The sequence below is a fragment of the Monodelphis domestica genome, chromosome 8 (assembly GCF_027887165.1).
Source record: "Monodelphis domestica isolate mMonDom1 chromosome 8, mMonDom1.pri, whole genome shotgun sequence".
Classification (NCBI taxonomy): Eukaryota; Metazoa; Chordata; class Mammalia; order Didelphimorphia; family Didelphidae; genus Monodelphis; species Monodelphis domestica.
The window spans coordinates 166,965,828-168,119,260 of record NC_077234.1 but is presented as its reverse complement, the minus strand read 5'-3'; the positions used below and the strand labels follow the sequence as shown (position 1 = coordinate 168,119,260).

The 1,153,433-nt window shown below is 35.4% G+C and overlaps 3 protein-coding genes and 1 non-coding gene across 7 annotated transcripts in view; 3 read left to right on the top strand and 1 right to left on the bottom strand.

The window, feature by feature from the left end:
* Positions 1-156,240, top strand: part of FGF14 (fibroblast growth factor 14) — an 861,172-nt gene extending 704,932 nt beyond the window's left edge. For all 3 annotated transcript variants that reach the window (XM_016425353.2, XM_016425355.2, XM_001365887.4), the window contains exons 4-5: positions 148,182-148,380; positions 153,088-156,240. In XM_016425353.2, coding sequence (XP_016280839.1) covers positions 148,182-148,380; positions 153,088-153,224 — 336 coding nt within the window. In that variant the 3' untranslated portion in view covers positions 153,225-156,240. The remainder of the gene's footprint in view (positions 1-148,181; positions 148,381-153,087) is intronic.
* A 3,758-nt stretch (positions 156,241-159,998) lies between these two features.
* Positions 159,999-570,065, bottom strand: ITGBL1 (integrin subunit beta like 1). Of its 2 annotated transcripts, none has more exons than XM_003341810.4 (11): positions 569,621-570,065; positions 568,212-568,429; positions 409,873-410,019; positions 406,411-406,533; positions 402,694-402,834; positions 398,027-398,167; positions 376,866-377,012; positions 200,782-200,898; positions 173,737-173,883; positions 161,883-161,996; positions 159,999-160,693 (listed from the first exon to the last, which is right to left on the bottom strand). In XM_003341810.4, the coding sequence occupies exons 1-11, from the start codon at positions 569,716-569,718 to the stop codon at positions 160,602-160,604; spliced, it is 1,485 nt and encodes a 494-aa protein (XP_003341858.2). In that variant the 5' UTR covers positions 569,719-570,065; the 3' UTR covers positions 159,999-160,601. The 2 variants fall into 2 exon arrangements, with proteins under 2 accessions (XP_003341858.2, XP_007501394.2); XM_007501332.3 differs by lacking the exon at positions 569,621-570,065 and adding an exon at positions 568,542-568,631.
* A 54,566-nt stretch (positions 570,066-624,631) lies between these two features.
* NALCN (sodium leak channel, non-selective) lies at positions 624,632-1,138,831 on the top strand. Its single transcript, XM_007501336.2, has 44 exons — positions 624,632-624,817; positions 656,722-656,868; positions 667,142-667,324; positions 694,732-694,815; positions 697,239-697,378; positions 697,477-697,605; positions 758,403-758,557; positions 842,093-842,235; positions 842,373-842,477; positions 851,500-851,586; positions 893,477-893,608; positions 905,011-905,178; positions 924,054-924,245; positions 951,550-951,687; positions 971,024-971,098; positions 1,014,116-1,014,252; positions 1,016,100-1,016,241; positions 1,055,755-1,055,828; positions 1,075,846-1,075,947; positions 1,076,373-1,076,442; positions 1,080,250-1,080,341; positions 1,080,447-1,080,569; positions 1,082,849-1,082,905; positions 1,083,143-1,083,263; positions 1,083,367-1,083,498; positions 1,087,063-1,087,230; positions 1,090,208-1,090,312; positions 1,091,915-1,092,021; positions 1,098,695-1,098,815; positions 1,098,901-1,098,999; positions 1,112,661-1,112,754; positions 1,113,252-1,113,358; positions 1,113,563-1,113,637; positions 1,114,804-1,114,923; positions 1,116,973-1,117,041; positions 1,118,582-1,118,730; positions 1,123,893-1,123,986; positions 1,124,504-1,124,636; positions 1,125,334-1,125,449; positions 1,127,563-1,127,720; positions 1,129,836-1,129,986; positions 1,132,031-1,132,180; positions 1,134,303-1,134,420; positions 1,137,170-1,138,831. The coding sequence occupies exons 2-44, from the start codon at positions 656,761-656,763 to the stop codon at positions 1,137,361-1,137,363; spliced, it is 5,217 nt and encodes a 1,738-aa protein (XP_007501398.1). The 5' UTR covers positions 624,632-624,817; positions 656,722-656,760; the 3' UTR covers positions 1,137,364-1,138,831.
* LOC130456018 (U6atac minor spliceosomal RNA) lies at positions 679,753-679,874 on the top strand. Its single transcript, XR_008914300.1, has one exon. It is a non-coding gene; the product is annotated as a U6atac minor spliceosomal RNA (small nuclear RNA).
* Positions 1,138,832-1,153,433: the final 14,602 nt, after the last annotated feature.

Below are 1,153,433 nucleotides of genomic sequence, written 5' to 3'. Positions count from 1 at the left end.
TCATAAGTTACCAGGTCAAAGAAAAATAGTGCAAGAAGCTACAAAAAAAAAAATAATTCAAATACCAAGAAGCTTCAGTAAAGTTCACACATGATTTAGTAGCCAAGGAGAGGAGAGTTTGGGCTATGATATTCTAGAGGGCAAAAAAAAAAATTAGACTAACTTACTCATCAAAACAGTATATAATCCTCCAGAAGAAAAATTGGTTTTAATGAAATAGAACACTCCCAAGTTTTCCTGATGAAAAGTCCCTAGCTGTGTTGAAATTTTGAAGTTCAAATACAAGGGATAAGATAAAACAAGGAAAAATTGCTGAGTTCTAATGTGGGGGAGGCATGTCCCCTTTGAACTGTATGACCACTAGAGGTGATAGAGGGAGCTTTATTAGACAAAGATCCTTGGAGTAATTATATCTTACTAATTTATAAAAAAGAATGGAAAAGAAAGGGAAAATGAATATCCTAGTGCTTTCCACATTATTTACTCAATTGCCAAAGCTCTGATGTCTTACCCTTTTTTGAGCCATACCATTTTGGAAAATCCCTCATGACTCGAGTTTTTCTAATTTTTAATGTGTGTGTGTGTGTGTGTGTGTGTGTGTGTGTGTGTGTGTGTGTGTGTTTCTGTAAGAGAGAAAGACAGTGGGAAAGGGTGAGAGAGAGGCAATATCTCTTTCGGTTTTTCTTCCCATTATCTTTCTGTTTTGACCAGAAAATAAAAGGGCACCAGAAATGCTAAGGACAATGATCTGATAACTAAAATAAATTTCACTGTTGAAATATAACCAATTTCTCATTCAGCAGGAGACTTAGGTAGTGAATTAGGGAATCTGTGTTAGAAATGTGTGTTGAAATCTATCTGCACCTTCCTACCATTCTCTTGTCAATTTCTGCTGCCATTGTGTGTGGGGAGGGATTCGACTCTTAAGAGTGAATATAGAGCTGGAGAGATAGAGTTCCAGGTAAAGAAAGTTAACTGTAAGGGTTAGACTTCTTTTCTGGTGAATGAATAGATTTATGTAGGTGGAAATGTCTACTTTTCAGGAGCACTTAGTAACCTGACATATGACTGAAGAATTCATCACTAGGTCTACTTTTTAAGCCTTTTTACAGTTTAGTTATCTGATGAGTTTTAAAGGGAGATGAAAGAACCTTTCTTTTATATTTTTCCAATTAGCAGAATAACAAGCTTCAGGGGAAAATCTCTGGAGAATTTTAGTCAAAATCTATTTTTTAAAAAAATAGTTCATTGCTCTTTCCCTTTATCTCTTTGTAGAAAAGAAAATTTCATTTGGCATTTCATGACCTACTGTTTTTTAAAGGTTTCTAACCCAATTCACTTCATTGTAGAACTGCAGGGGTTTCTTTATCTCACACCTACAATTGTTAGTACTGTCTTTCTGTTAATGTCAAATCCATATCACTATGTCATTGGAATGACCTGGAAAACAATCCATTGGGAGTCACCATTAAAATATCAATTCTATTTTTGGTGTTTTGGTTTTTTTTTAAATCTGATTTAACTAAGTGGCTGTACAAATGTTGATTTATTATTCTATTGAGATTTTTTGGTTCCTTGGTAAATTTTTTTTTAATATATAAGATATAATTTAACATGTCTAAAATTTTACAAGGGCAATCAATGTATTTTCCTGGAAATATAATGACAAGAGTTTGGCTTTACTGCCTCTAGACCTAAGGTGTTTTCTCTTCATCATTTATACTCAATTGAAATACTAGGCATGATCTAAAATATATCTTAAGTACCATATTTTCTGTGAAGCCTTTCTTTATTCCCTCAATTGGAAATCATCTTTCTTGGATAATCCTCAAATAACACTCAGGACCTCTCAGAGGCATTTTCTTTTTTTTTTTTTTTAATTTTATAGTATTTTATTTGTTCATTTCCATGCATTTTTCATTAAAGACAAAGATCATTTTCTTTTCCTCCCTCCCACCCCCCCCCCCCGTGGCCGACGCGTGATTCCACTGGTATCATATGTGTTCTTGACTTGAACCCATTGCCATGTTGTTAGTATTTGCGTCAGAGTGTTCGCTCCGAGTCTTTCCTCTGTCATGTCCCCTCAGCCATTGTAGTCAGGCAGTTGCTTTTCCTCCGTGTTTCTATTCCCTCAGTTTGTCCTCTGCTTTTGGATGGTGTTTTTTTCTCCTTGATCCCTGCAGATTGTGCAGGGACATTACACCACCACTAATGGAGAAGTCCATTATATTCGATTATACCACAGTGTGTTTGTCTCTGTGTACAATGTTCTCCTGGTTCTGCTCCTCTCGCTCTGCATCACTTCCTGGAGGTTGTTTCAGTTCACATGGAAATCCTCCACTTTATTATTCCTTTGAGCACAATAGTATTCCATCACCAACATATACCACAGTTTGTTCAGCCATTCCCCAATTGATGGGCATCCCCTCATTTTCCAATTTTTGGCCACCACAAAGAGCGCAGCTATCTCAGAGGCATTTTCATGATTCATTGCCTACTAATGCTCTCTGTGTATACACACCCATCTTAATATACTGTAAGAAGTACAAGGTGGTCACTATGTCTCAGTTATCTTTGAATCCAGAGTACCTTGGATAGTATTTTTCATGCAATACGGACTTAATTTTTAAACTTTTAGTCTTGGGTCTGTTGTTTTCATAAATTTCATGAATGTTGTTTTCATGAATTAAGGAGGCTATACTGTTACAAGACAATGCAATCAGCACAATTTCATCTGCAAAAGGAATAGGTGGACAATTTCATAAATTTTTATTCTGCTTTACATCCATGCTTCTTGACTATAATTTACATTTTCTGGGCCCTTGTTTGTAATTGCACCATTGTTCATAAAGTTCTTCAAATCACTTCTCTGGCATTAGGAAAAAAGAAAAAAAAATCTTTGGAGTAATTATAAAATTATAGATAATTCACTCCATGGTATATTATTCAGAAATAGCCACTCACACTTTGGTTGAACACCTTCAGAGATAGCCCACTACTTCCTGAAGCAGTACATTCCACAAAGAGCCCTTTATAAAGAAATTATATTCCTCACCACCACTCCCTCATTCCAAGACAAAATTTGCCTCCCATCTGCCTAGATGATATTCATGGAGACTTCTCATATAAGTATGTTTAGTTATTCCATATCTTATTTTCCATTTTTAAGGAAAGCCCAGTATACCCTCTTGAACTTTTCCTATCTTTTGGTTTTCATGTTCAGCCAACCAATCCCAATATGAGAAACAAATGAAATGACCTCCAGTGAAAAAAGAAGCATGACACTTTTGTAGGATAGTAACTATTCAATGTGAACTTATTTGTCACTTTTAAGGATTTTTCATTGCCTTGGGTTTCCTAGAAGTAATATTGGATGAAGAATTTAGAGAAATAACGTTGACACATACAATGTCATTTATTTATTTATTTATTCATTCATTTAATTTTTTTATTTATTCATTACCAACAATATCTTAATTTCATTTTTTTAAATATTTTTTCCATTTTTACATGTTTCATTTTCTTTCCCTCTGCCCTTACTCCCCTCTCCCAGAGCTGACAAGCAATTCCACTGGGTTGTACAAATGTTGTCACTTGTTACCTATTTCCATATTACTCATTTTTGCTATTGAGCAATTGTTTTAAGTCCTAAACCCCAAATCACATACCCACATACTATATATATATGTGTGTGTGTGTGTGTGTATGTATATATATATGATAAGTTATGTCATATGTTTTCCTTTTGCATTTCTACTGCTATAATTCTTTCTCTCAATGCGGATAGCATTCTTTTACATAATTCTGTCTGGAGTGTCCTGGCTTGTTTCATTGTTACTAGTAGCGAAGTCCATTACATTGGATTTTTCTACAATGTTTTACTTTCTGTGTACAATGTTCTTCTGCTTCTCATTTCACTCTGCATGAATTCATTGATATGCTCCCAATTCATACAGAAAGCCTCCAGATCATCAATCCTTACAGCAAAATAATATTCCATCACTATCAGATACCATAATTTGTTCAGCCAGTCCCCAATCGAGAGACACCCCTTCATTTTCCAATTTTTTGCCACCACAAAAGGATGATAATGTATATTTTTGACCAAGTATTTTTCCTTATTATCTCATTGGGATACAAACCCAACAGTGATGTATGGCTGGATCAAAGGGTAGCCAGTCTTTTAAAGCCCTTTGCAAAAAATTCCAAATTGCCTTCCAGAATGGCTGGATAAATTCACAACTCTACCAGCAATTCATTACTGTCCCAATTTTGCCACCTTCCTTCCAACATTGATTATTTTCCATTACTGTCATATCAACCAATCTACTAGGTGTGAGCATTGTTTTGATTTGAGTTTCTCTAATTAGGAGAGATTTAGAACACTTTTTCCTGTACTTATTGATAGTTTTATTTCTTTATCTGAAAACCGCCTATTCATGCCCCTTGACCACTTCTCAGTGGCTTGATTTTTTGTATAATTCATTTAGCTCCTTATAAATTTGAGAAGTGAGATCTTTGTCAGACTTTTTTTGTTATAAATTTTTTCTCAATTTGTTGTTTCCCTTCTAATTTTGATTGCATTGTTTTTGTTTGTACTAAATTTTTTTTTTATTTCATGTAATCAAAATTATTCATTTTATATTTTGTAGTATTCACTCCTGCTTGGTCTTAAATTCTTTCCTTTCCCATTGATCTGACAGATATACTGTTCTATGTTCACCTAATTTGTTTATGGTTTCCCTCTTTATATTTAAATCATTTACCCACTTTGAGTTAATCTTGGTATAGGGTATAAGATGATGATCTAAGCCTAATTTCTCCCATACTGTTTTTCATTTCTCCCAGCAGTTTTTGTCTGATATTGGGTTCTTGTCCCAAAAGCTGGGATTTGGGGTTTTATCAAACACTATCTTGCTACTGTCATTTACCTCAAATCTATTCCATTGATACACCCTTCTATCTCTAAGTCAGTACCCAATAGTTTTAATGATTACTGCTTTATAGTGTAGTTTGGGATCTAAAATAGTTAGGCCTCCATCTTTCATGTTTATTTTTTCATTATTTCCCTTGATAATCTTGATCTTCTGTTCTTCCAAACGAACTTTGTAATCATCTTTTCCAATTCTATAAAAATGTTTTGGTAATTTGATAGGTATAGCACTGGATAAGTAAATTAATTTAGGTAGGATTGTCATTTTTTTTATTATATTAGCTAATCCTACCCATGAGCAATTGATTTTGTTCCAATTATTTAGATCTAGTTTTATTTGTATGAAGTTTTTGTAGTTTGTTTTGTAGTTGTTTTGTATTTTGTATTTTTTGTTGTATTTATTGTAAATAAAATAAAAATAAATTATTTTATTTACAAAAATAGTATTGTATTTGTATTTGTATATAATTTTGTAGTTATGTTCATATAAATCCTGAATTTGTCTTGGCAAGTAGATTCCTTAACACATACAATCTCATTTAATCTTAACAAAATCTCACCCTTCCTAGTGATCTTTTCTATGCCATTGTTCAAAAGAGAAAACTGAGAGGTCAAGAGATTTTCTTAAGGCCAAATAGCTAGTAAGTGGAGGAGCTGAGATTGAAAAGCACTCATCTTTTGACATTTAGTCTAGTATTTTTTTAACCCCACCACAATGAGAAAGCCTGTTTGCCTATAGAATGTTATTCTAGCAATTGAGGAAATCATAGACTTCTGGCTCAAGATTCTTTTTTGTGCTAAGAAATTTTAGCAAAACTGTGTTAACCAGAGCTTTTCTATGGCATGAATTTGGTTACACCACATGTTCAATCCTTTTTCTGAAATGTAGGAGTGTATCAAGGAGCACTAGAACAATGAAGACCTATAATACATGATGTTCCTCTTGTGTCCCAGAAACTTTTAATGAGGATCTGCTGCATTATGACATCATTTAGCATACAGAGGTTTAAGAATCTCAAAGTAGTTCTAGAGACCAGATATATAGCTATTTTGAAGTGGACAGGCAAGATCTGTGGATACAAATTTTACTTACCTTTATTTTCCTCTTTTCTTTGTACTTTATCATAATAATGAGATTTGACTTTTTAAATAAATTCTATGTTCAATTTCCCCCTTATTATTCCTCCTTTTTAGCATTTGTTTTACAAAGTGTTAAATATGTTACTATGTTTTCTTTTTCCTTTATTGGAAAAGATTTTTTTTAATTCTCTCTCTTCTTCTCCCTCATAATTCTGATGGAATTGGGATCCTAGGAGAACTGTGAGGTACCGCTTCTTAACTTTCTCTACAATTCTTTGGCTGAGACTAGGACTAGAATCAGGAAGTAAATGGGAACTTTGAATTTCAGTCTGTAGACCAGGCTCTGAGATACCTCATCTAAATAATATTTAAACAATGTAAGGGTAGAGCTCTTTTATCTAACCAATAAGGTGATATTATGATGCTTGTTACTGCAACCCAGAGAATAAGCCTTTCATGCTACTCATTCAGACTAGATCTCCTAAAATTGTTAGGATAAATAAAGGACTGTAAACAAAATTCTTTGAGGGTACTGAAAACCAAGTCTAACAAAAGCTAGTGAACCCTCATCCTGGACCCAATTTAAAAGGTACACCCCCCAAAAAACCCTGAGTTCTAGAACCCACAAGTTTAAGGGGAAGGAAGAAGGAAGGTCCCTGGACCCCTCCCCTACCTACAATGCTGAGCTTCCAGTGGTGGCTGGAATTTCTGGGCCAGCAAGGGCACTAGTCCGAAGGGAGTACCTTGCCAGCAGAGCTCTGGACATAGTACACAGGCAGCGTAGAGGCAACTGGAGGAGAAGCTCAGAGAAAGTTGCAGCCAAGACACACTATCTTGCCACACCCCCCTTTCTTGAGGTTTTGGCCTCAGGGTACAGCCAGCTTTGTAGATCAACTCCTCCACCCTGGCTCAATTTCATCAATAGGGAAGATAAGATGGAAACTCAAGTTCCAACACCCTTCCCCCACAGACTGATCTGAGAGCCTTGCTGACTAAGCTCCAAGGGAAAAAGCTGCAACAAACTACAGGCAACAACCTTGACAACCAGGCAGGAAGCCTAGCTCCTTTTTAGCTTCTGCTGTCAGCCCAGGGAAGACCTGATTAACCTGATCAATCAGCAAAACAGAGAAGAATCCCCTTCAGGAGAGAACAGTCCAAAACCATAGATCCAGCACATAATAAGAGGAGCAAGACTACAGGCAACTAGAGGGGGGAAATAAATGGGAAATATGAGTAAACAACAGAAAAAGAAAAAATAAATTACAATTGACAGAATCGATCCAGGCAATGAACAAAAAGTAAATGGAAAAGAGGAGGGTCAAGGAACACTAAGCAAAAACACAGAAACTCCAGCAAATTAGACACAAGTTTGGAAGACCTCAAAATAAAGTTCAAATAACAATTAATAGAGGCTGAAGAAAACTGGGAACCGAACTTAAAATGCAAAATAAATCATCTGGAAACAGAAAATAGTGTCTTGAAAGCCAAAATTAATCATCATGAAAATGAGGTAGATGAGAGGAAAGATGAGGCCAAGAAGATGAAAATGACCTCCAAAGAAAATCATAACAGGAGGAGGAGGATGAGCAAAAAACCAGGGATTCAGTCTTTAAAAACTAGAATCCAATAATTAGAAGCAAACAAATTCACAAAGGAACAGGAAACTATAAAACAAAATCAAAAGAATGAAAAATTTGAAGAAAATATGAAATACTTTATTCCTCAAAATGGAAGATTTAGAAAACAGGTCCAAGAGAGACAACTTAAGAATTATTGGTCGACAGTAGGAAGACCATGACAAATGAAAAAAGCCTGAGCATATTCCTACAGGAAATTATCCAAGAAAACTTCCCTGACATTCTAGAGCAAGGGGGAAAAGTGGAAACTGAAAGAATCCACAGATCACCTCCTGTACTTAATCCCTAACTGACAACACCCAGAAATGTTATAGCCAAATTCAAGAACTATCAGAGCAAGGAAAAAATATTACAAGCTGCTAAGAAGTCATTCAGATACCATGGAACTACAGATAGGATAACACAGGATCCAACTGCATCTACCCTGAAGGACTGAAAATCATGGAATATGATATTCCAGAAAGCAAGGGAACTAGATCTATAACCAAGAATCAACTACCCAGCAAACCTGACTATATTCTTGCAGGGGGAAGTATGGTCATTTAATAAAATAGAAGACATCCAAGCATTTGTTAAAAAAAAAAAAAAAGACTGGACTTGAACAGAAAATTGATGCCCAAACACAGAACTCAAGAGAATCACCAAAAGGTAATTAAGAAAGGGGGGAAAACAAAAAAGCAAAAAAAAAAAAAGAAAACCTTTTTAAAAAGGGACCCAATGAGTTAAAATGATATGTATCCCTAAATGAAAACAGGATATTGGTAACTCTTAAAAATTGTTAATATCACATGGGTAGCTAGAAGAAGTATACTTAGAAGGAAGAGTGACCAACTGTATGGATGAAATGCCAAGACATATATGTGTATGCATATATATTTATTTGTGCCCTATAGAGAAATAAAAGGGTAATAAACGAACTGGTGGGGAGAGGAGCAATACAAGGGAGGGAGAAGGTGGGGGGGTAGTTTAAAACTACCATAAAGAAAATAAGAGGGAAACGAGGAGGAAGGAAGGGTAGAAAGGGAAGTAAAATAAGGGTGGGAATACATTGATTAAAAACAAAACACCCATGTAGAAGGAGATAGTGAAAGAAGAAAGGGTGGGACTAGGAGTGGAAATCAAAATGTTGGGAAATACACAGTTGGTAATCATAACTCTGAATGTGAATGGAATGAACTCACCCATAAAATGCAAACAAATAGCAGAGTGGATTAGAAACCAAAATCCTTATGTTGTCTACAAGAAACACACATGAGGAAGGTAGATACACATAGGGTAAAGGTAAGCAAATGGAGCAAAATCTATTGGACGTACATTGAGAAAAAGAAGGCAGGAGTTGAAATCATGATATCTGACAAATCTAAAGTAAAAATAAATCTAGTTAAAAGCGATAAGGAAGGTAATTACATCCTGCTAAAAGGCTGTATAGACAATGAGGAAATATCAGTACTCAACATGTATGCAACATATGGCATAGTATCCAAATTTCAAAAGGAGAAACTAGTGGAGCTCAAAGATGAAATAGATTAAAAAAAAAAAACTATACTAGTGGGAGACCTGAACCTTCTTCTATAAGAACTAGATATATCAAACCAAAAAATAAATAAGAAAGAGGTAAGAGAAGTGAATGAAATCTTAGAAAAATTAGAGTTAGTAGATATGTGGAGAAAAAATAAATAGGGACAAAAAGGAATACACCTTCTTTTCAGCAGCACATGGTACATTCACAAAGATTGACCATGTACTAGGGCATAAAAACATTGCAAACAAGTGCAAAAGCCACAAATAATAAATGCAGCCTTCTCAGATCACAATACAATGAAAATAATTATTAGTAAGGGTACATGGAGAGGCAAATAAAAAAATTAATTGGAAATTAAACAATATGATTCTCCAAAACCAGCTAGTTAAAGAACAAATCGTAGAAACAATTAATAACTTCATTGAAGAAAATGACAATGGTGAGACATCCTTTCAAAATCTATGGGATGCAGCCAAAGCAGTACTTGGGGGAAATTTATATACTTGAGTTCATATATTAACAAATTAGGGATGGCAGAGGTCAGTGAATTGGGCATACAAATTAAAAAACTAGAAATTGAACAAATTAAAAATTCTCATATGAAAACTATATTAGAGATCCTAAAATTTAAAGGAAAATTAATGAAATCAAAAGTCAAAGAACAAGGAAGCTTGCCTCCTAGCAGTACCAGATCTCAAACTATATTATAAAGCAGTGGTCTTCAAAAAAATATGGTACTTGCTAAGAGACAGAAAGGAGGATCAGTGGAATAGACTTGTGGTTAGTGACCTCAGCAAGACAGTCTATATTAAACCCAAAGATCACAGCTTTGGGGACCAAAATCTGCTATTTGATAAAAACTGTTGGGAAAATTGGAAGACAGTATGGGAGAGATTGGTTTGGATCAACATCTCACACCCTATACCAAGATAAACTCAGAATGGGTAAAAGACTTGAATATAAAGAAGGAAACTATAAGTAAATTAGTCAAACACAGAATAGCATACATGTAAGATCTTTGGGAAAGAAAAGATTTTAAGGCCCAGCAATAGTTAAAAAAATTACTAAATGTAAAATAAATAATTTTGTTTACATTAAATTTAAAAGCATTAGTACAAACAAAACCAATGCAACCAAAATTAGAAGGGAAGCTACAAATTGGGAAAAAATCTTCATAACAAATACCTCTGACAAAGGTCTAATTACACAAATTTAAAAAGAGCTAAATCAATTGTACAAAAAATCAAACCATTCCCCAATTGATAAATTGGCAAAGGGCATTAATAGGCAATTTTCAGATAAAGAAATCAAAACTATTAATAAACACATGAAAAAAATGTTCTAAATCTCTCATAATCAGAGAGAAGCAAATCAAAACAACTCTGAGGTATCACCTCACACCTAGCAGATTGGCTAACATTATAGCAAAGGAAAGTAATGAATGTTTGAGGGGAGATGGCAAAGTTGGGGCATTAATGCATTGCTGGTAGAATTGTGAATTGATCCAACCATTCTGGAGGGCAATTTGAAACTATGCCCAAAGGGTGCTAAAAGTCTGTCTTCCCTTATGATCCAGCCATAACACTGCTTGGTTTGTACCCCAAAGTGATAATAAGGGAAAAGACTTTTACAAGAATATTCATAGCCTTGCTCTTTGTGTTGGCAAAAAATTAGAAAATGAGGGGATGCCCTCCAATTTGGGAATGACTGAACAAATTGTGGTATATGTTGGTGATGGAATACTACTGTGCTCTAAGGAATAATGAACTGGAGGAATTCCATGGGGACTGGAATGACCTCCAGGAATTGATGCAGAGTGAGAGGAGCAGAACCAGGAGAACATTATATACAGAGACTTCTACATTGTGGTACAATAGAATGGAATGGACTTCTCCATTAGTGGCAATGCAGTGATTCAGAGCAACTCGGAAGGATTTACAACAATTCCACTGGGTTATACATATGTCATTGTTCAAAATCTATTTATATATTATTAGTATTTGCAGTAGAGTGATCTTTTAAAGTCAAAACTTCAATCATATACCCATCAAACCACATGATCGATGATATGATTTTCTTCTGCATTTCTACTGCTACAGCCCTTTCTCTGAATGTGAAAAGCATTCTTTCTCATAAGTTTCTCAGTGTGGCATTGCCACTAGTAGAAAAAGTCTGCTACATTTGATTGTGCCATAGTATTTCAGTTTCTGTGATCAATGTTCTCCTGACTCTACTCATTTTGCTCTGCATCAGTATCTGGATGTCTTTCCAATTTACATAGAAACCATCTAATTCATCATTCATTTCAACATAATAGTATTGGGCCTTCATTTTTAGAAATAATATAATTTGGAATAAATTCATTATTGAAAAGAAACAAATTATATTCCTTAAATAGTTGGAGTTGTTATTTTCCTGAGTCTCTTTTTCACATGGTTGAGAAATAATTCTCTGCTCTTGCTTTAGCATATTCTAAAAGAGTGAAAAATATTTGTTGGATTATTATGTTACCAGGTTAACTTAAATGTGATATTATAAATATATACCATCCATGACATTCCAAAATTAGTTTATAAGACATAACTTAATTGACCATTTAATCATTGTGCAAGGATATTTCTCAAGGCACTTGTTCCTTGGACACTGATTTTGGGACCATTTTAAACAAATTCAAATAAATGTTTACTTTTCATTTAGGAATTGTAGAATGACATATTGTAGACTCAGAGACTGGAGCAATTTCATAGACTTGGTGAGAAATCAAGAATTCAGTATAGTGCTTTATAAATATTACAACATAATTACTAGCAGGAATAATTCTTTTATTTATATTCCCTGAAATTCAGATGTGTTTTTATCATCTATTTTATTCGTTTTTTTTTCTATTCTCATATGCTTTCTACTGATCCTTCATCATTGATAATCATTCTCCTTGTTTCCTTTTCTCTTCTCTGGTTTTCATCTCTATCTCTATCTAATATTCCTCTTTTCAGTGAAACTTCCCTCTCTTTCCATTTTCTTATTACCTACATAGAACTTTCGAGTTAGATTCTCAAATTCTAAATCATTATTTCTTGTTCTTTTCCTATCTCCTTATTATAATATTTTTTAATATCCAGCTATTTTAGTGAAATGGATGTATATTCCCTAAATACCATCTCCTTAATTCTCTGTACTAAGTTATAGCTGTGCTTTGGCCATAGAAGTTCTATGTAGGTATTAAAAAAAAGTAACCACAGATCTTTTACGACCATAAAATGGAATGTTCCTTTCATTTCTAATATAAACACCTTTATGATATGACACTATTAATGACTACTACATGAGACTAGTTTTCATATTTTAAGTCAAATATGTGAAGAATGCAACTTTATTTAATATATTTTACTTCTATAAGTGAAGGACAAATGAATTAGTTACTGGTGTCATAATAACTGTTTTTAGAGCTCTTAGGATCGTTCAAAATGTTTTCTAAGTCCAAAATGGTGATCTTTAATGTTTGATTGGTTTTTAACTTGGTAAATGGCCTCTTTTTCATTCTTTTGTCTGTCATCATCATTACCTTTATTAAGAAATATTTATGAATCTTCAAGTAGGTGCATCTGCTGAGTGAAACATTAATCAAAGAAGGGTTTAGCATGCCAGATTTCTTATCTTTCAATTCATTGCTGAGATGTGGAGTAGTTCCTATGTATGTCCTTGTAGAAGAAGTTCACAAGAAAGAGTTGCTACTTCCAGTACACTAAAAAGTCTCTGCAGGGGCAATTCCTAAAGTATCAGTACTTTTATTTCATAGCATTCCTCATTTTCCTCCAGATCTTGGGCCAATTCTGTCACAGTGAATGTAGGAGTGCCCATGAGTTTTCATCTTGAATAGACTTGGCCTTCTTAAGTAAAAACCTAACAACCTGGCCACATGCACTGTTTATTATCCACCAAGACTAGGTTATAGCAAGGATAAAACCACTAGAAAATTATGTGGTGAAACTGTGTTATCTAAAAGCTGAGCTTTAATATAATTGCTCTTTTCATATAGCTCTAATATGTACAAGTATATTTTTACAAAAATCAGTGATTCTAATTTGTCTTTGGGAAACAAAGAATCTTTAAAATTCAACAAATTCTCTAATACATATTTCAGCTGGAGCTGAGAGAGACACTACCTCCTGTCTAAGGGAAATAACTGACTTTCTGTGAAAGCTGTTAGATTCTGCCTCTGTGATTCCGCTTTTCCATTCATTTGATCTATACTGAGAGATTTATCTACCAGAGATCATCTATTCCTGACACCTGTATTCCTGATTTCCAGAGTCTTAAATATATCAAATTTATTGACAAGAGCCAACCTGAGTGAGAAGCTAAGATCTGATTGTCATCAAACTGAAGCTTGCAGCCTCTTGGCTGGAACCCGGGGGAAACTTTGCCAGTTCCTCCATCCTATCTGAGTTACCTGAACAATATTTCCTCTACAAAATATTATTGGGGGGGGGGGGCAATAGACAGGATAGCTAGATAGATTTGGGTTTCAGAGATAGAGTAGTTTTAAGGACCTTCAAGTACTAGAAGAGGACCCTGTGAAGGGCTATAGTTTGGGAGTTTGGGGATATATATCTACATCTACATCTATATCTATATCTATATCTATATCTATATCTATATCTATATCTATATCTATATCTATATCTATATATGCATATATATATATATATATATATATATAGAGAGAGAGAGAGAGAGAGAGAGAGAGAGAGAGAAAGAGACAGAAAGAGAGAGAGAGAGAATGAATGAATGCATTACCTTAGGGAAATTCCCTTTGGTCCTCCTTCACTTTCCCTAAGTCAGTTTTTTTCCCCAAATAAAACCCTTTTGTTCATAAGGAAAAGCAGTCAGATTGCTTTTTTCACTGGGTAAGACCTGGGATCTGCTAGTTCGGTCTACCAGACTGACTCAGAGATACTAGAGTTGTCAAATTAATATCTTAAATATTGGAAAAACTCACATTTTTTCAATATAAATTGTCTTGCTTATTTCTTTCTCTGGAGGTAGACACACAATTTATTCTTCAAACAATATTTCTGTTGCTATATATAATATTCTCTTGGCTCTGCTCATCTCACTCTCCAAAAGTTCATATAGAGCTTTCCCTGTTTGTTTTTCCAAATTTAACCTGGTCTTTCTTTATGGTGCAGTAGTCTTCCATCATATCATATACCACAACTTGTTTAGACATTCCCCAATTGATAGGCATCATATTTCCTTCATCAAGTTTTCCAATGTAACCAATATGTGTTTCCTTTTTCAAAATGATGAACCTGAAAATAATATAATAGTACATGAACCACCTATATCATATTACCGATCATCTTAGGGAAGGAGTGTGGGAAGGAGGGAAAGAACATGAATAAAAGAATATCAGAAAATAATTATTGAAAATTGGACTGACATTTAATCTGGAGTAAAAAAAAAACTTTAAAAGTTTAATGAAGATTCAGAAAACAATTATAAATTTTGGCAGCTATCTTGAATATGATAATTTCACTGGAGAAGTACTTTACAATTAGATTGAATGAGTAGAGTAAATATAGCACTTTGAGGGGAGCAAGTCTATGCTTGGACAATGTGAATAAATTAAGAGAAAGGAAAGATCTGGGCACATATTCCTGCTTCTAATGCTTGTTATTTATGTGATAATAGACAGATCACTTAATCTATAAATGAACCTCCATTTACTCTTCTGTTAAATGTAAATAGCAGTATTTACCTCTGAGTCATTGTAAGGTTTGATTGATGGACAATATATGAAGGGCCGTCAAAAGTTCAAATTCATAGATAGGTAAGTAGATAGATTGGCAGATAGGTGTTCCACAGGCCAGACAGTGCCTCTCTCAGCTCCAGACATTCTCCCTAGCTGTCCCTATTCTGGAAATGCTTTCCTTCTTCTGCCCCAACTACTGGCATCTCCAGTTTCATTTAAGTCCAAATTAAAATCTTACTTTTTAAAAGAAGCTTTCCCCATATCTCTTTTTTAAAACAAAACTCTTACCTTCCATCTTAGACTGGCTACTGTGTGTATTGGTTCTAAGGCAGAAGAGCAGCAAGGGCTAGGCAATGGGGCTGAAGTGGCTTGTCTTCTTCTGTATATTTCTGCATGTGAGCACTATTCATGGTATTTCTCAAGTTTTGTTGATTTTGATCCTGGCTTCTAATAGTTGAATGAAATGATAACGTAGAAGTCTCATTGACCCTGTCTATATTGAATTTGATAGTCTTTGAGGTCTCTTTTTATCCCAAAATGTTTCTTTGGCAATTCTTGTTCATAGGAAACATGGAGGGAAAAGGAAGGGAAAGGAAGGTAGCCCTGGGCCCCCCTTTGCTCCAGTAGTGAAATTGACCAGGCTTTTCTTTTCTTGTATAATTATGGCTGGAGAATTAAATTAAATCAAACCAGAATCTAAGGATAGTTAGGTTTATTTGGGCTTGGAAAATAAAGGTTTGGGTAAGCTAAAGAAAATTTGATCTCCAGCCCAGGGATAAAAGGGTCTCAGGACAAAAGGCTCTTCTCCAGAAAAGGCACCAAAAGCCACGCTTCTCTCTTCTTTTATACTTTTTCAGACACCTCCCTCAAAGGAAGTGGGATATTTCTCAGGAAGTTGGGATAGAGTCCTGGGAGATGTAGTCTCCCAGGGTTCAGAGCCATTTTAAAATGCATATTCTATAACTTGTATAGTATCATACAAGTGTCAGTTGTGGGTTTCATACTTATTTCTTCAGACCCCTGAAATTAATGATCTTTTCACTGTCTTTATGATGGAAGAGAATTTTGGATTTGGGATGGGACAAATAACTCCTTTTTAGGATGCTAAGTGTGCTGGAGCAGATACCATGATGGGAGCCTATAAAGTTAAGTTTGGGATACTCAGAGCGAAGCATGAGGATACTTTGCTTCCTGTACAGTTAAGAAGGCATGTCAGAATGACTAATACAAATTTTACTGACTTCCCAGTTTTGTCAATCTGACCCTTCTCCACCCTTTCTTCCTTCTCCCAAAGGTTCAAAAGAATCTGCCTTTTAATTGTTCTTACCTTATTTCAAGTACTATATCCTGCCCCCTGACCTTATTGGAAAGATACAGATTGTCTTTTAGGAAATTCAGTGTTAAGACTATATACAGAATTTTTTCAAGTATGCCAACAACTCTGAGATATCATCATATAACTTTAAGATTGGCTAAAATAGTCACTTCATGAACCCCCATTGTCTAGCCCTTACCACTCTTCTACCTTGAAGCCAATACACAATATTGACTCCAAGACGGAAGGTAAGGGTTATTAAAAAAAAATTGGCTAAAATGATAAAAGGTCAAAGTAACAAGTGTTGAAGGGGATGGGGGAAAATGGGGGCACTAATATACTACTAATGGAACTGTGAACCAATACAAACATTTTATAGAAGAATCATCTGGAATTATGACCCCAGAGTTAGAAAACTATATACCTTTTGATCCAGAAATACTATTATTAGTTTTATTTCCTAAAATCAGGAAAACAAGAAAAGAACCTATATGTTCTAAAATATTTATAGTAGCTCTCTACGTGGAGACGAAGAACTGGAATTGAAGTCATATCCATCAATTGGGGAATAGATAAACAAATTTTAGCATATTATTCTGATTGAATACTACTACATTATAAGAAATGACAAAGCAGTTTAATTTAAAAAAAAACATGGAAAGATTTATATGAAAGGATGAAAAGTAAAATGAGAACTCAAGAGATTTGTCATAAGGTAGATACATATATCTTCCTATCAAAGTATGCCTTCTCTCAGAGGGAGGAGAAAAGGGAGTGAGTGAGTTAAGTGGGTATTTTAATGTAACAAATAAGTAAATAAATTGAAATAAAATGAAAAGTATGGACCCAGGTTGTTTGGTTAACAGCAAAAAGAAAGTGTAAACTTTAATTTTATTCCATGATGAGTTACAAAGGATCACAATTTATCAATATATGCTGTAGGAATAGCATTTCCAGTCTTTTTGGCATCTGTTTGCCAAATTTACTCTTATGTAATCTTCTCCTTTCATTTAGCTGTATTTTTTTTAAAACCTTCTAAAGAACAAAAGTTATGTCTTAATGACATTTTTCAAACTCCACAGAAATTAATTATGGAGTTTTGGGATGCTGTCAATTATGTTTGAAGAATTAAATCCTTTAATAATATAGTTTTAACTTTTATAAGTCAGTGAGTAACTTACCTACAGTTTACATCTAAAAAATTCCCCAATTCTTATATTTAATGATTTGTTTGATGGAAGTAGATGTTGGAGAAGAATGAATTTTAAATCAGTTAACTTTTAGAATGGAAAAGTGGAATAAGGCATAGTTACAGTGCATATCCACTTATTTGCTTAGTTTTTGAAGGAGTGGTAGTCGTTTTCTATAGAAAACCCTTGGTTTCTTGGCAAGGATGTTTATGTATCACTTTGTATATGATAGGAAATTGTCTCATGTATGCAACTGTCACTACTATCTCTATCAGTTTTTTTAGGCAGCATAATCTTAGAATTTAAAAAGACACCAAAGTGACAAAACTAGACATGCTATGTAAGTGATACTTTTTCATCTGCTTTTATTTTATGCCACTGTATCTTTAACAAAAAAAAATTAAAAGACATATATATATATATAGATAATAATTTGTGGATGCATCAAGTGAAATTTTTCTGTGCATTTGTGTATTGTGTTCCCTTGACCTCAAGTCAGCCAGTCTTAATATTTATTAAGATCCTGTTATATTTGTCCCATTGTCCCAAGAACTGAGGAAAAAAAGATGTGAGAAATAAAGTCAATCCCTGCCTTCAAGGAGCTTGTAATTCAGTGGGGGAAGACAAAACACAAAAAAGCTGAAATGTTAGGTAAAGGAGAAAAGCACCAGACCAACAGGACATGATAAAATCCAGACCAAAGGAGGGTAGGTGAATGGGAAATAAAGAGACCACTGGCCTAGCTCTTTAAATATAGGTTTTAAGAAAAATTCTTTGATCCTCTCTCTAACCCTCCAATCAGAGGGAGAGAGAGTACTGAGGTTACTGATGAGATATGAGAATTAGAACTGAGGAAATGATGATGAATTTCCTGATGATGAAAGGATGGTATTTCCTGATGATGAAATACTTGCAAGCATGATGGAGTCTGGTCCAAGAGTACAACCAGGTAGAAATGACCTACATATTATGATACTGAAGTCAAATTCTTTTATTCCATTAAGTTTGGAACATTAAAATTCAGAACTACATTTTATTGGTCCAATTGTGTCTGACCATTTCAGTTGTGAGCTTGAAGGAGCTAACTCCTCAAATGAGACATTGTCCCCCTCAAAAAGCATAACTTCTCTGATAATAATCACCATTTTCTTCTTTTGTTGTTCAAAGAATTGTCATTGAAATGTAAAAACCAATTTCTTATTTTCCTCTGGCTCACCAAAATTATAATAGCTTACACTTTTATAGTATTATTATACTTACAAAATATACTCACATTTATGGTCTCATTGGATCCTTGCAAGAGCTATATAAGAACAGATACTGCAAGTACACAGTGTCCCAAAAGTCTTTGGGCTTTACTAAGCTTGAAATTACACTAAAGCTTCTGGGACAAGCAGTATTATTACTCTCATTTTACTATTGAGAAAACTAAACTTAGAGATATTAAATAGTTTTATATTTTACAGTGACAAAACCAGACCTTAAACTTATTTTTATTACTCAGAATTTCTTTTTTATTATATATCCTAGATTGTTTAAACAGCTAGGGATAGGACATTGAATGAGTTGCTTGAAGATCATTTATTGAAAGGCATAAGCTTTATGACATGTAAAACAACCTGTGCATTTTAAAAGCTATTTGAAACAGTATGCTTAACTAATTGAAATTCATTTGGCTAATGTAAGCTCTTAAAGGCAAAGTTCTTGTTGTCATATGTCAATACTATTCTTGTAGAATTTATAAATTTTCAACTTGTAATGTCAGATCTATATAAGGGAGACAGTTATAGCACTTCAAGATAAGCTGATAAATATCTCATGTCATTTTCAAAACATTTTTTTAAATTGTGAGAGAAACTTTTTTTAGCAAACCAACAATAAATGGAGTTTGTCATTGGTAATAGAATAAGATATAAAAAAATAAATGTCATGTTTTTTTATAAAAGTAGAAAAATAGAAAGTACAAATCCTGCTTTAATCTTTATATTTTGGTGGATAGACCCAAATTCAAAGGTGATCATGTACACTGACACTGTCCTTATCCAAATTATTAACCTCTGTCTCCATTTTCTTAATGGCAAAACGGGAATAATAGCAGCAACTCTATTTCAGGGCTATTGGATAAAATGAAATATTTATAGAACACTTCTTATATTTCTTGGCACATAGTAGTTACTTTATTGCCTGTTCTTCCCCTTGTTTCCTAGTCAACTGTTTGTTTTTTCTCTCTTATCTTGGTATCCTTAGGAAGATAAATATTTTTAAATCAAAGATGAAACTATGAGAAATATATCTTTCCCTGCAAATATGTTTTTTTATATATACTAAGGCCTTTTGTCATGAAACTCTTGGAATTAGTCTTGTTTAAATATATATATATATATATATACACACACACCAGTTTATAACAGTGTGCTTTAATGATGTTTCTCCTTATTCATTGTGTTGTTATCCTTCTTCCATGACAATGGAAAATATCCCCAAATGATGCCATTGTTAGTGAAAATATTAATGCACTTTAAAGAAAATATTCTTTTTTATAGTTGAAATTATTTATTATGTTGAAATTATACTGAATCCTCTTGTATCTTGAATTGGAAAAATATTGATTTTGTTTTGAGAGGATCACATATTTTGCTATATACATTATATAACAATAAGAAAACATTGAAATTATATGGAGCAAAAACAAAAATTCAGAATGAAACATATGTATACACATGCATATGGACACACATATATGATATCTAGATCAATAGTAGTAGAAAACCAAACAATTTTCTAGATGACTCAAGGACCCAACCAAATGTATTACTGGAGATACTTGAGAAATTAAATGGAAACAGGTATATTTTCAACTGAATTACTCAGTTGCTCACAGTTTGTTATTTTATCCTAGATCTAGTTAGATCTTCAAAACATGTATCATGAAAAAACTACATAAATTTGGTAATGTTCTCCGTAGAAAGATGTTAATTTTTTTGATATGTCCACCTAAATTTTAAATTTTGACTAATTTTTACCTACTTGTCTTCCTCATTACATCATCAGCTTCTTAAGGGCAAGGATTGTCTTTCACCTCTTTTTGTAGCATCATTTAGCATAGTGTCTGGTACATAGTAGGTGCTTAATAAATATTTATTTATTGCTTAATTGATTAATTCTAAGATTCTTAAAGTTATCAAAATCATTTTATTGATATTATATCATCTCTCCCAGATCTTTATCTCAACCTTCAAAACACATATTAAGTATAATATTCAATCCTCCACAATCACTACTAGCATTTCCTCTTTTTTACCTTAGGAATAAATCTTCTTTCCTTGCAAACTACTCCCCATTATATTGGTAATTTAATTTTTAGGTTAAAAATTTTCTAGTAGCTATTTCTGAGTAAAATTTACAAACAAAATAACAGCCTATAATCTTAATTTTTATAATTCTGTGATTGGAAATAATTAATTCCTGATCATGTCAGGAACATTACTGCTGACATGTAGGAATTTTCAGGTGAGAACATTATTAAATATCCATAAGTAGACCAGTTTATTAGAAACAAAGAATTCATAATGTATGGAGGAGAATAATTTATCAAACCAAATTGCAACATGCTTTACATGCCAGTTAATTGAATTTGTATTTGATCCTAAAGGCAAGGAGAACAACTGAAAGTTTTTCAGCAGAAGTGGCAGAGTTAGACATGCTTTAGAAGAATCCATTTGGCCTCTATATGGAGATTTGTAGATGCAAGAATCAGGGAGCTCATAGGAGCCTACTTCAGCAGTCCAAAGCACAAGGGAATAGTGAGTATTAGCTTGTAAATGGAGAGAAAGGACAGCTCTTAAGACAGATGAGTTAACTTAAGACCATGCACTTATTTTGTAAGTAAAAGGACAAGAACTCTCAACCAGCTGTCCAGACCCACCTTATACTGGCTCATCTGTCGCGTTATTTTATATTCTAATGCATTTCCTTTACATAAATTCTCTACTCATTAAGTAACTTATCTTTAAAAATATACATTTTAAGCTTAACCTTTTTTAGAACAGTTAATAAATGCTCATTAGCATGCAAATTCTTGTGATTTTTCAGCACAAGTTTTAGTTGAATAGCTAGAGTAGAGCAGTGCAAAAAAGTCTTAAAATTGAATTAGTTACCCAAACTTGGTGTCCTGATTGTCAAGTCCTGGTTTTTTAAGAAGTTAATTTAGTTACCTTACCATTTTTGAGACTCATATTTCCCATCTATAAAATGGGATAATAATGCCTTTGTCTCAACAGGTTAGACTAGAAGGAACCTGTTGTATGTGAAAACACTCTCAATTATGTAAAATAAAAGGTTATAAAATTACAAGGTGTAATTTTTATTTTAGAGAGATTTGTTCAGTGATTTTGAAAGGTGCTATCATCTTGGCAGGTCATAAATAAATTACCATGAAAACTTCATGTCTGGTATTTTGTTTGCAAAGTGATTTGCTTTTAGCTAAGGCACTTCAAGGACTTTGTGCTACCCATCTATGGTGCAGCATCAAGGACTCTCCTATTCAGTGCCAAGCTTAAGGCTAGATGTGGTAAAGCTATTCCATGAATAGTTTGAACACTGAAGAAGGATGAAGAGGTTTCTGGTCAGTTGAAAAACAAACATAGCAAAATACTCCAAAGAAGTTCCCGAAAGGGGTTATTAAAACATCTACTAAAGAGTCTGAGTCTTGGTATATCCAATTTTGGAGGGAGGCTATTGATCAATAACCCCCAACCAAATTATCTGTAAGTCTTCACTGAAAGTTTCCATGTAATATACTGATTCCTTAGAGGTAACTAAACATATCCAGAATGACGTTTGTCATGTAAATAGAATGTAAATTTGCTACAGGTAAAATGTAGTAGATGTAGTTGAAGCTTTCATTACTTTAAACAAGAATGTTTCCATCATTATCAAATAAAAATAAAGAAATAAAATGATATACTTTAAATTATAGAGTATCTTTCTGAAGGAAAAAGCAGAAGAAAATCATAACTTAAGTTTGGGTTAAAATCACATAATGTCAAAATACAATATTTGAATAGCTTCAAGAGTGTTTCTTTGAAGTAATGATCTTTTTGAGGTTGCTAAGTATAATGGCCAAAAACTTATTTTTCATATTTTTCCCCTCCAAGCAATGGTATTTTCTTTCTAAGTCAAACTCTCTCAAGAATAACTATGTGTGTCTTGCAATTTTGAACAGAATATAATATTTCATGGAAGTTTATCTTTAGATTAAATTAAAAAAATCAATCGAGTTAAATTTAAAGTTCCCAAATAATATTTTGAAAGACCAGTGACAAAAGTTTAAAAAGTTCAAAGAATTCTCTTGACTTAAAGAAAAAATTAATCCCTGACTTAAAGACCTGTTTTCAATTCCTGACTGTGATACACCTTGTTTTTTGTGATTCTGAGCAGGTTTTTTTAACTCCCTCCTATAACAATAGTTCAGTTAAGGCTCTTCTGTTCAGATGAAAAGCAGATGTTGCTCTGCATTAGTAAAAGGGGTTCTTCATCATCAGGACCTCCTTACAATGAAAAAATCACTAGACCAGCTACAGAAAGAACATATTGGAGTTTTAAACTATTATTTCATTTTCCTTCTCTTTCTCCTTTTTGTCTTTTTTCTCACCCTATTCCTTCTCCTCTTTCCATCTTTGCTTCCACAGAAAGCATTAGGCACAGTGCAAAAAGTATTAGCTTCACAAATTAAAGAAAGAGATTGTTTCACGGCCCACCTCTTACTTCCTATTTTCCATTATGGGCCTCAGTTTCCTCAAATGTAAAATGAAAAGACTAGTCTAGATGACTTCTGACATCCCTTCCAGCTGAAGTTATAATCTTATCATTTTCTTTCTTCTGTTCTTCCTTTACTTCTTATATTCCTCTAAAGAATCCCTATTTGTTATGCTTTACCATTCCTGCTTTAGTTTGTAGTCAGATTCATTATGAATTTGTTATACCTCAGCCTTTCCTCCACTCATCAAGAAGACGAGCAATGTGATACCCGTTATACATATAAAGTCCTGCCAAGCATATTTGCATATTATCTATAATGAAAAAAGCAAGAAAAATAAAATGAAAAAGTATGCTTCAATCTATATTCAAAGTTCTCTAGTTTTCTCTTTGGAGGTGGATAGCATTTTTGTTTATGAGTGGAGGAGGAAAGGAAAATATTCGTTAATAGAGTTGTGAAGTGGTCCAACCATTCTAGATAACAACTTGGAACCTTTCCCAAAGGGCTGCAAAATTGTGCTAAAATATCACTACTATGTCTTTATCCCAAAGAGATCAAAGAAAACAGGAAAAGATCTATCTGTACAAAAATACTTATAGCTGCTCTTTTTATGATGACAAAGAGTTGGAAACTAAGAAGGTGACTAAACAAATTGTGGTATATGATTGTTTTGTTATACTATTATGCTAAAAGAAATGATGTGGGTGGAGAGGATGTGGTTTCAGAAAAACCTGGGAAGATATATGTAATGATCGATAGATAGAACCAGGAAATCGTCATACACTGGAAAAGAGATATTATAATGGTGATCAGTTGTGAAAGATTTAGCAGCTCTGGTCAGTACAATGATTTAACACAATTCCAAGGGACTCATGATTAAAAATGCTATCTACTTCCAAAGAGAAAATTGATAAACTTTGAATGAAGTATACTTTTTCACTTTATTTTTCGTGTTCTTTTTTTTCAGCATGGATAATATGGAAATGTTTTGTATGACTTCAAATGTATAATGGGTATCATGCTGTTTGCCTTTTCAGTGCATGGAGGAGGGGTTTGAGGAAGGAAAAGAATTTGGATATTATAAATTAAATGAATATTAAAATAAGAAATAGAAAAAAACTACAGAAAAAGGGATTGTGTGATATATTGGAGACACAAAGACAAAGCAGTGGTCACAAGAATGTCTTAAAGACAACTTATTTCCCCATCGATGTTTTACATTATTTATATTCTTCCTCTTTAAATAGTTCATTTTTTAAAAAGCCTCTATTATAGTATGGGTCCTACTTATTAGGATAAACATGAAGGCTGAGTGAGGCTAGCCACAAAACAGTGCAGTGTAGGATCTCCTAAGAATCTGGGTTTTCATAAAACCTACTCAGTTCACTGGTACCCAGTATCTTTTTGGAATGAAATTTGAAACAGACTTAGATAAAACAATTTCACTATTATTATACCTCAGCAGAAATGGGCTATATTATAGGTTCTCCACATGGGTGATACTATTTTACTATTCAACATTGGATAAGTCATAAAATTCTAGGGAGGAGGAAAGGAGCAGGAGTTGCATCTTAACTGGCATAGGGAACTCCCAGATAAAGAAATTTATCTTACTAATATGGGCCAGTACCTTCTCTAAAACTTTAGAGCATTTTGATGTTAATTGACCTGTCCAGAATCACTGAGCCACTATATATATACAAAATGATACTTGAACACAACCCATCCTGGCTGTGAGGACAGCTCTCAGTCTACTTTAACATTCTTTGGTGGATGCATCTGGTTAATACATCCATTTCATGCCCCCCTCCCCAGACAATCTTAAACATATGTAAAAAAAAGACATGGGGATATATGATAAATCTTTATTTTTGCCTTAAAATATGTTACTTAGCAAAGACAAAATAATGCTTCCTTAGGGAAATAATAATCCTCCTCAACATTCTCAGGCTATGAAAGTTCCTTTAGATAACTTACAGGGGGGATGGTTTTTGTTTTTTTAACCCTTACCTTCCATCTTAGAATCAATACTGTGTATTGGTTCAAAGGCAAAAGAGTAGTAAGGGCTAGGCAATGGGTTTAAGTGACTTGCCCAGGGTCACAGAGCTAAGAAGTATCAGAGGCTAGATTTGAACCAAGGACCTCCCATCTCTGGGTCTGGCTCTCAATCCACTTAGCCACCCAGCTGCCCCCTCCATGGTAATGTTTTGATACGGTTTTGAAAAAAAAAATTTTTTTGGTGAGAATTAACCTTTGACTTCTCTTATAAGTTAAAAATTTAGGTCAGATTGAAGAGAGAAAAATATTGGACCTTCTTTTTCATTATCTCTGTGATCTTAGAATATAAAGGACAATGATCAATTTCTGATCTACAGACAATTCTTCCAAATTAAAAGAGTATTTTTAATCTTTTTCCTTAGAAATATCTTTTTCTCTCCTTTGGTTTTAATTTTACTTGCCAGAATATTGTATAAATGCTTAATCCAAATTTTATTTATTGTCTCAATAGCTAACATTCATATAGTACTTCCAATTTTATAAGTTTTGGAATCTTTAAGAACATATCAAGCCCAAGTATACTACCCATCCTTAAAAAGTCATACAAAGAATTCTATGTCTTCTCACTTTTTTCAATGTATTCAATGTCTCCATTTTATTAAAAATAATTTCCTATATGAGATGGCTCTTTGGCAGAGATGAGGAAGAAGAATAGAGGGAGCAATTTAAGGGATGTAAAAATGAAAAATATGAGTGAAAATTCACTTAAAAATAAAAATTTCATTGCTTTTACCATATATCCTAAAACAATTTTGAAAGATATGCCAAAATATCCCCTCCAAATCATGCCTGGTAGATTTCCAAGCTGTTTTTGCCACTTCCTCTCTCCCTCTTTTTAACTTGGCAAGGTCTTCAGTAAAGAGGAGAATAGAGCCAGAAGAAACTCTTATCCCCCAGTCCCCCCACCATGGCTCATTTACTTGGCTGTCAATATCTGCACTCTCTTCCATGATTGCCAAAGTTTAAGAATATAAAAAAGCATCTTCTTGGGCTATATCTTAAACCTTTGGAGAAAACAAAATTAACACATATCACCTTATACATAAACATTCAGGAGCAACTAGAATTTCATTTCACAGATAAGAAAGCTAAGGCACATAGTGATAGTAACTTGCCACAAGTCACAGAATATCAGGAATGGAACCAAGAATGGAACTTAATCTCATACTCATTAGTGTTTAAACTATTATATCATCCCATCCTTATTGTGGGTCCTTTTTAGTGAAGTATTTCTCCAAATGATAGCTAGATTCTTGCACATTTCATTCTGCTCTCTCAGTTGCCAAAGTCTGTTTTGCTGAAATACTACTTGACAGGGTATGGGCAATGTATTGACAGGATAGTGGTATATATGTATATGTGTGTCCATGCTGTATGGTACATATATGTATATATAAGATCACATGCGTGTATATGCATATATATCACCTCATATATAAATTTTTTAAACTTTTACCTTTGTTTTAGAATTGATCAATTCTTCTAAGACAGATGGTAAGGGTTAGGTAATAGAGGTTTAGTGGCTTGTCCAGGGTCACAAAGCTAGGAAGTGTCTGAGACCAGATTTGAACCCTAGAACTCCCAACTCAAGGCATGGATCTCTATCCACTTAGCCACCCAGTTGTCACTATAAATGTTTATATATCTAGAGGTGTATAAATGTTTACATGTCTAGAGATATATAAATGTCCATGGATAAATATATAAATATCTATTTTATGTATATGTATATGCATGCATGTTATAAATATATATATATATACATATATATATATATATAATACACACATGTGTGTTTTTTCCCCTTCTGAAAAATGAGATTGGACTAGATGGTCTCCATAGCCTTTAAAGTTATTCTCAACTACTGAAGTTCAGATCCCCTGATACTCTGATATTGAAGCCATGTTATTTTTTTAATTTTCAACCATATCTTTTATTTAAATATTTACTTTTACAATTAATGGGAATTAATTTTCCCTACCTCCAATTTTAAAGAAAATGTAAAACAAAACCCCTATAACAAATATACATACAAACCTAATCAGCATGTCCACAAGGACTTCAGATCACATAATGACAAGATGGCCTTTATAGTAGCACTTTTGGAGTCCATGGCTACCATCATGATGCAATGTGTTGCATTTATCTGGGGACTATTAGATTCATTTGTTTTCTCTTCTATTCCAAGCCTTGAGGTGAAGAAGATATTTGGGAGCATATGATTGATAGCTGTCTCTAAGTATTTGAAGGGTTGTTATTTGGAAGTGGAATTATATTTTAGTACACCTGTCAACATTGATTGCAACTCCTACTTCAAAATGCATATAAACCCTTTGAGTTGCTAGTCCTGAGCATAGGTTTATATTTTCCTAATGAGATCTAAAGAATTCTTATTTCTATTAATGTTGATAGTGCCTGTGTTTTTGAGAAGCACTATAGTTTATTAGTAGAAAAGAGTTAGATGTGGAAAAAAAAAGTCTAGGGATCTCTTAATTTCTGCAATTAATTAGCCATGTGATTTTAATCAAGATATTTAAATTCTCTAGACCTTCATTTCATAATCTGTGTATCTCTTGCCTCTAAAGTCATTTTTATGGGACTCTCCTTATTGGTGGAGACTGATTATTCAATGAACTATGCCTATGTGAGGGGTAGTGTAGATGAGAGCTTGTGAGAGAAGAGATTCTGGTCTTTTAGCTTCAGGCTTTAAGAGAAAAGACATTTATTTCCCTACCCTATTCAGATCCCTGAGAGGAAATAGAGACCCCACCCCAGGAAAAAGCATCTCTTAGATCTCTCCAAACTTAAAATTTTAAAATTCAGATCTTCATCTATTTTATCATGAAAATATGTTTTTCTGATAAGAGTTCTTTCTGAGATTCCTTAGTTGCAAAGTGACCTGTATACCTTTTGATTGGGTTGAAGTATGCATATGTGCATGAAAAATATCTCCATCTCAGTACATAATTGAAGTTGTGTTTCAAGATGAATCACTGTGCCTGAAGCAACAGCTTTGTTAGGCATGGAACTTATCCCCAGGAATAGTACATGACTGCCAAGGGATTTAATCTCTGGTCTACCGGTAGAGAATAAAAAAAAATAATAATATTAAAACAACTCCTGAAAGTTTTTAGAAGCATCAGTATCTTCAATCTTTTAGAATCTGAGAATCCTGAGACACCTGAGAATCAGGTGATAAGATTTAATTCTTGTTAAGGGCATTCATTTAAAGAAAATTGAATGTTATTTTTGAATTTACCAAAAATTTCTGAAACTTAGTAGGTTTTGACTAGAAGTTCATCATATTATATATTTAGAGTTAGAAGGGAGCTCTCATCATAATCTAGTTAAACCTCCTTATTATATAAATGAAACTGAAAGGTTAATTCACTTGTCCATTGGTCACAGAGCTAGTATATAAGTGAACTAGGATTAGATCCCATGTATCCAGGTACTAAAACTCAGAGTACTTTTCATGATACCTGGCTTCCTCTCCACCTCAGATTGGACTTTGATAATTCAGTTGGCTCTATCAAAAGATTTTTGCTTTTAGATGACCTAAATGTTTTTATTAATGGAATATTAACATTCTGGACAAGGGACAATAACCCCAGAATCCTGTGCTGATAAAACCATAACTAGACAACTGGGTTCAATCTAGAGAACTTTATGGGATGTACAGGAAGGACCAGAAACTGGTGTGAGGGCTTGCAAAGCCCTTTTCAGGGTTCTTTATTCACCTTTGGTATTTGCCTTTCATCCATCTCTCACCAGTGGCTCCATGAAGCTGTAGTATGTACAGTGGCCACACTTCCTTAAACCATTTCAGCTGATGGGGGTAACTGGCAGGCTACCAGCCCATCAGTGAGTTTGAGCCATGTCTACACTAAGCATGTGAAGACTTCCTCTGGGAGGATATGCAGATAAGAACATTTGTTTCAATAGCCATAAAGGCAAGTGAAGCAAGGACTATGGAGTATCTAGAACTTGGTCAGAGACCAAGACACGAAGTTATCTGTTGCATCCTGGGCCATAGCCTAGTTCTGACTTTTGTCTTGCCACTGGATTTCAGTGACCTTGGAAAAGAGACTGGAACTGATCACATGGTGCAGTTCTGCTTCGCTTAAATCCATTTCATTCACAAGTCAAGACATCACTCAGTCTTGTCCTCTTTGAAAATAAAAGATGAACAACCACCAACACTACCACGACACATTAAGAATGTCTACGAAATAGATAATATTCAAAATAGAATTATCGGCATGTTTAGTGGATTTGAGGCTTATAATAGGAACAACAAACTTGAAAAGTTTGTGGAAAAGAAAGCTCGGGAGTATTTGAAGAACAGTTGTTATTCAGAATTTTCAAACCTACCAGTTAGTAGACAAGTTTTTGTGCTTAGCTGTAGAGGACATGACTGGAACCAATGAAGAAGAAATCTCTGAGAGGAAAATTCTGGCCCTAAATAGTTACCTTTGCAGTTGTTATCATACATAAGCATCATCTCTTAGTGCCTGAGTAGGAGGTATTCCTACATAAGGTTGGGAACTGGAGGAGATAATCTCTCAAGATCCTTCAAACTCTAACCTTCAATTGTGTATTAAAGGAAAATGTATACTATTCCATGAGCTTGGCCTGATTGTACCCCCAAATCAGCTTCAGGAGGTTCTGTGCACAACAGTTTATTAGTTTTTGTTTGTACACTCTGTATAGTGCTTACCCACCTTATTTTGATGGTAGTCACTAATCAGACCCAACTGAAATGATATTTGTGATGTTAAGATTTTTTTGATTCGGTACTTCAAAGACTTATAATTAAATCATTGAGGGTGTTCCCTCATCTGACACAGACTATGATCCCTATATAAATTAAGAGATGTCTTTTAGAGGTGCCATTGTTGAGATATTTATCACCCTGCTCCCATTTTGCAACTACCTGCTGCTCTTTTAACTAGGTTAGCCCTTGGGCATCTTGTACTTCACCAAACACGTACTCACAGTGTTTTCAGTTTTACAAAACCTCCTGGAAAATCATTGGAGGACTTTGAGAACCAAATGTCATCCACATATCACAGTGAGGAATCAGAGTAGAACTCCAGGTTAGAGCCTTATGTTTTAAATGTGCTTTAAAGCAGTGGTATAGGGTATAGCATGCTGAACCTACAATCAGAGAGATCTGAGTTCTAATCTAAGTCAACCACTTACTGTGGCCCTACATGAGTCACTTAAAATCTCTCATTTATGACAGAGGAAAGGAAGAAATTTAAAAACAGACTTGTGATTAGAAACATCCATGTCTCTAAACACGTCTGTTTTTCTTTCTTAAGATCAAGATATATATGTTTGGTTTTGTTTTTTACCTTTTTTTAGTCTTTCAGTGTTTGGGGAAATCTTTAAACTTGATCTTTTAAACTACATTATCTGTACAAGTAATGGAGTGTGAATAATTATTTAAAGGATGTTTTAAAAGCACTTGGTGATCTCTATAGAAGAGGCACTGAATTTTTTTCTTCTTAAAGAATTTGTTTCCTATGGAAAACTCCCTCCATTGATACAGGTCACAGTTTGCCTCCTAGGTAGTCTCTTAATAGATAATGTTGGGTGTTGTAAAAATACAAAAAATTTTTTCAATAAATTTTATCCTATAATTACTAATTTTTAAAATTCAAATATATTTTATTTTCCCAATTACATGTAATAACAATTTTCAAAATATGTTTTCCAAAATTATATGGTTCAAATTGTCTTCTTCCCTTCCTCCCCTTACCCCATCTTGAAGACAGGAAGTAATTTTATCTGGATTATATATGTATGATCATGCAAAACATACTTCTATATTGGTCATTGTTGAAAGAGAATATTCATATAAAACCAAAACCCCAAAATAAACCCATATATAAACAAATGTGATAGATATTATGCTTTGATCTGTTACGATTAAAATTTAGTTTCTAGTAATAAAAGTATTATATTTTTATGAGGTTTATTAAAGATTAGGAAATAAAGAAAATACAAATATAGAAAGCACGTGGCTAGGAGGGCTGAAAAGCCCATTCAATTTCACTCACTACATCTTGGGAGACACTAGAAACAAAAGCCGAGAGCCCTAAAGTAAGTGGAGAGTCGGTTTAAATACAATTTCTGTTCTCGGCCCAGGTGGGAATTCAAGTGAGGTTACAAAGCATTCTGGGAAGTGGCCAAGGACTTCTGGGAATTGAAGTCCGGGGTTCAAATCTCCATTTTTACAGATCTCCATCTGATTCCAGCAATTTTTTTTCCCCTCTGGACGTGAATAGCTTTCTTTGTCATAAGTCGTTCAGAATTGGCCCAGATCATTGTATTACTAGGTCTCTTACAGTTGATCATCAGGCAATACTGCTATTACAGCATAGAGTATTCTCTTGGTTTTGTTTATTTTGCCTGCATCAGTTCATGAAGATCTTTCTACCTTTTTCTGAAGTCATCCTGCTTATCATTTCTTATAGCACAGTAGTATTACATCACCAACACATACAACATGTACCTTATTATTGAACATACTCTCACTCTCTAATTCTTTGCCACCACAAAAATAACTGCTATCAATATTTTTGTACAAGTAGGTCCTTTCCACTTTTTTAAGATCTCTTTGATATACAGACCCAGTAGTGGTATTACAGGATCAAAGGGTATGCACAGTTCTATAGCCCTTTGGGCATAGTATCACAAATTTTCTGGTAATGAACTTTTCTAAACTAGTGTAGGCTGGTCCTTGGTTGGCAGCATATAATTCATCATTTCTCTTTAAGTTGAGGCCTTTTCATCTAATTAGGACCTCCCAGACCATGATTTGTACTGGAATAGCCTTCAAAAACATAGGTTACCTCCACATTACAGTGGTTTATTAGAATAGGATTTGAGAGGGAGAGAGAGAGAGTGGTGAAAGAGAGAGAAAGAGAGAGAGAGAGACAGAGAGAGAGAGAGAGACAGAGAGAGAGAGACAGAGAGAGAGAGAGACAGAGAGAGTCTTATACAGATGTTAATGTTGGAAAGAAAAAAGATGAAATAACTATATAGTTTTGTAATTTTCAAAATTATAGAGAATAAGCATGCCCCCAAAGAAGAACTAGGAGAAGACAATTTTCTTAAGTCTTTTTCAAGGGTTGGAGAGCCATAAGTGTGAAATATTGCATATATTTTCAATTTTTAAGTATGTAGATCAGTTTCAATTATTTTCTTCCTCTTACTTTTTTCTTTTAAAAATTTTTATTATATGGAAGAGTATTCTGGGAACATGGCAAAGAAATAAGGAAATTTGGGTGATATAAAAACAATTACAAAATGCATTTTAAAATATTTTTGGAAAGTTATTATTTTAATGATAAAATATGTTAATTATTTAAAATTCTCCTAAGGAATTAACATGCTAGTGAATTTTTTAAAAGTGTGAAGTTGATGCGGACTATAAGAATATAAATCATATCAATTCTGTATTTTTTTCCTTGAAGAACACTGAAGCATGGGGTGTTCTTTAAGTGACTTTACAGATATGACTAAATTAACTTTAAGTGCAAATGGTGTTTTATATATTACAACATTTTGGCTTTTGTATTTTGTTTTTACTGATCATGTGTGGCAGCAAATATTTTTTATCAGTAAACAAATTGAAAGAATGGTAAAATTGTGCTTCATGGGATTTAGAGGATGTCTTAACTTTTCATATTTAAGAGATGAACCATAAAAACCAGATCTATTATCATGAAAAAATGTTGTATGCAATTATCAAAATATTTCCCAACATTTTCATCATAGTAGTTACCTAAGAACTTTTTTTACCATAAAAATCTGATGTAGCTGATCCATAGTCAGCATTTATTGTTTCATCGGTCAATAATTAGTTGCAAGTTATAGAACTGATCATTTTTTGTGATTATAAACATCTGGATTCAATAGTAATATATATTCCAGAAACCATAGATTAATTATACTTCTCAGAAATATTATTCTTTTACTCTGCTACATCTATCTATTTATTATGTTTGGAGCAGCACCAAGGTGGCACCATAACGTTTCTTTGCTCCAGTTTCCTCATTTGTAAAATGGGGAATATAATGGCAACTTCCTCTCAGGTTTCTATAATTATCAAGTGACATGATATTTGTAAAGTATTTTGTAGATCTCTAAGAACTCATAAATGCTAACCATCATAATCATTATCATTTTATTTATATTATTTGGACAATATTAGTATATCACCATGGAATTTTTTTTCTGAAGTGAAAGAAGTTGCAATAGAATGAGAAGTGGGCTTTCATTCTTGGAAATATAGGTTAGGGGTCATCCAAATAAAGACAGATGATATTGGATGTTATGAGAGTATAGGAATTTATATGAATACAATAATGAAAACCTAGCAGAAATCTTTTGGGACTCAAGAGGTAATTGAGCTAGGTTCAGCTTGTGGGGAGGAAGAAAAACTGGAAAATTCAACAGAGGCAATTGCCAGAAGAGAAATGCTCTAATCCAAGGAAGTATATTATTGCCTTGAAAGTCAAAGGTCATAAATGAAAAAAAATATGTCCAATCCAATCTTTGTCTTCAGGTCCAAATACTCCCAAGGGAAGGTGGTATATTTGGAGGGGAGGAGAGAAGAGGAGAAACAAGAATCATGAGGAATATAATATCATTATCAGTGCTATTCAAAGTTTGTTATGTTGTTACTTTATATTTTGAAGAATGGCATTAATCACAGCCAACAGCCCCATAGTTTCTATGAAAATTAGGTTTAACTAATACCTTATTGTTCCATTGGATTTAGAGTCAAAGAATTTTCCTGGATTAGTTGTTTATTTCTTTTATGATGTTGGATATCTTTTTCCATATCAATAAAATGATTATTGCATACCAGCTAATATTTCTCCTAAAACTGAATCCTTTGACCTTGCCAGCCCTTGGGCAAATAAAGGATATTATAGCTCTTGGAAAAGTGACACCCACATTTATTGATAAGAAATATCATTGAAGCCTTAAGGGATTTCTATAGCCCTCAAATCACTTCTAGAGAATGGGAGATTAGGAAAATGTCACACACACGTATGACACATAAGAGTTCAGATTCTGATCCATGACCCTAAATGATTGTCATAAAGGATAGTTTTAAGGAAGGAAATCTCTCTGCTGTGGTATTGCATTGCTAGAAGTATAGCTCTGAATCACAGAATGTCAGTACTAGAAGGGATCACAGAGACCACTCATTTTGGAATTCTAGATTTAAGACCCAAAGAATGACTTGTTTTGCTCATGGTTATGTAGAAGGTTAATTTTTGTAGCTAGTTAAATGAGAGAATTCTAATCTTTCATCATCAAGGATTTCCCTTGCTACTCTCCAGATTCTCATAGAATGTTAGAGCTAGAAGAGATATTAGTTGTTGTACGCTGTCTGGAGGGGTTTTCAGGTGCTCTAAATATTTGGGAAAAGATAGCTCAGCAAAAAGAGAGAAATCTAATAATAGTTATAATTACGGTGTGTGTGTGTGTGTGTGTGTGTGTGTGTGTGTGTGTGTGTGTGTGTGTGTGTGTGTGTGAATAGAGTAATGAAGAAATGCAGTTCCAGTGAAAAATGAGCATTTGGTTTATCATATAATGAACGCAAAATAATTGGCCTATAAAAAACATTTTGAAAGCTACATCACATCACTTTACTCACTAAAAATATCATTGCCTACCGCAGTACATTAATATGCGGAAATACTTTGTATAATATTATTATCTTGAAGGTAGTACATGAAGTACACATTTTATCACAAATTCTGTAAAGCTGAATTCTTATTCATCACAGTTTGCAATCTTATCTCCATTGCCTACTAAACTGCCATCCTAATTAAGCTTTGACTTCATCAGTTATACAGCCCAATGCTCTGGGAAGACAGTGTGGTCTAGGTGCTTTGTGAATATTCCTAATATTCACCAGAAGCATGCCAGTGAAATTCACTAAATGGTGATGAATTAAGCTCATTATAGAAGAGCTAAGAGCACCTCTTAGGCCTGGAATATCAATGTTACATATCTAAGACCCCAATTTATTGCAGTAAATAAGATATCTTCCTTCAGAGGGCAAGGGGCCAGAGTTTTTGACATCAGGCCATTGTCCTTGTAAGAAAATAAAATTCTATTTGTTTATGTGGGGTTTTTTTTAACCATTTAAAAATTTTTTCAGTCAACCAACAAATATTCATTAAGCATCTACAATATTCCAGGCACTAGCCTAGGTCCTGAAGATATACAATCAAAGACTCACACAATCCCTACTCATAAGGAAGTTGTCTATACATACTTTCCTCTTCCTTTATTCACCACCTGGTTGAGGAATTAGGGATCTATTCCCAGTGCTAGCACTGGCCTATATGAATTTATCCTGAATAGTTCCTAGTGCCCTTCTGACTGCTATTATGTTAGGAGTAAGAATACACACCTCCCTCTTGGCACAAAAGACTCCTTGTTTAAAAAAATGACATCTTCATATATAAACCATTGAATAAATTCATAAGCAGATCTTTGGATGGTAGGGATAAGAGGAGAAATGGTCATTCTTCCTGTATGGATGAATCTTTGGAGCCTTCTATTTTATTCTCATTGAAGATCCCCATATTGGTGGTTGCACTATTTCCTGTTATTGGGGTTACTAAAAAGCAATACTGGTTATCTTGATGCTGGAATGAAAAAGGAGTGCCATAAACTCATAGATTTGAAGCTAGAATGGATATTCAGATCCAGTCTAGGCTAACCCATTCCTTTTGTAATTAAACTACAGAGGTTAAGTGACCATTACGAAGTCATCCGGGTAGTAAATGGAAGAGCTATGATTATAAGCCAGAGCCTTTGTCTCCAAAAACTCTTTTCATTCCTCTGCTCCACACCAATTCCCTCAGTCTAAAGTTCTTGAACTCTATGACTCAGAAAACAAGATCAGATTTTAGTATCATTTGAACTAAATCAAGAAAATGATATAGTTGGTAGATAATATAATATTAAAAGTGTATATAACAAGTAAATGACAAAGGATAAAATGTGCTAGAAATAATTTTGTATATTCTCTTAGTTCTTGGTTTATATCCACGTTCTCATGCTTTTCACTTGGAAGTAATTGTGTGTTCACTTGGGATTACACTACTATTGATTTGGGAAATTAAACAGCAATAGTATTCCTGATGAACGGAGTTGGAGATGAATTAGAAGCACACACTGCTATTAGTACAGTGCATTCCATTAAATTTTCTGGATTCATGTCAAGATATAATAAAGCACATTCATCAGCTTTGGAGGTTTTCTGGCAGCACCAGGTACAGTACACTCAGGAGAAGTTTAGTTAACCCAAGTCTTCAATTAAACAACAAGACAATAGGCTATGCATTTTAATGGCTTCTGGCAGGAGGCTCTGCTATAATTACATCTTGGAGGTGATCAATTTCCTACAGATTCAAAATGTCTACAGACTAGCCAACCTACAGAGAAGTCTTTGACAGGGTACAATCTCTTTCCTTGGAACACCAAATATTAATTTGTAAGAAGCATAATCCACTGCTTCTTCTTTCATATTCAGGCATCAGGTGTCCATTACAGAGCTGAGAGGAAATTGCCTTTTAAATAGTTCATGGGCCTTTGGGTCAGAAACACACACACACACACACACACACACACACACACACACACACACACACACATCCCTCCCTCCTGCCTTCTCCCTGCTCTCCCTCTCTCCTCCCTTCCTCTCTTTCTCTGTTTCTCCCTCTCTCTCTCTGTCCCTCTCTCTCTTTTTCTCTGTTTCTCTCTCTCTCTCTCTGTCCCTCTCTCTCTCTTTCTCTGTTTCTCCCTCTCTCTCTCTGCCCCTCTCTCTCTCTCTCTCTCTGTCCCTCTCTCTCTCTTTCTCTGTTTCTCCTCTCTCTCTCTGTCCCTCTCTCTCTCTTTCTCTGTTTCTCCCTCTCTCTCTCTTTCTCTGTTTCTCTCTCTCTCTCTCTCTGTTCCTCTCTCTCTCTCTCTCTCTCTCTCTCTCTCTGTCTGTCTCTGTCTCTCTGTCTCTCTCTGTCTCTCTCTGTCTCTCTCTGTCTCTCTCCTCTCTCTCTCTCTCTCTCTCTCTCTCTCTCTCTCTCTGTTCCTCTCTCTCTCTCTCTCTCTCTCTCTCTCTCTCTCTCTCTCTCTCTGTTCCTCTCTCTCTCTCTCTCTCTCTCTCTCTCTGTCTGTCTCTGTCTCTCTGTCTCTCTCTGTCTCTCTCCTCTCTCTCTCTCTCTCTCTCTCTCTCTCTCTCTCTCTCTCTCTCTCTCTCTCTCTCTCTCTCTGTTCCTCTCTCTCTCTCTCTCTCTCTCTCTCTCTCTCTCTCTCTCTCTGTCTGTCTCTGTCTCTCTGTCTCTCTCTGTCTCTCTCCTCTCTCTCTCTCTCTCTCTCTCTCTCTCTCTCTCTCTCTCTCTCTCTCTCTCTCTCTCTCTCTCTCTCTCTCTCTCTCTCTCTCTCTCTCTCTCTCTCCCCCTCTCCCCCTCTCCCCCCTCTCCCTTCCCTGCCCCAACATGATGGACAGATAGAGCACTGAGCCTGAACTTAAGGAGATCAGATTTCAAATCCAGCCTACGTGTAGGAACTCAGGTAAGTCACTTAACTTTAGTTTGCCCCCATTTCCTTATCATCAAAATAGAGATAATAACAGCACCCAACTCTGGAGCAGGATCCACTGAGATAACTGTAAAGCATTTAGCATAGGCTACTGTATACCATTTAGTATACACTAAATAAGTGTTCATTGTTATCTGTCCCTATTCCTATCCCTATATGTCTTATCTCTGTTTCTCTCTCTTTTCCTTTTATTTCTGCATATAGCTATAGCTATAACTATAGATGTAGATAGATATAGGTATAGATGTTGAGATTATCTATAGACTTATATAGAGAGAAATGTAGTTATACATATAGATAGACTTACATTAACCCTTGTCAGCTCTCCAGAGGAATTAGCAGCCCCCAGTGAGAAGCAAAGAAGAATCATTCACAGTAAAATAAGTTGCTAGTGGTTTCAAGGCCACGGCCATGCCATAGCTCTCGAGGACACTGTCCTTTTCACAAGATTGAATGGTTTTAAGATATAAATTATCTCTCATGTTAAGACAGACACAAAGTGGTCTGAAAATACGCTAGTGTGCCCTGTTGTTAAGGTGTTTATAGAACATCAGTAGTACCTCACCATTGTAAGTTTCCCAGAATCTTCTCCCTGGTATTATAGGATCATGCCTTTCAAGTCAAGTGGATCTTGGAGATCATGTAGGCAAACATCCCCATTTTACAGATGAGGAAACTGAGATGTTGTATGAGTAGGTAAGTTGTCAAGATTACACAGGTAGTAAATATTGGACATATAGTAGATTTTATGTCCTTTTATTTGAAATCCTTGAATCTCTGGAAGAGAATTTTAAGAACCAATTTAATTAAACTGTTACTCTCTGACACCAACAAATAGTTTTATCAGATCATGCCATTGATAGAAAAAGGGAAAAACAATGCTCTCCTGCTCCATTTCCAATTTTCATATGGTTACATATATATTTTGTCTGTAACAATCATTCCTTGGACTTTACTAGTCTAAAATTCCATCATAAGCCCTGTGAGAGCAACAAACCGTACACAAGAAGAAATTCCTTCATTAACTACTCTTCTAATGAAATACAGTAACTACCACTTTCCTCGTGATGCTTTTACTGTACTATCATTTGATTTAGCAATATATAATGGATGACAGGAGGAACTTTAATCTAAAAATAACATAGTCCCTGGAGAGAGGAAAGGTAACATATGGGAGGTTTTAATACTCAACTAGATTTCCTACCAATTTCCTCCCTCTAAACTGGAAAATACAGTGATTGTAGAGACCCATTGAGGACTTGCTAAATTTATTTTTTGTTTGATTTTGTTTTGCATAGTGCTGTTTTTATTTTTAAAGTGGTTTTTAAAATGCCATTTCTATGCATATTGCCAATATCTGAATTCATTGAAGTATTCTACTAGTACTATTATTTATCTTTATGGTTCCTGTATAGCAAAATAAAAATGTTTTAAGATAAGAGTTTCCAGAACATTTTCCTGTCATAGTACCTCTTACTTTTCTTGAGGGCAAAGGGATAGAGAAGAGATAAATGGTAATGTGGCCTTTCTTGATACATACTTCTAAATATGTCCTTGCATGTTCACTCATTGCACATCTGAAAAAATGAAAGTTTGAGTTTATCTTTTTGAGATGATTCCATTACCTCTTATAAGAGCTTCTTTTGAAATATTGTTTGGCTAGTTTATGTGAAGCGCTGTTCAACAGTACAAAGGTATAACCTCTTTTTAGAATTTTCCACTGTTATCTCCCTTGCCCTCTAATGTTAACTGATCCTTTCAGATGCAGTTTGGGAACAGAGAGAAGTTGTAGTTGACTTTCATTTCTCTGACCACTCAATTTATGCCTGGATATTCTTCCCCATGCCTTGCTTCTTAGGAGGCTCATCATGAAAGCTAATCAGTGTTGACTTTGGAATCAGGGAGACTTGAGTTCAAATTTTGCCTCATATTTACTAGCTCTATGATATAAGACATTTGACCTTTCTCAGCTGAGGTTTGCTCATTTGTAAAATGGGGATAATGAAAGTACATAAATCATATAATTATGTATATAAAATTCTTTGAAAATTTTAAAGTACTTAGATGAAAGCTAATTATTATCATCATTTTTTATGGGGATTTGGTCTAGTAGTAAATCTAATAAATGGTGAACGATATTAGCTGAATTAAGGAATGAATTCCCTTTTTACAGAAAAATCCAAAGCAGTTTTCCTCATTACTGTGAAGTTTGAGTAATATCAATGGTAAGTTTGTAGACTTGGTATATCAATTGGAAAATTTTACTCAATTCCTTAGTAGGTTCAAGAATCAAAGCCTTTCCTAGATTTATGGATCTAATCCAGACCCATATTCTAGTGTTACAGAAATATGAGGATAGTACAGGAACTAAACTGATTTCCCATAAGTTTCTGATCCAGAACAAGTTGGCCTTCCTTAATAGCTTCTACTTTGGATTGGAATTCTTTGCTGCTTGATGGATTGACATTCATTTTTCTAGCATTAGGAAAGAGCAAACACAAAAATGTATGGGAGAAATATGCTTGACTTTTCAAGTAGATGTATTTTATCTGCCATATGCCCATTGTCTCAGAGTGGCTGTGGTATAGAAGAGGTTAAACCACCTTCTCCATCACACCATCCAGAGGAAACAGCTCAAAATGTTCATTTAACTAGAATGGAAGAAAACCTTAAGAGTGAGGTTCTTCCCTTTGAAAAATTCTCTGAGTCATTGATTTTTCCAGCTTATCAGTTAATAAGGAATGGATCAGGAACATGTGGTAGGTGAGAAACAAGAATATTATCTTTGTATATAGGCTGTATTATTCCAGAACCACTGAAAGAACATCTGGATTCAGATGTGCCAATAACTACTCTACAGGTCTCAGATCTCAAATCTTAAAGTCAGAGAGTAAATCTAAGAATGTAATTGACAATTGCAAAGTTTATATAGTCCTCAGTTTGACTGTCTCTTTCTTTTTTGGTCCAGAAATTCATGAGAAACCAGATTTGCTCCTAGACTACCCCAGCCTTTACAGAGTTTCTAATGAAAATATGGGAAAGACCTGAGAGAACTGGAGTGGAACACTAATCATTATTGTCACTTTCCATTTCTTGGCTCATAATGGGAGTTAAGATTCCAAAGGAAAATGAATAGAGATTAGCATAAAAATTCACTTTTTTCCTTCCAAAGGTAGAAGTGTGTCTACACATTTAGTTTAATTTTAGTATGGCAATCATAACTGGAATAAAATTAAGAACAGGTGAGGAATTAACCTAATCCAGAAGATTAAGGCCATCAGCTCATAGAGCAAGTTGTAGAATGCTTTTTATGGAGCCAATCTAAAAATCAATGTTAGCTTTGTGTACATATAGAAATCAATGTTCTGTAAAGTATGATTAGGAAAAGGGAAACTACTTTCCCTTCTTAATTTGGAAACTTGACAATAACATTGATTACTAGGTCAACTCAAAAACAGGATATATGATAAACTCTCTTTTCTCTCTTAGCCCAAGAGAGTCTATTTTAATTTTGAAGCCTATCACATAGCTCCAAGAATCATTTAATGATGAATGAGAGTTTTACAGTTGTAAAAAGTTACCAAGATGAGTATGTTTATTTCAGATAGATGAAGACAGAATCCACAGCTTAGTCCACAGTGAACAAATTTTCCAAGTCAGTATTTTAGAGATGATTTATTATGGTTTTACTGAAATGGTAATATAATGATAATGATGATAATAACAATAGCTAGCATTCACATAGAACTTTAATGTTTGCAAAAACTATCTCCTTTGATCATCACAACAATCCAGTGAAATTGGTATTATTATCCTCATTTTACAGATGAGGAAATTGAGCATCACAGAGGTTAAGCCTAGTGTCCTATATTCAGTAACTGTGAGAAGATTCAAACTCAGGCCATTGTGATTTCAAGTCTATTCTTTATTCACTGTACCTAGTACTGCATAGAAGTCAAGGTATAATTAGGTGTAAAAAAATGTATATACATGGACACCAGAGATATACTATATAATTCAACATTTAAATGTTTTATGCTTTTTTTCTCAGCATTAGTTAAGAAATTTTCATTAGCAATATAAAAATATGTAAGCAATTAAATTAATCCTCTAAATTAGACCCATCCATTTTGGAGCAGAGTTTTAATGAAATAGACAAAGTCATGGGAATTGGGGCAGGAGTTATTTATTGACAAGCCATTGTATAAGCCTGAAATTTAGCTGACCCACACATGAACAAGTCAGGAAGGAATGGCACAGTTGTTTCTATTTTGTTTTGCTTTGTTGAAAAATATCTACAATCCAAGTTTAAAACTAATATCTAATTGTTACAATGTAAGGTCCTCATTAAATTTTATTCCCTATGATATCATTTCTAATAGAAAATGCCACACTAGTCAGAAACTGTAATGATCCATTCAGTGTCCCCTGTAATGATCTAAATTTACATCCAGTCTAACCTCAATCCATTTAGACGAACTTAGATTTATTTCTTTAAGCCATTGGAAATGGTCTATTGTATTAAAGCTTTGTGATGGGGCATTACTTCAGCCACATTAGAGAGCAAATGATGAGGACTAATTTTGTATGCAGTAGTTATTTGTTCCTTCCATGAATATATTTAATATATGAAACCACTTAAATCCATTTTCATCAAAATAAAGTAAAATTAAAATAAGTAAAAGGCATGGCTCCTATAGTCATTAGATCTTCCTATCACTGAAAACTTAAGCAGCATCTATCTATAAATATTTATGGTACTATTGTCTTTCAAAGCCCCTAAACACACTTTCCACTCCCATTGTTAAAACAGTTGACTGCTATTATTTTCAAAAAAGACTATGTTTATCTTATGGCCAAATTTAGTTCTCCCTTTTCCATTTCTTAAAACTTCTCAGCCTCATTGCTGACTTTCTTATTTCCTTCCAGTCACTGAAAAAGTATCATCCCAACTTTTCTTGAATATTAATGTCTACATTCACCCTTAATGCCCTTCCTTTCTATCTCTTCTAAGAACTTGATCCAACAATCAGCTGTCTTCTTTCACATGGGTCTTCAATCTCTCCCTTTTCACCAGTGGCTCTTCTTTCCTATCCTAACTACAAACAAACTCAGATTGCCCATATTCTCTAAAAAGTGAGATGGGGATGGGGGAGTGGGCAGGGCAGGGCAGGCGGATGATATCTTCCTCTGAGTCAGCTTTCTACTTTTCTTTCTATCTGAATTTCAGTAACAAATAATCTACACATGATATCCTTCATGACTGATTATTTTCTTGCATGGGTTTCTTCCCATGCCATTTTACGAATTGTTTTTTTCATTTAGTACTCCTAATTATCAAATCAAATGCCCATTTTCAACCCTTATTCTCCTTGATTTCTTTGGTTTCTGATTTTATTTAGTGTTAGAATTTTAGTTTTTTTGTTATCTTCTTTCCTGTCAACATGTTTTTTTCTCTTAACTCCTGTTTCTTTAAAGTGACTGTTTCCCAAGTCTTCATCTCCCTTCTCTGAATTTTCTACTTACCTGCAAGGTTGACAATCTCTTTCACCCTGATTTTCATATAGTCATAGGAAATTTGCACCTGAATGGTCTATTGGCACTGGCAAAATCAATGTGTCCAAAAGCAAACTATGATTCCACTTGCGTAAAGAAGTCTTAGATAGGAAATTTTCTTTATCAATGAAAGTCCATAACTGTTCTGGAGCTTACAAGCTTAGGGAGTTATTTGGGGTTACTAAGAGGTTATAACTTGCCCAAGAAATAACTGACTGTGTCACAGAGAGGATTTAAATACAGTTCTGTCTGACCTAAAACCAGACGATCTACCATATTACTCTGCTCTGTGTGTATGTGTGTGTGTTTATGCATGCTGCATATGTGTGGTGGGAGGGTGTGGGTTGATTGAAAAATTTAGGGCTCAATTTTATTACCATCATTTACTTAAAGATGATTAGGTCATATAATAGCGAATGTCTGTAAAATCAAGCTGACTTATCAACTATAGGTCTAGTTTTAACTGGTTAGTTCCTGCTCTCTGTAAATTTATAGCTTGAAGTATCAGCTATAGTTCTGATGTTTACTAGCTAGTTTCCTGCTTTACATGATAAAGACTTTCTCCTTCTACCTTGTTTTTTAAGGCTGTAAATCATTATTTTCCCTTGTTTACTCTTTGATATCCTACTTATATAACTAAAAGCTATATAAGTTTGCTGTAAGTCATGATAGCTGAGCACTTACTGATTTTTGTATTCAGTGAGTCTCTGAGATGATAAGCTAGTTTTTTCTATAGCTCTGCCTTGATGATGTATATTTGGCAGTAGTTACCTACCAACTGATCTTTGAACAATTTTTGGTTTTGTTTTGGTTGTGAGTGTATGAGTTTGTATGTATGAGTGAAAGAGAGACAGAGAGGCAGATTGAGTGAACTTGTGTACAACTTTCTTATTTCATAGAAACTGACACCTAGAGATGTTAAATAAATGAACGTAGGTCTACTTAGAGTCAATTAGGTAGAAGAGACAAAATTTGAACTTAAGTTTAATAACTCTGAATCTTTTCCTAATAGTAAGAAATTTAATTAAGTTTGAGTAAAAGGGAAAAATAAGGTTATAAAGTAGGTAAGTTGAGGCCATAAGCTTTGAATTAAACCCTAAAACAGTGATGGTGAACCATTTAGAGACCCTATGACATTCCCCACCTCCATACCTAATTCTGTGTCCCTACACCTCTTACCCCAGACAGGGGAGGGAGAAAGCACTTCCACTGGGCTCCTGGGCAGAGAGGCCTTGAAGTGAAAAAATGTTCTCAGGCAGTGTGGAAAGGGTAAGGGGGAAACTCCACCCAAGTCCCTCAGCCTTTCTGGTAATTAACTCTAGGACAACAAATGTTCCCTCAGAGAGGGCTCTGCATACCCTCTTTGGCACAGGTACCATAGGTTTGTCACCAAGGCCCTAAAGAATCTGAATTTAATTCCATTAGGCAAAAAAGGAATCATTGATAGATTTTCAAGGAAGACTCTTAGTGATAATCAAAGATAGGACTTAAGTCTGTTTGTAAAGGTGTAGTTAGTAAATGATCAATTTTACTCTTTTAAGTTAAGGATAACTTGAAGAAAGCTGTTAAATTTGAAAGAGGTCTTAGATTGTGGAGGTGGTGGATGAATCTAAGTACATTGAATAATTTTATAAGGAGAATCAAATCTCTTTTTGATGTGCAAAATTATCTTCCCTTTAGCATTTTAAATGATTACCTAAGGGCAAAGAATTTAGGGCTCTTGATCTCTTCATTTCAAAGGAATTGAATGGGTCTAATTTGCAATGTTAAAGACCTGTTGGTATTCTCTGACCCTAGTCCAGCTAATGAGACTCATAGACCTTACACATAGAGGGGGAAATGTTGAGTTCAGTTTTATTTTCAGATTTGAGCTCAAGCTACTGCTGCCTAAGGATGCTGCTGAATACAATCTAGCTGGATTTGTAGGGTGACTGGTCAGTCATTTTGCCCTTTGGCTATCTTATTGGATATGCAGATCAAAAAGATTAACATCACAAAAATCATAAATTGTTAACTCCAAAGGATTTAGGTGACTATTTAGTCTAACCCTTTCTTTTTGTCTATAGGGAAAAATACTAAATGTCAGAGGCAGGGTTTAGAAGGCTCCTTCCTTTCTTCAAATATGCTGCTACCACTCAGAATGGTATAACATTTGGCCCAAGCTTACACAGTTATTAAGTAGAAAAATGTAGAAACTATAATTTTTTGTTATGATTTATTTTAAAAAAACCACTTCAGAGAAATACTTAAATACTGTCTTTTGGGAAAACGTCAACTTATTTATTTCTGTCCCTTCTCAGGAATGGATGGTTCCCATCACAAATTAAAATGGATTTTATTTTATGTTTTGTAATAAATGTTCTTTTTATTATCAACTGAAACATCAAAAAGCATGACTATTCCAATGGACAAAAAAAAAAAAGAGGAAGGGGCTGAGCTAAGTGCCTATTTGTAGTTTATCTTGAAATTCAGTAAGAAATGAGATTAGATCTATATCTAATTTCTGCTGGACTGCCTTCTAGTTCTCCCAGAAGTTTTTGTTCATATCCCAATAACTGAAAAATTTGGATTTATCAAATACTATACTATTATGTTTGTTTTTTATATCTGGATTTTGTGAACCTAATTTGTTCTATGGCAGAATCTTCTTACCTGATATTTTCTATGTACCCAAAATAGGTTATCCCTCAACTTACCTTTAGAATACACTGTGCCACTTGCCAGGATCTCTTCTCAGCTATTTTATTATAGCTTCTGTGGGTATATAATAAATCTTGACAATATTGAACCCTTGCCCCTAGTTCAGGACTCACACTTAGGATTATAGTAAATTCTTCTAGACAAGAACATGGAGTAATGAGTATTATCTAAAATTCAGGTAAGGTCATAGTTGAATGAATATTTGTGTTTTTCTTGTTTTCTTTCTCTCTTACCAGAAAATAAATTTGAATAAGCAGGGTGAAAATTTTAAATGTTTTGCTTAGGAACTAGATATTATAATAAAGCTAATTAATTTTAAATTTCAGATCATGGATTGGATCTATGTGAAAGATATTTTAGGTAGTAGCATAGACTATACATTGCTATCTCATTTAAAGGGCTTTTATTAGGTTACTCATTTGTGCTGGACACTGTGTTTTTGATATACAAAGAAAATACAAGTACCCCTTCCACATTGCGGGGGTTAGAGGTGAGGAACCTCTGTGATCTGGAAGATTGGAGTAAAATTTTTTTGGCCTTCCCTTCACACTAGAGAAGAATTTTAAATTTTGTTTTCTTTTATGGGTATTTACAGTACCTTATTGTAAAATTTGGGTTAAGTATTTGGTTATAGGCTATACTGTTTCTAAACATTTTTGTGTTATCTGCTGACCTTCCTTGTCATTTGCAGATTCTACAAAACTCCTCAAAAATTCTCATTTAATTTCTTATGCCAAACCTGTGATATATCAAAACCGTGATGGATAACATCATGATATGGAAGAGATACCTGTAGGCCTCTATCCTCAAGAGGTTTACATTCTATTGAGTAAACAATAAAACTTAAGTGGATGAAATTCTGTAGTTGAAAACCATCAAATATTGGATGAAATCTGGCTTTGTTCTTTGTGAAATTAGGTTTCATGTCATGATATTTTATTTGCTATGCCAAAAGTTAAATTTTCTTCCTTTCTCCTCTTCCTTCCCTTTCTGTTCTACCTTCTACATTTCTTCCTTTCTTTTCTTTCCTCTCCTCACCTTTGTTTTCACTTTTTCTCTTTCTCTTTGTTCTCCCTTATTTTTGCTTTGAATATCTTCCCTTTCCATCTTTTCTTGTTCACTTTTTTCCCATTTGTTTTTTTTTTACTTTCACCTTGGATTGCTTTGTTTTCATTACATTATTTAATTTTTAAAATTAATTCATCCCTTGAATTCACAACAGCAGTGATAAAATATCAGCCTGATCTATTCACTGTCAAATTTAAACATAAAGAAACCATGTTTCTCTAATAAATCTGCTTTAAAAAGTGATGGTCCATTTCCTCTTCTTTGTGATCTTCCTACAGAATTCACCATCTCTTATTGGTGGCATAATAGGTTGTATCAAGCATCAGAAACATTAGGTTCTCTGATATATTGCATAGGAGCAATTCTCATAGGCATATCCCTTGGTAGCTTTGTTTCAGCGCAATTAATTCTCATCCTAATCTTTTCACATGCTTCCAGCATAGAAAAAACTAGGAGAAACAGGTATGCCAAAGGCCTAAGTAGAAGCTAGGTGGCAGAAATGATGAGGAAAGGAGCTAAGACTCAAGCAGTAACCTTATTTCTAATTGTAATAGGCCATAAACATCACTACAGGAACTGTCTGTGCCCTGCAACAAACTGTCAGTCAGATAAATCAGAGGAGACCTTAAACATCCGAGTGAGAGATGCATGTCTGTTCCAAAGCAAGACAATTTTGTGTGCCCTTCTATGAAGTTCATTTGCACTGATGACTTGATATCAGTGATTAAGATAATTCTATGGAGTGTCAGGAGAGAAGCAGGAGCCTGGTTTCCTGTTTCCACCATGTCCCTTTTAATGTCTTCACAAATACGCCAAGATAATGATGAGGTAGAACTGAGGAGGAGGAGAGAATGGGAAGGACATTCATTTTACCTGTGACAGATAAAATATTATCAGGTAATTGAGTCAGTGGTAATAATTTGAAATTCTCAATTTCACCTCCAGTGTCTTAAGTCTTACATTAGCTGCCAAAATTATCTTATATTTCTTATTTTTCTATTGTTGACACTTTCATAGTTAATGACAGAGAAAAGAAGCTATGTTTGTGTTTCTTCTTCTTCTCTGTATACCCCTTTTTATTTCTTTCTCACAATAAAATCTACCCCCACATCAATATACTCCCCACATTCTGTAAGTTGGATAATCATCTAGGTCCATCTTATCTTAGTTCAGTCTCTCAGTTAAGTCAACTTTTGAATATTCAAAGACATATTAAGTTTGAATATTGGATATATAGCTCTCCGGCACAGTTTTTGGAACCATTTCTCTGTGTTAATATCTTTAGAGAGGCATCATGGCATACTGAGTTGAGTACTGGCCTTGCAATCAGAAAGGACCGCATTTGACCTTGCCCAGACATATTGGCTGTGTGACCCTGAGAAAGTAATTTAAACTCTTGGTTCTCTAATTCAGAGGTGTCATACATGCTGGGGGATGGATTGGGTGGGCAGGAATCAGATTCAACTGTAATTGGGAAATAATTAACAAAATAAATAAAAATACAGTAGAATATAATGTCAATATGTGGCCTATGGTTTGCCACCACCATTCCAAGCAACTTCCTAAGGCTATAAATTGCAGACAAGGACACAAACTCCATTAATAAGGGAAGCTTTTTATACTAATGTGATTATAAATCCCATCCAATTCTTAGAATTAGCAGAAGATGCAGAGAAATGAAACTCAGCTCAATGCATGCACTTGTTAATATGCACCTCCTGTACTAAAATTATTTTTTATACATTTTACATTTCCTTATCTGTGTTCATATTATTTCCTTTCCCACTTTTTGGTGGAATATAAGGTCCATAAGGGCAGGAACTGTTTTGGTTTTGTCTTTGTATTTCCACAGTGCCTCTCACATAGCATATATCTGTAAATATTGAATGAATAAGCAAATTTGTTTGAATATGGTAAAGCTTTGATATAAATTAATCATTGAGTCACCCACTATCTTCACATTTCTTCCTCCAAGGAATATCATGTGCCCCCAATTCTTTGGTTCTGAACCTCATTACCACTTACAATATTAAGATGCCTAGTCATAAAAACAAACCAAACAATATTAAGTTCTAACTTTGATGAAAAATACATGCTTCCTTTGAGACCAGCTAGCACCATCTCCCAGCATTTCTGAGATTGGAGATGGTCAAGGAAGATTTTAATTTTGAAACCATAAGGTAGAGGAGATGCAAATAAGAAAGAAAAAGAAAATCTAAATCTGACAGATGGTTGCTGAACATTCTTTATGGATTTAAGCTTCAATGAGCTTTTGAATGTTTCAAGTGCCATTCATTTCAGATGTGGTTTTTTTGGGGGGGGTTGTTGTTGTTGATGTTCCTAGACAAAGACCTTGCTCATTAGTTGGGAACCACAAAGATTCCTTCATAGTTTAGTTTAACTCTTAGCCCAGAACTTTGCTGAATGCTCTCCCTTAGAACAAGCTAGATTATGGCCTTATAATTCTCTGAGAGAACTATAGGCAGGGAGGTTCTTTATGTTTCTCTTTTCTCTCCATTAGTCTTGCTCTTCTCCGTCTCCTCTTACTGGCAGGTGAGCATACAGTTGTCAAATCAAGTAGCTACCCTTGATGCCCATCAAATAGAAACAAGGAGATTGAGTGTATTCCTGTAGATCGATATGTTTACACTACTGACAGTGACTAGCTGAGTATCATTTTAGTATCATTTAACCTCTTTGTTCTTCCATTTTTATTCCAGTCAATCAAAAAGAATAGTTCCACCTACCTCAGGGAGATGGCAGATAGAAGACTTTACATACCTTCTCCAGGGTGGTATCATAAAAAGTATTATTTTTTGTGGTGATAGACTTCTATATTTAGACCAGAAGCTCCCTGAAGGGATACAGTGCCATATTGGAAGTGTAATGGCATCATGTACATAGTTATTTTTCCTCAATATCTTCATTTATATGGATACCAAAAATAGTAGTAGATTTTTTTACTATTAACCTTTCCTGGAGAAAAGTGAATGATGAAAACATAATTTTGTTATGAGATATTTTTATCCTTTATAAGTGAAAAAATTATATCAAGTCTTCAAATTATATGTTTCTTTAAGAATGATGGGGGAAAACACCCTTGTAGGCAAAAAGAATAACATATAGTTAGAGAATGCTTCAAAAACAGAATAAATGAATATATTAATCAGTTAAGTGATGAAATTCGTTTTCCGTTTTTCTACCAACACAACTTGGTTAATTTACAATTGCATTTTCCTGTCTTAGCCTCAAGTTCTTTATTGTTCATCTATATAATGGAGTGACATGTACTTATTCATGAGGGTATAATAAGGTTAATGAAGAACAAAAATAGCATATTTTTCAAAATTAAAATATGCAGAAATCATGCTAAGATTAACTGAATATTTTGGACCATTCAAAATAAAGTGCTATTTATTCTATACATATGTTTTGTTTTTATTTTAAGTTTCATCAGATTCTTGCAAACTTGGAAACTTTTTATGTAGGCTATCATAAAGTATCTTAGCTCATAGCTTTTACTCAAGTAAATAATTTTCAGAAATTGTCATTTTAAATCAATTATATGATTTTACTGCTCTGTAGACACCAAAGGTCTTTCCTCCCTCTCGCTAACCAAGTCAGAGATTTATGTAACTGATACTTTAAAATGTTAAAGGTCAAAGAAAACAAATCTCAAGTCCCTTCTTAAAGCAAGGCTCTTTTATAAGTAATTGAAAGAATAATTCATTTAAAACCAAGTATTTAAATTCTTTTGGTTGAATACAACTGAATTTTTGCTCCCAATTCAAACCATGACAGTTGGGCACTCACTTGAGGTTGTTCCACACAGACTTACTCTGCCCACTTCAATGTCTGCTCAGTTCTACCTTATAATGGAGAATCTGTTCATCACAATTCATACTCAAGATAAGTGGGGAGAAAGCACCTAGAAACATGTGCTGAATTCAAGTAGCCTGGCCTCTATGAACTACATTCTCAAATCCTAAAAGACTTGGGAGATGGTTTATATAAGTCACTGTCAGTGGCTGATGAAAGATGGTGAGAAATGGAATCAGTAACACAGATGTTAGGGAAGACCATAGCTGAGCTTTAGAAAGATTCTTTGGTCCCAAAGGAGCTAATTTCACATGAAAGTTCCCTTGTTAGGAGTACTTTGTTTTAAGTTGGATGACTTTGAAATTGTTGAAGAGTCTAGAATAAAGAGCTTTGAAGAAGCAACTGCATGATTGAAAGTACTTAGGGATGATTTTAACTTTAAATGCTCATCTTCCAAGAAAAGCTTTTGGGAGCTTGTCTCAGTTTGAACGGCCATTCTTTCTTCCCCAAAGGGTACCATATAGACTTACATCACACAACCTCAAGCCATAAACATTTCATAATAGGTCATGCTACATCTTAAGAATATCTTGTAAGTAAAATTGTTTTCCACTTCTGAATTCAACCAGAAAAAGTCATGTGCTGGTAATGGATTTCTTCTTATTACCTGATTTTGCAGTAAGAGGTCTCAGACCTCTTTACAAATTAAAGGAAAGATAAGGTATATATTGAATTTGACAATGAAATTGCAAAGAAGGGAAGAAGTCTACAGGCAAGAAATTTAAGAAAATATACTCTATACTTTTTGCATGGATTTAAGTAAAGTATAATCTAATGCCTATTGTAAACACTGGGAATTGCTCTCAGACATAGGAGTAAGGTAGAGGCCATCCTGAAGAAAGGACCTAGGTTTGGGTGTTTGCCTGGGAAAAAAATCAGCTAATAAGAATCTCAAGTATGGATTTTAATTGAGGCCTTTGTTATTCCGGGCCCAGCACTCTATCCAAAGCACCACCTGGCTGCCTCTAGAGTTAAGGGGTAATGCATATACAGAGTAATTAAAAAAATCTTAGGAAGTAATAAATAACTTAAAAGAGGTACAAGCAAAGTGCTTTCAGAATTGAGTGGAAAGGGAAGGAAGGTGATTATTTCTTTATAGGAGGATGAGTCAGAGCATCATGAAGAAAGAGGTGGTTTTTGAGCCATTTTAAAATAGACTATATTTGAGAAAGGTAGAAGTAACTGGAGACAGTTTTAGGTAAAGGAAACAGCATTAACAAAGTTCTGAAGCTCTAGAAGAATGGGATTTATTATGGGGGAAAAGGGTAATTATTGATTTGCTTGTAGAGTCCATAAAGGAAAATAATGCAAGATAAGTCTGGAAAGAAACATCAAGGCTAAAGCATAAAGAGTTTTGACTGCCTAGAAATATAGTTTCAACTTAACTTAATAGATAATGAGGGACATTAAAATATCGTTATGAGGGCTGCTAGATGGCTCAGTGGATTGAAAGGTAGTGCTAGAGATAGGAGGTCCTTAGTTTCTGGGAAAGTTACTTAATACCCCAGTTTTCCTAGTCCTAAACACTCCTTTGCCTCTGTTTTGGACCCCAAAACATAGTATTGATTGTAAGATGGAAAGTATTATGTTTTTTTTTTCTTTTAAAGATCACAATGGGAACTGAGCTTTAGGAAGATTAGGTGATACTAGGATATGGGAGAGTCTTTAAGAGAAGGGAGAGATTGGATTTAAGGAGATACATTTAAGCAACTATTGTGTTGATCCAGATATGAATTTATAAAGACCTGAATTGGAGTGTTTGGAAATAGGGTTATTTAGAAAGGACAGATATCTATAATATTTGGGTAACAGAGCAGAATGACTTCATGATTCATCAGATATGGGAGTCAGGAAAGAGGAAAAATTAAAAGATGACTACTGTCTTCAAATTTTCCCAGCAGTTTTTATCAAATAATGAATTTTGGTGCCAAAAGCTGGGACCTTTGCATTTGTCATAGACTGTCTTGCTGAGGTCACTTACCCCAAGTCTATTCCACTGATCCTACTTTCTATCTCTTAGGCAGTACCATATTGTTTTCATGACCACTGCTTTGTAATATAGTTTGAGATCTGGGACTGCAAGGCTAACTTCCTTCGCATTTTTTTTTCATTATTTCCCTTGATAGCCTTGATCCTTTATTCTTCCAAATGAACTTTGTTATGTTTTTTCTAATCCAGTAAAAAAAGTTTTTTAGTAGTTCGATGGGTATGGCACTAAATGAGTAAATAAGTTTGAGTAGGATGGTCATTTTTATTATGTTAGCTCATCCTACCCATGAGCAGTTCATGTTTTTCCAGTTGTTTAGATCTAGTTTCAATTGTGTCGAAAGTTTTTTGTAGTTGTGTTCATATAGTTCCTGTGTTTGTCTCAGCAGATAGATTCTTAAGTATTTTAGATTGGAGAGGGTTATTTTAAATGGAATTTTACTTTCTAATTCTTGCTGCTGAAATGTGTTGGAGATATATAGAAATGCTGATGAGTTATGCGGGTTTCTTTTGTATCCTGCAACTTTGCTAAAGTTATTGATTATTTCCACTAGCTTTTTAGTGGATTCTCTAGGATTCTTTAAGTAGAACATCATATCATCCGCAAAGAGTGATAACTTGGTCTCTTCTTTTTCTTTTTCTTCTCTAATTGCTACTGCTAGTGTTTCTAGTACAATGTTAAATAATAGCGGTGATAATGAGCATCCTTGTTTCACTCCTGATCTTATTGCGAATGCATCTAGTTCATCCCCATTGCAGATGATGTTGACTGATGGTATTAGATAAATACTGTTTATTAGTTTTAGGAAAGACCCTTCTATTCCTATACTTTCTAGTGTTTTCAATAGGAATGAGTGTTGTATTTTGTCAAAGGCTTTTTATGTGTCTATTGAGATAATTATGTGATTTTTGTTGGTTTACTTCTTAATATGGTCAATTATGTGGATGGTTTTTCTAATATTGAACTATCCTTGCATTCCTGGTATAAATCTCACCTTATCATAGTGAATAACCCTCATGATGATTTGCTGGAGTCTTTTTGCTAATATCATATTTAAGATTTTTGCATCTATGTTCAATAAGGAGATTGGTCTATGATTTTCTTTGTCTGTTTTTGTCCTGCCTGGCTTTGGAATCAATCCCATACTTGTGTCATGAAAGGAATTCAGTAGAACTCCCTCTTTGTTTATTATGTCAAATAGTTTGTATAGTATTGAGAGTAGCTTTTCTTTGAATGTTTGATAGAATTCACTTGTGAATACATCTGGACCTGGGGATTTTTTCTTAGGGAGTTCTTTGATGGCTTGTTCAAGATTTTATTTCTTCTTCTGTTAACCTAGGCAATTTATATTTTTGTAAATATTCCTCCATATCACCTGGATTGGCATATTTATTGCCATGTAATTGGGCAAAATAGTTTTTAATGATTGCCTTAATTTCTTCTTCATTGGAGGTGTGGTTTCCCTTTTCATCTATGATACTGTTAATTTGGTTTTCTTCTTTCCTTTTTAAAATTAGATTGACTAATACTTTGTCTATTTTGTTTGTTTTTTTCAAAATACCAACTTCTAATCTTATTTATTAGTTCAATTGTTCTTTCACTTTTGATTTTACTAATTTCTCCCTTAATTTTTAGTATCTCTAATTTAGTTTTCTTCTGGGGATTTTTAATTTGTTCGCTTTCAAGTTTTTTTGATTTGCATGTCGAATTCATTGACCTCTGCCCTCCCTAATTTGTTAATATATAAACTGAAGGATATAAATTCTCCCCTGAGGACTGCTTTGGTTGCATCCAATAGATTTTGAATGGATGTATCATCATTGTCATTTTCTTCAATGAAATTATTAATTGGTTCTATAATTTGTTCTCATACAGATTTTGGAGAAACATATTATTTAATTTCCAATTAATTTTTTATTTGGCTCTCCATGTACCCTTACTGATCATTATTTTTATTGCGTTATGATCTGAAAAGGTTGCATTTATTATTTCTGCTTTTCTACATTTGTTTGCCATGTTTTTATGACTGGATACATGGTCAGTCTTTCTGAATGTACCATGTGCTGCTAAGATGTGTGTTCCTTTTTGTCCCTATTTATTTTTCTCCATATATCTATTAACTCTAATTTTTCATTCACATATCTTACCTGTTATTTATTTTTTTATTTGATTTATCTAAATTTGATAGTGGTAGGGTCAGGTCTCCTACAATATAGTTTTACTCTCTATTTCCTCCTTCAATTCCACTAGTTTCTGCTTTAGAAATTTGGATGCTATACTGTTTGTTGCTGTTGTTGTAGAGGGTGTTCTATGAACTCTTTCAATGTCTATTTTGCTCCCTTGTTCAAGAACATCAGTGCAGTTTTCTTGTATGATTTCTTATAGTATGATGTCAATATTTCTGTTTATTTCTGGCATTTCAGGTAGATCAGTGATTCTCATATTGTCTCTCCTTTCTCTGTTTTCCTGATCTGTCATCTTCTCAGTGAGATATTTTATGTTTTCTTCAATTTTGTCTGTCTTTTGACTTTGCTTTATTAATTCTTGCTGTTTTTCAAGATCATTGTCTTCCAGTTGCCTAATTCTGGATTTTAAAGACTGGTTTTCCATTTCAGTTTGATCTATCCTGCTTTTCATGGATTCCAGCTGTTTCTCCAATTGGGAGTTCTTGTCCTTTAAACTATCATTTTCTCTTTGAACTATTTCCCACTTTTCTTACCAGAAGGCTTCCATCTTTTTTATAAACTCCAATTTAAATTCTTCAAGAGCTTGTGGACAACTTCCATTTTTTGGAAGGTTTTTGTGCATTTATTTGAATTTCCTCTTTAATTTCCTCTATACCTTGGGTTTTTCCTCCTTAAAAATGTTCCAGGGTCAATTCCTTCTTCTTGTTTTTCTTGGAGGGAGGTTGTTATTCCATTGCCATCACTGTGGAGGTTTTTCCTTCCCTTTTTAGTCAGAAATCTAAGTGAGATGGGCAGGCTCTCTGTGTATGGAGTTAAGGAGCTAGGATTTTGCCTGAGGCAAGCTCTCAAATCTCCTCAGCTTCTGCTATTTGCTGCCCTTCTCTGTGCTATCTTACCGCGAGAGCCTACAGGCTGCCCTCTTCAGCCTGCTGGGGTTTCAGGTGTAGCTGCTCTCAGAGGTAGGTCTTTGGTGGTCTTAGTCAGCTCCCAAGGACCTAGAGGTGCCCCTCACTTACTCTAGAGGTTCCCCTTGCTCACTCACTGATTCTGACATGCTCTGGCTCTGACTGTGGTTTGGTAGATGGGGAGGAGGAGGGTAGATCAGATTGCGTTCCAGTGGGAGCTTTTTCACTCCCTTGTAGTGTAGAAATGACCAAATCCCACATACCTTCAATTCTACACCCTACGGTAGAGTCACTTCATTCTTATGAATTTGGTTTTTTTGGTCTTTTAAGGTAGTCTATATTGGTGGGTGCTGAGGAGAGGAAGAGTCCTGTGTCTAGACTGCCCCCATGTTTACCTGGAAGTCATAACACAATCTTTTTAATTAAAAATGTTAGTGTTTGAAAAATGTAAAAACATTTTAAGTGGTCATTAGTGAGAGACACTCAGTCATCTATCATTTGAAATCGTTTCCTATGATAAAGCAGAATGATGTGGCAGAAAGAGTAATTGATTTGGCATTCTAGAATATCAGAATCCTTTTAGTCTAAATGATACCTGAACAGAAATTTTCCCAGTCTTAGCTACACTTGCATAACAAGAATAAAATATCTCCAATAAGTCATGGAATCTTCATTTGTACAGTTCTAGTGAAATAGAACTCAGTACCTCCTGAGGGATTTCATTCCATATTAGAATAGAAATTATTTGTTAGAAATTTCTTCTTAATATGGAACTAAATGTTTCTCTATGCCAACTTTTTGGAGTCAGGAGCCCAGTGTATAATTATAAATTCTGAATTTTCTAGCTGTGAAAAATTGGACAAGTTGGATAAATGTTCAGAGCCTCAGTTTTCTTATCTTAAAAATGAAGATCATGCTATTTCAACTATCTCATTGGGTAAAATTGAGAAAAATGCTTTGTTTACCTTTATGCATTTTTTCTTATCATTATATCCATCTAAGAATAACCATGATATTCATGCCACCTTCAGAACTGAATTGAGAAAGAGATGTTGATTCATAATCCCTTTCTTTTTATGTTCACATTTAATGATATTTCTCATCAAATTAAGCCATCAGCAGGCTTTACTTCTGTAACTACTGATGAGATTGTCTTGTCTTGTATTGCCCTTACCCATACCAATGCCCAGTGGAATAGACTCTCATATAGAAACTGGCCTATTCTTTTGGCATTTGCTTGTTTCAGTGATCACCATTAATTATTCTTCTGCTCCTCAATCATACTTAGTCTATATTCTGAATCAGTAACCAAGAACTAAATAGCAATAGAATCAGCCATGCAAGAGTTGGTGTAATTCAGAATTATGCAGCTTCATGAGGCCAGATTTTAAAACAAACTATTTTATAGACTTTTTCTTATGCCATGATATTGTGGTTTCTTGCCTCGCCTTTCAGGGCTGTTCCCATTGGTATGAGTGAGATTAGATATCTATTTGTTTTTACTTAATAATTGTATATATAGGTAAAAAAAAAAGTAATACTTGCTTTAACTATTATGAGCTTTGTTGATATTTGATTTCATGATAAGATAAATTGTGCACTAAATTTCACCTGTGACATCAAGTAGTAGACTTCTCTAGATATGATAGGAGGATATTGAGTGATATGGCTGTGGAGGATTATGAAAGTATAACATGATTTGAATTCCTTAGACAATATCTTTTTTGAAAGTGAAAGAATACTTGTAAACTAAAATTAATTTTCCCTATGATATACACTGCCATTCAAAAACATATTTTGTATCTTTCCAATATAATACTAAATTATATAACACAACAATATATATTATATAATATATAACAACAATTTATCATATTTTAGCATAAATAGGTAGTTTTCCAAAGAAGAATTGCAAGTTATCAACCTATATGAAAATTAAAATAGGCTTAAAAATGTTCCATACAATTAATAATAAAAGAAATGCAAATAACATCACTGACGTTCTTTCTCATACCCATCAGATTATTGAAAATGACAAAGAAAGAAAATAATTATTGAAAGGACTCTGGGAAGACAGGCAATCCCACATATTATTGGTAGAGGAGTGCATTAATGGTACAGTAGTTCTGGAAAGCAATTCATAGGTATACTTTCAAAGCCACTAATGTCACATTATATTTTTTCTAGTGAAATATGAACATAAGACATTTAAAATAATGCCACTATCTTTATGTTTGATTTTATTTTGATATATTTTTCTATTTACATAAATCTTAGGGACTACCTCTCTTTGCTTGACCTAACTTCCTAGCCACAGCTGCACAGGGTCCTTATGGTCCCTTGCATGCGACTGTTCCCCCACTAATGGAACTCAAAATCCCTTTTCTCTTTTTGCCCAGTGCTTCCTACTATCCTCCCATCACAATATAATTTCTTCACCTTCTATTGATCCTTATTTGACTTCTATGCCCTATGTATAAAATGTTCTTAGTATTGTTCTTTTGTTATTGTTTTGTTTTTTATTGTTATTGTTATTGTTTTGTTTTGTTATTGTTCAGTCTTTTCAGTGATCTCTGATTCCTCATGACCCCATTTGGAATTTTCTTGGCAAAGATCATGGAATGGTTTGCCATTTCCTTCTCCAGTTGATTTTAGACAGGAGGAAACTGAATCAAATGGGGTTAAGTGACTTGTCCAGGGTCACACAGGGTAAGTGTCTGAGGCCAAATGTAAATTCACAAAGATGAATCCTCCCAGTTGGAGCTCTGAGTCTCTATCTACTAGCTCTCATAACAGCAGCTAGCATTTGAATAGCACTATCAAATTTCTAAAGAACTTTACATAAATTAACTCATTGGACTCTCACGACAATCCTGTGAGGTAGGTACTATCCCATTTTATTGATGAAGAAACGGAGATGCCGAGATTAAATTACTCAGCTATAGAGAGTACCTAAAGCAGAACTCAAATTCAGATCTTCCTAACTCTAAGCCCTGTGCTTTTTCTACTTGGCTAACCCTTTCTCCCTACAGCCAATATATAGTGTTTTATAGATCCAAAAATGCTTATTCTTTATACATTTTCTCATTTAATTTATACATACCTCCTGAGATTATCTAAGGATGCCATAAATGTGGCCCCCTTTTTTTTAATGGCTTTTCTTCCATTGTCTATATCCCCTCTTCTCATCAAAGTTTTTTTTAAGTGCTTAGTTTGTATGGGACCCAACACAATAGAACACACATCTATCGGCATTTTAGTAAGGATTTTTAGAAAAAGAGTGACAACTACAACCCCTACTTGTTAGGGAGCCTTAGGGTGATCCTATAGATATTAGACTGGGCTCAGAGGAGATCTTGGAGAAAAAGAGAAAGATGACTGCCAGTCTGATTGCTTGGGTGACTGCTTTTCTGAACACTTTATTAGTATCAAACTGTTTCTTCATTACGATCAAGTTGATTCTGAATTACAAAAAGTTTTCTCATTTTTCATTGAGGTAATCGTGTTGCTTTATCAGGGTTTTGCTTTTAAGGAGGACATCGATGATTAATGATCCCTGCCTAATGAGCAGAAATAACTGTGTTAAAGGACTCTAAAGTCTACCAGTGGTCCTAGTAAAATAGAAAGATATTCTATTTAAGCAGCATTAGCATACTGGGGACTTTTATCAGTTTGTGTGATTACTTTTTTTCCCCAAGACCCATCATTCATATAGCTCCAGCTAACGTGAATCATTTCATTTAAATCAAATTTGAATTTCAGAGTAGTTGTTGCCCCATCAATTGATAAAACATATTTTTATTAGACATTTTAGATAGAGGTATACTATTCCTAATATATATCTTCATTCTTATCTTTCTATATTTAATCTGAATATTTGTTGAATCCCTACCTGTCCTTTCAAATGAAACACCAGCTCCTACATGAAGTCTTTCCTAATCTCTCCCAGTGCTAACAACATGTCCCTCTTTGGATTGCATGAATCATTTTGACTTTCATCGTTTAAACTAGTGCATTTGTCTTGGATGTATTTTATGTTACCATTACTTGTGAAGTATTCCTGTCCTGGATCAACAAGTCCATAAGGATAGAGATTATATCTCAAATAATTGTATACTGCCTGAGCCACCTTGTGCAGTAATCTGCATATCATCACTGAATTCAGTAACATTTATTAGGTCCCTACTATGCTTCAAGTGGATAAAAAGACAAATGAGATACCATGTGCTCTTAGTGACCTTACACTCAATTTGGGGAAATTGCATATATATCTCCACATATATGTATGTATACATGTGTGTCAATATAAATAAAAGCATATACAAAGTATTTTCAAAAGGGAAAGAGTGATATTAACTGAGGTGCAGGAAGGATAAGGAAAGGGTTTATGTAGGAGGTTATTCTTTAGGTTTACTTTCAAAAAGGCTAAAGATTCTAAAAGCAGAAGATAAGAAGAGAGCACCTTTCACAAGATAGGGGGAGAAATGGCACTTCTACAAAGGCACAAAGATGGGAGATGGAATGCTATTTGTGCAGGCAATAGCTAGTGAATCATTTTTCCTGCAATGGAAACTAGAATTAGACCTCCCTCTTCTCTTTCCTTTTTCTCTTTATTATTTATTTTTTCATCTATCAGTCTTCACTATTCTTTTGCCGATCTTTATTTCCTTCACTTTTCAACTCTTTGGAATCCTCTATCCCAGGTCTGGTTCAAAAAACAAAATTTTGTTCTGAGCATAAGGTCACTTTATCAAGGGTAAAGTGGAATTTCTCTTGAGAACATCAGAGAGATCTTATGGTTAGGACTAAAATCTTGTTCCTTTGAAGTATATAGAGACATTGCTAATGTGATTTCATTTCATGGTTCTTTTCAGGAAAGTAATTTTTGAACTAAGCACAATGTCATAAAATGAGAAAGGGAAAATGACTTGTCTGACCTGGGTTTGGCCAGTTTTAAATTGGAAAATTATTTACAGGAGCTAAATATATATTTGTGGGCATGACATGATATTTGAAATATAATTGGATAGTGATCCTTCCTAAAGGCGACTAACATTGCTTTCAAGATTTCAGAGTTGATCTGAATGATAATAAAAGTGAGTGTTAAGACTATTAACTCCTTGAGCAATATGGAATTATGTATTACATGAAAGTACTGATATGAATTATATCACACTATATGCTGTCTGAATCCTAAAGTGTCAGAAAACAATTGTCAAAAATTATTTCTTCATTAAATTTAATTTAAAAATTGAATTTAAGAAATTAATTTAAAAAGTTAATTTGTCTTTCTTCTTTGTCATTCAACAGTGCCTTTGATATTTGTCATTTAGGTTCTTAAGAATCATTCTTCCCCTTATTAAATTTTGAATGTTGCCAAGTAATATGTGTATTTCAGAAATCCTTAATCTGTTTCTATATTAAGAAGTGTGTATACAGATATATAAGTATGTGTGTGATATACCTGTATGCATATGCACATATATGACAGGCATATGTGTACAATGCACTATTTCATGGTACATACACACATATAAGCATATATATAATACTTTTGAAAAATATTTTAAATATAAAACCTATATATTCTTTTTATATCCATCCATTAAAAATCATTGTTTTCTGACAATTTGCAGTCCATAGTTTCTTTCTTCATTTCTTTCCTCCCTTTCCTTGAGATAACAAGTAATAAGATGCAGATTAGACATTTCTTTGCTTGTCACGTTGTCAAAAGTCAAGATATTCTTGATTTTTTCCAATGAGATAACATGTACAATGCCTTCATACACACTGAGCTAATTCAGAATTTGTGGTTTGAAGTCTACCTTTAATAAATGTGTAATCTCAAGAACCAATAACTGATTTAATCAATTATAGGGAAGTCCTTTTACCTACTTAATATTGAAATTTCTGTAGTGCTCTGTGGTTGTAATGTACTTTACATACATGACTTCTTGTGATCCTCAAATCAACCTTATGTTATAGGTAAGTCCATGAGCATTATCAGTATCTACATGATGAGGAAACTGATCCTCAGAGAGTTGCAATCATTTGCCCACGGTGACACAGATAGTAGTAGACATGAGAATATAAAGATATCAGTATTGGGAACACCGACATGGGAAAACTCCCTGTAGCACTGCAGATCAGTCTTAAGTAGATTCCTCACCAGTACTATAGTATGTGTCAAAGACATGATTGGAAACCAGGCCTTCCTGATTTGAAGCTCTTTGTCATCTAAACCACTTCTGTCTCCTCAAGGAAAGGGACAAAAAAGTGAGACAAATGGGACTTGAACTTTGTTAACCTGTTTGAAAATCCACTAATCTTTCCAGAACCTTTTAAGGAATGACAAATTCAAACAGTCAATATGCTGATTCCCAGTAACCATTACATAAAAAGACTTTTCTGTCAAAAAATTTACTAGCACTTACTATAAGTGATAAGTTCTGCTAGACATTATTAGACTGACAGCAGTATTTGATTATGTTTCTCCTAATTGTTCTGAACAATCAGTAATACCAGTTTCATTATAGGATTAGAAGCCCATTTGGAAATCCTGCCTGGATAACATGTTCAACATTTATCCTGATGCCTTCTTCTTGTGTACCAAATTACTTTAAAGTCAGTCAAGTCCCAAAATTCCAGTGGAACAAACTGAAATGTAACAAATATGAAACAGCAGTTGAGTTCAATAGAGATCTTACTTCACGACAAAGTTAAGATTGGAGAATGAAGTATGATTTACTAGTAGTTGAATCTAGCCAATCTCTCATCTTTAATTCTTTTAAACCCATCTTAGAATCAACACTGTGTATTGGTCTTAAGGCAGAACATCAGTTAAGGGCTAGGCAATGCTGATTAAGTGACTTGAACCAAGGTCACATAGCTAGGAAGCTTCTGAGGCCAGGCTTGAACCCAGCACTTTGTCTTTAGGTCTAGCTCTCAATCCATGGAGCCACTTAAATACCCTTTCCAGTCTTTAATTTTTAACTTAGGGTAATATTATGGAAGCTATTGGGTTTCAGGGCAAGTTGTTTTATTGTTGTTGTTATTGTTTTCCTTAATGAGGTTGGAGGTTAGTGTCTTCATGTTCACTATTTTAAAATTAGCTCTTTATATAATGCCAAGCTATTTGGAAAAATGCAGTCTCCTAAGGTTTAAAATCTATCTTGAAGGAATTTTTCAATGTACTCTATTTTACTATAAATATGTATTTCATACATAGTTTAATAAAATGATGTGTTTTATCTGTTTTATTTTTTATTCACACACCTGCATACACACATACATATATGGAGAGAAAGAGAGAGAGAGAAAGAGAAAGAGAGAGAGAAAGAAAGAGAGAGAGAGAGAAAGAAAGAGAGAGAGAGAGAGAGAGAGAGAGAGAGAGAGAGAGAGAGAGAGAGAGAGAGAGAGAGAGAGAGACATATAAAGACATGCACATATAAATTCCTGGTGAGAGGCAGTATAGATAAAGGACCAGCAGCCTAGGAATCCAGAATACTTAGGTTTAAGTCCTGCCTTTGGCAGTACCATTTGTGTGTCCCTGGGGAAATCTTTTAACTATTCAGTGCTCTAAGCAGTTCTTGAAGTGGCAAAAAATATATTGGTCAACATTGGCCAATCATATGTCATCCAGGAGTTTTCTATATAAATGAAATCAGAGGTCTTCCTTAGCCATATCCTTTTTCTAACATATCTCTCTACTCTCCTCTACTCAGAACATCATTTGTAGCAGAAAACAAAAAAAGAAGAGAAAAATTTCAGCATTTTCCAAAATTAACCAACATACCATCTGTCTACCTCATTAGGGTGCTCTGTGATGAACTTAAATTATAAATGTGATCATAGTAAATCTCTAAGTATGGCAGTCATTATTGTTTTATTTCTATACTAGGTCAGTTCAGGTAAGTTTATTTTATAATCCGCAAAATTACTTTTCAGCATTAGTTAGTGGGAGTGATCTTCACCTGTGCTTTCTTTCGTGTGAGGAACAAATTATGCTGAACAATACTGAAGTGGACTAAGAGTCTACTTTTGACAGATTTGCATTTTCTCTTAAATTGTATATTCTTTTCCAAACATCTTATGACTCAAGTATATATTTTATCTTTCACAAATAATATTTGGTTTAGTCTACCATCATAGCAATTTGCTAAATGATATTGATATAATATTCATTTTTAAAAACATTTGTAACACCATTTCATATTAATAAAGCCAAGCCAACTTGTTTAATAACTAGTTATAATGAAGTTAACTTCAGCACATTGAGCAATCATAACATCTTTTCAGTCATTCCTTCTAAGTCCCAATCAGGATTCTTTGTCCAATTATTTTAAACCTACTGAAATTGACTCTGAATTTGTCTTCTTTGGTGAGCAGAGTCTCTCTTGAGGGCAGTGAGGTGGGAAAGTGGATAGATTGCCTTGCTTAAAGTCAGGAAACACCTCTATGAGTTCAAATTTGGCTTTAGACACTTACTAGCTGTGTGACCTGGGCAAATCACTTACTGCTGCATTACTATAGGTCACTTTTTAAAATGGCAACCCACATTTCTAGAGAGTTTCCTGATTACGTGTGTGTGTGTGTGTGTGTGTGTGTGTGTGTGTGTGTGTGTGATTTTTACCAGTGAAATCAGAGGTTCAGACTTTACCACATCCCTTAAGAAATTCAAAGCAGTATAACTATCAGTCATTATTTATTCCAAAACGTGTGAGACTAAATGATAGTTTTTCTTTCCTTGTTATGTTGAGTAAAATGTTCACAATTCAATTGAGACTGTTTTCACAACATATTTTGAAGTAGATGACAGAGTACTGACATGAAATCAGATGACCTGAATTTAAATGTCTTCTTGGATATTTATTAACTCAGTGACCCTTGGCAAATCATTCATTAGGAGCTTCAGCTTTCTCATCATTTTGCACATGAAGTAACTGAAACTCAAACTATATAAATGATAATGCTTATAGTTATATATGTCATAGGTGATGGATCCACACGCCACCAGAAGTCTCTTGACTCCCAATCTAAATTTCTTTTTATATTTTCTTCTAAATTTTCTAATTTAAATTATAATCTAAAATCTTCTAAATCTATAATTCTTCTAAAATTTCTTTTAATAATTAATTAATTTGTTTGATACATTCAAGTTCCCAGGTATTTCCCTCCCTCCCCCTTCTTGCACCAGAGAAGGCATCATTTAACACAAAAACATCTATATACATGTAAAACAATATTTTGGTTGTTTCTGTTTATCAGTCCTTTCTCTGGAGGTAGACGTGCACAAGTTATTCTTTGAATAATATTTCTTTGGCTATGTATGTAATGTTCTCTTGGTATTATTCATTTTGCTCTTCAAAATGTTTTATAGGTCTTTCCCTGGTTTTTAAAACAATCTGCTTGGTGCAATTCCATCACAATTGTATACCACAGCTTATTTAGCCATTCCCCAATTTCCAGTGTATTATAGAGAATGAATATTATAGGATGGCACTAATAAAAAACAAGTTATTTGATTTTTAGGCAATTGTTTATTGTTTCCATCTGTAAAACAGATTATTCAGCGTAACCCGAGGTCATTTTTTTATCTGAATTATTTTCTTACATATAAACTATAAACAAAAAAAAAATGAACATATTAACTATAAACAGTATGAAAACATATCTTTACTCAGATATCTCTTTGGCCAGGCTTTTCCCTTCCCTGAGCCTTCTTATGGGCACTCTTTTCCTTATCAAGAAAGCTACTGAGCCAGGAATGGGGAATAAGTGTGCTTAGGGAACATCTCATCATTGTCACTTGAAGGCATTGATGTGACTGTTCTGTCCTTGGGGCCCAAACATTCACTGCAGACTTAGCCGATGCACAAATCACAGTGAGGAACATGAATCTGGAATGAGTAAGATCCAACAGAAACATCATCTGCTTTTCTCTCTCAGAGTGGATTTTAATGTCCAAGAAAGATCCAGGGTGAGTATTGTAAAAAGATTAAGTGTTCCATAAAAGGACGTATAGACCACTATTTGGCTCCATTTTATGAGAGGCCTTTCAAAATTAGAGTTTCTTTAACTTTATTTATAGATGACTGGGCGTTTGGTCCCCCACTTTTCTATCTCTCCCTTACCAGAAGCAGCCCTACCCAGGATGCGCAGAGGTCCATACCTGTCTTTCTAAATACCCTGGGTACTTTGGCAGAATTGTATCGAGAGTCCCATCTTCAGGCAGACACAGAAATTAACACCCGGCTCTCACACAGTGCTCTAAAATTGTTTGCTGCTAGCAATGCAGGGAAGATTTTTTTTAATCTAATGTTATCACTCCACCTTCCGCCCAGCTTGTCATAGGCAAATGAACATACTCTAATTTGACCTGCCAATTGTTTGAGCTCCTGGGAAGTCAGAAAATGCTAATTTTCTGTCTATATTACCATAAGACTTGATTTAATATGGTGCCATGCCAATGACATAATGTAACTCCAACCAACTGTTTTATGAATAAACATTAACAAATTGTTCTTCTTAAAAACTATCCCATTAATACTGTATTTTTAGAATTAATAAATAAAAATGCAAAAACCTATATATTTTCTTTAGCATTTAGGGTGATATTTTAAATCATAAGAGTGTAACTCGGAAGTCTTTATTTCTAAAGATGAGAAACATCTTTATTGAATTAAATTGACCATATTAAATTGCTAGACAAAACATACATATATTCTGTATAGCACAGTGCCTGGCACATAGGTACTAAATGAATGTTTATTGATCGATTCATGTATATGCTTAGAATTTATTTAGCGACTCTCCCTACCAAACCCCCGAGAGAAATATAGACAATGTAGAAAAGGATATTGTCCCCATCCTCAGAGAAAATCGTCCTTGAGTGTCAGCTTTCTTACATAGCAATACATAGAGCTGCTTGCCAATCATCTCTTTTTTAAAAATGTTATCATTGGTGACAGGAAATAAAAGAGGAAAACATTTCACAACAGAGCTAATCTGAGTAGGTGGAAATGCCTTCACTACTACTTTCAGAATTGCACAATCTGGCCATTGTTTCTTAATCTTCACCCTAGTACTGGCTCCCTTTCTTCTTGTTGCTGTCATAGAAGAAAAAGTTGTATTTCTGAGATGGCCTCATGACTAGGTGCAGAAAATATTTAGTTGTCTGATTCCTTTTGTTTGCTTTTTGCTAGGCATAACATCTTGGCTCCCTCTTTTTACTGAATTTAAAGCCATTTGTGGCAGTCATTCTTTACTCCAGGAGCTCATGAGCCAGCCTAGTTTTGCCAGAAGACAAATAAAACAAAGAGAAATGGAATCAAAGATGTGAATCACAGCTTGTCTTCCTAGAAAATGTTGCAGTCATCAGAGCATAGTATATTGGGCCAAAGGCTCAAATTTGAGCTGAGACCCTGTAGGCTAATGTGATTCATTCTTCCTTAATTGATTCACTGCCAATAAATACTTTTTTCAGTTTAATACAATTTTGGCATCTGTTCCAATTTTTGTCTTTAGTGGAGATTGACCCGAGGCTTCACCAATTTTCGTCTGGTATTACACTCAACGCGAAGTACATTTGTAGCAATGAATTCAGCGACTCTGTAATGCCTCTGAGATAAAGAATAAAGCCCTCTGTTTGATATCTCAGGCTCTTCACAATCTGGCTACAGTCAAACCTTCTAGCTTAATGTACCTGATTCTCTTTCATATGCATTATCATCTGGTCAAAACTGCCCATTTTTGTCTTTGGAGCCCGCCTTACATCTCTCACCACTTTGCCTTTGTATATTCAGTGTTTAGAAAGCAGCCCCTCCCCATCTCTGTCCCTTAGAAACCCTGGCTTCCTGCAAAGCTCATTCTAAAGGAATCCTAACTACCCCGATTCTCTCCCTCTCCCCCATCCTACTTCCCTACCCCAGTTCACATTGTATTCTCTTCATATATATTTTTATTCATTATTTACATCTTCCACGAAATAGACTAGAAGTTCTTTGAGGGTAGGGCCCGGATTGCTGCATCTTTGTTCCAGTGGTATCAGGGATTAGCATTAATGGGCAGCTGATAAATGCTTGTTTAATATTGATGAATGCAAACTAATTCAAGTCTGTAGAAAATGGACTATTACTTTTTGTTGATTTTAATGCAAAGCGATATGTCACATTTATTAATCTTCAGGTAGTACTAATAGAAACTGCCTCCTGCCAAGGTGACTGCTTATAGCCAATTTCACCGCCAGTTTGTGTGTTGTAAATCAGCATGGTTTGAAAGGCAAAAATTGAAAATAAACATTCCAGAAAATTGTGTTTATGTTTTAGTATTACTTTTAAACATACTAAAGACATATCTATAATTGCCTTTTATTAAGGGCTTTGTTGTGGTTTACTTGTTTCAATTGTGTCTTACTTTTTGTGACCTCATCTGGAGTTTTCTTGGCAAAGGTACTATGGTGATTTGCCATTCTCCTCCTCTAGTTCATTTTACATATGAGGAAACTGAGGCAAATAGCATTAAGTGACTTGCCCAGCATCACACCAATAATAAGTGTCTGAGGCCAGACTTGAATTCAGTAAGATGAGTCTTCCTGACTCTAAGTGTGTCACTCTTTTCTCAGTCGCCCATTTAGATGTTTACCTTTATTTTTTAAAAAAGTCAGTTCATTTATTGGATGAAGGATTTATTTTCTAACAGACATCTTTGGGGAGAATATCATGAATTTAGAAACATTTTTAGATATAAAATGTTAAAAGCTATTGCATATAAACTAACCATTTGATTTTTTAAGGAACACATGTACTTAGTACTTACTGGATACATTCAGATTCAAATGAAAAGTGTTCAAAAGTCTACTGTTAAATATAGTGTCTGGTGTGCAAACATAAAATAATGCCCATTATCAACATTTTTGGCAGGTTGTTTAGTATTCTTCTATAGGTCTAGTATCTCTAACCTTACTTTCTTGGGATGTTTTGTTATCTTACTTTCATCCTATCATCCTTCCCTTTGATGTCTGCCCTTTTTTCTGGCTTTGAACTTTTTACTTTTTCCTCTGTTCTCAGTAAACAAATCTCACAACTAAAAAAAAAAAGGAAAGAATTGCTTTGTTCCTCTGCTTCAGGTCAGAGTGAGGAAATGAGGGTGTCATCTAATCATTAAAGTGATTGTAAAAATCTGTCAGGATAACTACCCAGAATCTCAAAATGCATAGCTCAGAGTTAGAAGGGACCTCATGGGACATCTAAACTAAACTATACCCCAGACTTCAATGCTACAACATAATGCTAATCCATTTTTATGAAGACCTCCAGGGAAGAGAAATGTATCACATCTAAATCAACTTTTGAATAGTCAAAATTATAAAAATTCATTCTTTACATGAATTGAAGGTTTTCTCTACAACTTTCAATCCTTTTTTCCTCTAGTATAACTAGGAATAAATTCTGATATAAAGGAAACACATTTCCAGCAAAATAGAAACTTCTTGAGGACAAAAACTGTTTCTTTGTTTATTATCTTCCCAGTACCTAACAATGTTTATATATATATATATATATATATATATATATATATATATATATATATATATATAGGGGACACTAACTGCATTTTTTAAAAATTGAAATCAAATCCTTCTTTAATATGAAAGGTTTTTTCTGATGTTCAAATTTCACTATCATTGTGTTCTATAAATCTTCTCTCCCCAGAATTAAATCTATCCAATTTATCCAAATAATTTTCATATGACATGATGTGGAGACCCTGTACCCTTTGGGAAAGGGTCCTACTTTGGCTGCTTGCCCAATCAATAATTCATCTCATTTCACCAAATATTCAGTAAATACCCTGTCTACGCAGTACTAAACAGAAGTGACTTAGAAAGAAAACAATGAAGCTATAACCTCCTTTTCTTTGGAAATTGTGTCTTACCAAGGGTCACACAGTTAGTGTCTCATGCCACATATGAAAAGGAAGATGGGTCTTCCTTACTCCAGATTCCACTTCACTACCCAGGTGCCCAAAATTTTAAAACCGGTCTGGACACATTCTCCACAAATGCAAATTCTAATTGTTAACTCTCTTGTAGTTTGCTCACTTTTATTTTCTACAATTTTCCATAATGATCTACCCAGGGGGCTGGCATTTTTGCATTCATATCTCCTTGACACTATCACTGATATCTCCATATCCATTATCTCATTGAAATCCTACTGAGATTATCAATGTGCCCTTTATAAACTGGCATTCTATGTTTTTCTATGACTCTATATATACATATATATGTAGATGATGGCATGTCTCTTTTTGTGGTCATGAATAGCCTTGAAAATAGTTTTAGGATCAAAGGTATAGATCTGCAAGAAACTTCATAAAGAGATCTAGTCCAACCTCTCAGTTTATAAATAAGGAAACTGAGGCTCGTGAAACTCATTAGAAAGGGCTTACAAAGTTACCCCTAGTCCCAACAATAGCCCTGTGAGGTAGGAAGTAAAGTATTATTATCATTCCCAGTTTAAAGATGAAGAAACTAAGACAAGATTTAAGTATTTTGCCTAAGGGCACACAAATGGAATATGTCAAAACAGAAATCAAACTCCCAACATCTCCCAACTCAATCCACAGTGCTTTTCAATATGAAATTCTTATTTGTGCTTGTCATTCTTATTAATGTACTCATATAGACCATGTGTCTTTCAATTGTCTTCTGGTTATTCTATAATTTGTTTATTTTGAGACTCTAGTGTTCCATGATTCATAGCCATATATATATATATATATATATATATATATATATATATATATATATAGCATCACCAGAAAAATATCATGTTAAAGATACTATTTTATGGCAATTAACAGTTTGATATCATTGGAAATACTAAATAGGTCTCCAAATGCAATCAACACTGTATTTTCTTTTTTTCTGGCCTGAATTAATTGTTTATATATGCAGATTGATATTATGCTCATATGACAGACTCCGCATTTTTCATCCACTCTGTTTTTCCATTATGAATTGTTAGAATGATCTATTAAGTGCCATTAATACTGGTATAATATATTTTTTCCTATAAAATATGTGATTTTAAAATATTTTCCATATTATTAAAGTATATTCATTGATTTCAAGACTATATTTTTGAAATTATAATGTAATCAGTAACATGATTTTACTCATTGACATGGAACTTAATAGGATTATTAAATTGTTGTGAAATTGATTTGCACCATTTAGGTGAAAACACATTTTTAAGAATGAAAATGATTATGGCAATTTATAATCTTCTTGATGATAGGCAATGAAATCAGCTATTGCCTATCTAAGTAAATTTTCACTGATTATAATCTGTTTTCAGAAAAACCTTCTGTTTTATGTTGCCATGCCCTATCCAACAATTTCAATACTTTAATGTAGATCGAATTCCATGTTAACAAATGATATTATAGCTCAAAAAGTATATATAACAAGGCAATCGCTATATTCCCCACTATTAAATAGCTACAATTGAAAGAGAATTAAGGCTTCCTTTTTTCCCCTAGGCAAACTGCCTCAAGAAAGTAATCCTAGGCAACAAGGAGCACACAGACTGCTAATGGATCAATAAAATATTGTGGATTATTTTGTGAAGTATGACATTGAAATTTAGAGGAAGGAATAATAGAAGAAAGCTCTGGATTTGATATTGGATGGCTTAGATGATATGTTTCTCCTGGGTGATGATCTAGAAGTTTCTGTATAATTTGTACCTACTGAAAAATGAAGAAATATTCTTTGCTGTAAAGAATATGTATGTATGTACACACATATATTCACATATATACATGTCATATGTGTATACCTTCACACATGTATATTAATGTGTATATATATTTCAACATACATCTATATTGTGTGTTTATGCTTTTGAGTATATATAAACATATAGATAAGTATACATATGTGTATATACATGTAGATATAGTTGTATTTTTACCCAGTGTGATATTTTTGGAAGTAAAGCAATTTTCCCTTTCTTCCCTAAATTGATGAATGCCTTTTTTTGTTCTTACCTTACAGAACTTAGCCTTTTTCTGTCAATATTGACCCATCAGAATTTATTCTAGGTTGAAAACTTAAGTCTTTTTAAGTTGTCCCCTCTGCCTTCAAGTTCTTGCAGTATCTATTAGAGAAAGTTGCCAGTTTTCCTTTTTATGGAGAGATTTTTTCAAAAACAGTCTTTCTAATAGAATGACCTTGATTCTGGTTTCATTATATAAAGATCATATTTTACTACATTATAGATTTTCATTTTGCCTGAAACTACCCTACCCTGTCTCCTACTAGCCATAGGTGGTTGGTGATGAATTGTGACATGTGACATTATCATTTTGCACCAGGAAGTTCTGCTTTTTTTATGTCATGGTTTCTCATATTTTCATACTCCAACATGACCATGTAGGCCTTGTGTACATTTAGCTACTGTTTATCTCTTCTGAGGCTTACCATTGTGCAATGACAATGTAAAAAGGAGGCTTTTATTTACTGCAACTGATGATCTTTATGTCAACTTAGGTGAATACCTCCTTCTTTCTTCTCCCATATTTTGCCCAGATTTTTCTTATGCTTCACACTGCAGCATAGATTTTCCCACATTGTAACCACATGTTCTCTTGGGGTTTTTTCTTTTAATCTTTGCTCATTTTATATTCACAGTTTTAATTTACAGTTTCTTTCCATTTCTTGTGGGAGACAGAAGAATAAGAATTCACCATATCTTTTCCTGTCGTGTAAAGAACACTGGACATTGAAACAATGAAATCTGGATTCATCTTTTGACTCAAATTCTTGCTAAATGCACCATATTAAGCAAGTCACTGAGCCTTTATTCACCTCAAATTCCTAATCGCTGTAATAATAGCATGATAACACTTGTACTAAAACATCATATTTGTAAAGCACTTAGCACTGTGCCTGGAGCATAGTAGTTGCTCTGCAAATGCTCTCTTGGGTAATTTATCAGCTTCTTGAGGGGTTATTCTTCATGCCACTTGGATCTGAAGTCAGAAGATTAAAAAATGGTCAATTAAGCTAAACATCAGAAAAATAAAAGTGATGTGTCTCTGCAATTGCCAGGTCATTCCTTCTTCATTGCTTTAACTACTGTCCAAGAATGCCAGGGATTGTTTTGGACCTGGAGACCTGTTGATTTCATACTAAATGAATACAAGAAGTGAAAAAAAATCATTCATCATAGCCATTGAGCATTCAAAATAAAAAATGCCATGGTCTTTGTCCTCTAGACGATAACAATCTAATAAAAGGATATGATATGTCCATTTTTCCAATTAATAATCAAGTGACCTGAGTCATAAAGCTCCAAATAGTGTTCAGTTTATTGGTAAGTCTAGCAATTACCAATAAAAGGAGTCCCTAGGCTTCTTAGCAAACCAAAGATGGCAAATGAGGGAGGAAAGATTCAGACTAGACTGCAGCATCATAGATGGTACAAAACATTGCAGTAGATTACAGATTCTTATAGCCTAAGGAATCTAGATGTGAGGAACAATATGATTCCTGGAAATTGAGAATGAAGGGCTAGAAACAACCCCTCCTTCAATTCCTGTTGCTAAGTAATGTTCATAGTTTGAGTCAACCTGCAAGGACATTTTAGCAATAGTAGACCAGACTTCCTTGGATAGACTAGACTCGTTGGTGTCCACCTACATACATCTTTCAAGGATAACAGATTTCCTTGAGGCAAGAATAGAGTGGTGATAAGCAAGAGAATTGAACTTCTAAACTTAACTCAAAGATAATGAGTGATTTACAGGAAAGCTAAATTTCCAAACTTAACTCTGAGACAAATGAAACATGACTTAGTTACAAAAATGTCAGTAGTGATACAGAAATGAAATCAATAACAAGATAGAATCAATTTGATTTTCCCAATTTTCACCACAAATAAACTTTTAAAAGACAATAGAAAGCAGTGTGATAGTGATATTGAGACAAATTGCTTTAAGAAAATTTAGAGTGATCACTTTATGAAAATGATACGAGGGGAGTTTTTATGAAGAAATAACTCTGGAGCTGAATTCCAAAGGAAGAGATTTGAATAAGAATAGAAAAAAAACAAAAATGAGTGATAGATCTATATCCAGAGAAGGAGAAAAGGATAACTAGTAGTTTGTCTGACTTAAAAAAGACTATAAACTAGATTTAATGAGAGAAAAGGGCATTTATGTAAAGGTGATACACTTGGCAGAAGATCTAAATTCAGGATCAGGAGTTTGTATTTCATATGAAAGACTTTTAGTAATCTTTGAAGGGCTTTTAAGCAAGTAATAGGATGGCATAAATTATGATTGTGGAAGATGAATCTTGTTTCTATGTGAAAGATAGAGTATAGTACAGATCATGGAAGTCAAAATATGGCAAGAAGGTTGTTGGTATACACTTCAAAGCATAATACTTGTTACTGTGGGGATGAAGATAATCAAGAACAAACAACAAATTTTGAGGATGGATTGAATATGGTGAGCAAAGAGGAAAATTATAGCTTTTAAATTACATGTTTAGAGAATCTTTAGGTTAGCATGGTTGATGATAAGTGAAAAAGTAATGTATGTCAGTTGTTCAGATGAAGGCATAAGAGCCCAATTTTACAAATATTATCTTTTTTCAGTAATTGCTGAGACAAAGATCTCTTAGCACATGTATGAAACCTTTTTGGGAGAATGAAAATCATAATTGAAGACAGAGAATCCTTTTTTGTTGTTGTTCTAATAAGAGAGCTGATTTGAATGACATCCTTCCAGAGAAAGGACTTCTGGTTGCCAAGATGGTGAGAGGTAAGAAACCCTTGGAACTCAACAATCACCCTCTGAACAATCATGGACGAGCAAAACCACATCAAAATAAATCCTGGATTGGAAGAACCAACAGAAGAAAGAATGAATGATATTCTTCCAAAAAATGATATTGGAGAGAGAGAACAATCCAAAGCAAATGAAGAAAGAAGGAAAATAGAATGGGGAAGAAGAGGAACCTATAAATAAGACAAGGAGAGAATGGTCATAGCAATACTAGAATCAATGTCAGTACATATGAGGTCAACATTACCTGATACACCATGAAGAGTAATAAGAAAATAGCAATCTTGAATACAATTCCACATGGTGTGTAAAAACTATAAACACATGGAATCAACTGTCAGTTGTTTCAGATTGTCTAAAGAAGAGCATCTGTGCTGAAGAAGAAAAGGATATTTGTTGCTTACGGTAAAAAAAAAAAAGGACTGAAATGCTTTCAGGAATCTCAATTTGCGGTGTAGTGGGGAAAATTTTAAATTCATTCTTTCCTTTAGCTAGTATTTATGAGGCATCTATAAAATAATCAGCTGGTCATCAGAGGAGACGCAGAGAAACTACAAAACTAGCTAGCTGCCCTCCAGAAGCTTAATAGTAAAGTTTAAAATAACAAAACCCATTCAGTCAATCAACAAGTATTTATTAAGCTCTTATATTCTAGATCCCATGCTATATGCTAGGGGTATAAAAAAAGGGGGGGAATGATCCCTGTCCTCAAAGAACTTACTTATTGTGAGATAACATATATGTAAATAAATAAAATGTGCATATATTAGTTACATAAAATGCTTTTGTTATATTACATTCTATTATTTTAACAGGCACGAGAAACTTTCAACTTTGGTGAGCTGGCTGTCCTCCATGCTTTCTCTCAATTTGCTGAATTCTGGTTTGCTTCAAGTTTCACCTAAAATTCTGTTTTCTACATGAAGCCTTTCCCAATTCTTCTTAAATCTAGTGCCTTTCCTAGGTTGATTTATCTTATATAGAGCTTGTATTTACACAATTGTTTGCACATCATGTCCCTGCAATCAACTGTGAGTCCCTGGAGGGCAGAGATAGTCCTTTGCCTATCTTTGTATTCCTAGAACTTAGCACAGTGCCTGACACACAGTAGCCACTTACTAAATGCATATTGAGCATGATTTTATATTTTTTGTTATAACATACATTATGTTATATTTATGGTCTATACACAATATACATATTATTTATATATGTACATATATGTAACATGTGGTAGATTTGGAGATTGAGGGCTCTAGTAATTGGAAGGAATCAGGAAAGATGGATCCCTCAGTAAGTGAGAAAATGTAGTAAATATAATGGAGATGTTCTGGTAAAATTATGAAAAAAACTGAGGCAGGAGAGATTGCTTTTAACACATTAAGTACAAATGACTTGGGTGTTAAGAGCGCAACCATTTCTAGTAGGAAAATGGCAGAGATTTTCCTCTGCTAATGACCTGTATGAAAAGAAGTAAGGATTTTAAGGGAGTTTACTTTCATTTTCAGCACCTTCAAATATCACTCTGTTTAATTATTCTCCAGTTAAATCATTGTTAATCACAGTCAGAAAGCCAAAGGTCAGTATGGTTTTGAAAAGTAAACCATTCTGTTTTCCCAGATGCCCTTCAGTGTTTTGTGACTGAGAAAATCACAGAGGTGGGAATGAGAGCAGTATAAGAAATATTGACTTTGCCCCTTTTCCACTATCCATTCAGAAGACAAGAGGACAATTTAGGTTACCACAACTCATCACCTCTGCCCTATTAATGGATTACAAATGCACTTAACATGTGCAAATGCTTTCATAATTGTATACAACAGAGTTCAGATTCATTGCCCATCCCAATGCTTAAGTATTTAGGGGGCCAATTACAAGTCATTTGCTCATGGAGAGTGGGTCTGTTCTTTCTGGTGTAGAGTAAGAGTGACATCCAGTGGCTGGTTACTTCAGCTGGGCACATGAATAATTCCCAGATGATACCATATGGTGGAGAAGGGGATAAGGATCCCTAAATTACTTTTTACATAGTGAACTTCTGAAGTAAATAACTAGGGCCTTCCTTTGCTGATTAGTTCCCAAGGTATTCTGTAGATATCTTTTTTTTTTTTGCTCAGTTGTTTCCAAGTTGGGTCTCCCCAAATTAGATTTTGAGCTCCCTGAGATCAGGGAATTGCCTTTGCTTTTCTTTGAATCCTCAGGGCTTAAAAGCATGTCTGGCCCCTAGGAAACACTTAATAAATGTTTATCAACTGACAGACTAATAAAAATTTAAGTAGCTCTATGGGCCCACATCAGCAGATTCATTTGCATGTCTGTAGTATCTAGAAATAAAATATTAGGACCTGCATATAGTCTTCCTGATGGTAAATTAACTCATCATATAAACTGATGATAGATATATTGGTGTTTACCTCTTTGACTCATTATGTTTGATTCTCTTTGTAACATACAAGAGATTGGGTACACATTTATCAAAGGAAGAGAAAAAAAAACATTCCATTCTGAAGAAATGTTGAATAGCTCAGTATATAACATAATAATGAGAATAGCATTAGAAAAAAATAAGAAACATTGCTATATATTTATTAATATAGAAAAAAGTGGAAAATGACATTTAAAGCTACAAACTAAGCTAAACAAATCCTCAAACAATCAAAAATAGAATTTTGTTTTATCTGTCTGAATGGGAATTTTCTTCTTTTTTCTTTTCATTTAACAGGTAAGACAAAGATTTGTTTACAACTGTAGAATAAGTAATTACAATATGTGACCATTGGTTATTTTATTGAATTTATTTCATCAGCACCACAACAAATGGTCCTCTTAATAAAATCAGTGGCAGAGAGATGTAGAGGGCTTAAATTACAAAAGGGTATATTTTTATCTTTCAGGAGTTGACACTTCTAAGTGAGGTAAATATCTTTTTATTAGCCAGAAAATTAGATCTAAATCCCACATACAGATGTGAATTTAGAGGTTCTTTTTTTTGACTATGGACTCTCTGGTTGCATTCCTCTCTTCCAGAGGTCAAGAATCTTTATGTTCCTGGTGAAAAATAAAGAATAAAGCTTTGCCAGATAGGGAAAACAAGGCTCACTACCAGTAGAGAATAGTATAAGAGTAAAGAAATCTCATAGCTAAGATGAAGAGAAACAAATGTAGAACACAGTCTGATAGGTGAAGAAGGATTATCTGTTTGTGGACCACATGAGACAAGAAGGTAGGCCATAGTGGGAAAAGAAAACAAACAGAGAGAGTTCAAGAAAAGACTAAGGGAAATAAGGTGGAAAAGCTTTTAAAAAGTAAATGTTAGAGATTTTAAAGATTAGAGAATTGTGATCAGTGTCATATGAAATATTTAATAGACGCATTTATATTTGACTGACATAAAATCAAGGATGTCAGTTAAAAAGCTATATTTATTCAATGAGTATTTACTTGTTCTCTGCTGGTTATCTGAGGATACCAAGAAAATTACTATCCATTACTTGGCCTCTTTTTCCTACTTCAATTTCAAATGAATTAGAGTTAGTATTACCTACTAACTCTAGAACCTAAGCTGGACTTTCAAGGAAGAGAAGAATTCTTCAAGGCACAAAAGATAGAGACCTTGAAGCAATTAAAGAAATTCAACAAGGAAAAAAAAAGTTTACAGAGTCCATTCTAGGCATGGTGGAAATTGTTGGAGAAAAAAAGAGGGTAATACAAACTCAGGGAATAGTAAATCCACATGGGTTAGTATGTTGAGGTCAGAAAAATAACTTAAATTAGGGGAAATAAAGCAAAAATTAAAAAAAAATAAGAGTAGACCCCCATGGTAGGAGATGAATGTCAAACCTAAGAATGGAGAATTTATTTGATAGGCAGTAGAAAGGCAATGAAGATTTTTTGAATAAATATGCATCATGCAAAAAGAATAAGGCAGGGAAAGCTTGGTGGCAAAAAGAACCAATAAGAGTTCATGTTTGGATAAAAGGTGATCGGGATCTATAATTGAGTGGTAGCAACAAGAGTATACAGACTGTAGTATCTATAGAACTTAATTAAGTGATTGGTTATGGACATGAAGGAGAAGGAAGAACCCAAGATGACTTTAAGATTTTGAGTTTGGGTTAGTTCTTCCAGGAAAACAAAGACGTATAATCCTTCAACAGTGTGTCATTTAAGATCCAGTCTTCTCTACTCCTTCCATAAAGAAAAAATGAAATTGTCACATCTCAGGCCATAACAAGGATGATTATAAGTAATTCTGAGCTTCTTTCTATGTTATTGTTAGAAGCAAAAAGGCAAAAAATACTTTCGGTGTAGATAAAGACATCTGCCTAATGAAATAATCCTAATGCAAGGGTTGTGAGAATTTCAGAGAAAAAAGTAATGTTTGTGGCATATGGTGCTTCCCAAGTGTCTGTTGAAAAACTGCAAAATCTGCTGCATAATTTCTGGCTGTTTAAGTGCTGTGAATGACAACCACTGAAAAAATTGGGGGGAAGGGAGGAGAAGGGTAACACCATTGCTTCTAAGGCTGACAGTCTGTAAGTTGGTACTTTCCCACTTGAGCTGTCTTTTATCTAGTCATGATCTCCTTGCCAAAGAAACCATGCAAATTGTTTCAGGTTACCTAAGCCTAAAAATGTAAACATCATCATGTGCAGGACAACTAGAAATCAGCGACTGATTGAGATCTTAAGATTATCCTGTATTCTACCCAAATTTAATGGCAAATTCCTCATATAAATAGTGGATCACAGATCAGATAAAAGGAAAACTACGATGGAAATAACATGGTCTCTGGAGTCAGAGAACTGGATGTACTACTTGTGTGACCTTAAGCAATTTAGCCAAAGTCTCTGGGCCTTAGTTTCCTCATCTATAAAATGAGGCCTGCTTTAGACTAGGTAGCCTGTGAGGACTATTTAAGTTCCGCATCTCTAATCCTGTAGACTGTATCATGTAGACATGGTAAGACATTAATGGCAGATGCATATGCAATCAGGAATTGTACAGGTATGAGTTCTCCGCCACTAGAGTCACAGATCTCTGCCTCATTCCCCATTGGTAGCCTTGGCATCTTTCATTGCTAGACCCCCAAAAATCCATTCTATACTGGGCAATTCCTGGATGCAGCTCTCTATAGACGTGGCCTTGGACCAAAGTCATATATCTCATGGCTAGACCCTTACTGGAAGTCTTTCCAGATGAGGAAGGATTTGAATTTTGCTGGCTAAGGTTCGAAGCTTTCAAGTGTCACATTTTTGCCATAATGAGGCATCAGAGTAGGACTTGAATGGCTAATATGTAGAAATCCGGATCAGAAAGTGAAGCCAAAGGGGTTTATAGTATCAGGCGAGCTAGTCCTTAAGAGATTCAGATGGTGCACAAGTGGTGTAAAGGCACTTTGCTAAGTGCTTTAGAGCTTGCATACCTTGAATATTCCTCTTCTCCTGGAGCACCCAATCTAGAATGGTGAGAAGACTAGTAGGGAAATAACTATCATACCAAGTAGACTGTGATAAATAGTAGAAAAAGGATACAGATGCTGGTGCTGGTGATAATAATAACTAACATTTATATTAACTACTATGTGCTAGACTCTGTGCCAAGTGCTTTACAAATGCTATCTCATTTAATCCTCACAACAATCTTGGAAGTTAGATGCTAATTTTATCCCCATTTTACAGATAAAGAAACTGCGACATTATAGAAATTAATTGATTTGCACAGAGTTATACTAGTTAGTATGTGACTGAGAGTGAATTTGAATTCAGACCTTCCTGATTTCAGGACTAGTGCTTCATTCGCTGTAGCACCTATTACTGTAGCACCAAATTTCATATACTGACATTTGGAGGAGGAAGAATTTCTCCATGGCTGGAAGAAATAGGGCTTGCTTGGGGGAAGCAGGAATATTTGATAGGCCTTGAATAATGCCCAGGATTCTAGCAAGTGAGAAATGAGAATAAAGGACAATTCAGGTGGAGCTAAAAGAGTGAATGAAAGAATCAAGTGAGAAAGAATCAAGTGATAAAAAGAGGGAATGTTTGGGAAAGAAAAGTAGTTCCCAGTTTGGCTGATTTGGGGGGACATAATATTGGAAAGATTGTTTAGATGTAGATATATACATTTCCTTTTCACTACTGTAATTAGGACAGTCTGAGAAAAAAAAATTGATTTCTAACTTAGTCTTAAAATTCCATCCTTTCAAATATTAAATACCTACTAAATATTTTAGTCACTGAAATGTCCCTTGCTCCTTGGATATTTGTCCTGCTGTTCTACTTATGTTCAGTAAGGCCTCTGATTTTGTATTGGGAAGTATGTTTTTAATAACACTTTATATCAAGGAATCTCCACTGAAACTATTACTTGTCTGCCTGACCATTGGCCCCAATTGCCTTTGCTGACCATTAAAAAATAATATCTTACCCTTACATTCAGAGAAAAAACATAGACCAATAAATGCCTATAGTCATCGAGGATTGTGTCTCTGAAGGTAGGAAGTGTGGTAGGATGGTTTCTGTCATCCTCCTGTAACTTTTTTTATATTTCTTTTCACCTTTTGATAGATCTGTCTAGAAAAGTAGTGAAATAATATATTTTGGGAAAGCCAGAGATAACCATCATACTCGAAGGAGAAGGGAAATTAGCATACTAAGTTGTATTCATTATTCCATTATGCCCCTTCGGACACAAAGAAGTATAACAAACTTATTTTTAAGAGCTTATGATGAGGGGCAGCTAGATGGCTCATTAGATAGAAAGCTAGGCCTGGAGATGGGAGATCCTGGATTCAAATTTGACCTCAGATACTTTCTAGTTGTGTGACCCTGGACAAATATTTTGCCTTGGAACTGACACTTAGTATCAGTATGATAGAGGATAAGGATTTTTTTTAAAATAAAAATTTACTAAGAGTTGTGCCATTATATGGAACATCAGAAAGAGATAACTAGGAGTAGTGAACAGAGGGCATTCTTGAAGATAGGAAGAACTGGGTTCAAATTCTGCATCTCAGGACTTGAATACATTTTAGCTATTATTAATGTGGTCAAATTGCTTAATCTCTCTGAATTTCAGGAATTTCTCTAAAATTCCCTGGCACAAAAAAGTTGCTGATCTGCATTGATAGAAGCATCCACCCCAAAATAGTTCCCAGCAGTAAAGAAATCAAAAATTTAGTCCACTCTCCTGAAAAAAAAATAGCAGGAAACAATTATTACTTTTTTAATTCGTGAAAGAGATAGAGAACTATAAAATGGAATTTGTAGTTCCTTGCCAAAACACTCTATAGGGCAGCTCAGTGGATCTGGAGTCAGGAAGATGTGAGTTCAACTCTGACCCTTAGACATTTACTAACTCTGTCAGCCCCAGTTTTCTCATCTGTAAAATCAGCTGAAGAAGTAAATAGCTAACACCACTTCAATACCTTTGCCAAGAAAACCCCAGACTGGGCACATGAAGAGTAGGATATGACTGGAAAATGACTGAATGACAAAAAATATATCTGATTCAAGGATAACTGAGCAAATTCATGGAAATGACTTTCTGATAGGCATCTGTGGCAGGCAGCCCACTTCCTATGATGTTTATCACTAGCCAGTCTCTCCTTTGCTTTCGGGCACTGTGCTATGTAAATGATCACTGTGGTCAGAGTAGGTGGCTTCTGACATGCAGTTGATCATCGATTCACTGGAGTATGTGTACAGAATTTTGTCTCAGTGGGAATTCAGAAAGAAGCTTGGGGTCAGGGTGCAGGGTGAAAATCCATTTCATTAACCTTGAAATCTGACTTTAATAGGAGTTCACAGTCAAAACTCTCTGCTGCCCATAGCAGATAATTAGTATAATTGAAAGGGATTTGAATCCCAGATATTTACTCCTTGGTAATCCCTAAGGCTCCCTTTGAGGCAGTCAATTCAGTTACTGGAAGACTGACAGAATAACGGCAAACTCAAGCCAAATACGTAAATGTCAGTTAAATTCAGATGTCAAATCTTGCTGTTAGTGACAAGCACCCTTGAGTTGTGCCTGCTTAGGCAAGAGATTCCAAATCGGTTTCTAAATTTTGCCAATTATGGTTTTACAAACACTGCATAACAAAGCATGACAGCTTAACAAACTACCAGTGTTAATTCTCATTTTCACCCTCGCTTCTCAGTGGAAGACCAAATCCTGTTTTAAGGAAACTACGTTGAACTGTGTCTAATCTGGAGTGGCCATAGCACATGAGACTTGGTGCATGTATTTCACAGAAGGGTTGGGATGGGGTTCATCATTACGATAAATTAGAGCAACAGGAAGATAGTAGTAGAGCATAAGTAGGAGAGATGACTTAGTAAATGGAGACTGGAGTTGACTGGAATTATATTTAATTCTAAATCTGCCACTAATTGATGGTTTAGGGGATACATTTAATTTCCCTGAACCACTACAATCAAGCTTATCAGTAACCACTAAACTCCATTCAAACCACGGATACTTAATAAATGATCAAGTATAAACATCTACCTAAACATCTAAGATCAGTTGGGATAGAAAGCTTCAAAGTTTATTTTGCCTTTGTTATCTCTTTTGAACAACCCTAGGAAGTAGTTCTTCCAGTTGTCATTATCCTCATTTTACCCTTGAGAGAGTAAGAATATACCACTGAACCAAAATCCTATCAAACCCTTAATATAAATAAAAGAAACAATGAAGTATTACTTGAACTCTTCCTAGTCTGATTGGCTTCTAGTCCTCAATCATGATATCTAGTGCTCAATTTCCTTTCTGACTCAGAGAATTAGTTCAAATTTACACACAACGTTTGATAAATGTGGAAAGAAATCCATGACAACCTTTGCTAAGATCCCATTTCTTCATTTTTGTTCTTCTGACAGAGTATCACTGCATCTCTACTAACTCTCTCTAGTGGCACATTCTTCCTTTTCTTCTGTTGGCTTTAATCCACACACAGTTCCTTTCCTTTACCCCAGAAATATGAGAGCTTCTTTTCCTTTAGTTTCACAATTTGCTATTCAAAGAGCTTCAGGTAGGGCTTGAGTCTCTCACTAGACAAGGAGGCAATGTACTAGGACATTGAGAGGCATAAAAAGTAATATAAAATGAATTTCCTGATGCTGGGCCTTAAGTCAGGAATACATAACTTTGTGTAGCACCCCAGGCCACATGTATAATTAAGATGCAAGGATTGTGTGTGGGCACATGGCCATTCTTGCGCATGGCAATGAACTCAGATCCCAGCATTGCTAGGGTTAAGGCACAGAAACTTAGGTCCCTTTGTCTTATCCAGGCTGGGATAAAACCCCACCTTTACCTTGATTTACAATAAACCAATGGCAATACACTATGTAATTCATCAATATGTATTGAGTAAATTTGCGTATCAAAGACATTAAAAGGAGAGCCTGCAGTCACCTTGATCTCTGAGATCTCAGGGTTGCCCAACACTGTCTTTTCTCTTTTTCTCTCCTCTCTCTATCTCACCTGGGACCTGGCCTTTGGCCAGGTGCCTTTCTTTCCCAATGCTAATACTCAGCTCTTTCTAATTCATCCTATCATACTCTGTTTATTCTCTCAGCTAAGCTATATCATCCTCTGACCGGTGTACTGTTAAATTTGGATCACTGGATGGATTCTGCCTTTGGGTTGTCCAGAGATCGGAGTTGGCTGCGGCTCCATTGAAATCAATACGGCCTGGTTTCTGACTCATTTCTTCCATCTCTTACCTGGCTCCATCACGCCCCCTGTGGAATTCCAAACTACTATCCTTTCTCTCTCTTTCTTGTCTTGTGGCTCTCGCAGGCAAGGCCGCACTTTGTGATTTCAAATCTGATTTCACATACTAGTTACGTGAGTCTTGGCAACTCACTTAAACCTGTTTGCCTCAGTTTTCTCATTTGCAAAACAAGTGAGAGAAGGAAATGGCAAGCAACTCTAATATCTTTACCAAAAAACTTCAAATGGGGTTACAAAGAGCCAAACATGATTGACAAACACTAAACAATTGCAAATGTGAGGAAATGAGACTTATTCACTTAAAGAAAGATAATTGTTGGCACCATATTTGTCAATAAGTGAGTTCTATAACAACAAGAAACACTTCAAGTGCAAAGCACAGAGGGTCATAGAACCAAAGATTTCAAGATGATACATTCCAACCCTCATTTTAAAGGTGAGGTAACTGGGGCACAGAAGACGGAGAGATCGGTTATGAAGAGTCTGACAAAACTGAAATAATTAAACTACAATGAAAATTTATTTTCTCCGTTTTAAGGGCGCAGAAACCCAGACCCTCAGAGACTTTGTAACCAAAGTCACAATGCTAATAAGCATCTGGGGTTGGACTTCAGTCTAGGACTTTTGACTTTCAATCTAGTTCTCATTACTCTACATATAGGTCCTAGGCTAGACCAGATTAACCCACAGAAGCATCTTCTTACTCTTGCCTGATCTTCTCTCATAGTTTGGAAACCTTATTTGTAAGAACTCACTTGTTGATCCAGAATGAATTTCAGTAGCTTGAGCCTTGAATGATGCCTGGCGAGTCCTCTGTGAGTGCTGTTTGGTAAGTAGATTTTGTTGCTTGGCTTCTCTGAGAGCTCAAGATTCCCCCTGGTGTAGCATTGCACTCTTACTTTGTGTAGAGCATGAATTACCAGTTGGACCCAGAAGCCCCGCTTTGAGAACATGTTGATTATGACAGGGATTCCACATGGGAATGTGCTTTTGAAGCAGGGCTGGTTTTGTTCTGTGGGCTGACATCCCCTTCCTCTTTGTCTGGTTTAAATGACTAGATCAGGAACTGCAGACAGTTCTAACTCTGAAAGGGTCAGCTTGAAAGCTGGCTCTTGCCAACCGAGATCTGACAGTGATTGTATAAATTGGAAGGGGATTTACTCTATCATTGCTGAACTGAGATTGGAGTCCCTGAATAGCAAGATTCAGAAGAAAATAAACTCCTCTTAGGCTCCATTTGCTTTCCTGGTTCAAACGCCAGTAGTTATCCTACTTGTTTAAATACCTCTTGAGGATCGGATCCTAATAATCCTGGCTGCAAGGGAAGATGGTCGCGGTAATCACAGGCTATTTTCATTTTGGTGTTTCGCAGTTAGAACAAGTGCCCTTCCCAAGCACAATCCTAATTTTAATATTCCAGTGTTCTGGTTGATTGCCCAACAAATGGTATTAAATAACCAGCTTTCACTCTGAAAGAGATGAGGCAGAAAGAAAATTGCCCTTTGTGATTGCCCCACTCATAATAATGGGAAATGGTTGAAGGTCTGAACCATCTTCTCTCGGTGCCCATTTGTAATTTCCGTCTCTATTAATGGAAGTGAGAAATGTGTCATTTGAATGGGGAAATTGGGACTGTAGGAGGGAGGGAGTCCCTATTGACTGGAACACTTTTTAATTTCAATAGCATATACAGTGTTCTCATAGATTTCCCATCATTACAGAAAAATATTGTTATATTTGATGTGTCATAATTACTCAGAATGGTGAAATGCTTCCTGCTGAGAAGTCTTGGTATGAGCCTGAGAATTCTAGGTTGTATAGAAAATTGGTGGCAATGCGTGACTATAGAGGGTAAGAATTGTATACACACCCCTACCCCTACCCCTGCACTCTTGCTCAGCTCCATTAATACACATTGAAAGCATGTCCTGGCATCACTGAAAGCAGGACTCCTATGCCTTTCCAATTGCCTTTAAGTTCACCTCTCCACCTTGGAGCAGTCTGTCTGCAATATCACACTATCATGTTAGTGCCTTCTGAACAATTAAGTCTTTCTGCAAGGAAGGCAAAATAGATCAGTATTCCTTCTTAAAATAACGCTATTTCAAAGTAAGAGAAGACTATTTGGCAAAGATCATTTGTAAAGCCAGCCTGCTCAGTGCAGCTTTCAGAAAATACCCATCTCTCCCAAACTCCGAGTTTCTCAGCTCTATGTATGTGTGTATACCTCCTTATGGAGATTTTGGACATAGTTCCATTGGTAAAAATAGAAGCTATTTAAATGGGAAAATCTTCCCCTTATGCCATCTTGGAGCCAATTTTTTTTTCTCCAAACACACACATCCTATATCTCCAAGCAGAGAATATTCTAAATGCATTCAGTAATCATGAAGTTTTTAAAAGCCTTCTAAGTGTTAATGCAGAACTCACAGCAGCTCATCTAACTTACTTCCACATTTTAAGGACATGTGATTTGTTTAGGATGAATGCCAAAATGCCCCCATTAGGAATAATTACATCTTTATAACTTAGCAACCAACCAATCAATTAACAAATACTTTTTAACCACATCAAAAGTATCAGTGTTGTCAATATCAATAAATGAATCTTATTAAACTTAATCAATAAGTATAAAGAAAGGCAAAGACCCTCTAGGACCATGTTGTAGAACCTATGGCATGTATACTGGCGCATGCCTGGAGGGGGCTGCTCCCTTCCCCCTCTCCACATTTGAGGACATTTCTCACATGACGAGAGGCTATTTCTCACATGACCCACCCCTCTGCCCAGCAGCCAGGCCAGTGTGGCAGGGAGAGTTGGGTGGGGTGTCTCACATGCAGTGAGGGTGTTGCAGTTTGGGCACTCGGTCTCTAAGAACTCTAAAAGGTTTTTCATCACTGCTCTAGGAGCTAACAACAATGGAGAGCAAACAACTCCATGCAGTCTATGATAAATAAAGTAAATTAGATAATTAGGATAAATTAGAGATCTTCTCAGAAGGAAGGCATTGGCATAAAGGAGAACTGGAAAGGTTCCTTACCATGGGTGAGAGTTCAGCTGAGACTTCAAGGAATCCAGGAAAGGAAAGAGATCAAGAGGGAGAGAATTCTAGGCATGGGGGACAGCCAGTGAAAAGGCATCAATACACTAAACACTAAGGATATAGATGCAAAGAATGAAACCAGTGCTACTCTTGAGGAGATTACATTCTAACATTCTGAATCAGCTAGGTCCTGATTAGTGAATATAATGAAATTCATGTTTTAGAATTCATATACTTAGAGTTATATAAAATAGGATACTTTTTTCCCAGCCCTGTGGAAATATGCAGCACATATTCTGTGGAAGGGTTCCTCATTCACACACATCAGAACCAGAGGTAGATGGCTTTTAACAAACTGACATAGAAGAAAAAGTCATTACCATGCAGCTAAACTAACTCTTTGTGTAGTGGGTAGAATAGCTGACCCGGAGTCATGAAGACCCATCTTCCTAAATTCAAACCTGGCCTCAGAGCCTAACTAGCTGTGGGACATAGACAGGTCACTCAACTTGGTTTACATCAGTTTTCTCATCTCTAAAATGTGCTGGAGGGTTAAATGGGAAACTACTCAAGGATCTTTGCCAAGAAAACCCCAAATGGGGTCATGAAAAGTCAGGCACAACTGAAACAGCTGAACAATGACAGAAACAAAAACTAACTCAGCTGAGCCTCTAAACTTAGCATGATTGATGCTAGAACAATTGATAATAATAATAGTTAACAATTATATAGCACTTTGAGATTTGAAAAAGGGTTTATTATCATAAAACATTGTACCATGTTGTAAAGAAAGGCAACAATGATGCAGAGTTTAAAAGTGTATGAATTTCATTGCATTTGATGCTTGCAAGAATACCTTGAGATAGATATTGCTTTTATCCCCATCTTAAAGATGAAGAAACTGAGATTGAGACATTACATAATTTGCTCAATGGAGAATTTTATGTGTGAAGCATAGTCTTCCATTTTAACTCTTTTATTCTTGCCTTTTCTTACAATATTTGGCAATATCATGGTTCTCAGATACTTATGAGCTGTGTGATTTTGGACAAATCACTCATCCTCAATTTCCTCATCTGCAAAATCTGTTAGAGAAGAAAATGGCAAACCACTGCAGTATCTTTGCCAAGAAAACCCTGAATGAGGTCATGAAGAGTTGAACACTATGACTGAAAAAAAATCTAACAGAAACAATGATATCATGTGAAGGAAAGGTATAGGAGTACAAGGGAAACAAACAAAATAGGAAAAAGAGAAAAGCAGTTGTCTGTGTTAAAAGTAAGATATTTCTGGTTTATCTGCTTGTTTATTAGAGAATGAAGTTATGACAAGAGGTACTTGAATGTCCTCCATCTGCCCATCCTCTCTAAAACACTCCATCACTTTAACTTTCTCTAGACTATGACCTATCTTTACACTTTGAATGCTGTAGGTTGTGCTCTGACATGTTCATAATTCACCAGTTTCCATTTCCCCTCCCATTTCTTAACCAATAAAGAAGAAGAAGAATTTTAGGGAAATCAAATGTTATCCTCCCCAAAACTTGAATTTTTCCATCTTTGAGTAACTTTCTTAGATTAGATTGAAAGGAACTGAATAAATCATGTAGTTCAACTTTTTACTCATTCTCAGGAGTCCCTCAAAAAGTCTATGATACATGGATCCACCTGACTTTCTGCTTGAGCACTTGTAACAGTTGTGTGAGGTTGGTCCAATCCATTTTTCAATAGTTCTCATCTTTAGGAAACTCTTCCCCATTTGAATGAAAATCTGATTATCTGTACCTTCCCTCTGGAGGATCTAGTTCTGCTTTGTGGACCTAGAAAGAAAAATACTACTACAGTTACTACAAGCCAGTCTTTCACATTATTTTAGATGATTATTATGCAATATATATATATATATATACACACATACATACACACACACACACACACACACACACACACACACACACATATATATGAGAAACTTTACTCAACAATTTTGCACTTTCCAAACCATTCACCATCTTGGTCACTCTCTTCAATTAAATATTTAGTAAATACTTTTCCATGTGCCTTATATTGTGCTACATCCTGGGTCTACAAAGACAAATTCATCTCTAATGGATTCACATTTGGTGGATATATTCTCTACTTTTTCATTCTCTCATAAAATATTCCCCAAATGTATGCATTCCTCTCGACATGATCTCATCAGTGCAGAGTATATAGTATGTACTCTACTATGATACACTTTTTTTTTTAAAGTTGTTTTTTTTTGTTAACATCCCAATATTGGCTCACTTCGAGACAGCAAACAAAAACAATAAAAATCTTTTACATAAAGAAAAATGTTTCCATATTCAATAATCATGAATTTGAGGGTTTTTTGAACCTACATTATGGATTTTATCTTTTATCACATGAAAAATGAGGGTGCTGTACTAGCATGTTCCTAAAGGCCTTTTTAACTAAATCTCTTATTTTAGCATATGATCTGCATTAAATTTTGTTACATTTCCCAGCATCTTTCCCCCTTCCTTAGACATTAGAAGCACCAAATAATTGTAAACAGATTAGGATTAAATGTTGCGTGGCCCTTTTGAATAATGATTCTCTATTACTTTTTCCTCCCAAGCTTATAATTACCCAATTTTTACATAAACATACCTTCTTGTTTTCATTCAAATGATTGCTTAAAATATTAGCCAGGACAAAATACTCTGAAGAGAACTTCTCCCAAATTGTCTTTGACAGTCTTAATACATGAATTGTCATCAAAGAAGACAGGGCTGAAAGTCAGGACATCTGCATTTCTCATGCCTTCCTGTGGTAACTAGTAACATGACTTTTGATGAATCATGTAAGCTTTATAGTTATTCATTTACTCACCCAAAATAATCTCTGAAATCATTGTTCTTTGCAATTTAGTGACCTATGGTCTAAGACTTGTAAAAAAGTGATATTGCACTTTTCTTACACTCTTTTTTCTTCTGCCATGAATGTATACTCACCTGAACTGTCTAGAATCAATCTCAGCCTTGAGTTGACTATTGACTCTGGTGGAATCAGAATGTCATGGCCATCTATCAGCTGGAGACTATTCTAACTGAGTACTGGGGTGAGGGTGGGAGAAGTATTTGCCAAATCTGTGTTTCACTGAAGATCAGCTTTCAGGTTATTTGTGTGGTTGCTTCATCTGCAACAAAATCTAAGTTTATATCTCTTGCTATAGCCTCTCCAAATGACTTCTTCACTTTCCCATTCAAAAACTTTTATAACTAGATTGATTATTCTTTTCTTTATTTGATTTGCCTCTCAGTGTACTAGGTTTGAAGATATGTGTGTTCATCCCTTTTTTCCTCCTCCACAAATTATAAGGCAGTCATTTTAAATAGGTCTGTTTCAGTTTGGAAAAATTAGTATGGACCAGCTTAGTTTAACACTGATATTTCAAGGAAATATTAGCTATTATAGCCCTCAAAACTACATATATATATTCTAGAAAAAAATATATATATATATTTATTAATACTTAAAATAATGGGTCAGCTAAGTGGCACAGTTCATAGAGTCTGTGCCTAGAGTCAGAAAGACCTGAGTTCAAATCCAACCACAGATACTTAATAGCTATATGACTCTAGGCAAGTGACTTAATGTCTGTTTGCTTCAGTTTCTTCTTCAACAAAAAGGGGATAATAATAACATCCTCATCTTAGGATGGATCAAGTGAGACAACAATTGTGAAGAGCTTAGTATAGTGTCAAACTTAGTACCTAGTAAATGCTATATAAATGTTAGCTATCCTCCTCATTATCATTATGGTAGTGTTATTAATGGTGATGATGACAGCTCACAGCTGTGCATATGAAACAAAATTATATATATATATATATATATATGTATATATTCTACATAAGTAATTTGATTCTCTCTACACCCCTAGAACCTACGTGAAGAAACTGAGCCTCAAAGAATTTAAGACTGTGTGCCCAGGATCACCCAATAAAGGTCTAAGACACTATTGTAACACATATTTTAAACTCCAATTCAGCACATTATTATATTGCATTACTTCTTTTAAAAAAATTAACAGTATTTTATTTTTCCCCAGTTCCACATAAAAGTATTTTAAACTTTCATTTAAAAAAAGGTGAGTTCCAAATTCTCTTGTTCCCTCTAGCCCTTTTTACCCTTCCTCTTTTTATATCCATCCATCCCTGCTCCCTGAGACAGTAAGCAATTTGATGGATTTTACATGTGCTGCTATGCACGACACAGCTTCTTGAACTAGATTCTCACATTGAGAGATGAAGCACAAAAAGGTAGTAATCAACACTTACACAAAGTAACTCTTTTCATTCTCCCAATAATCCTATCATGAAGGAAGAATCATTATCCTCATTAAAAAAATCTTTTTAAAACCCTTACCTTCTGACTTGGAATTGTAATATTTATAGGGAAAGATGAGTGGATAATGAAGAACAGGGGATATGGGAGGTTTGAAGCAGGGAATGGGGGAGTTGAAGGGAGAGAGGGAATATGGCTGCTGGTGAGGCAAAGGGAGAGATGCCCCCTGCCAAGAGGCTATTGTTGAACAAAATGGGGTGTCCAAGAAATGAGCCACTTATGATAGCTTGTGGGGATGTCTTCTCTATGGATTGATGCTGAAGATGCCCCAGAGCAGGTAAACAGGGACCCTCCTGAAGGACAAGCCTTTCCCAAGACTTTGGTCACCCAGCAGGGGTCCAATAAGGACCGTTTGCAGTTGAATGAGTGAACTGAGGTTCAACTCCCTCCATGCCCCAGAAAAGATAGTCCACTTATCTAACTGCGATATTCATATAAGATAAATTTTAATAACCACTTCGGATTAGAGAGGTATCAGAGAAAAGGGAAGAGGGATTGTCCCTAAATAAGGTTGGAGGCTTTCTCAGCTTTGGAGCTAAGGCCAGGCCTCACAGGCTGGTGGAGGGTTTTTGCTATTCCTGTCTATGCTAATCTATGCTAGTTTTCTTATTTTCAAAATCTTAGCAGTAGACAGCAAGAAACAAGAAAAGTTCTGACTTTCAGAGCTGGTTGGGCCTGTCTCTTTAGACTGAAGAAAGCAGAGGCACTTCAATCTAGAGACTGGGAAGCCTGCCCCTCCTACTTCCCCTGCAAGGAAGTAAGTACTAGTCACAAAACCAACTGCTACTCCCAGTTGCCCCTTCCCCCACCAACTGTCAGTCTTGTCAATTTCTTCTCTCTAATATTCCCACTGTTGCTTGTTCCAACATGGTGCCAGAAAGTCCAGAACTTGTTCTAGTTATATTTCCACAGAATCAATACTGTGTATTGGTTCCAAGGCAGAGTGTTAAGGGCTAGCCAATGGGGGTCAAGTAACTTGCCCAGGGTCACACAGTTGGGAGGTGTCTGAGGCCAGATTTTAACCTAGGACCTCCCATCTCTAGGCCTGACTCTCAACCCACTGAGCCACCCAGCCACCCCCCCATTATCCTCATTTTATAGGATGGGGAAACTGAGGCTCCTTGGAGTTGTCAGGCAATCTAAGTCAGCTAGGTGGTATTCTAGATATAGTACTGGACCTGGAGTCAAGAAAAACCCCATTCAAATGCAATCTCCCTTACTTTGACTATGGGCAAATCACCATCTTTCTCTGTTTCTTCATCTACAAAATGAAGATAAAAACATTTACTTGCCAGAGTTTTGAAGATTAAATGAGATCTTATTTGTAAAACATTCATAGACTACTCACAGATATATATTTGGCAATAAATGTGTGTTTCTTTCCTCTTTTTTCCTTATATGATACTTCCTGTGAGTTATCTGATAAGGAATTGAACTCAGATCTTCCTTCAAGTCTATAATTCTGACTATTAGGCTATCCTCTCTACTAAAAATTCATAAAAGTGCTTTACTATCTTTGGAAATGGGCATGTTAATACTCATTTTCACAATAATATTCTCCTGTCTTTGGTAGTATTCTATTTTTACCAATTACACATAGAAATGATTTTTGCCATTTGTTTTCTGACATTTTGCAATCTAAATCTATATTTACCTCCTTCCCCTATCCTGACCCTAAGATGGCAAGTAGACAGTTATATTCTTTCATGGTAAGAAGAAATCATTTATATGAAAGTTTTCTAGTTCCTTAGAAAGGTAATCTATATGTCCAATGTATGTTTAACTTGTCCAGCCTTTTTTTTTTTAAACCCTTACCTTCCATCTTGGAGTCAATACTATGTATTGGCTCCAAGGCAGAAGAGTGGTAAAGGCTAGGCAATGGGGGTCAAGTGACTTGCCCAGGGTCACACAGCTGGGAAGTGTCTGAGGCCAGATTTGAACCTAGGACCTCCCATCTCTAGGCCTGGCTCTCAATCCACTGAGCCACCCAGCTGCCCCCCTTGTCCAGCCTTTTGCGGTGTGGGGAAGGGGGAATTTAAGCATAACTTTTAAAATATTGTCTTCTAAAAACATTAAAAAAATAGCCAACTTTAATGGATAGAAGAATGAGCTTGGAATTAAGAAATTTGGGGCTCAGATCCTTTCTTGAATACTTATTTTTTGTATGGGAATATGCAAATAATTAGTGTCTTTTGTGCCTCAGTTTCCTTGTGCAAAATGAAGGTTAGACCCTGTGGGCCCCAATGTCCCTTTTTACTCTAAATCTAATCCTATGACATGCTTTTAGAACCTATCTGTTTTATTCTTTGGAAAAATTTAAAATTCTCACATTGATTTTTTTAAATGTATGAGTATTGGTGGTTTTTTATTCTCGAAAATTATTCTGACTATACAATTTCCTCTTATTCTTGGTCTCCAGTGATTTCATCCCAATATGCTATACTGCTTCAGTTAGTTATATAATTTATCCCCATTTTGCATGCTTATTTTTGTTGTAATATATTCTAGTTGATAGTCCTGCCTTTCTTTTGAGCTTACTAATTATTTTGGGGGAATTCCAATTCAATTAATAATTAATTTCACTGACTTTCAATAAGCAGCAAATGCAAAATTGATGATAGGAAGCAGAGCTATCTGCCATTCACTCTGATAGGAGAGGAGGAGAAGAAAAGGTCCCCATCCACAAATCTTCTGAATGGACTCAAGTTAATAGGGAATATTTTGCTCTGGTTATCCATCCTAATAGGAAGATTAGAGGATGCAGAAGGTCTCACTGTGTCAGAGCTGGATTCAAGTTAATTTATTTCTACATGCAGATATAACTCTCATTTAGTTAAAAGAAAGTGTCTTAATTTGTGGAAGACCTGGTGATTTTTTATTATAGGTAAGATTTCCCCAAAGCTTTCAGGCAAATTTTAAGGCTTCCCACATTCCCTCCTGGTTGTTTGTTTGCTCTCTGGCCTGTGCACAGGTTTCCTTGGCAACAAAATCCAAGCTTCCACACCCTCTAACCCAGGAGCTCTTGCCTTTGAATCTGCCTCACCTGAAATTTGAATGGCAACTGCTTGTGATCTTTTGATTACATCATTTTAGCATGTTTAAATCACTTTCTTTCATTTAAATATACAAAAGGAGCAGGATTTGTTAGTCTCCATTTATATTTTCCATGTGCAGAAACAAAGCTAGAAGAGGGTCAAGTTGGTTTTCCTATCATCACAGGGCAAAAAATGGGCTTAGGCAGAGTTGGTTGAAAATCTCTCGTCTCTCCTTTTCTAGTCTTGCCCACTATCAACTGAGATCTATAAATTTGTGCTGTGACATATACATACATATTCATAAGGTGTGAACTCGGTTTTAGGCGAACTCAACACACAAATTCAACGAGATGCAATTGAGAAGTAAAGAAATAACGGCAGAAAAATACAGAAAATAAACATTTTAATTACACGCTAAATCCTTGCCACTTTCCCAAGTGACATCAAACCTCACAGCCACGCGCCCTGTCGTGTTCATTGTTGCTGAGATACCTTAGTGTGAGTCATTATGTCTTTGTCTCAATTACTGTCACAAGTTGTGTTTGAGTCAGAGCAGTGGCTTCTCTTTGTTTCATTAAGCCCATTTAGTTATTAATAATGGTTTCAAAGTACAACATTAATTATTCTGGTGGCTCTGATACAGAATCTAAAAATCATTAGAAAGTACTGAGTATATTTATATAAGAGATGCTTATTAAATAATGAGGTTTGCTATTATTCCTGATTTTCCACTTAACAGGAAAGGTATTGGATTGCTAATATAAAGTGAGATCAAACTGGATATATAACATACATATTCTGGCTGCCAGGCAGCTCAGTGGCTAGAGCACCGGTTGAGGAGTCAAGAAGACTCATATCCTGAGTTCAAGATATGTGTTCACCAATGTGTGTTCAAGGGAAGCTTTCAGATGTTTACATTTGTTGTTATTTCCTGGTTTTCAGTTCTGTCTGACTCTTCATTGACTCCATTTGGGATTTTTTTAGCAAAGATACTGGAGTAGTTTGCCATTTTCTTCTTCAGCTCCTTTTACTGCTGAGGAACTGAAACTTGTCCAGGGTCTGGGGCCAGATTTGAACTCACAAAGATGAGTCTTTCTGATTTGGAGTCTGGCACTCTATCCACTGTGCCACCGAGCTACTCTAAATGTGTCAGTCCCCTAGAGGAAAGTGTCTAGTGTCCTATAGAACTGAGATTTTTTTTTTTTTAAACGAAAGCTCCCTACATCTTAGTGAGTCATATGGCATCAGGAGAGAATTTAAAAAGTTAATGAAGTTTCCAAGAATAGTGATGCAAATCTGAAAGTTTGCTGTAAAATCGCAAAATCACTCAGTGATTCAGACACTAGTTCACCAGTTCCCTCAAGGATTTGGTGAACTAAGTCCAATTCTCCTGTGGAAATTCACACCCCAGCGTATGGGGGATGACCTTTTGTGCATTGCCTTCCAGAACTTCCCCAAGGATGTCACTGTTCATCTTTTCATGCTCACTGCTTTTGACAAGAGAATCTTGCAAAAAAAGATTCTCAGGCGAGAAGGAATAGCAATAACTCATTTATGGTAGATAGTTGACTGTCTGTCCTTTAATGATATGTTTTTAAAGGAGAAATGTATTTAGTTGTTCATATTTAAATTAATTAAACATTTACTAATGTGCAAGACACTAAACAAGTTGTACCATAATGAGAAGAAAAATGAAACAATGCCTCCTTTCGAAGAGCTTAGATGTGTAACATATTTTTTAAAAAGAGAATATTGTTAAGCATATGAAAAAGACTAGGATATATTTGAAGAAAACAGGTCACTAGTGTGGTGAGTGGGAAGAGTAATTGAGTAAGTCCTCATTGATAAGCTTCAAAAGAAATGTTTAAATATGACAAATGTGGAAATGTTTTGCATGATAGCACATGTTTACCCAGTATGAAAATGCTTACTGTCTTTGGGAGACGAAGGGGAAGGAGAGAGGGAGAGAATTTAGAACTCAAAATGTTAGAAAATAATCATTTAAAAATATTTTATATATAACTGGGAAAATACAGTATTACTGAACTAAAAAAAAGATATAGGTAAAAATGTTATGCCCAATTGGGTGAGTATATAAGTGTTAACTGCTAGAGGGCTACTAATTTGGAGGGTCCCTTCTATGCGAATAAGATACTTGACACAAGAGGAAGACTTAAAGTTGTAAAAATGTGGCTATATGTGGGACAATGTACCAGGCATGGCAACAGAGCAGGGAGAGGCAGAACAAAATGAAGTTCAGTTGGTTGCCAACATAAAATCTGTGAAGGGAAATAATGTGAATAAGAAGAAGAAGCAGGAAGGCTAATTCATCCCAGCCTCTAAGTACCTAATTAAGGCACCCTTGCCATCTTTGGGTCTCCAGTGCCTAGTCCATTGCCTTGCACATAGTAATTTCTTAATAAATGTTCAGTTGAAAAAGATCAGAGAATGACAGACATCAAATGGTTGAGCCCTTGGAAGTTAATTGAACCTAATCCTTCATTGTTGCAAATGAAGAAATTGGAAGATGCTACTGAGTTGACCAGGATTATGGAGATAATAAGTACTTGAATGAAGATTTGAAACCAGGTCTTCTAGAAGTCATTATATGGCTCTCACTATTATTGCATGGTGCTTCCATTTTAAGTTAAAGAATTTTATTCATGATTGTACTTGCCTTGATAAACATATCATTCCATTTAGCTTCCCTGTTTCCCCTTTTAGTGAATCTGGTTTATCTTACTTATGAGCTTCTCTTTTCTCATCTGATCCATATATTTACTTCTATAGTGCTTTTTCTCCTTCAACTATCTACTGTGGGAGAGGAGCTTATGAGGCAAGTTGTTCATGGCTTCTGGGCTCCCATGAATCTTGTGGGAGTTCTCTCGCAGAGAATGTAATTTATGTGCTGTAGGGATACATGTTTGCACAACCCTGTTGAATCTTTTATCCTCTCCTGAACCTATAGAAATCTTTAATAGAAGAACTCTAATCTCTCAACCCATTGATCAAAGAATTAACTTTTTTCATCATATGACAAAAGATAAGTATACCTTAAAAACAAGCAAAATCAAAAACCTACTTTTATGCTAGGAACATCATTCCCTAACTATAAAATTCTTATTCTGCATAATTCCTCAGCAAAAATCTGTACCCCTGATTAAGAGTTGTCAATTTTTTGTGGCATGAAGACACGAATTCAGACCACAGAAATTAAGGCTACACCAGAATGTTTTTTATCTTGATTTTAAACTTAGCCTTAGTGAAAGAAACAGCACTAATTCTAATACCTAAAAAAGTCTAGCAGTACTTGGGCTAAGTAATTAGAACCTGAACTGTTCCCAATTAACCTCACAGAACATGCAAACTCAGTCCCCTAAGGCCTTCTAAAGCCCTCTTTGTGAATTAAAGCCATGGTTTTGTAACACTATTGATAAACTATTCACTCACAATCAAAACATTTGCTTGAAAAGATTTTGTTAAAGAAAGGAATTGTCCAGGAAGTCTGTAAATATCTCTTTCAGTCTTTTTTTTTTTTTGGAAGCCTATTAAGTTGGAAGGTCCCATGTGTTTTCATCAAAACATCTGACATGATAGCTACCCTAAAAGATGTTTACATTTTGATACACTGTACAATTTTACTTTAGATTATCTCAATATGACCTTTGATATATGGCCTTTCCCTCTGCTTTCCTTTGCTATTGATTAAAAATTACCAATTTTTTTAAGTGCAGGTCCCTTTACATCCTCACTAACCACTTCAATACTTAGAGCCTAAATCCTTAGCACAAGGCTACACATCTTTGAATATATCATCATCATCCCAATCACCCACACTCTTAACCTTAGTATCATATTCAGTTCCATTCTGTACTCAGGCAATGCATCAATTTATTGCCCGATCTTGCCCCTTCTACCTTCACAACATCTCTCCTGCCCATTCCATTTTTTTTACTCATAGCCACCACTGGTGTACATAGGCTCTTATCTCATCAAATATGGTCTTTTGTAATAACCTTCTGGTTGGTCTATCTGCCTGAAGTCTTTACCCTGTTACATGCAATCTACTCTCCATTAACAAATAAATTTCCTAAGAGAACATCTGATCATGTCAGTAGTTTACTCTCCTTGCCTGTTCCTCATGCCCACCTCCCAATTTAGTAAACTCCAGTGATTTCAGGACCAAATATAAAACCTCTGGTATCTAAAGCTCTTCAAAAGGCGGCCTCTTCCTATCTTTCCAATCTTTATGCATTTTAATCCCCCTACTCACTCTAAATGAACACTGACATGATAATACATCCCCCAACTACCAGTCTTCTAAACCTATAACTTTTCACTAGTTAGCTCTCATTTCTGAACTGTTGACCCTTCTCAAATCCTCCTATTTATTTATCAGACTGCTTTCAAATTGATACTCAGACTCCACTCTCTTTTGGAAAAATGTTCTGTGTCTTACCACTTGAACTGTTTATTTGATATCTCACATTCTTTATATATTTCAAGCTGATTCACACATTGTCAGGTGATCTATTCCTATTCACCATACACTTTCTCATCTTGTCCTGGGTTGTTTGTCATTTTTATTATATACCATGATTTATTATATACTATTATATCCCATGATTTTTTAGCCTTATAGCACCACTGGAAAAAAAATTGTTTATTTTCAGAAAACATTTTTGGCAGCAGCAAGTCATTCTGATTCAATATAAAATTTGCAAAATTTAACAATATTCCATCTTTAATTCTGAGTTTTATTTATTGTCCACCTGCAACATGAGACCTAGAATGGATTGATGGATGGATAGAAGGCTGGGTTAATGAATGGATAGATAGAGAATAGATAGAAAGATAAAATGATAGATCATCCAACATTTTGATGGATGATCTATCTTGACAGGTACTGACTGCCTATTATAATCTGAGCAATATAAATTTTTCATCCACTTTGTCTTTTTATTGTGGATGCTACATCAATCACTTTTATGCTACACTGGATTTTAGTAAGTTGTATCATATTACAGAATTCAGTGCAATTAGTAGAATGTCTTCTGCAGATAGAAGCATTTGGAGAATCATTAGCAGTGACATATTGTTCTTTTGTCCACCTTTACAGATAATAGTCCTTGTGAAGAAAAAAAAATCTATTCAAATTGGTCCCCTATCTACTTTCACTAGAAAAGTTCAATATATAAGAATAGAACACTAACACAGCATACAGGAAAGGATATGCATGTTATTTCATTCCTTTAAGCTTGAGTTCCCTTATTTATGAAATAGGGACAAAAATACAAGTAGTACCTTAATAACTATTTCACAGGGTTTTGGTAAGGCTAAAATTAGATGAAGTATAGGAAATCCTTTTCAAATCTGAAGGTGCTAAATGTATCTCTTGTCATTAGTAACAACCCATTGATGCATGGAAATCCCAAATAAGTGCAAAAGCTTGCATATAAGCAGACCTCTGAGATAGATTCCATGTATCTCCCCAAGGGACATGAAATAAGGCCAATTTCATACAGCTTTTCACCCTGGTGACTCTTGATCAGTTGTGGACTACTATAGTCATCAAATGATAAGTGAATGAATGGAAAGCATTTGTGATGTGCTCATTATATGCCAAGAACCAAGGAAGATATAAAAACAAAACTGTTTAACTTTTGAGAATCAATGAATGAAAAAGGCACTTATTTCATCCATTAATTCTTGTATTTAAGGACATTATTTTCTAATTAGGAAGACAATGTAGCTATGGGGTACCCAGGGAATGGTGTTTTCAGCTAAAAGCTCATAGGTATAGTGAGTAGAGCCAGTAAGTGGAGAAGTCAGCTGCCATACATTTTTCTAATCAATCAATCAATCAACTGTTTTTAAACCTTTTATCTTGGAATGGATACAAGTATTGAATCCAAGGCAGAAATGTGATAAGGGCTAGGCAATTGGGGTTTTACTTGCCCATAGTCACACAGCTAGGAAGGGGCTGAGGCCATATTTAAATTCTGTGAACATGTGTTAATTGCCTACTATGTGCTAGGTATTCTGTTTAGCAGTTAAGATAAAAAAAAAAGGTGGGGGGGGGAGACAGTTCCTGCCCCTCAAGGAGTTTATAATCTAATGCAGTGAGGGAGAACATTTTTGAAATGGAATGCCAGTCCTGGCTCCTACCCCACCCCCTCCCTGAGAACCTGTGTCATGCCCCTCTTCCCCCCTCCCCCCTCTCCCACAGAGTGCTGGGTGTGCCCTGCTCCTTTACCCCACACAGGGGAGGGAGAAAAGCCTCCCATTAGGCTACTGGGCACAGAGGTGGGTGAAGTGAGGAATGTCCTCTCATTGAGTGTAGAGAGAGGGAGAGGAGGGGAGTGGCCCAAGAACTCTGCTCCCTCCAGCTCTGCTTCCTGTGAGCTGCCCATCTTTTACCCCCATCAGCTCCCATTGGCTGCTGGGCAGAGGGGGTGCAGATGTGAAAAAATGTCATCAGACACAGTGGAGAGGGGGAAGGGAGCAGTTCTGCCTGAGTTCCCTGGCCTTTCTAGTAATGAACTGAGGGGGAGGAAGGAGGGAAGCCAAATGCCCACAGAGAGCCCTCTGCACACCATCTTTGGCACCATCCCTGATCTAATAGGAGACAAGATGAAGACAAGTATATCTATAGCCAAGCATATATAGAATAAAAAATATTTAAAATAAAGGGAAGGCATTGGGATTAAAAAGTGTCAGGCAAGACTTCCTGTAGACGATGGTATTTAAATTGTGACATAAAATAAACCAGAGAAGTGAGTTGTCAGAGTGGAAAAAGGAGAGTGTTCCAGGCATGAGGTAGCAAAAGTAGTAGTGTTCTACTGAAAGCTCCCAGAGCAAGAGCAGACAGGTGAGAGGGATGTACTTAAACACAGCAAAAAGCCAAATGGGAAGAAATGGGGGGAAATATAGATAGATAGAGATAGAGATAGAGATAGAGATAGATAGTGATATATATGACTAGGCTTGGGGTCTGAGATTCCATAATGTAGTAGATCAATGTATCAGAACAATTCATTCCCAGGGCAGGAGTATCTGCCTTGACCCTGGAGAGTTTTCCAAGATTGATGTGGGAAAGAATAGTTACATATCACTACGAAAAATCTACCAACTTTTCTTGTTTTTTCAGAAGCTTCTTCTCTGTCATAGCTTAAGAGAGAGGGAGGGCCCATCATTTCAGGCATTCTCCCATTTAGGGAGTCGTGGCCCCTGTGCCCTGATCCAATGTTTTCAAGTGTCTGGACATATTTCAGCTGGAGCTTGCATGGGCTGGCAGCTCCAGCTCTGTGAATCTCTGCATATAATTGGCATATGCAGGCTGTTTTCAAATTTAAATCTGACCAAGTCTACCACAATAGTGCTTCCCCCTTTTTACATATCCCTTCTTCTCTGCCTACCATTATTAACTATTATTACCTCTGAAAGTAGAGGAGAGAGACTCACAAAACCAGCAGAAATAAAAGCGGAGGAGGATGCTACAGGTCATCAAAAACCTCTGTGCAGCTACCAGTGCCCTATGGTCCATTATTTAGAAATTCCTGTTTGAAATAGTACCTCTAAAATGTCTTCAGATCCCAGCCACAGAAGGCCTACCGAATGAAAACAAGTGGGGAAGAGAGTGCCATTGGCCACAAAATGGAAGCTTCCTGTTGTCTGAACAAACAAAATAGCCATGACCACAGAGAAATGGGATATGAAGAATTGAGGCACAAGAGGGTTTGCAGAACTGCATTCCAGACCCAGTTTTGGAGGGGTGGTTTTTCTCCTTAGTACAATGTTAACATGATTCAAACTCAAGCGAATATATAAAGAAAAAATAACCAGCTGAGAAGTCTAAGGAATGCAGAGCTTTTATTTCCCTCATGCAGTCAAATCTTGATTATTTAGGGGATGATTATGTTCTTCAGGAATTATTCATGCTTCTTTTTCCTTTTCCTTTAGGCTCCCTCCCTTTTCCTCATTAAGGTCTTCAGCAGAAGAGGGTGAATAGCAAAATGTAGCAGCCAAAATACAAACTGATCAGTTTTGATACCATGAAGTATTCATCTCTATTATAAAGGGAACCAATAGAATAGAAGGAATTTTAGACTAGTAAAAAAATGAGATTCTTTGATGCTTTGTAAATTTTATTTATCCATGCTATTCTATTAATATGTGAAATATACAACCAATAGATAATATCTAATTAACAAATACAATTCAGTACCAAAATTCAGCTATTATAAACATTCAGGACAACAATAGCTAAGCACTTAAAATAGTCATGCAGTCCAATTAAGAATTACCCTTATGTTGAATATAATAAAGAACCATCAAGAGGACATAAAACAATGGATATAAATTATTAGGAACACCTAAGGTATAATTCTAATTCAGACCCATTTCCTACTTGTGTTTCATACCTACTTCTAGTGGTTGTTGTGAGGATTAAATGATATAGCAAGTTGTTTTTCAAAAACTAAAATGCCCCGTAAATGTTAGCTATTTTTATTAATTATGCCAATGTGTACTCTCAGTTATACTCAGAAACATTTCTTTCCACAATGAATGAACTTACATCACTAGGCACTGTATTCTATTGTATTGTATTTATTGTACATTACTGTTGACACTATTATTCACTGCTGGAAACCACTAATAACCTAGAAACTACTTCTGATTTTTCACATTAAATATTACGTAGTAATGAAAACGATCATTTCTTAAGTGCTCTTCTTCCTGACTCCTGTCACATCTCTTTACATCCCCATGATCTCCACCCAAACACATTCATCATCCTCAGTCTAGGTCTCATCTTTCTAGTCTCAAGCACAATTATCTCTTTCTTTGTGATGGAAAAGATAAATGCAAGCTGGTGGTTGGAAAAAAGGTCTTAGACCAGCATTGGTGAATGTTTGTGAGATCATGTGGCCAAACTGCAACTTCAAGCTGCCTCTGAGCCCTGGCATTACCTTAGACAGTAGAGGGAGGATGTGCTCACATGGGGTGACTTTACAGAGGGGAGGGACATGCAAAAAATGTCCTCAGACACTGTGAAGAAGGGGAAGGGAGCAGCCCCTTCCCTGACACCCAAATGACAACTTTGCCATCAGGCCCTAGACACAATTGAAATGAAAGCTAAAGATTAAAGTCAGGATATGCATTTGTTGCCATATTAAAAGGTATTCTCTAAAGCTTTATGGGCAATCTATCATATTATGACTCATTGACTGGGATGGAGATGGTCCTCAGGGATATTATGACAAGAAGAAAAAATAGAAAATGGCGTGATGCAGATTTAGGTGAATGAAATGTGACATTCACGATTACCACAGTTCAGTGAAAATGGTATCATTCAGGTCACCAAATAGGTATTTAACAGTGACACAAGGAAGAATGTGACACGTGAAAAATAATATTCTCTGCATTGTGGTTTTTAGTATGCAAGGACCCAGAAAGTTGTGTAGTGAAGAGTCACAGAGCACATGTTTCAGTTCAATCAATTTGTGTAGTGACTCTCCTCCCCTATCCATAAAGCAAAGCCCTGTTTGACTGAGCAGAAAAGTGGGAAGGGGAAACAACAGATAACAGGAACTTGTTTTCCTTGAATACAGTGCCTTCCATACAAGATGTGGATCTCCAAAAGTGGAATGAATGCCTTGTCTGGGAATTCAAAAGACAGTCTCTTTAACAATCAGGTTAAAATAGTTACTGAAGAAATTATCCTACTGCAACCAAATTTAACCTATTGAGTATCTAGGGAGCAGTATTTCAAACATTGCATAATTGGGAGGATGTTAGTGCTCTGTAACTGCACCATCTGTCAAGCAGAATTCTATTTTATAGAGGCTCAGCCCCTTTAAAACAGTTTCAAAGCCTAATAAATTTGCTTTTGTACACTAAGAGCTAGATCTGCTGAAAAGCATCTTTTTACTTATAGTCATTTAAGTCTAGATGCTGTGATACAGTGGGGGAAAAAAAACCACAGTGGTTTTAGAATCGAAGGATATGAGTTCAAATTCTACGGAATATATACTATTTGGATGATCTTGGAAAAGTTCTTTACCCTCCCGGAGACTCAATTTCCCCCAAAATGAAGAGGTTTTTTTTTTCCTAAATGACTCATAAGGCCACTCCTGGCTCTAAACACTAGCAATTATAAGTCTCTGATATTCATCCTATTCAGGCCAAAAATAAGTTCATTTTATTCTTCTTCATAATTCTGCAGTCATATAGAGAGAGAAAGTTTTCTGTTTTATTCATCTGTGCACTTGACTGATTGATGCCATCTTGTTACTGTAACCAGCCAAAGTATCTGGCCTTGTTCTCCACATAAAGTTACTTTTTTATGATGAGGTTCAAAATTAAAGTGACCTGAAATTAGCAGCATTGTTTAACCAAACTGATTCCACTTACCCAAGCCCCAGAACAATTTCTCAAACCCCATGAAATTACTAGGCTCCCTGGCTTTAATACATAGAATAACAGTGGGTTGTCCCAGGGACCTTCCTATTGAGTCTTCTATTGATTAAAATCTCTGGGGACAGAGATTTTCTATTTTGGTTCCATGCCATTGAACAATGCACTGATTACTTGCAGGGCAAAGCTCTCCCAGCTGCTGTCAGTGAGGAAGAGAGGGGGCTTTCATTCCTTTGAAAATATCAGAAGACCCAAAATAAGCATCTGCCTGCAATGTGGGTGACTCAGAAGGGTTCCCCATCACCAGGGATTCTTGTTTGAGGGAATTCCACACTTTGATCCCTTCACTGGCAGTCCCAGTTACATAAATTAGTCACTGTGGTCTTGAATCTTTAAAAACCACTAAAGCACAATGTGAATTATTGCTATGAATTTGTCTTCATAAAATCTCAGAATTTATCTGAGCTCTGAGATAAGGATTTTTTTTGTAATTTTTTTATCTTTGGTAGAACAATGATTTTTAAACATGCTTTCTCCTGACCCCCAAATATGCCTTGATTTATTTACAAATTCAGGAATGTGTTCTTTGGATTTGTAGATCCTTGGTGATAGAAATTAGCTAGAAAGGCATGGCTTTGTTTTTGTTTTTAATCTCTTAGTATAAATACTGTAATCCTGACTACCTACTTTTTCATCTTTGTTAAATTAAGCAAATGAATAGCCATAAGTCAGACAGATAAATAGAAAGAAGGAAGGAAAGAGGGAAAAGAACACTTCTTTTCTTAATTTATAACTAATGCCTAAACATTGCTTTCAGAATACAAATTTTTCAGATAAAAGGATATTGTGATTTCTTTGTTTCATAGGAGTGATATAATTTTATGCTTCATCTAAGCCAAAAGGCCAGGAAGTGATATGAGAGTGATATATTTTTACAAAACATGAAATGTGTGGAAGTGAGAGCACTATAGTACACACCAAGAAATGTAGTGTACTTCAGAAAGGACTCTAAAACCTTGGGAAGAAGAAAGACAGGTATTTAATGGCAATTTTATTTTCTTCCTCTCTACATCTTCCCTACTTGAGAAGACAATTTGATGTAGATTTTAGATGTGAAGCCATGTAAAACATATCTCCATATTAGTTGTATTGCAAAGGAAAACGCATTAAAAATTAAGAAAAAAGGAAATAAAGAAAAGTTACAATTCACATTCAGATTCTATCAGTCATTTTTCTCCAGATGAATAATATTTTTCATTATAAGCCCTTTAAAATCATCAAGGATCATTGTATTGTGGGAATAGCTAAGCCACTGATTTTGTACAATATTGATTTTGGTCAAATATGCATAACTCTTGCAATGCTATCTGAATTAGAAAATAAGTTTGGTAATGTTGGAAACATTTTGAACCATTGAGTGGAAGTTATTTCTGTCTGCCTCTTTTTAGTTTAATATTTTTCAGGAAAGTAGCAATATGGCAAGTAGGAGTTGCATAGCTAAATGCTCTCTAAATAAGGTTAAGTATGATACACAGAAATTCCATTGCTATTGCTAGCATTACTTAATATATATTTTAGATATTCTAGATATGTGAGATACTAGACTATATATTCAATATAAGCAAAGGCAAAAAAATTGATAAATTTTTGAAAAGCAATAATAGCAGTGATATTAAAATTTATTTAACTTGTTAATATTTTCAAAGTGTTTGCATACATTAACTCATTTGGTACTCTTAACCTTCTTAGATAGATACTAAAAGTGGGATTATCCTCTCTCTATACTGGAGAAATGTGGGATTCAGTGACAGTGTGATTCCTTTGGGCTCACATAACTGGTAAATGACAGGGCTTTAGTTTTCAAAGGACTTCTGTTTTATTACTTCCCTGTAAATGCTAAGAAAAGAAATGTTTACAATACATTTTTATTTTTGTGCATATTACTGTTTTATATTAGCTCATCTAGAAATCATCTTTCCTTAAAGGTATTCATAGAAGTTAGATGCAATTATTTGCTATCAGAGTTATTTTTAGAATGGACTAAGGAGGACCAGGCAAGTGTTTAAGCATTTTTGGAAGCTGGAGAAAAGAGAGGTTAAATGATTTGCTCTAGGTCATGCAGAACTTATTCTCTCCTCAGTGGGAATGATCACTATTTCTTTGTGCCCTTGATGCATTTAATGATTTTTTTTAAGTCACCACTAACTTAATATAAATTTAATTGTTTACTTTCTGAACTTTAGATGCTACAATGGAGCATTCTTGTGAAGACCACTTCCTTTGTGGGCCAAAGTTGTCTATTAATAAATGACATTTGAAAAAAGGTCCCTGATATGCTGAATATTTGCAAATTTGGAGCTTGGGAAATGTGGATTCTAGAAAGTTTTTCCTATTAATAGAGTGAGAAAGATGTGTTTATCCTCCAGGCTCCAGGGAATGGAAAGATCCTAGAGAATTCTATAAGGGTGATTGAATTTTTCATCTTTAGTTCACTGGTTGATGTTTCACTCTTTTCTAGCTGTGAAAAGTAGTTTCATCTGAGATTTAGTTAGTAGCTCTGATTGATGAGACCTTCTCCTCACTTTCCAGTGCTATCTACTTCAAGAAAAGAACCATTGTAGTTGTCCCCATTACTGGTACACTGAAAAAAGAGGTATTGGATGAATAGGCTTGAAGCTTTCTGAGTCCTCTGGGAAATTCTTCATCCTTTTTGGTTCTCATCATGCCACATTACTACACTTAACTTTAGCTGTTAAGGGGAAATGCAATCTAGGACTTTCATCCCTTTCATTTCCTCAAGAACCATTTTTCTAGCTACCAAAAAGGAGATGCTGGTAGCATTCACCTCTTTTATATATTATGCCATATATCATGTTATGATATTAATTCATCAAATCATAATATTATGTTCCATTGCTTTGTTTGCTATAGGTATAGGCAGGTAGACTTATGGATCAGATTTATTGACTAATCATTCAGTTGGATATCTTCAAGGCAACATATTTTAACTCCTGATATATATATATATATGTATGTAACATATATATAATGCATATGTAATATCATACATAAATTATGTATATTATGTATTAAAACTTTTTTCATCTTTGGCATATGAGTATTTTTATATGTTTATGTGTATTATATATTGACAGGTGAAACAGGTCTCTTCAATTTCTACTTATTGTAACTTGTTCTGTCCTCTGGGAGCAAGTAAAACAAGTTTATCTAATAGCTATGCAGATATTTGAAGGCAGCTATCACATTTGTTTTTGCTTTTCCAGGATAAACCTCCCCAGTTTCTTCAACTCATTTTCATGTGATATGCTCTAAAGAGCCTCCAGTATCCTAATCTTCTCCCTCTCAATGCTCTCTACCTTATTTTTGCTGTTACCCATATGCTGTACCCAGAATCTAACATATTTTTCTAGCTGTGGCAGAACATAGAACAATATATCCTCCATAAAATCCTGGATACTGGATCTCTTTTAATGCTGCCTGAGCTTTGTCTATTTTTTTATATCTCTGTCACCCTATGGAATTATATTTGATGATAGGGCACTGAAATCACCAAATGATTTTCTGATGAACTGCTAGTATGCCTTTTCCTCCATCTCATAATTCTGAATTTTTTTCTTTGAACATGTCTAAAATAATACACACATCTCTATTAAATTTTATCTAAATAGATTTGTCCCCATGTCCTAGACTGCCATGCTCTTTTTAGATCATGACTGTTATCTACCATATAAACTATCAGCTCAAAATCACCTGCAAAATTTATAAATAAGCTATCAGTACAAACATTAAACATCATAAGCCCAAGCACTGATTCCTGGGATTCCTGAGGACCTTTGGAGGAAGCCTTCCAATTTGGCATCCACTCATTCATTAATGAGGTCTTTTGGGGTTCAGCAATTTAAATAGTTTGCAGGCAGCCCAACTCTAATATTGTATGACCCATATCTTTCTTCCCCTCCCCCCTCAAGTACATGGCAATATACTATCATATGTCTTGCTAAATTCTATTTAAAGTATATCTGAAAATTTCTCCTTATTGACTTGTCTACCCTCGGAAACTAAAAAGAAGTTCATCAAATAGCTTCTCAGACACTTGAATGCAACTATCACATCTACCCAAGTTTTCTCTTATTTATTCTAACCAATAGCAGTCTACATGTAAAAAAAAGGAAATGAGGTTAGTTTGAGATGTTCTGTTCCTCATAGCATCCCCCCAACTATTTTCTGGGTAAAATCTTAACCCATGAATCCTATCCACATTTTCTTTGAACACTTTTGAAATCTTCCTTCCCAAACTTTCCTCTTCTCATTTATTAGGAATTTGTAGTTTGTGTGGTCACTGCCTCTGAAAGCTCAAGTCATTTATCCATTGCCCCTTGCCTTTTCCTCAGAATCATTTCTGAAACCAAAGCTTCCTCTACCTTCTGAAGGAAGGAATCATCAACGAAAGCAAGATTTCCTGAGCCACTTTTCTTTTAAGAGACAGATGGATACTTTTAGCCAGTATCCCAATACTTGAAATCCCTTATCTTTACTTTCTCCTGAAGAACACAGTGTATTCTTACAGATGAGAGAACTGAGACATAGTTTCACTAAGTCACTAAATGAACAGCAACTCTGTCTGCAGGCAATGACTATTCACTAATACAAAGATGATTTTTTTTCCATGCCAAAAGAAGCCCAGTCAGAATGGTGCTAGCATTTCGAAGTTTGGGCACAGTCTGCCAAATGTCTAGAGGGCCAAGCCCCTTGACTGTCTTTTCCTAACCTCTATCCAATTAGGAATAGGATTAAAGAGGTCAAGGCAATAGTGAGAATGAATGCTGGCCATGGGGGGGAAAAGGCTACATGAGGAGCTAGAGGGGTTGATCTTCATGATTTTCTTTTAGTATTACAATTTTGTGCTTCTTATGAAAAGATTATCTGAAAGAAAAAAAAACAGAATTTGGAGCTTTCAGCATTGAACAGGACACATTTTAGTTGTTTTATTTTTTTAGAGACATTTTTAGTTTAATGTCAAGCCAGTCTAAAGACTTTGTAACAGCTATATGACATATATAGCTAAAAATCATGTAAGAAATGAATTTAGATGACAAGATCATAGAAGCAATTCAAATGAGGTATAAACATGGGTTTACCAAGAAATTTTATTTTTTTCCCATTTTAAAAATCTGGACTAGTTGGTATACTGATTATTCTTTTTTTGGAAGGGAGAGGAGTTGGGGCTCTCCTTGTGATCATCAGAGTGATCATCTTGGAAGACCAAGATGAGGAAATTCCTTTGCTAAAGCTGATTGCCATACATTTTACAAAATTATTGTCTTAAAAGTTGTTTAAGTGGTTTAATGATGCTATGTTGGCCATATGAGTCAGTGAGAGGCAGAATTTGAGCCCAGGTCTTCCTTTTTTCAAGTTTAACTGCCTATCTACCAAGTCATCTAGTCTCTCTAAGACCATAATGGTTAGTTTTAAAACATGTATAGACTGAATATGTCATTACAATACATAGACTAAAACTGGACGGCATTTCATAGATTATCTGTCCTTGTCTCACTCAATATAGTTAAGGAACGTGAGACCTGGGAAGGGTAGATAACTTGGTCAAGATGCTGGAAACAATAACATCAGGTTTTGGATCTCAGTCTTCTGTCTCCAGAAGTTTTAATAATGGTTATAATGAGTACCCTGGAGTTAGGCAAGTCCATTGTTGACCCTCTTCCCGCCATCGCAAATCCATGAAATTTGCACTTAATCTTCAAAAGCACAGCACACTTAAGGATGAATCTAGAATATCACATAAAATCAGCTTGAAACCTGAAATACTTTACGATCCCACTAGAGGGTGACCTTTATCTAAATCATATTTCAGATGAGCTCAGAGAGTCCTTACCATGGGTAATGTCCCTTAACTTATTCAGAACTACTATCATTTGGGGAAGAAGGGGTAAGAAATTGTTATGTGACCACAGTCAAAGAGCTATGAGCTGAAGAATTTCCTTTCCCTGATATCCTGCTAGGGAACTTTAATCCAAGTTGCTTCTAATTCTTAGACTACAATAAGGCACTATCTTATCACCATTTAAAGACATTTGCTTTTCCATATTACTCATCTGTTATGATTCAAATTTTAAAATATTGAAATAAAACAGAACATATGAGAAAGCAGAATCTTGTCTTGGGGCGGGCAGGCAACTGCAATTTTTTTCTTCCCATTTTGTGTTTTTAAAATAAGACTAAAAATCTCTAGATACCATATGAGCCATGTGGCAGTAGTTAAAATGAAGAGATCCTGACAGCCGAAAAATCAAGATGTTCAGACAATGAACAGAGATCTCAGTTTAGCTGCAGTTTCAAATTAATGTTGAACACCAGATTTAGTTCCTTTTTTTGTATTCTGTATTAAAGCAATTCAACATTTGTAAAGGTTGCTATGTTAATTCAGTTTAAAAAAACACAATTTACAAAGATATTAACCACTCTTAAAAATGATCTCAGCAAATATTCTTTAGTAACATTTAAAAATTAAATCGACCTTTTACAACTGTATTAATGTGAAGCAGTATTTATCTGCTCAAGTTGTGTTTTTTTTGCATTTCTTTTTTAAAGAAAGCTTTTTCTTTGTTAAAAATGTTAGAGAATTTTTTCTTCCATAAAATTGTCTCTTTTTTAAATCACGTGTAAGAAAAGAAGAGTGAATATAATAGTTTAAATGGGCAGAAATGTGTGTGTTTTCTCCTTTTCCTTAGAATATTGTGAAGACAATAAACAGAACAGAGCTGTACAGTGACCAGGAGCACATAGGGGACCCCACAGCCCCATCAGCAGGAAACTTAATTAACATCTTATGAACAATTTAATGGTAATAGAGCTGTAGTTCCCAGAGTAAATTTCCTTTACTTTTTTCATCAGTCCTTGCAAATGAGAAAAGTAAAATCTAATTTAACTGAATCTGAAAGGTTTTTAAAATCTAGTTTGGGATTAGGTGACATGAAGCAATTTAAGCTGTTTTTCCATTTATTCTCATTTTGTGAGGCAAGATCCTAGTAAAATGGAGAACAATTTTTTCCAACACATTCACCTCTGTAAAAAGATGGACATTTTTTAAAAATGCTCTGTTGTTGAGTGCAAGCTCATTGGGAGCTAGGGATTGTTTGTTTTTCCCCTTTGAGTCTTCTTTATTTAGCTTGTGCCTTAGACATAACAGGAACTTTAAAAAGTTTACCATTGCCTATCATACTTATGTTTCCAATGCTTTGTGACCTCATTTGGGGTTTTCTTCGCGAAGATACTAAAGTGCTTTCCCATTTCCACGTCTAGCTCATTTTATAGATTAGGAAACTGAAGCCGACAGTTAAGTGATTTGCCTGGTTCACGACTAGTCAGTGTCTCAAGCCAGATTTGAACTCAGAAAGATGAGTCTTCCCAACTCCAAGCCCAATAATATATCCACCTTGCCATTTGGCTGCTACACATACTAAGCACATGCTAAATGTTTATTGCTGAGCAGAGTATGCTAGATTGGAAACATTTCTTGTGATGTGACTCTAATCCTTTCAAATCTATTGACTTTTTGTACAAATTGATTCAATCAATAAGTATTTGGTCAGCATACGCTTTAGTACATGCAGGGCAATAGGTTGCATGGTATAAATTTACATATGATTACACTTTCGAAATATAAATAATAACAAAACAAAGCAACTGTTTTCCAAAAGTTTATATTCTGTCCAAGATGACTGTATATATACATATACATATATATATGCAGATACATATATGGGCACATATTATATATATGCAGATATATTATATTATATATATATATGTGCAGATACACATAGAGGCACATATAATATACAGATATATATATATAATATGTGCCCATATGTGTATCTGCATATATATATCCACCCACATATGTGTGTCTACAGTATGTGTGTGTTTCTGTGTCTGTATATATATATATGTATACATGTCTGTCTCTAAATACACACATATTTGTGTATATTCATACACACAGAGAGACACAAACACACACTCATATTTATTATATATAGTTACTATGGAGATATCTCCATGGTAAATATATATAGCCATATACATGTAGTCATTTTGTGTGTGTGAGTGTATATGTGGGTGTAAAATATATACATACATATTTATGTATGTGAAGACTTTGGGGACATCTTGTATACAAAAAAAGCAAAGTGTTGGGGGTTTTTGTGAGGGGACAGATGGTACGAGATTCTGGAGGATTCAGGAAATGCTTTGCTTAGTTGCCAACTGAGCAGAGTTTTGAATAAAACAAGAAATCCTTAGTCAGTGCTAAGGTAGGGATGGATTCCAGGCACAGAGTCCCAACGCAAAAGTGAGGAGGTTGTCGATGAAGTGTGTCCTGTAAGGAATAACAAGAAGCACAGTTTAGCTGTATTGTAGAGAATGGCAAGGACAGAGACCCATAGAAAAGGTGGAAAAGTAGGATGGAGTCAACTTGGGAAAAGCCTAGAAAGTTCAGAGAGCAGCTTGTGTTTAATCTAGAGGGTTGGCATCTTTCCAGTGCAGTAGTGACATTGTCAGAAAAATGGAGACCAATGAAGAGGGCACTGTAAGAGTCTGGATGAGAAGGGGTGAAGAGCTGACTTAAGGAAGTGGTTCTATGAATACAAAAAAAGATATCTATAGCTATCTATCAACATAAATACATACTGGAAAGAGCACAGTATTTGGAGTCAGAAGATTTCCATTTTAATTAAGTCTCTTAAAAAAATTTACTACCTCTGAATAGGTTGATGAAATACTTAATATCCCCATGTCTCTATTCCATCAAATATGAAGCTGGAACTGTATATGATTATGTCTAAAGTAAATCTTATTCATAATAACACTCCTACCTAATATTTAAAGTTTCATAATTTTCATTTCTTTGAGCTCTTTGAAAAAGTCATCTTCCAATATTTAATTATTTTTCACTTACTTGCTTGTTCATTAATTTAGTTTCTCAGTTTCCTCCAGGTAAGCTTTGAAGTAATTCTAAAATGTATGTCTGACCATATCACCTCCTCCCTCTCCATAAACTCACCCAATAGTAGCACTCTATTTGCTCTTGGATAAATATAAACTTCTGTTTGGTATTAAAGTAATTCACATCCTTGCCCCAACCGACTTCTCTTGCCTTTCTTATAGATTGACTCCCATCAACATACACTATCTTCTAGCCATGCTATCCTTGCTGCTGTTCATATATGATACTATAATACCCCTTTGTTGTGTCCCTTTGCCCTGACTGTACCCTCTCTCACCTCTATCTCCTGGAATCTTTGACTTCTTGAAGTCTCTTTTGAAGACTCTTTTCAAGTTCTTCTATTAGAAGAATTTCTTGATCCTATCCTTCCACCTATACCCCCATGGTCAAGGATTTTTCCCCATGAGTTGAAGCTACCTCTTATAGCTGCTTTATATGTATTTTGTATTTACTCATTCGTGACTTTTATAAGTGCCTATTTATTTATCTTTTTTCCTCCATTGGAATGTAATCTGTTTGGGTAAAGACTGCTTTTGTCATTGTATCTTTAACATTTACTGGAAGGCATAACATATAGTTTAGTGCTTAATAAATGATCAATTGTTCTATTTTGTCAGCATATTTGATTCTTAATAGATCATACCTAGCATTTATCTAGGATTAGATTTTGCAAAGGTCTTCACAAATATTAATTTTTGGATCCTTTCATAACTCTGTGAGGGAGATAATATTATCACCATTTATAGAAAAAGAAACTAAATCTGAGAGATTTTCTCAGTGACTTACATACATAGTTCCACATAGCTAGAAAGGCAGTGTCTGAAGCAATATTCATACTCAAGGCATCCTGATTCCAAGTCCCGTTCTCCTTTCACAGTGTTACATAACTGCATCTTAAGCTGACATTTATTTGAATGCAAAACTCAAAGGGGATTTTGGATGCTGAATGGTTATAGTGTTGGGGGCATAAGTTGTAGCAAAAAAAAAAAAACTATCATTATTCTCAATTTACTCTTATTCTATGAGTTCAAGATTCATAAAATAAATTCTTCACAACCCCAAATACTATTAAAAGTTATCTAATCTGTTTTAATGGGATTTAATTTCAAATCAGATAAGAAAGGATATTCTTATAAACTTTATGTAGGTAGGTATGTGTAATTATATATTATATATGAGAATGTTGAAAGATCTGATAATCAGATCTGTTGTCTTCTTTGACAATAGTAACTTTTCCATATATACTCTTCTACTTTGACACCTTTGACTTGTTACTCTCCAATTTTAAATATTAAGCCATGAAATATTTCCCCTCCTTCCTCTTACATCTTTTATTTAGATTTTTTTTTAAAAAGCCCATCACTTTTTTTTTTTACCATCACTGGATGAGGTAGGTATGAAAAGTATTCTTCCACATTAGTCAGACAAAGAAACTTAGACTCATTAGGATTAAGCCAAAGTCATACAACAAACAACTCAAGAAGGAAGCTCAGAGGTGTGACTCAAATCCAATTCTCATTGAGCTTCACTGTACTGTGGTTGAACACAATACAGTGTATGTTGATAAGGAATGAAGAACAGCATTGCAATTTGACATTATAAATGTCATATCATTTCCTCTTTATAATATATACAAGAAAACTTTCTCTACCTTCTTAAATTTATGGATATTGCCTCTAACATTCCGAATTTAAATATGAACTTGAATAGTTTAAATATTATTATTCCTATTTACTGCATATCCAAGTTGATATTGAAGTAATCTCACCAATGCACAGAATATTCTTGTAAATTGTGAAATCTTTCTTATCCTTATATTAAAATTAAGATCTTTCTCCCTGCACTTCACACATGAACACCAACATTAGTTTATTTAGCTTATTTCTAATAAGATGATTAGAATATTGAGTGTCATAGCAAGATTAAATCACTATTATGTTGCTCATTGAATGATATATAACTGATATAACTGATCTCATAAACATCAATATTCCTTCCATCTATATAGAAATTATCCTATTCATACCTGTGTGATTCTTGTCAGTGTTCTAACAGAATGGTCAAGCATGTTGGATCCCTTCCCCTTTTGTCTTTTTACATTTAGAGTGTTCCAATACATCTCTGGAATTGTCCTTCTATTATTCCTTACTATAACTGCATAACTGACTTTCCTTGTTTTCCAATTATACATTTCTTCAAAAATATTGATATCCCTATTTATTGAACATAGGTGACAGTTGGATATATGTTACAGTTGAATGAAAGATGATTCATTAATTAATATTTATAGACTCTGTCTATAAATAGAGGTGCTACAGGAGGGATGTTCAATAACCATAGTAATTCCTTTTCTTTATTCTGACATCCAAGATACATAGAATCACAAAAAAACTGAAACAAGAGACCGGAAATCACAGCACCAAGGAAATTGATTCATTGTCAACTAGCTAATGTTCACCATGTTCAGGAAATTGGTAGATTGTGCCTGTGTTTATATTTCAATATTCAACTAATCATTTGTTTGTTTAACTAATGACAACTGCCTTCATCATGGGCTATCAGATATCAAAATGCTGTATGTCTGAGCCTGGCAAAGTTAAATAGGTTCTACTTGTATTTATTCTTTTATTTTCATGTTAATGCTTAAGCATTTTAATAACTTTTTGATATGCTAATATCTCCCATCCTGAAAACCTAAATAAATAGATGATTTAGTTGTAAAATAATATGAGAATAAGTAGAAACTATCAATATTTCTGTATTGAAATCATAGCTATTATATGACCCAGCAATACCTGGGTCTGTATCCTAAAGAGATAAATGGTAGAGATAAAGGACTTTTTTGTATAAAATATTTATGTAGTTCTTTTTGTGAGAGAACTAGAACCTAAAAGGGATGTCCATGAATTGGGGAATAGCTGAAAAATTCATGGTATAGAATTGCAGTGGAATACTATTATATTGGAACTTGGAAAATCTTTTATGAAATGATGCAAAGTAAAGTAAGCAGAAACATAATAATGTTTTACACTGAACGGCAGTAAATATAGTGACCAACTGTGAATTACTTACCTGTTAGCAATGCAAGGATCCAGTTCAACTCTAAGAGACTCATGATGGATAAAGGCTATCCACTGCTTTAGAAGGAACTCATAAAATCTGACTACAGATTGAAACATGCCATTCCTCACTCTATTTCCTCCATGAATTTTTCTGTGTAAGCACTATATGTCTTTATTACAATATGATGATTTTTGAAATATGTGTTACATAATAACAGATAGTACATATATTACCTAATGTCTTAGGGGAAAGTAGGGATTGGAGGAAGGGAGAGAACATGGATTGCAAAATGTTGGAACAGTTATTGAAAATCATACCATCATGTAATCTGGAAAAAATTAAACTTTAAAAATGGGTATTCTAAAAATGCTTATTATGCACCTAAATTTTTAATAAATTCTGGGAAGGATCCATATTGTGTACCCAAAGATGGAGTTGATGTGAGTTGATAGAACTGAGTATATTGGACTCAGGGCAAATTAATGTTATCAGTACTAATACTCTGGCCACGTCTCAGTTGGTCAGTGTTCCTTTTAAAATGTGAAATCCAGAAGTTTGAGGGAATTCTAGGAGTGTCGTGACCGGCTTAGATTTAATTGAGTCTAAAATATCTTGTTTGTTCTTCAGCCAACATATTCTAAAATTATATGAATTTATTTTCTTGGTGGCACCCTCATACATTGAATATGTGACCACCAAAAACATGTAGGCCTTTTATTTCATATGAATAACCATTGTGCTATGTATCTCTCTCTTTTTATTTGGGCAACTTTTTTTAAACAATGCAATAAATTACATTTATCTTAATTAAATTTAAATAATATGTTTACTCTGAAAAGTAGGAAATGTATGAAAGAAAATATATAAATTCTGAAAATTGCCAGTTTTAGACACTTAAAGTATTCAAACCAAACCAATTACCACAGTGAAGAGGTCAAAAGTTTTCAGAAATCACCCAACTAAGCAAATACTTTTATCTCTACTTTATATTTTTCCAAGGAAAGCTGATAGCTAAAAACAATATTAATTTGGCATATAAACTCACTTGAAAAAATGGAATAGAAAAGCCACCATGATGTGGTAGATGATTGATTTTAGAGTGAGGAAAACCTGGTTGCAAATCCTATTTTTAACACATTTAGTTGTATGAGCACTGGAAAAAACAGTTCATCTTGATTTGTAGAAGAATATAGATATATTCAAGTTTTATGTCAGCCATATATTCATAAGTATGTCATCTATTTCTTGTTCCAAAGTCACTGATTAAAATGTTCATGGGAACAGAACTCTAGCATGTTACAGACAATTCATTTTAGAGGCAGCTAGGTGCTGCAGTGGATAGAGTTCCAAGCCTGGAGTTAGGGAGTTCAGATCTTACCTCAGACATTAGCTGTGTGACCCTAGACAAGTCACTTATACCTAATTTCCTAGCCTTTCTCACTCTTCTGCTTTAAAATTGGTGCTGAGAGAAGGTAAGGATTTTAAATTTTTTTTAGAGCAAATTTTTGTAAAATTCTTAGTAAAGTGCCTGGTACATAGCAGGCACTAAACAAACATTTGTTTTCTATTCTTCCCCCTTTGTCTTGGTCTTTTTCTCCTAATAATGAGAAGATAGATATTTCTAGCTAGCATTATTATGTCCCAGGCACTATACTAGAAACCTTATTTGATTTCTACCATGGAAAGTATGTGCTGTTATTATCCCCATTTTACAGATGAAGAGCCTGAAGTAAACAGGAGATAATTTCCTTACTGCAAGTCATACAACTGTGAAGTGTTTGAGGCCAAATTTGAACTTGGGTCTTCCTGATTCCAACCCCAAGGCTCTACCCACCATGCCAGTCAGTACTAATTTTTAGACTGATTCTGCTTTTTATACCCAAGATATATTTACATCAGCTTCTTTCCGATTTATAAAAGCAAATATTGCAAATCACTTACCCTTAGCATCAGAATAAATCTCCTTTGTATAGGTGCAACCTCTCCTTTAGGGAGGTTAGTTTATCTAGAAATTTCCAAATGCGAAATATATCTGCATGATGTCTTCATCATGAACATAGCTATTTTCATTTACTGAATTGTATTTCATAAGCAGTTAGTGAGCAGATAGAAGTAGTTCTGGCTTCCGTTTTATAATATAAAACTACATATGTCTCCTTTGTAGAAATAGGACTTAGTATTTTAGAAAATATCCCAGAATCCCAGAATTTCAAGCTGGACATAACTTCAGATGTCATCCCCTCTAACCCATACCTTAACAAGAATCCACTCTACAACCTCTTCAACAAGTAGTGTTCTCGACTTTACTTAATGACCTCTTGGGGCCTCCAGAGACAGCCTATTCCACTTTGGGTCAGTTATTCTTGCTGGCAGGGTGTCTCTCTTTTCATGGAGCCCCAGTGTGATGCATTCCAATTTCTACCCTTACTCTCCCTTCTGTCCTCTGGGCCTATGCAGAACAAGTCCAATCCATTTTCCACCGATTACTTGAAGAGGATCACATGAGATAATATTTGTAAAGCACTTAATAGAGTGCCTAGCGCATATCAAGTACTTACAAGTTATTTCGTTCCATTCTAGTTATAAAGAGGTGGGCCTTTGGCAAAATTTAGAGGGCATAAAGGGGACTTGTGCTCCAAAAGAGGACTTAACTGGAATAATGAGTTAATAATCAGTTTGTTGGATGTGTTGGTAAGTTTTGCTAAACTTGTTTTTCCTCTTTCTCATTCTTACTCTTTGTTACAAGGGCCTCTATGGAGCCACTGGGAGGAGGTGGATATATTTGGAAATTAATGTACACTAGAAGCAGATGATAGTATTAAAATTTCATTTTATTTTTAAAATAGAAAAAATAACAATTTATTAAATTAGAAAGCTACAAATGGTATGTATCATCTCCCCACTGGCTTTACTCTTATGACACCCTCCTTGGTCTATAACTAATCTCTCAGAAGAGTTTGCTTCAGTGTATTTCAATATAATTCAGTGTTTTTTCAACATATTTCAATGTGTTTCTCTCCCTCCGCCATTGGATAATATCTGAAGTTCTCAATGCTTGTAGGACATTATGTCCTGAAGTCTGATTTCTCTTCCTGGGGCATCTTCCTTGTGTATTTTGCTTTGGCAGCTAATAACATCGAGTTATGTTTCTAAGAAATATCACCTTTAGAATCACTGCCTGAAGAAGAAAAAAAATCATGTTAAATCTTATTTGCAAGCAGAAGACTAACTGTGAATAAAACATGCTTGAAAACAAAATGATAGATTTAGAGTTGGAAAGGTAGGGATCAAATATAAGAATAAGTATTAGTACTGACATTTATATACCCTTATATTTATTCATAGTAGTTCAAAAGGGAAAAATAATTTTTCCAATATAGTTTGCTTAGAATTTTGAAGCATTCCTTTATCACATTTTAAATGTTTAAAGCTGTGCCTGATGTAAGGAGTTATGTAGTAGATATTCTGTATGTAATTATGTAAAAGTTTATCCTTATATGTAGGTTTTAACACTGTGAAGATGAAAACATAATTGATGATTTACTCATAGAACAGAATTCTCCAAAATGTTGCAGACTCTCTTTCCCAAGTTAGGTTTATTAAACAAAAAATTAATATTGTTGACATTATCATCATTTTCCTTTTATGTTCAAGAATGTGCACTTAAAAAAATAAATTGCTACTTTTTTGTCCCAGAATTCAACCAATTCAATTCAATTGCTTTGAACAGCAATAAAATTAGTATTTAATAGTTCCCTGTTAACCAAATTTATGTTTATAAATTTCTTATGTGTCTGGGCAACAGTTTGCATTCTGACTACAAAATAAATGGTATAATATAAATCTGTTCTTTGGAGAGAACAAGCAATATTTTAATTATAATGTTCATTCCAAAGTCAGCTGTAACAGATTGGATTAGCCAATAAAAAGCCAACCACTTAATGTTATATGGTGCCATGTAACCTATTGAATCTCTTCATTTTTTTTCATGATTTTTCTTTACTTACCATCATGTCTATATCTACTAGTCTAATTCTAAAGTGTCAAGTGGAGAAAAGAGGGCAAATTTTTCAAAAGAACTAAATATATATTATTTTTTCTTTCAATCTCTTTCAATCAAAAGTGTTTTCTTTTAGATTTTGCCATGAATTAAAATGTTTATCCAAAGACTCATAATTTGCCTCTAAAATCAATGGAAATGAGTAAAGGGAAATGAGGATTCATTCTCAAAAAAATATTTCCTAGTCAAATCTCCAGAATACATCTTTGCCCTCATCAACTCTGTCCTGATAGACTTTTCCTTTAAAGGAAAGACCCTCCAGAAATGAGTTTCATCTCTAAATTCCCTTTTAACATGCACATATTTCAGATTTGTATATAGGATAGTAACAAAATTGTAGAAATAATTTCTGAATATTCCAAAGAGTTACTGTAGTGCATCTATGTACTAGGAGAAAAATACTGTTGTGTGAAATCTAAAGACTTCTGATTTTTGTGCTTGTTGTTTTATTGTTGTGCTTTGAGAAACATAAGGGTCCAGGTAGATTAGGTGGTTTAGTGCTGGAACACTCTGCAAAAGCTTCTTCTTCTAATGTATGAGAAAGGAGGTCATCAAACTCTTCTAGTGATGAGAAACATGATTCTTCACATGACAATATATAACATTTTCGATCAACCTGAATTTTTATGAAACTCTTTTATTGGTCTGAAATAAATTTTCTTATGACTTTCATCCATTATACATCATTTTCCCCTCTAGAACTTTTCTTTGTCTTTCTTCATATCATAGGTCTTCAAAGATATGAAGACTTCCATCATTCCTCCAATTCCATCAAGATGCCAAGTCATGATTTCCACATAATTTTTAATACTTCTTCATGAGTTTGAAACTCTTTAGACATTTTATTCATTTTCTATATACCCACAATAGTAACTAGACATCACTGTTATAGTAAGTAAAATAGTGACAATATTCAATATGAGTTCCTTTAATTATTTTTCAATAGATAATGGTAAAAATTTCAATAAGAAGCTCCAAGGGACCCTTTCTTTTCAAAGGTCATTGCATAGTGGTGACATTTTCAACATAGTCTAGTTATAAGAGGAAGATAATACAAAAGCAACAATAAAAGTACATTTTAAAAAAATGTCGGTTTTAGTTCAGTTGATGGTAATGCATGTGTATCTTAATAGTTTTTAATAAACAATATTGGAAAAATAAGATGTTTTCTACAAGCTCATTTAAACACATTTCAGTGCATTTTGGTATTTGCCTATGGTACAGGTCAAATAATGTCCCTTCAAATATAGCTAAAACTGTAGAGGGAAAAAAAGACAGAATCCATAATGTGTGTGGTGTTTTTTCTCTTTTCTGTCTTGGAATCAGTGCTAAATAGTTTCAGTTCTAAGCACTAGATTGGTAAAACCTAGGCATTTGGGTTTAAGTGACTTGTGCAGTGTTACAAAGCCAAAAAGTGAGTCAAGGTAGATTTGAAACCAAGTCCTCCCAACTTCAAGTCTGAAACTCTGTCCACTGAGCTGCTTAGCTGCCCCTAGGGTTTATAATGTGTTGGTCTTTCCCCCCAACATGAAACTTCAAAAAGGATCCAGTTTACCAAACATAAGAATTTATTAAGTGGAAAGATTAGGTATAGGAGATGCCCAATAAATATGTGTTAAATAGCTTGTTGAGATGAATGAGTAAATTAATAATTGAATGAATAAATGAGCAGGTAGAACTACTTGTTCCTTCATATTGCCAAATGATTGCCACATTGGCAGGATTTTGCCTCTTTCTGAATAGCCTTATGCTACTACTTGTTCATCCCAAAGAGTCTAGGAGTTGAAAGAACTTGTATTGAGCTATTTCCCACCTGCTCACCAGTCTGCTTCTGTGTAAATTGCCATCACCAGCAGCCAGTTTCTACATTTTTTTTCTTTCTTCAGACACTTGTCCTCTTTCTCTATCCTTGTTCAATCAGTTCACTTTATTGTCAAGTAAGAATTTCCTGGGGCTCTCAAGGTCTTTCTGAACACAGCTTTGAAGCTGGTAAGGGCTTGTTTTGATTTTTGTTGTTGTTTGGGGCTTTTTTTAATATTATCTTGCAGCCAAGATAGTGCTTACATATATTGTTGTTGATCAGTCAGTTCAGTTGTTAAAGAATCTTCATAACCCATTTGGGTTTGTTTTTTTTTTTAGCAAAGATCCTTTACAGAAGAGTGAATATTTGAATTCAGGCTTTATTTTTAAATGCATTCATGATGACTAGTTGTAAAAATTTCCAGAATAATAGGATCTCAGATTTCAAAGGGACCTCAGAAGTCATCCGGTTCAATCTTTGCTGTATCTCCTCTTTAACATCACTGGTAAATAAGTGTCTTTTCTTTTCTTTAAGACCTCCAATAATGGAGAACTTGATCCTCCCCTAGTAAATTTTACTCCACTTTTGGACAGGTTTTATTGTTAGGAAATATTTCTCTTCAAGGTGAAATTTACCTTTCTCCAACTTTCCCAGCCTCTGGTTCTAGTTCTCTATTCTGTGACTGAGCAAAATAAGTCTAATTCCTTTCCCATGGGATAGCCTTTGATATTAGTTCTAATAATACCAGAAGTCTTCTCTTCCCCAGTTTTAAACATTCTTAGTCATTTCAAATAAAATCCCTCAGTCCCTTTCTCTGACTTGATTTTAAATACTTTCATGATTCAGGTTACCCTCTTCAGAAATTATACCAATTTGTCAATGTCTTTTCTAAAATATAATAAACATACTCCTTCAGACGTGGTTTAATCATTGTAGAAGACAATGGGATGGTAGCTATCCTTATTTTTGACACCAAGCATCTATTAATTCAGCTTAGGATCAGATTTTTTTACTTGCCATGTTTCACTGTTAATTCATATTGAATCAACCTAATCTTTTTTTTTCTGTAAACTGCTATCTAAACACATCTCTCTTCCAACCCATCCCTTTACAGTTGTTTTTTTTTTTAAATCAAGTACTTAACTTTATATTTATTCTTATTAACTTTCCTCTTATTAACTTCACTTTATTGTAATGGTCTGTTGATATTCTTAGGACACTGTCCATTTAATGTATTATATATCTCTCTCAACTTTTTGTTACCTACAAATTTATCCTACACGTAAAAGGGCCTTTAATCAAAATTTATTCAATTGCATGAAATCTATGCCTTCTTTCAAGTCAGTTTTAATAACTGTTTAACATTTTTTCTTGTATTTTTCCTAAGTGAGGGATTGTCACCTTTCATCTGTCTTTTCATTCCTCTTATGATGACAGACTGACAGTCTGTCTACTCAATTTTGGATTATGAATCATGAAATCAAACTAGTATCAGATTTACCCAGAAGGCACAGTGTCATTTTCTAGTTTCCTATACCATATATATTAATCTGTCTAGAGTAGTGGCAGCCCTAACATAATATATCCAAAAGCATTTCTCATGTTCTTAGCTTCTTGGACCATGTATCAACAAAAAAACCTGTTTCTTATCCTGACTTCCTTATCTCCTTCAATGAGACTACCAACTTACCAGTCACCTAGAGTGGAGACTTCAGTCACTTTTGCCTCTTGCTCCCACCCTCTCAAATCATTTAGTCTTTTCAGTTCGATCTCTGCACTCTCTCGTAGACATATATTTTATCTTTCTAAATCTACTGCTAAAACTCTGCCTCACTGAACCCCTCAAATACCCTCATTCTCCTGTTGCCCACATAATAAAGCACACACATATATATTAACTTAACAGTCATTACTTTCTGCAAATAGGTTCTTAATCTTCATGTTTAGACAACTTTATATACTTACCTCACTTCTTTTCTCCATCAAATAGATTTACTTGTTGTCCCTAGAATATACTGTGTGCTTTTTTAGAACAGTGCCTAGAGCATAATGCCTACTTAATAAATGCTTTTTGAATTGAAGTTCCCATATTTATAGTTTTGCCCCTACCTTAAACGCCATTCTTTCCTAATGGCTTAATAGAGCTCATTGTTTAATGTGATCATTTACATCTTTGGAAATTGGATGTATGGTTTTATTGATTAGAAAACTTCAGAGAGTGCCATAACTACTACAATCCCTTGTCTTGGAGGGCATTTCCTAAACATTTACCAATACATTCATATTCCAGAGCTTTTTTAGTCATATTAACTTGAATATTTTTGAAAATTGTTAGATGATTTGTATTATTTACTTGCTATTTAATCAAGTATTCTATAGAAGATAAAGGCTTATACTTAGCATCAAGGACCCAGTTTTGAATCCTGTTGCAAACATTTGTCTAAGATTATAGGGCCATTTAGTGGAAAAGCTAGGTCTATATTTAGGCATCCTAAATCCCTGTCTCATACTCCCACCATTCTACCAAATGTGATCCATCCATATGAATAAATATGAGATTAATCCTTATGAATAAATCCCTAGTAGATTCATCTTCAGGTAGAATTATACATATTCCCATTATGAATTTTAATACCACATTAAATGTGCAGACTTTTCAAATATGTAATGAATTATTATCCATTTTAGTAGGTAGCATTTATTTACATACTTGTTCCCATTTTTCAATTTTTTTAAATTTCTCTACTAGAATTATATATATTCTTTCAGGCTCTGGTTGACATAGATAAAATTGATTTCTTATTCTTTGAAAAATGTGCTGTATATTTGAAAGCAAAATTAAGAATAAATATTTTTTTAAAAATGCAATTTTTAAAAAAGTTATTTTATAAAAAACTGAAAAAGATAATATTTTAGTATGTTTCTAATGATCTAATAATAGAAATAATAATCATAATTTGGGGAGTTTTACCAGGAATTTTCCATTGTTTGGGGTTTTTTACTTTAGTCCCTACCTTAAAAGCACATAGTTTGTACTGTTGAGTCAAACTCATGTTCCTTCTATGAGACCAATGAAAATTTGTTAATGAAGGACAAACCTCTGTTGGCCACAGGTATTGTTAATCACCTATAAAAACAATAGAATTGAAATATTTGGTCTTTAAGGCCTCTTCTAGCTTTAGAGCTATTATCAGCTAATCCTTGAAAGATAAGTCAGGTAGGTGGTGCTGGAGTGAAAAGAGCACTGGTTCTAATGTAAGGAAGAACTGATTTCAATTTCAACCTAAGACACTTTCTAGCTATGTGATCACAGGCAAGTCACTTAACCTTCATTTGCCTCAGATTCCTCAACTATAAAATAGGGATAATAATAGCACCAACCCAGGAGAGTTGTTGTGGGGATTAGATGAAACACTATTTGGGAAGTACTTAGTGCTGTGCCTGACAAATAGTAGGCATATTCCCTTTCCCCTTTAGGTTCTTTCTGTCTTACCACCTTCATACTTTTACACATTCACATTTCCTTGATCATATTATTTTTTCTTCTTTAATTCTCCCAATTCCTTTTACGAGTAGTAACCAGTAGAAATGAAGTTCATTAAGGACATTTTTTCTGGGGGATGAGTCTTAAAATCCCCAGGTAGGTGGCACAGTGAATATTGGGACAGGCCTGAAATTTATACAATTCATCTTCCTGAGTTCCAGTCTGACATCAGGCAGTTACTAGTGGTGTGACTGTGGGTGTCACAACCCTCTTTGCCTCAGTTTCCTCATTTAAAAAATGAGCTACAGAAAGAAATGGCAAACCACTCCAGTATCTTTGCCAAGAAAGCCCCAAATGGGGTCACAAAGAGTTGAACATGACTAAAATGCCTGAACATCTCTAGTGCCCAATAAAAAGTCTTATATTTTGTACTTTAATAAATATTTGTTGATTGAATTGAACAAGACCTATTCACTAGGTTAAAAGTTTAAGTGTCATCATAACTTTGTGCCAGACTCAGATAATTTGTTTTTACTTTATATCTAATATTTTTCTTTGTGATGCCCAGAATATTGTGAACCTTTGGGGGCCTGAAACAGCATATATCACTGAATGAAGGAAATGGGGACACCGGTAGGTTGGAGCTCTAACTTGTAAAATTTGATGCCGGAGGCCAGCAGCAGGAAATGTTGCTTCAAATGTATATTGTAGCTCAGAATGTAAAAATAATACAAGACATAATTAAAATGAATTCAGTTGAGTGGGAGAAGAAGTCACTAGAGTGGCTCAAGTGTATTATTAATTATGAAATCTGCAAGCTTTCCAGTTTAACGAATTATTCTTAAGTAGGCACAAAGCTCAGTTGTTTCTGAAGGAATTTGTGTCGCATTTTTGTCCCTCTAAAATCAAAATGCCCTGGGGCAAAGCCACAACATCCTGCCCTAATTACAGCTGTGGGGACTGTCATATGAGGTTAAATCTAAGAGTCCATCTAGGAAGCTTAACATTGATAAGGGAGATATATAAATATTGAAAGAAGCCAAAGGAACACAGATACTATAAGTTAAAGAAACATCAAGTTATATAAGCAATATGGGATGAAAATAAAGAGGATTTTTAAAAAAGTTTTAGATGTATTAATTTGTAAATTACTCAATAAGCATTTATTATTGTTAGGAGATACCCCCAAAAAGCAGAAAAGTCTATGGACTAAAAGAATTTATATTATAGTGAGAGAGACAATATGTTAAATATTAAGCCATATAAGACACAAAGTAGATGGCAAAGGACCTGAGTCAAGAAGACTCCCATGGATAAGTAATCAATAATGGTTATTAAGTGCTTCAAGACTTTGGCACACACCTATAACCTTCTGTGTCTGACAAGAAAGGTTCCCAAGCTCCTCAGCCTATCAAGCAAGCAAATTTCTAATTTTGGGTTTCATAAGAAAAAAAAAATCCCACGTCTCACAGAATTTTGTTGTTTGACAGAGACTGACTACAGAACTACTGTTCTGTAAATGAAAGGTCATATAATACTTCTCACTTTCTTTTGTGGCTAATGAGAGTGTTTCAAGTTGACATTTTACAAAGATCATTATGGGGGCTTTTTATTCCTCTCAGTAGTACCTTGAGGAAAAAAATACATAGGGATAAGAACGTGCCAAATGAGTTTGAGGGCATCTTATAATATCTAAAGGTGGGAGATTAGAGACTTGAAGGGGAAGAGAATGAGAAAATGCTAGCCAACTTGGCTGGAAATGGATTTCAGAGGGCTTTATTTTCCTAGACCTTTGACCAGGTTATGGAGGAAAAGGAACAGTTTTTTGGTTCTATCCAAACTCCCACAGGGTTAATTGGAAAGAGTTATACTTATTTTCATACTTAAATGTGTTAATATGAGTTAATTCCTACCTATATAGAAAGCACTTTTTTCTGAGTCATTTTAAGCCCTCACTTAATGTTAAATATCCGGGAGATACAATAGTAGAGGCTGAACTTTCAGGACCATGGAAAGCTATCTCCTTAAACATGGTGATTTAAATTGAGAATGAATAGAAATGATTTTTACTTGTTTACAACAGTAGACTATTCCACATGGAGATATAATATTTGGGACTGGAAAGATCAACAACATTCAGGGATGATAGCTTTCACAATTAGAATGTATATGTGTGTGTGCATGTGTGTATCAAATTGTCACTCATTTCAATGCAATAAATGTCACTCATTACTCTAACAACCTTAAAATGGAGAGAATATAATATAAAAATGCTCAAAAATGGAGACAGGACATGATAAAGTATTTGGTATTGATTTAGAAGGACTAAAGTCACATAAGAAATAATGAGCTTTAATGACTTCGACATTGCCTCGTTAGAATTCTTCAACCAATAGGTGGCTGGATGACATGTCTTTCTCTTTAGAAGTTCATTTCCCCTGAAGGTATCCCCTCTCTTTTCTTTCTTTCAGTGTCTGTACTAGATGTTCAGTTTCTGTCCTTTTCTGTTGACCTTTGGAAGTTTTGAACGTGGTGTTCCTGAGAGACTGGGGAAACATCATTTATGTATTTATACCTGTAAGCAACAAGGGGAAAAATCCTTTCCTAATTTCAGCTCCCTCTCCTTTCCATGTGCATACACCATTTATTAATGATTCATATGAAAGGCAAAACTCTCTTTAAATAAATGTTTTCTTTTAATCTAGTAAGATAATTAGATGACACCATAGGAAAATGTATAGTAATATACTCATTTGGTTGTTTTAATAATTAGCATTGTCCAAAATATTATTGAATAGGAATTTGGCATAATGAAACATTCACTGAATTCATAGTTTAAGGTATGGCCTGACTTTTCTTTGGCCAAATAACACATAGGATAACACTTCATGACTCTGCGAGTTAGCTTCCTCATCTATCAAATGCTCTTTTCCTACCTCTTCCCATTCCTGGAATACAACCTCTTCTTTACCTCACCCTCTTAAAATACTTCATTTTCTTCAAAACTCCATTCAAGAGCTACCACCTTCATAAGACTATTCTTAAAACCTGCAGCTGCCAGTACCTACCATCTCTCAAATCACTTTGTATTTGTCCACATACGTGTATACACAAAAACTCTCCTCTGAGAGAATATAAGGACCCTAAGCACAATGACTATATCTAGAGGGAGACAGAATTTTATAAGGGATAAAGAGCTAGCTGGCCTCAAAGCTAGGAAGGCTTTTTGGCATGCCAGCATTGCAACCTTGAACAAATTTCTCCCAGTGAACATAGGTCCAACCTAACAAATGCTTATTAATTGACAAATAATACCTAGCCTGATATTTTTCAAGGTTGCTATGAGCATCAAATGAGTTAATATATGTGAAAGTCTTTTGGAAACAGTAAATAACTCTTTTTATTCATTGAACAAACTAATTTGACAATTTGTGTGTGTGTGTGTACTTATACATAATGTACTAATCAGGGTAATAGGATTAGAGATGGAAGTAGGCATATTAAGATAATTACAAGATTCCTATATCTATGAAGCTTAACAACTAACAAAGATGTGAAGACATGCATAAATAATTCTAACAATAAAACAGTGTGAAAATGTAATAAAGGGTTGTGGACAAAGTCCCCTGTACATCCAGAGGAAGGAAAGATTATTTCTTGATGGAGAAATGAATGCTGGTTTCATGGGGTGGGGGTGATGTTTGAACTCAAATTTGAAAGAAAAGTTGGAATTGGACCACTGCAATTATAGGACAGCATCCTCTAGAATCTGGAGAAATAGATTGAGAGGCATAGAGATGGAAGCTAGAGAACTAGCTTCTAATCAGGAATTCCTGGGTTCAAATCCCACCGCAGATAATAGCTATGTGACAATGATTAAATGACTTTACCTTTTTTGTCCTCAGTTTACTAAATAGTAAAGTGGGGATTATAATAATTGTATTCTCTATAGCCCAGGGCTGTGATATGACTCAGATGAAAATTCCATTGCAAATTTTAAAGAACTACATAAATATCAGTTGTGTTTTTTTTTTTTACATAATTCAATTATTAATCCAAAAAAAAGGAGGGCTATAGCTAGGTGGCTCAGCAGATAGAGTGCCAGGCCTGGAGTCAGGAAGACACATATTCTTAAATTCAAATCTGACATTAGACATTTACTAGCTATGTTACCCTGCATAAGTCACTTAAACTGCCTACCTCAGTTTCCTCACCTATAAAATTAACTGGAAAAGGAAATGACAAACTACTCCAGTATCTTTGACAAGAAAACACCAAATGAATCAGGAGAACATTTTTTTATAGAGACGGATACACTGTGGCACAATCGAATGTAATAGACTTCTGTTCTAGCAGCAATATAATGACCCAAGACAACCTGAGGGACTTAGGAGAAAGAACACTATCTACATCCAGAAAAAGAACTGTGGGGGTAGAAATGCAGAGGAAAAACATGTGATTGAACACCTGATTTGATGGGGATATGATTGGGGGTTTGACTTTAAAAGATCACTCTACTGCAAATATTAATAACATGGAAATAGGTTTCAAACAATGATACATGTATGACCCAGTGGAATTGCTTGTCAGCATGGGGAGGAGGGAGAGAGGAGGGGAGGAGAAGAACATGAATCTTGTAACCATGGAAAAATATTCTATGTAAATTAAAAAAAAAAAAGAAAACACCAAATGGGGTCAATGAGGAGTCACAAATGACTGAAAAATGACTGAACAACAACAACAACAAAAAAACAAAAATGAAAAGACTTATTTGAAGTAGACATTGAAAAATGTGCATGATTCAGTCTAGACTTGGAGAGGTGAAAAGGAAGGTGAACTCAGGTAAAGGGCCTATTTTACCCATAGCACAATTAGAGGAAAGCATTGTATATATCCTAGAAAGACTTTGTATTCTGATTTGGCTTTTGAGTAGCTATATACATAAAGCTATCCATGAATAAAAATGTTCACATAATGTGAAATACATAAGGCACTGAATACTCAGTTCCTGCCAGAGTCAGCTAGTTTAAAGGTTGGACAAATAAAAACATTTATTTTGTCTGGTTCATTTCTTTTCTAAAAATGAGAGAATATCTCCTGGTTAGGGATAAAATAGGTGGGAATCTGTAACCCCTTCTGTTAAATTAGAGGAACTTTTATGGAAAAGAGACAATGTGAAATAGATTTTAAATCAACTCATCAGGAAGAAATTCCTATTCAAGTTGAGGTTGTCTCCTGATTTTCTGCCCCTCTAAGTTTCTACATTTCTGGGGAAGAAGTTTGAGAAATATTGAGTAGAGGCAGCAGAAATGGAAGTTCAACATGGCACCTGTAAATAACAGACAGGAAAGCAGGAAAAGGTATATTTACCTGAATCTAACAGTAGGCTGGGGAATCCCATGTGAAAGAAGAAACTATTTACTAAGGGACGTCTCACAGTCAAATTTTGCTTTTTATTAGGAGATTTCAAAACACAAATATTCCTCAATCCTTATATGGATGTAGTCCAGGAAAAGTTGGCTTACTAATAAATTTTAATGATCAAACTTCATTTTCTTTCTAACATTAGAAAATTTTCCAATATACTTAGACTGAGCTGAAAATATTTTCTGAGGAAGCTGTCAGTATTCGTGGTCAGGGACATTGCCATACTTAATGTTACAATGCTGATTTAAAAAAAAAATTCTATGATTCTTTCCCTGCTCTGGGGAAGAGCCCTTTTGCCATTTCCCTACTTTCCTAAATGTCTTCCTCTCTTCCAAGCTTTCCCTAAAGCAGGGTTTCTTAACCTTTTTTGTGTAAGAACGTTAATATTTTAGTGTAGTACCTCTTTGGTACTCCCATGAAATTTACTTGGCCCATTCTCATAATAATATTTTTAAAGGTAATAAATAAAAATACATAGGATTATAAAAAGACTAATGAACATAAAGATGTAATGTGTTTGTTTTCCTTCTAATTTCATGGACCAGCTGAAATCTGTCCATGTACTACTTAGAAGCTCCAGCTTAAGAACACCTTTCCTTACACAACAGAAACTTTTCCTCATACCTGAAAATCTGAATTCACATCTTCCAGAGTTTAACTCCCTTCCTTTAATATTGCTTGAGATTTTGCCCTGTCTAATGGAACTTGGTTGAAACATTCAATTTCATTATTTAAGACACCACCTTAATACATGTTATGACCCAAACTGAATACTCTTGAAGATTTTTGGGACTTGTGAATAACTTAGTGACCTATATTATAAGAGATCTGTGGAAGTATAGGCAATGAGATAACCGTTATTTATTTCTTGTACTCATTTGTTTTTCAGTCATATATGACTCTTAGTTACACCATTTGGAATTTTCACAGTAAAAATACTGGAGTAGTTTGCCTCTTCCTTATCCAACTCATTTTACAAATGAAGAAACTGAGGCAAACATGGTTAAGTGTCTTGCTCAAGATTACACTACTAGTAAGTATCTGAGGCCAGATCTGAACTCAGGAATATGAGACTTCCTGACTCCTGGCCCAACACTCTATCCAGTGTGTCACCTAGTCGCCTTCTTGTACTCATAAAAGGAGAATTAATCAAATATTCTAGTATAGTTAAAGGACAGTTATTTTTGTTTATCTATTTAGTTATTTTTGAACTTTACTCTTTCCTTGTGTTTTGACATCTTTCTGGTTTAACTCAATAATCTCACAATTTACATGGTTATTTAAGGAGGTTGGTTTTCAAAGTGTCACGTGCTTCTATGGCGATATTGACATCCTTGTGTGTCATAATCAGAAATTGAACTGTATTTTTTAGAGCTTCATCCCTTGTCTCCCTGGCTCTCCATCACCACCACAGACAAAGTCCCAACATGGAGTCATGTCTTTACTATGTTATTTTCCTTAGGCACAAACTGTCTTCAGTCCTCAATCAGGCTGTGATGTTGTCATGGAGCTGCTTAAATTCAGCTTAAAAAGAATATATCCAAAATATAAGTCATTAACAGTGTGTAAAGAAGCCTTGCATTGGAGGACTAGGGCTGTGTAGATGATTTGATTCAGAGATATCATCAGCTTCTTGTTGGAAATAGCCTCTGGGCATTTGTGAGGAAAAAAGACTGCTTCCAGACTCACTGCATGCACTTTGTCCATCTGCTGTCTGGTGACATGTTTGCCTGAGTGGTCTGGGAGCATTTAAAGACTTAAGGCAGCATTTTCCTTGCCTGAGTAATGAGTCATGCATTTATTTCACTTCCTTTTACTCAAAATACTAGAGGTCTTATGTTTTATCCTTTTTCAATCCTTCCCTGCAAATGTATACACAGTCTATGTGGAACAAGTTATCACCCTGTTAAGGTTGGGGAGATATATCATTGGGATGCTGGGCAAAGAAAACATTTAATTTGATGGATCATTTTGCATTGTTTATCATCCCTCCTTCCATAATACTCTCATCTCATCCCAACATTCACCATGATGGCAGGTGAGAACAGAGGACGTTTTCCCACTAACGTTGTAGCTGGCTGACTGCTAGGATGTCAGTTATAGTCATCAACATTCTATTTCTTCCAATATGTCTTCAGTTGATGAGTAGACAATAGAGAAGTGGGAGAGGGGAAGAGAGGAGAGTTCACTTTTGCTTACTATGCCTTCACTCCTCTCCTAATTCTCTGCGAATATGCATATGTTTTCACTTTTCGGTGCTTCCTTCTTAGAGAACTATTAACTGCAATATAGCAACATACATCACATTGGAAAAATAATTTTATGGGTGGTTTTTCCTCTGTTGTTCAGTAGACAAAGAATGTGAGGGAAGTTTTTGTTATGTTCAAATTAAATCAAGGCCTCTCTAAATAATTAAACCTGAAGTTGAATATGGTATTAGGGCAGACATATTTATTTTGACATGTTAACGATGAAACTTACTTTCTTTAAGTTGGACCAGCCTCTGTTGAACAAGGTCAAATACAGGAGGCTAATTTCTGATTCTGTGTTGTACCGATAGATTTCGTTTTTATTTGAGATTCATTGCCAACTTTTATATAGTCTTGGAACCATCTGTTCTTATAAGCAGTGTTATTTTAAGAATTGATAAATGTCTATATTCTAAAAAATATATTTAACAATAGTAACCATCAAACATGCTTCATTTGTAATCTTAGCTGTTCCCACTTCTAGATGTGTTATAAATATTTCAGCTCTTATAATCTTAGCTACATTTCCCTAGAGTAAAAAAGACAGATATATTTATTTTGAGAAAATGGGGAAAGCAGTATACATTATACTAATTGAATATATTTTGAATATCTTACATTCATTTGAATTCAACAAACATTTATTAAACACTAGGTATACACAATGTACCGTGCTTGGAGCTGTAGTATAATAACAGTAAAATAAAATAAAGTAAACTCACAGATTTTTTTTTTAGTTTTGAAATGAGACTTTAGCTGATGTATGGTGTTAAGTCAGAAGCAGAGCTGGCAGGGGAATGCAGATTGGCTGATCTGACCCTCTCCCCAAAATGGAGGCCCCAGAAAGACCTTAACAATGAAAGAAGGTGATGGGAGGCATGGCAGAGAATTGTTCCAGCTTGAGAAGGATTCAGACATTGAGAGGAGGTCCAGGAGGAAAATTATAGAAGATGGCAAAGTCCGGAAAGTTAGAATCAGAACTGGGAGAGGAATAAATGAAGTTATGGATTCCAAGGGGAGGAAATAAAGAGAAAGCATGAAACTTTATGCTTTGCATGGTTTGGGTGATTTCTGTGTATCTGAAGAGATTGTTTTGTCAAATCTAAACAAATTAAATCTAATTTAAACTTCCTTGATCAAATTTATAAAATTTGGAGCTACAAACTAATTCCTGGGTTAGTGGATTTTTAAAGGTGTTTAAAGTAATCATCTCTCTCCTCTATTTTACCTGTTGGTTTTTTCCCTCAAAATAGGAAAAAAGAGATGAGATAAAGTTATTACTTTATTTTTATCTCAGTCCACATTTTTATCTCAGTCCAAATATATTGTTAAACAAATTCAGATTGAGCAACACATGATTCTACTTTTTAAAAGTTCTTTGTAGATTCAGAAAGCAATATTGCTGCTAACAAAATGTATATATTTGGGAGCATTGAGGTGGTTCAGAGGATTGGGAGCCATGCCTAGAGATGGTACTGGGTTCAAATGTAGACTCAGATACTCTGTAGTTGTGTGACCCTGGACAAGTCACTTCACCTCCATCACTTAGCTTTTACTGCTCTTCTGTCTTGGAACCAATACACAGTATTGACTCTAAGATGCTGGATAAGGGTTTTTAAAAAAAGAAAAAGCATACATTCAGCCGAAGGCTTTGCCTACAAATTACCTTCTTACCCCTTAACAAAGTATATTAAAGCAAACATTGATAAACTCAAAGTTATACTTAGGTCAGTGGGCTATTTAATGTAGTTAGGTGATAGTAGAAAGATCACTGAGCCTGGAGTCAGGATCTGAGTTCAAATCTGTCCTCAGACATTAACTATCTGTGTGACCCTAAGCAAGTCACTTCACCTCTATTTGCCTTAGTCCACCAGAGAAGGAAATGGCAAACCACTGTGGTATCTTTGCCCAAAGAACTCTATGGACAGTATAGGTTTGCCATGGCTCGTGGGCTCATAAAGATCAGATATGACTGAATAACAAGTCATTACCGGAAAGATTTTTCATACTTTTTTTAAAAAAGGAAGGCTTTGTACTTGTTTTACTTAGGTTTACCATGGGAAGGTGCATGGGGCAGTACAAAGTCAGCTGGATTTGGCTTTCAAGAACTTGGATTCAATTCCTATCTCTGTCATTCAACTGTGTAAACCCAAACAAGCCATCTGATCTTAACAAGCCTCTGTTTTCTCGTGTCTTATATGAAAAAGACAAACTATGTGGTTGTTGAGGGCTTTTCTTATATTTATTGCTTGTATTTTGGAATAATAAAAGGCTTTATAATTAAGACAAGACACATAATAAATAATTCTGATGTTTTCCATATGAATAAGATACTTCAGTTCTTAAAATAAAATTGAATCCCTTCTTTACAGTCTTTTGTCCCCATTTTTCCTAATCTTTTCATTTTCAATTATGTAGAAAAACAATTTTAACATTAACTTTTAAACCCTTGACTTCCATCTTGAAATTAATATTAAATATTATTTCTAAGGCAGAAGAGCAGTAAGTATTGAGGCTCAAGTAACTTGCCCAAGGTCCCACAGCTAGGAAGTGTCTAGGGTCAGATTTGAACCAATGTCCTCCTAATTCTAGGTCTACCACACAATCCACTGAACCACCTCGCTGAATCAACATTATTTTTTTTTATTTCGAATTCCCTCTTTCCCTACCTTTTCCCCTATACTCTTCCCCCTTTACTCCTCATTGAGAAATTAAGCAATTTGACATAGGGTATGCATTTTAATTCATGCAAAATAATGTTTTCATGTTAGGTCATAAAGGAAGACAGAACAAAAAAAAATACCCAAGAAAAATAAAGTTTAAAAAACTCAACCACCTTAGGAAATAAACCTAATACAGTATTGTTGAGTCAAAAGATTTGTAGTTTTATAATACTTTGAGCATAATTGCAAATTGCTCTCCTTAAAGGTTGGATCAATTCTCAGTTCTACCAACAGTGTATTAGTGTCCCTATCACATCCTTTCCAACATTTATCATTTTGTCCTTTTAGCATTTTAGCTGACTTAATTGCTGAGGTGAAATCTGTTTTGTTTTGAATTACATTTCTCTAATCAATAATAATTTAGAATATTTTTCATCTTGTTATATATAGCTTTGATTTCTTTATCCAAAAACTCATCTTTTTCTCATTTATCAGTTGTAGAAGGCTTCATATTTGTATATATTTACCAAAGTGATCTATATATTTTAAATATGACATATCTATTGCAGAAAATATCTATAAAATTTTTCCATCTTACTGCTTTCTTTCTAATCTTGGCTATATTAGTTTTATTTTTATGAAGCTTTTTAAATTAAAGTATTCAAAAGTATATATTTTTATCTCATAATGCTATATCTTATTTATTCATAAATTATTCTCCCATCCATAAATCTAATAGGTAGTATGTTCACTATTCTTTTAATTTGCTTATGATATCTCCTTTCATGCCTGGGTCATGTATCCAGTCTGAGCTTAATCTTGATAAATGGCTTAAGATAGTGTTCTACTATGCCCAAAGGGTGATAAAAGACTGTCTGCCCTTTGATCCAGCCATAGCACTGCTGGGTTTGTACCCCAAAGAGATAATGGACAAAAAGACTTGTACAAGAATATTCAGAGCTGTGCTGTTTGTGGTGGCCAAAAACTGGAAAATGAGGGGATGCCCATCAATTGGGGAATGGCTGAACAAATTGTTGTATATGTTGGTGATGGAATACTATTGTGCTAGAAGGAATAATAAAGTGGAGGAATTCCATGGAAACTGGAACAACCTTGAGGAATTGATTCAGAGAGAGAGGAACAGAACCAGGAAAACATTGTACACAGAGACTGATACACTGTGGTACAATCGAAGGTGATGGACTTCTCCATTAGTATCAATGCAATGTCCCTGAACAATCTGCAGGGGTCTAAAAAAAATACTACCCACAAGCAGAGGATAAACTGTGGGAGTAAAAACACCGATGAAAAGCAACTGCTTGACTACAGGGGTTGAGGGGATAAGACTGAGGAGAGACTCTAAATGAACACTATAATGCAAATTCCAACAACAGGGAAATGGGTTCGAGTCAAGAACACATGTGATAACCAGTGGGATCGTGCGTCGGCTATGGGAGAGGGAAAGGGGGGGTTGGAAAAGAAAATGATTTTTGTTTCCAGTGAATAATGTATGGAAACGACCAAATAAAATAATGTTTAAAAATTTAAAAAAAAGAAGAAAAAAAAGATATTGTTCTATATCTAGTTTCTGTCAGACTGCTTTCTAATTTCCCAACATTTTTAACCAAAAAAGAAGATTCAAAGCTCCTTCCTTTACATTTTTTCATTAATTCCTTTGTTATTCTTGACTTTTTGTTTTTCTAAATGATTTTTTTTAGTTTAATAAATTTTGGGGAGTAATTGGCTTAGAATGATATTGAGACTAAATGTAGATCAGCAATTTTCTTCTATTATAGCAGACTAAGGACTAGAACAAAGTCACCTGGATCTTGGAACATGTTCTTGTGAATAGTGCTAGGTGATATTTATTACAGAAAGGGAACTTACTATTCAAATTCTTCTCAAGTCTTCTGATTTCTTAAAGTTATAGGGTAGTTTGAAACATGCACCATTCCTGTTATTTCATTGGTACCAAGAAATCCTGGGTCAGCACTTTCTTTGCAGCTTAGAGTCTTAGAATGACCTTCATCAATAAAACATTAAATGACTTCTCCAGGGTCCAATGGATAGATCTGTGAGGAGTGGGACTTGAACCAGGGTCTTCAATATCTCTCTATCTACAATAACTCATGACCTCTTTAATAAATTATTTTTATTCATGAAGGGATAGTTTCAAAGATATTTGAAAAGACTTTCATGAACTGATGAAAAATGAAATAAGCAGAACCAGGGGAACACTTTTTACAGTAGAAGCCACATTAAAAAGACATTTTGAAAAATTATTGGATTCTGAATACTGTTATGATAATCAAAGATTTTAAAGGGCAAAGAAGTGACAGGCTTAAAATGCAGAATGTGCCACATTTTGGAACATAGTCAAGGTGTGAAATTGTTTTGCTTGATTCTTCAGATATGTTGCAAGGATTTTGTTCTTTTCTATTTTTCAAATACAGGAGTAGGAGGAAATAAATTATTTTAATAGAAAAAATTAAAATAGAAATGTATAGAATTTTTGAATTATTGTTCAGATCATTTACATAAAGAAAAGTAATTGATGATGTCCACATACAATCAACCCATCTCAATTTTTATATGTCCCTTTTCAAAGCAACCAAATCCTGTGCATTACACTTCTGTTATAGCCTTCAATTTCACGTCCTTTCCATTACAACTACTCCCACACTATCATATGTGCCCATTATGACCTTCCTGCATTCTATCTGATTTCGAAACCTATTGGCCCCCTGCTTCCTCCTATCAGTTAAAAAACCCTACTTTTGTCTTAGAATTGCTGGGTTCCCTGGCAGAAGAGCAGTAAGGTCTAGCTAGGCAATTGGGGTCAAGTCATTTGTCCAGGGCCACCTTTGAACTCAGAACCTCTCCTTTCCAGATGTGGCTCTCCACCCTCTGAGCCACCTAGCTGTCCCCTATTCATTCTTTATGTTTGTAACAGGATAAACTTCCTTATATGTTACTCCTCTGCTTAAAACTTTTCAGTGACTCCCAGGGGCAACCTAAATATAAACCCTTAACCTTATGTAATTCAAGATCTAAACAACACAGGACTTTTCTACATTTCCTCCTTGATCCGCTGTTATTTCCCTCGATGTGAGCCAGACTTCAGCATGCTGTCCTTGTATGCATCCAACACTTTTTCACTTGTGTATGTTTGTTCATGCTCTGCTCAATAACTCTCCCCAGTACCTGATTTTTGAAATTCTACTCATCTCGAAAGGATCAAATTAAATGTCACCTCCTCTAGGAAGTCATCCCTAATTCCCTCAGAAATCATCTTTCTTATTTTCTAACCCTTCAAAACTTTCTCATCTATCTTATGTTCTAATTGGATTCCAATCTCTGATGTCATTTTGTAGCACAGAATATTTGGGTATGAAGCAAATATTTAAATATTCATAAATACACACTCTACATTGCAAATTCAATGATGTCAGGAAGTATAGCACAGCAAAGCATGAGATGTTCTGCTATGCCAATAACCATTAAGACTTCCATTCTAGTAATAGCTCTTAAACTGGGCAAGTTTTTAATCATTGTCAGTTTTAGTTTCTAGATCTGTAAAATGATTGATTGATACCTGAATTATTCATCTCATAGTGTTGTTGTGGAGAATATGCCTTTTTAAAAACCCTTCTTAGAGATACTGCATATTGGTTCCAAGTCAGAAAAGCAGTAAGGACTAAGTAACGGGGGTTTAGTGACTAACCTAGGGTCACACAGCTAGGGCATGTCTGAACACAGGATCTCCTGTCTTTAGGTCTGCCTCTCAATCCATCGAGTCACATAGCTGCCCAGAGTTTTGTAAACATTAAAACAGGATTTAAATAAGAGCTATTAAGTATATCCACTTCTCCAGAGCCAAACACAATTTTTAATAAATACCTGTTTTTTAAACACATGCAAATTTAAATTTTTAGATTTAGAAGCCATAAGCTATGCAAAGCCTAGAGGCAATCTAGACCTTTTGTTTACCAAAGTTTTAGAAGCATTAAGGAAATTAGATCTGTGAAAAATATGTTTGTAGATTTTAGTAGAATAATTTAATCTATAGAAAAAAGTATTGCAAATGATTTGATAACTGTTCTCAGTAGCACAAAGCACTATTACGAACTATCAGAACATAGTGTTTTATTTTTCATTTCTATGAAGGTTGGAACCAAGTGTAATAGACTGAAATTGTGAGAGACACAAAGGAGAACCCAATGTACAGTATCACTCACTTGCACATCTGCCAAAGGGGATTGTAGAATTGCCTTCTGCAGAGACCTTTAATAACATGACACATATCATTTTTCTGAGATGGCTGAGTTCCAGAATTGCTAGAAGAAAAAGGCCAAGATTAAATGGACTGTTAGCTATAAGAGATTCTGATTTCCTATTATACCTAGGCTTCTCATGAAGGGAAGCATTGTGACTCCCTTGGTAAGGGCATTGCTTACCACACAGTGAGCACTTAATACAAGCTTATTGTTGATCGCCTGAATCATAGCCAGGAAGAAATAGGGTTAACTCTCACCTCGGATGCATTTTGGAGAAGTCAACCTCTCAGGAATCTTGGCAACTCTCTACGAATATGTTACAGAGAAGACGTGTACCTGCCTTGATAGAGGGAGTTTTCTCACTGCAATGTCCCTTTCACCACTGAAGTGGTGGGCTCAATGGTTATCCCCATCATTCATAAATGAGAAAAAGACAACTAATGGAGTCCCAGTTTGCTGAACCCTTTTCGTTTCTCTGCATGGCAGCTATAAACCTCCAGCACTCTAGGGGTAACGGTTTATAAACCTTGGGCCAGTGGAGAATTGATGGATAAATGAATAAATGAATGAAAAAGCATTTACTAAGTACTTACTATGTACAAAGCATTGTCCTAAATGCTAGGGATATCAGTAGAAAAGCAGAGACAGTCTTCAAGGAGATCACATAAAATTTAGGAAGAAAACACATAAAGGTTTCATCTCCAACGCAAATGGAAAGGTCTTGTGGTCCTTTCAGGACAGCAACAAAGCAGATGGTAGCACATCTTCTTTAATTTCATTTCCACTGATAAAATCATAAGAGTTTCTGATAGTGTTAATGATCATGGAAATAAGAATTTTCCTTTAGGATAAAATCAGTAGCTGTGTCAGCAGCTCCCATCATATCTCCATGGATTCAAGGGGTTAGACTAGAAAGCAAGACCACGGTTCTGCAGATCCCGTCTCTTATCTGCCTGTTGGTCAACAGCCTATTCCAAAACACAGAAATAGTCAGTAGCTTCTTTTATCTTTTTTTGAGTAATTCTCTGTCAGCTTTTATAGCTTTCTCTTCTTTGTTGCTTTTGTGTCATCTTTTAAACAGTGAAGAATAGATTTGGGCACTATGGACTGTGTTAAAAAAGACAAATAGTTATGTCAGCTTCTAATCTGCTTGTCCTGGAAGGTATAGTTCAGCCAATACATTCTATGTTTTAGTCTCCTGGGGCTGTCAGATTTATAGCATTCCATTTACTTATCCTGATTAAAAATGTATCTACTGGCATCATTTTATCAGGTTTCCTCTAAAGCATGGAATGGGAGTAGACTGAGGGATACTATGATGGAATAGTCAAGGAATTAAAAGAATTATGTTTTGAAAAAAGAAAACTAAGAAAGGCCAAAATATTTGCTTGTATGGGAACAATATTCTAAATTATGGGGCTTTAAGGCAGAGAAGAAGAGACCTAGCTAAAATCTACTTCAAATATTAACTGTTCTTCCTTTTGAAATTTTCCTTTGTATCTCAAGGAATCAGTGGGACTGGCCAGATCATCATTTCTCTCTCTCTCTCTGTGTCTCTCTCTCTCTCTCTCTCTCTCTCTCTCTCTCTGTGTGTGTGTGTGTCTCTCTCTCTCTCTGTGTCTCTCTGTCTCTCTCTCTCTGTCTGTCTCTCTCTCTCTGTCTCTCTCTCTCTCTCTCTCTCTCTCTCTCTCTCTCTCTCTCTCTCTCTCTCTTCACATAGGGAATTCATTAATGAAAACTCCCTCACCCCTCTTGGAAAGTTACCAGTCCCCTGCCCACAGGGGAAAAGGCTACATCTCTTTGATACTTTAGATGAGACCTCAACCTTTTAAGCATTCATTATTTCATTACTGTGCATCTTCTATAGATTATGGCCATTCTTTGCTTTAGGGAGATGGTTCTACAGAATTCTGATGGCCAAAAAAATAAAACCATTGGGGGGGAAGCATTCTGATGCTAATGCTCCTCTCTGAACTCAAGTAGGATGATCCTCTAATGGCAGCCAAAACTTCTCCTACTTTGTAGGACCTGTCCAAGCTTTCCTTCTATTGTCATAGCTGCTCAAGGAGAGTCGTTATATTATAAAGCAATCCAAGGTTGTAGCACTCACAAACACACACATACCCACATGTGCTCATACTTCATATGGTTAAAAACTATTTTGAACTTGTGATATCCTATCCATTATAATTAAAGATGACTAATTGGTAAAGGAGATCCAAGACTGAAAGTTCTCTACACACGTCCTCTACATGTACAAAATAAATTGTCACAATGGGACATTGTTCCATTTAAGGATAGCTAGGTCCCATCTAGATGCCATGTCTCCTCTCCCTCTGTTCCCATGCTTACTATAATACTTACATTTTTGTGTACTTCATAACTCATCATGGAACCCGCTCATTATTCCAAACGTAGGTCTGGCCATAAACTCCAATGACTCACTATTACTTCCAGGATCAAATTATAAAAGCCCTTGTTTGATGTTTAACGCCTTTCTTAAACTAGACTCTCCCTGCCTTTCCAATCTTCTTAAATCTAGAATGCTTTTCCTCCTTAACTTTACCTTTAAACTTCACTTAAAATCCCATTTTTTGCAAAAAGAAATATATGACATTCCTTAAAAACCAACCAACAAAACCTTTTATCTTCTGTCTCATAATCAAGTTTTCAAGATAGAAAAAGTGGTAAGGGCTTGGTACGTAGGGTTAAGTGTTTTGCCCAGGGTCACATAGCTAGGAAGTGTCTGAGGTCAAATTTGAACCCAGGACCTCCTTTCTCTATCCACTGATTCACCTAGCTGCCTCTGTAATTCTTAATATCAATATTTTTGCTCTGTAATTATCTCTAATTTGTCATATATATATACATATATATAATTTTTGGCATATTATCTATTCCCATTAGTTTGTGACAAACATAAACATTTGTTAATTTTTCCCTATTGAAAAGGAAAACAAAAGCTAATGTTGGTTTCTCAAAATGCAACTCCTTTGGAATTTAAATATAGTCTAAAAGCCTTACTAGAATATCAGCTGCCTAGGAGTATCAACCAGGGCCTATTTATCTTATAATGTAATGAAAGATTTGCCACATGCCAAATATATACAGAGTAATGGGAAGAAAAAGAGCAAAGAGACTTTCTCTGTTGTCACAAAGTTCTGCAAACCTTGGGAACTAATGGCAGAGGAAACAGTCTTCGTCCAAAGAAGAGTAGGAAGGCGGCTTTGGACCCAAGGACCAAAAGGGAGGGGGCCTTATTTTCAGCAGAGATGTAGAGGAATGAGCATTCAGACAAGAGTGGTCCTCCAGTACCTGACAGGAACGAGGCAATGGTGACTGGCCCAGGGTGGCGTGAGGGTGGTGTCTACTCCTTCTCATACTCATTTCACCCTGAGAATAGCTGATGCCTATCCTTCTTCTTCCAGATTATGACATCCATTTAAGTTACCCGGTATTAAAGTACATTTGTTGTTATTTAGTCGTTTTATAGTCATGTCTGACTCTTCATGAACCCATTTTTTTGGCTTTTTTTTTTTGGTCAAAGGTAATGGAATGGTTCGCCATTTCTTTTTCCAGCTAATTTTTCACATGAGGAAACTGAGGCAAACAGGGTTAAGTGACTGGCTGAGGTTTACACAGCTAGTAAGTGAAGTTGGATTTAAACTCAAGGAGTCTTCCTGACTCCAAGTCCGGCCCTCTAACCACCTTGCTGTCCCAGTAAAGCGCATGGAGGAGGTTTAATGTTTAAAAATAATTTTATGTTTAGTATGTATTATGGTATCAATAATATATTTATAGGACTGTAGACATAGTTTATATATAGTGTCATAAGAAGAGACAACAAGCAACATGGTATAATGGACAGAGAAAGCTTGCCCCCAAGTCTGGAAGCCCTGAAACATCCTGGTTCTGTGACTGGGGACACGACTTACCTTCTCAGTGCCCAGGCTCCACGTTGAGACTAAATTATGGAGGGTTGCTAATCTGCATTGTCCCAAGGAGTTTCATCACTGGCAGCGCCAAAAACCCTGGACTACAAAATGATGCATAAATATAAGGGGGAGACGGAGGGCATGGCAGGCAGTCAAACAAAAAAAAATATGCTATTATTTCCTTTGTTCAAGGATCCTGTCAGAAACCTAGCGAAGGGCAATTTGTCTAAGGGATCAGATTTTAAATCAAGAGCATCAAGGAAGTGAGGAAACCAGGAAGAAACCCTCAAGCCCATTCCATAATCTCTGCTCCTTTCTTGCAAATCCTTTAGTTTTTATGAGAATCTGAGTTTAAGGTCAATAAAGGGTTATAGGTCGTTCTTTTCTCATAAACTGCCGTTATGAGTGGCATAACTCAACAGGAAGACGTCTGATGAATTGCACGGTGGAAACTGCAAACGACGAATCCTCTACTGCTCCCCGACTGACCACAGAGCCTCGGACCCTAGAACCACTGTTTTTGTTGTGTTTTTTTTTTCACTCTACTGTACATCCTCCCAAGGGAATTCTATTTCCCCAGCTAATTTTCTATATTATGAATCCATCTCACCGCCCACACACACCTACACACCCAAAGGGATATGTATGAAATCTACAAACACACACACACACAAACACACACACACACACACACACACACACACACACACACACACACACCCCACTTCCTTATAACACTACTTTCCCTGTAGTCACTGTTAGTGGTCGTAGAAGCAATAGCAGCGGCAATCACCCTCTCGGCCGCAGCTAGTCTATCCGTCGTATTTTATGATTTGCAAAGAGCTTGACAAATATGATTCCATTTTACCCTCATAAACACTTTGGGAAGCAGATGCTCATATTATCGCCATTTTACAGATGAGTAACTGAGGCTTGTCCGGAGTCTCATGGATAATAAGTGCCCAAGTCTAGATTGTCATTCACTTGGGTCCTCCCCCGATTCCAAGTCCGGTGCTGTGGCCACTGAGCCCAACAAAGACCGCATTATTTATGGAGGGAAATGATTCTAGTAGATGCATTATTTCATATTGGCTACATATTCCTATTTATACGCTTGTCCTTACTTTGAAGGAAACATGAAAGCTCTGAATTCAGCAGTACCCAGGCAACGTTGTCAGTTTTCTTAGTACAAATACTGATGCAGGAGTGCATGATGGGGTCTTAAATATATTTTTTGGCTTTTGTAGAGAGTCCTATGAAATTTGTGAAGCGCACTAAATGGGTTACCCCATTTGAACCTCACGAGGAAAACTCTCAGATTAATACACGAGAAACGTGCCTTGGGTCTGACCATTCAAGTTGGTAGATATTTAGCCTGTATTTTTGTGGACCATTTCAGACAGGAAAAACCCAGGATCCTCCTCACACGAATGGCTACACACCAGCTTTTCCAAAGAATCGGCTTTTATGGAGAAGAGTGACATGAAGTCATGTCCTTGATATCGATGACTCTTCTGACAAATGTTATACATGCATATATTTTTAATTAAAATTTCCCAAGTACTTTAATAAACTTATGCTTATTTCAACATGGGGAATGGAAAGATGATTGACTTAGGTGGCGTTCTTCAGTGGAGATTCTGGAAGAAGCTCTATATCTTCTAACTACCTACAATCAGAGGGAAGAGTACGGGAGCTGAGAGTCCTGAAAAGACATTACCAAGGCTTAAGTGACTTTCCAGGAAGAAGAGCTACATGGATTTATCTATCCCATAATAAATCATGAAAATAAACTACAGGGAGGAAATCCCCATCGAAGTATTCCCAGCCATTCTTAATTCTGGTGTCTTCCCTCTGATAATGATTTCCTATTTGTCTTGCATATCTTGTTTTTAATATATTTGTTTGCATATTGTCTCCCCCTTTAGATTATAAGCTCTTTGAGGGCAGGAGCTATCTTTTACCTCTTTTTGTATTTCAGTCACTCAGCACTGAGCTTGGCACACAGTAGGTACTTAATAAATATTTACTAATTTGTAGGGATACAAATATAATCCTGTCAAAAAGACATTTACCATGTAGTGTCCATAGAGAGGATACAGCTATTTCTCTCTTTGTGTTTGATTGCAGCAAAGAACATAAGAATATATTGCGAATAAAAGAGCTTCTTCATTTCTTTTCCTTTTGGTATAAGGTCTGATGCTTTTAAAAATAGTTTTCTCTTTTACTTTTAACTTTTTTAAATTATAAAACTCTAAACCTAATTTCAATACTTATGCTTCTCTATCTATATATTGTTGTTATTCATTCTCCAGTTGAATGACCTCAGCTCATCCTATGTACGATAAGACAACTTTCTGATCTGATTTCCAGATTTCTGAAAATGTTGGCTATATTAGCACCAAAGCAGCCTGGGACCTTTTAGGTTGTCTTTGATGGCAAAATAATCAAAACTAAAATTAAAATTAAAAAACACAATCATTGCTTGCTCTAATTTTGTCCTTTCCTCCCTTATCTACAGGAACTTTTTACACCTGAATGCAAGTTTAAAGAATCTGTTTTTGAAAACTATTATGTAATCTACTCATCCATGCTGTACAGACAACAGGAATCTGGTAGGGCCTGGTTCTTGGGTCTTAATAAGGAAGGCCAAGTCATGAAGGGAAACAGAGTGAAGAAAACAAAACCAGCAGCTCATTTTCTACCGAAGCCATTGGAAGGTAAAAGTTTCTTGTTTATAACATTACTTTCAGATTTGGGCTAAAATGATTTTTTAAAAAAGTTAACACTTAAGTATTTGTTATATAAGCTTTAGTTTCTCCACCTCCCAAACCTTCTAAATTTGATGTTTCACAACACTCTCTGATAGAAGATCCTCATCTCAGGAGTTCACAAATTCTGTGGCTCCTGCCAGAGATGTACCTCTATAGGATTTACTCAAAAACTATGAAACCTTCATTGGTAGGGTTAAAATATTACTTTATTCATTGCATTTTGGACTATATTTGTTTTCAGTACTCCATTAACCTAAGGGATTCTCTGTGCCTCGTTGCCAAAAGCTATTCCACTGTGATAATGGCTTGGTGATTTAAAAAACAAAACAAAACAACATAAAAGACTACATTATCAAAAAGGTTTTAAGAAACTCTGTGTATCAAGGAGGGCAGAGTTTTTGTTGTTATTTTCTGCTTATGAAGATGCTAATCTAGATTTACTTTTCACACATGGCAAAGATTAGAGTACACATTTTGACATTATAGAATCAAGTGACATCATAGATTTCAAAATGTGTTAATTTCCAGGCTTCATATAAAATTGTCAAAATGTCTTATTTTGCTGAAGTTGTTTTAGCAGAGGCTGTTTTTCATTTCTCATGTTAAACGTCACATGTTGTCTTTGATCATATTTCAGCACAGCTGTCCTAAAAGGAGCCTTGTTAACTAATCAGAAAACATTTATTCCTTTTCCAGTGACAATTCCATCAGAAGTGCCATTTGCTTCTTTCCATGTTGTTCTTGTTCTGAGAACTACAAGTTTAAAATTGATTTAAAGGGATTTCAAATCTGTGGGTTGTTGCCAAGATTTGTGTTTCTATTATGCAGAAAATTAACTCTGTAGAATGAGGATAAAAATGTTATTCAAACTAGTACAGATAGTTCTACTCTGCTCTTTTCCTTAAATGAAAAGTTGTCCCTTCCTTTGAAGTTTTCTTTACATTTTAAACCCATCTTAAGATTGCAGATTTTCAGAGTTGGAGAGTTCATAAGTAACAATCAAGTCCAACTTATTCAAATAGGGTTTCCAAAAACTCATTTGACAAATGAGCATCCAGCCTTTGCTTGAAGACCTCTAGTGGTGGAGGATGAGAGCACTGTTTTTGCAAGGCAGTTTATTCCACTTTTGGTTGCCTTAATTTCCTCTTCATTAGAGATGAGGTCTCCCTTTTCATCTTGGATACTGTCAATTTGGTTTGCTTCTTTCCTTTTTTTAATTAGACTGACCAGTACTTTGTCTATTTTATTTATTTTTCAAAGTACCAGTATTCCACTTTTGGAAAAGTCTAGTTGTTCAGAAATTTTTCTCTTTATTGAGTCTGGTTTTGTGTCTGAAATTTATAACCAGTTGCTTCTAATGCTACTCTCTGACAAAAGAGAAAACATCTAATATTTTTTTCTAAGTGAAAGTTTTTCATATACATGAAGACAGTTTTTTTGTCTCCTCTAAATTCTTCTTTAGAGTAAACATCCCCAATTCCTCCAAATGATTTAATCTTGAGAGCTTCCATTACCTTAGTTGCCTTCTTCTCAGTGTTGTAAAGTCAATCAATATCCTTCCTAAAATGTGGCTTCTAGAATTAACATAATTTTTCAAATGTATTTCAGAAAAGAGCAGAGAAGAACTATTTCTTTCTTAATGCCACTAAGATCACATCAACTCTCCTGGTTGTCACAACATAATGTTGAATTATTTTGAGAGTGAAATCTATCTACAAAAATTCTTAGAATTTATTAACTTTTTCTAACCCTGTCTTTTCTTCTTTATTATTATAAGAATAATTACATGTGTTGGATTAGAACCTAGGAGAGGAATATTGCATATGCTGTGTATTTTCACCAGAAAAGGCAAATCCAAGCAAGATCTAAGGACTGGGCTTTCACTCAATACACTTTTTTTTGTTGTTGTTGTTACCTAGATATTTTGACTCAGTGGTTAAGATCTTATAGTCTGCTTAGTTGGAGAATTGTTGATGTCTCGATTTCTTTTATTTACTTTGTCTTATAGAAAAGCTCTGTGAAATCCAAATATTTAAGAACCTCTCTTGACCCAGTAAAGATCAGAGGAAGGATGAATATTTCCTCAATGTAAGAAATAAGCAAAATGTAATGAGGCTGAGAAAAGCAGATAATAAGGGCCGAAGGGGAAAACAAGATAATTTTCTCACTTTTCCCAGGTCAAATTTTGATGGCAACATGTCAGTACTTTACTTGAAGGGAATTCTAAAAATATAAACTACACTAATATTAACACTTCCCTGGGCCTTGATGCATATCATATGTTTTCTTCTTTCCTACAGTAGAAATAATAATCCATCCATATATGTTTGTCTTATTCCCATGTCTTTCCAGGAATCATCCTCACAGGGTCCATGATCTGTAGCCAGGTAACATCAGAAGATATTAGGTTTCACTAGACCAATCTCTATTTCAGAGAGAAGCCCAAGTAGTGTTGAAAGCATATATGCTCTTTCTCTTGTCCCATTCTGAACCCATCTGTAATACCTGTCCCAAACCTGTGCACTGATGGACCTTCTAAATTCTTTAATTACATACCATCATTTTCCTGAGGCATTTTTCATCCTCTTAGATTTTCTTATTATTGCTAAACTTTGTAGTGTTCTAGGATTTGATGAGGTTAGTCCAATGCCATCTACAAACAGGTTCATCAAGAGGAGTTTACCAACATTCATCATATTTTCCAATAATTAGAAAATGGAAATGCTGTGCAAACAATTATACTGAAGGGCGATAATGGCAAATGTCCCTAATACATGTATTCAGGAAAGGTCAATTCATTTCAAACTTCCAAAGTTAAGGACAAGATTTAAATTATGTTACTGGAAGTGTTAAAGATAAATTAAGTACTTATTTGGTTAAAGATGTATAGGTTTTTCATATTTCTTCTACAACTTCTCTGCATAGAAAAGCAAGGTCAGTCCTTTGAGGCTTCTGCCTCCCAATCTATTGAGTCAAGGGAGGAGGGGATCCTAACCCCATTCAGTAGAACAAAGTGTCCTTTAAACCCCTGGGTGAGGAATAATCCTCTGGACTGCTTTGACGTCTCTGTTAACACAGCTTTGATCTCTCTAAATGTTGTAAAATTCAGTGAAATATTACCTGGTACAGTGAAGTAGAAAAGAGGATTCTGCCACATCCATCAACCAGGCCACTTTAATGCTCTAGCTTCCTAACTGAATTTCCAAAAAAGATTTAAAATACATGAAAGCCCCAGAAGCCCCATTGGTCTAGTTGTTTCACATGAATTTCTGCTGGCAGATGATTTCTTATATTTCACTGTTCTTCCACACATTGGTCACTGTAAAATGTGCCTTCCTAGTATTTCCTGGAATTTCATCCTAAGAGGCAGATACTGTTTCATCTATTGTGATTAAGTACATCATCACCAAGCTCATTGTGAACATTTCTCAGAGCTGAGTCAAATGTCAGCTTCCCGCTCACTTGCTTTTCACACTGTGCTTTCTGCTTTGTATAGAATGAGACAAAAAAGAAAGGAAAAAAGTGCTTTTAAAAAAAACAGATGAGGAGTGACAATGAATGCCATGCAGGTGATAAAAAATGGTTCAAGTATAATTAACAAGGCAGGGACAGAAGGGGGAATTTTAAGTGATGCTCACTGGAAAGCGTTGCCATAATTAAGGTCAGATTCTTCCATTATAATTTTGGATTACTCTGCTTTTTCACACTATTGTGAATGTGACGGCCTTGAAACACTGAAAAGAAAAAGAATATAATGAATGGTCTGCACCAAGAAATGAACAAGACCTGCAAATTTAATTTTTAAAAACCTGGCATTTAATTACTTCAGAATCATAAATTTCACTAATGTAGATGTGAATTATTTTTTGGCCTCTATTAATAAGTTCATTTCTAATATCTTCCTCCACTAAAACACCAAATCTCTGCAAAAACAAGTGCCTCCTGGATGTATGTTTCTTGGGACATATAGATGGAAGGAACCTTAGATGGTAGGCTCAGTAGGTATTGTCTTTCAAAAGAGGTCCACCTGGTATGGAGGAAATAAAAGACTGGAACCATGGCTAAACAGTCTTCATGCCTTCAGGACTCCATGGTGGTGTTTGTTGTTCAGCCCCCTCCCACTCTTGATGATCCCATATAGGGTTTTCTTGGTAAAGATGCTGGAGTGGTTTGCCATTTTGTTCTCCAGTTCATTGTACAGACAAGGAACTGGGGCAAACAGAGTTTAGTGATTCGCTGAGGGTCACACAGCCAGTAAGTGTCTGAGGCCAGATTGGAACTCGGGGAGATGAGGCTTCCTGACTGCTGGCCCCAAGCTGTAGCCACTGAGCCCCCTCACTATCCTAACATGCAGTTATTATCTTTTAAACAGTTTCAGACAGCACCCTGCCTGCAGCACAGAGCATGCTGGTTTTAAAATCAGAGCAGTTGGAATTAAAAATAAACAAACCTGGCTATCTTACTTGCCACTTGGGTGACCTTGAGAAAATAGATTCGTTATCTCTAGACCTCAGTTTCCTCCTCTGAAAATAAAGGGACTCTCCAAAGGCCCCCGATCCGTGCAAGTAGAAAGGGAGAAAATGTCTGTTTGCTTGCCCATCACGGATGCTTATCTGAGCCAACGAATGTTCTTTTTTGTCTCTTAAACACTAGTTGCCATGTACAGAGAACCATCTTTGCACGATGTTGGAGAAACAGTGCCAAAGGCCGGGGTGACTCCAAGTAAAAGCACAAGTGCGTCTGCAATAATGAATGGAGGCAAACCAGTGAACAAGAGTAAGACCACATAGCCAGATCCTCACAGGTGTTGTGACTCGCGCATCCCAGGCAGAGTTGAGCTGCTTATCCTTGCCAGACATTCGGGCTCTGGGATCTATGGAGCAGCGGGAAGCAAGTGAAGGCTTGCTCTTTGCTGCTTCTGAACAGACGTGCTGCCCATGGATAAAGCTCAACGTGTCGCCCCCTCATCCCCTCCCCTGCTCTCCCCACTCCAAGAGGACACCTGGATAACCAGCTAAACTCAGACCATGGAATGCCCTACCAGATATGGAATGCCTTTTTACTATCTTTTCTGTGACTGTGACACTTCATGTGAATGACATACTTCACAAGTACACTTGATACCTTGCCTGCTGACAGTTACCCATAATCCCTTTCTGAGTCCAGTTTCAGCAACATCCATGTGTTTAAGTTCAATTTTGTAGCACACCAATAATATTGAGTACTTTCTAGTTAGACGCTGTAATCCTGTGCTATTATGGATTTCTCTTCTCCCCTTTTTTACCAGGCTGCTTGCTCCACTGTCTGTGACCTTTTGCCAGGATTGTGTTTTCTCTAAAAACTTCAATGTTGCAGGTAGCTGAGTTTGGAAAGCCATCAGGGAATCAGGAAGCCTTCTAGACCTATCACTATAAATTGCATCTCTAAAGAATAAGGTTGATGTTGTTGACTCACACAATGATTAAATTATGAATATGCTCTACTCTCAGACACGTGCTCCCGAGGTCAGCATCACTGGGGAGGGAGCCGTGTCAAACACGACCCGTGGAAAGCTTTCTAAGACAAGTGTTTGACATCCCCCTATAGTTTCTTTCTGTGTGTGTGTGTGTTTTATACATATCACGAGCTTACTGGTAATGGTAACATTTGCCTTGCCCAGCGAGCAAGACCCACTGGTTTTTGAGAAAGTGGGTCCAAAGAACTCTGTAGGCCTTGTAGGCCTGAATTAAGGCTCATTTTTCATCTACTAATCTTCATTATTTGAAAAAAAACAATAATTATGACTAACAAGAATTGCGCTACCTAAATCCATTTCAAATATAATCTTTTCCAGTTTTTAATGAACTGAACTTAATATCATCCCAATTTTTGGCTGCGTTCCACTCATACTCAGCAGAGCATGGGCAAGGCGGCTGTTGTGTTCTTTTCTGAAGCAGCAATGCAAAGGTTAGTTATAAATTAGACTTTAATATTTTTGGTGTTTAATGACAAGTTTTTAAACTGGACATATTAGGGGGAAAAAGTATTTTTTTTAGCTCAGCATGCCAAGTCCAGTACTGTGTATCTCACCAGTACATACCTCTAACCTAGCTCTTTGGGGTTCGCCCACAAATGGCTGGGTTACAGGTGCCTTGCCTTGATCTCAGAATACAGTCTGTTGAATTGTTATAGACAAAAACAAAGGAAAACAAACCCACTAGAAGATCAGCTTTCAGCTTCATCTCTTTTTTATTCTTTTCTTTTTTCTCCTTTTTTCGTTTGTGGGAGGGGGGCACATTATTGTTGATGACCCTTAGTGCTGTTCACTGGGCTCAGTGTGGCCGACTCAAGACAGAGGCCGTAACTGTGGGCTCGAGGATAACAATGCCATATAAACATGTCAGCTATTCAAGGTGAAAAATGTCAAAATATTTAGTGCTTCACTTGTCAACGATTTAATAGATAATGAAATATGTATGCTTAGGAAAACTACATTTTGGTTCTCAGAAGAGGTAATTATGAATAATCTGTACCTTTAGCCCCGGAAAACTCAATGTGGGATCGATGTCCTGGCCTTTGGATAGTGTGCTTGCAGAGATGGATGGCATCGTCACCATTTCTCCTGCCTGCACTGTAGTTACTGGGTCCTTCATTTGTCACTGCTTCACACTAAGCATCAAAAGAGCCCCTATTTGTTGCTGAACACTTTTGGCTTGCTTAGCTGATGAATAATTTGGTATAAATTAACTGTTTATGCTTCTGAAATTTTCATAATGGATTCAATTTTAATAAATAAAAGTTAGTATAATGTTTGAGTAGAGTATCCTGGATGACACTAAATGGCAACTAGACAAAATGGTTCTTTTACCTGTTCTTCATCTGTTTGATTCCAATTTAAATGCAGGGTTAGCCTCTTTGGCTTTCACCATGGAAGGTGAAGAACATTTTGTGAAGTTCATTTTCCTGTGACACAGGTGGGGAGGGGAAAACACGATCTCCTTCAGGGCTGGGTCAGAGTGAGCACCGTGAGAGATGGGATGTTGTCTCAGTCCCACATTCCCTATCCCCATGAGCAGACCCATTGTTCTCAATTAAACTCTTCTTGCCCTGCAAATCCCATTGACTGGTTAAAATTATAGCTGAATCTGTAAATGAGTAGAACGTTCTGTAATTGTACACCTTTGCTTTTTGTTTGTCTGTTTGTTTCTATGGGTTGTCCAGAAGGGTGTTTATTCCTATGAATGGATCTCTTAAAACAGTTTCTTCTAAAATATGTTTCAACATAGAGCAGAGGGTCTTTGTCATTTGTGCTTTGGTTATTAGGCCTTTAATTTTGTGTCTGGTCTCATCCGTTGCATGGGAAGAGGATGGCAATGGTGAACTGCATGTAGTAGGCCCTGTGTATCAAGATCTGTTGGTATGTATTACTCAATTTACATACATATATGCAAAGAGTTTGTCTGCATTGTACAGTTTCTGTGTTTATTATCATTTGTTGTATACACAGATGCAACATATTGAATAAAATATTTATACAAAGGCATATTGAAAAACATCAAACAACTTTATGTAAGAACTAGAATGTGCAAAAGTGACATTGCACCACCCACAAATATAGAGACACGTCATGTAAATAGGTTGGTAAACTCAATTTTCCCCTTTGCCATGCCAAAGAAAATTTTAGCTCCGTGAGAATACCTCTCTTGCTGTTTTTCAGGATAAGATTTCACCATTCTGTTTCCCCAAATTAAGTTTGCTATTATCAAGTGAAAAATGTTACTGCCGCACTACTGTATAGTAAACCTGATGGAATCGATTGTACTTACAGATTGTGTGTCTGGTACCTCTATGTACATATCCATTCCTTCTGCATCAAGTTTCTATAGCTGCCCCTTCCCTTGGCCAGTGCTTCTCGCGGGAGCTTTGATTTCTATCGGTTTCGTATCTGACTGCTTTGCACGGTTCCCCAGCTGAGAGACTATTATCAGTCCCCCTGCTTCCATAAAGACCATCACGAATAGCCCAGCACTAGCTTTGTTTTCCAACCAGACCGCTTTTTATACCGTTTTTGGCCGCCGTAGAAACGGGAAAAATTTGCAGAGATGTGATCCAATCCATTCGGTTCTGTCTGTCTCAGGAGGCAGAAATGAAGCAGGAGCGCTGGTCCCACCATTCCAAACATGCCCCCCTTTTGTCCACGGTTCACTCTCCCCTGAAACACCCGTATGGACATTCTCGTAGGGTACCCCATCAACACAGAGCAGAGGAGAAATGGGAGTGTCCATTTTCCGATGTGAATCTCTCACATTGTACAAAGCTGAGGCCAGAGCTGGCCTACACAAAAGATAGGAGGGGAACCAGCACGGATGCACTCTTCAACCTCAGGCCAAGGGTGAAAGTTCAGATGGAGCTGGGTCACGTGTCCTCTGTGGTCGTTTGCAACTGAAGAGTCTATGAAACTGGCAGGAACATCTCTGCTCGATCCTGCAACCAAACGCAACACTTCCCACTCCCTCTCCTCGTAGCTTCTTCCCCTATAAAAGCATGCCCGGCCCAAATAGGAAATATCATTTCTTTGGAAATACTCATTCCATTCATCATCTAAATGGTTTTTTTGTCTGATAGTCCCTAGGAATTCTATAACTGCATTATGTCAACTTTAAAGCAATAAGAGAACCATCATTTTGAGAAGAATGAAAGAAGACCTCCCAAATGCACTGGTATGTATAGTCAAGTTCCCTGAGGCCTTCTGCTGCTGCTTACCATTCCAGCAGAAATGAAAGGCAAAATGAGGTTACCGTGTTTCACCATGAACACCCCCCGGAGCACTTGGTGGCAGTTGCTTACTTCATTTCTAAATCCCCAATACATGGTATTTTTCATCATGACTAATACTAGTGTTGGGATTTAATTCTTTTAAGTGTAACAAACTCTTTGTTCCACTTTGCAGTCACAGACATACTGCATCCAGTTTCTCTCCCAACCAACACAATGCCATTTAGATTTCTCAGCAAATGCCTGCCTAGGAAGGAGGAGGAGCACCCAGCGAGGGTCGTGAGCAAACAATATTGTTAGTAAATATGCTTTAGAGAGAGCCATGTGCCAGAGATATAATGTGTAAGGATACATGTTCAACATTATGGAACTTTGGTTTTTAGCTGGAATGGAGGTGGGAATAGTGTTTCCTTCTGACTTTCTAGTTACAACTCACCAAACAGACTTAACTAGACAGTAGGGTCTTTTGTTTGTTTTGTTTTGTTTTCAGAAGGTAAGCACTGAAATTGGGTTGGTTTTCCCCATTTAAGTCACCTTTACATACTCATTGGCCAAATAAGTTTTTACCTTTCATGGTAGGCCTGCTTCCTGTCAGCATGTAGCCTCACTCTAAATTTGGCTTTGAGAAAGACATGAGCATCCTTTTCTTTTCCACCAGTATCCCATCTATTATGATTTGGCACACTAGCTCAAATTCATTGAAGCCATCTCTGCCTAATCACATGCCCTCCTCTGTTAACATGATTCACTGGACTCAGATATTAAGGCAGATTCCCTATATTATGCCACAATGTAAGTGCTGTTGTTACATGCACATGGGGTTGTGTAGTTTTCCCCTGTTATTTTTATTTGGTAAACCTTTTGGTCATAAAGATGAAAAAGGTTATTAAAAATAATGACTTTTCCTCATTCAACCTCAATTTTCTTAATTACATTTTATCTAATGACATAAATAATTTTCAGTTTTACATTATATAATTTTAGTTAACCCACACTGTAGCTGACAAACCAAACAAAAAGAACACTCTGCTCCCTCGTTAAAATGTCCAGGGAAAACATGGCCTGACCTTTAAAGCTAAAATCATCTAGTCACTAGCTAGCTAGCTATATGTGGGTGTATAGATGTATGAGTGTTGATGTGGGTATGTACACACACTCGTACATCTATACACATGTATAAATATATATATGTATAAATACACACATACACATATGTGCTGCATACACATGCATGCATATACACATGTGCATATATACATACATTCAATACTTTCCTTGTGCAAAATACTAATATAACTATTTTTGATTTTGTTTTACAATGGGATAGAATGAATATAAAGAATCACATATAAAACTAAGTATATTTATTACTGACAAGAAAAATACACTTTCCAGGAGAATTATGAACACAGGGCTCAGTGAAGAAAGCTTCATAATTATTGGAACTAGTCGTACACAAATGTTATTCCCATATTTGTATTTCCCATTAAATAGAATATGAACAAGATCTGCAATTTCATTGGCATAGAAGACTCCCTCCACCTATACAGATAGGCACCTCATGACAACTTATAGTCTTAGCTGAGTTAATTAAATGACTTACCCAGGGTCTCAGATCCAGGATATATCAGAGGAATGACTTCAGCTCAGGTCTTCTTGGCTCTGAGGCCAACTCTCTGCCCATTGCTTCCCCTGCTGCATCTCATCCCCACTTTCATTGAAATACCAGTTAGCATATTCACTGAAGCTTGTTTGAGAGTATAACATCATGACAGAAAAGAGGGAAAATGGAGGCATAAATCTTTCCTTGGATCCTGACTTCACGTCCTGCCTTTAAGAAAAAGCAGCTATCACAGCTGGCTCGCACAAAGATATGGCAACAACTGACAAATTTCTTTTGAACCATTTCACATCCACAATAGTGAACTAATGGACATCAATGTATAGGATACATTTGCAACAAACTGAAAAATTCCCCTTGTAATACAGACCTCCAAAGAACTTATTTAGGTGATTTTTTTCAATAGTTCTACTTGTTCATTTTAGAGGGTTCCTAAGTTATAGTGATATTACTTGTAAAGCCCAGATCATGACTCTAAAATGTTTATAATTCTCATAATAGAATTTTCAACTTAAATGACCATCTTTCAAAACACTAATTTTCCTTAAATTGTACCAAAATTCCACAAATATAAATTATTTCAATCTAGCTACCAAATTTAAGGTCATTTAAACAAAACATATATAATAACATGACTGCTCTTAAACTTTAAAAGTTTGCCAATATGTACATAATTAGATTTCATGATAAATAAATTAGGGAAGTTGCAGTAATTGTGGATTTTCATAATTCAATGGGGAAATTCATACTGACATTTCATCGTTGAGAAGAAATAAACATTTTGTTCATACCATTACAAATATAAGTATTTATATTTGCCATTCCACCTATCTTAGTCCTTTATCAAAGCTTGAGAGGTTGATAAAACTGGATTATGATATATCTCTGAGTTAAATTTCCCAATGATTCTATTTCTCCAGTAAATAAATACTGGTCCTCAAAGGCATACAGTAAATCATTTAAACCTCAAAGATATCTAATCAGAGTCCTCTAAATGGCTTAACTAAGGTAAAGAAACTTACATATTAAGAAAATCCATCTCTACACATTTTTGTCCATTTCCAAAGCACTTTCGAATCCTTAAAGTGCTACATAAATATTAGCTATTGATCGCAAACCTCCAATTTAGCAGTATATATTTCATTTCCTTTGTTTTTTATGATCAACGGATACATACATATTCACAGAGTACCATGACATCATGACATTATTTATTAAAATTTGAAATTGTACATTTTTCTTCATTGCTTTCTGCATCTTAAGGGTTTCTTCTTTATAACAATTTTGAGTTCTGTAATGTGAAAATTAAACAAAAAGCTTAATGGTTCTTTAATGTGGAAAGTGGCCAATTTTTAAAAGGGATTGACTGCATTCTATAGTCACTGTGTACACTTGCTGCAGTTCCATGTTCCATGGCATTGACTTTTCTATCATACACATGTAGAGATTCAGACTGAGACACAATATTGTCTGTGATCAGTATCTTTGCAGTTTCATAGCTGAGGTCTCTGCCTTATTAGGCTTAATGTGGTTTTCATTGTGTAAAGATGTACAGAGGTGGCAACCATGGAAATTACGTAAGAAATCCCTTTCTTGTGCTGTTTCCATCACAAACTGCTTTGACTCATTTTAATGGGTACCCAGATTTTACTCAGGCATTCAGAAATAGAAAACAAAAAACATACAATAGTCTGCTTGAGTAGCCCTAGTGGTGATTATATACTGTTTGCTGTGCATTTATGTGTTCTAATGGCCTAAAAAAATAAGAAGTTGGTCCTTTGTCATGTAATTGTTAAGGATATTCTGCCCCAAGCCAGATTTCACAAGCATTGCCATTCCATCCATCCCAGCATTCACAGTTTCCACAGCTACATATTCCATTGCCTAGAACAAAATGAACAGGGGAATCATTATCATAATTGAAATGTATTACATTAAAATGTGTTGTTATAAAACGTAACAAGCCATAATAAAAACCATTCCTTTGGCCCTTTAGAGATTGTCTTATTGTGTAGAGTGCTTTACATGTGACTGAGCAGCTAAAAGAAACTGGCTCTTTGAAACAATTAATGGCATCTCTCCAGCATAGTCATCAGCCAAAGAGTAACTATTGTAATTATTCCATCAGGTTTCATACCCAGCTGGGCTTCCATTGCCATCTTTTGGTCCTCTTCTCTCAACAAAGTGGCAAGGTAAAAAGCTACCACAGGATTGCCTTTAATATTGATAGAATGTACAAATAGAATTGATTAGTACAGTAAGAGACAAGCTAGCACAATAGGTGGCGGAGGAGCAATGTCGAATTACTTTGGACAGGAGAGTAGGTCCCACATTAAAGATTCCTCTGTAGAAAGATACCTGCTATAGTTGTTATCAAGGGAGTAGTTGAAAGACTGGGTATATTAGCTAGCAAATACCATTTGAAAATGCTCTCTGAGCTCCCTTCCCCATTAGAGAGCTTTTATCCTTTTGTTAGGAGAAGGTGAAGGAAAGTGGAAATGGCCCCATTTCTCCTTGCATCTGCCATTAAGGCTCTCAAAACGAAGACAGCAATTCTAAAAACCCTCTCATTTCAATACACATTGCACCATTAACGTGATAACTTTCTCCACCTGCTCTCCCCTATTACTCCTACTTCTGTGGGGGAAACAGCAACATCTTCCTAGGTGGAAGTTATGAAAAATATGAGACACCCTGTATACAGGGGTCAAAGTATGAGGATCTTCAGTAGAATTATTTCTATCTGCCACACGTTAACATGTTTCATGTTAAAATGTTTTGAAATGCTTTGAAATATGCCTCATATGATTCTCATCAATGATTTGCTCACACTTTATGCCTTTCCATTTGTCGATCCTGTCATTTCTTTAGAAATCAATCACACTCCTTTCTGTTATGTCTCTTCCTCTCCATAATGTCGCTTTCATATCAATAGGTAAATTTAACATCTTGTCTTCTATGTATGGAAGGAGACAGACACTGCCTGGGATGAACTTGTTGTTTAACATTTTCATCTACCGGTTTTACAGCCTGCAGCTCAGGACAAGGGAAGGGGTGATCTGGACCTACATACCTGTGCAAATGAGGCCATCATGCTTGTCGCAGTCTCTGTCGTCACATTCACAGAATTCCCCTGAAATGTACCATTCCTGGGAAGAACAGATGCATTTTCCACAGTGACAAGAGCCTGTAATCACAAAGATCATTGTTTGTTCGCATGGCCCAAACATGCTTTTCAGGCTGGAATAGACCAGTAGACCAGTGCTAACAAACACTAGCCACTACAGTCAAAGATTCAATTGTTTTTAGGCAGAAAATCAAGATGAAAAACTTCTCGAATCACAAAATTCCTTAAAGGAGAGCTTTAACAGCACATTTGCTTCTACTAAAAACTATATTTTGTCATATTACTTCAAAAAGTTTTCCAATAAAGACATCTTTTTGGGGTTCCAATAAACATATTTGTCATTGAACCAAATTAGAGAGATTCTTTATGAAAATCTCAGCCTTCAGGTCCCATGACAGGTCCTTATCCATTTGCTTATCCCAAATGGATTCGTTGTGTCGAAATTGAGGTCATGAAAATTAAATCATGTTTGAAATGCCTGATAGGAGCTTATAATTTAAGGAAATCCAGTAATGAATTTGGAAAAGTTCTTTTTGTAGTGAAAATAATTATTCCCCAGTCAGTTTATAAACTGGGGCTTTCCTTAAAAAATGTTTCCTTAATTCTTAACAGGCACAATGGAACTTATTATGAGACATTATACTAGATCTTATAACAATAAAAGTCTCAAAGCAGTAATCCTGAGTACTAGTAAGGCTCAAAAGTATGCCAGAAACAGAAATCTTTAAAATAAAAGGAGGGAGAAGACTCTTCCTATTACTTACTGGGTTAGAAATTGTATTTTTCTGAAAAATTAGGAAAGTCAATTTCTCGTTGTTAGCATTAGAAATATACTCTTCCATTGTCAATCCAGAAAGGATCTTTTGGGAAATGGTCCCAATTCAAATGCAGCAATCAAAAATTTCCTAATAGTAGTCAATTCACTTAACTCAATCAAACAAGCATTTATTAAGCATTTATTGTGTTCAAGGGAACAAACTAGGCTCTGGGATAGAGAATCAAAAATGAAAGTTGCTATCTTCAGTAATACAAAGCACCCTACAATAAGAAGAAATGCAAAGCACTCTTCAACAAACATTTTTGCCTAAATTTTGAAAATCCTCACTATAAGGTGCTGGGGATAAGAAGACAAACCCAAGAACAGTCTCTGCCCTCAAGATGCTTCTTTCTGAATATCTTTACTGCATTTAGGCTTACTTTTTCTACCAAGATTCTTATAATACTTCAGACAGGTTCTTCTTTAAAGTGGTAGATGTTACTGAGAAAATAGTATTTTCTTAGCTATTATTTATATCCACAGATAAATATGTCTTAGCAAGGAACCATTCTTTTTTTACATTTGTCCAGAAGGGATTGGGGAAAAATGGATAGATAACATTAGAAAGGGCTGTGGAATCTGTCTAGTCCAACCCTCAATCAAAGCCCAAAGAGATTATTTGATTTGGCCTGAATCACATAGTTAATTTTGTGATTGATCTATAAATTGATCCCAGGTCTCATGAACCCTACTTCAGTGTTCCTTAAGCTTATCTTTCACCTACAATATATTGCCTTGAGTTGGCTATTTCAAAATGTCATGTATTATTAAACAATAGATTCAATAACCAGAGTTCAGAAGTTCTAAATAGCCCTAAGCATATTTTATTAGGAAACCTTTGAATTTGGAATGCTATTGAAATAGTCCGTGAAATTTCAACAAAGACTCATTTAAAACATGTTTGGAAACTGGGTCTTTACTGTCTCCAGCAAGCACATTTACTACAAAAATGAATATTCATTTGTGTGATTAATGAAAAGCTGTTTGAATGGGAAAAAAAAGACTGGGAAAAAAGAATATAATTTAAAAGAGAGGGAGACAGACAGAGAGAAAGAGAAAGAGAGAGAGAGAGAGAGAGAGAGATAGAGAGAGAGAGAGAGAGAGAGAGAGAGAGAGAGAGAGAGAGAGAGAGAGAGAGAGAGAGAGAGAGAGAGAGAGAGAGAGAAGGAGGGAGGTGTATATACAAAATTGGAGTTGGTTCACTGTTATTGGAACCTATTCTAAATTGACAACTAGTCAGTTCCTTCTACATAATTTTTTATTATGTTCCCTTTTGTCATTGTACAGCATTTCTAAAGCATCCATATATTGCAACAGGCCAAATGTACTATCTATACAGCAACAAGAAGATATTTGGGAAAAGATCAAACATGTTTGATGCTTGAAAACATCAATCAGAACATCACAAATGTTCTTAAAAAGAAATTTCCAAATAAAATTTAAACTCCTTGTCCCATCCCCACCAGACTACTTCCTTACATATTAAATGTTCAGCAGTCCATGTAATCCTTTCCATTGTTCCCCATGCCATATTGCCATTGTTCTGCCAGCATTAACAAACTGAGGAAAAGTCACAGTGGAAAACTCATGGATTTCAATTACATTATTATTCATCATTAACTCATTGACAGTCTTATTCCTTTTGTATTTGACCCATTTTTCTACCTGTGGGCCAGTGCTAATTTGCATGTCTTCCTTAAAGAAGGGCAGGATTTCCTCAGTTCTTACTACACTGGTTGTAATAAACAGATGATTATGGGCTTTGTTCCAGTAACAAGTAATAGACCTTTCTCCTTTCTCAACTCTTTCAAGCATAGGTCTTCCTCCTCCTTCTAGATCTCATTTGCCTCCTCTTTCAAACATGTTTTCCATCTAGTCATGGAAGTATGCCACACTGGAGCCAATAGATAAATAAATAGATTGACAGACATATTTTCAAAGGAAAAAACAAAATGTCAGCAAGAAACACTCTAAATTTCCTTAATTGTCACAAAACTTACTTTAGAAGACGCTATGCTATCTTTTATTTTCATGGCCGAATAAAAGTCAATTCTTTGTTAAATAGTGTCATTTTGGGACTTTCTCAAATGGCTTCTAATAAAAGGAGCAAAATAGTTTTTAAAAGCTCAGCTAATTATCACAAATAGCAGCCAATTGATTTCCCAATAGCACTTCCATGAATCATAAAGCTTCTAAGGTCGCTTTTTCCTGTGTGACAATATATGGTCCAAGTATCTTTATCCACTTCTAAGCTATTACATTGTTAACCTCATTCATTTTCACTACTTTTGGGCAGTTCTTCCTGTTGTTAAATCTAAAATCCTTCTTGCCTAATGACATGACTTATGTCATGGCCATCTCCATGTTGTGCTCAAAAAAATAAGTCTTAACAGATACAGTGGAGCTTATTATGGGACATTATACTAGATCTTTGAACAATAAAAGTCTCAAACCGGCAACTCTGAGTACTACTAGTAAGTCTCAGAAGTGTGCCAGAAACAGAAATCTTTAAAATGAAAGCAGGGAGAAGATGCCATGAAACAGTGACTGTTCCTCCCCACTGAGCTCTTAAACTTCTATTTATTAAAGCTCATTGCCTCCTAGAGAAGGGAAACTCTTCCTATTACTGGGTTAGAAATTGTTTAACCTATGTTCATAATAATATGGTATAACATAATAGGAGACCCTAAGGCACTTTTCCTTCCAAGAGCTCCAGTTGCTTTCACAAATAATGGGGTCTGCTCCCACCTCCTACCAGAGGAGGTCATAGGGGAGAAGTTGCCCATCAGCCATACTTAGGCTGCATACCTTTCAGGAAAGAGGCAACTGCATCTTACCTGGAAGTTGAACATAACCATAGCCTTGGTGAGGAGCAGGCTGGAATTATGACAGAACAATAATATTCGAAACATCCCTTCCCTGGTTCATTCTCGCTCAGGACTAGAACACTTAGGGATGCTCACAGACTTCATGTTGCCTCCAGTACTTTGGAAATCAAGCATATAGGTGTTCAAAGCATATCTTCAGAGATAAGTAGATAGATATTCTGATTGCATGGATGAGGTAATAGAAGCAAAGCAGAGATACAGTGAGTTAAGATTCAAAGTAAGCCTCCAGAATAGGAACTGGACCAGTTTCCACTCTTCCCCTATCTCATCTGTGCTGCCTTTCAAAGTCAAATTTCTTTCATGTCATTTTAGTGGTGGGTACATTTAATTCTTAGAAATTGGATTGGAGAACTTAATTGGGGACAACAGCTCTGTCATAAGGCAAGGGCAATTCCCACTGGACCTGCCCTATCCCTTATGTAATAAAGGTATACATTGCATTTGCTTGGGGAATCTGAAATTCAAAAGTGCCCTAATTCTCTTTCCCAGCCAACTTGTAATGGAGAAGTAGTTTGACATCTCAAGTTTGTATCCATTCTCTCATGACAGATTCATTAAAGAAGGTAGATGATTACTTGGAATTATGTTGAAATGATGATGGACAAAGCCAGCCTGGGTGCTCTAGGATCCAAATACAACACAGAGAAACTCAATATCAAAATCACAAAATCCCTTATCATTGTGCTCAGATCTCTGCAAAGGTAACTGACTCCATGAAAAACAATCCAGACTGTGATATTAGGGGAGACCTGGACTCTAAAATGATTTTCTCTTCTCTTGGTTGTCCATATAGACCTTTGAAGTCCAACAGCAAGGCATCATTCTTAGTTACCTACATTCATACAGTTGGAATTCACTTTATTTTGTCGTGCCTGGCAAAATGCTGCAATCTGACATCACAACAGGCGGCTCACTCTTGTACTAACCTTTCCATCCATTCTGAATGGTCATAGACACTGTATCCGTTTTAAATTTTTTCTATGGAGTGATTTATTGTCTTGGCTACAAATTTGTAAAGAAATAAAACGCTATTTCTTCACTGTCTCCTGTTATGAGGTGTCAGCTTTGTTCAATAACAATTTTTAAAAGGAACAAATGAGAACTATGTAGCCTAAGGGCATATCTTTAGCACACTTTCCTCATCAGGATCATTTTCATGTCTTTCCCATACCCAAAAACTGAACACAGGATTTTTCTCTCTGTGGTAATTAGGAGTAAAGTGTTCTCTGGAAAAGTTTACTGCTAAAGTAGCAAATTTTTATCAAATCATGATGTGCTCAACCAGTTTCAAGCATACCTAACTCTTCCCTGCCACCACACTAATAATATTCATCATATGACAATGATAGAACCTCAGAGCTAAGAGAAACCACAGAATAGATTACCACTTAGCCCAAACCCTCAGTTTTACAGGTTTACCTTTTCATGGTCAGCCTAGTGTCAGCAGCATGTAAGCCTAGACAGAAAGATGAGGGCGATGATCTATGACTGGTATTCCCATAGATTAACAGGAATTCAGGGTCTCAGCCGAGAGGCATTTTCCCCTAATGATAGCAGTAGACAGCGCTGATCTTTTCCTTTGCTCCTTTTGTCTTCCTCATCAAGGAAAGGACTTGGGTACAAATGTAGAACAGCAGAGAGAATACTACCTCTGAAGTATGAGGTCGAGATGTGAATCCCACCTCTAATATTTTGCTAACTGTGGGGTCTTGGGCAAATCACATAACCTTTTTTCGCTTCTACTTACTCATTTTTTTACTGTATTTCCTGAGGGCACTAGTCTATGATTTTATGATTGAGTCCAAACTTCTCATTTTAATGGATAAAGAGATGGAATCCTGCATAGGAGAAACAACTTGCTCAAGATTAGCAAAGAAGTTGATAAATAGAGCCAAGACTCATTTCCAAGAAAGAAATACATATTTTTTCAAGTGCCTGTTGAGTACCAGGCGTAGTTGCACCGTACAAATATTATCTCATTTGATCCTCACAACAATGTGGGAAGGTTGAGGTAGGAGCTATTATTATCTCTATTTTACACCTGGGGAAACGGGCAAATAGAGGTTTCTTTCTTTTTAGTGATTTGTCTAGGAATACTCGGCTAGCAAGTGTTTGAGGCAATATTTGAACTTAGATCTTCATGACTCCAGCCCCAGAACTCTTTGCACTGGGCCACCTTGTTGCCTCTGCAGATAATTCCCAGGCCAATTGCTTTTCCCTTTACCTACAAGCATTGAACTAAAGACCTTGCAGGCAACTAGGACCCTCTGCTTTGAAAGCTTAGTTCTTCCTGACAATATCCATAGCAGAATAGATGAACAGTAATGATCTATGGTTGTGCCTCATAAACTCAACTACTAATACTTGGAAGGGGCTTTCAAGGTCGTCTAGCCTAACCCCCATTTTACGGATGGGCATATGAGGTCCAGGGAGGTTCAAGTGTTGTCCAACATTACAAAGTACTAAGAGGTGGAGACATTTACACTTGTGTCTTCTGAATCCAAATCCAACCCATTCGATTGCACCAAGCTGCTTTGTCAAAGAAAACCAGCAAATCACGACAGTGGTTAATCATTTCTCAAATTTTTCCTTAATAAGTTTTGTGGGCTACTCGACTGCAAAATGAACCTTAATGGGCTAGATAAAGATCCTCATGATGCCTTGTTTTGAATATCTTCTTTACCATTATGTAGATAACATGGCAGGGCATTAAGAGATATTTAAGGGCTGAGAAAAGGGAAGGGTTAGGTAATAGCAAAATGAAAATATTGAGGACTGAGTAATTCAGCAGCATATAGAAATATTATCATCATGCAAACAAAAAGCTTAGGATAATTCCTTCATAGGGCAAACTAATAAAAGAGGACTCAACAGCTGAATTCTGAAAGTTATTATTTAAATACTCATTTAGTTAACTACCTCCCCTTTTCCCCTGCAAATAACCCATCTCATGCTTCTTCAGTTGCCATATAAACAACTTAGCAGTAAAGGTCTATATACACATATGTATAAAATAGATCCATATATGCATATTTGTATTACATGTATATTAATAGATATATAGATATCTGTGTATACACATACAGAGTAGCGAACTATATATATGATATATCGTATATAGATACATACATACATACACAGTGGTGAATTATATATATATATGTATATATATATATATATATATAGAGAGAGAGAGAGAGGGAGGGAGAGAGAGAGAGAGAGAGAGACAGAGAGAGGGAGGGAGAGAGAGAGAGAGAGAGGGAGGGAGAAAGAATTATATATAAAGGAAGTTCCATCTATTGATTGCACTAAATGACCTCCAAGGTTGCTTCTAACTCTTCTATTCAGAGTCCAAGTTTTAGGTTAATTTGTTCCATTCCAGCATGGACTCTCTCCATTAGTGATTATCCATGAGGCTTTATTTTAAGATAGCTTTAATGTTGATATATTGGGATTGGGGGGGGGGCAGGACTAATGCTTTATTCTCTGTGGTAAGATTATCTGTACCATATCTTGATCTTTCATTCTTATCAACAAACAGCAGTGTTGGTAGGAAAGCCCTTTGTCAACATTATTCACTTGATTACTATTTATTCCCCTGAAACCCAAATCTAGGTGAGCCTTTTAAATCTGTAAATATTGGCTCCAGCCCAGGGAAGGCAGGGATTAGGAGTTCATCATGTTTAGACCACAAGAGAGAAGAGCTCAGTTTAAGGTAATTTATTGTATCAGCTGTACATGTTATAGAGTAAACAGTAATACTTCATTTATTTATGCATGTATTTTTGAACTAGGCTTGTGATTACACTGATGTAGGATACTCTAGGACAGGAAACTCCCTCTACCAAAGCAAATTATTATCTTCTCTGTAAATTATAGTCTTAGAGTTATTTAGGAAACTGAGAGACTTGGTGTCTCAATCAAGGTAATGCCTGTTTGCATTAGGGATGGGACTTAAAACTAGGTCTTATTGACTCTGATGTCAGCTTTCTATCTGAAAGGTAATGATGCCTCCCAGCACGACTTTCTAAGGCTTCTTAAATTAGGTCATCATTGTGCTTCATTATTTTGTGATCAGCTTCATTTCTCCACTGGAAACAGACACACTCCTATGCACTGAGTAATTCCTGCTCAATAAGTTAACTGGAAAAGTCAAGAAATGAAATTAAATGTATATTAACTGGGAGATGAGAGGTAGCAAGGCCAGAAGGTTAGTTGGCCTTAAAGAATATACACGTTCAAGTCCTGTCTCTTGCACAAATTGTATTCCATGTGTGACTGTAAGCAAGTTGTTTAACTTCTCTGTAACTCCCTAAACATTTCCCTAAGATTACAGGTTTAAGACAAGTTGCTGATCTATACCAGTGAAGGGAAGTTCTATACTCCAAATTTCCTGAGTGAGATCTCCAAGTTACTAAGAATTAAGTAGGGATTACCATAAATATGCTACTCAAATATAAAGTACTAATTTTTACAGAACACAGTAAAATGAGTATCAATAACACTAAGCAGAATTAATTTAGCCTGTTTCAAAATTCAAGAGGTCCTATAGCCATGTTGGCAAACCCATGGCACATGTGCCAGAGGGGACTTCCCTTCTCTTCTCCACCTTGCCTGAAAACAGTTTTCACTTCACCTGCCCAGAAACCAAATGGGAGTGATTCCTTTCTCCCTTGTATGGGCTAAGGGTGAAGCTCATAGGTGACATGATGGCACAGTTTGAGCACTCAGTCTCTAAAAGTTTCACCATCATTGTCCTAGAGGATTATAAACCCAGAGTCTTCATTATCCTAATAAAATAGTATCATTCTTTAGATGGGGGAGCAGAAAACTCTGCCTCACCATAGAATGTACTTCCTATGAATAGTGGTCAAAAACAGCCTCTAAGTAATTAATAGGAATATACCTTAAATATGAATCTTTGAGTCAAGAAGACTCTCAGAAGTCATTTAGTACACTCCATACCTACAAAATTGTCCTCTCTATAACATCCCCACCAAGGGTTCATTTAGCTTCTTTTTCAAGTCTTCCAATTTGTTAGAATCTGTTCTCTCCTCTGATACTTTTGGATTGCTCCTAATTGTCCCAAAGTTTTCCAGTCATCAGCCTAAATGTGTCCCTCTGCAATGCCAATTTATTGTTCTCAATTCTTCCCCAAGGGCCTAACTAAAACCCTAGTCTTCTCTTCTTAGCAACAGGGACTGGACTTGTATCAACTGCCACCTTTTCTACAACTTCTTGTCTAAGAGACCTACCCAGAGCTTAGCCAAGAGATTAACTGACTTTTCCAGAAGCACATATTCAGTAAGAGTCATAGGTAGTTCTCAAACACAATCCTGGAGCTCTATCCACTATCCCATCCTGCTTTATATTCTATAGGTTAAATATTTCTAATATTTTCAATTTAAGATCATATGCTATGATTTGAAATCTCATCAGGTTAATCAGTCTCTTTCCAACTTCCCCCAGTTTATGTTTATCCTAAAATGAGACACACAGAATTGAATACTCTAAACATGGCCACACAATCCAAATATGAATCTTTAAAAAAATAATCATGACTCTCCAGAAATTCAGATAGCCAAATGCTGATTCCATAGATATACACATGTGTATTGTGTGTGTATTTGCACATGTTACTCCCTCTGGAAAAGGAAAAGCTTTTCTTTGTGCAGGATTCGTGTCTATCTCTGCTTCCTAGGTTAAAAAAAACATAATTTAGCCATAAAGAATAAAATACATGGATCTTTAGGTACTGAGGACCTCTACTCTTCAGGAATTTTTATGATAGTTTGGGGTAAGTAATATAAATATGTCTTGCCCTGGAGGTAGAAATCACTTAATGCTTCTCAAACTCATTCTGGATTTTAAACAGACTTATAGGTGATTTTTTTTGTCAGGCTTACAAGCCAGGCTTACAAAATTTTTTATTAACTTCATAGAAAGCATGGATCCTTGAAGTACCATGTATTCATCTACAATTTATAGACAAATGAGTTAGCTAGGTGATATAAAAGTCCGGAAGATCCAAGTTAATATTTTGCTTCAGGAATAAGTTGTACAATCCAAAGCAAGCCACTCTGTCTGCCTCAGTTTCCTTGTCTTTTACTGAGAATAAAAATAGTACATACTTCCAAATGTTGTTATGAGGAAAAAAAGGAGCTATTTTTAAAGCACTGTGCAATCCTTAAAGCACAATGTAAATGCTTTTATTATTATATAGCTATGCAGTTATCTGGAAGTCTTATTCTCCTAATTAACTCTAAGTGCCATGAAGGTAGAGACTTTAACTTATTTCATCATTACTTCTTTCCCAGTGTGTAGCAAGATATTTTGCACAGAGTCAATACTGAATAAAAGTTACTGGAATTGAATTAAATATAATTAAATTGACATCTGTCAAAAGAGCTTGAAACATTTGAAACAAAGTCTCTGACTCCAAGAGAAAAACTATAAATTCAATGAAATTATTGAAAAAGAGAAGTCACATTAAATCCACATACAAATTAGTCCCATAATTCTTATTTGACTACCATTATTTGGTCTCTTATAAACTGAAGCAATTGAAATAAATGTATGAAAAATGCAAATATATGTAGCTTTTCTATGAAACAAAAAAGAAAAGAAAAAAGAAGGGTTGACATGATTTATTTGGACTTCTAATATTTTGTCTGATTTCTTAAACACCTACCTTTGTGAGGACAAGCACAAGTGAATTTAACACGATCTTGCTTTTCCCACTATTGAAGACTTTAAAGCACTGGGAACAAGAAAGTGTTATAAGATACTCCCTCCTTTCAGTAAGATTATGGTTTAACAGACAAATTGACGCTGATATTGTTTTAATATTCAGTACTTCAAAGATCTCTGATACTCCCTGTACCAACACAACTTAATCCCTCCATGTGTCTTAAAAGACTTCCTTTTAAATTGTTGTGGTCAAAAAAAGTGATCATCCTATCTCAATTTATGGGTGAGACTCTCCAAATTTAGCATTGATGGAAATGTCATGAAACATATCTATGGGAACTCTCTGAACATGTGTCCCATACTTTCACTAACAAGGGTCACCTACCAGACTCTTAATCTTGGTTCACACTAGGCCACCATGTTGCACTAGAGTTGGATTAGGTAGGATATAATTTAATATTCTGTCATGAGTACTTAGGTAAAAGCACGTGCCTATTGGAAGCAAATTTCTCTCTCCATTATGTCACCTTTTTTAATGACATCTCTCAGTGACCTGGAGGTCAAAGACCACTAAGTAAATTCAGGTATAGATAAACCCTCAGAAAAATTCAGTTAAAGAACCAAGGAAACAAGAAAACAGGAAGCTTATTGCACAGGTACTGCCTCACTGGGCAGCCCAGGCAAATTAAGAAACTATGATTGGTTCCTGATATGTGATGTGTGAGAGTTAGTGGGTGGAGAAAAGAGCTTATGAGGTCAGACCAGGAACCCATCTGGGTCTTCTTGTCAGAGTTTAGCTATAGGCGCATCATGGAGGCCAATAGATTAGAAAGTTAAGTATCTTTCTATCTCTTTCCTACCTTTCCCTCTCTTTACTACTACTACCTTGACTTAATAAAGTGATTAAACTACTATCAGCCTCATAATTTGAATTATTTCATGCCTAAGTACCAAAAACTTGATGAATTTCTGAGGCAATAATGTTTCTAATCCCTATACTTGTCCTTTTATTCTTTCATTCTCATTTAATATATTGTCTCCTTTTCTATAATTTTCCTACATCAAGGCTAAAAGGCATCTGATTGCCAGTCTTGTGTCTTGTATCTCCCCATGTACCTGCATGCTAACATTTCAAAAGTTAAATCAAGTCACCCTTTGTCTTATGTGTTCCTATATATGTCATAGCGGGTAGTGTTGCTGTAGTACGTGCTGTGGTCCCATGGCTCTATTGGGACTGGGATTCCCTGGGTGCTAACCCCCTCTTCTGAGTCCCATTTACCCAGGTTTATATGTTTAATCTTCAGGCATAAAATATGCTCCATGGATGGGGCATTTGGCTTTCACTTCATAGAAAACCTCAGAAGAACAGTATTTTGGCTCACTGTTCATTCAGCTGAATACTCACCCTTCCCTGAGCACAATATGCCATCTGCTGATTCACACAAACTCTTACTTTCTTCCTCAGTCATGTTGCATTTTCTTGAATATTGGCAGAGTTTTCCAAACCACCCTTTGTCACAGATGCAGCGACCACAGGAACATTTTCCATGGCCTGAAAAGGAAAGAATAGAGAAAGCCAAAACTCGTTAAATATTCAGCAGTTCTACCTGAGCTTTCAGAGAGAAATAAACAATGGCCATCATTATTCTTCTTATCAGTAATATTTCTATAGTACTTTTACAAAATGCTTCCTCACATCAACCTTGTGAGGTAGGTAATAGAAGCAATATTATCCTCATTTTACAAATAAAGGAACTGAGGCCTATACAAGTAACTTGCTCAGGCGTAGTTAGAAAGTGGGAAGTAATATTGTGGAGAGGGAAAGAGAACTGGATTTTGAGTCAGAACACTTTTTAGGGGGCAGCTATGTGGTTCAGTGGATTGAGCTCTAGTCCTGGGTTCAAAACTAGTCTTAGATAATTCCTGGCTGTGTGACCCCAAGGAAGTCATTTAACCTCCATTGCCTAGACTTTACCTGTCTTCTGCTTTGCTGCCAATACATAGTATTGATTCAAAGATGAAAGGTTAGCATTTAAAAACAAAAACCATAAACATAAACATGATTTTAAATTCTAGTAGTCCTGGGTTCAAATCTAGTCTCAGATAATTCCTGGCTGTCTGATCCTGATCATTTAACCTCCTTTGTCTAGATCTTACCAGTCTTCTGCTTTGCTGCCAATACATGGTATTGATACAAGGATGGCAGGGTAGAGTTTAAAAACAAAAACACTTGATTTTAAATTCTATGTGTTCTATTTTTCTTTGATCTGTGACTTTGGAGAAGTCATTAAACGTTTGTAGGCCTCAGTTTCCCCATTAGCAAAATGAGGATGCTAATTTCTGACACCCCTTCCTACTCCAAATCTGTGATCCTGTGAAATGTCAGAGAAGAAATTCAAATAACAGGTCCTTTGACTCCAAGTCAACAGTTAATATCAATATCAGCAGTTAATATCAATAATTATTAGTTGTTGGTGGTGTTCAATCATTTCAGTTGTGTATGACACTTTGTGACCACATTTGTACTTTTCTTGGCAAAGATACTGGAGAGGTTTGCCATTTCCTTCTACAGCTCATTTTACAGATGAGGAAATCGAGGCAAACAAGGCTAAGTGACTTACCCAGGGTCACACAGATAGTAAGTGTCTGGGCAGTAGATTTGAACTCAGGCAGAGGAGTCTTCCTCATGGCAGGCTCAGCACTCTATCCACTATGCTACCTGGCTAGGCCAACATTTCTTAGGTGCCTCCTAAGCACTGTGCTTCGTGCTGGGAATATCAATAAGAAAAAGAAAGACAGTCCCTGCCCTCCCCGAGCCTATAACTTAATGAGGGAAGAAAAAAACCACAAGCAAATTACAAGTCCTTCCCTGGTGCAAGCAGGTTGCCTCAAATCAAACCAGTATCAAACTTCCTATCTGAGGAAAAGACTGCTCTGCTTTTTTCTGCATTAGTCAGCTCAAACCATAATTGCCAGATGAACTCTCCAGACAGTGCTCAAGCCTAATGTGATAAATCTAGAGCTCGACTCAGAGGAGGGCCCAAGAGGCAAGCCAACTTTGAAGTTATTTAAAGTGGAATTCCTCTAGCCTCTATTGATAACAGCATAGGTCCCCATTTGCATTTTTATCAGTAAAAAAAACCTTCCAGCTGATCCTCATCATGGACAACATGACATCTGCAGCAATTTGGAAAGCTGGTCACGTTTCAAATACTTGCAACAATTATCGATTGCATTTCCTACTTCCTCCAAAGAGGTTTTAAAAAGTTAACTGTTTGCTACCAACAGCATCGAGCTTTGTATTGCTTAGCAACAACCATGTCTGTGGAACAACAACAATAAGTCCTCATACATTACAATGATGTTTGCAAATACTTTATTATATTTTTATCTCATCAAATCCTCAGAGCCCATGTGCTAGATGGGTGCTCTTATTATACCCATTTTATTGATGAAGAAACTGAGACAGGGAAACTGTCGTTTGCCCAGAGTCACACAGCTAATCAGTGTCTGAGGAAGGATTTCAATTCAGGTGTTCTTGACTCCAACTGTGATGATCCATACAAGATGCCACCTAGCTGACTCAAGTCTTCCTAATAATCTAGATATACTTATTAAAGTTTATACAGCAACTTGGTCTGTTTTACTGATGCACATAATATCGAATATACCAATTATATTTGGACTAATGTTAAACTAATGAAATTTTCATTGAAGGTCTTAGGGGAAGTCATATACATCTATATTTTATGCATATTAGAAAGAATGACAGATAGATGAATAGAGAAGTAAATAGATAGATTGATAGATTATATAGACAGATAGAGAGACAGACAGATGGACAGACAGACAGATGGACAGAGAGGTAGATAGATAGCTAGATAGACAGACATAGACTGACAGACAGACATATGAACAGACAGGTAGATGGATAGATAGACCGATAGATTGATAGATGATAGATGATAGATAGATAGATAGATAGATAGATAGATAGATAGATAGATAGAAAGATAGATGGATAGATGGATAGATGGATAGATGGATAGATGGATAGATGGATGGATGGATAGATGGATAGATGGATAGATGGATAGATGGATGGATGGATGGATGGATGGATGGATGGGATGATGGATGGATGGATACATAGATAGATACATATATAGATAGATGATAGATAGATAGATAGATAGATAGATAGATAGATAGATAGATAGATAGATGGATGGATGGATGGATGGATGGATGGATGGATGGATGGATACATAGATACATACATAGATAGATAGATGGACAGGTGGACAGATAGATAGATGTCTTGTCGTTAGCTTTACAACCTGGGACATTCTTTGGTCATATGGAGAATATTTTTATCTCTCAATCTTAGGCTAGAGAATATTATATAGAGAAGGTAAATGTTATATGTGTGTGTGCATTATGTATTTCAAATCATAAATCTAGAACTAGAAGGATGTCCCAAGGCTATCTAATGCAAACCTTTCGTTTTATAGGTGAAGAAACAGAGACCCAGGCAGTTTAAATCCATTCCTCAAAGCAACACAGATAAATTTCAGAATTATGATGTAAAACTAAATCTTTTGGTTGTTGACTATTGCATTTGTTATCCTTAAAAAAGATACATTGATGTACACAGACCTACATACTTGTTCAATCACTTGCCAGTGACTCCCTTTTGACATATCCATGACTGACTCATCCTTAGGAAGAACCCACTATGTGCCTGCCACTGGGCTAAGTACCAGGGACACCGAGGTGAAAGCAAGATTGTCCTTGAACTCAAGAGCTAGGGAACACAGCAGGCACATTTAAAATATATACTCAGTAACCTTAAGGAAGAAAACCCTAAGAGAAGGAAAAATTGGGGGCACCAGGAAAGGCCTCCCTGCAGAAGGTGGTCTATGAAATAAGTCTTAAAACAACAAACAAAAACAAGGAATAAAGGAGGTGAAGGTGAGGAGGAAGGACATTTTAGGCCCAGGGATCAATATAATAGAGAGAGCCAACCCAGGAGTCAAGAAATCAGGGTTTAAGTCTTGCCTCAGACTTGGATTAGCTGTGTTATCATGAGAAAAAATCACTTTATCTCTCAGGAACCTTTGCAATTCATTAATTTTGTAACTTACAGTGAAGTTGTTGATCATTTTCTAGAGAAGGTTTCTTCCCTCAGAGTTTCATTGTACCAAAGAACTCACAAGACTGTCCTTCTCACACTTTCCTCTCCAGAAAATAAGTACCCAGAATAGACATTCACCATTTATTGAATTGAATGGAATATTGAACATTCACCATTTATTGAATCAAAGATCTCCTCTCCAGAGCAGTTTGAGTTTTGGTATGGCCTGGCCTTCAGTAATAAGGTACTTTGCAGGCTTCTTTCTCATTCTTCCTAATAGTGTCTCCTTAGCAGGAAGCTCATCTTCTAATAGCTGTGTAATCTCCTAAGGCTTTACCTTTGGACCTCTGGCTTTTTCCTCTTACACTGGGACCTATGTAATATTATACACAACAAACACTACCGTGAAAGGTGCTCGTTTTCATGCTATTTAGAGGATTCCAGCCTAAACTAAAAGGCTTTTGCTTCCACTATTCTTTCTCCCTTTCCTCATCCAGTAAGTTCAGTAAGTGGCAGACAGTATTTTGCAGAAATTAGTGCCACAGAGTCTGTCTGTCTGGTCAGGAAATACTGTCATGAATAATGAATCTAATAAGGACAGGCTGATAAAAATGAAGTTTTTGCCTCCTGACTGTCCTCTGAATAAAGCATGCCTAGTTTCAGCTCTGCCCTTTGATGGAGGGAGTTCCTTCGAAGTGGCATAATTCTTTTCCTCTATTTCCAGGGAACTGGTCCTTATTCTTTAGGATCCATCTCAAGTCCCATATCCTTCACAAAGATTTTCCCACATTGTCCCACAGTTAGCTCCTTTTGTTTACAGCATTAACAATGTATGCTATTTATTTTTGATGAAGCAGACATACAGAGAAGAATAGAAAGTAATAGAGTGAGGATATGGAGAATGAAAGTGAATAAAGGAAATAAGTCTGGAGCAGAAGCTTATATGCCAGGGTCTGGAAGTGAGCAAATTAGGACCAATATCCTTTGGATTTATAATCAAAGGTTGAAAAATCAGTAAGAGTAACAGTTCACATTGACATAGGCCTTGAAGATAGCCAAAATTCTTCTATCACAAATATTCTATGAAATAGGTAGGATAAAATAGGATTACTATCTCAATTTTAGAAGTTGAGAAAACTGAACTCGGAGTGTTATAATGACTCAACCTCGAGAGACAGAATCTCTTGATTCTAAGCCCAGTGCTCCTTTTCTCAGAACAGTCTGCCTCTTATTCATACTATCTCAGTTAGAGATAGTCTGATGGCTCCTTCTCTACCATAACTCCCATCACCAGAGGATATTTAAGATAGAAAAGAAAGGACGTAGCAAAGACATAATAGATGTTTATCTTGTGGGCTGTTCACCAAGATGAGCTCTAGCTGCAAGGTATCAGTTTTAAGCTTGATATAAGCAAAACCTTGTTGATAATGAGAGCTATTTCAAAGTGGCGTGGACTAACTTGAAAGAAAATGGGTTCTCCAATAGTGGATGTCATCAAAGGTTAGGTAACCTCTTGCTAGCAGATTATTATAATATTCATGTAAAGAATGGAAATGAAACAATTTAATAGATCAAATCCACCAACAAATATTTATTGAGTGACCTCTTTATATAAAGCATTTTTACTACAAGGCATGATTGTTCAGATAAGTATGAAAAAATTCCCTCGTCTCAAGGTAATCTAGATGATCTTATAGACATGACATTTTTGGATAGATCTAATACTAGAATTCATTTTACTTTCCTATCCCTATTTTACAAAAGTTTCATTCCACATTCTCTTCTCCATGCAGGAAAGGGGGGAAATAGATCCTTGACAACTGAGAAAGCAATTTTGAAAAGACATAATTAAAATCACCAATATTAGTATAGTACTTACTACATGTAAGACACTGTGCTAAATGTTTCACAATTATTATCTCATTTTGTCCTCACAACAACCCTGGGAAGTAGATGATATTATTATCCCTATTTTATAGATAAGGAGTGGAGACAAAAGAGGTTTAAGTGATTGCCAAGATTCACAAAGCTAGTGGGTGTTCAAAATCAGATTTGAATTCCAGACCTGGAATCCTATCTATCATACCACTTAGCTGCCCCAATATAATATATGTATGGGAGAACTTAAAGCATTACACCAAAAAAAAAAAGTCATGAATGAAAGAGATATGTTAGGCTAGTAGGTGGCTAGTTGGCATATGAAGGGTAGAGATGGTAGGTGTTATAACTTGATGAAGGTTAGATCAGAAGAAGGAATGGCAACATGGAGAAGGTAAAACTCAAGTTGGACCTCTAAAAAGAAGTAAAATTTGAATAGGTGCAGAGAAGAAAAGGAATTTTAGCAAGTTAGAATAACTAAGCCAAGCTGTTAAGGTAAACTGGTACAAGGGATACTTTAGGACAATGACCAACAATAATTTTCCTTCACTTCCTATATAGACATCTACTGGATGGTACTACTTAGGTGCCAGGATATTGGGACAAAGTCCCAAGGGTTCCTTCAGTGCTCTCTTCAGTACTGCCAGTGCTGTCTGAGCAGCTTCCTCTTTCATCCACTTCTAGAGCAGAGCAATAATGAGAGAAGGCAGTGTGAAAGCAAGAAAACAAACCTCGGTAATGAGAAAGCAAAAGAGCATGCACCATATTGAAGTTGAATGCATCTAGACCAGCCAGCAGAGACAATGCATTTAAAGAAGATATCTAGAATGAGACCTTTGCTCAGCTGAAGGAAAAAAAATGACTCAGTCATGTAGCAGAACATTAGACCGTCCTTTGTGTGCTTCTGTCTATCAGCTCTTCTTTCTACTCTGCATCTGAACCCAAAAGAAAGGCTTCTGACTCATACCTGTTAATGAATAGCTAAAGATAGACTTCTGGATCTGTTCCAAACACACCTCATTTGTCATTTATGGTTTTTGTATATTCAAAGTTCATTGATTCCCAGAAAAATGTATCACTCATTCTATTAGTGGGGACACAATAAATAGTAACTAGTAGGGAGAGAACATGTAAACTATTTTCCATGGCACAAATGGTGGTAATAAAATGCTTATATTATCATGTCATCCCCCAGTTTAAAAATTTTCCATACCTCCTCATTCAATTCAGTTTGATATTTAAAGTTGGCATTACCCAATCTAACTCCCTCAAAAAAAAAGAACTTAAATCACACTATTCTCCCATCAGGAAGCCAGTGGTTAGTGCAGAAATTATCTACTCAATGTGTTCACTGATGCTTTTCCTTCAAACTAGTATTGTTTTCTTTCTCCTGTGCCCGGAGGAAATGATACGATCCATTCTTCAGGGTACCCACATCCTCCACAAAATTTTTCCCTGACTGAGATCATGAGTTGTTATAGCACTTAATATACATATACTAATTATTTAGGTAAATTTCCAGTCTATTGTTTTCTTAATTATTCATTGTGGATATCTTATTACTTCAAACAGCCTGTAAGCTAATGGAGAAAGAGGGCATTTCCCTAATACTTTCACATCTACATAAATACATATATAATGTGTGTGTATATATATATACATATATATACACACACACATTTCCACATATATGATGTGTTTGCAGTATACTGGTACTGTTGTTCATTTGTTTCAGTCATATCTGGTTCTTTGGGCCTCATTCAGAGTTTTCTTGGCAAAGATTCTAGAGTAGTTTGCCATTTCCTTCTCCTGCCCATTTTACAGATGAGGAAACTGAGGCACACAGATTTATGTGAATTGACCAAGGTCACACAGCTTATAACTGAGGCCAGATTTGAACTCAAGAAGAGGAATCTTCCTGACTCCAAAGCAAGCATTCTATCCACAGTACCACCTAGCTAGCTTCCCATGCAATACATAAGCATATGTATGTAAGTATATGTATGTGTGTGCCCACTATGTATATACATATATACATACATATACAAATAAATAAATAGCTACTTATAGGAATAATTGCATTATTATTTTAATAATTATTTTAATTTTTCAAGAAAACTAGAACCTTTAAAAAATCATTCTTCCCTTTCATTTTTGAGAAGAAGCATGGCACTATGGAATATGTGGTGGTACCAAGTCAAGGCCTTGGAATCTGATACCAGTTCAAATTCTAACTGCCTGTGTGACCTTGGTTCAGAATCTTGATCTCTATACACCTCAGTTTCCCCATCTGTAAAATGAGAGGGTGAAGTAGATGACCACAGATATCATTTCTAGTTTTGAGTCTCTGCTTCTAATTCCAACATAAATCTATTTGTTTCTCTGTTTTGTAGGCAGAATCTCAAAGGCATAATGAACATACTTAAACTTTTCAAAGAAAATCTTAAGAATTAATGACAAAAAACACTTAGTGCTAAAAAAAATAAAGATCAACTTGGGCATTGTTCATACTTGGATTCAACTTGCTAAGATCTGTTGCTTCCTTTCAAAATAGGAGCTTGTATCAATCATCATAAAAATTTGAAAGAATAGGTGGGTCGAATAGCATTATTATATATCCAAACAGTCTAACATGAATCTGACAAGAAATTTCTGTGGATTACATGTTAGGTTTTAATGCAAAGGCTTTTCCAGGAAAGCATCCTTTTTTCTGACTAATAGTATCCCAGTGAACAGCTGTCTCCTCAGTAGCAAGTGACTCATTATAAACATTCAGATGCAAAGCAATAAGGTTTTTTTTTTTTATCACTTACTACTTCGTTTATTACATCCTTTCCCAGTAGCTCCATAGGCATCTGGTCTGGACGGCATATGATTGATAATGCATTGCAGGTCAGAAAAGACTAAGGGTGAAAATTTTGTATTCAAGTCATTTGGTTTGCCACTCACATCTCCCTTTAAAAGATTGAAACTGGTTTACAAGATGATGGCAGAGTTAGATCAGGACAGTAGGCTTGGCTTCCTTTTTATAACCCTCACCATCAATAAGAAAGGCACACAACAGCATAATATGAATAACAAGAAGGGAACAAGGAATTGTTTTGCCCATCATATAATTGTTAGATATACAGATACATGATAGACAGACAGATATAAAATAAATAATGGAAGGTCACCTTATGCTAGCCACTTCTACTGCTATTATTTTAAAATCTGTTATGCTGCTTCATATATTGAACTCTGCAGTGTCAGAGATCAGATTTAGGATTCCCTACATGGCAATGTCATAACCAGAGAACAGCTTCATCCCTTAGCTGATATAGGTCAATGAATCTTAGTAGCCCTAGGAGTTGACTAGGAAGAAAAGTGATAGTGTAAGAGGCAGGATCCCAGAACTGTTGCATTTATTAGGACAATACACAGTGTGCATCACAAAATGAACACAACTCCCTCATCTTGTTTAAGCATTAACTCACCAATTAAAGACCTTGCCATGTTCCCCACTCCAGTGACCCCTCCATAAGAAAATCTTGGGTGATAACATCTCTCCTTGGAGACTTCAAAGGTTCCCTGATTTCAGGAATCAGTTTGATCATTCTGGTCAAGGTTTCTTATCAAATGAACTAGCCATTGCAATATCCCCTCCCAATAGTTGCCTAAAGTCTTCCTCTTGCTTTTTAGTTTAATTTCATATAAGCCCCATGCAATCTCACTTTGTGGAATTTCTGCCCACGAGGGTGGGGCTCCCTTGCTGACAAATTCAATAAGCTCCAAGAATAATTTGATGCTCTGGGGTCCTGCTACTCCTATATCACACATACTGCTTACTGAAGGGTCATTCTAGCAGAACATTAAGTGAATATTAAGAGTATAGATTTGGTTAAAAAGTCCTCTCATTGATTTTTGCTTTCAAAATTCCTGCCACTGAAGGAATAGGATCTATAAACCAGGAGATTGAGAGTGAAGACGGTCAACATGTATGAAGAAAGGGTCAGGAATGTTGGAGATTATTGGAATGTTATGTAGTATAGTAGACTATACCCTAGGCTTCCTATTGGAACCTTAAAGAAAGGAAGAAAATATTCCCTTTGGTAAAAATCAGTTGGCATATTCCTTTGAGAGAGACTAAGGTAATTATACTTTGATAGTAAGAGTCACATATTTGTAGAGAACAAACTCAGTGATTTGTAGAGAACAGGTATGAGATTTAAAATAGTGAAGCCCATAAACTGTAGTGAGTTAAAATGGTGGAAGATATAAATTGTGATAGATATAAGAGAGGGTGAGTAAATTTGACCTCAGAAATATGTTTCACTACAGTGTCTTGGGTTTTAAAATCAAATATAAGGTGGTTGCCAGGGAAATATTCCCAATTATTCAAATACCCAAGTCAATTGGGTTTTATAGAGATTTTAATTAACAATACAATGAGTAATCAAAGAAAGAGAGAGAGAGTAAGAAAGGAATAAGTATGAAGGGCCTCAAGCCAATATGGCCTAGACCTGAGTCTTAAAAGAGAAATCAGTCAGTTTTTTTTTAACACTCACCACAAGGTCTGACTAAACAAGGATACTAGTGAGACCAGGCCAGCGTCCTTCCTCAAAGAGTCTTCCAGCCAGAGATTGTTTCAAAGGGCCTCTCTCTCAAGAGCCTCCAGAGCTCCTACCCCAGAGGGACAGAGCCCCTCAGAGGAGTTCCTCAAGGAGCTCTCCTTCAGAATGAGATTTCCTCCAAGAGCACTTCTCCTCAAAGAGATCTATCTCCAAGGAAAGAGACCTCAAGCATCAGTCCTCAAGGAAATGAGTCTCTCAGAATGAGATCCCCCAGAATGCGAATCAGAAATCGAGATCTTTTTCCTCTTCTCTGAGCTCTTATTTTTAAGGGCAAAATCTCCTCTGTCACCTCCCCTAAGTCCTTACATCTACCAATCACTGTAGATGTTTCTAAAGGACCTCCCATTTTGAATTCACAGCTGAGTAGTTTTAATCTCTTTAGTAAGTCAGGAAAAAATGCTGCTGTGTCGACAAATTTCATTAAGAAAAAACCTCTGAATAAGTTATCACCCTTTTAGGTTTAAGTAGTTTACAAGTTGCCCCACCTTTATAGGTACTTAGTATCCCATTGTATCAATTCTAAAACAGTCATGACTCAAAGAACTTCCTGTCCCTTCCATAAGCATGGATCAAAGTACTTTCATTGTTTAGCAAACAGTTTTCTGTCCTTAAGCAGTCTTAAGTAGGGTAGAGCAGGGACACTCCCATAGCTAGGAGCCCCCACACTCAAGTAGAATTCTCACCATCTGCTAGGGAATTTTTTTAAGTAGAAAATTCTCCAATGGGGGAAACCCCTAACATTCATAAGTCTGAGAAATTTTGAGGTTTACAATCCCCCCTGATGATCATGGGAGACTAGTCTCCCCATTGATCAATTAACATAATCAATTTTGTAATTCAAAATGCACTTCTAACTATAGATATACATGATATTCAATTTTCTAAGAGAAATTAGAATAGTGAGAGAGGAAATAGAAAAGAAAAGAAAAGAAAAGAAAAGAAAAGAAAAGAAAAGAAAAGAAAAGAAAAGAAAAGAAAAGAGAAGAAAAGAAAAGAAAAGAAAAGAAAGGAAAAGAAAGGAAAAGAAAAGAAAAGAAAGGAAAAGAAAGGAAAAGAAAGGAAAAGAAAGGAAAGGAAAAGAAAAGAAAAGAAAAGAAAAGAAAAGAAAAGAAAAGAGAAAAGAAAAGAAAAGAAAAGAAAAGAAAAGAAAAGAAAAGAAAAGAAAAGAAAGGAGAAGAAAGGAAAAGAAAAGAAAAGAAAAGAAAAGAAAAGAAAAGAAAAGAAAAGAAAAGAAAAGAAAAGAAAAGAAAAGAAAAGAAAAGAAAAGAAAAGAAAGCAAAACCAGTGTTTTGCTAGGTTCATTGACAGAAAGCCAATTTAGGGGCAGTCCCTTTTGGCATAAATGTGTACATTTACAATAAATGTTCAATCAAAGTTCAGTTCAATCAATCATATACAAAGTTCATTCTTGATCTTCTTGATGAAGTGTAAGTTTTCCGGCATCTTTCTGCAACAGTTCATTCTCTGGATATAAAAGTTTCAAGCTTCTTTCTTGAAGATCTTTTGTCGAACAAAATCAAATCTTGAATTTTTATAAAAGTACAATCTTAAACAAAAAATCAAAATTCTTGGATTTTTATAAAAATACAATCTCAAACAAAAAATTCAAAAATTCTTATATTTTAAATTAAAATACAATCCCCCCTGAAGTAGGTGTTAAAAAACATTCAGTTCAACTCAGAATGCAATGTTGAGTTATGGGGGTGTATGAGTCAATTATCAAAAGAAGAGAAAAAACAATAAAAAACATAAGGGAAAATTCAAAATAGGCCATTGTATAGGTCCAATATAAAGTAATTTCTATCCCACAAGTCTGTAGAACAGAATGCAGTAATATGTCATTTAGCCCTTTGCAGCCAAGACTACAGGAAGTTGCCATAATATAAAAAGAAAAGAATTAGAATTCTATTTTGATAGGGAAGCGTCATTCCCTCGTCTGATTTTTTTTGTCATTCTCAGGGATATAGGGAGCCAGCATGATAGTCAAACTTTGTACTTGTATGAGTACTTTGTAAAGAGAGTAGATACAAGGAAGTCCTATGACTTAACATATGTCAAGCATCGCAACCTCGAGTCTCACATCAGTATTTCATGTGTGCTCTTTTTGGCACTATTCAGGTTAAGTCTGTGCTCCTTGTTTTTTTATCCCTTTTTCTGGAATCATACATAAACATTAATCACAGTCCTATAATATTTTATCAATAAATGGCAGGTTCCCATAGTTTAAAGTTTTTAGGTATATATTGATATTATAGCAAGAATATATATTAACTTCTATTACTGCAGGAAAAAATATTAATATTAATTATGTGTACCTTCAGTACAAAAATGAGAAAAAATCAAATATTCTAATCAAAATAAAGAAAATAAATAATAAAAATAAGGAAAAAATCAGTAATTCAATGTGTTCTTGAAAAACAGCATCCATTTGTGTATGGATTATTATCTGCAATTCATATGATAGGTTTTAGTCAATCAGTCTCAGCAGAAGATGCTTTCTTCACATGTGAGCAGTGAATCCAAGAGTCCTTTTCTCCAATCTTTATGGATGTTGGAGTAGTTAATAATATTTGGAATGGTCCTTCCCACGAAGGCCGAGTTGCTCCAGTATGCTTGAAATTCTTAATATAAACTTTATCTCCTGGATTCAGGTCATGCAGAGAAAAGTCTAATGGTCCAGCTTGTACTGCAGCTCCGGATTCATGAAGTTCACATAGTTTGTGCTGTAACTCTTGTATATAGGAAGCAATAGTAAAATCTCCCCCTAATAGTGAGGTATATGATGGGGAGAAAGGTTTAGCCTGTATAGGCAGATGTCCAAAAAGCATCTCAAATGGTGAAATATGTAAGTCTCCTATAGGCCTGCTTCTAAGATAAAATAGGGCCAGAGGGAGAATTTCAGGCCATTTTAAATGGGTCTCAGTGCATAATTTGCCAATCATAGTTTTAAGTTCTTTGTTCATCCTCTCTACTTGGCCTGAGCTCTGGGGATGATATGGAACATGAAATTTGGGAGCTATTCACAAGCAAGAATATATCTGATTTAGAACAGAATCAGTAAAATGACTCCCCCTATCGGAATCAATATGTGCTGGTGGGCCAAAACGAGGAATAATTTCCTTTAAAAGTATCTTTGCAACAAAATCCGCCGTGGCTTGGGTCACAGGAAATGCTTCCGGCCATCTGGTTAGTTGATCTATAGTTACTAGACAAAATTTATAATGTCCAGCCTTTGGCATCATTATGAAATCTATCTGTAGATGTTCAAAAGGTGTGTAAGCCAGAGGACGTCCACCAAAGGCTTTTCCACGAAATGCATGTTGGTTATATGCCTGGCAAGTAGAGCAGGCTGAACACACTTTAGAGGCTATGGTAGTTATACAGGGGCTATCCATACTCTCTTAACAGAGTCCACGATGCCCTGGGTGCCAAAATGACCATTTTGATGAATAGATTGGCAAATTTGGTTATAGAAACTTCTAGGGAGCAGGGGTTTTCCTTCAGATGACACCCACACTCCAGTAGAGTTCTCACCATCTGCTAGGGAATTTTTTAAAGTAGAAGTTCCCCAATGGGGGAAACCCCTAACATTCATAAGTCTGAGAAATTTTGAGGTTTACACAGGCATTGGAGCATATTTTTGAGGAGTTTGTTTCAATGCTCCTATACCAAAGGGAAATGATTGCCGGTAAGAAATCTAATACTAAAAAGGGCACCATAGGAAAATGAATAAAGGGAAAGAAAGATGGACAAAGGAAGAAATATATTGTCTAGAAAATAATCTAATACAGCAAATGAATACATTTGTTGAAAACTTTTAGTTAAATACTTCTGAGGAAACAGAAAGTATTATAATAAAAAGAAACAATTGAAAAAACATGTAGATAACAAAAACAATAAATTTTAAGAAGCAGAAATTGGAGCTCTCAAGGAAGAAACCCTTAAGATAAACAAGACAGTAAAAATGTACTCATGAATGAGAAATTATTCAAGATAATAAATTATCTTAAAAAGGAGAAAAGAAATAGTATACAAAACAACAAAAATAGAAGGGAAACTGAACAAAATTAAAAGACCAATGATCTGAATGCCTGAGAACACCATAAAACAAATAATAGATTTGAATATATGATGTTCAAACACAATTGAAGGAATGCAGAGCTTCCATAAAGACATGGTTCAGAAATAGAAACTCAAGTACCATGCTTCCAATATTCAGGCATCACACATGAAAATTTTGCAGAAGTGTTGGGGGGGAAAGCACAAATAACAGATTTAAAGAAGTACCAGAACAACAATAGAGACAGACCAAAAGTTTAAAATACCAAGACATTCTGGACAAATCAGAAAGGCGATGCCAAGCAACAAATACAGCACATCAGAGAAGGAAATCAAAACAATGCCAGATATTCCCTCTTCAAAAGAAATCAAGGGGGAGGGATTGGAAAGGGATAATCAGAAAAGTAGAACCTGTCAGATTTTGTCTCTCAATATCATTCTGTAAAAGAGTTAAATAATCAATTTGCACTTTTAGCAAAATGAATTGGAGCCATGTCTTCCAAAGAAACCAGAGGTAACCTAGTCAATCTAATTGAAAACTTATAAAACAAAATAAATGAAAACAGATTGTGAGAGCAAGAACATAATAATAATAATAGCAACAACAAGAGATCTTAAAAACAGAAGGATGAATGAGAAAAGTCTCAAAGAAAGACTGCATACATTGAATAAATATATCATGAAAGAAAATAAAACAATATTACTTGATAAAAATTCAAGTTCCTAAGGAGTCTTCCTATAAATCATGGGACAATAAGTAATTCCAGAATCATTTAAAAAAAGAAAAATATAACATGACACTATATATATATATACGTATGCATATAGGTATTTAGATTACAAGTTAAAATTCTCAGTGAAGAATAAAAACAATACTACTAGAAGGGAAAGAACATTTGCCTACATGTTGGAGAATCTCTTCTAAAAATTAAAAACTTTCTGAGGAAGAAAAATTGGTATGAAAGTCACAAAACAATAGACTGGGTGAAAACACCAAAAAAAAAAACACCTTTAAAGGACACATCAATTCTACACAAGATGAAATGAGTAAACAATGTTGGAATGCAGGTATGCAATGTAAAGATCTCCTTCTAGAATGTGAAAAAAAAAAACCTGATGCTAGAAATCATCCAAATAATCCAACTATCCAGCATTTCTAATATTGAGAGAGAGAGACAGAGATAGAGAAAAAGAGAAAGAGACAGAGAGAGACAGAGACAGAGATAGACACACACAGAGAGAAGCTGCAGCTCTTCACAAGAATACAATCTACGCACTTCAAACTTAAGATATATTGTATTTGATACAATTTCAATAACAAGCAATAAACTAACTAAAATGGATGTGCCCTTGACACAAAGAGCCAACTTCCAGAGCTATTACTGCAATGAAATAAAAGATGGGAGGATTTTTTATACAAAAAAAAATTTATAGCAGCACTTTGGGGCGGGTGTAACAAAGAAATTGGAAACAGAATAGATGCTCAAGAGTCAGGGAATGGATAAATGAATTTTGTTACATAAATATGATTATATTTTACTACACTTTAAAAGGAATAAAAAGAAAACTATGGAAAGGCACATGAATTTATGTGAAGTGAAACTAATAGAACCAGGAAGCAGTATATATCATGACAATAAGGCAAAGGGAAAGAATTACAAATAATTGAAGTAAAATGATGGAAAATTATCATCACCAATCTTGAAAGAATTATAAAAATCCTCTTCCATACATGTTCTTCAGTGAAGAGGTAGGGGACTTTGAATTTAGAACATTTACATACTGTTGGATTTGACTGTTGCATAAGTTAATTTTAATTAACTGCTTTTTTTTTCCTTTTTCTTCAATTACTTTTTTAGAACAAAAAATTTTCTAGGTGGAGAAGTGGGGAAAAATACAATGCGACATGAAGATGAAGTGAAATAATGCTACTGTAAATTGCAAAAGTCTAATAAAAGTCATATATTGTTGTTAATCTGATAAAATGTAAATGAGATAATCCAATTATCAAAATAAAAAAATTAATAGTTTGAATCTACAATTAAATAATGAGAAATAAAACAAAAATTTAATATAGATAATTGTATTCCAGCAAAACTGGAAATTGATGATTATCTATTAAATTTATATTTAATAAAATTAAAAATTAAAAATTAATTGAGATTATTAAACACAATTGAGTCTCCATAAGAAAAATTGTAAAGCCACAAACAGTGTATTAAAAGGAAAAAAGAAACACCACAGGATTCTAACAAATGTTTAAAAAGCAATTGATAGCTATACCACAAAAATATTCAATGATAAACTTTCATGTAATTAATAACTTCAAAGAAGTAGTATAATGCAAAGGAAACCCACAAATCAGAATTTTAAAGCATAATGCAGTAAGAAAAGACGGGATGAGAAATCTTAATTAAAAGAAGTATAATGTTAATAATATATAAAATTATCTAATGAATTTATTGAAGCTATCTTTAAAAGTACATAAATGAAAATAAAGAATAATCTTTACATAAATTAAGGAAGCTATAAACATCTGGAAGATATTCAACTTACACTTTTATTTTATATCAATATTAAAAAACCCTCACAGTCTATATATGTATGGCCATATGAATCAAATTATCAAGTAGTTACTTTATAAAACTAAACAAAATAATTGCAAAATTGGCTTAGAAAAGTAAAAGTCTAGAATCTGAAGTAAGATAATAAAAAGAACAAAAATAAAGGAGGAATGGCATTTCCAAACCTTAAGTTATATTATAAACTCATCATAAATACAAAACTATTTAGAACAGTACTGGTTTAAAAAAAAAAACTATGAGAAATGTAGATCAGTGGAATAAACAAAACAAGCATGACTGAAGGCAATTGAACACAGCATAAATTCAAGAATAAGAAATAATTGGAAGAAAGTCTCTATTTTATAGAAATTACTAGGAAAACTGGAAAGAAGTTTTATAGCTAATTAGGGTAAGCCAGCCTCATACATGTTATATCACAATAAACTACAAAAAGCTAGTTATAAAGAACAGCAAAAAAATAAATAAGACATTATCTGTCACAATTTATGAGAAGGCAAATTCTGTATAAAAATTAAAGACAATTTTAATTATATGTGAGTAAGAACTGCACAAATAATAATAAAAACAATGAGGTATTAAAATGTTCATATAAAGCCATATATGAGATTTCACATCTATGTATGTATGTAATATGTATAATTTCACATATATATATGAATTCCCTATAAAAGGCAATCATTCCCCAACATATAAGCAAAAATGTTTAAAATAATTAATATTATATGAAAATTACTCCAACTAATCTTTCAAATGCAAATTTCAAATTTTGAGTTTTCATCATATTCCATTGTATTAACAAAAATGAAAAAAAGGTAAGGCTATTTCATCTTTGGAGGGGCAGAAGAAAGATTGACACACTAAGGCACAACTGTTGGAACTATGAATTTGTGCAGTCATTCTGGAAAATGTTTAGCATTAAGCTAGAAAATCTGCTAAATTATTCATCCAATTAACCCATTCCTGAGAACATTTACAAAGGATATCATTGAGAGGGGGAAAAAAGAGCCCACACATACCAAAATACTCATAATAGCACTTTTGTCATAGCAAAAACAACAACAACAAATTGGAAACAAAATGTCTATCCACTAGGAATTGAATAAACAGAATATCATATGAAAGTAATTAATAATTAATGTGCTGTTAAGAAAAGACAAATTCAGAGTTCTTAGATACATAAACTGATGCAGAGTAAAGGTATGCAGAACTAAGTTAATTTTTATGTAGACTTAAAAGAAAAATAAAAAGAAAGTGAATTCTGACTAAATGTGATGACCAATACTAATTTCGGGAGGGAAAAATGTGGAAATCTATCTCTATTTTTTTGATAGACTAAGGATGAAGAATATAATACATATAGCCAGGTACAATGGCTGAGTAGGTTGCTTTTGCTAAACTATTTTTCTTTCTTTTTTTAACAATGGAAGATTGAATTGGGGATATAGCCAGTCGTTTCTTATTACTCTTTGAATCAAATTAATTTAAAAAATCCTTTATTTTAAAAGGCTTTCCAAAACTGACCTCAATCAATCTTTCCAGCCTCACTGGGCAAAATTAACCCTTCCACACACTCTGATCCAGTGAAACTGCACTTTATTCAACTCCTTGTACATGCATTATATCCTCTTTCGGTACCTTTGAGCTGGTCACCATTCCTGGAATGCGTTCCAGCTTCACCTCTTTCTCAACAAAATCCTTTTCTTCCTAGCACTACCTTCTCTACAAAGTCTTTCCTGGTCCCCTCAACTTTTAGTTCTTCCTACCCTAACTACCTTGCAAACGTCTACATTGTATTTATTTATATTTATTCTCTTTAGATTTATTTTACATATTGTAAATAGTTTCACTCACTGTATTTATGAGCTCAGTGTTTGGTACAATGCCTGGCATGGGAGGCACATCAATATTAGCCGATATATCAGTAGATGATTGATTCCCAACCCCATCCACTCCAGATTATTGGATTTCCTTTCATGAATATAACTCATAAGTATACAACAGTACTTTCCACCCGTTTGTACCAATTGTGTGTGTGTGTGTGTGTGTGTGTGTTTGTGTGTGTGTGAATAATGTATATCCTTTCTGAAATGAAACCCCAGGTCCATGTCTCATGCCATCAAGATTCAGTGACAAATTTGCCTCCCTTGTTAGAATCACTAGTTCAAATTTCTTCTAACCCATATTTCAAGCATGTGTGTGTAGATATCTTAGACCAGAGGTTTTAGTTGAGATTTTACTTCATTTCCAGTGAATTTCTGGGTTTCTCATTGACCACTCTTGCTAATTCTTAGTTCCTCTTAAAGCAATCTAACTTGGTTAATACACAGAGATATATTTTTTCTTTCACCTTCCTTTTTTTAGTTTGAAACTTAAAAAAAACCACTACATATTTAAGAATTTTGCCTATTAAAAAAAAACAACCTATCCTATTAGGTACACTCTGACCCTACAATACCAGGATTTTGTAATTACTACATTTGAAGGTCCAGATTTCAGAATTCTCCATCTTCAGTCTAAAGGCATCAACTTCTGAACTCAATACTACCTTGCTAAATCTGCTCTTCTCTTCTAAAGCCTTCTCCCAAAATATACATGCAATCTCTCCCGGACTTCACTGTAAACTGACGAATTCCTACAAGTGTAAATAGTTTGCTAAGTAACTGAGAGAAGAATATTATTTTTCCTTTCCTTTCCCTTAATATGGGTTTAGTGGAGAAACTATTCCAAAGAATAAAATGAAAAGATTAAATAAAACATTTTTCCCTGTTGTGAAAGGTCATAGTGCATTTATAAGGATCACGCTGATTTATCATGTTCTATAATTGCACTTCTGTTTAAAAATTGACTAAATCAAAATAGCTGTTTTTATTTGAATTGAAATTATACTGAGTTCAAATTAATAGTTTGAAATTCAAACTATGTCTTTACCACAAAATAAAATGGAAAATGAAATCAGTTGTGCAAATAATTCAGGTAATTAGAACATTCAGATAATTGAAGTATATTTATACTTTTGCTTGAAATTAAGAAAATGATCTTCCTCAGGCAGTCCAAAAGCTAATAGTTATCCCTTACTTTTGATGCAGAGATAGAGAAACACTATAACAAAATGCACAGGTCATGAATTATTCACTTTTCCAAAGCCTAATGACTTTAAAAATCAAACATCAATAGGCACATATAGTACATAGGCCACTTTGTCATAATCGGCAGGCATTTCAGCAGAAGAAAAAGAGTTTTAAAATTTAAAATTAACAATAAATTCTCAGAACCACAAAAACTTTGAACACAATAATATCAATAATGTGCTATAATAATAATAGAATAATAATCAACTGTGAATGAGAGCTATCATCAACAATACAAAGATCCAGGACAACTCCAAAAGGTTCATGATGACTATCCAGTGCCATAAAAGGAAGTAATGGAGTCTGAATGCAGATTGAATCATACCATTCTTCATTTTATTTCCCCCATTAATTTTTCTCTAATGTAATCGATACTGGTCTTTCTTCACAACATAACAAAATGCAAATATATATTACCATCTTGGAGAGAAATAAAGGTGGAAAAGTGAGAGAAAACATGGAACACAAAATGTCAGAAAATGATTTTATTAAAAATTGTATCAATATGTAATCTGGGAAAAAGTTTTAAAGAGTTACCAAGTAGTCCTCTGTAGAAAATAATAACAGTAAATTCTACCCAGAGCTTTTAAAACAACTAAGAAGAATGCAACGGTCAAAGATCCCCAAAGAGGAAAATTTTGATTGTTAAAATTTTGATGACATATAAATAAATAGGTTCCGAAATGATATCATCAATCGATTGATAAGCAACTATGTGCAGGCCACTGAACTGAACACTAATACAACAAAGACAAAAGTGAGACCAATCTCTCTTATCTCTCCTCCTATTCATCTGAGGGCTTCCTCTCAGTGTCCTTGTTGGACCTACATCTAAGTCATGTCCTCTAGCTGTCGGCATCCTCACAGTTCTCTTTTCTTCTCCATCTATACTACTTCATTTGGTGACCTCATCAGTTCCCATGGATTTAATTCTCATCTCTGTGCAGATGATTCTCAAATTTACTTTCCTACACCAACCTCTCTGCTGACCTCCAACCTCACAACTCCAATGTCCTCTTAAGATGTCCAGTAGATCATTTAAACTCAACATGACCAAAAATAAACTCATTTCCTTTTTCCTTTAATCTATTTCCCCATGCCTAACTCCTCTGTTACACACAGGGCAACAGCATCTTCCCAATCCTTCAGACTCACAACCTAGGCTTCATACTGGCATTGTCTCTCAAGTACCATATCTACTCTGCTGCCAAGGTTTGTAAATTCATCTTTGCAACTTTTCTTGAATATGCTCCTTTCTCTACTCTGATATAGTCATCACCCTAGGACTATTGCAATACCCAACTGGTGGCTTAGCCTGCCACAACTCTCTCCCTACTTCCATCCAATCCCCAATGAATGTCCAAAATGACTTTTTAAAGTGTATTTTTCAATTCACTGTTCAGTGACTCTCTATTGCCCTCTGGATCAAATACAGAATCTTTTGTTTGGCATTCAAAGCTATTTTCTAACCTAACCATGCTTCCTTGTTATTTCTTAGAAAAGACACTCTGGGTGTTTTCTCTTGCAATGCCCCAGGCCTGGAATTCTCTCTCTCTTCATCTCCACTTGTTGAGTTCCCTGAATGCTTTTAAGTCAAAACTAAAATCTCATCTTCCACCTGAAGCTTTTCCCAACCCCTATTCAATCTAATGCGGATCCGTTGTTGATTATATCCTATTCATCTTGTGCACAGTTTTGTAATATATTTTTGCTTGTTGGCTTCATTCACTAGATTATTAATTCTTTTAAGGAAAGGGTTTTCTTTTGCCATTTAGTATCTCCAATGGTTAAAATAGTACTTAGAATTGTTGGAAATACGGTTGGTATTTAGCAAATGTTTATTGACTATAGAGCCTATGCTGAAGGAGTTTTTCAGAGAACCAATACCTAGAAATAAAAGAACAGATATTTATAAAATAATTATGAAGGCTTCCAACAAATTCTGTAGTAAAAAAGTATGCAAATATAATCTATGAAAAATGTGGGTTTTTAGGTATTCACAGAAATTTGAAATATATTGAGAAAATTAAATATTTTAATGATATATTAATACACTGTGATGTGAAGAAATTCAAGTGATTTGACCCAGTTTACTATATATATATACATATATATATATATATATATACATATATATATATATATATATTATAAGAGGACTGGACTGTCTGATAGGAAGATTCTCCAAGAAAAGACTATAGTTACGGAATCTCTGTTTAAAATTATTCTGAAAAGATGGATTTGAGAATTTTAGGCCAAGGATAAAGAGGGTATTAAGAGCCACAGTAAGAGACAGAAACAAAGATATTATCTTTTGCAGAACAAAATAATTTCCCCTTCATAGATGAAAGACCAGCCATTCAAAGTGCTAAAGAAGGGTACTATAATTATAAAGGAATTTATAGGAAGGTACAGATGCAGCTGTGCTATACCCCATAATATTCATGCTGATCTATAACAGAAAATCTTACATTTTCTGGGACAGAACAACAACTCTGAAGTTGTCCATTACAATAAGAAAAAAATACAGGCCTGAGGATTCATCTTTACAATTGGCCTGCCTTGTCAGGTATTTTAATTCTCTTCCTCTCATCCTTTGGGGAAAATAATTCAATGTTTATTTTCCTGTGCTCATCTCTTGTACTCTCTTTACAGGAAACAGTTTAGACATAAAGAAAAACCAAGATTTCTTCTGATAATAGTCTGGGTTTATATAATGCCATGTTCTAAAGTAGTCTTTAGAAAATTGGTACATAAGTCCAAAAGCCATTCTCTAACAGGTATGTGGCCAAGTGACAAGTTCTCAAAGGAACTGAGAACCATTAACAATATGAAGGATTGCACCAAGTCATTAAAAAATGCACATCAAAAGAACTGAGAGGTTCCAACTCATATCTACCAAATTAACATAGCTCACCCAAGTAGAGAATGCTCAATGAAGGCTCATGAAAAGATGAACACACTAATACATTATTGGTGGAGATGAGAATTGGCCCAAGTATTTTGGAAAACATGTTTGAATTATAAAAACAAAGTGAATAAAATGCCCACTCTTAAAAAAGTAACCAAGAAATAGTCACTCCTAAAGAAAGCCTGTTTTTTACAGTGGAAAGAGTTGCTGGGAAGCAAAGTTAATGCCTAGAGACTGTAGATTAGGTAAATGAATTGTAGTACATGAATAATGGAATACTATTTGTGCAGTGAAAAATGACAAATATAGTGATTGCAGAGAAGCATAGGAAGCCTTCCATGAAGTAGTGCAAAGTAAAGCAAGTAGAAGCAGAAAAATAATATTCACAATGACTACAATGTGAAAAGAACAGCTGCCAACTGAATGCTGTGATATCATAGTAACTAAGTTTGGTCCCAAAGAAGAAATATGTAGAAGCTCTCCCCTCAACTTTCTTTGCAGAGATGGAGAATGATGGGAAGTAGGGAGCACTGCAGATCACACACTTTTTTGTGTTTGTTTTGGTGAACTTGTTTTTTTTTTTCAGTTCTTTACCAAAAGAAATATCTTTCGGGGAAGGGACGGATACATTATGAAAGATAGGAGATACAAAATGAAACATATCAATATGAATTTACTTTAAAAAATCAAATTAATAGACCAAATGTTCTGTTTCTCAGCTTCTCTAAGGGGCTGATCTTTCCTCCTAGCCAGGACATTACCCAAAATGTTCTTTCAAAGAAAGTAGTTTCTCAATACACCTATTTCCCTCAAATGAAATCCATTCATCATCATTATCATCTTCATCTCTCATCACCAGCATATATCTCTTTCCCTAGTTGAAGGCTCTTCAGTGAGACTGCACTTTGTTCCTCTGCTTTCATGGGCACAGTTTTACTCTCCCCACACTGCCACAAGCCTCATTCTCTAGCAACATCTCTTATTAAGAAAGCCAAGGATTCATAATCCCTTTGCTATTCTCCCATGGACATGCTAACGGTCCATCTACTATTCCATGGCATCCTCTATCTCTTCTCTTCCCCTTTATGCTCTGCAATCTTATTACATTGTCCCATTTGCCCAGTTATTAATGACCAACCCTTTCCCAAAAACATTGGTTAACTTTTGGGGACATAGAAGTGTTGCTTCAACCTCTCTTACCAGCCTGGTAACTAATTAGGGACAAACTAATCTATACTACACTGCATTTCCAACTCCAACCCTTTATATAAACTGTTTTCTGTTCCCAAATCCCCTTAATGTCCTTCCCTTCACTCTTGCCATTGGAAACATTTAATTCCCTTCAAAACTCATCATCTGCGACCTCCTTCAAGAGGTCTTTCCTGATCCTCCAGTAGTTAATGTCTCCATACAGTTATTTTGTATTTATTTTATATATATTCTATATTTTTTATCTATGAACCTATTATATTTCCCCCTCTGCCCCAGTAAAATAATCTTCTTAAGGGAAGGAATTGTCTAATTTTTGCATTCATACCCCACCATAGCATATGACAAATAGTAAGCATAGAATGCTAGGACTGAAACTAATCTTCCTGCATTCAGATATTGCCTCAGAAAATTTACTAATTGTGTGAGCAAGTCCGTCAATCCTGTTCATCATCAGTAAAATGAGTTGGAGAAGGAAATGGCAAACCACTCCAGTATCTTTGGCAAGAAAACTCTAAATGGCGTCATGAAGTGTCAGACAGAACTAACCAACAACAAACAAGATAAAAAAAAAAAGCAAATGCTCCTTACTTCCTTCATACAGGCCTTTCTAAATCCCAGTCACTGTCTGTTCTTTTTCCCTTCTCATTCTCAGTATTATTATCTTCATGACTATTCCACCAAAAATAGAGCTGTTTTTATGCCTTGTACTAACATTGCACATGTGATGACTAGCCCTGCTATCTCGTTTATTTAATCATTATGAAGAAAATACCTTGACACACTAAAATGTCTAAATAAATAAAATGAAATTGAAAAAGAATAAGGAACAAAAGTTCTACACTAAGATCATAGTAAATCAAAGGCATAAGGTTAGGAGAAAGGCAACACAACTAGATTATATTTCAGGTGACAACAATCTAGGGATTTTACTGGACAGCAAACCCAATACCAGTTAATAATATGCTACAACAGCCAAAGAAGCTAAAATGGTTTGAGATATAGTGATAGATACCTGGTATCCAAAATGTTTTAAAGGTCTTTTTTTACCCTTTTTTAGACCTGGACACCATATTTTAGGAATAATATTATACATCCACTGAAGGATGATCCTGACTGTGGGAGACCTAGATTATTAAAATTATATCTACATGTAATCTGAGGGGGGAAATTCAATAAAAAATAAAATGAGTATAGGACCACCAAAAGAAAGAGTAAGATCTGACTTAATGACTGAAAAACAGCAAAAATCTCAAATTGCACTTATTATTGAAACTATACAGGCTTATTTCCAAATAAATTTATTTCCACATTCCAATGTGACAGAAAGAGTTCACAGGGAGATGGATGGGTGAGGCAAAATGGTTTTACTTAGAGTATGGAGTAATATTGGAATGAGGTCAAGTAAAAATAATAATATTTAAATAATGCATTTGAGTTTGCAAAGAACTTTACAAATATTACCTGAAATAACTTTCAAACAAGCTTGGGAAATATTTATTATCTCCATTTTACAGATGAGGAAATGGTTAAATGGCTGGTCCAAAGTCACAAATTAAATGCTATATTTGAATTCTATATTACTGGCTCCCAGTTCAACACTCTACTACAATAGATTGGTCAATATGACTTTAAAGGAAAATAATAAATATTGGAGTGGATGCGGCAAAATTGGAACATTAATGCATTGCTGGTGGAGTTGTGAATTGATCCAACCATTCTGGAAGGCAATTTGGAATTATGTCCAAAGGGTGATAAAAGACTGTCTGCCCTTTGATCCAGTCATAGCACTGCTGGATTTGTTCCCCAAAGAGATAATAAGGAAAAAGACTTTTACAAAAAAATATTTATATCCACATTCTTTGTGGTGGCAAAAAACTAGAAAATGAGGGTGTGTCCATTGATTGTGGGATAGCTGAACAAATTGTGGTATCTATTGGTGGTGCAATGCTATTGTGCTGAAAGGAATGATAAACTGGAGGAATTCCATGTGAACTGAAACAACCTCTAGGAATTGATGCAGAGTTAAAGGAGCAGAACCAGAAGAACATTGTACACAGAGACGGATACATTATGGCACAATCTAATGTATAGACTTTTCTACCAGGAGCAATGCAATGATCCAGGACAATCCAGAAGAATTTATGGGAAAGTATGCTATTCACATCCAGAGAAAGAACTGTGGGAGTAGAAACACAGAGGAAAAACATATGATTGATCATGTAGTTCAATAGGGATATGATTAAGGTTTTGATGTTAAAGAATCACTATTGCAAATATGAATAACATGGAAATAGGTTTTGAACAATCATACATGTATAATTCAGTGAAATTGCTTGTCAGCTCTGGGAGAGGGGATGAAAGGAGGGGGAATTATGAATCATGTAAGCATGGAGAAATATTCTAAATAAAATTTTTAAAAAACATTCTACTTCACCATCTAGCTCCATCTATTTCAAGGAGCAATAGATTTTTTTTCCTTTTTCTTGAAACAGGAATGTTTTAAAATAACATCCCTTAAAAACCTATTATAGTATATTGGTGTTTAGAGCTCAAACTTTTTTGTATAAAGTAATGCCTTCCAGTTTAAATGAAGATTCAAGCTCGTTTTCATGATGCCAGTTACAGGGCAAAGATACGGGATGATAATAATGCCATCAACCAAGTAATAACTTAGCTAACATTTATATAGAGCTTACTCTGTACCAGGGACTGTCCTAAATACTTTACAATTTTTATCCTCACAACCTCCCTGGGAGGTAGAGAGTGTTGTTATTATCTGCATTTGCAGGTGAGGAAATTTCAGCCAAAAAAAAATGGCCCAGGGTCGTTCTGGTCCTGGTGCTCTTTCCATGGTACCACCCAGCCATTCCAAGTAATACACAAAAGACAAAATAACCATTTGCCTTTGGGGGCTAGATAATACACACCTCCACAGACAGTCCCATCTAGGTTTTCACACTTCCGATCATCACATTCACAAGTCTTGCCATAAACTCTGCTATCTCCTGGAGGGTAGCAGGTACATTGGCCACACTCACATTTCCCTGGGGAGACAAAATGAAGGAAAAATAAGGCATAATTAGCTTCACAGCATCATAACAACTTGAGGGTGTTGAGAAAAGGAAGGGGAAAATCCAAACAAAGCAACCTGGATCAATTCTATTTCTACCAATACTTCAGTATCTATTCTGTCTGTGTCCTCGCTAAAGATAAAGTTCAAGCATAAGCTCTAAAGAGAACAGAGACAGAAGTTGTATGATATTTCTGATGGACTACTCACCCCAGAGAGACATCTACCATTATCTCTTTTCATTGAACATTCACTTACCAAGATAATTCAGTTGAGTCAGACATCTCTTGTCACAGACTTAATTAAATAGAGCAAGTAAGGTCATAGTTTCAACTCAATAGTGTGACATTTCACATCTGGCAATAAATTTCAAAGGAGTTGATGGATTTTTATTGAGCAGTGCAACACTAAAGGATATCCTGATGAGCCCAGAATTTGATTTGTGAGTCAGCCTGCCACCTTAAAATTCATTATGGTAAATAACATTTTCAAATTAATATCTCTTCTGTGATTACTTCTACAGTTCAAAGACCTACTAGTTAGAGCAAAAAAAAAATAGCATGTCTCATAACATGTTCTTAACAATTAAGCTCTAAAAAGAAGAGGTTGTAATTTATTATTGATATAAATTAGAGCAGCTAGGTGGCACAGTGGACAGAGCAAAAGGCATGAATAAGAAGATTAGCTTCCTGAATTTAAATTTGGCTTCAGATGCTTTTTAGCTAGGTGACTCTGGGCAAGTCATTTAACCCTGTTTGCCTCAGTTTCCTCACCTGTAAAATTAGATAGAGAGCCAAGGCTAAAGTTGGAAAGACTCATCTTTCTGAGTTTAAATTGGCTTTGGATACTTACTAGCTTTGTGGACTCTGGGCAAGTCACTTAAATTGTTTGCCTCAGTTTTCTCACTCATAAAATAAGCTGTAGAAAGAAATGCAAGCCACTCTAGTATCTCTGCTAAGAAAACCCCAAATGGAGTTATGAAGTCAGACAGAGCTGAAAATGACTGAACAACAAAAATGAAATGCTACCTCCTTGAGAAGAGGGATTATTTCATTCTAAATACTATTCATATAGTTCTATATACTATTTGTGTCTATGTGGCAGCTAGCACAGTGTCTTTCAAATAGTGGGTGCATAATAAGTGCTCGTTAAATTTAAAGGAATCCGAGAAAGTGGCACTGAGTTCCCTAAAACAACTGTGGTTTGAAGAGCTCTCATAGTCTGTTATTAGATCAACAACCACAATTGCAGGAAGTCCACCAAAATTATCCTGGGCTCCTTCATGATTATTTCTACCATGTTTTGTCCATTAGTAAGAGAGGAGAGTCCCTCTCCATTCTCCTCTTTTACACAATCTCCTCATGTTCATGAAACCTTATGAAAGGCCCTCAGTTCAGTAGGATGTTGAGAGAAATTAAACATCATTTTAAATAACTGTACCTTAACAATAAAAAATAAAGCTATCTTACGATCCGATAATCAGAGTTGAAGCAATGACAAAGTTAATTAAATGGGTTAACTGACAAACAAATAGATTTGAAAAGAATATTATAATAAAACACTAATTTTGTTTGACAAATATGTATGTGAAATGAAATTATTAATATATATTAAATTATTATCCATATGTAAAATATAACTTAGTGATGTAAATAAGTCATGGATATTGTCTTCAGCCAGGTTACATACCTAATACATAGCCATGGCAGTCTGGCAATGCAAACAGGGAGAGAGATGGAATGGTGGAATTCAGCACAAATTAGAGACTACTCAGTAGTTCAACAGAATACAGATCCTGGAGTAAGGAAGTCTGAGTTCAGACTAGCTTCATATGCTCACAAGCTCTGTAACCCTTTGTAAGTCACTTAACCTCTGATTGCCTCAGTTTCCTCAGTTATAAAATATGAATAATCATATGCATTGCTATGAGAATCAAATAAGCTTATATTTGCATGGCACTTAACACAGTGCCTGACAGAACGAAAACTTAACAAATGTGGGTATGCACACAGACACACAGAGATCAGCTCTCTCACCCTGAATACGTCACTTATCGCCTCTTACCCTCACATTGTTCATCTTTAAAATTAGGGATAATAATAGCTCCCACAGGTATCTTCCTCCCTTCCTCCAAACCCTCCATGAGAAAAGGCATCATTTCACAAATATAAAAGTAGGTCTTGCTTGTTTCCATTTATTAATTTTTATGGAGGTGGATACATACAAGTTATTCTTTAAACAATATTTCTTTTCCTGTATATAATGTTCTTCTAGTTTTGCTCTCTTCACTCTTCAAAATCCATAAAATATGAGAAAGATGGCACAGTATTGTTCCATCATAATCATATGCCACAAACTGTTTAGCCATTCCCAATTGATGAACATCCCCTCAATTTCCAATCTTTTGCCATTACAAGAGAAGTACTACAAATATTTTAGAACATAAAGGTTATTCTTTTTTCCCTGATCACCTTAGGAAACAAACCTAATAATGGTATTATTGGATCAAATGGTAGACACATTTTTATAACTCTTTAAACATACTCCAAATTGCTCCCAAAAATTGTTGGATCAATTCACAGTGCTGATATTCTTTCTCAAGTCTCTTCTCTCCAATTCATTCTGACACAGGTAGCAATTTTATATCGCTTAAGAATGGGGTTAAAGGGCAGAGTAAAGATGGCAGCTTAGAAGCAGCAAAAGTTCAGACCTCTGAAAACCCTTCCTTACCAATCACAAACTGACTGCTCCTAGGAGACTGAAAATCAAACCTAACAACAAAAAAGAGCTAAGGAACCCTCCTGCTGTACTCAATATAAAAGGTACACCCCCCCCAAATCCAAGAGCACTTGGGTTTAAGGGGAAGGCAGAAGAAAGATCCTAGGAACCCTCCCACCCCCACCTAGAGCTCTAAGCCTCCAGCGGCAGTGGGAACCTCTGGGCAGGCAAAGGCACTGGTCTAGAGGGTGTATCTCACGGGCAAGGCTGTGCCAGGCTCAGAGCATTGAACACAGGTGGCAGGGAAAAAGCTGGAGAGGGAGCACAGAGTGGGCAGCCTGCACACTTATGAAGATCCTCCATATTTCTCTAGACTTCCAGGAGGTTTTGGCCTCAGGGCACAACCAGCCCAACCCAGCTGAACTTAATCCCATCAAAAGTATTCAGAGGTCAGGGTAGCCCAAACTCCAACAACCCTCACTCACAGATTTCAGGACTTTAATTTAATCCAATCTAAAGCCAATAGAAGACAGGGAAGCTCTAACTGCAACACCCCTCCACCACAGACTGCAGGGAGATACCTTCTGTCAAAGCTCCAAGAGGGGAGACTGAAAGGAACCCCCAAAACCAAAAAAATGACAGGAACAAGAGCACAAACAAATACAGGGAGCAAAGAAGAGGGTAAATATGAGCAAACATCAGGAAAAGAAGAAAGAAATTACAATAGACAGCTTACAGGTACAGGTAACAAGGAAAGAGTGAATGAAACACGGGGGGGGGGGGATAAGCAAAGGAAAAATATGAAATCCCAGTGAATTGGATAAAAGGTTTGGAAGAACTCAAAATGCAATTCAAAACACAATTAACAGAGGCTGAAGACAATTGGGAAAAGAACTTGAAACTAAGATAAGTCATCTGGAAACAGAAAATAGTGTCTTCAAAGCCAAAATAAACCAGCTTGAAAATGAGGCAAAGGAGATGAAAGATGAGGCAAATAGGATGAAAGATGACCTCCAAAGGAAATCAGACCAGAAGGACAAGAATGACCAAAAAACCAGAGATGAAATCCACTCTTTAAGAACCAGAATAAAACAACTAGAATTAAGCTACCTCACAAGGCAGCAGGACACTATAAAACAAAACCAAAAGAATGAAAAAATTGAGGAAAATATGAAACATCTCGTTCCCAAAACAGAAGATTTAGAAAATCATTCGAGGAGAGACAGTTCAAGAATCATTGGTCTACCAGAATACTATGACAAAAGAAAAAGCCTGGACATAATACTACAGGAAATTATTCAAGAAAACTGCCCTGATATTCTAGAACAAGAGGGAAAAGTGGAGATTGAAAAAATCCACAGATCACCTCCTGTACTTAATCCCCAACTGAAAACACCCAGGAATGTTATAGCCAAATTCAAGAACTATCAGACCAAAGAAAAAATATTAGAAGCTGCCAAGAAAAAGTCATTCAGATACCATGGAACCACAGGGAGGGTAACACAGGATCTGGCTGCATCTACACTGAAGGACTGAAAGGCATGGGATATGATATTCTGGAAAGCAAGGGAACTAGGTCTACAACCAAGAATCAACTACCCATAAAAACTGACTATATTCTTAAAGGGGAAAGTATGGTCATTCAACAAAATAGAAGAATTCCAAGATTTTGTAAAGAAAAGAGCAGACCCAAACAGAAAATCTGATGTCCAAGCACAGAACTCAAGAGAATCATCAAAAGGTAATTTACAAAGAGGGAAAAAAGAAAAACAAAATAAACCAAAACAAAAAAAAACTTTTTTTAAGAAACTCAATAAGTTAAAATTATATCTATCTCTATGAGAAAAAAGGTCATTGGTAACTCTGAAAAACTGTTGTTATCACCTGGGCAGCTAGAAGAATTACACTTAGAGGGAACAATGACATAAGGTATAGGATGAAATAACAAGACAAAAATAGGTATATAGATATATGTATACATAAATACATATAAATGTGTATATACACACACAACTAGAGCTAAAAAAAAGAGGTTAATATTAAAAGAAATGGGAAAAGAAACAAAAGAGGGTAAATTTATATGTCACAAAGAAGCTCATAGCGGGAGAGGGGAGAACATCAATATACTGGAAGGGTAAAGAGATTGGAGACAGGAAATACTCAACTCTTACATGTTTTGAAATTGACCCAAAGAGGGGAAAACAATCCATTTAGGCAGAGAATAAATTTGCGCCCTATAGGGGAATTGAAGGGTAACAAATGGACTGGTGGGGAGGTAAGCAGTACAAGGGAGTGAAAAGGTGGGGAGGGTAGTTTTAAAAAGACTGCAAAGAAAATAAGGAAGGAATAAGAAAAGAGGGGGGTAGAAAGGGAAGTAAAATAAGAGAGGGAACGAGGGGGACTGATTAAAAACAAACATTGGTGTAGAAGGAAATAGTGAAAGATGAAATGGCAGGACCAGGAGTAGAAATCAAAATGCTGGGAAATACACAGTTGGTAATCATAACTCTGAATGTGAATGGAATGAACTCACCCATAAAATGCAAGCGAATAGCAGAGTGGATTTGAATCCAAAACCCTACCATATGCTGTCTGCAAGAAACACACATGAGGAAGTTAGATACACATAGGGTGAAAGTAAGAGGATGGAGCCAAATCTATTGGGCATCACTTGATAAAAAGAAGGCAGGAGTCACAATCATGATATCTGACAAAGACAAAGTAAAAATAAATCTAGTTAAAAGAGATAGGGAAGGCAATTATATCCTGATAAAAAGCAGTATAGACAATGAGGAAATATCAGTACTCAACATGTATGCACCAAATGCCATAGCATTGAAATTTCTAAAGAAGAAACTAGTGGAGCTCAAGGATGAAATAGATAGAAAAACTATACTAGTGGAAGACCTGAACCTTCTTCTTTGTGAACTAGTTTAATCAAACCAAAAAATAAATGGGAAAGAGGTAAGAGAAGTGAATGAAATCTTAGAAAAATTAGTTAGTAGATATGTGGAGAAAAATAAATAGGGACAAAAAGAAATACACCTTTTCAGCAGCACATTGTACATTCACAAAGATTGACCATGTATTAGGGCATAAAATCATTGCAAACATGTGCAAAAGAGCAGAGATAATAAAAGCAACCTTCTCAGATCACAATGCAATGAAAATAATAATTAATAAGCGTACATGGAGAGGTAAATAAAAAATTAATTGGAAATTAAACAATACAATTCTCCAAAATTGGTTAGTGAAAGAACAAATCATAGAAACAATTAATAATTTCATTAAAGAAAATGATAATGATGAGACATCCTTTCAAAACCTATGGGATGCAGACAAAGCAGTACTCAGGGGAAATTTATATCCTTGAATTCATATATTAACAAATAAGGGAGAGCAGAGGTCAATGAATTGGACATGCAAATTAAAAAACTAGAAAGTGAACAAATTAAAAATCCTCAGGTGAAGACTAAGTTAGAGATCCTAACAATCAATGGAGAAATTAATAAAATTGAAAGTCAAAGAACTATTGATTTATTAAATAAAACTAGAAGCTGGTACTTTGAAAAAACAAATAAGATGGAGAAAATACTGGTTAATCTAAGTTTAAAAAGGAAAGAAGAAAATCAAATTGACAGTATCCAAGATGAAAAGGGAAACCTTACCTCCAATGAAGAGGAAATTAAGGCAATCATTAAAAACTATTATGCCCAATTATATGGCAACAAATATGGCAATCTAGGTGTTATGGATGAATACTTACAAAAATATAAATTGCCTAGACTAACAGAGGAAGAAATAGATTACCTAAACATCCCCATATCAGAAAAAGAAATTGAACAAGCCATCAAAGAACTCCCTAAGAAAAAATCCCCGGGTCCAGATGGATTCATAAATGAATTCTATCAAACATTCAAAGAACAACAAACCCCAATATTATACAAACTATTTGACCGAATAAGCAAAAAATGAGTTCTACCAAATTCAATTTATGACAAAAATATGGTACTGATCCCAAAACCAGGCAGGTCAAAAACACAAAAAGAAAACTATAGACCAATCTTCCCTAATGAACATAGATGCAAAAATCTTAAATAGGATACTAACAAAAAGACTCCAGCAAGTTGTCATGAGGGTAATTTACTATGACCAGGTTAGATTCATACCAGGAATGCAAGGCTAGTTCAATATTAGGAAAACTATCTACATAATTGACCATATTAACAAGCAAACTGACAAAAATCACGATTGTCTCAATAGATGCAGAAAAAGCCTTTGATAAAATACAACACCCATTCCTATTAAAAACACTAGAAAGTATAGAAAGAGAAGGAACTTTCCTAAAATAATAAACAGTATATATCTAAAACCATCAGCAAACATGATCTGCAATGGGGATAAACTAGAAGCCTTCCCAATAAGATCAGGAGAGAAACAAGGATGCCCATTATCATGTCTGTTATTTAACATTGTAATAGAAACATTAGCAGTGGCAATTAGAGAAGAAAAAGAAATTGAAGGTATTACAATTGGCAATGAGGAGACCAACCTGTCAATCTTTGTGGATTATATGAGGGTCTACTTAAAGAATCCTAGAGAATCAACCAAAAAGCTAGTCGAAATAATCAACAACAAAGTCGCAGGATACAAAATAAACCCACATAAGTCATCAGCATTTGTATATATCTACAACCCATTTCAGCAGCAAGAATTAGAAAGAGAAATTCCATTTAAAATCACCCTAGACAATATAAAATACTTAGGAATCTATCTGCCGAGACAAACACAGGAAATATATGAACACAACTACAAAACACTCTCCACACAATTAAAACTAGATCTAAACAATTGGAAAAACATTGATTGCTCGTGGATAGGACGAGCTAACATAATAAAAATGACAATCCTGCCCAAATTAATTTACTTATTTAATGCCATACCTATTGAACTACCAAAAAAACATTTTTTTTTACTGAATTCAAAAAGCCATAACAAATTCCATTTGGGAGAACAAAAGATCAAATATATCCAAGGAAATCATGAAAAAAAATGCAAAGGAAGGAGGCCTTGCAGTGCCATATCTCAGACTATACTATAAAGCAGTGGTCATCAAAACAATTTGGTACTGGCTAAGAGATAGAAAGGAGGATCAGTGGAATAGACTAGGGGTAAATGACCTCAGCAAGATAGTCTATGATAAGCCCAAACATCCTAGTTTTGGGGACCAAAACCCACTATTTGATAAAAACTGCTGGGAAAATTGGAAGACAGTATGGGAGAGATTAGGTTTGGGTCAACATCTCACACCCTACACCAAGATAAACTCAGAATGGATGAATGACTTGAATATTAAGAAGGAAACCATAAGCAGATTAGGTGAACACAGAATAGTATACTTGTCAGATCTTTGGGAAAAGAAAAACTTTAAAACCAAGCAAGAGCTAGGAAAAAAATCACAAAATGTAAAATCAACAATTGATTACATCAAATTAAAAAGGTTTTGCACAAACAAAACTAATGCATCCAAAATTAGAAGGGAAGCAATAAATTAGGAAATAATCTTCATTACAAAACGTCTGACAAAGATCTAATTACTCAAATTTATAAAGAACTCAGGCAATTGTACAAAAAATTCAAGTCATTCTTCAATTGATAAATGGGCAAGGGACATGAATAGACAATTTTCAGTTAAAGAAATCAAAAGTATTAATAAGCACTTGAAAAAGTGCTCTAAATCTCTAGTAATCAGAGAAATGCAAATCAAAACAATTCTGAGGTATCACCTCACACCTAGCAGATTGGCTAACATGACAGCAAAGGAAAGTAATGAATGCTGGAGGGTATGTGGCAAAGTTGGGACATTAATGCATTGCTGGTGGAGTTGTGAATTGATCCAACCATTCTGGAGGGCAATTTGGAACTATGCCCAAAGGGCAATAAAAGACTGTCTGCCCTTTGATCCAGCCATAGCACTGCTGGGTTTGTACCCCAAAGAGATAATAAGGAAAAGGACATGTACAAGAATATTCTTAGCTGCACTCTTTGTGGTGGCAAAAAAAAATTGGAAAATGAGGGGATGCCTTTTAATTGGGGAATGGCTGAACAAATTGTGGTATATGTTGGTGATGGAATACTAATGTGCTCAATGGAATAATAAAGTGGAGGAATTTCATGTGGACTGGAACAACCCCCAGGAATTGATGCAGAGTGAGAGGAGCAGAATCAGGAAAACATTGTACACAGAGACTGATACACTGTGGTACAATCGAATTTAATGGACTTCTCCATTAGTGGCAATGCAGTGATCCTGAACAACTTGGAGGAACCTACAGGCAAAACAACTATCCACATTCAGAGGAAACACTGTGGGAGTAAAAACACTGAAGATAAACAACTGTTTGAATACATGGGTTGAAGGGATATGGCTGTGGATGTAGACTAAATGAACATCCTAGTGCAAACAACAACATGGAAATAGGTTCTGATTAAGGACACAAGTAATACCCAATGAAATTATGCATCGGCTGTGAGAAAGGTGGGTGGAGGGGAGGGAGGGAAATAAAGTGAATATTGTAACCCCCCCAAAAAAAATTAAATAAAATAATTTAAAAAATAAAATAGTTAAAAGTAAAAAAAAGAATGTGTTTTAGCCCATAAATCCACTGCTCAAGAGACTTCAAAAGGCTCCCGTTCACCTCTAAAAATATACAAATGCTCTGTTTAACATGGCATCAATCTATATTTCTATATTCTCCACTGCATACTCTTCACACCAGCCAAACTCCTCTGCTTGCTAATCATGTTATGCAATATTCAATCTCCTTCCCATGCCTTTAGCACCGTTGATATCCATGGCCTTTTCTAAGCTCTTCGGTTGTTAGTGCTCTCCCACTCCTCAAAATGACTTGCATTTACTTTGCAAAAAAAAATTGTATTTATTTATTAACACCTTTCCCCAACCCTCAGTGGAACAGAACCTATTCACTGTTAAGATGCTTTGTTTTCTTGGTGCTTGGTGCTTAACTTGGTGCTTAACACTAAGACTTGCTAATAGTAAGAAATTCTTACTAAATGAATTAACTCTGATGAGCCCTCCAACATGGAGAAAAGATTCACTTTTGAGCTCATAGAAAGGCATGAACAAGAAAATTATTATTTCTTTCACTCAGGATGGATAAGGAGTTTCTATCCCATCAAAGACTTGTAAAAGCCTCATAATTTACAGTACTACTGTGCTGATATTCATAGCATAAGGAAAGGATTCCTGGTTTGCTCTTTCACATTGGGCAGGTTCCATGTGCCATTACTCTTTTTCATCTCATAGATCCTTCACCACATGAGAACAGTCCCCCTTTATGGCAGATTTCATAAGTCATATCTCCCTGCATCTGTGTCCCAGATGCTCCATCACTTCCCTGCCTCTCCTGTTTCTGCTTCTCACTGCATTTTATCTCTTCCTCCAAGGGATGGTGCCAGTTTTCAGACAGTGGAAGTATTCCAATATGCACTGACTTTTATGTTCGAGGCTCAGTGCTTCTTAAAATGTGTTTTGTTTTATATCCAGTAGTCACCTTTACCTCCTTCCTAGACACCTAGACACTCAAAGTCTCCCTCTGGCAGTGGGGGTAAACACTCTATCACTCACTTATAGAATCCAGCCTTGATTGTCTTTTCTCTCTAAATCAGTTGATGATGCTTCTGCTTCATTTACTTCTTCAGAATCACAATTTATGGATGCTGTATCCTTTATTCTTTTATACTTACTTGTGAATTTTGGGGGAGATTTATAAAGAAGTACTCTCTTTACATTTGCCTTCATGCCTCCCACAAATAAGTCTTCCCAGTATCTAATATTCAGTAGGTTTTTATTAAAGTTTATTGAATTGATGTTGCTAGCAACTATTGGGGAGTATACAAATTAGCCTGAGTTGCTTCTTCTGCCTGATCAAAGAAAAAGGGAGAGCCAAAGAAAAAAGCAGAACTAGCTTCATACTCATCCATTGCTCTGAAAGAAAGATACTTAAATAACCAACTATATTTGCCATTGCTGGAGATCAGCAAATCTTGGTAGATGTAAATACATACAAATACACATGCATATTATGGAAAGAAAAACTGAATCAGCCTCTGGATTTCTGACACTCAGGTGGAGCAGACAGCAATTGGAATGTTGGAGTGAAGATATTGACAAAAATGACAGTTGGAGGGTGGAGGTGGACTTGGAGAGTGACAGTTGCTCTCGAAGTCTCTCTTTCCTGGCCCTTGGACTGGAAGGGGTGCTCTGTCCCTGTCTCAGGATAAAAGTACCTCTATTCCTGGATTTTTACCTATTGTGTGCTATACCTGGATTCCTGTGATTGTGTCATCAAACAAAAGGATTTAAGGGGAGCGGTTTGAACTTAACACTGGTCTTTAGAGCATTAGCCCAAAGAGGCAGGCCCAACCAACTCTGAAATTCAGATCCTTTTCTTCCTCTTGCTATCTTCTGCTAAGGTCTTTGAACTTAAGAAAGCTAGCATCGGTTAGCATAGACAGGAATAAAAGAAACCCTTCACCAGCCTGTGAGGCCTAGCCTCACTCAAAAACTGAGAGAGACTCAATCCTGATCTGGGGAAAAGTATAGGGCAATCCTTATTTCCCTCAACCCTGATACCCTCCCAATCCAAACTTGTTATTAAATTCATCTTGAGTTAAATAACCTGCAGGTAGATAAGAGAAGAATTATCATTTCAGGGGGACATAGAGGGAGCAAAATCTAAGGACAGCTAATCAATCATAAATGATCCTCATCAGACCCCTGCTGTGCGACCTTGGTTTTAGGGGAGACTTGTCCCTCAGGAGGATCTGTATTTACCTTCCCCAGGCTATCTTCAACATAAATCAACAGAGAAGACATCCCCTCAGGTTATCATAGTTGGCCCATTTCTCAGGAACCCCATTTTTCTAAGACAGTCTCTTAGCAGGGAGTATCTCTCTCCTTTTACCTCACCAGCATCCATATTCCCTCTATCCCTTCAACTCCTCCATTCCCTGTTACAAAACTTGTCTTATCCCCTGTACCTCTTCAATCCTCAACAATTCTGTAACTATTACAGTTATGACAAGCCAGCTAGGAACTGAACCCAGAATCTTCTGATCCGCAGTCTTGTGTAATCGTATTGGACATTTTGTTAGGTGCTGGGGGCCATCATACCCTGACTGGCTGACAATGTCACAGTCTAAGGAAATGGGGTATGCAAAGCAGCCCCCATAACTTGAGGGCCCCACTGATCACCCTCTATGACTTCTCTCCTCAATTTCACCTACTAATGGACTTGTTATAATTATTATTCTCTCCCCAATATAGTAGAAATCATGAGAACAAATACTTATAGGATCAATAAATATATACCCCACTTTAATCCCCCTAGATTAGTACCTCCAAAAGACTACAATTACAGAATCAAAGCCCAAAGATTATTGCACATAAGCCCTCCTTTCTCAAGCACAAGACACAGTATAAGGCCTTACAATAAACACTGGCCAAAAGCTTGAGCACTATAATAAATATTTCCTTACAGTTATTACACTCCAATGAATTTGTTGATGAACAGAAGCCGAGCATCATTGCTAGTAACACAAGTTAAAACAAAGTAACAAGAAAAACAGAACTTGTAAATTGATGAAAACACCAAAACTGGTCTGCTTTAAGTCCTCACACCCAGATAGGAAGATGTTTTCTTGTTCATCTTCCAAGGAATTATAATTGATAGTGAAATCAAAAGCACAATGATTCTCTCAATAGGTCAAGGGGTAATAACCTACAAATGGCTTTATTCACATTAATCATATCTATCACAGAGTGTTGTAGAAACCTTGTAAGTGATCACAGAATTCTTTGTTGTAGTAACATCCCAAAAGTGTTATTTGGTGATTTGATAATTTCCAATCAAAATGTAGAATGTCACATACATAGATGGTATGTCAAAGAAGCATGTTTCAAAAAACCTGTATAATAAACAAACCATGGTATTATGGCAGAACACTGTGTGTGATGCCTGCATGTGTGGGTTGAATGCCCAGGGTTTCTCATCTCCTTATTCCTACCAGGTCATCACATCTGGACAGAGAGACCTTGGATCCTCAGAGAGGCCGTGGGATGGACCTCACTAGTTAGGAAATATGGGTTCAGAGGGCAATTTTCCAGACAATTAAATAGGAATAGTGAATAGACAGAATAATTATAATAATCGCAATAATAATATTTGGAACAATAATTATCAAAAGAGAAATAATGTGAACACTTGCCAAAATGCTTGCTGTCAGGGAGCTCAAGCACCTGATTTGAACACTATGCAAGAGTGGGTTAAATAAGGAGCAAGACCCAAATACAGTCAAGTAGTGAATGGGTATAAGGGTGATCAGAACAAAGGGGCGTGTTCATTATGAAGGTGTACCCAGAGTTCCTCTGTATTTGAACAATCAAAGGAAAATGGAGATAAGGTTAATGAAGTTATAAATAATATGACTGAAGCAAAGGTAATTAGTGTTAATAATTGTGAGGGAAAAGAAAGATTTAATGTAAAATTAGTGGAAAATTATAATGATTGTGAAATAATGGAAAATAGTGAAGAATGTAAATTGGATAAAGATAATGTGATTGTAAATGAGAACAATGATACCAAGGTAGAGATTATAAATACCAATGAGAGTAGTGAAAAAGCTGATGATGGTGTTAAAGATGTGAAATCCGAGAAATATCATGCAATTCAAACAGATATAAATTTGGATGGACAGGAAATGACTGAGCTTTGTACTGATATTACTATGCTTGCACCAGTGTTGGAAACATTTTAACCACCTAATAGTAAATAGCCATATGTGTCTGTAACTATTGGAGATCAGATTTATGATCTTCTGGTTGATACTGTAGCCAGTAAATCAGTTTTGTAAAGTTTTCCTAAGAATTGTAGAGCTGTTGGTACAATGGAAGTAATAGGTACTACTGGTAAACCACAGAAAGTAACAAAATTACAACCAAAAATGATTACTTTAGGTCCATTATCTATGGAACATACATTTCTGTGTATGCCAGACTTTAATCCAATGCACTGATACTGGTGATATCTCATTGCATCTACCAGAAGAATCTCATATATACACACATGCATACATACATATACACACACACACACACACACACACACACACATACTCACACACTCCTGACCCCAACTGTTAAAATTAAAGCCCTCTTGTTCAGATTTTTAAAATTTCTAGTCAATGTATTACTGACCCAGAAGAATTCCAACACTGGCTTAAAACCCATCATTCATCTGCCTTAAGCTTTGGTTCAGAAAGTTTAAACCTCATTCTCAGGTAAAATAATTCTCATCTGCTTTTCACTTATTAAGTTCTATTTCTTTAAGTATTTGCTGACTTGATCTTCTTGCAGTCCAAAGTCTTGATCTCAAAAGTGTTCTCTAGCACCACAACTCAAAAACATTAATTCTTTGGCATTAACTTTTCTTTTAATCTAGCTCTCAAATCCATACATTACTACTAAGAAAACCATAACTTTAAATACATGGACCTTTATTGGCATGGTGATGTCTCTGCTTTTTAGAATGCTGCCTGGATTTGTCATAGTTTTCCTTCCAAAAAGCAGCCATCTCTTCATTTCAAAAATATTTTGTTGCTATGATTGTAGTATTTTTTTTAATGCTAAAACTTTCAAGATGGCCTTTACATTCTCCTCAAGAGACCTTAATTTTTCTTCATTTTCTGCCATCAGAGTGATATCATCTGTTTATCTGAGATTGTTGACATTTTTCTAGGCATTTTGGCTTTTGATTAATCCTGCCTGGTATGTTTCATGATGACTGCATGTAAGCTAAATAAATATAGTCTTGTCAGATTCCTTTCCCTATCTTAAACCAATCAGATGTCAGTTCTAACTATTGCTCCGCAACCACCATATAGGTTCCTCGGGACACAAGGAATATGATCTGGTACTCCCATTTTTTAGACTTGCCACATTTTCTTGTGGTTCACAGTCAAAGGTATAAGTGTTATCAATGAAGCAGAAGTAATTTTTCCCCCAGGAACTCCCCTGTATTATTACATTATTCAGCAAGTGTTAGCAATTTGGTCTCTAATTCCTCTGCCTCTTTGAAAATCAGCCTGGACTTTTGCTAAATTTCAGTTCACATACTACTCAAAGCTAGCATTTATATAGTGCTTAAACTTTTACAAAGTTCTTTACATGTGTTACTTCATTTAAATTTAAAAGCCTTATATTTAATTAGCATGTATCAAGTGAGCTATATTCATAAGGTATAAAAATATCCTATGTGCCTATACTGCCCTTGATTTCATGTCCAGGATGTTTTAATTCTTCTAAATGCTTTCTAAGTTCCACCTAGTGAAACTATCCTCACTTCACCCTTACAAGAGTCACTTGGAGTTGGTAGTGATCACTGATAATTCATATCGCCTGTAATATGTACCAGTAAGAAAATATGATGATCTACTGTCAACGCTAACATGGAGCTAATTAAGTACTCTACTGTTTTTTTTTTCGTAAATTGTCTACTCCCAAGTGGCATCTGTAGATATTGTGTATCATTCTTTGGAGTATGACAAGCAGCTTCCCCTCATTCTCTTTGAGAACAATCTCTTGCTTATTACAAATCATCAAAGGCTCATTGATCCCATTCTTTCTTTGCTTCATATTTTTCTACCCTCAAACTTCTTCACACTATTTAGGAATCCTTTTAAAGAGTTCACTTCGGCTTCCGGTCAAGATGGCGGAGTAGAAGCAGCGAAACTTCAGACCTTGGAAACCCTTCCTTACTGATCACAAACAGAGTGCTCCTAGGCCACCGAAATTCAAGGTGAACAACAGGATAGACCTGGGGAAACCTCCTCCTGGACCTGGATCAAAAGGTACTCCACCCCAAAAGCCAGAACCCTAGATCACTCGGATCTAAGGGGTAGACAGAAAGAAGGTCCCAGGACCCATCCCCCCAACCCAGAGTGCTGAGCCCACGGCAGCAGCGGGCACCTCAGGGCTCTGAGGACTCACCTTGAAAGCAACCTGAGCCAGTCTTTGGGGCGCCCAACACAGACAGCAAGGAAACATAGAGAGAAGGGGGAAGACTGTAGCCCCCTGGCTGGGTTCTTCCATCTGAGTCTCAAGGGAGGTCCCAGCTTTAGGGCACCAGCTGAACCCAATCCCATCAGGAGCCCTCAGAGCTACTGAAAGGACAGAAAACTCAGGGCTGGCAAAGGGGTTGCTCCAAAGAGCTTACCTTGAAGGTAACCTGGGCCAGTTTCCGGGCATTTAACATAGACTGTGGAAGAGGAGGTTGTTGCTTTTTTTTTTCTTCCTTTTTTTGGCTCCTGGATCTTTCGGCCCACACCACCTGAACCTAATCCCATCGGGAGCCCTGAGAGTCCAGGCAAGCCATGACCCCTCCCCTCTTAGAGAGCAGGGTCTTCTGAAAAAACAGAAACCTAGAGGCGAAGTCAAGATGGCAGCCTAGAAGGAGCATAGACCTGGCAGCCTGGCCAGAACTTTAGAGATCCTCCATATATGCTCCAGCCATCCAGGAAGTTTAAAACTCAGAGTAAACGCAGCCCAACTAAGTTGAACTCAATCCCATCAAAAGTCTCCAAAACACAGGGAAGCCCAGGCTCCCCATCCATCCTCATTGACTGCTAGACTTTAAGCCAATCAAAAGCCTCCAGAGGACAGGAAAGCTCAAACCCCCAACAACCCTCCCTCAGAGATTACACCAAGAGATCCTCTGTTAAAGCTCCAAGAGGGGAGACTGATAGAAGTCCCAAAAAAACAAAAAAATGAGAGGAACAAGAGCACAGACAAATATGGGGAGGAAAGAAGGGGTGAATTTGAACAAACAACAGAAACAGAAGAAAGAAACTACAATAGACAGCTACTACTCACCAAATGGAACAGAGGGGGAGAGATCAGCAAACGATAAACCAGAAATCCCAGCGAATTGGATACAGGCTGTGGAAGAACTCAAAACACAACTAAGAGAGGCTGAAGACAATTGGGAAAAGAACTTAAAAAATAAGATAAGTCATCTGGAAACAGAGGCACTTGAACTAAAACAAGAAAATAGTGTCCTGAAAGCCAAAATCATCCAGCTGGAAAATGAGGCAAAGGAGATGAAAGACGAGATAAAGAGGATGAAAGACGAGATAAAGAGGATGAAAAACAATCTTCAAAGAAACTCAGACCAGAAGGAAAAAGACGACCAAAAAGCCAAAGATGAAATCCAATCTTTAAGAACCAGAGTAAAACAACTAGAATCAAGTGACCTCACAAGGCAGCAGGACACTATAAAACAAAACCAAAAGAATGAAAAAATTGAGGAAAATGTGAAGCATCTCATTCACAAAACAGACGATTTAGAAAATCATTCAAGAAGAGACAATATAAGAATAATTGGACTACCAGAAGACCACGACAAAAGAAAAAGCCTGGACATAATACAAGAGGAAATTATCCAGGAAAATTGTCCCGAAATCCTAGAACAAGAGGGGAAAGTGGAGATTGAAAGAATCCACAGATCACCCCTTGTATTTAATCCCCAACGGACAACACCAAGAAATGTTATAGCCAAATTCAAAAACAATCAGATGAAAGAACAGGTATTACAAGCTGCCAAGAAGAAACCATTCAGATACCATGGAAACATGGTGAGGATAACACAGGATCTGTCTGCATCCACACTGAAGGACCGAAAGGCATGGAATACGATATTCTGGAAAGCAAGGGAACTAGGCCTACAGCCAAGAATAAAATACCCATCAAAACTGACTATATTCTTACAGGGGAAAGTATGGTCATTCAACAAAATAAAAGAATTCCAAGAATTCGTAAAGAAAAGACCAGACCTAAACAGAAAATTTGATGTCCAAGCACAGAACTCAAGAGAATCATCAAAAGGTAATTAAAAAAGAGGGAAAAAAACAACAACAAAAAGGTTTTTTTAAAGAGACTCAATGAGTTAAAATGATATGTATCCCTATAAGAAAAGAGGTCATTGGCAACTCTTAAAAACTGTTGCTATCACCTAAGCAGCTAGAAGAACTACACTCAGAGGGAACAGTGACAAACTGTATAGGATGAAAGGACAAAACATAAATAGGTTTATAGATATATGCATGCATAAAATATATGCACGCATAAATACATATACATGTGTATGTATGTATATATATATATATATATACATGACTAAAGCTAAAAAAGAAAAGAGGTTATGACTAAAAGAAATGGGAAAAGAAACAAATGGGGGTAATTTATATGTCACAAAGTAGCTCATAGCGGGAAGGGGGAGAACATCGATACACTGGAAGGGTAAAGAGGTTGGAGATAGGAAATACTCAACTCTTACGTACTTTGAAACTGACCCAAAGAGGGAAGAACAATCCAATCCATTGGGGAAGAGAATAGATTTGCGCCCTATAGGGGAGTAGAAGGGCAAAAAACAGACTGGTGGGGAGGGAAGCGGTACAAAGGAGGGAGAGGGTGGGGGGGGATTTTAAAAAGACTACAGGGGAAAATAAGGGAGGGAATAAGAAGGGAGGGGGGTAGAAAGGGAAATACAAGGGGGGGTTGATTTAAAGTAAATCACTGGACTAAAAGGTAGAGCTGAAGAAGAAAGGTTAGAATTAGGGAAGGATATCAAAATGCCAGGGAGTCCACAAGTGACAGTCATAACATTGAACGTGAATGGGATGATCTCACCCATAAAACGTAGACGAATACAAGAATGGATTAGAATCCAAAACCCTACCATATGTTGTCTCCAAGAAACACACATGAGGCGGGTAGATACCCACAAGGTCAGAATTAAAGGATGGAGTAAGACCTTCTGGGCCTCAACTGACAGAAAGAAGGCAGGAGTGGCAATTATGATATCTGATAAAGCCAAAGCAAAAATAGACCTAATCAAAAGGGATAGGGAAGGTAATTATATTTTATTAAAAGGGAGTTTAGATAATGAGGAAATATCACTAATCAACATGTATGCACCAAATAATATAGCACCCAAATTTCTAATGGAGAAACTAGGAGAATTGAAGGAAGAAATAGACAGTAAAACCATATTAGTGGGAGACTTGAACCAACCACTATCAAATTTAGATAAATTAAATCAAAAAATAAATAAGAAAGAGGTAAAAGAAGTGAATGAAATCTTAGAAAAATTAGAATTAATAGACATATGGAGAAAAATAAATAGGGATAAAAAGGAATATACCTTCTTCTCAGCACCACATGGCACATTCACAAAGATTGACCATACATTAGGTCACAGAAACATGTCACACAAATGCAGAAAAGCAGAAATAATAAATGCAGCCTTTTCAGACCACAAGGCAATAAAAATAACGATCAGTAATGGTACATGGAAAACCAAATCAAAAACTAACTGGAAACTAAATAATATGATACTCCAAAACCGTTTAGTTAGAGAAGAAATCATAGAAACAATTAATAATTTCATCGAGGAAAATGACAATGGCGAGACATCCTTTCAAACCTTTTGGGATGCAGCCAAAGCGGTAATCAGAGGTAAATTCATATCCCTGAGTGCATATATTAACAAACTAGGGAGAGCAGAGATCAATCAATTGGAAATGCAAATAAAAAAACTCACAAGTGACCAAATTAAAAACCCCCAGCAGAAAACCAAACTAGAAATCCTAAAAATTAAGGGAGAAATTAATAAAATTGAAAGTGATAGAACTATTGATTTAATAAATACGACTGCTGGGAAAATTGGAAGACAGTGTGGGAGAGATTAGGAATTGATCAACACCTGACACCCTACACCAAGATAAATTAAAAATGGGTGAAGGACTTAAACATAAAGAAGGAAACCATAAGTAAATTGGGTAAACACAGAATAGTATACGTCAGACCTTTGGGAGGGGAAAGACTTTAAAACCAAGCAAGACATAGAAAGAATCACAAAATGTAAAATAAATATCGACTACATCAAATTAAAAGGCTTTTGTACAAACAAAACCAATGTAACTAAAATCACAAGGAAAACAACAAATTGGGAAAAAAATCTTCATAAAAACCTCTGACAAAGGTTTAATTACTCAAATTTATAAAGAGCTAAATCAATTGTACAAAAAATCAGGCCATTCCCCAATTGATAAATGGCCAAGGGACATGGATAGGCAGTTTTCAGATAAAGAAATCAAAACTATTAATAAGCACATGAAGAAGTATTCTAAATCTCTTATAATCAGAGAGATGCAAATCAAAACAACTCTGAGGTATCACCTCACACCTAGCAGATTGGCTAACATAACAGCAAAGGAAAGTAATGAATGCTGGAGGGGATGTGGCAAAGTAGGGACATTAATTCATTGCTGGTGGAGTTGTGAACTGATCCAACCATTCTGGAGGGCAATTTGGAACTATGCCCAAAGAGTGATAAAAGAATGTCTACCCTTTGATCCAGCCATAGCACTGCTGGGTCTGTACCCCAAAGAGATAATGGACAAAAAGACTTGTACAAAAATATTCATAGCTGCGCTCTTTGTGGTGGCCAAAAATTGGAAAATGAAGGGATGCCCATCAATTGGGGAATGGCTGAACAAATTGTGGTATATGTTGGTGATGGAATACTATTGTGCTAAAAGGAATAATAAAGTGGAGGAGTTCCATGGAGACTGGAACGACCTTCAGGGAGTGATGCAGAGCAGGAGGAGCAGAACCAGGAGAACATTGTACACAGAGACAAACACACTGTGGTATAATAGAAGGTAATGGACTTCTCCATTAGTGGCAGTGTAATGTCCCTGAACAATCTGCAGGGATCTAGGAGAAAAAACACTATCCATAAGCAGAGGACAAACTGTGGGAGTAGAAACACCGAGGAAAAGCAACTACCTGAATACATCGGTTGAGAGGACATGACGGAGGAGAGACTCTAAACAAACACTCTAATGCAAATATTAACAACATGGCAATGGGTTCGAATCAAGAACACATGTGATACCCAGTGGAATCATGAGTTGGCTATGGGGGGTGGGAGGGAGGAAAAGAAAATGATCTTTGTCTTTAATGAATAATGCATGGAAATGATCAAATAAAATACTATAAAATAAAAAAAATCTGAAAAAAAAGAGTCCACTTCATAGCACATTTCATGCTATAAATTCTCTACATGGAATATTATTGCCTCCATCTCTGTTCCACTGATGACCTGGACTTTCATAAGTGGATGTTTACAGCTTATGTCTCCAAAGACTATACCATACCACTTCCCTATCCTTTCTCTGTGTTCAGTACCCCTACTTAGTCCTTTCTCGCTCTCCTTTATGTGTTGTCTTTCTCCATTAAAAATGTCAGCTCCTGAAGGTCATGGAATGTCTTTACCATTTGTGTTTCAGTACCCATCCTTCCAAACTATTTATTAGTGAACTGTGCTTTTTTAAAAAACTAATGTTTGAAAAGGACATACACAGATACACATTCTTCTAAACTTCCTCTTTATTTTACAGATTTTTTTTTGGCAAATAAGTATCCCAAATATTCTTTGGATTAATCTTAGCCTTTTGATCTGAAAAGAGCTTTTCAATTTTTGTTACAAATTCAATATTCAAGATATTTATAGCTAAGTGACATCAAACTTATAGTTTGAGTCAAAAAATTATTAGAGATCTTTCAATATGATCAAGGCACTATGCTAGTCACTAAGCATATAAAGACAATAAAAAGGCCCTAAATTCAAGAAGATGACATTCTATTGGAGAGGGAGAAAGGGAATACAATCTGGAATTTTAATTTAAACAAAATATATACAAATAATTTCAACAGGAGAAGGCCAACAACTGGAAGGATCCTGAAAGACTGCTTTTTTCTCAATTAGATAAATTTTTTTCAAACATTCTTTTTTCTTTAATTTTGAGTTTCAAATTCTTTCCCTCTTTACCTCTCCTTATCCCTCCAAGAGACAGCAAGCAATTTGATAAAAAATTACATGGGCAGTGATGCAAAATATATATTAATATTAACCATGTTGTAAAAGGAAATATAGGACATTAAAAAAAAACAAGAAAAATAGAGTAAAAATGTATGCTTTCATCTGCATTCAGATTTCATCAGCTAATTCAATGGATATGAATAGCATTTTTTTCATCATAATCCTTCAGAATTCTTTTGGGTCATTGAATTGCTGAGAATAGTTAAGGCTTTCACAGTTGATTATCATACCATATTGCTGTTATTCTGTACAACTTTCTCCTTGTTTTGCTCCACTTCACTTTGTGTCAGTTCACATATATCTTGCCAAATTTTCCTGAAGCCATCCTAGTTAGTCATTTTTTATAGCAAACTAGTATTTCGTCAAAATCACATACCATAGGCTGTTCAACCATTTCCCAGTTGATGGGCATCCCCTCAATTTTCAATTCTTTGCCATCACAAACCAGTTTTTATGAATATTTTTGTACAAATAGGCACTTTTCCTTTTCCTTTGATTTCTATAGGATATAGAACTACTATAGGTTTGGGTAGTATAAGGGTATGCATGATTTTATAGCCCTTTGGGCATAGTTCCAAATTGTTCTCCACAATCATTAGATCATTTTACAAGTCTACCAACAGTGCATTAGTGTCTCAAATCTCCTCCAACATTTGTCATTTTCATTTTCTACAATATTGGCCAAGCTAATGTGAGAAGGTACCTCAAATTTATTTTAATTTTAATTCCTGTAACCAACTGGAAAGATAGGGGTAACTCACATTATAAAGGGTTTTGAACATCATTCAGAGGATTTTGGATTTGATTCTGGAGGCACTGGATCATTAGAGTTTATTTTGGTAACATAATCAGACATGAATTAAAGAAACTCAATTTAAAAAAGTTGAGTCAAGAATGAACTGGTGTGATAACACATGAGGCAGGGTAAACAATCACCAGACCATTGCAATATTCCAAATCTGAAGTGATAAAAGACACCATAGTGGTCACAGTGTCAAAGGAATGCAGTACATGAGAAATGTTACCAAAGTAAAAATGCTAGTACTTGGCAACTGAATGGATATGAAAAGCAGTAGAAGAGTATGGGGAGCTCAGGATGATGCCTAGTTTGTGACCCTTGGTGACTTGGGCAGGGGAGTTTCTCTGAAAAGTAATAGGAAAGTTAGGGGAAAACAAGGTCAAGAAAGATGAATGAGTTTAGTTTTTTTTTTTTTTTGCCATTTTGAGTTTAAGTTGCCTGCAAGATTTGCATTTAGAGATATAGTATCTTATAGGGAGTAAGAGTTATATATCCAGAAGTTAAGAGAAATGTTATACCTGGATATATACCTAGATATACCTAGAGCTTAGAATCATCATCATCGTGATAGATGATAACTGAATCAATGGGAACTAGAGTCTTCAGGGCTCCCTTCATCACTCCACCCAAGTGGGCTTGACTTTCATGGAGATCCAGTATGGAAGAATGATAAGGGGGGATCAGAAAGTGAGGAGGAAAATGATCAAAGTGATATCAGGGAAGAGCATCAAGGACAAAAGTATGGTTGACCAATATCAAAGCCTGTAGAAAGGACAAAAATCACGAGATTTGATAAAAAAAAAAAGACCATTATATTCAGCAGTTAGGCATTACTGGTCTCCTGGGAGAGAGCTAGGTTTCAATTGAATGATGAGACCAGAAGCAAAACTATAGATTTAAGAAGAGAATGAGAAGGAAAAGAAGTTAAGTCATCAGTTGTAACTGTCCTTCTTAAGGAGCTTAGTTAGCAAACCGGAGAAGAGATATAATAATGGATAGAAAGGAAAGATAGATTAAGTGCCTTAAAAAAAAAATTAAACCTTTACCTTCTGTCCTAAAATTAATACTATGCATTGGTTCCAAGGCAAAAGAGCAGTAAGGCCTAAGCAATGGGGGTTACATGACTTGCCCAGGGTCACACAGCTAGAAAGTATCTGAGCAGGGGCAGCTGAGTGGCTCAGCTGCTTGAGAGACAGGCCTAGAGACGGGAGGTCCTAGGTTCAAATCTGGCCTTAGACACTTCCCAGCTGTGTGAACCTGGGCAAGTCACTTAACCCCCCATTGCCTAGCCCTTACCACTCTTCTGCCTTGAAGCCAATACATGGTATTGACTCCAAGATGGAAGGTAAGGGTTAAAAAAAAAAGAAGTATCTGAGGTCAGATTTTAATCCAGGACCTCCTGTCTCTAGGCCTGGCTCTCAATCCACTGAGCCACCCAGCTGCCCTCCTACTTTTTTTCTTTTGGAAGATCACATCACTTATTTTTTTTAAGATGAGGGAGATATAAATGCATCTATATGTGTATATATAAGCAGTAAGGACATAGCCCATATATACATACATACAAATATACATGTGTTTTCAAATATAGGTAATAGAGGTATAGACAGGGAGAGACTAAATATGGAGTTAAGTGGGGATGATAGAGGGACAATCTTCTAGAGAAACAGGATAACTTGGGCATTTAGGGAGGTTTGCTTTAGTAAAAAGAATAAACATCACCTCTTCATGTGATACAGGCATCAGGGAGGAGAGAGAGAATGACAAAAGATATCTTAGTGATGTGAGATTAGGAAAATGGGGTGTAGAAACAATGATTCAGAAAAGCAGGGAATAAACCTAACAAAACAAGACAAATATACAAATTAAATTTCATTTATGGATTTCTGTAGAAGGCATTAATTATAATGACAGAGAATACCAGGACAATGTCCTTGATGCTTCTATATGGTTGTAACTATTTATGGAATTGAAGTCACAATATGCAAATCTGAATCTTGCCTCAGTCACTTACTATCTTTGTGCCCTCACGGAATCACTGAGTCTCATCCTCCATGTTCTTATCTTATTCTCCATTATCTGTAAAATGAGGAAAATAGGACCCACTTGACGGAGTAATGAGGTATGTGTAAAGTTATTAACAAAACTTAAAGGGCTACAGACTGCAACTGTTATCTATTACATTATTGTTACTGTTATAATTATCATTATTGAGCTGCCATGGAAAAGGGTTCCAATGTCTGTTGCCATGTTTTTGCTCTTATATCGTTTGGTGGTTTGGAGGCACCATGGCCAAAAAAGTAATGAATAGTGACCCAGTTCCTGGAGAGAAACATCTTGTTTAGCTAGCCTGCTTCTCATCCAGAAGACTCGGTCTGCTACTGGGCTGGTGCTCTAAGCTCTAACATCAACCTTCTGAACTTGCTCACCTCTAGTACAAAGGGAAACACCAGAGTGGGAGTGGATGGATGACTAAACATGGTAATACAGACATTCCTCATGGGTGCAGTTCAACTGCAGCATAGTGAATTAACAACCTATTGTCAAAGAGTAGCATAAGGGAAATACATGGGACCCTAAGAATTCTTGGAGCAATTTTAAACTATGAAAAATTAAAACTGATTAAAGCTTAAAATGGCACTAAGACTTTTGGGACGCAATGGTTAAAACTAGAAAAATATAATTAAAAAACAACAACAACAAGTGAACATGATAGATAGCTCCACTGGTATCTGTAGAAAGTGAATGTCCCAGACAGTGGCCTCTATAATGTTAGATGAAACCTTGGGAGTGAAAGGTTGTCTATGGAAGAATATGGACAAAAAATGGATGAATAAACTGTTTCTATCCTGGAGAGAATGCCTGAATTACAGTGAATTTCTGAAAAAGTCTTTTAATCACCTTGGAGAACTAAAACAGAGTATGGGGTACAAGTAAATCTTCACATTTACTTCTTGGATTAAGTAATTGATTGGGAGTTCTCAATAGCTCTTTAAAAATACATAGAAAAAAGCCCAGTGAATTATAAATATAAAATATATAATTATAAGCAGTTCTTAATGAGTCCTATTTGCAAATTTTCATATGCTTCCAAAGTGAACAGAAATAATAAAATAATAAAGGTTCCATTAAAAGAAAGAGATTTCACATAATCACCATAATTACTTCCAAGTTTAAAGATACTAAAATTTACTCTGTAAGAAATGGCTGTTTGATGTTGTCAACAGTATCTTTCAAGTAATTATAAACAAAATTCCATTATTTCAATGAAAACAAGAGATAGTCCCTCTGTGAATGCACATTTTCTATTATAGGACAAAACAGTACAACTGAATTATAGGATGAAATGAAAAGAAGTAGCTCTGGGAGCCATCTAAGACTTTCATCAAATGAAGATTATATGGACTATGTTTTTAGAAACTGAAAGGTCAAAACTTTATTATACTGGCTCGTTAGTTTTCACCTCTTATCGACAGTTCTCAACTGCTTCCTGTATAAGATCTAATTTAACTCCTTCATAACATCTGCTCTCACAGGATTTTAAATTAAAAGAAGAATCTATATTAGTACAGCAATTCTCCATTTTAAATCTACCAGCATTGATTCTAAAACTTTGAATGATGCCTACTACATCCAACTGGGAAGATATCCAAAAGCAGTTTCAAAGGCCATAAATTAATTGCCTACAAAAACCACCAAGATATTGAAGACTATTTCCTAAAACCCAAAGAAAATATTATTTCACTTCATTATTATAATCAATAGGACCTTTCCCAGACAAAAGAATGTAATAAGAAAGACGGTTTTCTTCTCTCCTCATTACCTTTTGGTATATTATCACATCCTCTTGATTCCTAAGATATCCAACTCTTAAATACCTGGAAAGCTTTCTCTTTCAAACTCTATGCATTTCTTTCTGCTTTGCCCTGTCTCTTCAAAATGTTTTACAACCCTTATCAGCTTAAACCAATATTTAGGAAAGTGTTAATAGTCTAATGTCATATTTGTCTCCTTATAAGTCTCTTTCCCCCTAAAAAAACTTTTTAAAAATATTTTAAGTTAATTTGCATTATCATTCAACTCATATTTATTAAGCCTTCAGTATGTATCAGGCATTGTATTAAATACTAAGGACATAAAAAGAAAAAATAGAGCCATAGTTTCCACCATCTAGAAACAAATAAAATAGATAAAGTACTAGTCAATCTAATAAAAAAGAAAGAAGAAAATCAAATTAATGGTAACAAAGATGGAAAAGACAATCTCACCTCTAATTAAGAGGAAATTAAGGCAATTATTAATAACTATTTTGCTCAATTACATGGCAACAAATATGACAATCTAGGTGAAATGGGTGAATATTTACAAAAATATAAATTGCCCAGAATAACAAAAGAGGAAATCAAATTCTTAAACAATCCCATCTGAAAAAAAGAAATTGAACAAACCGTCAAGGAACTTTCTAGAAAAAATCACCAGAACCAGATGGATTAACAAGTGAATTCTATCAAACATTTTAAAGAACAACTAATCCCAATATTATACAAATTATTTGACAAAACAAATAAAGAAGTTTTACCAAATTCTTTTTATGACACAAATATGGTACTGACTCCAAAGCCAGGCAGACCAAAAACCAAGAAAGAAAACTACAGACCAATCTCTTTAATGAATATAGACACAAAAATATTAAATAGAATACTAGCAAAAAGACTCCAGCAAGTAATCACAAGGATTATTCACTATTACCAAGTGGGATTTATATCAGGAATGCAAGGATGGTTTAATATTAGGAAAAACCACCCACATAAGACCATATCAATAATCAAATCAACAGAAATCACTTGATTATCTCAATAGATGCAAAAAAAAGCCTTTGACAAAATACAACACCCATTCCTATTGAAAACACTAGAAAGTATAGGAATAGAACGGTCATTCCTTAAAATAATAAACAGTATATATGTAAAACCATCAGTAAGTATCATCTGCAATGGAGAAAAATTAGAAGCCTTCCCAATAAGATCAGGAGTGAAACAAGGATGCTCATTATCACCTCTTTTATTCAATATTGTACTAGAAATGCTAGCAGTAGCCATTAGAGGGGAAAAAAAGAAATTGACGGCATTAAATTAGGCAGTGAGGAGACTAAACTATCAATCTCTGCAGATCATATGATGGTATACTTAAAGAACTCCAGAAAATCAACTACAAGTCTAGTGGAAATAATTCATAACTTTAGTAAAGTTGCAGGATATGAAATAAACCCACATAAATCATCAGCATTTCTTTATATTTCCAACAAAACTCAGCAGCAGGAGTTAGAAGGAGAAACTCCATTTAAAATCACTTTATGCAATATGAAATATTTAGGAATCTATTTGGAATTATATGAGAACAACTACAAAACACTTCCCACACAATTAAAACTAGATCAAAACAATTGGAAAAAACATTAACTACTCCTTGATAGGATAATTTAATATAATAAAAATGATAATCCTACCCAAATTAATCTACTTATTCAGTGCCATACCTATCAAACTACGAAGAAGCTTTTTTTATAGAATTAGAAAAAATTATAACAAAGTTCATATGGAAGAACAAAAGATCAAGGAAATAATAAAAAAAAATGTGAAGGATGGGGCATAGCAGTACCAGATCTTAAACTGTACTATAAAGCAGTGGTCATCAAAACAATATGGTACTGGCTAAGAGACATAATGTGGATCAATGGAATAGACTAGAGGTAAATGACCTCAATAAACTAGTGTTTGATAAACACAAAGACCCCTGCTTTTGGAACAAGATCTCATTATTTCACAAAAACTGCTGGGAAAATTGGAAAATAGTATGGAAGAGATTAGGTTTAGATGAACATCTTACCCCCTATCCCATGATGGGGAACCTATGATACATGTCAGCACTGACACGTGTAGCCATTTTCAATGATGCAGCCACATGTGGGCTCGGTGCGGCTCAGGGCCTGGGAGCTGCTTGGGGAGCCACACACCTGCAGCCTGGGCTGTGGCCATGCCCTGGCCAGTCCAGGAGAGAAGGGAGGAGGAAAGGGCTGCTCCATGCACTGGCCAAGGGGGTGGACAGCAAGTGGCTGGCATGGGGCACCAGGCAGCTGGGGCATGTGTGGTTCCTGAGGGGGTGGGGAGGAGAAGCTCATGTGGATAGAAGGGACACCAGCTGGCAGGCTGGTAGGCAGCAGCCACTGCTCTCACAACACCCCCTGGCACTACACCTCCCCCACCCCTCAGCCTGCTGGGGAGGGATGGGATGGGGCCGGGTCAGTGGAAGACTCAGTGGGGCTCCAGCCCACTTGCAACTGAGGAGTGCCTGGAACTGATACTCAGACACTTTTAGCACCCTGAAAAATATAGCAATGGCTTTACTCACAATTTTTCCCTCTCCATACTTTTGTGAGACCTTATTCTCAGTGTTAATAATATCAAAACCAACAAAAGAAACAGATTGACAGATGAAGCTAGTAGCACTTGTTTGGGCTTGAAATGTACAAAATGCTAACCTTTAATTGAAGATTTAGCCAGTGAAATTCAGCAACAAAAAAGTCACAAATAGGCAGATTAGTTAAAGAATTCTCCCTCCCCCTCAATTATCTTAGTTCAACACAAGTTAGTTTAACACAAGTTAAATAATATAAAGACCAACAAAAGAAACTGACTGACAGATGAACAAAGAAGTCACTAAGCAGGTAAGTTAAATAATTAGTTTTTGGTTTGTTAAATACAGTTATATATTATAATTATATATTTTTGTTATTTAAACTATAAATATCATGAAATTATGGATTTTTTTCTCGAAGTGACACACCACTAGACTTATGCTTGCTTTTTTTAGTGAATTTTGATAAACCAAGCTCAAAGTATTTCCCATCACTGCCCTATATCAAGATAAATACAAAATGGGTAAACAACTTAAATATGAAGAGTGAAATCATAAATAAATTAGGTGAATATAGATTAGTATATCTGTCAGATCTGTGGGAAAGAAAGGAATTTAAGTCTTAGCAAGAGATAGAGAACATTGCAAATATAAAATAAATGAATTGATTATATCAAATTAAAAAGGTTTTATACAAACAAAACCAATGCAACCAAAATTGGAAGGAAAGCAACAAACAGGGAGAACATTTTTATAACAAAAATCTCTGACAAAGGTTTATTTTCCCAAATATATATAAGGAATTAAGATCTACAAAAAATCAAACTATTCCCCAATTGACATGAATAAGCAGTTTTCAAAGGATGAAAGTAAAACCATCAATAAACACATGAAAAGGTGTTCTAAATCCCTCCTGATTAAAGAAATGCAAATTAAAACAACTCTGAGGTACTACCTCACACCTAGCAGATTGGCCAGTATGACAACAAAGGAAAATGATAAATGTTGGAGAGGATGTGGCAAAATTGGGACACTAATACAATGCTTGGTGGAATTGTGAATTGGTCCGACCATTCCTCTGGAGGGCAATTTGAAACTATGCCCAAAGGGATTTAAATGAAGGCCTTTTCTTTGATCCAGCCATAGCACTGCTGGGTTTATACCCCCAAAGAGATAATAAGGAAAAGGACTTTTACAAAAATATTCATAGCTGTACTCTTTGTGGTGGTAAGAAGTTGGAAAATGATGGGGTGCCCATTGATTGGGGAATGGCTGAATAAATTGTGGTATATGATAGTGATAGAATACTATTGTGCTGAAAGGAATAATGAACTGGAGGAATTCCATGTGATCTGGAACAACCTCCAGGAATTGATGCAGAGTAAAAGGAGCAAAACCAGAACATTGTACACAGACTGATATACTGTGGCACAATCGAATGTAACGGACTTCTCTACCAGTAGCAATGCAATGACCCAGGACAATCCAGAGAAACTTAGGAGAAAGAACACTATCCACATTCAGAGAAAGAATTATGGAACCAGAAATGCATTAGAAATACATATGATCAACTACATTGTGAGATAGAGATGTGATTAGGATTTTGATATTAAAGGATCACTCTACTGCAAATATGAATAACATGGAAATGGGTTTTGAACAATGATATTTGTATAACCCAGTAGAACTACTTGTCAGCTTTGGGAGGGAGAAGGAGAAAGCAGGGGGTAGAACATGAATCATGAAACCATGGAAGAATATTCTAAGTAAAAATTAAAACAGTTTTTAAAGAGTATACCTAAAAAAAAAAAGAAAGAAAACATCACTTGCAACCAAGACACCTAGAACTTCATAAAAGATTATGACTTTCAATATCTCAATGCAAAGGACTGCATAATATGTACACTTGAAATATTGTGCCAAGCAGGGTAGGTATGAGGTACATGTAGAATAATGAGCTTGTCTCAACAAAGTGCAGTATCTCATCATTTCTGGAGCAAGGAAAGATGTTAAAACTGATCTCATTCCAATTCCTCATTGTCATGTTGAAAAGACAGGCCCAGAGAGAAGTGATTTTCCCAAGGTCACAGATACAGTGAGTCTCAGAATGTTAGGCAGATCTTAAAGGCAGAATAAAGTAGTATTAAGATCTCAGGATTCAGTGTCAATGGGTTGGTCCTCATGTTAATTCTGTCAATTGCTGATTCTGTGACATTAACCAAATTAACTGATGTCACTGGATTTGTTTTTTTACCTGTAAAAAGTGGTTAGACTAGGTGACCCTTAAGGTCCTTTCTAGTTTTAAGCCAATTACCTTAAGCCTTCTTCTTCCAAATCTAAGGTTCCTTCCAAACAATAAAAAAAATTCTTACTACTAAATTAATATTTTGTATTGTTATTTTTGAAAGGGCCCTTGAGGCCATGTAAAATAACTACATTTTGTAGGGTGGGAAACTAACTTGATAGTCACATGTTAAATATTTGAGCTGCAAGAGGGTACAAGGAAAGGTGTTTCATACTCTATCAAAAAAAGTGATGAGAGAGAGAGAGAGAGAGAGAGAGAGAGAGAGAGAGAGAGAGAGAGAGAGAGAGAGAGAGAGAGAGAGAGAGAGAGCGAGCGAGCATTTGGAGGTATGGGAAGGAGCTGGGTGAGTGCGTGAGTGTGCTTGTTCTTAGGATTAACCTCAGAGGTATCTGGGGTTTCAGAGACTTGGAAAGTGTTGTTTGGTAATAGGAAGAGCTTAAATGTGGAGGCCCAAGATGTGGGTTTGAATTCCACCCAGCTATTGCTTCCTGCCTGTGTAACCCCAGGCAAATCATTCAAATTCTCTGGGTATTAGATTCCTTATCTGTAAATGAAAGAATGAATGAGATGATTTCTTCCTTCCTCATCCTGGGAAGGGACCCCAATGGAGTATGGACCTGGGGATCCCCATAGGACAGCTGGAGATCTGAGGATCTTCCTTGCAGCTGAATGGTCTACAAACATTTTATTTCATTCCAATCCTGATCCCAAACTATCATATTGAAATGAGTCAGGCAGGGCCCCAAACCACAGTTCTGGCATCAAGATTCTGGCTTTCATATAAAAGAACTGATTAGGAGAAAGATGTTATAGTGACATCTGGGCTCCTGAAAGCTAGATCTAAAAAAGATGTGACCATCAACTTTGCCTATAAGGAATGGGGGCTGTTGGAACCTCTTCAAAAGGACCTTTTCAGGATGCTGGAGAACTAATAAGAATTTTGTATTCCTTCCAGTTTCCAAACCAGCTCTGATCTCCTGTCTAGAGAGAAGCACCAAAAATATATACCTTGATTCCAATCTTCAGAGAAACAGGTGTGAAATCAAGATTTCAACCCCAAAAACAAGTATCTCAAAGGGAGCATCATCAAAGGAGAGAATCACAAAAGACTGTCCCTGGAATTCCAAACTGGAAGAAGCCTGGTTGATCTTCTCAAGTCAAAGAGATAGAAGGACAGCAAAGAAAAGCTGTACAAAAAATAAACAGTTATTCACAAAATAATTACTAATATATTAAGTATTCATGAATGTGATGTTTCAGAAGAAAGAAATATAACTGGCAGCTGAATCCTCATTTTTCAATAAGGAGTTGGTACAAGAATAATATTTCCATAAATATATTTGGGAAAAAAAAACTTCAATTTCCAGGATTAAACAAATAAAATCTTTTTGGGAAACAAACTTTGTTAAGTGTAACATTTTTTAAAAGATCTTTACTTACCATTGTTAAGGGTAAAAATTAGGGTTGCTGACTGAATATATTATACTAGTGGTCGCCAGGGATTAAAATTCAATCCCAATAAAATATTCAAGTCAGTTTCGGATTTTATGGTAGTTTAATTACAACAGAGGGAAGAAATTAAGAAGAGAGAGAGAAACGGGAATTGGATTGCTCTGGCAAGCCAGATAGGAGTTGGAGGTCAAGGAAAGGAGGAAAATCATTCACCACACTGCCAAGCCACAAATGCCAAAACCCTCCAAGATGCCAAGGACACCACCACAAGCTCCCAAAGCAGAAAAAAAATCCCAACATCTCAGAGAGAGAGAGAGAGAGAGAGAGAGAGAGAGAGAGAGAGAGAGAGAGAGAGAGAGAACAAGTCCAAAGAGAGGAAGTGATACAAAACATATAGACAGTTCTTTACATCACTTCCTCCATCTCACATGTACCAATGGTAGCTTAAGCTTAACTTAGGACAGCGCCCGGGGGTCTGTCAGTTGTTTCTTATTTGTCACTTGCTAGCACATGTTGGTCATAGGCCATCCTCCTCAACACTTAATCCATAAGTAGAGGTGTATACATTCCTGGTTGCTGGAATTCTAAAGACTAAGCAGGATGGAGTCAATCTAAAATTCACACCATCCAATCCTTATTCATTGTCTTAGTCTATGTCTTAACGGAATACATTCTCCATGTAAATGTGGCAAGTCTCTACCATCATCACATTCTTTGTAGTACAATAACATAATTGAGAGATCTTCCTTCAATAAATTTAATGAATGTGGGAAAGCCTTCAGCAGTAAACAATACCTACTTGAACATCAAACATATCACACTGAATAGATACTTCATAAATGTAATGAATGTGAAATTTGAGAAAGTCTTCAGACAGACGTCATCATTTAGGTGACAGCAACAATTCATGATGGAAACTCTACACATATAAAGAGAATGTGGGAGAGTCTTCAGGCAGAAAGAATACCTTCAAATGTATAATTTCATGCAATACATTCATACATATCAGAAACTCTTTGAATGTCATGAATGTGAGAAAATCTTTAGCATCAGGAAATTAATAATGGAAAGAAACATTAATTTGAGTTTGGAAAGTCCTCTCCATTACTGACCTCTTTCAAACACATAATGAACTAATTCTTCATGAAGAGAAACACGGAATGTAATGAATGTAGGAAAAGCTTCAGGTATAGCTCCTATATTAAGAGACATCAAGACCCATAAAGGAAGAAATCAATAGAATGGTACTTAAAGGAGAAAAGGCTTTAAGCAGCTCAAATAACATGAGAGCATTCATACTGAGAAATGAAACCTTGTGTTTTCATCACATCAAATGTGATGAATGTAGGAAAAACCTAAATGGAAGTTTTAATATACATAAAATAATCCATATTGGGGAGAAACCTTACATCTGAAATAAATGGGGGTGAATATTTCAGGCTTTTCTGCTTGTGTGGATTTCCTGTGACCTATCTTCTATTCTCTATGTGTATTCTTCTTTTTCATTATTGGACTTATCCTTTTAATTATATTGTATTTTTCTTTTCCAGATTACGTGTAGATCAATTTTAATAACAATTTTGACATGTAATCTATGTTCTCTCACCTGTCCTCTCCTCCCCACCTCCCCAAGATAGTAGGTAATATGAAATAGGTTATACATGTGCTATCTTTGCTATCATGAAATACATATCTCCATGTTCATTACACTGTAAAAGAAGACATCTGTTGTTTATACACGAAAAAGACTCATGAGGGAAATAAAGTGAAAAATGATATGCTTCAATATGCATTCAGACTCCATCAGTTGCTTCTATGGAGATAGATAGCCTTTTTTCATCATGTCTCTCAGAATTATTTTGGATGTGTGCATTATTTCAAAGTTTCACTGATGCTTCTGTATTCCTTTTATTCTTTGGGGAGGGTGTAGGGAGAGAAGGGCATTAATCACTCTATCAGTGCCTTTTCCATGCTACCATTAAATAAAGTTCATGTTAAATGTTGAAAAAAGTGGTTATCAATGCCAAATGTGAGTATGGCTGATTTTGCTCATGAACGATTTAGCAGGCATTTCCAAAATGCACAGCATTGCCCTAGGCACTGGCAGGTAATATTAATTCCATCTTATCCCATTTCCACCCGCTTATGTCCTCTATTTAAAAAATAAAGTATTTACAGGACCCAGAATGAGCTCACTTAGGAAGAGCATTATATTATCAAATGCATCTGCCATTGAAATAATAGCAGGCATACTTTCTATGACCTTATTCTTTCACTTTTTATTGTGATAACCACACTTGCAGTACAAATTCAATAGTTAAGGAGTAATTAGAGGCTCACATAAAACAGAAAAAAAAGAGATTCACACTTTACTAAAGATGCTCCTTCTTTGCCTGGAATAATTGGTTTACCATAGCAACTATATTATGCTAGAAAAACTCCTACAAAGGCATTTTAAATTTCTTTGAACATTTTGGGATCACACAGTAGGAATGAAATACCTGAGATCTCTAATATTCAAGAAATTTTCCCCAAATTTCTAAAAAATAAAAATTACTCACTGTATCATATGAGTATAGGAGGGCTCTCCTCTAGACCTTGGAGATGGAGAATGATCCTTTTGCCATCCCCTTCAAATTTGGGTGGTGCAACTTTTTTAAATGCATGTAATCTACAATGTCATTACAGATTAATTGTTGGTGATGGAAGAGAAACTGGTGCCTCCTCTTAATGAGGCTAAATGTCTGGGAAGCTACTTGTGGTTTTAAGACACATAAGCATGAATACAACTATTTAAGCACTTAAGCATTTAAGACCAGTAAAGGCTGTTCAGACTATAATTTTGTCTTGATTGCCATAGGTGGCTGGATTTGAGAAACAAATTAAGACTAAAAGACCTCACTGTTCTTTAAGGGTTCCCCACCCCCATGATTTAGGGTGAAAGGGCCACAAAATGAGGTAATTCTATCTCAAAATAGGATGCCATGAATGCTTATGGGAAGTGTAATGAAAAGAAATTCTTGTGATGAATCTAATTTGTTTTTATAGTGTCTCTCTTCTATTAGAACTAACTATATATAATTGATGGAATCAACCATTCTGAGCAAGCTCATGCCTCTCTGAGGGATTTGGGAGGGAGAAAGATGATTTGCTTTCCCTCTATAATTTCTCTTTTGTCTCAAGGATATATCTCTAATATTAAGTATTTAATGAACTATCTTCATTGTACATTTACTAGATTTACATCATTATCCTTATTACTACTACATGCAAGGCACTGCCAAAAATTGATAACCTGAGCCACCAAAGCAACATGGCCTGGGAGACAAAGATGACTGAGTTTGAATCCTGGATTCATCTCTTTTCGATTTGTGCCAACTCTCATCATATCACTGGCCTTCATCTTCCTTACCTCTAAAATTTGAAAGGGTCTCAAATTCCCTATAGATCGAACATTCCATAATTCTATATTCTCTGATTCCTTCCAGCAAGGGGTTTCTAATCTATGGGGATAAATGAGAAATAAAAGATCACTAGCAAATCTAGGGTACCTCAGTGGTACAGTGGATATGTTACTACTGTATTACTGATTACTGCTACAACTACTAATGATTATTGTCATCACTATTAGAATAAGGTCCTCAGTTTCCTTCTCTATAAAGTGAAGGGATTAGTCTAGATGACCTCTAATGGCTCTTCTGGTCTATGATTCTATGTTCCTACTGGATTTCAATGTTTTGTTTTGTTTTTCCCATAGTTAGAGAACAGTTTCAATATAAACAATATATTTATTACATCAGCAAATTTATATCTCTTCTTCCATGGTTATCGTTTTCTCCCTTACACAAGAATTGAACTTTTTATTCTGTTATACTATTTAATTGAGAATTATTAGGAACTAGGATTTGACAACTCATTTCAGGGAAAATCACAGGAGAGAGGGGAACCATTCTGGCTAGTCAATGTCAAAGGCAGGATTTGAAGCCACATCTTCCTGTCCCAAGGTCTAACACAAATAATAATGACATTGTATCTTTCATGCCAAATGGGTATTATTTATAAGTTAATTCCAGACAACTACAGAGAAGGGAGAGAGATTAGTGAACGACAGTAAACAATGGAGTTTTAAAAGAGTTCTTAAAATATGTATTGAAATTGGATAATTGCAGAGAAGAAGGTTGGGAAAATAACTAGTTCCTCTAGTTTACTTTTATCTTCCTTTTGTTTGTCATTTTTCAATATACCAGAAAAAGTCATCAGAATGATCTAGTATGAAGAGAACTACAACTTAGCATGAGAAAACTCAAATTTCATTCTCTGTCATGTGATCTCTGGCAAAGTTCAACTGTCTCCTCTGTTAAAATGAGACCATGAGACCAGATGATTTTGTGTGATCTTTGGTTGAGTAAGTCACTTTTAGTGTCTTGATTACACAAAAATGAGGTGTTTAGACTAGATGGTCTTTAACGTCTTCCAACTCTGTCTATGATCTCAAATTTCCCTTCCAGATCTAAATCCTGTATTCATATATATGTTAATGCACAGTTTGTAGTACATACAACAGGAGGATTAGCTAGGCTTATTTAAAACAAACATTAGCTGTTTGACCATTTCCAAGGGGGAGAAAACAGATATATTGACCATTCCAAGGTACTATCAAAGGGATTCTAACAAATGTTAGGCAAATATAAAATGTAAATAGAAATATGCATGTATGTATATGTGTTTATAGGTGAATGCATAATTCTGATCAGGGCAGCAAGGTGGCACTGTGCATAGAGTGCTGGACTTTGAATCAGGAAGATTCATTTTCCTTAATTTAAATCTGGCCTAAGACACTAACTAGTTATGAGACCCTGAGAAAGTCATTTACCCTGTTTGCCTCAGTTTCCTCTTCTGAAATATGAGCTAGAGAAGGAAGTGACAAATCACTCCAATATCTTTGCCCCAAAAACCCCAAATGCAGTCTCAAAGAATTGGAACTTTTTACCACCTGGTGCCTTCCTCCTTTTCCAGCAGTACTTGCTCTGCCTCCCACACAATATTCTATCTCCCATCCCTTTGTTTTTTTCACTCACTGTCCCCAATTCCTGGAATGCTCTCTCTCCTTCCTTCTTAGAATCCTGGCTTCCTTTATAACTCAGCTGCCATACCACCTTATGCTAGAGGTCTTTCTAGGGTTTCAGCTGCTAAAGTCTCACCACCATGATTATTCCCCATGAATGACTCCTCATCTTTGCTTATATGCTTGAGAAATCAGCTACCTAGTAGGAGAAATGGATAGAATGCTGTACTTTGACTCAGGAAAGTCTGGATCTAAAGCCTGTCTCTGACACTTACTTGTCTGTGTGACCATGGGCAAGTCATTTGACCCTTAAACCTTAATTTTCTGCACAATAGGGACTCACAGAGTTGTTATGAGGATTATAATAATAAGATAATATATTTGATTATTCAAAACGAGGAGATTAAACTAGATGGTCTCTAAGGACTCTTCCAACCCTATCTTTGAGATAAGGCATTTAAAATGTTTTACAAAACTTAAAGTGATATGCAAATAGCATTTTTAGCATTCTTTCTCTTCTCTTCCTTTGGGCTTCCTTCCCTGGTTTCCTTTAAAACTCAGGTAAGATCTCACCTTCTGTCTAAGGCCTTTGCTGTCCTACCAGATACTAGTTCCTTCCATTTGAAATTATCTTCTAATTACACTGTATATTTAAAGTATAATATTTGCATGTTTTCTTTCCCATTAAAATGTGTGAGTTTTTTTGAGGGAAGGAACTATTCCCTCCTTTCTTAGTATCTCATTGCTCAGGAGAGTGACTGGCATAAAGCAAATGTGGATGAGGGGATGTTTATATATAATATTTGTAGATTGGTTAAAGATACGTATGGGGGCAGCTGGGTAGCTCAGTGGATTGAGAACCAGCCCTAGAGACAGGAGGTCCTAGGTTCAAATCTGACCTCAGCCACTTCCTAGCTGTGTGGCCCTGGGCAAGTCACTTGACCCCCATTGCCTAGCCCTTACCACTCTTCTGCCTTGGAGCCAATACACAGTATTGACTCCAAGAAGGAAGGTAAGGGTTTAAAAAAAATAAATTAAAAAAGATACCTATGTTTATATAAATATATTTTATATGATGTATAACCTATTTGCATCTATAAACACTTGCATACACATCGTTATAGGTGTAACTGATTGATTTCTCTAGGTATATAAACCCTCCTTGGGAATTTCTAATTTCTGAAATCATGCATGTTAGATTTTGAACAACACCAGGAGGTGGCCAAACTTTCTTGACCACAATGTAAGTTTGAAATTTTAAGGCACGGTTCTTTTATAATACATGTTTCCTTGCTAATAAAGAATATTTCTTGTCAGAGAGAGTATTCTTGGACCTGGGGATGTTAATTATATTTAAATGAAGCCACACTTATAGGTAGTTTGCTTCTGCCAGGAGAAAGAAGTCTAAAATTCCAAGGATTTAATGGTATTTAAGGATAGATTTGGAAGCATCCAAGTGACATTTTCATCTTATCCTTGCCAAGGGCAGAAAGGTAAAGGAAAGGAATAACCTGATCCACAGAGATTCCAATCCTTAGCAAATTATATGGAAAAAAAATTTTTCCCCCATCCAGGAACAAGAGTGCTGAGTTTGCTTTACTGGCACCCAAGGATCAAAGCATGAAATCATTTATAATGGTGCCAGCTTCTCGGTAGCCTGAAAATGTCTCCTCATTTTTTAGTCATTTGATATCACAGAATGGTTGCCCTCTCTCCTACATTTCCCCTGAAATGAGTTATGAGTTCCGAGTTCAAAATAATTCTCAACCAAATGTTATAACAGAGTAAGGGGTTTAATTCCTGAGTCAGGGAGAAAACTATAACCACGGAAGAAGAGATAAATTTGCTTATGTAATAGATTTATTGGTTATACCAAAATTGTTCTCTTACTCTAAGGAAAAAAAAGTTGAAATACAGTAGGGCCATAGAATCCTAGACTGGAAGAGACATTAAATTTCATCTAGTCCAACCCCCTCACTCTAAAAAGGAGGAAACTGAGGTCCTGATTATGATACTGATGACAATAATATTTAGTAGCAGTAGTAATAAATTTTATGGGGCACCAGAAAAATGTAGGAACATATTCACAACATATATATAGATACATATATTTCAATATATGTATAAATACATATTTAGCCTACATATATGTATAATATAAATATATGTGTGTCTTTTTAAACATGTACACACAAATATATGAAATTATATACATCTAAACATGCACATATATTCTCATACATCTCCCATGATCCTCTGAACAGCTCTGTGAAGAAGGTGCCTATTATTACCACCATTTTACAGATTAAAAAAAACTGAATCTGAGAGGTTGAATGACTTCCCTAAAGTCACAGCTAGTAAGTATTTAAACAGAATTGGAACTCATGTCCACTTTGCCAGTCTACCTTAAGATTTTAATGCAGTTTCCCAATAAGAGTCTAATAGGGTTGATAGTATAAAAAGGAATTCTTTATTCTTTTTTTTTAATTTAACAGGGGACCTAGAGGTCCTCTTACCATAGAGATGTGTAGGGATAAACCAGTCCACAGTGACAGGAAGTTGGAACCAGGGAGATTCCTGCTGGGCCAGCCACATTTTGTCAATCAATCAGTTACTGATAGTTAGGGCTGGTAGTTACTGACAGTTGGGGCTGGCAGTTGCAGGAAGTTGGCTGCTGGGTGTGAGTTAGTTATTGGTTGCTGGTAGTGTGGGTTGGCAATTAGTTGGTGGTTGGCATTTAGTTGCTGGAATATAAAGGCAGGCCTGAGATTACTGAGAGGGCTTTTGTCTTTAGCCTTTAGAGGATCTTTTGCCATTTGGGTTTTTGGCATTTGGTTTGAGTTGTTAGGTATTTTCCCTTCCTTGAACTTTTTGGAAAGTAGCTAGTCTTCATTGATAGATCTAATTGGGGTTGGATTAAACACTGATTGGGGTGGTTTTGATTGGGCTGGATTGGGTTAGAACTTTGTGGGGTGATTGTTATTAGTGGTAGTTATAGGTAGTTATAGGTAAATATAGGCAGTTTTAGGTAGTAATTATAAGCAGTTATAGTTAGTTATAGGATAACTAGTATAGACATTAGGAAATTTCTTTCTCTACCTCTTTCCTATATTTCCTTCCTTTAGTATACTCATTTTATTATATTCTTTACTATCTCTCTATTTTAATTAAACTAAATTGTTAATTGTTAAAAGCTGCTAGAAGTTTTCTCTGGCTCAAAGGGATAATATTAATTTACAACTTTACTATATTCTTATTAAAACTTGTTTTTAAAAACTTTCTTATTTTTTCAAAACACCTCATTTCACCCTTATAATTGTTTAGATATAATTATTACTAATATTCCATTATCTTGATCTTCAAATTAGCAACACATTCAGAATTCATTCTAACTTTTTATTCAACTGTACCATACCAACAAAATCAAAAGTTAAAACAACTCAGGAGAAAAGGTAAGGGAGGAATTTTTGAGATGAATTTTATAGATAAATCATGAATTATCTGGCCTTTTTCTCAATTCCTTCATTATACTCTACTCTTCAAAAGTTATATAGAAAGAGAATGGAAATACTATTTACACTTTATTTGAAGGAAGGATTTATCATAACATGTCTTTATAACTGGAAGAGACCTTAAATATCATCTGATACCTTGTTTTATGAAGATAAAGACTAAGGGTTATTCAGAAATATTTAAAGGCCTTTTTATCCTTACAGCATCCTTTGGATCCAAATCTAGCACTCTTACCACTTTTCCTTTAGTAATATAATTTCCTCTAAACAAAGAAAAAAATTTCTACATTGAAGCATATTTTGGCCTACCTCAAATCATATACAAAGCACTCATATCTCAATATATTGATTTGCTAGTTCCCAGACAACCTATAAAATGTCAACAGTTTAATGAGCTATATTAAAAATATGCATTAAGAGTAATTCCATTATATTCCTCATTAAAGAATGCCACTGAGGTACTATTGATGCATATTAGTCTTATGATTCCCTTTTAATGCATTGCTCAATTTTATAGAGGCTATTACATCTTTTCTTTAGGATTTTTTTTTATTTAAATTTGCTTTACTCTCATTTTTAATATCAAAGCTTCAGCTTTCTCCTCTGCAAAATGAAGTGACTGATGCAAACAACCTCTAAAGTTCCTTCAAAGGTTAACATCTCATAAATATAATAACCGAATATGATGAATTCTGTTTTGTATTATTTTTCAAGTTGGGAACAGGCTAAAGCAGGATTATAGTATTTAACCCAACATTTAATAGATAAATGTTTGAATGCAATAGTCCAGAATAGGCTATTTTGCTAAGAATTATATTTATATTTGAGGCTTCATTTAGAACAATAAACAAGCTACTACTGTATTTTTTCTGTTTTCTTACTCAGACCTTAGCCGACATATAAAACCTATAAAGGTAAAAAGAAGAAAACAAAAAACTATATTTTAAATATAAGATAATTAAAACCAGCAGTAATTCATATTGATTTAGAGCTTTCCCTCATACTTTCCTTTCCTCATAATAAAATATAGACATTTCAAGTGTTATTAAGTTGATTTTTTTTGGTGAGGACACTGAGAATAAGGGTTTGCTTGAGGACACAAAACAGTGTTCAATGGAGCAGTTCAATTGGGATGAAGTTACCCCAACTTCATGAAGAGAGCACTTTCATCAGACTATTTAGTCATTAATTAAATTCCTGTTTCAAAAACAAATATATCTCAGGTTCACTAAATATTCTCACTAAGCATTACCCAAAAATTATTATTTCCCATTGGTATCTCATCCACAGTACTTTATAGAAAATGTGAATGAAAATCAACAATTCTAAGAAATATTTGACTGATGACATGTAAACTAGGCATTTGGACTCAGTGGCATACAAACATTGAAATGATAATTCGTTATTATCTGGAGCAGTCTCTCATGCCAGTTGCCAAATGTTTCATGTAAAATAGTTCTGTTGCTCTTCCTGCAACTGTCTTTGTAGATTTTCTTTCATACAATCTTTTAAAGCACCATTTGGTAAAGATCTGATACTGAGTTATTAGTTTATTTTTTATGCTGCTAATTTTTTCATGGCTTGATCACTCTCAAAGCTGTATATATTTTCCATCTGCTTGTTCTCACAGTAGCATTTTGAGCTTATACTCCATGAAGACACCAAATCTGTTGTTGTCCAGTAAACAGAACATTTTCCTCATGACTGTGCTTTCTTATTCTTTCTCTGGAGTTAGAACTTCAACTGTAATGAGAGGATTCTTTCAACTAATTGCTGTTCAGAAAATAAAAGCCTTTTTTAAATTGTGCTTAGATTGTAATCCAAATGAAATTGCAAAATCACATTTTTATATATAAAAGGTATGGGCCACATTTACTTATTCATTTAACAAAAGTTTATTACAATACATGAAAAGGTCATGTAAAAGATAAAAAAATGAATTGATTATTCTGTGAAATGATCTTAGAATGCTAGAATCACAGATTTATCTTGAAAACTCTAAAAGGATCTTGAAGGTTACCAAATCTATTTTTTTTTAATTTTACATGTGAGGAAACTTGGGAGACTGAGGCTCTGAGAAGTTAAATGATGCCCTAAGATAGCAAGTGGTAGAGAGATTATAGTCCAAATGAGGTTTTGAATATGAAAATTATAATTCAGAACAATTTTGAAACTTTAAAAAATCTGGTTAAAAACATTTTATGAGAGTCAAATAGAAAAGAATGTTGATTTTATTCACTTCATGTTATCTAACACTTTACAAAGATCTTTGAAATAAGATTGGAAGTAGTTGGTCTTTTTTCCTCCAAGAATTTTTCTCTTATGTAAACAATGCATCTTATTTTACAATATGATGCATGAAATATATATTATATGATAACATTTGTTCTGCTTATATTATATCACCCACCTTCTTGGGGGGGGGGGAAGGAGAAGTGGGACAGAAGGAAAGGGCATATATTGCAAAGTATCAGAAAATTATTATTAAACATTTTATTGATGTGTATGAAAAAATAAAAATGAAGAGACAAAAGATAGCTGAAATCTAATACAAAAATTAATGAACCATAACAATAGGATCCAATCTTGTGGTAAAAGCTTAAGTCAATAAAAAATATTTTTAGCTAAACTGCAAGCAAGAAGAAGGGAAAGGAATAAATACTAATTGATTAATGTAGATGGAAAGGTGATAATGAGGCATGGAGGCAAGACAGGACTACTGAACTTTAATTTGGCTGCTGTTTTACCTGGAAAGGAGATATATCTTAATAAAGAGATAGAACAAACATAGTTAAGCTGGAATTAAAATTTAATGTAAGTGAGTTGATTGAATGAGAGTACCAAAAATGTAATTACCCTGTGACTTTATGTAACCTGGGCCAGATAATTTGTATTCAGACTATCACAGAAAAAGAAAAATTTAAAGAAAAAATAAATGAGCTCATTTTGCTTCCTTTAGAGGCCTTTTAGGAATCAGAGTGAATGAGAGAACTGCCTTTAGGAATTAAAAAGGCGAATTCTTGACTTTTAAAAAATCAGTAAATAATTTCAACGACAAGCCAATGAGCTTGACAATAATTCCTGGGAAATTTTTAGAACCTATGATTAAAAGAATTGTTCATGAGGAGTTAAATTCACTTAAACAACCATTTATTAAATGCCCATTATATGGAAGGCATTGTGCTAAGGATCTTGGTATACAATGATGAAGCAATTCACAGTCTCCTCTTTCCTCGAGTTTTCATTTTTAATGAGAAGATATAATATGGTTTTTTTAAGTACAACACAAAAGAGAATTTGGCAATGGTGAAGAAGAGATCTAGGTGCTAACCTGGGACTTATCCAAAACAGAACATTCAGGATAATAAGGGGATTGCAGACCAATATAGAAGCTAATCAATTGAAAGAACTTGGATTATTTAGCTCAGATGTTTTGGGCCCACAATTAAAATTTCAAATATTTGAAGGGTTATCACAGGATTAAAGCAGTTCTATTTGGCAACAGAGTATAGAACTAGAACCAATGGATATGATATGGGTAGACGAATTCCAATTTAACATGAGGAAATGCTTTCTAAAATATTCAACGTTATAAAAACTGAGTTATTTTGAAAATAGTGAGATAGAATATGGTATTGTCTCTTCAGTGGTATTTCCTTTTGGTTTAGAGTGGCAGTTTTTGGATAGGCCTCTTCATTCCTCTCTGAGTTCCACTCCTGATTCTCTAACCTTTCTCCCCCGAATTCTTGTAGTCTCATAATTCTGGAAGTTCATTCTACTTCTAGCCTTTTCACCCTAGAAATGTATTCCACCATTGTATCCCCTTCCTCTCACTGTTTGGTTTCTCCCAAAACAATTTTAAGGGAAACTGTCTAAGACAATTATATCTTCATTCCTCTATGGGTTCCTCACTGCCTGTCCATAAATTGTCCCTTTCTTCCATTGCCCCCATGTAATTACCTTATCCCTCATCCCATCCTTCCACCTGGCAGGTCTACTTTTTTTTTTCTATTTCTGTTGTATTTTCCCATAGTAATGTAAACTCTTCTGGAGGACCCTAGATGGCTCAGTGGATTGAGAGTGAAGCCAACAGACAAGTCTCTGGATTCAAATCCAACCTCAGGTATTTCCTAGCTGTGTGATCTTGGGCAATTTAGCATCACTTGCCTGGCCCTCACTTCATTTCTGCTTAGAAACCAATAGACAATATTGATGCTAAAACCAAAGGTAATGGCTTAAAAAAAAAAAGAAGAATGTAAGCTCCTTTAAGCAACTTGACCTAAAGTCATATCTTGCTAGTAAGTGCTGAACCCTAGATTTGTGTCTCTCTTGACCCTAAATCTACTATTCTTCCTATTATACTTTATTGATCCTATAAGTGTGCTATAGACAAATAAGGTTTCTCTCTATTCTTTTAGAAATGCTAAGATGAAAAGTATAGTTTTTAAGTAAGGTTAACAGGATAGCAATGGGGGCTGGTTACATGATTTCATTAGTATATGGAAACCACTGGGGTAAAGAAATCGTTTCTATCAAAGCAGGCAGAAATCTCTGCAATTTATAAATTTAGGGAGTAGCAAAGAACATTGTATGGGTAAATGACTTACTCAGTCATACAGTCATTCTATAACAGAGGCAGGATTAATCCTAAATCTTCCAGTTTTCAAGGCTAACTATCCATTCCAATATAAGGATGTAAGAAACCAAACCAAAACAAAAAAATACAGTTATACTTCTAGAAAGGAAGAAAGGAGAAAGTCCCTTATAAGAATGTCTTTTATTCTCAGTTTATAGTAAACAGTGGTAGAATATAAATAAAAATGTAATTATGTAGCTCACACCCAAAAGTCTTCAAAAAAAATCTACCCAGGTTCTAAGATTCTTTGTATGTCCATAAACCATAACTCACAAGCCCCTATTGATGTTTTTACTTTTAACAGACAGGCAAAGAACATAATTAGTTAAGAATAAAGGCATTTAATAAAATAGCAAAGTAAAAAAAAGGATTAAAACCTGGGAGCATACTTCTCCCATAAAACTGGGAGCACACTTTCTCCAAAATACACACATGATTTGTGTATGAAATATGGTACTGCATACACATAGGAACACATGTAGCTGATGATGAACATGTATATAAGTACCCAAGTAGGGAGTATGAGTGGCCAGAACATGTCTGGAACACAACTTACACCTCTAATCCTGGACCAGCCATTAATGTATTCTTGGAAATGTTATCTTAGTAATATCCTTGCTCAGTGAATGGATCCTGATACCTGCTTGAAGCATGTAGTCTTTGTCAGATATGTATCCTCTGACACATACGGGGACATAGCATAAGCCTTTGCTAAGTTCTTCCTGTTATGCTTCTGTGACTGCTGCTAGATAGACTCTGAGGCTCCTGTGGTTTTTATCTCTGCTATTCTCAAAGTTGCTAAACTTTTCTTGACTATAAGCTTCTGTTTTCATTTCTTCTTGTCACCTAATGACAACTTTAACTCCTAATGAATTCAATGAATAAAAAGCTTTTCCATAATAAGGGCAGCCTGATTCTCTGCACATAACAAATATACACACATATATGTATGTATATACACACACACAAAATTTTTTCTATCAATCACCTAAAGTGAGGTTCACTATTTTCACTCTGGAAGTCAGGAGTAGTGACTGAAGAGACTTGACACCCAAAGAAGACTTGAAGCTTCACCAGTCAATTCCAAATTGGACTGGTCCTGAAGAATACTGAAGAGGGATTGGAAAAACACCTTTCCTCAACTGTATCCCACCCATCACACAAGACAGGGCATTCATCTACTACATCTACACCAATAAGGAGTCACATACAAAAGGGCTTTTGGATGGAGGTTAACCCTTTAATCACAGTTAATTGGGGTGGCTGAGGTTTGCATGACTGTTGAGGTAGAGGGGTTCTGCGATGCAATGAACTATTCTGCTTGGAGTACCTTGCAGGCAAAGCTGTGCCAGGCTCAGGGCTCCAAACATGGCTGGCTAGAAGGCAGCTCAAGTTGAAGTACAGAGGAGGCAGCCCAATCACACCTGAGACATTCCATATTCCCTGCCCCTTTATGAGGTTTTGGCCTCAGGGCACATCCAGCTCTCCAAGTTCAACTCCACTGGGTTTATTCTTACCAAACCTTCAAGAGGGCAGGGAATCTCAAGCTCTAACACCCTTCCCCCACAGATTGTTCTGAGTGCCTTGTTAAGCTCCAAGGGTGAAGGTTGACAGAAAAGCTGAAACCCACAGATCCAGGACATAATGAGAGGAGCAAGACTACAGGGAGAAACTACAGGGAGAAAAGAAGGGGCAAATCTGGCCAAACAACAGAAAGAGAAAAAAGGAATTCCAATTGACAGTTTCTATACAGGCAATGAGCAAAGAGCAAATATAATAGAGGAAGATTAAAGAACATCAAGCAAAAACACAGAAACTCCAGAGAATTGGACTCAGACTTTAGAAGAACTCAAAATATAACTCAAAACACAATTAAGAGAAGCTGAAGACAACTGGAAAAAAACTTAAAACACAAGATAAGTTGTCTGGAAATAGAGGCACTTGAAGTAAAATGAGAAAATCGTGTCTTGAAAGCCAGAATTAATCAGCTTGAAAATGAATCAAAGGAGATGAAAGATGAGGCAAAGGAGATGAAAGATGAGACAAAAAAGATGAAAGAATACCTCCAAAGAAAATCAGACCAGAAGGAGAAGGATAACCAAAATGCCAGGGACGAGATTCAGTCTTTAAAAACCAGAATACAACAATTAGAATTAAGTGACCTCACAAGGCAGCAGGAAACTATAAAACAAAATCAAAAGAATGAAAAATTTGAGGAAAACATGAAACACCTCATTCACAAAACAGAAGATTTAGAAAATCATTCCAGGAGAGACAACTTAAGAATCATTGGTTTACCAGAAGACCATTACCCCCAAAAAAAAAATCCTGGACATCATACTACAGGAAATTATTCAAGAAAACTGCCCTGATATTTCAGAACAAGAGGGGAAAATGGAGATTGAAAGAATCCACAGATCACTTCCTGTACTTAATCTCCAACTGACAACACCCAGGAATGGTATAGCCAAATTCAAGAACTACCAGGCCAAGGAAAACATATTAGAAGTTGCTAAGAAGTCATTCAGATACCATGGAACTAGTGAGGATAACACAGGATCTGGCTGCATCTACACTGAAGGACCAAAAGGAATGGAATATGATAATCTGAGAAGCAAGGGAACTAGGTCTACAACCAAGAACCAACTACCAAACAAAAGTGTCTATATTCTTACAGGGGAAAGTATGGTCATTTAATAAAATAGAGCAATTCCAAGAGTTTGTAAAGAAAAGACCAAGCCTGAACAGAAAATTTGGTGCCCAAAAACAGAACTCAAGAGAATTATCAAAAGGTAGTTAAGAAAGGGGGTGGGGGGAGGACACAAAAAACAGAAAACAAACTTTTCTTAAGGGACCCAGTAAGTTCAAATGATATGTATCCCTATAAGAAAAGAGGATATTGGTAACTCTTAAAAATGGTTATTATCACCTGGGTAGCTAGAAGAATTATACTTAGAGGTAACAGTGACAAACTGTATAGGATGAAATGCCAGGAAATAATTCTGTATATAGATATATGTATGCATAAACATATATATGCATATATATATACAACTAGAATTAAAGAGGTTAATATTAAGAGCAATGGGAAAAAACAAAAGGGGGAAAATAAATAAGAAAGAAGTAAGAATTGAATGAAATCTTATAAAAATTAGAGTTAGATATGTGAAGAAAAATAAATAGGGACAAAAAGGAATACACCTTTTCAGCAGCACATGGTACATTCACAAAGACTGACCACGTATTAGGGCATAAAAACATTGCAAACAAGTGCAAAGTAGCAGAGATAATAAATGCAACCTTCTCAGATCACAATGCAATGAAAATAATACTTATAGGGTAGATGGAAAGGCAAATCAAAAATTAATTGGAAATTAAACAATACAATTCTTCAGAAATGAAATTGACACTATCCAAGATGAAAAGGGAGACCTCACCTCTAATGAAGAGGAAATTAAAGCAATCATTAAAAATTATTATGCCCTATTATGTGGCAATAAATATGGCAATCTAGGTGATATGGATGGATATTTACAAAAATATAAATTGCTTAAACTAACAGAGGAAGAAATAGACTACCTAAATAACCCCATATCAGAAAAAGAAATTGAACAAACCATCAAAGAACTCCCAAGAAAAAATCCCCAGGACCAGATGGATTCACAAATGAATTCTATCAAACATTCAAAGAACAACACACCCCAATACTATACAAACTATTTGACAGAATAAACAAAGAAGAAGTTCTACCAAATTCCTTTTACAACACAAATATGGTACTGATCCCAAAGCCAGGCAGGTAAAAAACAGAGAAAGAAAACTACAGACTATTCTCCTTAATGAACATAGATGTAAAAATATTAAATAGGATACTAGCAAAAAGACTCCAGCAAGTGATCACAAGAGTTATTCATTATGACCAGGTAGGATTTTGCAAACATGGTTCAATATTAGGAAAAACCATCCACATATTTGACCATATTAACAAGCAAACCAACAAAAATCAAAATTATCTCAATAGATGCAGAAAATGCATTTGACAAAATACAACACTCATTACTATTGAAAACACTAGAAAGCACAGGAATAGAGGAAGGGCCTTTCCTAAAAATAATAAACAGTATATATCTAAAACCATCAGCAAACATCATCTGCAATAGGGATAAACTAGAAGCCTTCCCAATAAGATCAGGAGTGAAACAAGGATGTCCATTATCACCTCAATTATTTAACATTGTACTAGAAAAACTAGCAGTAGCAATTAGAGAAGAAAAAGAAATTGAAGGTATTTCAATTGGCAATGAGGAGACCAAGCTATCACTCTTTGTGGATGATAGGATAGTCTACTTAAAGAATCCTAGAGAATCAACCAAAAAGCTAGTCGAAATAATCAACAACTTTTGCAAAGTTGCAGGATACAAAGTAAATGCGCACAAGTCATCAGCATTTCTATGTATCTCCCACCCATTTCAGCAGCAAGAATTAGAAAGAGAAATGCCATTTAAAATCACCCTAGATAATAAAAAATACTTGGGAATCTATCTGCCAAGACAAACACAGGGACTACATGAACACAACTACAAAACACTTCCCACACAATTAAAACTAGAACTAAATAATTGGAAAAAAACATCATCTACTCATGGGTAGGATAGGCTAATACAATAAAAATGACCACCCTACCCAAATTAATTTATTTATTTAGTCCCATAACCATTGAAATACCAAGAAAACTTTTTTCCTGAATTAGAAAAAAAGCATAACAAAGTTCATTTGGAAGAACAAAAGATCAAGGATATCCAGGGAAATAATGGGGAAAAAATGCAAAGGATGGTGGCCTTGCAGTACCAGATATCAAACTATACTATAAAGCAGTGATCATCAAAACCATATGGTACTTGCTAAGAGACAGAAAGGAGGATCAGTGGATTAGACTTGGGGTAAGTGACCTCTGCAAGACAGTCTATGACAAGCCCAAAGATCCCAGTTTTGGGGACCAAAATCCACTATTTTATAAAAACTGCTGGGAAAATTGGAAGACAGTGTGGGAGAGATTAGGTTTGGATCAACATCTTGCACCCTACACCAAGATAAACTCAGAATGGGTGAATGACATGAATATAAAGAAGGAAATTATAAGTAAATTAGGTGAACTCAGAATAGTATACATGTCAGATCTTTGGAAAAGGGAAGATTTTAAAGCCAGCAAGAGTTAGAAAAAATCACAAAATGCAAAATAAATAATTTTGATTACATTAAATTAAAAATGTTTTGTAGAACAAAACCAATGGAACCAAAATTAGAAGGGAAGCAACAAATTGGGAAACAATCTTCATAATAAAGACCTCTGACAAAGATCTAATTACTTAAACTTATGGAGGGCTAAACCAATTGTACAAAAAACAAGCCATTCTCCAATTGATAAATGGGCAAGGGACATGAACAGGCAATTTTCAGCCAAAGCAATGAAAACTATTAATAAGCACATTAAAAAGTGGCCTAAGTCTTTTATAATCAGAGAGATGCAAATCAAAACAACTCTGAGGTATCACCTCAGATTGCCAAACAGATTGCCTAACATGACAGCAAAGGAAAGTAATGAATGCTGGAGGGGATGTGGCAAAGTCAGGACATTAATGCATTGCTGGTGGAGTTGTGAACTGATCCAACCATTCTGGAGGGCAATTTGGAACTATGCCCAAAGGGTGCTAAAAGACTGTCTGCCCTTTGATCCAGCCGTAGCACTGCTGGGTTTGTAGCCCAAAGAGATAATAAGGAGAAAGACTTGTACAAGAATATTCATAGCTGCACTCTTTGTGGTGGCAAAAAGTTGGAAAATGAGGGGATGCCCTTCAATTGGGGAATGGCTGAACAAATTGTGGTATATGTTTTTGATGGAATGCTATTGTGCTCAAAGGAATAATAAAGTGGAGGAATTCCATGGGGATTGGAACAACCTCCAGGAAGTGATGCGGAGTGAGAGGAGCAGAACCAGGAGAACATTGTACACTGAGACTGATACACTGTGGTACAATCGAAGGTAATGGACTTCTCCATTTGTGGCAATGCAAAGACCCTGAACAACCTGGAGGCATCTGTGAGAAAGAACACTATTCAGAGGAAAAACTGTGCAAGTAGAAACAGAAGAAAAACAACTGCTTGAATACATGGGTGGGGAGGGGGGGGATATGGTTGGGGATGTAGACTCTAAAGGAACATCCTAATGTAAACACCAACAACATGGAAATAGGTTCTGATGAAGGACACATGTATTACCCAGTGGAATTGTGTGTTGGCTGTGGGGAAGGGTAGGGAGGGAAAGAATATGTTTCTTGTAACCAAGGAATGATGTTCTAAAATTGACTAAAGAAAAATTAAAAAAAAATAAAGGCAGATGGAATTGGGAGCAACTAGGTGGCTCAGTGGATTGAGGGTTAGGCCCAGAGATGGGAGGTCCTGGATTCCAATCTGACCTCAGACACTTCCTAGCTGTGTGAACCCAAGCAAATCACTTAACCCCCATTGCCTAGCCCTTATAGCTCTTCTGCCTTGGAACAAATATACTGTATTGATTGTAAGAAAGAAGGTAAGGGTTTAATATGAATTTTACTGCTGACCATGAAGAATCTGTTCTTAAAAGCAACTGTTCAAGTTGCTTATCTTAATGTAATACCATTTTAAAGCAATTTAAAAATAAGTACCCATTAGTACCCCCTCCAATGTGCTGAAGAGTAACTTAAGAAGTCAGACTGATGATGATAGTATCTGTTGCCATGGTATCTGAACATATCTTCAAGTAAGGTTGGTAGTTGAGGAAACCTTATGTTGTGTGTTTCTCAGCTTTAACATTTGTCAAGGAATGATATTCCAAAAGGAAGAACTTTGATCAAGTGAAAAATAAATAGCATATCATCTCCTTTCTTAAGTGAAACATAAAAAGTTAGAGATTCAATTCCTCTGAACAGCCAAATATAGCAAGAAGAGGTTAACATTTTGATAATTAAATGTCTCATGAAGGAATTGACATTTTGTGGCAGAGTAAATTAATATCAAATTAAGACTCCCATTAGAACTAATAATATGACTCATTACATAGCAGATCATGTAAAAAAAAAAAACAAGCAAGACATCAAGTCTCTGGATGATAAGGCAATGATCAGGTGTATTAACCAAAGATCAAATGAGACAAAAAGTAATCACAGCTCTTCTGACAATGCTCTTTTGTGTAATGTCTGGCTTATCATTATGTAAAACATGTAATCACTTAGCCTCTATTGTGTCATCTTCTTCTATTCTTTCCCTTGCTTGGAAAGGCTCTTGGGTCGATTATATTCACTGTTGTCTGTTGGACTAATGAAATAGTCTAGGAATATTTGTTTGGGTAGCAATTAGCTGAAACAAAAGGTCATTTCAATTCTTATTTTGTGGATACTTTCTGTTGCCTTATAAATGGTTTCAAATAAGGCCTCTTTATAATTAGTCTTTCCTTAGGGTAGGCTTAATGATTCCTTTTGCTTCTACTGTAATATAGGCTGTGGAAAATTCTTAATATACACTATAAGGCATAATTTTGCTCAAAAGAAATGTAGACTACAAAAAAGTTCTTAGATCACCCTGGATTGGGACTCAGGACCTTGGATTAGATGTAGCTAGGTAGCACAATGCCTAAAATACTGGTCTTTGAAAAATTTGCATTCAAATTTATCCTCAGACAACTAAGCTATGTGAACCCTAAACAAATTGCTTAAGTTCTCCTCAACCTCACCTTCCTCACTTGTAAAGTGGAGATCAAAATAGTACCTACCTTACAAGATTGTTGTGAGGATCAAACAAGATAATGTAAAGTGCTTTGCAAATCCTGAAGGGCTATATAAATACTATTCATCATCATTATTATTATTATTATTATTATTGATATTCCTCACTTGCATGATCTTTAAAAAGACATTTCTCCTCCCTCATTTTTCTCATTTGCCAAATGAGAAGATTGAACAAGATAATCTCTCAAGATGATCTCTTTTATTTATTTTTAAGTATTTTTCCATGGTTACAGGATTCATGTTCTTTCCCTCCCCTTTTCCTTCCTGCCTCCTGGAGCCAACAAGCAATTCCACTGGGTTATACATGTATTATCACTCAATACCTATTTTCATATTATTAATTTTCTGTAATAGAGGAATATTTTTAAAACCAAAACCCCAAATCCTATGCCAATATTAACAAGTGATAAATCATAGGTTTTTCTTCTGTGTTTCTACTCCCGTCAAAGAGTTTAAGCATTTTGATAATTAAATATCTCACAGAGATTCTCTCGATGTAGATAGCATTCTTTCTCATTGCATTGCTATTAGAAGCAAAGTCAATTATATTTGATCATCCCATAATGTTTCTCTTTCTGTGTACAATATTCTTCTGGTTCTGCTCATTATCCTCCAACATTGATTGCTTATGGGTAGTGCAATCTAATATAATAAAAATGACAATCCTATCAAAACTAAAATTACTTATTCTGTTCCATTTCATAGAATTAGAAAAAATGTATTACAAAGTCCTTCTAGAAGAACAAAATGTCAAGTCTCTTTCAATGTTAACTCCTTGGATTTTACATACTATTAGGTCATACACTTGATCTGTCTCATCATTTTATTTCTACCATGCTTCCCATTACCTAGAATAACACCGTGAATGCTCAATCCTCATGAAACCATATCTTTAATTCCTGAGTAAGCTGTCGCTTTTCTCTGGAATTCTCACACTGGTGCTAAAGTATCTGGATGGGTGATGGAATGCAAACTTGCCTTGCCTATTATATCTAACTGACTATTTTCATTTCCCCGTGGCACGTGTGAAGACTCCCTTTGGGATTCTTCAGTCCCAGTCCCCTTTGGAATAGGTCAAACTTCAAGTTGTTGAGCATTGAGTCTCTTCAGGAACGTCAAGAAAGAAGACTGAAGAGGCCAAACCCATTATAGGTTACTAAATGAAAAAAAAAAACTAAAACACCATGGGAAAGCATCAGAGGAGCTGGTAATATCCATCATGTCTTTTCCACAGATAGCTATAGTATACACTTCAGGGAGTTTCCCCTTGATTGAGATGCAGAACTTTCTCTTGTTTTGAGTTGAGTTATCTTGCTCCCAATAGTTGAGCTTTTTCATTATGTATTTCCGATGTTACCATATTTTCCTATGTATACCTTTTGAAATTTTGCTATTATTTGGATAAATAACTTTCTTTGCTATTCTCTATGTATGTAAACTGAAGAAGCATTAGCAGGGGGAAAAGGTCAAGCTTTAGATATAGAGCTTGAGTTCCTCCTTTTCCCCTATCCTTGTAAAATGAAAAGGCAATCAGAATTTAACTCAATCTCAATCATATCCCTTATAAAAACAATATTTGAGTGATCAGTGGATATAATTAACCTGGTATAATAGCTATTTTAGCCTGGTACCCCCTCTCTCTAGGGAGAAGAAAGGGGCCTTATGCTCCGTTTCCTATTTCTCTTCCTAGCAAGAATGGAAAAGGGCAGGAGGAAGAATATACTAGAGATATCTATTCTGCTTGCCTTCAAACAACACAATGACAGCCCCTTGACACCTGTAAGGCCTGTGTCTCACTTCATTATACTAGCTTAAACCAAGAAACACAATAGGCTTCTCAAGGTTATTGTAGCAGATCAGCATCAACTACCATTAATTTACTTGTTCTGCCCCTAATAAAATTTAAAAAAAATTATTTAGTGTACAAAAAAAAAGTTTTCTTCTTTATATGGAAGAGGAAAAAAGGGAGGACATAAAGATTCAGAGAAAGGGTAACAATGAAAGAACTATGTTTAATTTAAAATATATTTTCAAAGTAAAGCAAGTTATACTTAACAGAATTTCATAGAGTTCACACAGTTTCTGTTTTAATGTGTACATGAAATGTTTCTTAAAGAAAAATATTATGGTCTTTTATTTTTACATTACATCTATCTGTCCTTAAACCCTATCCGCCATTTCTGGTAAAATGGGCCTGACAATTTTAGTTAAAAGTCTGTTGGATATGAAGCAAAGAACAAAGCCTGTTTCTGAGACATGATTGCCCAAGAAGATAGAGAAATAAGAAAGACACCTATATAGCATGCACAGGGTCCACCTTCAGGAGGCTTGATGTCAATTCAGTTTCTCACAAATATCTATATGAGGCCCTAGAGGGCAACACTAGGGAACAAAGTCAAGTCCTAACTAGTACCTGTGCACTGAGAGAGAAATGAGTTATTTGCCTGAAAACTCAACCAAATGGCTCTCTAGGAAACCTTAAACCAGTACAAACTTCAAAATTCAGTTGAGATCTGTCAGTTCTATACCAAGGATAGAAGTCGCCTTCTTTGTAAAGAGAAATAAACAGAAGCAGAAAAGAGGACCATAACTCAGGGACTCTATCTAGAGGTATGGCAGGGCAGAAGTAATGGTATCTAGACCGCATTAGGAATAAGCTCCTGATCTAGCTACTTCATCTAAGGAAGTAGCAAAGGCTGGCCTGTCACAAAGTCCCAGTATGGGAAGGGAAATGATGGTGGAGACATAAGCAAAACAAAAGCAAGAGATAATACAATGAAGCAATTCTCTAAAAGAAACCACAGAGATAAATTTTAAAAAATAAGCAACTTCCCTAGGCACCTACTAGAAGAACCTCCAGATTGAAAATACCTAGAAATGTGATAGTCAAAATCCAATGATTACCAGTCATTTGAGTGGAGGATAGATCAGAGTATGGGAAGGCTTGAGGGTGGGAAACCAATCATTGTTTCAATAGAGGCAGAGGTGATGAGGGTCTATCTAGAATAGTGATTATAAATAGAAAGAAAGGTTTGCAGGAAGAGATGCTATCAATGTAGGAACTACTAGATTTGGCAACAGATTACATATGTGAAGAGAGTGCAATTCACAATTTAGGAGTCAAGAATAACATCAATACTATAAACCAGGTGACTGAAAGAATGTATGCTTGACTATAGCAGAAGAGTTAAGAAGAGGAAAACTCATGGGGTTCAAAGTAATAAACATCAGAGTTATGATATGAACATGAATTCTGTGACTTAAATCTGGCACAGTATATAAGCATATGGAAAATTAATTAACGGTTAAAAAGAATGTTTAAATCTAGGTTTTAGAGAACTCAATGTTTATCTCATTGGAAACAGTGACATTGTTGGGAAATTGTATCCACTGTGATCATACTAAGGAGCCATTTCCAGTTTGTCCTGATATTACTAAATTATTGGATGCAATAAACCCCTAAGTGCAAATAAGGTACAATAGGTTTGAGGTCCTTCAGAGGACAGCTCAAGTCATGTTACATGAGTTCATTCCAATCCATTTATTTTACAAATGAGCTTAAAAGCTTATTTAATCACTTCTGCAGATTCCACTGAGTGTTACATTTAGTTGATTTTTTCAGTAAGGGTCTAATCCTCTTGACTGTAGTGTTCACAAAGAGGTCAAACTGAAAAATTGTCCAGCATGACTTCTCATTTATACCTAGCATTTTTTCCAGCTCATTATGGCCATCCCATAGCCAGAGACACCTATTTAATTACAACATGTACATTATCTGAATATACAAGAAGCTGAAATCTTTTGCACAGTTTCTCCCCTATTGAAGCAAATGACTTGCTTGTCAACTCTACTTCTTTCCATTTTTAATATTAAAAATAATTTATATCATGCTGAAAAAGGTTCCTTTTAATTAAATTCCTCCTTCCAGAGTGATGATTGCAAGTCACCTTTTCTATCAGTGTGAGATGAACTTTGGCTTACTCACAATATTTTTTTTAAAGAACAGCTACATTTGGAGTCAGCCAAAGTCTCCTAACTCTTTCTATAGACAATTGGACTTAATCTACTGACAGAGTTTTAGCTTTAGATGAATTTTCCTCAGTCTGAATAGTAGCTCATTTTCTCCCCATGGGGAGGACAGTGATTCAATCATGACAAGTATTCGGCCATCTCTCTGTGAACAAATTAATCTTTCCAAAGTCTACTTTTGACATTGCATGTAAGCTTTTATAGATGAGTCACTTTTTCTTGCCAGTTTTTACAGAAGAAAGGGGTGTGTGTGTGTGTGTGTGTGTGTGTGTGTGTGTGTGTGCGCGCGCGCTTGTGTGCTGGGGGATGGGGCAAGGATGATAACACAAAGGAGTGGCAAAGCTTTGCTTTGTTGCATTTATTATATATTTACAGAATTATCACATTTGGAACTGGGCCATGTAGGTTCTTGTACATCATTTGTAGAAACAAACATTAATATTCATTGAAAGGATAGATAGAACATAGAGATCAATAGCCTAAAATCTAATACAAATACAGGGAACCATTAAGAGATAAGGCCACAAAGAAATGACAGTTTTCCCTAGAGCCTTGTGCCCTATACAGTAGTCTTCAAAATTATACACTGGTTTAATGATACCAATGATTCTATATTATTTGACAAAGTAGTTATATATTTTAAAGTATATTTCAAAAGAAGAAAAAAACAGAAAAAAGCTGCCAGTATTCACTGCCAAAAAGAAATTCTTCTATCAGATGTGCCTTTTACCAATAGAATTATAGATTTGTGGTTTTTTTTTTAAATTCTTTCTTCATAGAATGATGTTCTAATGGTCAGAGAATTTGCCACTTTCCCTGAATCACACAACTAGCAAGTACTGCAGAAAGAATTTCAATTCATGTCTTCAGGTCTACTACCTTCTTTCCCTTCCCCCCCCCCCATCTCACTTTGTCTGTCTCCCTGTTTCTCTCTCCCCACTTTCTTTCTCTCCCTTTCTCCCCCTTTTCTCTCTTCTCTCTCTCCCTTTGTCCCTCTCTCCTCTTCTTTCCTTCCATCTCTCTCTCCTTTTCTCTTTCTCTTTCCCTCCTTCCCTTTCTCTCTCTCTGCCTCTCTTTCTCTGTGCCTCTCTCCCTTCTTCCCTTCCATCATCTAGTTTTGTATTAGAAGGGAAACACAAATTTAGTCCTTAAACATGAAAAACCTACTATGTTTACAACAATGCTATCTCTCAATCTAAATAGACATATACATATAAATATCTTATTTTTACTTATCTATATGTGTATATAAAAACCCTATGCTAAACACTTAAATTTGCAGAAATTCTTTTATAAATGTATGTGACATAACTTATTACAAATGTATATGCACACATGCACATGTCTACATTCATGTTTAAACAGGATACACATATTCAATATAGTAATGTTGCTCTAAAATGTAATGTGTATTCAACATATGCATATATGATTTGTTAATATGTTTATGAATGTATATTTACCTATCCATGAACATAGAACCAAAGTCTTCCTGGATTTAAGGCCTCTTTTAAAAATTCTTACCTTCTGTCTTAGAATTGATACAAAGGCAGAAGAGTCATAAGGACTAGTTAATTGGGCTGAAGTGACTAGGGGTCACCTAGCTAGACTCCAGGTCTGGTGAAGGCCAATTCTTTATCCTGTCTATCATGCTGCCTCTCTGAGCTTTTAACATTTTCTGATTAAATTTATATGTATTTAAAACCTATATAAGAAAGGTATGTAAGAAAGAACATTTTATATGAAGTACGAGTATCCACTATGGAATTTACTAGATTTGTGACACTCAAAAAATCATGAACCTTGTGGCTCAATATGTTCATCTATACAATCATGATAGAAAGATGTAAACATCAAACCTCATAAAGTTTTGGGGAGTAGAGTGCTTTGCAAACAACCTATGGAAATATGTCATTCTTTAATTATAACTGAAAAGAAAGAAGATGATCCAAATGAATAAGGGAATTTTGTATTTCGTGACAAATAATTGTTGTGTCCAAGTTAATTACAGGAAACTACAGAGAAAGGAGAGAAATTAATGGACTGGGGTTAATGAGGCAATTGTGAGTAAGTTAAAGGGTGTAGTGTTGGCCAAAGGTCAAATGGAACTATGAGATTGCAATAAGGAAATTAAAAAGTAAGAGATGTTAGACCAGTGATGGTGAACCTTTTAGAGATTGAGTGTTACACTCTACCACTAGCCCCCCCACCCAGTGTCATGCCCTGCCCAACCAAGAGACAAAGTGCTGCTCCCTCCCCACCCCCACCTCATCCTGTGGCTCCCCTCTTACCCCAGACAGGAGAGGGAGGAAGCACTCCTATTGGGCTGCTGGGCAAAGGGGTGGGTTAAGTGAGGAATATCATCAGGAACATAGTGAGGGGGAGAACAGCTCTTCCCCAAGTCCTTCTGGCCTTTTAGTAACAAATTCTAGAGGGTGACTATAGGCATGCCCACAAGAGGGCTCTGGGTGCCCTTTTTGACATGAGTGCAATAGATTTGCCATCAGGGTATTAGACTGAAAAATATGGCTATATCAGAGTAAAAGGTATACCTTTTTTTTTTTTTCAAAAATATAATCCCCAAAGTCAGTGATTTTTAACAAAGTGACATATCATGCTGCACTTTTTTTTTTTTGCCTGTCAACTATGATTTGTTCAACAAGTGTTGGAACCAGCGTGGAAAGTGATGGAAGTGAACAATTTGTACTCTACTTAAAATCACACTGGATGCCAGAAGATTTCCAGGTGCTAAATAAGACAACTGTGAGGTCAATGAAATATAAGAAACTATTATCTGTATATCTATCTACTTATCTATCATTTCCCTACCTACTATTTTGATATAGAGTGCTATTTCTCTTTTCTATGTGACTTCACAGAGGTTGTTCCCACAATGTTCATCCTCTATACCTCTATCTATGAGAATCTTTGATTTCCTTAAAACCTCAAATTAAGTACATTCTTTTTTTAACCCAACATCTACTAGTGTCTTCTCTCTAAAAACTACCCAGTATACTTTTGCATATATCTCATATATAGACCTATAAATGCATCTTCTGTTAAAATGTTAGTTCCTTGAGGGCAAGAACTACTTCAATCTTATTTGCATATCTGAAGCTCTTAGCAGTCCTGGCACAAAGTGGGCACTTACTGAATACTAAATGAATACCTCTCATGTTTATATATACATAGGCTTATGTACATATAGAAATATATACATATGCATCTATATAAATGAGAGAAAAAAAGAGAACAGTAGGCAATAAATGCATGTATACCTGTATGTTTTTAAGTGTGTGCAATTTGGAAAGATGCATAAGACAGAAAAATAAAAAGCCCAAATTGTTTTTTCTCTTTGTAACTTGATATTTCTGGTAGCTACCATTTTAAACATTCTCTTAAAGGTTTGGCTTGCTATATATAGGCTCAATAAGTGTTCCAATTATATTTTGAAGAATAGAAAAAACTGCAAAGAAAGATATGCAAATTCTGAAAATAAATTATTACTATTAAATTATGTTGTCTACCAACTCTCTTCTCACTTCCTTTAAATATGTATGTCTAGCAACTACATTTCCACATGTGTGACTATACTTAATAAGGAAAAAGAAAACAGACATGCTGATCCCATAACCTTAAAAATATCATTTTTGTGTTTATCTTACATTCTGCCTTTATTGTTGTGTCTATTTTTCTCCATTTCTCTTTTACCAAATTTTCCTCATCATTGATTATAGAATTCTACCTTAATTACTCAAGAAAAGTTGTTTGTTAAAATCAATAAAATATTTACAAAGTTACTCTACATGATTTCTCCTCCTTTCTTCAACTTTTACCACTTTAACCAGTTTCCTTTTCATCATTTTCTTTCTAATCATGACTTTACGCATAACACTCATCTTTTCTTCCACTTTTGTATAGGCTTTTGCCTATATTTATCTACCCATTCCCTGTGATCTTTCCCTTGGTGCATCCTTCATGGTCTCTCAAACCATTCACTAGCCATGATGGACAGAATGTCAGAGTTGATGTCAAGGCCTTACTAATGTTCATGTCTTTCAATAGCAGCAACTCAAGTCCCAAGTACGCCTCCCTTAGTTTTCAGAGGGAAGAGAAAGTGGAGATACAATGTTTACAACAATGTAGTATACAATATTACATTCTCATACCACCATCTGACACAGGGGAAGATAAGATTCAGATTAAAAAATGTTTTAGTTTTAAAGGATTTTATTTGCTGTATGGTATTCAATGTACTATTGATTTCATGTGTTATAAAAAGTGACTGTTGTCTGAAATCAATGAGGATTTTATTGATATATTAACACAAAAGGAATTCTAGGGAATTACTAGTATAATTTTATTTTGTGTATTCCATTTTATGGGTAACTTCATTGTTACTGTGTTAAGCAAAGTAATGTTATCAGAATAAGGTTTTGTTACAAAAAAAGTTTATGCAGAAAAGTGTGTTTTTAGCAATCTTTAACCAAATATTAGTTTTGGGGGTTGTACCCAGCAATCTATTTCCCATAGGTTTAGTGTAGCAACATTGGAGTTTTTTAAATTTGTGTCATTTTTGAGGAATGTTACCCTGACAAAATTTGAGGATTTACCAAATAATATAGTGCAGGATTCTTAGTGTGGGGACTCAACTTTTTTTTAGCATAATTTAATGACTTGTTTCACTATAACTATTTTCCTTTATAAGCTTATGCATTATATTTCATGCATTTAAAAATATTCTATTCTGAACAGTCCACAGGCTTCATTGGGCTGCCAAAAAGATCCACTATATAAAGGAAAAAAAAGTTAAGAAGCACCTACATAGAGGGTGAGGGCAGCAAAAGAGAGATTCAGAAAGGTCCTTCAGAAAAAATTGAGTAAGTACAGAACACTTTTCCAAGAAATCAGGGAAGATTTTGTGGAAGAAGTGACCTGAGCTGAACCTGAAGGAAGACAAAGTTTTAAAACCCAAGATTTGCAAGCAAAGAGGAACCATTACAGTGATGAGGGAGAATTGGCTGGTTTAGGAAATAGCTACTACTTTGATTTTAAAGAACAAAAGGTTCATGAAGAGGATTAATATGAAGTAATTCTAGAAAGGAAGGTCAGAGACACATTGCAGACTGTCAGGTCATGAAATATGTATTTTATCCTACAGACAAAAAGAAACCACTGGGATTTTTTTTTATTATTATAATAGTCTGAGTGATTACAAGGGCTTGAACTAGGAATATATGCAAAAGATGTTGCTGAAGGGGGTAGCTGGGTAGCTCAGTGTATTGTGAGCTAGGCCTAGAGACAGGAGGTCCTAGGCAACTGGCTAGATTTGGGGCAGTGATGGTGAACCTTTTAGAGACATCATGCCCAAACTTCTGCATGTAACCCCACCACAACCACCTTACCCTAGACAGGGGAGGGAGGAAGTGTTCCCATTAGGCTGCTGGACAGAGAGGCAGGCCATGTGAAAAATGTCCTCAGGTGCACATGGAGAGGGAGATGGGAGCAACCCCCTCCAACATGTGTGCCATGGGTTTGTCAACATGGATCTAGGGGAAGATGGAGAGGAAAGGTCAAAGAAATCTGAGGTTTGGAAATTTCTACTTTCTCTTGCACATTTATTTGTGCATTTTGTGACATTTTGCATCCTCTGCTCTTCTTTCTCTGAAAGACTGTCTACTCAGTTGAGATCAATTATCACCTCAAGATTATTTAAAAGATTTATCTTCAACTTGAATATACATTTTCTTGATCAAATCTAAGTTACTGTCTATTAGACAATTAAATAGTGCAGTGGATAGAGTACTAGGCATGAAATCAGGAAAACACATCTTTAGGGGTTCAAATCTAACCTCAGATACCAGTCATATGATTCTGGGCAAGTTTTTTTTAACCTTCATTTGCCTCAGTTTATTGTATTGTGAAATGTGCTGGAAAAGGAAACAGTAAATTACTTTAGTATCTTTGCCAAAAATATCCGCACCCAGATGAGGTCATGAACAATCAGATAAAACTGAAATGACTCAACAACAAAATTAGACAAGTCATTTGGTGCTCCTGAATGTGTGTACTGTGAAGTTGCCATTAAAAAAAAAGTTGCTTAGGGACAGCTAGGTGACTCATGAGATGGAAGACCAAGTCTAGAGACTGGAGGTCCTGGGGTCCTAGCTTTATGACTCTAGGTAAACTACTTAAGCCCCATTCCCTAGCCCTTATCACTATGTTTCCTCAGAAGTAATTTATAGTATTGAATCTAAGATGGAAGGTTTAAAAAAATTTAAAAAAATTGCTCATGAGAGGGAAAGGTAGAACAAAGATTATTTAGACAATATATAATCATAATTATTATGATTGTTCTAGTGCTTTTTCTGATTTCTGACATTCTTTTTTTTTCAAATAGAAAATAAAATATGTGAATATCTTGTATGGAAGACTAGACTGGTCAATGCATAAAGTAGGAAGAACAGCTATGCTAGGAAACAATGAGATGGAGACAGTTGGCAGTTGTGAGGGTAGTGAGAATGTTGGCAAAAAAAATGCTCATTTATTTTCTACTAAGGGGCAAACTAATTAATGCTCTCATATTCTAAATGATAAGAGAAAATGCCATGAAATATGGCATTCAATATTGTTTACTTTAGTGAAAATATTAATGTACTCTCCTTCAGTTGCAATACTTCAGAGCAGATGCCAAAACTAAGTGATTAGTATAATCAATTAGCACACATTTGGCATACTTCTGTGTAGAGATGGGGTAAAGAGTCAAGAAGTCAACAATTACTACAAAATCAAAAGAGATGCTATGTGGGGAAATGTACTGTATGAGACCCCACATATAACTGTCATCAATTATATACAAAAGCATTTTATTTGCAGGAGTTTGGGCATCATTCACATTGTTCACTTAAAAAGGAAACTTTTTTGTCTATTTTTTAGAGGAGCAAAAGAAAGTAAGATACCATTAGCTTCAGGAGATATCTATGAAAGTGAAAACCATAGGGCTTACATGTATCAAATGTACACAAAACAAATCACTTGGCTATGGAAAGTTTTGAAGAGGAATTTGAGATCTAGAGTAATACTGTACTCAAAAATAAAAAAGTATAGTCTGATACTTTGATATTTGGGTGGTGCTCCTTCCTCCAATTCAGATCATAAGTTCTCCATGAATTCATTCTGTTTGATGCCTTACTGTTACCAAAGGGTAGATATAAAGAATCTATACAAGATTCTGGAGACCATCTTCTTGGTCTTCTTGTATCTTGATGGCATGTCAAACTGTTTCAAAGGATCATAAATCTACAGTTGAAAAGGAACTCAAAGACCATATAACCCATCATCTTTAGTTAACAGATGAAGAACCTGAGACCACCAAGAAGTAATTTTCCCAAAGTCACATAATTAGTAAGGATTAGAGATAAAATTTAAACTTGAATCCTTTGACTCAAGTGTCAAAGCACCTTGCAAAGAAATACATACTATTCTCCCAAGCAAGCTACTCATTTTTTCCAACTAGAAAATAAAAATACAAGCACTAATAACATTTTTTATGAATTAAACATGGATCATAAAGAGTATAATAGTTTATGTTGGTTAAAAAATACAAATAAGGTAGTAAAATTATTTCCATACAATTGTGTCTAAGGCTTGCCTCATTCTGTTTGTACAGTCAAGGTTTTCCTGTATCATAAAGCTTATGTTTCCACATGTTTCTTTTGTTTGTTCAGTGACTAGCCATTTTAATTGGAAATTCTAGGTAAGAAACATACACAATTTCAACAGAATAGAATGTATTCCTATATTTCCCTTTTCTGGTCTTCAACATTACTATTTTCACTCAAGTGACCATTAAAATAAAAATATTTAATAACAACTAATAGCACTTACATGGAATTCTAAAATTATAAAATATATACTTTAAAATATTATTGCCTTTGCTTCTTGTGACAACTCCGTGAGGTAGATATTATTTTCTCCATATTATAGATGAGGAAATTGAAAACCAAAAAGATTAACTGACTTTGTCCAGAACCACACAGTTAGTAAGTTTTCAAAGCAAGATTATGAACTTAGTTTTCCCTCACTCCATGCCTCGCAATTTTGTCCACTATGCCACCTATCTGTCCCTAGGTTAGATTATAGTCTTTTCATATCCACTTTTCATTTTCACATTGCTATTGCTATTTGTGGTTCAAATTCTTTACAAGTATTTAGTACCATAATTCAGGCCTTTATAACATTATTTTTATATAATTGGCGATAACGTAGTAGACATTTTCCGTGTCATGAAGTTATAGCTCATCAAAAGCAACTAACTCAATTCAGTCCTGTCTCAAGCCTTGGCTACCCAGCTCTCTTATACACCATTTGTCAATGATACAAATTTCAATGGACTATATACCACTGGGTGGTTCACTGGGCTATAGTATATTTTGGTATATGCAATAGGCAGTTTTCTTCAACTTTCTTTCCCAGAGAGGTGGTTTAAGGGTCTCTTAAATTATTCTGAATTATATCAGGGCTCAATGAAAATATCACAATGCCATAAGTCCAAAAGAATATCAGGAGAATTGGGTAATCATTAGAAATACCTTTCCTTGGGACTTTATTTGCTAGACATCTTCCACAACAATGACCAGTACCTTGGTGAACATCAATCTCTCAGATGAACATCTCATAAAACAGTGGAGCACCAAACCAAGTAATTAATCTCTGTAGACACATCCATCATCAAGCCTTGTATACTTCTGAATCAGTAATGCCACACATTTTATTGAAAAGAATATTTTATGGTTACATTTTGCTCATTAGAGCCAACTCTTTGTTTTAATTTGAAGAAACAACAAATGAAATGGGAGTATTGTCATCTAAACTTCTGAATTATATAATTGACTCTAAAGATATGTTCTTCTGTTGACAAAGAAATGTATAAAGTCTGTTTTCTTTTCATGTTTTCAGTGATGATGAATATTGAGAAAGAATGATTTGACTTCATTCAGGAGAGGAAATAAATAGTCAGTGACCACACCCATAGGAGAAACCTAGCAGGTCTCTTGGGATTTTCACTATGCCTTCAGGAACTAAGAATCTCTCTCATACAATGATGAGATATCAGAGTAGGACTGAAAGCACATTGAGATCTCTCACAAAGAAAACATTTAAACCACTAGAAGAATCACTAAAATAAAAAAAAAACTGATTCAGCTATATCTGACTTTAAAATCCACATATAAATAAATCAATTGTTTCAAGTCACTAGTGTCAGATCTTTATTTTTAGTTTTAAATAATTATAAATTTGCCTTCTCACAAATTATCTTCACCTTACCTGGATCATCCCTTCCAGATCAGTCCTTTTATTCATTCCATAACATACCACCCCCAACCAGCAATGCCTTTTTCTAAATCACCTTTATTTCCTCAAGTCACCTATACTGCCTCCTCACTACTCTCATATTTTACCAAGAAAAGCAAGCCATCTATCAGGAATTCTCTCTTCTGCCTACTCCTTTACTTAAAATTACCTCATCATTATTATCTATTCTTCCCTTCCTTGATCTAGGCTTGGAGGAAAAGGATATCCTTCTCTTTGTCAAGATTAACTCTTCTTTTTCAGATAAATAATCCTCATTAAGAAGAATAATTTGGTCCTAATTGCAAGGTTGGTTGTTCTTTAAAACTTTAAATGGAAATAAGTTCTTTTTGGATTGTTATTTATGGACCCTCTTGGTATAGCTAGTCTACCATTATGAATTTACCTCCTTTATTTCTTCATCATTTATTGAGTTTTCCAGGCAAATTGTTATTCCTTGAACCCATCATTCCACCTCCCTTCATAAATATATTTATGTAATTTTATTCTATATATCCAAAATTCCTTCCTTATCTCTGCCTCTCAGAATCCTTAGCATCTTTAAAGGCAGAGCATGGTTATGACCTACTCTAAGAGGCCTTTCTTGGTACTTTAGTTGGTAGGTCACTCTAACCTCAAATTATATGGTATTTATTTGTCTGTGTAACTACTGTATTCTTCCAGTGGAATGTAAGCTCCTTAAGGAGAAGGGGTTATTGTTTTTGTCAGTAAATCCCAGAACCCAATACCTCTTTGTGGAAATTCTGATTCAAAGGATATTATCATAGATTTGTAGAAAGAAAAATAACTGAACCAGGAGACCTAGGTTCAAGTTGTAGTTCTGCTGCTCACCAGGTAGCAATAGAACTCTCCTCTTATAAAATCACAATGACTTCTCTCATAGGATTGTTGTGAGCAGAAAATGAGAACATGCCTGATTGTTTATTTTCAGACTATGAAGTGGTAGATAAACATAAGGCATTTTTATTGAATGATGGTGGTATATATCATAGTAATAAAACAGTTATTCCTTTTTTTCCTTTTAATCTTTACTCAGTTTTCTCTTAAAGTGTCACCAATTATCATATTCAAACTGCCTTCATCAAGAATCCTTGTGCAGGGAGCCAAATAGGTAGGGAATTTGGTCACTACAAGATATCTCATGTTTTATTTGGTATGATCATAAGATCACAGATTCTGAAATTGTTAATTAGAACCAATCTATTCTCAACTCCTCAGTGTTTTAGAGATCAGGAAATTAAAGTACAAGGAGTTTAAGTGACTTAATCCAATTCTTAAAGTTAATGTCATAAGTAAGACTTGAACCCAAGTCTCTGACTCCATAGACAGTGCTCTATCCATTATAGAAAACTGCCCTTCAAAATGATAAATTGTTTTAACATAAACACTATTGTGGTTACAGAGAAGCAACTGTGGTTTAGAGCCAGAGGAAACACATTAATCTAACATTCAGAAGAATTAATAGACATATTCTTTACTCCAAACACGTACTCTACTTCCAGTTAGCATTAATTAGTGTTTACTGATGAGCTCAAGGGAAGAATAACATTCTACTGTTCTTTCTGTAAAATAAGACTACTGCTTCTGTGGTCATAAAGAAATGAAGTTTGGGTGAAGAACAGAGTAAAATCTAACACTAACCACAAACTTTTCTGAGATGTTTTTAATCCAAGATGCACCTAACAGTCAAAATTTGTCCACATGTGCCCCAGGAAAAAGGATAGATGATTGGGAATTATGAGTTTCAGGACCTGAAATACAGGCTAAGCTTTAAATGCAGCATAGCTCCTTTAGTTTCATCTAGAAGCAGATCTCTCTTTGGTGAAAAGGATGGCTAAGGTGATCAAGTATTCAGGTTTTCTGTACCTTATACCTTGCAAACAATGTCTCAATCTAATAAAATGGGAGATTAAAGTATATTCTCAGCACTTTAACCAAAGTTCACTCACTGTTAGGCTGAAAAATGTAAATATATTTGACATGGTTCATTTCAAACAGAAGAGTTTTAAATATTTTTGATAAGTATACATTCAGCCAGTTCTAATGCCTCATTATAAGGTAGAGGTTATTATATCCTCAGAGACTCAATGAAATACATTCTCTGGTAAGCAATCTAATAAATGGCACATATAGAACTCATTTATTTCTTCAATCTAACCAAGCAGTTTGAAGCATTCACTCAAAACAATTTTATTTCTTCCTCCTTTGACCCACACAGATGTGTTCTCCACCCTGCTTACTGTTAGGACTCATGGATTTTCAGAAAACTTCATGTCATATTCATAGAAGATGCTATTCTGCTGTTCCTTCTAATCTAATCAATCCCTTTTGCTATCTGAGTCATGACTTATCTTACAAAGCCTCGGTGACAAATAGCTACAAAACGTGATTTCTTTTTTTCTTGAATTAAGATCTCTAGAAAGCATGGCATAGTGGAAAAAAAGATTGCATTTGAGTCAAACAACTTGTTTCCAATTCTGACTGTGCTACTTACTCTCTGTGGATCATGAGAATATAATCTCTGAATTGGGCTTCCACATTTGGAAAATGAGCACGGTTGGACTAAATGTGTCTAATGTCCTTTCTAGCTCTAAATGTTATGATGTGATGAGTATCGTATCCATGCAACTTCTTTATTATTGCCTCATCTAAATGACTAGGGACCTCTTCCACTCCCTTTTGAAGTCACGCCTCCTGCTTTCCACATTATCTAAGTCATCAGATATGCCTTCATTCACCACCTTCATTCTTAGTTTAATGCTTTCTTTATAAAACTGGCAAGCCTCATAGACATACATGGATGGTACTTCTCCCAATAATTTAAGGTCGCAAAAGAAAATGTTTCTTGTCAGGTTGGAGGAGTATTTTGTTCAGAAACTTTGAAGCAACACAATATTTCCCTCAGTCATTCAGACAAATAATGGATAGGCCTATACTTTGAAGTTATTGCTATGGTGGTCACATTGGGGATATAAAAAACTGAGTGATTACTATCTGATTGAGAGAGCACATGAAAAAATTAGGGGAGAATGAAAAAATGGCATTTGAACAAATGCAACATAATATGTGGTTTGGTGCAAAGGACTTGTTGATGGGCAGACAAAGTAGAGTGAGAGACATAAAGAGGTTGAACTCATCCTTCCCATTTTTCACTAAATTCCATTAGCCAGAATCCTGAAGAAAATGTGTACTCTAATAGAAACTAATGTGTATCTACATCATGGCTGAGTTTTCTATTAAATTTAAACCAAAAATCATTATATAATTGCTATTTTCAGATTGGCATTACCCACTTTCAACTTTTATGTATAAAAATTAGACATAACTGAGCAAGAATATCTTCTATAAACACATGTCATACATATTTAATTTTTAAAATATAAGAAATAATTCAACTAAACCAAGGCTATGTTTCTTGGAAAGGAAAACTTTTAATTTCAGCAAAAGCATTCACGTAAGGTAATATTTAAAAGGTTGTGGTCTTTATGTTGTTTGATTTTTTAAAAAGCCCTATGCCATGTGGTAGCTTATAAAATAATCTTTCTCTTCCATAAATATGAACAGGAGAGATTATAAGTTGTCAAGTATTTCAAGAGCTTCTGTCCATGGCAGAATGATAGTTCCTAAAGTTGTATTCAAAGCACAGCTGAATAGATAAAAATAGTGTTTAACTTTGATAGTCATTTTGAGCCACAGTAATTTATTGAACCCTTCAATCAGCAAAGGAAACAAAAGACGGGAAATGGGTGAATGACTCATTCCTTTGATGTTATGTACATACTGATATTCTGATAATTGGATGATCTGAAAGCAAAATAAAATTGCACTAATGCATTTTAGAGATAAAGCAAACAAAAAAATACTCCAAAAATGAAAACAAAATGCTGGAATAGGCTAGAGGAGACCAGTTAATACTTGCCATCTAATTACAAATGTATAAGAGGAATGCTTAAAAGGTAGAATTATGAAAATGTTTGAATTAAACAAAGGTAAAAATAATTTAAAATCAACAAGTCCTTCTTTCTTTAAGCCTAACAGATACAGTTTCTAATGATGAGAAAACAAAATTAAGAGTATTTGTTTCATAACATATGTACATATATTACACACTTCCAAATATATACATGTTAGCTTATACTTTATCTTAAGGATGTTTTGAAAAATGAGCACTTCCCAGAAAAATAAATGATCATCATTTAAATTATAGATTTGGTCACTTTTCCTAAAAGATAACTACTTGGATGCTCCACTTTCCAGAGGACAATAAAAATATTTATATTCTAACTTTACATAAACCATTCATCAACCCTCCCAACAGCTTGCACATTTTAATTCTAAGTCACGACTGTGTTATAGTTCCTCATTAATCCAATGGCATATTGGGGAAAAGATGGGTTATGGAGAAAGCCTACCATCAAATGTCTCTCATAGATAATCTCCCACACCAGGCAGTCAGAGAACTTTCTGAATTTGAAAAGAGAAAAAGACAAAGGGGCAAAGGAAAAAGAGTTTCTCTTCTCCCTCCATCCATCAAAGTTTTACCAAACAGTCAGCAGTAAGCTTTTGTCTACATGTCTTTCCCAAATATACTGTTAAATGCAAGGAAATGAGTGTGATAGCAAACATCTGTAGATGTATCTATTTTTAGGGTAGAACAATCACTTTCTCTCAGTGTGTAAAACACGACTTCAACAACATGCCATTCATGCCCATGTCACTTGTACAGCATGAAATAGCTCCATCTGACAAGTCTCATTTTCAATTTTTGTTTTATATACTCCTCTGACATTAAATACAATAGCCATTAAAGATGGGAAGATGAAATTCTACAATAGAACATAACTAGTACTGCTGTGTAATATGAAACAACAAAATTAGATATTTGAAGAACATTTGCATTTATATGGAATTAAACTGTGTGGCCTCTATAACCATTAAAATTTCTGATGAAATAATGCCAGATTGTCATTGCATTCAACAATTATTTATTATGCAATTGTTTTGTGCAAAGTACTCTGCTAGATGTTATAAATAACATTTTTTAAACCCTTACCTTCTACTTTAGAATCAATACTGTGTAATGGTTCCAAGGCAGAAGAGCAGTATGGGCTAGGCAATGGTAGTTAAATGACTTGCCCAGGGTCACACCGCTGGGAAGTGTCTGAGGCCAGGTTTGAACCTAGGACCTCCCATCTCTAGGCCTGGCTCTCAATCCACTGAGCTACCCAGCTTCCCCCACTATATATAACATTTAGATAAACTGTGAAACTTGTTCTCATAGGACATCAGTGTAAAGAAATGAAATAAAAATACTAGTTCATATTTCTATAGCACCTTCAGTCTTACAAAATACTTTTTACAGCAATCATGTAAAACAGGCAACATAAATATTAAATAGCAATATAAATATTATATATGTAATATTATATAGGTAGCAAAATATAAACAGTACCAAAAAAATCTCCCCATTTTATGCATATGAAAACTAAGACTTAGACTGTATCAATGGCAGTTCATTAGGTATCCAAATATTCAATGTGGAAGCTTGGTCTTCCAAGTCCCATGCTATTTTATTTCACAATATTGATTTTTTTTATTAGCTTTAATTTCACTTATCCAGTTTTATTCAGTATACAAAATTATCAGATAACTAACATAATATTTTTCCCAAAACAACAAATACAAACCTGACTACATCAACTCCTCACTTAATCGATAATCTCCTGAAACTATTATCTTTAGGACCAAATATAAAATGCTGTGTTTGGTTTTTAAGTACTTTCACAACCTTCCAGCTTTTATAGTAGTCTTACATTTTAATGAACTGTAGCTATTCTACAATACAGTGACTGCCTTTTTTGCTCTTCCTCTCATAAAACACTCCTCCTAACTCCAGGCTTTTTAATTGGCTCTTCTCCATTCTTTGAATGTTCTCCTTCCCCTCTTTGCTTCTTCCCTAGCTTCAAGGTTCAGCTAAAAGTCTATTTTCTGGAATAGTCCTTTTCTAGTACTCTCCCTCTTCTCCACTGCTTTCTTCTGAGATTACCTCCTATTTATACTGTATGTGTCTTTTATGTACATACTTCTCTGCTTCCCTTTTTAAAATGAGTTCCTTGAATGTAAGCAGTTTTTTTTTTTTAATTTTCTTTGTAGTACCAACATTTAACAATCCCTGGCACATAGGAAGTTGGTGGTGTTGGTCATCCTTATTTTTTAGAAGAAAAACAATGGCATCACAAAGTTGAGGTCAGAATAAAGAAATGAATAATAGGAGATCTCTTGACTTGTCTATGAATTGGATTTAAGTTAGGCAATGTTGCACAAAGTCATCACCCTTACTCATCCAGAGTCATGGAAGACCAGAGGCAAATAAAAAATCAGGGCAATTGGCCTATAATCCAGCATGTAGCAGATGAACTTGGCTTCTTCCATTTCTGGCCAAGCTGCACAGCTAAGGCTTCAGTCACCTTCACATCTATGACAACAAGACTGTTCTCTTCAACTCCTTCTACTCAGAAGTCTTTCCATGATTGTGCAGCCATTCCCTAACTCATCAATGGGTTAGAGTCTCATGAGCTACCCGAATTCTGGTATGGCCTGTCTCCTAAAAAGGTTTTAGCACATTGTGGCAGTTGTGTATTTTTACAATTAACTCAGGCCATACATGAGAGTTACATTACAACTTGACACCCAAGGTAGGTCAGAAGCCCTGAAAAGGATTCAGCAATCCTCCCATAAGAGATACTGGTACATCCTGAGGATCCATATGTTCCTAATAAATGCTTGATATTTGACATGGTCCACTTTGTAGAAATGCTTTGTATATTAATTCAGGTGTATATTTCAAAAACTTGCTAATCCAGAGCATATTAAAAGTTATATTTAATATATTTATTTTTAAAATATTTTATATTTAATAGCATATCTGAGATATCCTACCACTGAGACAATCCATATAATTTCTTCTACTCCTCATTCAGACCATTGTACCAACTTATATATGGATCTTTTTTTTTGAGAGGATGGAGGAAGGAAATTATTAACATGCTAAGTCCAGCAGTCAGACTCACATAACACCTTAAATTTTTAAATCATTAGCAAAGGTTTGCCTAGAATATTTTTCACCTAATTCTCTCACATTCTTCATTTTACTTATGTTAAGATCTTATTAATCATCTTGTGAAATACTGAGATGTTTTTCTTCAAAAAGTTATCCAGAGGCAGAGACAAGATGGTGACATAGAAGCAGCAAAAGTTCAGACCTCAGAAAACCTTTCCTTACCGATCACAAACTGAATGCTCGTAAGCAACTAAAAATCAAACCTAACAACAAGACAGAGCCACGTAACTCTCCTGCTGGACTAAATCCAAAAGGTATGCCCCCCCCCCCAAAGCCAGAATCTGAGAAAACTCTGGTTTAAGGGGAAGGAAGAAGGATCCCTCCACCCCCACCTAGAGTGCTAAGACTGGAGTGGCAGCGGGAAACTCTGGGTGGGCAAAGGCACTGGTCTGGAGGTACCTTGTTGGCAGGGCTGTGCCAGGCTCATAGCATTGAACACAAGTAGCAGGGAAGGAGCTGGAGAGGGAGCTCAGAGTGGGAAGCCTAGTCAGAGCAGCAGCGACCCTTCATATTGCTCCAGCCTTCCAGGAGGTTTTGGTCTCAGAGCACATCCAGCCAAACACAGCTGAACTTAATCCCATCAAAAGTCTTCAGAGGTGGGGGAAGCCCAAGCTACAATACCCCTCCCTCAAAGACTGCTGGACTTTAACCCAATCAAAAGCCTCCAGAGGACAGGGAAGCTTAAACTCCAACACTGCTCCCCCACAGACTGCACTGAAAGATCTTCTGTCAAAGCTCTCATAGGGGAGACTGACAGAAAGCCCCAAATCCAAAAAAAGAGAGGAGCAAGAACACAAATACAGGGAGTAAAGAAGGGGTAAATATGAGCAAGCAACGGAAAAATTAGAAAGAAATTATAATAGACAGCTTCTGTACAGGCAATGAACCAAGACCAAATGGAACAGAGGAGGAAACAATCAATAAAACAGAAATCCCAGCGAATTGGATACAGGCTTTGGAAGAACTCAAAATGCAATTCAAAACACAATTAAGGGAGGCTGAAGCAAAATTGACTATGGGGAAAGAGTTTAAAAACTAAAATGTCATCTGGAAACAGAAAATAGTGTCTTCAAAGTCAAAATCAACCAGCTTGAAAATGAAGCAAAGGAGATGAAAGATGAAACAAAGAAGATGAAAGATGAGGCAAAGGAGAAGAGAGCTGAGGTAAAGAGAATGAAAGATGACCTCCAAAGAAAATCAGACCAGAAGGAGAAGGATGACCAAAAAGCCAGAGATGAAATCCAGTCTTTAAGAAACAGAATAAAACAACTAGAATTAAGCGACCTCACAAGGCAGCAGGACACTATAAAACAAAACCAAAAGAATGAAAAAATTGAGGAAAATATGAAGCATCTCATTCACAAAACAGAGGATTTAGAAAATCATTCAAGGAGAGACAATTTAAGAATCATTGGTCTACCGGAAGACTATGACAAAAGAAAAAGCCTGGACATAATACTACAGGAAATTATGCAGGGAAACTGCCCTGATATTCTAGAAGAAGAGGGAAAAGTGGAGATTGAAAAAAGCGACAGATCGCCTCCTGTACTTAATCCCCAACTGACAACATCCAGGAATGTTATAGCCAAATTCAAGAACTATCAGACCAAAGAAAGGATATTAAAAGCTGCCAAGAAAAAGTCATTCAGATACCATGGAACCACAGTGAGAATAAAGCAGGATCTGGGTGCATCGACACTGAAGGATCAAAAGGCTTGGAATATGATATTCTGAAAAGCAAGGGAACTAGGTCTACAACCAAAAATCAACTATGCAGCAAAACTGACTATATTCTTACAGAGAAAGGTATGGTCATTTAACAAAATAGAAGAATTTCAAGAATTTGTAAAGAAAAGACCAGACCTGAACATAAAATTTGATGCCCAAGCACAGAACTCAAGAGAATCATCAAAAGGTAATTAAAAAAGAGGGAAAAAAGAAAAACAAAACCAAAAAAAACTTTTTAAAGAGACTCAATAAGTTAAAATGATATGTATCCCTATAAGAAAAAGGTCATTGGTAACTCGTAAAAATTGTTGTCATCACCTGGGCAGCTAGAAGAATTACACTTAGAGGGAACAGTGACAAACTGTATAGGATGAAATGACAAGACATAAATAGATATATAGATATATGTATGCATAAATGCATATAGATGTTTATATAAATACAACTAGAGATAAAAAAGAGGTTAATACTAAAAGAAATGGGAAAAGAAAGAAATGGGGGTTAAATTTATATGTCAAAGAAGCTCATGGCAGGAGTGGGGAGAACATCAATACACTGGAAGGGTAAAGAGGTTGGAGAAAGGAAATACTGAACTCTTACGTGCATTGAAATTGACCCAAAGAGGGAAGAACAATCCAATCCATTTGGGGCAGAGAATAGATTTTCGTCCTATAGGAGAGTAAAAGGGTAACAAACAGACTGGTGAGGAGGGAAGCAGTACAAGGGAGGGAGAGGGTGGGGGGTAATTTTAGAAAGACTACAGGGAAAATAAGGGGGGGGATAAAAAGGGAAGGGAGTAGAAAGGGAAATAAAATAGGGGTGGGAACTAGGGGGACTGATTAAAAACAAACAATAGTGTAGAAAGAAATAGTGAAAGAAGAAAAGGCAGGACCAAAAGTAGAAATCAAAATGCTGGGAAATACATTGCAAGTAATCATAACTCTGAATGTGAATGGAATGAACTCACCCATAAAACGCAAGTAAATAGCAGAGTGGGTTGGAATCCAAAACCCTACCATATGCTCTCTGCAAGAAACACACATGAGGAAGGTAGGTACACATAGGGTGAAAGTAGGAGGATGGAGCCAAATCTATTGGGCATCAACTGAAAAAAAGAAGGCAGGAGTCGCAATCATGATATCTGACAAAGCCAAACTAACACCAAATCTAGTTAAAAGAGATAGGGGAAGTAGTTACATCCTGATAAAAGGTGGTATAGACAATGAGGAAATATCAGTACTCAACATGTATGCACCAAATGGCATAGCATTCAAAACTCTAAAGGAGAAACTAGTGGAGTTCAAGGATGAAATAGATAGAAAAACTATACTAGTGGGAGACCTGAACCTTCTTCTATAAGAACTAGATATATCAAACCAAAAAATAAATAAGAAAGAGATAAGAGAAGTGAATGAAATCTCAGAAAAATTAGAGTTAGTAGATATGTGGAGAAAACTAAATAGGGACCAAAAAAAGTATATGCTTTCTTTTTAGCAGCACATGGTATATTCACAAAAATTGACCACATATTAGGGCATAAAATCATTGCAAAGAGGAACAAAAAAGAGCAGAAATAATAAATGCAACCTTCTCAGATCACAATGTAATGAAAATAATAATAATTATAAGGGTACATGGAGAGGTAAATAAAAAATTAACTGGAAATTAAACAATATGATTCTCCAAAACCGGTTAAAGAACAAATAATATAAATAATAACTTCATTGAAGAAAATGACAATGATGAGACATCTTTTCAAAACCTATGAGATGCAGCCAAAGCACTACTCAGGGGGAAATTTATATCCTTGAGTTGCTATATTAACAAATTAGGGAGGGCAGTGGTAAATGAATTGGACATGAAAATTAAAAAAGTAGAAAGTGAACAAATTAAAAGTCCTCAGATGAAGACTAAATTAGAGATAAAAAAAACCAAAGGAGTAATTAATAAAGTTGAAAGTCAAAGAACTATTGATTTAATAAATAAGACTAGAAGCTGGTACTTTGGAAAAAAAACAAATGAAATAGAAAAAGTACTGGTCAATCTAATTAAAAAAGGAAAAAAGAAAACCAAATTGACAGTATCCAAGATGAAAAGGGAGACCTCACCTCTAATGAAGAGAAAATTAAGGGAATCATTAAAAACTATTATCCCAATATGGCAATCTAGGTGATATGGATGAATACCTACAAAAATATAAATTGCCTAGACTAACAGAGGAAGAGATAGATTACCTAAACCATGCCATATTCGAAAAAGAAATTGAACAAACCAAAGAACTCTCCAGATGGATTCACAAATTAATTCTATCAAACATTCAAACTAACTGCAATATTACACAAACTATTTGACACAATAAGCAAAGAGGGAATTCTACCAAATTCCTTTTATGACACAAACATGGTACTGATTCCAAAACCAGGCAGGTCAAAAATGGAGAAAGAAAACTATAGACCAATCTCCCTAATGAATATAGATGCAAAAATCTTATATAGGATACTAGCAAAAAGACTCCAGCAAGTGATCAGGAGGGTCATTCACTATGATCAAGTAGGATTTATACCAGGAATGAAGGGATGGTTCAATATTAGGAAAACCATCCACATAATTGACCATATCAATAAGCAAACTAACAAAAATCACACGATTATCTCAATAGATGCAGAAAAAGCCTTTGATAAAATACAACACCCATTCCTATTAAAACACTAGAAAGCATAGGAATAGAAGGGTCATTCCTAAAAATAATAAACAGTATATATCCAAAACCATTAGCTAACATCATCTGCAATGGGAATAAACTAGATGCATTCTCAATAAGATCAGGAGTGAAACTAGGATGCCCATTATCACCTCTATTATTTGACATTGTACTAGAAACACTAGCAGTAGCAATTAAGAGAAGAAAAAGAAATTGAAGGCATTAAAATAGGCAAGGAAGAGACCAGGTTATCACTCTTTGCAGATGGTATGATGGTCTACTTAAAGAATCCTAGAGGTATCCACCAAAAAGCTACTCAAATAAATCAATAACTTTAGCAAAGTTGCAGTTTAGAAAATAAACCTGCATAAGTCATCAGCATTTCTATATATTTCCAGCACAGCTCAGCAGCAAGAATTAGAAAGAGAAATCCCATTCAAAATCACCTTAGACAAAATAAAATACTTATGAATCTATCTCCCGAGACAAAACACAGGAACTATATGAACACAACTACAAAACACTATCCACACAACTAAAACGAGACTTGTGCAATTGGAAAAACATTAACTGCTCATGGGTAGGATGAGCCAATATAATAAAAATGACTATCCTACCCAAACTTATTTATCTATTTAGTGCTATACCCATTGAACTTCCAAATTTTTTTTTACTGATTTATAAAAAACCATAACAAAGTACATTTGGAAGAACAAAGGATCAAGGATATCCAGGGAAATAATGAAAAAAAAAATACAAAGGAAGGTGGCCTTGTAGTCCCAGATCTCAAACTCTATTATAAAGCAATGGTCATCAAAACAATTTGGTACTGGCTACGAGACAGAAAGGAGGATCAGTGGAATAGACTTGGGGTAAGTGACCACAGCAAGACAATATATGACAAACCCAAAGACCCCACCTTCTGGGACAAAAACCCAGTATTTGACAAAAACTGCTGGGAAAACTGGAAGACAGTGTGGGAGAGATTAGGTTTGGATCAACACCTCACACCCTATACCAAGATAAACTCAGAATGGGTGAATGATTGAACATAAAGAAGGAAACTATAAGTAAATTAGGTGAACACAGAATAGTATACATGTCAGACCTATGGGAAGGGAAAGATTTTAAAACCAAGCATGACTTAGAAACAGTCACAAAATGTAAAATAAACAATTCTGATTACATCAAATTAAAAAGTTTTTGGACAAACAAAACCAATGTAACCAAAATGTGAAGGGAAGCAACAAATTGGGAAACAATCTTCATATCAAAAACCTCTGAAAAGGTCTAATTACTCAAACTTATAAAGAGCTAAATCAATTGTACAAAAAATCAAGCCATTCTCTAATTGCTAAATGGGCAGGGTATATGAAGAGGCAGTTTTCAGCCAAAGAAATCAAAATTATTAATAAGCACATGAAAAAGTGCTGTAAGTCTCTTATAATCAGAGAGATGAAAATCAAAACAACTCTGAGGTATCACCTCACACCTAGCAGATTGGCTAACATGACAGCAAAGGAATGTAATGAATGCTGGAGGGGATGTGGCAAAGTTGGGACAGTAATTCATTGCTGGTGGAGTTGTGAATTGATCCAACCATTCTGGAGGGCAATTTGGAACTATGCCCAAAGGGCAATAAAAGACTGTCTGCCTTTTGATCCAGCCATAGCACTGCTGGGTCTGTACCCCAAAGAGATAATAAGGAAAAAGAATTGTACAAGAATATTCATAGCTGCGCTCTTTGTGGTGGCCAAAAATTGGAAAATGAGGAGATGCCCTTCAGTTGGGGAATGGCTGAACAAATTGTGGTATATGTTGGTGATGGAATACTATTCCATCATTATACACATAGAAAAATATATATGTTTATACACACATGGAAGGTGAATACAAGAGACTTAATTAGAATATAGGACAAATATAATCATTTAACCTTAGTCCAGCTGACCAAGAATAGTTGACAAATATGTGATGATATATTGAAATAAAAGTTGGAACCTAAAAATTCTTGTGTTTTGACTATATATTAAAGTATATTTTTATTTATCAAAGCAATATACATTGTAACTATAATAATATATAGAATATATAGAAAATATCTTTCTTCATTAGTTATAAAAATGAACAATTAGTGATATTATCTTTTGAGAAATATTGCATACTCCTCACCAGAATTCTCACATTAATACTACTATTTATCTTTAATAATAATTATCACATTAATGCACATCTTAAATATTAGACCTGAAGTCACATTTGGCACAAGGGAATTCTACTTAAGGAAATGTTCTCCATAAAAGTTAGTAGGCAAGTGCTCTGCCAAATATGATCTTAGAGATTTGTCTCTGAGAGAAATAAAATAATTGACTTTATCAGTGTCACATGGGGGTAAAGTAAGGGTGAAGGAATATCTGACTCAGCAATATGAGTCACAATCAGGATTTGAACCCAGGCTTTCTTTACTTTGAAGCTGGCTCTCTCAGTATACTCTTTGTCACACCAACACTCAAAAGTTATTATGCTCATAAGCTCTAAATGTGAATTTTGTTAGTGACTTTAACACACCGAATAGCTTTATGTTACATTACTTTATAATGTGTTGTTTAAAACTGCATATTAAATGTTTTACTTTATTGAATGTCATCATCTAAGATAATTACTTGCTTTGATTGTTTTATCATAAATGAGAGGCACCATTTTTTACTGAAAAAGATTAATCATTATATAATCATGAAAAAGCACTAATTTCGTCCAATGCTTTCATTTTATTCTTGAGAAAAATTGAGGCCTGAAGAAGAGGAGTAAATATTCCAAAGTACAATAACAAGCTAGTGAGTGACAGAGATTAAGTTCACGTCTGAGTCTAATTCCAAAGTTCTTAGCTTGGGGGTCATGAATGTTCATAATTTTACTTTGGTAACTGCATTTGAATATAATTAATGCCTTTATAATCCCATGTATTTTATTTTATGACCAAAAAAAGAGTAAGACCTCCTACATTAAAGAAGTTTGAAACCAGAAATGAAATGACAAGATTTATGTAAAAAACAAACAAAAACAGTGCCCGTAAGTTGGGTGCAGGATAGATGGGTAAGGGGAAATAATCGGGAGTAAAAAGTTCTGTCAGGAGGGGCTACTGCAGTTGTCCAGGTTGGTGGACACAAGGCAGACTAATAACAAGGTGGAAGAGAGAAAATCAGAGGTCCAAGAGACCATTATACTTATAAGACCATCCCTGGCATTTAGATAACATTTCTCAATAAATATTCTTAAACAATATCATGATACTCTTCATGCCACAAGGAAAGATTAATAAAGCATCTTAACTGGTACCATATCATCATGAATTTGTAACCTTTGAAATGACTGCATAATTTTCTATTTGCTATCCAATCTGGCCAAGATTCTGTTCTACACTAGCTCACTGCCTACCTGCAGCAACTGTCTAAGATGTACATCAGCCTATGTTTAAAGGTCTTTTATCCTTTATAGAATCAGAAACAACATGTGGCATTTATCCAAACGAGTCTCTGGATTCATGAGTTGGGAAATCTCTCCACTTTTCTGGTTAGAGTCCATACAGATATTTTCTCAGCATGTCCCAGATTGAGGAAGAAGAGATTCCTTTCTCTTTCTTCCTTCTCTTTCCTCCCTTTCCCTACCCAACCTCCCCACCTCCATTCTTTCTCTCTCATAGTGACCAGAATTTTTTTCTTTCTTTTCTCTCATTTGCTCTCTCTTTTGTATTCAGAAATGTTTATGAACTCAAGTTCAGACACAGCCTCTGGGACTCTAACAATGATCCAGTTTTAATTCTTTGCCATCCTCCTTTCAGACATAATTATAGATCTTAGAGTTTTAGAATCCTTGCTAAGAATTTCCTTTTTATCATAATTATGTTTCATAGATTTTTATGTTTATACTGAGCTGAGTTGTACTTGATAATCAAGCATTATTATAATTACTATAACACCAATATAATAAATAACTAGTCATACTAGGTATCAGGTACAGATCTTAGCTTGATCCATCTCAATTCCTGAAAAACTAATAATTTCCACCATTTTCCATGTTCTAAATACTCTCCATTAAGTATCTCTTTCCCTTGAGCAAAAATTTGACATTTGCAGGGATTCAGTTTTCAGATGCTATCATACCTAGACTTGGTTTCTAAATATTTGGAGTATAAGAAGATTTGAAAAAGTGAAAGAAGAGTCCAGAAATACCTTCCCAAAGCAGGTTTCTTTCCTCGCTGCTTAATTATACCTTGTCATTCAGTTGTTTCATAGGCTAGTTAATATCCGTTTTTCTTACCCTGTTTTTCCAGTATGCATGCTTAGGTCTATTTCTTTCAAGTGAATATGATCATAGCAGGTTCTAGTTTAATAAAATTTCATTTTTTTTCTCTTTCCTCCCTTATCTCACCACTGGAAAAAATGAAATAAATTTGATAAAATCAAAAATAATAAAATTGTAACAAATATGTAGAATTAAGCAAAGCAATTTCTCAAAATAACCTTGTTTTATTTATACATGTATATATGGATACACATGAATGTGTATATGTACACGTGTATATTTAAAATTGGCTTTGGAAAGTTTATTTTTCTAACATCAATATGATCCTAGTGGGGCTATATAACTTTAAATCATGGAACACAATGCTTTCTGAAGAATCAAATCTACAGCTGCCTAATATCAAGGTGAAGAAAAAAATTGCTGAGTACAAGTAGGCTACCATATATTACTGATGACTTACACATAAATATTGGCATAAATGGCATCACAAAGAATACACAAGGCCAAAACAGGAGTGGGACCCAATAAAGAAGAGTGATTGCAGATGGACAGGTCTAATATTGCAGTGGCACTGATATAATACATAAACAAAATAAAGCAGAGGAAAGCCTCAAGCTTTCTGAGTGGACCCTCCATGGAAGATATGGGTAAGAATAAGAAAGCAAGGAGACACTGAGCTCTCTATCTATGGAAGGATGAACTAGAATTGAGGTGATCAGACATCCATTAAATGTTTCAAAATATACTTATTTGGGGTATTTTCACTTCAAGAAATAGCATTATAAAATGTATAAATATGATACCAGAAAAACTGCCAATAAAAATCATAATTCCTACTTTATTACACATTGAGATTAAGGAATATTTATCTGCTACTCCCCCTCCCTGTCTTAGAAAATCATAAGCTGAAGCTATTTTTAAACTGTTCACTAAACTTACGTAAATTTTCAGCTATGTTAGGATTCAGTGTTTTTTAAGAAAGCCACTAAGTAAGGCCCAATTAACTTTTGGAAATATTCTATTTATCTTTTTTAACAGTCTAAAGAGAGTAGGGGGGGCATATAATTTGGGGAGAATATAATTTGGAAATTTACAGCCTGCAAAATTACACAGTGAATCATTCTCTAATTCAATATATTGATTTCATTAAATGTCAAATTCTCATCCAATCCATTCAGTTTGACAATGAGTTTCAAGCCAAAAATGTAACAAATAAAGATAATTTCTTAAACCTCAACCCCCAAAAAATCATAGATCAGATCATAATTTCACTTTAAAAGAAAGCATATTTGCTAGTCTCTTGTTATCATTCAATCATTCAGGTGTTCAACTCTTTATATCCCTGGGAACCATTTAACATCAATACTAACCAGGGGTATTTCTTGGCAAAGATATTGGAATGGTTTTTCATCTCCTTCTCCAGTGGATTAAGGCAAACAAAGGCTAAATGAATTGTCCAGAGTCAAATAGTTATTAAGTATTCAAGGTTTGAATTCAGGTCTTCCCAACTCATGACCCATTCATTGCTCTATCTACTAAGCCATACTTTGTCCCCTACTAGTCTGTTAGGGACTGTTAAATTAGGTAGTAAGTTTGTCACCATCACCACCCAACATTGCCATTAAAAGGTAAAAGGTTGCTGATACCTCAAAAGAAATTTCTAGAATTCAATGCTAGTAAGAATTGTAGTAATGAGATGAAAAGAGGAAACCTTTGTGAAAGAATTGAAACTTTGACTTTTAAATAAAAGTAAATATAGGTTTCTTTCAAAAAAGAAAAAGATTTACAGTAAATGGTATAATTTTTTATGTTCTAATATTCATAGTTTCCATTTTTCTACAATCTTCAAAATCCAAAGTGTGTTAAGAAAAAAAATGAAAACTTATAACTTTATTAATAGGGTAAAATATAATTCTCTTGGTTCCTTGTGGCGAGGTTGTGACCAGAAGTTGGAGTATATGAACTAGAAGAGTGATATACTAAACTATTATATTGTATGACCTGCTGAGAAATCAATACTCTTTGGTTCCTGCTGAGAATCAATAGCTTTTGTGAGGTCAATTTTATATTTTTACAAAGTCTTCATATGTTTATTATTAATAATTACCTAAAGGAGTCAGAGCCAAGATGGCTAAGTAAAGGCAGCAGCTCATATACAATGCCCCCAACATTCCTCTACAAGCAACGTTAAATAATTCCTCAAATCAAATTTTGGAGTGGCATAGACAATAACAGGTTAAAGTGAGACATTTTTTTTCCACTTAAGATAACTTAGCAAATTTTCAGGAGAAATTCCTGACCAGAGGTGGAAGATAGCCCAGAGTTTGGCAGCAGTACCTGAGATAGGTTTTGAAGGTAGCTGTGACAGTGGCTAATGGAGTTCTCGGGACAGATATTATAAGGGAGTTAGGCTACTGGTCAGAAAGAGTATAGGAACCCTTTGTTGGCACTGGGTTTAACTGGCATAGACTGGAAACTCTATTGCTCATAGGTAGTTCTGAATCACAGTTCCACAATGGAAAAATACGCTTGTAATCAGAAACAAAGAAGCAGGGACCCTTTGTAGGTAAAGATCAGAATACTGAGCAACAGAGCAGGGACCATAACTTTCTGTCGATCATATCATCTTTGAAGCATGAAAAAAAAAACAAAACTTCAACCCTCATAACTAATTCTGTTAAGAGTAGCACAGAAAAATCTTAAAGCTTGGGACAATGCCTCTTTATCCTTATTCCTCAGGGGAATAAGAATCAACTTTAATATAAAATTCAAAGTCAAGACATAGTCTAGGAAGTTTTACAAACAATATAATAATAAAGAGACTAAAACATAAAAACAGAAGACAATAATGTGAAAATAACTATAATTAAAGCATCAAAGAAAATGTTAATTGGACCCAAAACCAATAAGAATTCCCAGAAGAGTTGAAGAAAAGAGTGATAGAGGGAAAATTGGGAACAGAAATGATAGTGATGCAATAAAATGATGAAAAGAAAATTAACAGCTTGATAAAAGAAGCAAAAAGAAGAAAAATATATCTTAAAAAAAGCAGAAATAGTGGGGCAGCTGGGTAGCTCAGTGGATTGAGAGCCAGGCCTAGAGATGGGAGGTCCTAGGTTCAGTCCTAGCCTCAGACACTTCCCAGCTCTGTGACCCTGGACAAGTCACTTGACCCCCATTGCCTACCCTTACCACTCTTCTGCCTTGTAGACAATACACAGTATTGACTCCAAGATGGAAGGTAAGGGTTTAAAAAAAAAAAAAGCAGAAATGGTCTAATGCTAAAAGAAGCACAAAAATTGACAGAAGAAAAGAACTTAAAAAGCAAAATTGGCCAAATTGGGGGGGAGGGGGGAAGAGTCATTGAAGTTCACTGAAAAAAGGAATTTCTTAAAAATTAGAATTGGAAAAATGAAAACTGCTGCATTGGATATCAAGAAACACTTTAGCTTTGTTATAGCATCCAAAGAAATAGGTTTTTATTTCTCAAGAAACACTTATTCTTGCCCCTTTGAGTAAAAAAGTAGCCATTTGTTTAAATATCCTTTTTAACTTGCAAATATGACTGTATCTGTATTTTGCATCTTGAATGAGTAATTACTTGTCTTTATTTTTGATGGGACTTAAATCCTGAAGATTGGTGTGCTAGAACTCTCCCTAGTCTGGAGAATGATTGAGCTCAAGGAGTCATGAGAATATTTAAACACATGGTTATGGTGATATTTTCCATTAAATAAGGAAGTAAAAGTGGTTTAAAAGAAAAATATAATTTTCATCTTGGTTTGATTTGTCTCAATTTTATATCTTTAAAAATGTCTCTAAATTTATTATGTGAATGAATTTTTTTGGATATTCATAAAAATAGGGCTCTCAAAATTGATTATGTAATGTGTTTATAATTGAAAGTATGATATAAAGGCCATCCATAGTCCAAACCAAATAGAACTTCATCAGAGTATGGTACTCCCAAGATGGATTCTCCCTCTGCCAGTGGAGATCAGGACTCACTTTTTAATCACCTTTTTGTGTGTGAGTGTGTATGTGAAAAAGTAAAATATCTTGACTGTAGTCATATATTCAGTATGTACTAAAAGCAGAATCTGAAACTGGTTCTTACAGTTTCCAAGGGGAAGCCATGATGCTCCTTCCCTTCAATTACTTATGAAGATCAACAGAAGCTAAATTTCATTTCAAAGGAATGGAATTGCCATTCATTCTGAGAAGTTGATTAGTATTTTGTTTGTGAGCTTGGTTTTCTTGACATAGCATACCTATTGAATGTAAACTCCTGAAGGGCAGTTATTATTTTGTTTTAATACATCATAAACTACTAAGAAATGTTTGGTAAATTGAAGTGGCTAGAATCTTTTTTAGCCTATAAACATGTTATACATCCTGAGATTTGAGAAGAAAGTTATATTTCATTCCCTATTCTCTGGGAACTTCTTTGGTTTTAGTTACTTTGTATTTGGCTTGCCTAGAGTAAATTTTTTCCCCTTACATTGTTCCAACTGAGGTTATTATTTCATTCTACTCATGGAAAAATAAAAGAATGCTTTTTAAAATCCCTACTTCAAAACTAAGTTCAAAAACTAAATTTTACATGAATCATTATTCACTCACTCTTTTCTTGTGCTAAATAACTTGCACCTGCCCACATCGACATACTTTGATTTGTATATGCTACATATTCAGCAGGTATTTCCTATTAGAATATCAGCTCTTTGAGGATAGAACCTACTTTGCTCTTATCTTAGAATTGCCAGAACTTGAAATAGTTTCTAGCAAATAGTAGGTACTTACATAAGGAATAGGGTAGTTAGGAGGTTTAGTTTATGATTTCAGTTTTGGACATATTGAGTTTCAAATTTCAATGAGAACATCTAGGTAGAGCTGTTCAATATGTATCTGACAATATAGGAATGGAATTAAGAGAAAAAATTGATCTAGGCATATAGATTTGACATTTGAGCTACAAAAGAGACCATTTATTAAGAAAGAAAAAGGGAACCAAGGATGCTCTAGAGTTGTAGGGAATACCCATACTTGGGGATAGAAGGAAAATGATTCAGGAGGCTATACATGAATATTCATACAAGTTGGACAACAGAGGAATGTTATTAGAAAACAAAGAAATGGTGGGTATCCAGAAAGGGGAACAAGGAAACTGACCAAAACTTCAGACATCAAGGATGAGAAATTAGGAAAGTTTATTGGATTTGGTCTCTCTAATTCTTTTTCCTTTAACAATTTCTCTTCCAGAGGTTTATGAGGAAATCACCACCAACTATGATGACTTTTAGTCTACTTAATCTCTAGTTAATAGAATGTGTGGAAGAATCATTTGGAGCAAAAGGGTCTTCTTTAGAGTCTATTTTACACTCATACAAACACACACAGAGAATGGTAAAGGGCAGAAACTTTAAAAGACTGCTAGATCTTATGCTGGGTTGTAAGATCCTGCACACATTGCCTTCTGTGTCCTATTTATACAACAATAAATTTACATTAAATCAATGTATGAATGAACTTTGCCAAGCTGGGCCCTATGTCTCTCCAGAAGTGGTAATTTATATTCATTAAAGCACTTGCCCACTGAAGATTAATTACCTCTTTGAAGGAGCTGATTGGTTGTCCTCCAAGACACAGCATATACCTCAAGGAGTTCCAAGTTCCAAGAGGTAACCTATTTCCTCTCCACATGGTATTACATAAATGGGCTCAGATCTTTGGTGAGATGGAAAACAAACAGGCTGCTCTAACACATCTAGGAGAGGAGCGAGGTGACAGAAATGCCCTTCATTGGCACATAACTTTCCAGTTCTTTCAAGAGCTCTTGGGGGAATCGTTGACTGGATGAGAAATACAGTTTAGGGGAATACAGTTATGTTTGTAATTTCAACAGAAGTCAAACCTTGGAGAAGGAATTGTTTAAAAAGAACCACAATTGGTCGTGAAAGGAATGCCCTGCTCAGATGATGGAAATGGTGAACAGTTCTGTTTTTGCTGTAGCTACAGTCTGGCTGCCTGCACAATAATTAAGACAGCAGGCCTGAAACTTACTTTGTTGTGAAAACAAAAACCTCCATCTGTAGAATAAAGAGAAAATAAGCAGAGCTAGTCTCCTCCTTTTAGCACGTTCCTTGCCAACAGCTCAACATTTCAAACCTTCTCAGAGATTTTTTCCCCCTCTTTCATTCTCAACTACAATAAATATTTCGTGAACATCCTCTGGGTATAAGAGTTGTAAGGGATATAAAAATGTATACTAAGGAGCTTATGGCGCAATTTGTCATCTCATTAGCAATCACTTTTTAGCTCAAGATGACATATAAACAATTTGGAGTAAAGACATTCTTTTTCCTTACAAAATTACCTTGCAAGGTTTAACAGGCTCAACTGAAATGGAGAGGTACTTAAATAGATAGGGTAACATTACTGAGGCTTAAAGGAGACTTGAGTTCTCTTGAGGCTTTCACTACTTTCCAACTGACTGATTTCACAAGCATCCTTGCCAGTGCCCAAAGGTGGGGACAAGCTGGAATGGCAACTCTAACTCTTCAAAGAAGACACCTCCAGCCTATGCACAAGGTGACCCTTCACAGCCAAGCCTCAAGGTTCACAGGGCTCCTAAGCTGGAAGCTTGATCCTAAGATAACATGGCATCAGATAACCTCTGGGTTTTTACTCTTCTCCTAAACTTATTCACATTTAAAAGGGGCAACTTGAAGACTGTAGTTTTATGAAAAAGACAGTCATCTCTCTGCAGGTAAGCTTCATTTTTTAGCAGAATCACAGAAGCTCAGGGCTAAAAGGCAATCTTGGAAGTCATCAGGCCCAACCTGCAATGGAACAAAAATCCCCCCTGAAACATCCCCAACAAGTAGTCATCTAGATTTTGTTTAAACCAACACAACCAGTATTTTTCTAAGTGGCTGCTATGTTTATGGCACTATGCTAATGAAGGGATACAAAGACAAAAATGAAAAATAAGAACTCGTGCTCAGAGAACTTGAGTTCCAATGGAGATGCAATATGTAAATAGATGAACAAATATAAGACAACTTGAAGAGATAGGGAAGGCTAATAGCTGGATGATGGATGGGAAGGAAAAGTCAACAAATAATTCCAGTGACATTACTTACTACCTACCAAGAAAATCCATTTGTGCTTTTGTGCAAAATCCATTTGTGATTTTTTTGTGGCTCTAAGTATTAATGTATTTTTTTTTAAATCAAGTCTCCCTGCTACTTCTCTCTTTTCCCCTTCCTTTATTTGTGTCTTTTAGACTTTGTTTCTATTTCTGCCTCCCTCTCAGTCCTCCCCCAGGAACAAGACAGAATTAAGCTCAAACCTTGTTCATCTTTTAAATACTTGAGGATAGTTATCTTATCCCTGCTATTCTCTTCCCAACTCTAAACATCTTGATTTTCTTCCACTGAATCTCAAGATTTCAAGGCCTTTGTCTATCCTGGTTATTCTCCTGTATACACTCTATAAAGAACCAAAAAAATATTTTCTAAAATATATAACAATATATATTTTAATTTAAATATACATAATAAGTACAAGAATAATTCTCTAAAATGCAGCACTCAAAACAGAACTTCATACTCCCTAGATAATTAATTTCTGAATTCTAAGCCTTTTTTTCCCCCTATTCTTTTAATTCTCCAAAGGATTTAAAACTGAGCCCTATCCATAAGAGATGTCCAATAAGTATTTTTGATTGAATGAGCTTATGAATGAACAAAATGAAGAAAATAAATATCTAATGGTAAAGTCTATCTTATTTTAAGTAATTGGATAACTACATTAAAGCTGGCACACTTCCTTTAAATCATAGTGCAAACAGTCACAGTCATTGGGTGAGACAATGTGCATTTATTTAGAGTTGCAATGCCCAAGCCCTGGGCAAGGTATTGAGGATATAAAGAAAAGGAAAACCTGCCCTTGCCCTTGCCCTTGGGGGAGCTTGCATTATTGTAAAGAAGACACATAAATAAATAGATACATCAAAGACATATACAGAATCCACAGAAGGCAAGTCTATCTCCGACTTTAAAAACAAACTCGGTTGTCTCTGGATTTTTAAATATTTTTCACAGTGTGAAAAGTCCTCCCTTAACCCTCCCAATTTCTATCTAGTACTTGGTAATCTGCCTCAAGCAAGCATCTCGGACAGATAGACTTTAGATTTCATCTTGTTGCTGCCTATTAGGGAAGCTGGAGTGGCTCAAGCTAGCCCTCACACTTTCACACCACTAATTACTTGCTATGAGGAGCCAGGAGGAGGAGGCTCAGGGGAGGATTGAGTTCTCTTTGCCGACCCAGGGGGACTCAGCTGGGTCTCCAAAGCCTTTGGCAAAGGTTTCTCCATTCCCCAGGGCACTGCTTTACTGACTGCCTATTGCTCAGTGCCAGCAACTGTTATCTGCTTTCACCTTGATGGAAATTGTTTTTACTCCCACATGGGTTGTTTTTACCTGGGATTTAGCGGGGTTTATTTTTACTGAAATAATGGTGTATTGGAATCCTTAGGCACTGAGTGAGCCATTGAACCAAATGTGGAAACATAACCTAAATCCTCTTGTTCAAAACTATTCCACCTTTAAATTGCAAAACTTGAACATTTCTCTGGCCATAACCTTGAGTTCTCTCCTTCCCTCCAACCTGCATGCCCTTCCCAAGATGGCGGGCGATGTGATACAGGCTATCAAAGGCTGTTATCAAAGAAAACAGATTTCCATGTTCACTATGTTGGGAAAGAAAACAGATTTAGCTTAGAGAAAAATTCATGGAGGAAATAAAGTGAAGAATAGTATGCTTCGAGCTGCATTCAGACTGTTTCCTCTAGGGTGCTGGCTATTATTCATCATGAATCCCCCGAAATTGTTCAGGATTCTTGTGAATCTGCTCTTCATCCATCCTAGTGACCGTTGGACCCTTGGTTCTTCCTATTCTCCAAGTCCAACATCCTGGCTCTGACTTCAGTTCTCTCACTTTAAAGTTTCTGTCCTAATTAGGGTCTATTATTTCAGTGATGTAGTTTACTTCACTTCTGAATACTATGACTTCAGCTGCCTCCTAATTCTGGATAACCTCCATACATTAAGGGAAGAATTAAAAAAGCTTTAGGTTGTAGCAGCTGGGTGGCTCAGTAGTAAAGGCCAGACCTGCAGATAGAAGTTCCTAGGTTCAAATCTGGCCTCAGACACTTCCTAGCTGTGTGACCCTGGGCAAGTCACTTAACCCCTATTGCCTAGCCCTAATTGCTCTTCTGCCTTGGAACTAATGCTCAAAAGCAATTCCAAGCCAGAAGGAAAGGATTATAATAATGATAATAATAATAACAATAACAATACTGCTTTTACTTTCTCTTATTTGAAAATCAAAGTGCAAAGCCTGGGAGCTGCAAAGATAAGTACTTAAGGAAGATAAGGGGAAATTTTAGTTCAGTTTAAAAAATATTTGTTATAGCCAAGACACTGTTCACATAGACAGAGTCATTACTTTGAAGGAAGGATGATACTAGGGAGAGACAGAGAAAGTTGAGACATGGAAACTCTGGTAAAGAAACTCCTCTTCCAGGTTAGCACCATTGATAGAATTTAGAATCTTAGACTACTGCCTTCAGTGACTTTCCCAGAGTCACAATGACAGTGTGTCAGGTAGGTCTTGAACCAAAGCAGTCCTGGTTTTCATGCCGCAGCACTACATTGCCCCTAACGAAGGCCACACTATAATGTGCCATTGGGGAGCAGGGGAAGGTGTAGACAGATACATTATTATCTAAAATAAAAAGCTATGAAAAGCGTTAGGGAATATTCAAAATCGCCCTGAGAAATATGAGGAGGGAGCAATTGCTTTCACCTGAAGGTAATCACAAAAATTCTTAAATAAAGGATTGACATAATTTGGTCTGTGCATTCCAAAGCTTCGAGAAGCAGAGAAAAACTGGTGGAAGAGGGCCAACAGTGGAGTCAAGGATCCTAGATTGAAGGCTTTTTTCAGTAGTTTAGGCAAAGGTAAGAAGGGCCTGAACTTGGATGATTTCAGTGGGAGGAGAAAGAAGTCAACAGATGCAAACTGGAATTGACATGATTCAGCAAAAAAACTTGCTGTAGAAAGTGAGCTCAGAGCCTGAGGTGACCACCTTGTCTTGGTCCTTTCAAATTCTTTGCAGCTAATCCCAACTGGGTCTTCCTTCTTGGCAGGAAGCAGAATACTTTCTCTAGATGCTGCCCTGAGGCAAGAGGGTAGGTGAACTCTTCCCTAGAGGTATATGCTTCCTGCTTCTTCCCAAGCCATCCAAAGAGTTCCCTAGGAAGAGTTCTTTCTTTCTTTAGGGCAGTGTCATCTTCCATCTGCCAGTGTCACCTGCTCTAAGCCTATAGGTATCTTAATCTGCATCTATATAGAGGTATGCACATACATGCATAGAGAACAAATAGAGATAAATATTTATTTCTAGGCATAAATGTGTATATATGTACATGTATATGTATGTGTGTGTGTGTTGTCATCCCCATGAGATTTAAGAATCTTAAGCTGAAGAACAGTTTCTGCTTCTTCTTTGTACTAAAAGTTGGTACAGTGTCTGGCAGATAGCAAGTGAGTATTTGATGAATGTGTGTTACTTGGTTGGCTGATGACTGATGCAGTCCATGTTAGGATTCAAATGTGGGAATGAGAAAAGGTGCCACAAGTACTAGAAAGGGTAGCCAAAGCATTTTCTGGATGAACAGAGAGGAAAGAGGAGGAGAAAGATTTCTATCAATACAGAAAGTTGAAAGGAGCTAGAGATTGAGACAGACTTAGACTAAGTCTAAGACAGAGAGATGATAAATAAGAATACTGAATTTCCGATACAAATGAAAAGATACAGCAAAGATGGATGAGTAAATTTCCAGTCATTTGAGAAGGATGAGGCTAGAGTAGGTGAGGATGAGCCAAGGTGAGCCAAGAATAGTACCAAAGGAATCCAGGAAGCCTACATATCTAGGAATTCTGCATCAGGGGATTAGGGGATAATGAAGTGGAAACTGGTTAGCCACTCTGATTCCATTTTTTTTCTTTTACTTTAGGAGACACAATTTGTAGTCAAATAAAAAGCACTGGACTAAGAAATGGTATAATTCTAGCCTTGATCCTTTCACTAACCTCATTGTTCTCTTTGAACTCTCATTCTTCATTTCTATAATAAAAAGGCTGAATTTCTAGCTCTAAGTCACATTGATCTTTTTTCTTCTTTAGACAAATAGAATATAGCATCTTTTAAAGTTTGTCTTTCAAATTCTCATTATTTATAAAAGCTTACTTATAAATATAGACGATTACCAGAAAAGTAAATAAACCATAAACATTTCAGGCAAGAAGCTTTCTATTAAGTGCCATGTGTACTCCTCTAGAAGCTAACAAAATCCTGTGCAAATAGCAGTTGTTAAATAAATACTTGTTGAATGAATGACTGGCAACTCCATTGTCTGCATTCAATCCAATCTCCTGATTCCTTATCCAACTTGCCCTTTCATTTTTTATAGGCTCTGACTCAGCCATCTGTTCAAATTCTGGATGGCAATTAAACCACAGTGGGTCTTCTCTGTGACATCCAAAGAACAAACCACAAGCCTTTTGTAATGTCTTTGCAATGAAAATATTAGGATAAATACAGATTGTGTATTGATATAAAACTATAACTCAAATCCACAAATATTTATTAAGCATTACACTATTTAGATGGTACTATACTATCACTGATCTTAAAGCTATAGGACCTATTTTCTCCTCTAAAGGGGCTTGTAGTGAAATGAGGTGGGGACAAGGACAAGTTCAAAAATCAAGGGCATCCTTGATGAAGGTTTGGGAAGGGAATTGGCAGGCTTTCACAACAATCTTGTGGCAGGCTACATCATTACAATTACTCATTTGACTGAAATACAAAAACACATAGTGTTAATCATTGACTATTAAAAAATGACAACCTTTTATTTAGTAGGGTAAAAAACCCCTGCATCCTTAAAGTCTCTCTTCTAACAAGATGTCGCCCATATTCACAACAAAACTATTTTAAGATCTTTTGAAAGATGTAATAACACTGACTTCATTTGATGACCATGATTGCTAATCTCAAATGAAGCAAAGTGTGCTTACCAAACTCCAGCATAGAGACAAAAATGGAAAAAGAAGGGTAGCCTAGGTTGTCTTTAGGAAATTTTTGGTGCTCTTAATGACTTTGATTTTCTCCTTGAAACAAAGGCTAAGCTTTATAGGAATGCTCTTTAAGGGTTACTGTAGGACTGTGAGTCATAGAATACCAGAGGATATGAAGAAGCAGAACTGGAAGTCACCCAAAGCATAACAGAAAAGTCTAGGTTTCAATAGACTAGAGCATAATTCCAAAACAAACAAACAAACAAACAAAAAACCCTATACAGAATCTCCATAAAGAATATCATCAAAAAGGAGTAACAAACTGTAGGAATTCCATGTTAACTGGAACAATCTCCACGAATTGATGCAGAGTAAAAGGAGCAGAACCAGAACAATATACACAGAGACTGGCACACTGTGGTATAATTGAATTTAAATGTAATGGACTTCTACTAGTAGCAATGCAAAGATCCAGAACTATTCAAAGGGTCTTAAGAGAAAGAAAGTCATCCACATCCAGAAAAAAAACTGTGGGAGTAGAAACACAGAAGAAAAACAACTACTTGATCACATGGGTCTAAGGGGGATATGATTGGGAATGTAGATTTTAAATGATCATCCTACTGCAAATATCAATAACATGGAAATAGGTCTTGATCAATGAGTTATGTAAAACCTAGTGGAATTACTCACTGGCTACAGGAGGAGGGTGGGAGGAGGGAAGGGAAATAACATGAATCATGTAACCGTGGAAAATATTCTAAATAAATTAATTATTTAAAATTTGCCAAATTAAAAAATATATCATCAGAGAAATATGTTACCAGAATTGGAGATGGGAAGGTCACAAAGTCAGAGATAGGAATTACTGATAGAGAAACAATGTCATCCATTGGTATGCACATAGTATTAAGAGATAGACAGGAAAGTACCTCAAAGTTGGGGAAGCTCCCAATGGAATATATATATATATATATATATATATATATATATATATATATATAAGGACATGATAAGAGTGTTACAGTACAAGGAATTATGATTGTCTTACGATCTGAGCTGCTGAAGAAAGGATAATACTACTAAATTTTGTGCAGTTTATACAATATCTGGAAAACTGTCTTTTGGTTCTAAATTTTAGAAAGGACTTTTCTAAATTCGATCATGTCTGCAGTTGAGCAAGGAGAGACCACTACATAAGGGGCCAGTCATAGAAGGTCTGAGAAGATTTAGCTTGGAGAAGAGGAAACTAGGGAAGGGATATCAGTATTCACAAGTATTTGATGAGCTGTCAAATGTTCTACTTTTGCCCTAGTGCCAAAACTAGCTGTTGTGGGTGAAATTGTAAGAGAAAAACATTGAATTCAGTTTGGTTGGGGAAGAGGGAGCTGCTCCTAAAAAAATAGAGCTATCCAAAAGTGTAATGGACTACCTTAGAGAGAATGTTTACTGTGACTAAAGTTCTTCAAGTAAAAGCTTCTTAATGGCTACTTTGCCAGGTTTTTACAAAGGAAATTTTACATTGAGATACAGATTTGACTTCATGGCCTCCAAATCCAAATGCTCATTAGCATTCTGTAATTCTGGAGGCTAGAATACCAATAAGAAGGATATAATAATATTCTTGACAGAAAAAGCCAAAGAACTAGGTTAAGTCAGAGTAAAGAAAAATGACTAACAGGAGCTTTAAAATGTTTATTGATTGATAAATGGAGGTAAGAACAAGAGGACTCAGTGATGATTGTTCTCTGAACTGAGAATGAAAAGGAAGTTAGAAATTTTTGATCTGATTGATTCTTTTGCCTTCAGCCTCTCTATGAACAAATGTCACTTTAAATCAAGAGTTCTTAATATTTTGGGGGTCACTGATTCACTGGCAGTCTATTGAAACCTCTAAACCCCTGCTTAGAAGCTTTTAAGTATTCAAAATAGAATGCATGGAATTACAAAGAAAATTAATTATAAAATTAATTATATTATAGTATGTTATAATTAATTATAGTGAAATACACTAATTTAAAAAAATTGTAGTTCATGGTCCTAGGTTAATTCTCTCCTTTAAATTAGGAATTGAACTAAATAAACATAGTTGGGTAAATAATGAGCCTTATAGGAGTTTCCTAAAGGAACTCTAAATAAATAAATGCTGAATGTTAATTTAACATATGGTATTCAATCTTCAAAAGAATTTAAATGGTACCAGTAGCTTCCAATGAAAGAAAGTGAAATCACATAAGCTCTACTTTTCAGTTAAAAAAGTGTTTTTTAAAATCCTGAGATAGGCTACTTTTACATCTTGTGGCATCATATCACAACATTTCAAGTAGAGCTAGAAGACAGAAGAATCTGCACAATGAATTTTATTTACCTAAATTTCTTGTAGAGGAATCTTTTTTAAAAAACTGCCTACAAAAATCTTATTTAATGTCACAGCATCTAATTTAATGATGTCAAGCAACAATGCTTAAAATATATTTATGTTTTCTTTTAATAAAAGGGAATTAACTTGGAAACTCTTGTGTCTCTGTCATTTACAGCTCAGAGATTCTAACTTTTTTTTTTAGTTGTGGGACAAATTGAGTTTTAAAATACATATATCATTATGGCTAATTGTGATATCTGGTGATTTCCCAGTTATTGGATTATTATTTAATGAGTTTTCCAAGGTATGCCAAGAAATGAATGATATTGCAGGAAGAAACCCAGGGAAGAAAAACCAAATAGAAGAATTCTCTAGGCTTCTGGAGCTACATGAACTAATACCTTTGCTTGAGATTGAATTCTTTGTATATGAACTATAGACACACAGATATCACTAATAATATTTTATTTTATTGCTATGATTTAAAGAAATGAAATGCAGAGCTGAGAAAAATGTTTAATTGGCTTATAAGGATAATGCATTTTCAGTAAAACAAAATGTGAACTCAAATGAATTACTGTTTCTAAACCTCCCTTCCCTCTCATCTATTTTATATTCATCCTATATATTAATGTATGTACTTGTCTTCTCAATTAGCTCTGTTAGCAGAAATTGTGTTTTTTCTTTGCATCCTCAAAATATGTCTGGCATAGATTAACCACTGAAATAGAGACAGGGGGGAGGGGAAGGGAAGACAGAAACAGAGAGACAGAGAGGAAGAGAGACACAGAGAGTTATATCTATTGTCTAACTTATTATTGACTAATTCCCCAATCAAAATAAGTACTGCTACATTCCCTTTCAGCAGTAACATTCTTTGATTCTGTGTTTCCAGTCAGACATTATTATTGATTTCTTGATTGTAAATGAATACAAAAAGGTGGGTGGTACCAAGAGAGATTGTAGAGTCCAATTTCACTAAAATAAAAAATATAGAATCCCAATCAACTATTTTGAATAGATTCTTTTTAGAGTATAGAGTTCCTGATCTGAATTTCAAATGAAAATGTATTTAAATGAGTGAAAACTTGCTTTGAAAATCTTTAGGAGCAATAGTCAAATGGGTCATCCAAATAAGTCCCTCAATGGAGAGAGAGACAGGTCTGAGAAGGAAGTTCTGAGTTCAAATCTGCCATCAGACATTTCCTAGCTGATCACTTAACCCCCACTGCCTAGCCCTTCCCACCCTCAGCCTTGGAACCAATTCTTAGTATCAATTCTAAGACAGAAAGTAATAGTTTGGTGGGGAAAAAAGAAGATTTTTTTTTTCCTGTGAAGAACAGTGCAATATTTTGTGGATCAGGATTGTACAAGTTTTCCTATCTAAAAGAAATTTCAAGAATGCCTTAAGTAATGAAAAATTTATTTATGAAGTGCTTGTCTAATTTCAATGATATTCTTAAAATCTAGATGGATTTTAAATATATATATTGTGTGTATGTAGATTTATATGGGAATCATTTAAATCATTGCCTATTTTTATCTTTCTCCCTATATTAGGAATATGTGTCTTTCTGGGTATCTCTCTGTTGTGTCCAACTGTCTTTTTTTTCTTGCTATGGGAGGTGGTGGGGAGGAGAACAGATATGGTGGAACATTATTTTGGAATCAGAGGCTTAACTACTTTCAATGCTAGTGTCTATTGTTTATGTGATTTTGGACAAATCATATTTCCTCTGGACCTCTATTTATTTGTATGTAAAGTTAAGTAGTTGGACACCTTCTATAAGGATGATGACAACCATAATTACTACTACTATAACTAGTTAGGTAACATTTATGAAGTACTGAATTATGTGAATTATCTCATTTGATTCTCACAAGAATCCTAGAAGGTAGATGCTCTTATAATTACACAACAACTCTGTGAGCAAAAAGCTTTTTGTTTACCTAGCTGTGAGGCAGATAGTACAGCTATTAATAATACCTAATAATTAATATAATTTTGTAGTTAAGGAAACTGAAACCTGGTTTAAGTGACTTGACCAGGGTCACAGAGTTATATATGAAGCCAAATTTGAACTTGTCTTCCTGACTCCAAACCCAATATTCTATCCCCCAGGCATCCAACTGCCCACTTCTGGAATAAGTATTAAGGTACCTATCAGTTCTAAAATCTATGATCTTGGGAATTTATAATGTCCATATGAATCTAATCTCTACAACTTCATTAGGAATATAATTTTGGTAAACCATTTCTCTAAGGCTAAGTTTCTTCAGTTGTAGAACTATAATAAAACAAATAGCAATGGTAATTTTAATAATAAAAGTAATCATATCCTTACTACCTACCTCACAAGATAAGTAAACAATAAGCTTTAGCTCAAGGGGCTGTTGTGAATAACCTTTTCCCCCCAATGTCATAAAGGGTTAATTAAAGTGAGATGTCTATAACAGGGTCTTTTCTTTCTCTTATCTTCCCATTCTCCCCTCCTTTTTTATTCCTAGTTTTATTACATTTTGTTTCATTTTTAAATAGATTTTACTGTTTCTTTTTCATATTTTGAAAACTAGACTAGGGAAATATTTATCCCTCTCTTTTAAAAAAAAATAAGCACAAAAACCCACACCTGAATTAAAACCTAAATTATTTATGAGATCCTGAACTGGTTTTTCCATGAGCCACAATCCTTAAAGAGAGACAAGATTCTTTATCACTGCTTCAAATTTTAATCTGTTTAGAAACACTAGAATGATCTAGATCATTTTTGAGATAATATCCAACTCCATTATTAATAACCAACCTGAACATCCTAAAATTCAATTCATAACCTGTAATTAGATGAAATACAGTCATTGTAATCATGCCCTAGTTGGAGAAAGAATGTAAGATACTGGCTTTTGCAAAGCATAGTCTGGCCATGAGGTGAGGGAGGGTGGCTAAACTACCCTTGGAAGGCTGGAAATGAAAAAATTATAGTGGCAACTAAGAGATCAGGAAGGTGAGGAAGGGCTGGGAAGAAGCATTCACTCCAGTGCTAATCAATGGTAGAGAGGAAATCATCTCCAATACCAAAATTGTACTCTAGGAAGAATAAGGTGGGATAAGTCCTGACCCAAAAGTTGGGGGCCAGGAGGGCTAGAAAGGAGTTAGAAATAATAACAAAGGGCATCACCAGAAAAAAAAATAGGTCGGTGATTAAAAAAAAAAAAGCTGTTCATTTCTCAGTTTTGCTTCAAGCCTGCTAGCATCTGAGCAGCCATTGGCTACGTGTTGATGTCAGAGGTGAACCATCGACTGGGTGGTGAATCCACTAAAAGCCAGGTCTGATTTCCCATTTCTGCTTTAAAATAGTCACAAGCTCCCAGTCCTTTCAGACTGCCTTGCAATAGCCACCACCCAGGTTTTTGTTCAGCTGACTTTAATTGACAAGGCAAAAACTGATTAAGCCTTAACCATCTGTAGTGTGACATTCAAAAAAGTAGAGACTACTTGACCACCAATCTGTTCATGTAGAGATGATTATTCCTTCATTGGCTAACGCTCATGGACGCCTATTTTCTAAGCCAATCTGAGAACAGTAGGCTTATAATCACCGGGAAAGCTCTTGTCGCTTCACTGCATTAGCCATCCATCAGACGCGATGATTAAATCTACAACATTCATTTGGTAAAACAGGAAAAGTAATTGCAAGAGCTGCATTTGTGTCACGGGGGGAAAAAATGTCTCCCGATTTAAAAAATAAACATAGTGACTTTGCCTGCGCATTTATCTCTCAGCAGGGGACCATTATCCTGTGACAACATTCTGTTCCAGGAGCATTATCTCTGAATAATTACCTGCCTCTTCCCACTGTATGCAGCTCACCAGCAGAATCTCTTTTAATTGGGGAGATGACAGAATTCACACACTGCATTGCTGTACCACAAAAATACCTTTTTTTCTCCTTTGGAAATGAGGGTCAAATGTGAGATCCTCCGTGAACTGTCCTATATTTCAGTTCTTTTGCAGTCGGCTGCGGAACTAGGGCTTCCCTCACCTTTCTGAACCACTTATCAACAAAGGGAATCTGTGGGTGGTTCCAGCTGGCTGCCTCAGCAAATCTGGCTGCAATCACCAGAATGAGAATGGTGAGGAAAATCCTTGGCTTTCCTGCCTGACACTCAATAAGGTTCTGCTCTTCCCAGGTAGGGACTGCTGAAAAGCTAATGGCAAAGAGGGACTAGAGGAGACAGGGCAAGCAGAATTTCCTGATAATTCTACTTTATGCCATAGCAGATTTCCTTCTGCTTCCTATCCACTCACCCCATAGGTATTTCGGACCTTGTAAAAGAACCTTATTTCTCAGTCGTCCCTCCTTCGCCGAGTAGTTGTTTAATCCCTACATTTTCACAGTAGTCCAATTTCATTATTTAGAGTCCATCCATAGGAATAGGATCTCTTTATTTTTTTTTAGTTTTATCTTCATTTTATTCTTAAAAAACAAAACTAAACCTTTACCTTCCTTCAATGGGGATATGATTGGGGATGTAGACTAAGTGAACACTCTATTGCAAATATTAATAATATGGAAATAGGTTTTGATCAATGATACATGTAAAACCTAGTGGAATTGCTCATTGGCTACAGAAGGGGAGAGGAACAAGGGAGGGAAAGAACATGAATCATGTAACCATGGAAAAATATTCTAAGTTAATTAATTAATTTTCAAAAAAATAAAATACAATTTTTACTACTTAAAAAAACAACAACAACAACAACCCTTACCTTCCATCTTAGAATCAATGTTGTGTATTTGTTCCAAGGCAGAAGAGTGGTAAGGGCTAGGCAATGGGGGTTAAGTGACTTGCCCAGGGTCACACAGCTAGGAAGTGTCTGAGGTCAGATTTGAACCTATGACCTCCCATCTCTAGGCCTTGCTCTCAATCCACACAACTACTGATATACTCCCTATTTTATTCTAATAAATTTACACATGAGTTTTCCACATTTATATGATTCATGTTGTCTCCCTCTTCTCTTCCCTCCTCCCTCTCAGAGTTGACAAGCAAGTCAATTTGGGCTTTACGTGTATTATAATTCAAATCATATCTCCATATTATTCATTTTTATAAGTGAATAATCTTATAAAATCAAAACCCCAAATCATATACCCAAATAAACAAGAGATAAATCATATTTTTTTTCATTTGCATTTATACTCTAATATTTCCTTCTTTAGAGGTGGGTAGCACTTATTTATAAGTTAGGGTCTCCTTTTTTAAAAGTACTTTAATTCGAGCAAGTAAAAGCTCAGATTGTAAATTTTTTAAGTGAATTTTTCCTTCAAAATATGAGGTTGTATTATCCTTAGCAAGTCATTTGACCTCAATATCTCCAGATTAACTCTTTAAGATCACAAATTGAGAAATTCTACCAGAAGGGGGGGAAAAGAGTTTAGAGAAATAGAGATGGGGTAAATTAAGAGGGAGGGTAAATTAAGGGAGGCAGTACTCACAATTAAAATAGACTCATGAGGAGGGGATAGTATTAAAAAATGAAGGATAAGCATAAGAAAACAGAGTATAAGAAAATACACAGCAGTCATAATGATTAATGTTAATGGAGTGAACTCATCCATAAAACAGAAGATAATGGAATGGATTAGAAATTAGACCATCACAAGATATGATTTATGAGAAACATATATGAAAAAGGAGAGTAAAATGAGAAGCTGGAGCAGAATCTATTGTGCTTCAACTAAATTAAAAAAAAAAGGTTGTAATCATGATCTTGAACAAAACAAAAGCAAAAGTAGACCTAATTAAAAGAGATAAACAAGGAAACTACATTTTGTATAAATTGCCAGAGATAATGAATCAATATCAATATTAAGGATATTGGCACCAAATGGTATAGAATCCAAACCCTTAAAGGAAAATTTAAAAATCATTCAAGAAAAAAGCAAAATAATATTAGAGGGGAAACCTCAATTTATCTTTCTCAGACCTAGATAAATCTAACCATAAAATAAATAAGAAGGAAGCTAAGGAGAGGTATGGAATTTTAGAAAACAAGAAATCTTCTTAGAGTTGCTATCTAGTTCAAAAATTGTGGAAAGCATTTTGAAACTATTCTTAGAAGACTCTGGACCAGCATTACTGTCATTAGAGCTATACTCTAAGCAGATCAAAGGAAGAGCAACAGAATCTACATGTACAAAATAATCTAGAGTAGTTCTATTGGTAGTAGTAAGATATTAGAGACTGAGTGAATATACATTAATTGGGAAATGGTGGAACAAGATGTAGTATATGTTTGTGATTAGAATAATCAACTTTATTTAACACATTTTTCTGCACTGTACCATGTTTCCTTGATTTAAAGGTGAAGGGGAATTTAGAGATCATCTTATTTGATCCTCCTATTTTACAGATGAGAAATCAGTCTCCAAGTGGCGAAGTGACTTCAATACTATAAGGTAATAAGTAATGGAGATAGGATTTGACCTCATGTCTCTAATTCTACTAGAGTAGCTTGCCTGACAGAGCAGAGATTTAAGAATGAAGACAAGGGAAAGGAGGAAGAGAGGGGAAAGAGAAGAGGAAGAAAAAAGGTAAAGCATAAGTCAGAGATTATTTCATCAGATAATTAAACCATTTTCAAGTAATAATGAGGAGTGAATCAGGAATCAGGTAAGATTTCAGTGGGACTTTACATTCAAGGGCAGATTCTTTGTTGTTTAGTTTCTTTTTTATAGAGGGTTTTGTTTAGTTGTTGTTTTACAGCAGAATGTCCAGCATGTTATAAGGATAGGTATAGGATCTTTGATATCATTAATAGAGAGACTTCCTGGCTAAGAAAATTCATCTCCATGAAGACAAATTAGCAAAGATGAAAGACATAAGTGGATGAGAACTAATTAGTAAGAGATTCAATGACTGCAATCACACAGACAGTATGTGACAGAAGTGTGATTTAGACCAGTTTTTTTATGGCTTTGAGGCTAACTTTATATCCACCAAACAATAATTGCAAATATTTGTGTTTTTTTCAAAATAGGATATTTAATGCTCAAGTGCAAATAGGAAATAAAATTTTAAAAAGAAATTCTTGAACACAAATTTATGGACCTACGCGCAAGCATTTAAATCATATCTAGCATTTATATGGTACTTTAAAATTTGCAAAACATTTTAGAATTCATTGGCTCATTTGATTCTTAACAATAACCTTGTGCCATTATTATTTCCATTTTGCATATGAGTAAAATGAGACTGAGAACATTTAAGTGACCTCTTCAAAGCCATATATCTAGTAAGTATCTGAGGTCTTCCTGACTTCAAGTCCAGTGCTCTTAAATTTACATTACCACCAATCTAACCTAATTTAGGTGATCTAAGTCAATCTTCCTTGAGCCCACAATAACTGTAATTATTTTCCCCAAGTCAATAGAATCAATATACTGTAATTGATTAATTGAGTCTTATTATCTGAATAATGGACCATAATAAATGAAATCTTTTTTCTAAGAATTTTTTAACTTATCTGAAAACTTAACCTAGCCTAAACACACACACACACACACACACACACACAAGAGAAATTTCATAATGGCCCAAAACAGTAATTGTGGCTGAGTATTGCAAATGATCTATAGTTACTTTTTTCATTTTAATTAGAATGCACATAATTGCTTTCTTTAATTCAGTATATAGGACAAGCCCCAAAGCTACATTCATGCCTTTAAAAACAATGGATATAGGACAGTTAGAGAATGCATTGCAACCTTTGTATTATGCAATCTTCCATCTGACATCAATCATCCAACTGATATTATAACTAGTTGTCTAATGTCTGTTTTAAATCTGTCAACTATATATGCTCAATTTCCTTAAGGTGCCCTAAAGCAGTATGTGGTTCCGTGACTTAAATGGCTTTAGTTAAAAGATGATTGAAGTTTCAGAATGTTTTGGTGTTACCAAGATCTATGATCTCATTGATAAAGGTGATCCCCCTAACAGAGTCAGTCATAAAACATCAACACATTCTCATCCTATGAATTATGTGCCTTTCCAAAATTCCTCCCTTGAGAAATGATTCAATATTTTAGAGGACTTCTCACTGATTTGTTAAATACTTCTTGCATACCAGTGCCTCCAATATGGGTTTCTCCACTGTGTTTTAAATAATTGAAAATTTCATTTCTTCAGAGAATATGGTATTCTATAATTGATCCACAAATATCTTTTGGAGAATATTGGTGTTGAAAGAATGGACGACAGTGTCATAAGATCTTAGAAACAGTTAAAGTATTGTACATTTTCCCAAAAGCAACTCATTCATCTTTCTTCTTTCTAATGAACTGTTATCCTGGCTCATTGTTTTAGTATTTTCCTAGATATATGCACTTAAAATTTTTCTTAGTCTATACACGAGAACTTTTCCATCTATTTTTTTTTCTGTGTAGATTGCTACACGAATCTCTTTTTAGTAGACATGGATAATTTTGAGGAGATATTTTAATGTTCTAATAAATGATCTTATCTGTAAAAAATGAGCATAATAAATATAGTTCACTATTTATTAGGAACCCCTTATATTTTTGGACTTTAAAAAACATTTCCATATTGCTGACAACTACCTCTGACAAGCATATTGCTACATATTTTATGCACTACTTGATAAAAAAAAATCAAGGCATCCTTATGCAAAGCTAATTCTATGGTTCACTCTATCAAGAAGTTTATATTATTATAATATATATTTTCAGAGTAGGAATAAGATAAAATAAACCAACTTGATAAGAATATCAGACAATGGTCTTTCAAACGTTAACAGCTGGGTGGATAAAAGGGAGAAAGAGCTTTTATTACTAAAATCCTATAAAATATGTTGTAAGAAATGCAGTTTTCAGAGGCACAAAATGTTGATGGTACTAATTGAACTAAGAAAAAGCTAAAACTGAAGGATATTGAAGTTCCTCAGCTCATTTGTATGTAACTTTTTAATATTTAGGAAGCTAAAAATAAATATATATGTATATATATATATATTACTGAAATGATTGGAGGCTGTGGGATAATTAAATAAGAATGTAGCCTTTTGAACTAACAAAAATAAGTTATCTGGTGTCTGTGTGTATATGACTTTTTACTCTCACAAAACGAATCACGAAGTACAAGACAACTTATTTGAATTTTATTTTGAGATTTATTGAGAAACTGAAGATGCTAGCTATAATGGTCAAGAATCATGGTCAAGAATAAATAGCAGAGATGAACTTAGAGAGTGCAAGTTTAAAAGTGTGTGGAAAAGCCAGTTCTTCTGGAGATGTGTGAAAATTACAATTAAAATGGCAGCATGACAGAAACTTGATAAGAAGGCTTTAGATTCTACTCTCTGATTGGCTGGGTAGACATCTGAATGGTTCTTGACTGTCATTGATAGTGGGAGAGAGGTAAAGTCTCTTAAAAATTCCATTAGCTGTCTTTATCCTTCTCTGATTTGAAAAGAAAAAGGAGAAAGTGGAAAGCTGAGATTTGGATCTGATAAGCTAGTGAGATGACAGCTGACTGGAAGAGGAAGAATCCTGATGAGTAAAGATCTTGCTTACTTTGTCTACATCACTCAGAATTAGTTCCAACCTAATGAGCTTTGTAGTCTCCTTGCTTAAAGGAAATTACTAATTAATACAACATTGTTAATACTTTTTCAGTGTTCTATGAAGGGTAATTTTGAGTTAAAAGAGTCTGGCCCTGCTTCCTAAATTCATGAGGATAGAAAAACAGGACTTGACAAGTAGGAAAACTATATGGACTAGAAGAACATTTAGCAGAAAGATATCTGTATGGTACTGATGTTATTAAATTGACTGATGGTATCAAAGTCTGTAATCTAAAAAATCACTCTGCGTGCATAGATTTGCCTCACTTGTATATTCTCATGCAAAGGATCTATAACTGTGTTCCTGCTTTCCTCCACAGATACTGGGAACACTGGTGGGAGAGCATGATCTAGGTTTATATGTGGAATATAATATATTTATTATTTTTTTCTAAAGTTGACTTATAATAACTGCCTATGACATATTAGTTATTACTTTTGCATTATTAGGTAAATTATTATGTTTAGCACCTGTGGAAATATTCCTGAAACTATCAAATATGTTTTCTATGAGCTACTTTGTTATTTACAGATACACTGGATACTGCAAAAGCCCATTTGTCAAAAGAGGCAGTCAGGAACTTGCAGTGAGTCAAAAGTCTTGTACATTACCCAGATGTCTGCTAAAGTCTTATCCTCCCAGATGCCTTCACAGTGTTCACTGGCTGACCTTCCCAAGCTATCCATCACAAATTCTATCTCAAGCAGCCTAAGTCAACTTAAAGAAGCCTTGTGATTAGCACTACTACCAAACATCCTGAAATAGCCTGCTTCTGTATTCTGCCTGTTCCTGAAAGAGACTTACCCCCTCTCTACTCTGAACTCCTTCCAAAACTTTCCTTTTGTAGTTTGGAAGTATGAATTGATCCTACCCGTCTTAGGCAAGCGGCTCCACTCTGGATTCCCTTGGCATATATGTCTAAATTCTTTCCTTCTTAATAAATCTCTTTTGTTATGTGAACTAGGACTCCTCTACATTTGAGGGATGGGTTTCTTGGTTGGCACATCCAATGCTGTAATTATTTTGAGTGGCTAGGAGAGGAAGTGATCTATTTAGGGCTCAAGAACTAGAGTGGTGAATAGAACCCAGAGCCAATGCCAATGAGTTTTGCAGTCCCCTCGCTTAATAAAGAGAAATACAAATACACCAATGTAACATTATTTCTTCCTATCAATATATTCTTCCATATAGTATATTTCTATATACCAAGGAAACCCATAGGACCCTGAATTTACATATAATGTGGTAGTCATGATCATTCTCTTAGAACTCGGACCTAACAGCACAAAAATGAGTAGAAAGCCCATGGCCCATGAAGAGAATGGAATTGGGGAAGCCATGCCAGCCATACTATACACCACTTACACATGCATGGAAGAAAACTTTTCAGTAAATTAGCTTTAAGGCTTGTTTTATTCAAAGAATCAGTAAACAATAAACACTGAGGTTTTGTACAATGTGTACGGTCAAAACTGTGAGCTTGGATACATATTTGCTATATATGTATATACAAAAATATTTTACTTTTTCATATATATATATATCAGTGGTAGCCTGGAAAAGGGTATTCAGAACAATACTACAGGACTCTGTAATGTGCACTGTGGTGTTCAGCATTTTTGAGACTGATATGACTGACAATTATGATTGTCAAATATGTAGCTGGCACAAAGCAACAAGGAGACAAGGCTGAGATCTACAGATATCTCCCCAGGCTGGAATAAAATTTAATAAGGAAAATGAAAGTCTTACACTAGAATTCATAATGTCAACTTTGCAACTAAGTGTTAATATGACTAAAAAAATCACGAGGAGGAAAACAGTTCATTTGTTTGTTTTCCTATTTATGAAGGCAAAATTACCAGAGTGTGATGTGACAGCCTTTTGCTTTCTCCTTCCAAACAAGCCATAGTGATCACTGGATATAGTATGAAAACTATATTTTATACAATAAGGCGAGCAATTATTTCTTATAGTTTATTCTAATCAGATTATATCTAGAGTATTGCAATATGGTGTGATGGGAAAAGCAATAAATTGGGACTCAAAACATTTTGATTCATTGCTATTTCTGCCACTTCCAATCTTTGTGATCTTAGACACAAATATCTTGTTCTCATATCTAGTCTTAGCTCCCTAATCATGAAAATTATTAGATTGGACCAAATCTCAAACTGTACTTTTGGGGATGGCAAAAAATCAGAATATGAGAGGATGTCCCTTTATTGGGGACTGGCTGAACCAACTCTACTATATGATGGTGATGGAATTCTACTGTGCAAGGAATGATTAGCTTGATTTCTATAAGAACTAGAAAGACCTCCATGAACTGATGTGGAATGAAATAAGCAGAACAAGAAGAACATCATACACAGAGACTGTAACATTGTGTGGGAAGATCAAATATAATTGATTTTGCTATTGAATTCAATGCAAAGATCTAGGACAACTCTGAGAGACTTATAAGAAAGAATGATATCCACACCTAAAGAAAGAACTGTGGGAGCAGAAATTCAGAAGAAAACTTATCATTTCTCACTTGTTTATATGGATATTTGATTTGGGGTTTGGGTTTTAAAAGATTATTCCAAAATGAATAATATGGAAATGGGATTTGAGTGCTAATAAATGTAAAACCCAGGGAAATTGCCTGTCTGCTATTTCTTTAATGATTTGGGGAAGGGGTTTGGAAAGTGTTATAAGGAAGAAAGGGGTGAGAGAAAGAAAGGGGTGCTAGGGAAGACCAGAGTCAGAGCCCCAGAAGGCTGCCTCCTAGAGTGGGATCCACCCATTTATGCACAAACCCAAGGTAGGACATAAGAAAAGGGAACCTTGGGAAGAGCAGGGAATGCTGGGGAATATAGTCCCCAGGTATAATTGTTTTAAAAACACACAGCTCGGGGAGTTCTATAATTATTATTATTTTAAATTGCAAAGTTTAAATTCCTTGAGAGAGAAATTTTAGGTTAAGAAACATGCTACCTCTCTGACTCCAGAAACTGAACTGTTTGGAGAAGACACCATGAAGATGCCTCCACAGACTACAAGCTGTGCACAAGAAGATCAAGAATGAACTTTGGGTGTGGTTGATTGAACATTTATTTGTATGTATACTTTCATGCCAAAGGAGACTGCCCGCTAACTGGTTTTTTGTCAATGCGTCTAGCAATTATTGGTCTTGTTCTCTTTTCCTCTTATCCTCAATTTATTGTAATTTCAAAGTTGGTATGTTTACAAGACCCAGAAGAGAGACTAGTCTTCCTTGGGCCTCAGGGGGTTAAAGTAAAATGGAGATTTGAACCCTAGACTTAACTCCCCAGAAGTCCTTGGTATTTCCCAAAATTCCCTATAATCTCACCTGAGTCTCCACCTGGGTGAGATCACAATGAGTATTTAACTGGCTCTCTGCCTCACATTCGGTCTCTCTGTCTCTCTTCCATTGCAATGATGTAGTGGGTAAGCTAAGCCCAGGGGTTTTGAATGGGCTAATCAGCCCTAGGCAAGTGGTTTTTCTATTTTGTATTTTCTTTATTCCTTGATATTTAATAATCTTTAATAAACCTCTTAAAATATATATTTTCTATATATTTCTATTTATTATTTATTATATATTATTTTATTATATATTATATATTATATATTATATATATTATATATATATATATTTCTATTCTAAATATTTCTATTACTAGAGACTAATTTAATTTTTACAGAGTGGGGAGTGAGGAGGGGAGGTAGACAAGATCCATGTAACTATGGGGAAAATGTTAAATAATTTTAAATAAAGGACTGATCATCAGATCAAAGATTTTGAGCAGGAAAGAAACTCAGAGGCTACTTCATCAACTCCCTCATTTTAAAAATTAGAAAACAGAAGTACAGAAAGTTCCAATCCCCTTTTCCAGAGCCAAGAGCTAGAGATTTCTCAGAGATGGGTTTTGAGCCCAGTTATTCCCTTCTTGACCTGTGTCCCATTCATGTTGCATAGTTGTTTCTGGGAACAATAGGGAGAATGAAAGTGAAAGAGGCTAGGGTTTGGGAAGTCAGGAGCATCAAGCTTGTCTCAGAGTATAGCAGAGAAAAACACTTTTTTAAACCTTTAGAATCAGAGAATGGTAGATAGAATTTAGAGAACATCAGTGAGCACAGTGGATAGAATGCTATATTTGGAACCAGAAAAATAATTAAATTAATTAAAAATAAATTAAAAACAACTGGACAACTGGTAATGTTTAAATGGAGAAGAGAAGATTTAGCAACGTCATGATAGCTCTCAATGATTTGAAAAGTCTATCTACACAAAAAAAGAATGAATATCAGATCTTAGATTTTTCACTGATCAAAGGCTCTGGGTTTCAGACCTTGGGTAAGTCATTTCCTAGCTGAATTTTGGATTACTTTTTGGTAAAATAGAAGATGGGATGCTTACAATCCTTTAAATTAAAAAAAATTTAAAAAGGCTATAATTAAAATTAAATACATAATAACTGAAGAGGTACTGAACAAAAATGTTGTTAGAGTAATCATTAGAAGTGAACTTTGAACCAGATCAAATATAACTTAGGAAAGGAGAATAAGATAAATATATTCCAAGTAGAGGAAATGACACATACTTTAAATAGTGACAAGTTCAGAAACACATTTTAAGAGATAGAATAAGCAAACTGTAGGCAAGGGATAAGAAACAGATTAATTTGGTTTCAATAGACTAAAGGAATAAAAATAAATTAGGCTTTTGAGATTCAGGGGACCACAAAATAGTCCTTTGGTTTAGTACCCTGAAAATATTAATTTCTCTCCCCAAGTGTTCAATTTACTACCTGGGAAAGCTCTAAGTACCAAGGAGAATTTGGCTTAATAAAAAATAATTTCCCATTAGTCATGGCGAAGTGGCTCACCAAATGATTGAAAGATATGTTGAATTCCTGGCTAAAGGTAATTTTGTAACTCATGCATAGCAAAACTACAGATGACAGTTGACTGAATTCAGTGCTGAAGGGTCTTATAAGCACATAATTCCTTTCTGTTCAAGAAGCATTTACAAAGCACCTATTATGTCCTCAGGCACACACATGAAAATTAAGACAGCACCTCCCCTTGAGGAGAATATATTATATATGCTTAGGAGGAAACAATTTGTAAAGAGCTAAATCAGTGAAAATATAAACAAAATACAAAGTAATTTTGGAGAGAGAGATATACAAACAACTGGGGGGGGGCTGGTAAAGGCGTGCAGTAGGGGGTGGCAGTGAGGTGAAACTTCAATAGAATCAGGATTCTAAGAGGTAGTAGTGGGGATTGGAGGGAGGTATTTGATGAATACGAGAGATATATCATTTGCTATTGTTCAGTCATTTCAGTTGTGCCCAACTCTTCAGGACCTCATTTGTGGCTTTCTTGACAAAGATACTAGCGAGGTTTTCATTTCCTTCTCGAGCTTATTTTACAAATGAGGAAATTGAAGCAGAATTAAGTGACTTGCTGAGGATCACAGAGCTAGGAAGAATTGAAACCTAGTTTTGAACTCAGAAAAATAAACCTTCCTAACTCCGAGAGCAGCACTCTATCCACTGTGTTACCTGCATGTCCATGTTATGCAAAGGTACACAGATGGGAGACAGAATTTCACATGGGAAGAAAGAGGTAGATTTAGTTGATTGGAGCACATTAGGCATGAGAAATAGTAATGTGAAATAGTCATGGAATGAGTCTGGAAATGACATCAGGAAGAGTGTGCATATTATTCTAGGGAAAGTAGGAAGCCACAGAAGCTTCTTAACAAACAGTCAAATCTGGGTTATGGGGATTATCACTTTGGTAGCTGGGTGGAAGAGATTGGAGAGGGGAGACAATAGAATAAGGGAGGCAACATTGAAGAGAAGTGCCCAGTGCCTGAACAGGGGTCGTATCCATGAGATTGAAGAGAAGGGGACATATTGTAGGAGTCTTAATAATAATCCAGAAAAACTCATGTCTGGTAACTGCCCCTCATATTTGCTTAAGCCAAGGCCATTGTTCATTTTGCCCTATGGTTGATATATTTTCTACCCAATGTGTCAACATGGAATCTAGGAACCCCAAACTTGTAGCCTAGTAAGATCTGATGAACCCCAAGTTTTAGGACTAGCTTGTAAATGGGAGACTTCAAAGCTTCTCCTGGTTCCCTTTTCCCAAAAGAATCCACCCTGAAGGAAATCCCAGGCTAACCCTTTCAGACTGAGTGGGGGACCCTCAGGGGAATGGCAATCCTACTTGGGTGGGATTAGGCATATGTTAGGGACCCTCTTTGTCTTAGGTAGTCTCCCCCATTGTATCAGAGACCCTTTCCCAAGAAGATCCACACCTGGGCTTGAACCATCCTTTAGTATTCTTGGTAAGCAGTCCCTTCTCTTACACCCTAGTCTCTAGCTATGATTCTTTTCCCAAGCTTGATTGTAACCTGTTAGTGTAGTTTGAACACTCCCATTTTCTTTGTAGCTATAGTGATGCCAATCATCTATCCCTGCCCCTGAATTCCCCCAAATGGTATATAAGATCCCCAAATTCTTTTGTTCCTTGGAGTCCTCATTTATCTTGGTGCCACTCCCAGGGGTCAGTGTCCAGAGCAGCCAGAGTTCAATCCTTGGACTCTGTGCAGTCCTGTGTGGTGAGCGGCTCTGTGTCAAGGCCTACTATTACACTGAACCCCTTTTTTCCCTTGATTAAAGAGTGATTTTAACTATTTAATAGTTCTGTGTTTTTTCCCAGTCAACAAATGTTAGATCTCTTTCCCAAGAGTTTTCCTAACTGCATTGCACAGAATCTTACACACCTCTGTTGCTTCTGGGGAACTTCACTGTCTAACTTGAGTTTTTAGGATAATCTGTTAGACCTTTTACTTCCTCAGGCTTCTTTCAAAGCTTTAATTTTTCTGCCAACACTTCTGTTCCCTTTGACTATGATAAAAGCCCACCATTCCCCAAAGGCACAACCAAAATGGAAAATCCTTCCTTTTTCTATTATCTTCCTATCAATGCATTAAGACTCTGAAATTCTTCTGTCTAGCACATCCTATAAAGAGATAGCCAGGAATATTTCCCAAAGCTACTGTAAAGACCCTAGAGTATAGGAACCTGTCTAAATGAATATATAGATCTGATCCAGAGCTTATGATCAGTCTGAGGGTGGATAAGTTTTTTTATCCCTTTTTAAGTGGGGGAAAAAAGGCAAGGACTGTCTCTGAATTGTTATGACCACAAATCTGCCTTTTGAAGGAATAGGAGAGTATGGGCAGGATTTATAATGGGGCAGAGCATTTAAAAGCCCAATTTTAAAATTTCCATTCATAATATTTTTATAGTATCAACAAGAAGGCTATTAGGTGAGATTGGAGATTCTAGAAAAGATGTCTAGAAGCTTTTATTCAGTTAATAATTATCATGGAGAAATATATAAAGTTTATTTTCTTGTCAATGCCTTGCTCAATAAATCTTCTATAGACCTCACACACAGGCACACTTTGCTGTATTTATATCTTTAAATACAATTACATAAGTGTATATATGTGTGTGTGTGTGTGTGTGTGTATGCATGTATGTATGCATTATATAGCTATGTTTAATCTGCATATCAGTGTATACACAGGTATGCATAGTTGCATAGATAGTTGTATGACAGGGCATGAGCTTGTACTTCCCAAACTACAACATCACTTCACAGTCAAAATGGTATTGACTAGATGAAAGAGAATGAGTTACTTTGAAGAGCATAAAACAACTAACACAAAAATAAACATTGTAAGGTTACAAAAAATAATTATGACTCCAAAGAAGCTGTATGGAAAAAAAAAGAGATCTGTTGCTTTGCAAAAGTAGTGTGTTCAGACGTGAGTAAAGTATATGTTTTCAGATTTTTTTCAATTAATTGATTGGTTTTGGGTGACTTTTTTCTTCTAAAAAAGTTCATTATTTGGAATGGTTCTCTGGGAAAAGGCAGGGGACGAATTCAGAGGGAATTTTTTTAAAAAGGCATTTATAAAATTTATTTTGAAAGAACACAATTTATCAGCTCAATTATCTAAATGTCCAAATTATGGGTTAGAAACAAAATCTGTTCTGTCTTTAGCATATGTGTGGTTGTAATTTGACTCTTAAAGTTGTAATTCGATTCTTAAAGTTGTAATTCGACTCTTAAAGTTGTAATTCGACTCTTATAATCTTTAAAAATTACTAGCAACAGGGGCAGATTCAAGATGGTGGAGAAGATAAAGGAACCCATCTGATTTCTACTAAATTACCCCCCAAAACAATAATATAAAGCCTCAAAATGATTTATGGAGCAATATAATCCAAAAAAATACAAGGTGAAGTAAATTTTTAACCAGAAACAAATTAGGATTCTGGCTTCATCCAAAGCCTTCATGAAAAATAGGAATTGCTTTCAAGCCTCAAAAAAATTAATGGAGGAGTTCAAAAAGGATTTTTAAATTTAAATAAGAGAGGTAGAAGAAAAATTGAGAAGACAAGTTAGAATGATACAGGAAAAGCATAAAAAAAAAGAGTCAATCACTTGGTAAAGAGGAAACCAAAAATATTAAAGAACGTAATATCTTAAAAGAAATAGAATAGGTCTTTTGATAATAGGGGCACAAAAATCCAAAGAAGAGAAAAACTACTAAAAAATCAGAATTGGTCAAATTGAAAAAAAGATACAAAAATTCACTGTAGAGAAAAACTTCTTGAATAAATGAATTGTTTTTTTGGGAAAAGAGATACAAAAATTCACTAAGGAAAAGAACTCTTTACAAAGTAGAAGTGATCAAATGGAAAAGGAGGTTCAAAATCTCACTCAAGAAAATCATGTCTTGAAAATTAGAATTGGGCCAGTGGAAGCTAATGACTTGATGAGACATCAAGAAACAGTCAAAGTCAAAAGAATGAAAAAATAGAAGGAAATGTGAAATATCTCATGGGAAAAACAATTTACCTGGAAAATAAATCCAGGAGAGATAATTTAAGAATTATTGGACTTCTTGAAAGCTAGGATAGGGAAAAAAAAAAGCTTAGACATTACCTTTCAAGAAATCATCAAGGAAAACTGCCCAGATATTCTAAAACCAGAGGACAAAATATAAATTTAAAAAAAATTGTAAGAGTCTATTAAACATTTCTTAATTGCAGTCAGATCTTTCTTTAGTTTATTATCTGGAGCTAAGGGAAGATAATTTGCTGAAGCTATAGATCAACCTTAGCAGAGTGTTAATCCAAACTCCTCCCTTGCTGAGTCAAGGGACTTGGGGAAGTTTGTCTTGCTGATCTCTTCGTGCCAGGGAATTTGGGGATATCCATCATTTCACCTGATAAGGGAGATCTTCCTTCAACTTTCCATCACCCTCACCTAATGGGGAGTCCCCTATTTCCTGTGCAGCACCCCTTGATAGCTTCTCCTAAGAGGTATGAGGGAGAGCAGGAGTCTATCCATCAAGGCTCCTTTCTCACAACACTGTGCTGCCTTCACAATAAGCTCCCTTTAGGCCATATCTAACCATCATTATAACACCAAAAGTATAGTTAATATACAATTATTACAGAATCTAACAATTATCTCTTGAAGAAGGTTCCAAAAGAATAACTCCCAGGATTATGACAGCAAAATTCCCAAACTCCCAATTCAAGGAGAAAATATTGCAAGCAGCCCAAAAGAAATAATTCAAATATCCATGGAGCCAAAGGCAGGATAAAACAAAACTTAGCAACTCCTGTATTAAAGGTTCAGAGGGCCTGGAATATGATATTTCAAAGGGAATCACTTACCCAGCAAGACTGAGTATAATCCTTCAGGAGAAAATGGGTATTCCATGAAATTGAAAATTTTCCCACCACTGCTAAGTAAAAGGCAAGAACTGAATGGAAAAAATTGGCTTTCAAATACAAGACTCAAGAGAATCATAAAAAGGGAAACAAAAAAGAAAAATCAAAAGACATTCAGCAAGGTTAAACTGTAACACCAAAGTACTTTGGGGAAGGGAAAAATTGAATAAGATAAATTATTGCACATAAAAAAGGCATGAAAGAATATTCACAGTGGAGGGTAAGATGGGGAAGACAGAGAAGGTGGGGAAGAGAACATGTGAACCTATTCTCCTCAGAATTGGCTCAATTAGGGAAGAACACACATAATCATTTGGTTATAAAAAACGGTAATTTACTCAACATGAAAGTAGGATGTAAGGGGCATGAGAGAAGGGGGACTGATAGAAAAGAGGGAAAATTTAGGGAGGTAGAGGTTAGAAACTAAATGGGTAAATAGAATGGAAAGTAACAGAAATAATGGCACATTTTTTTTACAAGCCTCTCTAATTAAGGCTTCATTTCTTAAATACATAGATAAATGAGTTGAATATATAAGAATACATGTCATTGCCCAATTGATAAATGGTCAAAGGATATGAACAAGTAATTCTCAAACAAAATAAAACTTTCTATAGTCATGAAAAAATGCTCTAAATCAGTATTAATTAGAGAAAAGAAAACTAAAGCAATTCTACCCATCCTTATCAAATTTGTTATCACAATAGAAAAAGAAAAGAACAAAGGGATGTGGGAAAGCAGGGCAGGAAAGCATTGTTGGGGGGAGTTGTTAACTGATTCAATCATTCATGAGCAATTTGGACCTATCCCCAAAGGACAATAAAATAGTACATAATCTTTGCCCAACAATACTATTAATTGGTTTGTATCCCAAAGAGCTTTTTAAAAAGTGTGTGTGTGTGTTGGGGGGACTTATATATACAAACATATTTAAGGCAGAAATGTTTAGTGGTCAAAGATTTGCTAAGTGAGGGAGTACCCATAAATTGGAGAATGGCTAAGTTACAGTACATGATTGTAATGGAATACAATTGTGTTTTAAGCAATGACAAGTAGGAGGAGCTCAGAAAAACCTGGAAAAACTTACACAAACTGAAGCAGAGTGAAATAAGCAGAATAAGGAGAACATCACACAGTGTTAGGAATAATTACAATGAATAACAAGCTATTCTCAGCAACATAGTGATTCAAAACTATCCCAAAGGATTCATAATAAAAAATGCCATCTTCTCCCAGAGAAAAATAACAGTCTGAACCCAGACCAAAGCAAACTTTTTTCACTTTTCTAATTTTTTTCTATTTAGTTTCTTTCCACCATGGCGTTAATATGGAAAGATGTTTTATATTATTGCAAATGTAAATTATAAATGAGATTGCTTATCATCTCAAGGGCAGTGCAGTTTTGAGGGGAGAGAAGGAAGGAGAGAATTCAAGACTCAATATTCTTTGAAAAAATAAGAAATTGTTTTACATATAATTGGGGGAGAAAATAAAGTTAAAATTAAAAAAATACTGCTAACAGTATTTATACTATTTCACAACTATGCACTATGGACAAAATCTTGCTTGTGGTACTTCTCAATCTAAAGCTAGACAGTTTTATGGGAGGTATGCCTCATTTTTTAGTTCAAGTGGTACGTAAGTACTATTAAAATAGTTCTACCACAACATAGAAATCATAGAAGTAAAAAAATGGGTTTTACTAGGGTTAAGTACAGATTCAAGAGTGTGGTAAAAATGTATTAGTTGAGACAACAAAATATAAAACAAAGTTTCCAAGTCAAAAAGAAATTGTTTTTTGAGAGTGGACCAGTTTCACAATAAAGCCAGACTCTGGTTAGCAACTAAAGACCTTGAGCAGCCTCCTTTTATAGCACAGTTGAGCTAGAGAAACAGTAGTGATATCAGAAATACATTGAGATTTAACATAAATAACTTGATCATTATCATTCACTTGGCCCATGCCATGGCCATTGTTACTTGGGCCCATACCACTGAGGTAAGTAAATCCTATACCTAATGCCATTGATGAAAATAGGTTCTTTGACCATCACAGTCAGCATGTATATTCAACATGCAGTGGTGACTTAGCAGAGGGTATTGGACACCTGCAGGGATTCTTAGACCAATTACAACATTAGAACAATTACAAAAGCATTACTAAACTCAATGTTCTGTGGTCTTTGGCTGAGCATCATATATAGAGTGCTTGACCAGTATAATGCACCAACCCAGTCCCTCCTGACTCCAGCCTCAATCTAGTTCTGGATCAAAAGATATTAGCCCTGTATATTTACTCAGGGTAAAGCCTGGACAGAGCAAAATGAGGAGGTACAGCTTAGTCAATCAGAAATGAATAAAGTCAAAAATTTGTATTGTGGGAGGAACAGGTAGATATTAGAAGCTGAATATATGTATATAAAGTCAAAATGTATAAAATATTAGAGAATTGTGAGGGGTATGGGATTCCCTTCTCTGATCCAAAGAAAAATGTCATCACTATTGTGACTACTATTCCTTGTTATGCCACTTGTTTTTCAGTCTTTCATTTGTGGGCTGCCTTCTATTCTATCCCTATCAGTCTTCAATCCCAATATCTGTTTGCATTTACCTGCCTAAACCATCAGTATGTGAACGAGACTTCCACAAGTTTCATGAACACTCCAACAATAATCTTTCAAATTCTGTAGTGTTCCCCCTCACAACTCTGAGTTAGAGGAGGAAAAGAGAATTATAGGAGCTGTGATGGTTTTGTGATTAGCCTTGATTCCACCCAATCTAAGTGCTGAGGCAGCTCAACTCATTGCTCTAACATCCAAAGAAAAAAAGACTAATAAAAAGAGTTGATTCAGCCTAAAAGATAGCAGCTAAAAAAAGGCTCTGCCTATGTAATGACACTCTAAGCTGCTGATACTTAAAGTACTGCAGATGAGGATGTTAATGCTGGAAACAACCAAAATAAATGGTCAGTCATCACCTAAGAAGACGCCTATGAAGATAGGGAAGTTTAGACTTGGATACAAGGAATAATGCAAAACAGATATCAGGGGTCTGGGTAAGTGAAGAACGCAAGTCTTTTCCTTCTTAAAAAAAATGTTATCACCATACCTGCCTGACAGTTCATGCAAGAGGTCATTATGGTGCATAGGCAATAGCAGACACAATAAGAAGAGCATGGGTGGCTCCTAGAATCACTTCAGTGACTTTTCAGATAATATCATTGTGTGCTGAATGTATGTCTTTAATCAACATGCTTCTTAAAGGGTTGCATACTATGGTCATCCTCTAGGATATCTTTCATTTGAGTCTACAAATTGATTTTATACAAATCAGTATTATAAGTTTATCTCAAAAGTTGGGTACTTGAAATATTGTTTGGTTATTATTGATAAATTGACAAGAGGTTTGAAGCTCTTCCTACTTTAAAAGTTGACTAGAAAGACTTGAAGAAATAAAAGAAGTTAAAAACTTAAAGCTAAAATGTGTTTGGGTAAAAGGCCTGGAAGATAAAGTAAATTTGAGACTAGATACTAAGTAGAAGAGGGTAAGAGAAATGTTGGAACAGAATCAGAATCACATTGAAAAGGGCTTTTAAAGCAACTGAGAAGAGAAAGAGACTGATAAGAAAATTTAAAAGCTAGAGTGCCAATAGGAAGTTTGAATGTAAAAGAAAATTTTCAAGTATGTTTGATCCAGTTATTGCGCTTGGGACTATTCATATTTTGGTTTAAGTTTATGACATAACAACATATCCCTAAGAGGAGGGGAAATATAGTACATAGAAATAAAAAAAAATTGGCCCGAAATTTAACTTTGAAAATTTACCTGGAAACTCAACTTTAAATGTCCAAATTTTTAAAAGCCTGAAATCTTAATCAATCCTAGCAAATACCTTCTTTCAGTGTTAAGACATGGTAGAACATCATTTTCCATATGGATTTTCACATTAATTATGTTAAATGATAGAGTACCAATAGATTTGTTTGAACTCCTTACTTTAAAAGAGAACATTATTGTGAACTATAGATAATTGATAGGAAACAAAGAACCTACTAACCCCATTCTAGGTTTCTTAATTCAAACATATTAATTTTAAGTCCAGGACTCCTTCTCTGAGTGTTTTGCATTCACTGCCAAATTTCACTAACCCTTGAAAGCAATGTGAGTTCTTATATTTGTGCTGTCACCAAAACCTCATTTCAAGAAAATAATTCTACTATTGCTTTTTGCTACTATTATATACAATATGACAAAACCTATTCAAGCACTTGGCATTTATGTAGTAGTTTATTTGATCCCACCTATGATCATAAAAAGATCATACAAAGGGCTTGGTTAGTGTCAGGGTTGGGACACTTATTACTGACCTAGGGATCTACAGTACTGATAGATTCTGTAAAGAATATCTTCTGAAATTGAGGATTGGCTCAGAATATATCAGCCACTATTTTACATACATCTATGAATGTCAGGCTGAACTTGACTGTTACTCAGATAGTTAAGGAAAACAGACTTGGGTTAGACCTTTTCACAGTTGCCCAAGGAGCAGCCTATGCTATAATTAATCAATAATGCTGTTCATACATAAACTGTTCAGATGATATCATCAGTAATATTAAAGAATTACAAAAATTTTCTCATCTAACCATCAGAATGTCTGTGTGGGGCAAGAAATCTCTACCAAGTTAATGTCCTCAGAATGTTTAGGTAGTAATATGGGAGTACAGGCTTCTCATAGACACCCCAAAACCCAAGAAAATGTCCCAGGTGTGGAGGAGAGAAATTTTAAGGCATGCAAAAGGACAAGAAGCTTAGAAAAGAAGCTGGAGATTGATCAGCTGTCAATCAAAGGAAAATTCCATGTGGAATGTGACCAGGAAACAGTTGGAGGCAAGAGCCAACTGCTGACTGTTTTGAGGGCTTCTGATTGATGGTGGTGACTTTGAAGGAAGAAACTGGGTTTATCTTTGGGCTTGGGATAATCAAGTTGGAGGTGGCCCTGGCTGATTTGGGGCAGAAGAAGAAGGACAATAGTCCATATATCTCTTTCTGACTTGCTCAGTTTCATGGTAGTGACTGAATTGCCATTTCTCTCACTATCCTCCAACCTAAGACTCACTGTAGATAACAGGGAAAACCCCAACTCTCTTACCTTCATTATCTTTCCTGTTTTCCCCAATAAATCCTTATTTGAGATAAAGAAGAGAAAGGAGTATTTCCTCTGAAACATCATAGTTCACCTTGAGTGACTTAGAAGAAGGGAAGAAGAAGGAAGGGAGATTGGAAGAGGGAGGAAGAGAGGTATAGTGGGAGAAGGGTAGGCAAAAGAAGATAACTACCTGATCCATTAGTTATCAATTATCCATCAAATATACCCCTTCACATATCATCTATTACACAGGTCAGAGAGTACATAAAGAATTCATTTCCCCTTGCATTCCTGCAGTGCTAAGGGAAGGTGAATTTGAGCTGAGAGGAATATGCCCTCTGGTCTCTCCCCTCATTCTGGATAAATACAAATAGGCACCTTCCAATTTGCTGCTTTTGATAAGCTTCTCTTTGTTATATCCCAAATATCTGATTGCCCCTTAAACTGAACAGTCGACCCCCTCTTAATTTTGAGACATATGACATAATCACATGACCTATCTTAGGTTCCAGAGACCCAATATCATGCCATCATTATCCCATCTCTAGTCCCATAGGCTCTATTGTCTAAAGGGTCTAAATATTCCAAAATCCATCTCCTCTTAGAGGCAGCGTTCCACCTGCACACACTGTCTCTCTAGGCCATTCCATTTGACTTACATTCAAATTCATACATCTCTTTTATTTTTTAAGCTAGCTATTGGAGTCCATCATTTTTGACAAAAGGCACCTGTCCAGATCCAGGCTTTTACTTCAAAGTTTTCTCACATCAGTGGGACCAGAGGTCTAAAATAGGGGAGGCCTCCCTTTCACTTAGAATGAGCAATTACTTTGCTGCCTCCATTTCTTTGATCTCTGAGGCTCTTTTTAAATGTTGGAATGGAAAGAGAAGATGATTCCCTCAAATTCCCAGAACACAAGTTTTGCCCATTTCCAACAAAGTTCTTCCTGGTTTCTCTCTTCTATGCATTTTCCTAGCATCATATACCGTGTACCTAATTATCATTTTGTATATTGTATTAGTTGTAATACTGGATTATAAATTCCCTGATAGGAGAAATTATTACTAATATTAGCTAAATGCTGTCTCCATTGGCTAACAATAGAGTGCCTACTACATAATAATTAACAAATGTTTATTGATTTGAATAAGCTGATGATTTAGAAATAGAATCCTTTGACTTCAATAAATATTTTTCCAAATGAGTGAATAAAATAATTTTTAAATGATTATGGAAAGGACTTTGAGACAACAATGATCTATATATTGAGACCTATATATATTTCATTAATTAACAAAATGGGACTGCCTTACTGCCCAATTTTAAGTTTTATCTTCCAATTTTAATGATTTTCCCTTCTCATGAAGACAAAATGTAACATTCTTCACTTTTCTGAGAAGGTAGAAACTGGATTCTTTTCTCTTGTGAAAAGTGAGAGGGCGTGTTTATGATTTCAAGTTTTAGTTATTTTTTAAATTCACACAACTATGAAGTCATTACCAAATGTTTCTAGAATTTTATATTTTTTTAAGAATTTTATATTTTTTGAAAGAGAAGAAATGTTAGTATATCAGTTAAAATTTTATAGCTCAAGAGTCACTCAAATAAAAAATGTTGTATTTTTGCAACCATAGAGCTCTATGATTGATTTTTGTTATGCTAAAAGTGAATTCTATGTGAAAATATACTTTGTTCAGGTTATTGTGCCTTAGGGCTATTCTTTGAAAAGAAAATTGTGTCTAGGAGTAAGGGACAATATGTTTTGTCACCTTATCTCAATTTGTTTTCACACTTCTTTAAGACAAAATGCTTATCAATGCCTTAGAATTTAATAGGTGTGAATTCTAAACTGATAGTTATAAATAGCTATCCTTAGCATTTCAAAAAGGCATCAAAGTGGCTACAAAAGGTGTTTATTTGCTCACAATTTGTTCTGGGGGATTTTGGGGAACAGATTTTAGCCTTGTCTTATTTCTGTCTGAGCCCACTGTAGTACTTGTGTCTTCTGGAGAAGTCATTTTGAAAAGAATATTGATTCAAAGTGATCTATCATGTAAAGATTAAAATTGGGAGCTCTGGCCATAGCTTTTTTTTTTTTTTTAATAAACCCTTACCTTCAATCTTGGAGTCAATACTGTGTATTGGCTCCAAGACAGAAGAGTGGTAGGCAATGGGGGTTAAGTTGAAGAACCAGCTCCTATGCCCTTCCCTGACCCCCTCTCCCCTAAGCCCCCTGCAGGCAAGTCACCACAACCTGTATACCCCTTCACTGACCCACCAGAGCCCCTGTAGTCAAGTTACTGAAGAACCAGTGACCACCCCCAGGAATGTGCTAGGAACTGATAAGGACCCCAGCTCCAGGAGTTCCTGGTCATTCCCTCTAGGAATTCCTTTGCACTTCCCCTAACACAAAAGTATATAAAAAGCCTGCAAACCCCAGTATCAGGGTCAGCCAATTTTTAGAGCTGAGCCCCAAATTGCAGTTTGGTTAGTAAAACTCCCTTCTGTGTGTTACATTGTTGGTTATTGTTTCATCTTTGGGATCATAATCATGCACTTCATATGGGGGCTTGTTCCGGGATCCCATGAAGGAAACGGAGTATGATCAACAGAGGGAAGACCCCTGTCACTGGGACAACTCAAAACAATGGGATCCAGAGCATGCCACATCTCGGTGGAGGATGGTAGGGTCTTGTGAGTAGCCTCTGGAGGTGTTGAATGAATGAGCGAGAATGTTGTGTGAGAGTGTGGGGGTAAGGGCTCCTGAGTCATCAACATATGGCTAAATGGCTGACCACTGATCACCGGCCTGGGGCTTATTCAGGACGGCCTATTGCCAAGTAGGACTAATCCAGGAGAACTACCCCCCTATTTCTGAGTGTGGACTGGGAGAGTATGCACTTCCTCTTTCCCCCAAGGGGATAGGTCAGAGTGGATGAAGACTGTGTCACCCCTCTTGGATTCACTTAAGGATCTGTGACTCCCTCTCCTTTGGATGGGCCATGGAAAGGATCTGTTGGACTCAACTCCCTTAAGCAGGGTATTCTGGCCAGTTGATTTTGGTCGACTTTATTTGGGGTGGTTAGAGGACCCCCAGTATTAGTGGGGTTAGAGTCCCCAACTGTAGGGGTTAGAGGCCCTTGCCCAGGGTTAGTCCCCAGTTCAGGATGGTTAGAGAACCCAGTTGGAATTCAGGGTGGTTAGATGCCCCTTGGTTGGAACTTGGGGGTGGTTAGAGGCCCCCCATTGGAAGTAGGAAACCCAGGAGATGCACTGGAGGAAGGGAGTGTGGCCCGGGGGTAAACCTGGCCATACCACTTTGTTTTGGGACCACTCACCTGTAGCCCCCATAGGGTGTGTAGAGGAGCACATCCAGCCCAATGTTCATATTTTTAGTGTCTGTCTTGGCTGTCCAGTCCATCATGTATTGCCCTGTCTGGTTTCGTTTTGGGAAAAATTGGCTCTAAATAGCTTGAAAAAAACTAATTTCTTTTTATGTTGAATGACTATGTTACACCTATAAGCAAGAGGCATGGCCTATCCATGGCACCTTAAAATTGTAATGCCATCTTCTACTTGGGTGGTGGCTGTACTGGACTTCTCCCTTTTTCAGTCTGGAAAGCCTCAGGCGTGGAGTGGCTACCAAGTCTGAAGTCTGAGCCGGATAGGGACTAGCCAACCCAATTAAGACAAAGGGAAGTTTCCTCACAGGCCCCTCCTATTGGGAAGAGATTAAATCTAAGCAGCTGGAGCAAAAATTCATTGGGTGTTTTGTTTGTTTGTTCATCTATTTTCTCTCTTGTTAAATAGCTGAGCAACATCAAGGAAAAAAAATGAGGAAATTGACTTTTTGATACCCTAAATTCTAACACCAGGTGGTAATTAACCTGTTTCTGGGTAAACAGGGATAGATAAGAAGTCCTGATAAATCTCCTTTCCAGGTCTGCTAGCCAGAAGGAAGTAATACTTAAATCTCTATTAGAGGTATTTATTGGTATTTTATCTCAAAATTTTGATCACGTATATATGTGGGCTTAGAAAATAACATCCTCATTTTAATTTCATTGGACAGTGAAATTTCAGTCTGCATAGAAAAGCCATGGATAAGTTTTGTAAAACAGGGTTTTTTTTTAAACAGTATAGCCTCAAGAAGACTGAGTTCCATCCTTGTCTATCTTTCCATGATAAGAGGTAAAAAGGAAAAAAAAAACTGGGTTTAAGTGTTTAAACTTACCAAAATTGGGTTTTTGTTTAAAATTATCAAATGGTTTTCATCTCAATGGTTTTCATCCAGTGTATTAAAGTTGGACTAACTTTATGATTACATTTACCTTCTTAGTCTCTAAAATAGATAATCATCCTACTTATCAAAAGTCTTGCTTTAAGGTTTATGGTCCTCAAACCTTAAAATATTTCAAATCTCTAAATTTAAAACAGATCCCATAATACTAAATGCTTTATGAAATTTTTTTGAAATATGTTATGTGAGTTGCTGCTAAAACATGTATTTCAAGTATTGTTTGGATGTAAACAAAAGCTCCTTGTAAATCTGACTGTACCATAGATTTTGTTCAATACTCAGTGCTTACCTCAGTTTACCAATTTGTACTATGAATTGAAATTTGTAATTCATGAGCACTATGCTAAAGATGCTTAATGATGTAATCCTTTAAATCAGAATTATTTTGGGTTACTGATTAGCAATTGAAGTGATACCAACAGTATTTTTGTTTGACTTAAGCAAGTCAGAGAAGGTGGGAAGGTATGAAGAAAGGGACTTTGATCTAAAGTCCATAAAACTTGAGTATGCAGTTTTGTAAAGAAAGAATGGAAGTTGTTTTCTGCTTTTTAAGCAGAAGGTTTTGAAGGAGAAAAGAGGGAGAGAGAGAGAGAGAACAGATAAATGTTCTGTTCTCATAAATGGATCTTTAACTTAGATCTTTAACTAGAATTGATGTATGTGGTTTTGGAAAATCACAAATAATTCTGGAATTTTTCTGAAATTCTTAGAGAGATTCCTGACTGATCTTGTCTTAGTTCCTTCAGATAACCTAAGGCCAGGATTTGATCTAGCCCTGATTGGCATTTACTGTAGACCTAATGAATTCAACATTCCTGTTCAGGTTTTGTGACTTAATTGTGATAAATTATTGCCAAAATATGTAAAACATTATTATAATGTAGACTCAGGCTTCAAGGAATCATTAGAGAGAGTAAATGATCAGAAAAGCTTGTTTGAGGTATATGGAAATTCTTATTTGCTGATAAGCAGAATTTCTCTCAGCTGAAATGGGTGAGACTTGTCTTTTAAGGAAAAAGAAGGCTTCTGGGATCTAATGGTGACAGAGTACACAAAGGACACAGAACATCCTGGGATGGTTACAGAGGCATATTCTGGGCTCATCTGAGAATGGACCTTTTCTGACCATCTAGGCTGTTAATCCTTGAGTGATACAATGATGTCAGAGCCAGTGATAGCTTTGGCCTGTACGTGAAGCCCTCACTATGTGTCCCTTGGGACATGAGGAAATGCTTTCCCTGTCTGCCTTCTCTTTTGTGACAAATTCCCATAATCAGCACATAATGCAAATTGTAAAATTAAGGTTTTCATCTCCTCAAACCACCTATTAGGTTAATAATTGAACATTCTTAAATTGTTAGGCAACATACTTTGAAAAGTATGTGAAGTTTATTAATAGATGGCTTGTATTTGTAGCCTTAATTTACCACAGCTGAAGTTTGGATCTTGAGCTTGAATATAGCTCAAAGCTTTCTTGAATTTCCCCCAGAATCTGGGGTAAAGGAATTCATCTGTAAAATATTGTTACTCAAGTGTTTATAGATGCTTATAGTTAATATGTACTTTGCAAAAGGATATTCTTTCAACTCAGGAATCTGACTTCTTAAAGGGATCTATTCCTGTCAGAAGATGATTTATGAAGAAGTCTATTGGCTAAGATTCCCAAATGCAAATGTGTAATGCCAATTGCTGTATTAATTTTCTCTGTTTCTATTTGGTGTTCTAGTTTTTGCCCCAGTCTTGGTTTTTACACTTCTATCTTAGGGGTTGACTCTCCTCCTTATGACCTGTCTGCCAATCAGGGGAAGTAGTCGCTGGACTTCCTTCAGATCTCCAAGCAGGTCCCCACCTACCTAGGACCAAGGCATTCACTGAGGGCATAGCCCTAAAGACCCTGTGTCCACAGCCTTTTCCTCTCTGTTCAAGTTTTGGCTACTCCCCTGTGGGATATGTGAAACTTTGTCAGTTCTCTAGTTGCTTCTGGGGTAGAAGCACTCATGAGAGTCACCCAGATGCCCCTGTAACCTCAACAACCTCAACCTCCAGCCTGAAGCCCTGGACATTGCCTATAGTCAATACCACTTTCCTAATAATAGACAGAGACAGTGCTACAAACATTCTCAGCTCTGAAGCAGCTACAGAAGACTGAGACCACTGCCCCTTTCCCCTGGATATTTGGAGAGGAGAGATGACATGGGCATTGCACCTTTGATCTTCCTTTAGATTTAAGATGGACAGAGAGATGTATCTCCAGGCTACAACTTGATTCTATCAGGCTACATCTCAGCCCTAAAACTAAGGAATCTTTTATGAGGGTCATCCCTATGTCTCCAGGCAGACCCCAGCCAGAGGACCAAACCCCAGATCAAATCCCTGAGGGTTTATTACTCTATGTATAGGAAAGGACCTTATGTTGTTCTTTGCTTTTATGTTGCTCTTAAGGGGCTAGTTAAGGAATCTATGCTCCATGCATTCTTAATCACCTTGTAGCCTTCATCAAGGATCACATTAATACTGTCCAGCTGATGGTTCTTCTCCAGCATTATCAAACCCTGACACCTACTGAATTCCCTTACAATGATATGGTTGCATGAGGAAGATTACTCATGTACAGCAAAAGAAGTGGGGAATGAAGAAGCAGCTCCTATGCCCTTCCCTGACCCCCTCTCCCCTAAGCTCCCTGCAGGTAAGTCACCACACCCTGTATACCACTTCCCTGAACCCCTAGAGTCCCTGCAGTCAAGTTACTGAAGAACCATTGACCATACCGTGGAATGTGCTAGGAACTGATAAGGACCCCAGCTCCAGGAGTTCCTGGTCACTCCCCCTAGCACAGGAATTCCTCTGCACTCCCTCTACCACAAAAGTGTATAAAAAGTCTGCAAACCCCAGACTCAAGACCAGCCAAATTTTAGGGCTGAGCCCCAAATTGCAGTTTGGTTAATAAAACTCCCTTCTGTGTGTTACATTTCATCTTTGGGATCATAACTGGGCACTTCAAAGTGACTTTCCCAGGGTCACACAGCTGGGAAGTGTCTGGGGCCAGATTTGAACCTAGGACCTCCCATCTCTGGGTCTGACTCTCAATCTTCTGAGCCACCCAGCTGCCCCCTGGCCATAGCTTTAATGATTCATTTATTCTGAAGGCTAAAGTGAAAAAGGTGAGTGGGGGAGAGAGCAGAGGCAGCTGGATTTTAGAGAAAGTTTACCCTAATCTAACTTCTCCATTAGCTAGCAGCAGAGCAGGCTCCTATTCAGTTCAGAGGCCACAATCAGGCAATCTGATCGGACCTCAATTTATCTAACTTTCACTTCCTCTTTTGCCCATGCACCTGAGGGATCTTCCAGGGACCATTGGCTGACCTCCTGCCTCATTGTCCCCTACCCTCATTGATTTCTTTCCTACTGATTATAGGGGGCACCGGAGTTTTGATTCTATCCTCATGATCAGAGTCTCCTCAATAAATTCCTTCATATAAACAAGAAATTAAAGATGAGTAGTTAGTATACAATTTGTGAAATAAAATTTTCTCTCACTGACAAGAATATAAAATACTAGTGAAATTTTGTTTTAAACAAAGTATTTAAGTCAAGAACAGAATTGCAAACATACTAAATTAATGTTTGATAAAATTTGTTGCCTTCATGCATTTAGAAATTCTGGACCAAATTTGTGGTTTAAGCTTTGGATCAGTATAAAATATGGGTCATATATAGAAATCTGCTGTCAACTTGAAATCTGGAGACCCCAATCCTGTCCCTGTCCCCAGAGAATTCATCCCAGGGAAGTCTCAGGCTCACCAGTTTCAGACTGAACAATAGACCTTAAAGTACTTGATAACCCCAGTTTAGGTGGGGGCTAGCTGATCTAAGCAAATGCTAAGTACCCTTTTAGTCTTAGAAGTTTCCCCTGTTGTATCAGAGATCCATTCCCAAGAAGACCAACACCTAAGCAGGAGCCATCTTTTTAGTTCACACAGTAAGTAGACCATCCTCTGATACCCCAACCTCTGGCTACAGTTTCTTTCCCAAGCCAGTTTGCATCCTGTAAGTGTAGTTTGAACTTCTTATTTCTTTGTAACCACGCTAATGCCAATCAATCACACTTCCCTGTCCCTGGTTCCCCAAATGGTATATAAGTTCCTCAAATTCTATTGTTCTTCAGAGAAATCATCCTGCTTGGTGCATTCTCCCAGGGATATGCTTGGATCTGGGCTCTATGATAAGAGCTGATTACTGGACCTATCCCTTTCCTGATTAAAGATTTGTTTTTTTTTTCTGATGGCTTTAATAGTTCTGTGTTTTATTCAAGGTTAGCACTGCCAATTTGCAGATGCATCTGGAAATTAATAAAAACCATTCATTAAAATTCATAATATGGGGAAAAGTCATATGGTAAACAGAATACAGCAAAAAAATGAAAAATTGTACATTGTAGAACATGAATTTTCATCTAGTTCTTGCTTAGAACTATTGGTAGTATCGTGTGAAAGTTATTTGATTTCTCTAGTAACTAAGATTTATTCACATGCAAAATGTACATTTTGGACGAGGTCTCTAAAACTCCTTCCAGATCTAAATCTTATGATCCTATGATCTATTTCAAACATTAACCTTATAATGTTAACATAAGTGATGTGGCAGATGTCAGCACCAGCTGGTTAAACATACAACTCTGTACTTGCCAAACACATGTTGAGGATTAGCCAAACAATGAATTTATCTGAACATTAACCTGCTAATGTCTAAATTATAGATGAATTTAGGCAAACAACATAAACCCCAAATAACAAAAATATCCCTGAATTCAGAGTAGAAATATGATTTTGGGCTGGATAAACCTTCATTTAAAGACATGATAGCTTTGCATGGTAGCAATTAGGCACCAATGTGCCTTGCTTAAAAAAAAATGTTTTTATACCTAGTGAGATGGGTCTCTTTGCAGCAGTTCAAACAAAAACTCAATTAGCATACAAATGAAATTCCCTTTGGTTCTTGTTCTTTTGGTATTTTTGGAATGCCTTATTGCACTCTTATGAGCTATCCAATGCTACAAGCATTTCTTGAATAAAATAGCTTCCCCCAACAGAAATTGAGCCCTGAAACCTTACTGGTTAAGAGCCACTCCCTTCCAAGGGAAATATTTTGCATAGAAGTTTTCTCTTTTATAAACTATTATCCCATTTAAATACCCTGTGCTTCTGAAGGCCCTGATAAAAATCATCATTATTGAGGCTAACCCACACTCTTTGTCTCAATCTATACTCACCGAACTACATAATAAAAGGCAGAATCCCAAATCAAAGACAGGCAGGAACCTAATTTTAAAAATATTTTAGGGTGTCAAAATATTCTTATGGTATCAGAATATAAATGGTCATATGTATACAATGTTGGACTTTAGCTAAAATCTAATGTACCATGAACTGATACATATAACCTGAAATCAGAAGAGGACTGAGTACATATTCTGCCTTTTGAATTTGGTGGTTGTATGATCCTGGGCAAGCCACTTAATATCTATGATCATCAGCTCCTTTATTTATAAAATTGGAATGATACCACCAATAGTATCTACCTACCTTACAGTGCTTTTATAAAATGAGATATTATTAAAATAAATAAAGAGCACTGAGTACAGTAACTGGCAAATAGTAGGCACAATATAAATGTTTAATCCCCTCCCTTCTCTTGTTTCACTCAAAAGAAACAATATATGTATACATAAAGCAATTTCCATGTTGTAAAGTTATATAAATGAATGTCAATATTATATATTCTTGACTACTAAATTTATGGATATAAAAATATCATTTTAAAAATGAGTAGTTGAATTTAGATGATTAACAATGATGATTTTGACTAAGCATTTATATAGTGCCTACTATATTCCAAGCTATGGCACTGTGCTAAGTGCTATACAATTATTATCTCATTTAACCATCACAATAGTAGTAAGTGTTGTGATTATCTCCATTTTAGAGTTGAGGAAACTGAGGCAAATGGAGGTTAAGTAACTTGCCTAAGGTCACACACCTAGCAAATATTTGAGACTGGATTTGCAGTTGAGGTCTTCCTTGACTCTAGATGTAATGCTCTATCCACTGCCACCTACCTGCATTTCAAAGGCAGACAAAAAAAACCTATAAAGTGTTGAAACAAAAAGCCAATTGTACATGCAGGGCTGTCTCTAAAAGTAGTTGAAATCGAGTCTTGACTAATGAATGATTTGAAAGATTTTTGGAATATTCTCATGACAAAAACACTCTCCCCTGATGGATTCATATGGTGCTGGAACTTCATACTATTGAGGATTAATTCAATTGAACCAATACATTTTACTTATTTAAAACAATTTTATTGTGGTTTTCTATTTTTTACAGCACCATAATATCCTAAATGCCTCATGCCCAAGAGCTATTCCATATGACACAAAGTATTATTTTAAGAGAAAGAGTAAAAAAGTCAGCACAACTGATTAATTGGTACATTGAGAAAACATAAAAACATGTACAATTTTTAACCCCTGTGAAGCTTTTACCTTTAGAAAAGCTTAGGTTTGAAGAATCTCCTCAGATCTCTTGTATGTCTTTTTTCCCCATTTACATTGTTGAAATTACTATATAATTGTTTTCATGACTTAGTTATTTCACTCTGTATCAATTCACATAAATCTTTCCATATTTATATGTATTCTTCATAATTATCATTTCTTACAATGCAGTAGTTTTCCATTATATTGATGGGCCACAATTTCCTTAACTATGCCCCCTCCCCAGTCAATGAACATCTACTTGTTTCCAATTTTTAGCTATCACAAAAAATAATGACGAATATTTTGAAGTATATAGGGACTTTTTTGTTATTGATGGTTTCTTTGGGGTATAAAGTTCAGTAATGGAATTTCTTACTCAAAAGTTAGGGACATTATAGTCAATTTATTTGCAAAATTCTGGATTGCTATCCAAAATAGTTGTACTATTACACAACTCCACCAACAATGTAATAGTATTCCCATTTTCCCACAATTCCTCCAACATTGATTTTTGCTATTTTTTTGTCATTTTGCCCATTTGTAAGATGTGAGGTAAAACGACACCATTCTTTTTATTTATATTTCTCTTAGTGATTTGGGATATTTATAAAAGGACAGCTGTAAATACTTTGCAATTCTCAGAACTTTGTCTTCATGGATATGTGTGTGTATCAGAGAAATTTTATGTAAAGGTTTTATGTTTTTCCCCTCCATTGAATCACTTCCTTTCTTATCCTAGATGCATGAATGTCTGTGAAGAAACTTTTTAATTTCATATGTCAACCTTGTAAGAATAACCAAATAAAAATATTTCCATGAAAGTTATGTTTATTTCCTCAAAGAGAGAGAGAATTCACATATATCTAAGTGGGAACTCAGATTAAAATAGCTTGCTAAACAGACAGAAACTTTAAGTTTATATAGTAAACTAGAGACAGGAGAGGCTCAGTGTCCATTTAGAATGCTATATAGGCAATTTTAATTGTTTATAAGGACTCAGAACTTAATCCTGATAAGATAACATGAAACTCCGGGTAAACATGGCTGCAATCTAGACACGACTCTCTTCCCCTCCCTGGCACCAAACAAAATAGACTACCTCAAAAGAGCATGAAAATCACCTTTGGAAGAACAGAGGGACTCTCCAGAACTCCACAGAAACGAAGGTATGTGGGGTTTGAATATTTCCACACTATAAGGAGGAGGAAAAGCTTGCACAAAAACGTGAACTGAGCTGCCCCTCTCCCCCAAAACCAGAGTAAGCTATCAGAGCTCTCACTGGGACAGCGAGTGAGTGAGGAGCGTCTCTGTCTGGGGGGGCACACCAGGGTCCTTGGGATCTAAAGACTGCAAGGAAATGACCTCTCAGGGTGGTTTCATGGGAGAATCCTGTGCTGAGCACAGGGGGCTGCAGAACTGAACTCTGGGGTGGTTTCACTGAGCACCTGGGCGGAGCTGAACACCTGGGTGGGCTGCACTGATCGCCTGGGCGGTTGGGCTGAACACAGGAGCCTGCTCTCTAAGAAACCTCGGAGGCTGGGAAGAACTAGTCTGAGGCAACCTAAATTCACAGAAAACCCGCCCATATCACCCAGAACCCAGACCAAAAAAAGAAAGTGGAATAAAACCACCAAAGGGATGGCTCACATGTCCCAAAATCAAGCCTCCAAGAAGAAAGGGGGGGAAAAGTGACTATTAAAAACTTTTATGGAGGGAGTACCCAAGGAAAAGAAGAGAATGAGGATGGAATCCAAACAAAATCAGAACATGCCTCCCAAAATGGAAACTATCCACAAGCACTGGAAGATCTCAAACTGAAGCTAAAAGATGGAAACCTTTTCGAAAAAAAAATGGGAGAAAGATCAGCAGTCTGATAGACAAGACTTCACAATTGGAGAAGGAGCTGGAAACATCTAATAGAAGGGCAGACAAAGCTGAAAAGCAAAACCAGTCACTAACGACCAGAATTAAGCATCTGGAAGACAGCGAGATTACAAAACAGCAAGAATCAATAAAGCAAACCCAAAAAATTAATGAATTAGAAGAAAACATGAAATATCTCACTGAAAACGTCACAGACTTGGAAAATAGAGGAAGAAGAGACAACCTCAGAATTATTGGTCTCCCCGAAAAACAGGAGATAAACAAAAACCTCGATGCTTTTCTACAGGAGATTAAAGAAGAAAATTGCCCACATGTTCTGGAGCAAGGGGACAAAAATAGAAATAGAAAGGGTTCATAGAACACCCTCTATACTAAATCCCTAAAAGACAACCCCCAGGAATGTAATTGCCAAATTCAAGAGCTTCCAAGAAAAGGAGAAAATCCTACAAGAAGCCAAGAAGAGGAGCTTCAGATATAGAGGGGCTCCCATAAGGATCACACAGGACTTAGCGGCTAACACATTAAGAGACCTCAAAGCATGGAACACAATATTTAGAAAGGCAAGAGAGCTGGGTCTCCAACCAAGAATCAACTACCCAGCAAAACTGACTATATACTTCCAGGGGAAAGTATGGGCATTCAACAAAATAGAAGATTTCCAAGCATTTGCTAAAAAAAGACCAGAACTTAGTGGAAAATTTGACATCCAATCACAGAAAGCAAGAGAAACATGAAAAGGTAAATATGAAAGAAAGGGAAAAGGAGATAAATCTTATCTTTTTCTTTAAGTCAAACTCTCTTCTATAAGGACTACATTTATATCAAATTATATATATTAATATGTGGGGAAAATGTATTGTGTAACTCTCAAAAATTGTATGCATCATAAGAGTAATTAGAAGAATCATGCATAGGGAAAGTTTGGGGCATCAAGAAGATTTGGTGAAAGGGGGGGCAAAGAAAGAAAAAGGGAGGGGGGAATTGTCAATAAGACTAACATTTACTTCAAGAAATGGGGGGGGGACTAAATAGAATAATCTTTTCCATACAAAGATACACATGGGAAGGGGAGGGGAAGAACTCTCATATGAGAAGGAGAGGAAGAGAGCGTGATGTAGAATTACTTAAACCTTATTCTCAGTGAAATCAAATCTGAGAGGGAAGAACATCTAGATCCAGTGGGATCCTGAATTCTATCTTATCCAACAGGGTAAGAAAGAAAGGAAAATCAATGAGGGGGAGGAGGGAGGGAGTATAAAAAGGGAGGGAAGGAGGGGAGGGAGGAGAAGGGAGCATAAAAAGGGAGGGGCTAGAAAGGGAAGCATATGACGGGAGGGGACTAGGTAGATGGACCTAAAGTAAATCACTAGTCCAAAGGATATAGCTAAAGAAGAAAGGTCAGATCTAGGGGAAGATATCAAAATGCCAGGGAATCCACAAGTGACAATCATAACTTTGAACGTGAATTGGATGAACTCACCCATAAAACGTAGACAAATAGCAGATTGGATTAGAACCCAAAACCCTACCATTTGTTGTCTTCAAGAAACACATATGAGGCAGGTTGATACTCACAAGGTTAGAATTAAAGGATGGAGTAAGACCTTTTGGGCCTCAACTAATAGAAAGAAGGCAGGAGTTGCAATCATGATATCTAACAAAGTCAAAGCAAAAATAGATCTTATCAAAAGGGATAGGGAACATAAATACATTCTGTTAAAAGGAAGTATAGACAATGAGGAAATATCACTAATCAACATGTATGCACCAAATGGTATAGCATCCAAATTTTTAATAGAGAAACTAGAAGAATTGAAGGAGGAAATAGACAGTAAAACTATATTAGTCGAAGACTTGAACCAACCAATTTAGATAAATCAAATCAAAAAAATAAACAAGAAAGAGGTAAAAGAGGTGAATGAAATCTTAGAAAAATTAGAGTTAATAGACATATGGAGAAAAATAAATAGGGACAAAAATGAATACACCTTCTTCTCAGCACTACATGGCACATTCACAAAAATAGATCATACACTAGGTCACAGAAACATGGCACTCAAATACAGAAAAGCAGAAGTAATAAATGCAACTTTTTCAGATCATAAAGCAATAAAAATATTGATCAGAAAGGGTACATGGAGAGCCAAATCAAAAATTAATTGGAAATTAAATAATATGATACTCCAGAATCGGTTAGTTAGAGAAGAAATCATAGAAACAATTAATAATTTCATTGAGGAAAATGACAATGGTGAGACATCCTTTCAAACCTTATGGGATGCAGCCAAAGGAGTACTTAGAGGAAAATTCATATCCCTGAGTGCATATATTAACAAATTAGGGAGGGCAGAAGTCAATGAATTGGAAATGCAAATCAAAAACTTGAGAACGAACAAATTAAAAACCGCCAGAAGAAAACCAAACTAGAGATCCTAAAAATTAAGGGAGAAATTAATAAAATCGAAAGTGATAGAACTATTGAGCTAATAAACAAGACTAGAAGCTAGTACTTTGAAAAAAACAGACAAAATAGACACAGTACTGGTCAATCTAATTAAAAAAAGGAAAGAAGAAACGCAAATTAACAGCATCAAGGATGAAAAGGGGGGCCTCACCTCCAACGAAGAGGAAATTAAGGCAATCATTAAAAACTACTTTGCACAATTATATAGCAATAAATATACCAACCTAGGTGTTATGGATGAATATCTACAAAAATATAAATTGCCTAGACTAACAGAAGAAGAAATAGATTTCTTAAATAATCCCATATCAGAAACTGAAATCCAACAGTCCATCAAAGAACTTCCTAAGAAAAAATCCCCAGGGCCTGATGGATTCACCAGTGAATTCTGGCAAACATTTAAAGAACAACTAACCCCAATACAATACAAACTATTTGACATAATAAGCAAAGAGGGAGTTCTACCAAATTCCTTTTATGGCACAAACATGGTACTAATTCCAAAGCCAGGTAGGCCAAAAACAGAGAAAGAAAATTATAGACCAATCTCCCTAATGAATATAGATGCAAAAATCTTAAATAGGATACTAGCAAAAACACTCCAGTAGTGATCAGAAGAGTCATTCACCATGATCAAGTAGGATTTATCCCAGGGATGCAGGGCTGGTTCAATATTAGGAAAACCATCCACATAATTGACCACATCAACAAGCAAACCAACAAAAATCACATGATTATTTCAATAGACGCAGAAAGAGCCTTTGATAAAATATAACACCCATTCCTATTAAAAACACTAGAAAGCATAGGAATAGAAGGGTCATTCCTAAAAATAATAAACAGTATACATCTAAAACCATCAACTAATATCATTTGCAATGGGGATAAACTAGATGCATTCCCATTAAGATCAGGAGTGAAACAAGGATGCCCATTATCACCTCTATTATTTGACATTGTACTAGAAACACTAGCAGTAGCAATTAGAGAAGAAAAAGAAATTGAAGGCATTAAAATTAGACCAAGTTATCACTCTTTGTGGATGACATGATGGTCTACTTAAAGAATCCTAGAGATTCAACCAAAAAGCTAATCGAAATAATAAACAACTTTAGCAAAGTTGCAGGATACAAAATAAACCTACATAAGTCATCAGCATTTCTATATATTTCCAACACAGCTCAGCAGCAGGAATTAGAAAGAGAAATCCCATTCAAAATTACCTTAGACAAAATAAAATACTTAGGATTCTATCTCCCGAGACAAACAAAGGAACTTTATGACACAACTACAAAACACTCTCCACATAACTAAAACTAGACTTGAACAATTGGAAAAACATTAACTGCTCATGGGTAGGACCAGCCAATATAATAAAAATGACCGTCCTACCCAAACTCATCTATCTATTTAGTGCCATATCCATGGAACTTCCAAAACAATTTTTTACTGATCTAGAAAAAAACATATTTCATTTGGAAGAACAAAGGATCAAGGATATCCAGAGAAATAATGAAAAAAAAAAATACAAAGGAAGGGGGCCTTGCAGTCCCAGATCTCAGACTATATTATAAAGTAGCGGTCATCAAAACAATTTGGTACTGGCTAAGAGACAGAAAGGAGGATTAATGGAATAGACTCGGGGTAAGTGACCTCAGCAAGACAGTATATGACAAACCCAAAGATCCCAGCTTTTGGGACAAAAAATCCATTATTTCATAAAAACTTCTGGGAAAATTGGAGGACGGTGTGGGAAAGATTAGGTTTAGATCAATACCTCACACCCTATACCCAGATAAATTCAAAATTGGTGAATGACTTGAACATAAAGAAGGAAACTATAAGAAAATTAGGCGAACACAGAATAGTATACATGTCAGACCTTTGGGAAGGGAGAGGCTTTAAAACCAAGCAAGACGTAGAAAGAGTCCCAAAATGCAAAATAAATAATCTGGAATACATCAAATTAAAAAGGTTTTGTACAAACAAAACCAATGTAACTAAAATCAGAAGGGAAGCAACAAATTGGGAAACAATCTTCATAAAAACCTCTGACAAAGGTTTAATTACTCAAATTTACAAAGAGCTAAATCAATTGTACAAAAAATCAAGCCATTCTCCAATTGATAAATGGGCAAGGGACATGAACAGGCAGTTCTCAGCCAAAGAAATCAAAACTATTAATAAGGACATGAAAAAGTGTTCTACACCTCTTATAATCAGAGAGATGCAAATCAAAACAACCCTGAGGTATCACCTCACTTCTAGCAGATTGGCTAACATGACAGCAAAGGAAAAGAATGAATGCTGGAGGGGATGTGGCAAAGTAGGGACATTAATTCATTGCTGGTGGAGTTGTGAATTGATCCAACCATTCTGGAGGGCAATTTGGAACTATGCCCAAAGGGTGATAAATGATGGTCTGCCCTTTGATCCAGCCATAGCACTGCTGGGTTTGTACCCCAAAGAGACAATAAGTAAAAAGACTTGTACAAGAATATTCATAGCTGCACTCTTTGTGGTGGCCAAAAATTGGAAAATGAGGGGATGCCCTTCAATTGGGGAATGGCTGAACAAATTGTGGTATATGTTGGTGATAGAATAGTATTGTGCTAAAAGGAATAATAAAGTGGAGGAATTCCATGGAGACTGGAATGACCTCCAAGAAGTGATGCAGAGCGAAAGGAGCAGAACCCGGAAAACATTATACACAGAGACTGATACATTGTGGTACAATCGAAGGTGATGGACTTCTCCATTAGTGGCAATGCAATGTCCCTGAACAATCTGCAGGGATCTAAAAATCATTATCCACAAGCAGAGGATAAACTATGGGAGTAAAAACACCAAGGAAAAGCAACTGCTTGACTACAGGGGTGGAGGGGATATGACTGAGGAGAGCCTCTAAATGAACACTCTAATACACATACCAACAACATGGAAATGGGTTTGAACCAAGAACACATGTGATACCCAGTGGAATCGTGCGTCGGCTATGGCAGAGGTGGTGGGAAGGGGGGGAGGGAGGAAAAGAAAGTGATCTTTGTTTCCAATGAATAATGTTTGGAAATGACCAAATAAAATAATGTTTAAAATGAAAAAATAAATAAATTAATTAATTTTTAAAAAAGATAACACGAAACAACCTTGGAGTCAATTGTAAGATTTAGGGGTGTCTTTCAGGGCTAAGGTCATCTTTATTCTTATGAAGTATTTATGCCCATGAAGGATGCCTCAGGTTTTATAATCAAGATGGACACATCTGTCTTATCTTTAAGTCTCTTCCTCAGTCAGTTTAGTGGGGAAATTCTGATAATGCAGGGCTATTTGTTATTGGATCACTTGAAGATATTTGGAAAATGTATCCTGAGAGATTCAATCCCATATTCACTCATGTTATTTCCACACATAAATTCAAAGTTTCTTTATTTTTATTTTTTGTATTTTTACTAATTGCCTCTATCTTTGGTTAAATTAAGAATGCATCCCTTACTCATAGTTGAAAGAGATACATTATATGCTTCTGTTCAAAATTTTTTTAGTATTATGATTTTAAAAATTAAGGTCATGTATCCATTTAAAATGTATTGTAGAGTGTGGTATAAAATGTTGGTCTAAGGCTCATTACTGCTAGACTGTTTTCCAGTTTTCCCAGTAGTGTTTTCAAATAAGGAATTTTTTCCTAAGTAAATTATGTTTTCCACTTTATCCAACACTTGTTCTTTGGCTTCTTTCATTTCTGAATCTCCTTTGCCTCATCATTTCTTTGTTCTCCTACTCTATTTCTTTTTTCAAAATGAATTCCAGATGGTTTTAATGGCTGCTGCTTTGTAATATAGTTTGAGGTGTGGAAATCTATTCTCTATTTTTTCATGATTTTCCTTGATATTCTAGATCTCTTTTTTCCCCAAAATAATTTTCTTAGTATTTTTTCAGTCTCTAAGAAATATCTCTTGGTAATTTTATTAGCATAGAATTTAAAGTGTAAATTAATTGTTTGTTATTTTTATTATTGACATAGCCTAGCATAGCATACCATAGCCTTGCCATAAGTACTGAATTTTCCTTCAGTTTTGTAGACTATTCTGCAATTCTTTAAGGAGTGCTTTGTAATTGAAACTATGAAATCTTCAGTAAACTTTGGGAAGTTGAGCCACAGATATTTTTATGTATTTTGTAATTATTTGCCATGAGGCTTACTTTTCTGTAATATTCTTGTTTTGTTATCATATATAAATTCTTATGATTTTTGAGGATTTATTTTGTAGACTGCAACTTTGCTGATGCTATTATTAAATTATCAATTAGTATTTTTGCTGATTACCTGAGGTTTTCAAGTAAACCATCATATCAGCAAAAAATATTTTTCTCTTTATCAATATTTCTTTAATTCTTTTCACATTATTATTATTATTAGCATTTCCAGAAATATGCCAGATAATAGTGAGGAGAGCAGGTTTCCTTGGGTTTTCTCCTATATTTATTGGGAAAAGTTTGTTTATATTCACATTTTATAGGATACTTATTTTTGATTTTAGAAAGATGCTTTTTATATTTAAAAGAAGTACCTCTTTCTATACTTGGGTAGGGTTTTTATCCTGATAGTGTTTCACTTTGTCAATACTATTTTTTCTTTGTTTTGCTGTGCTCATTTACTATTTTAATGATTTGATTTTCTGTCTTTTTTTAATACGACTTGTTCATGGTTTGACATTTCTGTTAGTCTTTTCAAAAATAACTTTCAGTTTTACTTTTCATTTCAATGATTTTTTTCCCTTTCTAATATATATAATTCCTCTCTAATTTTTAAGATTTCCTCTTTTGGTGTTTTAGGTTTTTAATGATTCTGTATTTTTAAATGCATATTTAATTCATTGATGATCTTTTTCTAGCATGATTGTAAAGATGTTTTCCCCATGAGGACTACAAAAGCTATATCCAAAGAATTCTGGTGTGTTGTTTCATGATTAACATTTTCATTTACATAGTTTGTTTCCATGACATGTTCTTTGACCTGCTCATTCTTTAAGATTTGAGTGTCACATATCCATTTAGGTCTATACTTTTTGTTTGTGGTCCCTGAACCAATTTCCATTTTTATCTTATTATGGGCTATAAAGTATAATTATTTCTGCCTTTTTTCAGTTGTTTGTAATATCTCTGTGCTCTACCACCTGGTCGGTTTTTGTACAAGTTCAATGAGTTGTTGAGACATATTTATATCCTCTTACTGTCAGATTTAAAAGATATCTTTTAATTCTAGTTTCTCCAGAAATTTGTCCAGTTCTGTATTTTCCCTTTCATTTATCTTTCTCTTAGACTTATCCAAAAGTCCTTTTTTAGTATTGTTACTTTCTGTATCTTCTTGACACAGATAATTTTTCCTTTGTGAATTTAGATATTTTGTTCATATAAGTTTATTACTCACATTGGTTTGTTGTCTATGATTCTATTCAGCATAATATAGCTACTTTGTTTCCTTCTTATTTTTTTAAATGCTTGCTTTTGCTTTGTCTGATAGCATGATGGCAACTATTGCTTTTCTGGATTCATTTGTTGCATCGTTTTATTTTGTGCATGTCTAGTTTTTAAAATGTATTTCTTATAATCAATAGATAGTATTCTTATCCAATCTGTTATTCTTTTTTCATTTTATTAGATTGTTTAATGCATCATAGTTAATATTTTGAGTTAAAGTTTATATTTTCTATCAAACTGTTTTATTCATGTTATGATTTTCCCCATTTTCTTCTATAAACATGGTATTGTGTTTCTTCAATTACTTTACCATTTTTTTTAACAAAGCCCTGTTCCTATTGACACTCTTCCTTTATTCCCTGATTTCCTCTTCTCATTTCTTACCTCACCCTTTAGGGTTTTATAAGTTCCTATCTCCTGCTTTTATCTGATTATTTATTTCTACCCCTTTTTTTCCTCTGGTAATCAGGTAGATTTCCCCATTCTTTTCTCCCTTTTAGATAAACCTATTCATTAGGGTTTTTTTTTTCATTTCATTTTGTGCTCCTTTCAAAAAAGGAATTTCTTTCATTCTTTTTATTATCCAGCTTCTCTTTTTGTTTACCTTAGACCCTCCTTCTCTGATTCATTATCCCTAAGTCATTTGGACTCTTTTTTTCCTCTGCATTCTGCATATAAACAGTTTAATTTAGCAATAGTGATCCATGCATGTTCCACCAATATTTTTACTTTAAGTCCTCCAATGCTTTACTGACATCTCTTATAGAGATCTACCTTGACCCCTGTGTCCTTGCATACATTTAGCTACAAGTTTCTTACTGTATTTATAATTATATATATATATATATGTGTGTGTGTGTGTGTGTATATTATATATTATCACTCTGTTGTTGTTGCTGTCCACATTCATTCACTCCTGACTTCCTTTTGGTTTATAGCAATAGCAATCACTATTACTAAATTAAACTGATTGTCATAATCTGGGCAGCATCTGTTTTCATCTATATCATTTTTTCTAGCATGAATGATTCATTTCTTTTACAATGTTATGGATCTCATTCAATTTACTGTGTAGTCGATCCTAACGTGTAAAAAAGAAAAAAAAACACTCGGAAGACATTAAAGCAAGTCCAATCTTCTTTTTTTTAATAATCATCTGACATCTTCCATTATGCTTATGAAAAGCACTGATATCTCCTTTTAAAGATCTCATTTGACATTCCTCCAGTAGATCTCATTTGACAATCCTTCAGTAGCATCTACCATGGAGTCATATATGATTTCCTTGTACTTATAGAAGAGGAAAGCATTCAATTCTTCATTTTCCCATTTCATCAAATTCTTTCTTACAATCAAAAAAATAGAATCATTTTACATTTTCTACAGTCCAGGTGGCTTTGTGATCATGAATCTATAAAGGTCACTTAGAAAATTATCAGAAAAAAGACTATTCTCTTCTCAAATTTTCACTTAGAGTACTAAATGTATTCATGGATCATATTCTTAAAGAATTCCTAGAAAAGAGAGAACAGGCAACTCAGTACAAAGAGGGTGACATCAGGCTGCTGAGCTTTATGGTTTTTGTAAAAAAATAATCTGTGCTCCTTTTCATTTTCTTGAATTGCTTCCCCTCCCTCTTTCAAATGCCTTGACACTTGATCCCTTAACACTTAAAATTGTGTTTCTTTAGCAAGGTCCTACTCTGTATAACCTCAGTTTAGTGCAGTTGTTCTTCCTGACCTTGTTATCTTTGATATCATTTCCATTACCTTATGCTCAAGAGAAGCAAAGCTCTAGAAACCCAACTCAAGGATTAAATCATTGAAGACAGGGGCAGCTGGGAAAAAGTTTTGTTGGGGAGTTGATATCTAAGCTAGAGGAAGGTATCTTGCTCCCACTTGTGTTTACCATAGTTCTATAAATGCTATAGTAAGATAAAAGAAATAATCAGTAAAAAAATGAAGCTATCTATATTTGCAGATGACAAGATGATTTCCTCTTAGTAAGCCCCAGATACTCAGCAAAGAAATTAACTGATAATAATTAATGGCCTCATTAAAGTAACAGAACATGAAATAAATCCAGAAACCCTGTTTCCATCTCAATATAACAAAAACCCAGTGGAAATTATAGAAACATCCCATTTGAAATAAGTACAAAGTACAAAAAAAAAAAAACACTTTAAAACAGTGCTATACAAATCAATGTATTATGAGGTTATCTTATAGATGTAGATTAAATAATAAAATTCTTTTGGAGAATCTAGAATCTCAAGAGAATTAATTTTCTTCATTAGTAAGATTATAGGACTATGGAAATAGAATCTTGCATATGTTCTCAGATATATTAAGGTGTTGGTTGGTTGTGATCAATGTTTTTTTTTTCTTTTTAAACCTCTTAGAAGTAAAAACTCACAGCATGAGAAAATAAGAGTTATATTTGGAAATAAATATGCAAGGAGTATACAAACAAAAGGTAACAATTTAAATTCTTTTTTCAAAAAGTAAAAGTTAAATTTAGACATGTGGAGAGAAAGGAAGGGGGACATCCAAATGGGGTCAGCAATGAAAACAAAGATGAACTGGAAATAGCATAATAATAGGCTAAATTTATTTCATTCTTTATGGATTCCAAATTATTTTCATATATATTGAGTTCAGGACTTACATTAATAGAACCTGGGTTCAAATATATATATATCATATAACTATGGCACTTAATCCTTCCCCTGCTTTCTAAGATAAAGCATCTATCACTTATAGAAGTCCATCATATCATCATCACCACAAACACTAGTATTTATATAGCACTTTGAGGTTTGCAAAGCACATTGCATATAGTTTTTCTCATTAGAGTTTTATTATAACCCTGTAGAATAAGTACTAGAATTATCTCCTTTTTATAGACAAGAAAACTAAAGTTGATGACAATCAAGTTCCTTTCTGGGGTCACGAGTGTCTGAGGAAGAATTTGAACTCAGATACTGATAACTCAGGGATTGATACAAAGCCAAATATAGTTCTAATAATGGTGTTATCTGTCAAAGTACACTTCCCCTTACATGAATATTATTAGGGACTAAGTTGGGAGGTTATTACCTGAAGACAGTGGTTAAGCATCCCCACTGTGTCATGACTCATGAATGTACTTTGCCTTTACATGGGAGCTTCCCTATAATACTTTTCTCACTTTGCCCCCAAGGGGCATAAACTGTTTACCATACATTCTACAGACCATTTAGTGCTCCCAGGAAAGATCCAAGAATTGCTCAAAATTTGTGAATCTCCAGGATCCCCTTTGGCCTTGATAATGAGGAATCTGGGAAGAAGAGAATATGTGGCTATTAGGACTACCATCCAGGACCCATAGTATTTGCAGTCCCTATCAAAGGACTGCTAGTTACCACCTGGTCCTGTGTATTTAATGTACAGTAAACCTCAATGCACTTAGCAAGCTTAAATCCCTCATGTAAGTCAGTTCTTATACCTCTTGATTTGAATTTTAGCAATGATTATGAAATAAACTACAACATTTGGACAGGTGAGTGCTATGGTCCTTCCTTGGCTATAGAGCTTCATATTATCTCATTCAAATCATCCTCTCCAGATTTCACATCTTGAAATCCTCTCCATCCTTCAAGCTCAAATGCCAACTTCTTTCTGAGGCTTTCCATAATCCCTCTAGGTAGAATGAGATTTTCTTCCTTAAGTCTCATATAAGACTGCTCCTTTACCTCATATATCCCCTTCTCACATCCTGCTTGGTATTATAGATTTTTTCATGCATGTTGTATCCCTTATATGACATTTAAAGCTATTTGAGGACTTCTTTATCTCTCCTGGAACTTAGTAGAGTGGTAACTCACAGTAACCTTTAATAAGTATTTCCTCAATTTGGGATTTATATAGCTACTTTGTGAAATAGGAAAAATGGGAATTATTATCCTCATTTTATAAATACAGACCCTGAAGTCCAGGGAAGTTCAATAACTTGGCCAAAGTCATTTGGCAATTAAGTGGTAACAGCAAGTTGCCACTGGAGGGTTTTGATTGGAGGATTATTGGTATAGAGGAACAACTAGGGATAAGGATGAAGAGGTTGGCAGGGAACTATTAAATGTAATATTTCTCATAATTTCATAGGAAATGAGATGTTGAGTTTTGTTAGTCTTTTATTCATTCAATCTCATTTTCAGATACACTTTATTATACATTGCATAGGACTGTTTTGAAAATTACAGTTGGGAAAAGAAATAGCAGTTCTTTAAAGGTAAAATTTTTTCTTGTAAAACAGATCCAGAATAACCAAGACAAAACTAGCTATGCCCTCTTCGTGCTAACATTAAGGATTCTGGGAAAAAAAGGTTACATCTCTGGGCATACTACTAGCCAACAGACAATGATCCTCCCTAAGCTACTCTGCCCCAGACTGTCATCTGGTAAAACTCCTCAGTGGAAGAAATCTAGTAGGACTGGCTTCAAACCACATACCCTATTCATCATTCAGTCAATAAACATTAAGTTCCTAATACTTACAAATACTTTCCTAAACACTAAGATACAAAGAAAGGTAAATAGTCCCAATTCTTCAGCAGCTCACAAATCTAATAGAAAAGACAACAGACAAACAACTGGACAAATAACATATGTGTGTATGTGTATGATAAATTGGAGTTAATCTCAAAGAGAAAACATAAGTATTAAGGGAGATTTTAGGATTTCCAAGGATTCCACATGTGAAGGTGGAATTTTAGATGGGATTTGAAGGAAACCAGGAAGAGTAGAAAATGAAAAAGGGGAAAAAGGGAATTCTGGGCATGGAAATGAAAAATTGGAATAGGTAGATTGAATATCTATAAAATTAAAAACTGCAACTTACATATTCACGGGTCATAAAGAAATCCTAGAGGAAAAGGGTGAAATAATAAAAGACCTTAAAACCAAGCTCAAAGAGGCAAATGGCACAATTAAAAATAAAGAAATTGAAGAAATAAATATTCAAGTCACTCTGCAGTCATACAAAACCATAAGAAATTACATACAAAACAATCAAATGGGAAATGTACCAAAATGTTTCCTATGTGGAAAATGGGTCACATGATTCGTGACTGTTATTCAAAGGCACAATTAATCCAAGCTAACAACAAAAAGAGGTGCTGGAAAAGCAACATAAAGTATAGCAGCAAAAATACACAAACAAATACAAAATGTTGTAATTGTAATTGCAAGAATTCATTGCAAGCACCAAATTTAGAAACCATAGAGAGATACATCCAACACGGAGAAAACCCATGTTATTTACAAGTAGTTTCAGTTGCTGCCAAACAATGTCAGTTATGAAGCCAGGTGCATTGGGTCACCTCAAAAAGGAAAAATAAGAAAGGAAATTGGGGAGATGAAAAGGAAGAAGACTGCCTGCAAAGAGAATTTGGGGGCCCAAAAGCACAAAATAAAACTAAAGAGCAGATAGAAAAAAAGATATCCAATTAGATAATGATGTAACAGATATTAGGGAGAACATTTTTGGAACAGTAGAACAAGATACGAAGAAAGGGGAAGGAATAAATTTGATAAAAGTCTGTAAAACACAAGCCTTAAACTTATTAAGACATTATAACTTTAAAAGCAAAGAACACAAAAGATTAGATCCAAGCAAAAGTGAATTGCAACATGTCTCAGCACAAAAGTAACTTAGCAGAAAGGAGAGAGTGTATTTTAGAAATAGAAAGTACAGAACAAATACTAATAGCAAAAGCAAGAGCAGAACCATATGGGACACAAATAGTAGAAGTTTCTAAAGATTCTAAACAAAATGCAACTGAATTAACTGAAGCATAAGAGCAAACAACAGAATGGTCCAATGGGGAGGAAAACGCAACAACAGAGAACATTCAAATTAGCAGACCTCCTTGAGACAATGATACTGAAAGCAGGGATGATATTACAAAAGAACATACCAATGACATAATACAAAAGTCAACCTTAAATCCTTATGTCAAAAAATTCCAATTAATAGCAACTGCACAAGAAAAATCAAACACAAACATTATCACACCATCCTTAAGTCTCCATGATAATGCAATTCTATTGCAAACTGATGATGGATTACAAAATGAATGTTTAAAGCAACAAGAGAAGTCTGTAGCTAAAGACCAAAACTGGGATATTGTGGAGAAGAGATGAAAACAACAGTGAGATTGGCAAGCAAATGCAAGGAAATGGAAGCTTGATGGATCTATCAATTAAGGACAAAAGGAAAGAAGATTCTATAGATGAACCTGGCCAGGGAGATAGTTAAGAAAGTCATCATCTGAAACTTCACTTCTCTCTTGAACTGTGAAGAAGGAGCTAGCAGGCCACTGCTCTGGATTCCTGGCTAGTGACTCAACATTGAAAAGATTGAAGCATTAGCTCTGAAGATCCTTTTCAATCTATCAACAATATCCCCTCGGAGACAAATCAACTTTACTTCTTTGTATTGAATTTCATAATAGATTAGGGAGACCATAAATGCCCTCTTCCCTATCCCAACTCCCTAACCCTCTTCTTTAAAATAAAATCCCTTTTAGAAAGTACTATAGTGTGAAATTAGTATATTGAAAGCTGCTGTTAACTTAACATCTGAGAAGAGCTGTTAGGAACAACTGAGAGACAGGAATTGGTGGGAGGAACGAGTGAGAATCCCAGCTTCTCCTTTAACCTATTTCTTAGTGTCACCACTCCAGCACTTCTCTTACCTTAAATATCCTAGTGAGGAGCATCTATTACAATATGAAGAAAACAGAAATTCAAGCACCTATGGTACAAGTATGCCAACAAAATGAGAACACAGAACCAAGGGTCATGATTAAAGTGGGTAATGAAATCTACCCAGCCCTTATTGATACAGGGGCAACTAAATCTGTTTTAAAAACATTCCTGAAGACAGACAAATCACAAGTTATGTACAAATAATGGGGGCAACAGGGAAAAACAGAGAGTATCAAAACTAAAATCAAAGATGGTACCTCTAGGACCCCTAACAACAGAACACACATTCTTGTTAATCCCAGAATTCCCAATTAACCTTTTTGGGAGAGATTTTTTGTGTAAAGTTGAAGCAACTATTCGATGTGATAAATCAGGGAAAATCTTTCTACATCTACCCAAAGAGTCTTTAAAACATTATCCATTGCTGTTCATGGGGCAAGTGGATGATGTATGAAATCAGAATGAAGGTACAATATTTGAAATACCAACTGATATACCAGAAGGGCTTTGGGCTACACATCCTACAGATGAAAGGATTCTAAAGTCAGCAACACCAGTAAAAGTAGAAGTTAAAGAAGGGACACCACCAAAGATACCACAATACAAAATAAGTAAAGAAGCCATTGATGGAATCAACCTGATTATCCAAAGCTTGTTAGATCAGAAAATTTTATTCCCAGCAATTTCAGAGTACAACACACCAATCATCCCCATAAAGAAAGCAAAATGTAACTCTAAAGGAAAAGTTCAATGGAGACTGGTACAAGAGTTAAGAGCAGTAAACAACTTTGTAAAAAAAGTCCCATGCAGTCATTCCAAGCACATCTAAAATCATTTCAGAAAATGCAAGTAAATCTAGATATTATACCTTGTTGATCTGTGTAGTACTTATTTCAGCATTCCAATTGCAAAGGAAAGCCAAAAAATCTTTGCTTTCACTTGGAATGGGACTCAGATGACATGGGAAAGATTACCAATGGGATTCTGTGATAGCCCAACAGTATTTTGCCAAATCTTGCAACAAGATTTAAAGAATATCCAATTCAAAAAAGCAAAATCATGCACTATGTGGATGACATTCTTCTTGCATCCCCATCTGCTAATGTTTGTTACCAGGACATTAAAAAACTCCTCCTAGAACTATATAAGGCCACAAAGTTTCCAAATCAAAGCTACAATGGGTCATACCTAGAATTTATCTTGGAAAAGGGGAGGAGAAAGGTTTCCAAGAAAAGAGTAGAGGACATACAAAAGTTCAGCATGCCAAAGACTAAGAAACAACAGAGAGTCTTTTTAGGAGTAACAGGTTTCTGTAGACAATGGATCCCAGGCTATAGACAAATAACAAAATGCCTCATGGACTTAACCAAAAACACAGTCACAAAGCCTTTGAAACTAATAAAAAAAAAAAGTATCTCCAAGCCTTGGCACAGCTCAAAGAAGTAATGATAACAGCTCCAACCATAAGTATTCAGACTACAACAAAGAATTCCATCTCTTTGTACATGAAGCAAGAGGCATAGCTTCTGGAGTGTTAGTCCAAACTTTAGGACCTAATTTTAGGCCAGTAGCATATTATAATACACAGCTGGATATAATTGAGAAAGGAATGATTCCCTGTTTGAGAGCAATCACAGCCACAGCAACCATAATTCAAAAGTCATCTGACTTGGCATTAGGATCAAAACTTAATGTCTACCCTTCACACCAAATAGAATCCATATTGAAGAAATGTCATTTATAAGCTTGCACACAGCAAAGACTTTCTCAATATGAAATTCTGTTACTAAGCAATGAAAAGATCACTTTAAAAAGTTGCCAACTACTGAATCTGGCAACCTTGATTGCAGATCTGCCATTTGAAGGGGAACCCATACATAATTGCCAGGAAACAATATCATTAGTAGAAAAACCAGGAAATGATTTAGAAGACACTCCCTTGAGACAACCCAACATCGAAATATATACAGATGATTTGAGCATGATAGCTAATGGGGAAAGGTACACTGGGGTGGCAGTAGTAACACAAACAAAGACATTATGGTATGTATCCTTACCAAAGCATGTGAGCACTCAAGGGGCAGATCTAGTTATTTTTTTTTATTAAAAGTTTTGCAAATTGGGAAATATAAACAGGTGAATATTTCAAAGATTCCTGGTATGCATTCTCAGTAATTCATGCCACAGCAGAAATTTGGAAACATAGAGGATTTTTGACAAGTGCAGGCAAAGAGATCATATATGCCAAAGTCATAATGCAACTTCTTGAGACTTTACAACTACCCAAGGATGTGGCAAAAATCCACTGCAGATCACACACAGGGGCTAAAGATTATGTGTCCTTAGGAAACCATAAAGCTGACAGTACAGAAAATTTGGAGCTAAAGAAGGACCTCTACATGTATTGAATTTCTCAATAGTTGAACAGGACAACCTAACTAACACCTACAATGAATGGGAAATTCAATCATGGATAAAGATCTTAGGGTCAAAACAAATAAGGGGCATATGGTTTTCACAACTAGGCAAGCCCATCCTGCCTAGAATGTTATTCTATCAAGTGTGCAATGCAATACATGCACAAGGACTCAATGGAACCCAAGCCATGATTGATTCAGTGAGTCAATTTTGGAAAGCACCAGGAATATTCTCATATGCCATAAGAGTCTATCAAAACTGTAGAATTTGTATGCAGTTCAATCAGGGAGTTTATAAGATCAAAGGGTTAGGAGGTCATCCCTTAGCATATGCTCCATTTGAATGCATACAGATAGATTTTACCAATATGCCAACAGACAAAGGGTTTAAATATTGCATTGTCATCATAGATAGACTGACTAGATGACCAGAAGTTTATCTTGCCAAAAAACAAAAACAAAAACAACACAGCATTTGTGGTTAAAATCCTATTAAAAGAAATAATAAGTAGATTTGGGATTCCCACAAAATTGGACTCAGACTGTGGGAGTCACTTTACTCAATCAATATTAAATGAAATTTGTAAAAATCTAGGAATACAAGCAACATACCACACACTGTATCATCCCCAAAGTTCAGGAAAAGTGGAGAGATTAAATAAAGACATCAAAACATTGATAGGAAAATTTTGTGCAGAAACATACAAAAAATGGACACACATTCTACCATTAGTTCTGTTCTATTTTAGAACAAGACCCAGGAGAGAACTGCACATCTCTCCATTTGAGATGCTATATGGACATGCAATTTGGCAAGGAAGGATTTGTAACCAGCTTACATTGCAATGATAGGTGGAGATTTTCAATTAACCAAATATATACAAGCTTTATAAACAAGAATAGCAGAATTGCATGAAATGGGCTTAATACAACACACAGTACCCCTGAATTACAATTTGCACAACATCAAACCAGGAGACAAAGTATACTTAAAAAATTTTCAATAGAAAATTGGCTACAGACATAAAATGGACTATACCACACAAAGTATTGTTTACTATCCCGACAGCTATAAAAATTGTAGGGAAAGACTCATGACTCCTCTGTTCTCACATAAAACCAGAAAAATCCACCATTTCACCATAACAGACATAGAAGATGAAGATAGCTACACAAAAGATAGTGTTCCAAAATGAAAACAAGAAATGAAAACAAAAACTGATTAACATAAAAAATACACCAGAAAGAAACAATAGTGACACATAATGTTCTAGACAACTAGATTACAGTAGTTAAAATATGACCACAACAAGAAGAAGACAATTTTCCAGCCCAGAGGGAAATATTTTAAAGCATCCCAGAGGAAAAACATCAAGAAAAACTGTTAGAGAGAAGAAACAGAGAAAAGGCTGAAATGGACAGCTAAGACTTTGAACTTTGTAAATTTGTTTATATAAGAAGAGGTCAGACAGAAAACAGGTCTTATATGTAACACCAAGTGTGGCAAAATCATAAAACAAAATTAATTTCACATATTAGGGAAATAGCATGCAACACTACATAACTTGGAAGAAAGAAGAGATCCATCAGTCAATATGAGAAGTGGAAATCTGAAGGAACTTGACAAGTATTCATTCAACATTAGACATTTATTAGACATAAAACACAAAATCATAAACTGACATATATTGGGAGAACTTATATAAATAATGAGTGTCTGAAATTGTATTTATGCAAAATGTAAATATGTATATAGTTACTTCCATAAGGTCTTAGGCAAATAGAAAGATCAACAGATATTTCTATTTGACTGACATCAGGATGGAGGAACAATGTATATTATTGTATTATATGTAAATAATCTCTATAAATAATGTATATACTATAATTAGGTTAGTAACATAGTGATGGGGTCTGTAAATATGTAGCATAGCATGTATATATGTTGTACATAAGATTAGGTTATAGATTAGACTAGTAACTTAGAAAATAGTTATAATAAGTAGAGAATAGATTAGGAGTAAGTTAAGTTAAACATAGCATAGACAGTTAATTATACTTAGAAATAAACTTAAGCTGCATTTGCAGATAGTAAGGTTTTGTTTATTGTAAGCTGATGCTGAAATTGTGATTAATAGAAATATATAGAAATAAAATAGTTTGCAAATAATTATAGATATATAAAATAGGAAAATGTTTGTATTAGTTTAACTTAGCAAGAGTAAGTAGTGTTAGCACTAAGATTCAAATTTTCTTGTAATGGTTTTGTTCAAACATTTATTGTGCTGAGTTTATTGTAAAACCCTAAAAGTACCCTTACCGGAACTTTTCTGCATAGAATTCCTTAGAGTACTATGTACTCTACTACTACCTGGATTGTAGAAAATGTTTCCAGAATTCTAAGGGAGGGAGAGAGTTTCTTTTCCTGAAGGACAGTTGAAGCTGGAGGCTGTTGGTCTCAACTCCTTGGGTGGATCTTGTGAGTTGGACTAGTCTCCTCTTGTGACTGTATTCCTGATCCAACTGCATGTTCCTGTGATCCTGTGTGTGTATCCTGTTGCTGAGAGAATGATTTCCAAAAGAGCTGCTCAAGACATCCAAGAGTCAACTGTCAGTGAGACCTCTTTCCTTTTGTCCTGATCTGCTTACCTTCAATCCTTACTACCTTTATACATCATCTAAGTGGGGTAATTTAGTTATAGGATTTGAGACTTTAGTTAAGAGAGTTTTCAGATAGTGCAGATACTAACTGTCATAAGATAACAACTTGATTTGGGGTGTGATAAAGGAAGAAAAAATTTGCAATTTGCAAAACTGTTGCAAAAAAAAACTGAGAAATGCAAACTTTAGGAATGATTGAAAGTGGCATGTGACCAAGGGTCACATGGGAGCCAAAGCCTGGGGATATGGGAAGATTCTATGACCAACAGTTGGTCTTCTTAGTGTGTCTGCTCTCCTTGAATGATCTAGTCTGCTCTCCTAAAGACATTAAGAGAAGTTTGCCTGTGATCAACAGAGGAAGGAGTTTTTCCTGGTTCTGGATGCTGGCAGCATCAGTCTGGATTTATTTGAACATCTAACAGCAAAAGATCCTGGCTCTTTTTGATTTGAGCTCCTGTTGTAAGATTGGGATACTTGGGAAGTTAAGGTTTTAGTTTAGTAACATAGTTAATATAGTTTAGTTAGTTTTAAAATAAGAATAAGTATATCCCTAAACCCTTATTCCTTTCCCTTCCCAAACAATAAAGCAGATTTATTTATATGTTTTCTTATTGTTTCTCCCTTACCTACCCTAACAGGGGGGGAGTTATTAGTATTATTATTATTAAGATAGATTATCCTAATTCCCTTCCCTTCCTTTACTTGAATTAAATAAAGTTACTCTTTGAAAGCCTATCCAACCCTGAGATCTTCTGGCAACTGGCCGAAATATCTTTAACCCCTATATAACCTTATATATCTTAACACACACACACACATATATATTATATTTACTTTGATTTTATTTCAGTATAGACCAATTATCTTACACTGTACACCAGGAGAAGGTGAAAATTGATATATTATTTAGATATAAAGAGTGGTACCATGACTAAATTTGAGGAATACAGAATAGTTTACCTAGAAGATTTTGGAGAAGGGAAGAATCTATAACCAAACAAGAGACAGAGAGTATTATAAGACATAATATGAACAATTTTTATTATATTAAATTAATACTTTTGTACAAACAGAACTCATCTTACCATGATTAGTAGGAAAACAACAAACTGGAGGAACTTTTTTATCACGTGTCTGTGATAAAGTTTTAATTTCTCAGATTTATAGAGAACTAAGTCAAATTCATAAGAATACAAGCCAGCACCCAATTGACAAACTGTCAAAGGTTATGAAAAAGCAATTTTCAGATGAAGAAATTAAAGCCAACAATAATCATGAAAAAATGTTCTAAATCACTTGATTAGAGAAATACACATTAAAACAATTGTGAAGTATTACCTCCTCACTCCTATCTGATTACCCAATATGGCCATAAGAAAAGTGATAAATGTAGGAGGGTATGTGGCAAAATTGGGGCACTAATGCATTGTTGGTGGAGCTGTGAACTGATCCAAGCATTCCTGAGGGAAATTTGGAGCTATACATAAAGGGCTATAAAACTGTGCATATCCTTTGATCTGGTATACCACCATTGGGTCTGCATCCCAAAGAAATAATTAAAAAGGGGAAAGACCTTCTTGTTAAAAACTATTTATAGCAGTTCTTTTTGTAGCAGCAAAGATTTGGAAATTGAGGATATGTCCAGTAATTGGAGAATGGCTGAACAAATTGTGGCATATGATAGTGATGGAATACAATTGAGCTATAAAAATAATGAGCAGAATTATTCAGAAAGAGCTGGGATCTGCAGGGACTGATGCAGAGGGAAATCAGCAGAGCTAGGAGAATATTATATACAATGACAGCAATATTAGATGATGATACTCTGTGAAATCATGGCTATTCTCAGCAATGCAATGATCTGGGACAATCCTGAAAAACTTGGGACAGGAATGCTACCCACCTCCAGGGAAAGAACTGTTGTGCATTTATAATTTTATTTTGGGGTTTTGGTTATATATAACTTTGCTCTTACAACAATGACCAATAAGGAAGTGTGTGTTGCATGACAATAAAAATAATTGTTTTTAAAAAGAATGAAGAAATGTAAGCTATCAAATGCTTTATGAAAAAATGTATCTAATAAGTATAATGTAAAATAAAATAATTTTAAGTTTCAAAAAACAAAGTCTCTAATGTTTCACTATGGTGGGAAGATAATCCTGATTTATTTAATATAGCATGTATATATATAACATATATAATAATGTGATATATTAATAAAAGCCTGGGAATTGCAGGAGCTGGTGGTTTCTGCCATACTGGAAAGGATTCCAACATATTTTCAGAAAAAAAAAATCCTGCATTTTTTTTCAAGGACTGGATTAGTGGCTTAGTCCTTTAGAGAGCAGCATTATTAGTGGGATGGCCACCTGGGTATGAAATGTTATATGCCATGGAAACCGATAAAACAAAGGCAAATTATAGATTTCCTTTGTCCTGTAAAGTTTTCTTTTGTTTCTACAGTGAAAGGAGCATATTGACAGGAAAGGGACAACGGTCAATCAGAATAACCCTCAGTATTGAAATCATCAGCAACCTTTTGGAACTGTTGGTACTCTAAATGGAAGATCCTTGTCCAGTGATGACTAAATTAACACAATTCTGGGAAAAATAAATCCTTATTGACAGAAGGACTGCCTCAAACATCCTAACTTCCCAGTTCTTCTACATCCTAATTCCCATGACCCACTCCTCTACTGTACCTCAAATGCAGAGTTGGCCATACCCTTACTCTTGCCATCACCCTTGAATGTTACCACTTTTATGTTCATGAACTCTGAAATTTCCTTGTTTGATCATAAACTGTTGTTTGTTTGCTTTTCTATGCTCCCATTGCCAATAGCAAACCCTATTGTACATTCTGCCCGTGATCTCTAATCCCCCAGCCTCTGAGTCCTTTACCAGACCCACACCCCTGTATTAGTCTCCTCTTCCCTGTCTTGACCACCAGTTGAAATAGTTGAACTCAATAATGTTTTATTCAGCTGAGTCTCTTGCTCCTTTGCTCAAAACTTAAGTGTCATCCTGAAATCCTCATTTTCTCTAGCTTCCCATATACAATCCCTTAATAAAATCTCTCACATGATTCCCCTTGTCTCTTCTGACACTGCTACCATCTTGGTGCAAGATTATCTCTTCATGTCTGGATTATTATAATACCCCATACTTTTTGCCTCAAAACTCTTCAATCCAGACTATTCTCCACTTAACTAGGAATTTTCTCTTTTTGAAACATAGGTCTGATGGCATCACCTCACTGGTCAATAAACCCCTGGTGGTTCCTATCACCTCCAGGATCAAATATATAATTCCACGTTTAACAGTGCAAGCCCTTCCTAACTTGATTCCCCTTCTGTCTTTCCAGTCTTCTTGCATCTTATCCCCAGCCATGAACTCTGAGATCCAGCGTCTCTGGTCTCTTTGCTGTTCTTTAAATAAGAAATTCCATCCCCTGAATTTCCAGCATTTACACTGGCAGTACTCCATGCCTGGCATGCTTTCCCTCCTTTTCCCTTCCTTCTGGCTAATCTGGCTTCTTTCAGCTCTCAACTAAAATCTCACTTTCTACCATAAGCCTTTCCTGATCCCTCTTAACAGTAGTACCTTCTCTCTAAGATCATGCCCGATTTGCATTGGCTGTACTTGGTATTTAGTTGTTTACATGTTGCCTCTCTCATTAGATTTTATATGTCTTAGGGGAAGAGGCTATTTTTGCTTTTCCTTGTATCCCCATGGTTATCACAGTACCTGGTACACAGAATGCCTTAATAAAATGATTGATTACTAACTTATTAGCTCTGGATGTGGAATAATACTTAAATTTCATTTTGTCATAGAACTCAATGTACTCACTCCCTAGTTAACGAGATAAATCATAAGGCACATTTTACGTTATGAAAGGCTTTAAATAGATGACAACCCATGGGCCTTCTAGGGCTAATATTTTATTATGCTATGATTCTGAAACCTATAAATAAGGTGGTAGCTCTTTTCTGCAACAAATTTCAAGACCTGCCTTCCAAAGTGTAGAAGAATTTTTATCTGAAAGAACAGAGGGAATATCTAAGAATTCCATTTTATTAATCAAACATTCATTTGGCACCTGATAAGTAGCAAGCTCAGCCTACAGTATGACCCTAACCAAGTCATTTAGTCTCCATGTGCTAGGTAACTCTCTTAGCAATATAAATGTCTTTTTTTTAAAACCTTTACCTTCCATCTTTAGAATCAATACTATGTATTGGCTCCAAGGCAGAAGAGTGGTAAGGGCTAGGCAATAGGGGTTGAGTGACTTGCCCAGGGTCACACAGCTGGGAAGTGTCTGAGGCCAGATTTGAACCCAGGACCTCCCATCTCTAGACCTGGCTCTCAATCCACTGAGCTACCCAGATGCTTTCCAAAAGCTCTTTTCACTTCAACAATAAAATATAAAATCCTATGTTTAACTTCCAAAGCCCTTCATAACGTGACCCCCCCTCCTATCTTTCCAGTCTTCTTAAATCTGATCCCCAGCCATGTACTCTGAGATGGAGTGACTGGCCTTTTGGCTGTTTTTTAAACAAGACAATTCTATCATCTCATTGGACATCAAATGGGGTCACAAAGTGAGACAAGACTAAAAAATGACTGAACAATAAATCATAGGTAGGACTTAAATCAAGGTCCTCCTGATTTCAAGGACAGCTCTTTGTTCACCAAGCTATGGTGTCTCCCTTTGTTTACTCACATATACAAAGGAAACATAGTCAAACTATAAAGAAGTTCTTGTAAGATTTTAGCCAATAAGTAGAGGAATTTGCCAAATTAAAATGAGATTTCTCTTTTCAGCCTGAACTATCTGATTTGACTCTTTCTATTGACTAGGATTAGACAGGCAGTTGCCACATCTCCACATTGAAATCTGCATTGTATAGGCATAGATCCAATGTAACTATGCCATTGTAGTAAAGGCAATGCCACACTTGTCACAAATTCAGTTTCATGCCTCTGTAAAGGAGCTGTAATTGAAGGCTTATCCAAATTTCTATGTTCACTTCAAATAGGCTTTGACAATATTTATTCTAATTTGGACTAGAATGTTTTCTTTCATAGCCAAAGAATTTTGCTTGGTTTATATCCCATTTCCTATATAAGATATAACAGCCAAAACATATCAAAATATCTTTCATCCCACTGCACTGACTACAACTTATGAATATAAATTGTACTATTTAGGAAAGAAGGAAGGAGAAGGCAAAATGGAGTCAACTCTAAATTTTCAGAAGTATGACAAGTGAACACCCCATATAATTTAAAATTCTCTTTTTGGCTATCATTTTCATTCTGCTCTTCCACTAATCCTCCTAAAGTGCTCAAATGTTATTTGTATATACTTGCCCTTTTATTCTTCCTTTTCTTTCTCCTTCATCAAAAAATAAAAGAGAGAGAAAATATTCCAACAGAAGCAAAGGATACTAATTGGATAATAGAAAAAGTAGATATTTAATCATAATGTTTATATCCCTGTACCTATATAGCAATGATCTTAATTCTTCACTGTCATATTCTTAAGGGATTGAAAATTCTATTTATCCTTCAGTACTTTTTGTATCTTTCATTCACAGTTTTAACATATCATTATAGGGCCACTCAATCAGTCATGGTCCAACTGAATTCATTGCAAGCATTGTTTCTTGAGCACTTAAAATGCTATTTTTAAGTCCCTCTGCCAGGAAATACAATGAAGAGGACAAAAAAAGTTCCAGACCTGAGCATCTTTTGTGCTTCATCATTTTCCTTATTTTAATTAAAGAAGATTGATTGTCATAACCAAGTGGAGTATTTACCAAAAGGGAAACAGACACCAAACAGCCAGTTTCCTAATGGTATCCAACATGTCAATAGGACTACTACTTCTAAATTCCTGGTTCTACATGCAATAGTATAAAAAATTAAAATACTAATGGACTAATAATGTATCTACCTCATCCAGCACCCATATTACTACAATAGATGATTTAAGCTTTCTGACATTTCATTACTTTTATTGTTATTATAATGGTCTTTATATTTTTATCGCATGTAGTACAATGTTGTGATTGAATGGAAGATCCTGACCCAGTAAAATACAAGCTCTTTGTGGGCAGGGCCTTTTAAAATTTTGTTTTGTTTTGTCTTTGTGTATCCCTGGTACCTAACACGGTACTTTGTATAATTATGGGCTTAATCAAAGCTTATTGAATGAGACGGGATTAGATTTGCTAGAAAAGGGATTGAATCAACCCTTATCCTTCTGAAATCTTCTGAAATAAATGAGAAAAATAAATTCTTTACTGTCATGAAATAATGTGAAGTAGGAATTTTAGATAGAAGATTGTTATTAATAGAGAATAGTTATTGCGGATTCCTGTGGTCCTTTCCAGTTCAATGAACCGCTGAGATGTAAGCAAGTAATCTTATGGATGCATCATTATAGGACAATAAAAAGTGACTTAGTGATGATTAAAACTGAAAAATCTCCAGATGCTGGAAATTTTGTGTCATTTCTCTTTGAAAGAATAATATATCTCATAGTACCCATTAATTAAAGCACAATAGCTGATTAAAATGGAGCTATAACTCCCATTTTCTATGATATCATAAACACTAAATTTTTCCTTGAAGATTAATCCTGAATCCTAATTTCCATTCTCTTCCTATAAAATATTCTGTAGTCTCTTATTTTTCCATGTGCATATGCCAGAAAAAATGAAAATATATGTAATAGTATATACAAAACAAGGATAATGAGAGCAGGTCAAACTATCAGATGATATAAAGAGCAGAGAGAAAGACAAATATGTGATACAAAGATTGAAAAGATGTCTCAGGTAGAAAGGCAAATGAACATCAAAATGACAATTATCTTTAAATTGGATGTATAAGTGAAATGATGACACAATTCTACAAACTCTACTGTACTCTCTTTCCATTTGTGGGATCTTTTGTTGCCATAGTGAGGATGAAATTATGGAATGTAAAAGGTTTAGACTAACATGAGATGATTGTCAGATATCACACTATTCTGCATTCTGATGGGACTTTTAAAAGATGAAATGAATCATTTTCATCTCCCTCATCTTTCTGTGATTTCATATAGTAGCAGGACATCTTCAAAAGTTATTATTAAATTGAATGAATAAAATTAGGCAATGAGGAAGCCAGACTTTCACTCTTTGCAGATGATATGATGAAACACTTAGAAGATAATAGATAATCACTTAAAATCTATTTGAAATAATCAATAACTTTAGCAGAATTGCCTGATACAAAATAAATCCACATAAATCATCAGCATCTGAATATAACTACCAAAGTCTAGTAGCAAGAAATAGAAAGAGAAATTCCATTTAAAATAACTCTAGACAGCTTAAAATACCTGGGAATGTATTTGCCAAGACAAACACAGGAACTATACGAATGTAATTACAAAACACTTTTCACACAAAGTCAGATCTAAACAAGTGGAAAAATTTTAATTGGTCCTGGGTAGGCCAAGCTAATATAATAAAAATGACAATTCTGCCTAAATTAATTTACTTATTTGGTGCCATACCAATCAAACTACCAAAAATTATTTTATAAAACAATAAAAAATTAAAATAAAATTCATATGGAAGAAGAAAGGTCAAAGGAGCTAATGAATGAAAAATGTGAAGGAAGTTGGCTTAGCAGTACCAGATCTTGAACTGTGCTATAAAACACTAATTATCCAAAAATCTAGGACTAGGTAAGGAATAGAATGCTGGACCAGTGTAATAGATTAGATATACAATACACTGGGATAAATGCCTTAGCAACTTAATTTTGGCAAACCCCAAAAGATATCTGCTTTTGGGATAAGAATTCACCATTTAGCAAAAACTGCTTTGAAAACTGGAAAATAGTATGGCAGAAACTAGGTAGAGTTCACGATCTCAACCCTTTACTAACATACAGTCAAAATAGGATTTAGACACAAAGAGTGATATCATGAACACATTTGGGGAGCATATGATAGTTTACCCATCAGATTTATGGAGAAGGGAAGAACTTATGACCCAACAAGTAATAGGGAATATTATAAGATGTGAAATAAATAATTTTGATTATATTGAGATTTTTTGTATAATCAAAGCCAATGTAACCCAGATTCGAAGGGAAGCAACAAACTGGGAAAATTTTACAACAAATTTCTCTGATAAAGGTCTCATTTCTCAACTATATAGAGAACTGAGTCAAATTTATGACACAAGTCTTTTCCAACTGTCAAATTGTGCAAAAGATATGAACAAACAACTTTCAGAAGAGGAGATCAAAGCTATCAATAATCATATGAAAAAATGTCCTAAATCACTCAAGGAGAGAAATATAAATTAAAATAGTTCTGAGGTACTACCTCACACCTATAAGTTTAGTCAACATGACAGTAAAAGAAAATGATAAATGTTGGAGGGAATATGGCAAAATTGGGACACTAATGCATTGTTGGTGGACTTGTGAATGGAACCAATCATTCTTGAGGGAAATTTGAAGCTATGTCCAAAGGAAGAGTTATAAAATTGTGCATACCCTTTTTTCAGTAATAACATACTATGTATGTATCCAAAAGATATTTTTAAAAAGTGGGACGGGAAAGAACCTATTTGTACAAAAATAGTGATAGCTGCAATTCTTGTGGCACCAAAGATTTGGAAATTGGGGGGGATGCCCATCAAGTGGGGAATAGCTGAACAAATTGTGACATATGATGCGAATACAATGGTACTATTAAAATGATGAGTAGGATGATTTCAGAAAAAAGCTAGAAAGACCTACATTAACTGATACAGAGTGAAGTGAGCGGACCAGAACAGTATGCCCAGTAACAGCAATATTGTATGATGATTAACTGTGAAAGACTAAAGTATTTTCAACAATACAATAATAAAAAACAAACATGAAGGACTAATGGCAAAGAATGCTATCCACCTCCAAAGAACTATTAGAGTCAGAATGTAGATCAAAGCATACCATTTTTTAAAACTTTAATTTAGTTGTGTTTTTATTTGGGGTCCTTGGTTTTTATGAATATTTTATTTCAACAAAATATGGAAAATGGCAGAATTAGTCAATTCTATCAAACACAGTCTCAGACAGTAGCACCCAGTAAACTTTTTAAAAAGTATCTAAATATAGAAGTATGCTTTGCATAAAAATACATCTATAAACCAGATCAAATTGATTACCACCTCCAGGATGGGGAAGGAAAGGAAGGGAGGGAGGCAGACAACTGGTATTCTATAATTTTGTAAATTAAATTCTAGGTTAAAAATTGCTTTAGATATAATTGGGAAAACAATTTTTTGTTTATTCTTCCTTTTTGAGAAATTAAGGATGGAGAGGCAGAGTCAATATGGCGGCATAGCAGCAGTGAAAGTTAAGACCTTTGAAAACCCTTCCTTACTGATTATAAACTAAATGCTCCTAGGGGACTGAAAAACAAACATAACAACAATACAGAGGCAAGGAACCCTCCTGCTGGACTCAACTTGAATGGTATACCCCCAAAAGCCTGAATTTGCGAACACTCAGGTTTAAGGGGAAGGAAGAAGGAAGGTCCCAGGACCCCTCCCCAATCCAGAGCACTAAGCCTCCAGTGGCAGCTGGAACCTCTGGGTGGGCAAGGGTGCTGGTCTGGAGGGAGTATCTTACGGGCAAAGCTGTGCCAGGCTCAGAGCAGTGAATACAGGTAGTGGGGAAGCAGTTGGAGAAGAAGCTCAGAGCATAGAGTGTGCAGCCTAGTTGCAGCAGTGGAGACACTCCATATAGTCCTCCCCCTCACTTCCCAAGGTTTTGGCCTCAGGATACATCCAGCTCAACACAGCTGGATTTAAACCCATCAAAGCTCTCAGAGGGCAGGGAAGCTCAAGCTCCAACAACTCTCCCCCACAAACTGCTCTGAGAGATTTTCTGACAAAGCTCCAAGGGTGAAGGCTGACATAAAAGCCCAAAACCAAAAAAAAAAATGAGAGGATCAAGAGTGCAGGTAACTGCAGGGAGTAAAGAAGGAGTACAGATGATCAAACAAGAGAAAAAGAAAAAAGAAATTACAATCGACAGCTTCTATATAGGCAATTAACAAAGAGCAAAAGGAACAGAGAAGGATGAGGGAACACCAAGCAAAAAACAAAAACAAAAAAAAAAACAAAAAAAAACCAAAAAAACAGAAAACCCAGTAAATTGGATACAGGCTTTGGAAGAACTCAAAATACAATTCAAAACACAATTAAGAGAGGCTGAAGACAATTGGGAAAAGAACTTAAAAAGTAAGATAAGCCAGCTGGAAATGGAGGCACTTGAACTAAAATGAGAAAATAGTGTCTTAAAAGCCAAAATTAACCAGCTTGAAAATGAGGCAAAGGAGATGAGAAAATGAAACCAGAAGTAGAAGGATTACCAACAATCCAGGGATGAAATACAGTTTTTAAAAACCAGAATACAACAACTAGAAGCAAGCAACATCACAAGGCAGCAGGATACTATAAAACAAAATCAAAAGATTGAAAAAATTGAGGAAAATATGAAAAACCTCATTCACAAAACAGAAGATTTAGAAAATCATTCCAGGAGAGACAACTTTAGAATCATTGGTCTATCAGAAAACCATGACAAAAGAAAAATCCTGGACATCATACTACAGGAAATTATCCAAGAAAACTGCCCTGATATTCTAGAATAAGAGGGAAAAGTAGAGATTGAAAGAATCCACAGATCACCTCCTGTACTTAATCCCCAACTGACAACACCCAGGAATGTTATAGCCAAATTCAAGAACTATTGGACCAAGGAAAAAATATCATGAGCTGCTAAGAAGTCATTCAGATGCCATAGAACCACAGGGAGGATAACACAGGATCTGGCTGCATCTACACTGAAGGACCAAAAGGCATGGAATACGATATTCTGGAAAGCAAATGAACTAGATGTACAACCAAGAATCAATTACCCAGCAAAACTGACTATATTCTTACAGGGGAAAGTATGGTCATTTAACAAAATAGAAGAATTCCAAGCATTTGTAAAGAAAAGACCAGACCTGACCAGAAAATTTGATGCCCAAGCACAGAATTCAAGAGAATCATGAAAAGGTAATTAAGAAAGAGGAAAAAAAGAAAAACAAAACAAAATAAAAACATATTTTTTTTAGAGACCCAATAAGTTAAAATAACATGTATCCCTATAAGAAAAGAGGTCATTGGTAACTCTTAAAAATGGTTATTATCACCTGGGAAGCTAGAAGAATTACACTCAGAGGGAATAGTGACAAACTGTATAGGATGAAATGCCAAGACATAAAAATGTATATAGATATATGTATGCATAAATAATATATGTGTGTGTGTGTATAAATACATATATATACAACTAGAGCTAAAAAAGAGATTAATATTAAAAGAAATGCGAAAATAAACAAAAGGGGGTGAATTTATATGTCACAGAGAAGCTAATAATGGGAGGAAGGAGAACATCAATACATTGGAAGGGTAAAGAGGTTGGAGATAGGAATTACTCAACTCTTATGTGCATTGGAATTGCCTCAAAGAGGAAGAACAATCAAATACATTGAGGCAGAGAATTGATTTGTGCACTATAGGGAAGTAGAAGGGTAATAAACAGACTGGTGGGGAAGGAAGCAGTACAAGGCAGGGAGTGGGTGGAGGGAAGTTTAAAAATACTGTAAGGAAAATAAGAGGGGAATAAGAAGGGAGGGTGGTAGAAAGGAAGCCAAAATAAGGGTGGGAATTAGGGGGACTGATTAAAAACATTGGTTTAGAAGGAAATAATGAAAGAAGAAAAGGCAGGCTTGGAGTAGAAATAAAAATGCAGGGAAATACACAGCTGGTAATCATAACTCTGAATGGGAATGGAATGAACTCACTCATTAAACACAGGCAAATAGCAGAGTGGATTAGGAACCAAAACCCTACCATATTTTGCCTACAAGAAACACACATGAGGAAGGTAGAGAAAGAGGTAAGAGAAGTGAATGAAATTTTAGAAATATTATAGTTAGTAGATATGTGGAGAAAAATAAATAGGGACAAAAAGGAATACACATTCTTTTCAGCAGCACATGGTACATTCACAAAGATTGACGATGTACTAGGGCATAAAAACATTGAAAACAAGTGCAAAAGAGTAGAAATAATAAATGCAACCTTCTCACATCACAATACAATGAAAATAATAATTATTAAGGGTACATGGACAGGCAAATCAAAAATTAATTGGAAATTAAACAATATGATTATCCAAAATCAGTTATTTAAAGAACAAATCATAGAATAATTAATAATTTCATTGACAAAAATGACAATGATGAGACATCCTTTCAAAATCTATGGGATGCAGCCAAAGCTGTACTGAGGGGGAAATTTATATCCTTGAGTTCATATATAAACAAGTTAAGAAGGGCAGAGATCAATGAATTGGGCATGCAAATTAAAAAACTAGAAAGTGAACAAATTAAAAATCTCCAGATGAAGGCTAAATTATAGATCCTAAAAATCAAAGGAGAAATTAGGAAATTTGAAAGTCAAAGAACTATTGATTTAATAAATAAGACTATAAGCTGGTATTTATAAAAAACCAAAAATATAGTAAAAGTACTGGTCAATCTAATAAAAAAAAGGAAAGAAGAAAACCAAATTGACAGTATCCAAGATGAAAAGGGAGACCTCACCTCTAATGAAGAGGAAATTATGGCAATCATTAAAAACTACTATGCCCAACTATATGGTAATAAATCTAGGTGATATGGATGAATATTTACAAAAATATAAATTGCCTAGACTAAAAGAAGAAGAAATAAATTACCTAAACAACCCCATATCAGAAAAAGAAATTGAACAAGCCATCAAAGAACTCCCTAAGAAAAAATCCCCAGGTCCAGACTGATTCACAAATGAATTTTATCAAACATTCAAAGAACAGCTAACCCCAATACTATACAAACTATTTGATAGAATAAGCAAAGAAGGAGTTCCACAAAATTCCTTTTACAACACAAATATTGTACTTATCCTAAAGCCAAGCAAGTCAAAATCAGAGAAAGAAAACTATATGCCAATCCCCTTAATGAACATAGATGCAAAAATCTTAAATAGGATACTAGTAAAAAGACTCCAGCAAGTGATCAAGAGGGTTATTCACTATGATCATGTATGATTCATATCAGGAATGCAAGGATGGTTCAATATTAGGAAAACCATCCACATAATTGACCACACTAACAAGCAAACTAACAAAAATCACATGATTATCTCAATAGATGCAGAAAAGGAATTTGACAAAATTCAACACTCATTCTGATTGAAAACACTAGAAAGCATAGGAGGCACTTTCCTAAAAAATAATAAACAGTATATATATATCTAAAACCATCAGCAAACATCATCTGCAATGGGGATAAACTAGAAGCCTTCCCAATAATATCAGGAGTGAAATAAGGATTCCCATTATCACTTCTATTATTTAACATTGTACTAGAAACACTAGCAGTAGCAATTAAAGAAGAAAAAGAAATTGAAGGTATTAAAATAAGCAATGAGGAGACCAAGTTATTACTCTTTGCAGATGATATGATGGTCTACTTAAAGAATCCTATAGAATAAACCAAAAAGCTAGTCAAAATAATCAACAACTTTAGCAAAGTTGCCAGATACAAAATAAACACACCTAAGTCATCAGCATTTCTATATCTCTCCAACACATTTCAGCAGCAAGAATTAGAAAGAGAAATTCCATTTAAAATCACCCTAGACAATATAAAATACTCAGGGATCTATCTGCCAAGACAAACACAGGAACTATATGAACACAACTACAAAACACTCTCCCCACAATTTAAACTAGATCTGAACAATTAGAAAACCTTTGATTGCTCATGGGAAGGACTAGCTAACATAATAAAAATGACAATCCTACCCAAATTAATTTACTTATTAGTGCCATACCCATTGAACTTCCAAAAAAAAATTACTGAATTAGAAAAAAAAACATAAAGTTTATTTGGAAAAACAAAAGATCAAGGATATCCAGGGAAATCATGAAAAAAAATGCAAAGGAAGGAAGTATTACAGTCCCAGATCTCAAAATATACTATAATGCAGTGGTCATCAAAACAATTTGGTACTGGCTAAAAGACAGAAAGCAGGATCAGTGGAATAGACTTGGGGTAAGTGACCTCAGCAAGACAATCTATGATAAGTTCAAAGATTCCAGTTTTGGGGACAAAAATCCACTTTTTAATAAAAAAAATTGTTGGGAAAATTGGAAGCTAGTATGGGAGAGATTAGGTTTGGATCAACATCTCACACCCTACACCATATAAGGGGAAAACAGAATAGTATGTATGTCAGATCTTTGGAAAAGGAAAGACTTTAAAATCAAGCAAGAACTAGAAAAAAATAACAAAATGTACAATCAATAATTTTAATTACATCAAATTAAAAAGGTTTTGTACAAACAAAACCAATACAACCAAAATTAGAGGAGAAGGAACAAATTGGGAAACAATCTTCATAATAAAAACCTCTGTCTAATACTCAAATTTTTAAAGAGCTAAACCAACCATACAAAAAATCAAGCCATTCTTCAATTGATAAATGGCAAGGGACATGAATAAGCAATTTCAGTTAAAGAAATCAAAACTATTAATAAGCACATGAAAAAGTATTCTATATCTGTTCTAATCAGAGAGATGCAAATCAAAAAAACTCTGAGGTACCACCTCACACCTACCAGATTGGCTAACATGACACCTACAGAAAATAACGAATACTGGAGGGGATGTGGCAAAGTTGGGTCATTAATGCACTGCTGACAGAGTTGTGAATTGATCCAACCATTTTTTATGGCAATTTGGAACTATACCTAAAGGGCGCTGAAAGACTGTCTGCCCTTTGATCCAGCCATAGCATTGCTGGGTTTGTACCCCAAAGAGATAATAAGGGAAAAGACTTGTACAAGAATATTCAATGAGGGGATGCCCTTCAATTGGGGAATGGCTGAACAAATTGTGGTATATGTTGGTGATGGAATAATATTATGCTCAAAGTAATGATAAATTGGAGGAATTCTATGTGAATTGGAATGACCTCCAGGAAGTGATGCAGAGAGAAAGGAGCAGAACCAGAAGAACAATGTACACAGAGACTGAGACACTGTGGTACAATCAAACATAATGGACTTCTCCATTAGTGTTAATGCAGTGATCCAGAACAACTTGGAGGTATCTAAGAGAAAGAAAAAACATTATCCACATTCAGAGGAAAAACTTGAGGGAGTAGAAACACAGAAGAAAAACAACTGCTTGATTACATGGGTAGAGGGGATATGATTGGGGATGTAGATTCTAAATGAACATCCTAATGCAAACACCAACAACATGGAAATAGGTTTTGGTCAAGGACACATGTGATACACAGTGAACTTGTGTGTGAAGGGTGGGCAGAGGGGAGGCAGGGAAATAATATGATTCTTGTAACCAAGGAATAATGTTCTAAATTGACTAAATTAATTAATATAAATTAAAAAAAGAAATAAAGGATATATAGTACAATCATGGGAGAAGGCACCGAAACAAAAACTGTTATTCTTGAAGGTATTGTTGTTATTGTTGTTCAGTCATTTCAGTGGTGTTTGACTCTTTTTGACCCATTTGGAGCATTCTTGGCAAAGATGCAACAGTGGTTTACTGTTCCTTCTCCAGCCCATTTTACAAATGAAGAACTGAACAAAACAGGGTTATGTGACTTGCTTAGGGACAAATAGCTAGTAATTGTCTGAGATCAGTTTTGAACCGAGTCAGGCTGTTACCTATAACTGTTGTTACCTGTCCTTGAAGGCATTAAAGCTTGAGAAAACAAGAAGATGGTGGTTCTATTTTTTTTTTAGATGAAGAATGGATCAATTTGTAGCTCCAAACTGAGAAGACCCTGGGATGGTTAGATATTTTCTGTGCAGCTGAAGAGAATACTATATAGGTGTTCATACAAATATAACATCAAAAATATATATTCCAATTATATCCCTTAGAAACATTATCTCTTTGGGGCATTAACTTTGCAGGTTGGGAGGGAAAGTGTTTCACGAATAGAAAAACTCAGGGAAAAGTTGGAGAGTATTTGTTTCATTAAAAAACATTTAGAAAATCTGACCAAAGGATACTCTTCTTTGGATATATTCCCTAATGCATTCAACATTATGGAAAATTACAATATTGATTAATTCTGGAAAACCCAGTCTTAGACTGGAGTACCCAATAAGCCTTCTTTTCATAGCTAAATGAGACTGAAGGGCAGTTAGAGAATATCACTGTCATACACACCCAAACTTAATATTTTAAGGTCTTTTCCAAAATAATGAGCATGATTAGCCTAACTGACCAATAGAATCCTTTTGAGTTCTAAATATTTGTTCGTATGACCCTCTAAAAAATTAATAGATCAGGGAGAAAGGAAAAGTACCTATATGTTCTAAAATATTTAGAGCAGCTCTCTTTGTAGTGGCATAGAATTGGAAATTGAGTGGATAGCCATCAATTGGGAAAATAGCTAAAAAAGTTGTCATAAGACAACTGGGTCATAAGAAATTATAAGGAGATTAAGTTTTACAGAACATGGAAAGACACATGAAATTATAAAATAAAACGTAGACTCAAGAGAACATCATGTACAACAAAAGAAATATTATTTGAAGAATGACTTGTGTGTGTGCACTTACAAAGAAACAATAAATAGAAACAAGCAAGACAATTCTATATAGAGATATTTTTTGACAAATGAAGCCTTCTGTAGTGCAGGGGAGGGAAGAGAGGGTTTTTTAATGTTACATATGAAATTTATCACAAATACTTTTTTTAAGCCTTCATCTTCTGTCTGAGAATTGCTATTAAGTAGCCAATAGGTTTAGTGATTTACCCAGGGTCACACAGCTAGGAAGTGTTTGAGGCAAGATTTAAACCCAGGACCTCAAATATACAGGCCTATCTTTATTCACTGAGCCATTTAGCTTCCCCTACATATATTTTTTTTAATAAAACAAACTACTCAAAATAAAGATTTTTGGTCTTGGGTACAAAAATAATAAGCAATAGATCAATATGGACTAGAAGAAGTTTTTGTGGATGAAGTTATGCTTGAGTTGATACCTAAAGGATGAATAGGTTTTAATTGAATTATGAGGAGCAAGAAGAACATTTCAGATGGTGGGAACAGCATAAGCAAAACCACCTAACTAGGAAGAGTTGGACTGCCTCTATCTAAATGAAAAGTACATTTTGAAGAAGGCTTAGGGGAAATATTGAATGAATAAAGTGGAGGCAGACTTTAAAGATCCTTATAAATCCTAGCCTAAAGCAGATTCGATACAATATTAATTGTATATTTGGGGGTAGTGGAAAGAGAGATTTAGAAAGATTCTTTTTTTCTTGAATGTAGTTAAAATAGTAAAAAAAAAATCTACCAAAGGAATCAAGAGTATATTCAATAATAGGATCAATAGAAGAATTGGGAAGTTGGTTAATTATGCCTCTTACTTTCAGGTTATAGAAACCAGATCTATGCCAAAGGTAATTCCAATTCAATTAAAAAAGAATTTGTAAGCATCTATTAAGTGACAGTTGCCTTACTAGATATAAAAAGACCTAAAAATGAAATGTTCCATGTCCTCAAGAGACTTCCATTCTACACAGTGAAATCCTATTTAAATGACAAATTTAAAGTAGACTTGTATTAGACCAGAACGATTATCTAGAACAATTTTACAGGTAGGAAAATTGAATGCCAAAGAGGTTCAATAACTTTTTCAAGATGACACAAGTAGTGAATAGTAGAGCTTGATCTCCTGATTCCAAATCTAATGATTCTGACACTTTATCACAACCACCTTCTGGGCAGAAACAGATAATCTAGAATTCCATTTCTTCTGTAGCATTACCTGAATAATTCCAGAATCACTATACACAACTCTACCAAGAGAAGAATTCTTCCTTGACCCCCAGCTGGTATACAGATGAGGCTCTGAAGCATGAGAATTGATGGGCCTTGTAATTGCTTTTTTCGCTAGTGTAACTGCAGCTGCCTTTTTCATTCATAAACGGTAAATCTAATCCCTTAAAAAAATTTCCAATTTAGCCATTTGCTTCAAAAAATACCCTGTGCCAAGGAGTTTTGCAGGTGTACTGATGTGTCACAAAGAAAGGACCAATATCCATGGGTCTGAGGCCTGAACTGGCTATTATAAGTCCTTGATTTTCATTCTTGAATTTGTTTCAATTTGTTATGGTACCTTGGCCAATCACTTAACTTCTCTATGCCTCAATTTCCCAGCCAGAAAAAAGGAATAAAGTTATTATTTGCTTGTAAAATCCTTCCTGTGGTGAGGATGAAAGGAGCTATAAAAATGCAAAGCAATATTGGTATGTACTCAGTCCTAACATTTTTATAATAAAATATAGTGATGCATATCTTAAGAATAATAGCAAAATAAGTTACTGGCACCATTAGAAAGATGTGCAAAGAATATTTCTTTGACAGAAATAAAGGAATGCTTATCTTTTTCTATGCAAAAATTGGTGAAAGGCTATATGAAGTCTCTAACATGTTATCACATGTTATCATACATGAAAATTCCAATTATTATCTCTATTTAGAAAACAACAACAACCTTACTTATGCCTTAGTATCAAAACTGTGTATTGGTACTAAGATGAACTGTAAGGGATAGGCAATGGGGGACAAGTGACTTTCCCAGGGTCACTCAGCTAGGAATTGTCTATAGTCAGGTTCAAACCCAATGCTTCTCATCTCCCCACATGGTTCTCAATCAATTGACTGAGCCACCTAACTGTCCCCTCAATAATTAAGTGTTAAAGAGAAGTGAATCATCTCTATAAATTTAAAACAAAACAAAATTCCCTGTGAGGAATTCCTCTGAGAATTTCTTACATTCTACTATTCCTCTTTTTTATGAAACTTATCTAAAATAACATAACAAGGTTTCAAAAACAATATTTTTAAAAAGAAGTTATCCCAATATCCTAGTGGCTCTATGATATCATGGATATTGGTATTCCCTCCAGTGCTTGACATCATTGCCCAACCATGCCTACCTATCACTTCAAATTCTTCATATCTGTTCCTAAATCTGTCACAAACAATCCAACAATGTTTTTAATCTTCTTCATATTCTCTTCTGGTTTTGAATGAAACAAAACAGAATTTCTGTCTTTTCAGCTTGAAATATCATTTGAAGGTTCTAGTGTTGTGCATTTCTTCCTATGTCCCATCACTAACATGTGATGTCACAAATTAGTTATCACACAGAGCAGATCTGAAGACAGTAGACTATTCTTTCCTTTCAAGTCTTTTGTACTCAGATCATGTCGAATTAGAGGTCTAAAATGGTGTTATTACTTTGAAAGTCATCTCCAATAAGGGAGACCTAAACCCAGTCATAGCCATCCTTCTCATTTTGTGGGATTTTATTCAAATCTTCCCATAAATTCACCATATGGAGGTCTACTCTACATGCTCCAAGTATTCCTCCCTTTCTTGACATCTCAACAATACCAGTAGAACATATTTGCTCTCATCTCTCACCCTCACCCAATTAGAGGTCATTGTTTCCAAATTCTTCTGCTACTATATGGAAAAGTAACATTTGGAGAAGAGAATTTTGATGGGAACCAATTATCATCTGAAAAAGTGAGTTATTTTCACCTCCCCGTAACTTCTCAAATCATAATATAGTGGTTCCAAATACTATTAAAGGAACAAGCTTTCTATTAGACATCCATTCTGTCACTGACAAACAAGTTTTGACTTTACAAATAGGAGCTTAACCAGAGAATCCAATGAGATTGCAATTGAAAAATAAAGGTAAAACAGTAGATTGATTAAAATCTAGATTTACTTCTTTGTTTCTGTCAAAGAATGCTAATTTTATGTGGATGGAAAAAATACTGTGGTTAATGCTTTTGGTATAAATTTGAGGATGGTAAAGTGATGGTGAGACTATTAAGCACAGAAAGAATATTGAGTTTTTGATGCATTCTAGCATAAATAATATTAATAAAGAAACCCAATTCAAAATGAAATGAAATTGAAGGTCATACACAGAGGTAAAGAACAGCTTTCCACCTTTCCCTATCAACAAGTTCAGTGGGTAGAATTTGTAATAACCTCAATTACTCATCTCCACAAAAGTCCATTTCACATTTACTTTTCTATTCTCATCTGAGCGATGAAACTACATTTCATATTTTGATAAATCAAAAAGAATGGAACCAGTTTTCTTCCTGGATGGATTTTTCTCTGGTCTCCAATTTGTGTTTATCCAGTGCCAGTAACACACCTGAGACTGCATGCTCTCCCCAACAGCAGATGCCAATTCATAAATATCTGTTTTAGACAAAGCTTTTTGCCAAAGACAATAAGCTCCACAAGCAATGTTCTAAGATCTCAGAAATGGCACCAGGACAATTAGGAGCTGTCATTCATGTGCCCTGGCTGGAGAGCACACATATATCAATATCAAAATTGATCTTCTATGAACTTTAAAAATCTTTCACACAGTCATCTAGCACAAAAGTGAATGCAATACAGCAGAAACCCAGGTAAGAATGGGCCCCAGAGACAGCAACAGGAGAGAGTGGATTGGGAAACAGAAAAAGGAGAGAGGGTCAAAGACTAGTTGATGAGTGTGTTTTTTTTTCCCCTCATGTATTCTCACTCATGTAAATGTAACCCTTTATTAGTTCTAAAAATGCTAATCCCATTTTAGGTAGAGCCCTTTCACCCAGCTATACCACTCTTTGATTATGCCCAGAAATAGACAAAGAAAGAAGAGATTTTTATGCAAAAATATTTAGAACTTCTTTTTGTGGTGGCAAACTGGAAACTAAGAAGATATCTAAAAGTTGAAGTTTGTTTGAATAAATTGTGGTATATGAAGGTGGTTGAATATTATTATATAATAAATCAACACAGCAGATCATCTGCTCTTGTAAGAAGCAATTTAGAAAAATATATATTTTTCTATAGAGAGAGATATAGGTGTATGTGATATGAATGCTTGTGTGTATATATTATATATAAGTATATGTGGAGAGAGAGAGAGAGAGAGAGAGAGAGAGAGAGAGAGAGAGAGAGAGAGAGAGAGAGAGAGAGAGAGAGAGAGAGAGAGAGAGAGAGAGACAGAATGAATATGTATAGAGAAGGAATGGGGAAAGTTCAATAACTTTACTGACCTCTTCCAGAGCAGGGAAGATTGGCACTTCCTTGGCACTTTTTGATGCTATCCTCAGCAGACAATGGGCAGGAAAGGGGATGCTCACATTTTTTCCCAGACCAACCTACTTTGCAGTCACATCTTCCACAGTTACACTGGCCATGACCTTTAAAATAAATTTGTTTCAATCAGAAATAGTTTCTATTAAAATAATAATTTTCCTCTAAATCAAGATCTTAACTTGGATAGTATGTAAAAAAGAAACAGAGGTAAAATGCACTTTGTTTAATGTTTAATTTCTTTTAAAATATTTTTTATTAAATCATGACGATGAAGGAATGTGATCATGCTAGATAAAAATCTTTTGCTAGACAAATTCTGAATCTGTCAGTATGAGAGAAATCCAGTTGCATGTCATTTAATTAGCTCCCTTTGGGCTAAAAAAATAATGTACATGATGGCTGTGGTTTGGAATTTGATTATCTTAGGGAATGCATCTCTCCCTTTATGTCCTCATTGACACTAGTTCTACTGAGAATGACATTAGGAAATAGAAGACAAATTGTGTTGCTGTCTATATCTACATTTTCTGAGCCCCACTCATCATTTGGTTGAGATGCTCAGGAAACAGATTAAACTAAAGCTGCAGAGAATTCAAAGTCTTAACAGAATAACTGTCCTAGGGTTAGGAAAGAGTTAAAACCTCTTTCAATATGAAATGTTGATAAGATCAATTTTTTAAAAACCTGGAAAATGGGATGTTCCCTTCTTCTAAGGAGCTAATGTGCTTGAAAGGAGTTGGCATCACAAAAGAAATGAAAATGATCACAACTGGAAATTCCTTAATTACCATTAAGACCTTCATATTTACTCCTGGGGAAGCTAAGTAAGTTGGACTTTGATTTGGGGCTTTGAGTTACACCACAGACATTAAAGGCAGAGGTGTTGGTTTTCTTTTAGCACTACAGGCATGATTCTAGACAGATTCTGTCCACTGCCTGCATTTAGCCTTTGGCATTACCATGTAGTCCAATGGATGAATTCTTCATTTGGATGGATATTTTCCCATTCCACTCAATAAAGCATCATGCATTCTTATCCACTGTCTAAAACGTTTTCTGAGATTAAATAAAAGTAGAGAAGCCTTCACAAAGGGAAGAGAAATTTTGAAATTATCTCCTGTTTCCCTGAATGACTACTGAAATCCTTAGCCTAGCTTTATTCCCCCCCCAAATAGATTATTAATTTTTTCTAGCCTTATGTTAATTTCCTTTATATATTTTACATTTCAAATTGAATCTCTCAGTCTAGGGAACTTTCTTCACTCCATTCCCTACCTTTGAAAGGCCCTGTTCCTTTATCATTGTCTACTAACTTTCTATCCTTCTGTGAAGGTTCAACTCCCTGTCATACGCTACATCCAGGTCCTTTGCTTTCTCAAACTATGTAATTAAACTGTGACAAAAGTTTCCTAAAAACTGCCAAACCTGTTTGTCACTACTCCTGGCAATAGTGGTAGTCTCTCAGTGACCGAGAATGACAATGCCAGTGGTCACCTCCACCTGTTGCGTTGCCACTCCCCCATCACCGCAGGTCTTGAAGAGGGTGGACAGGGTTAGGATAGATGAGTGTGCACAAAGACACTTGTGCATGAAGATTTAAGTGTAAGAGTCGATGCACAGAGACAGTCCCACTCTCTCGGCGTTGGAAGCCTGGGTTCATTGGCACGAAAAGTCGTTACACCTGGAGACTTCCTCAGCTGCATTGGATGGCCATGTTGTCTTTTGTGCTCCAACACGCCCTGAGCACTCCACAGTGCTTTGCTGTGTCGCCCTCTCAGCCGTTGAACCTTCTTGTTGGTTTCTTCCGCCTGTTCCGCCGAAGCAGTCTTCACATGCTGGGTGAGCAAAGCCCTGGTTCACCAGGGGTCGACAACCCGATGGCTACCCTCACAAGGTTTGGCTGGCCTGTTGAAGCCATTGCCCGGGGTGTGGCTGCTGCCGCATGCTAGCAGCTACTGGGAGCCACAAGTGAGAGCTGGGTGTCAGGTGAGAGTCAGAGGCTGGAGAGCTGCCCTAGGAGGGCACGACAAGCCCTCCATACCAGAGATATTACCCCTCCCTGAGTACCCCATACACCCCTGACAATAAATGTGGAGACAAATAATATCACCACAATGAATCTCTAAAACAAAGAAAGAAGCATGATATAGCAGAAATAGTACACTTTCTGTAATCAAAAGACCTACACTAAAACCTACCTCTGATCCTTACCCTCTATGTAAACTTCCCCAAGTCATTGCAAATCTTTAGTGGCATCTAGGTGCCACAGTGAGTACCTCCCCTAGAGTCAGGAAGATTTGAATTCAAACATGATCTCAGACATATAGGCAGTATGACTCTGGAAAAGTCACTTAACCTCTGCTTCAGTTTCCTCATTTGTAAAATGGGAATAATTATAATGTCTGCCTAGTGTAGTTGTTGTAAAGTTCAATTGAGATAATGTTTATGAAGCACTTAAAACAGCACAGAGTAGGTGTGATACAAAAGTTATTACTATAGTATTTATAGTAACAAATTTTACTATCATTTGTTATTGTTATTATTATATTCTTAAGTCATAGATTCTTTGTTCCTAAATTAAAGGGGCTCAGATTTTAATAAGGACCTTATGAATTCTAGCTCTATATCTATGATCTTATTAAGCAACTGTATTTATTAAGTTCATACTATGTAGAAGAGAAAAAAAAACACAAAGTTAAATAGTTCCTACCCAAAAGTAACTTAAATGGAAATAAATCACTATATACAGAATATATATAAAATGAATACGAGGGAATTTTAGGATAGGTCACAGCTAATGATGAATAAGAAAAAAGTAACACATGAACATGAGACTTGAAGGAAACCAAAAATCCCAAGTGGATGTGAGGAGGACGTGGGGAAGAGTAGCCAGGATAAAAGGGCAGAGAGAGGGGCAGAAGGGAAGCATGTAGTGAACAACAAATAGGCCAGTGTGACTGGAACACAGAATTCATAGAGGGGAGTAAGATGTAAGAAAACTGGAGATGTCTGAAGGCGCCAAGAAATGAAGAGTTTTCAGTAACAGAGTGAGGAATTTCTCTTTACTCTTAGAGGGAGCCACATAGTCAGATCTGGACCTCAGGAAAAGCATTTTGACCTTGTGTAGAGAATAGCTTTGAAGGAAGAAAGACTCGAAACACAAAGTTCGATTAGAAAACTATTGGGATAATTCAGGCAAGAGATGATAAAAGACCTAAAAAACAAGGTAGTTGCTTTATAAGTGGAGTTTTATATATATATGATATATATATATATATATATATATATACACAGTTTTCTTAAGAATGAGATCATGATACATTGTAGCAATTATGAAGGAAGTGACGTTTTAAACAATGAGTAGATATTGAGATCCTCAACAGTCAAAAGTAACTATTCAAAGGGATGGGTTGAAGGGAGAGATAGTAAGCTCAGTTCTGGACATTCATTTTGAATCACACTTAGATTATTCAATTTGAAATATGAAATAGGTGTTTTGCCTCATGGGAGTAACTAACTGGAGGTTAGAAGAGACTAGGGATCAATGAACCGAATAGAACTTGTGTGGAAACTATGTGAAAGAGTGTAAAAAGATGAAGCATGAGAATCCAGAAGCAAATCTTTAGGTTAGGGATAGGTAGTATGCTTGACTTGGATACTGATTAAGCCAAAGAAACCAAAGAGTAAAAGGAAGAGACCATTAGAAGAAATTTCACAAAAACTCAGAGAAGAGAGGATATTCAGGAAGATGGCCAACTATCTCAGATGATGCTGAGAGGTCCAGAAGCCTGGGAATTCAGGAGATATCATTCGATTGGGCAATTCAGAGATCATTAGCAACTGTGGAGGGAATAGTTTTAGTTGAGTGATACCACTGGTAGCCAGACTACAAAAGACTTGGAGGATGGTAGGAGAGAGGAAATGGAGGTAACACATTTAATCAACTTTTAGGAGGTATTTGGCTAAGCAAAGAATGGTAAAAGGAGGACACTAGCAGGTGGGAACCTGGGGGTTCTAGTAAGGATTTTTTAAGGAGGGCATGTCACAAAATTAGTTAATTAGAAGGATGTTGATAACCTCAGCAGTAACTGGTATTTGGAAAAGCAATGGTTTGAGGAGAAAGAAAATACAAAGAGGTCCATATTATATACATAAAACCATTAATGCCTACTCATTCTCTCTGACTAACTTTATGCCACTTAAAATGAATAGACAAGACCATGAATATTTATGCTTGAAGCATAAAGGCTGCCCTGTGGGTATTTTCTGTCACAGCTATGAAGTGATTTGGGAGATAGGAGTGAGGAAATTTTTCAAGAGAATGTGTGCAGCTACAGGTAGATTAGAATTATCCAGGGAACCCCAAAAGAACAAGGGAGCTGAAAAGTGAAAGAATATTCAACGAATGTATTGTAGGCAAGTTTCCTCACTCTTCAACATCATTCTCCTTCAAAAACTTGAAGTCCATTCATCTCTTCTCCAGATCAAATATTCCTAATTCTCCAACCTGTCTCTATGAAGCATGGTCCCTTTCTCATCATCCTTTTCATGTTCTCTAAATGCACTCAATTTAATTAGTGTCTTAAAATATAGCATTCAGAATGGAATATAATACTCCAGTTGTTAAATGACCATATAGTAGCCTTCTGCTTTTATTTGGGGCTTTAAGTTACACCATAGACCTTAAAGGCAGAGGTGTTGGTTTTCTGCATATTGCACCTTCCTTAGAGTAGCCTAAATTCACATTATCTTTTCTGGTTGCCATGAAATACTGATTACTCATACTGCATTTCATGCCCAGTAAAATTCTCAGATCTCTTATTTTAATTAAATGAAAAGCAGAATGGTTCAGTGTTGGGGAGTTTATTAGATTTGGAACTGGAGGATCTGAATTTTCAATAATGGCTCTGTCACTGTTTGACCTTGGACAAGTCATTTCACATCACTAAGGTCAAGTACCTGATTCTGTAAAATGAAGGGGATGGGCTAGATTGTTTACAGGGTCCCTTTCAGCTTTATTTTCAAAGATGTCAGAAGAAGTATCTTATTTTACATAAAAGATTTAATATTTAAGCATTCATCTCCAGAAAATGAAGTTATTTAAAGATTGAATTCTACTGGAAAAATATCTTAGAATAATCAGTTCTGAGATTAATAAATCCATTCTAGAGAAAATTTTTTCATGATATAACTTTTTTCTCCACAAATTTTATTAAGATATCCACATTTATAACATTCCCATCTCTAATTGGATTAAGTAAATCAAGGAATCTAGTCCCAGAAGGGACTTTGTAGTTAGCTATAGAGTATGTTGGTTAGAACATTTGTCACATAAGTGAGAGAACTAGGATTCTAAGCCCAGTCCTATGACTCTAGTTATCTTCTAGTTCTCTAAATTGCCCAGAAATCCTACCATATTGTTTTGGGGGAAATAAGGATGAATAAAGTGTGTGTGTGTGTGTGTGTGTCTGTGTCTGTGTCTGTGTGTGTCTGTGTGTGTGTGTGAGAGAGAGAGACAGACAGACAGACAGACAAATGGATGGGTGAACAGATAGAAAAGGAGACAGAGAGGGAGAGAGAAAGAAAGAGAAAGAGAGAGAGAGAGAGACAGACAGACAGACAGACTTTTAAGGTATCAAGGACTTCATTGACTTCTAAGGTCCAGTGGCCTCATGCTTGGAGGTTTCATTTTGAGAACATTGAGACCTGCTGTCAGGAAGTTGGACAAAGAAAGAACATGCTGTCTTTTCTGGGAAGTCTAACACATTCGCAATTAAATTAAATAATAGACCTTCAATCTGGATATCAGAAAGACAACTTTACTCTCAAATAAGGGAGAGATTTAAGCAGAAATTTATAATTACATCAGGAAAGAAAAAAATGTTTGGTTTTAAATGGTTTCATAGTGGTTATAGTGGCATACATACATCTGTAAGGTTTTTTATTGATCATGGGAATATCCAGACAATTGTTAATGAAGAAGAGTAGCAGTGTCAATTGCCATTCTTTTAAAGAGTGGAAGCATCAAAAAGTACCTACTTTTGTAGTATACCTAAATTCACACTTAATGGTAAACAATTGTTCTCTGATGTTCATAACCAACCCTACTCCTTACTCTTGTATGAAGCAAAAGAAACAGTGTGGCAGTTAGTTAAGAGGGGAAATAAACTGAGTGGTTGTTAAAAGGACATGTGTAAAACCAAATTAAATATTATATGTTGTATTCTGAGCAAATTTATCTTCTTTGCTGTGAATCATTAATGGTAGCATCTTTGGACCAACCAATTTGTAATGTTGGTGGGAGATGGGTAGGGGTTGGCTTGGATGTTTAATTTCCTTCTTCTAAGGAACTTTTAACATAAAGATGTCCTCTCTTGAGTATGTCATCAAATGCTCTGCAATTCAAAATTTTAGAGTTTATAAAACTCGCTAAGATGTTAAATCATTTGATCATGATCATAGAGTTAGGATATGTTATATATATATATATATACATATATATATATATATATATGTACAGAATATATATAAAATGAATACAAGAGAATTTTAAGATAGGTCACAGCAAATGATGAATAAGAAAAAAGTAACACATGAACATGAGACTTGAAGGAAACCAAAAACCCCTAGTGTAAAAATGGAGATTTTGAACCCTAGACTTCAATCCCCAGAAGTCCTTTGTATTTCCCAGAATTCCCTATAATCTCACCTGAGTCTCCATGTTGGCGAGATCACAATTGGTATTTAACTGGCAGTAACGCCTCCCACACTCTCTGCTCTTCCATTGCAATGATGTAGGAAGTTAGTGGTAAGCTAAGTGCGGGGATTTTGAATGGGTTAATCAGCCATGGGCACGTGGTTTTTAATTTGTATCTTCTTTATTCCTTGATTTGTAATAATCCTTAGTAAACCTCATAAAATATAATATTTTTATTATTAGAGATATAATTTAAATGTTATACTAGTGGATGTGAGGAGGGCACAAAACATTTAGTATTCTGAGAGGAGAGGTAGAGCAGGGAGTCTAATTACCTATACAATGTAGATTCAGATAGAAGTAGGGAAATTTTTTTAATCCAAGAAGATTGTCAGAAGTTATTTTAAATGCAATGTATGTGAAGAACAAAGACATATTAAGGGACTTGATGAGACTTGTGAACAAGATAAAGGCTGATTCATTTCCTCTGATCTCCATGACCTCTCAAACCTCTCCAAAACAGAAATTATACAATAAATATCAAATGCAATGTCACTTTATGGAGAGGGCACTAGACTTTAAGTTAGGAGACCTGGATTCCAATCACATCTCACTCATTTACTAGCTGTGAGGTATTAAGCAAGTCACTTAATCTCTTAGAGTTTCTGTTTACCACTTTATAAAAGAGGTCTAATAATATCTGCCTTACCTATCTCACAGGAATATTGAGCACATTAAATTAGATAAGGTACATGAAAGCAGCAGTTGAACTAAAGCAATCCTTCCACTTCATTCATTTTAACTACCTTCTATTTGTGGGCTCAGTGGTAAGAAATGGTGATTTTTAGAAAAAATAATAAAAGGAAAGCAATAGCTCCCTATCTCAGAGTTTACATTCTACTAAGAGGAACAAGATACATCTCTACAAAACACATCTAGTAGGGGGGGAAAGTTATTGATGAGGGTTGAGGAGAAGAGGACACAAAGATGTGGAGGGATCAGTAAAGGCTGGAGATAAAGACACCTGAACTCTGCTTTAAAGGAAAAGTTAAGGACAGAGCATTCTAGTTGTGAGGAACTGCATAGGCAAGAAACAGAATGTTGCATATGAAGAATAATAAGTAGGTTAGTTTGGCTCGAACATAGAGTGTATAAGAAGGATTAATTGGGTGATCAGTCTAGAATGGTTGAAACAAGGAAGAGAAGGGCTTTCAATGCCAGAGGGAGAAATTTATTTTTTATTCTAGAGGCAATAGAAAGCTATTGAAAGCTTCTTGAGCAATTCCGTGACACCATTCTGATTATAACTTAAGCTTCTATTACCTTTTCCCTGGACAATTATAATAGCTCCTTAAATAGTTTCTCTGTCTCCCATTTCTTTACTTTTCAATCAATCCTACAAAGTAATCTTCCTAATGCACAGGTTTATGGGCACTGTCTTGTTGAAAGACTTTTTTTAGTGACTGTTTCCTAATGAATAAAATAGAAACACTTAGGTTGGCTTTCAAGAAAATTCACTGGCTAATTCTAGTCAAAGTTCAACAGTTATTTCATGGTACTTCTCTCAATGCAATATGAACCTCTCACTTCCATTTTGCCCTCATTTCTACCTATACCACATGAAGTCATCCCCATAACTTGAGGCATTTCCCTCTCATTGCCTTGGAAATCTTACTCCTTTAAGGAAAACCTGGCTACTGTCTTCTCCATATTGCCTCCTGTATAGTTGGAAATTCTTGAACCCCTAAAAATTATATTACCAAAAATTCCTTTCTTATTACCTAGAATCCTTTTCCCTTTTCCTGTGTCCTCACATTTCAGTGATTGTATTTAAGTTTGCTATGACTCCTCCCTCTGTCTCTTCTTCCTGGTGGTCTAGTTAGGCAGGTTTTACTCTGTTTTTTTTTCATTTTAATAAATCTTATAAATATAATACTTGAGTTATTGTATATTAATTTTAATACCCACACTTCCTTGTTTCTACAATTTAGAAATGATCCCTACATCTTGGAGTTCTTCATTACCTTCTTTTATATGTGTTATCTTTTTCTAACTTAGATTATAGCTAAGAAACTGTAAGACCCTTGAAGACAGGGATTGTTTTGTCTTTGAATTCACAGAGCCTAGCAAGATTTTTTTTTACATAATAAACATCTAATAAACATTTGTTGAATTGAATTGCCAGTAGCTCAATTTCCTCACAAATAGGATACAGATGCCCAACAAAAAGCCAATAAATTCAGATGTACTTTACTAAAGCTATGTCCTGTATACAGCTAGAACCAGCAGGAGATTTCTGTCAAGCATGAAGACTCACATTGTGTACACACATGACTCTAGTTAGTCCTTAGGGAAAGTTACATTTGAAAATTAAGGTAAGCTGAGAGACAATGATCTGAGTCTGATCAGTCAATTAGGCTTTCAGAAACCAATAAATTGGAACAATGGCCTCTTTCAATCACTAAGACATGTCTCACCAGCCTTAAAATAAATGTTGGGGAGGACAGAGTTGCGTAGGTGAAGAAGACAACATGATTGGTTACTAATTAGGCAGAATTGCCAAATTGAGCACAACATAATTGGTTAAAGAAAACTGTCTATTACAGCCATGTGGGGCTAGTGAGCACCTCTCTAAGACAAGAATTATTCATTTTTTATGGCTCCCATTAGCACCTCGTAAATTTTGTTAGTAGCCCTGAGCTTGCAAAGTTCCTGGCACATAGAGGGTTTATTAGGGAAATAAGGCCTTAAGGATAGGCAGTGATGGACAAATATCTCTTGGAGAAGCTAAAAAATTAACTTGTAGATTTAAACTAACTCAGAGGAAAAGGTGGCCCAATTATAAAATTATTACAGCATGAAATCAGTTAAACTCATATGGTAGAAACAAAGACATAATATTCTCTTTGATATTTTCAGGCAGCACACTTAAGACATCTTATCAGTCTCTCATCTTATCAGTCTCTCATCCTATTGTAAACAATTATTATTGGAAAAAAATATCAGAATTTTAGCCTTTAAGACTCCCTTGATTCCTTCAAAGCTTGTCTTAAATGCTAACTTCTTCATGAGGTCTTTCCTGATCCACACACTCTAAAATTACTTCACTTTCACTTTGTATGTATTATGTATTTTTAGAACAATTTTATCTTTCAGCTGAAGAAATGGAGTTCCAAATAAGATAAGTGACCAAAGGTCATATAGATAGTAAGGAATATAATCAATATTTGATCTCAGTGCCTTTGAATTCAAAAACTAGTTTTCTTTCCAGGAAACTCCACTACAGTAAAGATTCAGACATTTATACCCCTTAGGTGGGAACAATTATTAGGTTTATTCCCTAACATGATCCAAGATCAAGGGAAAGAAATTTTATATTCAAAAATATTTATAGCAGCTATTTTGGTGGTGGTGAAAAACTGGAAAGTAAATGGATGTCCCTCAATTGGCGATTGACTAAACAAATTGTGGTATATGATTATAATAGAATAATACTATTGTGCCATAAGAAATGACAGACACAATCACAAAAACCCTGGAAAGACTTATAGGAAGTGATGCAAGGTGAAATGAGCAAAATGAGGAGAAAATTGTACACAGTAGCAATAATAATGCATGATGATCAACTGTGAATGACAACTATTATCAACAAGTCAAGGATCCATGATAACTCCACAACAAGGGATTCATGATGAAAAAGGATATCAACTTTCATAAAGATAACAGAGTCCACATGCAGATTGAAAGAAACATAGCATTCTTCATTTTATTTCTTATATGAATTTTTCTCTGGTGTGAGCAATATGTGTCTTGTTTCAACCTACATCATATTACCTGCCTTGTTGGCAAGGAAAGGAAAAATAAGACATATTTTTAGACAGCAGTAATGTGAGAATTTGTTACTCTTGGATAGTATATTTATTATAAATTATGATACATATTATATTGTTATGCATTAAAAATAAATAACTAAAAAAAGGTTTAAGTACCGATAAATTAAAAACAGTAAAATAGGAAAGGCACTATACTGGGATTCATAGGTGTGGCTCCATGGTTTCTGGAACCAGGCAGATCAGTGACAGAAGCAATTGGTTCTGCAACTATATGATCATAGGCAAAGTGTTTGATCTCTATATTTAGTTTTTTCCCTAATGTAAAGGTAGAAGTAGATAATCACTAAGAAGTGATATGTTATAGTGGAAAGATTTTTGTACTAAAAAAAGACAAGGGACCTACCTTCAAATACATTCAGAGATGCTTACTAGTTGTGTAACCTAGGTAAGGCACTTAAATTCTCTTTTCCTCACTTTCCTCATCAACAAAATAGAAGGTTTGGACTCAAAGCTTCCAAATCTAAATCTACTTCAATCACTTCAAAGTCTAAAGCTCTATGTATTAAAGAATGGATCAGCCATTTTTGTTTCATGAACCTCTTTGGCACTCTGGTGAAGAATATGGTCCTCTTCTAAGGATACTGCTATACGTGTTCACTTTACTTCCAACTCAATTCACTTTCCAGCTACTCCATATTAGCAACAACTGTATTACTCACCTTCAGATGGAAGGTTTTTTCTTTTTTTTTGCTGGAATGCACAAAATGTTATCCATAGGTATTGTGTACCCTTTCTGCTAGGTTCCTGGTGGAGCCTGAAATCTGCTTCTCTTCATTGTGCATTTTGTCCACACTTCCTGATACAGACTCTGCCCCTAGCCACTGCTGTCCTGGTCACGCTTCTAGGACACTGATGAAAAAAGTCCAAATCCTTTTCCCCACCAAAATTCACAAAGTGTTCCTTGAGTGAAAAGCAGATTGTGGGATGGGAGCAGAGAAAGGAAACCAGGGTGGAGCTTTAGCTCATATTTATGATTGATTGATTGATTGATTCAACTGATATGATTCATCTGACAAAGGTATCAGAGAGTACTAACTTGTCAGTTATTTTAAGAGGGTGAGGTGGGGTGATTTTATTGATTGGCTAAAAAAAGTCCCTAAACTTTAGAACTTTATTTATTGAATTAACTTGACCTAGGGAAATAAGAAAGATTCCCCATAGAAGTAGTGCCTGAATTAAACCTTGAAGGAAGCTAAAGATTCAAAGAGGCAGAGGTGAGAAATGAAGTTATGCTCTATTTGCATAGATTTAGTATCTAAAAGTTGTCTCCATAGCATGAAGAGACATTCAAGGCATTTCACTGAAGATAAGAAATAGTACTAAACCAAACTTACAAAATGATATTTTACCCATGTAAATAATGGATTGACTTTCCATAGGAGCTAGATAGTACAGTAGATGAAATGCTGGCCCTGGAGTCAGGAAGACTGATCTTCTCGAGTTCAAATCTGACCTCAGACACTTAGTAGCTGTGTGATCTGGGGAAAATCATTTAACCCTGTTTGCCTCAGTTTCCTCATCTGTAAATGAGATGGAGAAGGATATGGCAAGCCACTTCAGTATCTTTGCCAAGAAAACCCCAAATGAGGTCACAAAAAATTGGATATGTCTGAAAAATAACTGAACCAATCTCTGATTAAATTTCCTTGATAATTTTTCAGAAAAAAAATTATTTGGTTGGATATGGGCTAATTCTTGGAAACACCTTTAGTAGTTGGTTGACTTCTTAATCAAATTCTATTGTAAACTGTGACATTCATTTAAAGTCATCCCTGATGGACTTCATAATTCCACTGGAATGCTGTCAATAACATAACATATTATTATAAAATCATTTACATAAATATAAAGTCAGGAAGTGACTTTAAACATGGAGTCTGTGAATATGTATTTTTAAAATTTTTACATCTGATATCCATTTCAATATAGATGGATAAAGCACAGATAAAACATTTACAAAGCCCTTTTTATATATGCCAGGCTAGATAATAAGTGCTGAGATAAGATACAAGAAAACAATATTAGTCCCTACTCTCAAGAACCTTACTCTTTAATAGAAGATCAGACATAAGATAGCCAGAAAGTCAGAGGTGGGGAAGATGCAAGGGAGGAAGTACAGAAAAGGTACCTATGTGGAGAGATGAACCAGTCCAGAAAAAGTAAGTTGAGCTGGAAGGGAAGTAAGCACCATGGTTGTGCTTCTCATGAAATAGGGGGTTATGAGATCAACACTCAACAGAGAAGAACTTGTTTTATTGAAACAGGGATGAGGGAGAGGAAAAGAGCACCTTGGCCTTTGGGTATGTCTTTATCTACTTTTTCACCCCCATATTCTCCCCTCCCCCCAGTTTCTCTTGACCATTAAGATCACCTTGTGGACTTGGAAAGGTGAGAGGATTTGAACATTTTATCTGTAACCAACAATGGGCAGCAATGACTAGAGGCAGTGAGGTAGTGTCTTTACCAGGAGGTAAGGACAAACTGGACAAGATCAAGATAGGCATATTTAAGGCTCCATGAGGAATCTAGCATAAAGGGTACACCATATCTAGGGGCGACATCTTGATAGCTCCAGCAAGAGGATGCTCAGAAGTTAAGAGTAACCTCTTTGCCACATGTACTCTAAGGCTGAGCTTACCTTCTCTTAGGTTCTGTATTTACAGAATAAGGGTCCAATAAGGGGAAAAGGGTCCAAGACTTTTAAGGAGATGATTTTGTACCAAATATACTCTCATAATAAATATTCATTTCTAAGGGCCAATTTAGTCTAGCTGACTAATTGATATAAACTGATAGGAATGGGGAGAAACACACCATTGAGCCTCCAGGGACCCTGAAAAAATGAAATAGCCATCTTTTGCTCAGCCTGTCCATTTTCACTGGAGTTTAGGAGATTTGCTCTAGAGCTTGTGCTATATGAAAAAGCATTTACTAAGTGTCCACCAAGTGCTAGGAACTGTGCCAGATGTTGAGAATAACGATAAAAATGAAAGTTTTTCCTCTCAAAGACCTTGCAATTTTTTGAGTGAAAAGACTACAGAGTCAGTATAAGTATATACAAAATATATTTAAGAAAATGTTGAGTAATTTCAGAACAGGTAGTAAAGCACTAAGAATTAAGGAAATTAGGAAAGGCCTCTCTTGAGGCAGGAAAATGAATCTCTAATTTGAAGAAAACTAGAGATTCCAGAAAATGGGGATAAAGAGTGAGAGCATTTTGGAATAGGTGATGCTTCATATAAAAGAAGAAGCAAGAAATGTTTTATTATGTATAAGGAACTAGTAAGCCTGTTTGGTTGGAATTATGGAAAATAAAGGAAAATCAAGACTCCAGTGGGTGTCTTAATGTCAATCAATGAACTTATAATTGGTCTCCTTATTAATCCTATGCATAATTTTTATTCTGAAAAGGAGTCCATAGAGTTTACTAAATTGGTCAAGAGATCCATAACACAAAAATAGAAGAAGAACCCTTGGCTTAGAAATATAAACTGAAATCTAAAGATGAGAGGCTTTAAATGTCAAAAAGTAGATTTGCATTTTACTTTTATTTGAACATACTGTATCACCCATCCCCCTAGAATAAAAGCTCCTGGAGGGCAGGAAATTGAGGGGGGGGGGCTTTTTACATGTTTGAATGTCCAGTATGGTTTGTTTTATTTATTGAGCCCACTATTCACTGAATAAATGAATACTATTAGAAGAACTAGGACAAAAATATTCTCATCACATAAGGTATGTAAATTACAACATATTATATAGTTTTCAAAGGAGAGATAAGAATAATCTGTAAGATAGAGAATTATTCTCATATAGGAAAAACCTAGATTAAGGGTCTGCCTCAGAAAATCACTCCTAGTTTCTCCAGTACTCCAAAAGGAATCCTCAGTATAACATCCCTGAAAAAGTGATCATCAGACCTTTTCTAGAAGACCTTCAATGAACTACCCCTAGAGATAGGCCATCCTGCATTTGAATAGCTCTAAATGTTGGGAAGCTTTTTCTAATTATTTTATAATAACAATTCCTAAAAAATTCCTAGGCATACTCACTGGGATCAGGTAGAACAAGTCTAATTTCTCTTCCACATGACTGTTCTTTAAATACTTGAAGAAAATTTTTATATAGACCATGGCATGGCTATCATTTTGAGGGTGAGACCTGAGTGGAAGGCAGCATAGCACAGTGGAAATGGCATTGGTAATAGAGTTAAAGGTCCTGGGTTCAAATCCCATCTCTGCCAAATATTACCAATGTAACCTTGGATAAACTCTTAGTCTCCATGGACCTCAGTTTCCTCATCTATAAAATAAAACAACTGGATGAGAGAGCCTCTAAAGTCCCTTCTGACTCTATGATCCTGTGTATTCTTTTCCTCCAGCCCTGACATCCCAAGTTCCTTCAAATGATCTTTAAATAGCATGAACACCAACTGGATGGCCTCCTCTTAATGCTTTCCAGATTAACAGCCTTTTAAAAGTGTGGTGCCCAGAACTAAAAACAAAACTCCAGATTTGACCCAACTAAGGCATGATATGGAAGTTTCCATCTCTGACACATACCAAATGTGTGACTTTGGCCAATTAACTTACCTTCTTAAGACTCTAGACAATTCACTGAGAGTATAAGCTGCAAAATGGTTACAAATATTTATTAGAAGAGAATGTTTCCTCACTGAAAATTCTCTACACCAATAAGAGGAGGAATCAGAAAGGGGAGAGATTTAGTGCCAGAGAGAGGGGGAGAAGTGAAGAAGGGTTGGGGAGACAGAGGGAAGGAGAGGGAGGGAGAGGGAGAGAGGGAGACAGAGAGAGAGGGAGACAGAAAGAGAGAGAGGGAGACAGACAGAGAGAGAGGGAGACAGACAGACAGAGAGGGAGACAGACAGACAGAGAGAGAGGGAGACAGACAGAGAGAGAGAGAGAAAGAGAGAGAGAGAGAGAGAATGAGAATGTAAATAAAAGAGAATGATAATGAAGTGTTTTGGAAACCAGAAGGTGGAATGATTGCCTGATCACAGCTACTTTCTTGTTCTCTACTAAAGCAGAAATCCCTTCCTTCCTTGGAGACTAGGACTGGGGCACTTCAGATCTATCTGTTAATCCATGCTAGTCATACTTTGGATCCTCGTGACCCAGGTTAAACTCTTTTAAAAAGATGTGTGCTTGTCCAGGTCATAGAGATTTTGTTGTTTGTCATTTTTCAGTTATGTACAGCTCTTCATGGTCCCCTTGAGGATTTTCTTCCAGAAGATACTAGAGTAGTTTACCATTTCCTTTCAGTTCATTTTATTGAGGCAAACAGGGTTAAGTGACATACCCAGAGTCACACAGCTAGTAAGTGCCTGAGAGTAGTAAGTGAACTTATCAGGAAGATGAGTCTTCCTGACTCCAAGCCTGGAACTCTATCCACTATTCCATCAAGCTGCCCTGCCATTAAGATTAAAAGATTCAAATCTGGAAGGGATATCATTTGTCCAAACCTATCATTTTACAAATGAGGACTTGATAGCTTAAGTAATTTGTGTGAAGTCACACAAATAGTTGTAAATAGCAAAAATGAGATTCAAAACCATGACCACTAATTCCAAAGCTGTCCTTTTTTTCCAATAAATCATATTACTTTCTCATTGTGATCATGGGTCACATTATCACAATAATAGAATTATAGAAGCAGTTTTTAACATTCTCCAGTAGAATCTAGGCATTTGTTGACAAAATAAAGTGGAAAAATGAACAATCTTACTTGAATAATTAAGGCAAAAATATTTGTGCTTTAGATGGTTGAAGTAATTATCTCCAAAGAGACACCTTAATCTTCTGATTGCCTAAATCTATCTGTACAGACTAGATAACTGAATATTTTGCCCAGAATCATTTATCCATATAATTACAGAATACCAAAGTTTAAAGGGACCTCAGAAAATAGTTATAGTTGTGCAGATCAAGAAAATCTTGTACACTGATTGCCCCCAACAAGTCATCATCCGGGTTGTATTTGAAGGTCTCCAGTTCCTTATGGCCCCCCATCTCACTAGGGCGTCTCTCTAATAGATAGGATAGATTTCCTATACCAATATGAATTCTGCCTCTGAAACTTCCCCAATGACAAGTACATATGCCCTCTGTACAAAGAGTAGCTCATTCCTCTTCCTCATAAAAAAGCCCCTCAAAGACAACTATAAAATTTCCCCTAAGTTCTATCAACCAGTCTTTAATTAAACAAGGCCTGCATTCCCTTTACCATCCTGGACATACTTCTATGAAAGACTTCCATCATGTCAATCTCCTTCCTAAAAATGTGAATGAAGAAAGATTTAGTTGACCAAAGTGAACTATATCAGAGTCCTTGCCTTGCTCATTTGGGGCACTAAGTCTCCCTGAATTCACTCTTAGATCAAACATTTTTTGACTACTAGATCCATGAAGTTAATTCATATTAAGCTTTTGGTCCACAAAATTAAAAGTCAGATCTCTTACATGTAAGCAACAACACTTCATTGGGAAAATGCTAGAATGAAAGTAACAAAGGTATACTATTGTTCATTTCACTTTTTGCTTTTTATTCTAAGTGGGTTAAGGTAAGGAGAAAAAAGAAGAATAGTAAAATATGTGACTGGTTACATGGCTTATGTTTTCAGAATTACTGTTGCCTTAGTTATAAACTTCCAACTCATGATGGCATTTTCTTTATACTGAAGGGTTAAACAAGCAAATTTCCAATGCTATATCCTCATAGGGAAGAAGTTTTTTTTTATTTATTTTTGTCACATTTGTTCAAAGCTATTTTATTTTGTGTATGTATAAAATAGATTTCAAGCTTTGATCTCACATAGAATATTAATATAAGTATTTTATAAAGTCATATTAAATCTTAGTTCAGGTCTCACCCTCATCAATGAGGCAAACTTAGGGAATAAAAGTTTAAAAGATTTTATTTAGTATACCAATGTGACAGGTTGGTTGGGTTCCAGGAGCCCAGAAATTGGAATTTAATCTTCAGGATATTAAGATTAAATTCTTTAGAGACTGTATATTAATTTATAATTATTTATTAAATGGTAAAAGCAGACTGGAGAGAGAAAAGGCACATGATCACATGGCCAGTTGCCACTGAGCTTGTAGCTCACCATATGTCCCATTCACTCCTGCAGCTTCTTTGATCCATAATTTATAACCCAAGTGCTTCCTCAATTCATGACTTATACCCCCAGTGATGTCATTTTTTTGGTTCTCCCTGGTTGGACAGACTTGACCTCAGTCCAGGTCATGGATGCCAAGTCTTCAGGATGCCAAGGAGCCATGAAGCATCTTCTTTAAGCTGATAAAACCAGCTTTGTTCTTAACCCAATCAAAGGGTGGGGAGTGAGGCTGAAATTGATTTTCAAAACTTTCTTTTTAAAAAGGAAAGAGAATACAGATTTATGTTAAATTCACACAAGGGGACTCCTTGTATTGACAGGAATAGACAAACTTCCATATAAGGGCAAAATGATAGTGATTGGTACCCACTTTCAACAAGGAGATGGGGTTAGTCCTGGCTGGGTTCTCCTTACAGTGTTACAGGAAGATGGGATTAGTGCAAATGCCTGAGGATATTTTCCAGAACCTACAGGCTAATTGTTCAGGTACCCAAAGTCTAAAGGCATGCAGTCACTCACTGCACCTTTGCACAGTAACTATCAATTTTTTAAATTTATTTTATTGATTTCTTTTGTTTTAATATCATACGTATTTCTCAATGTAACACTCTTCTCTTAGAGCTCTCCCCTTACAACAAAGAATAAAAAGGAGAAAAAAAATCATTGATTCAATAACCCTTCCATAAGAACATCTGGTGTGATAGCATCTGTTCAGGTATACCACAAGGGTTGCTAGATTTCAGAAATCAGCTTGGTCAGACAAGTCTAGATATCTTATCTAATGGCCAGCTCTTGTAACATTTCCTCCCAATGTCCTTTTCCTGAAGTTTTTCTTTCTCCTTTGTGGTTTAAGCATATATAAGCATCACGTACATTCTCTTTGGGCTGCTGGATGGCACAGTAGATAGAAAGCAGGTCCTATAAATAGGAGGACCTGAGGTCAACTCTAGCTCCAGACAATTGCTATCTGTGTGACTCCAGGCAAGTCACTTCATCCTATTTGCCTCAGTTTCTTCATCAGCAAAATAAGCTGAAGAAGAAAATGGCAATCACTCAACTGTCTTTGCCAAAAAAAGCTCAAATGGGTTGGACCCAAGTGAAAATGACAGAACAACAGCAAAACTCACTTTGGGGAGTCTTTGCCCAGCTGGTGAGAGTCCCTTGCTAGTGAAATCAATAAACTAGTGAAAATCCTAGTGAAATCCAAAAGAAATTTGATATGTCAGGGTTTCTAAAGTATTCCTGAGCTATTCACAGTATCCACATTTTAGTCACTTCCTTTGCATAAGTACAAATTGCTTCCAGAACAGCTGGACCAATTCACAGTTCTACCAATAATGCAGTAGTGTCTATCTTTCCAGAATGTTCCAATAATTGTCTATTCTCATCTTTTGTAATCTTTGGCAATTTCCTGGGTATAAGGCAGACATTCAGAGTTGTTCTGATTTGTTTTATGCTTATTTTTAGTGATTTGGAATAATCTTCCACATAGTTCTTGATAGTGTACAACTCTGCTTTTCAAAAATTTAGCTAATAGGTTAATTCTTAAACAAATGATAGAAGTGATAATGAAAGATGAAGAGATCATTATAACTATATGAAGTGGCATTCTTATAGAGTGTTCTTTATTTAAAAAAAAGTCCACTAAAAACTGGAATGATTAAAAAGGGAAATGTTGAAACATTATTTAGTTACCCATTGAATGGAAGAACAATCTTTAAAAAGTTATTCACTTAGCATGGGAAGTTCAGACAGTGACTAGGAAATGTCCACAAAGCATTGTGAATTCTCTAAAGGAAAGACCCTTCTGTGATGGGAAGTCTGAAGCAGCAGGGTCTCCAATGGGGATCCTATAAAGTCTTTGAAGATGGATATTTACATTTAAATAAGGCAAGTCTTTAATCTTTCTCTGCTGGTACTCTTTCAAAGGGACAAATGGAATTTCCTAACTACCCCTCAGCTGGTCAAAGAGACTTATGCAATGACTCAGCTGAAAACAGAACTGGACAGAAAATTCTCCATTGCATTTTACTAATCAATATATCTTTCAGAAAACATAGCATCACTTGTGTTTTGTGGCCAACTTGAGTCCTTGTGTTGTAAACTCTCTTTCTTATGGCCATCCTCAGCAGACAGGCAATTCTTAGTTTGCAAAACTTAATCAGATTTTTAAATTCTAGAAAGGATGTCTTTAACATAGAATTTGTAGTCTGCTAACACATTACACGATTCATGGTAGGACTTCTGACATTATACCCATGACTCCCATATTTTAAGCCTTCTAGTTATGAGATTCTGTTAGCAAAATGAGAGGCAACAAAGGAATAATAAAGAACTTGTCTGACTTGGAGTCAAGAAGAGGTGAGTATATACTTGACCTCTCACATATAATAGCATATTACCTAATTTTCAATGCATCCAACCATTACTATAAAAGTACAAAGTAATTGCCCATTCAGATCAGTGGAGGAAGTTTCCATACTGGGAGTCTACCATATACATGAAATTAAAGGAACAGACCAAAATAAGTAAATGCAAATATTAGAACAAGAAATCTCTTCTGTTAAGAAGAAAAATCTTTGGAGACTATGACTTAATTTATAATTATTTATTAAATACATTAGAAGAGCTGGTCAGAGAAAGAAAGGGCACCAGCCACGTGCAGCCAGCTATTCCCTTTGCACATCTCCTCCCCTAGCCAACCAAAGCTGGAGCCCACCTAGTCACCTGTGCTCACTGTTATTCCATGGCCAGAAAGAGGCCCCTCTTTCCCTGACCTGCATCATATCTTCCATGAGGTCCCTTTTCGGAGTCTGTCTGATTAGCTAGACTTGACTTCAGTCTGGATCAGATGCTGGTCTTCTGGATGCCAGGAGTCATGTGCGACCAGAGGCAAGCATCTATCTTCTGGGTGCCAGGGAGTCCTGAGGCTTCTGGTGTCCTCCCAGAGTATGCATGAATGCCCCTTCTACAGATAAGCCTCAGGCACTGTTATTAACTCATTAGAAGATGGGGTTGAATTGCAATCTCAAAAGAACAGGGGTTCAGAAGGTAAATTCTCACAGTTCTCCTCAACAAGGTATTGGAGTCATGTTCTGATCTAGAAGTGACCTTGGCCATCACCTAGTACAATCCCTATGTTCTACGGGGGAGAAAATGAAAATTCAGCAACTTTAGGGGACTTCTCAAAGAGCAAACTAACTTTGATAGCTTAAGCTCATTTCCTTAGGAGGCACTGCAAAGCATCTGAAGAAAAGGCTACAGAAGAAACTATTTCTGCCACCTACTTCCAGCGAGAATCCAGAACATCACGAGTGAGTAAATATAGTACCATTATTTTTTTTAAATAGGAACATGTTCTAATCATTAATTAGAACTGGCTCTTACCTGAACAGAAGTCATCAGAATATCTATCATAGACTGATCTACAATTTCTTTCATCACATTCACAGGTATCCCCATGAATGTCTCCCCAGTCTCCTGTTGGGTCCACATCATGGCAAGAGCATTCCCCGCATACACATGTTCCTGTAGGAGAAAAACATGGTATATATCTATAAAAAACAAACAAATAAATAAATAAATAAATAAATGAATGAATAAATACATTGGTCTATGGAAGAACTCCACTTAAAACTAGCAAAATGAGGGGGCAGCTGGGTGGCTCAGTAGATTGAAAGCTAGGCATAGAGACAGAAGGTCCTAGGTTCAAATCTGACCTCAGATTCTTCCTAGCTTCAAATCTAGCCTCAGACACTTCCTAACTACATGACCGTGGGCAAGTCACTTAACCCCAGTTGCCCAGCCCTTACTGCTCTTCTGTCTTGGAACCAATACACAGTATTGATTCTAAGATGGGAGGTAACAGTTTAAGGGGGGAAAAAAACTAACAAAAGGAAACAATTGATTTTTTAAAAAGTTGATTGTTTTATATATATGGAGGGAAAAGTCGAGTTGTCTTAAGAAATTGATGTGGATGCTCAGAGAACTCACTATCTATTTAAGGAATTAAAAATAATAAACATAAAATATAGAAGTCATGATAGCAAAGAAAGGATTCCATCACCATCACATACCAGAATTTGTTCAGCCATTCATCAGTTGAGAGATATACCTTTACTTTCCAGTTCTTTGCCCCCAATAAAAGAGCATCTATAAATATTTTTTGTATAGGTATGTCTTTATTCATTTTTATATATTCCAAGATACAGATCTAGTATTGGTATTACTGCATCAAAGTGTATGCAGTTTTATAGCCCTTTGGGCATAATTCCAAATTGCCCTCCAGAATGGTTGAATCAGTTCACAACTCTATGAACAGTGCATTAGTGTCCCAGTTTTGCCACATCTCCCCCAACATTTGTCACTTTTCTTTACTGTCATATTGGCCAATGTAATTGGTATGAGGTGGTGACTCAAGAGTTGTTTTGATTTAATCAAGAGGGACACAGAACATTTTTCATATGATTAATGTTAGTTTTGATTTTTTCATCTTAAAACTGCTTATTCATATCATTTGATCATTGTCAATTTTGGAATGTCTTGTAGTCTTATAAAATCTACTCAGTTCTCTTTATATTTGAGAAATGAGACCTTTATTAGAGAAATTCATTGTTTTTTTTTTCCTTTTAATCTTGGTTACACTGGTTTTGTAGGTACAAAAACTGCTAAATTTTATGTAATAAGAACTATTCATTTTACATCTTGTAATGTTCTCTATCTCTTGTTTGCTCACAAATTCTTTCCTTCTCCATTGATCTGACAGGTAAACTATTCTATGTTCCACCAATTTAATTATAGTATCATCCTTTATGTCTAAATCATAGACCCATTTTGACTTTATTTTGATATAGGGTATGCAATATTGTTCTATATCTAGTTTCTGCCACATTGTTTTCTGGTTTTCCTAGCAGTTTTTGTCAAATAGTGAGTTCTTATCCCAAAAGCTAGGATACTTAGGTTTATTAAATACTTTATTGCTAAGGTCATTTATCCTTACTCTATTCCACTGATCCACCATTCTATTTCTCAGCCAAAACTAAATTGTTTTGATGATTACTGCTTTATAGGACAGTTTGAAACATGGCACAGATAGGCCAATATCTTTCCTTTTTTTTTCATTAATTCCCTTGATATTCTCTATCTTTTAGGCATACTAGTTTGAAATATGCTCAATAAAACAAAGAACTCTTGAAACACCAAAAAAAAAAAGTTGAGGTCTTTTTATTTGTTTTTCTTTTTTTCTTTTTTAAAAGTTCTATTATGGAAAAGAAGAGGATCAAAGATGTCAGAGGCCTGATGTTCAGGATGGATAAGACAAATCATCTAGCACAGACAGACCTCGTATATCAAAAGAAACCTTGGATACTGAAAGAATTGGTGGATGTTATTCATGAGCTCTCACTATGATATTTGAAAGACCATGGGGCTCAGAAGTATCTTAAGACTAGAGAAGATAAATATTCCATTTTTTAAAGAATAGAAACAAACCCAAGAGCAAGCACTGTCTATAGTGTGGGGTAAACCAGAAATCTTTCCAGTGATTGGGGTAAATCAAGGATGTCTATTATCACCATTATTTTACAGTACTGTACTATAGCTAGAAATGCTAGCTATAGTGATTAGATTAGAAAAAGAAAGGGAAAGAAAAAGCACAAGCAGTGAGGAAATAAAGCTATCGCTCACTGCAAATGATATGAAGGTATACTTGCTTGGAGAACTCTACAGAGTCAACTAAAAAACTAGTCAAAACCATTAACAACTTTAGTAACATTTCAGGATTAAAAAAAACTCATAAATTAATAGACTTTCTATATATTACCAATAAAACCAAATTGGAAGAGATAGAAAGTAAACTACATTTAAAATGACTAGAGACATTATAAAATATTTGGGAATCTACTTGCTAAGATACACACAGGAACTATAAGAACACAATTATTATCAAATACTCTCAATACAAATAAAGACAAGTCTAAAGTTTAGAAAAATATTCATTGCTTATGGGTTAGCCAAGCCAATATAATAAAAAGGACAAAACAACCTACATTAATTTACTTGTGAAGTGTCATATCTATTATACTCTGAAGATATAACTTTATAGGACAAGAAGGAAATAATAAAATCTAGAAGAAGAAACAGTCACAAACATCAAGGGAATCATTTTTTTTAATATAAAGGAATGGGCCCTGGAAATTCGAGATCTCAAACTATATTACAAAGAAGTCATCATCAAAATAATTTTGTACGAGATAAAATATAGAGTGATATCAGTGGATGGTAGTAGGTACACAATATTCAGAAGAAAATCACACAGAGACTTAGAGTTTGATCAGTTCAAAGATCCCAAGTCAAATTGGGGCAAGAGCTCACTATAAGATAAGAACTGGTGGGAAAGTTAGAAAGTAGTCTGACAATGTAAGCATAGACCAACATCTCAAATCACACGCCAAGAAAAGTTCAAAATATGTATGTGATTGAGACATAAAGAGTGATACTATCATTCACAAATTTGGGGAGCATGGAAGAAATTGCCTGTCATGTCAATGGATGGGGACATTTTTATGACCAAACAAAAGCAAGACATACCCAGGAAAAGGTAGGTACCTTGTTTGTTGGACTCAGGCGCTCTGTTATTCCAGCCTTGTAAGTTTCAAGATAATAGTGAGGATAAGATGTTGTATAGCTTAAGAAAATAGAGGCAGGAAAAATGTCTTATTTTAGTAATAGAAACAAAAGGTGACTTCTCTCATAGGGGAAACCCTCCAAAAGAAAAAAATTCTACATAGTACTGAATGGAACCCTGTGCATGTATGTGTATGTGTGTGTGTGTGTGTGTGTGTGTGTGTGTGTGTGTGTGTGTGGTTTATTCTAAGTTCATGACTTGTGTACATATCATTTTTGCTGTAGAGAATGTTATCCTTGCTCTTCTAAATCTACATACCATGACAGAATCCAGAACTCTGGGCTCTTGCCATTTACCCTGAAAACGCACCCTGGACTTTTCTGCCTAGCTTGCAGCCACTGCTTTTTATTGTGTTGTCTCTGATTAGATGGGGAAGTCCTTGAGCACAAAGACCACTTCACTTGTTCGAGCTGGGTTCACTTATTCTAGCAGAGGGCTTAGCAATGCTATGGTTAATAAATACTTTTTGTACTGCTCTGCTTCAATGTGTAACATGCCGAATTTATCCACTTACATATTCCTAATGTATATAAGTGGATGTTTCCTGCTCCATTGTCTTTCTTAACTGCAAAAAAGAAATCACCATTTTATTGATGACAAAATGAAGGAAAAGAAATGAAAAGTGTGTCGAGCCTCCCCAGGTACATGGCAGGCAGTGGAATGAATGATATGATAGTGGCAATAGGCAAAGATGATTCCAAATGTTCTATTCAATACCCTATAGAAATCTGTATCTAGCCGAGTATCACCTACCATAATATACCTTTCCTTTCTAATAATATGTAAAGAAATATTTCTTGCCTCAGGACTTTCTACCTTCATTTGGTAAAATATCATGGGAACCCAATACTTAATTTGACAGGCTATGTTTCTCTCTATACATTTATGCCATGTTTAGGGACTCATTTTCACTACCCCAAATCTAGAAATGAATTGAGCCTACATCCATTCTGGATATGAGTCAAGCTTTCAATTTCTCCATAATTAAGACGAGAGCATTTTCTAAATGCTCTCAGGATAATTAGATGCTCATGCTATAGACTTTGTTAGTCAAGCAACATTTAAACAGAAGTAGCTCAGTAAATTGCCTCTGAGTTGTACTGAGCTAGTTCTGGACACTGGCCAAAGAATTATTGTCCCTGTTAACTGTTTGTTCGATGAAGCTAAGATAATGAAAGGAAGTTTCTTATCTCTGTGTTGTTTTTATCAAATTGAAAAAAAAGGAAAATTATGTATAAAGTATATGTTGATTTTACTACATATAAATAACTCATGAAAGGATATGGCGGGGAAGGAGGAAGAGACAAGTATCAGTAGCAATTATTGGCTTTGTTTTTAATCTCTGTAGTAGAGTACATGAATGACACACCTCTGTTACTGCAGATTTTGCCATCTGGAGATGTACATCTTCTCTTGCTCTCCCAGGGGGTGATGTCACACTGGAATTCACATTTATCTCCATGCCAACCAGCCTCACAGTAACAGTTTCCACAGTAACACTTTCCATGGCCTTTACCCAAAATGAATTTTATACAGTGAGGAGGAGAAAAAAAAAAGAAAGCGACTTTAAAAAGCAGAATTAATAGCCTAGTTATTTGTAATATGTGCATATCATTATAAAACAGGATCTATAGCTTCCCAGTTAAGGCAATTTATTTCTTGACAATGGCACATGTGCTAATACATCAGAGTCTCATCGATAGCCCCCAAATCAAATGGAGACGGGCAGTCATATATGGAGATGGTTCTAACCAAAAACCCTTTGCACTTCATATATTCAGATAACTGAGGTCCATATATATATATATATATGTGTGTGTGTGTAACAGAAATATAATAGAGAAATGTACAAATTATTCTATCTTTAAACTTACAATTAATACACCAAATTCAATGATTCTGGAAGCATTTTCATACCTAACATTTCTTGAACTGACCCTTGAAACAAGTGTCTACCAGCAATGGTTTTGGAACCAACTAAAATGGTTCAAATTGTACTCTTAATTACCAGACCAGTCCTAGCTGGTGAGGATTTTACTTAGACAGTCAAGACAATGTTCCACAATATAGGAAAAGTTTAATGCTCATTCAAACCATTTTTTTTCTTTATTTTTTCTTCATTTCTTTTTTTTTAAACCTTATCTTCTGCCTTAGAACCAATACGAGGTATAGATTCCAAAGCAGAAAAAGTGCTAAGGGCTAGGCAACTGGGGTTAAGTAATTTGCCCTGGGTCACACAGCTTGGAAGTATCTGAAGCCACAACTGAACCTAGATCCTGGCCTGATCCTCTTCCACTGCACTATCTAGCTGTTCCTAGTTCATGTTTTCTTTTATTCCTACCTACCCTTATTATACTAAAGGGAAGATTAATTAGTGACAAAAGATGCCACATAATTAGGTCCATCTCCAATCACTCTTCCAAACTCAGTATGTTATGATACAATGAAAAGGACACTGGATTGGAAGACAGAGGTCTTGGTTTGAATCCTGGATCTCTCGAGCTGCATAACTTCCTGAAATTTCTCTCTCCACTACTATTTTTTTATCTGTACAATTAAGAAATAGAAACAATTCCTAGTGATTGACAAGACCCCCTTCCAATTCGATGTCCATAATTCTATGAACTTCAACCTCACTTCTAACTTCTGTTCAACTTCCTCCAAACCTCTACCTCCCCAAGCAACCTTTCACTAATTTTCCCTTTTGTTCTTCCATGATTAATTTTCTGCTTCTAACTCCCCCAATGAAGACTTGTCCATTGCCACTAGACTTTTTTTTCTACTAAATGAGGCAGGCAAACATCTACTCTTCCCTTGGATTTATTAGAATAATTAGTACAATTCTGCTTATAGAATTTGAATTATTGCTCTTATAAATGTGATGACAATTATTGTCTGTCGACCCTACTCTAACTGTTCTATCTCGTTTAGTCTACATTTTCTAAAAGTTGTTTACATGTGGTCTCTATCCTTCCTGTCCCTCCTTCTCCCTTCCATCAATCCTTCCATAAAACCCACAAAGCTCCATGCTGAGAGAAGTCTACTTGTAATAGTATTTTAAATTCTGTATTATAACAGCTTGGACAGGTGGTGGGAGAGCAGATGGAGAATGTGGAGGTTGGGTAGGAAGTGGGAGATAGGGCAGGGTTGGTGTCCAGGACATCCCTGTCGGCAAGACTCCTATTAATCAGACAGCATGCCTGCCAATGGGAGGGGAAGGCCAGGCAAACACAACATTTTGTCAGTGTACATGAGCACTAATCATGAGTTGGCTGCAATTTAGGGCTGTGAACATATATAACAAAACTGCTTATCAGGTGGAAACACTGAACAGGTGGACAGATCTCATCATTTAACTATAAGAGTCAAGATGAAGGCTGCAATGATAGGATAGCAATGAGCAATATGCAAATCAAAGCCTTCATTTGTGACCCTGAAAAAGTTATACACAACTTATAATAATACAATTTAAGTATGCATACTATATTTAAATTAATTCACAATATAAATACATAACTTGTAATAATATGCAATAAGGCCTTTTTATATTATAATTTATAATATGAGCCAATTGCTAAATAATTACAGATGGTACAAACCAGGAGGAAATTATCTATTTACATGTAAAAATGAGCATCTATATTTCACCAGGTATAAAGGAGACAGAATCAAGGATAAGTAGATTGCTATTGTCCCCCCAAGCCCCCACATCTTTGTTCCCTTTCTCCCCTCTGTCTGCATGGACTGTAATGAAACAGAAAGACTGCAAATACATGATTCGTGTGGGTGAATTTGTTGAACTGTTCAAAGGATTTAGACTAGGTCCTTGAACAGGAATGCCTGGGTTACAGCCAGCTTAGGTCACTAGCTTGAAAATCGAACAGAAGGACTTTTCCTAGGGGGAGGGAGAGACCAAGGAGAAAGGAGGAAACAGATGTACAGGAAGAGCATCTGGTTCACCACAGGAATTAAACTTGAAAAAAAGCTGAGGAAACCAGGGCATGTATTACTAATGTTGGTGATACTTGTTCTAATGTGAAGTCACCTCCTCTGACTCCTCTGCCCTTTTGAGTTCAGTCACCTATTCAACAGTATCTTCCATATAGTGGTTAGAGTCCAGAACTACTCAGAAACAACTGAAAACTCTCTCTCTCTCTCTCTCTCTCTCTCTCTCTCTCTCTCTCTCTCTCTCTCTCTCTCTCTCTCTCTCTCTCCCCCCTAACTCTCTCTCTCTCCCCCCCTTTCTCTGTCCATATATGTCTGTCCCTCTGGTTGTCTTCTGTCTCTCCTCTCCCTCTCTCACATTCACAAACTATCATCATGTTCAAATACTATCCCAAGAGAAACATACGCTTGTTTGACTGAAAGGAAAAATTAGTCTAATAGACGTAAATAGCGAAGCCATGTTCAGATAATTTACTTCTATACCTGCCCTAGTTCTCCACTTAACTTATGGGCTAGTCAAGGATTAATATATTCTGTAGCTATAAGAAGCTTTAGATTAGAAGAAAAACAGTCCACTAAATCTCGGCAACCAGCTCCCCAAGAAAAGTCAAATAAATCAGTGAAAACAACACAGCCATGAGTAGTGTACAGCCTAGTTCATATAGCATATTTACTTGAAATACTGTGCAAAGTTCAAATTAAGCAGACACTTTAGTCCTGAGTTCTACAGAGCTAAAAAATTCCAACCATTAGGTAACACTGCCTGGATTAAGGGACAGGAAGAATGAAGGACAGGGGAAGAAAAGAAGGGAAGATACAGAATGAAGAGGAAACAAATAGAAAAATGGGAAGATAAAGACAAATTTATTTGATTTGACAGTTGTTTCAATGACCAACTCATGTAGGCTGTCTTGTACATCTTGATGCTAATGGCAACTTGCATCTCTCATTCACCTTTACTGAAATGCTCTAGCTTGTCCTTCCCTCAACTGCAATGTGGCTCATATAAAAACATAAGTACACACATGATTAATGTCACAGACTTACAAAAAAGAACCTTACTGCAAGTTATGAGAACTACTTAATACACAGACTAAAGGAGAAGACTTAAGCAGTTTTGAATGCTTTTATATGTACATACCTCCACACATTTCTTCTGTTTCATCATCAATGCATTCTCGGTCATCACACTCACAAAATTTACCATAAACTAGACCATTTCCTTTTGAATTATCACACTTACACCTGCCGCAGTGACATATACCTGAAAACATTAAGGCAAAGGAGAAATAAATGCTTAGTATTTGTCAATTTTGAGGTGTAATCTTTCATTTTCCTCCTCTCCAGAAAATATAAAATCCAAATATCCCAGCTACAAATGTCCATGTCTTTCTATCTAGTCAACCATTCATCAAGTAAATAAATACTATATTTGATAGATGAATTCTCAGAGTGAATAACAAAGTGAATAGAAAGGGTAGAATAGCATTACAAAAAAACCAGGACAATATAGACATGCCTTAGTATAGGTTTAACAGGGGAGAATCATATGTAATGCTGACAATATGCTAACTGACAAAAAAATCAGTATTGTGGAAGGACAACTTATGTATAGTTGGATAGATGTGAAGACTGTGGGAAGAAATTGTTAAGGCTGCTTGGAAGAGGTGCCATCTAGAAAGTGATGAGGGGACTTCCCAAAGTGACATGAGCAAAAACATGACGGCAAGATAGTGTAAAACTTTTTAGGGAATAGCTAAAGAATGGATAGAGCACCCAGCCTATAGTCAGGAAACCCTGAATTCAAATCTGTCCTCTATTGTTTACTAACCATGTGACCCTAGGCAAGTCATTCAACTTTGCTTGATTCAGTTTCCTCTTCTATAAAATGAGCAGGAGAAGTAAACTGCAAACCATTTCATTATCTTTGCAGAGGTTACCTCAAATAGGGTCACAAATGTTGGACATAACTGAACAAAAACACAGTATTAAAGTTCAGTTCAGTTACTGTGTATTTGTATTGGGTAGTAGTGCAGGGAAAAGGCTAGATGAGTAGTTTGTGGCCAATTCATGAGCACGGCATGACAATATCTGGATTTTAGACCTTATTTAAGGTAGGTAATATTGAGAGGATATTAGAGAGTTAGCCTCAGAATCAGGAAATTTTGTATTGAAGTCTTGCCTCTAATACACACAATATGTGAATGTATATAAGTTATTTAACCTTTTTTTTATACATCCTGAGAGCTTTCTTTTTTCTTTCTTAGTTTAAAATTTTTTCTACTTTTTATTTATTTAATTAATTGAGAATATTTTTTTCCATGATTACATGACTCACGTTCTTTCCCTACCCTCTCCCCTCCCACCTCTAGGAGCCAACAAGCAATTCCACCGGGTTTTGTGTGTGGTCTGACAGCTTTCTAAGACCATGCATTGTACAACAGATAATGAGCTATATGTGTACAAGAAGTTTCCCTTACTGTGAGTTTCCTTTGTAAAGAATTGACGGGCAAAGTCCAAAAATACCACCTCCTTCCCCTCTCTAAAGTATGTTGAATTATAGCAAAATTTGGATCAGATACTGACAAAAAAGAAAGTAAACAGGTAAGTGATTTTTATCATCTAGAATGAAGTAATGAGAGCCTGAAGGGGGTGGGGGGCATAAACAAAAGTAATTGTCTGGACCTGAGTGTACAATTCTGAATGGCATGAAAAGAATGAGTATTATGGACCTGCAGACATTAGTTGGATAAAGAATAGAATATGGGAGGTAAGGATAAAGGAGGAGACTTCATCTTTAAACCTGCTCCAAAGGCCAGGCTCTGAAAGATTTTTTAAGTCTCTGGCTTCTTTCCTGGGATTCCCACTATTCTGATTGGGGAAAGCCTTACATGGTCTTTAATCACCAGGCACTGGGCACAAGTTATACTTTAATTATTCCCTGGTCAACATCTTGTCAGACCTCCACTTTCCAGTTCAGCAACCATAACAAAATATGTATTGTCCTGGCTCCTGGAAAAGGTCCATCAGTTTCCTCACCATTCCAAAATCCACATATACTTGTCTATACTGCCACAGTATTTCTTCTAGGAGAATATAAGCTCCTTGAGGTAAGGAACCATCTTTAATTTTTTAAATTTATAAAAATGTTAAATTTGTATCTTTACCTATATGCTAAATAGTAAGTCTCTAAAATGATTTTTCATTCATTAATTGATTCATTAATTGTATGTTTTGGTGGATAAGGGTCCTTTGACATAAATCTTCATAAAAGATACTGAGATAAGGTTGCATATTCAATATTATCGAGGTATTAGCATAGTTGGGATGGTATCCAGGCCTTCTCCCTGCTTTTTCAGTTCCTTTTTCCATTTACGAAGCAATTCCAAGATTTGGAATGATTGAGTTAATTGGAAGAATTCTGGTGCCAGTAACAAAAAAAGGAGTTTTTAAATGAGAAAATGATAGTGACATTTGAGATTTCATTAGAGAATGTACATGTGGAAATGCCCAGAAGCAACTGGAAATGAAGACGTCGAATTAATGCTTATGGTAAATATTTGGGAGTATCAGTGACAATGCAAACTGACATAAAACCAATCAAGTCCCCTCCCTGATCCAAGGACAACTTGTTCTGCAAGTGACATGGAGGTCCTCTGTTAATTATGTTCAGAAACTTAGCTCCCATGTACTCTTTCTCAGCTTAAACCACACAAATTAATTTGGAGAAATTAAAGATCCTTTCACCAGGTCCCAACCCTGACTCAGAAAGGGCTCGCCAATATACACAGGTCCCCAACAAGCTAATGAAATTACCACTTTCAGAATTAACTCCTTGTTTTCTCCATAGCACCAACATTTGATTCTGCCTGATGATACATTCAGCATAAGACGGAAAAGGGAGGAAGATTTTGTTTATACTGATAAAGACCATTCGAGTCAGCAGGAACCAAAAGTGTTTCCTGTCAACCAGTTTTAGTAATGAGCCTTAGCAGCTTTTTCATCAATCTCTGAGGAATGTTTTCAGATGCCTTCTAGACATGATGATTTTTTTTTTGTCAAAATAAACACTCTCCCAAAAAATCTCCATCCCTCTCTACTCCTGCAATTACTATGTTCTTTCCATGAGTTTAACAATCAGATGGGTGAAAAAAAAAATCAAATTGAGATGGTTTTGGATCCATTTGATACTAAGGTGGAAATCTAAGACATTCTTCATCTGTAACACAGAAAATAATTAAGTCGGTTTACATAAATCCCTCCAAAAAGATTTAATCCAGCATTGAAACTTCTCTTTGGCAATTTACATAAAATGCCGAAAAAATTTGTTTCTGGTGAATATCCTGCATGAAGAAGGCATTAGGAGCAGCTGGAGTATGTGTCAATCTTGTGAACTTCAGCAAGATGACATTTTTTTCCTATTGATTTATCTGAATTTCATTTCAGGAAAATACATTCTTACTCAGTGCTTCAGCATTTCTCCCCAGCTACACATTTCCATTAAAAGGCCCAAAGCTGAACATTTTACTGAAAACATAATTAGCACAGCTTTCAAGTTAACAGAGGAAAAGCTAATATTCATCAGGAAAAATAAAATTCTTACCTGCATTAGAACAGATGGTATCTTGAGAATTCTTACACATCTGATTACTTTTTTTCTTTGTAAGGTTGCAGTTAGTTGGATATTGGCAAGCTTCACCATACCACCCTTCATCACACTTACACTTGCCACAGTCACACTTTCCATGGCCTATGAATTCAACAAAGTAGTATCCAATTAATATAATATCATAAATCCGGGAGAATAAGCACTGCATGAGTACCAAAAAGAAACAACTCTGATGGATCCTCCTATTTACTACTTCTCATACTCTTTTCTAATACTAGGCAAAATTTTCCTTTCAGATAATCCATTTTAAATGCATTACCTTAAGAAAGGCAAAGTATATCAAAAGTATATCAAAAAACTTTAGGATATATTCTTAGCAGGCTTTTCACTAAGGACTAAAATGTATGTGTGCATCTTGAAATATTTGCTATATAGTTCATTTAAAAGGAACACCTTCATCTTAAAAATATAGATTATAGTTAACAGCAATTCTCGATATTAAAAAGACAAACATATACCCTAATACTGTTCTTAATATAAAATTCCTATTTCCTTTCAACCACCCTGCACCTAGAAAAAATTCTAGAATATAATGGATGCTTAATGAATGTTTGTTGGTAGATTGATTTCTAGTGGCCATTTCATTATAGTTGGAAGAAAAATTTCACCCCCACTAAAGTCCTCCTCTGATGATTCATCAAAGCATGGAGGTGACTTGGTTTTCTTAAACATTACATCAGGGGGAAATGAGTTGACAAGTCTTTTCTTATAACTGGCTGTCATTTGAGTTCTTGCTTGGTGGTAGTTTTATTTTTTAATTAATTAATTTAGTCAATTTAGAACATTATTCCTTGGTTCAAGATCACATTATTTCCCTCCCTCCCCTTACCCCACCTTTCCCACAGCCAACCCACAATTTCATTTGGTATTACATGTGTCCTTGATCAGGACCTATTTCCATGTTGTTTTTTACACTAGGATGTTCATTTAGAGTCTACATCCCCAACCTTATCCCTTCGACCTATATATTCAAGCAGTTGTTTTTCTTCGGTGTTTTTACTCCCACAGTGTTTCCTCTGAATGTGGATAATGTTTTGTCTCGTAGGTTCCTCCAAGTTGTTCAGAGTCACTGCATTGCCACTAATGGAGAAGTCCATTACATTTGATTGTGCCACAATGTATCAGTTTCTGTGTACAATGTTCTCCTGGTTCTGCTCCTCTCACTCTGCATGAATTCCTGGAGGTTGTTCCAGTCTCCATGGAATTCCTCCACTTTATTATTCCTTTTAGCACAATAGTATTCCATCACCAACATATACCACAATTTGTTCAGCCATTCCCCAATTGAAGGGCATCCCCTCATTTTCCAATTTTTGGCCACCACAAAGAGCTCAGTTATGAATATTTTTGTTCATGTCATTTTCCTTATTATCTCTTTGGGGTACAAACCCAGCAGTTGTATGACTGGATCAAAGGGCAGACAATCTTTTAGCACCCTTTGGGCATAGTTCCAGATTGCCCTCCAGAATGGTAATTCACAGCTCCACCGGCAATGCATTAATGTCCCAACTTTGCCACATCCCCTCCAGCATTCATTACTTTCCTTTGCTGTCATGTTAGCCAATCTACTAGGTGTGAGCTGATACCCCAGAGTTGTTTTGATTTGCATTTCTCTCATTGAGAGATTTAGTACACTTTTTCATGTGCTTATTAATAGTTTTGATTTCTTTGACTAAAAATTGCCTATTCATGCCCCTTGCCCATTTATCAATTGGAGAATGTCTTGATTTTTTGTACAATTGATTTAGTTCTTTATAAATATGAACTTTGTCAGAGGTTTTTGCAATGAAGATTGTTTCCCAATTTGCTGCTTTTATTTTTTAATTTAAATTTTAAAATTTTTAATTTCTAATTATAGTTTTATTTTTAATAAAGCAATAAATAAACAAGTACAAGCTGAGTACTATGAAAAACAGTGCCCAATTAAGTTGGGTACCATAAGACCTGGAAGAATAAGGAAGAAAGGAAGGAAACAAGTTTTTAATTACCTACTATATTCCAATCACTGTTCTAAGTGTTTTACAAATAATATCTTACTTTATCTTCTCAACATCCCTGAGAGGTAAGTGCTATTATTATTCCCACTTTTCATGTGAGGAAATGGAGGCAAAGATGTTAAATGACTTCCCTTGGTCACACAGCTATTAAGAGTCTGAGGGTGGATTTGAATGTATGAAGTCCAGAACTGTCTCTACCATACCACTTAGCTTCTCTGTTTCTTATCTTCAAGATGCTAATGATCTCTCTTTTTAGACCCTTACCTTCCATCTTGAAATTAACACTGTGTATTGATTCCAAGGCAGAAGAGTAATAAGGGCCTAGCAATGGGTGTCAAGTGACTTGCCCAGGGTCACACAGCCAAGAAGTGTCTGAATCCAGATTTGAACCCAGGACCTCCAGTCTCTAGGCCTGGCTCTCAAGCCACTAAGCTACTAGTTGCCCCCAAAGCTAATACTCTTATTGACAAGATCTAACAAACACATGAAACACAATAGAATCACCATTAGCAAAAGCAACAAGTACTTCATTTCAAATTGTAGGCTCTGACGTTCAGAGAGGGAAGTGACTTTTGACATAATTTAGTTCAATCTCTTCATTTTATTCAGAGTAGAAAACATATCCAAAGAGATTAAGTTGCTTGTCCAAAGTGATATGGTTGGTAGCTAGTCAGGAATCAAATTCAGGTCCTATGTCTCCAAATTCAACACTCTTTCAATTGGAGGGAGAGGGAGAGAGAGAGGAAGAGGAAGAGGGGAGGGGGCGGCTCAGAGAGATGAACACAGAGGAAGAAAAAGACAGAGTCTATTATATTCTCTGTAGACACTGGTAACCCAGGTTCAGCACTTTTTCCATTGTACCATGACAGGTATCTCTTTCTCCTCTATTCTCTGCTCTCTCCTTCCCTCTTTCTCATTTCCATTTCTATATAGATATATATCTTATTTTCCTTTTTTAAAACATTGGGTGAGAAGAGAAGCATAGCAAAGTAACAGAGAGAGCTGGTCTGCAATTGAGAGACAGAGTCAGAGTCTATTATGTGCTGACACTGTGATAACCTGAATGATTGGTCGAGTACTATGAAAGATAGAGTATGTAAATTCTGTAAGAGTTCAAAAAGAAGAAAGATAACAGGAACACTGGAGATCTCAAAGGTTTCCTTGAGGTGGTGGGACTGCAGGTGAGTTTTGGAGGAAAAGTAAAAGAATAAGATTTGCATGGCCAAAGCAAAGGCACTATTTTATCTGATTTTAAGTAATTATTTTCTGAAAAAAAGTTCTCTCTAAGATTGCTATTTATTCCACCATACCTAGCACAGTGCCTTACTTATAGCAAATTCAATTCAATTCAATAAACATTTATAAAGTATTCATTATGTATCCCAACTTGTGATTAGGGATATAAGAAAAAGACATCGCCTGATTTCAAGAAGCTAACAATCTAATGGGGAAAGACAACACACAAAAGAAATCAGAAATGGAAGGATATTAAGGGGTAACCAGTATGGGAGCATGGTGAACCATGGTTCTATGTAGTAGAAGCCAAACAGAGTTATAGATAGGGAATGTATTTGCATGCAAGATTTTTGAGCCCTTTATAAAGGAAGTATTTGGAAGAAATTTAATCCTCCCCTCTCCACTTAGAGGGGAGAGGCAAGTGAGGGTGAGTTGAAAAGGTTCTGAGTATGAAAACATGAATCAATCTGCATGGAGATTTCAGGTAATCAGCTTATTCTGTTGCACAATAAATGTTTATTAAATCAAAGTGAATTCATATAACTTAACAGCTGATGTCTCACTAGTGCCCAAGAGCAAAGCTTTGCTTCCTTCCCAATTCTTTGCAAACAGTGAGTAATCAAAGATTCAGCTGATTATATATACACATAAGTTGGTTCCCTCCAAAATCAATTCCCTTTCATGAGCTCATAAAAATGTCTATCCATATATTTAAAATAAACAGACCATCGCAGAGTGGAGACATTGCCTGTTTGGCAATCTGGACATTCAGATGCACCAAAGTGAAATCTATCATAGAGTGATCCAGATTGATCAGCCAAGATAAACGGTTCAGATCTGTCACAGACCATTAATCTGGCCATAGACAGACACAGCGTGAGTATGTGTTCCACTCTGTCTCTCAGCAATGTTCTTCCATATGCCATATTCCATGTAGCCAGTTCCTAATCGTACAGCATTTGTGGAATTAATTATCCTGTTCTAAATAGAAAGTATTGCATATGCCCTTATTGAAATTCATTTCATTCCATGCAGACTACTCCTCCAAGTTGTTTATATCATTTTCAATTCCAGTCCTGCCCTCCAGAGTGCAAGCAATCCCAGCCAACTTGGTATCATCAACAAACATAAGTGCTCTTTCTACCCAACCATCCAATCTATTTATTAAAATGTTAAGCCAAATTCTTAGAGTGCCTAAACTCCTCTTGGTTGTAAATTAGCACCTTAGATGATATGTTTATGCTTTCAGGACATTTAAATACAACATTTCTTTAGTGTAATAACCAGAAGCAATCAAAGGTGAAACATGAAGAATACATTGGTCACTGGCACCAAGGGCGTGATTCTCTTGAATTCTGTGTTTGGGCATCAAATTTTCTTTTCAAGTCCATTCTTTTCTTTATGAATGCTTGGAAATCTCCTTTTATACTTTAAATACCTTCCACATAAGCTATGCCTCAGCTACATTAGTCTATAGCTCATGTTACATGACTTTTCATCTCTCATCGCCATGCCTTTGGACTAGAATATTCTCCCCACTCATCTCCTCCTCTTACTTCCATCTTACTTCAAGAATCAGTTCAAATTCCACTTTCTGCTGGAGAACTTTCCTCGGCTCTCTAGTTGCTAAGACCTTTCACATTCATATTTCCTACTCATATTACTCTACTCAGTCAACCAATAAACATTTTTATCAAGCATGTTATTAAGTGCTAGTGGCACAAAGAAAGACAAAAAACAAACCTTGCTCTTGAGGAGCTTGAAGCTCACCAAGAAAGCCAGAATGAAAATAACTCTAAAAATAAGCTACTTACAGTATAAATTAGAGAAAATCAACAGAGGGAAGGCATTAGAATTAAGGGGGATTGGGAAAGGCTTCCTACAGAAGGTGAGCCTTTAGTTGCATCTTGCAGGAAGTCAGGAAAACCAGGAAGCATAGATGAGAAGAGAAGGAACTTGAGGTATATCAGGAAAGTCAATAAAAATGCTCAGAATTCAGATATGCAGTATTTTGTTCAAGGAATAGCAAAGAGTCTAGTATCTGTTGATACTAGACTGGATATATACACTGTATGTAGTTGGGTGTAGGGATGGGGAGTTAAGGTATAAGAAAAATGGAATGGTAGGAAGAGTCCAGATTATGAAGATCTTGAATACCAAATATATAACTTGGATATGCCTGACTTTTTACACATTATTTCTTCCATTTGAATTTAAGCTGCTTGAGAGCAGGGATCATTTTCATCTTTCTCTATGTAGCTACAATTTAGGGCAGTGCCTAACATTTAGTAAATACTTAACATATGTTTGTTGACTAAATGGCTACTTATGAACATTGAAATATGACAGTGGCCCAGAACTTAATCTTTGAGAGCCCCTGAAAAATAATAGTGATAACATAGTTTTGAGTTTTGCATATTTGGACTTGGAAAGTGTTTCAGAAAAAATGAAGCTCAAATCCTACTTTGAAAACTTACCAGTGAATGATCCTGGGCTAGTCACTTAAACTTTCTATGCCTCAGTTTCTTCATATGTAAAAAAGGGGTTTGAGCTTGATAATAGTCTATAAAGTCCTATCCAAATCTGATCTATGATCATACAAACCTATGAGGGGTTCTGGTAGCAATTATTATGTTGACCTTGGAGCACAAAAACATGGAAGGCTACCATGACTTCATTTCAATTTGATATGGAGCAATATGTCTCTACTTTACTTAAAAGTTTGTCCATATAGACTAGAGATTAGTAACTTCCATAGACTCTACGAAACAATACCTGGGCTTTCTGCCAATAACTTTAAGTATAGGAGAGGGTAGAGACTAGAAAAAAATAAAACTTTATTGGAAATTAAATAAAGGGGGAGGGGAGGAAGAAAAACACCAAGGTAAATATGATTGCAGTTCAATTAATAATCACTGCATGTTAGCCAGTGATACCAATAACCCAAATTGCCTAGTGAATCTAGACTTCATGTGATTAGCTTCCCTCTTCTGTTATCATCTTGTACAAGATAGCAGTAATATACTGTTTAGGGTAATGGGCTCATAGAGAGCTTTGATTTCAAATCCCTTTGCCACATACCAGCTGATTGACATGAGTTAAAGACAATAACTAACTTAACCTTTATGTGCCTCGACCAATTTCCCAGGATTTATTTACTCATTCAGATAGAGGAAATTCCCATAATAGGAGTTCCCCTTACTGATAAAATCCTAAGCCATAGATCCATCAACAGATTTCCACATGAAGTAGTAATAAAATCCTGACTCAAACTGAAGGTAGAATTCCTCATCTTCTGCAGTTCTGATAGGGGATCAGGATAAAATGAGGTGCTACTGTAACTGAGGAAGCCTACCGAAAGCAAAATATTGCTGAAATCAAATGATACAGTGTTCATTTTTTTATTGAGACAATATTTAAATCATGGTTGAGAAGACACTTAATTTTCTTTTAAAACAGTCTTTATTGCCTGCCTTCCTGACACAGTCATGTTCGTCCATGTCAAAGGTGAATGTTAATAGCTTATTCAGGGTAGCCAAGCATAACTCAGTTGCTGATGACTGACCAGACCAATCCACATCATTATTAACTCAAACAAACTCCAGGACTAGTTTTCCTTTTCTGGTAACTTAATTTCCACAGGTTTAAAATGTGTGTCTTAAAATTAACAGTCCCATCTACTTGAAAATAAGTCTGCTGACCTTAAAAGCTGAACCAAATGAGTCAAGGAAAAAATTGAATGTCAGTGCAAAGCAAAACATACTCAAACCAATTTACTGAGATGGGAGTGGGCGTGGGAAGGGAGAGATTTAACTGCTATTTTTGCTGCTTCAGTGGTGGCCACTGGTATTTGGTAGAGTCTTCACTGGCAAATTAAGATAAGCCCCTGTGGAGGGTAAAATAAAAATGTCTTATTTTTATTTTTAAGAACACAAGGAGTAGCTTAGTCAACCTCCCTCACCGCTTGCTTCCCAAGTGAGTTAATGACATGATCTCTGCTGATAAAGGTCTGTAGCTCTGAAAAATGCTGGAAAAATAGTTTTTGTGGTTCTTTAAACAATACAACTTAGCTTTATAATCTCCTTTATTTAGGGATACGGGGTGTACAAAGTCACTAATCTCCTTCAGTTAGTAGAGATAATTGCTAATCAAAAATACATTAGTGCATAAAAGAGGAAAATATTCCTGGTCTTTAAATTAAAATAAACTGCTTTCATATGGAAAGAAAAAGTCTTTGTTGGACTGTTGGTGCATACTTTACCAAAAACCATTAACAAAAAAAAAAATTTTAATGGTCATCTCCAACCCTGGAAAAATAAGGGAAAAAATGATGGAAATAAAAACAAAGCAGGGGACAAAGTTTTTGTCTGGCTGAGGGAAGCATGTGTGCATGCTCTGCTTAAATAACACAAGATACTTGTACTATTGGATTAACTATACTTCTTTGGCTTCCTGCTCTCTGAAGTCTTAAAGGGATGAAAAAGAGTCCCCTTGGTTTTTCTGTAATGTATACACACATATGCATATATTTAGAAAAAACTATTACATCTATCTGGATCATAAAAGAGATAAAGTGAACTTATTTCCACATATACCCAGTAACTGAGTCTCCACGTTACTATTCATCGGGATATATGTCAAACACAAGGATTTAGAACTCCTTATTCAGTAAAATTTGGTAATAGACATATCTGGCCCTAAAAAATGTTTATAAATTCAATGAGATGAAACCATATTTCCTCTATGGCATTTGAATCAAGTTTTTAAGAGGGTTTCAACTTAAATTGTTTTCAGCACTTTTTACAAGATTTTGTTGGGTCTCCATGGCTGTCAGAAAAAAGCCAAGGAAGCCAAGTTTACTAGTGTTATTCATTCTTGGAAGCTCACCAAAGGGTAGAAAATACCAGGAAAGAAAGAAGGAAAGGAAAGCAAGGCATCTGAAATAAAGAAGTCAATTCTTTACATAACATTTTACTAAATCTTGCTGTTGCTATCTCTAAAACATCTTTCATATCTTTCCATATACACTACCTACAACCCTATGGCCTATTTCCTCTCAAGTGGACTACTGGAATAGTCTTCTGACTGGTATCCTTTCCTAAAGTCTCTCCCCACTTTAGGTCATTAACCCATTGGCCTAAATCATTTCCCTACTGCACAATTCTGATCATGCCACACCTCTATTCAATAGACTTTGAAGGTTTCCTATTTACTTCAGGGTTAAATATAAACTCCTCTTTAGAATCTGAACTTTACGAATTACTTCCCTCCATGAAGTCTGATGCACTCATATTGGCCAGCTCCTAATTCAATGCACATAAATTTCCATCCCTTATCTCCATGCCTTTGCCTATCCTTATGACATGGGCACTGTACCCCCCAAAACCCAGGTGAACTGTTATCAGGGAGACTCCCTTGCCTTTGCATCCTCTGATCCTTAACCTAAAAACACCCAATGATCCCACCTAGGGTCCTGAGATGTTTATCCTCTTTGATAGTCCTCTAGACTTAAGATGGGCAAAGAGATGAATCTTTATGCCTCCAGGCAGACCCCAGTCAGATGACCACCTCAACCCACCAAATGCCTGAGGGACTAATACTCTAGGTCATGTCCACACCATGATGTCATCTGGGACAGCCTTTCCATCCATGCTCTCCTCCCAGGAACTGCTCCCCATCTTGCTGTCCCACCTTGCTATCCTCCTGGCCATTCTCAACATTACTTCCTAAATTAATAAATTTCTCTTTTTGTTTTTAAGCTAAGTTTTGGAGTCTTTCATTCTTGCAAAAGGTATCCTTCCCAACCCCAAAAGGTATCCTTCCTGCCAATAACACTTAGAATATACTTCCTCCTCACAACCATCTCTTCAAATCCCTGGTTTCCTATAAGATTCAGATCAATCACCTTCTATTAATGTCAGCCAGTCCTCCATCAAAAATTTTTTCTCTTCATTTTGTATGAAATATATGAAAAAATCTATATATACATGCAGATACATATATCTTAAATATATATATATGTATATATATATATACATATATATATATATATATACACACAGTAGAATAAGATTTGAAGGGCACCAACTATTTCATCAGTATTTAGCCTAGTGCCTAGCACATAAGTAAGCATTTAATAAATACCTGACGGACTGATTAATTGTCAAATACAAGAAATCAATCAATGCAACCAACTTAGAAAAGATTTAAACTAATTGGAAGCTGAGTCAGATCAAAGTTCTGCCACTTACTAGCCATATGACCATGGGTAAGTAGGTACTTCCTCCCTCCTCCTCAGTTTTCTCACTGTACAAAGAGAAGATTAGAACCAAAGAATTTCTCTCTCTACATGCTATCATTCTAACCATTAAACCCAGTTCTAGAAAAAGATAATAAGTAATAAACAAAAGGGAAAAACATGAACTGAAGATAGATAGGCTCAAAATTCCCCAAAGTTGCCTGAGTAAGAATTAGAGAAACTTGATTGGAACCAGTAAGTTGGGTAGTTTTTAAGACAAGTTGTCCAGAAGTACTAGTTTGCAGGCTCCCTTTAGAATAATTTTACAAATTCTTACATCTTAAAGAAACTCTTGGATCATGAATATTAACAATAGCCACTCCATTCTTATGCTATAGAAAAAGAAAAGTAAAAAAAAATAAGTAGACTACTTTTGAAACAGTGACATTGCTGGGAAATATATGATATGAAAGTAATTAAACCTCTGGAGAGATTTTTTCAGATGCCTTTCAAGGGATATCTTACTTTATTCAGGCCAGAACCTGCCCTGGCTAACAAAAAAGTCCTTAGCATTGTGAATTTCAAAACTACTCCACCCTATTTTGCTATTTCCTGATCAATAACAATGGAGATACTTGAAATAACAGAATCAGATCTTTGAAACTACAATCTCCACCCTACTCAGTGTAACAAGATTAGGAAGGGCTGCAGCAAACTCAAGATTTAATTATTTGAGAATATGGCCTTCAACAGACATGTGCAAAAAAAAAAAAAAAGGACAGACCTCTGGGCAGTCCTAGGTCAAGCTAGAGCCACCATTGGCACAAGAGAGATGCAGGAAGTGAGGTAGAGAACAGCCTCTGGAGTTCTCAGGACTTCCTGATAAGGACCGATCTCTTTCCTTGCCTTGGCTATCCAGTGCCTTAAAGCCTGCTTTGGCTTAGCCTGAGCAGAGTGGGTATTTAAACCTCTTTCCCTCTCTCCTCTTTCCTTCTCTCTCTCCCTCTCTCCCTTTAATACTTTCTTCCTCCTGTTTGTAATTAAAACATCATAAAAAAGTTGGCAGCTGACTTGAGTGTTTCATTTAAGAATTACATAGCTGAATTCCTTGGTGACCCTAAATTAATATATATACCAGTCTTTAAAAGTGATTTCACTATCACAGCATAGAGGTTCTCCAGTTGTACATTTGGCAGTTAAAATAGAAAGGAAAACAATCAAAAGAGTTCTGGTCAAAAGGAGGTCCAGCTTCTAGATGCCACTTTGTCACTATGTGATTTTCAATAAATTCCTTTATCTCTCTGGGCTTCAAATTGCTCATCTGTTAAGTAAAGTTAAAGGTTATATTAAATGCCCTACAGTTCTCTTCTAGCTCTGACATTGTTTGTCCAAATTAAAGCCTCCAAGTTTTATGAATGTAATGCAGAATGTATGCTTCTTGAAGGCAGTAACTTCTTTGCCTTTGTATATGAAGAGTCAAGCATAGTGTCCAGACAATAATTGTTACTCATAAATGCCTTTTAAATGATCTAAATGATCGATTTGATCAAATTAAGACTCAGTAATGTGCAACTGTCAATCTGCTCCATAAAAAAAATTTAAAGTAATTTACTTATGTTTACCAAAATCAGAATACCACTAAAGGATATGGAAATCAAACTGATACTTAATTTATGACTCATTCAATCAAATTAAAAAGAAAATCCTGACTCATGAATCCAGAAGAACATTAAAAAAAGATGTTGGTGAAATTTTGTATGAAAATATTAGCAACTCGTAGCATTTTAAAATAATGGCAGAAAGATTTGGAAATTTTCATTAAAAATCAAAGAAGTTACATAGGCTGCTTTCTGGATAAGTGTAACAATATGAATATTAACCAAGGAATTAAATAGGAAGATATACCAAAAAGTGTTTACTACAGTCATGAAGGATATCCAATATCACACATATGGGGTTTAACTACTGGGAGTCTGTCCCAGAGGAGAGAGCTACAAAAAGGGAAGGTCAACATTGTCAGATGCTAGAGAGAGAAAAATAGATAAGCCAGCTGTAACATAAGCATTAGTAAGCTGCCTATGGTAGGAAAAACATTTTTATTTGGTTTTGGATTTGTCTGATATTATGATTTCATTGTTCTAAGAAGCTCTCTCCTTAGAATCTTCCTCTAATGATACAAGTCTGTAGCCAACTGGTACCTTACATTCTTAGAAAGATATCTGGGGTACACAAGATACAATACTTGTCCCATGACACACAGCCAATATCAGAGATAGAGCGAAATTTTAGGGAATTCTTGTGCTCCAAATAGTTCTCTATGATTTTGAGTGAAGAAGACCAGGGCTAAGGAAGTTCTAAGTCTCAATGTAACCATAACTTACTGCTGTATGAGCCAAGGCAAATCACTTGATCTATGCTTGTCTTGGTCTCCACATATATAAAATGGAGATAATGTTACTGATTTGTGATGATAAATTGAGATATGTGTAAAGTGTTTTGCAAATGTTCAAGAGCTATATAAATTATATTATTATTGTTAATATGAATATTATACATTATTATTTAACCCAATTAATGCCAGTTATGTTGATTTCTTAACCTAAAGTGTTTTTCCCCTCTCTCTTTTTTCTTTTTTCCTCTCCCTCCCACCCTTTTTTTCCTCCTTCCCCACCTTCCCTTCAGAGTCAGAAAGGCTTGGTCATACATCTCACCTCTAGCTACTCTGGTTGTGTAACTAAGTTCAGTGCTCTAAAGAATTCTCTAAGATAATATCTTTCAAGAAAAGGCACTGATATTCACTGATACGAATTTTCATGAATTTTTCTCTAATGTAAGCAATATATGCTTTGTTTCACAACATGATGAGCATGTATTGCATAATGGCACATATACAACTTATATTACCTGCTGTCTGGGAAGATGGAGAGATGGCATAGCAAAATAGAAATTTATTATTTAAATTGTATCTAGGGCTTCCAGTTAAGATGGCGGCTTAGAGAAAGCTGAAGTTCAGATCTCCGGAAAACCCTTCCCGACCGATCTCAAACTAGAAGCTCCTAAGGCACCGAAATTCAAAACGATCAACAGCACAGACCCTGGGAACCCTCCTCCTGGACCTGGACCCGGTTCAAAAGGTACGGCTCCCCTTAAAAGCCAGAACCCGAGATCCCTTGGACCTCAGGGGTAGGAGCGCAGAGTCCAAGGCTCCCGGAAGCGGCAGCCGCGCCGGGCTCAGAGAGCAGGGTCTGAGGAACAACAACCCTCAGGGTCTTCTACCCAAGTCCCAGTCCGGGTGAAAGTTACTGCCTGGGGCTTCCGCTGCAGAGAGCCGGTCGGTCCGGGTGAAAGTTACTGCCTGGGGCCTCCGCTGCAGAGAGCTGGTCAAAACAACAGCAATCCTCAGGGCGGGCAAGACAGCCTCATGGGCTGGATCCTGCTATCCAAGTCTCAGTGAAAGTCTGTGCTCTCGGAGCTTGGGGAAGCGGCAGCCCATCCCCCCGCAGGCCGACGAAACAGCCTCACGGCCAGGGATTCTGAAGGCAACTTCCGGAAATCGAGCCAGGGGGAGAGTGTGGCCTCGTGGTCCGACCCTTCCATTCCAGTTCCAGTGAGGCATATTCAGTTTAACCCAGGGAACGCTCATAGAACCAACATCTGCCCAGGACTAAAGCCTCTGATCACCAGACAAAGACAAGAAAAGCCAATCCTCCACGTTCAGAGATGACAAACTCTACAGAAGCACAGAAGCCCCAAAATACCAAGAAAAATAAGAAGAAAGGGGCGACTCTGAACACATTCTATGGAGCCAAAATACAAAATACAGAGCAGATAGAAGAAGATATACAAGAAAATTCTCCAAAATCTTCCAAAGGAAATAGAAACTCTCCACAAACACATGAAGAATTTGAATCAGAAAGGACCAAAAAGATGGAAGCCCTCTGGGAGGAAAAGTGGGAAATGATGCAAAAGAAATTCACGCATCTACAAAACCAGTTTGACCAAACTGTAAAAGAAAACCAGGCTTTAAAGCAAGAACTAATAAAGCAAAGCCAAAACACCAAGAAATTAGAAGAGAACATAAAATATCTCACCGACAAGGTGATAGATCTGGAAAACAGGGGGAGAAGAGAAAATTTAAGAATAATTGGACTCCCAGAAAAGCCAGAAATAAACACCAAACTGGACATGGTGATACAAGATATAATCAAAGAAAATTGCCCAGAGATTCTAGAACAAGGGGGCAATACATCCACTGACAGAGCTCACAGAACACCTTCTACACTAAACCCCCAAAAGACAACTCCCAGGAATGTAATTGCCAAATTCCAAAGCTATCAAACAAAAGAAAAAATCCTACAGGAAGCCAGAAAAAGACAATTTAGATATAAAGGAATGCCAATCAGGGTCACACAAGACCTTGCAAGTTCTACGCTGAATGATCGTAAGGCATGGAACATGATCTTCAGAAAGGCCAGAGAGCTGGGTCTCCAACCAAGAATCAGCTACCCAGCAAAACTGACTATATACTTCCAAGGGAAAGTATGGGCATTCAACAAAATAGAAGACTTCCAACTTTTTGCAAAGAAAAGACCAGAGCTCTGTGGAAAGTTTGATACCGAAAATCAAAGAGCAAGGAATACCTGAAAAGGTAAATATTAAGGAAAGGGGAAAAATGTTATCTTCTTTTACTCAAACTCTCTTCTATAAGGACTACATTTATATCAACCTATGTATACTAATATGTGGGGAAAATGTAATGTATAAATAGGGGGTAAAGAAAGACCAAATAGAATAATGGTTCTCACACAAAGATTCACAGGGGAAGGGGAGGGGAAGAAAACTCCTATAAGAAGGAGAGGAAGAGAGGGGGGGGGGGGTTTACTTAAACCTCAATCTCAGGGAAATCAACTCTGAGAGGGAAAACATCCAGATCCATTGGGATCTTGAATTCTATCTTACCCAACAAGGGTAAGGAGAAGGGAAAACCAAGGGGGGGAGGGGGAGAGGGAGAACAAAAAGGGAGGGAAAAAGAGGGGGGAGGGGGAGGGAACAAAAAGGGAGGGACTAAAAAGGGAAACATCAAGGGAGGGGACAAGGGGGACTGATTCAAAGTAAATCACTGGACTAAAAGGTAGAGCCGAAGAAGAAAAGGTTAGAATTAGGGAAGGCAATCAAAATGCCAGGGAGTCCACAAATGACAATCATAACTTTGAACGTGAATGGGATGAACTCACCCATAAAACGTAGACGAATAGCTGAATGGATTAGAATCCAAAACCCTACCATATGTTGTCTTCAAGAAACACACATGAGGCGGGTTGACACCCACAAGGTCAGAATTAAAGGATGGAGTAAGACCTTCTGGGCCTCAACTGATAGAAAGAAGGCAGGAGTGGTAATCATGATATCTGATAAAGCCAATGCAAAAATAGACCTGATCAAAAGGGATAGGGAAGGTAATTATATTTTGTTAAAAGGGACTCTAGACAATGAGGAAATATCATTAATCAACATGTATGCACCAAATAATATAGCACCCAAATTTCTAATGGAGAAACTAGGAGAATTGAAGGAAGAAATAGACAATAAAACCATACTAGTGGGAGACTTAAACCAACCATTATCAAATTTAGATAAATCAAATCAAAAAATAAATAAGAAAGAGGTAAAAGAAGTGAATGAAATCTTAGAAAAATTAGAATTAATAGACATATGGAGAAAAATAAATAGGGATAAAAAGGAATACACCTTCTTCTCAGCACCACATGGCACATTCACAAAAATTGACCATACATTAGGTCACAGAAACATAGCACACAAATGCAAAAAAGCAGAAATAATGAATGCAGCCTTCTCAGATCACAAGGCAATAAAAATAATGATTAGTAATGGTACATGGAAAACCAAATCTAAAACCAATTGGAAATTAAACAATATGATACTCCAAAACCTTTTAGCTAAAGAAGAAATCATAGAAACAATTAATAATTTCATCAAGGAAAATGACAATGGCGAAACATCCTTTCAAACCTTTTGGGATGCAGCCAAAGCGGTAATCAGAGGCAAATTCATATCCCTGAAAGCTCATATTAACAAACAAGGGAGAGCAGAGATCAATCAATTGGAAATGCAATTGAAAAAACTCGAAAGCGATCAAATTAAAAACCCCCCGCAGAAAACCAAATTTGAAATCCTAAAAATTAAGGGAGAAATTAATAAAATCGAAAGTGATAGAACTATTGATTTAATAAATAAGACAAGAAGCTGGTACTTTGAAAAAACAAACAAAATAGACAAAGTACTGGTCAATCTAATTAAAAAAAGGAAGGAAGAAAAGCAAATTCACAGCATTAAAGATGAAAAGGGGGACAGCACCTCCAATGAGGAGGAAATTAAGGCAATCATTAGAAATTACTTTGCCCAATTATATGGCAATAAATACACCAATTTAGGAGAAATGGATGAATATATACAAAAATACAAACTGCCTAGACTAACAGAAGAGGAAATAGAACTCTTAAATAATCCCATATCAGAAATTGAAATCCATCAAGCCATCAAAGAACTTCCTAAGAAAAAATCCCCAGGGCCTGATGGATTCACCTGTGAATTCTATCAAACATTCAGAGAACAGTTAACCCCAATACTATACAAACTATTTGACATAATAAGCAAAGAGGGAGTTCTACCAAACTCCTTTTACGACACAAACATGGTACTGATTCCAAAACCAGGCAGGTCAAAAACAGAGAAAGAAAACTATAGACCAATCTCCCTAATGAATATAGATGCAAAAATTTTAAATAGGATACTAGCAAAAAGACTCCAGCAAGTGATCAGAAGGATCATTCACCATGATCAAGTAGGATTCATACCAGGGATGCAGGGCTGGTTCAACATTAGGAAAACCATCCACATAATTAACCACATCAACAAGCAAACTAGCAAGAACCACATGATTATCTCAATAGATGCAGAAAAAGCCTTTGATAAAATACAACATCCATTCCTATTAAAAACACTAGAAAGCATAGGAATAGAAGGGTCATTCCTAAAAATAATAAACAGTATATATCTAAAACCAACAGCTAATATCATCTCCAATGGGGATAAACTAGATGCATTCCCAATAAGATCAGGAGTGAAACAAGGATGCCCATTATCACCTCTACTATTTGACATTGTACTAGAAACACTAGCAGTAGCAATTAGAGAAGATAAAGAAATTGAAGGCATCAGAATAGGCAAGGAGGAGACCAAGTTATCACTCTTTGCGGATGACATGATGGTCTACTTAAAGAATCCTAGAGATTCAACCAAAAAGCTAATTGAAATAATCAACAACTTTAGCAAAGTTGCAGGATACAAAATAAACCCACATAAATCATCAGCTTTTCTATATATCTCCAACACAGCTCAGCAGCAAGAACTAGAAAGAGAAATCCCATTCAAAATCACCTTAGACAAAATAAAATACCTAGGAATCTATCTCCCAAGACAAACACAGGAACTATATGAACACAACTACAAAACACTCGCCACACAACTAAAACTAGACTTGAACAATTCGAAAAACATTAACTGCTCATGGATAGGACGAGCCAATATAATAAAAATGACCATCCTACCCAAACTTATTTATCTATTTAGTGCCATACCCATTGAACTACCAAAATACTTCTTCACTGATTTAGAAAAAACCATAACAAAGTTCATTTGGAAGAACAAAAGATCAAGGATATCCAGGGAAATAATGAAAAAAAAACACATATGATGGGGGCCTTGCAGTCCCAGACCTCAAGCTATATTACAAAGCAGCAGTCATCAAAACAATTTGGTACTGGCTAAGAAACAGAAAGGAAGATCAGTGGAATAGACTGGGGGAAAACGACCTCAGCAAGACAGTATACGATAAACCCAAAGATCCCAGCTTTTGGGACAAAAATCCACTATTCGATAAAAACTGCTGGGAAAATTGGAAGACAGTGTGGGAGAGACTAGGAATAGATCAACACCTCACACCCTACACCAAGATAAATTCAAAATGGGTGAGTGACTTAAACATAAAGAAGGAAACCATAAGTAAATTGGGTAAACACAGAATAGTATACATGTCAGACCTTTGGGAGGGGAAAGGCTTTAAAACCAAGCAAGATATAGAAAGAATCACAAAATGTAAAATAAATAATTTTGACTACATCAAACTAAAAAGCTTTTGTACAAACAAAACCAATATAACTAAAATCAGAAGGGAAACAACAAATTGGGAAAAAAATCTTCATAGAAACCTCTGACAAAGGTTTAATTACTCATATTTATAATGAGCTAAATCAATTGTACAAAAAATCAAGCCATTCTCCAATTGATAAATGGGCAAGGGAAATGGATAGGCAGTTCTCAGATAAAGAAATCAAAACTATTAACAAGCACATGAAGAAGTGTTCTACATCTCTTATAATCAGAGAGATGCAAATCAAAACAACTCTGAGGTATCACCTCACACCTAGCAGATTGGCTAACATAACAGCAAAGGAAAGTAATGAATGTTGGAGGGGATGTGGCAAAGTAGGGACATTAATTCATTGCTGGTGGAGTTGTGAACTGATCCAACCATTCTGGAGGGCAATTTGGAACTATGCCCAAAGGGCGACAAAAGAATATCTACCCTTTGACCCAGCCATAGCACTGCTGGGTCTGTACCCCAAAGAGATAATGGACACAAAGACTTGTACAAAAATATTCATAGCTGCGCTCTTTGTGGTGGCCCAAAACTGGAAAACGAGGGGATGCCCATCAATTGGGGAATAGCTGAACAAACTGTGGTATATGTTGGTGATGGAATACTATTGTGCTAAAAGGAATAATAAAGTGGAGAAGTTCCATGGAGACTGGAACAACCTCCAGGAAGTGATGCAGAGCGAGAGGAGCAGAACCAGGAGAACATTGTACACAGAGACTAATACACTGTGGTATAATCGAACGTAATGGACTTCTCCATTAGGGGCGGTGTAATGTCCCTGAACAACTTTCAGGGATCCAGGAGAAAAAAAAACACCATTCATAAGCAAAGGATAAACTATGGGAGTGGAAACACCGAGAAAAAGCAACTGCCTGAATACAGAGGTTGAGGGGACATGACAGAGGACAGACTTTAAATGAACACTCTAATGCAAATACTATCAACAAAGCAATGGGTTCAAATCAAGAAAACATCTAATGCCCAGTGGACTTACGCGTCGGCTATGGGGGGTGGGGGGGAGGAAAAGAAAATGATCTATGTCTTTAACGAATAATGCTTGGAAATGATCAAATATAATATATTAAAAAAAAATTGTATCTAGGGAATAGCTGGATAGCTCTGAGACTAAAGAGCCCATCCTGGAGACAGAGGATTTTGGTTTCAAAGCCACTTCCTAGCTGTATTACCTTGGGTAACAAACTTAATCTCCATTGCTTTCCCCTTATTTTTCTTTTGTCTTACAACCAATACATAATATCAATTCTAAGACAGAAGGTAAGGGGGTTGGTAAAAACTGTATCTATAGGTAATCTAGGAAAAAATACAAAAACAAAAGTAAAATAGCCTCACCTTCTCCAAAAAGCCTTTTCTAGTCCTCCTTAATCTTACTCTCTTCAATATGATTCTGTTTCCCATTTGTCCTGTATATTTTTTTTAACACATTTTTTGCCCACCCCTTTAGACTGTGAGTTTCTTGAGAGTCAGGATATCTTCCCTTTTCTTTGTAACCACAGTGGTTAGTACAGAGTCTGGCACATTAATAAATGGTAGTTGATTGATCATTTCCCTATCTACATTTCTCACTCTCAATTTGCCTCTCATCACTTTCAGACATCCCACTTTTTACACAAACCTATGATGACATGGCATTAGTTAGAAAGAAAATGGGCCTGGTTTCAAAGAAATCCCCTCTACAGTCATTGCTGCTAAAACATATCGATTCCCCTGAGTGAGGAATTTCCCCACTGGCTTCTTTGCAATTGGAACCAAATAGCTGGTCATGATGCCAAGAATTCATAAGAATCTGACTGTTTCTTGGAACTGTTTCAGTAATCTTTGGGCTTCTTTATTTGTCAATAGGAAGAGAGAGCTAGGATTAGGTTGTTCATAAAATAATTTTTTAAAAAATTTATGACTATTTCCCTCCTCCTTGACTAATCAAGGCCTTTCAGAGGTGTTCAGTTATTTAACTAAAGGACACTGATTGTAAAGTATCCTGTTGTTATGTATCATTCAAACCATTGTAGTTTTGAAGTTGATATTCTTATAATATTATAATTGTCTCATGAATGACAAATTTATGAGTATTTTTTGTTGAATAGTATATTTTAACAATTCAATTACATTTTTATTTGCATGTTTCATTCCATCTTTTCTTGTTTATATTGTAGAATATAGTATTAAAGTGAATAATATTAGTGTAGATTTAAAATGAAAATGAAAAGTGCAAACTTTAACAATGTTATTTTTTAAAATATTTTTGCATTTATTCTGCATATTGCTTGAACTTGTAAAGCAAATGATTTTTCAAATGTTAAAAAGTAAGTTAATTACTCCATACTAAACCAGCCCATAAATTCGTCCTGTTCTGGATAACTTCTGTTGTTTTCTTTTATAAAACGTTTGTTTATGTTTAAGATAATTGGGGAATAGAGGAGAGTTTGCAATGTGCATCTGGGATCATACATCCATTCCCACAGAAGTTAAGGGAGGATATTGGCTCATGTGTGGCTACCTTGCAATAATCTTCAGTTCTTGTGCCAAGAGAGGCAAGTGTCAGATGGAATGAGTCAAACCCAGCTTGTAGGGAACATAGCCATTCCACACATGCATGAGCAATTACTGCTTGGACCATAACTAACTTTGCTAAAAACTGTCCTCCCAGTTCCCCAAACCCAGGCTGCTACAATGGAAGTAAAAAAAAAAAATGATTGCCGATGGAATTGTATGCTAGGACCAAATAACTCACTCATTACAGGCTGACACTAAGGCAAGTGTGGGAGTGGGAGAGAAGAAGGTGGGAAGCTGAGCATTTTTTTACAGCAGTTAAGCATGATAAAGCTGTGAGCTGTTAATGAGATCAGCAAACAGCCGTAAGAACTGTACTCCTTTTCTGGACCTTTGCTTGGCACAGCCAGATAGACATTCTGTTCTTTAGAAGGAGACTACTGCCCTCAGAATGAAAAGATGCTTAGATAATTTTATCCCCCAAAGAAAACTATTTTCTTCAGAAATGAGTTAGCTGAAATTAATACCTCTTGGTTAATATTCTTGGTTCTTTATCATTCCCTTTGATCTTTCCCCACTTAATGCTTTGCTATATTGATAAATGAACAGAGTTGCTGCTTTAGCTGAGAATGGTAGATGATAGAATTAACTTCAGTTAACTTCAAATCTGGCCTCAGACATTTACTAGCTGTGTGACTCTGGGAAAGTCACTTACTCCCATTACATCAATTCCTCATCTACAAAATGGGGTGGAAAAGAAATTGGCAAACCACTACATTACCTTTGTCAAGAAAACCCCAAGTAATGGTACACAGACATGAATGAAATGATTGAAAAACAGCAAAAGTTCCTCATCGATTCTCTTCAAATTTTCTCAAATTTAGAACTCACAAAATGGCACTTAATCTACAAACCTTCATGGGTCAGGCATTACCTTCACTTTGTGACATGGAATATCCTATTTTTTGACTGGTCCTCTTCTACAATGGGTAGTATGCCTCCCCAGAAATCACAGCCTTATAATTGGAAGGGACTTCAGATGTTGACTAATCCAACCTTCTTTCAATAGATGAAGGCACTGGGGGCTGAGAAAGATGATATAATGTGTCCAGGAGCATACAGGGAGTAATCATAACCAGGATGTCAAAGAATCTGGATGACAAAATTTGACAGTCACAGGAGTCTTTGGAGGCCACCCAATTCAACCTAAATCTAAAAGGAATTGTAACTGTAGAGGCCTTGCTTGAACAACTCCAGGGGAGATAACATTTGGGGTATTTTTTTTGAAGTTTAATTAATGTTTATTAGATATGGATATGCTTATATAATCAAATGATAAATTGGTTTTTTGATACTCATTTCTTCTTTTTTATCCTAGAACATGAAGTTTTTATTCTTTTTTTTAAACATTATTTTTATTTGGTTTATTTCAAACATTATTCATTGGATACAAAAATCATTTTCTTTTCCTCCCTCCCCTCCTGCCACCCCTCCCATAGCTGGCCAACATGTGATTCCACTGGGTATCACATGTGTCCTTGATTCGAACCCATTTCCATGTTGTTGGTATTTGCACTAGGATGTTCATTCAGAGTCCACATCCCCAATCATATCCCCTTGGCCCTTGTAGTCAAGCAGTTGGCTTTTCTTGGTGTTTTTACTCCCACTGTTTGTCCTCTGCATGTGGATAGTGTTTTTCTCATAGATCCCTGCAGATTGTTCAGGGACACTGCATTGCCATTAATGGAGAAGTCCATTACATTCGATTGTACCTCAGTGTCTTAGTCTCTGTGTACAATGTTCTCCTGGTTCTGCTCCTTTTGCTCTGCATCACTTCCTGGAGGTTGTTTCAGTTCACATGGAATTCCTCCAGTTCATTATTACTTTGAGCACAATAGTACTCCATCACCAACATATACCACAATTTGTTCAGCCATTCTCCAATTGAAGGGCATCCCCTCATTTTCCAATTTTTTGCCACCACAAAGAGCGCAGCTATGAATATTCTTGTACAAGTCTTTTTCCTTATGATCTCTTTGGGGTACAAACCCAGCAGTGCTAAGGCTGGGTCAAAAGGTAGGCAGTCTTTTAGCACCCTTTGGGCATGGGAGATAACATTTGTAAAACATCTGTAAAGCTTAAAGGGCTGTCTAAAAAAAGCTATTTTATTTATAACCTCTCCCTTCTTCCCATCTTAAATAGTAGATTTTATATAGGGGGAAAATATGAAGAGGAAGAAAATAGCAAAACATCAATAATAATAAAAAAAACTATTTGTAAAACTGGAAAGCTGTCTGGTAAAAATTAGGCTTAGACTAACATTTCATATCACATACCATAATACATTCTAAATGGATATGTGGCATTAATACTAAAGAGGAAATTTAAAAAGATAACTTATTTTGTGAAACTTATAAATTTCTCACAGTCAAAAATAATGCACCTTGTATAAAAAGGAAGCTGTTGAATGGAAAAAATATTTTTACCAATTATCTCAGATAAAGATTTGTATCCAAGAAAGATAAACCGTTAATACATCCACATAATATGAAGACATTCCACAACAGGTAAGTATACAAACATTTATAAAAAGAAGAAAAACAAACTGTCAATAATCACATAAAAGACAGCTCCAAGTAATTAATAATAATAGAAATGCAGTTCATAACAAACACAAGATTTTACCCTAAATCCTACAAAATACATTTTTTAAAATATAATGAAAGAAATAGTCACTATTGGGTGGGTGGTGGGAAAATAAGCATACTGACTAGTGTATTGTTGGTAGAACTGTGCATTAATTCAAATATCTGACAATGTAATTAAATTCCATTATGCTGTTTTTAAAAATATCTTACTACTGATGAGAAGAAAAATCCTCATATACACCAAAATATTTATAACAGAACTATTTTTATGATACCAGATCATTGGAAACAAAGGTGATACCCATTGTCTGAGGAACAGCTAGACAAATTGTGGTACAGGAATGTAATAAAATATTACTGATCTATAAGAAATGTCAAATACAATGAATACAGAAAACGAATGATCATGAAATAATATAGAATGAAGTAAGCAGAGCTATAAAAACAATGTACAAAATGACTATTACAATATAAATAGAAACCACATATGCACACAATCAAAAGGCAATGCTCTAAAATTACTAAAAAAAACCAAACCTGGCTAGTAAGAAGAAATATGATACTCTCATCCCACAAGTTTATAGAGGTGGAAAGTTCATTTCATTAATCTCAGGTGGAGAAGACTACTCCTAGCCATATTCTAAGGTTGTTTTTTTTCAGGTCCAGTGAACCTTACTACCTTAATTCCCTCAGTTTTTGTTTTTGTTTTTTTGAACTAGGCTGAGTTGATGCCTACCACATTTTACTGGCTTGAGAGAAGCTAATTATTGCAGAATTCTGGGTAAAGGTAGGAACAGGTGTGATGGCAGAGACCAAAACAGGAGGGAAATTGCTAGATACCAGAACACAAATAAGAGCATTAAATTATGGTCTTTGGGTACTGAGTCTAGCCTAGAGGGAGGGGGTGTTAATTAACTACTAGAGATTAGTACTCAGCACTATTACTTTGTAAGGGTGAAAGGTAGTTGGGCTTCTTGACTTCCCATTCTGTGGACAACTGTAATTGATCAATTTATGAAATATTACTCTTCATTTGTTATTGGTAGTGTTTGTGGTTTTTTCCAAGCTAATGGGTTATGGAAAAAAGTCTAGACCTGCATTTTTGTTATTCAAGTGACTGGGAATTTTTCCAATTTTGCTTTTCTGTTTAATTTTTAGTACGTAGTTAAATGAGAAATACTTGGTTGTTTTTTTAATCTGATGATGGAAAGTTACAGAATTATTATTTTACTATAAAATATTTTAAACAATAATTTTAAATGTAAACATGCATGCATGTATGTATACATTTGATGAGCGATCAACTGCAAATTATAGCCTTAGTGCCCTGAGGGCCCTTGGAGGTTCAATAACTTGTAGATTGACATGGTGAGTAGTTGTCAGGAGTCAGGACATAAAGCCAAATCTTTCTAGAATCAAGGCTATCCTTCTTTCCAGGTATATATTATTCCAGGCTCTGTGTCTGGGTGCATTCTTTATAGTTTTTAGCCTAGGTGGTCTAGAAATTTTAAAAGAAAGTCATCATTTGGGGGCATTATAAGAACCCTAGTGAACAAATATTTAATATGTTTAGTTATTTTGTATGAAGACTAAGGACTTTGGTCTAGGTGATTTATTTAGCAATGTTGTCACTGAATCTCATTACTGCTGCTACCTGAATGCTCCTTTCATAGAAGAGAACACGTTCTAACTTAGGAGCTCCTTGCACATAGATTTATGTGTTGCTATTCTAACGTGGCTGATAGAATTAAGACTTTCTGCTGGTTAGCAATTCCTGGAATATGGGATTATCTGTGCTCAGAGGCAATAACACAGCTGTCATAAGATAATTTTCAGTAAGTACTGGCAGCAATTGGATTTAGGGTGGTAAGACAGAGACTTAAAAAGTCTTCTTGCTTATGCCATGACCCATTACCTGGCACATTAAAAGCAGCCTCTGAAATCAATTTTTGGCTATTAATGTCAGTAAATATTTAATTCCAGTCCTAACTTTTTAGAATTTAAATGGGCCATCATATATTACATTTAGCTTCATTGGAAAATACTGAGTTACTGTGACACAAGAAAAAACTGTGTGTTTAACTGATAGATGTATTAATATATCTAATAGGGAAGCTTAAAAATAAGCCTTCAGTTCAAAAGAACAATGGAACTTTTATTAAAATTTAGGGCTTATTGTTTCCTAAACTTAATTTTTTTTTAATGAACAGTATTTATTTTTTTCTTCTTTCAAGATCCCAACCTTTAATGAAAATGATGCCAACAATGACAACGATGAGGAGTATCATGGCAATAATAGCTAATATTTATATAGCACTGACTATGTACTAGGATCTATACTAAACATTTTACAGTTTGATCTTCACAATAACACCTGGAAGGTACATCTTGTTATTCTTCTTATTTTAGAGACAGAAAACTGAGATTTAAATGACTTTTCCAGGGACACATAACTAGTAAATGTATGAAACAAGATATGAATTCAGTTCCTCCTGACTCTTGATCCAGCACACTTATCCTCTGTGCCATCTATGAAAAAAATGAGAAAAAACTAACTTTTATAAAAATTAGTTAAGAAAAAATAAATTGTGCATTCTCCATGTCCAAAATTTTATTTTTTTCATTGTTTTCTCTGAACCTTTCTGTTAAGAGGTAAATAGCATGCTTATTTAGTGATCTTCTGAAATTGTAGTGGGCAATTAACATCAGAAATCTTAAAGTCTTTTCAAATTATCTTTATGATGTTGTTATTGCACAAATTTGATAAAGGAGCAACTACGTGGCACAATATATAGAGTGCTGAGCTGAAAGTCAGGAAGACTGATCTTCCTGAGTTCAAATCCAGCCTCACACCCTTTTAACCTGTGTGAACCTGCATTCCTATAATGTTATCTCTTCCTCTTCCCTTCCTTGGATTCCTCTAAGATTTAATACACATCCAACCTTAGGTAGCAGGCCTTTGCCAGTTCTCCCATTGTTCATTCCTTTCCTCTCCAATCACCAACACCCCCCACTCACATCTGTATTAACATAATGGCCTTTGAGTGGCAGATTACACTGTTGATAGCTTATATGTATTATGAAACTGTTTTGAAGGTTATCTGCTACACTACAATGTGAGCTCCTTAAGCACAAGATTCATTTTTTAAAATTTTGTTTTCCTTTTTTATGTCCCCAATTCTTAGCACAATGCTGGGAACAGCATAAGCATTTAATTAATGTCAAGGTATTGACTAACCTTTCTGTCTTTGCTTCTTTTTTGAACTCGCTGTCCTCTGTCCTGTTACCTCAGGGCTTTGCTTTTTGATTCAGTGAGCTATGTTTTGGGGTAAAGATCTGGATTATAATAGAGATTTTCTGGAAACGATACCTGAACACAGAGGAGTAATGCTTATGATAAGAGTTGCCAATACTGTAGCATGTCAGTGGAGGAGGTGTTGTTAGTCCTTTGTTTCTGAAGATCAATGACATCATGCAGTTGGAGATAGGGTACAATGTGTTTGGCTGAATTATGAGTGATGTCTTGACTTGCCTGTGAATTTGATTTGTGAGGTAGTCGTTCTCACTTTCTCTTCCAGAGTCATTGGCATCTAGTGGCAGGACAGTAGTCAAGATGAATGGCAATGACTTGGGATGCAATGAATGACCTTGGCATCTTCTATGTCTGACCAAGCTCTGAGTCCTCCACAATGCCTGCACTATCTGCCATCATGGTCCTTGCCATAAGATGATTCTTGTCCACCCATTCCACTGGGAGAAATCTTTACACTCTTGAGTTTTACTGAGAGTTTTGAGGTCCCATTAACTACCCTCAACATATTCTGGTCCATCTTCTGAGAATGTTTTCCTGGGGTATGGACCACAGATACTTGGAGTCATAGGTGAAAGGTGAGAGTGCACAAGAAAGTGGGGAGAATACCCCTGAAAAGGATTCAGCAAGCCCTTCCATACTGCAAGCTCTGCTCAAAGGTGTTGGTTCTCCCTAAACATCCCATATAGCCTGGGAAAGATATGCTACTAAAGATAGTTCATATTTATGCAGCACTTTTTCATGGCAACTCAGTAATATAGGTGCAAATAATATTATCTTTATCTAATAAGTACAGAAAATAGGAATAGAGGCAAGAAGTTACTAGCCCAGGGACATAATTAGTAAGTGGTAAACTCGGGATAAAATTGACATCCCCAAATTCTATGTATAGCATTCCTCTTATAGTATTATGTTGCCTCTTAAATGAATCTCATGAAACCAAAACTATCACAAAGAGAACAAGTTGTTTCTAGGAATTCTTATTAATCTCCTTTAGGGAATAAGAAAAGGGAAGCAGCATCTTGGGAAAATCAATCCTGATTTTGTATCACATACCCAATAAGTCAGAAACCCAATGGAAACTTAGAATCAATTTACTATTCTGGATATTCCCCCAAGTCTCCAGTGTCCACTTTGGACCAGAGCTGACCATTAAAACAGTTGACTCCTGCTTAGTATAGAGCTTCTAGGACAGTAATGGTGAACCTTTAAGAGACAGTGCCAGGTTCCAACCTAACCCCATGCCCCAAGGCAAGTACTGTGCCAGCTCCCCCAGAGACCTAGTGCCAAGCCCTTCCACCCACCTCATCCCCTCTCACATCCCCCTTTTATCCCAGTCAGGGGAGGGAGGAAGCACTCCCTTGGAATGCCAGGAAGAGGGGTGGATGATGAGAGGGACCTATGGAGAGGGGGAGAATAGTGGCCCCATCTCTCTGCTCCCCTCAAGCCTAGCTCCTCTCAACCTCACCAAGGGAATCACCTTCACCACAGACTCAACAGGCTGCTATCTGCACCACACCCTTACCAGCTTGTGAGCTACCACCAACCTTACCCCAGACAGAGAAGTAAGGAAGAGCTCCCATTGGGTTGCTGGGCAGAGGGATGGGTGAAATGAGGAATTTCCTCAGGTACGTGGAGAAGGGGAGAAAAACAACTCTGCCCTGAGTCACTCTAGCTATCTAGTAATGAACTCTGGTGGGTGACTGCAGGCATGCCCAGAGAGAAGACTCTCTATGCCCTTTTTGGCACATTGCCATAAGTTTGCCATCATGGTTCTAAGTTCACCTTGATTTCAAAGTCTTTTAAAGGTACCTATATGAGCTCTTGGATGGACATTTAACTTCTTTGCAGGATTGTGAGAAAAGCACCTTGCCAACCTCAAAGTCCTTCCTGGCAATACTTTTTTCCAGTGGAGCTCATACAGAAATGGCACTAGGACGAGTCGCCGTCATAATGTTGTTTTATGTTCAACTTTGTGTCAATTATTGCATAGGTAAATAAAAATATTTGTTTCTGTAATTGGATGAAAGTGTTAAAATGCAGTCTTATCCCTCAGAGATTCAAAATATCTTCAAAATAATTTCAGTAGTAGAAAGGTTGGGGGGTGGTATGTTCTCCATAGTTTTGTTTTTTCCTTTACCTCTCTCTAGTTGTTTTTTTTTTTCATTCAATATAGTTTAGGTCTTCCAGGCATGCCATATTATGACATCTCTTCAAAATATTGTTCTAAAATTTTTGTGGATCAATGTTAAGTAGAGTCAAATCAAGCACATATTTTGTCTTTGATGACTTCAGCCTCATCTGAACATAATGCTTTAGAATTATAAGAGAAAGACATTGAAAATATTACTTCATCACCTTTCCTTTGGTTTTCTTATGTGAAAGAGGAATTGGGAAAACATGCAAAAGTCAGAGGGAAAGCAAGCAGGAAGACAAGAAGCAATGGATGAGTGGTGACCCAACTGTCAATGAAATGAAGATTCTGATTTGGAATGTTACCGGGAAAGGCAGTTTGGAGCCAAACCAACTGCTAGGTGAATTCTGGTGGACTTGGCTGATGGTGATTGCCTTGGAATCAGGAACCTGAATGATTTCCTGGTTGCCTTTGAATCAGGAAAGGAAGAAGCTTGGTTAATTTCTGGGACTTAGGATAATCAAGCTTGAGGTGGCCTGGTGACTTTGAAGGAAGAAGGACTTTGGTCCATATATCTCTCTGACTTGTTCTGTTGGTGATAGTGACTGAAATACTAGACCTATCAGCCATTTCTCTCAATATCCTCCAATGTAAGGTCAGTTATGGAATTAGGGAAACCTCCCACCCTCTTACTTCCATCCTCTATCTTTCCTGTCTTCCCCAAATAAACTCTTACTTGAGATAAAGAAGAGAAACATTATTTTCATTTGAGACAACATTAACTTACCTTGACTGATTTAGAAAACCAGAAGAACAACAGGGGAAGGGAAGAGGGGAGGAAGAGAGGCTGATGAAGAGGGAGGAAGGAAGGTATAAAGGGAGGAGGGTAGGGCAAACAAGATAACTACCTGATTTATTAGTTATCATTTACCCATCAAATATACCCCCTCAATATTATCTATTACACTTACCTCAAGTCTTTGCTTATTAGATATTCATGGATTTTTAAAAAATAGAGTTCAACTAGTCTTTCAAAACTCTTGAATGAAATATAAGTGTTGTATCTCTTTGTGTTTAAGTAAAATTTCTCCTAAAATGATAGCTTATTTGCCTCACCATTTAGAATTATCCTTATCTCTTAGGATGGTCTGTATGTCAGAATAGAATAATGGCCAAAGAAGCAAGATGGTGGTGACCTTAGTCTCTGAGACCTCAGCTTTGTTCATAACACAGATCAGGTGTTACCTCCTAATATAGTTTTTCTAAATCTCTTAAGAGTTCTTGGTGCTTAGTTGTTTCTGTTATTAAGTTACTGGTAAGGATTTTATATTCTTTAATTCTACTCATCTGCATCCATGTTTTAATCATATCATTCCCCTTCCAACCCTTCTACCCAGATTCTTGAGAATAGTGATTGTTTTGTTTTTAATCTTTGTATCCCTAGTTTTTAGCCAATGATTTAGACATAGTAGGTTCTTAATACTTGGAAAACTGAATGATATGGATGTAAAAAACTATGAATAAACTATCTTTTAGTGAAAATTGTTCATTTATGTTGAAGAGGCTATCCCTCTTAAACAATAACTGCCATGGAAATATTTCATTTCTTTGATGTTTGTAGCTCTGCAACCTGGAAGTTTATAAACTCCATGGGCATTATCTCTCGTTGTTTGGGAGCACAGAGACATTTCTACTTCCTGTTTTATTTTCTATCTGCATTATATCTATTCAATCATTTACAATCTGTTCTGTCACCAGATCCCAGTACTTAAACTTTTGTTTATTTTTATGGTGTTTTCTAATAAATCCTTTTCTATATTACTGGGGAATATTGGTGTTACTGGTGAGCTATAAATGGTCAGGAAAGAGTACAAATTAATCTTTTTTTTAATGTCTTGGAAAGTGAAGATCTATTCCAAAATCAGTGGTTCGAATTCATTTTAAGTTAATTAGGAAAGATTTGTAAACTCTTCATGTCATGCCTTATTTGCATTCCTGTTTCTTATATAAATAAGTTTGGTGTGTTATTTGCTAAGGAAGCTGTTACCAATACATGTTATTGAGGAAATGAATCAGTCTGTATGTGTAAAAAAATATATGGTGCATAAAAAATTGCATTTCCATTGAATCCATCCCTAGAGCTTTCAATTTCTCTTTTCTGTCCACTGACCCAGTTTTATTTTTAAAGGAGTCTATAATGACTTCATTTTCTTTTTTTTTTTGCATCATGTCCAAAAAGTGATTTTTGAATTTTGTAAAATACTCCATGAGTCAACAGGAAGCTGATGACATGAATACTAATAAGCCCAATTCGGCCGCCATGCCCCATGCCAGCTGCTGCTTCTTCTTTTTTTTTTTTCCTAATGACTGATTTTGTATTCTAGAAAGTAGTCTTGACTTGAAGTCCTTTCACCTGCCTGCAGGAGAATTATTTCATTCTACTCAATCAATTCAATCAACTGGTCAGCCAGCTTTCATCAGCACCCAATGCTGGTAGAGATGGAGTAGAGAGTAAACAAAGTTAATAGAGGAACAGGAGTTTCTGTGTTAGGAGAATTTAATTAAATTTTTTTTTCATTAGAAGAGACAAATTATTCTTGTTCATCTGGTTTGAATTATATAGTAGATTTTAGGGTTTTGATCATTTCCTAAGATAGTGAAGATAGGAATACATAGGTATACCTGTAAATGCAAATATAATTTATTCTTTTGGCTCTAATATTGGAAATAAATACATTTAGAACACTTTTGGTCATGGCAAATTCATGGGTATTCTTATTTCAGCCATTGCATGAATTTCCTGACGTGGAAAAAAAAGAAATCTAGAGCTTATTGCTTAAAAACCTTGCTTTTCAGATTTTTTTTTGGAAACATTCTTTGAGTACTAACCAAGAAATTATAGGAAGAATGTGTCTCATTGATTAAAGGAGTAGGGAAAGGAGGGGAGGATTCTGCCTTGTTTCCAAGAAAAGTGTTTTTTTGGAGGGAACAGTCTTAATGGAATGGATTAGGAAGGCATATAGTACAGAATATTGATTCTGAACCACTGAGAACACAGTTTGCTCCTTGTATGGAATTTTGATTGAATTAAATTTCTCTCTATTGATTTCAGCAATGTATAATATTCAGAGGAAATAAACATTTTTGCACATGGATTCTCTTTTCTGCTATGAACTCTGATTGTGGACAAGTCTGCTACAATCACTGTTCTGATGCAGTGTTTATAATGTTCACAAGACTCATGTAAACATCCATCCTTTATGATAAAATCTCCTTAGCAATTTTCATTTGCATTAGTGATTCTGAGTGTTTGTGATTTCACTCAGAACAATGACATATCTCTGTAATCTCTGCCTATGGAGGAAATAATGAATTGAAAGTCCCTGTACAGTCTGTAGCTATGGCAGAAGGATTATAACTTGAATATTACAGTACAAATATCTTTTACCATAACCTCAATATATACTCAAATGAGTGACATCAGGATGATAATAAAATCCGGAACCTTCTATAAATCAAGAATATTGCATACTACAAGTGGCTTCTCGATGAGGAATAGAATAGGCTTCATTCTGTGTAATGGAAGAAATACTGCCCATTGGGATTCCAAGCATAGAATAATATTATGAACCTGGTTTGGGGGAAGCAGGACATTTTGTTGATTTCATAGAAGATAGAATCTGCATCTTGAAGATTAATAAATATTAGGTTGGCCACACAGAGCACAAGGCATAATTTATATATAAAATAATTGCAGGGTCCAGAAAAAAGCCTCATAATTCCTCCTGGATGGCAGGGGCAGGGAGAAAGCAGGCAGAATTTCTCTGCTACTTAACTCGCCTATTTTCTTAATTTTCAGTAGAAATATGTTTCTACTAAATAACCTGGTACAAACAGCCGAACAATAATATGTAAGAAAGCTATCTTGCTATGATCTTTAACCATGTTGAGCAAGTGACATTTAGAATATCGCTTATCACTTCTATATGCTGACAGCTATTTCTACAACAACCAATGAAAGGTATATATGATGAAAGAAAGGCTTTATATAGGAGGTTCACTGGGAATAAAAGAGATGCCTCTTACTATTTCTATTGGATTTATTTTCTAAAGTTAGCTGACCATGCCATCACATGACTTGACAACATATATGTATGGAAAATGTATCAGAGGGTAGGGAATGGAATCAGTGAAGCCAACCAGGCTATTACAATAATTCTGGTCAGAGAAGATCTGAACTATGATGACCATTAAAAGAAGAAAAGGCTTAAATGCTAGAGATGATGTCTTGGTAGAATCAATGTCTTGGTAACTAATACACTGGAGGTAGGAGAGAAAAAGAAGAATCTAAGATGACACCAAGGTTGTAGACTATGATATTATCTTCAATTGAAATAGAGAAATTTGGAATAGAGTCTGATTTATAGGGACATGTTTCTTTGGAGATATCAATTGGACACGAAGAGGCAAATATTCAACCTGTCTTAGAGGCAGAGAAAGTATTCTGCTTCTAAATTCTGAAAAAAAAATACAAGTTCTCTGGTACCTTTGGGGTCCCAAAGCTCATGATTCTCTAAAAAATAAAATCTCTAGTGGCTTTTGTTCCTGGATATAACAACTGGTATTCAAGGACAAAAGAACAAGATTGAGAAGGAAACTGGATTAAAGGCAGTATAATGCAGTAGAGCATTCTCTACCTGTCTAAATCATGCCTATTTTTCATAGACTGATCCAAATACCAACTCCTTCATGAAGCTGCCCTTCATCTCCCAATTGAATTCAATCACTTTAACCCTCAAAATCTCATTGTGTATTCTTGAATACCTCTTACAGAACTTACTCTATTATATCTATATCCTTTTATTGAGTACTTCTCTTTTGGCCCCTTGAATCATAGATCCAAAAGTCATAGAGAAGAGAAACATAACCGACTCATGTTTGAATCAAAATAGTGTTAAGTTCAACTCACTTCCTCAATATAAATATTTGCAATATTTTTCTAAACTGAAGAGTCCAAAAAATCCACAACAGACATGACTTTATAGATTACAACTAGGTCTTCTCCTAGCCTTTGTATTTCCATTAGCAAGTCTATATTGAAGTTTAAAAAAAATCTCTTCTTAGATCTAATAGATCATTTTAATGAATTCAACAAAATGCCACCAACTTAATTCTATATTGGAGTATTTTCTTGATTTTGATTTTCCTCTTTATATGAAATTCCTTCAATTGCAAATCTCTAAGGCTAAGGCCACACTATGAAAGGGGACAAACAGCAATTTATAAATTCTTCCAAAGGAATAAACCTATATATGAGTAATAGTTACTTTAAAAAACAAAACAAAACCTTTACCTTCCATCTTAGATTCAATACTATGTATTGATTCCAAGGCAGAGGAGTGATAAGGGCTAGGCAATGGGGTTTAAGTGACTTGACCAGGGTCACACAGCTAAGAAGTATCTGAGGTCAAATTTGAACCAGGACCTGTTGTCTCTAGTCCTGATTATCCACTGAGCCACCTAAGTGCTCTCCTGACTGGCAATTTCTTAATGATATAATCTAGACAGCCTGACTAAATGTTTCATTACTATTTGTTTTGCCAGAAAGGAAATCTCAAATCAAAATTGTTAATTCCTTCCTATAAATTCTTCTAACATCGAAGAGACTCCTGCTCCTATTAAGATAGGCCTTATGACAAGCAAGAATAATGGCTTAAGTTGGGAAATTGGGCCCATTAGTACCCCTTTATCTTTTCTGTGTAGCTTAGTTTCCAGTTTTCTTTAAAGTGAAACAACCAAACAACCAAAAATCATTCAAAGGTTCTGAATGATTAGGGAGCTGGAAGTGAGACTAAATCAATTCAATTTCAGTTTGTTACACTGGAGGTGGTATAAGTTGATGCAATTTTAAATGTGATTCATGCTGTTTAGAAAGACTACATAAATACTTGGGGAAGACAGAGACAAATTATCCATCAAAACAGTCTTGAGAAGAATATGTTAATATAGCACACTTTTTTTAATGAGTTTTTAATCAAATGATCTCATGGTTAGAGAGATAAAGCAGGTTGAAGGTAAGAGTCATCATTATATATTTTGTCTCCAGACATGAAATTAAATATGCTGCATTTTACTTAGGAAGAAAAAGACATTAACTGTGGAAGACTAAAACTCCAGCACAAAGGGTATATTTTCTAGCATTCTCCTTCATGTCAAAGAAAAATTCTAGGAAGAATGGGAAAAATCACTATTTTCCTATAATGAGGATAAAAATTGAGACACTAGCCCTTCTTTAATATTACTCCCACCACCTTCTACTATTAAATTAAAAGTCAAATCAAATCACACATTAAGTAACTGGGATCTTTCATTAGGATTCTAAGTGAGCTGGGAAATAAGATATCTCAAGGAGTAGGAGGTGAGGTTCAAGAAGAGGGAGAATGTCAAGTAAAAACAAGATGGGCTGTAGGACGTGTGGTTGTTTATCAAAGAACTGGGAGTATCCTAAAACAGTTACTTCTTACTCAGTATTACAGGTTTTACAGCCAAAAGTGATTGTAGAGATCAGTCCAGTGATATCAAACTCAAAAACGGGGGCCACAGATAAAAAGACAATAAACTATGCAGAAAGTTCCCATGACCTGCATATTGACTTAAAATCACATATTATTATCTGTGTTCTATTGTATTTTATTCATTTTGTAAAAGATTTCCCAATTACATTTTAATTTGGTTAATATGGGATCAAAAGACATTCAGGAACCTGCTGGTTTCTCTCAGAAAAGAGTTAGAGATAAATAGGAGGAAAGAGCTGGATTTTGGAGATGTTTTCCTCTTCAGAGTCCCAACCTAACTTCTAGATGACAGTTACTTTCCTCAGAATTCTCATCCCCCCAGATTCTGAGGGCTTCTCCTCCACTTCCTGGTATCCTTCATTCCATTAACTCTGTCTCTTCACTCTGGTTCATTATTTCCTTCCAAAACTCCCTTTAACACAGTCTGGTGTATTAGGTGGCTATTTTGTTAGGTGGTTCATGGTAATATGAGGCTATTGAGGAAGTACACTGAGCAATACAGTCCTGAGGAGTCAGAACCGGCTCCCTCCTCCCCTCCCACCAACTTCCCTTGTTCTCTTCCCTTGGAGTGAAGCTGGGATTTAGACTGAGTAAGTTGACTGGAAATTTGACAGATAACTCACTCTCTAAATTTGTTAGAAAAGGGGTTAATTTTAAGGAATTGAGGGGGAAAGGAGATTGGATAGGAGAGAGGGTTTAGGATTTCCTTAATCTAGAATAAATCTTAAAATGAATAACTAAAATTACATAGTCTTATAAGAGGGATGCTCTTAACAGCTTTGAAAGGGTCTTCAGAGTCAAACTCCAATATCTCAGAGAGGAAATTAGTGACCAAAAAGGCAGACGAAAATCCTCAATGGTCTAAGGAAAGAGTCAGCCAGAAGCAGTTTGTGTGTTTCTGTTTTAACTGCCTTCTCCAGGTCACATCTCCCCTGGAATTTTTCCTTGATGGGCAGACCTCCAAGCTTCCATTCATTGCATCTTTTCTCCAGGTTTTCTGCAGTCTTATTCTCTTACAATGTATTACTCTCTTACACTGGCCAATATGGCGGCAAAAGATACACAATAAATATCGTGGGGGATGTGGCAAAATTGGGACCCAAATACACTCATTGTTGATGGAGTTGTGAATTGGTACAACCATTCTATAGGGCAATTTGGAACTATGCCCAAAGAGCTTTAAAAGAAGGCCTACTCTTTGACTCAGCCATACCACTGTTGGATTTGTACCCCAAAGAGATAATGAGGAAAAAAGACTTGTACAAGTATATTCATAGCTGCACTCTTTGTGGTAGCAAAAATTTGGAAAATGAGGGGGTGTCCCTCGATTGGGGAATGGCTGAATAAATTGTGGTATATGTTGGTGATGGAATACTATTGTGCTCAAAGGAATAATGAAACTGGAGGAATTCCATGGGAACTGGAAAGACCTCCAGGAATTGATGCAGTGAGAGGAGCAGAACCAGGAGAACAATGTACACAGAGACTGCTACTAGCAGCAATGCAATGACTCCGGACAATCCAGAGGAATTTATGAGAAAGAAAGCTACCCACATCCAGATGAAGAACTGTGGGAGCAGAAACTCAGAAGAAAAACATATCATTGGTCACATGATTTTATGGGGATGTGACTTATGGTTTTGATGTTAAAAGATCACTCTACTGTAAATATTAATGACATGGAAATAGGTTTTGAACAATGATACATGTATAACCCAGTGGAAATGCCTGTCAGCTTCAGGAGAGGGAGAAAAGAGTGTTGGGGGGAGGGGAAGGGTGGGTGATCATGAATAATGTAACCATGAAAAATATTCTTAAAAAATAAAAGAAAGTTACGGACACCTGGTGCCTTCAATTCTTTTCTCACTCTATTAAATTCTTTGCAATCTAGCTTCAATTCTCATCATTCAACTGAAATTGCTCTCTTTCCTCCTTTATTTCATTCCCCTCTCTCTAGTGCACAAAGTTTATCACCTTTTCCTCTTGGATACTCCATTTCTTCTCTGTTTTGATGACATTGCTCTTTCTTGGTTCACCTTATTCTGTCTGAAGAATGCTTTTAAGTCAATTTTGCTGGATTTTTGTCTAAACTGTGCCCACTAAGGGCAGGTATCTTCCCCAAAGATCTTTCCTATTCACTTATCTTCTCTTAACATACAAGTGAAGGCAATTAATTCTTTTAGAGATGGAACCAGGCCCCACCTCCCCCACCACCCAGTGCCATGTTCACCCCCTACCCAGAGACCAAGTGCCATGCTCCTCCCCCCAGTCTTGGGTGGACCCTGTCTCCCACCTTATCCCACACAGGGGAGTGAGAAAGAGCTCCCATTGGGCTGCTAGGCGCATGGGTGGAAAAGGGAGGAATGTCCTCAATAAGTGTAGAGTGGAGGAGGAGAGCAGCTTCCTTCAAGTCACCCTGCCTTTCTAGTAACAAAGTGGCAGGGGGAAGGTGAAGGGGTGAAGGGGGAGGCCACATGCTCACAGAAAGCCATCTGTGGCTCCCTTAACATAGCTTTGCATCACTGTTATATGCTATTTCCTTGGAGACTTAAATATCATCCATGAATTCAATTGCCATATGGACAGGAATCATTCCTAAGTAATTAAATCTAGCACTAACATCTCTGGATCCCTACTCTCAAATCATGATCTATTGGATATCTTTAACTGGATGCCCAGTAGACACCACAAAGCCATCATGTTGAACACTAAAAAGCTATTCTATTTCCTACCCAAACCATCCTTCTTTCCTAACTTTCCCATGATAGTTGAGGGTAACACCATCTGGTCAACTTCAGTGTCATTCTCAACTCTTTTTTACTCTCTCCATGTATTCAATCTGTTGCCACATCTTTTCCTTAGTACTTCTGCAATATATCTTTAAAGCATCTCTTCTTTTTCTTAGCTGCCATGCTGATATAGGTTCAAATCACTCCATGTCTTGCATATTGCAACAGCTATCTAATCTATCTGATCTATCCCTGATTAATTTTTTTTTTTAAATAACAAACTGATTTTCTTAAAGTACAAGTCTGATCATGTCACTGCCTACTTCTTAAACTCCATTGGCTCTTTCTAATCTCCTAGATCAAATGTAAAAAAAAAATTTTTTTGGCTTCTAAAATCCTTCATAACTTGCCTTTTCATTCCATTCCAATCCTTCTTACACTTTATTCCCCTCAACATATGCTACCATTTTGTTACAACCGGCTTTCTTGTTATTTCTCACACAAGATACTCTATCCCTCTATTCTGCCTTTTGACTATCTCCATGCCTTGAATGCTTTCATTACTTGCCTATTGTTTTACCTGGCTTCATATAAGATTCATCTCAAAACCTACTTTTTGTAGGATATCTTTCTTGGTCCCTCCACATTTTCCCCTCTCTTTCCCATCATCCCACTATTTGTAGATTTAATTTGAGATTACCATCCATCTACTTGGATTATATTTTGCAACTGCAGAGTGAGGGCAGCTTGGAGGAACAGTGGATATAGCACTGGACTTAGAATCAGAAAGACTCATCTTTGTGACTTAAAATTTGGCCTCAGACACTTAATAGCTATGTGACCATAGGTAAAGTCCCTTAACCCTTTTTGCCTCACTATAGGATGAGCTAGAGAAGGAAATGGCAAATTGTCTGCAATATCTTTGCCAAAAAAATTCCAGTGAGGCCATGGAGAGTAAGAAAATGACAACATCACATAGCTTTAGACATTTTATCTACTTCATTATTATGTGAACTTCTTAATGGCAGAGTCCAACCACTGAAGGACTTATGGGAAAAATTGCTAACCACATTGAGAGAAAGAACTATGGGAGCAGAAGCCTGGCTTCCTTCATGTATCAGGCAAAATCTCACCATTTGCAAAAAAGCCTTGCTTCATCCCCTCTAAAGCTAGTGCCTTCCCTCTAAGATTATCTCCAACCTATTTTGAAGACAGCTCAATTGTCCATAGCTTTTCACCTATCTACTCCCCTATTAGATTGAACTCCTTGATGACAGACTGTGTTTTATCTTTACTTTCTTTCTATCTTTGGTGCTTAGTACAGTGCCTAGGACATAGCAAATGCTTGTTGACTTGAGTAATTGGAATAGAATTTTGTTTTTTTCTACCTTAAATAGAGCAAATCAAGTATTGTATAGCAGCAGCAAGTAGCAACATAAGGAGTCAGGCTGGCAATGTTTCTACTTTGCTCCTTTTTCTTCATTCTCATTTGGGTGACTTTAAACACTACTTTATGACACACACTTTATGTGGGGAGCCCCTGGCACAGGGGATAGAGACCTGACTTTGATCAAGAAGATCTGGGTTAAAGTCTGGATTCCACATCTATGTTCCAGTTTCCCTGACACTGTTTGTGACCCTGGCCAAATCACTTCATTTCTCAGGAGTCTTTGCACCTCAGAATACACATTTCAAAGAGAGTGCCCAATTGCCTTGGGTGAAGGAGTTTCCTCACCTGTGAATTACATAGACCCAGGCTCTATTCTTTTTTTTTTTTCTATACCACATCAATTCCCTGGATACCACACATAGAACCTTGCCATATGAGATCCAGTGGTAACATGTGACACTGGATAAATTCTACACCTTAGAACCATTTAACTGGACTTCACCACAGGAATCTGGGATTTGTGAAAGTTGCCTTTCTAAAAGGTAATTCCATGGAATTAATACTATATGTTGCAGAATGAGTTCTAGAATAAGGACAATTGTTCAGATAATTCACTGACAGCAAAAAGTCGCGTGTCCTCACCTCTCTGGACCTTTTAAACCAGACTTATGATTCTATCAGTTTTAAAACTTGTTCAAATTATGCATACAGCCTCTTATCTCTACCCTCTCATTCATTCTGTGAAGTTTTGTCCTTTTTTCCTTAAGTCCTTAACAGAAAATCCATCCAATATGCTGGACTTGTCTTCTAGTTTTCTTAACATTGATATTAATAATGTGCTCCATCTGTTTATCAGTTTCTCTCTCCCTCTAATTCCATGACCAATTCTCCTTATTTCCTAGTTAAATATCTCTCCTAATGAAACATCTTATACTGGTTCATTGATTTACTTCAGCCTATTCATGCCTGGCACATTCCTCTCCCTTTGAGGGACCCTCGACATGAATTCTCCAGACAATGAGGTGTTCTACAATTTCTAATCATTTTTCATCACTAAAAGATTTGAATTTTTGGTCCAGGCTTGTGATTGCATTGATGTATTGAATTCCCATCAAAGAAACTCACTCTATGACTACCAAATGACAGATTTTCTGCCACCTATAATGCTGGAGTGCCTGGGCCTTTTGAGAGGATAAATGACTTGCCCAGGTTCACACAATTAATGTGTTCAAGTCAGAACTTGAGCTCAGGTTTTCCTGATTCCAAGGACATATTTCTATTCATTACACAATGCTGTGACCCAGAAAAATATTGTTTTTAAAAAGGTGGTCCCTTTTTTCATGATGAAGCTTCAGGACATTAAAGCACTGGGCAATTTCTCAAAGATAATCTATTTACCCTCCTATTCAATTATGCAGTCACTTCATTGACAAGCTACAGTACTAGTCAAATACAAATTATTGACAATCCAAGCCTATGAGTCCTCCAATCAAGTTTATATTGTAGTCTGACCAAGAATCATTCTACCTCCACTATCTCGATAGTTTAATTAAGTAATAATCCAAATTATTTCCTTAATTTCTCATTTTATATATAGTCAGTCTAATGTGAGACCACAAGAAAAAGTCTTACTAAATGAAGTTGATTCAGATGAGAAAATATCATTTTCGCCCCCCCCCATTGAGATAATTCACACTCCAATCAGAGGATGGACTATGATAATACTTAGTTTTGTCAGAATCAAAATCTTTACCTCTTTCTCAGGGAAACCATTTCACTTGCTTATTCATGTTTAAAACTAGAACACAGGGAGAGTCCTATAATAAAGTTGATTAGAACTGGCAATTTTTGTAGATTTCTTTGTGCAGAAATGGAATTTAAATGTCTTATGAGCATTGTCAAATTTAAATCCCAGTGAATCATGGGTAATAGATAAATTAAATTCTTCACTCTGTGACTCTTAATATACGGAATTAGAAAAGACATGAGGGAATACAGGTCCTCAGGCTGAAAAAGAGGATTATGATTATTTTTAAATTCCTTCTTTGAATTAACATTGTGAAACACTCCAAAGTATAAGCTAACAAAGGCAAGACAAATTGAGCAGTCATACACACAAAGAGATTTTGATGCTCTGTGATCATTCATCGGAAGTACGTGCTTCAATGGATAGACAATTGACCTTTAAGGCAGAAAGATATTGATTCAAGTCCCATCTCTGCCACATGTTACTTGTATGACCCTGGACAAGTCATTTAATCTTTCAATTCTGTTCCCCACCCTCCAAAAACACAATAAAAATTTCAGAACACTTGCTGATTTGCCTTGGTAGATAGAGGGAATTTTCTATTTACAAGTTCTTTGTATCAATGAAGTTAACACTTCCAATTTCCCCAAGATTTAATTTCTACATTGATTGGTGTTTGGCATTTAGAAAAATTTAACAAACATATATTTTTTAAACTTTTTCATTCATCAAATTAATTTAACTAATTGCAGCCAAAGAAAATAGTAAGATAGAAAAGGGCTCAAATTGCTTTCATCATCATCATCATCATCATCTTTCTAAATAATGTTCAAGAAACATTTATGTGTCTAATATTCTAAATTTGTATATCTACAAAATATTAAAATTTATACTACCTGTGACACTAACATCAGTTATCTGTAAGATTTTTCTTTTTTAAAAAGACCAGTGCTTTTCAGGCTAAAAGAACATAATGGTTTTAAGGAGAACAGATTGCTATATTTTGTCTTAAAACACCATGTTTCAGTCTTGTAGTAGAAAAGACTTTGTCTAGGTGTGGGTGGTATAATTGAGTTAATCAGTCCTTTCATGTTGTTATTCTCCTTAATGCACATTTATGTGCAGATATTATATGTAATGAATTCTAGAAATATGCAATTTGAAAGGGTAGGATGTTAAATAAGATTTTCAATTATTGACAATAAATAGTGGATGATAGAAAAAAAGTGCATCACAGCACAGAGGAGCCTGTCAGTTTAGGTGAAATGATAAAACAGTGGCTATAGATAGGACCCCTTTTTAAAAGCTAGTTCTAAATAACAAAAAGAAAACATGAAATTTCCATAAATGCTATCTTGGTCTTTTATTAAATATGATATCCAGTATCCAAAAATTTTAAAATATCTTCTTGATGGCCAGCGTTAGAACTCTTTTCTACCATTTTCAAATGTCTAAATTCATCCTGGGTCCCTTCTTCTAAGATGACCTCCCTTAATATCTCATTAAGAAGATGAGGCTACATGATTTATTCTATTAATTTATCTCTTCCACATCTCAAAAATTTCTTTTTTTTACCTTCATCTATTGTCCTTTCTTTCCTCGTGCCTCAGAGGAATAAGTATCTTCTCCATTTTTTTTTAATTTTTGCAAAATAACTCCCTTCACAGTGCCTTTGATTCCATTTCCTGTCATTTTCTCCTAAACCTTACTCCATGATCACCCTTCCCTCCCATATTTGACTACTTATTTCTTCCTATCTCCAAATATGGTCAGTTATCTCTAATTTTGTATAAATTTTTTAAACTATTCTCTTCTAAGAATCAATACTGGGTATTGATGCAAGGGCTAAGCAATGGCAGTTAAATGACTTGCCCAGGAAGTTTCTGAAGCAAGGTTCAGTGATCTGAAGCCAGGACTTTCCAACTCTAGGCTTAGTTTTCAATCCTCTGAGTGGCCCAATTGTCTCATTAATTTTTTTTAACAACAACAACAACAACAACAACAAAAACAAATAGAATTTGGCTTAAGGGAAAGCTAGTTTGAATTGTACAGTTATCCAACCCATTACAGCATTTCTCTGCCACAAAAATGCTGGCTCTTGATTTTAGATAAATACCATTTATCATATTAAGGAAAAGTCCATTTATTTTTATGCATTAAACTTTTTTGGTGTATTTAATGTAAACTTGGTATGTTTTCAATCTTACATCATCCAGTGCAGATAAAAATTATATTGATGCAGTGCTCATGATCTGTACACTGGCTCCATTTTAAAATACTCTTCTCATTTGCACTAATAATGAAAAAGAATAAGTTCCACACATACTTCCTCATTTCTTACATAGATATTTCTTTCTATTCCATTTTCTTTTACTCTCTTAAAAACTTCAAAATAAAAAAAAAAGCTATCACCAGACCCTCTTTTTGTCTTAGTTTCCCTTGACAGTGATTAGGAATCCAAAGGGACACTTGTCTTTTATCTCTATTAGAATTGCGTTTCATCATTGTTCAGTGTCTTCCAAATTCCTAAAATGTGCTTTTCTCTCTAGTTTTCTCTTGGGCCCTGTGTTTGTTTTCAACATTTCTATTCAGCAATATCATTTTCATCAGAAATGCTTACAAAGTCCTCTTTTCCATTGTTACAGTTTTTCTTCCTGTACACATAAATTTAATCTTGCTGGCCAAGTTATTCTTGTTTTTAAGTCCTTTCTTTGGTATTATGAAATATATGCAACAATCACAAAGGTATAGAATTTCAGAGTTAAAAAAGAAATCTATTAGCCATCTAACCAAACCCATATACAAAAGGCATGATCACTGTTATTTATGTATTTTTTTAAATACCAGGCAACCAACCAGCTTCAGTCTGAAGACCTCCAAGGATGGGAGATGCACCAACTTTGAAGCAGCCCATACCATTTTAAAATTAAATTAAAATTAATTTAATTTTTTCACATTATTTTATTAATTTTTAGAATATTTTTCCATGGTTACATGACTCATGTTCTCACCCTCCCCTCTTATCCCCCCTCTCCTGGAACTGACAAGCAATTCTTCTGTTTTCTACATGTCTTATTACTCAAAACATATTTCCATATTATTCATATTTGCAATAGAGTAATCTTTTAAAACCACAACCCCAAATCATATATCCATATAACAAAGTAATAAATCATGTTTTTCTTCTGCGTTTCTACTCCCATTGATCTTTCTGTAGATGTGGATAGCATTCTTTTTCATGAGTTCCATTGGCTAGTTCTTGATCACTGCATTGCTATAAGTAGCAGAGACTATTATATTTGATCATCTCACAATGTTTCAGTTACTGTTTACAATTTTCTCCTGTCTCTGCTCATTTCAATCCACATTAGTTCATGGAGATCATTCCAGTTCTTATAGAAATCAAGTAGTTCATCATTCCTTAAAACACAATAGTTTTCCATCACCATCATGTACAACAATTTGTTAATTCATTCCCCAGCTGAGGGACACCACCTTGTTTTCTGTTTTGCCACCACAAAATTGCAGCTATAAATATTTTTGTACAAATATTTTCTTTTATCTCTTTAGGGTATGAACCCAGTAGTGGTATAGCTGTAACGAAGGGCATGCAATCTTTTAAAGTCTTTTGGACATGTCTTCCAGAATGGTTGGATTAATTTACAACTCTACCTGCAATGCATTAGTGTCCCAATTTTGCCACATTCCTTCCAACATTTATTATTTTACTTTACTGCCATATTGGTCAATCTGCTAGGTGTGAGATGGTATCTCAGAATTGTTTTGATTGGCATTTCTCTCTAATCAGGAGAGATCTAGAACACTTTTTCATGTGATTACTGATAGTTTTGATTTCTTCATCAGAAAACTGCCTATTCATATCCCTTGACCATATGTCGAATGGGAAATGGCTTGATTTCTTGTAAATATGATTTAGTTCTTTATATATTTGTAAAATTATACTATTGTCAGAGAATTTTGTTATAAAAATTTTCCCCAGTTTGTTGCTTCCCTTCTAATTTTGGTTGTATTGGTTTTGTTTGTACAAAAAACTATTTGATGTAATATAATCAAAATTATTCATTTTACTACTAGTAATGTTCTCTCTCTCTCTTGCTGTCTTAAATTCCTTCATTTCTCATAGATTCCATAGACCACCTTATTTGCATCATAAAAATAATTTGGTAAGACTCTTTCTTTGCTTATTTTGTCAAATAGATTTCATAATATTGGGATTAGTTGTTCTTTAAATGTCTGATAGATTTCACTTCTGCATCCATCTGGCCCTGGGGATTTTTCTTAGGGAGTTCCTTGATGGCTTGTTCAAATTCTTTTCATAAGATGGGGTTATTTTGAAGTATTCTATTTCCTCTTTTGTTAATCTATTTATGTTTTTGTAAATATCCATCCATTTCACCTAGATTGTCATATGTATTGCCACATAATTGGGCAAAATAGTTTCTAATAATTGACTTAATTTCTTCATTAGTGGTGAAATCACCCTTTTTTCACTCTTGATACTGTTAATTTGATTTGATTTGATTCTCTTCTTTATTTTAAAAATCAGTTTAACCAGTACTTTATCTGTTTTGTTTTGTTTTCAAAGTACCAGCTCCTAGTCTTATTTATTAGTTCAAAAGTTCTTATATTTTCAATTTTATTAATTTCTCCTTTAATTTTTAGGATTTCCAATTTAGTTTTTATATGGGGATTTTTAAGTTGTTCTCTTCCCAATTTTTAAGTTGCAAGCCAATTCATTGATCTCCTCCATCTCTATTTTATTGAAAGCACTAGGGATATAAAAATTTCCTCGAGTACTACTTTGGCTGTATCCAATAGATTCTGATATGTTATCTCCTTGTTGTCATTCTCTTCAATGAAGTCAGTAATTGTTTCTATAATTTGTTCTTTGCCCAACTAGTTTAGAAGAATTAGATTATTTAATTTCCAATTAATTTTAAACTTGCTTCTCCATGGACCTCACTAATTATAAGTTTTATCACATTATTACCTGAAAAAGTAGCATTTATTATTTCTGCTTGTCTTCATTTGTTTGTGATGTTTTTATACCCTAGTACATGGTTGATCTTTGTACACAACACTTTTGATAGCTCTAATTCTAAGAGAACCTTTTTTTTTTCTCTGTCATTGAGCCTAAATTAAACTCTTTTCCACTTCCATTCACTGTCCTCACTCTGTTTTCTTAAGCCAAATGGAACAAGTCTAATTTTTCTTCCATAACACAGTCATTCAAATATATGAAGACAACAATGATATTACCCCTAACTCTATTCTCCCATATTCTCATATGACATAGAACCAAGGACCTTTCTCTTCCTTATAGTGTTAGTTGTGATGTCTTGTGTGATTGTGGCTATAGTTTTTTAGTAATTTTGACTCCTTTTTTGATTGCTTCTAATACTTTCCTTTGACTAATAAATTGTTGATTTTGTCCACTCCAATGGGTTTTCATTTTACTCTGAGGTTCCACTAATTACAGGAAATTTTCATTATTGCTTTCTTGGAACATAGTATTTGAGCTTTTTTTCCCTATTTTTTGTGGACCTTAATAATTCTTAAGTATTCTCTCCTCAACTTATTTTCCAGGTTAGTTGTTTTGATATAGAAAATTTATATTTTCTTCCATTTTTTTCAAATCTGATTTTGTTTTAATTTTTCTTATTTTGTTATGATGGCATTGAGTTCTTTTTCTATTTTAACTTTCAAGAAGTCTGCTACTTTGGTATGGATTTTTGCTTTCTGTTCTAAGCTATTTACTCTTAATAAATTTTTTTTCTCCAACATTCTTATTTCATGTACTATTCCATTTTTATCTTTTGTTTTATTTCTTCCAAGTACTCTTATAATCTTTGTGACCAAAAAAACTTTTCCCCCTGAGTCTCTGCATATACCTGTAATGGAGCTATTCACTTTTTCTAGGATCATTTCTTAGTTCTCTCTTGACTCAAAAAAATTTTTTTTCATATTGTTTGGTGTCTTCTGTTTATTTCTATCTTTGTTCCTCATTCTCCAGTTTGGGAGAACCAGACTCTTTCCCTCTCACATTCTAAAATAGGGTTGGAGATTAAGGAGATAAACAGATTCTATTTTGTCTTAACCTCAATTTCCTGCATTCCAGAAATGGACTTCTACCCATTCCACTCTGCACTCAGAGATCCAGCAAGTTTCTGTATTCCTATTCTATATCTCTTCCAGTTAGGTATATTCTCAGTCAGGGAGCTCGTGTGATCTTTTCCTGGACTCTGAGTAAAGATAGACAAGAATAGGCAAAAATCAGTAGCAAGAACTTAGGAAATCAAGGTCAAGAACAAACTGCCCCATTCAAGAAGGTAAGAGGGAAGAATCTGAATGTGGCAATATATAATCAAACTCAATAAAAATCTACAAATTTTATTCTAGCCACTGAAGGAACTGAAAAAGTAGGTATCTTTCTTTCTCCAAATGACTTTGGGAAACAGTAAGCAAGACAATATTATTTGGAATCAGAAGATCCAAGTTTAAATTCCAATTCTGCTGTTTAATAACTATATAGCCATGGATGAATCACTTTAACAGTTTTTGGGGTCTCAGTCTATCATGTTTATTTGTAAAACCTCAGCCTGTCTATCTTACACCTGGGAAGGTTAGGATTAGTCTAGATCTCTAAAGTCTCTTCCAACATCAAAATCTTTTCATCCTAAACTGTCTCAGCCACTGTGACCTGTTTTAAGAGTATCCCAGTCACGTGGTTTCTAAGCAGAAGATCAGAGGAGAAGGATCCCTCTAGTTCTCTCCCCTGGTAGTTCCTCAAACTAGAGGTAAGCTTCAAAGAATTCCTTTCATTCCCTTCTACCCAAACCTATGCTTGGAGACTAATGCTATTTTTTTTTCTGTCTTTGTTTGGGGTTGTTCATTTTACTTTGAAGTTATTGATATTTATTGATATTGGAGATCAGAAGATCACTAATTTTAAAAAGGAATTCCAATGTGGTCCCTAATGAGCAAGGGCTACATTGGAATGCAGTCCATTTGGTTTTACTTGCGTGATGTGTGTTAAGGTTCAGTTTCCCTGGATATAGATTTAAAAGAAATATGGTGAAATGGTCCTTATTTTTTTATTAACCAGAACAAGCCTGAACAATATCCCTAAATTTAGTACATGGGTTGAACATACTTTAACCTGAGAAAGACATGGCTAGTGAAAGGAAGACATCTCATATTTGAGATGGGTACCCATTATGAATTTGAACATTTCAGACTTCTGGCAAAGCTAAGGCTCATTCCCATTAGATGGAAGGAATAGGGAGCCCTCTGGTGGCCAAAGTCGTACCTAATTCAAGCCAAGCAACTCTTTTCAACTACTTCTAATGGAGAATTTTGTTGAGAATGCTCTGACTTTTTGGAGGAGTGGGGAATGGGGAGGATCAAGCAGCCAGGACTGAAGCTAAAGTCCAAGGTTCATACATGTTAAATCACTATGATTTGTGCCTCTGCCATGGGAGAAATTTAACTCCTAAGAGATCCTTTGGATTGTTTAAATATGAAATGGTGCAACATTAAGACTAGAATGAGAAAAGAAAATTTCAGATCTGTATAATATTACTGACCATGATTAAATTCATTCTGGACACTTTACTGATTATAAATATGTAACTCTGCTGAAGTCTTTCACTGTATAAATGAAACCCTCAGAGAGCAAGTCAGAGACATTGGGAACTATTAACTCTTACTGAATGGTGCCCTTGGGGCCTGTTACAGAAAATAATTAGATGTAATTTAGCAAATGGTACCCTCTGTGATCGGAAAGAGTTAATGTACTTCTAAAAGTGCCTAATTAATTCTAGGGGAGTCGTTTATTCACTTGAGGGACCTAGTTTAAGTCAGGTAATTTGAAAGATGTAGATTTTTTTTTCATATAATTAAATTTTCAGCTCTATTTGAAAACCTTCTCTGCCCTAAAATGCCAGTTTCCTTATTTGTACATGGAAATAACAATAATTCTATGAGTTATAGAGAAGTTGTCAAGCAACATTTGTAAAGAAAGTTTTCATGCTGGGAATTGTCTTTACCAAAGAAATCTCAGATCCAAAACAAAATAGCAATAGTTATGAGGATAACAATGCACATAAATGTAGTGATTAATGTTTACAAAATACTTCCCTTCAAGAAGTCCTGCTTATGAGTCAAGATTCAAAACAAAAGTCAACCACCTTAACCACACTCAAATAAGGGTAGCACATAAACATAAGGAAAAATCATTTTGGGACATTTTTGAATGAGCAAGTCCATACCTTTAAAAATAACAATTAAAATGCTTTATGTTGGAAAATGTATAACTAGATACTAGATTTCTTATGCCAGTATTGAAGAACTACATACCACAGATATATTGCAAAAGGTTCCAATTATGGCTAATTAATAATAGTTAGTTTTGAGAATAAAAATTCATTATTTGGTAAAAATTGTTGGGGAAACTGGGAAGCACTTTGGCAGAAACTAGATATAGATCAATATCTTACACCATTTACCAAAATAAAATAAAAATTGATAATGATATAGTTTAAAAATGAGATATTATAGGCAGATTAAAAGAAAAAGAAACATGTAGTTCATCAGAGTTATGGATAAGAGAATTTATAAATAAACAAAAGATAAAGAGTATTATGAAATATTAAATGGATAATTTTTATTACATTAAATTGAATAGTTTTGTACAAATAAAACGAATGTAGTCAAGATTAGAAGGAAAGCAATAAGTTGGGGGAAATTTTATAAACAGTTTCTTGGATAGTTTCTTATATCTAAAATATATAGATTTTGTCAAATATATTAAGAATATGAGCCATTCCCCAACTGATAAATGATGTAAATATATGAAGAGAGAGTTTTTAGATGAAGAAATCAAAGCTATATATAATTATGTAAAAATGCTCTAAATCATTATTGATCAGAGAAATGCAAATGAAAACAATTCTGAGATATTTCAAATGCTAAAATAATAAAAGCAGACAATGGCAAATGTTGGAGAGGATGTGGAAAAAGGGTACCCATATATTTTTTTCTTTTTTTTATTCAAAGATATTTTATTTTCCCAAATATATGCAATAACAATTTTCAACAAACATTTCCCAAAATTATAAGACCCAAATTGCCTTCTTTCCTCCCTTCCCTCTCCCTTCTCAGAGATGGTAAGCAATATGATCTGGATTACACATATGTTGTTATATAAAACACACTTCCCATATTGGTCATTTTTGTAAGAGAATACTCATATAAAACCAAAGCACCAAAATAAAACCATAAATAAACTAATGTGAAAAATTATATGCTTTAACCCACTTCCAATTCTAATAGTTCTTTCTTTGGAGTGGGACAGCATGTGTTTGCCATAAGTCCTGAATCATTGTTTTGCTGAGAGTAGTGAAATCTTTCACAGTTGATCATCCCACAATTTTGCTTTTACCTTGTATAATGTTCTCCCAGTTCTACTTATTTCACTCTACATCAGTTCATTTAGATATTTCAGATTCTTCTGAAATCATCTTGCTCATTTTTTCCTATAGCATAATAGTATTCCACCAGCAACATATGCCACACATTGTTCAGCCATTCCCCAATTGATGGACATGAACTCAATTTTTAATTCTTCACCACCACAAAAAAGGGCTGCTATGAATATTTTGTACAAATAGGTCTTCCCCCTTTGTTTATGATCTGTTTGGTATACAGACCCAATAATGGTATTACAGGATCAGAGTCTGCACAGTTGTATAGCCTTTTGGGCATAGTTCCAAATTGTCCTTCAGAATGATTTGCTCAGTTCACAACTCTACCAACAATGTATGTGTCCCAATTTTACCACATCCCCTCCAAAATGTATCATTTTCCTTTTCTTTTATATTGGCCAATTTGAGAGGTATCTCAGAATTGTTTTAATTTGCATTTCTCTAATGAAAAGACACTAATACATTGTTGGTTGCACTATGCACTGTACCAACCATTTAGGAGATCAATCTAGAATTATAAGCTAAGAGTTACAAAACTGTATAACTTTAGACCCATCAATACTACCATTAGGTTTTTTCCCTAATAAGGTGATCAAATAAAAAGAAACTATATGTTCTAAAATATTTATAACAGCTCTTTCTATGATTGAAAAGAACTAGAAAGTGAAGGCATGTCCATTAATTGGGGAATGAGTTGTGATAGATGATTGTAATGAAATACTATTGTGCTATAAGAAATGATAAGATGATCACAAAAAAACCTTGAAAGACATATGAAGTGATGCAAAATAAAGTAAACAGAACTGGGAGAACATTTTACACAGCAAAAACAATAATGTATGATGATCAACTGAGCATGATAACTATTATCGTAAGGCAAGGGTCCAGGATAACTCAAAGGGAATCAGGATGAAAAAGGATATCCACTGCCATAGAAGGATCAGATGGTGTCTGAATGCATCCTGAAACATACCATTCTTCACTTTATTTCCTCCATGATTTTTTTCTCTAGTGTAAACAATATATATCTTGTTTCACAATATAAAGAAAAGGAAATATATATAATATGATAATATATGTACAACTTCTATCATATTACCTGCCTTCTTTGGGAGGGAAGGGAGAGGGAGGAAGGATGAGAGCATGGATTACAAAATGTCAGAAAATCAATATTAAAATTGTATGAACATGTAATTTGGGAAAAAAATAGTTATCAGATTCCTCTCCCCACGTCCAAAGATAGAACTGGATTTTATCAATTTTTGTCACTGATCTTTAATGTTTTCCTTTATTCAGTCACCTGTTCAGCAAATCCATCACTATTTATTTTAGACTGAAGAAAATATACTGCCATCTATTTGCAAAGCAACAGACACTATGCTGTGATCTAGAGAGAGTAAAATATTCACATTTCTTTTAATTCCATGTAGCACCTGTGTATAATCAAAGAGTCACTTGGTTTCCATTATAGAGGAGGAAATAAAAAGTACTGGTAGAACTTATTTCTGCTATCCAGGAGAATCAGGAGAGATAAATCAGGGGAAATGAAAGGTTTCTTGACTGAATATACTTTAAGGAGAAAACAAAGAGAAACAACATAAAAAGAGTATTTTTACACATGTCAAGTGGCTGAGGAATATAAGAATATAAAACAGAGCTGGAAAGGTAGATGAACCACTAAACATTCAGAATATTACAACTCTTCCTAGAAAAGAGGTCTCTGGAAATAAATAGTTTTTTGTGCTATAAGGAATGCTGTTGTAAATCTGCAGGTACCATTAGGTAAAAGGTCAACCATTAATGATGAGTGAATATAAAACAGTAGTAGTTGTTAAATATCTGCAGAAAGGAACTTAAGGAGTTATTTTCTGACCTTACATGAACAATGGGGAGGTCAGCTTATATTTTGCAAAATGTTTCTGAGGGCACAATAAAGAATCTCCTTATGATCTGATAACCATCATCTATTTCTAGTGATTCAGAGTGTAAAAGATACCAACAAAAGGGATCTAGAAAGCACTTACAGATTAAGTCCTATGAAAGAAAGGAAAATAAAGGTTTTTGTACTGGTTTCATCACTGCTTCAAACTGAAGGTATGTGATTCAGAAAAGAACAGTTTTTTTTTTTTCTAATTGAATAATGGACTATAAAGACAAGATTTGTATTTCTGGTGACAGTTTTTTTAAAAAAATTTTAATTAATCAAGAATATTTTCCCATGGTGACATGAATCATATTCCTTCTTTCCTCTACTCCCACCCCTCTCCTATAGCCAACAAGCAATTCCACTGGGTTTTACATGTGTCATTGATCCAGACATATTTCCATATTATTAATTCCTCCTATTTGCACTAGAGCGATCATTTAGAGTCTACATTCCCAATCATATCCTCAACAACCCATGTGATCAAAGAGTTGTTTTTCTTCTGTGTTTCTACTCCCACAGTTCTTCCTCTGATTATGGATAATGTTCTTTCTCATAAGTCCCTCTCTGTGTACAACGTTCTCCTGGTTCTGCTCCTCTCACTCTGCATCAATTCCTGGAGGTTGTTCCAATTCACATGGAATTCCTCCAGCTCATTATTCCATTTAGAACAATAGCATTCCATCACCAATATATACCATGATTTTGAAGGGGATCCCCTCATTTTCCAATTTTTTGCCTCTGGTGACAGTTTAAAAATTAGGAATGATGTTTTTTTTTGGTTTTGTTTTTTTTTGCCAATGGATAGGATGTACCTAAGAGGGACCAATAGGCAGAGGAGAAAAATACCTAGAGGATTTCAAACCTAACCCAAAGGTCTTTAAAATAAAGTAGAAAAGGGAAAGAGAAAGCTACTCTACTATTTTCTCTGACAAGGTTGTTATTAATTAATAGCAAGCATGAAGCAGATATGGCATAGGAGGAAAAATAATTATAATAGATGATGAATATATGACAAGTAGTAGCCAAGAAGAAAGCCACTAATACAAACTGTGGCCATAGGTGCCTATATACAAATGGATACAGTATGGGTAAGAAATTTTATAACTTAGACATTCTAATGGAAGGAGGCAAATTTGATCTCTTATTTATCACTAAGATTAATAAGACTGGCATTTATGTCTGGCCTTTGGCTTTGGAATGTGTTCCTTATTCAAAAGAAATAAGATGGTTAAAGACAACTGGAATAGCATTATATATTGTTTTTCATTAGATTTTATTTTTTCAAATAACAAGTATATATTTTCACTTTTACTTTCCCCTGCCCCATTAGGAAGAAAGCTAAATAAATCCACATATTGGCTATGTCCAAAAATAGATTTAAGCAGAACCAAGGGAACAACTTAAGTAATAACAACACTGTAAAGACAAATAACTTTGAAAAAAATTAAGAACTCTGATCAATGTAATGACCAATCATGAGTCCTGAGAATGGAAGATGAAGAATACCATCCACAAACAGAGTTGATGGATTAAATATGCAGAGTGAGTATTATATATTATTATCATGTACTCCTATAAGGAAATAACAAGCTGCTGAGATCAATGGAGTTAGAAAGGCAAGTGATAAATTGTTTGTCCTTTTAAGAGGAGGAGTTACAATTGGAAATTCTGTTCTAGACCTGATTCTGAAATAAAAAAAAAAGTTGCTGAGGTAGAAATAACAGGAACCTAAAGGATAAGTGACCATCTCTCTCTCTCTCTCTCTCTCTCTCTCACACACACACACACACACACACAAAACACACAACAGTAAGTACTCTTTTTCTCTAGACCCAGAAAGGCTGATTCATAAAGAATATGAATAACAATTAAAAAAAAGCTCACATGGAGCAGAGTTGAGGAAATAGCACTATATTTATTAAAGGTATTGGTTGTTTAGCCTTGATATTATGGCAGATCAGCTAGTTTGGGTCAGCTGTTGCCTCATGTGGAAAGGAAACAAGACTGACAGTTTGTGGGGGAAAGGCCCAACTGGGAGTGGCAGTTGGGTCTTGTGACTAGCACTTCCTTCCTCCCGTGCGGCACTTGCTTCTGGGTGTTGGAGGAGAGAGGAGCTTGTCATCCCAGTCTGGTGTGGTGTGCCTCTTTCTTGGTTCAGCCTGAAGATTCAAGTCCAATCTCTTCTGAAGGTTAGACCTGTTCTTATTTGCTTTCTGTCTACTGCTAAGATTCTAAAAGGACAAAACTGGATTGATATAGGATAGATGGGAGTGGGAGAACCCTCTGCCAGCCTCTGGGCCTGGCCTCAGGTCTGAAGCTGAGGAAAAACTCCAATTCCAACTGGATTATTAAACTTTATATTATTTGAATTCGCAGGCAGATAAGTGGACTATCTTTTCTGGTCATAGAGGGAGCTGAAAATCAGTTCAGTCATCAAGGAAATAAAAGACCTTATCAGACCCCTGCTGTTTCCTCTCGGCAGGGGGCATCTCCCTCCTTTGCCTCACCAAGCTATCTACCCTCTCTCCCCTTAACTCCTCATTACCCCATACAAACCTCCCATTTATCACACATTTTTCCAATTCCAATTTCTTTCCAAATAAATATTAACAGTTTTTGGCAGAGCCAGCTAGGTTTTCCAACCTATTTTGTCAACAATTTGCAAAAGTCAGGCCTGCAGACATTTCAAAAGCCTGTGTGACTGTGAAAAGTAACCATTTTGAGAGCAGTGCTGAGTGCAACTAATCTGCCTAGTGATACCACGCCCAAAAGAAATCACTCCTCCTGAAGGGAGGAGGCAACTCTTAAAGGGCCAGACTTAAAAACATTTTTTCTGTTGCAAAAAGCTTGTCAAGATACAAGAAGGCAAAGAAACTATTACTTGCCATGGGTTATCTAGCCTGAATTGCATATTTCTTTTATATGCTTTACACCTTACTTTTTGTCACAATTCCAGATTATATTTATTTTCTGCTTAGCATCTATGGAAGTTTGCAATGGTTGAATATAAGTATGTATCACTTGATTTCATTCATTCCCACATATGCTGGAGCATTATTCTTCATAACCCAATTATACTATGCCCTAAAAAAAAGGTGTGCATCTAATTTTTGGGAAAAAAGCAAAAGATAATGAAATGGCTGTGACAATTTTAGCCATAAAAGAGGAGATGATGCAACTAAAGGAAATGATGAAGCAACTGAGTGAAGAGATACAATGTGGCAAAGGTATTAACACACAATACATACCTAAAAATAACAATGTAGTTCAGCAAGAAAATACAGATGAGGCTGAAGGTGGAATACCAATATTGCCACTAAGAGATCAAACAAGCCTACAACCAGATAGCAGTATAATTCATATTAAAACACATAAACCATTTACAACAGCTGACCTTGAAAGTCTGAAAAGATGGATGCTTTCCTAGTTTTCAGAACCGATGAGATGTTTAAAAGAATTTAAAAGAGCAATTAGGCTTTATGATCCAGATTTCCAGGACACTGAAATTCTTCTCTCAGAATTATTTTCAAAAAGGGAAAAACAACAATTCCTTGATGAAACTAGAAAAAATCCAAATTTAACATCATGGCCAGAGGAAGGAACAGACAGAGTTATCTAATAATAAAAATCTACGTTATCTAAGAAAGGCCAGAGAAGATTTATTAGAGGCAATGAAAAGTTTTTCAAAAAGACCAGATACTTGGGGAAAATTTGAGAAATTGAGACAGGAAAGTGGGGAACATCCATCAAAATTCCTCGATAGAGTGATTGAAGTAGCAGAGGATGTGCTTGGATTTGAAAATTTAACTGAACAAAATCTCCAACACATAAGGGGACAATTTGTGAAAGGCAGTAACAAACCAATAAGATCATATTTGAAACTTCAATGCCCAGATTGGGAAACACTAAGTCTGGAAAATTTAAGAAAAACTGCAACTTACATATTTTCAGGTCATAAAGAAATGCTAGAGGAAAAAGATGAAATAATAAAAGACCTTAAAGCCAAGTGCAAGGAGGCAAATAGCTCAAGTAAATATAAAGAAATTGAAGAAATAAAAAATCTAGTCACTCTGCAATCATACAAACCCACAAGAAATTACACACAAAGCAATCAAAGGAGAAATTTACCCAGATGTTTCCTCTGTGGAAAAATGGGTCACATGGTTTGAGACTGTTATTTAAAGGCACAATTATTCCACGCTAATAACAAACAAAGGTCTTGGAAAAGCAATGTAAAGTATAGCAGCAATAATACACAAATACAAAATTTTGTGATTATAATTGCAAGAAATCATTGCAAGCACCAAATTTAGAAACCATGGAGAGATATATCCAACAAGGAGCGAAACCACGTTATTTGCAAGTTGTCTCAGGTACTGCCAAACAAAGTCAATTATGAAGCCAGGAGCATGGGGTAACATCAAAAAGGAAAAATGGAAAAGGGAAAATGAAAAGGAAGGAGACTGCATGCAGATAGAATGTGGGGTGCCAAAAGCACAAAATAAAAATAAAGAACAAAGAGAAAAAGAAATCCAATTAGATAATGATGTAACAGAGATTAAAGAGAAAATTTTTGGAACAGTGGAACAAGCTACAAAGAAAGAGGAAGAAACAGAACTGGCAATAGCCTGTAATATACAAACTGCAAATGAATTAATTGAAGCACATGAGCAAACAACAGAAGGGTCCAATGGGAAGGAAAATGCAGTAACAGAGAACATTCAAATTAGCAGACCTCTTGGAGACAATGGCATGGAAAGCAGGGATGCTATTACAAAAGAAAATACCAATGACATAATAGAAAAGTCAACCTCAAATCCTTATGTAGAGGAATTCCAACCAATAGTTAACTGCACAAGAAAAAGCAAACACAAACATTGTTATGCCATCCTTAAGTCTCCATAATAATGCAATTCTATTGCAAACTGATGAAGAATTGCAAAATGAATGTTCAAAGCAACAAGAAAAGTCTGTAGAAGAAGAACAAAACTGGGATTTGAACAAAATAGAAATAGAGGCACCTATGGTCCAAGTGTGCCAACAAAATGTGAACACAGAACCAAGGGTCATGATAAAAGTGGGTAATGAAATCTACCCAGCTCTTATTGATACAGGAGCAACTAAATCTGTTTTAAAAACATCTCCTGAAGACAACCAAATCACAAGTTACATACAAGTTAAAGAGCTTGCAAAAGACTTGGGGAATATGGAAATCACCAAGCAAGAGTCAATGCAAGACACGAATCACACAGAATCACTATACTCAATAATGTTTGATTCAGAAAATGAAGAAGACCAAGAACCTTATGAATATATCAAACCTTACAATCAAGATCACAAAGCTTTACAAAAGGGGGAAACAGATAATTTCATTAACAACTCAGATCAAGAACAAAAGTTAAGGAAATAAACTACAAAATCACATTAGAAGAAATGCTGGCAGCATTGGGAGTCAAGAATTACCAAGAACTTTGTGAAAAGTATGTGGAAGTGGAAAAAGTGGATAGAGACACTAAATTTACAGTACAAGAAAATCATATACCTGATCCAAAACAAAAGGAAGTAGAGGCAAACAATGTAATGCTCCTATCTCATCTTCCTTTCTCTGACGTAGAACTTCTCACAAACTAGACTGTCAATTGACAAAATATATACAAGCTTTATAGACAAGAATAGCAGAATTGCATGAAATTGGCTTGATACAACGAACAGTACCCCTGGATTACAATTTGTATAACATCAAACCAGGAGACATAGTATACTTTAAAAATTTCAATAGAAAATTGGCTACAGACATAAAATGGACTGGACCACATGAAGTATTGCTTACTGCCCCAACAGCTATAAAAGTTGCAGGGAAAGACTCATGGTTTCACTGTTTCCACGTGAAACCAGAAAAAGTTCAACACCACTGTAACAGACATCGAAGATAATTAGACAACAGATAGGGTTGAGAAATGAAAACAAAAACTGATTAACATAAAAGCACACCACAAAGACATAATAGTGACACATAATGTTTGAGACAACTTTCCAGCCCAGAGGAAAAGAAACCCAGAGGAAAAGCAACCTAGAGGAAAAGATTTTAAACCAGCCCACAGGAAAAGCATAAAGAAAAGATGCTAGAGACAAGAAACAAAGAAGAAAAGCTGAAATGGACAGCTAAGACTTTGAACTTTGTAAATTTGTTTAATACCTACTAGAGAAGTGAAACAACAAAAAAAGCTGAAATGGACAGCTAAGACTTTGAACTTTGTAAATTTGTTGATATAAGAAGAGGAAAGATAAAAAAAAAAAACGAGACTTATGTGTAAGACTGAATGTGTTGAAATAATAAAAGAAAAGTAATTTCACATATTAGGGAAATAGCAAGCATCACTACATAACATGGAAAAAAGAAGAGATCCATCAGTCAACATGAGAAGTGGAAATTTGAAGAAACTTGATAAGTATTAATTCAACACAACACTATTAGACGCAAAACACAAAATCACAAACTGACACATTGAGAGACCTTGTTTATATAAACAAGTGTCTGAAATTGTATTTATGCCAAATGTAAATATGTATATAGTTAGTTCCATAAGGTCTTAGGCAAATAGAAAGTTCAATAGATATTTCTATTTGACTGACATCATGATGTGGAATAATGTATATTGTTGTATTATATGTAAATAATTTCTGTAAATAATGTATTAGTTTTAGTTAACATAGAGTAAGTAGTATTAGCACTAAGATTCAAATTTCTTGTAATAGTTTTGTTCAAGATTTTTTGTACTGAATTTATTGTAAAACCCCAAAACTACCCTTGCCCAAATTTTCCTGCTAAGATTTTCTTAGAGTAGATTTAGTAAATTGGTAACTATACTATAAATATGTGACCTTGGGAAGGTCACAACAAAAAAAGGGGATGATTGTGGAAAGGAAACAAGACTGACAGTTTGTGGGGGAAGGGCCCAACTGGGAGTGGCAGTTGGGTCTTGTGACTAGCACTTCCTTCCTTCCCTGCGGCACTTGCTTCTGGGTGTTAGAGGAGAGAGGAGCTTGTCATCCCAGTCTGGTGTGGTGTGCCTCTTTCTTGGTTTAGCCTGAAGATTCAAGTGAATCTCTTCTGAAGGTTAGACCTGTTCTTGTTTGCTTTCTGTCTACTGCTAAGATTCTTGTTTGCTTTCTGTTTACTGCTAAGATTCTAAAAGGACAAAACTGGATCGATATAGGGTAGACGGGAGTGGGAGAACCCTCTGCCAGCCTCTGGGCCTGGCCTCAGGTCTGAAGCTGAGGGAAAACTCCAGTTCCAACTGGATTATTAAACTTTATATTATTTGAATTCGCAGTCAGATAAGTAGACTATCTTTTCTGGTCATAGAGGGAGCTGAAAATCAGTTCAGTCATCACGGAAATAAAAGACCTTATCGGACCCCTGCTGTTTCCTCTCAGTAGGAGTCATCTCCCTCCCTTGCCTCACCAAGCTATCTACCCTCTCTCCCCTTAACTCCTCATTACCTCATACAAACCTCCCATTTATCACCCATTTTTCCAATCCCATTTCCTTTCCCAATAAATATTACACCCATTGTAGTGTTACCACATAAGAACCTGGTGAACTACTTCAATTAAGTTTTATTATGGCTACTGGGTCCCAAATTGCATATGGATTATATTACATATAAAACCCATGCTATATATAAGCCCTAAGATCCTACATATAAACAATTATACTTTTTAGAAACAACTTACTACATTTACAGAAGACAAGAAATTAGGAAGGTTAGGCAATATATTGGAGAGCAGAGTCCAGATCCAAAAGGATCTAAATAGGCTAGACTGCTGAGCCAAATCTGAAAAAAATGAAATATAATAGTCAAATGAAAAGTTCTACCTTTACTTAACCTGAAAAAATCAAATTCAAAAGCACTGAATAGTAAGTGTGTCTCAATAACAATATCAGTAAAAATTGAAAACCAATTCTAAAAGTCACATTTTGCTTTCTGGATTCAGTTAGTGATCCATCATTAAAAGCCAAAGGAGCTGGAATTTGTATAGAAGAGAAATTAGGAACATGAAAGGACTGGCAAAGGGGATGTACAGGAACACATTGAAGTAACCAAGAATATTTAGCCTAGAGAGAAGAATTTAAGAGAAAGCTATCTTCAAGTATTTCAGAGTCCTTCATGGACAACAATAATTAGACTTGAACTAAGAACCATGGTTGGAATGATGAACTACTTGATTTCTATAAGAACTGGAACCTCCATGAACTGATGCAGAGTGCAATACGCAGAACCAGGAGAACATTGTACATAGTAACTGAAATATTATGGTCTGATCAAATGTAATTAACTTTGACACTGATAGCAATGCAATGATCCCAGACAATCCTGAGGGACATAGGAGAAAGAATGCTACCCACATCCAGAAAAAGACCTGTGGGAGTAGAAATCCAGAAAAAAACATGTAGATTTAACACCTGTTTATATGAGTATATGATTTGGGGTTCTGGTTTTAAAGGATTACTCTTTTATAAAAGTGAATAATTTGGAAATAGGGTTTGACTGATAACATATGTATAACCCAGTGGAATTGCTTGTCAACTCTGAGAGGGGGCAGGAAGAGGGGAGGGAGACAAGAAGAATCATGTAACCATGGAAAATTTTTAAAAATTAAAATAAAGAACCATCATTGGAACATGCAGATTTAGGGTTTATATTAAAACTGTCAATAAGAGGAATAGGCTGCCTCTGAAAACTCCCTCCTCTGGAGATTTCTAATAGAGGCTAGACAATGCTGTTGGGAATATTAGAAGAGATGCTTAGTTAAGGATGGTTTGGACTCTGGGCCTCAAAGGAGTTCCTTTCAGAGCTTTTACACTCTATGATTTATTTGTCCTTGTTTAGTGGAAAGCTCAAATAATTACCCAAATGCACTGCAATTCTAAAAGTAACTTTTGAAAAAAAAATGAAGATTAAATTACAGTCAGCTACTGATGGTCAAAGAGGTCAAGTAACTTGCCCAAAACTGGATGATAGAACTAATGCAGAGTCAAGGCTTGAATTGAGGTCTTCCAGTGCAAAAGTCATGGCATTTCCGTCATATCATGTTAAAAGGACACTAAAATATGGTAGAAATGGGGAGAGGACAAAATGATTTTAAATAACCTGCCTTAAAAAAAAAACATGTGTGTGTGTAGGAATAATCACATCAGCAATATCTATCAATGCTGTAAATAATTACTATTTACCACAAAAATTATTTGACAGTGTCATGTTAGTTTGTGGGAAGGAGTATCTGTTATTGAGAAACTCAAAAAATGAAGATGATAGGATAGAGATATTAATTTTGTCTAAGAGGAACGGGGGACGATGGAACCGATGAGAGATGAGGCAATTGGTAGTTTGTGTCAGAAAAGGTTATAGATATGTAATTTCTTGAAGACAGTATTTTAACAAGTTTAAGTACAATAATGATTCTGACCTGCAAGGGTACCACTATGAAAATATGCCAAAAAAGCATTGGTTTCCTTCCTTGTAACATCAATTTGGATTAATGAGTCAGTATCCTAGGAAGTCCTATATGTAATTGAAGAGTAATCATCATCAGCAATACAGAACTGAATGTTACCTCCAAATTCTGTTGCCAAGACAACAGTACGATGTTTCAAGAAGTGGATAAGTGAGAAGTGAACCAAGAAAGTCCAAGAGATTGGTTCAGAACAAAATAAGGGTACATTGAAAATGCAAATCTAGATCTGGCCTTACCACTCAATCTGCCCATGACAACATACATGTTTTAACAAGGAATCTAGTGTTAACTAATTGCCTCAAATTCATGGTAAAATTCGGATACTCATTTTTTAGTGTTATTTGAGCTTTCTTCCCAACATACACCATGGGCATATGACTTATGGGATTGTTTAGTACTAAATTGTGCACTGGATCTCCACACCACCTTCAGTTCCTCAGCCCAGTCACTTGGTTCTTTCCTAATGGAAATCCCAGTATTTCTGAACTCTTCTGCGCGATCATCTCTTGATTATACAATAGTCTTTCTTTGCTAGCAAGCTCAGGAAATCCCACTGCACTATGAAAAGCCTTCAAGTCTAGCCCTCAGAAGGTCATATTTTCAACTCCTAGTCCGAGGCATAGACAGGTTCTCCTGGAGAAGCTTTCATCTTAAAATATTCAATGAGAGCCTGCATCTTCTGTACAACTAAAAATATCCCAGCCTTCTTCCACTGCACTGGAGATTCCAGTAGTGTGGCACTATAGAATCATTTCCCTAGGGAAAAGCCTATGTAATAAAGACAATGTTCAAGTCCTTGGAGGAGCTCTTTAAAATTCCACTAACATTCTCTCATTTTCATGTTCCCTCAATGGGGAATGGGGGAATCCCCAGTGAGGAATTAGTAAATTAAATGAAACTAAACAATTAGCAACACTTAGCAATCAACACTAAACAAAAACAAACAAAAAAGGAAGTGGTTTGAATTGATACCCCTTTATATTTTTTTTATTAATTAGCCACATATGCCTTTAGTTAGCAGGTCTTACTTTAAATGCGCTAATGCACATATTTTTTAAACCTTTCCCTTCCCTCATAGAATCAATGGGAAATATTGGCTCCAAAGCAGAAGAACAGTAATGGCTAGGTAATAGGGTTTAAATGACTTTTCCAGGGTCCCGTAGCTGTGAAGTGTCTGAGGTAAGATTTGAACTCAAGCCCTGACATCTCTATTTGTCCCTCTAATTTACATTTATTATTTTTCTTTTAGTTTGGACAAATTTATTTAATTAATTAATTTAGAATATTTCCCCATGGTTATAAGATTCATGTTCTTTCCCTCCTTTCCCCCATAGCTAACATGCAATTCCACTGGGTTTTACATGTGTCATTGATCAAGACGTATTTCCATATCTAATTTACATTTAAAGAAGACTATACATACATATCTATGATATATACACAAACTATATATAACTATAACATAGAGAAATTATATATAACTACATTATATGTAAAACTAAATATATAATTCAATTATAGGTAGGCCTCTCCCAATTCATTTATTTAGGATCAGATAATGACTTTGTGCTTTGTAAAGAGCCTAGTTGTTTTTTTTTGTTTTTGTTTTTTTTTTTTTAACTTTTAAGTGTTTATTTTATTTGGACATTTTCCAACGTTATTCATTAGAAATAAAGATCACCTTTTTTTTCCCTCCCCATTCCTCCCAACCTTCCCATTGGTGATGCACGATACCTCTGGGTATCACATGCTTCCTCAACCCAAGCCCATTTCCATGCTATTTGTATCCATAGTAGGGTGTTCATTCAGAATCTCTCCTAGTTCGTATCCCTTCCACCCCTGTAGTCGAGCTGTTGTCCTTCCTCCGTGTTTTTACTCCCACCTTTTGTCCTCGACTTGTGGGTAGTATTTTTTTCTCCTTGGTCCCTACAGGTTGTTCAGGGACATTGCATTGAGACTAATGGAGAAGTCCATTACATTCTATTTTACCACAGTGTGTCAGTCTGTGTACAATGTTCTCCTGGTTCTGCTCCTCTCACTCTGCATCACTTCCTGGAGGTTGTTCCAGTCTCCATGGAATTCCTCTACTTTATTATTCCTTTTAGCACAATAGTATTCCATCACCAACATATACCACAATTTGTTCAGCCATTCCCCAATTGAAGAGCATCCCCTCATTTTCCAATTTTTTGCCCAAAGAGCGCAGCTATGAATATTCTTGTACAAGTCTTTTTACTTATTGCCTCTGGGGTAAAAACGCAGCAGTGCTATGGCTGGATCAAAGGGCAGAAACTCCTTTATCGCCCTTTGGGCATAGTTCCAAACCGCCCTCCAGAATGGTTGGATCATTTCACAACTCCACCAGCAAAGAATTAATGTCCCGACTTTGCCACATCCCTTCCAGCATTCATTACTTTCCTTCACTGTCATGTTAGCCAGTATGAGGGGTGTGAGGTGATACCTCAGAGTTGCTTTGATTTGCATCTGATTATAAGAGATTTAGAACACTTTTTCATGTGCTTATTAATGGTATTGATTTCTTTGGCTGAAAACTGCCTATTCATGTCCCTTGCGCATTTATCAATCGGAGAATGGCTTGATTTTTTGTACAATTGATTTAGCTCTTTATAAATTTGAGTAATTAGACCTTTGTCAAAGGTTTTTATTATGAAGATTGTTTCCCAATTTGTTGCTTCCCTTCTAATTTTGGTTACATTGGTTTTGTTTATAAAATTTTTTTTAATTTGATGTAATCAAAATTATTTATTTTACATTTTGTGACTCTTTCTATGTCTTGCTTAGTTTTAAAGTCTTTCCCTTCCCACAGGTCTGACATGTATACTATTTTGTGTTCACCTAATTTATTTATAGTTTCCTTCTTTCTATTCAGGTCATTCACCCATTCTGAGTTTATCTTGGTGTAGAGTGTGAGGTGTTGATCCAGACCTAGTCTCTCCCACACTGTCTTCCAGTTTTCCCAGCAGTTTTTGTCAAATAGTGTATTTTTGTCCCAAAAGCTGGGGTCTTTGGGTTTGTCATAGACTGTCTTGCTGAGGTCACTTACCCCAACTCTATTCCACTGATCCTCCTTTCTGTCTCTTAGCCAGTACCAAATTGTTTTGATGACCACTGCTTTATAGTATAGTTTGAGATCTGAGCCTGCAAGGCCCCTTTCCTTTGTATTTTTTTCATTATTTCCCTAGATATCCTTGATCCTTTGTCCTTCCAAATGAACTTTATGTTTTTTCTAATTCAGTAAAAATTTTTTTTTGGAAATTCAATGGGTATGGCACTAAATAGATAGTCAGTTTGGGTAAGATGTTCATTTTTATTATATTGGCTCATCCTACCCATGAGCAGTTAATGTTTTTCCAATTGCTCAAGTCTAGTTTTAGTTGTGTGGAGAGTGTTCAGTTGTTTTCATATAGTTCCTGTGTTTGTCTCAGGAGATAGATTCCTAAGTATTTTATTTTGTCTAAGGTGATTCTGAATGGAATTTCTCTTTCTAGTTCTTGCTGAGATGTGTTGGAAATGTATAGGAATGTTAATGACTTATGTGGGTTTATTTTGTATCCTGCAACTTTGCTAAAGTTGTTGATTATTTCGATTAGCTTTTTTGTTGATTCTCTGGGATTCTATAAGTATCATATCATCCACAAAGAGTGATAACTTGGTCTCTTCCTTGCCTATTTTAATGCCTTCAATAATTTTTTCTTCTTTAATTGCTACTGCTAGTGTTTGTAGTACAATGCTAAATAATAGAGGTGATAATGGAAATCCTTGTTTCACTCCTGATCTTATTGGGAATGCATCTAATTTATCCCCATTGCACATGATGTTTGCTGATGGTTTTAGATATATACTGTTTATTATTTTTAGGAAAGACCCCTTTATTCCTATACTTTCTGGTATCTTTAATAGGAATAAGTGTTGTATTTTATCAAAGGCTTTTTCTGCGTCTATTGAAATAATCATGTGATTTTTGTTGGTGTGATTGTTGATATTGTCAATTATGTGGATGGTTTTCCTAATATTGAACCAGCCCTGCATTCCTGATATGAATCCTACTTGATCATGGTGAATGACCCTCCGGATTACTTGCTGGAGTATTTTTGCTAGTATCCTATTTAGGATTTTTGCATCTATATTCATTAGGGAGATTGGTCTATAGTTTTCTTTCTCCAGTTTTGACCTGCCTGGCTTTGGAATCAGTACCATGTTTGTGTCATAAAAGGAATGTGGTAGAACTCCCTCTTTACTTATTATGTCAAATTTGTATAGTATTGGGATTAACTGTTCTTTGAATGTTTGATAGAATTCACTGGTGAATCCATCAGGCCCTGGGGATTTTTTCTTAGGGAGTTCTTTGATGGCCTATTGGAATTCTTTTTCTGATATGGGATTATTTAAGAATTCTATTTCTTCTTCTGTTAGTCTAGATAATTTATAATTTTGTAAATATTTATCCATATTGCCTAGATTGGTATATTTATTGCCATATAATTGGGTAAAGTAGTTTTTAATGATTGCCTTAATTTCCTCTTCATTGGAGGTGAGTTCCCCCTTTTCATCTTTGATGCTGTTAATTTGCTTTTCTTCTTTCCTTTTTTAAATTATATTGACCAGTACTTTGTCTATTTTGTTTGTTTTCTCAAAGTACCAGCTTCTAGTTTTATTAGTTCAATAGTTCTATCACTTTCTATTTTATTAATTTCTCCCTTAGATTTAGGATCTCTAGTTTGGTTTTCTTCTGGTTGTTTTTAATTTGTTGGCTTTCAATTTTTTTTATTTGTATTTCCAATTCATTGATCTCTGCCCTCCCTAATTTGTTAATATATGCACTCAGGGATATGAATTTTCCTCTGAGTACTGCTTTGGCTGCATCCCTCTCTTTCAGAGAGGAAATTGCTAGGTCCTGTATGACCCTGATTGGTGTTCCTGTATATCTAAATTGTTTTTTTCTGGCTTCTTGTAAGATTTTTTCTTTTGCTTGGAACCTTTGGAATTTGGCGATTATATTCCTGGGAGTTGTCTTTTGGGGATTTAGTGTAGAGGGTGTTCTGTGAACTCTTTCAATGCATATTTTGTCCCCTTGTTCTAGGATCTCTGGGCAGTTTTCTTTGATGATATGTTTTATGATATCAAGATTACTGTTTATTTCTGGCTTTCAGGTAGACCAATGATTCTCAAGTTGTCTCTCCTTCCTCTGTTTTCCAGGTCTGTCACATTGTCAGTGAGATATTTTATGTTATTTTCTAATTCTTTAGTCTTTTGAATTTGCTTTATTAATTCTTGCCCTTTTGCAAGATTGTTGTCTTCTAGTTGCCTGATTCTGAACTTTAAAGACTGGTTTTCCTTTTCAGTTTGGTCTGACCTATTTTTTGAGGCTTTGAGCTGTTTCTGCATTTGCATATTTTGGTCCCTTAGATTGCTGAGTTCCTTTTGCATTATTTCCCATTTTTTCTGCAAGAAGGCTTCTATCTTTTTGATAATTTCCCATTTAATTCTTCAAGAGCTTGTGGAGAATGTTCATTTCTTTTGGAAGGTTTTGGAGCATTTGTTTGTGTTTCCTCTTCTATTTCCTCTGTATTTTGTATTTTCACTCCATAAAATGTGTCCAAAGTTTTCTTCTTGTCCTTCTTTTTGTTTTTCTTGGTGTTTAGAGCCTGTTGCTCCTGTGCCCTGTTTGCCATCTCTATGGTTTTTCTTCCCCTTTCCAGTCAGAAATCTGAGTGAGGAGGGCTTGCTCTCAGTGTGTGAGTCTAGTGATCGAAGCTTTAGCCACAGGCAAATTGTCTGTTCTCTGCAGCTGTGCTGTCTTCCTGGGGAAGCCCAGGGTCTGCCCTCCCCTGCCAGCTTTTCAGGTGTTATTGCTCTCAGTTCTCTCCAACTATTTCTCCACTGCCTTACTTCCATGCTCTGAGCCTGGCACAGCATTGTCCATAAGGTACCCCAGTGCCTTTGCCTGCCCCGAGGTTCCTGTCCTTTCAGGAGGCCCTGCACTCTAGCGGGGGAGGGGTCCTGGCCTCCTTGAGCTCTGAAGGCTCCTGATAGAATTAGGTTCAGCTGGGTTCATCTGAATGTGCCCCGAGGCAAAAACCTCCAGTGAGACTCAGATGGAATGACCCAGCCATGGGGCTACAGGCTCCCCCTTCTCTCTCTGGCTGCTCCCCTACCGTCTGTGTTGGATGCCCCAAGCCTGACCCAGGTTGCTTTCAAGGTGCACCCTTCAGCACAGCACCTTTGCCGGCCCAGACGTTCCCACTACTGCTGGGAGCTCGGCGCTCTGTGTTGGGGGGGAGGGGTCTTAGGACCTTTCTTCTGCCTTCCCCTTAGACCCAAGTGTTCTAGGATTCCAGCTTTTGGGGGGAGTACCTTTTGATTTGAGTCCATAAGGAGGGTTCCCTGCCGCTGTACTGTTGTTAAGTTTGAATTTCAGTCTCCTAGGAGCATTCAGTTTGTGATAGGTAAGGAATGGTTTTCAGAGGTCTGAACTTTTGCTGCTTCTAAGCTGCCATCTTGACTGGAAGTCAAGAGCCTAGTTTTAACCATTCTGTAGAAGACACTTATTTTGTCGCCATAATCAGTACAATTGTTGTAGACAAGTTCTGAGCATACCCTATCAACCTTATATCCAATAGTATTAAATATTCACACAAACAAAATAGACCCATATTAGACATACAGAAGTTAAGTGGTAGAATTCTGGTTTTCTCTTGAACATGAGTTGTTATTTAGTCATATCAGTCCTTTCTTACTCTTTCTGACCCCATTTAGGGATTTCTTAACAAAGACATTATAGTAGTTTGCCATTTCCTTCTCTAACTCATTTTACAGATGAGGAAACTGAGGCAAACAGAGTTAAGTGTCTTGTCCAGGGTCACATAGCTCGTAAGGCTAGCTTTGGCCAAATTTAAATTCTTATTCATAGTTGTGATCAGATGTAAAACAGCATTTATTTTTTAAGTTTAATGTACTCAAATACATGGTTTTTAATTTTGAGAAAATGCAGAACACTATCACAGGATATTTAAAGTAAGAAGGGACCGTAACGATCCTCTAATCCATACCTTCTGCTCATTTTGCAGACAGAAAAAGCTGAAGTCCAGCCTCTCCACATCTCAAACCAGGACTCTTTCCTGCCTGAGGAAAAAAAATCTGATATTGCCATGCAGACTAGCTATGTAGTGGATGTTGAGTGGGCTGTAACTCATTCTGAGCTTCCTTTTCTGTCCTGCCATACTAGAATCATGCTGAAGGTTGGACCTTGATGACAGGGAGGAAGATCAGAAAGAGGAGAAGCTGAGAAAGGCTGAAAACCAAAGGTAGGAGATCTAACCAGATTCAGCAATCAGAAGTCGGATAGTTAAATTATGTGGGGAGTCATTCACTGAAAATGCGCCCCACATAGTAGGAAAATCTGTAATTTTCCAAGTTGGAAGGAGCTGTTTTATTATCTGGAATTTGGCTGAGGCTCCCTGGCTTAGTAGAATTCAGCAGGTAGGTCATATGCTTTGTGATACATTTTCTTAACAGATGACAAAATCAGGGTTAGGACAGAGATGGAGGCATCACTAGCAAACTGGAAGTTTACAAGTGGAAGTGATTGGAAAGGTTAGTGATAAGCAGTCAAGGTGGAAGGGTTTGGATGTATGGACTATATTCCCAACACTTCCTTCTGGGAATGCCTAGCAACCCCCAGAGCCCAGCTCAAGGACCACCTTCTATTTAAGTTCTTTTCTCGATCCTCGCAAATACTATTGCCTCTTCTCCTTTCTGTTCCCCTCTTCTCTCATCATGTTCTATTCACCTGATATGTTTTTCCTACATATATGTGTGTGTGTGTGTGTGTGTGTGTGTAAATTTACATATAAATGTGTACATATATTTTATCTCCCCCAATAGAATATAAGGTCTCTGAGGACAGGAACTATTTCATTTTTTGTATTTGTATATTCAAATCTGAGCACAGTAATAGGCATATTAGTATATATTGATTGATAACCAGAAATGAAAGTTGGTCATGCAGCATTTGTAGCCTGTGGGTCAGCAATTTATAGAGAGAGTTCAAGCCAGGACCAGGCCAGGAAGGGGGTAAAGTATAAAAGAATAGAATACAAAAACACTTCAACATGTACAACACATACTGAATCACTTGCCAGCACTGGGAGGGGGAAGAGAAGGGTGGTAGGGAGATTAGTTTGATCATATAATTTGGGAAAACTTGTGTGGAAATTTGTTAATACATGACAGTGGCAAAGACACATAACACTAGGAAAATAAATAAATAAAATATAGCTGTCCTTTCATCTTGTCACATTATTAATGAATCCCTTCCCATTTCTCAGTCCATGAGCAGCCTGGTCCATGACCCAACATACACAACACAAAGAAAAGACTTCCACAAACTTAGGTGATCAATACTAAGGATTCTCTAGAACATGTGGACCTCACTGCTGAGCTGATATGTTGTAACAAAGGACTTACATTCTTTCTTTTTCCCTTCAAAAAACAAAGGTTTTTTTGTTGTTGTTTGTTTTTGTTTTTTGTAAAAAATACAGTCATGAAGACCAAGAAACATTATTCATCCACACTGTGTTTTTGTGAGATGTTAGCTATTTCAGTGTAAAAGAAAAGTTGGTGTACTATCAGGGCTATTGATCACAATTACTCTATTGCAACAACACAAAAAATATTTCCAATTTGGCTTCTTTAATGTACTGACACCTTGAAGAACAGCCTGGAGGGCGTGATTATTCCTCTAAATGTTCTCTTTAAGCTTCCCTATAAAGGAGTGTCTTCCAAGTGTGATGGAAAGAATAAATGTAGGATAATAATGTTAGAACGTGAATATTGGACCTTTCTTTCTGAATAGAAGGGGCAGTTTCCATGAGGCACATTCCATTCTTGTTGGAAAATCTAAACTTATCTTAGGTCCCAGAAAAGCTGTGAAGAATTATAACTAGGTAACTTGAAAGTTAGAGAAGGACTTGTGTCTAATTCTTCCCTGGGGAAATGATCCAGAGATAACAATTATGAGAATCAGTAGTGTTGATATAGCACTTTAAGGATATACAAAATGCCTTACTTAATTTTTTTCATTTGATAAAGGTAAGAGTTTCCCTTTACTGTAATAGGATGAAGTCAAGGATAAGAAGGAAAACAATCAAAGGACAATTATTAGAAAAGCAGCTGGGCAGGGAGGGACCAGGCATGCAGTCAGGAAGGATGCAAGTGTCACCAGTAAAAGTGAAATAAGAAACTAAAGCAAAATCTGCCTCAACCAGGATGCTTCTCTGGCTTTGCCTGCTCAGTCATTAATCAGGTTCTAGGCAGGACCCATTGGTGGTAACCAATAAGTTACATTAAGAAGACTGGCTGTAGGGAAATGGAAAGGCAAAGTTTTGTTTAAATGTTCTAATGTACAACTAAGAGAAAGTGTCCTAAATGAATTGTAGGAAGGCATCTCACAATTCATTTGTTCTAGTATTAGAAAATAATAAGAGGCACTGCAATACAACAGATTTCTAACTATTCTCCAAAAGATAAGGATTCTGTAATGTTGATCAGTGCTAGGGTTTAAGAAAATACTCAGCATACTGTATCAACTTTATATCTAATAACTAAAAGATATCAACACATCCTCTCCCGACTCAGATTTACTAACTGTGCCTAACATATTATTCCTACCATATCCTAAATATTTTATTCTTCTTGATATGTATATGCTTTATTTTTCAATATGAGGCTTTTCAATTTCGCAGTGAAATAAGGCCTAAAAATTCTCAAATAGACAAAGAATATTGTCTTTTTGTAGCCTTTCACTTTAGATGCTATCTGTGTGACCCTGGACAAACCACTTAAACTCTCTGCCCTCAATTTCATCATCTGTAAAATAAGGAGCTTGTACTCCACTCCATCACCCTCAGGTACTTTTTGGTTCCAAATATATGAACCTCTAATATCATATTCCTGATAATCAAACAGATTTAGTAATTTACTTCCATCTGCAATGAAGGAGTTACAAAAATCAAGGGAGAGAATGCCTCTAATCATTTTAGGCTAATGCAAAGATCTCAAGGTTAACTGGTTTGACTTCTGGGTTTCATGTTACCTTATTTTGGCTTTTGCTGGCTTGTCTCTTCAAAGTTTCTGTCTTTAGACACTTTCATGGTTAAAGTAATCCCCATGGGCAGACCCCACACAACTTAAGACCCTGAATCCCAGGATGATCTCCAATTGATATTGTGCTGCCTTTGCTTCCTGCTACACTGCTTTTAGAATCATGGAATTTCTGAGTTAGAAGCAACTTTAGACATCATTTCTATAACACTATTGTTTCAATTATCAGGAAAATGAATTCCACAGTAACTGAAAGTCCAGTTCGTGGAAGTGTCATGAATATAGCCTAGATGTCTCGATTCCAAGTTCATTATCACCTGCAATTCAGTTCAGGCCTTTCTCTTTGTTTTAGGCTTTCCTTACAGTTTCATCAGTCTTACTGCACCAGAAAGATCATAAACTATTAAAATAAAGAGACTATATCATACCTACAATATCTAATACAGCACCTCTTATAGGTATGCATCTCTGAATGTAGGATAAGAATCAATGATGAAAATTTTATTTTATTTGTAGAAAATAACCTTTATACCTAAAGTTTGTGAAATTCAATATTTGCTGAATTGACACATTTTCTGCCCGTCCATAAGCCCTCTCTCTAGAGCGTTTTTCTACTCTCTACTCCCTGATCTAATCAGATTTATGCTATATATAACTATTTATGTGGCAGTTTAGCCAACAGTGATGCTAAATGTTAGCTTCTAAATTCCCCACCCAGCCTCGAATACATAAGAAATTATAAAAGATCAATTACAAAGAAACTAGAGAAAACCAAATGATCACAAATAAAAAGAAGTCCAGCAATTTTAGTATGATTTTTGAGACATTGTAAAAATTTGGTTGCCAAGTCAGATCATGCAAGTGTATCAGAAAAGTCTAAAGAAACTGCTGTTGTTTTGTTTGTTTAAGAATATAACCAGTCCTCACTTTATAAATGTTCTTAAAATTTTACCAGGTATGGAAAGTAGTTACAGTTTTCCTAAAATGGATTCATGGGTTCTCCCTTTCCTCCTCTCCCCCATTAACCCTACCTTCCCAATTCTTCTTTTTAACACCTTTTAGCCCTTAGGCAAACTTCTAAGATGCTCCAGGCCTTCCTCCTTTGTCTGCTCTGGGTGGCCCAGCTTTGCTTTCATCCTCAGTACCTTCTTTGACTTTCCAGAAAAACCTCTAACTCTCAGTCTCAGGTCTTTGCTCCAGATTTAGCAGCTCCTACTCCAGAGACAAAAATGCTACAGAGTCTTCAGTTTGCCTTTGAAATGTAAATACATCTTACTTTGCATGTTTAAGAAGGAAGACTTATATTAGCACATTTTCACTTTTTTTTTTCCTTAGAGGGTCAAAGTGTAAAAAGGGAAAGGAAATAGAATAAAAGGGATTTGTTTTACTCAAGTCCTACTTTCTTTTTCTTTAATTTTTTTTCTTAGTTAACAAGCATTTATTTTCTCTCCTTCCCACATCCCTTCCACTCAGAAAAAAAGGTAAATATAAACATAGCCTTGCAAAACAAGTCCCACTTGGGTGCCAGCCAAAAAAGTGTCTAATTCTGCATGTTCTGTCTATCACCTCTTTCTTCAGAGGTAGGTAATTTACCAGCAGTCAAATCTCTCGGGAAACCTCTCAAGGATTACACCCAAGATTTCCATTCTGTTCAGCAGAGGATCAGAGAAGGAAAAGAATCCCGGTGGAAATTCATAAGGGATGTGATTGGAAGGAAAATCATTCCCACACAATAAGACTCAGAAATATCTTCAGAGATTTCCAGTGTCAAGAGGAAGCAGGCTCTTCATAGGATCCTAGAATGAGAGCTGGGATGGGTATAGAAGACCAGTGAGCCCAATCCTTTCATTTTACAGATGAGGAAAAGGAGGTTCAGTGCCAGGGTCACATAGCTTGAAAGCATCTAAGGCAAGATCTGAACTTGGGTATCTCTGACCCCAAATCTATCTTCTATTGTTGTACCCAATGCTATCCTCTTTCCTTGCTCCTAATCTGGAGCTCCTAGAGGGACGTGCTTCTGTTTCAATTCTTCCCACTTCCTCTATTTAACTTCCTGTTCCAACTTTTATACAAAGTCAAGCAAACAGCCACCAATGCTTTGGAGCTGATAGCCTCCAGGGTCCCAGTGATGGGCAGACGATAAATGGCTCAAGCTCTGATCTCTTCAAAGGACAGAAAGGCAAGAGCTGGACAAGAGGGGATATTTCTGGCAGTCCAACCTAGAACTCAGTGTATTTTCACACATAAAATATACTATGGTAACCTTCATGACTTTTCAGGTACATTGGAATTAAATAGGGTTTTTGTCAACTTAGTTTAGTACTCGAATGTGTATTACATTGTCTTTCTGAGCAAATAAGTTCAGAGTTCCAAGAACATATAAGAAGGAATAAAATCCTCCTATAATTTAGAAACTGCTCACAGCTATCTTGAAATAATAGCACTTTATTCTTTGAAACTGTTTAGACAGAATGAAACTTTTTCTTCCAGAAATCTCAGTAACCATTTTATGATTTTACTGTGAGATACACAATTTAAAGAATCTGACATAATGACTTCACCATGCAAGCAGAAATTTGCAGTGATAAGCTTTTTTCCATAAGGTAGCAAGTGCCTACCAATAATCTACCTATTTAATGTCCCTTAAGCTTTTGATGACAATGTTTTCTGCTGTCAGGGCAGTAGGACAAAACTGCAAAAGGTTTTATTTCAACTAAACAAATCTAGTGAATGTCAACTATGTTTAACAAGAATCAAATAGTCCCTGATCTCAAGAAGCTTGCCTTCTATTATAGGCAGGAAGAAGATAAATGTATACAGATAAACAAATGTAAGGGAATTTCAGGATAGAGAAAGAAATAAATGGATTTATGGGTGAATCCAAAGAAGAGGTGATCCAGACTGAACCTTTGAGGAAGTTAGGCATTTTTTTTTCAGTTTCAAATTATTTTTCTCCCTCCACCTCTTCCTACATTCATTGAGACAAGAAATATAACCAATATACATATGGATTCATGCAAAACATTTTTGTACATTATATTGCAAAAAAAGAAGAAAGTGGAAGAAAATATGCTTCAATCTGCACTGAGTTCTTCAGGTCTCTATCTGGGGGCACATAATATTTTTCATCAGGAGTCCTTTGCCATAGATCATTGCATTGATCAGAGTGACTCTAAGGATGTGACAAGGCAGTTCTTTCCAAGCATCGAGGGACAGCCTGTGCAGAGACACAGAGATGGAAGATACATATCAAATCCAGGAAATGACTTGGGCTTGTTTGGCTGAAACTCAAAGCACTCGAAAGGAAAGAATGTGAAAAGTCTGGAAAAGTAGGTAAGAAATTATGGGGGATTTTAAATGCCAGGCTGGGATATTTCTCTCAGAAAGACATGTGAAGTAGGTAGTGGAAGTATTATTACTCCCATTTTACAGATACAGAAATGGAGACTCAAAGAGTTATGTAGTTCTAAGCTCAGTGTTCTTTCTGCCCCACCACAATGGGGTGACAAAATAAACACCAATATCATCAAAATGTACTACTCAGACACTGAAATATAGGCAAAAGAGAAGAAGGCCAGAAGGACTCTGTTGTACTGATATAGGGTTGAGATTTGGAGACCTTTATAGGTGACAAGTGAAGGTGAAAGAGGTCCTGTATGAACAGAAAAGGACCTCTCTGAAAAAGCATTATTTTAAAAAAGTCAGCAAGGTTTAGGATTCAGAATGCAAAAGGGAGAGAGCTGGTGGATTGATCCTTAAAGCACACTTTATTCAGTAACAACCACCACTGAGTAGAAAGTATGAGGAGCCCAATCAACAAATCAAAGCAAAAGCTTTTATGAAACAATTATTTTGTGCCAGGCATTTTGCTAACCCCTCAAAGTGTAGACATTCTCATGGGGGTACAGCTTTGACCAAAGTTGGTGTGCGCATGAAAGTATAACAAAGACACACCATATAACCAAGAGTAGAGGCCAAAGGCACTCAGTGTTGAAGCTTGCCTCCTATCTTGCCTCTAGATTTTTTTTACATGTCAATATAAAGTGATGATTTAGAACCTCCATAGCTTATGGCAGAGATTCTTAATTTGGAATCCATGGATACATTTTACAAGTAGTTTTTAATTTGTTTGTGTGCATATACATGGATGCATAAACATATATATTATACAATATATATGCACAAATTATATACATATATCTATATAGATTTATACATATGCTTGCATATATATATAAATAAATATGTGTGTGGATAAATATATATTAGACATGTATACATAATACATTTAATATTATGGTATATTATAGAATATAGAATATAATAATAAATATTATAAACAGATATATACATTTACCTGGATAACTGCATTTTAGCAAGCTGTAATCTTATGCATTTTATTTTGTGCATTTTAAAACATTAACCCAGAGGAGTTCATAGGCTTTACCAGACTGCCAAAGGGGTCCATAACACAAAAAGAGGTTAGAACTCTAGCTTATGGGGTTTGGGGAATTGGAATCCTTGCAATGTCTTTTAGGGATATGAACTTGGGAAATGAGCTGGAGTTAAAAGAAATTTCTAATTCTAAATTAGGCAGCCACACAGATACAGTTATAGGTTCTACAATATCATAGATTCAGCACATAATGAGAGAAGCAAGATTACAGCCAATGACAGGGGGGAAAGAAGTAAAAAATATGAGTAAACAATAGAAAACAAAAAAAGAAATTACAATCAACAGCTTCTAATGAACACAGAGTAAATGGAACAGAGGAGGACCAGGGAACACCAAGCAAAAACACAGATGCTCCAGAGAATTGGACACAGGTTTTAGAAGAACTCAAAACACAATTCAAAAAACAATTAAGAGAGACTGAAGACAATTGGGAAAAGAACTTAAAAAGCAAGATAAGTCATCTGGAAACAGAGGCATTTGAACTAAAATGAGAAAATAGTGTCTTGAAAGCCAGTTATAGGTCATGACCCCAACACCCCCCCTCTTCCAAAGTCAGACAGTTATACAGAACCATAGACCTCAGAATGAGGAAAATATCATTCAATGTATAGACACTCTTGTGCTGGGGAACTGCTAGTTTTTACAGTTTACTTATCTGGGCGTGTTATCACTTGGAATGGAATGGGTGATATTCCACTCCTCTTTGATTAACAAATAGACCAAAGCTGCACAGAGGGAGAAGAATGTCCTCAACTTTTGGCAAGGATATTTTGTCTGATGTTTCCAGTTAGGATTGGAACTTCTGGACTAGACTGGTTTCGAGATCAAAATGATCTATGCAAGGACATGTTTTCACTTTATATTAGAAATATTGGCTAAAAGTTGTGGTACCGGGAAGCTTTGTACTACAGTAGACAAGAGTTCTGGACTGAAAGCAAGCAAGACATCTTCCTAAATTCAAATCTGGTCTAAACACCTATTATCTGTGTGATCCTGGGCAAGTCCCTTAATCCTGTTTGCCTCGGTCTCCTCATCTGTAAGGTGAGCAGGAGAAGGAAACGGGGAAGATAAATCACTCAGGTATCTTGGCTAAGAAAATCCAAAATAGAGTTATGAAGAGTCAGACATGATCGAAAAACAACTGAACAACAATAACTCTGGTATTTGGGAAACAATTCTGACTTTAGTTCCACATAAAAGCTGCTGTTTATATTCTAGGTCCTTTAGGTGGATAACTACAACCTAGTTATATATAAGTGTTAAGACTTATTCTACATTTTTACATTCTAATATATGAAGTACTGTTCAAAAGAGACAGTTAGGTGGCACAATGGATAAATCTTTGGACCCAGAATCAGGAAGACCTGAGTTCAAACCCAGTCTGAGACACTTAGGGCAAATCACTTAACCCTGCTTACCTCAGTTTATTCACCTGTAAAATGAACTGGAAAAGAAAATGGCAAACAATTCCAGTAACTTTGCCAAGAAAATCTCAAATGGACTTATGAAGAGTCAGTTAACATAGAAAAAACTGAACAATAACAACAGTGATAGATTAATTCATCCTATTTTAGGACAGATTGGTAGCACAGTGGCTAGAGTGTCCGGTCTTAAGCCATAAAGATTCATCTTCATGATTTCAAATCTTGCCTCAGATGCTCACTAGCTTTATGATCCTGGGCATGTCACTTAACTGCCTCCATTTCCTCATCTGTAAAATGAGCTTGAGAAGGAAATCACAAACCACTCTGGCATCTTTGCTAAGAAAACCCCAAATGGGGTCACAAAAAGTTGGACATGACTGAAACAACTGAGCCACAACAATAACACAAAAAGGCCCTAAATAACTTTTAACCTGTTTACTGAAAAGGCTTAAGGCTGTCTTCTGAGAGTTGAGTTAATTTGAGAATAAGCTTGGGGACAATTGTTCTTTGTGTGAGCTTATGCCTTCTTGCACCAAGGATAGTTCTTCTGAAGTCCAGCTGGGGTCACAAAGAGTATGTTCTTCTATCTATGAGACTAGGTCCCAAAATAGCCAGATGACAAGGTAGATTCTCTTCTTATTTCCTTTACTCTCTCTCTCTCCTTTACCTTCTTACCAGTTATAATGCTTAAAAATCCCAAAGCATACTTCTTGCAGGAAAAATTACAGTAATTTGTTTCCATACCGATCACCACTTAGGAACCATTCAAAAGATAAAAAGCATTACTGATATACAAAAGGGAAAATCTAGCCAGTTGTCTAGGGAGGTGGCACACCACCAACTCGATTTGAATGAAGCCTTGGAGAAATATAGACAACTCTTTCCCCCCCTAGTCCTCCCAAGTCTTTTGTGAACTGCATAAAATATACTTTAATAAATATCTTTGGGATAAATAAGTCTTGTGGAGGAGGATTCTCTTTTTCCTTTCCCTAATAAAGAAAAAGAATTATGACATCATCAGTCATCTGGAGAGAACTTTGCCACCAAATTTATTGAAAAGGTTGGAAAGAACTGATGAAGCCCCCTCAGTTATAATTTCTAGAATTTAGTTAAGAGTCCTCATTTAGAAATTTAACAAATGGCTCTAACTCAAGCAGTAACTGAGGTGCTTAGAAAATATAGGAACTTAGATTAGGACTTTAGCAAACATAAACCAGAGGTTGGTCTGGGGCAGGAGCCAACGTTTATCCAGAATGCCAAAATCAAAGAGCTTGAGAAGGGGTCTACAGTAGAGATTTCAAGGCAGGCTGGTCTATAAGAGATTAGTAACTAGACTAGATGGATGTTTTCATTCAGTATATCTTCCCTAAGATTCAGCTTTATTTTGGCAAAATTGTAAATGTCTTGTATCTTCCATGACAACATTTTTATGGTCCAGATGAACCACATCATTCTCCTGACTTAGTCCCATGCTCCCTCCCCAGTACAGCTCCAGGTTCAGACAGTCATACTCTTCATTTGGAGATGCTTTTGCAAAGGTAAATTCACTTCCACATCATCTACTTATGACATTGTTGTCTTTCTTTTATTTAAACCCTTTCCTTCCCTCTTGGAATCAATATTGTGTATTGGTTCCAAGGCAGAAGAGTGGTAAGGGCTAGGCAATAGGGGCCAAGTGACTTGCTCAGGGTCACACAGCTAGAAAGTGTCTGAGAACAGCCTTGAACTCAGGACCTCCCATTTCTAGACCTGGCTCTCAATCCACTGAGCCACTTAAATGCCCTCATTTTTTTTCCCTTTCTTAGAAGGAAGCAAACATTTTATTAAGCATTTGCTATGCACCAGACACCCTAATATAGGGTTTACAAATATAATCTCATTTAATCTTAACAACAGCTCTTAGAGATAAATGCTATTATTTTCCCCATTTTACAGTTGAGGAAACTTGAGACAGTAGGTAAGTGGCTTGTCCAGGGTTCCACTATTGGTAAATCCCACTCCTGGTGTTGTCCATGATTCTATCCCCTCCGCCATCTTGCTGCCTTTTTTCTTCTTTTGCATTGGCAAGATACAAAGATGTCATTTCACTTTTGGACCTTGTTAAACATGTAAATGTAAAAAAAAATGTAAATGTAAAGAAAAACATATAAATAGGGACAGATCTAGGCTAAAATTAACTCTTTTGTTCTTAACAGCCAAATCAGACTGAACTTCCCTATGAAGAACTCAGAGAAACATTAGATTCCTACCAGACAACTCTCTCTTAGAGCAGAAAAATATCTTGCCAGACCACCTTTTTTGCATAAATGAACTCGCTTTTCAAGTTTGGTCCTTTGTGAAAGCTCCTGCTTTAGTTGTTTATAATAAGTACATTGTCAACCTTGTGACACGGTAACAACTTAAGTCACAGCATGAATACACAAAATGCCCGAGTACCAGGCACTTCATGTGGAGATGGCCCGCTGAACACTCTATTCTGCCCTCATCTACTTCTACTTTTCCTGAATTATCCCTAATTTATACAAAAAAGCCAGTGTAATGCAGTTGTTCCTTTGACATTACATAAAGTTGGCATTTTCCCTCAACACAATATAAAGTACATTTGAGAAATCTGCCAGGTGTGTTTTCTCCTTAAGAGCAGACAAGGAGGAGGAAGTGACTTTAAAAGCAAGTTAAATAAGTGAGTCATCTGCAATCCGGTGTCTTTCATCATGATGTCAATTCTGTCTCTTTAGGTGGACTTCATTCCAAGGGACAAGTCTATTGGTCAGAATAGAATGATGGCTAGACTTGATGGAACCTTTGGCTTTCACCAATTTTTACCAGGATTCATTATGGTTCCATTTTCAGTGCTTTCCCATTTTCATTGCAATAAGCCTCCAAAATCAGTAAGTTGCAAATGAGGACTCTGAAATATTGAAGCCTGGGCTAGAGCTTTGGGTTCTAACTAATTGATCAGTTGATTCTATCCACAGCAGGTTGATATCCTACATAAAATGAGGGGAGTGCACTCCAGGACGGGAGACTCCTGCATTGATTAATTGTCAATGAGATGGGAAATATTTCTGGAGAGGGGCAAGCTTTGATTTAGCCTGGTACACATGAGAAAAGAGTAGCCGTGCTCTTGAACAAAGATGCCTGGAATGAAGACTTGTGGCAGGAAGACCCATATATTAGGGAGCAAACTAGAAGAGATCTTCATAAAAGCTAGTCACAAACTCTATATTCAATCATTCTATGCCTGGCTCTTTGGAAACTGTATAATTTTGCTATATTGTTACATGCCTCCTCTGACCACACTACCACCGGGAGGAGCAATCTGGTGAACAAAAATGTCAGGAAAACCTGGGTTTAAGTCATACCTCTGATAAATATTTATTTTGTCACCCTGGACAAGTCACAACTTCTCAGTCCCTAAGCAATTTTCTAAGTTACAAATGGAAAAGGATGAGAGTGGGGCAGCTAGGTGGCTCAGTAGATTGAGAGCCAAGGCTGGAGACAGGAGGTCCTGGGTTCAAATCTATCTTTAGACACTTCTTAGCTATGGGAACTGGGCAAATCACTTAACCCTCATTGCCTAGCCCTTACTGATGTTCTGCTTTGGAACTAATATACAGTATTGATTCTAAGACAAAAAGTAAGAGTTTTATTGTTTGTTTTTTAAAGGATGAAGAAGTATGTTTCGACAGAGGAAATCTCATTCAAAGTTCCACTTAGCAATGAAATCATAGACCCAATCCAAAATTTAAATACTTGGAAAATTTGGGATTATTCAAAATACTTTTGTTATTATTTTAATAGCTAGCAAACCCTTGACATCAACTATTTCTTGCTGGAGTGGATTGAGGGGAATAAAGGGAAGCTACCCCAGAGAAATGGTGGACTTGGTAACAGTGGGAGTAAGTGTGTAGAGGAACTGTTCTCCTAGAGCTTGAATGGGATGTCAGACATTAGCAAGGTTAAAGAGTCTAATAATAAGAACAGAGCAAAGAGCTGCACCCCAGCCACCTTCACTGGCTCCCTATTGCCTTCAGAATAAAATATACAAACTTCTTTTTATTTTTTATTTCACGTTTCTTCCAGATTACACATGGATATGATTTTAATAATCATTTTCTGACATTATGTGATCCCTCCTTCACACCCCTCACCACTCCCTGAGATGGCAGGTAATAGGTGCTCTCAGGCAGACCATAGTTCCATCTTCATCATGTTGTAAGACACATATCATTTACCCTAGAGAAAAATTCTGCTTCAATCTGCATTCAAAGCCTACCCATTCCTTCTATGGTGGTGGATAGACTTCATCATGAGTTCCCTGGAGTTTTCTTGGATCCTTGCAATGCTGATAGGAGTTGCCTGGCATATAATAGGGGCAATAAATATTTTTTGATCGACTGATTGATTTAGGCTAGTCCCTCTGTCCTGACACAAAGTTGGTAAAAAACAACAACAACAAACTTTCATTGAGAGTTTTTTAAAAATTGAAGTAACCTATTGTTTTACTGGATCAAACCAGTTGTTTTGGTGTCATTTAGATACAGCCTGAAGTTAACAAGATTCATTTGTTTAGACCAATAATTTTCAAGAGTGCATCAGTAAGACCACAGTGAATCTGACAGCACCATAAGAAACATCCTTTCCCATAACCAAATATGTCTGGAAAATTGCTCTAATATATTATCAACAAGCAGACTTTCCTTCAATGCCAACTATTTAAAATTACTCTGATCTTTTTCCAATTGACAAGCATGCCCCATATTTTTATAACTCCTTTCATTTTACTAGCATTCTAAAACAGTAATAGAGTTCACTCATTTCAAGAAAAAAATTCAAATAATAAAGGAAAGTAATCTTTAGACCTATCTCAGAGGTCTGTCCTGAACCCTGTCATTTCATTCCTAAAATTTCATTAGTTCACAACACAAAGGACCACAAAATTGACCTTTGAATTAACATGGTTGGCATTATTAAAACTTTTATTAAGAAATATGGTATCTTGTTGTCTGGAAATAGCAGTCACCTCAAATTAAATTCAATTTTGAACAACCTAAAATCAGATTTCATTCAGAAAAAAAAAAAACAGTTCCTAGGAGCCCTGTATTTGAAATCAACCAAGAAAAGCATGAAATTACAGATGGCTTTATGGTACAGTGGGAAAAGATCCTTCTAACATCCTTTTTTTGTCCTAAATTCTAATCTCATATGAACCTCCTCCAGATTACTCATCACCATTCCTCTTTTTCTTCTTCCTACCTTGAAGGAAGAAAGAAAAACATTTTGTGTGTATTGTGATCAGTGTCAGTTAATAAGCATTTAGGCTTACTTACTTTATGCCAGGCACTGTGCTAAGTGCAGTACATACAGAGAAAGGCAAAGGCAGTCCCTGCCCTCAAGGAGCTTGCATTCTAATTGAGAAGAAAATACATGAGGTTATAAATCACTGAAGCCAAGAGGTGGAAGTGAGAAGGGAGAAAATCCCCAAAATGAGGGAGGGCCAAAGAAAAGATGTGCAGAGAGAGGTAGTTATGGTAATGGACAATATGCTAGAAGTTCAGTGTAGATGGATCATCCTGTGCTTGTAGGGAAATAAAGTGTAAAAAGACTGGAAAGTATGTATGACATAATTTTACATCTAGATAGTGTGGGATGGGAATGGAGGGAGGAAGCACTTTGGACTTTAATGTACAAAAAGTAATAATTAAAATGTTTTTAAAAGACTAGAGAAGTAGAGAGAGACATGATGGCAAAGAACATGAAATGTCACGTAGAGGACTACATTTCATTTAGCAGTAATAGTGACCTACTGAAGCTTTTGAGAGGGGGAAGAGAAGTGACACGGTCAGAACTATGCTCAAGAACAGGTTTGTCAAGGGAAAGGGGAGACAGAATACTGGGTTGGCTAGGCAAAAGTTCTGTCCAAGATTTTTGGTGGACACAACAGGTCAGAGGTATGTTGGTAAATGTTTGACTACTGGTTCTCCAGAAGAAGAAAAAAATTATAGGATGTACTTTTAAGTTGTATCTGCATTATTAACATTTTTTTTCATTGCTTTCTTAAGTCCAGACATTCAACAACATGATAAATCAATCCCTAATACACAGGATTTTATTATTTGTGAGGTAGTTAACACAGAAAATTTAACAATTGGCTCTCAAGATCCAGTTTGAGTTGGCTCAGATATATTTCTGGAACAGGTTAATGAAAACATCACACTATACAAGGTAATTTAAGCACTTTCAGCTACTTTTTTCTCTTCTCTTAAATTATATTTAATGCTGATTCATATATTAATTCAACCAATATTTACTAAGCATTGCTATGTGAAGTTCTTCAGGGAAGGTATCCAAGAACAGATTTTTTAAAATTAACTTTGTATTGCAATAACTGAAAATGTTTTTTAAATGGAACATTTTGGAGAATTTTCTTTTTCATTTAACTTTCCAAATATAAAAGTTAAGTGTAGGGATTGGGGAGGGAGTAGAAAACAGCTGAGGAATAGTTAGCAAAAATGATACATCTTGTTCAAAAGCGTACAATGACTCCATATTTGTTAAAATATAAACTTTTTAACCTGGCATTTAAAGCTCTAGCCTACTTTTTGAGACATTTCAAACTAATTTCTTCTATAAGTTCCTGGTTCAATAAGGCTGGGCCCATTTTTATCTGATCCTATCCTTTATACTCACAGGTTGCTCTCCATGTCTCCTCATTCCCTCCTGCTTATACATGTCTCTTCCTTCAAGGAAGTCCAGCTCAAGTATGACATCCTCTATGATATCTCTTCAATCTCCTCTATCCCCAGTTGGAAATGATCTTTTCTTCCTCAATTTTATCTAAATCTTTCCTCTAAAAATATTAATGTTTTGCCTGGTAGCATCCTTAATTTATGTAATGGAGTACCTCTCCATTTTAAAATCTTGGAGGATAGGAATTATGTCATATTTTCATTTTTGTATCCATAGTTGATATGAGAACTTTGAAAATGGTTGTTACTTAATCTGTCTTCATTGAGTTAAACCTAATGAATGACCTCAATAAACTTTCTTTGTCATTCCAGTTCTGAATGGGAGAGACATATTTTATTTAGCTAGTATTTATGTAGTGCTTTAAAGTTTATGAAATGACTTAAAGCATTATCTCATTTGATCCTTTTTTTTTAAACCCTTACCTTCCATCTTGAAATCAATATTATGTATTGGTCCCAAGGCAGAAGAGTGGTAAAAGCTAGGCAATGGGGGTTAAGTGACTTGCCCAGGGTCACACAGATGGGAGGTATCTGAGGCCAGATTTGAAACTAGGACCTCCCACCCCTAGATCTGACTCTCAATCCACTTAGATACCCAGCTGCCCCCTCATTTGATCCTTATAACACTCAAGGAGGTTGGTATTATGATCATCTTTATGTTACAACTGAAGAAACTGAGGCAAACAGAACTTAAGTGATTTACTCAGGATCACACAGCTAGTTGATGTCTGAGGATGGTTTTGAACTCAAGACTTCCTGTCTCTAAATTACAATGACCAACCCACTATGCCACCCAACTGCCTTAGACTTGTGTAATTGCCCTTTAGACTCAGAAGAATTAATTGTTACTGAGTGACTAACTATCCATCCTAGCTATCTAAAACTTAGTAGATAAATTGTAGGGATTTGCCTGAGGTTAAGTGGCTTGGTCAGTGCCAAAAAGTTAATAAGTGCCTCATAAGGCAAGATGGGGACTCAGATCCTTCTGACTTTAAGCTCTTCAGCCTCCATACTACTGCTGCCCATTAGTGATTATAAACATGTTTCCCTCAGTTTCCTCATCTGTAAAATGAGCTGGAGAAGGAAATGCCAAACTATTTTAGTATTTTTGCCCATAAAACCTCAAATGCCAAACTGAGGAATGAAAAATGGTCACTATTTGAAGATCATCATGACTTCATGGGAAAGGGAATGATAGCAATTGGTTAATATTCAGAAAACATACTGATTTACTAGGCAGAAAAATCATCACCTGGGGATTATGAAGGCCAGTTACAAAGAACTGTAGGGTTGGGGGCTTGTTATTTCTTTAATTTCATTGGCAAAAATGAAATCTTAATTTTCAAGATAACTAGAATGGATTTCACTGTACCATTTTAGTATAGGTGCTGCCAAAGAGAGTATGATTTCCCTGTACCCAACTAACTCCTCTTAGTGGGGGAACTTTTTGAAGATGTCTTTAGACACCTTATTATGGCAATGGATTAAATTAGAAAAGCAAGGGCCCCAAATTCCTTTATGTAAACTAAAAGTAAGGGGCATTTACTAAAATATTGTCCATATTATAATCTAAGAAAACAGTCAGCCTAAATTGCCTAAATTATTCACACAGAAGCTTAAGAGATATTAACATTTTCAGAAAAGGTAAAGAAACTTTAATGAGCCTTTAGTTAATCTATGTAGAAGTCATCATATTTCTCCATTCCTAGTCTCAGACAATTCAAGGCTTCTCCAGTCTTGAGGAGGCTTTCTATTGCTACATCTTCCTCCTTAGTTACATCTGCAAAGGTCATCTAGTGACTAGAGTTTAATGCAAATATAACACACATGAGCACATGCTGAAAATAAAGTCAACCAGTGGTCCAGATCACAGACAAAATAAAAAGTCATCTCCAAACTGAAATCTTAAAATGCTCAAGGAAAAGAACAAATTGTTCTGGAATGAATTTCAAAAAAGCAAAAAATTCCTCTAAATTCCTTAAAGACAAGGTTCCAGCATGTTAAATTAAGACATGGCTGCCTATAAACACCAGGTCACATGACGGTCAAAAAATCATTTCAGATGCCCCATATACTCTACCACAACACCATATGCTGCTATTAGAAAAACATGTAGAACCTGGCATCTAACTCTCACTGCTCTTTAGAGTACACAGTTACAAAGCCTGCATGAACCAGCTTTGCAAAGCATCACACAACACAATTTTATATTTGGGCAGGAAAAAAAATTGTCAAAATTTTTATTAAAAAGAAACATTTATTTTTAAAAGAATTCCTTAACATCTTGTTAAGTTAGAGGATTTTCTTCAGAGATCTCTTAATTTAGATCCAAAGAAAAACATCAAACCTCTTTCTATTCCCAGATGGAACAGGCAGACACTATGTCTCTTATTTAGGAGCCTCAGCTCAGGAATCCATAAGGCCATGAAATCCTCTACTCATGACTTCTTTATTCAAGCATAGATTAACTAAACTAAGGCCAATTTGACAAATTACTTAAATACTTTCTCTGCCTTTAGTTTACTTTCTGAATTTTTCCGTCTCCTTCCTTCTTTAAATAACATTTTCTCTGACTGTGAATTAATATAACCATTTTGAAGAGCAATTTTAACTTATACTAATAAAGATCTAGGCATAAATCCCAAGGCACTCAGAAAAGTATCAAGTGGATAAATGATCCAAAATATATAGAGCATCTTTTCTATAGGAATACAGTATGGCTCAACAAAATCAAACAAATTTTATGATGGATACAGTTGTAAAATTTAAATTAATAGTCAATAATTCCAAGTATTATATCTTATAAAATTTATTAATAATCACTTGAAGTATAAAGAAAAAAATCTAAAAGAAATAGATTTTCAAACCTAATTAACCAAAAGTAAAACCAAGTGTGTAGATTCTCCTGTCTGGCAAAAAGCCCAACTGCCCCAGCCCCATTCAGGGAAGAAGAGAGCGAGGGCAGAGCTACACAAAACTTATATCTTCCCTACATCAGTATGTTATGTAGATACGTAACTCAGATGCTGGGAAAGTGAGTCCCTGGGGAGCAAAATCTTAATTACATACAGTGTAACACAATGTTGCTATGACGGTAAGAAACAACGAATGTGATCAATCCAGACAAGCATGGAGATACTTATATGAAGTGATGTAAAGTGAAATTAATGATGACCATCTACACGATGACTACAGTCATAGAAGTGGAAAGAACAACCACCACAAATAATCCAAAATGAGTGTTGCAAAAACATAAATAACAGGCATGTCCCAAAAGGAGAGGTCTTAGATGGTCCCTCTATCCATGCCCCCTATTACTTTGCAGAGTTGGGAAGTTCACAGGTGTGAAGCAGTGCTGATATTTTCAGATTTCTTCAATTCACCAGTTTTTGACTTTTTTTTTATCTTACTCCTTTTATTTAAACATTTCTTTGTCATGTGGGATATCTCTCCAGTAAGAGGGAGGATACCCAGGGGAAATTTGATATAAAAACAAAGATGTCAAGAAAAATTATCTAAAAAATAGCATCCCCCAACTATTGCCCATTGTTAGGAGCCAAGGTAACTTCTTCCTTTTCAACTCCCTCTATATATAAAAAAAGAAATCTAGACTCAAACTCATGTCTTCTGACTCTCCCTTGCTCTTCTATGCCATGTTGTATAATCATGTTCCTTTCAACATTTGCTCTGTGTGGCATATTTAGAGCCCCATTTTGGAAAGAGGGCTAATGGCTAGAATTTAGGTGTTATTGGCTAAACAATTATATATTTGTTTTGTTAAAAGTCCAATTGCATTAAGTAGTATAGCTTTACTTTTCTGTAATCCCTTCCTGAATCTATCTATTTACTTTATTTATTTATTTATTTATTTAATTTATCATTAATTATTTATTTATTAATTTATTTATTTATTAAGCATTTATTAAGCATCTGCTATATGGACAAGTACTCTGATCAAGTAAATTCCTCAAATAATCTTCCCTCTATTCCTTTAATACTTACCTTGCCTCTGCAACACTTTAATAAGGCATCATTACTAATCTGGTTGCAGACAGAGATGACTACATACTATACAAAATTAATTTAAAGTTTCTTTGGAATTTGCCCCACAACCACAACATGTTTTATGTGAGGGAAATGTCATGAAGGCAAATCTTGTTGACTTAATTTCCACCTGGTAAAATACTGGAACTATATGCTTTAAAAATCATACAATTCTTCTAATCTCTATTAAAAATAAGAACCTTACTTTGTTGTCAATATTGACAACAACAAGGTATGATACTATAGAGGAATAGATAAGGATTTAAAATCCCTTAATTATGATAGTTTAGGAACAAGTTAGAAAAGAAAGTTAACAATGAAAAATCTAAAACAAGCAAAATCTCAGGAGCCTGATCTTTTTATCTGTGCCTTTGCCTGTCTATATCTTTTTACTCTACTTTCCTTTCTCCGTTCCTCTCTTTTCTCCTTCTACTACTTTTTCTGTCCTTTTAAACATATATGTATACATATGTAATGTATAATATATAAAATTATATATATATATATATGCATATATATAATCAAGGAAGGAGGAGAAAAACAATCTATGTCTTGGTTTCCAGCAGACATAAACAAAAATGGTGCCATTCTTTGTATGATACTATTGATTCATACATTCAAAGGATATGAAATTCTCCCTTTTTCTCTAATTACAGGGCTAGAATTAGAGTAAACCACAGACACACACTTGCTTTGTTTTCCTATGACCAGTAGGAATTCAAGATGACAGGTTTGTATTAAAAACTTATGCTCATGGAATAGAAGGAAACTACTCTGCCTTTGCCTAAAATCAGACCTACCCTCTCTGTTTATCTGAAACTACACAAGTTAAGCAGACAATTTTGGAGCATCCTGGAAGAGTCTTTCTAAAGTATTTACACTACATGTCCTCCAACATGACCAAATAAAAGACTATTTTTATTATCTTCTTTCATACATTTTTTCTCTCTTGAAGCCTCAGAAACCATCTACTATTTAGCTTACTTTTAAAAATCTTTTCTTTATGGATAGCTTGCTAAAATAGGAATGATCTGATTTATCTGAACTCTGCTTTATCCTTTTGAAAAATAAAAAAGGGATTTGAAATTAGATAAAATTAGTGAACCCATGTTAGCTCCAAAGATCATCATTTCCTCTAAATGCTAACAAATGACCTTTCCAGTTGTCGATTCCAGAATTCAAACTGTCGTTAGCACAATGCTTGGCACATGGTAGATATACAACAGAAGATAGAAAGTAACAGACGGAAAGTACATTATTATATAATAATGGATTTTGACCAATTTTTGACTAAATCAACTTCCTATTTATTAATTTATTTTCAAAATCAGCCCTTCTTCCCCCCCCCCCCTCAGTTATTACCTTAAATGTCCATTCCTGGCACTATGCTAGCACAGTGTCTTGTACATAGTAAAAGATATGCTGCCTGTTTTTAGGTAGATTTGTTGAAGTAGTTAGGTAAACTTGTGCATTCCAATTAAATTGTTCAGGCCTCAAACTCCCTTTCTGAACAGTGAGGGAGGCAGCATTACATAGGTGAAAGAAAATTGGACTTTGGAAGTAGGTGTCCAAAGCTTGAATTTCAGCTCTTCTACTTGTGAGTACAGATAAATTCACTTTCCTTCTCTAGACTATCTTCATCTGGAATCAATGGCATCTAAGCCTCTCTCTAGCTCTAACATTTTATGGTTTTGTAAATAGGTGATCTCTAAGATGTCTTCATGCTATAATATTATATGTTCTTACCATAATATTGTAAACCTTAAAATTTCTTAGACTTATAAATGTTGGAAATTTCATACTTGAAAACTTTCCTATTGATAGTGGGAACTCTATTGGAATGTGAACCCCATTGGCATGGGAGGTTCCTCCTCCTCCCTTCTTAAGATTACTTTAGGACAGAAACCTTTTGCTGAACAATGGAAAGGGCTTTGACCTATGCTTAAGCATAGAACAGGAATTTCTTTGAGTCATGATTGATTTTAGAATTGATATAATAGAGTTACTTGGAATGACAAAACCAGGTCTTGGAAATTACAATCTCCACCCTACTCAGGGTAACAGGATTTAGGAAGGGCTGTAGCAAAGGATCAAGATTTAATTATTTGAGAATATGACCTTCAACAGACATGTGCAAAGCCACAGACCTCTGGGCGGTCCTGGGTTAAGCTAGAGCCACCATTGGCACAGGGAAGACATGGACAGTGATAGGTAGATGTGAGAATGGAGGGGAGGGAACTTGGATGGTTTCCTTAAAGATAGAGGGGTCTGAGGACTGAGGGTGGTTGGTGGGAGAGTTTTGGCTCTGAGTGGTTGGAGAGGTGCTCTGAGAAGCTTGCTCTGAAGGAAGCTGGAGGTGGAGGCCCCCGAGACTGTTTCTCCATTTTGGTCACATGAGTAATAGGGACTGATCTCCTTTCTTTGCCCCAGCTATCTAAGGGCTTGGGCCTTTTGGCCCAGCCTAAACAGAAGGGGTATTTAAGCCCTATTCCCTCCTCTCCCCTTTCTCTCTCCCTCTCTCTATCTCTAATACCTTTCTTCCTCCTGTTTGTAATTAAACTCCATAAAAGGTTGACTGCTGACTTGAGTTTTCATTTAGGAATTACATAGTTGAATTCCTTGGTGACCTTAAATTAATATATATCAGCCTTTTAAAGTGATTTCCTTGTCACAATATACACATCACATTCCTATTATGGCTACAAAAAGATGGCTGATTTGGAGGAAAAGTCTCTCTCTACCTCTCCTTCCTCCAATACCTAGTTTTATGATTTTGGAAGGTCCAAAATGTATTCCAGCATCCCAGATTTAGAACATAAGGGCATATTAAATCATCTAGTCCAAACTTCATAGGAGAAGAAACTGAAACTAAGAGTTAAATGACTTGTCTAAGTTCACACACATTTACAATCTTAGAGATTGTCAACAACAAAGAAATACAAAAAGAAAAAAAAATTAAGTGTGTGACTTCCATTGATTGCCTGGAAAATCTCCCCCAAATATTCAAGATTGGGAGCTGGTTAGCAGTCAACATGCTTTGAGTCAGACAGGTTTTCCACTTGACCTTGAGATTTTTCAAAGCCTCTGCTAAGAAGTGTAGGCAGACAGCTCCTTTGCTCAGATTGTCTGAGAGACAGATGAAGCTAATGGAGTGGCGTCAAATGGCAAAAACAGAGATGGATGTTCTAAGGGCTCCAGTCCTCTAGTCCCCAAGCAAACAAACTTCTTCCTATCAGGCACATTAGCTAAAAGCTTCACAGAAGGGGAGGACAAATGTGAGAAAGGCAATGGCAGAATGATGGATTGATTAAGGCAAGACTCAAAGCACTTGGGGAAAAGACATTGAGGCAGCTGGAGAAATTTGGCATATTCTAAAGATAGTAGTCCACATTCCAATATTCACTTCCACAAGTAGGAACTATCCTAACCAAGGAACCTTTCACACTAGAAATGAGATCATTAGGCAAAAGGGTCTCCAAAGGATGCTTTATTATCTTTCTCAATTCTGTAATAAATATTCCATTACCCTAAAGAGTCTTTTTTTCATTTTTATAATTTTAAATAGAAAAAAAGACCCTTTCATCATTCAGCTTTTTCTTTATCCTTCACAGAGTCCTTTACTTTCATGGGACAGAAAGTAACAGATGGAAAGCACATTATCTCTTAATAACCTCTCCCTTTATAGAAGAGCAATGACTCTGCAATGTAGTGGTCTTCTTAGGCCTGTGCTGGTGTCCTTGGAAGGAGAATTTTGACATGAAGATTTTGGGATTCTGGAGAATTATTTTTTCTCTATTTTTCTATTTCTATATTTCTCTTATATAGGAAGACTATATTATAGTCTTCCTCCTACTTTTTTTTCAGGTACAATATGACAACTTCCTATCTGTGATTGTTAACAAAAGAGATGGAAAGAAGATAAGACTCAAGTCACAGAGAAAGACAGAAGGAAACAGAGGAGCAGGGAGGGAGATCTAAAGAGAAACAGAGGATGACAAAAAGGGAGACAGAGATGGACCCCCTGATAGACAGTCATAGATCAGAGAGGGAGAGTCAGACAGAGAGACTACCTATTATGATGTTGATCTCTCTCATTTGGAAAGGGCTTAACCTCAGTCTATCCTATTTCTTCAGCTCTAAAAACAGGAAGCTATAGGATGTGTATATTCATTAAGGGCTGAAACGCCTACATATTGGGAAAAATATAGGTAAACCTGAGCAGAAAGTTAGTATTAATGCCAACTTTCAAAGAGGTCATAGAAAGGGGCAGGCTTATTTAATGGATAATAATCCTGTCTTTTATCTATCCTAGGTTACCCATGGAAAATTAATCTAAATTCTCAGGACCTAGAAACTCTCTAAAGGTATAAATTATAGAACAAGTGCCTATCTTCACTGGTTAAAAACATTCAACTCAGTCAGCCACATAATAATAATAATAATCAGCACTTATATTACACATTAAGATTTACAAATATTGATTCATTTTATGCTCACAAGAACCCTGGGAGGTAAGTGCTGCTATTATCCCCATTATTTAGTTGAAAAATTGAGGCAAACAGAAGTTTCCCAGGGACACACAGCTAGTGATATCTGAGGTAGGATTAGAACTCAAATCTTCCTGATTCAGGTCCAATACTCTATCCATTGCACCAACCAGTTAGGTGCAATGATGAAATCTGAGGTCCAGTCAAATAAACACAATGAGTCATTTATTGAAATGGCCATCATCTTCTAATATCACCTTCTAGATTTGAGCTTCCTATTTCTCCTCTTTCTTCTCATTCCACAGAGTAAAATCATCCCACAATGAATCATTATATTCAGATCTGCTCATGTCTATAACAAAATTGCTGCCACTACCTCACAATTTAATGTGCTTATGAATGAGCTCATGCTCATTCTTAAATAGAAGCTATTTGAGAGCCAAAAGATTGATAAAAAGTTGAAGGATTTTATAAAAATTAAGACCGTTGGGAACTCCGGAGCAATTAGCATCTTTCAGGGCAGTCCAAGACCTGGCAAATGTTTTGCAAAAGAACCAATGAATAGTTGGAAAGAAAAGTCACTGCCCTATAGCATAAGGAGCGCTATCCAAATTGTGAGGAGGTCTGGGTTTTGCCAAGGATTTGCTCTGTGTCAAGACAGCTAAATGCTCTATGACTCATTTTCTATAAAATGAAGGGCTTGGATTCGATGGTATGTAAAATTTGTGCCAGCCCTGGTCTTCTATGAATCTATGAATGAAACTTCACACATGCCACCTACTTGCTTCGTGAACTTTCTGATGAATGGGAAAGTAAAATGGTTTCAAAGTAACATGGCATTTTCTATGCCAACCCCTCTCCGTATCTGGGAACTCTGCTTTCCCCTCTACTGTTGCACATAAAGGTCCAGCATCTGCGAAGAATACAAATTAAAACATATTTTCAATGAATTGAGAGAGAACCTCTTCACTGTACCAGATACGAGCACAGAATTTAGTGCTAGAAGGGACCATGGTGGACATGAATCTAATTCTCTCATTTTTCACATGAGAAAACCAAGGAAAAGGGCATTAGTTAATGATCAGCTCATTGATAAAAAAGAGGGCACAGGGCTTCCAAGAAAGGAAAGGATAGGGCTCCACCATTAGCAGGGCCAGGAAGATCACAGAGTGATATCTTGAAACTCAACAAATTTCTTTTCTTTTCTCTCTTTCTTCGCATTTAATTCCTTTTTCTTATGAGGGACAAGACACCAGATGGTAGCATGAATTAGCTTCTATCACAGAGAGCAGTTGCTGAATGCATCATGTCCTAAGGGGTTTGCTCCCAGCTGTATTTTGGCAACCCAACTGAAGGAGAATGCCACTAGTAGATTTTTAAATTAAAATAACAATAATAATATACATCTTGGCCTTTCAGGATAGCCTAAGAATATGTCTTTGTTATTTCAGAAGGAGAATACTGGCCCCATTCTGCCTCTGACCTTCTCCTGGGCTGCTTCCTTTTCCTTAGGGACTCCTTGAAAGAGAAATTATGCAAAAGAAGGGATGACTAAGAGCAATAGTTAGTAATTAACTTTGCTGAGGATCTTGGTTATGCTCTCCTGACGTCTCATTCAATATCTTTAAGTATTGGAAAAGTAACCAGAATCAGAGATCTCTTAAAAACAAGAGAAAGAAAAAAAATAAGTAGGAGACGAGTAGGACCCATCATCATAATTTCTTCTGTGACAAATTGGAGCCATGCTAAGTTACAAATTGTATATCACTTAACATTATAAATGCCTTTTAAAAATAACCCAAGCATCAGGCTTTTCAGCCAAATGGGCCTTCCAAACATTCTAAAAATACCTTACACATGCATATGCTAGCATACTACTCATTCAGAATGAGACAAGGAATGGAATTGTAAAAGCAGATACGCAGGAAGATGCTAAAAGTTTCCTTTATTAAATGTCAATAAATGTTCTTTGGCTTTGGGCAAAGCTGATTCTGTAAACACTAGGGACTTGTGACATTTTCAGCTCATCAGTTCAAAACTTTAATTCAGAGATTAACTCTATAGATTCAAAAAAAACTGCCTCCCAGTTTTACGATGATCTGCATTAAGCTAGCATTTTTGTTGTTTTTTTTTTCAGTCATTTCAGTCATGTTGTACTCTTTATGACCCCAATTTTGGGTTTTCTTGGCAGAGTTAAAGGAAGGGTTTGCCAATTTCTTCTCCAGCTCATTTTACAGATGAGGAAACTGAGGCAGAGTTAAATGATTTGCCTATGGTCACACAGCTTTAGGGTTTGAGGCTGAATTTGATCTCATGAAGATCCTTATTCTATATCCTATGCTCTATGCAACTACCAGGCACTTAGTTGCCCTAGTACGGGAAATGTAAAATCTAAGATATCGTTCTACAAAGTCTGCTTTGCTGGGCTATATGGATTCACCTAAATGGGAATGGGTGCAGGATTTCCTTAGTTGGAATCCTGGCTTTGCTGGTGCAGATCAACTCTTTCCCATGGGCTTTTGTCATTTATAGCGCACATCTTTCCCTGGATCTCACATAGGTAATCTCCCTGATGTGATAAAGATCTTCCTCAGATTCTCATGATTGAAGATACTGATGAAACATGAAGATTGTTCTTGGCATTTTCTGGCAATGCAGTTTCCTTGAAGCATTCTTTTTTTCTCCTCAAATTCAGGTCATAATTGGCAACAGGCTGCAGTGTGTTATTGTCCATCATGCATCTTTCCACCATATCTATTTTATTCTAACTTACTTCCAATTTTGATTCTTCAGAGATCATGATGGAAAATATAAACATTTTTAAATGGGATTATAGCAAACAAGCTTGGGAATCATTGGAAGTGCAACACAAAAGGAAGCAAGCCCTTTCCTGTCCTCCAAATACATCTGGGGTCCACTTCATTGTCCATCAGCAGGATTTCTTCAAAATGCATGTACTGATGGGCTAATTCAATGATTGGCCCCTAAACAGATATGCCATTAATTAGGCAATGTACAATTTAACTCCTTTGTTGTTTTTCCCCTAAAGAAGATGGTTAAGCCTCTTTTGAATGGTTGTGGATTTCATTAAGAGAATTTGTGGAATCTCCCAGTTCAGTACAATTATAGCAATGTCATCTGCAAATAAGAGAATTGGGACAATTCTGATTAAAAGACACGGATAGAAAATATTTTTCCTAGAGGACATCTTCCATAATACTGAACAACATTATATATAAGCTATCTCTTTGTTCCATTCCTCATGTTATGTTGATATGCAGGGTCATCATTGACCAAAATTATATTGGTGGTTATAACTTATGTGGAAATCATCTGTTTCATGAGAGCTTTTTTAAGGACTTAATTTTGTTCTATTTTTTAAAGATGTTTTGTTTCGGTGGGTATTATGAAGTGCTGCCATTTATTTTTTTCTTCTTTCAGTAAAGCTTTATTTTTTCACTTATGTGTAAAAACAATTGTTGGCAATCATTTTTTAACATTTTGAGTCCCACTTTTTTCCCTCTCTTCCCTTCCTGTATATTATATTATATTATATATGTATTTTATATTATTTTATGACATAGCAGGTTGTGTGACTGTAAACCTATAGTCTGTAATCAAAAATCATTTGTAGAAGGCACTGGGTGGCTCAGTGGATAGAACACCAGGCCTGAGAACAGGAGGTCCTGGGTTCAAATCTGAATCTGATCCTGGCTGTGTGATCCTGAGCAAATCATTTGATTCCAACTGGCTAGCTATTACCACTCTTCTATCTTGAAACAGATATTTGTATCAATTTTAAGATAAAAATTTTTTTAAACATCTGCAAAGATTCTTTTTATAAGTTTTTGTTGATTTATATATATTCATTCCCATAAAGATTCTATTTATATGAGGAATTAGAAATATGGATGGGTAGTTGCTATCCTTCCCATCTTTTTTGGTTAAACGTATCAATAATGATATATTATATTTTCTTGTAATCTTCCTTCATTCAAATACCTTGAAAGGCAATTCTTTTTTTTTAAACATTATGTTATTTGGTCATTTCCAAACATTATTCATTGGAAACAAAGGTCATTTTCTTTTCCTCCTCATCCCCCTCAACCTCTCCCATAGCTGATGCATGATTCCGCTGGGTATCACATGTGTTCTTGACTCGAACCCATTAGAAAGGCAATTCTTGAGCACATTTAAACACTATTGGCTCCAGCACAAATTTCTTCTATCTACATATTCAATTAAGTTCAGGAACTCCTTCCTTAAGTGTCATTACTACTTAAATCAGGTATTCATGTCATCTGATTCAAATGAAGTGGTTGCATTATCTTTCCCCAAAAACCTAAACCACCATAGTCATGCTGGCAGATGCATTTCTCACCTTATCTGTTGATATATTTCTAGTTTCATTTACAAATAATCTGATGTACTGCTTAATTGGGTTTAATGCCAGTTTCTTCAGGCTCATTTTCCCATTAATTAGTTTCTATTGTTGGGGAGAATTATACTGTTAATAATTTAACATATTCCTCCTCATTAATATTTTCTAAATAAAATTTTACTTTGAACTCAATTTCTATTTCTCTCTGGTTGGCAAGATCAGTCATTTGTTAAATGATGTAGTTTGTTGTTTTCAGTCTCCTTCTGGTGGCAACTGCTTTTACATCAGTAAGACTCTTCTGTGAAGTAGTAATACTGAACATTTATTTGTTTTTCCTTGTCTATTTTTCCCCTTAGTAGGAGAAGCTCACATTTTGTTAAAATAGGTCAGATTGGAATGCCTGCAACTGATTGTAATTAATATATTCTCATGCTTGTCCTTTCTTCTAATTTGATATTGATTATATTTGTTCTAATTAGTAAAATACTTTACTACACTGACATAACTGATTTTAAAATGATTCCCAAAACTTTTAACCAGACATCTCCATTATATTAGAATATGGTCAGTTCCACTTTTTGATATTGTTGGTGTTCAACAGGATCAAAATCTTGAAAAAAAATATTTTGATGAATAAATAATAGCTTCTGAATTGTCTACAAACTTCATTTCTTAACCATTGAACCATATTTTTTCAACATAACTCCTGCCATCCTTCTTTGCAAATTCTTCTGAGTTCATTTCACTGTGAATAAAGATATATCTTAACTTGGAGGATCTTTTCAGAATATTTTTCAGATAACTTCTTTATGTTTTCACCTAGTACAATATTCAGCACATAGTAAATTGTTTTAATTATATTTTACTTTTTTATAATTTATAATTTGCTTTAATTCAACTTATTGTGAGCAATAAGTGAAATGATCAAGTCATTTTTATTGCCTTATTTGTCATTTCTTATGGCATGATAATATTCCATTATAATCAAATACAACTTGTTCAGCTATTCTACAATTGATGGGCAACCCTTCAGTTTCTTTGTCACCATAACAAATAAAAAATGCCATAAATATATTTGTACAAGTATGTCATTTGCCCATAATTTCTTTGGGACACAGACCTACTAGTGGCATTGCTGTGTCAGAGGATATACATAGTTTTATGGTCTTTTCAGTTCCAGATTGCTTGACAGAATGGTTGGATCAGTTCACAGCACAGTGGATCAGTGTCCCAATTTTTCCACATCCCCTCCAACATTTATCATTATTTCATTTTTGTCATATTAGCCATTAACCAAATGGTGTGAGGTGGCACCTCAGATTTATTTTAATTTTCATTTCTCTTATTAATAGTGATTTGAAGCATTTTTTCATATGATTAAAGATTGGTTTAATTTCCTCATCTGAGATTTACCTGTACATATCCTCTGACCATTTGTCAATTGGGGAATGCTTTGTATTCTTGTAAATTTGACTCAATTCTCTATATATTTTAGCTGCCATATCTTGAAGACTTCAGTAACTCCTCTTTTTCAGCTTATGCTCACTCAACTGACATTTAGTAAGTTACTTTCACTATACTGACATGACAGAAAAGGAATGAATTAAAACAACATAGATAGATCCAAATGGTCTCAATTAAGATGAGAATTTTCGAGCCAAAATGGGTCTTTTGAAGCCATAAAGGCCAACCCCTACTCATTTTACAGTAAGCAAAAATGAGAGAGGTTAAATGATGTGTCCAGGTATAGCAAATGAGTGTCTGAGGCAGGATGTGAACTCAGCTCTTTTTGTCCAAGTCCTATGCCACCTTGCTTACTCATATAGACTAAACCACCTGGTTTTCCTATGTTTCAACTGTTTTTTAACTTACATTGAGTTAATTATTTAGGAGATCATGATGAGGAGAAAAACAAGATCAGATGGAAAATAGGGAGGGTGCACAAATCAAGTGGGTTTGAGTTATTATTTTGAGGATAGTCATTATCCATGCAAAATAATCTTTGAAGGCATTGCCATTGTTGTTCGATCTTTTCAGCCATGTCCTATTCTTTGTGAACCCATTTGGAGTTTTCTTGGCAAAGATACTGGAGTGGGTTGTCATTTGTGAATCTTAAAAACTACTCAGACTCTACATTAGAATATTTGATTTAAACTATAAATATATATATATATTATATATATATATATATATATATATATATATATATATATATATATATAAACCTTATTGTAACAATGGAGGTACTTGGTCTAACAAGAAATCTTAGACCCACCTTAGGGGAAGATAAAAGTCGTAAACTGATTGAACAGTGAAGGTACTTAACTCATACCTTATAGTGAAGCTAGAGTCTTAAGCTAAGTCTATTTTTAGATCTAATACAAAAAGATGTTAAGTACCTGTAAAGGTTAAATTAATCACAAAAGGTCAAGTAACTCACAAAAGGTAAGCTTAACAAAGAAGTGTGACGCACCTCAGAAGATATAATCTAGCCAGAGAAGGTGAGGAGCTAAAGAGTGGTGAGAACTAAGAATGGGCAGTCCTGGAAAAAAGCATCTACAGTGATTGGTAGAAGTAAAAATTTAGGAGAGGTAACATAAGAGAAAATTTCTTTAAAAGGAAGGGGTAAAAAGTCAGAAGGCAATTGAGTTGAATTGAGTTAGATTCTGAACTCAGTTCAGGAGATTCAGTGGAGGACTGGAGCTTGCTTGGAGATAGTCTTGTGGTGAGTGATAAGACTGACTCCCTCTCCCTTAGGCTCAGGGAGGCTACTTTGGCCTAGGCCTTTAACTACTGCTTGGCTCAGCCTGAGCCAGAGCAGTTTAAATTAATTCTCTCTCTCTCTTTCTCTTTCTCTCCTTCCCTTAATTCCTTCTCTCTTTATTAACTAAAATCTCCATAAATCCCCAGCTGACTTGGGCATTTTTCATATTTGGGGATTTCCCATGGTGACCACTTATTTAGATTTTAAGTCAAAACACTAAAAATTATCCTTACACATTTCCTTCTGTAGCTCATTAGAAACTGAGGCAAGCAGGGTGAAATGGGTTGCCCAGGATCACACAGCTAATAAGTGTCTGAGGCCAGATTTAAATTCAGGAAGATGAATCTTTTTGACTTCATGCTTGAAACTCTAGGATCCCTAGATCCCTCTCTCCCCTGGATTCATCCATACATCCCTCAAAATCACAAGATGTAATTTATTGGAAGATGATATCCGAATACAATATAATGATTCATTGAGGGTAAAATTTATTGGATTACAATAAATAACTAGTATACCCAATCTAAAGCAAACTCTTAAAAAGACTGGATTTTAAGGCCTAAAATTTGAATCCTTACATAAGTCACTGTTTGTAAGCTCTTATGACAAGAATTCTGACAAAAACATTTTGTTTTTCACTTTTTTTCCCACTCTAAAAGCTAGCAATCATCGCATCAGGAAATCAACCTTTTGCAATCCACCTTTCAAGGGTTTCTATTTTTTGACCAGTGAGTCAGAAGAACCAAATGCTATTTTATCAGTTTGCATCTGTGTTGCAGTGTCCTTTGATACCAATGACCTCATCACCAGCAGTACATGTGGTTTTGTGCCTGTAGCATGAGGAGAAAACAACTCCAAATTCACTCTTTTCTTCAGGGATTTATCCAGGGTTGTATCAGGACTCTGCCTTGATTTATTATGGATATTTACTAATATTGGAGACAATTATTCCCTAAGATATTCTTATTGATCTAGGCTGGCATTTACAATGACATGGCAAAACATCATAATGCAGAGGGGACTCAATTTTCCATTTTTAATGGTCTCAAATCATTTTGCTTTAATTTTCATGTAAACCCAACCATGATTTATTTTAGAGATGATTGTATTTAATCAGTAAGTTCAAAGAAGAGGAATTGGAAATGTTTTTTTTTTCCCTCTAGGTTGGATGAAATCCAGATTGTTGACAGTCTTCAAAGGAATGATGCAACCCAGGCGTGGCAACTGAAGAAGGGTTATTTAAGGGAAGCCACAGGGCTGGCTGGTCTCAAAATCTCTTCCTCATTGTCCAGCCCTAGTCTGAAATTTTCATTTTCACAATGACTGATTAGTTAAGCAAGAAAATTAGGGGGCAATGTTTCCAGAAGGCCAGAGTTAAATGCACAGGCCAGTGTGGTGGCTTACAAAGAACACAAAAGTAGAAGTTAAAAAAAAACCCAAAACAGGAAACCTGAGTGCTGTTTTTGGCTCCACCATTTAATAGCCGTGGGATCTTGGTCAAGTCATCTAAACTTTCAAGTTGAGTACATATACCATCTATCTGCATTACAGGAGTATATTGTTAAAGAAATAAATAACCTAACTAAAAGTTTCTTTATATCATAAAATATTATGAAAATTTATTGTCTATATAAAGGTATTATGATGATTATAATGAACAGCATCATCACTTTAATATATACTTTAGAAGTGGAACCCCTTTTCTTCATGACTAACAGGAAACACATTTTTATAGTCTTTTTTTTTTAAACCTTACTTCCATCTTAGAATCATTTCTTTGTATTGATTCCAAGGCAGAAGAGTGGTAAGGGCTAGGTAAAGGAAGTTAAGTGACTTATCCAGGGTCACACAGGCCAGGTTTGAAACCAGGACCTCCCATATGTAGGCTTGGATCTCCATCCATTGAGCCACCATTGAGGCGCTCCAGGCATTCCACATAGTGCTGACCAGCATATGGGAAGAGGAAAACATGCCCCCAGAACTCAGAGATGCCTCCATCGTAGCCCTATACAAGAACAAAGGCTCACAAGCAGCCTGTGACAACTACAGAGGCATCTCACTACTCTCCACTGCTGGAAAGATCCTCGCCCGTGTTATACTCAACAGACTCCTGTCATATGTTTCAGAGCAGAACCTGCCTGAATCACAATGTGGCTTCCGACCAGATCGTTCTTCACAGTGAGGCAAATGTAGGAAAATGCCTTGAGCAGAACCTGAGCCTCTACATTGTCTTCATAGACCTGACAAAGGCATTTGACACAGTGAACAGGGACGCATTGTGGATGATCCTTAGCAAGCTCGGTTGCCCAGCAAAATTCATCAAACTGATCCAGCTCTTTCATGTCGACATGACAGGGGAAGTCCTATCTGGTGGAGAGACTTCTGATCACTTCAACATCTCCAATGGCATGAAACAAGGCTGTGTCCTCACTCCGGTGCTATTCAACCTATTTTTCACCCAAGTATTACAACATGCTGTGATGGATCTAGACCTGGGCGTCTACTTCAAATACCCACTGGATGGCTCACTATTTGATCTTCTCCACCTGACTACAAAAAAAAAGACAACAGAGAGAGACTCATCCTGGAAGCTCTCTTTGCAGATGACTGTGCTCTCATGGCCCACCAAGAAAATCATCTCCAAACCATTGTAGACAGGTTCTCTATAGAAACAAAACTGTTTGGCCTGACTATCAGCCTCAGCAAAACAGAGGTGCTGTTCCAACCCGCACCAGGGAGGCCAATGAACCAGCCGTGCATAACTATCGACAGCACGCAGCTTTCTAACGTCAACACTTTCAAGTACCTGGGCAGCACCATCGCCAACGACCGGTCCCTAGACCACGAGATTAATGCCAGAATCCAAAAGGCCAGCCAGGCACTCGGGCGGCTGTGCTGCAAAGTCCTCCAACACAGAGGTGTAAGCACTGCGACGAAGCTCAAAGTGTACAACGCAGTGGTCCTCAGCTCACTCCTGTACGGCTGTGAGACATGGACACTGTACCGGAAGCACATGAAACAGCTGGAGCAATTCCACCAACGCTCCCTCCGGTCAATCATGAGGATCCGATGGCAGGACCGAATCACCCACCAGGAAGTCCTCGACAGAGCCAACTCCACCAGCATCGAAGTCCTGGTCCTCAAAACCCAGCTACGATGGTCTGGACACGTCATCCGCATGGACCCACAGCGAATACCAAGACAGGTATTCTATGGTGAGCTGTCAGCTGGACTCAGGAAACAAGGCCGACCAAAGAGAAGATTCAAGGATCAGCTAAAGTCAAACTTGAAGTGGGCTGGCATGACACCAAAGCCACTAGAACTCGCTGCCTCTGATAGAAACAGCTGGCGAGCCCACATTAACCATGCCGCCACCACCTTTGAAGATGAGCGACGTCGACGTCTTGCCACTGAGCATGAACACCGACACCAGGCCACAACCGCACCTCCCATAACAACTGGCGTCCCAGGCCCCATGTGCCACAAACTCTGCGCCTCAGCCTTTGGACTTCAAAGCCACATGAGGGTACACCGTAGATGAAACTGCACAAAGACAATCGTCATTCTCAATCACTGAGAGACTACCATTACATATATACATATATATATATATACAGATAACACAAATAGATAGATAGATAGATAGATAGATAGATAGATAGATATAGATATAGATATATATTGTTGTTGTTGTTGTTGTTGATTGTTTTTGTTTTGTCCAAATCTTTTTTTCTCCCATTTGGAATTATACTGGCAAAGATACTAAAATGATATTTTACAGATGAAGAAACTAAGTAAGACAGGGGTAAATGACTTGCTGAGGGTCACACAGCTAGTATGTTGCAGAGACAAGATTTATATTCAGGAAGCTGAGTAGTCCTACTCCATTACACCACCTAACTGCTACAAGACATATATTACTATCTCCAATTTATTGTTGAAGAAAATTAGGTTTAACAGAATGAAATTACTTTCCCAGGGTGACTTATACAACTAGTAAGGGCTAGAACCAACTCTCAATTAGTTATTTCTCCTGACTTGCAATTTAGACTCTAAATGACTATATCATGTTGCCTTTCAGAAATGCAAAACAAATAACTATGAGTAAAAAATAATAGCAGGGGCTTATGCTGGTAAATGTTTAACAACAGACTCTGATTTAAAAAAAATGTCTAACAGGACACACCTTTTAGTTTAATCTGAATTATTGAGATTTTCCCCACTACTTTCTATTAAGTCTCAACAATCAACAAAATAATGATGTAAGCCCTGATCTGTAGCATTTGCCCAGTTTCTGAGGCATATACGCCTTTACTGAAAATTTGACCTCAGCTCTCACGAATTTGAGCTGACTCCTGCACACAGTCCCCCCAAAAGTAATACTGTAGGAAGAAATTCTATTTGCTGAAGAGAGGCAGCCTGAAAACATGACAGCTAAAAAGGCAAACCAACGTCAAAGACCCAGCTCAGAGAAAAAACTCATTTCACACTCTGGTATGGGACTATCATAGGATGCCATAAAATATTTTTTAAAAATGATTTGAAATTGAAGATGATTTAAATTTTGTTTTTTGTTGATGGACTAAAAAAGTTTCTGGTTTAGAAAAATTTCTAGATTTAGAAAGCGGCCACATAGCTTGGATATTCCACATGACCGGGTGATATGATACAGCTGTGTCTCATTTGTAATAAAAATGCTGGGGGGGGGGGGGGGGGAATACTATTCTGTGCCAGGCCCTGTGCTCAGTATTTTTAACAACCCTGCCAACCAAGTGCTACTGTTAATATCTCCACGTTGCAGTTGAGGAAACTGAAGCAAACCCAGATTAATTTTGGCAAGTAATATATGATATAGGTCCATACATGTATTTCGTCACTACTGAAGGAGATGACTCAAATGGAACTTAGGAAAAGTGACCTGCTGGACCGCTGGCGAAGGTGAAAATCAGCTCTACCTTTTCATTTATACCTTTATATACGGCATTTGAGAGTTGATAGATCAAGTCTCGCGTGGTTCCTGTACTCATTGACTCAGTCCGAGAAACTGACAACTTCCTTTGTGTGTAATTAGCATCTACTCCCCAGGACTTCATTTCCCAGCATCCCACTTTCCTTCTCACGCGATAAGTTCTCTCCCATCTCTCAAAAAGCTCTCCTGCCGAGAGAAAGAGGCAGGGCTACACAAAACTTATATTCTCCCAACATCAGCGCGTAAGTAAAAACATTTTTGCATGAATAAAAAGACTTTATTTTTTTCTGGTAGCTAAACTGAGAAGTAAAATTTCTTGGGGTTCAGCCCTCCCTGATCCTTAGGGAGAGTTGGGGCACTTCTGAAATGCATGTGATCATTTAATCACCAAGTGCAGCTAGATGGCACAGTGGATAGAGGTGGAAGCTAGGAGAGAGAATGACATGAGTTCAAATCTAATCTCAGACACATGTTAACTGTGTGATGCTAAGCAAATCACTTAACCCTATTTACCTCAGTTTCCTCCTCTGTAAAATGAGCTGGAGAAGAAAATGGCAAATCAGTCCAGTATCTTTGCCAAGAAACCCCACAATGGGGTCATGAGGAGTAGGAGCTAGACTGAAATGACTGAACAACAACATGTTCTGGGCACTATTTTAGGTACTAAGGATTAAAAAACAAATTGGGATTTTACTTTTATAAAACAATGAATTTTGTAGAAACCATTCCATGAAACACATCTGGAAGTGAATGGGAATGGATAAGTAGGTGGGAGCTCACAAGTCAAGTTATATTATTGGTAGAGGAAAAAACCTACTCCTAGAGACTCAAGATTCCCAAAACCAAATGCAACAACATGGTACTAAGATGCCACAGAACCAACAGCATTGATTTCCTTGACAGAAAAGAATAACCTGTTTGGCAGTTACAGTGTCTTCTGGTGTTAAACATTTACAAGCATAAGCCCCTGCTATTATTAAAATTTGCATTTACCATTTGGTTTATTTTCATTGAAGATTTTAGTTTACATTTGGTCTCTTCCCAAATCCCAAATTCCCATCATGCAAATTTTACAAACTTCTTTCTGATATAGATGACTTTAATAATCCAAATATCCACAAAGGAAAAACCATTTTTAATGACGTAAACAGAAAAAAGCTCCCCAAAATGATTTAAAGCAACTTAATAACAACATAGCTCATGTTATTTTGAACACATTAATCATACTAATTTTAGTGTTGATCCCTTAGCTTTAGTTTCAATTTTAAAAGCCATCTATTTTCTCAAAGTACATCTTAAATAAAATTATTTGTTTTGTCATAGCAAATCTAACTAGGTAAATGGAAAATTATTCCTATGAATTTTTTATTACTTTAAGTTGCATCTTTATCCAGTTTGTTGTTTCTTATTTTCTCTCCTCCCTATATATTAACACTTACCTTGAGACTTGTTTTTTTTGTTGTTGTTTGTTTTGCATTGCTTTGTTTCATTTGATTGTTTGCTATAACATATTTTACAAAGATCTTCTAAAACTATTTTCCAATTCTGGCAGTTTTGACAACTATATTTCTCGGGAATTCCTGAATAACAATGGCTTAATAAAAATATTTGGGAGAAATAATAAGAAAAGCTCTGTTTGTTTTAGTGTTTTGTCAAATCACTGACCTGTTCTCATGCAGAAAATGCCTTGAACTATTTCAGCTCATTTGACTTTCTTGTTGACGTTACACCCTTTGCCAATGTATCCAAGGATGCAAATTTATAGCTGTCAGTTTTAATTCTGGGAAACATTTCCTTCTTACAATATCTCCATGTATTATAGCCTTACTCTTTTTCAAAGAAGAAACATTTCCTCTTTACCTCTTCATACCTTTCTTCCTCAAAACTTTCAAAACATATGAGAAGTTTAAGAAACTTAAGAAAGGAAAACTGCGATTGCATCCACACCCAAGGAGCTCATCTAGCAAATGTTGCCAAAGTCTTTTCTAGTCCTCAGATATATTCATTGCACATTCAGCACAATCCAATTATGTTAGCCAATTCTGTAATAATCCAAAAACAGAGATGTCCTCCAGGTGGCTCCTCTATCCATCAGCATGTATGAATTGACAGATATAAATCTTCAATATAGTCAGAATAGTTCATTGCCCATTGGCCCAGATTCTGGTGATGAACTTCTTTGATCTTTAATAGGCTGGTCTCTCAACTTATGCTCCCAATCCCACACCAAGGCCATCTTAAAACAACTAGTAGAAACTCCCTGTGTTTTTGCTGCATTGGCTTAGCCTTTGAGAATTCCAGTTTAGTGTCATATAATGATGAAATAATAGACTTAGCTTTTAGGGAAAGAGATACTTGGGATATAGACAAGATGGACACAGATTAAAGACCAGAAATAAGATGAAAAAATGTATTCTGGGATTAACTACCATACAAGAAAGAATGCCTTAAGTGCTATAAGAGAAGATCCAATAAATCATTCAACACAGAGAAAGAAAGTGTCACTTTTAGCCCGAGAGATTACAGAAGCCCTCAAGGGTAAATTGTATTTAATCTGGTTTATTTTGTTGTGTGGCTGAGTTATTTTGCAATCATGTCTGCCTTTTTATGTCCCCATATGGGGTTTTATTGGCAAAAATACTAAAGTGATTTTCCATATCCTTCTCCAGTTCATTTTACAGATGAGAAAACGGAGGCATTCAAAGATAAGTGCCTTGACCAGGGTCACACAACTATTCCTTGAGGTTAGATTTGAACTCAGGAAGATGAGTCTTCTTGACTCCAGACTCAGTACTCTATCCTTTGGTACCACCTAGCTGTCTAATAAATACTTTTAATTTAATAATCATTGACCTTATCTTTCTATACACACACACACACACACACACACGTTTGTAATTTGTTTTGAGAGGGTCAATGGTATTTCAGGGTGATGATTTGTGTGAATTGGATTTAAGGGAGGCAGAGTAGCTCAAACTCAACAACCTCCCTCTCTCTTCTAGAGTCCTGGAAGTCCAGTGGCAAGATAGAAGCCAGGAGGTCTGGTGATGGTCTGAGATGCTGTGGATCATCTGAATGTCTTCTGTATCTAACCAAGCTTTAAGCCCCTCATACCCCTGCTTTGGCTGCCTTCATGGCCATTGGAATAAATTGTTTCCATCCACCCATTCCACTAGTGAAAGTCTTCACATGCTTGGGATAAACACTCTCCCTCTCTCAGCAACAGGTTTGACACCCCTCAGCTGCTCTCAAACTGGGCTAGCCTGTCTACCAAGGCAAGTTTTACCGGGTTGTGGCCATTGCATGTCCTACAGCTTCCTGCAGCCACAGATGAAAGTTGGGTGACAAGTGAACCCCAAAGGTGGATGAGCAGCCCTGAAAAGGGCTTGGCAAGCCCTCCCACCAGGGTGTAGGAAGCATTCAGGGAGGATATAGATATAGATACACACATGCATATGGAATAGAAAAACGTTTATTAAGTAGTTATTATTGGCTAATCACTGTGATAAGCACTAGTGATATAAATAAAAAATTACAATAGAACCAGCGCTCAAGAAACTCAATATTCTAAATACGAGAGAAAATGCATCCTATTTAGTTCACATTAATATTTAGTTCATGGAAGATAGAAAGGTCAGGTAGAATGTAAATACAGGAAGTGGCAACAACATGGTCCACCCAATCTTGGGGAATAAAAACAGGGCAGGCAGGTTGTCCCTTACCTAGAACATATCAGGTTTAAGAGACAGTGAAGTGGTGCTCTGGGATATCTTTAGCAAAGGTAGGAAAGGATCCTGGGATCAGGCGGCCTGATGTGGTCTGGGTAATGGGCTAATAAAAATTGGTTAGGGAAAGGAAAAATTCGTGGTTCCCTTCAAGGGCAGAAAGTATTGTTGATTCTCCATCCTCTTGCCTATTGTTGGGTTCATGGAAAGGGTCGTTGAATGGGAGGTCCGTGGAACCTGGGGGTGGGGGGAGAAGAAGCAGTAAATGAGTGCCTTGGTTGGTGAGCTCAGGAAGGGTTGGGAAAGGTCCTGGCTCCACTATGGTGTGTCTATACATATATGTGTAGCCACACATGGATGAACATACACATATATTTATGTGTGTATATATAGACACATGAATCACATACATATAAATATACATAAGACACCTATAAATGTATATACATATATTGACATACAGCCAAAAGTGTGGCAACCAGATGCTAAAGTGGCTTGGAGCCAGGAAGATCTGAGTTCAAATTCATCCTGAGACACTTATCTGTGTGACCCTGGGCAAATCGCTTAGCTTCTATTTGCCTCAACTTCTCATTGGTAATATGGGGACACGCTGGAGAAAGAAATGGCAAATCACTCTACTATCTTTGCCAAGAAAACCCCACAGACAAAAGTCCATGGGGTCACATAGAGTAGAAAATGATTGAATGACAACACACAGAAACATAGGTGTGTATGTATGTAGCACACACATACATGTGTATGTGTACAAGCACACGCAGAATTAAGAGGCAAGAGGCAACGGGATGCAGTAGGCAGCCAGCTGCCTTCCAAGTCCGGAAGATTTGGATTCAAATTCCATTTCTACACATATTGGCTGACAACCTGGGTAAATCACTTCCTCATATGGTAAATTACAGAGACGTGCCAATCGGCATCGCTAGAGAAAGGTGCTCCTTCAGGGCTTCCTAGACAATGAAGTCCCAGATCCAATCTAAAAGATAGGCACGCGCACACACACACACACACACACACGCGCACACACACACACACGCACACACACACACACACACACACATACACACACACACACACACACACACGATAGTATTCTATACTGAGGACAGAAGGCAGTAACCCCAAACTACAGGAAATGTCCTCCAATTCACAAGAGCCTGAAAAGTGACTACAGGCTCAGTTATGGGGGGGGGGGCACAGATGAGTTTAGTTCTACTACTGTGAAATTCTGCTGGTCTGCATTCATACTATGATGACTAGGGGGCATGGAGAGAGTGCTGGAATTTGAGTCAAGAAGTCTTGAATTCAGATCTTTGCTTAAAACACTTACTAGCTGCTTGATCCTCAGAAAGTTGCTTAATGTCTCTCAGCATCTGCCCACACAGGATTCTTTTGATGACTAAATGATATCAAAGCATTACATAAATTACAGTTGAGTGTTGGAAGTTTTCCAGGAACTTGTCCCATCCCTTTGGAAGTTGAACATGAAGGGGATGAGGAAGGTTAGCTTAACAACCAGGAGACATTCTTGAAGTCTACTGGGTTTCCTTTCTTTGAGGGGTTTCCACACCTAATGAATGGTTGGAGGACCAAGTTGTAGTTCTCTATCTACCGCTAACTCATAGGTATCACAACCCTTCTCTGACCTTTCATAGTTCCCCGTCGGGAAAATGAATGATGGTCTATCTCTGAGATGCCTTCTAGCTTGAGCTTTGTGATGTCGAGTCTGAGCTTATTAAAGTAGGAAATATTGAAAACCTACCTTAAGGCATTTGACCACTTGCTATAGATTTATTTTTTCTTCAATCAGAGAGACGCTCCGTCAGGATCACCTAAAACTTTGTCCCACTTTGAGTGACTTTAAGTACTATATTTTTCTTGGAAATAAATGATGAACCACTAGTGAATGAGGTCAAAGTGCTGTTTAAGTCTAGAGGAGCAAACTTTCACATATAGAGGTCAGCATTTTCTAAAACATTAAAGTTAATATAAAAAGTCCTGAGAAGTTTAAAAATGATGGAGTAATGGAACTACTCTGAGAATTGAATCGGATGTGAATAATAACAGTTGACATATAAATTGTGCTTTTTTATCCCTTTATGTTATTTCATTTAATCCTAACCTCAGTCTATGAGATGTGGAATTTAAGGATTTTCCTCATTTATGTATGAGGAAAATGAGACTCCTTGAGGCCAAGGGATGTCCAGGGTGGCATAGCTGGTTAGAGGCAGAACCAGGGATAGAACAGGCCCTCTAGCTCCACTAATTCCCTGGACTATGATTCAGTTCATAACTTGGCTCACCAAATGTCTCTCCTCCCCAAATCCTGCCCTTATCCTATGGGACTTTAATAAGCATTTTTTTTAAACCCTTACCTTCCATCTTGGAGTCAATACTATGTATTGGCCACAAGGCAGAAGAGTGGTAAGGCTAGGCAATGGGGGTCAAGTGACTTGCCCAGAGTCACACAACTGGGAAGAGGCCACATTTGAACCTAGATCTTCCTGACTCCAAACCCAACATCTTATCCACTTTGCCATCTAGATACCCATAGTTTATATATTGGTTTGTTTGTTTTTTTAAATCCTTACCTTGTGTCTTAGAATCAATACTGCGTATTGGTTCCAAGGCAGAAGAGTGGTAAGGGCTAGGCAATGGGGGTCAAGGGACTTGCCCAGGGTCACACACTGGGAAGTGTCTGAGGCCAGATTTGAACCTAGGACCTCCCATCTCTAGGCCTGGCTCTCAATCCACTGAGCTACCCAGCTGCCCCCTTTAATAAGCATTTTGATAATCCCTCAAACCCCCTTCACCTCCATTACCTCAGTATCCTTACATACCATGAACTAGTCTTCACCCCAGTCACAAAGAGATTGGTGTATATTGGGATCTCATTTTTACCCATAAGGGTTCCACCTCTTTAGCCAGAAACTCTAACACCCTACTCTTTTATCATGACCTCTTACCATTTCATCTCCCCCTAAGCCTCAGGCCTCCTAAATTTTCTATTATTTACTCTCACCAAGATCTCCAAGTCCCCTCACCTCTCAATATTTTGCAATCTATTATCCATGCTCTGACTTTAGCAGTCAATTAAAATCTACCAACTTGTTTTCAAACAGCTAATATTTTTGTAATTTACTATTTTATTTTTCCAAATACATGATATTCTATAGATGTTTTCCAAAATTGCAATATACAAATTGTCTCCCTCCTTCCCTTCCCTCCTTGAGATGATCATTTGATATGTGTTATACATGTTTGATCTTGCAAAACATTATCCCATATTGGTCATGTTGTGAAAGAATGCTCTTTAAAGCCAAAATCCAAAAATAAAAACATGCAAAAATTAAGTGGAAGATAGTATGCTACAATACACACTCAGACTCCATCAGTTCTTTCTCTGGAGGTAGATGGCATTCTTTGCCGAAAATCCTTCAGAACTGCCTTGGATCATAGCATTGCTCAGAATACCTAAGTCTTCCACAATTGATCATCATTAAATATTGCTATTATTGTGTAAAAAACTCTTTTGGTTCTGCTCACTTCACTCTGTATCAGTTCATGTAAGGCTTCCCAAGTTTTTGTGTGATTATCCTGCTCATCATTTCTTATAACATAAGAGTATGCCATTATAATCAGATTCTACAACTTGTTCAATCATACCCCAATTGATGGTCATATTAAATGACTTCTAAGAAAATTTTTCCTAAAGGGAAAAGGGAACCACTGGAGATAGCTTAGTAGGGGAATGGCATCATCCCTTTGTCAGCTAAACTCTTTTTAAAAAGTTGTCTAAATCCACCACCTCTTTTTTCATATCACTCACTGAATATCCCTTTGCAGTGTGGCATCTGACCTCATAACTCAATTAAAAGGAAAAGAAAATAATTCACAAATCTGAAGGCCTTTTTTCTGTGTCTTTTTTCCTCTTTACCTATTGCTCCATCTGCTTCAACACTACTCATAACCCTCTCCTCCTGGTTATGCTTTCTTCTTTAACTTTGCATTCAACAATTCTCCTGGTTCTCCTATTATCTGATGGACAGTCTCCTTTCTGGTTGATCATTCTTATCCCATTCCCTAACTGTGCTTGTGTCCTAAAGATATATCCCAACTCTTCTCTTCTTCCTCTTCACTCTCTCAGTATCTCCACCAACTCCCATGCATCTAATCATAAAGTCTTTGCAGGTGACAGACAAATCTATCTATCCATCCATCCATCTCTTTATCTGTCTATCTATCCATCCATCCATCCAACTTTTTATCTGTCTATCTATCTATCCATTCATCTATCTTTTTATCTGTCTATCTATATATCCATCCATCCATCCACCCATCTCTTTATCTGTCTATCTATCCATCCATCCATCCATCTCTTTATCTGTCTATCTATCCATCCATCCATCCATCTCTTTATCTGTCTATCTATCTATCTATCCATTCATCCATCTATCTCTTTATCTGTCTGTCTGTCTGTCTGTCTATCTATCTCCAGTTTATTTCCTGATAGTAATGCAGAACTACAGTATCTCCTAATTTCTTATTAGGCATTTCAAACTGAAAGTTGTGGAGAAATTTCAAATTTATGTCCAAAACCCTTTTCCCATAAAATGCCTCTTTCCCAAAATTTCCTATTTATTTTGAAGATACCTTCATTTTCTCAATCCTCCAAGTGTAACCACAGGATTATCTTCTACTCTTCATCATCCTTCATCTCACATTTGCAATCCACTGCCAACTCTTGCTGTTTCGACTTCTACAACTCTGTCTCTCTTTCTCCCTATAATTAATTACCTCCTTAGTTCAGGTCCTTATCACCCCTTACCTAGAGTAGCACAATAAGTGCCTAACTGGTCTCCATATCTCATCTCTTCCAACTCCAATCCACACTGCACAATGCTGTCAAAGTAATTTTCCTCAAATGCATCCCTGACTATGCCACCACCCCCTACACTCAGTCACATCCAGTAGTTCCCTAAGAAAAGATATTTTTCTATCATATTTATTTCTCGTATCCCCATACACGATATAGTGTTTCCTTCTTATTACATTATTCAGAACTATTTGTTCAATTTATACACTTTTCATAAACTAGCTTTGGCAGATACAGTTTTGTAATCTAAGGGCTCTTGCCCATATAAAGACTGCATGTTAGTAGTCAACCTGATTCCCTGGAGAATCATAGTTTGACAAACACTTTTTGATGCACCTGAATTTCTTTTGTTTTTGAAAATACACTTGGCTCCTTAAACTGGAAAGACCCATTTATTCTGAATGTTATGTCTTATGTTGTAAGTGCTGTAAGTATAGGATCATATAGCCAATTCTACTTGACTGAAACAGAAAAAACAATATGGATGAGATCAGTCTAGATAGGTGTCCATGTTTCTCTTCAGAGATATCTGAGAGATGCTCTTTGTATTTTGGCCAGGTTTTTATTTTATTTTATTTATTTTTTTAAACCCTTACCTTCCATCTTGGAGTCAATACTGTATATTGGTTCCAAGGCAGAAGAGTAGTCAGGGCTAGGCAATGGGGGTCAAGTGACTTGCCCAGGGTCACACAGCTGGGAAGTGGCTGAGGACAGATTTGAACCCAGGACTCCCATCTCTAGGCCTGACTCTCCATTCACTGAGCCACCCAGCTGCCCCCTTGGCCAGGTTTTTAGAATAAATCATAAACATTTTTATTAAATCATGCTGCTTCTTAGAATCTATTTAATGGTATTTCTAGTTAGGTAAGGCTAGTCTGTATGATAAAGTTTAGTGATATGGCTATATTGGAAATGCACAAAGTTAATCTGGCTTTTATGAATAGTGGGAATTAGTTAAGGGAGCTATGTGTTGCAGTGGATAGAGTGCTGGGTTTGGAGTTCCTCTTGAGTTCAAATCCGGCCTCACACTTATTACGTGTGTGACCCTGGGCAAATCAGTTAACCTTTTTGCCTCAGTTTATTCATCTATAAAATGAGCTGGAGAAATAATTAACAAACTATTATAGATCTTTACCAAGAGAACCCCCAAATGGGGTCACAATGAGTCAGGCATGAGGGAATGATGGGAAGAATACAAGTATAACTTCTCATTCCTTCAGGAAGTGCTCTGAGAGGAAAAACTACAACAGAGCTAATGATCTGCTTTGGAAGAGGAGATCATCCTCCTAGGAGCCATCCATAATCTATGCAAACGTTATCTTGGACTAGCCTGTTTTACATACACACATATGCACACGCATGCACGCACACCTGTACTTTTGGGGAAGTGGTTGGAGCTCTAGTCACCCTCTGTTTGCCTCAATTTCTTCATATGTAAAATAGGGATAATAGCAGCACCTGCTTCCTAGGCTTGTTACGAAGCTCAAATGAAATAACAATTATAAAGCACTTAGCAGAGTTCTGGACACATAGAAAGCTGTTATGGATGCATATTTGTATATATTCTCACACATGCATATTGTAAACCTTAAAATTTCTTAGACTTATGAATGCTGGAAATTTCCCCATTGGGAAATCTCATACTGGAAAAAATTTCCTACTGATAGTAAGAACCCCCTTGGCATGGGAGGATCCTTCTCCTCCCTACTTGGGACTGCTTTAGGACAGAAACCTTTTGCTGAACAATGGAAAGGGCTTTGACCTATGCTTAAGCATAGAACAGGAAGTTCTTTGAGTCATGATTGATTTTAGAATTGATACAATAGAGATACTTGGAATGACAAAACCAGGTCTTGGAACTACAATCTCTACCCTACTCAGGGTAACAGGATTTAGGAAGGGCTGCAGCAAAAGGATCAAGATTTAATTATTTGAGAATATGACCTTCAACAGACATGTGCAAAGCCACAGACCTCTGGGTGGTCCTGGGTTAAGCTAGAGTCACCATTGGCACAGGGAAGACATGGACAGTGATTGGTAGATGTGAGAACTGAGGGGAGGGAACTTAGATGGTTTCCTTAAAGATAGCGGGGTCGGAGGACTAGGGGAGTTCGAGAGGTTTTGCTCTGAGAGGTTGTGCTCTGAGAAGCTTGCTCTGAAGGAGGCTGGAGGTGGAGGCCCCTGAGACTGTTTCTCCATTTTGGTCACATGAGTGATAGGGACTGATCTCTTTTCTTTGCCTCAGCTATCTAAGGGCTTGGGCCTTTGGCCCAGACTAAACAGAGGGGGTATTTAAGCCCTATTCCCTTCTCTCCCTCTGTCTATCTCTCTCTCTATCTCTAATACCTTTCTTTCTCCTGTTTGTAATTAAAAACTCCATAAAAGGTTGACTGCTGACTTGAGTTTTCATTTAGGAATTACATAGCTGAATTCCTTGGTGACCTTAAATTAATATATATCAGTCTTTTAAGGTGATTTCCTTGTCACAATATTTTACATATATGGTGACAAATTCCCTTGACCAAAGCAGATATATGCATATACATTTAGTCAAATCAGTTCCTTGTTTTTGAGTAGTTTTAAGTTTCGTCTGACTCTTCAAGACCCCATTTGGAGTTTTATTGGTAAAAATGTGGTTTGCCATTTCCTTCTCCAGCTCATTTTACAGCCAGGGAAACCAAGGTAAGCACGGCTAAGTGCCTTGCCCAGGGTCACAAAGTTCATAACTGTCTGAAGGCAAATTTGAACTCAGGTCTTTTTGACTCCAGGTCCAGTCGTCTATCTAGTACACCACCTAGCTGTCCCCATACACACACATGCACATATACAAATCTATGTAGCTGCAGACACAGGCACATACACACACACACACACACACACACACACACACACACACACACACACACACACACACCTTTCTGGTGGCATCTGAGCATTTGTGCTCAGCACTAAATATTTATTGGCACAATTGACTTTTAATTGCCTCCTTTGAAAGTTCAGCCAAGGAATTATTTCCTAATTTCGGTCTGAAAAACCCCCAAGTATGAAGCAGAGAGTCTCGTAAAGCAGTAGCTTAAATAAATAATTTGAAATCATTCTTGGTTGAAAAATGGCTTCCCCATTGTTTAGTAATAACGACAAGGAAATTTGTTCTTTGAAAATATGACCTATGGAGTTCAACTAATTTCCTGAATTAACCAGGGGAAAACTCCCAGAATGCCAGTCTACTGAAAAGAGTTATAAGAAGCGACAGACAGTCTACTGTTCACTTAGCACAGACAGACCTTTGAAAGGGTGGAAAGACGCGGCTGCTCCCATATTATCAAATGAATGGTCAACTGTTCCCTTAAGGAGTCAAACCATGCCAAAAGCAAACCTCAGGTTTATATCTGTGTAAAGGAATCAAGCTTTATTCTTTATTGCATGCATGTCTGTTGCTGAATTTTCATTGTGCAATTTCTTCTGAACCGACTGTCAGTCTTTTAGCAACACAAACTGGAGGCATGTTTTAAAACAACTTTATTGACTTTTTGTTTGTTTCTTTGATTCATTGATTGGTGGAAATCTCCAATGAAGATGTCACGGTTTACAAAAACAATCATGATGTATGGACGGACAAGATGCTGCGGCTTTCAGTCCTTGCTCAAGGGCAGACTCTCATCCACAGAATCCGCAGCATTTCCTGTGTTCCTTTAGGTCTCCCCAGCAACTGACCTCCTATGACTTAAGTTGGTTTATGAAATGTGGCAGGTTGCAACACCTACCTTTGGATTATGAAAGTATATAGTTCACTTATGCAGAAGAATATATGCTGTGGTGGGGAAAAAACTTTTAAGACTTGGGTATGCCTATTTTACAGAAATAGGGTGAAAATAAACAAAATTGCTTATTGCAGACATTTTGTACAAGCTGGCAGACAAGTGTTAAGAAATTAAAGGTGTTATTATGGAAAAAAATTTAAGGAATTATTTTTATAAAAAGAGAATGTGAAGTATTGCTAAGAAAGTTCTTCGCACATTTTAGATTATTTCCCAATTGGCTTATGTGTTTTCAAAGCTTGAGAAAAATAACTCTTTCTTCTTTATCTTCCTGTACTTTAATGTAGAGGGTAAGGGCGAAAAAGAGGGAAATTATGATTACTTGCATCTTAATATCACTAATTTATAACTACTCAAATGCATGCATAAATGATGTAAAAATAAGTAGAGATCCTCACTTTGAGATGTTCATAGTGCACTGATGACCACACTATGAGATAGTGTTTCATTAATCCCTTTTTACAAATTAGCAAAGGAACTGGAAGTTCAATGACTTGCCTAAGGTCATAGAGATAGTATATGTCTGACATGGGATGTAAACCAAGGCTTCTTAAGTATCCATAGCCTGTGACAAATGTGTCCGTCATCTTAACATCTCCCCTAAAAAAATATTTTACATCTCATTTTGTTCATATTACAAAGTAAAATTTCACAGTAAATTTATTTTATTTTGGTTACAGTTTTTTTTTTTTAATTTTAACAAAAGTCATGTCCTTTGTGGAGGACTATTCAAAAAACGATTGCCTAAAAAACCAAAATTCCCTGTGTTCTATTAACATACTGCTTCGTACTACTTTAATGGAATCTCCCAACATTTCTTCCTCCTTTAAGAAATTCCTCACTTTCCTGGAATAATGTCAAGGAGAAAATGTAAATGAAACAAATACAAGACCTGTACTTTTGTCTTCCTCTCTCCCCCTTAACCCCCTCTCTTTCCCCGCCTCCCCAGGTCTAGTATAATGAAAAGAGTACAACTGGTAGATCAGGAGAATGGCTTGTTAGCAGCAGTCCAGAGCCCTGCCATAAAACTATGTCTTTAGTTTAGTTCTGCCTAAAGTTATCAGAAGTTATCACTAGTTCTGTTTTTTTAACTTATGAATACGTTTTGTTCTGAGAGCAGGTTTTTGCCAAAAAAACAACTTAGAAAGAATACTAAATAAAACCAAAACAATGTCAACTATTAGCAGAAGCTTAATCTTTTACATTTTCAAGTGTGTTGTAGCCACTGACCCTTGCATTTGACAAAATTGTATTTCCTTTTCAGGTTGATTTTATTGACATTGCTTTAGTGATTGCTCCCACCCACAAAATCTAAGAATTTCATATTGCTACTTCTATGAATATTGATCCAATCACTCTTCCAAACACGTGATTCCACTAGGCAGCTGGCTCTATGAAAAAAACGCCTGTGTGCCAGATTTGGCCTCCTCTAGTTCACAAATGCCTGAGTTAGATAACTCCAGAGATTTCTTATGTCTGTGCTTTTCTGAAGATTTCATGTTAAAAACTTAAAAGAATTTACTGAGAGAGAGAGAGAGAGAGAGAGAGAGAGAGAGAGAGAGAGAGAGAATGAGAATTTTTACCCCTTGGACAGTTGTTTGCAGACCCCTGATCTAGATGCATGATTCTTAATTTGCTGATGAGAAAAACGAAACCTGTGGCCAAGAAATTATTTGTACAAGGTCACAGAGTTAGTTGGTTACAGAACTTGCACTATATCAGAAATAAGCTGTCCTCTTGAGGTTATTCATTCAATATTCTTTTTTTATAATTAGTTCCTATCTGGAAAATTGGAAAAGAAGTTTATTATCATGGAATCTGTCTTCTTACATTGTACCTAGTCCCAAAATATAATACCAAATTCAGAAAAATTGAATTACTCTGGAAAATTGATGTTTTAGAACAATTATGAATCTGAGACTAGCAAAATGATGGTGCTCAAAATAATTCCTTTATTACTTGAAAACAAACAAACAAACAAACAAAACTTGCTAAAACTACTTGATAAAACATCAAAGCAGGAATTTAGTGGGGTAATAGTGACAAAAATTCAAAAAATAAAACAAAGATTTATGAAATAAAAATATATTAAAAGGAGAAACACGAGCAAATAAGGTATTTTTACTAATATTTTTAAGATTTTATACGTGTTAATAATATATATATGGGAAATTATAACTAGATTAGAGCTTAAGGGGTTTTATGTGTTTTAAAATTATTTAATAGCTTTAAAGTACCATAAGAATGCTCATTAAAGATGGAAGTCTATTTTTCATATTTTCTTGAGGAAAGGAATGGACTGTTCATACAGTTAGTTCCCAAAGACTACCTTTCAGTGGCTGAGGTGAAAGCTAAGAAAATTTGCATCTGATTACTTTTCTCTTTCTTTTGAAGGAAATTGAATTCTGTAGTTGTATGAAAACTAGTGGAGTATGACCTGAACAAATTATAATACATGAACAAATTGGCGTTCCATTGTTCTGAGGTGATGATGACAAAATAAGCAGTTTCAAAGAAATCTGGGAAGAGTTATATGGATTGATGCAGAATAAAATAATATATAACTAAATTTGTACTATTGCAACAATATTATAAAAAATGAAGAACTTTGAAAGAAAACAGGTCAAAGCAAATACCAACAAAGATTCCAAAGGAAGAATGAAGAAAACATTCTACTCATCTCCTAACAGAAAAGTGATGTCCAGAGTAAAGAATGAGACATGCATTTTTTGGACATGGGATATATATGCAATTTTATTTTTTGCTTGATTGTTACAAGTGATTGTGATTTTTATTTTTTATTTGGATGGGGAAAAGAAAAGCAACAGTATTGTTTTTTAAAGAGGGGTCATAGAAGCACCTTAAAAATTTATGGAAAAGAAAAGAAGGAAGTCCATTTAGAGATAGGACAAGTAAGACAAATTTAAAAGTAATATGGGCTCACATCCTGACTTTGACAGTAGTTGTTTAATTCTGAGAAATTCACTCACCTTCTCTGAGCCTCTCAATTTTTTATCTATAAAATATGGAGAAGAATATTTATATTACTTCACAGGGTTGTTAACTGACAAATTAAGTGCTTTATATATCTTAAAGTGTTAATTTTTTTGTTTGTTGTTATTATCTTTAAGATAGTTTCACTGCAAAGCTATGACCTGATCAATTACTATGATCAAACCAATTGCTATCTTTTTTTTCCTATGAAGTTAGTTCTTTTATTTATATTAATTTTCTCTGATTTATACATGTACTATCATGCAAAACATTTCTGCATTATTCATTTTTGTAGGTTAATAATCATATAAAACCTAAACCTCAAAACATATGCCTAAATAAACAAGTGATAAATCTTATGCTGTCATCTGCATACCTACTCCCAACAGTTCTTTCTCTGGAGTTGTATAATCTTCTTTTTCATAAATCCCTTAGAATTGGCCTGGATTATTTTATTGCTATCAGTAGCAAAGTCTATCACATTTGATCATTCCACAATAGTTCAGTTACTGTGTATGATGTTCTTCTGGTTCTGCTTATTTCACTCTTCATCAGTTGGCATGGTTCTTTCTAGCTCTCTCTGAAGTCATCCTGGTCATCATTCCTTATAACGTATTCAATCATTGTCATATACCACAATTTGTTCAGCCATTCCCCAATTGAGGGACATACCTTTAGTTTTCAATTCTTTGCCACCACAAAAATAGCAACTATAAATATTTTTGTACGAACAGGTCCTTTCCCATTTTTTTTCAATCTTTAATTTAAGGACAAGATCAAATGTTTGTATTTTAACAAAAGAATGCACCTTACCCTAAAGGAATGAAATTTTAGGAACAGAATTTCAGAGCCTGTATACAGATGTGTGCTTCCAAGAACCAATTGTTAGGTTTCCAGTATGAACTACATTTACATCTCAGAAATATGACTACACATTAGGGTCTGATTTATTGTTTTGTTGATTGCCTAGAATTTTAAAGAAAGTGATGGAGAAAATGTTAAAAATGAAGATTAAACTTAAAAGTATATCTTGCATAGATTTTTTATTCTGGAGAGTCAATTAACTATTTACCAGCACATTATTAAAAGTCACATGGAAGAGCTATTTTAGAGTAAGGCCTTCCCTGGAGCTTCTCAGACCACAGAAAATATCTAGGTTGTTTAGTTGGCCTTGGGAACCGTGTAAGTGTATAATCACTTTACTTCTCTCCCTGTTTCCTGCCCACTCTTATTCCCAAGGATCTTAGTCTAGAGAACTTATTGAGTTCCACTGTTGGGTTATGAAAATACCTCTAAGCACAAGTAAATCATTATAAATACATGAATTTGGAGGTTCAACTTTCTATCTAAATTTCAAAGGTGGTCTTATGTAAAATACAGTTGTTGAGAGGCCAAAGAAAGCCCCTGTTGTTGTGATTTACTATTCATAATAAACAAATTATACAAAGCACACAGTATAAAAATAGCTAATATCCATGAAAATAAACTTTATCTATATTCTTTTTTTCTGTTTCATCACTAGGGACAAAGGAAGTCCAGACTAATAAGAGAGTAGCCACCATGCTGACTCAGAATGTAGCTGCCTGTTTGGATAATAGTTAACTTTAAATTCAATTGCTCTGAGTCCCTCTATTACTGCCTGCGGAACTGATCTCTCCAGGGATGACAAGTAATTTGGAATCAGTGGTTGCTCTCACCTGGGCCTCTCTTTGAACACCAATTTATAAAGGTATTCTTTTATATAGACAGGATTGGGAATATGTAGTAACTTTGATATGAACCTGAGTTTAATTTGATCCTTCAGACTAAGGCCAAGAAGAATTTTTTTGTTTGTTTGTTTTCCATTTTCTTATAAGCTCAGAATCATCAAAATTCCTGGAGTTTATTTTGTGTCTCTGTTATGTCTCTGTGGGCAGGTTTATCACAATTATCCTAAGTCACATAGAATCTCTCCCAGCTGAATGATAAAGAGAGATCCATTCTATGAATTGACATGCCATGGTTTATTCCTATGAAGGCATCACTTTCTTTGATAGATCTTTAGACTCTGACATAACATTTGTTACTCTATAGATATTTAAAAATTTTTGTTTTCATTAGGCTCATAGCTTCTTTGCAAGCCCCGGAACATCAAAAAAAAATTTCATGTGGCGATATGGACCCCCCAAAACATGAATCAGTCACCAACTTTCTAGTCACTGTGAATCTTAAAAATTACTCAAACTACCTTAGAAGATTTGGTTAAGCTTTTCCCCTATTTTAACAATGGAGGTACTTGATCAGGAATGTATTGAGAACTTTTAAAATTACTCCACCCTACTCAGACTGTGCCTTGGGGAAGATAAAGTTGCAAACTCCTGATTGAACAATGAAAAGTCCCTAACTCATACTTATAGTAAAACTAGAACCTTAAGATAGGACTATTTTTAGATCTAATACAAAAGGGTGCTAAGTACCTATAAAGGTTAAATTAGTACCTAAAAGATCAAGCAACTTACAAAAGGCAATCTTAACAAAAGAGGTGTGAAGTACTCAGAGGATTCAATCTAACCAGAGAAGATGAGAACCAAAGGAGATGAGAACTAAGAATCAGCAGTCCTAGGAAAAAGCATCTTCTGTAAATTGGTAGATGTGAAAATTTAGGGGAGGTGACATAAGAGAAAATTTCTTTAAAAAGAAGGGGTAAGAGGAATTCAAGGATTATTATTAAATTCGGTTTGGAGTTCGGAGCTGAAGTGAGGACTTATTGAATTTGAGTTGAATTGAGTTAGATGCGGAACTCAGTTCAGGAGTTCAGTGGAGGACTGGAGCTTGCTTGGAGACAATCTTGTGGTGAGTGATAAAGACTGACTCCATTTTCTACTGCTTGGCTATTCTCTCTCTCTCTTTCTCTGGCTCTCACTCACTCACTCCTTCCCTTAATTCCTTCATTTATATTAATTAAAATCTTCATAAATCCCAGCTGACTTGGGTATTTTCATATTTGGGAATTTTCCCATGGCAACCACTTCTTTTTAGATTTTAAGTCAAGACCCTAAAAACTATCCTTTACAGTTTGGCCAAAACCTTTACAGTTTTGGCATTTACAGGTTTTAACATTTACATCACACAACACCACCAAACAATAATTAAACATAAACTATTTGCCAGGCAATGTGCTGGGGGATATAGATCAGAAATAGAAAGGATAAAATTTCTGCCCTCAACACAGTGACATGATGTGGTAGATAGAATAGACATAGAGTCAGAAAACCCTGAATTAGAAGAATGTTCTGGCTGGAACCTGGTTGGGAGAGCTTTGGAGAAAAAAATGATGCTGTTGGACAAAAGAAATGATGATCATCAAGGGGACTGATGAAGGGTGATGAGAAAGGTACAAGGAAAGTGACAAGACATTAGTGTCATGGAGGCCAAGAGAGGAGAGAGTATCCTGAAAATGAGGGTCAATATAGTTCAAAAGTTTGTAAGAGGTCAAAGAAGATGAATTAAAAGTCAGAGATCTGATAAAAGACCACCAGAAAGGTTTCACTTCTTAATTCATGGTAATCTGCCATCCTCACTCACTCAGGGGAAATTGCTATATCCAAGGTTTTCAACAATCTTATCACTAAATCTGAAGGCAAGAAACCTTTTTTCTTGTCTTTCTTGGACCCAACCTACTTGTGTAACCACAATCTCAAGTAGCTTAAAACTCATGTTTGAGGTTGACTGATTTTTATTTCATTGATAGCTATGCTCTGAACATAATAATGTTTGGTTCCTAAATACATGTGTGTACATATATATATATATATATATATATATATATATATATATATATGTGTGTGTGTGTGTGTGTGTGTGTGTGTGTATACACAACTAGAGCTAAAAAAGAGGTTAATACTAAAAGAAATGGGAAAAGAAACAAAAGGGGGTAAATTTATATGTCACAAAGAAGCTCCTGACAGGAATGGGGAGAATATCTATACACTGGAAGAGTAAAGACGTTGGAGATAGGAAATACTCAATTCTTACATGCATTGAAATTGACTCAAAGAGGGAAGAACAATCAAATACAATGGGGCAGGGAATTGATTTACACCTTATAGGGAAGTAGAAGGGTAACAAACAGATTGGTGGGGAGGGAAGCAATACAAGGGAGGGAGAGAGAGGGTGGGGGAGTAGTTTAAAAAGATTGTAAAGAAAATAAGAGGGGAATAAGAAGGGACGGGGTATAAAGGGAAGTAAAATGAGGGTGGGAATCAGGGGGCAAAACACTGGTGTAGAAGGAAATATTGAAAGACGAAAGGGAGAGACTAGGAGTGGAAATAAAAATGCTGGGAAACACACAGCTGGTAATCATAACTCTGAATGTGAATGGAATGAACTCACCCATAAAAAGCGAGCAAATAGCAGAGTGGATTAGAAACCAAAACCCTACCACATGCTGTATACAAGAAACACACGTGAGGAAGGTAGACATGCACAGGATAAAAGTAAGAGGATGAAGCCAAATCTATTGGGCATCAACTGATAAAAAGAAGGCAGGAGTTGCAATCATGATATTTGACAAAGCTAAAGTAAAAATAGATCTAGTTAAAAGAGCTAGGGAAGGTAATTACATCCTGAATAAAGGCAGTATAGACAATGAGGAAATATCAGTACTCAACATGTATGCACCAAATGGCATAGCATCCAAATTTCTAAAGGAGGAACTAGTGGAGTTCAAGGATGAAATAGATATAAAAACTATACTAGTGGGAGACCTGAACCTTCCTCTATCAGAACTAGATGAATCAAATAAAAATAAATAAGAAAAAGGTAAGAGAAGTGAATGAAATCTTAGAAAAATTAGAGTTAGTAGATAGAGAAAAATAAATAGGGACAAAAAGGAATACACTTTTTTTAGCATCACATAGTACATTCACAAAGATTGTCCATGGATTAGGGAATAAAAACATTGCAAACAAGTGCAAAAGAGCAGAAATAATAAATGCAACCTTCTCAGATCACAATGCAATAAAAATAATAATTAATAAGGGTACATAGAGAGGCAAATCAACAGCTAATTGTAAATGAAACAATATGATTCTTCAGAATCGGTTAGTTAAAGAAAAATCATAGAAACCATAATTTCATTGAAGAAAATGACAATGATGAAGCATCCTTTCAAAATCTATGGGATGCAGCCAAAGCAGTACTCTGGGAGAAATTTTTATCCATGAGTTTATATATTAACAAATTAGAGAGGGCAGAGATCAATAAATTGGGATTGCAAATTAAAAAACTAAAAAGTGAACAAATTAAAAACCCTCAAAGACTAAATTAGAGATCATAAAAATCAAAGGAGAAATCAATTTAATTGAAAGTCAAAGAATTATTGATTTAATAAATAAGACTAGAACCTGGTACTTTGAAAAACAAATAAAATAGAGAAAGTCCTGGCCAATCTAATTAAAAAAAGGAAAGAAGAAAACCAAGTTGACAGTGTTCAAGAGGAAAAGGGAGACCTCACCTATATCAAAAACTAATATGTCCAATTATATGGCAATCTATGTGATAAGAATAAATATTTACAAAAATATAAATTGCCTAGACTAACAGAGGAAGAAATAGACTACCTAAACATCCCCATATCAGAAAAAGAAATTTAATAAGCCATCAAAGGACTCCTTAAGAAAAAATCCCCAGGACCTGATGGATTCACAAATTAATTCCATCAAACATTCAAAGAACAACTAATCCCAATATTATACTAACTATTTGACAGAATAAGCAAAGAAGGAGTTCTACCAAATTCCTTTTACAACACAAATATGGTACTGATTCGAAAGCCAGGCAGGTCAAAAACAGAGAAAGAAAACTATAGACCAATGTCCTTAATGAATATAGATTCAAAAATCTTAAATAGGATACTAACAAAAACAAAAAACTAACAAAAAAGACTCCAGCAAGTGATCACAAGGATTATTCACTATGACCAGATAGGATTCAGACCAGGAATGCAAGGATAATTCAATATTAGGAAAACCATCCACATAATTGACCATATTAACAAGCAAACCAACAAAAATCACATGATTATCTCAATAGATTCAGAAAAAGCCTTACGACAAAAATACAAAACTCATTCCTATTGAAGACATTAGAAAGCATAGGAATAGAGGGGCATTTCCTAAAAATAATAAACTGTATATATCTAAAACCGTCAGTAAGCATCATCTGCAATGAGGATAAACTAGAAGCCTTCCCAATAAGATCAGGAGTAAAACAAGGATGCCCATTATCACCTTTATTATTTAATATTGTACTAGAAACAGTAGCAGTAGCAATTAGAGAAGAAAAAGAAATTGAAGGTATTAAAATAGGCAATGAGGAGACCAAGATATCACTCTTTGCAGATGATATGATGGTCTACTTAAAGAATCCTAGAGAATCAACAAAAAGCTAGTCAAAATAATCAACAACTTTAGAAAAGTTGCAAGATACAAAATAAACCCACATAAGTCATCAGCATTTCTATATGTTTCCAACACATCTCAGCAGCAAGAGTTAGAAAGAGAAATGCCATTTAAAATCACCCTAGACAATATAAAATACTTAGGAATATATCTGCCAAGACAAACACAGGAATTATATGAACTTCAAAACACTCTCCACACAACTAAAACTAGATTTGAGCCATTGGAAAAACATTAACTGCTTATGGGTAGGACAAGCTAATATAATAAAAATGACCATCCTACTCAAACTTATCTACCTATTTATTGCCATATCCATTCAACTTCCAAAAAACTTTTTTTACTGATTTAGAAAAAAAATAACAAAGTTCATTTGGAAGAACAAAAGATCAAGGACATCCAGGGAAATAATGAAAAGAAAATACATAAGAAGGTGGCCTTGCAGTCCCAGATCTCAAACTCTATTATAAAGCAGTGGTCATCAAAACAATTTGGTACTGGAATAGAGTTGGGGTAAGTGACCTCAGCAAGACAGTCTATGACAAACCCAAAGACCCCAGCTTTGGGGACAGAAATCCACTATTTGATAAAAACTGCTGGGGAAAATTGGAAGACAGTGTGGGAGAGATTGGGGTTGTATCAACACCTCACACCCTACATCAAGATAAACTCAGAATGGGTGAGTGACTTGAATGTAAAGAAGGAAACTATAAGTAAATTATATGAACACAGAATACTATACGTGTCAAACCTTTGGGAAGGGAAAGATTTTAAAACCAAGCATGACTTAGAAAGAGTCACAAAATGTAAAATAAATAATTTTGACTACATCAAATTAAAAAAATTTTTGTACAAAAAAAAACAATGTAACTAAAATCAGAAGGGAAGCAACAAATTGGGAAACAATCTTCATAACAAAAACCTCTGACAAAGGTTTAATTACTCAAATTTACAAAGAGCTAAATCAATTGTACAAAAAAATCAAGCCATTCTCCAGTTGATAATTGGGCAAGGGACATGAACAGGCAATTTTCAGTTAAAGAAATCAAAACTATTAATAAGCACTTGAAAAAGTGTTCTAAATCTCTTATAATAAGGGAAATGTAAATCAAAACAACTCTGAGAAATCTCCTCATACCCAGCAGATTGGCTAACATGACAGCAAAGGAAAGTAATGAATGCTGGAAGGGATGTGGCAAAGTCTGGACATTAATGCATTGCTGGTGGAGTTGTGAATTGATCCAACCATTCTGGAGGACAATTTGGAACTATGCCCAAAGGGTGCTAAAAGACTGTCTGCCCTTTGATCCAGACATAGCGCTGCTGGATTTGTACCCCAAAGAGATAATAAGGAAAGAAGACTTGTACAAGAATATTCATAGCTTTGTGGTGGCAAAAAATTGGAAAATGAGGGGATGCCCTTCAATTGGGGAATGGCTGAACAAATTGTGGTATCTGATGGTGATGCAATACTATTGTGCTTAAAGGAATAATGAACTGGAGCAATTCCATGGGAACTGGAACAATCTCCAGGAACTGATGCAGAGTGAGAGGAGCAGAACCAGGAGAACATTGTACACAGAGACCGATACACTGTGGTACAATCAAATATAATGGACTCCCCCATTGGTGGCAATGTAATGACCTTGAACAACCCGGAGGCATCTATGAGAAAAACCACTATTCACATTACAAGGAAAAACTGGGAGTAGAAACACAGAAGAAAAACAACTGCTTGACTTCATGGGTCGAGGAGTTTTGGCTGGGGAGGAAGACTCGAAATGAACATCCTCATGCAAATGCCAAAAACATGAAAATGAGTTCTGATCAAGGACACAAGTAATACCCAGTGAAATTGGGTGTCAGCTATGGGACAGGTGGGGCTAGGGGAGGGAGGGAAATAATAGGATTCTTGTAACCAAGTAATAATGTTCTAAATTGATAAATAAATTAATTAAAATAAAAAAATAAAGTATGATTCCCCTGTATCTCTGTGTCAATGATTACATAAATGGTAGTAGAGCTATAAATGAATCTATGAATAATTTTTGTCATACTCTACATTTTGAAATGCACTTTATCATTTCTCTGTAAGTTAACTCTTCCTCTGAACTTCCCTATTTCCTTTAAGGTTAACACCTTTAGCATCAACCTTGATAGTTCCCTCTCTTCCCTCCTTGTCCTCCAAATGAAATGTCTCACCAAGTCTTTTCAATTCTACCTTTACAATTCTTTTCACATTTGTACTTTTCTCCCTACGCACAGTCATAACTTTAATTCAGAACCTTATCACCTCTCACTTCATCTATTCAAAAGCTTTTTCAGTGGTTATCCTGTTTCTAATCTCTCCTCTTTCCCATGATTCTCCTCAAAACTTCTCAAATAAAGTGTAGGTGTGACCAATTCACTCCCTACATCAAACAATTTCACTGCCTCTGTTTGTTCTAGGGAAAGAGATACACAGTGTTCCTCTTATCTTTAAAAGCCTACAGAATTTCACTCATTCAGTGCTTAGCATGGCGCCTGGAACATATTGGAAAATTAAATGTATGCTGACTCCTTCCAGCATTACTTTCAAATGTATTTCACATTATTCCCCCTCACGTCTGCATTTTTGATAAAATGGCAATCTTGTTCCTCAAACCTTTCCTTGGATTGGAAAATGTTTATGTTTACAGATGTGGATCAAGTTTATCTTTTTTAAAAAAATACAATTGGGGTCAGGTAGAATTCAGCTGGATGAGGAGATGAATAGAGTTAGCAGGAGAAAGAGAGCTTTACTTCAGGAATCTTGAGCAGTAGCACAAGCTGTTGTGTGCTGTGTGTGTATGTCCCCCAAAATCTTGAATACACTCTTTTCTCACTGGGAAATACTATTTCCTGAGGCCACCCTCTCCAATTTGGAGCAGTTCTAATTGGTAGGAAGTTTTTTCTGCTCTAGCCTCAAAATGTGCCTCTGAAATCTATTAGAATTTGATTAGCAGCATCTGAAATGAGAATATTGTATAGCAATCTATTGGATGAAATAATCATTCATTCTTTTCAAGGAGGTGAATTCTTTTAATGTTTGGAATGCCATTGGGATTTATGTAATTAATGATATTGACTGAGAAGAAACTAGCCCATAACTTGTGCTTTCTTGTTTCAGAGAGGAAAAGAATGTCTAAATGGCCAATTTATTTTACTAAGAAAAATAGCTACCCGTTTCTAACAATTGTGCACAGTGGAAAATGATAGCCTTGAAAGAGCAGTAACAATAAATTGAGAAATAAATTACATTGAGTTTTGATTTTCTACTTCTGGCTCACAGCATCACCATCCTCTTTCCCTGATGAGAGTAAGCCATCTGAGTTTCCTGTACAACCCCATGATATAGGGGAGCAAACTGATTTAATGAAACACCCAATCTAACAAATATTGGTTAAGCACATACAAGGCTCTAGATAGTGAATGAAGCTATTGAGATGAAAACGGAAATAATCCCTGCTCTCAACAAGTTTACATAGGAAAAATGTGGGAAGACTTCATGAAGGAAGTTCCACATTAGCTGAACCAAGAAGGAAGATAAAGTTTCTAAGTGATGATGATAAAGAGCCTACATTTCCAGGATGCCTTGTGCAAATGAATGGATGCAGAGGATGAAATGTTGAGTTTGGGGGAAAATAAGGAATAATACCTCAAAACTCATGTGCTCAAATTTCTTTTTAATCAGCATGATTAAATTTAATCAACCTTCCAGAGGTACCTAAATTTTTTAAAAGTGAAATCATGCTTTATTATTCACCTAGAATAAATTATTTGACCTAAACTAGGTATATCATTATCTGAAAATCAAATCACTAAATTTACTTTTCTGTTGCAAAAATTGTGCTATCTATTGGGGAAGGGATAATCATTCATAGAAACAGTGCCCTAACCTCACATAACTTGAATTCTAATATATAGTATACAAGCCTAAACTAATTCTGTCAGCAGAGTATCAGTAAAAGTATGTCTTATTAACTCCATTCCAGAAAATTATTTCCATATATTATTTCACATATTGTGAAGCTATTCCCATTGCCTGAGTAATTAGAAAAGTAAAAAAAAAATGGGTAGTGTGAGATTTCTTTGATCTGAACATAAGACTATACTGTAAAAATGGAGACTTGAATCTAGGACTTCAATCCCCAGAAGTCCTTGCTCCACTTCCCCAGAATGCTTTGTAATATCACTGAATTCTCACCTGAGATCGAGATGGGGTATTTAAACTGATTGGAAAGGTTTTTGGCTCTCTTCTCTTTCCTGTTGCCTTTTCCAAGTAGACACCTCTCTTTTCATAATGTAGGTGAGGTTGTGTCTAGGCCTCTCTGGGCCTAGACATGTGCTTTCTTATTCTGTAATTTTCTTTAATCTTTAACAAACCTCTAAAAATATAATACCCCTTGGAGAGAAAAACTAATTTTTACCTGCCCCAGCTTCCCCCTAAATTTTAATCTTTACAATACAAATATCAAACTGTGATGATTGGATTTGACTCTCCCATAATTGTAACAATCAAGGTACCTAGCTCTTCCTTGATTGTGAAGATTAAATTGTAATCCTGTCTATTTTTATATTTTAATCCCCAAAGTGTAAACACAGTATTTAAAGTAGAGTATGGAGATCTACCCATTTTGGATTTTAGCCACAAAAAGGTGTGAACACCCATTCCATACATTGAGTGGGAGGTCTGTGACCCATGTGTGAAAGAGTGGGCAGTCCTGGAGTGGAATATCAGCTGTTATTGGTAGAAGCACAATTTAGGAGTAGTGACATAAGAGAAAAAGGTCTTTAAAAGTGGAAACAGAGCCACACAGAGGACAGACACTCGGACTTGGAGTGAAGAGAGTCACTTTGAGTGAAGGGACACTTGAAGGGAGTCACTTGGATTGAAGACACTTGGAGTTTTGAAAGAGACACATTTGGAGTGGAGCCTGCTGGAATTGAGGCTGATAAAAGAATCTGCTGACTGAACTGACAATGTGGTGAGTGTAAAGGCTGACTTCCTTCCTTGGTCTTTTCTGGAGGCATGCTACCATAAATTCCATTTTACTTGAGTAATTCATTTTTGGTATTTAGAAATCCCTGGTGATCAATTAAATATTCAGTCCAACCATAAATCTAAAAAAACTATCTTTTTGCTTATTTCTAAACTCTTTGTACTGTAGCTGCGATAAGCAACCAAGCCAACAGTGGACCAAATATCTAGACCTATAAGAAATTAAGGCTAAAATTACAGAATAGAACCCTTGCTCAGATCCATAATTTTATCAATTATTTATACTCCATCTAGAAATACAAATGGCAACCCATCCTTATATTTGCATCCTCTTCAACTCTCATTCATACTTCCCTATAAATCCTTCATAGAAGATCAATTCAATCTAGCGTAAACTCTTTTCAGATACAATATGATTATACATCCTTTTCTGAACATACATACCCTTGATAAAGTATTCTGTAATATTTCTTACTGGGAAGATTAAATTTCTCTCTCCCCTGATTGTGAAAATGAAATTAATTAACTCCCCAGATTGTGAAGATTAAATTGTAACCCCTGCCTATTTTTAGATTTTAATCATCAAAAGTGTAAACCACCTACATAAAAGTTGAGTATGGAGTTCTGCCCATTTTAGATCTAATCACCAAAAGTGTAAACATCCACTTAATCATTAAGTGGAAAATCTATGACCCACATTTGCAATAGAGGGTGACCAATCAGAATTAAACTAACTGCCCCTGGGAGGCCTTAAAGCTAAGCTTCAATTGTGATTGGTAGACATAAAATTAGGGGAAAAGACAGAAAGTGATACAAAAGAAGCATCTTTAAAAGGAGCTGTCACTTCCTGTGAGGGACAGGTCTTCATTCTTTGGAGTGGAGACTGGACCCAAGACCCTGTTCCTGGTGAAACTGTTCTAAAATTTCTTCCTTTGAACTGACACAGGATGAGTGAAAAAGCTGACTCAACTGCTAGATTTTTCTGAAGAGACTTCCCCAGGTCCTTGGCTTTGTCAAGGCCTAAGGACTAATTCTCCCTGCCTGGGGCTAGGAGTAAATTATTTCATGTTTAAGCTAGATATCTTACCCTATACTCTATCTGATTTTCTTACTTCACTCTTTCTACATTTTGTAAATAAATTGTAAATAAATCTCTGGAATAAATTAAATTCCTGGTGACCACACTCTTACATAATCCCATCCAACCCTTTAAAAAATAACCCTTCTTTTCCCCCTTACATTACACAATCATCACTGATAACCTACAGCTTGCCTATATCCCATAATGTACCATTCTATTTCCTTTTGGGTTATTTGTAATTTAATTTCTTAAAGATTATATAGTGTTTCATATTAGCAATTCTATAGTATCACCAGAATAATGCGGAAGAGATGAATTTTTGCATCAGTGGGCAATACAAAATACTTGAAAACCATGACAAATTTCCCAGAAGTAGAACAACATAATCTCTTTCTATACAGTCTAGATCAGTTCAGTTTATGTGCCTCTTCATAGTACTTTTATTTTTTAATTTAATTTTGAATTAATAAGCATTTCTTTTCCCTCCCTTCATCCAACATCCAAAATTAAAAAGAAAATAAAAACAAGACAACTGTAACAAATATGCATAGGCAAACAAGACAAATAACCACATTATCCAGATCTAAAAATATATTTTTCTCATCTAAAATTTTGAATTCAGATGAATCACATACATCATGTTCAGCCCTCTAAAATCATGAGTGATTATAATATTGATCAAACATTAAATATTTCAAAGTTGCTTATTTTTAAAATGTTTTCAAAATAGTTCTGTTTCTACTCATTTCACTCTGCATTAATTAATAGAAGTTTTTTTAAGACTTTCTCAACCCATTTCTTTCATTATTTCTTATGGAAAAAATAGTAATCTATTATATTCTTAAATAATATTTTATCCAAACATTCCTCAATAATTGGGCATTCCATTCTTTAATTTCTGGTATTTTACTATTGAAAAAAGAGCTGATACAATTTTTGTACATATGATTTTTTTACCTGTTTCTCTCATCTCTTTGTTGGCCTCGTGGATGTATCACGGGGTCAAAAGGTATACACAGTTTAGTGATTTTCTGAACATACTTGGAAATTCATTTCCAGAATAGCTATTAATGTGCCTGCTTTTCCACAACACTTCTAATATTCGTCATTTTCATTTTTTGTCAATTTTGATCCTCTCACAGGTAAGACCTCAAGGTTACGTTAATTTGTATTTTCCTATTATTTATATATTATACATATTACATATAAAACATACATAAAACATATATAACACATATATGTTCATGTGTATGTATGTATGTAAAAGATCTGATAAGGCTATCCCTCATTTCTCTTGAGAACCTCTTATTTCCCTTGACAAACTTTTGTTTCTCCAGATGAATTTCATTACTATTTTTTCTAACACTACAATGTGATCCCTGAACACTTTAATTTATATACTCCTATAAAAATAAATTTAACTAGTATTGTCATCCTTATCCTATTGGCTTAGCCTATCTAGGAACAACTAATCTTCCAATTATTTCCAATGTTTATTTCCATAAAGATTGTTTTGTAGTTGTATTCATATGGTTCTTATGTTTGTTGACAGACTACGAACAATTTATACATTCTGTTGTTATTTTAATTGGAATTTTACTTTCTAACATTTTGGTAAAATGCATAATGGCAATTATTTATATATATTTCTTTTATAGTTTGCAACATTGATGAGGTTAAAAATTATCCAAATGGACTTACTGATGGATAAATGTATAGGATGCTCATCTACCTATATATACACCTTATTTTTTAAGCATGGATGGCTGCATCATAATAACTTTCATAGTTCTGGGTTTGCAGGGATAGGCTTTGTCATTTTCGTGGATTTATGCAATTAATTTAACATGAATTAATACAACTCAGGGGACTGATGGGAATATTTGGAGAATGTCACCATCAACATGAAATATATATATGTATATATATGAAGCTTCAAAGTCTACAATTTAATTCTTATATATATATATATATATATATATATAAAGGATTTGTACAAATAAAAGTAATATATCTAGAAAATGATCTAGATCAGAGAAAAAAGAAATATGCCTATGAAATATACTTAATATTAAAAATCCTTGCCAACACTTAATAGTTCAGAGTATCTGAAACCAATTTTTTGAAGAAAAAACCAACTTATCAATAATCCTTTAATTAGTTCAATTGAACATTTATGATGTATCAGTCCATTTGGAAAAGTATTGAAAATAACTAATGACCAGAGAAAAGACAATAAAACATAAAAAGGTTCTATTTTGGCAGGATTTGGAGAAGACAGTCATGAATTTGCTTCTAGGAGAGCTATGAGTTGATTCATTTGTTTTAGATGGAATTATACAAGCAAAGTGACAAAGTTCTTCCTATCCTCTCACGTAATAATATTATTATTATCTTAATAATCCCAGGCTTCTATTTGTTTAATTGTATTTAGAGCCTCACTCTCTGTGAGAGCCCAAAATAGGAGAAAAAAAGCTATGTATTCAATGACTGGGGACAGGCTGAATAAATTGTGATAGATGAGTATGACAGAATATTATTTTGCCATTTGAAGACAAATATGGATTTTTAAAGAGTTTGAGAAGGCATAAAAAAAAGACAGAAGCAAGACAGTTGACCAAAAAAAGTAAAGTACACATGGACAGCAATTACAGTGGGCCCCCCTTAGCTGAGTCAACCTTAAGTGCTGGAAGTCTGCTCAAGGAGCACCAGAAGACTACCTCAGTGGCAGTCTCTTCCCACAAGCATCTCTTCTGCTTCCTTTCTTTATTTCCTCAGTGTTTAACATAGTTTTTGGCACACAGTAGGGGCTTAATCTATGTTTATTAACGGACTCATTGGTACTTACAGATGCTTTCTTGATAAATTTATTTATTTATTCATTCCTTCAATTATATATTTATCTATTGTAAAACCCTTTTCTTCCATCTTAGAATCAGCACTAAGGTGGAAGAGTGATAAGGGATGGCAATAGGCTTTTAAGCTACTTGCCCAGGGTCACACAGCTAATCTGAAGGCAGATTTGAATTTAGGACTTCTCATCCCTGGGTCTGGCTCTAGTTGATTTTATGTAGCCTTCAGTAAGGTTACTGTGTCTTTACATTGTACAATTGTATATAGTGCTACGATGACAAAATTTCAATGATGTCTTTTTTTTTTTTGCAATGAAAATAATCACTTCAAAGAGCTGACCTATTCCATGTCATATGTGTTTGCTGGATGTCTTCTGGCCCCATCTAAACAGGTTCTCAGAAAAATATAATTTAAAAGAACTCACACCAAGCTTTTTGCAGTGTGATTTTCTCTGTTGTTCCCATCATTCTCCCCATTACCTTTTTTTTTGCAAATAACTTTATATGCTAATTTCAGTACAAGTTAGCTGAATTGGCTTAAGAATAATGTTTTGTTCCTCATTATAACAGTCATACACAGATTACATTTATCTAAGAACTGTATTAGTGGTGGTCAATGGTCTTTACCATTTCCTGCTTTTAGAGTCCCTTAGCTTATTATTTAAATAGTTCAAGTTGGAGAGTTAATAATTGCAATTAATATCCTTTTATTTTTACCTTTTTCTTTCTTTTTTTTTTGTCTAATTTGTTGTTTATTTTTGACTTTACACACAAAAAGCTGATTCGGGGTCTAATTCTCAGACACTGGGACAGATGGTAAACAGGGATTTCTCTTTTCTTTTTTCTTGTTTGTGCTTATTGTTTGGATGGTGAATTAGCTTCCAAGTCTTTTTCTGAAAGGTACTAATGGACCCCATTGGATATAGCCACATTTTCATCCAGACCCTCTTGTTACTTAAGACATAAAGCTGAAAGAACAGTTGTTTGTGACAACGATTATAAACTGCATCAAAGAACTTTCCTAGTGTAGAACTGACTTCTACCAAGTTGTTAAAAGATGAATTTCATTTTATGTTCTTCTCAACTGAGTTTCTGGCCTTGAAAAGATAGAGTGATGAGTGACTCTCATGAACCAGAGGCTGGAATCAATGCAGATTTTATAACAATTGCTAGCATTTATATAATGTTCTTACATTGGATATTAGCAGTGACCTTAGGAAGTATGTGTTTTTAAGTATCTCCATTTTATAGATGGGGAATGAGAAGCAAAAAGGAATTAAGTGACTTACCCAAGGTCACACAGATAATGAGCGTTTGAGAATTTGAATTCAGATTTCTCCGATTCCAGCAGCTACATGGCACAGTAGATAGAGTACCCAACATGGAGTCATGAAGACTTCTCTTCCCAAGTTCAAATCTGGCCTCAGATACTTCTTAGCTATGTGATCCAAGGCAAGGCACTTAACCCTATTTGCCTCAGTTATTCATCTATAAAATGAGCTAAAGAAGGAAATGGCAAACCACTGCAATGTCTTTGCCAAGAGAACCTCACAAAGGATGGGGTCATGAAGTCAAATACAAATGAAATTACTGAATAACAAGATTACCTGATTCTATGTCAAACACTATATTCACTGTGCCACCCAGCTGAGGCAGATAGGACTTTCTTATTCCTGATTTTAAAAATGAAACAAGGAGACATTCTTTATAACATAAGTGCTGAATGATAAAAATAAACTTTTCCTGCCAAGATGCTGTGAGTTGAGATCAGACAAATCCAAGCTACTGGATTAATTAATGGATTAGTAAATTAATTAGTAAGTAGGATTAATGAGGAGAATGACAATATAAGAAGCAATATTGCCTTAACGAAACATTAGAAAGAAAGGGAGAAAACTTGTTTGGTGTGAGTTTCTATTAAATTATATTTTTCTGAGATATGTTTAGATATGTTTAGAACACATACTTATTAATCCCATGAAATGAGATTGGACAAATCCAATTATTTTGCATTGTTTTCTTCAGCTCTTTTGTAATTCTGACTTCCATATGAAAATGTTGTGATAGAATTCCTTTATATTTATGTGCACATCCATAAAAAAGCAAACATTTTTACTGAGTGCTTTTGTATAATAGATGTAAAATTGATTAAGAGTTGGCCTTACAGCCAGGAAGCCCTGGGCTCAGCTTCTCTCTCTCTTGACACATATTTGCTATGTAAAATCACTTAACCTTTCAGTATTCTGAGGAACTCAAGATTATAAATGACTGAGAAGCTGCCAACTGGCATTAGAAGAAGAGGTTCTCTTTAACTGGGAGTTTCCTATACCAATGGAGTCCTAGAGCTTTTCCACTGATTTGAAAATAAACCATCATTTTCTATCCAAACTTCCTGTTTTCTTAAAAACAACAAGACTCATTCTGTTCTAAAAATGACATAGATGAGGCTCAGAGAGATTGGTTTATTAGGAAATCCTATCACTATTTAGACTTTTCTGCCCCAAATTGTTGTTATAACATATATGAGGAAAAGACTGTGGTAGCACCAAATAGTCAGAGGAGGGATTTACTTGTATCTTGGCTTGTCTCCATGCTGAATTACTGTTTTTGTTGTTGTTTTGATATTTATTTTACTCTGGATTTCACATCCAACTATGCTCTGATGCCTAGTGACTACATGTAAAGAAGTTGTATACATATTAATAATATATCTACTTTTATGACAGTGGCACATTAAATATAGCAAGAGAGAACGAATAAAAGCATTGACCTTACAAAGTTGTTCCAAAAGTCTCAGTGTAATTTTAAGTTTTAATAAAGCTTTGAGACACTCTATGTGTACAGAAACCCTGGGTCCAAGCTCAATCTCATGCTCAGGGTCCATTTAGACCACATTCTGCTCATGGCAGAATAGTCGGGGAGTTTTGTGGAAGAAATGTTCTTTACGTGTGCTCAAATGTAACATTTCTGGCAAATGGTTAAAAATTTATGCAAAGGAAAGTTTCTCTATAAAGAGCCATTGAATTGTATGAATTGCCCACTATGAAGGCACAAGGCCTTGAAGAATAGTTTGCACAATGTCTTAGGGTGCTGGAGTTTTTCAGTCCTAGCATTAAAGAGCTCTAAGGGGCCTTGGACCATCTAGACCCTCCATCTCATTTGATAGACATAGCCAAGATGACGCAGGGAGATAATGACAGAGCTGTTGCTAGACCCCAGTTCTGCTACAGATCATTCCCCTGATTTTTCCCTCATAATGCATTTGTACAGCCCTCTTTCAGATTTACAAAGCATTTTCTTTACAATCCCTCAGAATGAAACAGCTACCCGGTCTCTTTCATAAGGTTACTATGGATACTATCTCTCATGAAAGGTACAGGCATTTTTGGTCTTTAAGCTGTCTCCATCAGGCTTCAAGGAATACCTTCTATTTCTAATAGACAGATAATTTAATAATAAGAAAATAATTCTCAGCATCTCTATACCATATATGTCTGAACTCGGATCACATCCTCCCATCTTTATCTTTCTAAATGGAAGATTCTTCATCCTTTAGACTATTTCCATATATGGGATTCCCTCATCATTTTATCTTTTAGTTGTCTGTAATTCTAGCTCTTATTTTTAATCTTAATTAGAATTTATCAGAATTAGGCACAAGATACCCTGTTTTTTTAGTGCCTTGTTTTATACAATAGATAGGTGAGGGTTTAATTAAAGTAGGTTTAATCCATGATTGCTGTCAAATTATATCATATTTTAAATATGCTAGTGGGGGGCAGTTTTTAGAAAGGAAGGAAATACACATTTTTCAAGTATATACAAAGGGCCAGGTTCTGTACTAATATTTGACACATATTTAATACTCAACAATTCTAGGAGACAGGTGCTATTATCCTCATTTTATAGTTGAGAAGAATGAGGCAATCAGAGGTTAATATACTTTCCTCGATGATGAAAGGTCTTGGATCAAATCTGGCCTCAGACACTTCCTAGCTGTGTGACCCTGGGCAAGTCACTTAACCTCATTGCCTAGCCCTTACTGCTCTTCTGCCTTGGAACCAACACACAGTATTGATACTAAGACAGAAGGTAAGAGTTAAAAAAAAAGCTAACAATACATTGAGAGAAAGCTAAGAAACACTAAACATAGAAGGGAGTGCTGCCCATTTGGTTATTTGTTTCCAAGGGTGGCTAACTACATGTGGCTTGCTGGAAGATATGAAGGCATATCACTAAAGACTCTTTCTCTCATCCTTCTCTGAGGAAGACTGAATCCTCCCAGGAAGACAAGTGAAAAATTGATGCTAGAAGCTCGCCACTCTGCTCTACTTAGAGAGATCAGGTTCCTGGCTAGAATTATGTGTTACTGGTCCTCCTAAAGTGTTCGTCTAGGGCAGTGATGGAGAACCTTTTAGAGACCATATGCCATGCTCTGCCTCCCCCCCAGTTTGTATGCAGTGACCCCCTCCTCCCCACCCCTCCCAGAGACCAAGGACCAGACCACTTCTCCTCCCGCCCTCCTGTTGTCTCACTCCAGACAAGGGAGGGAGAAAGGAAGGGGAATGGCCTGAGAGCTTTGATCAAGGGAGGGAATAAGTGCAGAGGAGCAGGGAAGCTTGGTGGAGAGGAGAAAGGGAGCAGCTCTACCAGTTTTCTTCTGCCTTTATAGTAACTCTGCCAGGGACCACACATATCCACAGGAAGGTTTCCATGTGCCATCTTTGGCATGCAAGCCATAGGTTTGCCATCACAGGTCTAGTGGAAGTAATCATTAGGTTCAAACTGAATTTCTTATCACTCTACCTTAATGAGGAAGGTGACCAAGTTTGACATCCAATGCTTGGCTTCCTTCTCACCACATTGCCAATTTCACAAAGCCACATAACTGAATGAAAAAAGCCACATAACATAAATGAAATAAAATTACCCAAACAGATAGCAAAGGGAAATCAGAGAAGGTACTCAGATGTGAATACTCCAGGCAATAAACAAAATAAATGAGCTCTTCCACTGAGACAGAGAGACAAAGATGGACACAGGGGCAGAAAGAGAGAAACAGAGGCAGAGACAAAGAAAGAGTAACCCAAATCTCACCAAAATGTCTAGGGTAGAAAGCTGGAGAGAGGAATACAGTTGAAGTGCTCTCTCCTCTATATGTTACTTTCTTCTCAGAGTCTCCCTTCAGTGAGAATCATAATCCCTGTTTCTTCTCACTCTAAACTAGAAAGCAAAAGCACAGTATCTCTCTTCCCATGTTTTTGCCAGTCCCACAGCTCACACAGGTATGGAGCAATCAATCTGCACCAATGACGAGAATTCCATAGTAAACTAAACTATCCCATTCAGTCTGTTTAGAAAAGGAAGAAGAGGATTGGAGGATTATAGAATATGGAGCTGGAAGAAATGTTAGAGGTCACATAATCCAATCCTTTAATCTTAGAAATAAGGATGCTAAAGGCTGGAAGAGTTAAATGGTTTCCCTCAAATCCTAGTAGCAAAAGTGGTAGAGAGAAGATTTGAACAGAGGACTTGAGATCCCAAAGAGAGCACTCTTTCTGTTGCCCCACACTGCCTCAATGAAACTGAAAGGGAACTCTGAGGTCATTTACTCTAACCCATTCACTCATTAATTTTCTTTTACAGGAAAGGAAGGTGAGGCCTGGAGTAGATAGATAAATTGCCCATGGTCACCTAGACAATAGGTAGCAGAATGGGAATGTTTATCACATTTGTGTCCAACTCTGAGAATGGGAAGAAAAAGTGAACTGGAAACAAGGCTCAGTGTGTTGGCTATGATAAATAGCAGACCTAGATATCAGTCTTGAATAAAGCAAAAGGCAGGACCAAGAGCATAAAGCAAAATCATCAGCAGGATAAACAAACTAAACAAGGGAAAGTGGGAAGGAGCCAGATCTCAGAGAATAGTCTGCTGAAGAGAGTATTTGAGTTTAGCAAGTTCTTTCCATGGTGCCATCTTTTAGTTCAGGGTATCATGCTGGCTTTGCTTTTCCTACTCTGTTTTATAAAGCACAGCTGTTTGCCTCATTGCAATCCAGGCACAAAAAGTAAACCACAATATACAGTCATTTCATAAACACAACAAATAACTTTTTAAATTCAAAGCACAGAGAAATCGGGCAGCTAACGTGGTCAGGAAGGCTGCTTAGAAGAGGTGGGTCTTGTAGGATTTGGGCTGACGGATTTAAATAATTTTAGAGAAGATTATCCTGACAGTAAGCTTGGATTGCAGGAGAACTGGAAGTCAACAAGCACTTATTAGGCACCTCCTATGTGCCAGGCTAAATACTGGAAATACAAAGACATAAAAACCAATCTCTGCTCTAACAAAACACAATCATGTTAACTTAACATGCAAACAACTATGTATATAGTATAAACTGAGGATAATTTTTGAGGGAAGGCACCAAGATTAACTAATGGTGGCAGTGGGATGGAGAGAAAAGATAGATATGATAGAGATTTTCAGTGGAAGAATCAATACAATTTTTTGGTCAACCTGAATGTGGAAAATGGAAAAGAAAAATGACTAAAAAATGATTGTAAGTTTGGGGTCTAGGTTCCTAAAAAAAAGATGGTTTGTAGTTTTGCAAAGCAAATGATTACTTCCAAATTAGCAATACAGATCCAACAAATGTCCTTTGATTAGATTTGCTGAAAGCTAGGTACTATAACAACAATAATGTATGCTGAATGACCTAATTATATTATTTACAAGGCAAGGACCCAGGACAACTCAAGAAGGCTCATGCCAAAAGAAAAGGATATCCTCCACCTTGGAAGGAAAAGTCAGAGTCTGAATGCAAATTGAAACATACAATTCTTTATTTCTCCATGAATTTTTGTATAGTGGAAGCAATATGTATCTTCTTTCACAACATGAAGAACATGGAAATAAATATTATATAATAATAGATCTACAAGAGATATCATATCACATTACCTGTCTTTATAGGGAGGGGGGAGGTATCGGAGGGAGAGAACATGGATTGTAAAACATCAGAAAATGAATATTAAGAAATTGCATTGACATGTAATCTGGAAAAATAAAATATTATATTTATTATATAATTATATTTATTTATGTATTATGTTCATAAAAGTATTAAAATATAATTTTATACACAACACCTAGGTATCCCTTGGGTCATTTACTGTCTGTTGTTGTCATGGGGTCTGATGCATCCAGTGGTACCGCATTGCTACCTACTTTGACTGTCAAAGTGAGAGAATTCTGGAAAGAGAAGGAACTGCAGCAGAGAGAGCAGATGGAGGTGGGGTTTTCTTGTTTGTTGTTTTCCTCTTGAAAAGGTGTGATCAGAAAATTCAGAAGGAGCTACAGATGGGAGTTTCTGCCTTATACAACAGGATTTATGTCCAGATGCAAACCCACAGGAGGGGAGGGTGTGAGGGCACCCTGTGGATCTGTGGAATTCATCACTGGCCTTCTGTTCTCTAGTGCATTTTCCCCCAGAGGCTGTCTTTGCCAAAAGCCAAAAGTAATTTTCATCTCCAAACCCTTCAGTCAGGGACTTAGCGTGCAATAAAGGCTTCTGAGGGATTTCTGAATGCTCCGTGGAATTTCTTTAGTGGTAATAATAGCAGCATTTTTTAAACAAACATCATTTTAAAGGATTCTTTGCTGTTTTTGATCTTGCTAAACAACGTTTTAAAAGGACTAGTAAGGATATGAGGCTTTTTGGATATGTTAACTGATTCAAACTCAGACTTCATATCCATGATAAAACTTGATTTATAGAATTTAGAAAGCAAGCAAGTAAAGGGGAAGAAGTCATATATCTCTGCAATATTTTGAATCTAAGTAACCAGGAAAATGTTGGTGTCACTGACTGAGAGAGGAATGATGGGGGCAGAATTTGTTTGTGGAAGGGCAGGAAATGATTTTGGATTTAAAATTTATGTGTGTGTGCGTGTTTAATCTTTGAAACCAGAATCTTGGTCCTCTATTCCTGCCTCGAATCATCTATGTGAATGATACCACATGGCATCTTTCTGGTGGAATAAGTAAATATATACAGAATTTCTTTCACAGATAAGAAACATCCTTGCAATTAGCTCCATTCTGCCTAAGAACTACCTACAGTGTTCTATCAATTGAGCACACCCAGTGATCTTGTATAACCACCTTTCATTTTATTCCCAGGAAGAACTGTGCTCTTGGCAGAAATTCCCTTAGGTATTTTTTACAGTCTTCATGCTATTAAAAAAAAGTAAAGTTAGAGCAGGAGCATAAAACTCTAGTGAATTACATAGACAGTTCCAGCCAGGACTAACATAGAGTCTTGGAAAATATGTCTTCCTATAGAAGAGGACTCATTTTCACAGTGCAAGTCCTTATCTAGGAGCTAACAACCAAAGTGAAATTTTTATATATTTTGTTTGTCTTGTTCAGTCATATCTGACTTCTCAACATGCCATTTAGGGTTTTCTCGGAAAAGATAATGGAGTGCTTTGCCATTTCTTTCTCCAGCTTATTTTACACATGAGAAATGTGACGCAAACAGGTTAAGTGACTTGCCCAGGGTCACACAGCTAGCGTGCCTGAAGCCACATTTAAATTCATGTCTTCCTGATTCCAGGCCTGTAGCTCTATCAACCACATCACCTGTCCAATATGATAGATAGATGGCTGGATGGCTGGGTGGATGGATGGATGGATGGATGGATAGATGGATAGTAGATGGATAGATAAATGGAGTAATGGCTGGCTGGATGGATGGATAGATGGATGGATAGATGGATGGATAGATGGATGGATAGATGGATGGATAGATGGATGGATGGATGGATGGATGGATGGATGGAAAGATAGATCCATACCTGTAATTTCATGATTGGATGTGAAAGGAATCAGAGCAACAGCAATTTCTTAACTTAATCTTTCAGAGTTGCTAGTGTGAAGTTAATTGACTCCCTCAGAGTTTTCCAGACAATAGGATTTAGAGGGAAGATTTCTTGCTCCTTACTGATTCAAAAGCTATGTCTATCCACTTCACAATATTTATCCTCAAATATAATATACAGGGAAGAAAAACTGGAGCTTTGATTCCTTAGGTTGAGAATTCCCAGGTGAGCAAACTCTCTCTACCAATCAAAGTCAATACCTTTTTGCAACTCAGGCTTAGATAATGAGGTAGAGCACTGAGAATTTAAGTAATTTGCTCAAGGTCACAAAGCAATGATTATCAGAAGCAGGTTTTGGCCCCAAGTGTTTTTGATTATGAGGCAAGTTCTCTAATCACAAAATTTTATTCTAGTAAAAAGATAAAAAATGTTGTGCTACTACCATAATTAAGTCCACAGTTTTGTGTATATTAAGTTGCAAGCTCTAATCCTAAGATAAGCAACAATAAAAAAGGGGAAAGCGGAAACAAGAGAGAGAGAGGAACATATATAAGATTCCTAGAGAAAGAGGCCAGAGATTCAAAGTCTCTAGTAATTACAAACTGAAATAGAATAAAATGAGCAGAATCTAGAGAAAACTCATATAAAAACAATAATATTATCAGCAAAATCAACTTGAAAACTGTAGGAACTAAAAACAATGCAATGACTATCCTTGACTCCAGATGACCAATGTCAGGACACAGTGATGGATTTGGGGTGCAAAATGACTAAGTAGATGGGTAGATGGATATATAGATAGAAAATAGATGCATACACATATGTATGTATATGTTTATATATAAAACAGATTGATGAATATGCATATTTTTATTGAGGAGGTTCTTTTTTAATTTTTCAGTAAAGTTGGAGTTGGAAGGAAGAGACATTAGATTTCTGTTAATTTAAAAAATAGTTTCATTATTTTAAAAAAATCATTGGATTTTACTGAGACATAAGTTTGAGGAGATACATAAAAGCACTATGAAAATTTGGCATAGTAATTGAAGAAATGAATAGAGGATAAATAAGAGTCTGACTTGTATGATTAAAGTCTTCCTGAGGGAGGAAAGCCTCTGATAGGGTGTTAATCAGTCTCAATTTCTAGAGTCAGGAACACAGAAATCAATCCCCAAATACTGAGTATAGTTCAAGTGATTTGGCTAAAGCTTGGAACACAGAAATCCACTCAGTAGAGATCTAAAAAGATTGGGATGCAAAGATCCAGATCAATTCAATAATCTAGTTCTTCAGCATTTTCTTGTGTCCTGTCCAATTCTTTGTGACCTCATTTTGGGGTTTTCTTACATGGGAGAAGTATGTCACTTCCTTCTCCAGCTCACTTTAGAAATGAGGTACTGAGGTCCACAGGCTTGCTCAGGGCCAGATTCAAACTCATGATGTTGAGCCTTCTTGATTCCGAGCCCTATCTGCTACTCCACCCAGCATCCCCCAAATCTTCAGCTTCAGAAAGAGCAAATGGGGACATTATTATATCTTCTACCTATCCATGGCTAGAAGATTAAAGATCACACTGCCTTGGGCCTGAGATGGGAAAGTCAAAGAAGTTCTAAACAATAATTTAGGGCCCAAGTTAAGGCTAGAAGGTAGGAAACTGGACCAAAGGAAGAGGAACATGGGGGAAGTTCAGATGGGTCCCCACTCAGAAATAAGGCAGACTTGGGAATGGAAAACTTTAGAAATAGGAACAAAAATGGCCTGAAGAGGTGGACTCTAATACCAGGTCAGGTCTTAACAGAGACAGATTATTCTGGTCCAGGTAGGTCTATCAGCAGTGATAATGACTCCAGTGATGAGAAGCCAAAAGAAAGAGGAGGCTTTTACAAAACAAAAAGAAAGATATTGAATGGTACAGGAATTAGGTCCATGGTCTGGAGATAAAGTCATCAACATAGTAGGAATGGAGGGGGTTAGCACAGAAAATTGTAGCATTGACTCCATATTGTGAATCAGTTCTGCAGCTGGCTCACTTCCCTTTCTATTTAATTATGGGTTGAGTCCAATTTCTGTCCTGTGAGAAAATGATTTGGTTTTGGGGAATAGGGAGAAAATCTTACTGCATTGTTTGAACCTACTGCCTGCATGGCTGGGAAAGTGAACTACCTCTATTTGATGTGTAGAGAGCCTGGTCTAAGGACTTGGGTTATGTTAAAAATAATCAAACTACAATTAGATCCAAAGATTAATACAAAGAGTTTTCTCTTAAAAATCTCAAGCAACCCATATATCTTACTGAAAACTGGCTCCGTAATGGTAAATCAGATATTGTTTCCATAGTCCATGGTTTCCAATTGGGTAGAGTAGGATTGTACTTTTTTTTTTAATTTCAGGGGATTGCACCTGCTCATTCTCCCTCCCTCATTTTGGAAAATCCCTAATTTTTCCTCCATTTAGGAATCACATTATCTAATCTGTATGTTTTTCCATTGTTTTCTTGTAATTGATTAGTCTTATTCAATTAATTTAATTGTTTTTAATGTATAAAAATCTGTCTTGGGGTCCAGTGGCAAAGCTGAGTAAAGCTACTGCTTCTCATTTGTTATGAATGTGGCTTGCATTGCTTAAAAATTGATATGCTCAGAAGCTCACACCTTTGTTTCTTCAGTAATTTCATCATTCACCTGCCACAGAAACAAAGGGCAAAGCAGTAAATTTTGGATATAGATACAGAAGGCATATTTCCCAATCTGTCATGCCTCACCCAGTGAATGTACTAAGAGAGATCCTTGAGTTTTCATTGGGGTTAACATCAATCATCTCCCACATTTCCTTATTAAGATAAATGTACATAACCAACCAATCAACAAGCATTTGTTAAATGCATACTATGTGCCAAGTTGTTGGCATTACAGAAAAGAAAAACAGTTCTTATTTTTTTTAACTGAACTTAAACACACACAATAGATTATGTTCTCCAGGCTAGCTAACTTGAGTTTGCTAGTCTAGCTTCTTGTTTTTCAGCTAAGGGACATTGAACAGGGAGTTGAGGAGACCAGTATTCAAATCAAGCCAAATCTACTTACAAGCCATTTGTCCCTGTATTATTATTATTATTATTATTATTACCTCTATTTGACTTAGTTTCCTCAACTATAAAATGGGAGAATAATATCACCTATATCCCAGAGTTGTTTTGAGTATTAAAGTGCTATCTACATATTAGCTATTTCTATGGAATGACCAATTTTGGTTGTAGTTGACCTGCTTCTGCCCCTCTCACACACCCATTACCAGGTCACTGAAGCTGGTCATTATCCTTCTATTTAACAGAGTTGAGGCTAGACAGCATCTCAATTCCAATAATGACAGTATGATTATAGAGAAGCTTAGTAAGTACATAGAGTAGATAAAATGTTGGTTTTGGAAAGTATCGAATCCAATCCTGGTTATGTAGCACATTATCTATGTGACTTTGGACAACTCATTTCAGTTTTTTGTTCTGCATTGTTTAGGAAATGAGAATAACTTTAAAGTCCTCTTCTGTTCTTATGCCCTCTTATCTTATGGCTTTGGAAAACTCTTCATACTTATTTCGGGAGACCAAAGAAGCTTTTCTAGAGTCTCTTTTTCTTTCATCTCCCTCCTTAGAGCACAAACTTCTATTAGTTTCATGTTCAGCGATTCTTGGTTCAAAGCCTAGAAAAGTGAGCAGCACTTAAAGAGCATCTGAGTCCATAAGGTAGACTTTATGCTTTTATAAACCCTGAAGATTGTTGAAGAGTCTTAAGAAAAATCTTCATGCCTTTCAAAATTGAATGTAATATCAAAAAGAAATTTGTTTCCATTTGCCTCATTCTATTTCTTGTTTGATTTAATGTTGTGAAATAACAGCTGAAAATACACCATTTGTAATATTTAATCAAAATAATATAATAATAGAAATATGCCTTTCGAGTATCTCCAGCCCTTGAAATGAACTGGACCAATGCCAGGGTATTTCTGCAATTGGCAAGTTTCCTGTGCCCCCAGGGCAGTGCAGCAAAGCTGTAGACATGATAAAATAGTTACCTAGGGAGAACTGAATTTCCAGCTCTTTGCTGCCTATCTGGGTAGAAGGAACTTTTGACCTTTAAGAATGAACTGGATTAGGCAAAAGGTTCATGGGAATGGAGAGATGGAGTACCAAAGGAACATCGTAGGTAATTAGTCAAGAGGATAATATAAAAGATGATAAGCCTCTAAAGTACTAATTGGAATAAAAAAATAAAGCATGACATAGCTTTATGTAAAGAAGAAAAGAATAAAGGAAGACAAGTCTCCTGAAAATGACTCCCCAAAAGAAGTTCACAGAAAATCCTAGGAAGATGAAATTACAAGAAAAATTAGTCAAAGTCTTTTTTTATTAAGGGTTTAAATAATCCCAAATAACTAATTTCCTTTCCTTTCTTTTCTTTATTCCGAACAATAATTGAGTTCATGATGACTGATAGCAAAAAGATTCTGAAGAGCCTTCTGAATCACTGAAGAAGTTAAGTAGTGCCTGCCCTTAAGGAATCTGCTTTTTATATCTTGCCCCTGTATATCTATACATATAGATAGATAGATGTAAATACAAAATATTATGAGATAGGAGCTATTCTTTTCCCCATCTTACAGATGAGGAAACTGAGGGCAAGAGGGGTTAATTATTTGTTCAGTATCATAAAGCTAATAAATGTCTCCAGATCTAAGGCCCAAACACTAGGTCAACAACCTCCCAATGGAAGAAAACTTGATCATGATTTCACAGTTTAAAAAAATCAATTAACACCCTAATAAGTAAAAATCTTATCAGGAACAGCTGTTAAAAGTGATAGAGGAAATACTGGCACCTGGATTTTTAAAAAAATGACTTCACAACTACAGGATAGTGGATACAGTGCTACTAGAAAGCATTTAATCTGAACTACATCTTGAGGGATTTGGTGGATTGCAAGCTTCAAAATGAATGAAAACTGGGATATGGCAGTCAAAAAAAAAACTAATGCAGTCTTAGACTAAGAGAAGCATACAATCCCTTAACACTCAGGCTGGCCATCTGTTATTTCATGCTTCTTTTATTTTCCTTTGAAACAACATTTATGAAGAGCAAGATACTTTGTACATGAAAATGTTCTTGAAATTTTGGTTTCAAAAACAAAAATAAAATAGTTCTCCTCAAAAACCTTATGCTCCATGGAGGGAAAACAATTATGTGCCCACATAAGAGATTCACAATGAACACCTAATAGAGAAATGATAATTTCAGGATGGAGTGGCCAGAGGTTTAGGATGCCCCAGAGGGAATACAGGAAGGGAGATTGAAGCTATCACTTGAGCTGAAATTTGAAGGAGAGCGATTCTAAGAGAGCTAAAATGATAGCTCATTCTAGGTATCTGCAAAGGCCAGAGATGCAGTGCCATATGTAAGGGATAGCAAGAGATCCAGTTTGGACTAGAGAGTGTGCACAGGAGAGGAATGTATAATAAATCTGGAAAGATAGGTTGGATTGTGAAGATCTTTAAAGGCCCAAAGGAGGAAACCATATTGGACCATGGGGTGAGAATGAATCAATACAGCTTCTTGAGGAGATGAGTGACATGGTCAGAATGGTGACTTGGTAAGATAACTATAGATTGTAAAGGGAAAAAACGAGAAGCAGGGAAATAATTTGGATACTATTACAATACTTCAGGTTAGGAGCAATAAAGGTCTGAACTAGAGTGTTGTCAAAAAAAGAGTTCAGGAGATTATTATATATATATACATAAATATATCATATTTTCCCCATATATAGCGAGTGAGAGAGAGAAATGAATAAATAAATAGATAGAACTATAATCTAATTGCCAACATTCAGCAATTGATTAGGTATGGTGGGTTAGGGTACCAAAGAGTTGAAAATGAGTCTGAGGTTGCAAATTTAGGGGACTGGAAAGAAAATAGGACCCTTACTAGAAAGAGGGAAGTTAGAAATCAGGGCAGTTTTGGGGAGTAAAGTAAGTTCACTTTTAGGTATGTTGAGTTTCAGATGCCTACATAAGTTCCAGCTGAAAATCTTCAATGAGAAAAAATGATACAAATAGATGATCCAAAGAGCCATTTGCAAATAGCTAAGCAGTCAATGGATATGAATACTAGTATTCCAAAGGAAAAAATGCAAGCTATCAGTGATCATATTTTAAAAGCTCCAAATATAAATATACATAGCAGAACAGCACTCCAGCTTCACCTTACACCTAATAAGTAGATTAGTAAAGATGAACTCCCAAAAAATGGATAGTCAGTGATGGAGGGTACATGGGAAGACAAGCAAAATAGTATACTTTTGGCAGAGCAAACAATCTTTGTTTTGTAATTTTTCATTCAAGTGATTTGTCAAAAGGGCAATGGGGACCTTAAAAGTATCTGGATGCTTTAGTACAGTAGTGAAAAACTAAAATAAATAAATAAATAAAACTCATATCCACACTTAAGGATCCCTTTGGGCCACATATTGACTTGGTTTTCAAATGTAGTAAAACTATGTTTCAGTCTATTTTTTATTGATTTTGTTAAATATTTCTTGATTGCACCCCAGAGTGTTGTGGGCCTTGTGAGGCCCTCAGGCTTCATGTTTGACTCCTCTGCTTTAGTAAATGACTGATGGCACAGAATTAGATGACAAGAAATCCTTCTATAACAAATATATGGTTCTAATTCCTAAAGCAGAGAGTCATAAACAGAAAAAGAAAACTCTAAACCAATGTATCTAATGAATACAATGCAAAAATTTTAAATGAAATTCCAGCAAGGGTATAAGAGTATATATAAGGGTATATATCTCAAAGAACATATATGAAAACTGGGCTGGTTTTATGCCACGAATTCACAACTAGTTCAATGTAAAAAATAAAATTTAAAAATTTAAAACATTTAATTGTTTCTATTTTATGTTTTGAATTAAAAATTTTTGTTTAATTAATTTAGAATATTTTCCATGGTTGCATGATTCATGTTGTTTCCCTCCTCTCCTACCCCCACCTCCCTGGCAGCTGATACGCAATTCCACTGGGTTTTACATGTATCATTGATCAAGACCTAGTTCCATATTATTGCTAATTGCACCAGGGTGATCGTCTAGAGTCGGCATCCCAATCATATCCCCATTGACGCATGTGATCAATCAGTTGTTTTTCTTCTTTCTAAAACATTTAATTATTTCAATAAATGCAGAAAAAGCTCTTGACAAAATAAAATATCCATTCCTGTTTATAAAAAGAACCCCCCCCCCAAACTGCTCAGAACTGGAAAGCACAGGGATAAATGGTGCTTTCCTTAAAATGACAAATAACTTCCCTCAAAAACCAAGAGCAAGAATTATCTGTAATAGAAATAAACTAGAAGCCTGTTCAATAAGATCAAGGCTGAAGTAAGGATGTCTGTTATCACCACTACTATTCAATATTGTACTGGTAATGCTAGCTAAAATAAGGTGAGGAAAAAAGAAATGGAAGGGATAAGGCTATGCCTATGCACAGAGTAAACAGACGTATCACTTTCATAGATCTTATGAAGGTTCACATAGGGAATCCTAAAAGATCAAGTAAAACACTAGTCAAAAGAATAACTAGCAAAGTTGTAAGACATAAAAACTCCTATAGATTAACATTAATTCTTATCTTAACAATGAAATCCTGAAGAAAGAGATAGACTAAGAAAATCCAGTTTAAAAAGTAATGGAAAGGATAAAATGCTTGGGAATCTATGGCAAGATGCATACAAGAACTATGAAAGCATCATTCAAACATTAGATGCACAAATTTAATTAGTTGATGATATATTAACTGCTTATGAGAATCTGAATCAATATAATAAAATGGCAATATTACTAAAAGTAATTTACTCATCAAGTGCTATCTATATCAATCAAATTTAAGAACTGACTTGTAGAGCTAGAAAAAATATAACATTCATTTGGAGGAACAATGGTTAAATTTATTAGGGAAATCAATGCAAAAAAAAAAAAGAGAAAGGAGGTCTAATAGTACCAGATTTCAAACTTTACTATAAAACTGTAGTCATCAAAATAATTTGGTACTGGATTAGAACTGGAGGAGTTAATCAATGGAACAGATTAAGCCCAACATAAAGAAGCAAAAGAGCATAGCAACTTAGTGTTTGATAAAACCAAAAATCCCAAAGATGGGAAAACTCTCTATCTAGAAACAGAAGAGTTGGAAAACTAGAGAGTAGTGGTGGTACAAGCAAATTAATAGAGCAGATTTTAATTACCCCAAATTAAAAATGTTTACACAAACAAAACCAATACACCTGAAATTAGAAGACAGACAAAATCTAGAAGGGAAATTGGCCAAGGATTATCATAATATATCTGGTTGCTGCACAAGCTGAATGCCAACTAATTAGAAGTCACAAGGAAGTAACTTGAAGTGATTTGTTGATGATGGACTTTTGTTCACATGATCATGACAGTGTGAAGATGGCATGATTCCTGGCTATGTAGGGTAAATAGTTACTCATCAGAAGCCTCAAGTTTCACATCAGAAGCTTAAAGTTTCAGATAGATGTGAAGTCTGGGGAGCAGCATCATGGAAGCATTAAGATAGCTACATATTGACCATGGCAACACAAGAAGCAAGGGAAAATACAAAATTGTCCTTATTCCTGTGCTGTTTCCCTTTCATTTATAGAGTGCCAATAACAGAGCTTTGGTAGATGGGGCAGAGAAAGTTAATTTGTTGGCTTCATTATCTTTAAAAATTAATTCAACTATTGGTACTTTCTATGCAAGATCTTTTTCCAGTGTTAAGTTGATACTCTAATGCAGGAACTGAATCTTTTATTATATATAACTATATTATATGTAGCTAACTTATAAATATTAACCTTCTTCTTCTAAGTGAACCAGAGGATACCAAGTAACCAAATAAAAGTATTAGCACAAGTCCTGTTGGAATGGGTTAATAAAGAGTTGATGGAGTTTATTTCATTCTATGTTCTAAAGCAAATTATTTCACGAGACATGGTCATTTCTCTTTGTTGTGCTCACGATAAGCATGAGCAAGGAGATAATCATGAAGATCATTACAATTTTTGTATAAATGTCTGTTGCAAATGAAGAAGTTGAGAAATTATTTAAAAACTTATAAATTCTCAAAACCAAATCAACATACAAGGTTGTCCTAAAAGACTTGTTGCTTTTAAAAACTTGAATAGATTAAGTCTTATAGTGGTTTTGAGGTTTCACAGCTTAAAACCACATCAGTACTTTGGGGACACACTCTAATGGGTTGACACTCCGTGGTTTTGGTACAAAAATGGCCATAGATGATCATGAAAAATGTTTTGAAACATAAGATTTCAGATGAAGGAATGCAAGCTACTTCCAAAGCCTTACCCTTGTATATTACAAATACATTCTTCAAGAAAGGAAGACACTAGACATGTCATGAATTCAACAATATTTCCCAAATACTAAATTGAACAGAACATTATAGCCAGTAAAATAGTTCTTGATGCTAGTTTTAGAGTTGTTAGAATCTTAGAGGTCATTTAGTCCAAGCCCCTCAATCTACTAATGAAGAAATTGAGAAACAGGGAGATGAAATGACTTGGCCAATATTTCACAGATAAGTACTTAGCAAATATTTTACCATCCATCTACCCACATGCCTAGTGGCCAAAATTATGGCAATGCTTTTCTTAGTACTTTATCAGTGTTTGTTCCTAAACTGTTCCAGAAATTTCTCATGTAGAAGCAGACTGAGATTGCGGTCCACAGACTTCACTTCTGGAAACCTGCACAATCATGATTAGTCATAAAAACATTGTGGAAATTAAAAGTAATATGCCCAGAATGTATTAATCTAATTATTGAATTTTCAGTGTGTGCATTTCTAACTATGAAATTTACAAATGCCACAGATCAAGGCTTGATTTGCTATTTTATTCATTGTCTAGACTTATAAAAATGATAAAGAAAATATTAAAAATGAAGATTACACTTAAAAGCATATCCTAGTTACATCTATTCCCCCAGCAAGCTAGTTCTTAATCATTTATCAATGCATCCCTGCACAGAACAATGTATTTTGTTTACCAGATAATAAAATTCAAAGGAATGATCATTGGGTCCTATCTCAAACTACATAATTCTGTGGGAGACTCAAGAGTAATAAACAAAATTGGAAATTGAAGAAAATGATTAGTTCTTGATAGGATTAATAAGAATTTAAACCTGATTTTCTTCTGAACCTCATGCTCCCCAGAATGAGAAATTCACACAGAAATTTAAAAGGTCATGATACAGATAATCTCTCTCCTCAGCTACCAAACAAAATATTCATCTCATTCTGACCTTTCATGGCCCTGAACCAATCAAGGGAATAAGCCACAGAAAAGATAATGAGTTACTTTCATTGCAGATCATGCCCCTAAAAGAGTAAATTAGACTTGATATAACTTTCATGTGTCATTGTCACAACATCATATGGCTTCTTATGGGACATGATCTTAAGAATTTCTGATTTTGAAAATTCTAGAGGCTAAGCAGGCACTTAAATCGACTATCTCAGACCTTTAGGGGGATGAATTTTTAGGGTGCATGCTGTGATATCTATTTATACAGGGACTCTAGAGTTACCCTGGCCCAACCTAGGTTTCCAACAATTGGCTTGGCATTCTCATCTCTAACTTTTTACTAGTCTTACCCAGACACAAATTCTTATTGATAGAGAAAGCCTTGACAGATTATATCAGAAAGAGATGTCCACTTTATGCAGACAAATTCAGTCCTCTGAACCCTTTATCACAGTGCATCATCCCCTATTAATATTAAGCCACTTTACTTATTAAGAAAAACACTGATTCACAGCTCTAATGTTACATTTCCCCACTTAGACAACAAAATCAGCCCAGATTCTTTCATGAGGATTTTTACCTAATGGCTTTTAATAATCTGGCTGCTCAGTTGAGGACTTTTCCCTTTCAACTCTCACTTTTTCAACAAAAGCAAACCAAATCAAAAGATGAGTGTTAAGAACTCGTGATATTAGAGGAGGAAATGGCAGAGGTAATGAAAGCCACATAGCAATTGGACTTGGAATGAAATAGGAGATCTGTATTTCCCCTTCCAATTGGCTTCCCTCCGTAATACTCTACTTTCCCAGACTTAGAGAGTTAAGATAACAAACTGTGGCATATTCGATTTTAAAGGATGGAGCCTGGGTCCTACATAAAGGAAGCCAGCTGCCAGAAGCACCTGTATTCTTCCCAATGAAGCACACGACTTCTTTTTCCACTGCTGAACAGTCAGCATATCTCTGTGAGAATATCAGGAGGCTCTCGATGGCAGCCCCAAGCATTTTGGGTAATAAACTGTTCTTGATAGTCTGGTGTTAGTATTGGACTTCATATTCTTAGCTACATTGTTGCTAAAAGAAGTTGCTCTTTTTTTCCTACGAGACTTGCCAAACCCGCTGTTGGAATGCATTTGTGTTATCCTTTTACTAACGGAATTCCTGTAACATTCACAATGACCTAATTGAGGCTCTTGGCCTCAGAAAATGACACGTTTTATGAAAAACTAGGAAGGAGGTTAGAGGTGGTCCCTTAGAAGCAAAGACTGTTCTGACCCCTTTTCCCTATCAATCCTCTCGGAAAAATAATAAAGAGAGTATAAGAGGAGTTATTCTTGCACCCTACTCTCAGTTAGCTATAAAACACCAACCACAATTCAAAAGATTCACAAAGAAGTTCAAAGGGGAGAAAGGTGCAATATGGCTTATATAGCAAATGCTTATCTTCCTATTTACATGAATTCTAGACCTTCTAACAAACATTCTTATCTCAACCCAGGATAGAATGTGGTAGAGTGGAATGAAGCTTTGAGTCATAAGACACCAGTTAAAACCAGCTGCAAATGTTTTAATTTATAATTAAAGAACTGAACCATGGCCCAGCAGAGTATAAACACACTGGACAGCAGCCCCTGTGCTCAGTCCTCTTGCTCATTGGCATGACTACTTTTTCCATCGCTGAGCAGCCCCCATATGAAGTTCTACCTCTAGAGAACTATGTATATGACCTTGGACAACTCATTTGGTATCTATCTTCCTCACATTCTTTATCTATCTTGGGAGGCTTGAACAAAGGGCCTCTCCAGTTGGAGATCTAGGGTTCTCAGGTTGGCTATGACTTAAAATGGGCAGGTAGCCCCCAAATTAAAGATATAAGAAAACTAGAAATCTAGAAAAAAATGGAACAAAATCGTCACTAGTTTTTAAGCAAAATATAAACCTACAGCAGCAGAATGATGAGCAATTTTGACTTGCAGAACAGGTTCTCAAATTTTCCTTGGAGCAAGCAAAAGAAAGGAATTTTAGATAAGTTTTAGAAACAAATTCAGTCATGGAGAGGAAATCTCTGAGAGACACCTTCAATATCAGGGGCAAGGAAGGTTCCATTGCAGGACACACACCAAGAACCTTATTCTGTGAGGTGGAAGAGGAAAGGGAGGTAGGTTGCCCACTGCCCCTAAGGTAACTGCTGAAGAGGACCCTTTGGGTTCATATGGAGACAGGGGTGGGTTGGAGCATTACTGAAGAAGACATCACCTGCAGTGTGGAAGCGGCTGATTGTTTCCTGTTTTAACTAAGCTTGATAAGTAGGGGCTAGGAGAGGCCACCTACTCTAGTGGATGAATAATTGATCTCAAAGTCAGGAAAAACTCAATTTCAGTCCTACCATTGGCACCATGTGATCCTGCCTAAGTCAATTAACTTCTCCATTGCATTGGGAACTCTTTCGGATTACAAATTGGGTAAGAATTGTTGATCAAGTCTAGTTACAAAAACAAGCAAACAAAAATTGGTATAATCTCAGTCATTTCTACCTGATAAAAGAGTAAAAGTGTTATCAGCAGCTTCTAATTTTTGGATCCTTTGGGCAAAGTTTTCATTGCCCCACCCTAGTTGGGACATTGATAGTATGGTCTATATTTCATGATCTGGAATTCCTCTTCAGGGCAGTAAAAAACTTTATGGAATCAAAGTTCATCAACAGGATGATGAATTTTGTCTAAAAGGAGGACCTCAAAGAGAAGCAAATGAGCTCGCTAAGTTAGTGTAGAGGGAAAATTTCCAGTGATTAAAAACAACAACAAAAACCCTTTGATCCAGAAACTTGAGTTGATAGTGGAGGGTAGACATTAGAATAAATTATCCCCAAAAGACCTGGTTAAAAATAACATTTTTAGCAGTAACAGGAAAACTCGGGCTTCTTGTCCACTAAATTCTCTTCACAGAAACCCACCCAGGCCACCACGACAGAAGTCTCAGAAATCAATTACTCAGGAAACATTCTCAAAGGTAGGGATATTTATTACAGGGCCTCTCGGAAGGGAAAGCGCATTCTATAGATCCCGACGCTAGTCTTTGTCCCCTTACCTGCACAGGTCTCCCCATCGTAGGCTTCACACACCCATTCGTGGCACTCGCACAGTGGTCCCAGGTACATGCCGGGCTCCTTCACGTGGCAGATGCAGACTCCGCAGTCACAGTGGCCTCTGCCATTGCACAGCTCGCTCCCGGGGGGCTGCCCGGGTGCTCGGCACCTGCGTTCTGCCTCCGCCCGGGACAACCTACAGGTAGCACCGGGCCCGCTCCTACGGGGACAAAAAAAAAAGCCCATTTATTTACCAGGGCAAAGAATATGGGTTATTCCCGACTGTTTCTCTACACGCCCTTGTCTCCACTCTCTGCCCCTAAGCCTCTCACCTTTCCGACGCAGAACAATATACCTAACGCAGTGACCAGCAATGAGGACCGGTGGAAATCTTTGAAAAGAATTGGAAAAAAAACAGTCTTCCTGTGTGGACTCACGGGAGACTTTAATTATTTCTCTTACTACACCTGTTGCCCTAATTTAGCTTGCGCAGGCTCAGGCCACCCCAGTATTCATCACTTTCCTTGAACTGCAAGTGCCGCTTTGCCAAAGGCCATATCCACTATCCCTAGGTGGAAGCAGTTTCTCAGAAGGTCTGCCCCGTGGCCTGGCAGCTCATGGATTGATTTGCCTGGCTACCTAGTGGGCAAAGGTTGTCCAGATCTGCCCAGCAGCCCTTGAATAGTCCACTAAAGATGCCAGGACAGTAGCTAAAAAGTGGAGAATTGCATTTGCCCCTGGACTTTTTGATTTTGATTTTTTTTTTGGTCTTTGAATCATACACACATGTTTAAGTTTGAATAAATTAATCCAGTGTGTGACACTTGATTTTTAAAAATTCTCTTGAAAACTTTTCAATTCCTTTTTGAAAGACAAAGCTATTTATAGCTACAGCTGTTTACCTTCTTCCTAGGGATTCAAAAAAGTAAACTTGCCTAAGACAAAGATAGTATAAAACAGTAGAAATTTAAAAGGGTCCCATGGATGCCTTTTGAAATATAATATATATTCCTTGGGGTGATCTCTTTCTATTGTTGTCATTACGCAGAGACTTTTAGAATGTGGAATTGTTGAGTATGCCTCATTATATATCTGAACAGCTTAAAAAATGAGCCCTATAGCAATGAGTGCTTTACTATATACAGATTTCTCCCTGTATGGACTTGTATGTGGGGAAAATATCTATTTATGCACATATATTTGTAAAGAGAAAAAGCAATCTAAAAGTTTTGAAACATAGAATTCTGGATTTAGAGAGAAATGAGAGTGGGTTGAAAATGCTTTCTCCTCCTACCTTCATCTTAGGAACTCTTGTAGAGCCAGGACAATTAGTAGGGATAGCTGGGGACTCACTGCCACACCAAGCCATTGTCAACTACGGATGCCTTTTAGGATACCAAAGCCAACTTACCTCAGAGATGGCGAGAAACCTTGGGGAACAGCTGACGACACAGTGAAGAAAAGGGTTGAAGCCAGCAGGAAGAATTTGCTGAGTCCCTGCGTGTGCATGATGAGATAGTCCCAGTTTTCGGGAGCAGGTCTGCCCTTCTGCAAGGTAGGGGTAGCACGGGAGAAGACTCCAGCAGCCAGCCAGGCAATCAGACGGACAGATGAACAGCTAGCCAGCCGGCCACCTTGGTTTGCAAATGCCAGAACTGTCCAAAACGAACTTGAAGCTCTTCTCCGGGCTGCAAGTGCCTTTGATTAGCTGCCTGGAAGGATTTGGGCAGCAGCCGGACTCCTCTGGGCGGGATGTTGGTGCCAAGCCCTAAAGTTTACAGTCTAGGCAGGGAAGTAATTAGAAACAGTTGTACAAGCAGATGGTTTATTTTGACATAAAAAGTGTCCTGTTCACAGATTTGAGAAAACCATCTAGTTCTTCAAGTACAGGCACCATAAATATTTGAACAGAGAATATTTGGACTCGCTTTTAGGAGTGATTATGCTCGATGATCAATGAGATGTGATGGGCGATGGGGGCAAGCCCACACTGATCAGAAAACATTAGTGGGAACAGCAGCTTGAGAGTTTTTAGGAAGTGCCCTCCATTATTTGGGTGATGAGTGGAAGACCTTAAATTGTCAAGGCTTTTTTTTTTCTTCTCCTAGAAAACTCAGACTTCTTTCTCCACTTTTAAATTATAAGTCTGCTTTTCCTTGACTTTTTTTTTCAAAAATCTGGTTTAGGATCTTCTTTTTTCCCATCTGCTGGCAGGTCACAGAATAGTACCTCTGAGTGTGATAGTCAAACACGGAGATTAGCCACATCATAGAAATCTCCCTTCCCTCAGGTCTCCCTGGAGTTCACTCTTCAGCTGGCTCTTCAAGTGGTTGGAATATCCGAGTTTTGACTAAAGAGGGCTTTGCTCCTAAGGAGTATTGCTGTGGTGAAGTAGTTAAAATGAAGGAATTTCTACTCACCATAGCTCTACTCCTACACTTGTGGCTCATTTACACTCCACTAGGCAGTTCTAGCAGCTACACACACTTCAAGAATAAATAGCTGGACCCCTGCTCTAATAACTTTGGAGAGAGAATTCCACTTTAATTTTTATTCAGCCTAATCTCCATTTTCAACAGACTATAAAGTAAGCAGGTTTACAGAATATGGGAAGAGAAGAATCAAACCCTTAATCGGAGTGCAGTTTAGTATTAAAATAATTTTGACACTTTTGATAAATGACTTGTGGAGAGACAATTTTGATGAAGGAAAACAAATTATTCTATTGAAAAGGGAGTCCTCTTTTTTCTCAGAAACTCCTTTTGAAGATTAAAGTTTTCCAAAGTCATTATAATGTCTAGTATTTTCACAGACTATGGTATTCCGTAAAAAAGTACAGCTGTGAAATAAATATCTGTCTGTTAGAAAACATTTAAATTCTCAGATCATTTTGTTTCTGTGACTCATAGAAGAAACATTTCCAGTAAGTTAAAATAGTTGTATTATAGCTGACACTGTGACTCAGTAGAATATCTCTTGTCCTCAGGATCTCTGTCAAAATACCATGAATAACTTAAAATGTACTGTGATTAGCAGACATTCTGGTGCCTTTTGCTTTTCTGGAGACAACTCACATATCTGTGATTTGTAGATTTGAAAAGCAGAAACCACCTACTGCCGTTTCAAGGGCTAACTTATTGTTTGATTTTGTGGCTGGTAGAGATATGCAAGCAGAGCACATAAAAAGTAGAAAAACATAAAATACACATAGAATCACAGTTCTTAAGATTCTAAAGGACTTTAAAATGTAATATAATTCAGCTTCTTTAAAAAAGCATGAATCTTCTCCAAAGCAACACAGACAGTAGCAAAGTAGTCTTAAATGTCTCAAGGGACAGAGAACTCACTACCTCATAGGAAAATCTATTCCACGTTTTGACAGTTATATTTTTTTCTTCCTCATTTAAAATTTACGTACCTAAAACTTCTGCCCATTCATTGGTCCTAGTCCTACCCTCTGGAGTTTCATAGAAAAAGTGGAACACTGCCTTTTAGCTTATTTATTTATTTTTGGTTAATTATACACTTTATTTTTACACATTTGAAAATTCTTAGAAGGAATCATAGGTTTCACAGGACTGTCAAAAGGATACTTGACACCCTGCACCAAAAGTTCAAGAACATCAATTTCAGAGCCAGATACAGAATAAGGTTTTCTTGTTTAAAAAAAAATGAAAGTAACAGCTAGATATCTACCTTTTTATTAATGTTATTTTACATAATAAGTAGAGAAATGTCCATTTCTGATCTTTGGAATTAGAAGAAAATATGAAACCATGATGTTTGAGCACATTATAAAATTAAATTATGTTAATCAATCTCAACATGGCCTAAAACTGTGTCAAATCAATGCCAAGTTTCCTAACCCATTAAACACATTAGTTATTTCGAAACTTCTTCAAGCCTAAGACTTCCCCTTCCAACTCCTCTCCCCAAACCCATCACCTAATAACCTTACCCCACACTTCACTGAAAAAGTTTCAGATTAACTGTTCCCCCCACTCCTCCATATCACCTATCTTCTTCACTAAATCCTCTGATAAAAAATTCCTCTAATGATGTATACTCTTACTCCATCCCATTCCATCATCTCCAGAATGTTCCCTTTACTGTCTTCTCCATTCTTTTTCTACTCTTCAATCTTTCCCTATTTACTGGTTCTTTCTTTTTTTTAATAATTGAAAAAATAATTAATTAAGAATATTTTCTATGGTTACATGATTCATGTTCTTCACCCCCTCCTACCCACCCCCAATATAGCTGACACACAATTTCACTTGGTTGTACTTGTGTCATTGATCAAGACCTATTTCCATATTATTGATAATTTTACTAGGGTGGTCATTTAAAGTCTACATCCCCAATCATATCCCCATCAACCCAAGTGATCAAGCAATTGTTTTTCTTCTGTGTTTCTACTCCCACAGTTCTTTCTCTGGATGTGGATAATGTTCATTCTCATAAGTCCCTCAGAATTGTCTTGTATCATTGCATTGCTGCTAGTAGAGAAGTCCATTACATTTGATTGTGCCACAGTGTATCGATCTCTGTGTACAATGTTCTCCTGGTTCTGCTCCTTTAACTCTGCATCAATTCCTGGAGGTTGTTCCAGTTCCCATGGAATTCTTCCAGTTCATTATTCCTTTGAGCACAATAGTATTCTATCACCAACAGATACCACCATTTGTTAAGCCATCCCCCAATTAAAGGGCAGCCCCTCATTTTCCAATTTTTTGCCACCAGGGCAGGCAGTCTTTTAAAGCCCTTTGGGCATAGTTCCAAATTGCCATCCAGAATGGTTAGATCAATTCACAACTCTACCAGCAATGTATTAATGTCCCAATTTAGCCACATCCCCTCCAACATTTATTCCTTTCCCTTTATTACTTTCATGTTAGCTAATCTGCTAGGTGTGAGGTGGTACCTCAGAGTTGTTTTGATTCTTTTAGCTTTTTTAAAACAATGATCATGGACTCCTTTTGAGTATCCTTATCATTCTGATCATTTTCCATCCAGCTTCTGAATAAATATTTCATCCATGATATGGTTTATTAAAAAGAATTATAGCAGTCAAATAGTGATTCTTGTATCACATTTGAGTCATATTGTGTCATCCTTTTAAAATGAACAAAACCAAGACTGCTAGTAAACTTTGATCCTAATCTGGGTTGAATGAAATAATATGTATATTACAGAGCTTTGAAAATTATAGAACATTTTTCTGATGTGTTCTACCTTCTCTCCCTCACTCCAACTTGCCAGTTTTGCAAATACTTGACAAATGTGTTTAAACTGGGGAAATTATGAGGTTCTTTCAATATAACACATTGTGCTCTGGTTTGGTCCTCAGAATCAGACTTGCCCTGAAACACATTATTCTGGTCAAGAGAACCTAGGGAAATCCAAGCCAGTTAGGATGATGAGTAATTGCTTTGAATTCACTTTGGAAAAGGTCTGTGATGGCCCTGAGCCTCTGGGATCATATTCAATATTAAAGTGACTAAACTGGCCAGAACTTTTGACCTAGAGTTGTCAGTGGTGAGCATATATATCCTCAAGGAGATCAAAGACCAAAGCACAGATCACATACATAAAATATTAATAAGAACTATTTTGTGGTAGCAAGTATTTTTAAAATAAAGTAAATTTCCTCAATTGGGAAATAACTGGACAAACTATGACAAATGAATGGGAATGAATATTATTACATCATAAGAAAGGGAGAACATGAGGAATTCAAGGAAACATGGGAATACCATAAAGTATTAAGGATATTAATCTTAAAACAGTCATATATCTGAATATTTAATATTTAATCCCAATATCAAATAGAAGATGGCATCTTCCTTCTTTCCTTAGAGAGATATAGAATTATGGACACAGAGCTTTATATATGTTTTTAAGTATTGATTATGCTGGTTGGAATGAATTATTTTTGTTGAAAGGATATTTTTCCATGAAAGAGCATGTCTACTGTTTTGTATTCCCTATTGTTCTCCAAGTGATTCCTTTAGACTATGGCAACCATTCTGCTATATGATATATTAGAATATAAGTTTCTTGAGAGCAGGAACCACATTGCTTTTGTATCTATATACCCAGTATTTAGTACAGTTTCTGGCACATAATAAATACTAAATAAATGTGTTTTTTCACATATTTATAGGAAAGTGAATTGTTTAGAAAAGATATGAAATCTCAAAAATATAAGTAATGAATATTGACTACCTAATATGTACAGAGCATTATGCTAAGGAAGAGATAGAAAACAAATATGGGACAAAATTATTGTCCTTGGGATTCATGCCCTTAGGAATAAGCAAGATCAGGGGAGACAAATCAGCAGAGGAAAGCCATTACTTTGTTTCCTGGGAAGTGGCATGTGAAGAGGGATACAAGTTGGTCTTACCAAGGAACCTTTCGTGGTAGCCCAGGTCACTCTCCCCCATTCATAAGCGAGTTCACAGTTTTCTTCTCCACCATACCTTCTGACTGATCTGAACACTCTGGCTCTTTAGTTCCTCAATATCTCCAATTATCATTATTTCTGGATCTAGTCTACTTCAACCATTTGCAGAAATAGCCATATGTTACACTATACACCCCTTTCCCTCCAAAAGCTCAATGGGCTTTTACTCAACTACCAGAATTCCTTATGTCTGGCCCATGATAGAGTGCATTTTCACAGGGTCAAAAGATTATACTCACACCAGGCTTCCAAGTTATAGGTATAACTATAAAGGGGAAAATAGAGATCTTTCTTTTCTCTGCTTAATAATTTAACTCCCTCTTAGCTTTTAAAGGAAAGCTATTATTTGACTACTGAGTGAGCTGACATTGTCACTCTCTTTACTTTGTTTCATCATCTTTTTTTTCTTCTCTTCAGTTTGCTTTCCTCTCTGTTAACAGAAAAAAAAATATCTGAAGTTATTCAAAACCCTTGGATAGCTGTAGGTATAAGTGGACATAAATTTATGAAAAAGCATAAGGTGGCCTGTTGAAATGCCTTGAATAGTAAACAGTATAATCAGTGGTGTGCTGATAAATATTTAACAATCAGTTCTTCAGGATAAATATTTGTATGTTGTAAAAATAAATATGATGAATAATGATAATGGCAAGCTGCACACAATAGATAGAAAAACTGCTCAAAACTGTTCAAAAACTGTTTGGATACTTTTGATAGATGTAATCAAAAGTAACCTCAGTGATGAAGTGAAGCTCAAAAGTGAACTTCCCTTCAGGGCTGGGTGCAAGAACACTAGAGAGACTCTTATTATAAAATAAACTATTTATAGAGATATACAAGGATAAATAAAGGATTTCTAATTCTAAGGGATTCTAAATCCACCCAAATAAACTTCCAGGTTACACAAGGAACTGCTTCTCCTGTGTTTTACAGGCTACACTCCTCCTCCCTGATCTGACTAACCCAAATTTATACTATCTAAATAAAAACTACCACTATTATCCTTATAAATCTTAACTTCACTTTCAAATTATAAAATAGCAAAGGCTAGCTGCTTGAGTCTCAACAAGTTTTAACAGACTCAGAGTCCAAACCAAAGACCAGGTTTTTCTTTGGCCTTCTCAGAGTTAAATAATCGATAAAAACCACAATAGATAGTCAATAGTGTTTCCCAAGTTGGGAAAAGAAAACACTGAGCTCCTTCAGGTCTTTCCCTCAGACAGAGAGAGAAGCAAAGATGTTACCTCCCCCAGCCTTAAGAGGGAGTCTCTGAGAGTGTGTCCCTGCCAACTGCCAGACACCAACCCCCAACTGCCAAAGAGAGTAATTGACATAGAAAAATGGTTATACTTGTCAGCAGTTGGAATTAACATGCTCTCTCAGCTCTGCTTCAAATTCCAGTTCTTTTCTCAAGCCAACCACCTTACTTCTTATTCCTAAACTAATAAAACAATACTTATTTTCTAATATCATCCTTACAATGTATGATATACTTTTAAGTTTAATATGCATTATTAAAATTTCTCCATCACTTTAAAAAAATCTCAACCCCCCCCCAAAAAAAAAGCACTCCAAGGTATAAGTACCCATGCTCAACATTTATCTATTGGTTTTCTTGAGCTGATTCAAGCTTGTTCCATAAATGTGTAATGGAGGGAAACAGTGAGATACATACCCAGACATACATACACTTTTGATTTTTGGTATCCCAGACTACCTATATTCTGGCTTAGTAAAATAGGGCCTCATATTTTGGAGTAATATAGCACAACACCCTGGCCATGTTATGGAGACTTAAGAGCTATTTAGTGTTTTCTATATCATCCCTTTTGGGCACTAAGTTTCAGCACTTTTGCCTAAGATCCAATAGATAAGAGACATGGTGCACATATTTGCCCTAATATCATAATAACACCCATTTTATTTTTTAATTAATACAATTTATTTACAAGTCTCTGTATCTCTTTCTTTCCCTCCCAGCCCCCCTCTCTTTAACTTCCTGCATCATAGAAGGCATAATTCAGGAGACAAATATACACAAATGTGTATATATAAATTATACCTTTCATATTTCTATTTTTCAGTTCATTCTCTGGAGATAAACATTCACAAGTCGTTCAGGTAATAAATCTGTGGCTGTATATAATATTCTCTTGGCTCTATTCATTTTGCTATTCATTATCTAGTGTAGTTCTTTACAAGTTATTTATTTATTTATTTTCTTTAGAATATATTTCCATAGTTAAATCATTCATATTCTTTTCCCTGTTCTCCCTCCCCAACCCCATAGACAATGAACAATTCAACTGGGTTTTACATGAATCATTGATCAAGACCTATTTTCATATTATTAATATTTGCAGTAGAGTGATCATTTAGAATCTACATCCCCAATCATATTCCCACCAAACCACATGATCAAGGAAATATTTTTTTCTGTGTTTCTACTCCCACAGTTCTTCCTCTGGATGTGGATAGCATTCTTTCTCATAAGTCCCTCAGACTTGTCTTGTATCATGGCATTGCTGCTAGTAGAGAAGTTCATTACATTCCATTATATCACAGTGTCACTCTCTGTGTACAACATTCTCCTGGTTCTACTCCTTTCACTCTGCATCAATTCCTGGAGGTCATTACAGTTCACATGGAATTCCTCCAGTTCATTATTCCTTTCCACACAATAATATTCCATTTCCAACAGATACCACAATTTGTTCAGCCATTCCCCAATTGGTATGGACACCCCCTCCTTTTCCAATTTCCAATTTTTTGTTACCACAAAGAGCTTGGCTATAAATATTTTTGTATAAGTCTTTTCCCTTATTATCTCTTTGGGGTACAACAAATGATATCACTGAATGACAGGGCAGGCAGTCATTTAAAGCCCTTTGGGCATAATTCCAAATTGCCTTCCAGAATGGTTGGATCAATTAACAACTCCACCAGCAATGCATTAGTGTCCCCATTTTGCTACATCCTCTCCAACATTTATTCCTTTCCTTTGTTGTCATACTAGCAAATCTACTATGTGTGAAGTGGTATCTCAAAAATTGTTTTGATTTGCATTTTTCTAATTATGATAGATTTAGAACACTTTTTCATGCACTTATTGATAATTTTGATTTCTTTATCTAAAAACTGCCTATTTTTGACCCTTGCCTATTTATCAATTGAGGAATGGCTTGATTTTTTGTACAATTGATTTATTTGCTTATAAATTTGAGAAATTAGATCTTTGTCAGAGGTTTTTGTTATAAATATTTTTTTCCAATTTGTTTCATCCCTTCTAATTTTGGTTGCATTGGTTTTGTTTGTACAAACCCTTTTTAATTTAATGTAATCAAATTTTTTTTCATTTTATATTTTGTGGTATTCTCTATTTCTTACTTGGTCTTAAATTCTTTTCTATCCCATAGATCTGATGGATATACTATTCTATGTTCACCTAATTTATTTATAGGTTTCCTTCTTTATATTTCAGCCATTTGCCCATTCTGAATTTATTTTGGTTTAGGGTGTGAGATGTTGATCTAGACCTAATCTCTCCTATACTGTTTTCCAATTTTCCCAGCAGTTTTTGTCACACAGTGGATTTTTGTCCCAAAAGCTGGGGTCTTTGGGTTTATCACACACTATCTTGTTGAGGGTATTTACCTCAAGTCTATTCCATTGATGCTCCCTTCTGTCTCTTAGCCAGTACCATATTGTTTTGATGGTCATTGATTTATAGTACAATTTAAGATCTGATACTGAATAACACCCATTTAAATAGAAAAAAACAATATTAGTTAGAGAGTGCTTTGTATTTAACACCTGCAAAGACTTCCATGATTAATTCAATTGACCTAAAGCCTATTGAGTAAATAAGGTCTCTAAGGGAATGCCATGGAAATGTGCATTTAGACCTGATCTTTGGAAGTTACTTTAAAATGCTTGAAGATATCCCATTATTGTTCAGTTATTTAGTCATGTCTGTCTATTTGTGACCCTGTGGACCATGGCATGCCAATGCTGTCTGGGGTTTTATTGGCAAACATACAGGATGGCTTGTCATTGCCTTGTCCAGTGGATTAAGGCAAACAGAGTTTAAGTGGCTTACCTATGGTTCACATACCTACTAGGTTTATGAGGCTGGAATTGGACTCAGATCTTTCTGATTGTAGGTACACTGCTCTATCCACTGAGCCATCTAGCTGAATCCTAAATACATTCTGGCATATACTTAAACAAGGCCAGCCTGTAGAACTTCCTCAATTATATATTCTCTGTTTGAAGACCAATAGTGAAACAGTCTCCTACAGCAACTTCTTCTACTTTGGGGTACATTTGATTGTTAAATCAAGGGAAAAATCTTTATCTTCCCATTGCTCTAACCCTAGAATAGGCCCTCCTTAAATTCTATCAGCACAAATAAAATATCCTTATAACTGGACTTCCCACTTGCTATCTTGCCTTCATATAGCCTACCCTTTCACACTTCTACCAGGTTATACTCAGATTCAATCATATCATTCTTATGCTCTAAATCCTTCTATGACTACCTACCTAGCAAATAATGTCTAAATTCCTTAGTCTGTCATTCCAGACCTTCCATAGGCTTTGCACACTCTACTTTTCCAGTCTCATGTCATGTTATACCCCATTCATATGATAATTTAAGCTATTGTCAATTTTAAGTACTCATCCTCATTCTATGCTTTATTTTTCAATTTTATTTTTACATATTAATACAATCTTTAACAATCACTTCCTGATATGTTATAATCCATATGCTTTCCCTCCAACACTCCACCCTTCCCAAAGAGCAGGTAATATAAGTTATACATATGTTATTGTATAATACATATTTCTATGTTCATCATGTTGTGAAAGAAGATACATATCACACTCTAGAGAAAAATCCATGGGGGAAATGAAGTGAGGAACGGTATGCTTTAAGCTACAGTCAGACTCCATCAGCTCCTTTTATGGATATGGAAAGCCTTTTTTGAACTGAGTATAAAAGAGAGAATATACATGCATGCAAAGGACATTATCTGTCAGTCAAAAGGAACATTCCATTTGGAATGTTACTGGGAAAAACAGTTGGAGCTAAGCCAATGGCTGAGAGGTTTTTGGCCTTTGGCTTCTGACAGAGTGTGGAGAAGAAGCTGAGGCTTTGACTGGTGTGGCTGATGGTGGTGAAGAAGCTAATTGTGTCTCTGGACTTGAATTAATCAAGTTGGAGGTGACCTGACTGATTAGCAGAAGAAAGAAGACAGAGAGTTGTCCTCATATCTCTCTGACTGACTTTGTTTTAATATCCTCCTAACCCTCATTTTAGAGAAAAGGGAAACCTATCCTTCTTACCTTATCCTCCATCCTCTCCTCTCTTCCCCAATAGGCCCTTACTTGAGTTAAAGAGAAAAGAGTATTTTCTCTAAAGCATCATAGTCCACCCTGAGTGACTTAGAAGAAGGTTGAAGGGAAAGGGGGAGGGAACGCTGAAAGGCTTCTGAAGCGGGAGGAAAACAGGGAGAAGGGTAGGCAAAACTTGATCCATTAGTCATCTAGTATCAATCAATATACACCCTCAGAATTACCATCTATTACATGAGCCCCATGGAGTTCTCCTGGAGCATTGCATTGCTGACAATAGTTAAGTCATCCACAGTTGATCAAAGTTTAGTATTGCTCCCAACTGTACACAATTGGATTATGTATAAAGTTCTCCTAGTTCTACTCATTTCACTTCACTTCATTTTAAGTAAGTCCAGGGTTTTGTTATTTTGGTTTTTTGGTGGTTATCTTGTTATTTCTTATGGCATTACAATCATATGGTCACATATAACCATAACTTGTTAAACCATTTCCTAATTTATGGAGATCCCTTTATTTTCCAGTTTTTTTTTGGTCAATACAAAAAGAGCTACTATAAATATTTTTGTACAAGTAGGTCCTTTTCCCCATCTTTGATCTCTTTAGGATACAGACCTATTAGTGGTGTTGCTTGAGCCAAAAAAAAAAAAAAAGATTTATGGCTCTTTGGGCATTTTTCCAAATTGCTCTCCAAAATGATTGTATTAAATTCATAGCTCCACCATCAGTATATTGATATCCCAGTTTTACCACATCCCCTCCAACATTCTTTCCCCTGCAGCTTGGGTTTTGTAGCACCCAAGTTCCATACCAGCTTTCTCAGCATCCTCCCTTCTCATCCCAATAATATAGGACCTCTTTGATGTCCCTCCTCCACAGTGTTCTGGGCTTGACTACTGCTGTATCTTGTCTTCTATTGGTTTTACCACTCTACAATTTATGATGAGGTATTTCATTTTGTTTTTTGGTTGTATGAAGAGTGAATGACAAGCTCTGTGTTTCTTACTCTCACATCTTATGAACCAGAAGTATGTTTTCTTGCATCCAGACCTTTACTCATGCCTTTCCTTATCCAGGGATTATTCTCCTCCACCTACTTCATCTGACTATTTCTACTTGATAAAATTTTACTCATCATTTAAATTCCACATAAGATTCCTTTTCTTCCATAACACCTTCTCTGAGATCCATGTCAAAGGTTGACCTTTTATCTTTTACCCCAGCTTCATATGACACTTGGAATGCCAGGGCAGTCAAGTGACAAAGGAAAAAAGATCAAAAAGACTCCAGTTCATATCTCTCCCAGAAACTTACAAACTGTGACACACAGAAAGTGCTTCAATTACTCTCAGCCTATTTTCTTTCTCTAAAATGGAGTTAGTATTACCTAATTTGAAGAGCTATTATAGAACTAAATTGTATGCATGTACATATATATAACATATAACATATAAACACACAAACATGAGTGATTATATATAATATATGTAATATAATGCATAATATGATATTCCTATATAACATATAATGTGACATATAGCACTGTGTGTAATATCATGTGATTTTAATGATATATAATTAGATATTATTTTACAATATTTATATTTTTATACAAATATAAGTGTTTTAGTATATCTATTTTCCAGTACCATATTCTATTTTGTATTATAACTCTTAGTATACATTGTATCTCACCTATTAAGTAGTAAGCTCTAATAAAACTGGGACCATCTCTTTTATGTCACATCCCTATTATTTCACATAGTTCTTTGAGCACATAATAAAAATACACCAGGTCAAATTGTTAAGTGGAATTGTTACTGTATTTAAAATGTGACAGACTTCAGGCATTTAGTGGAGAGATTGCCAAATGGGTTAATAAAGTAATCAATAATGTATGTGAAAAGGAAACATTTGACATGAAAAACAAGATACCTAGTCCAGATTCAGCAAATCAAGACTTGTGATGCCTTGGAACAGAATTGGAAGGCAAAATATTTTCAGCATTAATCAAAACCCAATTAGACAATCTTTTAACCAGAAAGTTCTTTCCAATTTCTTAAAGTAAAAGAGGCACACCAAAGCTTTCAGGAAAGCTCAATATTCCCAGGCAGCAATAAAAAATTTGTTTACATTTCCAAGAAAAAGAACTCAGCTGAGCCAGAGCTGTGGAATAAAAAGGCATTTGGTTAACATCTTTTCCAGACACAAGTGCAGAGGAGAAGGTATTTCTCCCACTGGCAAAAAAAAAAAAGAGTTCCCAAAGCAAACAGGAATTATTGAGACAGGAAAGTGTTTTTTTTTTCTTCAAAAAAATCTGAGTCTCACTAAAATTCCAGGTAATACATAGAAGATTAATTTTTTTTAGGTCTAAAGATTAAAGTTATAGAAAAGTCTGACTTGGGAGAAAAGAAAACTAGTGTTTTCAGAAATGTTTTACACTATTTAAAGTGGTTTTTAAAAGATCTCAATGTAATGCTCAACTTTTAATCAGCTGTAGTTGGAGAAAAATCAACAAAGTCACATAGTGGAAAAAGGTAATGAAATAGGAAGCAGGAGAGTGAGCTGCCTTTCCCCACCCTGCCACCAGCTTCAGTAGCTGATTTTTGAAGGATTTGCCAAATCCTTCAGACTCTCTGGGCCTCTGTTCCTACATAAAAGGGCCCCCAAAATCTGTTACTTCTGGTTCTAAACTCTTAAAGCTCTATTTCTTATAAACTAAACTAAAGCTTTTGGGCCAATGAATCACAGGATCTGGGATTAAGAGTTGGAGAGAATTATCGATATTATATGTAGACTAACTCCATTTTATTTCATTGTTGTTCCTCATCCTGCCTTTTTGATGATGAATGACTTGCATGTGAATTGGATTTTAGTAAGGTAGAGTAGTGAAAAATTGCCAGTCTCCCTCTTCTTGAGTCTTAGACATCCAGTGACAAGAGAAAATTCAGGACAATTGACTGTGGCCTGGGATGCAGTGACATCTTCAATGTTTTGCAAAGCTCCAAGCATCCCACAATGCTTGGTTAAGCAGTCTATAGGGCAGTTGGAACAAATTACTCTTATTCTCCCATTCTGCTGGAAGAAATCATCATATGTTTGGAGTAGACATCTCCCTAGATCATCAATATTTTTTTTCATTTTTCCCACAAATTTTACAAAGCCAAACAAAATAAGTATGTCCATATACAAAGAAAAAAGAAGATAGTATATAAATTAAATTACCAATCCTCCTATATGTGTAGCATACTTTGCTTCATATCTAAATAATAAATCCCATCCACAAGTGTCCCAAGTCCTTCCCACCCTCAATGCATCACAGAAGATATCATCAGGGATACCACTATGTACATATAAATTAAGTTTCATGTTTCACTTTTCTATTCACTTTCTGGAGGTAACAGTCACAGTTTATTCTTCCAGCATTAATTCTGTGGCTTTGTATAATATTCTCCCAGTTCTACTTATTTCGCTGTTCATTATCTTATGTAGTTCTTTCCAATTTTTTAAAAAAACAATCTGCATGCAGTTTTTATGGTACACTATTATTCCATCACAACCGTATACCACAATTCATTTAGACATTCCCCAACTGATGGGCATCCCCTCAATTTTCAATTCCCTGCCACCACAAAGATAGCTGCTATAAATATTTTAGAATGTGTGCATTTTTTTCCTCTTTACCTGACTTTCTTGGGGAAGAATCCTAGCAGAGTACACATTTTTAAAACTCTCTAGGTGTAATTCCAAATTACTCTTCAGAATGGTTGGATCATTTCACAACTCCACAAAGAGTGTATTACTGTCCCAATTTTGCTGCATCTCCAACATTCGTCACTTTGTCTTTTTAGCTAGTCTGATGATGCCTCAGAGTTTTGCATTTCTAATCTGTAGTGAGTTAGAGAATTTTTTTTTCCATACACCTATATGACTTTGATTTCTTCATTACAAAATTATCTGTTCATCTTTTGCCCACTTGTGATTTGGGTGATGGCTCTTATTCTTATAAATTTCACAAAGTTCATTCTGTATTTTGGATATAAGACCTCTATCTGAAAGGGTGTCTATAAAGTTTTCCCAATTTTCTGCTTTTCTGCTGATTTAGCAGTATTTATTTTATTTGTACAAAATATTTTCGATTTAATGTAAAAAATATACATTTTACATTTCATAGTGCTATCCATCTCTTCTTCACTCATAAATTCATCTCCTATCCCTAAATCTGAAATATATTTCCAGTTCTTTTAATTTTCTTTTTATATCTTTTTTTATGTCTAGGTCATGGATCCATTTTTAATATTAGTTAATGGTGTATGATAAATCTAGTTTCTGCCATACTAACTTTCAATTGTTACAACAAGTTTTACCAAAGAGTGATTTCTTATCCCCAAAACATGAACCTATGATTTTGTCAAATAGATTACTATAATCTTTTGTTACTCTTTGCTGTATGTCTGTTTTATTCCACTAACTTACTTTTCTGTTTTTTAGCCAGTCAGATAGTTTTGATAATTACTGCTTTATAATTTCATTTTAGATCTAGAAATGATTAATCTCCTTCCTTTACAATTTTCATTAATTCTTTTGATATTCTTTATCTTTTGTTCTTCCAAAAAACATTGTTATTATTTTTCTACCTTGATAATTTTTAAATAATTCAATCAGTATGACATTGAATAAGTAGATTAGTTAAGTTAGGATTGTCATTTGAATTATACTGGCTCTGCCCATCCATGAACAATTCATATGTATCCAATTATTTAGGTCTCACTTTATTTGCGTAAAAAAGTGTTTTATCATCATATTTATGTAGTTCTCGGGTTTGTTTTGCTGATCACAAACAGTTTCAAAGTCTTTCAGCTACCCTCACCCAGGTTTAACCTGTCTGCCACTACAGTTTTACCACTGTGTGGCTGCCACCCCATAATTTACTGTAGCCACAGGCAAGACATAGGTGACAGGTAACACACTTCTGTCAATATTTTTGTTTCTTGCAACTTTGCTTACATTATTGTTAGTTTTCTCTCTAAGGTTCTCCAAGTATACTACCATATTTGTAAAATGGATAATTTTACAATTTCTTTAGCCATGCTTATTCTCACATTTTCTTTTCCTTGTCATATTCCTATACCTAGCATTTCTGGGACCATATCATCTAAAAGTGCTGGCAATGAGCATATGTGCTTTATTCCAAACCAATTGGAAAAGTATTTCCCCCTTATATATAATGTTGACTCTTCTTTAAAATATATACTACTTATCATATTGAAGGTTTCTGTATTTCTTTTTCTTCTGGTGCAGGGGAGGGAGAGGGAGGAGAAAGAACAAATAAATGTTTCATAACTGAAAAAAAATCATGGAAAAAAACACAAAGATAAAAGTGAATTGACCAAGGTCACAGAACTAATAAATAGCATAGTCAGAATTTGAAACTGGATTTTCTTTTTCTAATTGCATTGCTATTTCTAGTGGGTAAAGAGCCACTCTAAAGGTATTTGATAAACATAAATAATTTAAGATAGAACTAACAAGATGCTGATAGGTAAAAGTAAAAACAGTGATACTTTATGCCACATTAAATTGTCAAAAATAGATTCATACAGCATGGCTTTAGTTATGGAAATTATTCTTATATATGTGGTTTTTGTCAATTGCTTAACATGCCTACCTATGCCACATAAATGGAACCTATCTACTCATATAGTATTTAAGAAACATAATTTATGTATCATGTCAAATCTTTAAAAAATATTTAAAAATTAAAAAACCTCTAAAACATGCCTGCTCCCCTATATTCTTTCATATCACCTAACTGTAGTATAAAGAACGCAAGAAGCATGACAGGCTAAGCTTGGCTTAACCAAATGAAGGTATCTGAAAAACCTCATGCTGGAGCCTGTGGCAATATGTTTAATCCTGAATATTTGGTCAATAAATCTAGGATTCACATCATTAAGAAAGGTGAACAAAGCGTTAGTTCTGTTATGACTAGAGATTATGGTACAGAAATAAACTTCTTTTCCATAAGATTATACAACTTACAAAAATCAAACTACAGACATAAAAAGTGTTTATGACAGATTTTATAGGATTCTTACTATAACTTTTTCTACCAGTTTATCACATACATTTACTTTGACCAAACCATTAAAAGTTTCTGGCTAGGCAATATAAGTATTCATTCAGAAACAATTCAGCAATCCAGATAAAGCTCGTAACCAGTATGGAAAAGTCATTTTTATTGTTTCAGAGAAAGGGGAAAAAACTATACTCATCAAAACAAAATGGGTGACTTTAATAGGAAATACTAGATATTTAGTTGGAATTGTTATTTTGAGTCCAATCTACCAACATTTCCAGATTCTAGGAATGATTCCCTAGACTGAATATCCTAGGCATCTTTGAAGAATCTTGAAAGAATGGTCCCACATATTGCTAAGGAAACTATTTCTACCCCCTGCTCTATATTAACTGACCTTGGTGACTCTATTAGGTAAATTGAATTTCAATTTGTGGCTTAAGTACCAAAACAAATGATGGGTTTTGTTCATTCTGCCCCCAGATATTCTATTTGGCATCATATAAAGTGAATGACTGAAACATCCAACTAATTGGGTGAACTTTCATTTTCTAAACATCTGCTTTAAGCCTTGAGTTAGTCCCAGTATCTCAGTACCTTGAAAGACTTGATGGAATTTTCCAATGTACCCAACATCTTCTATTGGAAGTGATTAACAAAGGGGGAACTTGGTGAAATATGCTAATTACTATGTCTAAAAATTCATCACATACTAACTTAACTATTGGTGTAGGATTTTTTTATGGGGTGAATCTGAAAAAGAAATAGTGTTGAGATGAATCGGGGAGTTACAAAGAATATTTGCAAATGCAGCTGTATATTTATCTTCATATATATTTTATCCCCATTAGTAAAATATAAGGTTCCAGAGGACAGGAATTGTTTTTCATTGTCTATATTCCTAGGCACAGCACTTGAACATAGTAGGCAAGTCTATATGTTAAAATGAATTAAATATAGAAGGAGAACAGCAAACAGTCATGAAATGGAACAGATTTGCTGATATTTCTTGAATATTCTGGCCTCAGTGACAATTAGCGACCTCCTTTGCACTCTACCTCCACAGGAAGTGCTGTACTATACATGAAGCATCAATAGCTCTTACAATAATGGAGGCAGCATGACAGGGTGAGCATGATCAAATACAGACAGAAGAAATCTTTGCTGAATTAAGACAAAATTTTAAATACTCAGGGACTGATTTTCAACATATCTCAAAGAAGGGTGCATATAAAAATTGTGGTGCTAATGAAAATGCTATTAGAGGTGGGAGTGGAGGAGAAGGGCAGCCAAGAAAACACCAATAATTCCTGCCTATCTACTTTCTCATTTCTATAAAAGCCTCACATCTATAGTATACACAGAGAGAAAGGATAACCTTGAAAAGAAAGTGCTGGCATTTGGAAAAATTAGATTTAAAAGAAGACTTTATGCAATGATAAACTCCAAATGGATATGTGATCAAAATATTAAATGTTATATAATACCCCCAAAATGATTAGAAGTAAGGATACATCATGTATTTTATGATAAAGGAAAGAACTCTTATTGGAAAAAAAGAGAGAGATGACAATAAAACATAAAAGTCATTTTAATAGCAAAGCACTGGAAAGTTTTTAATGAGTAAAATAATTGGTGTTAGAAGGGAAGGGATTAGTTCAGATGAAAAAAAAAGTCTCCACCTATTTTTTCTCTGAAATATAAATATTATAATAGTTATAAATAATATAATATATATAATATGTAATAAAATAATAAATAATATAAAAATTTTAAACTGATGGAAAAATATAAGAATGAGCTATTTCACTAATAAATAAATGATCAATAGATTTGGACAGATAATATTCAATTGAATAAATGCAAGCTATTGGCAACCATATTAAACAGTGCTCCAAGTCACTAAACAATAAGGGAAATTCAAATAAAAACAATTTAAATATTCTACTGTATATTCCTCAGATTGGAAAAGATGACCATAGGAGAAAATAGTGATTTTTAGAAGGAATATGTGGGATAGACAAAAGAATATGTTATTGGTGGAACATGAATACTGAAAAGCAATTTTGAATTCTAGTCAACAATATATATCATTTGACTCAGCCATATTATTATTGTTAGGCTAGTAACCTCAAGGAGATCAGGATAGTAGGAAAGAATATATAAACTATTTGTACATCTTTTGTTGTGGCAAAGAATTGAAAAAATAGCTTCTTATTAATTAGATAATCATCTAAAAATTGTGGAACAAGTTAAATGTGTTAATATTTTTCAGGAGGAATATATAATATGCCAGATTAATAGAAACATGTAAAAACTTGTATGAAGCAATAAAGAGTAAAGTCAGCAGAATGAAAAAAAAATAAATTACCTGATAGCCAACATATCAGGAAAAAAGAACCTGTAAGATCTCAGAACTCTAATTAAATGCAGAAATTAGTTATGGCTTGGAGAGTAATGATGACACATATTTTCACATCCTAGCAGAGAAGTGGTAGACTGCTCATACAGATATGGCCAATATACTGATTTATTTTGTTTGATCATTATATTTATTATTAAGGAGGGCTTCTACTTTATGAAAGAGAGAGGTGGGTTGATGGACACTGAAAGATGTGGGGGAAGAGCATCAATAAAATATTTTAAATTAAAAAAGAAAACAAAGCAAAACTTTGACCTTGAACTTTTGTGAAAATGATTATTGTCTGAAAATATTCTATGTCTTTAAAGATCAGCCAATACTAGCAACATAGGAAATCTACATGTATATGTTATTAATTTAACTGCTAAAATTATAAATCATATTTAGTTATATTACTGTTTAGTATTAAATTTATAATAAATTATGTGAAGTATGTGAAATATGAAATAATATGAAATATCATTTAAGGAAAAAAAGACGGAAAACAGGCTTCCATTGATGATTTTTCCATTGTAACCCATATCACTACAGGCAGAGATTTGACAGAAAGGTACTAAGAATACAAAGAATAGTTGTACTTACTGTATTTTAATTACAAAATAAAATTTTGAGGATAGAGTCAAGATGGCAGAGTGAGATGAAAGATTTTTAGCTAGCTCAGTTTGTATTTCTCTTCCATTATGATTAAAATGCAGTGGACCAAATTCTGATCAAGAAAGCCAATAAAAAAAATCAATGAGTCATATTTTTTGAAGCCAGAGGAAATTAGGAAGATAGTCAGAGAGATCTACTGATCCTCAGAACAGGGACTAGCTAAAAGTTTAGTGAGCTTCTAGGTACAATAGAATATTCCACCCTCAGGTGAAGGAAAAAAGGGTCAAGACAGAATCAGAGCAAGAACAATATGGGAAAGGAAGGAGTCCATGGAATCCCTGAATTAGTTAGGGCGGTGTGTAGGAATGGATGCCATTTGGCATGTCTGTTGCCCGTTGCCTAGTTCCAGGTTATGGATCCAGGTAGGAAAGGAGAGGTAATGAGTGAAGTTAGGATGAGTCCTAGTTGTGTATTGAGCAAAAAAATTGAAAAATGGAGCTACATGGTTCCATGTCTGGGAGGAGAGCAGCAGTGATTCAGTTAAAGCCTTTAGTTCATCATGTAAGCCTGTAGTAGAATATTCAGGGCAGGAGTATTAGAGCACAAAGTAATGAACAATTAAAACCAATAAAGGAAAATGACAAATCCTAAAGAGGCTGTGGAAAAGCAAGTACATTGAGTTTAGCTTCTAGTTATTAGATAAGATGGAAGAGTAAGAAATGCTCAGACCTTGCCAACTGTCCTCTAGCCTACTACAAAAAAAATCCTAAAATGCCTCAAAACAAATCCTGGAGAGGTGGAACCAACAGAAAACAGGGTGATGCAGTGGTCCAGTCCAGAACAGTGTGGAGGGATAGTAGGAAGGGTTGATATCACTACGGGAGGAGGAGGCAATGGTGAGTGAGGCAAGCTGGAGCAGAATGATGCAGTGCAAGGAGCTGGGGAAAGACACAGATGGGCTTAGTCTAACCTTAGGAAGAAGAAAGTGGAAACCAATGTAATAGAGTGCCAGCAGTGGGAAAAGTGCAGTCCAGCACAGTCTAGCCATAGCAGAGTCTAGGTACAACCCATCAATGGGCAACAGAGAGAGGAACTTAGCCCAACAAGGTCTAGCCTCAGTGGGAAAGGGTAGAACCCAATGTGACCCAGCACAAATGTCGTCACAGCAGGCCAGTAAGTCCATCTTTCGGGATTATTCAATCTCGGACTCAAGACAGACTGGCCAAACTCAGGCACTGGAATAAATCATAGTACGTGCTCGGGATGGTACTCTCTTTACCCTAAGAATGGAGCCATACTTCAGCATATAGGCAAAGTCAGAAAAAAAAAATTGAAAGCATGGGTATGAATGGATTTTTCTGGAGAATAATAAGTAAATACTTAAAACCAATATCAAACATCATTTATAATGGGGATAAATTAGAAATCTTCCCTCTAAGGTCAGGAGTGATATAAGGATGCCTATCACCAATATTATTTAATGTTGTTATTAGAAATTCTAGTATTAGCAATAAGAGAAGAAAAATTGGAGGACTAAGAATTGGCAAAGAGTTAATAAAATAATCTCTTTTTGCAGATGATATGATGACATATTTATACATATACACATATATATTTCTACCAATTCAACTAAAATTAGTAGAAACTATTAAAAATTTTATCACAGTAACAGGATATAAAACAAACCCACAGAAATTAATAACCATTTCTATATATCACCAACAATAATAATAGAAAGCAAGAAATAATCCATATAAACTAACCATAGGTAGAATAAAGTATAAACAAATTCAGAAACAATATGAACATAATTATGAAACATTTTACACAAAGATAGATTTAAATAATTGGAAAAATATGAATTGTTCATGAGTGGGCAGAGCCAATATAATTAAAATGACAATCCTATTTAAACTTATTCAATGACATCCAAATTAAATTATCAAAAATATTTTATTTAACTTGAAAAATCATAACAAAATTCATTTGTAAAAACAAAAGATCAAGTATATCAAAAGAATTAATGAAAAAATAAAAAGGAAGGATAGTTAGAAGTATCAGAATTTGAAATCTATTATAAAGCAATAATGACCAAAATTCTCTGGTTCTGCCTAAGAAATGGAAAAGTAGATCTGTAAAGGATAACTTATTCAAGCAGCCCAATTGTATGCCGATTTATATCCCCCACATATAATCTTATCTTATTTGGCACTTAGCATTATAGTGATAAGTTATAACTGTAGTAAGCAATAGTCCCAGCGATGAAGATTAAATGGGTAATTATGTATGAGAATCAGTACTCAATAATCAAAGTATACTTAAACACATATACTTAAATACTTAATGCAATTTCTCATAGATATCCATGCCAAAGAGAGTTTGAGTATGCCTTCAGTGCCTTGGAATATGTCCAGATGTTTCAAAGGTTGTAGGTTCATAATATCTCTTTTTAGCTTTGAAGAAACCACAGAATGTCCTTGGATGTCTGTACATCATAATATATGGGCAGATGGCTCACAGAAGGTAGGGTGCCCTGTCTCCAAGGGAAGACCAACCTCCACAAGAAGGACATCCCCAGAGCTAAATTTGTATAATCTAGCTCTTCTGCAGAAAGTATAAATGGCAGTCAACTGATGAGCTCAGGATCTCTCAGGCTGTGCTGGGTGAGTCTGGAGACTGACATTGATAACTGCAGCTATCACAATAAAGTCAGTTTTGCTCAGAAGGTTATTTCCCAGTATTTTTCTTTTACAGAGCAATGGAACAGGACAGATATATAACAAGAAGTTGTAAAATATTACAGTAACCTTATGTTGAGCAAAGATTTTTGGAATAAGCACTCACTATTTGGAAAAAAAATTGGTGAGAAAACTGGAAAGCAGTCTGGCAGTAATTAGATATAGACCAATACTTTATACCATTTACCAAGATAGGATCAAAATGGATACAGGATCTAAACATAAAGGGAGATATCATAAGCAAATTAGAAGAATAGGGAACACATTACCTATCATATTTATAGATAGGAGAAATGTTAATGAATAAACAAGAGGTAGAAAGGATTGCGAAATATAAAATGAGTAATTTTGAATACATTAAATTGAAAAGATTTTGCACAAATAAAATTAATACAGCCAAGATTAAAAGGAAAGGAGTAAGTTAGGAGAAAGATTTTATAGACAGAGTGAACTTGTCAAGTATAAAATAATGAGTCTTTTCCCAATTGATAAATGGTCAAAAGATATTAATAATTTTGGATGAATAAATGAAAGTTATACATAACTATATGGAAATGCTCCAAATCATTATTGGTTAGAGAAATGAAAATCAAAACCACTCTGAGATATTCCTATACCTATCAAATTGGCTAAAATAATAAAAAGATAAAATGACAAATATTGGAGAACATGTAGAAAACTGGGGACATTAATACACTATTGATGGAACTATGAACTAATTCAATCACTTTGCAGAACAATCTGGAATTATATTCAAAGAGTTTGAAAACTATGTATATCTTTTGACAACAATACCACTATTAGGTTTATTTTCCAAATTGATTAAGGAAAAAGGAAAAGAAACTCTAAGCTGTGAAATATTTATAACAACTCTCTTTGTGGTGGCAAGGAACTGGAATATGTGTATGTGGACACATATGTATAAATATATGTTTATATGTCAACTATGAATTTTCCTGAATAGATAGAAAGTTGGAAATTATTTTGTTCATTAATCCACTGACTATGAACTTTAAACAAAGCCTGAAAAATGAAGGCATTTTGGCAAAACATATAAATTAGTTTTCAAGAAGAAAGCCTTACATAAAGGCAAAATAGAATAACAACTAATAGTAGTACCTAAAAATTACCTAAGAATTATAAAGCATTTACAACATAATCACAATTAATAGTGAGATTCCGATCCTTTCTCATCATTTTATGTGTAGTCCTTCTTTCCAATTATATGGATTTCTCTCTCTCTATGTCTTTTTAGCCTGTGTCCATACCCACATTAAAATATTAAATGCACTTAAGAGACCTTCTGTTTCCTTTTTTACAATCTGGGGGGAAACCAGGGAATCACTCTGGTTATCTACTTGTTTTTTCTCCCTAACAAAAGAAGTCTCTCCCTGCTCTCCATTTTTAAAAAATATTAGAATAATTCCTCAATAAGAAAATAAGATACATATATTTAGAGCTAGAAGGGATAGTAGAAGCTTTTTATTCCTATCCTCAAAATCGACAGGTAAAGAAACCAAGGGACAGAGAGATCAAGGGTCTCACCTAAAGTCAAGAAGGTAACAATTGGCATAGCTCAGATTCTACATAAATCCCATGATTCCAAGGGCAATCCACCATATCATGTTTTTTCCTATACTAAATGTTTGTGATCCTGTCTTATGTGATTTCTCTTGCAAGTTATTTTTAGTAATATCCTGCAACTTCCTTAAACATATTTTTCCATTGTTTTTTTTTTAAATATCGAACTTAAACACAAAACAAAACAAGTACTCCAATAAACAGAGTAGGACAGAAAAAGATGAATGTAAGGCAAAATATTAATTTCTATTACAGACAGCTTGCTCTTTCTTTTAGTTGTCTAATAAATATTTTGTTTTCTTCTATCAAATGAAATTATTTAAAAAATTAGCAAACATTTGACATAAAGCAGTCATGTCTTCATTACCTCTCAGTCAGCTGAGGTAGAAAATCATCTCGCAAGACCTGAATTTTCCCCTTATAGTTTAATCAGAAAATAGCTTACATTCTCATCTTTCAACCAGTAATTTTTTTTAGTCAAACTATGTTCCAGGGACTGAGGTTAAAAAAGGAGACAAAAGGCAATTCCTGCCCTCAAGGAGCTCACAATCTAGCTGGAGGCGATTTTTCCTCAATAAGGAAAAAAGTACAGGAACAAGAAAATTATCCTATTTTCACAGGAAGTAACAACCTTAGTCTGTGATTTTATCATTGCATCAAAGTAAGGAAACACAATCAATACAGACGTGAAATCACTCTTTTTATTTATATGCTTAGAAAGTTACCTGGGTCACTATGAGGATAACTTGTCTAGGACTCCATCACCAACTTTCAGTAATGTTTTTCTTAATCTTCAGTCTTCCTTTTATGCAATGTTGTACATGAGTGTTTGAATACTTCATGAATGTTGTCCCATGACATATTTAGCATATGTTATTAGTAGTATATTATTCATGTTGATTATATTATAAATCATAATAATGTTATTTCCTGGACTTTTTCATTCCTTTCATTGGTGTATGGTTTTTTAGTATCTTTATAAACAGATCAAATGGGCCTAAGCATTTCATTTCTTTTTAAATTTATTTATTTCCACTTTAATTTATTTATTTCCAATTTATTTAATTAATTTATTTTATTTATTTCAAGGTGTCTTATCTTTATACTTTCCTAGAAATTGGTATTGATTTTTTACTTTGCTTCTGCCCAATTTTTGATCAAGCTGCAGATAGAAAGATTCTGAAATATGTATTACTTCATTAATCAATACTTTGTCATCTGTCTGTTAAGATGTCGTCAATTTCATTTTTATATGATTTACTCTTTGCTGGGATTAGCATTTTCCTATTTTCTTTTTAAGGGAAATGTTTTGTGATATACAAGTGTGTGTCTACAAAATTGTGATATCATTTACCTCTTAATCCTGATTCATATTTTCCAGCATAGTTTTTATTATCCTCCTTTAATGACTTCTACAAGGTAACGTGGAATAGGCTTATTTAAGTTGTAACATCCATCTCATCAAGTTTTCAAAGTATTTTTCTTTTGCTTCATCATCCCCTGAAACTTATTATGGTACCTAAGATGCAGTTATCTACATGACTCTTTGTTTCAGACTTGTTTTGTGTGCTGCCAGGTGAGATGATAAAGTGTCACATAATAATTAGATTTCTTGTTGTCCCCAGACACATGATGAAAACAATTCTTTAATCTCCTTTATTTGCTTTTATAAGGACAATGTGTGAACTAGCCCTTTAAGTTTGAACTTTTTCACTTGAAAAAACTTACATGATCTGATGCAAAGTGAAAAGAGTAGAACCAGGAGAACATGGTACACAGTTACAGAAATATTGTATGATGATCAACAATGAACAGCTTAGTTATTCTCAGCAATATAATAATCCAAAACAATTCCAAAGAACCATGATGAAAAACACTATTCATCTCCAGAGAAAGAACTGAGGGAATCTAAATACAGTTTGAAACATAGTATTTTTACTTTTATTTTATTCATGAGTCTTTTTAAAAACTATTTTTTTCTGCAATCAGATTTATATGGAAATGTGTTTTGCATGATTGTACATAAATAACCTATATCAAATTGCTTACTGTCTCTGAGGTAAGGAGGGAGAGAGAAAGAGAAAGAGAATCTGGAACTCCAAATTTCAAAAGAAACCTAATGTTAAAATTGTTTTTACATGTAATTGGGAAAATAGTATTGAGACCTCATGAAAAAGATTGAAATTTTTCATATCACATGATTAAATTTGTTACAAAAATTATAAACTAATAGTTGAATGAAATCTAAAAGGCTATTTACTGTTTCATATTTGAATATAAATCTCTTATCTATCATCTAAGATTTTATTAAAGCCTCAAGTGATAAGGAAAGGACTACCTTTCAGGTTAATCTGTTTGAATTTTGTATATCTCTAATTACTGGATTTTCCCTCCTTACTTTGAACCAAAATCAGCCTAGCCACCCCTGCTACATTTTACTCCTAGTTCTGTTTTCTGGAGTGAAAAAAAAAAGTGCTAAATCCTTCTTCCACAGGAAGTCCCTTCAAGTACCTGGGGATAACCATCATATTCAATTCATTTAAAGATTTGTTAGGTACTATATCTAAAAATTTTGCTAGACTCTGGGAATACAAGAAAAAATGAAATAGTTCCTGTCCCCATGTAAACCTCAAAATTTCTCAGACTTATGAATGTTAGGGGTTTCCCCCATTGGGGAATCTTCTACTTAAAAAAAATTCCCTAGCAGATGGTGAGAACTCTACTTGAGTGTGGGGGCTCCTTGCCCTGGGAATATCCCTACTCCACCCTACTTAGGACTGCTTTAGGACAGAGAGCTCCTTGAGAACAATGGAAGTACTTTGATCCATGCTTATGGAAGGGACAGGAAGTTCTTTGAGTCATGACTGTTTTAGAATTGATACCATGGGATACTAAGTACCTATAAAGGTGGGGAAACTTGTAAACTACTTAAACCTAAAAGGATGATAACTTATTCAGAGGTTTTTTTCTAATGAAATTTGTCGACACAGTAGCATTTTTTTCCTGATTTACTAAAAGAGATTAAAACTACTCAGCTGTGAATTCAAAATGGGCGGTCCTTTAGAAACATCTACAGTGATTGGTAGATGTAAGGACTTAGGGGAGGTGACAGAGAAGATTTTGCCCTTAAAAATATGAGCTCAGGGAAGAGCTGGAAAGTCATTCTGAAACATTCAGATTGGAGAGATTCATTCTGAGGAGACTGATTCTGAAACATTCAGATGGAGGAGGGAGCTGGTGAAAGCAGCTGAGATGCTGCTGGCCTGGTGTCATTAGAAATCCTTACTTAGACAGACCTTGTGGTGAGTGTTAAAAAACTGATTCTTTTCTTACTCTCTCTCTTTTTCTTTGATTACTCATTATATTGTTAATTAAAAATCTCTATAAAACCCAGTTGACTTGGGTATTTGAATAATTGGGAATATTTCCCTGGCGACCACCTTATATTTGGTTTAAAAACCAAGACACTGTAGTGAAACATATTTCTGTGGTCAAATTACCTCACCCTCTCTTATATCTATCACAATTTATATCTTTCCACTATTTTAATCACTACAGTTTAAGACCTCAACCATTTTAAATCTCACACCCAAAAGGGGACATATGTTCCCCCAAAAGACTTTAAGATAGCATGACACTATCACTTACTTCATACTAAATTTGGTATATCTAATCCTATGAATACTGTTAGACCCTTATATCTTCCTGACCTGGAGAATAGGACTTCACATTTATCCATATAAGAAAAAATGTCCAGATACCAATCCCTCCATGTTTACCTAGAAGCTAAACATATCAGAAGGCTGTGGGTGAGTTTATAGAAGTCTCCAAAAGCAGGAGGTTTAGAAAAGTCCTGGGGAAAGTATCACAATGAATGATGTATGAAATCAGAGAGCATTGGGGCTTTCTGAGGAGAAAGGGGAAGAAAACATGGCATCTGGAGTTCTGATGTTCCAGGCAGACTTTCTTGGTGATGTTGCAAAGTATAGCATAAGATCTTTGTGATCAGTTCTCAGGTCAGGAAGTTCTGCATTCCCTAGCCTGCAATTACTATTTTGGTAGCTGCCTAGAACTCCTTACCCCACAGACCCCATTTCAGTAAGTACAACACAACTGGAAGGGGTCACTAATTTCCAAATCTCCCAACTTGGCTGATTTTATGGATGTTATTTGTATGATCATATGGTGATAAAATGGTTAATAAGGAGCCAACATTAGTCTTTCCTAGAACTAAATATAATGGCAGCAGATACCTAGGTATGGACACTAAGAATGTTTAATAAATAAGTCAACTTATTACTGTTGCTTTGATGTTCTCTTTTAGTTTAATTACTTTCCTATTAATTCATGCCAGGTGATTTTTATCTGAAAAGAATCCATTAGAGAGAGATTAGCCAAGATGGCGGGGGGAGGAGGAAGCAGTACACTCTAGCTGCCCCACACAACTATTCCACAAAGACATAGAAAAAGCACCAGAATGAATTCTGATTGGGAAATCCAAGAAAATAATCAGTGAGAGATTTTTTCCAGCCTAAGCTGGTTTAGGGAGACAAAGAAGTCTGTGGAAAAAGTGCACTTAGTCTAGCCAGGAATATACTTCATTAAAACTTCCAACACAGAGATTGAAAGAGTACTTGTCCATCACTCTGAGCCAGGGTAAAAAGAGGTCCAATTTCTGAGACAGAGGGAGCAGATATTATTCAGGAAGTAAGAACAGGTTCCTATTGGCAATTCTGTCACTCATACCACAAAGCTGACTCATAAATCCTATGTTAGAGAGGACTAGCTTTGAGGAGTAATAGTAAAGAGCAAGAAAATATCACAGGCCCAGGGCTGCATACTGATGAAGGAGCAAGTAAGTATAGCAGGAGACATCTACTGTATGGCCCTCTAATCCCTGCAGCAGTCAGAACAGATGCCCAGACCAAAGGGGAGTATGAAGTCCTGTCACCATAGCAGTAGTGGTTGAATTTAGCAACATTCTACTGGTGCTCCAACTAGGGACAAGCCCATAGTTATATTTCTCAGATCAAAACCCAAATCAGGAATTTAAAAATGTAAGACCCTCAGATTTTGCCCTGGGTCAGACTACTTCAAGTCCACTGAAAGCTTGAATATCCCTTCCCTGAAGTCCTTGAATATTTTAAGTCAATATACCAAGAATGCATGATCCAAGAGGACAAACAATAGGACTAACCATGGTCCTGATATTCCCTCCAGAAATCTTCCGCACCTAAACACAACACGAAGTTCATAGTGAGTATTAAGACTGAAAGAATGAGCAAGGTGTAACAAGAGCCCCAACATAAAAAGATATGATAATAAGGAAGTTTAAGATCCAAATAAAAAATTGGAAAGGGAATTAACAACTGATAAGAGATACATTATCCAAGTATGCATGAAAATTAGAAGGGACCAAGTAGGAATGACTCCATGAAACAAGAAGAAATATTAAAACAAAATCAAAAGTTAAAAAAAGAAGAAACTGGAAGGTATCTACTATGAAAAACATCTGAGTTAGAAAACAAAGGAGAAATGATTTAAGAATTATTGGACCATGTGCGTTTTGAAATGGCTCTGAACCCTGGGAGAATACATCTCCCAGGACCCTCTACCCCCACTTCTTCATACACCTCCCACTTCCTTTAACTTTCCAAACAATTTCTTTTAACTTTCCAAACATTCATTTTCCTGGCTAAAATAAACCTATCAAACTATTCTTGGAATCTGGCTATATTCAATTTAACTATCCCTAGCATAATTATAGTCTAAAAAGAAAAGCCAGCTCAATTTCCCTATAGGGGCTACTGAAGCAAGGGTGGACCCCTGACTACTTTCCTTTCCCCCTCCATTTTCTCCATCACACAACCACCTGAAAGCCATGAAAATAACATAATCTTTGGGTTTATTTACATATATATACAGAGAAATATTTAATACATATGCTAATATATTTAATTAATATAGTATTCTATAATATAATTAAGATTATATCTATCAAATCAGGTAGGTGGTTCATTGGATAGAGTACCAGATCTGTAGTCAGAAGACTCAACTTCATAAGTTCAAATCTGTCCTCAGACTTTTACTAGCTATGTGAACCTGCTCAAATCACTTAACCCTATCTCAGTTTCCCCATTTATAAAATTATCTGGAGAAAGAAATTGCTAACCACTCCATTATCTGTGCCAAGAAAATCCCAAATGGGGTCATGGCAAGCTAGATACATCTGAACAACAAAAGTTATATGTATGTATATATGTATATATGTATATATACATACATGTACCTATCTATGTAAGTATGTATCTATGTATCTGTCTTTCTGTCTGTCTATCTATCTATTGAAATAAAGATGACAGAACTAGGCTAGACTTCTCTAGATAGAGAGTGTGAGAAAGAAAGCTCTACACTTGAGTTAAGTCCTTGAAGGAAAACCAAGCCAATGCCAGGCAAGGCCATTCTCCTTAAGGGAAGATGTGCTACAAGTAAGATTCTGACGTTTTAAACCTATTAGAAAAGAAAACAATCAGCAGCACCTTATAACCCTCAAGCACTTACTATTTTATTTCCTATATTCTTCTATCTTGTTAACAAGGACTGTAAGAGAGATTTGGGTACATATTTCACTGAAATCTTGGTAACGTATCTAAAATGATGTCCTGAATTAGTATTGTAGTAACTTTGCAAAAATTAAATGTATGGCATAGACAAGATGACCTATTATAACTATGTGACCCTGGACAATGCACTTAACCCTGTTTGCCTCAGTTTCCTCATTTATAAAATGAGCTGGAGAAGGAAGTAGCAGACCACTCCAGTATCTTTGCCAAGAGAATTCCAAATGGGGCCATGAAGAGTCAAACACAACTGAAATAACTCAACAACAAAAAATTATAAATGAAAGCATGCCAGCTCCTTGTTATCACTATTCCCTTTTCTAGATGTTTTGACAAGAGCCAGTGTCAAATTAGGATGTCTCATTTTTAGATTCCACTTTAAAATAAAATAAAAAGCATTTGCCTTTTTCTGATTCTCTAGTAGAGTGTTATTTTTTTCGAAATCCTGAGAAGTGACTCATCTGGATCAGTTCCCGTGACCTCATTAAGAGACACCAATATTCTTAGATTATTTTCTTGTCTTGAGTTTCATCTTCTTATTGACTATTTTTATTTCATTTCCAGTCTAAAGATCACTCTTCTTGGCAGAGAAAACAGAAGTAAAATAAGTGTTGAATAGTTCTGCTTTTTCTCTATCCCTTCCTTCATCCATAATAAATATTAATTGAATAAACAAATTTCACTCATTTCCTCAATGTTATTTAAAATCACTTTTCTTAATTAGTTGACTGAATTTTTAATTTCATTGTATTATATTTTAGTGTATTTATAAAATTGCTTTCCCTGATATCTTTAAAACAAACAAAAAATGAAAGTATATAATCATCTCTGAGATCATTTAGGTACAGCCTTGCCTGTATGTAAGAGATGGAGTCCATCACCCTGATAACTCTTTCCAGAATTATTATTTGAAAATATACTAAAGATTTATATAGTAAACAGATATTCTCTTTACCATCCTATTTTGTCTACCTTCTCTATTTTGTCCTCATACTAAAAAAAGGAAACAAATTCTCTGACAATCTAGTTATTAAACATTCTATTAGGCATGTACATGGCCGTGGTTTGATTTCTCATGAGAAATGGGGATTTTTTTTAAATTCCTAGAACATAAGTGTCTAACTATGTAGCTACAAATAAGAAGCAATCCAATATAGATGTTTAAAATCCCTGAAGAAGATAAAAATAGAATATTCAGTTAAATAATGCATTCACCCACTAATAAATATGTATTGATCATTCACTCACTATGTGTCCAGTGTCAGCTAAGAAAAGGGGCCAGGGCATAGGAGAAGAGAAGAAAGATATGTTATAAAGAGATAAATGATTACTTGTCAATAAGTATTTTAATTAATTAATTTAACTTGCTTTTTTTAATACTGAAATAGTATGGAGCAATGCATATTGAACTAGCCCACAAGTCAGGGAGAGCTGTGTTCAAGTTCTGCCCCTTATATATGTGGACTGTGTGACTCTTAACAAGTCACTTAACTTTTTAGTGCTCTAGGTAATTCTTTATAAGTTATAGAGAAGTTAAAGATCTGTGAAAGTAGACTCAGTTTCCTCCTATGGGCAATCCTTACACCAATGAAATCGCAAGTTTACCTAATAATTTGTGTATGTTTTCCCTGCCCTTTAGAATGTAAGCTTCAAGAGAGGAGATATTATTTCAATTTTGTCTTTGTATTTCCAGCATCCAAAATAGGACCTGGCACATAGAGGCACTTAATTAATGCTTGCTTATGGATAACATTATGGGAGATTACAATATGTCCAGATACCTGCATTTAAGGAGCTTACAACCTAGTAAAGGACCATTAATCAGTTAATAAGCATATCTGAAGCACCTATTATGTGTTAGGTTCATGAAATAAAAAATGGCTACACTATAAAGCTATGTTTTGCCTTTAAAAACAATAAGAGCACATTTACTTAATTAAAAATTAACATGAAATACATGTGTGTACACATAATTTTCCCTTTGCAATTAAAAATGATGTTTTTGTGTTCTTGAAATTATAGATCTCAATCTATTCATCATTGTCTTATCCTCACCCTTGGGCACATCCAATTTGCCTTTTGTAGATATGATCTTTCATTTTGAATCGTTAGATCCAATGATAAAAATAACTTTGGATGCTAATGTGACTAAATTGTTATCAGGACAAAGCACCAGCCTTGCTACTTAAATAAGTCTTTTTGTTACTTAGCCTGATACTGTTCTGAACAAGTCTTATTTTCTTTTTATTCATGATGTCGATGTCGTTTATCATTCTGTTTCTCATGCTGCATGCCCCATATATTGCTAGATAAGTTATTAAATTCTCAGGGAAATCAGGTGTACCAGGATTCACTAGCACTAAAGAAAAATGAGAATCTATCGCCGAGTCTCTTGATTTCATTTTCTTCTTCATTACAGTGTTGAGCAATGTGAAACTTACTTGTAGAAATAAATCTTACTAGGCATTATTGAATTTCATGCCAAACATCTTATATACAATACTATACTTTGCTCTTAGTAAAAATAATAATGCAATTTATGTAGCACTTTCAGTTTACCAAGTGCTTACTTGACAATTACCCTATGGAACTCAGTGAGAGCAATTTTGTTTATTATTTTGAAGATGTGGAAACTGAGGCTAAGAAAGGTATTGAATTGGCAGCAATAAGTCAACTAATGAATGTTAGAGCCAGTATTCCAGTCTAGCTCATCTGCCTCTAGTCCAATGTTCTTTTCCCTACTCTAAGTTGAACTTAAAAATAAAAACTAAAATACACAAAGAACTAAAATTCAGAGACTTCCAGTGACATTTTTTCCCAGATGTCATCATGATTAAAAACCAAAATGATGTAGATGCCAGGATATTAGGTAAAACCTCTCAAAGAAATAGCAAATATACTAACCAAAATAACAATGAATAGACCTCCCCAAAATGCAAACCACAAAACATGTATGTGTGAGTCTTGGATGGAGGTAGAGGCTAGTTAAAATAAGGAAAACTGAAAGTATAGCCCTGTGCTCAGACAGAGAAGACAAAGTAGTATCAGAGACTGAATAACCCTTTGTTGGGACACACTACTGTGAAGTCATAGAAGAGGAAAGGAAAGAAGACATAGAGAATATCCTAGAATGAGATCTGAGGCAGTCTAAGCCTTTAGGAGTCTTTAGGAGAGACACTAGAGAATGTTCCTGTTGTAAGGATGGTAGGGGATTGTCAATTAGGAGATTCAATTAATTACCTTCCCCCACTTAAAAGAAGTGACAAAATGCTTAAAATAAGTGAGAACTTGATAAGTTTACTACGTGAAAATACCACTCACTTGCATTAGTCACAGGCTTTCAACTGAATTTGAAAAAGTTCTCATTCAACTTGGAGTTCCTTTGAAGACAATGGATGAATTGGAGTAACATTACATAGTAAATGTGTTTGGATTCGTAGAGGAAACTTTGTAATACCCTGAAGATCCTGTGTAATAAAGCAGATCAGTTCAAAATCCAACATACAAACATCTTATAGCTTAGTGTGGAGATCAGCTAGAGAAGTGGTGGAGAACCTTTTAGAGAACGAGTGCCCAAACTGCAACCCTCAGGCTGCATATGAGCCACCCCCTTACTCTACATAGGAGAGGGAGGAAGGGCTCCCATTGGGCTGCTGGGTAGAGGGGCAGATGAAGGGGAAAATGTCCTCAGGCCCCAGGGGGAAAAGGAAAGGTGTAGCATACCAGGTAAATCAGCATCTTGAAAGTATTATTGGTGTATTGATATATTATCTTATGTGTGTTCATATACCAGACTCATGGTCATGTTACTTATTGATTATTGTATTTCCAAATCTTCAGTCCAAAGGACAAAAGAATTCTTGACCAGGGCATTATTTGCCACAGGGTCCTTGCTCCCACCTTATTACACCACATTCCTTACCAAGTCACATGTTTGATTAACCTCCTCCTCTTTGATTACCTGATTGTCAATTGAGCCAATGTTAAAACCTATGTCACATGTTCATTAGTTACCTCTCCACATTCCTAAATTCTCCAGTAAAACTTTGGGGACATGTGTAGAGCCCTCTCTCTCAATGCCATCAGAGGAGGATGCATGATGGAGCCCATATTTTTAACTCCTTGTTTCTGAGTCTTTATTCCTTTCTATCTCTCTGTCCTCTCTCTCTCTCTCTCTCTCTCTCTCTCTCTCTCTCTCTCTCTCTCTCTCTCTCTCTCTCTCTCTCATCTAGCCATTTTCCTCAGTTTCCAATCTCCTTCTCCGGTGTCCACCCATGAAAATATTAATATGTAACAGCAGGAGGTTACAAAAGGGGAGCATCCCCCTCTGGGATGTGTGCTATAGGTTCCCCACCACAGTTCTAGACAAACATCTGGAGTGAATCTTTTAGGCGAGAGAAGAAGAGAATCCCTTCCTAGCCTTGACCTCCACCTTGGTTGGCTTGAAATGTCCACCTCTTAGAACAGTTATTCAGTGATTTATACCCACAGAAGGAATGTAAAACAGAAGAGGAGAACCTGAGATCCAGGGTCAAGCTTGTCTTGGGAAGTATACGTTCTTGTTGTTCGTTCAAATCTTGCCATAGCTCTTGTTGGAATGGGACAAGAGAAAAAAATGTGCTTTTTCATAACTGCCTGTGTTGCCTAGTTTCTCCAGAAGAAAATTCAAAAGGGCCTAGGAAATTAAATGGTTCTTTACTGGTAATGTGAGAGTATAATCTCCCTCAGTTTATAAAAAAAAGATGCATGAGGGAATTGTTAGCCTGTTTTTCTCTCAAATCATCCCCACTCCCCAGCCACAGATCATCTTCTTTTCTTCCTGATTCATGCCTGGTCAGGAATATATGGACAAACGAAACCATTTCTAACACTGTTTATCTCCTTCCTGTTTATCTTCCTTTTCCTGTGGAAAGATAACCACACTGATGCTTGAACAACCTCTGTTAGCAGTGACGGTTTCTCCTCCCATACCACGATGGCTCTAACATAGTTCTATGGCTTTTCCAGGTCCAAAAATTTAGATTCAAAGGACTTTGGGTATTTTGTGTGGCCAATCCTTTACTGAATATAAGAGGTTAGGATCCCAAGTAATTAAGGGAAATTCACCTGAAGATTGGCAGCTACTTCTTGAGTCCTGAATTGCCATGATAAATCCTTAGTTACATTGAATAAATTGCTCAATAAATTGCCAGAATAGTAACCAAATTATTTCATTTAGCTGTATATGTGTAAAATTTAATATTTTCTGGAATATACTTTAGTTTATGATCTAAGTCCTATAATTAAAAATGGGTATGGCAGATTCTTGGTGGAAATAGCCTAAGGGACAAATTAAAATTTTCTACACTAAAGAAGATATAAAAGACCAAAGCTAAAGCAAAAGAAAGAGAAAAGAGAAAGAAAGATGGAAAATCTGTTGTTGTTCAGTACATTAGTCATATCCTTCTCTTCTTGACCTCATTTGGGAATTTCTTGGTAATGATACTGGAGTGATTTGCCATTCATTTCCTTCTCTAACTCATATTACAGATGAGGTAACTGAGGCAAACTGGTAAAAATGACTTGCTAATTGTCATACAGCTAGTGTCTAAGGTGGGATTTGAATAAGGTCCTCCTGACTACAGGGCTGGCACTTTATCCAATGTGCCACCAAGATGGAAAATAGAGAAGAGATAATAGCTGAGAAGGTGCCCTAGAGAATCGCATTAGATTTCACAGGTGGTATTCTCAGGGCATGCCAGAATTTAGGACATCCCTGGAAATAAATATGATTAGGCATAGCTAAAAAAGCAGGTATGGAGCTAATCATTTCAAAGTTTCAGAGGTATTTATCTCCTACCAGTCATGTAGCTGTATGGGAAAGTCCAACTGGCAGCCATGCACAAATTAAGCCTTTGCCATTAATTAATGTATTTGGCATAATCGTAACAGAGAAATATAGTTCATTTTGTTTTTTAAACCTTACCATCTATCTTAGAATCAATACTAAGTATTCTATTCATTCCAAAGCAGATGAACAGTAAGGACTAGGCAACTGGAGTAGATGCCTTGCCCAGCGTCACACAGCCAAGAAATGTCCCAGACCAGATTTGAACCCAGGACCTCTCATCTCCAGACTTGGCTCTCTATCCACTGAGCCACTTAGCATCCCCAATACAGTTCATTTTTAATAAGGCCTGGCAACTTTGACTATTCTGTATATACAGAAAATATTCTCAAATTTATTTCTGTGTGCAAAAAAGAAAAAAAAAAGTTGCTTTCTAGAGTACTTTTCATTCTATGAAATAGTTTGCTGCCCTCAGATTGAATTTAGTGAAATTATCCACCTTATAAACACATAGGATCTTCAAAATGTGTGTTTTCTTACAAGCACACATCTCTCTTTTTCTGTTATGCCATGGTATTAATGTCTATATTAAGTATTGTTTCTAATACAGAAGGCAAGGGTTTTAAAAGTAATAAAGTAAATGCAAGAATAAATACATAACAATCCATACATAAACCTGGGTCCTATTCTTCTACCAAAGTACTCAGTATCTGGAGCAAAGGAGGTTATGAGGAAAGAAAGTAGGTACACACTTACAGAAACCTAGGATGGAAATGCATAAAGGGAAAAGCCCATGTGCCCTGAGAATAATCCATAACTCTAGACTGCAAGATTTCATAGCAATAGTCCATTCAGGAACAAACACATCCAGAGTCACTTCTTAGGTAATTGCTCCCCATCTTTTCCTCACCATTGCACAATGGTGAGGAAATCTTCAGGGCAAATCTTCCCTTCTACCCTTGAATAAATGCATTTACAATTTTTTTCAAGTCACAATTATCTTTACAAGAGTGCTAAGAATATGATTCACTCTTTATTTGACTTGCAGTCCCTTTAAGCTAGGACACTGCCAAGTTTTTCAGGCTTACGGGTTCATAGACAAGTTCACCAGGACACTGCATTGACTTGTCAGCTTCTAGCAAACAGTGCTCAAGGCAAAAAATAACTACTTAGTCAGGTTCATTTTTGCCACACTCTAGGTTAGTGATGGTGAACCTTTTAGAGACCGAGTGCCCAAATTGCAACCCTCATGCCACATGTGAACCCCTCCTCTCTCTCTCTCTCTCTCTCTCTCTCTCTCTCTCTCTCTCTCTCTCTCTCTCTCTCTCTCTCTCTCACACACACACACACACACACACACACACACACACACACACACACCCCACACACACACACATAGCTGACTTACCCCAGACAGGGGAAGTAGTAATTGTTTCCATTCGGCTTCTGGGCAGAGGAGCAGGTGATAAGAGAAATGTCCTTGGATGCATGTGGAGAAGGGAGGGATGCAGCCCCCTCCTGCATATGGGCCATCAGTTCACCAACATAATTCTAGGTGGTGCTGAAAGATGATCCCTGATGGCCAATGACATTGGCCTCCTATCAACCAGTTAAACCTCTCTCAGCTGAGGCATATTATCACTTGATGGATCCAGCTGTAATTTCTTCACATAAATTCCACAGAATTCTCCTTTTCTTATCTCTTGTTCTTTCTTCAGTATTCAGTTATGACATTCTTTATAGTCAACTTTTCACTACATACAGTGTTAAATCACATGGTTCCCTAAAGCATTATTTGGTATTTATTTTTTAAAGTCCTAAAAAGTATCATGAAATGAACCAAGTAACACAATACTCTACAACTTCAGCCTTTTTGTAGTATTAAAAAGAGGTTCAAGATAACAATCTGTGCTTCCCATAGTTGTATTTGTTTATACCTCCATTTAACCAGCCTTAATAAATAAAAATTATTTTTCACCTCTTTTAAACCACCAAATTGTTCACATACAAAAGAGACTCAGCCTACATTCTTTTTAAGTTGACATGCCAGGATGTTTATATTTTGGCATATTTTCTATACTTTTTACAACTAAACTTCTCATAGCCTATCTGAAAACTGACTTGTTACAGGCAGAATTTTAGAGATTTTCAGAAAAGTTATTTTCCTTTCTTTTATCTACCAAAATTGTTCAACTATGAAAGAGAAACTACTTTACCAACTGATTAAATTCTATTTTCTTTGGAAAAATAGTACTTTTCAGCACCACTTTTCTTTTTATGAAAAAATAGTAGACTATCTGAAGTTCAAACTTTTAAATCATAATGAAGAATTGTTTTCCTTCTAGTGAAAACTAGAAAGCTACAAAAACATAATAAATAATGTTTCCTATGACTGCAAACTTATTATATTCTTTGACTGTGAGCTCTCTGTTCCTTGTAGCCACTGACTTCATCAAATTATCTGATAACAACTGTCCATTATCATGTCAATATCACATGGCTCCTGGGCTAGCTCACCTTGAAGGAAAAATATATTGCCTTGCTTTCCTACAAGCATAAAATTAGTTATTATTGGGAGACAATAATACAATTTTTAGGAGCTTCCTGTGACTTATTTAAGCTACTCAGTCCTATTAAAGGCTAATTTTTGCTTTTTCTTCTTGTTTTGTTCTTCTTTCCCTTCCTGCTTCCCTGTCTTCCTTCTTTCTTCCATTCATTCTTTCATACTTTCTTGGTTTTCTTCTTTCTTTTCTTTTTTATATTTCCCTTCTTCCTTCTTCCTGAAACCTGATCCAATATTCTATGCATTATTCCACTTAGTGCCTAACAAGTCTTTGAGACAGATATAAGTCCCCCCCCCCAAAAAAAAGTAAAGGTCTCTAAGAGACAAGAAATGAGAAAGGAGTATAGTCCAGATATGGGGGACAGCCTTTGTAAAAATGAGAAATGGAATTCCAAGTTTAAGAAAAAATAAGTAGATCAATTTGGATAGATAATAAAATATATGAAGGGCCATAAAGTAAAATAATTCTATGAAGGTATACTGAAACCAGAGGGTGAAGGATTTTAAATAATAAGCTGATTCATTATTATTCTATCCCAGAAATAAGTTGGAGGATACAGAGATATTTGGGCAAGAAAGTTTCTCAGGTTCTTACACATGGCTTAGCAGCAGTCAAAACAATACCCTTTCTTGGAGAGCCTTGACCAGGTCACCATTAAAGAATGTTATGGAGGAGAAATAAACAGTTGCAAATAATCCAATATAAAGAAGAGAGAGGGAGAAGTCAAGCATAGCTCTATTATTACAAATTTGGTTTAGTGAATTAGTAGTGATATTCTTAATTACCAAGAAGGGAAGGTTTAGAAGGAGATGATAGAGTTATGTTTTAGATGTATGGATATTATATATATATATATACATATATATATATATGGGATAGACAAATTGGATTTTGTATTTATCAAATACTTAACATTCCATTCCTTATATCCTTGAATTTGCACAAGTTGTCACTCAAACTCAAGATGTACTTCCTTGTTTTCTCTTTTACATTTCTTTTCTTTCAAGTTTCATTCAGTTGGGGTGGGGGTATTCTTTAAGAGACATTATCAAATTTCCCCAACTGAAAGTATTTTCTTCTTCACATTTTCATATAGCATGCATAGTATATGGATCTTTCCTTTGCCCCTTTCATATCCTACCTTGATTTATCTACTCTGTATATTGTATTCTCTTCATCTCTAGCCTCAGAATAAACTTCATTTTAAACATTTTTAATTAAAAATTTTAACTCCATTTTAAGAAACACTCTCATTTAAAAGAATTCATCCCCAAGACCATTTCAATGTTTCTGTACACAATGGATGCTTAAGAAATAGTTGTTGAAATGAAATTTTATTTTGCATGCTTGTTAATGTAGGGTTTGGATTTTATTATGTAATTATAAGAAATATTGAAAGTTGCAGTGTGCAAACATCACCATTATTTTGCTGTGCCATTACTGTCTATGTACCTTGCCTTTCCTTGCATTTCTATTTAGCATATCCTAAAAAGAGTGGCATGGAAGAAAATAATTATATCCCCAAATATATTTGTGATAGGGTCTTTATACCGTATGGGCCAATTAGTCTAATTCTATAACAATAAGTATTTTTAAAATCCTTGTTTCCATTTATTTGTATATAACAGTGATATTTTTCTGGCTAGATTTGGTGCTATGGATTCAGAATTCAGGCCAATAAAATGTAATCTCTTCATAACTCACAGTATATTAGAGTTTTACCATAGAAATTTTCTAGTCCAACTCTTTATTTTTCAGAGCAAGGAAATGAAAATACTATGTAAAGAAGGGGCCATATAGTTATCCTCTTTTAAGTCCAGAGAACTACCAAAAAATGGAAAATTGAACAAATAATCCATTTCTCACTAAATTTGCTCCTATCATTTCATAACAGAACTATTCATTTGAAACAAGACCTCTGTTTTTAAAGGTTCATCAGCTTCTTTCCATTATTGGCTCAGCTGCACTATAGGACAATAAGGTTCTGTTATGCTCTCAGCAGAACTGTTTAATCAGGATAACTGCCTGTCCCTGACTTGGTGTTCTTCCTTTTTGCCTACTGAGAGCCAGTTTCTTTGGAAAATAAAGTAAAAACTGGAAGTTTTTTTTTTATCCTACTTATGTCAAAGAGCTTCTACCTAATCAGTCACATAAATATTAGTTCCATGTTACTGATAAGGTGAAATTGATGGTTCCCCAGTGCACAATTGTATTAGCTCATCAAATTTTCAGTTTGGGTTCATCCACATTCACCTCTTCCATTTTTTCATTCTGTGTATGTTTACCTATCATCCAAAGTCTATTTCTTCCATTAAAAGGACCTACTACATTGCTTGTCCCCAAATATTTTTCCTAATTAAATATTCAGTTCCTCTGCTCTTTTAAAATCCAGTTCCATCTTAGCACTGTTTCATTAGCTTCCAAAAAGAATAGAAATAACTTACTTCATATTCACTTTTCATTTAGAGGTGAACATTTCTGGAAGGATGGATTGGGAACATATGATACACTACAGCTTCTACTCACAATGAAAACCTTTCTTCCTTTGAAACAATTTTTTTTTGTTTAGGTCTGGCTTATTCCTCAGGAATGGTTGGGAATCTTCTATCTTATTGAATGTCCATTTTCTACTGAAAGAATATATTTAGTTTTGCTGAATTGGTGACTCTAAGTTGTAAACCTAGGTCTTTTACCTTCCTTAGAATAGAATGGTGGATCAATGGAATAGACTAGGGGTAGACCTCAGCAAGCTAGTGTTCAATAAACCCAAAGATCCCAGCTTTCGGGACAAGAACTCACTATTTGTCAAAAACTGCTGGGTAAATTGTATAACAGTATGGGGAAAATTAGGTTTGGATCAACATTTTACACCCTATATCAAAATAAATTCAAAATGAGTAAGTGAGTTAAATATAAATAGTGAAATCATAAATAAATTAGGTGAACATAGAATAATATATTTGTCAGATCTATGGGAAAGAAGGGAATTTAAGACCAAGCAAGAGATAGTGAATATTACAAAATATAAAATGAATAATTTTGATTATATTACATTAAAAAGTTTTTTGTATAAACAAAACCAGTAAAAAACCAAAATTAGAAGGGAAGAAACAAATGGAGAGGGAATTATAACAAAATTCTCTGAAAATGGTCTAATTTCCCAAATATATAAGGAACTAAGTCATATGTACATGAAATCAAGCCATTTGCCAACTGACAAAAGGTCTGAGGATATCGAATAGGCAGTTTTCAGATGAAAAAATCAAAACTATTAATAATCACATGAAAAGGTGTTTAAAATTCCTCCTGATTAGAGAAATGCAAATCAAAACAACTCTGAGGTACCACCTCAAACCTAGCAGATTGGCCAATATGACAGTAAAGGAAAATAATAAATGTTGGAGGGCATGTGGCAAAATGGGGACACTAAGATACTGCTGGTGAAACTGTTAATTAATCAAACCATTCTGGAGGGGCACAAAGGGCTTAAAAAGAATGCCTACTCTTTGACCCAGGAATGGGTCAAATGTGGAAGTTGGAATGGAGGGGAGGGTCTGATAATTGCAACACTCTGACCCTAGATACAAGTCTGGGAGTAAATAGTGCTGGAATTGGGATGTTCAGAGTCATCTAGCACTTCTCTGACTTGAAACACCCAAAAAATCCAGAAGACTACAATGTTCTTAACTGTGACAAAATTAAAATTAGGGTAACCTGAGGCACAAAGATCCAAACACAATCAGTGTAGCACCAGGCACTAATTTGCCAATAAACAGAGTCTCAGACCCCTCATCTAACTAAGACCCTGAATGAGGATTGACAAATTCTTGGACCAAAGGAGCATCCAATAAGTAGGAGGCGACATCATAGACGGGGAAAATAATATTAGTTACAAAGTCAGAATCATCATAGATGTGGGAGAAATATGATTGACCAGAAATCTGGGAATGCAGGACTAGTAACAACCCCTCCTTCCACCTTGTCACTCTGAAAAGTTCATTGGTGCTATACACCTACAGGACTAGTTAATATCATAATGATAGTAGACTTGACTTCCTTCAAGGACTGCAAATGGTGTAGAGATAACAAAGCAGACTCTATGGCCTCTACCTACATCCTTCAAGGATAATAAATTTCCTTGACACAAGAATAGAACAGTGATTAACAGGAGAGTTTGACTTTTAAACTTAACTCAGACAGGAGTGATCTAGACAAAAATCTAAATTTCCCAACTTAACCCAGATGCAAAATAAATGTGACTTGGGTACTACAGAAAATATTACTTATAAAAATAGAATTAATTACTGAATAGGATTGTTTTGACTTTTTAAATTTTCATCTCAGATGATCCATGGGGCCTGAAAGATCTGAGTATAGGCACAGCAGAAAAAGGGGAAGGCAGCAATAATAGTCCAAGGAAATAGACAGGGCCAAAAGGAAAAAAATATCTGAATACTCCATCTAAGATTATGGGTGGAGCCTGACTGTACAACAAAGTTCCAAATCTGAACCTGAAACTGAACAAATGAGCAAAGAGAAAAATACTAAAACTCAATCAATAAATTAACAGAAGGTAAATTGAGAAGAAAAAATGTAGTTCCATGAAAATATAAGGAAAGATTCATAGGAAATACAAGTCTTGGCTACAAGAATTATAAAAGTACCTAGAATAAATGAAGCAGGAGAAAAAAAATAAAATTATAGATAAAATAAAAGCTCCGTAAGAAATAACTAGAATTAAAAATGCATTTAAAATACAAATTAGAACCTTTTACTGAAGAAACAAAATCCTTGAAAAATTGGTTAAAATAAATAGAACTCAATGATTCCATGATACAACTGTTACTTAGAAATAACTTACCTAGAAAGTAGACTCGGGTGAAATAATTTTACTCCTTGAAAAATATTACTTAAAACAATATCTGGACACCACATTTCAAGAACTTAAAAAAAGAAAGCAACCTGGATTTATTAAAACAACAGGGGGAAAAACTGATCACCTGAAAGAAACTCTAAAATGAAACTTCCCAGTCAAGGCATAGCTAAAACCCAGAGCTTCCAGGTCAAAGTAAATATATAGCTAGAAGTAAGAAGGGGAAAAGCTGAATTATCAAGGAACCAGTCAATATGATTCAGAACTTGACAGAAACCACTATTTCAAAATAACGTTTTACCCAATTACATTTTAAAACAATTTTAATAATCTATAAAAAATCTGTGAGCTCCAAATTATTTTCCTCCTTCACACTTTCCTCCTTCCCTCCCCCATCCCTCCCCCTTCACTGTGATAATAAGCAATATGATATAGATTTGTGGAAGAGATCTCAATGGAAAAATGATGAAAAAGAGAGCAAAATAAAGCATATATTAGTCTGCATTCAGACTCCATCAGTACTTTCTCAGCATGCAGATTTTCATTAGGAACCTCTGGGGTTGTCTTGGTTCACTGTGTTACTGAGAATAACTGATGAAATAAACTCAGTGATTCTATGATATAACTACAACTAGGAGAACAGAATCAAAAGATAAACAAAAGAAGAAAATGGAAGACACTCCTTATCAGAAACAATGGAAGAATAAACATAGGTAAATAGGAAATTAAATTCATGCCCTTATTTTTTTAGATGATATAATGGTCTACATAGAGAAACTTAGAAATTCAATTAAAATTAAAGAAACCAACAACTTCAATAAAGTACTTGAATAAAAACAACTAAAAATACATAAACTATTAGCTGGAGGACAAAGTAGGAGAGAGAGATAATAAATGCTTATAGAAAGGAAGGAAGAAAAGATGGAAGGAAGGAAGAACTTTTTTTTTTAGAGCATCACTATTTTTGTTCATTATTATATTATCAAGAAAACCCGGGAGGAAGGGATAGAAAATTAATTCAAAATTAAACCATACAAGTTAAGTTCAAAGATTCTATGAATACAAATACAAAATACTTTTTGCAGAAAAGACAGACATATTAGAGATATTAATTTCCCATGGTGTGGCTTTACCAATGTAATAAAAATAACAATAATACTTAAAGTAATTTATTTATTTTTTATTGACACAACAGTCAAGCTATCAAACAATTATATTCTAACTGGGAGAATGTAGGGCAAGGAATGTGTCCTTAAAGGAAGGGAATGCTTTATTTGTGTTTCTTCATCCACATGACCTAGCACAGTGACTTGTTGAACTGAACTCAAATGCTACAATTTCTAAACCAGCAGGGATCTATGCTGTAGTTCTCTAATATTTAAAAATGATGAGACTATATAAGCTCTGAGATCCTTTCCAGTTCTATGATTTTATAATTTCTGATCCCTGGAGAAGGTAAACTTATTGAAGTCAGGTAATGATGTGTGTGTGTGGGTGGGTGGAGTGGAGGGTGGCAGGATATCCTAGCACCTGACATAGTGCCAGGCACACAATGAATACCCAACAAACATTTATTTACGTGAACTGGGCAACTATGCCCCTTATGCTATTTAAGGAGTTCTATTTTTGGCAACCCAAGATAAATCATACCTTCCTGAACAGCACATAATTCTCCTTGAAATTGTTGCATTTCTCTGATTTCTCTAAGCTAATCAAAGGCTTCTTTAAGGTCTGCTAAACTAATCAGTCCATTGACAAAAGAAGTCAGTCAGCCTTTATTAAATGTTTACTGTGTTCCAGTACTTGGAAATACAAAGTAAGACAGAAATATTCTTATTCTCAAGGGTCTCAAGAAGCACCCTTTAAATGGCAAAGCCAAAATGTGAACAGCAAGAGATGTAAAGAGTAGAAGGAAGGTAATTTTAGAGAGAAAGCACTAGCAGTGGGGCAGAGGAAAGGGGAAAGACTGGCAAAACCTTCTGAAGACAAGAGGGACTTAAATTGTCATGATATATTGGAGTACATAGGGACCAGAGGCATGAAGGTAGACCATTCTCCATACAGTTGTCAATATGATTTTCCTAAAACACAGATCTAATCCCAACATGGCTTCCACTCAACAAACTCTAGCAGTTTCCAATTATCTTGGATCAAATAAAAATTTTTATTTGTTTAGCTTTTAAAGCCCTTCATAACCTTGTTCTGAGTTGTATCTCTAACTTTATTATACATCACTATCCTTTTTGGAGTCACAGTCCAGTGAAATGAAGTGACTCTACCAACTGTTAGTACCTTCCCACTTAACTATTTTGTATTTTCTTTATATGTTGAGTATATTATATACACTTATATATGTACTAGTCTCCTAGAATTGCTTCTTTCTTTTTATCTATATCCCTGGTTCATAGAACAGGGGCTTAATAAATGCTTGGTGATTGATTGACTGATTGATAAGTAGATAGGAGCATTTGCCCAATGAAGCTTCTCCCCTCCCACTGAAGCTTTCAGAGGCTTCACCTAAAATAAAAAATACAAAGCTAACCCTTGCCTTCTTGTTACAGCTTCATTGAATGACCTCTAGAACCCAAAAATCCCTAATCAATATGGGCTAGATCTATGACAAATCTGTCCCTGGAACTTGATTGGCTCTAGATTTCCTGACACATTTTCCTGTTCACCTAATGACATTAAAAAGTCCCAATCATAAAATTGGTACATGAATACACTGTTGGTGGAATTGTGAATTAAACCAACCATTCTTGAGGGCAATTTGGAATTTTGCTCAAAGGGCTTTATAAGAATGCCTACCCTTTGATCCAGCCATACCACTGCTGGGTTTGTACCCCAAAGAGATAATAAGGAAAAAGACTTGTACAAAAATATTCATAGCTGCACTCATTGCAAAAAATTTGAAAATGAGGAGGGTGTCCATCAATTGGGGAATGGCTGAACAAATTGTGGTATCTGATGGTAATGGAATATTATTGTGTTCAAAGGAATTTCTATGTGAACTGGAAAGACTTCCAGGAATTGATGCAGAGTGAAAGGAGCAGAACCAGAAGAACATTGTACACAGAAATTGATAAATGATGGCACAATTGAATATAATAGACTTTTCTGCTAGCAGCAATGCAATGACCCAGGACAATCCAGAGGACCTTATGAGGAAGAACACTATCCACATCCAGAGAAAGAACTGTGGGAACAGAAATGCAGAGGAAAACATATGATCAATCATATGGTTCTGTGGGATGTGATTAGGGTTTTGATGTTAAAAGATCACTCTACTGCAAATATGAATAATATGAAAATAGGTTTTGAACAATGATACATGTATAACTCAGTGGAATTGCTTGTCAGCACTGGGAGGGAGGGAAAGTACATGGATTTTGCAGTCATTGAAAAATATCCTAAATAAATAAATGCATTAAAAAAAGAATCAATACTGTGTATTGGTTCCAAGGCAGAAGAGTAGTTGGTAAGGGTTGGACAATGATAGTTGAGTGAATGGCCAAGAATCCAATAGCTAGGAGGTGTTAGAGACCAGATTTGAACCCAGGACCTCTGGTCTCTAGGTATACTTTCTTTGATTGATCTTTAGGTATTTCAGGCATTAGTCATTTGTAATGGGATTTTCTTTTCTATTTTTGCCCCCTTAGATTTGATTGTGTAGGCTGTGGCTGTGGTGGTGGTGATGGTTGATCAGCTGCTGATGATTTAGAAATGAAGGGAATTTGTGGTAATTTATTTTTGTAGTCTACAATTTTGGTAAAGATACTGTTTTAATTTTTATACTCTCTGATTCCCTAACTTTTTCCAAATACACCATCATATATATCATCATTAGCAAATAGGGATATAGTTTTATCTTTGCTTTACATTTAATCATGCCTTCACTTACTTTTTCTTGTCTTATTGCTATTTCTAGCATATCCACAACTATATTCAAGAATACTGGAGAGTTTCCTTAATGTTCTCCTGAATTTGTATTGAAAAAGTTTCTAATATATTTCATTTGCATATAACACTTACCTTCAATTTTAGATAGTTAAATGTTGATATTTAAAAAGGCTTTTCTATGACAAACATTATTATAGTTTTTATAGCATAAATTAATGTTATGTTCTAATAAAGCTTCTTTATTACATTTAAGAAAAAAACGTTTCAGCCATGTGGAATCTAAATGGATTCAGGCTTGGTGGATTTCTGACACTCAAAGAATGTTACCCTGCCTTGATGATCAGATGTTTCTACAAAGAGTAGAGGGAAGTCAAGCCTAGAGAAGTTGAGTGCTAAATACCACTATATGCATATGTATCCCTGTTGTATTTGGGATAAATAAGTTTTTTAATATTCTCTAACTTGTGAGTCCTTCATTCTTTTCTAGCATTAAATCTGAGCATGCTGGAGTTAGAGCTGTGCCTTAGAAGCTGTATAATGAGGTATAATGAGAAGAGCACAGAATTTGGTGAAAATCTTGGCCTCCTTACCTTGAAGAACTCACTCTAAAAGTTTACTTTTCCCATATTTAAAATGTGATATGGACTGTACTGTCTGACATCATTTTGTGAAAAACTCTTAGTAAGTTATAAAGTATGGAAGAGATGTTGCTGCTATTGTAATTAAGAGGGCAGTGATCTTGCATTATGTACCCATTTCTACCAGCACCTAGGACAGCGCTTTACAGAGACATTTGACAAGTGAGGACCCATAGGCAATAGCCGTTTTCTTACCATGACTAATCTAGGGAATTCTTTCCCTAAAAGAATCTAGTGGCAAATATCTATTTACAATTTATATCATTCCCCTCATGAATTTACAATTCTTTCTTAGGCATTGTCATTTTTTACCCAGCAAATCACTATGATATCAAACAGAATAATAATTTTAAGTAGAAATAAATAGGAGGAATAGATGCTTCTCTCAGTTTCTCATCAGAAAAAAAAAAGAGTTGGGAAAGGAAATAGTAAACCATTCCAGTATCTTTGCTTAAAAAAACTACTTCAAAATGGTATCACAAAGAATCAGACATGTATGAAAAGATTCACACAAAGGAGCACATACATAGATTTTCAGATCCTGCCAATTCACTCCGAAATTTTTGGGCCATTATAGACTCTTATGATTAAAAAGACTATAATAAGGGTCTAGTTATATATACCACTTTATTTAGGCAATTTAGCTGCTGAGTAAAAGTGGTAGACAGGGATATCTTAAACAAAAAATTCTAAACCAAGGACTATGAATGGAGCAGATCCATCTTACTGCTGAGACACTGAACCGCTATTTGTGAAATTCACATTTGAAATTTAAAAAATTTTATTAATTTAAAGTCACTTAATTTAAAATTTTTCATTCGCATCTACTTCCTGATTCCCACTTCTATACTGATTATTTTCAGAGAATTCTAACTTATATTTTACTTAAGAAAATATGAACACATAATGGTAATAAGTATAGAACAAATGCTACTTTCTTTGTTCTTTAGTTGTTTACAACTTGACATGATGCCATGGACCACATCCCACCACTGCTCTCTGTGGAATTTTCTTGACAAAAATATTGAAGTAGTTTGCCATTTTCTTCTCCAGTGAATGAATGAAGACAGAGGTTTAGTGACTTGCCTAGAGTCACACAACTAATAAATATCTGAAACCAGATTTGAACTCAGGTCTACCTGACTCCAGGCCCAGCACTCTATCCATTGAGCCACTTCCCTCCCTCTTAGGCTACTTTTCAGATTAAGCAATTGATTTTAGTGAATTAAGGTCCTGAAATGATTTGGGGCATAAATGTTCTTATTTTTCATAGCTTGAATAGCTAAAAAAGATTTTTGTTTGTTTTCAAGATGTGTTTTTTAGAACTTATTTTATCTAGATTTATTACGTTATCTAGAATGAAATAACATTTTAACTTTTCCCTTTAGGAATTTCAGGAATATGGGATAAAATATTTCAGAGGTTGTTATTGCTATTATAAAATTCAAATGCTTTATTTTTTAAAAGGCTTATGTTAATAACCTATTAAATTTTGGAAGTATGAGAGAACCAAATATCCTGGGTGCAAGATTTTCTATCACTCCCTTTAGGTTTGGATAAAACATCACCAAGTGTCCTATCACATGTAGCAACACTAAATTTTTTTCTAGGGAACTCTGTTAATACATTAAGTAATCCTTCCCCCTCCCCACAATCAATTTTTGTCTTATCTTCCTCCCCCAACCAAGAAAGAAAAACAAAACACCTCTAATAAAACCATATAGTTGGGGAAAAACAAATTCCTGCATTTATAGCTTAGCACAGTGCCTGGCAAATAGTATGTGCTTAATATATTTTTGTTGATTAATTGACTGTAACTAAAAAGATAAAGTTTGAATTTTCACTCTAAGTGCATAAGCTATCTGTCAAAAGATAGGCAACAAGTTTCACAATGAATCCTTTAGCAGAGTGTTTAGTTATTTCATTGATCAGAGTTTCACTGTCTTTCAAAGTTATTTGTCTTTACAATATTATTGTCATTGTGTACACTATTTACCTGGTTCTGTTCACTTCAGTATGAGTCAGTTCATACACGTCTCTCAGGTTTCTTTGAAACTTTTCCCTTCATCAGTTCTTTTAGGATAGTATTCCATTACATTCATATCAAATACTGAAATTTATTCAATCATTTCCCCAGTGATGGAAATCTAGTTTCCAGATCTTTGCCACTACAAAAGAAGTGATATCTCTATCTCTTAAACTATCAGTCTACCTATATGTTTGTACCTTTGATTTTCTTTCCTCAATCTCTTCAGAGGTATGGTTTCAGTAGTGGTATACTATTCCATACCACCAAGGAGATCAAAGAAACAGGTACAAATAGGTAGATTATAGGCTACAAAGAATTTAATAACTTGCTGTTGATAGTTCCAAATTGCTTTTCAGATTACCTAGGCTAGTTCACAGCTCCCAAAATATTCCATTAATATACCTGTTTCCTCACAACCCTCTAGAATTTGCTATTTTGCTTGTTTATCAGCTTTGCCAATGAGTTAAATGGATTCCAGAGATCTTTTAATTTTTATTCCTCTAATTATTAGTTATGTAGAGAATTTTGATATGTCTATTGGTAACATATTTCTTTCTCTGAAAACTGCCTGCTCATATCCTTTGAGTATATATGATTTGGGAAATGGATTTTATATTTATATATTCAAATCAATTCTCTGTTGAGATCTTTATCAGATATTTGCTACAATCTTTTTCTCTACTTATTTCTTTTAACTTAATCAGTTTTGTTTATGCAAAAACCTTTAAATTGTATGTAATCAAAATTCTCCATTTGATTTTTTGTGATTCTCTTTGTCCTTTATTAATTCATTAACTTTCCCTCTATTCATAGATTCATAGATTTTCCTTTGCTCCTCTAATTTGTTTATGGCGTGACAGTCTATGCCTAAATCAGATACTCATTTTACTTCAGTATACATTGTTATATGTTGGTCTGGACCATTTTTATACAAGACTGCTTTCTAGTTTTCCCAGCAGTTTTTATTGAAGTGTGTTCTTACCCAGGTAGCTGAGATCTCTTGATTTGATCAAATCTCAGCCTACTGTGATTATTTGCTTTTGTATATTAGATACCTAATCTAACCTTCTATTAGGTAATGCTGACAGAATGCCTAACCACCAAAGATAGGACAAGTGGGTTTTACTCATAATAAAGAAAATAAAGTCAAATGTGTCTGAAATATATGTTGGTCTGCAAAAAGAGATTGACCACTGTGGAAAGATGGAATAAAATCAGCCTTTCAAAACTCAATGGTATTCCAACTTGTAGCATAAAGGTACCATAGTCAATGGCAATGGCATGGAAGTAAAGGCTAGCACCTTGTCCAATACTCAGACCTTTCAGTTTATAAATCAGATCCAGTGCTAGGAGAACTTTTCTTTGATTAAGAGAATTGTGTTCCATTTTTCCACTCTTCAACAGCATTAAGACACCAGCCAAGCATCTGTGGGTCAATTTTACTCATTAGTTAAGGAATGTCTCATGTCTAGATCTGCTAAAAAGCAAGTCTAGAAAAACAGGTATTCAATTTACAATATGAAGCAAACATTGAACAGATAATTTATTCCTACTCACATGAAAGAGCATTAAGCATAAAAATCATAGCACATATTACAGAACTATTAGAACAAAATTCAGTAACAACTTGTAATTATTATTACAATCTGCTGGGAGGCTTCATCTTCATCAAAACATGAAGTAGTTTGAAAGGTTGTTAATTAGACAGTTTGCATTTCACCTCAGTTCAGTCCAATCAATTCTGCTTTAAAATAGATTCAGTTTGCCCCTCTTCCTGGTGGTGGTAGTTCTTTCCAAGGGCATTAGAGTAGTTTATGGGGTCTCTTTGCTTACTGCCAACACTCTCCACAGATCTTTTGAACTTACAAGGTCACTTTAGGAAACTCAAAGTGATGGACAGTCTCATTCCAGAATCAGGCTTGTCTAGGCAGTGCATGTGTGAAATAAGCTTCTGCATACAAAACATATATACATATCACTCACGTCCCAAAATGTATACCTTATTCTAAGGTCCATGTGCATCATCTTTTCCGTGAGAATAGTAGCATTATTTATATCTCTGGAGTACTAAGTGCTGATTATATTCACAGTTCTTACTTTTCTTTACAATAATATTAAAGTTCTATACACTGTTCTACTAATTCTTTTCATTTGCCTCAATCTTTTTTTTTCCTTTTTGAGGCTGAGTCTCCCTATATTTCTCAGGGTAGCAGTGCAGTAGTCACTCACAGCACCTAACCCCACTACTGGGCAAAGAATGGAAGCTTGAAATTTCTCCATTTCTGGTCTAGATTGGTTCCTGACTCTTACAGCAACCTAGTAACTCCCTCTGATCCCAACATGCTCATTACACTGGTGCCAGACTGCATTCAGACATTCCATTGTCTTAGACTATGTCAGCTTAGAATACCTGAATCCAACTGATCCACCAGTCTCAGCCTCCCAAGCAGCAGAGATCACAGGCACATGCTATCACATCTGGCTTGCTTAGTCTATACAAGTATTCAGATGGTTCTTGGACTCCACCTTTTTCATCATCATCTCTTATAATGCAATAATATTTGATTACATTCATATGATATAGTTTGTTCAGCCATTCCCCAACTGATCAGCAGTGACCTAATTTTCCAGTTCTTTGTTTCCATAAAAAATTCATAAATATTTTTAGTTCATATGGGTCTTTTCCCTTTAAATATGACCTCTTTAGAGTAAGCACAATGGTGGAAATACGGAGTCAATGAGTATGTACAGTTTAGTGACTTATGAAGTGTAGTTCCAAATTGCTTCCCAGAATGGATGGATCAGGTCACTGCTCCATCAACTGTACTTCAGTGTTTCTCTGCTTCTATATCCTCTCCAACAATGATTATTTTATTTTTTGGTCATTTTTTTGCTTAGTCTGATGGATATGAGGTGGAACTCTGGTAGCACATTCTAGATTCATAATGATTATTAATGGATTTCTGGTTTTTCATGTTAGATTCCCCAATAAACTTACTTTCCTTCTTTAGGTGGATATAAATATGGAGAAAATTATGTAATATTTGGAATCAACAATTCTATGGTAGTTTGATTATGAGCAGAAATTTTTATGTGACTATCAGAGATTGTCTCTAAACTTCTGATTAAATTTCTAGCAAGATATATTTATTTGTCCATTAGTGTAAAACCACAGATCTTCAAGAAAGTACCTTAAATTTCAAATGGGCTGAAGAATCTCATTCAAAAGCAGAAAAAATACTTAAAAAACAAAGTACATGCCAATATACTTTGAAAGGTAGCTTCCAGAAACCACATATATGAGTTAGCTATAGAGGCAGTATGGTATGATGAATAAAGAGTTGGCTTCAGAGTCAGAAAAATATGGTCAAATGCCAACCTCTGACACATAGTGGTTATATGGTCCAGAGCAAGTCCCTCTTCATGCCCTCAGGAAACTCTAAGACTATAAGGTGCAGAGAAAGTACTAATCTGCATTGGGAAAGGGAGCTTCTTCTAGGACCTCCTTACACATAACCAGTGAAATCAGTTCAAAAAAAGTTAGTCAAACCATGATCATGGATGAGACCCATATGATCTACTTAATTCTATGGGTACAGAAATACTATATGTAGACTGGATTCTATTGAAAGAGTAAAAATAATATCTAGCATTTGTATAGCAATTTACAAAGTGATTACTTCCAATAACTTATGTAAGCCTCACCACAACCTTACCAGGTAGTTTCTAACCATATTATCTCCATTTTAGAAATGAGACAACTGAAGCTCAGGGTGGAAAATGCCTTACCCATTGGGTACTCAGAAAGTTTCAAAGGGGCATCAGCATCTCCATCACAGTCATCACCACCATCCTGGCCTCCACACCACCCCCATATCCACCTTGTCCCCATTCCCATCCCCACCACTGTCATCATCAATAATATTTTATGTTGCTTCTCAAGTTTTCAAAGCCTTTTACTTACATTATCTCATTCAAGCCTCAAAACTACCCTGTAAGGTAGGTATTACAGATATTATCATCCCCATTTTACAGATGATGTAACAGAAGCTTGGAGAGATTAAGTGATTTACTCATGTTATAACAGTTTAGCAAATGTCAGAGGCAAGATTTAAAAGCTAGGTCTTCCAGACTTCAAGGGTAGCACTGAAACCACTATGCCATGTATTTATTTGTATATGAAAAATATTAGAGTTGTTTTAATCTTCAGGTAGTGGTGATGCAAGCATGCTTGTCTGTTTCTAGTGTACACCTGTCATGTGTATCTTCCTAGGTAAGTGGAGGTAGGGGGTGGGGAGAAAGAAGGAGGGTAGGAAGAGAAAGAAAATGAGAAACAGACAGAAGAAAAATAGAGCGAAAGGGAGAGAGGGGGGAGACGAAGAAGAAGAAAAAGGGAGGGAGGGAGAAATGTTCAGATTAGAAGATCCCAGCTGTTGCTGTGAGACTGAAGGCTGCAGCCACGAAGAAAACCTGCCAGTACCGACGCCCTTATTATCCCTACCAACTGCAGCTCTGCTTCCTCTCTCACTTCCTCCATTCAGCCCACAGTATCATTGCAGACCCTGTATCGAAGAAAACTTAAAAAAAGAGATAAAAAATAGAGAAAAAGAAAGAAGCCCCCAGCCCCCCTATTTCAGTCCCCCCGACACTATCATAATCATCGGCCCAGTAGTAGCAACACGAATAAAATAGCCCCAGAGCCACAGCCACCAGTCCCCCCTCGATCACGCAATGACGGGTGGGAGCTGCGCTAGGTAAGGTGCTGGGGAGTCTCCGCCTGTGTCGGAGCCGCGCGCGCCCTGGTGACTGATTTCTTCCCGGCTTCGTTTCTCCCCGGCCCGAGCTTCCCCGGTGTGGCCGCCGTCGCCGCCGCCGCCCAGCGATGCTCGTACCCATGGTTATTCTTAGAGTTACAGGTTGGTCGCCGCCGATGTGGTTTGGGGAGGGGGGAGAGACTAGGGGCTCAGACGCTAGAGGCCCGTGATGCTCCTTCGCCCTTGCATCTCCCAGAGGTTGGGCCGGAGGCTGGCGGTGGTAATGGGGGAGGGTTCGGTGGGGGGGAATCTGGGGCAGACTAAAGCATAGAGGCAGGTGGGCGGATGCGGGTGAAACCGCATTGCCCCGGGGGTCCTCCCTCCGGGCTGCCCCTGGCCAAAGGTCCGGAAGGGGTGGAGGAAGTGGGGCACAGTCAGGCTCCGTGGGAGCCGCAACCCACTGGAGATGGGGATGCGTCCTCTCTCTCCATCCCACCCTGGCTGTCCCTGCAGGGAGCTGTCTCTTTGGATCCGGGCTGCGGGCTGCTGGCTCCTCTGGCCTTTGATGCAGCTCTGTTAAATGCTGTGGGTGGAGAGGTCGTGCGCTCTCTTCCCTGGCCAAGCCCCAGGCCTGTTTCTGCTCCAGGTGCAGTCGGACTGGGGGGGGGGGGGGGGGGGCGTGGAGCGGGAGAGAGGGCTGCTGGAAGCCCGGAAAGAGTAGGTCGATTTCAGCAGAGGCAGCTGCCGGGGTGGCTTCTTCTGGCCCACTGCTGCTGCTTTCGCTCCAGGGGGAGACTTGCTGTTTGCAGGTGTGGGGAGAAGTTTCTGCGCCAGGTCGGTTCCAAAGAAGGCCGCGCTGCCCCTCCTCCACCCTCTATGCCTCCTTGGTTTGCAGTTTTCTTATCAGCCCTCCTTTCTATTCATTGGGCTACAGAACATCTTTCATTAGGGTGACCACCAACACAAAGCATCTTCCTAGCTTAGCTATACCATTTGGAGTCCTGAGCCTTTAAGAGCTGGGGTATGTAATGTTCAGCTGCCCTAAATGATCAGAGAAGTAATCTTAATCCCTGAGCTTCTCCCTTGATAAATCAGTAATTAGTTATACCTTTGGTTTTCCTCCTCCTTGTTCGGAATGGCTACACTAAAACAGTGCTAGAACCCGAGTTGCTTGTAGATGATTGAATTCTCTTTCAAAATACAACATATTGTTGGAAGGTAATAGTTTACACAGGAGAAAATATTTCTTTTATCAGTTTCTACATAGAATGAGAAGTCAGGAGCCCTGAAACTCCTTCTGTAGGTATGATTATCTGTTTGGGTCTCAAATTCTTCTGTGAAATGGGCTTAATATTATTTCACACCTCAGAGGACTGTGGGAAACAGAAATGTACCTAGTGGTTAAAAACAAGAACAAACTTTCCTATATAACTCTGGGTAATGGGTCAGAACTTGTTAGGTGGCTATGTTATTGTTCATTATTGATAATGTCATAACCAGGACTGTGGTTTGAAATTAAATCAGAGAGGAAACAAAGTAGTACTGTGGTCAACCACTAAGCCTAATGTTCAGGTGAACTGGCTTGCTAAATAGACATTTTCAGCTGTCACACCTTTTAAAAGCATCCTTTCTCTCAACTTCTAACCACAGGAAAGTATTTATAAGCTATTTGGCTTGTCTCATATGGCTCTTCCTCTCAGACTTTGATGGAATGCCCTGCTTCTCAGACTCTTGTGGTAGACCTCAGCCCTAGTAAGAGCTAAAACTGTATGAGTGACCAAAACTGTGGCTTTGGAGAAGAAAATGAAAGTTCAAAGGTTCTTGAAAATGTGGACATCGAATTGGGGGAATCTTGCTTAGATGGCTTTTCTAGGGGAGTTCTGTCGTTTGTCTTCTGGACTCTCACCAGAAAGCCTGTGTAAACTGGAATTGTCATTGCTTGTGAAAATTTAGATGCTCAGATTATTGTCTTGATGACAGTTCTGGGTAGAAACCTAAAAGAAAAAAGGCAACAAAACATGTTTAAAAATGATTAAGATCAATTTGGAGCCAGATACTCTAAAAGGAGGTATGGGAACCATTTTCTCTTTTTTAGCAGTCATAGTGAATGGGTTCCATTAAGTTTTTTTTTTCATTTCTAGCCAAGGAAATAACAAAAACTCCAATTAAAGCATATGTTCTTTATCAGTTGGTTCTTAAGACAGAATTAGTATTAGAATCTTTTATAGATACATGTATTTATACAAACAGGAAAAAAGTTCTATAGCTGTCTAATGTAGATTTTAGATTTATAGGGGAAAGAATCACTAAACTGATAATCATTTCAATTACTTTTCTTTACCACTTTCAACATAAAACAAAATTCTCTGCCCTTTCTTCTCAGATATCTGTGTTTATGTTCTTGGTTACAAAAAGTCATTTATTTTCCTTTTAAAAATAGCATCAGTATAATCTAAAGCAGCTTTGATATATGAATATAATTATACATACCACATACTCTTGAACATATCTGCCTTATGAAATGTTGCTGCCATATTTGACCTTGACTGACATTTTAAGAGACACTGAGCAATGTAAGATACTATCATGATAGTGACATAAATCATCTTTTAAAAACTATTATTTTGAATAAGGGGATTTGAATTAATCATGAGGAAGCTTCCTTTCTTACTAGCATCTGGGATTTATTTACCCTCTTTTCCAGGCTTATATTGTAGTCTACACTCATAACCAGAGTAAGGTCAGAATTACCTTTTAACAAACCTAGCCAAAATTAATAATAGTCTGTTCCACTGACGAATTGAGAGTGATGAGGGCTCCATAAAAAGTAAGTGACAGAGCCTTCCCAGGCTTATATTTCCCACAGAGATCTTTCAAATGTACAATCTTATATTCAAAAAATGAAAATGACCAATGCCCTTTGTTAGGCCAGTAATATTGATAAAGTCCTAAGCTTCCACCTGAAATGATTCAGAAACTATGAAATAGAAGGGACTCTTCTACTTACAGATTCATGGCTTGTGGTACCCAAATATATATAACTGACCTTTTCAAATTATATTTAAAAAGTAATGGCTTTTGTTTTCTCTGGCAGACTGAGTAAGGAAAAAGAAAAAGGAATAACTGAAGCTTTCTTGCACTAAAGTATGTCACCCCAAGTAGAGATTTAGGTTGCTTGATAAATTTTGTTAGAAAATTTTATTTGCTTAAATTAAAATCTCTCCTAGAGAAGGTTAAACCTTATTTGGATCATGTTGTAAGTTGGTTTAATGATATAATTAGATTACTTTCCAAATAAATGTTGCTGAAGCAAACATTTTAGTAGGCAGATCTAGAGCAAGAGGACATCAAGGAACAGTGCCAAGGGGAATGATTTTCAAGTCAGAAGACTTGAGTTTTTTTATTTATTAACATACATACTTTTTTTGCTGTTTGACCTCAGACAAGTTATTCAACCTTTCTAGGCCTCAGATAATTTGTTGTAAAATGTCCAGTTTATCTGAAGAGATAATTTCTAAGTACCTTGAAGTTCAAAATCCTCTGAGCTACAAAGACATTTTGAAATGTTCCTTCAATGATCACAAAAACTGCCTATGGTAGCCTTCTAAAGAAAACTGTGCTACCAAAATTCAGTGCTTAAAATTTTTGTTTATACCAGATTTGTAACTTCTGTGTTATAAGAAAGAGCTGAGGAAATTTTCTCTACCTGTACAACCTAGCGGTACCTGCTTTACAACGTAGAGTCTTAAGAGCTTCTGGGAACAGAAAAAAAGTAGTTAGACCTCTTGTGGACGGTCGTCTAGTTTATATGTACCATTAGAGGAGATATTAAAGCTGTCAGTGTATCCACTAACCATGCTGCCAGAAATGAGCAAAACTAAATTAAATATGGGGGATAGTTTAGCTACCAAACTTGGGCAGCCCTCAGTTGAGCTTAGGTGCCCCACTTCAATTGATTCCAGTCTGTTAGCCAAAGAAAAGAAGAGAAAAGAAGTCAAGAAAGAAGAAGAAATATACCCATTGATCTCCTATGCATTCCCTTTTATTTTAATTAGCAGGTTGATACAGTTTAGTATTGGCAGGATTTTCCTTTTGTGGAATCTTTAGAACATATACCCCACGAGGGTCAAGCTTCTGCTGTAGTTGCCATAATGGAAGATGGTCTGCTGAATTTGGAGAGTCAGGATACCTTGCCTTGAATTCTAGCTCTGAAAATATTTGTGTGGTCATGGACTGTTTCCTCCTCCTTCACTGAATATGTGTCCTCATCAGTAGAATAAGACTGATATGTGGTGCCCTTACCACAGGGTTTCTTTGAAGAAGATTTAAGTGTACTATATGGATGAATTATTATTAGTCCATCAGAAGAATTTAGCACATTGAGTATTCCTCTGTTTTTTCATCTAGTATCTGCCACCAAAAGGAACTTCTCCATAGTTGAGGGTATTGACATCAGATTTGTAAGAAAGACTGTCTTTTAGGAAATATAGATCAGCTCATTTCCCCTATTAAGGGATAGATTTATTTTTTTAAAAATTTAAAATACTTTTGCCTTTCCAAATCTCACTCATCCTTTAAGATCTCTATGAAATCTTCAGAAATGTTCCAGGATAGGTCCGTGTTAGGATAGTCCAGTGGTTAATACTAATGACTAAAATATGATAAAACAATAATAAAACATAAAATTCAATGAAATAAATTTATTCAAGATTGAAATGATACAATTTGCTAAAAAATAGAGCACTCCTCTGTGATCTATTTTCCAGGACAATGCTATATCAAAAAGATGTCCTTCAGGGAAGGAGGAATTCTTGAAAACTTCAGAAATGACAGTTCCATATTGACCTCATAGCCTGGACTTTTTATGCCTTTGGAGCTCTATAGGAACCTCATTTGGAAGGTTGGCCTCCTTGCCTCCTCAAATGGAGTGTATTTCAGCCTATGCTAACATTTCTGCTATATTTGGTTACTTTAATCCACACTGGTCCCCTTTCCTTTAAATTACCACAATATTTATAGTCTGTTCTATTTACCTTAGTACTTAATTATACTGTATTCTAGACCCAATTATGTAACTCTAGGTTGGAATTTCCAGGGAAATATATTTCATTTTGGATGAGGAAGATTTTCCTAACAATTCGAATGCCCTCTCTCTCTCTCTCTCTCTCTCTCTCTCTCTCTCTCTCTCTCTCTCTCTCTCTCTCTCTCCCCCTCCTCTCTCTCCCCCTCTCTCCATATATATATATATATATATAAAAATATATATATATATACACATATGTATGTGTGTGTGTGTGTAAAACATTAATATTTACTAGGCTGATTTACAAGGAAAAAAATTCCTCTGCCAATGGATATGCTTAAGAAAAAACTGGGTGACCATTTGTCAAGAATGTTGTATATAAGATAGGGGCTAGACTAGATGACCTCTGAGGTCTACAATTTTAATGCATAATGGGGACTTAATAAAGGTTTATTGATTGAGTGATGCAAACCTCCCTATGACCTCATTCAATATAATTAAAATTAAATGTGAATAAGTTAAAAGAATCATCGTCATTCATTCTGCATTACTTTTGATCTCTCTTTTGATTCCAGTTCAATATATAACATAAGGTATGCCAAACTAACTTGGAACATACATATTTTATCTATTCTCTAAAGGATGTTCTCCACCAATATTGGTTGTATAACAAAACACATATACACACAGGGATTAAGCAATGGGAAAAATAAAGTTGGACACTGTTTTTAATTTATAAACTTACATACTTTCCATTCTTAATGAAGTTATTTAAAAATATTTTCTAATTTATTTTAAGAATGTCAGGCAACTATTAAGCATTTTTAAAGTGTGTACTATGTGTCAGACACTGTGCTAAGATCTGAGGATGCATAAAAAGTAGGGGGCATTAAAAGCCAGTCCTTGCCCTCAGTGATTTCAGAGTCTAATGGAGAAAACATGAAGGAACCAAATAATACAATCTATGTACAGAATAAATAGGAAATAATTAATAAAGGGAAGTCCTTAAAATAAAGAAGGAATAGAAAAAGCCTCCTATAGATGATGGAATTTTATTTTAAAGGAAACCAGAGAAGCCTGGAGGTGGAGATGAGGAGGAAAAGCATTCCAGATATGAGAGAAAGCCAAAGAAAATGTCAGGAGAGAAGCAAAGCAGTCAATGTTAGTGGATCAAAGAGGGATCATAAGGTATAAGAAGACTGGAAAACTAGATGGGCAGGGTTGGCTTTGTACATCAAGAGGACTTTGTATTTGATCTTGAAGAGGATAGGGAGCCAGTGAAGTTTATTTAATAGTGGGGGTAACTCATATTTTTAGCCAAATGGAAAATAGACTGGAATTGGAGGAGGTTGACAAAAACCAGCAGATTATTGCAGTAGGCTAGTAGTTAGGTAATGAAAGGTTGAACCAGGATGGTCAGAGGAAGAATCAGTAGAGAGAAGGGACATACTTAAGAGGTGTTACACAGGTAACTAATTGAAATGAGTTTCAGGGACTTAACATTTTTGATTTCTGGATTTATAAGTAAAAATTTTAGATTACATTTGGTTGTTCTAATTTTTATCCTAGAATATATCCCTAAATAATTATATCACATTTTTATTTTTTCAAATGATTCACAAATAAATATGCTATTTCAATAAAGTGAGTCATTATTTGATTTGAATGATATTTAAAAAGATGTCTACCCAGAGATTTATATAAGTTCTCCCCAATTTTGTGTCTAATTTCTTTTTTCACCTGTAAATTTAAATGAAGATAAAGGAAATTTCACACTAAAGGCTCTCCATTTAAAACACAGCTATTTGTTTCTAAAGTTTTAAAAACCTTAATGTTTTAATTTAAACATTTATAGATCTTTATATTCCAGATAGACATATTAAAAATTCTTCCCTAATGAGAAAAATTATATAAATTATAATTTGGAATGGCTTGTTTTATACACTAGTATATGTATTTTGTTTTGCCTTGAGGTAATTTTGTAATAAATGTAAGTATATTAATATGAATATAAATCAATTAAGGTAAATGAAGCAATAATAACACAAATGGGCAAGAAACCATGAGAAATACATTCAGGAAAAGTTGTAAGGCATATAAGGCGACTTACATGTTTTCAAATACATTGCCTCATTTGATCCTCATAACAATTGTGTAAGGTAGGTAGCACAAATATTATTCCTTTTTCAGGGATAAGAAAACTAAGGTTCAGGAAAAAAACAAAAACAAATGAGTTGCTCAAAGTCACAAAGCTGGTGACCAGAATGGGCACTCAAGTCTATATCTTCTGACTGTGATTTCTATGTTCTTTCTACTACAACACACTTAGGGAATGTAGAAATGGCTATAGGCATGAACTCATCTCATATAAATAATGTCTATAAAAATGAAAATGAAATGTATCTTTTTAAAATTATAGAATCTACTATCATATTTAAAATTATAAAATTCTAATAGTCATTAATTGTGTGTATTTTCAATTGTATACCATTCACAACTAGTAAGAAATGTTCATTTATTATTCTAGACACTCAAAAAATCTAAAGGGCAAAGAAGGGGAGAAAGGAATTATCCCATGTCATATGGATTTCATACCCCCCCCAAAAAATCCAGGGGAGATGCAGAGAAAACATAAAGTAAATCAGTCACTCACAATAACCAGTTGAAAATATTTTCATTGGGAAAAAAGAAACATGAAAGTCATTTTAACTAGAAAAACTAAAGTGAAATGATTAAAAACCAATAGATTTTCTCCATCAACTAGTCATGAAGTCTTGTGGTTGTTTTTAGTTCTTTTATCCCCTCATCCCCAATAATCAATAATAAAAACCCTGTGGATTTTTTCCAAATGTCTCACACATGTTTTCATTCTAGTTGATATCCTCTTGCTCTTATTGATTATGTCACACCTAGATTATTGATGTAGTTGTCATTGGTCACTCTTTGCTCTATTCAAGCTTATCTCCTTATAGATTTCAAAGCACATCATCCTCTATGACATAGTGGATAGCTCTAGACCTGGAAATCAAGACAAACTTGAATTCTAGTCTGGCCTCAGAAATATATTATTATCCTGGGCAAGACATTTAATCTATGCCTTAGTTTTCTCAGTTGTAAAATGGAGATAATAATGGAACTAACCTACCAGGGTTGTTGTAATGATCGAATAAGATAAATGCTTAGCATTGTCTTGGTTCATAGTAAGTATTATAGGAATGTTAGCTATTATTATTGTTTTTATTGCTGCTACTACTACTACTATTATTACCCTTAAACATCCCCTATCTCATGTTCTTCTTAACTTAAGGTAATACTTTACAATGTGACCAGTCCAAATAATACTCGTTCATCATGATTTCATTTAATGTCCACAATGTTCTTTGAAGATTTCATAATTAATACTTCTCCCATTGATTTACAGATATTTTATAATTTCCATCATATTTAATACATTTATATACGGTTCTCTAATAGAACACATGTGGCATGAATGTTAGTCACATCTAATCAAAAAGAAGTGCCAAGGAAACCTTGTAAGGCTAATGGGGATCCCCTTCACACCTAGAAGAGTACTGAGTATATAATAGGCAACTGGTTAATATTTACTTATTGATTAAAGCATTAGAATAAGTCCCATTTATCCAGAATTCAAAGCGTATGGACTTTAAAATACAAGCAATGAAAATATAATGTTTAGAGTAGTTATCCTTGGGCATTACAAGATCCTAAAACGTCTTGTGAATTATCCAAAGTAGACAACTAAGTTTAGTATAATTTTAGTATTAAGAGAATCATGGAAATCAGCCTATGATCTCTGTAGTAATTCTTATTCAACAAAAATATTCAATTAACCAGGGTTTGCCATTTATTGAGTTAATCAGACTAATGATGTTTAAAAGATGACAAAAGAACTCATTTATGATACATTGAATACTGAATAATTGTAAATACTTTACATGTTATCGGGTATTATGTATCATCCAGAGTACAGGAAAAATAGTTGCATATACATTTCAATTTTGAATGTAATCAATAGCTATAAAAATATACAATATTCAGATAGAAATCACTTAATATTTTATTTGCCTTAGGCCATAAGGTCACTGCATCCAGGAGAAGGATAAAGTGGTCCTCAGTTTCCTGTAATACAAAATGGGGATAATTTTCCTTTGCCATATTACTTAACAGGTTTGTTATGGGGAAAGGTTTTTTTAAATATTATTTAGTCAATTTAGAATATTTTTCCTTGGTTACAAGTCATGTTCTTTCCTGCCCCTCCCCCCAATCTCTTCCTGTAGCCAGTGCACAGTTTCACTGTGTTTTACATCTGTCCTTGATCAAAACCTATTTCCAAATTATTATGTTAGCACTAGAGTGATCATTTAGTCTACATCCCCAGTTATATCCCCATCAACCCATGTGATCAAGCAGTGGTTTTTCTTCTGTGTTTCTGTTCCCACAATTTTTCCTCTGAATGTGGATAGTGTTCTTTCTCATAAATACCTCTGAGTAATACAATAAATCATTGTATTACTACTAATAGAGAAGTTGATTACATTTGATTGTACCACAGTGTATCACTTTCTGTGTACAATGTTCTCCTGGTTCTGCTCCTTTCACTCTGCATCAGTTCCACTTCACATGGAATTCCTCAAGTTCATTATTCCTTTGAGCACAATAGTATTCCATCACCATCAGATACTACAATTTGTTCACCCATTCCCCAATCAGAGGGCATCCCCTCATTTTCCTTTTTTTTTTGCCACCACAAAGAGCACAGCTATGAATATTCTTGTACAAGTCTTTTTCCTTATAATCTGTTTGGGGTATAAACCCAGAAGTGGTATGGCTGGACCCAAGGGTAGACAGATTTTTAGTGCCCTTTGGGCATAGTTCCAAATTGCCTTCCAGAATGGTTGGATCAATTCACAGAACCACCAGCAATGCAATAATTTCCCAATTTTGCCACATCCCCTCCAGCATTCATTACTTTGCTTTGCTGTCATGTTAGCAAATTTGCTGGGTGTGAGGTGGTACCTCAGAGTTGTTCTGATTTGCATCTCTCTGATTATAAGAGATTTAGAACACCTTTTCATGTGCTTATTAATAGTTTTGATTTCTTTAACTGAAAATTGCCTATTCATGTCACTTGCCCATTTATTAATTGGGGAATGGCTTGATCTTTTTACAATTGATTTAACTCTGTAAATTTAAGTAATTAGACATTTGTCAGAAGTTTTTGTTATGAAGATTTTTTCCCCAATTTGTTGCTTCCCTTCTAATTTTGGTTGCATTGGTTTTGTTTGTACAAAATCTTTTTAATTGAATTGAATCAAAATTATTTCTTTTATATTTTGGAATTTTTTCCTAACTCTTGCTTGGTTTTAAAATCTTTCCTTTCCCAGAGATCTGACAGGTATACTATTCTGTATTCATCTAATTTACTTATAGTCTCTTTATATTCAAGTCATTCACCCATTCTGAGTTTATCTTGGTGTAGGGTGTGAGGTGTTGATCCAAACCCAATCTCTCCCACACTGTCTTCCAATTTTCCCAGCAGTTTTTATCAAATAGTGGATTTTTGTCCCCAAAACTGGGATCTTTGGGTCATGGACTGTCTTGCTGAGGTCACTTACCCCAAATCTATTCCATTGATCCTCCTTTCTGTCTCTTAGCCAGTACCATTTTGTTTTGTTAACCAGTTCTTTATAGTAGAGTTTGAGATCTGGTACTGCTAGGCTACCTTCCATCTCATGTTTTTTCATTATTTTCCTGGATATCTTTAATCTTTTGTTCTTCCAAATGAACTTTAAGGTTTTTTTTTTCTAATTCAGTAAAAAAGTTTTTTGGCATTTCAATGAGTATGGCACTAATAAGTAAATAAGTTTGGTTAGGATTGTCATTTTTATTACTTTAGCTCATCCAACCCATGAGCAGGTAATATTTTTCCAATTATTTAGAACTAGTTTTAATTGTGTGGAAAATGTTTTATAGTTGTGTTCATATAGTTCCTGTGTTTGTCTCAGCAGATAGATTCCAAAGTATTTTATATTGTCTAGGGTGATTTTAAATGGATTTTCTCTTTCTAATTCTTGCTACTGAGATATGTTGGAGATATATAGAAATGCTGATGACTTATGTGGGTTTATTTTGTATCCTGCAACTTTGCTAAAATTGTTGATTATTTTGACTAGCTTTTTGGTTGAATCTCTAGGATTCTTTAAGTAGACCATCATGTCATCCACAAAGAGTGATAGCTTGGTCTCCTCATTGCCAATTTTAATACCTTCAATTTCTTTTTCTTCTCTAATTGCTACTGCTAGTGTTTCTAGTATAATGTTAAATAATAGAGGTGATAATGGGCATCCTTGTTTCACTCCTGATTTTATTGGGAATGTTTCTAGTTTATCCCCATTGTAGATGATGTCTGCTGATGGTTTTAGTTATATACTGTTTATTATTTTTAGGAAAGGCCCTTCTATTCCTATCCTTTCTATTGTTTTCAATAGGAATGAGTGTTGTATTTTATCAAAGGCTTTTTCTGCATCTATTGAGATAATCATGTAATTTCTGTTTGTTTGTTTTTTTGATATGGTCAATTATGTGGATAGTTTTGCTAATATTAAACCATCCTTTCATTCTTGGTACAAATATCACCTGATCAGAATGAATAACCCTCGTGATCACTTGCTGGAGTTTTTTTGCTAGTATTCTATTTAAGATTTTTGCATCTATATTCATTAAGGAGATTGGTCTATATTTTTCTTTCTCTGTTTTTGACCTGCCTGGCTTTGGAATCAGTACCATATTTGTGTCATAAAATGAATTTGGTAGAACTCCTTCTTTGCTTATTATATCAAATAATTTGTATAATATTGGGATTAGTTGTTCTTTGAATGTTTGATAGAATTCACTTGTGAATCCATCAGTTCCTGGGGATTTTTTCTTAGGGAGTTTTTTTATGGCTTGTTCAATTTCTTTTTCTGATATGGTATTATTTCAGAATTCTATTTCTTCTTCTGTTAATCTAGACAATCTATATTTTTTGTAAATATTCATCCATATCACCTAGATTACTATATTTATTGCCATATAATTGGCAAAATAGATTTTAATGATTTCCTTAATTTCATTAGAGATGAGGTCTCCCTTTTCATCTATGATATGGTTAATTTGGTTTTCTTCTTTCTTTTTTTTTATTAGATTGACCAGTACTTTGTCTATTTTCTTTATTTTTCCAAAATACCAGCTTCTAGTCTCATTTATTAATTCAATAGTTCAATCACTTTCAATTTTATTAATTTCCCCCTTAAATTTTAAGATATCTAATTTAGTTTTCAACTGGGGATATTTAATTTGTTTGCTTTCAAGTTTCTCAATTTGCTTGCCTAATTCACTGAACTCTGCCTTCCCTAATTTGTTAATATATGAATTCAAGGATATAAATTTCCCCCTGAGTACTACTTTGGCTGCGTCCCATAGATTTTGAAAGGATGTCTCATTACTGTCATTTTCTTCAATGAAATTATTTATTATTTCTATGATTTGTTCTTTAACCGATTTAGAATCATATTATTTAATTTCCAATTAATTTTTTGATTTGGCTCTCCATGTACCCCTACTAATTTTATTTTATTGTATTATGATTTAAAAACAGTTGCATTTATTGTTTCTGCTTTTCTGCACTTGTTTGCCATGGTTTTATTCCCTAGTACATGGTCAGTCTTTGTGAATGTACCATGTGCTGCTGAAAAGAAGGTGTATTCCTTTGTCCCTATTTATTTTTTCTCCATATATCTATTAACTCTAATTTTTCTAAGATTTCATTCACATCTCTTACCTTTTGCCTATTTATTTTTTTATTTGATTTATCTAGATTTGATAGAGGAAAGTTCAGGTCTCCCACTAGTATAGATTCACTATCTATTTTCTCCTTCAATTCCACTAGTTTCTTCTTTAGAAATTTGGATGCTATGCTATTTGGCATATACATGTTGATTACTGATATATTCTCATTGTCTATACTGTCTTTATCAGGATATAATTACCTTCCCAATCTCTTTTAATGAGATCTATTTTTACTTTGGCTTTGTGAGATATCACGATTGCAACTCCTGTCTTCTTTCTGGAAGTTGAGGCCCAATAGATTTTGCTCCAACCTTTAATTCTAACCCTGTCAGTATCTACCTGCCTAATGTGTGTTTCTTGTAGACCGCACGTGGTAGGATATTGGTTTCTAATCCACTCTCCTATTTGTTTTCATTTTATGGGTGAGTTCATTCCATTCATGTTCAGAGTTATGATTGCTACTTGTGTATTCCCCAGCATTTTGATATCCTCTCCTTTTTTCTTTTGCTATATCCTTTTAAATCAGTGGTTTGCTTTTAATCAGTCCCCCTAATCTCCACCCTTAATATGCTTCCCCCCCACACTTTTTGTTCCCTCATAATTTTTTTCAGGATCTGTTAAGTTCCCCATCCCTATCTTTCCTTCCCTTTTTGTACCCTCCACCACCCCTCTTACTTTTCCCTTCTCATTTTCCCTGTAGGGTAAGATAGAGTTTGATACCCCGATGGATTTAGATGCTCTTCCCTCGCAGAATTGATTTCAGTGAGAGTAAGGTTATTAGCACTCTCTTCCTCTCCTTATTATACTATTCTTCCCCTTCCTTTCTCAAGTGCCTCTTTGTGTGATATAGATTATCATATTTATATTATTTCTTCAAGTTTCTCTTGGTACCACCTTCTATTCTCCCCTCCCTTTTTCTTTTCTTTTTTTTGCATATCATCTTATAGCACTTATTACCCCAATCTCTTCCTGTAAATGATTCCTCTAACTACTATAATAGTGAATATAATTTTTGAGATCTACAAATAACATTTCCCATATTCCCATGTCTATTAATATAGACGATTTGATCTTATTGAAGACCTTAAAGAAGGGTTAAATTAAAAAAAAAAACATGTTTTACCTTTTCCCTCTCTTCTTCATTTACCTTTTCCTGTTTCTCTGGATTTTTTGTTTGGATATCAAACTTTCCACTTAGTTCTGGTCTTTTCTTTACAAATACTTGAAAATCTTTTATTTTGTTAAATGCCCTTACTTTCCTCTAGAAGTATATAGTTAGTTTTGATGGGTACATGATTCTTGGTTGAAAACCCAATTCTCTTGCCTTTCTGAATATCATATTCCAAGCCTATTGCACCTTTAGTGTGGAAGGCCCCAGATCCTGTGTAATCCTGATTGGTGCTCCTTCATATCTGAATTGTCTCTTTTTGGTTTCTTGTAAAATTTTCTCCTTAGCTTGGAAGCTCTTGAATTTGGCAATTGCATTCTGGGGGGTTGTCTTTTGAGGATTTAGTGTAAAGGGTGTTCTATGAACTATTTTAATGTCTATTTTGCCCCCCTTTTCAAGTACATCAGAGCAGTTTTCTTTGATAATTTCTTGTAGTATGATGTCAAGATTTCTGTTTATTCCTGGGTTTTCAGATAGACCAATGATTCTCACATTGTCTCTTTGTGATCTGTTTTCCTGATCTGTCATCTTGTCAGTGAGATATTTTATGTTTTTTTTTTCTATTTTGTCAGTCTTTTGACTTTGCTTTATTAATTCATGCCATTTTTGCAAGATCATTGCCTTCCAATTTCCCAATTCTGGTCTTTAAAGATTGGTTTTCCTTTTTGGTTTGATCTATACTGCTTTTTGTGGCATCCAGCTGTTTCTCTAATTGGGCTTTCTAGTCCTTTAAACTGCTATTTTCTTTTTTGAATTATTTCCCACTTTTCTTGCTAGAAGGCTTCCATTTTTTTTTATAAGCTCCAATTTAAATTCTTCAAGAGCTTGTGGCCAATTTCCATTTTTTGGAAGGTTTTGGTGCATTTACTTACTTTTCTGCTATTTCCACTGTAGTCTGGATTTTTCCTCCATAAAAATTATCCAGGGTGAACACCTTCTTCTTATTTTTCTTGGTGTTGGGAAGTTGTTGTTCCTGGGCACTGTTTGACATCACTGTGGTTGTTGTTCCTTTCCTTTCTAGTCAGACATCTGCGTGGGGAGGGCAGGCTTTGTATGTATGGAACTAAGAAGCAAAGTTTTGCCTAAGGCCACCTCTCAAGTCTCTGCAGCTTCTACTGTTTACTGCCCTTTTCTGTGTTATCTCCCCACTGGTGCCCCAGGTCTGCGCTCTTCAGCCTGCTAAGGTTTCAAGTATAGCTGCTCTCAGGGGTAGGTCTTTGTGGTCTTAGTCAGCTGACAAGGACCTAAAGGTGCTCCTCATTTGCTCTAGAGGTGCCCCTTGCTCTCTTACTGATTCTAGCATGCTGGCTCTGACTCTGGCTGCATATGTGGGGTGGGGAGGATTGAACAGTTTGTGTTTTGGTACAAGTTTTTTTTACCCCCTTATAATGTGGAGATGCCCAAATCCCTGTACCTTCCATGCTGTGCCCTACTGTAGAGTCCCTTCATTAATAAGAATTTGGTGTTTTTTTTGGCCTTTTGAGTAGTCTATATTAGTAGGTGGTGAGGAGAGGAAGAGCCCTGTGTCTATACTGCTGCCATGTTACCGGTAAGTCTATATTTGTGGGGAAAGATTTTTTAAAAAAAAGATTATAGCACTCTATAAATGTGAGTTATTTTTAATGAGAGGTATCATGGCAGCCAGAAGAGCACTGGACTTTTCTTATTCATAAGTTAGAAGATTTGGGTTTTAATCTCAGTTCAGAAATAAACTAGTCAATTAATCTTTATCAAGTGAATGGATGAAGAGTACTTTTGCCAAGTAATTCTGTAAGACTTGAAGATACAAATACAAAAAAGGGAAGAATGGTTGTTCTTGAGGAACTAACTTCCTAATGGGATAGATAATACACATATAGGAGAGATGGGGAAGGAAGGGTCCTAAGAAATTGTATTCCAATGCTTTAATCAATAAGCAAATATTAACTGGGTACCTATTATATATAAACTTTTTACAATGCTTTGGGAAATATAGGAAGCATAACTGATAGTAAAGTCAATATTCTTTGTCCTGAAAGTTGGGAGATATATTTTCCTGTCATTTCTCTAGGTCTAAAATTTGTTGTTTTATTTGTAATTTTTATTTTTTTCATTATGAGCTTGACAAAAATGGATATTTCATTATTCAAAGAATAGAATAACCTTCTATTGAAATCATAAACTTATGTTTTTTAAATGTATTTTAGTTGTAATAAGTGTAATATTCATTAAAGTTTCAATGCATTTTATTTGTTTTTCAATGGTCTATGACTGGCATTCTTTTCCCTTTTTCATTTTTAAACTCCTATCTTCCATCTTAGAATAGGTATTACGTTTGAAGGAAAAAGAGTGATGAGGGCTAGGAGTTAATGATTTGCCAGGGTCACATAGCTAGGAAGTATGTCTGAGGTCTTATTTGAACCCAAAACTTTCTGTCTCCAGGACTATTGAGCCACCTCTATTCTCTTTTCTTTCAAAGAAGATGACTTATTTCTAGAAGAACTGTCTACACTTGCTGCCTCCATTTCTGTATCATTCAATACTCAATCCTTTAGTGTATTTTTCCTTTATTTTCTGGTATAACTCTCTCAAATCATTAATCACCTCTTAGTAGCCAAATCCATCCTAAAACAAATGAAAAAAACCGTTTCCCTTTTTTTTTTCTCTGTTCATCATCCTCTCTGCTTCATATGGCACTGGGGACAGTTCCCTCTTTGCTTTCTTAACTCAGTATAGTTGTAATAATAAATAGATTTTTGGAAATTGGCATATAGTCTAGCTATATGGTAATTCTTCTTTAATCAGAATATCCAGTTAACTATTCTCCATTCATTCTGGACAAATAACTCTTGCACTCCCCTGGTTTTCTCCCATTAGTATGACTGTTCCTTAGCCTCTTCTGGCTTCAAATTGTATTATATATTCAACCTCTTGAACTTAGAGATTACTTTCAGTCATATATGTATATATATATATATATATATATATATATATATATATATATATCACATATATATGAAGGGGGGGGGGGTGTTAAGTGACTTTCCCTGGGTCATGTACCTAGTAAATGTCTGAGACTACATTTGAATTCAGGTTTTCTTGACTCTACTGCTAGTGCTCTATCCACTTCATCACCTATCTGTCTACCCTAGGTATGTTTCTACCTGGATAGGTCACAATCATTTCTAACTTAACTAGTCTAAAACTTGACTCACTAACCTTCCTCGAAATTTTCAGTTCCCTCAATCTCACATTTTTATAAATTCACAGTTTACTCTTTTGGTGCTTCTAAAAGTAGGCATTCTTTCTTAGTACTGATAATCCTAAGTACTTGGGGGGGGGTACCTTCATATGTGCATGCTTGATTCCTTCTGAAACACAAATAAATGAAAAAAGAGATTTGTTAGTGAACAGACTGCATATTTTGAAAAGAGGACAAAATAAAGCTGTTCAACTTATGTATGTTTTTGGATTATATGAATTCACAATCATATCAAGTTCTAGGTGATAGAAATATTTGTTTCCTTTTTAAGTAGTTTAACTGATAGGCTGCTTTATTTTTGCAGCCAGGAGTTTTCTTTTCTATAAAATGAAGAGTAAGAAGTGACCAGGTGAGAAGGTAGAATTAATATTGGATTTGGAGACAAAGGACCTTGGTTTAAACTCTAGCTCTACTTTCACTACATATGTGACCCTGGGCTAGTTATTTAAATTTGAAAGACCTCAGTTTCTTCAGCTTCAAAATAAGGAAGTTGGATCTGAATTCTTCTTTTCCCTTATCTATGATACTATAACTTCAAAGGTCCTTTGCAGCTCCAAATTTGTAACAGTAATAAAACATTTTGGGTATGCAATCATTCATATTGGAGTCTTTTTTAAAAATCTGTTTAAAAAAGACTAAAAATCTGTATTTTTGAACAGCATAACCATTTTTTTGAGAGAATGGCACTTTTATTGGCGGTATTTGAAATAGTAACTAGAAAAAGTATTTTTTCTGATTTATGGAGGGCTCAGTGTAAAAATGGCCAAAATGCTTCTTATTTTTAATCAGTTGGGCTGAAAAAAAAGTAAAACAGATAGAAGAGCCTTTCTTTGGAGATATTTCTTTGAAATGTTTGACTTCCCTCATTTCCTTGCCAGCTTTATGTAGTTGCTGTGGTCCTGCTGTGTGACTGTCATCCATGAAAGATTATTTTTTTTGCAGTAATACTATTCTTATTTGTTGGAGGTTGGAAGATAAATTAGTAGGCAGACCAAAGCAAACTGAAACAAGTAGAGAGAAAAGGAAAATGTGGGTGGTTTCCTCATAAAAAGAGGCCCTAAGATAATCTCCAAGAAATCTATAATTGCAGAAGCACGGACCAAAAGCAGCAGTTTATTTAATTGTTAGTATCAATGGCAAAACTGATAAACACATTTTCAAAGTGGCTTTCATCCATCTTACAAGTCAATGTACCCAAATGGGCATAGAGAGGATTCAGGTTTTCTTGAGAAAAAGTAAAGTATCCATTAGTGTATATTTTCCTGGCCATCTAAGAGCAGCAGCCAGATTAGGTAGGAAGATGTCTCTATCTTCTTTGGGATATATGTGAAAGGTGTCAGAGACAGAGAGGGGAGAAATTTGTGTGGAATGAGAAGGAATGATGCTCTGGTTTTAATTTTGAGAACTTTATTTCTATTTTGTCATTTGTGAGACAGTGGGAACTATTCCAGAATGCCCTGTGATTCATTCTTCCTTTTATTCCAGCTCCCTGTGAAGGGGGGATGCCCAATCATGATAGGACCTGAGAATCATATGGGAAGCTGTGAATAACCTTAGAGACCATCAAATCCAATTCCCTGCTCTTTTCAGATGATGAAAATTAATCATAGAAAGGTTTTGGGAATTGGTTGGGCTCAGATATCTAGTTTCTGAGTCATAATGCAAACTCCAGTATTCTAATCTCATGTAGTCTTAGGCAAATGCAGAAGAATAAGATGAGGTGGGAAAGTTAGGTTGAGTACAGGTCAAATTTTAGGAGTATTTAATACTGGAAATGTTAATATTTATCTAGTGTGCAATGGGCACTATTTTTAGACAATATGGAAAGATGTTCAAATACTGTTATATAACCATTGATTGCTTTTGTGGGAGATTGGAATCAGGGAAATCCATGAGGAGGTTATTATAATAGTCAAAACATAATTTAATGAGGGAGTATGTTTTGATGGCTTTAAGGATACATTTGAGATACATTTTCTCTACCATCTTGTCTAGAAGACACCTTTCTGTGAGAGACATTTAGAAAAGATGAATAAAACAAATTCCTGTTAATTCTACCTGAGTAACTTTCATTTTATACACGTCTTTCCTCCTTTGACCCTGCTATTACCTTGGTGTAGGCCCTCATCACTTCACATCTGGATTATTGCAATAGCCTACTGGTTGTTCTCTGTGTTTTGAGTCTCTCCACACCCTAGTACATACTCCATTTATCTATCAAAGTGATCTTCTTAAAGCATGTCACTGTTCTCCCCATTCAATAAATTCTCATGAATCTTTGTTACTTCCAAAATCAGATATGAAATCCTGGCTATACAAAGCCTTTTCTAACTTTACTCCTTCCTCTTTCCAAACTTCTTATACCTTGCTCTCATCCATGTATTCTGATATCCAGCAACACTGACCTCCTTGCTCTTTTTGAAGACAATCCATGTTTTTTGGCTGCATTTCTACTGAGTATCCACAAAGCTTGAAATGCTCTTCCTTCTCTTCTCTGCCTCCTGCGTTGCCTGGCTTTCCTCAAGTCTCATTTAAAATTCTAGTTTCTACAAGGAAGTAAGGTAAGGGAGTGAACATCCTTTTATTAAACACCATCTATTTGCTATACACTGTGTAAAGTACTTAATTAATATCTCAGTGATTTGGAAGTCTTTCTAGATCCCTCTTAATTGTGAAGATCTCTAATTTATCCTTTACTTATCTCATTTGCACATAGTTTGCAAGTTACAGTTGTCCTCCTCATTAGACTATAACCTCCTTGAGAGCAGGGAATTTTTTTACAATATATTTTCTTTTTTTTTCTTTTATTTCTTATATTTTTCCAGATTTCCTGTAGATGGAATTTTAATAATCATTTTCTGACATTTTACAATCTATGTTCTCTCCCTCCTTCCCATGCATTCCTTCTTCCTGAGATGTCAGGTAATAGGATTTAGCTTGTATATATGCTATCATGCAGCACAAAATTCCAAGTTCATGATTTTATGAGAAAAAATACCTATTACTTATACTAGAGAAAATTCCTGGAGGAAATAAATTGGAGAATGATATGCCTCAACTACATGCAAACACCACAAAACATGGACTTTTGTTATTATTTTTAGGGATTTTGTTTGTATCTTTTCTTTGTGGCCTTAGACTTAATACAATGTCACATAGTAGGCATATACTAACTATTTGTTGACTTGATTTAAATGGACTTGGTCTGGATAATGAGACAGAGGGAAGAGTCTAAGATAAGACTTATGATTTCAATATGGGTCACCAGAAGGTGGTAGTAGAACTGATAGAAATAGAACAGTTGGAAGCACCAACTTCTGGGGATTAGAAGATGAGTTTCATTTTGGACATGTTGAATTTGAGTTACAGATGATTTATCGAGGTAGAAATATCATTTGGAAACGTGAGCTTGAAACTTGAGAGAGAGTTCAAGACTAGAGATATTGATTTGGAAGTTATCAGCAAAAATGTAATACAGCAGTTGAAGTTTAAATGACTTTTGAGCTAGCAAAGGAAGAGAGCAAAGCTAGAGATAGATGAGGGCAGACAGAACTTTGGAGCATGGGTATAGTTGGGAAAATGAGGAGGAGGGATCAATGAAAGGGGCAGAAGAGTGGCAAGAGAGCAAAAGGAGAATCCAGAGAGTAAAGTATCACAGAAGCCAGCTGAGAATTTTGAGAAAGGGCTCAACAGTGTCAAATGAAGAACCGTCAAAGAGGATTAGGACTGAGAAAACGACACTGGGTTTGTCAAGTAGGAGGTCATTCCTAGTAGATCCAGTAAATATATTTTTCTTACATTATCTAGCAGTGTTCAGCAGCTTGGGAGCAAAAATGAATTAAGTAGACAGAGGGGATTAAGAAGTTGAATAAGGGGAAAGGTGAAAGGTAGACTACCTCTAGGTGTGACCAAATCAGCGTGATTTAGATGACATAGGCATGAAAGTAGAGCCAGGAATGGATAATGGTCATTTATATTTGACAGTATTTTACAGAGCAGTTTCCTCATAACCCTCTGAAGTTGGCAGAGTGGCTAGATGGATCTCAGAGAGGTTAAATGATTATGTAACTAAAAATGTCAAAGATGTATATATATATATATATATATATGCATATATCTTTTTGCCAAATAATGCCTTCTCTAGTTGTTTGGGGAAGCGGATGGAGGGAAGGAATTTGCATGTAAAAAAGAAACAAATTAATTTTTTTAGGTACTGATTTTTTTTTTAATTTGGTCTATTTCAAACATTTTTCCTTGGTTATTTTTTTAAAATGCTGTGATCAGGATTTGAACATAGCCCCATTGGCAGCAGCATTTTCACTATACTAGCCTGCTCTCTAACATGTGGGAGTTGAGGGAAATCATGTTAGAAGCAGATTCAGTAAAGCAGATAGGATAGGAAATTTGTGCTACCTGTTTGACCTTGAACAAGGATCTTCCAGCCTTTCTTGGCCTTAGTCTTTCGACTTGAATGCATCTGATTAAGAGCTTTCCACTTTCTCAGCGGTCATCTAGTAGTACATGATTAGACAGAAAATTCGTAATTATTTTGTATCGACATTTGCTTCCTTGTAACTTTACTGGTCCTGGTTTTGCCTTTTGTTACAATATAGAATAGCAATGATCTCAGGCTTAATGAAAATTATGCTTCACACATTCTATGTTCCAGAGCAGCTGGCTGGCTTACAGTTCTCCATACATTCCATCTTTCATCTTGGTGAGTTTGCACAGACTGTATGTCCCCCATGCCTGGAATACATTCCTTCTTCCCTTTTACTTCTTGGAATCCCTAACTCCCATTTATCGGCACACCTCAAGTGTCACATCCCACAGGAAGTCTATGATCATCTATACCTCCTAATTTCTAGTGCCTTCCCCCTCCTCACATATCACTTTGTCTATGCTTTGAATATTTTATCCTATGTCTGTCTATCTGTATGCTGTTTCCCCTGATAAAATGTGAGGTCATCGAGGACAGGGACTGTTTGTGTCCCTAGCACAGAGCACATTGTAGGAGTTTAATAAATGCTCGGTGATTAGAAATTAAACTTAAAGTCAGTCCAACTTTTCCTATTCCCTAGATAGTGAGTCACCTCCCCAAATCTGCATCTACTGTTTCCCTTTTAATATCAATTCAATCCTTACTTCCTACAGAAGGCCCTTCCTCATTTCCCCTGTTGTTAGTTCTCACTCATATTCCTCTAAAATGACTTTGTACACTATAAAAATTTACTTATTTGGGTACATTTGGTGTCCTCAGATAATGTGTGGTTCCTGGGGAATGGGGCAGTTTCCTCTTTGTCTCAACACTCTCCTATCCTTTCTACCCACCTCCCCTGTGTAGGAAAGACAGTGCCTTGTACATAGAAGACATTTCTCCAAAACTTTAGGAAAATAAAAACTTCTTTTAAGATTCATATATTGCTATATTTCCATGTGTCTTCCTGTGTATCCTCACTTGTCTTCCCCACTATAGTCAATGTTCTGGTTGTCACATTCAAAACCTACCAACTCATTACTTTCGGGTAACGGAAATCGTCTAGGGAGTCTAATAAATCTGCCAAATTCACCATACTTCCCTGTGAGTCAGCTTTGGCAGTCAGTCACATGAAGATTTGGAACTTCTACACTCCCTGCCCAGGATTCAAGAAAAGGATACTGAGTATATTTCCCCACAGCTAGGGGGAAAGAAGCTCACGCAGATATGCGTAAAGTGCCCAGGAACCTAAAAGGATAATTTAGCTAGGGCAAGCATGGAGAATCTTCTTGTGTTGCTAAGGAAAACAGAAGGAGAAAACTCCATATATTAGAATGAAAAGGAAACTAGAGTGTTTGTCCCATAGAAAGCTTTGTGATATAATATGAACTCCTTGCGAAAATGGAATTTTCATGTCTATATTTATCTTCTATGTATAGCTATATGTACATATAGATGCTATTCTCATCATATCTCTACTCATGTTTTAACTTATCTAATTTAATATTGATTTGAACACAGTCTGATCATATCTCCCTGGCAGCAAACAGGTATTTAAGGAAGAAATCACTGTGTATATATCCTTTTTATATACAGAAGCATAATTTTTACAAGATATTTTGTTCAGATTTCTTTCAAAATAAGGGGAGGTATGTGTGGGGGAGTATATATGTACGTATGTATGTCATGCCATATTTAGAGATTTTAAAAAATAATGAGGATACTATAAACACCATGTTTTGTTTTATATGGCTCCTCATAGCTCCGTCAGCTATTTTGTATCAGAAAATCAATTGTTTCTTCATTACTTCAAGAGTCTAGGATTTCGTTGACATGAATATTTTAACCATCCTTTATTATTTTTAATAATAGCCATCACACATCATTACCTTTAACCATCACATATTATTATCTATTATTAGATGGTCTTTGTGAGTTGCTGTGGTCAGCAGAATCCATTACCTGCAGGATAAACTTTTAGTGATGAACATTTCTTATGTAGTTAAGCTGTTCCTTAGACATATTTGTGTTCATAGTATAGCCCTATAGTAAGATATAAGATTGTTGAGAACTAGGTTTGTTTCCATTTTTGCCTTTCTAACCCTGTATCTGATTTTGTAGGCTCTACCAGAGTTTGTATTCCACTTGGATAGTTTTTGAGAATTGAGGTTCATATGACCTCATCATTAGACATTAGAATAGGACTTTAAGGCAGAGAATTCAGTACTGGAAGATGCTTGAATCAGGTAGGCTTTGCCTCTTTGTAGGGAAAAACCCCCTTAAGTTTTTAGTTATTACTTCATCCCTTTTTTTCCAACTTTACCTTAGAAAAGATGCAGCTGAAAAAATTGTGGGAAGGAGAAAAAACAAGGGAGGGAGAAAAACTGAATCCTAAAATGTCAGAAAACAATTGTCAAAAATTGTTTCTACATGTAACTGAACAATATGTAAATTAATTTTTAAAAGACGCAGCAAGCTTCATTGTATTATGCTAAAGTCTTTTGAGAAATGTATTCATTATTTTTTAAAAGACTTGGAAAGAGAAACAACAGGCTAAACTTATAGAACAGATGGTCACTTTGACTTAAAATCTTCTGGGAGAAACATTATTTCATTCCCCTTTAGGATTCATTATTGATCAAAAGTGATATGTAGACATATAATTTTAAATAGAGGTAAAAGAGATTTTTATTTCTTTAATAAGCCTCATTTTCCAAACAGAAATTTCAACCCAACCCCATGATATCATCTAAGTTCCATTAGAGAAGCCCACATTGTTTTTATAATAATTTCTTCCTTTATCCTGCTCCTAACTATCTCAGTACTTCTCAGTTTCCTTTGTTGGACGTCCATCATAACCTCTTGAATTACAAGGTTCTATCTTGTGTCTTCTTCTCTTCTCTTACTGTACTATCATTTTTTATCTCATTATCATACAAAAATAATAATCTGTATGTATCTTACACATATTGGTTTATTTATATGTTATCTCTTCCATTGGTATAGAATTTTTTTAGATCAGGATTGGTTTTTTGTTTATGCTTTCACGTTTCTTTGAATACCAACGACTTATTATAATGTCTGGCATATAATAAAGGATTAATAAATGTTTGATGATTGATGTAGAGATGATTCCCAAACCGTCTTACTAGATAATATACTGTGGTGCTTTTCTCTGGTTAGATTACCTTCTTTAATCAATCTTCACATTAGAGAAAATGGAAAGAGAAAGAATAAAAGAAGAGTTTTTACCCACCAAATAATTATTATTTCTGAATCATCTTCTGATTAAAATGGATTCATAGATTCAGACCAGTGCCCTTATTTTATAATTGAGAAAATAGATCTAGAGAAGACAAATGACTTTTTCAAGGTCAGCATAACAAATCAATTGCATAGATTGGTGTTATGCCAATTAGGAGCATTTTATGTAATGTATTAGAAACAGAATCCCAGTTATGTTGGTAAATTTCAAGATGGTTAACAAATTTCTCTTAACTAGCATCTCATAAAAGATCTGGGAAGAATAAATAGATTTAAAAAAATAAACCTTTTTAGTAGAAGGTAGACTATATTATGAAAAAAAATTATATTTGGTATATAAATACTGGCATTAAGTAAAATCAAAGGATAAAATCTTAAAATGAATATTTATTTATTCATATGTAGATAGTGACATTATTCTTGGCATATAGCTTTCCAATAGTTGAAAAGAAAAATTAATGAGAATTTATAACATTAGAAAAAGAGGGTTAAATATCACAGTTCTGTATCTAGTGGTTCATTTTCAACATTCACATCAATATCTATATTTAATGAATATGTTGTTCATGACAATATTTTAGATTATTTTTAGTTTGCATTTTTTGGGAATAAATGTGCTTCCATAGCCTAAGGAAATATATTTGTATATGCATATACAATATTGATACGCAAGATTAAAAAGATACAGATGTTATAATTACTTTCACAATCCATTCCAAACTCACACACATTATTCTTCCCACCCATCCCAATTCCCCTGATTTTCCTGTCAAAGGGAGATGGAGAGACAAATTTATTCAAACATCTGGGTCCTGAGCTTTTGCCAGCTCTTGGCAACCTTCATTAATCTTTGAGATTCACACCTCTATTTGCTAAATGGCAATGACTCACCCATATTTGTACAGCTGGCAGAGTTAACTGGAGTCTGTGGCAGCCATTCTTTAGTAACTCTTCCTGTTCCTGAAAAGGGGCTCTTAAATGGAAGATTCTTTTAAGCAAAGCCCTGGATCTATAAAATTTTGCACACACACGTGTGTGTGTGTGTGTGTGTGTGTGAGAGAGAGAGAGAGAGAGAGAGAGAGAGAGAGAGAGAGAGAGAGAGAGAGAGAGAGAGAGAGAGACAAAGAAAAGTAATGGTGATCAAGTTGCTGAGAAACACATTTGGGAACTCCTTTTACTTTTAGAATTCCATTTCCTTTCAAGTTTCAAATGTGAGGCTTATGCCCTTTGGGTCAATTTAACTCAATCTAGTTTACATCAACAAATATTTATTTCACACCTATTATTTGCAAGGGTTTGAACTCTGGGAACAGATTCAAAGCAAGGTACAATCAGCAGTGGTGCAGGCTGACTTCCAAATCGTTTAAAAATTTTCAGCGTGAATATTTACAACGCAGAAATCATCAAATGTTCCAAATCAGAGCTCACTTATTGTTTCATTGATTATCTACACCAGGGATCATCTTGAGCCCAGGTTAAGAACCTTGATCTAGTCCAACCCCTTTGTTTTACATATAAACAAAGTAAAAACCAGAGAAAGGAGGTGATTCTCCAACACAGTTAATAAGAAGTCCAGCCCAGATTGAACTTACACCATCTGAATTATATCATGTTGAAGTTGGATGTTGTAGTCTCGTTTTAATTTAAACCATGATTAAGAAGAAGAGAACTGAGAGGATTTCATATATGTCATAAAAAAATGAAAGGACTTGTGGGTAAACTTTATGTTGAGGGGAAATGTTTAAAGTCACCTTAAGTTTGTAGCTGCAGAGAAAAGGACTTAATATGAAAAAAGATAGCTTCTTATATTTCTATACCTAAATCCTCACCAGTGGTGCAATGACAAGAAGACTTGGAACTAATGGGGAGAAGTTTAGGTACAGAAACAATAAAAGCTATTTCATTGAGTTTCAGGTATTATTGTACTATCCAGTTGGAATGCCTTTTATCAGAGGTAGAGGTATTGGAAGTAGATGGTCATATTTAGTATCTATTAACATCTATATAGAGTCCTCAAAACTAGGATAACAAGTGATGTTTCAAGAGAGCATAGGGAGAAAAAGTAAGGTTCCTTACATTGGTAAAAAGGAATTCCTTTATTAGACATTCCTATACTGAAGAAATTATAGATGCTCGCAATAAATATATTATCCCCTTAACCTCATGTGAGCCTTTTCCAAGTAAAGTAACACTTATTTGGAGAGTGATTTACTGTTTTTGTGATTCTTGAAATAATCTTGTGAAGTAGGCATGGAGAAAATTGTTATCCCATTTTACAGTTGAACAGGTTTAAAAAAATGACGTCCAAAATTACAAAGCTAGTAAGAGGTGAACTTGGTACAAAAACCTGGATTTTCTGTTTCATAGACTAGTGGTTCCCCCCCCCCCCCATGAAACAGTCAGTAGTTTACCTCTAGTCTATCTGCCTAGCTACCACTTTTAAGCTTTGTGACAGCTCTTATTAATGAGTATCAAACAAGCTATTGAAAACCATGTTTATCAAACCACACAGAAAGAGCTCATTGTGAGTTATATAAGGAACTCTGGAAATGGCTAAAAACCAGTTGGCCTTCAAATATATAAGTATGATAAGATTACAGTGAGACTAAAATAAATTGTAGGGATCATCAATATGACCAGCTTCCCTTGGATACTTAACTATCCCTATTGGTCTTTATCAGCTGAATAATAGATTTGATGCATTAGGCTATATTGATTCAACCAATGCTATTATGGAGAAGTATGTTTCCTTGAGCAAAGAAGAATCCTAACAATGGACTAACTTTGATTGGATCTTGATTACATATTTGTTTCTTGGTTTAGCTCTCCACTTGAAAGGCATGTAGGTAACTCCTACACATCCGGGACTTTGTGAATTCAACATTTTCTTTCTTGTCCTCCTTAGTTTTAGAACTCCTCAGATTACTACTTCACTGTTTGTCAGCTCCTTCTCAAAAGGTGAAATGAGGTTGAGAATAAGCTAGAGGCCATATTTGCCAGGTTGGTGACTGTTATGGCTGATCTACTGGTAAAAGGTTTAATGGGGGAGCTAAAACAAATGAATAAGTGAATAACAGAGAGGTAGTTTGAATTGAAGAATTTTCAATTCCAAAAGCAACATGATCTTTCATGATAAAGATATAGCTTGGTTAATAAAGAATTCTTCTTCTTGTCACCTTATCATTCACCCCAACCCCCACAAATTCATAGCTGAAGGGCAGCATGAACAAAGATAGTTATTTTAAGCATTTCTTGCTTTACTTACTCCCCCTTCAGTTTTTAATTAATGATTAATTGGAAAAGGCCACATGACTAGGGTCCTCATTCTTTGGTTCAACCCTAGAGCAGCTGTTTCTATGCATGCCCCAGGGTTTTTCTCCATATTGTGTATAAAATCTTGTGGGGGGTTTCCTATAAGATTTTGCATTTAAACACAGGGACTTCAGGAAAATGCTGTTTGAAAAGGAATCCCAAATTAAGGCTACCAGATGTCATTTACTCCACCCCCTCTCTGATAAATCAGGGACCTGCCTGATTTGAATATTTTACATATATTTGCATATTCATGTCAAGAATTCCTAACTCCAATTATGTAAAATAAAATTAATTAGCACAACTCACTGCAAAGTCCATTCTTAGTATTTGGGGCATGCATGACAGAAAAGAAATACCTAACACAATTTTAAACCAATTAATCTGACCACATCTGGGATTAATAGGTACAGTCACATATACATGAATGGGTGCAATTGGCTTGAGACCCTCTCATGCCTACTTATGCAAACACATAAATGTAGACTTATGCAATTCAGATACTCCCCTCTGTTTCCATGTTTTTTCACATATATACTCCCTTCCCTATCCCTCCTCTCTCAACTAAAGAGGCCACTTCATACTTTATTGAAAAAAATAAATGAGGCCACCTCAGGTAAGTTTCCCATCTTCAATTACTCATTACTTTAACATCATTCCTATTTCTTTTCCAGTTTGTTATCTTATCAGAGGAGCTGACCCCTCCACCTGTGTCCTTGATCTGTTCCCCTCTGTGAAGAGTTTGTCCTCTTCAATCATCCTCTCCTTACTTTTCAAGTCTTTCTCCTTGTCCACAAACTCTTTCACTGATGCCCACTCACATCTCCATTTTAAGCAAAACAAAAACATTTTTTCTTAACTCTTCTATCCTTAAGCTATCTCACTTTCTCCTCACTTTCAAAGAGGACTTCCTAGATAGGATTGTCTTTACTCTTTGCTTCCACTTTCTCATTGATCACTCACTTTTCATTCACTTATACTTTAGTTTTTATGCCCATGTCTCCAACTGAAACTGTTACTTTTTGTGTTCAATTTTTTTTTGTATTCTTCCTTCTTGAGCCCTCTTCAGCTTTTGATACTATTGGACAATCTCTCCTTTTGGAAACCTTCCCCTCGAATAGATTCAAGTTCCTAGTTCTCTTCATAACTGTATAATCAAACCTGCTCAGACTCCTCTGCAGCATCATTTATCTATGACCCTCCTGTAAATCCTCACTCTTCTAAATCCATATTTTCTAGGGTCCTCTCCTCTTTCTATACTCTCTTTTAGTAAGTTCGTGAGCTCCACTGGATTTATCTATCAACTCTATCCTGAACTCTGGTCCTACAGGATGGGCTATCCAGTCGGCACTTCAAGATCCACATATCCAAGATAGTACTCATATTTTTCAACTTTTTTTAACTTCCCTATTGCTTTTGAGGGTACCACTGTTCTTCTGGTCATCTTCAACTCTCAAGTACTTCGTTGTTCCATCATCTTTGTTGGGTCTGACTCCTTGTGACCCCATTAGGATTTTTGGTCTTTCCTTTTGAGACTCTGTCCTATCCTATATATGGTATGCTTATCACTTATATGGATGAAGTTTGGACCATCCCCGACTGATATTCCTATTGCTCTGATCCATGGCCATAGCCCATTCCCTTACTAATAGGACAGAAGATAAATGCAAGAGACAGAGGTCTCAAGGCCAAAAGAATAGATTTTGAGGACTGAAGGATAGGCAGGAAAGTGACCATTCCTGTCTTCTTTGTTTGTTGTCAGATAGGTTTCTACTTAAAAGAGATGACATGTTTTTTCTTTCTCCTTTCCAGGAGACTCACAACCAGTAAAATGATTTGTCTGACAAAGATGCTTTACCTAAGGTGGTTCCTCCCAATTTGACAACTAAACAGGGACTATCAATGAGAATCAGAGATATCTAGGAGCAAGCTTTTCAGAGAAATGTTTCTTTCTTATTTGCAGCCCATAGTTTGATTAGAAAACTTTATGGAAGATTACTGCATCAAGAGGACCCTAATGAGATATTCTAACAATATTCTACGTGAGGATTTCTTAATCTGAGTTTTGTGAACTGTAAAAACCATGGTTTTGATAATGGTTTATCAGTGTAATTGGTATCCTTTGAAATTCTTTTTTTATATTATTTATTTTTATTTCTAATGTATAACATAAAATATAACACATATGATATGTTCTAAATGTGTAACAAATTATAATAGATATGCTTATCTGAGTGATGTCCAAAAACCTCTGCCTCATTCTTTTATGTTTTCCTCCTTTCTTTTATACCTTGACCCTCCCAAAGAAGGCAGGTAAATATGATATAGGTTATACATTTATTATCACATATTTCTCTGTTCATCATGTTGTGAAACAGGACACATATTGCTTACACTAGTGAAAAAATTCATGGAGGAAATAATTTTAGGTGTTTTATTTTATGAATAAAAACATTTTTTTCTGAGAATGGATCCATAAGCTTCATCAGAATACAGGAGTCTCTCATGCATAAAAACTTTAAGAACCCACTATTGAGCTAGAGGTCCTTTTTAATATTCACCCTTTTTCAATGGCCAGGACCAATACCAGGTTATGACTGATGTAAGAGAGGAAGAGAAATAGTCCACTTTGACCAGAGAGCAATCTCTGACAGAGACAGCTGCAGAGAGAGTAGGGGAGGAGCAAGAAGAAAAAAACTGAAGGTTCCAGAAGGTAATGAGAAGCTGGGAAGGGCAATTGACCATGTGACTGTACACTTCTACCAACTGGGAGCCAGTGGGAAGAAGCAAATCTCCTAGGCTGGAAAGAAGCTATCTCTCTGGAGATCAACTATCAGTTCCTGAGCCCCTGGATACCTCTCACTAAACTCCAAATAAGTATAATCTAAAGCCATTAGTGGATATTGTGAACTAGGACTTTGAAGAAAGCCATCCACAGAGATCCTTTTCAAGGATCTCCCTCTCTGTCTCTCTTGCCTTTTGCTCCTGGACTCCTGTATTCAAAGCTAGTTAGCTTAGGAGTTGGGATCAACCGGCAGGGGACAAGAAGAGGGATCAAGCTGAGAAAGCCTTGAGCCCCTAAACTTTGGAGGGCCAGTTTGCCAGAGGGGACAAGCATAGGGCCTCCTGTACCCCCATTTCCCCTATTTGATACCCCTTACCACTCCTTCCCTGTTTGAACCCAATAAATTTATCTGTTACTCTAGAATTAGGTCTGGGTCAGTTCCTAGCAATAATAAAGTGGACTGAAGATTTGGGGAGTTCATACCTCTCCCCAAAAGTGGGGTTAACCTCTGGATCCCAGTGATCCAAACTGCCAAACCCAAGGAATAAACATCTCTCCTTGGTAATGGTGTAGACTCAGGATCCCTGAGAAACCTATAGGCAGAAGAATTCATCTTGCCTCTCAAGAAGAGATTGGACCTTAAGGGGGGAAGTGTGTCATCTTACTAGGGCTTCCCCTTCTAGTTCTTGTCCTCCATCTCCCAGAACCATTCTCTGAGAAGACATACTCCATCTGTCAAGAAGATAAGACTTGGTTACCACCCCCCTAAAAGGGAAGAGAGGGGAAGAACAATCTCTTCACCCTCTCACCCTTCTCACCCCATTCTCTCTCTCCTTCCATCCTCCCTGTTCCCTTTTAGATCCTACATTACACTGATTCAGTGTTCTTATGAACTAAGAGCAGTTTTCATTGATTTATATAGTGTGATTTTTCTCTTTTCTTTTTCAGGGTGTTATATGGTTTTAACTGACCAAAGCTAATTTCAGCATGCTTAAAAGGAAACAGAGCTCTAGGGTGGAAGCCCAGCCAGTTACAGACTTTGGTCCTGATGAATCTTTGTCAGATAATGCAGATATATTGTGGATCAACAAACCAGTGAGTTGTATTCTGTTTTGTGGTTGTTGTTTTTTTTTTAATTAAAAATATACTTTGTTTTATTTTCATGGTAATGAAACAAAGATGTGGAACCGGCATTTGTTTTTAGTTTTGAAATGAATATTTCAATTAAATGAGAATATGGAATGTCTCAAATTCTAGAAATTCACAGTAATTCATATGAAGTTTTTTAAAAAAGTGCTCTGAATATTCTGCCTATGAAGAATTAGAAAGCTGAGTTGCACAAGTTTTTTAACAAATCCTTTTTGTGGCAGTGATACCGTCAGACAAAGATGAATAGCCTTCTTAATAAATTCATTCAATAAACATTTATTAAGTGCCTATTATGTGGCAAGCACTGTGCTAAATAGTAGGGAAATTCAAAAAGATTAAAGACAGTCCCTGACCTCAAAGAGTTTACAGTCTAATGAGGGAGACAACATGGGAACAAATATACACCAAACAAGCTATACACAGGATAAATAGAAAAACATTAAAAAGAGAGAAAGCAATGGAATTAGTAAGGTTTCTACAGAAGGCTTCCTGTAGAGGTAACATTTTAATTGGGAACTAATGGGAGGCAGGGAGGACAGTAATCAGATCAAAGGAGGAAGAGCATTCCTCTTGGCATGGAAAGTTTGTTCTCTTTATAAAGTTACTATATCTTTTTTTTATTAGTACTTTTTCAGAACTGGAAAAGATGACTAAATATTTTAGTTCTTTCTACATTTTAGAATTCATAGCATTATAAAAAATAAATAACATGGCATAGCAATATCAAAGGATATAGTAACCCAATTAATTACACTGATGAGAATATGAAAGTAAGGTATATGTGTATACTTTATAATAAATAATTGGCTGTTTGATGGCATATGCATGTATTTTAGAACCTGAGAAAAATTAAGAATCAATTAGACTTATAAGATTAATGATATGGTGGAATATAAATAATTACATTCATAACTGTATTGAAATCGTGTGATAAAAGAGCTATTAAATTATGTAGAGAAGGATTTCTTAAGCACCTCTTTTATAAATATCATATGAAGTTCCAAGTATTCTCTAGGTAGTAAGTGACTGAGCTAGGATTCAAACATAGACTTTCTGATTATAAATCAAGAACTCTTTCCATTGTGCCATTCCAGTAGCAATTTGGTTAATTAGTGCCTTTAATTGGGATATCTATATTACACTGTGTTCATAAACACAGTTAGAATAAAAACTGTTAGAATATTTCTAGACTACCTCAAAAAGAAGGCAGCCCTTCAAAATAGTTGAATCATCAGTGACTTCTCCTATATGAACACAAGCTCTATTATTTTTTCCATGCAAAGATTATAAGAGTTAGAAAAATATTATAAATCATAACCCACTCACCAGTCTGTCAGTGTCTGAAATTCCTCAAAGTTGACAAGCATTTTTATTTTTACTTGGGGTGTTACTTTATACAACTTCAGTGTCAGCATATTGCCAGACCAAGAAACTGGTTTTGTTAGTGAGAGCATCATTCAAAATGAAAATAGATCTATGAAAAGAAATTAATTCGTAGATGTTCTTTTAAAAAGCCATGCCTGTCTGCTATATTTTCCTTATTTTCTTGAAGTGACTCATTTACTAATACTTTGGACTGGGATTGTTTAGCATTTAGATAAGATTAATTATTAGGTTTTTTAAAATGTTTCTCACATTAAACCATTCAGTGTCTCAGGAGAATAAATTTGAATTTAATACTCACCAAATTACCAATATCTCTTGATTTATCAATCATCTATTGGTATATATTTACTATTTACTTTTTCTTTATTTTGAGTTGAAGATCTAATTCTTTTTAAAATATTTTGATGAAAAAGTCAGTTATGAAAATAACAATCTTTAGTATGTATGTCTTAAAGGGACCAAGAAAGAAGGAAGAAAAGGATCTACTTATACAAATGTATTTATAGCAGGTCCTTATGTGGCAGCATAGAATTGAAAACAGAAGTTGTGTCCATTATTTGGGGAATGGTTGAGCAATTTATGGTAAATTATTGTAATTGAATACTATTTTGCCATGCAAAAGAGGAACAAGATGATTACAATAAGTAAATAAGTAAATAAAACCTAGAAAGACATATGAAGTGATGCAAAGTGAAGTGAGGGGAACAGAAGAACTTTGTAAACAGTAACAATAGTGTGCTATGATCCACTGTGAATGACTTAACTATTATCAACAAGGCAAGGATCCAGGAGAACTCCACGATAATCATGAAAAGGTTATTCACCCCCACAGGAACTGATAGAGTCCGAATGCACATTGAAACACATCATTCTTCATTTTATTTTAGCCAGGGATTCTTCTCTAGTGTAAGCAATATGTGCCTTGATTCACAACATGATGAACATGGAAATATGTATTGCATGATAATTTGTATATAAAATATACACACACATGCAACCTATATGATATTACTGCCTTTTGTGAAGGAGGGAGTGGCGGGAAAGAAAAAGAAAACATGGATTGCAAAATGTCAGAAAATGACTATTAAAAATTATATTGACATGTATACTATGACTTTCCCTATAAACAAGTGGGAAAGGAATCCTCAGCTCAGGACTGCTCACTTACTAAATGTAATGTGTGATATATGACTGTGATAGAATCACACTATCATGCTCTAAGAAATGACAAGGAGGATGATTTCTCAAAATCTTAGATATACTTGTGTAAAATGAAATGAATAGAGCCAGGTGTACATTGCACATAGCAACAGGAATATTCTAATGATAACTGTAAAAGACTTAGCTACGTTGAACAAGAATATTATCCAAGACAATTGCAAAGGATCCATGCTGAAAAATATAGAAAGGTTTACAGAGAGAGAACCGATGACATCTGAATAAAGATAGAAACATATTTCATTTTTTTCTCTTTTGCGGCATGGCTATTATGGAGATGTTTCACATGACTTCATATGTAAAATTGTTGTCATTTTCCTTATATTCCAAAGAAGAAGGGAGAACTACAGAAAGGAGAGGGCGAAAACTTGGAACTCAAAATTTTAAAAAATTAATGGATAATAGAGAAGTTCCGGTCAAACTGATGGCTTAGAGAGAGCTAAAGTTCAGATCTCTGGAAACCCCTTCCTTACCAATCTCAAACTGTATGCTCCTAGGACACCAAAATTCAAAACAAACAACAGGAGAGATCCAGGGAACCCTCCACCTGGACCTGGACCTGGATCAAAAGGTACAGCCCCCAAAAGCCAGAACCCGAGATCACTCGGATCTAAGGGATAGGCAGAAGGAAGGTCCCAGAACCCATCCCCCCAAGCCAGAACAGTGAGTCAGAGGCAGCAGCGGGAACCTAAGAGCCAGCAAAAGGACCCCAGGGCCAGCTATTCTGAAGGCCGCACCCTGAAAACAACCTGAGCCAGTAGTAGGGGCACCCAGGCAGCAGGGAAACAGAGAGAGACAGAGGGGAGCCTGTAGCCTCCTGGCAGGATCCTTCCATCTGAATCTCAGGTAAGGTCCCTGCTTTAAGACACACTCAATCCAATCCAGGGGAAGTTAATCCTATCAGGCCCCCTTGGAGCTCCGGGAAGCCACAGCCCCTCCCTCCTCAGAGTGCAGGGTCTTCTGAGACAACAGTAACCCTCAGGGCCAGCTATTCAGAAGGCTGCATCCTGAAAATAACCTGAGCCAGTCATGGGGATACCCAGACAGCCTGGAAACAGAGAGAGACAGAGGGGAGCCTGTAGCCCCCTGGCTGGATCCTTCTGTCCGAGTCTCAGGGAAGGTCCCTGCTTTAAGACACACTCAATCCAACCCAGGGGAAGTTAATCCTATCAGGAGCCCTCAGAGCTCCAGGAAGCTTTGGCCCCTCCCCTCTCAGAGTGCAGGCCTCTCTGGCCCACAAAGTCTCTGAGATATCTTGGGGACAGTGCAAAGCCAGGCTCAAAGCATGGGAGTAAGGCAACGAAGAAGCATCGATCTGGAGGGAACTGAGAGCAATAACACCCACGAATGGACAATTTGCCTGGGGATAAAGCCTCTGAACACCAGACAGAGATAAGAAAAGCTAGACCTCCCCACTCAGATAGAGAGGGCAAACAGTACAGAAAAGCCTCAACACTCCAAGAAAAACAAGAAGAAGGGGATGACTTTGGACACATTTTATGGAGCAAAAATACAAAATACAGAGGAGATAGAAGAGGAAACACAAGCAAATGCTCTGAAACCTTACAAAGGAAAAGGAAAATCTCCAGAAACCCATGAAGAATTTGAATCGGAAATGATCAAAAAGATGGAAGCCTTCTGGGAGGAAAAGTGGGATATAATGCAAAAGAAATTCATGCATCTACAAAACCGGTTTGACCAAACTGAAAAGGAAAACCAGGCTTTAAAGGTCAGAATTAGGCAACTGGAAGACAAAGAGCAAGAATTAATAAAGCAAAGCCAAAAGACCAAGAAATTAGAAGAGAACATAAAATATCTCACCGACAAGGTCATAGACTTGGAAAAAAGAGGGAGAAGAGACAATTTAAGAATAATTGGACTACCAGAAAAGCCAGAAATAAACAGCAAACTCAACATTGTAATACAAGAGATAATCAAAGAAAATTGCCCTGAGATTCTAGAACAAGGGGGCAATATAGCCACTGATAGAGCTCACAGAACACCCATTACACTAAATCCCCAAAAGACAAATCCCAGGAATGTAATTGCCAAATTCCAAAGCTTTCAAGCAAAAGAAAAAATCTTACAAGAAGTCAGAAAAAGACAATTTAGATATAAAGGAATGCCAATCAGGGTCACACAAGACCTTGCAAGTTCCACCCTGAATGACTATAAGGCATGGGACATGATTTTCAGAAAGGCAAGAGAGCTGGGCCTTCAACCAAGAATCAGCTACCCATCAAAACTGACTATATACTTCCAAGGGAAAGTATGAGCATTCAACAAAATAGAAGATTTTCAAGTTTTTGCAAAGAAAAGACCAGAGCTCTGTGGAAAGTTCGATATCGAAAAACAAAGAGCATGGAATACCTGAAAAGGTAAATATGAAGGAAAGGGAAAAGGAGAAAAATATTATCTTTTTCTTTTATTCAAACTCTCTTCTATAAGGACTATATTTATATCAATCTATGTATATTAATATGTGGGGAAAATGTAATGTGTAAATAGGGGGAAAGAAAGACCAAATAGAATAATCTTTCTCACACAAAGATTCACACAGGAAGGGGAGGGGAAGAAAACTCCTATAAGAAGGAGAGGAAGAGAGTTTTTACTTAAACCTTACTCTCAGGGAAATCAACTCTGAGAGGGAAGAACATCCAGATCCATTGGGATCTTGAATTCTATCTTACCCAACAAGGGTAGGGAGAAGGGAAAACCAAGGTGGGTAGACGGGGAGGGAACATAAAAAAGGGAGGGAAGAAAAGGGGGATGGGGGAGGGAACAAAAAGGGAGGGGCTAGAAAGGGAAATATATCAAGGGAAGGGACAAGGGGAATTGATTTAAAATAAATCACTGGATTAAAAAGTTAGAGCTGAAGAAGAAAGGTTAGAATTAGGGAAGGATATCAAAATGCCAGAGAATTCAAAAGTCACAATCATAACTTTGAACGTGAAATGGATGAACTCACCCATAAAATGTAGACGAATAGCAGAATGGATTAGAATCCAAAACCCTACCATATGTTGTCTCCAAGAAACACACATGAGGCGGGTTGACACCCACAAGGTCAGAATTAAAGGATGGAGTAAGACCTTCTGGGCCTCAACTGACAGAAAGAAGGCAGAAGTTGCAATCATGATATCTGATAAAGCCAAACCAAAAATAGACCTGATTAAAAGGGATAGGGAAGGTAATTACATTCTGTTAAAAGGGACTTTAGATAATGAGGAAATATCACTAATCAACATGTATGCACCAAATAATATAGCACCCAAATTTCTAATGGAGAAACTAGGAGAATTGAAGGAAGAAATAGACAGTAAGACCATATTAGTGAGAGACTTGAACCAACCATTATCAAATTTAGATAAATCAAATCAAAAAATAAATACAAAAGAGGTAAAAGAAGTGAATGAGATCTTAGAAAAATTAGAATTAATAGACATATAGAGAAAAATAAATAGGGACAAAAAGGAATACACCTTTTTCTCAGCACCACATGGTACATTCACAAAGATTGTCTATACACTAGATCACAGCAACATGGCATACAAATGCAGAAAAGCAGAAATAATAAATGCAGCCTTTTCAGATCACAAGGCAATAAAAATAATGATCAGTAATGGTATATGGAAAACCAAATCAAAAACTAATTGGAAATTAAACAATCAGATACTCCACAATCGTTTAGAGAAGAAATCATAGAAACAATTAATAATTTCATCGAGGAAAATGACAATGGCGAGACATCCTTTCAAACCTTTTGGGATGCAGCAAAGCGGTAATCAGAGGTAAATTCATATCCCTGAATGCTTATATTAACAAACTAGGGAGAGCAGAGATCAATCAGTTGGAAATGCAAATGAAAAAACTCGAAAGTGATCAAATTAAAAACCCCCAGCAGAAAACCAAACTAGAAATCCTAAAAATTAAGGGAGAAATTAATAAAATCGAAAGTGATAGAACTATTGATTTAATAAATGAGACAAGAAGCTGGTACTTTGAAAAAACAAACAAAATAGACAAAGTACTGGTCAATCTAATTAAAAAAAGGAAAGAAGAAAAGCAAATTAATAGCATCAAAGATGAAAAGGGGGACATCACCTCCAATGAAGAGGAAATTAAGGGAATCATTAAAAATTACTTTGCCCAATTATATAGCAATAAATACACCAAATTAGGAGATATGGATGAATATATACAAAAATACAAACTGCTTAGACTAACAGAAGAAGAAATAGAATTCTTAAATAATCCCATATCAGAAAATGAAATCCAACAGGCCATCAAAGAACTCCCTAAGAAAAAAATCCCCAGGGCCAGATGGATTCACAAGTGAATTGTATCAAACATTCAGAGAGCAGTTAATCCCAATACTATACAAACTATTTGACATAATAAGCAAAGATGGAGTTCTACCAAACTCCTTTTATGACACAAACATGGTACTGATTCCAAAACCTGGCAGGCCAAAAACAGAGAAAGAAAATTATAGACCAATCTCCCTAATGAATATAGATGCAAAAATCTTAAATAGGATACTAGCAAAAAGACTCCAGCAAGTGACTAGAAGGGTCATCCACCATGATCAAGTAGGACTTATACCAGGGATGCAGGGTTGGTTCAATATTAGGAAAACCATCCACATAATTGACCACATCAACAAGCAAACCAACAAGAACCACATGATTATCTCAATAGATGCAGAAAAAGCCTTTGATAAAATACAACATCCATTCCTATTAAAAACACTAGAAAGCATAGGATAAAAGGATGTTTCCTAAAATAATAAACATTATATATCTAAAACCATCAGCTAACATCATCTGCAATGGGGATAAACTAGATGCATTCCCAATAAGATCAGGAGTGAAACAAGGATGCCCATTATCACCTATACTATTTGACACTGTACTAGAAACACTAGCAGTAGCAATTAGAGAAAAAAAAGAAATTGAAGGCATCAAAATAGACAAGGAAGAGACCAAGTTATCACTCTTTGCAGATTACATGATGGTCTACTTAAAGAATCCTAGAGATTCAACCAAAAAGCTAATTGAAATAATCAACAACTTTAGCAAAGTTGCAGGATACAAAATAAACCCTCATAAGTCATCAGCATTTCTATATATCTCCAACACAGCTCAGCAGCAAAAACTAGAAAGAGAAATCCCATTCAAAATCACCTTAGACAAAATAAAATACTTAGGAATCTATCTCCCGAGACAAACACAGGAACTATATGAACACAACTACAAAACACTCTCCATACAACTAAAACTAGACTTGAGCAATTGGAAAAACATTAACTGCTCATGGATAAAATGAACCAATATAATAAAAATGAACATCCTACCCAAACTTATTTATCTTTTTAGTGCCATACCCATTGAACTCCCAAAAAATTTCTTTACTGATTTAGAAAAAACCATAACAAAGTTCATTTGGAATAACAAAGGATCAAGGATTTCCAGGGAAATAGTGAGGAAAAAAAAACCACAAATGATGGATGCCTTGCAGTCCCAGACCTCAAACTATATTACAAAGCAGCAGTCATCAAAACAATTTGGTACTGGCTAAGAGACAGAAAGGAGGATCAGTGGAATAGACTGGGGGCAAGCGACCTCAGCAAGACAGTATATGATAAACCCAAAGATCCCAGCTTTTGGGACAAAAATCCAGTATTTGATAAAAACTGCTGCAAAATTGGAAGACAGTGTGGGAGAGATTAGGAATTGATCAACACCTCACACCCTACACCAAGATAAATTCAAAATGGGTGAATGACTTAAACATAAAGAAGGAAACCATATGTAAATTGGGTAAACACAGAATAGTATACATGTCAGACCTTTGGGAGGGAAAAGACTTTAAAACCAAGGAAGACATAGAAAGAATCACAAAATGTAAAATATATAATTTTGACTACATCAAATTAAAAAGCTTTTGTACAAACAAAACCAATGTAACTAAAATCAGAAGGGAAACAACAAATTGGGAAACAATCTTCATAGAAACCTCTGACAAAGATTTAATTACTTAAATTTATAAAGAGCTAAATCAATTGTACAAAAAATCAAGCCATTCTCCAATTGATAAATGGGCAAGGACATGGATAGGCAGTTTTCAGATAAAGAAATCAAAACTATTAATAAGCACATGAAGAAGAGTTCTAAATCTCTTATAATCAGAGAGATGCAAATCAAAACAACTCTGAGGTATCACCTCACACCTAGCAGATTGGCTAACATGACAGCAAAGGAAAGTAATGAATGCTGGAGGGGATGTGGCAAAATAGGGACATTAATTCATTGCTGGTGGAGTTGTGAACTGATCCAACCATTCTGGAGGGCAATTTGGAACTATGCTTGTACCCCAAAGAGATAATGGAGAAAAAGACATGTGCAAGAATATTCATAGCTACGCTCTTTGTGGTGGCCAAAAATTAGAAAACGAGGGGATGCCCATCAATTGGGGAATGGCTGAACAAACTGTGGTATATGTTGGTGATGGAGTACTATTGTGCAAAAAGGAATAATAAAGTGGAGGAATTCCATGGAGACTAGAATGACCTCCAGGAAGTGATGCAGAGCAAGAGGAGCAGAACCAGGAGAACATTGTACACAGAGACTAATACACTGTGGTATAATCGAACGTAATGGGCTTCTCCATTAGTGGCAGTGTAAATCCCTGAACAATCTGCAGGGATCTAGGAGAAAAACACTATCCATAAGCAGAGGACAAACTGTGGGAGTAGAAACACCCAGGAAAAGCAACTGCCTGACTACAGCTGTTGAGGGGACAGGTCAGAGGAGAGACTCTAAAGGAACATTCTAATGCAAATATTAACAACATGGCAATGGGTTCGAATCAAGAACACATGTGATACCCAGTGGAATCATGCGTTGGCTATGGGGGGGGGGGGAGGAAAAGAAAATGATCTTTGTCTTTAATGAATAATGCTTGGAAATGATCATATAAAATTTTATATAAAAACATTTAAAAAATTAATGTTATAACTTTTTAATTGGAAATTAGGAAATATTAAATGGAATAAATAAAATATATTGAAAAACACTATTTTTAAGCTGTCTGATATACTGATAAAATAGGGTATGGAAAGGAGTAACAATAAACAGTATGGTTAGTTAGTATTTATAAATATTTTATTTTTTGCAAATTACATATATTACATTAATTGATCATCACAACAACCCTGTGAGCTAGGTTATATTATACCTATTTTGCAGATGAGAAAATAGCAGCTAAGAAATGTTAAATATCTTGCTCAGGGTCACACAATTAGTAAGCTGTCTGAGTCAGTATTTGAACTTGAGCCTTCTTGTTTCTAAATCCAACACTTTATCCACTGTACCAACACACTATACTTGAAAGGTGTCACGTATAAATGTGAAAAAATGCTAAAAAGTCAAAAGAAATCTATGTATAGATTTTAATTTAACTGAATTTCCCCTACATAATGATGAGACAATTTACAATCTGGAAAACTTAGAATTTGCCTTTGTTTAATATCTCACTTTATAGCATGGGTTTCAAACACAAAAATACACCATTTTATGAAGTCAAATTAATCATTTAACTGCTTTCTTTTCAGTGGGTTCATTCTTTGCTGCGCATCTGTGCCATCATCAGTGTCATTTCAGTTTGTATGAATACTCCAAAGACATTTGAACACTATCCCCCTCTCCAATATGTCACCTTTACTCTGGATACTCTGCTGATGTTTCTCTACACTGCTGAGATGATAGCAAAAATGCATATCCGTGGCATCGTTAAGGTGAGCTTTTCAATGAAAAAAAAATCACCTATATAAAAAAATTGCAAACTGAATTGAAAGGCTTAATACTATTAGTGTGTTTAAAAATTAATTCACATTTATTTTATGTAATTTATTTTTCCTGCCCAAGTCCTTGGAGTAAAGTAATATAATTACTGAACTTTAGTAAAAATAGAATTATAAAATGAAAATAGAAATTATGCAAAGTGTCTGTATGGCTTGGGGATGGCTTTCAAGGGAAGAGAAAACTGTGGACGAAGGGTAGTTGTTTAATCAGAGAAGCAGGATTTGGGAAAAAACAGCAGCAGTCTCAGTTGCTTTAGATATCTGGAGAGAGCTTTAAAAGGATGTAAGAGAGGTGGAAAGAAACTTTTGGATGAGGTCATATAAAAGACATAAAGAAGAAGAAATATCTTAAAATGGAGGGACAAAAAGGGAAGTTAGTGCTATAAGAGTGATAAATTATTGAGAAGATAGAATTCTTGCATATGCCTACCTTACTTGTTTTCTGCTCTTTTTAAAATGTTGCATTTATGGTTAGTGCTTTCATTTAATGCCAAATTCACTGTACCTTCCAACAGTTTGTTACCCTGTTCCTTATTTCAGGAAAACTACTTAATTTGCTGAGTTATTATCTGAAATAGATAAATATTAATGACTAATATAAAGGGGGAGGAAGAGAAGAAGCAGAGAGGAAGAGGGAATAGTAGTGAAAAGAGAGAATAACCGAGGAGATGGAAGAGGAGAGAAATTTCAGTGGAAGAGATGGAAGCATAAGGAGAATTTCCATTTTATCATCTGTGAATGAATTAGAAGACTCAGAATCTCTGGGTTTAAGTCCTAATTTTACCATTTACTATTTTAGGGCTTTTTTGTATTTTTTTGGTCCTCTTCAAGTATGAAGGACAATAACCAACCTTTCTTCAATTCTTTGGGTCTGTTTTCTCGTCTGTGAGTAAACAGAATGGAGAAGATGAATCTAGAGTTCTCTTCCATCCTTTCTCATATTCCATGTCTCTTCTACAGCCTCATCTTCATATAAGAAATATAACACACACACACACACACACACACACACACACATATATATATAAAACAGCTAGGTGACAGTGGAGAGAGTTCCAGACCTGCAGTCAGGAGGACATGGATTCAAATGTGGCCTCAGATACTTCCTAGCTGGGCAAGACACTTAGTCCCAATTGCTTAACCCTTACCACAATCTTCTGTCTTAGAACTGATACTAAGACAAAAGGTAAGGGTTTTAAAAATAAATAAATAGAATCATATAAGGTAAGTCCTTATGTCAGTATCAGTAGAATAGACTTTCATTAAGAAGCTAGAGGAGGTGAATGATAATTACTTAACTTTCTGCTCAATTATGCTCATTTGTCTTAAGGAATTCTCTTATTTCCCCCATAAATTCATTGCTGTAACTAAGATACAGAAGGAGGCAAATACTTTTTTTTTAGTTCAGTTTTTTTTTTGCAAATTATGAAGCAAAGTAGCAATATTACATTGTTTTATTTTATTTTATTTATTTATATTACATTGTTTCTCAATGATTCATACTAGGGTTACCACTTTTAAACTCAATTCACTTAAGAATTGTTGTTGTTGTTGAGTTGTTCAGTCATGCCATATCTTTTGTGACCCCCATTTGGGGTTTTCTTGGCAAAGATACTGGAGTGGTTTGTCATTTCCTTCTCCAACTCATTTTGCAGATGAAGGAACTGAGGTAAATGGAGTTAAGTGATATAGCCAGGGTAATACAGTAAATATCTGAGGTCAAATTTGTACTTAGATCTTCTGGCTTCAGGCCCAGCACTAACTCCACTGAGCCACTTAGCTACCAATACTTAAAAATTAGGACTCACATTTAAATGCTGCCTTAAAGTTTGCCAGGGGCTTTGCATGCATTATTTCATTTGATTCTTACAACTCTGCTGAGGTATGCTTTGTTTTTTTCTGATCTATGATTTCATTCATAGATTCAAGAAACTCATTTGAATGATGTCCATCAGCAACTCTTCTGTATCTTATAGTGCAATGGAAGCACTAAATGACTTGTCTAGGGTTACACAGCTAACATGTCAGAAGTAGGAATTTAATCCAGTGTTCTTGGCTCTGCGACCTGTTTTCTGCCTTCTATGCCACACTATCTCTCACAAAGCAGGTCCTGCATCAGTATTTTAGTTTTTAGAGAAAATTAAGGGGTAGAAATGACCTGATTTAATCCTGTAACTTAACACTTGTCAGAATTAAATTTGAACTCAGATCTCAACCTCAACCACACCCACATAGGGACTACATGTGGTCAGAACAACTCACAAATCCAAACTGGTATGGCTTTGATGTCCTTTTCTCTCCATGGAGTTCTCATGAATCTTCCCATTGGGTGCATCATTTATTTCTGTATGTGTCATTCAGCTGAGTTCCCAGGGATCTCTGCTTCCTAACTGCTAGATAATGAATCTCTGATTTGTCAAGTAGCTAGATGCCATGACTAAAGGAAGGAAGGTGGGAGAGAGAGAAATCTTTCTGGCAGGGGAAAAAAAAAGCAATTCCTTCAGCAAGGAAAGTTCTTTCACTGTTGCTTCCTGGGCCTGGCCTGTCTCCAACTCTCCAAATGCCCATCTGTCTCTAGGACTTAGCTATTTAAATACCTCTAGAGGGGTGGCCAATTTTTCATGTCTAATGTTCAGTCCCTTAAAGTTACACCAGAGAGATGATGAGGGCTTGACTTAGGGTATTAATGTGGTAACAGACAACACCTGGTGATTCCTTTATGCATTGACATGGCATTGTTTCCATTGATACGGAGCTCAAACTAGATCTGAAGTCTCTCCTGATCTTCCTAGATGCTAGAACCTTTGCTCTCTACACTACTCTATATTTACTTTGTGTAGCCTTTATCCCTATATATTATTTCCTCCCTACTCCTGTAAAATATAAACTTGTTGAAGGACATGTTTCTTCTTTTGTCTTTGAATCCTTGGCATCTAACACACAGTACATACCTTTAAAAAGTTTGTTAATTGATTAATTGTTTCCTTTTCTCTCATTCTTCCTATCCAATTAGTTGCCAAACATCAATTCAGTTAGATCCACAATACATCCAATACGCACAAGCATTCCTCCACTCTCATAGCCCTATTCAAGTCCTCACCTTCAACCGCCCTCACTTGTAGAGTTTCTCTACAAATCTGTTTCTCTTCTCCATCTTATTCTTCACTTGGCTGCCGAATCGATATCACTAAACCATGTTACTTCCTTGCTCAAGAATTCCAGTGACTTCCTTTTTCTTCTAGGATAAGAATTCCTCTGGTTGCTGTTTAAAACCCTTCAGGATCTGGCTTTAGACAAGCTTTTCAGGCTTATTTCACCTTACTTTGTATCACACATTCTATGTTTCAGCCAAATTTGCTAGTGGAAGAGCTAGACTTCTCTTATATTTCATTGTAGGGTGTTATGTACTAGATTACGGAATATTACTGGAGCCACTCTCAATGCCTTCCTAGAACTGTTAAACATTTAGTGTGAGCATTTACATCCCAGAAATGGACAAATGCTACAAACTTGGGGTCTACTTATTGTTTTGTTGATTGCCCAGAGTTAAGAAAGTGAAGGTGAAAATGTTAATAAAAAGTATATGGGGGCATATGGGTAGCTCAGTGGATTGAGAGCCAGTCCTAGAGGAAGGAGGTCCTACTTTCAAATTTGACCTCAGACACTTGCTAGTTGGGTGACAAGCCACTTAACCCCCATTGCCTAGTCCTTAATAGTCTTTGCCTTGGAACCAATATACAGTAGTGATTCTAAGGCAGGAGGTAAGGGTTTAAAAAAACTAAAGTATATCTTCTGTGTGTATATGTGCATTTGTATAATATATATATATATATATATATATATAAATTTTAGTGAGGTGTTTTTTTTTTCTTTTACTAATATATCACTACCTAGGCTGCATTATTTCAAAGATGCAGGTGACCCACTAGTGACCTTCTACAGAGAAGAGATTGTCTACTGTTGAGGAACCATTACCATTCTATCTCCAGGTCCTTAAACTTTATATTAGCTGTTCCTGATGCCTAGAATTCACTGGGTTCTAAGGCACCTTTTCACTTTGTAAATAGTTTCTTTTTAAACTCAGCTCAAGTGCTACCTTCTGGGCCAAAGGAAGACAGTATCCAGTTGCAAGCTACCTCACCCAGAAAATTAATATGCATCTTATTTTATGTCTATTTTGTTCTTAATTTTTTTTGTACATGCACATGTTGTTTTCATTCAATAGAATGTAAACCTTTAAAGACAAACATTTGCTTAGGTCTATCCTTGTGCTAATGTAGATTATAGATACTTAGTTAATACTTTCTGAAAGAGTGCAAGAGACTCATCCCCTTATGAATTCATGACTAAAGTTTCTTTACTATCAAATAAAGTATAAAATGTTTGTTCTTGTAAGCAGACTAAACATGCCCCACTTGGCAATTTTGTTTACACTATGGATTTGCTGAGCAAATCCTTTCGTTATAGATAATGCAAAGGTAAATTAAGCCCTGACTATCCAACTGTCACAAATGTAGGATTAGTAGAATCCAAATAAAACATCTTTTAAAAAATATCAGTGACATACATTATGGGAGGTAGTGAATAGATCTCCTGAGTCTTCTGACCAGTTGGGATTTGTTGATACTAATCTGTGGTTATTGAAAGATGTGGAAATTGGAGCCCATTGAGGTGAAGGGACTTCACTTTTACATGTACCTTTTAGCAGTTACTCTATGACGCTAACAGTCCATATTCTCTATAAGGACACCAGTCAGTGTGCCCAATTATATAATGCATTCTCAGATATAAAACACTAAATTGGAGCTGAAGTGATCTGCACTAAGCTTGGCTTTGCTATGTATTGCAGATTTTGTATAGATTACATACACAATCTATACAATCAATGCAAATCTGTACAGTATTTAAAGCTGCCCACTTATTAACTGGTCATAAAAACATATCACTATTGGGTTCATAATGATGCTGTAATGATTAATATGAGGATATTCATGACAGAGTTCTGCTCGAGGGAGTAAAGGGACTTTGTTATTATGTTTTATTATATTTGTTATTATGTTATTAAATTATATGTTATTATAGTACATGTGTTATTATGGCTGTTATTATTGCTGTTGTTATTATTACCACTACAATTCTCAGAGATCCAGTAGCCTCAGAGAAACTATAGTCACCTTCATTAAACAACGAAGTACCAGGGTTGTGATGAAACAAAATAATATGTGATAACTATATTTAGTAAGAGAGGTTCTAATAATGAGCTCTGTGGTCTTAGAATTTCTTTACTAGAGAAGTCAAGGAAAGTTTCTTGGAGAAGGTGATATATTAATTAGAAAGAATTACCTGCAGAACTCTTCCAGATTTAGAGGATAATGTGAGCAAGGGCACAAAGATGGGAAATGAGGAACTTGGACTTAGTTTGATGGGAGTTCAGAATACACAAAATAGTATGAAATAAATCTGACAAAATATGGAGGAACTCACTTATGACTTTGGAAAAAAAGCAAAATAAAATTCACTTTACTGAAGAATTGGTAAGGGATCACTGACATATTTTGAGAAGAGGTGTAAAATTACCAGATGGTGAGACAAGAGGAGGAATAGAGAAGAGACAGGAAGATTTATTCTGAAGGCATACACACACACACACACACACACACACACACATATACAGAGAGAAAGAGAGAGAAAGAGAGAGAGAGAGAGAGAGAGAGAGAGAGAGAGAGAGAGAGAGAGAGAGAGAGAGAGAGAAAGAGAGAGAGAGAGAGAGAAATTTTAGTCAGTAATCATGATCATGATCTCATATTTGGATAATTTCCCTACTGAAGGGAGCTCATAGTAAGGAAATTTATTCTTCCAAAGGAACTACTTTACAGTCTTAGACTTACAGCAAAAAGAGGTTAAGTGACTTTCCCAAAGTTCCAAAACCAGTATGTCACATAATAAACTTGAACCAAAGTTACTGTAAAATATGAGGCTGAGGCTCTATCAAGTATACCTTGATATGATATGCTTGATATGAAAAAAAAAATAATTAAACCATTTTCTTAGACAATGGAAATGAGATATATATGCTTCTCTTTTATTTTACTATGTAAATAAGATCATTTGCATGCAAACATGGTGACATTTCATAAGTATACAAACATGAAGATATTATCCAATGAATAAATTAAAGTGTAGCCAATTATTATGCTACGCAATATCTGCCTCAATGTTTACATATATATTCTCTTTAATAGAATATAATTTTAGTGATTCTATATCATAACAAAATTACTTTGAGTTTTGATAGGCTTATGGGCAAAATTACCACATATATATCTCCCATGGGGAAAATTATTTTCAGTGTTTCTATGGCTGTAAACAAATTAAAGGGAAACAGAAAGGAAGCACACAACATTGGGGTAAGCTTGAACACCAAGGTGAAGATAGGCAAAAGAAATACTTAGTAATAATTACAGATAGCAATACTACTCTGCTTTGTTAGCGAAGGATATTTGAAAAAGTCATTTATTATGTTTCAAGGATTAGAAGAATTTAGAAGAATTTTGTTAATTCTACAGTTCTATGGTGAATTGTGATCAGCTCACTCTAGGCATTCTTTCAATAGTAGTGAAGATAACCTATCCTTGCTTGACTACCTGGTATAAAATTTATCTGTGTTTTTACATTAATCCATCACCAGCTGGTCCACCTAATATTCTGGAAAGCTTTCCTTGATATCTCTTGAGAGGATGATGAAGCAACCAGTGTCCATTAGTTATCACTCACCCTTACCATATAACCATTTCTTCATTTGAGATCATAAATGTCCATTATTACTTTTAATTCAACAAACTGCCACTAATTGCTTAGCATGTGCAAGAAACTAGGACCCTTGGAGCTAAGTTATACATGTGAATGACTCTTCAAATACTCTGACTTCCAAGCTGATCAACTTCAACTCTCTTAACTTTTATATTTATTCTACCTTACTCATCTGGATGGTAATTCCTCTTAATTAGATAAATATCTAAATATATCAATAATATCTACATTTATGTATCTATTTATCTATTTCTCTATCATCCTTTACTCTTTCTTTTGGAGAAAATTCTTTATTTGTAATATTATAGCCTGTTCTTGTGAATTATAAATTTTCACATTCCTTTTGGGGTGATCCTTTACTTCTTCAGGGAGTATGGTTTTTCAGCCATATAATATAGTGAGAACATTATTATTTAAAATGAGGTTCTTTGTTTCAGAGAAAATTTTATGTGACATTAAAATAGTTCTACATTTTTTACATAGGCAGTGTAGTCAACCCTCTCTCATTCTATTCAAATCTGATCCTAGTATAACAATAGTATCAATAACTGCCTAATGAAAAAATTTGGTAGTTTGTGTATATCAGAGATAAAAAAAAAATCTAATGAATGAGCTTTAGAGGTTGGCCAACTAACTGAATATTAATGTATGGACAATATATAAATATACATATATATATATTTTTTTTCTGTGTAAATAGTGTCTTAGGTAAATAGATTGTTTTACCAGTATTTAGAACAGAAACTAGTACTTAATAATTACTTAATGGTTAATAAGATGAAACTGATTGGGAATATTCCATCATCTTTCTTTGCAAGATTTTATAAACAAGTTTATATTCTAAACCAATGTCACCTTTTGTTATCATTTCTCTCTATTTGGCAAAGAACCTAAAGGCTGGTTAATGAAGGCATTTTCTGGGCTTATTTTGTTTTTTCGTGCCAATAGATTTATAGCATATAAAATCTATATAAAAGTATTCTTGGTGTTTATGATTATTGCAGATTTCCATTTTCTATTTCCTTATGGTTGGGTCTTTGTTTACATGATATAAGGTCGAGTCTCAATTGTGTACTAAACCTTAATTCTTCTTTATCTTTACTAACTTTGGTCTTGATGAGTCAGTGGTATGACTGTACAAAGAGAGCTAATTCAGAGAAAATTCCCACATCAATAACTTTTTTGTTAAAATATAATGTTTGTTTGTTTTTTTACATTCATGATCACTATATTCAGTACCTATGGAACTATTCAAGATATAAAGGTATGACATAATTTGAGCCCCAAGTTTTCAGAGTGGTTAGCAAACTCTGTTTTGAGTAATTGTAAAGCATATTAGGTAGACTTAGCATTATTCAGGAACATAATGAAATTAGCAAAATGCCCATCACAAATAACAGTATCATAAAAGGATAATCACTTTAATCTCAATTAATTCAATCATTGTAATTCAAAGGAATGGCCAGCAGAGACAGAATGGGAAAAGACAATGGGGGGAAAAGGAGGTCCTTTTCTCTAACTAACCCATTTTCCCAACCTCCTCAAATTTGGGGGAACTCAGGCTTTGGCAGCCTGAGCCCCCAAGAGATAGTCAGATTGGCTGACCAGGGGTTTGGCCCCTTGTCCACAGTTCAGACCCAGGGCAACAGGAGTTGAGGTGAAGTCTGACAGAGATTCAAAAATGTCTTTCTCAGCTTCTTCTTCAGTAGTCTTTTCAAATGGGAAATGTTGGGGGGAAGGACATCCAGTCACTAGCAGGAAAAATGTGGGTTAATCCTCAGGAGAAAATCTTAACCAGCCCTCTCTCTTCTTCTTCTCCAAACTGAAAGATCATCTGCTCTTCAGAAGGAACCTTCTGCCTCCTCAAGATTCCAGCCTCCTGGGGCCCCTCCCCTGATGAGGAGAAAACTCTTCCTTTAGGCCCAGCCTCTGTCACAGTACTTCTTGCAGTTCCTCTTTGAGAATATCCACAACTGTCATATTTTCATCAAAATGCAGTGATTGTACCATCTTTGATAAGTTTTTTTTTCTAAAAAATAACAATTTGATAAAAATGTAAAAACAATCCTCATAGATCACTTCCATTTTTGTCATCTTTGTTGTTCTGTTTCATCCTAATCGAATCTGTAGCTGAGCTTTCTATAAACTTTTTTCTTCTCCATTACTTCTTGCTACTTTGAGTCAATATTGCTCATAATCTTCTTCTTTCCTTCTCTGTAAGACTATACAAATAAGTTTAAATTCCAAGTCTAGGTTTCCTTTAGGTGGCATGTCTCTCCTTTTGGACAGTAGACCAAGTGCTTGTTGATTGAAATGGTTCATAGAAAAGTGCTTTTCTCCTTTTAGTAGTAATTTTTTTGCACATATCAGTGAATTTATCAATGCTAGGAACCACTAGAGTATTAACATTCTGTCTCAATGCTGATAAAATCTACTTTTAGCTAGGAGTCTTGGGCACTTAGTGAGGTCTTAGACTTACCTCTCTGTAAGATATGGACATCAAAAAGTTAAGTGATTTTCCTATGGTCAGACAGCTAGAATATGTTAAAAGTAGAACTTGAATCCAATTCTTCCTTACTCTAAAGCTTGCCCTCTTTCAGACAACACATTCCTGTGGCAACTGTTTCACATCAAGATTTGGCAGAAAATTGTTATAATCTGCTTCAATGTCCTTTCTTCCATCTGGTTTAATTTAATTTAATGACCAATATTTTTTTCCTCATTTTGATCCTCCTAGATTTGTATTAATTTTAGTCATTTTTTAGGCAGTGTTCTGATTGTAAAGGGACTGTTGTCTCAGGGATATTTTCCCAGATCAGTAAAGAATTATTTCCTATCTGTGGCCACTGTATTCAGATTCTTTTTTCCAAGGAAGCATTAATGATGTATATGTGTGAACCTTGCTGAATCATATTTTCCATCATTATGGTTTTATCCTTTGCATTGAATTGAGTATTGTTATACATCAATTTATTTTGAATTTTTACTTTCATTTTAGTTTATGTTTAAAACAAATGAAAACATTTCAAGCATAGTGAATTTATTAATATCTGTATATAAATATATATTATATATATTTACATCAGCATTCTGCATAAAATAGTTCCTTATCTGTACGACTGCAACTTTAACAAACCAACATCTGTCTAAAATAATGCTTGTGCTATAAAATGGGACAGATGTGTACTTTTATAAATGGTATTAAAAAAAGTGTCGATGTGGATCAAAAGAGGAAAACTAAATAAATGTCAATTAAAACAGTCCACTTTTTGTTAAAAATAAACAAACATGCCCTGCCTTCATAAAACAGAACTTAAGAATAATCATAATATTGCTTCTCACCAGTTACGTGTTCTGCATAAATGTCTCTTCTCCACTTCATAACATCCCACCCCAGGATTTTTCTTGTTAGTTGGCAGTATCTTGGCCCAAGTTTTAGTATTTGATCTTAGTCCAACAGAATTTTCCATAGGACTTCTCTCCCTCTTTATTTGATGTTGGCATTACAAGCTGCCATCCTTTTCATGGTGGTCCTTTTGAAAATACTTATCATGAGCACTGCAATAAGAGATAACCAAATGTTATATGAAATGATTTTTCTTGTTGCCTTTTAGACACAATATAGTCGACTATGATCCTTCCCCAACTCTTGCTTATAACAAGAATGTCAATATTGAAATGATTCCATTTCTCTAGGAATGTTCTATTACTTAGTCACAAGATCTCATAATTATTTTCATTATTTTTAAAGAAAATGTTTAAAAGTTGGTTAATCATAAACTTTATAATGTTAGGAAAATTTTATTTTATAATATTATTTTTAGTCGGGATCAACATATTTTTTGTTTGAGGCATGTAAAAAACAAAAAAAAATTATTTAACTTTTGAAATTGATAGATTTTAAGTGCTAAAACAAGACTGACATTAAAAATGTTTGTGTATTAAGGTTAACATTTAAAGTAAGGTGATGTTGGAAGTTGGAATATTGTGCTTCAGCATTTCAGTATTTCAGTATTTGATTTCATCATTGTGTCTCTCTCTACTGATGGAAATCTTACTACCTTAATAGATAGTTTCTATTTGTTCTGGTCTTTTTAAAGGCATATCTTCCTACTTGTCCCTTACTCCCAACTGCAGCATTCTTGGAGTGTAACTTGTATTTTTTTTTTGAGGCAAGTATTTTAGTGTTTGATATTGCTTTTATATTTTACATTATTTGTCCTAATAAGATTTAAGATTAATTATATAGAACTCTCAGTTTTTTTTATGCCAGAAGATGGCCCTGATGCCATCATAAAATGTCCTTCCACCAGTGTGAGCAGTTATGATCAGATCTTTGAATATAGGCTTTTTCCATGAAAAAGTAGCTTAGACTTCGTGCTTCCCTCCTCCTTTCTGTGTTAGAACAGCTATCTTACCTTTCATCCTATTATTATTTTTTTTCCATGTAGTTTCTGACCTCATTCAGGTTTCCTTGGAATGACTAAAGAGTCAATTTCAATTGTAAATGTGTATTTTTCAGGCAACCAATATATGTTATCAAATCCTTTTTTTGTGATACATTTCTTCCTTACCCTTCTCATTAAGGACCTCTGACTGCCAAGCAGATGCATGTATTCTGTCTCATTCCAACAGTTTAATGTTGATATTTTTACAACATTCATCACATGGTAGTCAGTGATTTTTGAATGAGCCTCTCCACATTTATTTAGCTAGTTTCATCCTAGAATAGCAATCTGTCATGAAGTTCACATCTGAATCCTGAATAGGTAAATAGAGACAATCAGAATTTTCTCTCTTCTGGCATGATTTAGAAGACCTATGAAGGCTTTAGATATATAGAGATTAAATAAGGGTATAAAATGAGGCAAAAGAAAACATTCTTTGTCATTCTAGCTCTGGCAATATCACCACCAGGCAGTCTATCCTTGTAGGACTGGTCCATCAGATTACACAGGTGGGCCCTTTTCTGGAAGGGGTACACTTTGATTTTTCAGACATCAAGAAAGATTTAAGCTTTGTGCTGAAGTGGAAGGACAAGTAAACATGAGATTTTGTTCTATGACCATTACATTACCTCCTAGAGTTGGCTTATTTTCCTTATTTGTTGAATGATAAAGACAATACTATTGATGTTGGGGTATTTGAGGGAATTACATGGAATGATGTATGTGAAAATACTTGGAAAATGGGAAATATTGTCAGAATTTAGAGAATCTTGAAAAGACTTGTATGAATTAATAATGAATCAAGTAAAGAGAAACAGGAGCATAGTTTATATGATGACTATAATATTGTAAACATCAATAACATTGAAAGATGTTACTGTGCTGATTAATGCATGGTCCAATCAGCAGAGATAGATTACAAATGTGTAATTAATGTAAATTTTCAAATATGTGCAATATGTTGAATTATCTTGCTTGACTTATTTGTAACAAGAAATATTGAGTTGGATGGATGAAGTAACTTAACTGGGAAATGATAGTAATCTCTAAAAAGAAGTGAACATCAATATTGAACAAGGAAAATATAATACAAATAAGTTATGAAAGATATAAGAAAAGAGAGGTTAGCATTTGTCTTACTAAAAATGTGAGGGCTTAGTTATGTTTAAATGCACAAATAGTTAAGGTATTACTACCTACTCTGTGGCATCTAACTTTGCTTCTCATTAACTCACTGTTTTTGAAGCTCTGGATTGATCTAGACATTTTGGAAAATAATTACTGTGTACTCCAAAAGCCATTACAATGTATACCATTTGAATGAGTGATAAAATTACTTTGATGTTCCCAAAGAGGAAAAGATTCTCTCTCTCTCTCTCTCTCTCTCTCTCTCTCTCTCTCTCTCTATATATATATATATATATATATATATATATATATGTATATATATATATATACATATATATATATTAAGGAAGGAGCAACCACATTTTAGTATATGAATTTAATCTAGTATACTATGTAATAAAAAGAATCCTGGGAAGTCTCATGAACTAAATAAGAACAAGGTGAGGAAAACCTATAGGATAATTTATACAATAACAATACTGTGAATACAGAAAACTTTGAAAGACTCAAAAATTCTTATTCAACATAATGACTACCAATGATTCCAGTGTACACACAAATGCCACCCACTTTCTGATAGAAAGGTGCCAATCCTCAAATGGAGAAAGAAACATAGTTTGGACTTGGCCAAAATGACTATATTGGCAAGATGAAATAGCCAATCATTTATTTGTTGAATGAAAAGAACTTCTGTATTTTGCTAATTCTATATCCCTATAGTGGAACTGTGATCAGATCAATCTAGGTTATTTCTTTCAGTAGTTCAGAAGACAACCTATCCTTGCATGACCACCTAGTACAGTGGAGGTGAACCTTTTAGAAGGGTGGGTGATGTGAGAAATGTCCTCAGGCACCCAAGGAGAGGGGGAGAGGAGCATCCCAGCCCCACATCCCTCTGGTTTTCTAATAACAAACTCTGGCAAACTGTGGTGGGACAACAGTGTGCATGAGGGCCCATAGAGAGGGCTCTGAGTACCCTCTCTGTCATGAGGACCTAGTATAAGACTCGTCAGTGTCTTGGCATAAATATATTAAGGTTTTTCTACTTTTTTTCCTTCTCATACCCCAGTAGGGTGGGGGAGTTTAAAGAGAGAGAAAATACTTGTTGATTAAAAATTAATTACAAATATGAGAGAAGACTGGGAGGCTCGGAGTATTATTGTCACTCATATCCCATGTGGCAGCTAAGGCCAGGCAAAGGCAACAGTAGGAAAGCAGAGACTAGAGAAATTGGAATGAAGGGCAGTGCTTTGAGAACATAAATGATTCATCCCAGTATTACGTCTGCAGGAAAGCTTTTCCTTAATTAGGCTTTAATTGTAAACATCTTCTCAAATGAAACACACTTGTGAGAACAAGCATGCTCTTTAAGGGTTGCTTGCAACTAACTCCTTTAGTGGGAACACCTTGTGACAAGGAAATAATACCTGATGTGAGTTAACTACTGTTTGAGGTGAGAGAAATAATTTAGGAGATGACAGAAACATGAGCATCATTGCCTCAGTAAAAAGGCATATCTGAAAAGAGCTCAGAATTTATGGCAAGCCTGAATTACTTAAGGGATAAGCTTCATTCTTTGCCCATATCAGAGATAACCTGATCTTAAGGTGTCCCCAGGAAGTCAATAGAATAAAAGCTCTGAGGCTATTTAACCTTGTTGTCTTTGTTTCTCAAGGACCTAAAAGTACTTGGCATGTAGTAGATACATAATAAATATTAGTTTATGAATAGTAGTCAATTTAAGTTGTGTGTACTAACAAAGTCAAAAGGGTCCCATGTAAAATTGAGAATAGCTCCAGGTGAGGGGAATCTCAATTTTTTGTGTGTCTTGGACACGTCTGGAAGTCTGATGAAATCTTTGGAACCTCTCTCAGAATAATGTTTTTAAATAATTGGAGAAAATACGATATTTCAGCTAGAAGTTAGTGAAAATAAAAATGTCAATAGATTTTCTCTATTAAATTTCATAAACTCCTTGATGGTTAAGAATCCTGTCACGCAGAAGAATGAAATAATTATAAGATCTATCTAGGAGATAGTTGCCTGTTTTTATCTCTCAGGCAGGGACATACAGGATGGGGAAAATGGAGGATGTTTCTATCTTAAAGATTGCAATCCATTCAGCATTAATGATGAGAGTTCATACTATCCTAAAAACTCAGAAGACATCCTCAACCCCAAACTTTATTATTCTGATGAATTTTTTAAAGCTTTATGACTAAATTTAGGGTTAAAATTAACTAGACCATGGCTATCACTGTCCATGTGAGCTAACTTAATGATGATTTAATTATAATGTTCCTTGATTATATTATTGGATGACCCTTGTATCCTCCAGTCCCTGAAATTTAGGAATTTCCACTGGCCTTTAGCTCTTCCACTTGGTTGATATAGTGAAACCTTGACCTCCCAGATGTAGTTCAACGATTTAGTTCAATGTATGTGAAAAACATTCATTAAATTTCTCCTTTCTGTAAAGATTTGTTTTTTGGTGTACAAAATCTTGGCCTTTGCTGAGCTCATGGCCAATAGGGAGGGTAAGACCAGGATACACAATAACTGTGATATAAGGTGGGCACTCACTACATGCTTCCAAAGGTACAGTTCAGGTGGTACTTCTTCCATGACTCTGAATCCTTTACTAATCTTCTAGTAGTAGGTAGACTATTAGCACATTTCTTCTAGGACTTTACTTTTGCATCCTACTTTGATGCTCATTGTGAGGTAATCCCAGATCCTGGCAAGCTGTGCCAATCGAGCATGAAGTCTTGCAGATTCTTAAAGTCCAAAAAGCTGTCACTTGGGCTGTTCAGCTATCATTAGAAAGCTAGCTTTGTTAACTTCCAAGAAGCTCATTGCTGAACTTCCTAGAGTTCACAGATGTAGAAAAAGAAGGAAATCAGAGGCTATCTAGTCCAACCTGTCACTGCATTTTACATACAAGAGAATTGCAAGAAGCTTAAATTACCCAACATCACAATGTTGCTAAGTGACAGGGAACATTTGAATCCAAGTCTTCTGAGTCCAGAACTAGTGTTTGCTCTTTCCTCTGTGCCAGCATGCATGGTATAACGTAGCAGGAATACTCATGCCAATGAATCTTTTTGGAATTTGTCTTAAGACCATCTACCAGTGATTGCTCTGCCTTTTATTCTAGGCACTGAAGGGGCAGAGTCAATATCTTATGAAAAGCATATTAATGATCGCTCCTTTCTTCTCACCTCTTGCATTCAGTCTTTTGGTATTTCCCCCCATGTTTCTATTTTCTCCAAACTTTACAGTGAATTCCTTCTCTATCTTTTATCCTCTTCAGCTAGAAGACGTAACAATTAATTATACTGTATGTATGTGTGTATGTTTGTTTCTGTACCAGTGATATGCTATTAAATATTTAACTACTTGTTCTGGGTGGAAGGGAGGAAAAACTCTTGATACCCTTTTAAATTTAAGCTGCATTATTAACATTTTCTCACTTTAAATCTAGAAAAGAACAAAATAGTAAATCAAGCCTTGATCTGTCACTCTCCTAATTTCTGAGGTGTTAATGCTCTAGCACACCTCTATGCCAGCTGCATGTGCACATATATACTTTGGTGCATGTAAGTATATGCTATTTTATATGATCATCAACATATGATCATGAATGTAACTAGTGTTGGGAGAAATCTCAGAGGCCATCTAGTCTAACCCTTCTTATTTTAAATTTAAAGAAACTGTGTCTAAGTGACTTCTCAGTGTCACACTGGTTTTTCTCGTTATTCAGTCATTTCAGTCACATCCAACTCTTTATGACTCCATTTGAGATTTTATTGACAAAAATACTAGAATCGTTTGCCATTTCCTTTTTCAGCTCATTTTTCAAATAAGAAAACATGCAAACAGGGTTAAGTGACTTACCCAGGGTCACACAGCTTAGTAAGAATCTATGGCCAAATTTTAACCTACAGACAAATCTTTCTGACTCCATGCCCAACTCTATGTTAACCATGCCAGCTACCTGGCCCAATCCCACAGTAGTGAGTAGTATAATAACTGGGTTTGGAACTCAGATTTTGTGAGTCAATTGTTACCCATCTTTCTACTGTATCTCTCTGACTTCTATCTCATAATTTTTCAAAGTTTGTTTTGCAAACCGTGGGTACTTTGCAAATGACTAATTGAAACAGCTTTATATAACAATCTGAGCTTTGTGGTTAGACCACCCACACCTTCACAGTGATTCCCCTTCAGAAAAGTCAGTGTGTGCATGCATGTCTCTACCCCAGCATGCCTGAATGTCAGACCATTTTCCCATACAAAGGTGGCATCTCTCCATGGGAAGTCACTGAGTCATGGTAAAACATTCAAAACATTAAAAACCAAAGTGCCCGTGCCCATGTAGCTTATGCTGGTTTTATTTTTTAAATCAGAGAAAGGCTGCTTCAGAATTGTTGTGGTTTGGACAAAATCTGTGCCTCGTACATATATCCATTTGATATAAAACAAATATGCAGAAATCAGTCATGTCATGGACTAGAAATCTAACGACTAAACAGGTGGCTATTTTCAAACAAGAAAGAATAGAAGATGTGATTTTTAAAATACTTCCTAGTTTTCATTGTTTTTCATGCTTATACAGTATCCAACCCTTCATGACCACATTTGAGGTTTTCTAGGCAAAGATAGAGTAGTTTGCCATTTCCTGTTCCTATTCATTTGAGGAATTGAGGAAACTGAGGCAAACGGGGTTAGGTACTTTTTCAGGGTCGCACATCTTGGAAGTGTCTGAGGCTATATTTTAATTCATATCTTCCTGGCTCCAGACCTATGTGCTCCATGCACTGTGCTAACTACCTTCCCAATATATTATATTATCTCAGTTGATTCCATTATGTATTAAGATATATAGAAATGTCCTATAATTTTATCCACCTAAGGAGCTCCCAATGTGAACACTCCTGCTAGCAGTACACTTTAGAAGAAAGAGCTAAGGAGCTGCTTGGGACAGAAATTATGTGACTTATTCAAGGTCATACAGCTGATGTCAAAGAGCACCTTTGAATCTAGGTTTTTCTGACTCCCAGTCCAGCACTTTATCCATTACATACATTATCTTGTATAAAATCTACTCAAATATGACTTTATGCTCAAGCCAAAGTTCCCAGACTCCCTTTCCCCTACTTTTCTTGTTTAATATTTGCTGTTACCAGTAATACTCTGGATGATACAGAAAATACTGAAACAGAAGCAATTCCAACTCAATTAGCAAAAGGATTCCCCAAGCATAGAGCTGTTTGTGGGATGATTTATTCCATGCTGTCTAACTGTGGTTAAATGGGCAGAGGAACTCCTGCGATGCTGTAAATGGGTGAGCAGGATTGGTCCAGCAGGGCAGTTCCTTCTATACCTAGCCTATCTAAGGTGTTCTCCCCTGAGACAGAGGGCTACCTGGAAGAGAGGTCAAGATGGGCAACTAGGAGGTTTTGCTTAACCTAGCAAGGGAAGACTCTCTCCAGGATAGGAACCAAATAACCGATTTCTATCTTATTTCCCAGTATAATTGATCTGACTACTTCTTGTTATAGGGCTCTTTATTTCAATGAAGTATAACAGAGATGGGGTCAGGAAAGAGGGTTAAGAGCTCTCTCCAACTAGTGAAACAATCTTCAAAAGTCAAGTGCCTTCAGCCCTCTGCTCAAGCCGAGGCTTGCCTGAAAACCTCTGTCTGGAATTTCCCCTATATGCTGGGGTAAATCTCTAGGCAATGGTTTCCAAAGATGAGAGGTCAGGCTTCAGGATGGATCACATCCACTCTCAAGGCTAACCCTGAGGGCAAACAGAGCAGTTGGATCAGGTCCCACACAGGTCTTGCTTTTTTCAGCGTGACAGGACCGATGTGCAGGGCTCAGCAGATCTCCGGATTTGGTGCAAATCCTCACAGGAATGGTTTTACTTCCAAGTCCTGGAGTTGGGGTCTCAGAGCTGGCTCTCTCCTCAGAGTCCCAGAGCCCCAACTCTCCCAGTGCCCAGAACAACTCCTGTCAGTGACCTTGAACTCCCAGAATCCCCTGCTTCCAGATTCTTTTCTGATCCCAGCATTCCATGGTATTTTCTTGAAAAACCCTTTTCTCATTGTCCTCTTTCAAAAGTCTTCCCAGTAACAAAACCAAGGTTGTTCGCTCACAAGGAAACCATTGGAGGAGGTGGCCTTTCCATGCATCCCCTACTTTTCAAATGCTTCATCCTGGCTCCTGTCCTTTTTTTCACTGAGAGTAGAACAAATTTAAAACATCATTTGCCCTTTGAGCACTATTCAAGTACTACATAATAATAAAATACAGTTAACAGATGGCTCCTGGAAACTCATAAACATAAGCCATGTATTTTTATGAGGCTATCCCAGTGGTAACATTTACAAATTGATAAATACATCCGTATGAATGTTTTCAGGTGGAGGTGTTTGGTTCTCTGCTTGTTCAGTACCTACATGGCAATTTTATAAAGCTGCTCCATGTTTCTGCACTATTGATTGGCAGCCTCCAAGTGTTTAACCTTTCATAACAAAAATGATTGACAGTTCTTGAATGAATAGTATGCACAGCCTATAAATGTTGATTTCTTTCTATGGTATGAGAGAGTGTTAGTTTTTCCTCACTGCTTTCCCCTCTGATATGAACATAAATCTTTACCATGTGAAAAAAATTAAAATGTATGTTTTCTGTATGTAAGTGGGTGTTTAAGCAAATATATAAATATGTGTGTGCATGTGTATATGTGAATTTTTATGTATATATACATATGTATATATATATATTATATATAATAGTTTCCTTGTATGTACCTGTACCTGAATCTCAGTTTGTGTATTTGGGGAAAAAAATGATTTATTAGGAACACCTTAGTAAGTTAAATGAGTTCAGTGGTATTATTTTAGTCTGTTCATTTAGAATATTAATGTATATATAGAAGAATTAATGTGTATATATATATATATGAGTGCAAAAAAATTCAACAAGCTTATGTTTCTTTGAAAGCAGAAATTGAGGGATAAAGTTTGAATTATAGGCATGCCATCTTTAAAATCTTAAAGTAAAATTAATTTTCAAGCCTTTTAGCTTTGAAATATGACATTAAAATTTTCTCTTTCTCTACAAGTAAGAGCTTTTTTTACTCACCATGGACTATGTTAAGAATTTGAACTTATATCATGACATGTCATATTAATTATATTTATCATATTAATCATGTCATATCAGTTATCTTATGTCAGACTGGTTGGAATGTCACACTTCAAAATCATATTTTTGTTTGGTGCATTCAACTTTACTTAATTAAAACTATATCAATTATAGACTTAAAAAATGGGGCAGCAAGGTGGCTCAGTGGATTGAGAGCCAGGGCTATAGACAGAGGTCCTGTGTTCCAATATGACATCAGACACTTCCTAGTCACAACCTCCATTGCCTAACCCTTACCACTCTTCTGCTTTGGAACCAATATAGAGTTCTGATTCTAAGATGGAAGGTGAGGTTTAAAAGGAATCATATAAAATGATATTCTTAAGTAATTTCATGGATTAATTCCAGAATCAATTAAAGTAGAATTAAACCCTTAAAGTTGTGGAATACATTACTTTGCATATCTCTCTTGGAATCAATCTAAGAATAAAGAGCTTTAGTGCCTTTTTCTGATATAACTCAAACTACACCACATAACAAGAGGATTAGTTTCAAAAATAGTTATTTAGTGCAATAAACAATGTAAAACAATGGCAGCATTTACAGGGCACATTTATTTAGAAAATCTAACAGCAGAATTGTAGATGTTTAGTGAGGTTGTAGTTAGAATAATAGAAATTATTGAGAACACAGGAACAAAAGAGGAGAATTGAGATGAAATATGAAGAAGTGAGTTGGAACCATAGGATGTTGAATATGGAAGTTATTCTGACATTTATTTAATTCAAATTTCCTCATCTTACAGATAAGAAAATTGCAGTCTATAGAGGGGGAAATGAGTAGCCCACGATTGTATAGTTAACTGGAAATATGACTAATGAGCATTGGTGTCTGGTTGTGATTCCAGAATTGTTGTATTATAAAATGTGTATACATATATTATTGGAATGAATGAACTGAGAAAGTTATCCAACTGCAGTATCAGGAAACAGACTAGGTGAGCCTTCAAAATGCCTCAATTTACTACTAGAAATCACAGCACCTTTCAATAACAAAGGAATAAAAATGAAAAGCAATCATGAACTTTAGAGGTGAATTGAAATATATTGCCCTCTCATGGGGCAGTTGGGGTAGTCAGGAAAAAATACACAAACTGGGATCTTATTCAAGACAAATATGCAAAGTAAACTTAGAAGTGTGAAACAAGGAAATTTTGACAGGGCATGATAAACACAAACACATTCTAAAGGAAGTGAATGTAAATCTCTCTTAATGGCCCATAGTTTCAGCCTTTAGGAGGTCATGGTGAAATAATAGGAAGCCTAAATGAGAGAATTTTAAAAATAGTTAATTTTTAATTACTTTCAAGGGCATATAATAACTCCATTTAATGATTGTGTTAACTAGCAGAAATGCTTACTTGCTTTGATAAATTAGAGGATTGTTTGTAATTAGCTTTTATTTGTATGTGCAAGTATTGCTTCTAAGTGGGCTTGAAAACAATTTGTTATTTTGAACAGATTAAAAAATGCAGTTTGTAATCTTGCTTCTTCAATTAATTTCCTTAACAAACCAGAAGACAAAAGATTTATTTACCATTTGTTTCCTAGCCAATTAAGATGTAAAATTTGGCCCAGGTTACTTTACATTCTTCATTATTAGAATTCAAATTAGGAATATTATACTGTATTATTTGCACTTATTGAAGGAGTATTTTTAGGTGAAGTATTGGATGCATTCTTCATTCCATATTTATTCTTTCTCATTTAAAACAACCCTTAAAATAATATAAGATGCTTCAGCATGCTATTTCATTGAATTTAGTTCATTGCTAAGGCAAATTATGAGCAATAAAGAGAAGCTAATTGTAGTGACATTGCACATAACTTTGTTAATGACAAAATGAAAAAAATAGTATCTACTGTTTTTAAAAAAATTCCATATAAACTAAAAAGTTCCAGCCTCTTTTGGGTGCTTCTATCTTAGTTGATATATAATTATTTCTCTCCCATTCAGTGCTTACTTATTAATTGTTCTCATCTTTAAATAGCTCTTTTCTGAGCCCATGAAAATTGTAGTTCTAATTTTTAAGCTCTTTGAATTTCAAAATAATCATCACTACTGCTTGGTTCTTTTAATAAACATCAAGAGGTTTATTTTCTGTTTTATGTCCTCATCTTTGATGCATTGAAATAATTACCCCAATATATTTATGGCAAAACTCAAGACAATCATTTCATTCACATATTGAGGAACTCAAAGAAATCTTAACAATATATTCAATGTTCAAAATAGTATTTTATCAGTTCTGACATAAACTAAAAAAGCAGGGAAATGAAATGAGGTTCGAGGAAAACAACTCTATTTGCCATTTCTGTGTACTGAAGTCAAATTTTGTATAATGTAACCATGTTTTTCAAAATATGCTTATTTTGTATTTAGAATATAAATTATACTGCGATTTGAACAAGAAAAATAACATGTCCATAGGATGAGAAAGATAAAATTGAAAGATACCTTAGCAGTCATTTAGTCTACCCCCTTCATTTCACAGATTAAAAACCTGAAACTCAATAAAATAATTTATCAAAGATTACACAGGTAGTAAGTAAACAGTAGCCAGAATTTTTACCCAGGACCTTTTATTTAAAATACAATACTCTTTTCCATTGTATTGTCATAAAAGTAATCCTAGATAAATTTTATTAGCTATTGTATCTGGGGTAGCCAGGTAGCACAGTGGATAGAAAACCAGACCCTGAGACAGGAGTTCCAGTGTTTAAATCTGTCCTCAGACTCTAACTAGCTGTATGATCCTGGGTGAGTCACTTAACCCCAGTTAAGTTAGTTGCCTAGCTTTAGGGTTAAGGGATTTTTTAACTGTTGTCTCTTAAAATGGCAACATTAGTCTGCTACATTTAATATTTTAATGTACATTGAAAAATAGGCTTTACTCTTTCATTGGTTCATAAAATTAACTGGAATGAATAATAATGCCCTGAATACTACATGTTTGCTAAATATGTTTCAGTAACATGCTTATGTCTCTATAACTCGGTTGGGGTGAGAGTAATAGAATGTTATTTTGTTTGAACTTAAGCTTGAAATTAACTTAAGATTTGAATGAGTTGGTGGTCTTATTAATATGATTGTCCCTCCGCTGGTGAAAATCACATGTCTATTATACCTTTTTATCTTTTATCAATTATTTCTGTTTTCCTATAAAGTTGTTCTTGGCAGATTAGCTAAAAATAACGATGTTTCCACCAATTCTTATTATTTTGTGATTAAAAGTGCCGTATTCAGGTCTTGTTTGATTGTATGTAAATCTTATTAAAGAAACAGAATATGTTCTTTTTATGCATGACCTTTTTGTAAAGATGTCATTGGGTGTAAAAATCATTTGAGAGTGTAGCTGTTACTTTCTTCTGTTTGCCTGAAGAATGTTTAGTGCCTCATACCTAGAAACTTGTAAAAAATACTAATAACATTAAACACAAAGCAATAGGATTTCTGAAAAACGTGATAGTTTGCCAGTTTCTTTCTTTGTGTGTGTGTGTGTGTGTGTGTGTGTGTGTGTATGTGTGTGTGTAATCTTATTTTATCCTCACAAAATTCCTGGGAGATAGATTCTCTCCTTAATTCTTGTGGGCTTGTGTAAAAAGAGGTGGCTCCATTCATTGTTGATGGAATTGTCAATTTTTAGAATCTTTTAAAAGGGCAATGCAAATGCATACTGAAAAAAAAAATTATGAAAGATTATCATACCTTTTACCCCTAATTTTCTTGTTGGGAATATATGGGACTGGAAGAAGTTATACAACTATTCTAACTAGATATCCCATAAAATCAACTTATATAAATTCAACTATGCCCTCATTGCAGAAAGAATCCTTTATTCTCTCCTAATTGAATTCTTATCTTACTCCCTTCCAAAGTTACTCCAGACCTTTCCTTCTCTCCTCAAACCTTCCATATTTCCTACAAGGACCTACCTTCATAGCTTACTGAGAGAATTGATGCCATTGAATGTGAATTACATTTTCTCCCCTTTTCTTCACATCAAAATCCCTTTATATCATCTCCTTACTCCCCTTGCCCCATTTCTGATAACAAAGTGACCCTTTGTCTTGCCAAAGCCATCCTCTCTCTATTTGCCCTTGATCCCATTCCCTCCAATATCCTGCAGCAAATATTCCCTCCATTGTTATTCCTCTGTAGTAACCAGGACACCTTTGGTGTCTGGGAGACTGTAGTTGACATCCAGTCTCACATAGACTTATTAACTGTGTGACCTTGGGTAAGTCATTTAATCTTGGTTTGCCTTAGTTTCTTCAATTTTAAAATGAAGATAATAATAGCACCTGCTGTTAGGATCGAATGAAATAACATATATAAAGCACTTAGCATAGATCTGGCACATAGTATTTGTTTTCTAAATACAGGTATCATCATCATCATCATCTTCATCATCATCATCATCATTATCATCATCATCATTATCATCATCATCATCATCTTCATCATCATCATCATCATCATCATCATCATCATCATCATCATCATCATCATCATCATCATTAGCTTCTCATCAGCTAGTTTCTTCCCAACTTCCTTCAAACATGCTCATAACTATTGTCTTCTCAAACCACCCTAAATCCCTTTCTCAGTCTAACTCCTGGAAAAAGTTATCTCTACTTGCTGCTATTCCTTCATCTTCCCTCATTTGCCCCTCAGTCTTTTGTAATCTTGTTTCTTAACTCATCAGTCGAGTAAAACTCCTCTTTTCAAAGTTACAGATAAGTCAGTTTGCCAGATTTTTTGATCTGGCCTCAGTCCCTGTCTTTCACGACTTAGCTACTGCGCTTGACAGGGTGACCGTATTGTATTCCTGCATACTCTCTCCTCCTTACACTTTCCTGGATCTTTTTCTTCCACTACTCTTTCTCAGGCTTCTTTTCGAGTCCATCATATGAATCATGCCCCCTGAATGTGTCTGTTACCCAAAGATCTGGTCCATGCCCCTTCCTCTTCTCTCTTAGCGAGATCCTTGACTCCTGTGAGTTTATTTAACATCTCTGTACCAATGGATGCAAGATGTATATCTCACTCTTCTGCTTCACTACTATATCACTACTATTTCAACTGGATATTTGAAAGTCACCTTCATTATTTCCAAAACATAACTTCTTATATTTTCCCGCCAAACCTACCTCTCTTCTAAACTATTGAATGAATTAAATAAATACTTATTAAGCACCTACTATGTGCCAGGCACTGTTCTAATTATAGGGATAAAACACATATTTGTTCCAATCATTTCAGTTGTGTCTGACTTTTTAGTGATCCCATTTAGGGCATTCTTGATAAAGAGGCTGGAGTGGTTTGCCATTTCCTTCTCCAGCTCATTTTACTGATGAAGAAAATGAAGCAAGCACAGTTAAATGACTTGAGCAGTCACCCAGGTAAAAAATGCCTGAGTCTGGATTTGAACTCAGGACTATGTCTCCTGACCATAGATCTTGAATTCTATCCACTGTGCCGCCTAGCTGCCCATACAATATAAAGATAATATTTTTTTGTTTGAATTTGGTTTTTTGATAGAGTGGAGCATTGCTTATGAGTAGTCATGGAAAGCAGGAAAGGACTCCTGCATTTGAGCTGAGCTTTGAAGGAACAAAGAAAGGTGAAAAGGAATGGCTTGTACAGAGGCATGGAGATAGGATGTCAAAAATATCCCCAAAGGCCATTTTATCTAGACAGTGATTGTGTAAGGGATAAAAAATAAGCACTGGAAAGGCAGGTTGAACACAGATTGTCAATTATTGTAGCAGGTGAATGGTATAGATGAATACTTTAGGGTGAGCATTTTGAAGAACAGTAGAAAAAGACTTAAGGGAGACCAATGTGGAACTCTTGCAATAGTCCTGTAAAAGGGTATAAAATTCTTTATTAGAGTGTCCTATGAGTTCAGAAAACAAGGAAGATATAGGAGATGATAAGACCTGACAATTAAATGTGTGGGGTTTTTGAGAGTCAAGTTGTGTTTGAGATGACTACAGGACATCCATCTGTGTAAAAAGCATGAAGATCAGAGACTTGAGTTGGATACATGCTGTTGTTTAGTTATTTTCAGTAATGTGTGACTCTTTGTGACCCCTTTGGGGTTTTATTAGCAAAGATACTGCACTGGCGTTACCATTTCCTTCTCTTTGAGGAGATGAGGAAACTGAGGCAAATAGGGTTAAATGACTTGCCCAGTGTCACACAGTTAGCAAGTGTCTGAGGCAACATTTGAACTGAAGTCTTCTTGACTCCAGGCTTGCTCCTCTATCTACTGTATCACCTAACTGCCTAGCTATTCACCCAGTTGAATACATAACCCTCTAAATGGGCATGACAGCAACTCACAGGAACATGAAATCATCCAAAAAAGTGTTTGGAGAAAAGAGATGAGTAGATAAGCAATCAGTTCCTTGAGAGTAGTCAAGTTAAAGCGAGGCACTATGCTGAGTACTAATGATACAAAGAAATGGAGTAAAATTCTCTCCTCTGAAGCAGCTTGTAGTCTAATGAGAGGAACACCATGCAAACAATCATATATAAACATGAAAAGGTATAATATATAAAAAGAGAGTTAACAACAGTGTGTGTACATTTCTCCTTTTGACAATAACAATTAGTCAATACATTTTTTTTAATGACTTGAATACAATAGAGAGCATCAAAATAGTATAGCTATAACAGTTGGAAGCAACAGACACTCTATGTAAGACAAAACATGAATCAACACTTAGTTACTAAGTATGGGTTTTAATAATCCATGTTTCATTAAATAATACTGAATCTCTTCTTTCAAAGAATCTCAAGTAAACTTGGATACTAAAAATGGCTAGAGACAAGGTTTTAGATTCCAGAGGGTTTTTAAAAGATATCCCTCATTTTATTATTTAATAATCTAACATTCGGTGACTCTATTTTTTATCAATGGATGGTAGAATTTAATATCTGACCCAATCAGGATTTTATACATTTTCATAAAACAAAAACCCAATATGAGGTAGTCCAAGGAAATAAAGGATTCTTTTATGTCAGTATTTGAGTTTCCACCTGAAATATTTGCGAAGAAGGATTTCTTTCAGAAAACCTGCATTATATAAACACATTTCAAATTGGAATAAACACTAGAGAATAGCTGACCCAAGGCTTTCTTTAATAAATGTAGTTGTGTGCTTCCCTTTATCTTCTACCATTTTAGCTTCAACAAAACCAATGTCTTATAATTGTCCTCCATCATAATAGATTATGTACTTTTTTATTTTGCTCAGGACTGACCTCTGTATTATGGAATTGGGGATTCTAGTTACTTTCCTTATTAAGCATTGTAGATAGGGCAATTTTTAAAAGCTCCCTCCTGTAATTTGACTTCTGCAAACTTTATTTTAACTTGGGAGAAGGAGAATATTCCAAGCTGCCTTCAAATTCCCATTTGACTCACTTTCCTAAGTGTGAAGATTTTTTCCTTTGTGTGAACTTCAAACTTTATCTGGTAAGGAAGGGGTTCCTGGGGAAAAAAAGAAGTTACTATAATTACATGTATTAATCACCTCAGGGCATCTACTAACACATTTTGCCATTTGTCACCCTAGGAATGAGCCTTTGAATGTCTATTTAGTAGGGATATTAAAATCTAGCTTTACTTTAATAAGTTATATGACATTTAAATATTTCTTTTCTAGAGATTCACCATCATTTTCATTTGAATTGACAATAATGCTGTGAAAAATTCCTTTTTTAGGGGGATAATTCATACGTGAAAGATCGCTGGTGTGTTTTTGATGGATTTATGGTCTTTTGCCTTTGGGTGTCTTTAGTGTTACAGGTAATTAAATAATTTTAAATTATACAGTCACATTTTCAGCAATATACTCTATCCATTCTTAAACAAAATTATCTAAATAGAAGTATAAAAGGGAACATTTTTCAATATACACAATTACATTTAATTGCATACCATTTGGTGAGTACTACCTTTCTTTTGAAAATTATATGTGAGAAATTTATCCCACTTTGTCCATTATTTAATTGGTGTGTTTTTTTAGCATACCATCTGTACATTATTTATAATAAGTCTTAAGACAAAGTGGCTTACCCCTATTATTATTATTATTATTTTGTTCCAGGCTTGTGAATTCATCAGTGTAGGATCTTTTGGAGAAAAGCGCATTCTACCAATATAGACCTGTTACTTTTCTGCTATTTAAAAAAAATGCTACTTAGGAGCCCTGAAAAATTAAATGGCTTGCCCAAGATCTAATAACCAGAATTTGTTGCGGGAGGAACTTGACTTCAGGTCATTTCAGCTCCTAGCTTGCCAGTCTATTCTTTCCGTATTACACTGTACTTTATCCCTTCACCTCATCATCCAACATCACAAATTAGATTAAATCAAACAAAACAGGAAAGCTGTGTACCAATTATGGGTTATAGAGTAATAAATGACGAAGATTGGTGGGAGACAGTTCACACACGTCTTAGTCATTTTCACCACCACAGACATAATTGGATCAGGGTTGAGAATAATGGCTTTACTAGATTCCTTCTTTAAGAAATTTAGAGGGATATACAATTTAAAAAAGTCAAAAGGAATGAATTATTCTGAATAATAGCAGTAGGTAATCTAGTTTATCACAATTTATTCTAGCATGATTTACATTGACTACAATTAAAGTGGTTGTCTTTTTAAATATATACCTGGAGAGGCAGCCTAACAGTGAATAGGAAAGCTGGTATTTCTGATGGAAGGGATCCCCTTCTCCTCTTCATTACCCACTGCTACCATCTTCTCAGTGAGATTACTTTACATTTATATAATATAATATATATGTGTACATAGTATAGAGTTATTTGCATGCAGTTTCCTTCATTAGAATGTGAGTGTCTTGAGAGTAGGGGCTTTGTTTTCCTAGTGCTTGGCACATGGTAAGATCACAAAAAATGCTTGTCGACTAACTCACTGATTATCTAGGAAAACTTGGGTTTAAGTAGCACTTCTGATCTTTTAAGCCTATATGATGCATTAGGGCAGATCACTTAACCTCTTACTATCTCAGGTATAATTGGAAAGACTTTTAAGTGGCAGAACCGCTGGCAATATTGTAGAGAGTATTTCCTTTCTGAGTTCCTAATACCAATGAAATAAAAACAGCTAATGCCTCAATCCCATAGTCCCAACCCTTCCTCCCCCTCAAAAATAGACCTGGAATAGACAATTTCTTTTACTAGTTCATTGGAGTGTTTCACAACTCGACAGTCTTCCTTACATTTAAAATGGTTTTCTTCTGATAGAATTATAATCTTTTCTTACCCTTATTGGAATAAAAATATTAAATAGCATAGTTGAAGCATATCTTTATCTTCTTTTCTTAGATTAAATGATACAATTAAAATCTTTACTTTTAGGGTTTTCAGTTCTCTCCTTTCTACACTATTTATATTTCCTTCTATATGGATTCAAAAAAATTTAGAAGTCCTCAAATTAATCTCATTATTTTAGTAAGGATCTAAGCCCGTGTTGGCAAACCTATGGCACATGTGCATGCCAGAGGAGGCTGCTCTCCTGCCCTCTCCATGTGTACCTGAGGACATATTTATTATCACCTGCCCCTCTTGCCCAGCAGCCCAGTGGCAAAACTTCTTCCCTCCTCTGTCTGGCCTAAGGTGGGGAGCTCATATGCAGTGTGATGCTAAAAGGTTTACCATCACTGATAAGCAATATAAAAAGTCTTTGTAAATAATTCATATTTCTATCAATACTTATTCATTGATTTCCTAAAGTAATTATAGTTGTATATTGGTAGTTAGTTTTACAAATATGTCATCATACAGAGTAATGAAACAAAAATAATTTTAACTTTGGTAGTTTCCATATTTAATGAACATTACTTAATCATCTTTAACAATTTCACTTTGAAATAAATTCAGGATGATATATTCAAATAAAATATTTTTAAAATAACCTACCAAACATTCTAATAATTGGAACTTACTCTCCCTCCCACTCCATTTCCCTAAAATGGAATGGTATGCTTTGGGAACAATGATTTCCCTTCACTGTTTTTCTTCTAGGGAAGGCTAGTTTTCTGGTTACAGAGGGACATGTGTAAACAGGTTTTCTAATTAGGTACAGATTTTATTAATAGCATCTGAATTTCCTTGCAATGCTGAAATTCTTAAGAGTGTAAAAAAATAAATATGATAAGTGAGGGAAAATCTGCAAAAAAATCTATGCTTGTATATTCACAGGTATTTGAAATTGCTGATATAGTCGATCAAATGTCACCTTGGGGAATGTTAAGAATCCCAAGGCCTCTTATTATGATCCGGGCATTCCGTATTTATTTCCGATTTGAGCTACCAAGAACAAGGATAACAAATATTTTAAAGTAAGTTTTGCAATCCATAATGTAAATGATCTTTTAATGAATTGTTCTTTGTACAGAAGCTTACCATCTTATATATTTTTACATTTTTATTTTTCTAGGCGTTCAGGAGAACAAATTTGGAGTGTTTCAATTTTCCTACTTTTCTTTCTACTTCTATATGGAATTTTAGGAGTTCAAATGTTTGGCACTTTTACCTATCACTGTGTAACGGTTGATACTCAACCAGGGTAAGTTTCCTTATAAATATTGATTTAATTGAGATTCTTTATTAGAAAAGGTATTTCCAAATGAGTTAATGTTTCCTTGAAACAAAGATTTCTAATCTACATTGTGTCGTTTAATCATCCCTCTCTTCCTCATCGTTCCTATTATAATTACTTGGAAATGTTAGTGTCAATTTTTTTGAAGAAAAAGTGCCTCCCAATCACCCCTGCGAATAATTCTTTATTTCCTCTTTGGAAGAGAGTGAAGCATAGAGGGAAATTAGCTTCCTGTGACTTTAGATAGAGGTCGGTGGAGAAAGCTTAATCACTGTAGTCCTCTCTAATCTGTCTCACCCAGAACTTCATTTGAGTGCATGGTCTAGAAGTAGAAAAGAATGATTTTCTACCATACTTGATGAAAAATAATTTGTTTAGTCAAAACATCAATTACTTACCAAAAAAGCAAATAAACTAATCTCTCTTTCTGTTCTCAATAACAAGACTAATCCAGCCCTTTTTCCATTTGGGAAGTTTATACAAATGGGCCTCAGCTTAAATACAGTTGAACATATGTACAAGTATGGTGGATAGATGATCTAACAACAGAAAAACACTTTGGCCATAACATTAGAAAGGTCTCTACACAGATTTTAGGGTGATTTTTTTTCTCCCTAAAAGCTTTGTTATGCTTTCTTATCATTTCCACCAAATAGAAGAAATCACAGATATGATGAAGGACAAATATAAGTAATAAAAATTAAGTTCTTTAATAAGAATGTGATGGGAAAATAGCTATGGATAATTACTTTTATAATTTAATAATAGAACAAAATGTATCCTATGTATATTCTAAAGTTGTCAGTTTACATTAATGTCTCTAGAAAAGAAGGGGACAGTTTGTAAAATTTTAATTCAATGCATGCTTTTAAAAATACATCTTTTTAAAAAATCAGGCAAAACAAAAAATCCAGAGTGATTATATTTAACAACAAGAAAAGTAAGTAAACCATATGTTCATTCTAAAAATAATCTCTGAAGCCAGAAAAGTTGACAGGGCTGTTTTCATTTTTCTTAAGACCATTATTGCTTTTGTGAAATGCAGTTATATTTTTATTTCAAAATGGCATTTGGGAAGAAAAATATAAAATAAAACAAGATTACCAATTATTAAATTTCCAGGTAAGCTTCTGCTGTCAAAAAATATGAAATGTCTATGACAGCACCAATGTATGAATTACTTGGAAAACCATTTGTATTAATGAGAAATAAAATGCAGAAACTAGACATTGACTATGTGTATAAATATCCAATGTGATAAGAAATTTAGTGGCTTTTCTCTACTAAAGTTGTTTATTTCACCTGTTCAACAATTCAATCAAAGGGAGCTATAGAACCCAATTAATGTGTAAAACCATCAACAATACTTTGGAAGTTCACATATAAAACAATAAACACTAAATCTTACCTCAGTTTCTTAAATCTCTATTACTTAAAAACAAACAAACAAAAAACCTCTTATCTTCTGTCTTAGAATCAATACTAAATATCATTTCCAAAGCAGAAGACTGGTAATGACTAAGCAACTGGGGTTAAGTGACTTGTCCAAGGTCACAGAGCTAGAAAGTGCCTAAGGTCATATTTGAACCTAAGACTTCCTGTCTTCAAATGGGGCTCTCTATCCACTGTAGCCACCTAGTTGTCCTATTGCTTTTAATGCCTATGTCAAATCATTATGGGGAAAATTTTCATGAATACTATACTTCCATAGTAATTACAGAAAATAAATTTAAATGGGGCAATCATTAAATATGAGATATGTTGCCAAGTACCAAAAAAGGCTAATGACTATATAAAGTGGCAACTTCTCTGGGCTCACTTACAACTGAAAACCGGCTTTTCAAAGCTTTACATTTTAGATTGGCAATATGCAGAGAATTTTTACATTCATAATTGAAGGAAATACTACATTTCAGTCAGAGCTCAGTGAAAATAAAGATATAATTGTTTCCCCCTTCAAATTCATAGACTTTTTGAAATCTGACCACAGACTCCCTTGGGATCTCTTTATCACCCCCCAGAAAGAATAAAGTATATCCCATTAAGTGAATTGGCCAGTTCCTAATTATATTTTTAAAAGATGTCTTAGAATTAGGTGGAACTCGGAGATTCCCTAAGGTATGGTTCTTTTTTCCAAATAACTTTTTGTTGATATCATTTATATTTTCTATCATTAAAGCTTTTCCTTAATATTCATCCCACATCCCCTTCCAGAGACCCATTCCAAAAGACAAATCATTTTTTAAATGCATAAAAATAGAAATATTAGAAAGAAATTAAGTAAACTAATCTTGTCAAGAAAGGTATGAAAATATGTGTAATTTGGTCCACCAAATTTCCTCCTTTGCAAAAGAGGCAGGAGTGTACCAGATGAGCAAACCCAAACTGGCTCATGAGAGGCCAATATTAAAAAAACAAAAACAAAACAAAAAACAACAAAAAAAACCCTTAACTTCTGACTTAGAATCAATACAACTAAGAGTTCCAAGGCAGACCACAGTAAGAGCTAGGCAATTCGGATCAAGTGACTTGCCATGGGACACAAAGCTAGGAAATGTCTGAGGACAATGAGCCACAGGTTAAAATTTCAGTGCAAACCTTTATAACATATATGTGTGTTATATGGACATCTATAACTAATTTATTTCCAATTCGTTGCTACCACAGAAAATACAGCTATAAATATACTGTGTACATGGGAATGTTCTTAGCCCTGTTTAGTGTTTAGTTTGTCATAGACTGTCTTACTGAGGTCACTTGCCCCAAGTCTATTCCACTGATCCTCCTTTCTGTCTCTTAGCCAGTACCAAATTGTTTTGATGACCGCTGCTTTATAGTATAGTTTGAGATCTGGGACTGCAAGGCCCCCTTCTTTTGTTTTTTTTTTCATTATTTCCCTGGATATCATTGATCCTTTGTTCTTCCAAATGAACTTTGTTATGGTTTTCTCTAATTCAGTAAAAAAAGTTTTTTGGGAGTTCCATGGGTATGGCACTAAATAGATCAATAAGTTTGGGTAGGATGGTCATTTTTATTATGTTAGCTCGTCCCACCCATGAGCAATCAATGTTTTTCCAGTTGTTTAAATCTAGTTTTAGTTGTGTGGAGAGTGTTTTGTAGTTGTGTTCATATAGTTCCTGTGTTTGTCTATGCAGATAGATTCCTAAGTATTTTATTTTGTCTAACATGATTTTGAATGGGATTTCTCTTTCTAATTCTTCCTGCTGAGCTCTGTTGGAAATATATATAAATGCTGATGACTTATGCGGGTTTATTTTGTATCCTGCAACTTTGCTAAAGTTGTTGATTATTTCAATTAGCTTTTTGGTTGATTCCCTAGGATTCTTTATGTAAATCATCATATCTTCCGCAAAAAGTGACAGCTTGGTCTCCTCATTGCCAATTTTAATACCTTCAATTTCTTTTTCTTCTCTAATTGCTATTGCTAGTGTCTATAGTAGTGGTAGTCTCTCAGTGTCCGAGAATGACGATTGTCTTTGTGCAGTTTCATCTACGGTGTACCCTCGTGTGGCTTTGGAGTCCAAAGGCTGAGGCGCAGAGTCTGTGGCACATGGGGCCTGGGACGCCAGTTGTTGTGCGGGTGTGGCCTGGTGTCGGCGTTCACGCGCAGCAGCAAGACATCACGTCGCTCATCTTCAAAGGTGGTGGCATGGTGAATGTGGGCTCGCCAGCTGCTTCTGTCAGAGGCAGCTAGCTCTAGTTGCTTTGGTGTCATGCCAGCCCACTTCAAGTTGGACTTTAGCTGATCCTTGAATCTTTTCTTTGGTCGACCTTGTTTCCTGAGTCCAGCTGACAGTTCACCATAGAATACCTGTCTTGGTATTCTCTGTGGGTCCATGCGGATGACGTGTCCAGACCATCGTAGCTGGGTTCTGAGGACCAGGACTTCGATGCTGGTGGAGTTGCCTCTGTCGGGGACTTCCTGGTTGGTGATTCGGTCCTGCCATCGGATCCTCATGATTGACCAGAGGAAGCGTTGGTGGAATTGCTCCAGCTGTTTCATGTGCTTCCGGTACAGTGTCCGTGTCTCACAACCGTACAGGAACGAGCTGAGGACCACTGCGTTGTACACTTTGAGCTTCGTCGCAGTGCTTACACCTCTGTGTTGGAGGACTTTGCAGCGCAGCCGCCCGAGTGCCTGGCTGGCCTTTTGGATCCTGGCATTGATCTCGTGGTCTAGAGACCCATCATTGGCGATGGTGCTGACCAGGTACTTGAAAGTGTTGACGTTAGAAAGCTGCGTGCCATCGATTGTAATGCACGGCTGGTTCGTTGGCCTCCCTGGTGCAGGTTGGAACAGCACCTCTGTTTTGCTGAGGCTGGTAGTCAGGCCAAACAGTTTTGTTGTGGTGGAGAACCTGTCCACAATGGTTTGGAGATGATTTTCTTGGTGGGCCATGAGAGCACAGTCATCTGCGAAGAGAGCTTCCAGGATGAGTCTCTCTGTTGTCTTTGTTTTTGCAGTCAGGAGGCAAAGGTCAAATAGTGAGCCATCTAGTCGGTATTTGATGTAGGCGCCCAGATTTAGATCCATCACAGCATGTCGTAATACTTGGGTGAAAAATAGGTTGAATAGTACTGGAGTGAGAACACAGCCTTGTTTCACGCCATTGGAGATGTTGAAGCAATTGGAAGTCTCTCCACCAGATAGAACTTCCCCTGTCATGTCGACATGAAAGAGCTGGATCAGTTTGATGAATTTTGCTGGGCAACCGAGCTTGCTGAGGATCTAAAGCTTCCTCAGAGGGGAGAGAAGCTTTAAGGTAGGAAGATAGAGACAGGATAGAAGTTTTAGATACCACGAGGGGGATGACGGAGTCGAAATAGAGATATGAGGTGGCCAGAATGAGTCTTTATTAATTTTCCATGAGCCACAGCTAAGCTCTGATCAAAGGACCCTTCCGAAGGCTTTTACCAGTCCAGAGATCCACATTTAATACCACATAGGTCAGAGAGGTGATAGAGAAAGATGGCTGCCAGGACAGCCATCAGCTAGCCTGAAAGAGAGAGAGAGAGAGAGAGAGAGAGAGAGAGAGAGAGAGAGAGAGAGAGAGAGAGAGAGAGAGAGAGAGAGAGAGAGGCGGAGCTTGCTGGGCTACATATACCCTTTGATACACAGTACATAGGGATGACCCTCATTGGTTAATGACAAGGCATAGGTGTGGTTTCTCTTAACCAGGCGAGAACAAAGAAACCTGTTTTCCCGCCTAACCTGGGGGAAGCTGGGGTTAAGGGTCAGAGGCCTTCCCAGCCATGTGCAATACTGAGCATGCTCTCTTTTAAGGCAATCTGCACATGGTCAATTTTTGTGAATGCACCATGTGATGCTGAAAATTTGTATTCCTTTTTGTCCAAATTTTCCAAGATTTCATTTGCTTCTCTCACATCTTTCTTATTTATTTTTTGGTTTGATTTATCTAGTTCAGATAGAGGAAGGTTCAGATCTCCCACTAGTATAGTTTTTTTACTATTTCATCCTTGAGCTCCTCTAGTTTCTCCTTTAGAAATTTGGATGCTATGCCATTTGGTGCATACATATTGAGTACAGATATTTCCTCATTGTCTATACTGCCTTTTATCAGGATGTAATTAACTTCCCTATCTCTTTTAACTAGATTTATTTTTACTTTGGCTTTGTCAGATATCATTATTGCTACTCCTGCCTTCTTTTTATCAGTTGATGCCCAATAGATTTGGCTCCATCCTCTTACTTTCACCCTATGAGTATCTACCTTCCTCATGTGTGTTTCTAGTAGACAGCATATGGTAGGGTTTTGGATTCCAATCCACTTTGCTATTTGCTTGCATTTTATGGGTGAGTTCTTTCCATTCACATTCAGAGTTATGATTACTAGCTGTGTATTTCCCAGCATTTAGATTTCTACCCCTGGTCCTGTCTTTTCTTCTTTCTCTATTTCCTTCTACACCAATCCCCCCCCCCTTATTTTACTTCCCTTTCTACCCCCTCCCTTCTTATTCCCTCCCTTGTTTTCCCTTGTAGTCTTTTTAAAATTGCCCCCACCTTCTCCCTCCCTTGTACTGCTTCCCTCCCCACCAGTCTGTTTTTTACCCTTCTACTCCCCTATAGGGTGCAAATTTATTCTTTTCCCCAATGGATTGGATTGTTCTCCCCTCTTTGGGTCAGTTTCAAAGCACATAAGAGTTGAGTATTTCCTATATCCAAACTCCTTACCCTTTCAGTGTATCAATGTTCTCCCCTCTCCCGCCATGAGCTTCTTTGTGACATATAAATTTACCCCCATTTGTTTCTTTTCCCATTTGTTTTAGTATTAACCTCTTTTTTTACCTCTGGTTGTATACACACACACACATATATGTATTTATGCATACATATATCTATATACCTATTTATGTCTTGTCCTTTCATCCTATACAATTTGTCACTGTTCCCTTTAAGTGTAATTCTTCTAGCTGCCCAGGTGATAGCAACAGTTTTTAAGAGTTACCAATGACCTCTTTTCTTATAGGGATACATATCATTTTAACAAATTGATTCTCTTAAAAAAATGTGTTGTTGTTTTGTTTTGTTCCCCCTCCCCTCTTTTTTTAATTACCTTTTGATGATTCTCTTGAGTTCTGTGCTTGGATATCAAATTTTCTGTTCAGGTCTGGTCTTTTCTTTATGAATGCTTGGAATTCTTCTATTGTGTTGAATGACCATACTTTCCCCTGTAAGAATATAATCAGTTTTGATGGGTATTTTATTCTTGGTTGTAGACCTAGTTCCCCTGCTTTCCGGAATATCGTATTCCATGCCTTTCTTTTTTTTCAGTGTGGATGCAGCCAGATCCTGAGTTATCCTCACTGTGGTTCCTTGGTATCTGAATGACTTCTTGGCAGCTTGTAATATCTTTTCTTTGGTCTGATAGTTTTTGAATTTGGCTATAACATTTCTTGGTGTTGTAAATTGGGGATTAAATACAAAGAATGATCTGTGGATTATTTCAATCTCCACTTTCCCCTCTTTTTCTAGGATATCAGGACAGTTTTCCTGAATAATTTCCTCTATTAGTATGTCCAGGCTTTTTCTTTTGTTGTGATCTTCTGGTAGTCCAATGATTCTTAAATTTTCTCTTCTTGAAATATTTTCTAAATCGTCTGTTTTGTGAATGAGATGCTTCACATTTTCCTCAATTTTTTCATTCTTTTTGTTTTGATTTATAATGTCCTGCTGCCTTGTGAGGTCACTTAATTCTAGTTGTTGTATTCTGGTTCTTAAAGATTGGATTTTATCTCTGGCTCTTTGGTCTTCCTTTTCCTTCTGGTCTGATTTTCTTTGAAGATCGTCTTTTATTCTCTTTACCTCGTCTTTCTTCTCCTTTGCCTCATCTTTTATCTCCTTTGCCTCATTTTCCAGCTGGTTGATTTTGGCTTTCAAGACACTATTTTCTCGTTTTAGTTCAAGTGCCTCTGTTTCCAGATGACTTATCTTAATTTTTAAGTTCTTTTCCCAATTGTCTTCAGTCTCTCATAGTTGTATTTTTAGTTCTTCTACAACCTGTATCCAATTCACTGGGATTTCTGATTTATTGTTTGCTGATCTCTCCCCCTCTGTTCCATTTGCTGAGTAGAAGCTGTCTATTGTAGTTTCTTTCTTCTTTTTCTGTTGTTTGCTCAAATTCACCCCTTCTTTACTCCCCGTATTTGTCTGTGCTCTTGTTCCTCTCATTTTTTTGGTTTTGTGGGCTTCTATCAGTCTCCCCTCTTAGAGCTTTAACACAAGATCTCTTGGTGTAGTCTCTGGGGGAGGGTTGTTGGGGGTTTGAGCTTCCCTGTCCTCTGGAGGCTTTTGATTGTCTTAACGTCCAGCAGTCAATGAGAATTGGTGGGGAGCCTGGGCTTCCCTGAGTTCTGGAGACTTTTGATGGGATTAAGTTCAGATTAGTTGGGCTGGGTGTGCTCTGAGTCCTAAACTTCCTGGAAGGCTGGAGTAAATATGGAGGATCTCCAAAGCTCTGTCCAGGCTGACAGCTCCATGCTCTCTCTCTAGCTCCTTCCCCACCGTCTGTGTTGGACACTCTGAACTTGGCCAGCCCTGCTCTCAAGCTTTGCCCTTCAGGCCAGCACTTTTGCCCACTCAGAAGTTCCCACTGCTGCTAGAATCTCAGCACTCTGGGTGGGAGGGGGGATGGGTCCTGGGACCTTCCTTCTGTCTTCCTCTTAAACCCGAGTGTTCTCAGATTCTGGCTTTTTGGGGGCGTACCTTTTGAATTAAGTCCAGCAGGAGGGTTCCTTGGCTCTGTCTTGTTGTTAAGTTTGGTTTTCAGTCCCTTAGGAGCATTCAGTTTGTGATCTGTAAGGAAGGGTTTTCAGAGATCTGAAATTCTGCTCCTTCTAGGCTGCCATCTTGACTCCGCCTCCTCAACCACTCTCTTACCCCAGCCCCTTCTTGTTTACCTTTTCCTGTTTCTCTTAAATTTTGTATTTGAACATCAAATTTTTTGTTTTGTTCTGGTCTTTTCTTTAGGAATGCTTAGAAATCTTATGTTTTGTTAAATGCCCATACTTTCCCCTGAAAGTATGTAGTCAGTTTTGATGGCTAGGTGATTCTTAGTTGTAGATCCAATTCTCTTGCCTTTCTGAATATCATATTCCAAGTCTTGCAGTCCTTTAGCTTGGAAACTGCCATATCCTGTGTAATCCTGACTTGGACTCCTTGATATCTGAATTGTCTCTTTCTGGCTTTTTGTAATTTTTTTCCCTAAGCTTATAACCTTTTGAATTTGGCAATTACATTTCTGGGCATTGTATTTTGAAGATTTAATATTTAGGGTGATCTATGATCTTTTTAAATGTCTATTTTGTCCTCTCGTTCAAGAATATCAGAGCAATCTTATTTGACAATTTCTTGAAATATGAGGTTAAGGCTTCTGTTTTTTCATAGATTTTCAGGTAGACCATTGATTTTCAAATTGTCTCTCCTGGACCTGTTTTCCATGTCCTTCATCTTTTCAATGAGATATTTCATGTTTCCTTCTATTTTGTCATTCTTTTGACTTTGCTTTATTAATTCTTGCTCTCTTGTGAGATCATTAACTTCTACTTGCCCAATAGTCTTTAAATACTGGTTTTCAGTTATGATCTTTTTATTTTCCTTTTCAATTTGGTTTAATCTATTTTTCATGGCTTCCAGAAAATTCTCCAATTTGCTTATTATTTCATGTGATTTCTCTGCCTCTTTTTCCAAGTAGGTGATTTTGTCTTTTAAACTGTTATTTTTCTTTTGAATTACTTGCATCTCTTTCTCCTAGGTTTATTCCCATTGTTCCTCTATCTTTCTTACTTGGTTCTTGAACTCCAATTTGAATTCCTTGAGATCATTCCATTTTTTGGACAGTTTGGATGTCTTTGCTCATTTGTCACTTTGCTGTCCCCTCCAATCTCTGCTCCTTTTGTCCATAGAGGTTATTCAATGTCAGAGGCTTTCTCTGTTTTATCTTACTTTTTATTGGTATTTGGGGATTGCAGTTTTTAGGTGTTGGTGGCCATTGCTGTGCTAGTTTTATCTTCCCTTTTCAGCCCAAAGTCTGAGTGAGGAGGGTAGGCAGTACATGCAGAGTGGTTTTTGCTCTGAGGTTATTTTTCAAGTCTCCACAGTGTCTGCTGTGGGCAGCTTGTCTCTATGCTATCTCTGCTCCTGGGCTCCATGGGTCCCAAGTCTTTCTGCCAAGGCTTTTCATTGTCTTCAGGAGTAAGACTGTGGTGCACTCAGCCATCCCCCCAGATTTTAGAGATTTCCCCGGCCTTTCCTCTGACTCAGGTGTGATAAGTGGTGTGTGTGTGGGTGATCAGCTTGCCTTTGGTAGATGTAACTTTACCCCCTTATAGTATGGAAATGCCCAAACCTGCCTACCTTCAAGGCTGCGCCCTACAGAGGAGCCCCTTTCTTTGTATGATTTTGATTTTTGTCCTTCTGAGATGCTTTGTTGTGACCGGTAGTAGGAACGATCATGAAGTTCCTTCTACACTGCAGGCATCTTAGCTTGGAAGTCTATAGTTCATACATTAAGAATAGCATGTAAGAGTTATTTTCTATCCTCTAAAGGAGAACTTAAAAATCATGAGGAATACTGTTTTTCTATAAAAAATTCAGAAATTCTTTTGAGGTTTCTAGGCTCTTCGTATCCCTATCAATCTCATCTTGTCTGGTCTCAGTATCTCACCATTGTGTCAAAGATAGGGAACTGCTGTGTTGGCTGGAATAACTGCCCAGAGCTGATCCCACGTGTAATCTCTGGAGACCAACTGACCATCTGTATCATTATGTGATTAAAGCAAGAAGAATCTGGGAAAGAATCACGGGCCCAGAATTTGACACATCTTGACAGATATTAAGTATTTGTTTTAGGGAATTCAGTGTCATTAGAAATTCCTTAAACTCCCAGATCATATATTTATCATTGGAAGAAACCATGCAGAGGATTTACTCTAACCCTTTTATTTTACAGAAAGATGAGCAACCATTAATCAAGCAAGCTCTTAGCAAATATTTATATAGTAATTAGTAGGTGCCAGGCACTCCACTGGGTTTGGGGATACAAGGACAAAAAAATAAACAAAAAAATTACTTTACGAGTGAAACAACCTGCATCTTGGATGATAACAATAATATATCATACAGGTGGTAACTTGGCAGAGGATGTGAGTTAAAATCCTGCCTCAAACTTTTAATAGCTGTGTGATGGTGTCTGTCTCAGTTTCTTCTATAAAATGGGGAGAATATCATTTACCTCCAAGTGTTGTAAGGATCAAATGAGATAATAATTGGAAACTGCTTTGTGAATCTTAAAGTGTTATGGTAATATTTATTATTATCATTATTGTTACATATCAGGCTTGTTCTTTTAACTCAGCTGTGAGGTAATATTTTTGGCTTTTCAACTATAAAATAATCTTTTAAATTTTTAATAAATTTTATTTTTTCCAGGTTACATGCCAATACAATTAAATTTTTTTTCTGATATTTTGTAATCCATGTTCATTATCTTCCTTCCACCACTGTCCCCCTCCCCAAGAAGGCAGGTAATATGATATTGATCGTACATATATTATCACATACTACATTTATCTGTGTTCATCACATTGTGAAAGAAGACATATATTGCTTTTCCAGAAAAATTTCATAAAGGAAATAAAGTAAAGAATGACATGTTTGAATTTGTATTCTAACTGTTCCTTTTATGGTGCTGGAAAGATTCTCTTTTTAACAACTTTTCTGTCATTCTCTGGTTATTATCAGACTTTTATATCTTATTGCATTATTGTTTAAGGAAATTTATAGTCCTTTGCATATATAACATTTTAATACATTTCCTAACAATCCTTTGTCAGACTGATCTCTTTAATTTTATTTTGTGAGAAAAAATGCATGAGGAGAGTGGGGAGTATTCTCTTCATATTTCAGTTGATATTAGAAATATTTTCTGTGAATGTTGCCAAGAAGTACACATGGGATAAAGAAACAACAGAGAGACTGAAAGCCACATAGATAGAAATAACTTTTCCCCTTTTCGGGTTTTTAGCCAGAAAATGTGTTACCACATTGTCAGAAATTTTGTTCAAAAATGATTTTAAAAATAGTTCTTAAATTTCTCAACTGGCTATTGAAAACATCTGGAACCTTTCAGATATTTACAAGACTTTTGAAATCAAATACTAGCTTAAGCAATTTTTCATGGATTTTATAAAATAGGAAAATTTTAATAATTCACTGATCTGGCTTAAGAGTAAATGAAATGGTCCATTTTCATTAAAAATATATTAGAAAAAAATGTTATTCCTACAAAATTATGATTTTTCTCAGTATAAATCTAGACCCAGAGGTCTGTCAGTATAGGAATCTCTCCTCACTAATGGAAATCCATGCCTTGAGCCTGCATGAGTAGTGGAACAGAATTATTGAGAGTAGAATAAAGGCTTTCTATTCAGGGCTCTTAAATCTCTCCAGTCTCTCTTTAGTCTCCTCGCCGATTTTAGGTCCCTTTAGTTTATTCAGGCTCTATAGTTGTTTTAGGTGCTTCTGGCTTCCATTTCAAGAGAGAAGATGGTCAATGCCAAACTGATAGGGGGAGAATAAGCCTCTGGGAAGAAGCTTACATGAGAGGAGCTAGCAGTTTCCATTATGCCCTTTTGTCCAATTTGTTACACTAGAAACCATGGGGAAATTACCACTTGGATAAGATCCGGGGCTCTCTCTTTTAGCTGATCTGGAACTTCACTCCCAATGGTATAGCTCCCTCACTCAATCTTATTTGATATATATTTTCCCATGTTTACTTTTTCTACTTTGCTATTGATTTGAATAAATGGGTTTCTTTGCTAGCCACTACATATGTTCATTGTGGAACTGGCTTTTATTGGGAAAGGGGCCAAGCCTTGGATCTTCTTTTCCCCATTAGGAAGTAATACAAGAAAGAAAATTTTAATTTGTGATTTTCTAAGTCAATATTTGGACTATGGACACCTCCTCATATTTGATTTTGATACCATTGAATTAAACAGAGCCAAATGATGAGTTTAGAAACATTTCCTAACAATTGTGTGGCTATTCCACAGTTTCTCCCCAGCACTATATTAGCATCATCAGAACAAGAGGCATTTGAATTTGTTTTTGAACAATAATCATCCAAAATAATAAGATATTGAAAATACAGTCTGCCCTGGTTGATAGTAGTTCTTTTAAAGAAACATATTATTGCTAGTGTAGAAGCTGAGTGAACTGAGCACTGGCTGTATTTAATAACCAGACCACAAAATGAACAATCAACTCTCACAAGTGGGTTCAAGCAGGCTCCAGTACCCCAAAGTGTCCCTCATTTCCAGGAGTATGTTTTTTGATCTTCTAAACTATATTATATATAAAAGGCCTCTCCCATTTCCTTACTTTTTTAAATGAGCAAAAATCTTTTCCTTCCACCTCACATTAACAAAGAAAAATGTCTTTGTGACAAAAGTAGTAAAAAAAAATCAATAAATGGCTACCTCTGTCAGGAAAGGGATAGAAGGCTTCATCGTGAATCCTCTGGAATGGTAATGGGTCATCAAGTTTATCAGTGGGTCTATCCAAGTAATTTGGCTTTACAAAGTTTTCCTAGAAACTGTGTCATCTGGTTCTGCTCACTTCATTTGGTATCAGTTCATACATCTTTCCAGATTTCTCTGAAGCATTCGTTTTCATTGTTTCTTACAGAACCATAGTATTCCAGTATATTCATTTGCATAATCCTCAACCATTCCCCACCTCATAGATGCTCTTATTTTTCAGCTTTTCGCCAGTACAAGAAAGAAGTGACATAAATATTTCTGTTAGTATAAATCTTTTTTTCCTCTTTCATTGATCTCTTTGGATCGTTTGCACAGTAGTGGTATTAAGTTGAAGATATTTGTGGTTTAGAGGCTTTGGAGGCATAAAGCCAAATTGCGTTCCAGAAGTGCTTTTTCCAGAATGGCTGGACCAACTTGCAGCTTCAATAATAGTGCATTGATATTTCTGGTATATATTCATTCTTCTTATTGCCATTAATGACATTTTATTTTTATATGACTTTTTTAACCTTAAGTTTTGGGGGTTTATTATTAATTTTTAAATCAATGTTTAATCCTTTCTTCAATGCCAGATTTGTTGAATATAATTTTTATTTTACTGTGGTCTTTAAAAATCAGTTTAATATTTTTCAATTTGATAGTTTTTAATGTAAAATGAATAACAAGTTTTTAATAAAGGTGCCATACAAAGATAAGAAGGCTATTGTATCCTACTTTTCTTAAGTTCTATGCATGTGTTTCTTTCTTTTTTTCACTTTTTGATTGAATTTGACTAAGCCTAAAAAATAATACATGAAGTTCTATAGACCATTTCTCCCTTTAACTCAGTTAACTTTTAGGTTTTTAGCTGCTATGCCACTTGGAGCATATTTGTTAAGAATTCACATAATCATTGTCTATGATACTTTTCACTTCATAGTGTAGTTTCTTTTTTTTTTTTTTTGAAACCCTTACCTTCTGTCTTGGAGTCAATACTGTGTATTGGCTCCAAGGCAGAAGAGTGATAAGGGCTAGGCAATGGAGGTCAAGTGACTTGCCCAGGGTCACACAGATGGGAAGTGGCTGAGGTCAGATTTGAACCTAGGACCTCCCGTCTCTAAGCCTAGCTCTCAATCCACTGAGCTACCCAGCTGCCCCCATAATGTAGTTTCTTTTAAAATCTAATTTTCTATTTTGACTGGCACCTTCTCTGAAATCATTTCTGCTACCCCTGCTCTTTTTATTTAACTTAATAGTTTTGGTCCAACATCTTATTTAACTATGTTTGAAGCTTTATGTTTCTGTTGTACAACTTATTGTTTGATTCTTCTTTTTAATCCTTTCTGCTATTCTCTTCCATTTTATGAGTCAGTTGAGTCCATTCACAACTACAATCATCAATTGTGTTTCCCTTCATCCTAATAATTTATATTTCCCCCCTCTCTTTGCTCCTTAACTCCTTTTTTGTTAAAAAAATTCATTTAAAAAGAAACTTTTAACATAGCATTAGCAAGATTATGATTTGGGAACTAAAGAAAAGTCTTCCCTAAAGCTTTACAAAGAAGAAGATAGTGGTGTAAAGAAAGGAGTGTTGTCAGTATCAGTTCTCTATGTTTGATTCAGAATGTTTGCATTGCCCTGTACCTCTTTTATTTTTTCTTGCAGGTTTTTCTTCTTTTTTTCTTCTTTTTTATATTCCTCTTCCAAGGCCCACCCTATAAAGTTAGTTTATTTTTTTTTTGTATTTTATTCTTCCCCTCTCCATCTTTCCCATATCAATTTCCTGTTTAGTAAAATCCATTTCTCCACATAACTCTGTACATGTATTCTACCCTTCTTTGATCATGTTAAATAAAAGTGAGATTTAATTGCTTCTTGTTTGCTCCTTCCCTTCATCCTTGTTTGTAGTCTTCTACCAGCATACTCCAGTGGTAAATTCTGCCAGATTTTGTCCTTCTTCTTTCACTAGTATGTCCTCTTCCTCTCCTTTCTTCTTTTTTTAACCCTTAACTTCTGTCTGAGAACTGATATTAAACACCATTTACATGGCAGAAGAGCAGGAAAGGCTAGGAAATTGGATTTGTACAAGGTCATATGGCTAGGAAGTGTCTGATGGCAGATTTGATCCCAGGACCTTCCATCTCTTTGCCTTTCTACTTAACCTGTCCACTTCTGCTTTCTTCTTTTAAGATGTTCAAAACAGACCCTCTACCTTAACTCCTTCTATGGCCTTGAGACAGTAGGATTCTGAAAGGACACAGTTTATAAGATTCTACTTTTCTATGTAAAATTTTCCTAGATTATAAATCCTATTGCTCACTCATATTTATCATTTTATATTCCTATTGACTCTCATGTTTATAGACAAAGCTTACTGACAGAGTTATTCAACTCTGAGTTTTTTTATCAGAAATGATTGGAAGTCTTCCATTTCAATAAATGACCATTTTCCCTCTGTGTAATATTCAGTTACATTTGGTAAGTTATTTTTGGCTATATAGCTATATCTTTTACCTTTTGAAATATTGTTTTACAAGCTCTCTGCTCTATTCTAAAGAGTCTTCATTGTGGTTGTTCAGTCACATCTAACTCTTTTTTTATTGCATTTGGGATTTTCTTTTACAAAGATACTAGACTGGTTTGCCATTTCCATCTCTAGCTCATTTTATAGGTGAGGAAACTGTGGGAAATAGGGTTAAGTGACTTGCCCAGTCATATAGCTCATAAGTGTCTGAGGTTGGATTTAAATTCAGATCTTTCTGACTCCAATCTGAGTAGTTTATCGCCCAAGTCACCTGGCTACCTGATGTAAAGATTGGTGGTTTCTAAGTCTTGCATAAACTTTTATTTTAAAACTTTGGATTTTGGCCAAGGAATTCCTAGGACTTTCAATTCTGGAGTTCTTTTTAAGAGGTAATTGGTATATGCTTCTTTTGTCTTTTTTCTGTCTGGTTCTAATGATCTGACCAGTTTTATTTCATGATTTCTCAAAATAAGATGTGCAGACCCTATTTTTTGAGGGGGAAGTGTGTAAGTCATAGCTTCCAGGTAGTACAGTGATTCTTAAATTACCTCTACTTGATCACTTTTCATGGTTATTTGCTTCTGATTAGAGATGCCTTATGTTTTCTTCTTTTTTTCCATTAGTTTAATTTCATTTTGATAAAATTAGTTTTCTTATGGAGTCATTAACTTTTATTTTTGGTTCATTTTAATTCTCTAGGAATCTGTTAGTTGGACATGGTTTCATACCTCTTGTACTAAGCTATTAATTCTAAGTTTTTCCTACATAATTCTCATTTTGTTTTCTTTTCTTTCTTCCTTTGTCCTTATTTAATTAAAATATTCTTTGCATACTTTTTGCTTTGTTTATTCAAGAAATTCTCCTTGATCTTGTGGCCAATCTGTATTTCTTTGAGGCATTGCAAGTTAATGTTTTGGAGTCATTTTCTTTTTTGGAGTTTGTATCTTAGGTGTTCCTTATGCCAAAATAGCACTTGATGGCTGGTGTCTTTTTTTCTTTGTTCATTCTTTTAGCCCTATTTTGCAGTTAATCACTCTGTTAGGGCCAGCTGCTGTACATTGCCAGAAAGAATGTCTGGGCTTTATTTGTTTTTTATTTGTATTCTCTGGAGTCCTGCTTCTGCCTTGTCTGGTTATTGGATATTGTGTTCTTCAAGGATCTTGGAGACAGAGTAACTGAGACCCCAAATCTACAAACTATCATTGTACCCTAAGCTTTATGACCCATGCAAAGTCTAATTGCTGTCCTTCTGGTCTACCCTTTGTAAGTCCCTGACTCAAGTTTGAGCCCAGGTAAAATAACTATAAGCTTTAACTCTACCAGATAGTTGTTAGCTCTGGTTGCTTTTAGTGGGAGGCTGGAAAGCTCTGCAGGTCCAAAGCAAAATAATGATAACAATAGCTTCAGACTCCCCTTGACCTGTATTTTATGCCCTTGTTTCTCAGCCACAGATGTCTGACTGGGCTGGGAGTGCAATATGAGATGCTGCCCCTGAATCTGAGCCACACAAATAATGCTCATGTCTGTTGCAGTTTATTGCCCAGTGGTAGCCTCAGGTCAATGACAGCTTCTTCCCTTAGGTGCCTGACTACCCCTAGGCTCAGGTCTATTCCTTGGTCCACTTTAGATCTCCAGTTCAGCTCTGGGGTCAAAGTCATGCTGTTACTAGTGGGTTCCTGCTTCTATTCCCTGCATAACTCCATTAGGTGCTTTTCTGCTGGTATGGCATCACTGTATGCCATAGTTGTAGCACATACTTTCAGGTCCATGGCCTCAGGCTCTATGCACTGCCTTCTTGACTAGAGCCTTTCCTCTGGTCCCACAGAACATGATCTGTCCTCCTGTGCTGAGCTAAGATGGAAAAATGACTCCTTGTGATTTTTCCTTGTATTTCCATGTCCTAACTCACTGTAGTGCTCTTTCTATGTTTTTAGTGAAGTAGTTGTAGGAAAAGAGTTATAGGGCACTTCAGAGGACAGTAAAGGAAAATGATCCATATTGAAGGGGATGTGGCAAAATTGGGGCACTAATGCATTGCTGGTGGAGCGGTGATGCTCAAAGGGCTATAAAACAATGCAGATCCTTTCATCCAGTAATGCCACTAGTGGGTCTAATATCTTTGAGAGATCAAAAAAAAAAGGGGGAAAGGACCTACTGGCACAAAAAAAAAAAATATATATATATATATATATATATATATATATATATATATGCTCTTTTGTGTTGGCAAAGAATTACAAATTGAAAGGATGTCCCACAATTGGGGAATGGCTAAACAAATTATGGCATATGAAGGTAATGGAATACCATTATGCTATAAGAAATGACGAATATGATGATTTTGAAAGGAACTGGGAAGACCTATGTAAAGTGATGCAGAGTGAAATAAGCAGAAGCAGGAAAACATTGTAATATTGTGAAGTGATTAACTGTGCTAGACATAGCTATCATCGGCAATGCAATGATCCAAGACAGTTCTCAGGGACTTATTACAAAGAATGCTATCTACCTCCCCAGAAAGAAATGTTAATGTAGGAATGCAGATGAAAACATACAATTATTCAATTTTTTATTTGGGTTTATATTTTGGGATATGTGTTTTACAAGATTACTCAATAAAATGAACAATATGGAAATATATTTTGCATGACAATACATGTATAATCAAGATTGAATTGCTAGCCAGCACTGGGAGGGGGACAAGAAGAGAGGGAGGGAGATAAGTTCCATCATATAATTAGGAAAACCTGTATAGAAATTTATTTCATTTAATTGATCAAAAAATAAAATACTAAAAAAAAAATAACAATTCAACCATTTTTGCTGGAATTCCCCAGCCATTAGACCTAGGGTAAAATTTTTATATAATTGATAAAGAGAATTTACTTTTCAAATAAACAACCTAATATTCAATGTGACCTTTTTTATATCTCCTTTAAACAAGAGGAAAAAAATGACTTAGGATGACATTTTTGTAGTCAGACTTTCAGACTGTGGTATAATGAAAGACAGGTCAGAGAGTCTGAGTTCTAATCCCATCTCAGATGTTTGTTACCTTTAGTATGCTGGACAAGTTACTAATTTATTCTTCCTAATCTCATAAAATGAGGAGATAACCTCTAAAATTCCTTCTGACCCAATAGCTTTTATCCTATGATACCTTTCTGTCCTATTTTTTCTATTTCGGTAATATGATAATGAAATGAATTAGGTTATTTGAATTAGTTCTACCACTTAGGAGCTGTATGACCTTGGGCAAATCACTTAACACTCCAGTTTCATTTTTTAAAAATTCTTGCATGCAGATAGTGATATTTGTGCTAACTATTTCCAAAAGAAACCCTCACATGTTATGTGAATGTGAGCTATTATTTTTCTAATTTTACTTGTTATAAATATGACTTATTGTTATTGTAACTATTATTCTGATTTACATGGCTGCAAAGAATTAGTTTGCCAGATACAAAGCCCTTTACCAGTCTGTCTTCCATTTTATCATGTGAACTGAGCTCTTATCTATTTGGGAGGTAAACAACCGATTGTCCCTTTTCCTCTTTTGGGTGCCCCAGTAAAAATAAAACTGCCATTTTGGGGGTCTTTCCTTCAAACTTATTTCTTGCATCTTTTACATAGTCTCAAAAGATTTCTGTCTTCAGGGATAGAATCTCCATTTCTCCATCCTTTGATAGCGCTTGCTTTAACCACTCTGCTTGTAAGACATTATAGGGAACTACTTGTCATCTTCTCCTTTTGAAACTGGCAGGCAAATTGGTTGCCTGGAAACTACCCTGTTCTCATTACCAATAAGTAAGAAGCTATACATCATCGTTTACACAGATGACAATATGTTATTTTTTTTTTCATACGATTCTACAAGGACTCCATTTGGAGGCACCGAAGGAGTCATTTATTATACTGGACTCCAGTGATATGAAGGAAGAATTAATATACTTTCTAAATCTGATTCACTGACTTTGTGTGGCCCAATACACTGAGAAGAAGAAGAAAAATAATCAGTTCTATAAACGTCTTTAAATAATAATTCTTTGCAAAAGATTTCTTATAAGTAGTGTAATGGGAAAAAAAAAAACACAACTGAATTAGAATTCAAGGACTAGCTCATCCTTTCTGTGCCATGGGGATTTTAGGTAAATCATTTCCTCTCTCTTGGCTTTTATTTACCTATGTGAAAAATGAGTTTGTTAGGACTAGATCAGAGATGTAAACCAATGGCCCACAACACACCTTAAGTGTGGTCTCAACCTGATTAAGATGTAATTTTGAAATATTTAACAAATATAAATAAATAAAAATACAATAAAACAGAGGTAACATTACAGTTAAAAACTCAATATATATACACTTTAGTGGTCAAAATTTGAGCTTGATATTGAACCATATGATTCAGAAAGTTCCTCCCAGCTCTGGCATTCTCTGTTCCTAAAGGATTAAATGAAGACAGTGTCAAGTTCTTTGGCATTTGTTGTATTTGTGTTTTTGAATCTGCCTATTTTATTCACAAAGCACTTAGGAAATAGATCTTGATCAGCTATAATTTATCCAATTTATCTTACTAAAAGAGAATAAATATTAAAAACTGTTTTTAAAGGCTCAAATTCCCCTAATTGATGTTGATGCAAAATATAATGCTGGTAAAGCCTTTTGTGATAGGATTTCTGTTCAAGTCACTTTATCCTTTTAGTGGTTATGATAAACCATCTGGTTTCAGTTACACTAGAGTGGCTCAGTGTGTGTGTCTGCCCGCCACATGTCAACAAATGATGAGGCACAGGTTTTATCTGATGGGTTTGATTGGCTAGCCGTGTGAATTAATATTGATTTGTGTTCAATCTCTGGAATATTTCATTTTCCTCATTTGTTTATGGCCATCATAGTCTGTGGGGGGAAAACAACTAATATTTTAAAATAGAAAGAGGCTTCCTAACAACACTGTCTGTTCCTATTCTTCCCTTACCTGAATGTCACCTAATAATCTACACACACAAATTGATACCATTTGCTGACATGTCCTTTAGTAGCTTAAAAGATTTATGATTTCATAGCTCACAAAATTATTAGAATAGAAAGGGAACTCAGTGGCTGTCTAGTCCACCCTGTATGTGAATGGAAACCTATACACTATGACAAACCCAAAAAATTGTTGTCTAGACTTTTCTTGAAGACCTCTGAGAGAAAAAACATTGCCTACCAAGAAGAAGCATTCCATGTTGGGATAGTTCTAATTAATAGGAAATTTTTTTCTTATGTCAAACCTAAATTTGATTCTTTGAAACATTTGCTCATTCCTTCTGGTTCTTCCCTCTAATGCCAAACAGAACAAATCTGTTCTCTTCCACATGCTAGGTCTTTGGATATTTGAACCCAACCATTGTATCTCAACTGAATCTGCTCTTACCTAAACCAAACATTCTCATTTCTTTCAACCCATCCTGATAAAACCTGGACTTGACATTGTTTGTGATCTAGGCTGCTCTTCTTGAGTGTCACTTTATCAGGTGGTTTTGGTTTTTTTTTAATCAGTGATTTTGAAATATAATTCCCAGAACATAATAAAATTCCCTATATGTGATCTAAGCAAGGAAGAATATAATGAGATCATCAGCTTCTTATTCCTTGATGCCATGTTTTCCTTAATGCAATACAAGATCACATTACACTCTTGTCTACATTATACTGTTAAATCATATTAGGCTTGTTGTCCATTAGAGCCCTCAGATCATTTTCAAATGACTGCTTAACTGTCAGTTTCCAATCTTGTACTTGTGAAGTTTTTTTTTCAGCTCAAGTATGACTTTATATTTATTCCTGCTGAACTCCATCTCATTAGATTCAGGTCAACATTCTAGCCTGCCATGGCATTTTTAGGTCATTCCTCTGTCTGTCATCCACTGTGTTAACTGTATTTCCTATCATCATATCATCTACAAATGAGATTAGAATTCCATCTTGTGCCTTTGTCCAAGCCATTGATAAATATGTTAAATAGCACAGAGTCAAGCACAGAAGCTGGGTGACATTCCATGGGATAACTCCTATCTACTTAGTATTAAGTATTGAGCAGCTGTTTTTTAGTCCACCATTCAGTCTCTTCTAAAATCAATAATTGTTATTGATTTGATTCATTTATCTTCTTTTCATAAAGATAGAATAATATACTTTATTAACTTCTCAGCTAAAGTTTAGGGAAACTATTTTATAGTATCACTTTTGCCAAAAAAAAAAAAAGGAATTAAGTTTAATTTGGCAAGACTTACTCAAATGACCTTCTCTAGGACAGGCAGCCCTGGGACAAGACTCCCTCAACTTCCAGGCTTCCAGGCTTTTCTTTAATGTAAGGAGGGCATTGCTATCTAGACAGTGCATAGACTCACTCTATGATTAACGTACACCATTCTCTTTATCTTCTTCCTATTTCATTGATTTTGATGCCCTCTAGAGCATCTATGCAAATCCCATTCCCCAAGTCCCCATACCTATGCTCCCTTAGTTCTTAGTGCTACATCCTTCTTACCCCCAATTTCAAATTGAGATCTTTCTGCAACTTCAGTTGTGCCCTCTATGAAAAATGCTTTCTCCAGAATTAACAAACATCCTTTAGTTTTAACTTTTCCTTTTCTCATTCTTTCCATTGTCTCATAATCACTGATAACCTGGTGCCCTCCTGATGAAACTGGTTTCTTCATCACCCTTTTCCTCATCACCCACATATTACTGGCTACACTTTTCTTGGATACCCCTTCTCCAATTCATTGAACAACAAGGGGAGTTAAAATTCCATTTATTCCCTTTGTTACATATTTTATTTTCTCCCACCATCAGTCATTGAGGTTCATACAATTTGAAATATTGGTATCCATTATCAGTCAATCTTCTCTTCCTTAGTGAATTCAATGCAGACCCCATTACCTGTCTCTTTTAAATCTTGTGCTCATCCAAGGGGCACTTCAATTTACATACTGATATTCCCTTAAATAGTTTAGCTTCCTAGTTCTTTAGTCTGTTCCATTCCCATGACCCACTCCATTCCCATGGACTCCACTCCATCACATCTAGATGCACAAGAAGATGACAAGAAGATCATGTCATCACCTGCAAGTGTTTCATTTCCATGTTCATGAAAACTGTTTTCTTTATAATTGTGATAAATGTCTATTTTTCCATAAGATTTTTTTTTGCCTATGACCCTCAGCCCTGCTCTATGTCCTTATCTTCACTGCCAATTTCTCACCCATTCAGTTATTTCTCAGAACATCATCATTGCAGAGGCTGTACTCTCCTCTCTTCCCTATCATGACTCTTTGATGAACCAGCTACAACTGTCTCAGATGTGTCAAACTTCCTGCCTGTGACCTTCTTAAATATAATCCAAATCAGATTAAAATATGATTGGGAAATAATTAACAAAATAAAAAACAATAGAGTGTTAATATATGCTTTTTGAAAGAAAGTTTTATGTATCCTTTAGTGACCCTGTTTCTACTTTAATCTGACACCACTCTTCTACTATATCTTCTGTTGTCAAATTCCTTTCACTTTGTCTTCCCCTTCATCATACTTCACCAGACCATAACTCAAGATTACATCCACCATTTGCCTTCTTTATACCTTCTTACATCCTACTGGATAGAGCTGGAAGAAAGGGAAAACCTGTGATGACTGTTACTATAAAAATTGTATGTTCCTTTATCTCAATCTTGTTCATACCAAAGCAAGGTGATTATTTTGCTTCTCACTAGTTAATGCTCTGTTCTACTGTCCACAATGGTTATTTCATATTTTCCTATCTGCAAGCTTTTGACAACACTGTCTGTTCCTATTCTTCCCTTACCTGAATGTCACCTAATAATCTACACACACACAAACACACACAAATTGATACCATTTGCTGAGAACTCCCCTTAGCCTCATATTTCATATCTTGAAGATATCCTCCAGTTTGTCTCATATGAAGAAGGAGCTGTTTTCTCATCCAGGGAAACATCTCCATATGTATCCTTGACTCAATAATGTTCTGTTTTCTCCAGTATATTGCCCATTCCTGCATCCTCACTTTCTCACTAACCTTCAATCTCTCTGGGTTACCTGGAAACATACTTATGTCTCCTGCAACCAATAAAAAAAATTCTCACTTGATCTACCTTAGCTAGTTATCATCTTATATGTTACATCCCATTCAGGGTCAAAATCTTTGAGAATTCTGTCTACAATCAATGAATTCACTTTTTCTCTCATTTGATTATAAAACTTTTTCAGTCTTGCTTCCAACTTCATTATTCAACTGCTCTTTTGAAAGCAACTATTTCCAAATTGTCATATCTAATGGTTATTTTCTCAGTCTTTATCCTTGACCTCTCCATAAACATTTCATACTATAAATCACCTTGCTGCTGATGCTTACATTGAATGCTTCTTACTCTACCTTCTCTGGATATTCATGACATAGTTCCTCTTGATTCTTCTCCTGTATGATTATGTTGCAGTTTCTTTTGCTGTTTTTTTTTTTATTCTTGTCATGCTCACCAAATATGGATATCCTCTAAAATTCTTTCCTAGGTTCTCTTTTTCTTTTCATTCTATAATGAATCATTTTGCAGTCTCATTGACTACTATAGGTTTGATTATCATCTATGTGCAAATAATAGACACATACATCCCTAGTCTTTATTATGAACTACAGTCCTGCATATTGAAGTGGATGTCCCATAGAACCCTCAATCTGCTCATGTTCAATACAAAATTTGTTTCCCCCTATCAAAATTTTCTCTTTTCTGAACTTCATTTTTACTGATAAAGATAAGCATCATCCTTCTGATTCTCTGGGCTACCTTAGTGTCATCTGACAAAAAAATAATGGACTTAGAGTACAGGCTGAAACATATTTTTTTTCAACGTAGTCAATACAGCAATTTTTTTTGCTTTAATTACACATTTGTTTTAAGGGTTTTGGAGGCAGGGAGAAAAAATGGATCTTCGTTAATTAGAAAATTAATTTTATTTTTAAAAAGGTATCCTTAGAAGGAAAAGTGGAAGCAAAATACCTATTGAATAACTGCTTTATCTCTATTATCATCCATCTCAATCAGCAACTTTATCAGTTCTTTAATCTTCCTTTTTTCTCAAATATAGGTTTGAAAATAAACCTTTTTCTTGGCTTTAGCTTCTTTTTCCAAGTTAGCTTGGAAGCTCACCTTTAGCTTTTATTATACTTTTTATGGAACCATGCTACCCTCTTCTATTCATCCTGTTACCATATCTTGCTTCCATTATATAAGCAAGTTGGTTGGTAAGTTTCATATAAATCTACATTGGTGTCTTTAAACTTTTCCATTATTTCTTTAGAATTTCAGCTGACATTATCCTATTCCCTCAGGGTATATTTCAAATGTAGAATTTTATTCCATGTGCTTAGCCTTTGAAATCTTTTCTCCCTAAATCTTGAGTACACATTAATCTATACCTGCTTTCTCCTTTTTATCAAAATCTAGGAAGGCATGGTTATTTCGTCTCAAGATTCCCACCTTTTCCACTCTCTTCCTGAGAATCAGATACAGAAGAGAATTTAGAAGGATAAAATGATCCTTAAGGAAAGTTAAGAAGTTTATAGTCTATCTCTAGGCCAGTACTTGAAGTTTTTTTCAATTTGGTATAAACTTCCATAATTTGAAATCCTTCTCTATAGACTTTGAAAATTCATGCATCCCCCAAAAGGCGAATGGAATGGGACTCTAGTGGATTATAGGTACATTTCTGTAGATTTATGTATATATGTACATATATAGTATGTAGACAAAGATACAAGTATCTTTCTTTATAGATCTTAAAATGTATAGGACATAAGAGCAATATATGTATGTACACAAGTTATATACACACAAATGCAAAAGATATGAGACAAAATTACCAATAATATAGAGTGTTACCAATTACCAATGTCCAAAGCATTAGTACCCCAAATTACAAATCAAATAGAGTGACTTGAGAGATTTGATTCGAAGCTGGATTTGGAAGAATGAAAACAATACAAATAATTTTTGTTAAATTAGAATTCTGATGGCACAAGATGATGGCACTAATTTTAGACATAAAGGCTGTGAAACAAAAGGTTCAGTAACTGAGGAAGGACAGGTGAAATCAGGAATAGTCTTACTGTGTCTGGATTACATCATGTGTGAAAGTGAGTGATGTATGTTGTTGTTAAGTCATTTTTCAGTTGTGTCTGACTCTTTGAGGTCCCATTGGGAGTTTTCTTGGCAAAGATATTGGAATGCTTTCTGTTTCCTTCTCAGGTTCATTTTACAGATAAGGAAACTGAGGTAAACATTTGTCCAGAGTTCCACAGCTTGTAAGTGACTGAAGCCAGATCTGAATTCAGAAGGTGATGCTTCCCAACTCCAGGCATAGTACTTTGTGCCACTTAGATGCCCAGAATAGTATATAAGAATCTACAGAATCAGAGAATAAAAACAGATAACATAGCAAAAAGGAGAGAATACACAATATGAGAGAATATAGTTTATAAGTATGGTACTGCAACCATTCAAAGAGAATGAAGTTGAAGAAAAGGCCATATATTACATTTGGTCATTAGGAAACTATTATGCACTTTAAAGAAAACAATGTCTATAGAATGAGACAGATGATTTCAATATATTCAGAGTGAACATTAGAAAATAGTTAAATAACCAAGAACACTCATTTAATATCTTTTCATCAAGGCAGAGACAAAACAGAATAGTATCTATGTGGGATAATAGGGTGGATCAATCCCCCCCCCCCCCCAAGTAGTAGAGATTTGAGTATATTTTATGTCAAATTGAATATGATGATGAAGAGTAGGATATAATTGAGCAAACAAGAAATAATTAGGTACAAAGATTTGGATGGAGGTGATATAACTATTGCTTGTGGGGCAAGCTTGGGGGGACTGAGGAAACAAAATTTTGATGATCTGAGTATATTGATTTATTAAGCAAAGCATAGCAATTCCCTAATAAAACAGAATCAATCCCCTTCCCCAGTTTGGGTTAGGGGATGGATCCTGAGTTTAGGGGGAGACAGACTTGTATACATTAAAGACAATCAAATATGCCCAATTAATGAAAAGAAAACAATATATTAGGTAATCTGATTTCTAATTAGAGAAAAGATTTGGGGCTTTCCAAAGTTAGAAGGGGGAGAGTTAAACAGGTACAGTTTCCTAAATTAAGAAAAAGATTAATTCCACTTCTCCCCAAGTGTCTACAAACAATCAAAGGAACACAGAGACAACAATTGATTCATCAGTATGGGGCCAGTTTTCCGAAAAGACATAGGTCGCTTACAATATACAACAATGACAAAATTACTCACATCAGTCTTAGAATATGACTACTGTTTCTGGTCAACATAACATAGGTCCTTGCTTAAGAGTCTCTAAATAGAAGGTACAGGTAGTCTAGTTTCCCAGGCTCACAGGGATAATAAGGTTTTCTCCTAATTCCCATAACTGAATAGAAAAAGATTTGCACTAGCTCTAGAATTGTCACAATATGGAGTCAGTATGGTTCACCCCAGAACCACAATTAATAATTTGCTGTCCCAATCCCCTCAATTCCTCACACCGTGTAAGGAAGAGGTTCTTATTTCTACTACTTCTCTACTGAAACCAGACAACCACTGGACAAAAATTAGCTGGTTCATTAACTGTAAATTTGTATAAACTTCAGTGCTTAAGACATCATTCATTTATTTAGTTAAGATCTTCTGCCTTGATCAAAATTGTTAACATTTGAACAAATTTTTTTGGGGGGGAAGCAAGATTTGTAGATTTAAATAACTTGCAAATATTGAAAACAGTGCAATTAAGAAAGAGCTTTTTAGTTCATTTGACAACTTTGTAAATAGTCCCAAGTAAATATAATTCACCAATTAGTTAAATTTTCATCCTGTTAGTGGCATCACATCATTTCACAGTTCCCTTTGTACGAATGAAAGTCTTATATAAACATTAGGTGTTACTAATATGACATTATAATTAGGACAAGTGAAACAAGCAAAAAATAATAGGCTAAAAGGAAGAGGGAAAAAGAGGGAAAACAAAAGCAGAAAGAATAGGGAAAAAAAGAAAAGACTAAGAGCAATGGGAAATCACAGTGAAAGATAAGCACAAGTAAACAAGAGGATAGGAAAAATATAAAGAAAGTACATGGATTGGTGAGTAAGACATTACAGTGGGTGGATGAGAAAGAAGAGACAATGTGTGAAGGAAAATAATGTGTGGGTAGCAACGTGAAAGTGCATCATTTGTTGGATATGTCTAGATTGTTGAATGAATAGATATGTAGGTGGAATAAAATAGTGGGTAGGAGACAGTGAATATGTAGGTGAGGAAGAGAGAGGAGATGGTTGAATAAGAGTCTGTGTTCTATGAACAGTCACTCCAGGATGATCATTTAAAGTTACAGTTCTATTTTCTTTAAAGTAGCAATCAGTTTTAGAGAATTTCTAGTACGTGTTAACAAAACTATACAGTTGAGCACAATACTTACAAATTAACTTTAATTTTGATACATTCAATGCAAAGTGAATTGAGAGGTGTCAGGAATTTTTCTGATTTACCATTAAATTCATGTCGACTCTTACATCATTGGAAAAAGTCATCCTCCATAGCCCCAAACCTGATTCTGTATTTTAAAACTATGTAACTTAGGTGTGGGCAGGGAAGACCCCATTAAGTTTATTCATAGAAGGTTATTTAAAATATAAGTAAACCAATCAATAAGTGTGAATAGGATTTCCAAGATATAACACTTAACTTAAAATCAGATCTCATGATTTGGTAATTTTGAATTTTCAAATCATATCTTCAGAACAATTTGCCCAATTATAATTTGAAAATTGCCTTGTAGTACCATCAAACATTTAAAAGCTCCCCTCCCACTTTAATGTGACCAGTACTATTTTCTAACTTGGGAGAAGCTAAGTGACAACCAATAATATAATGGAGAGCATTGGCAAAGAAAATGACCTATTTTGTTTTTCTTTTAGTTTTGAATTAATTTTAATTAAACTTAAAATTTTCATAACTTAGTAGACAGGCTTTTTATTTCATTTCTATATCAGCTTCATCTAAGACTCAATAACCAAATAAGCCAATGTTCCCTTAGACATCATTAAGAAATATGTAGCATGGAGATAAAAGGGGGTGATGATCCCTAATTGGACTATAGGATGAGGTGTCATTCGTTATTAACAAATTCAAAAATATTTGAGGAGAATGACCAGGATGGCAAAGAACCCAAAGACTGTACAATAAAACAATTAATTGAGGGAAGTAAATATATTTGTCTAAAAGAAGAAAAGGCAGGGGAGAACTAAATTCTGAATTTGGGGTGGGGGAAGGCATAATTCAATTGAAGAAAAATCAGACTTTTGAGGTATGGTCCCAGAGTATAGACCTACAGGTGGCAAGATATTGTGATGTGAGCAAAACTTCACCAAAATTTGTTGTTGTTCAGTTGTGTCAATTGTGTTCAACTCTTCATCACTCAATTTGGAGTTTTCTTGGCAAAGATATTGAAGTGGCTTACCATTTCCTTCTCTAGCTCATTTTATAGTTGAGGAAAGTGAGACAAACAGGAGTGACTTGTCAGGGTCACATAGCCAGTAAGAGTCTGAGACCATTGAATTTGGATCGTTCTGACTACAGGCCCAGCACTCTATTCACTGAACCACCCTTCTTCCAAATAAAAACTATTCAGAAGTAGAAAGGGCTGTTGAAGGGGTTAGCAGGTTTTGATCTTTAGTAAATCTAAAATTTTATGCTAACTAAAAGGGAGCATCATCTAATTGCAGAGATAATTTTCAGACTAAAACTTGCCTGTTCCAAGACTGTTATGGGGTCTCACTTACTAATTCTATAGCTAAAGATATTTAATATATGTAAAAAAGGAAGAGAAAAACAACTTAATTTGTACAAGATTGGTTTAAAACGAATGGAATTTCTCCCTAGGGAAAAGGAAGAGGGTCATTTCCCCATGTCATAAGAATGCTAGAAGCTGCATCTCAGCTTATTAATGAAGGGAGACTTAAGGTAATTATGAAGCACCTGAAAATAATCATTTCAGACCACACAAAGAAATTAATAGCCTAAAGAAAGTTGTGAGGAGCAATGGTCTATGGCAGAAACAGGTGTTGGAAAATACCCATTTTGCTGGCAGGAAGCCTTCTGATACTATAATAGGAATATAAGAAAAAAGAACTGGCAGATGAAAGAAAAGACAGGAAGATATGACATCCCCCTGCCACTCCAGAGAAAGGAGAAAAGGTTACAGGAAATTGAGGTTATTATTTTTAAGTGATCCCTAAAAAACTAGTTTGCTAGAATTAAAAACAAAGGGCACCTGTCATTACTAAAATTTAATGAAATGGTTCAATCAGTATTTCAAGCAAATCCTTGTGAGCTTTGGACTATAGATGAATTATTGTCTTGGTGAGACTATGGGCAAAGTAGTACTGGATAATGACAGCTTATAGCTTCTGAGTCCAATGGAAGAGGATGGACACAGGCTATTAGAGGAAAGGCCACATCTTTTCTTTCTACTAGCTGATAAACTGGGATCAACATACATTGCAGAGAATTTATTGTAATACATCGGTTGTGGTGAAAGAAAATGCATTTCTAATTATCACACACATAAAAGAAAAGTAAGGTTAACCTTAGAAGGCAATTAAGTACTTATTCCCTTGGGGTTAAAATCAACATATAAGGACATGTAAATATAGAAAGAACTGAAGAAGCCACAGGCAATAAATTAAAAGTTATTTAAAAACACGAACAGAGATCAACGAAACAAATGAGTGAACTAAATTCAAAGGTAGCAATTTTATTTTTAAATGTGTGTGTTTCGTGAGGAAAGAGATATAGGGAATGCAGAAAAGCAGAAGAGCAATATTGACAGACATTATGAGGTCTTTTTGATTGATGTATGCTCTTTAAAAAAAACTTCACTAACTGCAGAAGTCTGGGAATTCTCCTCCTGAGAGTTCTACTTTTAGGCGGAGAAATGAAAATGAATTTAGAGAAAATACATTTTCAGGTACTTTGGAGATTTGCCTTTTAAAGTAATTTGGTTTGAGATGCATTAAAGAAATAGTGATAGATTCTATTACAATAATACCTGAGGATTGCATATAATGTGTTTACATAGTAAAGCTACTCTACAATATATAATATTGTACAGTAAAACAGTGCAGTGTGTCAAGGGACAAAAACACCTAACATCCATACAATAGTGTTTAATCAGGTTTTTTTACACCATGCAGGTTCTCTCTTTCAGGAGGCAGAAGCTGGTTCTTGGTCCATCACAATGTTTATATTAATGAGCGTTGATACCATATTATGCTACTGGAAATGTAGCTTTAATAGAGGATTTTCCCTAGGAGAACTATCCTTAGAAATTTCTGAAATCTCTATTTCTAGTAAATTTCATTTTACTTAATGTAATACCATTTTAAAGAAATTGGTGAACTCCATTTCAGTTACCACAAACCCTGACAGGAACATGTGCAAATTAAGATCATTTTTCCTATCCTAACACATTGTGGGAGGTTGTTAGATTTTGGTTTATACAATAACAATTCAGGCTGGATTTTCCTAAAAAGTCCTAAGTTGTAGAAGAGAAAATAAATTCAAGCTAGATTTTTACAAGAGAAATATGCCTTACATAGACAAGTGTCTCCATTGGTAAATATGATCACCCTGTATGTGGTGGCCAAAGGACATATGGAAGATAGCTCCTGGGGAGAGATAAATTGTTATGATCCTTGGGATCACAAAGGCAGATAGCAGCTAGAATGCAGTGTTATGTGGTGGAAAGAAAGTGAAAGCCAGAGGACCTGAATTTTAATCTTGATTTTGCCACTCACAAGTTCATACCAAGTAGCCACTTCTCTGAGTCCTAGTTTGCTAATTTACAAAAGAAATCTATGCCTTGGATCCTTTGGTACTAGCCACATTGTTTCTTAATTTTAGACTGTTATTCTGGGGTGGAAATACATACTTGTTTTCTCTTTGGTTCCATTTATACATAATGGGTCAGAGTTTGAGAGAATTATAAATGTCCACATTTTCAGAACTTGAAAAAAGTAGTCTATAAACAAAGCAGGTTTACGGTTAGAAATATAATTCCTAGTAAAATTCTGGAAGGGATGCCATCTAGGAAAGGAAGCGGTGATCACAAAGAGCTATCATGATTTCATCAAGAACAGGTCATTCCAAATTAATCCCATTTCCATTTTTGGGTAGGATTGTGATGCCAATTGTTAAATCTGCAGAGTATTGGAGACCCAGAATATCTACCTTTTAGCAAAGCATTTTAACAAAAATCTCTTATGGTTTTCTTGTGGAAAAGGTGAAGAGATATAAGAGAGAAGACTACAAAATTATTTGGATTCAGAATAGATTGAATGACTAGACTCTGACCCAATAGTAGGAAGGAAGTTTATAGTAGAGTGTTCCAAATATATAAATGATCTTGCACTGCTTAACATGTGTACTTAGATAAAAAATAGATTCAATATTTATCAAATTTATAGATGACATAGAATTTGGAGGAATAGCTAACATGCTGAATGAGAGTCATGGTGCAAAAGATTTCAATAGGTTAGAACATTTGCTTAACTAAAATTTAATAAGATGGGATAGAGTAGGGGAAATTATAAAGTTTTACTGTTAGATTCATAAACTTAACTTCAGAAGTATGAGATGGGGATCTGATATAGCAGTCATCCAAAATAAATGAGGGTTTTATTAGACTGCAATCCCTGTACTTTTCAGTAATTTTATATAGTAGTCAAAAAAGCTAATGCAGTCTGGCTATGTTGAGAGAGATGTAGTGTCTCATAATAAGGACATCAAAGTCCTGCTGTGTCCTGCCCTCGTCAGACTTCATCTGAAATATTTCACTGAGTTCTTGAGTAACATTATATTGAAAGAATGCTGTTCATCTGGAAAGCACAAAGAGGAGGGCAACCAGGTAGGTAAAGGACCTGCCAGATTCATGGCACATAGCAGGCACTCAATCAATGCTTTATTTGTCTGTTTTGAGATTGGGTCATACGAAGATCATATCCAGAAACTGGAGAGATTTAGCTGGGAGAATGAATATTGTACTCAGAGGGACCATGATAAGTGTATACAAGTATGGAATGGCTCTTATGTGTGAGTTATTAAGCTTATTCATCATGGTTCCAGAAGGCAAAAAAAAAAAAAGGATAACACTGGGTACAAGTAGCAGACATGGAGATTTAATCTTGATGTAGGAAACAAACAAACAAACAAACAAAAAAAACACTTCCTACCAGCTAGAACTTTCCAAAAGTGAAAGGGAGTGTGTTTCATAGTTATGGTTTCCTCTCAGTAGAAGCCTACACACAAGGACTAGAGATCTGCTTGCTAGATACAGTGTAAAGGTGATCATTATTCAAATGTGTATCAGTCAAGGTGGTCTATCAGGTCAATCATTCAGCAAATATTCAACAAAAACTATGTGCCAAACACTATTCTTTGTGCAAGATGTACAAAAACAAAAGAAAAAGAGTCCCTGTGCTCTATAAGCAAGTTATCTAATTGAGGGAAATAGCTGTATGTAGGAGATGAAATGCAAAATAAAGAGACTGGTTTCCTGAGGGAGACCAAGAGTCTAATATGATGAAAGGAAGACAATTAACAATGAGAGGAAAGGGACATTCTAGATTGTTCAGTGAGAGGGAAGTAGGATGGAATAGGTGTATAAGTGGATGGGATAGAACTTGGATAGGTATGATGGAGCCAGGGAGTAGGAAATAGAGTTTTGATCTAAGCAACTTGTGAAATTTAATTCTAAGTGTGGCCATAGGGCAAGAGATTTTTCATGCTCTTCACAATTCCCTTCCAAATATAAAAGACTGTGATTCCTTTATTCACAGATTATAGTCGATTCATGTTTTTTGCTACATTGCAATTATTTGTCTCTCCCTGCAATACTTCTCCCTCTTTTATTTGTTAATGTTGTTGTTGAAGTCTATGTCTGTATTCTAAAGACCTGTGGACTTTATGTTTGGCTCCACATACTATAAATACAAGTTGACACACTGAGACCAGGGAGAGCAAGTGAACTTCCTAGAAGACAACAAGAACATAAGTCAAGGGGGACAGATTTGGAGAGTGATTGAAAAATAGTAAAAAGCCATGCAGCCATCTCTGAGTGGATTGGAAGCAAAAAAGATGCCCAGAGCACTAAGGAACCCTACTTTCCCCAAGTACATAGAAGAGCATGAGGTTAAGGATCGACCCCTACATGCATAGGACACCAGATGGGCTGGCCAGAAAAGTGGTGTGGGGTAGAATTTGTTCCTGTTGTAACAGGGTCAACAGAAGGTGTCCACAAGGCTACATGCTCAGGAATCCATGTGGGGCAGCACTGTAAATTTAAATGTATAATTAATTACATTTAACTTGATAATTTCCAATTGGAGACTGCTATTACTACCCTTGCTAGCAGTCAACACAGCTATTTTGGAGGCAGGTGTTTGAGCACTGCTGACCTACTAGTTCTTGCGTGCTGGCTAATTAGGTAAATAAAAAAAAAATTCTCTGCTACATTCTGAGATCAGATGTTCCTTTTGCAGCATATGGGATGCCTGGGCTTTATAGATTTATAGATTTATTCTTCACAGAATTAAGAAGAGGAAGAAAGTTGAGGGAAAGAACTAAACAAAAAGAGGCAGATGAAGGAAGTAAAAGAGGGAGAAAGAGGTATAGAGGGGAAATAAGCACATTTGTTGGTTGATTCTGGAAAAATTGTGAATGATAGGACATTTGAACCAATCAAGGCAAGAAGGAAATGAAAACTCATTGAGAATGTTGTGGAAGGAATTGGTGTTAGGTATAGATTGAATTAAATAATTTCTGAGACATACCTTCCAATTTAGGGATTCTGTGGCTTTGGGACCTTTAATTTGACCCACTATGGAATTTTTCATTTATATCACATCATGGAGTATGAGGAGGGAAATAGAAAGTAAAGGGACTGGAAAAATAAAAAGGGGCTAAGTTATTAAAGGTTTTAAAAGCAAAGCAGAAGGTTTTATCTTCCTTGAATGGTCAGATACTTAAACATTCTTTGTTAAAATTTTTATTTTTTTTAAAACTCTTGCCTTTTTGTCTTAGTGTCCATTCTAAGATAGAGGAGGAATCAGGGCTGGACAACCAGGATTAGGTGACTTGCCCAATGACACACAGCTAGGAAGTATCTGAAATCACATTTGAACCTAGGTACTTCCAACTCCAGACCTGGCTCTCTTTCCACCATTCTACCTAGCTTCCCTTATAATTAATAATAGATCCTAAAATTTTATTAGGAGTTCAATTAGCTCATTGCCAAAAAGTTTGAAGATGTTGCCCTTTTCCCTTTCTTGAATATTGGTGAAATATTTGTTTTTCTACAAGTTTGTAGTATTTTATTTGTTCTCCCACTGGCTAAGGAGTCACATTCAATTCAGTTAAAAAAATATCTGCTGGCATCCAGGTAGTTTAGTGTATAGAGTGCTGGGCTTAGAGACAGGGAGTAAAAATCTGACCCTTAGAAGGGTCAGCCATAAATCAAACTCCAAATATCCATTCCAAATCTAAACTGGTCAAGAACAGCAAAACTCAAACAATTTAGTGATTAAGATAAATTTCTCTCATAATCAGTTACCAAAGTAATAGTTGTTTTGGAAAAAAAGGTGGTATATTTGTATTTTTTTATCTTATAGGAAATGAAGCTTGGTCCTTACACAATACAATTGGTGTCAGCAAAAGCCATGGGAGGTTTGAGGTTCTCTTGTAAGGGGAATCCAGATCTCATATTTCTGAGGTACCCAGGCCCTCTTGTCCCAAGACAGACCCTCTTCCTGAGATGGACCCGAGGAATAGATAACCTTTGTAGTAAGTCGTAGTAATCCCTTTTTAGCAATCCCTCTAAATATCAAAGGCAGAGCAGCTAAAGAACTGTAAAAATCACCAAAAATGCCATCTTTGCAAATAAATCTTCTACATTTCTGGCAAAGATTAGTCTCCCTTCATATCTTAAGATTAGAATTGGGCCAATTCAGAATTATATTTGATTAGTCTGCACAAGGCAAAGTTAATTAGGAATAAAAATGTAACTAGATGGTTTCCTGGAATGAACTTAAAAGAGAAGATATGAATAGCTAGGTCAGTTTAATTAAATGTAGATAAAGTGCGGGCTAAGCAGCTGAACTGGAATAGATAAACTTTGCTCTAGAAAATTAACTTACCCTTCATATTTTGCCATTAATAGCAGACATAGTATTGTGTAGTTTTCAAAGCTGAATGTATTATTTTATGATACAACGGATCTTTTGTATTCATTTCAGATTAAGGGTCTCATTAGAGTTTTTATGCTTTTTTTCTAGGTGTGTTTTGTCAAAGTCCTTGCTAGAAAGAAAATTCATCATTTTAATATGTAGCTTAGTTTGAAAGACAGTGATGTAGATGCCAGATGATCAGAAATTCCTATGTATCCTAACTACCTCCAGCCAGCCAGCCAGAGGTGAAATGTTTTTCAGGAGAGAACAGCATAAGCTCCTGGAGGAGAAGGAAAAAAATGGGAGCTCATGATGGGTGGCCTCCATTTTCTTGATAAAGAAAGAGATGAGATTCTGTACTTTGGAGAGTGCTGTTAGGGGCTTGAGAGGACATAAGAAAGATCAGAATTAATATGATGTGGGTAAAGTTGCTAGAAAGTCCATCTGAGAAGAATAAAATCATTGACATGTGGAAGTAGTTTTCAGTAGCGTGGCAGAAAGTAGAGAAATCTGTGCTGGGTCTGTGCTCTCTTTGAATTTAGCAAGGTATTATCATTGATACTTGCTCCAAAGACTGACTAAACCAGATTAAAGGTAACAGAGGGACTCCAGACTCCCCAGAAAAGTAGAGGAATTTCTCTCCCAAAACTTCCCCCAGCAGAATGGGTGGATGAGAACAATTTGTTACAATGGCCATAAAGGTGGTTGGAGTTATGGAACTCCTAAAGCTTGGTCACTCATTGAAGATGGTAAGGTCATCCATTCTAACTTCTCCCTTGCCCCTGAATTCTGATGACTCTGGAAGAGTGAAGCTGATGACTGGGTGCAACTCTTGATTCACTGAAATCCATTTCATAAATAAGTTAAGATATCACCTCATCACCTCATGACATCATTGATCCTCTTCAAAAAACCAAGAAGGATGAAAAACACTAATATTGATAAATCAAGGCTAAGTGGGGGAGAGAGAGAGAGAGAGAGAGAGAGAGAGAGAGAGAGAGAGAGAGAGAGAGAGAGAGAGAGAGAGAGAGAGAGAGAGAGAGAGAGGAGGAAGGGGGGATATTTCTTCTTGTCATGAGCAAATATAAGGAAAGTTGTATATAGCAGAAATAATAAAAGTGTATCTATTTTATTTAATAATATAATGTTATTTACTTAATTCTATTATTAGAAAATCGTTATTTCAGCTTATGTTTATACTTTGATTCAAAGTTTATAAAGTGCTTTAAAAACAATATTTAATTTCTTCAAAACTTTATGAGTTACATGTTACTATAATCTTCATTTTGCAAAAATAAAGGAACAATAGTTCTCAATGGAACACACAGCTATTAGTCTTGTATGTAGAGGTAGGATTTGACTCTATTTACTCTGACTATAGCTCTCTTTCCACTATGACATGTTGACTATATTGCCTCAGTATTGGAGAGGGTGGTTAGGATTGAAATATCTTTGGCGGTCATAGAGAGATTGTGGATTTTTATGGGTTCAATAAAATGAAAAGAATATGAGAGAAAAACTAGAATGTAGTAAACTTGGGGAAAAAAGTATTGTAGTTGCCAAAAGAACACAAATATTCCTACTTGGAATAATTAACTTAGTCAGCCAGGGTTGACATCTTCTGGGATGAAGGAGGAGCAGCATGAGCTCAGTAGAAAGAAAGAATATGAGAAAGGCTAATATGTAATGACATTTTAAAGATGCTAGTGTAGGTGCCATTCTACCAGAACTTTCCACTCATCCTAACTATCCCAGGCTAGCCAACCTGTGTACCCCTTACCTAGTACACACAAGCTCACAGACTTAAATTCAAAGCTTGGTTCTGGTGGGTTGTACCTGTCCTCCAAAGCCAAATGTCCCAATCCTCCCCAAAATACATTATATTAAGCATGGAAAAGTGGCCATTTCTTGCTCAGGAAAGGAAGGGCAAAGAATGGGAAAGAAAGTTACATCTGAGCAGAAATTTGTTAGAGAGGAAACCAGGGAAAGGGAATCATAAAATAACTAATATGGACTTTGCCCATGGAGTTTACACATAGCAGGAACCCAAAAGGAACCACATACTCTACATATATACATATATAGATACCTATGCCCTCCCTCCACAATTGCACAAAAATTCTAGACATTGCAGAATCAAGGGTCTGATAAAAGGACAAGGTCATATGTATGCATGTATCTCATTAGCCCTTCCATTTCCCTTCAGGGCAAGAGGTAATGGGAATACTACCCCAATGTGTGCATAACTATAAGAAGGACATAAGCTTGATATGAGAAGATTCAAGAGATACAAGCCTAGTTTTCAAGGAGGCAATTAAAAAACCATTTATGTATTACTATATACCCATTAATGTGCTGACCAACAGGGAGACTTAAAAAAGAGAAGGATAAATATACCAAAAAGATAAAAAAGCAGAAGATGTTGCTTATTTATGCCAAGCCTTTCATGTAAATTTTTTAGAAAAGAAAAATGGAAAAAAAATTAGAAAAAAATGGAATTCAGAGAGATTCAGATTGTGTGTGTGTATGTGTGTGTATCTCTCTCTCTCTCTCTCTATATATATATATATATATATATAGAGAGAGAGAGAGAGAGAGAGAGAAAGAGAGAGAAAGAGAGAGAGAGAATGCAATTAAAGTTTACTTCTAAATGACAAGGATGCTGTACTGAATACCTGGCAAATGCAGGAGTAAAACACCTTGCCAAGGAAGTGCTAAGTAATGATAATAAACACACTCCTGGCTTCTAGTGACAGCAATTAGAGGTCCAGGGAAGAAAGCAGTGAATGTCTTGCCATATGCAGTGATAACGTTTTGAAAAGAAAAGGATAGATGGCACTGTGACTAATGAAAGAACCAATTAATTGGAACATAAAGTCTTTTGCTAATGCTTATGACATTGGTGGGAGTTTATAATAATCCTTGACATTGCATCATGACCCATGCTTTGCAATATGATGTCAGCTTGTCTCACTGTAATTATGCCTTCATCTGAAGTAGTAAGATGAAAAAAGTGGCTCTTAATAGATTTATTTAATTTTTAGAGACATTAATGCCTGAGAGATTGTCTGAAACTCCCACTTTTAAAAGGACCCAAAAAACAAATAATCAAAAAACAATTCTCAGAATTACAGTTTTTTAGTGGCAGAATCCAGAGTGGAATTCAGGTCTTTAACTCCCTCTGACAGATACTGTGATTTTATTCATTAATGATGCTAGGCTTGCAACCATGAAAGCAAAGTGGATGAAATATGGTGTGGAAAATCTTATTGTAGCTTTGTTAGCATCATGCTTTGGCTACATTCTCTTAGATTTTGTATTTCTACATAGCCATAATTACAACTTACATTTTGCTTATGTTTAAAAAAAAAAGATTCTACTGGGCAGATAATTTTAAACTTTTGAAAAATGATTCATCTTGAAAATTCAGAAAACTCATTTTGAAATATGGGGCAGAAAATTTACATAATTGAAAAATCTCTGCCAACTTACAGCATATCAGGAAGTTAAAGAAAAAAAAACTGCATGAAAGGAGCAAAGAAGACAAACAGCAAAAAAGTTCTTTTTCTGGGTATTGTGAAAAGATGCTCTTTATCTTTTGAAGTAAATTAAGAAAATATCACAAATTTCTTTCAGAATGAAGAGAATATAACTTTTTGTGGTTCTACTGGTCATAAAATTCCACAATGCTTCAGTTGAAGAAGTACAATTTGTTTTCCTATAGAAAAAGGGAAATGTTAGGCTTTACTTTCTTTTAAAATATTTTTTATTTCTGTTATCAGGCAGATACCCTCCCATATTGGTCATTGTTGTACAAGAATATTCATACAACACTTAAACCCTAAAATAAAACCATAAATACACCATTGTGAAAGATAGTAGGTTTTGACCCATATCCATTTGGCTCCAACAATTCTCCCCTCCCACATTTATCACTTTATCACTTTACTGACATATCAGCCAATCTGTAAGAATGAAGGGGTACTTCGCATTTCTTTGAATGATTTAGAACAATTTTTCATAAGATTATTGATGACTTTGATTTATTCATCTGAAAATTGCTTGTTCATATCATTTGACCATTTGTCAATTGGTAAATGGCTTGTCTCCTTAGAAATTTGACTTCATTCTTCATACATTCAGAAATGAGCCCTATATTAGAGACATTTGTTATAAGTTTTTTCCCAGTTCATTGTTTCCCTTCTAAATTTGGTTACATTAGTTTTCTTTATAAAAAAGCCTTTTAATATAACCAGATTGTTCATTTTATCTCATAATATTCTCCATCTCTTGTTTGGTCAGAATTCTTCCCTTTTCTAAGGATCTACCAGGTAAACTATTCTGAGTTCCCCCTATTTAATTATGGTATCACTCTTATATCTAAGTCATAAACCCATTTTGACCTTATCTTGGTATAGGGGGTGAGATATTGGTCTATACCTAGTTTCTGCTATATTGTTTTTCAATTTTCATCAGCAGTTTTTGTTAAACAATGAGTTCTTATTCTTTGGGCTTCTCAAAAACTATATTGCTAAGGTCATTTCTATTTTTTAATCAGCACCAGATTGTTTTGATAATTACTGCTTTATATTACAGTTTGAGATCTGGTACTGGTAGGCCACCTTCCTTCATATTATTTTTCATTAGTTCCCTTGATATTCTTGACCTTTTGTTCTTCCAAATATATTTTGTTGTTATTTTTCCTAGTTCTATAAAATAATTTTTGGTAGTTTAATTGGTATGGCACCGGATGAATAATTTAATTTTGGTAGGATTGTCATCTTTACTTTATTAGTTCTGCCTACCCATAAGCAATTAATATTTTCCACTTGTTTAGATCTGACTTTATTTGTGTGAGAAATGTTTTGTAATTGTATTAATAAAATTCCTGAGTTTGTCCTGGCAAGTAGATTCTCAGGTATTTCATATTGTCCAGAGTTATTTTAAATAGAATTTATATTTCTTTCTCTTGCTACTGAACTTTGTTTTTAATATATAGAATTGCTGGTGATTTATGTGGGTTTATTTTGTGTCCTGCAACTTTACTACAGTTATTATTTCAATTAGTTTTTAAATTGATTCTCTACAATTCTCTAAGTAAACCATATCATCAGCAAAGAGTGATCATTTATTGTCCTCATTAATTTCTCTTTGTTGTCTTATTGCTCAAGCTAGCATTTTCTTATAAAATGCTAGATAATAGTGGTGATAATGGACATCCTTGCTTCATTCCTGATCTTATTAGGAAGGCTTCTAACTTATCCCCATGGTTTTTAGGTAGAAACTACTTATTTTAATGAATCATCCATTTATTCCTATGCTTTCTAGAGTTTTTAATATGAATGTATGTTGTATTTTGTTGAAGGTTTTTTCTGCATCTGAGATAATTATGATGTGATTTCTGTTAGTTTGGTTTGCGGAATATTATATCACCCCAGAATTCATGGAATAAACCTCACCTGGTCATAGTGAGTGATCCTTGTAAAATATTGCTATAATCTCCTTGCTAGTATCATACTTAAAATTTCTGCATCCATATTCATTAATGAAATTGGACTATGATGTTCTTTCTATGTTTTTGCTTTTTTCTTTTTGACTTAAGTAACAGCTGATCATTATTTCACTGTAATTTGTAGTTATGTATAGTGATATGGGTGATTGAAATAGTACTTCACCTCTGCTACCACCAGATTAGTATATATGTTCATTGAGTGACAATTCCATATACATGTTCTTCCCCAGGACAAATTGTGCTTTCTCTATGCCTTTTTTAAAAAACTTGATGCTTAGATTTTTCCTTTAGTGAATTCTCCATAGTGGACCAAAGGCTTTGCTTATGTATGTGTGGGTTTGTGGGGATGTGAGTGGTAGGTGTGAGTACTTGAATAAATTCCCCCATCATCTTCCCTAATTGAATGTTGTCATAGAAGCATCATTTCCTCATATATCCAGAGCATGAAGAGTAGAGCAGAAAAGGGGAAGCTGTATGAAGCAGTCTTGTCTGTTCTTCTATATAACAGTATCAAGGATATTCCCTAATCATTTACAAAAGCTATTACAACCCTCAAGTAAGAGAATTAGTCTTGTCATGTATATAGATTAAGGATTGAAATGCCAGAGGTCTAGCATTTGTGGTTTTAGAATATACTTTCACAGCATCTCCTATTTCTGAGGCTTGGCACATATCATCCCTCTACCTGGAATGCCTTCCTTTCTGCTCTCTGCTCTCTTAGGTTCCCTAGTTACTTCTAAAGCTCAGCTCAGACACTGCCTCTGGCATGAGGCATTTCTTGATCTCCTTTCAGTAGCTAGTGCCTTTCCCAACTCAGAAAAATAACCTCATCTAGTAGTTAAAACTTTAATATCTTAAAATTGAATTAAGATTGGAGATACTCAGTATTTATTTGTAGATATTTACAAGTGCTAATGCTGCCTTTGTTGGTAGAATGCAAGCTCTCTGCCAGGAGTCTGTATTAATTTTAACTTGGGACCTGATTTGATTTATGGGATATTTTGTGACAGTTTTCTGGCATAAGAGAATCCCTCCTGTGAGGATATAGGTTCTCCTATTGATTCTTGCTTTCTACCACTGGACTCAGAGTGCCATACTTTTCCAGTGTACAAGTAGTTGTCAATCAGTTAATTCCTTGTTGAGGGACTAAGTTTATGATTAAGGGCTGAGCCTGTGGGCCAGCCAAAGAACTTAGAGAAAACAACCCCTTAATGAGCTCTGATGCCAAGGATAGTAAGTAGAAACTGTATATTAACTCACTAAAACCAATGGAAATATTTAAGGCTATAATCTGTTGAGACTAAGTTGGATCAAGATATAACATCAAAATATATTATTCTTAGTATAATCTCATCATTTTTCATATTACTAATCATCATATAAATTACTTACATACTAGAAGGAAACTTGTAGGTCCCCACCATTACTTTAGCTGTGAGTATTTGTATTAGAAGAGAGGATGCCTGTTTCTCAGTAAACCAATCATAATTTTAGAATTTTACAACATATAGAAACTTTTTTTTCACAAGACCAATAAGATTTTATGACCTTCTCCAAAGAGAAGATCCTGAGGAACCTGGCAAGATTATAGAATAAGAGATTTTATAAGATTTTTTTTTATCTTTCCTACAAAGTAAGTATTCTTCCTTTTAAAGCAAGATATACCTAATTAAATACTTGATAAGTTTGAACATTATGACAATAGCCTCTAATAATTAAAAATTTCACTGCATCCAGATCAAAAGAAGAATTAGTTTACCAATGATTCAATTGCATTGTCCTCTTAATAGCATTTGATATTGTGCTTTTTAAAATGGCTCTGAAACTTGGGAGACTACATCTCCCAGGATTCTCTACCTCAGCTTCCTCAGACACTTCCCACTTCCTTTGTGGGAGGTGTCTGAGAAGGTATAAAAGAAAAGAGAAGCTCTGGTTTTGGCCCCTTTTCCAGAGAAGTACCTTTCCCAAGAAAGAGCCTTTGGTCCCTGAATAGCTGTGGGAGATCAGATTTTCTCTACCTTTCCCAAACTTTTCTTTTCCTAGCCCATATAAACCAAACTGATTCCTAGAGTCTGGCTTGATTGAATTTAATTCTCCAGTTATGAAGAAAGCCTGGTCAATTTCCTACTGGTTTGGGGGTGGGGGATGGACCCTAAAGCTACCTTCCTTTCCTTTCCTTTCCTTTCCTTTCCTTTCCTCTTTCCTTTCCTTTCCTTTCCTTTCCTTTCCTTTCCTTTTCCTTTCCTTTCCTTTCCTTTCCTTTCCTTTCCTTTCCTTTCCTTTCCTTTCCTTTCCTTTCCTTTCCTTTCCTTTCCTTTCCTTTCCTTTCCTTTCCTTTTCCTTTCCTTTCCTTTCCTTTCCTTTCCTTTCCTTTCCTTTCCTTTCCTTTCCTTTCCTTTCCTCTTTCCTTCCTTTCCTTTCCCTTCCTTTCCTTTCCTTTCCTTTCCTTTCCTTTCCTTTCCTTTCCTTTCCTTTCCTTTCCTTTCCTTTCCTTTCCTTTCCTTTCCTTTCCTTTCCTTTCCTTTCCTTTCCTTTCCTTTCCTTTCCTTTCCTTTCCTTTCCTTTCCTTTCCTTTCCTTTCCTTAACTTTCCTTTCCTTAACTTTCCTTTCCTTAACTTTCCTTTCCTTTCCTTTCCTTTCCTTTCCTTTCCTTTCCTTTCCTTTCCTTTCCTTTCCTTAACTTTCCTTTCCTTTCCTTTCCTTTCCTTAACTTTCCCTAACTTTCCCTAACTTTCCCTCTAATTTCCCCTTCAACACTATCCAGTATTTTCTAAAAATTCACAATTCAAGAGCATTTGAAATATAACAACATAAACAATATTATGATTTGAAACATATTACACAATTTTTGCCAGTCAACTGACATTAAATTCAGTTGAATGATTCACCAAATTAGCTTACAAAAAAAATCACTTCATTCCTTGGATCAATAGCATTCTGTATTGTTTGCATTTAAGACCAGCTTAAAGTAATTTTGATCTGATTATATTTTTAACAATTTTTTTCAGTTTCCAAACATAGTTCCTTGATGTCTAATAGTCTAATAATGTCTAATAGTTTTTTTTACTAACTGTCAAAGATCAAATTATTGTAACTGGAGAACACATCTCACTTGTATTCTCTGTTTCCACTTTTAGCGTCCATGAGGATTTATAAAACATAGAAGTTGCAAAAATAAACTCTGTCATATAGTAATGAAATTGTAAAAGGGCATCCCTCACATAAGGAATAAAATATACTTTTTAATGGTCTTCAAGGACAGAATTTTGGTATGCTATCCTGAAATAATTTTATGTTCCAATTTTTTTTTCCTTTAGTCTCCATTTGTTAAGTATTATAACTGAATGGAATATTGTCAAAATTTTAAACTGTACTCCATGGCTCTAGCTGTTTTTTCCATATCATAAAGAATATCCAAATCAGTGAAATGAGATTTTGAGATCATGAGAAACATCAAAACTGATTTTAACAGGTATTTCTCAAAATTATATTCATGAATTTATAAGCATATAAAGCTAATCACATGTCCTTCTTATCTCAAGTGAAATAATAATAAAAAACCTTCAATCTTTTGTTTCCAAAAATCTAAACTGTTTACATTTTTTCAGCAATCAAGTTGCATATTCCTGCTGTTGTCCGTACAAATGGATCCATATCTTCTTTAACTCACATAGTACACCTTCCCTTCCCATAAGAGTATACTTCCAGAGGTGGAGTCAAGATGGCCACTTAAACACAACAAAAATCCAGACCTCTATGAAAACCTTTCCACACCAATCAAAAAACAAAGTGCTTCAAGGGGACAGAAAACTAAATCTAACAATAGGACAAAGCTAGGGGACCCTCCTGCTGGATTCAACTTAAAAGATACTTAAAAAAAAAAAGCCTGAATTCTTAAACTCTCAGGTTTAAGGAAAAGGAAGAAGGAAGGTCCCAGGACCCGAGTCTCAAGTGGTGGCTGGAATCCTGGGGCAAGGATGCCAACCTAGAAGGAGTGCTTGCTGGCACAGCTAAACCAGGCTCAGGGTGCTGACCACAGTTGGCAGGGAGACAGCTGGAAGAGAAGCACAGAGAGGGCAGCCTAGTCTCAGACAAAACTCTCTATCTTTCCCCCCTCCTTTTCCAGATTTTGGCCTTAGGGAACACCTAGCTCTTCAGATAAGCCCCACCCTGGCTTAATCTTATCAATAGGACAGATAAGCCTTCAGAAGGCAGGGAAGCTTTGACTAAGCTCCCAGGAAGAACACTGCAACCACTACCAAATATCTTGATAACAGGGCTGAAAGCAAAGCTCTCTTTAAACCTCCAAACCTTCACCTATAACTTCAGCTTCTGCTGCCAGCCGGGAAGATATGACCTCAGGGCACATTAATACACCATCAGACTAATCTAGTCAATCAGCAGAGCAGAGAAGAAACCCCCTCAGAACAAAATAGTCCAGATCCACAGATCAGGTAAATAAACAGAGGGGCAAGATTACAATAAATGACAGGGTGAAAAGAAGGAAGAAATATGAATAATCAAAAGAAAAAAAGAAATTACAATCAATATCTTCTATCCAGGTAATGAAGAAAAAAAGCAAATTGAACAGAGGAAGATTGAGAAATACCAAGGAAAAATGCAGACATGAATTGGACACAGGTTTTGAAAGAACTCAAAATGGAATTCAAAAAACAATTAAGAGAGGCTGAAGACAATTGGGAAAAGAACTTAATAGCAAAATAACTCATCTGTAAACAAAAGAACATGAACTAAAACAAGACAATAGTGTCTTGAAAGCCAGAATTGACCAGCTTTAAAATGAGGCAAAGAAGGTGAAAATCAGAGCAGAAGGAGAAAGATGGCCAAAAAGCCAGGTACAAAATTCAGTCTTTAAAAATTAGAATACAGCAATTAGAAGCAAATGACTTCACAAGGCAGCAAGAGTCTATAAAACAAAATCAAAAGAATGAAAAAATTGAAGAAAATATGAAACGTCTCATTGACAAAACTATGGACCTATAAAATAGATCCAAGGGAGATAATATATGAATTTTTGGACTACTAGAAGATCATGACAAAAGAAAAAATCTGGACAATATTCTATAGGAAATTATCCAAGAAAATTTCCCCAACATTCTTGAGAAAAAAGAAAAAGTGGAGATTGAAAGAATCTATAGATCACGTTCTACATTTAATTTCCAGTTGACAATGCCCAGGAATGTTATAGCCAAATTCAAGAACTACCAGACTAAGGAAAAATATTATAAGCTGTAATGAAGAAGTCATTCAGATATCATGGAAACACAGTTAGGATAACATAGGACCTGGCTGCATCTATGCTGAAGGACCAGAAGGCATGGAATATGATATTTTGGAAAGCAAGGGAACGAGGTCTACAACCAAAAATCAACTGCCCATCCAAATTAGCTATATACTTGCAGGGAAAGTATGGTCATTTAATAAAATAGAAGACTTCCAAGCATTCATAAAGACAAGACCAGATTTAAATGGAAAATTTGATGCCTAAACACAGAACTCAAGAGAATAACCAAAAGGTATTTAAGAAAGGGAAAAAATGAAAACAGAAACAAACTTTTAAAAAGAGATTTAATAAGTCCAATGATTTGTATTCCTATAAGAAAATATGATATTGGTAACAGCCAAACCAATAAAAATCACATGATTATCTCAATACATAAAAGTCCAATGCAAAATACAATACTCATTCCTATTGAAAACAATAGAAGGTTTAGGAAAAGGCCTTTCATAAAAATAAACAAACAATATATATTTAAAACCATCAACAAACATCATTTGCAATAGGGATAAATTAGAAGTCTTCCCAATAAGATCAGGAGTGAAGCAAGGATGCCCATTATCACCTCTATTATTTAACATTGTAATACAAATTCTAGCAGTAGCAATTAGAGAAGAGAAAGAAATTGAAAATATTAAAATAGGCAAGGAGAAGACCAAGTTTTCACTCTTTGCAGATGACATGAAGGTCTACTTAAAGAATTCTAGAGAATCAACTAAAAAGCTAGCAGAAATAGTCAACAACTTTGGCAAAATTGCAGAATACAAAATAAACCCACATAAATCATTAGCATTTCTATATATTTCCAACACAACTTAGCAGCAAGAATTAGAAAAATAAATTTCATTTAAAATCACCCTAGATAATATAATATATTTAGGAATGTATTTGCCAAGACAAATACAGGAATTATGTAAACACAACTACAAAACACTTTCCACACAATTAAAACAATCTAAATAATTGGAAAAAACATTAATTGCTAATGAGTAGGATAAGATAACATAATAAAAATGATAATCCCACCAAAATTAATTTAATTATTTAGTATTGTACCTATTAAACTACCAAAAAACTTTTTTTAACTGAATTAGAAAAAACCATAACAAAGTTCATTTGGAAGAACAAAATATCAAGAATACCAAGGGATATAATGAAAAAAATGTGAAGGATGGGGGCCTAGCAGATCTTAAACTGTACTATAAAGCAGTAGTCATCAAAACAATATGGTACTAAGAGACAGAATGAAGGATCAATGGAATAGACTTGGGGTCAATGATCTCAACAAGATAGTGTATGATAAACCAAAAGAACTCATCTTTTGGGACAAAAAAACCACTATTTGACAAAAAAAAAACTGCTGGGAAAATTGAAAACAGTATGGGAAAGATTAGTTTTAGATGAACATCTCATACCCTACATTCAGAATGGGTAAATGACTTAAATATAAAGAATGAAACTAAAGTTAATTAGGTGATCCTAGAATAGGTTACTTGTCAGATCTATGGGAAAGGAAAGATTTTAAGACCCCCCCAAAAAAAGAAAAGAAAAACATATTACAAAATGTAAAATGAATAATTTTGATTACATTATATTAAAAAGTGTTTGTACCAAAAACAAACAAACCAACAAAGAAACAAACAAACAAAAACAACCCAATGCAACCAAAATTAGAAGGGAAGCAACAAATTGTGAAAAAATCTTTATAACAAAAATCTCTGACAAAGGTTTAATTACTCAAATTTACAAGGAGATAAATCAATTATACAAAAACATCAAGCCATCCCCCAATTGATAAATGGGTTAGGGGCATTATTAGACATTTTTCAGATAAAGAAATCAAAACTATCAACAAATATTTGAAAAAGTGTTATAAATCTCTTATAATTAGGGAAATGCAAATCAAAACAACTCTGACATACCACCTCACACTTAGCAGGTTGGCTAATATGACATCAAAGGAAAGTGACAAATGTTGGAGGGATTGTGGAAAAATTGGGATGCTGATGCATTGCTAGTAGAGTTGTGAATTGATCCCACTTTTCTGGAAGGCAATTTGGAATTATGCCCAAAAGGCTTTAAAAGACTGCCTCCTCTTTGATCCAGCCATACCACTGCTAGGTTTGTACCCCAAAGAGATAACAGGGAAAAATATGGACAAAAATAGTTATAGCCACACTCTTTGTCGTAACAAAAAATTGGAAAATGAGGGGATGCCCTTGAATTGGGGAATGGCTGAATAAATTGTGGTATATGTTGGTGACGGAATACTATTGTGCTCAAAGGAATAATGAACTGGAGGAATTCCATGTGAACTGGAATAACCTCCAGGAATTGATGCAGAGAGGAGCAGAACCAGGAAAACATCGTACACAGAGAACGATACACTGTGGTAAAATCGAATGTAATGGACTTTTCTACCAGTGGCAATGCAATGCAATGACCCAGGACAATTCTGAGGGACTTATGAGAAAGAACACTATCTACATTCAGAGAAAGAACTGTGGGAGTAGAAAAACATAGAAGTAAAGCAATTGCATGATCACATGGTTTGATGGGGATATGATCTGAGATGTAGACACTAAATGATCACTCTATTGCAAATTTTAATAATATAGAAATAGTTCTTGATCAATGATACATGTAAAACCCAGTGGAAAGGCTTGTAGGCTATGTGAGTGGGGTGACAGTAGGGGAGGAAAAGAACATGAATCATGTAACTATGGAAACATTCTTAATTAATTAATTAAATAAATACACATTTAAAAAAAAAAGAACATACCTCCATGCTGAAGCACACCTTCTGATGTGAATGGACCTGTGTGCATGTAGCACCTGGGAATGAGTTTCATTGTGTATGTATGTGTGTGTGTGCGAGAGAGAACAAATATGTTCATTGAATCGCCTCCCTCTCCCCTTCTCCTTTTCCTTTAGATTGAAATAAATTATGAAATTGAATATCCTGAATATGAATGATAGCTGAAGTAAAAAAAAATGCATGAATATAACAGTACAAGTAAACTTGTGACTCTGACTCTCCTCTCACACCTGAAGAGAAAATGAGCATTTTTTATTTCCTTACTAAATTTTCAAAATTGACTTGCTTTTTGGAAGAATTTGAAGAGAGGCCAGTAACTAGTATTTCACATATGAGGAGCTAATAGATAAGGTGAATGCCAGATGGCAATTACTAGTTCCATTTACTTCTATAATATCCTGCATACAATTTCTAAACTATGTAGCATGTGTTGTAAGGTTGCTACAGTAATCCCATGCTGCATGTGAGCTATGAACATGATTGATAACAGATAACAGATTGATAACAGATAACAGATGCCTACTAATATGAAGAGGTGTGGGTGATCTGTCTGTTTCTATTTGTTTCTCTGGCTCATTTTTTCTCCCAGAGTCTTTCCTGGAATCTGGCTTCTGGCTTCTGTTTAGCTTTTTAAAGAAAAAGAAAACAGTCCTTAATCCCCATGCAAACTTCCATGCTACTCCTATCTCAAATACAGCTAAAGACTTAATAATGCCTTAAAAAATATAAAACACAAATAGCTTGTAACTGAACCCTTGAACAGTCTTCTTCTCCAATGGGTCTCTACCTTCTTCAAGGACTTCTACTGTGATCTTGAATTATAATAGTAAAACAATATAGGCATTCTTATGAAGAAAAGGCACTTGAGATCATTCTAGAGCAATATTGGTGAACTTTTTAGAGATCATGTGCACTTTCAAGGCAACTGTGAGCTCCCTGCACCTACACTACCCCAAAGAGTGGAGGGAGGAAGTGCTCATATTGGTCTGCTTGACCAAAGGGCAGGGCATTTAAAAAATGGCCTTGGGCATGGGGGAGAAAAAAGCAGCCCCTTCCATGCCTCTAGGGAACACATGCCATAATCTTCTCCAACACAGGTCTAGAGTTTACTAACTGTTCATTGCCTGCACAGATCATCTAATTTATTTCAGGGAAAAACAAGATCCAGGTTTCCTCTTTTCCATCATGATTGACCCATATTATTTTTTAGCTTTGTCATCTCCTTTATTGTAGCTCTCTTTTGGTATAGAAACTTAGTGTTGTCCAGGAAGTCTTCCATTGCACCATTGCGCCTGGCAGTAGGAAAGCTTTTTGAATCTGATGATGCCTCTGGTCACTGTCATCTCAGAGGTAACATGATTTCCTTTTATCCTAGGTCTAAACTGTTCCTTACAGGAGCCTCACAGGTGCTCAAGCTTCTCCACAAAGGATTCAAGACTAGTTTTCTGTGTAGTTTCTATCTCTCAATTTTGATCTCTCTTTCCATCTCTGTCCTATAAATAGAGACATTTCTACCTTCTTTGGGAAAAGATCTTCAATGTGAGAATAAAGCTTTCATCCTAGGGTGGCAGTAGGTACTCATCGATGACCATGCCTAGATAGTTGAAAAATCAAAATAGTTCTTAGGCTTGCATAGACCCCTTCCTTCTACTTTTTCAGAGAAAATGGTGAGAAAAAGTGCAAAGAATCCTGAGAATTTTAATCTTCTTAGAACTTCTTTAAACAATAATTTGTCTAATAATGGCCTTTTAATGTCTAATCTTATTTTGACCAGTGAGTTGATATGCTTTTGAAGAAACAAATTATATCCATATTAAAATTTTTACTTTAAATGAAGCCAGAAGGCATGAAGAAGTAGTACATAAAATCCTTTGCAAAGGATTTTTAAAAAGACATTGTTTTGAATTACGTGTTACAAGAAGTCATAAATTAGTTTTTATCTTTATTGGTGGGAGAAGTAGCCATATTGGTGGAGTAGCTGTGAGGCATACACTTATTAGAGTTGAGGTCAGAAAAATAAGCTTTTGCAGACATTTCTAAATTGATATTCTTATCAACTATTTGACCTCTCTCAATAAGCTTCCTCAACTTTATAAAATGGGTATTAGCAATTCATTTCACAGGATTTTTACAAAAATCATATTAGATAATATGAATATAATTTACTTTGCAAAATTTAAAACTCTTTGTAATGCTACCTAATATTATTAATTTCATAGAGGTCACATATTCATTAAGGTATATGAATATATAATTAAGGAATAATTTATTTTCATTTCAGGGGCTTTGTTTTTAGTGCCTGATGCCTTCAGGGCATATGTGTCATATATAATTAATCATTTCATAAATGAGCCTCAAATAAGCATTTAATGAGTATTTGTTTCTGATGAAGGTGGTAACATACAAATCTTCTACCAGAAAAGCTAGAAGACAAGACAATAGCATAACTGATCCAGTTCAGATTTAAAATGCTATTGTACATTTCATTGTCTTTATCATAATAGTGAATTGAAAATTTTGAATGACACACAAATGGAATTTATTACTATGTGTCAGAGAGAAGATAAATGGATTTTTGGAGGTGGGAGTAGTAGTTAAAGTAGGCTAGTATAAATATCAATAGTATCAAAACATCAAAAAATAGGATAAAAATAAAATGAAAAGAGTAAAATAAATTACAACTATTAAATAATAATCCTCAATTAATTTACTACCATTATTTATAAGTCTTTAGAATATTGAAATATGATATTATTTGAATATTTTAAAAATAATATGATGTTTCCTAACATTCTGTAATATGCAGTAGGTATATTATAGAGGTAGCTAGATAGCTCAGTAGACTTGGAGTCAAGAAGACCTGAGTTCAAATCTAGACTTAGACACTTGCTATGTGACATCAGGCAAGACACGTAATTTCTTTTTTGTTTACATACAATGGAGAAGAAAATGGCAAACTAATCCAGTTTCCTTACCAGAAAAATGCCATGAACTATATGATCTACCGAGTCATGAAGAGTTGGAGATGGGTGAGTGACGGAACAACAACAATATAAATTAGCTCATTATCATGGATCATTATATCCTATTGACCAATATACAACAAATTTAACAGCAAGGAACAACTATTAATTGGGTAATTGGGTATATAATGCATTCAAAAGGGCAATTAATTGGTGCAGTGGTTAGAATGCCAGACCTAGAGTCAGTAAGATTCATCTATTGAGTTCAAATTAATCTCAGAGAATGACTGTATGATTCAGGGTAAGTCACTAAAACTCATTTGCCTCAGTTTCTTTGCCAAGAAAATTCTAAATGGGCTTATAAAGAGTTGGATACAACTTAAAAACAACTGAACAAAAACAAAATAACAGATATGTTCATGCTGAGAACGTTAGGAAATGCAAGGATAATAAGGCAGCCCCCTCCTTTCAAGAAATTTACAATATAGGAGGCATAATAGATTTAGAACTCAATGATATCTTAAAGGTCAGTAATTCCAACCCCATAATTTTACTCACAAAGAAACTGAAAGATGAAGTGATTCAGGTCCCACAAGATCACACAACTAATAAGTGTCTGGAGAAGCATTCAGATTCGCATCTTCCTGACTTCAAGTTAAACACTATATCTGCCTACAGGAGAGAGGACACAAAAGTAAAAGATAATGTCAATTGTAATATGAGAAAAGCCTAATCTAATGTTAGAATATTACACATGAGTCATCTAAAGCTCAGAAAGTTTAAATGACTTGTCCTACACTGAGCCTTTTTTAATCTTCGCAGGCAAAAAGTACCTTGCTCTTAAAAAAATTCTTATATTTATTTTGTTTATACTTACATAGATATGTTAGAACATAAGCTCCCTGAGGACAAAGGCTTTTATTTTATTTTATTTTTTATCCCCAGAATCTAGCATGGTGTTTGGTATGTGATAGAAACCTAGTAAATATTTGATTGATTATCTGATTTAATCCAGATAACAAGTAGCAGAGTTGATATTGTAGAAAATAAAATTTGCAGATCAAGAATTGCTTATGAAGAGAAAGTCAGAGAAAAGATTCAAAGATAACACAGTTCATTTTAATAATTATTCAAAAGGAAAGTCACAGAAACAATAAGTTTTCACGTGGATACAGGAAAGACCTAGAGCATGATCATGTTTTGACAGGGGATGCCTGAGGATTTCAACACGGTTGTGGCAAAAATAGAACTTCTAGAGAGGAGGTATCTAGAAAGGAGCATTCAGAGGAGAGATGGGACCACGCAAGAGGAAGAAGGAGGACACCAGTCATTAGAGTTGACTGAATATTCTGTTCTCTCTTAAGTTTAGGCTTGAAATAAATTGGTGTGCCTGGAGTGACCCTTAAGAAAATTCCTTTGGTATACACTGATTAATTTTGTAGCAAAAAACAATGTATGGGCATGGGAAAATGGCTATATCGTCAAACTTTACTTTTGGGCTGTCTAGGATTTAAGATGCTCTAACCTATTTTTAAAATTACTTCTCAAGGATGAGATTGCAAAACTTACATTCCAATCTCTAAATGTTCTCACTGTCAGGAAATCCTTGATATCTAAATCCTTTTTCTTTAAACGTAAGCCCTATTCAGCTCTAGGGAAGAGCAGAACAGTGTCCTCTCTGCCTATTTTAAAAAGTAGTTATTTGATGCTTCATGACTGTATATCTTCTTTATACTGAGTAATTTCTGTTCCTTCAACCTTTCTCTATACCATTTTTAAAACACCATCATTTCTATTCTGTAGATAGTACTTAGCTTTGGGTAAAGATTTTTGGGGGGGGTTCCTTAAAATTCTTTCAATCATCACCACAACAAAAAATGTGTTGGGAACTCCCAGGGTAGTTGAATATATTCCATATAACATTCCTTTAGATATATTCATTAAGTGCTTGTATATAATTACAATAATAACTTTTGCCACTCAAAACTCTAAAATAAAATTTACAACTTATAATTATAAAGATTATGCTACCAATTATTATGAAAACTAATATAAAATTGTAAAACTAATTATTAAATTATCATGAAAATGTTATGTAAGATACATGCTTTTAATGCTTTCATTAGTCCAGCAATATACCTCATAGGCTTACTATTATATGCAATAATTTGTAATAAATTTCTTTATTTTAAAAGTTTTCTTGAATACAAATAACATTTTAAAATTAATTTACAACTTAGAAAATGTTTAACATATAATAATTATTTATAGATTTAATTTCTCTGTTGGACTTTTAAAATTTGAACAAAATTTTGCAATATTTGGTTTAACCCCAGCTAAAAACACTCTTTCATGTAGGTGTACTTTGAATACATTTCTGCATCATTATTTTTAAGAATAATAAAGTAAAAATTATGAATCATACTAACAAGGGCTAGAAATTGAGAAGAATCTTTTCCAAACTCTCTTGCTGAGCAGTAGAATTTAGTATCTTTTATTATTCTAGCCCACCAAACCAATTGACAAAATGAATAAGTAGTTATGATATAGAGAGAGATACATATTTTCCACTGGTTTCTAAGAGGTAATGTATTAAACGATGAATGTTTTGAAAGTTTAATGAATATATTGCTTGATTTTAAAATTTCTTTAATTTTTATATGACTTTCTTCCCTTCCAACACTTACATACAGCTATATTCTCACTGAAACTACTGAATGATTGAATAATGTTGCAATAAATTCATATGAAAAATGTCAGATAAAAGATTGGTAACATAACTGGATAATAAAATGAGACAATTCTGCTAATATCTCCAATGAGAACAACATAAGCTCAATTTCGGCAGCTCGTTTGTGATGATCTATGATGTTTTCAAGATTGCTTGTAATTCTCATGCCCAGTCATCATGGTTTTCAAGTGTCCTGACATTTGTGCTGCAAGAATGTGAACATTCTTACCATGTAGATCATGATTATATAGCCTATGACTTCTGATTGTAGGGTAACAGAAGAGAATGAGGGAACTATGCTGGTGCCCTACACAGAATGCATGTGTCTGACTATCCCCGGGGAATTGGTTTGCACTTCAATGTTGAACCCTTCTGGCATTTGGGAAACAATTTGATGACAATTTAAGAAAAAGCAAACACATGTGCTGAGTCAGAGACAGCCAGTTTGATGTATGAACACCAAAATCATTGTATGATTGATGTGACTGTTTTGAATTACTGCAGAAACAAATCTATAAGGCTTCAAACATGCACATGCTTATTGTCACAGAGTGAAACACAATTGAGCAATAGTTTATTACTTAGTGCATCATTAGAGAACTTTTATCATGAACCCCTTGGACCATCATCATGAACCCCAAAATGAGAACAATGTTTCATAGAATAAGGAAGACAAAGTCTAAATACCAAGATGCCTTTTTGCTGGTGTGACTTGCAGCAAGTCATTTAATTTCTTTTTGCCTCAGTTTCCTCAACTACAAAATAGGAATAATAAAAGCACTTTCCTCAAAGCTTTATTGTGAAGGTCAGCTGAAAATGTCTGGAAAATTCTTAGCAGAGTACATAGAATGTCTATCACATAATAGACACTAAATAAATGCTAGTTATTGTTATCATCACGTGATCAGGTCCTGCCATTTAATCCTCACTACAATCCTATGAGTGGGGTATCTCTGAAAAAATGTGTATTTGAGGAGTCATTATGGTACAGTAGAAGAGTGATGGATTTGGAAGTAGAAGCTTTGATTTCAAATGCTTGCTCTGCAGCTTACCAGTGTCATGATATCAAATTATTCTGTCCCTTTGGCCTCCAGTTTCATGAAATATAAAATAAAGGCATTGGACTAGATGAGTTCTAACCTAATCTTTAGTTCTAAATTTATGATCCTCTGAACTTGAAGTATAGAATGTAACCCTAGGTTGAAGTACCATTTGCATAAGATTCGCCTCATTGATGAAGAAGAGATCTTGGTCTTCTGATTTCTGGCTTCCTAGGAAAAGACTTATGGTTATTGATTCTCTTGATTTCCAAAGTAAGAGAGACTCAGGGAAGAAGTTAACATGTAGGGGAGACAGAGCATCAGTCTTATGTCTAAGCTCAGTTTAATACAGTAAAGACTTTGAGGAATTTTTCCTTCGGTGAGATCTAAGTCCTCTCCTCACTTCATGTGAACTCTCTCTTCTCCTCCCACTGCCGTTCTATGAGATGTCTCATTAACTGGTATAATCTGATTCCTATACCTTCTATGATTTCTATTTGTTGTTAGTTTTTTTAAATGGGTTTATTTGCTATTTTCTTCTTTTGGTCTTTGATCAAAAATTAAGTTTGAACCTGAACATTAAATCTAGACTAATGGGTATTTAGGAGGCCAGATAGATTTAATTCTATCCAAGTAAAACATTTCTGTGAAGAGACCAGAGTGGATAGCTTCTAGTGTTAATCTACTGCTTCCCCTGCTGGCAGAAATCATGTCTTCCTTGGAGTGGGCAGAAGAAACTCGAGATGCCTGTCTGTGAGCCATATCTTAACAGACCCATGTCGACAGCCAGTATCTATGTGGCCAGCACACAGACTCTCATTGCATGATCAACTAAATGATTGGCCCAAGATAACACAATGTTTGATGAAACTTTGATAGAGCTAAGATCTTTGAAGACATTATCTAATCTTCTTTTCATTTGTGAGAATTTAAATTAATATACAATAACTCAAGTATTATATTTATAAGATTTATTAAAATAAAAACTAGAGTTAAAAGGGAGCTAAGTAACTCAAGCCATGATCTCAATAAAGAAGAGAGAGAGGGAGGAGTCCTAGAAAGTTATAAGCCATAACATAAAGACACAGGTAAACAAAGGGAAAGGGATGTTGGGAAATACAAAAGGAATTCTGGGGAACATAGTCCTAGGGTTCAAGATTTCCACTTCTACACACTTCACTGTGTTCTTTAGTCATTTGGTATCAATGGCAGTAGAATGTTGGATCCAGAGTCAAAGAATCTAGATTGCTACATGTGTGACCTTGGGAAAGACATTTAATCTCTCTGAGCCCAAGTTTTACTTTATCTGTAAAAGATGTGTGTGTGTGTGTGTGTGTGTGTGTGTGTGTGTGTGTGTGTGTGTGGTGAGCTAGTCAAAATGGCATCTAAGACCCTCTCACATTCATAATCTAAAAGCTTTTGATCCTATAACTAAATGGTCTTCACAGATCATGCCAGCTCTAAACCTAAAATGCCCATCTCTTAATCAAAACACAAAGTAAGAAAAAACCAATCATTATTGATTGATGCTATCGATTATGAAATGGCAGCTAGATGTTATAGTGAACAGATTAGCAAGTCGGGAGTCAGGAAGACTCATCTTCTTGAATTCAAATTTGGCCACAGACACTATTTGTGTGACTCTCGATAAGTCACTTAACCCTGTTTGTTTTAATTTCATCTCTAAAATGATCTGAGAGGGAAATGGCAAACCACTTTATCTTTGCCAAGAAAATCCCTCAAATCCTCCACAATCAACCAAAATCAAAAAATGACTGAACAGTAAAAATTGATTTACTTTGCATTCATTTAGCTATTTCTATGTGTAAGCTATTAAAACTGACCCTGAGGATTTTGAAGGAGGTAGTATAAAGGGTGAAATTATGACTGAGACTGAAAGTATAATTAATTTAGGTCGCCAAGAATTTTATTTATAAAAATCCTAATGGAAAACCCAAATAATAAAATACTCAAGTCAGCTGCTAAATTTTATGGTGATTTAATTGATATAGTGGAGAAGATTAAAAAGAAGGGAGAAGGAAAGGGTGAAGGATTTCTCCCCCCACCTGGCTGATACTAGGCAGGAAGATTAGAAGACCTAGAAAGTAAGGGTTTGGAGTATGAAGGAGGAATGAATCAACCTGAACTCCAAAAGGGGCTCAGCTGAGATGCCTGAACCTGAATCAGGTCAAGGACAAAACTCACTGCCAAAACCCAGACAAATAACTGCCACTACTCCCAAGATGTCGGAATGCCTAGCACTCTGCCAGGCAGAGTTGCCTCTCCAGGGAAAGAGGAAGGGACAGGAAGTGACGTGCCGTATATGGACATTTTTACATCACTTTTCTGCATCTCATCTGTACCAATGAGGACTTGGCTTGACTTAGGACAGCCCAGAGGTCTGTCCTTTTTTCTGCACATGTCTGTTGAAGGCCATTCCTTAGATAATTAAATCTTGAGTTTGATGCAGACCTTCAAAATCTTGTTAAACTAAGAAGGGAGGAGAAATGTAGAGTTTCCAAGACCTGATTCTGTTATTCCAAGTATCTCTATTGTTATTGATCAGGAAAGAGTTAAATCAAATCTTCTAAACAATGGTCTGATAAGAGTAGGATAGTTTTAAAATTCACAGTAGAGAGAGTATATCTAGACCTGTTATTTTTTTAGTCTCTGAAGCATTAGGTGAGGAAATTAGAGTTATCAATTCAGACCAGCAACTGTTTTTCATGGGACACTGAAAGGTTGTGACTTCCTGCTTTTGCTTATAGAGCTAGTATCTCTCAGAGACTGGATATGAACTCAGGGCTTCTTGATTCTGAAGCACGTTCTCTAACCTCTAAGTCATGCTATATTTCATGGGAAAATAATGACAAATGAAGAGTTACTTGCCTTCAAGAAACTTTTATTTTCCTTTTTTTTTCCATTTAAATGTATTGATTCATCAGAGGCTTGAGAGCCCAAATTCAGGGTATGTATTCTGTGTTGAGTTTCACAGGACTTCTATTGTGGTAACTTGCAAGTTCATGTTTCACTTCCTGGTGTCTGACTTGCATTGACCTTAAAAATAGTAATTTAAATTTAAGAACATTTATTAAGTCCCTACTTAGTGCCAGGTGTAAGAGATGAATCATATCCAGTGGTGCAAAGAGCAACTCACATGTGTGAGGTACAGGAAGAGAAAAAAAAAATCAAGATTCTAGTGAGAACAGAAACTGAGAGAACTCAAAACTGCCACTTCCTTAACTCCTTCAACTGGAAGCCAGAGGAAGGGGACAGTTTTCCTAAGCTGGGAAGAAGCTTAGATCTCTCTGGGGATCAACAGCTTTCCTGTGAACCCCTGAATAAACAGCTCTTAAGAACAACACAGAGATATCAGGGGATATTGTGGAAGGGACTTTGGAAGGAAGCCATCTACAGAGAAACCACCTTTCAAGATCCCATTCTCCCTAATGCATTCCTGGACTCCTGTGTCAAGCTAGTTAGCTATGAGTAGGTGTCACAGATAGCTGACTGAAAGAGGGGTCAAGGCTTTCCCCAACCTTGGGGATGCCAAGACCTTGGTGGGCAGATTTGCCAGAGGGGACAAATGTTAGCTATCCTGTTCACCCTCTTACCTAATTGATACTCTTCCTACTAATCCCTTGTTAAACCCAAATAAATTCATCAGTTAATCTAGAGGTAGGTTTGGGTCAGTTACTAGTAACAGTAAAGGGGCCTGAAGGTTTGGGGAGATCATACTTCTTTCCAAAAAGTGAGTTAACCTCTGGATCCCAGTGATCCAAACTGCCTGATCTAATGAACAACATCTCTCCTTGGTGGGGGTATAAACCCAGGGTTTTGAAGAGAACTGGCAGTTGGTTTTGCTGAGGGGACCAGAGGCATAAGATTTCATCTAGCCCTGTAAGAAGAAATTGGGTTCCCGGGGGAGGGAGGGGAGACAGTAGGTCATCCTACTAGGGCTTTCCCTTTCACTTCTTGTCCTCTACCTCTCAGAACCATTCTCTGAGGAGTCATAGTCTGTCCCTCAGGGAGACAAGACTGGGTTACTTTCCCCAAAGAGAGGGGAGGATCAATTTCTTCCCCCTCTCCATTCTCTCAACTTTCTCTCTCTCTCCCTCCATTTCCTTTGTGTGTGTGTGTGTGTGTGTGTATGTGTGTGTTCCCTTTCTGGTCATACATTACACAGGCACTCTGCTGAATGTCAGAGATACAAAAAATGTGCCAAAATAATTCCTGCCAAAAAGGAGTTCCAATTCTGTCATACAGGGCTACCATGAGGATGAATTAGGAAATGTTTGAAAAACACAATAGACTATGTGTTTACTATATTCAAATATTTAATTATAAATTCCTCTCCACTTTCAGTAGTCCTAAATTAACAATAATTAAATTTCTAGTGTTTTAAATCCATTGATCCTTAAATGAATTAATTTAATACTTTTCATGTATTTCTCTACAGAAATGTGACCTGGAATAATTTAGCTATCCCAGATACCCACTGCTCCAGAGAAATCGAAGAAGGTTATCAATGCCCACCAGGATTTAAATGCATGGATCTCGAAGATCTGGGACTTAGCAGGCAAGAGCTGGGCTACAGTGGCTTTAATGAGATAGGTCTGTCTTATTGGTAAAACACATTTTCAGTATCCATTTAAATGTTTATAAAGTGGGTAGAGTTGACATGTAAATGCTTTTCCATGTTAAGTCTGAGTGAAAGTGGGCAGAGTTGACATTTGAGTGGTTTTCCATGTTTCTTTTTTGTGAGAAAATGAAGACACACAAAAATAAAGTAGTTCATGTAATTATTTGGAAGTAAAAGTCCTATGGACTTGACTTTAAACTGTAAAATAACCATATAATGGAGGGAACATTTTTCTCTTCTATAGAGAAATGTCTGGTTTGGTTTTCTTTTTTAATGGCCATAGTTTGGATATAATAAATGATTGTTTTGCTTCACTTGAAGGGAATTTGAACATTTGAACATTTCCCTTTGGTAGATCAGTTGATATGTCATGCATAATCTACTTTCATATTTTCAGTGCCACAGATTAATGACCAACTCATATTTTCTAAGACAACTAAATTCTGGCTTAAATGAGGCACAAATTGTTATTTAATAACCTTCATAGCCTGTAATAATGGATGTTGGTGCCCTACATGAGCCTTCCTAGAAAATAATTTCCAACCATTTTGTAAGGAGAATTTTACATTTCAGTTTCATTAAGAAAGGAGCCAAATCCATATAAAATAAGATAAACATAGTAGAAGTGTGTAATTGAAATGAACAACAGCAACACAGCATTATACAGTTTATATAAATTATCCTACAGGAGCACAGCCCTTGTAGGTGTAAAGAACCCCTTACTATCTTCTCAAACCAAGGAGAACAAAGGTAAAACACTATTAATAAATAGCTACGATGTACAAAGTACTCTACTAGGAGTCGTGAAAGAATAAGTAAGGTTTTAGGTTCCTTTGTGTTTTGTGAAACACCAAAAGAATAAGAGACAAAAGTTTCTTGGTTTGGGGTAGGATGTGATCTATGTTAGTAAAGTTAATAAGGTAGAGAGATGAATTTATATATACTTAGTTGTATATTGCAAAGAGGGCAATGAATATACAAATGAATGATTATCCTTGGGTTTATATCCATTGTTACTGTCAGCAAACTAATACAATTATTTTCAAATAGTTTTGTTTGAACAGTTTTAATAGTTATTGTGTTAAATTGCAGCATGCCAATAACATAAAGATAGATGTGTTTATTATATGATGATTTAGAAAATTATATGATGAATTAGAAAACAAATGCTAACAGCTTTGATTATTCTATATTATTTGAATATGTATGTATTTATAGAATATATATATTAATTGAATATATATATATATATATAATATATTCTATATTAATGGCCATTTCTTGAATTAACAGGATGAGGGAAACAGTGGGTCTGAGATCAATCTATAAAGAAAAATACATATTCATTTTGTATGTGTATATATAGATATAGATATATACACACTGTTATGACCTATCAGTCAATCAACAAAGATATATTAGACACCTACTATGTGCCAGGAAGTCTGCTAGGTGGTGGCAATACATGGGTAAAAATAAGAAATCTACATTAAAAAAAGTTTATATTCTAATAGTCTTTCAATACTGTGTTGATCCAAATGCACTCTTTACTAAAATAAGAATATAATCCATAATTAGTATTATTTTTATTTTATATGATTTTTAGATATAAATTATTCAATGTAGCATGGTTATAGTAGGGAAGAATTGAATTATGTTCCACTTTCAATTTACTCTTTATTACACATATTCTCTTGAGAAAATACTTTTATTTTTTGAAGCTCAGTTGTCTATTTTCTAAAATGGAGATATAAATTATTTTACTGTAAATTTCCAAAGGTTACTATGAAGATGTAAAGGACATTGTAAGCATACAAGCTTTTATGATAAATTTCACCTTATAGGAGAACGATTTAATGGCTATAATTTGAAAATAAATATGACATAAAATTGGAAACAATTAATTGAGACAATTAATATTCTTTGAAATTGCTGAAATGCCATGGGAACAAGAGGAAGGACTTTGGTGTGTCTTACTCACAAAATTGCACTGAAGTAGGAATGACTGATAGCCCTTAACTTCTTTGTTCCTATTTTTTCCTGATAGTCATTACATGTCTGATTAGATCTCTTGTTACTAGAATTTCAAGGAATATAACAAATTGGAATTTAAAATGTCATATAAAGAAATGTGTTTTTTATAAGTAGATGGAGGTAGTCATTATATTGAATCTTTGGGGGGGGGGGTCTGTCTCTCCTTAACTGCTTTATACAGCTTCTCCAAATGGAGAGATCTCTAAAAGTCTTGAGTTTCATAATGGCACTGACTTCCTGGGATTGTGGGGTCAGGGAAAGAGAGGGAATAATTTATAAATTAGGAACTGCATGCATAGTTTATATGTCTGTGTATATCGCTATATCTCCAAATGTAAATATAGATGCAGATGTTTCATAGTCTTACCTATTTTGGTTTCCAAATTACACCATTTAAATCATTTTCAAGTAATTAGATATAAATTGAACATGCACCAAATGTATATAATAAATCTGTGCAAAATCAGTGAGCAATTTTCTTTATGAATATGGTGCTTTAAATGTTAAGACTACACTTGACATGTCCCGTTAATTTCCAAAATGCATCTTTCCATGACTAATCAAAGATCTTTACATTTTCCATAAGATTCATATAACTTCATTTTTGTCAATTTAATGTTATATTTGATTATAAAAATTGACAATACTTTAAAAAAACTCATAGTATAAGGATAGTGACACTAAATCAATATGGCATAGAGTTTCTGATTTAAAATGAAACATTTGGATTTTCTAATTGGAGAATATATATGGTCCCAAGGGAGTCAAGTCTGTTTCTTGACATTTGAGTTGTATTCACTCCAAGTTTACCAAATGTTAGGAGAATGAAGCAAAGACAATTGGGTAAAGAGATATTCTTATCCAATATAAAAGCAGGTACTTAGTAAATGTTTATTGACTGACTGATGAAAATCACTCATGTTATGACCTACTTTCTTCTATTGGTAGTACAACCAACCACTTGTCTGACCCTTGAGTAAAGTAGTTGATGCAAAATAAGAATAAGATTCCCACCATTGATGGATCCCACCATCTTGTGGCAGACCAGAATGTTATTAAGTGAGTGCCAAGTTATGGCTTCCTGAGATGTATGGGAAGAGTCTTTGACCAATCTATAGGAATAGAGTAGCCCATAGTCATTCCCCAAGTAAGGCAGAGATATGACTGCTTTTACAGGAGCAAAGATGAGGAGAGTGGTAAATAATAATTTCAAAATGAGAGTGGATTCCTCTTAGCTATATTCCTCAAAATATTTTCCTTTACTTGTTAAAAGTTTTTACTTAATATTACATATTTTATGTGATTTAGTTCTGTAGAAGATTATTTTCAGTTCACTAGATTCATGATTTTTATCTGATTTTAGATTACTGCTTCTTGTCTTTCCTTGTCCATATCAACAAGCAATTATTAAGCACCCACTATGTTCCATGCACTCAGCAAATAGAAAAGCAAAAAGACAGTTTCTACTCTTGAGGAGTTCAAAGTCTAATAGGGGAGACAGCATGAAAACAAATATGTACAAAAAGGTACAAACCACATAAATGGAAGAAAATAAAAGGGAAGGTACGAGCATTAAGGGTGTTCATAAAAGACTTTTCTTAGGAGATGGGATTATAGCTGGGATTTAAAGGGAAGCCAGGGCAGACCAGGTGGGAGAGTGTCTAGGCAAGAAGGACAGCCAATGAAAATGTGTGGAGTTGTAGGATAAAAGGTCTAGTACAAGGAACAAGAGGTCAGTGTCACTGACAAAGAGTACATAAAGTTGTACAATTTTACATAGATAACAAATTTACACAGTTAAATGTTTCTTATTTAATTATTGGATTAGCTTGTAGCTATATACTAAAAAGTGATGTTTTAATTATATAAATATTAGTTGCATGTATAATTTATATATAATATACAAAAAAGATAGAGACTTTAGAATGAAAAAAACCTGTTACTTTATAGTAGCTGTGAATGCATTTTCATATGATTCAAAATTTCTAGTATGGTGAAGATTTTTGCTGGATTTAACAACTTTGAAACAAATGGCGATCTTGGATGTGTGATCATCCATTTAAGAAAGTTATTGCATTTGTAACATAATTAGCTGCCTAATAGTGCATCTAAATTTGGCCAGTGTGTTTGTACATGTAAATAATCATGATTAATTAAAGGCTATCATGCCTGCGTTTTTCTTTGTAGTCAAATTTCAATGGCTTTAATTACATTTCAAACTTATGTTGAAACTTTTTGTTCATGAAATAATTTTATCTCCTTAAAATATAATGGCAATGATATTGAAAAATATCGCAGATTGCAACATGTGCAACAATGCTAGAAAGAATGTGTGGAAAAGGCATGGAGAGAGAGAGGACTTGCAAGCCAGGTCATGCAAGAAAGTACCCAGTTACTATAACCAGAAATAGCATCACTCAGATTATCATTTCTATTACAAATGACACCCCCAAATACCATTTCAGGATGAGATCTCTTCCGGATTTGAATCTAAGATTGCATGTGTTGCTGTTGAGTTTTAATTACATTTCTAATTTGAAGGAGGAATAAATGAAATAATGCCAAATTTTTACAAAAGTACCAATGATATTATGTTGTTTGATCTACTATAATGGGAGCAAATGTTAAAATTGTCAGACTGTGTTGAAGCCGGATTAGAACCCAATGGTTTAGGTGCTAGAACAAGTTACAAGGAAATAATTTGAGAGAGAATGACAGAATATGGGTAGTGTATTTATGTGGCTAGTATGGCAGAAGCTGAACTTGGAACCAGGAAAACCAGAATAATTAACGCCTCCTCAGTGTCAGTCTGCTAGCAGTCCCTAAATTCAGCAGTGCTCTCTCCTGGCCTTTTGTTTAAACTAGAAGCCTATCCCTGATGATTGAAAATAGAGTAAGCCAACTAGATGCCTCAAAGTTGATGAGGGAGAAAAGCGGAAGAAGGAAAATTCAACAGGATAAAGAAGAGGAAAAACATTGAACTATGGTCATTATACTCTATGGTTTTTAATTTTTTTTTAATTTGATATTCTTGATGAACTTATTCTTGTCATCATCTATCTTTTCATCTAATGAGATAATAGTTGTACAGCACTCTGTATAGTGCCTGGCACATAGTAAGAGCTTACCAGATGCTTGTTCTCTCTTCCCCTGTATTAGAGAGGCACTATAGTGTAGCAAATAGACAACAGGATTTGGAGTAAAAAGTTAAGTGAATTTAAATCCTACCTGACGTACTGGAGATCATATGCATCTTTCATTTAGTTCCTCAGTCATCCAGCATTTATTAAGTACTTAGCTTATACCAAATCCTCTGCTAGATGAAAAGGGTGTAAAAACAAGAATGAAGCTGTTCTTGTTTTCAAGGAATTTATAAAGATTTGGATCCATAAGAATCTCAATTTCTTCCCTTCTAAAACAAGAAGAACTGTAATATGTCTCTCATAGAGAGCTTGAGGGATACAAGTGATGGAATATAGGTATATATATATATAAAACATGACCTGTAATGAGCTTCACACATGTTATCTATTATTAATGTTTTTAAAGATCTGCTTACAATGGCATTTATGTCCAACTCCTACTGTTGTATTTGATGAAATTTAAGGAGGTACATGAATTTAATTTTTATTTGCATACTTTAATAATAAAATCATCAACTTAATGGGAACATACATGTTAAATATCAGAATTGTGGGATTAACAAATTTTTAAAAATTATATTAACTTCCTTTTAGGCAAAGCATGCTACTAGATACAAAAGATGTTGCCATTAAATATATAACTATTTTTTGTGGTCATAGGGGTTAAAATGAGCTAGGTGGTAAAGGGAATGGTATTGACTTTAGTTCACATTTCTCTTTCTCCCTTCCTTATAGACCCTGTCACACTTCATTATTTTTATAGATATGTGTTCTTATTGATGTAGGAACTCCCATCCTAAACCCACTATCATAACCTATCCACATTTATACTGTGGGTTCCTTTTGACCATTTTCTTTCATTAAAAAAAAAAAAATCTACAGGAGAGTCCACCCAATCTATGAGGACCTGCCTCTGTATCCCTAGAATTCATGTGGATATTGGGGTAGCCTATGACCTTCCTATCAGTTATCTTTCTCACATGACCAGCCAGTCTGCCACCATCATCCAGGAATATATTTCTCTGATAATATCCTGTATGTAGGTTCTCCTATACCATGCATCATCTTAATTTGGTGGACATTCAGTTGTCTCATGGAAACCCCAGTGTTCCATTATTTCAGCAAAGAATATTCTTTTAAAAAATTGATAGGCATTTTATTCAAAGAGAAGCTTGGAGTCATCCAAGACACTATAGGAGAATTCTGCTATAGGAAGAAGAAATCCCTCATCTCTTGGGAGCTTATATAACTTCTGCATTTCCTAAAGGTTATTGGAAAGCTCTTCTTGCTTGGTAAGGTGTAAGCAAGGTCATGCACACCTGGCAGATATAAATGAGAGATTTCTTTTGAGATCAGCCCAGATTAGTTTTAGAAGAGTGCCTGAACATCATAAGAACTTAGTAAATATTTGTTGACTTGGCTCTTTGATCATAGGTTGACCTTGGGCAAAATTCTGAAAATTATGAATTGGATAAAATGGGATTTTTTAACCTTAAAACTTCTTTTTTTTTTGTGAGTTTCATTATTCTAGCTGAATTCCTAGCCTTTGCTCTTGTTCAAAAGAGCAGTGGTCTTAAGAATTTTAGAATTTTAGCTCATTCTTTGGAATGTTAGCAGTAAATACTGTATTTATATTTTTTAAAAGGGTTTTGACCCAGTGAAATTGCTCATTGGCTATGGGAGTATAGAGGAAGAAAGGGAAGGAAATAACATGAATCATGTAACCCTGGAAAAATATTCAAAATTAATTAAATAAATAAATTTTAAAATAATGATTTAAATTTAAATTTTAAAAAGAATTTTGAAAACAAATTATAGTGGGTGCCAAATGATATTCTGTGGCTACTAAGGATCAGTCTGGATAAATACAGAGAAACTTTTCACTAGTAGTTTAGTCACTTGGTGACCAATTATTTGCCAGATAATTATTTGACCATGACAATTCATAAATTAAGAAAATACAAAAAACTTTCATTTGCTTCTACAGTAAAAATATCAGGAAAATGTGATGTGTAGTTAATAGACTAGAAAAAGTCTATAAACCTTAATGTATTTGTTTGCATTGGGAATAGAAGGTCTTTTTCAAATGAATAGTGATTTATTCTACAATTAAGCACATGATTCAAAATCTATTTTAATTCTCTTGAGATTATGGAAAAAAGAAGATGGTGAAATTTGGGTTCTCCTTGAATTGTCAGATACAGGAGTTTATGGACTAAGTTTAACAGGACCCAAAAGAAATTTTGAAAAAGCCATTCAATGGGATAAATACAACTCTTGCCTTCTAGATTTTATGAGACATATAATCACTATGAAGAGAGTTTAATCTTATGCTCCAATATTTGTTGAAAAGGTTGAAGGAGTAGAGAAATACTCTGAAAATTTTGACAAGATCCCCTAAATCAGTGGTTCTCAACCTTTCTAATGCTGTGACCCCGCAATACAGTTCCTCAATGTTGCGGTGACCCCAAACCAAAAAATTATTTTGGTGGCTACTTCAAAACTGTAATTTTGCTACAGTTATGATTCAGAATGTAAATAGCTGATATGCATTATGTATTCTCATTGCTACAAATTGAGAGGTTGAGAACCGCTGCCCTAAATCAAGTCAACATTTACCTTGTGACTTCTATGCAAAAGTAAATACAGAGGAGGAAGGTAAAAAAAAAGATAATATATATTAGGTGTAAAAAAGAAGTCAAAGGCTTGTAGAAAAAGGATGATTTCTCAACAAAAAAAATGAAAAGGAGCAAAAGAAAGAGAAGGATGATCAGGAGGAATAAAAGGAGGAAACAAAAATGGAAAAATGAAGGAAAAGAAATAATTGAACATATTTTAGGCAAGAAATAACTGAATTAAGGATTTAGAATCAGAAGGATTTTAAGACTACAAGTTCAATTTCCTCATGAGGAAACTAGTTAAAAGGGCCAACTTGCCCAAGGTCACACAGTGAACAATTGCTAATGCTAGAATGTTCAAATGAAGGTACTTTGACTCTACTACCAGTGATCTTTCACTATACTTTGCTATATCCCTGATTGCTGGTCATGATTTGTTTACTGATGTGGAAGTTATTTCAGAATAACTTGTTAAAATATATTCAGACTAGAGCCAAAACTAGGGTGAGGTAGTCAAAGCTATGACTGAGATCCCAATATGTACATGCTTTTCCAGTTAGAGTTTCTAGAGATCAGTAGCCAGGCAGATGCTGAAGAGAGTGAAGAAGGGAAAAGATGAAGAGACAATTTGATGTAGCTGAATAAAGTATTAAATTTTAAATCAGGTTGGCATGGGTTCAAATCCACCCTAAACTGTGTGAACCTGGATCAGCGACTCAATTCTATATGCCTCAGCCTTCCAATCTGTAAAATGAGGTTGATGATCCAGACCCCTACAGTCACTTCCAACTTTAATCTATAGTTTCCCTTTTAGTGGTGTTGTATGTACCCTTAGTCCAAACCCACCACTAATCTGAGTGAGGGAGTGTAGAAGAAGGAAGAGGCATTCTTGTCAAACAAACAGACATAGCAGTTGAGTACTACAAATTCAGTTTATATTCATTTGCAAAACACTATGCAGAAGGTGATGGAATATTGAATATTGAATTGAATGGGTTACCTGATAAAATATCAAAAGCAGTGACAGAAAAGCAAAGTTATAGAAATGTTAGCTTGATGGGTGACTAAGATAGATAATTATAAGAATGTTTAATGATGAGACCGAAGGAAAACAATTAGACACAAAATCAAATAATCAGCTAGCATTTATTAACCCCTCGCTATATTATAGGCACCAATGTCAGGTACTCAAGATACAAAGACAAAAGTGATAGAGATCCTGACTTCAAGAAGTTTACACTCTAGGTGAGGAAAAGTAGACATATGGAAAAACTACAAAGTGGCCTGGTATGGGATTGTTGGGATGAAAGGTCTTCATGAGTAGCTAAGGAAACTAAGGCCTCACACATAAGGTGGTATTTGAGTTAAATTCTGAAGGAAACCAAGGATTAAAAGAGTGGCACTTGAGGTGAATGGTAAAAGAAAAACAAGGGATTATAAGAGGTAGGGATGAAAGAAGGATACTGTTCAGGCATGGGGACTTCCAAAAGCACAGATATGACAGAATAAATTTAATATATGAGTGAAAACAAGTTTTTTTTTTTCCAATTTCCAAATTCCAAAAAATCCAAGGATTTTTCCAAATCCAATAGTTTGGCTGGATTGTAGAGTGGGGGTTGGGAGCATTACAGATTGAAGATGAAAGTAAAATCACAAATTAGTGACTGGAAAGATGGTAGTGAACTTGAGAGGACTATAAATGTTTAGAACAGGAGAGGATTTCAGAGGAAAGATAATAGGTTCTGCTTTAGGCAAGTTGAGTGTGGCATACATATGAAATATTTAGTTCAAAATGTCAACTTGGCAATTAGAGATATGACTGGTAATTGGGCAAAAGATTAGGGCTTAATATTTAGCTTTGTAGATCTAACAAATAATCGGAAGAGCAAGATTACAGCCAATAACTAGGGGAAGAAGGAAAAAATGAGTAATCGACAGAAAAAGAAAAAAGAAATTATAGTCAACAGCTTCTAAACAGGTAATGAACAAAGAGCAAATTGAACAAAGGAGGACCAAGGAACACCAAGCAAAACTGCAGAAAATCCAGTGAATTGTATTCAAGCTTTGAAATAACTCAAAACACAATTCAAAAAAAATTAAGAGAGGCTAAAGACAATTGGGAAAAGAACTTAAAAATCAAAATAAGTCATCTAGAAACAAAGGCACATGAACTGAAACAAGAAAATAGTGTCAGAATTGGCCAGCTTGAAAATGAAGCAAAGAAAGTAAAAGATGACCGACCTACAAAGAAAAACAGACCAGAAGGAGAATGATCAAACAAGGAGGGATGAAATTCAGTCTTTTTTTTTTTTGAAAATTGTATTTAGTCAATTTATAACATTATTATTTGGTTACAAGAATCATATTCTTTCCCTCCCTCCTCCCCTCCACCTACCCCTTCCTGAAGCTGACATGCAATTAAACTGGGCTTTACATGTGTCTTTGATCAGAACTTATTTCCATGCTGTTGATGGTGATCTAAATGATGATGATCATTTAGAGTCTCCATCCTCAATCATATCCCCTTGACCCATGTAATCAAGCAGTTGTTTTTCTTCGATGTTTCTACTCCCACAGTTTTTCCTCTGAATGTGGATAGTGTTCTTTCTCTTAGATCCCTCTGAGTTGTTCACGGTCACTGCATTGCCACAAATGGAGAAGTCCATTACATTAGATTGTACCACAGTGTATCAGTCTCTGTGTACAATGTTCTCCTGGTTCTGCTCCTTTCACTCTGCATCAGTTCCTGGAGGTTGTTCCAGTTCACATGGAATTCCTCCACTTTATTATTCTTTTGAGCACAATAGTATTCCATCACCAACATATACCACAATTTGTTCAGCCATTCCCCAATTGAAGGGCATCCCCACATTTTTCAATTTTTTTGCCACCACAAAGAGTGCAGCTATGAATATTCTTGTACGTCTTTTTCCTTATTATCTCTTTGGGGTAAAAACCCAGCAGTTCAATGGCTGGATCAAAAAGCAGAGTCTTTTATTGCCCTTTGGGCATAGTTCCAAATTGCCCTCCAGAATGGTTGGATTAATTCACAACTCCACCAGCAATGCATTAATGTCCCTACTTTGCCACATCCCCTCCAGCATTCATTACTTTCCTCTGCTGTCATGTTAGCCAAACTTCTAGGTGTGAGGTGATACCTCAGAGTTGTTTTGATTTGCATCTCTCTGATTATAAGAGATTTAGAACACATTTTCATGTGCTTATTAATAGTTTTGATTTCTTTAACTGAAAATTGGCTATTCATGTACCTTGTCCATTTATCAATTAGAGAATGGCTTGTTTTTTTGTACAATTGATTTAGCTCTTTATAAATTTGAGTAAATAGACCTTCATCAGAGATTTTGATTATGAAGATTATTTTCTTAATTTGTTGATTCCCTTCTTTTTTTGGTTGCATTTGGTTTTGTTTGTACAAAACCTTTTTAATTTGATATAATCAAAATTGTTTCTTTTATATTTTGTGATTTTTTCTAACTCTTGCTTGGTCTTAGAATTTTTACTTTCCCAAAGGTCTGACATGTATACTATTCTGTGTTCACCTAATTTACTTATAGTTTCCTTCCTTATATTCAAGTCATTCACCAATTCTGAGTTTATCTTGGTGTAGGGTATGAGATGTTGATCCAAACCTAATCTCTCCCACACTGTCTTCCAATTTTCCCAGCAGTTTTTATCAAATAGTGGATTTTGGTCCCAAAAGCTGGGATCATTGGGCTTATCATAGACTTTCTTCCTGAGATCACTTAACCCAAGTCTATTCCACTGATCCTCCTTTCTATCTCTTAGCTAGTACCAAATTGTTTTGATGACCATTGCTTTATGGTATAGTTTGAGATCTGGGACAGCAAGGCCACCTTCCTTCACATTTTTTTCATTATTTCCCTGGATATCCTTGATCTTTTGTTATTCCAAATGAACGTTGTTATGTTTTTTTCTAATTCAGTAAAAAAGTTTTTTGATAGTTCAATGGGTATGGCACTAAATAAGTAAGTTAATTTGGGTAGGATTGTCATTTTTATTATGTTAGCTTGTCCTACCCATGAGCAATCAATGTTTTTCCAGTTGTTTTGATCTAGTTTTAATTGTGTGGAGAGTTTTGTAGTTGTGTTCATATAGTTCCTGTGTTTGTCTTGGCAGATAGATTCCTAAGAATTTTATATTGTCTAGGGTGATTATAAATGGAATTTCTCTTTCTAATTCTTGCTGCTGAGATGTGCTGGAAATATACAGAAATGCTGATGACATATGTGGGTTTATTTTGTATCCTGCAACTTTGCTAAAGTTGTTGATTATTTCGACTACCTTTTTAATTGATTCTCTAGGATTCTTTAAGAAGACCATCATAGCATCTGCAAATCGTGATAGCTTGTTCTCCCCACTGACTATTTGAATACCTTCAATTTCTTTTTCTTTTTTAATTGCTACTGCTAGTGTTTTTGTTACAATGTTAAATAATAGAGGTGATAATGGGCATCCTTGTTTCACTCCTGATCTTCTTGGGAAGGCTTCTAGTTTATCCACTTTTCAGATGATGTTTGCTGATGGTTTTAGATATATACTGTTTATTATTTTTAGGCCCTTCTATTCCTATGCTTTCTAGTGTTTTCGATAGGAATGACTGTTGTATTGTGTCCAGGGCCTTTTTCTGAATCTATTGAGATAATCATGTGATATTTGTCAGTTTGCTTGTTAATATGGTAAATTATGTGGATGGTTTCCCTAATATTGAACTATCCTTGCATTACTGGTATAAAATACAGGTAGTCATAATGAATAACCCTTGTTATCACTCTCTGGAGTCTTTTTGATAGTATGCTATTTAAGATTTTTGCATCTATGTTCATTAAGGAGATTGGTCTATAGTTTTCTTTCTCTGTTTTTGACCTGCCTGGCTTTGGAATCAGTACCATATTTTGTGGTAAAATGAATTTGGTAGAACTTCTTCTTTGCTTATTCTGTCAAATAGTTTGTATAATATTGGGATTAGTTGTTTTTTGAATATTTGAATGTGAATCCATCTGGTTCTGGGGATTTATCCTTAGGGAGTTCTTTGATGGCTTGTTCAATTTTTTTTTCTGATATGGGGTTGTTTAGGTATTCTATTTGTTCCTCTCTTATTCTATGCAATTTGTATTTTTTGTAAATATTCATCCATATCACCTAGATTGTCATATTTATTGCTTTATAATTGGGCATAAAAATTTTTAAAGATTGTCTTAATTTCTTCTTCATTAGAGGTGAGGTCTCCCTTTTCATCTTGGATACTGTTCATTTGGTTTTCTTCTTTATTTTTTTAAAATTAGGTTGACTAGTACTTTGTCTGTTTTATTTGATTTTTCAAAGTACCAGCTTCTATTCTTATTTATTAAATCAATAGTTCTTTGACTTTTAATTTTATTAATTTCTCCTTTGAGTTTTACGATCTCTAATTTAGTTTTCATCTGAGGATTTTTAATTTGTTCACTTTCTAGTTTTTTAATTTGCATTCCCAATTCATTGACCTCTTCCTTCCCTAATTTGGTAATATATGAACTCAAGGATATAGATTTCCCCCTGAGTACTGCTTTGATTGCATCCCATAGATTTTGAAAGGATGTCTCATCATTGTCATTTTCTTCAATGGAATTATTAATTGTTTCTATGATTTGTTCTTTAACTAACCAATTTCGGAGAATTGTTTAGTTTTCAATTAATTTTTGATTTGCTTCTGCATGTACCCTTACTAATTATTATCTTCATTGTGCTGTGGTCTGAGAAGATTGCATTTATTATTTCTGCTCTTTTGCACTTGTTTACAATGTTTTTATGCCCTAGTACATGGTCAATCTTTGTGAATGTACCACATGTTGCTGAAAATAAGGTGTATTCCTTTTTGTCCATATTTCTTTTTCTTCACATATCTACTAACTCTATTTTTTCTAATATTTCATTCACCTCTCTTACCTCTTTCTTATTTATTTTTTGGTTTGATTTATCTAGTTCTGATAAAGGTTCAGATCTCCTGCTAGTATAGTTTTCCCATCTATTTCATCCTTGAGCTCCACTAGTTTCTCCTTTAGAAATTTGGATGCTATACCATTTGGTGTATACATGTTGAGTACTGATATTTCCTCATTGTCTATACTGCCTTTTATCAGGATGTAATTACCTCCCCTATCTCTTTTGACTAGATATATTTTTACTTTGGCTTTGTCAGATATCATTATTTTGAGTCCTGTCTTCTTTCTTTCAGTTGATTCCCAATAGATTTGGCTCCATCCTCTTACTTTTACCCTATGCGTGTCTACCTTCCTTATGTGTGTTTCTTGTAGCCAGCATATGGTAGGGTTTTGGTTTCTAATTCACTCTGCTCTTACTTCTGTTTTATGGGTGAGTTCTTTCCATTCACATTCAGAGTTATGATTACCAGCTGTATTTTTCCCAGCATTTTGATTTCCAGTCCTAGGCCCAACCTTTCTTCTTTCACTATTTCCTTCTACACCAATGTTTTCTTTTTAATCAGCCCCCCGAATTCTTCCCCTTATTTTACTTCCCTTTCTACCCCCACCTCTTCTTATTTCCCTCTTATTTTCTTTTCAGTCTCTTTAAATTATCCCCCCACTCATTACCTCCCTTGTATTGCTTCCTTCCCCACCAGCCTGCTTGTTACCCTTCTATTTCCTTATTGGGCGCAAATCAATTCTCTGCCCCAATGTATTTGATTGTTCTTCCATCTTTGAGTCAATTTCAATACATGTAAGAATTGAGTATTTCCCATCTCCAACCTATGCATCCCATAGATTTTGAAAGGATGTCTCATCATTGTCATTTTCTTCAATTAAATTATTAATTGTTTCTATGATTTGTTCTTTAACTAACCAATTTTGGAGAATTGTTTAATTTACAATAAATTTTTGATTTGCTTCTGCATGTACCCTTACTAATTATTATCTTCATTGTGTTGTGGTCTGAGAAGATTGCATTTATTATTTCTGCTCTTTTGCACTTGTTTACAATGTTTTGATTGTTCTCCACCCCTCCCGCCATGTGCTTCTTTGTCACATGTAAATTTACCCCATTTTGTTTCTTTTCTCCTTTCTCTTAGCATTAACCTCTTTTTTAAACTCTAGTTGTATATATACACATATATGTATATGTATATACATTTCTTGGCATTTCATCATCATCAACAAAAATATCAATGTCATCAACATGAATGTCATCAACTTCATCATCAAAATCTAATTATCCATCATTTCCTGACCCAGGAACGATTTTTGCTATGTAGCGTGACTGAATAACATACTGTGCAGAGTACTGAATGAGATCCAAAAGAACTAAACTCTAGGCTTGAGGGCCACTTTGTGTCCTTTGGGGGTAAAAAGAAAGCCTTCTTTTTCCTGGACTCATTTTCAACATTTATGTATGAGTGAAGCTACCTGCTTTCTGCATTAAGTTTATCAATTAAATCAAAGAATAAACCAGGTCTAAACAAGCAGCATGGTGGCAAAATTCAGAAAATTAAAAATCCTGGTTGACCTCTTAAGCCCCTGCATGACTAGGGCACTTTTGTTTTTTTCTCAGGTTGGAGATATTGACTGGGTCAACACCTTTTCATTTCTATACCTAGAAGCTCCTTGTCAATATAGTTTATGCTTAACATGTTCAAATAACACATTAATTCAATGCAAAGAACACTTCATTAGAATGGAATAAAATATTAAATAACAAGGGAAAAGAAAAAATTGAAGTCTCAGGTCAAATATCTATCTAGCTAGCGCTCTCTCTCTCTCTCTCTCTCTCTCTCTCTATATATATATATATATATATATATATATATATATATATATCTTCTTATATCTCTATGTTTTGTAGACATTTACAGAAATTTCCCAAGAAATTAAGAAGTACCATGAATTGCTGTGGGATATGAACAAAGAACTAGTAAGAAATCTTACCTCAACCTGTTTATTATCACACCTATCCCAAGAGGAATGCAAACTCAGTTTGAGCCCAGAATGGAATTCTCTGGAGCAGATCCTCTGAGCAGATTTGATAGCATTTATATGGTGGTTTAATCTTTTGCTTAATAATTATAGAACCACTACATATTCTATATGAGGAAATAAACACAGCATTTTAAAAATTAAATAAAAAGAGGAAAAAATAAGTATACAAATACATAACAAGTCCTTGCTCAAGGTGACATAATCTTGAAATTATTGAGGTATATTTTCAAGAGAGGAGAGGAAAGTATCAAGTAATTGGGAAAAAATCAGATTGCATTTTTCTCCAGAAAAGATATCATATAAGATGCTACTGAATTATCTCATTTCTATGAAGTGTTATACAAATTATCTACACATATCAAAGGTCTTGGGATTATACACTTAAAGCTAAGAGTGATCTTAGAAGTCAACTAGACTAGACTATGTCATGGACTTCTTTGGCAATCTGGTGAAACCTATAAACCCCTTCTCATGTTTTGCTTCTTTTAAAATCAATTGAAAAACTTGTTAAATTTCAGTTAGATAGTAACGAAACTAAAGATACAATTTTTTTCATATTCAAGTTCATGAATGCCTCAAATTATCCACAGATCTTTTGGTAGTCTATGGAACCCAGGTTAAGAAACTGATCTAGACCAGCCCCTTCATTTAATAATTGAGGAAATTAAGAAATTAAGAGCCAGGATGGTGAAATGATTTTCCCTAGTTTGCCCAAATAGTAGTAAATTGCAGATCTCATGTGCTCAATCTCCAAACTCAGTAGTCTTTTCCTTTTCTTTTTTCTCTTTCTCTTTTCTTTTCTTCTTTCCTTTTCTTTTCCTTTTTTAGTACTTGATGAAATGTATGAAAGGAACAAGAAAATTGTTATAGACCAGTTTATGAAGCAGATCACATCTTTAGAATGATACAGTTGAATTAAAGATGCAAAGAATATTAGATCAACTGTGTTTATTTTTGTTGCTTGCAAAAATGCTTGAATGAATAAAAGGAAAGCAAATCCTTGAGGGATGTTCACCACCAAGGTGTCTCTCAAGTGTAAAAAGGCCAGAGAGAAGACACCAGGCTACAAATTATTGAGAGAATAAAGTAAAATAAAGGCTAATGGGATTTTTAGGGTTTTTGAACAAGCTCAGCTTTGTTTTCATGTGCATAGAATAGAAGAGCAGGATGAGGGGAAGGTGAAGGTAGTTTTCTTACCACTGCTTTATTGGTCTCTTTTTTTTTCCTCTTTGAAGAAAAAGGAGCTCTGGGGACACTTGCTTAGCTAGAGGATTATGATAAGAAATAAGAATGAAAAATGGATTTCTGACCTTAAGCCAGATGAGAGATGAACTGAGGGAGTCAGATGGGATAATGGAGGAGAGAGAATTATAAAGAGCAGAAATTAGCTCTACCTGAGCATATACTACCTTATGTGAGCAGTCTGGTTGATGGGAAGAATTTCAAAGACCTTGGCTGAAAGAACTGACTGAGAACTCTAACCCTCCCCTGCAGGAATAGGCTTACTAATCACAGCACCCTCCCATACCCAGTGAATGGTAGAGGTGGCTAAAAGAGTTGGCTGACAGAACCATCTCCTCCTCTACAGGAAAAAGGCTTATTAGTCATGGAATCTCTCATAAACCGTTAAAGGGTATAGATGACCCTGGAGCAGAGCTCAAATATAGAGATGGCAGCAGGTCCAGGATAGAACAGCATGTTAATATCAATAGAAGACAGTAGCAGCTCTGTAGAATTCGAGGCATGAATGTCCTTTCCTACATAGTACCTTGTCTTATACAGTCTCCATATGTATATATTCTTTCATCATTCCTATTCATGTTCCTTTGTTTCATTTATTGGTAGATATAATCATTTAATGATATTCTGATAATTAATAATTATTAATTGATAATTAATATCAAGCAAGGAAAGTATAAAATATTTTAATTAAAAACACATTATTTATTTCTGATAGATTATAATCTTCTTGAAGTTCGGGGCCTTTATATTTAGGTTTTGTAGCCCCAGGAACATAGTATAGATTTATTATTGATTTACCATTACTATGGAGAATTGCCCTTTCCAGAGACTAAACGGAAAAGTTATACAAAGCATTGGAACGAAATTCTCTCCGAAATCCATTTGCTTGGGTTCAAATCCAACCTTTGATCCTAACTAGCAATGATATTGCACATTATTTAACATCCCTGTGACTCAGTTTCTTCATGTTTAAAATAAGGGGTTGGGCTAGATGACTTCTGAGGTCCCATCCAGTTCTAAAAACATGATCTCTGTGGACCTCAGAATATGCTATCAAAATGTGAGCAATTCTATGATGTTTTCCATTCTATTTATTCTATTATCATAATATCATTCTATTCTGATACCATTGCTGACTGGAGCATCTGGCCCCTGAGATTCACAATTATTCCAAAGGAATTGACTATTTGGAACCATGCATGGAAACAAAATAAAAGAAGAATCCCCACTGGCCACTCTACAGTATCGATGATGTGGGGAGAGCACCGAAGCAATCTATTAGTGTGTGTGTGTGTGTGTGTGTGTGTGTGTGTGTGTGTGTGGAGTATAGGTATGTGTGTATAAATATATGGATATGTGTAATCTTAAGCAAGTGCTATAGATGGATAGTGATCTGTTAATTTCTGAAATTGCAAGAATCTACCTACACTTCCTGCTTCTAAAATATCTAGGTTACCCATCAGATTTTTAAGCTTCTTGAGGACAAGGGACTATCTTTTCCTTCTTTTTATATTCCCAACCCTTAGCACAGTACCTGACACATAGTAGGCACTTAATACACATTTTTTGATTGATAGATAATTGCCTGGACTCAGCTTCACGTTGTCTCTGGATTCAGTTAAAACTCCAAAAAAAGTGCAATTGTTAGAATGGTTAGTTTAAAAATGTAGAGAAACAGAAACATTAGGGAAACCCAGTAATTCTAAGAAATTTACTTATAGAATGGTGATTGACCCTTAGATGAGAGTCAGAAATTTAGACCTAGAAGGGACCTTAACTAGCTGGTGTGGTGAATAGAGTTATGGGACTTCAGTCAGCAAGACTTGACTATCAAATTCAGATTCTGCCTCAGACACTTAATAATTATGTGGCTTTGGGCATACCACTTATACTGTGCATCAGTTTCCTCAACTTTAAGGCAGGCATAATAATAGTACCTGCCACCCTGTGTTGTTGTAAGGATCAGATAAGATAATTATAATTTTTTAGAATAGTGCCCAGGGTATATAATATTATATAAATATTATTGTTATTAGTTAATATGAATCTTTATGGAAACCCTCCTGATTATAATTGTTATCATTATACCTACAAGTAAAGAAAACTAAGGACCAGAGAGGAACTTTTCCAAAGGTTACAAAGATTATTATTGGAGAAGGCAGAACTGGAACCTGAAATTCTATTCCTAATTTCTCACATTTCCATTCCAACACTTTCTCCTTTGAGTCTTGATGTATTTGTAGATGATGAGGAATCAAGAATATGCTGCTCAGGAAAGTGGAAAAAACAGCAACATCAAAACACACAGGCAATATTTTTAATTTAAGTGAGAAAAAATTAGTACTGTCTTATGGAGAGATGCTCTTGTAAAGACAGCTAGCAAAACAAATGAGATATGCCACTTAGAAGAAACTCTGAACGTATCTTACATGCAAACATGAATAAGTAACAGCAAAGACTTGTGAAACTGGCAATTTAAATGTCATGATCTTTCAAAAGAAGGTAAAACATTTTAGAACTGGAAATGATGACTATAAAATGTGGCAGTTTCATCTGTTAATTAATTGTTCATTCATGCTGAAACAAAACAGTTGAGTTAAATAACTGAAAGAATTTAGTCACAAAGCTAATTCTAGGTCATAAATAAAGGATTGAAAATAAATTCGTCATTATATCCTCAAGAATAAAAAGACATTAGAAAGAAGTTGATTTAACATAATTCTAATAAAAAAGCAAATTAAAATTATTTTTGTTATCAATTTTATTAGTTGCTAAGGTAGAAATTCCTAACAGGATAAAGTAAATAAATAAAATCCAGTTGATTAAATAAATGTATATATGAATATATATGTATGTATTCATGTGAACTATGTGTAATGGTATTTCTCATCCCTGGGATGCAGATTGTGTACCCTTTTAGACAGAGCAGGGTTTTGTTTTGTTTTTTTCTCTTTCTAACAAGTCAACAACTTACCTATGAATGACTGTCCTGCCACATATCCTTCTGAGCCTTATTTTGGAATCTTTATATGCTCAAGTGCATATATGTGCAAGTAGAATGATGTCTCCCAACATCACAAAGCTCTCCAGGAGATAAAGAGCACTGTAGATCCCTAGAGTAGGCAACAGAGCCATGACAGTCTTGATTCATGCCCTGCTTCCATCACAGACTGTGTGAATCCTGAAATTCACTAGCCTCATTGCCCCCAGGTAACTCTCTAAGAGCACTTGGAAGAGGAAGCCAGAGCTCCCTAAAATAATCAAATCGTGTCTTTTTTTAAACAATGGATTCCTTCAGATAATCTCCTTCCCTGTGTATGCCAGTGTTCCTTTTGTATAGGATGTGAGGAGAATCAAAATAAAAATTGCTTTCTTTATATTATATTATATTAGTTTATATTATATTATATATTATATTATAAACAGAACTGAAAAGTACAAGTGTATGGAAAAGCTGAAGTGAGGTGAAGAAAGACAGTTTCCTGAGTCAGACTATCCCATGAGGTGAGTTAATACCTAAGAATACATCAGGTATTAATGATACTGCATTTACTCTTTGGGGCCACCTTGGTATACCATTTAGTGCAGTGAAGCAGTAAGTTACTAATTGGTTGCCTTTGGTCCCCAAGGAATTTTTGTTGCTTCGTAAGTGCTAGACTGTCTAATATCCAAGGGATTCATGTGTTTTGTGGGGGAGTCTGACTCATAAGATCATGAAACTTAATTTGGTTCATTTAATTAGTTAGCCAAATGATTCAGCTCATGGTGTTTTTTAACACTATGCTGATAGAAATTCTTCAAGATTAAAAAAGGGAGGGGCAAAACCAAACTTTTTTCTTCAGTGTCAAATATATCAGAAACCTAAAAGTGTAAAAATTATTACAATAGTTGTCACTTATTTAATATTTTGAGGCTTAGAAAATATTTCCACATATTCTCATTTGAACCTCACAATAATGCTTTTTAGTATTATCTTCATTTCATAGTTGAAGCAACTGAGACTCTGAACATCATGGATATGGAGCCTATCCTCCTCACCCATACTTCTTAGACTCCTCTTTTTCTTTTAATGACCAGACTAATTGCCACCTTCTTTTGGAAACTTTTTGTTTCCCACTATTTCTTGATTATTTCATCCTCTTATTACTACATATATAGTTAAGTTTATATATGATAGTCCCTCACTTGAATATACATTTGTGTAAAAGGGAAACCAATTTTCATATTGTCTGTATATCTCTAGTGTGGAAAGGAAACTAGACTAACAGTTGGTAGGGGAAGGGGAAACTGGGAGTGGCAGTTGGGTCTTGTGACTAGCACTTCCTTCCTGCCGGGTGAGACTTGCTTCCCGGTGTTGGAGGAGGAAGGAGCTTGTTCAGCCCAGTCTGGAGTGGCATGGTCTTCTTGGTTCAGCTGGAAGACACAGGCTTCTGAAGGTCATATCTGTTCTTGTTTGCTTTCTGTCTACTGCTAAGATTCTAAAAAGACAAAACTAGACTGATATAGAGTAGACGGGAGTGGGAGAACCCTCCGCCAGCCTCCGGCCTGGCCTCAGGTCTGAAGCTGAGAAAAACTCCAGTCCCAGCTGGTTATTAAACTTTATATTATTTAAATTCGCAGTCAGATAAGTGGATTGTCTTTTCTGGTCATAGAGGGAGCTGAACTTCAGTTCAGTCATTCCAGGACAAACAGTCTTTGTCGGACCCCTGCTGCTTCCTCTAGCAGGGGGCATCTCCCTCCCTTGCCTCACCAAGCAATATACCCTCTCTCCCCTTAACTCCTCAATACCCCATACAAACCTCCCATTAAATCCCCATTTTTCCAATCCTATTTCCTTTCCCAATAAATATTACACCAGTGGGGAAGAAGGGAACAAGAAGTTAATAACTAATGCCTATTATGTGTCAGAGACATAAGCACAAGCACTTTTCATAAATATTATCACAGTCATCAGAACAACCTTGCAAGGTAGGATTTGTTATTATTCCCAATTTATAGTTGAAGATATTGAGCCAAGAGTTACACAGTAAGTATTCAAGGCTTTGAAGTCTGATCTTCTGACTATCCACTGTGCCACCAGGTGGCTGTAGTACTTAGCATGTAGTTGGAGTTTAATAAATGCTTGTTGGATAGGATGAACTCATTCTATCATTTTTCCCTTTTCAAAATAATATGGGTTGATGTTTAGATTCAGGCTATCATGAGTGGGGAAGCCATAATAGCCATTGAGCTAGCTCCATTCTTCTCCATGTGTTGATTTATTCTGCACATTCTTGATGAATTAATCTTCCTTAAACACTGCTTTAATCATGTCATTCCTCTTCAACAGAAGCCATATGCATCATATCTAAAAGTTTTCTGACTAATGTTCAAAGTTGTCCAAAATGAAGCCAATATTCTGACACATTCTCACTTATTTTCCATAATTCCTTAGGGGGAAGTTTCAATTCTCCTTTTTAGCTAGTTCTCTTACTATTTTCCCCTCTCTAGATGTCTTACTCCTTCTGCCATGCCTTCATCATACTCTTAATGCCCTCACTACTCTGCTTTCCATCCTTTAATCATTGATCAAATCTACCTTCCTCTATGAAGACTTTTCTGATCTTACTTTTATTCTTATTAATTCCTTGTCCTCCAAAATATCTAGGTACTTTCTGTAATATATACTTAAAGTGTCTCTTACATATATCTAATTTTATGCATATTAGTTATGTCTTCTCTACTCTCTAGATTATAATCCTCCTGAGGGTAAGAACACACTTCTTATTTTTCTACATCCCTCTTATTGTTTTATTTTGTAAAGACTCAGTAACTTCTTGCCAAATCTTGGTCTATTATAAATGAATTGCTATATTTTTTTCTCAGTGAATTATTGCATAGAGTTTCATATTTAAAATCTCAAAATTCTAAAACTTTATTTTTTCACTTTCAAAATAACCAATTCATACACATTAAACTAGGCAACCAGGTGAAACTAATGTGAATAAATTAGTACAGCTGTCTCATACTGACAGTCAAAGAAAACTTTTCTGCTAGTACAAGTAGTCAGTGGAATATAAATTCCCCTGACATTCCCTGGTATTACATATTCATTTCAGTAGCTAAACAGTTAGATAAAGGAGAAAGAGAAAACACCCAGAAAATTCCCATCAATTTTTTTCTTTTACTATTTTAATAGCTTTGACTAATATCTGCTATTGCCTTGAGGATGGGGAGAGGACAAAGGAGAGGAAGCATTTTAAAGATTATTATTCTTTAATTGATATTTATGGCTGCAATCATGGAATATCATAGTCTCCAAAGAATTAGAGTTGATAGCCATGCAAAAGGCAACAGATGGGTACATGGTAGACATTAGTAGATTACAATATAAAGTATTCCCAGAAAAGAATTATATGGGAGAATTAGCATAAAGGATATCATCAGAAAGATGCACATCTATAAAAGTGGTGGATGAGGAATTCAGCAAGAGAGAAAGACAGATGGTCTGTATTCTCTAATGAAATTTCTGACATGTCAGGAGACTTAAAGGGAAGTCTTAACCATTTTTGGTGCCCTCATGCCAATAAAGGATTGGCAGGAATAGTGCAGAATGTGAACATGGGAATGCATTTTGATCTCTATTTTCAGAGGAAGAACCTCCCTCTTTGAAGTGACAGGTCCATCAAAGTATCCATCATCAAAGTTATTCACGTAGTTTGTTGAAATAATTTAGCCTACTTAAATTGTAATTTGCTGAATAATTATCCTTTGTTTTGCTGATTTTTTCCTTTTGTTTTCATACTGTGGTGCCTTTAAGTATTATTTTCAGTTTTATGGGTATGCATCATCCTCCACCAAAACAAATGGAAACACCTCCATGCTTTTTTAACTTTTGAGATCCCTAGCCTGGTTTATTCATAAATTCTCCAAAGAGGATCCCTCTAAGTCTTTGGAAACCTTTCATTTATTCTTTTGGTATCTTGGCACCATTGTCTCATTCAAGCTATCCATCTGTTGTTTCTCCATTACTGATGTGCTTCATTTTTCTAAATAATTATATTCTTTCAGGTGTCCTCTCATTTTCATCTGGGGCATTTATCACTTTATGTTTTCTGAGATCCCAGTGCCATGATTTGTGGCTATGTAGCATCATAGGAGGATGGTGGTGTTAAAGATGAATGGAAAGGGAAAGAGCATTTATATAGTTCTGTAACAGTTAAAATTTAAATCTAACAGTACCTACGATGTCCTAAGCACCTTGCTAAGTGCTTTTTATAAATATAGTCTCTTTTGATCCTTATAACCATCCTATATCTTTATAGCAACTGATGAAGCAAGGCAGAGTGAATGGAATGCTTGCCATTAGGCAAGCAACGACAATCTCTGAATCCTGTGGGAAAAAAATTGTCTAGTTAAATATCTCTTAATTGTAACAAATTGCAACAAATAGTCATATTTTTTCATTTTCATTTAATTCTAGATTGTGTCATGATGTAAATTAGATCATGAATTAATTCATATTTCATGGACTCCATACATATATTTACTGCTGTCTTTTTCCTCATTTTTTCTTTAGACACATTTTGAGAAGGTATTCAAGAAATATTAAGGAGAACCTTAATATTTATCTTGCCTCTGCCATAGCCTAACAATATAACCATAAAAATGTCACTTGTATCCGAGAACATCAGCAAATTCTCCAAGATGTAAAGTTAAAAGATGAGTTGTTGATCTGAATGGGCAGATGGAGTTTCTACACTGGAGTTCTCCACATTACTAGTGATATCACAGAGTAGGGCCTCTCATATACAAATATTGTAGACCAATATTTAAACCCTACCTCTTATGTCTACTGGCAGTCATATCACTATGTATTTCATTAAAATCCTTAGGACTTATCTAAATTAAGTAAATCATTGAAGGGTTGTGATCTGCCTGGTAGAGGGAGGTTTCATATCTACAGTTCCCCATTTAAGGAAATCATTGACCCTTCAAGTATTTTCATATGTTCCTCATTATTTACTGGGTTTTGAGGAAGGAAGGATTTTGACTAATTTTAATCCCTCTAGGTACTGCTACTGTACTTTTTTGGCATGCCTTTGGCTTCTAGATTTTCCTGCTGTCCCTGGTAGTATTCCAAAACAGACAGCTTGTGTATGAGAGAGAAGACAATGGCCCACAATAAGCAACAACAATCTCTGAATCCTGTGAAAAAAATTGTCCAGTTAAATATCTCTTAATTGTAACAAATTGCAACAAATACTGATATTTTTGGCTCTGGATAGAAATCCTCTGGGGAGCAAGTACAGAATAAGAAAACCTAATCAGGATTTATTGGAAAATTGAGTGAACAAAGCTTCCTTAAGCAAATCTGATCCTCAAGTATCTCATCAACAAATTTTAAAATATTTACAAGAAAAGAGTTTGCTTTTGGTTGAAATGGAAATTGATGTGAAGAGAATCTGAACTAAAGCAGCTTTTCATTTAATTCTAGATTATGTCGTGATGTAAATTAGATCATGAATTAATTCATATTTCACTGACTCCATACATATATTTATTGCTGTCTTTTTCCTCTAGACACATTTTGAGAAGGTAATCAAGAAATATTTTCTCCACAGTTTTCACCTCCTACCTTTTTAATTTTAACTTTAAAATAATTGTTAGTAGAAATTTCTCAATTCAACAAGCAGTTATTAAATTGGTCTTACACGCCAGGTTCTGGGTTAAGCCCTAAGGATACAAAGACAAAAGTAAATATAGTTTGTGTCCTCAAAAAAGTTATTAAAATTCTCCAGAATTCTCCAAGTTTGTCTGGCTATGGCCTTGAACAGTTGGCAAAGGGTTCAGTCAAAGGTTTTGGGGAAAATCACAAAATCAAGTTGGCTTTTCTGCAAATGTATGTTAGCTTGTGTTGTCTAAATTTCACATCCTGTTTCTCTTTCTCTCCCTATTTATTCCTTTCCCTACTGATTAGGAAAAGTTGTAGTATAGGTCAGAAGTGTCAAAAACATAGTTGAGTTTAGCCTAAACAAGATTAAAAATGAAACTGGGAAATAGTAATAATAATAATAAAATACAATTATACATATATAATCCTAATATGTGTTTCTAAGTCAATATGATGCCCATAGGGATCTCTAATAATGTCTTAGTGACCTCATTTCAAATTAAATTTAACACCAATTATTTGGATAATATGTAACCTGAATAGTAGATGCCTAATCAATGTTTGCTTAATAATTTTCCCTAGTTAATTGTGGAAATAAAACATATAATAATCTAGACTCCTGGGGCAGCTAAGAAACACTGTGGATATGATGGCTGAACAGAAGTCAGGAAGGCTAGAATTCAAATCCACCTTCAAACTTATGCACCCCGTGTGATCCTGGGCAAGTCAGTTAAACCCTTTTTGCTTCACTATCTTCATCTGTAAAATGAGCTGGAGAAGGAAATGGTAAACCATTTCATTATCTTTGCCAAGAACACTCCAAATAAGGCTATGAAGAGTGAGACATGACTGAAATGACTAAACAACAACAAATCTTGATTCCTAGATAATTCCCTAGTCTAGAAGCTTAGGTTTGTTTGTTGCTGTTGTTTTCTCGTTTTCATTCTGGTCATGGAAATTTTCATAGTCCAGGGAAGCCCAAAGGCTATTACTGACTGAAATCCTACTTCTCTCTATCTTTTGTTAGTTCTGCTTTTCCAAAATTTGTTTTGAGGTACAGGGTTGTTTTTTTTTTGTTTGTTTGTCTTTGTTTTTGTAGTTGCTTGGAGAGGTGAATTTGGGCAAACTTTGAGCATTCCTTATTACACCATTTTGGGTGATGGAAGTGGAAGTCCCATAGACTCTTTCTGAGAATAATGTTTTTAAACAATTCAAAAAATTGCTAAATTTCAGTCAGAAGCTAATGAAAATAGAGATTTGATTTTACCCTTTCAAGTCCACCCCTACTCCCACCTGGAAATCTACCCATGAAACCCTGGGATAAACACTTCTAGATTAGATCAAAAATGCCTAAACACAAATCTGAAAATTAAACCAAAAGTTTATTCTGAATATAAATACTATGTAATGATTAACATTCTCCAGAGAGTGTAATTAGTTTATAAGTAAATTATTAAATAGTGAAAAACAATTTCATCACATGGCCAATCACCTAGCATACCTCCCCCAATCAAAACAAAACAACACAAAAATCTTGCCTCTAACCTAGTCTCCATTTACTCACACTGATTCACCAGAGCACAGAAAGCAAGCTGTCTTGATCCATAACTTATACTCCTCTCCATATTACTTTTTCTGAGTCACTCTGATTGGACAGACTTGAACTCCCTTGGTCATGTGGGACAAGAGACAAGTGTCTTCCAGAACACCAGGGAGCTATGAGACTTCTGGTGTCCTCCCATAGCATGCATGTACTTCTCCCCTTATCCAGATAGCCATCAGGTATTATTTTTAATCCAATCAAATGGCAGGGACTGAACAGAAACCCAATTCTCTAGAGAAACAGCTCCAGAGTATTTTTAGGGTATGAAGAAAAGGGAATGCTAACTGGTGTACAGTTTAGTACCATTAATTTCAGCACCATCAATATCCATTTTTTTGTCCTAAGTAAGAATATAAAATGTCATCCTAAAAGCTTGTGTAATAGATATAGACTATATGTGTTTCAACATCCTTTGATCTCACAGTAGTGTTGATGTATGGTCTTTTGGGATAATGCATGTTTTAATTTTTATATTTTTTCCAATTATGTGTAGATATAATTTTAATAATCATTTTTCCGACAGTTGTTCATCAATGTTCTCTTCCTCCCTCCTTCCCTTGTCCCCAAGATGACAGACTCTATGAGATAGTTGTACATATGCTATCATACAATACATAATTCCATCTTTGCCATGTTGTGAAAGAATAACACATATTGCTTATACTAGAGAAAAATTCATGGAAGAAATAAAGTGGAGAATGATATGCTTCAATTTTCATTCAGATTCTGTTAGTTCCTTCTAAGGCAGTTGATAGCCTTTTTCATCATGAATCCCTTGCAAATTGTCCTTGATCCTTGCATTGCTGACAATAGTTAAATGACTCCCAGTTGATCATCATACATTATTGCTGTTACTGGTATCGTAGTAGTTTTTTGAATGATGGCAATGAGGATCAGTAATCTGCAGAAACATAGCATTTGAGCAGTTCATCACACTTTTATAGAATTATAGAGTTAGATCTGGCAGAGATTTGAGATCTTTGAGTCTAGATCCTTCTTTTTACATCTATGGAAACTGAGGATCAGGAAGGCTAGATGATTTGCTCAAGGTTCCTTAATTAGTAAGATGAAGAACTAGGATATAAGATGGGAATCAGACACTGTGACTCACAAACTAAGATCCTTACCATTGTGCACTCCATCACTCATTATTGCTCCCACTCATACTTGGTCCCTTCTTAATTTACTCTGAGCTTTAACCTGGATTTTTTCAGGCTCTGGCAATATTTCATGTCAGAACTAAAGCACAGTATTTTAATTTCAGGTAAGACAGAGTCAAAACCAGAATAATTCCATAGATTATTAAAAAATAAACTTATGTTTTTCAAAAAAGGAGCTTTCTAATAAGTATATGTTTTTAAGTTTCTACTATTTTGTATTGTAAATGAAAAAAATTTCTTTCATAGAACCTTCATATATTTTTTACACTTTCCCAATGTTAACTACTTTATTCTTGTGATTATTACAAAAATAATTTTTTTTTTGCTTAGCTGCCTTTTTTTATTCAATATTCCTTAAAGAATTCTGAAATGTAAGGAAATACCAGCTCAAAATAGATCTCCTTTCATCCATACTTTAACAGGCTGGTATCCTAAGCTCATGGCACTCTAACCTAAGGGAAGACACCTGGAGGGGTTAATTAGCTTGCAGCTGTCTGTAATTACTCTACAAAGGCTAACTAAGAAGGAAGCCAGCTATAAGTTCCCAGGAAGAATAGGACCAGGCTACAAAAAAAGGGAACAGTTAGAGGATGGATCTTTATTGTGCTTAGACCTAGAAAAGAGTGGAGAGAGTCCTGTGACAGTGGAAAGAAGAAATGTGATGGGTTTTAAGAGTGGGTACTGATGAGGGAGGTAGACATTACTGACTGATTGGTCTGAAGGCAGAATGCAAGGATACTTTACTTGTAGTCAAGGAAGTACTTGAGAGACCTTTAAATCAGGGGGAACTTCTGATTCTTTGTGAGATAGGAATGAATAACTAGGTCAAGAGCTTTAGTTGGTGACACCCTGTATGTAAAAGATTTTTTAAAACCTCATTTAGTTGACCTTTCTTACTCCGTTTCCTTCTCTGTAAAATGAAGTTACTAGCACCTACTTCACAAGATTCTCCTGAAGATCAAAAGGCAATAAATGTAAAGTGTTCTGCAAATCTTAATGCATTATATAAATGCTAGATATTATTATTATTATGAATTATGTTAAAGATCCACGATAATGTTGATATAAAGCACTGTCTCTGCTGACTGATTTCTACAACTCTAATTTAGTAAATTATCTTTGAGAATTGCTGCAAATATTTCATTTACCCTCCTTTGACAGCTAATGGTGACCATGTCTCCAAAGGTTGGGCCTCAGATGCTATGCATGCAGTCCATTCCCTGGCCACTGGAAGCTCTTTCATTTCAATTGGAATGCCAGAGCTCATATTTTCCCAGAATAGCCTTGAAAAACACGAGGTTATTCCCAAACTGTGATGAGGCGTTGGAGAAGGACTTTAGTAGGGAAAATTTATATTTTACAACTTTTAATTTAAGTTCTGTCCCCCTGGGTTAATTGTTCTGCTGCTGCTCTATGACTTCCTTAGGAGGAAACTTCTTTACTCAGCTGTACTTAGAAATCTACTGGGTATATTTCACAAAATCCACTTATGTGGCAATTTCCTGTTTGTAGTTATTATTATGTTAGGCTGAGTCAAAATTTTTGATATTATTCCAAATGGCCCAATCATCTGGGCCTCTGTGGAATCATCTTTATATAGTTGAGTTATTGTTGTTGTTAGAACCAAATTTGTCTGAAATTTTAATTAGGAAAAAATAATACAGCCAATACCTAGAGAGGGATTAAAAGTCAATATGTAATTCCTTCTTGGTCTTTACCTGATTAAATTTACTGTAAAATACCCTTTTAAATGATGTTCTTTATTTAGGCATTTTTTCCCAGTTAGTCTTTAATTGTTAAGAAAATAAGCCCTATCACCGTGGATGAAATTTGTGATTATTTCTAATTATTTGCTTTATTTGTAATTGAATTCCTATTGACTATGGCATATATTCCACAAATCTTCTATTTTGTGATTAATTTAACCTAAAATTTATTTTTGAGCATGTTTTCCCAAGTGTTTAAAATTTTAAAAGTATTTAAACTGCTCATTCTTCAGTTTTCAACAGGTAGAATTTAAGATGGTCTACTTATGACATGGACATGATTTTAAGTTCTTGAAGAATATATTAGCTTGTACCAATCTGTAAAGGCTTTGGATACAGTCACAGAAACAGTTTCTCTTCTTTCTAAGGAAGAGCCTCACTAAATACATGGAAGTCTTTAATCAGTAAAAAGTCAATGAGGCCATTAATTCTTTGGCCATGGCAAACCATGAAATGGAAAAACATCAAGTGGTCCTCAGTGCTGAAAAATTCCACTTTGTTTTGACAGTGATAGTGACAGAGTGCTGGAAAATAAATAAAGATGTAAGATTCACAATTTAAAAAATCTATATACTAATACCTTGAAAAATCCTAGACATTTCTTCAAAAAAAAAAAAGGCAATAGAGACTCTATGAAGAACTTCTGATCTCTTTGCCCAATTTGCACATTTCTATGAAACTTTCATGGCAATAATTTGCCGGTGTAAATGTGGAAAATTTGAGGAATTCATTATAATGAAAAAAACAGCTTTTCATGAATGGTATTTTATTATACATCATATATTTATAATAACATAATTGACTCCAATGTACAGGGAATTTCATAAGCCACTTGTCTTCTTATTTGGTGTCCATAATAAAACATTTGCTTTAGTAAAAACAATGTTAGAAGACAATTGCGGAAATGGTGGACAATAGTAACACAAGATGAAAAAAACTAGCCTGAGTTGTAGCCTATGCCATTGAAATGAGTATTTATAGTGATTAGATCACAGCTTCCCTCAATTATGAAAAATAGGATATGCACATTCATAGATCATTCTCAACATAATAGTTCTATGATTCACTTAATAAAATATTATTATCCCTATTTTAAAAGTGAAGAAAGGCTACCTATCAGGTTATATGGCCACTTAGTTACTTAATATATGACTTTCTCCAGTTCCACTGCCTTTTTTTATGTGAATTTTTTTTTTCTGAGCACATAGGGTAGAAGGATTTAAATGCATATGAAACATGATCCTTGTCATCTAGGTACTTACTATTTCACCAGACCAAAATAACACTCATTAACTAATAATTTATGAAATATTGGATTAGTTGCCAAGTGAGAGATATAGACAATAAGTGTTCTAGGAGTTTGGAGGAGGGAGAAATACTCATGATTGTTTGAGTCATCAGGAAATATTTGATGTAGGAGGTGTGCCATTAGCTTAATCTTAAATTGTGGGTAGGATTTACATAAGTGGAAAGGATGATGGGTGAATGTTCAAGATTTGGAGTGATAACATAGATTTCCTGTAGGAGATAAGAGTTGAGATCAGTTCTGAAGGACCAATTTAATAATGGCACATAGGGCAGTTTTCATGTTTATGACCAGTAGCAGAAAAAAAATAGCCTTTATTTTGTTAATATACTTGCCAAATTGAGATAGAGCACATAAATAAGAACTTATACTGTAAAAATGACTATTTTTAGTTTGGAGGAAAATTCCCTTTGCAGAAAATGAAATTTCTATTTAAACCTTTGGAGGAAAAAGTGTCCCAATAGGGGTCCATTGGCAGTTTTCCAACTTTACTCAAAGTAAACTGACCTGTTTTTCCTTACAAAGATAGATTTATCAAACATTTAGCTGATTATTTTAAAATCTCTCTCTTTTAGGAAAAGAATAGCTGAACCAAAGTTTAGTGGTTATCTATCATTTTGTTGCATTATTTTATCAAATAAATGTTTGGGGAAATATTTAGGGAAAACTCTATATCCAACACTATAAGATATAAGAAAGAAGGGAACTATCTGTGCTTATTGGGAGTCAACTTTAAGTTACTCTGATATATGATCCCAATAATAAATATCATTAATGATTTATATAAGTAATATGTTTTAGAGGTATATGCTGTAGAAACAGTTTAAACTATGTAATATTTTAATACCTACTATGGTTTTACATTATATCAGATATGATATAAATATATGAAAATATTATATTGATGCTTTAGAGATCATTTTCCTGAAACAAGATATCCATTTTCCATGGCAAAGCGAGATCCAGAGAGGAGTAATGACTTGCTTAGTGTAACAATTGATTAATTCCAGTTAATCTCTTCAGATAGATTGAAATCCAGCAAAAATGCATCATTCCACAAACATATTTAAGTATCTGCTGAATGCCATATACTATGCTAGATGTAAGGTATACAAAGACAAAGTGAAATAGTACCTGACTTTAGGGAGCTTACTTCTTGCTAGGAAAGCAACACATACAAAGGTGTATTCAGAAGAGACACAAAATAACTTAAAATGTAGTTTTTGGAGAAAAAGTATTGGGAAGATCAAGAAAGATGTCATGTAGATGATGCTTGATTCTTGAGGGAATAAATTATAAAAGACAGAGACAAAGAGAAAGTTCGTTACAGACTTGAAATACATATCCACATGCAACAGATATAATTAGTGCCCATATAATCATATATTAAAATAATGTGTAGAAAATAAGTACTACAAAAGGTCACAGAGTAGAAAAAAGGAAATGGAACCTGAAATCAGCCTTAAAGGATGAGTGAAATTTGGATAGGCAAAATAAAGAGGAAGTGGTCCATTTAATATTTGCAATTATTTTATTGCATTTGTTTTAATGTTGTGAAGAATTGTTCCTTTCTTAATTACCCTTAGAGTGAATTCTATAACATATTTTTCATTGTCCCTAAGAAAGACTTCGTGTTTTCATTAGCAGATCATAATAAATGAACTTTATTGACCTGCCTGTATTGATAGTTAAAATGATTTTTATTCTATATGAGGTTTCACATGATTTACTTTAATTTTTTATTATTCTAGTAAATGATGTTGATATTAGCATTAAGTACTATAAAAATATAATTCTAAAAAAATAAGACCTTCTCTAAGAACAAAGGGTATTGAGAATCACATTCCAGGAACATACTGTGCTTTTACTGAATTGGTGAGATTGGATTGCCGTGTTCACTTTTAGAAATTTTGAGTACAGATTGGCTTTTAATATCAACAGATGATGCCATTAAATATGTAAAATGTTTGGCAAATCTTGACAACTCTAGAGACACTTTTCCTAGTTATGACAAATGGTTGAGATCTTTAATTATGAGCTATTTAAGCCTTGTCATCTGCTAAGAAAATTAGCATGTTAATTATTTATGTCACTAATGTGAAGATCTAGCAAACCAACATATTAGCTGATTAATTTTGAAATTATTGATGCATTTGTTAATGAAGCTTCATGTTAAGTAATCTATCCCAGTAGACCCTATTTTATTGGATGAATTTATTTGTAGCTTTCACAAATAAAATTGTATTTGGTCTTAATTTAAGGCACAACATTTTGATGTAATGATTTATGAAATTATAACATACAGGAATTAGGATAAAAAATTTAAAATATCATCAACTCTACCCTTCTGATGAGATAAGATAGTATTCAACTCAAAGAAACAATTAATGTAAAGTTGACTCAAAGGAACATTAATGCAATCATTTTTCCAGTTATCTAGCTAAAGAGAACTTTGGACTTCAATGGACTTCAAATGCTCTATTTAAAGATGAACATTTCTTTGGAATTGGTGTAAACATATCTAAAATAACTTGGTTTTTGTTTTTAGTTGTGAAAATGAATATTTTTATGCCAGGTATTCTGAAACTTGCTGCTCTATCATCTCCTTAATGCTATAGAACTTATAAACTTATGAAACTAGCAAATCCCAGAATGAATTTGTGTATATCTCCCTTCACTGATTAATAGTAGATTCCTTAATATTTAAAAAAAAAGTCAAGATATTTTCATGGTGAAAATATTGACAAAAATTTTAGTCAGATAGTATATTTTCAATGTTGAATTATTTTCTAATCCAAGTTATATTGAGTATAAGCCAAACATGCTTGGCTATTAACATTTTGGAATATTATGGATCTTCAATAGTATACAACCTCTACTCACTTCCAAGTCACATCTTAAAATCAGTATTGCAAAACTGTAGACTAGAGAATGGATTATTTATAATATCTGATATATTTTGATTAGATGGAGATATTTTTCTAGTTGTGATTAGAGAAGGGGAAAATTCAGTGACAGCAGCAATCCTGTCTTTTGGTTCCTCTTAATCAAATAAGCATTCCTTAAGTTTTTTGGTTGTTGTTTGGTCATTTCCAGTCATGTCTGACTCTATAACCCCTTTTGGGGTTTTCTTGGCAAAGATACTGGAGTAATTTGTCATTTCCTTCTCTATCTCATTTTCCAGTTGAGGAAACTGAAGAACACTATGGTTAAGTGACTTGCCACATAGCTAATAAATGTTTGAGGTCAGATTTGAATTCACGTTTTTCCAACTCAAGTCCCTACACACTATCCACTGTGCCACCTAGCTGCCCTATTTTTAGAATTGGTTAAATTTTAGAGCTTTTGAAAAATAAAAAAAATATGTAGATTTACAAATGTGGACTGGGAATCCATTCCATGAATAAGAAGTCACTTTGGAAATGGAAGAGTATAGAAGTAAAAATAAAGAAACATTGCTGTTTTGAAAGTATTTATGAGAGACTATAAGGTTAAGCACCATCAAGTATTCATTCATTCTGATGAATTAGAGAATAACCTAAAAACTAGGGTGGAAGCTGCTTTTCATATATTCCTTAATCCGCCAAGCTTTTATTTGTTATCTCCTATGTCCTAAATGCTGAGGATGTAAAAAAAAAAGTAAAACTAGTACAAAACCAAAAATGTCCCTCTCAAGGAGCTTACATTTTCAAAGATTTGTGATTTCATTGATATATACTCTCTCTCCTAAGACAGGTTACAACTCATAGTGAACACTTCTATAGTTAAGGGCATTCAATTAGACCTGATGTGTATCTATGAAATTAGCTAATCACAAACTCATTCCTAGCTAAAATGCATACAATCTTGAGGTCATTCTAGCTTGATATAGGAGCTGTCCAACCTTCTCTATAGTCAAAAGTCTTTGAGAACTATCAATATCCATGAATGACATGAATGATGTCATTATGAATTAGTTACTCCCTTCCAATTAATTAGTGATAAATATGTACTTTAAAAATTTTTTTCAGACCATTTTCACCTTGTTCCTGGCTATTATTAATAGCCTTCTAGTTTGTCTCTCAGCCTTGTCTCTCTTCACCCCAATCCACTGTCCTCTCAGCTGTCAATTGATCTTCCTAAAGGTTAAGTCTAGAATATTACACACTACCCATTCAGTAAACTCCAATGGCTTCTTATTACCTCTACTATGAACTATAAAATCCTCTCTTTGATTTTATATATCCCTTCTAAAATCTGTCCCCCTCCTACCTATCTATTCTTCTTACACCTTACTCTGTTCTAGAAACATGTTTTTGAGTGATAGAAAGATGAGAATACAAAGACATGGAATTTAGAATGCAGTAGCATTCTGTATGGGAGATAAAACCTAGAATAAGAATTTATCTTGAAGAGGCAGGGGAATAAAAGAGATTTTATAGAAGACTAGACAATTTAATACAAATGGGCAGTGAAGGATCAAGAAAGGGATCACATCACGACTATAGGTTTTCTATTCAATCCTAGTACTCCCTACCATTCTCAAGAATCGAACATTTTCTAATTCTGTATAAAAGCCATTTTTTTCCATTTTTGAGATAACCTGGGGTGATCAGAACTAAATGTGTTCATTATAATAATAATGAAAGATTCCAGGCACATAGTATATGCTTAATTAATACTTATAGATTATCAGAGAATAGAATAGGACAGGATAGAATAGATGTTGATGGAACTAATTAAAAACAAAGTCAATTTGAACAGAGAGGAATGTTTTATAGTTATCAATATTCAGAGAATAATGAACATATTTAAAAGAATAAGGTTGTCCTTCTCCTATTAAGGTGCCAGGAAAGAAATTCTAGATGCCTAGAGTAAAGAACAGAGGGGAATTTGAAAATAAAATCTCAGATGGAAGACTTTCAAGAAATGGACCATTCCTTAAAATTAAGGTCTTAAAAGGTGATAAACTATAAACTAATGGAACATAGCTTTCAATAATTATTCCTTTCTCCCACCCAGTATGCTGCTTTTATAAGAGCTGCCTTTAAAAAACACACAGTATTGGAAAGAAATAGTACACAGCAAGAATTATACCTTGTGACATGGCTAAATACTTCAAGTGCCTAAAAATGTACAGAGCTGAAAACCAAATAACTATGGAATTTTAAATGCCCTGGCGTGTGCCGTTTCACTTAAAAAACAAAGATGGAAAAAACTTGAAATCAAATCTAAAAAGAGAGCCTGGGGTTTACTAACTGCTATTTGATTTTAGAATCCTGAGGATTCTCTAATTTTCTCTTCTTTTTTAAAAACGTAATTTAAATGGATTGAAAAGTACAGGGGGGAAAAAAATCTAAGAAAATTCAGTGGATGTTAAGAAGTCCTATATAGTTGAAAAGCTGCCACCTAGGGAGGCAAGTCTCATTTGTAAAAACTGTATGATTTCCTGCAGTGAGATCCTGAGTAGAACCCTTGATGATGGTGCTCACTCACTACAATGTGCATGAAGGAGATGGAAAAATAGATCTTGCTTAGAAGTTAGGAAGCTGTCCACTAAAAATGAAAAAAAAATTGGAAAGGGGGAAATTATATTAATAATATAACATAACAAAAATGATTTTTTATTCTTAAGGTCTTAAAAAAAGTGGAAGTTAGTTTACAGCAAATCTTTTCATCTTTCCTTTCATAGAATCTATGACACTTTCTGGCTCATTTGCAGAATTTTAAAATGGCATTATTAAAACGAAATGGGCTAGGCACTATACAAAGGAAATCTTCCTGGCCTAAAATATATCAAAGAAGTAGATTTTCTCTGGTTTAATGAACAAGAAAGGTCAAGAACCTATGATTTTCAGAATTGATTACTGGGATTTCAGGCAACATAAAAATAAAAATTACTGTTCTTTGTCTTTATAGAGCTTACATTATGGTAATCAAGTCACACTGATTAAGATTTGGATGCTTTCGGTAAATGAATAGTCTGGTTTCTGTAATTGATCATGAGATTTTACATTTTTATAGCTCATATATTTTTAAAATTTTATTTTAATAACAAATTTCCACATGAGTTTTCCAAAGTTATATAATCGAAATTGTCTCCTTCCCTCTCTATCCCAGAGCAGACAAGCAATTCAATCTGGGCCATACATGTTTTATTGCACAAAACATGTTTCTATATTATTCTTTTTTATAAGTGAATAATCATGTAAAAACCCAAATCCTAAAACATATCCCAAAATAAACAAGTGACAAATCATATACTTCCATCTGCATTCTTACTCCAATGGTTCTTTCTCTGGAGGTCAATAGCCTTATTTTTTTTTGTTAAACCCTTACCTTCCTTCTTGGAGTCAATACTGTGTATTGGCTCCAAGGCAGAAGAGTGGTAAGGGCTAGGCAATGGGGGTCAAGTGACTTGCCCAAGGTCACACAGCTGGGGTGTGTCTAAGGCCAGATTTTAACCTAGGACCTCCTGTCTGCTACCCAGCTGTCCCCTCAATAATCTTATTTTTTATAAGTCCCTCAGAATTATTCTGGATCATAGTTAGCAAAATCTACCATGTTTGATCATTCCACAATATTGACATTACTGTGTATGATGTTTCCCTGTTTCTGCTTATTCCACTCTATATAACATATATATTAAAAAACAATATTGAGTAAAATGACCCTAATAATTTAATTTTTGGTAAATAAAAAAATCTAAGCTTTTAGGACAAGATCTCAGGATTTGACCAAAACTATTGGGAAAACTGGATAATAGTATGGTAAATATTATAGATAGACCAACATCTTATATCATATACCAACATGATTTAGATGTAAAGGAGAACAACATAAGCAAATTAGGGGAGAATGAAATATTTTACATAAGGCAAGAATTTATGACCAAACAAGAGATAGAAAACATTTTATATGATTAAAATGGATAATTTTGATTACATAAAATTAAACCATTTTTCTATAAATAGAACTACACCAACCAAAACTATAAGGAAAGCAGAAAGCTGGGGGAAATTTTTTTCAATAAGTATCTTTTATAAAGGTCTGATTTCTCAAATATATGAAGAAATTTAAAAATTATAAATCATTATTTAGTTGATAAATGGTCAAGGGATAGGAACAGATAGTGTTCTGATGAAGAAATCAAAGCTATCTATATATACACATGAAAAAATGTTCTAAAACATTCTTGGCTAAAGAAATGCAAATTAAAACAACTCTGAGATACAACCTCATGTCTTTCAGACTCACCAATATGATAGAAAAGGAAAATAAATAAATTTTGCAGTGTGGGAAAATGGGTCACTTAGGTCCTTATTAAAACTTTTTTGCAATGAACCGTAGAAACAATTTTTGACAATTGTTTTCTATCATTTTACAATTCAGATTCTTTCCTTCCCTCCCCTGTAAAGATTTACATGAACTGATGCAAAGTGAAATGAACAGAACCAAAAGAACATTAAATTCAGTATTAGCAACTTTTTTGATTAGCAATTGTAAATGACTTAGAAACTAATGATGAAAATTGCGGTCTCCAGAGAAAGAACTGATGAAGTCTAGATGCAGACCAAAACACACTATATTTTACTTTCTTTTTTTGTTGTTTGGGATCTCTTTGACAAAATAATAAAGGGAAATGTTTTATATGATTGCAGATATAAAAACTTTATCAGATTGATTTTCATCTCAGGGAGTTGGGGAGAGGAATGGGATAAATTAAGGAATGGATGATTGGAGGGAAGGACAGAATTTGGAACTCCAATTTTTAAAAGAATATTAAAAATATTTTATGAGAATTTGGGAAAAATAAAATATTATTTTCAAAAAATTTTCATCACAACACATGATGAACTTGGTTGTACAAGTATTAAAGATGAGGAAAATTAATTTCATGGAGGATGTGACCCTACCACGGTCATATGGTCACAAAGAAGTACCAGAGCCAGTATTCTGGGAATCACAAAAATATAGAATCACAGAATTTAGAATTGATTGAAGCCTCAGAAGTTATATAATCTTACATCTATCCATAAAATTCCAATATAATCTTAGCCCTTTTGACTCACTCCAGTATCATTCATACATTCTTTATTCTGCTTCCTGTTACTCATTTTTTTAATAGGACAGTTATATAGCCCAGTGGATAGAGTGCTAGACCTGGTATGAGGAAGATTCATCTTCCTGAGTTCAAATATGGCCTCAGACACTTCCTAGCTGTGCGATCCTGGGCAAGTCACTTAATCCTATTTGCCTCAGTTTACCCATATGTAAAATGAGCTAGAGAAGTAATGACAAATTCTCTAGTATCTGCCAAGAAGACCCCAAAAGGGGTCACAAAGAGTCAGACATGACCGAAGCTACTGCACAACAATATTTTTCATAATACATATTATTATCCATCTTCTTTGCTTCCTCCCTTCTAATTTTTCTGCATCCCTTAAACGACAGAGAAAATATTTAATTGTGAGAAGATCAGGGAGCAGCTAGGTGGCTTGGAGACTAAAAGTATTGGGACAATGAGTGTCAAACTCAGTTTTGCACAACCAGTGCAAAATGAGATTTGAACCACAGACTTTCTGGCTTTGAAACTAGTTCTACTAAAACAAAACAAAACAAACAAAACCCATTTCTTTGAATCTCTTACATATCTGAACATATCTGGTTATGTCTGTTTTTTTTTTAATTTTATTCTGTTGTAAAGACTAATACTTGTAAAACCAGCAGAATTCTGATAGTCACTATGAACCGAGCAATTCAGAAAGATTACGTCCTCCATATCACAGATTATCATTGTGCTCAGACAAATGTAGCCTACCATTTTTTTCCCTCATGACAGCATGGCTTTCAAATTCACTGTTCATCTCTGGTTAACTTTGACCCCCAAATCTTTTTTTCTCAATATTTAGACCTTGCTAATTATTTCCTGTATTCTTCTACAAAATTCATATGTTCTGCTCTCACACGTAAATTGATTTCCTTTCTGGTTGATTTCACCTTTTGCCAAAGTCGTTTCCCATTTATGCTACACTTACACATTTAAGGGGAATAGACTCTCAATCCCATCACTCCATTCACAGTTTAATTGTAAAAACATACAATATAATATTTTCAGGAGTATTTAGAAAACATGAAATTAAAGAAAATATGGAAATTCCTTACCATGCCTACTGACAATACTGTGGACATCTTACTTTTGAATTATTGAAAATTCACAGAAGGTTAAAAAGAATAGTTCCCCAAAAGCTTAGACAGTCTGAGTCACATTGTTTTTTTTTATTTTTTGACTTTTTAAACATTATTTTATTTGATTATTTACAAACATTATTCATTGGAAACAATGATCATTATCTTTTCCTCCCCTCTGACCCCCTCCCACCACTTCTCCAATAGTCTGCGCACAATTCCACTGGGTTTCATATGTGTTCTTGGTTCGAACCCATTTCCATGTTGTTGGTATTTGCAATAGAGTGTTCATTTAGAGTCTCTCCTCACTCATTTCCTCTCAGCCCCTGTAGTCAAGCAGTTGCTTTTCCTCGGTGTTTTTACTCCCACAGTTTGTCCTCTGCTTGTGGATAGTGTTTTTTAGATCCCTGCAGATTGTTCAGAGACATTGGATTGTCCCTAGTGGAGAAGTCCATTACCTTCGATTGTACCACAGTGTATTAGTCTCTGTGTACAATGTTTCCTGGTTCTGCTCCTCTCGCTCTGCATCACTTCCTGGAGGTTGTTCCAGTCTCCGTGGAATTCTTCCACTTTATTATTCCTTTTAGCACAATAGTATTCCATCACCAACATATACCACATTGTTCATCCATTCCCCAATTGAAGGGCATCCTCTCTTTTTGCTATTTTTGGCCACCACAAAGAGTGCAGCTATGAATATTCTTGTACAAGTCTTTTTCCTTATTATCTCTTTGGGGTACAGATCCAGCAGTCCTATGGCTGGATCAAAGGGCAGACAGTCTTTTATTGCCCTTTGAGCATAGTTCCAAATTGCCCTCCAGAATGGCTGGATCAATTCACAACTCCACCAGCAATGAATTAATGTCCCTACATTGCCACATCCCCTCCAGCATTCATTACTTAACATAGCTGTCATGTTGGCCAATCTGCTAGGTGTGAGGTGATACCTCAGAGTTGTTTTGATTTGCATCTCTCTGATTATAAGAGATTTAGAGCACTTTTTCATGTGCTTATTAATAGTTTTGATTTCTTTGGCTGAGAACTGCCTGTTCATGTCCCTTGCCCATTTATCAATTGGAGAATGGCTTGATTTTTTTGTACAATTGATTTAGCTCTTTGTAAATTTGAGTAATTAGACCTTTGTCAGAGGTTTTTATGAAGATTGCTTCCCAATTTGTTGCTTTCCTTCTGATTTTAGTTATATTGGTTTTGTTTGTACAAAAGCTTTTTAATTTGATGTAGGCGAACTTATTTATTTTACATTTTGTGACTCATTCAATGTCTTGCTTGGTTTTAAAGTCTTTCCCTTCCCAAAGGTCTGACATGTATACTATTCTGTGTTTACCTAATTTACTTATAGTTTCCTTCTTTATGTTCATGTCAGTCACCCATTTTGAATTTATCTTGGTGTAGGGTGTGAGGTGTTGATCAATTCCTAATCTCTCCCACACTGTCTTCCAGTTTTCCCAGCAGTTTTATCGAATAGTGGATTTTTGACCCAAAAGCTGGGATCTTTGGGGTTATCATATATTGTCTTGCTGAGGTCACTTGCCCCAAGTCTATTCCACTGATCCTCCTTTCTGTCTCTTAGCCAGTACCAAATTGCTTTGATGACTGCTGCTTTATAATATAGTTTGAGATCTGGGACAGCAAGGCCCCCTTCCTTTGTGTTTTTTTCATTATTTCCCTGGATATCCTTGATCCTTTTTTTTTCCAAATGAACTTTGTTATGGTTTTTTCTAAATCAGTAAAGAAATTTTTTGGAAGTTCTATGGGTAAGGCACTAAATAAATAGATAAGTTTGGGTAGGATGGTCATTTTTACTATATTGGCTCGTCCTACCCATGAGCAGTTAATGTTTTTCCAATTGCTCAAGTCTAGTTTTAGTTGTGTGGAGAGTGTTTTGTAGTTGTGTTCATATAGTTCCTGTGTTTGTTTCGGGAGATAGATTACTAGGTATTTTATTTTGTCTAAGGTGATTTTGAATGGAATTTCTCTTTCTAGTTTTTGCTGCTGAACTATGTTGGAGATGTATAGAAATGCTGATGACTTATGCGGGTTTATTTTGTATCCTGCAACTTTTCTAAAGTTGTTTATTATTTCAATTAGCTTTTTGGTTGAATCTCTAGGATTCTTTAAGTAGACCATCATGTCATCTTCAAAGAGCGATAGCTTAGTCTCCTCCTTGCCTATTTTGATGCCTTCAATTTCTTTTTCTTCTCTAATTGCTACTGCTAGTGTTTCTAGTACAATGTCAAATAATAGAGGTGATAATGGGCATACTTGTTTCACTCCTCATCTTATTGGGAATGCATTTAGTTTATCCCCATTGCAGATGATATTGGCTGATGGTTTTAGATATATACTGTTTATTATTTTTAGGAAAGACCCTCCTATTCCTATGCTTTCTAGTGTTTTCAATAGGAATGGATGTTGTATTTTATCAAAGGCTTTTTCTGCGTCTATTGAAATAATCATGTGATTTTTGTTGGTTTGCTTGTTGATGTGGTCGATTATGTGGATGGTTTTCCTAATATTGAACCAGCCCTGCATCCCTGGTATAAATCCTACTTGATCATGGTAGATGACCCTTCTAATCACTTGCTGGAGTCTTTTTGCTAGTATCCTATTTAAGATTTTTGCATCTATATTCATTAGGGAGATTGGTCTATAATTTTCTTTCTCTGTTTTTGATCTGCCTGGTTTTGGAATAAGTACCATGTTTGTGTCATAAAAGGAGTTTGGTAGAATTCCGTCTTTGCTTATTATGTCAAATAGTTTGTATAGTATTGGGATTAACTATTCTCTGAATGTTTGATAGAATTCATTTGTGAATCCGTCGGGCCCTGGGGATTTTTTCTTAGGGAGTTCTTTGATGGCCTGTTGGATTTCATTTTCTGACATGGGATTATTTAAGACTTCTATTTCTTCTTCTGTTAGTCTAGGTAGTTTGTATTTTTGTATATATTCATCCATATCACCTAGATTGCTGTATTTATTGCCATATAATTGGGCAAAGTAATTTTTAATGATTGCCTTGATTTCCTCTTCATTGGAAGTGAGGTCCCCCTTTTCATCTTTGATGCTGTTAATTTGCTTTTCTTCTTTCCTTTTTTTAATTAGATTGACCAGTACTTTGTCTATTTTGTTTGTTTTTTCAAAGTACCAGCTTCTAGTCTTATTGATTAAATTAATAGTTCTATCACTTTCTATTTTATTAATTTCTCCCTTAATTTTTAGGATCATTAGTTTGATTTTCTGCTGGGGGTTTTTAATTTGATTGCTTTTGAGATTTTTTATTTGCATTTCCAATTGATTGATTTCTGCTCTCCCTAATTTGTTAATATATGCACTCAGGGATATGAATTTACCTCTGATTACTGCTTTGGCTGCATCCCAAAAGGTTTGAAAGGATGTCTCGCCGTTGTCATTTTCCTTGATGAAATTATTGTTTCTGTGATTTCTTCTCTAACTAAACGATTTTGGAGTATCATATTGTTTAATTTCCAATTAATTTTTGATTTGGTTTTCCACGTACCATTACTGATCATTATTTTTATTGCCTTGTGATCTGAAAAGGCTGCATTTATTATTTCTGCTTTTCTGCATTTATATGCCATTTTTCTCATGTGTGTTTCTTGAAGACAACATATGGTAGGGTTTTGGATTCTAAGCCATTCTGCGATTCTTCTACGTTTTATGGGTGAGTTCATCCATTTCACGTTCAAAGTTATGATTGTGACTTTTGAATTCTCTGGCATTTTGATATCCTTCCCTAATTCTAACCTTTCTTCTTTAGCTCTAACCTTTTAATCCAGTGATTTACTTTAAATCAGTCCCCCTTGTTCCCTCCCTTGATATGTTTCCCTTTCTAGCCCCTCCCTTTTTATTCCCTCCCTCTCCCCCTCTCCTTCCCTCCCCTTTTGTTTTCCCTCCCCCCTTCCCCTCCTTGGTTTTCCCTTCTCCCTACCCTTGTTGGGTAAGACAGAATTCAAGATCCCAGTGGATTTGGATGTTTTTCCCTCTCAGAGTTGATTTCCTTGAGAGTAAGGTTTAAGTAAAAACTCTCTTCCTCTCCTTCTTATAGGAGTTTTCTTCCCCTCCCCTTCCCGTGTGAATCTTTGTGTGAGAAAGATTATTCTATTTGACTTTTCTTTCCCCCTATTTACACATTACATTTTCCATATATTAATATATATAGATTGATATAAATGTAGTCCTTATAGAAGAGAGTTTGAATAAATGAAAAGGTAACAATTTTCTCCTTTTCCCTTTCCTTCATATTTACCTTTTCAGGTATTCCATGCTCTTTGTTTTTCGATATTGAACTTTCCACAGAGCTCTGGTCTTTTCTTTGCAAAAAGTTGGAAATCTTCTATTTTGTTGAATGCCCATACTTTCCCTTGGAAGTATATAGTTAGTTTTGCTGGATAGCTGATTCTTGGTTGAAGACCCAGCTCTCTTGCCTTTCTGAAAATCATGTTCTATGCCTTACGATCATTCAGAGTAGAACTTACAAGGTCTTGTGTGACCCTGATTGGCATTCCTTTATATCTAAATTGTCTTTTTCTGGCTTCTTGTAGGATTTTTTTTTCTTTTCCTTGAAAGCTTTGGAATTTGGCAATTACATTCCTGGGAGTTGTCTTTTGGGGATTTAGTGTAGAGGGTGTTCTGTGAGCTCTGTCAGTGGCTGTATTGCCCCCTTGTTCTAGAATCTCTGAGCAATTTTCTTTGATTATATCTTGTATTACGATGTTGAGTTTGCTGTTTATTTCTGGATTTTCTGGTAGTCCAATTATTCTTAAATTATCTCTTCTTCCTCTATATTCCAAGTCTGTCACCTTGTCAGTGAGATATTTTATGTTCTCTTCTAATTTCTTGATCTTTTGGCTTTGCTTTATTGATTCTTGCTCTTTTACCTGCTCATTGTCTTCCAGTTGCCTAATTCTAACCTTTAAAGCCTGGTTTTCCTTTTCAGTTTGGTCAAACTGGTTTTGTAGTTGCGTGAAATTCTTTTGCATTAATTCCCACTTTTCATGCCAGAAGCCTTCCATCTTTTTGATCATTTTTGATTCAAATTTTTCAAAAGTTTCTGGAGAGTTTCCATTTCCTTTGGAAGGTTTTAGCTCATTTGCTTGTGTTTCCTCTTCTATCTCCTCTCTATTTTGTATTTTTGCTCCATAAAATGTGTCCAAAGTTGCCCCCTTCTTATTTTTCTTGTTGTTTTGAGGCTTTTTTGCTTCTGTGCTGTTTGCCATCTCTATCTAAGTGAGGGGGGCTGGCTCTTCTGTTATCTGTCTGGTGTTCAGTGGCTTTAGCCCCAGGCAAATTGCCTGTCTTCCCCAGGAAGCCCGGAATTGCTGGTGTTTCGGTGTTACTACCCTCCTCATTTCCCTCCCGCTGCTTCTCTGTTGCCTTACTTCTATGCTCTGCTCCTGGCTTGACATTCTCAGATGTATTTCAATGCCTTTGCTGGCCAGAGGAGCCTGCACTCTGAGAGAAAGGGGGAGGAGCCGTGGCTTTCTGGAGCTCCAAGGGCTGGTGATAGGATTAACCTCAGACTGAGTATGCTTTGAGGCAGGGACCTTTGGTGAGATTCAGATGGAAGGATCTAGTCAGGGGGCTACAGGCTCCCCCTGTGTCTCTCAGTTTCCCTGCTGTCTGGGTGCCCCCGAGACTAGCTCAGGTTGTTTTCAGGGTGCTGCCTTCAGAATAGCCGGCTCCCGAGGCCCTTTTGCCTGCCCTGAAGTTCCTGCTGCTGCCTCGGATTCAGCACTCTGGGTTGGGGGGAATGGGTCCTGGGACCTTCCTTTTGCCTACCCCTTAGATCCAAGTGATCTCGGGTTCTGACTTTTGGGGGGCAGTACCTTTTGTTCCAGGTCCAGGAGGAGTGTTTCTAGGGTCTATTCTGTTGTTTGTTTTGAATTTCGGTGCTGTAGGAGCATTCAGTTTGAGATTAGTAAGGAAGGGTTTCTGGAACTCTGAACTTTAGCTTTCTCTAAACTGCCATCTTGACCGGAAGTCCTCCCGAGTCACATGGCTTTGCTGACCTTTTTGGGCTCATATTATTTGAAGGACTCATGACTATTTGATTAATAATAGAGATGATGAAATCTTCCACATATTCTCCTCCCTCCATTCTCATGTAAGCATTCATAAAAAAATATCAAAGAGACATGTGAATTGACTTTTTCAGGAAAAAAAAATGAAGACCAGAGGAAATAATGAACACAAGCATTTGTTTTTCCTCTTAGACATTCACTTTTTTTGTTTGATGGTGTCTTTTTCCCCCTCAGATTACATATTAAAACCATTTTCAAAAATTGTTTTCTGGCATTTTGTGATCTATATTCTACCCCTCCCTTCCACTCCTTCCCCCCGATGATAGCAGGTAATATAATATAGGTTATACAAGTATTATCATATGATACATAAGTTTATTTTTATCTGGTCATGAATAAAGCCACAGATCACTTACATTAGAGGAAAATTAATGGAGGCAATAAAGGGTGCAATGGTATGTTTCAAATGGCATTAAGGCAATATCTTTTTTTTTAATATAGTGCTTTCTTTTTATTTCTGAAATTATGCCATTAAATATAAATGAAATGAAAATATAAGTATTCTCTACAAGTCTGTTCTGAGACAGGTAATAAAGCCCCACACTCATTCTGACGTAGTGTTAAGAGACATTAACAAAGCTTCAGAATGCTCCCTTTTCCCCGAAAAAAGCCAATAAATTAAATCCATCAGTTCTTTCTGTGGCAGTGGATAGCCACCATCATGGATCACTTAGAGTAATCCCAGACTATTGTTGATAACTAGTAAGCCATTCACAAAATTGATCATCATTCATTATTGTTTCTGGGTAAGACATTCTCCTGATCTGCTCACTTCACTTTGTATCACTTCATTGTTAAGTCTTTCCAGGTTTTTTGGTGATCATTTTGTTCATCATTTAATTGTTTTTTGTTTTGTTTTGTTTTTGTTTATTTTTTAACCCTTACCTTCTGTATTGGGATCAGTTCTGTGTATTTGTTCCAAAACAGAAGAGCGGTAAGGGCTAGGCAATGGGGTTAAATGACTTGCCCAGGGTCACACAGCTAGAAAACATCTGGGGTCAGATTTGAACATAGGACTTCCCGTCTCTGTGCCTGACTCTCAATCCATAGAGCCACCTAGCTTGGCCCCTCATTGTTTCTTATGGCACAACAATATTCCATTACAACCATATACTACAACTTGTTCAGCTATTCCCCAATTCTTAGACATTCATTTGAATGAAACATTTGTTGTAGTCTGAAGAAAACTTTATACATTAAATCTAGATTTAAATTTATTGTTGTTTTAACTTCTTAATGAAAATAGAAGCTATTTGACAAGGCCAAACCCTAATAATAACAATTATTATTTATATATTATCATAAGGTTTACAGACTATTTATCTCATTACAACATTGAAGAATGTAATCAATCCATCAAGAAGGATTCATTAGTTGTCTTATATGTGACAGGCACCATGATGCAAAGACAATAATAAAACAATTTCTGTCCTCAATCAAATCCTCTATCAAGAGAAATAACATCTACCTACAAAGATAAATTAAATTTTTATGAAGCAAATTCACAGTAATTTTAAAAGAAGGAGTGGAATGGAATTCTATTGAAGTCTCTCTTAACTAAGAGAACTAGAAAAGCCTTCAGATAGGTTGTGATCATTAAAGGGAACTAAGAATACTAAGAAGCAGGGAAGAAGAGGAGGTGTGTTCCAGGTTCTAGAGAAAGCTAAACCTGAGATGGTAAAATATTTTTCCGCATTGGCAATTTTCCAACCCCCACATTTTATGAATGAGGAAACTGGGGACCATTATGGATAAGGTCCCATAGCTAGTAAACCCCAGGGATAGATTTTTGATATAAACACATTGGATGGATGCCTCCTCCCTGTCCCTACCCCAACCACATTGGACTAATCAGGACAGGCATTTGGACACGTCTTATAGGCTGAGAAGGCAAGGTTAGGATGCTCTATGTGTCATTGGAGAGGAAACCCACATCATTGAAATCATTTATCAGAGTATTTTAAGATGCTCTGAGGAAAACGAAGAAGCCTCTGTGAAGAGAGGGAGCAAATGAGTCCTCTTTTTTAGACTTTTAAACTGTTATGGATGGGAAGAGGAGGAAGTAAAGTTGGCTATCAATGGAGAAAGGTGTAAGAGTTGTTATTTCCTCAGGAGAAAACCAGGTTTCATTGAAATCAAAGACATGAAAAGAGTGTTGGAAGAAAAGGAGACAGGAGAGGGTGTTTTGTTATTATTATTATTATTAAAAGAATAGAGATTCTCCAGGATATAGTAGACTAGGAGAGAACTGAACCAAACTAAAATGATTCTGCAGAAGGTAGAGTTGATTCCACTTGGGAGGAAGGGGGATCAGAGGAAGCAAGTAAGGAAAAATTATTTTTTCATTAGGGGTTGAGACAGGTACCTAGAATTGGGAGGCTAAATGGAGTGGCATACTTACAATAAAAATGTACAACTGAATGACCTCAGTTTTCAATATAATATGGGACCACAGCATTTCAAAATATGACAATAGGAGTTAAATACAAGATAGTTTTGGTCTATGCTAACTAAGCCTATAGGGTTTCCCAGTGGGTAGGTGAAAAATAGAAGACTAGCATTGAAACTCACCTACATTGATTAGGTCACATTGATAAACTATGAATTGAAGGGAAGCATTTCCTTTGTCTTCTGTGAAGTGTTGTATCACCTACTAGACTCTTGGTACTGGCTTTCAAGATCTTCTGATCTTTTTCTCTATCAAATTAGAGAATTTCATAATTAGAAGGGAATATAGAAGTCATCATCTGACCCAAGTTATATCTGACAAAGAATTGCTGAATATTAATCAAATCTACTGCCTTTAATTTGTACTTTTTCTCTAAATATTTCCCTCTCCATTTCCTCCCACTCCAACAAATTATGTTAATTCCTTGAGAAAGGGGACTATATTATCTGTGTTTTTGTAGCTCTAGTGCTGAACAGAAAGCCTGGTGCTTGGTAGACAGGTTAATGGATACACTTCCTAGAGTATTTCTTAAATTATTTTTCCATCCAGCCTGATTGATAACCATTCATCCTTTCTAATACCATCACCCAGAAAAATGTGTTTTAAGGTCTTTTTTCTCCTATTGCAGGGGAAGTCAGTTTCTGTGTATCAACATAATTGGTGGCTTTCAAGTAGGAAAACCCAGATGACACATATAATCTGCAGGGTCTAGAAGAGATAACAAGGGATTAGATTATCATGTTAAATGAATAGTATTGAAAAGAACTGGAAATGCTTAGCCTAAAAAGAAGCCTGTGGTAGTTGCTGCACGTCTGGGGATGGTGGGAGAGATGATAATGGTCTAGTCATAGGCAGGGAGGCAGGGAGGTGATTCTGTGGGTAGAGCTCTGGACCTGGAGTCAAGAAGGTCTGCATTCACATCCAGGCTCAAAAACTTCCTGTGACCTGTGCACAGATCATTCAACATCCATCTCTCAGATTCCTCAACTATAAAATGGGAATAATAAGAGCACCTCCCTTTCCTGAGCATTAAATAAGGCAATATTGGTATAGTGCTCAGCACTGTGCCTGCAACATGGCTGACACTTAATATATATTTGTTCCTTTACCCTTTACAGGTATTTAAAGAACTGTTCTCTGAAAAGACACTTGTTCCCCTTGGCCCCAGAGTGTACTACCAGAAGTAACTAGTAGAAGTCACAGGGAGGCAGTTTTAGGCTTGATATAAAAATACTTCTAGCAATGGAATGAGCTCATTTGGGCAGTCATGGCTTCTTCCTGCTTGGGATATGATCACTCTAGGTTTGTGGTAGAGGAAATTCTTGTTTATGAATGGATTAATATAAACAGATAAGCTTAGTACCTACTTATGAAAAATGTGTTCCTCGGTAAGATCCTTTAGGATATAGACTTCCTAAATAGTGAAAGCTAAAAAAAAAGTCAACATGTAATGGAAAGAGTATTGGGTCTGAAATAAGAGGACCTAGATTTAAATCTGGTATTGTAATAATAAATGCTTAACTAGCTATGAATTTTTTTTTCATTTTAAAAGGTTTTATTGACATTTTCTCACATCACTTTCTTAAGTCTAGAAATCAGCAAAATAATAAATCAAGTCCGTGATTTCTATTGTTGGTTATTTTCCAAGGTGTAAGTGCTTGACACTAAAACTATAACAATTGGTGGTGACTCCAGCACACTCATATCAAAATCCATCCCTGAAGTTTACTAGTTATGTGACCTTATCCATAATGGTCCCCAGTTTTCTCATTTATAAAATGTGGGGATTGGAAAATTACTAGTCTGAAAAAAGACTTTACATGATTGCAGATGTAAAATCTCTATCAGATAGCTTTCCATCTCAGGGAGTTAGAAAGAGGAGGAAGGAGAGGATTTGGAATACAAATTTTAAAAAATAAGAATGTTAAAAATCATTTTTACATATAATTAACTAAGGAAAAGAATAAAAACAAATAAGAATGAGGGTCTTGAATTAAATGCCCACTGAGGCAGCTTTCTGCTCTAGATCCCAAGGTCTTTTTTAGCTTTCTCTTAAAACATATCTTGGCAACTTCCCTACTCCCTCACATTCTGCCAGTAAATTCCTTTGGCTCCTGAGTAGTTTAACTTTTTATGCCTTTTAGACTCTGTTTTATATTGACACTTTCTCATCTTACCTACAAATCTGTAGGTAAGCTAGCAATCTTCTATGGTATTTTAGAAATTATTATTGTAAAAATCAATCAACAAGCTTTTTTTTTAAGTACCTTTGATGGTCCAATGGATGGGGCAGTGATCTTGAGGAGACTCATTTTCCTGATATCAAATCTGGCCTTAGATACTATGTGAACCTGGTCAAGTCACTTAATCCAGTTTTCCACAGTTTCCTCATATGTAAAATGAACTGGAGAAGGAAATGGCAAACTATCCCAGTATGTTTGCCAAGAAAACCTCAAATGGGGTCATGAAAAATTGAACACAACTGAAAAATGACTGAACAACCACCACAAAAATGTTTCTGGAATTGTTCTAGGTGCTGAGGGCACAAAGGAAACAGTGAATGCTCCCATGGAGAATATAGATTAGAATATATTGTAAGAAGCTTATACAGTGCATCAAAAATACATAAATGGGAATATTAGGATAAAAGTTAAACATATTTGGCCAATAAAATTTCTGTACTTGGTAAAAAAAAGCACTATTTTCTTGAAAAATATAATGTTTAAAAATGAATAATTTATTATTGAGTGGGTGATAACTGAAGCCATGGCTTATAGTAAGTTAGAAAGGATTGTACAAAGGAAAAGAGAGTAAATTATGGGCCTTTGCAGAAATATTCATGTCTAAATTATAGAAAATATGATCCATAAAAGGAACTTTTCAGAACCTTGCTCCCCCACCTAGAACCCTACCTCATCACATTACATGAACTTGCCACTTGTCCGACATATATTATGTTGGTTCCAATTTAGGAAAATAAGAATTCATATTGCTTGGTATTAATAACATTTCATACCTTCCATGTCTGCAACGTTCCATTTACTGTTTCAATCATACTTTTCCTTTCTTTTAAATTTAGTTTGGAAAGTCACTGGAATGGTGGGTAGACCCATCGGGGAGTAAATGGAAATATCCTTTCCAGTAGCTGTGTCAGTATGAATTTGAGTATGGTTCCAAAACGTAAAAAAGTAGGATGCAGGGTACTAAAAGAGCAGCAACGTGGATGATGAGAAATTGGAAGGGAAGTAATATATGGCTAAAACCTCAGGTTATAGTAGGCAGAATGAGGCATTTACCAGTTAGAAGAATGGCTCTCCAGTTGGATGTTCTAATGCTAAAAGGGCTATATTAGTCCAGAACTTGGTCATTGGTCTAGGAAGTAAAATATCTGAATTGCCAATAGCTTCTATTTAAACACTGGCCAAAAGCAACCTTTAAAGTAGCTTTCTTTAGAAGCAAAAAGAAAATTCTCTGTGTGAAGTGAGAAGATTATTATTTAGGCTGAAATAGGAAAATTAACAAAGACTTAGACAAACTTGGCAAGATGCATGCAAAGCATACTGTATGCTTCTATGTATCATTAAGAAAAAAAGTGACTTCTGGAAATACATGAAACTAGTTTGATTGAGATAGTGAGTGTTTTTGATTGACAGGAAGGGAAATGAAGCCATACATCTCTTCCATTTCTCTCCTAACTTTCTGGAGTTTCAGCTTTATTTATGACAGTGACATCCATCACTGTAACCAGTGATTATATTTTCAGAGTCTGAAATATCTTACAGTTTTGCTGATGAAGAGCCCAAATACTTTTTCCTGCAACAATAAAAAATTCTCATGTTTTTCTGCCTAGAATCACAAGGTGTAGGCTTGGTAGTCATTCCAAGTATGTGAAGGTCTGTGGGAGTGTTTTGATTCCAGTGTCAGGTTTTTTTTTTTTTTAATATACTTTGGTGTGGTTTTATTCTTAAAACTTTGCTTACCTTTTAATATTTTTTCAGTCCTTTGATGTGTTTTTAAGTATTATCAGTAGTCATTTAAAAAGAAATCCCTTAGTTTTTAGAAATAGCTTATCATGTGTTGTATAACTGAACACCATTTAGACATGAAAGCAAAAGTTTACATTTCAGCAGAAGATTTCAAATAATTCTTAGGTAAATTTTCATAAGACACACATTATGAAACTTTGCTAATTAGTTTGGATCTCTGTTGCTTTTTTCCCCCTTCAAGCATTTGTAGTACATACATGCTACTTCTCTGTACTGTGAAGGTTTATTTGCATACTTGGATTTACAATCCATCTTCACCATACAAGTCCCCTACATTGCAATTGCACCACTTATTGTGGAGCATGTTCATGGAAAGCAAACTGGGATCCCATTTCTGCTATTTATTTCCTATTGGACCCTGGAAAAATATTTTCACCTCTCTGTGTTGCACTCATTTGCATCATCAATAAAATGATGAGATTGGACAAAATGATTTCCAAAGTCCTTTCTGATTTTAATCAATATGAATGCTAATCTATGTCAATCCTTGGATTGGTGCTAATCTGGAATTCAAAGTCAATTTTGATGAAATAAATAAGTCAATCCTGTGGTTTAACAGTCTATAGAAAGAATACCTGGCTGGTTAATTGATTTCCCTTTCCTTTTAACTCAATGGTATTGATATCACATAGGCAAGTTCACAGTAGATTAAAATAATATTAAAAAAAAATATGTGGTGCCTTCCAGAATTCAACAGAAGTTAATGGTCACATTTTTTTCATTGTCTGTTATTAATCCTCTATTTTTATTTGGAAAATGGATAGTACTCTATAGTTAGTTTTACACTATAGATTGTGATAATGACCCTGACTGTATCCCAGTCTATAACAGAGACAGTCTAAGATAATAAAGATTAGCCCAACACAGTGTCCTCAAGCAGTTTTATACTCTTGACCGCAGGACTCTTTCTAATACAGAAAATATTATCACCATCTCCTGTAATTTCTACTTAAGACTATTTCAAAGACAACCAGATCAATAAAGATATTTTCCTAAAATGCTTTCATGAGAATGAACCTTTCTTGTGGTGAATTCTTCCTTCTATCTCCAGCTAAGCTACCCCAGTAGTGTAATTCCCTTGGAGTCAGGTAGATCTAAGTCAAATTTAGCCTTAGATGCCTATCAGTTTTGTGACCCTGGACAAGGCATTTCACCTTAGCCTACCTTAGGTTTCACACATAAAATACAGTAATGATAGCACCTATTTCCTAGGGTTGTTAAGATAAATGAATTAAAGCACCTTAAATACTGTAAAGAACTTTATAAAGAGATTGCTATTAAATGCTAGCTATTTTTAGTGTGTAGAGTTCAAATCTTGCCTAAGACATTTATTAACTACATTTACTAGATTGGAGAAATCACTTAGTCTGGGCCTCAGTTTCCTTATCTGCAAAATGGGATCACTCATAGGACTTTCCTTATGAGGATTTTGAGAATCAAATAATAATGTTTTCTAATCAAATAATAATGTTTACTTTAAAGCATTATATAAATGAGCTAGCAATTATTATCTTTATGAATTCTCTCCCATGTTACTATACATCTGATGCAGTAACACATATATGTATGCACACATACACCCTGAGGATACATTTAACAAAGGAACATATCTGAAAGATATTTGTGGAAGAAACATGTGGCTTGGAAAAAATATGTGAAGGTGTACAGGCAGGATTCAAAGATGAATGGAGTAAATGAATAGAGAAACATGTAGCTGGGATAACTCATAGGGCCAGTGTTACAAGGCTTCCATTGTCCTCAGACTAAATCAGTATAAAGGAAGGATTTAAATCCAAGTCCTATCATTCCAAACTGAAGACACACTCCATTGCCTTATGGATCAGAAGCCCTATTGACTGGAAGCCAGAGGTAGAGGTTGCATACTGCTCCTGATCAACATAATAATAGTCATTCAGAGTCCATAATAAAGCCCACAAACCACCTCACATAAGGAACCAGGCAGCATTATTGTCCCATGTGCCCTCACTCAGAATATTTATCCAATGGAGAATTTATCTGATATAGAGGATAAAGGAATATGGTTTTCATAAACTAGAAGCCTGGCATTTTGGATAAAATGCTGGACTTCAAAAAGCTGAGTTCAAATATTAGCCCTGAAATTTAAATTTGTATAACTGCAATTCATTCAATCCATAGGAGTCTGTTTTCTTATCTATAAATATGGAGATAGTATTAGCATCTACTTTGTAGAATTAGTTGAGATAATATATGTAAAGTGCTTTGAAAGCTTAGAGTGATTGTCAGCCATTGTCATCAGATATAGAAGTGATTATTATCTGTAGGCAGTTTCAGGATTGAAAATTCAGGATATTTTAAGTAGGAAAGAATGTAGGTTGTGCAGGGAGTAAACAAAATCATCCTCTATTATTTTTAAAATGCTTGAGAAAAATTCCTTTATGTTGTTTTTCAAACTAGTTATCATTGGGGACTCTAAACTCTTTGTATTAGCAGCTGATTCATGGTAGGTCCTCCCTAAATACTCCTTGATCAAAAAGGGGCTTACCACCTATACTTTTGGGAAGCAAAGCAGATCTTGTTGGATTCCAGTGTATCTTGCAAATAAGATCAAACCTATTATCTTCTGACTCTTAAATCCTCTTAAGAAAGTAAGTCCTCTGCTATTCTAAAGCAGCCAGAATAGGATTTAAGAGATAAAAAGATTGGGAAAAGTAAGTGTGCTGTCTTCATTCTGGATAAAATAATCACTAAACTTTGAGATTGATGAGCACCTATTTAAGTCCTGGTGCACCATTAAATTTTAAGAACTTTGTTTATGTCAAACCTATAGCTTAGCAAAAATTGGCATTTGCAGGACAATTTATTGAGGGGTTTTATAAAGCTTTATATGCTATTCTCACTATAAATAAAGCCAGAAAATAGAACAGAATTTTCTCCCACTGGAGTCATAGCACATGGCTTAGGAAAGATAAGTAAAAGAATTGGCAGAGTTGATTTTGAAATGCATCCAAAATCAATAAGAAATAAAATTTCATAAGATAATTAGTCATCTTATATTGAGATTCTTGTGATGACCATTTGTAAAAAGAGCACTGGGAAGATAATTGCAAACTTATACAAATATCTGTTGTAGAGCTTGAGAAAGGCGAACAATTCTGTAAAACACTTTTCAAGATCTTTTGAATGAATTCATCATATATTTTATAATAATAACTTGTAACACGTATATGGTACTTTGATGTTGCTAAAGTGCTTTGCATTTGATCCCTTCTATAAGGAAGAACAATGAAAAACATATTAGAAAATACAGATAAAAATCAAGAAATAAAATGTCAACAAACCTAGTACATTTGCATACCTTCTTCAAGATAATCATGGGGTGCTGGGCAGGGAGAGCAATGATAAATATTATACACACAAGAAACTGACAACTTACCAGACAGGAAACAGCCAGTTTAATTTCCGAATTATCTCTCTGTATATCTTTATATATTGTCAGTATAAAATTATGCCAACAAATTGTTGAAGGGTAGATGAATATCAACTAGAATTAAAATCAACCAAGTTAGACAAAAACAAACAAAAAGCAAGCATATTTGGCATACAATTCAAATAGTTCCACTTTTAACTAAATAAGTTATTGAATTAAAAATAATAAGTGGATAAAAAGAATAAAAATTGACAGAAAATATTAAATTTCCTTTCCCCCTCATTTCCTGGTCTGATGTTTAATCAGTTACTACAACAAGGAAACTAAAAGAACCCAGAAACACTCCAACCAGAAAGCTTAGTAGAGATATATGCCACCTAAGAGCAATAACATTTTAGACTATTTAAAATTGACATAATTTGTAATTTTCACTTTAATTCATAAAATCTTACTAAGGAGGAAGATTATAAGGAGGACTGTTTTATAAAACAAAAAAAAAATTGTGTAGGAGAAAACAATTTTGCAAAATCTTAACAAGAAATCTAATTAAATTTGATTTTTCCCAAAGGCATTTAAAGATAAAACTCACAGGGGATGAGTAGAAAGAATGCTTTCCATGATCTGCCTAATGATGTTGGCATGAGTGAAGTGAGAAAGAGCAAATTACTTTGGAACAAATGATCCTGTGCAATGGCAGAGATCATCTCATTAAAGCTTCACTCTCCCCAGAAAGCAGTGATCTCCAGGCAACTCTTTTAATGTTAGATTTTGCAGAGTAGGTACCTATCTGCAGTGGTAGAGTTCTTAAAGAACTAAACCCCCTACTGGGAGAAAATCACTGGTCAAATTAAAAAAAAACCAACTCTGAGAAAAAATGGTGCTCATATTCCTATTTTATAAATGCAGAAACTGAAACTGACAGAGATTAAAGAGTGTTCCTTAGATCACATTAGAATAGCCAATCTGGTACTTAGTGAAATTGTCTCAACAAAGTTATGCTTGCTTTCACAATTTGACCACTTGAGCAATATCCCATGTTCAGGTTCTCCTATATGCACAGTTTTATTTTGATATGCTAGAATTTACTCAATATTTTACTTGGTTCATATCTTTATTTTAGTGTATATAAATATTTTATTATTCTGTCCCATTCACCAACTCTCCTGTCCCTGGAAGATAAGCATGGGATATTGAGAGAAACCTAGAACCAAATAAAAAAGAAGAGGGGAAGTGAGTTGAAAGATATCATAAGGGGGAAAGAATGTGGCTAAAATGCTGACACTGAGACTCCAGAGATCTTTTGTAGAAGAAACCTATCACTGCTTAATCTTTAGTTAACATGTGATGTTATTGTCATTTCCCTGTACTTTAGCTCTCTAGCTTCACTGACCAGTTTGGAATTAGGTAAGCAAGAGCATCTTTAAGCAGAGAATCAAAAGTTGGGCTGACAGTAGTAAAGGCATCATCTGTAAAGGGTAGGGATGTGGGGTAGGGAGAGAAGCAAAGATGCAGAGAGATGAAAAAGTTTCTCACTATGAAAGAATGGTATTCAATATCCATAGTGAAGGAAAAACAGCTAGCAAACATATGAATTAAATAAGATTTGACCTTTAGTTGATTTATAGACATAAACTTTATGTAGGTTCTTATTTCAGTGCTTCACTACATCAGCCTGTTTTCTTTGTTGTGATGTCAGAAAAGCAAAGCCTCAGGCAGGTAATACCAGGTCAGAAAGTCTTTAAGTATGGGCCTGGCAGTGGACTGACTTTAGTTTATATAACTGAAGTCCAGCTTATATTTTTTTGGAAAAGATCATCTCAAGAAAATTGGCTATGAGTTGATGAACCATTTTCACCATGACAATTTATAATCTATATGAAATGGATTTTGCATATGCACTTGAATTTCAGAGGTCCTCTATCCATAAAGGCTCAAGAAATATAGTTTCATACAATATCAAGGAATCCAGTTTGATTGGGATTATTAAGCAAATAATTAGTTTTGGCAACAGTGGGCTAAACTAATGTTATTAACATCTCCTTTGATTTTTAATGATTTCCAATTTGGTGTTTATATGGGAAGTTTCAGTTTGTTTTTTTCTGTTTTTTTTTTGTTGTTGTTTTGTTTACTAAATTCATTGATTTGCTCATTCTTTATTTTTTTGATGTAAGTGTTTAGAGATATAAATTCTCCCCTGAGTAGTGCTTTGGCTTCATCCCCATAAATTTTCATTGTCATTTTCTTTAATGAAATTAACTGTTTCAATGATGTGTTCTTTGAACACTTCATTCTTTAGGATGTTTCTAATTAATTTTAATCTATCTTTCCACATCTATTAATTGAATAATTGCATGATTATCTGGGAAGGATGCATTTAATATTTCTGCTTTTCTGAATTTGGTTATAGGGTTTTTGTACTCTATATGTTTAGTGTTGGTATTACAGTGTTATCCAAGGTACCTTTTATCAAAATGGAGTATCCTTCTTTTTTAAAATTAGATCAGTATTTACTTTTGCTTTTTCTGAGGTCTTGATTGATACCCAAGTTGTTGTTTTATTTCTTGATGTCTGATGGAGTCATTAACTTCCACTTACCCAATGCAAATTTTAAGGAATTATTTTCTTTAGTGAGATTTTCCATTTGGCCAGTTCTACTTTTTAAGAAATTCTTCTCTCTGTTGAATCTTTGTATATATTTTTCCATTTGTCCTTTGGTCTATTCTGTTTTTTTAAGGTGTTATTTTCTCCAGTATTTGTTTTGCCTCCTTCACCAATCATTTAATTCTTTCTTATATTGCTTTCATTTCTTTTCCCTTATTTTTTATCTCTGCCTTTCTTATTTCATTTTGAAAATCTTTTTTGAGCTCTTCTAGGGCCTGAGACCAACCAATATTTTTCTTTGAGGCTTTGCATGTAGCTGTTTTGATCTCATTTTCTTTTGAGTTTGTGCTTTGTTCTTCCCTGTCACCAAACTAAAATTTAATGGTCCGGTTCTTTTATTGATTTTTAAAATTGTTTTCTAGCCTTTTGACTTTATGAAATTTGGGTTCTCTTCCCTGAGGTGGAGGGGCACTCTCTGAAAGTTCAGGTTTTTTGTTCTGCTGCCTTCAGAGTTAGTTCTGGGCAACTGCAAGTTTCAGTTGTTCTAAGGCAATATGATCTAAGTGGTATGATCAGTGATCTCTTGGTCAGTGCACTGTACTGTGAGTGAACACAAACATTCCTTTCTGCCTTGGAACAGCGACCTGGGACCTTGTTCTTCCTCCTCCTTGCCTTAACGCTGTGACCCAGAATCAAGTACAGGCAACATAGTTGCCCTAAAGTATGGGCTATTTCCGCATGGTCAGAGTATTGCCCCCAGTGCTAGCATCAGGTTGCTATAATCTTCTTCTAACCAGTTTTCTGAACCCTTTACTGCCTGTGGGCTCCGAGCTCTGGAAGCTACCACATGCCATGGACTGGTCTCTGCTCCATTCTCAACCAAGAGAAACAGATCATTCCTGTACAATTTTCAATTGCCTCACATTGTCTTTTTCTTGGTTTTGCCACTTCACGATTTGTTTTGAAGCATTATTTTAATGTTTTTCATAGGGAAATTTTGAAAGAGCTAAGAAATTCCCTGCTTCTACCATCTTGGCTGTGCCCTATGATTAGCTAATTATTAACAAGGTTATGTGAGAGTGGGGATGAGGGAGAAAACAGGGAGAAAGAGTGACATGTCAAACATGGGAAGGAAGGAAGATGAATGAAAGATGATTGAGGAGAAGCAAGAAAAAAAGTCAGAAAAAATCCAAATGCTTAACATCTCACAATAACAAGAATATGATAGGAAAGTTGGCTAAATGAATAAATCTGTAGAGCTGGTAAAGGAAAAATAATAGAACAAATGTGATAAGGCAGCCTATGGAAAATAAAGGGTTATAAATGAGTTCAGAAAAGATTTCTTCTTTAACTTGAGAAACAAAATTTAGAAACTAGGAAATCATCTTGAAATGTAAACTATCAGTAAACAAAGACAAACAGACAACATCTTGATATTCTTCCAAATTCTTCAACTTAATCATGGCTTGCATTGTTTTATAATTCAAAAGTCATTTTCAGTGAAGAGTTGGTGAAGCATTCCTGACATTCCTGAAACATTTTCTTAGCACAGCAGCAGTTTAGTTTGAGGCAGGTGCACATGAAAATGAAATCTTTCTACAGATTCATTATTTTCCAATAATAATGGGATTTCCTTTGGAGTTGACTAATGCATACCAAAAAATATATGCTCATTTTCTTTCCTTTTTTAAAGTACTACATAAAAATACTTATAGTTTGTAACTATCTTTAGAAAGAAAATGTTAAATTCTCTTATTTCATTCCACTTATAATTTATACTTGCTCTGTATTTACATGAGATTTTTTAATAACTCTTTTTAAGTCCTCTTTGTGTAGTTGTTTGTTTATTTTTGTGAGCATGTATATATGTGTGTATGTGTACATATATAAGCATATGTATAAGGATATGTATACATACAGACATATACACGTGTGTATGTTTTATAGCCTGATTTGGGAATGGGGAGGTGAAGGGAAAAAACATAAAGTGCCTACTGTGTATTTGACTCTGTGCTAAGTACTTTTGCAAAAGATCTAAGTTCACACTGGACCTCACTTTGTTTCATTCAGTACACAAGAGAATGATCATGATTTGGTACTGCCTAAGTTGATTTGGTCTTATTTGTTTGCTTAATTTTTGCTTAGTATAGCATGCCATAAGAGCTAGTGAAATGGCTTTTAATCATATGGATTACAAAATCTGTTGTACAATCTTTCATTTGGCTGACTGGCCATGACCTTGCAGAGAACTCTATGGAGCTTAATGTCTAAGGGGGAAAAATCTTAGTAATAAATGATGGGAAAGCATTTATTAAGTATTTACTATATGTCAAGAACTGCTGAGTGCTAGGAATACAAATGAAAAATCAAGATATCCCCAGCTCTCAGTTTATACTTAAATTGGAGAAGAAGAGATAGAAGGGACAATGGAGCTCATTGAGTCCAACCTCCTAATTTGTATATATATATATATATAATAAAATATAAAGTTTTATAGATAAGGCTCAAGACTGTTAAATAACTAGTCCAAGATCACACACATAGTCTCAGAAGTGAGATCATACTCTTTTTTTTTTTTTTTAATTTTAATATTATTTTATTTGGTCGTTTTCATACATTATTCACTGGAAACAAAGATCGTTTTCTTTTCCTCCCCTCCCCCCCCCCCCCCCCCCCCCGCCTTTCCCTCTCCCATAGCCGACGCATGATTCCACTGGTTATCACATGTGTTCTTGACTCGAACCCATTTCCCTGTTGTTGGAGTTTGCATTATAGTGTTCATTTAGAGTCTCTCCTCAGTCTTATCTCCTCCAACCCTGTGGTCGAGCAGTTGCTTTTCAGCGGTGTTTTTACTCCCACAGTTTATCCTCTGCTTGTGGGTAGTATTTTTTTTTTTAGATCCCTGCAGATTGTTCAGGGAAATTGCATTGATACTTATGGAGAAGTCCATCACCTTCGATTGTACCACAATGTATCAGTCTCTGTGTACAATGTTTTCCTGGTTCTGCTCCTTTCGCTCTGCATCACTTCCTGGAGGTTGTTCCAGTTCACATGGAATTCCTCCACTTTATTATTCCTTTTAGCACAATAATATTCCATCACCAACATATACCACAATTTGTTTAGCCATTCCCCAATTGAGGGGCATCCCCTCATTTTCCAATTTTTGGCCACCACAAAGAGCGCAGCTATGAATATTTTTGTACAAGTCTTTTTGTCCATTATCTCTTTGGGGTACAAGCCCAGCAGTGCTATGGCTGGATCAAAGGGCAGACAGTCTTTTATCGCCCTTTGGGCATAGTTCCAAATTGCCCTCCAGAATGGTTGGATCAATTCACAACTCCACCAGCAATGAATTAATGTCCCCACTTTGCCACATCCCCTCCAGCATTCATTACTTTGCATAGCTGTCATGTTAGCCAATCTGCTAGGTGTGAGATGATACCTCAGAGTTGTTTTGATTTGCATCTCTCTGATTATAAGAGATGTAGAGCACTTTTTCATGTGCTTATTAATAGTTTTGATTTCTTTGGCTGAGAATTGCCTGTTCATGTCCCTTGCCCATTTGTCAATTGGAGAATGGCTTGATTTTTTGTACAATTGATTTAGTTCTTTATAAATTTTAGTAATTAAACCCTTGTCAGAGGTTTTTATGAAGATTGTTTCCCAATTTGTTGCTACCCTTCTGATTTTGGTTACATTGGTTTTGTTTGTACAAAAACTTTTTAATTTGATGTAATCCAGATTATTTATTTTGCATTTTGTAATTCTTTCTAATTCTTGCTTGGTTTTGAAGTATTTCCCTTCCCAAAGGTCTGACATGTATACTATTCTGTGTTCGCCTAATTTTCTTATAGTTTCTTTCTTTATGTTCAAGTCATTCATCCATTTTGAATTTATCTTGGTGTAGGGTGTGAGGTGTTGATCTAAGCCTAATCTTTCCCACACTGTCCTCCAATTTTCCCAACAGTTTTTATGAAATAGTGGATTTTTGTCCCAAAAGCTGGGATCTTTGGGTTTGTCATATACTGTCTTGCTGAGGTTGCTTGCCCCCAGTCTATTCCACTGATCCTCCTTTCTATCTCTTAGCCAGTACCAAATTGTTTTGATGACCGCTGCTTTATAATATAGTCTGAGATCTGGGACTGCAAGACCCCCTTCCTTTGTATTTTTTTTCATTAATTCCCTGGGTATCCTTGATCTTTTGTTTTTCCAAATGAACTTTGTTATGTTTTTTTCTAAATCAGTAAAAAAAATTTTTGGGAGTTCCATGGGTATGGCACTAAATAGATAGATGAGTTTGGGTAGGATGGTCATTTTTATTATATTGGCTCGTCCTACCCATGAGCAGTTAATGTTCTTCCAATTGTTCAAGTCTAGTTTTAGTTGTGTGGAAAGTGTTTTGTAGTTGTGTTCATATAGATCCTGTGTTTGTCTCGGGAGATAGATTCCTAAGTATTTTATTTTGTCTTGGGTAATTTTGAATGGGATTTCTCTTTCTAGTTCTTGCTGCTGAGCTGTGTTGGAATTATATAGAAATGCTGATGACTTATGTGGGTTGAGATCATACTCTTAATTGTGTTTATACCATGATATTTCAGGGCATCCTGATATTCATGATACTGGTATTCCCTCCAATGGCTAAGATGGTAATCGATTCACATCTTCTTTTTCTTGTGTGACTTTCATCCACATTCAGCTATATTTGCCCCAAAGAACATGAACAAATACACTAGAGACCTTTTTCTAGGTGTCTTCATATTACATTAATACTAGAGATCATGTAAACTTTTCACAGATTACCTTTTGTCTCTTTTTATATAATCATTCTCCCTCCTTTTCCAGGCATACTTCTCTCATGATATCCTGTCTAATTCTTCATTGATAGTTATTTAGATCTGCTGAGGAAAACTAGAGGGGTATCCCTCTTTTTTCTAAATTCAAGGAATTACGAACTCTTCACTCTTCCCTTCCAGACTTGGAAAGTCTCCAATTTTTCATTCAATTAAGGATTATATATAATTATATTATAATTTTGTATTATTTTCTCTTAGTTTTATTTAAGTGTTTTTAATATATTAAAAACAACTATCTCCTCCTGCATTTAGGATGCAAAGGTAAACTGAGTAAGGGTAGTATTTCTAATTTGTTAGGCAGTTAGTCTGAATTTCTTAATAAATTGAAATGTTCAAAAGTTAAAATATTTGTTTCCTTGGGCATTTAATCTTTCCTGCCATACCACGATGTGCCTCTCTCACTGCCCTTTGGTAATCAACAATTCAGAGATGACAAGTTCTACTGGCTTAATAATTATATTCCTCATATTTGTAATTTTGGAGTTGCTGTTTCCCTTTCTTCAACCCAATGATAAATATACATGCATATATATTTTTAAATCATTTTTTCAAACTGCTAGCACTAAGAAAAATGGAACCCTTTTGACATGAAAATAACCATTCCCCATGTGGGAAAGAGATAGAACATTGCCACTTTGGGAGGTCTGGGAAAAGTAAAACAAAGTATTTTAAGATCCTCCAAGTCAGATAGAACTGCAAGAATCTATAGCAGCTCTGTTCTCCAAATCTCATTTTCCTTTCTGGTGCAATAAATAAGAGATGGGGTTATTGCAGACAGAGACAGAAGAAGGAGAGAGAAAAGCAGAGAGGGGGAGAGAGAGAGAGAGAGAGACAGAGACAGAGACAGAGAGAGAGAGAGAGACAGAGAGAGAGAGAGAGAGAGACACAGAGAGAGAGAGAGAGAGAGAGAGACAGAGAGACAGAGAGAGAGAGAGAGAGAGAGGAGGGAGAGACAGACAGACAGACAGAGAGGGAGAGGGACTCCTATTGTCTATGACACTGGTCTCCTTGCTGTTTCTCAAAGGGACACTCCATCTCTTGACTCCAGGCCATTTCCCTATCCCTGAACATCTCTCCTTATCTCAGCCTCCAGATTTTCCTGAATGTGTTGAAGTCCCCACAAAAATCTTACCTTCTTTAATATATAAAAATCCCTTCTCAACCTTCTTTAATTCTAGTGCCCTCATTATGTTTATTTCCAATTCATCATATACATATGTATATATAGCTTGTTTGTACATAATTGTTTACATATTTTTGTCTCCTTCATTAGACTGCAAACTCCTTAAAACTGTAGGATTTAAATTAATATCCAAAACTTCAAGTATTATTTTTTTAAAGTTTCTTATCTCATAAAGCAGAACCATATGACTAAGTTTTTCTACCTGCTCAAAAAAGTTCACTCTACCAAAACTGTGGATAAGAAGGAAAGAGAATTTATCTCTTGTCTACATCAGCACACAAAGACAGAAGGAGAGTAGGGTGGTGGGAGTCATAGTTTTGCTGGGGACTGTAGTTTTTAGAGTAGCAGATTCAAATTACACAAGAGCAAGCACTATCTTTTATCTTTTTTTTTTTTGTTTCCCCAGTACCTAGAACAGTGCTTGGCACATAGTAGGTGCTTACTAAATATTTATTGACTGAATAATGATAGTGATGATAGCAAATATTTTAAGACTATTTTTAAGGTGAGTTAGAAAGCAGAGAGGGTTCCAGAATCAGTACCACAGAAGAATAACGTTAGATGGTCAGACTAGATATAGAAAATACAAATGAATGGTGGATACTAAGGCAAAAAGCAGTGCCTGATTGGTATCCCTTCTGAGTTCAACATGAATAAAAACTGCAAGCAGCTACGTTGCCTCTGGATGATCTATCAGTGACGACCTCCCAGCATGTGAGCAGTACATTTTTGTTTTCTTCCCACTCTTAGTCACTATCTGCCTAGGGAATATTAGAACTAGAAATATTAGTCAGATAGAACCTTTCAGAAACTCTGTCTTTCATTTCTTCTTCTACAGATGAGGAAACTTTAAAGTCAATTAGAAAGGAAGAACACTGGTAGAACAGCCAAGCCTCAAATATAGGTCTTTTGTCCTAAATCTAGTAACTTTTCCACTACTCCCTGGTAGTCCTGAAAACACAAGAATTAGCTTTCCTAGAATTCTTTTCTATCTAAAATTTAGCACAGTTAAAACATTTCTAACTGACTAAATATTTTAGAATTAAAGGAAATTTTTTGGCTGTTTTTATATTATTACTATATAGATAGATAGCTATATATTTTTAATTATTTATTATTTCTTTTTATCATTTGTTTCACAACCTACAGTAATTTTATTATGACAGAGAAACCAGGCTGATAAAAGGCCTACATGATCTTTTCAAGGTTTAAGCTAGCAACAGAGAGAAGCTTATAACCACAGCTCAAAATGCTCATCTCCTAGAATTGACTGGAGGCCTCTACAGGCTTTTCATGAGACAGGCTATTCATTGCACAGCTGTATTGAAGAGGTCTGGCCGTGTGATGGCAAAAAGAGGAAAGATTAAAAACTTTACAATGATGCTGATATCAAAGTCCAATCATTTTCCTGATTTCTCCTCCTCCATCTTTTGCCAGGAACGGTGAGGAGAGAATATGCTTATTTCTTAAATTGCATTTTTACTTAATTCTCAAAATATATGAGTCTGGATAGGAAGGGTCTGAAGGTTAATTAAGGGAGAAAGAGGGAGAGAGACTAGAGGAGATTTTGAACTTTGAGTCAAAGGGGAAGTACACCAATAAAAATGGGGAAGGAGTCAAAAAGATCTTAGATGTCTAATGTCTCTTTTCTGTTCTTTTTTCTTCAAAGGCAAGGAAAAGGAAGGAAAAGGCCTTAAATGCTCCCCTTTTTGCACAAACAACAGCATCTATCAATTTTAATAACAAGCTTTTCAATCCAAGGTGCCCCCATCAGTCATGAGAGGCCAAATAAGACAAAATGTAGAACTGGGCAAGACTTCTGAAAAAGCTTTTATCATTGCAGAGATTTCTGTTCTCTAGGCTAAATAATATGTGTTCCCTTGCTTAAAGATTTTGAGCAACCTTGCAATGCCAGGAAGACTAGGGGATCCAGTGAGGGAGAGCATTTTTTATTTTTATGTGAGATTTTTAATCGATACTGTAAGTATAAAATATTTGGGGAAAGTTATGGGGAATGGGCTTGGGGAATTTGAAATAGGCTCACAAACCTTTAAACACCGGTTTCAAATGGCTTTACCCTACCCACAGGTCTTTTTCTGAGATTCTTTCAATGGCTGAGCATTAAGCTCATGGTTGAAAGAAACTCTTTACCCCATTCCTATCCTTGCCAGCTCAACCAGCTTCTTGAGTCTCAGACAGCCAAATCTGTAGGGGGGAAGTTTGTCTCATCTCCATCTCACCAGGGAGAGTTATTTGGGTCCTTTGGTGAATGACTTGGGCAAAGTACCCTACATTGCCAGATGTGACCCCTGCTATGGAAATCCTGTTTTCTTTTGTCATAGAGATGGAGAAATCTTTGGTCAGCTCTTCTATCTGCTCAGGATTCAGGACTGAAATAAAATGTGCCCATCTGGTTAGTGATGGACTGCCCATGGCAGAAGGAGTCCTCTTTCTTGACTTTGGAAACCAGCTGGGTCTTCATGGGAATGATGAAATCCGCCATACCTTTTACCTCTTGCCACCATTGACTCTGCCTATCAGGGCTATTCAAGATCTTGGACATCATTTGGAAAAGAGTTTGGAATAATGCATGAGATGAATCAAGATTTCCAACTACATTTTTGACTCCATCATTCTCTCTACAAACCATGGTGAAGGCTTCCACAAATTCACCCTAACAGAAAGAGACATGAATGCCCTGATCAATGAGATGGCAAATAGCCTAGAGATCCTTGTGGACATCTCCTCTGGCAAAGAGTTTATTTTCCTTTGCCAGGGATGCGATTTCTTTCCATTATTCAGGATAAGGATGGACTCCTATGGGCTTCCAAACATAGGCATGCAGTAATTGGATGATGCTCTGCTTTAGGAAGTTTGAAATGTCTTCCATGACTCTGATGAATTTGAAGCCTCAAGTCTGGAGGTCATAGGAGCAGTAGCCATTCAGCAGCATGCCAGCATCCCTGAAAATGGCACCATGATTTCCCCATCATGGTTGGAGAAGACAGATATCCTAGATGAATGTGAAGAACTAGCACCCTCAGTGTTCCAGTTTTAGAAATGGTCTGCTCAGGGGGCAGCTGGATAGAGAGGGAGGAAAGCCTGGGGAGGAAAGATTTTGGTTCAAATCTGACCTCAGACACTTCCTAGCTGGGTGACCCTGGGCCAGTCACTTGACCCCCATTGCCTAGCCTTACCACTATTCTGCCTTGGAACCAATATATACTATTGATTCTAAGACAGAAGGTAAGGGTTTAAAAAAAGCCTGTGCAGTGACATGGTGGTTATTGTTCAGTACCTGGTTATTTCCCCCTAAACCCAGCTTTGCTGATGCCTTGCAAAATTCAAACAATCCTACCTGTCCATGTTCTTCCCGCAATTTGAGCCTCTGTCTTGAGGACCCATGGAAGAGCTGCTCCTGTACCTGCTATAGACCTGGGGAGGGACCAACTCCATGCAACTATTGTGCCTTAAAGCAAGTGACTGCAGCAGGTTTCTATGTGATTGGAGTCAACCTTTTTGGTTTTGTTTTTTAGTTTTGTGTAGTTTTATCCTCGGCAACAAAGGTCAAGTAGCATCGATATCATTGTACTGATGTGATTTCATCAGTAGGATTAAGATTGTACTAGATTTAAGTTAAGCAAAATTTTCTCTGTGGGTTAAAACAGCTCAGAAGCAAGAGAACTTTTTATAGGATATGACACAAAAGAAAAGTCTTTTCAGACAGTTCTATGTCTGCAAAATAAAATGGCAACTGCAGTCAGAACTAAAAACAATCTTAGGGACCGTGCTGTGTAAAGTCAAACTTGCAGCCTGTAAAACTTAACAGTGTGGGCAAACCAGATGAAAATGTAGTTGGCAAATGCTTAACAAAATAAATCAAAAATAGGGTACGGCATGAATAAAGTTAAATTTTGATTTTCTAGGTCAAGGGGCAGCCTGGTTTCAGTTTGACAGGTTTAGTGTTAAGAGGAAGAAACTGAACCCTCTGGAAGTTAAATGACCCGCTAAAGGCGATAGAGGGACTTAATAGCCTGATAAGACTAGAACTCAAGTCTTATGGAGCTCACTCTAGGGGACACTGATGATTCTTTCTGTTACTTCATCACACTTAAAAGACTAAATGTTTTTGCCTCTTTAATTTAAAGTACGGATTTATTGGAAGGTTTTTTGGATTTATTGTTTTTAAAACAAAGGTTATATAGTTACTGTTTAGTCTACTATGAAATATACTAGAGTAGATTACCTGTGAAATATATTTCAGTGGAAAGAGATATTCCTGCAAGGAAGAGAAAATATTACTGTTAGTGACAAGTTTATTTTTCAGAAATAGGATATTGTGCTATATAATTTGATTTTAAATGTTTAATTTGGCTTCATATTATTAATCAAGATGGTTCTTTGCTGTTTTGAGCTGGTTCGTGGACATTTTTATATCTTGTTCATGAATATATGCTCAGGAAACATTAGTTCTGAATGTTTTATTTCTCGTAGACACATATCCAATTAAAGAAGAGATATTCCTCACTAGCTTTGTTTTTTTAATTCATGTGTCTCCAAAGGCAGCCTGTACTGGTAGTGAGAATTAAACTGTTTTTTGATAACCATGACTGCATCACATTTCAGGGGCAGATGGCTTTCTCTGTCTGCTCTCACCATAACTTATGGAGAAGCTTTTTATTTTCTTAGTCTTTCTCCTAAATTTTTTAATTTAAGGAATTCTACTGTGCTTTAGCTAGAAATCATAATAGAAAAGTTGTTTAGAAGGAAAAATCAAATTAATTTTTTTAATGTTTTGCAAAAACTCAGGGAAGGGAACACAAATAATTTCTAAAAATGTCAAGTGATGTGACGGAAAATTAAAGCACTATGACATTTTTCAAAATGGCCCTTAAGTATCAAATTATATCTTAACTAATTACAAGACCAACATCTATTTACTACAAGGATGTAGAAATGCAATAACATAGGAATATTTCATTGAAATGTTTAATGTTGGTTGGCTTTTATATCTCTATGTAAAAATTGTATAGAACAACTAAATCCAACAGTTCCACCAACATTTATTAGACTCTATTTCTCTATTGTAGAAAAAAGGAAATAGCCTAGTATTATACATTTAGAGCTGGAAGGCTCTCTTCAAGGCCATCTCATCCAATCCCTTTATTTTGCAAATGGTGACACAAAGATCCAAAAAACTTACATAATTTCCCCCAGTTCACATAAGCAGGACTTCTCAGAGGAAAAACTTGAACCTTTCTTCCTGACTCCAAGTCAGACCATTATCAATATGTTCCTTAGGTTCAATTCTGTACAGCTTCTCTGCAAACATGCGCTTCTCATAGAATTATATGAAGTGTCCCACAAGTTTTAGTGCATCTTTAAATAGAGTTAAAGCTACTCTGCACTGACTTTTGACACAATCTCTATGTTGTCCTTGGACAGTTAGTTTTATTTATACTTCTGAAAACTTACTATATGCCCAGCTGCTCCCATGATCCACATTCATCCCAACGACTAGATGCTGTCAATTGCCTTTTAAACAACTCTACTATACTGTGATTTCTGTGATGATCAACAACTTTTTTAGAATAGAAATGGTCCAGTGCCTAAAGGAGTATTTTCTTTTGCAGATTAAAATAAATTTTATACACTCCTAGATCATGAGCACCACTACAATCATTATCAGTAGCTGAAAGGAATTGCCTTAATTATGAGTAATGCTCATCATCCCTAATTATTAAAATGAGGAAACTGAGAAACAGAAAAGTTAAGTAATATATCAAAATGTATGCACCTTAATTTGAGTTATATTTCCATGTCCAGTCTTATTTCCATTGCAGATTTTTTCCTACTTTTTCATTATAAATTATGTAGCTGTCTCTGAAATCTAAAATACCTAAAGAGCCTTAGAAATGTGATACATTCATGATATCCTTGTGGATAAGATATAAAGATGAGGGTTAGAAAAGAGTACTGTTACATGAGTTTAGAACTTAGTAGATGATGGAACACTGAGGAAAATTAATTACTGGAATGATGCCATCCTGGAGGCATAGCTTTCTTGTAGCACTCTAAGAATTTTACCTAGCCTAATCAATGGTGTTTATCATTTTGATCTATACTTTGGATGCAGAAATAAATGGCACACTTAACAAACTTGCAGATTAAATAAAGATAGCAGGGATTGTTCATATTACTGGATGAAATATGGGAATCTCAGAACTAGACAGGCTAGAAATCCCCTAAGATGAAATTTAATAATGATAAAATAAAATCTTACACTGGTTCAAAAACAGACGCAAGAACAAGAGGATAGATTGGTCAGCAATTGTTTATTAAGCAATTACGCCACACCAATCACTGTGCAAAGCACTAAGAATTTTAAAAAGGCAAAAAAAAAATTTAAAGCATTCCTCCTCTATATGAACTGACTATATAATTTTGTTAAAACATGTAAACAACAAGGTTTAAACAAGCTATAAAGAAGTTTTTATGTTTTGTTCTGTTTTTAAAACCCATCTTCTGACTTAGAATCAATACTGAGTACTGGATCCAATGCAGAAAAGAAGGAATGGCAGAACAGTTTGATGGCTATTTTGTGAGGACTTGGGAAAGCTAATGCATATCCCCCAAACAGTCATATATAAATAGTCATATTTGTTGCATAATGCAGTCTGACAGCCTAATGGAAGATGAAATTTGCAACATAAATCTATTCTGGATGGCTTATCATTAGAAGCAAAATATTTATAGCATTGGTTGCCTTTGTTTGTTGTTAATTAAGCATGAAGTATCTTTGTAGTAAAATTTTTAAAAAATCTGGAGGGAAGAAGGTAAAGAATGGTTATTGTTTAAAGGTGTGTGTTGCTAGTTTCATTTCATTAGATAAATTTCATTAGTTAGAGGGAAATTAATTTATGGAAATTATTTTTACCACTACAACTGGTCTGAGATGTATAGTCTTAGAGAGTTTCTGTGAGTATCAAAATATAAATGACTTGCCCAAGGACCTACAGACAGCATCCTCAGAATTGGAACATGAAATGAGGTCAGCTCTCTATTTATTGTGTCATGGTATCTTTGAAAGGAACAGATATTTAAGTTCATGTTATTTAATATTACTATATTAAGCTTATGACAGATAAAATTAATTATGCAATACCTTAAATATGTATATAGTATGAAATCAACATGTTATCTTTATAAATATAGATGATGTCCAAATCCATATAGCCAGCCATCATTTCTCTCCTGAGTTACAGCTCGACATCCCATAAATAACTCAAATTGGGAATGCCCAAAGTGAACTCATTATCTTTCTTCTTTTTACATACTTATCTCTTTTCCCTAACTTCTCTAATTTTTTGTTAAAGGCAGTGACATTTTTTTGGCCATTCAGCATTTTAATCCAGGAGAAATCCTCAACACTTCACTTTCATTCAATACCACTCTTGACCCAATCTTCATCAGTTGCCAATTCTTTTTTTTTTTTGGATGATGACAATTTAAATTTTTTATTATTTTTGAATTATTTTATTTATTCAATTTTGAACATTATTCCTTGGTTATAAGAATCATATTATTTCTCTCCCTTTCCCCCCCTTCTCGTAGCTGATGCGCAATTCCACTGGGTATTACATATGACCTTGATCAGAACCCATTTCCATGTTTGGTGTTTACATTAGGATGTTCATTAAGGATCTATAATCCCAATCATATCCCCTCGACCCATGTAATCAAGCAGTTGTTTTTCTTCTGTGTTTCTACTCCCACAGTTTTTCCACTCTATGTGAATAGTGGTTTTTCTCATAGATCCATCCTGGTTGTTCAGAATCACTGTATTGCCACTAATGGAGAAGTCCATTACCTTCGATTGTACCACAGTGTTTTAGTTTCTGTGTACAATGTTCTCCTGGTTCTGCTCCTTTCACTCTGCATCACTTCCTGGAGGTTGTTTCAGTCTCCATGGAATTCCTCCACTTTATTATTCCTTTGAGCACAATAGTATTCTATCACCAACATGTGCCACAATTTGTTTAGTCATTCCCCAATTGAAGGGCAGCCCCTCATTTTCTAATTTTTTGCCACCACAAAGAGTTCAGCTATAAATATTCTTTTTTTTTTTTTCAAACCCTTACCTTCCGTCTTGGAATTAATACTGTGTACTGGCTCCAAGGCAGAGGAGTGGTAAGGGCTAGGCAATGGGGGTCAAGTGACTTGCCCAGGGTCACACAGCTGGGAAGTGTCTGAGGTCAGATTTGAACCTAGGACCTCCCTTCTCTAGGCCTGGCTCTCAGTCCACTGAGCTACCCAGCTACACCCTAATGAATATTCTTGTACAAGTCTTTTTCCTTATTATCTCTTTGGGGTACAAACCCAGCAGTGCTATGGCTGGATCAAAGTGCAGACAGTCTTTTATCGCCCTTTGGGCATAGTTCCAAATTGCCCTCCAGAATGGCTGGATCAATTCACAACTCCACCAGCAATGAATTAATGTCCCTACTTTGCCACATCCCCTCCAGCATTCATTACTTTCCTTTGCTGTCATATTAGCCAATCTGCTAGGTGTGAGGTGATACCTCAGAGCTGTTTTGATTTGCATCTCTCTGATTATAAGAGATTTAGAACACTTCTTCATGTGATTATTAATTGTTTTGATTTCTTTAACTCAAAATTGCCTATTCATGCCCCTTGCCCATTTATCAATTCTGCAATTGATGGCTTGATTTTTTTTTTTGGTACAATTAGTATAGTTCTTTATAAATTTGAGTAATTAGACCTTTGTTAGAGGTTTTTGTTATGAAGATTGTTTCCCAATTTGTTGCTTCCTTCTAATTTTGGTTGCATTGGTTTTGTTTGTAAAAAAAAAACTGTTTAATTTGATGTAATCAAAATTATTTATTTTGAATTTCGTGTTTTTTTTTTTTCTAACTCTGGCTTGGTTTTAAAGTCTTTCCTTTCCCAAAGGTCTGACAAGTATACTATTCTGTGTTCACCTAATTTGCTTATAGTTTTCTTCTTTATATTCAAGTCATTCACCCATTCCTTGTTTATCTTGGTGTAGGGTGTGAGATGTTGATCCAAACCTAGTCTCTCCCATACTGTCTTCCAATTTTCCCAGCAGTTTTTATCAAATAGTGGGTTTTGGTCCCCAAAGCTGGGATCTTTGGGTTTATCATATATTGTCTTGCTGAGGTCACTTACCCCAAGTCTATTCCACTAATCCTCCTTTCTGTCTCTTAGCCAGTACCAAATTGTTTTGATGACCACTGCTTTATAATAGAGTTTGAGATCTGGGACTGCAAGGCCACCTTCCTTTGTATTTTTTTTTTCATGATTTCCCTGGATATCCTTGATCTTTTGTTCTTCCAAATGAACTTTGTTATGGTTTTTTTTCTAATTCAGTAATTAAGTGTTTTGGTAGTTCAATGTGTATGGCACTAAATAAGTAATCAGTTGCCAATTCTTGTCATTTCTACCTTCATAATATTTATCTATCCTCTTACCTTTACTTATACAGCTATCACTGAAGGTCAAGCCACTGTCACCTTTAGCCTGGGCCATTGCACTAGATTCTTAATGAAGTTCTCTATCCATCCTCTCTCCTTTCTCAATTCACCCTTCAAACAACTTCCAAACTCTAACCCTATCATTCTGCACACCAAGAAACTTCAGTACATCCCAATTGTCTCTAGGATGAAATACAAACTCCTCACCATTTAGAGACTTCCCCTATTGACCACCTTTGCTACACTAAATTTCAGACAAACTGCCCTACTTACCATTCCCTGTACATAACATTCAATCTTCCACTGCCATACCTTTTTACAAACTACATCTCATTCCTGGCAGGCTCTCCCTGCTGTTCCCAATTTAGTGAAACTCTTTACTTTACTCAGGGTTCAGTGCAAGTGCCAGCTCCTACAAGAAGCCTTTCCTGACATCCCTTACACCATTCCCTAAAATTACTTGCTCTCTACTTTGAACATATTTTATATTTTTTGCATTCATGCATTTGATTCTTCTAAACAATGGAGCATAGACTCCTTGATGACAGAGACTATTCATCCCTGCAATCTCTGCAAATAGGAGAGTACTTGGCATATGATTATTGATTTTCATTTACTTGAGTTGTATAGCTGAATCTTGATTAAATCCCAGTATGTAAAATGTAACATGTATTTCTGTATGAGTGGTGTAAACAAACTGAGAAATAACAATATTGTGATACAGTCTACAAAGCTGGAAAATACCTCATTTATACAACCCTGGTGTTTGGGTTTCTAGCCCATATAATTCTGTAAAGATTAATCAGTTGTCAAATCTAGAAGTGAGAGCAGCAGAGAATTATTTTCTTGAAGAACTCTGATACTATAAAGAGGCACAAGAAGCATTTTACTTGACTTTCTGGAATCTTACTTATTCTGCTTCAAATTTCTACAGTTATTTCCTCCTCATCCAGTGAAATGAATGAAATAAATCAGAAATTTTAATCCGTATAAAGCCAATTCTTGCATGTGTTTTGTGCATATAAATACAGATAAATGAAGTTCCTAATAATAAACATATCAAAACTAAAATTTGATGGAAGATTTTAATCATTCACATCCACTCTTAAAAAACTTAATGACAATTTTTTTTAAGTTACAGCATTTATAGATTCATGGAATATTTATTTGTATTTAATTTGAACTTATTGAATTATCATGAAAATCTAGAATTTCATTCCTTTGGATTATCCTTTTAAGAAAGAGATCTCAAGCTTTTTGTCTTTGGCAGATGGCTTAATAAATTATTGTGGAAAAAAAGGGGGTTGGGGAAGCCCATTACCTGGTAAACAACCTTATGGTGAGGACCCTTTCTTTCTAAGGTTATACTAGCAAATTTTGTATTCCATGATAGAATCTGCCAGAACTAGTATTCTTCTGGCAAAGCAGAATATAGAGAAACCAACATTGCTTCTGGTTCATAAAGAGGTATCAGAAAATAACCTCTCAAAATATGTGATGATTAATTTTATTGCTTTAAGGGAAAAAAAGAAAAACTTATGCATTAATGGTATTTTGTAAAGGCAACTGAATTATTTCTGGGTTTATATCACCACTAAAACCAACAGCAACTATAAATCTATACAAATAAATAAATAAAATTGTTAGAAAATAAGTTAGTCATATCTAAGTACCTTTGACAACTTTAACAATTCTTTTTTTGAAATGCAGTATTCCTGCTTTACAGTAAGAGGTTTCTTTAAATTTCACAAGCATGTATAAATTAAATATTCTTTCATTTCCCAATATGGCTCTTGGAATCCGATGAAAAACATAATGGTCATTTTCTGTTAGTTCATCTCTTGCCATCTATTCCATGAAAAAAAATTGTGAGGATACTTTATCAAGGAATTTCAATGAAAAATAAAACAAAATAAAAGACAGGGAAACTACCTATAAATACGCCTCTAATCAACCAGTTTAATAACACAATCCAAAATGCAAACAAAATGACAGGGGAATATAGGTAGTTTTGTTCTCAATGAATTTATAATCATTGCTTCATTTTCTAGATACTAACTGATCATATCTTTAATAAACAATTCTAAAATGTTACCGTGAGTTGAAGTCAAGCTCACTGGCCTACAGAAATTTTCAGGTACCATTTGATGTGTCAAAAAGGAGAAGGCAGAACACAGAAAGAGAAGGATAGAAATAGAAAAGGGAAGAAATTCTGATGAACATGAAATATTATGGTTTATTGAAGCCACAGTTTGCACATATGATGCTTTACCTTTCACTTTTGATTTTTTTCTATAAATAAATTCTATATGTGACTCTTTAGGGTCATAGGAAATTGGACAAGAAATTTTATGGGACTGGGCATGAACATAAACCAGGTGAATTTGATTATTAGGGATTTTAAATTATATTCTTTGATTTGGTAAGAGCCCAGGGAGGCACTTTGTTATAGTTCCAGTGAAATAAAAGCCAGTTTACAGATATACAGGATGAATGAGGATTACTGGTGACCTACAGGTTTCTATAGTAAAAAATTGTACAGTAATTCAAATTGGGAGCTCAAGGCTTGGACCACCATCTGGTGGCTTACTCAGATATAGCACCCCTTTTCACTGTTGTAGCACACCTTTGAGTGTGTGAATGTGAAACAAATACTCCTCTGAGTAGGATATATTACACTTTACATGTTTATTAAACATTTGAAGCAGTAAAGAACAAACACAACCAAAAACTAAAACTAAGCCTCCTGACTCTGTTATTGGATTATATCTCCTTAAAATTTCCATTTTCTAATTCTAACTAATAATGCTTTCTTTGTTATAATGATATCTAGCTTCATGGATAGTTTTCTCCCTTTTTCATCCTTTTGAATTTGGTTAGATTTGCGAGATGCCAGTAAAACAGATGATTACCAGATATCACTAGGTGTACTCCATCCCTGGTCAGGAGTCTGTTATTTCCTTTTTAAGCCTTGTCTAAGAAATTCACCTTTTGTTCTCAGGTACCATCTTCTTGGACAAGGGGTTTTGCTTAAATTAATAAATGCTTGACTTTTATAACAAAGCTACAAACAGAACATAATTAGTGAATTTTCAGATTGATTCTTTGATTAGCCCAGACTTCTTAAATGTAATATAAGTCTTTGACATGAGTGTGATTTTAGGTATAAAAAATATCTACATCTGAATAGAAACATTTTTGTAGTGAAATTTAGTGTGGTTAGTCTTTTTTGACTTTTCTAAGTTTCTGTTAATTTCCTGGAAGCCCTACCTGTCCTATATTGTTGATGAAAGAAAAACATTTTTCTTCCCATTTACTGATGAATTAGCCTCCTTGAAGATAACCCACTAATTCAGGAGTTTTCAAATGTCCTAAATGAACTGAACCATTTTATTTAAAATATATTTTGGGGGGGGGGGCAACTGGGTGGCTCAGAGGTTTGAGAGTCAGCCCTAGAGACAGGAGGTCCTAGGTTCAAATCTGGCCTCAGACACTTCCCAGCTGTGTGACCCTGGGCAAGTCACTTGACCCTATTGCCTAGCCCTTACCACTCTTCTGCCTTGGAGCCAATACACAGTATTGACTCCAAGACAGAAGGTAAGGGTTTAAAAAAAATAAAATATATTTTGTATCTCAAAGTTATAAGTGTTTCAGTTACAGAAATTAATGTTGACACCTTTTTTTGTTACTGTCGAGAGGGAGTCATGAATGAGGAGATGGAGTCAGGCTTATTTACAATTTGTTATATATCCTAACAAAAAATATAAGGGAGTACTTATAGTACTCTCTTAACTGATAGGTTATATCACTTCTGGTATTAGTAGATAGTTTAATGACTTGTGGTGGCTTCCCCCTCAGTATCTAAAACTAATACCCTCTCACCTTGTGGAATAGCCTTTTGCTGATGACTCTTTTTATCTTCAAATTTCAGATACATGTGCTAATACCTGAAGCCTTTTTGCTTGGTAGGATCTGCTAGAGTCAGTGTTCCATTGGATTAGCTCTTAGAAACCCAGTGTTCTATCAACACCACATCATTAGAACAGGAAGTTTATCCAAAGCTTTCTTTTATTAAAGAGTTTGAGAGAATTAATCTACTCTTTTTGCCATAACATATAAATTAGATTTTTTTTTCAATTAGATTTTTTTCCTAACAAAGTTAGGGAGAAAGACTATTTAATCCCTGAAAACAAAACAATTAGCTGTGTTACCTTGGACCAGTTATTTTCTTTTCCTTAGGCTCTTCCTCTATTAAATAATTAGGTAACATTAAGGTACTCTCCTAATCTAATGTTTTACAATTCCTCAAAGTGACCAGTACCAAAATGTAATTTATTAAGACCCATGAATGAAGTCGTCTTCTTGGATTTATTTTAAGATGTTTTAGTAACACTTCAAAGAGAAATATCCATTTCTATCTGTGAAAAGAATGTTCAAACAATTCTCTGGTTATCCAAGTTATTATTGTCGTCATTCAGTCATTAGGCAGGATAATGTAAGTTGTGGTGAATTCTTTCATATTTTGTATCAAATGTAGAATAGGTTGGGACATGAATTTTTCCCATGCTCAAACAATTTATGGGATTATTCTCTTATTTTCACTTTTCTTTTTTATCTAGTTAGGTATCAGGAGGTAAATAGAAGAAGGTCAAAAATTTTGGACATCAGGAAATTAATTTTCTAAGAGACAAGTCCCTGCCAAAGAGAAAATATAAAAGCCAGCAAATGGGAAAGTTTGAAGACCATGACTATTTGCTTCTCCTTCCTGCCATCGTCTAGGATAGTTATTTCAAACTATGATTGAGAATATCCTTAGAGTCAGAAAATATTAATTCTTCTGCATTTGGAGACTTGGGATTATTTGTTTCTAGTCACAGACACTGACCAGATTGGTAGTATCTAGCTCATCTGCCCTAAAATGTAGTTAAAAAATTCAGGGGAAATTTATGACTGCCAATCTGTTCCATCTGGAAAGAATAAAGGCTTAAAAACAGAGACTGATTAGAGCCCATTGCTAGGAAAGTGAAATTACTTGAAGGCTAACACTAAGAACAAAACCATCAATTGAGAAGAAATTTGAGAGAAGACTAAATAGTCAGGATGTTATATAGTATTATAGTGCCATCTAATGTGAGCTCCCTCTCCTAACCTCCAAAACTTCTTTCAGGTCTCCAATATGGTGGTTGACCTACTTGTTAAGGATAAATTCCTCCACCTGCATAAAGGGCAGATCACCATTCCTTTCTATATTTTCTGATACCTTTGGTCATCTAGCTACCTACATCTTTAATCTCCCCTTTTCAAATGCCTGGAAGTGTCTTAACTATGCCTCAGAGGCATTTCTGTAACTCATTGAAACTCATTAGAGAAAGCAATGTCCTGAGACTTAGGGTGCATGCTGATTTGACTGACTCAAGAAAGTTCAGTGACCACTTCTTGCATCTAGGATAAAATACAAATTTCTTTGTTTGGCATTTAATATCCTTTAAATATGATCCCAATCTATCTTTCTAGCCAGGTTTCCCATTTCTTCTCCTTTGTGTATTTTTAAATAGTTTACTTGTATTCCATCCAAACTGCTCTATTTGCTATTTCTCATGAATAACATTACATAGCTTGGATTTTCATACAGGCTATTCCCAATGTGTGGTTGTGATGCTCTCTCTTTGGTTGAGATCATTTTGATTGGAATGCTCTTATTTCTGCCTCTGGGAACTCCTAATTTCATTCAACGCTGAACTCAAATGCTATCTGTTATACAATATACTTTTTCCTTATTCCCATCAATTGATAGTGTTTTCCTCCCAATTTGCTTCTCCTATATATCCTGTTTACTTATCTGTTATTTCTTTGATACAGGATTAATTACTGCTTTGGAAGGAAATTTAGATATGTCTTTAGAATTTATAGGAACTGGAAGGTCATCTGATCTAGTCATCTACCCAATGCTTAAATCCTTTATTTGGTGTTTTCAGTATTTCCCATTTGATATTTCCAGTGAATTAGAGCTTCCTAAATGTGTAGCTTTTTTATGTATAAATAGCTTTGACATGCAGGAAGTTCTATTTTATACTAAGTCAAAATATGCCTCCTTAGAGCCATTGGTTCCAGCTCTGCTCTCCTGAGAGAATTCCTTCAACTTTTATTTCTTCATATAAAGTGTTTAGGATCCTCATCATTCTAACCCTAACTTTGTAGCCACATTCCAGCTTACTTCACATTAGTTTGCTTAGATATCATCTGGAAGTCAGTTTCTTGATCAATTTATTAATAACTAAAACCCAAAGAAAATTAGAATAGTGCAAAACATAAGCTGCATTCAAATTAAACAGTTTGAGCTTCTGTTTTATTTCCTAAGGCTTGCTGACAAATGGAAATTTTGTTTTGTCCGTATAGTTAACAACATGATTAAAATTAGTTCACCTCCTCATCTGTTAACTCCTCCTGTGGGAGGATTTTAGAAAGAATAATTCTGTCAGAAAGAGTGAAATAGCATTTTGTACTTGACTAATTCATGTCCCAAAAGTGTGTATCATACTGATTAGTAGATGCCCAACTGAAAGAGAATGGATGAATTACCCAGAATCCATCACCACTCTCAGAAAATAACCCTTAAAACTCATTTGGGTCAGAAGCATTCTGTGAATATATCAGTTGTCATAGATTATAGAAATAGCATGGACCTATTCATCTAATGATCATTTCTAAACTTCATTGGAATTAATATTTAAGTCAGAAGAAATATTGTGCTGGGACCCAAACACTAAGACAGATTTAGCTTATTTCAGTTTTGTCTTTCATTAACTTAGTTAACCGTCACCGGGGAAGCCAATAGTATAATAGGACAAACTGGATAAATACTATTCTGAATTATATGGAATTCCCCATTTTTTCCAAACAGAGATCTTCTTTTTATTTGATATATGCTTATAATAGCTTTTTTTTAATGTCTAACATTCAACCCCTTCTGAATTCATTGAGTTCTAAGCTTCTTGAGCTCAATAACAACATTTACTTTTTTCTGTTGGTATTCTGAATATCTAACACAATCAGTTCCACATAGAGGAGATGCTTAGTACATTGTTAAACTGAAATGAGTTGATTCCTTTATCCTAAAAACATGCCTGGAAATCTGGTTGCACTAGTGGTCCTTGGCTATTGTTGCTTATAAAATTAATCTCTTCTTTTCAGCAGAAAGTAGGCAATTTGTAAATAAAATTTAGACTTCAATGTCAGTTTTTTTATGCATATCTATACTGCTTTGAGCTAGAAACAATAACATTTATCTTAGATGGAAAAAAAACCTATTTTTATTTGCATTATCCAATTTTATGTGTTTCATAAAGCCATAATTGTATATAAAGTTACTTGGCTGATCAATATGAATCAATATGGTTTGTTTTCCTTCTATCTTTCCTTCTGTGTTAGCCTTAGCTATGGGCTTAACTAAAGATCTAGTTTCATACATGCTCTTATAATCCCTTAGTCCTTCTTTAGTAACTCTACCATCTGCCTGCATGTGCTTTTTTTTTTTCTACTCGTAATACTTCCCAGAGTCATCTAAACAAAAAACTCAATTTTCTCATTATTTTGCTTAGGGGTCATCTAGGGGTCAGTTTCATGATCAGTTTATTAAGAATCAAAATCCAAAAGAAATTAGAACAGTGAAAAGCATCAGCTGGATTCAAGTTAAATAAATTGAGCTTTTTAAAATTTCCTAACACTTGCTGTCAACTGAAATTTTGTTTTGTCTATATAGTCAAAAACATGCTTAAAATCAGTTCTCCTGTTTACCTTTTAACTCTTGCTGCTGAGAGGCAAGATTTTAGAAAGGATAATTCTGTCAGAAAAGGCAAAATAGCATTTTATATTTGACTAGTTCACACTTTGGTATTCAGTAAAGTCTTTACAAGTCAAAGATGGGCTTGGTGATATTGATTTGGAGATTCCCAAATGGATCCATATTTCTAAATTACTGCCTCAAATCAAAAGTACTGTTTTTAAATGTATTTCATATGGGACAAATTCTCTTTAATTGGTTTGTCAAGGACACACGCAAAATTTGATTTTTGTTCTGGAAGTATTAGGTCCACTTTTTTGTTATTCAATCATGTCTGACTTTTTGCAGCCCCATTTTGGGATTTCTTGACAAAGGTACTGTATTGATTTTCCATTCCCCTCTCTAGTTCATTTTACAAATGAAGAAACAGGATTAAATGACTTGTCCAGGGTCACATAGCTAATAAGTGTGAGGCTGGATTTGAACTTAGCAAGATGAATCTCTATCCAGTGTGCTACTTAACCTCCTGGGGAGCTTGTTATTAGCTTAATTCACTTTCATAGTATATTCAAGTTAACAGTTGAGAGTTCACCATTTCTAGATTGCCTTTGAATTGTCTCTTTGTAAATAAAATACATGGAATTTCATTTCTTACATGAAAGGAATAGTTTACCCAGATTTTTAAGAACAAAAAGCAGGAAACTATCATCCAATACATAATCCTTTTGGGAGAGTTTTTGTTACTAAGAATAGGAATGTAGGCAAAATTTGTTTTCTTTTTTTTTTATGAAATGTTTTTTTTTTAATCTAAAAAAGAAACACAACCCGTTTCCCTTTCTATCAACAGGTACAAGTATTTTCACTGTGTATGAAGCTGCCTCTCAAGAAGGCTGGGTGTTCCTTATGTACCGAGCAATTGACAGCTTTCCAAGATGGCGCTCATACTTCTATTTCATCACCTTAATATTCTTTCTTGCCTGGCTTGTTAAGGTATCATTTATTATTTTTATTATCTTTATTTATTCTGACAAACCTGTCAGGCATAAAAATGATTTACTCGATTTCCTCCACCTCTACTGAGTCTTATGTTAAGTTTGGCTTATTTGTCCATTTTTCCCCCCTTTTAGAATGTATTTATTGCCGTCATTATTGAAACGTTTGCAGAAATTAGAGTTCAGTTCCAGCAGATGTGGGGGTCCAGGAGTAGCACTACTTCAACAGCTACAACACAGGTAAAACATTGACAACATTTTAATTGATTCTAAGAAAAATAATTTTGATATATGTCAAAGATGTAAAATGTACACTATTAGAAAAAAAGAATTCCTGGAAATTCATCCATGCGAATAGAATATACCCTGTTAGCTGAAGCAGATCACAACTCTCAGGTGACTTTGTGGAGGGTATTCATTAATTAACTAGGTCAAATAATATGTGATTCGGAGATCATTTGCCTCACTGTGATCTTTTTGCAAGCTTTGCTAGGGGGTAGAGGAGCTTGGATAATGCACAAACCGTACATTTCCAGGTGTATGTTCAAACCTTTCCAGTTAAAACTTATCATAGCTTCTCTTCCATGCACATAACCTTCACAAGCCCTCAGCACTCTAGTGAGACATTAAGAATGAAGATCAATAGTGTCCTATTTAGCCCATTCTTTAGTGTGTTTGACATGAGGAAGACTTACTCTCCTTTCTCAATATGTCTCTGATCAGAAGAAATTAAGGAACTAAGAACTTTTCAGAGATGTAGCAACTAGAAGTTTCTTTTCTTAAAGTATATGTGCATCTCACCTATAATTTCCTTAATAAACGGTGAATCACATTTGGGATACATGGATATACAACAATAAAAATAAAAGCAAGAACTAACATTAATTTAGTGCTTTAAGCTTTGCAATGCCCTTTGTCTCATTTATCCTTATAATCCTTTGCGGTAGATTTTATTTCCATTTTACAGATGAGGAAATTAAGGCAGACAAAAATTAAGTGATTTTTTTCCAGAGTCACATAACATGTAAGTGTCTGAAGCTGGATTGAACTCATGTCTTTTTCACGAGTTCCAGACTTTTATTTACTACATAACTTAGCTAGAGTTATTAGAAAGGAAAATACATCCCAGTTTACAAATATTACAAAGAGGAAGTCCTCCACTTCCCTCATTAGCCCCTTGCTTTTGTTGATAGCTTTTCATGGGCTCTTCTTTATGTTTGCCAAAAGATAGCATTTTTCTTAGATCTAATAACTGCTGAGGTTTATATCACACTTTAAAGTCTGTTAAGCACTTGGCATATATTCTCATTTGATCTTCACAACAACCCTTTGAGGTAGGTACTATTATTATACCCATTTTGCGTATGAGAACATTAAACTCAGAAAAAAGGAGTGATGTACCTCGATTAACATACCTAGTAAATTTTCTATGGTGTCATTTAAACCCATATTTTCTTTATTCTGAATCCAGCCATTTATCCATTATGCTCGGTTCTCCCTGTGGCTAAAAGCAGCAACAGCATAGGTGTTAAATATGATGGCAATTTGGGTCCGGGCCTTTTTTAACCTAGAGGGATGGAAAGAAGACTAGAAATTGGGTTCTCTTTTAGCTTGAAGGGGAAGAGAACAGGGCAAATACCATTTTTAAATTTCTTTTTGCTGTCTGAGTGCATGTGTAGGGATAAAGAGCAGGAAAGGGGAAGAAAGAGAAAGACTGTGAAGATGTGATAGAGGAATAAAATAAATATTACTCCATGTAACCATTATTCCTTATCTTCAATTATAAAGTAAACTTATTAAAGGAAATTTAGAATGACTGGTTTTGTCAAAGATCAAAGGCACAATTTTTTTCTTTGAAACATTTCACATATCTTCCCAAAAGATAAGCTATCAAACATTGCCTTAATACTTTAATAAAAAGTGGGCTTTTCCTGCATGTTGATTATAAGTACAATAATACCTATGTTTAGATTTCTTGACTTTTACAAGAATATTTTCCTTTGTAAAACTGTAAAGCACTTATTATGCTCAATTTATTTGATGATGTTTTATCCAGTTTCCTATTTCCTATCTTTTCCACATACAATTTACCTCCAGTTATGCACGCACGCGCACACACACACACACACACACACACACACACATACATACATACAAATACACAGAATCACTCCATGGGTAGGAATTCTCAAACTTTGTGCTAGTGATTGACTTGTTTCATATATACATTACATATACTTTAGATAGATTACATGTACTTTTATAGACTGCATATCCCTTAAATCTCTTGTGTAAATTATCTTGATAAAACCTGTTTTATAGATAGACTACATATACCTTAATCAAACTTTCATGGTTTTTATTTTATTTTTAAATTTTCTTTTTTATTATTAATGACAATAATCATTGACAAACATGAACATTCAACAAACATAGAAAAAAAGTATGCATAGGAAACCGTTACTCTCTTTCATATACATCTTTTAAAACATATATATTTCATATTTAACAGGGTAGTTCCTGCACTGCATTGCTTGTCCAGGTCCCATTCTTTATTTTCTTTTGCTCTCTTATTTGTATTTTTAAATCATTGATAATGTTTTCTTTCTTTTTAAATATAATTATTGTTTACCCTACTTCTTTTCCTTGTTAATGTTCATATCTATTTATTTCTCTTATTTTTGAATCACCACTTTTTATTTTATGTGATATATGTAAAATAAAATATTATATAAGTTACTTATTTCATATAATATTTATGATTGTTAATACATAGAATTTTTAAAATGTATACATGGATTTTAATATAGAAAGGCAAGTCATAGTTATGTTGAAATGAAGAAGGTAAATAACTTATCCAGCAACTTCAAAGTAAGATGTTAAGAATATATAAAACTTAGTTCTGTACTAAATTGTCTCTGCTATTAAGCTTGAAATGTCTTCCAGGCTTTAGGATTGCTAGCAAAATTAGACAAGATATATTCTAAGAATTTTGCATATTTTTGCTGCATATGCTAAGAAACAAAATATAGTAATATTACAATATGAACCTGCCTGCAGATCTTATATTCAAATATACCTAAGAGAATGTTAAAAATGGCTGCATATGCAATTGGTTATCCAGCCATAATATTATAAGGTAAATACCATAATTAGAAATTAACTGTTGTCTAAAAGCAGATCTCTGGGTAGATTTTTTATTTGGAATTATTAGCCTGTATGCATTTACTTTGGAAAATAAAAGGAAAGGAAAGGAAAAAAGCCAGAGCTGGGTGAATTGTGTGGCAAAGATATAGAGGAAATTGGTAAATCAGTTGGAAAACATCTTGAAATTCAACAGAGGAAATAATACAAAAATTTGCAGGAAATCTAGATGAAGAAAAAGACTACTGCTGTGGACCAAGTTGCTAAGCAACAGAAATACATGTATTTCAGCCTCTTACAAAAACATTATTTACACAGCTTAGCAACCAGCCCTTCCCTTCCCCCCCCCCCCCACCTCCTAAGAGCAGCATGGCAAGTGGCCCTAAGGCTCCCTATAGGATCTAGTATGGAAAGAACTGCATTTGTTGCAGATCTCATACATCTGTGATCTTTGGGGAGGAAAAATCTGTACAGGAGCCCCACTCAAAGGAATTAGTGCTCCATTTCACAAGCAGTCAAGTTTTCTGCTCATGCTGCCATAAAGAAGACTGACAAAATAGTACAAAGACAAGAGAATGGTGGTAGTTTCCTCAAACCAAAATTTCTTTCAAAACTGGAGAGTGACTTTCTTTGTCTCTCATAGCTCTAGATTATTTGAATTTGTAAAGTATCCCTAATGGAATGCTTTTAACAAATGAAAAGGGAAGCTGTCATTTTAATATCAGATTCTTAAATGAATAAACTTTCCCTATTAGGAACCTTTGAGGGTTGGGGGAAAGCTAATACCGTAAGAATCACATAAAGGAGTCTGAGACAAGGTAGATCAGCATAGATGTAATTGGCTATAATGCACACTGTAGGAGGCTAAAGGTAATCAGGAGAACTGTTCCTACTTTTAAAAACAACAAAAGAGCCATTTTCACTCACATTCTCACAGCCAAAAGCCTGTTACAGTCTTCTGCAGTCAATGATCTCCACATCTTGTGGAGACCAGGAAAAAAAGAAAAGAAACAAACTAGAAAAATGAGGTGGAAACTGATTTTACATGACTTGAGTAGTAAACAAAAGCCATTGCATTTCCTAATGAAATGAACTATTGAAAGTGTTTGATTAATGTGCAGCAGGTTTGCAGAAAGTGAGATAGGAATGATAGGTAACCACTATAACGAACTTGTCCTTGTGGGCATAGACCTGATGCCCAGATGAGTCTCCCTGATAGGGGAATCTCCTTCTACTCAGAGGATCAACACGGCTTACAGCACAGTTCAGTGAAATGCTTTGTGTCCACTGGGATGGACAGTAAGACTCAGAAGCCAACTTAGAGCCATCAAATATCCCTCAAGTCACGCCATTTATTTGAATTGAATTTTAGTTAACACAACTTCCGCAGGATTGATGCCTTTGCTGACAATCACTGAGCAGATTCATGGCAGGAGTAAGAAATCTGAAACTTCTGTGGATCCATTAGATCTTTAGGGTCAGTGTTTTATAGTGCTTTTTAGAGCCACAGGAAAACCTGGGTTTAAATCCTCTGTCCAGTATTTCCTGGGGAAGAGTCACTTACCTATCTGCACCCGAATTTATTGATTTGTGAGAGTACTCACTACTACACAAGGCTATTGTGAAACGCAAAGGGAATAATGCAGGTAAAGCATTTTGCAGACCTTAACAGAGTTCTATTAATATTTATTGTCTGTTTCAATTTAAAACCATACTTAATTCCAGTTTTTATATAGAAGGTTTGATCTGCTTTTATACCTAATGTCTGGTATGAGATTAGAGTGGCATATGATGGGTCTATTGGGGGAAGAAAGAACAATTGTTAGTAGGTTTATCACTGTTCGTACATGCGCCAATGGAAGGGACCATATCTGGATCATAAGAATTAGAGCTTAGATTTTATCAGACATCGATGAGAATTTATATGGAAAGTTTAGAACTAGAAAGGTGATGAAGCAAAAGAATGAGAGCAGAAAAGGGAAATGAGATTATTCTCATTAATCTTACTGTTCCCTCCAAGAGATCTGGAAAATGCTGTAACCAGAACATATAAACTTGTTTCTCTACCCTTTAGTGTTTTGTTCTGTATTGTGTTAATGTAGTCTGTATGAATGTGCAGTAATAGAATAAAAAGGGAAAGGTGTTTTAATAAGAAAACTTCACTCCTTCACCTAAAGGACCTCTTGAAGTTTTAAGACAAAAAGATTATTTGAAAATTGCAGGTTCAGAGAAATTTAATAGATACTGGTCTCCACATCAAAACCTGGATTAGAGAGCTATTTGCAATCACTTTAGTGAGTACAAGGACTAGGAAAGCCCTTCCTAGCATAAAGTATGATAGAGAGCAAGGTTTTAATGGGGAGTCATAGCAACACAGTCATGGAAAGTGATAAGTGAGAATTAAATTTAGGGACAATGAGTCACTGAATATATTATTTAATAATGAAGTCAAGCCATATTTTCACCTTCATTGGCTTGTGTAACTAATAACTACATTCAGTTTCCAGATGATGGTTTTAAAAGATCACCAACATATTTATGACTTGAAAAGTAATATATAGGTATATATTCATGCATAGAAAGACACAAAGACCCAGGATTTTTCCTGTTATAAATACACTAATATGCACACTTGTTCTTTATCCATCTTTCCTCATTATATTTGGTATTTTCTAGTTGACTCTGTCTATGAGCATTCCCCTGGTACTCTACCCACGCATAACTCTTTATTACATTTTCCCCATATATATATATTGAATCCTCCCAGACATTTCCTAAATAGCTTTGGATTTTATCATCTGTTGCAGTGAATCTCTGGCAATTCGAACCCTTTGTGTCTGGGAGATTTTGCAGGTACCCTATAGGGATGAAGTTAATTGTCCTAATTCAGGAAAGGCATTTCAGGAGATGAATACAATTACTGGTTATGGAATGGATTTGGAAAATGACACCATTTTTAAAAGTACAAAACATTTTTAATGACATGATTATTAATAGATTGCATTCATATGTCATCAATAAACAATCACTCTTTTTAGCTGCATATTTGGATTCTTTCTGGGCTGATTTGATCGTCTATCTCTTAAGTAAAGAGGGGGCACATAGGGGAAGGAATATGAATAAGCATTTAATTACTGCTTACTATCAGTCAGCCACAGTGTAATCTCTTTTTATTACATTTATTATATAAACAAAATGTTATATTTAAAATACAACCCTAATATTATCCCATTTAACCATTACAATGGTCCAGTAAGCTAGGTGCTATTATTATCCTCATTTTATAGTTGAGGAAACAGAGGCAAACAACAGATAAGTGACTTCCCCAGAGCCACGAAACTAGTGAATATATGAGGCCAGATTTGAGCTCAGTTCTTCCTGACTCCAGACCAGGGTTCTATCTACTTTATAACCAGCTCCCTCTACATAGCAGCTACCTTAAGAAAACTCCTGATAGCTAAGAGAATCTTCACATATGCCCAAGGTCTACTTTGCAAATAGTTATTATAGAAACTCTGCCTAGATAACCTTAGAAAAACTGCATTCAGTCATTTCTGCCTAAAAGGATCAAAACTTCACTCCTCATTCAAAAGACTAGACAGAAACTGAACACATTTGCATGTCCTTTCCTTCATTTCAAGCAAAGAAGTGACCTTGGCAGCATACTTTTCCTGATGATTAAATTGATTTATTTGATTTTTGTCCAATGGAAAAATTAATTTAACAGAGAAAATTAGTCTGCTCCTGATCAAAGAAAATATGTGCCCCAGGGATCTTGGTGCCATGATAAGAGAACACAGGATATATCAACAGAGGGTTTTTTTGCTCATGACTGACAGGATTGATTTGGCCTTTTGTCCTTAGGAAGGAAAATCGAGTTTTGTCAATGACTTTGAAGAAAGATTTTTAGTCAGCTTATATGTTCTCAGAGTAAGACCCAGAGTTATGGAAGTTATCCATGCTTCTTTCCCAGAGTATAACTTGGAAACTGACTCTTTTCCTACAAAAAAAAAATATGGATCCTATGTGTGGGCAGAGCTTTATGTTGCAGATAATCACTTTAGCACTTGGACACACACAGAGCTATTCTTTGGAGACCAGAATCATCTCCAAGTTGTCTAATTCATACTTTACAACTTCTGTAACAACCACTTGGCTTTTAATAGAGATAAAGTATTGAATGATCTACTAGCAGAAATTTTCCCTGTGTTATGGGACATAATAGTTCCTGGAATCTCATACCTTCTCATGCTCCTTTGATTATTGATTTGTGAATGAAGAGTCAGTCTAACACAAGGATGTAAGTGTATCAGGCAGAAAAAATTTTACTTTTTAAAATAGTATTCCATAATAGAGATGTTACAGTGTCTTGTTTGTGTTACTATAATACCTTTGGGTAGTAAAAGGAAAATTCGTATTTTGTGAAAGCACTGAAAGGAGAAAGCATTGATGGAAAAATTTGTAAGTGGGAAATAATTCAGTACTTATTTAAAAGGTGAATTATTTGTTAGAAGAAGCTTTGTATGTAGTGGGTTTGACCATGACCTCTAAAATGAGAGATAATGAGTTTGAGAGTTAACATATAGTCTTGAGAAGCAAGAGATGGAATTTCCTGTTTTTGAGATACACAGGGGAGATTAATCATGAAATTTCAGCTCAAAAGCCTAGTTTTGACCTACTTAAAATAATCTTCCTTTTTCTTTTGGTAGCAGTGGCAATATTAGCCTCTATACCTAATCGTATATCTCTCTCTTATACTTATTCTATCATCTATCTCAAGAGGGAAGATTCTTTTAGGAAATTTGTGACATCTAAATTTCATTGGCATTGTTGGGTTCAAACAGTGGAGGGAGAACTAAAAGGGAATAAAGGGATGATGTGGATGAGAGAGAGAGAGAGACTAAGGGTGTGTGGTAGCAACACAGTAGTCAGTAAAAGTCCATTTAACTCTCCTCCCCCTCACTAGGGGATTCAAGAGGGGTATCCCTGTGATAATCTTTGAAGAGGCATGGACAGAATCTGATGCTCAGACAAGAGGTTTCTATGGGATGAGGTATAGACTTTTTTCCAGAGCTTTGTGAAATTCCCAGAACCCAAGAAAACCTCCTCTGGACACAGTGCTGCCAGGAAAGACTGAATGATGTTCAGCTCTGGATTTGATTTTGACCAAAGCTTACTAGACAGCCTTTCCCAGTTCTCTCTTTCTTCCCTTTGGTCTTCTTTCTTATCCTCTAAAAGAAAGCCTTATTCTGACTGCAATTTCTTAGAAGGGGTGGTTTATTAAACAGGGACAGGGAAGGTTAGGATGGAGGGAGTAGGAAACCCTAAGTGACACACAGGGAGTTTGTGCCTTCTTTGCTGTGCCGAGCCAAACAGCTATGGCTTCTGAGTTCTTCTTCCTTTCTTCTAAACTATCTGTTTGTCTAATCTAAAGGCAGGTCACTAGTGTCTTTCTTGGGAAGGCACAGGTTGGAACAGGTCTTCAGGGTTACCCCCATGTGGTTTTGGGGTTGAACACCCCTCACACAGCAGATGATGGTCACCCTGCTCCTTTGATAGATGTTCAGGTGAATTCATGCTTTCTGGTCCTTCAGTACAAGGGAAAGATAAGGAAATCCTCGGGTTATCCCAGTGTTGGGTTCTGAGCTCAGGTCTCAGTCTCCGGTCTCCCTCAGAAACCAGAGAGCAAAGACTCCCTCCTTTGTTCCATTTCCCACAAGCCTCTTTGCTTCTTCCAACTGTCACACTCCTGTCCTTCAAACTTCTTGCAACATTCCAACAGTTCCCTTTCTGTGCCAAGCTTATTCCTACAGCATCATACTATCTGTGTCCCATATGAACTACCTTGAAATGTTCAATTTGATTTATTTTTCATTCTCTAATATCTGTATTGCTGGTACATAAAATAATGAGTTTCTATGTGAGAGTTAAAATATATTTTCACACTGATTTAAAATCATGATGCTGGAAGGTATAAATGCTAAGCAAAATCATCATAAATATTTACCTAGCATTAAACTACACTTATACAAAATGATACATTTTTGTTGTGCCATATTTACATATTAATACAATTACATTACAATTTCTCCCTCTTTTTTTTTTTTTGGCCTTATAGATGTTTCATGAAGATGCTGCTGGTGGATGGCAGCTAGTAGCTGTGGATGTCAATAAACCCCAGGGCAGAGCTCCAGCTTGCTTGCAGGTACTGTTCAATACTCTTTCTATAAAATTACCCCAAGTGGTGACTTTCATAGTAAACAACAACCCCTACAGTTCATAGCACTTTAGATTACTCAAACTTACTGGTTTAGCAATCAATCCTAAACAATTGATGCATTGTGATGAAAAGTCAAAAGGATTTTCAAACATATTGACAAAGGAAGAATTTGTGATAGGATGGGAGGAGGAATTAGGAACAAAAATATTAACATTTCTGAAACATTTCATCAGATATTCCTCTATATCTACTTTATTGTTTACACTGCTTAATTATATTATTTGGGGATAAGGAGACAAAGAGGGATACGATTTCTGTTTTAAGAATTAATATTACTAACTCAGATTTACCTAACATTTTGTAGTTTTTAGAGCATTTATAAGGACTCTCTCCTTTGATCATCATGGTATTCTTGTGGTTTAGGTGGGGGTAAATATTATCCCTATTCTATATATAAGGAAACAGGGGTTCAAAGAATGTAAACAATTTAAATTCACACAGATTTTTAAGCTCAAAATAGAACTCAGATCCTCTGACACCTTCCTGGTTCATTACCACTACAAGATAATTTCACTTTTTGAAGGAATTTGTCAATAAAACAAACATTTGTAGCAATAAAAAAAAAAGATGAGGCTAGTGTTGTCAACTTGAGCAAACTTTGCTTGATCAAAATGAAGTTTGTTTTTGAGAGACCAATTAATAGGTCCCAGAGAGATACAATATGAAATAGAATATATGTTTTCTAAGTGTAAAGGGCAAGTTTCTTTCCTGCAAAGTCTTGGAAGGGCCAAAGAATCAATGGCAAAGTTTATCCCAGTGGAATTACTAACACTTGGAAAGGGCAAATGAGACATCAAAACAGTTTCCTACATAAGAACTGATGCTAAGAGTCTTGAAGCTTCTAGACAGTGGAGCTACTATTTTAAAAGTTTAGAATGAGTAGATCATTATGCTAGATAGATTTATTTGGTTCAAATTTAGGGCGAAGAATAGGAAAACCTTGAAGCAGAGAGGTCTGTGAGGTTATGCTTTGGGAATGGTAATAGAGAAGGAGGGATAGATTTTGCAAAGGTCATTCTAGGAAGAAATGACAGTGCCTGACAGCACAATACAGTTGGCGTATAGAGGTTATCGGGAAGTGAAATATCATTAAGGTGATGAAAGGAGTAAGTTCCTCACAGTTATTTCAGAACAGAGAGCTATTAGTACAAGAGAACTATATTAAGCATATTGTTTATTCTTCAATATTTTTTCTAGATGACTTCCATCATCACTCTATAATTGTCTCTCTCTTTTAAGTCCATGATATCTACTTATAATACCTATAGTTTAGTTGCTCTTAAACTCCACTCATTTCTCTGAAACCTTTGACCTTCCTGAAGAAACAAACAAAATATTAAGAAATTAGCTACTGGCCTTTTTCCTGTGATCTTTTATTTTAAAAAAATCTTTTATATATTTTTTGTTTTTATACTACTTCCACATCTGAATATATCTTTCACCCCTTCCTTACACAACATTCTAGCCCTTTTAACAGAATTTTTGAGAAGAAAAAATTCAATAAAAGAAACCAATACTTAAACTGTATGACAATATATACAAAATTCACACACCCAAAGCTTCATCTATTCATAAAGAGCATGGAGTTACAAAGTCTCAACTTTTCTCTTGGTCAGGATACCTTGGTCATTATAATTACATTGTCAAACTTTAAATTGTTTTGTTCTTCTTTTTATATTTTTGTAATCATTAGAATATATGCTCTTTGAGGCAGAGACTGTATTTTGTTTCTTTTTGTATCTCCAGTGCTAGCACAGTGCCCCTGGTACCTAATTTGTAGTTTAGTTGTTTCAGTTGCATCTGACACTGTGACTTCATTTTGGGCTTTCTTGGCAAAGATATTGGGGTGGTTTACCATTTCCTTCTCCAGCTCATTTTATAGATGAGAACACTGAGGCAGAGTTAAGTGACTTCCACTGGGTCACACAGCTAGTAAATATCAGGGGCTAAATGTGAATTCAGATCTTGACTCTAGGCATGGTACTCTACCTGTTTTACCACCTAGTTGCCCTCTGGTACATAATAGGAATTTGGTAAATCTTTATTAATTGATTCACTAATGTATATATTGTTTTCCTGGTTCTGCTGATTTCATTCTTCATCAATTCATAGAATGCTTTGCATGTTTTTTTCTGAATTCTTCCTATTTATATTTTCTTATGATGTGTGATTGAAGAAATTTGGGCACAGACAGAAGAAATGACACTTAAAGCAAAGAGAGAAAAGACACATGGAACGTAGATCATCTGGGGAGCAGAGAGAGAGGAGAGGGTGAGAATTCCAAGGAAGTTTGAAGAAGGGACAGTTGGACCCCCCAGCTGGCTGGACTTCACTTTTGCTTTAAAGTGGTTTGAAGACAGACCACTTTATCTTCTCTCTGGTCATTACCTTTTCTATCACTAATTGGAGCTGAAAAAGATATTCTTGCCCAGAAAAGACTTCTAGCAGTGTTGCTACTATATTCCGTTAGGGGGCGATATTTTTGTCCTATTGAAGAGACTTATTTCAAAGCCTTCAACCAAAATTACAACTTAGAATTAAGGAAACCCTGTCCCTCTTTTCCAGCCTCATCCTTAATTCCTTCTCCCCAAAAGAAGAAAAGATCCTTTAACTAAAGAAACTAGTTTGAAGGATTTTGTTATTAGAGGGAGGAATTTGACTTACCATCTATGAAGAAAACCTCCATTAGGTTGCTTGGAGAGAAAGAACAGGAAGGGGGTGGGGGGCTCAGGTTTCAGCTTCTTTCATTCAACTACTTCCTGGTGTGACATTTTTTGATTTCCCCAATTATATCTCACCAATTCCCCTCTCCAGTACAGATGTGACAATAATACATGATATTCATGGACCACAATTTATTTAAGCATCCCATAACTGATGTGAATTTGCTTTGTTCTAAGATTTTTGCTCACATACAAAAGTGCTGCTATAGATAAAAATTTTGTTTTATATAGGAATTTTCTTTTGTTCGTTCACTTCCTCAGAGTATATACTTCCCCGTAGTCTTCTTAAGAGAGTTTAAGGTCCATCCTGTATAAGTGTCTTAACACTCTGCATTCAGAATTCTACAGCTTTTCTAGCACAAGGCTTCTCATTTCCAAAATTGTACATTTTCATTGACTATCTCCCATGCTGAAAATTCTGTCTCTTCTCATCTTTGACTCCTGGTTTCCTGGTCTCAGCTCAAAATCACTCTTTCTACCATTCTATATCTTCTTCATACATAGTTGTTTACATATTGTCTTCCCCATTAGACTGTGAGAACTTTGAAGGCATGGATAGTTTTTACCTTTCTTTATAACTCTAGAATTTAGCATAGTACTTAACACATAAAAGTCACTCAATAAATATTTGTTGCTTTGATTTCCTTGATTGAAATTTATCTTCATTCTATTTCACTCACCAGGATATCCATAGCTTAGACTTAATAATTGTTCAAAATTGTCCCACTTTCATATAATCTCAGTCTCTGCAATTTCCCTTGGTCACATTTCCCACCCAGTCACTCTTTCTTAATTAGCTTCCCCTCTTCATCTCAATGTACTAATTTTTTTTTCAATATCCTTTGAGTCCATCAATCTCTTTCTGGATTCACTTGCTTACCCTTCTAGTCTATACCCTGTTAGATTTAAAATGGTTGAGGTCTTAAACTGTAGTGAGTTAAAATGGTGGAAGATATAAATTGTGATAGATATAAGAGAGGGTGAGTAAATTTGACCGCAGAAAATATGTTTCACTACAGTGTCTTGGTTTTTAAATCAAATATAAGGTGGTTGCCAGGGAAATATTCCCAATTATTCAAATACCCAAGTCAACTGGGTTTTATAGAGATTTTTAATTAATAATACAAATGTGGAATTAAAGAAAAGAGAGAAAGAGAGAAAAAGAAAATAAGTATGAAGGGCCTTAAGCCAACATGGCCTAGACCTGAGTCTTAAGAGAGAGAGGTCAGTCAGTCAGTCAGTCTTTTAACACTCACCACAAGGTCTGCCTAAACAAGGATTCTAGTGACACCAGGTCAGTTCCATCTCAGCTGACTTCACCAGAGAACCTTCCAGCCAGAGACTGTTCCAAAGGGCCTCTCTCCAGAGCCTCCAGAGGGACAGAGTCCCCTTAGAGTAGCTTCAGCAAGACCTCCTTAGAGATTGTCCTCCAAGAGCTTCCCTTCTCCAGAGCCTCTCTCAAGAGATTCTTCCCAAGCGATCCTCATCAGAGATCCTCCAAAAGGAATTCTTTTTTTCAAGAAATTCTGCTTTTTCTTATATAGGGGTTTTTCTCCTATGTCACCTCCCCTAAGTCCTTACATCTACCAATCACTGTAGATGTTTTCCAAAGGACTGCCCATCTGAATTCCTGCTAAGTAGACAAATCTCCTCAGTAAATCTGAACCAGTGAAAATACAGCTGAGTCAACTAATCTCATTAAGACAAAACTTGCCCGACCCTTTTAGGTACCTAGCATCTCATTGTATCAATTCTAAAAACAGGCCTGGCTCAAAGAACTCCTTGCCCCACCATAAGCATGGATCCAAGTACTTTCTTTGTTTAGCAAGGAGTTTTCTGCCCCAAAGCAGTCTTAAGTATGGGTGGAGTAGAGGTCCTCCCACTGCAAGGAGTTTTCTCCCCTAAAGCAGTCCTAAGTAGGGGTGGAGTAGGGATACTCCCATAGCAAGGAGTTTTCTGCCCCAAAGCAGTCTTAAGTATGGGTGGAGTAGAGGTCCTCCCACTGCAAGGAGTTTTCTCCCCTAAAGCAGTCCTAAGTAGGGGTGGAGTAGGGATACTCCCATAGCAAGGAGTTTTCACATTCAAGTAGAGTTCTCACTATCTGGTAGGGAATTATTTCAAGTAGGGAATTGGAGGATTCCTCAATGTGGAGTAAAATTTTTAACATTCATAAGTCTGTGAAATTTTAAGGTTTACAACCCCCAGTCACTAGTCCAGCACATGCTAACCACCATTCTACAATTTGTGACATTCCACCTTTCCTCCTAGGCCAGCCCTAGGAAACTCTCATTGTCTGCTTTCTGTGGCCAATCAACATACTTTTCAAAAGATCTCCAATGTTTAAAGATGGCCCAAGAAATAAGGTTAAGTCTAGGTTTATAGATTTGGGTATGTTCTGTTTACTGATGCTATCAGTACTATAACTGAATGTATTATGGTGGAGGGACATAAATGTTCAAATTTATGGGGGGAATAAAAAATTGAAGAGAAAATGGCTTGAGGACTGGTGTGATGGAAGAAAACTGAGAGAACGCAATAATTCTGATATATGATTTTTTAATTATGGAGAGAATGTGATATGGTATTCGTGTGTTGCCACTTGGATTTTATATCGCTAGGACTCAATCTTAAAACTATGCAATGCTTTAAAGAAGAGAAAATTCAGATCATTGTAATTACACTGTAATACAACTCCAAAAAGTTTTCAAACTTCAGATAAGATGCACAATGTCCTCCATCATACAGTACTATTTTTATATGATAAAGGAATACTCAGTTTTCCTTATTAGTGGTTTTCCTCCTCATGATGTCTAAACTCTAAATCTTTGAACATATTCCTGGCCTCTGTATTCACCTAAAAGAGCTGGGTGACAAGTGGACACTGATAGTAGTATATATTTATTCAAAAGCATAAATGTATTATACTATTACTCTTGCAATACCTTTGTTGTTATTGTCATTGCTAATGAACCAGTGATTATTCCTGATTATATGAGCACAGAGGACTTGTGATTTTGTGTGAAGGATATATCGAAGAAAGGAGAGAGTGGAGTGAGGGAATTCAATCAATGAGCTATTGAAGTAGTGCAGGCGAAAGTAATAAGACCTGAACCAAGGTTAGTGACTCTCAGTATAAAGAAAAAAAGATACATGCAAGCAAGGAATTTGTGGAGGCAAATTCAACAAATCTTGCCAACTGCTTAGGAATGGGAGATAAAGGTAAGATGAAATTAGAAGAGGTTTATTCACCTAGGTAGAGTGAAAGGCTGACTCAACAACAACAAAAAGATGTTTCAGATTATCCCAATTTTTTTAATTCTTTAAAAAAAGTGTGTATGTATGTACATGGTTTTGTGTGATAAGAGAGGGATGATTCATCTTTCCAGCCTTGCCTTTGTAGTTTCTGAGAATTATATATAGTCCCTAGTAAAGTTGGAACCCAGTCAGTCACCTTGAAATGCAAGCTCACCTCCTCTCTAGACCAAGAATAACCATCCTTGACATCTCCTTATATTTTGAGAATATTATGAAGGTCATCCCTCAGCCTTATCCTCCCTGGATGGAATTAACTGTATTTCATCTTTCTTCATAAATTTGATTTTCTAACTCTCCACTATCCTTGCTTCTCTTGGACTTCAGTTATTTTTAGTATGATAGGCTGTTTTCCCCTATTGTCCTTAGGTTGTTAGTTATTTTTAAAATAAATAGTCATGTGTTATAGCAAACCAAAATAAATATAATAAGATTAATGTTAAAATATTTGTTTGATTTCACTTACTATTTCAATAAATAACTATTTACTTTTGAATCACACTAAAGTATTTTGTGTCCTAAGTGAACATAAGAAAATGTCATTTACCTGTGTTTAGAGAGTTTTAGAAGAACACTTGCCTGTGAACAATGTGTGGGATTTGAAAAATGACAAGGAAGGTTTCTATTTTCTGTGTTGTGGACACAGGTTACCCATGCATGTTTACCATTTGCCATTCTCCAGAATTTCCAGTGTACTTTTTAGTGTTTGACATTCTCTCTCTCTCTCTCTCTCTCTCTCTCTCTCTCTCTCTCTGTCTCTATATATATACATATCTCTTTGTCTCTCTCTGTGTCTCATCTTTCTATCTGTCTGTATGTCTGTCTATCTCTTTCCTTCACCCTCTGTCTTCCTCTTCTCCCCCACATGTTTTTAGTTTCAGGGATGGAGAGAGAGATGAAGATATTGCTTTAATGAACACTAGGTCAGATTGACATTTTCTCAGTGTTTCTACAAACACTCTTTAGAAGAAAAGCATTTTAGTCCTAAATCTATTGACATCATTTTTGTCTTCCCATTCAGTGAAGGATGCAGGAGAAGGCATCCAAGAAGTGGTCTGTGTTCTCCAATAAATTTGAAAGGAGGTCAAAAGAGCTTCCAAACGTGCTGCCTATTACTCTAAAGTATAAACTGTATTTATGAATAATCAGCATCTTTTCAGGAGGTCATCAAACACAAAATAAATAGAGGTCTGTTAAACCAGAACGTCATATTTTAGCTGCCACTTTGACAGGCTGTTTTCTTACTATTCTTCAGGTAGTATTCTCCCTTTGACAGTTTGATGGATGTGTCTGGGTGTTTCCTGCCATCCACCAACACAGTGCCAGTGGTGTATTATCTTGAAGGTAGTCAGTGACAAGAAAATGAAAGCATACATGAAACCTGACATGCCTGTATTCAGTCCCTGACTACTAATGTTCCATTGTGTTTGCTCCATTTTCTGTAAAGAATGGGGGATAATGAGTGCATACCAGAAGTAGGTCAATTTGTTGTCCAATTATTACTTTAGTTTTTCTAATGTAGTATTGTTAATGATTTGGGAAGATAATTTCCTCCACAATGCATGTTTTTAGTAGAGTTCTTAGTGTGTCTGTTTCATATATAAGTGATAATACAAAAAGACCAATCTTTGACAGTTTTATTATTGAACTTTCTCAAGTCTCAGAACTAATTTCAGATGATGAATAAGCATATGAAAATTTAATTGACTCATTAAGTATGTATTGGCTTCGCCAAAATAACTATCTTCTTTTATAAATACAATATTCCACTCACCTAGTCAATAACACCTTTTAGATATAAAGGTTTTATTTGCTCAACTACAAAAGAAAACAAGGTTTGTTTTCACACAAATTCATGTATAGGTAAATGCTGTTCCCCTTAGAGACTTACTCCTCTCTCTCTCTCTCTCTCTCTCTCTCTCTCTCTCTCTCTCTATATATATATATATATATATATATATATATATGTATATAGATAGATAGATAGATAGATAGATAGATAGATAGATAGATAGATAGATAGATAGATTTCTGTCTTCCCCTCTTGCCCACTCACAGACAGTTTTATTTGGAATTGTTAGCAGCAAAAAAAAAATCACAAAATAATGAATAGAGAAAGAAAAAAGTTTAAGACAAATATGAATATAAGGAATTTGAAAGGAAATAATTTAATAATAAGCTGCAGTTCAGGTAAAAATAAGAGAGAGGGAACAATAATGGGCAATGTAATTTAAAAGCCTCAAAAAAAAGGAAAAGAAAGCATCCCAAACGAAGACTTCTTTACTTCTTTCCTTAACAAACTTCTTTTATATAGCTAATATATCCAAGGTATATTGCTAAGCCCTAGCAAAAATAAATATGACATAGACCAGAGTCTTTACTATCGGTGTCCCTCTATTTTCTGAAGTCATTTTTTCCAAATCACTTACTGAAAAGGACATCATTTAGATTAACTTTTCAAAAATTTATTGATCTTTTATTTTTCTAATAAATGTCACCCCTCTCACACTTAGGAGGCCATCCTTATAGCAAAAAATAAAAAGGAAAGGGATAAAAAAGAGTGACTTAGCAAAATAACCAATATACCAGTTAAATATGATGCCATACAAAGAATTTTAACCTAAAGGGATGTACATAAATTTGGAAATGGCGGAATAAATTGTGGTTTATGATGGTGATAGAATACTATTATGCTCTAAGGAATGATGGACAGGATGATTTCAGAAAGAGCTGGAAAGACCCTCATGAACTGATACAGAGTTAGGCAAGCAGAACCAGGAAAACATTGTACATGATAACAGCAATATTATGGAATGATCAGTTGTGATAGACTTAGCTACTCTCAGCAATATAATTATCCAGGACAATTCTGAGGAAATTATGAAAAAGAATGCAATAAACTCAGAGGAAGAACCGTTGGAGTAGGGATGCAGATAAAGCATACAATTTTTCCCTTGTTTATTTGGGTATATGTTGTGAGGTTTGGATTTTATAAGATTAGTCACTTACAGGGGGCAGCTGGTGGGTAGCTCAGTGGATTGAGAACCAGCCCTAGAGACAGGAGGTCCTAGGTTCAAATCTGGCCTCAGACACTTCCCAGCTGTGTGACCCTGGGCAAGTCACTTGACCCCCATTGCCTAGCCCTTACCACTCTTCTGCCTTGGAGCCAATACACAGTATTGGCTCCAAGACAGAAGGTAAGGGTTTAAAAAAAAAAAGATTAGTCACTTACAAAAATGAACAATATGGAAATATGTTTTGCATAATACATGTTTAACTCAGATTGAATTGCTTGTCAACTGTGGGAGGAAGAGGGAAAGAGTGAGGGAGACAATTTGGCTCCTATAACTTCAGAAAACTTTTGTGGAAACTTGTTTATTTATATATATTATATTATATTATATTATATTATATTATATTATATTATATTATATTATATTATATTATATTATATTATATTATATTTAATAATGATATTAATAATAATAAATATTATATTTAACTTATAAAAATTATATTAATAGATTAAACAAATGAATAAGAAGCCATATTTGCTATTTCACATAAATGTGCATTTATTTTTTTCTATTTGAATAACTATATTTAGTCAATTTAGAACATTATTCCTTGGTTACAATAATCACTTTATTTCCCTCCCCTCCACCCACCCTTCCCAAAGAAAATGTGCAATTTCATTGGTTATTACTTGTGTCCTTGATCAGAACCTATTTCCACGTTGTTGTTTACACTAGGATATTCATTTAGAGTCTACATCCCCAACCATATCCCCTCGACCTATGTATTCAAGCAGTTGTTTTTCTTCGGTGTTTTTACTCCCACAGTGTTTCCTCTGGATGTGGATAGTGGTTTCTCTCGAAGGTTCCTCCGATTTGTTCAGGATCATTGCATTGCCACTAATGGAGAAGTTGTTACATTTGATTGTACCACAGTGTATCAGTCTCTGTGTACAATGTTCTCCTGGTTCTGCTCCTCTCACTCTCCATCAATTCCTGGAGGTCGTTCCAGTCTCCATGGAATTCCTCCACTTTTTATTCCTTTTAGCACAATAGTATTCCATCACCAACATATACCACAATTTGTTCAGCCATTCCCCAATTGAAGGACATCCCCTCGTTTTCCAATTTTTTGCCACCAAAGAGCACAGCTATGAATATTTTTGTACATGTCTTTTTCCTTATTATCTCTTTGGGGTACAAACCCAGCAGTGCTATGGCTGGATCAAAGTGCAGATAGTCTTTTATTGCCCTTTGGGCATAGTTCCAAATTGCCCTCCAGAATGGTTGGATCAATTCACAACTCCACCAGCAATGAATTAATGTCCCTACTTTGCCACATCCCCTCCAGCATTCATTACTTTCCTTTGCTGTCATGATAGCCAATCTGCTAGGTGTGAGGTGATACCTCAGAGTTGTTTTGATTTGCAATTCTCTGATTATAAGAGATTCAGAACACTTTTTCATGTGCTTAATAATAGTTTTGATTTCTTTAACTGAAAATTGTCTATTCATGTCCCTTGCCAATTTTTCAATTGGAGAATGGCTTGATTTTTGGTACAACTGGTTTAGCTCTTTGTACATTTGAGTAATTAGACCTTTGTCAGAGGTGTTTGTAATGAAGATTGTTTCCCTTCTAATTCTGGATGAATTTGTTTTCTTTGTACAAAAACTTTTTAATTTCATGTAATCAAAATTATTGATTTTACCTTTTGTGTTTTTTTTAACTCTTGCTTGGTTTTAAAATCTTTCCTCTCCCAAATATCTGACAAGTATACTATTCCGTGTTCAACTAATTTGCTTATAGTTTCCTTCTTTATATTCAGGTCATTCACCCATTCTGAGTTTATCTTAGTGTACAGTGTGAGATGTTGATCCAAACCTGATTTCTCCCATACTGTCTTCCAATTTTCCCAGCAGTTTTTCTCAAAAAGTGGGTTTTGGTCCCCAAAACTGGGATCTTTGGATTTATCATACACTGTCTTGCTGAGGTCATTTACCCCAAGTCTATTCCACTGATCATCTTTTCTGTCTCTTAGCCAGTACCAAATTGTTTTAATAACCACTGCTTTATACTATAGTTTGAGATCTGGGACTGCAAATCCTCCTTCCTTTGCATTTTTTTTTCATGATTTCCCTGGATATCCTTGATCTTTTGTTCTGCCAAATGAACTTAGTTATGGTTTTTTGTAATTCAGTAAAGAAGTTTTTTGGTAGTTCAGTGGGTATGGCACTAAATACATAAATTAATTTGAGTAGGATTGTCATTTTTATTATGTTAGCTTGTCCTACCCATGAGCAATCAATGTTTTTCCAATTATTTAGATCTAGTTTTAATTGTGTGGAGAGTGTTTTTTAGTTGTGTTCATATAGTTCCTGTGTTTGTCTCAGCAAATAGATTCCTAAATATTTTATATTGTCTAGGGTGATTTTAAATGGGATTTCTCGTTCTAATTCTTGCTGCTGAAATGGGTTGGAGATATATAGAAGTGCTGATGATTTATATGGATTTATTTTGTATCCTGCAAGTTTGCTAAAATTGTTGATTGTTTCAACTAGCTTTTGGTTTGATTCTCTAGGATTCTTTAAATAAATCATCATATCATCCACAAAGAATGATAGCTTGGTCTCCTCATTGTCAATTCTAATACCTTCAATTTCTTTTTCTTCTCTAATTGCTACTGTTACTGTTTCTAGTACAATGTTAAATAATAGAGGTGATAATGGCCATCCTTGTTTCACTCCTGATCTTATTGGGAAGGCTTCTAGTTTATCCCCATTGCAGATGATGTTTGCTGATGGTTTTAGATATATACTGTTTATTATTTTTAGGAAAGGCCCTTCTATTCCTATACTTTCTAGTGTTTTCAATAGGAATGGGTGTTGTATTTTATCAAAGGCTTTTTCTGCATCTATTGAGATAATCATTTGATTTTTGTTGGTTTGCTTGTTAATATGGTCAATTATGTGGATGGTTTTCCTAATATTGAATCAGCCTTGCATCCCTGGCATGAATCCTACCTGGTCATAGTGAATAACCCTCGTGATCACTTGTTGGAATCTTTTTGCTAGTATCCTATTTAAGATTTTTGCATCTATATTCATTAGGGAGATTGGTCTATAGTTTTCTTTCTCTGTTTTTGGCCTGCCTGGCTTTGGGATTAGAACCATGTTTGTGTCGTAAGAGGAATTTGGAAGAACTCCCTCTTTGCTTATTATGTCAAATAGTTTGTATAGTATTGGGGTTAGCTGTTCTTTGAATGTTTGATAGAATTCCTTTGTGAATCCATCAGGACCTGGGGATTTTTTCTAAGGGAATTCTTTGATGGCTTATTCAATTTCTTTTTCTGATATAGAATTGTTTAGGTAATTTATTTATTCCTCTGTTAGTCTAGGCAATTTTTATTTTTGTAAGTATTCATCCATATCACCTAGATTGCCATATTTTTTGCTGTATAATTGGGCCTAGTAATTTTTAATGCTTAATTTCCCCATTATTTGAAGTGAGATCTCCCTTTTCATCTTGGATGCTGTCAATTTGGGTTTTTTTATTTCCTTTTTATAATTAGACTGACTAGTACTTTGTCTATTTTTTTCAAAGTACCAGCTTCTATTCTTATTTATTAAATCAATAGTTCTTTGACTTTCAATTTTATTAATTTTTCCTTTGATTTTTAGGATTTCTAATTTAGTCTTCATCTGAGGATTTTTAATTTGTTCACTTTCTAGTTTTTTAATTTGCATGCCCAATTCATTGACCTCTGCCCTTCTTAATTTGTTTATATATGAACTCAAGGAAATAAATTTCCCCCTGAGTACTACTTTGGCTGCATCCCATAGGTTTTGAAAGGATGTCTCACCATTGTCATTTTCTTCAATGAAGTTATTGTTTCTATGGTTTGTTCTTTAACTAGCTGGTTTTGGAGAATCATATTGTTTAATTTCCAATTAATTTTTGATTTATCTCTCCATGTTCACTTACTAATTATTATTTTTATTGCATTGTGGTCTAAGAAGGTTGCATTTATTATTTCTGCCCTTTTGCACTTGTTTGCAATGATTTTGTGCCCTAATACATGGTCAATTTTTGTGAATGTACCATGTGCTGCTGAAAAGAAGGTGTATTCCTTTTTGTCCCTATTTATTTTTCTCCATATGTCTACTAACTCTAAATTTCCGAAGATTTCATTTGGTTCTCCCACCTCTTTCTTATTTATTTTTTTATTTGATTTATCAAGTTCAGATAGAGGAAGGTTCATATCTCCCACTAGTATAGTTTTTCTATCTATTTCATCCTTGAGCTCCTCTAGTTTCTCCTTTAGAAATTTGGATGCTATGCCATTTGGTGCATATATATTGAGTACAGTTATTTCCTCGTTGTCTATACTGCCTTTTATCAGGATGTAATTACCTCCCCTATCTCTTTTAACTAGATTTATTTTTACTTTGGCTTTGTCAGATATCATGATTGCTACTCCTGACTTCTTTTTATCAGTTGATGCCCAATAGATTTGGCTTCATCCTCTTACTTTTACCCTGTGCATTTCTACCTTCCTCATGTGTGTTTCTTGTAGACAGCATATGGTAGGGTTTTGGATTCTAATCCACTCTGCTATTTGCTTTTGTTTTATGTGTGAGTTCATTCCATTCACATTCAGAGTTATGATTACTAGCTGTGTATTTCCCAGCATTTTGATTTCTACTCCTGATCCTGCCTTTTCTTCTTTCACTATTTCCTTTTACACCAATGTTCATTTTTAACCAGTCCCCCTAGTTCTCATCCTTATATTACTTCCCTTTCTACACAACTCCCTTCTTATTCCCCCCCCTTATTTTCCCTGTAGTCTTTCTAAAATTACCCCCTCCCTCTCCCTCCCTTGTACTGCTTCCCGCCCCAACAGTCCTTTTATTACCCTTCTACTCCCCTATAGGGCACAAATGTATTCTCTGCTGTGAATCTTAAAATTTCTCAGACTTGTGAATGTTAAAAATTCTCAGACTACCTTAGAATATTTGGTTAAGACCATTCTCCATTTTAAACAATGAAGGTACTTGATCAGGAATGTGAGAACTCTAACATTACTCCATCCATACTTAGGCATGCTTTAGGGGAAGATAAAGTTGTAAACTCCTTACTGAACAATGAAAAAGGTACTTAACCCATACTTATAGTAAGGCAAAAGCCTTAAGCAAGGTCTATTTTTAGATCTAATACAAAAGGGTGCTAAGTACCTATGAAGGTCAAATTAATCACTAAAAGTTCAAGCAACTTGCAAACTTGCAAGGGGCAAAGAGGTGTGAACTTACTCAGAAGTTTTAGTCTACCCAGAGAAGTTGAGAACTAAAGAAAATGTGAATTAAGAATGGTCAGTCCTGTGAAAACATCTACTGTGATTGGTAGATGTGAGAACTTAGGGGAGGTGACATAGGAGAAAATTCTCTTTAAAAGGAGGTCAGAAAAGCCTCTGAAGAGGTCAGGTTGCCAAAGCTGAATTGGAGGGCTCTGTAGCTGAACTTAGTGGAACTGAGGAGCTAAACTGGAGGGTCTCTCTGAACACTAGAATCTTGGTTGGGACAAATCTTGTGGTGAGTGATTAAAGATTGACTGATCTCTCTCTTGAGGTTTAAGCCTAGGCTGGCCTAAGCTGGTCTAGGCTGGCCTAGCCTTTTTCTCATTATTTCCTCTTATTCTCTCTCTCCCTTTCATTAAATCCTTAATTTGTATTAATTAAAATCTCTATAAAACCCAGCTGACTTGGATATATTTAATATTTGGGAATTTTCCCATGGCGACCACTATATTTTTGATTTGAAACCACATTTTAATGGTCACAGTTTAAGGCAACCACTCTTTTAACTGTAACACTGCCCCAGTGAATGGGATTGTTTTTCCTTCTTTGGGTCAATTTCAAAGAATGTAAGAGTTGAGTATTACCTATCTCCAACCTCTTTACCCTTCCAGTGTATTGATGTTCTCCCTCCTCCCACAATGAGTTTCTTTGTGACATATGAATTTACCCCCATTTGTTTCTTTTCCCATTTCTTTTAGTATTAACATCTCTTTTTTAGCTCTAGTTGTATATATGTAATATATTCAAACATGTATATGTATTTATGCATGCATATATCTGTATATCTATTTATGTCTTGTCCTTTCATCCTATACAGTTTGTCACTGTTCCATCTAAGTATAATTCTTCTAGCTGTACAAGTGATAACAACAGTTTTGAAGAATTACCAATGACCTCTTTGCTTATAGGTATACAGATCATTTTAACTTATTGAGTCTCTTAATATTTTGTTTTGTTTTGTTTTGTTTTTCTTTTTTTCCTCTTTTTAAATAACCTTTTGATGATTTTCTTGAATTCTCTGTTTAGACTTCTTAGAATTTTCTGTTCAGGTCTGGTCTTTGCAAATTCTTGGAATTCTTCTTTTTTGTTGAATGACCATACTTTCCCCTGTAAGAATATAGTCAGTTTTGCTGGGTAGTTGATTCTTGGTTGTAGACCTAGTTTCCTAGTTCTTGCTTTCCAGAATATCATATTCCATGGCTTTTGGTCCTTCGGTGTGGATGCAGCCTGATCCTGCATTATCCTCACTGTGGTTCCATGGTATCTGAATGATTTCTTCTTGGCAGCTTGTAATATCTTTTCTTTGATCTGATAGTTCTTAAGTTTGGCTACAACATTCCTGGGTGTTGTGAGTTGGGGATTAAGTACAGGAGGTGATCTGTGGATTCTTTCAATCTCCACTTTTCCCTCTTGTTCTAGAATATTGGGGAAGTTTTCTTGAATAATTTCCTGTAGTATTGTGTCCAGGCTTTTTCTTTTGTCATGGTCTTCTGGTAGACCAATGATTCTTAAATTGTCTCTCCTCAAACGATTTTCTAAATCCTCTGTTTTTTGAATGAGATGCTTCATATTTTCCTCAATTTTTTCATTTTTTTGGTTTTGTTTTATAGTGTCCTGCCGCCTTGTGAGGTCACTTAATTCTAGTTGTTGTATTCTGGTTCTTAAAACTGTATTTCATCCCTGGATTTTTGGTCATCCTTCTCTTTCTGGTCTGATTTTCTTTGGAGGTCATCTTTCATCCTCTTTACCTCATCTTTCATCTCTTTTGCCTCATCTTTCATCTTCTTTGCCTCATCTTTCATCTCCTTTTCCTCATTTTCCAGCTGATTAATTTTGGCTTTCAAGACACTGTTTTCTGTTTCCAGATGACTTATCTTGCTGTTAAAGTTGTCTTCAGCCTCTCTTAATTGTATTTTGAATTTCATTTTGAGTTCTTCCAAAGCCTGTATCTAATTTGCTGGGATTTCTGATTTATCGTTTGCTGATCCCTCCCCCTCTGTTCCATTCGCTGTATAGAAGCTATCTATTGTAATTTCTTTCTTCTTTTTCTATTGTTTGCTCATATCCACCTCTTCTTTGATCCCCGTATTTGTCTGTGCTCTTGCTCCTCTCATTTTTTTGGTTTTGTGGGCTTCTTTCAGTCTCCCCTCTTGGAGCTTTGACAGAAGATCTCTCGATGCAGTCTCTGGAGGAGGGTTGTTGGAGGTTTGCGCTTCCCTGTCCTCTGGAGTCTTTTGATTGGATTAATGTCCAGCAGTCAATGAGGGAGGGGTGTGGAGCCTAGACTTCCCTGAGTTCTTAAGACTTTTGATGGGATTAAATTCAGTTTGGTTGGGCTGGGTGTGCTCTGAGGTCAACACCTCCTGTAAGTCTGGAGCAAATATGGAGGATCTCCACAGCTCTGGCCAGGCTGCCAGCTCTATGCTCCCTCTCTAGCTCCTTCCCTGCCATATGTATTTGATGCCCTGGGCTTGGTACAGCCCTGCCCACAAGGTACACCCTCCAGACCAGCACCATTGCCTGCCCAGAAGTTCCCGCTGCTGCTGGAGTCTCAGTGCTCTAGGTGGGTGGGGGGAGGGGTCCTTGGACCTTCCTTCTGTCTTCCCCTTAAACCTGAGTGTTCTCAGATTTTGGCTTTTGTGTGAGCTGTACCTTTTGAATTGAGTCCATAGGATGGTTCCTTGGCTCTGTCTTGTAGTTAGGTTCGATTTTCAGTCCCCTAGGAGCATTCAGTTTGTGATCGGTAAGGAAGAGTATTCAGAGGTCTGAACTTCTGCTTCTTCTAGGCCACCAGCTTGACTCTACCCCCGACATGCATGCGCATTTCATATGTCCACTCAACTTCTTTGAGTTAAAGTTGTTTTTTTTTAGGATCAAAATTGGTCATTATAGTTTCATAGCATTCATTTTACATTTGTTGATTCTCTTGTTATTCTTTCCATTTCTACTGATGTGGTGGTTAATATTGTTTTTCTGGTTCTCCATTTTTCACTTTTCAATTTTTCACCAAAATCTTCCCATACCTCCCTATCTTCTTCATATGCACCCTTTAACCTCACAGATCAAGCCTATACTACACAGTTGGATCATTTTGTTCATAGTCTCCTGCTCTTCATGTTCCTATCCCTGAGTAATCTCTCCATTCCTTAATAACTTCAACACCTAGTTTATTCTTTTCCTTTCCAGGCTATTTGTTATCATCATTCTCAAAAAATCAGTGTCCTTTACATAAGTTCCATGGGATTGTTCTTGATTATTGTATTGCTTTTAGTAGTAGAGTTTATTACATTTGATCATTACACAATGTTTCACATTCTGGGTACAATTTCTCTTAGTTCTACTCATTTCAGTTAACATCAGTTCATAGAGGTCTTTCCAGTTTATATAGAAATCAAGAAGTTCATCATTCCTTATAGCACAATAGTATTTCATTAACATCATATACTACAATTTGTTCAGCCATTCCCCAATCAAGAGACACCCCCACATTTTCTGTTTTTTGCCACCACAAAAAGCACAGCTATAAATATTTCTATACAGACTTTTTTATCCCTTTGGGGTACAAACTCAGTAGTGGTATAGCTGGATCAAAGGGCAGGCAACCTTTTAAAGCCCTTTTGGTCATTTTTCCCAATTACCTTACAGAATGGTTGGATGAATTCACAACTCGACCAGCAATGCATTAGTGTCCCAATTTTGCACATCCCCTCCAACATTTTCTGTCATATTGGCCAATCTACTAAGTGTGAGTTGTTCTGATTTGCTTTTCTGTAATCAGGAGAGATTTAGAACACTTTTTCATGTGATTATTGATAGTTTTGATTTCTTCATCTGAAAATTGTCTATTTATATCCTTTGACCTTTTGTCAATTGGGGAATAGCTTGATTTCTCATAAATTTAGAAAAAGAACTATTAGAGTGACACACAAAAGAAAAACATGATTTATCACTTCATTATGTGGGTATTGATTTGGGGTTTTATCATTTGGTTATGTGGGTATTGATTTGGGGTTATGGTTTTTAAAAAATTACTCTATTACAAATATGAATTATGTGGAAATAGGTTTTGAGTATTAAGACATGTATAAACCAGTTGAATTACTTGTCAGCTCTGGGGGTGGGGAGAGAACATGAATCATGTAATCATGGAAAAATATTCTAAAATAAGTGAATAAAATGAAATAAAAAAAAAAACAGCATCCCCAATGGTCTCCCATTTACCAATAGTAAAAATAGTTCTTTAATTTTCTCATTTCTATTGATTTTCACCACTTCTTTAATTTATCTACCCATTATTGTGGGTATTCATTGGAGATCATCATTATTTTGAAATTCTTTATCTAAACTCAGAGAAATCCTTCTCTGATCACCTTTTCTTTACATTTCACTAATACAAGTTATCTATTCATACTGAACTTTTTTTCCTCATCTTAACTTTTGATTATATCTGTCCCCACATTCTCTCAGTCATTTGCCTGCTTATCTATATATCCAGGTTGAGCCAATGATCATCTTTTTATTAATATTCTTTATATCAATCTAAAGATGTTTACCCTACTATTCTACTTAAATACTATTTTTATTAAACTCAATTTTTAACCTTTGTTTTCTCCATCCTGAGCTACTGAGGCTTTCTGGGGTTATTAGTTATTTTCTTTTTCCTTTCCTTTCTCTTTCCTCTACACTTATGCAAGTCCTAATTTTTATTTCTTTCTCCCAAACTCTTCAGAAGTACATCTCTCACTACTTCTTCCATTTCCTCATCACTCACTCACTCCATAAATCTTTGCAATATAGTTTTCTACCCCCTACTCCTATACTAAAAGCTTTCTCTCCCCAGTGATTTCCTAATTGTTATTGTACCTTTGTTTTTTTGACAGTAGTGACTATGTTTTCCTATGTGACTCTTTCTTCTCCCTTGGTTACTGAGTTTCACAGTCCCAGTTTCCCTTCCATGTTTCTAGCTACTACTTTTTTTTTACCTTTTGTCTTTTCCTTCTTCCTCCAAATTCCCCAAATCTTCTTCAAGTCTTTTTAGTATATCCTCATATTCTTGTGTGATCTCATTCATTGTCCTAGTTTTGACCATCATGCCTATGTATATGACTCCGTCATCTATAATTTGAGCTCTAAGTACTCCCTCTACTTCCAGTCCTATATAATCACCTATTCTAAGCAGGACCTGAAAAATAAAAATATCTAAACTCAGATGATAGTTGTTTAAATTCTGCTTTAGAAGCAGACATGATATATGTAAACATGCTAATAAAATAAACTCTTTTTTTTCCATCCCTACTCCACCCCCAGGAGTTCGCCTTCTTGACTTCCCATTTCTGGTATTTATACTACTAACCTCCCAGTGATGAAGATTGGAAACCTCATGCTCATTCTTGATCCTGCCAGTTCCCTTGCCCCACATAGTTCTAGTTAATCACAAACTTTTGTTAATATGTTTAAAATCTCTTTCACACTAATCCATTTGTTTCTTTCATTTCTCTTTCCTCTACACTGATTCAAGCTCTTATTCACTTATGTATACATCATTCCAACATCACTTTAATGGGTCTTCCACATATCTTACTTCTTGACATTCCAATCTATCTGAAATACAGCTACCAAATTAACTTTTTACAGGGTCAATTTATCATTTTGTTTCCCTTTGTAGAGTGTCCAGATGGTTATTTGTTGCTTATAGAATAAAATCCAAACATTTTAGCTTCACATCCAAAGGCTTTGATTTAGCTTCACCAATCTTTCCAACCTTCTCCACTGATTTCTTAAAAGGAAGAAGTGTTATATCTGATTTTTTTTATCTTCCTCATTACCTAACATACCTAAAATGTATACAACAGTTCCTTTCTACCTTCTTTTCTGCCATTTTACTAATTTAGGGAGCTCCAGTTAAGGCCATAATCTCTCATTGCTGATGGACACCTTCTTGGCACTTTATATTCTTAGATAGTTGCAGGGACATTTGAAAGTGAAGTGAATTATCTAGAACCATAGAGATAGTTATATGGCATCTATAAAACACAATCTTAGGTCTTTTTGACTCCACAGGTAGATCTCTTCATGTAATAGACTTTAAATAAAGCATTTTTGTATCTATTGTTTTCCTATCTGGAGCATTCAGAGGTTAAGTGACTTGTCTAGGGTCATATAGCTGGTATTAGAATTGAAACTGGAACTGAACTTGAACCCAGGTTTTCTTGTCCCAAAAGATAATATTTTCTATGTGCAATAGACATTTAATAATTTTTGTTGTGATGTATTATATACACTAATACTTTACTACCTATGCCTTAGGCAAATTAGGCTATTTTAATGTTATTTGTATGAAAAGCATGTTTTTTTTTCAGTTGCAATTGCCATCTGTTCAAATAAGTTCTTTTTCAAAGTATAGCTCACATTGCTACCTCCTCCATAAATTGCATCATGAATGACCCAATGAAAAGACTTTGTATCAAAGGATCATATTTTTTGAATTGGAAGGATCTTTGAAAATAATCTTATTAAACCCCTACATGAAATATGAATATCTTACAAAATCCTTGAGCCTCCACTTAAATACTACCAGTGCCAAAAAAGATCCACTAGTTAAAATAATGCATTTCATATTGAGACATTGTCAATAAACTCTTCTTTATACTGGCAAAAAACTACTTCCCTAGGATTCCCATCAGTTAGTCATAGTTCTTCCAACTGGGACCAAACGATAAATCTGATCCTTCTTCAATAGGGCAACCCTTAGGATTTGTGAAAGTAAAAACCATAGCTTGAAAAATATCTTACAAACTTCCATTCGTATATAATTACCTGTTCCAGCAGGGCCTAAAAAGTCCATGTATCTAATCTCAAATTGTTGCTATTTAAATTCTGCTTGTAAAGCAGACAAGATAAATATAGAGAGGTGTAGTCAAGATGGCAGGTTAGAAGCAGCAAAAATCAATTCCCCTGAGAAAATACTTCCACACCAGTCAAAAACAAAGCACTTCAAGGGGAACACAAAACCAAATACAACAACAGGACAGAGCTAGAAGACCCTCCTCCTTGATTCAACTTAAAAAAATATGCAGAGAAAGTAGAATTCTCAGGTTTAAGGAAAAGAAAGAAGGAAGGTCCCAGGACCTCTCCCCCACATATTGTGCTGAGACTTAGGCAGTTAGTGGTATCTCAGGGTGAGGGGGTGCCTTGCTACCATTGCTACTAGAGGCTCAGGGCTCTGACCACAGCTGGCAGGGAGGCAGCTGGAGTAGAGGGTCAGAGAGGAGAGCAGCCTGGTAATAGCCTTCAGTCACCACTCCTCCATCTTGAGCTTCTATCTCTGGAAGTTTTGGCCTCAGGGCACATTCAGCTCTGTAGATCAGCTTAACCTGCGTAATGTAGTCTATCAATAGTGCAGAAAAGAAGCCTCCAGAAGTCAGAAAACTCAATCTCCAACACCCTTCTCCCACCTATTATCCTGAGACTTCTAGTAAGAATCCAGCTGACCAGGATCCCAGGGTGATGGCGGCAACCTCAAAAGAGTACCTTGGTACCACCCTGGGAAGTTTGGGGCTCTGACCTGGATGCTGGCAGGAAGGGGACTGGCAGAAAAGAAGAGAAGAGGGAGAGGGTAACTACCTTTAGCCTCCATACCTTCACTTTCATCTTCAGCTTCTGCTGACATCTGGGGAAGATCTGGCCTCTGGACACATTAATGCAACAGGTCAGCTCCTTCAGCCTAATCCAGTTAGTTAGCAGAACAGAGAAGAAGCCCCTCCTGGACAAAAAGCCCAGCAAATAAAAAGAGGAGCAAGAATACAGCCAATGAAGGAGGGACAGGGGAGGAGAGAAGGAAAAAATATGTGTAAGCAATAGAAAAAGGAAAAAAGAAATTACAATCTAAAGCTTCTGTTCAGGTAATGAACAAAGAACAAATGGAACAGAGGAGGACCAAGGAATGCCAAACAAAAACTCAGGAACTCTAGAAAAATCTACCCAGACTTTTGAAGAACTCAAGATGCAATTTAAAAAAAACAATTTAGAGAGGCTGAAGAAAATTGAAAAAAAGAACTTAAAAAGCAAAATAGGTCATCTGGAAACAAAGGCACTTGAACTGAAAGAAGAAAATAGTATCATGAAAGCCAGAATTCACCAGATTGAAAATGAGGCAAAGAAAGTGAAAGATGACCTACCAAGAAAAATAGATAAAAAATAAAAGGAGGATCAAAAATGTGATGAAATTCAGTCTTTAAAAATTAGAATTGAACAATTAGAAGCTAATGACTTCACAAAGCAGCAAGAGTCTATAAAACAAAATCAAAAGAATGAAAACATTTAGGAAAACATGAAACACCTCATTGATAAAACAACAGACATGGAAAAAAGGCCGATGAAAGACAATTTAAGAATTATTGGACTATCAGAAAATTTGACAAAAGAAAAAGTCTGGACATCACTCTACAAGAAATTATCCGAGAAAACTGCCCTGATATTCTTAAATAAGAGTTCAAGTAGAGATCGAAATAATCCACAGATCACCTTCTGCATTAAATCCCCAATTGACAATGGCCAGGAATGTTATAGCCAAGTTCAAGAACTTTCAGACCAAGGAAAAGATACTACAAACTACTAAAAAGAAAATATTCAAATATCAGGGAGCCACAGTCAGAATTACACAGGACCTGGCTGCAATCACACTGAAGGACTGGAAGACATGGAATATGATATTCCAGAAAGCAAGATATATATATATATATATATATATATATATATATATATATATATATATATATATATATATATGTATATATATATATATATATATATGCTTTTAAAATAAATGCATTTTCTTTTTCATCCCCACCCCACCCCTGTTTTACTTCCCAGTTTCTGGTATTTATACTATCAATATACTTTTACTTCAATCAGTCCTCAAAAACTGTGGTTTGACATACTCATCATTCTTCTATGCATGCTTCAGGTTATAAAAATCCTTTCTAAAATGTAGTACCCAAAGTTGATCAGAGATCTTTGGATATGGTATGACCAAGGTAGAGTATGGTATGTACACCTGCTCCTTTGTTCTGAATTCTAAAATATACCCCAAGACCAAACTAACATTTTACTCTCTGAGTTTTCCCTCAACAAACCCTGAATGTTTCTTTCACATTAGTTAGCCACGTCTCTCTTCTTTGAAAGCAGTCAACCTGAACTGTATTTTTTTTAATTAAGTGTGAGACTTTGTATTTGTCTCTAGTAATTCATTTATGAAAGGATGAAAATATGTAGATCTATGGTTGGGAATAGAGATGAGAGAGAATTCTTAGGGATCATCTTTTTAGGGGATTTGATACTGAATGGCTGTGCTCCCTGCTGCCCAGGAGGCTGAAGTTGGTAGTTCTCTTGTTCTTAAGAGTACTGAGTTATAATGAGAGGAACCAATCAAATATTTGATTTAAATTTGGTATAGAAATGGCAAACCCCCTTGGAAAGAGGAAAGGGCAACCTGTTTTTCTAAAAGAGGGCAAAATTGGCCCAGATCCAAAGCAGAGCAAGTCAAGAATTCTATGCCAATTGGAACAAGGTAGGTCTATGAGCAGCTCTTGCCTGTGAGCCTAGGCAAGATGGGGAGACCCAGTTTCTCTTTGCTAATCTTTTCTTTCTTTGAACTCCTTGGCTCCTTTGTTCCTATTGTTCTTACATTTATCTTATGACTATATATGTATATATATATGTATATATATATATATATGCGCGTGTGTGTGTGTATGTCTGTGTCTGTCTCTGTGAGTATGTATGTATGTATGTATCTTTCTATCTATATCTATATCTATATCTATATCTATATCTATATATATCTTTGCATATACATGTCTTATCTGACTCAGTAAAAAAAATAGTAGACAGGGACCATCTTTGTTTCCCCTGGAAAACTGTTCATAATGGAACTTCATGAAATACGTGTTGAATTAATGACTGCATGAGTCAATTCCAAGGTAAATCGATTTGAGAAGTATCATTTAATTGAGTTTCAATGCTTCAGTGCTTAGTTTTAATTACTTATCCATTTTGAATTTCTTCTAACATTAGGTTACTTACGTCTTCTCTTTGATCTATGACCATTAGAAAACTTAATAATTGAAGGAATTCCAACTTTTTTTTTCTAACAAAGTAATTCATTTAGCTACCTGTTAATCAAACATCTTCCTAAAGAAATGAAGTATAGGCACTAGAAACTAAGAAGGAATTTTGCATTCTTATGACATTCTTCATTGGCTAATGAAAAAAAAATGAAAGCTTTAAATGGAATAGGTAGCTATTTACCTCTTCAATTTTTTCAATACAGCATTCTGACAGTTTAAAGGAAGAGAATATTTTATAATCATAAATCAATAAATTGATTTCTAACAGATTTGGATAATTAACCCGAAGACAATAGAAATATTGTCAAGTTAGAATCTGAGTCTGTAGATCTGAAGTGGTGAAAAGTATCTATTCTGAAGTTTCACTTTATAATGAATGGGACTTACGAGTAATTCTTTTGCTTATGGCCTCTACTAAACCATCTGACAATTTGTATAGTCAAGCTGTTAAGAAAAATATACCAGTTTTTCAGTTGCTGATTCTTCAGGAATGGAAGGAAGAAAAGAAATTAGATATAATTGTTTTATGCTCCTCAAATTCCTGCCCCAACACATACACACTTTTTTCATCAGAGGCCAAGTGATTTGATTTTATGAATTTTGTCAAAAGCAAAAATTATTCCTAAATCTCTTTTCCATTTTTCAAATAGTTTAGCACTGGGATTAAAATTCATATCCACATCCCTGCTACAGTTTGAATAAGTACCATGGAACTTTCACATATGTGATTATATTAATCAGTGGACATTTACTGGTTCTATGCCCTGCATGTACAATCAACTATTTGGAAGGTGTATCAGTGTCAGAGGATGATTGCTATGTTCAATATTGCCATGGAAATTATGACTGTGTTCTGTTTTTCCTATAAGACTTGATTTTTGAGTTTAAATATATTACATCCTTTGAAGCCAGCATCAGGTATTTAAATAGCTATGTAGCCTTCCTTCTTTTTTCTTTTCTTATTTTCTCTCTCTCTCTTTCTCTCTTTTTGTTAGTTTCATTTTTCTTTCTCTTTCTTTCCTTTCTCTCTCTCTCTCTCTCTCTCTCTTTCTCTCTTTCTTTCTTTCTTTCTTTCTTCTTTTCTTCCTTCCTTCCTTCCTTCCTTCCTTCCTTCCTTCCTTCCTTCCTTCCTTCCTTCCTTCCTTCCTTCCTTCCTTCCTTCCTTTTATTTATTCTCTTTTTACTTCATTTCTTCCTCTCTTCTTCCCTTCTTTTCTTTCTTTCATCTTTTCTCTTTTTGGGAGGGTAGAGAAGTTTGGGTTTTTTTTTGATACAATTACAGAAATGCAAATGTTTAACGGAGTAGCATGAGCCTTTGGATACTAAAACATATGATTGGCTTGAGTATAGTGTAAAACTGTTGACTTGAAAGAACACTAGCTGTTTTATTCCTTAATTCCTCAAAGGTGTCTTCCTACTCTTTCATAAATTACTGGAAGAAAAAAATCTTTAAGGAAACTTTCCCTTTAAAGTAACTATGTATCACATATTACATGAGTCAGTTGAACAAAATGAGAGTTAAAGGTGGAGAAGAAAAGACTTGGGGGAACTTTGATAACTTGCGCCAAGTACTTTAAAGGGCTATCTGACAGAAGCAGACTTATATTTGTTATACTTACCCCTGAGGTAGAAATCTGTGAGTAATGGATAGGAGGCCCAGGGAGTCATTTATCCAAAAGTGCAGTGAACTATCCTTGGATACTCTTTATTTGGTATTCATATGTGATTTTTAAATGGGGCAGTCTATTGGTTGGTTTGAATTTTCTTTTTAATAAATCCCATTGGATTTCTGCCCCTACTGACTTCCACAGAGCCATATATTATAATAAAGAAAAGTTTAAGTAAAATGAATACATGTACATGTAAATTTTGCATAGTAGTTTTATTATTATAATATAGCATTATAATAATAATATGTTAGTTTTATATTGTGAGCAGCTAAATGACTCAGTGGATCGAGCACTGGGCATAGAGTCAGGAAGACCTGAGTTTAAATCTGGCTTCAGAGACTTATTATTATCTGTATGATCCTGAGAAAGTCACTTAACACTGTTTGACTCAGTTATTCATCTGTTAAATGAACTGGAGAAGGAAATAGCAAACCACTGGAGTATCTTTGCCAGGAAAATCCCAAATGGCGTCATGAAGAATCAGACATGATTGAAATGACTAAATAACAAAAGTTTTATGTAATATACATGCATATGTTTTTATAGATAGTATTTGGCATGCAGTAGGAGGAATAAGAAGAGATGTCCTATTTCTCATTTAGGGCCAAGTTAAATCATTAATCTTTTGTAGCATTCAGTGAGAGTTATTTTTTGTAGTCGTTTTCAAAAAAAATTTTTTTTGTTTACATTGTTGTTGGCTAATTTCATGATGTGCTTATTTCATTTTTTCCATAAAAGTTTTTCCCCCAGTACTTTGCTCCCACAAAGTTCTATTTTTAGTTGTATTTATCTCTTATATTTCTAAATTATCTATTTGTATCCTACTTGTTAAGGTTTCCTTTTCTCTCTATTTTGAATTTCTTTATTAGTTGGCTTCTGATTTTTAAAAATTCATGGTCATTTCATCAGTCCTTTCTTTCAAGATTTAGTTTGTTAATGCATGATTTTAGGAATATATTTTTTTACTCAGAGGTATTTAGATGCACTCCCAGAAACTGTTATGTCAATATTATTTTTCCCATGGTTATTAATTTTTTCTGTTTTGTTTCTATGATTTGCTCTTTGCTTCATTTAGGATTACATTTAAAAATTTTTACTTTAATCAGTATATTTTATTTCTGAGGTTAATTACTATTTTATTGCATAATATTTTATAATGTGTTTATTTTTTTATTTTTTTATACATTGATTTGACATTTCTATGGATATGCAGTCATGATAGAGATCAGAAATTCCTTAAAGTCTCTCTTATTAAATTGCTTCATCTGTAAAATTGGAATAATGTAATACTTCAGGCATAATATTGTTGAGAAGGAGCTATTATTAAAGAGCTATTCTAATGTGAATGTTGTCAGTCATCTGCAATGTATATGTGCTTACATATGCAAAATAGTTTAATGAAGAAGGTGACATTTCTTGGGTTTAATGGATGGCATTTAGTTTCATTTCATAATTCCACTGATAATCCCATTCATTTCACTAAAATAAGTGGGTCCCAAGAAAGTGTATTTCCAAGGAAAGAGAGTTATAGTGAATAGAAAATTAAAATGCTAAGGAGAGAAAAGATAAAGACTAAAATACATTCTTTAATATTATAGAGAACGTACTAGTATATATAGGATACCATTTTGAGAGCTTTTATGTTTTAAGGAAGTTGAAAATGTTGTTTCTGCCATTGATTTAATTTACATTTTCAATGGAAAGGCCAGAAATATTCTAAAGGGAAAATAGCAAATATTCATATATTAGAGCAGAAGCAGAGAGATCTATATTCAGAAGATCAAATTTCATATGTAAATTCTGATGTTTATTACTTGCAGAGTCTTGGACAATTCACTTCTCCTTTATGGACCTCATTTATCTCATATATGTGTGTGTGTGTATATATATATATGATCATATTGAACTAGATGATCATTTTACACATATATGTATATATAGCATATGATCATATTGAACTAGATGACTGCTGAAGTCCATAAAAGTCCTTAACCTGTAATCCCTACACATTTGCATAAACAGACCTACACATTCAGAAAAATATACTTGGTTGTGTTGATGGGGGGTGCTAAATTATTCTAGCAAGATTTAAGGAACTGAGAGTAGATCAAGATTAAAAGCGTGGAAGGAAATAAGACTAGGGGAATTGTTTCAGGCTGGTATAACAGGTTGGGTGAAGTACAGAAAAACTGCCAAACTCGGGTTCTTTATATTTTGTACTGATAATGTCATCTCCTATGTCTGTGTCTTTGAACAAGCTCATCTCCATGCCATGAATGTATATCTGTTCTCTAGAAATCCCTTGTTTCCTTCAAAGCCTCACTCAAGTGGTATCTTTTTCAAAAATAGTTTCCTTGTCTCCTTGGACACTAGTTTTTCCCCCATCACTTGTCTCATATTTATTTGTTATATATCTTTCATATAATTATTTGCATGCTAATGTTATCCCATTATACAATGTAGACTCCTTGTGGGAGAGTTGCTTGAGCATAAAATTTTGTTTTCTTGGGTTATTAAGTTAAAAAGTAGAATATGGAAGTTAGATTTCATTGGCTCTTTAGGCTGAATATTTTTATTAATGTGCTGAAATCTGGGGACACTACCAGAAGATAGCATTGCCATTATTGGAACTCATTTTAATATTTATCTAGTATTAAATTATCTGGGGACATTATGATAGGATTCCTTGGATTTCTGTAATTATGAGCCATGTGAACAATGTCTAATTGGATAATCTAGTTTGTAGTGATTGGTTTCAAAGTGTAATTTCTGCCCTTGTACAGGGGGAGGATGACAGAAAGGTGGGTCCTAAGATATACCCAGAATAGCAAACAGGTTAATGGATGGATGGATGGAAAGTTTAGGGTTGATTTCACAAGTGCCCTTCATCTAACTAGTAAGGTTTCTATGACACTTATACATACTGTAAACAAATGCCTTCATCCCAATTTGGAAAGAAGTAATGGGTTTGAGCTTATCAGTATAAGAAATCAAAAACAGCTGTGAAATTACAACACAAAGTTGAACATGACACAAATAAGTAATATACAAAGAATGAAGCAATTTAAATTACATTTAAATGTTTGTTTAATTCCAAAACATGTATTAAATATCTAGTATGTGAAGGTACCATATTGCATGCTAAGGATGCAAATATAAGAAATAGCACAGCCAATTTTTACATTCTAGTAGAAGAGTAGAATAGACACAGATAATAATTTTTAAATTTAAATTTTAAATTGATTTAGAAGAAATGTAATTTTCAAATATATTAGAAGAAAATGTCAGAAGGGTAGACCAATGAAAACATAGTTCCAAAGGAAGAGAGAGTTCCAATGAATGGGTAGCCAACAATATCAAAAGAATGACAGACAGACAAACAGTGAAAGAGAGATTAATGAAGATGTCGAAAAATGCAACAATAAAATAAGTATTGCTTCAATTAATATGAAAGAGAGAGAAAATAAAAACTAAAACAAATCACTCGATTTAGTGGTGAGTTTTGAGGGAATAATTTCTATGCAGCAATGAAGGTAGAATTCAGGTAATATAGAGTGCATTATAAAGTGAATAGCAGTGAAGTAGTAGATGAAATAGGAAAGGATCAATGAAAGAAAAAGTAAAGAATAAAAAGAAATATGAATGGAGTGAAGAGAGGAAGGGAAAATGGAAGGATAACAAGGAGGCAAAAGGAATCAAAACATTTTTGAAGGCCAAGAAAGTTGTTAAAAAGAGAGTCCTTCCACCACCGTAAAAAGAACATATGGAGCCCAAATGAAAATTGAAACATACCATTCTTACCTTTTATTCATCAATAAATTTTTCTCTACTCTTAATAATGTTTGTATGATGAACATGCAAATATATATATTATATTACAATATATGCATAACCTATATCACATTACCTGCCTTCTTAGGGAAGGGAGAACAGTGGGAGAGAAGGAAAGAACATGGATTGCAAAATAGAAAACAAATATTAAGAAATTATATTAACATGTGATCTGAGAAAAATAAATATTTATTATGATATGAAAAAGAGAAAAATCAGCACTAACTTGACTGGAAACTCAAAAATGAGCTTGATAAAATAGTGGTCCACATGCACTCCCCTTACCACAAAAGCATTAACTTCCTTGGAAGTCATATGAGATTTCAAATCTAAGTACTTATATTTTAAAATATCCATGTAGTATACTATATCATCAGGTATCCACATCTATAAGCAAGAATCTCTGATCAAGAATACTAAAGGAAGTATTGTGCTACAGAATTAAAACACCTTATTTTAGAGTTGGAAAATCTGGGTTCCAATCCCATTTCTATTGCTTAGTATCTATGTGACTTAGGACAGATCACTTAACTTCCCAAGTCTCAGTTTCCTCTATAAATTGAAGAAAGTGGAATAGGTTACCTCCAATGTGTATTTCAGTCATAAATCTTTTATCTTAAGTCTTTAGCCACAGTCTTTTCAGCAGAAAGAACAAACTATCACCTGGGATAGTCGGGAAATATTTATTAAGCTGAGCACAAAGACAAAAACAATCCTTGCTTTCAATGCAATGTGCTCATCTTTTAATAGAAGACAGCAAGTAAATGACTAGGTACATATAAAATATATACAGAGTAAAGATTACATAATGTCAGAGGGAAAGATACTAGTAGCTTTAGGGACCAGGCATGGTATCCTATTGAGTGTGGGACCAGAGGTGAGTAATGAAGGAAGACCTATACACTAAGAGGTGGAGGTGAGGAGAGAGAAGATGCTAGGGAGAGAGGAGAGCTTGTGGAAAGAAACAGAGATGGAAGATGAGAGTGTTGTATGTGAGGAAAAGATTTAGGGTAGTTCAGTTGTAAAATATGTGACAGTGAATGAAATGTAAGGAAATTTCAAAAGTAACAGAACCAGGTTATGAAAAGATTTAAATGCCAAAGAGAAGAGTTTATATTAAATATTTAGGGTCATAGGAACCCACTTTACTGAGGATGTATGGCCAAAACTTTGCTCTGGGAAAATCACAATGGTAGCTGAGTGGAAGGAAGGTGGAAACAGAGAGACACTTGAGGCAGACACATCAAGTTTAGTCAGACTATAATAAGGGCTTAGGTTTCTTGAGCCCTACTTGTTCCTACTTGGTTACTTGAGTATTTGTGCCTTCTCACTCCCTTGAAAATTTCCTGTGATGTAGGCTCTGTTCTCAGCAGTGCAGAAAAAAAAAGTTAATTTTCATCAGACATTTTAAAGTTATTATTTTATTGGAGTGAAGCAATGAAGAGCTAAAATTAAAAATATTAAAAATAAAAAAATAAAATGTTTATCAAATCTCTTTATGTTCAGTCCTAGCAAATGAAAATTTTGGTCGATAAATAAATTCATTGTACATTTAACTAGATTGGAAAGGTCAGGTTTTTATTATTTCTTTTTCAGAAAATTAGTGAACTCTGTAATTCCTGAAGTCTAACACTTTATATCTTCATTCCTCTGAAACCATAATCCTAGCCTTGTTTGATATTCTGATTATGAGATCCCTTGTGATCATAAATATATTTTTTTAAAAAAGGGATTTTTTGTTGCAGATATGATTTTATTTCTGTAGATAACTTCTAGTGGAAAATTTCCCTATCAATATAGGGAGTAGATTCAGAGCAACAATTTATCTATAGCTATCTTTGGCACTAGGAGGTTAGTTGAATTGACGAGGTAGACAACAAGCATCTAAAAAATGATTCCTCTTTTCCAAGCACTATGCCAATTACTGATGATCCAAGTAAAAGTAAAAAGAAAGTATCTGCCCTCAGGGAACTTACATTAGAAGAGGGGGGGGGGAAAGAAACTAAAGTGGATGAGGGAAGAGAAGGTCCTCAACAAAGGAACATGGTAACAAAGTCTGTGGGGGAGAAGTGTAGACAGGAGGAAAATAAAGCATGACTAACTTTTCTCAAAATTGATATCCTAAAAAAAAACAACTCATGAGTGGAATAAGGGAACTGGCATACACACATGGCGGATGAATATTCCATGGTGCAAACACCAAGGTTCAAGAGTGAGAAGGCAGCTGAGTCATGGTGGCAAAGTCTATGGTTGCAAATCAGGCATTTATCAGAAACAAAATCTCAGCCCAGATCTTTCTGACCCCTAGCCTGGGCCAGTAACCACTATTCCATAATGTTTCTTGAGGGGGAAATGCCTGAAAGATTTAATAGAATTGCCTCCCCAAGCAATATTTGAATTTAATAATTATTTATTTATAATTATTATGTATAAGCTATAAAGAAGTTAACATTGGTCTACTGATGATATAATTGATTGAGAGATTCCTCTGTTGATTCTTCATAGTGTATTATTTTAGTTATCACATCAATACATATATCTACTATGATTAGTAGATGCATAATTATGTCATAAATAATAAGTGATTATAACTTAGCCATTCCCTTTCATGATATTCCTGAAGAGTTATACAAAAGAGAACATTTTCTACCTTGGTTATTTGGCAACCAGAGTTGTCAAATTAAATACCCTCCATTGAGTACTCTGTCTGAATTAATTTATTCAACTATTTAAAAAAGGGAAGGTTCAAGAAAGACACAACACAGAAGGAACATGATATTGGTCAGTGTTGTATAGCAGAAGAGCACTGGGATCTGGAAAAGGAAAACCCAGATGTGCATCAAAGACTTTCAACTTGCCTTGACTCTCTGGATCTCCAGTTCTTCCTCTTTTAAATTAGAAGATTACACTAGAGAGCCTCTAAAGTCCCTTCTAGGTCTCACTATATGACCAAATGGCAGTCTTGTGATGAGTTTGGTTGAGAAGATTAAAAAAAAAAAGCTAGATAGAGGTACTTCCTCTTATAACCATCTCTTCTAAGGTATCCAAGTCTGCTTGTAGGTCCCCTAAGGATGCTTACTATACTGTTATACAGAGACAAGAGTCTTGATATACAAATCAGAATCTCTTTATAATATGAATCTGAATTAATGAATATTTAGTCAGCACCTTCTATTTAGTGAGCACCTCCTATGTGCTAGACACTGTGCTAGACTCTGGAGATTACAAAGGCAAAACAAAAACCAATTACTGGGGGGCATCTGGGTGGCTCAGTAGATTGAGAGTCTGGCCTAGAGATGGGAGGTCCTAGGTTCAAATCTGACCTCAGACACTTCCAAGCTGTATGACCCTGGGCAAGTCACTTGACCCTCATTGCCTAGCCCTTACCACTCTTCTGCCTTGGAGCCAATATTGACTCTAAGATGGAAGGTAAGGGTTTAAAAAAAACAAAAACAACAACAACAAAAAAAACAATTACTGCCCTCATTGCATATCCCACTTCGGGGTTAGTTGCATGGGTATATATTTGTGTATGCATGTGTGTGTGTAAATAAATAATTTGGAATTCTGTTATGACATTCTGAATTTGTTTTGAGGCCAACTTTTCCATCAAGGTTTCACCACATCCCTGTCAAGCTTTTCTTAGTACTAGGTCTTAAATGAGAGTTAGAGAAGTGTGGTACAGGAGTATGGTTGAATTGTTGATATTTCAAGGAAAACATTCTTTGGAATTCTGTATTTGCCCACAGCACCTGACATCACTTGGAGGTGTCTAAAATGAATAAATTAGTTGATTTTAATGCAAATCATTGATGGCAGAACTAACTACAAATAATTTTTCTGAGACTATGATTATAACTACTTATAATCAGTGATAAAAGCAAATATGTATCAAAATGCTCACTGGTATATATGCATCACTTGAATCTCATTTTCAGGTATTTGTACTATCTCCAATAAATTTGATATCTGAGGAATGATAAATGATCCATACGTATTCAGTGGGCTATCACTTGAAATAAATATTATGTTTGTTTTACTTGACCTGATAAGTCAGCCAGTCAATCAACAAACATTTAATTAAGCATTCACTACTGCCAGGGCTCTATAGGGCCTTACAACAGATAGAGTGCTGGCCCTTTAGTCAGGAGCATCTGAGTTCAAATTTAGTCTCAGATATTTGCTAGCCAGGTGATCCTGGGCAATTCACTTAACTCTGTTTGTCTCAGTTTCCTTATCTGTATGTTTTGTAGGGGACATAAGCAGAAGAAACTTCTAAGTATTTATGATTCAAATTATGGGGGGGGTTTGAAGTTTATTTTTTAAAAATTTGTATATATATATATATATATGTATTCAAAAGGGAACTGCACCCCTGTTTTTTTTAAGAGCCAAGTATTTGGTTTTCTTTTGTTGTTTCTTTTATCCCAAAATTATTGTCATTTCTCCCTTGCATTAACGTATATACCCTTTATATTGATTGTAATTGTAAGTTTATTTGTGTTTTTCTGAATCCATTGGGTAGACCAGTCTCCCAAATGATCGCAGGGAGGAATTTGCATTTTGAAGGAGACTCCATCTCCCAGGACTCTCTACTGCAACTTCCTCTGACACATTGCAATTCCTTTGTGGGAGGTGTCAGAGGGAAAATAAAAGAGGAGAGAAGCACGGTTTTGGCTCCTTTTTTCCCCTAACCTAAGTGGAGAGCTTTGATCCCTGCTGGAGATTTAACTTTCCCTGGCTTTCCTAAACTTTCCCTTCCAAGGCCTGAATCAACCTACCTAATTGTCCCTGGAATCTAGCCTGATTTGATCTACTCCCTAGCATGCCTACAAAGATTTCTGGTCAATTTCCCTACCACACAGTGGGGGACCCCCAGCTACCTACCTTCCTTTTCTTTCTCTATCTTTCCATCCTTTATTCCTTACATCATTTGTATAATGAGCTAGAGAAGAAAATGGCAAACTATTCGAATATATTTGCCAAGAAAACTCAAAATGGGGTCATGAGGAGTTGGACACAACCAAAAAATGCCTGAACAACTATCAGGCACTTCATTAAGGACCAGAGATACATAGAAAGGTATTAAATAGTCCCAGCCTTCTGGGAGCTCACCTTCTAATGGAGGTTACAACATGCAGAAAATTAAGTATATATAAAATATATGTACTGAATAGGTAGGAGATGATCTCAAAGGAAAGGCATAAGCAGAGGAGGAGGAAAGGGGAGACCAGGAAAGACCTTTTGCAAAAAGTAAGTTTTAAGCTGCTTCTTGAAGGAATCCAGTAGACAAGGGTGAGGAATGACAACTTTACAGGCAGGAGGAATAACCATTGAAAAGTCACAAATTGGGAAGGAGAGGATGCTATTAAAGGACTCAAGTGGCCATTATCCCTGGGTCTTTCTTGGAATGTGTGGAAGGGAATAAAGTATAAAAAATATTGGATAAAAGGAAGAGGCCAGGTTTTAAAGGGAAATAAAAGCAAAATAAAGGATTTCATATTTGATCCCAGAAATACTAGGCAGCTACTAAAATTTATAGGGACTGGAAGTTTAGGTGATCAAATCATTTTGGTAGTAGAGTAAGGATGAAATGAGGGGAAGCTTAAATAAGTAATTCCAATCAGGAAGGCATTTCAGCTTTCCAACAAATGTGATGAGAGTTTGGACCTAGTTAGTAGCTGGAAGAGTGTGGAGGAGATGGATGTGAAAGATATTTAGAAGAGGTTTAAAAAAAGATGGGAACTGATTGAGCAAAACTTTGAGACAGGAGTCAATTTTGACCCCAAAGTTACCTTTGGAATGAGCAGGTTCAGTTGAACCAAGAAGCCATATTACAGAGTTCAGAATCTGACTTTCTCAAGGTGTTAGTTCAAGAAGAGGAAGAGTGATAATTGTTAAATAATAGTTTTAAAAGAATGGTAGGGTCAAGTGAGAAGGTTTTTTTGAGCAGAGGGGAGACATTGGCATGGGAATACATTCGTCCCTCGCTATATCATGGTTCACTTATCATGGCTTCCCTGTATTGTGGGTTTAAAAAATCAAATTCCATATCATGGAGTTTTTGCTATATTGTGGGGTTTTGTTAAAATTACATAGGTGTAAGAGCGTAGAAATGTTTAATTGAATATGAAGTATTTATAAGAGTGTGGGAAAGGTTAATAAGAGTATGAAAAAGGTTTATAGGAGAGTAGGAACGGTTTATAAAGCCTTAAATATATATAAACAATAAAATAAATATAATGATACTACTTTGCAGATTCTCACCTATCTTGAGGGTCTCTAGAACGTAACTCTCCTGATAGGTGAGAGATCGCTGAAGTTAGAGAAACAATAAAGAGGAAAGAGATTGAAAATAAGAGAGGATGAGACAGACTGAGGATGGAAATTGCAAAGAGTCGAGTTTGGACTTGTAAAGAAAAATTTCCTAACAATTAGAGCTATATATACTTTAGTACAATAGGCTGCTTTAGTAGGTAGCAACTGCTTCTTCTATATCATAGAAAAAATTAGTTTTGCATACTGTTGTGGTTCAGTTCTTTCAGTCATTTCTGACTCTGTGAACCCATTTGGGGGACTTCTTGGCAAAGATACAGTAGTGGTCTAAATTAGCATTTATGCTAGAATGGTTTTCCATTTCCTTCTGCAGCTTATTTTACAGATGAGGAACTGAGGCAAATAGGGTAAGTGATTTGCTTAGAGTCACACAGCTAGTAAGTATCTGACGACAGATTTAAATTCAGAAAATTAGCTTTCTTGACTCCAGAGCCAGCACCCTATCCACCTAGCTGCCCCATTTTGGTATGGGTTGTCATAATTCCTAGTTTCATTATTATTAAGAATCAAAGAATCTTAGAGATCCTATGGAGGACCCTAGAGGTCATCTAATCCAATATCCTACCTTGTAAAGGAGTATTTTTCTAATATCCCTGACAGATGCAATAGTTTTAAAAGAATCTATCCAGTTACAATTTTCTATATGGCGCTTTAATATATTCTGTCTCTTATGCCCAATTGTCAATTGGTATTTGGATCAGTGTCATAGCCTAAATGTATTCAGATCTGTTTAAAAATAAAGAAGATAAAAAGATGCATAAATCCAAAACATCACAGTACTTCAGAGGAACACTGAATGTGTTTATAAGAGGTCAGACTTATGAGATATAAAGGACACTCCACAGCACAATGTAGTAATGCAATTTTGGGAACTTCAAAATATTTGTTATTTTGAGGCTGAGCGACTCAACTTTAAAAGTTTGTGTGGATGTCTTTTTGGTCAGTACAAAATAATAAGAAAAACAGCACAACATGGAACTTATCTGTTTAGGTTTGCCTTAGAAGCTTATCTAGCAAACTGGACATGATGTGAGCCATTCGATGTTTAGATTTGATTTGAGCTCTTTTTAAAAGTCCTTTATTCATTAGCATGCCTTTTAAGACATAGTCTGTAACTTCAAGAATTGAGTCCAGGTGCTGCATATGTTTTTAGATAGAGTTGATGGGATTTTTAAAATTGTTTTTGTGTGTATGTGTGTTTTTTTAGAACCTTTAGGTCTCTGAATACTTGAAATTTGTTACTTTGGACAAGGCAGTTGAGTAGGTGATTATAGTGTATCAAAATCCATTGTGTGAGATTATTTTAATGACTCTCTATCAGCCAAGAAATGTAGACACTCGGACAAAAAACAACATAATTATAATGACAGCATGAAAGTAGAGTAGTGACACCCAGAAAACCAAACTAAAAATGCTCTTGACAGTCGTGGCTAGAAGCTTTGTTTGGACCTTTAAGTAATAACTGTTTATTTCAAGGAAACTTCCTCAAGCAAGGGAAGGAAAATGAGAATGCAAAGTTCTTTGTCTGGCACATGAAATGAAGATTTCTTTAAATGTTAATAGAATATGATGCTAAGAAAGTATAGATAATGAACAGTGCTGTAGTTATACAATGTGACTTGTCTCATCATGGATAAAAAGACCCAATGGCCAAAAAAATCAGAATGAAAACCAAAACACTTGCCTGTCGAGTTAATTATCTCATACTCTAGTTACCTATAAGTTACTCTGTGATATACAGTGGCATAAATTAATGGATAAAAATGAAATTTGAATTTTGTTATCTTTAAATGGCATCAATGGATTTACCCACATTTGTAAATATTTCTCTGAAATCTTGTTACTCTAAGTGTTTTCATTTGTTTTTGACTGATTTGGTTGTCAGTGGGAGTCCTGAGACCTCACATGTTGCTTGATCATTTCAGTTGCATCTGACTCTTCAAGACAAGATTTGGAGTTTTCTTGGCAATGAGCCTAGAGTGTTTTTCCATTTCCTTCTCCAGCTCATTTCACTGATGAGGAAACTGAGGCAAACAGGATTAAATAACTTGCCCAGGGTCACCCTGGCATTCTTTCCATTGTACCACTTAGCTGCCCATGAGTCTTCCTTATTGTTCAGCAGTCTTTCTATCATGTATTGATTCCCTATTGAATTTTAGCAAGGACCGTCCCAAAATCTTTCCTTTTTATTCAAGCTATCAACTCTATTCTTTCTTCTCTTAATTAATTCTCAAAAAAATTCACCTACTTTGCTGAGAAAATCAAAAATATCCACACAACCTCTCATATTACAACACATGTTAATTAGCCTCTCTTCCTTGAAATGCTTCCTTAACCCATGGATTCATGACACTATCGTCCTACCTTTAACAAGTCATTAGGTTCCAGTTTCTGACTCCAGTTCTACCTCCTGAGTCCTCAAAATGGGTATTTCCTAAGACTCTATTCTCAACTTCCTTCAATTGTTTTTCTAAATGTTATTCTTTTAGTGATCTCATAAACTCCCATAGTTTTATTTCTCTTCTCTGTTGCCTACCAATTAAATTCACATTCTTTAGTCTAATGGCCAATATAAGATCATACTTTCCCACAAACTATAATTCTAGACATCTGCTAATGTGGCTTTCATATTCTACGTAAACAGGTCTATTCATTCTTCAAAAGCATCCCACATTGCCTCAAGTTTTCTTTTTTGATCCTCATGTTCCCTTTGTTGTTCCCACCTCACATTTAAAACTGAAGCTGAGTTTTCACTATTGAATTCTCTAGAAATTTTATGATAAATACACAAAAGTATTTGTAATAGTCAGACTTTTCTCATAGTTTTTTAGATACTTCTGCAATGTGGAGCGGTTGAATGAAATGTTTTCTTTGAAGTCAGATCACTTGGGTTTGAACTTTACTGCTTATTACTTGTATGACTGGGACTTGGTTTACTCATCTCTAAAATAAGAGAGTTAGGCTAGATGGAACTCACCACCTTTCCTGTTGTAAATCTATTCTTCTCTCCATTCTTGATTAGAATATTAACCCCAAATGGAAGGAAATCTGTCTTCACATTTATATCCATCCTTTCAATGCCTCATATTTAGATGTGAAGCAATCAGTGAATATTTGTTAAATTAATGAGCTGCAAAATGAAGTGATTTATAAATGAGATACTATACAGGGGAAAGAATACCAAATCAAAAACCCTTTTCAGAGGAAGTAGTGGAGATAGTAAACAGGAATCAAGGTCAGGAAAACAAGAAGAGTGAACTATAATCTTCCAGTTGGGAAAGAAGTGTGAAATAGTGAAAGAATATTGACTCTGGAGTAAGAGAACTTGGCTTTAAAACCTTAGATTCCTTGACTTTGTGACCTTTGGCAAGCCACTTAACTAGGCTCTCTGGGCATCTTTTCTTCATCTGTAAAATTAAGGAGTTGAGCTACATGGACTCTGAGACAAGGCCTCTGAGGGAGGATCATATGCAATAGGGAGGATGACCTTAGAAATTAAAAAAAAGAAAGAAAAAAAAGACTTAGGAAAAAAAACCTTAGAAATACAAGAGTAAATACCAAAATTACCACTAAAGGGTGCCAGAGCCATTTTAAATACCTACTTCTACTTTAAGTATTTTACTTCCACTCAATTATAGCTTATGGTTTAATCTATACTCATTTAGCTGAAGGCTGCTGATATCTACAAAAGCCTATTTTTAAAGAATAGGTTTAAATAGAATAGGTTATAAAATGTAATTATTTTTATCTGATATAAATATAAATATATTATAAAATAATTATAAAAATAAAAGGTCTAGGTTAAAAATGTTGAGGTCTGATAATATAAATGTTCTCTGCCACTCAGGAAGCATTGGGCCCAATTGCCATGACAACCATTATGTTTTCCTTTACCAGTCAGAAGAGGATCATTTTAGAAGAATCTTCGAGGTGTAAATTGCCTCCTTAAAATTGCCTCAAAACCTATGAAGAGAGAAAGTAGTCTTCAGTCTCTTCCTATTTGCCAAAAGTTTCACGTATTTCTTTATAGTTTAAAAAAAAAGTTAAATTTACTCCTTCCTTTTCTTAAATCCCCATGGTATAAGCACCTCTTGTTCTTTGGCACCAAGTCTCAGATGATTTCTCTGCTTAGGATGGAGTGCATAAGGCAGATAAACAAATCTAGTTAAGTATCTACTCTAGAACAAAAAGAACTTGGGAGATTAGGGGAGCAGAATATGGAATCAAACACTCTGATGGAAAGTTGTCATTTAATTATGCCTTTAACATCAAAAAGCATTATTCACCATTGATGTTAATGTCTATTTCAATAATCAATTATTAAAAGCCTAAGGAATACAATTCTGCTAAATGATAAGAATCAAAAGAAAAAAATTAATGGCGCCTTTCCTAATGAAATATGCATTCTGATAGAGAAATAAAACATGGAATACAGATAAAACATATATGTAATAATTGGAAGTGGAGAAAATGAAAACTAAAAATTGAAAGGATTAGAAAAGTCCTTTGGTGGGATGTGGCTTTGGACTGTAGCCTTGAATGAAGCTAGAGATGCTAAAATGGGAGATGAAAAGGGGGCATTCTGGAAGTGAGAAACATTGAATAAGCCATTTGGGTTTAAATATAAGGTGTGTGAAGGAGGGTAATGTGTATCAAACCTGGAAAGGCCAGTTTAAATTGACTTGTGAAATTGTTTCAATGCCAAGTGGAGGTGTTTTTATTTTATCCTGGAGGAAATAAGGTATCATTGAAATTTCTTAAAGAGATGGTCAAAAATATCCCTAAGGAATACTGTTTTAGTAGTTGTGGAGGATAGATGAGAAAGGAAAGATTAGAAACTAGAAGTCCATTTAGAAGACTGATCAAGCAAAAAGTGAGGAGAGTCTGGACTGTGGTGGTGGAGACATGCAAGTCTAAAAGACAGGGAGTGAAAACTGATTACATGTGGAGAATGAAAAAGAGTGAAATCTAAGAGATGACATCACTGCTACGAAGCAGTGTGACTTTCAAGAAATGATGATATTCCAACAGAAATAAGGACATTTATAAAGGAGAAAAGAGATTTTTAGGAGAAGAAAATGAATTGTGTGAACATGCTGAGTTTAATTTGCTTATAGGGTGCCCATTTGGAGATGGCCAAGAGGCAGAGCTGTATATATAGCTCTGAAGTCATACACACAGTGATAATAATCATTCCATCTTTATTTGTCAGGCTCTACAGAGATCATCTAGTCCAACCTGTTCCTGAGAAGTCATTTTCTTTATAACATTCTCTCAACAAGTGATCATTTGGCCTCTGTTTAAAGATCTTTCGTGACTGGAAATCCATTAAGGCTTAGGAGCTTATAACATGAAAATGATAAATGTTCATTTATTCACTAAAGAAAAAGTTCTTCCTCTTAATAAAAATGATCTCTAACTTTGGCTTTTTTTTTGTTTCTTATTCTTCAGAAAATGATGAGGTCATCAGTTTTTCATATGTTTATCCTGAGCATGGTGACTGTAGATGTCATTGTTGCGGCTAGCAACTATTATAAAGGAGAGAATTTCAGAAGACAATATGATGAGTTCTACCTGGCAGAGGTAAGCATATTGGCTGTGACACCTAGATTTTTTTTTTCAGGGATGAAAATGAATTCCAAGGACAATTTCCATTATAATACCTCAATGCACTGTCTACAAAACTTATCACTTCCCTTGAGGAAACTGATCCTTGGGCAATGGATTCTTCTATTTGGAAAAAGAAATGAGAATTGTTTGTCTTTGGCTTCATGCAGCTAAATCAACTAGAACTCAGTATTCCACTCACACTATACAGTCTTTGCTCTGAATCTAAAAAAGATTACTACTGCCAATATACCTGAGTATATTTCTTTGTCTCTGGCATGAGTCTAGTTCCTATTTGTCCCCCCAAACAAAATGCATCTTTCTCCCCAAAGCACTTTGGGATCTCTATGGCATCTAGTCCCAGAAAATGGCCTTGATAGTCATTTTCTCACCTAGATATTACAACAGCCTCCTAAAAGGTGGTCTCTGTGACTCCGATCTCTCTTATTCTAGCCCATTCTATACACTGCTGTCAAACATATTTTCCTTAACACAGATCTTATCTTATTACCTCTTTACTCAAGCAACTTCATTGGTTTCTTATTGCTTCCAAGGTAAAATATAAACTCCTTTGGCATAGCTTTTAAAATTCTTTTAAAAATCTGGTCCAAATATGTGTTTCCAGGTTTACTGGAAATTTCTCCCTGCTCTATACTATGTATTCCAGCCAAACTGGCCTTCATTCTAGTCTATACACATATGACATTCCATTTCCTGTCTCCATGGCCATTCCTCAGACCTTTAATGAACACCTGTCTTAGGTCTACCTCATGGATTCTCATGCTTCTCTTCCTTTATAGCACAGCTCAAGCACCACCTTTGGCACAAATACTTTCCTGTTTCCCCCAACTATCAGTCCCCTCCTTCCAAAATACCTTATATTCAACAACCTTGTTCCTGTTTGTATTTATTCACCTTATATTTGTATTATAATTATATATGTACTTCATGTTTGCTCCATTAGAATATAAATTCTTTGTAAACAGAAATTGCTATTACTGATAGTTTGTATTCAGTACCTAATACAGTGCCTAATAATAGGTGCTTAATAACTGTTTATTAGATTCTGGACCATGGTCATCCTTCTGAGTTATGATAACAAGCTCATCTCAGCTAACCAGGAACCCTTCTGGTTTATGTAGGGTTTTATTTTCTGCTTTTTTGGGTGACCAGATTATACATTTTTACCATTAAGTTAACTATACCTCCTCCCATCCCTCTTTGAGCAGAGGGATGATTACAGGTTCATTAAGTACCTTCCATGCCATTTCCAGCATACATTTCTTCATGTAACCCATGCTGCTACATTCCAAGTAGGTAACATAATTATTAATCTGTAGCGCACTGTTCAGAATGTTATGAAAATCTCCATTGCCTAAAACAACAGAATATAGCTTCTACACCTTATTTAATACTTTAGATTTAGTACAGTCATTGATTTACTGAATATTAGTCAGTGTCATATTGAATAATTAGTCAGTCATTAATTAATTAGCCAGGAGTATGGATATATATATATATATATATATACACATATATACTTTTAAAATATGATTTCATGGGTCACATTCTTTTTCTGAATGAAGATTTTACCAGAAATCTTTGTTACACATCAATGGAAAATAACCTTTACTTACAAAAATTTAATTTATGAAATCTTCCTTTAAATAGTTATATTTCACAATTATATAGCACTTCAAGATTTATTAAATAATTTCCTTACAACAGGGCTGTGAGGTAGGGAATGAAAGTATTATCCCTATTTTATTAGTGACATAACTAATAATTAGTGACGTGCAAATTCTAGCAGCTAAAATATGTCAGAGCAGAGAATCAAAGCCAAGTCTGTGAACCACCAGAGTTCTCTTGTTTCATTTTGGCATGCCTTTCCTACACTAGCATATACATTTTGAATATATTCCATTTTTTAAATTCCAATGTTTGAAATTATTTTTTTCTTAATTTGAGCTCTGATTTCATTAAAATAGTGAACTCATGGGGATAGAATTCCTTTTACCAATGCAGATAAATGCCATTTCTGTTATTTAGAGTTGTAGAGAAATTGTTCTGGATAAGAAGAAGTTAAGTGACTAGCATAGATTCATAAATCCAATTTGTGTCAGTAGCAAAACTTGAACTCCTATGTTCCTCACAACCAAGGTCAGCTCTCCATCCAATGCATAATGCAGGTTTCAGATGAAAGCATACATTTTTAAAATTAGATAAATTTGGAATTAATTATTTATATTATAAAGATATTTTACTTCCAAAATACAATTTGTTTCAGCACTCTTCAAATCTTGGTGCATTCAGGTTTGAGTGCAGAAATACAACTTGCACAATTTTTCAAGAAGACATAAATTTCATAAAGTAAGGCATACCTGTAGAAAATAAATAGATACGCATGTGGATGTCAGTTCATGGTTAATATGTCACTTTTTCATTCCTTCTTAGAAGCCTTTCCTTATTGTTCAAGTTTTCTCTGACAGTATGTAAAAAAGCTGTCAGCCAGCCTTCCTGAAAGTCGTTTCCTGAAACAAAATGTCATTGATAATGAACTTAGCTGGAATAGAGCTTCTGCAGGAAAGATAGCAGAGCTACCAAATTGCTTATTTCCTATTAAATTTCCTATCAGTGTAACCAATATATCCATATGGTATAAAAATCTCCTGGCTCCTCAGAAAGTTCATTCCCTTCAGATTGCCCTATTTTCAATTGATGTCAGTATCAATCTTTTATGTCTTACAGCATTGAGTGTAGTGAAAAACACTCTTATGACAGTTTCTCAGGTTTAGGTTCTCAGGTTTTACCATATTTGTCAATACAAAATATTGTCTAAAAATCATCTAACAAAATAGATTTCAAAGATATTTTACTATTCTCTGGTCATCACCAGGGTTCTACTCTTTCTTTTTGTTATGCTTTTCCTACAATAGCATGGAATTTGTGAATATATTCCATTAAAAATGTTTGAAAGTATTTTAATTTTAATTTGAACTCCGATTTCATAAATTTATTGAACTCCTGGGGTTAGAATCCCCTCTATCGATACAGATAAATGCTATTAAAGGTTAAGTGAAAAAGTTATAAATGTTTTGTTTTTTATTTTCCTTTTCTAATAATGGAGAGTATCTAGCAATAATATATATGTAATATATACTCTAAAATTAAAGCTGGACCTGGTTCTTTGCCTCAGGTATTTTTCTCATATTTAAAGTTATTCACTTCCAAGTTAAGAAAGAGGAAGAAGACTCTGAGAGTCAAGGCTAAGACTAGACCCCTGTCATAGTGCAATAACCTTATTTTATCTAGCAGCTTTGACTCTGTATCACAGAGCCAACTTGAGCAGGGGAGGGGGGAAAGTCCATGGAATAGCTTTCACAAAGACCCTATTTGTTTGTGTCTCCTCAGAAACTTGCTGATTCACGATTTGATATACATTTCATAATAAGCTTCTTTATCTGCTTTCTCAGACCATAGTAGATTAGAAACTAAGGACTGAAAATGAAAGTCCTCAGAATAAGTCAGTCCCATCAGTTCCTCTTTGAAGCTGTGTGTATAAAAAGTCTGGGGTTAATGCGCCCAACATTCTTAGTTGATGGCCTGATATCATCAACTATAAAGTTGATGCAGAATCATTTCACCTCATGATATGATGAAGGGAGTTTGCAACTGTGACCGTTAATCATTAGGTTTAAGAATAGTATTCTTTAAATGAGTGTAGAAAGAGTCCATCAAAAATTGTTTAAATTTAAATATATGTATATATTTATAACATTTTCCACATGGAAAATTTGCTTACAGGAAATACATTGTTTTCTGACAATGCTAGATCAAATAAGAGCTGTTTGACAATAAAATAGTAAAATAGCTTTGAAATCAACTTCATTAGATTATTTTTAGACATTATTTTATATGGATAAAAATAATCAAACAACTTGGATGCAAATATATGAAATGTTAAGTTAATACTTGAAAATAGCATTTATTTTTGCTGGTAAGTAAAAGCACCTACATAATATTTTGCAATCCAACATTTCCTCTGCCAAAATATAGTATAATGAAATAAATGTGATTCATATTCTTTTCCATTTGTCCTCCATAAATTAATATTTGGCCACAAAAACGCTACCTACAAAATTGACTTTTTATCACCAATTTTCAAATGAATCAAATTAAGTTTTTTAAGTTTACTAGGAACTAATAGATTAGCAGCTGGAAAAAATAACTATTCTACATAGTCTATAAAATTGAGTCTTAAAAAAGATATAAAATAATAGATCATTCCATGTTGAAAAAGATAGATTATATAATTTATTTGAGATGGCTGTCTTTGAAACATCAGAGTAAATGGATTATTACTGTAGCTTTGACATGTTCCATGAATAATGTGGTCAACTGGGGAAGAAAAGAACAGAAAATGAATTGTGGTATAGTTTATATCACCATATATTTTAAGGTTCTATATAAATATCACTTATTAATTTAGATAATAAAATAATTCAAATTGTGACAGCTATTCTATTTTAAAATAAAATTAGATTCTTATAAAAACCTCTAATGAATTACAGAGGGTTGGAATATAAAAGTTATATCTACTTAAATGATCATTGAATGGTTGATTTATTTATTGACTTTCACATGCAGTCATGAACTTAATACTTAAAAACTTTGAGTTGCACCACCTTAAAATGAAACCCAGAGCAGAATTATGAAGAATGGACATTGGCCTTATAAAAGAAAAATGAATTAAACTCTAAAATAGGAACTTACATTATTACTTGAATCTTGACAGTTCTATATGCCTTACCTTCTACATTTCTATATCCACAAAGTCCTGGGAAGCAAACCATTTTATCAGTATTGGTAAATTGTTAATATTTTATGTTAATTTTCAATGTTAATTTTAATGTTTGACTAGAAAAATTCCAAGGGAATTGGAGTAGTTCACATTGTAGTTAGAGCTGTTTGAAGATTGCATAAGAATACTTAAGGAAGTTTGGGACCCTAAGAAATGTTAGTGGTTTTCTGGCACCACTAAAAGTTCATTTAATTTTAAACAACTCACATAATAATTAAAAAATATTTGCCTTTTATCTTATAACTGATACTAAATATTGGTTCCAAGGCAGAGGAGTGGTAAGGGCTGGGCAAGTGAGGTTAAATGGCTTGACAAAATAGACACAGCTAGGAAGTATCTGATGCCTCATTTGGACCCAGGGCCCCTTGTCTCCAGCCCTGGATCACTATCCCCTGAGTCACCTAACAGCTCCAGTAGTGTCATTTTAATCCTCTGAAACAGATATTTCACTTAATGGAAGTTATATTACCTAATCTATCATTAGTGATTATTCATTTGTTTTATTTAATATTGAGATAATTATTTGTATTTGAATCGGAGTAATAATAATAACCCATATTTATAGCACTTGAGTTTTACAAAGAGCTTTTCCTCATGACAACCAGCTGAAGTATGAAGAATATATGATTATTATTACCCCTTCTTAGAAAGGGGAAATTATGGGTCAAAGGATTAAGTGATCATCACAAAATGCCACAATAAAATATTTAATTCCCAAAACACTAACAGGTGCCCAACCATGGCACCAATGGATTTATGTATGTGCCATGTATTTCAAAAGAAAAAGAAAAACACATTAACAAGTAGGGGCACAGGAAGGTCTTATGCAGTTGGTGGCATATGACCTACATCATAAAGAAAGGCATTTAAGGCATTCTAAGAGGAAAAGGTGAAGAATGAGTATGGAGAGCAAAGGCATGCAAGGAGGAGATGAAAGCCTCAAGACAGGCAATAGAAGAAAGAAGACCAAAAGAGATGGAAAGAAAAGGGCATGAAAGCAAATAATGAGAAATAAGCCTAGAAAAGTAATCTTGGTGACATTGTGAAGGGCTTCAAAATTGGAATACAGTCATTGAAGTATGAAGGATCAAAGATATTCTTTAAAAGGTTATAACCTCTAATATTAAGGTTTCTGAAACAATATATTTATATAAACTTTTTAGAATCATACTTTAAATAGAATCCTTGTAGGAGATATAATAATTCATATTCCCAGGGGCTTCTTTATATATTGTCTAAGAAGACTAAAAAAATCCTTTAGCCTACTAAAATCAAAGTATCATTAGGGTAAAAAAGATTCTTTAAGCATTGAAATGAGATACTTGCTTTTTTTTTTTCAAATTGCTGCTTTGTTTTCTTTGTACTGATTCATTTAAAGTGAGAACTTGTTTCAGGAGTAAAAAAATAAAATAGTTGCCTGTGTCATCTTGATTATGAATAAGTAGAAGGCAGACACTTTTCATTATAAATTATTTTGCGTCTTATAGATTGTATTGAAATAATTCATTGATTTTGTTTTTTATCACATTTCAAATTAAGTTCTTAAAATATGTATGTGTATTTCTTAAAAATGATCAAAGCCAGTCCTGTTGTTTCAGAAAAATATTCAGATCACATTTAGTTATGGTAGTTTTAGAATCTTGCTTCTGATACTCAATAGCTGTGTGACTTTGAGTAAGCAGGTCACTAAATCTTCCTGAGCCTCAATTTCCTTACATTAAAAATTGAGATAGTAATGCCTGTGATATTTGCCTCTCATAGTTGTTTGAAAGCTCAAAGGAAATAGTGTATGTCAAGAGCTTCACCAACTTTAAGGAGCATTTAAAATAAAAGTCAAATATTATTATTTCAATTCATATCAAACTTTTATTGTTATATTGATTTTTGTTGTAAAATGATATTAGAAGGGAATAGGAAAGAGGATTGGCACATTCTCTGCCACTATATGTCTTAGAGAATTGCCTAAAACACTGAGAGAAGTCACCCAGGGAATACAGATCAGATTTTTGCTCATTAGGAATTGACATTATTTTAATAATTATTTAAATTAATAATTTTAATAAAATGTATCCAAAATACAGTTTTCAATGAGAGCATTTTAATTTAAAAGATCACAATGAAATTTTAGAACAATATATAAAAGGATATAGGATTAAAATTTTCAGTGAATTTTATTTATTATATAAATAGCCATGATATGTTGCTTTCTCTGATTTTTTTTTCTAAGTAGGTGAAAGCTCATAAAAACACCTTTCTTGTAAAGTCATGCTAAAGTGATAGCTTAGGTGAGAGCCAAAAGCTTTATAAGACTATTCATTTTTGCCTGTCATAGAAATTATGTGATTCAGAATTTATAAATAGTATTTACTCTTTCAGCAAACCTCAAGATATTTTTTTTGACTCTGGAATGGTTCATCCATTTTCGAAAGGCATCCACTGCCTTTTTTGAAAGTGTTTACATATGAGGAGATCTGGGCTTAGTTCTTTACACATCCAAACTGAAATGGCTAAATAAAAACAAAACAATCTGTTATTGAGAAATTAATTAAAATTAATTATGAAAAAGTCATCATTTTCTTGTCTATATTAAAGGAAATTGTTCTTTAGATATATATCTCTTTACCAATTCTTTTTGTTTTCATAATATCCCTCCATTAGAAACTTCTTTATTCAAAAGTTAATTTCTGTATTTCCTCTTTGAATTTGTTTTATTTCGTGGTGTTTGTTAAAATAAGCTAACATAAATTACTGATTTCCGTCTCTAAATCTGACATACACATTTGAGTCATTAATCACATACAGTGATCAAATTGAGAGAAGTCATCCCATCTCATTTGAGTTTTACTCCTTGACATTAAAATTAGGATTAAGGTTTTTCAGAAGCTTTAGTTGAAAGGTTTAATTTGACAGTTATGTAACCTAAATATCCAGATTACTCAGGCAGATTTCTGGTTAGGCAGACTGAACTCAGAAAAGACCAGACTGTCCTAACATGAGAGGCAACCAATGAAATCCCTGGAAGAATGCGTGATGGAAAGACACTTACTTTTGAGGCAGAGGACCAGGATTCAAGTTATCTGCTCTGTTGCTTACTGCCTCTGCGGCAATAGTTAAGTACTGAAGTCTCACTTTTATTGATCAGTAAAATTATGGGATTGAGCAGTTGAAATACCATTAAAGTTAGCACCTGAGATGCCTTCTCCACCTAAATCTATGAGGGTATGATCTTCCATCTCCAAACCCTTTTTTTTATAACATGCCCAACTTGACTTTTTGTAAGTAAATAGTTAAATGACTCTAGAATGATAAGAGGATCTTTAATCTTAAATTTTACATTAAAGGAATCAAGGACTATTGAATAATTATTCATATCATTTTGTGAAAATGTCTGAATTAACTTCCTCATGAATTTGTGGACCAACATGACCTAGCTACCTTTTTCCTTGAATTTGACAACAGAGGCTAGTGTTTACAATTTACAATGGTAGTTTGTAAATAAATTTTAATGTAAGCAATAAACATTATTTTACTAGTTAGATGATAGCCAATTAATGTGTGATTTTTACTTGTCTAGTATCAGTCCATTACTCACGGAATTTAATGTAGATGCCACATTCTCAAATGTTTTTAATTGAATTGTTTAATTTGTGTTAAAATGTTATTTCTCTTAATTTTTCCCATGTATTCCAATATTTGGCTATAATCTACTTATTATTATGACCTTTAACTTCACAAATCAAGTGTAATGAATTAAATGATTTTGGAAAATGCTGATTTGAGTTAATTTCTTAACATCCATCACTCTGAAAATATTTTCCATATGACCATAATATAAAAAGAGAAGGTAAATGTTAAAAAATTATTTAATGAAAAAATTATCTTTTTGTATATTTAACTCAGGCCATATAAATTTGTCACGGTCTGGTCCATATGAATGACAAGTTACTCAAATGATATGAACTTTTTAGTGATGAAAGGAAGAGATTGGAGTTATTCTTTCATCATGTAGATGCTGAAGGAAGAACCCCATAATTGTCATACTAAACTATTACTGTTCACATTAAAGTTAGACAAGTGAAGTAAGACAAAAAGCATAAGATATAGGGACAAGAACTGAGATTTAATTCATATATTAAAACAGAATACCTATGCCAACTTGCTTTCCATTTCTGAGCCCCAGGTCTCACTGATGAAAAGAGTGTGACTTTTTGGAAGGTTCTATAGAGAGGATAATATTGTCAATATTTTACTGTTTTAAGAGGCTAGTTGTGAAGCAAATATACTTTGTTCCTTGTAAAACCCTTTCATAAAGTGAGATCTTAGTATTATGCATTCTTCTTTCAGAGTCCTTACATTCATGGAAATATTTAAACCAAAGTATCCCTTTGTATATTTAAAAATCACAGTTTTCTTCTGGCATAAATAAAATGAATTCACTATATAATTTGGGAAATCAATGGGGAAGTACTTTTCTTGAGAAGGGGAGACAGTCTTGTGTTTCTAAAATAAAGATAGTGATTGGAAAGTTTTGTACTTTTAGAGCAAGTTACAGATCTCTCTCTATTGGAAGTATATAACCAACTTAAATGTTATTGCCATTGAGTTAATTTCAAATATTATGCAGACATCAAGAGCAATATATTTTTCACAACAAAATCAGACAGTGGATATGTGTTTGCCAATGTCTCCTGTAAAATTTCATAAGTAGTGAAGGACCCATTATCATCCTATCAATGCAAAGACAGGTGTTTAATGTTAAGCACATTTATGCAAATCACTTGATATATTTTTAATTATTAGTGTTATGGATGTCTTTGAAAATCATAAAATTTTCTCACAGAACAAATATAAATGCAGATGGTCCTGCTTAAGCATTTTTACTATGAGTTAAAATCCTGTCACATAATTTCATTTATTCTGTTGATCACATATCTAAAGTTAATAAAGTAAATAGGTGCTTTGGAATACAAGGAAATATATAATATGTTCAGAGGTACTTTCTAGCTTTATTAGAAACTACTAATGTAAAATGAAAGAAGAGAATGTGAAACTCTATAGTTAAACATTTTATGACAAAGAAAACAACATGAAAAGACTATCTCCAGTGGTGAGTGAATGGAGTGGGGAAAGTCTTGCTAATGTTTAGGAGTGTTAGAGATTTAAAGTATTTTATGTTTTTTTTTTTAATGCAATATTGCTAAAATTTCTGCATTGAAAAGGTTGGTGGATTTTTCTGCTTCTCATATGCCAGACTTTAATTTCCTTCACAGTTCAGGTCAAATACAATCTCTTCCATGAAACCTTTCCTCATTTTTCTTGAGCCTAAAGTAATCGCTCCATTCTCTGAATTAATATAAATAGTCCTTTGAATCTGCTTGAATTATTAGATTGTACATTTTACCCTTAAATGATAGTTATTTTTAACATACTTTATCTCCTCAGAATAGACCATGGATATCATGAATACAGATTTTTTTAAATGTCATATATATAGCATAGTACTCTAACATTAATGTACACTCAATTAATGGTTATTGAATGAATGAATGAATCCATTAGGAGGCCAGAATTTCTGGTTCATGTTCCATGTACTAGAAATTTTTAGATTTGGTCTAAATCTAATTTTTGAGACACTATAGAGAGAAGAGTAGAAGAAGGCTCTCTCACTTTCTTTTGTGGTTTCAATCTCTAACTTCTCAATGAAATGCTCCATGCCTATGTAATTCAAATATCTGACTTTTGTATTTTTTCTTATCTTTGGGAAATTTTATCTATCAGTTCATTTCTCTTCTCCCTTCTCTTAAAAATGAAATTACCCATCCAATAGAGCAAATAAAAACAAATATATAGTATTTGGACATGTTCTTCAATACAGATATGTAAGGTAATTTAAAAGATAAATTAAATGGCAATTATTTAAGAGATCAAATATGGTGCCCTGTTTTATATTCCCTACTCCTTGGCATAGTATGTAAATCAAAGAACAGTTTAGAATAGTTGATCTTCAAAGTTGCTTCAATTCTATAATTCCATCTTGTTCCTGTCATCCAAAACAGTGTGTACCTGATTTGACATAACTTTAAAATTATATGCTTATTTCCCATAGCTCAAACTTTGAAAGAATGTGTCTAAGGAAACTTGACCTTTAGCAAGAATCAAGCATGTATATGTAAAATGATCCCTAATTACAACAGTTCTTTAATTGACTGTGAAATTATTTTTAATATTTATAGTGGATAAAAATTACAACAGAACTTGTCAAAATCTTAAAAATGATATTTATTGATTGGTACTATAGATTGATTTAAGTCTATTAAAATTTCTTATCTAATCAATATATATCTAAACTTTTTCCACCTCTTTTTAAAAAAAAATTCAGGGTCTTTGTTAGATGACCTTGATTTCAGTTTGTACTGTCTAAAGTTCATTCATTCTGGATACTTGAGATATGTTGCTATAAATCATAATTCAAAATTCAGATGTCAGTATTTATTTTCCTTCATAAATATTCTACCAGGTGGCCTTTACAGTCCTGTTTGATTTGGAAGCTCTTCTGAAAATCTGGTGTTTGGGATTTACTGGCTATATTAGTTCATCTCTTCACAAATTTGAACTGCTACTGGTGATCGGAACTACTCTTCATGTTTATCCAGATCTCTATCACTCACAGTTCACATATTTTCAGGTAATGAAAACAATTTCTATGATTTTCTTATTCAATTTTCATTTCTAATTCTTTGTATAATTGTCTTGTTCATAGATTAATATAATATCTTATTATAGAAGCTAGTGAATAAAAAATGCCTATATTTCATAGATACAAGCAATAAACATTTAAGTATTTATATATAATGATATTTATAGAATATATGTATATAGAGAATATATAAGTATGTATTCTAGGCATGGTGCTCTATAGGAACTCAAATTCTTTTTTTTTTAATCAACCAATTTTCCATTGATTTTATTAAGTTCTTTTTTTTCTTTTTAAATTTTATTTAATTAGATGATTTAAAATAATTTTCCATGGTTACAAGTTCCTTCCCTCCCTTTCCCCCAACCCCCTCCCATATATGATGCACAATTCTGCTGGGTTTAACAGGTGCCATTGATCTAGACCCATTTCCTTTATTGGTATTTGCACTAGGGTGATCTTTTAGAGTCCACTTTCCCAGTCATAGCCCCACCTACCCATGTGATCAAGTGGTTGTTTTTCTTCTGTGTTTTTTTTTTCCCCACAGTTCTTTCTCTGGATGTGGATAGCATTCTTTCTCATATGTCTAAATAGTTCTGGGTCATTGCATTGCCACTAATGGAGAAGTCCATTGTATTCAATTGTACCACAGAGTCTCAGTCTCTGTGTACAATGTTCTCCTGGTTCTTCTCCTCTCGCTCTGCATCACTTCCTGGAGGTTGTTCCAGTCTCCATGGAATTCCTCCACTTTATTATTCCTTTGAGCACAATAGTATTCCACCACCAACATATACCACAATTTATTCAGCCATTCCCCAATTGAAGGGCATCCCCTCATTTTCCAATTTTTTTCCACCACAAAGAGCGCAGCTATGAATATTCTTGTACAAGTCTTTTTCCTTATTATCTCTTTGGGGTACAGACCCAGCAGTGCTATAACTGGATCAAAGGGCAGACAGCACCCTTCGAGCATAGGCCCAAATTGCCTTCCAGAATGGTTGGATCAATTCACAACTCCACCAACAATGTATTAATGTCCCTACTTTGCCACATCCCCTCCAGCATTCATTACTTTCCTTTGCTATCATGTTGGTCAGTCTTCTAGGTGATACCTTGGAGTTGTTTTGGTTTGCATCTCTCTGATTATAAAAGATTTAGAGAACTTTTTCATGTGCTTATTAATTGATTTGATTTCTTTAACTCGAAATTGCCTGTTCATATCCCTTGTCCATTTATCAGCTGGGGAATGACTTGATTTTTTGTACAATTGATTTAGTTCCTTATAAATTTAAGTGATTAGACCTTTGTCAAAGGTTTTTGTTATAAAAATTGTTTCTCGATTTGTCTCTTCTCTTCTAATTTTGACTGCATTGGTTTTGTTTGTACAAAAACTTTTCAATTTAATGTAATCAAAATTATCTATTTTGCATTTTGTAATTTTTTCTAACTCTTGCTTTGTCTTAAAATCTTTCCTTTCCCAAAGATCTGACAATTATATTATTCTGTGAGGAACTCAGATTCTAATGAAGGAGACAACATGTAGATAACTAGGGATACACACACACATACATACATACATACATACATACATACATACATACATACATACATAAAATTGATAAAAGTCAGTCTCATGGGGACAAGAGGAATTGGGAAAGGCATCCTGTAAACATTAAAATTTAAACTTAGACGTAGAGGAAGCTAAGGAAATTAAGCTTTGGAAGTGAGATAGGAGAACATTCTAAGAAGGGACATCCAATGCAAAGGCTGAAGACATGAAAAATGGAGTGTCTTGTTTGAGGAACAGCAAATACCCCATTTTAACTAGATTCTAGAAACATGGAGAAGAATATAGACAAAAGGAGTGGTAGGAAAGAACCATAAAAAAGACACATATCAAACAAAGGAGTTTATATATGATCATGGATGTGATATGGAAGCAGTAGGCTTTACTGGAAGATTGGTTGTGGTAAGGATAAACTAAAGTCAAGGACACAAAAGAGAATGTTATTGTAAAAGTAGGGGAAAGGGATGATGGGAATCCAAACTACTTTGGTGGCTAGTTGAGTACAGAGAAGGGAGCTTAAAGGAAAGATAGTATGATGGTACGCATGAAGGAATTTGATAACACATTGCATAGGTGGGATAAATCACAGTGAGAGAAATTAAGGATGAATCTCAGGTTATGAACCTGGGTGCCTGGGAAGATGTTGGTGCCCTTAACAGTAAGGGAAGTTCAGAAGTAATAAAGGAGAATTTTGGGGAAAAGATAACAAGTTTAATTTAGTAATATTGGTTCAGATGTCTAAGGGTCAGACAAATAGACATATCCAAAAACTAGATGTCTTAAGGCTGCAACCCAGGAAAGATTAGGATAGGTATTGTTATCTAAAAATAATCTGCCTAGAGATGATCATTAAGTACATGGAGTGGATAAGACCACCAAATGATAAAGAAAAAAGATGAAGCCTGAGGATCATGCCTTAAGGAATACTCACACCTGATGGGTATGGCATAGATGAATATGGAGATATACAGCCTGAGAAAGAATAGTCAGACTGTTGGAAGGGTTGTCAACAAAAGAATATGTTGTCACAAAAATCTAAAGAAGGGAAAGTATATGGCTGGGAAAAGCTTTAAAAAAAAAAACAACTGGCAAATGCTTCAAAAGAGACAAAAATGAAGGCAGAACAAAAAACCACTGTATTTAGCAATTATGAAGTCGAAGTCATTCATTTAATGTTTTTATCCTATTAATAATGGAGATTTGGTATGAGGGCAGAGTATAGTAATAGGTGTGATGCTCCACAATGCTGTCACACTCAATTGGAATCATCCATGTGGGCTGCATATTAACTTAGAAAACAACAGTTAACATTCAATATGTTCTATTGTATTTTTAATGATTTTGTTAAACATTTCCATATATATATATATAAATATATAAATATATATATATATATATACATGTGTGTGATGGAAGGTAAGGGCTTATAAATATGCATATATATATATGTACATATATTTTTTTATAAGTCCTTACCTTCCATCTTAGAATCAATACTATAGATTGGTTCTAAGGCAGAAGAGCAGTAAGGACTGGGCAATGGGGGTTAAGTGACTTACTCAGGATCACACAACTGGGAAGTGTCTGAGGCCAGATTTGAACCTTGGACCTCCTGTCTTTAGCCTCCTGGCTTTCAATCACTGAGTTCCCAGCTTCCCCTCCCAATTACATTTTAATTGGGTTTGGCCTACTCATGAGTTTTGATGCTTCTTCTCTGTATGAACTCCTAAAAAAGAAGTATCAATGGTTATATGTATGCCAAATGATGTGAATAAGGGACAAATTTAAGATTTTTGAAAAACAGATTTGGGTTCAGTTCTTTTCAGGATAATCTCTTCATAATTTCAAAATAAAAATAGTAAATCATATTCTATTTTCTACTGACCATCTGACTTTTAAATATTTATTAGTGTATTATTCTGCTATATAATAGCATTTAATTCAATTTTCAAGGAAAATCTGCTTTTAGAATCTGTAGGAAGGAAAATGAAGAAAAATTAAACTCAGTTCCTAAATAATATTAACTGTTAGTTATTTTTGATCCTTATTAATTACTAAAATTTTATCCATTTTGAATTATAGGAAGAGGCATCTAGAATATTATTATTAAATGTAATATATTTTCCACTTCTATGAATTATTATTAATTATGTTTAATGTATTATCATTAAATATTAATTAAGACAAATCAGGACCCTTTAAATTTCTAAGAGAATTTACGCCTATATCTTGCATCTAGTGTAATAAATAAATAAATTAAATATATAAAGTCATAATATAATGAAAAAGAGCAGCATTCTCTATCTCTGATAAATATGGGTTTAAGTGGAGACAGACAGAGACAAAAAGAGATAGATAGATAGATAGATAGATAGATAGATAGATAGATAGATAATAGAAGATATATTCACATAAGTAACTCCAGAGGGAGAAAGCATAATGGAGAGAATTTAGGGGAACATCAATGAAGCCAAATTAAAAAAAAAATCATTGTGTGATTATATTACAGATAACCAAAACAGAGGGAGTAAATAGGTGCACTTATGGAAATGGACCACAGATGTATCATAGAAGCTTAATAATAGGGGAATTTATTGGGGAAATTATTTAGTCATCTCCTGAGGCTGCAGTTCCCCAGTGCTCAGCACACTATATGTCACGTAGTTGGGGCTTATGAAATGCTTTTTGACTGATTAATTGAATGATTGGACCAGTCATCTATGTAAGGCAGTGCAGCAAAATATCAATTTCCCTTTATGGTAAATGAATCAAATAAGAGATGAAGGAACCAGTCAGTGGAATTATACTTCTAGACATTACTCTCATGGGCAAGGAAGAATTCATTCCTCAAGTAGAAATGATAATGACCTTATGGAAATTGGGGGAAAGAAAATACCTAAATGTTACAGAAAGAAAGAAAAACAAAGAACAATGTGACATGCACCCTAGATTTGGGGAGAAAAGCTTTAAAGAATTTAGAAAAAGAATATAGTTAGGATGTCATCACTAAAAATTGCCAAGAAGTTGTCTTGGAAAGGATAGAAACAATCTTAATTTATAAGGAATTAATTTATAAATTTATCAGGAATCTTTATTTTTCATTTATGGGAAGATTATAGTCTAAATACAGTATAGAGTGTTTTTATGTATTTATGTATTCATGCGTATATACTCACATGCATACAACAAAGGTCAAATGGCTTGTTTAGTGTCACAGCCTGAATGTGTGGCAGAGGCTGGACTTAAAGTCTAGACTTTCTGACTCTGGCTGGATCCAAGTCTCTCCTTCATTGTGCCATGCTGCTTTTGCATTATTTAATAATAAATTTAATCAGTGTAATGGAGGGAGAGAAATGGCGTCCCTAACTGCTTAATTCAGGACCAGAGTGTGATAGAGATGGAATGGAGCTAAAAGGTGGATCTGCTTTCCTCTCTTACATCAGCTAAATACAAACTTTGAAATTTGATAGCTTCATTAAAAATATGTGATTATATTTCTAACTTAAAGCTTTAGGTGGCTTAAGAAGTCATCATTCACTAAATTCCTGTTTCCCCTACCACCTTGGTATCTAATGAATTGAACAATTAGTTTGCATTTTTTTCGTTTCCACAAATATATCAGGATATATATTGTTCTATCACTCACAATTTTGAAAAAGAATGGATACATGGGGACACATAGTGGTGGTAGGTTGGAATAAATGTTGAGCAATGTTGATATGAGGAGTAATTGAGAAAGGAATGCTTTTCCCAAGCCAATATTCCATCAGATTTGTTACTTTGGCCTTTGATGGCAAAGACAGATGCATATTTCAAAATTAATTCCATTTATTGCCCATTTTCACAGTAATATTAGTCTACAATCACATCTATTGTCTCAATATCTTTGGTTTGTGAGGTTACAGTAAGTGAAGTTTTGGCATTTTAATATTTTGCTGACCTTTAGAATGATAATTTTGTAATTTTAATGTAGGTTATGGTTAGGTGGTTAAGCATATTTATTACTCTGCAAAAGATCATTTTCCTTTTTTCTTAGTGAAATAATTAAGAATTATCTAGATTCAAAAACTTTTTAATAGCACTTGTGACATTTTAGTGTATGTCAAACTAGGGATAAAAATTTTCCTCTGTCATTGCAGTTCAGCACCTTCTCTGAAACTATAGTCTTAGAGCAGAGTTTCTTCGCCTTTTCTTCAGTCAGCCAATAAATACATATTTAATAAGTGTCTTTTTTGTGCCAGGCAATGTGGCAAATACAGTGATACCAATAAGGGAATTCAAAGACAACTAAGAAAGTTGTTTTTTGACATCAAGGAGATTACAATCTGGTGGGAAGGATAGCAAGGAAGCTGAAAATTGTGTGGGACAAAGAAGTACCCAATGTAGGGTCTTGATAGAAAAGTCAGAGAAGTCCAAAGGTAGTGTAGCCCAGTGGGAAAAGAGGAGGCATTGTGAAATGGGGTCTCTCTTTAAATGGAAGTTTGGGAGTTCATGGTTCCAGTCAAAAGGACAGAAGATGCTGAGCATGTAGATTACAAGACCAATGGCATCCTGTTGGGTCATGAGGTTTTCCCAATAAGCTTCCTGAGGCATGGTTCCATGGACTTCTTTGGCAATCTAGTGAAGGAAGGCTATAGACCCTTTCTAAGAATAATGTTTTCAGACACCAGTCTATAAACGTGTATTAAAGTCCTGCCATGTGCCAGGCATTGTGCTAAGAACTGGGAAGACAAAAAGAGGTAAGAGGCTCTGCCTTCAAGGAATTCACGGTCAGATGGAGAGACAGCAAGCAAATGAATGCATACAAACAAGCTACATCAAAACTAAGATTACAAAAGAAACAAGTTATTTCAATATAATAATTAAACTAACTTTTAAAAGAAGCTCATTGACACCAGGTTAAGAACCCATTTCTTAGAGGATTACCTAAAGCATTTTTCAATTAAATTACTTGCCCAGGTTTACATACCTGTTATGGGAGGAGTTGAACCTAGGTCTTCCTGGCTAAAAGACCAACTTTTATCAACTGTCACCTTTTTTTTTTCTTCACAGTAAGCATCATAGATATTTTGCAGCCCCACTAAGGACACTAAATTGTACTTTTTTTTCATCTTTCCATGTTTATATCCCTGTGAAGTTTAATGGCTGCCTAAACATGAGCCATCCTTTGTATTGTCCAAACAGATACTTTGCTTCTAATCCGTCTCAATTTCAATATGAGTTTTTTGAGTATATAGTGGGCACTTTTTTTGTCTTCATATCATAGCACAATGAGCATCACAATTATCACATGTTGAATTTAATTAAGTTATACTATTCCAAAATTTCATCCAGAGTTAGGATTGAAATTGAAATTGAAACCTTAGGAAATTGAGAGGATATCCATCAATTGGAAAATTACTAAATTAATTTTATTTTTAAATTGTGATAAAATACTACTGTGCCATAAGAAATGTTAATCAGGCTAATTTTAATAAAAGTTAAAAAGAGCTGTATGGATAATGAACAGTGGAATGAGAGGAACCAATTAAATATCATACATAGCTACAGATTCAATTCCTGAAGAAAAATCATAAATGCTCTCTTCCGAGAATGAACTGAAAGGAGGAAACATGAAAGAAATAATTTATGTGAACATGTCTTTCTCCTGGATGATACCTTCTGTGTTAGGGAGAGGTGAAGGAGCATGGGACACTTATGGATGAATTATCTTAATTTAAAAAAAAGATTTTAAAGAAATTAGTCAAAATAAAAACCTCATTTATTGGACTAATATTGGTAACTACCAAGTCACCATATTACTCTAATGACAAAAATTAGGTGTGTATATGAAATTGTTGGGTTTTTAAAATTTAAATATAGAAGATTGGAGGAGCACAGCCAAGATGGCAGATTAAAGGCACAGATTCACCTGAATTCTCTCAAATTCCACTCCAAACAACTTTTAAATAGCTACTCAAAATGCATTCTGGAGTGACAAAAATCAAAAGAAGGATGGGTTAAAACAGTTTTCCAGGCTAAGACAACATGGAAAGTCATCATGAAAGGTCTGTCTCACTGGTATTAGCTAGGACACAGTCCAGGGAGAGAGAGACTCCCATGCAAAAGAGCATTCTACTGCTTTATCCCCTATCTTATAAGGCCAATGATGCTACTCTTCCTGCTTGTCTGATTGGCCAGGATTAATGTCAGTCCATGTACCACATTCTGGCTTCTGGACATATCACTTGTTACATTGGGTCTTCCACCAGCCCCTTATGGAAGTCAGGACTCCAGGTATCTATGCAGTCCTTTAGTTACATGACTTGCTGGCATCCTGCCTTAAAATGAATGTATGGGTAAAGGGGTTTCAAATAGAATAAGGGGTATTTATACTGAAGAAAGATCATACACAATCAATTGGGAAATCCACCTTACCCAACAGGAAAGAAAAGGAAGATTGATTTGATAGAAAGAGAAAAAATTGGGGGATATAGTGATTAAAAACTAAATAGGGGAAAGGGATGGAGAATAGGGCACAATAATCATAATAATACAATATTAAAAAATACTCTCAGACATACATAGAGAAATGAGTTGAATTTTTAAAAATACAAGTCATTCCCCTATTGATAAATGGTCAAAGGATATGAACAGGCAGTTCTCTGACAAAATAATTAAAGTTCTCCATAGTCATGCAAAAGTGCTCTAAATGTTTATTGATTATAGAGATACAACTCTGAGGTATCACACTACCCTCATCAAATTTGCTATTATGACAGAAAATAAAAATAACAAACCTTGGAGGGGATGTGAAAAAACTTAAACACTAATGTGCTGTTGTTAACCAATTTCAAAATTTTGGAGAAAAATTTGGCAATAAAAAAGAACATATTCTTTAGCCCAGTAATACCATTACTAGGTTTGTATCACAAAGAAATAAAAAACAAAAAGGGGCCTATAAAATATTTAAAGCAGCTATTTTTGTTGAGGCAAAGAACTGGAAAGTAAGAGGATCCCCAATGCCTGAGTAAGTTTTAGTATATAGGTATGTTTGTACATACCTATATACTATATATAATGTACTATTTGGCTATTTCCTTTGGAGTTTTCCTTTGGAGACTTTATTCAGGAGGTGATTAGTGAAGTCTTCCATTTTTAATTTACCTTCTGATTCTAGACTATCAGGGCAGTTTTCCTTAATAATTTCTTGAAAGATGATTTTTAAGCTCTTTTCTTTTCCATGATTATTCCTTGAAGTCTCATGGAATCATTATTTACCACTTGACCAATTCTAATTTTAAAGTGTGTTTCTCTTGGGTGAGTTTTTGTTATTTCTTTTCCATTGTAAAGATTAAAATTCTCTGGAGACTGCACATTAATTTACATTTATTTATTAAATAGTGAAAAATAGGTCAGAGAACAAGAAGGCACACAGATACATGGCCAGTCACATAGCTTCTTTTCTAGTTAACCCAAGCTCACTATACACCTCACAACCATTCATTCCCAGTGGTTGGCCTATAAGACATGAGGATCATCCTTGATCCATAACTTATACCCCAGTGACATCACTTTTCCTGGGAACCATGATTGCATAGATGACCTCATTCTAGATCAGAGGTTGGTCTTCTGAGTACCAGGAATCACATGGGACAAGGGGCAAGTGTCTTCTAGGATTCCGGGGAGTATAAGACTTCTGGTATCTTTCCAAAGTGTCCATGGGAACCTCTTATACAGATAAACCTCAGTCCCTGTTCTTAATCCAATCAGGAGGCAGAGGCTGAATTAAAACCCAATTCACTAGAAAGTGGGTTTTCAAATTCAATATGAAACTTTCCTTTTTACACCCCAAGACTGGTTTTAGGGTAACAAGAAAAAGAAATGAAAGCTGGTATTAAATTCTCACACATTTTGGAAAATTCTACTTTTTAAAAAGTTCTTTTCCTCACTGAATTATTTTACTTCTTTTCCCATGTGGTCAATTCTGCATTTTAAGGTGTTCTTCTCTTCACAGAATTCTTCTATATCATTTTTTCCATTTAGTCAATTCTGCTTCTTAAGAAGATTTTGTGGCTTTTACTTATTGACATATTCTGGTTTTTTCCTTATTTTCACCCTATTGTAAGGGATTATAGTGTTACAAAATTAATTTTGAGGTGCTATATAATACTTTTTTGGAGGTGATTTGGTAGAGATCAGGTGAGTCTAGGTTTCTTGTCTGCCATCTTGGCTCCACTGCTAAGGAGAGATAATTTAAGAATTATTGGACTAACTAAAAGCCATGAAAAAAAAAGATCCTGGACATCATATTACAAAAAATTATCAAGAAAACTGCTCTAATATTCTTAAATAAGGAGCAAATAGAAATTGGAAGAATTCACAAGTGACTTCCTGAAAAAAATCCCAAAATGAAAACTCCTCTAGAACGTCCTACTTCATTCCATTGCTGCTAGTAGAAAAGTCTATTACATTTGATTGTGTCACAGTGTATCAATCTCTGTGGACAACATTTTCCTTATTCTGTTTTTTTCACTCTGTATCAATTCCTGAAGGTCGTTCCAATTCACATGGGATTCCTCCCATTCATTATTCCTTTTAGAACAATAATATTCCATCACCATCAGATACCATAATTTGTTCAGAGTTTCCCCAATCAATGAATACCCTGTTATTTTCCAATTTTTTGCCACCACAAAGAACACAGCTATAAATATGTTTGTACAAGTATTTTTTCCCTATTATCTGTTTGGGGTACAAACCCAGCAGTGGTATGGCTGGTTCAAAGGGCAGGCAGTCTTTTAAAACCCTTTGCGCATATTCCAACTTTCCCTCCAGAATGGTTAGACCAATTCATAACTCTACCAGCAGGGTATTAGTGTCCCAATTTTGCCAACTTCACTCCAATATTTATCCCTTTCCTTTGCCACCATATTGACGAATCTGTGTACCAGTACCAGTGTAACTTGGTACCTCAGAGTTGATTTAATTTGCATTTCTCTAATTAGGAGGTATTTAGAACACTTTTTCATGTGCTTACTGATAGTTTTGATTTCATCATGTGAAAAATACCTATTCATTTCCCTTTACCATTTATTGATTAGGGAATGGCTTGATTTTTTGTAAATTTGACTTAGTTCCTTATATATTTGAGAAGTTAAACCTTTGTCACAGAGTTTTGTTATAAAATTTTTCTCCTAGCTTGTTCCTTTCCTTATAATTTTGGTTGCATTGGTTTTATTTGTACATGGCCCTTTTCATTTGATATAATTCAAATCATTCATTTTACAATTTACAATGTTCTCTATCTCTTGCTTAGTCTTAAATTCCTTCCTTTCCCACAGATATAACAGATATACTATTCTATGTTTACCTAAATTATTTATGATTTAATTCTTTATATTTAAGTCATTTACTCATTTTGAATTTATCTTGGTATAGGGTATAAGATGTTGATCTAAATATAACTTTTCCCATACTGTTTTCCAATTTTACGAGCAGTTATTTATCAAATAGAGAGTTCTTGTCCCCGAAGGTGGGATCTTTGGGTTTATCGAACACTAGGTTGCTGACGTCATTTACCCCTAATATATTCCATTGATCTCTCCTTCTGTCTCTTAGCCAGTACCATATTGTTCTGATGACCACTGATTTTAGTATAGTTTAAGATCTGGTACTGCTATACCCTCATCCTTCACATTTTTTCCTCTCTATTCTGTTGCTATAGACACTCAGCGATATAAAATTTCCCCTGAGTACTGCTTTTGCTGTATCCCATAGGTTTTAATATGTTGTCTCCTCATTGTCATGCTCTTTAATGATTTCAGTAATTATTCCTATGATTTCCTTCTTGACCCACCAGTTTGAAGAATTAGATTATTTAGTTTCTAATCAATTTTAAATTTGCCTTTCCATGGATCCTTATATATACATTGTGATCTGTAAAAGTTGCATTTATTATTTCTGCTTTTCTGCATTTGTTTGAAATATTTCTATGCCCTAGTATATGGTTGATCTTTGTATATGTACCAGATACTGATGAGAAGAAGATATATTCCTTTTTATCCCTGTTCAGTCAGTTTTCTCCAGATAACTATTAACTCTATTTTTCAGCATTTCACTCACTTCCCTTACTTCTTTCTCATTTATTTTTGGTTTGATTTATCTAGTTCTGAAAGAGGAAGGTTGAGATCCCCCACTAATATAGTCTTACTATCTATTTCCTCCTTGAGCTCCTTTAATTTTTCCTTTAGAAATCTAGATGCTATGCCATTTGGTCCATAAATGTTTAATAGTGATATTACTTCATTATTTATATTTCCCTTTAACAGAATGTAATTTCTTTCCCCATCTCTTTTAATCAGATAAATTTCTACTTTATCTTTGTCTGGTATCATGATTGTTTCTGCTGATTTTGTTTTACTTTAGATGACACATAATAAATTTGGCTCCAGTTTTTTACCTTGAATCTTTGGGTATCACCCTACCTCAGATGTGTTTCTTATAACAACATATAGTAGGATTCTGGTTTTAATCTACTCTGCTATCTACTTCTGTTTAATGGGTGAATTCATCCCATGCACTCTCAGTGTTATGATTACTAATACTGAATTGCCCCCCATCATATTATCCCAGTTAAATCCTGCTCTATTCCTTTTTTCTCTGTTCCTCCTTCAGTGATTTGCTTTTTGTCACTGTTAAGAGTAAATTTTAGGGTTGAGACTGAATATATTTTTAGTTGGACACCAGGGATTTAAATTCGAAATCCCAATGAAAAAGTCAAGTCAGAATGGAATTTTATGGTGGTTTATTTACAATAGAGGGAAGAAATTAATAATAAGGGAGAGAGAGGGAAAGGGGAAGGAGATTTGCACCTGCCTGGTCTGAGCCGGGGGAGTTCAGAGGCCTCAGCCAAGGGGCCTTCCCAGAAGATTAAATCTAGCTCAGCTTCCAGCCACTGAGGACTCCTCCAAGATGAGGGGCCTCCTTGGAGACTGGTGCCCCCAGAAAGGTCAAGAAAATGGGAAGTCAGCCTTAATACTCACCACGTGATCATCTCAGGGAAGCTCCTGATCATCTCACTCTCCAGCCTCCAACTACCTCCAAGCTCCCTCCCTCTCACAGGAAGTGATGCAAAATATAAAAGCAGTTCTTTACATCATTTCCTGTGTCTTACATGTACCAATGGTGGCTTAAACTTAGCTTTGGACAGCCCAGAGGGTCAGTCAGTTGTTTCTGATTTGTCACTTGCTAACACAAAAGGGTCATAGACCTTCCTCCTCCATACTTAATCCTTAAATGAGGATGTATACATTCCTGGTTGCTAAAATTCTAAAGACTAATCAGGGTGGAGTAAATCTAAAATTCACATCACCCCACCCTTCTACCTCCCTCCTATTACCTACCTTTTCCCTTGTCTTATTCTCCTTCTACTTCTCTGTTGGGTAAGATTAAATTCTATACCCCACTGAGTATATTTGTTTTATCCCCTCTGAGTCCGTTAAAATGAGAATAAAGTTTAAGCTTTGCCTGTCACCACCCTTATCCTCCCCTCTCTATAATGATTTTTCATGCTTATTTATGTTATATAATTTACCCCATTCTATCTCTCTCTTCCTCTTCCTTTTTCTCTCAGGGAAACCTTTTCTTTCATCCCTTAATTGATTTTTATATATCATTCATATACATACATATCATATCATGCATATATATATATTGTTCCATATCATCACATTTACATAGACATCATATCATCATAATCAGCTTACTTCTCCACTCTCTTTCTGAGTAACTTCTTTCTATTTTCTCTAATATTAAGAGCATTTTTTTTAGAATTACAGAAATCATCTATGTGGACCTATAAACATTTTGACATTAATAAGTCCCTTAAATTTTCTCTTTTTTATTAAATGTTTTGGACTTCTCTTGTGTCTTATATTTGGACTTCAAAATTTTTGTTTAGTTCTAGCTTATTCTTCAGGAACACTTGGAAATCTTCTAATTGAATGTCCATTTTTTTCCTGTGAAAGAATATACTGTTTTGCTGGGTAGGTAATGCTGGGTTGTAAAATCAAATATTTTGCCTTCCTCAATATCCTATCCCATGCCTGTCTATCCTTTAATGTAGAAGCTGCTAGGTCCTGAGTGATCCTGACTGTAGCTGCATTGTATTTTAATAGTTTCTTTCTGGCTACTTGAAATATTATTTCCCTTGGCTTGGTGGTTCTTGAATGTAGCTATTATATTCCTGGAAGTTGTTATTTGATGATTTTTTTCTATAGGTGGTCTGTTGATTCTTTAAATTTAATTTTATTGTCTTGTTCAAGGATTCCTGGGCAATTATTATCTTTGATCATTTCTTGTAAGATGATATCCAAGTTTTTTCTTGGTTATGGATTTCAGGCAGTCCAAGTATTCTCAAATTGTCTCTCCTAGATCTATTTTCTAGATCAGTTGTTTTTTCAATAAGATATTTCATATTTTCTTCTTTTTAAAAAAAATTAATTTGATTCTGCTTTATGGTTTCTTGATTTCTCCTGAAATCATTAGTTTCTAGATAGTCAATTCTGACTTTTAAGACTTGATTTTTCTCTGTCAGTTTTTGGTTCTCCTTTTTCAACTGGCCCATTTCTTCTTGCATTACTTTCATTTCCTCTTGTATCACTTTCATTTCTCCTTATATCACTTTAATTTTTCCTTGCTTCACTTTCAATTCTCTTTTCCACTTTTCCTCCATCCTCTTAATTGGTTTTTGAAGTCCTTTTTGAGTTCTCCCAGAATCTGTGTCCAATCCATATTTTTTTTTGGACTTTGCATGTATGTCCTTTGCTTTTACTCTTCCCTTCTATGTCTGTACCTTACTGTTTGTCTCCATAAAAATTCTTTAGAGTTAGGTGCTTTTTTGTTGTCTGCTCATATTTCCTATCTAATTATAAGTACGCTTGGGGAGATGATGTGATGGTCTGAGGGCTAGAGCTCTAAGAGCCCCTCTTCTTGATGATTCAGTTGACCCTGGTGATTTTGATTGCTTAAAGTCTTGCCTCAGGCTTAGGTGCATGCTTTTTAATCTCACTAATCTTGATCAGGTCAGAGGCTGATCAAATTCTAGCCTCAGGTTTAGTCTTAATTTCTTGGTTTCACTGTGTACTTGATCCAATCAGGCACACCCTTCCTTCATTGTCCTGTCTTGGAGTTCCTCCCTGAGCCTTAGACAAAAAGATCAGTACTTAGTACTATTATCCACCCAAAAATGTGAATTAAGTCCTTGTCCCAAGCTTGGACAAGATTTCCCTGGGTTCAGGCTCCAGATTTCTTTCCAGGTTTAAAATTTCAAGAGGTATGAGTTGGATTGTACCTCTATTTGCTCAAGCATGGTCTCAGGTTCTGGGTATTGATGTGGACATAGGTTCCCAAACCTGGGGCAGCAGATGTGGTCTGTGTGTGTGGGGTGGTGATGACTCACTCTTGGCTTGCTTTTCCCTCCTTGCTACAACTTCTTGCTAGGTCTGTTCTCCTTTCACCACAGTGCCTCCGATGTTCTCTGCATACCTTTTGGGTTTTTCTTTTCTTGAAAGTTGTTTCACTCTGTTTCATTGTTGGTTCATTCATTCCTGTATTTGTTTTGTGACAATATTTTAATCTTAGTCAGAAAGGATTCTCATGGTGGCACAAAGTTGCTGAGATTAACTCTGTCATCTTGGCTTCACCCCCAAAAGTCTCCTGAACTTATTCTCAAAGGAATTAGTTCAAGGAAAGAATGATATACACATTCAGTTCGGTATAGAAATGTATCTTACCCAACAGGGAAGTAGAAGAAGGGGACATAAGGGAGAAGTCTGCTAATAGAAGGGAAGAGAGATTTAGATGGTGGTCAAAAGCAAAACACTTTTGAAGAGGGATAAAGTAAAAAAAGAGAGAGAGAAGGATAAACAAGGGAAAGTAAAATGGAGAAAATGTAGTCAGTAAAATCTTAATTATGAATGTGAACAAAATGAACTCACCTATAAAACAGAAACAGATCTCAGAGTGGATGAAAAACCAGAATCCTACAATATGTTGTTTACAAGAAACACTTGATACAGAGAGATACCACAGAGAAAGATAAGAAGCTAAAGCAGAATTTATCATGTTTCAGCTTAAGTTTAAAAAATGGTAGCAATCATGATTTCAGATAAAGCAAAAACAAAAATAGATCTAATTAACACTTGATAAGGGGGAAAACTACATTTTTATGAAAGGTATGGTGGACAATAAAGCAATATATTCACTAAAAGTTATAATATCTCAATTCCTAAATGAAAAGTTAAATGAGGTACAGGAGGAAATAGGCAATAAAACTTTACTACTGGAGGACTTCAATTCATTCTTCAGGACCAAGATAAATAACTAAAAAATAAGATAGAAAATGAGCCTTGGAAAGCTTGATCTAAAATTTTCAAAAGGACTCATATTTGATAATAGAATTTTTTTCCCTGGATTTGGATACATAAAGAAAATGAAGATGTGAGTAGGAAAAGATGGTTAGAATTTGCCAAAATACGTCATTCATCTCAGAATCTTTGTCATGATTTCTAAGTTTTCTAGATTTTATTTTAACTTTGTCAAGAAACCTTTTAGGAGAAATAAAATTTGAGTTCATTCCAAAAGTTTCATAAGTTTGAATATATCACCTAATTTGGTTGTATTATGGTGTTAATTAGTATATTATTTGGGAATGGTTATACTAAATGTATTTCTATATACAGTGTTCATATTTCTGGAATTTAAGGATTATAGTTTGCTTTTGATACAACTGAGAACGGTCCTTAAAACTAGTGACTGGTTTCATTTTTTGTATATAAAGTAATTTTCTACCCAAGCCAATGAAATATTGGTTTGTGAGAATTTAACAGATGTTGGTAGGATGATTTTTATCAGTGTCTGGGAAGAAAATCAAAATTATTTGGATCATCCTGTAATTACGATTTTAATACAAATAGATAAGGAAAGTATGTAATTTCAAAGTTTGAGCTACAGTTTATATTTATACTGCTGGTGAAAACTAGACTGGACACAATTAGTTTTTAATTGGTTAGTGGCATATTTATGTTAGAGAATATACAGATTATTAATCTACAGGCATATGTAAAGCTAAATATTTCTTAACAAAAAAGTTGTCAGGAAGATAACTTGTGTACCATCTGTTCACCACTGGAAGTAGGAAAGTGCTAAGATTTTTAGCAAGGAGACAAGATGATTAAGACTTAGGTATACATGTATATATATATTTTAAATTAAGAGATGGAAGATGTGTAGACAAAAGCCAATTACTCCCAACAAATTCATGGATTTTTTTTACTTGATGATTTAAAATTAATTTGGTACTTTAAAATTTTTAAATTCTTTTATTTAGTTTAATAAACCATGTGTTGTCATTTCTGAGTCACATCATTTGTGTCCAGCACGTTGATGATATTAATGTTTCCTCTTTGAAAAATCACCCCAATAAACATCATATTTCATGAAATCATATAATTTTTCTAATGCTGAATTATTTTCCTTTATCATTTTAGCAAATTGGTTATCTTTTATCTTTAAAATATGTAATCTCACAGGTGATTTTCTATTTGAAATACGTGGATTCATATGGCATTTGGAGCAATTTATTTTTTGGAAGGATTGATAATGGAACACAACTGAACAAAGTCAAAGAGTTCAAGTCCCTACAGTTTTAGGACAGAGTTGGAAATTATCTGAGCAAAGCAAATTTCTTGTCCAGTCTTCCATTTTACATATAAGGAAACCTAGAGAAATTAAATTAATTACCTAACGTCACACAGCTAGTAAATAGATAGAAGGATCTATATTTTAATTCATATTGTCACTTGCTCTTTCTGCTAGTTAAATTCAACAGTTATTCAAACTCAGTTGCTCTAACTTTAGAACCAGAAGTCTTTCTATTACCTAGTGCTACTCTATCCTGCAATATTGCCTTGAACTTATCTAGAGTAGCTAGGGCTTTCTTACTCGCTATATATTTATCTTAGTTATCTACTTCCTATTAGCAGTTTGCTGTAACTGATCCAAACATCACTCTTACTATGAAAGAAAGCAGAAATTTAAAAAAAAATTGAGCATTTCTAGTTCCCTCTGACATGTTATCTCATCAATCATGAATAGTTAACATCTTGTTACTCTTTAATATGACTAAAAACCCAGTCTTTTATTGTTGTTGCGTTTAGATTTTCTCATCAGTAGCTTATCCTGACAATGGGAATTCTTAATAAGTGTGATCACTGTGTATAAGTTAAAAGGAAGCTAATTTCCACTTAATGAAAGAAGAATTTTCTACATTTCAGAGGATCACAGATTTAAAATAGGAAGGGAACTTAGAGGATATCTAGTTTATTTTACAGACAAGGAAGTAGAGGTTAAGTGACTTACCCAAATTTGCTTGGAGAGTAAAGGCAGAGGTGGAATTTGCCTTAAAAGTTCTCTGAATTTCTTTCTAGCTCATATCCTGATATTTTAACCATATTGTAGGGTATACAATAGTTTTTTCATGATAATACCTAACATATCCTAGAATACTCCTGTCATTTCTGCCATTATGGATGCTTATACACTCCTATCAGCCATGCAGATTTGTCCATCATTCCCCTATCATCCTGAAATCCTTTCTAAAAAACCTTCCCCTGTAACTAAAGATTCTTGGTATCTTCCCATCCTGGATTCCTATACCATTCATTGTTATTCCTAGCCCTCTACTATAGATCTTTCCACCTAAGTATGTATTGTTTTGAACTGTTATAAAATTATTTCAAGTTAGTTTTTTTCTCCCTAATTGTATTGCAAATTCTTTGAGGGCAAGAATGATATTATATGTTTATTTCTTCATTCATATTGTTCCTAACAATGCTTGGGACATCATTGATCAATATGTTCTGAACTGAATACATTTTCTTGAATGATTGGCTAAGTATGGATTCCTTGATCATTGGTTGTTGTTGTTTGTTTTTAATCTTAGTTGCTTTTTAACATTTTTTAATTATTTCTTTAATATAGATATTTTATGTAGTTAAGAAGACTTATTTTATAAAAAAACATATTGTCAAAGAATTGAATCCTTTCCAATTTTGACTTTTGAGAAAAATGGAACTGATTTTAATAATACATATGCTAACTGCACTCTCAGCATTATTTCTGTCATGCAGGTTCTTTAGTGGGAAAATGCTATTTTGTTAAAGAGCTAGACAAAGTTTAATTTTCTTATAAATATTGAAATCAACTTGCTCATAAATAGCATAATTAATATGTTTTTTCCCTCTGTTTTTTTTTTCAGGTTCTTCGAGTAGTTCGTCTAATTAAGATTTCTCCTGCTTTAGAAGACTTTGTGTATAAGATATTTGGTCCTGGGAAGAAACTTGGGAGTTTGGTTGTGTTTACTGCCAGCCTCTTAATTGTGATGTCAGCGATCAGTTTACAAATGTTCTGCTTTGTAGAAGAATTGGACAGATTTACAACTTTTCCAAGGGTAGGTAAAAAAGAAGTTAATGTCTCACTTTGGCTTTAATACAGCATAGGAAAACCATTAAGACACAAAGATACTTTTTTAGTTTTAGTAATGCTAAAAAGATAACCCTTTTGATGATTTAGGATAATGTAAGTTTGTGAAAAACACTTGCTGTTCAGTGCTGCAGGATAGTTTTAAATATCTTCTGTCCATTATAAAATTATGTTTTGCCTTGTTGGTCGTGAATATTTATGAGAAGAATAATCAGAATGAAATACTGAAACTGAATGAAAATTGAGTCTCAGATACTTAGAGTAGCATGCTTCTAGGAATGAATGAATGCCCTTTAAGACAGAGTAAGCTTTTTGTATAAATATTGTTTTCAGTGACAGTTTACATCATTCATGTTGATTTAATATTTAAGCTGTGATTTCTAAATAATCAAAAGAATGAGGAAACTTAAAAAGCAATGGGTTTAAAAGGATTCCTTTTGACTGTTCTGGTAATTTCATTGATTTCACCTGTGTGCCAGAAGAAACATTCAGCCCCAAAATTCAACTTTGAATTTGCACACGGGTGGCTCAGGGAACTGAGAGCATGGTCCTGGGTTAAAATCTGGCCTCAGATTCTCCCCAGCTGTGGGGCTCCGAGCAGATCCATAGCTCTTACTACTCTGCCTTCGGACAAAAGACATTTAAATGGATAAGCACACCTAAGGAACTTTGAAGAGACTAAAGGCTATATTTAAGGCATTTCAGACTCCAATGGTTTATAAAAATCTCTGTATCTTATTGCATTTTTTGTTATGGTTTAACTTTGTGATTTTAAGTTCATATATTACTGGATTCAATATTATTCTGCTTGAACTGAAGGTTGATTGAATTTATTTTGAATGTACTTAGTTTAAAAATTCTGTTGTTTTTCCCCTAGAACTGTGCTGAACAAATATTATTGTGAATAAGCCCATATATGAAGAAAACAGCTTTTTTTCTATTTTGCTGAGGATAGATGGACTGGTTATAATTGTATTAACAACCTTGGAAATTTTAATGTGCTAAATACCTCAAATGACTTGATTCTAAGGGTTTTTTAAATATGATTTTTGGAATTCTTTTTAACAATCTGGTTATTTTTGCCTGCCCTAAGGCCCATTAGCTGAAGTGAAATTCATTTTATAACCCCCAACCTTCCTGCATTTCTAAATATGTGAATAGAAGTTGGGCAGTTATTCTCAGGGCATTTGTATCCCTAAAAGCCTCCAAAAAAGGAGCACCCCTTTATTTATGCTCTTCAGCTCACTATTTTACTTGCACCAGAATGCTACAAGTTTGAAATACATTTGCTAATGCGTGCCCTAAAAGCTTGTGACTATAAAAATGATGCCACTAATTATTTAATAAATTATGGGACTTTGCTTAATGATTCTGTCTGATTTCAGGACAAGATATACACACAAGAGCCATTGCACAGGGCCAAAGAAAGGCCAATCCAGGATGGATTGATGCACTTCTAGGCCAATACAAAGGTCTTGAACCTAGTGTAAAGACTCAAGGTTACTATGTTTATCATTGCTAGACATAGGCTTTCTTGTGTCCACACTCACTCTGAAGATACTCACAGACGAGTATCCCCAAACTTGGCTCCTACTTGGCTCCTATGATCTGGTTCCCTTTTCTGCCTTCCATAATGTGGTACCTTTCTGTAGTCCTGGCTATTGACTAGGTAAATGCATCATTGCTTAGATCATTTTGATTGGGCCCTGACTGAAGGACCTGTTATAGATTTATTTTTCTTCTACTTGGAATTTTTACACATAAGACTTTGATAGTCTATATTTTCATCCAAAAATTTTTCTTTTCTTTTTGATTTTTCTGATGTCTTTTCAATATCTCTTGCCAATTGATTCATATACCTCATACCTCAGCCATGCATCCCTAAGTGATCCTTTTTTTTTTTTTAAATCACCCTCTTAACGGGGGGAATGTAAAAAAAAATCATTATTTAAATTGCAAAGTTTAAATCCATTTTGAGAAGAATTTTAGGTAAAGAAGATTCTACCTCTCTGAATCCAGAACTGAACTGTTGGAGAAGCCACCATGAAGAAGCCTCCAGACCACAAGTTGCACAAAATTGAACTTTGGGTGTGGTTGATTGAATATTTATTTGTATGTATACTTTCATGCCAAAGGGGACTTCCCCTTAACAGGCTTTTTGTCAATGCATTCAGCAATTATTGGTTTTATTCTTTTGTTTCTCTTATCCTCAAATTATTGTAATCTTTAAATTGATTATGTTTTCATGATCCTTTGGAAAAAAATTAATTTTTTTCAAACGATCAAATGGGAAAATGTAAAAAATAGACTCGAATACAGGACTACAATCCCCACAAGCCTTTGCTCCACTTCCCCAGAATGCCTTGTAATCTCACCTGGGCCGAGATCAAGAAGGTATTTAAGCTGATCCAAAGGCTCTCTCTGGGGGCTTGGACTTCTGTTTTGGGGCAGGCATGGCTTTTTTTTCATAATGTAGGTGAGATTGTGTCTAGGCCACTCTATGGCCTGGACACGTGTTTCTTATCCTGTATTTTCTTTAATCCTTAATCTTCAATAAACCTCTAAAAAACATAATACTCCTTGCAGAGAGAAACTAATTTCTGCCTCAGATGCCTCAGTCTCCCTGTCTCCCCTAAATTTTAACTGTTACAAGCCTCAAGAAGGAAATAAAGTGAAGGATGGCCTGCTTTGATCTGCAGTTAGGTTCCAACATATTTCTTTGGCTATTTATAGCATTGTTTGTTTGTTTTTTTTTTTGTCCCTTGTAATATCTTAGAATCTTGTTCCTTCACAGCCTTCAGAGTTGATCATCATACAGTAGTTCCGTTTCTGTATACCCTGCTCTCCTCGTTCTGCTCAGTTCTCTTTGCATCCATTCATATATATCTTTCCAGGGTTTTCTGAACTCAGTCTGTTCATAATTTCTTACGGAGCAATATTTTTCCATTGCAACCTTATGCCACAGCTTGTTCAGCCATTCCCCAATTGATGGACACCCCTTCAGTGCAATTCTTTGCAACTACAAAAAGAACTGCTAAAAATAATTTTGTACAAGTCCTTGCCCCTATCTCTGATCTGTTTGAAATACAGACCCAGTGGTGGTATTACTGAGTTAAAGGCTATGCCTAGTTTTATGGCCCTTGGGACATTGATTCCAAATTTCTCTTCAGAATGGTTGTATCAGTTCATAGTTCACCAGATTTTGGTTATTTTTAAAGATTTCCCAGGAAGAACTTCAGGTAAGGAATTACTTTAAACAACTTGAGAGGATATACCGGTAATCCTTGGCTGGTGGGTTACTTGAGGTTTTTTAAAAATTTATTTCTGAGCTTCAGTAGGGCTAAAGCCAATCAGGTGTGGAGACCAAAAGAGGGGTTAGGGAATAGTGGAGAAACCAAGCTGCCTGAAGAATAGCTAATTGTCCCAGTTCAGAAATGGAGCAAGTCAAAGCTGATTATTGATGGGATTAGGCTGCTGGGAGACTCAGGCACAGAATAAAGAAATGCATAAAAGATAAATAAATACTAAGATACATAGAGATATATATTAGAAAATTCTTCCTTATATACGACTTAAATTGATTGAGTGGGGAAAATGTAGATAGCACCCCACCCCATTTATTCTCACTCACCACCTGGGAATAGGTTTCATTTATCTTGAAACAGAAGAAAAGCCCCCAGTAGGGTAAAGGAAATAGGAGGGTTTCTCATTCAGATGGTTCTCTTTTAGGTCACCCTGACTAGAGCCGGTCCTCACAGCCCTTTGAAGAAGTCATTTCCCCTAAACCTTCTTGGAGGCTTCCTGTTGCCACTAAGTTACTCTAGCTCAGTAATCTTTCTTATATATAAATTTTCTTTATCATGCTTCTTTTCAAATCAGTTTCTCTTCTATCTTGAGTTGAAGTAATGAATTGCATATTACTACCCTTTCTATAGAATCAAATAGAATTTTAAAAATCACTACTTTCATCTTCTTCTTTCTCTTCCCTAAGTAAAATAGCTTAAGTCCCTGTCTTTCCTTAAAGAGTTTCTAATTTCTTTTTCAACTTTATAGCTTTTCTCAGCACCAATCCAAACTGAGAATGTTATATTAATGTATATTTCAATGTTGCAAGTTCAGATAGTCTTTCATTCAGAAGCTATCTCTAGACTTAGGACCAAATCATTTGATTCAAGTTAGATATATTGGGGGGGGGGGTCAGACTTAAATACTAATGTGTTAACAAATCCTTCCCCTCTAATAATTCAAATTCTCTATCTTCTGAAAAATTTGGCTCACTTAATGGAAGATTCACATTAACTGAGAAGCTGTGTGATCAAGCACAAGGAAATTGGCCATCATAATAGCCTATAAATATTAATTGCCTAGAAAAGTCACCAATTTAGCCTTGCTGGTATATATGATAATGTACAATCACTTGGGGTTTACTAAATATTACATAAAGTGTTTAAAATTATAAAAATATTAAAAATGGCCATCATTCATAATTAAAGATAATTTATTGGGATGTTATGAGATCAGTGCTACCAACAGAAGGGGTTAAGAACCTATCAACTTCAGGTCTGCAAATTACTATAAATAATGGCCAATTTTTAATCCAGAGAGGGTTTATCAGGCAGCACTCAAGTTTGCATGTCACTCTTTCTTTGTCCAGCAGTCAGTGCTTGGGGAAGGCAAGATGCATTAAAGGGTAACTTAGGTTAAGGATACTAAGAAGGCAATTCATCTGCAAGAACAGTGATAACCTCCAAAATAAAATACTAATGACTTCTTTACCGTCTTTTTTTTGTATTACTTCTAGAATATAAACTCCTTGATGGCAAGAAAATTCTGACTTCTGTATTTGAATACCTTGGGCATAGCAGAGTGCCTGGCATATAAAGGTGCTTACTATGCATTTATTGGTCTTGATCATGTTAAAATTGAAAAGTAAATATTCTATGCCTGTGAAATGGAAAATATTTCTGCTAAAGAAAAAAGGGTATTTTTAATGGTATTGCTTTTCTGTTATTTTAATTGTAGTTTATAGTTGTAGGAAAGCAATGGGATAAAGCCAGAAAGACATAGTTCTCCAGCTTTCATTATTTTCCATATCTCAATTTAAATGTTATCAATGTAAGGGAGTTTGTCTTGATTTAATCAGCATAAGAGATCTTTTTTAGATTAATTTATAAACTTTAACTAAACAATGCAAATATAATCATTTGGGGAAGATTCATTTTAAGAAAACCTTTGACTTTAATCACTGTGTAGAAAAGTTAAAATTGTGGTTATGATTGTTAATTTCTTTTTTTAAACCCTTACCTTCTTCCTTAGAGTCTATATACTGTGTATTGGTCCCAAGGCAGAAGAGCAGTAAGGGCTAAGCAATGGGGATTAAGTGACTTACCCAGGATCATACAGATGGGAAGTGTCTGAGGCCAGATTTGAACCTTCAATCCACTGAGATACCCAGCTGCCCCCAATTATTAGTTTCTTAACATAAAATTGTCTTAGGTGGATGCATTTATTTAATTTTGTGGAATACTTTTAGCCAAGATAGGTAGGCACTAAACTAAAATGCCTGACTATCCATAGAAAAATGTGCCTTTTTGAGTGTCTTGATGCTTCCTTTGCCTGGAGTTGCTTCTATTCCACTCATTTGTAAATATTATTTTACTCTGTTATTCTCTTTCCCATGGGATATTCTATATACTTAATTTTCATAAGTAGATTTTAGGACGTCATTTAATCTTCTGAACCCAATGTGGCACTAGGCTTCCTTTGCAATCAGTTTTCCATAATAACAAAATGACAGAGCTATTGCCTCCTTAAATTTAAAGTGAATTACATAAATAGAACCAAAACCTAAAGAGAAATAGAAAAGAGAAAATTTTATTACTTATGACATAATATTTAAAACCCCCTTTTTCTTCTAAATTCTCTCTTTCTTTAGAGTTTATGAGGGGGGAGATATTAGCTGGATAGCATACTGAAGCTGGAGTGAGGAAGACCTGAGTTCCAATTCTCCCTTTGGGGGGGTGGAGCAGGGAGTACAAAAAAGGAGGGAAGAGGGGGAGGGAACTTAATAGACACACACCAAAAAAAAAAAAAGAAGAAGGGAACAAAAAGGGAGGGGACAGAAAAGTAAATTCTCCCTTAGACTCTTACTATCTTTGTGACACTGGTCAAATCATGAACCTGTTTCTTCCAGTTTTCTTCACACCATATAAATAAGAATAATAACCCTTATCTCTCAAGATTCTTGTGGGGAACCTATGTTTATAGACTGAGAAGGGGAATGGGACCTCAAAGGTCTTTTAGTCCTAACACCTGATTTTAGAAAAGAGAAAACTGAAGCCCTGAAAGATGAAGAACTCCCCTCAAGGTCTCCTTGGACCTTACAAAAGACAGCTGTTCTGAACCCTGTTCCTCTAACTGCAGATCCAGGGTTCTAACTTGTGGTTCATACTGACTACCATAGAAGTTATACGTGAACGCATCTCAGATCACAGTATTGTAGATACAGAACTGATAGAAAACCCAGAGGCCATCAAATTCAACCCTCATATTGAGGATTATTGCCTTTCCTAGTATCTCTATGTAGTTTTCAACTTCGACTAGAACAAAAATAACCCAATTCATTTTTCAATTATATAGTTAATGGAGAGCCTCATTCCACTCATATCTGTTGTGCTTAAGGCTTCAGAATGGGAAATAAGTCAGCAGGCATTTGTGAAGTGCTTACTATGTGCCAGGCTCTCCAGGAAGGGTCCAAGGAAAGTCAAAACAAAATTATTCCTGCTCTCAAGAAACGTACATCTAATGGGTGGGGACAACGTGTAAAGTGCTATGTACAAACAAGATGAAAACAGGATAGATAAATTGAGGTTGTTCTTGAGCAAGACACTCATATTAAGGAATACTGGAAGAGGCTTATTCCTTGCAGATGGTGGGATTTTAGCTGAGACTTGAAGGAAGCAAAGAGGCAGAGGTGTGAGGGGGGATTTTAGACATGGAGAAAAACCAGTTGAAATGTGCAGACTTGGGAAATGAAATATCTTCTTTGAGGAACAAAAGGATTGAGAAGCACTGCATGCTAGTGTCGGAATAAGATAAAAGAAGACTTGAAAAGTAGGAGGGGACAAATTTATAAAAGACGTTAAAAGCCAACCAGTAATTTTTGTATTTTTCCCTGAAAGAGATATAGAGGGGAGAATGGAAAATGCAGTTGAAAAGGAATAATCATTTACATAAATACTTTAAAAATATTATTTCATTTGAACCTCACAGAAATACTAAGAGGTAGCTTCTATAATTATCTCTATTTTATAGCTGAGGAAACTAAAGCTGAAGATAAGTCACTTGCCCAGGGTCACACAGCTATTAACTGTCTGAGGCCAGATTTGAATTCAGAAAGATAACTCCAAGTCACTCACTTTATCTACTGTACTGACTCATCTACATAGATGGAGAACAAGTTTAAACTGATGAGCTGTTTGCTTCCCACTTCCTTTTTGGATGAGATACATTTCTATGCCAACTCTCTCCTCATGAAAGCAATTCAGACAAGAGTAAGGTTCAAGCATTATTTACCCTTCCCCCTTAATTCCTACCATTGTAAAAACTCTTCCTTGCATACCTCTAATATGAGACAATTTTCTCCTTTCCCTTCTCTCTTTTCCTAGAACATACTGTGAATCTTAAAACCTACTCAGACTATACTTTAGAAAATTTTATTTAGCCATTCCCTTATTGTAACAATGGAGATACTTGGTCTAACAAGAATCAGGAATGTATTGGGAACATTTAAAATTATTCCACCCTAATTAGACATACTTTAGGGGAAGATATAGTTGTAAACTCCTGATTGAACAATGAAGGTACTTAACTCATACCTTATATTGAAGCTGGAACCTTAAGCTAGGTCTATTTTTAGATCTAATACAAAAAGGTGTTAAGTACCTGTAAAGGTTAAATTAATCACAAAAAAGGTCAAGTAACTCACAAAAGGAAAAACTTAACAAGGGAGTGTGAAGTACTCAGAAGATATAATCTAACCACAGAAGGTGAGAACTAAAGAATGGTGAGAACTAAGAATGGGCAGTCCTGGGAAAAAGTGTCTACTATGATTGGTAGACGTGAAAATTTAGGGGAGGTGACATAAGAGAAAATTTCTTTAAAAGGAAGGAGTAAAAAGTCATTTGTGAGCAATTCAGTTTGGAGTGGAGATTCTGAACTGAGTTCAGGAGATTGAGTTCAGTGGAGGACTGGAACCCAGCTTGGAGATGGTCTTGTAGTCAGTGATAAGACTGATTCCTTTACCCTTAGGCTCAAAGAGGCTAAGGCCTTTAACTACTGCCTGGCTCAACCTGAGCCAGAGCAGTTTAAATTAATTCTCTCTCTCTCTCTCTCTCTCTCTCTCTCTCTCTCTCTCTCTCTCTCTCTCTCTCTCATTTCCTTAATTCCTTCTCTCTATATTAATTAAAATCTCCATAATTAACAAACTGACTTGGGAATTTTATTTGGCGACCATTTAAATCTAGATTTCAAGTCACAACACTAAAATTATACTTACAATACCTTTTTCTCACACTTCCATTCTTCTTTTGAGATCATCCCAAAATAATAGACTCACACCTATTCCCCCTAGGTAGCCTCCTCCTAGCTACCCTGATGATTATCATGTTCTTAGAAGTTACATGGATCATCTTCCCATATGGGAATGTAAACCATTCAACCTTTTTAATTAAATACCTTATGATTTCTCATTCATGTTTCTTTTTTTATCTTCCTCTTGAGTGTTATGCTTGAATGTCATATTTTCTATTCAGCTCTGTTCTTTTCATCAAAAATGCTTGGAAGCCCACTTAAATGCTTATTTTGGGGGTCATTTTTAGTTTTGCTATATAGGCTATTCTTGGTTATAATCCTGGTTCTTCTACCATCCAGAAAATCATATTCTAAACCTGTATTTCATTTATAGTAGTAACTACTAAATCTTGTATGATCACGACAGTAGATCAAGAGTATTTGAATACTTTCTTTCTGGCTACTTGTAGTATTTTTCCTCGACTAGGGAGAATAATAAATGAAAGCATTTTAGTATCTATTCTTTCTTTTACACTTCTAGATTCACCAATGAGTGAAAATGAACAAATGTTAAAATGATAATATTATTGGGAATTTTGTTTGACTTTTGTCTAAAAGAAAATACATTTAGTACGTATTCATCTTCCCATCTTACACAGATACTTGCAAATTCCAAATATCGTCCACATAATGGAAAATTAGGTGATGTTATTTTTAAAACCCTTACCTTTTGTCTTAGAATCAATTTTATGTATTAGTTCCAAGGCAGGAGAGCAGTGAGAGCTAGGCAATAGGATTAAGTGACTCACTCAGGCTCACGCAACTAGGAAGTGTTTGAGGCTAGATTTGAACCCAGGTCCTAGGAACTCCTGCCTCTAGGCCTTGCTCTCAATCCACTCAGCCACCCAGCTGCTCCTGACATGTTATTTTTTAAAAGAAAAGAAGCTTTATTTGTAACTATGAAGTAATTAAACATTTTCTTGTGCACTTTGTAAAATCAGTCTTTTTATAGCCATAACATATATCTTAAGTCATTATCATCAAATGTCAAATTTCTATGAAAGGAATCACATTATATTCAAAATGGGTTATATTGACAAAAGAATAACTTTGTCTTGGGGCGGGGGGAGCAAACAACTCTCTGAAAATGGTGTAATCCATTATCAGGTATTTATGGAAGAAGGTAGAGAAACAAAAATAGCATGTTACCATCACACACACACACACACACACACACACACACACACATACATGGGTACACACACACATTTGGAAGGATTTTCCAAATTTTGCATCTATTACATTTTAAAGATTCATTCTCTTTCTATGAGTCATAAAGAAAAGGTTCTACAAAATATGTTCTTGAGGTGACTTCGAGAGAGCAATTCTGTCTTTCTTTAATGACAAGTTAACCTCTCCCTTCTTCTGTGTAGAGAGAATAGCAAGCAAAGCACTGATTTCTAGAGTGTAATTTATCCCAATGAAATGTAAGCACAAAGTCAGCCAGAAACATCTTTATCAAGTACTACAGTCTCAGAAGCTGCTTCACAACGTTTGCTGGGAATCAGGAACAAAGCAAAGCAGCCAGGGCACCTTTTATGGTGCAGATATCTGCTTTTAAGAATTCCCTGATATTACTGTTAAGCTAAATAGTTATTTTTTTCTGATAAATATCCATTTGTGTATATTTTTAATTGTGCAGAAAGCAAGCAGTTGTTACTTTAGCCTGATTTTTTTTTGCAGTAAAATGAAGTAGATTTTCCACATTATGAAAATTTAGCATGAGTAACATCAGGAAAATAGCTAATTAAGAAATAGGGCATACATACTCAAAGAAACTTGACAGTCTGTTCTATGAAGAAAATTAATTCAGAAGTCCCCTATTTGCATAAATCTCTAGGTATCATTTTCACAGCTGTTGGTTCTGTCAGCTAGATGGTTGCATTTCAAAATTACTTTAACATAAACGGTGGGAAGTGCACCTTTCAACTAAAAATAGCTTGAACTAAAAGACATATCGTAGGCAGAAAAATACACAATCGTTCAGCATCTCTTGATACCCCCCCCCTTTAAAACAAACATTTTCAAGATAAGAATTTTAGCATTCAAGTGTCTCATATACTTTTGCACTTGAAGTGCATTAGTTAATTTTATATTTTAAGAAAAAGCAAAAAGTTACTATCCATAAAAATGTTAATGAGTAAAACAAATTTTTATAAAGATGCAAAATGCGGAAAGTGTTTTTTATTAATAGCTAATCTTTATATAGTGCTTACTATGTGCCTGGCAAATTTGCTTTACAATTATTAGCATTTGATACTCACAAATTGCCTAAGAGGTAGGTGCTATTATTATCCACATTTTTACAGATGAGGAAACTGAGGCAAACAGAAGTTAAGTGAGTTACCCAGGGTCACATGCAGTAAGTATCTAAAGCTGATTTTCAACTCAATTCTTCCTGACTCCAACCCCAGTGCACTATTCACAGTTGCCAACCTGCCTAAAGTTTCCTGAACTATATTCCACATAAAGATAATTAGAATTCAAAATGTGTCTTAGAATGTTAGTTAAATATAATGCAGCTTAAAAATTCACATCATGAAAATAGAATAGTAAGTATTCAATAAGAAAAATAATCTTGCAAAAGATGGCATGGCATAATAGATAGAAAACTAGCCTTGAGGTTAAGAAGACCTGAATTTGTATGTTTCCCATTATGTGATCATGGGCAGATTATTTAATCTTTAAGTGGCCCAAGAAACTCTCTTAATTTATAAATTGCACAAAAAGGAATGGTTTGAAGCTGAATACTAATATATATTTTTATATTCTTATTACTGTCTTTTAAAGAAAGGTTTGCTCTACCTGTTAAAAATTTCATCTAGTTAGTCAATTTGCAAAGTAGGCCAGTACCATTCTTCTTTTAAAAGCATTACTAATTGGGAGCAGCTGAGTACCTCAGTGGATTGAGAGTCAGACCTAGAGATGGGAGGTCCTAGGTTCAAATCTGGCCTCAGACACTTCCCAGCTGTGTGACCCTGGGCAAGTCACTTAACCCCCATTGCCTAGCTCTTACCATTCTTCTGCCTTGGAACCAATACACAGTATTGATTCCAAGATGGAAGATAAGGGTTATTAAAAAAAAAATAAAAGCATTACTAACTGTAAACACAATCCAAAGTAATTTGTCTTTCACAAATGCATTAATATGCATGTAATAGTTCTTACAGGACCTGTGATTTCACTGGTAGTGAGAATTTCCAATAAAGAATCTTCCTCTACTCATCAAGAGCTACACTTTTTCTGGAACTTGTAGTCTTGTAGAGAGTAACCGAGATCACTTAGGCATCCTAAACCTTGCCCATGGTTGGCCACAAAGCCAATGTTCATTTGTGATAGGGCTCAAATTCAGATCGTCTTCATTCCTAAATCAGTCTGTTTCCCAGATTATCGCATTCAGTTCAATAGACAACTAGAGATTAATATATCTACTTACAAAGAGAAAAGTGCCAAGGAGCACTGAACTGGTGGCAACATAAAAATTAAATAGCATAAGAAGAAAGAAATGATTGAATTTAGAACTTTTCAAAGCTCTTTGATGATCCCTAGTGTCTTCAAAAGGGAAATCTCATGCTTTTAATACCAATGTGATACCAGTTGGGTTGAATAGCTGTGAGTCATGGAACACTACCATCAATAAAAACTAAAATTAAGCCAAGGGCACTAGAATTGACTCATGGCAGATGGGAGCAGGTTGTCACATATAACAAAGAACTTCAAAGAAAAAATATAATAAAGCATATAGAAAGGGAAATGCATGCATGAAAAAGATGACATCAACCAACCAATAAACAAGCATTTATTAAACACGTATTATGTGACAGGATTTGTGCCAAGTTCTGGGAATACAAAGAGAAAGCAAAAAGAGCCATTGTCCTTATGGAGTTTACATTCTAATGGGGGTAATAAAATGTATATAAATACATAGATTCAAGATAAGTATAGAGTAGATAGAAGAGATTGATGGAAGATACACGTGGAAGGGCTGAATTTTCCATTGTTATACTCTCAATTTTACAAGAAGGGGCCCTGAAGCATTTTGAGTATATCCACTCAACCCCAATTTTGACTTGACATGGGCAAGTTACAAAAGGAGAGTATACATAAATGAAGGGCAATCTGTTACATTGAAGGAAATATCCAAATTGATGAGATAATAGATTTATTTGAGTAGATTTATGTTCATATTTGTATGAGACTAATATTTTTTATCATTTTAGATCTTTCTACAGTAGATTTTAATCTATTAAAAAACTTTATTGTTTATTCCCTCTACTTTTTTCCATCAAGTTTTATATATGACAATATGTTTGATAACAGAAATATCTTGGGAATAGTAAAGCAAACAAAATAATTTGGACTGACTTAGAAAGAAAATAGTCCTTCTAGCCAACTCAAAAATGTAGTTCCATCATCAGTTAAAAGAATCACTTGTGGCATGCCCATCTTCTAAGAGGTAAACAAGAGCAAAAAAAAAAAAAGAATATTTTATAAAGTAATAGAGAACATAAAGAGTTTTTCATTACTCTAATAAAATTTATGTTTGCTACATATTTTTACAAATTTGTGAGTAATCCCCAAATGATTAGATCTATGGAGAAATAAGATTTTATACCAAAGCTCTTTCTCAAGTATTCACACCCAAGTCATTTCTTTAGATCAATATATCTGCTCATTCTAGTGATAAAAATTGTGATTCATTAATGTCTACCCATACATTTAACTTTAAGCCATACTGTGGACAATAGTCTTTCATCCTCCACTTGTTCTTTACTGTGAGAATGAATAGACTAAACTTTTTAATAGTTATAGACAGCTTCCAAGAGGCTCTGAAATATCCTGGGACTTGATGCAATAATTACAGTGATTTCCATAACAGGAACATCTAAGGACCTCACCATCCACAGCAGATCTCTCTTTAGCTTGGATTCTGCATTGTCTATATGGTGGTAAATACCTGTGGCAAGCATAATGTTCCTTAAGTTATGCCTCTCCTAATATTTAGGAGCTTCATTGAATAGTTTTAATTTAACTTTCCAGGGATCTTAATTAAGTTTGACATAGGGCTTAGATTGCCCTTACGTTATGTTGGCAATTGAAACCTCTTACATGGGGCTAACTATGGGACTATGTTATTCCGAAATCTATCCAATTTCAAATTTTATTATGCATGAATTCCATAGCATATGCTAACGTGCATTTAATGGCTTATGAACATATCTGGTTTACGGAGCACTATTGTCTCATATCATTTTGAAATTATATATCCACAGCATATAATTTTTGATATTCTATAAAAGATTGCCACACATTGGAAATACCATAAATTTCATGACTAAACAAAAAAAGGAAGAAAATTTTAACAAACTTCCCTCTTTCAACTTTGATTACAAAGCAAATTTCAGTGAATTTAATTTTTTTCTATCTGAATTCCATTTTAAAATCTGAGTCAAAAATATTTTTACTTCATAGAGCAATAAAAGTCAATATTAAAAATGTAGGTAATATTTTATAAATTATATTTGACATAAACTTATTTCACAACAATATATATTAATATTACTCAAAATAAATAACAAAAGCATTTATGAGAACCATGCAGAACCTGAAATTATTCCGTGAGAGTATATTCCCTTGTGGCTATGGGAATGAGCAATGTGTTATCTTGACCTTTGAATTCATCTTTTAATTTAACTCTATCCAGCAATATAAATTAGTTTATAAAACCCAATCTTTTAGTCATTCCTTCCAAAGCAAATAATCTTTTTAAGAGGTCTTAGGTATTTGTTTATTAGACATCCTTCATTAGATTTTCTTTTGTATTCCTTTTATACTGTCTTCATGTGAGAACTTATGTACAAACCTGTGAATCAGATATTCCAAAAGGCATTCTTTTCTCCATAACTTAACAGATCTATGATCTCATTAGTTTTGGTATGCCTTTGAAAAATAAAGATTAGAGCCCCAACCACCCTTCTTAGCCTGTCTGCTTCTTGTCTATATCATCATATAAATCCTCCATAGATCTATTTAATATATTGGAGGCCTTGTTCTAGGTCTCTTAACATATCCCAGGATTGCTACTAGGATTTATTACTTTCATAAATATCAGTTTGCTATACTGAGGAATTCTGTATCATAATATACCATCATTGACATAACCTATCAACTAACATAGTCGCTGCCTTATCTCTCCTGGCTCTTTACAGGTTATTCCCATCACTTAAGTCCTAAAAGGGCTCATTGTGGTATGGAATTGGCCCGGGGTCCTTGTAGCGTATATTATCATAATGCAGACTCTGATAGATATTACTAAGCTAGCATTTTTAGGGGAGAAAGAGGAATTTTTCTTTAGCAGAGATTCTTAATCCTAAGTATATACATGCATACATGCCCATATATACTTAAAAACACTGTTACGAGAAAAAGGATCCATAAGTTTCATCAGGCTGCCAAAGATACCCATGATATAAATAGGTCAAGAACTCCTGGTCTGGTGCAACTCATATGATATGGAAGAGTTGTAATTTGCATCAGTGGAATCTCAGACCTTCAAAGCATCAAAGGGAAATATCTGGTTAATTTCTGCCTCTGACTACTTAAAAATAAAAAAGTTGTTCAAGAAATCTTTTTTTTTAATTTTTTATTGTAGACACCTTGAAAGCAAGTGCTATATCATGTTTGAATCTGTTTCCCAGAACGTGACAGAGTGCTTAGAAAAGAGTTGGTATTTCATGTCTGCTCACAGGTGGAGCAGCTAGGTAAAGTGTCTCCTGTTCTCCAAAGCTGTAGTCTAATTATTAATATTGGTGCTGTGCAGTGATATCTACTGAGGTGGAGAAGGGGAGGAGATGCATTCTGTCTCCTCGCTAACAAAAAGGGATAGTGTAAGAGGTGCTTTGTTACCAACCCACTTCCAAGAATGACTGAATGATTACTGATGAATATTCTAAGTAGTTTGTCACAAAGCTCTTCTTTAAAATACATCAAATAAACCTAGTTAGAGCTCCCATACTTGTTTCCCCAAAACGCCTTTCCTATGAATATGCCTTTTAAGAAAATAGCTAAAATATGAGCAGCTAAGTGAGATTTAGAGGAAGGAATTATCTAGAAAACATTAAAGATATCACAAAGTTAGTGTGATTTTTTTCAAAAAAGATTCTTTCAATTGCAGATACTGAAGAAAGGGAGAGAGGGGAAGGAAGGGAAAAAGAATGAGAGCTTTTTGCCATAGCTAAGTGAGAGTTCCTTTCTCTTGGATGAGAATATTTGTTACAATTTATTACATATTTGTAACAAACTATAAGTGTTATATTGTTGTCATGGAACATATTATATTGTTATATATTTATTTTTTAAATGGCAACCCAAAGGAGAGAGGGAGAAAGAGAAAGAGGGGAAGAAGTCGTAGAGCTAGTGCATAATTATGATAATTGACACAGAAGGAGGTGTCACTTTTGCACTTCAGTGAATACCATCAAGCTAGGCCTTCTTTCTATTTTTGGAATGCCTAGTTGTAAGACACAGCAGGCATACACTGAATTAAAGGTGAACTGTTCTGTAAGTTGTCAAGAAGATTTCTTTCTTTCTTTGGGAAGGAAAGGCCATTGTAGACAGAGAGGCCTCCCACCCTGCAGAAGACAAAATGAGACTTGTCAGTTGTTGTGACGTTTACCATGTTTTTAAGCACTCTTAGTGCTGATGAGAATTTGGCCCTGCTCACTGATTTCTTTTTATTTTAATCAAGAGGCAGTATGATGATGTAGTTGATACCATGCTAAACCTAGAGTCAGGAAGACCTGCCTCAGATCCCACCCTACTGATAGCTGTGTCATCCTGAGGAAACCAGTTGACCTCTCTCAGCCTCAATCTCCTCATCTGTAAAATGTGGATGATAATAGTATTAGCCTTCTGGTGATGATTGAATAGGATAATAGATAGAAGTCATTGCACAAATATCACTAATTTAGCATTATCCAAACTGGATATGATCGCAAAGGTTTCTCTTTGTGTTCTCTGTGCAGTATTCAAGACAAGTAAGTTAGAAGGAATCAAAAAGAGCAGTAATGGAATGGAAAATTCAATATAAGTTCCTTAAGTGCAGATTATTTCCCTTTTGTATCTCCAGGGTCTTGCAAATAAAATTAGTTTTATAAATATTTATGTAACCTGTTCATTCAAATTCAGAATATTGTTCAGGTCCCATCACAAATTTCACCTTTTTGAAGGATTAATTGACTATCAAGGGTTTAGTGACCCTTCCACCCCACATCAAAATCCTATAGCACTTAAAATCTGAAATAGAATTATAGTACTCCCCAAATATACATGTGTTAGGAACAGTACAAACGGGTGTGTGTTTGTGTATATAGTTACTTCTGGGTAACCCTTGGAAAACATTAACTTGAAGTCACCACAAAAATGTGTTTCTTGGAAGCACAGAAACACTAAGACTAAAGAAAAGTATAAGTTCTAAAGGAACCTTTGAAATGTTGCGGACAATCTCTCACATATCTCCGAATTCCTATCTGTCCTACTCTATATCCAGATATATCAAGCAACCACCTGAGAATACAGATCTCCACAACCAAGCTAAGGCAAGATGTAGAAAGAGATTCATTCTGATTCTCTTGCCTCAATAAATATAGACAAAACATAAAACTACCAAAAGTGCAATTTATTTATAGGAAAATGATGGGTTACTTGAAGGAAAACCACTATTCGTCATTATCGATACTTATGGAGATCTGATTAGCATTTTGGCAAAATTTAAAAGTTCAAATTCTTACTAAGTGCCTAATGTTTATCTTTTTTTAGAGACATTTATTTCCTCAGTTTAGAAACTTAAGTAAATGCTGCCATGATTTGATTGGTTTTTTTAAGTATTTTAATTCTTATCCTCATTCTGGGAGGATAAGTATTGTACAGGAGTGGAACCTTAATTCTTTACTATTCAAAAGAAGAAAACACAAGATTTTCTGCTTAGAAAAATGAATTCCACATTCTTCTTTAGCTATCAATAAGTTTACTTTCATTACTAAACATCTACTTCCCATGACTTTAGAATTTTCCTGCCAAAGATTGTTTAAGGCAGAAAGCAAACTTTATTTCATATTTTGCAGCTGTCATTACAAATGGGAATGCTATAGAAATGTGTTTTGGAATTGAATGTATTTTCAAGGGTCATTTCAATGAAATTAAGAACCATCTGACCCTTGTAATTCAATGATTGTGATACAATGGATAGTGTGGAAAGGAAACTAGAACAAGTCTGGATTGGACATTTCTTTTATATGTTTTCCAACTTATTTTTTGTCAAAATTCCAGATTATATTCATTTTCTGCTTAACATCTATGAAAGCTTTCAGTGGCTGAGGATAAGTGTAGATCGCTTGATTTCATTCATTCCCACATATGCTGGAGCATAATTCTTCTTAATCTAATTATGCTATGCTCTAAAAAACAGTGTACATCTAATTTATGGGAAAAAAGCAAAAGACAATGAAATGGCCATAATGATTTTAGTCATGAGGGAGAAGATGACACAACTAAAGCAAATGATTTAGCACTGACTGAGGAGAAGCAAAGTGGCAAATATATTAACACACAACATGACATACCTAAAAATAGCAATGTAGTTAAGCAAGAAAATACAGATGGGGCTGAAGGTGGAATACCAATATATCCACTAAGAGATCAAACAAGTCTCTCAAATTGTATTTATGCAAAATATAAATATGTATATAGTTAGTTCCATAAGGTCTTAGGCAAATAGAAAGATCAATAGATATTTCTGTTTGACTGATGTCAGTATGTGGAACAATGTATATTATTGTGTTATATGTAAATAATCTCTATAAATAATGTATATACTATAATTAGGTTAGTAACATAGTGATAGAGTCTATAAATATTTAGCATAACATGTATATATGTTGTACATAAGAGTAGGTTATAGATTAGACTAGAGACTTAGATAATAGTTATAATAAGTAGGGAATAGATTAGGAGTAAGTTAAGTTAAACATAGCATAGACGATTAGTTATACATAGGAATAGACTTAAGCTGCATTTGCAGATAATAAACATTTAATTGTTCACTGTAAAGCTGATGCTGAAATTGTGTTTAATGGAAATATATATAGATAAGAGTCTGCAAATGATATGTATATGTATATGTATATATATAAAATAGGAAAACTATTTGTCTTACTTAAATTAGCAAGAGTAAGTAGTATTAGCTCCAAGATTCAAATTTCTTGTAATGGTTTTATTCAAACATTTATTGTACTGAATTCATTGTAAAACCCTAAAACTACCCTTACCCAAACTTTCCAGCATAGAATTCCTTAGAGTAGATTCAGTAAATTGGTAACTATAATAAAAATAAGTGACATTGGGAAGGTCACAACAAAAAAAGGAGATGATTGTGGAAAGGAAACTAGAACAAATTCTGGACTTTCTGCCACTGTGTTGGAACAAGCAACAGTGGGCATATTAGAGAGAGAGGAAATGGACAAGACTGACAGTTGGTGGGGGAAGGGGTAACTGGGAGTGGCAGTTGGTCTTGTGACTTGTACTTCCTTCCTGGGTGGAAAGTGGGTGGAGCAGTTTCTTCTTCTATCTCTGGATAGAAGTGCCTCTATGGTCTTCAGCCTGAAGAGACAGGCCGAACCAGCTCTAAAAGTCAAAACTTTTCTTGTTGCTTGCTGTCTACTGCTAAGATTTTGAAATTAAGAAAACTAGCACACATATAACATAGACAGGAATAAGTGAAACCCTCCACCAGCCTGTGAGTCCTGGCCTTAGCTCCAAAGCTGAGAAAGCCTCCAACCTTATTTAGGGACATCCCTCTTACCTTTTCCCTGATACCTTGCCAATCTGAACTGGTTATTAAAATTTATCTCATTTGAATATCGTAGTCAGATAAGTGGACTATCTTTTCCGGAGCATAGAGGGAGCTGAACCTCAGTTCAGTCATCCAATTACAAATGATCCTTAACAGACACCTGCTGGGTGACCAAAGTCTAGGGAAAGACTTGTCCCTCAGGAGGGTCCGTGTTTTCCTCCTCTGGGGCATCTCCGGCATCAGTCCATAGAGAAGACATCCCTGCAGGCTATCATAACTGGCTCATTTCTTGGACACCCCATTTTGTTCAAAAATAGCCTCTCGGCAGGGGGCATCTCTCTCCTTTGCCTCACTGGCAGCCATATTTCCTCTCTCCTTTCAACTCTTCCATTCCCTGCTATAAACCTTCCATATCCCCTGTTCTTCATATCCACCCATTTTTCCCTTTAAATATTACAATAGGTATTAGACTTGATGTGAGGAGGACCATTGTTCAGACCTCTGCTCTGGTACTTAACAATTGTCTAATCAGGGCTGGTCACTTATTCTCTTCCTGAACTTCAATTTCTTCATCTATAAGAATACCTCAGCAACCTTTTTCACGTAGTGATTGTGAGGCTTAATAGGATAATATATTTCAAAATGCTTTGTAGGCTTTAAAGTGCTATATAAATGCCAGTTATCACCAAGTCATTGGTGTTTCAGAACTTGACAAAATTTAAATATCAATTTCAGGAGCATAACACAATAGTGGATCATTTATTAATTTTTAAAAGAAAGAATTCTTGAGTATTACCATTATATTAATTTGTTTTATCCATGGAAAAACATAGAATTTTAGTGCTGCATGGAGTGTGCAATATAATTTCGTTCCAGGCTGTTATGTTATAATTATATGCTGTTGAACCAAAGATGTCTAGTCTAAGGTCACCCAGTAAGCGAGTGGAATTGCATCTAGATCTTTGACTCCCATTTACAAACTCATTCTTCTACACAAAAGCAACTATCAGCAAACACAGGCATCCCAGTGATCATGGAAAGCTTTAGTCTTGAATATATTTTATATCTTCTCATAATGTGAATTTCAGGTAGCTGAGTTGTGCAGAAACTAGATTACCTTCATGGATCCTACTGGAGCTCAGAAAACAGTGAAGGAGAACCCTTGTGTTCTTGCCCATATTGCTTATCTCAAAACAACAGGTTGTTTTGCCCCGAGCTTCCTGTTCCTAAGCATTCCCTAATTTCATAAAGCTGCTACATTCACAAAAGGCACCTCAGTATGAGAATAAATTGTGGCATTTGGTGCCAAAGTCAACTGAGGTGTAACACTTGAGTTTCTGGCATCACAAATGCCAAGAATAAATTAGTCTAAGCTAATCATCAGCTTTTGTTCCACTTCTTGAGAAATAAGCAAACAAACAAACAAAACAATGCCCAGTAAGTTTCATTTAACTAGCAGCTGTTATTGGCAGTTTCACCTTATGTTATTGAATTTGAATTAAATAGGTATTATTATTGGTTATATATACATTTATTAAAGAAAATGCAACAATATATTTTAAAACAAAAAACTGCTTTGGAACCTGTGTGCTGTGGCTACACCTTGCATAAACTGTAACCTGAAATGAGAAAAAGAAATTGTCTGAATGATGAGTTCCAACGTAGACATAAGATTAATAGAGCTTTTTATTTCTAAGCTTAGATTTTCCTTCACACTCTATATAATAGTTCAGGAGAAAGACTAAGGAAATGTGGGTTTGACTTTAGATTCTGCCACTGATTGGTTTGTGTGACCCAGAACAACTCATTTAACTTCTCTGGGATTTATCCTGATGTATAGGAAGCAAGGAAAAGGAAGGGACAAAGAATACGGGGGGTGGGGGGGTATGGAATGTGAGTAGAGAGGAGGATAGCAAAAAAAGAAACAAGAATTAAGCACCTGCTAAGTGACAAGAACTTTGCTAAGCGCTGTACAAATGTCATCTAATTTGATCCTCTCAACATCCCTCAGAGGTTGGTAACAGAGTTTAAGTGGCCTGCCCAGAGTCACACAGCTATTAAGTGTTTAAGGCCACTTTTGAGTTTGTCTTCATGACTCTAAGCTCAATATTTTATCTACTGTGCTACCTATTTGTCTAGCACAAATAAAATGAAAAGGTAGGCATTTGTAATCTCTAGTCTGTCTATGGCTCTATGCATGTGATCCTACTCTTATTTTGGGTGGATAATTTGGTTTTACCATTGAACTACAAATGTTAGATTTGGCAATAGAAATTTAGTACCTAGGAACCTTAGTACCTACCCATATCATAAAGGAATTCTGACTATATCTTCCCCAATAGCTGGCCTTAGAGCCTCTGCTTAAAGAATTCCAAATAAAGGGAACATAGCTCCTCCCAAGGCAGTCTACTTAAATTTTGGACAGCTCTTGTTCTGAGGAAGATTTTCCTGACTTTAGACTTAAATTTGGGGGTGGAACCAAGATGACAAAATATAGAAAGCATTTAGCCAAGGTCTACCAACTTTCCCTTCCAAACAACTTTAAAATTAATGCCTCAAATTGAATTTTGGAGTTTCCAGAGCCAAAAAAAGTCAGAGTTGGGCATTCTTCTATCCAAAGACTACTTGAGAGTCTGAAAAGAGAGATCTGTGACATGGGCCGACTTTGAGTTCTTGGGGATAAAACACCAGTAATGGGACTAGTTGCTGAGAAGAGAAGCAGCAGAGGCTTTGGGAGCTCTCAGGCCAGAGAAAGTAAGGGCATCTGGTCCCTGGTCAAAAAGAAATCACCTTTGTGCTAGTACTAGACCCAGGATTAAACACCACTTGGCAAATCCATTATATACACTCAATCCTGGTTTTTTAATTCAAAGGTAGAGAGGAACATTTTCAGTTAAGAGGGAGGAGGAGACCTGAGGAATAGTATGCCTTTCAGTCACCAGGGTTCAGAGCCATTGTGGAACAATCTTGATTGCAATCCCAAGAGATTGGGGGCCATTGTGGGTAATAAGCAGAGGGCAGATAAGGAAAGCAGTTATAATGCCTCTTCCCAAATTATATCACCTTAGAAGCACCAAAAATTTCCAAATCCCCATAACCAGTTTTAAAACAGCAGTGTGAAAAAAAAAAGCTTGAAATTTGAAATAGACCTTCCCATCCTGAAGTTCTAAATAAAGAAATAGGGGGAAAAAAACAAGAGAACAGCAACACACACACACACACACACACACACACACACACACACACACACACACACACACACACACACACACCTGGCCATGCCCATAACAATCTATTATGGTGACCAGAAAGAGGAAGACAAATTCAAAAGAATACAATGAAGTAAAAATGGACAAAAGCAAAGCCTCAAAGAATAATTTGAATTGGACACAAGCCCAGCATGAATAACTGGACAGCTTAAAGATTGTTTTAAAAATAAAATGAAGAAGAGTAGAGGAAAAATTGGTCATGAAATGAGAGCAAAGGAAAAAAGTATGAAAAAACAAAACAGCTTAGTTTTTGAAAAAGTTACAAAAATAGTGAAGAAAGTAACATCTTAGAAAACAGAATTGGCCAAATGGAAAAAGAAGTACAAAACTTCAATGCTGACAATAATGTCTTAAAAAAAGAAGTTGTCTCCATGAAGAATGTAATTCTTTAGAAATTAGAATTGGGCAAGCAGAAGCTATATATTAGACATATAGAGGCAATAAAACAAAGCCAAAAGAATGAAAAAAAATAGAAGAAAATATGAAATATCTCATTAGAAAAAAACTGACCTGGAAAATGGGTCCAGGAGAGATAATTTAATGATTATTGGAGTATCTGAAAGCCATGAATTAAATAAAAGAGACTAGACATGATATTTCAAGAAATTCTCAAGGAAAACTCCAATGTAGCCCCCATACCTGAAGATTCTTATTCTTCATTTCCACTTAGCAGATCATTAGATTACTCCAAAACACAACTTACCATTGAACTTCTCAGATTCTACCATTCTAAAACATTATATTCCAGATGTGGTATAATTGTACATAATTACAGAAGTAGTAACCCTTTTTTTATTCCTAAAAGTTCTGATTTTCTTAATGTAGTCCAATATCATATGAGCTTTTTTTTGTTGCCACATCATAGTGCTTTATCTGACTCTCTAATTGTGAGTACTTTCTTCCCTCTACCCCAGGACTCCAAATTTCTTATTTTTCTGTAGTATATAGGTATAAATTTATTTTGATATATTTTGTATTCATCCATATACCTGCCCCTTCTGTATATTCAAATAGTAACTATTAAAAGACAGGAACTGTTTTCTTATTGCCTTTGAGTTCCCAGTGTATATATCACATTGTTTGATGCCTTGTACATGTAAGAAAGATGTGACTTTGATATCTTTAGACCTAGATTTGAATCCCAAACCTGCCAGTTAGTGGCTTTGGTACCTTCAGCAAGTCATTTGACTTTCATTGCCACAATTTCTTTATCTGTAAAAATAGATAGTTAGAATAGTTGATCTCTTTAGTCCCTTCTAGCTCTGATACATTGTGATAGTGCCATTTGCTTTTAAACATTGCATTTTATAAGCATTACTATTTTTCAATTGTCATAATGAGAGTGAACCTTAAAAGCCTGGCTGAGAGAAATTACTTATTTTTTTAGCCTTCACCAGGGCCTTGGATTTAGGCCATTTTTAAAGCATAAAATGTGTTTGTTATTAAGATGTTTGGCATGGCAATATCATTTAATAATTTTCTAGTGTTTTTAAAATCAATGTATTTAATGTGATGTCTACAATGGTTTGGCAGATGTGTGCTATAAAAGCAAAATTAGGGTTATTAGTGTTGTCATATTAGCATTTAGACATGCAACTCTAGTATGCTGTAAATAACATGTTGTGATTCAAAGACAAAAACAGAATAATCTACTAGAAATTTAAAATGGGTAGCTTGATATGAGGAAAATAAAAGCTAAAACAAACCACTCTCCCAATTTTTAAAAATATTATTTGCTAAAAGAAGCTAGAAAAACAACTTTAAGTGTATCGTTTTGATCATGTTATCTTCATCACATCTATCTCCAACATTAACTGCTGACATATCCATAGGATTTTTCTCTGCATTGCCACAGGAACCTCTTCAGCCTGGAGGTGTGGCCCTCCTAAGACTTACTTCTCCCTTTGGAAGTACTCTCCATGCCTTAGGGCTGTCCTTCTGATTGTCTAGTTCTTCCAAGGACCTCCAATTGAAGAAGCCCCACACTATAGATGCCATCTTCTGATTCCAGATTGCACTGCTAAATCTCCCCAGAACTTTGTCTACCATGTACCAGCATTGGTACCTTCCTCTCCCACAGACACACAAATACACAAAGACTCCTTTTTAACCTCTCTTTTATGTGTTGTTCTTTTTACATCTCTTTATGGGTTGTCTTCCCCTTTAGAATGCAACCTCCAGTAATTGGAAATATTTAATAAAATTAATAAAAAATAACTTTTCAAATACCATGTAACATCCTTGAAGGCAGAAACCATTTTTCTGCTTATTCCTTGTTTTCTTGGCACTTAGCACAGTGTCTTCTTGTACATAGTAAGTGCTTTATAAATGCCTGTTAACTGATCTTGATCAAAAACCTTCAATGGCTGCCTATTACCTTCCAGCTTTGCATCCGGTGTCCTCCAAAATTTAGTCCTAATCAAAGGTATGCTGGATAACTTAACAGTTCTGCTGCCATTAAGTTTTCATTATGAGCATTTACACCTTGATAGTCAGCTATAAATCAGTGCTCCATTTATTTTATCATTGGTTTTCTAAACTTAAGACAATGTTAATAATGTAGATTAAACTTTAAAATGTATGTACATTTTTAAAGAACTGGTTATTAAACATTTACCAGCACACCTCTGAAGCAAATTCTACCATCCCTTTCTAGGCTTATATCCCAGTAGTCTATTTCAAACTAGAGCCAAAAAAAAAAAATGACTTGCTGTCCCCAAAGCACATCCCATGGTTTCTCACCACCATACCTTTGCTCATATTGTTTTCTCTAACAAGTTTACCCTCTCTCAGAACATGCACCTGTCCAATTACTAACCCATTGAACCCAGAGCAAATGCCAACTCTTCCATTAAGCCTTCCTTCTTTCTACCCCACAGAAAAAATACTGCCTTTCTTTAACCGCTCTTTGTATGATGGACATTACAAAGATAACCCCTGTATGCTTCAGTGAAAAAATGCTCATACCAGTTTACAATTATCAAAAATCATTCTCTTCTTTTCCCAGGGTACAAAATGACAGGATTAGATGCTGCCTCCTTTGCAGATGTTTGTGGTGAAACACAGAACTTAGGTACTAGTTAGAGAATTAGTGTTTACTTTGAAAAAATGCTTGGAACTTTGGAGTTATTGATTAATGCAAGTTATGGAAATTGAGGGTATATAAGTCAATATTTCTGAGTCAGTATATATAATTTGAGGGTGAATCCTTGGGCAAATTAAGGGTGCTTTTTAGACTTTCAGGTGCAGTTTTCCAGAGGTACGTCCTAGGGAAACTTCCATTTAGGCAGAATAATGGTGAGTGAGAATTTAAGCACCCCATAATCTCCTTGTGCAAAGGAACTATTTCGTTCATCGCACTTTCATTGCGAGTGCCAAGAACAGTGCTTGACATACAGTGTGTGCTTAATAAGTGTTCTTTAATTGATCCATTGATATGCAGCACAGCCATCTATCCCATGTCTAATGAGCATCAATGAAGTATATCGAGTTTCTACTCATCTCTATGGAGCAGTAGTTCAGTTCTGAGACCCTAAAAGTCATCACATAAGAAAAGGAAGCATAGGAGTAGAGGGAACAATTTTTACGTGTTTTTACTCAGCGAGTATGTGTTAATGGCTTGTCAAAATGGAATCTAGAAACCCCAAACTTGTAGCCTCGTAAGATCTGATGGACCCCAAAATATAGGACTAACTTGTAAGTTGGAGACCCCAAAGCTTGTACTTGTTCCCTGTTCCCTTGAGAATTCACCCTGAGAGGAATCTGAAGCTAGCAGTTTCAGACTGAATAATGGACCCTAAAGTAAATGACAATCCACTTGAGGTGGAGGCTAAGCCCAAGCTGAGGGACTCTTTTGGCCTCCAGAAGCCTCTCCCACTATATCACAACCTCCTTCTGAGGATAGAACTCAGGGGCTTAAGCTTACCAGACTGACCCGCTACCTACTGGGCTACAAGTTTTGGGTTTCTGGATTCCATGGTGACAGGTTCTAGGCTTCTTGTTGTGTTTTCAAATCTTACCTTAATTCTCACATTTTATAGTATCAGGCTTTTTTTTTTATCAGTTGATTGAGTTTGCTAAATTATTTTCCCCTTCTTTTTTTTCATTATAATTACTCCTTAGGAAGGGGAAGAATACTTTGGCATTAAACAAAACATATCAATAAAAGTATGTATACTCATTGATTATCTGCCCAACCAGACTCTGAGCTCCATAAAGCAGGGACCACATGATATTTTTGTTTCTTTTCCTTTTTGGCAATGACTTCAACTGAGTAAATATTTGTTGGATAACTATGTGAATGATTTTCTGTTTCTCACCTTCCAGCATCAAATGTTTAATTCATTAAACAAGATTCTTACTCACAAATTTGTTACTTGAAGTTTCTTTGTAATGAACAGGTCTGGGTGTCAGGGTACCAATGTCCTGCCTCTTCTTCACCTCACTAGCTACAATTTGAAATTGGGCTTACCATTCAGTCCTAAGGCATGCAACTTAAGAGTCTTCATTCTTTCCTCTTTTAGGCATTCATGTCGATGTTCCAGATCCTTACCCAGGAAGGATGGGTAGATGTCATGGACCAGACTCTCAATGCTGTAGGCCACATGTGGGCACCTGTGGTCGCCATCTACTTTATTCTCTATCATCTATTTGCTACTCTGGTGAGTTGAGCGTGGCACATTTAAATTGCTCTCACCCTAGTTTTTCATTTTATGTGGGATTTTTAAATGAGCCATCGAGTTTTATTTATTGTAAAACTCTTCATGAGAGCCAGAGGACTAATTCTTTGATCTCTAGCATGTCATGAACTAGCTTTCAGGTATCTAAAGGAAGAGGTTGCCCTCCATCAGGTATGAGTCCTTGCAGTAAAAAGCGAATCCCTGTGCTCCTCTGGTACTTTTTAACCATCTGAGCTTTCACAGTCCCGATTAACTAACAATGGAACCAAGCCTTGTTGTTTATCATGTAGAGACACTCTCCTCAGTTTCATTACATTCTCTTCACAGCTGTAATTAAACCGGAGACAGAAGCCCAAGACCTCAGGGTGCTATTTGTTAATTAGAAATCAGCACAGTGTTTTCATGCTGTGTTCTCCTGAAAGAAGCACATGGGAGAAAAGTGCATGGTTGTAGATCATGGAATAGTTTGGCAAAAGGAAATATTAAAATCCACGAGAAATTAAATCCCATCAGAAAAACAGAAATGTCTCTGCAATGTATTTCAATGGTGGGGCAAATAATGTGAGTAGCTGTTAAGGAGGGTACAACAAAGAATATATTTCATGGCCGTCTCTAACAGTAATTGCCTCTCCCAGTCAATGGGACCTCCATATCTTGCAGAAGCAATTTTAAACACCAGCAACTTATAATTGACTCAATACCTGAGACAGGTGAGAAGTACAAACTCTAGCTATGGCTTGTTTCCATAAACATGGAAAGCAATGTTTTGAAGTGAAAAAAGTACCATAGATTTAGAGTCAGCAAGGATCTCCGATACTTACCTTTTGTGTGACTAGGGCCAGATTGTTTGGCCCATCTTTGCCTTGGTTTTACCCATCTGTAATATGGGAAGAATATTTCTTGTTATACTTACTGTATGTAAAACACTATATTAACATCACTTGTTATGATCAAGGCCGCTACCAAACTCACCAAGCCTATTTAAAAATGTTAATTTATTAGCAACTGTGTGCAAAATTCTATGGAAATTTTTACCTGAGATAGAGTGTTTGGGGGAAAATGTATAGGAAACATGTAAAGTCCGCATTGCAAATAGTAAAATAGATAATCTTATTTTAATACTTTGCCTTCCCTTTCCATATTAATGTTGACAAGCAAGTTCAATGGATAGTGACTGTAGCAGCTTGCTAGAAGCAGAACAAAGAGGCAAATGAGATAATTTATGCTATCATTTATACCATATACCATATATCATTATATACGTATAACATATACCATATATCATTATACAAAAAATAGCAAACATTGCAAACAATGGCTTGATTTATTGTATGATTGATTGTCTAGATATAAAATAAGGGAGAAAATGTTAATTATGCAAATTAAGTCTATAAATGAGTTTGGGGTACTTTTACCCACCCCTTTTCCCCTTCCCCTGCCCCCCAGAGCTGGTTGCTAAACACTTACCAGCATGCCACTGATATATGATTTGTCCTAAATCTCAGTTTCTGAGATACTCTTGGTGTATGAATCGCTGCTTATAGAACTAAAGCTAAGTGATGGACCAAACCCTTGAATTCATTGGACCCATTTATTGCTTAATTTATGCTTACTCTGGATTGCAAGCCCCATTTCAGAAGACTTTTCATAGCATTTGAAATGAGCTCTTTCTTTCTGAATGCTTACAGTATATTTTTCTTTAATTTGAATCCAGCTCTTCCTGAAACCAAGATTGTTTCCTTTATTGCTTTGTTTTTTCAAAGTGCCTACTATAAAGAGCTGGAAGATGAAGTAGATAGAGCCCAAGATCTGGAGTAAGAAGACATGAGATTAAACCCAGATCTTTCTTATTGAAAACCTAGCTCTCCACTCTACATCATGCTTCCTCACTGTAGTTGCAACGGAGAAAGATTTTTAAAGAAGTTAAAGGAAAACTAGTAATTGAGGCAAGGGTCAGTGTTGATGACAGCATCATACCAATATAATAAAACCCAGCATATTATAAAGAACCAAGTTGCTAGGTTGATTTGGTTCTATACCAATCAGATTACTATGGAAACATTTTCTAGAATTTGACCAAATATTTAAATAAGAAGAGGGAAAGGAAGGGAATAAGCATTTACATAGAGCCTACTACATGTCAAGTACTGTGCTAAATACAAATATTATATTATTTACAAACATATTATTTGATCCTCAAAATAACTCTGGGATGTAAGTGTCATTATTATTCCCATTTTATAGACGAGGAAACTGAAGCAAACCAAAGTTAGGTGGCTTAGCTATCACACAGATAGTCAGAGATGTAATTCTCAAATCTTCCTGGCTCAAATCCTAGTGCTCTACTTACCGTCCTATCAGCTGTCTCTAATAAGTAATAATTAAAGTCATTTAGAGAAATAAAAGATGAAGAAGAACATGAGAATTTTTTGTGGGGGTGGAAGAGGATAAATAAATCCAATAGTACAGGAAACTTCCTCTGAGGAGAATCCTTCCATCAGGAAAGAGTGGCATCTACCATGTAAATTATAGTCATCAACAATACCTGGAGAATTTAATATGAGAATGTTCATAAGGGAATATTGATATTAGAAAACATAATTCAGAGGTAATAAATGAAAGAGGCCAAAGTTTGAAGATTATGTGTCATGAATGTCTTATTCAAGAAAATAGAGGTGAAAAAATGGTGACTTAAAAATAACATCGGAAAAAGTGAAATGGATTATAGTTTACAGTACAGAAAACAATTCTGTCAGTGTGGGTCATTTTTGCATCAATTTTCTACGTGCACAGAGTTCACCGACTTGCTAGAGCCAAGATCAAATTTAATCAGATTAGATTAAAGTGGAAGGAAAAATGAAAATATATGTCATCTAACCCAGGCAATTCAAATTCTGATTGTTTTTAAACAATCTACTGACATTAAAAATTGGGAAATGAATAAAGAATAAACATTGACATTGCATATTTCTAAGTCCTAACAAATTTAAAATGAGGTAAATAAATTGCCACAGGGGAAAATAGAAAAAACCTAGAAACCACATCTGTTTAACTTTGATTTATTTAGACCATGTGCTTCTTAAAAGGAAGGAATGTTTGTTTGTTTTTTTCACTTTCCTTTTATCCTCTACACTTAGCACGGTGTCTGACCCATGTTGTTTAGTCATTTTCTATGACCTCTTTTTGGAAGGTTTACTTGGCAGAGATGGTGGAATATTTTGCCCCTCAGCTAATTTTACAGATGAGAAAACTGAGACAAACAGGGTTAAGTGATTTGCCCAGGTTCTAAGAGCTATTAATTATCTAGAATCAGACTTGAAGTGATGAAGAAAAGTCATTCTGACTCTGAACCAGAACATTATCGAATGTGCTCCCTATAGCTCAATAAATGGTTGTTGATTAACTGATAACCATAAAGATAGGACAGCCATAAGCACCAACAATTTAAAATAAAAACTTATTTTGAAAAATCTTATTGTGGAAGATCCAAGCAGGTATCACCTTATAAAATAACAAGAAGCAGATGAAGGAAAAATAAGTCTACAGAAAGCAAAAGACCTAGTGTATGATGATTAACTATGAATGACTATGGCAACAAGGCAAGCATCCAAGACAACTCCAAAGAACTCATAATGAAAAAGGCTATCCGTCACCAAAAAAAGACATGTTAGAGTCTGAATGCAAAATGAAGCACATCATTCTTCACTTTGTTTCCACCATGATTTTTTTCTCCAGTGTAAGCAATATTTCTCTTGCTTCACATGACAAACATGGGAAATATGTATTGTTAGATATCATTTGTATAAGTCCCTAAAAAATAAAAAGCAAATGACCCTAAATTAGGTCATTCAGAGAGTACTAAAAGATAAAAATTTAAAGGACAACAGTGACTTTTTTAATGGGTAAGATATTTCAAGATTTCTTAATTTTTTTTCTGCCAATGACATTTGAGATGCCACATTCAGATTCCACCATCACAGTTACTTCTTTTCTACTTAAGAAAGTAGAAATAATACCTAGATAAATAAAATGGGAAGAGCTACTGGACTGCATACGAAGCACAACAAAATCTTTAGAACATTAAGGAATACATTCCAAAGACTTAAGAAGGAAAAAGGACACAAAACATGTGGAAGGGTGGCAGAAATCTTGTCTGTTATTACAAAAAAACAAACAAAAAAACAACAAAAAGGCAATTAAAAAATCAAGAGTTCTAAATAATATAACTACTTTCTGATGTAGATCTCATCCAGGAGAGCTATAGAGTAGGAAGGACCACCACCCCTGGAGGCATATACCCTTTCTCCAGAGTAGTTGACTTCTCACATGGTTTGGAAGTGAGATTCAACATCCTTTAGATTAGATGAAATGGAGGACTATAAGACTTTTCAAACTACCAGCAGCTGAACTTTCTTTTATGTGTTGTCTCCTCTAATTGGGATGTGAGCTTGAGAGCAAGACTTTTTCAATGACTTTTTTGTTTGTATCCCTCATGCTTGACATATAGTGCTTCATAAATGCTTTCTTCATTCATTTATTCATCTCAACAAAATTCTACATGTTTCAAGAGCATCTTTGATGAAGACAGGCAAAGGAAATGGGCAGGGTTTCATCAATTATATTCTGTATCAGTCACATATGCTTGAAAGGTATGCAGAGTTCATGATTGTTTCATTTTAGTTTGTTAACCCAATCATTTCTAATAGTTGGTATCTGGGATGGAAGGGAGGAGGAGAGAATGGATCTGTGGTGTTATTCCTATAGGGAAATTACTTCCTTCAATGTAGATCTGTCCTATACCTTATCTTAGAGCATCTCCAGCACCTAGAAGCCCAATGATTTACCTGTGGGTCACACAGGCAGCTTGTATCAAAGTCAGAACATGAGCCTGTGTTATGTTCCTGACTACACTACCAGGTACCTAACTTATCTCATGCAAACTTTATAAATAAGTACTTTATTTTAATTATTTTAAAATTAATTTCCAATTATGTTATTTACAATGGACTTTTTAATCATTTAAATTGTCATAATTCTTTAATTATTAATATGCCATGGTTGCTTTTCTTCCATAACAGAGTAGTGAAATAAAATTTTGTATGGCCATCTGATAACCAGTTCTTTCTCAGCAGTTGATAATTAACCCTAATAACAAAGTATTGAAATAAAAAACAGTAAAGTGAGCTACTGATGGCTTGTTATATCCCACTGATTTAGATTTTTTAAAGGAACTCATTTTGCCATGGAATAGTATATATTGCCATAGTAGGTGATATTTTATTAACTTTAATCCCTGTCTTTGAGTTTTAACATATATTAAATGTAATCCATTTTGTGGATATTTATTTTCTTCATGTGAACTATCTTAACCACCATAAGTAATCACACTGAAGTAAACTAATTATAATTGTTATCCACATTGGCCAGTGTTGCCATCTGACTGTGTAAGATCCTGATTCAGTTTTTACAGGGCCAGGCATGTGCCAAACAGCAAAACATGTTTTCCTACAGCTTGTACTGGAACAAAAAGCAGCGGGCCATCTCATTGTCCCCTGGAGGGCACCAATTTATCAGTCCAGAACAAAAATTAAACCCAGGATAAACTGTGAATGCATATTCCATAAACGTTGTTTTGTATCCCTCTAAGACCACTCTCATATGAGATGGTTTATTTCCTCTTGGTTTCTTCCTTCTCACATTGTCCTTTGGCTTAGTCTAATAAATACCCCCCTCCCCCTTGCTCTAATTCTGTCTGTGACTGGGGAATACAGAATGCATATTATTTGAACACATGAAGAAAATATTGTTTGCCTGCAGTTTCCCTTCTAGTGGTTCCAAAGAAATAGTTTGATGTGCAAATGTTTAAAGATGAACAATTTAGCAGGCATTAAAATAATCTTATTTCCTTTTAAATGCATGTACTAAGGGAAGCATGCCCTAACATAGTTTACATAGTTTCCACATCCTGAAAATCTATATTCATTGACCAAGATGCAGGATAGCCCAGTGTGAATTAAATAACTTGATTTTTGAAAGTCACCAGCAGCATACCCATGTTGAAAATACCCTCATTTTTATTGCTGTGATTAAATTCAACTTTTGGTCGACCTATTAAAAAAATGGAAATTGTTTCCAGCCACAAGATGCAAGATGGCATAGGGTGGGACAGGATTGTAAATGGCAAAACAAAACAAAATTTGATCGTAGTCTGCTGGCCTGACTCCTGCTGAGCTCCAGCGTAAGCTTCAAATTAAACAAAACTAGCACTTATTAATAAAGTTCACACTAGAAGAAGGAAAAAAGATTAAAGGTGACATTTCAGCTAAAGGGCCATCTTTAGGATGTATAGAGAGATGAGCATGGGGGGAACTGTGGAGTAGATGGAAACAATTTAAAAACAAAAGAAAATGGAAAATGAAAATTGAAAGAGAGAAGGAGAGGGCACAATGGTATGGTGAATTAGAATGTAAAGTAGGTCATGCTACAGAAACAGCCCAGAGGAGGGCTGAGAATTGAGAAAGGCACTTCAAAGGCAATGGAGCAAAACATAAAAATAAATGACAACTTTCGGCAACTTTAGCAAGGAATTGGACTGACCTTAGAAGGGATAGCCTACCTAGCTAGAAATGCCTGTTGAGGGGAAGGGAAGGAAGGGAAAGGAGAACACAGCTTGGGAAGGAATTGGGAAGGAAGGTCACAAAAGAATCTAAGGAGCATGGGAGGAGAGATTTTAGAACCAAAGGAGACCTGTAACCAAAAAGGCTAAAAACCTTTGTTCTTCTGTTCACCCCGACCTTTTAAAGAGGAGACAACTCACGCTCAGAGAGATTTAAGTGACTTGCTCAGGTCTTATATGTGCAGGAGATGGGATTTGAATCGATGTGTTTTGACTCCAGGTCCCATTTTTCTTCCTCTTCCTCTTGAAGCTTAAAGATAATAAGAACTTACAAATCTATAGTCCTGCAAAGCAGTTTCCTCCCCAAGCTCTGTGGTGGAAGATTTATCCTCATTTTACCTAAGTTACAAGAAATAAAATGAAATTTGCCCCTGGTGACATAATTAGGAATACCAGGACTAGGAGTCAGACCTATTCTGATCCTAAACTTTGGATTCTTGCTAGTGTGCTCCATGCTGCTTCTGTCCATTTAAACTATTAACAATGAATTAGCTCTAAGGAAATCAGAAGTAGCAAGCAAGTCGACTTCCTTGTTGAGTTTATTGTTGTACCTGAAATAAAGGGGGAAAAAAGATCATAATAACTGCCATTTAGACCTAAAATGGCACAATGACTAGATTGCTGATCTTAGAGGCAGGAAGGCTTGGGTTCTGGTTCCATTTCATACATTTACTAGCTGTGTGATCCTAGTCAGGTTCTTTCCCCCTCTGAACTTCCTCAACTATAATATGAGGCAATTGGACGGAGTGACCTCTACGGTCCTCTGAAGCCCAACTCTATCGTCTTTCTGTGGCCTTCTGGATGCATAAACTGGGCAAGTAATTTATCTTCTCAGTGCCCTAAGATTGTAAATTTGCACAGCAGTTGGCATTTTGCATGGATAAGAAAGGGTTTCTTCACCATAATTTCCTAAACCAACTAAATTACAGGTTTTGACACTATTGAACTATATTGTACAAAGTAAGCAGGAAGACATAATCTTTATGTAATGTATTAAAATTCAAAAATATTTTCTCATTTGACCATAACAAATGCATGAGTTAAGTGGCTTCATATTTGATCATATCATTGATCAAAACATTCTCTCCCACAGTGTAGATCTTGCCATATGAGTGGCTTTGAATCCTTGCCCATTTATGTTTATAATAGTCCATAAGGGGTCTGCTTCCTTATCCTGGAGACAGTCTAAATTCTTAACATTACCTGGATACTTATAGTATACAAGATCTGTCCAATGCATAATAGTTACCTCTTACTCTCCCCATATTATTTCTAGTCATATATCACTATGGGTTGTGTGTGTGTGTGTTTGTGTGTGTGCGTGTAGATAGCATAGTTATTATTATCCCCATTTTATTTTTTATTTATTTTTAAATTTTATTGATTAATTTAGAGCATTTTTCCAGGATCACAAAAATTATGTTCTTTCCCTTCCTTTCCCCCAACCCCCTTCCATATCCAATACACACTTCCACTGGGTTTTACATGTGTCATTGGTCAAGACCTACTTCCATATTATGTATGTTTGCACTAGGGTTATCATTTAGGATTTATAACCCCAATCATATCCCCATTGACCCATGTGTATTATTCCCATTTCAAAAATGAGAAAACTCAAGATCAGGCAGGTCGAGGATTTTCTCATGATCATCAGAAGGATTCAGTGTCAGATCTTTTCATCTCCAAGACTAAAGCTTTTTTTCCCCATCACATTCTATTTTGTTTCTCACCTGCTACCTTGTGTGGGTATTTGGGAATGAAAAGATTGAAAGTTCATAATGGGACAGAGATAGCATGGAAAAGTTCATTGGAAGTGCCATGGCAGTCATAGCAACCAAGTAAAATTGATTTAAAACAGGTTTATTGTTAACTATAAAATATTTTATGGTAAATTCTCAAATGTATAGGAAAACTATACATTAACTATAAATCTTTCTTGTGGGATCATAGGATTTTGAGCTAAAGTGTACAAGATCATCCATTCTTCACATTACAGATCTGCCCATACTGCAGTGTATATGTATAAAGACAATGCCCATATGGAATCAATATTGTACTTCTAGTTTTTGTTGATACCTGCAAGGAAGATTTCCCTAAGACAGAATTAGAGTCCTCTGTTCTGAACTCCGCCCCCCCCCCTTCAATTTGGAATACACTGCTTTATTACTAAGCTTCAGTTCTCAGAATTTCCAACAACTTTTTGAAATGGCAGGAGTGGGAGGGGAGAAAATATTAGAGTGTCGTAAAGAACTAAGAAATATAGGCAGCGTTTTAAGTGATTATCAATAATTTTCCCAAGGAGAAGGAACATCAATTTCTAAAGTAGCAGTGGCTATTCCAGTATACAATGAGGTAATAATGTAGATTCAGAAATAAAAATCAGTATAAGCAGTAAAGCAGGGCAGAGTGACCGAATAATTTAGAGCTAGCAAATGATAATGGCTAAAATAATTCATCTTAATGATGTGATGTTCTTAATGATGAGAACTGTGAAGTTCTCAAAAATTGGTATGGAATAAAACTTTTTCAAAGTTCTCTACTACATTAATAGACTACTGGGTACACATCCTTTAGCTGTATTTAGTGGCTAATGAACTCTTTTTGGCAGAGTGTATGTGGGCTTCTTGAAAGAGAATCTTGAATAATCATACATAACAATTAAATATTTATAGGTCACTTTCTAATTTGCTCAGATTGTGGATGTACATTAGTACATTTTTTTTCAAAAAATCATTTGTAATTTACATTAACGGCATCTAGTTATTTCTGGACTATTCATTCTTTCATCCATTCTTGTGTTAGGAAAGGCAGTGTAGTGCAGTGGAAACATTATTAGAAGGAGATGCAAATGGATGTAAGTTCTAGCATAGCTGTAATTATGGTGGGGCCCCAGAGCATTTGCCTCAAGACACTCAATTTGGAGGTTAGTGAATCTAGAGGACTCTGACAGCATTTGCAGTCCTTTGGGGGAGCATAGAAATAGATCGCATGGCAGCTAGTTAAAAGAGGACTATTTGATTGCATTTTGTCTCCCCTGACCCTGCCCAAACTCATCCCTGCTAGCTCCACAACAGCCACCAACAGAAGCCTTGGGTTTCTCTCCTGGAGTTTTTACCTACTCCTGCGTCACTCCCCAAAAAGCTTTTTGTATTGTCTTTCTTGGACATCTTGTATGCTATTTACCCCAAGTTCAAAGATTCCTATTTATGTCTCCGAATTTATGACTCCGCTTACCTTAATCAAGTCTTTTCTTAATAATTCGACAGCTTTTTCTTTATCTGAAATTGAAGGATCATAAGAGTTGCTTTTCTATCTGGACTGGACTCTATCTGGACTCTGGAAAGCATTTAGTTCTTTAGTTTAGCCTGTCTATTTTACAGTTGAGGAAACTTGGTCTTAGAGAAGAGAATGATACCCCAAATCTCATAGAACTCTCATGGATAATCCCTCAAATGAACACCATTGGGAAATGGGAATAATATGTCTCCACCCTATATAGTGCCTGGCACCTAGTATGTATTTCGCTGGGGCACCTAAAGGGCACAGTGCATAGAGTGCCAGGTCTGAAGTCTGGAAGATTCATCTTCCTGAGTTCAAATCTGGTCTCGGCTGTGTGATCCTAGCTAAGTCATTTTACACTGTTTGCCTCAGCTTCCTCAACTATAAAATGAACTGGAGAAGGAAATGACAAACTACTCCAGTATCATTGCTGGGAAAACCCCAAATGGGGTCAAAAGAGTTGGACAAGCCTGAAAAATAACTAAACAACATTTAGTTAATTAATAAGGACTTGTTGAGGTGAGTTAACATGGCCAGCCATCCTAGCTATTATTCTCTATCTACACTATTCAATTCAATTCACACCACACTTTTTAAAGTAATTAGTAAGCCAACTCAGGATTTGAATCCAAACCCCTGGGTTCTAAATACAATATTCTTCCTATTATACTAGACAGAATGAGTGACCAGTCACCATATCTGTCCTTTTCTTTTTTTAATTAAAAAAAATGAAACCCTTACATTCCATCTAAGAATCAATACTGTGTATTCGTTCCAAGGTGGAAGAGCAATAAGGACTAGGTAATGGGGGTTAAGTGACTTGCCCAGGGTCACACAGCTAGAATGCATCTGAGGCTAGATTTGAAGCCTGGACCTCCCATCTTTGGGCCTGTCCTTCCATCCACTGAGCCACCCAGCTGCCCCCAAGAAGTTGATTTTTAAAGATGTTGGTTGATGTGACTTCACATGGCTTCCTTCCTGACATTGCTAATTCTCCTGTAATCATTCTCCACCCACACAAGTGAATTCAATTCAATTTACCCAACACTTATTAAATGCCTTCAATGTACAAGACTCTGAGCCAGGTGCTAAGAAAATAAGGATCAAAAAAATGATATAGCCACCATTACACCCAACAACCCCCCCCAAAAAAAGAATGACCCTTAAATGGTCATGGGTCTATCCTGACCCTCAGCCTTCTCAAGTAGAAAAGAAACGGAGCTGAACTGGATTCCCATCTCTACGTTGCTGATTCTTACGAATACAAGCACCCACTTTCCAACTCAACATCTAGGAGAGGAGCCTCTGCTCCCCAAACTGGCTGAGAAGAACACCTCCTGCTTCCCAATGCCAAGGCCATGACTCAGTGCTCTGGTTGGCCATGGAGGTTCCATACTTCTTTTCTTGCTCTCTCCTCTGAAGCACTGAGAGACCCAAAGGCCAGGAGGCAGAGATGAGAATATTTTGCCAACTCTGAGGTACAGAAGAAATAGCAGGGATTATTACAAATGCAGTAATTTTTGCATATTTTACAATTTCGTTTATTACCCAAGGATATCTCAAGCTACATTATTACTGACAATGACACCTGTAATTAAATGAATTTGTCATTTTTCCCCTTGACTGTCCTAGTAAGTAAGTAGCATTTATTAAGAATTTCCCAAAGAATCAGCAGAGGACATCCCAATATTTGTGTGGTGGTCTCCCCTACCAGTCTACCCCAGGAACAAGAAACCCAGGAAGTGTGTAGCCACTTAAAACCTTAGATTAAAAGCCTAATCATTAGATTTAATTTTGCTAATCGAAGGACACCATTAATTCAAAACAAAAACACTTAATCAAATAGCATAGACAGAAAAATGGTAATGAAATGTTTTTACCAAAATCTTGAGATATACTCCACTAAAATACCCTATCAATATCAAGAGTGAACTCTTCTAGGAGTGTCCCTGTAATGGAAAAGCCCCTGCTTCAGGACTGCCCCTGTCTTCATATGTCATTGCACTTCTTCTCTCTAGTCTTCAATCAATCAATCAATCAATAATCAATCAACTACTGTACTAAGTGCTAGGGACACAAAAGGAAGTGAAAGACAGTCCCTGCTCTCCAGGAGCCTAGACTATAGTGTCACATGTTGTATGGTCTCTGCAGAATGCATGCATCATTTTACTACCTACCAGTCTTGCATGCCAGCTTGGCATTTTTATCTTGGTTCTGCAATCACTCCAAATAATGAATGTGATAGGAATGGAATTCTTCTTCCACTTTGCAGTCCTTAGAAGAAAAAATGGCCTCTCTTTCTCATAACTAAAGGCATGTGCCTGTATTGGGTCATTTAGCCTAAAGCACAAGTTCTATGGGGGTAAAAAACCCAATCCTAATACACATGATCATCTAACAGTATATATGTAGGCAGGATCATCCTTAGTACCTTTGCTTTCATAAATGCCTCTTGTGCTGAGACTTGTATAAAATGAATATTTTCTTTCTGGAAGAAGAAGCTAACTTTTGCCATCTGCCAGTCTCTATGGAATACAGAAATGCTCCAACTAGATAGTCTTCAGGCTTAGGAAAAAATCTCTGTGAATTATGGTTAAAATTTTCTTGTCTTTCTTAAACCTTGTTGAATTGCTAAATTGTTCCTAATCAGCATCAGTTTGGAGGCTGTTCTTCCATTAAGCTGTCAAGATTCCTTTCGGTCAAGAAACCCCCACTAGTATAGCTAGGTGATTGGGTGGCTAGAGAGTCAGGCCTGGAGACAGGAGGTTCAAATCTGTCCTCAGACACTTCCCAGCTGTGTAACCCTGGGAAAGTCACCTAACCCCAATTTCCTAGCTTTTACCATTCCTCTGCCTTAGAGCCAATATTAGTATCAATTCTAAGACTTTAAGATAAGGCTTTAAAAATAAAAGCCTCCCACCCTTACCTCCACTCAAAATCGTCTTGCAAATAATGGAAGAAAAATGCACAGCAACAACGAAAAAACAACAACCTAAGAACAAGCTTACTAGCTTCCTCTTATCCATTCCACTCCTGAACTTATTTTCTTATTTTATATATATGTATGTATCTGTGGCCTGTGCCTGTATATATATATATATATGGAAATGCCTTACAAGCAAAAATATCAACACAGAATAATGTAGTGATTTATAATTTCCAAATCACTGTCCTCATCATCACCATCTGAAATAGAAAGTACAAGTAACATTGGCCCTGTCTTAAAGAGGAAGAAACTGAGATTCATAGAGTTTAAATGGCAGCCAAGGAGAGCTGATATTTGAGTCATTGGTCTTCTGACTTAAAATCCAAGATTCCTTCCACTATACCAGATTTTATGCAACCTCATTATAATTCTACTACTCTCCTTCACACTCGTGAAAGTCTAACTATACCACTATTTTCCAGGCTTCACTCGTATTCCCCTCCTCTGAGCAATGCAGAGGCCATCCATGGTAGTAGTCTCTCAGAAGCCGAGAATGACGATTGTCTTTGTGTTTTCATCTATGGTGTATAGATGAGTGTGCACAAAGACACTTGTGCATGAAGATTTAAGTGGAAAAGCCGATGCACAGAGACAGTCCCACTCTCTCGGTATTGGAAGCCTGGGTCCAGTGGCACGAAAAGTCGTTACACCTGGAGACTTCCTCAGCTGCATTGGATGGCCCTGTTGTCTTTTGTGCTCCAACACGCCCTAAGCACTCCACAGTGCTTTGCTGCGTCGCCATCTCAGCCGTTGAACCTTCTTGTTGGTTTCTTCCGCCTGTTCCGCCGAAGCAGTCTTCACATGCTGGGTGAGCAAAGCCCTGGTTCACCAGGGGTTGATGCCCCGATGGCTACCCTCACAAGGTTTGGCTGGCCTGTCGAAGCCATTGCCCGGGGTGTGGCCGCTGCCGCATGCTAGCAGCTACTGGGAGCCACAAGTGAGAGCTGGGTGTCAGGTGAGAGTCAGAGGCTGGAGAGCTGCCCTAGGAGGGCACGACAAGCCCTCCATACCAGAGATACTACCCCTCCCTGAACACCACAACATACTACAAATAAAATGGGGGAAGGTACCCAGAATGGCCTAGTAGAGTCCAAAATGGAATGAAAATAAAGCTGGTCTCAGTTCTTAAAATGGGGGTTTTAGAGGAATTGAAGGGGCCATATAATAATGCACAAATCTGATCATGGCATACTTCTAGTATGAGAGAATCTGGGGTAGAATAAATATCCAGGGTAGGAAAGCTGCTGTGGCATGACAGAGAAAGTCCAAACTCATGAGGAGATCCTGGAGAGAAATGAAGCCATAGGCAGCCTGAACCTTTTGCATTGACCTCTCCTAATAAGATGAAATAGAAGCTTCAATCTCATAAAGCATGCCATATGACTCCACTAAATCAAGACATTTCATTTTAGTCTACTCCATGGACTCCACATTCTACCTAAACTCACTTGACTATGCCTAGAAAACACATCTCCATCATTTCTGCCTGTTGGAACCCATTACCTTCAAACCTGGATGAGGTGCCATGTCTACGAAGCCTTTTTCTGCTTCCACTACCACTATCCCAACATGGTTGCCTCTACTTTTCCTGGAGCACTTTCTCTGATTCTATCTCTATCAAATTCTACTTCATACCATTTTTTTGTCTCTATGGCATAGCTGCCTCATGTTAAATTATAAACTGCTTGAGGGTAGAGCCGATAGATAGATAGATAGACAGATAGATAGATAGATAGATAGATAGATAGATAGATACACACACATACATAAATACATACATACATGTATACATACATACATACATTCATATATAGATGGATGGATGGATAGATAGATAGATAGATAGATAGATAGATAGATAGATAGATACACACACACATACATACATACATTCATACATAGATGGATGGATGGATAGATAGATAGATAGATAGATAGATAGATAGATAGATAGATAGATAGATACACACACATACATACATACATACATTCATACATAGATGGATGGATGGATAGATAGATAGATAGATAGATAGATGATGGATAGAAAGATAGAAAGACAAATATGATATAAATAATATATATATACATCTATCTATATCTATATCTATATCTATCTATCTATCTGTCCATCCATCCATGTATCCATCTATCTATATATCTATGTATCTATCTATGTATCTATGTATGTATGTATGTATCTATCTATCATCTATCTCTCTATGTATCTGTGTATCTATCTATCTATCTATCTATCTATCTATCTATCTATCTATCTATCTATCTACAATCTTAGTTCTCCTAATACCTAGCTCAAAGCTTGGGATTTGATAGGTCCTTATTTGATGTATGCCCGGGGTGTGAGGGTAGCCATTAGGTCATAGACCCCTGGTGAACTAGGGTTTTGCTCACCCAGCATGTGAAGACTGCTTCGGCTGAACAGGCGGAAGAAAGCAATAGGAAGGTTCAACGGCTGAGAGGGCGATGCAGCAAAGCACTGTGGAGTGCTTAGGGCGTGTTGGAGCACAAAAGACAACATGGCCATCCAATGCAGCTGAGGAAGTCTCCAGATGTAATGACTTTTCGTGCCACTGGACCCAGGCTTCCAACGCCAAGAGAGTGGGACTGTCTCTGTGCATCGACTTTTCCACTTAAATCTTTACGCACAAGTGTCTTTGTGCACAAAAACGCACAAAGACAATCATCATCCTCGGTTACCGAGAGACGACTACTACTACTACTACTACTACTACTACTAGTACTACTAGTACTAGTACTAGTACTAGTACTAGTACTAGTACTACTACTACTACTACTACTACTACTACTACTATTTGATGTATGCGTGCTTGAATAGAGTAGAGAGAGTTTAAAGTTACCACATCCTCATTCAACACACCAGGACTATTGAAATCTTGTCTTCTCTCTCTTCCCCCTCATTTGTCCTCCTGTACAATACTAATCCTTCAGTAAATCATTGCCAAAGTTATTCTCTCCATCTGTTCAAGTCTGTTTCTACAATCCATTCCCACTAGATCTGGTGATTGTCACTAGTAGACAGAGATGTCAAGCATGCCACTTGCTAGTGGCAGACAACCTACCAGCCCACAAGTGTAAATGTAATTGAGAAATATTTAACAAAATAAATAAAAAGGACATAGGTAATGTTACTATATGGTTTTCTAAGTCAACATGGTGGAAACACACAAGGTCAGAGGGATCCTTATTTGTGCTTTAGGGTCTTGTGTTTCTATTTAAGTTCAACATGACTGGTCTAAAACAGAATCCTTGTTGATGTATAAAATGATGATTATTATTTTATACACCCAATGAAAGTTCAATTAAGAACTTGCTGAGTAAAAATGAATAAATTCTCTACAAGTAATAAAAACAATAAATAACAATAACAGCTACCATTTACATAGTGCTGTGTATGGTATATATATATATATATATATAACTTTTAGAAATGATAACTCATTTGATTTTGACAACAACCATGGGAAGCTACATTATCCTAATTTTCCAAATGAAACAATTGAAGAAAACTGAGTTCAAGCAACTCACCCAAAGTCACAGAACTAAAATGTTTCTAAAGCTGCATTTGGATATAGGTCTTCCTGATGCTAAATCGAAAGTTCTTTTCCCCATACCATCTAGTTGCATCTACATCAGAACCTTTAGGAAATTTTTCTCATGGTAAAAAATGATAGGAAATCATATTGAAGGAAAGAAGCAGTAGTTCCATTCAAAAATATTTATTGAATAACTACTCTGTGTAAACCAATTTTCTAAGTTTTGTAAGAAATATAAATATAATGTAAAGTATAAGGCATAATCCTGGGGGCATCTGGGTGGCTTAGTGAATAAAGAGACAAGAAGGCCTATAGATGGGGGGCCCTGGGTTCAAATCTGGCCTCAAACACTTCTTAGCTATGTGACCCTGGGCAAGTCATTTAAATCTTATTGCCTAGCCCTTTTCACTCTTCCACCTTGAAACCAATATACAATATTGATGCTAAGATGCAAGGTAAGGGATTTAAAAAAAAAAGACACAGTCCCAACCTTCATATATATCTGAAAGTCTAAGGTCAAGCCCAAATTCATGTTGTGTGACCGAGATACAACAGATTTAGAGGGCACCACAATTAGAGGGTGCAAATAGCACTAATAGGCCTTCAGCATCCAGAAACAATAGAACTTTGCACCTACTTAACAATGAATAATTCATTAAAATAGGTAACTGATACAGAGTGAAATAAGCAGAAGTAAAGGAATTCACACTAAAACCTCCATATTGTAAAAATGAACAATTTTGAAGATTTCCATAAACTGATGAAGTATTTGAACAGAACCAGGAGAACAATTCACATAATAACAACACTGTAAAAACAACTTTGAAAGCTATGAGAACTATGACCAATCCAATGACCATTCATGATTGTAGAGGACTGATGATGAAACATACTCACCAATACAGAGAGGTGATAGCTTTAGGGGTACAAGATGAGACACATATGAATCTGTATATACAACTATGGGAGATTTTCAAAATTAACTTCATACTTGTAAGAAACTTGCTTTTTTGTCTTTATGATTTTTTAGGGAATTTAGGGAAACTGAGGGAGGAAGGAGAAAATGGATTTCTGTTAATATTTTAAAAATAGAAAATTGTACATTTCTACAGATGTATTGTTAGTTTTATTTAACCCTTTTATTACAAGAGACCTCTAAAGAAAGGGTAATCGTCTTTAAATGTTTGTAATGTAAAAACAAAGTAGAAGTAAAACTAAAAATGTGTACATTTCTAAAAAGTTAGCTTTCATGTAATTAACAGATCTTTTTCAATGCCTGGCTCATTTTTACCCCTAACCCTGGTGTTCAATGGTCTTGTCATGCTCCAGGCCCCTCTCTTATGAGATACTTTCCTGTCATCCATCTGTGGTAATTCAACTGAGGATATATTTTGAGTTCCTTGTTTTAGGCACAGTTGATGATTAGTCCCAAATTCAAAAACTCCCAAATTAGGGCTTTAAGTTATAAAACAAGAAAGAGAAAATTAAATACCAAAACCAGGCAATTCACTGTCAGTCAAACAATAAACATTTTTAAAAGCCTGTAGTATAGACAGAAAATGCTATAGGAATTGACAAAAGTGAAAGAATAATGGCAATGACGTGGTCATGGATCTCTTCGATGTACAAAACTGCAGTTGGACCTTGAAAGATTTGGATGGGTAAACAAAAATGTGGAATGCAAAGATGTATATGTGAAAGTGTATATGAAGCATCTGAGAATTAGTTTGTGGGAAGTCCCCTTCATCTAAAAGAACTATTTTCATATTAGCCAAGGAGCAGGAAAAAGGAGAATGATCTTTACTACCAAATCTTTTCTTTTCTTTTTCTTTTTAACAACATTTTCTATAGAGAAATCCTTCCCAGTAGCCAGTTTATTATCTTTTATTCTTTCCTCATTGGACATGAACCGTGGTCAAAACATTTTGTTTAATAAACTGCCTGAATTTTAAAATCCATCATCAAATTGATTCAATCTTTTTAGCAATTAATTATATATGGATGAAAAACACAAAGTAATTGGGTTTCTTTTTATAGCTTGTCGGTGCTTAGGAAAATACTCTCTCCTCACTTCCACCTCAGATCATTTGAACTTTCAGCAAGGTCTAGTAGGAGGGCCATCTCCTAAACAAAGTATTTTGTGATTTTTTTTTCCCTCAGGTGTTAGTGCCCTCCTCACCATATATTGCATCATATTTGCTTTTTATGTTTGTGTTTACTCATCTTTATATATGTTATTCCCTCAAGATAAACTGACTGAGGGCAGAATTTTTTTAATTTTATCCCCTGTGATATAGTATCAACATATAATAAGCATTTAATAAATTCTAGATGAATGAATAAATGAATGAGGAGAAAAGGAAGTATGATGTAGAAATATGTTAATAAAGATATTTTCCAATGAATTGACATGATAGTTTCTGAAAATGAGAAGTGAGTACTGGAATACAAACATAAAAAAATAACTTCTATGAAGTATAAGAACAGTATTGTTATAAAAGCAAACTTTTGATTCTCCATATTTTTAAGCATGTAGTTCATTATGCATTTAAAGAGAATTCAATTTGAACAGCTGTTTTCATGATAAAAAGTAATAATTAGTATTGTCTATTTCCAATTAGTTGTTTTCATGTTGTCATTGAAAATAGTATTCATCTAAGTTTTTTAATTTCAATTTTTTTGTTTTCCATTTAATAGCATAGCATATATTTGTAAACTAGGGAAGGAAAAATAAATATGTGGTTAAATATATTTCTGAGCAATGTGCTGTGTTGTTTTTTAACCATGGTTCTTATTTTGTAGATCCTCCTGAGTTTGTTTGTTGCTGTTATTTTGGACAACCTAGAGCTTGATGAAGATCTAAAGAAACTAAAACAAGTAAGCATAGTTTATGGGCTTTTTGAGGATTTGTATTAATATTTCCATTTTCAATGAAGTAGAATTATAATAGCATTCTTCAAAATTATAGTCTATATAGTGTATATAAATAAATGGACTTTTTAAAATATTGCATTGAGGTCACTCAAGGTCAATTTAAATTCTCTTTAACATTTCAAGAGCATATAATACTATATTACCATAACCATTAAGAACGCAGGGAATGTCTCTGATTCTCTGGTGACTTCTGTGAATAGTTTTCCCTTACCATGTTGAAAAAAGTAAGTTGAACATTGTAAAGAAAAAAGGAATTTAGGGAATATCATAATTCTCTTTTGTGGTATGAAAGTAATCGTCATAGAAGTCAAAGAATTGAGAGTCAGAGCTTCATCTTATATGGATATTCAAGACACTCATAATTATTTAAAATTTTAAAAACGATTAACTATTGTTTTTGATATTGTCAAACATGGTAAAGTGCAGTTAAGGAAGATATTCTCCTGACCCTAGAAACAAGAGGGAAATCAAGCAAAGTAGCACAGATTCACCCTGTATCATGCATAGTGATTTGTTTCTAATTAGTGTGATTTTAATTGGCATTATTCTAATTTGAACAATTTATGTTATAATTATATGTAAAATGTGTTTTTTGGTTCCAGCCCAATAGAAATGGACCTTGAGCATTTGAATAATGCAACCCTTTCTTGAGGTTTGTTCTTTACAGGAATCAGAGCTTAGCTGTACCATAAATGTTTATGTGCATACCAAGATAATGTATTCAGACAGATAATGGATTTGACATGGATGGTTACTTTCATTAAAACTGATTTATGCTTGGGTCTTGTCCATTCTATTGTACTCTTGAGAAAATTTACCCAGTATGCTAGAGGCTTTCTTCTGTTGTTTTTCCTATCTTGGAACTTCTATTTTGACTTTATTCATATATTTCATCCCACGGGAAGAATAGAGTGGCAAGAGGAGTAGACTTTTAATAAGAGAAATCATAGTTCTACCTCTCATTTGCTGTGTATGATCCTTTAAAATTGTCTTTATCTCTCAGTGCCTCAGTTTCCTAATCTATAAAATCTTAATAAAAACCTTACTTACAAAACAGGAGATTTAGAAAGTATTTTGGAAACCTTAACTTGAGCTGCTGATCTTACTACCTCCTTTTCTGGTGGCACATTTTTTTCTTTGTGTAGTTTAGGCTGATTCTTATATGCAAGCCATCATTGGTCATAGACCATTTAGCCCACTTATACCAGCCAAACATCTTTCCTTTGCTTTTTTTGTTGCTTGCAATTTTGACTCCTCTATGGTCATGGTATTTCATGATTCATGGGCATGTCACATCCCTGGGAGAATTTAAGAGAGTTAATTAAAGAGAAAATTAAAAGAGTTGGATTTTTGAAATATTGAGTAAGATGGGGAATGGAAAGTACTCTCCAACCTCCACAGTGAGATCCAACCCATTCTTCTACTCAGTTATTGGCACTGACTCCTCATACACTTGCTGTGCCAGTCCAAAAGAGAATTGAAGGGGATACCTACCTATCCCTCTGAATCCTTAAAGTCTAGTTAATATATATTTTCCATATCCTGTGTGTTTCCCTTGTGGATGGTTACATTTCTTTTGCTATGTGTAGATCAGTGATTACTTGATACCATTAATGTCCTGATATATGTAATAAGGAATATTTAAATCACTTTATTATTAATAGGTTCTTATTTGGACTCAGTGAAGGACATCCATCACACTGAGGAACTCGGACACCTAGCTAAGAAAAATTAGAAAAATTGTATTATTTCTTTTTTTATAACTGAAAGATAGAATAAATATAGTGACACATTTTTAATTTTCCTTTATATGGAACACATTAAAGAGTAAGTAAATCAACCCCAATTTTATACTATCTGTTATACTAGCTATATCCTTTAAGAACTCTTCCTCATAAATCTGAGGAGAGAAAACTCTTCAGGATAATGCAGTCCTGGCTCACCCTCTCTAACAATACCCAGGAAAAAAAAATAGAATGTTATAGAAAATAACAACATTGCCAGGACACAACCAATTTTGAATAATGTGAGAACCTCTAATGTGTTTTGGGAGATTCAGTGACTAGCTTTCACTTTTAATATGCAAAATGTCATCATAGATGATTTAATATTTTGTTTTATATTTTATTTTCAGTAATCTTGATCACATTCGAATTTAACTTATTTTCTTATTTATTATTCACCTTCAAATCTGCACACTAAAGGACCAACTGAAACTTTTTACATTATTTGAATGCTGAATTATACTTCTTGTACTCCAGAGTAGCAAATGTCAAAATGTCAAATAATTCTAATTGTCAAAAAGAGTTACATTTTCAAAAAGTGTTTTAGGGCTCTTGCACCAAGACAACTTCAAGTTAATTGAATAAGGGTTTCTCACTTTTTAAATTAGCTTCAATTGGAAAAAAGGTAATTTTTTTTTCTGGGGGTATCACTTTGAAATGAGGCTTGACTTTGAAGCAGCTAGATGGTTCAGTGGATAGAGTGCTAGATCTGGAGATTGGAAGCTCTGAGTTCAAATGTGACCTTAGATACAAACTAGCTGTATGACCCTGAAAAAGTCACAACTTTTGTTTGCCTTAACCTGCTGAAGAGGGAAATGATAAGCCATCCCAGTATGTTTACCAAGAAAACTTGATGTGGGGAAATGAAGAGTTGGACATGACTGAACAAAATTGAATAAAAAATTCTAGATGCCAGTGTCTTGCCTATTCAACTTGCATTGGATTATAAGTATTAGTTTATAGCCTTTCTCTAACTCATTGTATCTGGAATTTTGTTTGTGTCTACACAATTATTAGTGTTCTTGGTGATAACAAAAGAGATAATTCTCTAATATACCTAATATTCTGTGTCACATACTTAATACGTCCAGGAACAGGGACATGCAAAAGAGGGCATTCTGAGCTTAAATTACCCCCTAAAAAAGATCCTGGGCACAGGAGACCTTTAGCCTCTTCAGTAATGTTAAGAGCAGACCATAGTTCATCCTGTCTTTCCCTGGCATTCTGATTTCTAATGGGGCATCTATTTTTTTAACCTTAAGCCAATCCTCTGGACCCCTAAATCATTCATTTGGTCATCCATCCATCTTCTATAATCCTGTACTGGCATCTATTAAGAGGGAAATGTTTGGCAGGAAGAGAAGTGCTTCTCTATCTATTCAAAAGATTATAATAAGCCATTTCCCAGCAATGCTGGGAAAAATATGAAGAGACACAAAACTGTTAGAAGGATATAGTGTATTTTTTTGCCTCTAGTACATCTCACATCATGACAACAACAACCAAAACCTAGTCCAGAGAAGCAACAGCCCAGACCATCTTTGGTACTATTGAAACAATTGTTATAAAACCTGTACAACTTTGTCAAAATGTACTGACAGTTTGCCTACAGGAATTTGATCATAACTGAATATAGATATATTCAAAAAGAGGATTATTCTTGTCTAATAGGTAGCACTAGATTTCCAAATTCAATTATAGAAATTATTTTTTAAGGCATAGATTTTCCCATTCCCCATTTTGTAAGCTAGATTTTGAATAACCAGTGGTGAAAATAACCTACTTAGTATGAGTATTTGTACTGTAAATACAATGAAAACAATTTCAAATTCCAGCTTTAATAGAGTTTTCCAGTAATCATTGGTCTTCAGTGATGGTACATTTGTAAGTTTAAGATTCTGTTAGAAAGCAGGGAAAAAAATCAACACAAGTTTGAGTTTCCAGGTTTGTTTGTTGAAAATAGCTTTAGAATTTCTCTAGTACCTCATGAGCCTAGCTTCAGTATTTCAGTTTGATATGACTTAACTAACAAAGACAATATCCAGCTTGGAACCTAACATGTACCAGATGTTCAGATAATTTTTTGTTGAATGAAAGGTAAATCAAAATACCCCCTAAAATTAAAAGATCAATAGTAAAGGGAGTTGAGATTTTAGATGATAATGAGACTTGCTTCCTGGACCATGAAATTATAATGCACTGTGCACTATATTACTCCTCTGTTACATCTCATGAATAAATACCTCTTCATTAACCACTGGGTAATTCTCAGTGTTGTTTTGTATTTGGGAGAATGGGTGCATACCGCTGGCTGTTCTTGCCCACAATGTCGAGGACCCTCTTCACAGACATACTAACCATTTGATTATTGAAAAGCACAGTCAGAAATAATGTAACAAATAAATTTTCTTTATGTCTCCAGTGCTAAACCCAGTTCTTCACACAATTTTCTTCATAATGCTTACTAATTGAGTTTGCTATTTACTTATTCATATACTTTTTGTTTGAAAATTTAACTGAAATTATGCATTCAGATGGTTTGGGGTAAGTTTATATTTCCTGCATCTAAACTCTTGATTATTTTATTTAAAAGATCTATGGACCCACACACTATTATATTTTAAAATGTCCCTGGTCCTCTCTTTTACCAGCACTATTGCTAGTTTTTCATAGTTCATCCCTTCATTTTCCATCTTCTTTTCTTTATCCCTAATGATTCTGACCTTTATTATATGATTTATTTAAAGAATTTCAGTGCTGAGAGTTATTAACACATTGGAGAAGGGGGAGACTTTGAAGAGTCCTTTTTCTATTAATTTGTGACCTCTTAAAAATCCTCTATAAAGTTATAGTAGCTTGTGGACAAGCTAAAGACATTTCATTAAAATCTTAAAGGTGTACAATCTATGTGGTTATTCAAATTCAAAAATAATTAATTAGGAGAAAATAGGAAAAGAAGCTAATTTTAGCTACAGAAAAGAGTTTTATTTATATGACTCAAAAGTCTTGAAGTTTTGATCTATAAAACTTTAATATATGAATATATTTATGTAAACCTTCATATTAATACAAAGATTTAGTATTAAGTCTTTATACTAAAGCTCTAATACCTACCATATATATATATATATATGTATATATTTAAGCATATTTGCATATAGTTTTCGACTCACATTATCTGTGCATGCTATATAGTCAACATCGTTTTGGTTTTGACTCATTCATATTGTCTTCGTCCCCATAAGCCCCAAGCACAGTGACTATTCTGAGTAAAACTATACCAACTCATCTTCCTGAGTCTAAATATGACCTCAGATACTTACTAGCTGTGTGATCACAGGCAAGTGACTAAACCATGTTTGCCTCTGATCCTCACCTGTAAAAGGAGCTGGGGAAAGAGATGGAAAACCCTCCAGTATCTTTGCCAAGAAAACTCCAAATGGGATCACAAAGAGTCAGACAAGACCTAAATAACTGAACAATAAATACAAACTACAGTACAATATAGAGTCGTAAATGCTGGCTTTTTGTACATGCATTTTTACTACACACTCATTTATGCTGTGCTTCCCTGATCATTATGCCACCATAACTTTTGGTTGAAGGAACTATTCTCCTAAGGAAAGTATGTAAAAAAAAAGGAGAGGAATAAAAACTTTTAAATGAGGTATTCATCCAGTATCTGCCTAACAAAATGATGAGCCAAAATTATCTTTTCATTGATCGAATGTAATTTTCATACTTCTATAAATCGAGGTATCTGGAGTTACAGAAGATAAACCCATGAAAACTTCCATCCCTTATACAGGATTCCATATGACTTCAGACAGCTACCTTTGTTGTAGTTGGTACCCAGCCCCATAGAAACATGTTATATGTTGATGTCCAGGGAATACAAAAATGAAGGACTGGTTTAAGATTTTTCTAATGTATCTCATAATTTTTAGTTATGAAATCATTATTGTCAGACTCTATATAAAAGTCAGCAGAATCCACAGCAACAGAACTGTGTCACAAATACATACTATGCTGCAACAAGAAACATTCTTCAAAGCTCACCTTTTCAGAAAGGCTTCCCTGATTAATCGGCGCAACCCTCTGAAGCCCCTCAGAATTTCCACTGTACTTTGCAGTTCGCCCTTTTCCACTAATCTTTATTTTTGTTTCCTTATTTCCTTTTCTAACACATTTGTCCATGTAAAAAGTGTACCTCATCTATAAAAGCTGATTGGGAAATTTAGGAAGTGGTACCCAGAAGAGCTAATGATAGATTATAATGATCAATGCAAACATCCTTAAGATAAATATGTGCAAAATAGAATATATATATATATATTATAGAATATATACTATGTCCCCTCAATGGGGATATTGAAAGAACCCATAATAATTCCTAGGCTGAGGAACAAAACAAACTTCTTCTGGGTGAAGTAAGTTCGTGGGACCAAGCTCCACTTTTGTCATGCCTTAACATGTCATGAAAATGCCACTCAATGAGCTAAGTTAGAGAACTGGGTAGAATGCAAAACTAGCTGAAGGACTTTAGTAAAACAGCACAAAACAGAGAAAGGTGAAAGAGAAAATGGAAGATAAAAGTTCTGTGGCTTTGGAGGCAACCCACATCAAGAGATACAAGAAGAAAGTATTCAGTGTACTCAAATTCAGAAAGAAAAGGTCAATGTCACTGGATGCTGAGCCTCAACTTTCTAAGAACCTGAACCTCGATTCTCTGTCTTCTCTTTCTTTGGTTTCTCCCTGAAACACACAATATGACATTTTGCACACTTCATAAATTTGGTAAACTGGATAAGATGACAATTTTTCATGCTTAAGAACCTAAAAAAAAAAACAAAACAGACTGGCAAGAATGATAAATGAGTACCTTCTTGTGTCATTTTTCAGTCATGTCTGTCATTTTCTCGGCAAAGTTACTGGAGTGATTTTTTCATTTCCTTCTCCATTTTACAGATGAGGAAACTGAGGCCAATGGAGTTAAGTGACTTACCACCAATAGCTTAACTCTCCACTGTCTTTTTCAAAGTATTAAAATGAATTTTTAAATTAGAATTCTCCTTTTGATGCCATTTTTGTATTACATTTTTACCTAGTATTTTTATTATCTGATATCTAATTTTCTGGAGATTACCTTGAATTCCTAAAGCCAAAGTCAGTGAAACTTAAGCTTTGAAAGATCCTATACAACTGGAAGGGCTTCACAAATAGGGCTAGTAATGGCTTCTATACCCTACGACCAATTGAACCCTATGGAAAAGCAAATGACTTTTTCAATTATGGTAATTGATATAAACTTTACTAGGCTGTAGAATGGGCTGTGATAGAGAGCAGGTCAGGTCTGGAGTCAAGAACACTCATCTCCCTGAGTTAAAATCTGACCTGAGACTTTACTAGTTGTGTGACCCCAGGAAAGTCACTTTACTCTGTTGGTCTCGGTTTCTTCATCTGTAAAATGATCAGGAGAAAGAAACAACAAATCACTCCAATATCTCTACCAAGAAAGCCCCAAAAGGGATCATGTTTGAGGCAACTGAACAACTACAATAATAATAAATAATAAGGCTATCTAGGAGAAAGGATGGGTGACATGCAGGTGGAGCTATAAGAATTTTGCAAGCTCAATAGCCTTTTGGATTCCTAATGATTTTTTTGCCTGCTTTGAACTCACATATATGATTTTTTAAAACTGTATAGAATCTCTTAATCCCTGAGAGAACCAGGGGGAAGCCTCAGGAAAAGAATAATGAGAAAAGAGAATGATAGATAACGTGTTTAGAATAAATTCAAAGCTATTATTTTTTTAAAATTCCAGCTCCAATAAAAGACTTATTCACATCCTAAACAAAATGTGATTACTTTTTATCTTTGATGACTCTCCCTGGTGTGTGTACCAGAGCTTCTCTTGAAGGGAAGGTCAGGAAAAGAGTTGTAGGTGCTGCATGAAAAAATGTTAGTGTCTTCTTAATATAGCCTCCAATTTTATTTCAAGGGTTGTTCTTACCCTTGATCTTCTGCTCTTTCCTCTCTCCATCTCTGTTCATAGGCATAGGTTTGAGTACAGGGTGTGATTGGGTACATCCTAATGTCTAAAAAAAAAAACCCTAAAAAATCCTGACTTTGCTTTTTAATTCAATTGAACTTTTTTAGTTTTTAGATCTGGATTATTATATTATGCTTAAGTATTATGTAAAAATTTAGTGTAATTTTCTTTAATTTTGATTGGATATTTAAGAAATGTTTATCTTTAAAATAAATGCCTTTACTATGTGTCTGCTATATTCTAAGCACTGTACTAAATGTTTTACAAAATATTATCTCACTTCATCATGGAAATAGCCCTAGTTACTATTATCTCCATTTTTCAGAGGAGGAAACTGAGGTAGGCAGCAATTAAGTAATTTGCCCGGGATCACACAAAAAGTAAGTATTTGTGGCTCAATTTGAACACACCTGTGTACATACTACTTACCTATACTATGGGCATTCCTGCACTAAATAGATAAATATAAGGAATTTTTGAGCTTCTTCACTTTACAAATAGGGAAAATGAGTAATAGAAATTCTGGTTTGCCCAGCATCTCAAATAGTTCAAACAGTGTCAATCCAAGCTCCTTTGCTCTCATTTCAGCTCTCTGCATCACACCATGCTAGCTGTTCCTTTAAATCTCATGCCAACTTCTCCTTGTAATTAACATTTATATTGTGCCAGGAAAGAGGCAGCAACAAGGTCAAATTAAGTGAGAAAAACTAAGAAAGGAAGTGGATTAGGCAGAAGTGCCAAGTCTGGATCCAGCAAGAGTGGGGTTAAGGTTCCTCTGGTTGTAGCAAGTCAGGAGTCCATAAGCCAAGAGATCAAATCATAAATAAAGGCATCCAAAGGATTGCTTCCCAGAAGTAAGGCCAAGGCCTGGGAAGGGGGAAAGGTTTCAGGAAGGAGCAAAGAACTAGGAAAAAAACACAATTTAATGTTAATGATAACTGCAGAAAAGGTGCAGTTCTGAGCCAAAGCATCAGAGATTAGAATACAGGAACAAGTTGATCCTGGGCCAATAATAGTTTGCTTAATGTTCTTCTTTATACTTCTGTAATTGCAAGGGCAGACCCAAATCCAAAGTCATTGAAGTTTGCTGATGTTTAGAAGAAAGGAGACATTCCCATGTCCTACATCAGAAATTTTTAAATTAGAAGGGCCTTGAGAGACAATCTGCTCTGATCCCCCTCAGTTTACAAACAAAGAAACTGAGGATGGGGGGGGGGTTCCAATTATCCTACAGGTAATAAACAGTGGAGCCAAAATTTTCAAATCAGAGATCAAAATGCACAGCTGGAAGGTATAATGAACAGAGTGCTAGACTTGGAGTCACAAAGTTGATATTGTTGCTGTTCAGTCATTTCAGTTATATCCAAGTCTTTGTAACCCCATTTGGTGTTTTCTTGGCAAAGGAACTGGAGTGGAGATTTGAATTCAAATATAAGCTCAGCTGCGTGATTCTGGGATCACACTGAACCCCCGTCTACACCAATTTCCTCTTCTATAAAATGCAGACCATAATCTCTTAACCTATCTCCCCCGGTGTCTGTGAGGATGTTAAAAGAGAGATTATATTGGTCAAGTGCTTAAAGTTCTCCATAAACATTAGTGACTCTTATTCCACTCCCCTGATTACATGGATAAGGGGTGGGAGGAGAGAGAGGTGGTATGAGATGGAACTGGTGCAGTGAAAATGTCCTTCTAGGTTAGGGATAATGGAAGGACACTGAAGAGGCAGCTCTGTTTTCTACAAGGAGAAGCAAGTTAATTTTAAGTAGATGGAGCAGTAAAGAATTGTAGTATTTCACTCCAGTGCAAAATGTGCAAAGGGCAGCACTAAGAGAAAAACCAGACCCCCCCCCATTTTGTCAAGGGGAGAGGGAGAATTTGGGGCAGTAAGTGAGGAGGCACTAGGCTCTCATTAGCACTGGTCAGGGCTATACCTGACACCTTAGCACTGTAATCCTGCATTAAGACAGAAGACGAAATGCCTGAGGTTTCATGACCTGCCTAAGCTGACTCAGTGGGCATTTGTTGGCTTTGTTCTAATTACACGAGAATTCTTGACTACTTTTCCTAGCATTTTCTCCACAATTTTTCTGTGAAGTAAATAACCTTTCATTTGAAAAAAGGAGAGGAGCATGGAAGAGTAATTTGCCCAAGAATGGTAAGATCATATTTGTAGCAATGGCTCAAACTCAGAATCCCTGGGATTCTAGCCCTTTGCTTTGCTTTGCTAAATGAACTCGACTTCACATGGCTCCTTTCATCACGAGTACAAAATTGTAAGCACCCAGAACTTTCTGTACTATCAAAGATAACAAGGGAGATAATTAACTAAGAGGAAGCTGACACATTTTGCTGAAGCTCCTTTCACAAGCAATAGGAAATTAGATTGTTAAAGGGGAGGATGAGAATTGATTTTAAGCAGGGCTTGTTGGTGGGATGTCTGACTCTCACAAAAAAGAAATACATCTCTGCCTCAGTCATGGTAAAGGGTTGGGAGGGATGCTAGTAGTGTGTAGACCCCCTATACATTTGAGCACTGCCACAGATATATTTTTAAATTGCCTTTGCTCCTTGGTTTCTTTTGAGACAAAACACATCCATTCAATTGAATAGAAACATTTGTTGAGCCTTACGAGGTACTGGACCACATTATTAGGTGATGAATCTTGGATGAATACAAAGCCAAGTGAGACAGCTCCGGTTCCCATAGAGCTTCTAGCACAGTAGGTTTTAAAAAAATCACAAATAATTATACAGCAAAGTCAAATTTGACAAGTATGTCAGAATGGGCAAAAGACTGAAATAATACAAAGCCATATTTAGGTAGCTCTTTAAATAAATGTTTTCCTCCCAACCATCAAACAATATAGTGTAAGAATTGTTATCTCTATTTTATAAAAGGGGGCTCAAATAGATGAACTTACCCCATAGTTGCATTTATATTAAATGGGGAAAAATAATGGCATCTACCCCCAAGTTGTTGTGGGGGTCAGATGAGATATGTATAAAATGTTTTGCAAATATTAAAGTGCTATGCAAATATTGTTATATTATATTTTATCACATATCATTTGTTATATTCTCTGTTTTTTACTATGTTGTTATGTTATATATCCTGTTATGTTATATTTTGCTACATTATATCATCATATATTTATTATGTTATATCCTACCTCAAATTGTATTATAGTTTCAGAATGGGATTTATACCCAGGTCTTATGACTCTAATTCCAGTGCTTTTTCTATAACACAAGGCTAAGTGCTTAGACAAGGGAGGAATCACTTCTGGTTAGGATTATCAGGGAAGGCTTTATGGAAAATGTGGAATTTTTGTTAGTTTTTTTTAATCTTTACCTTTTGTCTTAGAATTCATGCTAAGTATTGGTTCCAGAGCAGAAGAAAGCAGAAAGTAAGGGCTAGTCAGTCAATTGCCATAAAGTGGCTTGCCCAGCATCACAAAGCTAGGAAGTATCAGATCAGATTTGAGCCAAGGACTTCCCAAATTTCTAGACCTGGGTCTCTATCCACTGAGCCATCTAGCTGCCTCTCTGTTATAATCAACTAATGTTCTTGAAGAATAAATGAGATTTCAGCAGAGATGAGTGAAAGAAAAGGAGAAATTTCAGGCATAACAAATAATGTAAAAGACAAAACCAAATAGATAAAGCCGTGGGATATATGTTTAGGGAGTAGGAAGTAGTCTACTGCTCTACTGCTTTCCTCTTTCCTGTTTTTCCATTACTTCTAGCCCCAGCTTCCTTGGTTTTTCTGACTTCTAATCCTTATCCATAATTCTTCCCTTTTTTCCTCTGCTATTGCTTTGTAAATTGTCTCTTCTCCAAAAATATATTTCCTTATGTAAGAGGTTTACTTTCATTATTTCCTGAAAGAAATACCATTTCTACAGTACCATTTCTAGATCTGTATTCCAAAGAGACAAAAAAGAATGGCAAAAGGACCTCCTTGTACAAAAATGCTTATTTCAGCTCTTTTTGTGGTAGCAAAGATTTGGAAATTGAGAGGTTGGCCATCAGTTAGGTAATGACTGAATGACATGGTATATGATAGTTTTGGAATATTATTGTGCTATAAAAAATAAGCAGGATGATTTAAAAAAATCTGGAAACTGATGCAAAATGAAATAAGCAGAACCAGGAGACCATTTATACACAGTGATAGCAATATTTCTTGATGAACAACTCTGATTTATCTAGTTATTCTCAGCAATACAGTTATCCCAGAGATCCCAGTCCCAGAGATTCATGATGAAAAGTGCCATCTGCCCTCTAAGAAAGAACTAGGAGTCTGAAAGCTGACCGAAACACACTGTATTTCCTTTTCTTTATTCTCCTTTTTTTTTCACTGAAAACTCTTCCACAAGATGACTAATATGAAAAAAAAACATCTTATATGATTATACATGTAAAATCTTTATCAGATTGCTTTGCTGTCTCAGAAAGGGGAAAAGACAGGAAGGGAGGAAGGATTAAAAGAAGAGAGAGAATTTGGTACTCAAAACTTTTAAAATAATGAATGTTAAAATCACTTTTACATGTAATAGGGGAAAATAAAATATTATTTTAAAAAGCTGGTGCTACAGTTAAATTAGATATATTATATAACTTCTTTTTTGGGCCCATCAAGATCAATCATTTGGTCATTTCTGTACCCTTAAATTTTTGGATAAAATGATCTCATCCATATTTGTATTTCCCTCCTATCCCTCTGTAATTCTAATCCTTCTTTTTCAATAAAACATCCACAAAATATCAACCTTACACACTCTGTAACCCTTTCTAGAGTTATTTTGACTCCTAATGAATAACTGGTGAACCAACACAGGGTTCCACCAGAACTCTTTCATAGTCTGGGTAACGTGTATTTTTCATACACTTTGTTTTCCAAGTGTGGATAGATCAATCTATTTTCACAGTGCTTTGTACTGCATCGTTTGTATAATGGTCAATGTTGTATGACACTTGTTTTCTCATTCGTATTCTTGTTGTTGCCAGAGGTTGCAGTACAAACTGTGAGTAGAGAGATTACAAATCATACTACAATTCATATTCCCTCATGGAACCACTGAAACACTATTTCTGTTGAGAGAGCTATTAGGAACCAGAGAGATTATAGAAGGGACAGAATTTCTAGACAACTTCTTAAACCAATCCCTTGATAAACCTCCCTCTCCCCTACCTTCAAAGGATATGAAGAATGTTGAAAGGAGAGAAAATAAAGAATTCTTATTTTGAAAAAGAAGCAAAGTACAGTTTCCCTTGAGCAAATTGTCCACATTTTTGGGTGCTCAATTTCTTTATATGAAAAGTGAGGTACTGGAAAAAGATGACCTCTTAAATCTTTCTGGCTCTAAAATTATAGTCCCATGAAAGAAAAAAAAAGAGCTAATGACTGCCTGATAAGCACCAGGGATAGGGTTAGCATGATAGTATGATAGTAACATACAAGAAATGGCAGCCAAGTTATAGCCAAAGGTTGGCATGTCTTCCAGACACTGGATTGTGTGATGAAGGGTTCTGCAGATTTCTACTGTAAACATTTGGTTCTCCAAGTACAAAGACTTTATCAGAATATGAGACCTTGTCTTGTTCTAGCTAACAGAAATGCCTGTTTTCTTTTTAAATTCTGCTAGATGTTACTGGGTTGATTTTGGGGAGAGGACCTGGTTTGTGCCAAGATTAAAGAGAAGAAACATTAGGCCACTAGCATTTCCCTTCTCTTTTCCTCTACACTGTTCATAGAAAGGGAATATACGTTTTTTCCCCTCACAATATTTTTTACTCTAATGCTGTAGGAAATTATAGGAGCACTTGGAGTCTGTGCTGGTACTACCTTTGGCAGTTTGCGTTGATTTTCAAGATTCTCACCTTCATTTAGGGAAGAACTGGGACACCAAGATTTACACAGCCAACAGTGGCAAAGTTCATTGAAATCCATACCTAATATTTCTCTCCCCAGTTCCTCAGAACTTAAGCTTTAATTGGGCTTTTTGTGCTTTGTGTAAGATAAATCAAGAAAGAGATTTTGAAAGTGAATGAAGGGTGGATTTTTATTTACTTGTTTTAGGACTTTTCCCCCTACCAAATTTTGGGTTTAAGACTTTTAGCTTCTTCGGGCCAATGGCCAAGTATTTGTTATAGCTCTAGTTCACTACTGACTATAACTCGGAAGGTACAGTACAAGGGATAAGAAAGATCCTTATCTTTCCTATACATCCTACGAGAATGTAGGAGGGAGAGGGAGAAGCAACAGAGCTGGGGAAGAAGAATGAGTACTAATTATTGCTCTTCCTTCATGGGTGCTGCCAACAGCTAGTCTCAAATTGCTTTTAATTTAATCATGTTTTATCTTTTGCAAGGACAAAATGCTTGCTTAGAGTGACTTCAAATTGGCCATTACATTACTGCTTCAATAAGAGTTTAAAAGACTTGCCAGGAGCCACATAGCTCGTGAGTGAGTGTCTGAAACCAGATTAGAGTTCAGATTTTCCTGCCTCCAGACCCGCTGCTCTACTCATTGATCCAGTTAGCTGCCTCCAGGAGTTGATGGGCTCTTCAGGGAGGACTAGCACCTCTGGTAGGAAGCCCTACTCAAGTCCCTTTTCAAGTGTTCTCATCCACCACTGGGGTCTGCGTTTCACTCAAATTTCACCCATAGCTTCAAGAGGCTGTAGCATGGGCAGCCACCACATCCCTGGAAACCCATCTGCAATGTCAAGTTAAACCAGAATGAGGGCAACCCCTAGGGCTCAGACCTGGCAATGAGTTAGGTGGACGTCCATCCCAAGCATGTTCTGTTCCTTTAGAATTATTGTGATTTCTATGCCATCATGGTGGCCTCCAGTTCTTGTTTCTTCTCTTCCTTCCCAGTCCATCACTATCATTTTAGCTTCCATTCTCTTCCTAATTAGTCTTGATATAATAAAACAAACCAGTTCAGTATGGATCTCTCTTCAACTTTTACAATTCTATTCTTCTACTCTTCATAACCAGCTCATTCCCAATCCTGCCCAAGTCTGTCCAAGTTTGTTTTACTTCCACTCTTGAGCTTCTGGGTACTTCTGTAGGAAAACAATAGAGGGGGCTGGCGAAGTCCACTACAACATTATTTAATCTTAATTAAACTTTATAGCCATTTTGACTTGAGTTCAATATTGGCCTTAGGCTCTTACAAGCTACCCAGGGCAAATTATTTAATCTCTGTCTGCCTCAGTTTCCTAATAGGTAAAATTGAGATAATAAGAGCACCTACCTCATAAGGTTGTTATAAGGATCAAAAGAGATAATAGTTGAAAAAAACATTTAATATAGTACCCGGAACATAGTAAGTTCTATATAAAATGCTTATTATTATTATATTCCAAGTATACTATTACTGAACAACAAACAATAAAAAATACCCTATTCCCTTCAACCCCCCTCAGTCAATTACCTTACCTGTGAGCTCTCTCAAGTCCCCTGCTCCAAAGCTCAAAAAACTATGTTTTTCAGCCTGGCCTCTTTTCCATTTTGGTGGTTTTTAATCCCATCCCCTCCTTTCCTGTCTCTTCCAAGACCTTGCTCTTCAGATTTATCTGCAGTCCTTCCATTTTTGTTGTTCAGTCATTTTTGTCATGGACCCAACTTGAGGTTTTCTTAGCAAAGATACTGGAATAGTTTGCCATTTTCTTCTCCAACTCATTGTACAGAGGAGGAAACTTAGGCAAACAGGGTTAAGTGACTTGGCCAGGATCACACAGCTAGTTAAATATCTGACTCTATTTACCCTCATCTTCTATCTTGGCTCTATAATCCTCTTCCTACAAGTCTGCTTAGGTCTTCTCTAGCTTATATAACATGCATCCCTTCTCTTGACTTTACTACCTCTTTCCCCAATAAGACTATTGTCCTGTATCATTTATTTCACCCTTTACTGTGAAAATTTTAAAAAAATTCTTCCTCCTTTCCTCCATATGCTCACTACATACTCACTTTTCAATCTCCTACAATGTCTACTCTCTCCCTTTTAAATCTATTTAACTGCTTCCTCCTGAACATCGAATCCTTTTCTAGGCCATCCTTCTTCTGATCTTCCTACCAAATTTGATATTTTTAAAAAATCCTCTCTGTATATTCCCTCTCAGCCACAGAATTCTGGAATTCTACCTTCTTGCCCAACCCCCCACATCTTTCTACTTTCAACTATTTTCCACCAGCTCTTCTTCTTCCCTCTATCCTAAAGGCAAGTATTGCCTGAGCTTTTTACCTCTCTCTCTTTTCTGGAAGATAAATTCTTTCATATCCAGAATTCATGCTCTGGCACCCCTAGATCTTTACTGGTAACATGCCTCATTTGTGGCCCATTAGGTCAATTTGTCTACTCTAGACATGCTTTCTTTTATTCCACCACTACCTTAATGAGCTACCCCCCACCTCTATCACAATTTTCTTGGCTTTCCAATTCTGCAAAAATGATCAAATCAATATTGCTACTGGAAAAGATGTACTCTTTATTCCTACAAGTTTCCAAAGCAAAAAGCTCCTTCACAGACCCCACTGCTCTTTATGAGCTCCTTTTTTTCTTCCTTCTTTTTTCCTTCCTTCCTTTCCTCCCCAACTCCTTGGATTATAACTCTAGAGTTGAAAGACACCTCAGAGGTCATTTTACAGAGCAGAATGGATTATAGGAAAGTTAATTGCCCAAGATCAGTTCCACTGTCCTTGGGCTTCTCTTTCCCTATATATTTGTTCCTTTCAACACATAGCACAATCCCTTACACATTAAAAAGCATGCTTAATTAATGTTCATTATATTTTATAGTGATTGAATTCACAAACTTTTCTTACTTCATCATCAGTTCTGTGACTGCCAAATCTATATCTTAGATCTCTAGCCCTAACTTGACTCTCCTCAGTTTCATTGCTGCATATCCAACTGCCTAGTTGACGTAATCTCTGATGATATCAGTCTTTTACATCAAATTTAACATGTCCCAAGCTGTAAGCTTACACCTCTGGAGATATAGGTAACCTCAAAGGCCAGTATTCTAATATTTAACAGATAAGGAAACATGCCCGGAGATTTTTAATTATTTGCTGGTGATCGCATTGGTAATAAATACCAGAAAAGAAGAATTTGAACCCAGGTCTTCTGACTCCCAAACTGGTGCTCTTTCTATTGTTCTGTTCTGTTTCAGTTCTCATCATTCTTCAGTTTCTCCCTTTCTTGTTTAAGGTGCCAATATGCCTCCAAGGTTCCAAAGCTAAGATTCTCATTTTTCATTTTTATTTTTGTTCCCATACCCAGCCATTTACTCCTTCCTTCAAGTCTACCGGTTAAGTAACTCTCTAATCCGCTTTCTTCTTTTTAAGTCTTATGGCTATCTGATCAGGCCCAACTTACTATTTATAACATAATAGCCAAAAAGGCAGGTAGGAGGTGCATTGGATAGAGAACTTGCAGTAAAGTCAGGATGACTTATCTTCCTGATACAAAATCTGGTCTCAGATACTGGCTGTGTGACCCTGGCCAAGTCACTTAACCCAGTTTACCTTAGTTTCTTCATTTGTAAAATAAACTGCAGGAGGAAATGGCAAACCCAGTATCTTTGCCAAGAAAACCCCAAATGGGCTCACAAAGAATTGGACAGTACTAAAATATCTAAACAACAACAACAATAGCCTGATAATTGAGAATAGCACCGTGTAGCTTTGAACTGGTTTATTTAATGAGAAAGATTGCAAATGGAGGAACAGTAACCAATGGAAAGGAGATGGCCTAGAAAAGACCTGAGGGATGGAATAATTGGAGGTTCCAGGGAAGACAAAGAACAGGTTTGAGGGCTTCCAAGAGGAGTGGAATGAGAAGAGATGGTGGCCAGTTAAAGAGTTGGTATATTTTGGGGCAAGATGAAGGGTATGACCATCATGTATGTAGCAAAGATGGGGTAGAAGAATGAGTTGTGGAAAATGAGTAAATTTAGGAACTGGGATTTTAAGATTTTTTTTAGAGTATTGTAATGATAATTGTAATATAGGTGTAATTAGCTTAATTAAGAATAGAGTGTAGTCAGATGTAGGGTTTATAAAAGTGATTTGAGACTTCCTAGGGCTGCTTTAAATTTGCCATGGAGCCCTGACAAGATCAGAGGAAGAGAATTTTGGAGAGTCTTGAATGCATCAGTTGAGAAAATGTCACCCACTTCTGGGACAGACACTAGGAGATTGGTTGTTCCTGGCTTTCCTCATATCAGCCTTGGAGAGGTTGTGGAAGATTTGGAACATCTTTATTTGAAAAGTTGGAAAGTTGTCAGATCAGAGAGCAGGAAAGTTACTGAGCAGTTCTTTGGAACTCCTCTGGTGGCACCAAAAACTGCTGGGAGAACAGCTTGTTACTCCAAGGGACAGAGTTTGATCTTTGGCTGAAGGGAAAGGAATTTTGGCAGACCTCTATAAACATTAAGTTCATAAATTTTTGGAAATGGGGTTAGTAATTTAGAATTTATACTTTAGTTAGTCTAGATTAAGGATGATTGCCATTTGGTAATCAAGAAGGCTTCCCTCACAGGAAAGATTGGGTTAGGAATTTATGTAAAAATTATTAGTTATAGGGGATATTTCTTATCAATACTTATTTTCCTTTTACTTTCCCTTTTATATAAATTTTAATAGTTATAATAAATAGATTTTATATAACTGGCCTGAGCAGAAGTTTTCCTTCAACTGCTTGAGTAGCCATTTTTATCAATGGTCAAACTCAAGAGCCTGTCTCCATAAGTGACAACTATTGGTAATACCAATACCAATAACCAATAAGGGCAATACCCTTTTCAACAATATCGATATGTATGCTGACATCCCCTAATGTAAAGGCAGTAGTTGAGGATGAGAGGACTATGAGCCAGGTACTGGGCTCATTGAGGAATGAAAGAGAATGTGCTAGAAGTTGGTAGACAATAGCCACCAAAATATTGATTGGGTGATAAATATGTATTGAAGAGATCTCAAATGAAGAGAAATGATTAAGTAATTGTGGTAGACATTAGCTGGATATCCAGTGGGGAACAAGAAGTATTCCAATTCTTAAATTCTTAAAAAACTTAACCAATGAATTGGAGGGAATCAATGAAAGTACAGCCAGTATTGGAAAGAGCAGCTATGCTTCTTTAAGGACAAGAAGATGGAGGGAGAAAGCAAGCCAGTAAATGGTAGGAAAGCAAAGTTGGTTTGTTATGTTTGGAGGAGCCATTCCAGAGAGCATAGTATATGGCTTTAGAGGGAAAAGTTGGTAATTGAGGTAGGCTATCATTGTCCATGAAGCATAAAGCCTAGAGGCGAAGTTGTTCCAGGGCCAGAGTAGTACATAGCTAGAAGAGGTGGAAGGTCCAAGCCAACTGCTTCAGAGTTTAGATATTCAGCAAGAGAATCTGTAATATACAGTGGAATGGCTGCTCGAAAATCAGGAATCCCTCTTGGGCAGCATGTGGCAAGATGACTCCTGTGGAATTTATATGGCCTGCTATTTCCTACTATCCTCCCTTCTTCCTCTGTAGCCTTTGCAGAGACTAGCCTTCATTCCTGGAATGCATTCCCTTCACTCAACTCTCACTTGAATTCAATGTTAGTTGAATTATGTAATTCCTTCCTTCTTGCAAGGCCAACTCAAGGGCCCCATTCTACAGGATACCTTCCCTGATCCCCCCAGATGAAAACAAACCCTTCCTCTTTATAGTTCTTTCAGATCTATGTCTGAATTTCTTCTCTTCATTCATCACATCCCATTTTTTTTATTTGTCTTTCCTCCCAAGCCCAAATCTCCCCACTTTGGCAGTTGGTGCAGAAATTCATTGTGAGCATGAAATGTGATTTTTCATTTTGGTATTCTCATTCCCCCAGTCCCACCCTTAGCAGCTCTGTTTATGAGGTGAGTGAAATAAAAATCAAAGCATGTAGGTTTTAGAACAAGCCCCTTATTCCTAGTCCAGGTTTCAGTTAGGGAAACGAGGAGCCCTTCCCCTTGAGTGGAACAAAAAAAAATGTTTTATTACCTTAATAAGATAGTAGAAATGCATTCATCTACTTTGCATATCTGACTCCATTTTGTTTTGAGACTCCATCTGGCAATTGAGTTGTTTTTCAACAGTAAGCATATATAGACTCTCTGATACTAAAAACCACCAGTAAAAAAAATTAAAAGCAACTCTTTTCAGTAGTTTATGTAATGAACTACCAATCAAATTATGTGATAAACTTTGGGAATAGTCATAGCTAGAACTCTAAAAATCCACCTTAGATTTATAGCAGGACACCCTAGATTATTTCCAGGAAACTTGGAGACATATTTTTATGTCACATTGTTTCCTGTTACTCTTATTTTCATGTTGATTTTGCAATAAATCCTGTAACAATTGACATAAATTTGCATTGTATATTTAAATAGCTCATTCTTCCAAGCATATAAAATGCAGTAAATTAGTAATTCAAGACCCACACAGATTTATTCAAGCATTTTGTTTAGGGCCACTCAGAAGGAAAAAAATCAGAAATGAGTAACCTGTGAATGAAGAGCCATTCCTCCAGCTATTAACTGAAAATGGATAAGGAACAGGGTAAAATACAAATAGAGATGGAGGGAGGAAAAAAAGGAGTTATACATCCTCATATAGGGACAGACTTCCTGACATATGGAGATACGATAGTGTTAAAGTTGTTCATCAAAGAATATTTTAGGTTTAGAGGGAAAGCTAAGTGGAAAGGGTTCTTAACATCAATGCCCATAGAGGCTTCCACTGAAACACTCCACATTCTATCCCAAATGGCCTATTTGCTGTTACCACACAACATTTCATCTCCTGTCCTTGTACTTTTGCACATACTGTCTTCCGTTAATGTTTGGAATGTCTTCCCTTCTTACTTGTCTCTCTCAGAATCCCTAGATTCCTTCAGATGGAGCTTCCAAGATATCTTCATGATTCCATCATCCCCAATACTTTTTAAAAAATCTGTTTGTATTATCTTATCTGTGTCTTCCCACTCTCTCCTTCCCACCCACTGCCAACAGAAAGTAAAATGAATTAAAATGAATTGAATTGGGCTCAACTGAATTGTATTAGTTTTCTTAGGTTGGTTTTCTTTTCTTCTCATAAACAGTTAATCATCTCTGTTCAGAGAAAAGAAATATATTTTCTCCTCTTTTCAATGCATTATATATTGTATGTACATCACTAGTGCATTGCCTTCTTATGCCCCCTGAACAACATATCCCACAGATGAACAATTCGTTTAACTCTAGTGCTTTTGCCTGTTTAGGAAAATGGAAGAGAAGCCTTGGTAATGGGACCATTTCATGCTATTAGTTTTGCTTTATATGCCTTGAGGTCTCAGTAATCCTTAAGAAAACTAATCATTTGTGAAGGAGAAGGAAAAAGCAATAAACACTCCTAGTACCATTGATCAGCTCTTGATGTTGTTCAGCTTAATGCTCCCTTCATGGGAAAGGACTTTAAATATGTTGGAAGGGCAAGAGATATGAGGAATAAAGTATTTACCCAAGTTTCATCATCACTGTGTTGTCAATAGGTTACCAGTGGAGGTCATTTTTCATCTAAGAACTACAGTGTCAGCAAACACAGGAAAAATCATTCCTTCAGAAATGCTCTGCGTATCAGATGTGTTTGAGTGTGCATTAGTATTCTACTGTGTCATCCCACTGGCCCTGTGAAAATAGTAAGCCTACATCCCGCCTGTGGCATCTTGGGCTACCCTTTCTCTGCCCCAAATTAAAAAATGCAGATCTGTCCTTTGAAATTCATCAGAATCCCCCATTGAACTACCTTAGACCAAGATGCAAGATTCATCTGGAATCATTTAAGCAGAACAATATTGTCCCATGGCCATCACTTCCATTTCCTAATTCTGCATTGTCCTTTTATTATCTACTTCAAAGACTGAAGAGACAGAGGTCTGTGGTGGGATCTGAGTTTGTTTGATTTTTTACTTCTCTTTTTTTTCTTTAAATAATATTTTATTTGATCATTTCCAAGCATTATTCATTAGAGACAAAGATCATTTTCTTTTCCTCCCCCCCCCTTCCTGCTTCGATACAACTGTTCATGTCTCCCCATCCATCTCTCCTCTTCCTTTGTCATTGGGACTAACCATTCTACTCTCATCTGCAAATGATGTGCAAACATTTGCTCCTGCAGTAGTGGTTTTGGTTCACTTATACATGTATAGGCATCTTCCCACCGAGGAATAGTGTGAAGGTTGAATTCTAAGAAAGAAAAAAAACAGGGCGGGAGAAAGTGTAATATGTAATATATAAAACAAATAACCAAGAGAATCAGGTAGTCAACTAGATTTTTATTAAGTACCTAGTAAGTGCCAGGCACTGTGCTAAATGCTGGGAATACAAAGGAAGGCAACCCCCCCCAAAAAAAAAACAGCCTGTGCTCTCAGAGAACTCTCTAGTTATTTCTTCCTTTGAGTATGATGGAATAGAAAAAGACCACATCTGGAAGCAGAGGTTTTGAGTTCAAGTTTTTGCTCTGCTATTTACTAATTATTAATTATTAGTACTAATTACTAATTATTAGTACTAAGTACTAATTACTAATTATTCATTGCCTGTGTGACCTTAAACAAGACAGACAGACAGACAGAGGGACAGACAGACAGATAGAGAGAGAGAGAGAGGTATATAGATAAATAAATGGATGGATAGATAGATGGATAGATAAGCACATAGATTGAGAAATATAGATAGATGGATGGATGGATGATGTATAGACAGATGGATAGATAGATAGATATACATACATATATATGTATGTATATATACATATATAGTTCCTCCAGACCCATAATTACCTAAGCCTTCAATAAGTCATTGTCTTAGCAATAGTTGAAATTCTCTTGTGGTGGCCACAGATCCTGTCTGTCATACTGGAGTATTCAATTCACTGACATTTAAGCAATGGAGACATCAATTTGAACATGCATTCATTTAGAAAATATTTATTAATAATCTACAATATAGGTTTACATTTTTAAAAACACTCCTTTTCCTCTTGAAGATTAAAGTTTACTGGAAAGATGAGCATGAACAAATATTATACAAAATAATTCAGAAACGTGTTAGAAAAAATATCAAGTCCAGTGTGTTTAAAGGGAAGAAATTATTGAAGTTGAGATCAGGCACTTCTGTCATGAAGAAGGAAGGATAGGAATTAGCCCTCAAAAGCTGGATGGGGATTCCACAGTGTTGAATGTAGATCTTTCAGAAAGCATGGGAATTGATCAAAATCCATGGCTCCTTAGAAGGTTGTTCTCCTCCTTGGCTATTACATCCCTGATAGAGGACAAAATAATTTGACTCAGACCATTTATGAAGTTTAGTTTTCACTTATATCATTTATGCATTTGATCTTCACCATAACATTGTCAAGGTATAAAGAGTGGCCATTAACTCTAACATTTTATAGCTAACAATAATAACGGAAATTTATAGAGCACTTTCTTTGCAAAGCATGTTACTTATGTAATCTCATAGGACCATTGCAAAAGCCTGGGGACATAAGCTATAACCATTATTTTTCCCATTTTGCAGTTAAAGAAACTAAGGTTCAGAGATATTGTCTTACTCAAAATTATACAGCTGGAATCAGACCCAGTTGTCCTGACAACAAGTAAAATTAATTTGTTAAAATTTCTACCTGTCAAATATTAGCTTATTCCAGTAAGGATTCTATAAAAATAAGTTTTATAGGAAAAAGCATGGGATTTTTCCATCTTTTAGATAATAGGCTCTTATATTTATAGTTGGAAGGGAACTTGGAGGCCATTAAATGTAACTCTTTCATTTATAGTTGATGGATCTCAGAACCAAAAATGGTTAAGTAACTGGCTCAGGGTTGAACAAATGGTACCTTTGGAAGTGAGATTTTAAACCAGTGTTTAATACCTACCTAATGCCAACTCTCTAGTGGATAATCTCTATGAGCAGAAAAAAAGTTTTGTCTAAAACTGAGGGAATTCTTTTGGATAATTTATATTTAAATGTGATAGAAATGAATGATGGTTGGTGGCTCACAATTGTTGTTTGAGAGGATCAATAGCTGTTAAGAACTGTTTAATTCATAATGTCCATTTGTAATTAGAATGAAGAGAGGAGACAACTTTCACTAAATTCATTGGTTTTGGTCCTATATGGATCATTAATATGTGAAAATAAAATAGAAGTCATCCCTATAAAATTAAAATTCAAGAAAATAAGGCTGTCTCTGTTGGTGAAGCAGGATAAATTTGTCATAACCTATATACTTATTATCCTATTAAAAATGGCTGTGCTTAACAATTTGGGACTACAGTAGTTACTTTTTGGAATCTTCTCCCCCAGTCTGTCAGCTCCCAATATCATCATTTCTCAAGCTCAGGAAAAATAAGAGAAAATATATCAGGCCCCAAATGTATATTTGAAATGAAGCCAAAATTACTTCCTCATTAGTGAAATGTGAATAGTATAATATGGCCATATTTCATTGCTTGGAGTACCCATTTAGTGGGGGGAAATTGTAAACCTAATAAAAATAGATTTTTTAAATGATATGTATTCTATAACTATGATCACAATGCATCATCAAGATACTAAATAATGCAGTAGTAATAACTATGATTTTTAAATAATGATGTTATAGTATTTCTACCGTACCAAGTTATCTAAATTTGCCTATGCTTGAATTTAATTTGTGCTGTACATGCAAAAAGATCTTTGAATATCTCATAAAAAATGATATTTTATGTAAAATGCAGTACCTAAAATACTCTACTAAAATATTTATTTTGTGGCAATTACTTTTTCAGGATATTATTCTGATTTGCTTTTTTGGAGAGCACACCTTATTCTTTTCTAGCTAGTTTACTTTGGCAGGTCAAAGTATCCTTAAATGTTATCTTTAGGCAAATATTGGAGCCTAAAAATTAAATTTAATTCTGTTCTTTCTAGAAATTGTGTTTAACTATATGAATTTATTTCTTTTGAACAGAGATGCTCATTCTCAGTCCATTTTTGTTGTCTGATTTTATTTTTTTAACAATACATAAGGACTGTTGTAACAAATAAAATTCAGTAAATAAAAACTTGAATTTATAAAACAAATAAATAAGGAAGTTGGGTTTTTAAATAAATATTTTACTTTGTCAGTATTTTTTGCTTTCCCAAATAATTTAATTAGGACTCCTTAAAATAGTAAATGTGTTTAGTACATTTCAGATACTTATTTTCAAAATTTCATTTTACATGCAAATTTTTAGAAGAGCAACTATTCCCCCAAAAAACTTTGCACCCATATTATTAATCTTGAATCAGAGTTGCCCATGTTCATGAGGGACTTGGCAGCCCCAAACTTAGAACTATATCAAAAGAGCTCAATATTTTATTTTCACATGTATCATTGACTTGTATGATGACATCCAGACTTTTTCTCATAAACATTATAAGATTTAGGGTCCAGAGGAACTCTAGATATGGTCTGTCCACCTCTCCCAGGTTACACGTTAAATCTCTATGGCCCAACAAGGTTAAGTGATTTGCCCAATGTTTCTTGGCAATAAATGGCACCCACTTGGATTCTTCAGATCTAATGTTCTTCCCACTCCATTGCACTGCCTTTTTGGATAGGTAGAAGAAAAGAATAAGCACTTATTTATTAAACACTTACTATAAACCAAGCATTGCACTAAGTGCTTTATAGATGAAATTTAATTTTATTCTTACCACTTCAAACTATAGAATATGGTTTGTTATAGTATTATTATTCATAAGATATAGTATATATGCTACCAAAATATTATTATATAGAATGTTAATAATGTAAATAATATAAACAACTCTGGGAAGTAGGTGCTCTTATTGTCTATTTTATAATTGAAGAAATGGAGGCAGAAAGTAAACTGTACAGGTTCACGCAGCTAATGTTTAGCAATGTTTACATTTATGTCTTAACATTTGTACAAATTATATCATGCTCAAACAGTTCAATGGTTTATTTTAGGATGGTTACATTGAGATGTTGGGAAAATTACCTGAGTTACAATCCTAGCAATTCATCTTCTAACACCTTCAACTTTCCTCATCTGCAAACTAGAGCTAACAGATGTCATGAGGAAAGCCCTTTGTAACATTTAAATTTCTATTACAACTTTATTATTATTTCTATTGCTTTTGTTATTTTTAATTAAGCAAAAGCTTGGGCAAACCAACAGAAGTGGTAATATACAAATGTAACCATGGCAATGTTTCAACATGATATAATAAGCACAAATATTGTGACATAAATGTAAACATTGTAAATGATGCCATCATATAGGAAGAATCTATACTTTGGGGATTCTTTTACAGATCCAGTTTTAAGTCTCTTGGTTTCACAATTTGTCTGTTTTTGTTAGATCATATGTTGTTCAGTCATTTCGGTCATGTCTGACTCTTCATGATCCCAATTGGGATTCCTTGCAAAGATTCTATAGTGATTTGCCATTTCCTTCCATATCTCATTTTATAGATGAGGAAACTGAGGCACACAGGTTAAATGACTTGCCTAGGGTCACACATTTAGAAGTGTCTTTCTAAGACAGGATTTAAACTAAGGTCTTCCTGATTCTAAGCCAAAGCTCTATCCATCGAGCTGGCATTTTATTGTATGTTGGGGAAAGCCTAACTGGAAAGTAGAATTGGTTTGAATTGAGTTAAGCATATGTTAGGTTAATAAGACTCATTACTAAAGCATAGAACATCACCCGTGGGCATTTTCCAAACTTCTATTCCCTATGAAAGATTTTAGGTGAGATCATTATGGTCCAGGAGACTTTTAATTTAGGGAGGTAGAGGGGAGAGCCCCATCCAGTTAGGAATAAGGGAAGCTGTTTATCAGCTTTGCAGATGAGAATTCTGGGGTCACTCAGAAGGGAACCACAGGGACACTGCTATATCCAGGAAGGTCCTAGAAACATTTTCTGTCATGTAGCTTTCGATTTCCACATGGCTCAGAAGGGGTTCCATTTCAAGGAATTTTCAAAGCTATTTTCCTCACAAGAGTAGAGGCTTGATGGAATTTCTATTGATGCTGCTTGTGAGTAACTGTCTGGAGAAAGTGTTCATGGTGATGAATAACATCTGGACCAGGCATAAAAGCAGAAGGTTACTCAATTCTGAAAAGGTTAAAACAGTGACTAGTTGCAAAGAGGATGACAATTGTAGAAGGTTCTGTGAGAGGTTGTTTAAACCAAAAAGAACTGTTCAGGTGCCTGCCTACTCCCAAAATATTTGACTAAGAAAAATGACTCCTTTTTCTTATCCCAATTCTGAAATTAAAAAAATATAAATTAAAATAGGAACTTTTCCTTTTAATTAATCGGGACTAGGGTTGTTAATTTTTTATTTATTATTTTATTATGATTTCTTCATTTGTAAAAGTTGGAATGCTCAGAAGAAATTATTTTCAGAGCACTCATCAATAATAATTCAGCTATCCAAAGAGAGTGTACAGCAGTGTTTATCTTGAACTTCTAATTCTCCCTTTATTTGAGAAGAAAGGGGCATATAAGAAAACCAGACACATGTGGGATTTAATAAAGATAACCTCTTAGCATCAGTAAATGTTCAGTTCATCTTCTATGCCTTTGGCATCTTTAATATTGCAGAGTGAGTCTTTGTTGTTTAGATTAAGATATTCTGGTGCTTCGGGATCATATATCATCAGTGGAAGTGACAGATAAGCTCCCTATGCAGAATGTACTGCGATGGGAAAGTGTACTGATATTTACTACAAGATATTATACAAAGACTGTTCAGGTTGACCCTCAGCTTACCAGAAAATGGAACCAACTAAAGTAACCCCTTCTCTAAGCATCCTGGTTAATCAAGTCATAATAGTCGTTCCAAAGTAGCAATAATAAGAGTCATATTAACAATAATAGCATTTAAATGTTTGCAAAGCACTTTATCTACACGAATCCAAAAAGGTCTTTCACAAATACTGTGAATTCTGAAAGAGGTATCTGGTCTCAGATCATTCTCAGATATTCTGAATTCAAATCTTACCTCTAACAACTACTAACTATTTGGTCAAGGTAGAATATTTCATTTCAAGGCAATTCTCTAAAACTATAAAATATAGAAAAGATGCTAATCTGCCTAGATAGAGGGAGTTGGGGAGTTTCCTTGTCTGCAGCTTCCTATATTAATAAAATCCCCATTCCTGACCTCCTCCTCCCCCATGCCCATGTATGTTGTTGTGGGTCAGTCACTTTGACAAGATCTTCATGAAGAATCCATACTTTATGGATTCTTTTACAAATCCAGCCTTAAATCTCTTGGTTTCAGAATTTGTCTGTTTTGATTGGATCATATGTCAGTTGTGTCCGACTCTTCATGACCCCAACTGGGGTTTCCTCGCAAAGATTCTAAAATGAGTTTCCATTTTCTTCTCTAGCTCATTTTACAGATGAGGAAACTAAGACCAGCAGAGTTAAGTGACTTGCCCAGGGTAATACAGCTAATAAATATCTGAGGTCAAATTTGAACTCAGGAAGAGAAATCTTTCTGACTCCAGGTCCAACACTCTATCCACTGGGCCACCTAACTGCCCCCAAACCTAGGTATAAGCACACATAATTCTAAAGTTGTGTGTTAATAGAATTGTTTTCTGGTATTAGGGTTGCTTCAATAAGCTAATAGTCTGTCTCCAAAAGGAACAAAAATAAAAAAAATTAAATTTATATATAATATATAATTTATTATAATAATATATGATTTATATAAATTTATAAAGAAAGATGATTCGACAGGTATGAATATGGATCAAACATAGATCATTTTAGCTCATTTTTTTGTGTTTTGATTTGTCAATGAGAAACCTGTTGTTACTCTATAATCAACCTTTATATATAAGATATTTAGGCAATTATATCTATTATAGCAAAAGAACAGCAAACACGTGGACTTACAATCTTACAGTCTGTTTCCTGTTTGGGTGCAGTAATGTTCCCTTTTCTCACGAGCCAGAGCTGTGCCCTGATTCTTTAGAATAGCTGGTAATGGAGAGGAATAGAAAAGCAAGTGCTAGTGGGAACTGAGTGAACCACCTTGCCTCCATCTTGTGACTTAATTCTGCAGCTCACTATTTAATTAGGAGTCTAGTTCAATTTCTGGCTTGCAAGAAAATGATTTAATTTTGGGAATTGTGAGAGGACTTTGTGGCATTGTTTGAATCCTGCTCTGCGTGGCTGGAAAGCTCTCTCTACTGTTCAGAGACTCTTCACTAAAGATCTAAATTATGCTGACCAGAAACCCAGTCAGATCTGAAAAAGGAGGCAAAGAGTTTTCTGACATTTATACATCTCAAGCTTATCTGAAAACTGACCCTGGACAGGTCAATCCATGTTCCTTTGACTGACTACAAATACTTGGTGGGGAGCAGGACCCCTCTTTTACTGATATCAGAGAATCAATTTTGTAAATCTCTAATCTTTCCTCCAAATAAAAATGCAATTACCTAATTTTGTATCCTGATTAATTGCTTTCTTTTAATCAATTTGTCGTATTTGATTAGTTATTTTCAATGTGTAAAAATCTATCTTCTACTATATTTGGGATCCAGTGCCAAAGCTGAGAAGGACAACGATATAGCCTATGACTGTGAGCAAGAAAGTGACAATCTCTTTGTCACATCTTAGTCAATCCTTGACAATTTTAACATCAACCTGCGAAAGGAAATAGAATGTTTAAGGGATGGGCAGCTTTCTTTCTTCAGACACAGAAAGACCAGAAATGTGTTTACTTCAGAAAAATGAGATTTATAATGGGAGAATGAGACAAAAAGTGGGTGTCCAGGTAAAAAATGTTGATTGCATAAGTTATTGAATGATTTAAAATAATGTACCCCAAAACTTCTTCAAGAATGAATATCAAATTTTTATTAGTCTGTTTCTCACACTGCACCTCAATACTCCCAATCTCCCACCCTAGGATTCTGGGATCTAAAAGAGAGATGAGAAAGGACATGAGTCCTGAGATGATTGTTTTAAACCTACAAAAGGAATATTCAATATGTTTGCAAACAACTCCTTTCAAGAAGTGGTAGCTTTAAATTCCCTGTAAGATTTTGCAAGAAATTTCCTTTCTACTCAACTCAGCAGTCTATCTCACTGTCTACCTGGGAAGTTCCCATTTTGCCCCTGGGTTTCTCTATGATTAAAAATACACCCTTCAGTCTGGTTTTTAAGACCTTTTACAATTTAGTCCCTTCCTGACTTTCCTGACTTACTTCATAATAATCCCCTTCAAGGACTTCAGTTTCTTAAAATTGAACTCCTTGCTCTTCCCTGCAATCAGCATTCTACCTTGTTCCTTCACATAAAACATGGATTCTTAACATTATATGTGTGTTTCAAGAGCCCCTTTGGGAGTCTGGAGAAGCCTTATATAGATTCCTTCAAATAATGTTGTTGTTCTAGTAAAGAAAATTCTAAATTTCAGTTGAAGGATAGTGAAAATAAAAAATGTAATTTTCTCTGTCCACTTAATACAGCAAGGCATCAGCCAGCAAAATTTGAACCCAGATCTCATCATTCTTTGAACAATCTTAGAGAATTCATCAATCAAGGTCTCAGTTAAGATGCTTACATAAGAATATTTTGTATTTTAGTGCAGATTTTTAAACTATTCCTGAATATTTAGCTGATAGAAGAAAGTTGTTTACATGTAAATCTAATATAATTTTATCTGAAGTAGAGCAAAGAATGGAATTTTTAATCATGATGATCCAGTTTCTGTTATTTAGCAATTTCTCCCAGAAATCAAGGTAGCTCTTTTGTAGAAGCCAGAAGACAATGCTTAAAACACATATGCACAATTATTGTCACGAGTTTATTTTTAATGCCAAAGCAAATTCCAAAGCAAAATCCAACATCCTTCTATTCCATTTCAACCGAATTACGAAACAAAATAGTTTAATAAAAACTTTTGTGTATTCAGTAGATTTGAATTAAGTGAGTAATGTTTTAATTAACACTCTCAATAATCATTTCTATCTAAGGCTTAGGTGGGGAATCTCTGGTCTAGGGCCAGACTCACCTTAATTTCCACAGGCCAATGGGGTAATATTGTTCAAGTCACCAATCACATCCTGGAGGATGCATTTCGTTGGTGCAGCCACAGTGGTTTTCTCATTCAGAAAACCATTCTGAAAAATGAAAAGAAAAGGGCTTAATTCTCGAGTTCTGGGCAAGACAGTGGCACAGTGGATAGAATGCCAGGCCAGGAGTCAGAAAAACTACTCTTCCTGAGTTCAAATCTGGCCTCAAACACTTATTCCCTGAGTGATGCTGGTCAAGTTGCCCTCCATTCTCTCCTCTGTAACATGATCTGGAGAAGTCAATGGCAAACCACTTCAGTATCTTTGCCAAGCAAACCCCAAAAGGGGTCATGAAGAGTCAGAACTGCCTGAAAAATAACTGAACAGCTCCTGAATTATGTGATAAAATAATTCTCATCCTAAAAAGCACTAACAAAATGCATGATCCCTGAAGTCTATAATGCCGGTGAACTCCAGGCTAGTTGAATTTGTTCTGGCCATTTCTTTTGTGATAGTCATGATATACATTGTTATGTTGGTTTGCTTGCCCTTGAGGCTTTGTATGAGCACCCCAAAAGATATTTACTTTTTAGGACTCATTCTAGGAGTCAGGATGGCTATCAGCTCTTGCTTTTTAAGTGACCCTTTGTTGATGTTATTTTTGTTAGTTTTAAAAATAAGAAAACTGTTAAACTAATTTTTATACATTTTAATCCCAATCATTTCTACTTGAGAATTTCTGTCACTTACATGGAGATGACATAAACTGGATTTTTTTTTGCTTAGGATTCATTAAGGTGGTTGCATGTGTGATTTCACTGCTCAAGGGAGGTCCCAGAAGAAAATTCCCTCCACCAAATCGTGTCCACCCATCCTAGACTAGATCTGTCAAACACACAGCCATGTACCATTTCCAAGTATGGGGAGCATAGGGGATATGTGGCGGGAACCAAATTAAAATGGGGTTCCTATCTGATTTTAATGTATTCGTGTATTAATTTAGTAATCGGTAAATATTTGCTTTTTCTAAATCAATATTTGGCCACAGGGATTCTTTTGTACAGTTCGGTTCTTTTTTACTTTGGTGTGCCTGGCTTAAGTTATTTGCCAAAGGTTCAACAGCCTGTGTGGGGCAGAAGCAGGCCATGAAGCCAGGTCCTCCCGGATCCAAAGCCAGGTCACTGTCTACCATTCAAAGCTGCCTCTCTGCATAATTGGAATTCCTGCTAAAGTTTCTTTTGAAAGAAAATAATTCTTTCCTGGTGCTTCCTGTGTATGTCTCTGAACGTGTCAATCACGTCTTCTCAGAGGCAACTAATTTTTAAATGAATTCCAGTCACATCTTTTTGACATATTGCTTTCTGGGAGACTTGCAAAGATCAAGATTGTTGGAGGAAAATCATTTTCACAACACATTCCTGGAACCTCATTCAATGTCTTATTAATGAAATACTATTTATCCCCAAACTGTCTAAGGTGTAGATTTGGTTGCGGGCTTGAGGAGTAACGACCCCAGCAATAAATGACACGAGGCTTGGTAGTGACGCTGTTTCAGGGATATTTGGCACTATGTGCAAGAATACACATGTATCATTTATCATCCTGCATTTCAGCAAATCCTGGTGGCCAGGGAAAAACTGGCCAGTGTCTAAATAGGAAAGAATGACAAGGTATACACAATTTCCTACTTGCAGCATTTCCAATGGTTGAATCCAATTTGCAGATGGTTAATCTAACTAATTATGAAATGATTTGCTCTTTGGATGTGCAAAAAAATCACAGCTAAATTGTGACAGGGCTAACTTAGTCATGGATCAAAGTTGACAAGCAGCAAAGAGTACACCAAGGCAGCCAGGAGGCTTCATGCATAGAGATTCAGGGCTGGAGATGTGAGGTCCTGGGTTCATATCTACCTCAGATGCTTCCTGGCTGTGTGGCCCTGAGCAAGTCACCCAACCTCAGTTACTTAATCCTTCTCACTCTTCTGCCTTGGAACTGATACTTAGTGCCAATTCTAAGACAGAAGTTAAGGGTGTTGTTGTTTTTTTAATAGAAATGTACATCAACTCAACTTTCCCTTGGCAAATTTAGTATGAGAAACAGAAATTTCATAAAACTTAAAAGGTTAATGTCACCTAGTCAAATCCCAGGGTCACAAAGGTGCCAAAGAAGCCGAGGCAAAATTTAAACCCAAACCCTCTGACACCAAATTTAGCACTTTTTCTAATATTCCAAGCATTGTGATCATCTGTTTTATGATCTTTTTATGAAGAGCTTTTATGCTACCAAAATTTCTGTAACTCTAAATCAAAAATAACTAGCAATATAGGTCAATATTCTCAGGGGGGGAAGGAATTGCATTTAAGGATCAGCTCTCATGAAGTTGGAATTATTAATACTATATCTGTTACTTCCAGAAAAGAAAGACTAGATTGGTTTTGATTTGATTCCTGCTTATATTGTTGTCATGCTATATGACCTGCTGAGAATCACCTAAATTTTCCAATGTCTTGGGTTCCATTTGCAAGATAATAATGAAGTTAAACTCAACAAACATTTATTTATCCCCTAGAGCTGGGATTGAGAATGCAAAGATTAAATAAGAAATTTTCCTGTCCCCTAGAATGCAGGGAGGGAAGGGAAATCTACCAAAAAAAAATCACATAATGCAAAATTGGATAGATTTAAAAGATTAGTACAGGAAAAGGATTGTGTGAAATATGAGATGAGAATAATTGTTTTTAGGTGGGAGAATCAGGGAAGCCTTCATAAAAAAAGTATCCAACCACTGTATAATGACAACCTTTCATGTGCTAGGTTCTGGGCTAAGCTAGCATACAATGACCAAAAAGAGACAATCCCTTTTCTCAAGTCTACATTGTTTCAGGGAGAGACAACATGCACTTAAGTAAGTATACACCAGGCAGTTTGGGGAAGGAAGCCATAAGGAACTCAAGAGTGCAAAGTTGACATCTGGCTTGATCCATGAAGGAGACTAGAGATTCCCTGGGGTAGGGGTTAGGAAGGGCAGCCTGTGTGTACAAAGACTTAGGTACAGAAAATGGAGTATCTTGGGTAGAGACCATTAAGGATTCCAGTTTGGATCCAAGCACTCTGGAGAGCAATTTGGAATTATAGTGTAAAACAATCGTCTATAAAACAATGCATTCCCTTTGATCCAGTAATAGTTGCTTGCTTGCTTGCTTGCTTGCTAGGTCTGTCCCAAAAAGATCAAAAGAAAGAGGAAAGGACCTGCTTGTACAAAAATATTTACAGCAACTCTTTTTGTAGTGGCAAAGAATTGGAAATTAAGGAGATGTTCATCAATGGGCTGAACAAATTGGGGCATATGGTGGTGATGGAATACTATTGGGCTGTAAGAAATGATCAATTTCAGAAAGAGCTGGAAAGACCCAGAAGAACTGCTGCTGAGTGAAATAAACAGAACCAAGAAAGCATGGCACACAGCAACAACAATATTGTGGAAGGATCAACTATGATAGATATTCCTCTCAGGAATACAATGATCCAGGACAATTCTGAAGGGCTAATGACAAAGAATGTTATCCACCTCCAGAGAAAGAACTGTTGGAGTTGGAATGCAGATCAAAGCATACTATTTTTCACTTCAGTTTATTTAGGGGTGTTTGTTTTATATGATTACTCTCTTATAAAACTGAATAATATGGAAATATGTTTTGCATGATAATACATGTATAATAACCCAGATTGAATTGCTGACCATCTCCAGAAAGTGGGAGGAAAGTGAGGGAGAAGATAATTTGGATCATACAACTTCAGAAAAATTCTGTGGAAAGTTGTTATTATATGTAAAATATCTTTACCCCATCCCCCCAAAAAGAATTCCAGTTTGGCTAATAAGACCAGATGAAAGACTGGAAACAGCTTTTGATTTAAATGTTGGATTGGAGAGCTTTATATTATCATAGAAATAATAGGGAACCATTGTATTTTTTTGAATGGCAAAGCACCAACAAGGGTAGCTAGATGGGGCAATGGATAAATTCCTGGACCTGGAGTCAGTCTGAGTTCAATTGAGATCTCAGATATTTACTTTAGCCATATGACCCTAGGCAAGTCATTTTAATGCTGTTTGCCTCAGTTTCTTCATCTGTAAAATGAGCTGGAGAAGGAAATGGCAAAGCACTCCAGCATCTTTGCCAAGAAAAAACCCAAATAGGGCCATGAAGAATCAGAAGTGACTAAAAAAATTCAACAACAACAACACAGTCACATTATAGAAGAAAAGTAAACTTCCTGTGTAGGACACAGAGATGTTCTTTGGGTCTGCAGTTGGAAAGGAGTGAAAGGAATTTCTTAAATTTCCCCCAGCCCACATGAGTTCCATTTTCTAATTTTGCCACTATTTACATAGTAAATATGGATATGTTATTTTACTTGTCAGTGCCAAAGTTTCTTTAAGAAAATAATTCTTCTTAACTGAATCACTTCAGTGATAGATGAAGAAAAAAAAGTTATGAACACTGTAGAGCCTCTTATGAGACCCACTTGGAGTATTTAATGGACTAATGTGCTGAATGTACCTTAAGCTTCTTTTGTGCCAGATGTTATATAAAGGCAGTATTTATTTCCTTGTGGACTAACCAAAAAATTAGCATTTGGGTTTCAATGGAAGTCTTGACTTGTCTTCTTGATGAAATAAATTTTATTCAATTTCGCCCTACTTTGAGCTTGAAATACATTTATTATTTCAACAAATTATGATGATGTAATTTATCATGAATGAGTAAATGAACAAAAGAAAGCCAACTGAGAATTTTTCTAATTAAAAAATAAACTTTTGAATCTAGATGATGTTATAATCTCTTGTACATAGTATTATAAGATTAATTCTTTCATGCCCAGTGCAGGAAATGGGACAAATTCCCTCTTTCATGTAAAGTCACCTCTCAATTCCACATATATTTGTCATATAAAAAAGTCTTCATATTTGTGTAGCAAGATTTTATAAAGATACACGTAGCGTAATTGAAGCCCTCATTTAATAGTTCTTCTAGATTTCACCGTATATCCTTTTGTTTAGCCATAACCCATGTGATTTGAGTTGTTAAATTCTTTATGCAAAATAGCTACAAAAATGATTCATCTGGGATAATTAATTTTCTGGTTTTTGAAAAAGACTTCTGATCTGTTATATCATACTTGGTCTTAGAAAAGTAGCAAAACTAATGGGGTCAGGAGGATTCCACTTTTTAGTTTTATTCACAATGAAGATTTAGAGAAAAGGTATCCCTTTTATAATGAACGAACCATCAGTAAAATAGTAGGAGTCTGAAGATTTTCCTGTACTTATCAATTATATTAATAGATGTCAACATAATCAGGAACCCTAAACTTAATACATGTTATAACATCTATTTAAAAAAAAACATTTTCTTTAAAAAAAAAGGATACACAGATAATTCTAAGAGAGAATTCTTTCAACTAATTCTCTTGATAGTATTGTTAGGTGCCGTATTTAGAAGGGAAGTAAAACTGAATAATGTTTATATATATTTAACCAAAGAAGGAAATGGGCTGAAATGTGGAAGATTAAGTGATGAGGCAGCATAGGGTATGTGTCATGCAGAGCAATTACAACTGAGATCTCTCAAGAGCCTGAAGTCAGACAGAATGCTTTCAGCTGCCCAATATGTAATGATATCTCAGTATGGCAGATGCTGAGCCGTAGAATACCACTAAGCTTAGGTGATTGATATTTTTTTAACCACAAAGTTTTTTTTCAGTTCTTTTACCTGGGGTCTGGGGGAGCACATCTATACTTGACTTCTTTACTATATGTCTATTATAAAGCTATCTCTTTGCAGATAGAAGTCTGCAGTATTCAGGTTTCTTCTTCAACTGAAGCCATTATAAACTCCTTTCTTTGTGCCACATCTTACATTACACTTTACTTTTTTATTATAAAAAATAAAATTCTTGGTTTCCATAAATTGTGTTTCAAGCCCTCAAGGACTCCTATCTTTCAAATGCGGATGATGTGTTTTCCCCATCTCTTGTAATAATTGGCATTGCCCAGCATGCTTTTATAGAGCTAGGAGACTGTGATATTAATTTATATTAAAGATTGGAAAGAACAAATTCATGCCATTTTCATATTTATGTGTTTATGTCAAATGATTAAAGTTAAATGTTAACTATTTCTCGTTTGTCATGGAAAGGGTTGGTGGAGAATGGAGAAGGGTAATATTATCTACCATCTTTTTTTTTGTTGTTCAAGATCTGGTGAAATATCTTTTTAAGGAACCAAGAGCATCCTGGAATAATATTCACATCAAACATCATTATGCAATAGACATTCGTTCATTTATTGCTCTTGGTATTTCTTCATGATAATCTGAAATTGAGTAGTTCTACCAGTGAGGAAGAAACTAGAGGCAAATTTGCTAATTCTTCATTTTTCCATCAAATGGTACAGAGATAACACACATTACTGACTAGTTCTGTCAGCATGGGGAAAAGTTTCTTTACTTCATGGGGCACACAGCATTGAGAGGATACATTTTTGATATTACAGGATGTACAAAAAGAAAGGAAAAACATTATTAGGCAAAATGATGTCAGAGAATAGTTAAATATTTACATGTGGACATACTTCAGTCTCTCAGTGGGTCTGTGATCTCATGGAGGAAGACATAACTTCTGCCAGTGATGACTATAACCCCCACATACCCTCTCATATTCCAAAGCAGGCTGTCTTAAACTTTTTTTGTATCATACATCCCTTTGGCAGTTCTGGTGAAGCCCATAAACACCTCCAAATAGTTTTAATGTATGAAGTAAAGTAATAGAAAAAAAAACAATTACATTGAAATATTTACCAAACGATTTTTAAAACAAGTATGTGGACCCTAGCTTAAGAATCCCTGCACTCCATGCTTTGCCACAGGAGGTCCACCTCATGTGCTGGAGTCATTCTTTTCTTTTAAGAATTTTGATTATATCTTAGTATATAAGCATTTGGACCACCCACCTATTAAATTTAGGATATTCATTAAAATTAATCTGCTATGCAGACTTTTAGCACCTCTATTGCCATCCCCAAAGCAGCTATTTCTAAACTTTTTATATTCTTATCAGTTCCCAACTAACTCACTTCACTCCAAAAAGATGAACTTGCCTTTATTTTTAAATTAATTTTACTGATAATATTAAATCTACCTTACTTAAACCCCTCCAACTTCCCATCAACTTGAAATCTCTATTTATTTGTATCCATTCTTTTCTCAATCCCTCTTCTCTTAGGAACTAAGCCTTCCTCCTATCCAAGGGAAACTAGCATCTCCACATGAGCCTTATTTCATTTCTTCCAGGCTCTTCTGGCACCTGGCTCCACCAGTCCTTCCATCCAATTTCAGTCTATTCTCCATTTGCCTTCTCTGATGTCCCATTCTCCCAAATCTCTTTTATTCCTGACCTTTTCTTCTTTTTCTGCTTAAATGGCAGCTCTCTTCCTTTTGATTCCTAAACATAAGTACTATTTTCTTCCTTTTTCTCTATTTCTTCTCCCTTTTGGTGATCTTATCTCCTTCTAAAGTGTCATTTGTTACTTTAAGTTTCTGCCCATCACCTACAGCCTAAAATACAACCTCTTTAGTCTGTCCTTCAAGGTTCTCTGTTATCTGGCTTCAATCTACATTTTCAACCTTATCAGATACTATTTCCCCTAACATTCAGTGTTCCAGCTATACTGGATTATTCTCGTTCTTTGTCCTCATTTTTCCCTCCCTTACCTCTATCGATTTGTATTTGCCATGACATATGTGTGAAGCAAACATGCTTCCTCCCTGGGACCCCATTTGTTAAAATCCTTCTTTGCCCTCAAGATCTAGTCCTTGTGCCAACTTTTATGAGTATTTTCTGGAATTATCATCCCCTCCTCATGCAGAGATGGGTCATCTCCCCTCATTTAAATCTCTGATACCTTCCCTTTGACACTTCCTATTTGATTCTAGCTTTAACATAATTATCTTTCCCCTACTGCTGCTGGATCGTGAACAATAGGATGTCCTAAGCATGGTGCCATTTTCCATTTAAGCTGCCTTCTACAAAATATATACTTAATATATGTTGCATTAAAGTGATTTTTTTCTAACTTTGCATCTACCAAGTCATTATCCCCAGACATGTCCTTTCCAAAGCATCAGACATCTTCTGGAGATCTCTACCTGCGTATTCTACCAATAATTAAAAACTGACCTGTTCAAATGGGAAAATTCATCTATTTCTCAAAAGGGCCCATCTTTTGATATTCTACTAATAACAAGATAAACTACAAACCTTGACTCTCCAACCTCACTCCCTGCACCTAAATAGTCACAGAGCCTTTTCAATTCTGTTTTCCCTTATCATCCCTTCATTTCCATTGCCATTGCCTCTTTCCCAGTTACCTTTCTCACACATACTGTTGAAATAGCCTCTTAATTAATCCCCCACTCCATCTTCCCTTCTATCTATCTTTACACACTTCTACCAGATTAATTTTCTTTAAATACTGCTCTGACCTTCAGTATATCTCTGTTGTCTCCCAAATGTAGTGTCCCTTCTTGAATCTGGAATTCCAGGTCCTCTCTAATCTGGCTCCAGTTTACCATTCCAGTTTTGATTTCATACAAATCTCCTTCATGCCTCATGTTTGGCCCAAATCAAACTATCTACCACTCCCCAACCCTTAATTCATGTTTAATAAGTGTTTCTTGAATTGGATGGTATTATCTGTACCATAGCAAGGTCTTCTCCATTCATTTCCTCCATTTTTATTATTAATATCTTATCAATTGTAGCTATTTTTCATTTTGTCATTATTAATCCATTGCTTAGCATAGTCCCTAGTATGCATTAAGCACTAATTGTATTGAATCTTCTATCAACCCAGGACAAAACTGAAAATAACTGCAGTAGTGTTGTTTTGGAGGGTTGTTTTGTTTTTCATTTTTCATACCAGGGAAGAGCTATATCTCTGTCAAGGAAACTTTTTTCTTGATTAATACAGTTCTAAATCTCTTCTAGTCTCTCAATTCTGTATTCTTTTCTAGTAAATCAACCACCTACAGAAAAATCCTCTTACACACCTGGGATTTATTTCTAGTCATTTAAGGTCAGAGGGAATCCTTTTGAGAATCATGGAGAAGAAATCTTCCCATCTAAAAATATGGATGTGATTTTGTGCCTCATCAGTAAAAGCTTCCTTAGCTGATTTCTCTGAACTATAAATTTGTATAAACTAGCATTTAAATACATCCAAAGTATGTTTTGAATCATCAGAAAAAAGTTATGTTCATTGATGTTTTGAATTTCAGTGTATTTTCTAGAATCTAATTCTTTAAACTTTAATAATAATCTATCTATAATATAACCCATAACCAGCATATTTTAGGACCTAGAACATATCATTCCTCAAGTATGCCTACTAGCAGAAAGTTTATTGTTACAGTTTTAATATTTTAGGGGTTTTTTTTTCAGTTATAAAGGACATTTTTTTTCCATTCTACCTCCCGACATGAAACAGAAAAAAAATGAAATACAAAATCCTCAGGATGTATAAGTGAAATCAAGGAAAATCAATTCCCACAAAAATGTGTCTCCCCTTGCATATTTAGTCTATCGCCAAGTCTTGAGATGGGTAGCACTTTTTATCATCAATATCCTAGAATCACGGTTGATCAAGATGTTGACCAGAGTTCTTAAGTCTATCAGAATTGTTTGTTTTTACAACATTGATGTAACAGTATAAGTTGTTCAGATTCTTCTCACTTCAGCCTGCATCAATTAATACAAGTCTTCCCAGGTCTCTCTGAAGCCAACTTTCTTTTTAAATTTCTTGCATCACAATATTATTCTAATACATTCACATACCATAATTTTTTCAGCTATATTTCAATTCAAGAGTACCGCCTTAGGTTCCAGTTCTTTGGTGCTACAAAAAGTTCTACTATAAATATTTTCTGTAAAAACAGACTTTTATTTTTGCTCATTTCCTGCTATGCTTCTACTATGCACATGTTCATGAAAAAAATCATCAACAACAAGAAGTGAAAAATGATATACTTCAATCTGCAATCAGAATCTGTTCCTTCTATAGCAGTGGATAACCTTTTTTGTCATGAGCCTCTTGGAGTTGTCCTAGATCCTTGTATTGTTGATAATAGTTAATTCATTCCCAGATGATCTTTCTCCATTATTGTTTTTCCTTTATAGTGTTCTCCTGACCACTTACTTCACTTTCCTCTTATTTTTAGCATATCAGTAATTTGAAACATTTCTACTTTTTGTGTACAAATGTGTACAACATTCTTCTGGTCCTGCTGCCCACTTCTTTAAGATGTGAATTTTATGGAATTGTTATCTATTTTAACCAAAAAAAAAATAGAAATATTTCAACTTGTTGAAATGTTAAAAATCAGAGCTAAGCAAATGAGCAGCAAGTAAAAGAGTTTACATAGTAAAAGCAATAATATACGATGATCAACTGTGAATGATTAACCATCACCAACAATGCAAGGACCCAGGACAACTCCAAGGGACTCAGGACTAAAAAGAATAGCCATCACTATAAAAGGAATAGACAGAATCTAGAGGCAGATTGAGGCATGCCATTCTTCACTTTATTTCTTCATTGATGAACATGGCAGTATGTATTGTATGATGACACATGTACAACCTATATCATATTATCTGCCTTCTTGGAGATGGGGAAGGTATAGGAGGCAGAGAGACATCATGGATTAAAAAATGTCAGAAAATTGTTATTAAAATCGATTAATATAATTTTTAATTTAAAATTTTTAATTAAAAATTAAAACAAAACAAATAAAAATAAGAGGAATCCTGATTTAATGGACAAGGATATGGAGTTAAATTTGGGTAGCTCTGGGATCAAGTCCTGACACTGACACAAACAAACTAGCTATGTGACATGGGACAAGTCACTTCTCAGATACCTTCCTCTACTCGGTTCTCCAATAATATTACCAGCAAGAAGTGAGTTGGCTACAAACAGGTGACAACTGACAGAACAATGGACCTAGAAGGAAAGACCTGAGTTCAAATATCATCTCAGATACTTTTTAGCTTCATGAGCCTGTTACTAAGTTACTAAATCAGTCAGTAAACATTTCCTAAATGCCTATATTATTCCAGATACTGTGGATACAAAACAAGATAAAGACAGGCTTGTTCTCAAGGAGCTCATAATTTAATGAGGAAGATGTCATGCTAACAATAACAATGATGTAAAAAAACCCATCAATATACAAGATAAACTTATATATATATATATACACACACAAGATAAACTGCAAATGATCAACAGAGGAAAGACACAGAATCAAAGTTTTCAGGAAAGCTTTAGAATCCTTATCTGTAAAATGAAGAAAAAAATGACACCTACCTCCCAGAGTGGTCATGAGTATAAAAATGACATAAAACCTATTTAGCTGTTTATAAACGCTAATTATTTTTATTGTTATTATTATTACAACTGATCTGCAATAGTAAAATGAGTTCCTCATCAGGAGCTCCTTATAGCAATGAAATCAAAGCTCTAAACACCGCCCCCCCCAAATGTTTAAACCATAACAAGCAAGTAGAGAGGGATATCCATTTGGAAATGTACTGGACACAAAAGTAAAAGACATTGTTTTTTGTTAAAGTTTAAGTAAACAAAAGAATCAACTATGAAATGAATAAAATTATATAAAAGGCGCCCTGATGAGGCTTACCTCTGAAAATAAAAGTACAAGCAATTTCTCTTGTTATACAATTTTGAATGCCTTTTTAAACTGTGTTTTGTGCTTTACAGAATTTCAGTGTTAAGTGTACACAGCAGTCAGTTTGGCAGTGCTTTGTCGGTCTTTGCTGCCATCTTCTGTTTCATTGTATGATTACTCCTATTGCTTCATCGATTATGAATCACTAACCTACAATTTCTGATAGCCCTTCTCTCCTTTTTCAGTTGAAGCAAAGCGAAGCCAATGCAGACACCAAAGAAAAGCTCCCTTTGCGCCTTCGTATCTTTGAAAAATTTCCCAATCGACCACAAATGGTGAAAATCTCAAAGCTTCCTTCAGATTTTACAGTTCCTAAAATCAGGTACTTGTTTTCTTTATTTGTATTTCTTAGACTCAGAGCCCAGAGTTCATTTCATACCTGCTTTTAAGGGCTTTATCTCAAATTCAGAAATATACATGTATATATACAACTATGTGATACATAACGTATTCCATAATTGTATGAATGTTATGTGGAGTACATAATTGTGTATATATATATATATATATATATATATATACATAAACCTATTCCTAAATATATATGGAAAATATATATAATGTATAAATACACAATTTAAATGAAAAAAAGCATCTTCAAATTATGTTCAACGCTTCTTCAAATTACTTGTTTTTCCCACTCAGAGAGGGGAGGAAAGTGTTTGATTTTAAGTCAAGAATAAGATTTAAAGGCTTACTAGTTATGTGAGTCTAAAATACGTAATCTCTCCATCTCACATTTCTCATCCATAAAATGAGATCAGTTGAGATAATATATGTAAATCTATTTATAAATCATAAAAGTCAACAAAAGAATCAGCTGTTATCATCTTTTGAAATGAAAATTTGCTATTTATCAAGAAAGACCCTCCTCCCACAAACAATAGACTTCTATTCCTTTGCCTTAGATGAAGGGGCTACTTATTACAGACCAGGCAATAAATGGCATTTCTGCTGAGACAGTCACTTGGTTTTTTGACTACCCAATAGGCAAAAAAAGTAGTTTTAATGTCAAAGGAAAGAGCATCAAACTATTCACAACCACTATCCACTCATACTCATTGTGTAATCATACCCTTCCTAACATCTATGGCCAGGGGGTAGGGAAAAAAAGAACAAAAATGCAATGATATTGGATAAGATAGAGTGGAGAGCAGACTCCAGTCGGTGGTCCTAGGTTCATATCTTGCCTCTGGAACTTACTCCCTAAGTTTCCTTGGCAAGTCATAAAACCTGGTCTCCTTACCCAAAAAATAATGGGATTGGACTAAAAGGCTCCTCGATTCCTTCTTGTTCTCATCCTCTGAGTTAAAGAAGATATGGGAGAGGGGGGTTATTTTTTTAATTCCTAACTATATGTGACAAATTCTGGTTCCTTGATATTTAAAATTCATCCTTGATATTTAAAATTCAAATGGGTCTATTAATATTTCTGATAAACATGCTACCCAAATGAAAATGTGAAGAATAAAATCATTAAGATGGAAACAAATTGGTTTCTTGAGTGGCTATTTCTATAGATGGGGTTTGACCCCTATTTTTATAAGTGGGAATTAATAGGTAAGGAGAATTTTCATTTTTCACAAATATTTTTACCTATAATATATACTCATATCCTCCTTGCCTAAAAACTTAATGGTATTTGAAGTTGGCTGCTTTTTTTTTCATGTTTCTGAGTAAAAATGTCTTAAACAGATCATAGAAACTCCCATAGTTACTAATTTACCCCTATAAATTCACATCTGATGTAATCTACAAGGATTGCATCTTTGCATTATTTTAATGCGGCAGTATCTACAAAAGGAATTTCTGTATCAGCTGGGAGGTTTGAATGGATGACCTCAAGATTTCTCCAAACTCTCAGATTCTATGAATCTGTAACAATTACTAGAAGAGAATTTTTTTTAAATGCCATCCACTGCAGAGTATTTCTGAAAAAGAAAGAGGATGCCTGAGATGTTATTAAAAAAAAAAACCAACCAACCACTCTCCGAAGAGTAAATCTTTCATAATCTAAGCTTTTTGTTTCTAAACAATCTATGTGGTTCTCTTCTTTTTCCTCCCTGCTTTCTCTGAATGCATCTTAAGCAGGTGTGCAATCCAGAAAATGGACATTAATTCCTTCTTTTCATGAACAGCATTTTACATCTCTTTGGTTTCTTTACAAAGGGAAAGCTTTATGAAACAATTCATTGACCGCCAACAACAAGACACAAGCTGCCTCTTAAGAAGACTTCCTTCAGCTTCTTCTTCATCTTGTGATCATTCCAAGAGATCAGCAATAGAAGACAACAAATATATCGACCAAAAGGCAAGTAACCTTACCCTCAAATAAGCACATTTGTTTTTTTTAACCTTTACTTTCTATCTTAGAATCAATAAGAGCTAGGCAAGTGGGGATTAAGTGACTTGTCTAGGGTCATACAGTTAGGAAGTATCTGAGGTCACATTTGAACCCAGGAGCTCCCATCTCTAGGCCTGACTCTCAGACCATTGAGTCACCTAATCCCCTTCAAATTTTTTTAAATTTATTTGATCTTTAAGAAAATTTCATTCCATTTGGCCCTGGGTTCTAATTGCTCACACTCATAAAGTACCATATGATATAGCACGATAGAGCAGGTTAATTAGGAAGTATCAAAAATTTTAAAAACCATTTAAAAATCACAAAACATTTTTTAAAATTCTTTAAAAATCATTTTAAAAACCATTAGTTGAATTCAAATGTGCCTTTCTGTGCTTTTGTTTATGACTCGTGAGAGCAAATTAGAAGAATATTAGGTCCAGAGTACTACTTTTTAACTTTGAAGAATATTTTCTTTGCTATGCTCATGTCCTTACAGTTGAAAAGAGAATTGAGAAATGTTTATTCCTTTGTGGGGGTGGAATGGAGAGAAAGAGGAAAATTAGTCAAGGACTGCATAAACATAGAATAATTTTTTCAACGATCCAATAAGCATCTATTAAGGACTTATGATATTCTCGGCTCTATGCTAACTACTGGGCATACATACCAAGAAGAAAAAGCAAAAATAAGTCTGCATAACAGGGGTAGAAAACAGGTATATGATTAAGTGTACAAAAGATATGTACAGAATAGATGGAACGTTATCTTAAGGAGGAATGCAACCTTGGGGACCAGGAAGGAGCTTCTGAAGAAGTTGGCATTTGAGTTGAATTTTAAATGAATTCCAGGATTCCAAGAGACAAAGGTGAAGAGGGAGAGCATCCCAAGGCAAAGCTAAGGAAATGGAAGATGGAGTTGAATACTCACAGAACACGACTGTGAGGCTCTCTAAATGTCAAATATACTGCTTCATTTTGGTTTTAACGCTTAACTCCTGTTTTAGAATCAATACTAAGAATCAGTTCCAAGGCAGAAGAGCAGGAAGGTCATTGGAGTTAAATGACTTGTCCAGGGTCACACAACTAGGAAGTATCTCTGGTCAGATTTGAACCCAGGACCTCCTGTGTCCAGGCTTGGCTCTCCATCCCTTTGGATGATGCTTTGATCCTGGAGGCAATAGGTGTCACTGGAGTTTACTGAATAGAGTGAAATGATTAAATCTACATTCAGGAAAATCTTATTGGCAGCTTTGTGGAAGATGATTAAAGGAGGGAAAGCCTTGAGACACAAAGGCCATTGAGAAGGATTTTGCCATAGTCCAAGGGAAAGAATATGAAAGCTACAACTAGCTGGGTGAATGAGTGGGAAATATTTAAGAAATTGTTCAGTCATTTCAGTTGTGTCCAACTTCATGACCCCATTTGGGGTTTTCTTGGCAAAAATATTGGAGGGGTATTTCATTTTCTTCTCTGGTTTGTTTTACAGCTAAGGAAACTGAGGCAAACCTGGTTAAGTGACTTGCTTAGGGTCAAACAGGTAGCAAGTGTCTGAGTATAAATTTGAACTTGAGTCTTCATGTAAGAAATAAGAAACATGGCATTTGTGAAAATTAATGTAGTCTTGGGCTGAATTTAAAGAGTATACAGAAGTGATAGTTCCTCTGTACTCCACCACTGTCAGACTAAAACTGGACATTTCAGGAAAGAAACTAATTATTATGTGCAGGTAAATGAAACAGTGGATATAGTACCTGGCAAAGAGTCAGAAAGATGCAAGTTCAAATCCAGCTTCAGACCCCTTCAAGCTGTGTGAGCTCGGGCAGGTCACTTAATCCTGTGTGGCTTTTTGCCTCAGTTTCCTCATCTGTAAAATGAGGATCCTACTTCCTAAGGATTGTTATGAGAATTCAGTGGCATAATAGTTAGAAAGTGCTTGACACAGTTTCCAGCACATAGTAAGTGTTATATAAATGTTAGCGTTTATTATTATCCAAAGGAGAACAACCAGAAATAATAAAGAGTTTTCAAGTTCATATCATATAAAGGTCAATTGAAGGTATTTGGAGATGTTTTGTCTGGGAAGGAGAAGACTCAGTGAGGACATAAAAGCTATCTTCAAATATTTGAAAGCCTCTCACATGGAAGATAAATTAAATTTGGTTCTGTTTGACCACAGATAAGAGATCTGGGAATAAAAAGGAGAACTTAAAATGAAGCAAGGAAAGACAAAATTCCCAACAACTAAAACTCACTTAAAGTGGAATGGGCTGTTTCAGTAATTATTGGATTCTCCTTCATTAGAGGTCTTTAAACAAAGGTTGAATGATAATTCGAGAATGTTGTACAAGAAGTTCTTTTTTGGATTTGGGTTGGACCTGATGACTCCCAGGATTCCTTACAAACGTGAATTTCTTATTTTCTATGTTTCAACTTATCTAATTTTTATGTAAAAAAACATAATCATAAAACCTATACATCAAAAAATCTAATAATGGAATTATACTTTAATTCTATTCTCACATTGAAGGAGCCATTACTTCTGGACCCAAAGGAATGGCTAGGGCACTATACTCACTCCCTGTTCTCTCCATAGACATGAGGATTGAACAAGTTTCAGCCCAAGCAATCTTTCATCTAATGAAAAAGGAGCTAGGATCCTTGTCCTTGTACTGTTTAACTTATTAAATCCTCATAGTCTTTTGTGAGATTGATAATTTAAACTTCATCAGAGCACTAAGGCAGTTAACCATTTTACATAATGTTTTATTTTGGCTTTTCAGTGCCCAAAATTGTCTTCTGGTAAAACAAGTAAGCTTGGATTAATTCTTTTAATGATGGACTTCCTCTCCAATGTAGAATCTTCTGCTCTTGCCAGTTAGCTCCACTCATTGCATCCAAGTCATCCAGGGGGCTCAAAAGCACCTCCATGCCTAGACACATGGACCTGGAGGCTGATGTTCAATCTCAAGTATTCAGAGAAACTGATAACAAAGAATGCTATCCACCTCCCAGAGGAAGAACTTTTGCAGTAGGGATGCAGATGAAAACATAATGATTTTTCACTTGTTTATTTGGGCATATGTTTGGGGGGGTATTGTTTTTATAAGATTATTAACTTACAAAAATTAATAATATGGAAATACTTTTTTGCATGACAACACATGTATAACCCAGAATAAATTGCTTGCCATCTCTGGGAGGAAGGAAGGAGACTATTTGGATTATAAAACTTGGGAACACATGTGGAAATGTATTATTGCATGTAATTTTAATAAATAAATAAATTCAAGTACTCAGGAAAGAAAACACAAAGTAGAAAAGGCAACTTAGTAATGCTCTTCTTCCAGGGGGTTATCATATTGGTGCCAGGCTTAGTACTGTATTTGAGGGGTGGTTTAGTTGTAGTTGAGGGGTTCAGTCTTTCATAATTGAGAGGGGAAAGAGTGAGAGACCTCCCTTCTCAAAGTGGGGTTCAGGGGAGACAGCTGATGTTTAGGGTTGGCTCAGAGAGAGGAGAAGGGATTTGAAGATTTTCCCCCTTATGCCTTCCCTCCTTAGCTAAGACTGCTCTCCCAGATTCACTCTTGTCCCTCTTGTCCCCCCCTTCAATACTCAAGGTCTCCCCTTGATCTGTTCACTTAATTCACAGCTTGGAGAAAATATAACTACTTTAATATCAACTCAATCAGGGTAATACAAAGGAATAACCAGCAGAGTAAGAATGGGAGAGGAAAGTGGGGAATAGGGAGTCCCTGTCTCTATCTAAACCCTTTCCCCTCCCTCCTTGAGTTTGGGGGGAAATCAGGCCTTGGCAGCCTGAGCCCCCTGAGAGAAAGTCAGGTTGACTCACCCTGGGTTTGGCCCCTTAGCCACAGTTCAGACTCAGGGCAACAGGAGCTGAAGTAAAGTCGGACACAGATTTTAAAATGTCTTTTTCAGGTTTTTTCTTCATTAGTGTTTTTCAGTTGGGAAATGTTGTGGGGAAAGATTTCCAATGACAGACAAGAAAAAGTGAGTAACCCTCAGGAGAAAGTCTTTTTCAACCTTCTCTCTTTGGCTTCTCCGGACTGAGAGACCAACTCCTCTCCCAGCCAGAATCTTCTGCTCCTCAAGATTCCAAACTCCTGGGCCCCTCCCCCACTGAGGTGATCAGTTTCACACACTCTTTAGCCTGGCACCTTTCTTATGTGCCAGCCTCTGGCATAGTACTGACAGTCATTTAGTTTTAGCTTTACTGTGGCTCCAAATTTCTAAACTCAGACTATTTTCCAAGCCACCACATGGCCAGTAGCCAAAGTTCCCATGTTGTTGAATAGAACTAAGAAGGACAACTCTATGAATGTTTTATAGGTGGTCCTATAGGTCAATTTATCCTAATTGCCCTAAATTGGCGTATATTGAGCTAAAAATTAGGGGGGGAAGAGACAGAAAAGTAATTTGATCAAAGCCTTAGAAACCAAGTTATTATGTATTTACTAATAGAAATATTTTTAAAGTAAGCTTTATGGAGCCAAACTGAGATAAAATTTCTTTCCTCCATTTTCAAGGGAAGCAAACACTTGTTAGGTATTGTGACATAGGGGGTAACCTGGTGAATTTATACATTATAAGACCTGGGTTCAGGTATTTCTCTGACACTTATGAGCTCCATATCTAAATCTCCGAGTCTCAGTTTTCTCATCAGTAAAATAAGAATGATAGCTTAAAGGTTTGTTATGAGGGAGGGCCAGAGGAAATAATATATAGGAATAATTGTGAAAACTTTGTAAAACTCTACATTGACTATTATTATTGTTCTTGAGGGTTAGAAAGGTATAATTTCATAAAGAAAATGTGTATACTTTCAGGGAATAGCATTGATATTGTATTCCTTTTTAGGATTTCGGTTCTAAAGCCTTTGAAATCTACTTTGTTTTGATCAACAGAAATATCAGTGTAATCCTTTCTTCATCTCATGTTACTTGGCCTATGGCCCAGAATGAATTTAAACATAAGGGCTGATTTTTTGCTGAATGCTAAAGGCTCCCAAACACTGCTTTAGATATACTTTTTTAAAAGTATTTTTATTATTTTTATTTTATATATAATTTTATTAATTAATTAATTTAACATGAATTAATAATGAATAATTAATACTAAATAAAATTTAATTAAATCAAATAGATATAAATATATTATTTTTAAAAATAAAAATAAAAATTTTTCTTCAGAAACAATGAAAACTTAATTTTAATGAATTCTCTAAATGGAATTTAAATTCCAATTTGATCTTTTTTTAGAAATAAAGATTATCAGCTAAAATAATTGTTATTATTAAAATAGGAGAAGATAAATCAACTAAATATGTTCCATATATGCATCAGAAATGTTGCTCCCCATTACTTATCTAAAGTATCTGTATGTCCTAGTCAGCCAAGTATCTTAAAGATCTAGAACTTTTTTTTTAGACCATGGATTGTTTCCTCAATTTACTTAATGTGTTTCAGAGATTTATTCTCAAGTTATGTAAGTGGAATATGGAATGCATTCTCCTAAAAGAATAATGTAATCAGAATTTTCAAGAGAGTCTACAAATACCTAACCATGACAAATGAACTAGAGAATTAATACACCCTAAATATAAGTCATAACATGAATGGAGGATACCAGGAACTCAGCTCCTTTCTCCTACCTTAAGAGAAAAGGACTGTCACTTCTGCCTGAGCAACTGTAATCATGGAAATCCTAAGATGTGTTGGTTCCAAGAAGGGAATCCCTGAAGTAGAACATAAGGGATGTTCCTTGCATCATTTAAATCTTATTATAAATCTGAAGAATATAGATCTGAGAGGCAAAACAGTATAATGGGTAGAGAATTCATTCTATAATGAAGAAGACCAGATCAAATCCCTCCTCTGGCACTGGTTTTATGATCATGGCCAAGGCACTGAATGTCTTAATTCTCCCTCCTCATTTGTAGAGGAAGCTCTGTACACTAGTAAAATCACAGATCCATTTTTAAAAGACAAAAATAAAACTTCATTTACCTTTCACAGTCTCCTATTCCCTGTTTTATCACTAGTTTTCTCATGTTCCAAATCTTTGGATATAATTGAATCTTTTTCTTTAGCCTACTATATAGCCAGTAAGACTAGAAACAAATATTATCAGTGAAATAGCATTCATTGCTGCTGGGTAAAAAAGCAGACTCATAAGATGATAGATTTTAAGCTATAAGGGACCTTGGAAATAAGTAGGATACAGATGTAAACTTTCTAGAATTAATATCTTGCACACACATATATATATGGGAATTATTTGAAGGTACAAAAAATTAAAATTATTTTCTCCTTTAAAAAAAATTGAACTCCATAGCAACTATTGTGGGTACCCTGAATGAAATTAATTTACCAGTGAGTGGCTCAGGCATTTCTACTAGCATGGCAAACTGCAGGGATCTGGGGAGGTGCAAATCTGTATATTTCAGGTGAAGCATTCCTCACTTTATTATAATCCCCCAGCAGCATTTTTAGGGCAAAATAAGCACTTTTCTCTTTAATGCTCAGGGAGAAGTGAAAAAATAACTATTTGACCAGTTTATCCGTGACACTTATAACAACAAAATAGATTTCTTCTCTTGATCATTACCCTTGGGTTAGGAAGTCCTATTCATCTCTATATGGAAGCAAATCATTTTTTTCCTTGATGGAGAAATCTCAAAAACCTGAAGGAAATCAGTGAAAAAATAAGGGAATAATGCTGGTCAAAAATGGCAGGAAAATGGAAGGAGGAAGCATATGTTAGGGAAGATTTTGTCAGAGTAATTACTCTGGCTTTTAGCAGTAACAAGTGGTTGCCATGGCAACTCCACATCCTCTCCAGGGCCAAGCTTTTATTTTTTTCTTTTTAAATCCTATTTTGATTACCTTTATCCCACTTTTTAAACACCTGTCTCTCTCCCTGGAAACAAAAGATTTACCAGTTTCTATTACATTCCAGGATCAAAAGGCAAGAAGAATAAGAACTTAGGGGTTATGACTTAGGGTGGGGAGAGGAGGGAAGGTAAAGAGGGAGAAGGTCCTGCCTTGCTTTATTTACTTGTCATAAAGCCTTGACCTTCTGGCCATGTGATGTTCTCAGATAGCAATTTCCACAGTCAGTGATTAGAGCTCACCAACTCAGGAGAGAAAGGAGTGGATAAAGCAGGCGTTCTCTCTGTCTTCTAAATGACATGAAGGCAGGTACATCTTGGGAGGAATTTTCCTTTAATGTAGTGGAAGGAAGTTAGACTGTGTTTCTTCTAAGATAGTGACCTTTGCCAGCACTTCCCTATGTTTTTAAGACTAACCTTAGATTCTTTTATGTTGGGACCAGATGCAATCTGGTGCCTTTTTCTGCCCTTATCGGTTTAAATATGGAAGCAGATGGAGCTTTCCCAGGACCTTTGCAAGTAAATTGAATGTCCAATTGCACCAGATGCACTTTTCAGGGAGCACTCTTCACCACATATTAGCTTATATCAAATGTCCTCCCCCACTCACCTCTTCCCCTATTGTTGTTTTCATCTCATATTCCTAGTCTATCTTTTTCTCCCTAACAACTTCCTTAGCTGAGCTACTGAGAGGGATGATGTCCTGATGGTCTGGGCAGCCAGACAAGGAAATCCTCAAATGAATGTCTGGGAAATGTGAATGATTCTCCAAAGGAAAGCCTCAACTGAAGAGGGAAGGTGGGGTTGAAAGCAACTTCTGTCACCACGCCTTGTCAGAAGAGTGCTACTCTTCCCTTTTGTCCAAAGACTATACCTTGGTTGTAGTGGACCATGTAGGCATTTTTGCCTTATTAATAAAATGACAGGATGGATGGAATTGCAAGGTTTGCTGAAATTCATATAAATGATTGATGTTACAGTTAAAGACTGACCCTGGACTGAAGTGAAGATGCAAGAAGACAGCAGATTCATAACCATGTTTTTGTTTGTTATTCATATTTCTCTAAGTGTTGCATTCCATTACCCCAGACCCCAAACTAAGGGAGTTTGAGTTCTAATTAAGGTAAAGGTCCTTTTCTTGGATAAATTAGCCTTGGGATTAGAAACTAAACAGAATTAAAAAAATATGAATTACCAATTGTTCTTTTTTCCCCTCATTGCAGAGAAGGATTGGATTTTCCCCCCTTGACATTTCTATTGCTTCCCCCTTTGTCTGTGCAGTTTCTCAGTCTATCATAGAAGAAAATTAAGTTGTTCAGGAACGATTTGCTCTCAACAAAGCCCTAGTGATTGCTGTCCAGTACGCTGCACTCTTCTAGGTGATTGCATCTTGTTTGATTTGTTCTAGTCACTTCCTAGGTATCATTTGGTGACCTGCTTTATAGTTTTCAGATTTGGCCTTTTTTTACTCTAAAATTTAACCTGTTACTTTTCTTCTGGGATTTATGTATCTTCTAAGAACTTTCTAAGACAAGTTATGACTTTTGTAATAATGTGTATGGATACCTCTTTGAGGAAAGGTGGAAAATTACATCACATATCACCACTATGTGACATATCTCAAAAAAGTGACAAGAATGGCAAGGGGACAGGCAAGTATTATGGATAATATCAAATGGTAGATTATCAGTCTTTTCTCTTTAGCTTGAAAATACATGACTGTGTGCCTGTGTTTAATTATGTTTAAGGGGAAGAGAACATTTTTTGTTTTGTTTTACTAAACCTTTGATTTCCTTGATATAAGGAGCTCCTGACAATAAAATTCCTCTCCCAACAGTAGTTCAGTTCAGTCCCTGTTTTGCAAATAATAGTGGCAGAGTTTCAGTGGGTAGGGAGATGCTTCAAGGGGATAGAGCACTAGGATTGGATTCAGGAAGTCCCAAGTTCAAATTTGACTTCAGACCCTTATTAGCTGTGTGATCCTGGGCAAGTCACTTAACCCCATTTGCCTCAGTTCTTCTGTAAAATGAGATAAAGGAGAAAATGGCAAAGCACTCCAGTATCTTTGCCAAGAAAACCCCAAATGAATTCATGAAGAGTCAGGCTCAACTGATATGATCAAGCAACCAACAATAGTTTCATGGGATAAATGATACAAACACCGTCATGCAACCAGTATGTGACAGAGAAAATAATTAAAGCTATCTTCCTGACTACAAGATACATTCATAAATTAGAAGAGAATTCATATTTGACTTTTATGGAGTTTTTGTATTTACATGAGTCTGTGTGAATTGAATTGGAAAATAATGGAGCCTTTTTTGAAGACCCAACTCAAAAGTATCTAGAGAATCTATCCACTGAGCCACCTCACTGCCCCCACAACATAGCTAAGTGTCTGACCCAGAGTCACACAACTAGTAAGTGTCCAGGGCCAGAAATAAACTCAAAAAGATAAACCCTGACCTGACAGCAGGTCCACATTCTATCCACTGCACCACCTAGCTGCCCTCGTCTTTGACGTATAGGGAGTTATATTGTCTGAAGCTAAGTAATTCACCCAAGTTACACAGATAACAGCTATCAGAAATGAGAGCTCTTCCTTTTTGGCACATGACCTGATTCCTTAAGTGTCAGGGTTTAGCAGATTACATTGACTAGAAACAAAAATCCTTGATTCTGGTAAAATTACAATATAGTACACTTATCAATATTGACCTGACTGTCTTATTCGTTCTACCTTGATGGTGTTCTTTCTGTTTCGTTCTGTGTATATTACTATAAGTATTAATTTATACCTACCTTTTCACCAGTTCAGGATCTGTTACCTGGATTTGGGGATTGATTTTCAATTCTTGGTAGGATGAAAAATTTGAATACACTCAAGAAAAATGCCACTTTAGTCTGTAAAATTTCGAGTAATTACTTATACTTGATTCCTATAGTTTAAGTGGGTATTTCATTCAATAAAATAACTTGTAATAATAATCATGCTATATGTTCCTTACAGAAATATCTCTTATTAAGCCCTATCCATGTGGCCATTGTTTTGGTCCTTTGTGGTCATGTATTTTTAAACTTTTCCCCCACTTATCAAGCTTTTGATTTTTTTAAGTAAGGAAAATAACACTAAACCAATCCCCCAATTTCCCAAACGTAGACAAACAACATGTATTGTAACACATAAAGACTTTTATTTGATTTTTAAGGAGGTATAAAATATTAATTTCATTTTAAAAATAAATATTAATGTATTCAGTAATTTAAAAACCACTAAAGCTGATAAACTACAGCTTCTTAATCTTACGTATATTTACTTATACCAAGCTATGGATTGTCCTTAGGTAGCACCCTTAGATAATTTGACTATCTATTCACAGGCTCAATATTCTCTTTGCTTTAAGGCAATAGTCATTAGGAATCTGGGAGTAAAAAGGGAGCCCAGAGATCTGCCCATTCTTGATTCAAAGTAGGAATACTTAATTATTCAATTATTCCTTGGAAATCTTCAATAATGGTGAACTTACTTCCTCTCATGAGCCAACAATAATTCTCTTAGTGAGATTTCTCTTGTGTTTCACTGAATCATGCTTACATGTATATTGAATCCAATCAGTCCAGTACAACTCATTGACTTCTCCATGGTTCCATCTTCCACATAACTCTTCAAAACCACCAGACATTTAAAGTCAATTATTGTAGAATTACAGATTCTCAAAAATGAAAGAAACTTCTGAAGTCTGGCCTTGTCAAGAATCTCTTTTATACCAGTTCTGCACTGCTTAAAGATTTTTAGTGATGAAGGAACCCAATACTTCATGGGGTATTCAATCATATTTTTATACAACTCGGTTGAAAAATTCCCCCTTTTGCATTGAATCAAAAGCAGCCTTACTGTACTTTTTCTATCTATTGTTTCTAATTCTGTACTCTGAAAAGCAGAATAAGTCAATTCTGTTTCATATGGCAGCTCTTCAAGTACTTGAAGAAAGCTATTCTATTTTTCTTATGTATTATCTTCTCCAGGCTAAACCTCCAAAGTTTCTTCTACCAGTTCTTAGCAGTCTCATGAGACTCTTCACTGTCCTAGTTACTGTCATCTCTCAACCACAGCATGTAATTAAAAAAAAGATTCCTCTTGTATTCTGATAACCTGAATTTGGATCCCAGTAGTTTTTATTCCATGTGACCATGGGCATCTTCTATGGATTTAAATTTTCTAATTTTAAAATAAAGGGATTAGACCAAATGATCTCTAGAGGCAGTTTACCTCTAGAATGATGACACTAAATCTTTTCTACAGGCTAAATAATACTGATTCACTCAACCAATCCTTCAGTAGCATGTTTTGGACCAGCAAACTGGTCTTCCTCACTGTGTTGCCTCTGTTCTCAGAGACTCCTAAAATGTGGTACCCTGAACTAGACACATTATTCTAGATGTCTGACTCCAGAGGATGCAGTAGGAGTATCACCAACCTTGGAATGAATGCCCTAATATCAACTTTGCTTTTCTACTTTTTAAGCTTCAGCTCACCATTTAAGTCTGTTGAGATTTCTTGGTGCTTCCAACTCTTCTATACAACATATAAGGCACCTCTTTAAGAAACAAGTCATCTATAAAGTGGATAAATATTCTCCCTTTTCCCAAGTTTTTGATAAATTGTTAAACAGGTACAATCACTACTAAAGATGGAGCTCTAGAATAATAGTATTGTATTAAACAATTTTGTGTGTGTTTGATCAGTCAGCACACTCCAAATCCACTGAAATGTACTGTCACAGAAACCTTTTAACTCCAAGGGTATTGTGAGATAATTTTCTAATCTATTATTTTAGTATAATAATTTAGTATAATAATTCATTCATTCAACTTTATAACAATGCTAAATTTTAAGAAGGATTTCTTGACATTCAATCAATTTGATTCTGCAAATTTTTCCAACAGATAGGTGGAACTCATCTTCCTAAATTCAAGGATGGCCTCGGGTACTTATTAGCTGTTTAACTTACCCCTATTTGCCTCAGTTTCCTCATTTGTAAAATGAAGTGGAAAAAGAAATGGCAAGCCACTCCAGTATCTTTGCCAACAAAACTCAAAGATTTGGACATGACTGAAAAACAACTAAACTGAACAACTTCTTCCAAAGCTCCTCTGATTCTCATCCACTCAGGGCTAACCATTTCTACAGCCCTTAGCTAAATTTCCAGTGGGAATGTTTATCCTGGAGAGGATAAGACGTTGAAGCAAAAACTAGGAACAATAAGTGGAACTAAACATAATGCTCCAGAGTTATGTGACCAGGAGAAAGTAAAGCAATACTATGGCCTCTTTAGTCCTGAAAGGACCCCTTCTCTTAATGTAGTCCAATACCACATTAGCTTTTTAGAGGACTTGCCATATAATGCTTTTAACCCAAAATATTGAGCTTGCAGTCAACTTCATATCTCCTTCAGATGGATTGTTCTCTAACAATGCTCCCCCCTTCTTATATTTGTGAAATGGGATTTTTAAACCCATATAGGACTTTATATTATAGATATACACACATATAGAGAGATATAAATATACATAAACACCTCCTTTAAATTTACTACATTTGATCCAGCATTCTAGTCTGTCAAAAACTTTTCAGATCCTGGCTTGGTCATTATGTGTCTTAGCTATCTCTCCATCCCCAACTTTATTTCATCTGCAGCTTTGATAAGCTATTCCATAAATATCTTTATCCGAGTCATTTTAAAATTCATAAATAGAACAAAAGACAAAATGTAGATCCCTGGGTTACCCCATCAGAATTTCTTCTGAGCTAAATAGCCATTAATGGCCAATCCAAATCTGAACTTTCAACCAATTTTGAATATATCTAACATTGTTATTAACTGTTCCATCTCTCTTCATCTTTTCTATAAGAATTGTATAAGATTGTATTAAATGTTTTATTAAAAAAGGAGATAATCTAAAAAGCATCACTTTGCTTCCAATTTAATGACTATTAAGAAAAAAGGACCAGTTTTTAAATATATTGTTTTTTAAAACCCTTACCTTCTATCTTAATATCAGTTCTATAATAGTTCTAATAATAGTTCTAAGAGCTACATGGGCTAGGAAGTCAGGCAAGATTAGTTGACTTTCCCAGAATCATATAGCTAGGAAGTGTCTGAGGCCATATGTGAACATAGTTCCTCCCTTCTCCAACCAGACCTGGTGCACTATCCACTATACAACCCTGCTGTCTTTATTATTTATTTTTTATATTCATTTAAAATTTCTTGAGTTTCAAATTCCTTCCATCTCTCCAACAACTCCTCCATGTGATAACAATTATACATGTGAAATCATGCAGAGCATATTTCCACATTAGCCTTGTTGCAAGGGGGAAAAAAGAAGGAAAAATTAAGTGAAAAAAATAATGCTTCAGTCAATACTTAGACTTAAACAGTTCTCTCTGTGTAGATGGATAGTCTATTTCATCATAAGTCCTTTCAAATTGTCTTGGAACATTGTAACTAAATTATTCATAGTTGGTTATCGTTAAAATATCACAGTCACTATGGATAGTGTTTTCCTGGTTCTGCTTAGTTCATTCTACATCAATTCATATGTCTTCCCAGGTTTTTCTGAATCCATCCTGATTAGTAATTTTACAGCAAAATAGTATTCCATCACAACCAAATGGTGTAGCTTGTTCAGCCATTTTCCAATTATGGGCATTCTTTCAGGTTCCAATTCTTTGCCACCACCAAAAAGAACTGCTCTAAATATTTTTGTACAAATAGATCCTTTTCTCTTTTCTTTGATCTCTTTGGGATACAGATCTAAGAGTAGGATTGCTAGATCAAAAGATATGCAATTTTTATAACCCTTTGGGCATATTTCCAAATTACTCTACAAAATCACTGCACCAGTTTATAACTATACCAATTCTTTCATTTCCCTTCTAGCATTCATAATATTTCTTTTCTATCATGTTAGCCAAACTGCTAGGTGTGAGATGGTGCCTCACAGTTCTTTTAATTTGGATTTCTGTAATAAATAGTGATTTAGAGTATTTTTATATGACTAAAGATTAATGTCTTCTTCTGAAAAGTACCTGTTCATTTTCTTTGACCATTTAATTGGGGAACAGCTTTTATTTTTATAAATTTGACTGAATTCCCTATAGATTTTAGAAATGAGGCCTTTATCAGAGAAACTTGCTGTTCTAATCTTAGCTGCATTGGGTTTTATTTGCACAAAACTTTTTAATTTAATGTAATCCAAACTACCCATTTTACTTCCTTGATCTTCACTCTTTCTTGTTTTGTTTGATTATACATTCTTGCCCTTCCCATAGATCTGACAAGCAAAATTACCCAAGCTTCCCTGATTTGATTATGATATCACCTTTAATGTCAAAATCATTGACTATTTTGAACTTATCTTGGTATATAATGTGAGATGTGATCTATACATAGTTTATGACAAACTACTTTCCAATTTCCCCAACTTTTTTTAAATAGTTAGTTCTTGAATCAAAAGCTTGAATTGTTGTTTTATCTAACACTAGATCACTATGGTCATTTCCTACCATGTATTGGGTACCCAATCTCTTCCACTAATCCATTACTTTATTTCTTAGCCAATACAAATTGTTTTCATAATTACCACTTTGTAATATACTTTGAAACCTGATTTACAGCAAGGCTACCTTCCCTTAACACTTTTTCATTGATTTTCTTTATATTCTCCACCTTTTGTTCTTCTAAATGAATAAAATTATTCTTTGATGCTTTGATTGTTATAGCACCAAGTAAGTTAATTTATTTAGGTTGAATTGTCATTGGTATTAGATTATATCAACATATCCATGAGAAATTAACATTTCTCCACTTGTTTAGATCTACCTTTATTTGTGTGAAAAGTGTTTTATGTTCCTTGTTTTTTCGTGGTAAGTACACTCAAGTTTTTCATATTGTTAGCAGGTGGTTTAAATGGGATTTCTCTTTCTATATCTTTCTTTTGGACTTTGTTGGTAATATATTGAGATGATGATTTATGTGACTTTATACTATATCCTACAACAATGCTAAAGTTAATTCTTTCAACTAGTTTTTAATTCATTCTCCCTAGTTCTCTATGCATTCTATCGTATCATCTTAAAAGAGCAATAGTTTTCTTCCCTCGTTGCCTATTCTTATTCCTTCGATTTCATTTCCTTAGTTTATTATATCATATTGAATAAACATAGTAATAATGTATATCTTTCTACCTCATCTTTTTAGGAAGGCTTCTAGCTTATCTCTGTTATAGATTATAAATGGGAATGGTTTTATATAAGATACTACTTCTCCTTTTAAAGAAACCTCCATTTATTCCTATGCTTTTTAATGTCTTTAATATGAATGAGTGTTATATTTCATCAAAAGATTTTTCTGCATCTATTGAAATAATCATTTGATCTTTTTTATTTTTGTTATTGATATGGTAAATTATGCTAATAGTTTTCCTAATATTCAACAAACCCTGCATTCCTGGTGTAAATCTCACCTGGTCATAATGCATCATCTTTGTGATATATAACTATTGTCTCCTTGTTAATATATAATTTAGAGTTTTTGCATCAGTATTCATTAGGAAATTGGTCTATAGTTTTCTTCAGAACCACAAACATAAAATGAATTTGGTAGGACTCATTTGCCTATTTTCCCAATTAGTTTGTATAATATGAAAATTCTATATTTTTAAATGTTTGGTAGAATTCACTTGTAAAGCCATCTCATAATAGGAATCATTTTTTAGATAGCTAATTGATGGCTTGTTCAATTTCTTTTTCTAAGAGAGGGTTATTTAAGTATTCTATTTCTGCTTCTGTTGCTCTGGGCAGTTTAAATTTTTTAAATATCCATTCTTTTCACTTAATTTCCCATATTCATTGGCATATAATTCGGTAAAATAGCCCCTAATATTTTTTAGTTTCACCTCATTGGTGGTTCATTTCTAATTTTTAATATTTGTAATTTGTGTTTCTCTTTATTTTTAAGTCAAATCAATCAATGATTAATCTATTTTATTGGCTTTTTCATAAAGCCAAACACTAGTTTTATTTATTAGTTCAGTGTGTATTTTACTTTGTTTATTCATCTCTCCTTCCATTAACATATTCCTCTATTTCAGTAGAATATATATTTCTCTTATTCAATGAATTGACATATAAATGTCAGTCCATAAGCATCTTTCCTTGTAGGTAATAAATTATGCAGATACTACAGAACTACAAAAAATTTTCTCTGCTTCCATTGTCTCTTTCAAATAGAATAATCCTTAAGCTTAGAAAGATAGCATAAAATGCTCAATAGAGAATTCAAATCAAAATTAATGTGATTAGAAGAAAACACTTGGGTTTTTCTTCAGTGGGTTCAAACGCTCCAATACTGAAACAAGCATCCACTGAAAGTTGACTTCAACAAATACTAACAGAAACTATCAACACATATGTATACTTTCTGATCTCAAGAGAATTCCCATAAATATAATCTTTTCATGTATTGAAGAAATGCATGAGTAAAACATAATAAAGGAACAGGAAGATTTTTTTTTGCCAGTTGGTTGCCTATCGTAGACCACATCTTCACAGTTACACAATTGACTGAAATGTTTAGAAAATACAAGCTGCCACTTTATATGTTATTTTGTTGACAACAGATAAACATTTGACTCGGTAGAGCAAGACTCAGCATTAAGAATTCTTCTTTGGCAAGATATCATTCATGCATATGTTAAGAATATACAGAATTCATTGATAAATCTAAACCCCACCTGCTAGAGAACTCTCCCACAATTAGTTTTCATTTATTTAGAATATACTTAATATTTACTTTTGTGTATTTGCGTATTGTTTAGCAAAGTACAAGTTTCTTAGGAATATTTACTTTTTTTAATTTGTATCCCCAGTCCTTAGCACAGCAAAACCTAGTAGGAACTTCATGCTTACTGATTGGTTAATTCAGCAATACTCTGAAATCAAACAAAGAATAAAACAGAGATGCATATGCTTGGTTGCCAAAGATATTTGTCAGGGCTCTTAAAGACACCTTTCATATAGCACATTTGGAAGAAGAATCCCCAGTAAATGGTGATATAGTATTCTAAATATTACCATTTTCATTTGACTTTGCACTCATTGCATCAAGGTCCATAATACCACAGGATGTCTTCAATAAGATCCATGATTGACCAACAAAGTCCAATTTAACAACATACACAGAAAAAAACAAGTGGATGAAGAGTTTTATTTTTCCAGAATATCATACACAATTAGACAGCCCACTGGACAGAAGCCATAAATGATCTAGACCCAGAATGGATTTTTTTCTTTTTTTTTTTAATATATTTTATTTGATCATTTCCAAGCATTATTCGTTAAAGATCATTTTGTTTTCCTCCCCCCCACCCCCCATAGCCGACGCGTAAGTCCACTGGGCATTAGATGTTTTCTTGATTTGAACCCATTGCTTTGTTGATAGTATTTGCAATAGAGTGTTCATTTAGAGTCTGTCCTCTGTCATGTCCCCTCAACCTCTGTATTCAGGCAGTTGCTTTTTCTCGGTGTTTCCACTCCCATAGTTTATCCTTTGCTTATGAATGGTGTTTTTTTCTCCTGGATCCCTGCAAGTTGTTCAGGGACATTACACCGCCACTAATGGAGAAGTCCATTACGTTCGATTATACCACAGTGTATTAGTCTCTGTGTACAATGTTCTCCTGGTTCTGCTCCTCTCGCTCTGCATCACCTCCTGGAGGTTGTTCCAGTCTCCATGGAACTCCTCCACTTTATTATTCCTTTTAGCACAATAGTATTCCATCACCAACATATACCACAGTTTGTTCAGCCATTCCCCAATTGATGGGCATCCCCTCGTTTTCCAGTTTTGGGCCACCACAAAGAACGCAGCTATGAATATTTTTGTACAAGTCTTTTTGTCCATTATCTCTTTGGGGTACAGACCCAGCAGTGCTATGGCTGGGTCAAAGGGTAGATATTCTTTTGTCGCCCTTTGGGCATAGTTCCAAATTGCCCTCCAGAATGGTTGGATCATTTCACAACTCCACCAGCAATGAATTAATGTCCCCACTTTGCCGCATCCCCTCCAGCATTCATTACTTTCCTTTGCTGTAATGTTAGCCAATCTGCTAGGTGTGAGGTGATACCTCAGAGTTGTTTTGATTTGCATCTCTCTGATTATAAGAGATGTAGAGCACTTCTTCATGTGCTTGTTAATAGTTTTGATTTCTTTATCTGAGAACTGCCTATCCATGTCCCTTGCCCACAGAATGGATTTTTTTTAAAGAGATAAAATGAGATTGTCTTTTAGAAAATGAGCTTCTTGAGATTAGGGAGTGTGCATATCCCAATACCCTGGATATAATGGGTATTCAGGTAATCTTTGTTATTGTTGTTTTTCTTGTTATTCAGTTATTCTCAGTCTTGTCTGGTTCTTCATGACTTCCTTGGAGTTTGTTGTTTTTTTGTTTTTTTGGGGGTTTTTTTTGACAAAGATCCTGGACTGGTTTGCCTTTTCCTTCTCTAGCTCACTTTACAAATGAGGAACTGAGGCAAACAGGCTTAAGAGACTGGCCCAGAGTAACATAGCTAGTAATTATCTGAGGCTAGATTTAAACTTGGGGGTGTCTTTCTGACTCCAGTTCTAATACTCTCTCCACTGAGCCACATAATTTCCATTGAATCTTTATAGAATTGAACTGAATATGACTACTTAGCCACTGTCAATAATTTTTTTCAAAAAACTTCTTTTTAAAACATGGAACAAACTCATAAATAGACACATATTTCACCAATATTCAAAAAAAGAGAAAAGGGTGGCATTTTCAAATTTTATAATGGTAAACTTGGCTGGAACTCCTGATAAAATTTTAGAATAGGTCTAAGGAAGAAAAGTGTTGATCACTAAGAGTCTGACTAGATTAAGAAAGAACAGATTGTGCCAGATTAATGGCATTTTCTCTTAGAACAAGGATACTAAACTAGTTAGTCTGGAGGAGGCCATAGATGGAATATAACTGTTTTTAAGTAAGTCATTTGACAAAGAGAAACAAAGTAGGTTCCCCTAATTGTTTCCCTTGCCTCAGCAACTCCGTTGTTAATGGTATTTGAGGGGAATGTCATATAATCAGAGTAGTAACTCTAATTGTCCTCTATTCCCAATTTATCTCCATATATTAGACCAAACAAGAGGACACATTAATTCAAAGAAAAAGGCATTCAGTTAATAACTAAGGAATTTTCTCCATATCCAAAGAGGCACAGTATCCCACAGATTATCATGTTGTAAGAGAAAGAGAGGGCTCTCCCTAGGCAACTAAAACTTTTGTAGTTGCATCCCAGCTGGAACAACTCTCACGACTCTGTTATTCAGTCTCCTAACAATTCACTGTATCTCAATGATGTCCACTCCACCGTCAAAGATGACACTTACTTCTTTTCAACTGAGCTACTGACATTTGATCCTGGGCTGTTTCTCTGCCATTTGATGAATCACTACCATTTGCTGAAGTTCCCTTGAGCTATTGGTGTTTCTTTTTCCTCAAAGGCAAGTTTTATCTCTCTCTTGTGAACTTTCCCAAACCTAAAGACTATTTTATCTCTCTTTTTACCCCTATAGTTACACTTAGCCAACAAGCAGAGTCCTTCAAGGTAAAGTCTTTCCTTTTAGCCATTTTGTTCCTCCTCAGCAGTAACTTCCTCAGGTCTGCATGATATTTAGGTGAGATTAATAAATTCCTTTAAATTCCTATAATGGCCCTTGAAGCTAGCACCAGGACCAAGCAAATTACCCTGGAGCTTCATTTACCTTAACTTACTATCCATCTATCATCATAGACATCTTCTTGGGGTCAGATATTACTGTCCTTGCTCAAAGTAGCATCTGCTGGTTGTCCTTTTGCTTCTATGCAACATAAGAAGCTGAGTCTTCTGAAGAAGGTCTAGCTTCTTCATCACTTGAGAAAACAGATGATGGAAGTTTCATATGATCAAAGCTCTTTTTCAAATGGAGGCTGGTGACGCTGATGACTTTGTACTGCATTACTATAGCTTCACCAAGTAATTGTTGCTAACTTAGAGAATAAGATAGAGAGTTATAGGCTAGATAATTATACTGCTGAGTGGATTCAAATCTTTTTTTTTGACAGTGATGGTGAATCTTTTATTTTTATTTTTTTATGTATTAATTTTAATTTTTTATTCAAAGATATTTGATTTTCCCAATTAAACATAATTTTCAACATGCATTTTCTTTTTTTTTCTTTTTTTTTTTAATTTTTATTTGGTCATTTCCAAACACTATTCATTGGAAACAAAGATCATTTTCTTTTCTTCCCTCCCCCCTCCCACCACCTCTCCCATAGCCCATGAGCGATTCCATTGGGTATCATATGTGTTCTTGATTCAAACCCATTCCCATGTTGTTGGTATTTGCATTAGAGTGTTCATTTAGAGTCTCTCCTCAGTCATATCCCCTCCACCCCTGTATTCAAGCAGTTGCTTTTCATCGGTGTTTTTACTCCCACAGTTTATCCTCTGATTGTGGATAGTGTTTTTTAGATCCCTGCAGATTGCTCAGGGACATTGCATCGCCACTAATGGAGAAGTCCATTACCTTCGATTGTACCACAATGGATCAGTCTCTGTGTACAATGTTTTCCTGGTTCTACTCCTTTCGCTCTGCATCACTTCCTGGAGATTGTTCCAGTCTCTATGGAATTCCTCCACTTTATTATTCCTTTTAGCACAATAGTATTCCATCACCAACATATACCACAATTTGTTCAGCCATTCCCCAATTGAAGGGCATCCCCTCATTTTCCAATTTTTGGCCACCACAAAGAGTGCAGCTATGAATATTCTTGTACAAGTCTTCTTTCCTTATTATCTCTTTGGGGTACAAGCCCAGCAGTGCTATGGCTGGATCAAAGGGCAGACAGTATTTTATCGCCCTTTGGGCATAGTTCCAAATTGCCCTCCAGAATGGTTGGATCAATTCACAACTTTACCAGCAATGAATTAGTGTCCCCACTTTGCCACATCCCCTCCAGCATTCATTACTTTCCATAGCTGTTATGTTAGCCAATCTGCTAGGTGTGAGGTGATACCTCAGAGTTGTTTTGATTTGCATCTCTCTGATTATAAGAGATGTAGAACACTTTTTCATGTGCTTATTAATAGTTTTGATTTCTTTGGCTGAGAACTGCCTATCCATGTCCCTTGCCCATTTATCAATTGGAGAATGGCTTGATTTTTTGTACAATTGATTTAGCTCTTTGTAAATTTGAGTAATTAAACCTTTGTCAGAGGTTTTTATGAAGATTGTTTCCCAATTTGTTGCTACCCTTCTGATTTTAGTTACATTGGTTTTGTTTGTACAAAAACTTTATAATTTGATGTAGTCAAAATTATTTATTTTACATTTTGTGACTCTTTCTAAGTCTTGCTTGGCTTTAAAATCTTTCCCTTCCCAAAGGTCTGACATGTATACTATTCTGTGCTCATCTAATTTACTTATAGTTTCCTTCTTTATGTTCAAGTCATTCACCCATTCTGAATTTATCTTGGTGTAGGGTGTGAGGTGTTGATCCAAACCTAATCTCTCCCACACTGTCTTCCAATTTTCCCAGCAGTTTTTATCAAATAATGGATTTTTGTCCCAAAAGCTGGGGTCTTTGGGTTTGTCATAAACTGTCTTGCTGAGATCATTTACGCCAAGTCTATTCCACTGATCCTCCTTTCTGTCTCTTAGCCAGTAGCAAATTGTTTTGATAACCACCACTTTATAGTATAGTTTCAGATCTGGGACTGCAAGTCCTCCTTCCTTTGCATTTTTTTTTCCATGATTTCCCTGGATAACCTTGATCTTTTGTTCTTCCAAATGAACTTAGTTATGTTTTTTTTTTAATTCAGTAAAGAAGTTTTTTGGTAGTTCAATGGGTATGGCACTAAATAAGTAAATTAATTTGTGTAGGATTGTCATTTTTATTATGTTAGCTCGTCCTACCCATAAGCAATCAATGTTTTTCCAGTTGTTTAGATCTAGTTTTAGCTGTGTGAAAAGTGTTTTGTAGTTGTGTTCATATAGTTCCTGTGTTTGTCTAGGCAGATAAATTCCTAAGTATTTTATATTGTCTAGGGTGATTTTAAATGGAATTTCTCTCTCTATTTCTTGCTGCTGAGATGTGTTGGAAATATATAGAAATGCTGATGACTTATGAGGGTTTATTTTGTATCCTGCAACTTTGCTAAAGTTGTTGATTATTTCAAGTAACTTTTTGGTTGATTCTCTAGGATTTCTAAAGTAAACCATCATATTGTCTGCAAAGAGTGATAGCTTGGTCAATTTTAATTGCCAATTTTAATACCTTCAATTTCTTTTTCTTCTCTAATTGCTACTGTTAGTGTTTCTAATACAATATTAAATAATAGAGGTGATAATGGGCATCCTTGTTTTACTCCTGATCTTATTGGAAAGGCTTCTAGTTTATCCCCATTGCAGATGATGTTTGCTGATGGTTTTAGATATATACTGTTTATTATTTTTAGGAAAGGCCTTTCTATTCCTATACTTTCTAGTGTTTTCAATAGGAATCAGTATTGTATTTTATCAAAGGCTTTTTCTGCATCTATTGAGATAATCATGTGATTTTTGTCAGTTTGCTTGTTAATATGGTCAATTATGTGGATGGTTTTCCTAATATTGAACCATCCTTGCATTCCTGGTATGAATCCTGCCTGGTCATAGTGGATGACCCTTGTGATAACTTACTGGAATCTTTTTGCTAGTATCCTATTTAAGATTTTTGCATCTATATTCATTAGGGAGATTGGTCTATAGTTTTCTTTCTCTGTTTTTGACCTGCCTGGCTTTGGGATCAGTACCATGTTTGTGTTGTAGAATGAATTTGGTAGAACTCCTTCTTGGCCTATTCTGTCAAATAGTTTGTTTAATATTGGGATTAGTTGTTCTTTGAATGTTTGATAGAATTAATTTGTGAATCCATCTGGACCTGGGGATTTTTCTTAGGGAGTTCTTTGATGGCTTGTTCAATTCCTTTTTCTAAAATGGGGTTGTTAAGGTAATTTATTTCTTCCTCTTTTAGTCTAGGCAATTTATATTTTTTAGTATTCATCCATATCACCTAGATTGCCATATCTATTGCCATATAATTGGGCATAGTAGTTTTTAATGATTGCCTTAATTTCCTCTTCATTAGAGGTGATGTAATCCTGTATTCGAGTCTATTTTTTACAGTGAGGTCTCTTTTTTCATCTTGGATACTGTCAACTTGGTTTATTTCTTTCCTTTTTTAATTAGACTGACTAGTACTTTGTCTATTTTATTTGTTTTTCCAAAGTACCAGCTTCTAGTCTTATTTATTAAATCAATAGTTCTTTGACTTTCAATTTTTTAATTTCTCCTTTGAGTTTTAGGATCTCTAATTTAGTCTTCATCTGAGGATTTTTAATTTGTTTACTTTCTAACTTTTTAATTTGCATGCCCAATTCATTGATCTCTGCCCTTCTTAATTTGTTAATATATGAACTCAAGGATATAAATTTCCTCCTGAGTACTGCTTTGGCTGCATCCCATAGGTTTTGAAAGGATGTCTCATCATTGTCATTTTCTTCAATGAAGTTATTAATTGTTTCTATGATTTGTTCTTTAACTAACTGGTTTTGGAGAATCTTATTGTTTAATTTTCAATTAATTTTCGATTTACCTCTCCATGTTCCCTTACTAATTATTATTTTCATTGCATTGTGATCTGAGAAAGTTCCATTTATTATTTCTGCTCTTTTGCACTTGTTTGCAATGTTTTTATGCCCTAATACATGGTCAATTTTTGTGAATGTACCATGTGCTGTAGAAAAGAAGGTATATTCCTTTTTGTCCCTATTTATTTTTCTCCACATGTCTACTAACTCTAATTTTTCTAAGATTTCATTCACTTCTCTTACTTCTTTCTTATTTATTTTTTGGTTTGATTTATCTAGTTCGGATAGAGGAAGGTTCAGATCTCCCACTAGTATAGTTTTTCTATCTATTTCGTCCTTGAGTTCCTCCAGTTTCTCCTTTAGAAATTTGGATTCTATGCCATTTGGTGCATACATGTTGAGTTCAGAGATTTCCTCACTGTCTATACTGCCTTTTATCAGGATGTAATTACCTTCCCTATCTCTTTTAATTAGATTTATTTTTACTTTGCCTTTGTCGGATATCATGATTGCGACTCCTGCCTTCTTTTTGTCAGTTGATGCCCAATAGATTTGGCTCCACCCTCTTACTTTCACCCTATGTGTGTCTACTTTTCTCATATGTGTTTCTTGTAGACAGCATATGGTAGGGTTTTGGACTCTAATCCACTCTGCTATTCGCTTGCATTTTATGGGTGAGTTCATTCCATTTACATTCAGAGTTATGATTACTAGCTGTGTATTTCCCAGCATTTTGATTTCTGCTCCTTTTCCTGCCTTTTCTTCTTTCACTATTTCCTTCTACACCAATGTTTGCTTTTGAACAGTCCCCCTTGTTCCCACCCTTATTTTACTTCCCTTTCTACCCCCCTCCCTATTTATCCCCACCTTATTTTCCCTATTAGTCTTTCTAAAATTATCCCCCCGCTCCCTCCCTCTCTTGTACTGCTTCCCTCCCCACCAGACCGTTTGTTATCCTTCTACTCCCCTATAGGGTGCAAATCTATTCTCTGCCCCCAATGGATTGGATTATTTTTCCCTCTTTGAGTCACTTTCAAAGTATGTAAAAGTTGAGTATTTCCTGTCTCCGACCTCTTTACCCTTCCAGTGTATTGATGTTCTCCCCCCTCCCACCATGAGCTTCTTTATGACATATAAATTTACCCCCATTTGTTTCTTTTCCCATTTCTTTTAATATTAACCTATTTTAAGCTCTAGTTATATATATATAGATATGCATACTTATGCCTATATATTTTTTCATGCATATATCTATATACCTATTTATGTCTTGTCCTTTCATCCTATACAGTTTGTTGCTGTTCCCTCTAAGTATGCTTCTTTTTGCTTCCCAGGTAATAACAACAGTTTTTAAGAGTTACCAATGACCTCTTTTCTTATAGGGATACATATCATTTTAACTTATTGAGTCTCTTAAATTTTTTTTTGTTTTTCTTTTTCCCCCTCTTTTTTAATTACCTTTTGATGATTCTCTTGAGTTCTGTGCTTGGACATCAAATTTTCTGTTCAGGTCTGGTCTTTTCTTTACGAAATCTTGGAATTCTTCTATTTTGTTGAATGACCATTCTTTCTCCTATAAGAATATAGTCAGTTTTGCTAGGTAGTTGATTCTTGGTTGTAGACCTAGTTCCCTTGCTTTCCGGAATATCGTATTCCATGCCTTTCTTTTTTTCAGTGTAGATGCAGCCAGATCCTGAGTTATCCTCACTGTGGTTCCTTGGTATCTGAATGACTTCTTCTTGGCAGCTTGTAATATCTTTTCTTTGGTCTGATAGTTCTTGAATTTGGCTATAACATTCCTGGGTGTTGTCAGTTGGCGATTAAGTACAGGAGGTGATCTGTGGATTCTATCAATCTCTACTTTTCCCTCTTGTTCAAGGATTTTGGGACAGTTTTCTTTAATAATTTCCTGTAATATAATGTCCAGGCTTTTTCTTTTGTCATGGTTTTCTGGTAGGCCAATAATTCTTAAATTGTCTCTCTTGAACCATTTTCTAAATCCTCTGTTTTGTGAATGAGATGATTCATATTTTCCTCAATTTTTTCATTCTTTTGGTTTTGTTTTATAGAGTCCTGCTGCCTTGTGAGGTCGCTCGATTCTAATTGTTGTATTCTGGTTCTTAAAGACTGGATTTCATCCTTAGTTTTTTGGTTGTCCTTTTCCTTTTAGTCGGATTTTCTTTGGAGGTCATCTTTCATCTTCTTCACCTCATCTTTCATCTGCTTTCCTCATCTTTCATCTCCTTTGCCTCATTTTCCAGCTGGTTGATTTTGGCTTTCAAGACACTATTTTCTGTTTCTAGATGACTTATCTTAGTTTTTAAGTTCTTTTCCCAATTGTCTTCAGCCTCTCTTAATTGTGTTTTGAATTGCATTTTGAGTTCTTCCAAAGCCTGTATCCAATTCGCTGGGATTTCTGATTTTTCCTTTGCTGATCCCTCCCCTTCCATTTCATTTGCTCTTTGCTCATTACCTGTGAAGAAGCTGTCTATTGTAATTTCTTTCTTCTTTTTCTGTTGTTTGCTCGAGTTTATCCCTTCTTTGCTCCCCATATTTGGCTGTGCTCTTGCTCCTCTCATTTTGTTTTGGTTTTGGGGCTGTCAGTCTCCCCTCTTAGAGCTTTGTCAGATCTCTTGGTACAGTCTCTATGGGAGGAATGTTAGCTTCCCTGTCCTCCGGAGGCTTTTGATTGGATTGAGTTCAACTGGGCTGGGCTGAATGAGGTATGAAGCTCTGAGGCTCTGAAGACTCCTGGAAGGCTGGGCCACCCAGGCTCTCTCCAGTTCTCTCCAGCTGCTTCTCCACTGTCTGCAGGTGCCTTTGCCTGCCTGAACTCTGAACTCAGAACTCTGAGGAGTTCTGATGGGATTAGTTCAACTGGATTGGTCTGGATGTGCCCGAGGCAAGGGTGAGACTGGAGCCAGATAGAGGGACCCAGCCACAGCCCATTTCTCCCTGGCTTCCTTCCCACTGTCCAAGCTGGATGCTCCGAGCCTGGGGCCCCGCTGCTCACAAGGTAGACCCTCCAAACCAGCACCTTTGCCCGCTCAGAGATTCCTGCTGCTGCCGCAAGCTCAGCGCTCTGGGTTGTGGGGGAGGGGTCCTGGGACCTACCCTCTGCCTTCCCCTTAGCCCTGAGTATTCTCGGATTCTGGCTTTTGGGGGGTGTACCTTTTGATTTGAGTCCAGAAGGAGGGTTCCCCACTTCTGTCCTGTTGTTCAGCTTGGATTTCGGTGCCCTAGGAGCATTCAGTCTGTATCGGTAAGGAAGGGTCTTCCACAAGGTCTGAACTTTTGCTGCTTGCTAAGCCTCCATCTTGACTCCGCCTCCCTGGATTCAAATCTTATTGAATTTCTATACTAAAAGAATAGTCACAAATGGGTCAATAGCAACTATATATATATATATATATATATATATATATATATATATATATATATATATATATATATATATATCTGTTGCACACTGTGGAGTGTTCCCACAGGGACATGTTTCTATCAATGGTGGATGACCCCTGTACCATTCGCTATTTTCATCATGTTTTTATGGAAGGCACAAATAATATTTTCATCAAATTTTTATATCACAGAAAGCTGGAAAAGTTAGCTTGTAAGTCAGATGATAGAGTTGGGATTTAAAAAAAGGCTGGAAATTTAGAATGAATCAGATCTTATATGATTAGCAATTAGGTGGCACAGTAGATAGCGCTCTGACCCTGGAGGCAGGAAAAACTGAGTACTTCTGTCTACTTTAGTTTCCTCATTTGTAAAATGGAACTAATAATAGCACCTCCCTCACATGGCTATCAGAAGACTCAAGGGAGTTAATATTTATAAAGGATTTAGCATAGTACCTGGTACATAGTAGGTGTTTTATAAATGCTTCTTTCCTTTATTCCTTCCTCATATAATAATTCAACGAGAACAAGCCTCAATGTACCTATGTGCTTTGTGCCATGTAAAAGCACCTCTAATTATTAATTATATCTTACATGAGGCCTAGGGCTTGATGCAAACTGACATTTAATGATATAAGATTCTCAAATGATAAAACTTGAGCATAGTCTACACTGAGCCCAAAAGTTCACGCAAATCCTGCGTTGAGTGAACCATGGGCATGAGAGATGAATATAAAGTTCTATGATTGTTTTTAAAACTAAAATATATAATCAAATATTTATGATTAGTTAGATAGAAACCTAACCATAACTGTTTTTTCCACTTCTAATGGAAAAGAAAAAGTAGTGTTTTAGTGATATGCATGCTCACTTTGAATCAGTAGCCAAAGAATGCTAACAAAATCTTAGGCTCCATTAAATTAGAAATTGGGTCTAGAATGAGAGAGATAATTTTACTGCAATGCATCTCTGATTTCATCATATTACATGTGGAAAATGAGTTCTTCTTTCTATATCACATTTTTAAAATGGCATTGACTAAATAGATCATGATTAGGAAGCGTCAGAAACCTGGTGAGGGTGAGGAAGATCATTATATGCAAAAGTTATTTGAAGAATTTCAAGTGTTTAACCTGGAAAATATGAGTTAAGAAGACTATATTGACAGCTTTCATCTTAATGACTTTTGGGTGCGAAAGAAATTAAAGATTAAAGCTTGCTCTGCTTTAGCATAGAAGGGAGAACTAGGAGCAAAGGTAGAAGACTTATTGGCCTTAATTGTTATGTAGTTATTATTAACTATACCTTCAGTTTAAGTTATTGTTCTATTATTCCTAGAGACTTGAAGTCCTAAAACTTATCTGTAAACTTCTTGTTCATTAATTTAAGGGTTTAGTAGCTTTTCAGGTTTCTATGTATTGACTCTCAAAATCTTAAATATCTACTTACTGTATTCAGGTTTCAGCACTATAAAGTGAAGTCATAACTTTTATTCTGCTGACTCTATCCAGTAGAATGCAATTCTAGTTGTGTATCCTAAAACTATAATAATCTTTATCCATAAATAAGTCTATGCAAATACCATGAGTGCTAAGTTAAACTTCTGTCAGCATTATCATGACTTTAAAATACATGTTTGAGGTAGCTAGGTGGCTCACAGTGGATTGAGAGGAAGTTCCTAGGTTCAAATCTGGCCTCAGACACTTCCTATCTTTGTGACCCTGGGAAAGTCACTTAACCCCAGATGCCCAGCCCTTACTGCTCTTCTGCCTTGGAACACATACATGGGATTTATTTTAAGACAGAAGGCAAGAGTTTGGGTTTTTTTTTTTAATTAAATAAAATAAAACAAGAATGCAGGTTTAAGAATGTACAAGTTATATTCAAATACACTTTGGTTGACCCTTCAAGTGGGTGAGTTGTTGGTTATTTAAGCAAATTGTTCTCCATACATTTAGCTTAAAATAGTGAACTATTAATTGTGGACATGTGAAGCCTTAAAATAAAAGTTTTTATCCTCTTAATCTCTAGTCTATCAATATAAAATAGATTCCAGTTTGGGGGATTTTTTACTTCTTGCATCAATTGGATTCCATTAAGCCTATCTCACTAGTCAGTTTCAGAGTAGTCAACATTGTCATTCACACATGACTATTGGTTTGGCTAAACTTGGATTTTTAAAAATTATGTAGTCATTTCTCTTACTTCTGCAGAGACAAGTAGTATTCTTCAGAAACAGAAGATGGCACTGCAGAGTAGTTATAGTTAGTGGGGACTCATTGCTTAATGACTAAAATTTTTTACTAAAGCATTGTAAGAGACTGCTCTAATAAATGAGGAAATTGCTATCTTTTGTTATTGTTGTTCCCTAGAAAAAAGGAAAATTGTAATATTTACCTACCTATTTTAGCATTTGTAACTACCATTTTCTCCTCTCTTTAAGATTTTCTCTAATGAAATCTATTTAAAACCCAAGAACATGTAAAACACCAGAAGGTCTTCTATTGAAACATTCATTTTGCCACTACCTTGTAAATAGCCAGTCTTTGAGTTTACTTGCTGAAATAACTAGCAATCATGAAACTAGCTCTAACGTTCTAGAACCTTGGTAACTAGTAACTCTTTTTTCCCATTTTGTCCTTTCAAATCAAGGGGAAGAAAAAGTAAACAATACTTAACAATATGCAGCATACAAATAATGTGAGAAATGGAAAAATACATATTATTCTAAGTTTTGGAGAAAAGGTTTTCCTAACAGAAAGAAAATGACTATAAGATTCAATAGCTTCAATGGCCCAATCCATTGGCTATGTTTGATTGACTTCAGACCACCATCTTTCACTAAGAAAAAAGGGACTGAAACATGTCATTGCCATTGGAAGATGGTATGGAATCACTTTAATTATTAACAAATTGCCATGATGACTCTACTGGCTCGTTATTCCTTCATTGACAGGGATTCTGATAATGTAGCAAGAAAGAATGATTATTGTCCTTGATGTCAGGACAGAGAGGTTCAGCATCTGCTAATGGTCACCCTTGTTTCCTGTCTGTGTCCCTTCTCTGAGAAAAAAACATTGCTCTGAGAAAAAAAAATTCTCTGAGAAAAAAACAATCCCATGCTATTTAAATTTTTAAGGGCCCTTCCTATGGAATCCTGCCAAAGGCCTTTTGAAAATTGAAATAAAGTGTGCTCTCTAGTCTTCTCTTTTCCACAAACTTATTTGCCACACAGGTATAGAGGATTCGAATGGAAGATTGGGCATGCCAAAGACTTGCATCTGAATCCTACCTCAGACACTATCTGTGTGACTATGGAGAGGTCAACTTTAGTTTCCTCATCTGTAAAAGGGGAGTAATAATAGTTATAACACCTCTCTGACAGGGGCGCTTTGAGAATCAAATGAGATAATTTGTAGAAATGAAATAACGTATGTAAAATATTTGTAAACTTTAAAGACCTACTTTATTGTTGTTGTTGAGGCATTTCTGTCCTGTCTAGTTCTTTGTGACTTCGTCTGAGGTTTCTTGGCAAAGATATTGAAGTGGCTTGCCATTTCCTTCTCCAGCTCATTTTACAGATTAGGAAACTGAGGCACAAAAGACTAAGTAATTTGTCCACGGTCACAGCTAAAAAATGCTGAATTTTAATTCATGAAGATGTCAAGTATTTCTGATTCCAGGTCCAGAATTTTATTTACTGTACCTTCTCATTGCCCAAAAGGGCTCTTAAATATCAGTTATTAGTCAATTAATAGGATTTTCCACTGAAAAACTATCTTACCATTTCCATTGTGGTTTATATTTTATTCCATATTTAATCATTTTTATCATAGACTTATCTTGGTGTCTTTTTTCACAGAATCAGTGTTACAGATAGAAAACTGGAAGGAACATTAGAAATCATCATATTAGGTAGATTGTAGAGTCATATGATCACATCACAGATCATATCAGAGCATCTAGACCTTTAAGGGACTTTCATAATTTCTACAACCCAAATTTTATACAAGATCAAAATGAGGGCTAGATATGTTAAATAACTTGTCCTAGATTGTGGCCAGGAAGGGTCAAAAACATGGAAACCATTATCTGCAAAAATTATTTTAAGAAACTTGCAATGTTTAAAAGATGAGTTAAGAAAAATATTTTAACAGCCTTCATCTGAAGGTATTTTAGGCAAAAAAGAAATTAAGTTTACTCTGTTTTAGCATAGAAGGTAGAACAAAGAGCAAAGATAGAAATTGGAAGGGATAGAAGCTGGATTTGAATGCAGGTCCTCGCCAAATTGAGAATTTTTTTATCCTTTACCAAGTTTGAAGATGGCACTGTTTTATTTATTTCCAGGTGTGACTGAAAAGACCAAGATGTTACTAACAATTCTTTTCAGATTATACCCATATGTTACCATTGATGTAATGAAGCCATAATTCATAGAACTTGATGCAATTTTTTGCCCATTTGCTTTGCTTCAAAATGCAGGGAGAAGGTCATTTGAATTGGCAAATTTAGAGGTCATTTTAAAATGTAGGATGTCTGTTTAAGTTGAATAATAGGGATTCAAAACTAGATTACAGAAGATTCAGAAATGGGTAAAAGTAGATAAAATGGGCACACATCCCTTACAAAGGCGTCCTCAAGGAATTTAATCATGAAAAGGAAGAAACATACACCTTGTTGTTGTAGTTCATTCATTTTTAAGTTGTTTCAAATTCTTTGTGATTCCATTTGGGGTTTTGATGGGCAAGATACTGGACTTGTTTGCCCATTCTTTCTCTTTTACATATGAGGAAAATGAGTTAAAGAGTTAAGTGATTTGCCCACAGCTAGTAAATCTCTGAAGCCATACTTGAAATCAGGAAAATGAGTCTTCTTGACTCCTGGGTCCAGCACTCTATCCACTGTGCACCCCAGCTAACCAAGATAATTAGTTATCAGGGAATGTAGGATCAAAAGAAATAGGGATTTTTTGGGGTTTTTTTCTTCTGGATAGAAGTAAACAAGTTTGTAGGCCATGTGGAAAAAGCCTTTAGAAAAGGAGAGATTGAAGATAAAATGGAGTATGATCAGGAATAATTGACTAGAGAAGTTAGTAGGGCATAAGGACCAAAGATATATTTAGTGGAGATAGTTTTGACATGGAGAAGAACCATTCCTTTGTCTTGGATTACAGCAAATAAGGAGATAGTAGTAAGTAGTAATTCCATTCAGGAATTCCTTCTGGAATTTCTTGACAAGTTTATTTTTTCCTAAATTTTAAGTACTAAGAAAAGTCAGTTAAGAAATTAGAAAGATTACTACTGCCTGGATGGCCAGGGGTGGAGCCATGATGGTAGAATAATCCAGAGAGGCTCTGTGCCACCATGAGATTCCTCCCCAACCACGATTAAAATATCACCACAAAACGAATATAGGACTGAAAGAACCAACAAGGAGATAGAGTGATGCTTGGGAAGGAAGAGCCCTCATGAGGTCAAGGCTCCTTGGTGGTGTGACAGCATTGGCGAAGAAGATGAGATGACAGCTAAAGTTTTTACCTGTAGCCAGGCTTCACAAAAACTGCTCCATTCAGGCTCGGGCTGATTTTATTTTTATACCCTCAGTGGTTACACATATACTTGACACTCAGTTTCATTTTCAACATACATGCTTCCTTACAAGTAATAGAATAAGTCATACATTAACTTTTTAAAAATTGTTTGATTGACATTCTATAATTATCCTACATTCTTTGTTCCTATAGATTCTAGCAAAGCTTTACAAAATATATACATGTTTCTGTCATGGGGTAGACTTAACTAGAGGTCACTTTCTCAGACATGCAGTTAAGCTAAGAATAATTATTCATTACATTAACCAAATACATAATCAATCAGATTTCAAAAGATACAATTTAATACAACATTGTTGCCTAGTCTTCAGGGTTAAAGGGTATAATCAATATAACCCAGTTTGAGTATTATTCCAATATCAATCTTTCATTCTCTAATGTTTTACTAAGGTATCCAAGACATATTGCCTTGTCTACAAAGTTAACAATGTAATTTGGTGGAGTGGAGCATACCAGCCTTACTGTGAAAAGCAATTAATATATAATGAAGTTTTGTTGGGGGTTTATTCATAAAGGGGGTCCCATATATGATCCCTTATCTAAATTAGAACATAGGAGTCTTTAGTTCTGATTTTCTTTTTTTTTAAACCCTTACCTTCTGATTTGGAGTCAATACTGTGTATAGGCTCCAAGGCAGAAGAGTGGTAGGAGCTAGGCAATGGGGGTCAAGTGACTTGCCCAGGGTCACACAGCTAGGAAGTGGCTGAGGCCAGATTTGAACCTAGGACCTCCCATCTCTAGGCCTGGTTCTCAATCCACTGAGCTACTCAGCTGCCGCCTTTAGTTCTGATTTTCTAAGTGGAATCTCTTGGCAATATTCTAAGTGGAATTTCTGTATCATTACATATTAAGGGTGGAGTTTTCTTGGAGCTCAGTGAGAATAGTATTTGTAACAATTGCAATAATAGGGGATGTTAATAAGAGAAGAATAACTTAGGGGAGTTCTAAGTGGGCATTTCCATCTTTCCTGGGGGCCACTGTGCAGTCCTCAGTTTCCACCTGTGACCATGTCAGGCAGTGTGGATTTGATGGCTCCCAGCAGAGTAAAACAACTTTCAAGAAAAGAAAAACCCAAAAGGTAAGCAGAGAACATCTAGGGCACTGGGGTGAAGGGAGAGCAGAGCCAACAAGAGACTGTAACAAGGAGGGAAAAGCAAGCCACATACCCCTACCCTGCATCTGCTTCCCAGGTTCAGAACCTAAGTCCAATCCAACATCAAGGCCCTGAGATCCTGCCTAGTAAAATAGTGGTACAAGTCAGCCCATATCCCTTGAAATTTCAAACCTGCAGGGAAGTCCAAAGTCCCATCATAAGGCAGTCTGGCCTGAAGTGGGATAAACTGGGTGGACCTAGAGCTAAGCCAAGAATCCTAATTTGGGTTTAGGATGAGGACATAGTACATAGTTTGGGGTGGCTGATAGTACTAAGTACTGAAGTTTTTACCTAAACCTCAGGGTGGAGCCCCAAGAAAGGGCAACCAAAGATGTGCCTAATTGTATCAAGTACAAAGTGAGACCAAAAACTTGAGCCTAAACCTAGGGCTAGAATTTGATCAGCCCCTGACCTAATCAAGGTCAGAGTGAGATCAAAACCTTATACCAAAATGTGAGGCAAGTCTTTAAGCTGTCAGCATCTCAAGTGTCAATTGAATCAGCTGGAGAGGGAGCTCTCAGAGCTCTCAGCCCTCAAATCATAACCTCATCCACCAAGCCTACCTACAATTTGATAGGAAAAATGAGCAAACGATGAAAAAAAGCACCTAACTATAAAGAATTTTATGGAGACAAAGAACAAGGTACAGCAGAAGGGAACAGTAAAAGCAAAAGAAACGCACGCAAAAAAAAAAAGAAAAATAAGGATTGGACACAGATTCTGGAAAAACTAAAAAAATACTTCAAAATCCAATTAAGAGAGGCAGAGGAAAAGAGAAAGAGAAATGAAGGTGATGCAAGGAGAAATGAAAATGATGTAAGAAGAAATGGGTCAATTGAAAAAGGAGAACCAAAAGCTGACAAAGGAAAATCAGATCTTAAAGATCAGAATTTACCATCTAGAAACTACTGATTTCATGACAAACCAAGAAATAATAAAACAGAATCAAAAGAATGAAAAAAAAAAACAGAGGAAAACATGAAATATGTTATTGGAAAAACAAGTGACCTAAAAATAGATCTAGTAGAGACGATTTAATAATTATTGGACTACCTGAAAGCCATGATCAAGAAAGAACCATGGACATCACACTACCATAAATTATCAAAGAAAACTGCCCAGAGATCCTCAAACAAGAAAATAAAATTGAAATTGAATTTACAGATTACCTCCAGAAGGAAATCCTCAAATGACTTCTAGGAACATAATAGCTAAATTCAAGAGCCACCAAACTAAGGAGAAAATTCTTTAAGCAGCCAAAGAGAAACCATTCAAATATCAGGGAGCTATAATCAGGATCACACAGGACCTAGTGGCTTCTACATTAAAGGATAGAAAGGCAAGGAATATGATATTCAGGAAGGCAAAAGATCACAGTCACCTATCTAGCAAAACTGAGTATATTCTTTCAGGGGGGGAATTGAACATTCAGTTAGATAGATGATATCCAAACATTCCTGAGGAATGAGTCGGACCTAAACAAAAAAAAAAAATTAAGTCTAAATATGAGACACAAGAGAAACTAAAAAGGTAAATAAGAAAGGGAAAATTTAAGGGACTCATTAAGGTCAAAATTTTTACATGTCTACATTGAAGAGGATTTCTGTAATTCTCAAAAATTACTCTTAGTAGTAGAGAAGATAGGAATATACTCAGAAAGAGATAGGGGAAGTAAGCTGATTATGATGATAGGATGTATATGAATATATAACATGATTTGTATGTAAATGTGATGATATGAAATTATATGTATGATATATATGTTTTTGAATTATATGTAAAAAAATTAAGGGGTAAAAGAGAGGGTTGCACTGAGAGAAAATAGAAGGGAGAGATAGAATGGGGGTAAATGATATAAAAAATCATTATGGGGGCAGCTGAGTAGCTCAGTTGATTGAGAGCCAGGCCTAGAGAAGGGAGGTCCTAGAATCAAATCTGGCCTCAAACACATCCCAGCTGTGTGACCCTGGGCAAGTCACTTAACCCTCATTGCCTAGCCCTTACCACTCTTCTGCCTTGAAGCCAATACACAGTATTGACTCCAAATCAGAAGGTAAGGGTTTAAAAAAATAATTATAGAGGGGGGAGGATAAGGATATTGATTGGCACTGTTTTAACATTACTCTCATTGTAACTGGTTCAGAAAGGGAAAAACAAGTCTACTCAGTATGGTATAGAATTCTAGGTTACCCTACAAAGAAGTAGAAGGGAAATAAGACAAGGGAAGGAGGAAGTAATTGAAGGGAAGGGGAAGAGAGGGAGGGACAAAAAGCAAAATACTGGTGAAGAGCAACAGAGTGAAAGGGAATAGAGCATGATCTAAAGGGAATAATATGATGAAGGGCAATACACAGTAATCATGAAGTTGAATGTGAATGGGATAAACTCACCCATTAAGTGGAAGTGGATAGCAGAGTGGATTACAAGCCAGAATTGTACTAGAATTCTCTTGTTAAAATTAAAACTTAATAATCAGTCAAAGGAATCCACTGATATCAAGTCAAAAGTAGGTGCAGGAAATATGTGCAGTTCAGAGTCATCACAATTTTCAGGAACTGGAACAAGAGCACATAAGAGAAAAGTGGACACAATTGAATCAGTCTTACTTGTAGCCTTTGCTATATTTTAAAAGTGTGTTTATGGCTTTGCCTGCCACTACCTATTTCCCACCTTTTGCACTGCTTTTGGACTTCTCTGGAGCTCCTCATCATGCCTTTTTTCCCCCAGGAAATTAATCATAAGGAAATCTCATTATGCTTCTGGTTCAATTGAAGGCTGAATCTACTGGTTGGTTCTTCAATCTCCTCAATATCTTCTGCCCTTCTGACTAGACTGTTTGACTGAAATTTTATCCCTATTTCTCACCAGCTAAACTGCTTTTAGACTTTGTGCTGGATATCATTTTCCTCTCCCCCAACCATTTTCATTTCCTGTGCTATAATTGTTAGATTTTAATACTTTTAGATTACAAGCTCCTTGAAGGCAAGGACTGTGTTTGTTTTTATTTTTATTTATATCCTTGGGGTTTACTACAATTCCTGGCACTTAGTAGCTGATTAATAAATGTTTATTGACTGACTTGTTGACAGTTGGCATTATTCTTACAAATAATGATTAATAAGTTTATATACATAGTTTACTTTATGTAAATCTTGTAAGTGGCATCCATATGTGGGAAGGAAAATAAATTCACAAATTGGCTATTTCAATTTGTAATTCTATTTGTGCTATTAACCTTCTAGGAGACGTGAATGTTACATTTTTAAAATACCACTCAGTAATCCCTGACATTTGAATATTTTCTATAGGCTAGAATTCTTTATAAATACTACTAAAGATTATTTTTCGAACACATTTTAGCTCTCCATAACAGTGAGTAAAGAGTATGAAGAATGCTGGAAGCATTTTAAGAAATATAAAGGAAATCAGTCAGATCATTGCCAGATGTTTTAAATAATCATCACAGTATATTGGTTCGTAATAATAAGGCACAAATGTATTATTATATCACTTTTAACAGAAAACCTTTAAAACTTTTAGTAAAACCCCCATCACATAAAAGTGATTCATTGTTATGGTAGTCACTCCATATTATTTTTAAAAAATAAATATAATATTATATAAATATAGAATAAAATTATTTGAAGAATTCCTGAGAATTTTTTTTTTATTTCTGAATCACAACAATCTGTAAGAATAATGGGAAATGTCTGTATGGTGCTATTGAAGAGGTAAGTATAAAAGGGTGCTGTCAATGAATGGCCTTTATTTTTAGTGAAGTTTGGGGAAAGACCCAACAGTGAGAGTAGTAGTTGAGGGAGTAATGGATGCTCATGATAGGCTTGAGGAGAAGTAAGGAGAATTGGAATATCTGTTATAGGGGAATAGCAATTCACTTAGGGAAGAAAAGAATGTTTGCCTACCTGCAAGAGGATCTCAGTAGCAATTAGATGACACTTTTATGCTCCAGTCTGTGTGAATTCTTAATTTTCTCTATCTCCATTCAGCACCATATAAAAAAGATATTTGTTATGAGTTGTTGCTGAGGAATGATAATCAGCACCTAGAACAGGGGTCAGAGAATGCAAGAATGAGAGAGAATATGGTGTTAAGTTGGTCAGGCAAAGGGTCAAGTTAGGGAAGGAAAGAGAATGTAGCCAATGCAGTCGTGATGACTTTGGAAAGAACTGAGATGTGAAGGGAATGGATGTCTTAGTGAGAACCCAAATCAATCTTAGGAGTCAGAAGACATAAGGAAAAAATATAATGATAAAAGATTATTATTAGTTTAGAGAAAGATCAAGGACATGATCATATTTGTGTGTTGCTGTTTGTCTTTTGAATTGTCATCCTGCCTCCTTGGAAAACAATGTTGGAGTCAGAGTCCAGAGTATTCAGTTGAGGTGATCAGCCAGCAAAAGTTCAGAAGGTACTACCACAGATCTAACACAAGTAGTCCATTAGAACATTGAGTGGAAGTTGTGAATTGTGTATAAGCTAAGATGACGTAACGTAACGTAATAGGCTTTGGGAGTGAAGTCGACTTAAGAACGCAGAGAGTTAAGATTTTTGATGGAATGTCATTATGAATGAAGTCTCTTAGTATGAGAGCAGGAGATAGAGATGAAAAAGCAAAACTTGAATCCACTAAGAAAGGAAGGAAAATGTTCTCAGAGTTAATAGAAAATAACCACTAGATCTGGCCTGAGTAATATTTTGGATATTATGAAGAAGATGGGATATTTTATGAAGGTAAATGATGGACTGTCTGAATGTATTTCATATGTTCTCGTAGGATTGAACAGTGTTGGATTTATTATCCATCACAGGTATCCAATAAGTACGTATTGGCTAATGATCCAACAATAATAACAAGTTTGCCAGTTTCTGCCTCTCAGCATCCTCATTCCTCTGCAATTACTTTCCTCTACATTTAAGATGATGCCTCCTTGCTGGATGGAATTCATGCCTCACTTTTTCCTCCTAGTCCTCTTTCTGCCCACTCAATGTGTAATCCCTAACTTTACTTAATGAGCTAAACTACTAGGACTATGATTTTTAAAAGCTGGGTTTATTTAGTCAGTCTTCTCAGAATCAATCATAGACTAACCGATTTAGCAGGAACTTTGGAAGTTCATTTTCTCTTTTCACAAGAATTTAAGCCTAAACCATTTATTCAGATTAATGGTGGCAAGCCCATCTAGGCCATGAACCAAAGGGAAGGAAAAATTTTCTGCTCCAGGATGGTTACAGCACTAAAAAACAGTTCATCTAGATACATCATCAGCTCCATACACTTACCTTGTGGGTCTCAAGAGTGAAAATTTTGAAGATTTGTGGATTATTTTTCTATACCAAGACTAACTCAAGCAACTAAAAAAGTGCTTCTACTTTTTTTTAAAAGATCACAGGGGAACTTTTCTGTTATCCCCTTTTTAGGTGACTGAAAACGAGATTATAGTGTCAAAAAGTACAGTCAGTCAGAATATGGGGCCACTAATACTGGTCTTAGACCTCTTTTGACGTCCTTCCACAAAAAGCTATCTTTGTACAAATCCTTAATAATGTTGTTTTTTGTTACCTGATCTGCCAAGTAATTATGCTCAAGATCTAAAATCATCTTCTTTACATTTTACAGCTCCGTAAATCTGTTTTCAGCATCAGGGCAAGGAATCTTCTGGAAAAGGAGACAGCAGTCACAAAAATCCTCAGGTAACAACTGCTGATCACTGTATATTTCTTTTAAAAATGGATCTACACTCTGTGACCCTGGGCAAGTCACTTGACCCCCATTGCCTAGCCCTTACCACTCTTCTGTCTTGGAGCCAATACACAGTATTGATTCCAAGAAGGAAGGTAAGGGTTTTAAATTAAAAAAAAAATGTATCTACATATAACATATATACCCATACTAATAAGTAGATTATAGCAAGTATATATTTGTGTATATACATATATATCATAGATTTGTTAAGACAACTCATTTTCTTTGTGTGTTGGTGATCTATGATCATCACACTTTTAACTTCTGAAAAGATATTTTTTGTTTATAAATGAAATATAAAAAACATAATTGTGTTCTTTCCTCAAATAATATTATGTGATCAGCTTGGTTAGTCAAAATTGAATAATTCTCTTTTGTTCCTATGTCTTCGAACCTTATTTAAAAAATTTTAAATATGTAGTAACCCCCCAAAATGTTTATCCTAACAGTTAACTATTTTTACAGTTTACCGTTTACTAATTTTGTGGAACCTATGTTATATACAAGTTTGTGAAAGCTAAATATTGATAGGAAAGTAAATAATTTTAACAGTATAAGTGTGACACTATAAGTGTTAAATATAATGAAAAAGTTACATATCTTGAAATATTTTACTGTGATAGTTTGGTAACAGAATTAAAAGTTTTGAGATTTACTACAAATGGAGGAAAATTTAAACAATTATTTAAAAGGATTTTTGTGAAAAATGATATTCTGTAACATTGAAGAATAATACATTCAGATGCATAACTACTGTGAAATCAAACAATGTTTAATTCTCACCCCTAGATTATATATTGCAAGCAAGTATAAATGTTCTTTTCATTACTGATTATATTAAGTATATATAAAGATTTTGGTCATGGTATGATGAAACATTCTCCAAGCTTGGAGATTAGTCATAGGCTGTCTTTGGAGACTGCAAAATTAAGGAAGTCTTCTGGGCACTGAGGGAAATCTGAGCCTCCTTCTGTCTTCTTCCCTGTCCGTTTCCTCCGCCTATCTCTGTTGAGAATTAGCACTGCAGGGTTTTCTTCCCCCTGGAGCTCTTTGTTGTGGCCTAAAGACCCAAAGCACCTGACAATCTGATCTGGAGAGCTCTGTTCTTGAATTCACCTTAGAATTATAGCATCTAGATAGCCTAATGAGCCAGACAGTATTCTACAAATTTGTTCCATGATCTGACCAAAGGAAGAAACATTGCAGACAGCTGAGTGTTAGGCTTGAATAGCTTTTGTCAAGTAAAAGCAGGTGTTTATGATAATTATCAGCCACTACCAGCTATAAGAAGAAAGGATAGATCTCCTACCTTTTATACTCTGAGTCCTCAGTACAATTTTCTCCTGTATTATTACCTACCCGGGGCTTTGTACCAATACACCTGTTGTAAACAAAAGCTTAGCTACTTCTCTTCTAAAGATAAAGGAGCATCTGTGATTCTGAGTGACTACCAAAAAGAAAAACTACGCAAATTCCTGATCAATCCCAAATGAACAGGTCTTAAGGTTCCTTACCAAAGCCAATGTAGAATGTGCTTTTGGGCTCAGTAGCTGAGGATACATGTATGAAAGTCAAATGGATAACAGACCCTGAGCAATATGGCGCAGCTAGTATGAAAACTCATATCGCTCATTGCTAAGGGGAACTCTGAAACTGAGGAAATTATTTATTTCTTTACAGGTTCAGACCAAGGTATAGTAGGGCCTTTAAAAAATGGACTTCCCATTTCTGTGTTTCATAGCATTTGCATGTTCATCCATTTGTGAATACAATCATTATATGCATTAACAAAAACCCACCTGCATGCCTATGGTAAAATATAATAGGATATATATCCTTGTATTCCCCATCCCATTTTGCATGTGCATAAAATGAGCCTTTTCCAACATAACCCTTAAAGGAGCATAATTGTCCTGTATTTGGAATAGCAGCAATAGGAGAGTCTCTGACAAATCACATGTTGTTATGAAGAGAGGATCTCAACTATGGATAATCCAAGTGTCTTTCTTTTGACTTCAATGTGTGAGAAGCTCAGACATTGTAATGACTACCTGTCTCTGAACTTGGTCTGAGTGCTCCAGAAGAAGCATCTTCCAGCTGACTGTAGCAAAGAGGAGTGGTGTAATTGCCTAAGTGAAGGGTGACAGTATTGCTTCTCCATGATCTGATCTTGTTGCTTGTCCTGGTGATATTTAAGGAGACCTCAGGGGCTTCCCAGGTACAATGGGCTTTACTGCTATAGTTTCCACTTTCTCTTAGAGGGAAATTCATTTCAGTACATCAAGAAGCAAATAGGATGGCAGTGAAAGTTGGGGACACAGAAGATTTCACACACAAAAGAAGTCCTGAGGAGGAAAGATAATGAGAGCATCTAGCCAGAGAAAGATAATGCACTGTCTCTTGCTGGGTACTGTGAGATAAATATATAAAAGGGGAAGAAAGGTATGCTTTTGTGTGTCTTTAGAGGTACCACAATACCTTAGTTTTCACATAGATCTAAAGGATGATGGAGTATTCAACCCTGGCATCTACCTAATCAATACGACAAGGCTACAGAATGGTCTTGACACACATCACCAAATTCAGTATTATTTTCCAAAATCTGGCTGAACCAAGAAGTTTCAGCCTGCTAGCTGAAAACTCACACATCTTGAACACTTCCAAAGCCAATGCATGGGCCCACAGACACACAAACTTACACACTCACTCCTAAACACAGCTCCTGCAAGGAGTTCTGATATCAGTGGAGCAGAAATTCTAGACCAATCCAGAACCTTCCCTCTGCCCCTCAGTCATATGGCAAAGAGATCAGAATTTTCAGAGGTAGATTGGACCTTACCCAACAAGGCAGGAAGCAAGCTGCCTGGAATGGGCTTTTTGGAAGTGCCTGTTATACTAGGTGGTAGAGTTACTGCGTGTATATTCCATCCACAGCATAAGAAATAGCAATCCATAATCAGAAAAATGACTGAGAATCAGAAACTCTTAGGGAATAGGTTCTTGCTTGTGTTTTTAGAAAACAGACAGAAAATACAAACGCTCTAAAAAACAAACAAAAAAACTGAAGATTTTGCTTCGCTGAAGATTACAGCTTTATTGCTACTTCACTGATGACTTCTGAGGCTATGAAGTACACTGCCATAATTAAATATAATCAGTCATTTCCAGAGTATATCCAGGCCCATGAATAAAAGTTTGAGCAAAGTTCTTATATTGTAACAATGTCCTTTTTCTAGGAAACACCAAGGAATAAGGAAAAGAAAGAAGTCACTTTTCAACATAGAATTTCCAAAAGAAAAATAGACCTGGTAAATCTGAGAGCCCTACTCATTATAACTGAATCCATGTTACAGGAAGCCATGGGTATAATAAGGATGTGCTGTTGTCATTGTGTCTGAAACGCCCCAAATATTGCCCTAAGATTTTTAGGTTAAAAAAAAGTCTTTTTGAGTTCTCAGGACAATTGACCCAAAATATTTCCAACCAAAAAATGTGGCTTCCTTCAGGCAAAACTGTGAAACAGGAAGTTTTCCCTTGGTACCGCCTCAAAGATTTTTGTAATTTTGTTCTCTCAACACCCCTGATCAACCCTTGGTTGTCAAGTCCTATTAAGTTTATATCACTAATCTCTCTCCCATCATCCATTCCTACTGATGCCATTTTAGTTCAGACCTTCCTCACCTCCCATCTTAACTACTAGTTCCTCTCACTGCTCCACCATTTCTTCTCTCTAGTCTTTCATATACCTATTATGTAATCTGATAAAAAAAAAAAAAGATTTTCTTTGGCTTCCCATTTTGTACTAAATTTAATACAAATTGTTTTGCCTGATGTGCTAATTCCTCCTACCATTCAACCCTCATTTCCTATTCCTCTTTCCTATGCTCAATATTCTGTGCAAACTGGACTTTTAGCCATTCTATCAATATCTAAAGTCTTCACTGATCTCCCTCCAGTTGGAAAAATATACCTCACATTCAAACTTCTCAAATGGCTTTGTCAAGATTTATCTCCACAAAGCACATTTTGCTTTGAATTATACATATCCAGTTCCAGTCAGAGTGCTATGTACACATTAGGAGATTAATAACTTTTATTAAAATTTCTTATGGTTCTCTCTCTATCATTAAGCTCATTTCTGTGTCTTGTTTTTGTTCTCACTTGACTTTCCACTGCTAATATATTAATTGGTCATTAAAGTTATCCAAAAATTAATCAAATTGTTACCCTTCCTAAGAGCATCCCATTTTTAAATGGCACTCAAAGATGGAAAGATTCTTAAGGCCTAAAGGAATGGTACCTTCTTGGTAGAAAGACACATGGTAGGGTTAATATTTGGAGGGCAGAGAACTATGAGGCTATATTCCATTTATGCTTTTTGTTGTTTTTTAATTTAACAAACATTTAATTTCCTTCATACCTCTGCTTTCCATGAGAAAACAAAACAAGCCCTTTCACTTCTTATAAATTTTTTTTAAACCCATGTAACAAATAAGTATAGTCAAGCTTTGGGGGACATTCCAAAATATCTTATCCTGCATATTTAATCCATTACTTTTCTGTCAGGAAATGGGTAATATTCTGAGGAGGCATTACAGGTGGAACCATCACATGAAGACAAGTTGCAAGAGCATTGGTATATGCCAAACAACAATACTAACAGTAAGTTACATAACTGGCAGCATCACTCTGTTTGCCATTTACATGACTCAGACAGGGAGTTGGGAAACATCATGGTCAATATTCCAGTTTTAGAGTCAGAAAAGCCTGAATCCAGTCATATCTCTGATCCATGAACAAGTCACTTACATTCTTGGCAGCTCAGGCACCTCTCTAAGAATTTAAGTTCCAGAGAATTTACCAATCTACACCAATTGTGTATAGGGAGTATATGTGTACCAAGAGTTCACTCTAATAATCAAATCACAGGACTAAGTCAAAAGCAAAAAAAAAAGCATCATTGCAGAGTTAAGTTAGAGTACCCTGCATTGAACATTTGGAAATCCTTAGGATGAAATATGCATGCGTGGAGATCACTTCCATTTCCCCTAATAAGTAAACATGACTGATAAATCATATGAGCTCCAAACTTTGCCAAAGAATAAAACTGAACAGCACCAAATTTTAATGCTGGAGATCAAATTTCCTGGGTGAAAAAGTATGTGACCTCTGGTCTTCAGTTTCACCATCTGTAAAATGATGAAGCTAGACTAGACAAGGGTTCTGAACCTGAGGTCCATGATCTTGCTTCATTTTGTTTTGTAGTCATCATAAATGGTTTCCTTTGTAATTTTACATGTTTTGTGTTAAATATTTAAAAACATTATTCTGAGAAGTGGGTCCATAGCCTTCTCCAAACTGCCAAAGAAGCCCAGGGGTCTAAAACAAATAAACAAAAAAATGGTTCTGTAGAATTTCCAAAGTCTCTTTCACCTCTAATAGTCTGAACCCAGTGTTTCCAAAGTTTTCTCCTCATTAATTCTAGCGAAATTCCTAGGCTATATGTGGGAAGGAGAACTGGTCTTTCTAACACAGTCAACATCATTCATTAGTGCAGTGAATAACTTCCTTGACCCCCATGAAGGTAACAAATTATCCAAGGAGAGTGAAAGGCAAGAATGGCTTTTTGATGTTAGGTAAAATGCCTTATGTACTTTTATGTCTATTAAGTGTTCCATTTTCAACATAAGCCATCAGCTTTTATCTATTTGAGGCAATAGCAATCTTTCAAGTCCTGTAAACAGTGAATAGTTCTACCCACTTTGAGGGTCCAAATACCCAAATGCATGTCATTATTTCAAGTGGAACTCATAACATTCCTTCTAATGGAAGGGGTCTGCCTTATAAATTGCCCCAGACAGGAAATTCAACCTTTTGAAGGAGAAAGTTGGTTAGCTATGCAGTGCACCTCAATCTGGGATTTGTAAATAACAGTGGATTCTGTCATCTCCCCACCTAAACATCCTTGCAGACTACCCACTTGTCTTTTCAAGTTAATTCAGATTACTATCAATATCAAGCCAAGACTAGATACAGGCGGTAAATCTTTCTCTTTTTAATAAGAAAACATCTATGGTATTTTTACATAGTTTGGGAAGATCATGTATTTTATATGTAAGTGTGGGTTCTCACTTGGTACAGACAATCATCTGTCTTGTTTTTGAAGACTTGTCTGAAGTGTATTGTGAGAGAAATGGTGGTTTACTGCCTAAATTATAAATCCAAGGGCACTATTAAATTCACTGGCATTCCGATTTAAAGAATTGTTCAGCCGCTCTAAAGAAAGTGTTCTTCAGGATGCACTGACCTTTTCAAGATATCAGAGGAAATCAAGAACACGTAACAGTGTGCTTTCAAACCCATCACCAGCCCCCTCATTTCTCTACAGAGTGTCACCAGCTCATCTACTTCAGGATGCCAAGCATAGGGGTAATCATATATTATTCCTCCTGTGAAGAAATGGATACACTAATATAGATTCAAAATAATTGAGAAATGTACATACCTTGCCAGTTCCACACTGATTTCTATGTTTTGCCGAAAAGTGCCTCATAGAACTAAAGACAACCTCTGTGTTGCTTAGTAATTTTTCTAATATTCACAATAATGTTATATTTTCTGTTTGAAAGTTGGTCCTATAATTGATTTCAATAATGTTTCTCTTCAACATTTGCATTAATGCAAACATCTAAAGAATGGAGATTTTATAGCACAGAATCTAAATAACTTTAGCTCTACTCAGCTACTTTTAAATATGTTATATTAGTGTATTTTAAATAATGAAAAGAGACAATGGGGTATATTGGATATTGGATAGAGAAATGATGGAGGAGTTTGAAGGGTGAGTGTTCAAATCTCATCTTTGACACAAATTGATTATGTCATCCTGGAAACATCACTTAACTTAATGCCCTAAAGTGACTCTCTAAAACTATAGTCTGTTGTTATTTTTCAGTTACTTTTTAGGTTGTGTCTGACTCTTTGTGACTCCATATGGAGTTTTCTTGGCATTGGAATAGGCCTGATTTTCCTTCTCCAGCTTATTTTACAAAAGAGGGAACTGAGGCAAACAGGATTAAGTGACTTGTCCACAGTCACATAGCTAGTAAGTATCTGAGACCAGATTTGAGTTCAGGAAGATGAGTCTTCCTGATTCCATGTCCAGTGCTTCATCCACTATACTAGCTAGTGTACTGCAGAACAATTAATCTGCATTATTAGAAGGAATTTCTTCACTGACTGTTTGTTCTAACAATGAAATCATCCACACCCCCAACAAAGTATATGAGTAATTATTGTGCATTAGGATAATTTCTAAAAAGAAAGCAACCAGGTTATTTTCCCTAAAAGTGTAGATACCCAGGAGTTCTCTAGGAATATTCACCATTTGGGGAACAAAATGCAAATATAAAGGAAAAGCTAGCTCAGAGCATTATACAATTGGAAGCAGGGCTGCAATTCTACATCCAGCTCTACTGTCTTCCTGTTGACATTATCTATCCTGCACCTATAATATAAGAACTAGCTTAGTAACATCAACCCAGAGATCTTATGCCTCCCTACTTTTCTCTGCTGGTGACATTAATATAGAAATGGGGCTATGATATACTTGTTAGGATTGCGCAATTCAGCTGCTACCTTGTTGTGCAGCTGTGCTGCCTCCCTGATTGGGATAAGAGCAGTGTAGGTTCAATATTAAAGAACAATATAGAAAGAATCCAACTAAACTGTTCTTTCACTGACTATCCTTGACATTCCTAAATACCCTCAAATATAATAGATAGATAGATAGATAGATAAGAAGGGTTTCTGAAACTTATTTCCCTAAAATGTACTCCTCACTATCACTGCAATAGTTATTTAAAAACCTCTTTTGCAGAGTATCTTAATTACCAAATGCCAATGTCCCTTCTTTCTTATTCTTATACAACTGTGTCCACCTAAGTCTTTCCTTGTAATTCACTAGGGATAATAATTATTGGCTGCTGCTTTACGTTAGCTACTATGATTTGGAGTCTCTTGTTCTCTTTGTTTCCTTGAATTTCTTTCTGCTCCATCATTCTCTCCCTGCCTACCTCAATTCCGTCAATGTCTTTTCTTGCAATCCATGGCTACTTACATCACTCCATAGAATTTAGAGTGATAAAAAAAAACACTTTCAGTATTAAAGGAGAAAGGAAAGAACTACCAAAATAATTGGGCAAAGCTGTTATTGGTGTTAGAAAGATCAAACCCAACGGGATGCAGGTATATGAACTGATAATGACCAAGTATTCTTCTATGCCAAAAGTTTAAAAAGTTGTTCTGTGTTAAACTTATTTTCATGTAAAAAAAGGAAGAATGTAACACAGGTTACCTCACATTGCTAACTGGATAAGCATCTGGAAAATTTTAAATGGAGTACTAGGCTACTTCCCCAACTCAGCATTTATAGGTTTGTAGGTAAGATCCCCAGTAGAGACACTACTTAAGTCTTCTTGCCTGTTCCTTCCAGTTACACATGACCACACAAATCATCATAGATCAATGAAGCTTTCCTATTTTGAAAACCTTCCTAGAAAAGATGATTCTAATATATTTTCTCAATAGCCTGATTTTAAAGCATTCCTTTCTTGTATAATTTAAATTAATTTATTTAGTCAATTTAGAACATTATTCCTTGGTTACAAGAATCATATTTTCCCTCCCTCCCCTCCCCCTCACCCTTCCTGCAGCCAATGTGTAATTCCACTGGGTATTACATGTGTCCTTGATCAGAACCCATTTCCATGTTGTTGGTGTTTGTATTAGGATGTTCATTTAGAGTCTCCATCCCCAATCATGTCCCCTCGACCCATGTATTCAAGCAGTTGTTTTTCTTCGGTGTTTTTACTCCCACAGTTTTTCCTCTGAATGTGGATAGTGGTTTTTCTCGTAGATCCCTCCAAGTTGTTCAGGATCACTGCATTGCCACTAATAGAGAAGTCCATCACCTTCGATTGTACCACAATGTATCAGTCTCCGTGTACAATGTTCTCCTGGTTCTGCTCCTCTTGCTCTGCATCACTTCCTGGAGGTTGTTCCAGTCTCCATGGAATTCCTCCACTTTACTATTCCTTTTAGCATAATAGTATTCCATCACCAACAGATACCACAATGCATTGCTGGTGGAGTTGTGAATTGATCCAACCATTCTGGAGGGCAATTTGGAACTATGTCCAAAGGGCGACAAAAGAATATCTACCCTTTGACCCAGCCATAGCACTGCTGGGTCTGTACCCCAAAGAGATAATAAGGAAAAAGACTTGTACAAGAATATTCATAGCTGTGCTCTTTGTGGTAGCAAAAAATTGGAAAATGAGGGGATGCCCTTCAAATGGGGAATGGCTGAATGTGGTAAATCATTCCTTTCTACTTAAGAATATATTAATACCATTTCAATACAAGATCACCATCATGCATACTTTCTTTTTATCTTCTGCCTAATAATTATAGTGGAAATTTTATACTCTCACACCATCTTCTCCATCAATGATTACTACTTTACCCATAATACAGCCTCATAATAATGTCACAAAGTTCCAACTGGTGACAAAGAAACCATCCTTTAATTGTGTACAATTCAGTATTCTGTTGTGGGGTGAGAGAGAGAGAGAAAGAGAGAGAGAGACAGACAGACAGACAGACAGACAGACAGAGACAAATACAGAGAGAGACAGAGAGAGAGAGAGAAAGACAGAGAGAGACAGAAACAGAGACGGATAGAGAGAGAGAGACAGAGAGACAGAGAGAGAGAGAGAGAATTTGGGAAAGAAAAGAAAAAAAATTTTGAAAACAGGTAAACACCTTCATTAAACCAAACTATGAAGCTTTGTCTGTCCCCCTTTTCCCACTAGGTAGTCATATCTAGAAACCTCTTTCAGCCTTAAAGTGACTAACAATTGAGGAAAAGGTCAAAATCTTGAATTTACTTGAGGACTACCTGCAATGACATGCCTCAAAGGTCAAGCTTTACATGAAAGGGCATAGCTTATATCATTCAGGAAAGCGAGTGGACTATAGCTATGAAGGGAATCATTGAATACAGAAGTTAAAAGTGACCTTCTCCTAAGGAGTCAGTCATCTAAACTTTACTGCTGGCCTTTTGAATTTAAACCATCATATTTGTTTTTAAGCTCTGTAAGGTTGGAGAGTAGGGATTTTTTACCCAAATACCTACTATGGATGGGGATAATATGAATTCAAAGAGATAATCATGCAGAATAATTTTGGTGCCTGGTTCTAAATATACAACATCCTATCTGCCATACCTAAAATGCACCCTCTCCTCATTTCCATCTTTTGGAATCCCTGGTTTCTTTCCAGGATTACTTCTTATATAAAAAGATTACCTTCTACATAAAGCCTTTCCTAACTCCCATAGCTGCCTGTTCACTGCCTCCCCAAACGGTCTTATATTCAATCTATACATTATATGTGTGTATGCATGTATGTACATGTTGTCTCCTCATTTAGAGTATCAACTCCTTGAGAACAAAGAATGTTTATTTCACTTTTGTCTTTGTATCTCCCAGTCCATAGCCCAGGACATAATACAGAGTAAGCAATAAAAGTGCTTATTGACTGGTTGTTTGGTTTCAGGCCAAAAATGTGTCAGAGCAATCATGACTTTTAAGACTGAGATATTTGAGGCAGAGAAAGGAAATGGGCTGCTAGAAGTAAATAACTGACTCAAATTAAATAAGGTGTGATCAACCTCTAAACAGTACATGTTTTTCAGGCCAAAATCCTTAATTATGGAAGCACAGTTCTGAGAGTAGAAAGATCTAGACAATGTTGGAGATGTCTAAAATAATCAATTTATTAATATATTTCTTTGAGGTAGAGGCAGGATACATTTATAATAATCAGTAATATAGCACTTTAAGACTTGCAAAGCTTTGAATATGTAATCTAATTAGATCCTCTCAACAAACCTCTGAGGTATGTATTTTCTCTATTTTACAAATGAGGAAACTGAGGCTAAAAGAAGTCAAGTGTTATGCCCAAGGTTACATAACAAGTGAGTGTCAGATGTGGAATTTGAACCAAGGCAGGAATTTGTGTTAAGTTCTGATGTGGGAAAGCCTATTCAACTTGAATTTCACCTTGTCACATGCATTTTATCTGACAAGAGTTCAACATTGGATGTGGAGATGAAATGGAGAAAGAGTTGTTAGTCTTTTTTCCCCATGAAGCTGCCTTGTCTGTTCTATGCAAGGCATGCTGCTATATTTGAAGCTTTAAAAGACTCTGTTGCCTGGATTTATCCTATAAAACATTTTTTTTTGCATGAAGCAGCTCTTCTCCTTATTGACTTCATTTTCTCTTTACCCTCAGATGTGGACCCTCCTGCTATAGTCAAGAAAATATGTTGGTCACTGTTCCATCACAGTTTGCTTGTTTCTAGCTCTGAACTTTTATACATGCTATTTTCTCTGACATGCCCTCCCTATATTTCTGCCAATCCATTTCTCTGCTCTCTTCCCGAACCTACATCAAAACTAGAGAGAACTACACTATACTCTCCCTACTATAGGGAGTTTTCTATGATTCATTCTGCCTAATCCTATTCAATCTTTATAGTATTAATGCATTGCTCAGCCCATGCAAACTCCATTTGATGTAAATTGCTCTTTAAAAGGAATCTTCTGTTGTTTCATGTGTTCACATCCTCTCTTCCCAATTAGATAATCTTATTCCATAAAAGCAAGACCCCCACCTTCACTTTGGATTGTGTTCCTTCGTCCCCAAACGCACTCACAGACACACAGAGAGACCGTATTGTGTAATACCAAGTAGGAGAAAGTTTTCAATAGACTTTATTGATTCACTGATAAAGAAAGTAGGTATTTTCAGCTGAATTCCCTGATAATGTGCTCATCACGTCTGTAAAGGTTGCTATCTGCACATAGAAATAAGTGAGGCTGCTTCCCCAGAGTCTGAATAGCCTATAGAGAAATCCAGGTATTTAGTGATTTATCCAGGTATTAGTGATCATAACAAATCCAGGTATTAGTGATCATAATAGCTGAGAGTAATTTCTAAGGGAATAGAACCAAACTAATTCCTCCAAGTTGCCACTGTCAACAACCAGAGGCAGGCACTAAGACTTCAAAAGTATTCTTCCCTCCATAGGCTGGCCCCAAAGCCCCAAATGTGCCAACTAACTCAAGCTGCTGGACTAGATCATTTCAAAATCCAATTGGGGCTTGCTTCAGCAGGACTTATACAAAATCTAAGTGGGCTTAAGAACAAAAAAACATAGTTTAAGCGTGTCTCCAGCCATTTGGCTTTTCATGTTTGGCAACTTACCTTTCAAAAATGATCATTTTCTCTCTTCACCAGTTACAGTTCAGCATCTTTGGAAGAGGTCAAACCACTGCTACTTAATGTGGCAGGTACATCAGGCAAAAGGCACCTCCAGTGCTGCCGGATGTGCCAAATATATCTTGGCATTCCGTGGTCCTTCCAGGGGCACCTGAGTAGCACCTGCCCACAGCAACACAAGAGCTGGCTAGAGGGAGGACTGGCAGCAAAGCAAGACAATAAATCTACTTAAATAATCAGATGAGGGGAATAATTTCATCTCCTTTTCCTAGTGCTCTGCCAATAGTAGCTTTGATATATATATATATATATATATATATATATATATATATATATATATATATTCAGTTTTGTGAGGACCATACCCTGACAAAGCCACAGGTTTTTTCTTCCAATCCCACTCCAAATTTCATCCTCAAACCCCCAAGAAGGGAGAGATAATGCTGCATATTAAAGCAGTAAATATTTTGAGTTCAATTTTTTGGAAACTTCATTGATACTTCCCAACTTCCCCAAGGCTCCCATTCCCTTAATTATTCATATATATGTAAATTAAGAAACAATTTAAAAATCAATAAGTAAACTGATGAGAATTAAGCTTTTTTCAGGGCATCAGAAAGCAAGGAAGGAAGGAAGATGACAAGATGTGTATATGTATTACACAAATATTTATACATATACATATATATGTATAGAAATATAATCAGAAATGTTCAAATGTGGCAAAAGGAAACTATTAATCATTAAATTGTGGTGGTGGCAGTTTGTCCAGTCATGTCTGACTTCATGATCCCATGGACCACTATCCATGTGGTTTTCTTGTCAAGGATACTGCAAGGGTTTGCCATTTCTGTCTCTAATGTATTAAATTTGCATACCAAATGTTAAATATAATATGTGATGCCATTAAGATAATACTAACTTGATGTCTCTGAGCTTCAGCTCAAGGATTACCTTCTATGTAAAGCTTCTTTGATTCTCAGAACTACTATTTCATTACCTTCTAAAACTAGCTTACAGTCAGTCTAGTTAATATATATCCTATAACTTATTGAGATGTTCTATGTTTTATAGATTACTTAGAGAACAAGAGAGATTTCTTATCATGTTTATTTAAATAAGCACAGCTATCTGTGGCATTTTAACATATGGGGAAATATTTGGGGAAATGTACATTTGTGTGTTGTTTGTTTTTTTTTACCATTTTATTATGGATTAAATATCTATCATTAGATATGCTTTTCTGTTATGTCAATGACCCGTTTTAGCAGAAAATGTTGACTCATATACCGGTTACAAATATTAAAACAAAATTTTCGTCTTAGACCAATTCAGCTTTTATTCACATTGTGGCATGGTGCATTAACTATCTATAGCTCTGTTTAGATTGTTATTAAGATTTAGGTTTGAATCCTACTTAATTATTTGAAATTAACAAAACTAACTTCCCTCCTTTTTTCAGAGGTGTGTAAAAGTCATGGTTTTTATTTAGCTGTTTGCTTTTGTCCATTTATTCTAATTATACAGAATCAGATCCAAGTGACATATACATATGTGTATATTTATGAATATATATATACCCACATCTATATATTCTTATCAATACACTTTAAGACTTGTTAATGATTATAAACTAAATGTGCTGATAAACTGTAGGAAAACGTTTATATAAAAGATGACAACCAAATAAAAAGACAATCTTTTCTAGTGTTTTAAGAACCAGTGGCATATGCATGGGAATAAGTAGCTTGTCTTCATGATATTGACATAGATAAAATACAAGGGTTTTCCTCATCTCAACAAGAGGCCATTATGAAGAACCTCAATGGCAGAACCTGCTACTGTCTTTCCTTTGGATGATCACACTGACACCCTAATGGAACAGGTAAGACCAAAGCCCCAGGAAACATTCATTATGAGTTCTTCTGTAATTCCATAATCATATCTTTTCATAAGTGATGCTGAAATATTTTTCCTTGTCTCCCAAGTTGATTACATTATATTATCCAGCATCTGATATCACTTAATATTTATTGCATTGTGGGGGGTCATGATTTGACCAGAATCACTCAAATTTTATTGCTCTTCATAGTTGAACCTTAAAAGGTTAATGGTATTTGATATTATGTAGTATAATGTAATCATACATTTTTTCTGAAATGAATGCTGACTTAAAGGGTAAAAATAATACTGAGAGGGAATGTGGAATCACAAAGCTCTTTCTTTTGTTACAGATCCCAGGCTTTCTCTATTTCTTATTCTAAAATGTTAATAAAGAAGACAGAGAAAGAAGATAGAGAACACAGAAACCAAGATCTCTTCTACTGTTTCTATAAATAATAAGTGATGTTTAAAGAAGAATGAAGTTCCTTTATAACCATTATTCTTGAGCCAATTTCCAATTTTTTGATGTTGATCTATCAAATAAAATGAAGAAAATTATTCCTTGAGACATTTCTATCCCTTCCCCTTCCCCCCAAAAAATCACATATAGATTTATTTATACATGACTTTCATGGAAGAGGCCATGAAAATTCCATCGCATGAAGGTAATACAGAAATAAAAAGAATTAATCTTTCATGTTTTCCTAACCCAGTCATTCAATGAACTTGGCAAGGTACCAGGGATAATATTTTTTCAAGTGGGGATGTGTGTTTGGTAAAAAATATCCCTACATTTGAATCATCGTCAGGGGGTCCTTGTCTTGTTATGCATTTGGAGGAGGGAGGGCAGAGTGTTCACCCCTGCTGATAAAAAGAAAATGCTTCAGTGTTCCTAATATGTCACAGTACTACTCTAAGAAGAAAAACTAAAAGAAACATACAGACCTTTATCAGGAAGAATTTTCTCACTGAGCCAAGCAAAATGCTTCATAAATTTTTACCCCCAAAAAGGAACAAAAATCCAAATACAGAATTGTACATACTTAAACAATAAATATTTATTGAACAACTTCCATGTGTCAGGAACTGTGCTGAGCAGTGGGGATATAAAAAGAGAAAAGCAGTCCTTGCCATCAAGGAGCTCACACTCTAACAAGGAGACCGTTGGAAGAGCTCTCTACGATCATCCCTTCCAGCTCATTTCCATGCAAGAATCATCTCCCCAACATCACCAGAAAGTGACCTATCATGCCTGTTCATCATACCTATAAATCAGCATGTTATAGACAAAATTTCCATAATGTTTGCCTTGGAGGGGGAAGCCTCTGAGAACTGGGATTGGTGGATAATTGGTGATTATTATAGATAGAATTCACTAACCTACCCACCTCTTCCCCCTGCTACTTCCTCCTTAAATACTCCTATCCTTCACCATTTGACAAATTAGAGCATTTTGCTGTATCTGCAGATCATATCCCAAAGAGCAGATCGACTCCTACTCTACAACAAGATGATTACAATACACAAATTTAAGGCAAGATGTTTTTTACCAGACTACTACTCAAATATATTCCAGTTTAGTCAGATGTTTTCAAAGGATTCAGCAAGTAATACAATAATAAGACCATAAATTTATATGAAATATGTATGATGCTTTACAGTTTACTAAACTTTTTTTTTACATTTTTCTCTCATTCCATCTTATAAAATAGGAAAATATTATTGTCACTATTTTATAGATAAAGGAACTGAAACTCAGAGCCATTAAGGTCATAGATCTAGATAGTAACAGAAACAGCCCAGAAATCTAGGCTTTTTGACTCTGTGCTCAGTGTAAGAACTTCTAAATTGTCTATCTAAATGTCACCTTTGTCAAATGATTACTCATCATCTATAAGCCTGCTCCCTCATTCCCTGATAAGCACACATCCATTTCTTCTTAGCCAAAATTTGTTTGTTTTTTTTCCATTTCTTGTGTGTGGAATAGAGTTCTCCCTTTTGATAGTCTAGTTAAGCCCATGGAATCCTTCTTAAAATAATCATTTTTTAAATTAATGAAATAAAATAGAATTATAAACCAACTATTTTGAAACAGTTATTAAATTATTTAAAAAAATAAATTAACAGACTTCCTTAAATCTATCTACAGATGAGGTTAAGAACCCCTGCTCTAAGATTTTCTTTTTCAATTCATGAACAGCATACTAGCAACCTGCTGATTTGTTTTGCAATCATGTCTCATTGTGTAGTCTAATTAGGCTTTCCCACATGTTTCTATTTTAACTATATATGTCTGTACAGAATTTGTGTTTTTGGTACTATCACTTTTTTCTGAGGGGAAATTGTTTTAGATAAACAGAATGATCATTTTAAGAATTGTAGATGAAACACGTGGTGATATTTTTTTATTGAGTAATATTTTCTCCAGTAGCTCTAGAGCAAAGCATTCAAGATAAATCTGCCATGAACTTTGCCTATTTTGTTTTAGTCTTCTTCCATCAAAAAGTATTTCCTAAGTGGTAGTTTGCTAGAAAAACATAATTTATTTTTCTCAGCTAAGAAATGGCAAAATTTAATCTGCCCCAAAGCAACAGGACACATTAGAGAAACACAGGCAACCCCCCCCAACCCCAATCAAAATTTAAAAAGACTTTACTATTCTACTACTCTACAAAAGTAAGAGGTTAACAGGTGTGGTACAATGCACATTTCTTTCCTTTTTTTTATTTGTTGAACAGCTTTGCTGATTTCCTTTTCTTCTTTAAAAATATTTCTTGTTGTATGAAATGGCTTTCATAGAGAAAAGAGGAATAGTAATACTAGGAGAAATTTTGAAGATATAAAAAAATCAACAAAATTTATTTAAAAAAAAACTTTTAAAAATAATTTACCCCCCCCAAAAGGATTTTAATATAAAATACTAAAGATCAATAAAATATGGTGACATAATTTTAGTTTTGCTTTGGCATCTTTTCATCTAATATTTAGCAGTGTCCTTTTGGAGCAGGAGAGGAAATGAGACTAACCAAGTAGGGGGAGTCTAGTTGTTATCATCGCTGTAGGCAGGTTAGAGGTTTAATCTAGAAAGTTAGCTAAAAAGGGGGAAAATTAGATAGTTATCAAGTGTCTATGAAGGCAAAGTCTAGATTCCAGAAGATTGGTCAGCCGACAAGAGTTTCACTAATGAACAGGAGATATGAAACAGTCGTTCTAAAAACTGAGAACTTTCTGTTCTACTTTTTATTGTTTTCTGGGTATGGGTAGCCCTGAGCCTTCCAGTTATTGATCACAACCAGAAGGAGATTCAGGGGACTGCAAGTGAACTCTTTCTGATTGGCATGTGAAGGAAGGAAAACTTGTGACTTGTTGCAGTAAAATTCTAAGATAGTTGTTATCAGTTTTGACTAGCTGTCAGTAGGTATCTCCACAGATTCTGGTTTGCCTTATCCTTTTTTTCCTAAATGTCAGTTTCAATCTCTCTCTCAAAGACTGTTCTGAAATATAGAGATAAGCAATAAGAAAAGGAAAGGGAATTTTAGCCTTTCAAGTTTATAACATTTGGATAACTAAGCCAAGTCATATGAATGCCAGGCAATCTGTAGCCCAATAATTAACAACCAGTTGGGTTTAAATCAATGTAGAATGGGGTCACTGAATGATTTCCAATGGATGCTTCCAAGTCAACAAAAATTACACATTTATAACCCCTTTACTGTGAAATAACTAAAGAGTTCCTCATTTTAAAATTTTGTGAAATCCTCTTTGCTGTGACCCCCCCCAAAAAAAAGGTCCGTGGTGGTGATTTAGTTTTTCAATTGATGTTGATAATTTAGTTTTCATTCTGATGTTAAATGTTGCTTTTCTATTGCCATTGATACATGATCATTGTTTTCTGAAATACAATTTTGACTTTGATGAAACCCTTCTTCCAAAGTCTTCCTCATTATTTGTAATAGATAAATGTCAACAGTAGTTTATATTTTTCATAAAACAATTCCAATATGTTGTATCATATGGTATATTGGCCTTGCTCTTATTTTAATCATCATAATTATCATCAAAAATATTCTTTAGATGCCTACAGCACATAGTTCATGTTATGCCCTAGGCTTTTGTAATATAAGGCAGCCAACAATGGCTTAAATCAGAAAGATGTTGGATATATGATATTTCATAAAAAAGACATACAAAGGTAATACTTATCCTAAGTGGATGTATTGGGGTGGAATTAAAAGTATACCTGAATAATCGCATTTTGTAGAACATAGAATTTTTGAGCTGGAAAGGAATCTCCTAGTCTAACCCTGCTTTTTTACAGACAACAAAACCAAGCCCCGGGAAGTTTAAGTGATTTCTTTGTCCATGATTGTTCATACTGTAGCTTGGACCCAAACCCAATTTGACTGATTCTTGGTCTATTGTCCTTGTTGATACCTTGCCTTTCAAGAGTAATTATTATAGATCTTCCATGATTAGTTAAGGGAAACTTTTTGAAAAAAAAGGCAGGATATTGGTTTTCTCCTTGAAATCATTTACATCACAAAATGAAGTGAGCAAAACTAGGGGGAAAAGTACATACAGTTAACAGAAATAGCATACAAAGATCAACTGTGAAGACCCAAACTATTCATAGCAAAACAAGATTCTAAGTTAACCCCTAGGAATTCATGATAAAAAAAAAAATCATTATCCATGGCTTTAGCTGAAAAAATTGTTGGACTCAAATTGCAGATAAAAGCCAGCCATACTTCATTTTATTTCCTTCATGAATTTTTTATTGTTTCTGTGATATGTGTCTTCAGGCAGTCATGACATAGGGAATATGGGCATGAAAGCACTGGTATGACGTATATCAGACTATTATATATCACTTGGGGAGAGGGAGGGAGAGAATCTGAATCATAAAATGTCAGAAAACCACTGTCAAAAATGGCTTCTACCTGTAATTGAAAAAATGGAATTTAACTTACTTATATTTGCATATATACATATATAAATATACTTATACATTTGATTCTATTAATTAAAATGACAAAAAAATTCAAAAACAAACTGAAAAAAAATCATTAGTTTCATGACTAATTGTATTAACTCAGAAAATCTATACTAGATGAAATGGACAGAAACCTGGCCATGGTTTGTATGATGTGGTTCACCCATTAGATCTTGTTATTAAGTCCCAGAAAATGGTGGTTTCTATCATTTGTCGGGCTATATCCAGGTTCTGTTTCCATTTTTGTAACTTGAATTCTAGGCTTGTCTATCATTTCGCTTCTACAGGATTCTGCTGTTTGTGAAGTTCTTTTCACATAGAGCTGGACGCCTCAAGTGGTTGCCATTTCAAAAGCCTGTTGGTACAGCTCCTTCTCAGGGACCCCTCCTAGCAAAGCTCCATTTTTCATATTCCAAGCTTGAACATCATGATTCCTCCAATTAAAGGAAATCATGGAACTCCAGCCTCCCAAAGTGTGTCATCTCTCTTTGTTTCTGTGGGGAACTTTTGCTGTTGCTGTTCCCAGCACCTGGTTGTCATTGTGTCTTTGTTTTGCTGGTGTTCTGGGCAGTAAGCCTATCTTTTTTGGATTTCCTTTACTACCCTGTATAGTTTCCCATATTTTTGCATTTAAATGGGTTTCCTAAAAAACGTAATAAGCATAATTAGCAACTGTGTATTATTTCTAGTGAAGCCTACAAATTATGCATTTAGCTTTGGTTCTTTCTCTCTCCCCCTAGGGCTTGTACCAGACAACGCATGCTGAGCGGATCATTTGAGGGGCAGCCAGCAAAAGAAAGGTCAATACTCAGTGTGCAGCACCATATCCGTCAAGAACGCAGGTAAATGCACTGGGCAGGGGAGGAGGGGAGGAAGAATTTCCAGGAAAAAAAAATAGAAAGATATTTGGATGAAGGAGTTAAGCGTGCACACCCTAAAATGCCTACTTTTGGAAAATGAGAGTTGATGGAATAAGTTGCATCAGTGGATAGTACTAATAATGAGACTTACTGTCTCATTAAAAAAAAAAAACAACTTTTTACAATTTCAAATGTCATTTCCATCACTGACTACAGAGCTATTGAAAGATCCAAAGGAAGAAGGAATCTAAAGAGGATTAAAGACAACTGAAAAGGGAGAATGAGATTTTAAGCAAATTGCGTTTCTATACACACATATTAGGAAAGTTGTTCTTTATGATGGCCATCATTCAAAGGTCACAGTTTGATCTTGAGGTTTATCACCAAATTGATTATGATTGTTTCAGGTCACTGAGACATGGTTCTAACAGCCAGCGAATCAGCAGGGGAAAATCTCTGGAAACCTTAACTCAAGATGTAAGTCCTTACATGATTCTTTGGGTTTGGGGAACAAAATTATGACTTTCCCTTTCAGTGGTTGTTTACACAAATCCAGTGTCTAGACTTTCCGAGCATATTTCCAGAGTGCCCTGAGATTCAGGCCCAGATGGAATTTTTTTAAATGACCTCACTATGATATATAATATTATTTGTAGAAGAACCAAAACATGTTCCTTCCATAGAATTTTAGTTCCATGAAAACATACTGGAAATAATGCTCATTCAAGAAATATACTTGGGCTATAATTTAAAGTCTTAACAAAGAGGTTTTATGTAATAGGGATAACAAGCAGCACTTACTATTGACATCAATTATATTTAAAATGTTCTGACTCTAATTGTTTTTGCTGTTGAGTCGTTTCAGTTATGTCCAACTCTTCTAACATTTTGAGGTTCCTTGACAAAGTTACCAACATGATTTGCCATTTCCTTCTCCAACCAATTTTACAGATTAAAGAAACTGAGTCAAAAAGGGTTAAGTGGCCCACCCAAAGTCACATAGTTAGTATCCAAGGCTGTAAATAAACTCACATAGATGTATCTTCCTGATTCCAAGTTTGGGGCTCTACTGTATCACCTAGATGGCTCTGATAGAGAACACAGATCTACTTTTTCACCTAGATGGCTTTGATAGAGAACACAGAGTTTCTATCCTCTAAGAACATGCTAAAAAAAATTAAAAATTAAAACAACACATATAAAAGCCTTAATCTTTCCGTATTTATTTAGTGTTTAGCAAAGCATTTTCTTAGCTTTAGCTGCAAGATTATTCCATGTGCACTTCTTACTCAAAAAAGGAATTATTATTGAGTTCCTGCTATAATTTGGTTGTTAGGTAATTCAGAGGTGTCAAACATGCAGTTCACAAACTGCAAGTGGTCCACAACACTCCCTAGTGCTGCTTGCACAATATTAAAATGTAATCAAGAAATATTTAGCAAAATAATAAGATTACAATAAAATAAATATAATAATATATGGTTTTCTAAGTCACTACATCACCTTTAGGGATCCTTATGTACAGTTTAGTAGTCCCCAGTTTCTATTTGAGTTTGATGTTACTGATGTAATTGTCAGTAACTGCCACAGGGACTAGAGCTTTGGACCCGGAGTTGGAAAGAACTGAGTTCAAATTTGACTTAAATCACTCAGTAGGGATCCTCAGTAATTCATATAATATCTGTTTGCCTCAGTTTCCTCATCTCTAAAATGGCAATGATAATAAGATCTATGTCCCAGGGTTATTGTGAAGATAAAATGAGTTCAAACAATGAGTGTGGAAAAAGTCTAGGAGATGATCAATAAGGGAAAAAAAAAGGACTTCTAAGTCATTTGTCTGCCTTTTCCTGAGAAGTTTTCAGCTTTAAAATTTTGCTGTCAATTTTTAGAAATTAGGAATTGTGATTGCTTTATCATCTAAGTTTATTCTAGTTACTAAATGACCCATCCAGAATCACAAGCTAAGCAAAGTTCATCTTCAGTGACCCCTGCCTTGCTTTCCTGTCCCTTACCCCCATCCTTTCATTTCCCACCCCCAGATACCCAAGGTACTCTTACTCCCCCGAGGACTTCTGGTTTCAAAGAAGAGTGATAATCTGCTAAACTAATTCACACTAATATATTAGTGACTTAGTATTTTCTGCCTCCCAAGAGTACTTTTAAGACCAAATTTAGAGGGCAATATATAACCCCAGACTCCAATGATAGATTTCTAAACACTGTGACTCCTAAGAAGAAATGGGGAATGTTGCAGAGCCCTTCAAATACCAATATATAGTCACTAGAGATGGTCCTTAGAGGCCCCTCTGGATTTACTTTTACATCACTGCCTCTGTCAATTGACTGTTCGGATACTTTAAGAACCTTTTTACTTTTCAAAGTAGAACAAGTTTTCCACTTTCCATAATAGAAAAGACATCACCCATTTGAAGCTTTGGTGAAAAACAGTTGTTTGGGGGGGATTTCCCCTCTAGCATAATTTTATGTAAATGTTTTCAAAGAAATACATATACATATATATATATATGCATACACACAAATATATGGAGAGAGAGAGAGAGAGACAAAGAGGGGGACAGAGAGAGAGAGAGAGAGAGATGGAGACAGAGATGGAGAGAGATTCCTTTGCCCATTCTGATTCCACATGGAAAAACTAAAGACTTCAGTCAGTTGAAAGAAATTAATTAAATGCATTCTGTATACTGTCCTAGTTGCTAGAGGATACAAAGACCAAAATGAAATGGTTCCACACTGAGAAGGGAATTTTTTCTTTCCTGGGGTGGGGGTGGGGAGTCAATAGAGGACTAATCTGAAAAGTTTTTTAAGCAATAGAATACTTGTTTCCAAATATTTCAGTATATTAATCAAAGCAGTAGAAGATAAATGAATAGTTTGTCAGCTTAAAGAGAGACTTAAACATAACCCTGATACAGAGAAAGGAGAATATGTAATTTCTAATTGCAAAAACAGAAATTTTTTTCTGTTTTTAAACAGAAGCCATAGCAGTTTATCCAATATTGAGCATTGCAGCAGAGACTCTCTGAAGCTTGTTTAACTCCTGATTATGGAGCTATGAAAAAAATGAATATGTCAGAATAAGCATGGCATCAATAGAATGAGGTAGTAGACCTTGATGCCTACATGGATACTCTGGGACACCTGGGAGTTGTGGGTACTGTGGGTAAGAGCTGACCTTCACCTACAGCCAGCTCTGAAAAAAATGAGCCCCCCATGATTATGATGAAATCTTCAGGAATCCTTACTAGATAATTCACAGTCATATTGTCTAGATGAAGTAAGTTTTCCTTTAAAACTAGAATTCATAACCTATTCATAGTCATAGATCAGTCCAACTAGCTACTGTTTCACCACCAAATTGTGATTATTATCCCTAAGTGGCTTTTGGCTTCATAATTTTTTGGATGAAATATTAGGATAGAATACTATTGTAAGAATTTTTCCTAAGGACCAAAAAGGGCAATATTGATTTAGTACTTCCTTTCAAGGTGACTACCAAATATTTGTTGTCTAAAAATGACCAAAACAGAAGAGGGCTTTAAACATGTACTATTTTTGGTCTTCGAGTAACCCTACAGGGACATTTTCAACTGCAGAATTTAAAGTTCCCTTGAGTTACTTGATTTCCCAATACTTTGAGGTAGGACAGGTCCATATCAAAACAACAGTGATAATAGCATCAACAACAACAATTCATCTCTATCACATTTTATTGGCAGATTTTCCCAGTATTCATGAGTTTGTTGGTTTTTTTTTTTATTTCTGCCACCTTTGCATTTAAATCTCCATCCTGGGACCATTCCTCAATTCAGAGGCATTAAAGTTACTGAAAATTTTAAATTTGAGATTTTTTTTCTTTTCCAAATACTACCTACCTGACATATATATGGATAATGAGGTCATAGAATGATAGATTTCAAACCTGGAAGGGAACATCTTGTCTAACTCCCTTATTTTCCACATGAGGAAAGCGAGGCCCAATGAGAAGAAATAGTTTTATCAAGATAACACATAATAGAACAAGGACTAAATCCTAGATCTTCTGATTCCTAGTCAGTCGCTTTTTTTCAAGATGTCAAACTGCCTATCTAAAGACTTCATATGAATTTCAAGTAATATTTAAGGAAAGAAATCACATTGACAGATAATCCTATGTTATCTTTATAGAATAATGACAACTTTTTTTGAAAAAATTTAAATGATTTCATTATAGTCATGTAAATGAAATTCTTGCATTTTCCCTTTATTCTTCTTACATATTTATAGCATTCCAACACAGTGAGATACAGAAATGCACAGAGAGAAGATAGTGAAATCAAGATGATCCAGGAAAAAAAGGAGCAAGCTGAAATGAAAAGGTACTGAGTGACATAATGGCTGAAGACTAACATTTTAGAAGGATGCTTCTTTGGAAAAAAAATTTAGCTTTACCTTCTCATGAATTCTTCTTTTTTTTTCCTAAGGAAAGTACAAGAGGAAGAATTAAGGGAAAACCATCCATATTTTGACAAGCCACTTTTTATTGTTGGCCGTGAGCACAGGTTTCGAAATTTTTGCAGAGTGGTGGTCCGAGCACGCTTTAATGCGTAAGTATGTTCTGTTCGGTCAGATCTTTAGCCTAAACACGGGAAATAGGGATTGTTTCTATGTGAAAATAAATGAAATGTATATTTTTGGAGGTTTACAAATATATCTTTGGACTAATTAAAATGCTCCCTTTTCTAGAACAACCTAACAAAATAGGGTGGGTGGAAGATTTAGATCATTTAAAATCTATGTAGCACTCTGTCATTGTGCTAAACACTTTACAATAATTTTGCTTTATTTCATACAACCGTTCAATGTGGTTCAGAACAATGCTATTAAGCTCTGGATTTATGAGCAGGAAACCAAGTCATATGGAAATTAAACATTTTGACCAATACCTTGTAATAAAATAAATGTCTGATCAGGCAAAGAATAGGATTGGCTCTTTACATTTTCACTGAAATTTTGTAGTCTCTTTCACATCAAATACACCACTCTGTGTAATTTAATATTAAGTGAAACAGAAATAAAAAAGGAATAATGCTTCTATTGGCAATAGCCTTTTTGCATATTTCTGCCCTTCCATTTCTCTATTCTCACCTGAAAGGAGATGAAATTTATGTCAAAAACTGTGAAGCAGCCAGAAAGGTCCATAAGAAAGAATCATGTTCTTGGCTCTCTAGACTAGGCTGATTGAGAACATAAAATGTGAAAGAGAATTTTTTTTAAATGTTATTTTAAGTAAAGTCTCAGCTGAAACCAGAAGCATAAGAGGATGTAAAATTTAAGTGTGAAATGTTTCCATGTCTAGGCCTCTGTTCAAACAGACCTTTCCCAGTGCCAAAATGAATAAAAACAATTCCCTTTTAGTGATGGTGATTCTCTGTCATTATCAAGTATTCCACCATAAGTGGAATGACCACTTGACTTGGTGTCAGATTAATTGTTTCAAGTACTTCTGCCTCTTATTAGCATTGTTAAGCTGATTAAGTCACTTTAATTGCTCTATGCCTCAGTTTCCCGATATGTAAGTGAAGGTTATTGAACAAGATAATGTCTAAAGTTCTATCTTTCTCTGACATTTTGAACCATATAATTTTAGAGCTAATAGAAATCTTAGAAATTGTATGCTACAGTCTTCTTACAGAATCTCATAATTCTAGAGTGCAAGGTGCATTAGACTGTATCTAGTTCAACCCCCCTCTTTTTGTATATGAGAAAATGGAGGCTTATTTATTTAAGGTCTTGCAATTAGTTAATGGGAAAGCCAGGACTTAAAACAAAATTTTACCACTCTGATAAATTCAAAGTTCCTTGGGAACTTCCCTGGATCATACAATTTTAAAAGAATGGCCTATTTCAAATTCATTTGATCAGTGTTGATAAATATTAGTGGACTATTTTATCTAGAGATATATTCAGAGATCGATAGATGGTTGCAGAATTTGGAAGATCTGAGTTTAAAGGTAGCCCTAGATACTTAATAGCTGTGTGAACCTGGGCAGGTCATTTAATATCTACCAGCCTCAGTTTCCTACCTTTAGCAATGATGAAATATTTGTAAATTGTTTAGCAGTGCCTGGCAGATAGTGGACATTATATAAATACTAGCTGTTGTTTCTCACTAAATTTTATATTTCATAAAATCAGCATCTGGCCACACACAAAAACAAATTTCTTTTCATTTATTCTCTCCATCATTTACTGAATACTTACTTTGTCAGAGCACTGTTCTAAGAATTTAAGATTAGACTTGGAGGAGAGATATCAATTCGAGCTAAGACATGAGCCTGGCCCTTCTGAGTTTTAGAGTCTACTTCTGATTCCCAATCCATACAGCCTCCATAAAGTGATCTTACAGGATAGTGGTCACCAGTAGTAGGAAGTACTTTGTGTCAAACGTATAAATTATTTAAAGTGATTTGTTTCCAAAAATCCTGATTGCTTATGAGGCAAAGAATATTTTAGAACATTCCTTTCAAGTGATTCTTGACATCAGAATTACATTAATTTTGAAATTTTAGCTAAAGGTTTTTGAATGGGACTCCAAATTCTAAATCAAGATACTGGACTGTATTATAAATGGTAAAAAGTTTACACTGTACTTGTATGAAAAATAATCTAAAAAGTCTTTTTCTTTACCTTTTATTATTTAAACTCCTGTTACCTGGTTTCTATGTCAATCAAACATGGGAGATTTATATTAGCATTTATACACTCAAATTGCTGGGGGCTTTATGGATTTGGACTATTCGATGTTTGTGTACAAACACTGCACTACTGAGTCATGCTCTGTTTGATATATTGTTTAATTTGATATACCTGTTATCTTTTTCAGTTCTAAAACAGACCCTGTCACAGGAGCTGTGAAAAATACAAAGTACCATCAACTGTAGTAAGCATCACAAACTCAGCTTTCCATGCACATTTGAAGTTTTCATGTACTGTTTTCTGCTGCATCAAATTTCTCTGTGTCCTTTATTTCCTCATTACACTGTTCTGTGAAGTAGCTGATGAAATCTTTCACAATTCTTTTAGTTGAGCTAAGAGATTCACATAAGCAACATGCTTTGACTCTTAAAGTCCTTTTCTGAAGCGTTTGTGATTCTTGACTGTGTTTGCTCTTTGGCAGTGACTTGTTGGGATTGGTTACCTACCTGGACTGGGTAATGATCATTGTGACTATCTGCTCCTGCATCTCAATGATGTTTGAATCCCCTTTTCGGAGAGTCATGCACGCACCCACATTGCAGGTACTGCTACCAAATCAGAACTCACAAATAAGACGAAGAATGACCAATGCCTCATTTGGACCACTGCGTTTGCCCAAACTGACTGCTAGCTTTGCTTTTGCAGATTGCTGAATACGTGTTTGTGATATTCATGAGCATTGAGCTCAACCTGAAGATTATGGCAGATGGTTTGTTTTTCACTCCAACTGCAGTCATAAGGGACTTTGGTGGAGTAATGGACATATTCATCTATCTTGTAAGTTTTAATGTCTTATCGATAAAGGACGTTAGACTCTTGAAATTTCCTACATTTCTAGGGGATTGTTTTGGCATTTGGACACACTGCCTTCAATAATGATAACAATAGCTCATATTTATAGCGATAGAACTTTAAGGTTTATAAAGTACTTTACTTACAACCACCCTGTGAAGTAGGTGGCACCAGTATTATCATCTACCCTTTATAGATAAAAAAAAAAATGATAGGATAAGAAGTTAAGTACTCTTCTCAAATCCATTTGAGAACAGGATAACAGTGGTTTAGAGTGGCAAGGAACTGTAATGGTCATCAAATCCAACCCCTTCATTTTATAAATGGGGAAACTAAGGCCCAGAGAAATTAAGTGATTTACCAAATCCACACTGGTAATAAATAGCAGGATTGGATTATTCCCAGGATGAAAACAAAGGTCTTTTGACTTCAAAACCAGGGTTCAGTGGTTCAGCCAGTAAGTTCTGGAAGGGTCATTCCCAGAATTGAGCCCCTACATTGAGTTGATGGAATTTTCTTTCAATAATAATTTATCACACATGACTTATTCATATAAACTTTCATGCTCTATATGAATTATTAGAAATATCATTGATCATTAAGGTGATTACAAATCAAATTGGGTTTGATAAATATGGTTATTCATCATGGCTGAGTGATGAAACACAGTTATAATATGTCACTTTCAGGAAACATTCCTTAATTTTCCTTCATCTTTTTTCCTCTCTTTATTATTAATATCTCCTATTGTCAACACCTTCACTCCTACTGAACTTTCAATTCATCCTCATTATGTGCTTTGTCAGTCCTTCCCAATATTTCCATCCTGTCTTCTTTAGTCTCTCTATGCAGCCTAGACCTTGTGAATTTATCTCTTTCCCATTTCTTTTTCTTAAGATTATCTTATTTTTTTGAGATCCAAATTCTCTCCCTCCCTCAACATCTCCCTCCTTCCCTACCCATTGACAAGGCCAAAAATATAATACCAGCTATACATTTAAAATCATGCAAAAAATTCCCATATTAACCATGTTGCAAAAGGAGCAAAACAGGAAAAAGAATAAAGAAATTAAAAATTAAAAAATATTTTTCAATCTGCACTCAGAATTCATCAGTTCTCTCACTGAAAATAGATAGCACTTTTCATCATGAATCCTTTGGCATTGTCATGGATCATTGTATTGATCAGAATAACTAAATTATTCACAGTTGATCATCATTACAAAATTGCTGTTGCTGTATAATATGATGTTCTCCTGATTCCAGTATTTTCTTTTTTTATTTGAAAATTTGTATTGAATTAATTTAGAATATTTTCCCATGGTTGCATGAGTCATATTCTTTCCCAACCCTCCTCCCCTTCCCTGTGATCAGCAAGCAATTCCACTTGGATTTACATGTGTCATTGATCAAGACTTAATTCCCTATTATTGATAATTGCACCAGGGTGACCATTTAGAGTCTACATCCCCAATCACATCCCCATCAACCCATGTGATCAAGCAATTGTTTTTCTTCTGTGTTTCTGCTCCCACAGTTCTTCCTCTGAATGTGGATACTGTTCTTTCTCATAAGTTCCTCAGAATTGTCCTGGGTCATTGCATTGCTGCTAGTAGAGAAGTCCATTACATTGGATTGTACCATAATGTATCAGTCTCTGTGTACAATGTTTTCCTGGTTCTGCTCATTTCACTCTGCATCAATTCCTAGAGGTTATTCCAGTCCCCGTGGACTGGAACATTATTTCCTATCAGCACAAGAGTATTCCATCACCAACAGATATCACAATTTGTTCAGCCATTCCCCAATTAAAGGACATCCCCTCATTTTCCAATTTTTTGCCACCACAAAGAGTGCAGCTATGAATATTTTTATACAATTTTTTCCTCTTCTGATCCCTTTGGTGTATAAACCCAGCAGTACTATGGCTGGATCAAAAGGCAGACTTGACTCCAGTATTTTCAACAATATCTCTTTAACTTTTATCAAATAAGTTTGTGAGCTATTCTTCTACACTGGATAATCCCTGGCATTTGCTTTCTTTGATCCTACTCCCTGTGAATGGGGTCACAAAAACATGACAATTTTTTCTACCATATATTTATGCCACCTAACTACAGTGGGGAACTCACAAATGTGGGGCAATCATCTTTAGCTTTTGAATCCTTATTCTATTCTAATTAATGTCCGGCCGTATTCCTTTTAGAATTTCAAGTTTCTATGCCACTTTTCCAATCCCCAATCTGAGTCCTATTTCCCTCACACTGCAAATATTCTTCTTGTTTATTTTAATGATTTTACTTTATAGGTATTTGCTATACCAGCCTGTACTTCTCCCAAGGCGTAGTTGCTATTTCCAATGAGATGGAGAAAGTCATAAAATCAAGCCAGTCAATTCCACTAAAATCATACCATCTAACTTCATGAGCCTGACTTCAGAACTACATTATTATTTTCAAAATCTCTCTCTCTCTCTCTCTCTCTCTCTCTCTCTCTCTCTCTCTCTCTCTCTCTCTCTCTCTCTCTCTCTCTCTCTCTCTCGGCTTTTTTTCTCTTCATCTAAAAACATCAGTTGTCTCCTTTAACTTAAAGGAAACCTAAACTCAATCCTACTACCCTGTCAACCTATTTTCCTCTATTTCCTTGCCTTGGCCACCAAATTTCCTGAATGAGTGGTTTACATTTACTCCTTCCATTTCCTCTCCGTTGCTTAGTTGAGGCAGGTAGGAAATGTGCTGGTTCTATAGTTAGGAAGACCTCAGTTTAAATCTGGGCTCAGATACTTATTAGTTGTATGATTAAGGGCAAGTTGTTAAACTTTATCTGTCACAGATTCCTTGTCTGTAAAATGAGAATAATATTCACCCTCCCAGGATTGTTGCAAGGATAAAGTGAGATAATATTTATCTTATAATATCACGGATGCCACAATATGATATCACAACATAATAATATAATATATAAAATGAGATAAAGTATAAATAATAGACTTTGCAAACCTTAAAGTGTTAATATAAAATGCTAGTTACTGTTGCTGTTGTCATCATCATCAGTTCTCAATCCCTTGCAACATGGTGTCTATCACTTTTGGAGTTTACCAGTAGCCTCACATAAGCAAAGGAAATGACATTTTCTCAGTCCTTGCCCTTCTTTACTAAATATGTAGCATTTGGCAGCTTTGAGCACAACCCCCATCATGAAACATTCTTCCCTTGCCTACCCTGTGTCTACATTAATTTAGAGCAAGAAGCAACACTAACTCAGCTTTTCCCTTTGGGAGTCTTTGGAGCCTGCCTCTACATAATGGTTTCATTATATAATTTAAGTTAATACATGTGACACGTGGATGAATTTCCATCCATAAATAACAGGTAGACTTTCAAATAAGGAACTTTCTTCAATTTAAAAAAAAAATCTATCTGAATACAATAGAAATAGACGTGATGTCATTTTGCTAGGATTATTTGAATTTTTATAAATATTAAAATTAGATTATTGTTTTTTCCATATTTCAAATAACATTCCAAGACTGTTGTTTCTTCTCCCCAGGTAAGTTTGATATTCCTTTGTTGGATGCCTCAGAATGTACCTGCTAAATCTGGAGCTCAACTGTTGATGGTGCTCCGGTGCCTGAGACCCCTTCGAATATTCAAACTGGTACCCCAAATGAGGAAAGTAGTCCGAGAGCTTTTCAGTGGCTTCAAGGAAATCTTTCTGGTATGTTCCAATTACTTTCATTTCCAATGCACATAATCTAATAGAAGAGGTTCAGAACTGTTCATTCTTACCTATGTATCTTCATTACTTTACAAAAAATAGTGCTTGTCTAATTAAACTGAAATGAAAATGAGTTAACAGTCTAATATAGAATGTGGTGAGATAATACAATTAAGGGCTTTTGCTTACTCGATATATGGAAATTTGACTCTGGTTAATTTTAGAAGTTAAAAAGCCAGTATGGATCATTTTTGTGTGTGAGGGTAATAATTTGAATCCACATTTAAGTGAATAAAATGCTTTTGATTTCCCAGTGTATTTAATTTATCCAATACCACTCTGTCAGCAGGCAAAATACACAACAAAGAAGCTTGGCAAACCTTTTGGGGAAAAAAAGCAAGAAGACAGCCAACTTGAGCTAACTCTTTCAGGACATAGTTTGACCATAATTTTCTCTTGGGACTTTAGGTGTGCCATCTTCCAATTAAGAATTTAACACGATCTACCTAACAAACATGGCTGAAGATTAATGATTTAGGCCCAGGCATAAACATAGCCAACAAAAATTCAGACATGCAAATAAGTTAAATTAGATCATTCACCTTACAGGAGGTTTTCCAGAAGGTAGGGAATTACTCCTATATTCATAAATCATTCTATTAAACAGCATTTTTGCTCTTCAGCGACATGCTTACTAGGCAAACTAAGGCACAAAGTTAGTTGTATTTAATTTGGAAGATTCCTCCGAACAGGATGATGATGATGATGTTATCAGCAGTATACAGCTGTTAACCTTAAAAAGATGTCTCTGACTTTCCATATTTTCTCTAAAACGGAGCTCCAAGGTTGGACTTTTATGGCATTTCACAGCCAGTGATGAAGGGAAGAGGAGCATTGCATGATACTACTAATTAAAGCCCAAATGTTCAGCTCCTTTAAGTCAAGCTTCTTTATATGCTTAGTAATTTAGGACAAACATTTGAATAATCTTTTCTATTGTGGCCATGCACTGGGGACCTTTTCAAGCCCTTAATGATTATATTTTCTGTATAACTTTTAGCAGGCTGAAAGAATGTATTTTAATATCTTGACTAGTATAATTTAATAGCTCTTCCAGTGTTCTCCGCTTTGATTAAATTAAACAACCAGCAGAGGGAGCAAAAGGAAGCTAACAAATAACAGTCTCTGAGCTTGGCCATTATTATCTAAAATCTTAGCACTCAGGCACAGACCGCCCACAAGGCAGTAAACTTAGCACTACCAGTCATTTGTTCCCTGTTGATGGAGACTGAAATCCATTTTGAGAGAATTGGGGGGGGGGGGAAGATCCAAAGGGGGGAGAACCAATTTCTATAAGAAAGGACTGATTTGATTCCCTGAACAAAGGATAAGAAGTTCTGGAGCTAAAAACATGAGAAGAAAAAGAAATATAAAAATTCTTTGAAAACACCTGGTCGCTTTGCTTAAGTGGAAGCTATGAATGAAGGCTAGTCCTTTCTCCTTGCATATTGATAGCATTCATGTAAATGAAGGGACAGCATGCCAGAATGTAAAATATATTGGGTTTGTAACTAAAGGCAGCCATGTTACTCAACAGATAGAATGTTGGCCCTGGAATCAGGAATACTCTAGTTCAATTCGAGATTCAGATATTATTAGCTATATGACCCTGGGCAAGTCAAATAACCTTTATCTGCCTCAGTTTCCTCAACTGTAAAATGGAAATCACAATATCACCTTCCTCTTAGGACTGCCATGAGGATCAGATGAGATAATAGTTGTAAAGCACTTAACTATAGGGGCTTAATGAATACATATTCCATTCCTTTCCCTCCATTTTTAATTAAAATACCTATCTTTACTACTTACTATCCATATAATCTTAGGCAGATAGTCTTCCATTTCCTCCTCATTAAGATGAGGCTTGATCCAGATAATCTTATGTCCCTCCCCATTCTAAATCTTTGATTCCTTAACTATGACCATCTTCATGCCATCTCAAAGAGGTAAATTAAGGAACTTGACTTCAAAGGCATATCTTTGACTTCAGAGGCCAAATGTTCATTTGTGGTCCCCCAATGCCTCTCCAAAAAATGTTAACTCCTACATGATATTTGGCATTTCAAGCCCTTTATGACCTATCTCCACCCAACCTTTCCAGTCTTTTCTGATCATTATTCCCTTTCAGCCTGTATGGGCATTTTTCTGTTTAGTCATTTCAGTCATGTCCAACTCTTTGAGGTTTTCTTGGCAGTGATACTTGAATGGTTTGCCATGTCCTTTTCCAGCTCATTTTATAGGAACTAAGACCAAAAAGATTATGTGGTTTGCCTTGGGTCACACAGCTGGTATATGCCATTTCCTTCTCTCATTTATTTTATAGTTGAGGAAACTGAGGCAAACAAATGTTAAGTGGCTTACCCAGTATCACACTACTAAAAAGGATCTGAGGATGAATTTGAACTCATGAAGATGAATCTTCCTGACTGAAAGCCCATTGCTCCAAACAGCCACCTAGCTGCCCTTGATGTGGTCCAACCAAACTAGATTCTTTATTTGTCCTTACTAAGGGTATCACATTTCTTCTCTCCATGCCTTTCCACAGACTGTCCCTCATGTCTCACCCCCTCCTCATTTCTTCAACTTAGAATCCCTCACCTCCTTCAACTACCACCTCTCCTAATACTACCTACTGCTAGCACCTTATTTCACAAATTACTCTGTGTTTATTTTGTATACGTATTTAGTTAAATGGGAACATCCTGTTTCCCTTAGGAGAATATAAGCCCATAGAAAGAGAAGAGGGACTTTCATTTTTGCCTTTGTACCTGCAAACCTTGGCACAACTCCTGATGTATCCTGGGCACTTAATATATGCTTGATTGATTGATCGATGAATATCTAAGAAGTACTAGGTATAGTATATTAATGTCTTAAGTTAAGAGAAAAGGGTGTTCATAGTTCTTTACCCTTTCAGGTTTCCATTCTCTTGCTGACATTAATGCTTGTTTTTGCAAGCTTTGGAGTTCAACTTTTTGCTGGAAAGCTAGCAAAGTGCAATGATCCCCACATCATGAGAAGGGTAAGGAATTCTGTTCTACTGGATGGAATAAAAACAAAATCATGTTCCTGCTCTCAATAATACTCAGGCCTTTTATTTTAAAATTTATATTTTATAAATATATTTTTATTTTTTATTTATATCTTATTTATTTATATCTTAATTTATATCTTAAACAGTTTATTTTTTTCTTCATTTATATCTTAAACAATTTAATTTTATCTTTGTAGTCCTAGACTTAGCAGTAGCATTGATTTCTAGCTATTCAAAGACAGGGATTGTTCTTTGCCTTTCTTCCTATTCCCAACACTTGTGCCAAGACCTGTCTGATAGTAGACACTGAAATGCACTTTTTTCCTAACTAACTAAACTAGATGTTAAAAAAAATTAAAAGATCTATAGGATATAATACACAATTATAATTGAAGAGAATGAAAATTTTCCTAAATTAATCTCTAAGCTCAAATAGGAAATGAGGAATTCTGATGAATCCTATCTAAAATGAGAATACAACAGAATGATAATAGCACTAGTTCCTGAATGAAGCCTAAAGGAGCTTTGGGTTATTGATACTTGACAAAACTTTCCATTTTAAATTTTCTTATCAAGTCTAATTCAAGTATTCAAGGTTTTGAACAATGACACATGTATATAACTCAGCAGAATTGCTTGTCAGATCTGGGAGGGGGGATGGAAGGGTGGAAATTATGAATCATGTAATCATGAAAAATATTCTAAATAAAAAATTTTTAAAAAGAAATTATCTTCCAAGTCAAAATCTCTAATATCCATTTTTCCCTGCTTCCTGCATACAACCCTGTCCTCATGTCAAGAGCAACTTCTTAGTGCAAGAAACCAGATAGGCATTAGCTATGTCAGATGTCTGGAAGAAGTAAGGAATGGCATCCCTCATGAGCCATAGCACAATTTTTTTTCTGAAAAAGAAAGAGAGTATATGGAAGGAGTTATACAGAATATCCTTAAAATCCTTCAAAAATAACATAAGACTTATTATGTATCTTAGTTTATGATGATGATGATGATGATGATGTAGTTTAGTTCCTGAGTTAATATTACATTTGTTGTGTTGGTAGATGATTCTCCAGTCCTTCCCTTGAGCATATTTCTTGAGTCCTTATAAGTTAAATTACATAATGTGCAAAGCACACATATTAACACAAGACCACAGAGTAAGCACATTTGGCCATGAACTTCCTTCTAGTCTTCTATTCTCCACTAATTCTCCATTTTTCATTGGAAGATAAATATATATTGGGCAAATGTTGTTGTCCAAGCTAATTTATTTGTTTTCTGATTTTGAGAGATGGTACTGTAATCATTCATTCATTTATTTTCTCGCACTATCACTAAAATGTGATATCAAAGCCATTTTATGAATAAAAAATGTATAGCAAAAAAAATTATGACAAAGGGTTATGTTTACAGAATTAAGAAGTAGTCTCTATAGAGTTGTACCTCCATTAAGTTTTTCCATTTTAATGGCTCATGTTTCTTTTTTTAAAAATATCTGCTTTAAAACTTCATTTAAAATATCTCATGACATATCCTTCATTTGGGGGAATCAAACTATTTTAATTGGTTTTCTTCTTGGTTCTTCTTTAGGAAGATTGTAATGGCATATTCAGAATCAATGTAAGTGTTTCCAAAAACTTAAATTTAAAACTAAGACCTGGAGAAAAAAAACCTGGATTTTGGGTACCCCGTGTCTGGTAAGTAATTTTCTTGTGGGAAGATTATCCTATAGGATCTAAGTGATGTAGCATTTATAATAAGGGTGCATGTAGAAGTAAGATAAATGTTAGCTCCTGAGTTATAAGTAATCCTAAAGAAAACAAAAGAAAATGCACCCATACAGTGGGATTCTAAATGTAGTATGTAGGGGAGCAAGCAAGTAGTAAATATATTGAGGTAGAATCCAACAAAGGTCATTCCTAGTCTTTCACAGAATATAGGCTGACTGTGTTAGCACATGCTGAGATGAATATTTCCTTCAAAGGAAGACCAATGGAAATGCTTCCCACAGGGCACACTGGCATACCTAGCCCATGCCCAGTAAGCTCATTCCTTTTCCATTTTATTTAATAGTACTTCATGTCACACTATTTGAAAGTACATAGCTGGAGTTCGAGGGATCATTAAGTTAACAGTACCACATTTTTAATACTTCATTCTAAAATAGGAGTGGTACCTCTGAAGATCTCAGCTATTTAGGATAGGATTTTTAATACTCATTATTCTAGCACAGACTCTAATACTGCATTAAACATGTTCAGAATACTAAGTCCTAAACTTTTTTTAAAATATTTTAAAGTTGAAGCATTTTAAAATAGAAGCATAATTTTCGATGTAAGAAATTGATAGATTCTGCAATGCAATGAGATTCCTTTAATTTTTCCTTCATTTTGCAAATCACATTTCCTTTGCCTTTGAGTAAAAGTGAATCATAGTTTATCTGAAAATAAAAAGGTTTGATGTGAGTTTTTATTAGGCATTTTGACTCTACTTTAAAATTTTTTCATTATGACAAAATGTTGGAATTTTGGCAAAGTTTAACATTCTGTCTGTGGCAATTGACCAATAATTGAGTATGTTATCAGGTTTATTAATGGGTTGGTTTTGAAAACTCTGTCAAATGAATGTCATTCTTAAATAAATTTCTACAATTATCTTCAGTTGGCTAACCAACAAAGATCAGTTCTTATGAGAGTTGTAGGATCAAAAAACTTACTTGAGATTGTATTTTTGGCTAGACAAAGGCTCTATGGATTACAATAAACTATTTTATTCATTAGGAAGTGTTATATCTTCTTTCTTCAATAACTTTTAGATGAAAACTGAATGTGTTCTTTTGAATAGCTCTCTCATATCTCGGGAGATGCCCCCTCAGAAAAAAAACAAAATTTAAAGTATCATGTAAATATTTATTTAGTGTTAGACTTACAGCAGTCTTTGAGGGGGGAGCCTCAACAAGGAAAGGGGGGGAATATTTGCTTTTCTTCTACCCTAACTGAAAAGCAAATTCAACAAGGATTTCTAAATGTTGCCAGATGAGTAAGTCCACTTTTTGTGATTTGATCCTCTGTGAATTTCCTACTGGAATATGTACATAGACAAAAACTAATGTCCAACCTGACTTCTTATTTTTCTGCTTTAGAAATTTATTGCATTTTCACTTAATTATTTAATTTCTTTGAAATATTATAACACAGTAGTCCTTTCAAATAGAGAGTATTACCAATGAAAATATGATAAAGGAAGGTGCTTGTTGTTTATCAAGTTTCCTCTCTAGTTAGAGCTATATATCCTCATTAACTTATCCAGTTATAATAGAAAGGAAATGAACAAAGATAGCATCTTATCTGATTAAAACTGTAAGTTTTTGTAGGATTTTTGTGGTGGGGGTTTGTGTTTTTAATGTGTGATTTACTGTCCTCTTTTTATCCTGAAAGTGTCTTTTTCAAGGTAACCTAACTCCCTGAAGCACATACATCATGAAAGTAGCTTGTTATTGCAGATTCAGCTCTAAAAACCCCACCATTTTGTGTAAAGAAAATGTCTGGTAAAAAGAGTATACAGCATTAGATCTGAGAGCCATGCCACACTACTGGGAAAAAAAAAAAGTTGTCATTTGAGCAAACTCTGGCATCTGCAAAATCCTTTCAGCTTCTATCTGCTGCAAAAAAAAAAAAAAATATTCAGTTCAATTGAAATCCCAAAGGGAAGATTCTGAGAGTAATCTACCATAGTATGCATCTTTCATCCATCAAACACAGCTCAAAATCAGAACCCCCAAATATGAATTTGTGTGGCACTATTGCACTACATGGAAAAGAATCATTCTCATAGATAAAGATAAAGCAATTATCCTCATTTTTAGTTTTTATTACTAGATCTACAGCCCATTTTTTGCATTTGAGGGATGAAAACTAGAAGTGTTTTGTGTAACTATTCAACCACAAAGCAAAAAGTAGGGGGAAGATAATGAAATAGATTATCCTATGCTTCACTGGGTCTGATCAGACCTAACTCTCTTTCATATGTTAAATTTGGCTAACTTGGTCTTTAATTAAAGAAATAGTTAAATAGATGCATCATTATATGCCAAATATATAACATAAAAGTATCCAAAAATCTTGCTTTAAAATTATCTTCCATTTTGACAAGATTAATAAACTATAAAAATATATCCTCGGCTGCCTGGTAAATGCAACTTTCTAGAACAGCATAACAACCATAAAATCAATGTTAAGGTCCTAGAATTAATACAAACAAAAAGAAGCTAAGGTCCAAAGCTATAAATGTGAAAAGGAATGCAGTATGATGGTCAATCAGCTGACAACAAAAGAAAGGTCTGCTCTCATCAGCGAATGATGATTCTCAGAAGGAAGCCTTTTAGAGATCAAAGTCAATAAGCAGGAGAGAAGACGTAGATAAATGAGAAAAAAGCTGACATGAAAGAGAAATATGAGCAGAAAAGTGAAAAGAGTAGCAAAGAACAGAAACAGTAGCAAAGATTATAAGAAGCAATGATGAAGGCAATAAAAAGCCGACTTCCAATGAAATCATTACCTTATAAAAGTCATTACAGACTTGCAGACATTTAAAAGAGCTCTCATGTCCCCTTTAAGTCTTCTTCTCCAGGCTAACAATTCTCAGTTCTTTCAATTCATCTTCCTATTGCATAATTTCTAAGCCCATCCTCTATTTGACACATTGGTTATTCAGTCATTTTTCAGTTGTGATCAGCTCTTCAGGAGCACATTTGGGATTTTCATGGCAAAAATACTGGAGTGCATTGCCATTTCCTTCTCAAGCTCATTTTACAGATCAGGAAGCTGAGGCAAATAAGATTAAATGACTTGTCCAGGGATACCCACCTAGTAAATATCTGAGGCCAGAGGAAAACTCAGGAAGTTAATTTATTTTTTACTCCTGGTCTGGTTCTATATCCACTGAAACATTTAGCTGCCCATTAGACACACTGATATGGTGAAAATATTAATTTAAGCAATTAATGTGCCTGGGAAATACAGTGCAGGAGTAAATACCCAAGTAAACTTTAGTAGTCCCTAAGAACACTTCTATCTCACTAATGGCTCATTAGCCTTTAGTGAACATGAAAGGCTTTTTAGAACACAAAAAACAAGCCATCTACTTAGCTTAAAGGACAATAGTCAAACCTCAATAACTCCAAAAGTGATCACTAACTTTCCACAAAGTGGAATAATTTTGTGTTCGTGATGATGAAATCATTAAGATCAAATTTTTATTTTTATTTTGGTTAAGAACGGAGTTGTATATATTTTATATTTTTATTAACATTTAAGAGATTAAAGCACATATGGGAATTACACTTTAGCAAAACAAATTTATATATACATATGCATACACACACACACACACACACACACATTTTGATCTCTCTTAATACTATTTCTAAGACAGAAAAGCATCACAGGCTAGACAATTTGGGTTAAATTGACTTGCCCAGGGTCACACAGCTAAGAAGTATCAGGGATCAAATTTGAACCCAGGTCCTCTCAACTCCAGGCCTGATGCTCTCTCTATCCACTGTGCTAATTAGCTACCCCAGAATTATCTTCTGATGGAATACTATTGTGCTGAAAGGAATAATGAACCAGAGGAATCCCATGTGAACTGGAACAACCTCCAGGAATTGATGTCGTGAAAGGAGTAGAATCAGAAGAAAATTATACAGAGACTGATACACTGTGGTACAATCAAATGGAATGGACTTCTCTACTAGCAGCAAAATGACCCAGGACAATTCTGAGAGACTTATGAGAAAGATCACTATCGACATCAAGAGAAAGAACTGTGGGAGTAGAAATGCAGAAAAAAAAACACATGATTAATCATGTGGTTCAATGAGGATATGATTAGTGTTTGATGTTAAAAGATCACTCTACTGCAAATATGAATAACATGGAAATAGGTTTTGAACAATGATGCATATATAACCCAGTGGAACTGCTTGTGCACTCTTGGAGTGGGAGGGAAAATATTCTAAATAAGTTTTTTAAATGAAATTACCTTCAAGGCCAAACTTTCTCATCTAAATTACCATTAGAGGTAATATGGCATAATTGAAAGCAAATAGGATTTTCTCTTTCAGAAGATCTGGAAGTGGGTCCCAGTTCTTATGCTTTACTACTATTGACAAGAAATCTAAATTCTCTTAAGACCCTTTTCCCTTATCTCTAACATGGGGTAATATGTAACTTATGAGGAAAAAATACTTTATAAAATATTATATAAACTCAATATTGATCTCAATATGTTCAAAATTGGAACTTTTTCTGTCGCCCCTTCCCCCACCAAACCACCCCTCCTAGATTCTTCCCTATTTCTGTTGAGAATGCCAACATCCTTTCCATTCCAGAGTTTTGAAGCCTGGGAGTAACCTTCAATTCTTCATCATTGTGCTATTGTCACCCAAACCTAATCAGTTGGCAAACCAACTGATTCTACTTCCAAAAGGCATGTCTCACATCTTCTCCCTTTCAGCTTATTAGACCACCATTCAAGAGCATGCTCTCATCTCCTCTCTACTGGATCATTGGAATAACCATCAAGGGACTCCTGCTTTTAGCTTCTCCCTTCTCCAAACCATCCTCCACTCAGCTTACAAAATTATCTTTCTGCTTTAGCACGGTTCTGGTCATTTTTTGTTCAAGTATTTTCAGTGGCTCCCTATTGCCTCTAGGATCAAATAGAAACTCCTCTACATTACACACTCATGCCTTTGCACAGACCAATTTCCATCATCTGAAATGCTCTCTCTGATCACTTCAGTCTTTTGACATCCTTATGTCTACTCAAAGCCAAATTCAACTACTGTATCCTGGAGAAGATATTTCCCTCAGTTTTATTGTTTCCCTGAAAATATTTTGCATTTATTTTGTACAAATTTCTATTAATCCTCTATGTCCATATCATCTCTCTCCCCAAAACAATGTGAGTTTTTTAAAGGCATCATCGTACACCTAGAACTTAGCACAGTTCCCTAGCATGGAGTAGGCTCTTAATGATGCCTGTCAAATTGAATTGGCATGTCAAACCTTGACCAATATGTTCCAGTCTACCTTCCCATTCTTATTTCACAATTTTATACTCTCTAGTTCAACCAAATTCACCTGCTTAGTAATCTCTAAACTCTACATTCTCCTTTCTACTTCTATGACTTCATCATGAATACTTGAAATGCACTCACTCTCTCCTGACTCCTACCTACCTCTTAGAATCCTGAGCTTCCTTCAAGGCTTAACTGAGGTGCCCATCCTTCCAATGGGAAGCCTTTCATGATCCTCTGAGACATTAATGTTTTCTCTCTTCTCAATATTTTTTCTTTAACTTCTGTCATGATGTATCGCTTTTAAGGTTAATCTGCATTATTAATATTTTCTTCATCACTTTCTTAGGTTCAGACAATCCACAAAACAATAAATCAAATCCTGATTTGTGTTAGTTTGCCAATTTCCAGGGTGTAAAGGATCAAAGTGAAAACTGAACAGTCAGCTGGACTGGGTCCAGGCTGACTCCACCACAGCCCTGTATCACTTCATAGTGCTTTGAAGGCAAGAGCTATTCATTGTTTTTGTCTGAGTATCCTCAGTGCCTTGAATTAAATGCTGTCGAATTGTGTGGAATTTTTGTTACTACTAAGACCACTAGAAAGCCAAAAGCTTCCCTTTCATGTAGCATTTCAGAACACATATTTTCTGCGCTTCGGAGAGGAAAGGAAAAGACAACTGAGCTGGAAGTTTTTTGGTTGTTTTGTTTAAATTTTTTTATTTTATTAACAAATATCCCCACAAGTTTTCCAAAATTATATGATATATATCATCTCTCTTCCTTCTTCCCTCCCCTGTTCCAGAACTGACAAGCAATTCAAAGTGGGTTATACATGTATTAACATGCAAAACATATTTCTTCATTATTAATTTTTGTATGTAAACAATCTTATAGAACCAAAACCCCATTACATTTACCCAAGTGATAAATCATGTTTTCATCTGCATTTCTACTCCAATAGTTGTTTCTCTGGAGGGGGCTAGCATTCTTTTTCATAAGTCCTCAGGATTGTTTTTTAGTTGTTTTTAAAGTGATACACGTTATCAATGGGTGGAGAATTTGAATATAGGGAGAGCTAACATTTCATTTTATTTTAAAAGAAACAGTCCATCCAGACTAATTTAATCTAGCTGATTGATTCCATAAAGCAAATAGGATGCCAGAGTCAATATTTCCAGGGGTCAAATGTGCCTCTCTCCAGTATCTAAACTGAAAAGAAATGACAGCCACTTGCCCTAGGATGTTTCTTATCAGAATTTCACAGTGCATTCCTCCTCTGATTTACAGGGCCAATCCTCGGAACTTTAATTTTGACAATGTGGGAAATGCTATGCTGGCATTGTTTGAAGTTCTCTCCTTGAAAGGCTGGGTAGAAGTAAGGGATGTTATTATTCATCGTGTGGGGCCGGTAAGCAAGCACGTCGAATCCTTTGAATGCTTCAAGAGCTGCTTTCATTTGCTTTGATGAATCACCATATTTTCCATTTATGCAGATCCATGGGATCTATATTCATGTTTTTGTATTCCTGGGTTGCATGATTGGGCTGACCCTCTTCGTTGGAGTAGTCATTGCTAATTTCAATGAAAACAAGGTAAGAATTCTTCATTTGAATACTGAGGGGTAATAATACAGTTGTTTCTTGTCCTTTACTTGGAGACATTTTCTTATGCACACACTCTGAGGACACATTAAGCAGTGATGTAACTAGTGTAAATAATCTCTCTGACTCTTTTACAAACTGCCTCATTGCTGTCTTTCAGCCACATTACTTACAAATACAATTTTCACTAAATTTACACTTTGGGTAGCAGAGTATTGTTTGGTTCCTTGACAAGTGACAGTATATCTCCTATTGTTCAAACTGAAAGGGAGGTGAAAAAGAGTTCTTAAAATGCCGAAGCAGAGATGAATTCAGTGATTGCACGCAATGTTGCTTTCATAAAATATGAATTGTGTGCTATTAGGGACCAAATTGGTGCAGTCAAAATTCAAGGGGCTGGAGGGATGTTCCCTCTCAGGGGAAAGTTGGCTGATTTTAGTCTGGCTTCCTAATTTACAGAGGTGTGAAAGCTAATTCCCAATTTTTTGGCATACTTTGTATAGGATAAATCATCAATCAGATTAATTCTATATTGTCATATAAGATTATAAAAATTGAAAAACAACAAAGCTAGAATGAATGAATAAATGAATAAATAAATTGATAAGAATTTTATGAAGCATAAGAACATATGGTGAAGTGAGTGTTGATTTTGGAATCAAAAGACTCAGGTTCAAATCCCACTTTAGGTACCTGCTAGCTGTATGACCTTAGGTAAGTTGATGAGCCTTGTAGAACCTAGTACAATGGGGTTGATATTACCCAAATTATGCACCTTAAAGGATTAATATGAAGAAAGTGTTTTGCAAACCTGAAAGGATAGGGACTGAACTTGTGGCGTCATTAGTATTTAGAACTCTTAGATGAGGAAAGTCCTTCCATTGCAGACTGGCACCTTCTCTGCATCTTAAAGTCTCAAAGAGATGATAAGAACGTGGAAAGTTTAAGTGATTTGCTCAAGCTTACAAAACCTCTGTTTGTCACAGGCAGGATATGAACCTTGTCTTGTCATTCTGGTTCTAAGGCCAGAGCTCTGTCCACCAAAGTAAATAAAATTAACTTAGCAAGGCAATATCTACGCATGAGGCAGAATCTTATCTGTTGATGAAATAACGGGGAGAAGTGCAACTTATCACTGCTGAATTGTAGAGACAAGGAGACATACACTCTCACAAGAGGGCCCTCTAGCTTATCCTAATCTGAGACCATTCCTCGTCAGTGACTAACACCCCTAATAATCTTGACAAGCTTTGTTTTTATTTATTTTGTCCTTTTCAGTCCCCACAGACAGACTATTGTGATCTATATCCACTCTCCCAGGAATAGAAAGCTAAAAGACATCCTTCTCTGAGGTCAATTCCTAAATGGGAACTTCTGAAGAAACTCCCATATAATAAAAATGTTCTTTAAAAAAAAAAGTATGGATTTGAGCATTGAAGGAAGGGAATTCCTGAGGCAAGATAATCCTGTGAGATTCTCAACTGTGAAACAACAGAGAATTTCCTACTATAATAATATCTCCAAGCCAGGCTGAGTCAAATGGTTGGAATCAGATCACCAGTGACAAAGGCAACCTTCATAATGGTTCTGATTAGCTAGGGTGACCTGCCTTCCACTTGAACAACATCTCATGAGAACACATTGCAGGAGCATTATCTAAGCACTCGTTCTTCCACTGCAAGCTTACGTCCTTATTTTTCTAGACCCTGCATGCTTAACAGATGATTCCTGGAACTATGACTTCATGATGGGTATGGCTTTCATCAAATACATATTAGATAACTTGACTTCTTCATTTTTTATATTCTCTATTCTTTCTGACTTGTTTTTGAACAGTAATGGAGAAAATTATGCTTGATTGTGTCCACTAAAAATTAAGACTATCTAAATCTTAAATGGGCTTTCATTGCCATAAAGCAATCCTTTTATGCTTTCTTAATAGATGCTATGAAATTCACGACAACAGCTATTCCACCTTGTCTTTTCTTGAGCTTCTCACTCCGTTCTTCCCTTCATCTCAACAGAAGGCCACCTTACCTCATACTTTTCTGGGGAAAATGGAGCCCATTCACATTGAGCTTACTCTTCTCCCCAATTCTACATCTCAATATCCCTTGCATTAGGCTATATTCTCTCTTCTTTTAGTCTCTGATCATGAAATAACTCTATTCTTTGCCAATGGCAATCCCTGTCCTGTCCCTGTGTCTTAGATCCCATGTCCTCTCATCTTCTGCTCCACAATCAACCCTTCTCTCATCTTTATAGGGTTTTTATTTCTTGCTGCCTGCAAATAAGGCAAGGTGATTCCATCCTTAAAATCCTCATTTTGTCCTACTATCTCCCCTCCACCCAGCTACTGGCCTATGCCTCACTTCTCTTTTTCAGCCAAAGTTCTGGAAAACTATATTCTACATTCATTGTTTCCACTTCTGCTCTCATTCACTTTGCAGTCCCTTACAATCAGGTTTATGGCCTCATTATTTAACTGAAATTGTTCTCTCCAAATTTTCAACTAAATCAAATACTGGGACATTTTGGGTTTGCACCAAGTGTCTAACAAAAATGTAATAAAACATCACTTTTTATTTTTTTTAAAAATGGGGTTGTCAATTGCAATTAATTCAGTCTTCATCTTGCTTGACCTCTAAGCAGCATTAATATTGTTAACCATCCTCTCATCCTGGATGTTCCCTCTCTTTTGATTTTCATGAGACTCCTCTCTTGGTTCTCATATCTATCTGTTTACTCCATCTCAGTCATATTTACTGGATCAGCATCCAAGTCCCATTCCCAAATCATAAATGTTCAATTCTAGGCACTCTTGTCTTCTTTTGCTCTGTTCTCTTTTTTGGCAACTTCATTAGTTCCTTTGGGTTCAATTATCGTCTCTGTGACAATTAACAGATCTGTTTATTCAGCCCTATTCTCTTTCATACATCAGCAACTTCCAAGAAGACATTTTAACAGAGAAACCAATAATACCTATCTATGTATCAATATGTCCAAACAAGAATTCACGATCTTTCTACCAAACCCATCCTTCTTTCAAACTCCCACTTCATTGCCCTTCACAATCATTCAGTTTCTTTTTTTAAAAGATTTTGTTTTTAATTCCAAATTCTCTCCTTCCTTCTATACCTCCCCCTTAAGAAAGCAAGAAATATGATACTCATTATACATATGAAATTACAAAATATATTTCCACATTAGTCATGTTGTGAAAAAATAGTAAGAAAAATATGAAAAAAATATGTTTCAGTCTGCACTCAGTCTTTCAGTTCCTTTCATGTTTTCAATCTTTATTTTTATTCTTAAACTAGGATTTTTACATTTAATTATTATAGTGCTTGGAATATGTTATTAAGCAAATTTTGATGATCTCCTTCTCTAGAAAGTTTATATAAATAGATGGCAGCTGTCATTCTGAAATAGAACCCTGTTTGGAGGCAAGTTCTTATTGATGCTATTCCTATAGTTTCTTTTACATTTCTTGTTTCCTCTCCATACATATGGATGCCACCCTAATTCAGGCCTTCGTTGTCTCTCACCTGCAGTATTGTTACTATCATAGTTTCCTGGCTTGAACTCCTTCCTTTGAGTGTCAACTCTCTCCACACCATATTCTACACAGTTGTTGAAGTCACGTTCCTGTTCCTCAAGCATATTTCTGGTGGCTCCTTCTACCATGTTACTCCTTCCACCATGCAAAAAGCTCCAGTGGTAACTTCTTGCCTCTAGGTTAAAATACAAACTCTTTGAAGTGGCATTTAAATGCAAGATCAATCTAGCTCTAGCCTTCCTTTTATCTGTGTATTGTTTCCCATCTTGTTCTCTAAGCTCCAACTAAATGGACAAACTTCCTTTCTTCTTCTCACATGAGAATCCATCTCTTGTAAAGTTGGAAAATCAGCCTTAGAAAATTCTAACTTTCCTTCAAAGCTCAATTCAAATGCCATCTCTTTGAAAGTAAAATTTATAAAAGGAAAATTACATAGTAAATCAAGAGACAGCTTCCAAACCAGGAGCAATCTGACTTGTAATTCTCTCTCTGTGTGTCTGTTTGTCCCTGAGGAAGGCCCTTGGCCTCTTAGTTCTCTAGGCAAGTCTAAGAATACAAATAGCAGATGTGCATTGGTGGAGTGAGTTCCTGCATACAAGATTTCCTTCTATCAACAAAATTATAGACTGAGGCTCTATCCTGATTTTAAATATAGTTTGAATTTACTTTAGTGTTATTTCCCCCAGTGGAATTAAGCTCCATAAAGGCACACTACTTTGTTTTAGTCTCTGTATCCCCTGTGACCGTAGTTGGCATTTAAATATTGATTGGTTGATTGATTAATTCCTAGCAGACATATATGTGCCAGAAGAAGAGGTACATGTTATTCATAGCATCATTAAATATTTACTAAATGGATTCTGTGGAAAGGTACTTTGCTAAGTTCTGAGTGATGCCTACATACCTATGGCACAAAGATTAAGAATACCAGGGTAGGGGAGCAGCTGGGTGACTTGGGAGAAAAAGGCACATCTAGAGAGGGGAGGTTCTGGGTTCAAATGGGCCTCAAACACTTCTTAGCTCTGTGACCCTGGGCAAGTTCTTAACCCCCATTGCCTAGCCCTTACCACTCTTCTGCCCTGGAACCAATACACAGTACTGATTCTAAGACAGAAGGCAAGGATTATTCTAAAGTTGTTGTTGTTGTTGTTTTTAAAAGAAGTTGTTTTTAAAAGAAGATATGGCCCCTTTCCCAAGAAGATGGGTACATAGACAATCTGATACAAACTGGTGTGTGTTAAGTCTGTAAGTGAAATTAAAAGATAATGTGAGAGCAAAAGAAAGAGTGGATTGATCCTGTATGGGTAGAAGTAGGAGGATTAATGGAAGAGTTAGATTTTGAAGGATAGATAAAACTTCCATCAGTAAAACAAGAGCTATGATGGCATTCTAGGTATTGGTTGGCATGATCAAAACCATGAATGTCAGAAAGATTCAGAATGAAGAACAAAAAATATACAAGAGGAAGAATGGAAGATTAAGTTGGAGAATTAAGAGGAGGAATGGGAGATTAAGTTGGAGAATTAAAGTTGTTGCCATTTTGTAGGGGACCTTGAACTCCATTCCAGACAAAGGAATTTAGTTTTTTCTACATGCTATAAAGACTTACTTTGGGAGGAATGGGAGTTAAGTGACGAGAATATTGCAAAAGCCATCTGTCCCTGAGTTTTCTTAACAGTACTATAGAATAAGATTTTCTTGTTAATCAGACATTTCAGTTGAGCGAGGAGTCACATATATTTTTATTGTGAGAATTTACTTTTCTTATATTGTTTTAATTCCTACATCAGGGCCCTGGATTAGAAAAGCCCAGTAAATTCCTGTATATTAGAAAGAATGACTATGTAGTTCTATTTCTGGTTTCTGGGGTCAAAGAGTCTCCTTTTTTGCATTTTCTTTGTCCTTTGATTATAAGAAAATCAAACATGGATTTCTCTCCCTGCCTATGTGAGATTCATCACTTATAGTTCCTGGCAGGGTGGATAGTTTAGTTTTTAAAAAAAAAACCTCTTAATTAGCTATTTACCAATTAGAGATTTCTAGGGATATTCAAGGGAGGAGCTGAATGATGAGCTAATGAAATTCTATTTATAGATTTGCCTGACAAGTTTTGGGGTCTGTTGAATATTGAGGAAATCACTTACCCAGACTAGGATGTCTTTATCAGACAATTAATAAATTATTTTAAAATTAAGAAATACATTAAATGTTAGAACACATTTAACTACATGTAACACAAAAGGTGTGTTGAAAATTATCAGACTTGCTTTACTGATTCAGAAACATTTCTAAATCTTCTAGGTCTCTAGAGGAATCATTATCAATATCAATTGTCAAAATTTGGAGTGAAATAACATACAGTTTTGAAGAAAATGCCAATTAACTGAGATTGCTATATTCTCTGCTTAAAAAACAAAAACAAAACAAAACAGAGGCTTTATTTTCCCAAGTGAAATGGTCAATAAAACAAGTAAAGTCGACTTAGGGATATTAAAGCTGTGTGAAGAGACTACCATGGTGCTCTCAGTGTAAAATCCTCCATTGTCAAATAGAGATTTAGAGCCATAAGGGATCTTTTAGAGGCTATCAAGTCTGATCTTGTTCTTTTGTAGTTGGGTAAACTGAGGCTAGGTGACTTGCCTAGGGTCACAGAGATAGTAAATGTAAGAAGCCATATGAGAGGCAAGTCTTCTTAACTCTAGGTCCAGCATTGTCCACTGTACTACCTCCCATATACCATATTGCTGTTCAAAGTATCCTGCCCCACATTGCTCATAGGAATTAGGACATAGAACAAATTAGGAAAACTAAATATAAACATATACCATTGGGGTAACAAAATAATACATAATTAATTGTAACTGCATACAAATATAGAGTGCAAAAGCTCCTGTATGGAGCAGAGACAGAAGAAGCTAATCAGAGAAGATTTCGTGGAGGGGAGGCTTGAACAGGATTTTTCTAAAAAAAGAAAAAAGCCAGACCTTTAGTCCCTGCTTGGAGGAGACTCAATAAAGCCGGTGGAGTGAGCTAAGCCAATCAGGTATCCTCAGTTGAGGACCCAGGAGTGGGGTTGCCACCAGGTTACCCAAGCAGGTCAAAGCTCCTGCGCCCATCAGAATGGGACTAGCCTATGAACGATGTCTGCATTTCCATTCTGAGTGAGAATTAAAAGGTCCAGTCTTTTAGAAAGTAAAGATAATTTCAAAAATTTTAAAGATAAAAATGTTGCATGGAAGTATCTTAACTCAAAGCTAGGAAAGACCTTAGAAGCCATTGGGTTTAACTTTCTCATTTTACATATGAAGAAACTGAGGCACAGAGAGATTAAGTGACTTGACTAGAGAGTAAGCAAGTATCTGGAGCAGGAATTGAGCTTTGGTCTTCTTGATTCCAAGTCTAATGCATGATCCATCATGTCAAATGCAATATTCCAGGTAGAATGAAAAGCTTCAGAAGGATTCAGAGGTGGGAAGAGGAGGTGGGCAGAAAGATTACAGAGAAAAGAGAAGGGAGAATATTAGATTTATGGGCAAACACGCTAAAAGCAATCAGATCCACTTTGTACCTTGATAAATTCTTCTTTGAAGAAAATATCTAAATCACTTCTAGTCCACCCAGAAGACTTTCCTCTTAAGTTTAAAAATGAAAATAAGAATTTCCAGATAAAGTTTTCCCTCGTGAGAAATAAACAGGGTTCTATATATGTTCTCTATCCTCAGTCAGGTAATCAATGCAAGAGGTAGGAAACGGAAAGATAGGGAATAATGGGAGCACTGGGAGCACTGGTTTTTATGATTCAGAATTAGAGAGAACAGGAAAGAGAGTCCCTTATCTCCAAAACATGGCGCTTCTCAAGAGCCATTTCTATCATCTTGAATGCTTGTGAAATCAATCATTGTTCATGTGCTATTCCAGTGTTTTCAGGTTGGTGTGATACTAAGGTTTGACCACAAGGTGGCACAGTGAAGGAAGTTAGTTCAAATCCTGCCTCTGATATTTGGGATCCATCTTTCAGCCTCTGTTTCTTCATCTGTAAAATTAGGTCATTTGACTCAATCGCTCCTGTTTCCTTTCAATTATAAATCATATGTTCTCCTATAATCTGTGTATGCATATACAGATATATGCATAGTATATAATTATGAGTGTGTATACATATCTAGATATAGATTTATTTCCTAAGTAGGTAGGAAAGAATATTTCAATATCTCAAAGTGTATTGATATTATACATTATTTATATATTATATTATTTTTATTTTATTTTATTATTATAATATATTACATTGTGAAGATTTATAGCTTTTTATTATATAGCATTAGGGAGGACAATATTTCTATATACATGCAAATAAAGGATATATTTATTTTTTATATATTATATAGAATTAAGACAGAATATATCCATGGATACCTATACCTATAAACATGTGGATATATTCTGTTCTACCTAATTCTGAATCCCATATAAATGGCCTCTGCCGGAAAACTACCAATAAAGACAATTCACTATCTATGCCACTTTTTGACAGTATGACTATTGGGAAGTTTTTCCTTACTTTTGGTCATTAAAGGCTCCTCGTGACAGAGTAAGGCAGCTCAGTGGTACAGTAGATAGAGCTCCAGTCCTGGCATCAGGAAGACCCTTCTCTCTGAATTCAAATCTAGGTTCAGACACTTATTACCCGTGTGACTCAGGGTAAATCACTTTATCCTGTTTGCCTCAGATTCTCCATATGTAAAATGAACTGGAGAAGAAAATTATCTTTACCAAGAAAACCCCAAATGAGGTTCTAAATGCGACATCCTAAAGGTTGTAAATTTAGAGCTTTAAGAGACCTCCAAATCCATCTAGTCCAAAAGAGAAAATTTTAAAATGAAGGAGATTAAGTGACTTACCCAAGGTCACACAGTGTCAGAAGTAGGATTGACTCAAGTCAAGAGTTCTTCCCTCATTGTCTCCTATGACATGGCTTTTGTTGTTCAGTAGTCTCAGAATTTCCATGTCTTTTCTTGGCAAAGATACTAGAATAGTTGTGTGATAAAGGATGGAAAGGATCCTATCATTACAGTTGGTCATTTCCTTCTCTAGCTCATTTTGTAGATAAGGAACTGAGACAAACAGGGTTAAGTGACTTGCCCTGGGTCACCCAAATAATAAGTGTCTCAGGTCAGATTTGAATTCTGGGAGAGGAGTATTCCTGACTGGAGCTCTATCCACTAAACAACCCAGCTGCCTATGGCATAACTATCTAAAAGTAGAATACAAGATAGGGATTGGAGTGAGGGAGTGGGGACCTAAGGAGAAGATGCAAGAGCTCTAGGACAGGGCTCTTTGAGAGAGGGCTAAAGACCTGAGGGGTGGAGGGGGATCAGGGAAGGCTGACCTGAAATAAGCCTAAAGAAGTAGCTTGATAAGGAGAGAGATGGAAATCAGGTTCCCAGGGGAATTCATGGAGGTAGTTGAATCCATGGACCAACAAATAACCCTTGTGAGTGATGAGAAACAGGATTGGATAGCCATCTAAGGATTTTGTGCTTTTTCTTAGAAATAATAGGGACTCACTGAAATAATGTGATCAGATATGTGCCTTATGAAGATTATTTTGGAGCTGGGTGAAAGGTGAAAGGAAGTCAAGAAAAGAACCATTAGGAAGTTCTTTAAAGGATATGGGTAAACTGAGTTCAGTGGCAAGAAAAGAATGGATATGAAAATTCCTGAAAGTAGAATCAGTAGGGCTTTGAAACATTGGATATGGAGAGAAGATTCCGTGATGGCTTCAAGATTATAAATCTGGATGGCTTGGGGATGACAGTGCCCTCAGTGGAGAGGTGAGTTTAGAGAAGAAACAGATGAGTTCATTTTGAGGCATGCTGACTTTGAAGCATTGTCAGGACATCCAGGTAGAACTGTTCAACAAATATTTTAAGATGTGAGACTCTAGCTTAGTATATGATTTGGGAGTGAGCTGCACAGAAGGGATTCCTGAATCAATGGGCATAGATGAGACAACCAGTAGACCTGTCCACCCCCAGTTTTAGGAGAACAAGACCAATCCCACTTCCACATGATAGCCCCCTTCAAATTCATTTCTCATTACCTTTCAAATGTTAACAGTGGCTCAACAACCAATTCTTTCAGTACCAAGACATGGTTCAATGAGTTCTGTTATTTGTGTTCACTGAGAGCAGCTAAATACCTTCCTCCTCAATGTAGGCGATAAGGTCCTAACTATGCTTATCTGTTCTACCTATAAATCCCCGAATCTACGTATATGTCAGACTATGCCCAGATTTCCTCCCTCTGCAGAATTTCATTCTAGAGAGTTTCCCATTCATCTTTATCTAATTTCCACTCCATATTATTAGCATTTGTGTTATCCTTTTAAATTTGGAAACCAAGACATTACTCAATATTTTTTTAAAAGGAACTAAAGACAAGATTTCTTTTCTTCTGATAAATAGAATCCCTACACAAATTCTCTCATTCAACAAAATAAGTCTGAGTTTTGTTCCCAGATAGTTTCTAAGGGACCTTTTTGCTCTGGAAAAAATCCTTTCTGTAGCCAAAGGGAAGCAACTCCCCTTCATCCTAAAGGAGATCATTCTTTTTGCTGAACTTACTTATGAGCCAGAGAATGGTCTCCTCTTGTCCATCAGCATATCATTGTCAGGAAATCTCCTTCCAGATCCTTTCTTCTTTCTTCTCCCATTTTCCCTGCCAACAAACAGAAGTCCCTACTAGGTCTAGTTAGAAACTGCTTTTCTGTAGGGTCAATAATAAGGGAAATGAATTTGAAAAAAATACTTTAAGCTTTTTCACTTAGTCAAGTGCTTTGTAAGGGCATAAACAAATCTAAGTACTTTACCAGCCCATTTACTGTTTTAATTAGAACACTGATACATATACGAGTGACCTTTTAAATCTACTATAATCTCTATATCATTGAGAAAGGAATTACAATATAATGGGAAGATCATTGGAATTGAAATCAGAATGCTGACTTTGCCACTAACTACCCATGAGACCTTGACCAAGTCTCTTTAGTTTCCTTCCTTACCTATAAAATGGTAATAATAACTGCACTCCCTATTTCTCAATTTTATTCTTAGGGTTAAGTGGATTTATGCATGTGAAATCCTTTTACAACCATGAACTTCTATGTAGATATTCACATTTAATATAAATACAGATATTCTTCCACATCACAACTTTCACCATCAAGCTTTCAATATATTGCAGGTCAGCATAAAAAACTAAATGGGAATTTTTATGGAAGTTTTATAAAAGCCACAAATGACCCAAAGGCCAGCAGAGTTCAGAGAAAAAAAAGTTTAGAAACTATACAGCCTATGTCCAAATACTTAACCCAAATTTTACAAAAAGATACTATAAATAAGCCATAAAAGATAAAGAAAAAATTCAGACTTCTTCTCTGCTACAAAGGGAGGGCCAAAAATTGCATGGATTTTCCGGATTAAGGGGGCAGTGTAATGTGGAAGATAGCATTTGGAAATCATGACTTTAGGCATTGTCACACAGAAGAGGAAGACGGACAAAAACCTTTCAAGGAGAGATACTAGGAAGGACTTCTCTGACTCTAGAAGACAGAAGTGAAACTGATGATTTTGTGAAGGGACTGGATCTTGACAGATGAGGATCAATGGAGGAATTAGGAATATTTAGCCTGGAGATGAGAAGATAAGGAATATAGAAGGTGTCCCAAAAGTCATAGTACAGTTTTTAACTGCGCAAATTTTATTTTAGAGAGCTAAAAACTGTACTGACTTTTGAGACATCTTCTATTAGCTGGTTTCAAGCATTTAAAGGGTTGACTCATAAAAGAGTAATAAAATTTATTCTTCTTTGCCCAGAGGAAAGAATTAGGTACAATGGAGAGACATTGAACAGAGGCAAATTCAGGTTTGCGAAAAGGAAAAACTCACTAATAATTAATAATGTCCAAAAATGGAATTAATTGTCCTAGAAAATATTAGGTTTCCCTTCACTGGAGGTCTTCAGGAAAGAGGTAGATGACCTTTTTTTTTTTTTTGGTGATATTGTAGAAAATTCTTGAGACAATTCTTGAGACTAGATTGCCTATGAAATCTCTCCCAACTCTGAGATTCTATGATTTTGTGATGGCAGATAGCATGGTAGAAGGATGGGAGAGTCTATAAACCATGGCTGATGAGGAATGTTTGAGAAAAATGAAAATGATAAGTCCTGAAAGGGGAAGGCAGAAGGAACAACAATAAATCAATCAATAAATTTTTATTCAGTGCCTAACATATGCCAGCACTGTGCTAGGTTCTGGGGATACAAAGAGAAAAATGAAAAAGTGCTTGCCCTCAGGGAGCTTACATTCTACTGAAGGAGAAAACATGTGCCACATATAATGTTTAGAGAAAACATGAGGTAATTACTTTGTTTAGGGGAGGCTATTTAGCCTTGGTGCCATGAACACAAAGTTTCAAATCCCATCTGTGATACATATGGGCTTTGTGACCCAGGGCAAGTCAATCAACTTCTCAGTTTTCCTGACAACTCTCTAAGACTAGAATTTGCAACCTGCATTGGCACCTATGCTTTCATTAGCCTAAGACACTCCCTCTGCCAGGTGGCATAGGTTTAATGAAAGTGTAGGCCAGTCCTTATCCCTAGGGAGCAGGGCTTCTTAACCTTTTCTGGGTGATGGACATTTTGTAGTCAGGGAAGTCGATAACTTCCTTTTCAAAGTGATGGATTTAAATAATTTAAGGAATGCTTAATTTCAGTTAGTGTTTAGTAAAAATCAGGATGCATTTTTCCCTATCCAAGTTCATGAATCTATCATGAGGACATGAATAGTTGACGAACTCTTGCTATACAGTGATTTAGCATTTGCAAAGTACTTTGTACTTATGATCTCATATCCTCATAGCAGCCAAGAGAGGAAGTCACTAAAAGTATCATCCACATTTTATAGGTGAGCAAACTGAGATGCAAGTATATTCTCTGAGTTTCTCAGTCATCCAGCCAGTAAGTGTCAGAGGTAGGCAGGATTTGAAATCAGATGTACCTGTTCACTCAAAGCAGCAAAAAAAAAAAAGGGAGAAAAAGGAGAGGAGAGAGCAGAAGAAGGTGGGGAAGAAGAGGAGGACTATATATAGTGGGATGGAGACAGTCGTGGCTCTAATAGCTTATAAATATTGCAGGTATGAAATTACAATCAATTAGCAGTTTTCCTAGAATGTAATCAGCACATTATAAGTGACTGAATGGCAGGAACCAAATGTTATTCCTCTTCCTAGATTTCACAGTATCTAGGACACAATGGGAGCTCAGTATTTCTTGAGGCAGTGAATGAGTAATCACTCCTTAAACTATGCAGATCTGTGCCTTTCAATAAATGAGCCAGAATGATAAGAAGACTTTCTTTTTCCCATTCCATGAAATATGTTGGGTCCTTTGTTTTGTGTTGTCTCAAACACCTGCTCTTCACTTACACTTCAATATGATTTTCTAATAAAAGAACTTGCCATCTAATCATTCTTCTGCTTAATAGAGGATTGGCAGGATTCAGGGTATTTGTTGCCTCCTCACTAATCCTTTGTCTTATCACCTGATATAGCTGTCTTCCTTAAAGCCTGTAAGACTGCACATATCAAAGACAATGGGAAAATGGGGGGAATGGAAACACACTTTCAGGAGCCATCATTTTGCTGCAATGTCTTCTTCAGAGAAACTGAATAAAAATTAGCTGCCGTTGAAGCTGGTATTTCTTCCCTTTGTTTTATTTAAGCAAGTAGAACACCAAATACAAAAGTAGCATTTTCTATACCTGGCTAGTGTGTATTTTCAAAGAGCACTATGTGTGCTCACTTAGTAAAGATCCTCCAGCCAAAGTCTCTACTCTGGGAAGTGCCCTTGAGGTGAGGGAGACAAGCTCTGACCCTGTTTACCCAAGTGCCCCTATGTGGGAAGAAGTGCTGTCTTTCAAGCTCCAAAAAGCAGCACTGTGTGTTTTTTTTTTCTTATGATGACCACATTTGGAATGTTCTGGGTTTAGATGACAAAAGGCTTTTTATGCTTTCCTTTGTTTATTAAGGGGACGGCGTTACTGACTGTAGATCAGAGAAGATGGGAAGATCTGAAAAGCAGACTGAAGATAGCACAACCTCTTCATCTCCCACCTCGCCCGGGTATCAAAGATGCTCTGATTTCATTCATGTTGGGCACTAGTGTTCATGATTCCCCAGGAGTCTAAGATTTAAATTAAAATAATAATCGTGAGGCCACTGGGAGGTTGTGCATAAGTTAATGTAGAAACAGCCATCTAACTACAGATCTCTGCATAAGGCTATTAAAACTAGCCGCCCAAAGGTTGTGCTTCAATGCTTTTAGGATAAGCCTTAATGAAAAAAAAATGAATTTTTAAATAAAATATATTTGTGCTTGCCTTTTAATAATGTGAGTAAAATATATTAACCTGACAGAAATTGAATGATGTGACTGTCCTCTCAGTCCTAAAGGCTTCATGCAATTGTTGTTTTTAAATATTCAAAGTTAGATTAAAACTGTAGCAAGGGGAGGGGGGATGTGAAATGTGTCTTGAGATGATCATTATAGAAAATGAAAAACAAGAAAGCAAATGTGACCCAGGACTTAAAATGCCCTTGTAAAAATCCTTCTTTTACAGATAATGATGGTTTTAGAGCTAAAATGTATGACATTACCCAGCATCCCTTTTTTAAGAGGACTATTGCCGTGCTGGTCCTGGCTCAATCTGTGCTGCTGTCAGTCAAGGTACATTTGTTTTTTTGTATTTTGCTTCACACTACGCATTTGCAAATTATTTTTTCATTCAATCCATCTAGTTGAGAATGTAGCAAGCTGCCATTCTTGTCTAAACATAAGCTCACCCGTATTAAAAATAAAACTATACCAAATAAGGAGATGGAGAAAAACCATCAATCACATGGCTTCGTGTTGTTTCTTTTGCTATTTCAGTGGGATGTTGCAGACCCAGTGACTGTTCCTTTGGCAACAATGTCCGTTGTGTTCACCTTCATTTTTGTCCTGGAGGTACTGTAAAAGGCTTAACATTCTCCAAGTGGCTTTCTGTTCCTTTCCTGATATTCACTTTCATAGGATATAGATTATGGGATCATAGAATGTTAGTATTATAAAAGATATATCATTGAACACCCTCATTTTTACAGATAAAGAAGCTGAGCCTCTTAGAAGAAAGGCTTTGCAATTCAGCCAAGATTGCAAAAATATTAAATGGCACGGCTGAAATTTGAACACAGGTTTTCTGATTCCAAATCTAGCTCTCCACTTCCCCTCATTTTATCACTTTAAGATGGATCAAGGACACAAGTAATACCCAATGAAATTGCTCATTGGTTACAGGAAGAGTGGGTGGAGGGGAGGGAGGGAAATAATGTAATTATTGTAACCAAGGAGTAATGTTCTAAATTGACTAAATAAATTTATTCAAATGGAAAAAGAATTAAAATTGAAAAAATTTTAAAAAGATGGAAACTTTAAATGAAAATGGAAGTTTTCATTTCATTAAGAGAATGGTTTTTGAAAGCACTTCATTAGAAGATCTCCTTTTAAAAATGGTGGCCTCCATTTGGATAATGGATGTTCTCTTTTCATTTTCCAACTGCTGAAACATCACTGTGGATTGCTGTGCCTGAGCTGTGGCAGCATTAGTGATGTCACCTCAAGTATTTAGAGCTAGCTGCACAGTCTGTGACTTAGGATACTCAAAGTACATCAAAGAGACTTGACTCATGGGTTTGCTCTTGACAGAGCCAAGATTGCCTTAAAATACATGTTGGTTCCACAATCACTATTCAGTTCAATTTTTAAGACTCTGGAATTTATATTTCATAAATATGTGGTGCCTGATGTTTCCTATCCCTGTGGGTGCTTTACTTGAGGAAGCAAAATATGCTGCTGTCTAAATTAGTGGGGGGAAAAAGATGGAGTATGGACTAATGACTCTTGCCATTAATGCAATATATAGCTCATTCCATTTTAAGTGACTTTTTATTTTCTAGAAAGTGCCTCGTTTCTACTGAGAAATACTTCTTTTATTTTACACATATTGCAATTTAAAAAGTAATTTTCTAAAAATATTTGTCTGCATTTCTATTTGCTGATAGATTCTCCTCATGCTTGGTAAGATAGAGTTTTGCTAAAACTTAATCACATTACCCGTCTTTATTGTGTACCAGGTTACAATGAAGATTATTGCCATGTCACCCGCTGGCTTCTGGCAAAGCCGAAGGAATCGATATGACCTTCTGGTGACTTCCCTTGGCGTCATTTGGGTGATACTTCACTTTGCTCTTCTTGTAAGATCCCCAATTGCTATCGTGTTCTCTTGCTCATTATAATTAGAGTTAATACTAGATTAGACCTACAAATAGAAGAAAGCATAGATAGGTCATTGGGTAATTCTTAAACTGCTTCTTTTGTCTCTGGAGTACACACACAGACTCTCCCACTCAGGACCAGTGTCAGTGGCATGGTTTGCATAGATAGTCTCTGACACAGAGAGCCCACATATCAACAGGCAGAATGGATCTACTACGAAAATGCTGTATGGGTGATATAGACTACGCTTCCTTCCTACAGAAGGAGAACTCTCCCAAGATGGGCTGTCACAGTCCCTCAGCACCAGCAGCTTTTCTCTGAACCCAATTCCCGCTGTTGTTGGCATGCAGAGGGAGAAGAATCCAGCAAATTTGCTTCATATTTCCATGGATGGAAAGAGCCATCAGGCTTTTTTTCCTTCCAGTGCATGCCCCAGAGAAAAGCGATCTCTCACGCTCAAGGTCTGATGAAAGGCAGCACAGTTGCCTGGCACATAGGAGTCCCTTAATAAGTGATAGCTGACTGACAGACCCCTAAACACAGGGCATTGTGCATAGGAATTGTTAAAGCTGATAAGCTCTCTCTCCTTTGACCCTCGTTCAGAAACCACACTCATTTATCAACATATATTTTAGAATCAATAATCCAAAAGAGACAGTGAATCCTTTCTAGACCACAACCATACACACATAAAATAGATGAGTAATCACAGACATATTTCTGCTTGAGGACTTTACCTAGTATGGTTGAAAGAGCACTGGATTTGGATTTGGAGACCCAGGTTCGAATCCCAACTGTGCTAACTTAGTCATCCGTGAGTTACTTTGTGGTATCTGTGAGTAAACATCTATAAAACTGTTTCCTAAGTGGTAAAAAAAAAAAGTGCCTCTGAGGTATCTTTCTGAGTTGAAGATCCTATCCTCACTTACCACTCTGGGTCTGAGATCTTATGATAAATAGGACACTTCCTACTTTGTCTGTGATCATCATCATTTGGTTGGGTTGACCCTACAGAGCACAAACATCCTTTGGCAGCTATTTTTTTATTTTATTTTTTTTACCATAGTAATTATTTAGTCCTATCTAGTAGAATATTTCCTTCCAAATAAGATCATTGTTGAATCCATTACAAATAAGGTAATTATTTAATTCATTGCAAAGTTAGTGAAGTCACTTTTTGTCAACAAATAATGATTCATTGGATTGTCTGTGTCCTTAAAATGTCTATTATTCACAATTACTAAAAAAGATGCACCATAAAAAACATGCATATTCATGAGCATCTATCTTGTCTTTAAAGATTTGTGGATAAGAAAGGGCCCTGATCTTGAATAATCCATTTTAATATTGAACTATCTTCCTTGGCAGGAATGTGGCTTCTATTGGATTTGTGGTCCACAAACATGAATTCAAATCCTGTCTCTTCAAAATACTACTCATGTGCCCTTGAATAAATTATATTATCTCTGGACTTCAGTTTCCTAATCTGTAAAATGAGTTGGTACAACTAGATGATCTCTAAAATCTCTTTCCGCTTTAAATCCCGTTATCTCTCCTATTTCATCACAAGAGTCCTATCTTTGTGATCAATAGAAATAAAAACCATTTGTTTACCATGTCCTTTATTCATCTGTAAATTCCATGAGGTCAGGAGCTGCACTTCACTACACCTACACATCAAACCTCTCCCCAGTGCCTAGCATAGTGCTCTACACACAGGAGGCACTTAATAAATGATTGTTAAATGCTTATTTATATAATAAACCCTTCAATATAGAAGCCACCTAAGCAAAACAGAGCCCCAAGCCTCATTTATTATTTTCATTTTATGTATAATATTTATTCATGAGATGTGACAGTGACCTTTTCAGAACCTTCTTAGACAAATTTCCTATATGAATTTTCACATTTTATTAAAGCAATTTTTCAGTAGACTTCTCAGATGGTTTCAGATGAGAAATGGAACTGGAACTGGAACAAAATCTCTTGTGCAAATTATTAACGTCTTTCTCCCATTTAAATTCCAGAATGCATATACATATATGATGGGGGCCTGTGTGATTGTCTTCAGGTTTTTCTCCATTTGTGGAAAACATGTAAGTATCTCATTGATGATATTTCTGTAAGTTAATTGTATTGTAATGTCAGAACACAATAATAAGTTGGCATTAACTTCCTACCAAGGGCTTCATATTTAAGGTGATGTCTTCAAGGGTTATTAACAAAAAAGTTATTCAAAATCATAAGGCAAAGAAATCATCAAAATGAGTAGCTGCCTTCGCCCAATCTGTCCAACCTATACTTCAATAAGTATTTCCTTTATAACATTGTGAAAATATAACATATTGTGTTCAGATGGGATAGTAAGTTTCAATGGTATAGTGTTTTTGGATGCTCATTCAGCAAACCAAATAAATCATCATTTAAATCACCCACAAAAATATTGGCCACTAATCTATTCATTTCCCTGCTTACAGTTGTAAACTTTGTTTATCTTCATTTATGAAAAAAAATCTGCATATATTTTCTAAAAACCAAAACTAAAGACCAACCCTTAGCCTAATGATAAAGGAATAATAAAGGCAATAAAACAAATAACACTCAAAATTCAACATGGATAGATGTAGCAGTAGGGACTAATAATTCAGAAGACCTAAGAGAATTTCTTGCAGTTGAGAAAAAGCACAATACAATGAAAGAAGAAAGGAATTAAATATTGCCCTAACTATCTTTGTAACTTTAGGAAAGTCGTTTTATCCAGGTTCTTCATCTATAAAATCAAAGTATTGGAATTAATGATCTTTACAATCCCTTTGAACTCTGAACTTATTATACTCTCATAAAAAATTAAAATGCCTCATAATATCTAAAATAAAAGGTACATTGTGCTTAATTTTTTTTCCATTGCTTTGCTTCTTCTAGAAAGGGCAGTTTAATACAAAATAATGTCAATACTCCCCAAAGTATAGCAAAAGTTATAATAAAAGCAAAATTTCATGTTTTAAAGCTATTATGCAATGGTTCTAGTGATATTTTCCTCCCCCTGACAAAAAAAAAAAAGAGATTCATTGCTACAGAAAAGAATCAAAATGACTCCTCTAAAAAGAAAGTTTGGCTAGTCCTTTTTCCTAGGTTGGTTTGGCCAAGTTAAAGATACCAAAAATTGTCCGAAGATCGAGCAATCATGATGGTACTTGGTCACTAATAGGGAGATTTTGAAATAGATTTGGTGGGAAATATAACTACAAACCATATATGAGCCATCCAAGAGATTTGGTTCTCCTCTACTTTGACATCATGCCATTTTCATGACTACATAGATTATACCAACATGAATACTCTTAAAGAAGAGAAATCGGTTTGTTTTGTATTTGTATCCAACCATTTAGGACAATGCCTGATACATAGTAGTCCTTCATAAATGTTTGTTGATTTTCATCTCGTACTATGGAAACCAGCTCCTCAACACAGAACAACTTATTAGTCCTTAGAAGCTGGCATTGATTCAAGCAATGCATGCTTTGGTTGTTATTCACATACAGAAACCCTGGGACTGTTTTATGTCAATCTGCTTAAATCCCTTCCTTTCCCATCACGTCTATATAACTGAATGAGTTGTGTTCTCCTTGTTTGCAGGTAACACTGAAGATGCTTCTTCTTACAGTGGTTGTCAGCATGTACAAGAGCTTCTTTATCATTGTGGGGATGTTTTTATTGCTCCTGTGTTATGCCTTTGCTGGAGTTGTTTTGTTTGGTACAGTGAAATATGGAGAGAACATTAACAGGTTGGCATGTCCAGTATCTATTTCCTTTTTAATGAAGTAGAGAAACCATCGCCATTTCTATACACATACACATGTATCTAGGGCTATAAAAATCTGTGTGGTCAGCTATTTGTTTGTTTTGTTTTTTATCTGATAGAGACTTAGAAGGGAAAAGGTAATAAATGAGAAACTGAAAGAGATGGGAGCTGCCAGAATTAGTTATAATCATTTCACATAAAAACCTTGACTTTTTTTCATTGAAAACTTAGAAAATATAAAACCTAGCCTTGACTATGGATTGTTTTGAGTCTATATTTCAGTGACAAAAAATAAGATTTTAGATATAATTTTGAATTTCATCTAGACAATAATCACTAAGTTTATAGAGATATGAGAGCTGTGATTATTGTTTTTGTTTTACTAACTTTCATTTTGCTCAAGAAATTACCTTAAAACCAATATAAATGATTGTGTTTGGCTACACCAAGCCTGCCTCCACAGATTTTCTGTCATCTCTTCCTTTCTTCACACATATAATGGGACAGGTCCTAATTATTATATCTCATAGAGACTACTCTAACAGCCTTCAAACTGATCTTTTTGACTACAATCCTTCTCTCCAAACTATCATTCAAACAATAATTAAAGAAATTTTTCTAATGCACAAGTCTACCTATGGCACTGCATTACTGAGAACCTTCCTATAACTCCCTATTACCTCTAGAATAAAGAAACAAAAATCTTCTTAGTCATTAATGTGGGCCTTTAAAGGATCTAGCTTCAGTTTTCCTTTCCAGCCTTAATTTCACATTATACCTCTTCAGATACTTTTTGGTCCCACCAAATGGAACCACATATTCCCAAACTCAATATAGCACCACTGGCAAACATACATTTGGCAATCCATTTTCCATACTGGAAATAAATTATTTTTTATCATCATGAATCAAAATCCTTATCTCCCTTCAAGGTCAAGTTCTATTGCTACCTCCATGGTGCCTCCTTTGGTCCCCTTCCCCCAAATCCTTGTTGCAAATGAGATCTCTGTCCACAGGTTTCCTAGAGATCTTTAGCTAGGACTTTCTTTTACTTCAATCATTTCATCCTCTGTATTATCCTTACCCATGAAATATCTTATGTTATTTTTCTTCTTTTGCTGTGGATAACCTAAGACATACTAGGCACTTGTACTTATTGAATAGAACGACAAAACACACAAGTTTGCAGCATGATCTTTTTCTTTTTTAAATTTTTTATGAAATGTTTAATTTTTCCAAATTATATGTTGATACAATTTTGATAATATCTTTCTGACATTTTGCAGTCCATATTTTACCTCTCCCTCCCAACACTCCTACTTCCTCAAAATGGCAGGTAATATGCTATAGGTTGTATTGTCTGTGTTACTATACAGTATACATTTCTAGGTTTATCATTTTACAAAGAAAATATCATTTACACTAGAGAAAAATACACAGAAGAAATAAAGTGGAAATGGCATAGTTCAAACAATCTTCAGACTCTATTGGTTCCTTCTATAGTAGTGGATAACATTTTTTGTAATGAGACTTTTGCAGTTGTCATGAACTTGTGTTGCTGAATTTACTGTTAATCTGTTGTTCTTTATAGCTATTACTGTGCATAATGCTTTCCTGGTTCTGCTAACTTCTCTTAGTATCATTTCCTATAAGTCTTTCCAGGTTTTTTTTTTAATGATCATCGTGTTCATCATTTCTTAAAGCATAATGATGTTACATGTTACAATCCCATACCACAACTTGTTTAGCCATTCCACAATCAGTAGACATTCTTTCAATTTCCAGTTCTTTCCCAACACAAAAAAAAAAAAACTTCTATAAATATTTTTGGACAAGTAGGTCCTTTTGCTGCTATTTTTTACTTTTTGGGGTGTACAGACCTACTTGTGGTATTTCTGAGTCAAAGGGTATGACCCAGTTTGATGGTCTTTTTGGCATGGCTCCAAATTACTTCCCAGAATGGTTGTTATCAACTCCCATATCCACCAATAGTGTATTCATGGCCCAATTTTTCAACATCTCCAACATTTATCATTATCCCTTTTTGGAATAACTTGTATTTTAACTTGTATTTCTCTAATTGATGTTGATTTGGGACATATTTATCATATGAATAAAGATAGTTTTAATTTTTTCATCATTCATCCCCTGCCAAATGCAAGGCACTATCAAGTGGCAGATGTGAGTTTAAAAATGACCTGAGACATTTGAATCCAAGATTGATATATGATGGGAATTGTTGGTGATACAGTGAATTAAGAGTCAGTTCTGTATTTGAGAGGATGTGGGTTTAAATCTGAACTCAGAAACTTCCTAGCTGTGCGACCCTGGACAGGTCACTTAACACCATTTATCTAGCCCTTGCCTTTCTATCCTAGATTTGTTACAAAATGTATGAAAAAAAATGATACATAGCCCAGCTATAAAAGATTATGTCATTAAGAAGAGGAAACTTTTCCCAGAGGGAAAGTTTTTGACTAAAATAATGATAGAAATTATCATAAATGATAAAATGGACAGTTTTGATTATATAAAATTTAAAAGCTTTCATGCAAACACAATTAATACAATTAGACAAATCGTTAACTAGGGAAAAACATTTGCAGCAAATTTCTTGGATAAATACCTAATATCCAAAAGCTTTAGGGGACTGAGACAAGAAAATAAGCACAAGAGCCATTCCCTAATAGATAAATGGTCAAAGAATAAGAACTAATAGCTCGCACAAAGAGAAAAGCAATAATGATATGAAAACTTGCTTCAAATAACTAATAGTAAGAGATATGTATGTTCAAAACAACCATGAGATTCTACTTCATAACTGTAGCATTGCCAAAATTGCCTCAAAAAGGAAAGTAATTAATGGACAGCCAGGAAGGGCAAAGGCATACTTATGCACTGTTGGTGAAGCTGCAAGTTGGTCTAAAAATTCTGGAAAAAATAACTTGTAATAATTCTCCCAAAGTTAGTAATCTACGCCATACCCTTTAGGTCACTGAAAGAATGAGGCACATACCCTAAAGCAATTCCCCACCGAGGGAAAGGACATTTATATCCCAAAATATTTATAGCAGCACTGTTTTGTGAAGAACTAGAAGCAAATTGGATGCTCTTCATTGGAGGAATGATTGGAAAAAATATGGCAAATCAATGTAAAAAAGCAGTGTTGTATCAGAAATGATTAAAGGAACAGACTCACAGAAACGTGGGGATATGTCTATAAATTGATTCAGGGTAAAGTTTGCAGAAATGGAACAATTTAGACAATGACTATAACATTTTTTATAAATAAAAGTAGCTATCTATATAAATAAAATTAAAAATATACATAAATTTAAAAGTAACTATATAAATAAAAGCAACTATGAAAAAATAACCAGTCAAAATTCCAAAAGACTAATGATGAAGCATGTTTCAGAGGTTTGGGGCATGTCTGGGTAAAAGACATACACGTACACTTGTCAGTCATTTTTAACTCATGTCCAACTCTTTGTGACCCCATTTGGGATGTTGTTGGCAAAGGTAATGGAGTGGTTTGCCACTTCCTTCCCCAGTTCATTTTACAGAAGAGAAAACTGAAGCAAACAGTTGGGTGAAGTGACTTGTGCAGTGTCACCCAGATAATAAAGGTCTGAGGCCAGATCTAAACATAGAAAGGTGAATCTGACTTAAAGCCTGTTCTCTATCCACCTATGTGATTGGAGTAAAGGGGTAGAAACAGACAGAGACAGAGAGAGGAGAATACATAACTTTTCAGATTAACAGAATTGTAAAGTATGTGAGGGGACATGATGTGAAATAAGTCTGGAAAGAAAAAAATGGAACTATGTTTTGTAGGGACTCACATGTATGGTCAGGAAGGGTAGGGGGATGATTTGGGTTTGATTCTGGGAAAGTTCAAATGTGATCCTGAGGAGGCTGAGGTTCAGGAGAAAGAGAAGTAGATATGGATTATTGAGGCTGGAGAAAGAAAGAGAAGGCAGAATTTAAAATGATGAACGATTTCAAATCTAGACAAGCAGAGCAGTGGTGCATTAACAAAAAACAGGGAAATGAAGAAGAGGAATATTTGAGAAGGAAAGACAAATTCAACTTTGAGCATGTTTAATTTCTCAGAACAGAGCTCAGGAGCAATGTTGAGGCTAGAGATGGGATTGTGGGGAAATGCTGATAAGCATACATCATAGAAAATAGAATAGGGTGGCCTGTGAGGCACAGAAATGGGAAAGGATTCAGGTGTGCCTTGGCACAGCACACAAAAATTTACCCTGGATTGCTAAGGAAGCAAAGGAATGGGAGATTTTACTAGAATTTCTCCTAGACCAGAGGTTCTTAATTTTTGTGTGTGTCATGAATTCCTTTGTGTAGCTATGGGCTCCTCAGGATGTGTTTTTTATTTAAAAAATCATAATTGAAAATAAGTCTAAATTAAATTAGTGGTAGTGAAATTAAAGATGTAGTTTTATCAGTCAAGTTCCCAGACCCCCTGCATAATTGCAGGAGCTTTGGGACCATGAGGAGAATCCAAAAGGATTACAGAAGCTCCTAAGTGGGAATTCAAAAAATATTCAATGATAAAAGAATAAAAGAAATTATTTCTGGGAAGCAAAGAGGACCAGCTGATGTTAGCATGAATTTCCAAGGGACCCAATCAACAAAGCTTGGATACTTTCCAAAGAAAGTATTGGCATCTCAACACTAAGAGTGGAGAAATTGGTGGCTTATAAACTCAACCTTTCTGTATGCACAGCAGGAAATACTGTGCCATTAAGAAAGCCCAACATAATTGCTTAGTTCCTTTGTGTTGCTGTATATTTGCACATTGTAGACAGAAACAGTCCTTCCTTTTAAGTTAGGGAGAAATATGAAGAAAAGTGTGGTGTATTGAAAAGACCACTGGCTCTAGAGTCAAAGGGACCTGACTGGGTTCAAATCCCACCCTGACCTTTACTATTTGTAAGACCTTGAACAAGTCACTGTTTAACCCCTGTGGGTCCTACTTCCTTCAACTACAAAAGGCTTTGGCATAGATGACCTCTGAGGTCCCTCAGTTTTGGGTCTGGTCTTTTGTGGTAAAATCTGCCAGAATTGCTCTATGATAATAATATACCTAAAATTTTTCTTTTTGTCTTTAACATAAAATAGGCACGCAAATTTTTCCTCAGCTGGAAAGGCCATTACCGTGCTCTTCCGAATAGTCACAGGGGAAGATTGGAACAAGATTATGCACGACTGTATGGTAAATATGACCTAATCACAGATACTGCTTTAATTTGAATCAGTCTGGATCCAATCAGCAATCTAGTATTTCACTGTATCATTATTTCTCTGGACATAGAATAAAACTGGTCATTAGATTTGCCATCTTGTGCCTCTTATCACATATGGTTTTTTTTTTCTTTTCTAAAATATGCCCTTTTGTTTAAGTCAGAGAAACAAAAGATTTCTTACTTCTCTGTTCTGATGACAGTGTTTATGTGAATGGAGACTAATCAATTGAGAAAGGGATCAGATTTCTTCAGTACCAATTTCTAATCCAATTTAATGCCCATGAGGCTCTTCAGTTTTAAAGATAGAAACACGTACACACACAAAATCCTTTTATTACTTAATAAAACTGATGAGGTGACAAGAGTGAGATCATCTTTAAAGATGGCTATTACATTTATTATGCATTGTTTATTCAGGACCTTTTTGACTAAATACAGTCAATTAATTAAAGATTTTGTAATTTCTTTCTCCCCTTCCCCCAAAAGGTTCAACCTCCATTTTGCACCCCAGATGATTTCAAGTACTGGGCAACAGACTGTGGCAATTATGCTGGAGCCCTTATGTATTTTTGTTCATTTTATGTCATCATTGCCTACATCATGCTAAATCTGCTTGTTGGTAAGTGATATTCTTTGAATATAAAATAATTTACCTCTTTAAATCTAGGAACCAAGATAATTGTACATAATTTTCAAGTAATTATCTGGGATTGCTTGGGGCGGATGTTTCACAGTGTTAATTATAAAAGTGTTGACTCTTAATCCAAAAGCTGAAAAAAATCACTTCATAGGTATGTAAATGAATATTGATTGCAAATTCAAGCCCTGCAGTATTCAACATAAACTTTAATTTTAACAGATTTGCTCAGGTAATGAATATTATAGTTGGTGGAGTTTGGGGTTAATGTTCTTGAACAAACATTCATAAAAGTCTGTCTTTGCATCCCCAAAATAATACACGTTAGCTTTGAGATGATTAATTTTAGCCACCTAGTTTTGAGACCACCCAGAACATAAATTGGCCTTTATAATCCCTTGTGGCACCCCCAGATAAGAGAAGAAAGTCATTTGGTGGGAATTTGTGTACACAGAATTTATGTTCATTCTTGTGACCCTCATGGCTTGGAAAGACAGGAGCTGGTATAAATAGTCTGGTTCAGAATTAAGGTATGCCAACTTGAAGATGAGAGTAAGCATTTTGGAAATTTGGCTTATATATTTAATAAGAAAAGCCATTATGTTTAATTTGCTTTACTTTTCTGAAAGACATAGAAAATTAGACCAAATGTCTAATTGTCTATTTTTTTTCCTTTTAGCTATAATTGTGGAAAATTTCTCTTTGTTTTATTCCACTGAGGAAGACCAGCTTTTAAGTTACAATGATCTTCGCCACTTTCAAATCATATGGAATATGGTAGATGATAAAAGGGAGGTAGGAAATTTGATTATTCTATTCTCTACTATAAATTCTTTCACATTTCACCCCCAAGAGCATTTATTGTAATATCTCAAACATACTTCTATCTTTAGTGTTGGCATTTGAAATGCACAATGTCTTGATTGTCTCAGTGGGGAATCGTAGATGTTTTAAATCAAGAATTCATCAGGATTCCTGTTTATTTTTATTTTTTTGGTGGGCATGAAACTAGCCTAGTAAATGATACCTCACCTATAAAGAATCTAGTAAAAGATCTTTGTCATATTATCTAAAATCCTTACCAGAGCTTGAGCTAAATCAAAAAGAAAAAAAATAACAATTGCCACAGAAATCTGATGCTTCTCTTCCATACCTCATCACATTCCAAGCTTTGAGAAGATAGAGAAGAAGGAAAGAAGAAAATGGAAGGAAAGAAGACAAGAAACTAAAGGAACTTAATATAAAATCAAATAGACTATAGTCTACCAAAAGCACTTGTCTGCAATGCTCTTAGCTTCCCTTTTTATCTCTTTTTCCACTGTGGTGATGCCCTCATTCCTAAAACTGGTTTCTAGCTCTTTCAAGACTGCCAAGAGATGATTGATTAAGTTCCTCAACTGTGGTACCCAACCCATGCCTGCCCCTCCCCTCCATGTGGAAGACATTAAAATCTCTCTCTAGTCTCCTACTATCAACTTTACCAGTATTCCTCCTGTTGTTACCTAACTAACATAGTGCAAAGAAGTTTAATGTCCAACGATATCCTAATGTGTCATGGCCTCCCAATGCTTTTCACTTCAGTAAATGCATATGCTTCTTCTCAAATGAATCATAAGTCATAAATTTCATGCCTACCCTTACCTATTAAGAGGTCAGAGAGTTATAAATTAATCGTTATGTATACATGGGAAGAGCCATGAAATAACAATTAATGATGATAATGATAACAATACATAAAATTTTATAAATATTTTTCTTGGATGTCACCATGGTCTGGAAGAAGAGCTTTCAAAATACAAAGACTCAGAAAAAGAAATCAAAACCTTGTGAGAACATGTCGAGGTAAATTCCATCTACAGAAAATGAGGTATTATCCCAATACTTTAATTTTGTTGCAAAAAGGCGCTATTTTATCTATAGATTAATTATAATAGAATAATAATAGAATAACATGTCCCAGAAAATGATGAGAAGTTAATAAGTACAACTCACTTTTATATTGGCTTTATATTCAGAGTAAGCAAGCAAGCATTTGTTTAACTCTTCCTATATACTAAGCCCTGGAAATACAAATAAAAGTATGCTAGACATTCCCTATCTCAAAGGGTTTATATTATAATGGAAAAAGACAACATAAAGAGGAATTAGAAAAGAAGGAGAATACAACTGATACCGTGGCTAGAGATGTCTGAGAAGTGTAATGGAAGCCATAATCAACAACAAATAATGCTTAGGCTGACCTATCAAAATCCAGGAAGATTGGAGGGATGAAGTAATCCTCCAGTGGGGAAAGGATGGAGATGATGGTTTAAGGGAATTTGTCAAGGCTGGAGATGTCTGAGAAATGCCAAGATTCTTTCTTCTCAACAATCTTGCGATATAATGAACACAAATAGTATTGTCCCTACTTGATAGATGAGAAAATCAAGAGCCTGACAGAGCACAACTCAACCACAAGCATGCAGCTAGCAGATGGGACTCCAGGTCTTCACCTATACACTGCTGTAAATTCTCAGAAAAGAAAATCTATCAGTAATATTTGAACGTTCTGATTGTTAGAAATAACCAAAGAGAGAGTTGTTCTTTTCAGTTACAAGTGCATTTGTAATTATACCCAGGATCAGGCTCATCAATGATCCACTGAAAAACAAAGCCATTGGCTAATAGCATAGACCAGTCTACACAATGTACAGAGGAATACAAATTCCCTTCCTTGCCTTGGGAATTCTTGTTGCTGTGTCCTGAAGAATAAGATAAGATGCACTCAACAGAATTTGTTATTGCTTAGCAATAATGTTTCACATTCACCATAGAATAGATTCTACATGTAAATGTAATCTTCAGTAAAGCAGTGATCAATGATTCTATCTTTGGATGATTTACAAGTTAGCGTGCATTGTTATTTCAGGGGGTGATTCCGACTTTCCGTGTGAAGTTTCTGCTGAGGCTGCTCAGAGGGAGGCTGGAGGTGGATCTTGACAAAGACAAACTATTGTTCAAGCACATGTGTTATGAGATGGAGAGGCTGCATAATGGTGGTGATGTCACCTTCCATGATGTGCTAAGGTATCAAACCAGGTTTTCATCACTAGAGCATTCATCATCCTCTGAAGTAAATCCTCTAAGCAAAATTGTGCATTTAGATCCATTTGAAACGTAGGATCATAGAGCTAGAAGGTATTTCAGAGTCCACCTAGTTCAACCCTCTTATCCATTTTTTTTAATTAACAAAAATTTATTTTCTGTCTTCCTTCTTCTTCCTCATTGAAAAATGAAAAGAAAAAGTAAGCCCTTGTTTTACAAAAGAGGAAACTAGCTCTGGGATATTCAGTTATTGACTTGCCCAAGTTCACACAAATTATAAGTGACAGTGGCAGGATTTGAAGCCACATTCTCTGACTCCAGAGCCAGTGATCTTTCTACTGAATCATGTTGCCTCTGATTAATAAACATATTAATAAGAAGTTATGTTATCATAGTTATGAATAGGGCTGTATCCCCCCCCCCAGAGGGTAATTGAACATTTGTTTAATGGCCTATAAGGTAACCTGTACTCTTCCTGATAGTCTAATGATGACCTATAAGCTACTGAGCAATGCTGGAGGAGTGAAGTGACACCCTGGGGAAACTCTGATTAATGGCTTAGTACTGCAAGAATTTGCACAGCCTATTTTGTGAAGATGGGTCAGTCCTGGTTAGAACACAGGTAGAGAATTTTTTTCTGTAGATGACTACCCACCCTTAAAAAGGTAAATGTAAAGTAGCTAAGGCTTTGAGTGCAATGTATAATTATCATCAAAATGTCCAAAAGTTCCACTTACAGATGACTCTGTCAGAAAGATTTGCTTTATATAAAGCCCAAATTGCATCTTTATACTTTTTTTTGCCATTGCTCTTAGTTCTTTTCTTAGATCCAGAAGTCTAATTGTTCTTCCATATGACCATCTCTTCAATATTAGTATGAGTCCCTTAAGTGTCTTTTTTCTGGTTAAATATGCCTGGTTTCAGTTCCTTCAATTGCCCTCCTTGTGGAATATTTTGTAAGTTGGCTTGCTTTGCACATGTTCAAGTGTCAATGACTTTTCTAAAATAGAGTAGCTAAATCTATACACAGTCCTCCAGATGGGGTCTGACCTGGGTAGGGTTCATCAAAACTAGAACCACCCCAATCCCTACCATTGCAAATAAGGTTAAGCCTAGGATTATCATTGTTCTCTGCATTGTCACACTGCTGGTTTGTATAAAGCATATAGTTCACTAAATCTTTCTTCACATGAAATGATATCTATAGCTATTTGTTCCCCATTCAGCATACAAGTTGATTGTTGAACCCAAGTGTAAGACTTTATATGTATCTCTATTCAATTTTACCTTATGGGATAAATTCCATTTTATCCTAATGATATCACACTCTTTGGGGGCCTAATTCTACCATACAATATCCTACCTTCCTCTCATCAAAAAATTCTGTAAGTATGGAGAACCTTTGAACAATCCATTTGAAATTGATCGTTGACTTTTAACTTTAATCAGTTGATTCAACTTTAATCAGTTGATTGATGAAATTTAACATTGGTTTCAAAGATTTATCAGGTTCTGGAACCAACTTCCTTTATCTCAAGTCTCTCTATTTTTCCACATATATGTCATGAACAATATCACCAAAATTACTTCCTGAAAATAATGTTTAATTCTGTCTACAGCATTCCCTTAATTTATCGATATGACAATTTTCAAAAGTGGAAAAGGAGTTAAGCTACCATGACTTGTACTTAATGTATTCAGGCTGACTTAGAATAATCTCTGCTGCCCTTTTTAAAAACTCATCAACTATTCCTTGAACAATGCTTTCTAAATTTTAGCAAAGGGTCAAAATTAATCTTCCCATTTTTTGAACACTATGGAAATTTGTCTGTTTCCAATCCTGAGGCACCTCTCCCATTCCCTGTTGTCTAACATTCTTAAAGAATATTATAAAGCTCTTTAGAGATCATCTAATCTACTCAAATTTTTTAGAGATAGCAAAACAAAAGACCAAAGAGGAAATTTGATATGATCACATGGTAACAAGGTCAATAGCTGGTAGAACTGGAACAATAACAGTTTGGTTCACTCCTCATTGATACCATTGTGTCTTCTAGTATCATTTGCTGATTATTAATCCATTCCTTTCCCCATCAGTATGCTGTCATACAGATCTGTTGACATCCGGAAAAGTTTGCAGTTGGAGGAGCTCCTTGCTAGGGAACAATTGGAGTACACTATAGAAGAAGAAGTGGCTAAACAAACCATACGAATGTGGCTGAAGAAGTGCTTAAAGCGCATCAGAGCAGTGAGTGAACAGGAAATACATTTATTGTTTTTATTTGGTTGTTGTTTTCCTTTAATGTAGGAAAGAAAAAAGGAGCATATAATTCACTTCCTGTGAACATAACATAAACCTTTTTGGGACCAAGAGCCAAATTCTTTTCTGACTAATCTCATTGCAGTGAGTGAACAGGAAACACATTTATTGTTTTTATTTGGTTGTTGATGTTTTCCTTTAATGTGGGAAAGAAAAAAGGAGCATAATATTCACTTCCTGTGAATATAAACCTTTTGGGACCAAGTTTAATAAATTATACTTATCACTAAAGAGGTTTTGAACATCATGTTGATAATATCCAATTTTTATTAAAGACTGTGTTCCTTTAGTTTCCATTATCTTTCCCTGTCTTCAATTTTAATGTCTGAAATACCTGTTTTTAACATCTTGGTGTTCATGAATTAATGTTTTTATCAGGATCTCATTAGTACACTCTACATATATGAAGTTCTTGTCACTTCTGTGACTGGATTTAGGAACTGTTGTGATGCCAAAAGCTTTAAAACCATCTAAGATTTGGGAGAGGAAATTCAAATAATGTAGTTAGTGTTTCTCTATGGTATACATTTTCTATCCTGTTTCCCAAAAGAAGTATAGTCCTTTGAATCCTCAGAATTACATCTATCCATTAGAAGACAACAATGAGAAAAAGAGTGACAGCAAAAACAATAACAGTAACCAGAATTTAGGTAGTCTTATGTTTATATAATATCTTACAAGCCATTGGCATATGTTTTAGATAAACTTTAAATTTAGATGAAATCTTGCTTGGGAATTCCAAAGTCAAAAACATCTATAGCAAGGCCAGGTAAATATTGTGTCATAGATCCATTCATGTATTTTGGTCTCTCCAAGCAAATGTAGCTCTCAGTCAACAAAGCATCATATTATTCCAATTTTAGTATATGTGCTACTGAAACAAGCACTCTGTCAATAAGCATTGATTAAGCAGGCACTATGTTCCAGACATAGTGCTAAGTACTGGGAATATAAGGACAAAGAATGAAATAATTTCTATTTATTTACATTTTAATGGAAGAGACAAGTACATATTATAAATAACAGAATAAAAATGAATAAATATAAATGGGTAAGAAGTAATTAAATATGAGGTGGTTTGTTAAGAAAGGTACTAACAATTAGGAGAATCAGGAAAGACTTCATACAGAAGATAATGCTTGATATGGATAGAAAAACAAAAAGGAGAAGGAATTCTATTAAGAGAGGACGAGGAGAGAGGGGGCATTCCAGGTATAGACAAGATCCAGTACAAAAGTAGAGAGAGATGAGAGATCAAATATTTTGCATGAGGAACAGAGAGAAGGCAAGTAAGGCTGAATCACAGAGTGTGTGTGGAGGATAGACACTATTGTCCAATGAGACTCAAAAGATAATTTAAGACCTAGTTGAGCAATTCTTTGATTTAAGGATAGCAACTAGGTTGTAGACCTGGGAATCCAAAAGCGAAGGTTGGGGAAAGAAAGGGGCACAAGAAAATGAGTTCAGTTTCAGACATTCTGAGTTTGAGTTGTCTCTAGGACATCCAGTTTAAAATGTCCAATAGGTAACTATTGTTGTAGAACTGAAGCCCAAAGGGGACAGTGGGGCTGATGGATATATATAGACAGACAAGCATTTGCAGTATACAAATACAGATGACTCACCTGTGTAGAAATGACTATTAGACCCATGGGAGCTGATGAAATTATTGAGAGAAAATATAAAAGGAAGAGAGAAGAGGGACTAGGACAGAATCTTGGGAAATACCCACCATTAACTAGTTATGGATGATGAGCCAGCAAGGGCAACTGAACAGCGGTTATTTTGAAAGGAAAAGAAAAGCATTATGAAAACCTAGGAGAGAGGTTGGTTTATCGTGCCATATACATTAGGAAGGATGAGAACTGAGAAAAGATTTGGCTACATATGCACACGCACACACACACACACACACACACACACACATTCACACACTCACACACACACACATATATTTTTTTTTCACTATTAGAAACAGCAGCAGTCATGCAGCATCATCCACAGCCTTCGCGAAAGTCAGCAACAAGAGCTGAGCAAGTTTCTGAATCCTCCAAGCATTGAAACAACACAGCCAAGTGAAGACATGAATGCCAATAACCAAGATAATAACGTACAGCCAGAGGTAGGGGTCTTTTTCAATGCCTATGTTAATTTTTATAGTCCATTAATACGAGTCACAAAGCTACTTCAGATAAAATACATTACAAAAAGGTGACTTTAAAGGGGGGGGGGGGACAGAAAATACTCTCTAGACATCATTGTTCAAGTGCCTGCTGATCCAGAGCTTTCCAGTTTGTATGATACTATGAACTAGTTTATACTGTTTCAAGAAGTGCTCAATTTTTACAGTTATCAAAGTAAGACTCGCAGCCCTAAAGTGATCATTTTATCAGTTGCAGGCAAGGGTTAATGACATTCCTAAAAGTGACTGATTTGTGTCCAGGGAGTGCCTTGTCTCCTAAAAGAGCACAGTTCATCTAGCCTAGATATTTACATATATTTTCATTCCAGTCACCAAGTCATATGAACTTCTTCTAAAGACAGTGAAAAGCTTTATAATTGGCTTCCAACATGCTTAAGTGGGAAAATACGCTGAGGATTCATTCTTCCTTGGCTGGGCATTAGGATAGCATATGGATATAGAGCAGAAATTATCTCTAGTGCCTACTATTACTAGGACAAAGCATAATTTCATCTCCAAACCCAATCATCTACAAGTCTATTAAAAAAATACAGACAGTAATCAAAATCCTGGAGAGACTTGTGCTATTAGGAACAGCTGGCAAAGAAATCCTATTCCTTCCCATCAGCCTTTGTGATGATGCAATTGTTATTTGAGGTTAATGACCTGGAGTAAATCCAGCATTTTGAGAAGGGTCCTCTGATGGCACCAAAGCTTTGCAGTGTATTTACAATCCAGGCAGGTTCTAGAGATAAACCCCATCATCTTAAAACACAGTAGACCAGCAGGATGCCCCCTTGTTGTACCATCAGCCAGATATAGGTGTATCCTTTGTACTTTCAGAATGATATATGCTATCTGTCACTACCAATAAGGTGGTGCTGATCTTAGGGACTTCTACCAATAACTAGACTTACAAAAAGTTTCCCAAGGTGGGGTTGCTTGTGCTAAAGCCTGCTAACCCATTTGCCTGAATTACATGATTTGAAGCAGCATGGTGTAGTGGATAGATGTCTGACCTTGGAGTTTTTATCAATTGTGTTCTAGTCCTACTTCTATAACATAATAACTGTATGAACTTAAATAAGTTGATGCTGGGTGCTCTAGCCAATGCTTGACAGTTAAGTCTGCATTAGAGGAGAGAGCTCCATATGCCAATGAAATCATGGGTCTAGAACACCATCAACAACAATAGACAAAAATGTAGACTAAAAACATCAGATAAGATGACTAGCAAGAGACAGGCAATAAAAGGAGGTTGTGAGAAAAGAAGGGCATTAAACAAAGTGACAGGGGACCTTATTTTTTCCATGAAGGAAAGGACTCTTTGTAAAAGAAAGCAGAATTGTGGACTTGCAGAGGGATGGGGCTGAAATTACAGAAAAGCTGGAATTTAAGACTGAGGCTGGCCTTGGGAATATGGGAGTGGAGGATTAAAAAACACAAGTTTACCTATGCTGACTAGAGCATCTTTCAAGTCCTCCTTTCTGGAATGCAGATAAGTCAGTTAAACTGATCTGGTCACTGTATATATGCCTAGCAAGTATATTCTAGTAGCAAATAGATAAAATATAGTAAGTAAGTATAGTAAGACTTTTAAGGCAAAAATGTAGAAGGTAATGTATGGGGAGTACTTCAAATTTAGACCGGTGGTCTCTTCCTTTTCTTGATACTTTTAATTAATTCTCTTACTTTCCTTCTTCACCATGCCACTAATCCATCTTCCTTATCCCTCCACAAGTGGTATTCTTCCCATTTTCCTTTCCTTTTTTACATATGGAAGTAAGTTTTGTATATGACAACCCAAATCTCCCTAACCCAGAATGTGCCAAAATTCACCCAAGAATTCTATCTTGCTCTTCATTGGGAACTAGATAGGACAATTTTAGTCCCTTCCATCCTCCATAGTCTTTCTCTGTCCAGCAAATACATGCCAGTAGCAAATAGATCTTTTAAGCCAACAATGAACTGTGATGGTGGTCCAAAGGTAGCCATGGGAAAGAGAAAGGAAATGAGTGTGAATGCTTAAATACAACTTCTTGGTTCTCCTCCATCTACTTAGACAAGCAGCCAACAGCAGCTTCTAAGTCCAACTCTATCAGATAGAGGAGGATGTCGACAAGATTCTACAGATGCTGGAAAACCCCAAAGGAAATTTGGGCAGTGGCGGTTGCCTTCTGGTAAGTCTATTAATACCTAAATCATTCTTCTATTCAGTAATTATAAATGTATGTATGTGTTCATATTTCAAAATGTCAATTTCTATTTTTAAAAATGTGTCAAAAGAGATGAGAGATATTCTTACCAAAGGAAAACACAAATTAGAACCTAAAATTCAAGGCTTCAGTGTCTTGATTTTATTCTCTTGACAGTCAGGAACCATTGATCCGGGATTATCAATAAGAAATAAGTAGGGTATTTTGGAGACACAGAGAAAATTATTAGGGGGCTCAAGTGGTTATTCAGGCATGACAAGCAAAGGGTTAAAACTCAGGGGGCAGCAATGATAAAGAAAAGCAATGGATAAAAGGAGACATTTTGACAAAAGAATGAATACAGTAACTGGCTGAACATAGAAGAATCAAGGCTCCCTCCTACATTTCAGATCTGAGTGAGTAGAATAAGAACAGTACCCTTGAAAAATAAAAGGATTTCACAAGGGAGAAAGAGGACATGTGCATCTGAGTGATTGCAGTGGGACATTCAGGTGGAGAGAGACATGTATTTACATATATCAAGTGCTTTGCAAACCTTAAAAACACTATATGAATGCCAGCTATTATTTTTAAATAGCTAGGTGGCCCAATAAGCAGAGCACTGGAGAGATCAAATCCTGCCTTATATACTTCCTTAGCATCACCCTAAGCAAATTATTTACTCTTTCTCGGCTTAGTTTTCTCATCTGAAAAATGGTAATAACAATAATTGTAGGGTCTATTATCTCACAGGTTTTTGTGAAAATGAAATGAGATAACAAATGTAATGTGCTATAAAAACAAAGATATATATATTTTTATAATTATCATCATTATTGTGTCTAGGAAGGCTAAAATAAAGTCATGGGCTTTCTGGAAGAACTAGAACTATAGACCTAAATCATCAACATATCAATAATATTTGAAGCTTGGTACAGGGTCTGGAGACATCTGGAGAGGAAGCCAAGAAAGCTCTCTCAAAAAAGCAGGAAGGACAGGAAAGGCTATTGCCCCATGGCGCAAAAGACGGTATTTTCTTTAGTAATGTATGTAGTTCATTGCTTTGTAATTTGGCAAAGGCAATGGCCAGTAAAGGAAAAGCTCTGGTAGGGTCTATCATAAACTGGAAAGGAACCAAACATGAGTTGAACCAATTGGAAAGTGAACAGAATTAGATTCCTGGCTCTGACTAACTCTGTGACCCAGAACCAGTCACTTACTCTCTCTGTTCTCCAATTTCCTCATCCATAAAATGGGACAGAGAAGAACTCCATGACCTCTAAGTTTCCTTTCAGTTCTTGAGTTAAAATCCTACGAACCGCCTGACTAAGCTTAGAGAAACTCTAGGCTGACCACATATTGATTTTTTTTAATCAAAACAACTTTTGAAGACTGTCTAAAAAATGCTAAAGGGGGGACAGCTAGGTAGCTCAGTGAATTAAGAGCCAGGCTTAGAGATAAGAGGTCCGGGGTTCAAACCTGGTCTCAAACACTTTCTAGCTGTGTGACCCTGGGCAAGTCACTTAACTCCCATTGCCTAATGCTTACCACTCCTCTGCCTGAGAACCAATATACAATATTGATTCTAAAACAGAAGGTTTATTTTAATAAAAATTTTAAAAATTAAATATCCTAAAGAAATTGCCCTTTGTATCCCCATCTAGGTGAAATCACACCCTTGACGTATTGAAATAGTCATTGGACTTGATTCCATTTTGTACATATTTCTTTAAATTTCATGAGAAAGAGGTGAATTTTTAGGCAAGAATGGGTGGTCGAAGGCATCAGACACTAAAGAAAACTTAAGGGTCTTCTGCAAGGAAGGAACTAAAGCTTTATTTATCTGGAAAGCCTACCTTGCTCCAGTGTATTTGCAGGATCTTCATATCACACTAGTTTATACAGAAACTTTGGTTCTACATCTAAAACAGTACTCTAAAGTTAAATAATGCACACGTTAAAATTTAAGAATTGGCTAGGAATAGAGAATCACTATCCCCCTTAACTATAGCCACTGAAAATTCTTATGAGGATTCTCAGAAAAAATAAAGCTAACTTTGACTGGTTCTTTCTATCTAATCTACTTGAAATCACTCCCACATTCTCTTTCTTTCTATGTATGTCTGCATGTGCATGTATACCTCTCTGCAAACATCAATTTCTCCACTTCCTTGACCAAGGTCATGATAGCTGGCAGGTAAATATGTTCTTCATGGATTGATTACAAGATATATTTTTAAAGCATATGTAAAAGCTATGACTAGGATGTCCTGCAATAGGATTAGAACATCTTTATATAATGACTATATTTAATCAAGCACAATTCACATTTATACTCTCTGGGCAGGACACATTTGCCAAAAATGCTAGTAGCTGAATGAATGCAATATCGAAACCATTCAAAGTCACTTTATTTTCTTCATGAATTCCTTTCTTATATAAGCGATATAGGTGTCTTCTTTCACAACATGAAAAACATAGAAATATGTATTTCATGATAGCACATGTGTAGCCTATGTCATATTACCTGATAATCTAGGGAAGGAGGGAGGGAAGAGGGAAAGAGAACGTAGATGATGAAATGTCAGTAAACGATGATTAAAAATTGTGTCTATGTGTAATTGGGGGAAATGTGGCTTTAAAAATATGTGTGGCGTTTTACAAAACCATTCAGGGGTCTGCAAAAAGTCTATAACACACAAAAAAGCTATAACAACATTCTCTAATTTCACAGCACCAAAACCAATAAGCCATTCGGTGTCTTCGGTCAACTTGAGGTTTGGCAGTCGCACCACCATGAAGTCAGTAGTGTGCAAAATGAACCCCATGACCGACACTGCTTCCTGTGGTTCCGAGGTCAAAAAGTGGTGGACAAGGCAGCTAACTGTGGAGAGTGATGAAAGTGGAGATGACCTTCTGGATATTTAGGTGCAAACGAATACAAATGAAAGTCTCACTGAAAAAAGCAATTTTCACATCCCCTCTCCTTACTTTTTAAGCAAAAAAGCTATTACCAATGTACAACTTAATTCCACCTTCTTATGGGATTGTTCCCCCCCCCCAATACATCATCATGCCCCCATTGGGAACACAAAGTAGACCTGCCCACTGAAGCTGTGTTTGGCCACTTGGCTACTTACATCCCCTAATGAAACCATGTATGATGGTAATATTAATAGAGCTTAGATATCACGTCATGAGCATCTGTAGATCATTCAAGTATCATATCATCTGCCTTCGTAAACTAAAATGTATATTCAGACATGCCCTCCTGCACTGATACCTCCTGAAAACCAAGTGGCCCTAAATGGCCATTCTGTAGGGCACAGGAACATATTTTCCCCAATTCATCTAAAACTATTTCTCTTGGGAGAATGTATTATTTATGATTGACCTGAAAAGGTCAGCATTGCACTCATGCTAAGAGTTAGTATTTTTTCACACTACAAAGTCTGAATTTGAAAAGATATGTTCTTTTTCTTATATTACTTTTTAAATATGCAAAAAAATTTAGAAATTATCAGAACAAGTCAAATTCTAGCCTCAGGCATCCTTACACAACTTCTTAACTATTTTAGGAGAAATTTGTGTATAAGTATGAGGCAAAGGATTTGGGTCCCAGAGACAAACCTGTAAATAGATAACTTGAGAACATAATTATACAAACAGCTTGACTTCTGTAAAGAGCCTTCCTTTCAGTAATTGGGCTCAAAAAATAACAATAACAATAATAAAAATAAAATAAAGGGAACTTTGTGGGGTTCGATGCTATAAGACTCGCATATGATGTCACTGTAGATTTCATTTCTTTCCCAGATTAGTATTTTTTTTTTCCTAATCATAATGACCTGACTCAGCAGTGCTTCATTTCATTGCAAGAAAACTTTCTGCCAACAGGATTTCCTTTGGAAATTTACTAACCCATCTAAAAGTCTGTCTACCTGTCCATGACAGCTAGGGTTCATGACGACTTCTTTTTTCAGTGGGGTACATTTCCTGATAAAGTCAGAGATGTGGGATGCTGGAAAACAGGATTTGTGCCACTGTTCACTGGGAAGTAAAGTGAACCTAGATCATGTAATCCATCTTTCCAGGGTTTTCAAGTTTGTTGAATAGGATACTTCATACTCTTTTTTAAAAAACTGTTTGGCATTTGATTTTCTTTAAGGTGGTTCAATTCTACACTTTCTTGAAATAGCTACATTTGACTTTTTCTGTATAACATCTGTGATGAAGTGTTGACAGTGTGTTGTTAATGAAATTACTTGTGACTGTGAAATTATGGGAAATGTCATGTTGCTGTGGTCAGAAAAGGATTACATTTGGTTTTGTGTTTGCTTTGAAGTTTACCTTTTGTATATAATTTTAAAACAGATAAACTGGATTTATAAAAGAATCAAGTCTGCATTACAAGTTATTTGACTCCCTTCTTCTGAACCAATTAATAATAAATCATAATTATTTGCTCTCTTTGTCAAAAGGAAAAGATATGTAGTACAATTAAAGAGACCTTGTTTCAGATTAATTCAGTGGGCCAGAATGTTTTCATTCACAGATAAGATTGAGCAAGTGAACACTCATGCTTTCAAAATAAAAATGATTAGGAAAGATCTAGATCTGCCCAGGATTCAGATTTAGGATTTGGAAGAGATCTCTTAAAGATCATCTAATGCAGCAGTTCTCAATATCTGGTCCAAGGAACCCTGAGAGGTTCCCAAAACACTTTCAGGGATCCATGAGAACAAAACTTTTTTATAGTAATCCTAAGACATTATTTACCTATTAAAATACTACTCACCTTTCCATTCCCATAAAAAAGAGCCAGATTTTCTTTATGTATATATACCAAAACAACATATCTCAAGAGATTCAATGGGGTAAGAAATAATCTATGTGACTTCTTGTAAGTCCTAGAGATTTGCAAAGAATGGATAAAACTAGGATACTTCTTAATATTTTTTGTTTAGGGAAATATAAATGTTTCTATTTAAAATGTTATTATATAATGGGGTTACTGTTATTTTAATATGAGCTAAAATATTTTAATATGTGTCCATTTTAATATCTAACTTGGTAAATATTTATAGATATAACCCACATAAACAAAAACTCTTTGGAGTCCTCAATGATAATGTTGAGTGTAAAGGGGTCCTGAGACCAAAAACTTTTAGAATTGCTGATTGAAATCAACACATAACTTTATAGGTCAATCAGCATCAAAAGCATTTATTTTTATAAATAACAACAAACAAGTATTTTTACACTGTGTGCCAGGCAAAAAATAAAAATGAAACTGCTCCTTACTCTAAATGGGAAGATAACATGTATAGAAGATAAAGATATACAAAATCCAGACAAAGTGTTCTTTGGTTATGAGGATACAAATATGTGATGAGTTTCCCCCTCCCCCCTCCTTGGAGATCTTCAAGTAGAAGTTGGATGGATATTTGTCAGTGCAGAGTTCTTTCATGAATGGGTTGGCTTAGATTAATGAATGAGCATATTATTAAGAGCTTACTGTATGCTAAGCATATAGTAAGAAATAATAAAATATATAGGACAAATAGAAAAAGAAGGAGCTCACACTCTAATATGGGAGACAATATATTAAAAGAAAATTTAAGACAGGATGTCTGGGTTCAAATCTATCCTCAGATACTTCCTAAGCCTGACCCTAAGCAAGTCACTTAACCCTTGCCACTCTTTTCCCTTAGAACCAATACACAGTATTGATTCTAAGACAGAAGATAAAAGTTTTTTAAAAAGAAGAAAGAAAATTTAGTTGTGGGGAGAATGGAAAAGCCCAGGAGCCTTAGATTATATCATTAGATCAGTTGGCAATGTGAGGAGTCTGGAAGATTTTTGAGGTAGGTCTCTTTTGACTCTCAAATTCTATGATTCTATTATTCTAGATGACCCCAAATCTTAAAAGCTAGCACGAGAGCTGAGATGAGGAAACGAAGACACAGAAAAATGAAATTACTGGCCCAAGCTCAAGCAGGTACCAAGTAGTCAGGATTTGAATGCAAATCCTCAGATGTCAAATGCAATATACTTTCTACTTCATATTTCCTCTCAATGCCTCATGGAGGATTTCTTTATTTGGTTCAGGGCACTTGGGTAATACAGCTCCATTTCTGGAAGACTGCTAAAACCTTTCAGAAAAATCTGCAATTAAGGTTTAGTAGAAGTAGAGATTGTTATTCATTCTGCAAGAAAGTAAGAAGTCTAATAGCAGCTGGAGTATTTAAAGGCATAGCATCCCTGAAATATCCCAAGGGGAAAAGGGGACAGCCCTCTTGTCCCTATAGCTGACAGAGAGGACAAATAGGAATCTTTTGTCCCTTCTTCCATTTCATCATTAAATACATATATACAAAGTAAAACGAAAGGGTTACACAGATGGAAAAACATGACAATAAGCCACGGCACTCAAGGAGGCCAGACTTCTAGTACTAATCCTCTCATTATACCACCCACTGTCTCTAATCAAAACCATTCCATTTGATCTGGGAGCATCCATTAAGTGCAAGGGGTAGGAGATGTGAAATGAGACCACCTCATATTCACTGGGCATCTGGCCGAATCAGGGAAATCCAAAGGAGAGAACCAATGATGGAGCAGGGGAAAGTCATTATTACAAGCAGAGTGCTGCTATTAACCCAGTCTTCTTTCTTTTTTTTTAATAACTACTGAAAACCAGTGATGTGGGAAACAGCTGGCTGCAGAATCAAACACCCAGCAGTCAGCCCTTTGTCCTCTGCCCAAGCACGAGGAGACAATCTAGTTGTCAGTCTTGTGGTGCTAAGCTATTGGCAACAACTCTACCTGGGCAGGGTGAAAAGTCAAGCATGGCTACTTTGGTCATCTCCTCTCTCCCTCCCTGTCCAAATTCAAATATACCTAATGAGACACCAAATCCCATTTCCTTTCCAGTCTCATAACCAGATTGCCAAACAGTAAGGTCTTAGTGTGTTACCACCCAAAAGCTTTAATTCTGTAGCCCAAGATCCAAAATTCCAATCCCACCTTGGACACTACCTGTATGACCCTCAGGTGAGTCCCTTGACTTCTCTAGACCTCAGATTCTACAACTGTAAAATGAAGAAGATTGGACACAATGGCTGCTGGTCCTTCGTTCATGAGTTGTGGAGCTATCCTATGGTCTACACTGGCTGTCATCAGTCATTCATTCACAGGCTCCCAGAGTTGGGTAAATCTCAAAATCTTCTCTTTTCTCAGATATCTCTGCAAAACCAGGAGAAAAATTATCTCAGGCCAAGCTCTGGACACTCAGTTGATTTAAGATTGGTATTACTTGGATGATAGCTTTACTCTTTAATTCAGGTCAATGTTCATAGACCATCATTTCTATAGACAAAGTCCTACTCCTGGAATATACAAAATGAATTCCTTACATGAGTTGAGGTTCTCCCCAATTCTCAAATTCTGTATTTTTGCAATTATGCAAAGTAGAAGCCCAGTTTCATGGGATTTAGGAAAGTGGATAGTGAGGAAATTGGAAGGAACTGGTGTAGACCATTATAGAAGAATTTGGATGTGGAAAAAAGTAGTAGAACTGGAACCTCCCACCCTTTTTATTTTTGTTTGTTTTTTTTTTTTTTTTTTGAGAAAAAGCAGAAGGGAGAGAAGTTGTCTTACTTACTTTGTTGTCTTACTTTGTTCCTCTCCAAATGCAATGACTATCTTTACAGGGTGGTATGTGGGTAAAGGGATAAGTATTCCAAAGAAGCTGCCTTGAAACTTTATTGGTCAACTTATTGTGCCAGTTTTCTCAAGTGTCTTTGTGCACACTCATCTATCATAGATGAAAACGCACAAAGACAATCGTCATCCTCGGTTACCGAGAGACTACTACTACTACTAAATTAAATGAATACATGAGGTGACTAATGTCTGTTGCCCCAGGATGGAAGAAAAAAACGAATAATATAGTTAACAAGTCAAATGTTTTGGCTCCCAGGGAGGCTTTCTCTCTCACTGTTTCACTCTCACAAAAACTCTTAAATTCCATTCCCCTTTTTTATGTGTATTTTTTAGCTTATGTGCCACATTCTGCCAGATTTAATGTTGAGCTTAAGAAGCTCAGAAGGAGGCAGGATGGTACCTCAGAAAAAGAACTGGCTCCTTAGTCAAAGGTCCTGAGTTCAAATCCCATCTCTAACATTACCTGCATGACACTGAATCTCCCCAAGTCTAAGTTGCCTCAATTATAGAATGAGGATATTGTAAGTGATAACTTCTAAGGTCCTTTCCAGTTTTCTGAGTCCAAGAACTCTGATACCTTTCAACAGTCAGAGAACCAAATATCCATGGGTTACAAAGCTAGACAACCTCAAAAGCTGTTTAGACATATCTGTACCTCAATGGGAATCCCCTCTCCTACATCCAGGTTCTACTTGAAAGGTCCTCAGGATGCCTCTTGAGTCAACAAATTCCACATTAATCCAAAAATATAAATGTGCTTAGAGCACTAAAGCAACCAGCATTTAATCAGGATTATTGTTGTGCCAAGACAAAAAGGAAAATTTCCTGCCCTCAGAAAGCTTAAATTCTACCAATGAGAATAAAAAATGTAGATAGAAAGTAAATATATGATTATTTGAGAAGGGAAAGAAGGGAAAGACTATGGTGAGGGTATTCAGAAAAGACTTCCTCTAGAAGATGACATGTGCTGAGAATTAAGGGGAAAATGGAATTTTAAGAGTAGGAAAAGTAAGGTGGAAGAGCATTTCAGAAATAGAATACATTTGGTAAAACTGAGAAAACAGAAGGCAATGAAAGAAAAGCCAAAAAGATCCAAACAATGTTTTCTAGCAAAGGACTTCTCATCTGACATTTTCTCTATCTCAGCACTTATCTTAATAACAATCTATTCCTTCACTCGGGCCTCAGAGAAACAGGGGTCCTTTCTCCCTTCTAAAGCTATCTCAGTGGTAGCCTGGGTTTCATTTCCACCCTCATCCTGACAAACTGTGTTCCTAGACTCATCTCTAGCCTTCCTATTATATTTAATTACCAGCCACTACTTCCCTTCCTTCTGCTTTTCCCCAAAAAATGGGTGGGAGGTTCTAGTTCTACTAATGTCTTCGACATCCAAATTCTTCTATAATGGTCCAGTTCCTTCCAACTTCTTCACTATCCACTTTCCTAAATCCCCTGAAACTGGTCTTCTACTTTGCATAATTGCATAATTACAGAATTTGAGAATTGGGGAGAACCTCAATGATCTAGAACAACCCATACCCAAAAGAAATCCTCATTATAGCATACCTGTCAAGAAGTAGTCCACCTTCTGTTTGAAGTCTTCCCAGATGGTAAGCCAACCAACTCTTGAGATAACCTATTCCATTTTTTGCATAGATCTAATTGCTACAAAGGGATGTCTAGGTGGCATGGTGGATGGGCCAGGAATGAGGAAGACTCCTCTCCTTGGATTCAAATCTTACCTTAGACATTTACTATCTATGTGACTGTGGGCAAGTCACTTAACCCTCTCTGATTTAGTTTCTTCATCCATAAAATGAGCTGGGGAAGGAAATAGAAAAATCACTCAAGGATCTTGGCCAGAAAATTCCCAAAAAGGGGTCACAAAGAGTCAGATAGGACTGAAAAAAAAATTGCCAGGAAATTGTTTTTGTTTTGTTTTGTTCTCCCTGACAGTGAGTCTAAATTGGATTCTTTGCAACTTCCACTCATTGCCCATGGATCTGCCCTACGGTACTAAACAGATTCCAAATCTAATTTCTCCTCCACATGACAAAGCTTCAAATACTTGAACATGGCTATTATATTCCCCCTGAGTCTTCTCTCCTCCAGGCTAAATGTTCTCTGTTTCTTCTGGTGATCCTATTTCCAGGTCACTGATTACTCTTTTAGCTATATTTAATGGATTATTTTTCCTTCTCTCAGTTCATCACCACCACCCCCTACTCTATTCCCTGAGGCTCTCTTTTCCTTCAGTTTTTATAACACTGAACTTGTTTCATCTAACTGTTCATTCTCTAAGAGTCCTTCGGTTCCTGTCACCTCACTCTAAACCAGCCTACCTCCACCTCTGATATTCTCCTTCAAAAATACCTCAAAGTCCCTCCATTCTTTTTGGCCAGTACATTGATGATTCCTAAACTGGCATCACTAGTACTAACTTCTACCATGAATGTCACATCCATCTTCATTTACAACTGTCTAAAGTATTTGTCCATAATAAATGAGAAAGATACTAGGTAATATAGTAGACCAAGAAATGGCCTTGGAATCGGGAAGCCCTGAGTTCAAATCCTGACTCAAACACTAACTATGTAATACTGGGCAAGTTATTTTCAGCATCAGTTTCCTCACCTGTAAAACAGGGATAATAATAGCATCTTCCTCATAGGGTTTTTATGAGGATCAAATAAGATACTAGATGCAAACGGATTAAGCTCTTAAAGAGAGCTAAGTGTCTGTGTGTGTGTATGTTAGCTCATTATTATATAAAATAAAAATTATTATATAAAATGAAATTTTTACATAAAATATAATTTTAAAATATTTCCCCTTAAATTCATTTATAATTGGTATCTTTAAATATTTTAATTATAAGTTCTGTATATTGGAGATAAAGTGGTAGACACTGCAGGAACTCAATCTTGGATTCCACCCTCCTCACCCATCTTATGTAAGGCCCTCATAAACAACCTCAGAACTGGGTTAAAAATTAGTTAATATAACTTCCTCTGTTGACATATGAAAAACTGAGAGGTAAGAAATTCACATGGCTTGCCCAGAAACACGATGCTAGTTGTTAACAATAGTAATACTAAAACTCAGACACCGTATGTCATACTAACACCTCAAATTTATTATATCTTTTACTGAACTACTTCCTCATAGACTTTTAAAAAATCATTTGTTTCTTTTTGGTTACATTAAAATTTCTAAGAATGTCCTTTCCTCTCTTCACTCCCTTCACTAGAGAAGATTTAATTTGATAAAAAGGTAGATTACATATATGAAACTCCATCTTGCTTGTTTCTATTTATTAGTTCTTTCTCTGGAAGTGGACATACACAAGTCATTCTTTGAAGAGTATTTTTGTTGCTGTTGATAATGTTCTCTGGGTTCTGCTCATTTCACTCTTAATAATTTCATGTAAGTCTTTATTATGGCACAGTTGTATTCCATCACAACCACATGCCACAACTCATAATGACTTCTCAACTTCTCTATTTCTATCAATGGCATCAATAATGGCTTGGCCACTGAACTGAAAACCATAAAGCTAATTTTAAATTCTTTCTCTCTTACTTTCATCTAGTCTATCACCCAGCTCTGGAAAACCTTTTTTAACCCTTATCTCCTGACTTAGGATGAATTCTAAATACCAGCTCCAAGGCAGCTAGTAAGTATCTGAAATAAGAGTTGAGCCCAGGTCCTCTTGACTCCCAGAAATGGGGCAAGTCTGATAAAAAATATTTGGATTAATATCAAAGGAGGCAGAAACCAAAGCAACACTGTTACCAAAGTATACATCTCACCACATGGATCCAAAAAGGAAATTGGAAGGTGGAGGGAAGGAGGGAGGAAGGAGGAGGGGAAGGAAAGGAAGGCTCTCAGAAATGAATCAAAAACTTGGCACAGAAGTATTATATAATTGTGCTTTGAAAATAGTTTGGCATGATTTAATCAGCATGGGAAACTCCAAGCATGGGAACTCCTCTCACCAGTGCAGATCAGCAACTCTTCTATAGTGTTAGAGATTTGCCCAATACAGTGAGAGGTTAAGTGACTAGTCCATGGTCATAACCATGGTCATAAAACAAGTTAAGTGTCAGAGGCTAAATTTGAGCCTACGTCTTCCTGATTTGAGGTCTTAAAATCTATTTATTATGTATAGCACATGCTGTCTCATGGTAGTAATAAGGGGCTTCAATTAATAAGGAAATATTTTGGAATTTCTTTGCCAAACAAAGGGTAATGAATGATTTACAGGCTTGGTTTAATGATAATTTCATCCTTCTTTAACCACCAAATGGCAAACCATTAATCTGAACTTATTCCCAATAACAACCAGGTATTGAAGTGCCATGTACATCTGATGAATCATGTGCGCTGCCCAACACCAAAGAGAGCTTCAGAAATGCTGTGGATCTATTTTGATTCACTCATTATTTGACTCTTTTTCACCTATTCGCCACATCTTAAATTACATGATCAGGGACCAGAGGTGGTCATGTGAAGCATAAGTATAACTCTTGTTACATTTCAAACCATGGAAGACCCACTAAGAGGAACAGCTCTTCTGGACCTGCTTATCACCAAGAAGAAAAAAAACTGACTTATGGAGCAATAATGATGGGTACCTTAGTAAAAGAAGGGGCTGCTCCATGTTAAAATTTGTGATAAAAGAAGAAACCTGGCATAATGTGACATGAACTATGGATTTAGGGGGAAAGAAGTTTGAAATAGTCTAGAAAAGTACACGTAGAAATATCCTGGCCCAAAATTCTAGAGATGAAATTGACCCAGGAAGGATAAAAAGCTCTCATTTAGCATTCTTTGCTTCTAGGATTATATCAAAGTATAAAGCTAGTCTATAGCAATATTGTCAGGTATAGTAAGGCAAAGAGTCATCTAAGACTGGAAAGAAACACTAAAGACATTGAAATGGAGAGGGGTTTTTTAAGCTACATTGGGGAAGAGAGGGAATAAAAAAGGAACAGTAATGTGTTCTAGGGTGAAAAGGGCAGTAATAATGATCAATAGACAGAAGACAAAACCACTTAACTATATATGATTCCCTTTTCTCTGCTGAAAAGAAATAATCTCCGAATTGAAAACAGATTGGGCAAAAATGGCTAAAAAGGGGGTTCAAACCAAAGACAAGTAGCAAGATAGCAAGATAGGCAGAGAACATGTAGCTAAATCTCATAGACTGAAGTAAAAAATATTAGATGAACTGTATTCTGGAACACAAAAGAAACTATGAAATGGGAATACAGAAGCACTGTCACTGATCTGTTTATATGTGTGGAGAAAAGAAGAGGTCCAGAAGAATTAGAGGAAAATACCCCCATTTTCAAAAAGGGAAAGGAATGGATCCTGATAGCTATAAGCCAATGAGCTTAACTTCAGTGTCTGGAAAATTTAAGTCTTATTACTTAAAAAGGTAAATAGTGACCACTTAGGAAAGGCAGCAGTTCAAAAAGGAAGCATGGTTACATGAAGAACAAATTTTAGAGAATTACTTTCATTTTCTTTTTATATTATAGGAGATAATATATATAAAGCATTGAAAAGCATTAAAGCACCAGAATTTCTGGAAGAGATGTAGCAAGATTTTTTTAAAAAGTTAAAAAGTGTTTTTGTATAAATTAAATGAGAGAACTTGTGGAAAAGTTGAAAAAGATATAAGAGTAATGGGGAAAAAAAAGAACTGGAAAGAGAATTAATAGTTTGGCACAAGAGGTATAAAATTTTGCCAAGCAACACATTCCCTGAAAATTAGGTTGGACCAAAAAAGGAGAGGTGATCCCAGGAGGTAATAATATATATTAAATAAAATCAAAAGATTAGAAAAAATGGGAAAATTTAAAGTATCTCATGGCAACACCAATTGACCTAGAAAAGAGATCAATGGGGGGGGGGGGGAAATCAAGGATCATCAGACTATCTGAATGCATAATCAAAACATCATATTTCAATAACCAGAAAACTCTCCAGGTCCCATAGAACTACAGAACAAAGAGGAAATAAAAAGAATCAACTGGCCATTTCCTGGAAGAAACTCCAAAAAAAGAAAACTCTCAGGAATAAGACAATCAAAATCCAGAACTTTCAGATCAAAGTGGGAAAAAACCACTTCAAATAGCTAGAAAGATTTGAAGTACCAACGAGCAATGATCAGGATCATACACTATTTAATAGCCACCATTATGAAGAGTGGAGAACTTGGAATATGTTTTATAGAAAGAAATGATAATGAGCCTACAGCCAAGAATAACTTACTTAGCAAAACTATGTATTAAAATTGTATCTTTTTCTTGTCCCCCTTACCACCTTAATTTCTAGTCTATAGTAAATTTATAAGTAACCAGTATAAAGGGTCAATAACAGGAACTGAGATTGCAAAAGGGAACTTAGAAGTCACATATAAATCATCCCAAAAATCAATTTATAAAATATATATGTTAACAAAATATCACATTCAGGTATTATATGGGGATTACCATCTAGATGCTACTGTCAAGGTTTTTGATCCTAGAATATGTAAATCTCAGACAAGTTCCTGGCATCTGCAGACCACCAAAAGGTAGTGATAATTTTGAAATGATGTGGAATGTTAACTTTAAAACTTTATTGACAACTATGAGATGGCTTGAATAGGTTAATTAACTAATCCCAAAGTAATACAATAATAGTGAGTCTGTTCCCTACAAACCTTATAAAAATGAGACTGCAAACTCCTGCTCTCTCTCCCCTAACCACTTCCAATTCCATAAGCCCCATGTTGCCTAGTGCTCCCAACTCGGATTCATGGTTATGTGAATTGTACTGTCTGCCTTCTCCCCCTCCCCTTCCTCCCACTGATTTCTTTCACCATCCCATGCCTTCATCGCCACACCTTCTGCCTCTATACCTCTTTTGGCATTTGTCTCTGTATTTCATTAAAGTGTGATTGAAACTCTATTTCCCAATTCCATTATTGACTTTCTAAGAGAATATTTAATGAACCAGGCATGGCTACTCCCATTACATAATTTCATAAATTAATTATCAATTCAACTGAATATAATGCTATAGGAGAAAAAATGGACCTGTTATAAAATAGTGTGCTTCCAGGAATTCCTAATGAAAAGATCAGAGCTGCAGAAAAATTTTGAAGTTGAAACATGGGAGGAAAAAGAAACATAAAAATATAAATGTGGATATAGATAAAAGAATAAACAAGGATAAAAAATTTTATGTTCAAATATGAATAGTTGATACATATCTTTCCTCTGAACGCTATCAATATCAGAGTTCATAAATGGAATCAATTAGACAAGGTCTGGAAGTGATTCTCTTATGTCTTGATGATCTTGAGAAAAGAATAAAAAGATATGAGACTTTACATATTTGTAATAGGTTTTATTTCATCTTGAGTTCTCATTTTGAGTGGTGAGATAAGTGGAGAGAGAAAAGACAGATCTTGGCTGATTAAAATAAATTATATAAACACACACATATTTTAAAAGAAAATGTCTAAATTCTTCACTTGGAAACTTATGATTACGGCTGACATTCCCATCAGCTTTCATATTTATAAAACCATGAAGCTCCTGCAGAAGCATACAACTGCACAGCTACTCCTTACCTGTCTTTCTGATAGTTGACATAATTGGCCCCAGTCCTGCAAATGATCTTTGTGTCCAAGGATTAGTAGAGCTCTGAGCATGAGTACAGACTCACGGAACCCAGAAAATGCCTGATTGTGCTAGCTATGAAGTACTGGTGCTCTAGAGAAATAAAAGTTGCAAACAAAGCAGATTTAGGAAAAATAAGAAGAAAAACTGCCTAACAAAGCTAGTCCAAAATAGAGTAGGCATCTTTGGGAGATATTGAGTTTCCAATCATAGTTGATCAAAAAAAAAAAAGATTAGATGACCATTTCTCAGGTATTGTTTAGATATTCCTTTTTTATATACTATTTAGACTATGGATTTTAAGCTAATTTCCAATTTACTTCTGGAATTCTGTGAAATCATTCAACAATCATTTATGAAACACTTGCTATATGTCATGAACTGTACTAGGTGCCAGGGTTAAAAAATTAAATAGTCTCTGTCCTGGAAGAGCTTACATTCTTTATCCTGTCTAGTGAAAAGTGCTCTAGATTTTAAGTCAAAATTTATATAACTGGGCTTAGTTCAATGCTCTGAGAATAATGGCAATCAATGAAGACCAGTCAGTAGATACATTCCCCATTATCAAATCCAGAATAGTATACTAGAGCTCCCAGTATCCTAGCAAAATTACTCCACAATATTTTACTGGGTAATGCAACAATTTGGGCATTTAGGATGGGGTGCCAGGTCTGGAGTCAGAAAGATTCATGTTCCTGGATTTAAATCTGACTTCAGGTGCTTACTAACTGTGTGACCCTGGACAAGTCACTGTTTGCCTCAGTTTCCTCACCTATAAAAGGAGTTGGAGAGTAGGAAATGGCAAATCACTCCAGTATCTTTGCCAAGAAAACACCAAGTTGTGTCATGAGGAGTCAGACATCACTGAAACAATTCACCAGCAAAAGCAAAGGACTATAATTAGTCAAGTGTGTGAGATTGTGGAAAGACTCAAAAGGCTTCATTTAAAGAGATGCCGCTAACATTTAATACATCTGGGACCCTAGAAAAGTTATTTAACCTCTCTGAGATTAGTTTCCAAATCTGTAAAATGGGGAAAATATTACCTATACTTCTTGTCTTACTGGGTAATTGTGAGGAAAGATCAACATAAGAGTGAGCTGTCCGTTCTAGTTTAAATCCAAGTAAATATTGCAATATTAGAGTTGGAAGGGACATCACAGATATTAACATTCTGAAAAGGTAAGTCAACAGGTTTGAAAAAGTCAATCTTCCCCATGTTAGCTCCTCCAAAAACTTGGGGTTTGGATGAAATGTCTGACTTGTGCTCGCTCACAGCAATCTAACTGTGGGACGTGGGAATAAAACGAAAGTAGAATTGTTCAGCTTGGACATTGAAAATCGCAGACCTTTTCAAGGGCATCCGCTTGAGTCATCACTTGGTCTGCCACTTTCACCTTGTGAGAGATTGGAGTCAAGGTGGCTATTTTGAAATGGAGGGAAAATGTCAACAAGAGAAAGTGCTTGTCCTGTTGTACGCTGAAGTCTGGGAGTTAGTCGGCATTACAGTTTAGTGAAGGGAACTAAAAAGTTAAAATGTGTCCAGAGTGGGGCAGCCAGGATGCTGAGAGGACTGGACGTTGTGCCCGCTGGGGACTGAACAAACAGGAAATGGTTCTTAAAAATGGCTCTCAAAAAGCTGGGCAGACAGGATCACAATCCTCCTGTATTTGAAGAGTTCCCATCTCAAAGGGTTCTTGTGAGGAACAAACATTGGAGTCATCCTCCTTGGGTTTTGTTAAGCATCACTTTCTTCTACATGGAACCTTTACTGATCTTCTGACATGCCAGGATCCTATCCACTGAAATCACCTTGTATCTATTTTTTCTCTATGTACCTGCAGATAAAAAATCAATACAAACATTTGTTAAATGCCTACAATGTTCCAATGGGGCCGAGGATACAACGAAAGAAAAATGAATCAGCCCCTACTTACCTATATGTACCTCATACTTCCACATACAAGCAGTGGGCATAGTTATAGCTATAGATTTAGCTGAGAAAATGTGAGGTATGTTTATCCCAATAGCTCAGGACCCCAGGAGAAAATCCGATCCTTTAGTTCCTGGATGAAACACCAGCTGGAATAGTCACTTCTGTATGTTATCTATTGTTTTCCCTCCAATTATTGATTCTTTTGAAAGGCAGTGTGGTATTGTGGGCAGAGAGGAGGCCAGATCATTTATTTACCTTCTCGGTGAACCCTAGACAACTTTCTAAGACTTTAAGTTTCAGAAAAGTTGCCCATCTGCATTGGTGGATGGAGTTTCTCACTGGAAGTTACCTATAGCAAAAGAAGTACTAGCCTGATAGAAAGAAAATTCATTATATGACGGTATTTAGAGCTGGAAAAGGACCTCATCAAGTCTGATCCCCTACTTTCAGTATAAATGACCCAAGGGGGCAGCTGGGTGGCTCAATGGATTGAGAGCCAGGTCTAGAGATGGGAGGTCCTGGGTTCAAATGTGGCCTCAGACACTTCCCAGCTCTGTGACCCTGGACAAGTCACTTAACCCCCACTGCCTAGCCCTTACCACTCTTCTGCCTTGGAGCCAATATTTAGTATTGATTCTGAGACAAAGTGTAAGGTTTGTTTTTTTTAATGATCCTAAACAATCTCATTAGGATCAGAGGCAACCTGTAACTGTGGAAAGAGCATCTATCAGCTAGATAGCCTTTGTCCAAACTCCCTGTTTCGACACATGCTCCCTGCATGACCGGGTCTCAATTTCCCCATCAGTAAATGTAGATAATAATGCATTTTGCATTACATCATTTTTATGAGGAAAGTGAAAACATGTCAATCTTCCAGGGCTATACTCTAAAATATATTTGTAACTCGTTCTGTCATCATACGAAATCAATGCATTAATTATACCGGTTCTCCCTCTACTAGCTATATTCCTCTGTTTTGAACCAAATACTTTTTAACCCCAAATGTTGGAAAACAGAGAATTGGGCACTGGCTCAGAGCCTCCTTTCTTACCCATCATGCTCCTCCCAATTCTGCCATCTAATCCCCAGTGAAATTCTGTTTGAACACTAGAGGGCTAGCATTACCTTCGCATCGGATTAAACTGGGACTAGCAAGGTCCAGGGCGAGGGGAGAGCTGGTTTACAGTCCTCTTGCCCAGTGCTAGCTGCTGTGTGAAGACGACAGACATCGGAAAGCTTGGGGACGCCGAGATGAGCATTTGGATTCATTCTGCTTCTGCCTTAAATTGATATTTGCACTTCCCATTTCCGGTTTGGTGTGAGCGGCGACCCTCAAATAACATTTATTAAGTGAATCTACTTATCCTGGTGCATTGTTTCTAGTCACCGTTCCTGAGGCCTGATCTGCCAACTCGGCTGGTTAGCATTTACATGCTGTCACACACACACACACACACACACACACACACACACACACACACCTGTGGTTGCTGAAAGGGGCCTGAGTACCGAACAAGGACAGAAATACATTATCATCTGTGTTTTCCATAAAGTGCTGTCAAAAGCTTCTCAGCTCTCAAAAAATAAATACATATTTAAGGCGGATACTTTTGTATTCCAGCTCAAGCCAAGTCAAATCAATCTAAAATAATGAA

What these genes read in the sequence shown, in the direction of transcription:
- ITGBL1 (XM_003341810.4), bottom strand. Translation starts at nt 569,718, where the DNA reads ATGCACACGCAGGGACTCAGCAAATTCTTCCTGCTGGCTTCAACCCTT. An exon ending in CAAAATCTGCAGTAACAGAG is followed by an intron (nt 398,168 to 402,693) that starts GTGTGTCATTCA and finishes TTTCTCCTACAG; the next exon opens with GAACATGTGTATGCGGGGAA. An exon ending in TCTTCCCTGCTCTGGAAGAG is followed by an intron (nt 200,899 to 376,865) that starts GTCAGTAAAGTT and finishes TTGTCTCCCCAG; the next exon opens with GGAAATGTGAGTGTGGCCAA.
- NALCN (XM_007501336.2), top strand. Translation starts at nt 656,761, where the DNA reads ATGCTTAAAAGGAAACAGAGCTCTAGGGTGGAAGCCCAGCCAGTTACA. An exon ending in CAGTGGCTTTAATGAGATAG is followed by an intron (nt 758,558 to 842,092) that starts GTCTGTCTTATT and finishes TTCTATCAACAG; the next exon opens with GTACAAGTATTTTCACTGTG. An exon ending in TACTTCACTTTGCTCTTCTT is followed by an intron (nt 1,114,924 to 1,116,972) that starts GTAAGATCCCCA and finishes TTTAAATTCCAG; the next exon opens with AATGCATATACATATATGAT.